The following is a 1,153,433-nucleotide window of genomic DNA, read 5'->3' as shown; positions in this document are numbered from 1 at the left end:
AACATTAAGCTATGTGAAATAAGACACTCACAAAATGACAACATATGATTTTGCTTATGTGAGATTCCTAGATTAGTCAAAATCACAGATAGAAAATAGAGTTACGGTTCCCAGAGACTAGGGGAAGGAGGAAAGGGGATTTGTTGTTTAATGGATATAGAGTTTCAGTTTTGCAATATGAAGTGTTCTGGAGATAGACTGTGGTGTTGATTGTCCAACATTGCAGATGTATTTGATATCACCGAACTGTAAACTTAAAAACAGTTCAGTGTGAATTCTACATCTGTTTTACCATGATAAAAACAATTTAAACAAGAATGTAACCTAACAATGACGCTAACTACATCTCTCTACAAAAAAGTCTAAATATCTGTGTGGAATGGTGATTTCTATAGTGAAATAAAAATGATTGAGGAATAAAGAAGGTATTCGGGTCAAAGTCAAGTCACAGAAGCAGAAAAATCATTCACTGTTGAAGATGGCAATGTAAGAGATTGAAGTACAGAGAAAGTTTTGTCTAGAAAAGCTTCACAATGCTCATAATTACTAACCCTACCCAGCTGGGATATATCCATAATGGGGGGGTTATTACTGGGTTATTTTTGGGATTACTACAGGGAAGAAAGGAGGCTATATTAATTGACCTCTAAATGCTGCCAAGAAAGTTCTGTCTCTGGGTCTTTGACCCATTCTCCTACTCTGGATCTTGATGCCAGCTTTGATTCCTGAGAATGACATAAATGACATTTCAAGAAAATTATCTTGGGACAAAGACTATCAGGTTTTTCTTTATTAGGTGACAGATCGATATTTCTAAGTCTGCATTTCCAATAATTTAATTGTTTGAGACCATGTTTAAAGTTTCCTAAAAGTTCATTCTTTAGTTTTATTGGCAGCACCTCTGGAAAACATGGAAAGCTGCTAGAGAAAGACTGTTTTTGAATGAACCATGAGCCTGAAAGAAAGAAGTGAGAAAAGATCTCTGTGTAATAGATATGGAAGACAGGGTTTTAGAGAGCAAATGTGGTACTCCTCTAGTTGGGAATGCGAGAAGATACACCAGGGATATAGAAAGTCTGGGTTTTACATTAGCCTCACACAAAAAAAGAAGAAAGAAGGCATAAGATAGTAAGAAGCACTTATCATGGCTCAAATCGCAGGATTTCCTATGCCATTGGTCGGGTTAATTTCTTCAGCCAACTAAAAAATCTTGTTTACTCAACAGTGACATTTAGCTGCAAAACAAAAGCACACATATTCACCATCACTGCTTACTAAGTCCTTGTCATGTACCGGGATCTCTAAATTCCTTTACAAGCCCTGTATTCAATTCCCACCACAGTCCTATGACATAGGAACTCTTGTAAATAATGTTCAGCTAAGGAGAAACTAAAGCTTAGAGAAAGTAAGTAATTTGCCTGAAACTTTACTACTACTGTCTATTACTGGTAGTGCTTGAATCCAGATCCATATTAACAGAAATGAAATGGGAGGGTTCCCTGATTCCCCTTGCAGGGTGGTGCAACAGGAGGTTGGCTCACCTGCTTGGTTTCCCCCCAACCAAACTCCTAGGGGAGCGTGCAGGCAGGCAGAACAGAGACAGGGCAAGTGCTTTTGGGCTCCGGCTCCATGGCAGTGTCTCTGGGTGGGTGTCTGTGACTCCTGAAGCCCCAGAGAGTGTGTGTTACACAGTTCTTTCAAATTTGCCATCTGCAAATGGCTTGTGTGTTAATCAGTTCAATGGACCCTCTGCCTCATCACAAGGGCAGAAGGCCAGTGTGACAGGCTTTTGTATCCCAAGCTCTTGCCCAGTGCCCTGAAGGAATCAGACCACGTACAGACTTCTCTGCTCCCTTTTTCTGCAGCATTGTTCCGCCATTGCTTGTCTGCTGGTCTGCTGGTCTCAACTTTCAGCCGTTTGTGTGTGTGCTCACTCAGGTCTTGGGTTTATACGGGCACAGGATGGGGGTGGTGGTGTGTGGCAGGCCAGAGTGGTCTTGGGAAATGCAACATTTGGGCATGAAAACAGGAGTACCTGTTCTCACTTAAATCTGTAGGCACAGACAGAAGAGTGGAGCCCTCACCAGGGACCCTGCCTTTCTGTACCCAGTACTTTTCTGCTCCCCCTGCCATATCAGAAACGCTGTAATTCCTGGGTTGTGTAACTAAAATACTGTGTTAGTATTAGATTACTTTTTAGACAATTAGAACCAAAGAAGTACTTTCTCATATTTAGGATATGTGTGATCTATGTGTAGAAAGGGAGCAGGTATTCTAGGGCTCTATTTTATCTTGTCAAGGAAGGCCTTCAGCTTGCCACCAAGTGTGAATGCCCATACAATTAACCAAGCATTATTGAAGTGAACTCTAGCTTTAAAACAGAAATATGCTTTTGAAAGCAATCATAAGAAAAGTGGGGCTTAAAAAAAAGTCAGCAGTTTTGAAGCTGAAAGAAAAAGGTTTATAAAGAAAACTCTATTAAAAGTCATCAGCTTTCTCTTGCTTAAGGTCAAAAACTTACAGCTTGCTAGAATACTATTGTATTACAAATGAGTTCCAAGAGTCATCTGTTTTCTTGCTCTTGTCAGGTTGATGCCTGGGGTCTTTCTATTTGATCATTGTTGTGCTAATGACTGTGAACCACTGAATAAACTATGATACCTACAGATCTAAAATAATGAGAGAGAGAAAAAGAGACAATGAATATGTGGACAGAGGAAGATTGGTTTTGCTCTTCTACATTATGGAAGTAAATTTGATATAGATGCTATTGATTTACAGGTGAAGGCAAGGAAATCTGTCAGAAAGTAAACACAAGCACATTAACCCTTCTTGAAAGTCAAGAGATTTGGGAAGGAATGGGTATGAGGAATGTTCTTCCCTAATGTGTATTTGGTTACCTCATGGAGATCAAAGTTCTATTCCCAGAAGATCATACTTCAAGGCAAATACTTAGCCATTTACATAATACATCAAGGTCAAAAAATATATTTTAATCACTTAATGAAACAAGTGCATGACTAGAATTTGAATCATATCAGAGATAGAGAAATCAGCCAAGATGTGGGTGCCTAATTCAAGGTATGTGTGTGTATAGATGTATATATATATGTATATATTTCTTGTCCTAAAGAAAATATACATATATATGTATATATATTTGATTTTCTTTAGGACAAGAAATATATAAAATATATTTGATATTCTTTAGGGCAAGCATTTAGTAACTATATGAATACATGAAAGAATGAAAGGAAAAATAGAAAAGCAGAGGAGGGGAATAATGGTCTTAAGTGTCAGGATTTACACACATGTTCTGAAACTCCGGAGCAATCATTGTCTATCAGGATTTTGACCTATGAAATGGTTATAGCTGGTAGGAGGGTCAGTGGTCATCCTGGAGTCTATGAGATTAATTCAGTAAAGGATTTCAGTAACCATGTACTCTGTCTCTTGTATTTATAGTGAGAAACTTGACAATCAAGGAAATTTAATAATTAAAATGATAACTGACATGGTTTGGCTGTGTCCCCACCAAAATTGCAACTTTAATCGTATCTTTCAGAATTCCTACGTGTTGTGGGAGGGACCCAGGGGGAAGCAATTACATCTTTCCTGTGCTGTTCTCGTGATAGCGAATAATAGGTCTCACGAGATCCAATGGGTTTATCAGGGGGTTCCTCTTTTGTGTCTTCCTCCATCTCTCTTGCCACCACCATATAAGAAGCACCTTTTACCTTCTGCCATGATTCTGAGGCTTCCCCAGCCATGTGGAACTATTAGTCCAAGTAAACCTCTTTTTCTTCCCAATCTCGCATATGTCTTTATCAGTAGTGTGAATACAGGTTAATACAATAACTCGAGTCAATGCCAAAGCTAGAATTAAAATCCAGATTTTCTGATGTTATCTTCAGTGAATATTTGGACTTTCCATTAATTTGAGACCGAAATGAAGGTCATTATAATTTTAATGTTTTTTTTCTTGCATTCATCCCATTTTATTTATACTATTTGTTATCTAACTTTATTCACTTCTTTGAATTACCCATTGAGCATTGATATGATTTAGATCTGTGTTCCCACCCAAATCTCAAGTGGAATCATAATCCCCAGTGTTAAAGATAGGGCCTGGTGGGAGGTGATCAGATCAAAGGGTGGCTTCTAAAAAATGGTTTAGCACCCTCTCCCTGGTGCTGTTATTGTAATAGTGAGTTCTCACTGGATCTAGTTGTTTAAAAGTGTCTGGTACCTTATCAGTCTCTGTCTCTCTTTCTCCTGCTCCAGCATTGTGAAGTGCCAACTGCCTCGTTGCCTTCTTCCATGATTGTAAGTCTCTTGAGGCCTCCCCAGAAGCTGAGGAAATGCCAGCATTATAGCTTGCAGAAACATGAGCCAATTCAACCTCTTTTCTTTATAAATTACCCAGTCTCAGATGTTTCTTTATAGCAATGAGAGAGTGGACTTATATGAGCACTTTTTAAATGCCAAGTTCTATACTGGGCACTGGGAACTCAGGAATCAGTAAGTAGGCATTGTCTCTGCTCTGATTGAGTTTACAATGTATTGGAAGCCAGATATTTAACAAGTATTTATGAAGGTGAACAGTGCTGAGAAAAGTGGAGTCTGATAGAATCCTTATCAAATCAGACTTTATTTTTATTTTTCAGATGGTGAAAAAATAAAAAAACCTTCCAGGAAATGGTTAGGCAAATATTACAGCTAGAACCTGGAACTCTGACTAATGGTTTAAGATTCGTGACACTTTACGTCTTATGTTTACTCGAAAAGAAACATAGGCTTAAACTTAATCATTTTAAAGTTAGATGACAAATAAAAACGGTACCAGACAGATTTAAACAGGTAAGAAGGCTTTATTCAAGATTTTATGGCAATAAGGAAACAGACTATTGCAATAGGAGAAAAAGATTGAACTCGGTTCTCTGAAGCAAGAGGCAGTACTTTTCCACAATGCACTGGGGTGAATTGTGGAAAAGTACTGGAAGACATTAATGGGAAGATTTTTAAAAGCGAGGCCATATATGTTTGCTATCTGGAACATATGGAAGTTAGGTTCTTACCCTACCACAGAGACTGGGAAGTAGGTGCAGTCTTTCCTGATGACTAAATGTCAAAAGGCAGGCTCTCCTGTCTTTGAGAAAGACATTCCTGGGTTGTAAAACTGACAAATGGCTGGGAGAAGATTTACATCTCAAAAGATCAGAACAAGTATTTACAGTTGCAAGTCTTTAAAAGTCAATGCACTAAGAAATGTACTAAAATGCTCTAAAGCCAACACACCAGAGACATCAGCAACATTTGATCTATACATGTTAACCCATCCTTCTCAGACAACTTTTAGTCTTGCTGCTTCCTAAAGATGTCACCGGAAGAACAGTAGTGTTTTACTTTGTTTATCAAAGTTTGATCCATGGACCATCTGCATAAGAATCACTTGAAGTATTAATTTAAATATCAATTCCCACTTTTCTTATACTGAAGTTTGGTCTGTGTTGCAGTCTCAGAATGATTTTGTTATTGCTAATGAGCATCACAAATGGTTTTCACTCCAGTGTTCTAGAGCCACATATTAAAAAACACTGGCAAATTGAGAAAAAGATGCCAAAGAATGCAGACTCTGTTCTGTGTGTGTGTGTGTGTGTGTGTGTGTGTGTGTGTGTGTGTGTGTGTGTGTGTTTGAGTATGTGTGTTTAGAGAGAGTGAGAAAGAGAAAGGGAGAGGTAGTGGCAGAGAGAGAGAAGAGAGAAAATATCAATGTGAACATGCATAAATTACAAAAAAGATGCATTTAAACATCTAAATCCTTTTTCTAAATCATACTGTATCGTCTTCAAAATGTAGTCATATACCTTAAGTATGCAGTCCATTCCAATCATTTTTGCAGGAAGAGAGGTCCCCAGATGATCTTGGCCAACCTATTCTTTCCCTACTTGCTTGGAATCCTTGGGCAGATTCTACCAAGAATGCAACAACCTGAGATAAGGAGGAAATTTCCAGAACAATACAGGGTATGATCTCCTTCCTCCTAGAACAGGTTGTTCTACAACATGTTTACTTAGTGACCCAAGTTCCACTCTACATAAAACTTAAAGCAGAATGATTTTAACATCCTCCAGATTCTGTGTAAAATGGGGCACATGGAGACAAGACTCTAATTTACCTGTGAAGCTTTCCTGAGCCTTCAAGGACTGGCTCACTATGGGTCCTAGGCTTCTGTTTATCCTTGCAGTCTGTCTTTGAGTAATAAATTTGCTTTATCTAATGGGTTGCAGGAGTGTTCTGTCTCCCTAAACTCATACCCTGGCAGCTGGATCTGTGCAAATACTCCTGCCACACTTAAGGACCTTTGCAATTTTACATCCAGTTTTAAATTTGTACTATCGAGACAAGCATATATGACAATGTTATTTGTCTTTTGTGTCTGAGTATGTGTCTTATTATTATTAAAAATCCTTAACTACAATTTAAATATTTTTTCACCATCTTTTGATGTTCACGGCTAGGAAACAGATCATCTTTCCTACTCTCTGCAAGATGGAAGATGCCAGTACAACATGAATATTATATAGAAAAAAATAGATGGTGGTGGAGGCAAATTTGTTCTCTCCTCTTTAGCCCTGAGGTCTGAATCATTCAAGCTGAGAACTCAATAGAAGAAGGTGCGATGCATGGTAAAATATACAACAATACCATTTCACACAGCAGATTTTCTGCCCCAGGAACAGTGCTGAATATTCGTTGAGGCAAATCAAGTTCCAGGGCTGCAAGTTTTCTGCAAATTCCTTGGATTATATTTGTCTGAAGAAGGATGTCTGTGAGGTTGACCGAAAGGATGGAGAGGCAGACCCAGGGTCAGGTTTAGCAAGTTTGTTTCAACCTACCCGGCTGGTTTCCTCACCCCAGGCAGTGAAGACTGTAGTCTGGCTTACAGACTATGGGAATTATATAGGGGGTTTGCAGGTAGCCAGGTACCATTCTAAGAAAAACCGCATCTTGGTTCTTAGGTGCTAACATTCTGCTTAATTGGGTTGCCATCCTGGGTTCGAGAACTAGGAGCAACCACATCCTGGAACCCAAGTGCCCTGTTTGCAAGGCTTGAGGCTCTTTGTTGTAAGGTCAGCTTAGCAGGGGAGAATAGGGAGGGAGGTCTATGGGCTTGCCTTGCTGTGACCCTAACAATGTTAAACAGTGAACATCTGGAGAAACCAAGCTTTTTTGCCTTTTTTGAGAAATGACTATTTCTGGAGTATAAATCTTACAGTTAGATCTTTTAGATCTGGAGCAGTGCAAAGCCTGGGAAGTGGAAGGGCACCTTGAACAACAAACTCCTGCAAAATCACTTACCCAACTGGAGAGCAATAGCTGTGAGGACCAGGACTTTCATTTCTCTCCAAGACTGGCATCATGCCATCCTACAATTACCCTACCGATTCTGGCCTATCCAGCCTAGGAAGTACCCCATCCAGCATTTTCCATTACATCCCCTAATTATGAAAATCTACCATCTTGTTTTGTCATTTTATTTTATAAACTATTATACATTGAGTTTTATGATATGTCAGACTCTTTGCTACACTTTTTAGGGATTTGCATTTAATATTAATACTATTTAATTTCATTTATATTTATAATATTATACATAGTATGAGATAGTTTCTGTGCATATTCCCATTTTAAAAGTATAGAATCTAGGTTCTGTTAATACAAATAATTCAGCTAATGTCACAGTGACATGACACATACAATTGTATCCATCCTTTTGCTCTGTTCCCGGTGCTTAATGTGGGCAAAAGTCCTAAATAAAAATAATGACTTAGTGGTAGACTTACTGTTGCCAGAGGGGAAAGGGACACTGACCCTATTCCCTTCTCGATGAGGTGTGCCCCAGGTTCTTATCCTTCACTTACCCGAGAATGGGAAAGGGGACCCCTTGCCAGCAACGGTGAGCACCTTGGAGTAAATACCAGACCCAAAAAGTTTTTGCAAAACGTGATTTATTTAGGCAGAGCGAAAGAGAGAGAGAAAAGGAAAAGGGGAGAGAGACAGCTAGCTCTCACACTGAGTGAGGAGAAAGAAAAGCCGCTCTCACCCGGAGTGAGAAGGGTTCCCAGAGGGGGAATATCAGGGAAGGAAAGCTCCTCTCACACTGAGTGAGAGAATTCAGAAAGATGGAATCCAGGAGAGAGAAAGCAGCTTCCACGAAGGTAGTGGAAGGGGACCCAAGTACAGAATCCACCTGGATATAGGGGACAGGGACTTTTAACCTGGGAGGAATTCCCTCCTTCTCCAAGCCCTTTGACCTATGAAAGCAGTTCCTTTAAAATTCTGCTGGAGTGATTGCTCTTTGATTCCTTCCCATGCATGGGAAAATTAAACAGAAACCTCTAATCCCCGTATGGAGAGTGGGGGCATGGCACTGGGAAGATCTTGCCCTTGAAACTACGCCCCCTGTGGACCTGAGAAGGGAATACATTCCCTTATTAGCACAATGTTTTCTCTGAAAGTTAAATGAGTAAGTTTTACTAATTACCCTTGGGTAGAAAGGATACACTGGAATTGTCTCATGTTGTCATTATACTTAGGTAATACTATTTTAACCATGCTCTGTACCAATAACAGACTTCACTAGCTACAAGACTTCTCCCATTTAGTCTTTCTTTTGAGGTTCACATCAACCCTCTGAGAGAAGACAGAAGAGTAGGAAGCATTCAAATTGTTGCTGGCCTGGACAAGGACAGGGAACAAGTCCAAGTTCTTGTTCCCTGTCCTTGTTCTTTGGATCCAAGTGCTCCTTTCACCTAGAGAAGACTTTCCATAGGTCAGTGGCCAAAAGTGGAAATTACAAACCTCATGGGAGTAATATAGAGGGAATACTTGAGGCAGGAAATCATATTTTGTATCCTTTCCATTTCAGCACCAAGGCTACCTTTCCTTTCCTTAGCTAAAGGCTAACTTCTTCAATCCGGTGATACCACTAATAGTGAACTGGGGTTATGTCGGTATAGGTCAGTATAAGGAGACATAGGACCCTAGAGAGTTTGAGGGCCTTCTGGAACTCTTCCTCCCATGGTAAAGCATCATTTACTTGAAGTTCAAAATTTGATTTCACTTGAGTTTATTTTTGTCTGATAAATGTGGAAATAGAGATTATCTGTCCATCTATCTATCTTCTATCTACCCATCTCTCTAATCTCTTTCTCTATTATCTCTCTGTAAGTGTTCCCAGTAGACCCAAGTTGCAGTGAAGTACTTATGACTTTCCCTAATGGGTCTGAGGATATGTGTGGTCACAGTGGTCAATAAAAGTAACTTCGGTTGCATTATCCTCTAATTAAGCCTTTTAAGTGCACAGAAAGGCCAAAGGTTTTCTCTAATATACTCCCAGCTGAAGACTTTGTCTGCTGCTGGAGTGTACAACCAAGGTTCCAACCCTGCATTACTTTCTCTTGGGAAATTCCTGTTTTTTAAACAGAGAATGAGACAGAGAGAAAGGAAGGAAAGGAAGATGAGAAGAAGAAGGGGGAGGAGGAAGATGGTAAGATGGTGGATGAGGAGGAGGAGGAGAGAGACACACACACACACAGAGAGAGAGAGAGAGAGAGAGAGAAACTACCACCAGCAACACCAAAGTACCAACATCATGCAAATTGTTGCTCTTATGTCCTTTGGGGAAGCTCAGGTTCCTAGGAGCGAGTTTCTGTCTCTTTCAAAGTCACATTTTTTCTTCATTAAGGAATTTTGATTTAACTTCAAGGAGACCTCAGACTCTGACTATGGAAAGGATTCTTCCATCTGTTCTATTTTAGATCTTTCCTTGAAAAGATGTAGCTTGACTTTTCTTTCTTTTCTTTTTTTTTTCTTTTCTTCTCATTCCGAATTTTCTCATTTATTACTAAAAATAAATATTTGTGATAAGGACCCTAAAAGTAGGTAGTATGTTGCACCCATTTTAAATATAAAGACACTAGACTCAAAGACATCAAGTAACCTGCAAGAAGGTTGTTCAACCTGCCGCAGAGCTGGTGTTCAAACCAGGTCTATCTGACTCCAGAGCTCACTCGCCAAATCATTAATTAGGCAATACTATTTTCCCTGGCACAAGAGGGCTAGAATTTTAAAATAGCCAACCTTGCAAAGTGGACACTCTAACTTCCTAACCTATTTCATCGGCACTTGGAGAAAAGCTGACTCAGCCTGTTGGGGCTGATGGAAACATAAAAGTGTTAGTGGAGGCTTTTAAAAGACCCAGGTTCATTCTGGGTCGTGGCAATATGTGGCTGTCCAACCCAAAATCATTGATGTAGTGATGATAATTAGGCTTTTTTTTTTTTTTCATGGTGGATTGTGCAGTGTTTAAAATAGGGTTCAGAGGAAAATGTGTTATTTAGCAAAGCATTATTACAGCTTTAGAGAAAAATGACCCATTAGTTGTCTTTAATTCCAGTTTTTTTTTTCTCTGATCCCTAATTTGGATCCATGGTTTCCTTATTAATTGTATAAATGGGATTAATGACTTCATACCAGCAGAGAACATAAAGTACTTAAAAACTTCAGCCATATGACACATTATTGTAGTAGCAAATGGTAGAGTATTTAATAGTGCTTTATTTGCAGTGTGCCTATTCTGATTGCAAATTCACACACACATTAAGATCCTAATGATCACTTTGTGCATTTCTATTTGTCATGCTTGTATTTGTAGCATTTAAAATTTGTAATATTAAGCAAAATTAATGCTCATGAAAGCTGGCAGCTGCCTGCCCTATGTGATTTGGGACCTCATTTATTCATAGAGTCTTTGCCTCCCATGCTGAGCATTCTAAACCCAAGTCTCCCTGACCACAAAGCCAGGGTAGGCCACTTGGGATCAGGGACCCGAGATCACTCATCTTCTGTTGGTAGAGATCTGAGTGGTGCCCTTGTGTTATTTGATTTATTAAGGGGTCTCTAATTAGGGCAACTTCTCAACTGAGAGTTCTCTGTTTCTGGCAGCAAAATTTCATACCCTTTCAATGCTTTTAAATAGAGTTAGATTTTTCTTGAAGTCCTCATGTTCCATTTGACCAACTCTCAGTTTATGGCAATTTAGGGAAATGCAGGGTATTGTGTGGTGCTTTTTCATACCTTAATCCTTTATATTGTGAGGCCATCTATGCCTCATACATAAGTTTCTGTATGTTAAATGGTAATGGTGTTAATGATGATGATATATTACCATCATATATTATATGTGATAAGTATGTATGATTATATTATGTGGTATTGTGTTAGGGTTCTCTAGAGGGACAGAACTAATAGGAGATATATATATATATATATATATATATATATATATGTATATATATTAGTTATATATGTATATATAATTATATATTAGTTATATATATATATATATATATAGAACTAATAGGATATATATATCCTTTATATATATATATATATAAAGGGGAGTTTATTAAGTATTAACTTACACAATCACAGTGTCCTACAATAGGCTGTCTGCAAGCTGAGGAGCAAGGACACAAGTCCAAGTCCCAAAACTGAAGAACTTGGAGTGTAATGTTTGAGGGCAGGAAGCACCTAGTACAAGAGAAAGATGTAGGGTGCAAACTAGGCCAGTCGAGTCTTTTCACGTTTTTTCTGCCTGCATTGTATTCTAGCCACATTGGCAGCTGTTTAGGTAGAGATATGGTTTGGCTGTATCCCCACCCAAATCTCATCTTGAATTGTAACTCCCCAAATTTCCACATGCCATCAGAGGAACTCAGTGAGTGGTGATTGAATTATGGGGATTAGTCTTTCCTGCAGTGTTCTCATGATAGTGAATGAGTCTCATTGAGATCTGATGGTCTTAAATATGGGAGTTTCTCTGCACAAGCTCCCTCTCTCTGCCTGCCGTCATCCACGTAAAACGTGACTTGCTCCTCCTTGCCTTCCACCATGATTGTGAGGCCTCACCAGCCATGTGGAACTGTAAATCTAGTTATAACTCTTTCTTTGTCAATTGCCCAGTCTTTGATATGTCTTTATCAGCAGCGTGAAAACAGATTTAATACAGATGGTGCCCATCCAGATTAAGAGTGGGTCTGCCTTTCCCAGCCCACTGACTCAAATGCTAATCTCCTTTGGCAATACCCTGGCAGATGCACCCAGGACCAAAACTTTGCATCCTTTAATTGAATCAAGTTGACACTCAAAATTAGGCATCACAAGTCCACACCTTGTCAACTTGAACTCATACACATCTCCTGAGATTATACATGATCTTCAAACAAAGACAATAATGAGGTCATAATTATGCCCTGCCTAACATAATACAACTATTCTTCATACAACCAGAAACACCAATCCCCAGCCCAAAAATTATTGCATAAACACTATTGCATAAAATATCCCCAGCCCAAAGACTATTGCATTTAACAGTACTAAAATGCTGATACTAATTTAATAAATTTTATGTCACATGATAAAGGAAAAAGAAAATAAATTGAAGCTATTATCTTAGTACAAGTGTATATAGGCACAAATGTGTTTTTAACAAAAGAAAGAGAAAATACTCACGACAATGACAGTCCTTGTTTCTGCAGTTGGTCACATGCTCATAGGTGGGATCGATGACTACCTTCTTCTACTACCCATTCTGTATTCCCTTAGCCTTCAGCAAGCACCTTAGCAGATCATATGGGAGAGTTGAACGGGGATGTGGTGGGAATCACCACCCTTTGTCTTTCAAGTTCTTGATGGTGACAGTAACCTCCACAATCCCTCCAGGGATGTGATACTGTTTTTGATTTACTATTTTCCTAGGTAGAGCCAGCTCTGATGGCTTCCATTTGGCCTTTCCCACCATAATAGTCCTCACCCCACCAGTCAGGGAGCCAGTGTGGAGCTGCTAAGTATGTCTATGCCAATTATGCATTCTGGCACTGGGGAAATGGCCACAAGATGAGTCCGGGGAATCACTGGACCCACGGTAAGTCAGACCTGAGCTAAAACTCCACCAATTGCCTGACTGCCAAAGTCACTTTAACTGAGGGACCACAGTGATGTTTTGGGTCCTGTGGAATCAATGTTCCCTCAGAGCCAGTGTCCAGTGGTCCCCAAAATGTCTGATCATTTCCCTTTCCCCAATTCAGAGTTACCCTGGGAAAATGCTGGAAGTCTTCTTGGGGAAAAAAATGAAAGAAAGATTAACAGCATAAATTGTTGGTAATGTAGTGAGATCCTTCCTCAAGGGGACGCGGCCTCCCCTTCATTCAAGGGGCTCTGGGTCTGTAAACTGGCTCAAGTCTGGAAATTGATTGAGGCACTCTGATTCTCTGTTTTTATAATTCACATTAGTCTTTTGTTCATTCAACCTTGAAGCTTTCTGCATATATAAATTAAGGAGGAATGTAGTAGGCTTCCTATCAATTTCACTTCTAAGAATACCATGATTAGCCAGTGCCAGAGCTCTGTATAAATCAGACTGTTCTGATTGCCTCTTTGCCTCTGCTGTCCATCACATAGCTATGCCCACCTTTTCTTTGATGGTTGAGTGTCCCCACTTGGCCCCTGCCACTTCAGGATTCAATTATTCCCATTATATTTAAATTTTGTAGTTGAGTGACTGGGGTTCCCATGGTTAGATCTGACATACAGAGAAGAGCAATTACAGGCCTCTTTCGAGTTTCAGGTGATGCTTTCACAAATCTATTTTGTAAGACTCTGGTCAAAGTTATATCATCTGGACCCCTCCAGCTGGTATGAGTATCTCTGAAGTGACTAATCCACTCCACTATCCCAATCTCCCTAAGCCTTTGGATCCCTTCCTCTACCTTAAACCAAGGGAGATCAGGCATTTCCAGCTCGCTCACAGTGGGCTATCTTTTGATCCATATTTCAGCTAACTAAGCAAATAAACTTCGAATTCTTTTTAACTCCCTGAGCTGCAACTTTAAATCCAGAGTCCCTGCTTAGTGAACCCAAATCAATACATTCAACACTATGTTTCTTCCACAATTATCCCATACCCTTAATGTTCATTCCTATGCCTATTCTCCAGATTTCTGTTCATGTAAGTTAGCAAACTCAAGCAATTCTTTTTAAGTGTAGTGTATCTCCTCATGGGTTGCACTCTCAACCTCACCTCGAGGGGCCTGCCGGGACATTAGTCTAGTTATAGATTTAAAGTCAACAGGGGGATTGGATGTGGCTCCTGAGGAGAATCAATATTATTTTGCATGGTAATTGCCTCAGGGGTGGTCATCACTGTTGCCCCAGGCAGCACAGGGTTTACTTCCTGAGACAAAGGTGGAAAGGCTGATGGCAGCATGGGTTGGGGAGGTGATGTTGCTACTACCAGAGATGGGAAAGCTGTTTCTTCTTGCAAAAAAGGCTCATTAGAATTTATAAACTCAGTGTTCCCGGCTGCATCTGGGTCCTCTCACAGGTACCCATTCCAAGTTGCAGGGTTCCGTTCTATTTCAATTAATGCCCTCACTTTAACAGTAGACACTTGGCGAGGTATCTTCATTGCAGGTCAGCCACTCGCATAATAAGAGCTTGTGTCTGTTTCTCACAATTTCAGCTCTTTCTCTAATGGAGATAAAAGTCTCACTCAGGACAATCTTAACAGATTTGAGGCTCAGTATCTGCTTCTGAAGCTGGGAGTTAAAATCCCTGAGTTCATCATTTTCTTTCATCACTTAGTCCATTGAACTTAGGAGCAACCAACCAGCTTCACTATGTTCCTTGGTTCTCCACATATGGTCCATGGTATTATGTACAGAGTCATTCAACTCCTTGCCTCCCATGAGTGGTGAATCAGGTGTGTCAAATGCATTTATTCTGCATAACTCTCTAAACAGTTCACACCAGTGACTCTCAGTGTGCTATATACAATTAGAAGTAGAGTCCTTAGCATTTTGGGGTCTAATCATATTAAGAAGGCAACTCTAGAAACCCCAAAACCAACAAAAGAACTCCATCCTTAATATTGTGATTGTGTTCCTCTGGAACCACTCCTGGTACCAAAATCTGTATTATGGTTATCTAGAGGCACAGAACTAATAGGATATATATGAGTTTATTAAGTATATATAAATATATATACATTTATTAAGAATATATGAGTTTATTAAGTATATATAATACATAATATATATATTATAATATATATTTATTACATATATAATAAATAGATATATTTATTATATATGTAATAAATACATATTTATTAAGTACATATACATGAGTTTATTAAGTATATATAAATATATATATATATATATATGAGTTTATTAAGTATTAACTCACATGGTCACCAGGTCCCACAATAGGCTGTTTATAATATATATAATATTTATTATATATAACATATATAATAATAAATATATATATTTATTAATATATATATAAGTGAGTTTATTAAGTATATATAAATATATATGAATTCATTAAGTATTAACTCACATGGTCACCAGGTCCCACAATAGGCTGTCTGCAAGCTGAGGAGCAGGGAGAGCCAGCCCAAGTCCTAAAACTGAAGAACTTGGAATCTGATGTTTGAGGGCAGGAAGCATCCAGCATGGGATAAAGATGCAGGCTGGGAGGCTATGTCAGTATAGTCTTTTCGCGTTTTTCTGCATGTGTTACATTCTAGCCATGTTGGCAATTGATTAGATGGTGCCCACCCAGATTAAGGGTGGGTCTGTCTGTCCCAGCCCACTGACTCAAATGTTAATTACCTTTGGCAACACCCTCACAGACACACTCAAGATCAATACTTTGCATTCTTCAATCAGATCAAGTTGATACTCAATGTTAATCATCACAAATATCATGTATTATAATACAATAATAATAGATATTTCTCAAGCACTTTCATAAGTGCTCTCCATATGCCATCCTGCTTACTCCTCATAAAACTTTTTCAGTTAATTACTCATATTATTTCCATTTTGGAGTGGAGGAAACTGAAACTTAGTTCAAGTGACTTGCCCATGATCCCTTATCTAGGAAGTCCTATTCCAGTATTCAGACCCAGGCAAGTGACACTAAATCAATGATGACCCTTATATTTCACTCAAATCACTTGAATCTCACAGTGAGGGAGTAGGAAAATTTCATGCTGCTTTTCAAAAACAGGCAGTAATAGTTTAGTATTATCTGTGGTCTGCTTTGTTCACTTAGATTGTTATGCTCAGCATTAGAAGCCAAAGAATTGCCCCTGGCATTAGATTCCTCTCTGCTTTCCCATTTATTTTTCTATCTCATTTTCTTTTCTTTATAAGAATGATTACCACTTTCTCAGCATTGTGATTTTCCTGTTCAGGACCGAAGTCTTAGTTTTCTTCATTTTATAATTTAAGACTTTCTACTCCCTATCCTAACAGGATTTAAGTGGTCTTTAAAGTTATTGTTGGTTAATGACATATTTTTGATAGCAAAGTGATATCTACCAAGTGGACTCCTGTTTTTTTCTAAATAATAAAAATTTCACTGGGATTTGGGACATTGGAACTTCTTACTTGTTTGCCTCTTCCTCTACCTTCTTATGACTGGCTGTTGTGGTTTCCCCAGAAAAACTACCTAGGAAGGTGATCTGTGGTAGAGACTTGCATTTGATGCTGGCAATTTAATGAGTACATTTATCAGGGAAATTGACATCAATATGTTTGTGCATGTAAGTGCAGTGTGTGGGGTGTGTTTAACTTAAAGAAATGCTTCTCTGTTGGTAGAGTTTCAAGTAAAAGCAGTATCTTCTTCTTTAAGTAGGATTACTAGGTTTTAGACATGATGCTAAGCTCTTTCCACAATATTTCCAACTCTGGTTTGTTTGGTTTTTTTCCTACATACTAGACTTAGTACTGAAATCTACCTGGGTGAAGGACACACGTGATGGTCAGCCCAAGGGAACACCCATGCTGCTTGCAGGTAAAGGTGACTCTGATAGAGAATTAGCTAGGATCCTCCTCATTCCCAGGATGACATTTCCCTCCAATTGATACGGGCATTAGTCTGGCTGCTATGGGTGACAGAGGATGCAGGGGATTCCTGAACACTAGCTGCTTCCGAGGTTGCAGGTTTCTGTCACAGACTCGGGGAATGTATACTTTCAGCTTCTCTTTCGGCAGAGTTAACTCTTCCCTTCTTCAGTGCTAGCAGGAGAGGATCGGGATGTCCTTTGTGAAGAAGGAGGGAAGACCTCTTTTCTGAGTATCTGTGTGCTGAGCACTTTCGAACTTGCCCCACGGAAAACCCTTCACTCTTTTTCTTGTTCAGAATTGAGTACTGACACACTGCTTTATGAGGCAGACAGATGGAAACATACCCTAGAGAACTCAGTTTGCAGAAGCGTTGCCATTCTTGGCTTTCTTACAGCCTTTATCATTCAAGGACAGGGGTTGGATTGAAGCCTTCCTCAACCTCTCCACTCTAGCATGTCAGCACCCAGAACTGGCATTCACCAACTCTGTGAACAAATATGTTGTCCCTGCCTTTCTTCTGAAGGATATTTCTAAATTCTCAGCATTTACTTGAGGGCTTCTCTTACTCTGTTACTGTCCCCACCTTTTTCTGGAGGTGAGAGAATCATGTGATTCTGAGTTCATGTTCCCATCAACCCCACCCACTGAAAAGTCAGAAGAGGACATTGTGTGGTTAAGCAATGTCCTCAGTGATCCAGAGTTGTATGTCAAATGCCTGTCAACCTATAACAGGGAAATCTCAAACAATGTCTTCATTCAATTTCTAATGTATGTTGTCATCAGAACTGCAAATGCCACTGGGATAGGGTTGTGTCGCTTTTAGAGCTGCTTCAACCAAGGGCCTCAGACTGCTACCATTTGGAGCATCAAGTCAGATTGAACATATTCCTCTCTGATAGATTTAAGGTCAATGGAGACCCAGGGAAATATCCAAAGGGCTTGAAGATTAACTGATCTTCCTGTTCTCAGTGGAAAGTGAGTAAAAAAAAAAAAGGTCAGTGAATGAAAAGTATCAGCATGTTGAATCTCATAAATCTATCAGAAACCTTAACTCTCCATGTACATGAAGTTAGGCAAGTCATTTGTTTCCTTCAATATTAATTTGAATTATGTACTGTGCATTATGGATTGATCAACTATGTCCCAGCTGGTAGTCAAACTTCAGGAACACAGGGTGTATTTTACTGTAATTTTAATCTGCTTCTATTTCAGTCCTAAGGATGACAAGTAGCTAAGCATCAGGTTAAAATAATAATATGTAATAGGTAAGTGCAAACTACTTTCAATTATGACCAAAGATGTAACTAGTGATATTGAAAACACTGTGAATTACATTGATTTTTACATCCAACTGAAAAACTTGATGACTCTTTTGCTTTCATCCCTACCATTTCTTCCTCATGAAACAATCTCTACAGTGGAAAATAATACTTGTTGCAAGTTTCACATATGTATCCTTGCTGTTTTGCCAAAGGAAATGAATGTGGATATACGTGATCTGCAACTTCATAATCGTGGTGGGTTGGTAAGTGTCAACGTTTCAGTGCCTCCATGTGTTCTGATGCTGGTTGTGCCTCAAACAAGATCACCCAGCAGAGAGGAAATAGAAAGGCTGGGATTTGGCCCATATTCCAGTTGCCAACTTAGCCACTCAGAGGAAGAGATCTTTTTTCTAATTTACACAAAACCACCCTATAAAGAAACAGCACGTCAGCTCCCGGCTGCCAAGAACAGACTAGAAGCTCTGTAGACTATATTATATTTAATATGTACAAAACCTATACAAGGTGTTGATTGATCTATGCACCCTATAGATATGAGAACTGCTGCTGAGAGAAGTGGAACCCAGAACCACCCGGCCAATGCTTGGGCATGTTGCATTTCCTAACCTACCAAACTCACTTCTACTGTGCTTGTTTCTACGGAGTCAGAAGTCCTCCACTATACCTCAGGAGAGGTTTCCCAAGAAGAGGTGCTGTGTCATCTTTTAGATGAAGTAGAAACAAGGTGGCTTCTTTATGGCTGCCCAGCCTGTTGTAGAATGTCATTGCATATGATTTCCCTAAATCATTCTCAGAGCATTAATCACTGTGCACTGACACTTCTTGAAAAAAAAAATGATATGTTTGCACCTCAAACTATGTGTTCAACGGGAAAACAAGACTTCTTTTTTGTCATTAGAACTTATTTTGTGGCCAGGAAGAAAAACTAGCTAAACTGAAGAGGGTGGTTGGCAAGAACACAAGGAAGGTTGAATGCCACAGCTTAGGAAGTGCAAGATGTGAACTCCTCTAAGCTTCATCTGGTTTGCGCATGGCTTCTCTGGACCTCTCTTCTCATCTGCTTCATTCCATTTCCTTCACATGCTTCCTCTGGGACTCGAATTCTTTGTAACTCTGTGTGCATATGGTCCGATACCGTGAGCCTCGATCTTGACATTAGAGGACCTCACACATCCACTTAAAATTTTCCCGCCAAACCTCCTTCTTCAAATTCCCAACTTCAGGGGTCCCATCGACTTAAGCAAGACATTCCACTCAGGTGTCTTCTTCAATAATATTTCGCTGGAGCCAATTTATTCATAGGTTTGGTGGAAGAAGAAGTAGGATTGGGGCATATGGACATGCATTCTAAGTTTATGAGAATGGGGAGCTGACATTAATGGGCATAGATTGGTAGTTTCCTAAAATAAAGTTAATGCACCTTCCAGACTCTCTGGCTCATAGTACACTAAGAAAGCATCTCTTAATAGATCCAATCTGTGACAAAGGCTACAATAGCCAAAGTCCTATTTCAAGGATGAAGCCTGAAGAGAAACAAATAAAAGGTCGTGCCTATAATCCAAGCACCTTGGGAGGCCAAGGCGAGAAGAATGCTTGAAGCCAGGAGTTTGAGACCAGTCTGGGTAGCAGAGCAAGATCCCATCTCTGCAAAAAAACAAAAACATTAGCTAAGCATGGTGGTGGGTGCCTGTAGTCCGAGCTACTCAAGAGGCTTAGGTGGGAGGATCGCTTGAGCTCAAGAGTTTGAGGCTTCAGTGAGTTTGATTGCACCACTGTACTCTAGACAAGGTGACAGAGCAAGACTCTGTCTCTAAAATAAACAAGAAAAAATATAAACAAAAGAAGAAATGAGTCATAGGATAATGATGGAGATTTCTATAACATTTTTGAAAAATAAATCTGGCTATCTTTATTTTTTGATGCCCCTTCCACTGCTACCCCTAAAAAAAACTCCAGCCTTACTAGGATCAATTGCCAGGGGACCTGAAGTGCCCTTAGCCAATTACATGTCATGTCTGAAATGATTCCAGGCTCTACATCCCACCATCTGCTTAAAACCTTCCTTGTCATCTGGTCCCCTCTGCTGCAGATGCCTCTAGCCTGTTTCCTCCTCTTGAGTAGCCCATATAGATTAGCAATCAAATTCCAGACAGCCTCTTTTGCTCTGGCCTGGCATAACCCTAAACTGTAGCTTCTCATAGGAATTCTTGTGCTCAACCTCATCATATCCAGCCTTGCTATTTCATCTTTGTTTTCCTAACATATATGAAACATTTACTTAAGTCAGGCACTGCGGTTAGTTCTTCTCCTGCATTAAACCTTTTTACTTTTCAAAAAGATGCCATATGGTAGCTCATATCATTGTCCTCATTTTACAGCGAGTAATATGAAGTTTTAGAGAGATAAAATATATCTAAGATAACTCAGAAATGAGGGGGCCAAGATGGAAATTAAAGCCAGAATATGAAACCTATTTTCTTATGACCCACACTATATTTGGCTGTGCTGTAGACCAAGACAGCAGCACCTAAAACTGATTGCATTTCCAGTATATAAGAAATCATGAGTCTGATTCCCCACTTCTCACATGTTTGGATGTGGTTTGTCCCCAACAAAACTCACGTTGAAATTTGACCCCCAATGTAGCAGAATTGAGAGGTGGGAGACCTAGTAAGAGGTATCTGGGTCATGAGGGTAGATTTTCTATGAATAGATGAAGCCCTTTCTCCCAAGGGCTAAGTTCTTCTTCTAGAGAAATGGATTCAGTTGCAAGAGAATAAATTGTTAAAAAAGAATCTGAGGCCAGGCATTGTGGTTCTTGTCTACAATCCCAGCACTTTGGGAGGCAGAGTCAGGAGGACTGAAGTCAGGAGTTCGAGACCAGCCTGGCCAACATGATGAAACCCTGACTCTAATAAAAATACAAAAATTAGCCAGGTGTGGGGATGGTGCCTGTAATCCCAGTTACTTGGGAGGCTGAGGCAGGACAATTGCTTGAATCCGGGAGGTGGAGGTTGAAGTGAGCCAAGATTGTGCCATTGTACTCCAACATGGGCGACAAGAGTGAAACACCATCTCAAAAAAACAAAAACAAAAACAAAAAGAATCTGGCATTCTTGGTTTGTCCTCTCTTGGTTCCTCTCCTGCCATGTGATCTCTTTGCACACAGCAACTCCGCTTTCACTTTCTGCCATGAACTGAAGCAGCCTGAGGCCCTCACTAGATAGGCTGTACAATCTTAAACCTTCCAGCCACTAGAATCAGAGGCCAAGCAAACCTCTGTTCTTTATAAATTACCCAGTCTCAGATATTCTGTGATAGGAGTATGAGCCAGACTAAGACATCTGTCTGAGAGTGGTCTCCCTACATAGGTTTAAGTTTCTTATGTGCAGAGGCAGTTTAAAGGCACAGATCGAGTTTTCAAATATTTGTCTCATGGGACCTATGCCATATGTCAGCTTTCATCACCATCAAAGAAAAGCTGCCACTATGGAGAGAGAGAGAGAGAGAGAGAGAGAGAGAGAGAGAGACAGAGAGAGAGAGAGAGAGAGAGAGAGAGAGAGTGAGAGAGAGAGTGTGTGTGTGTGTGTGTGTTTTCTACTCAGCTTCAAGCTGGTTTGCCTAGTATAAGGAGATTTAGAGTTGTTTCTCTGAAATTTATACTAGCTAGCAATGATTGGCCATCATCAAAGCCTAGATTTTATTCCGGAGCAATTATCACTGTTACAAGCAGGAAATGTGATTATATGGCTTATTGTTTTCTTCTGATGATTAATTTATTTAGGACATTTGATGCTGCTGCTGCTGCTGATGATAATGATAATTTGGCATTATCAATAATAATAATAGTAATTATTATTTGGCCCTGCCAAAATTCTCTAAATTCCTCTCCTTTTAAAATGGAACACTGTGTAGTGAAAAACATGGCATCTGTCATTTTCACTGAAAAAAAATAAAATAAAAATCTGTCCTGTTAAGCCATCTCAATTGAAGCCAGAATTTAATAACATGCTTTTTCTGACTGCTGGGTAATTGAAAAAGAAATAAAAATAAAAATTTTCAAAATTCTAATAGTAAGAAGGCATACTTCTTTATCTCTACCAAGACCCAAGCCTTCTCAATGAGATGATCTGAAAACCACTCAGGCCACTATGTCCTCAGGTAGCTAAGATGGATGAGAAAAAGAAACCAAGGATGGCTCTGAGCCACATTCTAAAATCAAGATGATGATCTGCCCTTATCACCTCGTTAGCTAATTTCTGTGTCTGGGGCAAGACCATTAGAATTGCCTGTATCCCTCTATCCCAGAACAGACACACAGGCATACACTGTTCCAGTTACCTATCACTGCTACTTGAAGTTTTAGTAGTGTAAAATGACAACCACTTTATTAGACCTCACATCTTAGTGGATCAAGAATTTAGACAGGCAGCTGGGCGCGGTGGCTTACACCTGTCATTCTAGCACTTTGGGAGGCCAAGGTGGGCAGATTGCCTGAGCTCAGGAGTTCGAGACCAGTCTTGGCAACACGGTGAAACCTCATCTTGTCTCTACAGAAATACAAAAAAATTAGCTAGGCATGGTGGTGTGTGCCTGTAGTCTTAGCTACTCAGGAGGCTGAGGCAGGAGAATTGCTTAAACCTGGGAGGTAGAGGTTGCAGTGAGCTGAGATCATGCCACTGCACCCCATCCTGTACAGCAGAGCAAGACTCCGTCTCCAAAAAAGAAAACAAGAACCAAAAAAGAATCTAGACGGACATTGGCTGAGAGATTCTTCTGTTCCATGTTGCATTGACAAAAGTCACTTCTGCTATACAGCTGGCAGACACAGTGGTCTACAGAGTCCGTAATGGTTTTATTCATAGGCCTGACACCTTGCTGAGCATGGCTGGAAGGTTGGGTTCAGCACAACTGTGGTCAGGAGACTCTACATATGACCTTTCCAGCGTGGAAGCATCAGAGTAGACAGACTTTATGTGGTGGCTCATGGCCCTAAGCGTGACACTGTCAGTGAACAAGGAAGTCATTGTATGTTTTATGTGGTCTACACATGAAAGTCACACAATGCCCCTCTGCCATACCCAACTGGTAGAAGCTAATATAAATACATCCGTAGTTCACAGTATAGATCTCATCTCTTAATGAAAGGGGTATTGAGGAATGGGTGTCCATGTTTCAAAATGGCCACAATTAAGTACACATAATTTTTATTTCAAATCCCTAGAGCTGGATGTAAGCAGGAAAATGTCCCAGCAAAATAAAAAGTCAAAGTTCATATCTTTTTCCCTCTTACCTTCATGATTGACTTCTTTCTATCTTTCTCCGTTTCCATAAAGAACATGCAACATAAAGAATATTTGTAACTGAAGAGCTAGTCTGGAACTGGCTCTGCTAATTTTGAATTGTATGACATTAGGTGAAACATTTGCTGTTTTAGCCTTAATGTCCTCATCTTGAGAATGGAGATGAAAATACCCTCTCACATATTTTTGTAAGAGCAAAAGAGGATAAGATATGTCAAAATGCTCAACAGACATTATTGTTTTCATTGCTTTTATTAGATAGAAATTTGTATGCTATGTAAATAGTATGTCCCAACTTTAAGAGTAACAGGAGAGGAGATTTCCTGTTAACCAACTGAGCAATGTCTTGGCTTTCTGAGAAATTAATGAAGCAACAAACTTACCCACATTTACATTTTATTTAATAGAGGATTTTTTTTTTCACTCTTCCTTTCTCCTTAATGTTTTGTCTTGTTTCAAATTTGTCAGGTACTATGTGATGTCAGGAAACAGTCCTAAGAAGCAGTTTAGCTCTGTTGATGGAGATGTGAGTTGTTTCTCTTCTTCTGTCACCGCCCTTGTATCCTCTTAAACATTACAAGGTGAAAATTGAACACAGTCTTTTTACGGTAACTCAGAGGGATCTCAGGCCTATAAAAAAAAAAAACAGGTAGAATAGAAAACAGATTGTTCGAATAGTGAAATTTTGATCTTCTATCAAATCTTACCAGTAACCAGCTGCTGACTTTTTCCTTTCTGTCATAGGATAGGGTACTCCTTTAGGAAAGAAATGAGTTTACCTGGCTCAGATTCCAGTATGCCTCTTTAATATGGAATGGTAAATGAAGGAACTAACAGGCTTTTGTATAATATTAGGATTATAAGCTTCGGCATAAAACAAACTTGGACATCAGTGCTGGTTCCACCAATGACTAGTCATATTGCCTTGCACAGTTACTAATTTCCTGAGCTTCAATTTTCTCATCCAAACAAATGATGGTAACAGCATCTTTTTCATGAGGTTGCTGCAGGATAAATAAAATACGTCACTTTGCACTCTATCTGGCATTCAGGGAATATGCATTAAATCATGTTTAATACAATGAAAACATTGAAATCACTGTTGTTAATATTTGTAATTAGTAATAATAATGTTTACATATAGCAGTTAAAAAACTTCATCTATCCAGAACTCGTAGGTTACTCTCATATTTTACTCAGCTGCATATAAGCCTTGTCTTCTTTAGTTCCATTTTTCCCAAGGGCTTCCTGCAGGTCACCTGAAGGCCTTCTTTGAAGGAAGCTGTCCTCCTCAGTGAGTCAGGCTGAGCAGAGAAGATTCTAATTTCATTAGATTGGCGCCTGGAACAGCAAGGCTAAATCTGATCATCAGATGACTCAGAAAGTCTGTCCCTATCGAGACATAGCCTGAGATCTGCCAAGAGAGGGCCCATATTGTTTTCTTTAAACAACAGCTTATTCATTATTGATATGATCCAAGGACATCTCCATCATCCGCTACCCTAATTTAATAAAATATCTTGTTCACTAAAATGGTGGTGCACAGAATGGCTATTGATTCCAACTTTCACCTGGAGACAAACTCATTTCCTCTGAATGGGGATTTTACTATGATAAAACTAGATGAATGCTCATGTATTTCTGTTCTTGGTCCATGGAGTCACAGTTGCCTGAAGTAATCAGACATAGACAATTTAAACACCAGAACACTAAGAAAATATTCCTTATGAAACTTCTGCAAAGGGGAAAAAGGGCAAATACCAAGGCCTGTGACTCCACATTAGAACCCACATCTTCCTACCATTCCCAAATTTAGTGTGTTGCTAAGCAAGAAAAGACAGGGGCACACTGTATCTAACTCTTTCTCGACTCTTGTTGGAAAGACTATTTGGCAGACCTGGTGAAAAACCAAATGTCCTCTCTAAGTGGACACTTAGCCAAGAAAACCAACGTTTGAGTCTATCCTCAATTCATTCAGAATCCAGTGGGATAGCAGGCCGTTGTTTGTGGGACATCTCAAATTCTCTAAAACATTTTATCTGCTCCTCCTCTATTCTCCTCCAAATTCACTCATTATGGAAAATTACTCCCACCCCCCAAAATGGCATGTTTTCTTTGATGCATCTAATTCTATTCATTCACTCTGGTTGAAGAAGCAGCTACTCTATTTGATACTGATACCGATTTTTCCCCAGGGGAGAGAATGTGAACTGCCATCTTTGTCTATAAATCATAACCACTTTTTCCTCTGCCAACTATCCCTCCTTGGGCCTAGTTTCCTTGCAATTCCTCTGTGTTTTCCTGTATCCTAGCATAGATAAGTACATTTGTTCTCCAAGCAGGAAGATAATTTTTTATTTTATTAAACCTTACTTTCAACCAGAACTCCCTTTGTTTATTATATCAAGGTTGGAGACCTTCAGAGCTCCCAGATGACCCTACCCCAGGACATTGCAGGCAGAAGAACCTCTTTAAAACCCAGGACAAATAAATGTCTCCTGCATGAAGCATCTGCTTTTCCCTTGAACAATCAGCTCCTTACACGCGTCTGCCAAATTGTGCTGCTTGCAACTTATTTGAAAATGTGTATCATTCTGCTCTTAGTAGTGGTTTATCTTTCTGTTTGCAATTACTAAATTATGAATTCCTTAACCTCAAGTAGTATGTCATGTTTTCCCTTTAATCCCTTGAAATATCTGGCACAGTGCCAAGAAGTGTGTGCTAAATGTGTACTTAAAGTGAAAGTCTTTGGAATCTCTTGTTATTATTTTTAACCATGCAACTAATATATACCGCTGTAGAAAATTAAGAAAATATGATATGAATGTAAGAAGAAAAAATAAAATACTGTATTTCTTATATGTTGACATATTTAAGAACAAGTTGGAGAAACAGAGTTTTATACTTAAATAAAACTGATAAACATTTCCAAATGTTACTTAGACAGGTAAAATACAATAATACTCCAATGGAGTTACAAATAAATACTTTATCACTTTCAGTTTTACTACAGACTTCACTGAATGCCTTTATGTACAAAGGCTTTCTGAAGTTCAGAATTAATTCCTTAGTATTTATTCCCATACTAGAATTACTGGATTAAAATGACTAGTAATTGCATAATTATTTTTTATAAATATTTTATACAATGTTTACAGCAACTTCCTTTAATTGCTCTTTGACAATGGTTGTTATCAAATTTCAGTATGTTTATCTGTAAAGAATCTTTGGAATTATATCAGATTATATCAATATTTTCAAATTTCAGGGATGCTTGTATAATGAACAGTTTTGAAAGAAATAGCAAACAGCAGTTTACCTACACACTTGGACTATGAGAATACTGTCTCTCTCTGACAAAGGAGGGTCAATTTTCCTACAGTGCTCTGTTTAAAAATTGCATTATCTAACCTTAGGGATCTTCTGCTGTAGTATAGCCCTAAGAATGTCAGGGATTGAGTAACCAGTGTAAATGCTAGTGTTCTGGCATCTGCAATTGCTATGAGAAATAAACTGTCCATCATCTTTGACCCAGAAGTTTCCTATCTTCTCCTGGTATCCTAAATTAAACTCTGACTAGTTACTTGATAGCTTGCCAATAGGGTAAAACTTCAGACCCTTTACAGTTCTTAACATTTTGGTGAACTTTCTCTGGTCACCACAGTTTGTAATATTCAATGACCTCTTCCTTCTTTGAACATATAATATTTATGATTTTGACAATTATATTATGCAGCAGTTGGTGCATGGGTTCTGAAACCAGATTGTCTTAGTTAAAAAATGGGCTCCTGCCTGTAATCTCAGCACTTTGGGAGGCCGAGGCGGGCAGATCACGGGGTCAAGAGATAGAGACCATCCTGGACAACATGGTGAAACCCCATCTCTACTAAAAATACAAAAAACATCCAGGCATGGTGGCATGTGCCTGTGGTCCCAGCTACTCAGGAGGCTAAGGTGGAAGAATCACTTGAACCCGGAAGGCAGAGGTTGCAGTGAGCGGAGATTGCGCCACTGCATTCCAGCCTGGCAACAGAGCAAGACGCTGTCTCAAAAAATTTAAAAAAAAAAATGGGCTCCATCTCTTATATTGTGAGAAACCTTAAAGAAATTTCTTTTCTTTTTTCTTTTTTTTTTTTTTTTTTTGAGATGGAGTTTCGCTCTTGTTACCCAGGCTGGAGTGCAATGGCGTGATCTCGGCTCACCGCAACCTCCGCCTCCTGGGTTCAGGCAATTCTCCTGCCTCAGCCTCCTGAGTAGCTGGGATTACAGGCACGCAGCACCATGCCCAGCTAACTTTTTGTATTTTTAGTAGAGACAGGGTTTCACCTTGTTGACCAGGATGGTCTCGATCTCTTGACCTCGTGATCCACCCGCCTCGGCCTCCCAAAGTGCTGGGATTACAGGCTTGAGCCACCGCGCCCGGCAAGAAGTTTAAGTTCTTTTTACCTGTATCGTTATCTCTAAAATGGTAATGACAACAGCATCTACTGCATAGGCTTACAGAGAGAAAAAAAAATTAATGATTGCCACTGCAGTGCCTGACAAGTAATTCTGTTATTGTACTGTTCTGTTGTTGTTATTGTCTGTTCATTTGCTTGTTTTGCATATATAACTTTTACCAAGCTCTAAGTTTTATGAGAATAGACAACTTTTCAATGTCGTCTGTTTCCCTGCTCCTTCCTACTATAATTGTGTATAGTTTTCTTTCTCTTTTTAAATTCTTATAGATATCTGCTCAAGGCAAATGCTAAGAATTTTTTTAACGAATAATAATACAAATAGATAAGCAGCAATTTTACTTAACTGTACATTAAATCCCATTAAATCTTTCCTTCCTTCCTTCTTTTCTTTCTTCTTCCTTTCCTTCAATGGATTAATATTTATTGATCACCTAATGTATTACAGCATCTGGAGATACAAGATGAATGTGATCTGGACCAGCAGCAGAATCACATGCAGGTGACTGGACTGTGGTAAGAACAGTGCTACACAGATGAAATCACAACTGCCCCCTTGATCTAGCTGTGATCTAGCTCACAGCGTCCTGTGCGTACACAGAAGGAAGGCAACTGACCTGGATGAAACCAAGAGAGGTTTACACATATCTAGATCAAAGGGACAATTGTTATTTCATTTCTGACCAGAGCTGCCCTAATTTAGTATTGTGGAATAGATGGCAGGTGAAATTGAATGATTTGGAAACAATTTTCTTCTTGGGGAGAGAACTAAGTCAGCAATGACAGTGTTTCTTGAAGGCAAAGAGCCGAGGCTTACCCAGCTTATTATTGTGATGCTTTTCCTATACAGATGCATATTCTAAAAGGGAAAAACAAAAAGAACAAAGTAATTCCTTTATATATTGTTAATATTCCTATCAATGTCCACTTACTGAAAATTAAAAGTTTGAAAAATATATTCGCAAGTATTTTAGCTGAGTCAAAGACTTTTATTTGGTGCCTGTTCAGGCAAAAACCAGGCAGCAAGCCACTTGTGGCTTAATTACTAAATCGTATTAAAATAAGGCAATTTAATTGTGATTAGTGCTATAATAATTTATTCATAAAATTCCAGTATATGTATTTATTTCCTATAATTCATTACTTCCAGCCCCGGACTATGTGTGCTCCATTAAATTAAAAAGTACAAGGTCATTAACCCACAATTCTGCTTGCAATCATGTTTTTGGATTGCGTTCCCTTTGCTCTTTAGTTAGTATTAAATTGTTAAGTCCTCTTAGGTCATTTATCCTTAACGGTTTGATTTCTGCATGATCACCTAGACTCCTATTTTTGCTAATAAAACAGGTGTGACCTGCTCAGAAAACAGTTGTCTTTCCCTGAACATCTGGTAGAGATCCAATATTGGGTCAGTCCTCTTTAGCATGCATTGATCCCTATGATTAACTCCAGTCATTGTTTCTGAAATTGTAACACATATCTGCATTTTTCCTGATTATTAATGTCATGAGGACTTTTACTGAGAGTATTTATCATGTGAAAAAGTGCACACACATCAATATTTTTTTTCTGCATCCAGACTGTCCCCTGCTTTTGGGTGGGCACAGATGATGAACTGAACATACAAGTAATGAATCTGAAATTGTGGCGTGAGACTTCCCAGGCTTCATATAGACAAAAACCTATGTTTTACAATCAGAAAATGTACATAACACATAGTCAAGGCCAGCCATCTACGTATCTCTCTTGAGTATTTTGTTTAGAGGGAGTAAATGGCTCTATCCAAATCCATCCCTACTGCTGATTGATTAGCTGCATGGTGGTAGAAGCAGGAAAGAAATCCAATTTATTAAGTTTCTCCTACCAGCATAGCAGGAAACTGAAACACAGGTTTTAAGATCCAGGCAGATTTCCCAATTCTTTAAGAGAGGTACCAATACAATTTTACATAGAGGACAAAAGTGAGACATAGATACAAAGTTACTTGCCTAAAGTAGCTAGCATGAGATTAAACCTAGGTTTCTAGAATTCAAAAACTCAGTGTACTGTACCACATTCTATCTTTCCCTTTAGCATTAAGATATATGGAAGAAGCAGTCACTATTCTGAAAACTAGTTAAGCTATTTTAATATTAACCACATTTTGCCTCTTTTTCTCTGTTACACCTTCTTGCTATTCTCAACTAAACATGAAATTTCCTGAGAAGCAGGGAGAGAAACTGTAAGGTCATTAGTACCGTACATTGGTGGTGTGTCCTGGAGATTGCGTCTTTAGGACTAAGGTATCCACTAACCCAACTGCAGGGAATATTGCTGGTGGTGGATATCAGCTGAATTTCTCCCAAGAAACTATCCTTGCCCAAAGAGAGCTGCTTTGCCCATCTTCTCTCCATGGCACCTCCCTCTCACCTCTAAGGACAAGTCAATGTAGTGATACAAAGGTATGGCTCTTGCCTTAATTAGGGATATATCTGAAGGGGCATCTCAAATTTATAGCACTTTATTTCATTGGCTGAGGCCTCTATTATGACTGGATTACAGTTCACCTTTCACCCGTTTCTGTTCCTACATCCCTTACTTCCAAATAAAACCCCAGCATGCCCATCTGTATCTCAGGGTCTATTTTCCAGGAAACCTGACTTGATACTTGATACTTGTTCACTTCAAAGTGAACATTCTAAAACGGTATTTTGGAGCACGATCACCCACTGGCTGGTGGTAAAAACTGCATCGTTGATAAAAGATGGAGTCCTGCTAGCCCCTTTGCAGTATGTGTTTAACTTTGACCAGTAGTGAAATGGGATGGGATAACTGTGAAAGGAAGAGCACAAATAGTTCAATATCCCTGGTATTTGAAAGGTACAAGAAAGTAGTCATTATAGGACAATAGAAATAGGATGGCTATGTGCAGAGTTCATCAATGTATTGAAGAAAGACAATGAATGGACTGCTAGGGGCTATTAATCACCTGTTTAAAGATAAGAGTGATTGGTTTTGCAATCAGAGGATGGAAAAATCTCCTAGGATCAAGTGCAATACACAGTTATATGGGAAACAGAAGTCCAGAGAAGGTTGGATTCTCAAGTCTTACATCTCCTTTGTCAGGCAGAGCTCTGACTACAAAGGAGTAGGAAGACCCTAAGAATAAAGATCAGATTTTTTGGGAAGATAAACTCACAAATGTAGGAGTGGTAAGACCCTGAGAATGGGGATAGGGTTATCTGGATAGATAAATTCTTAAATTTTGAATCCCTACAAATCCCTAATCAGGGCCTGCAGAAGTGGAACCTGTCAGAAACTAGCATTCCCATTGTTTGAAGAAAAATAAGAGGCCCCTGACTTGCAAGACAATGTAAATCTCCTTTAAGACTCTACCCTCGCCATCCCTACTGGCCGCAAGATAACAAGTAGGATTAAGTCACAACATAAACTAGTCAGGAAAGCCTTCATTAGCTCCACAGAGCTGCAGGAGCTACTAAGCCAAGCCAGATTATACTGGCAGTAGACAGAAGAGTATGTGAGACTGAATCCTGAAGAATCCTCACCTAGGGAGAAGAGCACAAAGGTAGACAAGAATAGGTTACTGATATATGAGCACTGTCCCAAAATACAGGATTTAACACCCAGCAAAGACTCTTGGTGCTAGTGTGCAGGCAGAATAGTTCTTGAAAGCTTTGACAGGGAGATGGCTAAAAATAACTGAGGTGAAAATGCCAGACCTGCTGAAGCAGGTGTTGGAAGAAAGGATTAAAAGGCTCAGAGAAGTGGAAATATGAGTGTATATACTATGACAGGCCAGTTGGATTTGTTCTGTGAAATGGTCACAGGATGTTGTTCCAAAGAAATAGAAATGTGCTAGAGAGAGAAGCACAGAATCACTGAGAAATTCATAATGACTGTCCGGGCTAATGAAAAGAGGTGTTGTTATGGAACCCAGCTGCCTAATAGCAATGAAATGGTAGGACACCAGAATTACAGGAGCCAGGTTGCAGTGCTAAAACATCACGAAGGTGGACACAAAGATTATGATGAACATCAGAATGACAGCCAGAGCAGGTTGCCTCATAGAGAACTGTGCAGAGAGTTAATAGAACATAGTGTTTTTCAGGAGCAAATATAGGCAGGAAATATGGGCGTTGTTCAACCTATACAATTGAAAGAAATGAAAAATAAACAAGAGACTAAGGAATATCACCTTAGTAATAAAATAACAGTCCTTTGCTCAGTTTAGGGAATGGAGCCAATTTTCAGGAGCATTATACATTAATCGGTGAAGAGATTGTGGCCCCAGCTTGAAAGACCATGTAATATTACAAAAGTAAATAAAGTAATGTAGTCCCCTGGTTCCAAAGAGACCTAAGATCACAAACATTGACTATTTTTCACTTGGGAAAGGAGAACATCAAGAAATTTTGAGAAGTGTTAAACAGAGAACACAATTTGACATTAAAATCCAGACATCAGAAACATCATTATGGTCCTTGTATTAAAGTATGGTATGTGGGCTGGGTCGTAAGTAAAGTACTGGGTCAGGTCTAGCTCACATCAGGTCTATGGACACACCCAGTGATCTTTCCCTTGGTCCTCAAACTTAGACTCAGCAGGTACACACGTGGTTGTTGGCAGGATCTTCCACTGATTAGCTGGCATAGGTGGCAAAGTCTGTCTCAGTGGGGGAAGCCAAAATTTTAAATTAAAAACAAGATTGCATTCTAAATAAAACCAGGACCATGATGAAGCCAGGGAAGTAGGCAGGACACAACATTTAAGAAAGCATTCACTTTCAAGCTCATGCATCCTAGTCTTGGCCTGATCCTGAGGCAAGAAGCAGAAATTAGTGGCATATTTAAAATCCTAAAGGATGAAGGGAGATTATCCCAGTTGTATCCATATTTAGTAACCCTACCACAAAGTCAGATGGACATAGGAAGATGGCAATAAATTATTGCACACTCCAATATGCAACAGATCCTATTGCAGATACTATGCAAATGAGGTATCTTTCCTAAAATAGATTGAAAAAGCCTCAGATGCATAGTATGAGGTTATTGATCTGGCAAATGTACTCTTCACCACCCCCACCAAGGATGAGTACCAGAAACACATTGCATTTATGCTGGATAAATAACAGTATACATTTATATTTATCCTCCAGGGCTATGTTTATTCTCTTGTCATCTGGTACAATAAAGTCTCACGTGATCTCTGCTACTGAGAGATTCTGCATAAAATCATGTTGTTCCACCATGTTAATAACATTGTGTTAATCACAGCAGATAATCAATAAGTAGAAATTAGATTGGAAGCCTTGGTTAGACACGTGCACTCCAGGTTGGGAGGTAAACCCTATAACACTGGAGTTTTTAGGAGTCCAGTGTTCTAAGTGTGACAGAATGTCTGCTCCAAAATAAACTATCATTTATTGTTCCTTGAATCTCCCACTGCTAAAAATGCAGCACAACCTGCTAGCCGTCTCTTTGGGTTCTAGAGGCAGTGTATTTCACACGGAACAAAATCACTTCAGCTTATTTACCAAGTGACACAACAGGGCTACCTGTTTTGAGTGGATCCTAGAGCATACAAAGGATGCGGTACAGGTTCTGTCACCCTGCCCTTGAGACTACATTGATCTGTGATAGGAAAAAATGCCATGTGAGTTTTATGTTCAACCTCAGTAAAAGAACTAGAATGTATTGCAGATGTGCTGTGTTTCTTGAGCTAAGCCATGACATTGTGTGACTACGTGGCCATAACCACTCATCACGAGCTGACTTCTCATTGACACCGAAATTCATGAGCCTGGACATTATTAGGTAAAAACAGTATCTCCAAGATCAGGCCGGAGTAGGGCACAAGTTTGCTGATCAGTGGGGCTGCCCGGACACCCATGTCATCTATCACTCTTGCTACCATGCCTTACTCTCTGCCAATATCTATGGTCACCAGCCAACAAATGCAATGAAATGTTGGATGTGATTCACGGGTGAATTAGCCCAATATGTTCATGCATGCTGAAAATAGATGACAAATGTACTATAGACCTGGAAGAGTGGCCCTGAAAGATGGCAGTGAGGGGGAAATTATTCTAACTGGCCGACCCTCAAGTGCAATACTTCATAATCTGCTTTTGACGGGAAAATGTGTCTCTAGATATGGAGGTATCAACTCTTGAACCAAAGGACTTAACTAGTTAGTCAAGGAACTAGTAAGAGAAAAGGTGGAGGATCAGAGACAAGGACCTCTAGGAAAGGGGCTTATATTAGACATTGTGGGATGGACAAGAAGTGTGAACATCATTGCTGTCACATGCTAATATCCACCGGATTGCATTCACTGTAGAAAAATTCCTAAACAATCAAGTGAACAAACAACTCAGCTGGTTGACCACACTAACGCAGGCATAAAGGCTGCAAGGATTGAGCAGCTACAAGAGCAGGAACGGAGGCTACACATGGCCCGACGACAGGGGCTAGCACTCACCAAAGCTTGTCTAGCTCTTGCCGCTGCCAAATGCCCGCCTCCAGCTGAAAGAAATAATGAGTTCCGATATGACACCATCTCTCAATGAGATAAGCTATTCGCATGGTGGCAAATTGATTCTATTGGATTCCTTCCATCCTGGAAATTGCATAATTCATCTTGACTGGATTTGATACATTTTCTAGGTATGGCTTATCCTTCCCTGCCCCCAGAGCATTAGCAAGCAAAATTATCCAAAAATCTTACAGAACGGTAACCATTCTGTGAAGCTGTGGCCCATAAAGGCTGAACACCATCCAGGAATCAAGGAGCGGACTTCGAAGTAGCCCTTCTTACCAGCAGTTGCAGTGATGCACTTGAGCAATTAGTGCTCCCCATTCCCACAACTCTATTTTTAACAGATTTAGGGGTCCCTAATAACCTCACTTATTTGCCATTGCTCCAGTGAGCACATGATTAAAGGAGATATTTCTGAAGAGAAATTTTTTACAGTGGTCTACATATAGCGAACACTTAATATCATTTATCACTTAGGTATTCTCTTAAGCAAGGATAAAAACTCTTCTCACCATTTCAGGTTTATTTTGACATGAGAATTATCTTTTAAAGCTAAAATAGCTCATTTGCTTAAATTTACATTTAAGTGGTTAAATTTAGTGGACTAAAAATTTACACAGTAAAATGAAAATGAGTAACAGCTGCATTTGTTGGCATCCTTTACTTTGTAAAAGGAGAAAGCTGGGGTGTGGGCTAAATTGTTCCCCTGAAAAAGTTTATTTGGAAATCCTAACCCCAAGTACCTGAGAATTTTACTTAATCTGAGAAGAAGGTGTTTATTTAGAGAGGTAATTAAACTTAAAAAAAAGGTCATTAGGGTGAGCCCTAGTCCAATATGACTGGCATTCTCATAAAAAGAGAAAATTTGGACAGAATACATTCAGAAGCAAGATGAGGTGAAGACTCAAGAAAAAGACAGCTGTCTACAAACCAGAGAGAACAGACTGAAATAAATCCTTCCCTCACAGCCTTCAGAAGGATTCAACCCTGCTGACACCTTCACCCTGGACTTCCAGCCTCTAGAAGTATGACAACACACATTTCTGTTTTTTAAGCCACTCCAACCATTGCACTTTGTTATGGTGTCCTTAGCAAATTTATACAATTAACAAGGCGTTTTTTTCTCTTGTTCGTGCTCTTTTCCATTTTTTATTTTTTCTTTCTTTCTTTCCTTTATTTTTCTTTTTTCTTTTTTTTTTTGATAAGGATAGTTTTATTTTCCTTTTTATGTTCTGAAGGCAAGCAGGGTCACCTGATTTTTATTCAATGCACTTTAAGGAGTTAAAGCTGGGACTCCTACAGATTACACTTCTTCAGGCACCACAAAGATTTCTCTTGGATGATCAGAGTTAAATATTGAACCAACCAAGAGACTAAGGAGGATAAAACTGTTTCCTCAGCAGAGAAAGACACTATGTTCAATCAAATGATTGATCCATGCATCTTGTTGATGTATTTATGCTCATGTTTATGTTTATACAACACTAAATTGATCTTTTTAGTGTAAAATTCTGGCTTTAAACATGTTTTCATGTGGTATGCACTTGCTATTATTTACTTAAGTATAGTCTTAGCTACTTTCATGGAATTTCCATTAAGCAATATCATCAGACATTTAAAAATCAAAAAAAAAAATCTATTGTTTACATTTTTGTTTTCTTAAAGATTGGCTTTGCTCTCTTCTGACTTAGGAAAAGAGCAAGGAAAATGGAAGATTTATTTGCCACATGTGTGGAAGGTAGTCACTTAATTTACAATTTAGACAAATGAAGGCATGTGTTGTGATAACCAGTTCAAAGCGGCATTTTTAGTTTTCCAATGGCCTGTAGCTAGCAGATGATAGAGTCCGCTGCATTTCAAGTCATGCTATCCTTCCTGTCTTCTCTCAGTGGAAATTAAATGCTATTGCTTCTGTTACGACAGCAAAACCTTAAGCTCCTCCACCAACTAAACTTATTTTCCCTTCTTTATTCAGGCAGACCAGCAAATAAACTGCTTTTTGCCTAGTGAAGAAGGCATTTGCTGAAAGTTTTTGCTTTCTTCCCAAGCAAAGGAAACAAAGTCATTTCTAACAAAATAATAGCATCAACATTTTCAATTTCTGGCTAGAAACTTTTCCTTTGCTTCATCAATAGGCAAACATATTTTCCTCATCGATGTCAGTGATCTAATTTTGTGTTTGCCTTTGTCGGTGACATTGCAAAATCAATATTTATTCCTTCTTTCACTTATTCATCCCTTTGGAGAACTTGCTATAGGTCTGCTCTTTGTTTGTTAAGATATAGAGGAGCATTAAACCTGTCTTTGCCTTTGCAAGTCTCATATTCCATGAAAAAAACAGACATAGAAACCAAAAATGCCAATATAAGGAGACACTTTAAAATCAATGCCTCCGTCAGCTGCAGTCAAGGATGATCGGGGCACGGTAAAAAAGGACTCATTGGCAGCAGTGAGAAGAAACGCGGGACTGCAATTCCGAACACCTGGGGTAGAGAGTCCAGGGGCTAAAACTGGAGGGAAGAGCGAGGATCACATTGCGAAAGCTGAACATCAAAGGTATGGACATTTACCAGCAGTCAGTGGGAAATCTTGGGAGGACATTAACCTCTGTTGCTTGCTTTAGAGTCTCTTAATTAGCAGATAAATAAAATACCCATTTTTAGACACTGCCCTGTTTTAATGTCTAAGGCAAAGTCATATTCCTACAACAGGGTGGAGCAAAGGATGATTTACTAGAGATATAGGGGTTTGATGATTATGTGTTCAGAGCAATTTTGCATTTAAGTCTGACACAAACCAGAATTTTGTTTTTTGTTGTTGTTTTGAGCCAGAGTTTCGCTCTATCCCACAGGCTGGAGTGTAGTGGCGTGATCTCGGCTCACTGCAACCTCTGCCTCCCAGGTTCAAGCGATTCTCATGCCTCAGCCTCCTGAGTAGCTGGCATTACAGGTGCCCAGGACTATGTCTGACTAATTTTTGTATTTTTGGTAGAGATGGGGTTTTGACATGTTGGTTAGGCTGGTCTCAAACGCCTGACCTTGGGTGATCCGCCTGCCTCGACCTCCCACAGTGTTGGGATTACAGGTGCGAGCCATTGTGCCTGACCTCAGAATATTTTAAATTGAAATGATTGAAAGAAATCGAGGACAATTTGCTACTCTTTGGTGCTTTTCAGAGATAGCGAATTGGATTGCTGTATCCTTGTCATTCTGTCCAGCATGTTTTGTCCTATTCAGTTTGAATCTGCATCTATCTGCCTTTAAAGTCTGAGTGCTTAATAATCCTGCAATTCGGACATGCGTGGTTTTTGATATTATGTGATTCTGTAGGGTTCTTCCTTCCTGGCCTCCACACTCACAGAATATATGTTTTTATCACCACATTGCTTGAGAAATGGTGTCCCTCGGGCTTTTCTGTAATGTTGACTGGACGTTAGAATCACTTGGTAATGGTTAAAAGCCCTGGTGACCAAGCCAGACATGTGGCCAATTAAATCAGAATATTTGGAGATGTGACCAAGATGTCATTATGTTTGATTTTTTTTAAAAAAAATATCCCAGGTAATCATAATGAGCAGTTAAAACTTAGGACAACTGCTGTGTGATCATCAGTCACAAATCATTTATTTTGTTTTAAATTCACACACTGTGTGTTCACTGAATACCTGCTATGCACCTACTAGCAAAGTGTCCTGCAATGATTGGAACAACAGAAGAAATAATGCAGAGTCTCTGCTCTGTGGGAGATGACATTTTAGATTAAGGCCTAAGTCAAATTTATTTGAAAAGATTAAAGAAAAAGCAAGATTGTAGTAATAAGTTGTCACATATATGTCCATAGGAAATATACTTTATGGAAAGACTGATCATATATTTAGGTTTGCCGAGTGACAGGAATGGCTTATGCCTATTTCTTGGAGTAATTTTTTTTTTTTTTTTTGAAATGAAGTCTTGCTCTGTCACCCAGGCTGGAGTGCAGTGGCACCATCTTGGCTCACTGCAACCTCTACCTCCTGGGTTCAAGCGATTACTCCTGAGTAGCTGCGATTACAGGAACCGCCATCATGCCCAGCTAATTTTTGTATTTTTGTAGAGATGGAGTTTCACCATGTTGGCCAGGCTGGTCTTGAATGCCTGACCTCAGGCGATCCGCCTGCTTCGGCCTCCTAAATTGCTGGGATTACAGGCATGAGCCACTGTACCCGACCTGAAGAAATTATTAATAGCATTCATTCACTTTCAAGTGTTCTAGTCTGAATGATGAATTACCTGCTCACTCTAAATATTAAATAATAAAACAATAGGAAATCATGACATGGAACCATAGAAGAGCAGGCATTAATGGCAAGTTGTGGAAGAATTGGACATGAGAGAAACAGAGAAGTATGTATGTAAGTGCTCAGAGCTGGCAGTGGTCATGCCTGGTACAAAGGCAGTGAGCAGAAGCTCTGGCCAGCATGGAGATCTAAAGAAATGCATCCATCACCAAATTAGAAGGTAGAACACTTTAGAAGCCAAAGATATTTCTGAACGAGTTGAGAGGTAAATTTAATGTCAAATTCTCAGTCCTTTGAAGGAGTTTTCTTCACAAACAGAAAGCTAAAGGTCAGCTTTCCCCACACGCACTATATCGGAACATAGTTTCCACAATTATCCTCTTACTGTTTGCTTTTACTCAATTCAGTTCAAACAGCGTTCTTCTGCCTCAGCCTCACAGCTTATGTTCCTAATCTTCTATTAATTTTCTTATCTCTTTTCCCACCTCCCTTTTCAAGGATATCTTCTGTTCTTTCTAAAAATAGTAAAAGGCATATTTTTAGGAGACAGTCCCTAGTTCCCAAACCAGGTTACCCTTGAGAGGCCAGGACTGAATATGTCCTGGGAGTTGGCTTGGAGCAGTGTCTATGCAATTTGGGACTCGCAGAGAGTGACTCTGCATCCTCATTTCGCCTCAGGCCTTCCGAAAGTGGTTTAAAGTTCTGTAACCCTAATTTATGACTAAGTCCCCTTTTCTCTGTAGAGCTTAAGTTACTACTTTGAAAAAAGGTGAGCATTAGAATCACCTTTTATTTTCACAGCAATAAAAATTCATTTTGCACAAACGAAATTGCAGCTCTGGCTTCTGCTTTGATTTTCTTTCCCCTTCCTGCAATAACTATCTTGTGATGAGGCTGTCACTTTCCTCAGTGCCCACAGCCTACCCTGGATTCCTGTCTTGGTTTGCTCAGCATCGATCAGTCCACCAAGGCTTTTAAAGGATTTTTGTATAACAAGATTGTCATCCCCAAAGTAAAGTGATTTATTGAGAGATTCGCAGGTCCATCAGTGACAAGGAAATGACCACACTTGCAATACAGGGTCATCAAGAAGTACCTTGGATAAAGTTGCTATCCAATAGGCTGAAGAAGAGGTAGGTGAGTGAAGTGTATCTACAGGTGAGACTTTTTCAGAGCTAATACCTCTCCCTTACGGAGTCAAGACAACCGTAGGAAGTTAATTAATTCAACTTATTAAATACCAATCATATGCCTCATTTGTTCTCAATCCTGAGCATACAACTATACCTTTGGTCCTTCCTGTTTTCTTGGACTTACTGGTCTTTCTGCCCTATGTTCTGCACAGAAGCCTATATAGAGTTGTCCAATAAATCACGAAACTAAGAAAATTATTTTCTACTCTGCCACAACACATTTCTCCCCATTGGTCGCATGATTTGAGGCAGCTGAGTGATGCTGTATCCAGAGCACCAGATCTATATTATACTTACATATAGAATCCATTTCTCAGCAGCTTCTTCAGCCCATGAACAGGTGGAGCTGTGTGTTCAGGGACAATTTCCATGTAGACATGTTCAAAGAAGCTGAATAAAATCATCAACTTCAACCTGAAATTTCTACTCTGAGATTTAAGGCAGCTTGAGATCTCTGTAACTGGGGAAAACAACAAATAGTTAATGTATCTCCTATCACAAAACCTTTTTCTCAAAAGAGAATTAATTGTTTCTGGAGTTGACTAGTCAGGAGTCACTAGAAGATAATTTAGCTTATTTCCTCAAAGCCAGTGAGTAAATAATTTATCTTCAATATGTACTTGTTGGCATGTTATATTTAGATGACAGGTTCAGCTCATTCTTTAAACCTGTCTGGAATTATTTTCCCTTTCTTCTCCCTTGCTCCTTCTTTCTCTCCCTCTCATCTTTTTTTCTTTCCTTTCTTCCTTCCTTCTTTTCTTTCAAGCCTCTCATCATTTCTCTTACTTTAGTTTTGTTATACTTTTAACCAAATCATTCACTGAACAAATAATAGGTGAGCTAGAAATTATTGTGGGATGCCAATACAGATTCACTTAAAACCTGAGGCATGAAATGCAAATAAAATATTAATCAAAGCATGTGAAACTAATTGGTTCACTCCCTGGAAATTCTCCCCAACAGTTGGCTGTCCTTGCATTCTGTTGACACAGAGCTGGGCTTAAAGGCTGGTCTTAGATTCTAAATAACAATTGCATCAAGAGCAATTTATTTTCTGTTAACACCTATTAAAATGAACAGTATCACAAAGGTAGAGAGTGTCAAGTGCCCCACTCAGTCAGAAATTACAGAAATAATAAAGTGGTAAAGGCATAATCTGTTTATTCAACACGTATTTATTGTGCCTCTATAATTTGGTCAGTTGCCTAATCTTGGGAGATAGAAAGATGTCAGACATTACTCCTGTCTCCTCAAGGAGCTCACAGGAAGAGAAGAGAAGACAGGAAGAGAAACACACAATTACAAAAGACATAAGTGATATGAGAGAAAAAGAGGGGTGGGGATGGGGGTGTAACCTCATCTAAGGAAACTGGAAAAGCTTTTTGGGAAGAAAAGACCTCAGAGCTCAGACTAGAAAGAAGAACAATGAGGACTGAGAGGCAACAAAATGGTGAAGAGGGGAAAGTGTCCTGGGCAGAGACAGAGCTAGAAGAGACCACAAAGGTAGAAGAGGTCATGACACAGTGGGAAGCATTAAGAAGCTCAGCATGTCAGGAGCACAGAGTTCAAGGAGCCGAATGGGAGACATGTGGCTAGAGAGGTCAGCAGAGCCAGTTGATATAGGCCACTAGAGGAATCTCTAATGGGAGCTTACTAACCACAGCACACCACCACCTTGATCATAAATTCTGACAATCCCAAGGACAGCATCATCAGCATTTATTATAATTAGCAGTGCCCATAGGGCACCTTCCTTAATTGATGGGGGTACAGGAATGGAAATGAGGGTTGCAGAGGTTAACAATACAAGAGGAATGCTTTTTACCCAAAACTGGGGTTTCATGGCTGTAGAATCAAGAGAAGCCAGAGTGGATCTGATCAGGGAATTATGCAATATGGGGTGCTGGATGCAATGAATATATTTGTGACACACCTGGACAATTCTTGACCCATGGGTTAGTGCCTGTGACTCACAATTATGTGTCCTCTACTTTAGAAGGACTTGCTAAATGTCAAAAATTGAAGAGTGAAGGAGACTTTTACACCCTTGATGTTACTTAGGCACATCCTAGGACAGATTTCTCAATATTGTTTCACTTGGACCTCTACCCTCTCCATGCATTTTGACTTTGATTTGATTGGCACAGAAACATACAGATCTGTTATTTCCTTATGTTCTATATCCTTCTGTGGGTAAACACTATGTTCTTACACAGAAAAACTGAATGATTACTTCCTTTCTAGAATGTTTCTACCCAGAATGGAAGAATCAAATCAATAGCTCTAGTCCTTCCAGCCTGAAAAAATGCTAAATTATAAGCAGGGATACCGCTAGCTTGAGTTTAAGGTACATTCTACATGTATGCCTGACGTGGATGGCTGGCAATGGGACAGCTCACCAATTACATACTTGTATATGGGGCCAGGTTGCATCATGAGAAGGAACTCATATTTATGCAGAGGGAGTTGGACTTACAAACTAAGTCTCATTCTCAGAGAAGAGGGTTGATTCTGAAGAAAATATGGTTTTTGCTTGGTAGTTCCCCCCAGTCCAGCCTTCATGGACTCAGATCTGGGTCTTAAAGAGAGAGGTGCTTTTTTTTGGTGGGAGGGGATGGAGTTTCACTCCTGCTGCCCAATGGCGTGATCTCGGCTCACTGCAACCTCTGCCTCCTGGGTTCAAGTCATTCTCCTGCCTCAGCCTTAGAAGTATCTGGTATTAAAGGCACGCGCTACCACACCTGGCTAATTGTTTGTATTTTTAATAAAGACAAGATTTCTCCAAGTTGATTAGACTGGTCTCGAACTCCCAACCTCACGAGATCCTCCCACTTTGGCCTCCCAAGAGAGATATGCTTTAAGCAAAATTAAAAGGATTTGCTTATGTTAAATGGCTTGTAAAACATTGGAGAATAAAGTAAGATCCTACTTGACAATCATGTGGCAAAGTTTGGCACAAATAAAATTCCTATGGCCAGGACCCAGACTGCTTTAAAACATCCAGGATTGCAGGGGCTCCAAGATTGCAGTATATCACTTATTGGCAGCAGAGCCCGTCAGGACAAGCCATGCTCTCTGTGACATGAGCTGCTAGGAGGAGAGCTATGAGCCTAGCATACAAAATTGTCCTTGGAGAGAGAGGGAGTTCTCAGGCACTTAGGCAACTTCAGGTGGAAGATTTGTTGTGGCATATTTGTTCAAGGGCATGTGAGGCCCCTGATGGGGACTACACTATCTAAATGAATAAAACTTTGAAGGATACTGAGAGATATAAATGAATAAAACTTTATCCAGATCTTTGCATGGAAACAAGAGCCAGAAAAACCCTATTGGTTATTATGCCTGTTGCCTTATTCTTAACTCTATCCTGGTACAAACTGAAGAAACACAGTTTGTGCATATCAAAACTGTTGAATCCTAAGAAAATCACCGAAAAAAATAATAATGTCATGCAAGATTTCAAGATAGAATTTAGGTTAGAAATATGTTTCTGTTTCTCTCTCTTTTTTTTTTTTAATTTTTTTTTTTGAGAAAAAAATAACCATGTTTCAGAAAGTCATGAATTTCTGTGGTCTGTATATAAACATTTATTCATAAAAATACAAAATCTGAGTTAGATACGAAAAGTACTCTTGGACAAGAGTATATGATCTTGGTTAGAGGAAATTAGTGGCACTCCAATAACCACTTAGAGAATGACCCTAATTTTTTAAAGATCAAATATCCTCTCAAAATATCTGGTACCAAAGATAGAGTAAACTGTTTATTGAAAAGCATAAGTAAAATGGATGCCATATTCAAAATATGGAAAGACTAATGTATTATTGGTGATTAGGAAGTAATTAGGCTTCAGAATGCTTCCTTTGTTTCCTTCTAGTTTTATTCCATTTTTATGATGCATTTAGAATAGGTTAATGGGTTTTTAAATTTTAAACTTAAATTTTTTTGAGGCAGGGTCTTACTCAACTGCCCTGGATGGAGTGGAGTGGCACAATAACAGCTCACTGCAGCCTCAAACTCCTGGACTCAAGTGATTCTCTTGCTTCAGCCTGCTGAGTAGCTGGGACTACAGGTACACATCACCATGCCCAGCTTTTTTTGTTGTTTATTTTGTAGAGATAGGATTTCGCTATGTTGCCCAGGCTTGTCTCAAACTCTTGCACTCAGGCGATCTGCCTGCGTTGGGATCTGAAAGTGATAGGATTACAGGAGTGAACTATTGGGCTTGGCTTGGCTAAGGAGTTTTAAATTCTGAAGTCTTCCTTTGTCTGGATACGTGAAGGCAGGCAACCATATGAAGTTACACGGTTTGTTTATTCATTCATTAAGAATGTACTTATTGAGAGCCTAGTAGGGCCCGTGTAGCAGACCAGGTACAGAGACGTAAAGAAGAGTAAACATGGCCTGAATTTCTCAGTGTCCTAACGTATAGAAGCAGGATAAAGAGAATTGTTAAAATTGTAATAGAACACTAACTTTTTTTTTTGAGAGAGAGAGTCTTGCTCTGTTGCCAGGCTGGAGTGCAGTGGCACAATCTTGGCTCACTGCCACCTCCAACTCCCTGGTTTTCAAGCTATTCTCCTGCCTCAGCCTCCCACATAGCTGAGATTACAGGCATGTGCCACCATGCCCTGCTATTTTTTGTATTAAAGATGGGGTTTTGACATGTTGGTCGGGATTGTCTCGATTTCCTGACCTTGTGATCCACTCACCTCGGCCTCCCAAAGTGCTGAGATTACAGGGGTGAACCACCATGCCTGACCTAAATTCCTTTATGATGAGCACTTGGGTTATTTGTAGGTTTGGTTATTGAGAATATAGCTGATATGAACATTCCTATACAAACACTACTGGGGTAAAAACAGAATTGTAATAGCTGTCATACAGTAGGTGCATTTTTAATTTTTGAAGAAGATAACTAAGACTTTTCCAAATCACTCAGATCATTTTATTTTGCTTTTAATAGTTTATAAGAGTTCAAGTTGCTCTACATTCTTGCCAAAATGTCATATTAATGACTAATTTTTGCCGTTCTAATATTTGTGTGTGGAGATATTTCATTTTGATTTTCTTCTCTTAATCTGATAACTTATGAGGTTGGGTATTTTCCTCAAGTGCTTATTGCTCATTCTACATTAGTTTTTGTAAAGTATCTGTTCAAATATGTGTCCCTTGTTAAATCAGCTTGTCTTTCTTATCATTGGGTTGAGGGAGGTTTGTTTTATATAAACATGAATATACATATTTGTTGAGATATATGTATTGCAAATAATTTATTGTATTCCGTGGCTTGCTTTTTAATTTTATTAAGGGCTTTTAAAAATTATTTTATTAAGATATAATTCACATACTATACAACTTGCTCACTCTATTAGTAAGGTTCCTCCAGAAAAAGAGAAGCTATAGCATCTTGTGTGTGTGTCTGTGTGTGTGTGTGTGTGTGTGTGTATAATTTTAAGGAATTGACTCACACAATTGTAGAATCTGGCAAGTCAAAAATCTGCAAGATAGTCTGGCAATGCAAGATCCATGGAAGAGCTATGGAAGATACTGTTGTTCTAGTCCAAAGACAGTCTGTTGGCAGAATTTCTTCTTCCTCTGGAGAGATCAACTTTTCTTTAAGACCTTCAACTGATTGGTTGAGTTCCATTCACATTAAGGATTAAGGGTAATGCATTTTATTCAAAGTATACTTACTTAACTACTAATTTTATCTAAATGTACCTTCACAACAACATCCAGATATGTTTAACCAAATATTTGGGTACAATGCCTAACCAAATTGACATACATAATTAATCATCCCATTTAAAATGTGTTATTCAAGGTTTTTAAAATATATTCATCAAGTTCTACAACCATCATTACGATCAATTTGACAAAATTTTATTTCATAATCCCCAAAAGAAACCTCATACCCATCACTCACCAGTCATTCACAATTTCTCCCGATCATCTATCTCCCCATCTCTAAGCAACCACTAATATCTCTGTCTCTGTAGATTTGCCTATTCTGAAATTTTTGTTTAAATATAATAATGTAATCTGGGGCCTTTTCTGCCTAGTTTCTTTCACCTAACATCGCCTTTTCAAGGACTAGCCATGTTTTAGCATGTATAAATATTTATTTTTATTCCTGAGCATTATTGCATTGTATGGACATATTACTTTTCATTTATCCAGTCATCAGTTGATAAACATTATTTCTCCTTTATGGCTGTTACAAATAGCACTGCTATGATAATGTGTGTACAAGTTTGTGTGGGCATATGTTTTTGTTCTCTTGGGTATTTACCGAAAGTGTGGAATTGCTGGGCCATATGGTAACTCTGTTGAACTTCCTAGGGGACTGCCACGCTATGTTCCAAAGCGTCTGCCCCATTTTACATTCCTACCAGCTATGTACAAAGGTCTCAATTTCTCTACATACTTGTGTGATTTTCTATCTTGCTTACTCTTGTTATTATGTGTCTTTCTGGCATAGTTGTGTTAGTGAGTATGATGTAACATCCCATTTTGGTTTTTATTTGTATTTTCCTGATTACTAATGATATTAAAAGGATTCTTTCATGTGCTTATGAGCCAATTGTATCTTCTCCAGAAAAATGTCTATTCAGTTTTCTACATTCATCTTATAATCAATTCACATGTCTTTTTATTATTGAGTCTTGTGTTATAGATGTCATTTATTCCTTGAATGTTAATATAATTTGCAAGTGTAAATACCATAACCATTAGTTTTTTTCAGTTTTTATTACATCTTGTGTTGATTTTAGTAAGTAACATTATTCAAAGAATTTGTCTGAATCGTCTTCAAAATATTTGGCATAAAAATTTTAATAATTTTTTATTCTTTAATGTCTCTAGGTATGTATTGTTAACCTTTCTTTGAGTCTTGATAATAGTATTGTTGTTATTGCTCTTTTTTGATAATTAGTCCACCTACAGGTTTATTACTTTTGTTTATCTTACCAAAGAATGACATTTTCTTTTTGATAATTTTCTATATTTCTGATTACATTAATTTCTGCTTAACTTTTTGGCACATTTTACATTTATAATGCTCATTATTTTATGACTTCTTAAGATTAAAACTCATGTCATTAATTTTAGATCTTTTTTCTTTTCTAACATGAACCTTTTTAGTTATAAATTTACCTGTTAGCCAACTCACAGAGATTTCATTGAATTTTTCATTAGTATCTAATTAAAATATTTTCTTGTGGTTTTTTTGTGATATCTTCTTCCTGCTCTTATCTTCAAACATATGTTATCTAACTTTCAAATTTGCTTCCTCAGATTTTATTAATATATTTATGTAAATCCACTATGATCAGATAACACATTCTGAATGATTTTAATCCTTAAAATTATTTAAAGCATATGTTTTATTTTTCTTTTTCCTTTTTTTAAGAAAGAAAGAAAATAAATAAAATATTTAAAAAAATAAAGAATGAAGGAGAGGAACAAAGAGGAAGAGGAAGAGGGAGAGAGAACAGAAGTGTTGCTTTATTGCCCAGGCTGGAATGCAGTCTAAAAATGGGTATTGGAAACCTCTTTTATACCAATAATTGTGCTTAAAAATGGAGACAGGAAAAAATGAGGGAAGAAAATAACAAACAAGCAGCCAACCAATATTTTATTTAAACCTGTAAGTAGGTGTGATGTGGTGCTGATAAGAGTGTGTATTTTGTGTCTTTAAAGTGGAAAGTTCTATAAATGTTTTTTAAGTTTACTTGTTCCGGATCTGAGTTCAAGTCCTGGATATCCTTGTTAATTTTCTGTCTCGTTGATCTGTCTAATGTTGATGTTGAAGTCTCCCATTATTATTGTGTGGGAGTCTAAGTCTCTTTATAAGTCTTATGTATCTGGGTGTTCCTGTATTGGGTGCGTATATATTTAGGATCATTAGCTCTTCTTGTTGCATTGATCCTTTTACCGTTATGTAATGTCCTTCTTTGCCTCTTTTGATCTTTGTTGTTTTAAAGTCTATTTTATCAGAGGTGAGAATTGCAACTCCTGCTTTTTATTTATTTATTTATTTTTGCTCTCCATTTGGTTGATAAATCTTTCTCCATCCTTTTGTTTTGAGTCTTTGTGTATCCTTGCATATGAGATGGGTCTGGATGCAGCATACCAATGAGTTTTGGCTGTGTCTTTTGATTGGGGGATTTAGTCGATTTAAATTTAGGATTGATAATAATATATGTGAGTTAAATACTGCCATTTAATGTTAGCTGGCTGTTTTGCCCATTAGTTGATGTAAATTCTTCATTAGGTTGATGCTCTTTACTTTTTGGTATACTTTTGGAAAGGCTGATACTGGTTGTTCCTTTCTATGTGTAGTGGTTCTTTCAGAAGCTCTTGTAAAGCAGACCTGGTGGTGATGAAATCTCTGAGTACTTGCTTGTTCACAAAAGATTTTATTTTTCTTTCGCTTATGAAGCTTAGTTTGGCTGAATATGAAATTCTGGGTTGAAAGTTCTTTTTTTTAAGCATGTTGAATATTGGCCTCCACTCTCTTCTGGCTTGTAGGGTTTCTGCTGAGAGATCTGCTGTGCGCCTGATAGGCTTCCCTTTGTGGGTAACCTGACCTTTCTCTCTGTCTGCCCTTAATATTTTCTCCTTCATTTCAACCCTGGTGAATCTGAGGATTATGTGCCTTGAGGTTGGTCTTCTTGAGGAATATCTTTGTTGTGTTCTCTGTATTATCTGGAGTTGAATATTGTCCTGCCTTGCAGGTTGGGAAAATTTTCCTGAATAATATCCTGAAGAGTATTTTCCAGCTTGGATTCATTCTCTTCATCACATTCAAGTACACCTATTAAACGTAGATTAGGTCTTTTCATATAGTCCCATATTTCTTGGAGATTTTGCTCATTCCTTTTTATCCTTTTTTCTCTAATCTTGTCTTCTCATTTTATTTCATTAAATTTGTCTTTGACCTCCAATATTCTTTCTTCTGCTTGATCAATTCGGCTGTTAAAACTTGTGCATACTTCGCGAAGTTCTCGTGTTGTGTTTTTCAGCTCCATTAATTCATTTATATTCCTCTCTAAATTGTCTATTCTCATTAGCATTTCGTCAAACCTTTTTTCAAAGTTCTTAGTTTCTTTGCATTGGGTTAGAACAAGTTCTTTTAACTCACAGAAGTTCCTTATCATCCACCTTCTGAAGCCTACTTCTGTTAATGGAACACACTCGTTCTCCATCAGGCCTTGTTCCGTTGCCGATGAGGAACTGTGATCCCCTGTAGAGGGAGAAGTGTTCTGATTCTGGATATTCTCAGCCTTTTTAGGCTGGTTTCTTCCCTTCATTATCAATTTATCCATCTGTCGTCTTTGTAATTACCAACTTTCTAATTAGGTTTCTGAGTAGACGTCCAACTTGTTGATTCCTAGTGCCGGAATCTGAGCAACCAACTACACCAGCAAAAACAGCAGTGTTAAAACTGATGGTGCTTTTCTGACTCTGCACCAAGAACCGCCAGCCAAGGCGCCGGCAAAACCACCACGCCGGCCACAAGAGTCACGCTGGCGACACGTGGGGCTCCTCCACTGGGAATCTTCTGGTCCGTGAGCAACAAAAATTCATCTGAAATTGTGGCGTCCTCTCATTCTCTGTACTTTCACTGGGAGCTACAATCCCGAGCTGCTAGTGATCAGCCATCTTGGATCTCTCTCCCAGGAGAAAATACTTTCAAAGTATGCGTCAAACAAGGATTAATAACCAAAATATATAACGAACTCAATATAAAAGAAAGTACAATTTTACAATGGGGAAATGACCTGAACAGACATTTCTCAAAAGAAGACTTACTAATAGCCAAAAGACATGTGAAAAAATGCTCAACATTACTAATCAACAGGGAAATGCAAATTAAAACCACAATAAGTATCATCTCACTCCAGCTAGAATGGCTATTACCAAAAAGGCAGAAGATAAATACTGGCAAGAATGCACAGAAAGGGAAACATTCCTATGTTGTTGGCAGGAATGTAAAGTAGTATAGCCATTATTAAAAATAGTATGGAGGTTTCTCAAGAATCTAAAAATGAAAGTACTATATGATCCAGCAATCCCACTGCTGGGTATATGTCCAAAAAAAAAAGAAAAAAAAGAAAAAGAAATCAGTATATTGAAGAGATATCTACACTCCATGTTTATTCCAGCACTATTCACTATAGTCAAGATACGGAATCCACTTAAGTGTCCCTCAACAAATTAATGGTTAAAGATAATATCATATATATATACACAATGGGATATTATTCAGGCATTAAAAATAATGAAATATTGTCATTTGCAGCAACACATATGGAAGTTGAGGTCATTGTGTTAAGTGAAATAAGCCAGGCACAAAAAGACAAATTTCACATGTGCTTACTTATATGTGAGAGTTAAAACATGGATGTCATGGAGGAAGGTAGTAGAATAGTAGTTACCAAAGTCTGGGGAGGAAAAAGGGGGATGAAGAGAATGTGGGTAAAAATACAGTTAAATAGAAAGAATAAGTTCTAGTATTCAGTAGACTAATGGAAAAATTTCAGTTAATAATTTATTGTATATTTTAAAATTATTAGAAGATGAGACTTATAATGTTCTCAACAAAAAGAAAAGATAAATATTTGAGGTGATAAATGTCCCAATTACCCTCATGTGATCAATAGGCTGGGTGTTTTTTTCTCAGGGACGTGATGTCTGGAGTAGGTGCTACAAACAGACAGGCCTATCTGTGAATAATGACTTTAAGTCATTCTTGGCTCATAGAAAGAACATGGGCTTTTGTCTCAGCCAGGTATAAACCTGAATCAAATGAGTGTTTTTCACTTGGGTAAATTGTTTAACCTCACTGTTTAACTATTTGCAGATTGGAGGTACAAATAAAACTCACCTAAACAGGTTGTCAGAAAAATTAGCTACTGCCATTTTGGGTGAAAGCTGTACAGATGCAACTGCAAATACCTGATAATAGATTTCTTGGATTCATCCTATATTAAGCATGGGCTTCTAATGTTTTGACAGTTTGGGCCTGGATGAGTCTGGAAAGACAGCCCCTCCCAATGCCAGTCAATTCTACGAAATAGCCTTTAAGGGAGTGAACTTTTCGTATGCAAAATAACCAATGCAGAGCCCACAGACTCCAACACTTTCTCTTTTAGGCTCTTACAGTCAGGGTCATTATCCACCCGAATCATCCCAGAGCCAGGTACCAGGCAACTAGAGATAACCCTTATGCCCCGTAATTTACTAAAGTGATTCAAACTAGCCAATCCCAAACCTATTTACTATAGCTCACCTGTTCCTCACTGCAGAAGCCAAACTAAAGGCTCTTGTCCATTTTTCTGTCTCTCTTTCTGTCTCCTGACCTAACATGGCAGATCCCCACGTGGCTGTCTCTGCTGTGGTACACCCACCCCTTTTGGGAACGGTGAGTAACAGATTATTTTTGCAGTGGTCATCATTTTCTGATCTTTTGGCTTAATCATAACTGAATAATAATGAAACCTATATTCTAAAAATAATGAAACCTAGAAAATATAAAATAATGAAATCTAAAAAATATGAAACCTATATTGAATAATAATGAAACCTGTATTCTAAAAATAATGAAACCTATATTCTAAAACATCCCTGAGGCTCAGAATCACTCATTGGCTTGGTTGCTGGCATTTAACTTTGGTTGCTTACAGAACCATTTGTTCTTCCGGTGATACACCTAAACATAGTGACTTTTCCAATCATGTATCATGGACTTTCCCACTGTCTTTAGAAAAACCCCATTCACATGCATAGCATATTTGCAACAGGAGAAGAAAAACAATGATTAGTTAACAGCATTTTTCTTAACATTCCCTAGGAACAGTTTTAATATAGTCATGTGTTGCTTAACAGCAAGGATAGGTTCTGAGAAAAGTGTCATTAGTCTATACAATGTACAATTGTGCAAGAATATTATTTTTCTTTTATTCTACTTCCATAATCTTTTTCCTATTTTGTAAGATTTTTAGTTTCAGTTTTTGAAATTCTTTGTTAAAAAATAAGACATGAACACTCATTAACCTCAGCCTACACTGGGTCAGGATCATCAATTTCACTGTCTTCCACCTCCACATCTTGTCCCACTGGAAAGTGTTCAGCAACAATAACATGCTGGGCCTGTCATCTCCAATGGGTTCAATGCTTTCTGCTGGAATACCTCCTGAAACACCTGTCTGCAGATCTTCTTGAGGAGGTGTCAGTCTTTTCTGAAATACGTTTATGTTGGTTTGCTTAGTTTGTTTCTCTTTTAATCATAGATTTGCCTGTAAGAAGATAATGCATCATGACCTGGTGTTGGTGGTCCAGGTTTTTAAACTTTTTAAGGAGCTTGATGAGGTCTGCAAACACTTCTGCTAAACTCTTCACTGTGGATTTTTAAGGGTTATTCTGCTTTTCTTCTCCTGCACTTTCCTTTCTCTTGCCTCTTCTCCACCAATGCATTCCTGTTCCATTTCTGACATCTCATTAGTCAGTTCCTTAGGAATCACCTCTAGGAGATTCTCCATATCATCCTTGTCCACACCCAGATTAACATTACTTGCTTTCTCAACCACAGCCTTTTCAATTTTTGCAACCCCATCACTCTTGGCAAGTTCTTTGATGAGCAAAACTCTTGAATATTTTCTTCCAGATGCCATTCACACATCCCTTGGTGACATCACCCCAAGCTTAAGCAAGGTTCATGATGCAATCATACATGTTGTAATCCTTCCAGAATTACATGAGTGTCTTCCTCAGTTGGAGCAATAGCCGGGGCAAAAGTCCTACTCAGGCAATAAGCCTTAGAAATCACTATAACTCTTTGACCCACTGTTTGGATCAAAGAATTGGAATTTGGAGAGAGACACATAACTTTGGTATGAGGATGAAGATCACCAATAAAGGAGGATATGCAGAACAATTCTCAACAATAAGCAAAATCTTGAAAGTATGTTATTTTCTAAACAGTACTTCTCCGTTTTGCTGACATGGCAATTCAGGAGGGAATTTTGGAAAAGGAGGTGACTTATCCATGACGTCTTCGGTTCTATGCTGGCAATGTGTTCTTACTGATATGCTTGCAGGCCCTGTAACTCTCCCTATGCCAGACTCAATGTGTAGTATACAACACTACCTTCCAAGTACAACTGTTATCCTGTCCTTACGGGGCTAGAAACTTGGCATTGACTTGAACTTAAGGATGAAAGTCCCTTCACACATCCACTTCCAGAATAGAGAGGTTTCAGCCATACTCAATATTTGCTTCAGCAAGTAAATTTTCTCCACAATCAGCTTACCTAGAATTTCCCAAAGTTTCACATCAGCATTCACAGACTCACCACTTAATTTCATATTAGGTAATGAGTAATTATTCTTGAATCATTTAAACCACCCAGACCTAGTAGTAAATTCAACATTACAGTCAAGTCCAAACTTTTCTTTTATCATTGCAAACAACTTTTTGCTTTGGCCATGATTATCGTAGTTCTGAGCGGAATACACCTCTCTGTCTAGCCTTCAATCCACATCATTAGAAGTTTCTCCATGTCTGATATAGCCCTTCCCAAATTTTTGCTAGTCTCGTTGCCTTCAGGGAAGCAGATTCTTTCACAGGTTCTATCACTTAGTTCTTGTAATTTAAGATCATAGCTATAGTGCAATGAGATCTGTCTGACTGGTGAGCAGTAATCATCACTGATGTTCCACTTTTGTAGTTCTTTATCACTTCTAATTTTGTTTTCAGGTCAATCACTTGATGTAGCTTCTTACTGGTAATATTAGCAGTAGGCTTTTTATGCTTAGAGGCCATGATGAATAAAACAAGATGAGATTAAATCAAGCAACAAAGAACAGGATGTAATTAAGAGACACAGTAAACAGGAGATATACGATGATGCTGCTGGGATAACAGCATACTGTTTTTAAGTAGTTTTTTTTTAAATTATTATACTGTAAGTTCTGGGGTACATGTGCAGATCATGCAGGATTGTTACCTAGGTACTATATACATACTATGGTGGTTTACTGCATCCATCCACAAGTCATCTACATTAGGTATTTCTCCTAATGTTATTCCTCCCCAATTACCCCACCCCCTGCTATCCTCCCCTAGCTACCCACCCAACAACATGCCCCAGTGTGTGATGTTCCCTTTCCTCTGTCCATGTGTTCTCATTGTTCAACAATCACTTATGAGTGAGAACATGCAGTGTTTGGATTTTTGCTCTTGTGTCACTTTGCTGAGAATGATGGTTTCCAGCTTTATCCATGTCCCAGCAAAGGGCATGAACTCATTCTTTTTTATGGCTACATAGTATTCCATGGTCTATATGTACCACAATTTCTTTATCCAATCTATCATTGATGGGCATGTGGGTTGGTTCCAAGTCTTTGCTATCATAAACATTGTGCACGTGTCCTTATAATAGGATGATTTATAATCCTGAGTAGCTAGGACTACAGGTACCTGTCAACATGCCTGGCTAATTTTTGTATTTTTAGTAGAGATGGGGTTTCACCCCATTGGTCAGGCTGGTCTCAAACTCCTGACCTCATGATCCACCCACCTTGGCTTCCCAAACTACTGGAATTCCAAAATTTTTTAATAAGTAGAAGAAGGAGCATATTCTAAAATGACAGAAAAGCAGTCACTAAATAAACCAGTAACATAGTTATTTATTATCATTATTGAGTATTATGTACACACATCATTGTATGTGTTACATTTTTTCCTATGATGAGAGGCATAGTAGATTTGTTTATGCTGGTATTAATCACAGATGTGTGACTAATGCATGCGCTACAATGTCATAATGGCTAAGACATCACTGATAGAATGTTTTTAGCTTCGTTATGATCTTAAGGGACCACCACTGTATATCATCAACCAAAACATTGTTATGTGGCATATGACTGTATATACAACAAAATCTCTTTGCAGTATAGGTTGAAATAATTTCAGAAGAAATTCGTATCATTCAACACTACTTCATAACCATTATCGTATTATTTTTACTTAGTAAAGCACATCACGTCCTTTTTTTTGCTTAATCATTGTGGGAACAAGCTTATTATTTCCACTTTCTAGATGGAGGGCATTAAGTTCAGAGAGATTATGACTCACCAGTAGCAAAGCCAACTTTAGAACTCTGGTCCACTTCATCTCCCTCTTGTGTTCCTTGTGTTCCTTTCTTTCTGTCACATGGTGTCCCATCAGCAGCATTGCTTTTCATGATGACGGAGAGGTAACAGTGATAATGATAATGATGGGAATAAGGTGTGTTCAAAGTGTTTTATGTCTAACGCTTTTATTTTTATTTCTGCAAAAAATGCCTTTACTTTATGCCCAAACATAAATAAGAGGTCATGTTTCATGATCTAGAAAAAAGAAATTGTTCTTCCAATTTTTGTCAAGGCTATTTTCTTCCACAAAGTGAAATATTTTTCTACGCTGTTTTCTTAACTGTGAATAAGGTTACAAGACAGAGTATTCAACCAAAACAATTATAATTGGCTACAAACATAATCCAATAACCTCATTTCACCCATATTGTTAAAAGAGTTAATTGGACCTACACAGCCACCAGCTAAATGTGTTGCTGTAGGCAAACATTGAATCCAATTTCCTCCATAAACATAGCTCTGCCGAGGTGGAATATATGAAGGGCAAAGGAGAGAGAATTCTAGGGTGTAAGCTACAAAGATCATTCATTTGCTTCTAGTTATCTGTTCTTCCCATTTCAGAAAGAAGGGATATAGTATTTACTTATATATCTAACATCTATATATCTTTTTAATAGCAACAGGTAAACAAAAAGAAATAATAACTTGAAGTACAGCCAAGCTTAACTCAAATCAGCAGAAAAGAGTTCCCCTTCTTCCTGCCCCAGACATCTACTAAACATTGCACCTAATATCTTTATGTGTTAATCTAGAGGAGAGGGGTGTTTTTGTCTATGTAATTGCTTTTTTCTGTCTTCTGGACACATCAACATTTTTTTTTCTCTTTAACATTTCAGAATATAATATGACTATTTTAAAAATATCTTGCTGGCTTAGTCACGTTGCCATTCAGGTCAGTAGTAACCTCATCAGGGATCTTAGAAAGACATGTGTGTGTGGATTTCTCTTCCCACTGCACTCCTCATTCACATTGCAACCTGGGCAAGTTAGAGAGCATTTTTAGGTCTTTCTGTGTTTGCCTCTGAAAGAGTCATAATTGTGTCTTTCTTTTACTCATGGGGCCAAGAAAAGATTAAATGCAAATGGATTCTTAAAGTTGAAAATACACACAGATGTGAGAAAGTATTCAACAAATAAATTCAACAAACAATAATGTAAATAAGTACAAAAGAGAAAATTTATCTTACAAATACAAGTGATTTTTCAATCTCTTAGAACCAAAGTTATGTCTCAACAGCAAATTTCCCGGAAAGTCTCTCTCTTGAGTGTTTTCTGATATTTTAATAATTCAGATTTTAAGTGTTATAGCTTTTAAATACCCTTTAAAATTGGGGCTTTCACCAAATTCAAATGGCCAGTCATTTTAGTTAGTCCAAATTAGTAAGTTTATATGCCAGGCACTTTTATCGTCTGAGCTGACAAGGCTCAGAATGGAAAATTTGCATTCATAAACTCCAATTTTCTTTTGGAAAATAATGCCTTTTCCTCTGTATATTTTATTAACAACCTTTGCTTTCCAAGATGTTCCTTAAATGAAGAAGAGGATAAAGAGAATACTGGTCCTTTAAAGTTCTGTGTTAGAGCCTTTACAAATGCTAAGTGTTTGAGCTTTCTTTTAACATATTATTCAGTGTTCCATAACCTGTTTGCATCTCAGAAAAGAAACCATCTCTTTGCTTGCTTTGGGAGTCTTAAATCTACAAAGTACTTTGCACAATTAGTGTTAATTCTTACATTTGCCAAATCTCTCCCCGTTTATGTGTTTCTTAACAGAATACTCAGCATTATGATATAAGCAGCAGGAGTCAAAATTAAGGTAATGTTAGTTGTTAGTGTAACAATAATTGTCATTATAAAAGATTTATGGAGCTTAAAGTTCTGTAGGAGAGATGAACCATGTGCCCAAAACAGTTAATGAACAATGCAAAACAACATATAATTAAGGAAAGCAATTTGTAAACCTATTTGTCAAAGTTATAGTAATGGGGAAAAGATAGAATATAAAACTCAGTACAAACTTTTCGAGGTAAGACATGAATTGAGCCTGGTATTGCAGGAAATGGGGTGGCTGGGATATAAATAAAATAAAATGTGAGAAAAGAACTTCCAGATTGGGTTTCAGTGTGGGACTACAGTGCATAGCTATCAATGCGTTTGGGTGGGTATAGCACACTACTCTTTTTTATCCTTTTCTTTAAATGAAGGTAAATTCATGCATGTGAATGATTTGGAATTTTCCTAGTTTATGTACCTTCAATGAGCACGTAAGTGTTTTGTCTGAATTCAATTCATTTTCTTGGCATAGCAATCTGCTTCTTGAAATACTCTTCACTAGTTCAAGTTATAGTGTCTAAGAAGATTGTTTTTTTTCCCCCAAACCCTGCTGAATATATAAAATTGCTGGCCATACTTGATTGGTTCAGGAGAGGACCCTGACTTCAGCTCAACAAATGAGTCACCTATCAAATATTTTTTTTCAAATCTTGGAACAAGAGAAATCATTAAATCAGTTTCTCCCTATGATCTGTAAGATGTGAAATGCAGATGCTCTCAACAATCATGTGTTTGGTCAAGTGGAAAGTGGCTATGACATGGTAGAGAATAATGATATTGACACAGAGAGAAATGGGATGAGGCTAAAAGGAGAGAGAAGGAGACCGAGAGATGACCTTAAGCATCTCGATGGTTGTGTTCTTTACATGACCCAATCACAATGTTCTTGGTTAATTTTTTTAGTGCTTACAGGTGAAAATGTACTAACTTACTAGCAAATAAACAATGATATAGAAACACCAAGTTTAGCCTGTGGTTGTCCAAAAATACTATTGTGCAAAGTGAGATAACTCAGACATAGAAAGACAAATACATGTTTTCATTTAAAAGTGGGAGCTAAATAATGTGTATAAATGGACATAGAGTGTGCACTGATAGACAGTGAGGACTTAGAAAGGATAGGGATTGGAGGGGGATAATGAAAATTACTTAATGGGTACAATGATCATTAATCAGGTGATGGATACACTGAAAGCCTTGACTTCACCACTATGCAATATGTCCATGAAACAAAATCACACTTGTACCTCATACATTCATACAAAGAAAAAAATTTAAAATAAATTAAATAAAGAGATCCCCTCTGGTTGGCCCATAGCCATAGGACTCATCAACTGGAACACATAATGCCTTACAGCCACTATTCACCAACCCCTTAACTTACTGTCTTTGTGCAGTAAACAGTCTACATAACCAGTCACAGCAAACTTAGAGTTCTGGGATCTTTAGCCTTTGTTGTAAGGCCCACTTTGGTTTAATGATTACTCTCTATTTTCTAGTAGCTAAAACTTCACTCACTTATTTGTTATAAAGAAGTCAGAACATCCTGGGGTGCTCACCAGAAACATAAACCACTGGTATGAAACTTTGCAATCCCCAGGAAATGGGTTTGTGATCACTTTCTTTCTCTGACACCCTCTGCAATAAGACAACAGGACAACATTTCTGTTTTTAATGAGGGAAGGAATTAGCAATGGGTATGAGTGAAAAATGTGTGCAAAGAAGAGCCAGTCCTATTTGCCTTTAGTCTTATTATTTGAATAGTCTATGCAGGAAAATGTAACTTGGTTCCTGAGTTATGAATAATTTTGATAGTTACACTAAGCCAGAACATGAAATAATGTTCCTAGACAAAATGAAAATGGTATGTACACATTATATTGTAGCACCAAATGAAGTCATAATGCAAACAGAATACTCATTGCAGAAATAGTTATTCCTTAGCAGGTTTGGTCATTCCCTAAGGCGTCAATAAACAGAAGAAGCCCTCCCCAAGGCTTAGAAAAAGGCCAGGACATTATATTTTGTGTGTAGAGGTGAAAGGTAAATTCTTCAGTATATATGTTTGCCTGATTTGAAAATATTTTTATAAAGAAAATATAATTTAGCTTGTCAGCTCTAAGATGTAAGAAGTCATTTAATCTATAAAGGTGATTCCTAGAAGCTTAGTATGGAACAAAGAACGGATTATCTTACTTATATCACAGACACCTTTCAGCAATAGATTGAAAGATAAAGAACATCTTTATTTCTGCCTTGATTTCATTATTTATCCCGTAGTTATTCAGGAGCAGTTTCGAGTGAATTTTTCATGTAGTTGTGGTTTTGAGTGAGTTTCTTAATCCTGAGTCCTAACTTGATTGCACTCTGGTCTGAGAGACTGGTTGTTATAATTTCCATTCTTTTGTACTTGCTGAGGAGTGATTTACTTCCAATTATGTGGTCAATTTTAGAGTTAGTGTGATGTGGTGCTGAGAAGAATGTATATTCAGTGGATTTGGGGTGGAGAGTTCTTTAGATGTCAATTAGATCTGCTTGGTCCAGATCTGAGTTCAAGTCTTGGATATCCTTGTTAATTTTCTATCTCATTGATCTGTCTAATATTGACAGTGGAGTGTTAAGTCTCCCACTATTATTGTGTGGGAGTCTAAGTCTCTTTGTAAGTTATGAACTTGCTTTATATATCTTGGTGCTCCACTATTGTGTGCATATATATTTAGGACAGTTAGCTTTTCCTGTTGCATTGATCCCTTTACTATTTTATAATGCCCTTCTTTGTCTCTTTTGATCTTTGTTGGTTTAAAGTCCATTTTATCAGAGACTAGGATTGCAACCCTACCTTTTTTTCCCTCTCTATTTGCTTTATAAATCTTTCTGCATCCCTTTATTTTGAGTTTATACGTGTCTTTGCATGTAAGATGAGTCTTCTGAATACAGCACACTGATGAGTCATGACTTTTAATCCAATGTGCCAGTCTGTGTCTTTTGATGGAGGCATTTAGCCCATTTACATTGAAGGTTAATATTGTTATGTGTGAATTTGATCCTGCCATTTTGATACTAGCTGGGTTTTTGCCCATTAGTTGAGGCAGTTTCTTCACTGTGTCGATGGTCTTTACCATTTGATACGTTTTTGGAGTGGCTGGTGCTGGTTGTTCCTTTCCAGGTATAGTGCTTCCTTCAAGAGCTCTTGTGAGACAGGCCTGGTGGTGATGAAATTTCTCAGCAAGTACTTGTCCGTAAAGGAAGGCAGAAATAAAGATGTTCTTCAAAACCAATGAGAACAAAGACATGGTGTACCAGAATCTCTGGTACACATTTAAAGCAGTGTCTGGAGGGGAATTTATAGCATTAAATGCCCAGATGAGAAGCAAGGAAAGATCTAAAATCCACCCCCTATCAACACGACTAAAAGGGCTAGAGGAGCAAGATCAAACAAATAAAAATCTAGCAGAAGACAAGAAATAACTAAGATCAGAACAGAACTGAAGGAGATAGAGACACACACACACAAAAAAAACCTTCAATAAATGAATAAATCCAGGAGCTGGTTTTTTTGAAAAGATCAGCAAAATAGAACACTAGCCAGACTAATAAAAAGGAAAAGAGAGAATAATCAAATATATGCAATAAAAAATGATAATGGGGATATCACCACCGCTTCCACAGAAATACAACCTACCATCAGAGATTACTACAAAGACCTCTATGCACATAAACCAGTAAATCTAGAAGAAATGGATAAATTCCTGGACACTTACACCCTCCCAAGAGTAAACCAGAAAGAAGTTGAATCCTTCAATAGACCAATAACAAGGTCTGAAGTTGAGACAGCAATTAATAGCCTACCAACCAAAATAAGTCCAGGTCTAGACTGGTTCATAGCTGAATTCTGCCAGACATACAAAAAGATACTGGTACAACTCCTTCTGAAATTATTCCAAACAATACAAAAAGAGGTAATCCTCCCTAACTCATTTTATAAGACCAAAATCTTCCTGAAACCAAAACCTGGCAGAGACACAACTAAAAAAGGAAATTTCAGGCCAATATCCATGATGATGCAAAAATTTTTAATAAAATACTGGCAAACCAAATGGTACAGCACATCAAAAAGCTTATCTGTCATAATCAAGTAGGCTTCACCCTGGGGATGAAGGCTAGTTCAACATACACAAATCTATAAACATAATCATCACATAAATAGAACCAAAGACAAAAACCACATGATTATCTCAGTAGATGCAGAGAAGGCCTTCGACAAAATTAAATAGCCCTTTATGCTAAAAACTCTCAATCGACTAGGTATCAATGGAATGTATCTCAAAATAATAAAAGCTATTTACAACAAACCCATAGCCAATATAATACTGAATGGGCAAAAACTGAAAGCATTCCCTTTGAAAACTGGCACTAGACAACGATGCCTTCTCACCGTTCCTATTCAACATAGTATTGGAAGTTCTAGTCAGAGCAATCAGGTAAGACAAATAAACAAAGAGTATTCAATTAGGAAAAGAGGAAATCACATTGTCTCTATTTTCAGATGGCATGATTGTATATTTAGAAGACCCCATCATCTCAGCTCAAAATCTCCTTAAGATTATAAGCAACTTAGGCAAAGTCTCTGGATACAAAATTAATATGCAAAAGTCACAAACATTCCTGTACACCAATAACAAGCAAACAGAGAGTCAAATCATGAGCAAACTCCCACTCACAATTGCTACAAAGAGAATAAAATACCTAGGAATACAACTAAGAAAGTATGTGAAGGACCTTTTCAAGGAGAACTACAAACCACTGATCAAGGAAATAAGAGAGGACACAAACAGATGGAAAAACATTTAATGCTCATAGTTAGGAAGAATCAATATTGTGAAAATGGCCATACTGCCCAAAGTAATTTATAGATTCAATGCTATCCCCATCAAGCTACCATTGATCTTCTTCACAGAGCTAGAATAAACAACCTTAAACTTCATATGGAACCACACAAGGGCCCACATAGCCAAGACAATCTTAAGCAAAAAGAACAAAGCTGGAGGTATCATGCAACCTGACTTCGAACTATACTACAAGGCTACAGTAATCAAAACAGCATGGTACTGGTACCAAAACAGAGATATAGACCAATAGAACAGAACTGAGGCCTCAGAAGCAATGCCACACATTTACAACCATCTCATCTTTGACAAACCTTACAAAAACAAGCAATGGGGAAAGGATTTCCTGTTTAAAAATGGTGTTTGGAAAATTGGCTAGCCATGTGCAGAAAGCTGAAACTAGACCCCTTCCTTACACCTTATATAAAAATTAACTGGTGGATTAAAGATTTAAACATAAGACCTAATACCATAAAAACTCTAGAAGAAAACATAGGCAAAACCATTCAGGACATAGGCATCGGCAAGGTCTTCATGACTAAAACACCAAAAATGGCAATAAAAGCCAAAATATACAAATGATATCTAATTAAACTTAAGGGCTTCTACACAGCAAAAGAAACAGTCATTAGAGTGAACTGGCAACAAACAGAATGGGAAAAATTTTTTGCAAGCTACCCATCTGACAAAAGGCTAATATACAGAATCTACAAAGAACGAAAACAAATTTACAGGAAAAAAACAAGTCCATCGAAAAGTGGATGAAGGATATGAACAGACACTTTTCAAAAGAAGACATTTATGTGGTCCACAAACATATGAAAATGGTCATCATCACTGGTCATTAGAGAAATGTAAGTCAAGACCACATAGAGATACCATCTCATGCCAGTTAGATTGGCTATCATTAAAAAATCTGGAGACAACAGATACTAGAGAGGATGTGGAGAAACAGAAATGCTTTTACACTGTTTATGGGAATGTAAATTAGTTCAACCATTGTGGAAGAAAGTATTGTGATCCCTCAAGGATCTAGAAATAGACATAGCATTTGACCCAGCAATCTTTTTGTGGAGAATGTAACCAAAGGATTATAAATCATCCTATTATAAAGACACATGCACATGTATGCTATTGCAGCACTGTTTACAATAGCATAGACTTGGAACCAACCCAAATGCCCATCAAGGATAGACTGGACAAAGAAAATGTAGTACATATACACCATGGAATACTATGCAGCCATTAAGAACGATGAGTTCACATCCTTTACAGGGACATGGATGAATCTGGAAACCATCATTCTCAGCAAACTGACACAAGAACAGAAAACTAAAACAATGAGAACACATAGACACGGGAAGAGGAACATCACATGCTGGGGTCTGTTGAGGGGTTGGGGCCTAGGGAAGGGATAGCAGGCGATGGGAGATTGAGGAGGGATAACCTTGGGAGAAAAACCTAATGTAGGTGATCGGAGGATGGAGAGAGCAAAGCACCAGGGCATGTGTATACCTAGGTAACAGTCCTGCAAGATCTGTACATGTACCCAAGAACTTAAAGTATAATAAAATAAATAAACATAAATAACAAAGACAATCTCATTAGGAGGCCTGTAGCTTATGATTTATGAAGCCAGTCAATCATCCAAAATTTATTTGATGAGTAGGAAATGTAATTGATATTATTTCTGCCTCTTATTTAGCATAATTTGTTGTAATCCTCAGAGAATTTGTTTAGATCTTCATTTTCTTTCATCAAAATTATAATAGCTTTTAGTATCTCTGCTCTTGATGATGCCTCCTTGAATTCTGTAGCCAGTTATTTGCTAAATTGCAAAAGCATTGTAAGTTCTGCAGTTAGACTGCATTAGGTCAAATCCTGTCTCTGTTACACTCTAAGTATACACTTGGTCAAGCTGCCTAACTTCTCAGGATCTTGCTTTCTTCATCTATGAAATGAAGGTTCAAATAGCATCTATCTTGCAAGGATGTTATGACATATGGACAATGGGTATATGTCTAAATTACTTAGAGTAATGTGTTGCTCCTGGCAAGGGCCCAAGGAATATTAGTTATCTCTCTAATGTCAAACCTCCATCTTAAAAACAAACCAGGAATGTCCTACTGCCTATCAAAGCTGGTCTAAATTATTCAGCATGGCATTGTATAGCATTCAAATCCTGGCTTCAACATTTTATATCAGCTTCTCCTCCCTCATATATTTCCTTTGTCATTTATTCTGAACTCATAGAACTCCATTCTGTACAGTCTTTTCATTGTCAATGCTCTTTCTGTCCACTATACCCCTCCTTTTCTGTTGCATTTGGTAAACAGCTGTTCCTTCTTCCAGATGAGTCCTTGAAAGGCAGTGCTCAAGAGCCTTAGGAATCAAATGGTGTGAATTTGAATCTCTTGGCTTCATCACTTACTACCAAATGCTACCAAATGATCTTGGGTAAATTATGTTAATTTTTGCACCTAATTTTTCTTAGTTGTTTTTTTTTTTAATATGTAAATTGTGTAGTAGTTACAAAAAGTCACTGAAATAGCACAGCTGCAGTGCTTAGAACACTGACCAGCATATGGTAGAAACTGTAATGTGGCCACCGCCCCCCCGCCCCTGCTAATTGTCACCTTCTTTGTGATACCTTTGCTAATGCCACAGGACAGAACAAGTCATTTTTTTATGATTTGTGTATTAGGGTTCTCCAGAGAAAACAGAACCAATAAGATGTGTCTCTTACTCCCTCTCTAAGATAGATAGATAATAGATAGATAGATAGATAGATGATAGATAGATAGATGATAGATAGATAATAGATAGATAAATAGATAGATAGATAGATACATAGATAGATAGATAGATAGATAGATAGATTTTAAGTAACTTGCTCATTTGATTGATGGTAGGGGAAGGCAAGTCCAAATTCTGCAAAAAATTCTGACAAGAGTTAATGTTTCAGTCTTGAAGTCAAGGCAGTCTGGAAAAGAATTTCTTCCTCTTTGTGGGGACCTCAGTCTTACCTCTTAAGACCTTCAACTGATAGGATGAGCACTCTCTTCATTATGAAGGATGATCTGCTTTACTCAAAATCTACTGGTTTAAATGTTAATCATATTTAAAAAGGCCCTTCACAGGACCTATATTAGTGTTTGACCAAACGACTGGGCACCTTCACCTTGCCATGTTGACACTTTAAAAGTTAACTTTTATGGAAATACACTATTCATGGCATTTATTAACTTGAATGGTAACTTTATGATTATAGGTCTATACTGTAATCTGCTTGAATTTACTGTAATCTGCTTGAATGTTAATAAGAGGTCTCCTTTTATTGTAGATCTTCATTTTCTTTCATCAGAATTATGATAATAGCTTTCAGTATCTCTGATCTTAATGTTGCCTCCTTGAACTCTGTAGCCAGAGTTATTTTGCTAAATCTGAAAAAGACTGTAAATTCCACAGACTATGTTAGTTCAAATTGTGGCTTTGTAACTCTCCAAGTACATGGTCAAGCTGCCTAACTTTTCAGCATTTTGATTTCTATAAAAAGAGAACCTGTATTAGTTACATCTGCCATCCTGCCATTGGTACAAAACACAGTTCCTTAAAACCAGTAGGTGAGGTGCATATTGTGGCTCCAAACAAATTAAGATGTAGAAAATTTTCATCATAATAAAAATATTCAGTATTACTCCTCAGTCATCCACCATCACCTCTACCCCAGGCAATCACAGATCTGATTTCTGTTACTACAGAGTTGTTTCACAAGTTCAGACCTTTATGAGTCATGTGGTTTCTCACAGTTAGCGAAATATTTGTGAAATTCATTTATTTTCAGTGTATCAGCAGTTTATTTCTTTTTGTATTTGAGTAGTACTCTATTTTATGAATATTTAGTATTAATTAACTCATTCATGGACAATTTATAGTTTGGGGCTACTGTAAATCTATTTGTTATGAATATTTGCATTACAAGACTTTTTGGATATGTATGTTTTTATGTCTATTTGTCATGTGATCAGTGGATGATTAACTTTAAAAATACATAATGAATTGTTTACCAGCACAATAGTATCATTTTATACTTAAACCAGCAATGAATTAGAAGTTGAGTTAATTCTGTGTCTCTGCAGAGTTTGGAAATTTTCCATTTTATTATCTTTAACATTTCAGTAATGTGCAGTGATACTTTATTATGTTTTAAATTTGTACTTCTTGAATATTAATGTTATATATTTTCATGTTATCATTTGACTTGTGTCTGTATATATGTGTTTGTAATTTTTAAAATGTTTATGTATTTAAAAATTTAAATTTTTATGTAATCACTGCTATAGCTAGATCTCACAATTTTTATGTATTTTATTACAATTCAGTTCAAAGTGTTTTCTAATTTCCCTTGTGATTTCCATTTTGACCAATAAGTTATTTAGAAGTGTATCATTTAATGTCCAGATACCTGGGCTTTATTTTCCAATAACTAAAAAAATTATTATTAATATAATTACATTTTTGACAGAGAGCATACTCTATATGACATCAATGTTTCTAAAATTCATTGAAACTTGTTATATAACCCAGTATGTTTTATTTTTGTGCTTTTTCTACATATCCTTAAAATGAATGTGTACTATGCAGTTGTTGGGTGTAATGTTTTGTAAATGTGACGTTAATCAATTTGGTTGATAGTGCTATTTATCTTCTCAATTTTTTGTCTCCTCTTTTCTCAATATGAACAGAAATATTTCTATTTCTTCTTTTACTTCTGCTATTTTTCATATATTTTGAGATTCCGCTATTAAATTCATATACATTTCGGTATTTGTATTTTATTTAACACTTAACTATCTTCATTATGAAATATCCTTATTTTAATCTCTGTTAATAATTAACATCCTAAAGTCTTCTCAGATATTACATAGCCACCTCAGCTTTCTTTTGATTAGCATTTGGTGCATCCTGTCCCATCTCTTTCACTTGTAACCTATCTGTGGTTTTATATTTAAAGATCATTTCTTATAGAATACATGTAGATGTAACTTGCTTTTTTATACAACCTGAAGATATCTGACTTTTAATTACTGTGTTTAATTCATTTGCACTTAATGTAAGTATTGCTACCGTTTGCTTTAGGTCCATCTTCTTGACATCATCATGAACCTTTTTGTATTTCCTTTATATCATTGTTCTGCCTTCATTTGGAATAATTAACTATTATTTAGACTTCTATACGATAAACTCTATTTTCAGATTACCTATAACCCTGCATCCATCATTTTTCAGTGATTATTCTAGGGTTTATAGTATGTTTCCTTAACTTCTCATAATTCATCTTCATATAATTATCATGCCACCTCATAAATAATGTAACTCACATTATTCCCTCAACCTTCTTTTATGTCCTTATGGTTAGAGTGTTATCATTGCACATGTTATAAACCCCACAATATGTGGTTATTATTTTTTCTTTAAAGTCAATTCTCTTAAGAAAAATTAATTTTATTATACATTTTCTCAAATTTAACATTTTTGGCTCTTTTCATTCTTTTGTTTAAATCCGAGTTGCATCTGGTATCATTTTTCTTTCAGGTGAATGGAGATATTTTAATATTTTCTATGCTGTCATTTGACTAGTGCTTCATTATTTTTCAGTATACACATTTACAGCTATAAATTTCTCTCTAAGCACAGCTTTTGCTACATCCCGTACATTTTCATATATTGTATCATCGTTTTCATTCATCTCAAAGTGTTTTCTGATTTTTCCGTTTGTTTTTTTATCGTATTGGTTACTCAGGAGTGTCTTATTTGATTTTACATATTTATAATTTTCTGAAATTCCTTTTGTCATTGATTTCTCATTTCAATGCACTGTGACTGGGAAACACACTTTATATAATTTTAATTATTGTATATTTATTGAGAATTGTTTTATAGCCTAACATATGGTTTATTCTGAACAATCCTGCTGTTGTTGTGTGGAGTGTCCTATAGATATCTGTTAATCTAATTGGTTTATAGTGTGATCTCAATCTTCTTTTTTCCTGAGTGAAAGTGGTATATTGAAGACTCCGATACTCCTGCTAGTTTCTACTGAGGGCCACTTTATATGTGTTAGTGCTTTCTCTCAAAGCTTGGGCAGAAAGTTTGCAACTCAATCTTAACCTTAATTTCTTGATTACACAAAGCCTCAAGGCCAGAGAGAAGTAAGACTGTAGCGTTGGTCAGGTGCGGTGGTTCACGCCTGTAATCCCAGCAATTGGGAGGCCAAGGTGGGCGGATCACTTGAGATCAGGAGTTCGAAACCAGCCTGGACAACACAGTGAAACCCCATCTCTACTAAAAACACTAAAATTAGCCAGGCATGGTGACCAGCGCCTGTAATCCCAGCTACTCGGGAGACTGAGGCAGGAGAATTGCTTGAACCCAGAGGCAGAGGTTACAGTGAGCTGAGATTGCACCATTGCACGCCAGCATGGGCAGCAGAGCAAGACTCCATCTCTAAAAAAAAAAAAAAAAAAAAAAAAAAGTGTGAAATCTTCTTCTTGAGTCTTCTCATGGGCATGTACATAGGTCTGGGCATGGGTACAGCCATGCATGTGTGCATGTGGTCTTCTGTATTCCCAAACATATATCAGAGTCTCAAAATAGCCCTGTATGAACCTCTATTTCATTAGCATTTTCCACTGTTACTTTCATATTTCCTTTTTTATTTAGTGAGCTGTTTTGGTGCCTACTTGTACTTCCAATTCAGTCAGGTGTGATGATAAACAACTGGTACACACACACACACACACACACACACACTAATGCAGACACCACTGGGTTAAATTGTGCTCACACTGTGTAAGCTTACAGTCAAATCAAATAAAAGACAGTTAAGGTGGTTAGTTCAAAGGATACAAAACTTAGGTTATAAAGGAGGCATGAGTTCAAGAGGTCTGTTGTACAATGCAGTGATTATAATTCTTAATAACATGTTTCAGTCTTAAAAGTCACTTAGTAGCATTTGAGTGTTCTCACCAAAAATACATATGTGAAGTAGTGCTTATGTTAATTCGCTTGATTTAGCCATTCCACATTATATTTATATTTAAAAACAACATGCTCTACACAACAATATATAAGTTGCATAGATTTTAAGAAAGACAAGTGACTAAAGTTTAATAGGAAATAATCAGACAGACTAAATGTGAACAATTTTGGGGAATGGGTTTTTGAAGGAACTCCCTCCAACCCTGTTCTGTCTCTCCTGGGGGCGGCTCAATTCTTAGTTTTCACCATGATTGTGGGGCTATTAGTTTGCAAGGCTACCACAGAGCTGGAGAAAGGGAAAGGGAAATAGGACAAGTTAAAACACCACAAAGTTCACCATTCTTACCAATGTTCGGTCATTTCTCTTAAATAAATGTTCCTCAAATTGATACATGCATTTGGCTGATTTTTACAGTTTTGAAAGTATTTGATTTTGACAATTTTTGCAAGTCTACTCTCTACTTTTTGGAGGAGAGAAATTTCCAAGGTCCTTGTAACGTCATTTGCACTGATGTCAGCCAGATGTAATTTTATTTTATTTTTATTCTTTGGAAAGTAATGCTTTTATTCCCCTTCTGGTGCTATAATTTTTTCATCTTTCTTTTTTTTAGCAATCTGATTATAATATGCCCTTTCTTGGTGATTTCTTGATTCAGGTTATTTTAGCTTCTCAGCATTATAGGCTGATTTATTTTTCCTAAAATTTGTACGCTGTTGGCTTTTTTTTCCCTAGCATCACCATCTCTTTTGCTTCTCTAACTCTAATTATGCATATGTAGAAAATCTGATATTGTCACTGATTCTTGAGTATTTTTAATCTTTTTATTTTCCCAATTGCTTTAAGTTATATAATTTTTATAACTATTTAGTCATATTCATTGTTTCTTTTTCTGCTGTATCTAATCTACTAACATGCTAATGATTTTTTAAAATTCTGAGATACAATATTTTCATCTCTACAAACTTTATTGGGTTACTTTTTAAATTACCCATTGCTGTGTGCATTATATTTGGTTTTTTGTTAATTCATTGAATTTGTTTATAATATAGTCACATTTTCTCTGCAAATCCCATAATATCTTTTATTTTTAGTATGTTTCTAATGATTAATTTCTCTCTTGGTCATGGGTAAATTTTTTAAATTTCTTATCATGACTAGTCATGTTTTATTGTTGCAAAATGTGAATCTTCTGGAGTTGTGTGCTTGATTTTTATGTTATGTCTGCCTTCACAGGTCACTGAACTTTGATCTAGCAGGCAATTAAATTACTCATGGAAAAGCTTAATTCTTTCAAGATTAATTTTGGCTTCATTGGAATAAGTTTAGAGTAGCCTTTATTTGTTAGCTAGATTGACTCTACAGATGCTTCTTGGGTTTCTACTGAATATGCTAGCTCTTCATAACGACTCTCCCCTCTAGTTAGTTAAAACTTGAAAACCCCCAATCCCTGTGTGAACTCTTGGAATTATTTAGCTTTCGGTTTCTTGATAATTCTTTGCCCAGTCTCAGGGAGTGTCACACATGTTTCTTAGTAGTTAACCCCAAGATCACAAGGACTTGAATGTACATTTCTGATATTTTTCCTGCACTGTAAACTCTGAGTTCAACTCAGCAAACCAACTAAGATATTACTTGACTCAGATTGTGATACAGAAATTATTGCTAGCCAGGATAATTATAGGACTGACATCATATTATCTTTCCATCAGGCATCAGAATCTTGCACTGCCTGTTGGCCAACAATTGAACAAAGTTGTCACACTTATTTTGTTCTTTTCTCTTTGTTAAAAGCAGAAGAGTTGGGTTCAGTTGAGATATAGAATCAACGTTGGATGAAGTTCTAGTCTTTCCAGTTTATTTTTAACTCCTTGGTATTTTGGTCTTTTCTTCCAAAAATTAATTTTTGTAAGTGGCAATATAAAATTGCACCAAAATATTTATTAACAGTAATAGTAGGAAAGGCATAAGTGTCTTGCTTAACCCCTCTCTCTCACCCGATAAACCTTCCAAAAGCAATAACTTTTCTTTCATTTACCTGTTTATTGAAACAGATTAGGCATTAATTCTCTGGATTTTCTTCCCAGCTGACACTCGTTTGTTACTTTTGGTTACTTCTTTCCTGCATTACTAAGCCAGTCCTACTGTCAGTACATTAATGCTACTGTAGTCTTATTTTATTCCTTTAAAATGTTTTCCTTTTTCTTTTTTGTCTCAGTTTTTCTTTTTTGGAGGGGATGAGATATCACTTCTGTCACCCAGGCTGGATTGCAGGGAGCTGCAATCTCAACTTGATGCAACCTGCACCTCTTGGGCTCAAAAGATCTCTCCCACCTCAGCCTCCTGAGCAGCTGGGACCACAGTCATGCACTACCATGCCTGGCTGATTTTTCCTATTATGTTCAAGGATGAAACAAGAAGCTAATCAATCAATCAGCTTATACCAAGACATCTTCATTGACACTTTCAGATAAGAGGTCTTATAGAACAGTGGTTAAAGCCCCTCCCATCTTTAGCTTTTAGACATTCCCATTTCTGGCACTTACAAACTTTGTAGCCTTCTGCAAATTGCAGAACTCACTGTATTTCTTGTGTATAATGGCTACAGTGAAAGTGACTGCTTCATAGACATTTTTCCTGAGAAGAAAATGAGAAAATGCCAGTAAACTGCCTACCCTTCTACATACTGTATCTGTTGCATGGTAAACACATTTTTTTCTGAATATGGTAGAGAAGTTAGAAGCATTAAAGGAAAGAGGAGCAGGAAGAAGGAGGAGGAGGAGGAGGGGGAAGGGAGGGGAGGGGTAGGGAAGGAGAGATGAGGGTGTGGGAGGTTAGGAGGAGGGGGAGGGGGAGAGGAGGTGGGGAAAGGGAGAGGAGGGAGAGGGGTGAAGGAGGAGGAGTGGGGTGAAGGAAGGGAGGGGGAGCGGGAGAGGGAAGAGAACAAGGAAAGAAGTCTTGAAGTGCTAAGAATTATCAAGTATTGTAGGAAGACTTGGGTGGGCTCTTGGAAACTTAAATTTTAGTGAGAGAGTTTACATCTGCCATTGTGAAGGACAAAATCAGCTCATTTTTTTAAAAATTAGCACATTACTATAGATAGGTAAGCTATCTAACTTCTCTACCAGGGGAAAACTTGATGTATCACTTGTTAATTATAATAGTTAAATATGAACAGTTGTAGGAGTAATTCACTAAGGGCAATACCTACCATACCATTCTAACACCTTGTGTTATAGCCAGGGACAGTTACACAGCTCCACTATTTCCAGGGCTTCCAGATAACTTCCAGTCAATGTTTCAAACCTCTCCCGACAGAAAGTCAGAGACAGAACCTGCCATATTCCCAAAGACAGGCTGCCCCTGAATACATACCCAGTAATAATGTTAAGGCTTCGTATCGGTGAACAACTATATTATGATATATTAGTCTGTTTTTATACTGCTAGAATAAAATTCACCTAGGAAAATAACTTGCTCTAAACAAAAATATAAAGCTACATAGAGACCATGTTAGAGTTTAACTATCTCTGCCTTTCATATTGAGTAAAACCTGGCTGCTGAGTTACATCTATCAAATGTGGATATAGTTTTTTATACAAAACCAGCATGCCAGCTTAAGAACCACTTTCATAACCCACCTAGTTATTTTGGTTTTCATAATATATACAGATATGCACACACATATACATGTGTGTTGTGTGTGTGTGTGTAATTTCATAGTTTCTGTGGACAAAGTAAAATGCAGGATAAGCAAAATATCAGATAGAAGGCCAATTTTATTTGGAATAGGTATGCTGTCGATCACAAGTATATGACTTCTATGTGACATGAAGATGATAATAAAATCTACTCCAAGCAGTCCATCTTAACACTGAACCTCTTCTAATTCCGAAGGCATTTACTCATCAGAGAGCTACATTTTTTTTTTCAAAAAGTAAGTCTCCTTTGTCAGCATAGTCCTCACTGATAACCACCACAATGGAAAGGTACTTAAGAGTTACATTTAGAACAGGTGCCTTAGGGCACGCAACATATTTGCTGATTAAAAATGGGGCCAGGAATTGTTTACCGGTTATTTTGTGCCAGAAATTTTACATTTATTCTCATAATCACCATGCAAGACAGTTTGTTTTATAAATTAAGAGAGGAAGGCTCGATGGTGGTGTCTAAGGATACAGCTGGTATGTTCCAAAGCAGAGGCCAGTTCTGTATTTATTCAACATTTTTTCATTCTCTGTTACATCAAGATGAAAATAGAAAGAAAAAGGTAGTTTCGAGTATGTTTCGTGTATGTGTCAAACCAAAAGTGAACTGGGCAATATTAGGCAATAAGGATATTATTGAAGGCTATTGCAATACAGAAAAATGACCAAAAATGAGTCTGAACTGAACTCATCTCACTGAAACAAACAAATAATAATAACCGAAAAAAGAAGTGGAGTTTTAAGAACTGGAATGAGGGAGAGATCATAGGCCATCTATGTTTGCTAACTGGCATTACCCAAAGAGAAAGTAAACTTTCTGATATCTTCATTATGGGAGGTAGTGAGACAACTTGGTTTAAAGCCCTCAGCTCCCAGAGACACTGAAAGATAAGGCTACTCTCTTCCTTGATGATTATACTTCAAAGAGATGCTGTTCAGGTCTTTGAGAAAGACATTCCTGGATAATAAAACATGCAAGATGCTTTTTAAAAGATCTACATCTCAAAAGGGCAGAAAAGGGGTTTCTAAGTATGAGTTTTCTAAAGTAAATGCTTAAAAAAAAAAAAAGGAAGTCAAGAGTCTAGGAACAGAAGCAATCCTCTCTAAAGTTTAATCAAACTGAGGAAACATTAAGGCAATCCTGATCAATACATATACAATAGTCTCCTTTATCTGTAGTTTTGCTTAATGGGATTACAGTTACCCAAGGTCAACCATAATCCAAAAATATTAAGTGGAAAATTCCATAAATACACAATACAGAGTTTTTAAATTGTTCTCAGTAGCTTGATGAAATCTCACATTGTCCTGCTGCAGCCCACCGAGGATGTGAATCATACCTCTGTCCACTGTATCCACACTGTATACCATACCTGCTCAATAGTCACTTCTGAGCCCTCTCGGTTAGCACATTATATAAACATAATACATGCAGAGTTCAGGACTACCTGCAATCTTAGGCATCTGCTGGAGACTTGGAACATATCCTGGTAGATAAGGGAGAACTTCTGTATGTCTATGCCTAGCTTCTTCCCTCTTTTTCTTTGGCTATTGTGTCTTTCTCATATTTCTGTCTCCCTAACTTCTCATTTATCATCTCATTATTGGCAAAGGATTTTAAAAATGTAAAATATGAGTCTTATGAAAATATAAACACTCCTAATAGCCGCTATTAAAATAAACTTTGCCTATGGATAATGGCTCTGTTATTCACGAAAGCCCTCCCTCTGGACATTTTTCCTGTCTTACATCTTTTAAAACCATTTCTTCCAGTGATTCCTCATGTCCTCCAAGGATCATAGTCTAACACAGGTTGTTTAAAAATATGTGTTGTTGTTGTTGTTACTGTTTCCTTCATTTATTTTAGAGTTTCTAAACGGATGCATTTCATTGTCTTTTTTTCCATTGTACACACACTTAGATATTAGGTAAATCATATGTGATATCGTTAGCAGCAGCAAATCCTTATGAGTCTGCAGCAATCTAAATTCTTAGCTTCTCAGAAGAAAGAATTTGACTAAGGGGCATAAGGCAGAGTGAGAGACTGAGGCAAGTTTCAGAACCGGAGAGAGCATTTATTAAAATGCTTTAGAACAGGAACGACAGGAAGTAAAGTACTCTTGGAAGAAGGCCAAGTGGGTGACTTGAAAGATTTAAGTCAGCAGTTCGACCTTGGACTTGGGGTCTTACACGTTCGCGGATTTCTGGGGTCATTTAACTTCTCCCTTAATTCTCCCACTGGGCTGGGTTGTCTGCAGGTGCAGCGGCCTGCCAGCACTTGGGAGGTGAGCATGCACGGTGTGTTTACTGAAGTTGAGCACATGCTCACTTGAGGTGTTTTCCTTTACCAGTTGAGTGTCCTCAAGAAAGGCCATATACCAGTTAAACTCCATCATTTTGCCTTTTAATGTACATGCTTGAGCTCACTTGCCCAGCTCCTGAGAACTTATCTGGAAGCTGCTGACCATCATTTTCAAGTGTTTTCTATCTACTGGGAGGCTGCCTTTCCCTGGTGCTGGCTGCAACCAATTATTACTTTAGGCAAACTTTTAGCAACCACCTGACCATTACCTGATGGTCACCTGAACATTCCTGGGGGGGCGGGGGCCCTCTTCTTCCCTGCTCATGCCTGCCTAACAGCCTACTGCACTAATATGTGCTTGGATTAATTTTTAGATATTCACCTTGCTTTCTTAACTGGAGAGTTGTGGAAAAAATGAAACAGAATCTTGGTGAAATTAGTCTTACGAGTGCCTAAAAGCATTCCGTTTCACTAGCTGAGCCTCTCTCATTTTCTTTTCTCTCTCACTCCCACTCTTTTTCCCCCTCTCTCTTTCTCTCCCTCTCTTTCTCAGTTTCTCTCTCTCTCTCTCTCTCTCTGTCTCCCATCTCTCTCTCTCTTTCTGTCTCCCATCTCTCTCTCTGTCTCCCATCTCTCTCTCTCTGTCTTCTCTCTCTCTCTCTCTGTCTCTCTCTGTCTCCCATCTCTCTTGCGCTCTCTCTCTCTCTCTCTCCCCCCACTCCTTATCTGAGTTCTTTCTCCACTCATGGTAAACTCACAGAGAGGTCCTACATGACAGAAAGCAAAGTTGAAGGGAACTAACTTGAGAAGGCTGCATTTGAAACACAGCTCTGTTCACTATTCAAGTAACTCCCCTGGGTAAATGCTGTTACCCTGAAAATATGATCTTAGAAGACGAGTATTTTAAAAATGAGCACATTATAAGCATATAAGCAGCAAAGGGAACATATATCAGAAAATTAGAAGGAATTTTAAAAATGCCAATAGTAGGAGAGCCTAGGTTGCTATCTATCAAGTGATAATGCTATCCATCCTACTACATTAAGCAGAAGTCTAAATTCTGAAACATTCACAAAGAGGATGAAAGCAGGGAAGCTGACTTACAACTTAGAACTCTAGTCTAATGAATGCCATGGTGCCCAGACAAAGAGGGAAGAAATGAACAAAGGTAAATGTCCATCTGCAAGGTTTTGTTGTTTTGTTTGTTTGGTTTGGTTTGGTTTGGTTTGTTATTTGAGACAGTCTCACTTTGTCACCCAGGCTGGAGTGGAGTGGCACAATCTCGGCTCACTGCAACCTCCACCTCCTGGGTTCAAGTAATTCTCCTGCTCCAGCCTCCTTCTGAGTAGCTGGGATTACATGTGCATGCTACCACAACCAGATAATTTTTGTATTTTTAGTAGTGATGGGGTTTCACCATTTTTTGGTCGTGAACTCCTGACCTCATGATCCACCTGCCTCAGCCTCTCAAATTGCTGGGATTACAGGAGTGAGCCACTGCACCTGGCCCCACAAGTTTTTTTTGTTTTTGTTTTTTAAATCTTTTGCTTTGCTGAACATTTTACTTATGAAATGAGAATGAATTTTTATAAATTTGTATTTATATAAATATAAATATGAACACATGCTTTGTAGAGTATATTGAAACTTTCTGCAGATAGGAAAGAGACAGACTAAATCTTTCCAGGATTTCTGTCTTGCAGATATATTTAAATATTATATTTTTGTGAAAAATCAGTGAGAGTCCTGTTGGTGGTAGACATACGGTCCTCAAGACTGGCTGTAGAAGTTAATCTCAAAATAGCCATGGTCTGATGGCATTGGCTTCTTTGTCATGCACAAGAGCCAGAATTCAGTCATCACTACTACACTGAGAGAAAAGTCTTCCAGTGGAATGAAGGCAAGTAAGACACCTGACCCATGGAAGACATGCCAACAGTGGCAGGAGAAAGCCTGGGGAATGGGCAGTTTACAGGTCTCTCAGTCCTAAGGGCCTTTTATTTATCAAGATTGTAATGATCCTCTGCATTTTTACTACATTAACATTCAACTAGAGATTTTATTTTCTGTTTTCCCTGAGATTGTATCTCTAAAAAGCAAGCTGAGGAAATAATGACTGTATATGAGGTAAGTGCACGGATTAAGCATCCAGGAAAACCGGCCAGTGGTACCACTGAATTGTTTATTATGAAGATGTATTTTAAACAGGCAACAAATTGTGCTTGAGAATATAAATTGCCTGTAGTACTAAAGAGGCTAGTTGTGCATTTACTTAATAAAGGTATGGAGGAGATGGAAGTGATTTTCCATTAGATATACTTTCCTTTTACACTCTTAAGTGGAGAATGAATAACCCTCAACAACTTTTACTCAGTGATAGATAATCTAGTTCTAGCATATTCTGAAGTCACAAAATATTGAAGCTTCTGATGAAACTCTGTCTCGTACCTCGAGTTTAGAAGAACATTCAGTAAATCAATGAATTATGGGAAAGAGGGACATTCAGCAAATTAATAAAGTAGGGGTCTACTTCTGTGAAAAGAAATTTATTTATCATATGCTTAAAGTTAATGGTTAATTGTAAAAAACAGAACTTGAGGAAAGTCTTGATTTGAAGTGATAAAATATATGAGGTTAAAACAAAAATGTGAAAACAAAAACACATTTTAAGGGACACTAATGGTTTAATTAGGCTGGACCATCACATCGCTAACAAATTATTGCCCTTGATGGAAAGACATATGAATAATGAATTTGGTCAGGATTTTTTTTTTTTTTTTTTTTTTTAACTGCTTCAGATCTGAGATAGTTAATGATCTCTGTTTATGATATATATTTATGATGCATTTGTCACCAATATTTGTGTTGTTAAGGATGCTGGTGGGTGCTTGCCTGTTCTTTCTATACTATACTTACATAACTATTCTTAATTTGTGATCAGAAGTGCTGTTTTGGAGCCTGTGGTTTTAACTGACTTTAACACATGATTCCTGGTTGGTTCAAAGCATTTGCTCAGAATCAGCCGCCCTTACCTTTTAATTTTATATGTAACAAGCCTGTCCATTGCTAGACTTCTCATTTGGCTCCTGTTCTTCTACTTTGTCATGCAGACATCAGTACCCCTGTAAAGTATTCCCATTCTTTTTGATCGCACTGCAGCTCTTTGCTTCTAGATGGAGCGAGGCTTGTAAGCATAGGATATTGTACTATTGGAAATCACAAAACTCCCAAACGTTTCTCATTAAACTCTTTACAAGGAAATTGAGAACAGAAATTGTGTTCTGCCACGTAAAAACATGAAGAACTTTATTTCACTCTTAGCTGGGATGGGATTTTTATTTAAATCAAAAGGAAGGAAAGAGGGAAAAAAGAATAAAAGAGAGAGAGATGGGGGAAGAAGGGGAAAAGAGAGGGAAAAACAAAGGCAGAAGAAGAAAGGAAGGAAGCAAAGCAAAGGGTGATGTTTTCTTTCTAAACTTTAAGCTTTTTACTACTGCGTGTTAATAAGCAATATCCATTTTAGGCCCCCCTCACCCCCTATTTCCAGTTTACCAACTAACCAACAAGGCCAAAGAGAGTGAATATAATAATTGGGACTTGTTTACTCTGGAGCAAGCCCCAATTTTAAGGTTGAAATTCGATCATGTATCATCTTGGTGGTTAAGTACAGGTGTCATTGCTGCTGGCCAAGCTTTTAGGGAAAGCTACAAGATGACTGATGTCCCTGGTGTGGCTCTGAGGCAAGAAATCTGCCTCCCTTCACTCTACTCAACATTTATAATGATTGTGCCTTTTTTCCATCATTCCCCTTGACTTCGTGAGCCGGGAGTTTTCCAGGAGAACATCCTTGGTTCTCCTCAAAAGCTCTGTGTTCTGTCATTGTTTACTGGCCTGGTTCCAAATAGCTTAGTCCCAAAAAAATTCAAGGTGGAAGGGAGAGATGGATAGTGATATATACTGTGACAGCTGATTTGAGTGGTGATGGGGCTTTAAAGCTAACTGCTGAGCTATAGGGGACTGGTGAGAATCTTTATGATAGAGCTTCTCATCCATATCCACCATGCTGCTCATCGGTGGCCACACCGAGCCATTATAAACAATAGCACAGCACTGTGGAGATGCCTGCCCTTTTTGGCATTAAAACAGCTACCCCAAACCCATTGCACTCTTCCATAAAAGCCATTAGTATGAATCCCAGATTTCATAAAAAGTGGAATTCCAATTAGCGGAGATATCCTGCTGAGAACAAGGAACTTGAACTGACTTCGTAGCCTTCAAAACCAAGAGCAAGTTTTGTGAAACATAAGTTTTAAAATTGTCATCTTTCCCCTCTCTTCCCTGCACCATGTCCCTGTTCTTTATCTTCTAATTTACTCTTCTGTAATCCTTCCCAATTTCATGTCTCCAAACCCACCTTCTCCCTCATCTCTGCTGTGAAACATATACCACTATTATTTGGGGAAAAAAAGACTAGCTTGGGTTTTAAAATAGTATTTCTACTTGGTATGTCTAACAATCTCCTGTACATCATCAGCTGAAAATCCATTAGCTCCATCAATCAACACATCCTGTCCAGAACTTCTGTTTTCCTTCCAACAATCTCATTCAGTATTCATTATCCCAGTATATGGCATCACTCTCTTTAGTATCCAAGCACAGAAATTCTTTTAATTTTTTTCCCAGATATCAAATCTAATCATCACCAATAGATGTTGAATTTGCATTCGATATTATTTCTCAAGCTATCAACCCTTTATTAACCACAGAAGTTACCAGTGTTTTCTTCCCCAACTGAATTATTACAAGAACCACAAATCTATTGACTTCAGTCTTCTTTCTTATTATCCACATCACTGCCGTTATCAGTATGATTTTACTAAAATGCAAATAAATTGTTTCTTCCCTGTTTAAAATCCCATGATGGCTTCCTAAATCTCAGAGTATGAAGCTCAAACTCCTTAGGATTCACACCAGGCTCTCCATGATCTGTCAGATTTCTGACATTATCTACCAGTTTCCCCCAAGTATATTCTTTGATTCCATGTCCGTTTAAAGTTTCATGCTTCCATGCTGAGTGCAGTGACATGTGCCTGTAGTCCCAGCTACTCAGAAGTCTAAGGCAGAAGTACTGAGGCCAGGAATTCAAGGTTGTAATGTACTATGATTGTGGTTGTGAATAGCCACTACACTCCAGCCTGGGCAACATAGAAGGACCCATTTCTACAGTTACAAAGAAGGAACTTAACTTATTTTTTAAAGTGTCATGCTGTCAAATGATCTGCACCTATGCACGTTAGCACACTGTTTCCTCTTAGAATCCTTAACTCCCATTTCTTTCCCTAGACCCCAAAACAGGTTCAAACATCATCTCCTATCATAGTCTACTTATAAATCAATGATTTTTGCTTCATTGTTTAATTTTTTATTCTTTATTACACTATTTCTAATTCAATGGTTTTTTTTTGTTTGTTTGTTTTAATCTTCCACAGAGCTGTAAGCTTACAATGCCAGGGCCTATCCCCTATATTTCAGTTTTTCTTTATTCTTGGGGACTAGCTTAGTGTTTGAAGTTTCTCCTTCTCCCTCTGTCTGTATATCTCTCATCTCTTTCATATATTTATGAGAGAGAATATATACATATCTTAGTCCATTTGGGCTACTATAATAAAAATACCATATAGTAGAAAGACTGTAAAACAACAAAATTACTTTTCTACAGTTCTGAATTCTGGGAAGAACAAGATAAAAGTGACAGCAGCTTTTGTGACTACTGAGGGCCCATTACTGGTTCATAGACAACCACCTCTTCACTGTGTCTTCACATGGCAGAAGGGGGAGAGAGGTCTCTGAAGCACCTTATATAAGGGTATGGATCTCATTCATAAGAGATCCACCCTCATGATCTGACCATCTTCAAAGATTCCCATCTTTGAAGGGAATCAAAATATCATCACACTGGGGTTTTGGTTTCAAGAAGAAACTATATAAATATAAAGCTAGATTTCAGAGCAAAGAATATTATCAGTATTATTTATATAAATTTATAAATTTTGAGGGGCCACAAACATGTGGTATATATATGTATATATGCGTGTATGTGTGTGGCATGAGTGTGTGTGTGTATGAGTCCAACTTTCAGAATAGATTGGTTGAGCAAGTGAATCAATGAAATAAATTTTAAAATAAATAGATTTCAGTTCCAGCAAAGCAGGAGAAACTAGAGCTACATTTGCCTTCCTGCACGAAACAACTTAAAAAGTAAAATACATGAAACAACAATTTTCAAGATATTGGATATCAGAAAGCAGAAGACAGTGACCCCTGAAAATAAGAATGAACACAGTGAACTCTATGACTAACAGTTTACTGCTGGGAGAACATATCTAAGTAATAGTACGGCAGGGGCCACCCAGTACCCCTGGCAGTCTCCTTGAGTGCAACAGACAGAGCTGAGAGTCAGGGGAAACAAAGGCAGCTCGAGTTCTCAGGGCAGAATACAGGAGAGGAGAGACCTGTACAGAGGAGCATAAATGTTCAGATTTCTTGTGTGTGTTTAATAAATTGCCATTATCAACATCATTAGAAAATGGCTGGCTAGGCCGGGCGTGGTGGCTCAAGCCTGTAATCCCAGCACTTTGGGAGGCTGAGACGGGTGGATCACGAGGTCAAGACCATCCTGGTCAACATGGTGAAACCCCGTCTCTACTAAAACTACAAAAAATTAGCTGGGCATGGTGGTGTGTGCTTGTAATCCCAGCTACTCAGGAGGCTGAGGCAGGAGAATTGCTTGAACCCAGGAGGCGGAGGTTGCAGTGAGCCGAGATCGCGCCATTGCACTCCAGCCTGGGTAACAAGAGTGAAACTCCGCCTCAAAAAAAAAAAAAAAAAAAAGAAAATGGCTGTCTTCATTTCTGATAATATTCTTTGCTCTGAAGTCTAGCTTTATGATATTTATATAGCCGCTCTAGCTTTTATTTAATTAGCGCTAGAGTGAAATTCTTTTCCATCCATTTAACCAATTTCTGCCTTTCTTTATATTTCCAGTGGATTTTATTAAGACCACAAACACCTGTGTCTTGCTTTTTGAGCCAAACCGATAATCTTAATTGGGCTACATAAACCATTTAATTTAAAGTGATTATCGATAAAGCTATGTTTTAAATCTACCATCTTAATTGTTTTCTATTTACTCACTTGTTCTTGTCTCTTTTTTTCTGCCTGTTTTTGTGCTTTGTGTATACGAATAGTCTCTCTATAGTCTAGGTTTATTAGTCTATCTATAGTCTAGGTTTATAGCTTGGAAAATGAAATTGTGATCTAAACTGATTATCTGTATTATGATTATTCCATTGTTAAAAACAATAATCAAACACTTGGATATTAAAGAATCATTCAGAAAGGAAATATTTGATCCCCCCAGGTAAAACAACAGTGTCTGAGTGCTCTCTATGTGCAGTCTGCAAAGGAAGACATGAAGACTGAAGAAGTAAAAATGTAGATGTTACAGATACATAAATAGACATAGATATAGACATGGATATAATTTTGACATTTGGATCCCAAGGCTGAAGTGTATGCGAGACTATGCCCCCAAAATCTTTCCAGTTTATTTCCTAACATAGCATTACTTTCTCAGAAATATTGTTTTGATTTTAGCATGTGATATGTCATACTGAATGCTTCGCTTTTCTATCCATATTTTTCTTTAAACAGATTGCACCCTGTCCTCTTCTCCCTGTATCTTCTGGGAGGCAATCTTACAAAGTTGTAATTTGGAAAAGCAATTACTGATGCTTTTCGTAGATTTTACCTTACTCTGAAATAAATAATCAGAACAACTAAATTGTAAATGGATTAGAAGAAAACCCACTGGAACCCATTGGAACCCAGTGGAACGAGGAAGTATTACACTATTATTCAAGCCAAAGCCATTTGGGTTGCCAGAAATCATAGTAAATCCAGTGTTAATGAACCACTTCACATTAGTTATCTACTTCTATTAGGGGATAAACGTTCACTGAGAATGGAATCTGTGTGCAGAAAAGTAGATGCTATTAAGCCGCTAGTACGTGCCACTCAGTAGCTGAGAGGGTCAGGGATTACAGAGCCTTTCTTGAATGGGCCAGGCTGTGCTCAGTCCACCATGATGATTTCTGCAGCCCACTTATTTGGAAAAGCTTCCTGATACTATATCTTTCTCCATCATGATGATAATATGATGCTAACTCTCAAAATGGAGTTTATGGGAGGGGAGAAAGATAAAGAGAAGGAACAATAATTAATTTAAAAATCATACATGATACCACATAAAAGGAAAGGATAGCCTATGAATTGAGTATACAGGTATCCCCAAGGATAGAAGTTAGGCCTATACACATCATGTTATCAAATACATTTTCCATGTTAAAATTAATAATAACTGTATTATTATTTATGTTTCCAGATTTAATGGGTAATTAACAGACTGTCAGGGAACTCCAGATTGCTCCTTCAATGAATTCCTATTATTTCTCCATCTGAAGGTCACACATAAGAAAATAATTATTACAAGACTGTTTCTCTCATTGCATTGTTTGCTGGAAATACTTGACAACACTGCATGTGTCACAACCACTTAAGAAAATGCCACCATGAGCTTCATGTTTGTTTGTTTCTTAATTTTGAAAAACATCAACTAAGAGCCCTGGCCATTATGATTCATGAAACATGCAATAAGTTGTTTTGAGAAAGATTGAAAAATAGAAAAAGCATGCTCCCAGCAGGCAAAACATTGCTGACATTTTAAATAATAATAAAATCGAAGACCTCGATCCATTTTGCATGTCAAAGAATAGGCATTTAATTTGTTTAGTTTATTTGGTTCAGTTTTGTGTTTCTTATGGAATAAGTTCAAGGATATTAAAAGTAAAATAAAAATGTAGATGATTGTAGAGAGCCAAGTAACTGATAGTTGAATTTCCAACCAGAATAAAATGTAAAAGAGATTTATGCAGCATGTGACTTCTCCTTTGTTTTGTCAATACAGCTTTATTTCACTTTCAGAAAGCAGAAAACGAAAACAAAAAAATAGCCAACTTATATGATCTATATCTCTGGTTGTATATAAAAGGACTCTATCCCTATTCCTTGCCCTAATAAGTAAGCTTTAAACTAATTGTACTATTTCTAATTTTTTCCTAAGAGAAATTCCATCAAAGTGAACTACATTTACATCTATGGAGGTTATTTAATATGTTATAAAATCTCTTTCCCATAGAATGAGGTAGAGATACAAATATGATTCAAAGTAAAATACAGTTCCACATTTTAGGTTTTAGAGTTCATACAGTTTTCTGTTCTTGAAGTTCAGTTACGTGAACTTCATGTCACTGAAGTATGTGAACTTTGGTTAGCATAAAAATTATTCAATTTAAGGGAATGTCAAACAATCCATACAATACACTTAAAAAGAATATCCTTGCATTAATATTTAGTTTGTAATTAGTCATTCAGTAAGCAAAATATTCCTTTACATGATTAGACATTTTGTATTGTTAGGTGGGCAAGTCGTCTATAGACTTTTATATTTTAATTAATGCCTTAATTCTTTCTTATTTAAGGAAAGACAAGTGGAGGAAGAGAGGGGTGAAAAGAGAGAGAAGCTTAAAATATTTTTGGGATAAACCCAAAGCATAAGTTTCTTTGAGAAGAAAAATCAATTGTTTTAAAATCTGAGATAATTGAGAGAGAACTGTTTTAAAAGAGCTTATACCTAACAGACAAATGCTCTCTAACAAATGGATTGTCTTGAAATACCCTATAATGATCAGATATTTAGATACCACTTAGGGATTTCTTAAGTAAAATAAACCTTTTCAACAACTGTGTTAGTTTAGAATAATTGTTTAATCAGTAAGTGTGAAATCAATACATAATGTGCCATCATAAGCTATATAGCTTAAGTGTTCTGGTTATTATAAAAACATAGATGTTTAAATGAATTAATAAAATAATGACTGCATGTTCGCACATGAGAAATGTAAGCCTGAGTTTTTGACAGGATCCGTACTGCATTGCCTGCATGTGATAGCAGTGACTCAGATTGGGTTGCAGGCACATTTCCTGAGCTTGTCAATGGAGGGCTCTGAAGATCCCACAGGTTGAGGGTTGAGTGTTACAAGGCTGCCCCCACATCAGATGCCAATCACAAGTCCCAGGTTGTGACCAGTACCTCTAACTGATCAGCTATAAGTCAAGGTTCCCATGACCCTCTCTTTGGGTTTGAGTAATTTTCTTGAATTCAGGAAAGCTCTTTACTTATTGTTATTCATTTCTTAAAAAGACTGGTACAAAAGATACAGATGGACAGCCAGATGGAAGAGATGTGTAGGGCAAGGTATGGGAGAAAGGGTGTGGGGCTTCTTTGCCCTTTCTGGGTACACCACCCAGCAGACACCTCCACATGTTCAGCTATCCAGACGCTCTCTGGACCTGTCCCTTTTGGGGTTTTATGAAGGATTCATTAAGTAGATATAAACCAAAAATAAAATTCTAAGCCTCGCAACTGACTGAGTAGACCCCTCCACTTTGGCCAAGGGAATGCCAGAGAAAGCTGAAAAACTATTTCAGGCCACAACAATAAGGGACATGGAACATGCCTCGTCACACCCTCCTCCCTTTGGAGTTTAGATCCAACTGACCAGCATTAACCTTAAAGTAGAGATCAGTGATCTTAAGACTGACAATGGACTCTTTGTAGCGATACGATATCTAATTCCAACCTGACCCTGGTTTAGCATCATGTGACAGATAGCAAGCCCTCATGGAAATCTAAGTATTTTATCCCAGAAAATACTTCTTTGATGTATTTTGAAATGACCCTGCAAAGTCATCTCTTATGGGGGAAATTGGCATTTTGTAGAGAATACCCATCCCTTTCCAGGTCTTTATCAGATCCACGAGAGATTTAACCAAGTCTGACACTTTTTAAGGTCCTGTAAGAGAAATTTGCTATCTATTCTCTCTAAAACCTGCTACCTGGGAGCTTCATTTACATAAGAAGAACCTTGGCACCAAGTACAGTGGCTCACACCTGTAATCCTGCAACTTTGGGAGGCGGGCAGATAACAAGGTCAGGAGATTGAGACCATCCTGGATAACATGGGGAAACCCCATCTCTGCCAAAAGTACAAAAAATTAGCTGAGCATCGTGGCAGGCACCTGTAATTCCAGCTACTCAGGAGGCTAAGGCAGGAGAATCGATTGAACCCAGGAAGCAGAGGTTGCAGTGAGTGGAGATTGTGCCACTGCACTCCAGCCTTGGAGACAAAGCAAGACTGTCTAAAAAAAAAAAAAAACCTTGGCTTGCACAACCCCCCTTATCCTAACACAGCATTTTTTTAAATACTGATTTCAGCTTCTCCAGTTAAGGCAAAGCTTAACTCTTTTAACCAATTGCCAATCAAAAGATCTTTAACTCTCCCTGCTTCAAGCGATCTCACCTTTCAAGGCTGAACCAGTGCATCCCTTTTATGTCTTAACTTGTGACTTCTGTCTACCTAAGATGTATAAAACCAAGCTATAACCCAGCCACCTTGGACACATATTCTCAGGAACTCTTCAGGCTGTGAGATGGGCCGGGATCACTCGTATTTGGCTCAGAATAAACCTCTTAAAATATTTTACAGAATTTGACTTTTTTTTTTGGTCAACATAAATTTAAAAGATTAAATTATTGGCCATTGGTGAGGAGCTCAACCTTGAGCCCCTCTCCTTTCCCTGGAGGTCAGGGTTATGACTTAAAGTTCCAGCTCTCTAATTATATGATCAGTTCCTCTGCCAGGCTCCAACCCAAGGCTATCCAGAAGACCCAGCCTTCAGTGATCTCATTAACATATAAAAAGACACTTATCACTTTGGAGATTACAAGGGTTTTAGAAGTTATGTGCCAGAAAATGGGAACAAAGTCCAAATATATGTAGCCAACCAAGGGATTCATCCTGCCCACTGCATAAAGAAAGACCATGGCACTGTCATAGGGAAAGAGTTTCATAAGCAATAGGCCAGCCACACTGCATGGGAGATGGAGTTTGGACTCAAATAATCTCATTGAAAGATCATAGGTTAGGGGTTTTTCAAAGGCAGTTTGGGGCAAGGGGTGGGGGTGCTCAGGTAACAGGTGCTTGCTGCTAATTGGTTGGGGTGGAGATGAAATCATGATTGGGTGTGGTCAGAGCTGTCCTCCTAAAGGCTGAATTGCTTCTGGTGAGGGCCACTGGAGCTGATTTGCCTGTCAAGGTGAAGCCATGAGTGTCAAACATGCAAAAAACCTGAAAAGATATCTCAAAAGGCCAATATACAATAGTGATGTTATTTTCAGGAGTAATTGGGGAAGTTGAATATGTATAACCTTACAAATAATGGTTGACCACCATTTGTGTCTGTGCTCTAGCTGTACACAGATTCCTCTCCTTACTCCAGCCTAATGGCCTCCCATCAGCTTTACAAAAGTCATTGCGTTTTGGACAAGACCTATTATCATTTAAACTATAGCCTAAATGTCTTCCAAAGTTAGCTTAGCCCAATAGCCCAGGGATAATTAAAGGAAGGACAAGATGGGGGTTGGATTAGCTTAGCTTACTGTTACCATTTTATCACCAATATAACTTTTGCAAAGTTGTTTCATGTGTATGTATATATAAAGAAAATATTAATTACAGAATCACAGGGCTCATAGCTTATTATGTAAATAAGATTTAGATATTAATACTGAATTTTGACTGTTCATTATTACATTGGTTTAAAATTAGAAATTAGCTGTCATTTGCCTTGTGAAATCTGGTAAAGCTTTGTTTTTCATTGTATATATTTAAGGTACACAACCTAATGATTTGTTATAATATGCACTGTGAAACATTCACCACAAGCAAGATAGTAAACATGTCCATTATTTCACACAGTTAACTTTTTTGTGTGTTTGTGATGAGAACACTTAGAATCAAGTCTCACATGTACAGTATAGTTGCTACCTGTAGTTAACGTGCTACACATTAGATCAGCAGAACATATTCATCTTGTGTTAACTTTGTACCCCTTGACCAAAATCTCCCCATATTCCTTTACCCCCATCCCCAATCATTCTACTCTGCTTCTATGAGTTTGACTGTTTTATGTACTACATCGAGAGAGAAATGTCTATTGAGGTTGTTAGGCCATTTTTAAATTGGGTTATTTGTGTTTTTGTTTCTTTGCTACTGAGTCATATGAATTCCTTGGATCATTTGAATATTAACTCTTTATCACATATGTGGTTTGCAAATATTTCCTCCCATTCTTTAAAGTTGATTTTCCATCATGCTGATTATTTGTTATGCAGAATCGTTTAAGTTTCACATAGTCTGATTTCTTTCTTTTTGTTCTTGGTACCTATCCTTTTGGTGTTGTATCCAAAAATTATCTTCTTCATTTATGCTTTTATTATTTGAGTCTTTGATCTTAGTCTATTAGGAGTTTTTTCACTTTGTTTATCTAATGACACTGAGCTGCACTGACTTTTGAGACGGTTGATGCAAGTAAACTGAAACTGTTTTTGTTAGAGAGGATGGATAGCTAGTTATGAGTGGGAAGGGAAGCCCCTAAAAAGAGGAGGTCTGGAAAATGTAAAAACCCAGAAACCACCAGAAACATTTCTGCTACCTATGAGCAGAGGGAAAAGAAAATATCTATGCAGAAAAGCTCACCCCAAAAATGCTCTTTAAGATACACAGTAATTGCTCACCCTGCTGTTAACCTATCAGAATGCAGCTATCTACATGCTGATAAGGAGAGAAAGAGGGCAAAGAATAAATTCCTAAGAGATAAACAGGTGCAATAAGCACCCGTGTATTAATGACTATATTACCTTCCTGGGGTGGCAGTAATGAGCAGTGCCACCCTGAGGTAGGATTTGTATCCAACACCAGGTCTGCACATGTGCATCAACTGGTAGTAAGGGAGAATGCCACCAACCTGGAGCAGTAACTGGATAGGTTAAAGGTGGGAACTAAAGGCAGAAGCAGGAAACTAAACAAAGACAAAACAAAGACTTAAGGCAGAGACAGGAACTTAAGGAAAGAGTCGGATGTAACAAAGACCACAATGCTGAACTCAGGGTTGCCGGTCCATTGTCTTTTACGAAAACTGCTCTGCCTCTTTAAATGAACTCTGCTGCCGCTGAAGCCTTGCTGCTACTGTTGCTGCTCCCAGTCAGGTCAGCCCACTCCTCTCTTGGAGTGTATGTCCTTCCATAAACTCTCTGCTCTTTATTTTCCTTCAATAAAACTTTGCTTACATTACTAATGGTGTCTTGGCCAAATTCTTTCTCCCAAGTAAGACAAGAACCAAGAACTCCTACACTTCTCAGTGACATTCTTATTTCTCCTCAAAGTGTCTATTGTGGCCACAAGTAGTGGCTCATGCCTGTAATCCAGGCACTTTGGGAGGCCAAGGTGGGCAGAATGTTTGAGCTCAGGAGTTCAAAACCAGCCTGGGAAGATGGTGAAAGCCCATCTCTACCTAAAAAATAAAAAAATAAAAATAAAAATAAAAATTAGCGAGGCAAGATGTTGCATTCCTGTAGTCCCAGCTACTTTGTGTGGGGGTGGGAATGAGGTGGGAGGATCACTTAAGCCCAGAAGATCAAGGTTGCAGTGAGCCGAGATCATGCCACTGCATTCCAGCCTGGATGACAAAGTGAGACACTATCTTAAAACAAAAAACGAAAAACAAAAACAAAAACAAAAATTGTCTCTTGTTGAAGTTTTTGTTAAAATAGGGTGCTGTCTTAATGGACTCCTGGGTTTCTACAGGGGTAATCCTGCCTGTCAGTGTTTGTCAGTACCTATGTTTCTTTGGGAATGTAATGATCTTATCCACCATTTGCTAATGTCAGCAGTCATTAGAAGCTTTCTTAATATAATTTCTTGAGTATTTCACAATATGATGTAAATTTCTGAAGGTCTCCTCTGTGGCATTTTTCCAGCTCTAATCTCCTTGCTTCTCTCTGAACTCCTGGTTCTGCATCTCACTTTATTGATGACTTTGGAAAAATTCCATTTTCCTGGCAAAAGTATAGTGATTTATGAAAGATTCAATAGACACCTTAAGTTACAGACATTAAATGAAATAATGAATGTCTAGTCTTAAAAATAAGACCAAGTATATAGGAATTTGACAATACAGCTATAATTATTATTACCAATATAGCATAATAATCTCTGAAAATTATACTTTTTTGTTTGTTTTTTGAGACAGTCTCACTGTGTTGCCCAGGCTAGAGTGCAGTGGTGTGATCTCAGCTCACTGCAACCATCTCCTCCCCAGTTCAAGCAATTCTCCTGCCTCAGCCTCCCAAGTAGCTGGGATTACAGGTGTGTGACACCATGCTCAGCTAATTTGTACTTTTAGTAGAGTTGGGGTTTCACCTTGTTGGCCAAGCTGGTCTCAAACTCCTGACTTCAAGTGATCTACCCACCCTGGCCTCCCAAAGTGTTGGGATTACAGGCGTGAACCACCACACTCAGCTGAAAACTATACCTTTTAAAGAGGACAAATGAGTTAACAGCATAAATGAATCTGTCCCACTGTGTTCATTAATCTGTTGCATACTCTCTTAAGATAATGAAATGCCTTGTCTAAGAATGACACCTTATAACCAGCTTTTGTAAAACATATTTTGGCATTTTAAGAATTGTTATTTATATTAAAAGTCATCTCTTACTGCTGGCTATTTTTCTGCTTTATATGTTAAGAAATAATAAGACATCATAATAAAGAGAAGCGGTGAATTTTGACATAAGCACATCAAAACAGCCCCGAAAAAATGCAAAATCTACAGTGTATATTTTTAAAGAATAAATACTAATGTACAAAACACAGCTGATGTGACCCAAAATTAGAAATTTTCATTTTTTTCTTTGAGAACATGATTCTGTAAGCAAAAGTCTACTTAAAGGAGTTCTAATTTTTAAAATAAAGGTGTAGATTTTATTAGCATAAACCTTCCGTAGATAATAAATGTACTAACTGACCAATATGTTTAAAAAATCTATTTGAAGACCTTAGCAGGCAAAAAAAGTCAGTAAAATCTGGAAAGAAGTTGAATCTTGAGAAAATTATAGTGGAGGTTATTCAGTATCCTCTTAACTTGGTATCCTCTGTGGCTCAGGGCGTGGAACGATCGGAATGTAAAACGAGTCCTGCTGGGTTGAGACATTAGACAACTGAGTCTGGGGCCAACACATACACTAAAAATTAAATAAAGTTCCAGGAAACAGAAAGACTTTGAGGAAGAAGCATGCAAATTTATTTATAAACTCAGCCTGGCGCCATGACTAACATTGAAATATTCTTACAAGGAAGAAATTCCAAGGAGTCAGGTGGGATACCAAAAGGCAACAGGATGAGGTAATTAAGCAGAAGTTTTAGCAGTTTCCTACTATAGGAACAATAGAGTTTGCAGTTCAAAAGGAGATGAGTCACCTGCCTGCCAGTAAGAAAATTTAACACACTTTAGAAGACAATTGAAAGATCAAGAATCACTAACGTATAGAATGCATGATATTTGATATGCAATAAAAGAATTACGAGGGCTGGGCACAGTGGCTCATGCCTGTAAACCCAGCACTTTGGGAGGCCGAGGCGGGTGGATCACTTGAGGTCAGGAGTTCAAGACCAGCCTGATCAACATGGTCAAACCCCGTCTCTACTAAAAATACAAAATTAGCCAGTCATGGTGGCGCATGCCTGTAATCCCAGCTACTTGGGAGACTGAAGCGGGAGAATTGATTGAACCTGGGAGGCGGAGATTGCACTCCGGCCTGGGCAACAAGAATGAAACTCCATCTCAAAAATAAAAAATGAAAAGAATTATTAAACATGCAGGGAACACAAAAATGTGACTCAAAACCTGAAGGGAAAAACTTCTATATAAACTGACCTTAAGCTATCCCAGTTGTTGCCATTTGCAGAAAAAGATTTTTGAGCACTATTATTAAAAAAAAATCCAAGGACATATACAAGATAGAATAAGAAAATATGTTTATTTTGCAAAAATAAATGTGTTATCTCAATGTATAAATAAGAACTGGAAAACTGGAAATAGTATAACTATAGAGTTTATCTGACAAATAAGGTCTTGAGCTCTACTATGCAACATGGTACCTATAGCTAGCACTACTGTATGGTATACTTGAAACTTGCTAACAGAGTAGATTTTATGTTAAGGGTTTTTATCAATAATGATAATTATGATGATTCTAGAAGCAGAAAGAATCTTTTAAAATTGGTGGAAATGTCAATGGCCTTGACGGTGGTGATGATTTCATGAATGCATATTTATCCCTAAATTCATCTAAATGTAAACATTAGATATGCACAGCTTTTTACAAGTCAGTTATACCTCAATAAAGGGATGTTACACACACATCCAAAAAAAAAAAAAAACCCAAAAAGCAAAACAGAACAAAACAAAACAGAGGCCTTTATATGTGTGGATTAGTATAAGTCAATGTATTTCCTATTTCTCTTCTTTAACAGGGCTTAGAAGTAATGACACCACACTAGCAATGAACATAACTAGAATCCAGATCTTGATTTCTAAATATCATTCTCCAATGAAAGGAATCTGGATTCTTGAAGAAATGGCTAATTCCAGAACTGGGGAAGGGAAAATACACAATGAGCTTGAAATATCTGGTTGGACCAAAAGTAAATGGAAGCTTTAGGAAAAAGAAAGCCATATTCTTGTGTATCAGCCACGGTTCTCTAGCGGGACAGAACTAATAGGAGATATGTGTGTGTGTGTGTGTGTGTGTGTGTGTGTGTGTGTGTGTGTGCATGCGCGCGCGCACGTATGGATGTGTGTGCCTGTACTTACTGTAACTTCTCCTTTAAGACTAAAGGAAATCTGACAAAACACATGAAGTCCAAGGCGCATAGCAAGAAATGTGTGGATTTAGGCGTCTCAGTAGGTTTAATAGATGAACAGGATACAGAAGAATCAGATGAAAAACAGAGATTCAGTTATGAGCGGTCTGGATATGATCTTGAAGAATCTGATGGCCCAGATGAGGACGATAATGAAAACGAAGATGATGACGAGGACAGCCAGGCTGAATCAGTTCTGTTGGCTGCACCCTCGGTCACAGCCAGCCTGCAGCACCTCCCATCTAGAAGTAGCCTTCAGGACTCTGTGAGTGCTGATGAGGACAGCAGAATCACCGATGGCTTTTCTGGGGTACAGACGGACCCAATGGACATTCTGCCCAGGGCGTTGCTCACCAAAATGACCGTTCTGAGCACAGCACAGTCTGACTACAGTAGAAAGACTCTCCGGGGAAGGCCAGGCAGCGCACTGCAAGAGATGAAAATGACACAATTCCGTCTGTAGACGCTTCCAGGTCCCCTGAGGCTGCACCCAGGTCCCCGTGTCATCAGATGTCTGTGGACTACCCTGAATCTGAAGAAATTCTGAAAAGTTCTGTAGCAGGAAAAGCTATTGCTGTAACACAGAGCCCGTCATCTGTAAGACTTCCTCCTGCTGCCACCGAGCACAGCACCCAGACAGCAGCGGGGATGCCTTCTGTGGCCTCGCCACATCCGGACCCTCAAGAACAGAAGCAGCAAATAACCCTACAGCCAACTCCAGTCGCACTGCCTCCCACCCTGTGTCTGCTTCCCAATAAAAGAAGAAAGCATTAAAAAAAAAAATATATATATATATATATATATATATATATATATATATACCCACACACACACTATACACACACACACACACTACATATATATATGTGTGTATATATATACGTATATATATACACATATATATATGTATATGTATATATGTCTAGCCTAGTCTTTTTGCATTCATATGCCTGCTTTTATCCTAACTGTGCTGTCAGCTGATTAGATTCTGCCCACCTAGATTAAGGGTGGGTCTGTCTTTCCCAGTTTACTGACTCAAATGTTAATCTCCTTTGGCAGTGCCCTCACAGACATACCCAGGATTAATACTTTGCATCCTACGATCCAATCAAGTTGACACTCAGTATTAACCATCACACCTGATAAATTAATAATAACAGATTACACACTTGGACTTTGGGTTCCATATCCACATTATACATTTATTCTCAAAGTAGAGTCTATTTCACATGCTTTTGAATGTGATTCGGGGTTTTTTAACCGTAACACTATTGACGTTTTGGAGCTGATCATCGTTTGTGGTGGGAGGCTGTGCTGTGCAGTGTAGGAGTGTAGGATGTTTAGCAGCATCCTTGGTGTCTCCCAAGTGGATGCCAGTAGCATCTCTCCTCCACACTTACGAAAACCCAAAATGCCTCCCGACATTGTTTTTCTTGCTAGCAGGCTGATCGTTAAATTGTGGACTTTAAAAAGTTACATAAATGCAAAGTAGATAATTTGAAAACTTTACAAACATAAAAGTAATGAGCTCTCCATGATTACAATATTTTTGCCCTCCTGAGTGATTACAGTGTGGATCTCATAACAGGGATGCAGGCATCGAGTGATGGTCTACATGCTGTAGAAAGCTACATAACTATTGGTAATTAAGATCTTTTAGGAGCTGCTATGTTTGAGCACTCAGTTTTTCTAGTTTTTACGCTCTCTTTTCAGATCGTTTCACCCAGACTGCACTCCTGTTACATTATGCATGTCTTAGTTACATTGCATTTTAAAATTTGCAGATTTCTCAGATCTGGGGTGGAACCCTTTCATTCCTAGAGGCTAATTGAAAAAAGTTTTGTTCCTGAACAGGGGCTGATTATGGGGTTTTGGTGGGGGAACATACCATGGAATCAATGCCATAATCAATAAAATTTAAATTATTAAATGCTCCTGAACGGTTGTGCCAAAGCGCCTTGCAAATGTTATAAATTGTGACATGTGAACATTCTCTTCTTTGCGGATGCATTGAAAGAGCAAACCAAGATCAATAACAGCAATATCTTTAGGGTTTTCTAGCTCCTAGAGTACTTTTGTTCTGGGGACGCAGTCGTACCAGTTTAAGTTCTTTTTCTGTTATTGAAAGACATCCCCAGAGCAGCAGCATCTGTCACTACAGAAGAGCATCTTGGTTTTAAAAATAGCACCTGCTGAAGTTTTCTTAATCTGCCATGAAGTAATCGTGTGCCATTTGGACTTTTGCCTGTTCACTTAATCTCTTATGCACATATTGCTCGACAGAAACATAATTTACTGTTTTCATTTTTTCTTAATTTAAAAATATTATCAGCTCTTGAGAGTGAACAGAAATAACAATTAGTAGAAAATAATGGTTGCAGAATACTAAAAGATCCGCAATAAAGACTGCAGTTGTGTGTAAAAAATTGTCACAGTACTTTGCCGTACCCCTTTTTAAAATGGGTGGTTTACACTGTTGTGGGAGTGTAAATTAGATATTAGTTCAACCATTGTGGAAGACAGTGTGGCAATTCCTCAAGGACCTAGAAATAGAAATTCCATTTGACCCAGCAATCTCATTACTAGGTATATATATCCAAAGGAATATAAATTGTTCTATTATAAAGACACATGCATATGTGTGTTCATTGCGGCACTTTTTACAATAGCAAAGACCTGGAATCAACCCAGATGCCCATCGATGATAGACTGGATAAGGAAACTGTGTCACATATATACCAGGGAATACTATGCAGCCATAAAAAATGATGAGTTTGTGTCCTTTGTAGGCACATGGATGAATCTGGAAACCATCATTCTCAGCAAACTGACACAAGAACAGAAAATCAAACACCACATGTTCTCACTCGGGCGAGTGTTGAACAATGAGAACACATGGACACAGGGAGGGGAGCATCACACACTGGGGTCTGTTGAAGGGGACTAGGGGAGGGACAGTGGGGAGTAAGGGGTTACGGAGGGATACCATGGGGAGGAATGCCAGACATAGATGACATGGATGGAGGCAGCAAACCACATTGCCATGTATGTACCTATGCAACAATCCTGCATGTTCTGCACATGTACCCCAGAACCTAAAGTGCAATTAAAAAAAATATATAAATATATAATATATATACATTTTATATATATATACATCATATATATATACACATTATATATATACACACACATATACACACATTATATATATACACACACATATATACACACATTATATATATATACACATATATACACACATTATATATATATATACACACAGATATACACACACACATTATATATATATACACACATATACACACAAATTATATATATATACACACATATATACACATATATATACACACACATATGTATATATATACACATATATATACACACATACACACACATATATATATACACACATATATACACATATGTATATATACACACACATATATATACACACACATATATACACACACACATATATATACACACACATATATATACACACACATATACACACATATATATATACACATATATACACACACATATATATACACACACATATATATACACATATATATACACACATATATATACACATATATACACACACATATATATATACACACACATTATATATATACACATATTTATATACACACTTTATATACATATATATATATATATATATATATATATATATATAATAAAACGTTAGGAGGGTGAGTTTTTTGCAAAAAACAAAAAAATGAAAAAAAAATGCTGTTTCAATCTTCCACCCTTTTCACTGTGCTGTGGCATTTTGACTTGCCTATGGCAAAAGTGACCTTGTCTGATTCTGAACCCAGGATTCATGATCTTTTGCAGCTTTGGCAATTGCTGCTTTTGTGTTCCTGTGTGTGTGTGAAGAAGCTGAAGCTTGCAGGTCCATATCTTTGCCACATCTGACAACCAGCCAAATGCCAGACTTGGGAGTGAGTTCATCCTAGGTTATCCAACTGTCAGCCAATCTGCCAGCTACTGCTAGCTAACTGCAGACTCATAATGAGCCCAGCTGAGTTTGACCAGAGGCATTGCCCAATGGACCCCCATAATTGTGAGCTAAAAAAGTTTGTTGTTTAAAGCTACCAACTTTGAGTATGATTTGCTACATAGCAAAAAGTAACTGGTAAGAATATTGTTTCATAGAAGTAAGGTGATACAGTAACAAATTTAAATCTTGCATCTATTTTCTAACTCATCTTCTAGAATGCAAATTTAAAAGCAGCAATCTCATTTTTCTTTCTTTTTTGTTTTTTATTGCACTTTAGATTCTGGGGTACATGTGCAGATCATGCAGGATTGTTGCATAGGTACACACATGGCAATGTCATTTACTGCCTCCATCCCCCTGTCACCTACATCTGGCATTTCTCCACATGTTATACCTCCCTGACCTCCCACTGTCCCTCCCCTAGTCCCCCCCAACAGCCCCCAGTGTGTGATGCTCCCCTCCCTCTGTCCCTGTGTTCTCATTGTTCAACACCCACCTATGAGTGAGAACATGCAGTGTTTGATTTTCTGTTCTTGTGTCAGTTTGCTGGAATTATGGTTTCCAGATTCATCCATGTCCCTACAAAGGACACAAACTCATCATGTTTTATGGCTGCATAGTATTCCATGGTGTATATGTGCCACATTTTGTTTGTCCAGTCTGTCGTCGAAGGCCATTTGGGTTGGTTCCAAGTCTTTGCTATTGTAAACAGTGCCACTATGAACATACATGTGCATGTGTGTTTTTAATAGAATGACTTATAATCCTTTGGGTGTATACACAGAAATGGGATTGCTGGGTCAAATGGAATTTCTATTTCCAGGTCTTTGAGGAATTGCCACACTGTCTTCCACAGTGGTTGAACTAGTTTATACTCCCACTAACAGTGTAAAAGTGTTCCTATTTCTCCACTTCCTCTCCAGTGTCTGTTGTCTCCAGATTTGTTAATGATCGCCATTCTAACTGGCATGAGGTGGTATCTCATTGTGGTTTTGGTTTGCATTGCTCTAATAATCAGTGATGATGAGCATTTTTTCATGTGTTTTTTGGCCTCAATTATGTCTTCTTTTAAAAAGTGTTCATATCCTTTGCCCACTTTTGGATGGGCTTGTTGGTTTGTTTCTTGTAAATATGTTTTAGTTCTTTGTAGATTGCCAAAATTTTGTCCCATTTTCTTGGTTGCTGGTTCACTCTAATAATTGTTTCTTTTGCTGTACAGATGCTCTGGAGTTTAATTAGGTTCGATTTGCCTATTTTGGCTTTTGTTGCCAATGCTTTTGGTGTTTTAGTCATGAAGTCCTTGCCTATGCCTATATCCTGAATTGTTTTGCCTAGGTTTTCTTCTAGGGTTTTTATGGTGTTAGGTCTTATGTTTAAGTCTTTAATCCATCTGGAGTTAATTTTAGTGTAAGGTGTCAGGAAAGGGTCCAGTTTCTGCTTTCTGCACACTGCTAGTCAGTTTTCCCAACACCATTTATTAAACAGGGAATTATTTCCCCATTGCTTGTTTTTGTCAGGTTTGTGAAAGATCATATGGTTGTAGATGTGTAGCATTGCCTCCAGGGCCTCTGTTCTGTTCCATTGGTCTATATCTCTGTGTTGGTACCAGTACCATGCTGTTTTGGTTACTGTAGCCTCGTAGTATAGTTTGAAATCAGGTAGCGTGATGCCTCCAGCTTTGTTCTTTTTGCTTAGGATTGTGTTAGCTATGTGGGGTCTCCTTTGGTTCCATATAAATTTTAAGGTGGTTTTTTCCAGTTCTGTGAAGAAGGTCATTGATAGCTTTATGGGGATAGCATTGAATCTATAAATTACTTTGAGTAGTATGGCCATTTTCATGATATTGATTCTTCCTAACCATGAGCATGGAATGTTTCTTCATCTGTTTGTGTCCTCTCTTATTTCCTTGAGCAGTGGTTTGTAGTTCTTCTTGAAGAGGTCCTTCACATCCTTTGTTAGTCATATTCCTAAGTATTTTATTCTCTTTGTAGCAATTGTAAATGGGGGTTTGCTCATGATTTGGCCCTTTGTTAGTCTGTTATTGGTGTGTAGAAATGATTCTGAATTCTGCACATTGATTTTGTATCCTGAGAGTTTGCTGAAGTTGCTTATCAGTTAAAGGAGATTTGGGGCTCATATGATATGGTCTTCTAAATATACGGTCATGTTATCTGCAAATAGGGACAATTCGACTTTCTCTTTTCCTAAGTGAATAACCTTTTTTCTTTCTTTCTTTTTTTTCCCTAATTACTCTGGCTAGAACTTCCAATACTATATTAATAGGAGTGATGAGAGAGGGCATCCTTGTCTAGTGCCAGATTTCAAAGTGAATGCTTCCAGTTTTTGCCCATTCAGTATGATACTGGCTGTAGGTTTGTTGTAAATAGCTTTTATTGTTTTGAGATATGTACCTTCGATACCTAGTTTATTGAGGGTTTTTAGCATAAAGGGCTTTTGAACTTTGTTGAAGGCCTTCTATGCACCTATTAAAATAATCATGTGGTTTTTGTCTTTGCTTCTGTTTATGTGGTGGATAACATTTATAGATTTGTGTATATTGAACCAGTCTTGCATCCTTGGAATGAAGCCTACTTGTTCATGATGGATAAGCTTTTTGATGTGCTGTTGTAATCAGTTTGCCAGTATTTTATTGAAAATTTTTGCATTGACGTTCCTTATGGATAGTGGTCTGAAGTTTTCTCTTTTTGTTGAGTCTCTGCCAAGTTTTGGTATCAGGATGATGGTTTCATGAAATGATTTGAGAAGGATTCTCTCTTTTTGTATTGTTTGGAATAGTTTCAGAAGCAATGGCACCAGCTCCTCTTTGTACGTCTGGTAGAATTCAGCTGTGAACCCGTCTGGACCTGTACTTTTTTTGTTTGGTAGGCTATTAATTGCTTCCTCAACTTCAGCCCTTGTTATTGTTCTATTCAAGGTTCCACCTTCTTCCTAGTTTAGGCTTGGAAGGGTGTAAGCATCCAGGAATTTATCCATTTCTTTCAGGTTTACTAGTTTATGTGCATAGACTTGTTTGTAGTAATCTCTGATGATAGTTTTATTTCTGTGGAATTGGTGGTGACATCCCCTTTATCATTATTTATTGCATCTATTTGATTCTTCTGTCTTTTCTTTTTTATTACTCTGGCTAGTGGTCTATTTTTTTTTTTTTTTTTTTTGATCCTTTCAAAAAACCAGCTCCTGAATTTATTGATTTTTTGAAGGGTTTTTTGTGTCTCTTCTCCTTCAGTTCTGCTCTGATCTTAGTTATTTCTTCTGCTAGCTTTTGGGTTTTTTTGATCTTGCTTCTCTAGCTCTTTCAATTTTGATGATAGGGTGTTGATTTTAGATCTTTCCTCGCTTCTCTGGTGGGCATTCATTGCTATAAATTTCCCTCTAGACACTGCTTTAAATGTGTCGAAGAGATTCTGGTACATTGTGTCTTCATTCTCATTGATTTCAAAGAACATCTTTATTTCTGCCGTTTATCTGGTCAACGTTCAGGAGCCAGCTGTTCACTTTCCATGAAGCTGTGTGGTTCTGAGTTAGTTTCTTAATTCTGAGATCTAATTTGATTGCCTTGTGGTCTGAGAGACTGTTTGTTATGATTTCCATGCTTTTGCATTGGCTGAGGTGTGATTTACTTCTAATTATGTGGTCAATTTTAGAGCAGTTGCAATGCAGTGTTGAGAAAAATGTATATTCTGTGGATTTGGGATGGAGATTTCTATAGATGTCTATTAGGTCTGCTTATTCCAGATCTGAGTTCAAGTCCTTTATATCCTTGTTAATTTTCTGTCTCATTGATCTGTCTAATATTGACAGTGGAGTGTTAAAGTCTCCTACTATTATTGTGTGGGAGTCTAAGTCTCTTTGTAGGTCATTAAGAACTTGCTTTATGTACCTGGGTACTCCTGTGTTTGGTGTGTATATATTTAAGATTGTTAACTCTTTTTGATGCATTGATCCTTTTACCATTACGTAATGCCCTTCTTTGTCTCTTTTGATCTTTGTTGGTTTAAAGTACATTTTGTCAGAGACTAGGATTGCAACTCCTGCTGTATTTGCTCTCCATTTGCTTGATAAATCTTCTTCCATCCCTTTATTTTTAGCCTATGTGTGTCCTTGGACATGAGATGGGTTTCCTGAATACAGCACACTGATGGGTCTTGACTTTTTATCCAATTTGCCAGTTATGTCTTTTGATTGGGGCATTTAGCTCATTTACATTTAAGGTTAATATAGTTATGTATGAATTTGATCCTACCATTTTAATGCTAGCTGGATGTTTTGCTCATTAGTTTATGCATTTTTCTTTATTGTGTCGATAGTCTTTACCATTTGGTGCATTTTTAAAGTGGCTGGTACTGGTTGTTCCTTTCTTTGTTTAGTGCTTCTTTCAGGAGCTCTTGTAAGGCAGGCCTTGTGATGAAATCTCTCAGCAATTGCTTGTCCATAAAGTATTTTCTTTCTCCTTCACTTATGAAGCTTAGTTTGGCTGGATATGAAACTCTAGGGTGAAAGTTCTTTTCTTTAAGGATGTTGAATATTGGCCCCCACTCTGCCCCGGCTTGTAGGGTTTCTGTGGAGAGATCCACAGTGAATCTGATGGGCTTCCCTTTGTATGTAACCAGACTTTTCTCTCTGACTGTCCTTAGCATTTTTTCTGTCATTTCAACCCTGGTGAATCTGACAGTTATGTGCCTTGGGGTTGCTGTTCTTGAGGAATATCTTTGTGTTGTTCTCTGTATTTCCTGGACTTGGATGTTTGCTGGCCTTCCTATTTTGGGGAAGTTCTCCTGGATAATATCCTGAAGAGTGTTTTGCAGCTTGTATTCATTCTCTCTGTCACATTCAGGTACACCTATCAAATGTAGATTGGTTCTTTTCACATAATCCCATATTTCTTGGAGGATTTGTTCATTTATTTTCATTCTTTCTTCTCTATTCTTGCCTTCTCATTTTATTTCATTGAGTTTATATCTTCAATCTCTGATATCCTTTCTTCTGCTTGGTCGATTTAGCTACTGAAACTTGTGTATGTTTTGCATAGTTCTCTTGGTGTGTCTTTCAGCTCCATCACGTTGTTTATATTCTTCTCTAAGCTGTTTCTTCTAGTTAGCATCTCATCTAACCTTTTTTCTAGGTTCTTAGTTTCTTTGCATTGGGTTAGCACATGTTCTTTCAGCTCAGAGAAGTATGTTATTATTACCCACCTTTTGAAGCCTGGTTCTGTCAATTCATCAGATTCATTCTCCATCCATCTTTGATCCCTAGCTGGTGAGGCCTTGTGATCCTTTGGAAGAGGAGAGATGTTCTGGGTTTTGGCATTTTCATCCTTTTTGCACTGGTTTCTTCCCATCTTAGTGGCTTTATCTACCTGTGGTCTTTGTAGTTGGTGACTTTTGGATGGGGTCTCTGAGTGGACATCCTTTTTGTTGATGATGAAGTTATATCTTTCTGTTTATTAGTTTTCCTCTAACAGTCAGGCCCCTCTGCTGCAGGACTGCTAGAGGTCCACTCCAGACCCTGCTTGCCTGGAGATCACTCACGGGGGCTGCAGAACAGTAAGGGTTGCTCCTGGTTTCTTCTGTTATCTTCATCCCAGAAGGGTACCTGCCAGATGTCAGCCTGAGCTCTCCTTTATGAGGTCTCTCTCTGGGTATATGGGGGTCAGGGAGCTGCTTGAGGAGACAGTCTGTCCCTTATAGGAGCCCAAGTGCTGTTCTGGGAGCTCCGTTGTTCTGTGCAGAGCTGCTGGGTAGGTACATTTAAATCTGCTGCAGCGGAACTCATAACCTCCTCTTTTCCCAGGTGCTCTGTCCTAGGAAGGTGGGATTTATTTATAAGTTCCTGTCATGCTGCTGCCTTTTTGCATAGATGCCCTGCCCTGCACAGAGTAGTCTAGTCACAGTCTGCCAGCAGAGGTGTTGCTGAGCTGCTACAGGCTCTGCTCAGCTGCTGTGTGAGCCACCTCGGTTGTGGCAGACTGTCTGGGTAGTGGTGGGCACTCTTCCCCCCACTGAGCTGGACCATCCTGGGTCCAGCTGTGCTTGCTGAGAAACTTAAGCCAGAGCATTTCAGATTGCTTGTTTTGTGGGGGTGGTACCTGACAAGCCAGATGGCCTGGCTCCCTGTCTCTGCCCCTCCCTTTCAGTTGAACGGGTGGCTCTGTCTCCCAGGTGTTTCAGACACCAGTTGAAAGGGCCAAACAGATTTGTGTGAGTTTCTATGCACCAACCCAGCACTGGCTGAAACCACCATGCTGAAAACTCGTGGCACTTTTCAGCCTGAGAACCTCCTGGTCTGTGGGCAGTGAAAATTTGTTTGGAGATGTAGTGGGCACTCACTCTCTGCATTGTTCTTGCTGGGAACTGCATTATCTTCCTATTCAGCCATCTTGGATCACAGTCAGCAATCTCATTTTTCTAACTCCAAGTTGTATCCCCCAATATCTAGAACAGTACATGGGAAAGAGTTAATGAACTCAATGTAATAGTAGCATGATGCTGTCTTGATTTTACAAGATTTTATTCTCCCTCTGTGCTCAAGTCAAATCAGAAGCTCTCAATGGTATGTGCAGTTTGAATCTTCCTCTCATCCTGAGATGTACAATGATGCACAAGGAATTGCATTAAGCAGGATTTTCTTAGGCTCTCTGGCTCCTCCCTTTTCCTTTTCTCCTACTCTCCCTCCTCTTCTCCCTGTCTCCTTGTCCTCCATCCCTTCTGTCTCCTTCTCCCTTTCCCTCTCTCTGTCTATGAAGTAGAATTTAACATCCAGTATGCCTTACCTCATTAACCAAAGGCAACTGGTTACAAGTGGTTTTACTCTAGAGTTGGGTTACTGTCATCTATTATATCTAAAAGTATTTGTCTTTGAATAGAGAAAAGTGTTTTCCCACAGATGGAAATATGATGGTAATATAAGACACACAGCTCTTAATCATGGTTTAAAATAACTGTGTTTTTGAAAAAGAATAATATTATGCCCACTTCAGGGCTAAACTGTTCTTGAGTGGGCTGTGGTTTGGAGAAAGAGAGAAGATAGACATAATAATTCATTGATTAGGCTTGGCAGATAGAGAACATTTGTCCTAACACATGCATGAAAGGAAACAACAATCTTATAAACTGTATAAACACAGACAACCCTGATAAGTCTCAAGCTGATATCAGATAGCTAATGTCATTGTATACTCAGGGGAATAAAAACAAAGCAAATCCAAACAAAAACAACCCACAGTCAATATCAATAGAGACAGAGTGTAACTTAGATCTTAACAAAATACTGAACTTCTTGAATGTTATTAATTGCATAGCACAGTTAATTAATTCATGTTATAAATATAATGTTTATATATAAAGAGAAGAGCACAATCATGTTTGATTTAGTTAATGATTTGACATGAGAGCATTACTTAAAGAGATTGATTAACTTCTACCATTTTCCTACAAAAAGATTTGAATTTCAAAATGGTTCTGATATTTGCTAATTCTGATAGTACTATCTTTATAACACACTTATCTAAATTTAAATTAGCATGCATTAGAAAGGAAGGAATTTAAAATAAAACTTGTTATTTTACTAGTATAGCAAATACATGGTTAAGCAGATTTAGAAAACCATCATCACTTGTTTTTTAGCCAGTTCATTTAGTACGAATTTTATGACTGACACTATTTAATCACGATAATGAGGGTAGGAGGAAGTGGAACAGTTAAGGAAGTAAAAAAAAAAAAAAAAAAAAATGAAGGCACTTAATTTCCGCACCTCCCCCGCCCGCCCCCCGCCCCGTGTTGCTCAACTGATTTTAGTGCTAGCACCCCTAGCTGGTATTTTAAATCTATATTTTAATTTGTATCAGTGCACATTAAGTATAAATAAAGTTCCTCAGTTGCAGCAACCACATTCAAAGGCTTAGTACCTACATGTGGCCAGTGTCTGCCAATTTAGACAATGCAGAAGCAGAACATTTCCATCATCTTAGAAAATTCTTTTGGACAGCACTATTGTAGAATATGGTTTCTCCAGTCTCAGATCCCATTAGAATAAAAAACTATGTACCATAATCAAGTATAGATGCACTTTTTTCACATAAAGATTTGAATCCACATTATTAATACAAAGGAGCATTTCCCAAGTATTATAGTTTGTTAATATTTTATAAATCTTCAATGACATGTTAACATTTTATTTTTGAATACATTTAACAAATTTATCCACCAATGAAAACTACAATGTTTTCTAAATTGAATGCGTTTTCAGTGATTGGTGCTACTGCATCTGTAAAACATTAGTCATCTAAGCACAAAATCTGTTTTTTCTCCAAAATTAGTTAACTTGTAATAAAATTACACTGAAGTTCCAGTTATTAAATTGTACTGTGTTAGGTCAATATTGTTCTAGGGGTTTTTTAACAACAGTTCTATTAAGATATAATTTAGATATCCTTACCCTCTTTAAATGTACAATTTAATGTTTTTGGTATAGTCACAGAGTTTTCAATTGTTATTCTAAAAATTTTTATAATATTTTATCATCCTCCAAATAAATCTACTAGCAGTCTCTCTCTATTTTTCCCTATTTCAGATCCTGAAAACCATTAATCTATACTCTGTATCTATTGCTTTGTCCATTCTGCACATTTAATATAATAAATGAAATCATATAATATCTTGTCTTTTGTCACTAGCTTTTTCCATTGAGCATAATGTTTTCAATGATCAGACATGTTGCAGCATCCATCATTATGTTATTTTGTTTTGTAGATAAATAACTCTGTAGTATAAAGATAGTACATTTTTTTCTTTTTGAATAATTAATGGACTTTATTTTTTGAGTAATTGTAGGCTTACAGAAAAACTGAGCATAAAGTGCAGAGTTCCCACATGCACCTTTTTCCTCCCTCTGCAGTTTCTCCTGTTATTAATATCTCATAGTAGTGTGGTATATTTGTTACATTTGATGAGCCAATATTGACCTTGTTGACAATACCAATATTGACATTATTGTTAACTAAAGTTCATAGCTTACTTTTTTTTTCTTTGTGTTGCATAATCTATGTGTTTTAACAAAGGTATCTATCCAGTGTTACAGTATCATACAAAACAGTTCATCTATTCTAAAAATCTCCAATGATCTAACTATATATTTCTTCCTCCTCCATCCACGTCCCTGGCAACCACTTAACTTTTTACTGTCTCTATAGTTTTGCCTTTTCTGGAAGTACGTATGGTTGGACTAATGCAGAATGTACCTTTTCAGATTGGCCTCTGTCTCTTACCAATATACATGTCTGATTGCTCTGTGATGTTTTTGTGGCTTGGTGGCTTATTGCTTTTTATTGTCGAATAGTATTCCATTGCACAGATGTACCAAATTGTTTATAAATTCACCTACTAAAGAATATCTTGGTTGCTTCCAGATTTTAATATTTATCAGTAAAACTGTTGTTCACATTCATATGCAAATTTTTATGTCCACGTAAATTTTCAACACATTTGGGTAAATACCAAGAGGAAGATTCTTAGATCATGTGGGTTGAGTATGTTTATTTTGTAAGAAACTTCCAAATTAATTTTCAAGGTGTCTATACTATTAAGCATTCTCCACCAGCAATGAATGAAACCCCCTGTTGTTCCATATCCTCACCAGCATTTGACAATGTCCATGCCTTGGCTTTTGGTGGTCTAACAGGTGTGTAGTTGTACTTCGTTGTTTTCATGTGCAATTAATTCTCTAATGATATATAATTGTTGAGCATCTTTTCATATGCTTATTTGACATTTATCTACTTTGGTAAGCTGAGTTCAGATCTTTTGCACATTTTCCAATTTAATTGTTTCCTTTCTTATTGTTAAGTTTTAAGAGTTCTTTGTTTATTTTGGATATTATTCCTTTATCAGATATGCGTTTTGCAAATATTTTCTCCTAGTGTGTGGTTTAACTTTTCACTCTCTTAAAAGTGCCGTTCAAGGAGCAGAAGTTATGCTTCCAACTTACTCCTTTTTTTCTATGGATCATGCTTTTGTTACTGTATCTAAAAAGTCGTCACCAAATTCAAGGTCATCTGTATTTTTTTCTTTGTTATCTTCTAGGAGTTGAATAGCTTCATATTTTATATTTGCGTTTATGCTTTTTGAGTTGACTTTTGCAAAAGGTAGAAAATGTTTACCTAGATTAATTTTTTTTTGAGTGTGGATTTCCAGTTGTTCCAGCACTACTCATTGAAAAGTTTAATACTTTTCCCTTGAAATGCTTTTACTCCTTTGTCACATAACTATTGACTGCATGGGTCTATTTCTGGGATCTCTACTCTGTGCCACTGATGTATTTGTTGACCCCTTTACCAATGCCACACTGTCTTGATTACTGCAGCTTTACTGTAAGTTTTGAAGTCAGGTAGTGTCAGTCTTCTAATCATATGCCATGTTTTTAATCCATTCCTCAACTCTTAGTTACTGAATTGTTTACACATTTTGGCTATTATGAATAATGCTGCTATGAACATTTGTGTGGATGTTTTTATTTGATACAGACAAGAAATATATAGGTACATATATACATATATATACTTTTGTTTTATATATGTGTTTATAGTCATCATATATGTGAGTATACATATATGTAGACTACACATACACATATAAAATTGTACATACACACACACATACACACACACACACACACACACACACACACACATATAAAGAAAATTCCGAAGTCACAGGGTAAGTCTGTTTAACATTTTGAGGAACTACTGAATTGTTTTCCAAAACAGCTGCACGATCTCACATTCCAGCAATTTATAGGGGTTCTAATTTCTCCCACTCCTCGCCAAAACTTTTATTGTCTTTTTAATTGTAGCCTTCATTGTGGGCTTGAAGTGGTATCTCATTGTGATTTTGATTTGCATTGAATTTGTCTTTTTATTTTCTTAGTGCTATCTTTTAAAGAACAGAAGATTTAAATTTTGAGGAAGTTTAATTTGTATTTTCTTTTGTTGCTTCTGATTTTGTGTTGGAGCTAAAAGTCATTGCCAAGGCAAGATCACAAAGATTTTCCTTATAATTTTCTTAATCGTATTTTTTTTTATTTCCATAGGTTATCAGGGAACACATGCTGTTTGATTACATGGGTCAGTTCTTTAGTGGTGATTTGTGAGATTTTGGTGCATCCATCACCCAAGCAGTATACAGTGCACCCTATTTGTAGTCTTTTATTCCCTCCCCCTTTCTACCTTTTTCCCCTGAGCCCTGGTTTAGGATAAATAAAACAAACTTTGTGAATGGTATTTTTCCAGTGAGCTCTCAGAAATGACAGTGACAATTCTCTGGGGATGACAATTTTTTGAGTAAAAGGATCTCTTCAAACTCATTTCTGACCCATCCTCTGAATGTCCAATTACGACATTGCAAAACTTACTGTTCTTGCTGAGATTTAGTCTTTTTTCTTGAATAAGGGCTTCTGAAAGTTTTGTGAGCCTTAAGTTAATATCCTATAGAGTTCTGAAAAAGTGCATTTTTATGAATTTTGGCAATGTTCTCATTGCTATTATGGTGGAGCAGGTTTTTGGCAGTCCTTACTCCATTCTTCTGGGTGTGTTTCTCATATTAATAGATATTAATTGAAAAAATCCAGAATCAAATATTTTTAGTGTATATTAAACCCAAATTAAGTGGTTGTGGCCCATAGTACATTCTTTTATATATTCATGTGCAATGCAACTCTCTATGTAAAAAATAGTAGAAGGAAATCTTCCCAAAATTATTTGATTGTAAGTACCCTTTATTAGATAAGTTCTATTTGTTGTTTTTTTTTTTCTTTGTTTCGTTTGTTTTAAATTGAACATATTTTTCAAAATGTACTTTGAGAAATTATGGAATAGGTACATTTGGGCTATTCTCACTAGATATTCATAGCCAGACTAGCAAAGAGTCACCATATAATCAAAGAGAAATTTCAGCCACCCTCTCAACAGGCCATGTGTCTTCTATATGCCAAGTGAAAGTTTCCTGCCCTTGCACAAGAGGATGGTTTAATGTAACACGAAGTCTGATTTTTTTTCTCAACTCATCTCCTAGGGGTATGTTAGGTTGTTAAACATTAAATCTCACAATAATTGGAAAGCTTTATGTAATCACCACAAGTAATTAGAATGATGATTAAATCACTAAACTCCTAATATTGTAATAAATTACAAAAGCCTTTAAAGAGGTCTTAAATCTCATAAAAAAGATGGAGATAATAAGCATTCAAAGAATTATTTATGTTGCCAAAGGATAATTAGAGCATGTTAATAATCTATCCTCTGATCTATGCTAATATTTGTGGAACATCTACTATGTGACAAACATTAGACTAGCAGGACCAGCTAAATAATTTAACAGGTAAACATTTTATATGTGGACTCTTTTGCTCAAAATTATCAAAAATCTAAAGACAGCAACATCAGAGCATTTCTAAGCATGGCCCTGATAGAAGGCAGTCATTGGACAAAATGCTTGATGATGTACCTGGCATAAGACAGGTATTTGGAAAGGTGCTTTCACAAGTTATTGTACCGTTTACTTCACTCAATGACCCTATTATCAAGGTACAATTATTACCAACCTCAATGTACAAATAAGTTGACTGAGGCTTATATGGAATAAATTACACATCTAAGATCACAGAGCTTGGGATTGAAATATGAGCAGCCTAATTCCAAAGCTTTTAGCAACAAATTGCTACATGATATTCTCCTTAGCCAGAGTCAGGCGATGAGACTCCTATCTCTGTCTCTGCTAAGGGCTCAAGCTGGGGACTTTGGACAAATCACTGATCCTTCCTGGTTTGTTGTTTTCTCATTTTGCATTAAATAGATGATGCTCAGATCCTGTCCCCCTCTAACAGGCACTGCTTCTATGAAAGCTAAAGTAGTAGGACAGGGAGTCAAACAATATCCCCACTTTTCTTAATGGGTGTCCTCCCCGCCCCCCGCCCCCCCCCCCCCCCCGTGGTTGTGATAGCCTAACTGACTCCATCTTAGCTGTAAACTCCATTTTTGCCTCTCCCTCCCTGCCATATCTTCCTCGGATGCATAACTGGGCCACAATGATGCAGTGCTTACATCACGCTGACTCTGTGCGTATCCTACCATATAACCAATGTAACTATATCCTGCTTGGCAAGCACACCTGCTATTGTGAATAACTCTCCTTGGACCCCACCTTGGTGATTGTTTGGAAATACCCTGGCCTGCAACCACATCCCTCTAACCTGCTCATTCTGCTTCTTTAAAATTTCGCTTCAGCTAGGCTCCCCCTCCCCTACCTAAACCAAGGTATAAAAAGAAATCAAGCCCCTTCCTCGGGGCCGAGAGAATTTTGAGCATTAGCTGCCTCTTGGTCACTGGCAATAAAGGACTCTCAATTGGAACTCAGAGTATGGTGCTTTCCTTCTAACTCACTTGGTTGCAACATGGTAAGCCCAGTTGAAATAAAACCATTTCTTACAATTGACCACAGATGCATTGTTTTTATATTTGAGTCTTTACTCTGTACAATAGCTGTAGATTTGATCTTGCAAGAATTTATCCTGTGTACTAATTCCTCAGAATATTATTATTTATTACTTATTAAAAGGCTTCCAGCATTAATGTTTTCCAGGTTCTATTTAAGTTAATTAAAGTATACATAGCAAGATTTCTCATTATATTTAAAGTGTGTGTGCTCATTATGGATCTTCAAGAAGGAGACTAGTATATGCACTGATTCATAAAGTTATTTAACACAAGAAAGCTATTTTTAAAGTGTTTCACTGGGACATTTTTATTCAGAGCTCTTCGTTCTGTTGGCAACAGTTAGCTTGCTTTACCAAAAAGTACCTGCTACCAATAGATACATTCCGGTAACTTTCTTCAGTAGATCACAAATATTATCTGCTAAGGAAAGGTGCCCGTCCAAGGAAAGCTGTGTTTATATTAATGGTAGGGCCTGCCTGTCCTTTCAATTTCTGTCCTCTATTATGGATTTAGTAGGTTGTTAATACTAAACTTCTCAGCAATAGACAAGCTTTCTCTAGTCATCCCAAGTAAACAAGAGGAGCCATTGAGTCACTATATACTGTCTTTCAGCTATAGAAAGCAAAGCAAATCTTGGCTGGCGGAATAAGTTTACTGACCCAAGTAATGGAAGAGACTAATGCTGGTTCACTTCATGTGTTTACACTGAGGGCTCATATGATGTTGCCAGGCCTCAGCGTCTCCGCCTTCTAACTCCATGATGACTCAGTCTCAGATCTGAGTGATGGCAAAATGTCTGTAGATTCTTTGGGCCCACATACTTCCCTGTTCAAATCAAGTGGCAAAGATGTCTATTTTCTCAGTAATTCAAATAGGAGTCTCGTTAGCTCTGATTGGACCTTAACCCACCATTATGGACAGGAAAATAGAATGATGAGCCTAAATTATGTGCCTATGATTATACACACTCCTGGGGCTAGGGTGTGTATGACGTCATTCAGATTAAAAAAGCATGGGGTAGGGGAGCAGATGCCTCTGCAGATAACAAGTGGGATATTCTTACTCAGAAAAAATGACCAGAAGGCAAGAGGCAGATACAAATACCCATCTCCCTCATGCCCTTCCTCCCGTTGAAGAGCTAGACTTCATCATCTTCATCTGTTGAATTCGACCAAACCTTCCAGGTCTGTCTAAAATGTCACTTCACCTGTGAAGCCTATCTTGACTCCTTCAGTCTTCTCTTACCTAAATTAGATGTTTTCCTCAACTTAGGCCAAATTAAATCTTTAACTTTCTTCTGTCGCTTTAAATAATGTGCTTGTTTTATAGCTATTCTTCCATTTATCTGAGATTCTCCAAAAGGGCATATAAAACTCTTTATGGCAGAAACCTTGTTTCCGTCGTCTTTGAAGCCTTTATAGATCTATCTCGGTGACTCACAATTAGCAGAGACATTGTAAATACCAGTTCACTTAGATTCCCTCAGTGACACTATGCTAAAAGATAGGAATTATGCTTCAAATATATATATATATATATATATATATATATATATAAAATTTACCTAAGAGCCATATATAGATTTATACAACTAATCCAAGGTGTAGTATAATAAACACTGTTATTTACCTACCTGAAAGCCAGTCCTGGGTGTTAATTCACTCACATGTGACTTAGGGAATACATATTGTTTAGGTTAACTTAAATAAGCGATTCGTTTGGTTTTGTTTTATTTTTTCTTTTCTTTCTCTTTTTCCTTTCCTCTTGTGATTGGTTTTAGAATTCCCATCCTAAAGTACTGGTGACTGGCCAAAGGAGTGTGAGGATAGATCTTCTGGTGGGTTCTCTGGTAAAATGCCTTTGCTCTTAAAAAGAAACACATGAGAGGAGAAAGTCCCACACTTTGGTGAGACGTTGTCATATGAGTACGACATTTGGAACTATAGTAGATAATTTCTGACCATGAGGGAGGCTAGCTTGACGCACAAGACAAGCACAATGAGGCTGAAAAAGTGGAGGAGGAAGGAGCGCAAGCTGAAAAGGCATAGAAGGAAGGTGCACAAGCTGGGCTGCTGCTGTTAAGCTTCTGTTAATGATCCTTGAACTGGCAAACTCTTCACATGATAAAGGTGTTCATTGTTTAAGCCAGTCGACATTGGGTTTTCTACTTTCAGTAGCCCAAAGCATCCTTATGAATAACTACAGAGTTAGTGAAAAAATGTGGATTTTTTTACTTTTAAATTTTTATTTGTAATTGAAAAATAGTAATTGTATTTATGGGGTAAAATGTGATGTTTTGATACATGTACACATAGTGACACAATTATATCAAGCTAACCTAACATATCCATCACCTCATATACTTATCATTTTCTTGTAGTGAGAATACTTAGAATCTATCTTTTTTAGCAATGTTGAAATATACATTTTTATTAACTATGGGTAATAACAGTCATCATCAAACTGTGCAATAGATTTTGAGAACTTACTCCTCATGTGTAACTGAAACTTTCGTCCATTTCCCATTCCACCTCCTCACTTCTCCTCAAACCCAAGCCTCCAGTAACCAACATTCTATTCTCTGCTTTTATATGTTCAGGTTCTACACTTAAGTGAGATCATGCAATATTTGTCTTTGTGTGCCTGATTCATTTTCACTTAATATAATGTCCTTCAGGTTCATCTATGTTGTTGCAAATGACAATATTTTCTACTTTCTAAAGGCAACTGGTATTCTATCATGTACATAAGAATTTTTTGTCTATCTTTCGATAGACACTTCAGTTTATTCAATTTTGTTGCCTATCGTTAATAATGTTACAATGAACACAGAAGTGCAGTTATTGCTCTGACAAGCTGATTTCAATTTTTTGGGATATAGACCCAGAAGTGAGATTGCCAGATCATATTACAATTCTAATTCTATTTTCAGTTTTTTAGAAACCTCCATACCATTTTCCATAATGGCTGTACTAATTTTCATTCCTATCAACTGGGTACAAGGATTATCTTTTCTCCACATCCTGGCCAACACTTGTTATCTTTTATCTTTTTGACAATGGCCATTCTAATGTGGGTTTCTTGACTCTCAGTCCAGAGATTTTCCCAATAAATGTTTACATTTCATGTGAAAGAAGAACTTTGCCTAAAACACGGAAACAGTGTGATTCGTGAATTTGGCCTGAGTCAATGGAGAGCGCTGGTCATCTGGACAGCATCTTATGGACATTAATGCTTAGGGAAAAAATGTTGAAGTCTTTAGATATTATCTGAGCAATAGAGCAGCATTCAAGACATAGTTTCCATCCTTAAGTGTTTTTGTTCTTACCGTAAGCTTGAGAACTGAACTGTCCAGGGTCTAATGCACATAATGGAAGATTTTTCTGTTTCTTGCGTGAGTGGTACTGGGTAAGAGGTAGCTAGTAGGCACTCAGTCAGTCACTGGATATATACAAATTGACTGACTATGTGACGCCAGGGAAAGCAAATACCAAGAAACACAGAAGGAGAAAAATAAATGCAAGAGCAAACAAAAAACAAATGGTGTACTCCATTTCTGTGATGGAAACATTGTCCTAATTTTTACTTTGCAATGCTATCAGGCCTCGTCTCAGAAATTGGCAGTGTCTGTACATAGAGTGCTGGGTTCTTGTGTAGACGAATGAGGATAAGCTCTTCAATGAGGTTGAGCTCTTCAATTACAAGGCAGAAGCTCTTCCATGTCCCTCTCTTAACATGGTGATTAATGTATGTGTGTTTGTGTGTGTGTATACCATGAACAGATTTTTAAATCTAGAAGCAGAGAAGGGAATTGGAAGAGGCATGTGACTAGGTGACAGTAATATTTCTTTATGCAGGTTTAGCTCCCTGAAAATGAGATGTGTTTCATAAACATAGCGTAGAATTCAATTGATATATTTGCCTAGGGATTTTTCGTGCCATTAAAACAAAGCAAAAAAAAATTATCACTGTCTTCCATTTTGTCATGATTTATCTTTTCCTGTTTTAGAATGATAGACCACAGTAGAATCCACCCTGACCTCTAATAAAGATGAGACTGAAGTGTTTTATTTCCTGGAAGAGTAATATAGCTATGAAATTAGTATTTTCTTTTTTTTCTTGAGAGTTGATTAAGATCTTTTCAAATGATATTGCTTAATGAACTCTATCTTTTCATTGCTTTTGATATGTTTGCAATTAATTTACTCATCAACTATTTATTTAACAAATACAGTGGTCAAAGAATTCTATCGTGTGGTTGTATTAGTCAGTTTTCACACTGCTATAAAGAAATGCCTGAGACTAACTAATTTGTAAAGGAAACAGGTTTAATTGACTCCCAGTTCCTTTTGGTTGAGGAGGCCTGAGGAAACTTACAGTCATGGCAGAAGGGGAAGCAAACACATCCTCCTTGATAAGGCAGCAGGAGAGAGAAGTGTGGAGCAAAGTGGGAGGAATCCCTTATAAAGCTATCAGACCTTATAAGAACTCACTTAGTATTATGAGAACAGCATGAGGGAACTGCCTCTATGATCCAGTCACCTCCCATGAGGTCTCTCCCCAGCATGTGGGGATTATAATTCAAGATGAGATTTGAGTGGGGACATAGAGTTAAACCATGTCAATGGTGTATTAGTTTCTTGTCATTGCTATAACAAATTACCATAAACTTAGTGGCTTAAAATAAGACAAATTATTTTTGTTTATACTTCTGAAAGTTAGAAGTGTGACATGAGTTTTACCAGTATAAAGTCAAGGTTTCAGCAAGGTCTGTTTCTTTTGTGGGATTAGGGGAGACAGTAGTTCTTACCTTTTTACTTCAAGAGGCTGCTGGCATTCCTTGGTTTATGGCTACATTTCTCCAATGTCATGTTTCTGTCATCAGTCTCCTACAACTTACTCTGATCTCCTGACACCTGTTTATAAAAATGCTTATAATTATACCAGATCAAACTGGATAACCCAGAATGGTCTTCCCATGTCAAGAACTTTAATTTAATAGTATCTGCAAAATCTATGTTTTTTCATATAAGGTAACTAACATGGATTCCAGGAATTCAAAAGTAAACATCTTTTACTTAAGTATAAAACCCAAAAACATAAAAATGTTTGAATAAAGCTTAGGCTTTATCATTCAGGACATAGGCATGGGCAGAGACTTCATGACAAAGACACCAAAAGCAATTGCGACCAAGCCAAAACTGACAAATGAGATCTAATTAAACTAAAGAGCTTCTGCACAGCAAAAGAAACTATCATCAGAATAAACAGGCAACCTACAGAATGGGAGAAAGTTTTTGCAATCTACTCATCTGACAAAGGTCCGATTTTCAGAATTTACAAGGAACTTAAACAAATTTACAATAAAAAATACAAACAATGCCATTGAAAAGCGAGGAAAGGATATGAACAGACACTTCTCAAAAGAAGACGTTTATGCGTCCAATAAACATATTTTTAAAAGCTCAATATCTTTGATCATTAGAGAAATGCAAATCAAAACTGCAATGAGATATCATTTCAGTCCAGTCAGAATGGCGATTATTAAAAAGTCAAGAAACAGCAGATGCTGATGAGTCTGTGGAAAAAAAAGACCACTTTTACATTGTTGGTGGGAATGCAAATTAGTCCAACCATTGTGGAAGACAGTGTGGCAATTCCTCAATGATCTAGAACCAGAAATACCATTTGACCCAGTAATCCCATTACTGAGTATATTCCCAAAGGAATAGAAATAATATAATAAAGATACATGCACATGTATGTTTATTACAGCACTATTCACAATAGCAAAGACATGAAACTAACCCAAATGTCCATCAATGATAGACTGGATAAAAAACGTGTAGTACATATACACCATGGAATACTGTGCAGCCACAAAAATGTATGAGATCATGCCCTTTGCAGGGACATGGATGAAGTTAAAATTATCTTCAGCAAACTAACACCGGAGCAGAAAAGCGAACACTCCATGTTCTCACTCATAAGTGAGAGTTGAACACTGCAAATATATGAACACAGGGAGGGGAACATAACACACACCAGGCCTGTCAGTGGTGGGTGGGGATGGCGAGGGGAGGAGAACATCATGACAAATAGCTACTGTACGTGGAGATTAGATCCTAGGTGACTGGTTGATAGGCACAGCAAATCACCATGGCACATGTATACCTACATAACAAATCTGCATGTTCTGCACATGTATCCCAAAACTTAAAGCAAAAATAAATAAATAAACAAAGTAGACATATTTTTATGGAGAGGGGTGTTATTTAACCAACCCTAATAAAAAGATAGAGATAGCTTCTTTAGCCTTGTATAGTCTAGTTAGGGAAAGAAATATGTTTAATGAAGCTGCTTTGTAAAAACAAATGCTAAGGAAGAAATACCAAGAAAATGTGAGGTCAGGAGAGAGAATGTTCGTATCCAGCTGAGGGCACAAGGAAGGTTTACTGAAGGAGATGGTGAAGTTGAAGTAGAATTGAAAGGATAGGATGGTTGGGGGCAGTGGTACTGAGAGCTGACATGTTCTGAGTACTTCCTAAGAGGCAGAACACCTTTGATAAATGCTCTATGAATTCTTTTAATTGTCAGAAATGTGTTATAAGATAATAACTACTATTTTCCTATTATAACAAATGGCTAAAAGGAGACCAAAATAAAGTTAAGTTACTTGGTCCAAATCACATGACTTATGAGAGGAAAGTTCTCTTACAAGACATACCAAGCTGCAGTAATAGAAAAAAAAAAAACTGTAAAAGCAAGGTTGGTAATATGGGGAGGGCATGGGACCAAGAGGGGCTCAATCTTACTTTTAAAGGAATGGGTGCACTGTCGGGGGAGGTGGGCACAAACATGAGAAATGATACGGGTCACAGCTCTTAGCTATAAGAGCTAAGAAGCATGGGTCTCACTCTGCAACAGTGGAGAATGATGAGCAGAGTTTGACTCAAGGAGTCTTCTTAGTTTGGATTCCTCAGAAACAGGTCCAAAGATAAGGACCTGAATACAATTAGTCTATTTGGGAATAAATAAACTAGAAAAATGAGAAAGTAAGTCAAGGAAAAGAAGGAAATTTTTTTTAAAAAAATAGAAGAAACATATTACCAAGCAAAAAGAATGGATATTATTGATCAGGCTTATTTGGCAAGCAGAGTGCATGTGCCTCCTTGACCCTCTGCACAGAAGGTTATTAACCACTGCGGAAAATAATCTAATCTACTGTCTTGGCTAGCATTTGTATCTTGGCAAGCTCTATGTTGAGATATAAAAAGACGCACAGAGGGGGTTGGGAGGAAAGAGAGGGAAGAAAGAGAAATAAATTAGAAAAAACATGTCTCAAAAATATAACCTCTGTTATAGCCTCAGAAATGAAGCTAAACTCTGTAAGACTTTTTTTTTTCCCCCTCCCAAGCCATTTAATTACAGGGACTATAAAAGGCTTGTGTTTAAACTTCACACTGTTTGAAGAGTCAGCTACAGCGAGGAAGATACTCAGTGGTATATGGTATATAGAAGGAGCTTAACTTCGTGCACCCCTATATACACCACAGTGAGCGCTATCATAGAAGTCTCAAGACCCTGTCCTGGCAGGGAAGTTGGCTTGTATGACAATGGGAAATGCAGAGGCAGGAAACATGAACAAAGCATTTGACCCCAAACCCTTAACAATATCTTTGCTTTTCATCTTTCCCATTATTTTAAAAAGTAACTTGCAAGAGTGGGAAGAATTCGTGTTACTAAGCCACAGAATCTCTGACATGTGGGTCAAAACATCTTCATTTTATAGGGAAGTATAATAGCAGTCCTCTTACTAAACTTTAGGAGAGTAATCAGAAAGAAACGGAACCAAATACTGGTAATACTCACGTAGCCTAAGTATACAGCAGTAGGAAGCGGGCAGCATAACTTGGATCTATGTGGTCATTAAAATGATGTTGTGAATCAGCATAGACAGGAAAAGATGGACTATCTTATTAATTGACAAAAATATTAGAAAACAGCCTCATGGTATCTCAACTCTGTTTTTAAAATTTCTGTACAAATAAATAGATAAATGCTATTAGAAAAGAAAAGACAGGAAAAAAGAGACAACAAATTGTGATCAGTGGTTATATTTGCTAGGCGAGTGTTTGTATGATTTCTATTTTTTTCTTTTTGATTTACTATATTTTCTATTTCTTTTTCTTTAATGGTTTACAAGGACTTCATTTGTCAAAAAATAAAAAAAATCAGTAAATACATTTTGAAAGAAAGCTTTATATTTGTATCTTCTCCACAGACCTCATGTCAAATGCTGCAAATATATTAATAGAGCTGTGGTAGGGATGTCTCTGGGGGTTTAAGAAAACAAACAAAAGTTCCAGAGCAGAGAAGCATGAACATGAAAGCATTTGAGAAGCAAAGAAGTTATTGTTGCTTCCCCCGGCTCTGATGTGTGGTTTCTCAGTGAGATAATTATAACAATGAAGTTTTTTAAAAATGGTACAATTATATTTAATTAGTTCCAGTTGCTGTTGGCTATTTTAACCCTCACCTCTGAATACTATTAGGAGGCAGATTGAATCTTGCATTATAACCTGCATGAAATAGACTTTTTTGTTCACTTGCTCATTTTATTTTTATTTCATTTGTTTACTTTCCTTTTCTTTAATGGCAAACACAACCAAGGTAATAGATTAGATTGCTGTTAAACCTATTATATGATATATTATTTTAACAATGCCTATAAGACACCAATAAAGCAAAAATGCAATAGTATTGGCATGATTAAGTGAAAACTATCAAGAAGAAGAAAGAGTTCATCATGGTCATTGGATTTGAATGTATTAGAAAGAAACACAGTATGTTAGGGGTGGCAAAATTGCATTACAAAGTCATTCAAATTCTATATGGAATTTTTTAGTGAGTAATTAGTATAAAAAAATCTGGGTGTTTAAAACTATGGATACTGACAGAAATAAAGGAGTAGATGATGGGAAGCAGATGGATCATTTAATTTATTTTGCAATTACAGTTGACACGTTGGGCACAGAAATCTGCAAGTCATCTATTTATTTATGGTCCATTTTGCAGCTGTGCTTATTGTCATAATAAATAAATACATTATCTCATTAATGGAGCACTGAATTTTTTTTTTATCTGTAAAACACACTCATACACAATGTCTATGCTCCAAAGAGAACACAAAAACGGGAGATTGTTCACCCAACTGATGCAGCCGAATAGGGTCCATGTGGGGTGGAACTTTTGGGAAATGAGAGTCTGTCACAGCAAAACATAACCTATTAGTTTTTAAATGCGGTCTCTTGGTGGCTGAGACAGTCTCCCAGAGAGCCACACTATCAAATACAGTCACACTTGGAAATCCATGTGCATTTCCTAGTTAATGTATATTACATTTGAGATGCAGATGGGTGATAAAGCTTATTACACTGCATTTTCGTTTCTCTCTTCAACTAGAAATGCTAGAAAGACTTGGGGAAATATCAGAGCTAACCTCTGATGTTGTATTCAAAGTAGTAAAAGCAACACACATTGGATTAGGAGCACAGTGGCCCTTTATTCTCAAGTGAACAGATGGACCTTGGTGAAATTGGGGGTAGGGTATTGCTAAAGATTGGGTCTAATCAACAAGCATATAAGTATTGATCACCTGTTATTTCTTCACTTTGGATTAGGAACTCATCTGTTCTGTGAGTACCTAATGTTCTCAAGGGTTTATAGAAATAGATGTGCTTCTTGGAAACATACTTCCTAGCTTTGTTTGACCCTATAATCCACATATTAACCCCATTTACTAATTCACTGGGCCATGGTTATGTAATAGCTGTGTTCATGAAAATTTGATGCAAACTGCATTTTAGAAATGTTAGAAGTAGACTCCAGATTCACTGAGATCTACGTTTTTAAATCTCAGTTGAGTATGTTTTAATTTGATGACTTTTGATTATTACCCTTATCTCTCTGGGCCTTAGATTCTTTCTCTGAAACATGGGGATGATGAGAATATCTATTTCACTGAATCATGAAATTAGATGAAGTAATTTCTGTGAGTGCTTAGGAAAATGCCTCGCACAGACTAGTGCTAAAATTATTTTATATGACTGGAAATATGGCTGTATTATTACATAGTCATATAACATATTGTTGTCACCTTTAATGTACAGTAAAAAGCATCAGATATTCTTGTAAAGAGAAAACATATATACATTGGGTATCAGCTCCCTCAGTAGTGTAAGCTTATGGAGTTGGGGTAGGGGTTTTCTTAAAGCAGAATATTTGTACACCAGTATATGATAAAAAAATGACTTAAGTTCCAATAATCCACGCTACTTCAATAAGTCATGACTTTAAATCCTTTGTATCTCCATTTTATGCTGCAGTGGGGTGCTGTACAAACATCCAATCTTCAGGAAGATGGCCAGTGGTTGGTTTAGTACAAAGCCTTTGGTCTGATGATAGATTCTGATGTCATTTAAGAGGTAAAAGTAAATCTAGAAAATGTGGTTTCTTTATAGCATATTAGAGTACCTTGTGTTCATAATTTCTAAAACTCAGTCTATTCAGAACAGAGAGCCTTACTGACACATCCAGCAACACACAGATGCACACACACACACAGCAATCAAGGATTTGGGGGTCTGTATGGTTTCAAGGATCTGGTGATGCACAGCTAAAATGTTCTCACTCGAGAATATTCCCTGATTGGCATCTGGTGGTGAGTCTAGAACAAAGAAGGATGCTGACTAGAGAAAAGGCATGGGAAATTAGCAAAGAAGGGAAGACTGGGCCTGAATACTGAGTTGCAGGATGCTAAAAAGTCCTCCAGGAGGAAAAGTGTTGTATACAGACTAACATGTTGATTACTGTATTATTTCCACGTGTGATATTTTGTTCATGACCCCTAAGTCTTCACTGATGTAACAATGAGTGAATTAAGTGTGAAGTTGGGGCATTGATGGGTAAAGCATGGCAGGACCTAGCTTTGTCCTGGATCAGAATCCAAGACAAAAGAAAAAATTACCAGCCCTCCAAAGCAGGGGAAATCAAGGAAGCTGAAGCCCACATGGAAATTCACAGAAATCTTGTGAGAGAGCTGTGGACTCATAAAGGCCATGAAATTGTGTGGCCTACATTTAAGGCAATCTTGCCTAGATGTTAAGGGTCAGTAGCTCTGACAACCATCTGGTCTACAGATATTATTTTTGAGACATTTATCATTGAGAGCTTATCGCCTACATATGCCTTGTGATCAAAAGCATAAGCTCTCCACACAGTGACGGGGAAGAGGCCTTGTTTCTAAAGGTCCCCAGGGAAAAGTGGCCATAGGTGCCACTGCCCCTGTGGAGACAACTTCACAAAGGGTGTTTCTTTCTTTCACTAAGTGATGAACAAAGAGAATGCAGTTTACTCCATGTCTCTTCAGAAGCACAGCCCGTCAGAGCTCTGGGCTCTCCATTCTTGTGAAGCTCCTGAGTTATCCTGAGTTTACAGCTCAACTTACTGGTGAGCAAACTCAATCTCTCTCTCCATCTCTGCTCAGTGGGGGCGTCGTATGAATAATGGTGACAGCTATAGACAGGCAGTCCTGGAGAACAATTGTGAGAAAGCAGGGGTGGCTGGCAGTGGTTTTGAGGAGTGTGAAGAGATGTGTGGGTTTCTTTAAGATGCTAATTCCATGAGTCTCAGTAGGCTGCACTTGGAAGGGTAAATGGGGAAACAGTCAAAAGAGTTTTAATTTCAGGCTTTGGTCACAATTGCAGTAGAAAATCGGTGACAGGTGGTTGCGGCTTCCCTGCCGTGATTTTAAACTCATTAAAAAATTATATAACTTGACCATCAGGTGGCAAAAGAGTGAGGCTGAAATAGAAAACTTCATTTTTAGTTCCATGTTGTCTTCTTCTACACATATCATCTATATCTGACATCAGAACTGGGATTGAGCATGAATTTGTGCATGTTTAAAGACACAGTCTTGGAAAGAATATTATAATAGAAGAATCTGGTATTTCTGCATTATAAAACTTAACACAAAGGATCACTGAATCCCAGCGAGGTGCAGGACAACATCATCATTTTTACCTAGAAATAGATCCTAAATCCTGTAGGCATTAAGTTTGGGGACCAAAGCAGAAAATTTCACCTTCATTATCATAGTTCTATACCTATTCATTTGTTCTATCCAAAGCAATTAGTTCAAGCAGTCTTTTAAGTGCTATCAGTTATGGATTTTATTAGACTTTATATAAAAGAATCCCTATTATAATAGCTTGTTCAAATGGAGGATGACCTTCAATCACGTAGGGCTAGGTAATTCTGGCTGCACAAAGAACCAGGCTCCTTCTGCCTTCCTGCACCTTAACACATGGATTTCTCCCTCATCTTGCAGAAAGACCTCTCCCTTCCTTGCCTCATGTCAGCATTACAGGCATAAAAAAAAAAAAAAGAGTGAAGCAACAAGAAGTGGTAATGCTTGCACTGAAAAAGCAAAACGTTTCCAAAAATTTCCGACACATATTTGCTTATATTCATGGGCAAGCACTGTGTCATATGAACTTTCTAGTCTTTAAAAAAAAGTAGAAAATGTAATATTTTATGTGGAAATATCACTGACTGAAATATAATCAAAAGGGAAGAAGAATAGAAGAGATATTGGGAAGTTAACCAGTCATACCTGTCACAACCATGATAGTCTCATGCAGACAAACTTCTGCTATGGAGGAATCCAGGCCATGAAGCAAATAATGGTAATTTATTCATATACTCATTTACTCATTGAGCAAATGCTTATTGAGGTATAATAGTCATGGTTCTGAAGGTACAAAAATAGATGCAATCCCTTCCTTCAAGCATCTTACCATCTAGTGAGAGGAGACAGACAGGTGTTTGCCCTGCAACGTGATGCTGGCTGACAGGAGAGTCGTGGTGCCGCTAGAAAGCACAGAGGAAGGGCAACAGGCTCCCCAGGAAGGAAGCCTGGGGAATACTTCCCAGATGAGGTGCTTTCTAAAGTTACTGATATTAACAGAATTTTCATTGTGCTGAATAAAGTAAGCTAGACCAAAAAAAGAGAAAAAATATTATATGATTTCACTTATATGTGAAATCCATTTTTAAAAAAGTCAAATGATATAGAGGTAGAAAATAAAATGGTGGTGATCAGGGTCAGGATAGGGTGGGGTGAAATGGGGTGTTGTAGCTTCGAGGATACAATGCCACAAATATGTAGGATAAACAAGTGGAAAAATAATAGTGTATTGTTTATAGTGTATTGTTTCAGGATCTTTGCTAAATGAGCAGATGATAGTTCCTTTTGGCACAGGGGAGAAAATAGGTAACCGTGTGAGATGTAGATAGATGTGCTAAATTGTGCCACTAAAGTGACTGTGTTATATGTACGTATCACACAGTGTTGTGTTACTTAGCTTAAATATACAGTAGTCTCCCGTTATCTGTGGTTTTACTTTCCAAGGTTTCAGTTACTCATAATCAACAGTGCTCTGAGACTATTACACAGAAAAGGACAGAAATAAACAATTCATAAATTTTAAATTGTGTGCTGTTCTGAATAACATGATGAAACTTCATGCCTCCTGGCTCTTTCCTGCCCAGGATATGAATCATACCTTTGTGTAGCCTATCCATCCTGTCTCTGTTCCCCACTCATTAGTCACTTAGCAGCTGTCTCAATTATCTGATCGACTGTCATGGGATTGAGAACTTGTATTAGAGTAAACCTTATTTTACTTAATTTTAGCTTATCTGCATGAGACCATCATAGGTGTGGCAGGCATGGCTGATTGACTTTTCCAATATTTCCTCTATTGTTCTTCCTTTTAAATGAAACTCTTATTTTATTTCAATCAGTGATATTCCTGAAAGCACAAAAGTAGTGTTATTGGCAATTTGGATATGGCAAAGAGAAGCACTAAAGCACTATGTCACAGGACCCTTAGAATGTCACTTTGCAAGCCATAAACCTCTGTGGCTGGCAGCCCCTTCTGCCTAAATATTGCTTGTGCATGCTGGCCCCTGCTGCCCACTCAACTCGTCAGGCTGCCCTCAGTCTGTGTAACTACCTGGATCACACACCTACCAAGGGTGAACCAGGTGCAGAGCAACAAGGAGTGTGTGAGTGAGCACACACAAATTTCAGCCATTGCACACAGCCAGGCACATTGGCTACTGTGGCAGGACAGGCAACCCTAGTCACTGGCTCAGGCGTTAGCCCCATGTGAGGCTGCTGCTGGACCAGATGTACTGTAAGAGGCTTCTGCTGCAGGCACAAGCATCTGGGACAGGGGGAATGCAGTGGCACCCAGAAACCAGGGAATCCCCACAAAGGGTGTTACAGCTGTGGCTTGGGGATCCCCTAGGTCTGGGTTCTGTGAAGAGCCACAACTCTTCTCTCCTGTTGCACACAATGTGAGAGGGGCAGGGGTAGCTTTTCAGCCCTGTTTGTGTTAGAGCTCTTTCAGTCCTGCCATTCAGCAGGTCCCAAGTTTTTGTCCCACGTACAGGAAGAATGAGGTATGCACACAACTGGAGGGTGAGCTAGGCACAGAGGGGCTTTATTGAGTGACAAAACAGCTCTCAGGAGACCTGAAGTGGGTAGCTCCTTTCTGCAGGCAGATCATCATGAAGAGTCTCCAGCTTTCAGAGGAGAGGAGACCTGTAGTGGGTAGCCCCTTTCCACAGACAGGTTGTCCCATGGAGGAGACTGAAGTGGGTAGTTCTGTCCCGTCACTGGTAGTCCAGACATCTGTCTGTGTCTGGCTGAGTCTGGGGGTTTTTATGGGCTCAGAAGGGAGGAAGTACATGCTGATTGGTCTATGGGTGGCCATGGGCAGGCACAGAAAAAGCACTGTAAGTTCTCACTCTCTGAGGCAGACTCCACCTGGAACTGGAAGCCTAGCCTCCAGGTGTTACGCTGTCCCTGGGTCGAAGGTGGGGCTTCACCAGGACCTGCCATTTCAGTCCAGGAACATTTCTGCCTCCCACCATCAACATGTTGTTCATGGCTATTCTTCTCAAGGAGGCCTGCAGGCCCATGCTATGTTGCCCTCAGCCCCTTGGTCTCCCTTCCATTGAGAGAGGAGGCCCCATTTCCTCACACTGGACCCTCCTCATGGAAGGGAGGGTAAGAGAGATAAAATACCAAGAAGTTGAAATCAGCAGTCAGGTGACTTGCTGACACCACTGATCAGGCCATAATGAGGCCCAGGGTCTGGAAAGATGACTCTTTTTTCAGTTCCCAGGGCCTATGCTATCTATAAACATTCTTTGAAAATGTTGCAAAGAATTTTCTCCCTACCGGCTAGAGCCCAATACTGGATAACGTCCTCCATGTTTACACAACCCAGACCCCTTCCTGGAAATGCCTCTGCCAACTAATGATTTACTGCCTTTGTCAGTCTTCGTAAGTCCCTGCTTCTGACCATTCCCCCACCTGCCACATATAAACTAGCAAATCAATGAAGCCAAAGACTGTGAGGTCAGATGCCTAACCAATGGGCAATGACACAGTTTCACCTCAGTTTCTCTAGTAAAGTTGTTAGCCCATAAAAAGGGAAAGGAACCGCTCTTTGAGGAGGTTGGTACTTGGGACGTAAGTCTGCCGAGGCTCCACAGCCGATTGAAGGTCTCTTCCTACCTCGCTCCATGTCTAAGTGACTTTGTTTATGGTTCATCCCACTACACTGTAACCCTTCCCCTTCTTCCCTTATCAAGCACACCAAATATAAATTAGCAAATCAATGAAAGCCAAAGACTATGAGGTCAGCTGTCTGGCCAATGGACAATGACAGTTTCACCTCTGTTTCCCCTTTAAAGTTGTAAGCCCTTAACAAAGGAAAGGAACTGCTCTTTGGGGAGCTCAGTTTTTGGAATGCAAGTCTGCCAATGCTCCATGGCTGAATAAAGTCTCTTCCTTCCTCATTCTGGTGACTGAGGGGTTTTGTCAGTGGCTCATCCAGCAATACCATGTTCATCGGTGCCCGAAGTCCTGAGGTGGCTGAGGCAGCAGGGGCCTGGCATGGCAGCGCCACCCTGAGTGTATACACACACACAGCTGGTTGTTGACAGCACCAGGGCTCAGCCACAACATTGCTCCAAAATCAGAGTAGGCACTGAGAGCCTGGAGAGTCCAGGGAGTAGAAGCAGGCACTTCGAATCCTGCTGTGGAGGGCAGTTTCCTGGGCCCCCAGGAGCATAGGGATGCCTGGGTTAGGAGCCACAACTAGATGGATGCAGCTGTGCCTGGGAGCACAGGACTCCGTTCCTGCCAACTCCGTGTTGGGGGATGGGGGAGCTCTCTCACCAGTTCCTGGATCCCACTGTGTGGAGTATGCAACACCAGCTGTACCTCTCTTGCTGTGGCTGTCATCTTCACAGGGGCCACTCCAAATGGCTGTCACTGCCATCACTTCCTTTAAGTGAAAAGGTGAAAGTTCTTGACTTAATAAGGAAAGGATGAAAACTGTATGCTTCAGGAGTTCGAGACCAACCTGACCAAAATGGCAAAACCCCATCTGCTAAAAATACAAAATTAGCTGAGTGTGGTGAAATGTGCCTGTAATCCTAGCTACTTGGGAAGTGGAGGCAGGAGAATCACTTGAACCTGGGAGGTAGAGGTTGTAGTGAGCTGAGATTGCACCATTGCACTCCAGCCTGAGCAGCAAGAATGAAACTCCATCTCAAAAAAAAAAAAAAAAAAAAAATTGTATGCTGAGGTATCCAGATAAGTCTTTTTGAGAGCACAATGTACTCTATTGCTCTGGACAAGCAGGGATTTGGAATTGTGTTATTTCCTTTATATCAACAGGGCTCTGGCATTAGTTGTGACTTTTCAAGCAGCTTTCTGCAGAGATAGCCCAGTCAATTCCCAGAGAAAGGGCTGGATCTTTTAACTTTGCCTTAATTAACACAGTATTATCTTCAATCACCTTTTTTCAGTGTCCCTGGATTTTTGAGAAACAATATTTGTTTTATGTCAATTTAATTGGAATGAAGCAAGAAGAAAAATACTGAAACACATGATAAATTATTAGGTCACAATTATTTTCAAATAGGGCTCAATTTTATTCTTTTTTGACTAGGCATTTCTATCATTTTAAGATTCATATTTATTAATTTTATTCTTATTTCTAGGTGGTTGACTGCCAAGTACAAAGTATCTTCAAGGGAGTTAAAAATCCCTCTCCATGCATTGATTAAGCCAACATTAATGATTACTATGACCCAAACACTGTGCTATATCCCTTGACTACATTAATTTATAAACTACACAAAGCCCCTGCCTTCCTTCAACCACACTCTAATGAAGGGACAATCATCAAATAGGCAATCAAGGTAATTACGCAATATAGAATTCTTATAAAGGAGTAATTCAGAGTACCCTAAAAGTAAATAGCATGAGGACTTAATTTATATTAGACTCCTAGGATATCTTGTCTGGAGATGGAAATTTTATTCTGAATAATGGGAATAAATAAAGTAGTTGAGGAGAAAAAAAATCCAGAAAAGAGGATGTAGCTTGGATCCAAGGGAGAAGTGAGTTTGGAACACTTCAGAAACAGAAAGAAGATGCATGTGACTAGCGTATGTGCTAGGAGAGAGAAAATGTCATGGAAGTTAAGAGAAGGGTTGTAGTCAGGGGTTTTATGTAGAAAATAGAACTTGTGACCTGACAAGTTTCTGGCAATTATTTTTCCTGTGATGAGGTAAACAAGCTTGCCCTTCTTTTACCCATGCTTTCTCCTGAGGCAACACAAAGCCTAGCAATGATCTGCAGTTCCAATGAAAGGCATCAGTTACCTGCATTCTTCCTGAAAAGTTTTCAAAGTCTCATGGAAAAGCAAAATATGTAAATTATATAATATATATAATTTGAAAGACCAAAGTATCTTGAAGAAGTCCAGCTATTTGCTTATGAATTTTACTTTGCATTCCACATGAAATAATATTTCCAACTATTTCTCTTTGAATGCTCTTGTTTGCTTTAGTATTTGTGCTTGATGAAAGAAAGGCCTGTAGGGTTTGTGGAAGTTGACATTCACCATATCCAATTTTTAAAACTCTGTGTAAAAATGCCACTAAATTGACTCAAACTTACTTTTACTGATCACTTGCACAAGTTAAGAAGCAAAAGGTTTTGCATATGCAAATTTTTAAAGTTCCCTCCAGAGAAGACCAAGCACACATCTTAGTGTATGCATCCTGAGAGTGCTCTTCCTGGAACTTTTGCAAGGACCTTATTACTTAGGATGCCAGAATCTCTTCAACGTTCTTGGAAATGAAAGGTTTCACATCCAAAACATCTATTAAAATGGTCTTATTTTTTTTCCTTATTTTACATTTTTTTTCTGCTTCCTGTTGATTCCTATAAAATGGTCTTAGAGATTTCATTTTCAAGTAGAATTTGCAGATTTGCCATTAGCATTTTGGCTTTGAGAATGTGCCATGCCCTTGAAATAGCCTGAGTTATTTCTAAGATGAATCAAGAATAAGCAAGGTCCGGCCAGGGCACGGTGGCTCACACCTGTAACACCAGCACTAATTTTTTTTTTTTTTTAATCCTGGAAGAGTGGACAAAATCTTTCTGAAAAGTACACATACGTTGTCTATTAGTAAGCTAAGAAACCATTGTTTAACTGGAATTTTAGCATTGTACTGATAATCAGACAAAAGGCACAATTTTTGCTCATGTGTGGTTCCTTTGTTGTAATACAACATGCTTCATGAGGGATTGGTCATTCATATATTGAAAGCAATTGTGAAATCTTGTCTTTGATGATACTTGCCTCCATTAACTACCAGTGTATTAGATGGTTAGAACTATATATTGAAAATAATCACATGAAATTTTGAGAAAGTTTACAGATGGCTTAAACTCTATTAGTAATGTTCTATTTCTGTAACTGGGAGGTAGGTATTTTTGAATCCATTAAATTATTTGTAATATCCTTTGTCTGTAGAAAATCTAATAAATCAATAATTTGCTGCAGACCAAATAAATCTTCAGAATTCCTATGATTTTCAGATAGAATACCCTTATAATTTTTATTTCCTGTGTTGTCCCAGAGAAACCTCCCAGAAGCAGATGCATCACCTCTTTTACTGATAATTCTTCTCTGAATTATTCTGCTAAGCATCTTATGTGACTCCTGATTAAACTGTTTCATGTGCAATTGTATATCTTCAGGTGGAATATATGCACCCTGAGAACAGGTGCTACAACTTCCAAACAAGTGTTTATTTCCTTATGGCATGAATTTCACTATAAAACTAATCTCTGAAGATGCCAGCTTTCTTTTCTTTTTAAACTTAAAAAAATATGTATTTTTAACTGACATATTGGAATTCTGCACATTTACAGGATATAATTTGGTGTTTTGATACATATATATATATATATATATATATAAATACAATGAACAAATCAGGAGTATCACCTTCATGAATTTATCCTTTCTTTGTGGTGAGAACATTAAAAAGCCTCTCTTCTAGCTGTTTTGCAATGTACAGTATCTGACAGTTAACCACAGTGATTCTACTGTATAACAGAGCACAATAACTTACTTCTATGTAATTGTTACAGCGTACCTGTTTGGCCAGTCTCTCCCAACCCTCCCTTTTTCCAAAGCCTCCCAGTCTTTGGTAACTACTATTCTACTCTCTGCTGCTGTTATATCAATACTTTTTGTTTTTTTTTTTTTGCAGATTCTTCACATGAGTGAGATCATGTGATATTTATCTTTCTGTACCTGGTGATATGACTTAAAATGATGTCCTCCAGGTCTGTGCATTTGGTTGCAAATGACAAGGTTTCATACTTTTTTTGGCTGACTAGTATTCTATTGTATATACATACCACATTTATAGACACTTAGGTCGATTCCATACCTTGGCTATTGTAAGAAATGGTGCAATAAACATGGGAATACAGCTATCCCTCACTGATTTTACTTCCTTTGGATATATGCCAAAGGAAGGAATCTCTGTATAATATTTCTATTTTTAATTTTTGGAGAAACTCTCATACTGTTTTTCATAATGGCTGTATTAATTTACAATCAACAGTTTGTAAGGATTCCCTTTTTCTCCACATTCTTGCCAACACTTGTTTTCTTTGTCTTTTTTGTAACTGCCATTTTAACTGTAATGAGGTTTTATCTCATGTGGTTTTGAGGTGCATTTCTCTGATAATTAGCGATGTGGAGCATTTCTTCCATATACTTATTGGCCATTTGCCTGTCTTCTTTTGAGAAATGTCTGTTCAGGTCTTCTGAACATTTTTTAATGTGGTTAGTTGTTTTTTAGTTTCGGGGGATTTTGGGCGGGGTTTCAGCTGATGAGTTGTTTAAGCTCCTATATATTCTGAATGCTAACCCTTTGTCAGATGTATAGTTTACAACTAAATTCTCCCATTCTGTAGGTTGTCTCTTCATTGTATTAATTAATTTCCTTTGCTGTGCAAGTGTTTTTTAGTTTGATATAATTCCTTTTGTCTATTTTTGCTTTTGATACCTGGATTTTTAAGGTCTTAGTGTCCAATGTCAGGAAGCAGTTCTGTTGTGTCCTTCTAGTACTCCTGTAATTTAGGCTTTTACATTGAAGTCTTCAATTAAAAATTTTAAGTTGATTTTTGCATATAGTGAGAGATAGAGATCTAGACTCATTCTTCTGCATAATGCATATCCAATTTTCCAAGCACAATTTATTGAAGAAACATCTTTTCTCAACATATACTTTTGGCTCCTTCATCCAAAATCAGTTCATTGTAAGGTATGAATTTTCTACTGGGTTCTCTGTACTGCTCCATTTGTCTATTTGTCTGTTTTTATGTTAGTACCATGCTGTTTCAGTAGTATATTTGAAAACTGGTAGTGTAATGCCTCCAGGTTTTTTTATTTTTGCTCAGCATTGTTTTGGCTACTAGGTGTCTGTTGTGGTTCCATATAATTTTAGAATTTTTTTTTAAATTTCTTTGAAGAATGTTATTGGTATTTTGATAAGAATTGCATTAAATTTGTAAATCACATTTGGTAGTATGTCCACTTTAACAAAATTAATTCTTCTAATCCATGAACACATTTTCTAATGTGCTCTTTTCATTTGTTTATGTTTTCTTTAATTTCTTTCATCAATGATTTTCATCTTAGAGATATTTCATCTCTTCACTTAAGTTTATTCCTAGGTGTCTTTTTTTTTTTTTTTTTTTTGGTAGCTGTTATAAAAGGAATTGTTTTCTTGATTTTTTTAGATTTTTATTATTAGTGTACAGAAATGGTATGATTTTTTGTAGGTTGATTTTGTATCTTGGAAATTGGCTGAATTTATTAGTTCTATCAGTTTTTAGTGGAATCTTTAGGGTTTTCTCTGTATGTGATAGGGACATCTATCTACCCTGTCATATGCAAACAGGCACAATTTATATTTTTCCTTTTCAATTTGGAGGACTTTTATTTCTTTCTCTTGCCTAATTGCTCTGCCCAGGGCTTCTAGTATTATGTGGACTACACATGGTGAAAGTGAGCATCCGTGTCTTATTCCTCATCATAAAGGAAAAACGCTCAGCTTTTCCACATTCAGTATAATGTGAGCTGTGAGTTTCTCTTTTAGACTTTAATGTGTTGAAGTACATGCATTCTATTCTTAATGTGTAGTGAATTTTTATCAGGAGGGGATATTGAATTTTGTCAAATGCTTTTTCTGCATCTATTGAAATAATCATGTGTTTTTCATCTTTCTGTTGATGTTGTATATCATATTTATTTATGTATGTATGTTGAACCATCTTTGCATTCCTGGGATAACTCCCACTTGATCATAGTGAATGATCTTCAGAAAACATAGCAAGTCACTGCATTTCTCTGGGCTTACATTGTCCTCTTCTGAGAAATGGAAGTGTTGGATTTAAATACCATTTTCTCTTCTAAATGATATTCTATGTTTCTGTGAATTCTTATGTAAAAATACCTATGAGTAATCTCCAGAAAAGAACAGTTCTCAAAGCCTAAGATGCCTCCCAAATCTTAATGTAAGCAGAAATGTCTTAAAGATAGATATGCAGTAATTGGGAAAAAACCATACATTTTTGAAAATAAAACTTCTGAATTTGAAGGAAATAAGTTGCAATCTTTCAAAAACCACATCTGTTTCTAAAGACTAACATTTTAATTCCCATATTCTGACCATTTAAATGCCAAAACTCAAAGTCTCTTTTTGGACGTCCTATGTGTGACACCCACAATACAAGCATGTGGGTTCTTGAAACGCTAGTCTGCCAAGTTGCCATGCTGCTTCTGGACTGCATTTTGAAGTATATTTCAACAGAGAGCTTCTTATGTGATTTCTCAAACAAATAAAATAGATTTGGTCATTGATTAATTTTCTCTGACTGACGCCCATTGATAAGTTTTAGATATGGGGAAAGCCAGTTCTAAGGGTCTCTCCATATCTTTCCAATTTTGAATTTTTCTCTTTTCTTCCTACTCCTTCCACTTCAGCATAAGGGCAGGATCCTCTGTATATACTGCTGGAATTTGAATGCTTAAGGCTCAGAGATTGCATCATTTATACTAATGTGGTTTGTTACCTTTTGCCAGTTTCTGTGCTCCCATTATTACTTACAAAGGCTAAAAAATTCAAATAGCGTACTTAATTTACAGCTACTTTGGGATTAGCTGGGACCTAACATAGACCAATGGGACCTCAAAGAGGCATGGAAATATACACCAAGAGAAATCAAGTTTGGAGAAAGGTAAGATGGAAGAGATAAGCAGGGGACTTATAGAAGAGAAGATGTAAGGAACATTTTTCCTTTCTGCCTTTGGGTGTGGTGATCTGGGAGCATGTTTTCTGTAGGAGTGGCAGCCAGCTCGTGATCTGGAGAGCACAGATCTGAGTATTGAGGCGAGAAAGCTGGACACAGCTAAGGAGAATGATGGAAGCACCTGGGTAGTTGATGGTGCCATTGTGATGTTTAATGAATAAACCCTGGGACCCTCTATATCTTCCTTAGTGATAAAAGAAATAAGCACATTCTGAGTCGTTTTAATTGAGGTATTCTACTAAATACAGGTAATATCTTTCTGACTCAAGTCCAATGTATACTTGGTGAGTATTTTCACCCTCTGGCTCTTGCACCATGTTTTGGTTCACAACCACGTTACAAAGGAGGTGATACATTCTCCCTAATTTCTAACGGTTGGGGGAAATTTTAGATATAATAATTAAATTTAACTGTGAAAAGTACATGGAATAACTATATTTTGAAGCACAGCCAATATTTATTTACTTTGCAACTATAAAAAAAATTACAATTTTGGTTAAGGTAAACATAAAATTAAGGAAAATTTGAGCACTTGGTGAGGTCAAACAGGAAACACTATGTCCCAGGGAGAAGGAACATAAACATACTTTATTACAAATGATGTTTAAAACCAAGGCTAGTAATACCCAAGGCTAATTTCACCCTGACAGCTGAGTTATAAAGCCTGTCCTTCGTCCATTGGATGGGCTGAGGGGAATGTAAATGCAGATCAATTGGGAAACACACGTATTTATTCCCGGCTTTCATCTGAACTGCTCAATGATGTAGAGAACATAACTAAGCAATAATAGTCACATATCATAACTATGGCTTTTGTACTGCTTTAGTTACCTACTGGGAATCAAATCAGCCCTTTCAAATAGTATTGTAATTAGCTAGAAGATGGTAATTACCTTTCTTAGTTTCCTGTGATAAACAAGTGTATTCCTTCAGATTTCATAAGCAGCTTCAGTACCACTTGAGAGAATTTGGGGAATTTAAAAATGGCACATTGGTTAATCACTAGTTAATATTTTGTTCAGTGGAGAAAAAATTAATCTGCTTAATTTTGGGAGGGTGGTATTTGTCCCACACTAGCTGACCTCTGTGATTCACTGGGATCTACTCATCAGCTCTGGCTCACTCTGTGAATATATTGTTCTAGATTATTACTCTCATACAAAAAATAACATTTAAAATTATATTTTATTTCTGAGAACATAGCCTAGTTAAATGGAAATTAGAGTAATGTTTATTACTGAATTGTTGTCCAAAAATGCATTGTGTCCCCTGGGCTAGGCTGCTTTTTTGGTAGCAGACCTCATTGCTAATTGCTTTCATTGACATGTCAGACTGAGGCTGAAAACAAAGGTATATTTCAAAATGTCTTCTCTCTTATGACAAGCTAACTTGATTCAATCTTACAGCTGAGTCAGAACTTGGCAATATTTTTTTTTTAAGATGTTAAAAGGAGCAAGTTTATAACGTCATGGAATGAAAGTATGTGTCCTTGCACAGTTTTTTTAAAAAAATAAAGCGTCCAAACAACTTTCCCAATTTTGCTGAACTAGCTGTTATAAAAATTAACTTTTTAAAATTGACATGATTCTTATGCTATCACTAGTGAACTATGGAAAATCACGTCCAGATGCAAAAATCATTTGGCAATCATTCAGATGGTTGGAGTGTCTTTCCCAGGAAGAATTATGCAAAGTGAAGTATCAATGTTGAATGGGAACATATTTTATACATTTCTCAGTAATTGGGTAAAAAGTGAGCTTCTTTCTGATACTGAGTGTGCTGAGAGTTTTTTACACAGAATATTGATTGAAGGCATTCAGTTCAACAAGTATTTATTATATCTTTACTGTATTTATGGGAACCACCCCTTCTGTCCCACCCACACTCAATCAACCAGCTACAAAAATGAGGTTACAGACAGTTTCACACTCAAGAATAAATACATCTGTCACTTATTAAAAGCTCTTGGGTGCAATGTATGAACTCTTGAAAAATCAGGGCCAATGAATTTATAAATTATGCCCAGGAAGGAACTGAATCAGGATTCAGACAGTGGCTTATTTTATTATTCCATAACAGTGCTCTTAATCTTACATATAACTCAACACACACACACACACACACACACACACGGCACAAGCAAGGTTGCTCTAGTGCTGACACTACATTGAAGGGAGAAAAGAAAAATACATTGTATAGGAGAAACTAATGAGGGTCAAAGCCAGTGGGTCTTAAAGCTTCTCCCACCAAATCACCAACGGTTTTGGTGCCTGTCACAAAGAAAAATTATGAGATGTAACTGTTGGCTCCAAAGTGAAAGTGTGAAGACAAAGTCATGATGAACTTCCTGTACCTCTGTGAAAATGTATTAGACACCAACTGAATAAATCCAGTACAGATAAGGCCAGGCATGATCCTGTTTTACTTTCTTTAAAATATTTATTTACTAGTAAATGTAAGAAATAATTTTAGATACACACTTTATAGTATAAAAGGGTCTCATTTCCCATTTTATTCTTAGAGTAAATACGGTTAAAGCAGAAAACATATCATGCCATGCTCAACTAGAGAATTTTTAAAACTCAGACATCCAGAAAAATATAATGTCTTTTTATTAAGCATTATTCAATGATTTCATAAGGCTGGTTGGAAGTGAGGTAAATAATACAAGATTTGAAAGGCACAATTGTAGCAGTAAACACTATAGTAAATATAAACAGTACCGAGAATGATGCCTAGCACAGAGTAGATGACAACTAAATATTTGATAGATTATTAAATACATGGCAGTGGCTGTGTATTAAATTGTTGCTTTTTGAGCAACATTGAACATTTACTGTAGCATTAAAATTTTATTGGTTATTGACCAAATGTCAATGTCTTGAAATTTTATTTAAGTTATAACCCCTGAAAGTATTTTTCATTCTGAAGAACATATAGGAGAAAAAAAAAAATCCAGCATTTGAATCGTATACTAACATATTAATTTTTATAAATAATATTTAAAATATTCTCAGTACCTTATTTCATTTTTGATTTTGAACAAATAATCACTAGGAAATTATTCAAAAATATTAATTATTGCCTTTTTTATAGAGAAGGTATTCATGAGGTTAAAATGCTTGGTAGGATTTTAACATTATAAAATTATTTTAGAAAAAAAAACTCTTCAATGTTTCAGAATATCCTTTCAGGGGAAAAACAATTTTAAGTAGAATTTCACAGGACTGATTTTGAAAAATGATTTTTAAAACAAAAAGGAGTTTCTTTTTTTTTTTTTTTTTTTTTGAGACGGAGTTTCGCTCTCGTTACCCAGGCTGGAGTGCAATGGCGCGATCTCGGCTCACCGCAACCTCCACCTCCTGGGTTCAGGCAATTCTCCTGCCTCAGCCTCCTGAGTAGCTGGGACTACAGGCACGCACCACCATGCCCAGCTAATTTTTTGAATTTTTTTTTTTTTTTTTTTTTTTTTTTTTTTTTTTTTTTTTTTAGTAGAGACGGGGTTTCACCATGTTGACCAGGATAGTCTCGATCTCTTGACCTCATGATCCACCCGCCTCGGCCTCCCAAAGTGCTGGGATTACAGGCTTGAGCCACTGCACCTGGCCTAAAAAGGAGTTTCTTAAGAGAGGTTCAGATTCAATTTTATTCCAGTGGTGGTTACTCAGTGACTTGCATAAAGTAAATTAGTCTTACTTAGAACAACAGAAAGTACATAATAGAAAACATAGTTAAGATTGATTTTAAAGTAAGACAGTATGGTTGCTTATCTGACAAAATAACAGAAGAAAACATTCAGCTCATCTTTGTTAAAGTATTAATCTAATTCCCTTTTACAAAATTGTTAATATCCGTGGCAGAAAAGGGGAGGGAATGTAAAAGCCAAACTTCTGTAATCAGCAGCCTGGTTGAAGAATAAAATTATGTTTACTGACATTATATTTTCATTAGCTTTATTGTACTTCAAATAAAAGATGTATTTTTTATTATTGATAATATATATATGAAGTATATAACAAATAGTGACTTTTTTCTTTTTAAACTATTCTATATATTTTTCTAGATGAGTCAAAATAATCTAATGAATCTATTCCATTTGCATGAATGTTAACAGCAGATGAAGTGCTGATTACATGCAAGGCACTATGTGTGCCAGGAATTGGAGCGACATGGAGACTCCATACTTCAGAGGCTGCTGACCTACCTAATAAGAATGGAGGGAAAAATGCAGTCATTTATGGGGTTTAACAAAAGAAAAGCTCTGTCACCTGTGCTCCACAAAACGGAGGCTCAGCCACTGACAGAGTCCACAGCCCTCTCAGAACTCCCTTAACATTCTCTCATGCTTTCTTATTGCATGAGGAAAGTTATTGTGACCCTTGTTCCTGAATATTTATTTTTCAAATTCTTCTCAGAAGGTTATTTTAGTCTCATGGAATCTCTTTCAGTAATCAAGAGTTTTGATTTTTGTCTCGGGAATACTTAAGACGGGTTTAACACAGAACCCATATTAGCATGTATTCATGTGAACAGACTTCTCATATTAGCACATGCCTGATATCAGTTCATGGCCCATGTCAGCTCACCCCAAGTTAGCCAACATTCCATTTTAGAGCACACCCCATGATCCTGCACATCCCAAGTAAGCACGTGTCCACGATCATAGAGACCCCACAGTAGCCATCTTCCACGTTAACACACACCCCATAATAATGCATATTACTTGCTTAAGAAATGTAAGAAGTAATTTTAGATACTTGGTAGTATACATGGGTCTTATTTCCCACTTTATTTTTAGAATAAACATGGTTAAAGCAGAAAACATATCATATCATGCTCAACTGAAGGATTTTTAAAAATGCAAACACCCAGAAAAATATAATGTTCTCTTTTAATTATTAAGTATTATTCAATGATATCATAAAGTAGATTGGAATTGAGGTATATGAGATTGCAAAGAGACAATTGTAGAAGTAAGCAGGACAATAGATTTAAACAGTACCAAGAATGGTGCCGAGCACGTAATAGGCACATCCCAAGTTAAGGCACAGCTTAAGTTAGTGTGTATGCCATATTGGAGCATGTCCCATATCAATGCATGTTCTCGTTAGTGCACATCCCATTTTACCTCATCTCCTGTGTCAACACACACTCCATATTTGCACATGTGCCGTGCAGTGTAGATCCCATTTTGGCAAACACTCAACATAAGCACATGTACTGTGTTAGCGTCCAACACATGTTAACACCCAGCCCCTGCTAGGGCACATCCCATGTCATGCATGTCCCATATTAGTGTATGTCCCATATTAGTGCATGCCCCAGGTTAGTACATGTCCCACACACAGCATAAACCATCCAGCACATGTTACGTGTCACTGCATAATCCATGTGAGTGCATGTCCACATGAGAACACATTTCATATTAGTGCATAACTCCTATTTCCTCACATTAATGGAATCCAGGTCTAGGGAATCCCCAGCTGTGCAGCTTCTAGGTGATGGCATCTGCAATGCAGGCTCCTAATCTCTTTCCTCCTGCCTTCCTTGGTGCACGTTTCTACATGACTGTCCCTTCAGGATTTGACAAAGGCTTCTGTGCTCTGATCCCCTAGTCTGCATTCTGGCAGGAAGGGAGAGATAATGGGACAGATGTGGAAAAAACAACCGTGTATATGCTTTTGGCCAGCACTGTGTCTTATGGCCTATTTCTAAGTACAAAAGAGCTTAGAAATGGTATTTTACCTTTTACGGACTCAACACTAAGAAGAGGTAAGGAGGAAATGAATGAAAAAACAGAGATAGTTTCAGCAACATATATAGTGTCAAAGTTGTGATGTAAATGTATGAATATCGCCAAACTTTACCTGAATGTTAATAAGAGTTATCACTAAAAGCTCATGGAAGTTCTATGGAAATTGGGAATTTTCTCTCCCTTAATATTAATATGTTTCTTCTTCACAAGTAGAGAGAATTTCTTTAATTAAGAAATCTAAATCTTTCGAGAAGTGTATCCAGTTGTCAAAGTATCTGCAAGCACTTACTGACTATGACATCTGCCAAGTAAAGAAATTCTAGGCCAGGCGCGGTGGCTCATGCCTGTAATCCCAGCACTTTGGGAGGCTGAGGCAGCAGGATCGACCTGAGGTCAGTAGTTCGAGACCAGTCTGACCAACATGGAGAAACCCTGTCTCTACTAAAAATACAAAATTAACCCAGCATGGTGGCACATGCCTGTAATTACAGCTATCTGGGAGGCTGAGGCAGGAGAATGGTTTGAACCAGGAGGCAGAGGTTGCAGTGAGCCGAGATCGGGCCATTGCCCTCCAGCCCGGACAATAAGAGCAAAACTCCGCCTTAAAACAAACAAACAAAAGACAAATTCTAAAGACCTTGGTTATGTCTGTTTCTCACTTGCTTTCAAATTTGTTTACTTCATTGCTCTGGGTCTAAAGGTTGATTCAATCAATTTTGGAAGTGTCTTTACCACTAACTCTTTGAACTGTCCCGGATTTTATATATTTCACTGATAGACTATCTGATGTCTGTTTTTCTCTCTTATTTTTTATTCTGTGTCTCTAAGTGTCCTGCTCTGGGAAGAAAAATAGCCCTATTGACTTGAGGCTGACTCTAAGATCGGTACCACTCAAGAAAAGCAACTGTCCTTTCTTTATTGAATCATTTTCTTGACATGGCTCTGTCTCAACATTTAAGAGATAAGACATCTGTAGCTGCCACCCAAGCTCTCCATTTGGTGCAATTTCAAGGATGAATCCAGTCCTTGACACATCCCAATATGGTGTCCTTCCCCACCTCCAGCTTTTTTGTTCTGCGTCTGTGCTTGTGCATGTGGGCTTTCATTTAAAGTGGCTTCCTCCTTTTCTCTCCTATCTGAATGTGAATATCAACAGGCATCTATCTGAGGATGCTAAGTAACAACAGCAGGGTTTCTTTTATTGGCTTTGTCCTCTAATGTTATAGGCTTTCCGCATGTCAAAAACATAAAGGGAAAGCACTGTTGACTCTTTTAAAACAGCATTAATAACATGGAAAAAATTATTTCCATTTTTTACATGTTAAGAGCCAAGGAGTAAACACGGAGTTCACTGAAAGCACTTAAAGGATGAGCAAATGCGACGGTAGTGAAACTGGCTTTTTTTCTTAAAGGACATCATCAGAAGTTAAGGGCTAGGACCAGAATCAGTCAGCTGTACAGGTTTGTGCAATTTATGCCTATGGATAGCAAAAGAGATGAATTAAAATGCTCAACATATGGGCAAAGTCAGTCAGCTGGTTCTGCAGATTCTTTAATCCTCAGTCGTCCTGCCTTTCATTCTCACCCACTATTATATTTTGCTCATTTTGCAAAGCTCCAGCTCAAAGAGGCTATGCGTGCAAGGAGGACATGTTTGAGGATTCCAAAGAAAGAACATAGAACCTAAGAAGCAGAAATATTGATGCTTTCCAGAGAATCAAGTGGCCTAACAAGAAGCAGCAGGAAGTGGTAGAAAAAGCAAAATGTTTGACCTCTGGGTAACCAAAGTTCAAATCCTGATTCTACCACTTTCTCCTGTGAGACTTCGGGCAATTATTTCATCTCTGTGAGCCTCAGTTACCTCATCTCCAAATGGTGGAAATAACGCCTACCCTATAGAGTTCTTGTGAAGATTGAATGGGATAATATGATGTGTGTAAAGAACACAGAGTAATGTTCAATAAATTAGGGAAATTATTAACAACAACTCAAAGTATGTCAGTAGGAAGCTCAGGATTCTAGAGTGTTACATAATACTGTGATAGGGACAGGTGTGATTTTAATTCTTTTTATCATTTTCTATAAATAATTATCTGTGCTGAGGGTAGAAGCACTTGCTTTATAGCTGCATGTTTGAAGCTTGTCCTTCTTCTTGTAATGAAAGGTAGCAGTGCAGAAATTTTCTTTGAAGTCCATCGTTTTTTATCTGTTTGATTAATTATTCTGTAAACAAGATTTTCACTAATGAATTTTGCATCTTATTTCCTTCATCTCCTTTTTGCCTATAAAGTTCATTGCAGAAATGTAATTGTAATCACTTTATAATTACTGTATTATAGCATTAATTGATGTCCCATCATGCCTTTGGCAATATTATTTAATACAAACCTCATCAAGTCTCAGTGGTAACTTCTGATGTCTCTAGTGACAAATCCCTTCTTGGGCTTTGCTTCCCCCAACTCGAATACATTTGAAAGTGCTTTTGAAGTATATTGATGGTCCTAAATCCTACCCTGATCATAATCCACATCACCCACAAATGTCTTGTGGAGCCTCCTTTCTCATTCACAGTTTTCTTTCCCTTCACAGATAATTATTTTGTTGCTCTCCTCTACGACGAACTTGAACTCTTCTTAATTTTTTTTTTTAGTGAAAGGACATCAAAAAGTAAATAACAGTTTCAGAAACAGTGCTATTTTGTCAGCTCCCCCAGGGCTGGCCTCTTACCGTGTAATGTCAATCCCATGCCTGTCATTTCGCTATCATGGCTGTACTGCCTGTGTCTGGACAGCTTTGGGTATTCTGAACCAGGTCGCCAAACCCATTAGAGGAAAACTATGTAAAGAAAGAGAGTAAGACTCTTTTCAAGAAGATTTGTGTTTTATTTCTACCTAAATTCTATGTGAGATTCTCAGTAAGTAACCTTGCCATTGTTGGGCCATGTGAAAACTGGATGAGATAGTGGTGAAAATTCATTACAGCTCTGTTTTAAATATGTATTTAGTTCAATTTGTATTCTAATTGTTTACAAGCTAATAGAGTCCCATCACTAGCTTTTATGTGAATAAGAAAATTCTCTTTATCATGTGTTGAAAATTAGTGTATATATAAATTTTATTAATATATTCATATTATTAATATATATAAATCAATATAGATAGACATGTTTATATTGATTTTTAATGTAAATGAGACTCCATTAGAGTTGTTCAGTAGACAACCTAAACAATTGTATTCCAGCACTTCGGGAGGCCAAGGTAATCACTTGAGGCCAGGAGTTCAAGACCAGCCTGGCCAACATGGTGAAACCCCGTCTCTTAAAAATGCAAAAATTAGCCAGGCATAGTGGCTCTAGGAAGCCCTCTGACATTTCCAATTCTTATTTCTCTACTATTTTCAGAATCGTGTTGTCAATACTTTAGAATTTAAAATCAAATTATACACATGGTAATTGATGTGAAGAGCTGTAAAGTTATTAGCTTTTCCTAAGCTATGTTAATTAATCCAAGGATTTCTGGTGTCTTAAATAGCACACTATGTTGATAATCATTATAATAGACTACAATTTTAGCTTTGTAGATAATTTAATATTTTTCAGTAGTTTTCACGTGAAATCTTCCTCCACCATTACAACCCCAAGATAAACTATACAAGTGACTTCAGCTTTCCAAAGGAAAAAAAAAAGTTATACCATTATAAATCACTAGGAAAGTTTCTTATAGAAGAAGACAACTTTGTGGTTATTATTTAAAAAATAAATTTAGAAGTGTAAGCCTTTACTTTCTCATAGTGATTGAAATAAAGATATGCTGTAATGAAAAAAAAAAAAAAAAAACTTAAATCGATTTTGGTGATCTCACTGAGTTGCAAACTTTGTTATTGTCCCTCGAGCACAATACAGATGCCATAAACTATGTTTAAGAAGACAAAAGAAATTACTTCCATTGGATGTTTTAAGTTGGATGAGACTTTTAAGTTCTCATGTTCTATCTTATGAGTGCATTTTAATTTAAATGTATTCTTAATCATAGCTTAAGAAAATTCATCTTCTCACAAACTAACCAAAGTACATTGATTTCTGAAGTAAAGGCATATTTAAAAAATTCATCTAAAATGTTCTAGTTGAGGTCTTTAAACATTCTATTTGTATTATTTTTTAAACATATTCAATTGCATTGCAATTATATAGAGGCTTTTTTTAGTACTAGAACACATGATGTGATTGCAAATTGCCCAGCTTCCATTGCCAGGCACATTACTAGAAGAATCCATGTAGCAGAGTTTACCCAAAACAGAAGCCTGCAGGAAGGCACCTGATGAGGATCATGGAGACGCAAATTTCTGAAGGTTAAATCAGACAAAGATAAATTTAATTAAGTATGAAAAACTGGGGGTGTGAGATGGAGAAGAAAATAAATTCTAATTTACACACAGTACTTTGTTGGATAAATGATCTACTTGGATAAAATGCCATCTTTATAATTTTCATATTCATGGCAAATCCTCACTTTTAAAGCCTTCATTTTGAAGGACTGGGGAATCTGCCAGGCAAGAGGGAGGGGGTTATTTTTGGTATATGAGTGACAAAAATGAAGTGTCAGATTTCTGAACATATATCATCTTAAGAACAAAACCTATTGATTTCTTCAAAAGAGTATGCTGAGCAGAGATGAGATCAGCATTCCACAGGGGACAAATCTCCCATTGGGATATGAAAGATCAGACCCTTCTCTCTCTCATGTCTCTTGCGAAAAATGTTCAAGATACCCTAGAAAAGTCACTGGAAAAATAATCCTAGAAAGGGGCTGGTTACTCATGGCCACTGACCAAGAATGAGTCTTGAGCCCAGATTAGCCCTAAAGAGAGCCAGGATAACGAGATGAGTAATTAAATTACCTGACACTCCCTATGTCCCGGGTACTGTTTTTGATGATCTATAGATGAAGATGAATAATTAGTAGATAGGTAGGTAGGTAGATAAATGATAGATAGATAGATAGATAGATAGATAGATAGATAGATGGATCCTTATTTCATTTTACAACACTCCTGAGAGGAGACAGGTAATCTTATTAAGATCCTCCTTCAGATCCCCATGGGCACCTACATCTGAAAATCTTTGATAACTAATTGACTGCACTATATTATATTAAAATATATATATATTAAGTTGCCTTTAACAGACATTAGACCACACTCAATTGTGGAAACCGGTAAAGCAATTTCTGTAAGAATATTGTCTTTGCATTGTGATGCTAGAATTTGAAGTCCATGAGTCAGGAAGTTGAGAAGAGATTATACATGTAGAGGGCTGGGGGAGATTAAGAATATGTTGGAACCCACAGGTACAATTTGGAGCCCCAGGAGAATAAAGTAAAAAAGCAAAACAAAACAAAACAAAACAAAAATATGTGTCAGTTCTTGTTGCTTTTGATCTTAGCAGTATCCTGCAGAAGCTGGGCCCCTTTGCTGTAGAGCAAAACATGCACATGTGGCCCAGAGGTCAGAAAAGTTACAGGAGGATACAGAAAAGGTGCAGCAATTGCAGGCCTAGCAGCTGCCTCCCACCAATGAGGTGAATCAGCAGGTTCCTAACAATGAGCGGAAGCTACTCAGTGACTGCCGCTCCCCTCCTATTCTCCAAATCGTACACAGTGATGTCTTGTAGCTCCCCCTAACTGGAAACACACTGGAAATGGATCTCTGGGAACTGTAGTTGACACGTTACATATAATCAAGGTGGCATAAAGCTACCACGGTTACATTTCTGACCAGGAAGGGTTACTTCCCAAAATCTCATTCTCAACCCCTCAAAACATTTAATTCCCTATAAGGAAATTGTCCATTTAATTATCTTTCTGTTTCTAGACTAAAATGCATTTGAAGGAAAATATGTGTGTCTATCAATGCTATATCTATAATACCTACTACAGAACTTTAGACATTATGTCTAAAATTTACTAGCTATTTGGATAATAACTGAATAGGTGAATAAGAGGAAAAAATGACAGAAAATGATTTCAGATAATACAAAACATTTTCAGATGGCTTAGGCTTAGAACTTTTAAATGCCTCACTCAGTTGAATATTCACAGACAAAAAGAATAAATACAGAAATAAAGGAAACCAAAATTCGCCATTGAAGTTCACAGAAACTTACTGCAGGCAAAAGTAGTCACAGGAATAGCAGCCATGGTAAATGACCCCTAAGTCTGGTTTTATCAGTGCGATGTTGATTGCTAGGAGGCAGATATTGTGTTCATTCTCCTTTTTAATTATCTATTGTGCCTTGCTTTCTAAAGAGGTGATTACTGATTGATGATCATGAAAGGAAACACATTCGCAGTATGATGCTTTTGGTGTGATTTAGTGTTTCTCTCTCTCTCTCTCTCTGAGATACATTTTCATTGTTTTGTAGTACGTTTGAATTCCTTATCTTGATAAGCTGCAGTAAGACTTTCTATTTGGGTTTTAGCATTTCAAGGAGAGGCTGACATACCTTTTAATTGATTCTGTTATTTTTCTCAAAGAAGAGTTGATGCCTATTAAAGGGTTTTTCTTTCCTTCGGTATTACCAAATCTCATTTGAGGCATGGGTTCTGCAGCTCTCAAGACTGTTCTTTTTCTTGAAGCAAAACTAAATTAATCTTTGCAATGTCTTGAACCAAAAATGTAGATGTTGTTATTTCCACACATGCAATGTGGACTGTACTCCTGGAGACTATCAGACATGCCACTGACCGTCAATGTTGCCATCTTTATTAGCTGAATATAATGACTTTAAACAAGAGGGTTCAAATTTTTTGGCGCATACTAAAATGTGATTCATCCAAAAATGTAGCAGACAATAAGTATGGGGTGCCTCTCTGGAGATAGGCATTAATTGTTAACGTTTTTGTTTTATTTTGTTTTGTTTTGCATCATTGAGAAATTTTACTAGGCATTACTCTAGGTGATGATTCTTCAGAGTGTCCATATAAGTATTTATTTGTATGTGTGTGTCTGTGTGTGTGTCTGTGTGTGTCTGTGTGTGTGTCTGTGTGTGTCTGTGTGTGTTGCTAAAGCCTGAATATTTGTGTTCCCCTTAAATTCAGTGGTTGAAATGTCATTTCCATGTTAAGGGTATGTGGAGTGGAGGCAGGCATTTGGAAAGTGATTACATCATGACAATAAAGCCCTGTGGGACTAGTGCCACTATTAAAGAGACCCCAGAGACCTCCCTCACCTCATTAGCCATATGAGGATGCACTGAGCAGAAGGCCAGCTATCTATGAACCCGGAAGCGGGCCCTTACCAGTCACTCCCATTGCCTTGAGTTATTTCCAACCTCCAGAACTGTGAGAAATAACGTCTTTTGTTTAGAAGCCACCCAGTTTATTTATTTATTCATTATGGCAGCCCAAACAGCCTCATATATGTACACACACACCCCCACAAACACACATTTGTTAACAGAACCTATGGTTTTCCCAGAAGAAAGTGGCTTTTCTTTACTAGTTTCTTCCCACAAAATCTATTGTTTTGTTTTGTTTTGTTTTGCTTCAATGTTTTATTCACATTTCTGAATCACAGCTTTGAACAAAGGCTGGAAATTTAGTACATTGAAAAAAAAATATATAGGTATAACCCATGCCAGGGAGGAGGCTGCCAGTGGCTAAAAGGAGTTGGACTTTCTTCAAAAGCCAGTCAGAACCATAGTGCGTGAAGTCCAGCTGCATCTGAAGTATAGTACTATGCTGTAATCTCGGGAGTACTGCCATTGTTAAATCATCAGTTGCAACTGAACACCTTGGTTATGCCAGTCAATGTGACAAGTGCTGAACGCAGGAAGCAGAGCTGGACATCTAACATATATGGAGCTTCCACTGGCACATTATACACATTAGTTCATCTTTGAAGTAGATATCATGATCTCAATTTAATACATGAAAAAAATTACTGGTCATAGAGGTTAAAGTGACCTTCCAGAAAGCAGGTGAATCAGGATTCCCACCCGAACTTACCTAAACTTAAAACGGCTCTCCTTCGCATATTATGCCACAGTTACCAAACGCTTGGCTAGAAAACCAACATATGTGTAAATGGTAATGAGGTGGAGATAATTGTATTTACTGAGGTTTCTCTTAGGTTTTACTCTACATTTTTAGAAGAAATACTTGGACAAACCCCTTGGGATAGTATATTACAAAGTAAAAAATTATATCCACCAAACCAATCTGTAGGGTAAAATAAGAAGGATTTATTTTGCTCTTAGAATATGGGGGTGGAGACCGAGAATACAGGAGTTGGAGGAGGCTAAAAAAGTAGTGGGGAAACGGATAAGATGGTGGAAAACTGCACTATGGATTGCACTCTCTCCTGATGATACACAAATGTTCAGTGGCGGAACTCATCCATGCTTGACATCAGTGAAATATGTATGAAAAAGTAGTTAAGGAATTTAAGTGTCCAAATCCGAAGTGGAAATAAACACAAAAATCATGTGCAGTGTCAAAGATGGAGGCCAGGGGGCCAAGAGAAAGTGGATCTCCTAACTCAGTAGAGGTCGTTGCAGGGGCTATAGACTTTCAAGGGCAGTGCAATTGGGACTTCTAACCAAGTTCACTTTTTTCTCCAAGGGATGAACTATGAAAGGACAACTTTGAGTACGATGTGATACAGCTTAAAGCACCTGAGTCCTAGATCTCTAGTGCGATGAGTAGTCGGATGAAAAGATCATTTCTATCTGCTGAGCTGAGAGAAGAGATTTCTCAGCGGACGTGGGCGGTGACCAAGGGTTGAGTGACAGGTGGTACTAACCTGTGGAGAGAGGAAGGAGGCTTCCTTCCATGTAGATGGGGTAGAATGAGCACACCTGTTGGTGGAGGGTTGAGTATGTATTTTCAGAGATATATTATTCAAAAACCTAAGTAAGAATTATTTAAACGAAAAAGGAGATTTATTATCTCATAACCGTGAAAAGTCCAGATAGCTTTTCTGACATTAGGCACTTCCAGAAACAAACTCATTAGTAATATCTCCCTCTTTCCATCTTTCGGCTTACTTTTCTTCATATTTATTTATCAAGCAGTCAAAATGTGTAACAGTAGTTTAGCTTCAAAATATATTTTAAAACATATTTTCGTGTCTCCTTTCTTCTCTTTCAAGAAGTAACATTGAAACGAATTGCAGAAACCTTTTTCCTTAGTCTTAAAATATAGCCTTGAAAGATACTTTGAAACTGCTCTCCCTTCCTTTCCCACTATATACTCCTTTACTTCATGCACTTTTGCAAAATTCCAGAGGTTACTTCATTTGCAAAATCCCAGAGATTACCTCAAGGTAGCCATTCTACAACTCAGCCATTGCTGAGATGACGCCAGCCTGCACTCCAGGGAGACCGTGGCTTGAGATAGTCCTTTGGAAAAGTACAGAGAACTTATACTCAGCATCCCTCCTGCATGCCTTCCATTCTAAGTTCTTTTTTTGTTGTTGTTTTGTTTTGTTTTGTTTTGTTTTGTTTTGTTTTGTTTTGTTTTTAAATCCTCTTCCCAACATAAAGTTTGAAGGGGTTTCTGGAACCATAAGCTGGCCCCTTGCCCACTGCTAACTCTGGAAGTAAAGTCACCTTCCTTTCACTGCACTTTGTACATTTTATTGGCGTTGCAAGTGTCAAATAGCCAAGTCTGTGCTCTGTCACAAAAATGGTGACAAAATGGTCTCCACTAATTCTAGGTCTAAAATTCTCTACATAGGTTAGTCTTCCAAAAGTAAAGACTCTGTTTTGCAAAGGTTTAAGAAATAGTCTTGGCCTGAACAAGGATCTTCTTTTCCCAGCTTAAATCACATGCAAGGGGGATTGGAAATTTTCATTATTCAATTAAAAAAAGTGACACTGGCACTGAGACCAGATGGCAGGTGAAAGATGGAAAAGACTCAAGAAGACTGTTGGTGAAGTCTGAAAGGATAAGAAGTAAACTGTTATTTGAAGTTGGAAGAAAGGAGAATCTTGATATGTAGTGGCTGAAAGTTCAGCAAAACTGTCACCTCCCATAAAATAGAAGATACATTGAATGAACTTGATAAGCTAGTTAAAGGGAGCGTTGAAGGTTCCACTTGAACAGAGTGAGCATTTAACATTTCTTCCAGTTTCCATCAGACAACTGATTGGTTCATTCTTTATATCTCTCCTCCTCTGCCTTTACTGCAGGTAACTTGAAGAAGGCAGGTGGAACCTTCAACGCTCCCTTTAGCTTATCAAGTTCATTCAATGTATTTTCTACATAGGTTAGTCTTCGTTGTTTTCCTTAAAGGAAGTACTTTACAGCTTTTCTTAGGCATATCCAAATTGCCAGTATAATTTCTCTTGTGCTTTGGGATTATTATTAAGTAAAATAAGGGTTACTTGCCAACAAGCATTGCGTTACCTACATACCTACATGGAGGATGTGATGGCCGAGATGTCTGCTAAGCAAATAACAGTCACGTAGTGTAGATAGCATACACAGGCTGGACAAAGGTTTGATTCCTACCCCAGGAGGGATAGGGAAGAATGAAGCAGGGTGGCATGAGATTTCATCATGCTACTGAGAAGGTCATGCAGTTTAAAATGTATGAATTGTTTCTTCCTGGAATTTTCCGTTTAATATTTTCAGACTACAGTTGACCAGGAGTAGCTGAAATCTCAGAAAGTGGAACTGTGGATGCTGGGTGATGACTGTACTCTGTTACATCTGCATGGTATTTCTTATGAAAAATGACTCAGAAGGTAGAACCAAAAGTCATAGAGAATAACACCTAAGGAGTGAGAGTGAGCCCTAATCAAGAAACTGCCCACATGTGTCCAGCTGAATTCCAGGATGACTCTTTTACCCAGTGACTGCTGGCTGCCTCCCATTTGCCCTGTTTTTGAATGACAGCTTTTGTAGCAGATGTTCTGCATCTGTTTTGTCATTGTACGTTGTTATCCATGGGGCAAATAACTTGTTTTTTATGGAGCGTGGTTCTTCAGATCTAGAGGAATCACAGTAGAGGAGCACACACGAGGATTCTCGTGCACATGGGAACGGACTTAAATGTTGATATACTGGACCTTGAACCTGGTAATAAAATGAAGGATATTTGGTTTGGCTGGAGGGAAGATAGGTGTCTCCAAAAGAGGTGAGAGTATTTTGGATATGGGAGAGATATAACGTTTGTTCTCAGAAGGTATTACAGTTGCAGTTTGTTTATTTATTTTTAATAATTGTGATTTTTTTTCTTGAGACAGGATCTCATTCTGTCTCCCAGGCTGGAGTTCAGGAAAAATTACAGCTCACTTCAGTCACAACCTCTTGAGCTCAAGCCTTCTACCTCATCCTCCTATTAGCTGGGACCACAGGTGCATGCCACCACGCCTGGCTAATTTTTTTTTTTTCCTATTTTTTTGTAGAGGTGAGGTCTCACTATGTTACCCAGGCTGGTCTCAAACTCCTGGCCTCAGGTAATCCTCCAGCCTCGGACGTTCAAAGTGCTGGGATTACAGGCATGAAACTCTGTGCTTGACCTATGGATTGTTGACACTATATTCACCGATACAGTCACTCTGCTTTGAATCTACATGGGCAGATGACTTGCATGTAATCAATACAAGGCAACAGAAGTGACACTGTGTGGTTCCTAGGCCAATTGCAACTTCTACTTGATTTGCTGGAACACTTGTCTTTGGAGCCTCAAGCTGCCACTTAAAAAGTCTGACTAGGCCGGGCGCGGTGGTTCAAGCCTGTAATCCCCGCACTTTGGGAGGCCGAGGCGGGTGGATCACGAGGTCGAGAGATTGAGACCAACCTGGTCAACATGGTGAAACCCCGTCTCTACTAAAAATACAAAAAATTAGCTGGGCATGGTGGCGCGTGCCTATAATCCCAGCTACTCAGGAGGCCGAGGCAGGAGAATTGCCTGAACCCAGGAGGCGGAGGTTGCGGTGAGCCGAGATCGCGCCATTGCACTCCAGCCTGGTTAACAAGAGCGAAACTCTGTCTCAAAAAAAAAAAAAAAAAAAGTCTAACTACTCTGAAACATGTGCATTTTGAAGAGGCTAAGTCACATGGACTTGTCACATGTACAGTTTAGGACTAGCTGTATTAATCTTTCAGTCATTCCATCCAGATGCCAAGTGCACGAATGAATTATCCCTTCAAAGAATTTAACGCCCAGCCATTGAGTCACCCACAACTCTGAGACCCAGACATTATGAAAAAGACCTAAGCACCCCCCTGAATAATAACCAAATTTCTGACTTGCAGAATCCACAAGCACAATCAAATGGTTATTTTAAGCAACTAAGTTTTGGGGTAATTTGTCACGCTGTAATTTGACCTTTAAAAGAAATTGATCTGTAATTTAGAACAAACTAAACAACATATATTCACCCTCAGTGGACAATGAATATAATTAGGTGAATCAAGTATGATTTTTAAATTCATTTCTTTTTCATAATTGAGGTAGAGAATGTAATAATAAGCCTAGATATTTTGGTTGTAACAATTACTTTTCGAGTGGAATTTCACTTTATATACCATTTCAAAAGAGGATAGGCAAACACCTTCCTTGCTGCCATTTCTCTTTGCATTCATCTTGGCAGACTTTGTTTTATTGAGCTTTAATGTAAAAGTCCATACCAGGATTTATTTCCCACTTTCCAGAGTGTCTCAAAAAATGCTCAGGCCCAGAACTATTGCTAGGCGCTTTGAACATCACACACTTGCTGACAATGAATGCCACCCTTTGGAGATGTCCTTGGAAGAACTGAGATTTCAAATTGTGGTGTTTATTAACTTCATAATTTCTTTAGTCAGAAGACAGGACCTATAATTAAACCTTGAACTTTTACAAGAATATGCTCTGCACCAGCCTGGACCTTGATCAGATGTTGATCAATCTTACTCCACGTTGCTCTATGTCGGTATCAGTATAGAAATTGCAGAGTGCTTCCCTACTTTTTCGAAAGCATGTTTCTTCAATTTTAGAGAAAAAAAAAAGTGTTTCAAGGTAAGTGTGACATTGACAGTCTTATTATTTTTTCTGAAGCATCACATCACAGAAATTGAGATGCTTCTCCAAGGTTAAATAGTTGGTTAGTGACTCATTCAGGACTACAACCCAAATTAGAGAACTTAAGAAGTAACTTAGCGAATATCTACAGACCACTTCTCCAGTGCTAGGTTCTGGGTTGGGCACCAGGGTTACAAAAACAAATAAGATGCTCCCCTTGTCCATGGGATCTCAAAGCCTATTACAGAAAAGAGGCTTTGTAGTCAGCCTGGCAAGTGGTAAAACTGATATCTGAACCAAATGCAATGAGATTCCAGAGGCAGAAGCAAATGGAGCCAAAGGGAAAGCTGCTGTGTTTTAAGCAGAGTCACTGAGTAGAAAAATAATGTCATTGGCCACAACCCAGTTGGGAGTGGTGGGGACTTTAAATGTGTTCTATTCTCATGGAGGAGGATGGTCAAGGACAGCGAAGTGTCCAGCATGTTGAAGGAATGTGGGGGAGCTGTGGGTGGGAGCTTCAGTGTAATTGGAGGAGGGCCCAATAAATACAGGTACGGACATGAATAGGTTAATAGCCAGATGTCCCTTTAGATGGTTATAAATAAATTGATATTAGTATAAATATACACACCTACAAACACACACACACATATACAGGCATATTCATTTATTTTAGGAGTCCTGGCTTATTGTTAATTGGGATAAAGATCAAAGAGGGAGATTGTTAAGGAACTGCTTGGTTTAAATAATAGTGAAAAGTACACTCTACCCTGACTTCACCTCTAGCCAGACTTCATTCCTTAGTTACACTCATCACAGATGGAATTATAGTCACCAGAGGATGAAATTCAGTCTTGCATTTTGGGTATTTTCAGCATAGACTCAAAGCAACCTAGCAAAAGATTGCTTGCAACCAATGTAAAATTATTTGGAAATGAGCTGCTGTTAGTAAAATAGTTTTCTTAATAACAACTTAAGCAGTATCTTAGTGCTGTTTATAGATTAGTGTCCTGGACAGCTAGTTTCCCATCAGGTCTTTTCAGGCTGGAACAGAGGGAGAAAAAATGGAGAAATGTCAGGTGACAAGGCTGATGGTGAGTGGCCTTGCCTGTCAAGTTACAACATTTGGATTAAATACTGCAGCTAATTGAGAAAAAAAAAAGTGGGTATTTGTGCACAGAGCCTGGCATCCCTCCATCTGGCATTCGTTCTTGAATATCTGGTGAGAAATCCAACTATTTTTAGTTAGTGTATAACTTTAGGGATAGGTAAATCCAAGGAATACCCTAACATCCTATTTTAAAATTCTATGCCATAAATTCAGTGGTTTTCATTTTCTTTCAGCTTCCTTCCTCACTGTAGGTCTGCCTCTCAGTTCTTTCCTACTTCCACCTGTTACTTCCAGCCTCCCTGATCTATGCCCAGGGCTTCTTTCATAATACTGTAGAGATTCCAAATTTATTCTGTGACCTGGAGACAAAGTAATCTTGCCTGCATTAAATCAATAAAACCAAAATCTAATTTCTCAAAATACTGCTCTTGTGAAAGGAGTCACTTGAGCCATTTAGAGTCACTGTATCACAAGTTATTCCAAAGATCTTGGGAGATAAAGAAAAACAGACAACCTAGCGCAATATACATTCAATGGGTGGTCTGTAAATAGGTAATAATGGTTACACCCCAAGACTAAGCTGGAAAATGTGTGTCTTAACATAACTCTGTTCTTACAGTGACAAGCAAGGGGTACCTTAAGTCCTTTGTCAGATGAAGATTCACTGAATGATATATCCCCATTAGATTTATTTTTTTCTGCTGAATTTATTTCACCCCCATAAAGAAAAGATGTAGTGTTATTTCATTCTACCAAGAAATTTAAGCGCACAATTTCAGAAGTCAATTGTGGATCAGAGGACAGAAAGTAACTCATAGATTTGTACCCTAGTTAATTCCTCAAAGTAGAAGCCAGCCGTGTACACACAAATGGATTAGAGTATTTCAGTAATACAAAGTGCATACCTGCAGGCAATGATTTTGTGTTTCATAGTTTTGACAAGGCCAGGTATTATTTTGTTGCCTGATAACACTTGGAACCATTCCATGTATGTCAGCTAAAAGAGTAGTCAGGCCTCAGTGAGTAAAACTATTGTCTTGAAAGAGTAGAAGCATTCTTTTCACCCATGGTGAATTATTATATAATGTTCAGACTGATGACAAAATTGTTAGATTACCTAAGGCTTTTTTCAAATCCAAAGAGGTCACACCTAAGACTTCAAGAAACCTGGGAAGCTCCTCTTTAGTTCCTCTCCGGAAGGCACTTTTAAAAGTGTTTATTTTTATGATTTCCAACTTTCTTTTAGCCACAGACATATTTTTTTCTGTTTAAATCAATCTTGGACAATTACTTCAATACAGAGGATATAGGGAAGCGAAGTGCTTTGATCTTCGCTCCTCTAGTATCTAAAAAATGTAAAATTGAAAGGTCACTTAACTTCTTTGAGCCTCATTTAAAATTTAAAAATCTTTGAATGGGAGCAATCATACCCGCCTTACTTTACAGGGTGGCTGTAAAAAAATAAGTGAGTAATTTCTGTATAAATACCTTGAAAATTCAAAATATCATATGTAGCTAAGATATTATTATGGCATGGTAATGCAGGCCCTTGAGGCAGCACATAGGTAAAATAAATACATGGTCTTTAAAATCAAGACTATTCTACAAATGAAAAGAAGGAAATTTTCTTGGTGGTTTATGTAATTCCTCTTCTCTAGATAGTCTGTATTTCTCCAGGATTAGAACTTAGTGTCTTTGGAGTTTGGGATGGGAAGACATGCTTTTTGCTGTGTGTGAGAAAGGGGAGGGCTGTGTGTTTGCCATCCTTGACCTATGTTTTCTTCTTTCCTTCGACTCTTCATTCTGTGCTTTTTTCTAAGTTCTCCAATTTTGTTCCTCGGTGCTAGGACCCATACCACTTATTAGGATGCCTAGGGTATATTATTCATCATTGTGCAGTAAGGCTCGGAGCTACACACTGAAAATTGCATTAGGACAATCTGTGTTTTAGTATTCAGAGCCTTGCTGCTATGAAGTCTGACCAGTCTGCCAGCTCTTCAGTGCCCTCTTCTTAGCACACTCTCTCCTCTCAATCACACCAGAATAAGTAATCACCTAAGGTAATAAAGCTCAATTGGAATCCATATCACTGAAGACTGAAAATTTTACTAATATATATTCTAGAAGCCTCTTTATCCTCTTTCTAGCCCATTTTGGATAGAAAACCAACTGCTCTCTGTGAGAAGAGGGGAGAGTATTCTGAATGTATTTTTACTAGACCATATTTTCAGTAAGCCAGTGAAATAAGAACATAGGTGGAGTTGATGTAGGAACAATGGCTGAAACTTCCTGTGCCATGACATGGCTGTCTAGTTTCAAACCTGGCCCACCTTCTTAGCCATGGAACAGGAGGATGAGATGCTCAGTTTCAAAGGTTTTCTATAGGTGATATCAGGAAACCAATCCTTCATGCCCCAGAGGCAGCCCTGGAGCCTCTCAATATCCCATATCTATATCTTGCCACAAGTTCAAAGATCCCTGATATATTTGCAAACATTTCTGCTGCTCGTAGCAATAATCCAAATTATGCCAAGGGAGAGGAGGTGACAACAGCATTTCTATGTCTTCATCTTGCTTTTCTAATTGTGATGGCTCATGAAGATATTAGCCTTAAGTCTGTCTTAGAATCAGCAGAAAACAACCGTTTTCCATTCTGAAGCAGGCACAATGACTGATTGGAGTAGGTATAAAACTCCCCTTATGCTTTATGATGTGTGGATTAATGAAAGTATTAAACCATTCTAATGATAGATAAGGAAATTATTTCCACTGTATTTGAAAGAAATAAAACCACTTCATCTTAAATTACAGAGTTCTAAAACTGCAAGCTCATCAAAAGAGTAGGGCAAACAAAGAGGTACAAGTTTATAACCCAGAGCACCTTAATTTCTTAAAATCTATCATTTTTCTGCTACATTACTGTTGGAGTGCTTTTCAAAACCTTCTGAGAGAACTAATTCTTGCAGAAAAAAATAATAAATATGGGTCAGGCTAGTATCTTTTTAAAAATAGAGAATAAAGGATTTACCTCATTTTATTAGCATGCTGCACTGTTAATTTTATTTCATTGACACTGCTGCCTTTTAGCAGCTGCGTCCTGAGCTTGAATGGCATGATTTACTATTAAAATATGAAATCCAGACTTGGACAAATCGCAAGCAATATTATGCTTGTGAATGTCACAGTTTGTGTGCATACCTCCGCTAAACTGGTAAGATTTGGTCAAGTTTTATACATAGAGTCAGCATAGGCTTGTTGCAAAAAATAAGAAGATAAAGAGTGATGCCAAAATATATGTATCAAGTACCTCCTGTGCACTACTTTTTCCTCCCAGCCCTTTATCTGATTTCAGTCACAGTTGCGGTCCCCAGTTCAACAAAGACTTTGTCCAAATTTGTTCAAGTTCTGCCCCAGACCCTGGGCCTCTTACCACTTGCTTAATGAAGTCCTGGCTTGGGATACTGACAATAACATATTTGATTTCATGAACACACAACACAAAAGTTCAGTGAATTAATGGTTGGGGGCTACTCTCGACCAATGAGCCAGGGGCTTAGAAATGTGTGTTTTCACCTTTCGTTCCCTGAGAAGGGAATGTGTAGACTTATTTAATAAGTTCCCAGAATGTACCTGAAGATCAGTCTAACAGTAACGTTTCGCTCTTGTATTGGCTTCACTTTTTTCCTCATTTTCCCATTCCACTACCCCTGCTCTGTGAAATTTCATTCAGAATTAAACTACCTTCTCATAAGCCTTTTTCTTATGATAAGCTTTAAAGGGAAACAATACCAAGATAACCTTTATGTTGCCCTTACCAGGGATGCTAATTACATGTTACTTGCGCTGATGTTCACTCCTCTGTCACTTACCGCGAATCAATCACGGAACTATTTTGATCAGTGGATTCACGGCTTGTTTCAATTGGCACATATTCACCATCCTTGCCTTTCTTCCCCTATCCTTATTCCAGAGAAGATCCAGGATCAGCATGGTTCTCTGTCTCTCTTCCTGAAATCAGGTGCTTTCTATAAACGCATGAATAACTAAGGCCTCTGATACCCACCATGCTGTCCTTTGATGTGTTTCTACTTGAATACTGGGCAGAGGCTAGGCTACAACTTAGCCTAGCTGATATTTCAAATTCAAATCTCTGTCTCACAAAGTATCAATCACTATTGGGTTTTAAAATCCATTGATAATAGTTGAAACTTCCCTTTCTTTAACTTTTAAGTTCAGGGGTACATATGAAGGTTTGCTGCATAAGTAAATTTGTGTCAGGGGAGTTTGTTGTACAGATTATTTCATCATCCAGCTATTAAGCCTAGTACTCGTTAGTTATTTCTTCTGATTCTCTCCCTCCTCCCACATGCCACCACATGTCAACTCTGAAAATGACATGTTTCTGCCATAAAATAAATCCCCAAAAACGTTTGTTCCCTGACCTAGAATCAGGGTCCACCCTCTATACTAATGCTCTCTCAAAGGAGCTGAATTTTTGAGTCTAGACTTTATCTTCAATGTCTGCTAACTTTTCTCCAACTGATTGAAATAATATCCCAAAGTTTTCAGTCTGTGTTTAACCAAATTAAACCAAATTTCATTCCTGAAGCCCTGGAATAGTATCCTTTAACTCAAGGACACTAAACTTGTTTCCAGAAATAAGAGTAAGAAAAATATGACATTGTGAAAGTTCTGATACTGTTTTCTCCCTAGTGATTTCAAAGCAATGTGAAGATGCAGTATATCTCTGATTAATCACTGCATCTCCTCAACATCATTGCACATGACAGATTTACCATAACAGTTTAGGGAAATTATTAATGGATAAATGTACACTGGCTAGAGAAAAAGCAACAACTATGAAAGACGTAGCTATAATGAAAAAGTGAAATGAAGAATTTCAGGCAGCAGGAAGAGAGTGGTTCCTTGACCTCAAATTATGTAAGCATTTGTAAACTCCCAAAACAGGCACTCGAGATTATGTCAGTAAAGAACCTGAAGGAAAAAACATTTTATTTATGTCGATAAAGAACCTGAAGGAAAAACATTTTATTTATGTCGATAAAGAACCTGAAGGAAAAAACCTTCCCCACTCTATGCATGAGTGGGGAATATATGCTCTATGAGCTATCACTTTTACTCAAACTTCCAGTTTCCTAGTGCATCCAGCTGTTTATCCTAGCCATTGCTGCAGTAACTAGTTGTATGTAGTTATAAGCTAATAGCACGTTCTCTGAGCTGCTTATTTCTATCCCAAAATATTTCAGCCAGCTGTGAACTGAATACCTGTTCGAAACCACCCAATCATTTTGATGCATGCACAAATCTGGACGTAGAACAGATTTAACACTCCTGTGAGAAACAATGATCAATGAGAAATAGAGCAAGGGGATAATAGCCCTTGTCTGTCCCTTGGGTGGAAAATTCCTATCTTTATTTTAAATGTCACCTCAGAGGATCTATAGTGGGGTTAAGTTACAGTTGTGATAAAGTTAGTAACTCATCCTTGAATTTTCTTGCTTTCTTTCCATTTGTCACTCTTGGAAATCCTCATCTTTAATTCCTTGGTGTCACTTCCCTAAAAAACTAACTGCATGCAAGTCCTTCCCTTAGGGTCTTCTTTTAAGAGAAGCCAGATTTCAGAGTGTTTAAGTGGGAAGCACCCTGAACCACAATGCTTTGGGCCTGGATTCTGAAACTGCACTACTCATAGCTTAACAACGATGTCTCCCAAAGCTAGTGGTAAGTAGAATGGTGACAGCACCTGACACAAAAGCATCATGATCACCAGGACTGTCACTGGTGGTAAATTGAGATGAGATGAAGGGGAAACATCAGCTTGTATTGAATGGTGATATAATATATCATCAATTATAACCAATATACACATCAGCTTATATTGAACTTAAACCATATAGGAGCAATTAAATTATAAATGTTACAAAGTTGATTGACAGCTTTAGAAGACATGAACAATGAATGCCACATACACAAAGTTAGCTAGGTATCCACTCAAGGCTTAACATGACAGGTAGAATGACTCCATGAAAGTATTTAAATAGATCCTTCACTCCTGAAGCAACAGGGTGACTGTGCTAAATATTATACTCCAGATCTAACTGTAAAACTAGTTTAACTACAAAGTTGAGTAAATGGAAAGCCTCAATAAATTTGTTATTATACAATCAGCATTATGGGAAGACACAAGTGGGATCTTGAGTATTGAGATGGGAATATTTGAATAGATAAGCATAAGTAAAATAAATCCTTATTATCTTAGGTCATTTTGTGTGGCTATAAAGGAATACAGAGGCTAGGTAACTTATGAAGAAAAGGAATTTATTTGGTTCATGATTCTGTTACTTAGGTGTTGTGTAGCCTAAGAACAATGTTTTAATACTTTGTATAAATCAGAACACTTGCTTAGCAGTGACAGAAATCTAACCCAGAAAGAACATTTAAACACACAATATGACGCATTAGCCAACTTAGCTAATAAGTCAAGGCAAGTATGGATCTAGGGCCTCAGACAATTAATTTAGTAATCAGTCATGTTGCATCTTTCTGCTCTGGTTGCTTTCTGTTGTGACTTCATTTTGAAGCTAGTTCCTGTGTATGCTGGCCCTGTGCAGCTACAGACTTATAGCAAATGAATTTCAAGTTCAGAAGATAAAGCAATTGTTTTGTTTTGTTTTGTGTTTCCGAGCAATTCTAACCAAAAAAAGAAAGTACTTAGATATTATTATTTTATTGTCTCATTGTCTTTGATAGGAGTCGATTGTGTCTACCTTAGAAAAAAAATCATACCTGGTATAATGTGATTCTCTGAACCATACATGGGTTACATGTCAATCCCCGGAGCTGAGGGAAGGACACCACATCCTCATCTCAAAAACATAATTTGAGTATAGGAAAACAGAGGCTCACCAACAAAAAACAGGAGGAAACACCATTAAAAGAGGAATGGATGTCAGGCAAATATAGGGTCCACAACACACTTCGATCCTCTCAGTCTTGTGCTGCAGAAAATTTGTGAGCATGTGTACTTCCTCTCCTTTGATCTGGACCCTACACAAAGCTCACCCTGCCAGGACTCCGCTTCTCTTCCACTGCTCTCCTTGGGAAACAGCCATCCCTTTGCAGACCTGACATTTGTTTCCATAATTTGCCTCTGTGCTTGGGTTCTGCCAAGCAGCTTCTTTAAGTTCTGCTGAAACGTCTCCGGTGCCCTGGGTGAGCTTCTCCATTTCTTCTCAGGGCCATCATGCAGGGAAAGTCCCTCACTTCATCAATATCTTTTAACACCATTTGCTTTTGTGCGTACATGGCCATTCGAGCAGGAAGGGAGGCCTGCCCAGGTCATCAGAACCTCACTGATGCATTTTTGTCAAATACCAGAGAGTCTCCATAATAGAGAGGCAGGCTGAAGTACTTCCTTCGGCTGCTCAATCCATCATGGAAGTCATAGGTCATATCCAGTGGGGTGACACGGAGGAGAGAGAGAAGAGACACATCGCTGAATGCATGTGGCAGAGACTTCATTTTGATTTTTTATATTTACTGCACAAGGTTGAGACTTGAAAATGGACAAGATTTTCAAGATCTCATACAATAATTCTACCTTAAATATTAAGGACAGAAGTAGTCCCTGTCCACTCTGCTGCTTTGCCAGCTGTGCATTGGGAAAAACTGAGGTTTTCCCAACTGGATCAGATATTTCTTTACCTACTCATGTCAAAAGGACTGAAAAATATTGCCTTAAAAATAATATTGTGTTGCCCGTGGTTGAGGCTGAATGCAGAGTCTACAGTGCAGGGTTCAATTCCTAGGTGGCCTAATTAGCTTTGCTCCCTGGCCTTGGGCTGCAACTTAAATCCGTACCAGTAATTTCATAAAGTAGCATGACTTTGTCACCATATGAATAAGTGAAAAGAGCACATTTAGGTTAGTGTAGAAGGACTTACCCTACCAGAAAAAAAGACTTGAGGTTTTTTATTTATTTATGGTGGGTTCAGGAATGTCATTTTCAATGTAAAACACATCTAGAAGTAGAGCGTGATTCATGCGTGGACAGGAAGCAAGGTGCTCTAGAGGCTGGCCAGAAGCCTCCATCCCTTTTGCAGCAACAGCAAGGCAGATTCCTAAAAAGCCTAAAATAGTTTATCCTGGCTTCCTCTCTAGCTCCGCTTAGGACCTTGGTTAAGTGGCCCTATCAGAAGCATTATGCCACCACTTTCCAGTGATCTAAATAATTTTGATATATCTGAAAACACTTATCTTTCTAAGTTAGATATGCTATACACTAACATGAGAATTAAATATGATCAAGCAATGTAGTCTCACCATGACTAAGTTTGTGTTTTACTGGATTTACATTGCCTAAAGATAAGATTCCAAATTCTTGACATGCCATATTTAAAATTATACATGTTCACTGGGCATGGTAGTTAATGTCTGTAATCCCAGCATTTTGAGAAGCCAAGGCAGGCACACTTGAGCTCAGGAGTTCAAGGCCAGCCTGGGCAACATAGCAATACCCCATCTCTACCAAAAAAAAAAAAAAAAAAATACAAAAATTAGCCAGCCATGATGGTTTGTGCCTGTTTTCTCAGCTACACAGGAGGCTGAGGTGGGAGGATCACTTGAGCCTGGGAGGTCAAGGCTGCTGTGAGACAAGATCATGCCACTGTACTCCAGCCTGGGCACCAGAGCGAGACCAGGTCTTAAAAAAAAAAAAAAAAAAAAATTAAACAGTTTACTTCCAATCTGACATTCCATCCATAGCTAAAGTTACATTCTGGTCACTTCCCAAATAAACTATATTCCTTGATAAAATGTTTTTACTTCAATAGGAAATGACTTTCTCTGCCTGTTGATATCCTATGTATATTTTCAATCCAATCAAAATGTTCCTTTTCCAAGTGGCCTTTCTAAAGCTGTGGACACATAACAATAGTCCCTGTCAAGAAAGGGAGACGATGTGCCTCTCAAGAAAGGGAACCTATATAATTTTTTTATTATTACTATTATTATTATCACTATTATCAGACCTAGCTTTCGTCACCACACCTTATACAAATAGCTTGTAGTAAATGTTGCTTTGTTTAGTTAATGCATAAACGTGTAAATAAATAAATAAATTGTAAGTCACAGTTACATGTTGTTAGTATTCCTTCTTCTATTACAATGACCTGTTTTTCCTTCATTTCTCTTTTTTATTCCTTCCTTTCTCCTTTCTTTTCAATTTACTTTTTGTTCTCCAATTTAAGGTATTTATTCTTAATGCATGTATAGTTAACCATACACATAGTGCAAAAAAGACAAAAAACAAAATCCATGTCCTCATGGCATGAGTGTGTTCAATGTGGACATGAACTGTGGAGGAAAGTAAATACAGAAGACTGACAGGGAACAATTTTAGATCATCTGGTTAAGAAAGGTTCAACGGAGATGTGAACACATTGTTTGAACAAATTGTTGAAAGAGGTAGAGGAGAAACCTGTGTCTAGCAGGGAGATAAGCAAGGGCCAGAGGCAACAACCTGTCTATTGTGCTGTGAAAAAGTAGCCACAGGGCAACCAGTGGGACTGGGAGAGGATAAGCCTAGAGTCTCATCTGATGGAGACAATCACAGATGCCTCACCCCAGATTTCCATGGTAGAAATACGATATATAATTTTGTCACTGAGCTATTGCTATGCAACGAGGCATCCCCAAACTAGTGGCTGAACACAGCTATTTAATATTTCACATAAATCTCATGATTTGAGCAGTTATGCTAGTTCAGGCCCAGTTTGGCAAATATCAGCTGGGCTCACTCACGTGTTGGCAGTCTGCTGACAAAACAGTTAAGGGCTCAGAAATCTCAGATGACCCCCCTAATAATGTATCTTGGCTCTGATCTGAGTAACCTTTCGTCCTCTAGTGGAGTAGTTTTTGGTTTTGCTTTTTGTTGTTGTTCTCATGGTGGAGGCAGATATCCATGAAAAACAGCAGAAACATGCACAGCTTCTAGACCTGGCACACCGTTGTTTCTGTCATATTCTAGGGGCTGGAAAAACTCATAAGATTAGCAAAGATTAAAGGTGGGGAAATCGAATCCACTGCTTCATGAGAGTTCCTCCAAAGTCACATTGCAGAGGGCATGGATATAGAGCCAAGTGGAGAGCTCACACTATGTTGGTAATAAATCTACCATAGTTTCCTCTCTGGCCACAATTATTCATGTACTCTCACATGAAAAATGCACCCAACCATGATCAAAAATCCCTAAAGTCTAATACAATCATGCATCCCACTCAAATACCAACATCTCTTGGTCTACTTCACTTCCCGTAAGGCATCTCTTAATTTAAAAAGCTATGAATCCAAGAGATATGCTGTATCCCACCTATCCTGGATATAAAATATGCAGCACTGAATAGGAGCAGAATAGCTGCAGACACTCCCATACAAGAAGGGGAAGAATATGAAGAATGTAGCAGTTCTTAGTTCACAGCAATTCCAAAAATTACACTGGGCAGATGTTGCTTGTCTCTTAGGATTAGCAGTGTTGCTTGGTCAGGCCCCAGAGACTTCTAAGATGTTCTTCTTTATCTATTCCTTTAGTTTCGTATGAAGGCAATATTGGAAAATATAGCCTTTGGGTCATTTTTTTCAACCCACTTCCAGCCCATAGTAAATTCAAGACCAGGATATAGACAAGGATAGCGTAATCTTTGGCTTTATAGTTCCTTTAAAATTAGTGAAATGTCTATGGATTTGATATAAATTCACTCAATTCAATACATAAATTCAATTCAAGTTTAATAAATGCCGCTTCCATACTTACTTTCGAGACAAGCCTTTATGTTTAGTCTTGATGCTACCTTGAATGTGACAGAATGTTGTGGAAAAATTCCTTTAAAATTCTTAGAAAACATTTTGTCCAGATAACGGAGTATATTAATCAGGATTCCCCAGAGAAACATTACTAATAGGATGATTTTATAAAATAAATAGATGATAAATAAAGAGATGCATTTTAAGAAATTGGTTCACATGATTACGGAGTCTGATGAGCCCCATATCTTCAGAGGGTCAGCAGGCTAGAAACTCCAGAGAGAGCTGATTTTGCATTCAAGCCCAAAAGCCATCTGCGGCAGAATTCTTTCTTGCTCAGGGGAGGTCAAATTTTTGCTCTAGTCACGCCTGAAAGGGGATTGAATGAGACCCATCCCTAGAGCAATCTGTTTTATCAAAAGGCCGCTGATTTAAATGTTAATCTCTTTCAAAACTTCCCATGCTGAAACAGTCAGAGCAATGTTGACCACACATATGGCCACTTGGCCCAGCCAAGCTGACATATAAAATTAACCATCACAAGGGGTTCATTAGATGCTATGCTAATTCTTTAAGAAGTCTTAATAAACAATCCCACAGCCACACCCTTAATTTAATCTGCCACCCCCTCCCCCCACTCTGGCTTCATTTCACTTTGAAATATTTTTTATCAAGTAGAAAAGTGGGAGATGACAAATAGTTTTATTTCTAAAGCCTTCTTGACTCCTGTATTATTTCCTCTATATTCTGCTTGAAAAACTGATTAATTTTTTCACTGGCTCATCTTTCCATAGTTTCTTAGCTTTTATTTCCTGAAAATCTCATTACTCATATTTATAAGATTGTTAGATAAATTTCCTGTCTGCCAAGTTACTGCAGATGATTTATTTACCAATAGTTTCACTAATGTATAACACAAGTTGAAAATTTTCTGGCCACTTATAATAATTTTTTCATGATATTTCCAGCTGTCATTTGTATCTCTGTCTCAAAACCAGTGGTATGTATTTTAAGTTTTAGTCATGATAGTCCCTCACAGGATAGCTACCAATTTCTGCAACTTTTGCTGCATAATTTCAGTTAATCATTGCTTTGTAACAAACCACCTCAAAATTTAGTGGCTTACAACAAAAAACACTTATTGTTACTTATGAAGCTACAAGTTGGCTGGGTAAATTTGCTGATATGTGTCGGGCTCAGCTGATCCAATCTGGACTTACGTATCTGTAGCCTGTAGTTCATTGGTATGTCAGTTGGGGAATGTCAAAGCAAAACATTTACTGGACCAAAAGTTCAATAGGCGAGAAAAACCTTACTCAAATCTGTTGCCATCAGGAGAGAAGGCAGAACTCAACCTGAACTCAATTTTGCTGCAACAGAGGGTGAGAGGGATTTGAAGCCCTGGGTAAACCGGTAGGAAAGTCCTGGAGGATGGTAGGGGGAAGCCGTAGGTCACCTGTGTTTGCTGATTGGCTTTATCCAAAGGAAAAATCAACTTCTCATATCTTTATGACAAGAGGTAGTTTTGCAACTTGGAGCAAGGTCCCATGGAAGTTAGGCTCCTACCACAGAGACTGGAAGTTAGGATTCTATCTTCCTCAATTACTAAATTCCAAAGGAATGGGTCTCAGGTTCTTGGGAAGGACATTCTCAGGCTGTAAAATTGTCCAGAAATGGTTTTTTTGTTTTGTTTTTTTGTTTGTTTGTTTGTTTGTTTTAAGCTTTACATCTTAAAGGGGCAGGGAAAGCATGTATACGTTTTCTAAAGAAAATGCTCTAAGAAAAGGGAAGTTGGCCAGGCACAGTAGCTCACACCTGTAATCCCAGCACCACAAGGTCAAGAGATTGAGACCATCCTGGCCAACATGGTGAAACCTTTCTCTCCTAAAAATATAAAAAAAAATAGCCAGGGGTGGTGGTGCGTGCCTATAGTCCCTGCTACTCCGGAGGCTGAGTCAGGAGAATCGCTTGAGGTGGAGGTTGCAGTGAGCCAAGATTGTGCCACTGCACTCTAGCCTCACGTCAGAGTGAGACTGTTTAAAAAAGAAAAAGAAAACAGAAGAAAAGAAAAACAGGGAAGTCAGGGGCCTAGAGTCAGGAATAAACTTGTCTAAAATGTTAGCAAACTGAGGGAAACATTAAGACTCTTCTGGTCAGGGCTGACTGGGCAAGGACAGTCTTGGATGGGATAATTTTGCTCTGCTTCTAATTGTCTCTCATTTTCCAGAAGACTAAACTCAGATTTGTTCTTATGTCAAAGTCAGCGATCAGAATAAAATCAGTAAAGGCCTCTTGAGGCCTGGGCTTCGGACTGGCCTAGTGACAGTGGCTTTGGACACCATCACTTCGACTGCACTCTGTTAACCAAGTTACAAATAGATTTATCATGGGGCTGAAAGGTGGAATGATAAATTTTACCTGTAATAGTGGGACTAGGGAAGAATGAGAAGCTGCAAGTTGTTCTACAAATGTTGTGGATATGTGTTGGGCTGAAAAACTGGGGCATTTTTACGCTCAATCAATCACAGTAATTATTCTTGCAAATCTGTAATTGCATGCATCATATACATACAGATTTTTTTTCTGAGACAGTCTCACTCTGTTGCCAAGGCTAGAGTGCAGTGGCACCATTTCAGCTCATTGCAAACTCTGCCTCCCAGGTTCAAGCAATTCCCCTGCCTCAGCCTCCTGAGTAGGTGAGACTCAGGCACACACCACCATCCTCGGCTAATTTTTTTGTATTTTTAGTAGAGAAGGTTTTTCACCATGTTGGCTAGAATGATCTCAAATCTCAAAATGCTAGAATTACAGGCACAAGCCACCACGCCCGGCCTTATGCGGAATATTTTTAAAACTCCCCTGAAAACCAAGACTTTAGAATCTGAAAAGAATAATCTTTTACAAACCATATTCTGAAATTTTCTCATAACTGCTAGTATAGAAAACACTTAGTATCCCATAAAATATATGTCATTGGTCACATATTAACTGAGCTTAACCTTCCAAAAACTAATGTTTTCCGTTTTCGCAGTCAGCTTGTGTAGCTGTGTTCAAAACTCTTTATGCTGTGCAAAGAGCATGCTGACTTGCTTCTTGCCTATGTATGTTGGCCTGCTCTTTTTGCTTTCTGTCTGTACGCTCTCCATTTGTATTGTCACAGGTTCAAACTGATTAAGAGCTCTCTTAGAGGGTCTGGGGAAAAGGTGGAGAATAAACTGGCCATGCAGGTGAAAGAAGACAGGTTAAGAAGTGATAGACTCTTTGGACCAGTCATATGTATAGGCTTCAGAATGCAGGCCAAATGTAAGTAACTGAAACTACATTTCTCCAGGACAAGAGAGATTCTTACTTAGAGTTAAAAGTCCCTTAATGTACTTGCAAAATTACTTCTTGTCACAGAGACAAGATATTAAGGCATGTGGTTGAATAGAACACACAGATGAGTAGATTACCGCCCCTTCTCCCTTCTCTAATGCATGGCATAGAGCAGGGGTCCCCAAACTTTTTACACAAGGGGCCAGTTCACTGTCCCTCAGACCGTTGGAGGGCCGCCACATACTGTGCTCCTCTCACTGACCACCAATGAAAGAGGTGCCCCTTCCTGAAGTGCGGCGGGAGGCCAGATAAATGGCCTCAGGGGGTCGCATGCGGCCACGGGCCATAGTTTGGGGACGCCTGGCATAGAGGATAGAAAAGGAAGACTAAAATGAGGGTGATGGTGAAGAAAATGAATGAAAAAAGGAACAAAGAAGAAGCATGACAAGAGGGAAGGAACGGAGAGGGCAGACAGAAGGCTTGCAGGATGTAATCAGTTATTCAGTGACCTGACCACAGAGGAAGGGTGTAATCAGGTTGAAATGAACATCAGCGGCATTGAAGGAATAAGAATAAAAGCCAAGCTCTAAGGTGGCAGCTTCCAGCATGGGAGCTAAAGTCAGTGTATGGCAGCTGGAAGACGGGGGCTACTTCAAAGTCAGCCATCCTGGCTTTTTTTTTTTTTTTTTTTTTTCCTTCAGGGTCTAGGGATGACTGAGACCTAGGGGGTTCTTCTTTATTGAATAAGTTGTTTGTTCCTTTTGTGATGTGCGAGTAGCAGCTCTTTTCTCTTTTTTTCTCCTCCTCCATTTCCCTTTCTGTTTCTCTAAGTTAGTACATCGAATCATCTGGTCTTGAGAGTACCATGGGACTAAGCCAAGTGTCCCAGTTTAACACATGCTAATTATGGCTGGAAAATAAAGGAGGGAGTAAAGATCTGGAGCAAGCGATGTGGAATGGGAGAACAGTCAGACAGAGCTGGGCATGGTGTCCAACATTACAATCTATAAATGCTGTGTCCTTGGCAAGTTCCAAGACTCAGTTTCCTCATCTTTAAAATGTTAATAAACACATTCCTCTTGGGACTGTGATGAGGAATGAAATTCAAAAGTGCTTAGCATGGTTCTTGGCTGTGAATACTATAAAAATCCCAAAGGAATGAGGTAAGCAATCAATCCAAGGTTAAATTTCTGAAACTGAGAAAGAACAAGAGGTAGTAGGGTCCTAGAAAGGGCTTTGGCTTAGGAGACTGGTGATCCTTAATTAAAATTCCAATGCTTCAATGTACCAACTCCAATATTAAACATGTTATTTTAATTTCCTGAGTTTCAATGTGTCAATCAGAAAATGAAAATAATAAAATCTACTTTGTGTCTCTTGTGAGGATTAATTATGATGCTCAGGAAAGGGCAGCTTAATCATGAAGAGGAAGTGTTTGGAAAGAAGATATGGAGGGAATATACCCATCTCATGACCCCTCACCCCCGACCTAGGCTAGAAAGATCGAGGTGATGGACGGCGCATGAAAAGAATATCAGTCCTGGATTGGAAGCTACAGAAATTGCTTTGACTTGTTAATTGAGGCTCAATGAGAACCTCTTACTGAAAGTGGGATTCATGTCTACAGGCTAGAGATGGTCGAAAAAAACAAAGTAAACAGCTCAGCATCCAGAGCCTACAACCACTCACATGACTATCCTACAAAAAAGACATGAAAGCTATAGAAAATGAACCAGTCAAATAATTGTCTTCATCAGCAACATTTGCCCCTGTCATATTCACTATGACTTGGTGGATCACACAGCAAGACCTCCAGAAATTTTCAGATCCTGAATAATTACAACTTTAAAGAACCTAGGACATTTTTACTTCTGTTTCTCTATTTTCTCTCTCTAACAGAACTCTTATTTAAATAAAACCCTTATTTCTGCAGAACATAGCTTCTTTGAACTCTGAAGTGCATATATTGCAAAATTCCACATTAAGCAAAGACTGTCTATGTCCAATTCTCCTAGTCTTAATTCAAAACACCTAGAAAAGACAGTATTGGCTCGACTTATGTCAAGGGCAATAGATGGCTCAGTCAAACAAGGCTGGAGGGTCAGTGCCATCCTGTTGTCACAACTATTATGAGCTGGTAGATACTATAAAATGTAAATGAGCAAGAGTTGCTTAGGGGAACATAAGACCCACTTGATACCCATTTAGTGAGCATTTGGCAATTTTTCTCATTTTGATCACTCTGCCTATATTTCAAATTCCAATTAGAAAACATTTATTTTCCACTTTGAGCTAAGGCATTTTTTGGAAAATCAGGATGAACGAAGTTTTTTTCATCATATCCTGTACAAATCAAGGACTATAGGTAGATGCTATACATCAAATCCCATCCACTTACATGTAAACCCAGCATGAATCCAGTAATTATCTGATTTGAAGTTAATCTCCTCATAAGTGAAAGAATAAATTCCATGTAATTCCTCATGCATTAAGAATAACTTTCAGCTGATAGTTTCTGTATTTTTCCCTGCCCCACACTCTAAGTTGTACAGATAAATTTTACTGTCATTTTTATGGAAGCATCTATATGAATCTGAAACTTTTATTATTTTAGCCTTTGCATTGATAAATTTCTAAAATGAACTAATTTTAAGGTCTTGTAAATCATCATCCTCGTTAATGAAGGATGAGTGTTCCTGAAAGGAAATGAGCTTAACAGAAGCTATCGGGAATATCAATCTTTGTTCTCGTTCTGATCACCTTAACCAACCTCCCCACTTTTCCTCCAGTTTAACTCCCTACCTGAGCTGCAATTCAGAATTATGTCAGCACAGCATAGGTACATTGGCTGTCTCAGGTTCTGAAATGGATTAATAACACCAGAATATGTGTTGGGAAGGAATATGAGGTTTTATATAGACTGAATTTGGAAATAATGCAGAGATTGATATTTTTCATGCTCATAAAGTATAAGAGAATACCAGTACTGATTACCTACCTCTGTCTATGCCTTTCAGGCACAAGGCTCAATGTCTTGCTCTCTTACTCTCACCCAATAAGCACCCTATGCATAGATTCTATTATCCACCTTTTACAAATCAGGAATCTAAGGAGCAGCATGCCCATGCTCACGGTCACGTGGCTTGGGAGTGGTGGAGCTAGGAATCTAGGCAAGACTGTTTGAATGCAGAACTCTTAATACCCATGTTGTGCTATGTTATACATGCTTTAGAGTGTAGGGAGCTAACACTAGCTGAGATGTGGATGCAGGAAAGTCAGGCAGAGACCCTCATTAGACAGGTCATGTGATCTTTCCTACCAAATTAAATGCCATATTTGATTGATTTATTATTCTCTTTTATTTCCCCCCCCCCCAAAGTCTATGGATAGCTGCAATTACTCTTCAATATGCACCTACAATTACTTGCAAATAGTCAATTTTGTGATGACTGTAATAATAAATAACAAGGGGAGATCCTAGTGTCTCACCCTATAGCTAAGATATTGGGTTCCGGAGAAAAGAGAGTAATAAAAACATGACCCCAACACATTTGTAGGTAGGTCCTTGCTAAGTTTTAACTGAAGGAGATTAATAACACCTGTCCAGAATATGTGTTGGGAAAGAATATGAGGTTTTATACAGACTGAATTTGGAAATAATGCAGAGATTGATATTATTCACTCTCTTAAATTGAAATAGTAGATTTCAATTAAAAAATCAAAAGGAACACATTAAAATAATTATGGTTGCAGTAGTTTTATATTTGCATATATTTACTGTCACATAGTATCAAATCCACTTCACTGCAGGCAAATATTTTATGAACTCATTTGTGTTTCTAATTCATTGTCTATCTCATCTCTCTTCCGTCAGTTACTTACGCTTTATCTTAAAGAACAAGAAAAGCATAAAAATTGCAGTATTAGCAATATCTATCAACAGTCACTTCTCCCTTCCCCCAAATAATTTGTATCTGGAGACTCTGTTTCATGTTGAATTTTTTAACCAAATCTTTACTTGGGAAAATTTATTTTCTGCTTACAACCGGTGCAGATAAATCTTGGTCTGCTCATTCCAAACTGATTGCCTAGGCAACTCATACACAGATGGTCAGTAGTTCAGACAAGTAGCCAATAGACCATGTAAACAAACACATTGTTGCCAGCACATCTTGGTAGTCAAGCCAAAATCTGGCATAGGAGCAAGATATATGTGTACACCTTCTCATCAGTCCTCTTGGGGAGAAGAAGAACTAGGCTTTCACATGCACCCTAGTTTTGTGATGTTAGCCTACTGTTGGATGATGCTTTACCAGTAAGCATCCAAGGAAGCTTCATGAGTAAGCACCCAAGGAAGAAGCCTCTTGGCAAAACGAGGGTTCATTTTATCTAAAAACTGTCTATAGTCAGAAAGGTTTATATATAAGAAATGATGCAAAATGGAACATTTCAATCTGCCAAATGAAAAACTGGAATTATGCCTGCTAATCAAAGGAAAGCAGCCCTCATGGCACTGTGGAATAGACAAGAGCTTTTGTAAGTACAGACCCAAGATCAAATCTCTCTACCTGTAAAACTCTGGGCAGGTTACTTAATATGGCAAAGACTATTTCTTCATCTGTGAAACAGAGATGATAATCCAGATTGTTGGGCTGATTAAATGAGATAATGTCCACAGAATTCTGGCTAAATATCTGCGTCAAGGTAATTATTACCAAAAGCCTGTTCTCTAACTGCTACTGTCCAGCACCTCCTAACAAAACTACAATTTAATTTGGGTCTCAGACACCTCATTTCAGCAAAGACCTTTTGTTAATTGCCAGATAAACAGCTCCACAAAGGAAAGAGGGCCCTTTTTTGCTGCTGAATACTATTACAATATCAGAGCTAGTGTTTCTTCATTTTTTCAGTATGTATGCCTGTGTGTGTTGGTTGAGTACGGTTCTCCAACACTTTCAAGGTCACTCTGTCTTCCTTCTGCCTAACTTCCTATAATTGTTTAATTTATCTTTTCCTCTGGGTAATCACATTTTGAAGCCCCTTCCAATTGACTGTTAAAAAAATCATTGATTTTCATTCTGGGTCCCTGTAATTTAGGCTGGGTAGACTGCTCATCCTGGTTCTAGGGGTAGGCCCATGACTCCCATCCTGGCCAATGAAAGTGTTAATTGCTATTTTTGTTAAAGCAAATCTCAAAGCTGGGCGCGGTGGCTCAAGCCTGTAATCCCAGCACTTTGGGAGGCCGAGGTGGGTGGATCACGAGGTAAAGAGATTGAGACCATCCTGATCAACATGGTGAAACCCCGTCTCTTCCAAAAATACAAAAAATTAGCTGGGCATGGTGGCGCGTGCCTGTAATCCCAGCTACTCAGGAGGCTGAGGCAGGAGAATTGCCTGAACCCAGGAGGCGGAGGTTGCAGTGAGCCGAGATCGCGCCATTGCACCCCAGCCTGGGTAACAAGAGTGAAACTCCATCTCAAAAAAAAAAAAAAAACAAATCTCAAATACGAATGTTTTCTTTCAGAGATGTTTTCGGGGCCCAATATATGAAGAAGTTTTGTCCAGAATGATTCAAACAAAGAAAGAATAAAACAAAACAGAAGTATTTTGGTGGCATGATTTTACACCCTAGATCTAGCTATGTCTGAAACATGAACCTCTTGTTTGTATTAGCATAGGTTGCTAAAAACTGAGCTGCACCTAACCCAAACTAGATGCAGAGAATCAGAGATGTTTTTCCAGAAAGAACAGATGCGTTTTTGTTCAGGGTTAGCCAAGAAAGGAATCCAAGTAGTGGGAACCTTATTAAGGAAGTGCACGTGCAACTCTATGATAGTGCAAAAGAGGACAGAGAATCCGGCCGTAGGAGAGGTTAAGAACGATTGGCGCTGGAGTTTATGATAGGGCATGTACAGGGCAGAGCATCTTTTGTTGGTGCTGGTCCTTTCACATTTTTTTTCTTTTTAATTTAATACCTGCTCACTACAAAAGTAAATGATGAAAAATATCCAAATAATTAGTGAAAAAAAAATAAGGATGATTTCTAAAGAAATAGAGCTGAATTATCTGGATGTTAAAGTGGTTCATTGAATGAGAATAGTACAAAATCTTAATGGGAGGACCAGAGGACAGCAGTGCTTACTACCGGCAAGGCAGCTCAAAATGCCTACTAGGTGCAGAGAAGCATATTTTCCTTCACATAAATCTATGCTTAAGCTGGCTTTTAATGCATTATGTAAAATATTCCCTGTTCCCATGCCTCATTTGTTTCTTCCTTTAAATTGTCCATTTCTAACTCTGTCACACAGCTCTGGTAAATCCTTTCCATGTAAGTCCAGCCTACAGCATAATCTTTGTCTTCCACCATTATAATTTTGCCATTACCTTTAGTGAACAGAATTCAGTACAAACATTTGAATGAATAAATAAATGAATAGTGAGTCGATGAACAGTGAATTGTGTGTTCAGTTTTTCAATAAGCAATTATTGAGGGCCAATGTGAGCACTGAGGACCTGGAAATTAAAAATTTAGTCTTTGTTCTCAAGAGGCTGACAAATAATTGCTTACTAGTGTAATGTTTTTGAGAGTATGGCCTGTTTCTTCTTTCCCTTCCTATGTGTGTGTGCATATGTGTGTGTGTGTCTCTATGTGTGTAGAGCCATGAGATGAAATATCTAGAGTATTAATAAGTAATATATTCAATTCCATTTCATATACAAAAAGAACAGGTGATTTTCATTGTAAGAGACGACTATGAGGTAGATTCAGGCTATGTGTTTACTGAATTCTTCAACATGCTTGCTATGAAAATGAATTGAGGGTGTTGTAGGGCCCTAATATTCTGTTTTTTTTCAATGCTGAGTATGAAGTGTCTTTCTACTACAGAACTAGAGAATATCTCATGTCTGGACTCCTGAGGTGGGACTTACTGCCATTGTACAAGGGGGAACCAACATTGGGTTATATGATCTATAATGCGTGTAAATATTAATGTCTTCAAAAGATGGTTAATTGTCTCTTCTGGCTACAATGTAGAATGACAGGAAATCTGGAAAGAGGGAAGGTGTTCTGCTTTCAGGGGAATGAAACTTTAATGCTAGAATGCTAAAGCTTTGCTGCATTTATTGTTTTGTCTGGGTCATAATTCACAAATCAAACTTGACCAACGTTGAATATTTTAAGCAGATGTGAGCTAGCATTGTGTGTTCATTGCTATAAGACATTGAACCTAAGAATTTTCCTGTTTATGGTAATGTTTTAATATTTTCTATTTTTTGAGAAAGAGTACATAGTAATAAAAGGAAATAATGGGGATTTTTGTCCATTTTTATCTGCTATTAGAATTTTGATTGGGAAAGATAGTTTCTCTGTGCCTCTATATCAACTCTAGAAAGTAAGGTTAATGCTCCTGGGCTATTGAGCTGGGAGTTTATTTTTGACCCTTTGAGCACATTGTGGTGGTCAGTCTCTGTTTTTAACCTTCCAATGAATCACACTTTTCCTTATATGTTGAGTCCTGAGTCATAGTCCTCCATATTGCCTTTTTGCCATTGGATTGTACAATCATTGAGGACAAAGATAGGGTCATATTTATTATAGGCATAGCATACAGTAGGTGCTAAATTAATTTGCTTAGAGGGGAGGAGAAGGAGGCAAAAATAATACACATTTATTTTCTCATTCAGTCAACAAATACACATAGGAGAAAGTCATATGAGTACAGATATTATCATCTACAGCCAGTAAGTATGTGTTGAAATGTGACTTCAACTTCAGCTTTCCTTATTTTGTTTCACCAATTGATCTGCTTTGGGCTCTTCTGCTGAGGCAGTAACCTGTTAATATCATGCCTCCTTTGTTATTCCTAAAATGTTCCTAGGGACCTAACGCACTGGGGCATACCTAATCATCTACTAAAAAGTTGAGGAAAAGGAGAACCAAACTGGAAGACAAAGGACTGATGGAAGGTGATGTGTAATTTTCCCAGCCCATTTCTCTGAGCATTAGGGTTCTCCAGCAAATGTGAACAGGATTCCTTGATGTCCGGGAGAGGACTGCCCTCACTGCTTCAATCTTCTCTCTGCTTTGTAGAATAAGTGTTGACTTTGCAGTGTGGACATAATTTCACTAAATTTGGTCACTTAAAATTAAACCCTCTAATGCAGCATGTTCTAACAAAAAAAAAAAAAAATCTAAGTCTGGGTTGGAAATACCAGACTTAGAAAATTTTTTGTTGTAACATGCTGCACTGGAGGGTTCTTACGACTTCTCTTTATTTTCTAAAATGCATTATGGTTGTTCTGACGTTGACAAATAAACATCATAGGAACACTGTTTTTCCCTTGATGTAAATTATGTTGACAAGATAACCCCCTGTAAGACTACCGTCACAGGCATGTGATAGTCCATCTTCTTGGAACAAACATGAAAATAAACATGAATACATGATGAACAGAATGAGAAATCTATTTTCAGTTTATGATAAGGCATTTGAATAAAGCCTTGCACCAGGTCAATTCAGGTGACATTGTCAGGTCCCTTAAGAAATGGTCAAGTTCAGCCTTACCTGTGGTCCCATATTTGGAGTGATTTCGGTTGGAGTAAAATCTGCCTTAACTAAAAAGCGTTTCTTTCTCTACCTACATTACAATTAGGTTAATGTCTGATACTCCACTGTCAATGATTCCAACACCCATTGAACCTTGTGTTCACTCTTTGAGTTACTAAGACTTAACTCCTCACTTTGCTCATGGGAGCCCATGTGCCAGTGAGGGACTTCTCTCCTCGGTCCGCCACGAGGGGCGTGGTTTCAAAGGCAGGAGTTTCAGGGCTCCACCCCTCCATCCAGAGGAGTTTCAAATGCGAAGTTCTTTCCTCGTGGCCTGGCTGGGTAGGGGAAGCCAGGTGGAGCTGCTTTGACCAAAATCCCAGAAAGTGCTGGGAGGAGACGGCTCTGTAACTCAGATTATGGACCAAGATGCCAATATGGTATCAGAGTCAAAGATCAATCGCTCTAGAGGAAGTTCGAAAGAACCCACTTCATTGGAGGAGAACATGAATGGGGCAGGAATAACTCAAGGGTTAAAACTTAAGCTACTCCTTACCTGAAAGGAAATCCCTCTCTGGGGAGTGCGCTCACTCTCTCTCTCTCTCTCTCTCTCTCTCTCTCTCTCCTTTCTCTCTTTCTCTCTCTCTGTATAATAAATCACTCTCCTGCAAAACAAAACTCTTTGGGTCCACGATATTTATTCCATGGTAAGCTCACCACCCCTCTGGGCTGGCTTTCCCCATTCATTCTTCAGGGTAATAGAGGCTAAGAACCTCTTTGGAGCTGGGGGCTGGGAACGCTCCCCCGGTTATACAAGGAAATCCTTTTCTGACACTCAATTCCTATTAAATGTATACCCAGACTCATCTCATTCTTTCAGAGTAAGCTCAGCTTTTCTTTTTACTTTTCAGCAGCTTCTTTGTATCCTTTCTCTTGCCACGTCTCACAAGAGTATTCATTCAATAACTGCCTCTTAAGTCTGTCCTGTAATGCTAGCCACCACGTTAGCCATTAGAGATACTTTAGATAACAATAAAATAAATCTGAATAAATTCTTTGATATTCCACTCTCTAATTGAATTATATTTTTTAATCTAGTGTGTGCGTATTTTAGAAAGAACATGCATTTTAGAAACAGCAATTTAAAAAGATCTCTACCACTGATAATCTGTGATCTAAAATATTGCCTAACTTCTCTGAACCTTAGTTTTCTCCTTTTAAATGTGGGATCACAATACTCTCTTGTTAGTCATTAAGTGAAATAAGGCATGTCGATATCCTTGTTTGTATGTAGGGTGAGGGCTAAGTAATAAAAATTTTAAAATCTTTAACATTCTAAGATGCTAAGTTCTGAAACTGTATTTGAGTAAAATTCACTGTTTAACTATTTCACTATATGTTTGATCTGTCATAATTAGTTTGATCTGTAATAACGATCCAAGTGGCTGCATCTGTCCTTCTTTAGTTCTTTGTGGATGGGATGAGATCGCACTCATTTCAGAATCAAGGCCAAGACCTGACAATCTCCCCATTCCCCAGACTCTAGCCTTGGTAGTGGTAGTTATTTCAGGAACACCTGCTGTTCTCAAGCGGATCACACAGTCGTGATGGAAGATTTCTGTATGTATGGGTTACAGAATGTCTTGGATTATTCCCCAAATCAGGAAGCTGTCACTGGAGTTAATATGTTCAGTCCTGAAATCCTTTAGTCACTCAATATCCTCTCTTTACAGATTAAATCTTTCTTCCAAGTGACCTAATGTTGCAGATAAATGTTTCATGTGGTCTGGGAATTTGTAATGGGCAGTAATTAATTACAGGTTAAGAAAATAAAACAGGAAATAAGGCAGTAGTTTTAAAATTCTGAACAGACAGAGTCAAGGGTTGGACCTAAACTAATTGGTTTCCTGATAAATCTTTCCCCCAGGGGCTCCAAGAGACCTTTGATTTTAATGAGTATTTGCCAGGATTAGAGGCTTCTCCACGCTACTGCCACCTAGTTACCAAGAAAAAAGGCTGAAGAGTCTGAACCATAACAGCCTCCAAGATTTGCTGAATTCAAAAGGGATATCATACCAAAAATTACATTGTAGTGTGAGGGTAATTAGTTTGCCCTTCTCAAAGTTCCTGCCCAAAGGGACCTTATTTGCATTTGAAGACTATAGAATTCAAATGAATACTGTAGAATTGAGACTCAGAGAGAATGGGATTTGCTCTGTCAAGAGTTTCTAAATTAGAGTTGAAGCTTCCTGGTCCTCAGACCTGAGCTTTACCTATAAACCTGCTCAGCCAGGTAATTAAGAAATTTCTATCATTTATCGATTATTAAATAATAGTGATGTAATAAATATCCCCTTAATATCCTGAATTAATCAATGAATTAACCTTTGAAAGATGTTCTTTTAAAATCTTACTGTATCTTTCTAGTTGGGGAGGTTGACATGTATATGAAAAATGATAGCTAGTATCGCACGTAGTATAGAGTATTGTGGAAAGTAGTACAGACATCATTAGTGATTACTAATTTAAGTCTTCCCAGAGGAAATGACAGTTAACAGTGATATTAAAATATATAGCACTTAGATGAGTGGAAAAATGGGATAGTCTAAGAAAATGGTATCTCTATCAATGCAAGAGTCTTGAAAGCACAGAAGATTTGGGGGGTAGGATAATGGTTTTAAAACATGTCCACAAATTGACTTTATACTTCTCCAATTGAAAGCTGAAGTTTAATTGCATTCCCCTTGAATATAGCCTCGCCTTAGTGACTTGCTTAGAACCAACAGAATGTGGCAAAATGATGCTACATACCTTCCAAGGTTAAATCATAAAAGATGTGACAGTTTCCGCTTAGCTCTCTCTTTTATGGGGTAGATGTCTTTGGAAACCCGATCCACCAGCTACACCAAAGCTGTTAGGCTGGGCAGACCACATATAGATAATACATAAAGAAGATTACTACAGAAATCTAGCAGATTAATCACCCAGATCTTTGAATCTTCTCAGCTCATGGACCATACTGTTAATCAAGAAGACTTCAAGATGGCTTCAGTTCCAGCTTCCACCTGTCTTCAATTGTGGGGAACATTCCCGTGTGAGACCCCCAAAAGGCGTGAGTCTCACTAAACGGTGAGTTTGATCCCAAACACAGTTTCCTACTGGAGGCAGTCGAGCTATCCGGAAAAAAGGAACTTAAAGATGAATGATCAGTTTCTGATATCAACCACAATATCGTTTGGGCCTAAAACTATGTGGTGCTGCTAGACCGAGTGACCCCCTGCCGGCAACCGGTTCCTGCTTTTAACTTTTTTATGACTCTCTCTTTAAGAATAAGTTTTAACCTTTTCTTTACTTACCTGACTGCCTTGTACCCTCGATAATGGTTTAACTGTCGGGATATTTGCAAAGCAAATGCCACCATAAGGGATGGCTTTGATCCCTGACTCAGACTCCTGAATGGGGGAGTTGAGATAAGTTGAGTCAGGAGCTGACAAAGGAGAATCTGGTTAAAAGATATTCTGATGAGCAAAACTAGAAAACCTTTTCACATCTCAGTTCTAAAACAAGATCAAACCAGAGATACCTGCCACCAGGAGGAATAATGTCTGGATGTAAACAAGCTTTGTGATCACAGGAAATTCTGTTACTTTTTACAACCACTGATTGTGTATCTGACTTTTCAATTGTATAGGCCATGTAAGGTATACATTTGCATTTCCTCTTGCAACCATTGTGTATCTGACTTCTCTATTGTACAGGCCATGTAAGGTATACATTTGCATTTCCTCTTGCTATGACGTAAACCAGAGCAGAAGAAAGTGTATTTATTCCTGGCCTTTGAAAAATAAAATTTGCTGTTTAGGCACGGCCTATCAGCCCTCCAGATCCCCATCCAAGAGCACGCTCTCTTCCAGGTATTGGGACCCTCTTGCCGGTCGAGAGACCCCCGGCAGACGTGCCTACCCGTCTGGGACGGTCCCAACATTCAATTGCATGAGAAATTCAAGTAAGGAATGCCTAGATTAATTCAGACAACTCTAAGAGTTGTCAGAGGTAAGCATAAAAATGACTGTTATTGGCCTGGTACAGTAGCGCATGCCTATAATCCCAGCACTTTGGGAGACCAAGGCAGACAAATCATGAGGTCAGGAGTTCGAGACCAACCTGACCAACATGGTGAAACTGTGTCTCTACTAAAAATACAAAAATTTGCTGGGCGTATTGGCGCATGCCTGTAATCCCAGCTACTCAGGATGCTGAGGCGGCAGAATCCCTTGAACCCAGGAGGCAGAGGTTGCAGTGAGCCGAAATGGCATCACTGCACTTCAGCCTGGTTCACAGAGTGAGACTCTGTCTCAAAAAAAAAAGACTCTTGTTTATTGCTCGTGCTACTAAATTTGGGGCATATTATTACATAGAAATAGATCACTAAATCAAGAGAATACTGACCAGATTGTTCTGGCTGGAGAAAAGACTCTATCCTGGGAGGAAGAGTGAAATAAAACTGGGAAGCATGGTTAGACCAGACTCAGGGGACTTTGAAGGTCTGGTTGAAAAGTTCAGCTTTTTTGTCTTTAACAAAAGTAAACCATTAAACACCTTCAGAAGATTCTGGCAGGGCCTACAAACCGTAACTTGGAAAGAAGTGACCAATAATACAATGAAAGCCCTAAAAGAGAGGAGTGGTGTAAATGGTGACGAAGAGATTCATTCTAAACTCATACAGTCCCACTCTTGACGGCTGGCTGATAGGTGCTTTCTGCTTGTTTTCTTAGCTCTATAGTGCTTTCTGCATGCTGGACCCCAATAGCTATTTGTGGGCAAGAAAGAGATCATCACTCAAAAAATAATAATTTTGATTAAGAGAAGAACTTGGTTCTATTTTTGGCATCACAGCTTAGTGATTAAATAAAAATTAAGTAAACTCCATGGGACTAATTTTCTTCTATTGAAATTGGAATAAGAGTATCTGATTCATAGAATTGCAACAAGCATCTCTTCTTAATGTTAAACCTCTCCCTAGCCAATTACATAAACACCCATGGCTTCTGGTAACTTGGATATACAGACCCTTCTAAACAGAATTCTCTAACCACAATCTGTCCTCTGAATACTGACAAATGTATCCACCTGACCCCTTCATCTGGATTCCCACAGAAAACTAAAAGTCAGCATGTCTAAAAATAAAGTTGGTCAACTTCTTGTTCTAAACTTCTCACACCTCCCCTCACTGAATACAGTACTTTAAAAAAAATAAATAAATAAGTTCTTTCAAAGTAGCCATGTTCCAATCCAAAGAGGAAAACTGTAATGGCAAAATCAGCCCCAGTAAGAGACTCTCAGTAGGAAAATGTTTGATTGGAAAGGTGCCTGGCACCACATTTCCCACCATCATAACCAGTTATCTCTTCTAACCAAACTTTGGCTTGCTTCCAGTTACCTCAGGTGCCCTGCTGTAAGGAATATTGCTGTGCTTTGGTCAAGGATAGACCGAGGTAGGATGTTTACATTCTGCATGACTCAGCGAGTTTAGAGTGCAGACATATAACTCCACTTGTTATCACAGCCATGTAGCCATAACATGGGAAAGCCATCCTTGGCCCTATGCTGTTATTCTCTGTAAAAGGTATGATTGCCCTGCTGACACTGTACAGGCATGCTTGCACCCAGAGAAAAAGAGACAGAGCCAGAGCTATTTGTCTTTGCAGACAGATCAGGGGAGCCAGGACACAGCCTGGCCCACTTGTGCCCTCAGAAAAAGTTAAGCTGCTGACCCCAAAGGAAGACCAGGCCAGGCAGCTGTGTGTGGACACAGTGGAGACAGTGTAGACAGTGTAAGAGAGTTGCTGATCAGAGAGTGGTGGAATAAAGCCATATTTCATCTACCTATTGCCCCCTGAGTGTTCTTTCAACTATCTGTTATTCATCCACCACTCCCTTCAGACCTCAGCATGGGCTGGAACCTGAACTTGAACCTAACACCTGCATTTACTGTTTATTAAATATGAATGAATTGATAAATGGAAAGTCTTATTGCAATGTATGGACATGTAATTAATGAATTTAAATGGCACATGCTCACGTCCACACACGAGTGCACCTACAGCTGAATCAGCTACATCCCAAAGCGAACAACAAAAAATGAAATGTATAACCAAGATCCTCAATAACACCATAGATTATGTAGGGTAAGTGTTTGTAATGCTAAATTTATTTCCTAGTCTCTCCAAAACATCTTATAATTCCTTGAACGTAGAAAACATGCAACATCTAAAGTGTTATCTGACTGTGGGTTCTCTGTAATGATAGCATGATAACTCAAATAATAGCTGACACATAGGATTGATAGTAAGGAGACTATCAATTAGGACTTCCATTTGAAAAGAACCAGATGACACAGTTTAGTCCATTTTTTGGTAACAGTATATATAGATCCTAAACAAAATAAAAAGACAAGTCACTATCACTTTCCTCTGCTAATGATGCCTTAAGCAACTTGGAAGGGGATTCTGGATCTCACCAAGTTCCCTGGGTAACTTTAAACTTCTCTGCCACTGTGATATCTTCTGTCAAGGAGAACTCTTAGCTAGATTTCAAATCAATCTGAATTAAGATCACAGCTGAGATAAGAACTTCCCTCCTAGTCAGAATAATTAAACTTTACATAGTGTTGGTTTGATGTTTTCTTTTAAATAACAAAGATGGAGGACAAGATTGTAGTTGCTTATTCTAGAAGCTGTTTCAAAAGTCACTAGGGTAAAGAGTTTTGAAGAGTCTCTTCTGCTCTTTTCCTTAGTGTTCCCAGGCTTTTTTTTTTTCCTCAGCAGCCTGAGATAATTTACACTTAGCAAATTTAGAAGCAGCTGGGATGGAGCCTAGGTTTACTGAGGGTAAGTGGGAAAGCTTAGGCCAATGGAAAAACACAAGCCAAACTTTCGTCTGCATGAAAGGAGGCCAGGCTTGACACTACCAAAGACGCTACCCTGTTTCTGGGTAGCCCAAACCTGCATCTATCTTGCTTTTCAGGTTATTGTCTTTGCACAGATTCAGGTGGCTCTGAGTCCTGAGAAATGACACATAAATGCATGAAAATATCAGTCACCTCACCCTAGAAATACCCCAAGTGAAATTACTTTTCCACTTAAAACCTGTAAGAAATCTATTCTCTAGGAACTAGTTAAAAGGACCCTAGATCATAAGAAAGAGATGGAAAAATTACTTTTAGCAGTAGGAAAAACTGATGTTTACTCATTACCAGAATATATTTAAATGCAATTAGTGGTGAAGAGAGCCATTTAATAACTACCTTTGGAAAGTTTCATTCAATATGAAGAACTCAGCATAAGCTATACCCTCACCTACTCTAAGGTACCAGAATGCTTTTAAAGCATATTATTTCTAAAATACAAGAATGAGGAACTTCAATAGGTGAGAAATACAGGAACATCCTAAAATGGTACAAATAGGCAGGGAATGGGTTGATTACAGTTCCAGTAATAGGAGAGTATTTTGTGTTACATACAGTTCTTCCTTTTAATATTTGAAACTCTGAAAAAATGGTAAAAATACAGTTTAAAGGCACTAGAGAATGACAAAAATCAGGCAAAAACTAGAGATCATTTGACCATTTGACCTTTGAGGAAAGGAAGTGGTACTGGATGTTTTACAGATTCTACTTTCAGGTTACTTCACATTGTCGTGTGGTATATGATTGCTGAAACTCAGGTAAAAAGCTGCAGGCTTGTTGGTTTGGTAGGTTGGAGCAGGGGTGCCAATCCCCCTGCCACCATGGACCAGTCCCAGTCTGTGGCTTGTGAGGACCTGGGCCGCACAGCAGGAGGTGAGCAGCGAAGGGGCATGACTGCCTGAGCTCTGTCTCCTGCAGATTAACAGGGCATTAAAGTCTTATAGGAGTGTGAACCGTGTGCATTCGAGGGACCTAAGTTACACACTCCTAATGAAAATCTAACTAATGCCTGATTATCTAAAGTGGAACAGTTTCATCCAGAAACCATACACACACACACACACACACACACCCCATCTCTGCCTCCGCCTCCACCTCCAGTCCATGGAAAATTTGTCTTCCATGAAATCAGTCCCTGGTGCCAAAAAGGTTGGAGACCACTGTGTTCGAGGACAACGACTGTAGCTGACACAGTATCTGGAAATTGAGAAACTAATCCTGAAAAGGGGAGTGCCACCTGGGTTAGCTCCAAAATTCACCTGTGAGCCCCTCTCACATCCCAGCTGACCCCGAATTTCACATACCTCCAAAGTACTCAGAAGAGAGCAATAATTACATACCTGAAAAAAGCCAAGTGGAAATTTCAGCTGTTCTCTACCACAGGCTAAAAAAAAAACCAAAAAATTTGGAGTTTGGATACTACCATTAGACAAGTAGTCACCTTGGGTTTTCCACTGAAACCCCAGAAGGGGTAAGCTTCAGGAGTACAGGCTAGGTCCCAGGACTACAGACTGACCATGCAATTAAGGGGAAATCTCAAGGGAGGAAAAAAAAAAACAACAACAAACTAAAAGTGTAAACCAAAGAATGCACAATTTCAATGTGATCAATCAATGATTTAATAACTTATTAGAATAAAAATAAATGCACTTCAGAGGAAGATAACTAAAGCCAGAGTCTACAGTATATCCTACCTTTAAAATGTCTAGTAGACAATAAAAATGTACCAAGAGTGTAAGGAAATGGGGCAATGTTAGCCAGGATTCAGAGGAAAAGCTGTCGATTTAAAAAAATGTCAGTACAGCAGCTGTGTTAAATTAACAGAAAAAGAGTGATTTCAAGGTGAAAATCAACAGATTATTTGTAAAGAAGCAAATGAAAATTCTAGGATCTCAAAATTAAACCTATAAACTGAAAAATGGGCCCATGGTCTGAGCCAGTTGGAGGAGGAAAAGAAAAATAGAGTCAGTGATAATGAAAACGCATCAATAGAAATTACCCAATCCAAAAAACGTAAGAAAGAGATGAACGAGACTTCAATACATTGTGAGACAATATCCAGTGTTTCATTACAGGTAGAATGGGACTCCTAGAAGGAGAGGAGAAAAAAAAAAGTAGCAGATTATTTATATTAATAGTTATGATCATTATTACTAATATTTATTGGCCACTCACTGTGTTCTTGGCATTATGCTAAGCCCTTTCATGTAGGCTATCACGTTTCATTCTCCTATCAACTTCATAACTTAGGTATTAGTAAGCAACCAATTTTATAGATGTTCAAAGGGAGACTCAGAAAATGTTACTGGCTTTCCTAGGTTTCAACATGAAAAACAAATCTAAATATTGCCACACAGATAGGAAGTCTTTCTGATATATATGCTTCTGTTCTGAACACCTCTTACCTTCCATAACTAAGAGTTTTATAATGTATCTGGAGTTTCTAAACCTACTCCTACCCTTGTGTTAATGAGAGATGATGTTATTCTTCATCCTTTGCTGACAAACTGGAAAGGAAGTGTTCCAGGTATCACCATGCCATAGCAACATTTTACAGATTTTTGAAAAAGGTGCATTTTGAAAAAATGATTTTGAAAAAATGATTGACAAATACTAGGAGAAAAATTTTTTTGACTGAGAGCTAGCCTATCATCTAACTAGTGATATTTGGAGCTAGCTCTCATCAGTTTGCAAGAATCTACAGTATACATCTCTTCCGAGGGCTGTGTTCAGTGACCTGAAGCTGGAAGCTCAAAGGTGGCAGAAGAGAATGTTTATGGACATTAGCAAACACTGCAAATCAGAGCTGTACCCTCATCACCCTCTTAACATACATACACACATACACACACACACACACACACACACACAGACACACACACATGCACACCAGACAGTTGGTAAATATGTGGCAGTCAGCATACCACTGACATTTACCATTGAATGCTACATCAGTATCTTAATGTAAGATTTTATTTTTTAATGAATACACAAAAAAATCAAAAGTAAAATTTACCTTCAGATGAAGCATGAATCTAGGGCACATGATATCATCAATGCATCATCTCTCTGTACGTGGGCTCCACTTTCTTCTCTGAATTGGCCTCATTCTCAGGCTGTCCCGTTGCAATGAAAAGATGGCTGTGGAAATTATAGAAGGCAAAGAAAAAAATACGTCCTTTTTTTGGTCATTTCAACCATATCCTAAGATTAGTTTTATTGGCTCCAATGTATTCCTCTATCTACCTGTACATCCAATTTTGTGGTCAAAAAAGAGATTCAGGCCTAAACCAGATGCCCCCTTTGGAGCTGTAGGTAGACTCAACTCCACCCAAAGCACACATGTGAGAAGAGAGAAGTTCTAACGCCTCACAGGGAATTGAGGGTATTTTTTTTTTTTATTAGTGAAGGGGGATTTCAAGTTGCATGGCTAAAATGGTAACAGACATTCATTAAACTGAGCATGTGTGCAAATATGCTAGGTTAAACTAGTGTGTAAAATAGGTATCACACTTATTTTTAGACACATGGAATAAGGCTGATAGTGCCTTTCCCAGATTATGGGGATTTTTGGCCTTGCTAAAATAGGTTGGTCTTTTATGTCTACAGAAGTCCTTTCATATAATAAACACCTTCCTTGCCATTGAACTATATTTAGCTAGGATCTCAACCAAATTCCTTAGCACTAAATCTTGTCCACATCGTGCCTTAGGTACTCTCTGTGCCACCTAGCACAGTTCTCAGAGCAGTGGGAATGAATGACACTGACCTGGTTAAAGGATTTTTTTTTTTTTTTGAAAGGAAGGGCCAAAACTTTATTTTGCCAGTATTGCAAGAATATAAAATAAAGAACAAGAGTTTAATTTTCTGTGGGTTTTTCAAGTGATCTGGGATTTAGCATAAGAAATATTAAATGCAATCTGAAACCTTGAAAAAGAATGTGATTTTATGTTTTAGTCTTATTTAAAATGAATGAGGCTGCCAGTTCCCATTTCAGCAACTATATTTTCTAAAGCTATGCTTTGTAGGTTGAGCCTGCTGCACACACGGATTACCAGAGAGGTACCGCCTGCTTTTCCAGAGTGGGGGAGCAGCCTCTTGAGACACAGCTAAAGCAACAAGCAGAGAAAGGTAAATCTCTGGCTTTCCACTTATTTTCCCTCTTTTTACTTCCTCCTGCTCTTTGAATGGGGTTGCCTTGCTTCACGAATACTTTATTCTGCCTTTAATATTTTTTCATTCTCTTTTGCCCAAAGTGAAGCTGGTTCACACATTTCCAGATCAAAGTCTTAGGTGGGGAGAAGGGACTCTCTTGCTTAGATGTCTGGTCCGATTTCACGGTTATGGAAAGACTTGCATGTTCTCTACACTGGATCAACAGATAGCCTTTTCACTAAGGTGTCACAATGCACTTTGAGGTTGAGGATCTCAACCCGTGTCCTGACCCCTTTCATCAGCACCTTCATGAGTTTGTATATATCTCTCTCTCCAGTACACCCTCTCAATCCTTCACTAACCTAAACCGCCATATTTACCATCACCTCACATCTCTTCATGTTGTTTCCTCCTCTCACCACAAAATCCCATTTCTCTTTTATCCATCCATGTAAAGATTGAACATATCACATCACTTCCTTTCCAAATTGCTCCCATTATGTGTCCTTGGCCCCTTCCCAAAACCCGATAGCAATTCTTATTAGCAAAATTCATTCCGATATGTAATCATGGAAGTTCTTATTTTCTTACATATTTCTCATTTCTTTTTTTCCCATTTTCAGAGCCAAGGAAACCTGCGTACTTCTAAAGAGTTTGACCTACAACTTTGTATTCCTCATATGTCTAAATTTATAGTAACACGTGTTGCTGGAGTGATGCCAATTCTCTCCTCATCTCTATGCCTAGTTCAGATGCTATCACATTTCTCTGACCATGAATTACTTAATTCTCAAACTTTAGTGTATTTCAATAATCCAGAGAGTTTGAAGAAAAAAAGGAGAGAAAGACACATTCCTGGGATCCACTACCGAGGATGTAATTTAAAAGATTTTGTGTGTGTGTGTGTGTGTGTGTGTGTGTGTGTGTGTATTATGGCTATGAGAAATTAAAACAACATGTCAGCAGGCTGTTAGCCTGAATGCTATGCATTATGCAAATGTAATATCTTAATATAAGGAGCCTTTTGTAGTGGGAGGCAGGAGGAAAACACTTAATCCATCAGAAGGTTGATGTCCTATCTCTAAAATGGATCTAAGAGTTAAAAAGTCACACCATACGATTTCTTAATGCTTTCAACCCTGTCCACTTCTAGGTTTTCAGATTCTCATATGAAAAATCACAGTCTTGATGTCAAAAAACCTGCATGATGATTGAGAATATAGAAATCATATAGATAAAAAAGACCTAAAATTCCCTTTGCAAAAGCTTATCAGGCAAGGACATATTTCCAACTTGTTTGTGGAAGAAGTGACTGAAATAAGACATTGAAAATACTTTAAAGAGAGACAGTTATCAGAGAAGTATAAAGACAAGGCAACTGAAACTCTAGCAATGAAATCACATTCGGTAAAATATAGTAAACAAGAAGCTGGGAGATTCCAGGACAAGGGCTTTGTCAGGATACATTGGACATACAGGAGAAAAGATATAGGAAAATAAGACTTTTCATATAACTGTGGGGTTTTCAAACAGAAACAAAAACTGGTTACATATGTTTATTCATAGCCCCCATGGTTAGAATTGGCTTTAATGAATGGACAATACTGATGACAGCTCTTATGTGTGTAGAGGGAAGAACTCTGCAAATCTGTCACATGGGGACACACCTGTTTTTGGAGACAGTTGACTATCACTGAAAAGAAGCTGGAGGAACAAAGGGCCGGGTTGCTGAGAGGATGATCATTGGAAAAAAGAGTAAATGATATACTGGCTTAAAACCCAGACTGCCCATCAGAATCATCTAAGTTTTAAAACGTGAAAGCAGCAGACAGTCTGATTCACTAGCTCTAGGGGAAGCCTGAGCACCAGTGTTTGGAGCAAGAAATCCCTGCTTATTCTGTTGCAGGCAACTGTCAGTGGAACCTATGGACTCAGTTGTCCTCAAGACCTCTTTCAGGTTTAAAATTCTCTAACATGGTTTTAAAAATGTTTACCTTGTATTGAGCAGACATGTTGTGGGATACACAGTGCTATTTACATTTCATTCATTACTTTTTTTTTTTTTTTTTTTTTTTTTTGAGACAGAGTCTCACTGTGTCGCAAGGCTGGAGTGCAGTGGCACGATCTCAGCTAACTGCAACCTCCGCCTCACGAGTCAAATGATTCTCCTGCCTCAGCTTCCCAAGAAGCTGGGACTACAGGTGCATGCCACCACACCCAGCTAATTTTTGTAATTTTAGTAGAAACGAGGTTTCACCATGTTAACCAGGATGATCTCGATCTTTTGACCTCGTGATCTGTCTGCCTCGGCCTCCCAGAGTGCTGGGATTACAGGCATGAGCCACAGCCCCTGGCTCTCATTCATTACATTTTCTAATGTTTGCCCGTTCCATTCCATGGGCTTGTCCTCATTTTTTTTTTTTTCTTTTTGAGACAGAATTTTGCTCTTGTTGCCCAGGCTGAGTACAATGGCAAGATTTCGGCTCACTGCAACCAGGTACAAGGGATTCTCCTGCCTCAGCTTCCAGAGTAGCTGGGATTACAGGCATGCGCCACCACGCTCAGCTAATTTTGTATTTTTAGTAGAGACAGGGTTTCTCCATGTTGATCAGGCCAGTCTCCAACTCCCCACGTCAGGTTATCCACCCACCTCGACCTCCCGAAGTGCTGGGATAACAGGTGTGAGCCACTGCGACTGGCCAGCTTGTCCCTTTTATAAATGAGTAAAGTGATACTTTGTGAGGTTATACAGTGATAAAGTAGAAAAATTACTACACATACGGCCCAAGCCACATTACATTGTGCCGGAAGGAGGGAGTAGTGCCTGGAATCAAGGGATTAGGGAAGGCAGAAAGGAAGTGCCTCCAGGAAGATTGTAACACCTGTGCCAGTTTTATGAGTGATGGCTGCTATAAAGTCTGCTATCACCAACATAGCAACTCATCCCTGAATCCTGAAGGGCCTTCTGTAGTACGTAAGTACAAATAAATCAAGGAAGCGGGATAATGAAAGTGGGGATACAAGAGAAAAACCTCGGAAAACTGTTTTTCCAGAAGGGATAATACTTATACAATTAATGCTTAGCTTCCTGCCAATATTTAGTGCATAACTGTACTTAGAGCCACACTGAATTTTCTCAAAAGGAGCTGGTTGGGCAGGAAACGATGGTCAATGTGTAAAGCAAGCCTAATAATACAAGCATCACCAGAGTTACCAGTTTCAGAAAGCGGGGAGTGCCTATATTATTATAAATTTCTATTTCCAGTGCCTTAATTACAGAAAGTCAGCACGGGCACTTTGTGATGATCACATAACCTTATTCGCCTCTTTAACTTCTTTTTCTCTCCAGGATAGGACAATGGAAATAAAGCCTTTTTTTTTTTTTTCTTTTTGGTCAATCTGAAGCCGACCAAATTTGCTAAATTAAAATGACCTCTGAATAAGTAAAGGTCTCAGGTCTTAGATCTCTTTCTTCATTAACTACAAGTCAACATCCAGCATTATTGCTTCCAGCTTTTTAGAAAGTCAAACAAAGACACTTGTAGACGTCATCAGCAGAGCTACTGAGGCATGCATTTCATTTCCAGAATCATAACAAAGGCAGGAGCCAGTAATTACTCGGTGTGTATGTGTGTGTGTATCTTCAGATAATAACATTATGATTGGATTCCACTGTTTTAAAACAACCCTATTTATACTAGAGGTGAGGACTTCCCCAGAAATAAGAACTCGTGCTGTACATCACTGCTTACTCAGCTGTTTTGCGTTCTTCTGCAATAAGACTGTTAATGACAAAGTTAAGTTAATTGACCTCTGAAATGCTGTTCTCTCTGTAACCATGACTTGGGCTATGTTGACCTGCTCTTGTGGTGTGATAGCAGTTTTTAAGAAATTATTTTAGGCAAATAAGAAAAGGGGTCCTTGGATGGTTTTTTTTTTTTTTTTTTTTTTTTTTGCCACTCCGAAAACGTTTCTTGTCTAACATGAAAGGCTTGGCTCTTAGACCCAGGCTGGCAACCTTTAATATGCAAATACCAGCCATTAGAAGCTGGGTTCACCCAACATGGCAGTTCACACCCTTGTTCTCTTGCCCTTGCCCGACGTTTTCCTGACAGCATGGCCTCCCCTACCTATCCCGCATGTGTAGAACATTATGGTGCCCTGTATTTGCACATTAAAGGACTGGAGTGGGAGGACCAGGTTTTTCACGGTCTATGTAAACGACACACATGGTCAAACCAATCCCCTGAGCCCTATGCAAATCGGACACCACCTCCTCCAGCTGTCACATAAAACTGACTGGTATCCTTCGAATTTGGAGTCTCCTCTTTGGACTTTGGAGAACCCCTTCTCTCTTTCTCTGTACGGGGAGCTTCTTCCTTCTGCCTGCCCACTTCTTCCCTATTAAACTCTCTGCTCTTTAAAACCACTCCACGTGTATCCGTGTAGTTTCATCTAATTCAACTTGAAAGGAAGAACCTGGTGTTCCTCTACTCTTCAAAGCCTTATCAGTGCATAAAATATCTGTGACCTCTAAAGAGAGAATACCTTCGAATCTGAAGGTTTAGAAGGAAATTAGGTGGAAGACCAAGTATGAAGCTCTTTATAAAAGAACAGTAAGGGTACATGGTAGGAGATACCTGCGCAGCTTGCTTCAGAGGTAAGAGTTATACCTTAATCATGTCCAGTAAAGAGCACTTACTCTGTGAATGTTTGATAAACTGATAGAAATATGAAATGTGATTGGATGTAGGAGTTAAAAGTGATTATTGGGTATAACACCTACCTCATGGGTAGGCAAACTACTTCCCAGAGGCTGGCTGCCTATTTTTAGTAAATAAAGTTTTATTGGATGATAACCATACCTTATATAACCTTTGTTTACATAATAGCTATAGTTATTTTTGTGCCACAGTGGCAGAGTTTGAGTCATCACGACCAAAACCATATGGCTCCTGTCCTACGTGATGGGAATGGTGTTGGCGGGAAACACAGAGGAAGTATGTGTTTGGGGTGGGTAGAAAGTAATGAGTTTGACTTGACCAGTTTTATCAATGGCTACTATTGCTGTGAGAAACAATGTATATAAAAGAGAAAGGAAAAGTATAAATCATATGTTGTCAGTATTATATAATATAAAATAATGTCTCTAAATTTGAGAAGTATTGAGGGTTTTTCTTAACATTAGTTAAGAAAATTTTAGTAATGTTTGATCTGAAAAGCCCACCATGTGGTCTGGAAGTAAGGAATAAATAACACCCAAAATTATGAAAGAAAAAGGATAATGATTATTATCAATTGTTAACAGATCTTCAAACTGTTTCATGAAGAATTTTTTAAAAAGATGGATTAGAGTAGCGTATAAGAGTGCAGTTAATAAATTAAAACTGCAGTAGTTATTTTCAACAGAGTGAATGTGCCACAGGATTTGTAAATAAAGGCAGGCTAGGGGCAACAAGAAGGACATGGTGAAGGTTGCTGCTAGGCATTAGAAGTAGAGGCATCTTTCCCATCTAACAGACTGAGTTTTCTGCAGCCATATCCTTAAAAGAGACATTTTACTATACATATTTTATTATGTATCTGTCCATGAGTCCAGAGTCTATCCATCTCATTTTTACATATTTAAATAAATTTCATACATCCTTATATTTCATTCTAGATATTTATTAACTAGACTTCAGTATTTGTGGAAAGTGTTTTCCCCCCTCGAGGTCAGAATAATTGTCAGAACATTATGTAGCTCAATATTTATTTGGGTCTTCTTGCTTTCTTTTCTCAAAGCTTTGTTTTTTTTCAGCATCTAGGTCTTTCAAATATTTTGCTGGATTATAATCAGTTCGTTTTCTGCTATATTGTCTTTGGTAATTTTCTAAATAATGATTTGTAAAAAATGCTTTTAGAGGTTACTCCAGAGTTGAATATATCTTACGTATTTAATTTATTCATTTTTAAGTATACCACTTCACATGTTGTTTAAGGATCATACAGCAACGTATTTTCTCCCATCCAAGTACTAAGTAGGCCCAGCCCTGCTTAGCTTCCGAGATTGGGCAAGATCAGGTACATTCAGGGTGCTACGGCTGTAGAAGTATACCTGTGTATATTCTAACTTATACTTGGCATCATTTGTGCTATTGTCAGATATTTTCGTTTTACATATGCTATCAACTATTTGTGTTTTAAGTGGTCAGTTATCTTTTAAAGCAATGGAAAAGGGAAAAGTAATTTTTAGTTACCTTCATTTATTCCCAGTTCAATGCTCTTCCTTTTTGTTGTGTAGATCTAAGTTTCTGTTTGGTATCATATTCCTTGCGCCTGAAAACCTCCTTTTTAACATTCAGTGTAGAATTGGTCTGGTGACAATGAATTCCCTCAGCAGTTGTTTGTATGAGAAAGTCTTTGTTTCTTCATTGTTGAAACATAGTTTATCTAGGAATAGAACTGTAGGATGAATGTGTTGTCTGTATTGTCCTTCAATTTGTCATTTTAAAGATGTCATTGCATTTTCGTCTACTTTGATTGGTTTTACACAAGAATGGCTAACTGCATCCTCAATAATTCTTATGCTTGTTTCTCTATATGGGGTATCTTTTTCCTCATTTACTGCCTACATTCAAGATTTTCTATTTGACTCTTATTTCCGATAGTATGAACATGATATAGCTAAATATAGTGGTCTTGGTATTTATTCTGTCTCTGTTCTCTGAGGTTCTCAGATCTTTTGTCTGATGACTGTCATTAGGTTTGGAAAGTTCTCAGCCATTATTTCTTCAAATATCCCTTTAACCTAATTTATATCTCTTCTTCTGTGATTCTAATTACCCTTATTTGCATTTTTCTATACCTGTCTTAGTGTTTTGTTCTGTTCTCTTTTCTATCTTCTGTTTTGTTCGTTTGAAAATTTCTGTTGAAACATCTTCAGGTTCTTTTGATTCTTTCCTCCTCTGATGTGCCTACTGAAGTGACTGTTCATTTCTAGTACTGTGGTTATCATTTCTAGCACCTCCATTTGATTGCCTCTTAAACAGTTGCCGTCTCCCTGTTGGAACTACGTCCTTTGATCGTGTAATTATTCAACTTTTACATTAAAAATTTTATGGTATGAAACATAGTTAATTTAAATCGTCTGATAATCCTAAATTCTGTGTCATATCTTGGTCTCATCCTGATGACTGGTTTTATCTCCTGGTGATACTGGCTTTTTCTTGCTTTTTCATATTTCTTAATGTGGTTTGATTTTGAAAGCCAGAGATCTCGTACAGGATAGTAAAGACTGAGATAAACAGCTTTTATGGCTGGAGATGGGCACATTTTCTTTCTGTTTGGCCTTTCGTGCTAGGATTTGACATAACCTAGTTATACATTTGACTAATGTTGAGATTTCTATTGCAATGGTTGCTGTTAGCACATCACACTCCTCAGATCCCTGTAGCCCTATGTTTTATTTAAAGGGGAGCCTCCTTCCCAGAGGTTTTTGGCTTTGTTTCTGTTTTCCCTCAATGTTCCTCCATTCACAGGTTCATGACTTCTCTTTGCCAACACAGTGTCTTGGGTCTTGCAGGTGTGTCCTACACTCTGATCCTGCTCTTACCCTGGCTGTAGTTCTGAACCCAGCACACATTCCTACCTACCCTCTAGAATAGGGACATTTTTTTCTGTTTGCTTTCCTCAGTTGCAATAGATCCTCACCTGTATATTAAGCGCAGCCATGGATTTTGTCCTTCTCAGCATAGATGAAGGATTTTGTTTCTGAGCAGAGATAGAGGAGAATTATTTTCTGTATAAACTCCTGTTCCCCTCTTCTCTCAGCCCTGTACCATAAAAAACATTCAGTTACTTTTTTACAATCTTGTCTATGAGCCCTCAGTGGGGTTCATGAAGAAGAATCCCTGAAAAGGGCATAGACTTCCCCAATTTGTGTGGCTTTTAGGGGCCTCATGTTCTCAACACTGCATGGTTAGCTTCTGCCAATTTAACCAAGGACCTCTGCTGGCTTCTGTGATTGGTTCAGTTGTGTCTGAAACAAGTAGCCCAGTGATCCTACATCATCTCTGCCTAAAGATGCCCACCTTTCTTCAATCTGGGGCTACGTGCTTGCCCTGAAAACTCAGATTGCTGATGAATTTTTAAAAACTCATAAAATTAATTTCAATTTGTCTGGTTTATTTTTTTGTTGTAATAATAAATATGGTACTCTTTCTATCCCCAAGCATCTCAATTAATTTGGGAATAGTCAAACCTACATTGAATTCCTGAGTTACAGGTGGATAATTAAATGAAGTATAAAAGAAACTACATGCTGTAAATTACTCAGATCCAGTTTTACACTCGTAAGTAATCCAACTCTGTGTTTAAGGACAAGGTTACAACCACACCAATTCCAGAATCTTGAATTTTGAATATCTGCTTTCTAGGGCCACTACTGGTACAATGTACATAAAGTCTAATAAGAAGACAGATATTCCATTTGGTAATTCAACAGTGAACATTTTACATAGAATATTGTTAACCAAGATAAAGAATGGTGAAAGAGCAGAAATGGAATATTATGGTAACATAGAAGTAATAATTGCAGGAAATAACTAATACCCATAAGGCTAGGAGAACAAATAGATAAAGATCGAATTACCAAAATGTTGAATTTCATAGAAGGGGTGATGGAACTAAGATCAATGAAGAGAGGTTGGCTCCTAGGTACTGCTGGTATGTCAAGAGCTTAGAGAAGGGACCTTGCAGAACTGGGGATGAGACTTCTCTGGAATAAGTGTTGCTGGTCTGTTGCTGATATTCAGGAGATCCTCAAAGGGATCCTGTGGATCTGGGTTTGGATTTCCAAGAAGAAAGTGCTGCTCAGCCTACTTACTGCTAGTGCTTGTGATGGTCTCCTAAGCTGGTTTTAAGAGTGCTGATAGAAGTTAAAGGCAGGAATCAAGTGCTGCTACTGCATTAAATTCCTTCATTGGGTGACACTGATACATGGAGCAGTTACAAGAGGAAACACATCCCTTTGTCACTCTTCCTCAGGAGCCTGCCTTTTATTGGCAGATTCTAACGGGAAGCCTTTGGACGGGGGAGAATATGCTTTGCCTAATTCAGTCCTGACATTATGACGCAGAGTCAATAAATGTAGATAATTAACAGATAATTGCATAATCTTTAAAATATACATGACTTTGGAGAAAAGCTTAATGTCACATTTGGTTATATTTTGTACAAGATTTGGGAGGAATATATACGTTCAATCTCAAGGAAAAGAAAGAGGGATTTAATGTGGTGTACTTTTTTTTGGAAGAGGGGAGAGACTATTCATAACAACTTACATGTTATGTTTCTATGTAGTATGGAGGCACGATGTATATGTCAGTACAGCTTTAGTCCTCTGTGGTCCTAGTTAAGGAAAACCTGGTGTATAATATATGTGGTGGAGGTCAGGTGTACATGAGCATATGTTTCTGCATTCTCATTCCTCCCATAGTACTTGAACTTAAACCAAGAGTATAATTTTTCTGTACGTTTACCCCAAATCAATTCAAGTCTCATTTATTTTATAATACAATTACTTTGTTAAGTATAAATCAGAGCTGTACAATAAATAATTACATTAAATGATATCAAATAAACATAAAACATAAACATATGAGGTAGGGAGAGTTTCAGGGAATTACCTTGTAAGAGGTCTTCTCTTTCTAAATGTCTTATCTTTCATAGTAAAATAGTATATGGAAACTCACTTGCAGTAAGCTGTTTGTCTGTCCAGTGATAAAAGAGTAGAGCTATTTGAAATTTTTCACTCTAGGTCTCACTCGTTCTTCCTGTTTGGGATACAAACATATCATGGAGATAGTGAAATATTACTCCCTGTATAGAAAATGAAAGAGTCGGAAGTGTTTTTTTGCAATAAATAGTTTATATAAACCATGTTCTCTGGAATAAAGACAAATAGAAAAAATGAGTTGGACTAGAAAGGTTTTAAGAAAGGTAAATAATGAAAGCAGAGCTAGGTTTTGAAAACCAAACTACAAATTGGCAGTCAGAAATTCCAGACTTCTCTCAAGCTCCTGTGTCTACAAATAATGGCCAGATAATACAGAGCAATCAGGAGAGTCACAAATATAATTTGGAATCAAGAGCAAGGATCTATAAAAATGAGGCTTATACTGAAAAATTCTGCTAAGAGGTATGTAGGTTAAATGTATTATTTAAATTCAGCCCCTCAGATGCATTTCTGATTGATGAGCAAGATCTAGAGACTAGAATAAGGAATAAAAGATAAGGGAAAATAATCTCTACAAATTGCAGATGCTACCTCAAGGTTAAATAGCATATTTCTTCTTTTTGAGACAGGGTCTTTCTCTGTCATCCAGGCTGGACTGCAGTGGCGTGATCATGACTTACTGCAGCCTCAACCTCCTGAGTTCCAGCAATCCTCCCACCTCAGCCTCCTGAGTAGCTGGGACCATAGGCATGTGTCACCACACCTGAGTGGTTTTTGTATTTTTTGTAGAGACGGAATTTTGCCAGCCTGTTTCTATTAGATGTTGATAATAGTAATTTCCCAAAATGTTGGTTTCTCAGTATTGATATTTTTCATAATAAATAAACCTACATAGGAGTCCCTGACTAACACTAGTTTTGGAATTCACTAAATGGTTTAGAATCAAAGGCAGTTGTCCTTGCCTTGAGCCAAGGTTTGGCTGGATCACAATTGTTTTGATCCAAGGTTCCTGAGGGATGCCTGAGTTACAAGCTCTTCTGGTGGTTAATACTCAGCTGTCAGGATATGACCTGGAAGCTGATTGAGTAAATAATGTCCACTGAGCCAAGAAATTTTAATTCCCTAGCCACCTCTCTGTCTATGACTGCTTATACTCACCTCTGCTAAAGCTGGGCCTGGATTTTCCATAACTTCACAAGGGAATCTTGCATTTACTGACACAAGGAATTCAAAACTGAATAAGGCACAATGCCTGCACTTATAGGACACTTACAGGCTTTGGATGGGATACAGGCATACAAAAAGGTAGGGGAAGTTCCATATTATCAAGTGCTGTAGTGAAGGTATGCCGAGGATTTGATGGGAACTCACTGGAAGAATAAGGAAGGGAGAGTAGAATTCCATTCAAAATGGGTGCTCAAAGATGTATGCTTTAAGTCTTGAAACATGAAGTAGGGTCTTCAGAAGGAAAATAATGAGGTGATAGCAATATTAATATTGATGTTTAACATTATGGAGTACTTATTTGTGGAAGTAACTGTGCTAAATTATTTCATGCACTATTACATTTAATACCCCAAACAACCCTATGAGGTAGATGTTACTACTACTTCCATTTTATTATACTAAGAAGAAAAGGGTAGCTCAGCATCAAGTGGGAACTCCACATTCAGAGTCAGAGTATCTAACTCTAACGTCCTTGCTCTGACATACCATGGGTCCTCTCTCCCCTGTGACACTGGAGGGAAGAGCACTGAGGCAAATGGAAGCACCCGGGCGTGATAGTGAGCTGAGCAAGAACACAGCAAAGTAAGAAAAGGAAAGTCCATTGGAGGGGCAAGAAGGATCAGATCAGAGAAGACCTTGAATGCTGTAGTAAGAAACCTGGATTTTTAAGTGGGAGACAGTTGAAGATTATAGAATGACATTTAACCAGAGAGATGCCATGATCAGATTTTCATTTTATTAAACTTATACCAGGACATCTGTGGATAACTGAATTAAAGACAGATGAGAACAGGAACAGAGGAACAAGTCAAAGAGTTGTACAATTCAGGTTAAAAAAATAAAGAGACCTAGAATAATGCAATGGCAGTTTAATGCAAAAATGAAGCAAGAATTAACAGCCAAATTTAAAAGCAGAAATGTAGGACTTTTGAACAATGTACGTAGGTCAGGGGGAGTAGAAATCGTAGATAATTCCCTGGTATCACAATTAAGTAAATGGATAATTGATTGTATTATTCACTGAAATATAAAATACAGGGAGAAAAAGATACGTTTCTGAAGGAGATAACAAGTTTAATTTTGTTGTCTATGTGACCTTGGATGAGAGCTGTCTCTGGAGAGAATGCCTTAGTGGGAAGGTAGAGAGAAAATTTTATCTGTAGATAGGTGTTTGGTTTAGATGCCACAGATGTTTCCTAGTCATTTTATAAAGACTTGGTTCCAGACTATTTAATAATATATTCTTATGCTTTTAACTAAGAATGATAGCTTTTAACTAAGAATGATAACACATGCAGAATTTTAATAAAATGTACTATCACAATGATAGATCTAACTTTTAATGGCGACTCTGGTTCCCCACTTCTCCATAACTCTTTCACCTGAGACTTTATGACTTCTCCAGTCATCATCAACTGGTAGAATATATCCCTCCACCACCTGAATCTGGGCTGATCTTTAACTCACTTTGGCCAATAGAATGCATTAGAAGTTCTGAACCGAGGCCTCAAGAGACCGTTCATGTTTCTGTTCTCTCTATTTCATGGAACCTCATGACTGTCATGATAAGAAGTCAGGGCTAACCTGTGGAGCATGAAATGTCCAGAATAGACAAATCCATCAACTCAGAAATATACGACTGAGGAGAGCTGGGGTAAATGGGGAAATTTGATTGAAGGCCAGGAAGTGCAGTGTTTTTTTTGGAAGGGGTGATGAAAATATTCCAAAGTTGATTGCAGTGATGGAATGCACCATTATGTAAATATACTAAAAGCCATGAAATTACATTAAAAGGGCAAATTGTACAGTGTGTGAATTGTGCATCAATAAAGCTGTTTAAAAAATAAAACAAAACATGTCTTAAAGTTTTCAGAATGTTCACTGCAGGTTTCCCTCAAATATTGAATTGCCCTAGTGAATTACCTCAACAGATATAATGAGATTAAGTTTATAAAACTTATTACTCTAGTATAAAGCAAGGCCTTGCAGTGTGAGAATTCAGCAGGTTATATTGCCACCTGTGGTTCAGCAAGGTCTCTTTTCTAAGAGAAATCCCATAAATCTGTCAGCTGTATATTTTCCTCATAGGACTTTTTGGTGTGAGGCTAACTGTAACCCCAGAAATGTTTCTTAAAATTACTTCCCTGGGAGTCTGCCTTTTATGGCTGCTGTTACCCCCTTAATGGCTTTTGGCAGAGATGAAATTAGAGAACACAGCAAATACTATCAAGGATGGTCCTAGGGTCTAGGAGGGCCATACCACCATCAACACTGTGTTGTTTCAGGCTTTTAGTACTTTTTTCTGAAAAAACAAAAAAAGTTTGGTTGCTATAATCCAAAAGACAGTGACACTTCCTCCTAAAAATTGTGCAGCCTTAAATTCAGGCGATTACCTGTTGGAAAAGGCAGTGTGTAGCCATGGCGAGGTAGCCAGAGTGTGGTGAGAGTTTGGGAATAAAGGAGGTTCTGCCCCAATCCTGCTTACCCTGCTTAGAAAGGGTTAAACCTGTCCATCTGCCAATCCATCATTTTTATCTCTATACTAGTGAATAGATCTGTGTGTGTGTGTGTGTGTTTCCAAGGAAAGTTTGGCTTCAGTTAATACTGAGCTTTAAATAGCAAATCTTGGCTTTGGTGCTTTATTGCAAATATTTCCAATTACTTCAATACCATTTTTATTTTGGGCTGCCATGTGCTGGTACTGGAAGGAATATAGAACATAAGGATCCTTGGTGTTCCAGGAAACTCTTGTCTTCATTACAGTTATAGTTAAATCTACGGACCTAGATCCACCCTACCAGCTGCAGATTGCCCATCTCTGCCCTAGAATCAGAATGAACTTAGCAATCTTTGATCACAGGAGACTCTATCTACTGATGTCTCCTCTGATATCAGGCATTTGTCTCCAGCATTACATCTGTCTTTCTCTCTCACCAGCCTTATACCACAGTCTGACCCCTGTATAAGGAGAGGGTGTATGTGTGTGCATGCGTGCATATATGTACATGTGTGTGTGTGTGTGTAAATATAAAAGGAATTAGTCGGAAAAATAAAATTGTTACAAGTGCAATAGGAAAACTCACTGGTTTTAGAGTCAGAAAAGCTGAATTTTAAACTGTCTTAGCAGAAAGATGAGATATAGAAAAATTCTCATTTTCTTAACCTAAAAACTGGCCACAAAGACTGTACCAATAGCAGCCTTGTCCTGAAGCTGAAGAAATATGGTAAGATATAGGAAATTATTATAAATATAGGATATCTTTGACAATAATAATTTTTGTGCCCCTTGGTTCAGTTTTGTGTTGGTACCAGCCGGAGAATGACTTCCTCCCTCAGGGGTGTGACTGACTTTCCTATGCAGAGCAAAAATCTCCCTTCCAATTGTTTCAAACCAGAGAGCAACCAGGGCAGTCTGAGCATCCAAAAGTGTGAATCAGCCTTGCACTTTCTGCTCTCTCTACATTTTCAGTAGGATTCAAGCAGCTGACCATCTTCGAACAGGCTCCAGCTATAAAGCTTAATTACGTGAAATATGCACCCTGGGGCACCGGCAGCTGCCAGTGGAGAAATTTTTGGAAATTAGATTGAGGAATTGGATCGAAGTAGTTAAATGCTGCCAATTTGCACTTTCCAAGCTAGGGACTAAGACTACCACTTAAAGGATTAATACGTAAATATGTTGGTTCCCCCGCAAGACATGCCATTATTAAACAAATTTCAGTAACTAAAGACCAGTCTCTTCTATGCAAATAGCATTCCCTTGGCCTAAATGCATGTAATCAATCCATAGCCTTGTGGCATTCAGATAGCCATGCCAAAACATGGTTCTTAAAAAGGCACAGAGAAACTCTTAAGCATCCCTTTAGTGTTTGGCTCGGGGAATGGATCTCTACCCATTGCTTGAGACTTTAATGCATTGCAAAAATGTACCAGAGTTTAGGATGGCTATAATCTGACCCAAACCTTAAGATGCAAATGCAGCTGTCTACTGCAGACACCTTGATATATTAGAAAATCAACAGAGGATGACTTTGAGACCTTGAGGCCACCCCTCTCAGATTTTGTTCCCTGCCATTGATCAGACAATGTCCTTCAGGTCTTTTATTTTCCCATTTTAATTCTGCCATTCTCATTGACCTCACCCCCAGCCACATCCCATGATCTGGTGTAAGTCATTTACTCCTTATAGTGACTTTAAATTAAGAAGGTGGGCCGGGCGCTGTCGTGGCTCAAGCCTGTGATCCCAGCACTTTGGGAGGCCGAGGCTGGCAGATCACGAGAGCAAGAGATTGAGACCATCCTGATCAACATGGTGAAACCCCATCTCTACTAAAAATACAAAAATTAGCTGGGCATTGGTGGCGCACGCCTGGAATCCCAGCTACTCGGGAGGCTGAGGCAGGAGAATTGCCTGAACCCAGGAGGCGGAGGTTGCGGTGAGCCAAGATAGCACCATTGCACTGCAGCCTGGGTAACAAGAGTGAAACTCTGTCTCAAAAAAAAAAAAAAAAAAAAAAAAAAGGAAGAAGAAGAAGGCGGCATCTCTGTAAAAGCATGTGAGTTTTATCACAGTGTCAACTCACATAGGTGATGATGATCTGGAGCATGACACTGAGATTCTGAGGCAGCATGCTAGGCTCACAGTGGGCTTTATGGTGGAGGAAGGTGCAATGATCAATTATCAATGACTAATATCTTAGAATTAATAAACCAAACTTGAAAGCATCTTTTAACAGTCTCCTCTTTCTGGGTACTATGTCAGCCTGGCTGCCATAAAAAGAACAAGGGGTTGTCTACATGCATTTCTAGGAAGAGATTAGTCCTAAGTTATTAAAATTTATTTAATTATAGCACATAGCTTTCAAAGTAGAAAATTTTATTTTGTACTTTATTTCTGTTACCATACAAAAAGCAACCTTCTCTAAAGATTCTGGAATGAGATAGTTCCACTTCAGTATAAATTTGAGGGAGCAAAGTATGATATTCAGAGTGAGAAATAGGTTTCAATCTTAAAGGTTGCCTGAAGCAAGGAATTGAGGAGGATATGGAGACCATGCCATGCCTGCATTCATTGATTATCATGAATAAGATAATCATTCTTCCAAGTCCTCCCTTCTTATGATTATCATAAGATAATCAATGAATAGATTTGGCATAAGAAGGGAAGGCTTGGAAAACTGATGACTTGTTGATTGTTTAGTGAAAAGAATACCTGGATGTTGTTCTACATCTAGCTCTGCTTCTGACAAATCGTCTGCTCTTAGTCATATCATGTTACCATTTGGGCTTTGACCGGGACGAGAAGATTATTTATTAATACATAGAATCATAAGGTTTTTTTTTTCTTTTAAATTTTATTTGGACATAATTTCATACATATAAAAAGTTATAGGAATTGAACAAGGATTTTTCACATGCCCTTCACCCAGATTCCCCGAATGTTAACATGTCCTCTTGTGCTTTCTCTCTCCCGTGTGCGCACACATGATAATGTTCTCTCACTCTTCCTTCCTCTCCATGCCCTCCTCCTTCCCCTCTCTTCCGTATGTCTATCTATGCCTCTGTCAATATCTACACACACACAGCTACAAACTTTTTGAAACATTTAAGAATAAGTTACAGATGTGATGCCCCTTTGTTCCTTTTGAGTATATTTCCTAGAAGTAAGAATATTCTCTTACATAACCACAGTAGAGTTACCAAAATCAAAACATCAATATTAATGTAATAGTATTAAATTCCACCATTGTTCCAGTCATTTCCAAAGGAAAATTAGATCACTTGTTGCAAAAAGTTATAATGTTTCTTAATTTCCTGTAATCTGGAAAACTTCTTAAATTTGTGCTTCATGATACTAACATAAAAAAAGAAAACAAAATGCAGGTATTTTGTAGAATACGCTTAAATAGGGTCTGTCTGGTGTTTCTTTTCTTGCTCTTCTTTCTGTTATTTTTTTGTTGTTTTTGTTTGTTTGTTTGTTTGTTTTTCTCAGACCGAGTCTCGCTCTGTCACCCAGGCTGGAGTGCAATGGTGTGATCTCTGCCTCCCAGGCTCGAGCAATTCTCCTGCCTTAGCCTCCCATGTACATAGGGATTACAGGAACTCACCACCATGTATGGCTAATTTTTATATTTTTAGTAGAGATGGGGTTTCACCATGTTGGCCAGGTTGGTTTTGAATTCCTGCTCTCAAATGATCTACCCACCTCAGCCTCCTAAAATGCTGGGATTATAGGCATGAGCCACTGAGCCTGGCTTGACACTTCTAAGTGATTAGATTCAGTTCATTATTGCCTGGAATTCTACATAAGGGATTTTTCTGTCCTTCTCAGTGAATAACCTTCGAGGAATGTGTTGACTTATCATCTATCTGCTGATATTAAGTATGATCACTTGGTTTCTCCTAGGTACAGTTACTTATGTTTCCCCTTTCTAATTAATAACTTATAAAGATAGATTTTGAAACTGTATTAATAGTTTCCTTTCAAACACATACTGGTTGATATTTTACTCCATAGTTTATCTCTTGATGAGTCTTGCCTAAAACAATGATTATAATGATGGCTGCCACTGGATTTTCTAATTCCATCTGTCCTACATTTATTACTTTAATTTCTGAATTTCTGCTGTAAAGAAGAGCTTTATTTATTTATTTATTTATTTATTTATTTATTTATTTATTTTTGTTTATATGGACTCATGAGTTATTACTTTATTGTATAGGTTAAAATTTTTTACTATCATTGATCTGGATGTACTCAGTTGATGCCAGATTTAGCATGTGGTGCCCCACAGAGCTGGCATTCACTAAGCACTTCATCACTTTATGACACAAAATAATATTTCAGGTACACCTTTTATTGCGCCCCCCCATCCCTGAAATCAGCCATTTATCCAAAATGTCTGGACCTTTTATGTGGACAATACAATGTGAAATCAAGATCTGGCTACTAGGTATGCTCATTGCTACAAGGGTATTATCACTTCTAGGCCCTCTCAGTGGATAGAGTTAGAAGCCATATAGATATACAAATATGTCTGCAGGGATACATATACACTCATAGTTTTATATCTATGTACTTCTTAACAGGTCTACATTTAATGATACATATATACACACAATCATATACAAACATTCACATATATATGAATATACATGAAGCCCAAACCGTTCTTAACTGCTTCTTTATTTATGTATATTAAAATCCAGTTCACACTGATCTTTTTCAGTCAAATACTATAGGGTTCATACTATCTTTCCACTTTTCCATATTTATAGCTTCCTTCTCTAACAATGAGAAATCTAGCTCCTAGTATCTACAACATATTTACTTATTTGCTTAGATCTAGAATACACAGAAAGTAGATTTAGAACTGCTAAACCATCTGTTTGTGACAAAGAAACCTACTAACCAGAGTCCAACATATTTCCAAAGTTAATTTTGTCTTTAGCCTGAAGTGTGTAATCTAAATACTGTTGAAAATTTCCTGATTTAGTTCTCACTTTCTCTTCCTCCAGCTATGGCTGCATGACTTCTCCAAATATGATTTAAAAAATGTATTTCTGTTTGTATTTTGTTTTAGACTTCCCCACATGTTGTTTTGTTTATTTTCCTTCATTTGATTATTTGGAACATTAGCAGAGCTCTAAAAGACTGTTCAACATGGTATGCTTGAAGAAGTTTCATTCTTCACCCTCTTCTCATTCCTTCTATGCTTTCCATTGTTCTCACTCAGGCAATGTAACTAGCCAATTTCATTAATCTCTAAAGTATCTTTCCTATATGTACAATAAAAAGATACATCCATATTTTCTCACTCCTCCATCTTTCTTACATGAAAAAATAGCATATGTATATATATATATATATATATATATATATATATGTTTTATATTTGAATGTGCTGAAATACAATACATATCTATTTTTTTTTCAATTTATTTTAACTCTTACAGAGTACCTATGACATTCCAGGTATTGTATATACAGTGATGAACAAATCAGAGAAAATCTCCATTCTCACAGAATTTATGGTCTAGCAGAAAAGGTAGATATTAATCAAGGAATTTAAGTACTTTTCCTTCTTTTTAAGCTGCATGATTGTTAGTATTTTTTCTGTTTTTTTATTATTATTTTAATTTTTTAATTCAATAGTTTTAGAGCTGCAAGTGATTTTTGGTTACATGGATAAATTGTATAGTGATGAAATCCAGGATTTTAGTGTACCTGTCATCTGAGTAATGTACATTGTACCTTATAGATAGTTTTCTATTCCTCATCCACTCCCCCGCTTCCCACTTCTGAGTTTCCAAAGTCCATTATGCCACTGTGTATGTCTTTGTATAACCATACCTCAGCTCCTACTTGTAAGTGAGAACATGTGGTATTTGATTTTCCATTCCTGAGTTACTTCACTTAGAATAATAGCCTACAGTTCCATGCAAGTTGCTGCAAAATACATTATTTCATTCTTTTTTTTATAGCTGAGTAGTATTCCATGATACATATATGCACCACATTTTCTTTATCCACTCATCAGTTGATAGGCATTTCAGTTGATTCCTTATCTTTGCAATTGTGAATTGTACTGCAGTAAACATACATGTGCAGTTATCTTTTTGATATAACAACTTCTTGTCCTTTGGGTAGATACCCAGCAGTGAGATTGCTGGATCGAAGATCTACATTTTGTTATATGAGAAATTAAAATCTCCATACTGTTTTCTGTAGAAGTTGTGCTAATTTACATTCCCACCAGCAGTGTGTTAAGTGTTTCCTTTTCACCACATTCACACCACTATCTACTGTTTTGTGACTTTTTAATAATGGCCATTCTGGCTGGGCTAATGTGGTATCTCATTGTGGTTTTCATTTGCAATGCTCTGATGATTAGTGATGGTGAACATTTTAAAAATATGTTTGTTGGCCTTTTGCATATCTTCTTTTGAGATATGTTTATTTATGTATTTTGCTCACTTTATTAATAGGATTTTTTGTTTGTTTGTTTGTTTGTTTCTTGCTGATCTGTTTAAGTACTTCTTTATAGATTCAGGGTACCAATTATTTGTTAGACGTGTAGAAAATCTTTCTCCAATTCTGTAGGTTGTGTGTTTAGTCTGTTGCTTATTTTCCTTTGCCCTGTGGAAGCATTTCTAAATGCCATTTGTGTAGTTTTTGTTTCGTTGCATTTGCTTTCAGGTTGTTAGTCATAATTTCTTTGCCTAGGCTAATGTCCAGAAGAATTTTTCCTAGATTTTCCTCTAGAATTTTTATGGTTCTAGGTCTTAGATTTATGTCTTTAATCCATTTTGAGTTGATTTTTGTATATGATGAGAGATAGGAATTCAGTTTTATTCTTCTACATGTGGCTATCCAATTTTCCCAGACCCGTTTATTGTATAAGATGTCTTTTCCCAAGTTTATATTTTTGTGTGCTTTGTCGAAAATCAATTGGCTGTAAGTATTTGACTTTATTTCTGGGTTTTCTATTCTATTCCATTGGTCTATGGATCTGCCTTTATATTCATCTCATGCTGTTTTGGTTACTATAGCATTTTAGTATAATTTGAAGTTGGGTAATGTGATGCCTCTAGATTTGTTTTTTTGGTTTAGGATTGTCTTGGCTAAGAATAGCATACTTTTCCTAATCTTTCTATCTGGCTTTTTCATTTAACTGAATTTCTTGAAAATCACTCTGTATCATTGGAATCTTTGTCATCCTCATCAGTCTATTCTGGATGTATTGAGCCCATTCTGTGGATATAAGTTAGTTTGCTGAATCCCTCTTCTATGTATGAGCACAGTTTGTTTCTGGTATTTTTTATTTATAACTAAGTCTGTAATGAATAACCTCATACATATGTATTTTTTATATTTGGAGATGTATCCACAGGAGTAATATTTAGAAATTGAATTTCTGGTTTGAAAGTTAACATACATGTAGTTTTATAGGTTATTAACAAGTTCTAGTTCATTTTCATAAGGTATTTACTAATATTATTTCATACAGAATTGTATGGCGACTATTACCTACATCTTCACTATGTTGTCATATGATTTTTTTTCATTTTTGCCTATGTGATACATGAGAAAGGGTAAGTCAGTACAGTTTTATTTTCTGTTTTTCTCATTATGAGGGAGGTTAAAAGTCTTTTTTGTGTTTATACTATTCTTGTGAATGATCCATTTATATATTTTGCCCATTTCCTATTACAGTTTTATAATATTTCAGTCATTCAAAAAGTTCTTTATATTTAGGGACATTAATTTTTTAATCTGTGATATATATTGCAAATATCTCACAGTTTTTTTGCTGTGTTTTGAGTTTGAGCTTAGCGGTTTTTTTGCCATGTAATTATTATTTTAATGTCAGTTTATGTAAAAATTGTTAATATTTTATTCTGTTACATCTACACAGGGAAATATTTTAGATATTACTATTTTGGCCCCATTAAATAAATAAGAAAATTGAGCCCCAGACACACAAAATTGTCTAAAACCACAATATAGATAGACACATATATATAATATATACACACAAAAAAGAATATATACAAATATTTATTTACGCACATATATTACATAGGCCAACTCATATAAAATGTATATACATATAAAATTAAACTTACTGAGCTATTTGCTTCTAGGGGATACAATGGTGAATTAAGAAGACATCCTTGCCCTAATGAACTTGTGCTCTGGGAAATATATTTTAAATGTAGTTACAAATATTAGTCAAATAAAGAAAAAAAATCTAACAAGTTAGGATTTAATTTTTGTGCTTTTAGAGCCATTATAGGAATGATTGATCTTGTCAGGGAGGTTGTTACGAATTTTTCTGAAGAAATGGGCTAAAATGAGCTTGGATGTAAAGGATGAGTGAGTATTAATCAGGAGGTGATTGTTGTGGAGTAGAGGACTGGACCCAAGAGAGGACACCATGTCTGTAGAGAGTACGGTGAGTGGAAAGGACCTGAAGCAGCCTGGTGGGAAAGTTGCAGTGAGGGAAATGACAGAGCATGAGATGTGATGGGCCTATAAAGAAGGAAATTGGATAATTGATATGGTGCTTGAAGATTAACATTTCATTTACACAGAGAAAAAGTGAATGACAATCTTATTTTGTTGTTTAAAGCTTCTGATTAAGTGGGAAAGTAGAGAATTTTTATAGTGGGCCAAATCTGGACTACAAAGATCAATTCAGAAGCTCTTGAGCAGGCTAGGCTTTTACTAGAGTGTTGATGATATTCTCTCATTCATTGTTTGAATATTGAGTTCCTGTCATATGCTAGGCCCTAAATTAGAAGATGAAAATGAAAAAATGATAGATATGAACAATATTTAAGAGGTAAAATAGATAATATGTATGATAAATTTGATATTAAATGTAACAGGGGCTATTTTCAGGATATCGCTTAAGTTTCTGGTTTGAGGGAGAAGAATGCATAGTAGCTTTGGAGGAGATCCACACTTGGGGAAGAAACTCAGGCACGTAGACTAGACATTTTGAGAATTATTGAAGATTTTGAGACATCTTTTGGGAGATGTCAAAGGTTTAGCTGGCTAAGTGAGTCCACTGTTCAGAGATGTCTGAGTCAGAGTCACAGGCCATTTTGTGAACTCCTTGCAAAAAGAGGGCACTCAAGGTGGTAGCTGTAGGTGAGATCTCCTAGAAAGTGTCAATAGAGGAAGGATCCGAACTTACAGTGAGTCTTGAGGGACACTAGTATTTAATGACTGTGGGTCAAGAGGAATAAACTCGGCAATAGAGATAAGAAGGAAACTCAAATAGTATAGAATCATGGAAACTAACTGGCTATAGATTTTAAAGAAGCAGGATGTATCAGTAATGTCCAGTACTTATGATAGGTCAAAAATGAAGACAGCTAAAACTACTTATTCATTAAGTGACATGGAGCCCATTCTTGACTATCGTGAAACCTCTTTGGGTAGAGTGATGGTGCTGTAGCTAAAATAGAGTGGATGGGAAGCAAAGGGGAGGTGAGGAAGGGAAGGGACATTTGGGGAAGTTTGGCTAGGAAGAGGAGAGAGGGAGATTGGAAGCTGGATAATTGTCCGATGAAAACATACAAGTCTGCTATGGGGCTGAAATTCTTAAAGTTTTTGTTCATTTGCATTTTTCTTTGGATTTCATGCTTCAGCCAGCCACAGAGGTGTCAATCTCACATTGTCACAGAAAGTGCCCAGAGGTCAGTTAAGAGAATCCACCCAAGTTCTGAAATACACGTGAAGATCTTACACTAAGCAAATCATCTCAGGGAGTAAGTGCCCAGGTTGCTGTTGGAAGGGTTCCCAGGATGGGAAGATATTGTTTGACAACCAACATAAGGGTTTTATCTTTATTAACCAATGTGCACCTCTGGGGGATCATCTCAATAGGAATAAATGATGTTTTTGTTAATGCAGCCAGCATTCAAAAGTAACAAATCCGCTGCTTTACCTGGCAAGCAAAGTGACAGCTCTGTTTTCCCTAAATAATACGTCTCATTAACTGAAGCTGTCTACTTCCTTAGCATTAACTCACTTAATGCTGCCACTTGGATAAACACAAACTGCCTGAAACATATATTTTCTTTATGGTCCCCCAAACTCTGCTTCTCTATGGCTCCTTTTGTTTTTATTGAGCCAGCTGATGGTGGTAAAAAGTTGCAAAGTGAAACTTGTCACTTTCCAGTGGCAGTAATTTAGCATCTAATGAGCTAAACTCCTAAGCCCTGGAGAAGTGCAGTAGCTCAGGAGCTGATGCGGGGGACATAAATGGGGTTGACTTTAAAAGGGACTGCGTGTGACTCAGACAGAGAAATCAGGCTGAGAAAGCATTCTCCAGTGCGTACACAAGGAGGAGCCAGCACGGAAGACTGAAGTCAGATTACTGGAAGATGTTACACAACTAAGGAGGGACAGCTGATGTTGTGGTACTAAAATTAACAAAATATTAATCATAATATTGATAACAGCCCTTTTTTTATCAAATGCCATAAACTACAGTGTTCCACACTGCACTAAGGGCTGGCAGGCTGAACTCATTTCATCATTTATCTGGTGAATTGTGCAACATGTTAACTTCTTGGAAATTCAGTTTAGAAATCTGGAATGCTAAAATAAATAATGATGGAAGTCACAAAGCAAACTTCAGGTTGTGGAGACAGATTTTTTAAACTGGAGTCCATTGATCAACCTCTTAATCATTATGTCCATCATCCAACTAGTAATGAGGATCCTTCCATAATGGCTACAAACCAACTATGCGACTTGGTAAAAGAGGATAAGTAACATCCTCTGAGTTTCCTGATATGTAAGATAAGGAAACTGAATGAAACAAATAATCTGATCCTATTCTGAGTTAACAATTTCTTCTATTTGTTGCTAGAAACTTCTTCAGAGGGGCTGCTGTTTAAATCCCTGCTCTTGCCACTAGGAAAACAAAAACCTAAATAGCCCTTCACTGCTGAAAACCAGGATATATACATGAAGGACTAGACAGGTAAATGAATGATCAGGGACCTATGTGTATGGCACTGTATTGGGTACTATGGGGTATAGTGACATGTGAGGCTGAATGACCACTGTCTCTCCCTGATACCCCAGCCTGAGGTATTTTCTTACATGAGAACTCATAAGCTAGGTGCAAGCTCAGATATCATCAAGAGAAGCTATCATTAACATTCTTGATGTAACTGACCTTTTGATTTATTTTTTCATTTTGATTTCCCAATAAGCAGTGTCTCTGGAATGCATAATCACCTTCCCATCAGAGAATAAATATGGGTGTTATCAATAAGATGCTGTTATGTGAATATTCATAAATACCAGTGTGTTTATATGTCTAGACTTATATTAATACAGGGATCTCTGAAACTAAAGAGTGCATTTGAAAATAAAACATAATGTGTATCTTGTAATTAGAAAACCTTATATTCAAATTGATTTTCTCTTTCATTAATCTTGATATACTGCATGTTTGCCTACTGATTACTTGGGGGTTTTTCTCCATTTTTATTAGGTATATCTCTTTTGATCTGTATACAAAAATTATTTTAAAATGTTAGATATTTTTAACATCCAAGTGTAATTAATTTCCATTTACTAATTTACTTGTCTACTTTATTATCTTGTTTTATCTTTCTTCTCTTTCCTTTCTCCCCGTTGTACTACATTCTCTAGTCTTTACTTTCTTCTCTTCTTTTTACATAATGCTATGTGAATTCTTTCTCTAATGTTTTGAAAATGTTATTTATGTTGCTATATGCCATATTTTCTTCTCTTCCCCATTTGACAATTTAAATAGTTATCACATAATCCCCTTTCAATTGTTTTCCTTTCCTTTTGACTATTAAGATAAACAGTTGATTATGAAATGGGAAAATTTCCCTTATCCCCTCACAGGGCATGCAGTGAGGTTGTGGCTCACTTCTTCAGTGCCCCACTGCACAAACCTCTAGGGAGGACACAGGCAGGCAGGTTGTGGGGCTCCCACCCCACAGCAGCATCTGGGGTGAATGTTTACAGCTGAAGCCCTGGTGGGCGTTTGTTAGAGGGTACTCTTTTAGTTTAGCTGTGCAGAGGTGGCTTGTGTTACTCAGCTCAGTGAGACATCCTGCCTTATCGCAAGAACAGAGGGCTTTCTGTATCCCAGCGTTCTTGCATTTGTGTACCAGAAGAATCAGATCACACGTGGGCTTACAGATGAGTGCAGTGTTTTATTGAGTGGAAGTAGCGCTCAGCAGATGAGGGAGCCAGAAGGGAGATGGAGTGGGAAGGGGCTTTTTCCCTGGAGTTGGGCTGTTCAGCCGCCCAGGCTCTCCTCTGTCCATCACGGCCGAACTCCAAGTTGTTCAGCAGGTCATTGGCCTGGCAGCATCCATTGGTGTGCTGTTCTGTCCACATGTTCCCCTGACATCCTCTCCACGTCCAGCCACTTGTGTCTCTGCCTGCTAGGGTCTCAGGGTTTTTACAGGCACAGGATGGGAGTGTGGCAGACCAGATGGTCTTGGGAAATGCAATATTTGGGCAGAAAAACAAATGCCTGTCCTCACCTAGGTCCGTGGGCACAGTCCCAGGGGTGGAACCCAAGCCCAGGATCATGCCCTTCCCTTCCCAGCACTTCCCCGCCCCCTCCCGTATCAGTTATATCCTATAAATTTTAGTTTATATTATTTTAAATCTCATCTTATGTAGAGTTATTTTTTCCTATGGCTGATCCATGCATTCATGTGTCTCTACTGAGAAGTTTAACAATTTGTTCTGCCAGGAATTCAAGAATTCATTGGTCCTGGGTGAGTTTTTGGCTTATATCTCAAATAGCAATTTTAAATTCATATGCAGTTCTTAAAACTGAGTCACAAGTCCTATGTAGCCCAAGCATAGATACAAATTTTTCAATGTTTTTTTTCAAAAGCTCTTTATATACAAACACGATCGCAAGTATTGGTTATTTCAGCAGTTATTTAAGATAGGAATCATTTCTTCAACCTAGCAAAGAAAGAAGAAGAATATTATAAGTTAATTCAGCAAGACTATTCACAACTGCATAAGAAAATTTAAGTAGAATGTTGTCTTGTGTTTGTTAATTTTTAGTTATTTCATGTTTTTATATATCTGTATACAAACTAATGATATATGTTGAAGCTACAGGCTTAGCATATGATGAAAGGTTGTAAATAATTAGCTGAAATTTTAAGTAAAATATATGTGTCACACCTCTTGATTGAGCAATCACACCCTTTATTTTGTTCTAAGTATGTAATTGGAGAGTTGTGCAATGCTACGAATATAAGAATGTCCCTTACTGCATTATTTATAGTATTGGAACATTTTCAACAACATAAATGTTCAACAATAAGTAATTGGCTAAATAAATTATGACACATCTATGCAGCGGAAAATGATAAAACTATTGAAGTATTATTAAAAGTATAATCTTATTTAGTTACTTTCAAAAGTTCCTGGTCACTATGATATAAACCCATTTTTGAGAAAAAAAATTGAAGAAAAATACGTAGTTTTGCATAGTAAAATTTACAAAGCTTATTTTTAGGTGGTAGATTTATGAATATTATTTATTTTCTTCTTCATGCTTGAGTTTTTTATTTTCCCTCAATATACATAATGATTATGCAGTCAAATAATTTAAAAGAATAAAATACTTATTAATAAAGATTTTGAACATTTAATATATTTTTCTGAGTTAGGTTTTGCTGAAATTATTGCTTACAATTGGCTAACAAACATGAAACCTAGTATCTCATAATTCTTTTTTTTCCAACCGAGAGCCAATTAGTCAAGTTAATATTCAGCTTTTAGAATTAAAATGTGATACATGAATAATTTATAAATCAATTTTGTGTGCTTCTCTGCTGGGGTTGTGTACCCACTCTCGGGCTGCCAAAAATCAGAGAGAAAACTATGTGCCCTCTTGGATGGACTGCCATCTATATCTCCTGAGTCATTCTGATCCCATTTGAGCCTGTCTCCTGACACAGCAACCACTTACGAGCTAGTTTTGAGGTTCTAATCGTAAAAAAGTATTCTACTTTGTCTGTTTTTCCATCAATATGAGCTGATCACATGGAGGAACTATGATTCTCTGAGCAACTAATAGCCCGGAGAAAACCTCCTTGCCAGAATGGAGAGAGTGTGGTCTCAAATTTCTGTGAATAATTGTTTCACTTCGTGTGGCTGTGAGTGAAGTTCTGAGTCATAACCCAGCTTGCAGATCAGCTGACTGATCTGAAGAATCCCAAACACTAAATGGCTAGATGAGTGGTATGAAACATGCATCACAACAGTGAGTTAATTCCTTAATGTATAAAATCTTGCATTCAATCAATTTGTATTGAATTTCAATGTGTTGTGTTAAATTGAACTGATCTGAGAATGCTAAATGCCAGGAGTGAACCTATAGATGAACCAAAAGTGAGTCCTAAGATGGTGAAAAGGCTGGGACCTTAAAAACTCTTTCTCCTTACCCCCATCTCCTCCCTTACTCTCCACCTTATAATTCTTTCACATTCAAATTAATATGTGTGTTGGAGTATTTTTTGTTCCTGTCCTTGAAATTTTACTTGTGCCAGTTATTCTACTTCAAATGCCTGGACTGTGTTGCTTATTTCTATCCTACCCTATTAAATGTTGCCTCCAGAAACATTGCTGGATTGCCTTACCTCCAAAATGCAGGCCTGTCTTTCTTTTAGATGAGTAGCGTATCTTAGTGCAACCACACATTCCCAATGTAAGATGGGCCTTAATGGATGCTGACTGTATTAATTAAGCAATGGATATATTCTAACAGGTAATGCATAAGACACACGTAAAGCATATTTTAAAATATCTTAGTGTTTATATATTAAACACATTTTCTTCTGTATTTGATGATTCTAAGCCACTGGAGACCAAGGATAGTGTCATTGATATCTCTGTACTTTGCCTCTTTTCTGTAACAGTGACTGGCACAGTTTTTTGAGTAGATTAGGAACTTAACACAAATTGATTAAATGCAATATTTTATACATTAAGTGAATTAACTTATTGCCATACTGCATATTTTACACCACTCACACGACAGTAGTCTCATGATGCCATGTATTATCATTTTCTTCTTGAATAATAAATCAATTGAAGAAAACCTGTATCTTGTGCCTATTTATACATGCTTTACCTTTTTCCACTACTTTCATGTCTGACACTGCAAAACTATCATTATTTATTCATTATGTATTTGTTGAATAAATCAATAAATCATGATGTAAATAGGCACTTTCAGATACTTCCATTGATTAATTCACTCTTTCTTCCTCATCATTTGGAGTACCTCCTCTGAGCCAGACATTAACTTATTCATCGTGTATCCTGAGCAATCAGCATAGGTCTGCTCAGTCAGCTGTGTGTGTGTGTGTGTGTGTGTGTGTGTGTATACGTGCGCACGCACGCGTGCATGTAGACTCATAGAGAAGCTCATTGTCTGTAGAGGGAGACAGATATTGATTTATGTTTAAGCGAGAATAAGAGTGGACAATCTGCCTTCCTAACGTGGTAATTGTAATAAATTTGTGCAGAGGACACGGGTAAAACTTAAGATTTCAGCAGAATGGTCTAGGATGCTCTGAACCTACAACCACATTTTGGTCCTGAGTACACACCCAGATGAAGGGGTTGAAGGTTCAGTTTCAAGGTCTAGAAAGGCTAGCATAGAAGGCCATGGTGCAAGCAAGACATCTGCTTAGAAAAGTCTAGCAGCAGACATCTGGGACTAAGATTACTTTGAAATGAAGGCATTCAGACATTTGGTATGGTAGAAATATGTTGTGGGATCATGGATTTGAGTAAAGCTTTCATTATAAGAAGCTAGAACTTTTTTAAAAAAACAGACAATGACACAACAAATAAATAAGACATTTATGAAGCTATCATGACATGAAAATTTTAAATGTGCTTGGCAAAATAAGCAGAGAAAATAAGTTGGTTATTTAATAAAATCACATCTTCCATCAAGACTTATCAACAAAAAAATACATTAAATAATGGAAGATAATTTCAGATTTATATTGATTTTAAATATGTGTATAATATGATCAAATATCATTATAAGTGATGAAATGTTAAATGATTTCCTGCTGAGTTATGGACAAAGAAATGTATGCCCTCTATAATCACCATAATTTAAACTGGAGGTTTTAACCATTTCAATAAGATAAAAAATAAATAAAAAGCATGAGTTTGTTAAAACTTTAAAAAACAAATATCTCATTTTTTTTCAAATAATGAATATGTCCTTAAAGTATCTAGGGAAACCTACAGAAAAATATTAATCAGTGAATTTAGCATGGCAGTAAAGTTTACATATAAAAGTCTTTTATATATATATCTTTAATATATAAACTTTGTTGTATATATCAGCAACAAAGAAATATAACCAGAAACTTTAAAAATCAATATCATTTTAAATGGCATAAAAGTCATCAAGTATTTGGGAATAAATCTTCATTAAAATATCCAAAAGTATGCAAAAAAATCACGTGTGATTGAAATAAAATGTTTAAAGTTATATAAATGTGGGCATTTATCTTTTATGTGGATTGGAAAAATCGCTATTATCAAAATAGTCCAATTTCTCTCAAATTTTTATAAAATTAATACAATCACATTATGAAAATGATGAGTTTATTCATATTTAAAATATACATGGCAATTCATAGTGGGAAAAAATAGCCAAGACAATCTTCAGGAAGACAAACCTGGAGATCTTACACTATGGGATAACAAGACTTTTTAATATAAGCTACTATTACAGCAACAGTGTAGTGCTGGCACAAAGATTGACAAATAGAACATTCAAACACAGTAGGAAAGTCAGCAGTGACCCACACTTACATGGTCTGCCTATAGTGCAAGAGAGAATTCTATAGTATAAATAGGAAAGAATGAATATATCAATATAGGATGCTATCAGTGGGATATCCATATAGGGACAAATACACATAGACAGACACGTATACTTCTTTCTACTAGAAAATAAACACTCAACTCCAGATAGATTGCAAATGTAAATTATAAATGAAAGATAGTGAATTTGCTTTTTAAAAAATGCATAGGGGTATATCTTTGTGACACAGAGGTTGGCATTTTTTTTCTGCAAAGAATTAAACAAAGAAAATACGGATAAACTGTACTATATTTAAATTAATAGTTTGTTAAAAGAGATATTCTGAGAGTAAAGGAAGGTCTTTTAATAAATGTTACTGGGTCAATTTTCCATATCTATATGTGTTAGGTATATACCTATCTATCTATTGCTATAACCTTGATCTCTCCTTTCACCGCACATTAAAAACTCAATTTGGAAATGATCATAAATTAAATATTTTAAAAGTATATCTTCTTTAGAAAATTGAGGAATATTATCTTGGGGAAGAAAAAGATTACTGAATATATATCCAAGACTACTAACCACCATATAACACCATATATCAATCATACATATCATTAAAATTAAGAACTTTCATTCATTCAGCAGCACTATTGAGACAATGAAGAAGGAAACCACAGAGAGAAAATGTTTGCAATACATATATTCAATTAAGAACATATAACATTCATATAACAAACTCCTTCAAATTAATGATTGAATAGCTAAAACCCAATAGAAAACTTATAAAATAATTGAACCACCACTTCACAGAAGATATGACAAGCAATTGCATAAAAAACAGTGGTCTTTCCTACGTCACCTGTGACGTGTAAATTAAAAGCGCTGTGAAATTATTCTACACACACCCAACAAAATCACTGAGATGATAAAGACAGACAATATTAAGTAGAGATAAAGATGAAGGATAACTGGAACACTCACTGCTGGGTGGGTATAAATAGGTAAAACTCAATTTAAAAGTCTTCGGTTGCACTTACTGTTTCTGGTCCCACATGTACAGAGCTTAGACATCATCAATTTATTCTAACAAGTAAAAAGCTAAACGAATTGAAAAACAAACTCCTGCTGGATGAGGAAGAGAGGGGAGGACAAAGGGCAAACTGCTGTTGTCCCCAGGATTGGAGAGACAGACAGGCAACTACAAAGAATAGAGGCTTACCGATGCGCGGATGGAAACTGGCAAAAGAACCAGTGCTGGGGTAGGAAAATCTGAACAGTAATTGACAAATTGCTGAATTGCTGGAGGCTCAGTGCAGACAAGAATGAGAGCTAAAAACTCTAGAGAGATCAGTCATACCGCCCACCCTCCGTATTTGTGAATTTTCCCTCCAGGCACTCAACCCAGTTCTCACAGTAAATATCAGAGAAAAATCTCCTTGTGTTTCCAGCAGAGGGAGGGGAAGAGGAACCATTTTGAAATACAACAGAATACTCTGTTCTTCTTAAAGAGGACGGCACTCAGGGGAATCCAGTTAACCAGAACCTAAGCTGCTCTGGTATTATCACAGCCTATCCAACCTGGGGGAAGAAAAATACTCAACTCTAGTAGGTTCTAGCCTTTCAATGAGACTAGAAACACACAACTCAAGCCCTCTCTAGCCACTCTGTTCTGTCTAGGAGGAGAGAAAAACAGTGAGAAACTCTTGTACAATTCTCAGTCCGAAGCATACGTAGGCTTACTAAAATACGAACCTATTTAGAGAACTATACCGTATGTCCTCAAAGTTCATAGATGGGTTCTTGAAAATTGTGACATTAAGTGAACAGACCAAAAAGACACCAATTTTATGACAGCCTAATTGACGTAAGCAAGAGGTTAGTTTCTCTGGTGTATTTCTGGTCATAAGAACATCATCAAACTTCTAAATAAAACCCAAAACATTTCTAATATTAAACATTAAAATAAATATGGGCTACATGTATATTTCCCAATGATTAATAAAAACAAGGTAATTATTTACTCCTTTATTCTAGTTCAGAATCTCAGGTGACTGGACAGGATGCCATACCATAGCAGGGCACACTCATGCACGCACACACACACACACATCACACACACACACACACACACACATTCAGACTGGGACCATGTAGACATGCCAGTTCACCTCATGAGAACAGCTGTGGGATGAGGGAGGAAAATGGAGTACCTGCAGAAGACCCATGCAGACATGGGCAGAACATGCCAACCCCACAGACAGTGACCCCAGCTGGGAATTAATGTTTTTTTCTCATATGTTTTACAACAAAATGATGTCGAAGGAAATGATGTTATTTCAGGATCTGCTGTAGAATGCTTCCCACACCCACAGCTTACTGCCACATTACTGAAGGCCTATTTGAAGCAGTCCCTTTGACATGGTACATCATGTCTGGCTATTAGAAAAAAAAAAGAATTTAAAGCATACTAAAAGGCAAAAAAAAAAAAAAAAACCAGCAAAATTTGAATAGACAGGATGCATCTGAAACAAACATAGTAAACATGTTGGAATTAGATTGAGAATGGCTTATGCCTGCCTCTCTTTTAACACTGGCATTTCAGCTGGTGATGTTCAGGGTTATCACATAGCTTCATTGCCAACTGGGCAGCAATTCAGGACATCTGACCAAGGGTCAGCTTGTGCCTTCTCAGCTGACAACTCTCCAAGTGGACTGTTATAGATTCTTAGCCTCAGGCCAGGGCCAGCTCTTCTTGATAGTGCCCTGTGAGGCCAACAACACCATTCTACAGCCAGAAAATCTGTGTCTGAAAGTTTGTCTTTTTAAAAATTCTTTTCCCTCCATTCTCTTCATTTCATTTTCTTATGCTGCCCTCTTTTTCCTTTACTTTCTCTCATCTGATTGTTTTCTCTCTTTCCCTCCCTCCATCAAATCCTTCTATCAATTGAAGTTCCTGTACTACAGATTTTCTGATCGAGTCCAGCTTTACATGTCCTTCTGCCTCTCTTTCTACTGAGTGCTCTCAGCTCTTATCTCTATGTTTTGATAATACTCAGACTTCTAAGATCAGCTGAACCCTCATTCCCCCAATGAATCCTTTCCAGGGTTCTCCAGCTGACATAGATCTTCCCCTCTTCTTAAAAGAATCTGTTCCACTTCTGCCCCCTTATCCACCATTGCTCAAATGCTTTATACACCTTAAAACATGCATCCGTGGGAACACACATAATATATGTGCCGAACAAATAGTACATGATCATTCAGTGCTTGCTGATGAATTCAATGATGGCTGGTTACAAGTCTAAAACAGAAAAACAGAGACATGTATTCAAACAGGCCCTTATCTGGCCTCTCTCCTGTGCCTCTCCATAATCTTTTCTCTACATACTTTTTCAGTTATTACCTGCCCCTTGTTCATTCTTTCTTGGCTCTCTATTTTATTGTTTTACCTGTTTTATTCTCTTACTTTCTTTTATCCTCTGACAGGTGGTGACATACTTTTTCTCTTATTTCTTCTTTGAAAGAACTCCAAAGCTTTGCAGAGAGTTTCTCCTTTCTCTCTCTCTCTCTCTCTCTCTCTCTCTCTCTCTCTCTCTCTCTCTCTCCCCCCCCCCCTCTGTTTCCATCTTCCTCTCCCTCTCCCCTTTCCCCTCCCCACTTCTTCTTCACATTTTAGTCCTTTTCTTCTCCTGATCACCCAGTCAGAATTACCTCCGGAGTAACACAAGTTTTATTTAGAATGAGTAAAAATGAAATTGCTTCAGGGCTTAGACCCTGTAGGCCAAGCTTTGCCTGGAGACACTGTTTACAACTTTACAGCTTAGTGATAAATTGGGATTCTTATCAAGGGGTTGACAGCCTGTTATCTCTGTTACCTAAAGCAGGGCTGGAAATAATGCCATAAAAATTGCTGAATATGGGAAAGTAAATTCTAATGGCTCCTGCAGTAAAAAAGAGTTGGTAAACAGCAATCAACACAGTAATAGTTACTGTGGTCTGCATGGGGATGGAGTTGTGATAAAGTTAGGGCTGTCAGAAAAGACCCTTACTGGTCTGGAGAATGATCTCCAGAACAAGATTGGCTGTGAGTTTGCAAACCAGAGGTCTAAAAGCTGATCCCTGGATAAGTACTGGCTAAGGGATCTTTCTAAAGGTATCAGAATGTTATGTCACAAAGTACCCTATAAATAAAGCTGGGATTCCGGCACAGCCAACAAGGCAAGAAGCTCATTTTCTGGCATGTGGGCATAGACTTTTTTTCCCCTCACACCAGGAAACCAAATGGAACCACTTACTAGATTCAGGGAATTAGGTTGAAGCTCCTCTGTGCTCAGAGACAAATTACATTTCTCAGCTCCCCTTGCAGCTGTGTTCAACCATAGCCTTACATTCTGACTAATGAAATGTAGGTGGAAGTCATATATGCACACCCACCCTGGCCTGTCCCGTCATACTTGCTCATGTATATTCCAATCCTTCGTACCTTTCCCCTACCCATGGTTGACTGGAGAAAGCTTTGAGATGAAGAGTCTCAAGATAGAGGAAGCCTGGTACCCTTAGTTATGCCTTTAAAGGGGAGTCATGCAGAAAAAAGAGAAAAATGAAAAAGAAAGGACATGCACGGGCACATGCACAGACACATGTTAAGTTACAAGAACCAAAAGAAACACCTTAGCCTGTAGTTTAAAAAATGAACCTGCATTTTATGAAGAAAACAAACGATGAACTATTAGTCTTCAGTTGGTTGACCATGATGAACGTGAGTGGACTGTGATTTCCCAGTTATGCTGTTCCCCATGTGTTTTCTGCTAAGAACTCCTCTCTATTCCTAAAAATACAATTCCCAAGATCAGTTCATGTGGTTTGGGTTGGTTCATTCCAACTTCCTCTATATCCAGAGGCGGCATAGGATTCAGGCCTAGATGACCCACCTATTCAATCTCTAAGCCTCCTGCTTACATGCAGATTCATAGCACAAAAACTGCCTCATCAAAATGAACTTTGAGACTTGTCAACCAAAGTAGTCTCACTGATGGATGTGTAGTTAGAAGAATGTCAGCCTGGATCTTACAGGATCTCTGTAAGGAGAAAGCCATTTTGAGAATGAAACCAACATAGCATAAACAAAACTGAGAGGTAGAGATAGCTCCTGATGACTTTTTTAGAAAACACAAATCCGACCATTCTTGAAATGAAGTAGCATTGAGCTTTTCTTTTTTCCCTTAAGAAAGTCCAAGTTAGATAACAGAATCAGAATCACAAGAATTGTTTTGAACTCTTTTACCTATGATTCTATGATCCTACATCTCCAACTTTGGTAAAATGGCCCCAGATGAAGGTGAAGATGGAAAGAGAAAGTCCATGGGTCAGGGAATCTCCCTGTCAGCTCATCATTCAAAGGAATATGTGATACTGAGCCAAGTGCATAGAGGACACTCAATAAATGCTTTTGATGGATCATCTGCATATCTTATACCATGTGAATAATAGTTGATTGCAACTTTTTTATTTCTTGTACAACCTCAGTCATAAAACTTTCTTATAACTAGGATGCCAATATGATTTACCATCAAAACTGAGATACTTTTGAGTCTGAAAGTCAGACATATTAATAATTAAACCAGAATTACAGGCATCAATTGGGACTTTCTTGGGCAAAGCAAGGCATATTTTTTTTTCTTACATGTAAATAAGGATTTTGATAGACTCATGTATAAATGTATTTGTTTAAATCCCAGATAAGATATCCAAATCTGATTTGTGCTCTCTATGAAACAAACAATACAGGAAAATATGAGTATGTTTTAGAAATACACGTAAGTAAGAATTATCCAGTAAGGATTTTTATTTCTCCTAAGATTAAAAAAATAACTTGTGAACATATATAAAACACTGAATTCTCATAATGACAGTGGCCCTTAGAAAATCTTGGAAATAATTATTGCTCAATGCACAGAATCTTGAAACTGCTATTTCTAATGCTTTCTTTCTTGTCCCTTCTCTCTTTTTTTCTTTCTTACATTTTTAATTAAACTTCAATGCTTTATGTGCTCAGACATAGAATAGCCACAGTCATTTAAGAACAATAAGAAATATAAATACAGAAAAGTGAAGGGGGAAAAAATCTGAGAAAACTAGGAAGAAGTTCAATGAAAAGGACATAAAAGGATGTGTTCTTTTTGAAGAAGAAAGACGTGTTCAACATAATTTACACTGCATTAGATAGAGATTATTTAGGGGAAAGTAGAATGACTTCAGATCTTAAAAAGCCAAAGACTGAGAATTTACCTTTGTATACCAGTAGTCAAATCAGACCTTTAAGCCTTTGAGAGAGACGGTTCTAAAGACTATGTGGTGTCTAAAATATCATAAAGCTAAAGTTTATGATGAGAATAATGATGATATTTAACATTTACTGGGTCCCTGAGATTTTCTGAGCACTGTCACAGGTGATTTACATGTTTTAACTCACATAATACTTACACAATCCCATAAGTTAGTTACTATTACTAACCTAATTTTATATGAGAGGAGAAGAAGACTCTAAGATATTAAGAACCCATTCAAATCATGATTTCAGGTGGTGCTTCTTAGATTCAAATCCAGGCTCTCTTACTTCAACCTTAAACAGGCAATCACTAAATTATTAGATGACCTCTCTGAGATGCAAAAGTCCGCAGATAAGAATAAACTTAGGAAATCTGTAGAAAAAAATAAAGCCAGAGGATGTATCTTTGGATTGACAAGGTTTTGATTCTCTTATGACAGCATGGTTGCAAGATGAGAGGTAATTTTTGAAGTGCAGAAATTGGAATATTGGTTGGAGGGTATCAGAAAAAAAAATTTCATAGAGCGAAAAGTAGTAATATCACAGAGAAGCAGACAATGAGACTCAGTGGATTAATATAAGACAGGGTGTTAATCATTACACAGCAAGCAGTAGGAGTCTTGGTATGGTAGCACCAATTCCTTTGTCCCCAAGGCCCATGGAGTGATGTGATGGGCCCAGATGGCAGCTACACACTTGGTGGGTTGCACTGCCACTGAAGAACACAGGGTTAAGCGTCCTGTATATTTTATAGCAAGCGGTAAATAGGACAGTCCCAGTCTTTGAGGAGTAGGTGGTCATACTGTGGTCATGTTGCGGTCATCTTGGCCTGCTTAAATGCCTATATGACTAGCAACAGAAATGGCTCTGGGTTAGAAAACAATTAGACCTTCAGGTACTCCTGTATACCGAGCAAAAATAGGCAAAGACACTCAGGACCAGGGCAGAAAGCTTCTCCTAACAGATAGTAACTCCCTTAGTTGAGGCAGGAGCTATACATAGTAATCATTTTTTATGAAAAGATAACGCTCGCAATATATGTAAGAATGTGTTGAATTTGAGATATTATTAGCATATCTGGAGAGAGCTACTTTCCCAGAGTCAGAGAGAGGAGTTGGGAGTGAGGACAAACATATGGGAATTATCAGCAAGTAGTTACATCTACAGCTAAGGAAAAATTGAACATTATTTTTAAAATTTGCATTGACACCGAATTAAATACATAGAGAAATTAATCCCACTTTCTCTAACCTCTCGATACCCCTCCTATTTACATTTTAAGGACCAACTCAAACATTCCTTTTAGTATGGCTCTTGGAACACGATTGGCATTCACTAATATTAATAATTGACTGACCGGCAGATGAATAGACTAAATAAAACAAGAAAAAATTATCTTTTAAATGTTTTCTCATGTAATTTCACTCTCATCTCCGTTCCCATAGCACTTTTCATCTTGACTGTTCATTTGGCCTCTATCCTGCCTTTTGCAAGTCATTTTTTCCTGCTGTATTGTACTGGTTTGGAAGCTATTGAAAGACAAGGGCTACTAAGTAATTTTTTGTATATTCACGAGAGCTTCAGCAAACTTATCTTGCCTAAGTTCAGCATTAAAGGCCTTCACTTTGACACAGTGGTCAAAGGCATACTGCATATTTTATATTTTGTCTATATTCCTGAAAGATGAAAAAACATTAAAGTAATAGCTTTCATATTTGAATATTTAGTTTGTGTTCATTACAATACTCACCTCTCTATATATTATCGTGTTTAATAATATTAATTACAATGAACTAGAAAGGCTGGGATTATTATTATTAAAGGAGGGAGGCATCATCTTTTCATTTTTTTGTCATTCACATCATATAGACTAGTGTCTATTACATTTAAAAAATTTGATAAATATTAGCTGAACACTGCATTTAAATTCAAAATGACAATAATATTTTTTGGCATTGTGATTGATTTAGTACAGAATTTGTGTCCCAGATAGTTAATAATAACAGTGTCCATTTATTGGGCCTTCATTATCTAATTATAAAATCTGAGAATCTGCAAAGATTCACTGGTTTTACAATTGCAATAATTCAACTTATGACCAATCAGAAGAAGAGAAAGGTTAACTAAGTTGTCCAATGATAGTGATCTGGTAAGATGATAGAATTGAGCCTTGCTTGATCTCAGTGGTCTGACTTCGGAGCACATATTTAGCCACTGCTCTGTACTGCTGTTTGCTACTGGGGTGACCCTCTGATTCTTTGACATGCACTAGTTATTCAGTAATTGAGCTTTGTTGTTGGTCATAGTGTTGGCTGGCAAGACCCCGTGAAGGAAAACCATTCTCACCTCAGATTTCTGCGGCATAACTGTATATGAATAGATGTCTAACCCAGTTTAAGTCTGTCATATCTACAGTGAAAGAAAAAGTGATCTCAAATGCATCACTTTTATACCTGCTCCTACTACTTTAGCCCCAAATCCTTCTTCCATAATTACGCAGATGTCTTCCTTGCAAAATATGCAAATATCCAAATAACCTGAGTGGAATTTCATTTTCTAAGGCAGCTCCCTTCTAGCCATAATAGACCAGCTAGCAAATTTTTCCAGGTTATGCATAAAACATATATTTTTATCAGTAATAGAAATGCTACTTGCCCTATTATTCCCTAAAGCATCTGGGGAGGGAGGGAGAGAGTGTGTGTGTGAGAGAAAGGAGAAAATATATATTTATTGTAATTCTGCTTTTAAAAATGCATAGCACTTTTACCCCCCTCCAAACAATTATTCAAACTCTGAAGGGTTTTTGGGTCCTGGGCTGGAAATGTTTTTTAATCCCTTGCAAGTTTCTCTGTAGTCTTGGCTTATTTGAAATTCAGAGTCTTCTTTTAAAAATCAAATTTAAAAAAAAAGAAGAAGAAGAAAGAAAGAAAAATATACTCTCTTGGCATGTTTTGCTGTGGCAGGTCAAAGGCTGTTCCTCCTACTAAGTAATGCAGCCCTGCAGGGCTCCAGAGAAGCCGGCCTGAGGTCCAGCTCCATCGATGGGAGCAGCCATGGCAGGGAGGGCTTCACAAGCGTACCAAGGGCCTCCAGCTGAAAAGAGCTGTTTTCCTATCATTTGTGTCAGTCCACTGTGTCCACCGTCAGCCTTGTCATGGAGAACTTAGGAAATCATTCTGACTGCAAGGAATGTCAAAATGAAAGCAAAAGAAGGACCAAAGAGGGTCAGACTTCTCTGCAGCCACTGCAGAACATGTCAGTGCCTCGCCTGCACCGTCCGTGTCTCTGAAGCAACCAACCTGATATCTTCTCTTCGTCATGTTTCTCACTAAAGTCCATCTCAGCATGCACTGCCTTCACCATCCCCTTTTCCTGGAAAATCCCTATTCACCCTGCACAGTCACTGCTTTATCCACTCATTCAGCATATTTCTCACCTCCTCAGAGTCAGTTGCTCTCCTAGGCACAGTGGATGAATCAGGGAACAGAACCAGGTGTTGGCTTAGGGAGTTTACCACAGATTCCAGGAGAAAGAAGTCAGTACTCACACAGACAAACATACATACTATTTCAGGACTTCCAGAATGCTTGGAAGAAAAATGAAGTCAGGTCAGGCGACAGATAAAGGGAGGTGAGGAGGGGTTTTACTTAGGCTGCTGAGGAAAGCTTTCTTTGACAGGGTGACATTAAAGCTGAGATCCGAGGAAAGTGAGGACAGGAGCCAGGCTGACATTTGAGAGAATAGTGTGGGTTGAGGGAACAGCAATAAGACACTGGAACAAGAGCACATTTGTTCCCCTTAAAAAGTGCAAGGGGCCGGGCACAGTGGCTCACACCTGTAATCCAAGCACTTTGGGAGGCTGAGGCGGGGAGATCACAAGGTGAGGAGTTCAAGACCACCCTGACAAATATGGTGAAACCCCATCTCTACTAAAAATATAAAAAATAGCTGGGCATGGTGGCACATGCCTGCAATCCCAGCTACTCAGGAGGCTGAGGCAAGAGAATCGCTTGAACCCAGGAGCCAGAGGCTGCAGTGAGCTGAGATCGCACTACTGCACTCCAGCCTGGGTGACAGCAAAACTCTGTCTCAAAAAAATCAAAAAGAACCACAAGAAGGACAGTGTGGCCAGAGGTGAGGGTCTGTTGCAGAGAGGGATGAGATTAAACAGAGCGGTTTTGGGGGCTAAACTATAAAGAAGCCTTTAGGGCATGATGCGGATTTTAGACTTTATTTTGACTGAGATGGAAGCCACTGGTATCTTATGAGGATAGATGTGAGATAAGGTGACCTATGGTTTATTGGGTTATCATGAACCGAGTAGTCTGACCATGGGGTAAGTGGAAGGAGATCAGTGTGCAGGATGCAACATTCCAGATCAGAGAAGATAATTTCCTCCAGAGTTGTAAAGGTGGAGTTACTATAAAATTATCAGAAGTGAGTCCCTGTGATAATCATGATTTACATATGACACGGAAACAAGTGGGGAATTGAGTGACTTTTTTGTTTGCTTGTTTGGTTTTGTTTCTGTTTCTTTAGAAACAGGATCTCATTATGTAACCAAGGCTGGCCTCAAACTCCTGGGACTTTCCTGCCTCAGTCTCCTGAGTAGCTGGGACTATGGGCACATGCCATTGCACCCAGCAGGAGTGACTTTAATGTTTTTACCCTGAGAAAATTAAGAATAGGAAACAGAAATTGCCGTTTACTGAAAGAGAAATGATATCAGCAGAGATGATTTGGGATATCAAATATCAAAATTTTTGTTTTGAAGCTATTAAGAAATCTATCAGATATAAACAAAGACTATCCCCTGATTCCTCAGAATACAACAGCCCCATTATTGTATATTTTTGTGCAATATGGTTTTGTCCAGAAGTTTCCAAAACTGGTTGCTCATAGGATACATCAGAAGACATTAGTACATGTCTACGTCAACACTGTTGTCACTACTTGTGCCACTGTAGCTGAAGTAATTTCTTTCAGCAGCCCAATGACCACCCACAAGTTCAGTGCTTCCCTAGGAGAACCCAGGACTCAGCATGTAATTTCACTCATGACTATGACTTATTGCAGTGACACAGTAAGAAGATACAGCCTGATCCATGGTGAAAAAATATGCATCAAGCAGTTTCTAGTTTCCAAATCCACGTGCAGTCTTTGTATTCTCTCTCCAAAGCCTCCAGTCCTGAAATGCAGTAACCCACCTGTACTTCTTATGCCCCAGGAAGTTTACGTGAAACTCCGAGTCCAGGATTTTTGTTGGGGATGGGTTACATAGACACAATGATCGGTAATAAATATCAAAACTCCAGACTCCTAGAAAAATATCAGGTGATCAATATCCCAAGCAGGGAAACATTCTTACCACTTAGAGAATTTTATAGAATCTAAGTAGTAAGATACCAGCAAAGAGCCAGCATGGAAGAAGAGCCTTCTAAAGATCAGACTTGTTATGTTAACTCTTCTCTGCTCAATTACAGATTCTGGGACAAGAACACTAGCACAAATTTAGACATCACACAGTGTGGAATGAGATCTGGCAGACTGTAGGTTTTTAAAAAAATTTACAGCTAAGTCTGATGATCACTCACATTTAGGAATCATTCACTAAAGCCACATGGAGTTGATCACAGCCTGGCCCACCTGAAGCAAACTTTTCAATGAATGAACAGCAAGGCACAGTAGAGGGACTTGGAGAAACTCTCTATCAATATCTAACTGAAGTTCTTGGCAAATCACCTCACCAATCAATTTCTTCATCTGTCAAAGGCTTTGGGGTGATAGGTACATTAGGTGGTTCCTCAACGTTCCTTTCAACCCTAATCATCTTTGGTCTAGGTCAGAGAAAGTAGTATGAAATGAAAACATATAGGGATCTTGAGCAGGGGTCTTCCCTGCTTTCTCCTCCCACTCTCCTTGAAATCCAGAAAGCAAAGCCCATACTCTCCCCTCTAGCTGTGTTTGCATGTGAGGATGCCTTGGCTGAGGCATGCTGCAAGATCAAGAGAAGCAAAGCCTGCCTTTAAAAGATTTCCTCTCTACGTTAGTGTCACAAGTGACAAGACAATTTCACAGTGGAAGGAGGAAATGTACTTGTTTTGTGGAAATGAAAGAGAGAGATTAAAACTTGAACAGTCACAAGGGCCTTTTGGGGAATTTTAAAGACAAGTCTACCTGAAGACAACTCTACTGATAAGTCTTAGATTTCTGGTGGGAGCTTTTTAGCCTATTTTCTGTCTCTAATCTTTTATGGTCTTTATAAGAAAACTGTGGCTGCATGTTACAGAACAGGAGTGATCAGGATGAAATAAGAAACTTAAGTTTGTAACTGTCATAGAATTAATAGTTCTTGATGTCAAAACTTTTCCTTTGCAGAGGTTACAGTGCTGTTCACTGAGTCTGGGTTCCCCAGTCACGAAAAGGTAGATCAGGACTAATAAAAATAGTAGCACCTCACAGATATTAAATTCCTACTAATGGAGCAAGTAGCCAATAATATAATGGTAACTTTTTCAGAAAATTCTCAATTTTTAAATGTGTCTTTTTCATTCATCCTTCCTCTCTTCTGCTATCTCAAATTTGTCTTGTCTCCTGAATCTTTCTTACCAATATCCAAGTCTATGTTAGCATCACTAATCTTAAAATACTCTCTCCCGGATCAACTATTATTACCAATCAGGTTGACTGTTGTTTTTTACACACACACTGTCATCATATCAAACTTTACACATCAGTGTATTAATAATACATTTTGAGTATTATGTATGAAGTCTAACATATCAATAAAGTTATTCATTCCTTCAACAAAATATTCATTAATGTCTGTCACAGTCAGTGGATGAAATACTAGAAACCAACTGATGAACAACACTGGCGTGGTTCCTGCCATCATAATGTAATGTGACTCACTGTTGGAGTGGAGGTAAATGGGGAGAAGGCATATAGACAAATTTCTCTCTCTCTCTCTCTCTCTCTCTCTCTCTCTGTCGTCTCGCTGTCTCTGTGTTTAGCAAAAGTGAGAACATGTCTTTGTAATGTGACTTTGCAGCTCCTCTCAACAAGAAGTAGAGTCTCCTTCGATTTTAATCCAGGCTTGTGTGTTACTTGATTTGGCCAATGGGGTATTTTCCTTCTGTAATCTTTTGTGATCTTTATAAGAAAACTGTGGCTGCATGTTATAGAACAGAAGTGATCAAGATGAAAAAAAAAAAAAAAAAGCTAGAGTTTGTAACTGTCAGAGAATTAACAGATCCTTATGTCAAAGCTCTTCCTTTACAGTTGGGGATTACAGAGGGATTACCTGAGTCTACGCCACTCATCCCTTAAAGCAGACGTCCCCCAAACTACCGCCCATGGGCTGCATGCGGCCCCCTGAGGCCATTTATCCCCCACCCCCACGCACTTCAGGAAGGGGCACCTCTTTCATTGGTGGTCAGTGAGAGGAGCACAGTATGTGGCGGCTCTCCAACGGTCTGAGGGACAGTGAACTGGCCCCCTGTGTAAAAAGTTTGGGGACGCCTGCATTAAAGGGTAGATCAGGACTAACAGAAATGATAACACCACACATATATTAAGTTCCTACTAATGGAGCAAGTTGCCAATAAAAATATAGTACAGCGGTAATTTTATTTTAAAATTCTGAAGTTTTTCAGTGCTTCTCCTTGGTAAGATACAGATGACTATAATAAAATAAAAATAAATGCTTCTCCTTCATTTATCCTTCCCCTCTTTTGCTATCTCAAATTTGTCTTGTCTTCTAGATCCTTCTTATCAATACACAGGCATATGTTAGTATCCCTAATCTTACAACACTCTCTCCCAAATTAACTTTTATCACCAATCCATTTGTTTGTTACTTTTAACAAAGTATTTAAGAGAGTTATTTAAATGTGATACCATCTCAAATTTCTCACCGCCTATTCACTGTTAAACCGACTCCAAAACGGGATCTCTCCCCAACTATTTCCATGAAAACTGTTCTCACCAAGTATATCAACAACCCCCACATTGCTTGATCCAGTGCAAACTTACTATTTCCATCTTACTCAATCTTTTGACCATATTCATCACAGCTGAACATGATTATCTCTAGCTCCTGTGATACTACTATACTCATGCAATTTTTCTTATACCTCATGGACCACTGCCCCTTCATTACCCGTGTGTGCACGTGCATGTGTGTTTATGAACAGGGGCAATATGCATAAGTGTAAGTCCTTGATTTTTCAGCTCAGTTTTTACGTATGCACACACCTGTTTAACGATCACCCAGATAAAGATATGGAATAGTTCCAGAAGGCTCCTTCATGCCACTTCCAAATCAATACACTCCTGCCCAAAGAAATAAATATTATTCTGACTCATATAAGCATATATTGCAGCGCTCCCAGCAATATCAAGAGATAGCAAAGTCTATTGACATGCAATTTGCATACCTCTTTCTGAAACAGAGAAGCATGGTTCAAATACCCCATTGGCCAAATCAAATAACACGGGTAAGCATGGATTAAAAGAATAAGAGATTTCTCTTCTTGCTGAGAGGAGCTGCAAAGTCGTATGACAAAGGAAGGTTTCCATTTTTGCTAAAGAGAAAGAGACACACACAGAGAAAGATATTTTTCTGTATAACATCTCTTCATTTACCACCACTCCAACAGTAAGTCCGACTCCAGTATTACATCAGGCCAGGGATTAAGCCAGTGCTGTTCACCAATTGGTCTCTAGTACCTCATCCACTGAGTGTGACAGATATTATTAAATATTTTGTTGAAGGAATGAATGACTAAATGATTAATATTTACTTAGTCCCAAGCTTTGTAACTCCTACTTGGTGCTTAAAGAATTGTCCTAGAACAGGGTTGTTGTAAACGTGCAGGAAGAGGAACCTGAGTTAGGGGTGCATATTAAAAATTTAGATCAATATTACAAACAGACTGAGTTGGGATGATAATCTGTCCCCAAATCCATATGGTTCCAAGGCAACAAAAGATCTTTATTCCTTTGTTCTTCCCAAATGCCCTTCTACTGTTTTCTTTGCTTGTTAGTTTTCAGCTGGAGAAATTATTTACTGTTCCTTCTGCTTTCAATTGCACTCCCTAATGATGATAATCACAGATCATATCCATTGAGTGATGGTAAGATGGCAAGCACTGTACTATATAGCTTTGTTACATTTAATGCTCAAAATGTTTCTGTTTATCAATATTATTTATTATTTATTTATTATTCCTGTTTCATATGAAAAGATACTGAGACTCCAACATAACAAATAGAAATTTCAAGGCAGAACTGGGAATGCAATACAAAAATATGATACCAAGCTCACAATCCTAAGTACTATGCCATCCTGTCTTTTGGGAATACATTTGTTTGGAATTTTAGAGTTAAAATTTAGTGGAATTTATCGATAAAAATAGAATCTTGGGATGTACAAAATTTTCAGTGTTATCTAGTTCAATATTCAAAGTTTGAAACTTCTCTCCAGTATACTTGGCAAGCAGTGGCCTGGTTATTTTTGTAATCCCTCCAGTCATAAGGGAGCTAACAACTTTACTAGAAAGCCCATGCCATTTCTAGGGTAGAAAATGTGTTTTATAGTCATGAGTGAGTGAAAGAGAGAGAAAGAAAGAAACAGAGCCACATAGATGGGCCCCACTCCCTGCATTTCAGCAACGTGTCAGCGCCTCCCTGTTTCAGATAATCTAGTTGATGTCAGATTCTCCCCAATATCTCTTATCAGATTAGCGATTCCTTTTTTTATAGGGCAGAGAATGAGAGAATTGGCAACATAAAGTGAAAGTATTCACTCAGAAATCCAAAATTTGGAATCTGCGTGTGTTTCCAGGCACATTTATATGGATCAGTAATCAAATAAAAATCTCCTTGGGGAGTCATGAAGCATAAGAAGTAACTGTCTCAGCCTGCCTCCAGCAGATACATATACACCATTATTTGAAAAAAAAAAAAAATGGTAGGCTTCTCTTCCTTAGCAAAGCCGAAGTAAAGGGTCGTGAACAAGGGAGGAGATCAGGGGTGTTTCTTTAGATGAGTGTTGTTTCAGGTCCATTTCACAGAATATTTTCCCTGTGGTTGGTCCTTGAAGAAAAGGTTTTATTTGTTTTTTCCCCGTGGTCAGAGAAAGCTGAGGAATGCAATTATCCTCCTGTCTGGACATCCATAAAACCCATCAGGCTATTAAAGGATATGACAAGCACAATAATGGAAATTAAGCAAACGCTAATTAAGCATCACTATAATCCACCGCCTTATATAAAACTTTTTAATAATCTGTGGAACTAGTAACAGAGAAAATACAGGCCACCACTTACAGCAGTTCAAGTTGTATACTGCACAAGTCCAGAGGGTGACTTTCATCTTGTTTTCATTGACAGATTTCTGTCACTGTTTTTGCAAATTCCTGGCAGGTGGCAATACTGTTTTTTTAAGGAAGGGAAGCTTTTTGTTTTCTTTTGTTTTTCCCCCAATTCATCCAGATTTTCCCTTTACAGATGATAGGAAAATATCACCATGCATCCCAGAAGCTATGCTCTTCACTGGCACTGAAAAAGCCTGAGAACCAAGACATGGTTCTTTTAAGGTAATAAGCTGAGTTGCATTCCTTCAGCGTTTTTATAAGACATAAAATTGGTGTTCCAGGAAACATTAAATTCAATTGCCCTCGGATAGCCCAATACCTTCCATTGGAGACTCATATTTTTTTTTCTTCAGAACTTAATAAAACCAGTCAGCAAACAAATGAGTTGCATCTCTGACCTGGGACAATGAGCCATGTCAAATGCCAGCGTTCTCTTCCCTAAGGCAGTGGGATTTGTGAACTTCACTAGTTTTGGGAGTCCAGTTACCTATGGATTTATAGAAATAGTCTGCTGCAGTGATTAGACAATGGGCTAATAGACAGAGTATCTTGGTTGCAATTCTGACTTTTGCATACGTGTGACAGGCATATCAGTGGCCTTCTGTCTACTTCTTTCTCCTCAAAATGAAAATTGAGGTGACCATATTGACTATTCCTGCCTTTCATAATTGTGGAGCTTAAATGCACAAACTTGACACAAATCAATTTGTAAAAGGACATTACAGATCATAATGTATTATGCAAATATAAGGGCCTGTTAAATATTTTAATTTTATCTTTAAGACCAAAATGACAAACTCTAGCCAGTAAACGACCAGGTAGATAGTTGTAGCAGCCATTAGGCAATTGACTTTCATTTGCAAAACCCTTTCTTTACATTATTTTGTAATGCTGGGGCCTGATCTCTGAAAACCACATTTTGATTTAGGCAACCTTTAGAGGCTCAGCTCGTGGGGGCACTAGAAGGTGGCTGGAAGGCTTGAAGAGGATGAAAGAACTTAACGTTTCTTCTATTTTCTTCCTGTCCCTGTTTTATTTCAGTTCTAGTTTTTCTTCTGTTCCCATCAGTGTCTACTCAGCAACTTTCTCCATCCTAGTGACAGCAGTGCATTCTAGAACAAGCAGTTCTGGAATTACAGTTTTCAGTTTCTCTAGCATTGGCAGAACAAGCCTTATCACATCTCAAAGGCACAAAAACCAGCTGGCACTACTTTCTGCAAAAGTTTGGGTTGCAGCCTCATGGGGCCCCTTCTCAGAGGTTGATTTGAACTTTGCAGAGGCCCTTTCCCATACCTTCAAATTTGAACAACTATAGCATTTTCCTTGATTTTCTTCCAGCCCCAAAGGTTGCAGCTGCTTCCTGCATTTGCTCTCTGTGTTTCTTCGACATCCAGTTTCCTTTTTTTTTCTCATATTAAATCTCCTCTGTTAAACTAATTGGTATAAGTTACAAATCCTCTCCGGCTCCTGACTAATACAGAAATAAAAATTTGTCAAGCAGGTTTGATATTTCTCGCACATCTACACGTGTTTTCTGTTTGCATTACATTACTTCTTTTTTGTTTTTTGTTTGTCTTAAATAGTGTGTCTTTTCATGCCTACCTACACTTGGTTTGCATAACAAACAAGAAATCCATTTCCACAGACCTATGTGCTTTTTTTTTTTCCTTTTCTTTTTTTATGAGGTGGAGTTTCGCTCTTATTACCCAGGCTGGAGTGCAATGGCGCGATGTCGGCTCACCGCAACCTCCGCCCCCTGGGTTCAGGCAATTCTCCTGCCTCAGCCTCCTGCGTAGCTGGGATTACAGGCACGCGCCACCATGCCCAGCTAATTTTTTGTATTTTTAGTAGAGACAGGGTTTCACCATGTTGACCAGGATGGTCTCGATCTGTTGACCTCGTGATCCACCCTCCTCGGCCTCCCAAAGTACTGGGATTACAGGCTTGAGCCACCGCGCCCGGCGCTCTTTTTCTCTCTCTTTCTCCCTTCTTTCTTTTCTCATTGAAGCGTGCCTCTATGTTGCACTAGCTTTTTCTGCTAAGTGTGTGTATCCAAGTAATATTTAGACTTTTCTCTAAACATTAGGGGAATATTTAACTATAATTGCAACACCAACAAAAGACAACTTTCACTGGAACTCAGGATCAAGGGGAAATAGGGAGATGCGGAGAAAGTGACAAACTAGAGACTACACACTAAAGGCCAAGGCGGACTCGGCTTCTGCTGATGGTGAAGAGGAAGGCAATGTGAGCTCACTGGGGCTAGATTCCCACATTTTTCACAAGAAAATAAAAATCCGTATGTTTGTGCTTTGAATTGAAAGGCTCGTAACCATTTTAAAAGGAATATTAAATATTGTACTGGCTGACATTGAGCAGAGCAAACAATAGCTATCAGTGTTAAGTAGTTGTCAGGGTTGCTTTGTAACTTCCCAATCTTGTTTCTATCAGCCAGATTTTCATGCATCCTCTTATGCTCTCATGTAATCACATTACCACAGAAGGTGCACAAAGACCCTGCCACCAAAGAGAAAAACCTAGTTATTAACAGAAGCCATTGATCAGATCATCATGATTTGAGAAAGCTCTGTACGTACTCTCTTCCTGAAACAATGTAGGAAAAAGTTGCTTTTAAAAGATTTTGAGGAATAGAGGCTGGATTGAAAAGATAACTTTAAATTACTTTTAAATCACTTGAATATGATTGGCATTTTCTTCCAGATATAAACTTTAGAATAACAACAGCAAGTTCTAGACCCATGAATACTATCACAGTTACAGAGGTAGTGCGGGCCAATAAAAAATCTCTGACAAGTTTGGGGAAATATTAATGGCGGGCTATCATTTCTCAGGGGCATATGATTTTGGAACTTGTTAATGGTAGTGAATTCAGCCAAATTTAGATTAAGGGATCTCCTTACATATGACGGTGGATTGTGAAGACTATATTTACACTGAAACCATTCCAATTTTAGTTTACAATTAATTAACTCATCAGTAAATCATTTAATAGGACTCTATTGCTCCCAGTTGGTTGAGAAACCGTGAAGACTGTTTTTCTTCTTCCCTTTCACTTTTCGTCAAGCTGTTTCAGTTGCCTAGATTCCTTCCTGCATGCTATAGTTTGGATGTTTGTCCCCTTTCAATCTCATGTTGAAATATGATTCCCAAGGTTGGAGTGGGGCCTGGTGAGAGGTATTTGGATCCTTGGGGATGCATCCTTCATAAATGCCTTGATGTTATTCTCATGGTAATGAGTGAGTTCTTGCTTTATTAACTCCCAGGAGCTTTAATTGTTAAAAAAGCCTGGCATCTTCCACCCCTCTCTCTTTCCTTTTTCTTTACAATGTGATGCCTGATCTGTTCACTTTCCTCTGTGAGTGGAAGCTTCCGAGATCCTCACCAGAAGCAGATGCTGACACGATGCTTCTTACATAGTCCGCAGAACCGTGAGCCAAATAAATCTCTTTTCTATATAAATTATCCAGCCTCAGGTATTTCTATGTAGCAACACAAACTAAGACACCATCTTACCCATTTCCAACTGAATTTTACTGGATTTTGACTACCCACATCCCTAGATAACCATTTTGATATCCTTCATTGATTTCTTTGAAAAAATTAATGTGTTTCTTTCTCCTTCCTAGATAAACTTTTGTATAGTGAGCTTCCTTAACTTCATATTTTCATTTTCTTATCAGAATTCTTTAAGTAAGTTTTTTCTTTATATATTTCAACTTTCAAAGTTCAGTGTTCAGATTCTCTCCTTCTTTCTCTGTTCTGTCACCCTGAACCATTTTATCCACACATTTATCTTTAATTATATTTTACGTGTTGATGGATCTTAAAGATATAGATTGTGTTTTAACTTATTTCCTTAATTTAAGGCAAGTTTCTCTACTTGACTGCTGGGGATTTTCTCTCAAATACACATTTTCATCACCTCAAAATTATCACAACAGACCCTATTGTCTTTTCTCAACCAATTCTGTTTGTCCATTGATTTCTGTTATCTCTGCAGTTAAAGCCGTTCAACTTCTGCAACCACTTTTCCTCCCCTTCTCAGGTATCGCACAGGAGTCAGTCAAAAGATGTACTCTGTTCTTACCCTTTTAGCATTTTTGAAATCTCTCTAACTTCCTCCCATTCCTACTAACAGAGACAGGAGGCAGCAAAGGGTCTTTCAGTGAAACCTCACCTTCAAACCTAAAATGGCCTGAAGGCTGAAAAACCAGACTGCCACCCTGGATAAAGCCCACCCTTTTCCCTGGCTGATTCTGTCTAAATAATGCCCATCTGTGGACTGGAAGGATGGGGTGGGACCTCAGGAAGTTCACATAGTTTGCATGGGGGAGGAGCCTGGCCTCTCTTGTTCCTGTGTGGTAACCTGGGATTCCATCTGTGAGATGGGGCCTGTTAACAGGAACCCCTCTTGCTCTGCTGAGCTTTTACCTTTTCACCCAATAAATTCCATTTCTGCTCACCCTTCAAAGTGTCTGTGAGCCTAATCTTTCCTGTTCATGTGACAAAAACCCACTTTATCTATGACACGACTATTGCTGCTACTCTTAGTTGAAGCCATAATTTCTCTTACTTTAATAACTTTTAATAAACCAAAAAAAAGGTCTTGCTAGCTCAAGCCCTGCCCTGAATCAATCCATTGTCTTCACTGTGGCCAGAAGAATTTTATTGAAGTACGATTATGTTCCACTCCGCTGACTGCCAACCATGAATTTGCTTGGCTTGTAAGATTTTTGTCGTCTAGCCTGTGCTTGACTATGTATCTTTTTTCTGTATCCTCCCATGTGTCCTCTCCTTCTCTGTTAGTGTAGAATCATCTCCGTTTCACCGATGGTGACTCCTTGAAAAGCCCTTCCAACTTCCTTTTCTTTCTTCTTTTATATATTAAGGATTCTCTTCTATTTCTGCTTCCTTTTATTTATAATGTTGAAATTATCTATTTGCTTGCTGTTTTCTCCTCTTGGGCAAGGAACAATATAAAGATCACAAGCTACACACCAACTTCATTTTACTGGGTAGATACTGTATGAAGCTTTATGTTGAGATTTCTGAAGTTTAACTAATCCCAGTGGGAGAAACATAACAAGAGTGAATATTAATGTCTACTCTGAACAACAGAGCAACTGACATTTTTTTTTTTACATCGTGTATATTATTTTAATTTTACAATCATTTTCTGTGGAACATAATCCCAGTTTTCCAAATGAGAAGAATGAGATTACTAAATCACCTTCTTATAAAAGGACCTATATTAAATGCAAATACAAGATTAAACTGGTGTCTGCTAACTTGAAAGGCCCTAATTCTTTCAGAAACGCCTTCTATCCCCAATGTTCACAGAATTAAATAAATTAATTGCAGTATCTGATGTACATCCAGACCAGTAAAAAATATTGTGAGATTAAAATGGATGTAAAAGAAGACAGTACTCCTGCACTCAAAGAGCTCATGTGAATCTGACAGAAAATATGAAATAGACAGGATTTGATTCTGCATTCTTGACTGAGAAAAGCCAGTGACAGAAAGGAAATGGAAACATATAAAACTTGCAAGCTTGTGATAATGGCGATGTAAAAGCAGATGGTATGAAATCTCTCATGAAGTTAATTACCCTTCATTAAGACAAATGTCATTCCTTTTTAGAAAAACAGACCACCTTCTGTCCATTAGGCCTTGTTGTTTCTGGCATGCTTTAGCTTCCTTAAGGAAAGGTAGAATGAATGATGACCTTGCTTTTGGAGCTACAATTAGGTGGTAGGAATTATGATGATTCCTTTCTACAGAAAGGCCATGTAAAGTACAGGAAAGAACTTTGACTCACAATCAGCCAGGTATAGATTCAAATTCTTGTATAACCAGTTATAAAACTTAGTCATTTTATAATATTTGTAAGTAATATATTCTCACTGAGGCTTGCTTGCTTTATTTATAAATTGAGGATGATAATGCCTACTTCCTAGGCTTTTCTTGGGTGAAGATTGACTGAAATAATACATGCAAAGTGACTTGCATGAATGAAGTAAGTGACCGTTAAATGATATGAACTGGTAGCAATGATGATGTTAATAATGACAATGACTAGGGTTAATGATGATGACATCAATGAGTTTGGTTGAGATGCAGACCGAGGCATCCCAAATATAGCCCTGAACTCTGGACAGTCTCTCCAGGCCTTCTTGGCCTTCATTTTCTTTAACCCTTTGCCAGCGTATAAATGCTGTACCACAAAATTTATTTCAGAAGCTTGTTCTGTGTTGAAGAGTTAACTTCTGCTTGATGTACCCTCATACTCAAGAATAGTAGTCATATTTTGATTTTTAAAATATTTTCTAGTTCACAGGTCTTTTTAGTAGTAAATTAATACAACACACTTGAAAGAATGCCTGGTACATATTAAGTGCTATATAAATGTTAGCTGTTTTCAGAATTCATGTGACCACAAATATTATTTGTTAGATCATTTATTTCCTGCAACAGCATACTATGAATAGGTAAAACCAATTTAGTAGTGTCAGTTGAACATATTAAGACAACATATCAAACAAAATCTGGTGATTGCTAGCACTTAGCTCTGTGTTCAAGGGCAGGCTATTTTATGCTTAAGGTTATTTTTCCCAGTGCCTAGTACAGGGCTGCTCACACAGCAGGTGTTTGGTTAATACAGGTAAATGTTTACAATGTTTACATAGCTGATATATAGGGGCCATAGGAAGATAGTGACTCAAGGGCCAAATTGAATCTATGTCAAGAACAGCATTCCATATTAACATCGAAATAAGCATTAACTTTCTTCAAACATTTGTGTATAGATTTTAAAAAAAAAAGACTAGTTAAGTATAGGTATTATAGGAACTGCTTGAAATCACAGGTCTTGGGTATCTATTGACTCTTCAGATATCCTCAAATGACTTTCACTTACTTGCTTTTGTTATTTTTAAGGAAAGTCTGGAAAGGGCTGGTGATCAATACTGAACTTAGAAAACTGGACAAAAGATAAAAATGCCCAGGCCCTTGACTGGGGCGAGGATGATGGAGATGCTCTCTGTGATGATCTCTTAAGATACGGTCTACCTACTGAGACCTTGTCCTTTTCCTTTATATACAGGGCGTGATGAAAGAGGCAAAAACCTGGAAACTAGCATTCATGCTTACTCACAAAACCTTGTCATAGAAACGTATGTAATTGAGGCTAAAGTGAAAAAAAAAAAGTTCCATATTAACCTATCCAAATGGTGGAAGACCATTGAACAGTCTCAAGAGGGGACCAAGCTGTGGCAGACTATGCACTGGGGGTGGGGTGGGGAGGTCTGTGCTACACACATAATTCAGAGAGCTATGTTTTTTTGTTTGTTGTTTTACAACAACATTTATCACTCGATATGGAACATTATTTTGATAGACATATCATGATAATTAAGAGGATAATTGATGAAGTCTATAGGATAGCTCTGTGTTATTTTTATAACTCTCCTGTAAATCTAAAATTATTCAAAAATAAAAAGTTTCTTTTAAAAGGTGTGGCAAACTTCCTATGCTACTGTGGCATGAAAACGCAGAGGGTGACTGAGGTAGTTAGGCAGTATATTCAAGAGATGGTGGTACTTGAGCCAAAAACTAAAAAATAAATAAGTAAATAAGGGCTGGGAGCAGTGGCTCATACCTGTAATCCCAGCACTTTGGGAGGCCGAGGCGGGTGGATCACAAGGTCAAGAGATGGAGACTATCCTGGCCAATAGGGTGAAACCCCATCTCTACAAAAAATATGAAAATTAGCTGGGCATGGTGGCATGTGTCTGCAGTCCCAGCTACTCAGGAGGCTGAGGCAGGAAAATCACTTGAACCCTGGAGGCGAAGGTTGCAGTGGGCCAAAATCATGCCACTGCACTCCAGCCTGGCGACAGAGCAAGCCCCTGTCAAAAATAAAAAAAGTTAAAAAGTCAGTAAGGTGGATAAAGGATAGAAAAGTATGTGTTTAGTAAGCTAGTCTTTTATCCAATAATATTTCATAGACATCTTTCTATGTCAGTTACTAAAAATCTGTATCATATTTGTTGGGTTCATCATAGTTCTTGAAATAAACGTGAGAGTTACTTATTATCATCTTTCTCCTTTTATAACCAAATCTACAGGAGACTTACAATACTACTTCCACTTATATTATAAGTACCTGTTTAAATTTTTTCCTACTAAACTATTATCTTTCCAAGGACAAAAATCGTGTTTATTTTGTTCATTTCTTAAGTCCCCAAGATATAGTACGAAGTTAAATAAGTGAGGATATAGAACATGTAAATACATGGAATGAAAAAATAGCAAGGAGTGAGAGAGACTTGCAAACAGTTTTCTACAACTAGAATAAAGGATTCTTATTGTGGAATTTGAAGAGGCAAGGAATTAATTGAAGAGGTTGACATTCATTGTCTAGTAATCATCAAAGTGTTTATTTGGAACCAGTCTGTATTAGTCTCTTTTCACACTGCTATAAAGATACTACCTGAGACTTGCTAATTTATAAAGGAAAGAGGTTTAATTGACTCACAGTTCTCCATGGCTGGGGAAGCCTCAGGGAACTTACAGTCATGGCAGAGGACAAAGTCGAAGCAAGTACCTTCTTAACAAGGTGGCAGGAGAGACAGAGAGCAAAGTAGAGGCTGCCAAACACTTTTAAAACCATGAGCTCTTGTGAGAACCCACTTACTATCACAAGAACAGCATCAGGGAACTGTCCCCATGACCCATTTATCTCCCACCAGACCCTTCCCTGAACAGCTGGGGATTACAACCCAAGATGAGATTTGGGTGGGAAAGAGAGTCAAACCAAATCACAGTCTGTATTATGCACTGTAACTACAAATAGAAGGAAAACATAGTTGCTCAACCAGGAAGTTTATGGGATTGCAGGCCCACATTATAAAGGAATTTTTTTCCTTTTCATCCTAAAGACTACTGGCAGCCTTTTACGTATTTTGAATAGAAACTTTAGAAAGATCTTTGAATCAGTGGTTGTCTTGCAGAACGAAACCAAGAGAGAAGGGAAATATTAGACAACAGAGACTCTGTTAGAAGTTTCTTGACACATAACAATAACGAGAGATTCCATGAAATTACTTGTGTGGAGAAGTGGCTTCAAGGGTCACTGAGATTAGGAGGATATAACTGAGATTAGAGGCAGATTGGAGAGGATTTTCAGGAGGAGAGGGAGGAACTGAGATCTATCTGGAGGTTATATCAATTCTGCTTTATAACTGACTTGATGTGGAAGGTGATGAGCAACGAAATTGAATATGATTCTCAAGTTACTGGTTTGCATCACTGGAAGGATGAAAATGGCAGACAGTGAAGAAAGTAAGATAGAATACAGTACAATCTGTTGTGTGTTTGGGATAGGTTAGTCAAACACGTTGTGGTGGAGACATCTCTAAGACCCTAGGCGAAGGTGCGCGGTTAATAGTTGAGGATACTGCTCTCTAGGGAGAGAGCTGTGGGCTACAGATGCAGACCTCTGACTGAGCAGCATATGAGTTAATATTACATGAAGTCTCACTGTAAATGAGAACACTCAAGGAGACTAGGTAGGAGAGAAGAGAATCCAGAGTGAGCTCCGGTGAGCACCAGCATTTAAGATGGAAAAGAAGAAGCACATGAGAAAAAAACACATTTAGAAGTCAAGATGAGGAGGATGAATGGGGGATAGGTGAAAAATTCGGGAGAGCCCGAATTTTTTTCAGGAGAGAGAGAGAGAGAGCCCGAATCACACGAAGTGTGATTGAGGAAAGCAAAATTCTTCATCACTGCAAGGTGCAAATGTGGGTTAAAGTGATGAAGCCTTCATAAGTGATACGATTTTTCAATCAGGGTGCCATCCACAGCCTTAATCAGAGCAATGCCAGACACTTTACACAGATAATTGCATTTAATTTATACAACGGCTGATGAAGCAGGTAATGTAATCCTAATTTTACAGATGAAGAAACAGTGGCTTAACTAACTGACTCACAGACATGCAACTAGTTATCAGCAAAGCTCAGATTCAGACTTAGGAAAGCCGATGTTGAAACTGCACTCTGAATAACTAAGCTCTACTGTGCCACCCACTGACGCATCTAATTAATTTCAATTCAGCATGTCACTTCACAGTTTAGGGTTTTGTTTTGTCCTCTACGTTATTATGAACAAAAATATTAGTTCCCCAATGCTCTTCTAAAACATCATCAGAACCGAGACGTACATGTTGCTGTGTGTTGGCCTCAAGTTTTTAGCCAAAAACAAGGTAGTCCCCATAGGTGTCCTATAAATTCCATTAAATAAATGATACTGAAAAGAAATGGGCATTTGAGGTATTAGAATAAGTGGAGACCAGCCAGATTGTCCTCCAGTGATACACGTAGCAGCTCAAAACAGCAATGCAACTATTAACTGTGCTCCTTGGTCCTAAGCTGCACTTCCGTGAAATTACCAAGGTTGTATGAATAGGCCACAAACAGCCCTTGATATACGCATAATGGGTTAAAAATGCATACTCCATGCTTAATGCATAAGAAAGCAAAACACAGCACAAAAAAAGGACAAACTCACATCTCTGCTGAGCAGTTCCTTTGAGTTTAGAATCCGGAAAAAAACTATTGTGGAAGGAAAATGTTTTTAATCTTCCTTCTGATAAATAAATCACAGTTTGTTTTATATTTTAAAACATTTGAACAGCACCAGCCCAGGGCTTCGTACAAGCTCTATTTTTTAGTTCCATCACCATGCAAGCTATTCTTTTAATTGCATACATAACCACATACATAAGCAATGCCATGGATTTTGCACGCTTCTGAAAAATGGGCACCGTAGATATCTTGTGCGTAAAACTGGCTGCCATGGTACAATTAGAGGAGAAATAAATCTTACCATTTTGATGATAGCCTGTGCATCCAAAACCAGGCAATATAGACGGCTTTGAGAAAGTGGAATCTTGTATTCTTTGACAATGTAATTACTATGCTCTGTCAGCTTATTCAACTTTTTCACAAAAATCACTTAATACTTCACAAGGATATTACTTTTGCCATCAAATATCGCTTTGGGAAAAGTTAATAATTTAGGAACTCCTATATTAAAAATGGCTAATTCACTAAGTACATGAAATGCCATAATCCGAGAGACTTTCTGACCTAAAGGATTTTCCCCCCAAGCTTTATTAAGGTATAATTAGCATACAAAAAACTGCACATAATTAATGCATACCATTTGGTGAGTTTAGACTATATGTGTCTACTATCGTATATACATTGTTACCCTCATATATATATATATGTCTACATATATATATATATATGTTTATATATATGTGTGTGTGCATATATATATGTGTGTGTGTGTGTGTGTGTGTGTGTGTGTGTGTGTGTTACCATCACCACATTCCAGGTAATAAATAGATCCACCACCTCTAAATATTGAATACCTTAGTCCCTCTGTAAGACATTGGGGAGAGCAAGGGGCTGCATTAAGGAGCTATTGTCTGGCATGAAAGGCTACATAGTCAACAACACATTTACAAATGATTTAGGAAAGTCCTGCAGCTGTATTAAGCAGAGAGTTTGCTTCTCCCGCAACAAACTTATATATTATTATATGCTGATTTTTAAAACTTCAATCTAAAGCCTTGTCTAGTAAAGACTTCTTTTTGAGTTGAATGAAGTTTATGGGGAATAGAAATTGCATATTTCACTTTTTAAAAATTTGCCTTTCTAAATTTTCTTACATAGATAAAATTCACTCTTTCAAGGGTAGATTACTGTGAGTTTTGACAAATGCTTTCAGTCTCGTAACCACCACAATCAAATCACAGAGCAATTTTGTCACCCCCAAAATTCATGCTACCCCTTTATAGTCAACCTTTCTCTTCATCCTCAGCCCCTGACAACCACAGATCTATTTTTTGTTCCTATAGTTTTGCTTTCCACACTGTTGTATACACATTTGTTAATTTTTATTGATAAGTAGTATTTCATTGTATGGAATATCATAGCTTATATATCCTAAAAACTTGTATTTGTGATGTGATGATGGCAATAACAATAATAATAATAACATCTGACATTGTGTGAATGCTGATTGTGTGTCAGGCATTGTTCCAGCTCTGTCAACATACTGCCTCATATAATTCCCTCATCATATAAAATAGGCAATATTATAATTCCACTTTAGAGAATAAAAAAAGGAGAAAAAGAATATTAAGTAACCTCCCTAGGATCATACAATTGGTAAATGTCACAGTCTATATTCGAATCTGGGCAGTCTGACTTCAAAACCTAATACAGTAACCACAATCATCAACTGCCTCCCAGTAATAGCTACCAACTATTGATCATCTGCCCTTGAGCTCCATGGCAAGCATTTCCTCAATCCAGTTTCACATGAATAAAATGGGTTTTGGAAAATGAGACTTATAGAGACTAAGCAATTTGCTCCAAATCACTCTGATAATGTTACCTAATTTTTAACCAAATCACAAAAAACAGGGTCTTAGTACCTTTCAGCGTATTTAATTTTGATTAGTTTCTGGATTTCCATTTTTTTATTATTATTTTCTCCTATGACATTGCATTTCCAATTCGTCTCAGCATGCACTGAGCCTTTTGGAGTTGGACTAACTCATTGGGCATTGGTACAAATCATCTTCCAGGCTTTAAGATTAGATAATAAAATATATTTGGTACAAAAGAGACCTTGTCTCTATCTTGATTTATCCCTGCCTGTGGGAAATTGAAGGGATGAAAAAAACCTCTGCTATCTGAATTAAACTCCATGGAGTGACATGTGGAAAAATTTATATACATTTTAACTTTGGGTTGTTCCTCAAGAGGTTAAATCTTTGTTCCAGAATGAAGATAAAAATAAATTTTGCCACTAGATTGCTTATGTTATCACCTTATCATGAGCACTGTAGAATTGGAAGCAAAAATCTCCATTAGACATGTCTACAGGGAGAATGTGATTGTATTTTTCAATTTGTATTTATAGTAATAATAATGCACTCAGCTCACATCTTTAAGGAAAAGGCCTTGAAGTACTTTACATATTTTAATTAACCCTTGTGGTACTCAGGACATAGACAGTATATCAATTTTATTAAGGCACAGCACATCGAAAGCAAATTTAAGGTCTTAGGGTCAAAGTCATGGCATGCTGGTAATGATAATAATGTTTCATGTGGAGACAGATCTGTGCAAAGAAAGAATAGGAAACAGCCCAGCAAATTCCATGGTCTGACATATCAGCAGCATTGCACCCTTGACACTCCAATGGTCCTTTGCATTACAAATTTTCAATGTAAGAAACATCCTGAATATCCTGAGTTCTCTTTCCTACTCTCCTCTCTGGAATTATTAACAGAGTATAAATGTCAAATACAAGACGAGGGAAGGTGTGAAAGAACAGAATCTCTTTTCTGAACAATGCCAAATATTCTTGTCAAATTTCAAATCATTCATAGTTAGACGTTTGGATGCCTTTTATTTTGAGTCCTACATACATGCTCGTTGTCATAAGAGATATGCCACAGGAAAAAAAAAAAAGATATGTTCTGAAGCAGAGTTACAAGACTAGATGGGGTGGAGTGGGATCTTGACAGTGTTCCTGAATCTTCAGACTAGCGGTAGATATTACCTATTTGTGAATTTAAGCTCAATTATAAGGGGAATTTTCTTTCTAGATAGTTGGGGTCATCCAGGATGAATTAGCTTATCTAGAAGGTAATGAAATAAGAAGAGGAGATTCCTGCATTGAATAGGTGATCAAACTACATGCAAAGCAAGGTTTCTTTCAGTTCTAAGGAACTAACTAGAAAACTGGTTTGAAATTTTATTTAAGAGCTTTATTAAGATTTAATTCATACAGTATAAGCTTTATATATTTATCTAAAATATACAATTTAAGTGTTTTCATCATCTTTTTTTTTTTTTTTTTTGAGATGGAGTTTCACTCTTGTTACCCAGGCTGGAGTGCAATGGCGCGATCTCGGCTCACCGCAACCTCCGCCTCCTGGGTTCAGGCAATTCTCCTGCCTCTGCCTCCTGAGTAGCTGGGATTACAGGCACGCGCCACCACGCCCAGCTATTTTTTTTGTATTTTTAGTAGAGACGGGGTTTCACCATGTTGACCAGGATGGTCTCGATCTCTTGACCTCGTGATCCACCCGCCTCGGCCTCCCAAAGTGCTGGGATTACAGGCTTGAGCCACCACGCCCGGCCTGTTTTCATCATCTTAATCATTTTAAGTACACAGTTTAGTAAAGTACATTCACATTGTTGTACAACAATTCTCCAGAGCATTTCCATCCTGTAAAACTGAAACTCTATACCCATTAAACAACCATTCTCCATTTCCTCTTTCTCTCAGTCCCTGCAACGACCACTCTACTTTCTGTTTTTATGAATTTGATTACTTTAGATACTCGTATGCGGAAGCATACAGTATTTGTGTTTTTGTTACTGACTGACGTCACTTAACATCATGTCCTCAAGGTTCGTCCATGTTACAGCATATGGTAAGGTTTTCCTTCTTGCTGAGGCCAAATAATATTCCGCTGTTTGTATATACATTTAGTTTATCCATTCATCTGCAGAGGAACATTTGTGTTGCTTCCTCCTCTTGGCTGTTGTAAATAATGTTGCTATAAATAGGGGTATGCAAATATTTATATATTTATTTGAGATTCTGTTTTTATTATTTGAAATATGCACCCAGAATTGGGAGTGCTGGATCTTATGGCAATTCTATTTTTAATTGTTTTAAGAAATTGTCATACTATTTTTCATAATGCCTGCACCATTTTCCTTCTCACCAGTAGTGCCCAAGGGTTCCCTTTCTCCACATTCTCATTAACATTTGTTAATTTCTGTTGGTAGTAGTTATCCTAATGGGTGTGAGGTATGGGTTAAACTTTTGGAACTAGAAAATTCGTGAACTGCAAACCATAGGTTTTCATATTATTATTATTCTGTTCCTAATGATAAGTTTGACCTTGTACAAGCAACCTCGCCTCTCCCTGCAAGTTTCCTAAAATGTTAAATAAGAATAATAATGCATATCCTATAATCAAACAGGCATTTGAACTTGTTCCACACATCATACATGTGTGAGATGTGATTATCCATGATACAATTTATATAAGTATATATAATATGGTTAATAAAGTTAACCATATAAATATATAACTATAACTTTATAACTATAGTTATATAGAGAGATATAGATAGAAATATAGGTAATTACATGTGATAGGTAATTACATGTGATTCAATTTACATATATAATAAGCTATACTAAGCAGGGATATGGTAACTTTCTTGGTAAGCATCCCTCTACAGAGAAAGATCCTTCCTTTCTCTGTTTTACTTACCCACTTCACTGGGATCACTTCTCAAATTAACTCCTTGCCTGGAATCCTTGTCACAGTCTGCTATGGGAAAACCAGACTAAGACAAGTATCTATTCACTCATACTCACTCAGATATAATACTTAAAATATAAATTAGGGAGTGAACATTTGATGGCCCTAGTATAGTTCTTGGCAGTTATCTTTATTATATTATACTCATCATGGAATGTGAGGAGTGATTCATAATTCATTATCAGTCTCCTTTCTTTTCTTCTAGAGGAATAATGATGGATATGTATACAGCACTACACAGAGGTTGAGAATAAGAGACCTGAGAAAAAACAGTAACAGTTCAAGCACCATTTTTTCCATATCTATTAGCAAATATAAGGGCTGTATTTGACAGTCTCTTTTTTTCTCAGCATTTTCTCATCTAATCATCAGCAGATGAGATGTGATGAAACTGCAATAGAAGAACAGCCACATAATTAATGTTGTGCAGGTTTGAGGGGCACTTGACCTACTAAAGCCAATTCCTGGGAAGAAGCATGTGGAGGGTGGATTTTTCTGCTAGTGAGGTCTGCTTGAAACACCGTGGTCTACTGACAGTGAAGGGGATAAAAATAATTTCGCCACCATTATAGGTATGAGGGTGCAGCCTCCAGTTTTCTTATGAAATCCTTCTTCTTATTGATTTCTGGCTGCTGTAGTCTATCTCAATAATCATCTAGATACTACACCTGATGGACTTAAAGTGAAAGAAATAAATGTGCTCAACCTCTGTCTAACAGCAACCTCTGCACAACTTAAGTTACAAATCAAAGCCTTCTCCATTAAGTCCTCCCCACAATTCACCCATTTCCAGGCCAGATTCGTTCTACTCTCCAATGTGTTTCCATTGTGTTCGATACTTACTTCTGCCACAGTAACTACATTTTGTCTTAAATTCCGCTTACTGTCACCCTGGTTTGAATGTAACCTCCTAAAGCTAGGAAACAGGCTCTTTTCTTCTTGCCTTCTCTGGGAAACATCATAATGGGAGGAATATATGCATAGATAAAAGTTTTAATATCTAATACTGAGTTTATAAACTGTCTTATTTTCAGTGATTCTGAGGAACAACTGACATTATAAACCAAATATGCCACGCTAGGCACTATGCTAAACGCTCTATAAATGTCAGTTCATTTAATCTCACAAATGCTCTATCATTTATTTTATGCTGTACACCAGACATCTAAAACTTAGTTCTTAAAACAAAAACTACTGAGTCTGGAGTAGTCTATCAGAAAGACAGTCTTCAGAATGAGCTAAGTCAACTTGAGTTGAGAGTGGTTTGAGCAGCTCTCTCTGTGACTCTTTCCCTGATCTCTTTGTTAAGTTCTATGTCCCTATTGGTATCACACTCACCTTTTGGTTTTCTCTATTTGACGCTTGATCATGACAGTGTTATCAGCTATACCCTGGGGCACGAATTACTACACAATCTGAGTCAGTTAAATTGGAGCTCTTCTGCTGAGGTAGTTTTTGAGACTAGTCTTTGAGATTCGTTCTGTCCCTGCAGAAGCTGTTCTTAGTGGTCTTTCCATTATTCTGTCTGGTAAACTAGCAACTCTGGTTTAGCTACATGCCTTTTTTCATCTGCTTGCCATCAAATCTTAATTGGGGGAAAGAGGGGATCTCTCTTCGGCTTGAACTATTCCATGCTCTTTTTCAAATAAAGTTTATTTATTTGGGGACAACTTCAGAGCTCTCTGCCCTTGTGGACTAGTTCTGCCCATAAGGAGATTTTCTGAATTACTCATCGGAAGCTGCAGGTTCCGGAACAGTGGTCCACTTTTCTTGTAGAGTACCTTCAGTTTATGAGAAGAGAGCCATGTTGGGGAAGTACCTTCTAGTCTTCTGGCTTGCCTTTCTCCATTTGGAAACTTCACTCTGTGAGTGAGCTGGACAAGGGTAATTGGAGCCCTGCTATCATTAGCCTGCCTTGCCTAGTGCAGAGCCTCTGCTCTCTTTGTAAAGGGAAGAAAGTCCTCACTCTTGGCCACACTCTCTTGGATGTGAGCCTCTGTAATCTACTTGGAGAATGGGAGTGAGCTTGTAAAAATGGGGATGAAAAATGCCCACCTTTCTTGGGGAGATATTGACCTTATTTATTTTGGAGTTCAGAACAGAAGTTTTTCTTTACTACATCCTCTCAAAGTGGGGGCATCAATGATGCTGAGCTGGGAACATCAGGGTGAGAGGAGCAAGTTGTAATTTATATCACACAGACTCTTGCTGTTCTCACTGAGATTGAATGGGTTTTATTTAAGAAATGCTTCCACCCAGCAAGCACAGGCAACTGAAGTAAAAATGAACAAATGGAATCACATCAAGTTACAAAGCTTCTGAAAAGCAAAGGAAACAAATGACGAAGTGAAGAGACAAGCTACAGAATGGGAGAAAATATTTGCAAGCCACCCATCTGACCAGGGATTAATAGGTAGAAAATATAAGGTGCTCAAACAACTCTGTTGGAGAAAAATCTCACAATCAGATCAAAAAACGGGCAAAAGATCTGAAGAGACGTTTCTCAAAAGAAGACAGGCAGGTGATGCAGGTGCCAAACAGGTATATGAAAAGATGATCAATATCACTGATCCTCAGAGAAATGCAAATCAAAACTACAATGAGATATCATCTCACCCCAGTTAAACTGGTTTTATCCAAGAGGAAATCAATTACAAATGCTGGTGAGGATGTGGGGAAAAAGGGAACTCTCATGCACTGTTTGTAGGAATGTAAATGTATACAACCACTATGGAGAAGAGTTTGGAGGTTTCTCAAAATACTAAAAATAGAGATAGGATCCACCCCATTTTTAGGTAAATATCCAAAAGAAAGTAAATCAGTATATTTAAAAGATATCTGCTCTCTCATGTTGTTCACGATAGCCAAGACTTGGAATTAACCTCAATGTTCATCAACAGATGAATGGTTAAAGAAAATGTGATACTTACACACAATGACGTATTATTCTGCCATAAAAGGAGTAAAATCCTATCATTTGCAACAATATGGATGGAACTGGAGATCATTATGTTAAGTGAAATAAGCCAGGCATAGAAAGACATACATCACATGTTCTCACTTATTTGTGGGAGATAAAAATTAAAACAATTGAACTCATGGAGAGAGAAAATAGAAGGAAGGTTACCAAAGGCTTGGAAGAGTAGTAGGGAGGGTGGAGAGGAAATGGGGATGGTTAGTGGATGTAAAAAATCATTAGAAAGAATGAATAATACATAGTATATGATAGCACAACAGGGTAACTATAGTCAATATTAATTTAATTGCATTTTTAAAAGTAATTAAAAGAGCACAACTGGATTATTTTTAACAAATGGATAAATGCTTGAGGTGATAGATGCCTCATTTTTATATGATTATTACGTATTTCATGCCTGAATCAAGGTACCAAATAAACCCCATAAATATATATACCTATTATGTACTCAGAAAAATAAAAATATAGATAAAAATGCTTTTTCATTTGTTGTATGCTCTTAAGACAATCCCAAAACCTTAACTCTTTTTACATTAGAAATTTTACCAATTATACTTGTTTTTCCGAGAAGCGGTTCATTGTAGCTGTTTATGCAACTATTTCAAAAGCAGGACTTCCCATCATCCTGTGATTTTGAAGTAGAAAACTGAACAAAATCTATGAAACAGCTATTTTTGGGTATCAAGCAATATTACTGTGTGGCTTTGTTCCTTGAGAAAGAAGAAATAAACAAGCTGAGCCCTATGATAACCCTAGGCTATCTACCTAGGAACACTTTCCAGACAAAATTGCATGGGTGGAAAGGCTAAGGAGGCTGCAGTAGTCTCACTGAGTTGAAACTATAGTTCTAGGTACTGAGGTGGCTGGAAATGAAGGTATTATAAGAGATTTCTTGAGTCATTGTCTAAAAATGTAGCAACAAGTATGCAGGATTAAAGAAAATGAGGATGAACAAGAACAACTTCTGGGGTAAAAATGATAACTACCAGAGAGCTGTCAGCTCAAAAAATTTCCTAAATCCTACACAAAGCTAAGAGATGCTCAAATTCAGCCAGATACATAAAGAAAACTTATTCAAAAGACAGGTTATTCATAGATGCCCCTAAAGTTCTATTACACCCTTCTTGTATCTTATGAAGTGGATTATATCCACTTCATAATTTCACATCAATAAGAATTTCACATCTTATGAAGTGGATTAAACTAGACCTAGAATGATTATTACACTTTAGACCCTAACATAGCGTAAAAACAATCCACAGAGTGTCAAGTAGATCAACAAGTAACTTTACTGGCACCAGTAAAAAAATCCCAGAGTACCCTCAAAGAAGATGAAAAAAGCAAGTCATTCAACACTGTGACATTAAAAATTTCTGACATCCAATAAAAATGACTAGACATGTAAAGAAGCAAAGAAATTGATGTACATTGTGCTTATATCAATAACTCATACCTTTTTTATTCCTCAGATGTATTTCATTATTTTTAATATACACAAATATTAATCGATTGGCATTTGGGTGTTTCAGTTTTTTTTTTTTTAATCACAAATAAACATGCTGATGCTGGGATAACTGACTGTCCTTATGCAGAAGATTGAAACTGGACCCCTTCCTTACAGAATATTCAGAAATCAACTCAAGATGAATTAAAGACTTAAATGTGAAACTCAAAGCTATAAAAATTCTGGAAGACAGCTTAGGAAATATCATTCTGTGTATAGGACCTAGCAAAGATTTCATGATGAAAATGCCAAAAGCAATTGTAACACAACAAAAACTTGGTAAATAGGACCTGATTAAGAAAGTCTGTTTTTCAGCAGACTAAACAGACAACCTACAGAATGGGAGAAAATATTTGCAAACTATGGATCCAACAAATGTCTAGTACCCAGAATCTATAAGGAACTTAAACAGAGTTACAAGCAAAACACAAATAACCTCATTAAAAAATGGACAAAAGACATGAACAGACACTTTTCAAAAGAAAACATACATGTTGCCAACAAGCATGAGACAAAATTCTCAATAGCAATAATCATTAGAGAAATGCAAATCAAAACCACAAAGATATACCATTTCACACCAGTTAAAATTATTTTTATTAAAAAGACCAAAAAATTACAGATTCTGGCAAGGTTGTGTAGCAAAGGTAATGTTTATACACGGCTGGTGGGAATGTATATTAGTTCAGCCATTGTGGAAAGCGGTTTGGTGGTTTCCCAAAAAACTGAAAACAGAATTACCATTTGATCTAGTGATCACATTATTGGGTATCTACATAAAGGAATATAAATCATTCTACCATAAAGTCTCATGTATGCATTCATTCACTGTAGCACTGTTTACAAGAGCAAAGACATGGAATCTACCTAAATGCCCACTAATAGTACACTGGATAAAGAAAATGGAATACTATGCAACTATAAAAAAGAATGAGATCATGTCCTTGGCAGAAACATGGGTGGAGAGGGAGGCCATTATCCTAAGCAAATTAACACAGGAAGAGAAAACCAAATATCACGTATTCTCACTTATAAGTGGGAACCAAACGTTGAGTACATATGATACAAAGAAAGGAACAACAGACACTGAGGCCTACTTGAGGGTGGAGGATGACAGGAGGGTGAGGACTGAAAAATTACCTATTAGTACTGTACTTATTTCCTGGGTAGTAAAACAATCTGTACACCAAACCCCTGTGATACAAAATGTGCCTATATAAAAAAACTGCATATCTACTCCTGAACCTAAAAAAAAAAGTGAAATAAAAGTAAACCAAATTTGAAGTTGTAAACATCTGTAGTTGTAGCCCTAGTGCCTGACTTAATAAATTGATATTTGCAAGCAAGAAGTAAAAGAATACAGTAGAGAAAAAAGTACATAAATAAAGATGCTGTAAATATTTTTGCATAAGACTTTTGGTAAATACATGTGTTTATGTATTTTGAAGCTCTATTTGGTGCATAGTATTTAGAAATATTGTATCTTCTTAATGAATTAACCCTTTCATAATTCTGAAATAATTTATCTTTAGTAACATTTCTTTTCCTAAAGTCTACTTTGTTTGATACTAATATAGCCAGCCCAGGTTTCTTATAATTAAAAATTGCGTGTTATATATCTTAATTCCACCCTTTTACTTTTTTTCTATGTCTTTATCTTTAAAGTCTATTTGTATAGACAATGCATGGCCGCGAAATACTACTTAAGAAGTTCTATAATCTCTTTCCTTTGATTGGAATGTTCAGATCATTTCAACTTAATGGAATTCTTGTCTGGGATTCAGAATGAGATGTATTTGGTATCAGATGTCAGAGTTTGTACTCATCACCAGTGGTATTTCAAGTTTCTAGAAGGAAACTAGAGCCTATAATTGTGTCTTTGTTGCAAATGACTTTCCATTTCTGTCCTCATTTTAAGAAATGCATTCATTTTTAAAAGATGTTTGGAACACAGAGCTTGACATATGGAAAAGTTTTTAAATATTTATGTAATAGAAGAAAATGCTGGACATACACCCAGTACAAACAGTACCTCCACTATCTTAGAAATTAAGAGAATATATCAGATATTATATAAACAATTCACAATTATGGAAAACATTTGAATGAAATATATGTTTTTCTACTTTCTGAATGTATACTGAATCTGTTAAATATTTTACTAAGTAATTTAATGTTTTAAGTTTTTCCTTAGTTAAGTAGGGATATTTGTTTCAGCATAGACAAAAAAAAAATAGATTTTCTTTTGAGCCTTGAAAACACACCGACCTCTGAGAGACAGGTAAGTAGAGGTTGTATAGAGGCTGACTGTCTAATTATATGACTTTGATGTATTCTTTAATTCTGAGATCTAAGGAGAAGAGCATCAAACTACTGTATTTTTTTACAAAATGGGACGTTTCGGCAACAAATCTCACCCATCACTTTCCTTTTATTGAGAAACATCAGAATAATCAAGGATTAACTGGGAAGATGTCAAATTGCATTACTCAATCAGATTCTGTATGACTGAAATCAGGAAGTCCATGCACATGCTCTTTCTTCCCTTCCTCTCACTGAGCAACCAAGTGCACAGACTCAGAACATGTTCAAGGTCATGCTACTTGCTTGATGAGAAATTCTTGGCAAGGTTTCTGTCACTGTTGGTTTCCTCTTCAGCGAAATGAGACTAATAAAGATTCCTACCACATAGAGCTTTGTAAAACTTAAGATAATATATGTTAAATACTTAGCTCTATGACTGGCATAAGGTCTTGATAAACAGTATTTATTGTTGTTACTTCCATCATGGTTTCTGTTTTTGACATACAAATCCAGAATCTCATTCTTCAAACACTTCACAGATCCTCCTTGGATTTTTCTATTTTAACTACAGAACCAAAACTAAACATCACCTCTTTTACGTCCCAATTCTTCTATATACAATACCTCATAAACGGCACAAAGTAAATGTAAATCCTGATACGGTGATGTATAAAGCAAATTAGATATTCACAATAAGGGAACTCAGATCTGTTCCAAATTTTCCCTGAGTTTTTGTGTAGCCATAGTCAATGTCTTAAATCTCTGAGTTTCAGAGGTTTTTCCTCCATAAAATGAGTGATTTGGGGAATAGTCCCCGAGGATGTTTACAACTGTATGTGTTTATGTGCCTTCATCTAACTTTGCTTTTATTTTGATATGTTCTGTGTTCCCATCACAGAGATAAAATTGCTATAAAATAATATAAAGCCTACAAAGAATTATTAACAGAAAGTCCAGGAAAGTTTTGTTTCTCAGGTGATCTTGGATCAATGAATCAAGTCTCAAAGGGCAATATACAAAGATTCTTGTAAAACAAGATGAAAATAAACATACATGATATTTTAAAAATTCTTTTTTAAAGGAATAGGTTAGTGAATTAACAAACAGTGACAAGAAAATGGATTTGAGAAGTTAATTGTAAAGTTAAAAGAGCTCTGTAAAGCATAAACTTTATCTGCATTGGTAAACAAACTCTGGAGTGGAAAATGGATGAGGAAAGAGAATTGGAATGAATCCAACAAGCAACTGGTTTATAGCTCTGAGGCTAAGAGAATCAAGCCCCCAGTGAATGTCAATCACACAATCAATTCTTTAGGAAAGAATGATAACCACTGGCATCTGAAAGGTGTACTTCCATGCATCTGGGAAGAGCATAATTCACAGAAGAATAGGCTACACGTGCAATTATTGAGCACAGGGCTCCTGGGTTTAGTAGTATTAGGAATCACAATTCAGAGACACAGAATTTATAATTAAATAGGAGAAAAACTAAATATATGACACAACATTAAGAATACATTTTAGAGAGTCTATATTCCCACTCACATTTGAATTCTTTAAGAGTAGGAACTGGTTCTAGTTTGTCTCTATCCATCCCATCCAAAAAACACAATTCTTGGCACAAGGTTAGGTGCTTAATAGAACCACACATTTTTAACAGCATTTTGCCACACCATACAGAGCTATGACTGTGAGTAGGAAGGGAATGCTAGGTAATTGGCTGTAGTTAAAGTTGTGGGATTAATGAAGAAAGTAAGTACTGGAAATTCTGGGCATACTCCTATGGAAATAAGTCAGGATATTGAAGAACTTGCCTGCAAATTCTGAACACAAATGGACTTGGGAAATCTCTACTTTGGCAGATTATTTACATTACCCAGAAGCAGAAGTAGCCATTTTGATCTGAGAGTTGAAGTAAAAACTTTAAATGGACTTTCATAAACAAGGCATGAGATAAATTCTCACTTAATCCTCTTGAGACAAGGGTAGAGCAGAAAGTTTCTCAGACACTAGAAGTTGCAGTCAGTTCAACAACTAGATATATATGGTATTTAAAAATATTAATCTCCAAACCTTGCCAGTGAATCGGCATGATCAGGGACATTATTAACTACATTCAGGAATGTAGGAAGGCCAGGAAGTTTTCTGCATCGCTTTTATTGGCAATTCCTCTACACATTCTATTCTGCTAAATTACTACATCTTCACAGGAACAACATTTCTTTCCTAGTTTCATGAAGGGATGCTTTCTTTCAGAGATGTATAAGTAGGAGATATGAACCAGTGTTCCCACCGGATGGTATTTGCTATATTTCTACCCAAGATTTTCAATACTCTCTTATACCATCTTTATTTCCTTTTTAATATAGATCACAAGTAATCATTTTATTAAGGTTTGTTAATATCTATATATACCATTAAATTGTAAGTCATGAATGAGGAAGACAGGAAAATCATTTGCTACTGTTTCCCAGGGTCTTATACAGAGTTTGAGTCAGAGTTAGCACTTAAAATATTTTGTGACTAAATTAAGGAATGAACAAATCAATATGAAAACAAGTAAACAGATGAAATCTCATAAGAATTATTTTCATTGGTATCTTCAAGGCATAACTCATTCAATTATGCCCAGAAACCTCAAAACTAATTTTCTTATTCCAGGAAAAAAATAATAAAACAACATAGGAAATATTAAAAGTGATATCTGTTTCTCCTTTCCTCTCCTCTTTCTTCACCACTACTGCCACCATCACTACCTTTTAAAGTGAAAAATTACTTCTTGTTATAATATGCTGGTTTGCAGGAGACAAATAAGCTACCTTACCTCTCAAAATTGGTAGGAGTAAAGTTTAATCAGTATGAAATATTTCAATAATTTTTCTATAGTTGTAAAAATCCTTTTAGCACTGTTACTTTTCTTTGGAAGTGACGGGGAACAGGGAGGTCAATTAAAAAAGACTTTGCCACTGAGTCTCTGTCTTTTTCAACGTCAGAAGCTCCAAAACTCATTTGAGTGATGGTGCAATGCCTGTTAAAGGTAACTGGAAAATTTAACACCATGGAAAACCTCTGGGACAGTATAGGGTACATTTATTTTTAGAGAACTTAAACTGCAGGCATTTTGAGTTCACAGCATGAAACTGAATCCATCTCAAACACATCAATACTAATACCGAGGCAACTTTTTAGTGACAGATAAGAATTTGGCTTAAATTACTCTACCAGAGTAACCCCATCTAAATTGCCTCCCAGATGGAGAGAAAGAGCTGGAGGCCATTAAAGAAAATTGCCTTTCTTAGTCAAAGCCTGTAGGAACTTAACCAATGAAGGCGTTGGTTCTGTAGAATAAGAGACAGGATGGGAGGGAAAGACGGTTTTGTTTTGCTTTCCTCCGGGGAGTCTTAGTCTCAGAAGAAGGTACCAGGAATGTTTACCGGCCTGACAGACAGCATCTTGGTGAGGTTCAGCAGCGATGGAAATTGAGGTAATTCCCACTCATGTTCACTGTCTGGAGCACAGCCCCTTTGGAGTCCCATGAAGGAGCCAAAGTAGAGACTAACTTACCAGGATTGAGGAATTTGTAGCGATTATAAACTCTAAAGGTGGAAAGTTAACTTAAAATTTACACTTCATTTCTTTCTGTAGCTATTTGAAAGAGCTTTGAAAGTTTCCATGGGGATATGAACGGAATGTCATGATAGCTATTTAAAGTATCACAGAATAGTATTTTTTTTTCAGTTGGCCGCTAGATGTATTCTTCCAAAGTGGTTTATTTTACTGAGTATAGGAACTAATCAAAACCCCATTTATCGTTATTTCTTATTTTATTATTCTTCCTTCAAAAATCACTACCAGCAATGATCTAGAAACAAGGCTTCTGGATATTTACCCAAAAGAACTGAAATTAAGAAACTGAAAAATCATGGGCGTTTTAGTGAGGTATAGTTGATAAAGAAAGCACTGCACGTATTTAATGTATACAATTTGATGAGTTTAGACATGTACAAATACCTGTGATACCAACATTAAAATCGAGAGAATAGACATATCCAGCATAACCTAGTTTATGCTGCTTAAATAAAACACACTTGGAGCTCTATCTATGATGGCTTCATCTGCGTCCTACCATGTCTCAGGTGATCCACATTAGATCAAGTGGTGGGGGAGGGGAATTGACTAGGAGGATACAGTGAAATTCCCAGAACTTAAAGAACTGTTGCTGGAATAGTCGGGAGGTAATAAGTTATAAGAGGGTGGAGCATTGTTTGGGCTGCAGAAGCCGTTATCTTACGGGTTTGTAATTTTGAAACTGACTACTTGTTGACATTTTACAGGAAAAGGGCAGTCTTTGTCTGCAATAATAATATTGGTGGCTTATTACTTATTGGGTGAACTATATGCAAGGAACTATTCCAGACAATCCATTTGTTTTTTAGTCTTCATATTATACCTATGGAATAAACACTGTTAGTATGCTCTTTTTCCTTATGAAGAAAGTTGAGACACATACAGCTGAAATAACTTGCCCAAATCAGATGGCTTTTAACAGAAAGATTTGGGATTTGAACCCAAACAGTCTTTCAGTACAGCCCATGATTTTAATTGTTATAGAAGGTTACGAAACATACATGCATAAATTATTAGAATACATTGTCAATGTGATAAAATGACTTAAAATTTTTGCCTAACAGAAAGGAGATGAGATGATCAAGGGTTTCTTCGAGGCAGAAGTACTTGAATTGAACCATGTTAGAAAACACAAAATAGAGTTTTCTCTTTTCTTATTTTGGTTTGGTTGGTTGGTTGCTTGGGTTGGTTGGTTTATTTTAGTAATGGTTAGGGTTTCAACAATCAAGAATAGGTGGCCATTTTCAGTTAAAACTGATCACTTGAGCAAAGTCATAGCAGAAGAAATGATAATAGAGTTGTACAGTGTTTTTAATTTAACTTCTATATCCTCTCACTTTATCCTTATGATAACCTTTTGAGAGAGACATTTTTATCACCATCCTGACCTTCCAGACAAGAAAACTAGGTTTCAGTAAATACCTTATGGAGAGTGTACAAGTTGTGTGCTGAGCAACCTAACTGGAACAGAAAATTCAAATTAAAAAGAGACAAGATTAAAATGGCAGTGTGGAAATGGACTTTTGCCAAGTGCTGAATACTGACTCTCCTTGCTTACCGTCTTCCCTGCCGCTGTATTTTCACAATAACCAGAGTACTTTTCTATTATTAGACTTAATAATGGCTAATATTTATTAAGTATTTTCTTAAAAATCACACTGTACTAAATATCTCATTTATCCTCACATGAAGTAAGTAACTTTACATTGAGCAAGCTGATGCTTAAAGAGATGTGAGTAAGTTAGGCGTTAGGCACATCACATGGTTAATAATAGGCTGTGTGTGGAACTAACTTTTTAAAGTTATACTTTAAGTTCTGAGATACATGTGCCAAACGTGCAGGCTTGTTACATAGGTATACATGTGCCATGGTGGTTTGCTGCACCCATCAACCCATCATCTACATTAGGTATTTCTCCTAATACTATCCCTCTTCTAACCCCCACCCCCTACAGGCTCCGGTGTGTGCTGTTCCCCTCCTGTGTCCATGTGTTCTCATTGTTCAACTCCCACTTATGAGTGAGAACATGCAGTATTTGGTTTTCTGTTCTTCTCTTAGTTTGCTGAGAATGATGTTTCCAGCTTTATCCAAGTCCTTGCAAAGGACATGAGTTCATCCTTTTTATGGCTGCATAGTATTCCATGGTGTATATATGCCACATTTTCTTTATCCAGTCTATCATTGATGGGCATATTGGGTTGGTTCCAAGTGCAAACAGTGCTGCAATAAATATAAGTGTGCATGTGTCTTTATAATTGTATGATTTATAATCGTTCAGGGATATACCCAATAATGCGATTGTTGGGTCAAATGGTATTTTTGGTTCTAGATCCTTGAGGAATCATCACACTGTCTTCCATGATGCTTGAACTAATTTACACTCCCACCAACAGTGTAAAAGCTTTCCTATTTCTCCACATCCTCTCCAGCATCTGTTGTTTCCTGACTTTTTAATGATCGCCATTCTAACTGGCGTGAGATGGTATCTCATTGCGGTTTTTATTTGCATTTCTCTAATGACCAGTGATGATGAGCTTTCTTTCATATGTTTGTTGGCCACATAAATGTCTTCTTTTGAGAAGTGTCTGATCATATCCCTTGCCCACTTTTTGATGGGGTTGTTTGATTTTTTATTTAAATTTAAGTTTTTTGTAGATTCTGGATATTAGCCCTTCATCAGAAGGCTAGATTGCAAACATTTTCTCCCATTCTGTAGGTTGCCTGTTTACTTTGATGACAGTTTCTTTTCCTGTGAAGAAACTCTGTAGTTTAATGAGGTCCCGTATGTCAATTTGGGCTTCAATGCCGTTGCTTTCGGTGTTTTAAGAACTAGGATTTTGTTTGATGCCAGAGTTCAGGTTCTTAACCTTCCACCACTCTGCCTAATGTGACTTGGGGATTTCTTTTAAGCAGATTATAAGTTCCTTGAACATATGAAATTTTGTTTTTGTTTTTGTGTTGTGTAATCCATGTCCAGCATAGTACTTGGCACATAGTTGACGGTCAATAACTTTTGCATTTGTAAGTAAATAATAATAGAATTAACTGAATTAAGTAATCTGGCAGCAATAGGAGTGTAGGAGTTCTACTGAGACATGGTAGGACACAGGGGAAACCATCCAAGCAAGAGATAAACAGGGCTCCATGTACATTTCATTTGAGCAGCATAAACTTGTTTATCTTGGATGTGTCTTTTAACTTGATTTTGGTGAGCGTATCACAGATGTTTGTAGATGTCTAAACTTATCAAATTGCATATATTAAATACGTGCAGATCTCTATATGTCAATTATACCTCACTAAAACTTCTATAAGTTTTCAGTTTCCTAATTTCAGTTCTTTTGGATAAAAACCCAGAAGTGCGAATGCTGGATCATATGGTGGTTCTATTTTTTAATTTTTTAGGAACCTCTATACTGTTTTTTGATATAGGCTGCACGATTTTGCATTCCCACCAACAGTGTACGAACATCAGGGAAATGCAAATCAAAGCCACCATGAGATGTCATTTTATTTCTCTTGGGATTACTGTTATCAAAAACACAAATAATAACAAGTATTGGTGAGCATATGGAGAAAGCAGCATCCTTGTATTTCTTTATGTGTTGTGAACTCTGTAATGCTTTGCAGTTTGATTTGGCTTCATGTAGTCATTCATTCTGTCAGTATAAATTTTAAAAATAATGTTTTACCACATATTTGCCACTCTGTTCTTTTTATTACTTTATAAAGATTTGGTTTTCATCTACCCAGATTTTATTCAACCTAAAGAATATGCTTTTGCATTTCTTGTCATATAGGTCTCTTGGCTTCTAACTCTTTAAGCTGTTATTTATATCATTATTTTTATTTCAGCTTTGTTTTTCTCCATAATATATAGAGTTCTAGATTGTCAAGTTTTTAAATCACCTTAAAGAAATAAACCTTTTGTCTTTTGTTCCCAATAGAACATCAAGTGGCATTTTTATTTTTGTTCCCTGAAATGTAATGTGTCTTTTTCTATGACCACTTTTACAATATATATTTTTTTAATTTACCTTGGTGTAACCTTCTTTGTATTTCTCTCTCTTGGGGCTTACTGAGTACTTAGATCTGTGGACTGATGTCAATCTTTACTTTGGGTTGCTTCTTTTTCATTATATCTTCAATGTATCTCCATATGTAACTCTAATTTATGGAGTTAAATCATTTAATTTCATCCTGCAGGTATCTAATGGTCTGTTTTTATTTTATTTTTATCTTTGATTTTTAGTGTAGATAATCTTGATTGACCTATCCTATAATTCAATCATCTTTCCTCTTGTGTGTCATTCTGCTGCTAATCTTTTCTAATAAGTTTTTAATTTTAGATGTTGGGGTTTTTTATAACTCAGATTCAGGAATGCCTATATGTTTCTTCCTGTTTTCATTTTTTAAATCAAAATTTCCCATATGCTCCCACACGTCTATTTTTCACTTCAAACTCTCTAACAGATATGTGATCTATGTAAGGTCCTTTTATATTTATTTTAATACATAGGCTGTTTTTGAGTATTTCTACTGATTTTTCTTTTCTTTATTGGGAAATTTGCCCCTTGAGTATGGGTTGTATTTCCATGCTTTGTTGTTTATTCTATATTATTTTTTATTGCATGGTAGACACTGTTATAAAACATTAGAGACTTAAGTAGACAATATCCGTGTTGTTTTTCCAGAGACATGCTCTTTCCTCTGTCAGGCAGCTATGGGGAAGGGCTAATCAGATGCTAATCTGAATAGGGCATCCTGAAGCTTTAATTAGTTTCAATTCAACTTCAGTTTTGAATGTTTTGACGATGAGTTCCATTCTTCTCTACAAGATGTAAAAGCTGTGAGGAGATCTAAGCACTACAAGATGTAAAAACTGTGAGGAGGGATAATTTTATGTTTAAGGGTCTACACTATTACAGTACTTAACCCATAATGTCATTAAAATTTCTTGATTTCTCTTTGTTTCAGAAAAGTCCCTTTACATATTGTAGGTTTGCTCTTCCACTTACCCATAAAAAGAATAGGCAACTAATTCCAAGCACAAAAGCAGCTAATGGTCCTTGCTCACCTAGGAATAGACTGATTCTCTTTGCAATTTAGTTTAAGTTTCTGTGTGTCTGAGATTCTTTAATGGCTTTAAAAGAAGATGTTATTTTATTTCAGTTTATTCAGGCTTTTGTATTGTTAAAGAAGAAGTGATGGTTTTTGATAACTTTCTACATCCTAACTGGGAGCGAAGCGAGCTATTATTTATTAAGCTCTGCATTGTACTATAATTTTAACATGGATTGAAAAGGAAATTGTAGGAAAATAAGATGACAAATGATACAAACTGCAAACTGAGGAAAAGTGAATAGATTTATTCTGTATGAACAAAGTGGATAGAAACATATTTTGAGTTAATTTGAGAACTAACTTTTCAAATCTAGGACTGTTCAATGATAAAAGAGTTTCCTTGATGTGATATTGCAAGTTCCTTGTCACTAGAGATATTCAAAGCCAAAATGTAATGGCAACTTTGGGCATTGCAGAAGAGGAAAGGAAATTCAAAAATTGGGTTTAGAATGGGTGATTCTGAGTCCTTTGTAGTACAGAGGTTTTATGACAAACAGTATGACTAAATATATGTTTTTCCACTGAATTTCCACCTCTAGGAAACAGCAGATGTCTTTGGAAACAAAGTGTTGCAAATGAAAGGAAATTTTATTTCACATTGAGAGTGCGTTTTCAAGAAACTACTGCTTCCCATAAATACCGTTGGCAACCAATTAATGAGTCTAGCATGACTGAGGACCTGATATAGGCATATGGACCATTTGTAAATAGGTTTTAATACACCCTTGAGTAACATTGCATTGCACTTGACTATTTACTTGTGTGTCTTTCTTTTCAGACTATATGTATGAGTGTGGTGAGTTAGGTTTTTCTGTTGCAATTACAAGATGCTGACTCTGCCTAATTTGAGCAGAAAATGAATTTACTAAGACATATTGAGTAGTTTAATGCATTTCTTAGAGAACTGAAAAATCATGCTTGCATACCACACAGACAGAAAGAAAATGGCCAAAGTCATGCCACATGTCCCATGATGATAACACTGTATTCAGGTACCTAAGAGTGAGTGAACTGTTACCACTACTGCTTTCGGATCCTGGTTATGCCTTTTTTTTTTTTTCCTGCTGCCATCTTCACCAAAATGAACTCCATCACCTCTTGTGTTTTACTTTTTTTTGCCTGACTAGCTTTGAAATCAAAGTAGATGTGGGTGCAATTGCTTTGCAGAGTCTAGATCACATCCCTGCATTCTAGTTATAGAAGTTGGAAAAGTGAGTGTCTAACATCTTCACTTCTTCCTGGAAAGTAAATTCTGCCTTCTTTCAATACTTATGAGGTGGGAAGTTTCCTAGACATAAAAGGAAAATACAGTTACTGGTTATACATGTTTATGGAAAGCATAAATTGAGTCAATGAATGACGGAACTAGGAATAGCTATTAAGAGAGGATAGGCTGTGCTTAACTGGAAATGGGAAATTTCCCCAGGTCTTTCTCAAGGATAAAGAGCAGGATCACAATGTGCTCATTCCTTTAAGAAGCCAGTGAGAAGACCAACCTGAGTTTCATTTTTCCATGACTTTATTGAAATCCTTCTGTGTCCTGTTATTGAGGCAAATGAGATTCAATGGTGAGGACAGACATGTGCTTGGGTTGATAGTGACTATAGTCTAACAGAGGATAAAGATGTCAATTTAAACATGTATTAAGCATTTTACATGTGTTCTGAGAGTGTGACATTGGGGATATGACCTGGGTAAGAGACTCAGAGAGAGCTTCCCTTGGGAAGGAGTGACTGAACAAAGATCTAAAGAATAAAGAGGAAATAATAGATAAAAGGGGGGATGGGGATGACATATTAAAAGCATTCACAGCAGAGGACAGGTGTTTGCAAAGGTCAACCATTTGTAGAGGAGGCTGGAACAAGGTCTCTTAGACACTGAAAAGACATCCGTTTTTGGATCCCCCAGGATTTTACGCAGTTTCAAAATACAAAGGGAGACAGGGATAAAACAATATTGAATATTGGAGAGCTTATTAAAGATATAGACTTTTGTCCTAAGGAATTATGGGAAGTCATTAAGGGTTTCGTTTTTTTTGGTTTTGTTTCTTTGTGTGTGTTTTTTTGTTTGTTTGTTTGTTTGTTTGTTTGTTTGTTTTTTTAAGCTTATTCTCCTAAAGTCATATTTGGGTTTGGAAACAGTTACTCTAAATCTAGTGAGGAGAATGAGCTACAGTGTGCAAGAGTAGCTACAGGACACCAGCTAGGAGGCTACGAGACTAACACAGATGGAAGAGGATGGCGCCTTGGCCTAGGGTGGTGGCAGTGAGGATAGATATAAAACCATACTCATCCCCAGCTAAAGCCGAGGGTAATAATGTAGAAGAAGGTACTGGAAAAGTACAGACACCAGGCTTGTATTCACTGATGCCCAAGTTAATGCGACACAAAGGATGTTAGCAATAATCCAGTCATAGGAGACTTTTCCCCAGATTCACTATTTGCTGTTATTCAAAATGAATTTTTAGCATATGAAATGAAGATAGTTGAAATTTCTGTATTTTCATCTCCTAAAACTTGAAACATTCATTTGATCCAATACAATTTTTAATAAATCCTTTTCGTGTTCCTGCTTAAAAAGTTACCTTTAACATCTTTTAACAGTTTCAAGTAAAATGGTTATTTACTGGACAGTATTTTCTTAATCCACAATTACTAAATTTACTTAATTAGTAAATTTCTTAATCTATAATTACTAAATTAGTAAATTTAATATTTATTAAATATTACTTTCTAGCTTTAAAATGCTTACAATCTAAGACCTAACAAATAAAATGTTTTTAATAAAATATTAATAAAAATAAAAACAATTAAAATAAAATAATTAAATTGTAAATAAAATATTTACGGTAATTTCCTCTTAAGTTATTTAAGGTATGCAAGGGAAATTGTATTGAACTGAGAAGCTCTAGTGTTTATATATATTTAGACCTGATCTCCCCTGGCACAGATCAGGCAGAAACAACCAAAAGAAGAGGCAGGATTCATTTTTGGCTTTGTTTCTTGCAGAGTACAAATGTACATGAATACGTACATGTTAATTTGTGCGAGTGTATGTGGTATGGGTCTAGGTGTATGCAAACATATGGATATGGCTTATCAAAAAGAAAAGTATATTTCACTAACAGGTGGGCCTCGTGCTGAGTAATGACACATGTGAGTTTCAGTGGACAAAAGTTGTAGTAAGTGGTGGTCTATATGGCCTGAATCCTTTCCCATCTGGGTCCCATTCTTTGAAATATCTCTCTCCATTCTCTATCTCAGTATCTTGGATGTCTTTGTGTTAAACACAAGTACTCCTTAGAGAGGTATCATGGAAATTTGGATTGAATCTTAAAGACTGGTTGAGAACATAATTACCAGATATTTTGTACTTGTCAATGATGAAAAGTAAATCACAGGGGCATGGAAGCTTTGGAAGATGACATGTTGAAATCGTAAATTTTGGTCCTATGTTACTTCTGGGACTGCCATGAACAAATATGGGGTACTGGACAATTATTAGTGCAATAATGATTATGGAAACCTTAGGGAACCAGAAACAAACTTAGCTAATTTCACAAATTTGCTGAAGCCAGCTCTGTCTCCTGTCTTGATGGTCTTCCCAAGTCTTATCATGGCTCATCCTTTTAGAAACAGGTTTGTGATCCTTCAGAAACTAGTGCTTCTGAAAATGTGGTCTTCAGACCAGCAGCATAAGCATCTTAGGTAGTAGCATTCACTACACGCATTTTAGAGTAAAATATGCTTTACTAGGTATTTTGAGAGAAATTAGAGGATAGAGTCTGCATGTGCAGAAAAGGACATCTACATCCCTGTACTATGTCTCCGCCTCATCCTCTCCCTTCACAGCTTCCCTGGAAACTCCAAATCCATTTCCTTTATAAGCTTAGGTTACTGAAAGTTAGCATCAGATACCCAGAGCATTGCCCTCTACACGTAACCTTTAACTAAAATGACCGAACAAATCAGTCTCTCATCAAGAGAGAAGCTGGTGCATGCTGTCAAGTAAGCACTTTTCTCTGTGTCCATTTGTCACTATTTTCTTCATTAGATTATATAGTACTTGAGAGCACAACTCTATCTGCCTTATTTATCCCTGAATCCCAAACAGTGTGTCTGGCACAGAGTTCTTGGAATTATTTATTGAATAAGTAGATGAATAAACGCAAAGTTAATGATTAAATTAGCAAAACATCCACCTATGGAAGTGACCAGATTCTGTGGCTGTGTCACATTTTTGTCAATAAACTCATGGGAAAGAGAGCCCTGTAGGGAGAAGCTCAGCCAAGGTAAAGAGGGGAAAGGGAGCTCAGTGTGCATGCAAGACAGAAAAATTGATCAGCCCATGGAAAGTAATATGTATATTATTTATATATACATGAGAAACATAAAAGGGGAAACAGGCGAGCCAGTCACATAATTACAATCTGGGATTGCAGATGCCTGTGTAAGCTCAGGAGTTCAAGACCAGCCTAGGTAAAATAGTGAGACCCCTATCTTTAAAAAAAAAATTTTTTTTTAAATTAGCCAGCTGTGGTGGTGCACACCTGTGGTCCCAGCTACTTAGGAGGCTGAGGTGGGAGGACTGCTTATGTCTGGGAAGTTGAGGCTGCAATGAACCATTGCACTCAAGCCTGGGTAACAAAGTGAGACCCTGTCTTTAAAATAAATACATATATTACTAGGACAAATGTATACTTTAAGAAATCTAAAAGTTGGTGTGTATTAAAATTGTCACCATCCTGTGCTGTAAATATAAATTGTTATGATATATATATAGCTATGTGCATATTGTTTTATGCTATATATCTAAACATCTGTCCTATAATATTATTAATGTCAGAAATCCAAGAAGAATTAAACATCAGACTTATGTAAAAAAAAAAAAAAAAAAAAAAAACAGGAGGCAAATGAATTTGCACCCATGCCTTTAAAGAACAGGGAGCCACTATTGGCTCTTGAGCGGAAGAATGACATGGTATTAACTTTGGCTAATCTTCATGATGCAATTTCAATATATCGGTCATCTTCATATGCATCATTCATTCCTCACAACTACCATTTGGGTAAGAGCTTATCTGTGTTTCAACGATCAGATGATGGAAGATCAGAGAGGCTGAGTAACTTTCCCAACATTGTGAAGCAAGTGAGCGACAGAGCCTAGATCCATCCCACACACCCCAATCCAAGGTCAGTGCTCTTTACAGAAACATTAATTAGGCAGTAGTGTATGAGGTGGCAACATTTTCAGAAAAGAAAACAATTGTGTCCTAAGGCAGCGCTCCTGTTTCTAAAGGGTGGGAGGAAATGTGGGAGTGGGAGAGAAACTCTCAGTAGGTGAGGACCTCACACAGAAAATGTGCAGAGATACCCCAGGCTCTCTGTCTACTGCAAACTGAGGGGCAGGAGGCAGCCAAGGAGTCTGTGGAAGAGAGCAGTCTGTGGGTTCTTGTAAGTTCTCGAAACAGCATCTCCCTTCTCAAGGCTGCAAATTGTGCCCCAGAAAAATCACAGCAGGGGCAGGCAAGGTGGGAAATGAATATATCATTCCTGAAGGTGAGCAAATGCTGCCTTGTCACTGCTGCAGTCAGTCCCTGACAATTTTCTTGGCTGAGTTTATGTTGACTTTGGGGTTTCCTGATTTCCTGCTATGTCTCTACACAGTATGTATACCCCAGGTGCAATTATGAAGGCAGGGAAAGGTGAGGCAAGGGGGATGGAGTGAAAAAAGCGGGAAATCAGGAAAAGGGACCTACACAAAAATCCTAAGTGTGGCCAGAGACAGGATTCAGGTACTTTTATAGACACCAAAGCAGGGAAGCATGTGTGCAAGATGTTTCTGTGGAGCCCTGTAGACATAAATATGATTGCAGGAGAGTGTTGGTGGCCCCAGCAGGTCAGGTTGCTGCTTTGAGTCAGGAAAGGTAGCTATCACCCAGAGAGGAAGTTGGATACTGCTTCTGAACTCTCCCTAATCAAACATTGGCTTCTGTTGACAATACCATGTGAGTGCTTCCCTGGGGACTGCACATTCATTATTTCTTGCTTACATGAAATATGACTTTCTTTCAGTCCTCCAATACCCTTTTCTCAAGGTGAGAAATGGTCCCTTGCCACTGTAGGTGTTAAGAATTGAGACTATTAGGCTGGGCGCAGAGCCTCACATCTGTAATCCCAACACTTTGGGAGACCTAGGCGGGTGGATCACCTGAGATCGGGAGTTCGAGACCAGCCTAACCAACATGGTGAAACCCCATCTCTATAAAAACACAAAAAAATTAGCTGAGCATGGTGGTGCATGCCTGTAATTTCAGATGTTTGGGCGGCCAAGGCGAGAGAATCGCTTAAATCCGGAAGCAGGGATTGCAGTCAGCCAAGATTGTGCCACTGCACTCCAGCTTGGGAGACAAGAGCATGACTCCATCTCAAAAAAAAAAAAAAAAAAGAATATTTTGCTTGTACCTGAGTTTCAAGAATTATAATATGCTTAGAAATAATGAAAATAATTATATTCATATAATTCATTATATATATATATTTTTTTTTCTCATTTATCGGTACATTTTTTATGAGACAAGCATTGGGCTAACTTATTTTTATATTTTGTCATTAATCCTAACCAGGCATTTTAAAGTAAATATTATGTTTTCCTGTTTTCCAGTAGAAGAACCCAGTAATTAGAGAGCTAAGATAACTTGTCTAAGATCACATAGCTCATCCATGGTAAAATTGGCATATAGACTCTAGATTATCTGTTTCTGAAATTTTAACTTCATCTACTACAACACTCTACACTGACAGCTCAATCAAAATATTTAGAGGTTGATGTCACAGTAAGAGCTTTCCTTGGAATCAGAAAAGCAAAGTGTATTCTGTATGTCCTGTTTCCTAATCATGAGTTGTTGAAAGTTTTTTTTTTTATTTTTGTTTTTCTTAGTCCATAATTAATATGTCTGATTATTTCTCCTTAGAAAAAGGGCATTTTTAACAGAATGCTGTATAAATATTTCCATCATATAAGTTAATGAAAACTGCAGAGATTTTTTTACATTTTGCTCTCTATCCATATAGTACTAAAAGCTATGTCTGTATGCAAGAGCTTCCATCTCATGTGAGACAGTCACAAGTATGGAGCAAAGAGATGCCATGCAAGGAATGAACCCAACGGGAACAAAAACTGGATAGTCTTGGCCTCCATATTATAGAAGTAAAATGATTTCATTCTAGGGATCACAGGATTTCTTGTTATATATCAGTGGAAGAGAGGGTCAGAAGAGTTACTATGGGACACAATAAACTGGAACTGAGTCCTGTTCCTACATCTACTACCTCCCTAGTGAAACAGGAAGAGAGGTTTCCACCCTCTGGGTCTCAGTGAAGTCATATATAAAGGAAATATCTCATGTAATTCACATTTATGTTGATTTAAATTTCACGCAAAATTACTAGCAAAGTTAAAGTCATATTAGAAAGCTAATATAAATACATAGATATGTAAATGTACATCAAAAATTTTTTCAAACTCTATAAATTCCTACTTTATTTGTAGGAATTACCCATTGGTATAGGAACTCTGGAGACAAAATTAACTGTTAGAAAAGAAAAAAATATCAGTAATAATGTGAGATCTGAGACAGAAGGCTCTGTTTTAGGCAGTAGATTCTTAAATGATCAAGTAATATATGTTTTTCTTTGAAGGATAGCCCAACTACTACAGAGTTCAAATGTTTTTAATACTGTATTGTAAACATTAGAGTATAAATAGACTTGAAGATAAGCGTACCTAATTTGAAGCCCAACTTGTTACATGAACCAGAGAATCGAAACAGCAATGTTATTGCTTTAGGTGTTATGATCCCACAAACAGGATATTAAGGATGTCAAAACACAGGAGGAAGAGGAGAATAGGCGTTAGATTCCCCAAAAGTTATGTTAACATAGATAGTATTTAGATAAACACAAGCTTTTTTTTTAATCTTCAAGGTGGAATTCAATTATGTTAGAACATGTGTACAAAATGAAAAAGCTCTGAACGTTCCAAGTTAAAAAAATAAACAATTCTTACATATTGTACACTGGGAAACCACAGTAGCTTCAGATCATGCAGCTGTAGAATAGAAATTTCACTGAACCAAGGATGAACAGGGCCCTTGTCCTTGAGTAGACACCAGAGATTTTCTAAGGGCATTGAAAAACAATACTAGGGCAAGTTGGCAGCAAAGAATATCCTCTGATAGAAATCAGTGCCCAAAGTTTCAAGAGCTCGTTTTGGAAACCTGCAGTTTTTAATATGAAGATTCGGAGTAATGCAAATTTTATGATTTTGGAGTTTCCCCGCAGTTCCTTACAAAGTTACAGTAAGAAAACTTATAACGCAACAAATACATTTCTAGGGGTACTCTTAGATATTTCTCCTCAAAAATATGCACACAGAAAGATCTATGAGTATTTTAAAAGCAGTCTTGATTCCCATAATAGTTGAATGGATAAATAAATTGTAGTGGTTATACAGTGGAACACTATTCAGCAGCAAAAACAACTTATGTAGAAAGTACTGTCTGAGGCTGAGTTCCCAGAAAACAGTCTCTGACTCAGACATTGTACCAAGAAAACGTATTAGTGATTACTCTTGGGAACAACACCTATGATGGAGTGAAGGAAGTAGGACCGGGCAGAAGGAGAAGTTCAATGTGATGCCATCAAACAAAGACCTTAGCTAATCCCACGTAGAGCTCAGAAATAGGGTAACTTTCCAAAGTCATCCAAAGACTAGGAAAGGGGGTTATATATTTGTAATTTCACCCACGAGTCATTAGACAGTTGCTCCTGGGGAGGTGTAACATGGAGCAAGGCAGATCCCTTTGGCTAAGGGAATCTAGGGAAGGGAATGCCTGGAGAGAATCTCAGCAGAGAGTGATCAGCAGCCAAAACAGCCAGCTGCTGAACGAATGAGTAGCTCAGTTCTGAGGATCCTGAAAAGGAAATCTGAACAGCATACCACAGCATCCAGAATAGACTTATATATCAACATGATTTTATTTCCTAACATAATGTTGACTGCAAAAGGCAAGTTGCATATGAATACAGAAAGATGCAATTTAATGAATGCATAACATTCATTATCATATCATTTAAAAATATGCCAAAACAATAATTTATTTTCTTAGACATTCATAAGGAAGCAATAGAAGGTAATGAAAATGCCAAGATCACTATAACGGTTACATCTGAGTACACAGAAAGGTATATATAGATGTTCTCTAAGTGTCAAGGTGGTGAGTTTAGTAATGCCTTCTATTCTTTACAAAGGTATTCTTTATAAGTTTGTTTGATGGTTAGTTTTATGTGTGAACTTGACTGGACTAAGATTTTCCCAGAAAGCTGGTAATACATTGATAATGTATTAAGATTTTCCCAGAAAGCTGGTAATACGATGGCAATTCTGGATGTGTCTATAAGGGTGTTTCTGGAAGAGATGAGCATTTGAATTGGTAGACTGGGTAAAAATGTCACCCTTAACAATGTGGAGGCCATCTACTGAGGGCCTGAATAGAACAAAATGGTAGAGGAAGCGTTAATTCATTCTTTCTCTGCTTGAAGCGAGATAGTCATCTTCTGTCCTCACACATCCTTGCTTCTATTTCCTGGGCCTTAGGAATCAGGGTGAGTAACATCATTAACCTTTCTGGTTCTCCAGATTATAAGCAGCAAATTGTGGCAATTTTAGGCTTTCATAATCATGTGAGCCAATTCCTATTGGAATTCAGGGGTGAGTGAGGCAGATATAGTTGTGCTCTCAAGCAGATATAATCGAAGGAAGAAATGAGGAAAACGGAACAGTCTTTTATTTTTTTCTTTTTTGCTAGAAGAAGTGGTAACCTACATGGGTCTTTCCACATTTATTTGAGGGGATTAACCCTTCATTGACTGAGGAAATGGTAATTAACTCCCCTAAAGCAGTTACCACTCAAGACTCTGCTGATTCTGCTCCCAGCCCACTCCCAGCACCCTTATTTGCATGTAGACCTATATCTAGACCCTAGCAGGCCCCTAAAGGTGAGGTATGATGTGTGACCTCTAATGAAGTATGCTATAATCTAAAGCACCAACTTGAATTTTCTAATTTATACAATGAGAAATCTAGGGAATGTGGATGGGGGTAATATTAAGGGTATATAATAATAGTAGAAGGAGCATTAAGTTGGATCAAACCAAATTTATTGACATAGGCCCTCTCAACAAATAATTTTTATTTAGCATTGCTTCTCAGAGAGTTAAAAAGGGCTCTAACAGTTTGGCTGGCTGGTTGGCTGAAACACATATCAAAATATGGCTCACAGTGAATGAATAAAGACGGTTCAACTTTCTTAGTTTAATGTAAAGGAAAGAATTCTAAGGCTTGGAGAGATTGGAATTATAGTAGCTTTGTCATATAAGACCTACTCTCCCACCCTAGGAGGTCCCTGAAGACATGCCTTTTAACAAAATTTTGAGATATAAATTTATGAATGGAGTCCCAGCCTCCTTGAAGCCTGTGAATATTCTTCTCTTCATGAGACCTCACAGTAAGAACTGCAGCCACTCAGTTGGGAAACCTAAATTCAATAGGAATAATTGGATCCCAGAGTGACAGGGGCCAAATAAAGTCACCCAACCAGCAAAAGAAAGTTGGGTATAGTTTCCTTAGTGGATAGCAGATTCAGAGCAGCAATCCAAATAATCTGACTCATGCAGACCTATGGTATTGGCTAGTTAATCCTGGTGTTGCTAGAAGTGAAATAGATGGGAAGCCTACTCAAATTTTACTTGACCTGTAAGCAGAAAAGTTCTTGTTCAAGTGAGCAAAAGTCTAACTCAAATCATATAAACAAAGTCAAAGCCTCTCAGTCCATTCTAAGTCCTAAGGCATTTACAGACCCAGAACCTCGTGAGTAAAGGCAAGGCTATTCCCCATCAAGGAAGGACCCTGGTACACTAACAAAAATTTATTTTAAGCTGCTAATATTCTTCCCAGTCTTCCTCAAAGGTACCTACAGCCTTTTTAACAGGATAACTAGGCATTGGGGTAAAGGAAATAAACGTAACTTTTAAGGACTACTGGACACTGACTGAACTAACATGACTCCAAAAGATCTCAAACATCACCATGACCCTTCATCCAGGGTTGGAGCTTATGGAGGTCATATGATCAATACAATTTTTGATCAGGATCAGGACCATCTCATCGTGGGCCCAGTGGGTTCCCACAGCCATCCTGTGGTTATTTCCCCAACTTTTAACACATAACTAGTAAACTAGTATACACATATTTAGCAGCTGGTAGAATCCCTGTATTGGTTCCCTGACCTGCAGAGTAAGGGCTATTATGGTGAGAAAGGCCAAGTGGGAGCCATTAGAACTTCCTCTACCTATGAAAATAGTAACTCGGAAGCAGTGATGCATTCCTGGAGGGACTGTACAGATTGGTGCAGAACTTGAAAGATGCAGAGGTGGTGATCCCACCACATTCCTACTCAATTTCCTATTTGGACTGTACAAAGAACAGATGGATCCTGGAGAATGACAGTGGATTGTTACAAGCTTAATTAAGTAGTGACTCCAATTGCAACTGCTGTACCAGATGTGGTTTCATTGCTTGCACAAATTAACACATCCTCTAGTACCTTGTATACAGCTATTGATCTGGAAAATTCAATTTTTTTTTTTCTACCCTGTCCGTAAAGTACAACAGAAGCAGTCTGAATTCAGCTGGCCAGACCCACAGTATACCTTTACTGTCCTACCTCAGGGGTATAAAATTCTGCAGGCCTATGTCAGAATTTCTTTGCAGGGTTCTTGATGATCTTTTTTTCCTACAAGATGTAGCATGAATGATATTATGCTGTTTGAATACAGTGACCAAGAAGTAAAAACTACGCTAAAGTTATTAGTAAGATAGTTGCATGTCAGAGAGCAGAAAATAAATTCAATTGAAATCCAGGGACCTTCTACTTCAGCAAAATTTCTAATGGTCCAGTGGTGTGGGGAATCTCTTCTAAGGTGAGAAATATGTTGTTCCATCAGGCTGTTCCCTCAACCAAGAAAGAGGCACAATACCCGCAGGGCCTTTTGGATTTTGGAGACAACATATTCTCATTTGGGTGTGTTACTCTGGATGTTTTACTGAATGACCTGAAAACCTGCTAGTTATAAGTGAGTCCAAGAACAAAATAAGGCTCTGTAGCAGCTTCAGGCTGCTATGCATGTGCTCTGCTACTTGAGCCATGTGATTCGGCAAAATCAATGGTGCCTGAAATGTCATAGGCAGAGCAGGATACCAATTAGAGCATTTGGCCTGCCCCGTAGATGAATTACAGCATGATCCTTTAGGATTATAGAGCAAGGCCCTGCCATCGTCTGCAGATACCTCCTCTCTTTCTGAGGGACAGCTCTCAGCCTACTTCTGGGCCTAGTGGGAACAAAATATTTGACCATAGTCCACCAAATTACTGTGCTACCGAAGCTGCCCATCATCAGCTGGGTGTTATTTGACTCACCAAGTCATAAAGCTGAGCTTGCACAGCAGCGCTTCATTATCAGACAGAAATATTGTATGCATAATCAGCCCACAGCAGACCCTGAAGACACAAGTAAGTTACGAGAAAAAGTGTCTCTGATGCCCGTGGTTCCTGCTTCTGCCATATTGTCTTCTCTCTCCCAACCTACACGTATGTCCTTATGGGGAATTCCCTATGATCAGTTAACAGAGGAAGATAAGACTAAGGCCTGGTTTACACACAGTAGTGTTCATGTTCCTCATGATATGCTGGCACCACCTAAATGTGGACAGCTGCAGCACTAGCATCCCTCTCTGGGATGTCTTTGAGGACATTGGGAAAGAAGAATCTTCCAAGTAGGCAAAACTTTCAAGAGTTTACTGGCTCCATACTTTTCTTAGAAGGAGAAATGACCAAATTTGTGATTATATTTTGATTTATGAGTTGTGGCTAATTGTTAAGCTGAATGGTCAGATATTTGGAAAAACATGGTTGAAATATTGGTGACAAATTTGGGGAAGGTTTATGTAGAGCAATATCACCAAGTGAACAAAAAATGTGAAAGGTATATCCCATGTGAATGCTTACCAAAGGGTAAGCTCTGCAGAAGAGGACTTCAGTAGTCAAATGGATAAATCGACCGATTCTGTGGATACCAGTTGGTCTGTTTCCCCAGCCACCCCTGTCATCATCCAATTGGCTCATTAATAAAATGGCCCTGGTGTAAGGGATATAGGTAATTCATGGGCTCAGCAAAATGGACTTCCACTCACCAAAGCCAACTTGGTTACAGCCACTACTGAGTGCCAAGGTTGCTAGCAGCAGCAGAAACCAACACTGAGCCCCAATACAGTAATAGTCCCTTGGGTTATCAGCCAGCTACCTGGTAGCAGACTGATTACATTGGACCACTTCCATCATGAAAGCAGGAGTGTTTGGTTCTTACTGAAATAGATGCTTACTCTGGTTGTAGGCTTGCCTTCCCTGCATGCGATGTTTCTACAAAAACTACCATCAGTGAACATATATCATGCCCTTCTAACCATTGTGGTGTTCCGCACATCTTGTTTCTGATGAAGAAACTCACTTCACCACAAAAGAGCCATGGTAATCTCATGCTAATGAAATTCACTGGTCTTACCATGTTCTTCACCATCCTGAAGTAGCTGGTTTGATAATACAATGAAATGACCTTTTGGAGCTTTGGTTACAGCACTAGCGAGGTAGCAATATATTTCGGGGCTAGGGCAAAGTTCTCCAGAAGGCTATATATGCTCTGAACCAGCATCCAATTTATGGTACTTTTATTCCCATGTCTAGAATTTATGAGTCTAGGAATCAAGGGGTGGCAACACACTATTACCCCTAGTGACTCACTAACAAAATTTACACTCTATGCTCCCAAGGGCTTCATTCTCTAAAGGCCCAGAGGTCTTAATTCCAGAGGGAAAAATGTTTTCACCAGGGAGAACAATATTGAGTTCACTGAATTGGAAGTTAAGACTGCCACCTGGCCATTTCGTGCTCCTCATGCCTCTGAGTCAACATGCCGAGAAGAGAGCTTTGGTGTTGGCTGAAGTGATTGATCTAACCTCCCATGGGAACATTGTACTACTGTTCCACAATGGAAGTAAGAAAGGGTGTTGAGAACACAGGAGATGCCTTAGGGTGTCTGTTAGTATGCATGCTCTGTGATTAAGGCCAGTGGAAAACAACCCAGCACCGTCATCTAGGCAAGACCACAAAGGACCCACTTTCTTCAAGAATAAAGATTTTGTTCACCCCAGGTAAAAAACAAACAAATAAAAAACAGCTACAGTATGTGCTGAAGGCAAAGGGAATACCGAATGGGTAGTAAATGAAGGGGCAGTTTTAAATACAAGTTACAACTATGTGACTAGTTACAGAAATGATGACTGTAATTGTCATGAATATTTCTTCCTTATTTTGAGATACACACACACACACACACACACAATTATTATTATTATTATTATTATTATTATTATTATTATTTTGAGACGGAGTTTCGCTCTTGTTACCCAGGCTGGAGTGCAATGGCGCAATCTCGGCTCACCGCAACCTCCGCCTCCTGGGTTCAGGAAATTCTCCTGCCTCAGCCTCCTGAGTAGCTGGGATTACAGGCATGAGCCACCATGCCCAGCTAATTTTTTGTATTTTTAGTAGAGACGGGGTTTCACCTTGTTGACCAAGATGGTCTCGATCTCTTGACCTTGTGATCCACCCGCCTCGGCCTCCCAAAGTGCTGGGATTACAGGCTTGAGCCAGCGCGCCCGGCCCCCCCCACACAATTATTAAGCAAATGTCCATGTATTCTTTCCTCTTATTCGCTCATCATATAAGATAAGATGTATTGACTATATATCGTTATTTAGGCATTATTAATCTTACAGCATAATATTTAATTTACACAATGTCAGGAAAATATTAAACATCACCCAAGGACTTTACCTCTTCTGAGGTAGGGATTTATGTGGTTTGGGTTGAATGTAGGATAGTTGTATTATGTCAGGCAAAATTACAACTGTTATTATCTTTATTTGGAGATTAAATACAGTCTAAGGAGATGCATATTGGTGCCAGTTTGACAAAGGGTCGACTTGGGATGATTAATTTATGTCAACTTGACTGGGCTAAGGGTTGCTCGGGTAGCTGGCGAAACATTGCTTGCTTCCAAGTATATCTGTGATGGTGTTTCTGGAAGAGATTAGAATTTAAATTGGTAGCCCTAGTAAAGAAGATTGCCTTTACCAGTGTGGGCAGGCATCAGTCATTCTATTGAGTGGACAAATAGAACAAAGAGGTGGATAAAAGTTAAACACACAACTTCTCTCTGTTTGAGCTGGGACAACCATCTTTTCTTGCCCTCGGCATTGAAGTTCCTGGTTCCTGGGGCTTTGATACAGCTTTTCTGTTCTCCAGCTTGCAGATGGCAGTTCCTGGAAGGTCTCAGCTTCCATCAACACATAAGTCAATTCCTCTATTAAATCATATGTATATATATACATACATATATATATATACATATATATGTATATAATTTTTGGCATCACATTTAAAAGATGTTAAATATTTAATCTAAAAAACTAAAATTATGATTTCTTCATAAATTTATATATCATTTGTTCATTCATTTGTTCTTTCAACGTGTGTATAGAAGTAGTTAGCTAATACACATTTTTTAAAACTCAGCTCAAACTTTGAGACCAGCCTCCTTCTAAGTGCTGAGAGAGAAACTATTGAAGTACAAGGTGTGTCCCTTGTTTTCAAGGGGCTTTAGTCTCATAAAAAATGAGACACACAGGGAAATTAAAATAGCAACATAAGATTTATAAAGAGGACAGGTGAGGAAAGCAAAGAAGCAGCTTTAGGGCCATGATGTATATATATAGGCTCTCTCTCCAAACCCAGCTAAAGATGAGAGAGATCATGGGTGTGAATCAAGAGCACAGGAAAAATAAAACCTTTATTGAGTGCTTCACTCTTCTTTCCGGGATACAGATGAATCCATTAATTTGACAAGTGCCCCCATTTGAGCCTCTGTTATATCAAACATTTCTTACAATGACCTGAAGTCCTACACCAGGAGTGATTTTCAGGTGGCGGCATGTGTTTCGTCTAAGTATCACAACTCTCCTCTCAGAGGTGTATCAGAGACAGGCATGGTTTTAATCAGTCATTATGATGTCTTCTGTTAGATAGTACTGGTAGCTTTCTACCCAAATAACTTTTTCTATGAAAACATATGGGGTCATACAAGAGCATGTCCTCCTCTTTACAGGAGAACAAAGTGATTTATTGTGGAAGGATTTCCTGTCCTTGACAACCACGTTTGAAGGATTGTATAGGTGGGATTTACTTTCCACAAAAGGGAGTGTTAGAACTGAGAGGGAGGCCCTCTCGGTTCTGATATACATTAGTTTCAGCTCTCAGAAGTCAGGGCTGTGTCTTGAACATCACTGGCTGCCTTGGAGAATTGTTGTGCCTTCCTATTCTATGACTGTCTCTAGTCCCTACGACCCGTTATAGTATGATAGTTGTTTTGTTGTTTATGTAGAAACAGCACTGCATAATCTTGAAAGTAACAATTTCAAAAAAAAAAAAAAAAGACTTCCATTTATGTGAAGGGGAGGGGAGGGCTTAATTTATTTTTATCCTAAAACTATCTCATTTGGCACTCAAAGCAGACTTCAACTTTCTAATATTTCAAAAATCACTGAAAACATCTAAGGTTACCTCAGATGCATATGGGGTTAAGACTTCCCATACTTATTAGAGCTTCAAACTCAGCTCTTCACTCTGCTTTCATTTTTACAGCATGAGAAGTTATCTGATTTTGAGTTATACTTTAAATGTTTGTATGATTTTTTTAAAATTTTATAATATCCTTATAGTGTTTTGATGAGGAAACTGAGGCCCAGAGAAATTATGATTTTACCTCAGGTCACATAATGGCCATTGCAAAACTGAATTTAGAACTAGAAACATTAATATCAAGCCCACTTTAATAGATGCTTAGTATACCTAGAGAAATAAACACCTTTCCATATTACATTGAAATATGAACCAAAAGAGATCTAGGAGATTGTGTTAGTCCATCTAATACTTCTATGAAGAAATGCCTAAGAGTGGGTAATTTATAAAGAAAAGAGGTTTCATTAACTTTCAGTTCCACATGGCTGAGGAGGCCTCAGGAAACGTACAATCATGGTGGAAGGCAACTCTTCACAGGGCAACGGGAGAGAGAATTAGTGCCCAGTGAAAGGGAAGGTCCCTTATAAAACCATCAGATCTGGTAAGAGCTAATTCACTATCAGGAGATCAGGATGGGGGCAACTGCTCTCATGATTCAACAACTTCCACCTGGTCCCTCCCATGAAACATGGAGATTATGGGAACTACAAATCAGAGATTTTCGAGAGGACACAACCAAACTATATCAGAGATTATCAAGTTTGAAGGATTCCAAAGTAGACTAGATCATTTCATCTGAGGGATCATTATTGATGATAATAATAAAGGATAAAGAATTCTGTCAATAAATTAACCTGAGTTAAACTCGGAAATAAAGTAAAGCAGGTTTCTGCATCACAAAACTCTTTAGAGCCTTTAGAATATTAATGGTTACTTTCCAAGTGCAAATATAGGGAATATTAAATATGTCATCTTCCCAGATTTGTTTGATCACAGAACTATTTTGGGGATTGATGTATTTTGCCAAATATCCTTTGGGAAACATTGATCTAAACAAAATCGATTAATATATGAAACAGGAAAACAACGCAGAGAAAAATTGAGTGATTTGTCCACGGTCACTGTACTAGTTAGTGATACCAGAAAACAAGGAAGGAGGACAAGGAGTGCTCATTAAATATGAGCACACATTTGCCTGAATGTGTCTAAAAACCATGAGTCCTTTTCTACAGCCGATGTAATGCTAATGAGAAAAATATACCCATCTGTGAAACAATACAGAGTAATGTGTGAAACATATGACTTTTTTCATATTTTCAAAGATGTCCATCATCATTAAATGCTAGACAGGAAACCCTGGAACAGATTATGGCAATGATAATACTACTCTTGTGTTAAATGCCTATTAGACATCTGGAACACAAAGGAGTAGCTTAATATTACTAGTTTAATTTTCCTCTCACATGGAAATCATTTAATAATATGCATGTTGCTATAAAAGTATGCCCCCCTTATTCAAGATTGTTAAAGGAAGATGAGACAGAGCTCTCTTAATCTAAGTTTTGGTTAGTTTCAGATATGGAAACTGAGGCCCCATTTGGGTAAACAGCAAGATCAAATGACACATTTGTGACAGCACTGGGCCGAGACCCCAGGTTTCCACATTTTCATGGCAAAGTGCTTTCAATCTCATTGTATGAATGTGTATAACAATGCCAAATTACTGGAGATAGTTCCTAGGGTGCCACATTTTACTCTGATTTAAACTTCCATTTGGTTTTACATGAAAGAGTATAATTTTTAAATGAGATGACTTGTCATCCCCTGGCAGCCAGAACCCCTGTTCAGTTGAGCCAGAAAGTGAGGACGGCAGCTTTCCCCTCTGGTCATGAGAGCTGCGGTGTCACTGCTTACTGCATGCAGAAGTCATCCGTCACAAACCACTATTCGAGAAATATTTCTAAATGGATTTTGCTTTTTTTCCCTTCTAGGGGAATAATAGCCCTCCTTTCTCATCTATAAGTTCATCTGTGTTGCAAAGCATAAATAAGAGCAATAACCAAAAGATAGATGAATATGATCTAGCTCAGAACAAAAGAAGAGCAGATGGCAGATTTAGCTCCTCCTTATAACATACAGTAGAGGAAAATACTGAGATGCATTTTGTTATTCTGATTTTTTGACTATGGGAGATAGAAAGATCTAAGAATGTTGCTCCTCAGCCACTTAAACGTTTGACTCTGGATAGATTTAGTGTCATCATAAAGGCTCATCCTGTAAGAGGAAGAACCACATTTACTTTATCAGCTTCACAATAACAGACGGTGCTATCTTGTGATGCTGTAGTTTCATGTTCAAGGAAAGCTGGGTAATATAATGCAGAATGCACTGGGTTTACCTCACCAGAGATTAATTCTACCTCTTAGAGATTAGCAAGTTAGCTTTTGTTTTTAGGTACACACACTCTATGGCATAAAAATTAGACCTGTAGTGCAGGTTCAGAAAACTACACGCATGCATAAGTGCAAAACTCATGGATTTTCACAAACGGAGTGTGCCACCGTGATGAACAGGCCACTACTGGCACCAAGATACTCTCCTTGTGTTTACTTCCAGCAACTGGGTCCACTTGGATAAATATTACTCTCACTTCTGGATTAGTTTTGACTTCTTTTGAACTTTATATGAGTGTAATCTTTTTGTACAAACTATAGGACATGGTTTCTTTTGTTCAACAGTTTGTGCATGCAATTTAACAATATTGTATATAATTATCAACTGTTCATTCTCCTTGCTTTAAAGTATTTCACCATCATGCATTCAACTATTGGTTAGCTTTTAGGTTGTTTCCAGTTCTTGGCCTTTACAAGTAATGATGATGTGAACATTCTAGTCCATATCTCATAATTTATACATATATGCATTATTTTGAATAGCATAGATAAGAATGGAATGTGTCTAAAATATATATGTGTGTGTGTGTGTATAACCATATGCATATACATCTAACTTTCCTAGATACTGACAAAAAGTTTTCTGATGTGAATGAACCAATTCATGCTCCCGTTTGTAGTACATGAGAGTTCTGGGGGCTTCACAGCTTGTAGAACACTTGATATTTTTAGCTTTATCATTTTTCTTATTTTGATGGAAGTAAAGTAGTGTTTCTTATATTTTTAAATTTATGTTTACTACTGATTACTAAAGCTGCATCTTTTCATAAACTTGTTATTAAAATGTGCCTTTTGTGGCATACCTGTTAGTGTGTTTTGCCCAATCTTCAACTTTTTTCTCATTTTTTGATTTGTAAATTTACATATGTATATGTTTCTCTACAAATATGTATGAGTGTGTGTATACATATATGTATATATGCATGTATGTATGTTTATGTTATATATATATAATGAATACAAATCCTTTACCACCAGGTATAGGTATTATAAATGTATCCTCTATCTTTCTGGATTGAACTTTCACTCTCTAAGTGGTACCTTTTGATAAAGAGGATTTCTTTTTTTTCTTTTTTTTTTTTTGAGTTGGAGTTTCGCTCTTGTTACCCAAGCTAGAGTGCAAATGGTGTGATCTTGGCTGACTGCAACCTCCACCTCCCAGGTTCCAGTGATTCTCCTGCCTCAGTCTCCCCGGTAGTTGGGATTACAGGCATGTGCCACCATGCTCAGCTAATCTTGTATTTTTAGTAGACACGTGGTTTCTCCATGTTGGTCAGTCTGGTCTCAAACTCCTGACCTCAAGTGATCCACCTGCCTTGGCCTCCCAAAGTGCTGGGATTACAGGTGTGAGACACTGTGCCCGGCCTAGAGGATTTCTTAAATTTGTCATTTTTTCTTATTTGGATAGCAAGCTCTGTTTTTCCTAGGTTGGCCCACATTGATATCATCAAGACATTCTCCTCTGTTTTCCTCTAAAAGGCTAATATTTGCGAATGGTGTGAAGAACAGATGAAACACAGTTTTTCCATGTTCCTTTGGTTTATCTATTGAAGCAGTACCATGCATTAGTTAAAGAAAAAAAGCATCCTTTCCTCTCTAAAGTCTCACTTCTGTCATAAATTGTTTCACTGCAATTCTGCAGAACTGTTACTGGATCATCTTCTGTTTCCTGCTTAGTTGTCTCTCTTTGTGTCAGTAGAACATTATCTCATGCACTCCCTAAGATGGGCGTTTCTATTTGGTAGTATAAGTCCTCTGGCTTTCTTTGTCAAGATTACCTTAAATGTTCTTGTATATTTGTACTTCCATATGAATTTTATACTTAGTTTGATGTAAGAAAATTTTTGTCAAATTTTTATAGTTATCTTTGTTTTTGATTTTTTAATATGTAAAGATTATATTATATTCTGGCATATGCAGAACTACGGAGTATACAAAACTATTATACATAGTGTTGATTCAGATTGAGTTTTGGAGAACTGGCGTTTTTACACTACTGAATCTTCCAATCCTCAAACAGGATATACCCCTATATTTATTGCAGTCTTCATTAATTAGTTTCAGTGAAGAGCTGTAGTTTTTCAGAGTAGAAATCATGCACATATTTTATTTTCTAGACTTATTCCATTATTATGTTTTTGTGGTATTATACATGTGTGTGTATCATGTTTTTGTAAGCTGGAAGCTACTATCATCCTCAGCAAACTAACACAGGAACGGAAAAACCAAACACCGCATGTTTTCACTCTTTAGTGGGAGCTGAACAATAAGAACACATGGACACAGGGAGGAAAACAACACACACCATGGCCTGTTTGTCAGGGGGAAAGTGTGAGAGGAGGGGGAGCATCGGGACAAATAGCTAATGTGTGTGGAGCAGCTTAATACCTAGGTGATGGGTTGATAGGTGGAGCAAATCACCATTGCACACATTTGCCTATGTAACAAACCTGCACATTCTGCACACATGTCCTGGCACTTAAATAAAAAATAGTTAGAAAAAAAAAAGAAAAAGTAAAATGGATTTTTATTAGCCTGTGCTCTGACATCTTATTAACATCATTTATTCATCTTTAATTTGTTTATGGATTCTTTTGGATTTGGCAATACACAATTATTGATTCTGTAAGTAATAACTGCTTTATTTCTAATTTTCTCATTCTCATTTTGTTTTCCCTGCGTTATTTCACTGGGTGGATATTTAGCAAAATATTAAATAGAATAATTGAAATCAGATTTCTATATTTTTCTTGTTCTTAATTATAGATACACAGTTTTCATCATTTTATTACTATTCATAATTTGTAAAATATTTAATCAGATAGGGAAGTTCTATTATTAGTTTGCTAAGAGTTTTATCGTTAAAAAGTGCCGCATTTTGTCAAAAGTGTGGGCTCCTTCTGTTGAGATGGTCGCATTATGTGAAGTTTGTCATTAAGGATACAGCTTTGCATTATACATTGTTACACACACACATGAACATACAAATATGTGCAAATTTGGTCAAGCTTGTTACTTTTCCATCTTCTGTATCTTTACTGATTGTATCAGTTGAGTTTCTATGGAAGAAACAGCCATCACAAGTATTATGGACATAAAGGACTAAGGTGGGAGGAGCCAAGGAACTGAACGTCTGGAAGGGAATTTCCCAGTGTCAGAGAAAGAATTACTCACTACTCATTCTGCCTGAACTACTGTTGTGGGTGGAGAAGTTGGAACCCAGAGGGAAATGTTTAAAAGCCAGGCATTTAAAAGCCACCAATTGTCAAGTGTATCTATTCTAATCATGCATTCAGGAATTAGGGAAATAGTCAGAGGATTAGTCTGTAGAACAATTGAGCTGACTGTAAATGGGATGTGAACTAAGGCCACCACAGACATGACCTTGGTCATCTATGGCGGCATTTTGGGATATGAAAACTTAATATTATTTCAGAACCAGTGTCTAGTAATGGCAAGCATGTCTGGGTATTCCCTCTCGTGCAGTACACAGTCACTGGAGTAGTGTCATGGTTCCCTTTGGGAAAGGTACAAAGGAAGATTTAAAGTATATACTGGTAGGAAGTTGTTTCTATTTGCTGACAACATAATCTTATATAGAGAAAAACACAAAGGCTGCACACACACACACACACACACACACACACTATTAGAATTGATAAATTCAGCAAAGTTACAGGACACAAAACCAACATACAAAAATCAATACCAATCTGTATAGTAAATGCAAACTATCCAGAATGGAAATTAAGAAAACAATTCAATTTGCAATAGCAACAAAATTAATACTTGGGTGTCAATTTAACCATCATGATAAAAGACCTATATGTTGAAAACCATTAAGCACTAATGAATGAAATTGAAGAAAACACAAGTTAATGGAAAGATATACTGTTTCAATTGACTAGAAAAAATAATATTGTGAAAAAATTATTACCACCAAAAGTGGCCTACAGATTCAATGGAATCCATACGAAAATTCAACTGTCATTTTGCACAGAAATTAAAAAAAAAAACTATACTTAAATTCATATGGAACCACATATGACTTCAATAGTCAAAACAGCCTTAGGCAAAAAGAGCAAAGCTGGAGACATCACATTTCTTAGTTTCAAACAAATATTAGAAAGCAATTATAATTACTACAGCATGGTACTGGCACAGAAACAGGTACACTGACCAATGAAACAGAATAGAAAACCCACAAATAAATCCATGCATTTATAATCAATTGATTTTTGAAAAAAGTGCCAAAAACACACAATGAGGAAAAGATACTCTCTTTAATAAATGGTGTTGTAAAAACTGGATATCCACATGCAGGAGAATAAAATTAGACCCTTACTTTACAGCATCTACAAAAAAAAAAGTCAAAATAGATTAAAGATTTAAATACAATACTTGAAACTGGTAAAACTGCTAGAAAAAAATTACATGAGAAAATCCTCATGACTTTGGTCTGTGCAATAACATTTAGGATATAACCCCAAAAGCACAGACAACAAAGGCAGAAACAGACAGATGGGATGGCATCCAACTGAAAAGCTTCTCTACAGCAAAGGGAAGAATTAAGAAAGCAAAGAGATGACACACAGAATAGCAGCAAATATTTGCAAACTATGGATCTGATAAGGGTTAATACCCAAAATATGTAAGGAACTCAAACAACTCAATAGTAAGAAAACAACCTGACTTTGAAAATGGATGAAAGACCTGAGTATGTATTTCTCAAAAGACGATACACAAATGGTAAACAGGTACATTTTAAAAAAATGTTTAGCATTATTCATCATTAGAAAAATGCAAATTAAAACCACAATAAGATATCACTTCACATGCTAGGATGACTTTTAGCAAAATGAAAGATAGTGTAGGAGAGAATGCAGAGAAAAAGGAATTCTTAAGCATCTTTGTTGGTGGGAAAGAAAGTCAATACAACCATTATGAAAACTGTATGGAGGTTCTTCAAAAAACTAAAAATAGAACTAATATATTATCCAAGAATCCCACTTCTGGGGATAGATCCAAAGGAACTGAAATCAGTATTTCAGAAGCATATCTGCACTCCCATGTTCATTGTAGCATTATTCACAATAGCCAAGATACGGAGTCAACCTAACTGTTCATCCATGGATGAACAGATTAAAAATGTGATAGATATATATACACACACACAATAAAATACTAATCAGCCTTAAGAAGGGGTAAATCCTGTCATTTGTGGCAACACAAATGAATCAGAGGACATTATGCTAAGTGAAATAAGCCAAGCACAGAAAGATAAATACTGTATGACTTCATGTATATATAAAATCTAATAAAGTTTAACTTATATAGAAACAGTATAATGATGGTTACTAGAGGTTGAAGGGATAGCAAGAGAGGGAATGAGAAATTGTCAGTCAATGAGTACAAAGATTCAGATAGAAAAGAAAATAGATTTTGAAATCTGTTGCACAGCAGGGTGATTAGAGTCAATAAAAACACACATTTCAAAATAACCCAGAGAGTTAATTTTAGATGTCTCATAAAAAATAAGTAAGGAAGATGATGTATATATCAATTAGCTTGAGCCTGAAAAATGGGAGAGAGATCATGACTTTCGATTGTGATAACTTACATTAGGATTTGGGCCACTAGACCTGGAATATTTCTGTTATATAGATTTAAGAAATGTATTCTCATTTGGTTTCCTAGCTATATAATTCCTAAGAAAGTTGTTTTCAAATAACCATAGCCACAGGTCTCTGAAGCTTAAAGCAATCCTGATTATCTATACTCCTTTGCTTCCTTTTTAAAATAATTTTATCTGTTAATTTTACCTGTGCCACTTTGCCTCTGCTGCTCTAGAATACCATCTGCTGAGGTAGAAGGTGGGACTTGACTCTGGAGGTGGGGCTCAGACACTGGACCACATTCAGGACTAGAGAAAACAGGGAAGTAGTGGAAGCATCTCCCCATAAGACACACCCAGCAGTGCACCATGTCAGTTTGCCATTGCCCAAGCAACACCTGGAAGTTACCACCATTTTCCATGGCAACGACTCAATGACCCAGAAGTTGCCAACTTGTTCTATAAAATTCTGCATAATCCATTACTTAATTTATTTATAATTAAAAGTTTGTAGAAATATGACTGCGGAACTAAGCTGCTGCTCTGAGCCCACACCTATGGGGTTGCCCTCCACCACAAGGAGCAGTAGTTCTGCTCCTGCTGTGCACAAGCTCCTTCCACAAAAGTTACTGTTTTAATACCACCAACTCGCCCTTGAATTCTTTCATGGGTGAAGCCAAGAAACCTCCTGGGTTAAGCCCAGTTTGGGGGTTCACCTGCCCAGTGTCATTATTAGTAAAATGAGAAAGTTTATCTAATTAGAGAAATTACCCTGTTCATACCTAGCCTACAGAGAAGAGAAAATACAGTGTTTCAAGTTTCAGTGTATTCCTCTCATTAATATATTTATCAACCTTCAAAATGAAGGAAATGTCTTCTAGACCTTTACAAAGAATGTAACTGGGATATAAGTATGCCAATTCCATATGATAAATCTGTCCACATTTCTGTGTAAGTCTGTCCATATTCCTCTTCTGAAATGTCTTATTTCTGGGGCAAATTAAAATGTGATACAAAGATCCTTATACTTTCTGTTTTCCCCATATATCATCCATACACTTCTTTTCCAGAGACTTTTTCCTATTGATTTTCTAATCGTAGTCCTTGAAGGCCTCTGAAAAAGCAATGTAGTCATTTGCTGCTCTCTAGGATTCCCTGGGGCTCTTTCCTTTTTCCTACATGCAAAGTGCAATACCTTAGGCTTTACCTACTGGAAGGATTTGTCCTCTTCACTGTCTTTCAAGGACACCCATAAGCAAGATGTAGTGTACCATTAATCTATTACGGTTGCCTTAGAATAATGTACACAGATAGCCCATTAGTGAACAAAGGCCTGGGTGTATTTTTCCTCTTCTTTCTGATTGTCATGCAGAATATTTCAGGAGCCATGAAAGTTTAGAGGAGCAGCACTGGTGCAACAATGGTGGGTCACATGGGAATCTGGTCCCCTTTTTCTTTTTAAATTTAAGTTCTGGAGTACATGTGCTGATCTTGCAGGATTATTGCATAGGTACACACATGCCAAGGTGGTTTGCTGACTCCAAAGGATTATAAATCGTTCTATTATAAAAACACATGCATGTGTATGCTCATTGTGGCACTGTTTATAATAGCAAAGACCTGGAACCAACCCAAATGCCCATCAATGATAGACTGGACAAAGAAAATGTGGTACACATGGAATACTATGCAGCCCTAAAAAAAGATGAATTCATGTCCTTTGTAGGGACAGGGATGAATCTGGAAACCATCATTCTCAGCAAACTGACACAAGAAGAGAAAACCGAACACCGCATGGTCTCACTCATAGGCAGGTGTTGAAAAGTGAAAACACATGGACACAGGGAGAGGAACATCATACACTGGGGTCTGTTGGGGGTGGGGGTCTAGAGGAGGGATAGCAGGGGTGGGGAGATTAGGGAGCGATAACATTGATCCTCTTTTTCATGCAGCTTACTAGTGCCATTTCATCTTGCTGAGGGTGATGCTTGTTGTACTGCTTTAACCATAAAATAAACTATTATTGGCCCTGCCTGATCTTATGATTGTGGGAATGAAAGCTCTCAGTTCATGATAGACAACACTGGTTATATTTACTTGACGTATTCGTCCATTCTCACACTGCTATGAAGAAATAACTGAGGCTGGATATTTTATAAAGAAAAGAGGTTTAATTGACTCACAGTTCCACATGACTAGGAAGGCCTCAGGACACTTAACAACTATGGTGATGGCACCTCTTCACAGGGCAGTGGGAAAGAGAATGAGTGCCAGTAGGACCAATGCCAGATGCTTATAAAACCATCAAATCTCGTGAGAACTCACTCACTATCAGAAGAATGGTATGGAGAAAACCACCCCCATGATTCAATTACCTCCTACTAGGTCCCTCCTATGACACATGGGGATTATGGGATTAAAAATAAAACATTTGATGGGGACACAAAGCCATATCATATCACTTGCTATATCATGGCCAGTTACTTGGTCTCTACCATAGCCCAGTTGGTCCTCAAGAGCCACTATTTAAAAGTTTAATAATTATCTACTACAGAAGATATGGCTTTTTTTCCTGAACGCTAGGGTTCTGCTCTTCTTATTGGGTCTTTCAGGAGATCTACACAGTACCTTTACCCAATGACGATCAATTACGTAATATCCACTGGGTGATATAGTCCAGGAAATAGGGCTGCTTCTATCACAGCCTGTACCTAAGGCAAATCCATTTCTTCCTCTGGCCCTCATGCACAGCTGGCAGCTGGCAGCATCACTGTGTAAGTGAGACATCGCAGTGTTTCCAAGTGCAGTATTTACACTTGAATTGGTCTAACAACTTCTGTATTCCTTTTCTTGTAATAAAGAGAGTCACTCGCTATCAGGAGAACAGTCACTTGTCACTTAATTTGAAGTGCTGTCTCATCAATGCCCCCAAACCACTTGAGCCCTAAACACTTTCCCGAGCTGGGCACATGGTTGTGTATGCCTGTAGTCCCAGCTACTAAGGACGTTGATGTAAAAATATCGTTTGATCACAGTAAGGAGTTCAAGGCCAATCTGAACAACATAGTGAGACCCCCATCTCTAAAAGACAATTAAAATTAAAGCTCCAAACTTTTCTAATGTGTCAGAACCCTAAAGAATTGTACAGGTCATCTCCTACCATCTGGTGTATACATGTCTTGTCAGTGCACCCAAAGCACTTCATATTCCTGTTCAGTAGGTCTAAGGTTATTAATACAGTTGATCATCGTGTGTGTGTGTGTGTGTGTGTGTGTGTGTGTGTGTGTGTGTATGGCATACAGCTGCATTTGAAGCTATTAATTAGTTCAGTTTACGGCAATCCAATAATGTCAATTATGACTCATCTGGATTTTTGAGGAGTCAGACAGGTGAATTAAAGAGAGAAATAATGAGGATTACCGTTCCTGTGTTATCCAGGTCCTTTAAGATTGCACTCATCTCTGCCTTTCTAATTCAGTTGCCTTTGATTTAATATGGTCAAGACATATTTTTGTAGGCTTTCACCTTTCCTAAAACAACAGCTCTTTCTTCAACGTGTCAAAGAACCAATGTGAGTTTTGTGCCAAGTGTTAATTATGTCCATTAAAATTATGTGTTTGGGAAGCAAAGAAGTGATTACGGCGCTACAGCGTAAGCCAGGTATCCATTAGTTACTTGACCCTCAGGTCCTCTTACTTTAGCAGGGTTTTCTAAAATTGCTTTTTTTTTTTTTTAATCCTAGTGTCTGAACTTACCTTACAAACTCAATGTTATAATAAAGCATCCCTTGAATGATTTCAGATTTTCCAGAATTGCAAGTAGACATCTAATAACAACCTATGACACTGACCCATGCCTGGATTCTACTCATTACTTGAACCCCATACACTTCATTTTATTGGAAGGAGCTTTTATTAGTCAGGATTCTCCCAAGAAAGAGGAGAAATAGGATAGGAATAGAATGTCCAAAATCTGCAACGTGAGCCAGCAGCTGGAGACCCAGGAAGAGCCAGTGTTGCAGTGCAAATGTGAAAGCCAGCTGCTAGCCGAATTTCTTCTTGGTCCTGGGAAGTCACTTTTTTCTTCTATTCAATCCTAAACTGATTGGATGAAACTTACCCACATCATGAAAAGCAAGGTGCTTTACTCAGTGTCTACCAGTTTAAATATTAATCTCATTTGAAATCATCCTGGCAGAAATGTCCAGAGAAGAATGTTTGATCACATATTTGGGCATCATTTTTCAGCAGAGTTGACACCACTACTGAGCCTCATAAAATTTTATTTCTCCTTGTTTCAGGCTAGCCTTTGTATCTAACTGACTCTGTAGATATCTAAGTATCCTGCTTCTTCTTATGTACAGTTAATTTGGCAATTCAAGGAACACCGACTTTTAGAAAGAATCACTGCCATTGTAATTGCTAAGTTACTACAGGATTTATCTGTTTGTTTGTTTGTTTCTCAAGATGTATTCACCTCTCTTTCAAATGCTTCGTTCTGTGACTGAGAGTTAGCTCAGATCTGGAAACCAGGCAAGGTATAATGTATTTTATTGGCACATCTGACACAAACCTTCTGTTAATCTATTATTTATCTTTTATTATTCATATGTAAAATTGATGTTATATATAAAAATATTTTATTGCATATATAATTTAAAAATATTTTATTTTATTCTTCATATATGGCAATTTCTTGTCAGATAGTCAACTGCCCATCTTTTTGAACTGAAGAATACGTGATTTGTCAGCCAGCTCCACAAATCAAAGCCCACTGAATGTGTGTGGTAATTATGCCCACCGTACCTCTGACATTTATGTTCTAACACCTGGCTTCTGCCATTGTAGAATCCTATCTACCCTAGTGAAACTAGGGAACGCAGTTCTTTAACCGCATCTCTTACTATCACCTCTGGCTTTACAATGGTATCTGTAAATGCACTGCTTACCAATGTCAATGCATTCTTCTCCAGCATGCTGCTTATTATTTTAGCAGGGGAGTATCTTTTGTGTCCTCTTAAATAACATGATTAGATGAGGTGAGAGGATTGCTTGAGCCTGGGAAATTAAGGTTGCAGTGAGCCATAATCGTACCACTGTATTCCATCCAGTCTGTGTGACAGTCAGCTGGTGCCTAAAAAAAAAAAAAAAAAAAAAAAAAAAAAGGTACCAACTTTCATAGGTCATATTGTCTAAAGGAGGAGTTAGAGTACATGTTCAAATGTTTTGTTAAGGAAATGCCCCACATGGAACTAGTAAGTGAATGGTAAAAAGTACATTTATGGAAAGTAAGAAACCCAACTAAGACTCAATTTCAACTGAAGCTTCATCCTCAGTCTGATCACATGAGAAGCTCTAGGGTTTAAATTTTTCAGTTCACCCACATTGATAAAAGAAAGCTGGGCTTTTGTATTCCCTGACCAAGTCTTTATTGGCTGTGAGCTTCTGTAGAACACAGGGCATGGTGTAACCCCCAGGACTTTCTGGATGTTCGTAAAAGTAAAGTGCCTCTAGTACCCAAGGGCATACACTGAAGAAAGTCCTGGGTGGAAACCCTTTAAGTACAAAACTCCGTGAAGCTGAAATATAGTTTAGAGGCCCAGAAGAAAAAAAAAAAGATCCAAGTGAAACTAAAAAGCACACCAACCATCTGCTATGTCTTCATAGTTTTTCCAAGACACCAGTGAGTGCTATGGCAATATAGGATTAGATTAATACTGATACCTAGGAGTTTGTATGGCATTAAACATTTTTCATATCGATTATATTTTTGTAAAAACAATATTCAAGTAGAATAGGCAGAAGAGATATCTGTTATGATTGATAAAGGAACATTGTTACAAGGTCTTCAAATTGGTTAAGTTGTCCCACAGACAGAAAAGCCCAGATTGCCTAACTCTTTGTACAAGGGTCTTATTCTCCCATTACTGGATGGGTCTTAATGTATGTGAGCATATGCCAAACTTGTTATTCATCTATCTAAAGATGTTTTCTCATCTATGAGTCTTTTTATGTTTAATATTCTACAAAATCAATATTCTATACCAAATATCAAATATGGATGTGATCAGCAGTATGCTGGAAGACCCAGATGATCCTGAAAGAGAACCAACAACACCTTCCTTGTCTATAAAGAATCTGTAATTTGTCATGGATTGAATTGTGTCCACAGAAAAAGATACATTGAAATCCTAATCACTAACTCTTGTGAATGTGACTTTAATTGGAAATAGAGTCTTTGCAGATTTGGTCAAGAAGAGATCGTCAGGGTGGACCTTAATCCAATACGGCTGGTGTTGTTTCAAGAAGACAGTTATGTAAAGATAGTAACATAGGGAGAATTCCATGTGATGACAAATGCAGAGATGCAACTGCATCTATGGATGCTAGGGTTGATGGCCTTTGCTAGTGCTAAAGAGAGGTAAAGAGGATTCTTCCCTACAGGCTTTCAAAGGAACCATGGCCCCGCCAACAATTTAATTTCAGACTTCCAACCTCCAAAAGTGTGAGATGAGAAATGTCTGTTGTTTTAAGCTTCCCAGTTTGAGGCATTTTGTTATGGCAGCACTGGAAAACTAACACATGTTTTATGTGATGAGTCAAGAATAACCCACATGACAAGATTCAGCATAAAGCTAATTATACATTTGAGCCCCATGTAAAAAAGGAACATTAAAAGAATTATTTTAGAATCTTATTCCACGAGGTCCAGTTTTTAACTTTCTATAAATCATTCATCCTTTCTGAATCTTAAATCCTTCATAGTAGCTATTTGTTCACTCCTTAGAAGGAATACCAAGCCAAGCAAAGAAAGCTGTTAGGAAGAGAAATGTGAGCAGTATTCACCTGCTTGATTTCTGTTTTAACTTGAGGGGAGAGATTTATATTATTACTTCTAAATGATGGTATAAAGGCATTTTTTTCTGTATGAATTATTTTAAAATATTTTTAAAACAAGTGGCTCTCTGGATTGGGGCAGCATTTAACTTTCCATTGCAAATTTCCAGGGACTGACATTTGGTTTGTTAAGGCTCCTTGTTTAACTGATACACGTTCATGTATTTGGGCTACCCTGAAGAAAAGATAGAGATAAAATGAGAGGGGAATATTGTTAAGACATCTACATTATGGTAACCCATCAGAAAAATGCTGAACCTTGTTAAAGAGACGTGAACATGAACAGACTTGTTGAAAGTCACTTGTGTCATTGGAATTTTTTACCAAGTTACTGTGCACAGAAGAGAGACATTTCTGTCACAAGTGCTTCCAGAAAGTGGAAAGTTCTAAATATATTCATAGCCGACCCCCTCAGGGTTTGGGTTTTGCTCAGGTCCAGTTTAAGAGTCCTATTTTAAATAAAAGCTTTCACTCAATCTGTAATGAATTGAGATTCCAGCAGGTAGAACTCATTGAGGGAAATTGCTTCCTGCAATGATATGTGACTCATTCATTCACATCTCTGAGCTATGTAGAGGAAATTATCCATGGGATTGTGTCATTTGTTTAAAAGCTATTGTCATTGTTTTCTTGTCAATATAATTTAAAAACATGTTTTAGCGCATTAGTTGGAAAAATGTGTTGGATAAAGCATCTAACTCTTTTCGTATTGCTGAAATTAAGATTCCAGAGATTTTTTTTTCATTTGTTACCAAATGGATGAATAAGCCTGAGAATGGTCAGCACTCTCCTACATATGTCACAAGATTTAACTCCCCCTATTACATCTTCTATTACACACACAAGGCCAGGTCAGAATATAGGAACACAAGAAAAGTTCCTTTCTTGAAAGTTGCTCTGTGATTGGTCACCTGGATATCACAACTGGGTTTCTCAGTTCCATATGGAATTTGAGCTACTATTCCAAAATCTATATGACGTTAAAGTTACTCCCCTGGAATTATTTTTGCTAATAGGACAGAAATGGAAAATCATATTCATAAAGTGATGTGGTTTGGCTGTGTCACCCAAATCTCATCTTGAATTGTAACTCTCACAATTCCTATCACAAGAACAGCACAGGAAAGACCTGCTTGCATGATCACATTTGGATCATGGGGGCAGGTCTTCCCCATGCTGTTCTTGTGATAATGAATAAGTCTCACCAGAAGCTTTCTTCTCTTGTCGGTCGCTATGTGAGATGTGTCTTTTACCTCCTGCCATGATTGTGAGGCCTCACCAGCCATGTGGAACTGTAAGTCCATTTAAACTCTTTTTTTTGTAAATTGTCCAGTCTCAGGTATGTCTTTATCAGCAGTGTGAAAATGGACTAATACATAAAGGAAACATTAAAACATTGGGGGAAATAAATGATGGGAAAATTATGCTTACCTAATATGCCATTTTGTTATTCCTCATGGGAGAACCCTAAATGTGTAAAAGAAGCAAGTAAACAAAATCTAAATAAATATCCCCCTCAAAGCAAATGAGTGAATATTGAAAGAAAATTCATTGAATATTATGTCAGTTTTTGATTCAAATAAACAAAAGTATCTTAGCTTTATTATTTGTTTTCCTTTGCAATTCCTGTAAAATATGTTTATGTTTCTATAGGAGGATAGTGTGTGTTTTTCTTCTTTAGACTATGGCACTACTATTTTACATTTAAAGTTTGTCTTTTGGGGGGCTTCAAGATGGCCGACTAGAGGCCTCTGTTACTTGCCTTCTGTATTAGCACATTTTCACACTGCTATAAAAATGCTATCTGAGACTATGTAATTTATAAGGAAAGAGGTTTAATTGACTCACAGCTCCACATGGCTGGAGAGATCTCAGGAAACTTATGATCATGGCAGAAGGCAAAGGTGAAGCAGGTGCCTTCATACATGGCAGCAAGAGAAAGAGAGAGAAAGGGGGAACTGCCAAACACTTTTAAAACCATCAGCTCTCATGAAAATTCACTCACTGTCATGAGAACAGATTGGAAAAAACTGTCTCCACGATCCCATCACCTCACACCAAATCCCTCCCTCAACACATAGGGATTACAGTTCAACATGGTATTTGAGTGAGGACATGAAACCAAACCATATCATCTTCTGCACAAAGAAGAGCCAAAATAGTGAGTAGATAATCACCTTTTGAATAGATAATATAAGATAGAACAATTGAATTACTTTTTTTTTAAATTTTACTTTAGGTTCTGGGGCACATGTGCAGATTGTGCAGGATTTTACATAAGTATACACATGCCATGGTGGTTTGCTGCCTCCATCCCCTCCCCCTCACCTACATTAGATATTTCTCCTAATGTTATCCCTCCCCAATCTCCCCATCCCCTGCTATCCTGACCCTAGTACCCACCCCGCAACAGACCCCAGTGTGTGATATTCCCCTTCAAGTATCCATGTGTTCTCATTGTTCAACATCCACTTATGAGTGAGAACATGCAGTGTTTGGTTTTCTGTTCTTGTGTCAGTTTGCTGAGAATGATGGTTTTCAACATTCATCCACGTCCCTGCGAAGGACTTTAGACTCATCCTTTTTTATGACAGCAAAATATTCCATGGTGTATATGTGCCACATTTTCTTTTTCCAGTATAGCTTTGATGCACATTTGAGGTGGTTCCAAATCTTTGCTACTGTAAAGGTAAACAGTGCTACAATGAACATACATATGCATGTGTCTTTATAAAAGATCGATTTATAATCCTTTGGGTACATACCCAGTAATGGGATTGCTGGGTCAAATGGAATTTCTATTTCTAGATCCTTGAGGAATTGCTCTTAGGTTTAATTAGATCCCATTTGTCTATTTTGGCTTTTGATGCCAATGCTTTTGGTAGTTTAGTCATGGAGGCCTTGCCTGTGCTTATGTCCTAAATGGTTTTGCCTAGGTTTTCTTCTAGGATTTTTATGGTGTTAGGTCTCATGATTAAATCAGTATTGGCAGACTGCCTTGGTAGTGCCAGGTGCCCTTCCCTGCACTGAGCTGGACTGTCCCAGGTCTAAAGCACTTGCTGTGAAACTTTCAATCCAGAACATTTCGGATTGCTTGTTTTGTGGGGGTAATACCTGTCAAGCCAGATCACCTGAATCCCTGTTTCAGCCCTCTCCTTTTCAGTTGAATGGGCAGCTCTGTCTCCCAGGTGTTTCAGGCACCAGTTGAAACGGCCACCCAGATTTGTGTGAGTTTCTGTGCACCAACCTGTGGCACCAGCTGAAACAGCCATGCTGGAAACTCATGGCACTTTTCGGCCTGGGAGTCTCCTGGTCCATGGGCAGTGAAAACTCATTTGGAAATGTGGTGATCAAACACTCTGCATTGTTCTTGCTGAGAACTGCACTCTAGAGCTGTTCCTATTTGGCCGTCTTGGATCTTCCTGTCTCCGGATATTTTAATGATCACTATTCTAACTGGTGTGAGATGGTCTCTCAATGTGGTTTTGATTTGCATTTCTCTAATGACCAGTGATGATGAGCATTTTTCTTATGTTTCTTGGCCACATAAATGTTTTCTTTTGAAAAGTGTCTGTTCATACCTTTCACCCACTTTTTGATTTTTTTTTCTTGTAAATCTGTTTTAGTTCTTTGTAGATTCCAGATATTAGCCCTTTGTCAGATGGGTAGCTTGCAGAATTTTTTTTTCCATTCTGTTGGTTGCCAGTTCACTCCCCTGATAGTTTCTTTTGCTGTGCAGAAGCTCTTAAGTTTAATTAGATCCCATTTGTCTATTTTGGCTTTTGATGCCAATGCTTTTGGTGTTTTAGTCATGGAGGCCTTGCCTATACTTATGTCCTGAATGGTTTTGCCTACGTTTTCTTCTAGGGTTTTTATGGTGTTAGGTCTTATGTTTAAATCTTTAATGGATCTGGCATTAACATTTGTATAAGGTGTAAGGAAGGGATCCAGTTTCAGCTTTCTGAACACGGCTAGCCAGTTTTCTCACCACCATTTATTAACCAGGGAATCCTTTCCCCATTGCTTGTTTTTGCCATGTTTATCAAAGACCAGATGGTTGTAGATGTGTGGTGTTACTTCTGAGGCCTCAGTTCTTTTCCATTGGTCTATATCTCTGTTTTGGTACCAGTACCATGCTGTTTTGATTACTGTAGACTTGTAGTATAGTTTGAAGTCAAATAGCATAATGCCTCTGGCTTTGTTCTTTTTGCTTAGGATTGTCTTGGCTATGTGGGCTCTTTTTTGGTTCCATATGAAGTTTAAGGTGTTTTTTTCCAGTTCTGCAAAGAAGGTCAATGGTCGTTTGACGGGGATAGCATTGACTCTATAAATTACTTTGGGCAGTATGACCATTCCCCTGATATTAATTCTTCCTAACCATGAGCATGGAATGTTTCTCCATCTGTTTGTGTCCTCTTATTTCCTTGAGCAGTGGTTTGTAGTTTGCCTTGAAGAAGTCCTTTATGTCCTTTGTTAGTTGTATTCCTATGTTTTTTATTCTCTTTGTAGCATTTGTGAATGGGATTTCACTCATGATTTGGTTCTCTGTTTGTGTGTTATTGGTCTATAGGAATGCTTGTGGTTTTTGCACATTGATTTTATATTCTGAGACTGCTGAAGTTGCTTATCATCTTAAGGAGATTTTGGGCTGAGATGATAGGGTCTTCTAAATATACAATAATGTCATCTGCAAATAGAGACAATTTGACTTTCTCTTTTCTTAGTGGAATACCCTTTATTTCTTTGTCTTGCCTGATTGCTCTGTCTAGAACTTCCAAAACTGTGTTGAATAGGAATGGTGAGGGAGTGCACCCTTGTCTAGTGCCAGTTTTCAAATGAAATGCTTCCAGTTTTTGCCATTCAGTATGATACTGGCTGTGGGTTTGTCTTAAATTGCTTTTATTATTTGAGATATGTTCCATTGATACCTAGTTTATTAAGAATTTTTGGCATAAAGTACTTTTGAATTTTTTCAAAGGCCTCTGCATCTAGTGAGATAATCATGTGGGTGTTGTCTTTGTTTCTGTTTATGTGATGAATTACGTTTATAGATTTGCATATATTGAACCAACCTTGCATCCCCAGATGAAGCCTACTTGATAGTGATAGATAAGCTTTTTGATGTACTGTTGCATTCAGTTTGCCAGTATTTTATTGAAGATTTTTGCATTGATGTTCATCATGGATATTGACCTGAAATTTTCTTTTTTAGTTGTATCTCTGCCTTGTTTTGGTATCAGGATGATGTTGATCTCATAAAATGAGTTAGGGAGAATTCCCTCTTTTTGTATGTTTGGAATAATTTCAGAAGGAATGGTACCAGTACCTCTTTGTATGTCTGGTAGAATTTGGCTGTGAACCCATCTGGACCTGGACTTTTTTGGTTGATAGGCTATTAATTGCTGCCTTAACTTCAGATCTTGTTATTGGTCTATTCAGGGATTCAACTTCTTCCTGGTTTAGTCTTAGGAGAATGTAAGTGTCCAGGAATTTATCCATTTTTTCTAGATTTACTGGTTTATGTACATAGAGTTGTTTATAGTAATCTCTGATAGTAGTGTATATTTCTGTGGAATCAGTGGTGGTATTTCCTTTATCATTTTTATTGCATCTGCTCAATTCATCTCTCTTTTCTTTTTTATTAGTCTAGCTAGTGGTCTATTTTTTTGATCTTTTCAAAAAATCAGCTGCTGGATTTATTGATTTTTTGAGGGGTTTTCGTGTCTTTATCTCCTTCAGTTCTGCTCTGATCCTAGTTATTTCTTGACTTTTGCCAGCTTTTGAATTTGTTTGATCTTGCTCCTCTAGCTATTTCAATTTCGATGATAAGAGTGTCGATTTTAGATCTTTCCTCACTTCTCGTATGGGCATTTAATTCTATAAATTACCCTCTAGACACTGCTTTAATTGTGTCCCAGAGATTCTGGTATGTTGTGTCTTCATTCTCACTGGTTTTGAAGAACATCCTTATTTCTGCCTTCATTTCATTATTTATCCAGTAGTCATTCAGGAGCAAGTTGTTCAGTTTCCATGTAGTTGTGCGGTTTTGAGTAAGTTTCTTAATCTAGAACGATGGAATTCAACAGAAGTGACAGGAAACACCTAAAGTAAGGAAGGAGAGGGAAGCAAGGCAACCTATTTTGCTGGGATTTTCTAGAAGCCTGCATATGCTCCCCGTTATGGGGAAAGGGTAAGCGAGAGGCCTCCAACCATCCACATTCCCATAGTAGGGCTCCTGCAATCTCTGCTGAGAGAGGGACTTTACATCCTTGTTGACTCTGAGATGAACATAGGTTGCTGACTAGAAATTGTGCGGTGGCATTGCTCCAGAGAGGTAGCTCACACTGCATCCCACAGACTCCACAGCAATGTCCCATTTTGAGAGCCCAGCAGCTGCTACCAGACTGCATCCTGCCCCGGGGCTCAGAAGCCCCAGCATTTCCATATTCATTGAGCCTCATGGACATCCCCCACCTGTAGCTATACCATTACTGACTGCTGCTGTCAGGGCCAAAACACAAGCCATTGGCAGCAACCTCATTGCCTGCAGCAGCAGAGCAAACACATGTTTATACAACCCAAGAGCAGATTCCTCTACTCACAGCCACCACTGCTGCAGGATGCTGTTGGGGCCAAAGTGTGAGCAAAGCCTGTGCTCACCAGGCACCTTCCTGCAGCTGCTGCCCCCGAAAGCAACCTTGCTCTCCCCAGTAGTGGGGTTGCAGCACAGCTGCTGCTGTCCCTGCTCCCACCCATGAAGTCTGCTGGAGGCCTGTGTGTCACCCCACCCATGCCTACCACAGCCAGCGCCTGCATGTACCACCAAGGTCCCTGGGAACAGGGCTGCCTGCACCAACTCTGCAACCCCAGCGCCCAAGCATGCGGCCCTGAGGTCTGAGGATTATCCAGCCCCCTCTACCACCATTTGCTTCTAAGCATTCCTTCTGGGGCTTGAAGATGGATACACCCAACCTGCCACTACCACCACCGCTTGTACCCATTTATACATATCACCTATGGACCTAGGGACTGCCTCACCAAGCCTGTCATAGCCACCAACCACAACTACATGAACTGCTTGGGGGTGAAAGGTTTGTTCCACCAATGCTATTGCCATTGAAAATGCCACACCCACTGCAGACAGGCCCAAGAATGCACTGACCTACCTGGCCCACTGCTGCCACCACTAGCATTCCAGCAATCTGCCTGGGGGACAAGAATAAACCTACTGGGACACACCAACACTGGCACCAGTGCACACAACCCTGAGGCTCAAAACGGGTACACTCAGCCCACCACGACCACCACTGGGGCCTGAGAACTGGCCCACCTGTCCTCCCTCTCCTCATTAGCAGTGCTAAAGGGAAGTATTAACAGTAAATATCTATGTCAAAATAGTAGAAACATTTAAATAAACAATCTAATTATATACTTCAAGGAATTACAGAAGCAAGAACAAACAAAACTCAAGATTAATAGAAGGAAACAAATAATAAAGATCAGACAAAAATTAAACAAATTAGAGATTAAAGAGAATACAAAGGATCAACAAAATGAAACTGATACATACCTGTGGTGATGGACATCCAAAATACCCTGACTTGACCATTACACAGTCTATACATGTGACAACATATCAAATGTATCCCATATATATGTAAAAATGTGATGTATCTATTTTATTTTTTTATTTTTTATATATATTTTATTGCGCTTTAAGTTCTGGGGTACATGTAAAGAACATACATTGTTGTTGCATAGGTACATACATAGCAATGTGGTTTGCTGCCTCCATCCCCATCACCTATATCTGGCATTTCTCCCCATGTTATCCCTCCCCAACTCCCTACCCCCTACTGTCCCTCCCCTATCCCTCCCAACAGACCTCAGTGTGTGATGCCCCCCTTCCTGTGTCCATGTGTTCTCATTGTTGTGGCACATATACACCATAGAATACTATGCAGCCATAAAAAACGATGAGTTCGTGTCCTTTGTAGGGACATGGATGAACCTGGAAACCATCATTCTCAGCAAACTGACACAAGAGCAGAAAATCAAACACTGCAGGTTCTCACTCATAGGTGGGTGTTGAACAATGATGTATCTATTTTAAAAATGAAAACTTGTTTATATTTTCTGGATACAAGCCATTTGTCAAATATATCATTTGCAAATACCTTATCCCAATGTGGCTTATATATTATTTTTCTTAACTGTGTCTTTTGAAATACTGTTTATCATTTTTTTCTTTTTATGGATCTTATTCTTGTTGCTATATCTGGGAAATCTCAGCCTGATATAAAGCTTTGTTTCTATGTTTTCACCTCACATTTTTATAGTTTTAGGTTTTTTACACTGAAGGCTATAATCTATTTAGAGTTCATTTTTATATGTATAAGGATCTTTTACTGTTTTTTAAATGTGGATATTCAGTTTTTCCAGAGGCACTTATTGACATGACTATTCTTTCTCCTCTAATTGTCTTTGTACATTTATCAAAAATCAATGACCATATGAGTAAAATCAATTTCTAGACTCTGTAATTTGTTACTACTTTGTTTTATTTATGTATCTGTCAAGGTTTTGGCTAATTGTACATTATCTTGATGATTTAGCTTTATTTACTAAGTCTTGATATAATGTAATGTAAAGACAGCAGATTTATTATTTTTTGAAGTTGTACAGGGAATTCTAGATACTTTGAATTTCTTATGAATTTTAGAACAATTTGTCAATTTCTACCAATGACTGCCCACTGGATTTGTAGAGAATTGACATCTTAATAATATTGAATATACCAATCCATGCACATGTTCTATCTCTTCATTTATTTATATCTACTATAATTTCAGTCCACTGTATTTTTCTAGTTTTCCCTATACAAAATTTGTATCTTTTAATCAGATTTACCCCTGAGTATTTTATATTTTGAGACATTATAAATGGTATATTTTATTATAAACTTTTATTTTTATTCTATTATATGAAACACAATTGGTTTCTTTTGGTATACTGATTTCATATTCAACCATCTTACTAAACTCACCTTGCCTTTTTTGGATTTAATAAAATTTTTGACATAGGTAATCATATGTCCTGTTAATAAAGTCAATTGTATTTATTTATTTATTTTTTTACTTTTTTTATTTAGATATAAAGTCTCACTATGCGACCCAGACTGGAATCCAGTGGTGCAGTCATGGATCTCTACAGCCTTGACTTTTAGGGCTCAGGGAATCTTTCTGCCCCAGCCTACTGAGTAACTGGGACTACACATGCCATAACGTCCAGCTAATTTTTTTGTCTTTTTGTAGAGAAGAACTCCTGCCATGTTGGTCTCAAACTGCTGGCCTCAAGTGATCCTCCCCTTCTAGGCTGTGATTACAAAGTGCTGGATTACAGGCATGAGCCACCATGTGCGGCCAATAAAGTCAGTTTTAATTCTTAATTTGCAATCTGGACTTCTATTGTCTTCTTTCATTTTATTATTTTACTGTACTAGCTGGAACTTCCAGTAATAAAAATAAAGAGAGCATTAAGTCTTTCACCATTAAGTTTCATAACAGCTTGGTCAAAGATGTTCATTATCAGGTTAGGAAACTTCCTTTCTATTCCTACTTAGCTCAGAGTTTTTACACAGATTAAAATTAGATATTTGATTTTGTTAATTTTCAGTCTTGACTGAATTTTTTTTCTTTAAATTAAAACAGTGTGTTACGTTGGTTTTGTTTGTTTTTATGTCAAGACAACCTTGGATTCCTGAGATAAACTACACTTGATTATGGTGTTATCATTTTTAAATATTGTTAGATTCTATTTGCTAATATTTTATTAAGAATTTTTTTATCTCTGTTCATGAGGAACATTAAAAACTTTATTTTCTTGTAATGTTGTCTTACTATTAAAATAATGCTGATTACTTGCCTCATTGAATGATTTCTGGAGTAGTATGTCTTCTCTTTTTATCTGAAATTTTAACATTGGATCTTACATTAGTCTTCCCTAAATGTTTGATAGTATTCACCAGTGAAGCCATATGGCCTGGAATCTTCTGAGAAATTTTTAAACTGTAAATTCAACTTCTTTAATAGATATAAGGCTGTTCAAATAATATTTTTTGAATAAATGTTTGCTATTTTGAGTATTTTATATTGATTCAAATTTCCATCTGGTAGAGTTTTTCTTCTGCCTCATGTATTTTCTGTAGTATTTCCTGTTCATGAATTCTTTCAGGTTGGATGTTATCAAAACTTTTTTCCCCTTCATTACTGAAATATATTTTTACTATGTATATAGAATGATACTTTAACAGATTTTTTTCAATACTTTAAATATGTTGCCTTACTATCTCCTGGCATGCGTTGTTTCCAAGGAGAAGTCTGTTCTGATCTTTATCTTAGTTCCTTTGCATATGTTTGTTTCTCCACCAGCTGATTTTAAGGTTTTCTCTTTATATTGTTTTTGAGAAGTTTGAAGGAGGGGACTTTGTGTAGGCTGCTTTGTATTCCTGTACTTTGGTTATATTAAGCTTTGTGGATTTGTGGGATGATAGTTTTTATCAGTCTGGAAATTTTTCATCTATTGTTTCTGCAAACGTTTTCTGCTTGTTCCCTTTTCTGTTCATGTATTCTTAGAGATTTCAATAACATGTATATCGAGCTCCTTGATGTTATCTTAAAGCTCACTAATGACCTCAACATTTTTTTCGGTCATTATATTCCTCAGTGTGTTTTATTTTAGATAGTTTCTATTGTTATATCATTCCATTTAAAAATCATAATTTACCTTAAATCCCCTCTATTATATTTTATATCTCAGAAATTATAGTTCCTTTCTCTAGAAATTCTAGATTTTAAAAAAATATTGTCTCTGGCTTTACTTAATAGGTACAACTTTTACTACAGCTTCTTGAAAATAAGTGTTCTTATAATAGCAGTAATAATAGTCATCTATAATAGCTGTTGCAATGCCATCATCTACGAAGTCTATAATTTTTCATTATTTCTTGATGTGTTCCTATTGATTGATTTTCTTATTATTATGGGTCTTTTTTTACTGCCTCTTTTCATGCCTGATAATTTTTAAATTAGATGTCATACTTTGTGAATTTTACTTTTTGTGTACTGGATATTGAGAAAGGGCTGAAAAACAAACTTCTTTAAAATTGGAGGAATCTATTTGACATAGATCTGATTAATAAAATATATGGATCAATCTGATGTGAGGGCTTCTAGAAAATACTCCATGATAAAATGACAGTCATAAGGAAAAACCACATTTTCTTTCTATCCTCATTTTCCTGTTTTGGACTTTTATTATGTGAAAAATTATTTCCTGGAGGAAGACATCATGTTGCAAATGTAAGAAGTAGAATCTCTAGCTTAGAGATAACAGAAGGGTAGAAAGAATTTAGGTTCTTTCTGACACTGTTGTAAAAACCATCTAATTATTATCATTGTTATCATGCCTACAAATGTTCACCTTTCAAATTTAACTATAAATGCCACTATAGTTGAGGTCGTTGTTATTTTTATTAGCGGTGGTATGTATTGTTACTTACAGTCTGAATACCCCTAGATTTTTAAGTGCTATGTTTATGTAGAACATGGTGTTTTATGGGGTAGTAATGTGTTCAAACCTTTAGCAATGATGTTTGGTATTGAGAGGAACTGTGGAGTGTTCCTTGGAAAAAACTTGAATTGATCATAGATATAAAAATATTTAATTTGTTAATTCTCTCACAGAAATGCTAATGAATTTTTATTATAGAACACATTATTGATAATTAGATGTTAAAATTCAAATTATCCTCAGAAAAACTGAGTCTCTCCTATCCTTGAAACCTCTCCACAGCAATCTACAATGATAATTCATACATTGAAAAAAAAATCCTGAAAGTTTGAAGATACTTGTAATAGTTCAGAATACAACTTAAAAGTAAAATCTTTAAAGTACCTATGATTATGAAATTACAGCTATGTTATCTCACTTAGTAAAACTCCCAGAACACATCCCAATGCTTTCTTATTTTGATTCTTGGGAGACTTTGTCTGCTTTCTAATAGCTTCTTTGGTCATGAATCAGAAAACAGTGCCACTATTTTCATCTCTACCCAACTTGAGGCTGCCTTTATACTTTATGTATCCATGTCACCTGCCCCCTCTCCCTATATTTGACAGTAGAGTTGAATAATGCATAAAAATTCAGTGTCTGTTTCTCCACAGATAACTCAAGTTTTGAGACCATGGGTTGATGAGAAAGTAGGATGGCAATGGATAGACATGAGTATTTATTTTGAGAATGCAATGTCAGAAGTGAATACTAATAGAAAGTCTGAAAGTGGGATAAAGTGAAAGAAGAACCAAAAAGTATTCAACACAGACCTTTGTTTAGCACTATGCTAAAGGGGTTGGGTAGATAGAATTAGGGGCTCAGAAAATCCTGTGAGAACTATGACATCCAATTTCAACCCCATAATTGCTGATTAAATTTAAAATTAACTCCAATGAAACAGGGACACTCAGAGATTTCAAATAAATGCATATTTTATTTTCTTTTTTAAAACTGTCTTCTTAAAGTTACATAAAAGAAAGAAAAGGCACATATATTCCATGGAATAATGAGCAGTCTCCTATGTATATAAATCTCAGAGGCAAAACCTCAGAGACTATCATCATTACAATCACCAAAAAAGGTCAACTAGCATAGGTTGGTAAGCCTGAGCCAATTTCTTCGTGTTTTTTTTTTTTTTTTTTTTTTTCCACCCTGTACTATTATGTGAGCTACCATCAAAGGGAACATTTGATGTTATGGCTTCCATACCCTAAAATGGACCGGGAGCTCTAATGATGAGTTTTAGGGATGGGAACTTGGCACATGTTCCACAGCATTCCTGCATCTCCTGTGAGAATGAAGCTTCCAGTCAGTTAGACAATCACATCTCAATTTTGTCCATAGACCAGTGATTGCACACAATTAAATGGACCTCTGAGATATATAATCAAAACCTATAAATTTGAGTTAGCAATACCTAATAATACAATTTTCTGAAACAAATAAAATGATACATGTAAAATTACTAAGGTAATATATATGAAACACATATTGTCTGGATCGTATTATTAAGTGTCTAGGGAAAAATATTTATATGTATGAGGAAAAGAAAGAGTATGGCCCATCCTAATTATTTGTCTCCAATTTTTAATAAATGTAGTAAAATACATGCAAAATATAATTTGCCATCTTAACCACTTTAAATGTACACTTCAGTTGTATTAAACACATTTATAACATCCTGCAAACATAACCATCCAGAACTCTTCATCTTGTAAAACTGAAACTCTATACCTATTAAACAATTATTCCTCCTCTCCTCCTACCTCCAGCGCTGGGAAACCATCATTTACTTTACTCTCTCAGATTTTAACTATCCAAGTACCTCATGTAAGTGGCACCAAAGAGTATTTGCATTATTGTGACTGGCTTATTTTACTTAACATAATGTTTTCAAGGTTCGTCTATTATGTAGTATGAGTCAGAATTTCCTTCCTTTTTCAGACTAAATGATACTTTATTGTGTGAGTACAGCATATCTTGTTTATCCATTCATACACTGATAAACACTTAGGTTTCTTTCACATTTTTGCTATTGTGAATAATTCTTCTATGAACATAGACATACAAATATTTATTCAAGACTCTACTTTGTATTATTTGTGTATATACCAAAAAGTGGATGAATAGGTCATATCCTAAGTTTATTTTTAATTTTTTGAGGAGCTGTCATACTGTTTTTCACAACAGCTGCCCCATTTTATGTTCTACCAACATAAACGTTCCTGTACTCCATGCCACATCCTTATCAATACTTGTCATTTTCTGTTTTTTATTATTTATTAATACAGAAGCCATCCTAATGGGTATGAAGTGATATCTCATTTCAGTTTTGATTTGCATTTATCTATGAATTAATGATGTTGAATATCTTTTCATGTGTTTATCAGTCATTTGTATATCTTTGGAGAAATAACAATTTAAGTCTTTTACCCATTTCTGCATCATTTTGTTGTTGTGGTTAGTAAGTTTTAGAAGTTCTCTAAGTAATCCAAATATTCATTATAAAATATATAATTTGCAATTATTTTCTCCCATTCTGTGGCTTGCCTTTTTACTCTTATATTAAAAATTAAAGAGAAGTAAAACATGATTATCTAATTGATACAGAAAAAGCATTTGATAAATTTGATACATGTTTATCACAAAAAGATTCAGCAAACCAGCAATAGAGAGAAACTACCTCAACATAATAAAAGTCATATATAAAAACCACAGCAGATATTATACTCAGTGGTGGAAGACTAAAAGCATTTTCTTTAAGATTGGATGCAAGGCAGTGATGCCTGTTTACACCACTTTTTTTCAACCTTCTAGCCAGAGAGAGCAATTCATCAAGAAAAAGAAGTAAAAGACATCCCAATTGGAAAGAAATAGGTAAAACTACCTCTATTTACTAATGATATGATTTTACATATAGAAAACCTTAAATATTTCACCAACAAAACTGTTAGAACTAATAAATGAATTCAACAAAGTAACAGGATACAAAGTCAACACATAAAAATAATTTGCAGTTCTATAGACTAAACAATCAGCAAAGCAATTTATAAAAGCAATTCCATTTATAATAGCAGCAAAAGGAATATAACAGGAATTAACTTAACCAAGGATGTTGAAGATTTATACAATAAAAACTATAAAACATTGCTGAAGAAGAGATAAATAAATGTAAACAGATCTCATGTCCATAGATTGGAAGGCCTAGTGACTTTTTTAAAAAAATTGTTAACATTTTAAAATTTAATAGAAAAAATATTTCCAATATTTTAAGTCATATAATTACAGAATTAAACAACATATTTCTGAACTAATTCTTAATAAGAAAATTGAATGGTTTGCTATTGAAAATATATAGAAATTTGATATAATTTTATGGAATCCACTGGAGTTTTTCAAGAGTAATTATTGGCAAAATTTTAAGGCTGAAGGATTCAATAATATGGTGTTTTAGTGACACAGAAGCAATAAGTATTTCTATCCTTTCCCTTGATAGTAGGTAAGAATATGACTGTGCCAGGGAGAATCAGAGAAAACAAACCTAATCAAAATGTCAGAAAAAAATACAGGAAAGTTATTTTTCCCTACTTACCAATATGGGTGTGCAGACACACACACAATGGTTGCCTGTGGCTTTTTATCCAGACTTGTGTTCTTTTCTTCCCCCTCAAAATTACCTTTTCTTTTCCAAGAAACATGGCTTGTGTTTGTAGCTGAGTGGCCTTGTTCTTCCCTGTAGAAGATTAGATATTAAGAGGCCCCTTTGTTTCAGAGCTGTCTCTGTGCCTTTTAGTCTAAATTAATACAGTTTCAATAAAATATTGTGAGTTTTGGATCACAAAAATTAACTAATGGGTACTAGGCTTAACACTTGGATGATGAAATAATATGTACAGCAAACCCCCATCACACAAGTTTACCTATAAAACATACATGCACATGCACGTGTACCCGGAACTTGAAATAAAAGTTAAAAATTTTTTTAAAAGAAAATCTAATAGATGAAATCAGGTGCATTCCAGATGGTATGACTGTAGACAATGTGCAAAAAATTCCATAGCATTTCTACACACCAATGATATTCAAGCTGAGAACCAAATCAAGAACTCAATCCCTTTTATTATAGCCATATTTAAAAAATAAAATAACTGCAAATACATCTAGCCAAGCAGGTGAAAGATCTCTACAGGGAGAACTACCAAACACTGATGAAAGACACAAACAAATGGAATAACATCCCACACTCATGGATTGGAAGAATTGCTATCCTTTAAATGATCTCCCAAAGCAATCTTCAGATTCAGTGCAATCTATATCAAATTAGCAACATCATTTTTCATAGAATTAGGGGGGAAAAAATCTTAAAGTTCATATGGAACAAAACAGGACTCTGAATAGCCAAAGCAATCCTAAACAAAAGAACAAATCCAGAGACATCACATTGCCTGACTTCAAATTATACTATTAGAACAAAGGTACAGTAACTAAAACAACATGGTACTGGTACAATAATAGGCACATAGATCAATGGGACAGAATAGAGAACCCAGATATAAAGCCACGTGTCTCAACCAACTGATCTTTGACAAAGTCAACAAAAATAAATACTGGGGAAAGGACAACCTATTCAATAAATTGTGTTGAGAAAATCAGCTAGCCATATGCAGAAGAATGAAACTGGATTCCCTATCTCTCACCATATAAATAATCTCAAGATCGTTTAAAGACTTAAACATAACACCCAAAACTATAAAAATCCTAGAAGAGAACCTAGGAAAATCTTTCAGACAGTGGCCTATGCAAAGAATTTATGATGAAGGGCCCAAAAGCAAATGCAACAAAAATAGGCAAATGAGATTTAATTAAACTAAAAGACTTCTTCACAGCAAAAGAAATAACCAACAGAATAAGCAAATAAACTACAGAATGGGAGAAAACATTTACAAATAATGCCTCTGACAAAAGACTAAAATCCAGAATCTATAAGAAACTCATTAAGATAAAAAAAAAAAAAAAAAAAAAAAAAAAAAGAACAAAAATTAACCTGCCCTATTAAAACTGGGCAAAGGACATGAACAGGCATTTCTCAAAAGAAGAAGTATAAGCAGCCAACAAACACATGAAAAAAAATGCTCAAAATCACTGATCATCAGAGAAATACAATCTGAGATCATCTTACACCAGTCAGAATGGCTATTAAAAAGTAAAAAAAAATAACAGATGTTGGTATGGATGTGGAGAAAAGGGAATACTTACTCATTGTTGGTAGGAATGTGAATTCATTCAGTCTCTATAGAAAACAGTATGGAGACTTCTTAAATAACTTAAAATAGAACTACAATTCAACCCAGTAACCCCACTAATGGATGTCCACTCAAAGGAAAACATATCATTATATTAAAAAGACACCTGTAGTTGTATGTTTTTCACTATGGGCATCACTATTCACAAGAGCAAAGTCATTGAACCAACCTATGTGTCTATCAATGTTTGACCGGGTAAAGCAAATGTGCTACATATACAATATGGAATACTATGCAGCCATAAAAATGAATGAAATCATGTTTTATGCAGCAACATTGATGGGGCTGTAGGCCATTATCCTCAGTAAAATAACATGGAAACAAAACCAAATACTGCATCTTCTCTTATAAGTGGGAGCTAACCTATGGGTACACATGGTCATGAAGATGAAAATAATAGACACTGGGGACTCCAAAAGGAAGGAGGTTGGTAAGACAGCAAGGATTCAAAACTTACCTATAGGTAGATACAGTGTTCACTATTTGGGTATCCAGTACACTAGAAGCCTAGTTTCCACTGGTATGCAATAAACACATGTAACAAACAAGCACATGTATCCTCCAATCTAAAACAGAAGAACAAGAAAAAAGAAAAAAAAATAATAAAATAATGTGAGCTTTATATGTATCAGATTATAATAGAACAGACAAAAGATACTTTCATAAATATCCTGGTTTGTATATACTTTTAATTTTAGCTCTTGCTCCTTTGTAGTTTTAATTCTTTTGTTTTTGATGTTTTTTTTAGAGCATCAAGTGTTTCCATAGCTTAAAATAGATAACTATGGTATCACTTTATATAAATATATCTGTTTTATATTACATAATGTCACTCCTTTCTCTATTTTTTCTCATTTCCTGAAGTCCTTGTAACTATTAGCTTCATTGTTTATCCCATTGTCCTCCCTCCATTTCACTTTGTAAAGAGATACGATATTCTTCTCTCCACAATTTCTCACACAGTATGTATTCTTTCCTGTGTTTAGATTTCTTCATCCTAGAAATCACATCATTTTAGTTGATAATTTTCTTTATTCTCTGTCTGGTTATTTAGGCATCCAATATTTGACAATTAAAATAATGCTAAAATGTTTCCATACAAATTTTATGTTGTTGAGAGTGTATCTTCAGAGTGAATTCCTAGAAGAGTAATTTCTGGGACAAAATGCAGATTCACACTTAGTATTGTTAGATATTGCCAAATTCCCTTCCCCAAGCTGCACTTACTTTCAAATTGTTGCCAATGTGGTGGGTGAGAAATGGTATCTCAATTTAGCTTTAATTTGCATTCGAATATCTCATAAACTTAAGGTCCATTTTAATATCTTCCTGGTAAATTGTCTGTTCACATCTATGGCTTACTTTTTGCATCTATTGCCTAGTTTTCTATAAAATTTTTAGTATTTTTCTCAATTTTTAAGTTATTTTTATGTTAAGGATATCAACCTTTATTACATATGTTACAAATATTTTTCAAATTTTTTCTCTTTAATTTTTACTTATAATGCTTTTACCATGAAAAAGTTATTTTTCTCTTAATTATTTATAGTCAAATGTATCAATCTGTACTTTTATGAACTCTAGATTTTTGAGTCATAGTTATAGAGCTTTTTTTTACATTTGGGTTATAAAGAAATTGAATTTTCTTTTACAATTGTATAATTTTTGTATTTGTGTATGATGTGATGATTAGACCTAATACTGTGAATTTTTAAATAGTAATGTAATGATTCACTTTAAAGTCTATCTTTGAGTTATTAGAAATACCAAATTTATTACATAGCAGATTTCCATAGGTAGTTGTGTCTACTTGAATTTCTGTTCTATTTCACTGTATTGCATTGCCCTGTCTATTCATTTGTGGGTAGCACAGTTTCATACAGAAGCTTTGTAATGTTTTCGAATCTGATAGAGCCAATTCCTCTCATAGCTCTTCCTTTTCAGTATTTCCCTATTTTTGTCTATTTATTTTTTCATACAGATTTTAAAACCAACTTTCTAGCTCCATAAAACTTTGTTGGCATTTCCTTTGGAATCACTCAAAATTTATAAATTGCTTAGGGAGAACTAAACTTTTGATGACTTTGAGAGTGCTAAGCAACACAAAGTCAGTGCCTTTTCATTTTTCAAGTTTACATTTTAATCTATAGGGATGTATTTTATAGTTTTCTTGATATAGCTTTTCAAAAAGAAAAATTGTATTATCATAACAGCTGATGCTTGAAATTCTCTCAGGGAAAAAGCTCTCTTTTATTTGTAAAGGAATATCTTGATCATTGTATTGGATAGAAGGGAACAGTGGGTGCCAAAATGTCAAGATATCAGAGAGAAGATAAATTGCATTATAGTCAGAGCAAAATTTGAATTCTTGGGAATAATCCATAGCAAAGTGGAAAGAAAGAAAATTGATAAGCAGAGGAAAGTACAACCAGAAAGGTAGTGAAAGCTTTGCACAGCATAATGTCAGCTCTGTCCCCTGGTCAGATCTCCTCAGGAGATATAAAATCCTCTGAAAGATCTACTAGAGTCACAAGAAAGTACTGAGATTCATTCAAGCTGAAAGTTGTTAGGAAGAGGGTACACACAGAAAAGCAGAAGTGTAGTGATTCAGACTGCAGAATCAGAAGTAATACTGAATCAGAAGTCTCATAGTGCTTTCTTGAAATCCTGAAAAATGCCTCATATATTATCCAATTGATGGTGGCGGTAGGACTAAATTAACTTTTAAATTAGGTTTGATTTGTTTTAAATTAGTTTAACCTGGATATTTGGTGACCATGAGGCCCTCTGGGCATCTGGATTACAAGAATAAACAAAAAAGAGACAGTCATAAGCAAGTAACTGTCACACACTAACTTAAAAATAGCCTTTAGGATGGTCCTGATGGTTAATTTCAGGTATTAACTTGTCTAGATGGAAAGATACCCAGATATCTGGTAAATCATTATTTTGGGGTATGTTTGTGATGTTCTTTCCGGAGGAAACTAGCATTTAAATCAGAAGACTGAGTAAGGAAGATCTGCCATCACTCAGTATAAGCAGGCACCATCCAGTTAGTGGAGGGTCTGGTAAGAACAAAAAAGGAGAGGAAAAGTAAATTCATGCATACTGTCTCTTCTGGAGCTGAGACACCCATCTTCTTCTGCTTCTGGACATCAGATCTCCAGACACTTCAGCCTTCCCACTCCAAGACTTGCACAACAGCCCCCAGAATGCTGCAGATTTTGATCTTAGACTGAGAGTTACATCATTGGCTCTCCTCATTTCCAAGCTTTCAGACTTGGACTGAGCTATGCTATAAAAGTCCCTGGTTCTCTAGCTTGCAAGTCGGTTTATTATATAACTTCTTAGACTCCATAATCACATGATTCAACTCCCTAATAAATCCCCTCCCATATGTCCCTCTATCTCTCTATCTCTTTTTTCTCTCTTTTTCTCTCTCTATCCACCTTTCTCCCTACCTACATAACTATCAATCTCCTATTGCTTCTGTTTCTCTGGAGAACCCCAACTAATACAATGGTTTTGTTCTGTTATCAGCAAGTATGATGTTCTTAGAGATATATAGGTAAATATGTTTGTAGATGAGGAATTCTTTCTGAATTAAGAAAAGCCAACTTTTTAGTACCATAATTGGTAATAATATAATAATAGTTCATAGTTAATATAGAGTTATATATAATAGTTGTTATAATAAAAGTTATATAATATATAAAACTATAATACTATATATGTTACATATAATTATATCTTATAATAGTCGTATATTATAGTTATATGTAACTATAACATATAATAGCTTAGTAACTATAACATAATAGCTTATATATATTTATGTATGTAATTTATTTTCTGTGTACACATACATATCACTTACACATATACACACACATATAATATCCACTGTAACCATTTGGAATAACTACAATACATCTACTGGTATCGCAGATTAAGAAATTAAAAGTTCAGGGAAAGAAAGTAAATTACCTGAGGTCACACAGCTAGTAAACAGCAAAACTGAGAGTTAAAATAATTGTTTGATTCCAGAATGCAAATAACTGCACCAGTATGCAAGTGCATCCCAATCTGTTACTGCATCAGACTAGATGGAGACTCACAAACTCCAGGAAAGACTGCATAATTAGAAATGACATTTGAAGAAGGACTATGCAGATTTAAAATAAAGGTCAAAGGTAAATTGGAAACATCACTGATTCTCTTCCTGCTCCCCAAAATAAAAGAATATCAGCCAAGAAATAAATCACATGTCTAAGTGGCACTTAGGGTCATAGACACTTGAACAGCTTCTCTGTTCTAGAATAACCTGATCCACTAGTAAAAAGTAATAATTCCTGATCCACCAGTAAAAGGAAATCCGTCTCTTCTCTTGCCTAGAACAAGAGTTGCTCTTTTTAGAAGAACTAAAAAATGAATAAAAAATAAAAAGAAGAGGAAAAAATTCTTTCCAACGTATTTATAGTTTCTGTTGTGTTTGGGAGAAATAAACACATGTAATTTTTTTCAAAATTTGTTTGAGTTTGCCATTGTTGCTTCTAAAAGCACTGCCCCAGGATCTCTTAAAACCATTTAATTAATTCATGCTGTATAATGTCTCATTTTTTCAATATATGCTTATGCATTGCCAAGATGCAATAAAAGAAAATTAAAATAACCAAGGAAGCATAAGTGATGGCATTTTGGAAGCATGCTTTTAAATAACATTCTGACAGATCAGGGTCATCCAAAGAAGTTGGGGGTTAAATACTGTTATTATTAATTAATGGTTTGGGTGAGATGAATTGTGTTATCACAGGCAACACAAGTTAAATGCATATTTCACAGTGTGAAAAAATTTCTTGCTAGGGGAGCGTATTGGACATTTTTCATCTGTTCCCAAATGATTCCTAGAGAGATTAAAGAAGAGACATTGAGAAAGACTCAGAAGATCTGTAGAGGTGGTGAGTTGGAACCAGAATGACTCTCAAATGCAAGTGAACTTTGACTCAATAGATAAGGAAAACCACCAGACTACATAAACCAGGACGCCAGATATAAAATCAGGTGTTGCCAGTATCTACTATCCTGCTCCTTCAAAGAAGTCATGTCCCAAAGATCTTGCAGTGGATAAATTAGTTCTCTGTCCATAGGAAAATTCTTATGGCTCTGGAATTTGCTATCAACATCATGGCTTCATTAGAGCTATGTCTGGATACCTGCTATGTGCAAATTCTTATATCTCCAGGTAGAGATGAACAACACAGAAAAGATGACAATGGGGGCCGGGCGTGGTGGCTCACGCCTGTAATCCCAGCACTTTGGGAGACCGAGGCAGGTGGATCACGAGGTCGAAAGATCGAGACCATCCTGGTCAACATGGTGAAATCCCGTCTCTACTAAAAATACAAAACATTAGCTGGGCATGGTGGCGTGTGCCTGTAATCCCAGCTACTCAGGAGGCTGAGGCAGGAGAATTGCCTGAGCCCAGGAGGCGGAGGTTGCGGTGAGCCGAGATTGCGCCATTGCACTCCAGCCTGGGTAACAAGAGCAAAACTCCATCTCAAAAAAAAAAAAAAAAAGAAAAAAAAAAGAAAAGATGACAATGGTGTAATAGGTGAGTAAAAAAACAAAATAATAGGGACTACAGAGAATGCACTTTCTTTCATTATTTGCAGAACTAAGAGATGAGGTACACGAGAGGCAGAGAGGAAAACTAGAAGCCTATAGTATGAGAAAGCAGGCATTAGCTCCTTAGAAGACAGCCAGAACTGGAAAGGGGGCATTTGATGTGCTCAATGTAGGAGGAATCCAGAGTACCTATACCAGAGAGGTACACAGCTGTGAGGTCAGCTCAACCCAAATGATAGTTTGTGTATGTGTGTTTTTTAATTTTGATATGTCATATGATTGAAGGGCAGAGCACCATTCATAAATATACAGTTTAGTGAATTTTTACAAATTAAACCCATCCAGATAAAGCATATAACATTAATAATACCCGGAAGTTCTGCTCATGCTGGTCACCATCCCCCAAGGGTTTTCACTACTCTGAGTTCTAACAGTATACACTAGTATTGCCTGCTTTGTACTTTATGGAATTCTATAACGTTTTGTGTCTGGTTTCTTTCACTCAACTTTATGTTTGTAAGATATGATTTGTCCCTATTATGAGATCATTCATGAATTTTTTATTCTCATTGCTGTAGTGTATTCCATTGTGTGAATAGAACAAATTTTTTTTCTCATTCTATTGTTGATTAGAATTTATACAGCTTCCGGTTTTGCTTATTAAAAAAACCTAGTTTATGTCCTTTATAAAATGTTTGTACACATTTCTCTTAGACATAGAACTAAGAGTCATCTTGTTAGTTCAGAGGGTGTAAATAGGTCCAGCTTGAATTGTAGTGCCAATTTTCAAAATAGTTGTACCAAATTACCCTTTCTCCCACTATCAAAGTAAGAGTTTTACTACTCTGATTAGAACTTGATATTTTCCATCTTTAATAGTTTATTATTTCTATTGGTTTTGTAGTGCTGTCTTACAATTTTAATATGCATTTCTCCATGATAAGTGAGGTTGAGCACTTTTCAGTATCCCATTTTGTCGTGTGTAAACATGTTATGTGTCCATTTTTCTGCTGAAATATTTCTGCATTTTTCTTACTGAATTTTAGGAGTTAAGAGTAAACATGATTACTCTGTCCAATGTACCACAAATATCTTCTTACTTTTTGCATTTCCATCTCCAATTTATGTATTTTAATTAGCCAAGGTTCTGAATTGTAATATAGCAAAATGTATCACTTCTTTCATTTCTTAAAGTAGTGCTTTCCTTGTCACTCTACAAGAAAATCTAGTCCACTCCAAGGTAATGAAGTTTTTTCTCCTTTACTTCCCTTTAGAGCTTTCATTTGTCTTTCTTAATTCAGAACCAATCATCTGGCAGTTATTCTTATAAATGGTATGAGGTAGAAATTCAGATTCATTTTTCTCCAATATGGATATCTAACTTGCATAGCTTAGTTATACAAAAGACCATCTTCAGAGTGAAGCCAGATGGTAGAATAGGAGACTACAGTGTTCGTACCCACGTAGGAACGCCAAATCAATTATCCACACAGAAAAGCACCATCACCAGAAGCAAAAATCAGATGAACAATCACAGTACCTGGTTTTAACTTCATCTCCTTGAAGGAAGCATTGAGGAGGGTCAGAGGCAGTCTTGGATAGCAGATGCCACTCTTTCCCAGCCTCACACAGTCTCTGTCCCCACTCTCCGGCAGCCGGAGAGAATCTGTACACTTGGAGAAGGGAGAGCACAGTGGGGGACATTACATTGAATTCAGGGCTGCCCTGTCATAGCAGACAGCCAAGCTCTGCTGGGCTCAGCCATTACTGTTACAGACAGGGAGCATTTGGATGAGACCTAGCCAGAGGAGAATCACCCATCCTATCTGTCAGCAACAGCTTCTCAGCAAGTCTCAGTACCACAGGTCAGAGTGCTTTGAAGTCCCAAGTGAATTTGAAAGGCAGTCAAAACACAAACCCTGCAAATTCTCAGAGCCAGAGGACTAGGGTGGCACATGAGCTAGGTAGACACAAGCCAGGGTAGCTAAAGAAGTGCTTGCATCGTGCCTCCCCTGGACCCAGACAGTACAGCTTGCAGTAAGGAAAATGTCTCTTACCTTCTGCATGAGGAGTAGAGAACAAAGAATAAAGAGAACTTTATCTTGCATCTTGGAAATGAGCCCAGCCACAGTAGAATGGGTGCCAGGCAAAGTCATGAGGCCCCCTTTCCAGGCCTGAGCTCCCAGACATTTCAAGAAACACTCTGGGCCAAAGGGGAACCCACTACCTTGAAGGAAGGACCCAGTCCTGACAGGATTCATCACCTGCTGACTACATAGCCATTGGGCCCTGAACAATCAGCAGTGATGTCCAGGTGGTATACCGGGGGCCTGGGGTTCTGAGATGTGCTGACTATAGGTGTGACCCAGCACACTCCTAGCTGTGGTGGCTACAGTAAAAGACTCCTTCTGTTTAAGAAAATCAGATGAGAAAGTAAAGGAGACTTTGTCTTGTACCTTAGGTTCCAGCTCATCCAGAGCAGGGCAGAGCAACAAGCAGGCTCTTGGGTCCCCAGATCCAGGCCTAGTCTCTGGGTCAGCATTTCTGGACCTGCCATGGGCCAGAGGGGAGCCCACTGCCCTGAAGGTTGAGTCCCAGGCCTAGCCAACCAAGCTGACTGAAGAGCCCTTGGGCTTTAAGTGAAAGTCTCCAGTGGACTGGGGAAACCCACCATGGGCCAGTGGTGATGGGGTCAAGAAGGAGAGGCTCCTCTGCCTGTGGACAGGGGAGGGAAAAGCAGAAAGGGCTTCATGTTAAGGTTTGAGTGCCAGCTTAGCCACAGTAGGCTAGAACATCAGGCACATTTCTAAGGGTGTTCCCTCCAATTCCTGGTTCTCAAACAGCATCTTTGGACCCACCTGGGGCCTGGAGGAACTTGCTGTCCTGAAGAAAAGGACACAAACCTGGCTGGCTTTGCCACCTGCTAGTCATAGAGCCCTAGGGCCTTGAGTGAACCTAGGGAGTACTCAGATATAGGTGACGGGGTGGAGGCAGCAAACCACCTTGCCGTGTAAGTACTTAGCAACAACCCTGCTTGATCTGCACATGTACCCCAGAATCTAAAGTACAATAAAAAATAAAAATAAACTAAACATTTTTATACCTGCAGGTAACTTGAGTGTTTATATAGATAATACTAATGAATATACAAAATCTATTAATGATTTAGCATTTGTAATATATGTTAGTTAATGTATAAAATCTATATATATAAGCACAAGGTGCTTGGCACTGCAAGTCAAAAAACTAAAATTCAATGTAAAATGGTGTACAAAACAAAAAGCTTAAGAATAAATTTACCTAAGTTTTAAAAAGTTTTTTACATGGAAAACTATAAAAGATTGCTGATTTAAAATTTAAAAGGTTAAATAAATGGAGAGATAGTGTTCATGAATTAAAAGATTCAATATATTAAGGTTTAATTGTCCCTAAACTGCTCTACAAACAACAAAATCCCAATCAAAATGTTAGTAGAAGTTTTTATCAAATTTGGCAAACTACTCAAAATTGTATAAGGAAATACACAGAACTCAGATTATATAAAATAAACTGAGAAAAATAACAAAGTTTGAGAACTTCAACATTTAATATACAACTAATCAAGATATGCTGATGCTGGAATATAAATTAATAATAGACAAATAGAATGCATAGTCCAGAAATTGACCTAAACCTAATGGAGCACTTTCCTCTTTTACAAATTTGGCAAATAGAAGTGGAATGACAAGCAATTTTAGAAATGGTGCAGTATATGTACATGAAAAAACATGAAACTTATCCCGGTTTTATACGATATTAAAAATCAGCAGACCTAAAGGTAACATCATAAAGCATTTAAAACAAAAAACAAAATAAATCTTTATTACTTAAGGTTTAACCTAGGCTTTTTAGACTGGTAACAAAAATAAATAACTATAAAATAAAATTATGCTACACACAGTTAAAACAAAATAAAACCTACAGATAATGGATAGCTAAGCTAATTATTTGAAGAAAATATTTGCAAAGCATATATGACAAAGGACTAGTATCAAAGATATAAAATTTACTTAAACATCCGTAAAATAATATCAAGCCAATATTACATTAAAATCAATCTGTTATCATAAGGGCAAAAGAATTAAACACTTCATAAAACAAGTTATGTAATAGCCACTAAGCACATTAAAATGTGGTCTTACAATGATATTGATCATTAGTCATTAGGACATTACAAATTAAAGCTACAACAAGGTGACACTACATGCCCCCTCCCACCTCAGAAGGACTAAAATGTAAAAATCTGACAATACAAAGTGTTGACAGAGATGTGGAACAACTAAATCTTCATACGTTGAAAAAGAAAATGTAAAATTGTACTACCACTTTCAAAATTTTCCAACCAGTTTTTAAAATAAAACTCAACATACATCTCCTGTGTGATTCCTAGTTGTTCACAAATAATCAATAAAAACATATGTTTATAGAAATAATTGTAAAGAATTGTGAAAGAATTTTCATTATACCTTTAATCTGAGCCACAAACTGGAAACAACTCAAGTGGTAATGTTCTATAATTTGGTAGGAATTTAGGTTACATATCTATATGCATTCATGATATGCATTCAAAGCTCAGTTAAATATAGACTGAAGGTTTGTGTACTTTCTTTTATGTAAATTTATATCAAAGAAAAAAAATCAAATACCAGTTAGTTTTATAAATAACATAACATTTATAAAGGTACAGATGTCTACAGTATAATTTTAAATGTATGAAAAATAACATTTATTTGTAATTGGGAAAAGATTATATATATGGAGGATGGATAGAAAGAAGAAGGGGACGAAAGAAAGAAGGGGGAAGGAAGGAATATTATCAGACAAATATACTGAATTATTTACAGTAAAAGATAGAGGGTAAGTGAGGTTATTTACCATTAAATTTTCTGATCATTGCTATATGTTTCTTAATAATCATAGTAAAATGTTGGAAAATTATAACAGCAATTACAAGCGAAATTTGCAGTCAAAATTCAAATACAAAATAAAGAGAATACTGAATATCTCAAGGTTCCAATTATGAACAGAAGTGAAAGAAATGAAAGCAAAAAAAGTAGAAAAAAAATGGAATAGAAATAAATAAAAGAGACAACAATAGATAAAATTAATTTTAAAGGGAGATTCAATGGATAAACAAAGCCAATAATTGCTTCTTTGAAGGGATTAAAGCAATTTGTTTTTTTAAAAAAAACTATAAATCCTGATGACGAAGAAATTGGGGGAAAGGAGAAGACAGAGAAATAGGTAACTACAACAACTGTATCATCTATAAAGTCTGTATTTTGCCTTTTCAATTTCTGAATAATGTTCTTAGATAAATGAATGTTCTGAAATTCATTAAAGCCTATTAAGAACATCTGTCTAGGCCAAGCACAGTGGCTCACACCTGTAATCCTAGCACTTTGGGAGGCCGAGGCAGGCGGATCATGAGGTTAAGAGCTCAAGACCATCCTGGCCAACATGGTGAAACCCTGTCTGTACTAAAAAATACAAAGATTAGCTGGGTGTGGTGGCACATACTTGTAGACCCAGCTACTCAGGAGTCTGAGGCAGGAGCATTACTTGAAACCAGGAGGCGGAGGTTGCAGTGAGCCGAGATCCCACCACTGCACTCCAGCCTAGCAACAGAGCAAAACTCTTGTCTCGAAAAAAAAAAAAAAAAAAGGACATCTGTCTATCAAAGTATATCATTCTCTAATCCAAATACCTAGGAAATATATTTGACAACAGAATTAGACTCATCTATATTCAGAATACAAAATAATTGTCAATATCAATAACTGAATAAAACCTAAAACATAGGGAATAACCAAATGACTAATAACCATATCAAAATTTGCTCAACATCATTACTCATCATGGAAATGCAAATATTAGCACAATGTGGTAACACCACAAACTGTCAGGTAAGTAAAATAAAGAATATAGTGCCAATGCTAGCAGAAATAATAGCAACTGGAACCTTGAAATATTCCTGGGAGTGTGAATTACTTCAATCACTTGGGAATGCTAATTTGTAATTTATAAGAGATAAATACATATCTATGTTTGAGTTCCACTCTTAGGAACTTACCCAAGAGAAACTATACATAAATCCTCCAAAATACGAGCATAGCATTATCTAAAATAGCCCCAAACTAGAAATATTACAAATGTTTATTAACAATGAGTAAATCATTGTATATTCATTTAAAAAAACATTATTGATACACATAACATGGATGTCATGCACAAACTTTATGTTTAATAAAAGATGCCAGAAACAAAAAAAAAAGTACAACACGATACCAGAAACGGGTTTAGATAATCTACATGTGAGAATATTTAATTCAAGGCTACCTCTGTGGAGGTATTGAGTTGAAATGAGTGTCAGGGAATGTTCCAGAGTTCTGGATATAGTGTCTATCTTGATGTTTTGGATTTACCCAGGTGATTACAAGAATTCAACAAGCTGTGCATATAAGATTCATTTACTATAAATTCACTTATACTTAATTAAGTGAATGAATAAAGCAATATCTGCTGTGCTATCTGGTCTTGTATATATTAAGCACCTAATGATAGCATATCATGTGAATACATTATTAGAACTTTTCATCATGTGCTAAATATTATGACCTCAATTTCACTGTGAAGGAGGTGCACGATAATGCAGATGACCATGAAATCTACTCGTACTCCAGTATACTGTATCTCTCATACATTACCAGTTAATAGAATCTTGAAATGACCTTGTAAGGCATATCTAAGGAACTAGATGGGAATAGCTCTCTGAGATGTTAAGGTGCTGCCCTTTGAAAATTTGTTTTACACCTTGAAACAACAGCCACTGTATGAGGTAATTTCCCTAGTAGGGAAAACGTGGGTGAGAAACCTGAAGGTGGAATGAGGAATGGATTCACCATCACACCCAGTGCTGCATTTAGGGACTTTGTTCAGCTGTGTTAAAAATCTGTTTTCCAAGGTGAGAATGTTTCTGCTAAGGGACAAAATAAAACTTCTATTAAACCTAGGAATATAGATGTTACTGGCCATTTGGTCTCTTATTGCCATTATATAAGCAGGGAAAGAAAGGAGTTGCTATTCTGGTAGCGGTAATCTTCCCAATTATCATGAGAAGATCTGGTTGTTGCTGTACAATGGGAAGGAAGATTTATGTCTGCAATTTAGGGTATTCACTTGAGTATACTTTTTACTTCTATCCTCAGTAATAACCACAAATGGGCAACTACGACAACCTGAACCTAACAAGGTCATAATAAATAGACCATATCTCATAGGGAGATAGGTCTGGTTTATGCTACAGGCTAATGAATTTAGAGTAGTCAAAGTTCTGTGAAAGTTTGAAGAGGATTTTAGAATGGTTGGTTAAAAAAAAGTGTATAGTGTAGATGTTTTAGTAACAATGGCAGCAGCAAATACTATAGTTCTCTCTCTGTCTCTCTCATTCTCTCTCATCAGTGACAGGACAAAGTAAAAGTAACAGAGAGCTGAGGTACATGGTACAGGAAGTGAACTGTACTAGAGTGTGTGATGCCTAGCATATATGCTCTCTATACCCACTGTCTTCAAACTACAATCATATGCTCCTCTTTGTCTGAAGTATTCTTTGATCACTTCTGCTTGGTCTGCTACATGTTCAGTATGCTGGCCACTCTAGAGAGTCAGTACCACTGGGAATAACCTTCAGTAAAGGACTAATTAGTAGTAATATACAAATGCATATGCTTTTTCATTCTTTGGGTGAAATAACACTGAAACATGTATGATGCTGGCTTCCAGAGTTCTCTAGAAGGATTAGACCTTGTACACCCAACAGTGCTTTGCTTGACAATATATCCTCTATAGACTGCCTCCTCTTACTAATTAATATCTCTCCACTTTTTCCTCTAGTATGTCTTAGAATCACATCCCAAATAAAATCCCTGTGTCAACGGCTTTTGAAAGAACACGAAACAGAGCACAATATGCAATATTGCTCGTTGTATTTTTGAGAGCAAGAAAAGACTATTTGCCACTAAATTAGCTTATCTTACCTTTTCAGAAAAAAAAATTTTTAACAAAAATAATGCATTAAGGAGACAGGAACTAAAGCCCCATCTATAATTACTGGGTGAACTTGGAAAAGTCGCATAACCTCTCTGCATCTCACTTCCTTTCACTATAAAATGAACTCTTAATGATTCAACATTGGCATTTCCTAATTCAAATATTTACATTATTCTATGAAGGACTGAAATTGTGTGTTTTTTGCTCCCTCCCTCTTTCTTCTGTTCCTCCCAGGCATGGCCTCTGTAACACATCATTTCAAATGTATTATTCAAATTATATTTTTGTCTAGTTACTATGGTGATAAGTGCAACTCAAATCCTTAGATAGGAGTGCTGAATTTTGTTCTCATCAAAAATAATACTTATTGTTCCTGCTGCATCTTTTGAAGAGCAGAGAAACCTAAGAGCTGGTTGCTGGTGGTACTCGAGAATCTGAACACATGCTGAAATCTTCTGTAGCAGGGGAAATAGAGGCATAGAAGAATAATTTCAAGGTAGTAGCATCCTTAATAATTGGAAAGTAACATTGTACAGAGGATTAGGGATTTTCGGTGACTATGGAGTAATTTACTTCTTGACTTAATTTCAGCAATGAACCAATTAACTAGGTAGTAAATTTTGGCTTCTTCAGAGCTGCAATGAATTTTCAGACTAGTTAGTTCTTCATAAGCACAGTTATTGTTTCTTTAATGTCAAATAATACATACATATGATATTGCCTCTATGAATTCTCCAACCCCAATCTGCAATACTTTCCCTTAAAACTTCACAGTGGAAATGGAACCCCTTATACGTCTTAGAAATGAGGACCACAGAAGGAGTGGTCCTATAATGAAGGTGACCAACTGTCCTAGTTCACCTGGACTTTTAATTTTAAAACTGGGATAGTCTCAGGCAAATCAGAGTGAGTTTGTTACTCTAAAATTTTTTTTTTTTGCATTTCACAATATTTAAATTTGTGTATTTTTGAATCAATAACCCACATATAAAAATCAAGAAGTTCTGCACAGTTATTCAAAATTTTAATTTCTCCTGCAAAAATCATACCGGACAACCCTGGATCCTCAAAGGCTCCTGGTAGTGAAGATGTGTGTAATCACTGTTTGCTTTGTAGGTGGGGCCTAAGCTGTTCAGTTGGTCACTGCTCTCACCCTTCCTATTGTGTACCAACAGTGAGGTCAGGACATTATCTTCTCTCTTACGCTCTTTTTCTTAACCTTGACCAATTTCACCTAGGTGTTACCTGACTGAGATGTAAATTTTTGTGACTGTAACCCTGGTTTTTAAATATTTTATTTTAACATATTTTTTCAGGAAGATTCACCCTCCTGCTCTACTCAGAGACCATAATCTTCTTACCTTTTAAGACAATTCAAACTTTCTTTGACACGTTATAAAGCTTGGGTTGGTTGTTCCCTAGTTTTCCTCTCTACTTTTTCATAGAATATGCATCACATATTGGCTCAATTATTTATTGATATTTATCCCACATGAAACCATGATACTCATAGAAAAAGAGAGTAACTCTAAATAAACATTTACTGGATCATCAATTCACTCTGAAGGTAAGAGTTGTAAAATGTGAGGTGAAGTAGGGAGTTGGTAAATGGACTAGAATTGGAGAAGAACTTTGTTTACAAACATATAATTCTGATGAGAGTGTAAATTTACAAAGACATTTTGGATAGCAAAAATAATCTTTGTTCCTAACAATCCATTATTTTCACTTTGCAGCATCTACCTTAGAAAAATTTAACTGTGACCCCAAAAATATTCACACCGATACTTATTTTAGCATCTATTTAAATTGCAAAGACTTGGAAACATGTTAAATAACCAAAAAAATAAGAGAATAGCTAGAGAAATTGTGATTGTCTATATTATAAAATATTTTAGAGTTAAATAAGATAGATCCTTTTATTAAAGGTATTCATCTTTAATAAAAGAATTCAAAAGAAATGACTTAGCAATTCAAAAGAAAAAACAGAGAAACAAAATATACAGTATGAAAATATGACATAAACAAATAAAATTGAGACTCCATATGTAACTATGTTAGGGCATACATAGAAAAAGTTTCTGAAAGGAGACACACCATAGCAGTATTATAAAAACAGGTATCTCCAGGATAGGAACAAGATTTTGAATGTCATCAAATGTACCACCTACGTATAGCTTCTTTGAGTGCAAAAAGAGAAATTAAAAATACAGAAACAAGAAGAAAACAATATGCATCCTTAGATCCACTGTTTACTACCATTAACTATTGCATTTTGCTTCTACTTTTTCATTTGTAAAAATGACGCATGTTTATTTTAAATATTTCAATGTTCCACACTACACATTTAATATAATGCTCCCACATCACATTACTCAGAGAGTAACTATATTCTATATTAGGTGGACATAATTTCAAAATTATGAAGAGATAGTTATACAGGTATTATTAAATATGGCTTTATACTGTAGAGAGTTGCTTTTTAAAAAAGAAAAATATTAATGTCAATTTTGTTTAACTTAACAGAAGAAAGTAAACTAAAGGAGTTCTTGAATTTAAAATATTTGATGCCACACCATAGAGATATTATTACCTAAATTATAGCTTAAAGGTTTAAAGAGACTAAGGGGAAAAATCATGAGAAAGTATTTTCTTAACCTTGTGTTTCAGTTTAATGTGATAGCACTTCACTCCTAGTGTTAAAGACAAGAGTAATAGATTGCTCAGACTTGCTCCCTTTACCTTACCTCTTCCCTCCTGATGCTTCACTTTACATAGAAACTTTCTTTTAATAGTCTGTTCTGTAAGCAAAATTTGACAGTTTTGTTACGCGTTTATTAACTGCCCACCATGTATCCTGAATGTACAGTTTGTCCATTTTTTGTGAGATTCCTTTTCTTAGTATCACAAGATTTGATCTTTAGATTTCTTTTAATTATAGGGATTCATGGATGCTTCATTCCCTGGGATATTTCATGTGTTTGAGGGTCCACCTGTTGCCTTTATATTTGAATATCTTGAGCGGTTATAATATTCTTAGACCATGATTTCTTACCTTCAGAACATTGTTGCTATAGAGAAATCTGAGGCTCGTCTGACTTATGTTTACCTTATAAGTTCTTTTGTATTTTTGATGCCTGAAATGTCTGCATTCTTGATGCTCAGTAGTTGAACTGGCAGTTTGAATTTATATCAAATTGTCATGGAATATTTCATAAGCTTTCAATACTTAGATACAGTTTTTTAAAATTCTGGACATGTTTTATTATTTATTTGAGTAAATTATATTTCCTATTTATTTAAATACTCCAATTATCCTTACACTGAAAAGTGTTTATCAATTTATTTTATATGTTCTTACTGTAATTAAACATTTCCTTTCTGTCAGTAACTAAATTCAGAATGTTGTCAATTCTGTTCCTTGTTTCCATTCATATGTTACTTTGGATGTTGCTTTGAATTTGCTACCAAAACCTGCAGTGTTCTCTGCCATCCCCTTCGGTCACCTTTTAATCTTGTTTTTCAGTTATTTTATTAACAGAAAAATATTTTTATGAAGTAACATAAGATGAGAAATTGTGAATAATTTTTTCTCTTCCTTGGAATATATTTTTCTCTTAGATCTATTTTTTTTTTTATAATTCTTTCTTTTCTTTCTTTTGTTTTCTTTCTCCCTACCTACCCCTCCCATTCCCCGACACCTAGGTCACCTGGGTAGAAGGAACCCAGGGAAATTATATCAGTTCCACATTTCTTTTTTTAAAAAAAAGAATATTGTTAGGTCATGGGTACATGTGCCAGTTCGTTACAGAGGTAAATGTGTGTTACAGGGTTTGCTATGCAGATTATTTCACTACCCAGGTATTAAGCCTGATACCTATTAGTTATCAGTTACCTATTAGATCTTCTCCCTCCTCCTACCCTCTGCCCTCTGATAGGCTCCACTATGTGTTATTCTCCTCTATATGTTCTCATCATTTAGCTCCCACTTGTAAGTGAGAATATACGGTATTTGGTTCTCTCTTCCTGCAGTAGTTTGCTAAGGATAGTGGCCTCCAGTTCCATCTATGTACTGGAAAAGAATATGACCTTACTCTTTTTAATGGCTTCATAGTATTCCATGGTGTATATGTAGTTCATTTCCTTTAACCAGTTCGTCGTTGATAGGCATTTAGGTTGAATTCGTGTCTCTGCTATTGTGAATAGTTCTGCAATGAACATATGTGTGCCTGTGTCTTTATAACAGAAGGATTTATATTTCTTTGGGTATACACACAGTAATGGGACTGCTGGGTCCACAGTTCAGTGTATCACCCTGAAGTCTCAGCCTTTGTTAGAGGCAGTCTGTTTATTACCTTTTTCACCAGGTTCCAATTCTCTTTAGTCGAAAAAAAAAAAATTTAAAACTTATGCATACTAATGATGCTTTTTTCCCAATTGAGTGCATTAGTAAGAATCCTCAAAATGTTGTAGCTACATAGGGCTGGTGGGGATCTAGGTGAGAAGCACAGTCTCCCTGTGGCTCCTACCTCCCTCTACACTCATCTGTTTCTTTCATGTGCTGCCTGTTTCTGAGGACCATCAAATTCAGTTCTCAATTCCACATGTATCTTAGATTCATTTGGAGGTTTATTGTTTTAATGCTAACACTGATTTAGACCTATGCCCAGTTCCATTAAATCAGATTCACTGATTTAGATACAGGGCATTAAATCAGTGAATCTGATTTAATGGATCTGGGGGATGAATTTCAAGCATTCTTATTTCTTGAAGTTACCTGGGGAATTCTAATAGCCAGACAAGTTTGAGGGCTCTTGCATTATTCTGTAACTGTCTTCTTCTTTGATGGCTATTACTAATGACTTTTATGGAGATTGGGTTAAATTTTTTTTAGTTAATTAAGGGACACAGTGTCAATTCACTCTCTTGAGAGTGAAAGATCTTACAACATGTAGAATAGGATATCTCTATAGCAATGAGTCCTCAAATTTCAAAGTCCTGTCACAAGAAAGGTTTATTTTTCCCACATCTTACAAAAAAGGTTCAATGTAGATATTCCATCTTACAAGAAAGGTTCAATGTTGATATTCCAGACTGTATAGCTTTCTTGAGTGGCTCTTCTTAAAGTGGTGGCTCAGAAACCATGGCTACCTAAGTTATGGTTCCACCATGTTCAACATGTAATTTGGAAATTATCCTGTCATCCTCCAGCTGACTGACCGGGAAAGAGAGAGGAAATGGTGGAAGTGCACCCTCTTCTCAATGCCACTGTCTGAAAGATGCTTTATGTGGAGTAAATTAGATGTTAGGTCATGGACAATGAAGAAAACATAGATTTGATGAAAAACCACCCAGTCTCTGCCACACAAACTCTCTAATATTTTACCATTTTTTTTCATAGCAAATAGCCATGTATTACTTGCTATAACTAAATTGAATTTTTAAAATAAAAAATAAATACTTTTGGCAAAGCTGTCAAGAGAGCTTGACAGCTTTGAAGAGACTAAGCTGCCTGGAAAAGAGTTTTCTGAAAAAAGATAAAAAAATAGTGGTGAACTGTGTACAATGAACAAACAAACAGAGAAACTTAGACATCCAGCTTGAGAGCTTACATTGGATACAATTGACAACAGCCACAAAGTTCCTTGAGCAGGTACAGAAACATTACACATTATGCCAATTTGAGTTAAAGCACAGAAATTAGATAAAATATTTTCCAAATTCCCCAACAATATCAGAAAATAGCGTACACGGGCAGAAATTGTAGTTCTTTCTGTCATCCCAATTTCCTGGCAGAATGGGTAAAATGGAATTGCAATTTCTCTGCTCCCAATCATTCCCTTGACCTACAAGTGCAAAACTGTGGAGAGGGGAATGTTTACAGGAAAAAGAAAACACATCTAGAGGGCAAACATCATAGCCCAACAAAAGCCTCCCAACTTTTGTAGAAAAGAAGAAATAAAAACCTGTAAGTGTCCACATAATCTGGGAGGGAAGAACGGCCTCGATCCCTGTGGGTGTTTATTTGCAACAAAACTGTCAAAATGAAGAGCAATTTCTCTCTTGAACAACTTCCAGAGCCTCACTCTAAGAGGAGGCTAGTAAAGTGGCAGTCTACAGCCGAATAACCTCACAATTCCTGCTTTTATCCTTTCTCTACCTTGTTCTGGTTTTCAGGAGCAATGAGTGGTTTCCCAAAATATGATGCTGCCGTTTGTAGGCTAGGCTCACTGGGTGACGCCAGCTCTGAGAACTGCTGTGGGATCAGGAGCTTCCCTGGGCCGAGAGATCATAAAGCTGAAACTTAGGTAGGAATCTCTCTTCTTGTCAAACCAGGAACCTCTGCCTCATTCATCCCCAAGGTGGTCACCATGGGATTCCTTCACACTGTAGAACCAGAGTTTTCTAATTATTTTTCTCCTGGAGAAAGTGACATTTTCCAATCTGCCCAAAGGCCCCATAAAGAGAACTGTAAATAAACCATTCCAAATAGGAGCCCTTTCTGGCTGATACTTGATCAGATGTGATCCCTGTCTTTGAGACAGCATGGCAAGTCCTTTATCATTTTATTTTTCTGGTCAAGGCCAGGCTGAAAGTGACTTTTCCTGTCCTCTATCACTTTACAAGGGCATTTTCTTGCCAAGGATGAGACCTGGGACTTTGCTTTTTTTTTTTTTTTTTTTTTCAGAGGCCTATCAGATCATTCACTGAACTCCAAGTGGAAGCCTTGTTTCTCTCATTGACATCCTGTGAAAATAGTAATAGTTAATATTTTTGAAGTCTTTCTATAGACTACATTCTGGGTTAGTCACTTTACATCTGTACATTTACCTAGGTCCTACAACTGGTCTGTGAGGTAGATAGTATTACTCCCATTCCAGGAGGAGACCCAGAGACAAATTAAGTAACTATTGCATAACAATACTTAAACGAGAAAGGCTTATTTTTCCTACATCTTACCAGAAAGGTTCAACGTAGATGTTCCGGGCCGTATAGCTTTCTTGAATGGCTCTTGTTAAAGTGGTGGCTCAGAAATCATGGCTAACCAAATTATGGTTCCACCATGTTCAACATGTAATTTGGAAATTATCCTGTCGTCCTCCAGCTGACTCACGGGGAAAGAGAGAGGAAATGGGGGAAGTTAAGTTTCACTTGTATTGGAACCCATCCTTCTGTGACTCAGAGGCCCATATGCCAATCCAACTTCCTGTACATGCTGACTGTAGCACTTCAGTGAAACTTATCCAGATCGTGTCTGCAGTATGTGCTGCTTAAAAGGAAAAGCAATGTATAGTCACTATTTGTTCCAGTCTCTCTCAGTCCTTATCAAGAGTGTCATATCAGGTCCATCACAAAGCCTCTTTGGATTTAGGTCATTTTGCTATATAATCAGGATTCTAATCCCTATTTTTGTCTTTACATTGTTTCTGAAAGGTCCAGATTCTCTCAGTCACTTATTTTTATATTTCTTCCAAAAAAAAATCTGACTCTTTCTCTATGTCAGGAATTGTTCTCTGTGCTGTGGATACAGTGATAAATAGACAAGGGCATTGTCCTCATGGAACTTGTAGTCTCAGTGAGGAAGTCCAATAAATAAGGATTAATGGGACAGGCAATTCCCAGAAGTGTTCTTTAAGAAATGTCTCTCTGAAAAGGTGACAGTTGAACAGAAAGACACCTGCAAGAATAAGGAAAGAAGCCCTAATAAGCTTTTTTTTATATTTTATTTTGTTTTATTTTATTTTGTTTTTTGAGATGGAATCTCCCTCTGTCACCCAGGTTGGAGTACAGTGGCACAATCTAAGCTCTCTGTAACCTCTGCTTCCCGGGTTCAAGCCATTCTCCTGCCTCAGCTTCCCAAGTAGCTGGGATTCCAGGCTCCCACCACCAAACCCAATTAATTTTTGTTTTGTTTTGTTTTGTTTTTTCTTTTAGTAGAGAAGGGGTTTTGTCATGTGGGCGAGGCTGGTCTTGAACTCCTGACCTCAAGTGATCCACCCAACTTGGCCTCCCAAAATGCTGAGATTACGAGTGTGAGCCACGGTCGTGGCTGGGCGCTATTAAGTTTTGAGGAGAGACTATTTCAGTTGAATGTCAATACAAATTTCAAAGACTTGTAGAAGGGAATTAGTATACTTAATAAACAATATGTTTAATTAAGGCTTTGTTTACAGAAATGCTTTATAACTTATTATTTCATCTGAATCATAATTGATCTATATTTTTTAATTTTTATTTAAAGAAGCAAGTGGCAAAATTATTGGAATTTCCTGCAGGGTAGTGAGTCAGAGGAATCTTTGCCATTAAGAATAATTTGATGTTCATCAGAACAATACTTCTTAGCAAGAAGCTTTAAGAGCACCTCAGCCAGAGGGTGAAAAATGTGAGAAGGGAGATGCTAATCAGAGAATAATATAGAAATATGGATGGGAGTCCTCCTGTCCCACATTTGATGTGTGTCTGGTGTATGTGTGCATGTGTGTGTATGTGCGTGTGATTGTGGAAATAGTTCTATCAAATGGCAGGGAAGGACACTTTTAGTACTCTATGATGAAATATAAAATAGAACAATAAAAACACCTGGGAAGGTACATTTAATGTAACCCTAGGGAAAAAAATAATCCAGAAGAATACAGGGACCAGTGGGTAATAGATTATAATATATACTTGTAATAGCCAATTATTTATGATTGTACCAATATCATCCATGGATATGGAACACCATTATTTATGTATTGATATTTTGTTTCTTTCTTCTGTTCACATTGGAACTTTTGTGGGACTAGCCCCCACTCCACCCACACCCCCACCATCAATCTCATGGTTGCCATAAAGAAGCACGATTTTGCAGCATGTTGTCCTGAATTCCTGCTTACAGTTGATTGATTCAGGTTAGACAGTAAGACCAAACTATGCAATTGTCTTCCCATCAGTTTTTGGACCAAAAGACAAATTGTTTCCTCATGGTTTCCTTGTCCATGGGAGAAATAATAAAGATCTGGAACCATCAGTGAACACATTTTCTGTCCAATGACCAGAGAAATGGAAGGGGAAATTTTGCATTAAAAGGTGGAGTGGAGGCCAGGCATGGTGGCTCACACCTGTCATCCCAGCACTTTGGGAAGCTACTCAGGAGGCTGAGGCAGGAGAATCACTTGAACCCCAGAGGGGGAGGTTACAGTAAGCCGAGATCACACCACTGTACTCCACCCTGGGCAACAGAGCAAGACTCCATCTCAAAACGAATAAACAAAAAAAAAGGCGGGGTAGAAATGAAGTAGTTATGGAGAGGTGATCAAAGGCAAGAAACAAGAAACGAATCCTTGCTGAAGGACAAGGCATTAAAGTCCCTGGTTCCGGTTAGGTTTGCAAAGCCTGACAGGTTTCCTATCCTTGAATTCCATGAGAGAGCCTCATCCTCTACTTGTATTTTCCCTTTATTACTTAAGATAGTTGGCGTGGGGATTTATTTTCTTGTAACTGAAGAATTCATACTAGAATTTTCTACATATTTTCTATTTTGATCTTCACAATATCTCTGTGAGGTATATATTTCCTCCATAATATGGATAAGAACTCTAAATAAAAAAGTCTAAGTGAAGAGTATACAATCACATAACTTTGGAGTGGAAGGCCCCCCTTCAACAGCATAGTCTTAATTATGAAACTGTGCAAGAGGAGGATGAAATTATGTGTATGGATTCAGCTTACAATTGCTAAAGATTTCTAAAAATTTATTACCCAACCAATCAGAAGAATTGCTTCATTACAGGTCTAGCACTTATTTCTGGCTGTGACATCTGTCTTCCAGGTTGCTTTCACGGAATTCATTTTGGTTGGTGTGTAAAATTGCACACAAGGAAAAGACTGAGGGATGATACAGGTGTAACCAAGCATCTTTGCACAGGAAATCTCTTGTACAAATTGTGGTCCTCCATCAGTACCTGCTAGCTCCAAATCCCCCTCTCCCCAAAAAATAGAAGTCTCTTTAAAAAGTCCCCACATACTGACCCAGCACCCATAAGATGGCCTCCATTAGCACACACCTTTTCCCCTTTCTCTCTTATTTCATTAAGAAATGTGTCCATTCTCCTTCTAAGACTAATCATTCCATTTATGTTTTTAAAATCTTCTCTACCTGCCCTTCTGAGACTTGGTTAACTTTCCACCTTTTATCTTTAGTATGTCTCTCTCTCTCTCTCTCTCTCCCTCTCTCTCCCCTCCCTCCCTCCATATGTGTGTGTGTGTGTGTGTGTGTGTGTGTGTGTGTGTGTGTGTGTGTAGTTTGTTTTGTTGTTTTGAGACCCAGGCTGGAGTGCAGTGGTGTGATCTCAGCTCACTGGAACTTCTGCCTCCTGGGTTCAAGCAATTCTCTTACCTCAGCCTCTGGAGGAGCTGGGATTACAGGCATGCACCACCACGCCCAGGTAATTTTTGTATTTTTAGTAGAGATGAAGTTTCACCATGTTGTCCCACTGATCTTGAACTCCTGGCCTCAAGTAATCCACCTGCCTTGGTCTCCCAGAGTGTTGGGATTACAGGCATGAGCCACCCCATCCAGCCACTTCTCTAAATATTTTTTAAAGTAATTAGAAAGCCTTTCTGGGATTACATAGAACCCTCTATAGCCCTATTTCTTCATTATCCATAAAGAAAGTTCCTGAAAAAATGATCTATGCCTATTGTAGTTATATATTATTCAACCCACTATAATCCAGCTTATTTCCCTTATAATATTATAAGAACTTCTCATTCCTTTGTCAAAAATAACTTATGTTTTCTAAAACATCATGAACTCTTTTCACCCCCTGTCTTTATTACTCTCTGACATTACTTAACACTGTCAACAGTTCCCTCTTTCATAAACTGACCCCTTTCATCTTTTTCCCTTAATGTGTGACCCATACCCAGTGCCCTCTACAGGATTTTTTTTCCTTTTCCCCCCTTTTTTCATCTTTCATTTATTATTCTCTAAGCCTCTTTCCTTTGCATTCTACAGTTGATCTACTGCTGAACTCCTCCACTAATACAGCTTAGTTAACTACCCATATTCTAGATACCACAGCTTATGGCAGAACTTTAATGTCCCACTGCTAACAGGACACCTCTCTCTGAGTATATCACCAGAACTGAAGACATTCTTTTACCCCAGCAGTGAAAATCAACAACATCAACAAAGTCACTCAATTCAGAAAATGAGAAGTTGCTTTTGACTCCTCTTTTTATTCCTCTCCTGTCTTTAAGTAAACATCAAATTAAGGTTTCACCCTCCTAAATGTATTTCCCAAGCATTTTTTCATCTTTAACATCATAATTCTTGTTTCTCTGTCATGCTCTTTGATTATGTCCTTGTTTTTCTATTCCATTCTGCAGAGTAGTAGATAGAGTCTAATACTAAATAAGTCTGATGCTGTCAGACTTTTACTTCAGATTTTTCAATAGATTTCTATTACTTTTATAGTAATGTTTGATGTCTTAACATCTCACTTCTTACCCCAGGGTCAAAGATTGTGTCTCTTCTCCTCACAGCTAGCTGTGTTCCAGTGCCATAACACAGTCCCTGGTACATAATAGGGGCTAGTCATATAAATAAACCTATGTTTACTGACTTTGCATTGTGGTAAACATACCAACAAGAATTATATAATGAAAATGTCTTGGAATCCAGAGAAACTGAGGTTTTGTTTGTTTGTTTGTTTGTTTTTGGAGTCAGAGTCTTGCTCCATCACCAGGTGCCAGGCTGGCACGCAGTGGCACTGTCTCGGCTCACTGCAACCTCTGCCTCCCAGGTCCAAGCAATTCTTCTGCCTCAGCCTCCTGAGTACCTGGGACTACAGGTGCACAACACCTCGCCCAGCTAATTTTTGTATTTTTAGTAGAGACGGGGTTTCACCATGTTGGCCAGGACGGTCTCGATCTCTCGACCTTGTGATCTGCCCACCTCAGCCTCCCAAAGTGCTGGAATTACAGGCTTGAGCCACTGCGCCTGGCCCTGAGTTTTAATTTCTACTCTGCCTCCAACTTATGTGTGACCTTGTAACAGTTAGAAAGTTTTGCAACCTGAGAACCAGCTCATGTCTAAGGAAGTTTCCCAAAACTCTGACATTCTATGGTCCTGTTTGTTTACCAACCCTCTAATTTGTCTGCATGAGAAGTCACACATAAACAAAAATAGAAAGAGAGATAAGTGATTCAAAGCTCACTAACGTACAGAACCTGTAACGACAAAATGCTTTCAACCATGCCTTTTTGTTATATGAACATTTAATAGTTACATGTCACAAAAACAAAAGTGTCCCCATTTCTCTTTATTTAATGAACATATAGAGCACACATTCCCATGAACTCTGATGCCATATATGGATTAATTTATGCTGTCCATATAAATCAATGAAAAGCAAATGAAAGCTAACAGTTCTCAATGTTTATTAGCTTGTAAACACCAGCATACCCTACTATAAATTTGTGGAGTGGCCACATTAGTCCATCTGTACATTGCCATCTGAAATTATTATTCCTGCCAAAAAAGTGCAACAAGATGTATACACACTGTTTCTGTGAAAATGTTAGTGTGTAAAAAGATACCAACTGCCCCAATTGCATGTATAATTTCAAAATATTTGATCAATGCATATAAATTCCTAAAAGAAAAATCTCTGAAAAAAGCTTCATACTTAAAAATCTTTAGTGAAATGATGCACCAGTTGAGATGGCAAAATTGACTCAGTCCACTCTGCTGCTGTAAGAAAACAGTATAGACTGTTTTCTTTTTAATTTATAATTAAATTATTTTAATTTCTATTTAATTTATAAATAATAGAGATTTATTTTCTACAGTTCTGGGGGCTGGGAAATCCAAGATCAATATTCACACAGATTTAATGTCTGATGACACTTTCTCTCTGCTTCCACGATGGCACCTTGTAGCTGCATCCTCCAAAGAGGACAAACACTGTGTCCTCCCATGATGGGGGTGAAAGTGCAAAAGGGACATTCTCTTCCTCAAACTTTTTATACAAGGCATCAATCCCATCTCTGAGGGTGCCCTTATGGCCTAATCACCTCCCAAATGTTCCACTTAATACAATGACTGGCAGATCTAGATCCAACAAGAATTTTGGAGGAACACATGCATTCATCCAAAAAATCTTACCTGCAAAAAGAAGTTCTATACATTTTCAACAAGGCAAATGGGACCTTCTATATTCACAGCAGTTTTCCTTTCCTATCTGAATAATGTTTAATGGGATCTACAATACCAACTTATCTTGTTTCCACTGACATTATTATAAATAACACCAGAATGCTTCATTTTATGTTTTTTATTGAATTGCAATTAATTATCACCAAGTGACAATAGAAAACTAGGGAATGACATGTTATTTCCTGGGTTCCCTGTCACTCAAAGTGGCCAATATATTAATAATATTGCATTGAGTACCATAAGAATTATTAATGATCAGAGCAACCACTCATTGCTTTCTTATGACAGATATATTTAGTATCCATATACAGAAGTAACTAAATATAAGTTGCTGCTTAGAAAAATATGTGAAATCAGGGCAGCTGCCATTGTTATTCTTAATAATATGATACGATGTTTTCAGTCTACATTTCACACTAGAGGCAGATGCCAACAGGGAAATTAAGAGAATGGGAACAGGTTATCGTTAGCATTTCTCCAGTTCCCCTTTCAACTTTCTACCTCTATGTGGTATCACAGACACACCGCAGTTAAATCCAGCCTCTATGCTGTGTTCTGGGCACTCGAGGATCCATTCACAGTTCAGGCCTCTTCAACTGATACCCATGTGCAGGACATCTCCAGTTCCTCCACACCAAGGCATTTCAACTTGTAGTTCTCTGTCTGTTCATTGCTATCTCCTCCTGGATGGTGTCAGTTGAAAAGGATTGCTGTACTTCATGAGGAGTGCTGTTTATCTGCTTTCTTTGATTCCAATAATGAAAAAACAGTATTGAAAGTGTGCTTCCATTCACTAGGGCTCCACTCTGCATTTTTATTTATTTTTTTTTAATAAGAGGAGTGACTTATCTGACTGGGTAAGCCCTATCTCCTAACCTTTAATTTCTTGCCTGTGCTGCATGCTCTATGAAGAGAAAAGCCCCAGGAATGGTCGGGGCTACATCTCCCATTTGGTGAGAGGACCAGGCTACTCCTGCAAGAGCAAATCTACCATCCTCCATGTTCTCATCCTGTCACTAGGTGAGAGTTGAGTTCATTTCAACAGGGAAAGAAAGAGAAAGCCATTCTCAATCCTCTGGTCTAAGACAGGTTCTCCATCCCAGGTTTACTATTAATCGTACCTCTCCCTGTTTCTCATTGATTTTTATAACCTAGAAGAGAGGAGAGCTACTCAGAGCTACTCAATATGCATAGCAAACTATACCATGTTTGCATTAAAACCGTATGTTATACAGTAGTTATTACAATGAAATACATCTTTTAAGATGTTTCATTTATCCTTGATAGCCTAAAGAGAAATATATTTGAGGGTAGGAGACTTGTTTAATGCGCCATACACACAGGAAAACAATGATTTCTCCATAACTCCACCCCAAGGGAACATATTTAAGGTTAGCCATGACATCAGATTTTATACCATTTTGCTTAAAAATGCATCCAGTGCATATGGCATCTGTTCCTTGCATGTATTAGTGACCCTGACCAAGTCACTTACATTTTCTGTGCCTCAGTTTCCACATCTGCAAAATGTGGATAATATTGCCAACTTCATAGAATTGTTTTGACGTGTGCATGAATTAACAATTGAAAACTCATAGAATATGAACTAGAATATAATCATTCAAGTTCAATAAATGTGTGTTACTATGATTATGCTTATAATAATGATTATATTTCATTCCTTCTTTGGCTCTCCTACCTTTTGCTGGTATCTTCTTCCCTATTCTTCTCCCTTCTTTTCACCTTCGTGAGTTTCTATCCTTCATACATATCCATCAGATCTCCTACAATATTATTGATTCCATTATTTCTTCCTCATTGGGGTGTGTTCTCTTCTGGAGTTTAGAGGAAATTGGTATTCACAGTTCATGGTCAATGTACTACAGATTAGGTGGACACTCAGAATACACTAAACAACGGAAAGTATTGCAGACATTTAAAGGTGTTAAAGCTAATTACTCCAACTGGCATTATCCAGAACCGTCAGGAAAAATGCATCATGAAGAGTTTACTGACTAAAAGTGGTAAAGACCTTGGTTTTATATATCCTCTCAATGAAAACAGCTTTTCTTCTCAGTTGCCTGCCAGAAGCAGATGGCAATTTTGGGCTCCTCGTGGAGTCAGGTCCAGCATTTGTGACCTAAAATGTCACAAAACTAATTCTTTTCAGGCATAGCAGTAACATTATAAAGTATGTGGGAAGCCGTCTGGTAGAGACAGAATCTGGGTTTCTCTGACCTACAATTCTCAACCTGTTATTCACTAGCTATGAGACTTGGACAAGTGACTTACTGCTTGTGAGTCCCAGCTTCTTCATGAATAAAAAGGGAATTAAAACATCGGTATAACCATTTTGCTGTGAGGATAAAAGGAGATAAACAATACCAATATGCCTTGCACAAGGCCCAGGTCAGACTAAGTCATCCATAAACATTACTCTTATTCACATGATTTGAGAACATTCCTTTGGTGTTTTCAGATTTCACTTTGGCTGAAATCTAGGTGAATAAGTCAAGTATTTTATGTGTCAGTATTCAAAACCATAGAAAGAGTAAATGATATCCTGAAATCTAAGCTAAAGTTCAAAAGGATCCCTTTTCAAGTCCTTATAGACGCTGCTGCTTCTGAGATACTCTTGTGAGCATTCAATAACGAGGATGCTGAGTTATTTATTATTCATTTATTTCATGCAGTAAATAAAGGATTTTTGACACTTTTTATAAGTTGGCCACTATTCTAAGTGCTGAATAAGACAACCAAGTTTCCTGTTCTCAAAAGGCTTAATTTTCAGTGACGAAGAGTTAGAACAAATAAGCAAACAAGCAAGATAATTACGGAATATCAAGAGCGCTATGAATAAACTAAAACAGGAAAATGCGAGAGACAACGTCTGGGTGGGGGTTAGGATTTTACTTGTAGGTCCCTTTGACAAACATTTGAACCATTTCTCAATATAATGAAAAGAATCTAACTTGTGACAATCTCCGAGAAGAGTCTTCCAACCAGAGGAGAGAAAACCTACAAAGTTCTGGAGCTAAGAATGAACTTAGAAGATTAAAAGAATACAAAGAAGACCCATGAAGCAGGAGCAAGGAGACTTCAGAAGAAACAGTAGAGAGACCAGAGAGGGAGACAAGCGCCAGGGCAGAAGACCCTTGAGACCATGAGCCAGGCTCTGGTCTCATTCCATATGCAATGGGAGTGACTGAACAGGTGTAAGCATGGAAGCAACTTGATTGGAATGCTTCTAATATTTTCAAGGCTCTCTTTGGCTTAGAAAAAGGAAGAAGATTTAGATTACAAGACCTGCAAGAAGCTAATAGGTTTTAGCCCCAAAGTCTTTATTTTAAAATGAAAAAAAAAAAAAAAAAAAAAAAAAAAACAACCTGTGGCCCATAAAAAAGGGAAACAATTCATTCAAAAGCTTACATTTCGTTAGTAGTCGAAGCAGGACCCAAACTCAGAACTCTAGTCTTCTGGCCTATGCTCTTTCTGCACAAGGGACCCCAAACTTTGCTTAATGTTACTGAAGTCCTCAATAATCCTTAATTCCAGGAGAATAAAGTAAACAAAAATTCATCAGAATTTTCCCAAAATCTGTAACAGTCTCCAGTGATGGCCCCGTCTATCAACCAGTGAGTCTATTCTAATCTGCTTCTCCTTCTCTGTCTCATTCCTTTCCCTTTACTGTTCTTGTGAGAACACAAAAGCTTGTATCTAGGGAGCCAGGCTCCATGCTCCAAAGTCCATCAGTCCCAAAGTTAACAGTGGGGTTTCCTGCAGCACTGGGAAATAGTTCTTTCCAACCTCTACACAGCATTGTGTCTTCTGAGCTGCAAATTTACACTCCTTTGGCCACAGACTCACAGAACTCCAATAAAAATAGCTTCTTCACAGTCTCCCCTAACCATTCTCCTCTCAGGAACCAAAGCTGAGCCAAGCAACTGGGCAGGGATATGCTCCCTTCATTCTCTCTGCTCCATCCTCTCTTTCCCCATCCCTCCCACATCAATAAACAATTAAATATCTTCCTGCACACATAAAAACATAAGAGAAAACTTATGCATTTCAATTTATGCAGTTGGATACTCTAAGGAATCATTTCTCCATAGTTTGGCTTTTCAAACAAGCTCAACTTTGGACCAAGGAAGATATGGCTGCTGATTGGGGTTGCAGCCACTGCATTAAATCCTTTCCGCTGTGACCTTAGCAAGTAAACTTTGGATTTTTAGAAAACTGTTACTATTGCAAAGGTTAGTGCCGTATTTCTCTCTGGCTTCAGCAATGCCGTTACTGCCCAGAGAATGCCGAAAGCATTTACTGGTTGAAAGACTTCTTAATAAGACACTGGTCTCAGCTAAGAAGGTTTTCCGTAATTTATAGAGGAAGTAATCAATCACTGCACTAGAAAATACATCCTACCCATTGAAGGGAGCTCTTGGACTCCTGTAAGTTCACCCCACTGAACTGGAGTGTCTGGGTCAGGGCACGTGGGCAGCCTCTCTCTCCTACTGGTTTTCAAGCCACCGTCATGAATTTTGCCATTGTGTTAGAGGCCTTAAACCTCAAAGGAGCAGGGGTTTGAAAAACAGGTGTGTGGGGTGATATGAGGTGAGAAGCGCTTTGTATTTTCTGTGACTAACTGGAAGAAGAAAGCTAGTAGCTATTCTTGAAGGTATAACTGACTCGGATGCCTGTGGACAGTGACCATCTGTAAAATTGGGAAACTGGTTGTTAACGATCGAACTAGGGACTATAAGATGTACAGTGAGCATTGGGTCGTCAAACACCTGTGACTTTCGTTTTCGAAATCAGGGGGAAAGGCAGAAGGAGGATAGGAGGAAACAGGAAAACAGGAAGAAGGACAGGAGAAATGAAAGAAAAAAGAAACTGTAACACTTCAAAGAATGCAAAGAGACAGAGGAAGGTGAAATCTAGAATCACAGTATGCCCGTAATTGCTTAGCAGCCTGGCTAACTTGGGCCAAATCTTGTGTCATTCTTATTTTCTTATTTTTTAGACAGAGTCTCACTCTGTCACCAGGCTGGCATGAAGTGGCCTGATCTCAGCTCACTGCAACCTCAGACTCTCGGGTTCAAGTGATTCTTGTGCCTCCGCCTCCCAAATAGCTGGGACTACAGGCATGCACCACCATGCCCAGCTAATTTTTGTAGTTTTAGTAGAGATGGGGTTTCACCAGTTGGCCAGGATGGTCTCCATCTCTGACCTTGTAATCTGCCTGCGCCAGCCTCCCAAAGTGCTGAGATTACAGGTGTGAGCCACCATGCCCAGCCATCATTCTTATTTTCAAATACTCAGGAACTCCAAGCAATAGCTCTTCCCTGTATCCTGTAATTTATGAAACTGTAAAAACACAGGCTCCACAGATGGTCTGCACACACACCACATCAAATTGGCCTGAGCTCTCGCTGGTTTTTCTGATCACATAGGTAGCTTTAGAGCTGCTGATTTATGACCCTCAGGTCCTAGATGTGACCCTTACCATCCAGAGAAAAGGAAGGCTTTGGCCATTAGGAATCACTAGGAGGTATGTTGCTCTCCTGCTCTCACTGAGGGATTGCTATAAGGGCCTCTGTAAACTGAAGCCTGAAGTAACCACACAGTATTTTTGCTTCCTTCACTCAAGACTTTAGTAAGAGAAAACATCCACTCCTCCCCCAATCAAATCTGTTTTCAGATAAATCATTTACACCAAGTTATCAGAATTCCCTCTCATCTGTGTTTAGACTCTAAGTTGAAAAAAATGAATTGCTAAGTGGGAAATTTTAGTTTCTAGCCAGCCTTACAAAGAGGAGTCTTTTGTCATCCGGATCTTAGCAAAATCATCCTTTATATGGTCTTTAAGATTTAAGTGATATGGCTTCTTTCCAGGTCCCTAACTTTTATCCGGCTACTTGTGACACCCCTCCTTCTTCTCCAACCACTATCCCATCAGTCACAGGACCTTGGTCAGTCCGTCTCTTTCTTCTTTCTTTCTTTCTTTCTCTCTTTCTTTTCTTTCTTTTTTTTTCTTTCTTCTTTCTTTCTTTCTTTCTCTTCCTTTCCTCCTTTCTTTCTTTGTCTTTCTTTCTTCTTTCCCTCTTTCTTTCTGTCTCTCTTTCTTCTTTCTTCCTTCTTCCTTCCTTCCGTCCTTCCTTCCTCTTTCTTTCTTCCTTTCATTCTTATCTTCTTTTTATCTTTTTCTTTCTCTCAGTCTGCCTTCCTTCCTGCCTGCCTGCCTGCCTTCCCTCCCTTCCTCTCTCTCGCTCTTTCTTTCCTTCTTCCTTTTTCTTTCTTTCTTTCTCTCTGCCTGCCTGTCTGCCTCCCTCCCTCCCTCCCTCCCTTTTTAGTTCACGGGTACATGTGCACGATGTGAAGGTTTGTTACACAGGTAAACTTGTTCCATGGTGGTTTGCTGCACCTGGGTACTAAACCCAGCATCCATTAGCTATTCTTCCTGATACTCTCCTTTCCATAGACAGACCTCAGTGTGTGTTGTCCACCCCTAACCCCAATGTGTTCTCATCATTCAGTTTCCACTTGTGAGAACATGTTCTTCTTTCTTTCTTTCTTTATATATATATATATATATATATATATATATATTTTTTTTTTTTTTTAAAGACGGGATTTCACCATATTGGTCAGGCAGGCCTTGAACTCCCGACCTCAGGTGATTCACCCGCCTTGGCCTCCAATGTGCTTAGATTACAGGCGTAGGCGACCAGGCCCGGCTGTCTGGAGCTCTCGGCTGCTTCTCTTCACATAGTTAAACTCAGCGTAGACGTCACATCTTGCTCAAGAGTCATTCCTTCACAGAGGCTTTCACTGCCTCCTCACACTGGATCTGGCCATCCTACTACTGATGATCACGGAACCATGTGCCACTTGCCTGTAGCGTTTATCAAGTGTTTCTTATTAGTATCATGTGATCAATAGTGATCTCTTCCCATGCACTGTAAATGACACGATGCTACATAGTTATGTGATTTTTTTTGTCTTTAGTGTTCTCCCAGAACTGCATGAAAATCCAGAAGGAGAATATTCCTGACAGGGAGAAAAGCTATTCGAAAGGTCCTAAGGTAAGAAGAAGCCTGGCATGCTCCAGCTAACAGAAGAGGGCTGATATGGCTGTTCCGTGGGCAAAGGAGAGAAATAGTGGGAGATGAAATTAAGGAGGGAGACAGGGACAGAGGCTGTCAGAACTTCAAGGTCTAGTTCTGGACTGTACTCTAGAAGATGAGAAAACATTAAAGAGGAATTTTTTTTATGTTTGTTTTATTTTGCTTTTTATTTTCAAATAATTTGGCCTACAAGAAGTCATCAGAGTAATGTAGACGGCATTCCTTCCTACCGACTTTCCATAACTATAGCACCTATGCACTGTGAAAACCAAGAAATGTTCATTGATACAACACTACTAAAACACTACTAACTAAACTGCAGACCGAATTTCGTGTGCACATGTGTGTTTGTGTGTGTGTGAGTGTGTTTTACTATGAAATCACATCACATATATGGATTTATATAACTCACACTGCAATTTGGATATAGAACTGTTCCATCCCCACAAAGAAACTCCTTCCAGCTACCCCTTTACCATCACAAGTACTGATCTGCTATTTATTACTACATGTTTTTCATTTCTAGAATGTCATATAAATGGATTCACACAACATATAACATTTTTCAGTTGGCTTTTTTTCATTCAACATAATACCCTTATGTTATGTTCATCTTACAGAGATGAAAGGAACAATTGACCTGAAATTTGGTTTAGATGCCACACAGTAACCAAAAGGTTATGAAAACATTTAATGCTCACATAATGAGGCTTTTGGGAGAAAGCAGAGCGTGCTTCCAAATAGGTCTTAAGCTATCTTGAGCAAGCAAAAAGGAGCTACTGGCTTTGCTTTTTATTGTAGATCGGATAGAAAGTTGTACCAGGATGTGGGTTCCCATGTTCCGTTCAGAGCTTGTGTGGTTTGAAATTTCCACCAGTATTAAAAGGAAGGTACTTCAAGCTTTCTTATCAGCTGGCCCACATATGGGGCAAGAGGAGAAGAAGGAGTAGTAGACTTTGAAAGTGTCTGAAGCCCAGCATCAAAAATGATGTACATACTTTATTATACCTTGGAATTCACCCTAGTTGTTGCATGTATTAACAGTTCGTTTTGTTGCTGGATGGTTTTCCATTTTATGGTTACTTTATGGTGTGTCTATCCGTTTACCCACTAAAAGATGTTTGCTTGTTTCTAGCTTTTGACTGTTACAAACATAGCTTCTACGAACATTTCTATAAATGTTTTTATGTGAATATAACTTTTCTCTTCTCTATTACTACCTAGGAGTACAATTGCTTGTTTTATGAGAAATGCATGTCTACCTTTATGAGAAATTACTAAATCATATTCCAAAGTGGCAATTCCATTTTATGTTTGCACCATCAATGCATGAAACATTCAGTTGAAGAGTTTTAAGTATGACAACCACATTGATTTATGCTACTGATGATCCTTCTAGTTACACAGTGAAAAATGGGTAAGGAAGAGTTGGCAATGCTAGGATAAGAGAGACTAGTTAGAAGACTATTGAAGTAATCCAGGTAAGAAGTGATTATGGCATGTAAAGAATGATAGTAGTAGAGGTACAGAAGAGTAGATAAATCCAACATATTTGTTGTAAAAAGAAAAGCTCAATGAATTTGGTAATATGTGTGATATTTTGTTGCAGTGGTTGAGGGGAAAAGAGAAATAAAGAAATTAAGATTTTTAGGTGGAACAATTGAATGCAAAAAGTGGCATTATTGACATGGGCAAGATAGAAGAAGTACAGTTTATGGAGGGAATCAATTGTTATGTGTTGGCCATTTTACGTTTTCAGAGGCTTTTTTTTTTCATGTGAAAATGTTAAGGAATCAGGTAAAATTGTTGGTAAAAGTCAGAACTGGAAATAGATATTTGGTAATAATTGACACAAAGAGAGGTCTACCAGATGTGAATTTTTCCATTCAAAAACAATGAAGAGAGAGAGGTTGGATACTTCCTGTTTTCATGACACAATATAATAGACCATACTGACAGGGTAAAAGTGATATGTGAGACATAAGACAAGGAAGGACAGTGAAAAAATAACATCAAAAAGTTGACAACCACACTAAGTTGCATAATTGGCAAAATGAAAGTGGCATTTTGCCAATTCCTCACAGTGATGTGGAAGGACAGAAAGCAGTGGTCATTGAATGTGATTCAGGAGTCAGAAACCACCATTTCAGGATTACATGTCCAGTATATTTCCAATCTCAATTATTGACTAAAGTGAGGTGTTCTTATAATCTAGGAAGCAATAATGGCTAATTTTCTGTTTCAATTTGGTTAGGCTATGATGCCCAGATACTTAGTCAAACATAGTGTAGTTGTTTTTATGAAGGTACTTCGTAGATGAGATTGACATTTAAATCAGTGCACTTTGAGTAAAGCAGACTGCCCTCTGTAATATGAATGGGCCTCATCCAATCACATAAAAGCCTTGATAGGAAAAGACTCAACTCTCCCAAGCAAGTGTGAATTCTGCCAGCCAACTGCTTTCAGCCTCTCTCCAGCCTGATGGTGTACTCTGCAGATTTTGGACTTGCCAGCCTCTACAATCATGTGTGCCAATTCCTTAAAATAGATCTCCCTCTATATATACACATTCTATTGATTCCATTTCTCTGAAGAACTGTAACTAATATAGGTGCCTCTCCCACTTTTTAGATACTCATCAACCCACGGTTTTGAAACTAATTCTGAAACTTTAAAACAACTTGATATTGCTATGGCCTATGTAAACACTCACAAGTAAAGGAGAGTTAAAAACTCTCCAATGCTGTTTGTGAAAACCTTTCAGAGCACTTTCTATTTGCTGTTGTCTTGCTTGATTCTGAAACTTTTTGTTCTTTGTTTCATAATCTCTTTGGTGTCCTGCCTCCAACTTGGGATTGTCCACTCCAGTCAGCCTCTTGGATTTCAATCTCTAACTAAGGGGCATTCCAGCTCGGGGGAAAACCTATCAGGTTCACACCCATCACAACTCACTTTCATCTTTTATTTGCTCACACTAAGGAAATCCTCTGAGTACTCCCAACTTCCCTATCAAGAAGTAAGCATATTCACACCACACATATACACACACAGAGTGCTTATTTATAAAAATTATCAAAATTATTTTTTTCTGTATTCGTGTCCTTATCTTTCTTTATATATTTGTTTTTGATGGTCTCTAGTTTGTTTTCTAGTAGAATTCTCTAGAACTCATTGAAAAAATATTTCCTGAGTCATAGATTGTACATAATAATTTATTTTTCATCTTCATATTTGGAAGTCAATTTGTCTGGATTAAAAAATTCTTGGATTCCACTTTCTTTTTTTTCCTTGGGAATATTAAAAGTATCACTATATTTTCTTCTGGAAACAACACTTCTTAAAATGTTGTTGTAGAAAAGACTAATGATAAGCTGATTTTCATTCACTTATAAATGTTGTGGTAACTTTGCTGGGATACCCAGAAGTGTTTTTGTTTGTTGTTTGTTTTTCTTTTTCTTCTTCTTTGAAGTCTAGAAATTTTACTAAACATATCTTATTATTGGTCATTCAAGGTCAATTTTCCTTAGGTATGCAACTTGGCTTTTTAAACCTGCTTATTTTTCAGAAAAAAAAAAAAAACTAGAATTATAGTTTTTACTCTTTATTTTGTTCTGTAATTTTTGTCGTTCTCCTGAGACACCTATTATATCATGCTGAATCTTCTTGCATATCTGTAAATTTATCACTTCCTCTCAAATCCTTTTATGCTTCTTCATCTTTGTTTCTGCATTATTATTCACTTTCTTATTCCTTCATAGTAATTTTAATTACAAAATGATTATATAAATTTCATGTATAATTCCTTGCTAAGATCTAAGACATGTCCAAGAGTTTCTAATTATGACTTATGTTATATATGTTGTGTCATTATCTTTATGTAATTTACCTTTTCTTTGATATATAATTATCTTTTTCTGGCATGCTTTCACTGATGTGGAAATATTATTCTACTGCTTATTCTCTTTTTCTTATAAGAACTTTCATATGATTTTCAAAATTCTTTTGTTATTCATTATATAATAAATTTGTTTTTATATTCTTTGTGGCTCTAGAGTATCCTCTTCTGTTGTTTTGGTGTGATCTTAAAACTATGCTTCCTTATATCCTGATGGCTCCTAATCGTGTTTTTCTCTTTCACGATTTTTCTGGACTTTCTTCTGTCTAGGTAGCACCACTCCTCAGTGTGGAGATTTTAATGAAAGGACACATTGAATGACTAACTTCGAGAGGTTGTGTGACTCACAGCATTCATCCCCTTTAGGGTTTATACCAACCCCCTGCACTCACTCATTTCTGGGGTTTGCAAAGCCTCTGGGTTTCTGCAGTTGCTTTCAAGTTGGCTCTGAGGCTCTAGTGAGCACATGTTTATTCACGTATCTTTTTCTGTGTGTATGGGGATTATCAATACTAGAAAACTTGTTTTTGCATTGTGTCACCCAGCAAGTATTATAATACCATCATTATTACAGCCATTGGCTGGCGATGATTTTATCACCATATTCCTGTATTTTGTGATCATGTTAAAAATATTTTAGCCAGTGTTAACACAGATGTTTTCCAAGGAGTTTATAATGTTTGTTTGTGCATTTGTTCTTATATACACATTACCTTATTTTATAAGCCATTGGAAAAATTTTTAAATCAAGTTATCATTTCCATTTTCAAGAAATTTATTATAGTATCTTATTTTTTTCATAGTCCTCTAGCTATTTAAATTATTGTTTTCATTTTATGGAAGAGGATACTAAGGCTTCAGAGGTTAAGCAATTTTTTCAAGGTTAAATCTCAAGTAAGAAATAGAATTCAGATATAAAACTGTCACGTTTTCAACAGAGAATAAACTATTAAACACCCTCATAGGCTGCTTCTAAGTCTAACTGAAGCTGATAAGCCAAGGCTAAGTAGAAAGTGGACAAGTGGAGAATACAAAGATGCTTGTGCTAGTTGTATGTTGTGAGAATGAAACTGTCAAAAGCCCTGATACTTAGCTTCTGAGAAACTGAAAGAAGGTCAGTGTGGCCAGAGCTTGGTGGGTTAGGAGAAAAACAGGAACTGACCAATGAGATGTAAATAGGATTCTATGATATAGAACATTGTAGAGCATAGTCAGGACTTTGGATTGTATGGGAGGCCATTACAGTGTTTTAAGGTGTATAAAAAATAGCGTGAGAGTGCAGAAGGATAAATTAGGTGTAACTTACCTTGGGCTTTGAATCATCAGTGACTATAAATCTGAGGGCATGGAGGAAAGGACATGTATAGGGCATTCGGTAATCAGTGAGATCTTAACCAAGACTGCAATTAAAATGGTACACAACATGTGAAGAAGCCAAAGAAAATTAGGCTGGAGCGTTAGACCAGGTGAAGCCAGTCCTTGCTCAAAGGATAATAATGGCTCTGCCATCACATCAATTGCTACTAGAAGAAGAGTCATTTGTGGGCCCTGGTACCACGTGGCATAGTCAGAAACTGAAGAGAAATGCAACTTTAGTTTGAAATAGGAAGGCACATATTTTAGAAAGCTACATTACCTTTTACAGTTTTTAGTGCCCGGCATTGTAAAGCTGTAACATACACATGTGAAGATATTGTGGCAATAATGACTCTGCTTCCTTGCTTTTACATCAGCTATTTTTTAATATGCTTTTGGGTGGGTTTTGTGGTATCTTTTAGAACTCTGTAACATTTGATACTTATCCCATTTTTCTTGAACAAAGCAAATATTTCAGGGAAAACAAGTGGAAAGGAAAATGTTGTGACTCACATGTTATTTTTACATGTATTCAAGTGAGTGAGGATATTGAAATGCATGTAGCTCTGTTTATAAAAGACTTAATATGTAACATCCTTAAAATAGAAATTTATAAATGTATACGTTAAAGCCACAGTTTTACATTCCACTAAATGTTTATTTTTAATAAGAGTCTCAAGTTCCTATGTAGTTTGGCTCGTTCTTTGATGTTTGGTATGATTGAGAAGTATTTGTGTGAGAAACACTGAGTAATATGCTGCAGATTAGGGAACATTGCTACCTTCAACTTGCTGTCAGTTAAGACTTACTTTTTAAACATTTTTTTTTTAGTTATGGAGTAACATGTACAGATGTGCACATTTATTACATAGGTAAAAGTATGCCATGATGGTTTGCTACACCTATCAACCCATCACTTAGGTATTAAGCTCAGCAAGCATTAGCTATTTTCCTTAGTGCTCTCCCTCCTACCACTTCACCTGCTGAGAGGCCCCATGGTATGTTATTCCCCTACCTGTGTCCATGTGTCCTCATTGTTCAGCTCCCACATATGAGTGAGAACATGTGGTGTTTGGTTTTCTGTTTCTCCATTGGTTTGCTGAGGATAATGGCCTCCAGCTTCATCCATGTCTCTGCAAAGGACATGATCTTATTTCTTTTTATTGCTCCATAGTATTCCAGTGTGTGTATGTGCCATATTTTCTTTATCTAGTTTATCATTGATGGACATTTGGGTTGATTCCACGTCTTTGCTATTGTGAATAGTTCTGCAGTGAACGTACATATGCATGTATCTTTAAAACAGAATGATTTATATTCCTTTGGTTACATACCCATTAATGGGATTGATGTATCAAATGGTATTACTGCCTTTAGATCTTTGAGGAATTGCCACACCGTCTCCTACAATGGTTGAACTAATTCCCACTCCCACCAACAGTAGAAAAGTGTTCCTATTTCTCCACAACGTCGCCAGTATCTGTTGTTTATTGACTTTTTAATAAGGGCCGTTCTGACTGGTGTGAAATGCTATCTCATTGTGGTTTTGATTTGCATTTCTCTAATGATAGGTGATGTTGAGCTATTTTCATATGTTTGTTGGCTGCATGAATGTCTTCTTTTGAGAAGTCTCCATTCATGTCCTTTGTAGTTCATGTCCTTTGTAAGTTCATGTCCTTTTTTTAAGTCTTACATTATTCTGAATTCTGAATCATCTCACCATCTCCAGTGACCTGAATGGTTGTGTCTTATCCTTCTTTTTAAATTTTATTTTATTTTATATATTAAAGATATCCGCATGATGTTTTGATAGTTTTATATAGTTTATATATAGTTGATAAATCATTATTATGTGTCAAACAAATTAACATATCCATCACCTTCCTTAGTAACCTTTGTGTTAAGAACACTTAATATCTATTCTCTTAGCAAATTGTCTGTATGCAATACAATATTATTAACTATTGTCCTCATGCGATACAATAGATCTTTGTACTTAGGTAGAATAAGTAAGGCAATAATGGTAATAATGGTAACTTGCTTCACATCATTTTTTCCCTTCCCTGCCCCTGGTAACCACACTTCTACTCTCTGTTTCTATTATCTAACACTATTTCTTTAGATTTCACATATGGGTGAGATCATATAGTATTTTTCTTTCTGTGCCCAGCTTACTTCTCCTAGCATTATATCCTCTGGGTTCATCCACATTGTTGCAAATGGGTTTTTAAAGGCTAAATAATATTCTGTTGCATATATATATATATACCATATGTTTTTAATCTAGTCATTTGTTGGTAGATGCAGATTATTTCTATACCTTGGCAATTGTGAATAATGATACAATAAATGTGAAAGTGCAGATATTTCTACAACGTGCTAATTTCATGTCCTTTGGACTTAAAGATTAACAGAGGAATTGCTGGGTCATCAGATCTACTTGTAATTTTTTGAGAAATCTCCATACTGCCTATACCAATTTACATTTCTACCAACAACATTTAAGGGTTTTCTTTTCTTTACTTCCTTGCCAATGTTTATTTTTTGTCTTTTAGACAGCAGACATCTTAAAACGGTACTAGGTAATTTCTCATTGTGGTTTTAATTTGTATTTCCCTGATAATTAATTATGCTGAGCCTTTTCATATACCTGTTGTTCTTATGAATTTCTTAAGAAATATCTATTCTGATTCTTTACATTTTAAAAATTAGTTTATTTGGTTTTTTACTCTTGAGTTGTGTGAGTTCCTTATATATTTTGGATATTAATCCCTTATAAGATATATGGTTTGCAAATATTTTCTCCTAATCCAAAACTGCCGTTTTAAAATTTTAGATTCAAGGGATATATGTACAGCGTTGTTATATGGATATATTGCATAATGCCGAGATTTTAGCTTCTATTGAACTCATCACCACATAGTGAACATAGTACCCAATAGATAGGTTTTCAACTCTTGCTCCCTCCCTCCCTTCCCAAGTTTGGAGCCCCAGTGTCTATTAGTTCCATTTTTATGTCCATGTGTTCCTTTTGTTTAGCTTTCACTTCTGTTGAGAATATGTAGTATTCGATTTTCTGTTTCTGCATTAACTTACTTAAGATAATGGCCTCCTGCTGCATCTGTGTTGCTGCAAAAGACGTGATCTTGTTTTTTTATGGCTATGTAGTATTACATGATGTATACGTACCACATTTTCTTTATCTAATCTGCTATTGATGGACACGTAGGTTGATTCTATGCCTTTGCTATTGTGATAAACATGAGTGCAGTTGTCTTTTTGGTGGAATGATTTATTTTCCTTTGGGCAAATACCCAGTAATGGGATTCCTGGGTCAAATAGTATTTCTAGTTTTAGTTACTTAAGAAATCTCCAAACTGCTTTCCACAGGGATTGAACTCATTTACTTTCCCATCAATAGTGTATAAATGTTCCTTTTTCTCTGCATGCTCACCAATATCTGTTATTTCTTACTTTTTAATATAGCCATTCTGACTGGTGTGAGATGGTATCTCATTGTGGCTTCCATTTTCATTTCTCTAATGATTGGTGTCATTGTGCATTATTTCATATGTTTATTGGCTGCTTGTATGTCTTCTATTGAGAAGTGTCTGTTTATGTTCTTTGCCCACTTTTTAATGAGGTTATTTGAGTTTTCTTCTTGCTTTGTTTAAGTTCCTTACAGATTTTGAATATTAGTCCTTTGTCAGAAATGTAGTTTGCAAATATTTTCTCCCATTCTGTAGGTCATGTTTACTCTGTTGACAGTTTATTTTTCTGTGTAGAAGGCTTTTAATTAAATTAGGTCCCAATTGTGAATTTTTGTCTCTGTTGCATTTGCTTTTGAAGTCTTAGTCTAAAATTATTTGCCTAGGCCAATGTCCAGAAGAGATTTTTCTAGTTTTCTTCTAAGATTTTTATGTTTCAGGTCTTACATTTAGGTATTTAATACATCTTGAGGTAATTTTCATCTATGGTGAAAGGTAAGGGTCTAGTTTCAATGTTCTGCATATGGCTAGCAAAAGCTTGCCTTTTTAATTTTGAGATTTGTTTCTTTTACTACAGAGAAGCTTTTAGTTTGATCGAGTCCCACATGTTTGTTTTTATTTTGTTATCTGAGCTTTTGCTGTAATATCCAAATAATCATTGCCAGGGCCAATAACAAGGATCATTTCCCTTTTGTTTTCTTTTAATAGTTTTACAGTTTTAGGTCTTATATTTAGGTTTTTAATCAATTGAATAAAAGTAGAAATCAATAACAGCAAGAACATGAGAAAATTAATAAACATATGAAAACCAAATAACACACTCTTGAACAACCACTGGGTCAAAGAGGAAATCAAAAGAGAATTTTAAAAATATCTAAGACAAATAAAAATTTAGACACAATCTGAAAAAAAAACTCATGGGAGTGTAACAAAAGTGGTAACAAAATGGATGTTTATAACAATAAGCAGCTATATTTTTTAAAAAGAAAGAGACTAATCTAGCACTGTGGGAAGCAGAGGCAAGAGGCTTGCTTGAAGCCAGAAGTTTGAGACTACCCCGTGCAACATATGAGACCCTGTCTCTATCAAAAATTAAAAACTTAGCCAAGAGTGGCAATGGGTGCCTGTAGCCCAGCTACTCATGGGGCTAGGGCAGGAGGATTGTTTGAGCCTGGGAGAGCAAGGCTACAGTGAGCTACAATCAGGCCCATGCACTCCATCCTAAATGACAGAGCAAGACCTGTCTCTAAAAAAGAAAAACCACACAAAAAAGAAAGAAAGAGCTTATATAAACAACCTACCTTGATACCTCAAAGACAAAAAAAGATCACATTAAACCCAAGTTAGCAGAAGGAAGAAAATAATGACTATCAGACCAGAGATAAATTGAGAATTTTTAAACTCAATTTTTAAAAAATCAATCAAAGTATGATTCATTATTTTTTTAAAAAATAAACAAAATAGACAACTCCTTAGCTAGACTAAGAAGAAAAAAAGAAAAGAGTCAAATAAATAAGATCAGAAGTGAAAGAGGCAGCTTAACAGAATAAATAGGATCATAAGTAAAAAGGATTATAAAGAACTATTATGAACAATTAAAATACCAATAAATTGGAGAACCTGGGAAAAATAAATCAATTCCTGGAAACATACCGCATCCAAGACTGAATCAAGAAAAAATAGAAACTTTAAACAGACCATTAGCAAATGAAAGAACTGCAGTAGTAAAAAAAATAAATAAATAAATAAAAAATAAATTAAAAAATAAAAAATAAAAAAATCTCCTAACAAAGTAAAGCCATGGACCAGATGGTACACAGTTGAATTCTTCCAAACATTCAAAGAAGAATTAGTAACAATACTTGTTAACTCTTCCAAGTAATAGAATTACAGAAAATATTTCCAAACTCATTTTATGCAGCCACCCTGATAGTAAAGTGTCTAATGGATTTTTAGCTGGCCGATTGCATTTTGTATGGCTGTAGAAATATATCTCTGGTAGTTCCAAAGATTATAGACATAACTGGACATCTACTATATGCCAAGTACTGTTCTTAATGTGAGAGACTAAAAAGATGCAGATGCTATATTGGCTGTTATTGGTCAGATAGATTTGTATGTTCAAATTTGGGCCTTTTAAGCAACTTTAGATAAAGTAAATTACTTTATGTATGTGATAAATATTTTTCTCTTATGTTATTTTTCTTCACCTAAAACTTCTGCAAAAGCATTAGCTACATTCTAATCAACTCTGCTTCTTTCAAAGTGCCTAAAACTTAATATATATTTTTTCAAATAGTCATCGTGTTGGTAAAACAGCAAAATATCTGAAAAGTTTAGCATTATGGAGATACAATAAATATACAACACAGCAATTCAGAAACAGTCCTAAATACTTGTTTCTCTGAATTTCATTTTTAAAGACCATGCAAGAGATAGAATTCTTATTTCTTCCTTAAATGCACCTGGCAATCTTATGGGAAAGAAGAAAAAAATAAAAGCACTAAAACCCCTAAAACATTAAGAAAAACCATGCAAACACACAGAAAGGCAAAGTGCTGATAGAGAGATTGGGGTGAAGACTGCTCCTTTTTCTGACATTTTGCAGTAGTTTAATTTATCTAGAAATGAGGCTTCAGCCTGATGGTTAATAAGAGGAAAAAATGTGATATTGGTTAGACAACAAGCAGTGAGATCCAAGAAGCAACAGGTGTGTGTTTTGAATTTATATTGTAACACAGCCACAATACATGACCCACTGGGGCATTTTGAAAAGATTCTACTATCATTAATAATCACAACATCTCATGGAGCATCAGAAAGTCTTTACTTCCTTTCTTCACCCCTTCACTTAAAATTGATAGTTTTGCTTGCAGATTTCTCTCTTGGAGTGTACCTGGTGATTTTAAACACTCTCTTAGCTGTTTCCTTTGAAATGCATTTTTCTTTGAAATCTTGAAAAAAAATCTTCGATTTTACTTTGTGACAACTTCTAAAAAAGACAAAGGCTAGCAATTTGAAATCGTATATTCTGCTGTACTGTCCACTTTAAAAGTCTCCAGTGACCCTACATGATGAGTTATTAGTTTTCTTTTCTATGGATTTTAGGATTTCTCCATCAAGTAATTTTATTAACTCCAACCACATGTTTAAGGTCAAATAGTCCTATTTTATTTCATACTCATGCCAATATAATGTCCTTTCCACAGAATTTTGGACTTGAGTTGGAGCAAGATGGTGGAATACAAGGCTCCACCTGTGGTACCCACTACAAAGACACCAATTTAACAACTATCTACACACCTTCCCAAGAACCAAGATTCAGAAAAGAACTCACAGTACCTCATTTTAACTTCATATAGCTGCAAGGGGCACTAAAGGGGTAGGGAAAACAATCTTAAATCACCAACAACACTCCTCTCCCATCCCCAAGCAGCAGCAACTTGGTTCGGAGTGTGATTCTATGCTTTGGGAAGCAGGAGAGCAGAGAAATTAGGAGATATTGAATTCACCACCGCCCTGTTATAGCAGTAAGCAAAACTGGACCAAAGTCAGCTGATGTCCAACCACAGAGGAAGCATTTAAGCCAGCCCTAGCCAGGTGGGAATTGCTGATCCCAGTGATCAGAACTTGAGTTCCTGCAAGCCTCGGAACTGCAGGCTAAAGTACTGTGGGACCCCAAATAACTTGAACAGCAGTCTAGGCCACAAGGACTATAACTCCTAGATGAGTTCTAATGCTGAACCGGTTCAGAGCCAGTGAACCGGGAGAGAGGCACGTGACCTACCGAGACAACAGCCAGCATGGCCAAGGAAACACTGGCATTACCCCTGCCCTAACCCTAGGCCGCACAGCTTGTGGCTCCAAAAGAGACTCCTTCCTTCTGCTTGAGGAGAAAAGGGAAGAGTGGGAAAGACTTTGCCTTGCATTCTAAATGCCAGTTCAGCCACAACAGGATAGGGCACCAGTCATAGTCGTGAGGCCTTAGCTCCAATATAACATTTCCAGATATACCCTTGGCCAGAAGAGAACCCACTGCATTGAAGGGAAGAACCTATTGAATTTTTATCAAATGCTTTTTCAGTATCAGTTGAAAAACTTATATGGTTTTTGTCCTTCATTGTGTTGATATAATGTATCACATTGATTGATTTGTGTATGTTGAGCCATCCTTGGCATCTTTCATTTTTTGGGAATATATATCTGTTTTGGAATGGAGTCTTGCTCTATTGCCAGGCTAGAGTGTGGTGACAAGATCTTGGCTCACTGCAACCTCCACCTCCTGGGTTTGAGCAATTCCCCTGTCTCAGCCCCCTGAGTACCTGGAATTACAGTGCGTGCCACCACGCCCAGCTAATTTTTTGTATTTTAGTAGAGACCATTTTGCACCATTTTGGCCAGGATGGTCTTAATCTCCTGACCTTGTGATCCACCCACCTCAGCCTCCCAAAGTGCTGGGATTACAGGTATGAGCCACCATGCCCAGCCTGATAATAAGCTTATATTTTTAAAAGCCTAAAGTCTGTCCAAAAAAGCTATTCTAGCTGATAAACAAATTCAGTAAAGCTGCAGAATACCAAATCAACATATAAAATTTAGTAGCATTTTGTATGTAAATAGTGAACAATCTGAAAAAAGAAATCAAAAGTAATTTCATTTGCAATAGACACGAATAAAATTAAGTACCTATGAATAAACCTAATCAAATAAGTCAAAGATAGTTATAATGAAAACTATAAAGCACCGATGAAAGAAATTGAAGAGGACACCAGAAAAATGATAGAGGTTCTATGTTCATAAATTGGAAGAATAAATATTGTTAAAATGTCCATGGTATGCAAAGCAATATACAGACTCAATGCAGTCTCCATCAAAATACCAATGACATTCTTCACAGCAATAGAAAAAACAATCGTAAAATTTTTGAAATTACAAAAGACCCAAAATAGCCAAAGCTATCTTAAGCAAAAAGAACAAAAGTCAATGAATCATATTCCCTGACTTCAAATTATACTACAAAGCTATCAAAACCAAAACAACATGGTACTGGAATAAAAATAGACATATAGACCAATGGAAGAGAATAGAGAATCCAAAAACAAATTCATACACCTATAGTGAAATCATTTTAGATAAAGTTACCCAAAACAACACATACTGGGTAAAAGACAGTCTCTTCAATAAATGGTGCTGGGAAAACTGGATATATGTGTGTGTGTGTGTGTGTGTGTGTGTGTGTGTGTGTATGTATATATATATATATATATATATATATATATATGCAGAAGAATGAAACTAGGCCCTTATCACTTGCCATAGACAAACATCAAATACAAATTCAATAAACACTTAAATGTAAGACCTCAAACTATGAAATTGCTGCAATATAACAATGGGGAAACTTTCCAGAATATTGGTCTGGGCAAAAGTTTCTTAAATTAAACCCCACAAGCTCAGGCAACCAAACCAAAAATGGACAAGTGGGATCATATCAAGTTGAAAAGCTTCACTAATATAGCACAGAAGAACCAAAGGAAGGGCCTTGTTTTACATCTAGAAAGTCAACATCAATAGACATTAGCCAAGCATAAGCTGCATCTTACACTGTTCAACCAGAATACTTATGAGAGAGTCATGGAAAAAATGAAACAATAAAAGGTAAGAAACTTTTTTCTGTTAGATTAATACAGAAGCATTTTGCTTTGCCTCCCATTATTCCCCATTTTACCAATGGAGAAACAAAACTAAAATTTAAGAGTATGTGTGTGTGTTACATAGGCTAGATTATATTTGTCCCAGAGCACAAGTCTTTTGACTCCAAGTCTAGCATACTGTATGTGACTAACCATTTTCGTTCTGATTACCTTAATGAATCCCATTTTTTCCTTTTGAGAGATAAAAGGAATATGTATACGTACACTAAGATCTAAGCATTGACATCTATCGAGTATCTATAGATGGAGCCAGCAGAATCCCCTTGGCATCTGACTTTTGTCTGAGTTATAAGCCAGTGGAGCCTTGGCATAAAGACATGAGCATTCTGTTGCTTATTCTCTTTACCCAGCTTGCTCTGGCCCCCAAGCATGACTTTATCATGTGTGGAATTGACTTGGAAAAATAAAACTTTGATGAGACTCTTCTCAATAATTCTATATGTTTCTTTATGTTTCAAAATTAACGATTAAAGAGAAAGGAAAGGAAAGATACTCACATTTCTTTTGTTTTTCATTTTGTTGACCAGAGCTCACTATTATTTAAATGTCTTTCTAGGTGTTCTGACAATTTTCATGAACGCAATAAAATGCTGAGGCATTCTGTTTCCTCTGTCTGGCAGCCATCGCTTTCTTAAAAGCTTGTAGGTGACTCATCTCGGCTGTTCTCGGTCTCACTGTATTATCATCTTACTCATACTGAAGAGAAAGACACATCAGGCAAGGTGTAGATTTTGACTAGGTGGCCTAGCACAAGAAATCCAGCTGTGTCTTTAGATTTTCTAGTCAGAGAAACACAGGTCAAACCCAATGGAAGCAAGGCTTGGAGAAAACTGGTAAATAAAGAACCTTTATACATCACTTGAAATCCTTAGGCCATTTGTAATTTTGAGATTCTCATTTTCTCTCTGTATAAAAAAGTTTTAAATCTGCAATTAAGAAAACATTGGGTTTATTATGCTTCCATGTTTTCATGCCTTTTATACTTCTGAATGATTTTCTTCAGCCAAAAGTATAGCATTGTATCTTCTTAATCCTTCTGGAAGTTCTCAACAAAGAGCATGACAACCACATCATGAACTTTCTTTGCTCTTAAGCTATGTCTTAAAGACAATGTCCACAATTTGGAATCCATCCTAAAACTTTGTTTTTTAATGGCCACATGTTTGAAATGGTAGATTTATTTTTTAACTTTGTAAATCTTAGACTATTTGGACTGTATATATTCCTTATCACTTACATTTACAAGTCTTTTTTCCTGATTTCAAGTTTTTTTCTTGATGTAACTTATCAAATTCACCTAGTAGCTATCAAGTAACATTTTCAATATTAAGCTTTCAAACCACCTGACAGAATGTTCAACTTTATTAAGAATATTTTCTGTCTTCCAATTCACCACAGGTGAGAGACAGATTTACCAAATACGTTGCCACTACATAAAATGGATTGCCCCTTTCCCAACTTCGTATCAGTGTTTTCTCACTGATTACCATCAGTCCTAAAGACAAGATTTTAGACACCTGTTAACACTTCACTTTCAGTACCAATGTCTATATCAGTTAACTATTGCATGATAACATTACGCACTGCAACATGCCAAAGTGTCAAAAGATTGCAACAAGTACTTATTGATATTTGATGGGTCTGCAAAATGACTTTAGTCTGGGTTATCTAAACTGGCTTAGTTCCAGGTTGCAGATTTGGTTTATGTCTACTCCATGTATGTTTATTCTGAGGTCCAGACTGAAGGACACTAGCAATATAGAGTGCATTCTTCTAATGGCAGATCACCAGAGTATCAAAGGACAACCTGCTGAGCACAGTTTACTTCTGCTGCTGTCATATCCATTTAAAGTCCATTAGCCAGAGCAAAGCGAATCATATGCCAATGCCCAAAGGATACTATACGCCCAACATAAAGGCATAACAAGAGTGTGAATGTTATTCTTCTTCCAAGTGGAAATGACAAATCAGAACCAATCATTTAGTCTAACATCCAATACAAGTTGGGCCAATCGAAAAACTTCCATTGACATTGAACAACTACTCTTAATCTACACAGACAAAGAATAGCCCTTTCTACCATGTAATTAAGTGTGAGTCTAGGGGAAAAGTTAGTCTCCAGAGAAAGGCAAAATCATCAGATAAAGAAGAAATATGAAAGACACAAGGAGCTCCCTACATGCCTAAAACCTTTCCCTTTCCTGCTTTCATTCCTTTCTGAGACTCAGAAGCTGTCTTCTGCCTCATTGAGACCTTCACTTAACCTTTAAGTACATTTTAATTTTACTCTTAAACTAGCTCCAGAGTTCTCTTATAACTTAAAACTAATTACCAACGAACACAGAAGGATATCTGTTACTGAGGTTAAAGTCTTGTATTAGATTCTCACTGGGCACAACATCTCAGCCCTAGCAAGTGTAAAAGTAGACTAGAGTGTTCCTTAGGTCACTTTTAGCTTAGAATTTCTAGAGGACATAACTTTGAGTGATTTGGCTGACATGGAGAACCTATGCCTTCATCACATTAGCAAGAGTTGACTAGTCCTTGAAGACCACTCCAAAATTAGGCGGATAGCTTAACATACTCCATTGTTTCCACAGACAACTCAAATCATGCATACCCTCTGGTAGAGAATTAAAGATTACCTAAGTATACATTGTATCTTCTTTCTGGGTTCACAGTAAGCACATTAACTCCAGTATATTGTCATTTTAATGCACAAAAAAGAACAGTAAGCCAAAGAACAAACAGCAAAGTGAGTTTACTTTATAGATAAATGTCTTTGCAGTTAGCAATGAGCTGAGTATACAACATGGTTTGGGGGTAAAATTGCTTTGTTGCTTTCTAAGCACAGAACCATTAAATCAATCAACTTCAACCACTCTCCACTTCCTCAGAAAACTGGATGATGAGTTGAAGGATCATGGCCTCGGAGACACTGCTGGTGAACATGGCAAAGATGATGTCTCCCCCAAGGGACAAACAGCAGTAGTATGATATGAGCAAGATTTATTTTTCTTGTTTAGTCAGAGAGCTACACTACTGAAAGATACATGTAAGTTCCAGGTTTCTTCCCAGAATAAAATCTCCTACAGTCTGTACGGAGACAGACTATAGAGTTCTCCAGAATCTATAGAGTTGGACTATAAAGTTATCCAGAATCAACTTATCCAAGTGTTAGATCCAGCCACTTAATAAAAAATATGGGGTGGCACCAGTCTCCTTCCCCCTTGGGGTGGCAATGTTATTTACATCATAGTGAGTTGGATTGGAAAACAAAATGCATAATTTACTAGTGACCTGACAATAAGCAAATTACTTAACCTCTCTAAGGCTTGTGTGTAAGGTGGAGATAATAATGCCTACCTCATGAAGCTATCGGATTATAAGATGATATGGGCAAAGCATTCAGCACAGTGTCTGACAAACAGTAAGATGTATTTTTATGTCCCCTGCTGTTTTCTCTTATCTTGTCTTGTTGCAGTAACATTATATATGGATACAGTACAGATGATACACCTTTTTAGGAGAAAATAAAGGCATAAGCTTTTGACAGTTAATATCTATTGATCTTTCCTTCAGTCTTAAACAAGTATTCATTGGACTAGAGCAGCTCTCTCCCTCTCCAGACTCTCTAAGGTATTCTGGCTTCTAGGCTATGTCTTCATACAATATTAGAGCAAAAAAGAACTTTCGAGTTATTTATTTCACAGATGAAGAAAGAGACACATGAAGGGATGAAATAACTTGCTCAAAGTCGTTCAGCAAGGTGGTAGCAACACCGAGATTAGACTCTATTCTAGACCACATTTCACTCTGTCAGCCAACCTAATGTCTAAAAGCAAAGCATAAGTTTTTCTGGTTAGCTCCCAGCTAATTGTTTAGCTAAAACCACCACAACAAAAATAAATATAATAATAATGAAATGAAAAATGGTCTATTTTTTCTACTTATTCTTCACTCCAGATTATGTGCTTATATATTAAAACTATGGTTTCACAAGCAGAAGACAGAAACACAAATAACTCTGGGTGGATTTCAGAAATCAGTGTGAACTAAATCAGTCCATAGAAATCAAATGGCTTAAAAATCAATAGTCTTTGAAGGGACCACCACAGAGTCTAATAAGAGAAGACAGAGGTCCTCCCGGAACCCCCACAAACCTTAGGACCCAGGAACACTAAGCAGGCAACCAACAGTATGACTCAAAAACAAGCTTAGTTTAAACACACAGCAGTGAGCAAAGCTGGACAAACTGCATGGCTGAGAACTACTGTTTGATTTAAAGAAAAAAAACAAAAACCTCATTGTGTTAGTTAGTCCCAGCAGAGATATACTGTGGTTGCTTTAAAATCCCATGAGTGGGTGTCTGCATACATTAGCCACGCCTGAAATTTTAAAGCGGTTCAGCATTAGGACCAAAATATTAAAAAAAAAAAAAAGTGTTGGTAGGATGTGCCTGGAGATTATTAGTACTGGAGGTGAGAATAATGAAATGTGACTTCGATGCAGAGAATGACAGTTTTCACACTTGACGTATCTTTCAGCCATGTTTTATGCTATGTACAAAGATAGCAAAGAGAATAGCTAAAGATGCTACATTCTGAAGATAAAGACTACCAGAAGCATCAAAATCTCATTGTCTTTTGGGTTAAACAGGCAATGAGAGTCTAGGTGAGAGGAAATCACAAGGGTTGAGGACATCACAGGAAGTGAGACTGGGATCAGTCCCCCTAGATCCCACAGATTTGGGCTGAACTCTGTACTGGTCATTTCTGGTCATCTTTTATTGGATCTTTGGCAGTTAAATTTAGGTTGTTATAGTGTCATGCTCGGCTAAACTTTCCATTTCAACTCAGAAATTTTCTAAAAATTGTGATTATGAAACCCTATTTCTGAAACAGATTCATTGTTTTCAACTGTCTCTACCACTTTGTGTGGAATGTGCTTCACCAATACAGACTTAGAGCAGTAACTATTTTAAGCAATTTTTATGTTTCTGCTTATATAATTTTCAAGTTCCTGAGTCTTTCTTCAAAAAAGCCCATCAAATATTTTTTACTCCCACGTATTTTTACAAATACCCATGCCCTTTTATCCCAGCAATAACTCTGGAATGGATTTCTCCTCCTAAAATTACTAGCATTGTTTCTTTTTAGAATGGACATCTATAAATCCTGGATTTTAAATTTACCAGTTCTCTGTATTCACATATTTGAACAATTCACTTTTTGAATGTGGAGAACTGTTGCCTATCTCTAACAAGGAATCCCTTCACTCATCTAATCGAGTCTGTACATCTACATGAATTTGAATCTCTTAATTGTTATGTCACAGTTAGCAATCCACTAAACTGTAGACTATACTGAGAACTATTAATTTTCTCAAGGTATAGGAAATTATTGCTATCCTTAACTAGTATTATAACCATTTTTTGCTGGCAAATGCTTAGCAACAGACTCTCAACAATAAAATGGCCCTGATTTCTAGTGTTGGCCAATTTCCATGGTGTAAATACTCCCACCATTTCTGATTTCACATTACATATTTGACATGATTGAACCAAGTTGTTCAGAGCACACAATCGGTTTTCACAAGCCAACATAACCTGGCTCCATCATACCACTGAATAGATTTTACTTAACAATGCACTTTCTGCTGTAAAATATAAATTTATGCTTTTTAGTCAGTTTGCAGATTGAATTAGAAATAAAAAGTACACACACACACATACACAATTACAAACATGCATGGACACACATATGAAAAGATACAGAAGCATAAGAGAAAATTTCCACAGTCCACAATAGAAAAGGAAACTATTAAGTAGAGATATTCTATGTGTTTGAAGTGTAGTGTGGGTGTTCTGTTGTATAAATGGGAATTATAACAATATACTTGCACACAGTTGGAATATTTCTTTGATGACTTAAAAAGGCAGCAAACATGTTTCCACATGGAAAATGCTTTGTTTTCTCAATTCAATTATTTTTAATGGTCCCATAAAGATCTTTGAATTTGGGCAGTTGCTCTCCAGTCATTCTCAGATATGGTTGTAACACACAGTTACTAATCCAACAAAGAGCTGTAAATGTTGTACTCTGTAGCAGCACTGCCCTAAGGACCAGTGGTACCATAGGGTGAAATAGACAGGGTTCTGTCTTTGCAAAGTTTTCTTTCCTGTAGGAAAAGATACATCTGCATGTTTAGCTATGCAATAGTGTGATGAACTATAATTGCTTTGGGGGAAAACGTACAGGATCTTATGAGAACTCATGACAGAAAATCTGATCTAGTATGGGAGTAAGGGTGGTCAGAGAACTATTCTCTAAGGATGTGATAATGAAGCAATAATACAAAGAGTAAGTGGGGTTTCCTTGGAGAAAGAGGATGGTATTGGAGAATACAGTAAAATCCAAGGAAGCTACAGTGTGTGGAGGCCTCTGAGGTGTGGAGGCATGTGCCACTCTTTCATATATATATAATTGTGTTTTAGGTTTGGGGGTACATGTGAAGAACATGCAAGATTGTTGCATAGGTACATACATGGTAATGTGGTTTGCTGCCTTCCTCCCCATCACCTATATCTGGCATTTCTCCCCATGTTATCTCTCTCCAACTCCCCACCCCCCACTGTCCCTCCCGGAGTTTCCCCCGACAGACCCCAGTGTGTGATGCTCCTCTCCCTGTGTCCACGTGTTCTCATTGTTCAACACCCGCCTATGAGTGTTTGATTTTCTGTTCTTGTGCCAGTTTGCTGAGAATGATGGTTTCCAGGTTTGTGCTACTCTTTAGGACGCTGGTCATGGCCAGTGTAGACAGGATGCAGGAAACATGGCCAGAGATGAGGCTGGATGGACAAGCAAGGGCCAGATGAGTCAGGGTCTGGTGTTAAAGATTTTGAATTTTATTCCAAAAACTACATTAGTTGTGCCAGGAGATGGAGGGAGGGTTAACAAGAGAGTAATATCTTGGGGGCCTCAAAACTGAGGCAGGAATATAGGGTCTGGAGGCAGGGAACTAAGGCCAGTTAATTCACACTTCAGCTATGACAGGAAATATCCTCTCCATAGGGTGTAGGCCAAGTAAATGACTTTGTAACTTTACTTCATCCTCTCCATTTATATAGGGCATACCCTAAGTAACCAGTGGAAACCTCTAGGAAGTATTTATACTCCCAAACGTTCTGGGAAAGGGGCTTTTATTAAGCTCCTATGCTTGGGCCCACTCCCACACTGCAGAGTGTACTTTCATTTTCAATAAATCCCTTCATTCCTTCCTTGCTTGGCTTATGCATTTTGTTCAATTCTTTGTTCAAGATGACAGGAATCTGGATGCCTTCCACTATTAACAAGACTATGGCATCAAATCGATATAAGATGAGACAAGTCTTGATTCCGCTTAAAACATTGCAGCTTTGGGGTGATACAAAGAAATATTTCTTTGAACATCACTCCTATGCCTGAGTATCTTTTTACAAACACACGCTAAGAATGCCACCAGATGCCTTTACCTTTGGGGCACCCACCTGGAAACTCTGCTTCCCCACCACCCTAACAGGTAGAGTGGGGAAGAATCTGCCGCTTTTTGTAATCTCTGGAAATGACAGAGCCTTCTTGAGTGTTACCTGCCAGCCTCCTATCCGTTGTAGAAATGTTAGTAACCTTGAGAACTCAGAGGTTCAAAACTGAGGACCGAGGGGTGTTTTCAGGGATGGAGGAGGGGAGTGAAGTGGTTGTCAGTGAATAAAGCCACAGATATGTAACAGTTTTCAATTTGGAAGAGAGAAATCTCTTTCAAAACTACCTTTCTTACTCCACTCCCCAAACTCTCCAGTGCTAATGTTCCAGTCTTTGTTATGCGGATTAACATGGGTACAAATGGATTTTTAAATGGTTAAATATCAATTTGAAGTTAACAACCTGAGACTCCACTACATCCACAGAAATTACCAAAATCAGCACCCTGAGGTTCATTTCACACGGAGAGTGAAGAAATTAGACAGAGAATTTGCTATTGATTCTTGGCGGCTAGTGCCTCCTCAAATCCATTCGGAGAGACATGTTTTATGCCTCTCTCTCCTCAACTCAGCCTTACCTTTAATGTGTCCTGGCACTACCTGTCTACATTCCTCCCTCCCCTCCAGCCAAAACAAAACCAAACAAACAAAATGCAGCTCCCTTAACCCTGTGCTTTTTAAACCACCGCTTTCTTTTCTTGCTTTTTAATTTTTATATTTATTGATCTCTCCTTATTGAGGTTAAATTGACTAAAAGAAAATTTCTCCAGAATTGAACATAAGAATATCATGTCAAGAACTCCTTAATAGCTTCATTACATGGTAGAGTAAGAGGGCAATCATCTGAATTATTTAAAACCCACTTGGACAAAGTCATGGAAGATGTGCTCCCAGAAATGTTCCAGCTTCAGCTAAATGGGAATGAAGAAACTGATCATAAGAGATTGTCTAGCCTCAGCTTCATTTTTCTCTCTCTCTCTTTTTTTTTTTTTTTTTTTTTTTGGAAGAAAGAGAAAGAGGAAGAGGGAGAGAGGATGGGGGTATTGCTTTATTGCCCGGGCTAGAATGCAGTCTAAATATGGGTATGCCTATAATTGTCCTTAATAATGGAGATATAAAAGAAAATGAGGGAAGAGAATAACAAACAAGTAGCCAACCAAGATTTCTTTTAAACTTCTAAGTTGATATGATGTGGTACTGATAAGAGTGTATATTTTCTATATTTAAAGTGGAGAGTTCTATAAATGTTAATTACATTTACTTGTTCCAGATCTGAGTTCAAGTCCTGAATATCGTTGTTAATTTTCTGTCTCATTGATCTGTCTAATATTAATGTTGAAGTCTCCCACTATTATTATGTGGGAGTCTAAGTCTCTTTATAAGTCTTGTATGTCTGCGTATTCCTGTATTGGGTACGTATATATTTAGGATCTTTAGCTCTTCTTGTTGTTGCATTGATCCTTTTATCATTATATAATGTCCTTCTTTGCTTCTTTTGATCTTTGTTGCTTAATTGTAACTTCTGCTTTTTATTTATTTATTTTAGCTCTCTGTTGGTTGGTAAATCTTTCTCCATCCCTTGTTTGGATCTTTGTGTATCCTTGAATGTGAGATGGATCTGGATGCAGCATACTGATGGGTTTTAGTTTTTTATTCAAATTGCCTGTCTTTGGATTGGGGGATTTAGTCAATTTAAATTTAGAATTAATAATAATATATGTGAGTTTAATACTGCCATTAGCTGGCTATTTTGTCCATTAGTTGATGTAAATTCTTCATTATATTGATGCTCTTTTTGATAATTTTTTAGAAGGGCTGATACTGTTTGTTCCTTTCTATGTGTAGTGGTTCTTTCAGAACCACTACATTCACATTTTTCTCTAGGCTAAAATCTATACATTCTACTGAAATCAGCTATATGTATAGACCAACAGATTCCTGGATTTTTCTTCTACCTCATGCATTAAACTAGGGAGAAAAAACAGAATTATCCTCACTTCAGTTACCAAGAAGCTGCCTAAATTCACAGGCAAAAATCTGAATTTGGGTTTTAGGACTCAAGTTCTAATTCCAGGCCTGATCCTATAGCAATTTTATGCAAATTGCACGTGGAAAGTTCAATACGTAACATTTCATGACAAACATGTTTACTTATACACATTACTTCCTGCAATTCTAAGTGTCATTTCTACCCACAAATGAGTAATGCTTTTTTCCGTAAGAGACTACTTATTTTACGACTGCAAAGTATTATAGCAATTACTCTGTGGTCAATTAATATTTTCTTTGGTTTTGGTTTTTGGTTGAGACTGAGTCTCACTCTGTCACCAGGCTGGAGTACAATGGTGTGATCTCAGCTCACTGCAACCTTTGCCTCCCAGGTTCAAGTGATTCTCCTGCCTCAGCCTCCCGAGTAGCTGGAACTAGTGGTGTGTGCCACCACACCCAGCTAATTTTTGTGTTTTTAGTAGAGACGGGGTTTCACCATGTTGGCCAGGATGGTCTCCATCTCTTAATATCGTGATCTGCCTGCCTGTGCCTCCCAAAGTGCCGGGATTACAGGTGTGAGCCACCACACCCTGCCTATTTCTTTGTTTTTTGTTTGTTTGTTTGTTTTTATTTTTTTATTTTTTTAATTTTTATTATTTTTTTTAAAGACGAGGTTTCACCATGTTGGTCAGGCTGGTCTTGAACTCCTTACCTCAGGTGATCCACCCGCCTTGGTCTCCAAAGTGCTTGGATTACAGATGTGAGCCACCGCGCCTGGCCATTTCTTTGTTTTTTAATGCATCCCAGGTACGGAGTCTGGCTCCAGGCCAAAATCCTATTGGTGAGATGATCTTTCAGGTCCTACCATAGGCAATCACAGGGCTTTGCCTGACAGGCCTTATGAGGGAAACCCCAAACAAGATCTAGTACATAGTCAGTCCACTGCAGTTCTCTGGAAACTACAGTCAAAGACTCAGGCTCAGTCAAGTCCATTTACAGGTTTCCGTATTGGAGGCTCTAAGGCACTTCACGGAAACCTCTCCCAAGGCCTCTCTATCAGGGACCATAACTTTTCTTTATTCTGACTCAAAATTTTTTCACTTCTTTTGGAGAAAAAGGAATCTTTATACACTGGGTCATACTATTAATTAGTATAACCTTTTCAGAAAATAGTATATAGGTCTTTTAAAAAACTTAGAGTTAAGATAGGATCCAGCAATTCCACTACTGGGTGTATATCCGAAGGAATTAAAATCAGTATATAGAAGAGATATCTGCCCTCCCTTGTTCATTACAGCATTACTCAAAATAGCCAAGATAAGGAAACAAATAAATCAACATTAAGCATGTGTTAAGTTATAAAATAAATTCATTTTGTGAGCAAAGGTATGCATGTTCAGAAAAAAAAATGATCTTCAGAAGAATATTGAAAACATTGTATATGTTGCGTTTGAGTATCCAAGAAATGAGTATCAACAGATGGATTTTTTAAAATTGGTATTAAACAGAGAAATACCATGCAGCCTCTTAAAAACAGGAAATTCTGTCATTTGCAGTGACATGGATAAATCTAGAGGACATGATGTAAGTCAAATAAGCCAGGCACAGAGGCAAATACTGCGTAATCTCACTTGCATGTGAAAGCTGAAACTGTTGAACTCATGGAAGTAGAGTAGAATGGTGGTTCCCAGGGGCTTTGGTGGGGTGTGTGACCTGGGAAAGGGAGAAGTTGGTCAAAGGGTACAAAGTTTCACTTAGCTGGCAGGAATAAGTTCTGGTGTTCTATTGTGCAGCATGATAACTATAGTGAATAATAGTGTAATAGTGTATATTGCTGGGCGTGGTGGCTCACGCCTATAATCACAGCAACTTTGGGAGACTGAGGCGGATGGATCACCTGAGGTTGGGAGTTCAAGACCAGCCTGACTAATGTGGAGAAACCCCATCTCTACTAAAAATACAAAAATTAGCTGGATGTTGTGGCACATGCCTGTAATCCCAGCTACTCAGGAGGCTGAGGCAGGAGAATCACTTGAACCCGGGAGCCAGAGGTTGCAGTGAGCCATGATCATGCCATTGTACTCCAGCCTGGGTAAAAAGAGCAAAACTCCATCTCAAAAAATAATAAATAATAATGTATTACATATTTCAAAACAGCTAAAATAACAGATTTCAAATGTTATCACCACCAAAAAAAGAGATAAGAATTTAAGGTATGAATATGTTCATTAAACTGACTGGAACATTCCATAATGTATACATGTTTTGCAACATCACATCATACCCCATAAATCTAATGAATATTATTTGACAATTGAAAATAAAATACGTTTCTACTCCTGCTTTTCTCCCAATCCCTTTGTCTGGCCCCTGGGTCCAGAAGAAAGTGAAAGTCTTTTCTTCATGGCATCTCAGCAGTGAGGTGACTCCTCCTTCATCTGCATTGCATGCCATCCAACCCTAGCCTGTGCCATTCCATGGGGAAAAGTGAAACACTGAAGATCTGGCACCTGTTTGTTCATCTGCCTCTTACATGTCTCAGGGAATAAAGGCTTGATTGATAACTTTCAATTTGGCTCATTGTCCCCACATCTGGCAGCTTGACACCAGCCTTGCAAAATATTATGGAAAATGTTTTAAACAAAAAATATTTTAAATAGACCTATCAAGGCATGGAGATAAATGAACTAACCTATCTCTTAACAGACTAGGCCCAGGGAAAAGGTGAAGTCACTTCTAAGACTGTGGTGAAAGTGAGATAAACATAGCTGTCATGCCTCTACAATTTTTCGGTAAAAACCCATCATGTTCCAATAAGTCAATAGCGCCATGTGCAGAGCTCCAACAGGTGTAGGGTTCTGCAGCAGACAAAACAATGTTAGCCCTAAAAAGGACTGAAATTGAATCCTTGAACCCCCTTACATGGCAAAAGGATCTCAGCAGATCAGATTAAGTGAGGCACCTTAAGATGTGGAGAGGATCCTAGTTTAGCCAGGTGGACCCAATGTAATCACTGTAATCACAAGAGGTTTGTTTTTGTTTGTTTGTTTGTTTGTTTGTTTGAGATGGAGTCTCCCTCTGTCTCCCAGGCTGGGGTACAATGGCATGATCTTGGCTCACTGCAACCTCTGCCTCCTGGGTTCAAGCAATTTTCCTATCTCACCTTCCTGAGTAGCTTGGACTATAGGTATGTGCCACCACACCCAGCTAACTTTTTGTATTTTTAGTAGAGACAGGGTTTCACCGTGTTAGCCAGGATGGTCTTGATCTCCTGACCTCATGTTCCGCCCCCCTCAGCCTCCCAAAGTGCTGAGATTACAGACATAAGCCACTGCATCCAGCCAAGAGTTCTTAAATGTGGAAGGAAGCAGAAGAGGCGTTCAGAGTGACATGATGAAAAAGAATTTCACCCACAATTCCTGGCCTTGAAGATGGAGGAAGAGGGCCTTGAACCAAAGTATGCAGATAGGATTTAGGAGCTAGACAGGGCAAGGAAGCAGATTCTCTCCTGGAAACTTCAGGAAGAAAATACAGCCTTTTCAACAGCTTGACCTCAGCCCATTGACACTGCATTGGCCTTCTATCTGGCAGCACAGTAAGATAATACATTGGTGTTGTTTTAAGCCACCAGATTTGTGATAACTTTTTATAGCAGCAATAATTAATACAGGCTCTTTCCCAAACACATTTTCACTTGATCCTCAAAACAGCTTCTTGAGGCAAATATTATTATTATCATTAACTCTATTTGAAAAATTATTTTCCATTTCTGAGCTTTAGTTTGTCCATGTCACCTGAAGCTCATCAAGGGGAACTCATTTGCTCAATGTTTCATAGCTATAAGAAGCAGAGTTGGAACTCAAGCATAAATATATGTGATTGTCCTCTTTCTCTTATATCCTCTGACTTTTCAAGTGTTTTTGAGACCTCAGTCTCGAAAACTCAGATGACTCGCATTATTAAATACTCAGTGCCTCTCACCCAAGTACTCTATAAATGTCTGGTGCTGCATATTGTTGATATGGTTCCCCCGTCACTTTATATGTTGAAGTCTAATATTTGGAAATATTTGGAGGGTGATTAGGTCATGGGGACAGAACCCTCTTGAATGGGATTAATATAATCATAAAAGAGACCCCAGAGAGCTTGTTCCTCCTTCTGCCATGTGAAAACACAGCAAGAAGATGACCATGTATGAACCAGGAAGTTCACCAGCACTGAGCCTCCCTGCACTTTGATTTTAGACTTTTCAGGCTCCAGAACTGTAAGAAATAAACCTATGTGGTTTATAAACCACTTCGTTTATAGAATTTTGTTAGAGCAGCCCAAGTGGACTGAGATATCTGGCCAAATACCACATGTAAATACAATGTTTTAATCAGTATCTCCAGAAGCAACAGCTGCTTATCTACTTGCAAGTGATTTTCATGCACAGGAAAATACTCATGGAAACTATCTTGGATTATATGTCACTGGATGAAGACAATTCACCCTGTAGCTAATCATCACCATGGTCACTTTGCAGGACTCTCTGTTCCCTGGCTTCCTGATCAACTCAACCTCCACCACCATGGACTGGGGCACTTAAAAACCTCTCCATGTGCTTTGTGCAAGCAGCATGTGGGGGTAGCAACTACTCACTGTTGATTAAAATTAGCAAAAGAGCCAAGCAATGTTTACCACCCCCGCTGTCATGGGCAAGAGCTTGCTCTCTGCTGCAGCTGATGGGTTCCTTTTGCCAATGATAAATAACCATCAAAAACTCAAAACTCTGGCTTAATGGATGACACGTGCAAAAGTGGCAACTGGAGGATTTGGAATTAATGCTCTGAATACAGTGAATTTTTCTCTGGAGAAAAATGTGCCTGAATAAAGAAATTAATCAGACCTCCGCTCAGTTGCCCTTTGAAGGTGAACTACTTGACATTCACTTCTCCTTTCTCCCTGACGGGAAGGGTGCCACCATCTCACCTGCCCAACCTACTATGTGTTTCCTTAATCTGCCGTGTATCTTTTTCCATTCTTAGCAAAGATTCATCTCAGAGAACAAATTTACAAAAAGAATTACTTCTTTCATTTTCTGTTTTGTGTTTCCCTGCTCTCATGGTTCCCTGAGAAAAGACCTGCCTTTGTAGGAAACAGCTGCCTCCACAGGCAGCCAATAGAGCTGGAGTCCCAGATGCCAGGCCAGAGTGAGTCAGCAGGCAACACTCTTTGAATCCTCTAGAAGTTGCCAAGAAGTGAAATATCTGGAGGTGGTCCAGTTACTTGGGCCCATTGTAAATAGTGGTACTGGTATAGTAATAAGTATAATAATGACATTAAAATAATAATAAGAATGCCATATTGTTACTATTTCCTTTGGTAGGAATAACAAGAACATTTGATTTCTGTTCTTGCTTAATCATCACACAAACCCCAGCAGGCATATATTAATATTCACACATTTTTCTCAGATGAGAAAATTGAGCTTTAAAGAAATTAAATGCATTTCTGAGGATCACTTGCAGACAGACCTGGGTTTGATGCATAAGTGAATATACTCATTCCACTACTGCTTGGCAGAGTTGGGACAAAAGGTAAGTAATGGAGCTTGGGTTAATTCCCCAAGCTGCCTCACACCAGGAATGTTATCTAATTACAGTACAATGTATTTCTTCAGCTCAAGAAGACAGAGTAGAATGAAGATAAGACTGCCTTAGTCCCCATATCGACAGTATAGCCATAGTGATATGTAGGAGAATTGAGGTGTCACAGAAAGAATTATTTAAAATAACTGTTTTTACAGATATCAGGAAGAAATAAAGCTTAAGTAGGGCATTCAGCTAATGATTTCATGTTTGGGATGAGGCTAAGTGTACATTGGTGAATAGTGTTGATAGAATTTAAATTCAATATATGAAAGAACACTAAGTAAATAAAATAGTGGTAAAGGTATGGAAAACTGGATAAGGTCAAAGTTACTAAGCTCTTATGATAATATTGCTTAAAGTAGGGGAAATATTTTATTAGGAAATATAATGGCAGCATTCCCAGCCAGCAAGGAAAGACATATGACTAAACATTTAATTGGACAGTATTTCTTGGGATTCTCTTGTAAGCTCACCAATGTACTGATTTATTGAGTGTTGAAAAAATAAGAGGAAGATAAAAAACCTACTATCTCTCCTCAAGCAGCATCTATTATGGGGACAAAATTAAATCCACAGAAAACACTGGCTGATAATAATATGAATCTCAGAAAGCCTAATGATATTCAGAGACACAAGCAAGCAGTGAGGCATAGAGTAGTTAGGGAAATTTCATGAACTGGAGGAAATATAGCCTGACCCTTGAAGGATGCATTGAATTTCCCCAAGTACAGGAAAAGGAGAAACATGTAAGGCTAAACAGCATCAGTCAAGGTGGAATGAATATGCTGCATTTTATGAGGATGTACAGGTGAGCTGGGGAGGACATGTGAATTAAGGAGGGAAGGTGGAATCGGGATTAAGTAATCTTACTGTACTTAATATGTCCAAATAATTCAACTAACATGAAATCCTGGGATTAGTGCCTGTTGCCTATTGGGAAATTCCCCAGACTGATAGTGACTAAGAGACTTCCCATCTCATCAAGCCCTTCTGTTCAACGAATAATAGGGCTCAAAGATCACCTCTTTCAAGCAATCTCCTTGAAGACAAAATCTGTAGTGACAGAAGCAAAAATATTTGTTAATAAACTCACTCCAAAATGACCTAGTACATGTCATGTGTCAGACACAATACTAGTAGGCTCTGAAGATACTGAAATTTACAAAAGAAACTCACAGTCTAGAGAAGAAGTCAGAAAAATAAGCATCTGATTATAATAGAAGATGAAAATCCTCTATGGAAGCAGTCAACAGAAATTGTACGTATCATATTAGAAAATCAACCAGTTCATCTTGGTGGGAGAAAAGAAACAGGTGGGCCAGGCACAGTGGCTCACACCTGTAAACCCAGCACTTTGGGAGGCCGAAAGGTAGGTGGATCACCTGAGGTCAGGAGCTTGAGACCAGCCCAGCCAACATGGTAATACCCCCTCTCTACTACAAATACAAAATTAGCCGGACATGGTAGTACATGCTTGTAATCCCAGCTACTAAGGAGACTGAAGCAGGAGAATTGCCTGAACCTGGGAGGCGGCAATTGCAGTGAGCTGAGATCATGCCATTGCACTCCAGCCTGGGCAACAAGAGTGAAACTCCATCTCGAAAAGAAAAGAAAGAGCAGTGTTCAGAGAATAACAAAAATTTCAGTTCACTGAAGTGGTAAGCCACATTGAGGTAAAAGATAAAAGAATAAAGTTAACAGCAAAGGCAGAGATCCGGCTTACAAACTGAATTAGATAAACAAGAGAATTATCAATATAGTCCTCCCTTGGTATCTGTGGAGGATTGGTTCCAGGACCTCCTAAGGATACCAGAATCTGCAGAGGCTCAAGTCCCTGATATAAAGTGGTGTATCGTTGCACGTAACCTCTGTAAATTTTCCTACACATTTTAAATCATCTCTAGACTACATATAAAACCAAGACAATGTAAATATAAATATTTGTTGTACTATGTTTTTGGGGGGAAAATGGCAGGGGAAAAAAGTCTGTACACGTTCAGTACAGATGCAATATTTTAAAAATATTTTTAATACACGGTAGGTTGAATCCATGGATGTGGAACTGTGGATGGATATGGAGGGCCAACTACACATATACACATACATATATGTGTGATATATATGGTTATATGTTTGCATTGAAAAACAACCAACTCAAACAGCACCTGAGGGGCCATTATATGAAAGATCAGGAAAATACACAGGTGAGCAGCACATTACTCCTGACATTTTTCTGAGGGCATTTTCCACTATGCATGGCAGAGAATATATCTCTAAGCACTAAATACCAATTTCAGTGGATTTAATAATCTTAAGTGTCAGAGATCAAATTCCAGGACCACCAGACAGCAGAACTACAAGAGACAAACTATTGGAAGAGAGAAAATCACGTAGAAAGAAGTCCCCAAATCTCCATACAAATATTCTCATTTGTATTCTCATTGAATACCCCCAAAATTCTTCATGGACTGGGAAAACTCCGCAGAACACACACAAAGTATAATCTAAGGAGGAAAGATACCAGCAGTCATTCCATGCTGGGGAGATAAAAATTGAAATTCAAATATTGCCAAGAAGGGCCTTAATAAAACCCTGGGATTTCTTTGATATCCCAAAAAGGCTTAGCTTTAGGAGTCAGGACCATTCTCTGGAATTAAACACAAAACTAAAATAGATCAAGAAAACCTAGAACCATTCTTGGGAGAATAAAGCTTACTTGCTGCAACATGGCCTGCCTGACAAAATTTAAGCATCTTTGCAGGAAGAAAGCATCATCAAGATTCCCAACTTTGTTTCATTTGTAAGTCCATCATCCAATCAATAAATTATAATATATGGCAAAAACAAAGACTAAGTGCAACCCACTAAATAAATGGGAAAAAAAAGAGGAAAATTCAAAACAACAATTAGACATTCCAGAAACTTTAAAATAATTATAATTAATATATTCAAAAAATAGAGGAAAGGAGGGAAATTCTTAATGAAGACTTATTACATGAAAATGTGTCAAAACAAAAATTTTAGAAATGAAAAATTCAATCACTAAAATTAAGTATTTGGTATATATAATGTCATATTCGAAATAGCAGAAAGTCTGTAGAAAATATCTAAATTTAAGGCAGAGACCAAAAATGATAGAAAATAGAATAAAAGAAAACTATAAAAAACTCATGAAATATGTTTAAGACATGAAGTAAGACATTTCCAAAGGAAAAAAAAAATGAAGAAATACTAACCATTTTTAACTGACAAGATTCAATCATATTTAAGAATCCCAAGGGAGAAAATTTACAAAGAAAGCTTCTCCTAAGCATATCGCATGTAAATAACTTTAAAAACAATGAAAATGATAAAAGCATTCAGAGGCAGGGGGAGTAGAGTGGGTGATGTATTACCTTCAAAAAAATAATAATAACCTTCGAGCTGATTTAATCATGTGAGTAATTAAGAACAAAAAGCAAAGTGAAAGATGTATTTAAAGTACCAAAAGAAGAGAAAAAAAAATGTCCCATTCTAGAATTTCATCCCGGGGAGACTGTCCCACAATGTACAGCAATGTACAAGCATTTTCACATTAACTAATTGGGAAGAATCTATTGCCCATATATTTGCCTAAAAAGCATAGTAAAAGCTGAAGAATAATTATCCCAGCTGTAAGTACAAAACGACAGCAAAGCATGAAAGGCATAGGAAAATGTAAAGGTCACAGGTTAGGTTCCTAAGATGCGTACAGGAAGTACACAGCGAGTTACTGTCAGAATCGACCCCTTTGGGAATTAAAGGAAGTCAGATGGGCATAGGAGTAAATCCGGCTACTGTACAGTGGCAACAAAGGCCTCCACTGATCCTCAAAGCCATTCTGCCCTCTTATGTCCCACTCACTGATAAGGCCTGCCCCATCTGGGACAAATGGCTCGCTTCAGCCAAGTGCAAATGCTAAGAAGGGCAACCAGGTTTTGAGTTATCGGCTATTAACCTACGGGCAGTTGAGACAATGTTTGTGCTAGTCCCAGAGGGATTAGGTGTGGCCATGCAACACTGTGTCTGCTACAATCCGCCTCTTGGGGACACTTTGATCTACTTATATTAGTTCTGGGAGGAGATTTTTCAGGATTCTAGCAGGCTACATTTTTTTTTTTTCCTGGATGAAATGTATAAGGAGAAGATGTGTGATATTAATTAGAATCCTCACTACCACAGCTGGTTTCTAGTCCTAAACAGATACTTATTTTCTTTTTCTACCATCGATTTTATATTCCCTCTATCCCCGGGCCTCTGCTGATACCAGTGAACTTCCGGGTGGAGTGACACAGACCTTCATTCCCAGTTAAGTTAGCAGGCCTTTCTCTGGATGAAGTTGCTGCTTTTGTCCATTTGCCACCAATGCTGGCCAAGAGACTTCCACGGAGATCGCTTAGGAACGAAACATATGCTTTCCTGAGTCCTTTTATAACAGTAGCCTCAGATCCTCCTGGTGATCAGAGCCCACGGCCCCTTTCATCATCTGATGATTTGAGGCACTAAAAATGTTTGGGTGACAGTTACAGTTCGTAATTTAGTCGCGCCTGGCTGTCTGGAAGTCAAGACCTGTGAACTTAACAGAACTCGGAATAAGTTTTCCTCAGCAGAAGCTTGGCCATGAACAGAGACTTCACCCATCTGTGCTTACACCCCTCATCTTCTACATGATAATAGAGGTAACGGCACCAGCCTCCTCCCAGGAAGGAAATTACCAAGCTTTCTTGTTCCTCTCATCTAAATGTGAACATTAGAAAGAACCATAAAACTCCAGGCAGGAAACTGTGGCACTTTGCAGTACTTGGCCAAATGCCATTATTAGTTACCTCCTCTGACCTAAAGAGCTGCACACGAGGGACTGATAGATGTGAGATGTTTTCGGCAAGAGTTCGCCTTCCCTTCAAGGTTTCGCTTCTTCTTGATGTTGCCAGGTTCCAGCTTGGCTCCCACGACATGATCTGCTATTTACCGACGTGCGTCGTGACTAAAGGAAAAAGAAAATCAATCAGCTGTCTGTCCCGAGTCTGATGCTGATGATATTTGCCTTCTGGTTCACCCACCTCCTCCACACCATCGGCTCCGGCAGACTCGCTGCCTGCTCCTGTTACATCCTCACCATCCTTCTTGGTGTGCCGTAAGGAAAGCCCCAGGATTGCCTGTCTTCCTCTGATTCACTGTGCATTCTCGTCCTCCCCAGATTTTGTATCTAGCATATTAATGGATACAGTTGGAATCACTGCAAAAGGAGAGAATTGGGAATTTGGCAAGCTAAGCCTCTAGTCTTCCAACGTGACTTTGAGCAAGGCATCTTATACTTCGTCAAACAGGAAGGAGTTGAATTGAAATATTTTCACTTTGCCTCTAGCTAACTAGTTTTGTGATTCTATGATCAAAGATATTTCAGAGATTTTCACATGCCAAAGATTTTTCAAGAAGAAATAGGTGTTTTACATAACCTTGAAACTTTGTGAGAATGAAATAGGCAGGCCTGGTTCATTGCCACTGCTTAGGTCACAGGGCATCTATTTGATCATATCTAGATTATGAATAAACTTGAGTGCATTTAGTCAGATAATTTGTATGGTATTGAATGAGGGTAATGTGGAATCGAATATAGGGTGACACATCACAAGTGAGTGGCCCTAGTTAACTGTCAGTTTCTTTATCTATAAATTTAGGACACCACGGGCCTCTCGAGGTTTCCATAAAGAAAACATGAGACAATAGGTACAAATCACTTAGCACAGTGCCTAAGTATATTAGCTGTTTAACATACCTTGCAGCATTCTGTGGGTTTTTAACATAACCATGATTTCAAGGGCAGTAATTATGTGAGTAACAAGTAATATTCATGTTTACAAGAGTATGAAGTCTGTTTCTTGCTTCCCTTTGACTAATAAGCTCTCATAAATAGGACTGTGAAAAATATTGAGTTGTAAACCCCCAGCCTTTCTAAACATACAATTCAAAAATGAGATAGGTAATGTTTGAAGCTATCAATACCATAAAAGCATTGTAAAGGATGGGGGAATTAAATCTAAAATATATGTATCTTTATTGAAATGTGCTATACAGCCCCAAGAAGCGTGCACAACCCTGTCGAGGCCTCTACCTTGTGCCCTTCACACTCACAGCACCCCTTCGAAGTAGCTATTAATGCTACCCTCATTTCCATGAAGATAGTCTGTGCTGATTTTTAAACTTTTTATGATATATAAAAAAGCTACATCTTTTTTTTTTTTTTTTTTTTTTTTTTTGAGACAGAGTCTTGCTCTGTCACACAGTCTGGAGTGCAGTGGTGTAATCTCAGCTCACTGCAACCTCCACCTTCCAGATTCAAGTGATTCTCTTGCCTCAGCTTCTCAAGTGGCCAGGGTGATAGGTGTGTACCACCATGCCTGGCTAATTTTTCAATTTTTTTTTTTTTTTTTTTTTTAGTAGAGATGGGGTTTCACCATGTTGGCCAGGCTGGTCTTGAACTCCAGACCTCAGGTAACCCGCCTACCTCAGCCTCCCAATAATCTCCTCTGCTGGGATTACAGGCAGGAATCACTGCGCCTGGCCTAAAGCTAAATCTTACAAAGTCTGCTTCATCAATTTGTTTTTCTTTGGTGGTTCTTGCTTTTTAGGGCCTATTGAGGAAAATCATGATTCCTTAATGATCATGAAGATATTCTCCTGTTATTGCCTAATATTGTATGGTGTCAGTTTAGTTATGTGATCCATTTGAGTAAATTTTTTTATATAGTGTGAGTAAGGATCAAGGTTATGTTTTTTCGAAATGGATAACCGGTTGTTCCACCTTCATTTCTTGAGAAGGTTATTCTTTCATATTTTGAATTATCCTGACACTTTTACTATAAATCACTTGAATAGACATACACACACACACACACACACACACACGCACAATTCCTCTGATCTTACTGTTCTATTCCTTTTATTTCTCTATATATTTTTAATGGAAGTATGATACTGTCATATCTACTCTACATTTATAGCAATACTGAAATCAGGTGTTGCGTTTTTCCAACTTACTCTTTTCAAAATTATTTTGACTATTTTTATATGCTTTATACTTTAAAAATATTAATATCAGTTTGTATCTATTTTTACAAGTACTACCTGGATTTTGACAGAGTTTGTATTGAATACGTAGATACGTTTGGACAGAACTGACATTTTAATCGGATTAAGTCTTCAGTCCATGACTATGGATATCTCCATTTAGTTAGATATTTTAACATTTCTTGTAGAAATGTTAGTTTTAGTTGTTAGTAATTTTTGGTCTTCTGTCCATGCAATATCTCACTCTATTTGCTCTGTTTATATCTAAGTGGTTCATGTTTTGGTATTATTATAAATGTTCTTGCTTTTGTAATTTTATTTTCAATTGCTTATTGCTAGCACATGGGAATATAATTAAATCAAGATTATTAAACTTGTATCATGTGACCTTGCTACATTCACTTCTTAGTCTAGTAAATTTTTTAAAAACTTATTGTGCTGGGCGTGGTGGCTCACGCCTGTAATCCCAGCACTTTGGGAGGCCGAGGCAGGTGGATCACGAGGTTAAGATATCGAGACCATCCTGGTCAACATGGTGAAACCCCATCTCTACTAAAAGTACAAAAAATTAGCTGGGCATGGTGGTGTGTCCCTGTAGTCCCAGCTACTCAGGAGGCTGAGGCAGGAGAATTGCCTGAACCCAGGAGGCGGAGGTTGCGGTGAGCCGAGATTGCGCCATTGCACTCCAGCCTGGGTAACAAGAGTGAAATTCCGTCTCAAAAAAAAAAAAAAAAAATCTTATTGACATATAATCTGTAAAACAGCCGTATTTCTTCCTCTCTGGTATTTATGCCTTTAATTTCATCTTTTTTCCATCATGAAACTGACTAGGACCTCCAGTACAATATTGAATAGAATTGCTGAGAGTATATAGCCTTGTATTATTCCCATCTTAACCAGATGGTGTTTAGTCTTTCATTTTTAAGTATGATTTTAGCTGTGGTTTTTCATAAATGTCCTTTTTCCGTTTGAAGAAGTTGTTTCCTATTCCTTGTTTGTTTTTTTTTTTAAATAATGAATGTATGTTGACTTTTGTCAAATGCTATTTCAGCATATATTGAAATAATCACATGGGTTTTCTCATCATTTTGTTAACATGATAAATAAAATCGATTGTCACTGAAGAGTTAAATTAATCTTGCATTCTTGATATAAATATCAATCAGCTGTAATATACTATCATTTTTACACAATTTGGATTTGATTTTCTAATACTATCATGAAGATATTTTTTGACTATATTCATGAGGGAAATGGTTGGTAATTTTTATTCCTTCTAATGTCTTTATCTGGTTTGCTGTCAGGTTAAATGTGGTCTCAGAAAATGTGTTCAGAAATGTTTATTTCTCCTCGATGTTCTGGAAGTATTCGTGTCCAATTCATATTATTTTTTCCTTAATATGATTGGGAGAATTGACTAATAAAGCCATCTTCACTACAGGGTTTTTTTTTTTTTTTTTTAGCAATCAAGTATTTAATTAAGATCTGTTCATTTCTTTGGACATAATGCACATTTAATAGACTACAGTATAGTATAAATATAATATTTTTTATTTCAATAGGTTCTGGGGGAACAGCTGGTGTTTGGTTACATGAGTAAGTTCTTAGCAGTGTTTGCTGAGATTCTGATGCACCTATCACCAGAGAAGTGTACACTGTACCTACCAATGTGTAGACTTTTATCTCTCACACCCCCCGACTCTTTCCCCTGAGGCCCCAGAATGCATTGTATCATTCTTATGCCTTTGCGTTCTCATGGCTTAGCTTGCACTTATGAGTGAGAACATAAGATGTTTGGTTTCCATTCTTGAGTTACCTCACTTAGAATAATGGTTTTCAATTTGATCCAGGTTATTGCAATTGCCATTATTTTTTTCCTTTTTATGGCTAAGTAGTGTTCTATGGTGAATATATATACATACATATATATATATATATATATATATATATATAGAGAGAGAGAGAGAGAGAGAGAGAGAGATCCATATCTATATGTACATAGATAGATGGTGTACTTACACACACACACACACACACACACACACCACATTTTCTTTATCCACTCATTTATTGAAGGGCATTTAAGCTGGTTTCATATTACTGCAATTGCAAACTGTGTTTCTATAAACATGTGTGTGCATGTATCTTTTTCGTACAGTGACTTCTTTTCCTCTGGGTAGATACCCAGGAGTGGGATGCCGAATCAAATGGCAGATCTACTTTTAGTTCTTTAAGGAAGCTCCACAGTTTTCCATAGTAGTTGTACTAGTTTATATGCCCATGAACAGTATAAAAGTCTTCTTTCTTCACCACGTTCACTCTAACATGTAATTTTTTTTAATATTAATGCCATTCTTGAAAGAGTGAGATGGTATTGCATTGCAGTTTTGATGTGCATTTCCCTGATAATTAGTGATGCTGAGTATTTTTTCATGTTTGTTAGCTATTTGTATATCTTCTTTTGAGAACTGTCTATTCATGTCCTTAGCACACTTTTTGATGGGGTTATTTGTTTATTTTCAAGTTCCTTGTAGATTCTGGGTATCAGTCCTTTGTCAGATGTATAGATTGCAAAGATTTTCTCCCACTCTGAGTTGTCTGATTATTTCTTTTGCTGTGCAGAAAGCTTTTTAGTTTAACTAAATCCCATCTGCTTATCTTTGTTTTTGTTGCGTTTGCTTTTGGGTTCTTGGTCGTGAAGTCTTTGGCTAAGCCAATGTCTAGAAGGGTTTTTCCGATGTCATCATCTAGAACTTTTATGGTTTCAGGTCTTGGATTTAAGTCTTTGATCCATCTTGAGTTGATTTTTGTTTTAGGTGAGATATGAGGATTCAGTTTCATTCTTCTGTATTTGGCTGGCCAGTTATCCCAGCACCATTTGTTGAATAGGGTGTCCTTTCCACACTTTATGTTTTTGTTTGCTTTGTTGAAGACCAGTTGGCTGTAAGTATTTGGCTTTATTTCTGGGTTCTCTGTTGTTCCACTGATCTATATGCCTGTTTTTATACCAGTGCCATGCTGTTTTGGTGATCATAATCACCATAGCCTTGTAGTATAGTTTGAAGTTGGGTCATATATCACTTCCAGATTTGTTCTTCTTGCTTAGTCTTCCTTTGGCTATATGGGCTCTTTCTTGGTTTCATGTGAATTTTAGGATTTTTTTTCTAGTTCTTTTAAGAATGATGGTGTTTTGATGGGAATTTCATTAAATTTGTAGATTGCTTTTGGCAGTATGGTCCTTTTCACAATATTGATTCTACCTATTCATGAGCATGGGATGCATTTTTACTTGTTTGTATCATCTATGATTTCTTTCAGCAGTATTTTGTAGTTTTCCTTGTAGAGATCTCTCACCTCTTTGATTAGGTATATATTTCTACGTATTTTATTTCTTTCTTTTTTATTTTTTTCAGTTATTTAAAAAGGGGTCAAGTTCTTCATTTGATTCTCAGCTTGGTCACTGTTGATATATAGCAAGGCTATTGATTTGTGCACATTAATTTGTATCCTGAAACTTTGCTGAATTCATTACCAGTAGGAGTTTTTGGATGAGACTTTAGGGTTTTCTAGGTATCCAATCATGTCATTAGCAAACAGTGACAGTTTGACTTCTTCTTTACTGATTTGGATACCCATTATTTCTTTCTATTGTCTGATTGCTCCGGCTAGGATTTCCAGTAGCAGGAATGTTGAGAGTTGGCATCCTTGTTTTATTCCAGTTCTCAGGGGGAATGCTTTCAATCTTTCACTGTTTAGTATAGTGTTGGCTATGGGCTTGTCATAGATGGCTTTCATTAAGGTATCTCCCTTCTATGCTGATTTTGCTGAGTGTTTAAATCATAAAGCGATACTGTATTTTGTCAAATGATTTTTCTGTGTCTATTGAGATGGTCGTATGATTTTTGTTTTTAATTCAGTTTATGTGGTGTATCACATTTATTGATTTGTATATGCTAAAACATCTCTGCATACCTGGTTTGAAACCCACTTGATCGTGGTGAATTATCTTTTTGGTATGCTCTTGGATTCAATTAGCTAGCATTTTGTTGAGGATTTTTGTATCTGTGTTCATTAACAATATTGGTCTGTAGTTTTGTTTTTTGTTTTGTTGTTGTTGTTGTTGTTGTTGTTATGTCCTTTCCTGGTTTTGGTATTAGGGTCCTACTGCCTTCAGAGAATAATTTAGAGAGGATTCTGCCTTTCTCTGTTTCTCGGAATACTGTCAATTGGTATCGGTTCTTTGAATATCTGATAGAAATCAGCTGTGAATCCATCTGGCCCTGAAATTTTTTTGTTGTAACTTTTTAATTACCATTTCAACCTTGCTGCTTGTTATTGTTCTGCTGTTTTTATTTCTTTCTGGTTTACTCTAGGAGGGTTGTACATTTTCAGGAATTTATTCATCTCCTCTGGTTTTCTAATTCATGCTTGTAAAGGTGGTCATAGTAGCCTTGAAAGATCTTTTTTATTTATGTGGTAATATCTCCTGTTTTGTTTCTAGTTGAGCTTATTTGGATCTCCTTTCTTCTTTTCTTGGTTAATCCCTCTCATGATCTATCAATTTTATTTATCTTTTCAAAGAACCAGTTTTGTTTCATTTATCTTTTATATTGTTTCTGTTTGCTTGTTTGAATTTTATTTAGCTTTTCTGCTTTGATCTTGGTTATTTCTTTTCTTCTGCTGGATTTGGGTTTGGTTTTTTCTTGTTTCTCTAGCTCCTTGAGGTGTGACCTTAGATTGTCTATTTGTGCTCTTTCAGACTTTTTGAGGTAGGCATTTAATGCTATGAAGTTTCCTCTTAGCACCACCTTGCTGTATCCCGGAGGTTTTGATAGTTTGTCACTATTATCATTCAGTTCAAATAATTCTTTAATTTCTGTATTGATTTCATTGTTGAACCAATGATAGCTCAGGAGTGAGTCATTTAATTTCCATATATTTGTATGATTTTGAGTGTTTCTTTTGGAGTTGATTCCTAATTTTATTCTACTGTGGTCTGAGAGAGTCCTTGCTATAATCTCGATTTTCTTAAATTTATAGGACTTGTTTTGTGACTTATCATATGGTCGATCTTGAGAATGATCCATGTGCTGATGAATAGAATGTATATTCTGCAGTTGTTGGGTAGAATGTTTTGTAAATATCTGTTAAGTCCACCTGTTATAGGGTATAGTTTAAGTCCATTGTTTGTTGACTTTTTGTCTCGATAACCTGTCTAGTGCTGTCAGGGGAATATCGAAGTCCTTCACTATTATTATGTTGCTGTCTATCTCATTTCTTAGGTCTAGTAGTAATTGTTTTATAAATCTGGGAGCTTCATTGTTAGGTGCATGTGTATTTTGGATTGTGATATTTTCTCATTGGGCTAGTCCTTTTATCATTATATAATGTCTTTGTTTGTTTTAATTGCTGTTGTTTTAAAGTTTGTTTTGTCTGATGTAAGAATAGCTATTCCTGCTTGGTTTTGGTGTCTATTTGTGTTTTTAGTGTCCGTTTGCATGGAATATCTTTTTTCATCATGCTGTATGCTGCCTAAATACCTTTTATTATTATTATTATGTTGTTGTTGTTTTATAGGCCCTGTGAGATTTAAGGAGATTCTATTTTGATGTGTTTCAAGGATTTCTTTCAAGATTTAGAGCCCCTTTTAGTAGTTCTTGTAGTGCTGGATGGTAGTAGTGAATTATCTCAGCATTTGTCTCAAAAAGACTTTATCTTTCCTTCATTTATGAAGCTTAGTTTCACTGGACGCAAAAGTCTTGGCTGATAATTGTTTTGTTTAAGGAGGCTAAAAAGAGGACAGCAATTGCTTTTAGTTTGTAGGGTTTCTGCTGAGAAATCTGCTGTTACTCTGAAAGGTTTTCCTTTATAGGTTATCTGATGCTTTTGCCTAACAACTCTTAAGATTCTTTCCATCATTTTGACTTTCGATAACCTGATGAATATGTGGCTAGATGATGATCTTTTTGCAATGAATTTCCCATGTGTTCTTTGAGCTTCTTGAATTTGAATCTCTAATTCTCTAGCAAGGCCAGGGAAGTTTACTTTGATTATTCCCTCAAATATGTTTTCCAAACTTTTATATTTCTCTTCTTCCTCAAGAACACCTATTACCTGTTATTCTTAGGTTTGGTTTACCTCTTGTAGGACTCTTGAATTTGCTTATCGATTTTTAAATTAGTATATTTATTTCTACTAAGAATATAGCTGGGATTCTGAAAGACATTTCATTGAATTTTTAAATCAATTTGAAAACTTATTTACATCCTAAAAATATCAGGTCTCCTGGTCAATAAACGTGAGATGTCTTTTCATATAGTTAGACTTTAATTTCTATCAGTGTTTGTAGTTTTAGAGTATAATTTTTTTGCCCTTTGTTTTACATATATGTTAGTATTTATTTCTTTTCATGTTATCATAAATGTAGTTGCTTTCTTAATTTCAATTTTGGATTGCTCATTGCAAGTGTATGGAAAAACAATTGATTTATTTATATTGACCTTTTATCCTCTAACCTTACTGAACTTGTTTACTAGCTCTAATAATTTTTAGTGTATTACTTAGGATTTTCTATATGCAAGATGATATTATCTGCAAATTGAGATCTTTTTTTTCTGATCTGATGCTACTTATTGACATACATTACCTAATTTATCTGTATAGAATGTACAGTATAAAGCTGAATAGAAGTTGAGAGAGAAGTCTTTCTTGCTTTTTCTCCTGATCTTAGGGGAAGAGCATTCAGATTTTTGCTATTAAGTCTGATCTTAGCTGGAAACTTTTCATAGGAGTCTTTTATTAGGTTATAGAAGAGCTCTTCTATGCCTGGTTGGTTGAGTTATTTATTATAAAGAAGTGTTAAATTTTATAAAATGATTTTTCTATGTGTATTGAAATGATCATTTGAGTTTTGTCATTTATTCTATCAAGGGATGTATTGTATTAATTTATTTTTGCGTGTTAAAGAAACCATGCATTCCTGGGATAAATACAACTAGATCATAGTCTATAATCCTTTTTACATGTTGCTACATATGGTTTATTAGTATCTTGTTATAGATTCTGGATTTATATTCATAAGAGATATTAGACTGCAGTTTTCTTTTTATTTCATGTTTCTTTTCCACTTTTGGCATCAGAATAATATGACCTCATATAATTATTCTGAAAATATTTCTTTCTTTTTTTTCTTTTTTCTTTTAATTTTTTAAAGATTTTTATCTTTGTCATTCAATATTTTTACTATGCTGTGTCTTGATATGACTCTGTTTATATTTATCCTACCTGGGCTTCATTGAGATTTTGAATTATTAATGTTCTCATCAAGATTGAAAACTTTTTAACTATTATTTTTTTGAATAACATTCTTGTTTCTTCTCTCTTCTCTCCTTCAGTCATTCTCATAATGCATATGTTAGTGTATTTAATGGCAGTCCAGGTTTCTCTGAGGCTTTGTTCATTTTCCTTCATTGTTTTTCCTTTCTCTTCTCAGATTGTATAATCTCCACCAGTGTATCTTCATGTTTGCTGATATTCTCTTCTATTAGCCTACCTTTCATCATTTATCACCAAAATCCACATTGTTTTCAAGAATGGCTTTAGTTTCAACTGCTCCACCCTCTTTCTCAAATGAAATCAATTCCTTCAGAGAGAGCTTTGGAGCTCTTTCTTATGCACAGCTCCTCTCCTTAGCAAAATTTCCAAGGCACAGCTCCAAACCTGTGGACAAGAATAGAAAATATGCTTCTCTCAAAATGACACTTCAACTTTGTATGTAGAGAATTGTGTGCAGGGTCAGTAGCTTCTGATGTTCTTGGCTTGCCTTCCCTAACATAGAATCTCCTGGAGTAAGACCAATAACGGCTCAGCATTCTAGGCCTGTTGTACCTAAGGTAGAACCTCCGCACAATGACTAAGTACAGGAAGGGATTGAGTACAGGAAGGGATTCCCTGACCTCTCAGCCACACTTTCCAGGAATCAAGTCTCAGCAATTTGCAACTGAGGGATGATGTGAGATATGGGGGACATGTCGATCCCAGTGAAAGGCCATGTTCTTTCACTAAAAACTGAGGCTAAAGGGACCGCCATCTTTTTGGCTATCCCCATCTAGAGTGGTTCACCTTGCTGTACTAGGGAAGGTGGAGGGAGGCACCAGGTCACAGATCAAGTGCTACAAATTTGCTGTTCTTTCTAAGATTTAGTCGATTTCTTCAGTAAATATTCTTCATGCTATGCCAATAGGACAATTTCCAGAAAATTTAAATTGTAGTTGCTTTTTAACACTCACAAGTTGTGGTTTTTTTCCCTAGGGAGCAGGTCTACAGATCTTCTCACATGACCTTTCCAGAAGTGAACCAATTTTATTTATTGTCTTACTAATGACTCTATGATTTGTAGCAATATCCTCCTTTTCATTCTGATATTGGTAGTTTGTCTTTATTTGTACTTCATCCGCCTAGTTGCAGAATTACTAATATTATTATTATTTTCAAAGATCCATATATCAATTTTATTAAAATTGCTGGTTTTGGAAACTTTATTAATTTCTACATTTATATGATTTCCTTCCTATTATGTAATTTTATTCCTCTTTTTATCTTCACAGGTAAAATTCTCAATCATTGATTTTTTTTAAATTTTTCTTACTGTCTTATATGTGTTTAAAACTATACATTTTCTTATATGCACTGATTCCGTGATAAGGCCAAAACAGAGACATCAGATGATATAGGAAAGGAAGAAGTAGTTACAGAGTTCAGAAAAGCATTTGCTGCTTCTTTGGCCTGAGAACAAGTAAAAAGAAATAATTGACCAGGCATGGTGGCTCACATCCCTAATCCCAGCACTTTGGGAGGCCAAGGTGGGCGGATCACAAGGTCAGGAGTTTGAGACCAGCATGACCAACATGGTGAAACCCCGTCTCCACTAAAAATGCAAAAATTAACTGGGCAGGGTGGTGTGTGCCTATAATCCCAGCTACTCAGGAGGCTGAGACAGGAAAATCACTTGAACCAAGGAGACAAGGTTGCAGTGAGGTGGGATCATGCCACTGTACTCCATCCTGGGCGACAGAGCGAGACTCTGTCTCAATTAAAAAAAAAAAAAGAAAGAAAGAAAAGAAAAGAAATAATCTGGTGCCTGTAACCTGTCAGGAGGAATATGGAAGCTTCTATTTCCTTGATGATAACAGACTTAGTTGGTCAAAGAGCTGTCAAATTTGAGTATGAGTTAAAAGAGTAGGAAGTTAAAACATCCTTTCACAGCCAAATGTGTCTTGACTACCCACCTGCCTATCTCTTTCATTTGACCATTTTTTAATGAGCACCCAGTCTGTGCCAAGCATTGGACGAGGTCCAGGGCACTCCGCAATGAACAAGGCGCTACTCTTAAAAAGTTCAAAATGTCAGACACTGACTCTGCTTGTGGAAACTAAATTAGATTCCTTAATAGGTTAACACTTAAGGTTTGGTATAATAAAATGTCCCTAGTTCCAAGCCTAACTTTTCAACTTAGTAGCTGTGTAAAAGGAAAACCAGTTAGTTAACTTCTCTGGTTTTCGGGTTTGTCACCTTTGGAAGTGAATTAGAATGCTACTTTACTCATATGGGTGTAGAGAAAGCATTTACTATATAGAACTGGGGCAGTGCCTGCTATAACATAAGTATGAATTTATGTTCTCTTTTTATGATCAATGGTTACGTCTCTGAAGACCTTTGTCGAGAACATGGTGAACAGGCTGGACCCCGGTGCAAGGAAAGTTAGAGAAGCCAGAGGTGGATATGCCTGGGAGGGAAATGTATTTAGGTATAATATCTTTAGCTTTTCAGACTATGAAAGAGTTCATTTTGCATAGAAGATGCCTGCTACAGTACTGACAGGATGTGAAGGAGTTCCCCAGAATTTAGAGCACTTCAGAATTTCTGAGATTCTGATGCATGGACTTCAGCTAAAGTCTCTATTTTCTCCAAGATGCAGTCAGGTGTCTGGGTATTATTTTAAGGCACAGCTTGTTTTTTCTAGATGTTTTATATTGCTCTGACATGCTTTATTGCTGGAGAATGAGTCCAGCCTGTTGAGCTTGTAGTTAAAAATCCTAATTTACATTTTCATGAATCTGGGGATACATTTTTCTTCAGGAGAACATGTCAGTTATTTATAAGAAGAATTAACTCTCAAGAAAGCGTAAGAATGATGTGAATGATGTGGATGAAAGTCACAGGTAAATTTGCAGAACAGGGCAATGTTTCATGGAGTCATCTCTAGGGAAGGCCTTAATGCATCCATTGATGACCAAAGCATAGATATAACTTCTTGAAAGAGAGACGTGGATACCTGAATGTTCTCAGATTTTAACCCCCAGTGCTCAGGCTACTTGATATGACAAGCCACATGACTGTGGGAGCCCAAGGGAATCTTATCTCTCACTTTATGACAGAAAGAAAAAAGAAATACATAACAGAAAAAAAAAGGAGTCCAAATTTGTTTTATTCAAAATAGTGGAGCCCAAGATTTTTAAAATCCAATATGCATCAAACATCTGCTAAAGAGTTGCCCAAAAGTTATTCGAAGAATTGCCCTTTACCAAGGCTTAGATCATGTATTTGAAATGAGCTTGCCTTAGTTACAACTTCAGGTTTGGGTCCTATATTATTTGTACTGGGGTTTGTCAAGCCAGGATTCACAACGGAATTACAAAGGGAGCTTAAAAAAAAAAAAAAATTAATGCCTGACTCTCACTCCTAGTTATTCTAACTTAATTTCTCTAGGGTGGGAAAAAGAATAAGTATTTCTCAAAGCTCCTCAGGAGATTCTAATGTGGATTCTTATGGTATAAGTTTATAAACAGATCTAATCTGCCTGGTGATAGTGATTGGTTCACAGATAGGAATCTAACCTCACTGGAGCCAATGAGAGCCTGGATCTGCACAGTTGTCAAGACCTAGGGATAAGGAAGCTTCCTCTCTTCAGCTTGACCTCAGGATAAAATGATATAAGTGAACCTTCTACAGCCACATGACAAGAAGAAAGCCATTTGAGAATTAAGCCAAAACACAATGAAAAGCAATGCTGAATTAAGAGATGGAGAGGAGGGAATCCTGGTGACATGATTCAAGCCACATCTAAAGCCAGCCCGAACTCAGAACTTTAAGTTTGGGAGTCAGTATATTCTATTGGTTAAGATTACTTGGATTGGGTTTGCTAATACAACAGGAAGTGTCTTAAGTGATACAATGTTATGAAAACTTCGAAGTTAATTTTCAAGCTTGATCTCCCAACAATGTGAACCAACCACATAGTTATTGAAATTGGGTGTTTCTAATCTTTCTTTTTTTTAATTTAGAAATGAAAATACTAAGGTCTACAGTGACTAGTTAGTGATAAGGTCACATCAAATCTAAGGTTACTGACAGGAAGACAAGTGTATTGTCTTGTCCACGACCCTATACTACTTTAATATTACTCACAAAGTATGCTTGACTTTATTAATTGAGAACCAACAAAATTCACTGCTTTATGTATTATTTCCTGTAATAGAGCAAGAAAAGCTAAACAGGCCCAAATCCAACATCAATTCATTAAATCAGCTTTTGCTAAAAAATCTTATATGTCTAATAAAATGTTAAAGTATGAGGAAAAATATATATGTAGCATGGTTTCTGTCCTCAACAAGTTTACATCCAACCTTTTAAACTAAAGAGGCAGTAATTGGGCATGTATTATATATACACTGATCTATAGAAGTGAAGAGTTAAGCAGCCTAGCATTAATGGTCAGGCATCAGACTTAATGTCAGGTGTACCCTCCATTCTACCTCTTTTACTTGCTAATATTTTAACCTGTACAGGCTACTTCATCTATGTAAAACCTCTATTTTGTGGTCTGAAAATTAGGGATAACTGTATTTCCTCCCAAAGTAAAGATTAAATGAAATATTATAGATTTAAGTGCTCAAAATAGTGCCTGGTACGTAATGTTCAATAAAAGAATTAACATTTTCTTTTCGCACATAAAATTTACATAATAAAATTCATGATTTAAATATCCTCTTAAGACCGTGGTATGCAAAGGATGTCACAAAGTGGCAGATGCATGCTATTCAGAGGTTGCGAATTGGCGTCTTGTGTATTGAATCTGTTTGACAGGTTCTTTTGCTTCAATTATACAGTGTTTTAAAAACCTCTAAATTATTTGCTAATATCCAAAAATAGGAAGATTTCACATGTATAACTGGATTATTCTCTTCTCTTGGAAAAACAAAAGACCTGGAAATACTATGGGGCAATTTCTGGGTGACAGCAATCAGTGGGAGAAGAGCAGTGGCTGCTCATTTTGTATAAACATGCTCTTCCCAATTTGTCCAAAGTTCCTACCTAGTGTCCTTTACTAATTTGCAATAGATGCTTTATCCTTGTAGGCACTTGAGTTTTGAGATGCTCATCAGTGTTGTTGATAGAGAGTCAAACTGTAAAATATTTGAAGAGATTTATTCCGCACTAAATATGAGTGACTATCGCCTGTCAGGCAGCCCACAGGAGGTCCTGAGAACAGGTGCTCCAGGTGGTCAGGGTGCAGCTTGGTTTTATACATTTTAGGGAGGCATGAGACATCAATCAAACACATTTAAGAAATGTGGCTCTCGGACTTTCAAGATGGCCGCCTAAGAACAGCTCAGGACTTCAGCTCCCAGTGAAAGTGCAGAGGGTGAGTGGACGCCGCATTTCCAGACGAACTCTTATTGCCCACAGACCAGGAGATACCCAGGCAGAGGGGTCGCCAGCGTCGCAGTCCCAGCCGGTGCGGCTGTTTTGGCCCCCGCGGGGCTGATTCCGCCCGCGCGGCTGCTGTGACCACTCCCTGTTGCTGCCGTTCTCCGTACAAAAGCCACTGGTCTGGGAGCCCTCTTAGCTGGCGAGCAGAGCCCTGAGACGGCAGAATAGCCCATTCATCTGAAATAGCGAGTCAGGCCAGGAGATTCCTAGGCAAAAAATCCGCCAGGAGCCGGCGCCGCGGTTCGAGCCGACTCCGTGAGTCACAGCACGGGAGATCCCGGCGCCTTTTCAACAAGCGACCGGAACGCGGGGTCGTTCGACTTAAAAGAAAAGACTCTGAGTCAGGGAGCCAGGTGATCAGGCTCGGTTGGTCCCACCCCTCCACCCCCAACAACAACGAAAACAAAAACAGTAATTGGAAACCCTCTGGGTTGAGCCCTTCAAACCAAGCACAGCTGAACCGGGACGGTCCAGCTCCGTGGGGGAGGGGCTTCCGCCATTACTGAGACTCTCCACCGCTACGGAGGCAGGCTGCCGTTGCCGAGGTAACCTGCCACAACAGAGAGAGTCCGCCATAACAGAGGCGGGGCCACCATTGCCCAGACAGTTCTAACTACGCCCATACAAAAAGGACTACAGGGAAGAGCTCAGGGCAGCTGGGCGGAGCCCACAGCAGCTCAGCAAAGCCCCTGCGGGCAGGCAGAGGCTAGGCGTGCTGCTAGCTGGGCGGGTCCGACCTGAAAAAAAAAAAAATCAAAAAAGGCAGTAGTGCAACGGAAACTCATAAAGCTCCAACTCCCTGGGACAGAGACAGACAACAGGTGGATAAACCCACAAAAATGGGTAGAAACCAGCGTAAAAAGGATGAAAACTCCCGAAACCAGAACACCTCTCCTCCTAAAAGTGATCACAACTCCTCACCAGCAAGGGAACCAGACCGGATGGAGAAGGAGGGTGATGAAATGACAGAATCAGACTTCAGAAGATGGGTAGTAAGAAACTACAATGAGCTAAAAGAACATGTTCTAACCCATCGCAAAGAAAATAGGAACCTTGAAAAAAGATTGGACGAACTGCTGACGAGAATGGACAGCATAGAGAGGAGAATAAGTGAATTGATGGAGCTGAAAAACGCAACACGAGAACTTCGTGAAGCATGCACAAGCTTCAACAGCCGAATTGACCAAGCAGAAGAAAGGATATCAGAGGTCGAAGACCAACTCAATGAAATAAAAAGAGAAGGCAAGAACAGAGAAAAAAGCGCAAAAAGGAATGAACAAATTCTTCAAGAAATGTGGGACTATGTGAAAAGACCTAATCTACGTCTGATAGGTGTACCTGAATGTGATGAAGAGAATGAATCCAAGCTGGAAAATACTCTTCAGGATATTATCCAGGAAAACTTCCCCAACCTAGCAAGGCAGACCAATATTCAAATCCAGGAAATACAGAGAACACCACAGAGATATTCCTCAAGAAGAGCAACCCCAAGGCACATAATCGTCAGATTCACCAGGGTTGAAATGAAAGAGAAAATGCTAAGGGCAGCCAGAGAGAAAGGTCGGGTTACCCACAAAGGGAAGCCCATTAGACTCACAGCAGATCTCTCAGCAGAAACCCTACAAGCCAGAAGAGACTGGGGGCCAATATTCAACATCCTTAAAGAAAAGAACTTTCAACCCAGAATCTCCTATCCAGCCAAACTCAGCTTCATAAGTGAAGGAAAAATAAAATCCTTTGTGAACAAGCAAGCACTCAGAGATTTCATCACCACCAAACCTGCTCTACAAGAACTCCTGAAAGAGGCTCTACACATATAAAGGAACAACCAGTACCAGCCACTCCAAAAACACACCAAATGGTAAAAAAGCAGCAACACAATCAAGAATCTGCATCAACTAACCAACAAAGCAGCCAGGTAGCATCAAAATGACAGCATCAAATTCACACATAACAATACTATCCCTAAATGTCAATGGACTAAATGCCCCAATCAAAAGACACAGACTGGCAAATTGGATAAAAAGCCAAAACCCATCAGTGTGCTGTATCCAGGAAACCCATCTTACATGCAAGGATACACAAAGGCTCAAAATAAAGGGATGGAGGAAGATCTACCAAGCAAATGGAGAGCAAAAAAAGGCAGGAGTTGCAATTCTCATCTCTGATAAAATAGACTTTAAAGCAACAAAGATCAAAAGAGACAAAGAAGGACATTACATAATGGTAAAAGGATCACTGCAACAAGAAGAGCTAACGATCCTAAATATATATGCACCCAATACAGGAGCACCCAGATACATAAGGCAAGTTCTTAATGACTTACAAAGAGACTTAGACTCCCACACAATAATAGTGGGAGACTTTAACACCCCATTGTCAATATTAGACAGATCAACCAGACAGAAAATCAACAAGGATATCCAGGACCTGAACACAGACCTGGAACGAGCAAACCTAATAGACATTTACAGAACTCTCCACCCCAAATCCACAGAATATACATTCTTCTCAGCACCACATCACACCTACTCTAAAATTGACCACATAATTGGCAATAAATCACTCCTCAGCAAATGCAAAAGAACAGAAATCATAACAAACAGTCTCTCAGACCACAGTGCAATCGAGTTAGAACTCAGAATGCAGAAACTAACTCAGAACCGCACAGCTTCATGGAAACTGAACAACTTGCTCTTGAATGTTGACTGGATAAACAATGAAATGAAGGCAGAAATAAAGATGTTCTTTGAAACCAATGAGAACGAAGACACAACATACCAGAATCTCTGGGACACATTTAAAGCAGTCTCTAGAGGAAAATATATAGCAATGAGTGCCCACATGAGAAGAAAGGAGAGATCGAAAATTGACACCCTATCATCAAAATTGAAAGAGCTAGAGGAGCAAGATCAAAAAAACTCAAAACCTAGCAGAAGACAGGAAATAACTAAGATCAGAGCAGAACTGAAGGAAATAGAGACACAAAAAACTCTTCAAAAAATCAATAAATCCAGGAGCTGGTTTTTTGAAAAGATCAACAAAATAGACAGACCACTAGCCAGATTAATAAAAAAGAAAAGAGAGAATAACCAAATTGATGCAATAAAAAATGATAAAGGGGATATCACCACAGATTCCACAGAAATCCAAACCATCATCAGAGATTATTACAAACAACTCTATGCACATAAACTAGTAAACCTGGAAGAAATGGATAAATTCCTGGACACCTGCAACCTCCCAAGCCTAAACCTGGAAGAAGCCGAAACCCTGAATAGACCAATAACATGGTCTGAAGTCGAGGCAGCAATAAAGAGCCTACCACCCAAAAAAAGCCCAGGTCCAGATGGGTTCACAGCTGAATTCTACCAGACATACAAGGAGGAGCTGATACCATTCCTTCTGAAACTATTCCAGACAATCCAAAAAGAGGGAATCCTTCCCAAATCATTTTACGAGACAAACATCATCCTGATACCAAAACCCGGCAGAGACTCAACAAGAAAAGAAAATTTCAGGCCAATATCCATGATGAACATAGATGCAAAAATCTTCAATAAAATACTGGCAAACCGATTGCAACAGCATATCAAAAAGCTCATCCACCATGATCAAGTAGGATTCATCCCGGGGATGCAAGGCTGGTTCAACATACGCAAGTCCATAAACGTAATTCACCACATAAACAGAACCAAAGACAAAAACCACATGATTATCTCGATTGATGCAGAGAAGGCTTTTGACAAAATTCAACAACCCTTTATGCTAAAAACCCTCAATAAACTAGGTATTGACGGAACGTATCTCAAAACAATAAAAGCTATTTACGACAAACCAACAGCCAATATCATACTGAATGGGCAAAAACTGGAAGCATTCCCTTTGAAATCTGGCACTAGACAAGGATGCCCTCTCTCACCACTCCTATTCAATATAGTACTGGAAGTTCTAGCCAGAGCAATCAGGCAAGAAAAAGAAATAAAGGGTATCCAAATTGGAAAGGAGGAAATCAAATTGTCTCTATTTGCAGATGACATGATTGTATATCTGGAAGACCCCATCATCTCAGCCCAAAATCTCCTGAAACTGATAAACAACTTCAGCAAAGTCTCAGGATACAAAATCAACGTGCAAAAATCACAAGCATTCCTATACACCAGTAATAGACTTCAAGAGAGCCAAATCAAGAACGAACTGCCATTCACAATTGCTACAAAGAGAATAAAGTACCTAGGAATACAACTAACAAGGAACGTAAAGGACCTCTTCAAGGAGAACTACAAGCCATTGCTCAATTAAATAAGAGAGGATACAAACAGATGGAGAAACATTCCATGTTCATGGTTAGGAAGAATCAACATCGTGAAAATGGCCATACTGCCCAAAGTAATTTACAGATTCAATGCTATTCCCATCAAGCTACCAATGACCTTCTTCACAGAACTGGAAAAAAACACCTTAAACTTCATATGGAACCAAAAGAGAGCCCGCATAGCCAAGTCAATTCTAAGCAAAAAGAACAAAGCGGGAGGCATCACACTACCGGACTTCAAACTATACTACAAGGCTACAGTAATCAAAACAGCATGGTACTGGTACCAAAACAGAGATATAGACCAATGGAACAGAACAGAGGCCTCACAGGAAATACAACATACCCACAACCATCTGATCTTCGACAAACCTGACAAAAACAAGCAATGGGGAAAGGACTCCCTGTTTAATAAATGGTGTTGGGAAAACTGGCTAGCCATGTGCAGAAAGCAGAAACAGGACCCCTTCCTGACACCTTACACCAAAATTAACTCCAGATGGATTAAAGACTTAAACATCAGACCTAATACCATAAAAACCTTAGAAGAAAATCTAGGCAAAACCATTCAGGACATAGGTGTAGGCAAGGACTTCATGACCAAAACGCCAAAAGCAATGGCAACAAAAGCCAAAATAGACAAATGGGACCTAATCAAACTCCACAGCTTCTGCACGGCAAAAGAAACAGTCAGTAGAGTGAATCGGCAACCAACAGAATGGGAAAAAATTTTTGCAGTCTACCCATCTGACAAGGGGCTGATATCCAGAATTTACAAAGAACTAAAGCAGATCTACAAGAAAAAAACAAACAAGCCCATCCAAAAATGGGCAAAGGATATGAACAGATACTTTACAAAAGAAGACATACAGGAGGCCAACAAACATATGAAAAAATGCTCATCATCACTGGTCATCAGAGAAATGCAAATCAAAACCACATTGAGATACCATCTCACACCAGTTAGAATGGCAATCATTAAAAAATCGGGAAACAACAGATGCTGGAGAGGATGTGGAGAAATAGGAACACTTTTACACTGTTGGTGGGAATGTAAATTAATTCAACCATTGTGGAAGACAGTGTGGCGATTCCTCAAGGACCTAAAAATAGAAATCCCATTTGACCCAGCAATCCCATTACAGGGTATATATCCAAAGGATTATAAATCATTCTACTACAAGGACACGTGCACACGAATGTTCATTGCAGCACTGTTTACAATAGCAAAGACCTGGAACCAACCCAAATGCCCAACGATGATAGACTGGATAGGGAAAATGTGGTACATATACACCATGGAATATTATGCAGCCATCAAAAACGATGAGTTCACGTCCTTTATAGGGACATGGATGAACCTGGAAACCATCATTCTCAGCAAACTGACACAAGAGCAGAAAATCAAACACCGTATATTCTCGCTCATAGGCGGGTGTTGAACAATGAGAACACATGGACACAGGGAGGGGAGCACTACACACTGGGGTCTGTTGGGGGGAAATGGGGGAGGGGCGGGGTGGTGGGGAGGTGGGAAGAGATAGCATGGGGAGAAATGACAGATACAGGTGAGGGGACGGAAGGCAGCAAAGCACACTGCCATGTGTGTACCTATGCAACAATCTTGCAGGTTCATCACATGTACCCCAAAACCTAAAATGCAATAAAAAAAAAAAAAAAAAAAAAAAAAAAAAAAAAAAAAAAAAAAAAAAAAAGAAATGTGTTGGTTTGGTCCAGAAAGGTGGGATAACTCAAAGTTGGGGGCAGGTGGGGGCAGGGGTGCTTCCAGGCCTCAGGTAAATTTAAATGTTTTTCTGGTTGACCATTGAGTGAGTTTGTCTAAAGACTTGGGATTAATAAAAAGGAAATGTTCAGGTTAAGACAAAAGATCGTGGAGACCGAGGTTCTTTTTATATGTTATAGTGGCTGCCCTTAGAGACAATAGATGATCTTCCAAAGCTACTAGACTCTAAATTAATCTCTTCAGGATTGAGAGAGCCTGGAAGAAAAGGATCTAGCTATGTCTATAGAGATTCTTTACAGATAGAAATTCCCCCACACAAAGGACAGCTTTGAAGGGCCCTTTCAAAATATGGCAAAGAAACATGTTTTGAGGTAAAGTAATTTGACCTTCTTCCTAGTCATGTAATGTTATGCCAGAGTCAGATTGGAAAGTAAGTCATGATATATAGGGTTAAATAAAACTCATCTGATGATAATTTATGATTTGTTAGGCATGACTCCATAGACCTCTTAGGAATCTGGGCAAGATGAAAAAAAAAAATCAGAGCTTAGTCCTCAGTGTGTATCAAAATATTGTATATTCCATGTATGATAAATGGTTTTTACATATGCACATGTATGCATATATACATACACACATAATTACATAAACACACAAAGAATTACTTAGTCAAAAATAATTAGAAATGTTTTGTAATAAACCTCCTTGAAGCATCACAATTGACTCAAGGCTCCAAGAAATGCTTGCATACAGAAACTTTTTTTTTTTTTTAAATTTAACCCATTTTTTTCAAACTTTCTCTCCCAAAGAAACAGTGCTCAGCAGTGGTGTTGCTGTCTGCTAGTACAAGGTAAACAAACCTATGAGGTCATAAGTGGGAAAGTTTCATAATAAGTTGGTTATGTTGTATTTCTGATGTTTAAATAAATTCTCTAAAATAGGACTTCTGAATGGAATCAATAATCTAAGAGTAAAGAAAAGTTGGGCACGGGATGGTTAGAAATAATGATGTGCAATGTAGAAATATGTGTTGAAGTCTCATGAAACATGAGAGTTATGGGGAATTAATCCAAATATAATTTTGACACTATTCCTTGAGATGAAACTCCTCCAGGGCTATAGAATAACATTTTAATACTATCCTAAGTTTGAGTTATTGTCATCTTTGTGTGTCTCTCTTCCCTCATGTTTTAAATTATTATGGTCAAATACTGGACATCAAAATGTGTCTCTCCTTGGACACGTTTATTTGAAAACTGTACATTCTTCTGCTTGTACAGGTCATCAAAAGGTTTGGAGGATTGGAGAGCTGGTTTGCTTTTCTTCTCTGACACGAACTCAGGGTGATCAGTTCATGTCAGAGAAGAAAAGCAAACTAGTGATCAGTGATCAAACTTTTATATAAATCCTTTGTCCACTGACTTCATTTATTCCTTCTTCCTTCTGGGTCATGTTACTCAGAGAAGCCTTGTTTTGCTCTGCACTGTAGATTGTACATGGTAACTTTTCAGTTATTAGTAGATGTCAATAATCTATAATGAGACTGATTAAAATATTTATTACAGAGGAAAAAAAATTGAAAATTGCAGAATGGAATAAATGCAATAAAAAATAAATCAACCAGCAATGGTGTTATCTGATAACATTTTAAGATGTTTTCTATGATCAATATTACCTTAGCCTTCCTCTTAGCTTGACTAAACTTTTAACAGGTTTCTTCCCCACCATAGGCCCTTCCCTTCCTTTTTTCCTGGAGAGTTTACTTTAGAAAATTTGCAATTATAAATTCTTTCTCTGCCCTTTTGAGATGTAAATCTTCTCCTAGCCTCTTGCCAGTTTTACAACCAAGGTCTTTGTTAAGGACCTGGGGGCCATATCTTTGAAATGTAACCATCAAGAAAGATAGTGCCCTTACATCCTGTCTTTATGGGAAAGCAGAAATGAACTCCAATAAGAGCTAATTAGCAAACACAGAGGGCCTAATCACATGGACCAAGCCAATCTCTACCCTAATGTGCTCCAGCACTTTCCCACTAGCTCATTCCAGTGATTAAAATTTCACCTGTGTTTTGTTCCAGTGGCGTCGACTTTAATCTCTCTCGCCTATTGTAATATTCTTGATTAAAGTCTTCCTTGCCAGTTCTGTCTGATACAATTTTTCTTTGTCACCTATTTGTTCTCCCAAGTTGTAGTTTAATGTATAATTTTGTATCTCATATAATATGTATTTCAATTATAGAACTGTAAAAAGTTCATTCAAACATCATTTAAAATGAATCTAAGAAAACTAATAGCAATCCACAATAGAAGAAAGCTTTGTAGTATATTTACAACATTGATAATATATATAATAAGAATAAATTTCAACTACATGCAGAAGTATGGGATGGATCTCGTACACATGATGTTGAGCAAAAGAAGACAGATATAAAAGAGTAGATAATCATCGAGAGTTTATTTTTATAAATTCCTAAAGAAGGAAAACTAATCTATGGTAATAGAAGTAAGAATAGAGGTTATCTGGGGGACAATAAAGACAGAGAGAGAGTATGTGGGTAGGATTCTGGAGTATGGGTAACGATCTGAGTTTGGGTCTGGGATGCTAAGCTGTACCCTTTGGATGTACGCAAGCTTCTCTGAAGACCTTTTTCTTTAACCACACACATGCATACATTATACACATTATATATGTGTGTGTGTATATATATACATACATATATATGTAACATATGTATGTGTGTATAAATAGTTATTTTAAATATGAATTCAACTGTAGTTGGAAGCAAATAACTTCCTTCTCGAAGATAATCCTCATTTTTTTATCATAAAATAATTCTCATTTTAATCTTTAAATGAAATTAAAATGTCTGTTTTTATAAAGGTGAGCCAAGACATTATCAGTCTCTCTGGATTCGTTTTTGGCCATTATTTTCTAAATTTTTCGAGGATCATCAAGTAATTGATGCCAATCTCATGTTCTTATTTATTCTCATTCAGCTCAAACAAACAATATATGATGCTGATTCCAAGAGGCTGTTTCACTCAGCAAGGGAGTTTCTATCACGTATGTGGTTGCAAAGACTGGGTTAGCCATGATCCATAAATATGAATTACTGTTACATGAGACACGAGTTGGTTTCACGGATTCATTGCAATACACATAATTATGGCATGCTTTGTCAAATGTAAATTAGAAGTCTGTTGTAAAGGTAGTATCATGTTTTTTTCCTCTTCAGATTAATTTCTATTTCTCATGTGGAATTGCTTCTCTCAAAAGACAACATATTGATAATTTGGCATTCTAAGGCTGAAAAATTATTTTCTATGTGTTACCTGTGATATTGAGAGATGTGCCTTTGAGATGGTCTTTCAAAATGACAATTGTATCCTTACTTTATATATATATATATATATATATATATATATAGAACAAATTCACCTGCTTGGGACTGGGGCTCCTCCTTTCCTATTTCAAGGAGTGGAGACAGCCTTCTGATTTAAGGGTTCTTTGATTTCTCTATTTTCATTGTGGAAATGTTCTTCCTAGGGCTGCAAACCAAGCAGAATTTCTCTTTGTCCCCTCATAGGCTTTCGCTGAGTATGAGATAGCAGGAGGAGGAAAGCTGGCAAAGTCTCCCTAGCAACTTTCATATTAGAATATATTAATTTGCTACAAAATCCTGGCACTTGTCATCATCTATTAATTCTCAGAAGCACAGGCATTCATCTTAAATGGTAAACACAGTTGTTTACTACTGTCAGAGCAAGTCTTGCAATTATAAAGCTAATTACTAAGAGAAAGAAAACACGAAAATAATGAATACAAATTCTAAATGAAGTTTTTCAACAGCGATTGTCAGAAAGTAAGTGGGCCGTCTGTCACAGGCACAAAGAAATGATCACGGCATGATTTTTTTAGAAACTGGAGAAAGTTTTCACTTAATGTTGTCTATCTTACTTGATCATAGATTTGGAAATGTAGGGTAAGTATAAAGGCATGAGTTAGGCCGGGTGCAGTGGCTCACTCCTGTAATCCCAGCACTTTGGGAGGCCAGAGCTGGTGGATCATGAGGTCAGGAGTTCGAGACCAGCCTGGCCAATGGTGGTGAAACTCTGTGTCTACTAAAAATACAAAAATTGGCCAGGCATAGTGACGCACACCTGTAATCCCAGCTACTTGGAAGGCTGAGGCAGGAGAATCACTTAAACCCAGGAGACAGAGGTTGCAGTGAGCCAAGATCACGCCACTGCACTCCAGCCTGGGTCAAAGCGAGACTCCATCTCAAAAATAATAAATAAAGAAATACAAATAAAACTAAAGGCATGAGTTTATCAGTCAACAAAGAATGATTTTTTGAATTCAAAGAAATAATGAAGAAACTTATGTAAGTTTGCTGGCTCATAAATTACTAACCAAAAAATAATTTTCAGGCTAGAATACTATGAAATAGAAGCTAACTTAATTGCCAGTTGATTTTTGACAGGGGTGGAGGGAGGATTCTCTTCTCGAACTTGAGGAAATTGCTTTGCAGATGATCTAGTACTGAATTCACCGAAGTCCAGAGTATGTGATAATAATGCCAAGAGACCTTAAAAATCAAGACTTAACCATGACTTGGGTTGCAGATTTCTATGCCTTTAGAAGCCTTTGTAAATAAACTTTCTTTTATAATAAAACACATACATAGGTGTATTATACATTCAAATGAGCAAATTTGTACAAATTTGAAAACCGAAAGTCAATACTGCAAAAATTTATTACTGGCTTAGAGGTTAAGCCACAACCCACAAGCAGTCGCCCTCACTCTCCTCTGCCATCGGGAATGTCAGAGAAGTGCAGCGATCTGCCTCTTCACCAATTTTGAGATAATCCAAAGGGGCACTCAGAAAATTAAAGTGACTTATCCAGATAATAGAGTGTCTATGAGCAGAGCCAGAGATAGGTACCTCTTTCTGCTCCTCCTGGACCACTCCAGTGACTCACACGAAGGGACAGGGGCCACCTCAGTGATCGCTGAGCACACCCACGTAGCAGGCTCTACCTGACCCCAGCCTGCATCTCAGGGCAGAGTTGCCACATATATATATATATATATATATATATATATATATATATATATATATATATATGTATTCATTCTGGGTTTAAGCCAGCCCCTGGGTAAATAGTATCAGGTCCTGCTTTAGGAGTCAAATCTCCTCCCTTCCCATCCCAACTCCAGCCTTTCACAACATTCTTCCCCTAAAAGGAGCCAAGTCCCTGTACTCTGCATGAATCATTTTTAAGATTATTTATTCATCAGTTTCCTCATGTATTCATTTTTATTTAACAAATGTTTATTAGTCACCTATTATGTGCCACATACAATTTCATAGCTAAGTATATACCCCAAAGAAATTGGTACAGATGACCATGAAAAAGCCATGTAAATTATGTTCAGAGCAGCTTTATTCATCATAGAACAAATTGAAGGCAGCCCAAAATATATCTACCAACAAAAGAATGAGCATGCTAACGGACATACAGAGCCAGGGAAACCAGCCATTATCTCTTCCCTCTAGGGACCACCAGTCTAATCTAAAAGGCAGAAGAGGGAATCTGTCTCGTCTCATCGTCATGGACCTCATCCCCCAACAGTGGGTTTACCTTCCTTTGTATTGTCATACTTTTTATTGAGAAATTACATACACAGAGTGACGTGCATAAATCTTATATGGGCACCTCAATAACTTTCATATACATAGAACATTTCCATTCCTTGGGGGCTCTCTCAGTCCCTTTCTCACTCAAAAACCAATCAAGAATAGTTTGACTGCCATCACCACATACTACTTTTGCCTATTCATTAACTTCACTTTTGTGGAATCATATACTGTGTTTTCTGTCAAAGCATTGGATTTTTGCTTAATAGCATGCTTATGTGTATCACGCAAGTTATAGCATTAGTAACAGTTTATTTTAACTGCCCTCTAGCAATTCACTGCACCTGTATACACAATTTATTTTTTAATTCATTGTGGGTAAACCTTTGGGCTGATGCATATTCTCCTCCTTCACAATGAAACAGAGAGAGCCATATAACCTTTATCTCTTTAACGGACTCCTTCAGAGGAGGGGAAAGACTTCGCATTTCAGAATCAAACCTGTTTGGCAAGTGTACAGTGCAGAAGAATATCTGTAAATAAATATGTAATGGGATTTTAAATTCAGAACACCTCATCGTCTCGCCATGCCCTACATTTCTCTAGTCTCTACATCTTCCTCAGAAAAACCACAATGAACACTCCTGCTTTTTAACATAGGACGAGTTAGATTTTTCTTTTCTTATTGAGCAGCTGAGGAGAAAGGAGCTTGGGTTCTCACCACACTTAGATCCCAACTGTATTAACGGGGATCTCTGTGATTGCTCATACTAGCTGGGAGATTAGCAGAACTTCAGAACTTCTGATACGTACAGAGTATGTTTTGGTCGACACAGAACTTTCATATACATTATTTCACTTGATTCTTACAACAAATCCACAAGATGGAAAGCACAGATACCACTATCCTCATTTCACAGAGGTAGAAATCTATTCAGCTAATATTTATTGTGTCTGTTCTGTGTCATCACTGTGCTGAATACTGCAAATACAAAGTTGAGCAAAGCACATTTCCCCCCTTGAGATATTCATAGTCCATTGCAGAAGAAGGGTATGTAAACAGAATATTAAAATCCATCTTTTAATTTGCATTAAAATGCCACATTATAAATAAACCTTATAATTTTACACACATGAAAATAATAAATGTTACAAGTTATCGTTATTATTCATGCATTTTTATAATCAATCCTACATGGAGAAATCAAAAGGAATGTCTATTAGAGGTGAAACTTGAATGAAGAAGAAGAATTTACCGGAAGATGAAGAAGAATTTACCGGAAGACTAAAGTAAGGGAGGTATTTACAACAGAGATAACACCTTGTCCAACGGCCTGGTACATTATGTAGTTGCAGTACCAGCACATGAACGTGCAATTATTAAAGATAATGCTTAGATTTAAATTCAGTGTTTTTTTTCCCACAAGATCTTTCTCTCCAAATACAAGTGTTCAATTTCTGACCAACACATTGCTTTGAGCTTCCGAAATGAAATACTGCCTGAGGATTTGCCTCTAAAATGGGTGCTCAATGCAAACCATTGTTGGCATTCTTGATTTGAAGCCATATTACATTTGGGCAGAAATCACTCTGTACTGAAATATCACAACAGTTATGAACATAGTAATAACATAACAAGAAAAATCAAATGCAATTGAAATGAACATGCATCAATTCAAGCTGAGTTTTAGCTCTTGTAATGTTCATTCAAGTTTAATGTCCCTTATGATTTTCTGAAAGCTCTGATAAACCGGCTTCTGCAATTCAGTTTTGTTTGGCAATTTGTATTGCCAACCTCAGCCTCAGATTTTAAAAGGAAAAAAAACAATCCTCATACTGTCATTTAGTCATATGCAAATTAAACTATTGATGTGCTCGTGAAGGTAGAGCAATTTATAATTATTTTGTTCTATTATCATGAGACTCAGATTGAACTAGTATAAGTTTATGTGTAAATAATCATTGAGAAGTGATTTTTTAAAACAATCTGTTCCTTTTGAGGTTGGTCAGAGACTAGAATATCGTTCAGTATTGATGATTCTATTCTGGTTGCTTGATCATTTTAATTATCTTAGTTGGTGACAGTTTCTGCCATTAAATTTCTCTTTTTTTAAAGTGTGGTGTCTCCTTGGAAGTGGGAACTGATAGACTTGTTTTGAAGTCTGCATTGTTTTTACTCAGACTGAAAAGCTAGAGGAAAAGATCGGGGAGCTTGGTGGTCTGGCCAGAGCTTTCCCATGTAACCTTTCAGTGGTGGAGTGAGGTTTCCCTCTCTTCCAGTCTTCCTCTCTTCCTCAGTGGGGTGAGTCTCTCCCAGTCACTGATTTTGTGTCATAATTAAGTCAGCTGTGGACACATCCTATAAATAGCCTAATGAAAGAAGGCACTGGGTATGAGGCAATGCACATCAAAAATCAAAGACTTAATATTTTCCTCCCTGGATTCTCGCTCATTTGTATGTATAGAGAAAAAGCAAATCCTTTCTACTCTTTCTTTTCCATTTAAGGTCCAATAGACTAAAACTGGAGGACCAGGACATTAACTGATTTTCTATTCAAGCATTTCCCCCGACAAAGAAACACAACTTGAAAACCCTAGATTGAAATACTGAAGTTAGTTGTTGAATCCATTTACCTTGGCTACATGTCCTGCTACATGTCCTAGGATTGTCTTGCAATTGATATCTTACTGGCCTCTGTGCCAAACATTTATTTCTTGATACAACTAGGTCACCTCTGTGTGGGAAGAGGATGGCCTTTTCTAGAGTTCACCTGTCAGCCTTTAATGGGAATTATAATGAATCAACCCTGAATTATATATTCTACTGTGACCCCAGCGGCTCTATGCAAACAATAACCTAGAGACCAAATCCACAGCTGTGTGTGCTGTGTGTGTGTGTGTGTGTGTGTGTGTAGTTTTTGTTGTTGTTAAGCATGTATGTACAGTTTATTATAAGGATAGAATGGTGTCCCCTGGATGTGGCATGGAAAACAAGCCCTTGAAGGTCACTCAAATGAGGCATCACTCAATGGTGAATTTCACTAACTCAGTATTTTCTTTTGGCTTCACTTCCTTCAGATGACTTCCTGTTGTTGTAAATAAAGTTTTATTGGAATACAGCCATGCCCATTTATTTATGGCTCAATGGCAGAGTTGAATATTCATGGCAGAGACTATTTGTTGCCTTCAAAACCTAAATTATTTACTGTCTAGGTCTTTACAGAAAAAGTTTGCCAACTTCTCTATTTTAATAAGATTCATACACAATGATCTCACTCCCTTGAATTATTTTTAGAAAGAAAATAATAATGGGATTTTACATATTAGAAATTCTAGGGATTTTTTTTTGCACTTCAGATGAATCAAAGAAATAGTTGAGGATTGACCCACTAAATTGACCCTATGTCCACAGTCACAAGAGATGGAAATAATTATTTGTATTATTATTCCTATTATTGTGACTATTATTAGCACACATTACCTATGTAAATGTTTTATGCATACCATATTATAAATATCTCATGCAATCCCCACATCAATCCTGTGAGATAGGTGATATTATTAATCCCATTTTATATTGTTATATTGTTATGTCCATTTTATAGATGAGGAAATTGAAAGAGGAGTGTGGCATTATTTCCCCAACTATATGGCAGCTAAAACCAGATTCTGAGTCTTTCTAATTTTAACTACAAAGATAAGCAGCTACATGGAGTATGTTCAGTAGAGTTCCATTCAGTAACATTAATTCCATTTGACTGCAGTGAATTCAATATTTATTTGAACTCTCCACTTATTCAAGGCACTACTGAAAACACAGAGGGACACAGAAACATTAATAAGACACAAGTATGTTTTTAGGGAATGTAGTCTTGGTTTAGCCTATATTCTCCTTTAAAAGGTAAATATTTCATAAATAATAAAACTTTATTCTTATCTCCAGCTGAATCTCTTTTATTAGTTTGCTTTTTTTCTAACTCTGAACTAAGCAAACTAGTTTCTAAGGACAGGTGACTGACTGATAGCCATAGAACTTTCAGAACTAATTAGGGAATGTAAATTTAGCTATTAGGAGGGTGAAGGGATATGGGTTTGAACTGAGTATAATAATATTAGAAAAAGAACAAAATGTGAATCTGGGCTGGGCCTAAGGAATGCAGTGTGAGTGCTTTAGGAGTCTATGTAAATGAGAAAATGAGAGGAAAGAAAAGACTAAGAAATTGAATGAGGAGACCCTCCACAGCAAACTAGCCTAACTGATGATTTCATCAAAGTCAAGCTGGATGGGTGATTTGCTGTGAGAAGGTGAGTGAGGGCAATGGCAGCTTCTAGAATTTCTACACCATGTTGCCATATTTGGAGAGTCCAGTTGATTTGAGGGCTGCGTTAGGTCCTGAACCCATGAAACACAGGCTGTGATGTAGCTTCAGCAACTGAAACAATAAGAAGGGTGACACAATGCTTCCTCCAGAGATGCCCCTGGTGGAGCAGTTTGGAGATGTGATCACCTGGGTGAGTGAGTAACTGTCTTGCTAGCAGCCCTACCTGTCTGGTGTGAAGATCACTCCTCATCTCCAGTCTGTTTGGTATTATCCTGGGACACAGTTCACAGGTCTATCCCTCAGCAAGAATGAAGCCATCTTTGGTCTTGAACCTCTCACAAGCTTTTTATACTTAGGGAATTTCAAGTCATTAAAGGGAGAAAATGTGTTCTTCATTTATGCTACCAGCCTTCACTTGTCCTGATGTCTTTACCTCAGTATCCTAGGTCTCATCTCAAGATGCCAATCTGAAAATAAGGGCTTTAAACCCACGAAGACCTTCTTTAATATTAATGAAAAGAAAGAAAAAAAAAAAACCTCTCTGCAAAATGTGTACAGTACTGAAGCCATCAGGAGAAATGAAGACTGGCAGTTTAATTTTACTAAATACCATACGAGAAAAGATGTCAGCCATGATGGTTGGTATTCCCACCCTGGCTGACAGTAAGAGACTCTGCTGGAGAAATTAATCATTTAAAAAAATATTTTCAAGATGAAAAGCTCTGGGAGTGACCCTTCTGCTTAAAGACTTCAGGCTATATTTTGCCTCTTTTCCCCGATTCCTCCCATATAGGTTGAACTGGGCTTATTTATTTTCTAATGCATAAAACAGAGTTCCACAATGCCTCTTCGTGTTCATCTTACTTAGGTGGTATGCCCTCTGTGCATCCTCAGCTCATGCTGTCTTTGACGATGATGTCTCAGCAGTGACAAGTACATTTACAAGGCTCAGGTCTTCTCAATTCAAATGCTTCTCAATTTAAAAAAGAAAATCCATCAAACACATCAGGTGCAAGAGGTTTGACATGATTGAAACAGGCAAATAATGCATACCGTGTTTTTACTTTCACTTAGACACAGGGACTGCAACCTTGGAATTAATTGCAAAGGGCAAATTTGCTGAACAGAGAAAGCAAAGGAGGTACCACAGATTAAAAACGAGTCTCCACTTAGTGGGAAGGTAGTGAATAAAATCAGGAATTTTAGCTAATTCAGCCTCTATGCAAGTGGGTTAGGAGACAGCAGAAGAGTGAGTTTTAAGGTAGGGATGGCGTAGTTTGGGGAGGGAAGCTGTCCAAAGTCAGGGCACCAGGAAGTAGACCCTGGAAAAGATTTTAAGGAAAGGTCTCGAGATCAACACCTACAGAAGCAATGAAGGAAGTAGAATTGTTAGGGAGAAATTTGGTTGTGATGCAGTCATAACAAAGGATTCAGCTGATTTTAAGGGGACCCCTGAGATTGGAAACACTCTCTGGAGTTTTTGTAATACAGCTGTGTTGGGCCTGTATATCTCCATATTTGCCCCCAGAGAAGATGTGGGGCAAGGTGTTTCTATTTCAGGCAAAGGCAAGATCTGGAGGGTACATTTGTAAAATATTAGTCTCCAAAACCATGTGCAATCAGAGAAATAAGATCTTCAGTTATGAAGCGGGTGGTTTGGAAGGCGTCATGCAGCATACACAGCAGCTTTTACTGTGAGTCACTTGGATTCACTTGCTTCATATACATCTGGAAGCCACTTCTTCAGGGTTCAGGTAACATCTTTCCTTAAAGTAAACTTACAAGAGGAAGGATAGGACAAATTACTCCTGCTACTGCCTCCTGCCTTGAGGCCACAACTACTCTCATCACCTCCTTTCTTTATGTTTTTTGTTTGTTTGTTTGTTTTGTTTTGTTTTTTAAGACAGGGTCTTGCTGTATTGCCTGGTCTGGTCTTGAACTCCTAGCTTCAAGCGATCCTCCTGCCTTGGTCTCCCAATGTATTGGGATTACGGGTGTGAACCACCATGGCTGGTCATCACCTCCTTTTTATACTATGGATTCTAGATTTCTCTTTGTCTAGATTGCTTACCAGTGAGGGAACCCATTTCCATATTTCTAAGAGCTTAAGACCCTTCTCGGACTCTGGCTGTTGCTCTTGTCTGTTAACTGCCCACACTGGTATCAAGAGACAAAAAATGTAGATCATATTTTTCTTTATTTTCATGGTAGAAAATTATCTCTACTTTCTCCCAGTGATCATATTCATTACCCTTGTAATGGTCATACCACCTTCCCTTTCCTGCTGGTCCCTCAGTTCAGGGGACCCAAAGTAATGGGGATGTAGTCATAGCTTACAATTCAGTGGTTCTCTTAGTTATTCCTTTTTTGATGCATTCTTTCTCTGAGAGCCAAGTCTTTTAAACCTGCAGAGCCCAAGAATGGAAAGACAGAAAACAAATTGTTCCAAGTGGATCACTGGGAGTGATTCCATGGTGTACTACAACTATTTCCACCTCTTACTTACCAGACCCATGTACTGTAGCTGTTAGAGACATTGTGCAAGATAAAAAGCAATGATTTAGAAAATATGTATCATCTTAGAAGATGGTGCCTACCCTCATGAGGTGTCCATTCCAAGCTGGGGGTTCAGCTATACCCTCAACAAGCTGTTTCATCACTTTGGCAGGCCAGCAACTTCTGGTGGTGCGTTTGTAATTGAAGCAATGGATAGTGTTGTCATATGTGCACTGCTGCACCTCCTTTGCTGAAAAGTAGGACCCTTCCTCTGATGCAGTCTCACGTGGAATCTCACAGTGGTGAATCATACATTTTGTCACATTTATAGTAGTAGTGCTGGCTAAGGAAGAGTCCATGGGCCCCAAAATTAAACCTATTCCTTACATGTGAAAAAAAAAAAAATACCTATTCACATTGTAGCAGGAGTGACGGCGGACAAAACCTTTTTGTTCAGCCATGAGCTGTGGCAGGCTAATGCGTTAATGACCAAGCTCCCCAAGGAGCAGCTTCTTTTCCTTTTTGTAGGTTTGCAACTATAAGGGGAAATGGAGGGGAAACTGTGTCACCATCCATTGGCTGGACAATTGACCTCACAATCTTTGGCTTCATTGATTTGCTAGTTTATATGCAGCGTGAGCAGGAATAGGCAGGAGAGGGGGCTTACAGAGGCAAGATGAAGGCCGTAAATTATTAGGTGGCAGAGGTATTTCCAAGAGGGGGTCTGGGTTGTGTAAATATGGAGGGCGTGACCCAATTCTGGGCTCTGGTCAGTAATGATAACATTCTTTGCAACACTTTCCAGGCTTATGGATAGCTTAGATGCTGGAAACCGAAAAGGGAGTTATCTTCCCAGTCCTTGGGCCTCATTATGGCCTAGTCAGTAACATCAGCAAGCCACTTGACCCCAGATTCCAGTTCTTTGTTATTTTATCTCTCTTTACCTTCCTTCTCATCCAGAGGGAGGAGGTGGAGGCCTATGAGGAGGGAGATGGGAGGGGGTCTCCACTCTCAACATCAAGTGGTCTTACTACCCTTTACAGAATGAAAGAGGATAAACTGACACACTTGGCACCAGATAGGTAGGTAGTTCTTCTCAAAGGATGGTGTCCTACTTAGTATTGTCTCTAACTGGACAGTGTGACATTCAGCATCTAGATTAGTTAGAGCAGGCATTGTAAATGGGAGCTCAAGCTGTTGGCCCCAAACATTGCTTCCATGCCTGCTACCATGGCTACTTGGTTCAGGAGTTTATGGTGATAGCCCTAAGGTGGCCAATTACAGAGGCTGACTGATGTCATTTGGCCAAGTCATTTAGTCTGCTTGATTGTACATAGTAACTAAGCTTGGATTTCATGCTTCTCTATCAGAGAATATGGGGACCTCTCATGCAGCCACAAGCAAGGACTGATAGAAAGGCACTGGGACAATAGTGGTGAGTAATACAGGAGTCTAGGCTGCCTGCAGTTTACCTGCGCCCCCTACCTCTGCTCATGCCCAGCTCTGGATGTACCGCTTCCATCTCAGTGTGCATTATGGCTGGGCCTTCATGTCATTGTGGCTTGGAGGGTGTACCTGAACCCAGCTCATGGTGAACACTTCTGCCTGAGTGGACTTTAATGTCTCATTATCATATATCCTGTATCTATTAGGGTTCAGTTGCTTGCCAAGGGCTGTTTTTAAAAGCTTAATACATTACTGCAGATTACCTGGTCATGCTCCAAAACACTACACTATCACATTGTGAGTCTCCTGCTTAGCCTTGCTAGAAATTCTTCCTGCATCTTTTCCTAACACAGTCATTTCTAATACACAGGGCCTTTCACGTCATAGAGAACAAGCAGCAGGGCTGCTTGCACCAGACCCTGGTTCTACTACAGAGCGTTTTCCTGATGCCTTTCATGTGCCCCAATATGCTTGTCAGTGCAGTGTTCCCAAAATGCAACTGCTGCCTCCAAAAGCCAAAAAGATCTACCAGGCATTGCACTTCCTTCTTCCTGTGCTGCTTCTTCCGACATTGTGAGATGCAATACTGTCCTTTACTTTGAAGGTGATTTCCGGGCATGGCTCATTGGATCCCTAAATAATTGACTGATGTAGCAAGTTTCCAAATAGTCTTGGTTTCTCTGTCCCACTCTCTAAAGTGCATGTCTTTTACCAAGTTCTTTAGTGAACTTGTCACTTCTTATCTGGTCTTATTTGCAAGATGTCATCAATAAATTCATTACTCTGACACTCTGTGGGAATGTCCAGGTGGCTTACATCTCTTCAGACTATATAGTAACTCGGGACAGAGAGGATAGTGACCTCTGAGCTTCTCAGTGACACTGGTTCCCTGTTCAGCAGCATACTCCTTATTGCTTTGATACATGGATGATCTTTCAAGTTTTCCCATGGAAAAACATTCACCTAGCGGATTTTCAAGACTTACATATTATGTAATTCTAAGTCCACTTTTCTATGTCTTTTGATTCCTTCATCTATCTTTTTCCATAAAAATTCTGGCATTTCTTCTTCACTCAGTGAGAGGCCTTGCTGGCTTCAAATCCCAAGACAGAAGCTTCATATCAGGAAACTCTCCCAAGTCAAATCCTATATTCTACCATGCTTTATTTCACACCCTCAGAGTCTAGTTTCAAATACACTCTCCCAAACTCTGTGTATGTTTGCTAGGCCTTGCAGTTCATTTTATAGTCTCTTTCTCCCTGAACAACCCCAGAAACTGCTGGGTACATCATGTTGTGCATTAACCCTGGCTGTTGATCTGGTGGCCAAGAATGGATGTGCTGTCCAGCACTGCATTAGTCTGTTTTCACACTACCGACAAAAATATACCCAAGACTGGGCAATATACGAAAGAAAGAGGTTTAATGGACTTACAGTTCCCCATGGCTGAGGAGGCCTCAATCGTTGTGGAAAGTGAAAGACACGTCTAACATGGTGGCAGACAAGAGAAGAGCTTGTGCAGGGAAACTTCCCTTTTTAAAACCATCAGATCTCACGAGACTCATTCACCACCATGAGAACAGTGCAGGAAAGACCTGCCCCCACAACTCTGTCACCTCCCATCAGGTTCTTCCCATGACATGTGGGAATTGTGGGAGTTACAATTCAAGTTCAGATTTGGGAGGGAATACAGTCAAATCATAGCAAGCAAGGCAGAGGCTTCTGCATAATCTTCAATGTGGAGGGCGGAGGTGTAGAGTAATAGGGAAAAGCAGTACACTTCTGTAGGCATAGAATATTTGAGGAAATCTAGTGAACATTTTTGTTTGCTCATCAACCTAATCCTATTCCTCAAAGTTCTGTTTCTTCCTAATTAGGATCCTGACCCCAGCTTGATCCTTCCATGCCTGAGAACCCCTCACCCTCTCTGAAGCTCCATTACTCTTCTGAATAAGTCCTTTGACTGTACTTCTCTTTTTTTTTTCCTCTAGCTGTAGGATATATGAATCTCTATACACGCTTACAAGGAGGTCCTCTAGCTTTCATTTCAATTTTTAATTACTGATGAACCACCCCCAGCCTTTTATTATCTTCTTCAGAGTAGCTATTGTATCCAGTAACATTGTACTTCTAATTTCTATTTTCCAATATTTATCAAGTACCAGGTATATTGCACCTCCTAGTGCACTTCTTTTCACAGGAATTCCATCTCAGTTTCCTGATGGTAAAACATATAATGTTGTATTGCTGTCTCCTGCCAGGGCCTATCTATGCTGCATATAACACCAGTGATGGGATTGGGTCCTCACTGCAGCCTGCATGCGGGTGCTTTAGCTCTGAAATCCCATCTTAAGACCTCTTTCTGACCACTCCTGGTCACAACTGTCACAAGTTTTGTTACTGGGAATCAGATTCTGGGATGGATATTTGGGTGCCAGGACACGTATTGGAGAATACTCTTGGAATCAACTCTTCTGGGGAAGTGGAAGAAGTAAAATTGAGCAAAGGGAGAAGTTGTGCTGGGAGGCAGCCACAAAAAAAAGCCTCAAATAATCCTCCAGCAACTTTTGATAACCCTTTAGAGTCTTCTGAACGTGGGACAAGGGGACTTTACCTTGTTGTCCCACACCTACCAGTCATTGTATGTGGTGCCCCTGAGAAGAGCAGCGTGATCTAGACAAGGCAGCTACCATTAGTTAAGGGCAATCTCTGGAGGGAACTCGGCACCAGTGCGACCTGCCGGTAGCTCTTGGCCTCCGTGGGACTGGTCGCTCTAACCCCTAGCCAAGGAAGTCTAGGCAGCACAGCACCACATCCAATATAAGAGGAGAAACATCAATAAGATAATGAGAATGTGCTTGACCCTAGAACTAAGGTGAGGTGAGTGAGGCACTTGTCTCTGGAGCACATTTAAGAAACTTCGAAAAAGCCAATAATCAAAGGAAATCATGCCTTAATCCAATATGTTTAAGTCAACATTAATGCAAAAACAATCAATGTTGAATAATACATAAAATTTTTAAATGGAAACGGAATCCCTATTACTGGCTTTTTCGTTTGCCTCAGGCTATAGTATGACTTGGCACAACACTGATGTACATAAATTGGTTTTATTTCTTGATAATTCTCTAAAAAATAACTTACTGTTCATTAACCCTGGGAATGGTGTACCTCATAATGGAATCACAGAAAATAATTACTGAGAATCTTTTATACAGGGATCATACTAGGGACTTTAAATAAAGCACAGCTCCAATATTTGCCAGAAAGGTATTATAAACCCCATTTTACAGAGAAGACAGGAATAATCCAAGAGATTAAGAATTTTTGTGCACAGGAAATATCTAGTTTTACACAAATCATGGCCTATGTTTTTAAATAAATCAATGTCGTTATTTTACAGTCACACCACAAACTCAGGAAATGACTCAACAATCTTGATAAATCTTCACACCAGCTATTATGAAATATCAGTTGCAAATAAGAACTCCATAAAAATTTTTACTTGACATGTGGTAAGTATAGAACCACAGCTTTTGAGGCCTTTTTAGCCTCACTCTTGGGGGAAAAAAATTGCTTTGGAATTCAGGGTCATATTAAATTCCGTATTTTCAAGGATCCTCCAGGAAGCACACATTGACTACTATTTGTTCATCATCCTGGGTACCAGGGAATTTTTATCTTCATTAGAATACTTTTCACAGAGTGCCCTGGATTACAGTTACCAAAGTCCGGGCTTAGAATTACCAAAGGTTACATATCTTTTCTCCATTAAACCATGAGCTCTCAGAGTGACTTATTCATCATTATCCCACATGTATGTTAGAGGGTGAATAAATGTATGTTGAAATGCATTGAAAGGAGAGATGCTATCTTTACATCCCTGTCTGACTGCTGATTGTTCTCTCTAGCTCATTCTCTCTCCTCTGCTTCTCCCTCTAAGTCTCTACACCTATATGTATGTACACACACACACACACACACACACACACACACACACACACACACACACAATTTTAAACTGTTTCTTCAGAGAAAAATAAATTAATCCTGACCTTTCTATCTGTGCCAGTTCTCTAGAGGTGACTTATTCAAAATGAGGACTAAAAGGATACCTCCAAAGGAGGACTTCTGTCAGTTATTTTAAACTAAATTAGGGTTTTTAAAAAGTGTAATATGCACATATCACAGACAATATTAATCAAAGAGGTGTGAAAAAATGTAAATAGTGGTTGTGTATATGTGCCCTACATTGAATTCTCCAGAAACAGACCCTGAGATGAGAATTAGCATGCAAGTGATTTATTAAGAACATGCTCCTAGGGAGAAAAAACAGGAAAAGATGTAATAATTGGCAAGACAAAAAACAAAACAACAATAAAACAAACAAAAACATCTGCTTGACCTCACTGGGTACTCTGAAATAGATTTACAACTCAGGATTTGCCCCATTTTCAGGCAAAGAAGTTGAGATTTCATTAACCTTTCAGTCAGTGACTAAGAGATGCCAGTCAGATAAAAGCTTCCAGGAACCTCTAATATGAGCCTGCAAGTCAGGAGGCTCTAGTAGCCCAAGGTCAGCCTTCTCGAGAAAGTCACAAAGATGAGCCATAGCGAAGCAAAGTACATAAAAGCTGAGCATGGGCTTACAGAAACAGTAAAGTGGCTCTGAGGGAATAGGAGCAAGACAGAACCAGCATCCCCTCCAGTCTACCACTGGTGCCACTGAAATCCACTTACTTCTCCCATTATATTTATTGCATGCTGTGAAACATTTCTTAAACAATCATTGGGCACTGTTACTGAGTGAAAATTTCAAGAGGAAATTTAGCAAGATGAGCCCTCATTCCTCTAGTCTCCAGGATGTAACTGGTCTTCATATACCTGTTTCCAAAAAACAACTGACCCATTCTACCACATTCCGCTTACCTTTGGCTGTACTTTTAAAAATCTTCTTGGTGTTTTGTTTTGGTCACTCTTCTTATATTTATTTCTTTAAATTAACATATAGAATTGTATGTATTGATAGTTTACAACATGGTATTTTGAAGTGCATATACCTTGTGGAATGGTTAAATCTAGCTAATTAACAAATCCATTACCTCCCATAGTTATCATTTTTGTAATAAGAACACTTTACATCACTCTCTCAGCACTTTTCAGGGATGCAGTATATTATTAACTACAGTCCCCATGTTGTACAATAGATCTCCTGAACATCTTCCTCCTATCTAACCGAAATTTTCTATCCTCTGACTTCTGTTGGTTCAAGTGAGTTGCCGGATGGCATCATACAGACTTTAATTACGGAGGCGTCTGAACCCTGGGTTACCATCCATCTTTCTGGCCATGTCTAGTGTAATTACTGATTTAAGAGGAAGCCTGTTGAAGGAAGTAACAAGAGATGCCTCATGCATCACCTGAGTAACATATTTCACCCTACCTGCCCCCTTGATGAAGCAGCAACTCTCTCCTCATAGTGAGAAGGGTCAGTTACTGTTAAGTAGTATGACATCTCCATTCATTCCCTCCTCATCCAATGTCATGAGGAGACCAAACTGACCAGGAAGCGGCAGTAGTTGTAAGTTTTGTGAGACTTATGTGACCCCTTGTGTGAATATTCCCTACTTGAGGAGTCAGGACCCCTCTTGCACTATCTAATGGGGAAACCTCTAGCCATATGTGGCTACTGAGCACTTGAAATGTGGTTAGTGTCACTGAGGAACGGAATTTTTAATTTTACTTAATTTAAATGAAAGTTGAATTTAAAAACGGAAGCAATGTCAATTTTCATTTTGTTAAACATAACCTGACTGTTTTGAGATGGCTACATTTTACTTTTAGAGTGAAACGGATTTTCTTGGGGTATGGTGTTGTTCATTTAAGGCATGTGTATAATTTCTAGCATTATACATAAACACATTACCAATTTAGGTGGTATCAACACATTGATTTAATTAGAAGGACTTTGTCTATGCACAGATGTAACATTTTAATGTGCTTATTTGAATATTTCATACAGATATGAATGACAGAAATATCTATGTGAATCACACTTGTTAATTACATTGAAATACTTATTTTTATTAGAACGTAATAAACTTATTTTTCAAGTTTAAAAAATAAGCACGAACTCATTTTTACGTTTAAAATGTAGGTCTACCACTAAGGCCAAACATAGTGTGGATGAAGAAAACAGTATAATATCACAATCAGCAAGTATTTTTTTTTCTAAATCTGTAATTATTATAGATCTATATTGGCAGTTCGTACTCATGGAGTGCATGTAGTAGTCAGAGACCATGCTTTGTATAATCTCAACCTTTTAAATGTATTATGAGATGTATCATATAGCTGAGAAAATGGTCTATCTGGGTGAAAGTTATTTGTGCACATTAAAATAATATATATTCTGCTGTTTAGCATTGAATGTTCTCTCAATATCACTTAGGTTAAGTTGGTTCTTTGTATTCTTGAATGTTATATATACACATACATAACATGTATAGATATACATACTGAATGTATATATATATATAGAGAGAGAGAGAGGGAGAGAGAGAGAATATATATTAATATATATCAATTATAATATCTCTTCTTATTCCTGAGAATATCCCTTGATCTGAAGAGACTTTATCTTATAATGATATAGCCATAGCCCACAAGAAAGGTACTGTTTGTATGTTTCACTGTTTTTAAGTCTTTTAATTAAAACCTATCAATGTCCTTATATTTAAAATGTATCTGTTAAAGAGAATACGTAGTTCTTGTTTTAGTTACCTAGTGTAACAAAATCTACCTTACAATTCAAATGTTTAGAACATTCATATTTAATACAGCTATCAATATGATTGATCATACTGCTATTTGTTTAACTACTTATTTTACCTATTATTCATTTATTTTTCCCTGCCTTAAATTCTTGTAAATTGTTGATTTTTACTCTGTATTTTATATATATATATATATATATATATATATATATATATATATATATATATAATTTTTTTTTTAACTGCATTTTGGGTTCTGGGGTACATGTGAAGAACATGCAGGATTGTTGCATAGGTACATACATGGCAATGTGGTTTGCTGCCTCCATCCCCATCACCTATATCTGGCATTTCTCACCATGTTATCACTCCCCAAATCCCTACCCCCCCCCCAGACCTCCCTACAGACCACATGTGTGATGCTTCCCTTCCTGTGTCCACATGTTCTTATTGTTCAACACCTGCCTATGAGTGAGAACATGCAGTGTTTGATCTTCTGTTCTTGTGTCAGTTTGCTGAGAATCATGGTTTCCAGGTTCATGCATGTCCCTACAAAGGACACGAACTCATCTTTTTTAATGGCTGCATAGTATTCCATAGTGTATATGTGCCACATTTTCCCTGTCCAGTCTATCATCAATGGGCATTTGGGTTGGTATTTTTTAACTGTACTAATGGCTTTTAAGCTATGCTTTGTTTTATTTATTTTTATAACTGCTGCTCTAGTGTTTCTTATATACATATTTTTAAACTTATGTTATTAATCTATTTCATGTATATTTTGAGAACTTTCAAGGTACAAGTTCATTAACCTCCAGTTTTTCAATTATTTGTAACATAGGTTTTACTTCTATAGATGTTGTAAATTACATAGAATTATTTTTAGTCCAAACCATCAATAATCTGTTCAAAAATTTTTTAAAGAAGATAAAATTTGTTTTTAATATTTAGTCCCATAGTAACCATTTCTATTGGTCTTTCCTTGGTGTAAATCTAAATTTCCATCTAATGTTATTTCCTTCTTATAGAAGGACTCTTTTAATTGTTTATTTTACTATGGGTAACAAATTTTCTCAGCTACTCGAAAATTTCCTCTATAACAGTTATTGCGTTGCCTTCATGATTGAGAGATATTTTTGCTGGGCCTTTCTCGGGGCCCTGATTTTGCTATTGCAGATTGCTAAGAGTAAAAATTCACCTCTCCTATAATTCTCTTAAAATTAAGCCCTGGTCCTGATCTTCAGCACAATTAGTCTTTCAGCTACAGAAGATGAGGGTTCGTTTAAATGTCACCAAAGATACTCAAGCCAGTCTGTATTCTATAGAATATCTTTCCTTTAAGTTTCTTGCTTGCCTAGTGTTTTACTAGTAATGTAAGTCCTATCTCATATCCACTTAATTTAGCTATTTTCTCTTGTCCCCAGGATGCTTCTGAAATCCTCTTTTTCACTGATTATCAAAAATCGAATTGTGATGTAGCTTGATATGACTTTCTTTGTATTTTTCCTACTTGAGGTGTTTTGTGGTTCTTAACTCTGTCCTGTCTGACCTCCTGAGAGCCTATTATAGGGGAATCAGCCTGAGTTAGTAGGCAGGTGGGACTTAACTCTGGAGCAAATTGAGGACTAACTGAAACTGGGTAGAGACATAGAAAATCCCTCTCCATATGAATGCCTACCAATGCCATTATGGTTTACCATTGCCATGGCAGCGACTGGAAGTTACTGCCCGTTTTCTATTCCTGAAAAACCCATCTCTTAATTGGCATGTCATTAAAATGGTCATAAGGATGACTGCAAAACTACTCCCTAGGCTGATACACCTTGAGCATGGGGTCTCTCCGCTCCACAGGAGCAGTCACAGAGCTGTAACATTGCCGCTGCCTCAATAAAGCTGTTTCCTTCTGCCACCAACTTGCTCTTGAATTCCTTACAGGCAAAGCCAAGAACCCGCCTTGCATCAAGGCAACTTCATAATTTCCCATAGCCACCGATGTTTTCCTTAATATTCAGTCTTTTTTCTCTATATATTCAGTTTGGGTAGTTTCTATTGCTATGGCTTCAAATTCATTGATCTTTTCTTCTGCCATGTCTTAAATATTTTTTACCACTTGTTGAGATTTTTTCATTTTATCTTGTTACATCGGGTTTCTTCTAGGACTGTCACAGAAACACAGTCAGCAGGTAGATTCTCTGATTTCATGTATGTTCATCTGTAATACTCTCTCAGGGTAGTCTGGCTCCCCCACCTTTTTAAATTTTGAGCAAATCTAGCAATGTTTCAGAATTAGCTCCAGAGGCCCTTGCCAGGAATTAAATTCTGAGCCACAGGGGAGTGCATCCATGTTGATAAACTCTCTTTTATCTAGCTTTATATTTGCGCATGTTTGTGTGCACACACAACACACACACATTCAGCACCCTCAAGAGCTACCTCAAAACCACATCTTTCTCTTATCTGCTAGTACATGTAAACCAGGTTCTAAAGCTCTATTGCTGAATAACTCTCATGCTCCCTTAGAAAGGATGGCATTTTCCCATTTGAATTATGTTGACAATTGAACCCGGCAATTGATCTGATGGCCTGGAGGGAAATTGGGAGTACATCTTTAGAAGGCAAGACTTTCAAAGCATATTAAACAAGCAACAAGAGAATTCTATCCTCTACTGAGAGAGATTTGGTGCATTCTGTAGGCAGACCATAGCATTCAATGAAATATAGGGGTTAAAAGTTGTCAAGTACATCTACCTATGTATTTCTATCTCAAGTTTCATTGTCAGGGCCCTTATTTATCAGGGCCCTGACTTTGCTATTGCAGATTGTTGAGAATGAAAATTCACTTCCCTAAAAATCTCTTGAAATTAAGCCCCAGTTCAGATCTTCAGCACAATTAGTCCTTCAGCTACCGAAGATGAGGGTCCATTTAAATGCCACCAAAGGTATTCAAGCCATTTAATTTGATAAATGATTGACTTGAGCTTGTAATTTTCTCTTTCAGTGACACCTAATAACAACCAAACAATTCCAGAGTCCTTACAACTACCATTTCCTTATATTCATTTCCAACTGTCAGATATACTACATAAGCTACTGCAGCCTCACTTCACTGCAGGTGGAAGTTGTAGCAATTACCCTGCTGCAGCCTGCAGAAGCTATTAAGACTCCATGTGGCACCAGTAATGAGGTCCTTATTGTTGTCATGCCTGTGAGTAGTCCAACTCCAATATCCCATCTTAGAAAATGCTTTCTGGGTACACTTCTGGTACCGATTGTCTTATGTTAAGCTCCCTAGGACTGGGGCCTGTACTGAGGATTTTTATATGAGTAATGTATGGTGATACTTCTCCCAGGAAGACTTATAAGACAGTTAGATGATACCAAAAATACAGGAATGAAGCAAAGCAAAGGTCCGATTTCACATTGAGTTCCACTGTCAGCCTGCTGTTGAGGGGGCAAGAACCATCACAGTAATGGGAGATGGATACACAAACATTATACAAGAGAATCTGAGGGAATATAGATTATGCTTTGAGAGTAGCCTCCGTGAGTATAGAAAAATGATTTGCAACTAAATGATCAATTCCTTCTTACACAGTACTCATTCTTCACTTACTTTTCTGCCTAAGCTTGGTGTAGCTGAAATCAAATGTCTCAAACTATCTATGATCATTAGTATAACTAAGTGACTAATTAGGTGCTATTAGAAGGAAAAATTCCAGAGCTCTTCAGAATTTGGATTTTTTTTCCTTTCTGCAGATGTTGATTCTCAGAACACAAGACTTTGCTTTTTGTTCAAATTTATACTGGGGTTGAGAGAACTAGAGTGCTGGGGCCAGAAGAAAAAGAGCAGCATAAGGAGAAGAAAAAGAGATCTTAAGAAGAAAATGCTTTTAATATTTGATAAATTTGCTCAAAGTGAGGGAAATTAAATTGATTTTGTTTTCTAAAATTTTGATTTTTGAATTGATTGTTTATTTTCTCCTTTCTGAAAAAAAGTAGCAGTTTACTATCTTCTCAGAAGTCCCAGCAATCTTGGGGAAAGATTGTACACCTATGTACATTTATTAATGAAGTGTCCCCTTTAATTTGACATGGGCTCTGCATTATATGTTATAACATTTTATATGCAGTAAGTGCATAAGAAATTGATATTAAATGACTAACTCAAGTATTGTTTACTTTTTCTTTTTTTGAGATGGAGTTTTGCTCCTGTTGCCCAGGCTAGAGTGCAATGGCAGGATCTCAGGTCCACTGCAACCTCTGTCTCCCAGGTTCAAGTGATTCTCCTGCCTCAGCCTCCCGAGTAGCTGGGATTACAGGCAAAGACCACCAGGCCTGGCTACTTTTTGTATTTCTAGTAGAGATGGGGTTTCACCATGTTGGCCAGGCTGGTCTCGAACTCCTGACCTCATAATCCACCCACCTCAGCCTCCCAAAGTGCTGGGATTACAGACATATACCATCAGGCCTGGCTACTTTTTGTATTTTTAGTAGAGATGGGGTTTTGTCATGTTGGCCAGGCTGTTCTTGAACTCCTGACCTCATAATCCGCCTGCCTCAGCCTTCCAAAGTGCTGGGATTACAGGCATGAGCCACCGTGCCCAGCCTACGTTATTTAGTATTAGTTTTATCCTTCTCCAGTAGGGCATATATGTGTTACCTCCCAACAGTTTTGTATAGTCTATTAAATGATGACCAAGGGTAAATTTTTATATTGTTCTGTCTTGTTTCTATATTTTTGAGAAGCCATCTCATCACTGATCCAAGTTAAAGTTAAAAGTTCTCACCTCCAAAGCATGGGGATACAGGCCAAACTTACCCAGACAGTAGCCAGTGACCACCACAACTACACAGCTAGGTCTAATTTACCTTTACTATTGAAACTTGAAATTATCTTAATAAAGAAAGAATTTTATTTCATATTTATTTGGACTTTGACAGCCCTTGTTCTCCTGACTCCAACTCAGCAATATCACCATGCGGTAGAAATTAGCACACCTGGCCACATATTCTCTTACTTACTAAGATACCAAGGTGTCTTCTACCATATTCTTGCTCCTGGACCCAATCTGTTGATAGAAAAATCAATCTAAGAAATGTGATTATCAAACGTAAGGGGAAGGAAAAAATAGAATGCCCATTCCATGGGACAATTTATGACTTTGTTGCAATGTCAATATTAGTTATTATACTTTACACAATTAGAAGACAGATTCAAGCAGGGTGACATGGTTTGGCTGTGGCCCCACCCAAATCTCATCTTGAATTGTAGCTCCTATAATTCTCTCTTATTGTGGGAGGAACCCACTGGGAGATAATTGAATCATTGGGGTTGTTTCCCCCCCATAATGTTCTCATGGTAGTGAATAAATCTCCTGAGTTATGATGGTTTTATAAAGGAAAACCCCTTTCACTTGGCTCTCATTTTCTTCTTTTACTTCTTTTGTCTGCTGCCATGAGAGACATGTCTTTCGCCTTCTGCCATGATTGTGAGACCTCCCTAGCCACACGGAACTCTGAGTCCATTAAACCTCTTTCTTTCATAAATTGCCCAATCCTCAGGGTAAGTCTTTTATCAGCAACATTAAAATGAACTAATACAGTAAATTGGTACCAGTAGAGTGGGACACTGCTGAAAAGATACCCAAAAATATGGAAGCAACTTTGGAACTGAGTAGCAGGCAGAGATTGAAACAGTTTGGAGGGCTCAGAAGAAGATAGGAAAATGTGGGAAAGTTTGAAACTCCTTAGAGACTTGAATGGATTTGAACAAAATGCTGACACTGATATGGACAATAAAATCCAGACTAAGGTGGTCTCAGATGGAAATGAGGAACTTGTTGAGAACTGGAGCAAAGGTGACTCTTGTTATGTTTTAGCAAGGAGGCTGGTGACATTTTGCCCCTGCCCTAGAGATTTGTGGAACTTTGAATCTAAGAGAGATAATTTACGGTATCAGGTGGAAGAAATCTCTAAGCGGCAAAGCATTCAAGAGTTGACTTGGGTACTGTTAAAGGCATTTAGTTTTGAAAGGGAAACAGATAATAAAAGTTCAGAAAATTTACAGCCTGACAATGTGTTAGAAAACAAAACCCCATTTTCTGAGGAGAAAATTAAACCTTGGGCAGAAATTTTCATAAGTAACAAGGAGCCAAATGCTAATCATCAAGTCAATGGGAAAGTGTCTCCAGGACATGTCAGAGACCTTTGAGGCAACCCCTCCCATCACAGGCCCCGAGGCTTAGGAGGAAAAAAATGGTTTAGTGGACCAGGCCCAGTGTCCTTTTGCTGTGGGGGCTTGTGGCCCTGTGTCTCAATTGTTCTAGCCATGACTAAAAGGGGCCAAGGCACAGCTTGGGTTTTTGCTTCAGAGGGTGGAAGCCCCCAGCCTTGACAGCTTCCATGTGGTGTTAAGCCTGCAGCTGCACAGAAGTCAAGAATTGAGGTTCAGGAAGCTCCACGTAGATTTCAGAGGATTTATGGAAATGCCTGGATGCACAGGGAGAAGTTTGCTGCCAAGGTGGGAGCCTCATGGAGAACCTCTGCTAGGGCAGTGCAAAAGGGAAATGTGGGGCAGGAGCCACCACACAGTGTCCCTACTGGGGCACCACCTAGAGGAGTTGTGAGAAGAGCGCCACTGTCTTCTAGACCTCAGAATGGGAGATCCACTGACAGCTTGCACTAGGCACCTGAAAAAGCCACAGACACTCGATGCCAGCCCATGAAAGCAGCCAGGTGGGTGGCTATCGCCTGCAAAGCCACAGGGGCAGAGCTGCCCAAGACCATGGGAACCCACCTCTTGCATCAATGTGACTATAAAGTATAGTTAGTATACTTTACACAATTAGAAGATGCAATTACTGTACTTTACACAATTACACATGTGAGATATAGAGTCATAGGAGATCATTTTGGAGCTTTAAGATTTGACTGCTCTGCTGGATTTCAGACTTGCATGGGGCCCGTAACTCCATTGTTTTGTCCAATTTCTCCCATTTGGAATGTCTATATTTACCCAATACTTGTACACTCATTTTATCTAGGAAGTAACTAAGTTCCTTCGATTTTACAGGCTCATAGGGTAAAGGGACTTGCCTTGTCTCAGTTGAGACTTTGGACTGTAGACTTTTGACTTAATGCATGGAGATAAATGAGTCAAGACTTTGGGGGAACTGTTGGGAAGTCACGATTTTTTTTTTTAATGTGAGGACATGAGATTTGGGAGGGGTGGGGATAGAATGATATGGTTTGGCTGTGTCCCCACCCAGATCTCATCTTGAGCTGTAGCTTCCATAATTTCCTCATATTGTAGTAGGGACCCAGCGGGACATAATTGAATCACAGTGGCAGTTTCTCCCATGTTGTTCTTGTGGTAGTGAGTAAGTCTCCTGAGATGGAATGGTTTCATAAAGGGAGACCCCTTTCACTTGGTTCTCATTATCTTCTTTTATCTGCCACCATGTGACACATGTCTTTTGCCTTCTACCATGATTTTGATGCCTCCCAACCACATGACACTGTAAGTCCATTAAACCTCTTTTTTGTAAGCAGCATGAAAACAGACTAATACACAGTATTTTATCAAATGCTAAAGTAGACTTCTTTGTTGATTGTCCACACAGCCCATGCTACCCTCCACTCCATTTCTAAGACCTAGAATCTTTCTAATACCACCCACAAAGGCACACTTATTGGGCCAAAACTGATGGGCTCAAGAGTACAGCTGAATCAAACTGAACCAATAGGATCTCTGTCTTCAAAACTGTAATTTCTGGGAGCTTTAACCATTGGAATTGAAAGGATATGCAAGAAATGCATGACTTAGGAGCTTGATCATGTAAACTGATAAAATTTGCAAGAAATGAATGAGTCTTATCTGAAATATGTACAATGGAGTAGCTCATAAAACCTCTCCATAAATATAGTATAAACAAAATGCTCATAGGAAAATAGAGAGGAGGATCAAGAGGGAAACAGATGGATAGAGTAGCAGCTTGGGTTCCCAAGACTTCCAGATCCTGGTTGAAGTTCATTAGGTTTATGAAAGACCAACCCTTGGGTTCAAGGAGATACCCTTGGGATCTTCCAGGATGTCTTCTTCATTTGCTAAGCTAGTCTGAGAAGTGTCTGCTAGTTTTACCCAAAAAGGTACAGACCAAATATGATGCCAACCAGTACAGTTCAAAGCAAGCAGTCATATAAAGAGGTCTCCATAGCCTTCCACATCAGTCAGAGGAAAGAGTTTGGTTAGGATGAATGGCATTAAAGAACAAGAAATACTCACATAGGATTCCTGCCTGTGTGGAGAAGGTGTCACAGATGGTGAGAACAGCATGATCAATGGCAGAGAGGCAGGATCAGATGTGATATATGGGATGCCAAGGGGCCAAATTGGTTCACACAGAGGGTTCATGTTATGAGGGTGTTAACTCATCTGCTATTTACCTCACAAATATTCATTTTTGTGTATGGACATGATTGTTGCCTTTTGTGGTGTCAACTTCAAAAGATCATGACACCTCTAAATGGGCAAAGAACTCAAACAGCTTAGTTGATGGAAGGGTAGATTAAAAGTGAGCCTGGAACATGTTTTGGGGAGAAAAATTAAGAAAATACTAAGAAAAAATATATGAGGGCATGTTACAATGATTAAGGAGTCAGTTTGAAGTGACAACTTGATCATCAAAAGAAGTATGCATTGGAAAAGTGCTAACTTGTGAGTTTGTGTAGTGATATGACAATATGGCTTGGCTCTGTGTCCCCACCCAAATCTCATCTCTAATTGCAATCCCCATGTGTCAAGGGAGGGATGTGGTGTGAGGTGATTGGATCATGGGGAGGAGGGCTAATTTCCCCCTTGATGTCCTCATGCTATTGAGTAAGTTCTCATGAGATATGGTTGCTCAGTAAGTGTCTGACGTTTCTCCCTTCTCTCTCTATCCTGCCACCATGTAAGAAATGCCTTGCTTTCCCTTGGTTTTCTGCCATGATTGTAAGTTTCCTGATGCCTCCCCAGCCATAGAACTCTGAGTTGATTAAACCTCTTTTGTTTATATATTACCCAGTCTCAGGGGTATCTTTACAGCAGTATGAGAACATATCTAGTTAGTATGACTAACTAGATAAATAAGTGAGTGAGAAGGGAAAGCTTTTGCTTACAATAGAATGCCAAGTGCCTGTGAATAAATGTGCAAAGAGTGTGCGAGTCAGAAAGTCATCATTTTGAAACCTTCATACTAAAGATTAGATTAGGCAAAAATTATCAAGGGATAGTAAACTTATGAGAAAATTCTGATGAGAACAGGAGTATTTGCATCATCTTAAGGGTCTCCCAACCAAGTGTTTATTACTTGTGGTGAAGAAAGGTAGTAATAATTATACAGCAAAAATACCAGACAATACTATGGTGGAGTAATCCAAATGTACATTATCAATGAAAGCACTATGGACATCATGTGCCTCTAGATGTGATACCTCAAGAAAAACCTAACTTCCCCTATGTAATATTCTGGCACAGAATGCATATCCTAATAAAATCATGGACAAACATCAGACAAACACATGGTGAGTAACAGTTTATCAACAAAGGAAGAGAGCAATTATATTATTTCAAAATGCTAACATAAACAACAGCAGCAACAAAAACTGGCTGTAGACATGCTTCAGGTTAGAAGGTGCTAAAAAGTCATGACAACTAAATGCAATACATGACTGTGGACAGGATTCTGTTTTGGATGAGAAATAATGCTGTAAAGCACACCCTTTTGGTCAACTGATGAAATTGACATACAAACAGTAATAGAGAAGAATATTGTGCTAATATTAAATTTACTGAAATGGGTAACTATTGTGGTTGTGTTTTTAAAGAATTATAATCATTATTAGTGTTACAATTATTCTCACATGATCATTACTATTTATTTAACACATGATGTTGTAAAAGTTTTATGTATGTGGTCCTCTTCAATGTATGTGGTACTCCCAGGCAGTAGCTTACAAAACCCCAAGAGAGAGACAATCCATTAGATGTTTGTCCTTTAAAGATTTTCCAAAGCAGATGTCTCAGGGATTGCAGCCAGCTGCTTATTGAATCTGGACCAGTGAAAAATTCTGTGTTGTGAAATGGAGTTTAATTCTGCTTAGAAACAAATTCTATCCCTCTTAAAATTAAAGTACATCGAGATGAACTTAATAAAACCAAGAGGAGAGGCTCAGGAAGATGTACTTTGCTGTCATCTGAAGTGAGGATTTGGGATGGGATCTGTAAAGCACTGAATAAGAATGTCCTTACTTGATAACATGAGGGAAATGACCATACAAGACAGTCATGGTTGACGTGCAATAGAAATCATGAGATGTGTGTGGTTCCCAAGCCAGCTTGGGCACTCATTGGATTTGTTGTATGTTCCCTTGGGTAACACCTTGACTCTCAAGGCTGACATTCACCTAAGACTTTCTATACTTGTGATAGATAATGGGAGAAAATTTCATCAGATTTGTGGCTGTTAACATTGGCTGCAGATTAGAATCACCAGAGGTGCTTTCCAAAGTAAAATAGAATCTAGGTAAAATTAAATCACTCTTTGGGCAGTACATTCTGGAGAAAGAGACAGAGAAAAGAGAGAGAATTTAATAGAATTTTTTTTTTTTGCTAGCGTATAACATACATGCAATAGTGTGAACATATATTAAGTATATGGTTCAATGAATTTTTACCATGAATAAACCTATGTAAATACCTCCTGGATCAAAATACATTAAAACAATTCCACCACTCCAGAACACTCCCTCAGTGTTTCCCTCCCAGTCAATACTTCCTCCGCCAAGCAAACCACCATGATGATTTCCTACAACTTGCTCATGTTTGAAGAACCTATGATCCCTGAAGTCAAACCGTCTGTCTTATATTTGTGTCTGGCTTCTTTCACGTAGTATTAAAGAGGTACAGTTTAACCATAATGTTTTGTGTAGCCCATTCATTTATTATTGCTGCCTATTATTCAATTACATGATTGTGTCACAATTTTAATATTTGTGTTATCATTGATGGATATTTGATTTACTATAAAAATTTTTATTATTATAAATAGTACTATGGTAAATACTCTTGTGCAAGTCATTTAGAAAATAAACACACTCTTCTCCTGGCTTTATACCCAAAAGTAGAACGATTGAGGCATAGAGTAGCTGTATATTTACATTCGGTAGGTATTAACAAAACATTTTTCAAAGTAGTTGAACAGATTTCACTTCCATCAGCAAGATACGAGTTATCCAGTTGTTCCATGGCCTTACCAATTCTTAGCCACTGTCAATTATTATAACCTTAGACTTTCTAATGAGTGTATAGGGGTATTACATAGGTTTAGGTATTTAAAAAAATGGTAATCTCACTGATGACTGCATAATTGCTTATAGATCATCTAGATATACTATTGAAAAGTACCTGATTAATTCCTTCCTTTATTTTTAATACAATGGTCATCTTCCTGTAGATTTGTAAAAGTTCTTTATTCTAGATGTAAAACAGCTTTCAGATATATGTGTTGCAAATATATACAAATATTTTAATTTGAGAGAGAAGGTCTCACTTTGCTGTCCACACTGGAGTACAGTGGCGTGATCATAGCCCACTGCAGTCTCAAACTTCTGAGCTCAAGGGATCCTCCTGCCTCAGCCTCCTGAGTAGCTAGAATTACAGGTGCATACTACCATGTCAGGATAATTTTTAAATTTATTTATTTATTTTTTAGAGATAGTATCTTGCCATGTTGCCCAGGCTTGTCTCCTGGCCTCAGGTTATTCTCCCAACTTGCCATCTGAAAGTGCTGAGTTTACAGGTGTGAGCCACAGTACCCAACCACATGAGTTGCAAATATCTTCTCCCAGGCAGTAGCTTGCCTTTTTACTCTCTTAATATATTGAAGAACATAAGTTCTTAATTTGAATGACTTTTAACACAGTTTGGCTCTCCAGACAAGAGGGTTTTTTTAGAGAGTCTGGTGTTGCGAATGATTGTAGAGACCACCCTTTGAATCAACACTCACAGAAAGAAATGAGAAAGGGAGACTTTGGGCAATAATGCAGACTCATCAGTCTCGGCTATGCAAAGAAAGCTCTGGAGCACATATAACCTCTTAGAATTGTCCCACATTGGGTGAAAATGGCAGAAATTTATACCTCTGTCTCAATCAGTTTCTTGTCATAGATGTCTCTGGAAAAGCACAGCCTTGAACAAACTGTCTCACTGCCCCCAAGGCCATCCCTAAAGTGAGATGATGGCTGGTTACTGTCTACTGACATCCTTCCCAGCAGCTGAACTTTTTCATTAAAGGGGTATCTGGGTTTCATATCTCTATGCCCAACTCAATGTCCAAATTATAAATTTTTTATTCTATGATTTGTGCTGGTGTTATGTTTAAGAAAGTTTGCCTGCTTCAACATTTTTGTTATTCTTCTATGTTTTCATCTAGAAGATTTAAATTTATTTTTCATATTTAGGACATATAATATGTTTAATGTTTGCACTGGTTACGAAGAAAAGATCAATTTTTCCATAGGGTATGAAGAAGGGATCAAAGATACTTTTTTTCTGTATGGATATCTAATTGAGCCAATACTATGTTTATAAAGATGATTATTTTTCCACTACATTTCAGTGGTCTCATTTTGTTTTGTTTTGTTTTGTTTTGTTTTGTTTTGTTTTGTTTTTTAGAGACAGTCTTGCTCAGTCACACAGGCTGGAGTGAAGTGGTACGATCTTGGCTCAAGGCTCACTTTAACCTCTGTTTCCCAGATTCAAGCAATTCTCATGCCTCAGCCTCTCCAGTAGCTGGGACTACAGATGCATTCCACCACACCTGGCTAAGGTTTTGTATTTTTAATAGAGAGGAGGTCTTACCATGTTGCCCAAGCTGGTCTCGAACTCCTGAGCTCAGGCAATCCTCCCACCTTGGCTTCCCAAAGTGGTAGGATTACAGGCATGAGCCTCCATGTCCAGCTCAGTGGTCTCATGTTTATTTTAATATTCTAACAAGATTGAAAATTATAGATGAATTTGGCGCTCTCTCTCAAATTTAAGACTATAGGTACAAAATAATAGGCATTCAAGTATAAGGAAAGAGAAGTTGTAACATTAGTTACTCCAAAAGTTGTCAGTTATAGAGGTGTGTAACAAATAGAACTTATGGCAGCCTAATAACTGTAGAAGAGTGTCTGCAAGGCTGAACTTACTAAAATGGTGTTTGTGTTTGCATGGGTAAAATTGAATTGGTGATTAAAATTTTTGGGGCTATGTGCACATTATAAAATACATTGGAAAGATGGTATAGATGCCACTGGAAAAGTCCTCCAGTCTATTTAGAGAGAATTAGATACACAATTAGAAACAAGTGAGTTTTTTCTTTGGAAATCAGTAAATGCTTCTTAGAGTAGGCAGCATTTTGATCAAGTATTTTAATAAAGAATGGTGCATGAAAAATATGCAAATGAGAACTCAAGATTGAAGGTTGAAGACATCTGGGAAAGGAGAAACCTGCAAAGTTTTGCATTTCACCAAGAGATACTGAAGTTTGATTGGTTCTTTAACCTCTTTGAGCTGTTTCAACTTTCAATATCATTAATCATTTTTTTAAAGCCCATTACTCTTTAAGAGTTGTTCCAGGGCTATGTCCTATAGGAAACTATCTCTCATTAGTCTGTCTTCCAACCCATCACGGCTTACAGCCATCATAATATTTAGCATGCCAAATCCTCAATTAGGCTGTAAACTCATTAGAGGTGGGGGCCATGAATTACCATCTTGCTCTTACTGCTTGTTATGTGGCCTGGATCACAACAGGCCATCAATATATTTTTGTTAATCTGGAGTAAAATTTAACAAAGATAAATCAAATGGTGTTATTTCTCAGCTAAAAGCCTGAAATCGGACTTCACACATAGTAGGTTCTCAATATTTCCTTAAGAAAAGTGAAAGCATGTGTGTCAGAAATAATGGCTTGTTAATTTGATTAATGTATCATGCTTGTGAACTAGAGAAGTGAAAGAAAAGGCGGCCAAGTGTGAGTGGTACCAAATCATGAGAGATGAGAATATCTTTAAATACCAAATCCCTACATTTGTTACAAGCTTTTTCTATTTATGAGCAAAAGTGAATAGAGGAAGTGTGATAGACTTCTGGAAAGTTGTATAATTGACTTATTTTCCAGAAGTTTGCATTTCACAAAAATTATGTCTTTCTAACAATGCCTAACTTTGAGGAGTTAGCTGCAGCCATGCATTTTAGCTGTCCAAATTTCCAATGCATAAACAAGCTAGGTGATTTTTAAACGTGTTGACCTTTAAGTACATACTCAGAATCTTTCAGTTTCTTTAAAAAAAGAGAAAATATACTTGTAACTAGAGAAAGTAGTAAGCATATCCTCCCTTGTCATTAAATCAATAAAGAAGTTCAAAACATTAGCAAAAATTATGGCTCTTGGAAGATATTTCCAATTGTTATTTTCATTTTTGATTTTATTTTTACGAATTACAACATTTTTCAGTAGCCACCAAGCATAAAGGTTTCTAGAATGAAAGGCATAGCAGATGTAGAAAAGATATTGCTTTTTGCCTGAGTTTTATGAAGCTGATATCCATCTTGTTTCATAAACTTCAGACCAGTTATTATTCTAAACACAGGCTTTCCTGGATTCAATTGACATTGACAGGAGTACAAATAAGAGACTTCTCAATGATGCTTACCAGCAGATCTGGGGAGGACTGCCTTCCTTCTTGTGCCTAAAAAAAAATGGAAAACAGGAAAGGTCACAAAGCAGCCAGACTCTGGAGACAAATTTGAACTCAACTGACTCAATGAATGACTCAGAGGTATAGTTTTTGCTTTTGTTTGTTTCCCAATAAGAGAAGAAAGAACAAAGGTTTGTATTGAGCCTCAAAATATGGGCTGAGGGTGGTGCAACTGAAAATGCCCAGGCCCGAAGTCAGAGATCAAAAGGCTTTTTATCTGACCCAGCTTCTAAGGATCATGGGAATTTGGACAAGTCATTCAACTCCCTGGACCTCAGAGATTTTTAGTTTAGTTTGGGTACATTCAGTTTTCTTTTTTCTTTTTTTTTTTTTTAATTCTTTTCTGAGATGGAGTCTCACTCTGTTGCCCAGGATGGAATGCAGTGGCACAGCCCACTGCAATCTCTGTCTCCCAGGTTCAAGCAATTCTCATGCTGCAGCCTCCCAAGTAGCTGGGATTACAGAACTGTGCCACCAGCCCAGGATAAAGTTATTTGTACTTTTGGTAAAGACAAGGTTTCACCACGTTGGCCAGGCTGGTCTCAAACTCTGGACCTTATGTGAGTCATCCACCTCAGCCTTGCAAAATGCTGGGACTATAGGCTTGAGCCCGCATGCCCAGGCCAGCTTTCATAGACAAAATACATTCCAATCAGGAGTTTTATATCCAGCCAAAGTAAGCTTCATAAGCAAAGATTAAGTAAAATACATTTCAGATAAGCAAGTATTAAAGGAATTCATTACCAGCCCTACCTTAAAGAGGCCCCTAAAGGAGTGCCAAACATGGAAATGAGAGACCATTACCAGCTACCACAATAACACACTTAAGCAAATAGAACGTTGACACTATGAGGCGACTGCACAATGAAGTCTACATAATAACCAGCTAAGAACATGGTAACAGGATCAAATCGGCACATATCAATATTAACCTTGAATGTAAATGGGCTAAATGCCCACTTAAAAGGCACAGAGTGGCAAGTTAGAAAAAAAGCTAGACCCAACAGTTTTCAAGGGACACATGTCACTTGCAATGACACTAATAGGCTCACAGTAAAGAGAGAAAAATCTACCAAGCAAATGGAAAACAAGAACAACAACAAAGAGGACTGATTACCATTCTAATTTCACACAAAGCAGACTTTAAATCAACAATGATCAAAAAGGACAAAGAAGGGAATTACATAATGTTAAAGGGTTGAATTCATCAAGAAAACTTAACTATCCTATATGTTTATGTACCTAACACTGGAGCACCCAGATTTATACAACAAGTTTTTAGGAACTTAAAAAGAAACTTAGATAACAATACAATAATAGTGGGGAGACTTCAACATGCCACTGACAGTATTGGACAAATCATCAAGGAAGAAAACTAAAAAAACATATTCAGGATGTAAACTCAGCACTTGACCAAATGCACTTTACAGACATCTACAGAACACTTTACAGACATCTACATCCACCCAACAGCAACAGAATAAACATTCTTCTCATTTGCACATGACACATACTCTAAAGTTGACCACATGTTCAGCTATAAATCAATTCTCAATAAACTAAAACAAGAAAAAAAACAAATGGAACCAAGTACAGTCACAGACTACTGCGCAATAACAATATAAATCAATACTAAGAAAATCTCCCAAAACCATACTATTGCATGAAAATTAAACAACCTATTCCTGAATGATTTTTGAGTAAACAGTGAAATCAAGATAGAAGTCAAGAAATTATTTGAAACTAATAAAATCAAAGACATAATATACCAGAATGTCTGGGACACAACAAAAGCAGTATTAAGGGGAAAATTTATAGCACTAAATGCCCATATCAAAAAGGTAGAAAGGTCTCAAATTAAAAACCTGTAATTACCCCTAGAGGAACTAGAAAAACAAGAGCAAAGCAACCCCAAAGCTAGAGGAAGACAAGAAATAACCAAAATCAGAACTAAACTGAATGAAATCAAGACACAAAAACCATTCAAAAGATCGATGCAACCAAAAGTTTTTTATCTGAGAGAATGTAAAATATTGATAGAGCATTAGCTAGACTAATAAAAAAAAAAGAGGGAGAAGATCCAAATAAAGACAATCAGAAATGACTAAGGGGCCATTACCACTGATCCTATAGGAATACAAAAAAAGAACAAACACGGCTCAAAGACTATTGCAAACACTTTTATGCACACAAACTGGGAAACATAAAAGAAATGGATAAATTCCTGGAAACATACAACTTCCAAAGGTTTAATCAGCAAGAAATTGAAACCTTGAACTGATCAATATTGAGTTCTGAAATTTAATCTAATAAAAATTTTACCAATCAGAAAAAGCCCTTGAGCAGACAGATTCACAGAAAAATTCTAAAAGATGTGTAAAAAAGAGGTGGTACCAATTTCACTAAAACTATTACAAAAAAGTTGAGAAGGAGGGACTCCTGTCTAACTTATTCAATAAGGCCAGCATCATTCTGATACCAAAACCTGACAGAGACACCATGAAAAGAAAATTACGGCTTAATATTCTTGATGAACATAGATTCAAAAATCTTCAACAAAATATTAGCAAACTGATTCCAGAGGCACATCACAAAGCTAATCCACAACAATCAAGTAGGCTTTATTCCTGGGATACAAGTTTGCTTCAATATATGCAATTCAATAAATGTGATTTGTCACATAAACAGAACTAAAGACAAAAATCACATGATCATGTCAATAGATGTAGAAAAGGCTTTTGATAAAATTCAACATCTCTTCATGTTAAAAATCTTCAACAAACTAGGCATCAAAATTTTAAGAGTCATCTGTGACAAACCCAATGTCACATTGAATGGGCAAAAGCTGGTAGCATTGCCCTGCCCTTGAAAACTAGAATAAGACAAGGATGCCCACTATCACCACTTCTATTTAACATAGTACTAGAAGACCTAACCAGAGCAATCAGACATGAGAAAGAAATAAAAATCATTCAAAAATGTAGAAAGGGAATCAGACTATCTCTCCTTGCATATGATGTGATTCTATACCTAGAAAACTCCATAGTCTCTGCTCAGTGGCTCCTAGAGCTGATAAACAACTTCAGCCAAGTTTCAGGACATAAAGTCAATATACAGAATTCAGTAGTCTTTCTATACACCAGTAATGTCCAAGCTGATAGCCAAATCATAAACATAATCCCATTCATAACAGCCACAGAAAACTAAAATACTCAGAAATACAGCTAACCAGGGAGGTTAAAGATCTCTGCAATAAGAACTACAAAATACTGCTGAAAGAAATCAAAGACAATACAAACAAGTAGAAAAACATCCCATACTCATGGATAGGGAGAATAATATTATTAAAATGGCCATATTGCCCAAAGCAATCTACAGATTCAATGCTATTCCTATCAAACTACCAATTACATTCTTCCCTCACAACTACAAAGTTTCTCTGTTTCTGCCTCATTATTTCCTAACATCACATTTTCACTCATTCACACTATTTCGTTTGCCTATAAAGGTATTCACTAAACTGCTATTGTTTTAACAAGAAAACCCTTATTCTCTCAATTGGTTATTCATTCTCTCTCTCCCTCTCTCCCTCTCTCTCTCTCTCTCTCTCTCTCTCTCTCTCTCTCTCTCTCTGTCTCTTCCCACCCCAACTCCCCCACCCCACTCTAAAAATTTGTGCCCATACAATTTCTCTGATGTACTATAACCATTCCTGAACTTGCCTTATCACTCCCATTAAGTACTATATTATTTCAGGGCTAGAAAGTTTTGGACTCCTATAGGACATGGAATTAGGGGTTCAAAGCAAAATTGTCTGTTGTTTCAAGTTTTCGGAAGATCCAAGGGATGGTCTGATTAGGTATGTTTGACTACTAAAGACATTGTAAGACAATGGGTTCAAAAATGTTTCAGTTTTATTTGTTTCATTGATTGGTTTGAGGCCCATTTAACATTTGATTTCCTTCACTCATTATTAATGTATTTAATTTACACTCTGAGTACCAAATATATGTCATTTTATAGTATATTAGTTTCCTATTATGATTGTCGCTAATTACCATAGACTTACTGGCTTAAAAGAAACCAAAGAATAACTAATAGTCCTGGAGATCAGAAGTTTGAAATGGATTTTACTGAACTAAAATTGAGGTGTTGGCAGGGCTGCATTCCTTCTCAAGATCCAAGAGAGCAATCCTTTTACTTTCCTTTTCCAGCTTCTAGAATTTGTCTGCATTCATTAGCATGTGGCCTCCTCTATTTTGAAGCCTGTAGCACATGATCTTCCAACCTCTTCCTCTAATTATGAAATCTAATTCTATGATCACATCCCATCTCAAGATCCTTAATTTAATCACATCTACAAAGTCTGTTTGCCATGTAAAATGATATATTTACATATCTAGAGGTTAGGATGTGGCTATCTTTGGGATATTATTATGTATACCACAGATATAAGAACAAGTTTGTCATCTAGCTGAAAATTTGTAATTAAAATTTTCAAAGCATTTTCTCCTTAAAAAATAAAAGAGAGAGAGAGAGAGAGAGAGAGAGAGAGAGAGAGAGAGAGAGAAAGAGAATTGTGGACCAAGACTGAAGACTCTTTTCCTTCTCTCTTTGGAATTATCAGAATTTTGGTTTTTGTCCTAATATGTCAGAAATAAAATGCACTTTGTGATATATTTTCAAAGCACCCAGATAAAGACAAAAAAGTGAAAGTTTTTCATTTTGATGCTGTAAAACGTTATTCAGTTGACTACTAAAACATACTTAATCATGGTACATTTATAAAGCCATGAAATATTTACAATCCAATGCCTCAGGCAGGTGTCATATAGTATATTTGTTCCACAGTTCAGTAAATTATGGATACAAACTCTCAAACTGATGCTTTCTAGTGTAAGTGAAAACAAACCTTTTCTTAAAAGTTAGTTTTTTTTATTTGAAAATTATTATTTTCATTCTAAAAAATGCTGTTCTAGACACTTCTAAAGTGACATAAACAAGCTTAGCCTGTAAAATTCTCTTTCAGCCAACATTCGGTGTCTTGGTTCAATTATTTTATTTTGTTTTTTTTTTTTTTTTTAGTTTTATTTTTGTACTTTTCTCACCCTGTCTTATGGTGCTATCTATCATTTCTATGCAGATAAGATGATCTAGCTATTCTTTACCAGCTAATGTTACTCCATGATACATAATTTAAATAGATACTATTTTTTTTTTTTTTGAAATGGAGTCTCACTCTGTCTACCAGGCTGGAGTGCAGTGGCACCATCTTGGCTCACTGTAAACTCTGCATCCTGGATTCAGGCAATTCTTCTGCCTCAGCCTACTGAGTAGCTGGGACTAAAGGCACATGCCACCACGCCTGGCTAATTTTTTTTTTTTTTTTTTTTTTTTTTTTTTTTTTTTTAGTAGATGGGGTTTCACCATCTTGGCCAGGCTGGTCTCAAACTCTTGACCTCATGACCCTCCCACCTTGGCCTCCCAAAGTGCTGGGATTACACGCGTTAGCCACCATGCCCAGCCAAATAGATACTTTTAAGTGAACTTTCAAAACTATATGTATGTATAATGATATTAAATATGTATAACATTTTTTTTCAGTGAGCTGATTTACGCAGAGCTCTACACAAGTCTTTACTACTGATTTGGTGTCTCAAAAGTAGTCCTGGATTTATGCATGAGTGTGTTGTCCCCAGGAAACCAGAAGGTTATGACAATAGGGACACACACACAAAATGAGTCATACAAGAAAACTTACCATTGTAGAAGACTGAACTTGTTTTAGTAATTTTTATCCTTTTACATTTCCTTTTTGTATTATATTGATCCAATTGTATAGTTTCATGACCATTATTTTCTTTTTTCATTTTAAGCAATTGTCATGAATCTAGTTCTGTGGTGCTCAATAAATATTTGTTTAATGAACAGAACATTATTTATGAAAACCACTGGGTGCAAAATATGGTACCAAGGTCTGGGATGCAATACTCAAAAAGACGACATTTGTCCAATCGTCATGGAGCATATAGTCTAGCGGGAAAAGTGGACATTAGTAAATCATCCCAGAAATAAATCGACACGCCTGTAATAAATGCTGAGAAAGAAAGGCATGTGGTGATATGAGAGTTTATGACAGCTTATCAGGAAGGTCAAGGAGAGCTTTTCTGAAAAATATACTTCAGCTGAAATCTGCAGGATGAGTAGGCGATCAGGTAAAGAAGAGAGGAACTAAGCATTCCAAGCATCGAGAGCTGCCTGTGGGAAGGCCTATGAGGGAAGTTACCAACACTTTAAAGAAACCTCTTTTTGTGGCAGTAGAGCAAAAAGACTTACAAGAAATAGGATGAGAGATAAGGCTATAGAAGAAGACATAAGATCATGCTCGTAACTCCAGCTATGGAGTCTTTAGTCGAAGAATTGTGGGAAAACCTTGCAGGTGGTTAAGCACAGGGTTGACATAATCAGTATAGATTTCAAAATCAATGTTTTGGATTTCAAAACCAATGTGGAAATTTGAGAAGAACATGGTACAGAATAAGAAAGGTAATAGAACTGCATAGTTAGAAGAGGGAAATAGCAAGCAAATGATTATAATAATTTTAATATAGGTTCCTTTTACTTAATGTGTACCAGCCATCATGCTAAATTGTAATTTCTAATCCTAAAGGAAGAGCCCATTTCTAATCAATTCCACGTTTATCCTTGCCAACCTGACCTCTTGTTCTGGCCTTTTGGCCTTCAGAGGTATTATCTTTTCAGAGAAAATAACAATGAAAAATGTAACGGAGAAGAAGGTCATCATTATCTTATCTTGCCAGAGATTTGAAAGTGTGATGTTCATGTCAGTGGCCATTAATTATTTCATTCAGCTTCAGCTGGAGACTGGAGCTCAGAGGCCATCTGGTGGGCAGCCCCATGACCTCATGGGCTGGCCAGTTTCACATTGTTGCTGTGCTCCAGACTTCCTACTACAGTGACCATTATGTGAATGTGGGTCATTGTCACAAGAGGACCAGCTGGCCGAGTCCTACCACCCCTGCAGAATCTCAGAGTATATGATTTATTGAGCATAGGCCAAAGGCATTATTTTGTGGGAAAAAAAGAATAGCCCATTCACCTACCATCTGGGGAATCAATACCAATGGTACTCAGTGGAGTTCTGAACTCCTAGTTCATGCTACAGAACTGTCTATTATGTTATATAGGTTGATAAATAAGGACTTTTGCCTACTTGTGATTTTAATCACTTTTTCATGGTTTATGAGATGAATATTTGTATTATAGTTTAGTTAGGAGTACTCTCTATGTACCAAAGGCATTCTAATTAAATATTTGAGTCTACTACTATTAATTCCTGTCTTTCTAATTAAACTGAACAGACTATCGCCTGAGGATGGTGTCTCATTGTTTGTCAGTTCTAACACATTCATGAATCCAAACACAGCTCGTTAGTATTTCCTCACCCTTTCCTTCAGAGTTGAAATCCCACCCAAACTTCAAGGTCATGCTTCCTACAACACCACATCTGTCGAGTTTTTGCTGAACACTGTCCCTCAGGTGTCTCTGATGATTGTTTCCTGTTAATCTACAAATTTTTTTGCCCCTCTTATGAATTATGTCGTATTACCCTGTGTAACTGTAATCCACACACATTAGATGTTAAGGGACTTAAAGACAGAGATTTGACCCCAGAAGAATTCAGTGCAGCATGTTATAAATGTTCCATGTATTGATTTAACTTTCACAAATTTCACAAGAGTCCCAGAGATCCCTAAACTCGAGGCAGTGTCCTCCCACATTGCCTTGACTCAGTAAAAAAAAAATAAGCCCCCTCATTTTAAAGCTGGGCCAGGTCCCCTTGCTGCCAAGCAAATAATAAACATTAATCCAAGCTTTTCAACTCAGAGGATCTCTTTAGCTGAAATGATTTCAATCCCAAGCGTTAAAATGTGTGAAAATAGTCAAAAATAGCAATGAGTATCAATTACTGTGTATAAAGCATTTCTTTATTCATTATTTTTAGCAGTTAGTTTTTTGTTCTTCTTACAGTAACACACCATGTGAAGAGCAGGGCTTGCTTTTATTGGTTGGTTGGTTGGTGGCTGGTTTGTTTCATTACCTTCATAAGAAAATCTTTATCTCTAGAATAACAGTTGCTATGAAAAACTAATATGAAAGGGTTGTGATATGGATTTTAAAATTTCACAATACGGAGAAAAATAAAGACTATCTAAGTCAGTCAACCTATTAACAAGGGTGTAGTAAAATATCTCTTCCCTGCGTTAGCCTTATGATAGCTCTTTCTAAAAAATGGATTGCACTTACAACATGAAGGGCACTGCTCTCAGTGCTTTTTGTACATCACCTCATAAATCAACCTTGTTCATCCTCCAGTAAGACTGTGAGTATGGTTCTATTGTTATTCCCATTATGCAGGCTGAACTGAGGTACAGAGAGGTTTGCCAACCTCCATGAGGTGATACATATAATGAATTGTGTAGCTGAGAGTGGAAATTTAAAAAACCAACGAAACTCTACTACATTATATAGTGAAGCGTTAGACCTTCTAAATGAAAGGAGATAAAGGCACTTCCAAAATATTTTAGAGCTACTATTTGAGGCCATGAAATAGAAAGTGTAATACATTTTTGGGGAAGAGAAATCATTGTGATCTAAACTAAAATGTTGGGGAGGCCCCTTTAATATAAAAATGTGAGCCTGAGTTTTATTTTGGAAATATGGATTTAGACCATCAGAGGGAAGGGAGAACGTTATTCCAGGTAGAAAAGAGAGAAAGGCATGGAGATTTTAAAAAACAGGAGTAGGGCCAAGTCTAGTGTCTAGGGAAGATACTGCTCCCTCTGGAGGCAGAATGCAGAAGACATCATCCAGCCAAGGCAGTGGAAGGTTAAGAGGTTTGGGACTTAATGACAGACTCTAGGCTCTCTTACTTGTATTTTTTAAATATTAGAAAGTTTGATGTAATTTCAAACTTAGTATGCTTAAAATAATATTGCAAGAAGTATTTATATGAATTTAATCTAAATTCTTCAATTTTTAACATATTGACAAATTTGTTCTACTTGTGTGCATGTGTGTATATACACACACATATTTCTCCAGAACTGCGTGAGAGCAAATTGGAAATTTTATGCCTTTTTATCCAAAATTATGCAATATATATTTCCCAAGAAGAAGTACATCCTGTTACATTATCATGGTATAATTTTCAAAATCAGGAAATTTTACATAATAAATATTCTTTAAAAACAATTTTTAAGTTCCACGATATATGCGAAGGATGTACAGCTTTGTTACATAGGTAAATATCTGTGATGGTGGTTTGCTGCACCTATCAACCATCACCTAGGTGTTAAGCCTGGCATACATTAGCTCTTTCTCCTAGTGCTCTTCCCTGCCGCCCCCTACACTCCTCTGGCAGGCCCCAGTGTGTGTTATTCCCCTCCCTATGTCCATGTGTTCTCATTATTCAGCTCCCACATATAAGTGAGAACATGTAGTGTTTGATTTTCTGTTCCTGTGTAAGTTTGCTGAGGATAATGGCTTTCAGTTTCATCCATGTCCCTACAAAGGGCATAATCTTGTTTCTTTTTATTGCTGCATAGTATTCCATGGTGTATATGTACCATATTTCCTTTATCTAGTCCATCATTGATGGGCATTTAGGTTGATTCCATGTCGTTGCTATTGTAAATAGAATGAACATACGTGTGCATGTATCTTTAAAATAGAAGACTTACATTCCTTTGGGTATATACCCTCTAATGGGATTGCTGGGTCAAATGATAAAAAATTAAAAATATGATTAATACATTGGGAAAGATTTTGTACCCATTAGTAATCCACTATTAATCTGGAAAATGAAGCATTAGTGTTCTATGTGGCTCATGTCAAAATAGGATCAGGAGCCAGGTGCAATGGCTCACGCCTGTAATCCCAACACTTTGGGTGGATTGCTTAAGCCCATTGAAACCAGCCTTGGCAATACAGCAAAACACATCTCTACATAAAACACAAAAATTAGCTGAGCGTGGTGGTGCACACCTGTAGTCGCAGCTACTTAAGAGGCTGAGGTGGGAGTATTGCCTGAGCCCAGAAGGTCGAGGCTGAAGTGAAACTTGACTGTGCCATTGCACTCCAGCTTGGGAGACAGGCTGTTGTTGTCTCAACAACAACAAAAAAGGTTTATTTACACGTCTTTCTCTTAAAATAACAATAGTAACAGCTAACGTTTATTGAAACTTTACCATAAATCAGACATGACATACACAGTGCATCATGAATTAAAAGAATGATCACTATCAATTCACGTATAAATTTTACAGTAAAGGCACTACTATAATTGCTACTTTCCAGATAAATAAACTAGAGTTATAACAAGGAAATTTTTTCTCTTTTGGATCCCAGAAGCAGAAAATTGAGTTAACCATTCTTTTTAGTGTGGAGCATGTTATTATAGTTCATCTGTGCAGTAAAAAGAGGCTGTTAGATAAGAGTGGTTGCCCAGTGTTAGATCAAGATGGGTCTTATGCTAACATCTTGTTACCAAAGTCTTGACAGTCATGTTAACAAACTATGAACTTGAAAAATATTGAATAGGAACCAGTTTTGTAGAATTTGTGCTAAAATTTTGAACTTCGTTTGTCTGACTTTAAGGTTTAAACTTTGAACCACCAAATCCTGTTTTCCTAAGTGCTGCAGAGAACATTTCTTGCCATTGGTCTCACTGTATGGTCTGTCTTGTGTAAGAGAAGGCACACGTTCCCGTAGTGTCAGTAACTCCAATCCAACTTCAAACTCAGCTCCTTTCGCCCTTCATTGTGATGAAGTAGTCAAAGCTTCTCAGACACTGATGCACTTCCAATAAATTTAATTAAAATAAAGGGTGTGTGAAAAGTACATGAAATGATTCTCCTAGACTACTTAGATTTTGTCCCCATTGAGTTTCCTCTGTAACACTTCCCTTTTTCTTTTTTGAAAGTAACATTTTCATTTTTCATGAGATCATTTTCTTTTACCTTTAAAAGCAAATCTGGAAAGAGTAGCATTTCTGAATATTTGAGGCTCTTTCGTGTGTGTGTGTGTGTGTGTGTGTGTGTGTGTGTGTGTGTACAAAGTGATTTATTTAGAAAGAGAGAAACAGGAGGAGAGAGAAAGAAGCAGCTAACCCTCACACTGAGTGAGATAATCCAGAAAGATAGAATCCACGGGAGGAAAGCAGCTTCCACATTGAGTGGAAAGGAATAGATACGGAGTTTAGGAGGGGAAGACAGGCTTCCACAAGAGAGTGTGGAAGGGGACTCCAGAGGGAAAAGCCAGGAGAGAGAAAGATGGTTTCCAAGAAGTGAGTGTTTGTGGAAGGGGACCCAAACATGGAGTCCCGGCTTATTTGTTTGTTTGTTTGTTTGTTTGTTTGTCTCTCATTACACACTTTTCTCTTTAAAATGGTAACTCGATGAAGCAGGTGTCCCCAGTGTGATAATTATATCCCCTGCATTCTCTGAGTGCCTTCCCAAAATTATTTTCAGAACTTTGTAGAGAAGTCTCCTCAGCACGGAGGCTCACATCTGCAAGGAAGATCTTGGGAAATGCTAGGTCTCTGCTGATTTCATGTCTTTCAGTGGACAGCAACATCTCCTTTCCACGAGAAGCAGGCAAGAGAACCATGGGAAAAACAGGAGAAGCTGAAAACTAGGAAACCAAGTTTATCCTCTTATTTTATAAATCACCATATCGAGAGCACTAAACAAACAATAATTCTAACATTAAACCATACAGACATGCCAAAATCCCCTCTGGATCTAATTAAAATTTTTTGACCAACTGCCAGTCACCATCATCAGCCCCCAAATTTGAAATATCCTAAGATTGAATAAAATGTAAGACATTCTGAGAGATAGTCTAAATCATAAAAACAAATGCATTCCCTATCACATTTTATTGTTCTAGCCTGGAAGAGGCAAGAGGGCAATGCAGATGATGAAAATATTATTGTTTATTGGCTAAAAGAATTTGGAGTCACAGATGCAAGGGAGAAAGGAGACCCAGCTGTGTCAAAATTCTGGAGAATAAATGTTTCTATTTCTAAATTTAGGAATGGTTTAGGGAACTTTAGAGCAAAACATAGAATCAAATAAAAATGTAAATTAGTTAAAGGCACTGTGCATTTATGAGAATTGTACTTACATAATCTAAGAGGTTCAATGAGAGACTTTTGTACATGTAATATCACTATTAGTTGTTTGTTTATTTGTTTTAATTCTCTGAATAGAAAAGCATCCCATTTTGTTCTTTGGAAACATTTTCCTTCTTCAGTTCCTCAGTAAGAAATGGTCAGGAACCATTAGCGAAGTCAAGTTCACAAACATATTTCCAATAAGTGTCAGTAAGGTACCAACCAGAAGGTGGAAACAAGACTCCTATTTTAACGGGAAGAATGTAATAGAATGTATTGTTAACCTGATAAGAAAGAACTGAAAAAAAAAAAAAAAAGAAAAAGAAAAATCAGAATTTGAGGTATCACAGAGGCAGAGGTAACAGTTAGTATCCCTGAAACTGGGTGGACAAAGGGAAGGAGTTGAGATTTTTAAGTTTACAGGCTAGAAGTATCTGTAGAAAGCTGGGCACTCAGGTCTTTGAGAAAAGATCTTCTGTTGCTTGTCTGGTACTGGTACCCCAAAAAACTCAGAGGAGCTCCTTCCTAGCTAAGACTGGAACCACTGATGAGGAGCTATTGCTGTAGCAGTAGCTAAGCAGCTTGGAGGTCAAGTTTTGTGGAGCTGAAACTCAAACCATGGAGGGGAGAGTACTGGACAGCTGATGTTTCTGTAGCCCAGTGGATTTCTCAGTAAAAGGGTCAAAATAGCACATTCAAATGTATCTAAACTGCCTGCAAGATTCAAACAGCCTCACCAAGCACTGTGCCTCCCATTTAATAGTAAGAGTGCATGATGAAGCAATTTGTCTTGTACCTTGAAGGGGATATCTCAACAAACTTCAGACCATCAGACATTAAGAAATTGCCCAAAGATGATAATGTCACTGAAATTTCATCAAGTTCATCTCCCACCATCTGGCTTGCAGGCATCTTACTAAAGCAACTGAAGTAATTGATATTTTCTACTCATCTGATCTGATCAGCACAGTATCATCAACATAGTGGCCATTCTTAAGGCATTCAAGATTTCTGCAGCCTATATTACGAGTGACAGAAAAAGATTTGGTGTTGGCAGGAAGCAGGTTTGTGAAGATGAATTGTGGGGTAAAACTGAACTGCCTCTGATGAATAGATCTTGCGAACTGAAATAGAGAATAAAAGCATGTCCTAGCTGAAGAGATGTGTTGTAGTTGCCAGTGGCTGTGTTGATTTGTTTCTCAAGCTACCTACCATATCTGCAGCAGCAGCTACCATTACAGTTGTGACCTAACTATGTTTATGATTCTCAACTTTGTTCTTAAAGATACATATCCCTTTCTCATAGGCTAAATAGGAATACTAAATAAGGTACAATAGGTGTCAGCACTTACAAATATTTCAAGGTTTTGGTGGTAGCACTAACCACTGCAATTCTATAAGGACATGGAATGGTTTTTCCTTTGGTATTATGGTAGGAGAAGAGAAATTCCAGGGGCTTCCACTTGGCTTTCCTTTCACAATAGAAGTCAGTCTATGAGTCAGAGAGATAATATGTGCCTTCTGACATTTATAATTCTGTCTATTAGAGTTACTCATTCGGGAACTCAGGAAATATACAAATATACACAGGGTATGGATAAAATTACTGGACCTACTGTAATTCAAACTTGAACCAAAACTCCATCTATTGCCTAACATCCATTGGCCTCTAATCAACTTGTAGACCACTGTCACATTATGGATTCCTAGGAATTATTGTCAGATTGAAATGGTTTGGGTATGTGCACCACCCAAATCACATGTCAAAATATAATCCCCATTGTCAAAGGAGGGGCCTCATGGGAGGTGATTGGGTCATGAGGGCGTATCTCCTCCTTGCTGTTCTCATGACAGTGAGTTCTCATGAGATCTGGTTGTTGTTTAAAAGTGTGTAACACCTCCTGCTGACCTCTTCCTCCTTTTCTGGCCATGTAAGACATATCTGCTTCCCCGTCACCTCCTGCCATGATTGTAAGTTTCCTGAGGCCTCCCCTACCATGCTTCACAGAGTCTGTGCATCTGTAAGCCAATCACACCTCTTTTCTTTATAAATTACCCAGTTTCTGGCATTTTCTTATAGTAGTGTGAGAACACACCAATACACAGATCAAATATAAAATCTATTGAGCCTGATGAATGCTAAGTATTTATATTTGCTTTGTTTGTTTTTTTTTCATTTTTTAAAATTGTAATTTAGGTGCTGGGGTACATGTGCAGATCATGCAGGACTGTTGCATAGGTACACACATGGCAATGTGGTTTGCTGCCTCCATTCCCTGTCACCTTCATCTGACATTCCTACTCGTTATCCCTCCCTGAACTCACCCCCTCCCCACTGTCCCTCCTTTGGCACCCCCTCAACAGACCCCAGTGTGTGATGCTTCCCTCCCTGTGTCCATGTGGTCTCATTGTTCAACACCCGCCTATGAGTGAGAACATGCAGTGTTTGATTTTCTGTTCTTGGGTCAGTTTGCTGAGAATGATGTTTCCAGATTCATCCATATCCCTACAAAGGACACAAACTCATCATTCTTTATTGCTGCATAGTATTTTATGTGTATATGTGCCACATTTTCCTTGTCTAGTCTATTGTTAGTGAGCATTTGGTTTGGTTTCAGGTCTTTGCTATTGCAAGCATTGCCGCTATGAATGTACGTGTGCATGTGTCTTTATAACAGAATAATTTATAATCCTTTGGGTGTATACCTAGAAATGGGATTGCTGGATCAATCTATTTCTAGGAATTTCTGTTCTGTGTCCTTGAGGGAGCACCACACTGTCTTCCATAATGGTTGAACTAGTTTATAATCCCATCAGCAGTGTAAAAGTGTTCCTATTACTCTACTTCCTCTCCAGCGTCTGTTGTCTCCAGATTTTTTAATGATCACCATTCTAACTGGCATAAGGTGGTAACTCAATGTGGTTTTGATTTGCATTTCTCTAATAATCACTGATGATGAGCATTTTTTCATATGTTTGTTGGCCTCATATATGTCTTCTTTTGAAAAATATCTGTTCATATTCTTTGCCCACTTTTGGATGGGTTTGTTTGTTTGTTTTTCTTGTAAATCTGTTTTAGTTCTTTGTACATTCTGGACATTAGCCCTTTGTCAGATGGGTAGATTGCAAAAAAATTTTCCCATTCTGTTGGTTGCTGGTTCACTCTAATGATTGTTTCTTTTGTTGTACAGAAGCTCCGGAGTTTAATTAGGTCCCATTTGTCTATTTTGGCTTTTGTTGCCAATGCTTTTGGTGTTTCAGTCATGAACTCCTTGCCTATGCCTATGTCATGGATGGTTCTGCCTAGGTTTTCATCTAGAGTTTTTATGGTGTTAGGTCTTATATTTAAGTCTTTAATCCATCCGGAGTTAATTTTAGTGTAAGGTGTCAGGAAGGGATACAGTTTCTGCTTTCTGCATACTACTAGCCAGTATACCCAGCACCATTTATTAAAAAGGAAATCCTTTCCCCATTGTTTGTTTTTATCAGGTTTCTCAAAGATCAGATGGTTGCAGATGTGTGGTGTTGCCTTCAAGGTCTCTGTTCTGTTCCATTGGTCTATATCTCTGTTTTGGTACAAGTACCATGCTGTTTTGATTACGTAGCCTTGTAGTATAGTTTGAAATCAGGTAGCGTGATGCCTCCAGCTTTGTTCTTTTTGCTTAGGATTATCTTGGCTATGCAGGCTCTCTTTTGGTTCCATATGAAGTTTAAAGTGGTTGTTTCCAGTTATGTGAAGAAAGTCATTGGTAGCTTGATGGGGTTAGCATTAAATCTATAAATTCCTTTGGGCGGTATGGCCATTTTCACAACATTAATTCTTCCTAACCATGAGCATGGAATGTTTCTCCATCTGTTTGTATCCTCCCTTATTTCCTTGAGTAGTGGTTTGTAATTCTCCTTGAAGAGGTCCTTTACATCCTTTGTTAGTTGTATTCCTAGGTATTTTATTCTCTTTGTAGCAATTGTGAATGGGAGTTCACTCATGATTTGCCTCTCTGTTAGTCTGTTATTGGTGTATAGGAATGCTTGTGATTTCTGCACATTGATTTTGTATCCTGAGACTTTGCTGAAGTTGCTTATCAGTTTAAGGAAATTTAAAAAAAGAAAGAAAGAAAGAGAGAAAGAAAGAAATAAAAAAAAAGAATGAAGGAGAGGAAGAAAGAGGAAGAGGAAGAGGAAAGAGAACGGAAGTGTTGCTTTATTGCCCAGGCTAGAATGCAGTCTAAAAATGGGTTTTGAAAACCTCTTTTATACCAATAATTGTGCTTAATAATGGAGACAGGAAAAAATGAGAAGAGAAAATGACGAACAAGCAGCCAACCAATATTTCATTTAAACCTATAAGTAAGTGTGATGTGGTGCTGATAAGAGTGTATATTTTGTGTAAAGTGGAGAGTTCTGTAAATGTTTATTAAGTTTACTTGTTCCAGATCTGAGTTCAAGTCCTGGATATTCTTGTTCATTTTCTGTCTCGTTGCTCTGTCTCATGTTGATGTTGAAGTCTCCCACTATTATTGCGTGGGAGTCTAAGTCTCTTTATAAGTCTTATGTATCTGGGTGTTCCTGTATTGAGTGCATATATATTAGGATCATTAGCTCTTCCTGTTTCATTGATCCTTTTACTGTTATGTAATGTCCTTCTTTGCCTCTTTTGATCTTTGTTGCCTTAAAGTCTATTTTATCAGAGGCGAGAATTGCAACTCCTGCTTTTTATTTATTTAGTTATTTTTGCTCTCCATTTGATTGGTAAATCTTTCTCCATCCCTTTGTTTTGAGTCTTTGTGTATCCTTGCATATGAGATGAGTCTGGATGCAGCATACCGATGGGTTTTGGCTATGTCTTTTGATTGGGGGATTTAGTCGATTTAAATTTAGGATTGATAATAATATATGTGAGTTTAATACTGCCATTTGATGTTAGCTGGCTGTTTTGCCCATTCGTTGATGTAAATTCTTCATTATGTTGATACTTTTTACTTTTTGGTATATTTTTGGAAAGGCTGATACTGGTTATTCCTTTCTATGTGTAGTAGTTCTTTCAGAAGCTCTTGTAAAGCAGGCCTGGTGGTGATGAAATCTCTGAGTACTTGCTTGTTCACAAAAGATTATTTTTCCTTTGTTTATGAAGCTTAGTTTCGCTGGATATGAAATTCTGGGTTTAAGGAGATTTTGAGCTGAGATGATAGGGCCTTCTAAATATACAATCATGTTATCTGCAAATAGAGACAATTTGGTATCCTCCTTTCCTAATTGAATACCTTTTATTTTTTTTCTTGCCTAACTGCTCCAGCTAGAACTTCCGAAACTACAGTGAATAGGAGTGGTGAGAGAGGGCATCCTTATCTAGTGTCGGATTTCAAAGTGAATGCTTCCAGTTTTTGCACATTCAGCATGATATTGGCTGTGGGTTTGTTGTAAATAGCTTTTATTGTTTTAAGATATGTTCCTTCAATACCTAGTTTATTGACAGTTTTTAGCATAAAGCACTGTTGGATTTTGTCAAAGGCCTTCTCTGCATCTATTGAGATTATCGTGTGGTTTCTATCTTTGATTCTGTTTATATGGTGGATTACATTCATAGACTTACATATGTTGAACCAGCCTTGCATCCCTGGAATGAAGCCTACTTGATTGTGATGGATAAGCTTTTTGATGTGCTGTTGCAATTGGTTTGCCAGTATTTTACTGAGGATTTTTGCATCAATGTTCATCATGGATATTAGCCTGAAGTTTTCTTTTTTTGTTGAGTCTCTGGCAGGTTTTGGTATCAGGATGATGTTGGTCTCATAAAATGATTTTGGAAGGATTCCCTCTTTGTGCATTGTTTAGAATAGTTTCAGGGTACCAGCTCGTCTTTTTACATCTGGTAGAATTCAGCTGTGAACCCATCTGGACCTAGACTTTTTTTGTTTGACAGGCTATTAACTGCTACCTCCACGTCAGCTCTTATTATTGGTCTGTTCAATGTTTCAACTTCTTCCTGGTTTAGGCTTGGGAGGGTGCAAGTATACAGGAATTTATCCATTTCTTTCAGGTTTACTGGTTTATGTGCATAGAGTTGTTTGTAGTAATCTCTGATGGTGGTTTGTTTTTCTGTGGAATCGGTGGTGATATCCCCTTTTTCATTTTTTATTGCATCTGTTTTATTCTTCTCCCTTTTCTTTTTTATTAATCTGGCTAGCAGTCTGTCTGTTTTTTTGATCTTTTCAAAAAAAACAACTCTTGGATTTATTGATTTTTTGAAGGAGTTTTTATGTCTCTATCTCCTTCAGTTCTGTTCTGATCTTACTTATTTCTTATCTTCTGCTAGCTTTTGAGGTTTTTTTTTTTTTTTTTGATCTTGCTTCTCTAGCTCTTTCAATTTTGACAATAAAGTGTCAATTTTAGATCTTTCCTCACTTCTCTAGTGGGCATTTAATGCTATACATTTCCCTCCAGACATTGCTTTAAATGTGTCCCAGAGATTCTGGTATGTTGTGTCTTCTTTCTCATTGGTTTCAAAGAACATCTTTATTTCTGCCTTCATTTCATTGTTTATACAATCGACATTCAGAAGCAGGTTGTTCAGTTTCCATGAAGTTGTGTGGTTCTGAGTTAGTTTCTTAATTCTGAGTTCTAATTTGCTTGCCCTCTGTTCTGATAAATTGTTATGATTTCCATTCTTTTGCATTTGCTGAGGAGTGATTTGCTTCCGATTATGTGGTCAATTTTAGAGTAGGTGCAATGTGGCGCTGAGAAGAAAGTATACTCTGTGGATTTGGGGTAGAGATTTCTGTAGATGTCTATTAGATCCACTTGGTACAGATCTGAGTTCAAGTCCTGGATATCCTTGTTAGTTTTCTGTCTTGTTGATCTGTCTAGATTGACAGTGGAGTGTCAAAGTCTCCCACTATTATTGTGTGGGAACCTCTTTGTAAGTCGTTAAGGACTTATTTTATGTACCTGGGTACTCCTGTATTGGGTGCATAGGTATTTAGGATCGTTAGTTCTTCTTAATGCATTGATTCTTTTACCATTATGTAATGTCCTTCTTTATCCCTTTTGCTCTGTGTTGGTTTAAAGCCCATTTTATCAGAGACTAGGATTGCAGCTCCTGCTTTTTTTTTCTTCTCTCCATTTACTTGATAAATCTTTTTCCATCACTTTGTTTTTAGACTGTGTATGTCCTTGCATGTGACATGAGTTTCCTGAATACAGCCCACCAATAAGACTTGACTTTTTATCCAATTTGCCAGTATGTGTCTTTTGATTGGGGCATTTAGCCCATTTACATTTAAGGTTAATGTTATGTTTGAATTTGATCCTGCCATTTTGATCCTAGCTGGATGTTTTGCCCATTCGTTGATGCATTTTCTTCATTGTGTCGATGGTCTTTAGCATTTGATATGTTTTTGGAGTGGCTGGTACTGGTTGTTCCTTTACTTGCTTAGTGCTTCTTTTAGGAGCTGTTGTAAGGCAGGCCTGGTGGTGATGAAATCTCTCAGCAATTGCTTGTCCATTAAGGGTTTTATTTCTCCTTCGCTTATGAAGCTTAGTTTGGCTGGATATGAAATTCTAGGTTGAAAGTTCTTTTCTTTAAGGATGTTGAATATTGGCCCCCAACTCTCTTCCGGCTTGTAGGATTTCTGCTGAGAGATCCACTGTGTCTTATGGGCTTCACTTTGTGGGTAACCTGACCTTTCTTTCTGGCTGCCCTTAGTATTTTTTCCTTCATTTCAGCCCTGGTGAATCTGACGATTATGTGTCTTGTAGTTGCTCTTCTTGAGGAATATCTTTGTGGTGTTCTATGTATTTCCTGGACTTGAATGTTGGCCTGCCTTGCTAGGTTGGGGGAGTTCTCCTGGATAATATCCTGAAGAGTGTTTTCCAGCTTGGATTCATTCTCTCCATCACATTCAGGTACAACTATCAAATGTAGATTAGGTCTCTTCATATAATCCCATATTTCTTGGAGGTTTTGTTCATTTCTTTTCACTCTTTTTTCCTTATTCTTGCCTTCTTCTTTTATTTCATTGAGTTTATCTTCAATCTCTGATGTCTTTTCTTCTGCTTGGTCGATTCAGCTATTGAAACTTGTGTATGCTTCATGAAGTTCTCATGCTGTGATTTTCAGCTCCATCATGTAGTTTATATTCTTCCTAAGCTGTTTATTCTAGTTAGCATCTCATCTAACCTTTTTGCTAGGTTCTTAGTTTCTTTGCATTGGGTTATAACATGTTCTTTTAGCTTAGAGAAGTTTGTTATTACCCACCCTCTGAAGCCTGTTTCTGTCAATTCATCAGATTCATTCTGACTACTTATATCAAGGAGTACAGAACTATGTTGAAGCCCAAAGACATAGACAAACCAATCTAGAATTCCTATCTTTGAGGGTTTGTTTTTTGGAACTATTCTTGTTATCCATTTCTAAATTATTCAGGTACCAGTCAAGAATAGAGAATAACTGACAAAAGTTTTAACAAAGCAAATTTCATTAACCATATATTAGATAAGTGAAAAGGCAAAAGGAGATTACAGAGCAAGTAACTATGACCCCTAGTGTTGGGAGAACAAATGGAAGAAGATGGAAGAGAGGGCAACCCCACAGAGCTGAGATTCGGCCCTGGAAGAACAGGGTCCAGCAGGCTGGAACTAGTGTCTCAGAATCTCAGAAATGCACCCCCATCAAGGTGGACCGCAAACCTCTAGGCAAGACATGCTGATATGTCTGAAGGAGCAGTAAGGGACCAGTTCTGTAGTGCAGAAGAATGGCAATGTGTAAGCAGCCACTGATACAGAAACCAGCCACAACAGCCAGGATGAGGAGCAGTTTCTGTGATGACACAAACAGTAAGGAGCAAGTTTGTCATTCCCAGTCTTACAATTCTATCTGGCTTTCCTTGTTGGTCAAGCCTAATGGCAAGCCAGCCCACAAAGGAGAAATGTAATTTTCACAGTCCCAAGCCCAGTATCATAGAGCATAGGATAAAGGGGTGCTTATTATTATTATTATTATTATTATACTTTAAGTTCTGGGGTACATGTGCAGAATGTGCAGGTTTGAACATAGGTATATATGTGCCATGGTGATTTGCTGCATCCAACCCCCCATCATCTACATTAGGTATTTCTCCTAATGTTATCCCTCCCCAATCCCCCCATCCCCTGCTATCCCTTCCCTAACCCTCCCACCCTCTGATGGGCCCTGGTATGTGATGTTCCCCAAAAAGGGTGGGTTTTTATTAAAAAAAGAGGCACTACCTTGACAATCACCAAACACTGGGAAATTCAAATACTCCCAATATCCAAATAAATTGCAGGTGTTATCAAAAAACAAGAATAGGGGGCTACACTTTGGCATTAGCTCAAAACTTATTGAACGTGGGAATAGATTCCCACATTAATGTGTAGAGAAGACTTTGTTACTCTTCATGCTAGCCCAACTAAAATAAATTAATTATGTTCTTTAAAAATATGTCCATATTGGCTTGCGCACAGTGTCTCACACCTGTAATCCCAGCACTGTGGGAGGCCGAGTCAGGCTAACATGGTGAAATTCCGTCCCTACTAGAAGTACAAAACTTTAGCTGGGCATGGTGGTGTGTGCCTGTAGTCCCAAATACTCGAGAGGCTGAGGCGGAAGAATCACTTGAACCTGGGAGATGGAGGTTAAAGTGAGCCGAGATCGTGCCACTGCACTCCAGCCTGGTGACAGAGTGAGACTCTGTCTAAAATTAAATTAAATTTAATTTAATTTAAAAATCTGTCCTTATTAAAATAAAATGAATTTTGCCATAATAAAAATTCTGATATTCTGGAATTGGTGACTAAAAGTATATGCTGAATTTCTGTGCATGAAATATTTAAGAAAGGGATATACCATCTAGATCAAAGAAGAATGAGCTGTGAAAGAAGCATGTTCTCTAGATAACTTCTAGAGTTTCTTGCACATTTTGGTAGTATTCCAGTATTAAAAAAAAATCAATGTTCATTTCACATCATTTTAGAATCTCTATCTTTACTAACAGCAGAGCCTGGGTTTGTATAGAGTTTTGAACTTTTAATAATGTTCACACTTGCATTAGTTTTTTGTGGCTGACATGATAAATTCCACATATCTATTTGCTTAAGCAATACAAATTTATTTTCTGGAGCTTAAAAGTTTGGATGGGTCTCAGTAGGTAAAAATCAGTGCATTGGCAAAACTGTGTTCCCTTCCGGAAGCTCTGGGGGAAAATTCCTTTTCTTGCCAATTTTAGCCCTTGAGGCCATCCACATTCCTTGGCTTGTGGCTCCTTTTCTCCATCTTTAAAGTCACCTACTCTGCATTTCTCTGGCCATTCTTCTATGATTATGTCTCCTGCTGACTGTACCTGGGGATGGCTATCATATTTTAAGGAGCCATGTGATTAAATCAGCTCTACCTGGATAATCCTGCAAAACCTATTCCTCTCTGGGTTTTAATTTAATTTCACATGCAAAGCCCCCTTTTCAATGTAATGCAATATATTCACATGTTCCAGGGATGAGGGCATGGCCGTTTTTAGAGGTCATCATTCTGATGATTAAAACACTCATACTCTTTTTGAGGTACACAGCCACCTGTGGAAATGCAAGCCAATTATTTTATGGGTAAGCCAGTTGTAACAGAGAGAAGTAAGGAAACTTGCTAAAAATCACACTTCAAGTAAGTTGCCAGAGCTTGAACAAAATGCACATTTTAGATGTTAATTTGTTTTTATACTGATGTCATGAAATCACAACTGCCAACATTTAAAAATTACCTAGCCCGGTCCTTCATTACACAAAGGAGGAAATCAGACCTAAGGGATGTTGGCTTTCCTCCAGATCAGTGCCAGTGAGTGACAGACCTAGTTTTTTAAGAAAGAACCAGAAACAAAAGTGGAATCTCCATGTTTATTCCACCACTTTGCCTTTACAAAATTGTCCCATATTTTCATAAATTGTTTTATACATGAAATTCACAGTCAACATTTCTTAGAGCATCTGGGCACGTGTCTGCATGTGGACTTGCCGTTAGGACAGGCTTCACATGCACAGAACTGGTTCAGCTCTGATGTTTTTAGAAATTCTGGACTCGACTCAAGTTGTTTAAGGCTCAATATGTGTGTAACCAGTGTGTTGAACAAGCACGACTCCTGACATAATCAAAACACAACTTTATTTTTGTCTCTCGCCATTCTTCAGTTCTGATAGTTTTTCTGCCCCTGGAAGAAAACTTCAAGTCCATGATATTTTTACTCATTTCTTTTGGTAATAAAATAGCTGGAGCTACTTTAAGAAACTAACTGGCCCCAATTCGGAAATTAGAATGTCCAGTTCAAAACATTAGTGCAGACTTTGAATTCTATTTAGCATTAAAATGCTCTCATCTCCCGGCCTGCAGAAGCCCGCATCTCCTGAAGGATGCTGTGGAAAAGAGAAGCGTTGATTTAATTTTTATTTAATTACCTACTGCTTCCACTCCCCCACCACCCTACCTTGCTAGATAGTTTCTGACTCCTACATAGCTGGAACAGGGTGAGGGTGGAGCAGAAAAGAAAAATGGAATCTTTTATTTCAAAAGACAGTTCCGTAAGCTAGTTTTCTGCTCTGTACACTTGGCAACTATTTAGAGCTAAATTATTTTCTTTGAATGCTCTCAGAGACTCCCTGAAGTTTCTTTGCTGACCTGTCTGTCTGTAGATCCTATACCCTCAGCATCATATTGTGGGCATTGGCTTACCCTAACTTCAGCCGCCCCTAGATATCCAGGGATGCACCTTAGTTTTTGCAGCTAGGAGTTGAAACTCTTATTCCTGAAGCCTCTTGTTGGCACTATTGGGCTGGAGCCACAATGACTGCAGGCTGAACATCACTCTTCCATATATCGACCTCTGGTCCAAGAGAAAATCTGGTATATCCTTTGTATTAACCAATTTTGGGTGTGCAGTCTTATTGCAAGATAACCACAAAATAGCTCTCCCAGAACCATTTCATTAGTGGGAGTTAGTCTGTGATGTTTAGTCACAGAAGTCATATATTAAGTTTCTTGTGTTGTTTCAGGAATGCCTACTTAGCAAGGATTGGTGTGAAGGAATTAGAGCACCCTTCTTCCAGAGTTGCTGGATTTTTCTTACAAAACCCTTTCTTTGATATGTATATATGTGTGTATGTATGTACATATACCCATGCAAAAACACACACTCATACAGACACGAACACACCAATACAAATACTATTGACATAAATATTCAGAGAAGGGTATGTGTATATATATCTATAATTTAGCTAAGAGTTTGAAAATTTGTGGAGCTAGTTTAAAGAATTTCCTTTGAACATTTCCGTGTATCAATCTGGAAAGTTACTTTAGAGGTTTTCATCTCTTGTACCTTGATGCCTAGTTAGAATATCAGCTTTAATTAGCTTTTCTGTGTGATTCACTATATATCCTAGAGCAGTGCCTCTTAAACTTTTATGTGCCTCATAATCCCCTGGAAACTTCTTAAACTTTCTGATTCCATGAGTTTAGCTGAGGACAAATAATTTACATTTCTAACAAGTGCACAGGTGATGTTGAATCTGCTGGTTTGGAAACCACACATTAAATCCCACTGCTATAGGGCAACAAAATGCAAGGGTAACTCCCCTTTAGTACCATTTTTGGAGTTGCCTAACACTGAGGAATATAGAACATTTATAAGTGTGAAGTTCTTATATAAGATTCAATAAATGTAACCCGTCCAACTAACATCTGTGATCCCAATGCTATTTTGAGTTAGAAGCTTTGCTTCCAACTTGCAAGTGAGTCTACATAGCAGTATGCATAAATTTTGCTTATCAATCTTGTCCATTTATTTAACTAATTGATAAACATCTATTAATACCTATTGCATGCCCGGCAATGTTTTTCTGGGGCAGTGTTTCTTGAAGTATAGTCTCTGGACTACCAACATGAGCAAAGTTGTTCTCAATCTTTGGCATGCATCAGAATCACTTGGAGGGCTTGTAAAGCACACAGGAGTGGGCTCCATCCCCGTTTATAATCTAGTAGGTCCAGAGTGGGCATGAGAATTTATGTCTCCAACCATTTACCAATTGTTGCTGAACAAATGTGGGTAGATACTTCTAAATTGTCTTATAGTATTACTCATTTCTGTTTACTCTTTACAGTTTACAAAGTAAGGGAAAACAATACATTTCTTTAAAGGTGGAAGTCTCCATCTGAATCATCTTGAAATTATTTGCTGATGGTTGAAAATGGGGGATATTTTAGCAGCACAGAACATATATCTTTAATGACAGAAAAAAGACAGCATTCACAAAACATTATAATTGCCGTCTTTTTTCCTCATTATTATTTTTTCTTCCAATTAGCTGTTTCAAAATCAAGTTAAGGGCTGTAGGTGACAAAGATGGACAAGTATTTCCATCATCCTGTCAATAAAGATAAATCTCTAGCATAAAAATGTCATACTCTTTTTGGCAATGACTGAAATCCAGTGATGTATTTAAAGGGGTCACATGAAAACAAACAAAAAAAAAAGTTTTGATATTTTGGACTTCTGGGTATAGCCAGTATTTAATAGCTTCAATCAGACCAATCCCTGGGTTGAAAACAACTGTAAAACTTAGGCAATAACATAAAATAACTGTTTAAAAGGCCTTGAAAATAAACTATGTCTAGAGGACTCAAGGGGCTACAATTCAAAAAATGAGTTAAGCTCCATATTCCCAAGGTTTTATTCCTGAATCTGTCAACTCCTGCATGGAAGAAAATATTCCTAATAAAAAAAAAGCAAGCACACTGGGCCAAGGAGACAGAAGCTTGAGTTTAGGGTGGACAAAGCAGCTGGGACTTCAAGGGCAAATATTTCAAATAAAGGAAACGTGTGACTGAGTATAAAATATGCATGTAATTTGCCCTTAAGTTGTTTGCAATTCAAGATTTGCATATTGTAGGATAAAACTTCAAGAAAATTAGCAGAAATTAGCAGCTGTTGGAATACTAAAGAGTTGAGCTTCACAGTGACTTCAGCCACTATACAGTGCTAGAGACACATAAAAACGTTGAAATTCAAAGCCCTTTGAAGTAGTATAGCCCCTTTCATAGTTTTGTTTGAGACCCCAGAACATACAGCAGCTCTAACAAACTCTAAAGCCAAATCTCACCTAGATAAAGGTTGTGTATTCCATCCATCTTCCAGAATAAATATTTATACAATTACGATAAAGATAACATCATTTACAGCCCCTAAATATTTGTATTTTGTCTAGGACCCCAATAAAAATACAAGCTTACAACAAGCATACAAAATAGGACAAAGAAACAGAGACAGAGAGAGAGCGTGTGAAGTAGATAAGAGAAACAGATACACAGATGATTCACATTGCACAGAGACAGCTACTTTAAGTTAATTACAATTAATATGTTCCAGAAAATAGAGGAAAATACTGAGTGTTGTGTCTCACATCTATAATCCCAGCACTTTTGGAGACCAAGGCTGGTGGATCACTTGAGCCCAGGAGATTGAGATCAGCCAGGCTAACATGGGGAGACCTCATCTCTACAAAAAATTTTAAAAATTGGCCAGGTGTGGTGATATGTACCTGTGGTTCTAGCTACTCTGGAGGCTGAGATGGGAGGTTTGCTTGAGCTCAGGAGGTCCAGGCTGCAGTGAGCCGTAATCACACCACTGCATTCCAGCCTGGGTGACAGAGCAAAATTCTGCGAAGAAAAAGAGTGAAAGCAAAGGAAGGAAGGAAGGAGGGAGGGAGGGAAAGAAAGGGAAGGAAGGAAATGGAGGGAGGGAGGGGGGAAGGAAGGAGGGAAGGAGGGAAAGGAGGGGAAGGAAGGAAGGAAAGAAGGAAGGAAGGAAGGAAGGAAGAAAGGAAAATGCTTACAAGTCCTAAAAAAGTCAATTATAAATTTTACCACTGAAAAAATTATAATTTAAACCTAAGAAATCAGTAGAATGTAACAGAAGAAAAAGCATTATTTCACTGGAAATTATGTAAGATTGCTATAATCAAAAGGATGAAAATACATAAAAGAACCTAACAGTCTTAAAGCACTTCTAATTGCACTCCAGAAAGTGTGGAGAGGCAAAAAGATTCTGAAGCAATATTTGAAGAAATACTGGCCAATTATTTTCAAAAGCTGGCAAAGCAGTGAAATAAAGCATCAAGAATGAATAAAGAAAGTATAAACATGAACTTCTAGCCAGGTATCATTACTTAATTAGAATTTGGAGATCTTAGTTTAGTTGCGTGACTTACTTTGATCTTGTGGAACATAGCATGAGTTTCATAGATCTTTGGGTTTGGACTCTGTCATGCAACGTGCTTAGGCTAATGAGATGATAGCAGACAAGACACAGAAGAGACTTGAAATATACTTTGATAGCCGTGCTTGTCCTCTGAGTCTTCTGCCATCACTATGAGAAGAAAGTACTTCAGATAGCCTGCTGGTCCAAGGGGGATGATGCACAGACCACTTGTGTGAACAATCTTCCACCTTTGGCCACTTCCTGCTGAATTCACCAAAAATACCCAGCCCCAGCCAAACTTCAGATGGATGAATACGAATAAAAGACTGTTTTTTTTTTTTTGATGTAAGCTTTACATTAATTGTTTGAAAGGTGATTTCTTAGCACTATGCAGCAATACCAAAGAATATAAAATATTAAACACTAAATTCCCCAATTAAAAGACAAAGACTGAGAGGAAAGATGGAGTAGACATACTTCTCCATGTCCATGGTGGTAGTACATTTAGGAACTTTAGGCATTATATATTAAGCAAATATAAAATAACTTTGAAAGGTAGAAACAAGATGGGAGGTCAGCTCGGGGCCTTGAAGTATAAGCCATGGCATAGCGGTGAATTCCCTGGTTTTCCTGTTACCTCATATATTACAGAAATGAATTTGAAGGGCCGGGCGCAGTGGCTCATGCCTGTAATCCTAGCACTTTGGGAGGCCGAGGCGGGTGGACACAAGGTCAAGAGATCGAGACCATCCTGGTCAACATGGTGAAACCCCGTCTCTACTAAAAATACAAAAAAAAAATTAGCTGGGCATGGTGGCACGTGCCTGCAATCCCAGCTACTCAGGAGGCTGAGGCAGGAGAATTGTCTGAACCCAGGAGGCGGAGGTTGTGGTGAGCCGAGATCATGCCATTGCACTTCAGCCTGGGTAACGAGAGCAAAACTCTGTCTCAAAAAAAAAGAAAGAAAGAAAGAAACAAAAAAAAGAAATGGATTTGAAAAAGTTGGCTACCTAGAAATGCCAACAGGTGCATACACAAAAGTCCTAATGAAAGCCAGGTCTCTCCAGCCAAAGGACTAGAAAAGATGCAGGCTAGCAAGACACAAAACTTTTACTTAATACCTGTGTTACTCAAGACAAATATCACAGAAAGAAAAATGTAGCCCCATCCCACTCATATTAGCTAATACCAAGTAGAGAGACCAAACTTGCATCTTTCTCATGCTCTAACACAGTGCGCCAAGAACCCCCAACCAGAGAAGACAATGTAGGGAGCCAGGATTTTCATTCCCACCAGGCAGTAAAGAGGCACTTCTCTCCCTGTATTAGATATCACGTGGGGATCCTGGACTAGAGAAGGTCAATGAGGAGGTGGAACATTCACCACTGCCCATTGGTAGCAAGGGCCACTCACGCTTGGGTGTCATTGAAGGCTATGCAAGGAGAAATACAAGAAATTTTAGTTTAGTCCATTCTTGTGTTGCTATAAATAAAAACCTGAGGCTGGGTAATTCATAAATAAAAAAGGTTTAATTGGCTCATGGCTTTGCAGACTTTACAGGATGCATGGTGCTGGAATCTGCTTCTGGTGAGGTCTCATGAAACTTGCAATCACGGCAGAAAGCGATGTGGAGACAGCATGTCACGTGGCATGAAGACAAGTAAGAAAGAGAGGTGGCAGGTGTCAGATTCTTAAACAACCAGCTCCCATGCGAGCTAACAGAGAGAGAATGCACTCATTAGCAAAAGGACAGCACCAAGCAGTTCATGGGGGATCCACCTTCATGACCCAAATACCTCATACTAGGCCCATCTCCAACATTGGAGGTCACATTTCAACATGCAATTTGGAAGGGATAAACATCTAAACCATACCAAACTCCTTCCAGCCAGGGAGGTATCAGTACTGGCCTAGTGAAGAGCCAGAACTCCCACCTCAACCAGAAGTACAGAAAAAAAACACTCCCGTCTATGTTAGAGACTGAGGGGGAACATGGAATTCTTTCCTCTTCCGTCAGTAATGAGGCAGCCCACACCCTACCCCTATTCTTTCCCCTGTTTGGGAAAAAGTAACTGAAACAGAAGGCTTAAATAAGAGGCTAGGTTTCAACCAAGAATCTCTCATCATACTAAGAACGTGAAAAATCTCAATCTCAATGAAAAATGGACAAGCAATTGATACATACACCAAGGTGACAGAAATGTTCGAATTATCTGAATACAATTTTAAGGTAGCCATTAAAAAATATTTTAATGAACAATTATGATTACTCTTGAACCCAACGTAAAAATACAAAGTCTGAACAAATCAACAGGAAGGCACAGCACAGAAAGGGAATATACAAATAACTAAACAGAAATTTTAGAGCTGAAAAAATGAAATAACTAAAACTCAAAACTCAATAGATAGACTTGAGAACAGAATGGAGAGGACAGAAGAAATAAAGCAGCAAAGCTGGAAGAGAAGCAATGGAAATTAAACAATCTGACTAACAAATGGGAAAAACGATGAAGAGCTGAGCATAGCTTCAGGGACCAGAGGGACGACAACTAAAGATCTAACTTTTGTGTCATCAGCATCTCAGAAAGAGAAGAGAAAGAGAGATGAGATAAACAATTCAAACAAATAATGGCTGATAACATTCCAAATTTGGCAAAAGACTTCCACACAGATTCAAAAACCAAGTGAATAGAAAGAAGAAAAATGAAAATAAATCCACACCGAGACACATTATCATCAACTTCTGAAACTAAAGACACTCTAAAACTTTTAAGTGTCTTTTCTGTTGCTTTATTTAAATTGGGATAAGAACATCCTGAGATCTACCCTTTAAATTTTTTCAGTGTATTATACAGTATAGTTAACTATAGGCACAATCTTGCACAGGTAGATCTCTCAAATTTATTCGTCTTGAATAACTGAAACTTTTCGTGTACTGAATAGCAACTCCCCAGTTAACCCTGCTCCCAGCCCCGAGGGAGCCAACATTCTGTTTTCTGCTTCTGAGTATGACTGCTTTAGATACCGCATATAAGTGAATTCATGCAGTAATTGTCCTTCTATGACTGGTTTATTTCACTTAGCATAGTGTCCTCAAGGCTCACCTATGTTGCTATATATAGAAAAATTTACTTTTATAGAAAACTGAATAATATTCTATTATATGTATATATCATATTTTCTTTTTTTTTTTAATTTTGTTTTAGTATCAGAGGTACAAACGCAGGTTTGTTATATAGGTAAATTCATGTCACTGGAGTTTGTTGTACAGATTATTTCATCAACCAGGTACTAAGCCTCATATCAAATACTTATTTTTTCTGCTCCTCTCCCACCTCTCAGCCTCCACCCTCAAAAAGTCCTCAGTGTTTGTTGTTCTCAGTGTTCATGAGTCCTCTTTATTTAGCTCCCACTTCTCAGTAACAACATGCAGTATTTGGTTTTCTCTTCCTCTATTAGTTTGCTAAGGATAACGGTCTACAACTTCATCCATGTTCCTGCATCTGTTATATTTTGACTTTTTGTTAATAGCCATTCTGACTGGTATGAGATAATATCTTATTGTGCATTTGATTTGAATTTCTCTAATGATCAATGACATTGAACTTTTTTTCATAAGTTTGTTGGCTGCATGTTGGTCTTCTTTTGAACAATGTCTGTTCATTTCCTTTGCCCAACTTTTAATCACATTGTTTGTTTTTCTCTTATAAATTTGTTTAAGTATCTTATAAATACTGGATATTGGACCTTAGGCAGATGAATAGTTTGCAAATATTTTCTTCCATTCTTTAGATTGTCTGTTTACTCTGTCGATAGTTTCTTTTGCTGTTCAGAAGCTCTTAGGTTTAATTAGAGCCCATTTGTCAATTTTTGCTTTTATTGCAATTGCATTTGGATCTTTGTCATGAAATCTATGCCTGTGCCTAAACGATATTGCCTAGGTTATCTTTCAGGGTTTTATAGTTTTAGAAATTGCGTTTAAGTCTTAAATCCATTTTAAGTTAAATTTTTTAGTATGGTGTAAGGAAGGGGACCAATTTCAATCTTTTACATATGGTTAGCCAGTTTTCCCAGACCTTTTAATGAATAGGGAGTCCTTTCCCCATTGCTTGCTTTTGTCACCTTTGTGGAAGATTAGATAGTCATAGATGTATGACCTTATTTCTGGGTTCTCTATTCTGTTTTCTTGGTCTGTATGTCTGTTTTGTAACAGTACCATGCTGTTTTGGTTATTGCAGCCCTATAGTATAGTTTACCTTTGAACACTGATACAAAAGTTTTCAACAAAATACTTGTAAACTGAATTCAGCAGCATATAAATTGGTTAATTCACCGTGGTCAAGCAGGCTTCAGGCGACATGATGTTTCCAACTTTGTTACTTTTGCTTAGGATTACTGTGGCTATTTGGGCTCTTTTTTGGTTCCATATGAATTTTTAAATAGATTTTTTCTAGTTATGTGAAGAATGTCAATGGTAGTGTGATAGGAATAGAATTGAATCTATAAATTGATTTGGGTGGTATGGCCATTTTAATAATATTGAGTCTTCCTATTCATGAGCTTGGGATGTTTTTCCATTTGTGTCACCTTTGATTTGTTTGAGTAGTGTTTTATAGTTCTCCTTGTAGAGAACTTTCATCTCCCTGGTTAGCTGTATTCCTGGGTATTTGATTTTTTGTGGCAATTGTGAATATAATTGCATTCTTGATTTGACTTTTGACTTTGCTGCTGTTAGCATATAAGAATAGTAGTGATTTTTGTACATTGATTTTGTATCCTGAAACTTTGCTGAAGTTGTTTATTGGCTGAAAGAGATTTGGGGACAAAACTATGGGGTTTTCTATATATAAAATCATATTTCTGCAAGCAGGGGTAATTTGACTTCCTCTCTTCCTATTTGGATGTCCTTTACTTCTTTCTATTGTATGATTGCTATGGCCAGGGTTTCCAAAACCATACGGAATAGGAGTCGTAAGAGAGAACATCCTCTTACAACTGTTTTGTGCTGCTTTTCAAGGGGAATTTTTCCAGCTTTTTCTCATTCAGTATGATGTTGGCTGTGAGTTTTTTTTGTCATAGATGGCTCTTATTATTTTGAAGTATGTTTCTCAAATATCTAGTTGATTGAGGGTGTTAAACTTGAAGGAATGTTGAATTTTATTGAAAGTCTTTTCTTTGTCTATTGAGATAGTCACATGTTTTTTGTCTTTAGTGCTGTTTATGTGATGAATCATATTTATAGATTTGTATATGTTGAACCAACCTTGCGTCTCATGGATGAAGCCTACTAATTAGCTTTTTGATGTACTGCTGAATTCAGTTTACAAGTATTTTGTTGAAAATTTTTGCATCAATTTTCATCAAGACTATTGTCCTAAAAATTTCTATTTTGGTTGTGTCTTTCCCAGTTTTTGGTATCAACATGATTCTGGCCATAGAGTGAGTTGGAGAAAAGTCCCTCCTCCTCAATATTTTGGAATAGTTTAAATAGGAATGGTACCATCCCCTCTTTGTACATCTGGTAGAATTCAGCTGTGAATCCATCTGATCCTAGGCTTGTTATGATTGATAGGATATTTATTATTGATTTAATTTCAGAACCCATTATTGGTCTGTTTAGGGAATCAATTTCTTTCTGGTTCTGCCTTGGGAGGTTTTATGTGTCCAGGAATTTATCCATCTCTTCTAGGTTTTCTAGATAGTGTGCATATAGGTGTTCATAGTCATTTCTATTTCTCTGGGGTCAGTGGTAACATTCTCTTTGTCATTTCTAATTGGGTTTTTAAAATCTTATCTCTTTTCTTCTTTATTAGACTAGCAGCATATCTTCTCATTTTTTGTTTTTCAAGAAAAAACAACTATGAATTCAATGATCTTTTTTTTCTATCTTAATTTAATTCTGTTCAGTTCTGATTTTGGTTATTTCTTGTTTTCTGCTAGCTTTGGGGTTGATTTATTTGCATCTCTAATTCTTTCTGTTTATGCCATATTTTATTCACCCATTTCTTCATCAAGTTGTTTTCACATCTTGGCTAATATGAAATATAATAAAGGGAACATGGGAGTGCAAATATCACTTCTGGATTCTTATTTCAATTCTTTTGGATACTTGTCCAGAAGCAGGATTGCCAAATCATATGGTAGTCTATTTTTAATGTTTTGAGAAACCTCTATGCTAATTTTTATACTTCTTGCACCATTTTATATTCCCCATGACAGTGTGTGAGGTTTCCAATAGTCCTTCATGCTTACCTTTATCTTAATATGACAATAATAACAACTTAAAGGTAGATTAATCATCCATATTGTGGTTTTGATTTGCATTTACCTAATGATTAATGATGCAGACCATTTTCTTAATTTATTTGTGGATCATTTGTATTTCTTCTTTGGAGATATGTGTATTCAAGTCTTTTGCCTATTTTTTGAAATTAATTTTATTATTTTATTTAGTATGGGTACATAATAGGTATATGTATTTATAGAGTACATGTGATATTTTGACAAAGGCATGCAATGCATGATATAGTCACATCAGGGTAATTGAGGTATTCACCACCTCAAACATGTATTATTTCTTTGTGTTAGAAACATTCCAATTCCACTATTTTCATTATTTAAAAATATACAATAAATAAATTATTATTGACTGTAGTTATCCTCTTATACTATCAAACAGTAAATCTTATTAATTCTATCTAACTATATTTTTGCACCCATTAACCATCCCCACTCTCTGCCGCCCCAGTCTCTGCTACCCTTCTCACCCACTGGTCACAATCATCCTACTCTCTATCTTTGTGTGTTCAGTTGCTTTCAATTTTAGCTCCCACATATGAATGAGAATATGCAAAATTTATCTTTCTGCGCTTGGCTTATTTTCTTAATATAAAGTCCTCTAGTTCTCATGGTGTTACAGATGACAGGATTTCATTCTTTTTATGGCTGAATAATATTCCATTGTGTATTTTATCATTATTTTAGAGTGTACTTCCTCTACTTATATACATAAAAGAGTAAGTTAACTGAAAAACTGCCTCTGGCAGTTCTGCCAGAAATAAGGCATTGCTGTTATAGGAGATGGGCAGCACCATGGGTGTTATTGCTTCTGAAGATCTTTCAGTGGGAGGCAGAACACAGTAATATTGATGATTCTGACCCTGTGTAGGCCTAGGCTAATATATGGATTTATATCTTAGTTTTTATTTAAAAACTTTTAAGTTGAAAATTTTAAAAAGCTTAAAGAATATCATATAAAAGAGAAAACACTTATCTACAGCTGTACAATGTATTTGTGTTTTAAGCTAAGTGCTATTACAACAGTCAAAAAGTTAAATAAGTTAAAACATTTATGAAGTTAAAAAAATACAGTCAGCTAAGGTTAATTTTTATTGAAGAAAGAAAAATATGTTTAATAAATGATTGCAGCCTAAGTGTACAGTATTTATAAAGTCTATAGTATTGTAGAGCATGTCCTAGGACTTCACATTCATTCATCACACACTCACTGATTCACATAAACAAGTCCCAGTCCTGCAAGCTTCATTCCTAGTAAGTGTCCTACTCAGTTATGCCATTTTATAATATTTTATACAATATTTTTACATTGCCTTTTCTATCTTTAAATATGTTTAGATGGACAAATACTTACCATTGTGTCACAAATGCCCACAATATTCAGTACAGCAACATGCTGTATAGGTTTGCAGCCTAGGAACAATAAGTTATACCACATAGCCTAGGTGTGTAGGAGATATCATCTAGGCTGGTGCAAGTATACTCTGTGATGTTTGCACAACTACAAAATATCCTAGGGAAGCATTTTTCAGCACCTGTCCCCACCATTAAGTGTTGCATGAGACTGTGTTAGAAAAGAGGAAAAATCACAAATCAAAAATCTAAACTCTTATCTCACACACTTAGAAACCGAAAAGAAAAATAAACCCCAAGTAAGAATAAATTGTGAATGATAAATATAAAAGCAGGAGTCCAATGAAGTTCAAAACAGAAAATTGTAGAAAACATTAATAAAACAAAGAGCTGGTTCTTTGAAAATATTTAAAAAATTTACAACCCATTGGATTACACTGCTGAATACACACAGTGATCTGAATGAATTTCCAGAGAATCATGCAGAGTAAAAAAAAGTCATTCTCAAGAGTTTTATATTGTACAATTCCTTTTATATAACATTCTTGAAATGATAAAATTATATAAATGGAGAACAAATTAATAATTTCTCAGAATTAAGAAGAGTATGTGGTGTCTGTACAAGGGCAACGTGATACATGTATGCATTGTAGTTATTAAATCAGGCTAATTAACATATCTGTCACCTCACATACTTTTCTTAGTAGTGAAAACAATAAATATAAATTATTTCAGGGCATTCAAAAGACCAACAGTATATGAAAAAATGCTCAACATCACTAGTCATTAGGGAAATGCATGTCAAAGTCACAATGAGATATCATCTTCCTGCAGTTAGAATGGCTATTATTAAAAAGACAAAGAATAAGAAATGCTATCAAGGATACAGAGGAAAGGGAGCTCTCATATGCTGTAGGTGGGATGTAAAGTAGTATAGCCATCATGGAAAACAGTATAGAGACTTTGCAGAAAACTAAAGCTAGAACTACCATATGACCCAGTGATCCTACTACTGGGTCTTATTCAAAGAGAAAAAAAATCAGTATTTCAAAGGAATACCTGCACCCTCATGTTTATTGCAGCACTATTCATGATAGCTGAGATATGGAATCAAATTAAGTGTCCATCAATGAGTAAATTGATCTTTTTTAATGTATATATACCCAATGAAATACTACTATTCAGCCATGAAAATGAAAAAAGAATGAAAGCTGGGCACGGTGGCTCACATCTGTAATCCCAGCACTTTGCGGGGCCAAGGTAGGCAGATCACTTGAGGTCAGGAGTTTGAAATGAGCCTGGACAACAAGGCAAAACCCTGTTTATAATAAAAATGCAAAAATTAGCTGGATGTGGTGGCATGTGCCTATAGTCTCAGCTACTCAGTCAGAGAATTGCTTGAACTCAGGAAGCAGAGGTTGCATGAGCCAAAATCGTGCCACTGCCTTGCAACCTGGGTGACAGAGTGAGAGACTCTGACTCAAAAATATATATATAAAATGAAAAAAAAAATGAAATCCTGTCATCTACAGCAACATAACTGGAGGCCATAACATTAAGTGAAATAAGCCAGGCACAGAAAGACAAATATTGCATGTTCACACTCATTTGTGGTAGTTTAAAAAGTTAATCCCATGATAGTAGAGAGTAGAATGATAGTTGTCAGAAACTAGGAACGGTGGTGAGGATGAAGTGAGTTGGTTAATGGGTACAAATATACAGTTAGACAGGAGTAAGTTCTAGTGTTTGCTAGCACAGAATGGTGACTACAGTTAACAATATACTTCAAATTTCTTTTTTTTTATTTCCAACTTTCATTTTAAGTTCTGGGGCACATGCACAGGATGTGCAGGTTTGTTACATAGGTAGAAGTGTGGCATGGTGATTTGCTGCAGAGATCATCCCATCACCTAGATATTAAGCCTAGCATCCATTAGCTATTCTTTCTGATGCTCTCCCTCCTCCCACCCCCAATGCTCCAACAGGCCCCACTGTGTGCTGTTCCCGCTCCATGTGTCCCCATCATCCAGCTCCCACTTATAAGTGAGAACATGTGGCATTTGGTTTTCAGTTCCTATGTTAGTTTGCTGAGTATAATGGCTTTCAGCTCCATCCATGTCCCTGCAAAGAAATGATCTTGTTTCTTTTTATGACTGCATAGTATTCCACAGTGTACAGGTACTGTCTACTGCAAATTTCAAAATAACTAGAAGAGAATATTCAACATGTTCCCAACACAAAGAAATGATAAACATTCAAGGTGATGGATATTTTAAATATCCTAATTTGATCACTACACATTACATGAAGGTATCGAAATCTCACATGTCTACCATCAATAGGCACAATTTATATATATTAATAAATTGAAATATACTGTATATTATTATTAACTAGAATGACCATGCTGTGCAACAGATCCTACAAATCTATACAACTATAATTTGTGGACTAAAAATACATTTTTTTTTTTGAGACAGAATTACACTCATGTTGCCCAGGCTAGAGTGCACTGGCACCATCTCAGCTCACTGCAACCTCCACCTCCTGGGTTCAAGTGATTCTCTTGTCTCATTCTCCTGAGTAACTGGAATTACAGGCATGTGATACCATGCTGGGCTAATTTTGTATTTTTAGTAGAGTCAGGGTTTCTCCATGTTGGTCAGGCTGGTCTGGAACTCCTGACCTCAGGTGATCCACCTGCCTCAGCCTCCCAAAATGCTAGGATTACAGGCATGAACCACCATGCCCAGCCAAAAATACATATTTGTTTTAAAGTACAACATAAAGATCTTTGTGAAGATGAGAATGTTCCATATTGTGACTTTATATCAAGATGTCATAATATCAATATGCTGGTTGTAATTCTACAAGATGTTACCATTGGGGGAAACTGGGCAAAAAATACATAGGAATGCCCTGTATTTCTTTATTAGCACCACTGTGAATCTACAATTATCTCAAAATAAAAAGCTGAATTTATAAAAAAGACAAAGAATGGCAAGTAGAAAAACAATATAGTGTTTTAAAAGACATACTTGAAGGTAGATTGAAAGCAAAAAGATGGAAAATAAATATAGTACAACTTAAAACAAGGCAAAACTGTATTAATGTACAAAGTCACTATTAAGGCAAGAAATAATATAGATAGAAGAGAATTCATAATAATGAAAGAATGAGTTTTAAGAGATGATATGGCAGTTCTAAATATATTTGACCCTAATAACCCATCTTCAGAATATCTATAACAAATTGGAAACAAATCAAGGAGAAACACACACATATGATTGACAATTTTAATACATCTCTCTTAGTAACTACAAATTAAGCAGAAAAAATAATTAAAATTATAGAATATTTGAACATGATAACAAACTTGACCTAATGAACATATATGAAACACTAAGTGTAAATATTGCAGAATACATATTAATTCAAGTATGCTCAGAACATTTACCATTATTGATCATAGCAAAGGCCATTAAGCAAGTTTCAATGAGTTTCAGGTAATTGAATTTGTACAATATTCTTTCTGATTGCAATGAAAGAAAACTACAAGTTTTTAAAAAACATAATTAGAAATACTGTCTGGGTGCAGTGGCTCACATCTGTAATCCCACCACTTTGGGATGCCAAGGTGGGAGGATTGCTTGAGACCAGGAGTTGAAGACCAGCCTAAGCAGCAACATAGTGAGGCCCCATCTCTACAAAAAATGAAAGAAATTACCCCGGCATAGTAGTGCCCATCTGTAGTCCCAGTTACTTAGGAGGTTGAGGTGGGATGATAAACTGAGCCAGAAGGTCAAGGCTGCAGTGAGAAGTGATCACACCGCTGTACTGTACTCCAGCCTGGGTGACATAAGGAGACCCTAAAGGAAGGAATGAAGGAAGGAAGGAAGGAAGGAAGGAAGGAAGGAAGGAAGGAAAGAAGACAGGGAGGAAGGGAGGGAGGGAGAGAGGGAAAAGAAAAGAAAGAGGGAAGGAAGAAAGGAACTACTTTTTAATAATTCATTAATCAAAAAAGAAATAACAATGAAGGTATTTTAAAAGTTAAACTAAGTGTTAATGAGTGGGTCATATCAAAACTTGTGAGATGCAGCTAAAGCAGTGATTAGAGGGGACTATAAAGTTTCAAATATATGTACATATATATGTGTATAAAAGGAGAAATAAAGCAAAATATGCAAAACAAGAATAACTCAAATTTGCTTTTAACAATTAATAAAACCAGTAAACATTTAGTAAGTTTGATGAACTTTTAGTAAGGAAACATTTAGTAAGGAAAATGAAAGAAAACAAAAATTACCCATATCAGAAATCAAGAAGAGGACATTAATATAGCTCTAGCAAATAGCAAAATGATAAGAGTAATAGAATAATAAAACAAATTTATGTCAATAGATTTGAAAATTCAGATTCAATGGATAAAGTATTTGAAAAACACAATGTACTGAAGTAAATACAAAAAGAAACAAATTGACCAAGCATGGTGGCTCACACCTATAATTCTGGCACTTTGGGAAGCCAAGACAGGCAGATCACTTGAGATAAGGAGTTCGAGACCAGCCTGTCAACATGGTGAAACCCCGCCTCTACCAAAAATACAAAAATTAGCCAAGTGTAGTGGCACACACCTTTAATCCTAGCTACCTGGGAGGCTGACAGGAGAATCGCTTGACCCTGGCAGGCAGAGGTTGCAGTGAGCTGAAATCACACCACTGCACTCCAGCCTGGGTGACAGAGCAAGATTCCATCAGAAAAAGAAGGCAAGGGAAGGGGAGGGGAGAGAATGAGATGGGAGGGAGGGAGAGGTGGGAAGCGAAGGGAAGAAAGGAAACAGGGAGGGAGGGAGAGTGGGAGGGGCAAAAAGAAGGGAGGGAGGGAAAAAAGAAGAAAGGAAGGAAGGAAAGAAGGAAGAGAGGGAGGGAGGGAGGGAGAAAGAGGGGAGAGAAAGAGAAAGAAAGAACCAAAGGAAGAAAGGAAGGAAGGAAGAAAGGAAGGAAGGAAGAAAGGAAGGAAGGAAGAAAGGAAGGAAGGAAGTAGGCCGGGCGCGGTGGCTCAAGCCTGTCATCCCAGCACTTTGGGAGGCCGAGGCGGGTGGATCACAAGGTCGAGATATCGAGACCATCCTGGTCAACATGGTGAAACCCCGTCTCTACTAAAAAGACAAAAAAATTAGCTGGGCATGGTGGCACGTGCCTGTAATCCCAGCTACTCAGGAGGCTGAGGCAGGAGAATTGCCTGAGCCCAGGAGGCGGAGGTTGCGGTGAGCCGAGATCGCGCCATTGCACTCCAGCCTGGGTAACAAGAGCGAAACTCCGTCTCAAAAAAAAAAAAAAAAAAAAAAAAAAAGGAGGGAAGGAAGAAAGGAAGGAAGGAAGGAAGGAGGCTAAATAGGTTGATAAATAGTAAATAAAACTTCCCATAAAGTTAACTCCAAACAAATAAGGAGAACATAACACCAATCTTACATGAACTCCCCCAGAATACAGAGAAAATGTGAACTCTTACCAGTTCACTTTATGGCGCCAACCTAACCTTGATTTCAAAATCCATTATACAAAAGAGAATTAAAAGACAGGATATCTCATGGATATACTTGTAAAAATCCTAAACAAAATATAAAGAAATCATATTCAACAATATGATAAAATAAAATGTTTCATTCAAGTGGAGTTTGTTTAGGAATCTAAGATTAGCTTCATATTTGATAATTAGTTAATATTGACAGAACAGAGGAAAAACACATGACCATATTACAAGATATGGAAAAGCACATAACAAAATTCAAAACCTATTCATGTCGTTAGCAAGTCAGCAAATTAAGAATTTTTAAAATTGATATGATACAGTCATTTGCAAAAAAAAAAAAAAAAAACCAACTCCAGTAAACAGTATACTTCACAGAGAAATAATAAAACCTTTCCCTCTGATTTTTTGAGCCCATTTTCCACATACAATCTTGTAAATTATCACCATTTCTACACAATATCATATTCATCTTCCTAGCCAAACAATAATCAACCAATCAACCAATGGTAGATATATTTGAAATAGAGAAGTTGAATTTTAATTTCCACATATCATTAAGTACATAAAAATTCTAAAGGGCCCTAAAAATTTTTAAAATTAATAAGTATAATTAACAATTTCACCAGATAAAAAGTCAATATAAAATTATTTTTTTATATTCTAGCAATAATGAATTGAAAATTAAGATAAAGAGATCATAGTCACAATACCACCAAATACCTTAAATAGTTGAAAATAAATTTATTGAAAGATGTGCAGGATTTCCATATTGGAAAATTAACAAATATTGGTAAGATTATTTAAAGATCTAAATAAATTCAGAAAAATAATATATTCATGAATGGGAAGACTTAATACTTTTAAAACACTAATTTATCACTAATTGATATATACATACTGTGCAATCCTATTAAAAAGTCCATCATTCTTAGAAGTTGACAATGTGATTCTAGAACACTCCGGAAAAACTAAGGGACTTCATACCAGATTTTATGATGTATTATGATATTGCAATAATTAAGAAGTGTTTTGCTAGCACAAAATTTGACAAACTTGATCTGTTAAAGAGAATTGAAAATTCAGAAACAATCACAGACACATGTAGCCACTTGACTTCAGTAAATGTGCCATGGCAATACAATAGGAAAAAATTTTTTTTCATTTTAAATTAATGGTTCTGGGCTCATTAATATCCATATAATACAATATGAATCTTCAACCTTACTTCATGCCATATACATAAAAAGAAATTGCAGATGGATAGTATATGTAAATGATAAGCACAGCTTCTAGAAAATAATTCACAAACACAAGTTTAAGTTATTAAACTTAAAATAAGAAGTATTAGCCATAAAGAAAAGGTTTGAAGTAATTAATAACCTGGATTACATCATATTCAGAACTTCCTTTCCCTTTTAGCTTTATTGAATGTATTTGTGATGTGTAACATGATTTTTTTTTTTTTTTTTTTTTTTTGAGACGGAGTTTCGCTCTTGTTACCCAGGCTGGAGTGCAATGGCGCGATCTCGGCTCACCACATCCTCCGCCTCCCGGGTTCAGGCAATTCTCCTGCCTCAGCCTCCTGAGTAGCTGGGATTACAGGCATGCGCCACCATGCCCAGCTAATTTTTTGTATTTTTAGTAGAGACGGGATTTCACCATGTTGACCAGGATGGTCTCGATCTCTTGACCTCGTGATCCACCCGCCTCAGCCTCCCAAAGTGCTGGGATTACAGGCGTGAGCCACTGCGCCCAGCCGTAACATGATGTTTTAATGTATATATACACAGTGAAATCATTACTAACATCAAGCAAATTAACATATCCATCTCCTCACATGGATACTCCTCTACCCCCTACCAGTTTTTTTGGTGTGATAAGAGTACTTACAATCTACTCTCTTAGCACATTTCCAGTATACAATACAATATTAATAACTATAATCCTCATATCATATATTAGTTTCTAGGCTTATTCATCCTACACAACTGTAACTTTGTACTTCGTGATCCACATCTCCTCATTTAACAACCCCTACACAGCTAGACACAAGAGTACAAACTGATTGATTTAATTGAATCAGCTCAAGAACAGCAAAATTATTTTATAGTTATTGAAGTCAGAATAGGCATTTTTGTCAGGATGGATGCACATGGGTGTTATTGACTGAGAAGGTACAGTATCCTTTTTGGATGCTGAGAAAGATTTCTATCTTCATCTTTGTGGTTGCATTTGTGTGAAAAATAAAATCACAGGAACAATATATAGCTAAGATGTTGATAGTCTTATGGATGCGGGTTAAATTTTAATATAATTTTCAAGTATTTTAAAAACGCTAACATATGCTGTCAATGTTACCGGACAGGGTTCTCTTTAAACTAACATCAGCTAATAGCAATAGGTTAGAAAAGAGGAACATTTTCAGTTGATGATATTTTGCCTTAAATTGCCATATTCATTGATTCAAGCTTTCTCTTAGGTGTAAATTTAGCTTTATGTGACATTTGTGGTGGGTGTTTATGATTCATCCTAGTGCTGATCATCTGACAATATTAAGAAAGTCTATTAAAGATGTGAGAACATTAGCTTTGTCATTCACTCATTCAAGAAACACTGTCTTCTCTGTGCCTGCATTAGGTTATGGACTGAAGTTAAGAGATACATGACACAGCCCCTAACCTCCAGGAGTTTACAGTCTAATGGAGGAGATGGCTAACTTAGAAAATCAGAATAAAAAAAGTACAATGTCAGAATAGGCACAGAGTGCAAAGAGAATATAGAAAAAGAGATACCGTTTGTCTACTTAGCACCACAACAACAGAACCACAAAGCACATTAAAAGATAATCTCCATAATGAGAACGTTTAAGAGTCTGTGGCTAAATTTCAAACATTTCCTAACATCATGCCAAGATCTACTGGATGATGGCACGGGATATGGCAAGCACAGACTAAGAATCATGCTGCAAAGACGCAGGCCATCAATTTGGGATAAAATCCATGGTAGCAGATATCAAAGAAATAAAAGTAGTTAATGTAACTCTAAGTTGATAATGCTACTAAAATCTAGAACTATCAGGGAGTTGGACTAGAGATGAAGAAACAGAGAAAAAGAATTTGGCTAAGGGCTCTACAGAAGTTGAGCCTTTGGATAGCAGGCATAAAACACCAGTTTAACAATGAACTGAGGCCGGGCGCAGTGGCTCAAGCCTGTAATCCCAGCACTTTGGGAGGCCGAGGCGGGTGGATCACGAGGTCGAGAGATGGAGACCATCCTGGTCAACATGGTGAAATCCCGTCTCTACTAAAAATACTAAAAATTAGCTGGGCATGGTGGCACGTGCCTGTAATCCCAGCTACTCAGGAGGCTGAGGCAGGAGAATTGCTTGAACCCAGGAGGCGGACGTTGCGGTGAGCCGAGATCGCGCCATTGCACTCCAGCCTGGGTAACAAGAGCAAAACTCTGTCTCAAAAAAAAAACCAAAAAACAAAAACAAAAACAAAAAACAATGAACTGATGGACTTCTTAGATAGGGGCTCATTAAACCACCCCTGCAGAACTACAGCTTCTTTTACAAAATGAACAGGACTCAGCTAATGATGTACCCCATAAAGATACACCTGGTGATATTAACTGAGTAGGTAAAAGCAGTTGAGTGCATCTTAAGAACAGTTTTTCAACAATCATGGATCAACATCTAGGCAGCTTGTTAAAGCTCACTCACAGCTTCGCACTCTGTAGTATCTCCACAGGATAAATTGCATGTGTTGAATAAGGTAAGTATTAAATAAGGGATTTCCTGTCTGGGTGCAGTGACTCATGTCTGTAATTCCACACTTTGGGAGGCTGAGGCAGGTGCATTATTTGAGGTCAGGAGTTCGAGACCATCCTGGCCAACATGGTGAAACCCTGTCTCTACTGAAACTACAAAAATTAGCTAGGGATGGTGGCACAGCCTGTAATCCCAGCTACTTGGGAGGCTGAGATCCCAGAAAGCGGAGGTTGCAGTGAGCTGAGATTGTGCCACTGAACTCCAGCCTGGGAGACAGAGTTAGACTCTGTCTGAAAAAAAAAAAAAAAAAAAAAAAAAAAAAAAAAAAAAAAAAAAAAAAATGGTGGGGAGTATTCTCTTGGACCTTTTCTAAAGTTAGATTTTCAAACTACAAAGAATAATTCAAGCATGTAGTTAAAAGCTCAGTCTATTGCCCAATCTACTATTGATGTCCTAGAAGCTTATGAAGATGCAGATTGATGGTACAGAGTTTCATAAAGAAAACCGAATTGGCAATAACTAAGAAGGGCGGCAGTTTATCCCATCCTTTCAATTTGCTTCCAAAGTGAAACTTCTGCGTTCCAACACCTGTTCTCTACTCTTCTTTTTATATCTTCTGGGGTATGGTGGTCTTCAAACTGTATTTTTACTCTAGCTGGAAATAAATTGACTTTTTTTTTAAATCTGAACGGATTTTAACTCCTTATCTTCCATCTAGAGAAGCACATTGAAGAACAGTGTCAAACTGAAGTTGAAGTTTGAAAGTATGTATTTGAAGTATGAAACAACTTTAACAGCTAACATGTATTGAGTCTTTACTTGGTCTCATGTAAATCAGTCTTATATTTTGCATATTCAGCAACAGGGATTCCACAGGTCAAATAATAATGTACAGTTAGTGGGTGATGTGCATGAGATTTAAAAGCAGGATTTTGACGCCCAAGTTTAGGATTTTAAGCCCCACACTGTACTGCCTCTCAGCACGAGACAGACAAACACGACAGACCTTGTGCCTTTGACTGCCTCTCTTCTTTTCCTCTTCAGTGTCCCTCTGTGCCACTACCGCAGTTTAGCACACTGTTGGGATCCTGCTCATGGTCCAGATCTAACAGAGGCATGAGAAGCAGTATAAAAGAGTTAATGTCTGTCCAACCGTGCTACTTATTCTTTGATTTGTTTCCTCCTTCTCCTGCAAGATACTCTTTGCTCGGAGTGAGAGGTCCCAAAGATCTTGTTTTTCAATGGCTACTGTACATTTTATAGAATTGTATTCTTCTGGAATATTATGCACCAGAAGTCTACTGAATTTGGCTTTATATTAACCTTATTTGTCTTTGGATAAGTTCTTTTTAAAGGGGACAAAAATAACCAAAGACTTCTTATCATGTAGAAGCTTTCGATTGTGCAATCATTTGGCCTTTAAAGAGTTTTTTTTTGGTAGGATTCCGCTTCTTTTGTCTCCCCCCCTCCAGTCAGTATTCCTGAAGCAACAAAAGTGAAATGTAGCTCCAACTTTAGTTTAAAATAAACTGAGTTTATTTTTCCTATTTGTATTTCTAGGGAAGTTGGACCAGAAAACGTGTTATGAAGTTGGTTTCGTGATTTAGTACATCAAAGCCTTTTTATATTAGACTTACAGGCTAGAGAAAGACAGGAAGCAGAGATTCCAGAAGTTATACAGTTTTCAGATCATTTTAAGACTATAATAAAGTTATGTTAATGCATTTTCAGACTTTTTGGTAAAGGTATATTTTTAAAAATCTAATACAATCTTTAAATAAACTTATTTAATCACAGTGTATTTTTATCTATTTCACTTTAAGTATGAATATTAAAATTGAAAAACTATATATGCATATGTGAGTTTACATAATGACAGTGATATTATTTCATGCTTCTCTTTTCCTATTTAATTATGCAAACTATCCTTTGAAACCTAAAATGATTGTATAAGCACTGCATCATAGCTAAACAAAAATAATGTGGAATTTTAATTCATGAATATACAAATTGGGAACAGAATTGTACAAGATGGTGGGGGGAAGGATAAAAAGAAAATCTGTTCTAAGTCTTGTCTCTAAGTCTGTGACCTTAGATAAATTTCTTTTCATTCTGTAAGATACAGGCAAAAACTGCCCCCTACCTATCTTTTGGAGCTGCTGCAAGATTTATTAAACTAGCGGGGGAAGAGCAAAACAAAAAACTGTTTAGAGGTGTGATGAGATAGAAGTTACACAAATCCAAGACAGTTTTGTTATTTCCAAGGGGTGTCCAAAGTTGAATTAACTTTCATAACATCCTATGAGTTAGGTAGATAATCCTAGCCCTATTTATAAAGATAAGAGGGCTTATGTTCTCCTACTGGCACCACTTAGATTGGGTGTATGAGAAGAGATACAATTACTGGATTCAGAGATAGGTCTGTATTGGTTGATACCTGAAAGCATTTAAAGGGGCGGTTTAAAAAAGTCCCATCATTCTATTGGCAGGCAATGAGAATAGCCTGCATATTATTCTCCCCAGTTTTCTTTCTGTGGTTCTTCATGAAATTGATCTGAAATGCAAAACAAGACACCTTGTCTCAATGGTATCCAAGAGGAGCCAAGTATTTTGAGAACTATTAAAAGACATCGTTCAAATGATAAGGCGCATAATGTGATTTAGTGCAAACTGAAGCCAAAGTAACCATCAGAAATCAAAGAGACTTAGGAAGAAGGGAAGACAAAAAAACCAATGAGACAGTTAACCTGTAGCTTATGCTGTAAGATTATGTGGGGAGTGGATATACTACTCTCTTTAACATTACACCCCACGCACAAAGTAAAAGCAAATAGAAATGGAGTGTACATATATTCCCCTCAGCCTAAAAAAAAAAAAGAAAGAAAAAAGAAAAAGTGAGCACTTTTCCCCAAATTGCTTGCTCAACATTAGTAAAAATGATTCAAACTAATTAGAGTGTCTGGCACATAGACAATTGTCAATAAGCGTTGTCTGTTATCAGTTGGATTTAGAGTAGAATCAGTATTTCACAAAATCAAGAACATACTAGGAATAAGACTGCCTCATAGACCCTTGTCTCTTTGCACTAATTGCTGTATGACCCTAGATAGTTACTTAGTATCATCTGTGAGGTAGGAAAGATGATAGTACTTATCTGAGGTAAACTTCGTGGTAAAAAAAGAAAAAAAAAAAGGCATGAGCTGTTACATTTCAACTCTGTAGCAGTTTCTGGCATAGAATATATATCTGATTGACAAATATTTAACTCTTAATTACTAATAATTATTAAGAGTTGTGCACCTAGGCTTGTTATATGGGTGCCACCCAGCTGGCCAGCCATTGTTTATTGATCACTTAATAAGGTAGGCACTGGGAGAAATGTGGAAAAGGAGGTTGAAAATAAGGAAGATACAGCTTTTATCCACATGCAGAGTTTTTTGGAAGTTATTACCAAAAAACAAGTTTAAGTAAAATAACTAAATGCTGTAATATACACTAAAAAAGATCTGGTAAGAGACTGACAAAGAAAATGTGGAATAAATTTCTTCTTTAGGTAGAGGTTCAGGAAAAGTCTTTCTAAGGTTGTATATCGAAAGTGAAGGTCTCAAAGAAGAGGAGTCAGCGATGTGATGTGGGGATGGGGGCGGACATTCTAGGGAGGCGGAACAGCCCGTGCAAAGGTTGTGAATTGGAAAAAACTAGGCACATCCGAGGACAGGAGAGCCCCGATGGTTGGCATATTAGGATGAGGGTAAAGAATCCTGCCAAGTGTGATTCAGAAGTGAGTACCTGGTCAGCCATGGTAAGCTTGGATATTACTCTGTTTGTGATGGGAGCTGGCAGGAAGTATATTTTTTATACTTTTAAAAGACTACATTTGCTGCTTTGTAGGGCAGAGTGTCCATACTTTTTTGGTTGTGCACACCAATCAGTATACAGTGACTAAATGTTCATATTCTTTCTTTGTCTTTCTGTCTCTGCTTCTTTCTCTGTCTGCCTCCGTCTCTCTCTTTACACATATCAATGTATATATGTATATGTATATACTGTATATATGTATATGCATAAACATACATGCTTATATTGTATATAAAACCATATGTAACATATGTACATTAATAAATATTTTAGCAAGCCTAAATTTTAATATTTCTGATTAAAACTAAGCATATCAAATTCTATTATATTCCTCTTGCACAAAATTGGATCACCTCAGTCTGCTTGTGCCCTTGTACCTGTGCCATCTTTAGAGATAACTGTTGGAGAGAAGGAATGGAATCATGCAATTGTGGCGTACAGGGAACAGTCAGAGGCTGTTGTGGTAGTCCAGATGAGAAATGATGATAACTGGGACTAAGTTGTGGCATATTTGTCACGTGCACAATGAGAGGACTCCTTATTGAAACTACAGATTTATGTTATCTACTAGCCTTTCGTATCAATTACTTTCTTAATAAATGACTCATTCTTATTATATTGTATTAATAAAAATCTATTGGATTGCTTTGTGGGTTGTTGGCTTGAGAACATCTTGAAATAGACGTCCCTCCATGATTAGCATATTTATTGTAGTCTTCTGGAAAAGGGGAATAATTTAGGAAATTACTGGTACTTTCTTCTTCTGCTTGTTGGCAAAAGTAAATAGGGGGCAGAGCCATAAAAAAACAAAATTAATCTATCTACCTATGTATGAACAACACTACTTGGAGCCAATTTCATCCGCATTTGTGTAACTTCTGTCTCAAACGAATAATTACAATCAGGCAGTAAAAACTTGCCCGCCCTCTATGAACTCCCAGCAAATGGACTGCAAGTGCTTTCACTTTAAAGGGATCATTCAGAAAGAGGTTGTAGATTCTGGGAAGGAAAAAATCAACTGTACTTGTACCAGTATTCTTCAGGAAGAGCTTCCATTTCGAAACCAAAATACCATACATTTTGGTAGTGCGATAATAGACTAAGGACAGGAAATCTGAATCCACTAATTTCTTCTTTTCCATTTTGCTTCTTCCGGCCTATATTTGGATGAGAATTTATTTGGGTTCTGATTCTTTAATCCGGTTTTCCTTTCTTGGAGGAATTCCCATGTACTTATCCAGACTGGAAAGGAGGTTAGCAGGGCATAGAAAGAAGTCATTAAGCAAATGATCCTGTAAAGCTCTAAAAACCTTTCTGAGGAAAGAAAAAACGACCGCTCTGGGTTTTGACAAAGAACATTTGCAATTTGGGGAGAAGAAAGGACCTCTGGCTCTCCTCTCCTCCATCTAGAGGCCATCGCCTGCCAGACAGCATTTCTGTTTTGGAGGATCCAGGCATAAAGGTGATTTTGCTTCTATTTCTTCTTTAATGACAACCGGGACGCTCTTTCGTCCTTTTAGGTACTCAAATTTAATGGCTGAGAAGCCTGCCCTCTTGCATTTGCACTTTTCCTGCGTTGGTCATAAGAACAATAACTTAGATCGATATTTTATAACACGTCTCCGCATTGGATTGATACCAAGAAAGTTTTCCTGGGCAGCATTAGAAAGAATTTCACTAATTAAAGAATAATTATCACTCTATATTACTTTGAACTTGGCCTCATCACAAACACAGTATTCACATTTTTCAGTGAGGTTATCATTCTAAGTGTGAAAATGAACAGAACTGTAATTAGAGACTGGAATCGGTACTATTTTGTTGTGTCATTCATTTATTCAATCAGTATATATTCATTAAACAATGTAAAAACTATATACATAAGAGAATATTACGTATATGAAGACTGCAAAGAAATCTGAAACCATTTCAACGCTTAGAAGCAAATTGTCTACTTGGAAAAAAGAATTGGATTTTGAGAAGTTCTTCGCAATTTTCAAAGCCCATTCACCTGCTATAAATCTTCATCTGATCTTACGAACGGTAGCAGGGGTGCTAGGCCAGGCAGATATTATAATCATACAATTATAGAATCTTAGGAGCGGAAGGGATTTTAAAGGTCATCTAATGTGACCATTTAATTTTAACGCTTAGGAAGCTGAGAGACTGCGATTTGTCTGAGGTCCCAAAGCAAACCAGCGGCAGAGCACCATCACAGACTTGCTGATAGGGATCTCAAAGCAGGATACAGCAGCACTGGGCCATGCCACGAATAACACAGAATAACTCTAAGTACTGTGCCTCTTTTCCTGTATTTATTTGTTATGCAAATATGTATTAGACTCACAATAAATATTTATTGAATTAATGAATGGCAGATTTCTTCCCACGTAGGGTACTTTGCCAAGTACTGAGGATAAAATGGTAAACAAAAAACAGGTCACTTCCTCCAAGTTGATCGAAATTTGATCTTCCTGTCCTCAATGAGTTTGTAGTCTCTTAGGGAAACCAAGATATGTCCGCTTACAGAACGCGTAGTGGAACCTTAGTTTTAGGAAAGTGTTTTCTTACCTATGACTGCATGCAGGAAAATTAGGTTCAAATTCAGTGAATGCTTTAGAAGGTTAGGAGAGAAATCTAAGCCTTTTAATTGATGGGGGGAAAAAATCCCCCACACACGCACACACACACAGGCGCGCGCGCGCACGCACACACACACACACACACACACACACACACACACACGAGAGACCATTTAATTACATCACTCTCTGCTGCTGCCTTTCCGGGATCTCCCCCAGGCTGGGACACACAGCTCTGCTCCGGGTAAGGTCAAGATGCCAACTCAGGAAGCGTAAGAGAAGGAAGGAGCAGAAGCCCACCCATCCCTATCTCCTCAACTGGAAAGGACCAGAAAGAGAAAAAAGGAAACAGCAACATAGACTGATAGAAACAGTAAAGCAGGAATTGGAAGCTCCGGACAGAGCGACCGCTCCGGGAGCCCGGGTTTCACCGCCCCCGCGAGCAGGGTGCGCGGACTCAGCGCCGGGACCGGCGGCCGCGGGGGCGCAGAGAGGGCGGAAGGGAGAGGCGGCGGCAGCGCCCGCGAGGCCCAGGGGAGGTCGCCGGTGGCGCCTCCAGCGCCCGGAGCCCCGGTGCGCAGCGAGGCTCTGCCGCGGGACCCGGCGCCCGGAGCCCCGGCAGCGCCCGCCCTCCCTCCCGCGCCGCCCGCCAGCGCCCGCTCCGCCAGTGACTTCAGCTCAGCTCCACCCCCGCGCGGCGGCTGCTCGCTCCGTCCGGACCCGCGCTCCGCACAAGCCCAGCCCGGGCGAGCGGCGGCCACCTGCCCGGCGCCGCCTCCGCCCGCCTCCACCGCGGCCCAACTTGGATGGAGTTGGGGTCCTGAGCGCCGGCCCCCCACAGCCGCCAGCGCAGAGCCCCGCGCCGCCAGCTTCGGTCTGGGACCCCTCTCTCCGCTGCTCTCCGCTCCCGCGATGGGAAAAGTTGGCTCCGGCGGCGGCTCCCCAACCCGGCTGAGCGCACTCCTCGCCGGCGCGGGGCTCTTGGTCCTCTGCGCCCCGGGCGTTTGCGGCGGCGGCTCCTGCTGCCCCCCGCCGCACCCCAGCTCGGCCCCACGCTCGGCTTCGACCCCTACGGGCTTTTTTCACCAGGGGCCGCCAGGCAGGGCTCCTGCCACGCCCCTGCCCCTCGTAGTGCGCCCCCTGTTCTCAGTGGCCCCCGGGGACCGAGCGCTGTCCCTGGAGCGGGCTCGGGGCACTGGGGCATCCGTGGCGGCTGCCGCACGCTCCGGCCGGAGGAGACGGAGCGGAGCGGATCAGGAGAAGGCAGAACGGGGAGGGGGCGCGAGTCGGAGCCCCCGGGGAGTGCTGAGAGATGGAGGGCAGCAGGAGCCTGGAACTCGGGAGCGGGACCCAGACAAAGCCACCCGATTCCGGATGGAGGAGCTGAGACTGACCAGCACCACGTTTGCGCTGACCGGAGACTCAGCACACAACCAAGCCATGGTCCACTGGTCTGGCCACAACAGCAGCGTGAGTAGATGCGACTGAGGGCAAAGGGGTGGAAAGATGGAAAGGGTTAAAGTCCGCTGTGTGATCTGATGGAGAACTGGAGGAAATAGGGTTTCTGGACTTGGAGATGCTGCAAACTGGTCCCTGCCTACTTCCCTCAAGAGTTAACATCACCTACTAGGAGACCAGCCTCCACCTCTCTTACCCACCAACATCATCAGGGTCCTCTCCAAATGCCACAGCTCCAAACCGTGGAGTCAAATTCCTGTTTCCTGTTGCCTTGGTCGCATTGGTGTGTGGAACCGAAGACCAGGCAAACAGAGGGGTTTAAAGTACTCCTAATACAGAAATGAAAGGGTTAAATTTCCAGGCAGGCTGACATTTCCTCAGATGACTTTCCCTTTACTTGCCAGACTTATGTATTGGCTCAAGGAAGATTAAGAAGACCCATATATATATATAGGCGTTTTATTTTATTTTATTTTTAATTTCATGCAGAGCTCCTAACCCCTTCTTCCCCACAAGGGAGGAGAACTGCAGTGGAGAGAATAAGGTGTTCTTTAGTGGCTCCTCTGCTTTAGGGCACCAAGTGGATGCAAGTTTCAGGGCAGGAACTCTCCAGCATCTTCTCACAGCACTAGTGAGTGTGTTTTGAGAACTGGGGCTTTCCAGCCCGTGAATGAGCGGTTGTTCTCCGGCGTGGTCAGTCTCAGGAAGATCAGATATATCCCAGTGACAACAACTCCCTGTTCTCCCCCATTGCCTGACCTCCTCTAATGAAGAGCACAAATAAAGACTTAACATTCCCTTTATGAAGGCAGGAAAGGGATTGCTGAATTCCAGGAGGCTGGATTCCAGGGACTTAGGATGCAAGTCCATGAGCTCTGGTCATATCAGGAAAGGTTTTAGATTTTCAGAAAAGCTTGCATGTCTGCAATCCGACGGAGCTACTCCTGTTGAAATTGAACCTAGAAACTTCAATGAGTTGAAATAGTAAAGAACTAGCTTTGATTGCAATAACTAAAAATGATTTTAAAGTGTGGAAACTTCTCCAGGCAGCAGCAAAGAACAAAAACCAAGCATGGGTAAAATGGGGGGAAAATTCCAACTTATACAGCTTCAACCTGGTAATTGAGATTATAGTGTTTGTAATATGCACAATCTGTGCAGCCTGGTACCTTTAGAAACATTTTCGGTTGTGATGTAATTGCCAGAAACCTTCCCAGAGAAGTGCCACTTTAGTGAGTTGTGCTCATTGTCAGCTTTTTAATGTGAGTTGTGAACATTTTAAAATACCAGTCTGTCATTATGAATTCCTTGGGTCCATAGATATAAATTGTATTAAGGCAAATCATGATAGATGATATTTTGTATTGATGTCTCTGTTCCGAGAGTAGTAGCAGGGTTTTCCCTACAATTCATGTTTCATGACAGAGGCTATGGTTTAGTATAGTTCTCAGGAGTGGTTTGATCAAATGAATGAAGCTGAAATTCTTTCCATTCAAGTTCTGGAGACCCTTGCCCTCATTCCTTACCTTAACTGTTATATCTCTGATATCGTAGCCACTAAAATTAATCCTCTAATTTGAACTTGAATCTTCTTAAACTGATTGAATAACTTTCACACTGCTTTAAGTGATTAACTCAAAGCTTCTGGCTTTCAGGGGAGATTTTAAACACATCAAACATGTTAGCTCTTGTTGTATTAAGAAGTAAAAGACTTTGGACTCAAAATATTTCTGGCTTTTAATGTAATTCAAGCTGTAAAATATCACTCACCCATTAAACCTCTTTTTTTAGCTCATCTCTTGAAAGATCTTGGAAAGAAAGTAAAGTAGAATACATCTTTGGCAAATTTTTTAACTTCCATTTAGGAAATGGTGCCAAGCACTGCCAGTATTAAAAATAATAATAATAAATGGTACTTAAAATTCTAGTAGGGCTTATTAGGGTCAGGGCATCGAACATGCCTGCAGGTCTAAGATAATGTAGGAAATAAGGAAATGACTGTTAAAAGTTTTGATCACTCAAATCTTGTTAACTAATGAGGTGAGATATCTGCCCTCTGAAATCTCTTAGTCCATAAAGACCTCTCCTGACTCAGTCTGTGCCCTGGTCATCACACACAAAGGTGTTTTTACTTTTTCTTTTTTAAGTATATACATACAGATAGTGGAGAAAGAGAAATAGTCTTTATCCATGTCATCTAAAACAAAGCCAGTCCTACGTATCTGGACCAGACTCAGAGACAGTTTAAAATATTTTTAAAGGAAAAGAAAACAGAAAGAAACTTTTTATGGCAGTTTTGTAGAATGCAAAGCAGAGTGGAGACCTGATTCCAGTTCTGCTTATTTGTGGTTTGATCCAAGCAAGTTTAGTGTCCTCTGAATGTGGATTTTCTCATCTGTAAAGTGGGGGCAATGCCTGTCAGATTAACTGCAGAGAATTAGGAGCCCAGCTATACATAAGAGGACAGTGTGACTTGAAAGCCTCACACACGTGTTTGGAACTCTCACAACAGTTCACTTTACCCCAGAGTGGAAAATCCGCTCATCTAAACCTGCAGGCCAGGTTGGGGTAGAGGGGGGCGGTTTGGGGGGACTCGTCTCTTTTCACGTTTAGATGTCCTCCCCTATAAATCTGCTCCAAAACCCCTTCAGGGCCACAGGCAATGCACATCCTGTGAGCCCCTCTCATGTTTAGCAAAAAGCCTTTGCTGAGAAGAATCTCTGATTATGACAACACCTGCATTCAAGGTGCAAATGCATGGTAATTATAGGCTGCCTGTCAATCTGGTGAGGAATTCTGGATGGTTCACTCACCTCCTTCCCTTCTCTTTCCTGCCCCCTCAGCTGTTGGACTTAAGCAGTTGTATAAAGACATGTCTGTTTTGCCTCGTCTGTGGGTGTGATGTGATTCCTCTGTACTGAAGTCTCGATTGATGGAAACTGTTGCTAGAGTTGGTGGAACACCTGGGGGGATCTTCTGGCATAAAAGGTGCTGGGTATGAATCATTTGTCATGAGCTTGGTGTCGTAAGCAAGAACATATTGTTCCCACCCTACTCATCCCAGGCATGCTGTGCCCTGATCTAAATTTATATAGTAATCCTTAGAGTGTTAAAATATATATTTGCCTTTATATGTATGCATAATGGTGTATGTGTTTATTCTTTATTTCCAAGGGATTTTAAAGTGCTACAGCATTAATCTTTATAAATTCCTTTGTAAGTAGTAAGTAGGTGACAAGTGTTAGTAACTCTTTTTTATATTTGTATGCCAAAGTTATGTTTAATGTTTCAGTTCACCACTCTGCCCCTTTCTCACTGGCAACTGTATTACCAGATTTGTTAACAGAGGGTTTTACTTGACTTCTGTTTTGCCATGATGAGATCTTTAGTATTACATTTATCATAGCACGTGATGGACTGCTTGATTTCTGTGTACCTCTTTGCTTCTAGTTGTTCTGGGATTTGACATTTACCATCCAACGGTAGTGAATAAATTGAGTCCCAAACTGGGCCAACTTTTGGGGTAGATGCCTTACATTCATCATCTCATTTTATTTTTCACAGAAATGTCAAGAGTAGGTGCTATTATTGTCATTATGTACAGGAGGAAACTGAGGTTCCAAAAGGCTAAACGACTTGCCAAATAGACACAGGAGGTCAGTGACAGAGCAGAGACTGTCACCCAGAGTGGTCCTACTCCCAAACTGTACAGAAGGGCTTGTCCAATGGGCTTTAAAGTAGAACAGAAAAACTCAGACCTTTTGGAAGCTGAATTTTAGATGATCCTATCTTGAGTTAATTTCTGATGATGGTGGAGGAGGACATACTCTTAGCTGGAAGCTCCGTCTGCTTGTAGAAAAGCGAGGACATTAACATGTGCCTGTCACATTGCACCCTTTACCTTAAGTAGTGATTTGGTTGTTCTCTCATCCACCCACCTCTTCATCTTCAGTGAGACATGGAATCTGCACCTGGTGATTCAGTGAGCAGGAGGTAACCTGCGATCATTCAGCTTTCAGCTCAGTTGTTCTTTAGGAATACATTTCTTTTCTAATTTAATGACAAATCTGATATTATAGACAGGTTGGCTATGAATGCTTGACTTGGCTATACATTTTGATATGGTTTATTTTTTGGGGGGGAGCTGACATTTTACAAAGCAAAATGATAAAAGATTTTAGCTTTCTCTAGGAAGCCCACATAGTTTCTTCTCTGATCAAGTACTTAATGCTGCTATATGAATGCTAATGTGGTGTGATTAGGAAGGCAGTGGATTTGAAAGCAAACAGATTTGAGTTTGAATCTTAGCTGTCCTGCTAACCAGCACATTGCCTTGTGTAAGTCACTTAAATTCTTTGAACCTCAGTCTCCTCATCTAAAATATGGGGATAGTATATCGTTTGGAGGTTTATTCCTAAAGATGTGACATCATGTACACAAAGCACTTTGTTCATAGTAAATGCTCGATAAATGCTACTTACTTTTCTTACATGAAGAAAGAGTTCTCCACTGGAATTAAGAATTGTAGGTTATAATCCTAGCTGTATACAAAAATCGGATATATAGTTGTAGCATGTTGAAATGTTGTGGCCTCGATTTCATTCTCTGTAAAATGGCACTAACAGACTAAACTCCTTTACAGGTCAAAACTAATTTAATCTCTTGTTTATATAGATACTGTGTACCTACTGCATTTAAGTAAAGTGCACTAGGGAGTGTTGGGGATGCAGAAATGACACAATGACCTGTAACCTTGACCTGTTAGGGAAGAAACCTTTATTTCACAAGATTCTTCTTTTTTCCTCAGTTCATATAAATATCTATTTAGGGGAAATCAAGTAATTTGAGATCCCAGAAGGACTTCATTTCAATCTGGGCACATGCCCAGCAGCAAAACATAGTTTATTAGGTTTATTATATTACATCTTCGTGTTAAGGAACTTGCTATCTTTGGACCCCCCAAAAAATGCCTAATGTGAAATTGGAAAGTAAAAATTTCTTAGATATTTAATGAGATTTTCTAGAGAACATTGACATGAATATTGACTCTGAGAATCATATCCACATTCTTTTAAAGAGAGACCTTAGAAATTCATCGGCTAGGGCAAAAAAAAAAAAAAAAAAAAGCAGATATACTAATCTCATTTATATATGAGAATAAAAATTGCTCCCATTTAGGAGTAATTGCTATGTGCCAGCATTATGCTAAGAACCTTACACAAATTATCATATTTATTTTTAATTCCACAAATATTTATTGAGCTCCTAATGTTTGTCATTCACTGGCATAGGGTTATTTGTGAAGTGCTACACAAGATGAAAAGAAATAATTCCCACCCTCAGTGAGCTCTTGGTCTTATACCCAAGAAACTTCTTAAGAGACAGCAGGAGGTGCACATTGTCTAAGACAGAACATGCTGTGGGAGGTCAGGGGAGAGAGCTGGGGTGGCCTTCAAGCTGGATTGTAGAGTAGGCACTTCAGACGAACCTTAAAATGTAAAGAAGATTGTAAGTAACAGCTGGAAATTATTACAAAGATATTTTTAGCTGAATGGATGTCATGACTAAAAGTCAAGAGAAGAGATGTAAACATTCCTCTTTATATCCAGGAATTTAAATTACTTTATTTAAAACTATGCTTAACGAAAGTTTTAATCTTAGGAATGACTGAAAAATATGAGTTAAGCAAAAAATATACACATCAATCTTATATAAATTTGGGTATATTCCAAGCCCAGTAGGAAAATAAAAACCTTTATGGTCACTGAGAGATATGACTGCCCTTATTTGCACATTAAATCTTAGCTGGAGTCATCATTGTTGCATTTTTACCTTGACATTTTCCATACAGAGTTTTCACAAAAGGACTTTCTTTTGTTTAAGTTCTTGATGAGAGAGATCACTGCTCAGGCTGCCTCAAGGATACATTAATTTGACACTGCCAGTTCATGTTCAGTCACTAAATGTATGTAAAATATTTGTCCTGTTTTTGTGTATGTCTCCATTACCCTTCCTTATTTTGTGGCTAAAAAGTGTAAAGAAGGCACCCGTATCTCCTGGAGGGGAAACTGGCCAAGCTCTGCAGTGGCCAAAGGGAAGAGAGAGAAGAGATATGTTCATTACGAGGTGAGGCCAGGCCCCATAAAAGTGTAGTGGTTCCTCTCAAGGAGCTCAAACTCTGCTCCAGTTGTTTGGATGGAGTAGGCAAACAGTTGGGAAGAAACAAAGGTGGAATCTTACTGTGCAGTGTTTATAATGAAAGAACAGAGCTTGTTGTAGAATGTAGATAGGAAAAAAAAGACGCGAATGCTCTGTCCAAAATCCTATGTGAGATTTTACACACACATAAAAGATATTGTGTCTATTTCTATAGCACACCTGAATGTTTTTATACTCTTTATATCAGTGATAGCCCTTTTTTTCTCTTTGCAGAATGCTCCAGTTTCCAAAGATTGACACGTTGCTTCCATTACTTAATGTATTTTTTCTCACCACAATTCTAGAAGTTAGGAAAGACAAATGTCATCTCCACTCTCAGATAAAGAAACCAAGAGGTTGCTATTAAGTAGGTCAGTTAGTGGAAGAACAAGGTCAAGTAACATTTGGTCACACTGTAGGACTGATTCTTGGTTTGGCCCTCTGCTGGCTTGCAACAGGCAAGAGTCAGAACATAGCTGCACCCTAGACTCATGGTTTGTCCGAAACCCATGCACCTGTGTCCATAAGGTTTTCCATTGTGGGAAGAAGACTGAATATTGGCTGTAGAGCTCTGGAGTTCTAGGATCAGCTTTTCAAGTTGTCTTGGGCTTCAAAAAAAGTACCCTTATGAAAAGTTATACTCTTGCTTAAACCTCTGAAATTACCTTAAAGAATGATGATGGGACCTTTTGGAAGTGAGGATCCCAGTAATAACCTGTCTGCCATATGTATTCCACTGCCAGTGGACTTCAGAGATGAGATTACTTACGACTGGGTTTATTGCAATAGCAGCTTGTAGTAGAAAGGAGGTATAGCCATTTCTTCCTCTCTTTAATTTTCTTATGTAGATAAAATCTAGTTAAAAGTAATATTAAAGGTGGCCTCACACCTATTTCCATGTAGGAAACCTAGAGTATCAATCAACATTTTGGAGCCAAACTAAAGGAGTGCCTGTTGGTGCTAAGGGGTTTTACTTGCTCAAGTATTATAATCGAGTTGCTGCCTATCGCTTTTTCTAATTCTAACTTTTTGGGGTGAGATGGTAGAAGAGAGCAAAGAAAAGTTTGCTGAATATCAGGGACAACTCTATATAGATAAGACGCATTGATTGTAACAGAAGTCTCCTATAACAATAATAATATGAATAACCACCAATAAAGTGAACAGCCTCCCTGGAAATATAATCCAGAACATCACCATATGATTTCACTTGATTCTCACAATACCTTTATGAACTACACATTGTTATCCTCATTCAAAAGTTGTACAAGTTAAGCTTAAACAACTTGCCCAAACTTACCCAGCTAGCAAGTGGCAGAGCTGGGATTTGATTTTTGCCCTTTCTGGCACCAAAGCTCTTTCTGCCAAATCATGCTTTGGGTTTATTTTTGTGTAAGTTTATTTTTGAATGAGTTTATTTTTGAGTTTCTTTAGAAAGAACTCCACAATTCAGTGCAGATGGGGTGGTAGGGAAACTTTTGGTATGCATGACACATCTTGGGGGTCTCGTTTTCACTTCACCCCATTGTCAGATCACTGACACTTTACTTGACAATAAACCACTCCAAGATGCAGCTTGGGTTGAAGTGCTAACCACTGTCCATTCCCACAAGTGGCTTCTGGGGGTTATTAATGTGTGGCATCCTGTTATCCTGGGAGGATGTGTGGGATGGGCTGTTTGGTTTCTCCCTGCTGACTAATGACCCTAGAGTGGCAGTGTGCACAACATGTACAGGTTTTAAAGAAAGTGCTAGTGAGAATCATGTTATCAGACAACCAACTAATCATGTGCCCTGGAACCAATGGATTGATGCCTCTAGTCATCTTTCCCTAACCAGTGTAACAAGGGCTGTTGAGACATAAAATTATGAGCCATCAATCCTTCTGCTCCAGGACCTTTGCTGGTTTGGGGCCAAGTGGTGGGTGGGCGGGGTGGGGTGGGGCAGAATAAAAGTGAAAGATCGTCCCCTTCTCTCAGCAATTCCCACTGTACATTCTTGATTATAGTTGTTAAAGGGAAAAAGGCTATTTTAGGCCCATTCAGCACCCTGGTTTAGAAATTCATAATCTGCAGACCTGCTTGCCCTGACTTGCATTTTGCTGAAATAATAGAAGAATTCTTAACTGGGCAGGCATGGGCTCACTCATAGGTGCCTGGGGTAGCATTTCACAAAGTGTTGTCCTCATGGGTTCTGAATGTCCTGATGGGGAGAAGGGACGGGGAATCTGTATGTTTTAGAAACTCCCTAGGAGAGGCTTGGGAACACTCAGGTTTGAAAATTTTTTTCCTTGAGATTTGTATTAAGAGTCCATGGATTTCTTCCATTATCTGCATAATTTTGTGTTAATATGCTTAAATTTTTCCCATGGAGAGATGCAGCCCACAGCATGTATCAGCTTCTCAATAGAAACCATGACTCCCTACAGCGAAGACCTGGTAGAATAGGAGGCCTTATAAATCACATGGGACAGTACAGAGTCATCCAGGTGAAATTTCTGTCATTCAGTGTATACTAAATAATTATCTTTCATGGCTGTCCACATAACCATGGGCAAAATATGTCTTAAGTGGCAAAAAATACTCATGATTTAAAATTCAACATAATTGATTGGGTTAATTGCCGACTCTACTATCCACTGGATATGTGAACTTGTGCAGCTCACTCTGTAACTCTGTGTAACTCTGTCCTTAGTTCCCTCATCTGTAAAATGAGAATAATCATGGTACATTTCTTATATGGTCACTTGATGGTTAACAGAGATAATAGAACTTTTTTTTTTTTTTTTTTTTTTTCCTTTTGAGACGGAGTCTTGCTCTGTTTCCCAGGCTGGAGTGCAATAGCACGACCTTGGCTCACTACCACTTCCGTCTCTTGGATTTAAGCAATTCTCCTGCCTCAGCCTCCTGAGTAGCTGGGATTATAGGCACCTGCCACCATGTCCAGCTAGTTTTTGTGTTTTTAGAAGAGATGGGGTTTCACCATGTTGGTCAGGCTGGTCTTAAGCTCCTGATCTTAGGTGATCCACCCACCTTGGCCCCCCAAAGTGCTGGGATTATAGGTGTGAGCCACCATGCCCGGCCGAGGTAATGAACTTCTTAACGGAACATCTGGCATATACTAAATCATCAGTAATGGTTAGCTGTTATTATTGTTTCATTGATATTAATAGTGCTCCAGTATGGCCTGCTAAAAGATGTTTGTAATATGACACTTATGATGTTGCTTCTGTTTCTGCATTTACGTTCTCTCACTCCACTTCTGTTTCCTTATATTGAAGATTGGGTCACTGTCCTAATCTTTTTAGCATCCCTCTCAGCATCTCTAGCTGTTTCCACTTCGTACTTGCTTATTAAATATTTGCTATTCTATTGCTATTTCCTTGGGAAAGTTGTTTTTTGTTCCTATGTTTTATGATCAAACGTTGTACCTGTGTGTTGTAGAATAATGAAGTCATTAAACGATTGATTATATAAATTTTTATAAATGTTAACATTTATAAAAATTTATATAATCAATCGTTTAATGACTTCATTATTCTATATAATTGTATAATCATTGATTATATAATCAATCTTTTATGATTATATAAATTATTATATATTTTTAATTGGGAAACTCTCCACAAAATACCAGAATAAGATTATGAAATGGCACAAACTTAAACCCATTAAGCCAGGGATTTTTTGTCTATGTTGTTCTCTCATATATCCCAAGTCTTTAGAAATACATCTGGAGGCTGGGCGCCATGGCTCACACCTGTAATCCCGGCACTTTGGGAGGCTGGGGTGGGAGGATCACTTGAGGTCAGGAGTTTGAGACCAGGTTGGCCAACAGGGTAAAACCCTGCCTCTACTAAAATAAATTAGCCAGGTGTGGTGTCAGGTACTGGAAATCCAGCTACTCAGGAGGCTGAGGCAGGAGAATCGCTTGAACCTAGGAGGTGGAGGTTGCAGTGAGCCAAGATGGTGCCACTGCACTCCAGCCTACGTGACAGAGTGAGACTCCATTTCAAAAGAAGAGAAACATACCTGGGAATAGTAAGGGTTTGAGACAGATTTTTTTCAATTATTATATACTGTAAAATTAAACTTTTGTGAAAAAAAAGTAGGAAACGTAAGACTCAAAATGTTTGCCAGTGATTATGATGAATGTTAGGAACTTATGCAAGGTTTCTTGTGTTTGTTCATTCTTTCTGTCATTTCTAAGTAAATGTGTATTGCTTGAGTTATTTTTAAAAGTTATTTTAAAATGAAAATAAATGAAAGAGAGAGCAAACGAGTTTGTGAACTTGGCCTCATTAAAATGGAATTCCAGGCAACAAATGTGCAGAGAGCTCACATTCAAGTTGCCTGTTTCCCTTCTAATCACTGTTGTTGGGAGACAGTCTGGTGTCTAGGCCTTTTGCAAAACAAAGATCACTCTGTGTCTGTCTCCTGGGTATGCAGCAGCATGTGCTACCAGGCCTTTTGTTTATCATTGCCTTTTGGATTCCAGAGAGAATGATCTATGGTAATTTCACCAACCCACCTATATATATCTCAGAAATTCCTGTGACCTCCATTCAGTCAATAAAACAACACATATTTTAGTTTAAATCCCAATCTCTGTCCTGATTTTGGTCTCCATCTCCACATAATATAAGTACATATAAATAGATACATAATAAAGATGTGCACTCTTGTATATCTGCATACATTCACAGCAACATAAGCACCGATACACAACATTTAAGTCTCCACTCTTAAAAATGAAATATTAGCATCATAAGGCCACAGTAATCATGTTTACTGATTGTGGGTGCTAAGTGGAAGAACTCCAGAACAAGGAGAGAAGGGAAAAAAAAAAACGAGAGGAGATAGGGAGACAGCAACAACAGATATATGGAAGACAGATAATGAATAAGAGAGAGAAGAAAAGGGAGAGGAAGAAGATGAAGGAGGGAGAGGGCAGGAAAAGAGAAGAGAAATAACATAAGTGCATGACAAAGGTAGAGAGAGACAGAAGGAAAGTCAGAGAACAGAGGCAGATTGAGAAGAGGAGGAAAAAGGAAAGATGAGAGACAGAGAGACCACAGACAAAGAAAGCTATATGGGGAGACAAAGACAGCTGTGATGGAGGCATATAAACAAAGCGGGAGAATCACAAAAGAGAATAAGGGATGAAAATAAAAGGCAAAAGTGTCAGTGAGTGTATTAGTCCATTCTCACACTGCTAATAAAGACATACCCAGGACTGGGCGATTTTTAAAGGAAAGAGGTTTAATTGACTCACAGTTTAGCATGGCCTGATGGCCTCCAGAAACTTATAATCATTGTGGAAGGGGAAGCAAAGAGATCCTTCTTCACATGGCAGCATAAGGAGAGGTACAGAGTGAAGGAGAGGGAAAGCACCTTATAAAACCATCAGATCTTGCGAGAGCTCACTCACTATTATGAGAACAACATAATAGGTAACCACCTCCATGATTCAGTTACCTCCCACTAGATCCTATGTGTGGGACCCCTTCCAGGTTGTTTTCATAGTCCATCATTGAGTGTCTGTGGCTTTTCCAAATGCATGGTGCAAGCTGTCAGTACATCTACCATTCTGGGAAATGGAGGATATGGGCCTCTTTTCACAGCTCCACTAGGCAATGTCCCATAGGGACTCTGTGTGGGGACTCCAACCACACACTTCCCTTCTGCACTGCCCTAGCAGAGGTTCTCCATGAGGGCTTCACCCCTGTAGCAAACTTCTGCCTGGATATCCAGTGATTTCAATACATCCTCTTAAATCTAGGCAAAGGTTCCCAAACCTCAGTTTTTGTATTCTGCACACCCACAAGACTAACACCATGTGGAAGCTGCCAAGGCCTAGGGCTTGCACCCTCTGAAGCAGTGGCCTGAGCTTTATTTTGGCCCCTTTTAGCCACAGCTGGAGCTGAAGCAGGTGAGATTCAGGGCACCATGTCCCAAGGCTGCACAGAGCAGGTCCACTAAAGTATTTTTCCCTCCTAGGTCTTCGGGTCTGTGATGGAAATGCCTGCTGTGAAGGTCTCTAACATGCCCTGGAGACATTTTCCCCATTGTCTTTGTGATTAACATTTGGATGCTCGTTACTTATGCCAATTTCTTCAGCAAGCTTGAATTTCTCTCCCTCCCCTCAATTTCTCTGCTTCCTCTTGAATGCTTTGCCTCTTAGAATTTCTTCCACCAGATACCCTAAATTGTCTCTCTCAAGTTCAAAATTTCACAGATCTCTAGGGCAGGAGCAAAATGCCACCAGTCTCCATCCAAATATCCACTTGAATTGTATCTCCCAGAATTCCCACTTGTTTTGGGGGGAACCCAGGGGAAGGTAATTGAATCATGGGGGTTAGTGTTTCCTGTGCTATTCTCACTGTAGTTAATAAGTATCACAAGATCTGATGTGTTTATCAGGGGTTTTTGCTTTGGCTTCTTCCTCATTTTCTCTTGCTGCCACCATGTAAGAAGTGCCTTTCACTTTCCACCATGATTCTGAGACCTCCCCAGCCATGTGTAACTGTAATAATTCCAATTATACCTATTTTACTTCCCTGTCTTGGATATGTCTTTATCAGCATGAGAAAAGACTAATACAAAGAGTGACCTTTACTACAGTTTGCAACAACTTTCTCATCTCTATCCGAGATCACCTTGGCCTGGACTTCATTGTCCATGTTACTGTCAGCATTTTAGTTAAAGCCATTCAACAAGTTTCTAGGCAGTTTCAAAATTTTCCACACCTTCCTGTCTTCTGAGCCCTCCAATTCTCTAGGAAGTTCCAAACTTTCCCAGATTTTCCTGTCTTCTTCTGCACGCTCCAATTCTCTAGGAAGTTCCAGACTAACATCTTTCTGTCTTCTTCTGAGCCCTCCAAACTGTTCCAATCTCTACCTGTTACCCAGTTTTAAAGTTGTTTCCACATTTTTTGGGTATCTTAACAGCAATGCTCCACTATTCAGTATGAATTTACTGTATTAGTTCATTCTCATTCTGCTACTAAAGATATACCCAGGACTGGGTAATTTATAAAGGAAAGAGGTTTTAGTTGACTCACAGTTCAGCATGGCTTGGGAGGCCTCAGGAAACTTACAGTTATGGCAAAAGGGGATGAAGACATGTTCTTCTTCACAAGGCAGCAGGAGAGAGAAGTGCAGAGTGAAGAGGGGGAAAAGCCCCTTTGTAAAACCATCAGCTTTCATGAGACCTTACTCACTATCACAAGCAAGAACAGCATGGAGGTAACTGCTCCCATGGTTCAGTTATCTCCCACCAGGTCCCTCCCATGTCACGTTGGGATTATGGGAACTGTAATTTAAGATGAGATTTGGGTGAGGACATAACCAAACCATATGAGTAAGTGAGAAGAACTTATCATCAAGTCAAAGGTATAGAAGAACTGGGTCCTAAGAAGACTGTGCCCTTCCAAAAGCACACTGCCTCTTTTGCCTTTTGCTTTGAGTGATTTTGTACCCAACCATGTCAGACAGTTAGCAGAGACAACCACTCTTGCATGTGCGATGGCTTTGAAGCCATATGTTGGTCAGAGGCATGTGGAGTGGAAAAGGTTCATGTAGTATTTATGCATTGTTAAGAATCTCTTAAGAATGATTTCATTTTAGAAGTATGGCTGATGTTCTAGATGGTGGAAAGAAAACTTTTAACCTTTCCTTTTATATCAGTTCTGAATTTTTAACATGGGCATGCATTTCTTTAATAATAAAAATACTAAAACGTGTTTTAAGTGGCTGTTGTGTCAGCACTGTGCTGAGTCCTGGGAATACAAAGATAAATAAGATCTGATCTTTACCCTTGAGGGTGTATATTCTGGTGGAAATAGACCCATAAACAGATAAATTGCAATTTACTGTGATAAATGCATAATAGCTGTAATAGAGTTTTGTGCAAAGTGCTATGGGAGCAAAGCTGAGTGGGGGACAGCTAATTTTGCCTGAGAGTGAGAGGCAAGGTTTTAAAGGGAAGTGACATTTAAGCTGGGTCTTCGTACAAGAGTAAGAATTTTGCAGACAGAATAGGGCAGGGCAGGAGAAAAGGCCATTTGTGCCTGTTTTTAATGCTCTATATCTTGGGTCCTGGGTTGGTCTTAGGTTGTTAGCACAATCACCAAGCTGTGACTGGGAAAACACTTTCTTCATCGTCTTAACGTCTAAGATATTTGGAACCAAGGCTAACAGTGTTTTAAAATATCAGATTAGATTCCACATCTTAGAGTGTCCTGTTAAGTTCTTGTCCTCAATCTGGACAAAGTAATCTGATTTTCTCAGAGATAAATTGCTCCCCTAAATCTTCACCCTGCCAACACTTACAAGCAAGAATGCACATGCACATGCACATACACAAATCCATTTTAAAGCATCACCATCTTCTCTCTTCACAGTTAAATCCAATTAGCACAATGGCGATGAGATTTTTTATTGGTTATTCTGTATGTTTCTGGTTTTAAAGACTTAAAAGTGGTTGTTTTTGGTATTTTCTTGGACATGCTTCTCAAATCAGTATTAGAGACAAGTATATTGGGGTGAACTGGATTGTTACCACTTATGATTAAAGCATGTTTTTTTTTACAGTAGTAAGAAAATGCAGTAGAATATTTCACCCCATGTATTTAGTGTACAGTGTATGTACAATGTATGTACACTAAATACATGGAAAAGTCCCAGAAAAAGGTTAGGTTCTCATTGGTTGGCCCTTTCTGTTCTTCTTGTCTATCTTCTAAATAAAAGAAAAAAAGAACAGAAAGGATGAAGCTGGGGAGGAAATGTATGTATAGTCAGAGACAGAGGGCATATGTACTCTCAGGACTGGCTTACCAGCCAGTGAGTAGTTGAAGAGATACCTTTATGGTCTTTCAGTTCCATTCCTTCCTTGCTTGTAAGTCTCAGCAGACTGTTGTTTGAGATTATGTTACAAGGTCTTGATCTGGCTTTAGGGTGTTGTTGTCACTTCAGAAATTTTTGCTTAGCATTTTGTGCTAGGTAGTAGAGAATCAATTTAGGAATTTCATCATTTTAAGACAAAAATTAGTTGAGAAAGAGCTTTTCAGCAGATCCCAAATATGTCCTGAGAGAAATAAATGTCTATCCCTAAAGAGTAGGAATTAGTACCCTTGCAGTCACCTAAGCCTTAGTTTAATACCCTCTATGAAAGTTTCCTTGATATTCATTTAATTTAGATTAAAATCTTAGGTCAGGGAGAAGGGAAAATTGTATTTGCCTTAAAAGCTCATCAACTTTAAAGTAGCCTAGTACCTCTTGCTCAACTTAGATGCGGGTATTGAAAATACCTTTAAAGAAATGTTTGCATTCCCTGTTAGAGGGAAAGACTTAATTTATCTTTTGTTGCAGGTAGGATTTGAGACAGTTTAACACAGAGGTTGCCAAATTATAGCCTATGGGCTATATCTGTCCTACCACCTGTTTTTTTATTCCCACAAGCTAAAGATGGTTACTACATTTTTAAATGATTGGAACATCTAAAGAAGAATGATATTTTGTGATATGTGAAAACTATTTGATATAAAATTTTATTGGAACATGGCCACACTCATTCACTGACAAATGTCTATGGCTGCTTACCTGCTACAACAACGAAGCTGAATAGTTGTGACAGAGACTGTGTAGCTCACGAACGTAAAATATTTACTCTCTGACCCTTTCCAGGAAATTATGCCAAGGCCTGATTTAGGAGATTAGAGAGAATGGTCAGCAGTGAGGCACAGTAAAGGTCCTGTGATTGTCACCTGCATGCCAACTTCAGAGTGTTTTGTGGACCTTTGGTTTTCCTGGCTCAAAAGCATACATATTGCTGAGCATTGCAGATTTCCAGTCACAAATGGATCATCTATTTTTTGTCCCTGCCCCTTTGCTCAAGCTGTTTAAAACTTTGCTGCCTCTGTTTAAAAACTCAGTCTCCCATGTGGGTAGCCACTTAAATCCTTTCCATTAAGTCCTCATTTGGATATCACCTACTTTCTGAGGAATTCTTCAACACTTTCAAGAAGAAGGGAAGCCTGAATGTTATGAAGAGAAGATCTGATCTTATGTGCCAGGTCATACTCTCTATATCTCCCTCCAAGCACTAAGCATCATATAATGTGTGTTCCGATTAATAGTGAGTTTCTCAAGGGCAAGGCTTCATTTCATTTATTTTTATATGCCAGTATTTGGCACATAGGTGGTTTGCCATAAGCCTATATTTTTTTCAGGACACGAAAGCAATATAGAATCTTTTTATTTACCTCTTTTAGTATAGAAGATAAATGATCAGCATTGATATACCATAAAGAAAGGCTGCCTGGATATTTTTCACTGTCTTGATTCCTGAAATATAAACTATCTAAGTTGTCTCATCCAAGTTATTCTACAAAAGTGGCCAAAAAGGAGACACAGGGAGAGAGAGAGGGGAGAGAGAAGGAGACAATGAGTGAGAGAGATGGAGAGAGAGAGAGAGAAAGAGAGAGAGAGAGAGAGAGAGAGAGAGAGAGAGAGAGAGAAAGAGAAAGCATAGATTCAGATCAAATCAGATACACTGAAGGTCACAGCTCCCTTGTGGCAGGAAGGGTAGGGGTATACTTTGATAAAGCATGCTGTTCCGGTGGATAGGATGGGCTGGTGGCTGCCTGGTCGGGGATAGCACTGCCAAAGGCCTGAGAGAAAATAGCTTCATGCTGTTCATTTAAGGAGCTGATGCAGGAACCAGCCCCTGTGATACAAAGTCTCAGCCGAGCAAGAACATTTGAAAAACGACGAGGACATATTGCATTATGAGAAATATAAAATTGCATTTGTGATAATGGACTGAATTGAGAGCACTGTGACAATAAGAGAAAGGATTGTAGGTTAAACCTACATTTTCTTTCAGGCACATTTACCTGAAGGGGTAAATTGAGAGTTGCTGGGTTTATCAAGTGAGTTTGGGTGTGGCAGAATTTCAATTAAAGGTAGGTAAGGACTGTTATATACTTAGGACTTGCATGATAGTTAATATAATAACAAATAACACATACTGGGTTTTTACTATATGCCAGGCACTATTTGAAGGGAAACACATATCTGGAACAATAGGAAGTAGGTTCTGTTATTAATCCCTACACATGAGTACAAGGAATTGTACTATTCCCAGTATAATAGGAAGTAGTCCCAGTCATTATTCTCTAAAAAGTCTAGGTTAGGCTACCTAACCTAGAATGAGAGGTTAAGTAACTCACCCAAGGTCACATAGAAAGCAGATGGTAGAATTGGGAGTTGGAAAGTTGGGATCTAAAAACTCCAGACGGTTTAGACTCCATGGAATTGGGGTCTGGAAAGCTCACCTTTTAACCACAGCATTCTACTGCATTTAGAACCCTATGATATATCATCTTCACATAGCCTCAGATTTTTACTGTATTTAGTGATTGTTAATTATACTGAGTACATGTTGGGCATACAACAGGTGGTGGGGATTCATTCATGGTCAAAACCACTCATGCTCTGTAGGCTTTGAGACATTATGATCCAGGATTCTTTCTGGGAAGTAGGCTTTTCAAAGCTAACTCATTCTTTTGGAGTTAATTGAAAACATTTAGAGGAAACTTATTCTTTTTTTTTTTAAATGAGATGGACATTTTTAGGCAACAGGTGGAGTGCTGGTTGTCATGGTTTAAATACCATATAAAAATGCATTTACAGAAATCTATATCTATAGAGACAAATACTTAGGGTTCTCCTTAGCATGGACATTGGTGAATTAGTATTTGTGTGTGTGGGTATATGTGAAGGACATTTATATAGACACACATGTCTCTGCTTCTGCTTCTATGTCTATATTATAAGCTATACTTATACCTGAAACCGGATAATTGCATTCAGCATCTCTGCTTTGTCTTCAAATTTGGAGGCAAATTCTGTTATATAAGGATGCCATAAAACTACAGAGCTATTTTCCTGTGAAAACCAGAATGCTTGCCCCACTGATTAAATGATTAAACAAACAATTTATGTGTACATGAAAAAATAGTGAAATTGTTTAAATTTCAGTAATAGTTAAATAAGGCACTGACTTTAAAATAGAACTAAAATGATAGTCATTTTGCAAAGAATTTGGGTTCCTTTCTCACCTGGAAAATGCTTCTCTCTATTTAAAAGTTGTTCTTTTTTTCTCACAAATCAGAAACTGTTTTAGTTAGATTGCATGTGTGCATTTGCTAACTTCTTAAATTTCACCTTAACATTTAAGTTGCCTGAATTCAATCAGAACAAATTTGGATTGCCTGACCTCGATTTATTATTAAAACTTGTAGCGAAGTTGTTTGTATTTTTAATGGACTTTATTATTTTTAGACCTGCTTAAATTTTATTTATGCTCAATTCTTTTCAAAATTATAAGTTTATACTTCCATTTCAGTTCTTTGTTAAAACAATTGGTACGTGTGGGAAACTTTTCTTGCACATTGATTTAGACTATAACAGGGTTTCTTACAATGCAGTATTTGAACCACCGTCAAGAAAGAAAACCAGGAGAATAAATGTTTTTTGCATCTTTTAGACAAAGCCATTTTTGTAATCTCCCAGTCTGGGATGACTGACGAAATGTTTCCTTCCCAGAAGTTGCTGGTCTCTGGCCTTTCTCTAGGATCCTCATTTTCTTCTTTTGGTGATTTAATTCAGTCACATTCACTTTTTCCTGAATTCCTGGTAGTTTAACTAACTTGTACCATCAGGAAATGCCCTAATATGTTTGCCCAAGACTTTCCAACCAAACACTCTGCTTTATTCATCGCTTGCCCCACCTCATCTCTCACTACCACCCACACTGGTGTTTATCACATTGTTTGCTGACGGATATGAGCAGAGAAATATAAATGCATTTACACTTCCCCCTGCATCCACTGGCATATAGAGATTATTGCCACCTTGTTGAAGAGGGAAATGGATTAAGTAGCACCATGCATCCTGCTGGCTTAATTCTTTACAGGAGACACTGCAGAAAGCCTTAGTATATTGACATAACTATTCTTTTTTTTCCCCTTTTAAACAGTGTGGTGTGGATATTTGTCACACATATATCCTTATAATCCTGTAAAAAATGCAGGCAAGTGACTGAATACAAAATGTTCCCTGTCCCCATCGTGATGCTGTCATTTCTCAAAATTGTGATCGCTCTTAGGTAGATAGGTTCTAGCAAAGCTGTGCTGAAGAGAGAGAAATGTCAAGGAGTTCAGCAGGTGGAGCTGTTCCCTACGAGACAGTGCTGAACCTGGCTCTTCAGTTGGGACTCCGCTGCTCACTAATAAGTGCCCAATATGTCAAGGCCGTGGGCTCTTGTTTGTTTAGCAGAGGCCATGTAGATGCAGGAGCATGCCTTTTCTTTAAATCCAGGTGATGTTTCACAAGGATATGCCTTATATATGTTGAGATGGGGCAGTTGTGTGCCCAGCTCTGTGGCTGACCATTTTGATACTCAGGCCCATCATCTGTGGTCAGCAAAGAGTTACAGGAGGAAGGAGAGGGTAATGGTTAAACATATGGATACATGCACCCAACAGTTTTGAGTTTTGTTTACTAACTCTGCCTCTTCGTTTTAGTATTATTAACCCTATCATTTGCTTAACTTTTGTCAGGGCTAAGAACACAGAAATCGTCCTCCTTTCAAGTGGTTCAAAGTCTAATGGGAGAAATAAATAGTTGAAATATAATTTGGTATGTGCAATACACAGGTATTTACAGATGAGGAGAATCTAGCCAAATGCGAGTGGAATAAGGGGAGGGTATTGGCAAAGATTTTGAAGAAGATATCACATATGATGTCTCTGGTAAATATAAAAGATTAATAGGATTTTCCAAATGAAGACATGAGAAAAGCAAGCTCTAAGGAGAAGAATCAGCATGTGCAGCACCTCAGAGCATAAAAGGGAACAGCCCATGGAAAGAAGGGAGAATGCAGAGTGGAAGATGGTGTGGGAGATGAGGCTGGTGAGAAAAATTGGCATCATATCATGAAGGGCCTTGCAAACTAGACTGAAAGTGTTTGGGGTGGGGCTTCATGGCTCACACCTGTAATTCCAGCACTTTGGGAGGCTGAGGTGGGTGGATCGCTTGAGAGCAGCAGTCTGGGTACTATGGTGAAACTCCATCTTTACAGCTACTTGGGAGGCTGAAGTGGGAAGTTGAGCCCTGGAGGTGGAATTTGCAGTGAGCCAAGACTGTGCCACTACGCTCCAGCCTGACAGAGCCAGACCCTGACTCAAAAACAAAAACAACAAAACAAAGCAAAAAGTTTGGACTTTATTGTGAGGGTATTAAGGAGTGACATAATCAGCATCTTAGTTTGGAAAAAAAAAAAAAAGGTTATGTAGCAAAAATACACTTGCTGGGTGAAACACTGGAAAAAAGGGAGACCAGTTACAAAGCTACTTTTGGAGCCATTCATCCATTGAACTCATTTTCAAGGCATTGTGTGAGCGCCTGACCATGGATGCTGATGGTGCTTGTGATTTTTACACATACTTTCTTAAGATAACACTGTAGAGGGCAGGACCAGGGCACGAAGTCTGTCACAAAACATGTATGATCAAGAGTGGTATCTTTTATCTGTTATATACTACGTTGTCTTTTGCTTTTGGAGGTATAACGTTATGTCCTTAGCAATTTTAGAAACGAGATACAGGGAGGCCTGTGCTAGGAGTCAGGATACCTTGGTCGTGGCCCCAGTTACACCACAAATTTCCTGTGTATCTAATGATAGTGATTTTAGTTCTTTGGGCTTTTTTTTTTTTTTCATTCCAAAATGACAATGCCAGAGTGGTTCAATAACGAAAGCCTTGTCTGTTCCATAACCCTGTCAATGTGATGCTACTTGTGATCTAGTGATGATGGCATTGAAGAAGAGCTAGGAGAGGAACCACAGGTGAAACTGGACAGGACACTCAAGCACTAATGATTGAGAGGGCTTTCTAGGAATAGAAAGTATGCATTTGGGCCGGGCACAGTGGCTCATGCCTGTAATCCACGCCGTTTGGGAGGCCAAGGTGGGTGGATCACCTGAGGTCAGGAGTTTGAGACCAGCCTGATCAATATGGAGAAACCCCATCTCTACTAAAAATACAAAATTAGCTGGGCGTGGTGGCACATGCCTGTAATCCCAGCTACTAGGGAGGCTGAGACAGGAGGATTGCTTGAACTGGGGAAGCAGAAGCTGTGTTGAGCAGAGATTGTGCCATTGGATTGCAGCCTGGGCAATAAGAGTGAAACTCCATCTCAAAGAAATAAATAATTAAAAAAATAAAAAGAAAGCATGCATTTGAGCCATACTAAGAAATTTTAGTATAGACCAGTGCACAAATAAAATATACAAATGTAGGCTGTGGGTACATCTTCTGAGCAAACATGTGATGTTTAATAAATATTCAAAGTGAATATTAAGTAGCTTTAAGGCATAGAGGACATCGACTTTTTTCATCACTCTGCCTAGCACAGTGCCTTTCCCCCAGTAGTATTTGAGAAATGGCAGTTGATGAAGATGATTTAAAACATTTTTGAGCGTAGTTGAACACTTAGGCCAGAAGAGCACTTATGGTTTCAGCTGTTTCTTGCAGCACGAGTTTGCTGTGCCACAAAATCCAAGCTCCCACCACAAGCTGATGTTCGCAAAAATCAATCACTAGTGGGAACTCTGTTAGAATCTTCATCTCCTGGGCACTCATTTTAATATCGTTTCCTCCTCCCAAACTTCTGCCAAAAGCTGCACTTGGAAACCCCAAGAAAATGGAGAATGGCCCCTGGGAAGTAGCAAATAAGAGGGCGAGGCGGGGATCCATTTTTCCAGAATTGAATAGGAAACCTATGAGAGATTAAAGTGATTAAATTGGTTGAGGAGGATAATTCAAGGTGCCCCAATCTCTTTTCCTCCTCCACTTTATCTTCCTACTCCTTAGAATGAAGGAGATTCAGATGTGTTTTAAGTTGCCAGAAACTGCTTTCCCATAGTATTGCAAGTCTAGGAGAAGGAATGAGACTATTTTATAAAAAGGTGAATGCTGGTGTTTTTGATTGTGCAATATTCAGTGAAATGGAGTGAAGGTGCCACAGACAGAAAATCACTCTGCTGCCTCAGCATAGTTCCCTGGGTGCAGGATATATGGCTGGGACTGTGCTGGGGGAAGCTCCTGAGTGCAGCACAAAGCCAGGCATCTAGGGAGTCATGATCAAAGGCAGAGCTCCTCTTTGTTACAGGCAGTCTTTAAAATAGACCCAATTAGGGCCTCAACTGAAAACCCAAGGGATTCCTCTGCCCCACGCCTGTTACCACTGCACTCTGCATGGGATTTCTGCATCCACACAGACTAGGAACAGTAATAATAACTTCCTTTTATTACATGATAATGAGCAAGGAACAGTTTTGAGCCAGTGATCTGAGCACTGCCCCAGAGCAACTCCGTGTAACGTAACTACCACCTTTTTAAAAAATAGTCCAATAATGCCCACTGGGCTCACTGCATACTTTCTCAGCTTGGAGAGTATGAACACTGTTAACAATAGGCTCTGGAAGGAAATGCTGAAGTTTTTGTTATTACATGGGAGAGACAATAATAATTTGGATTTGTTTCAGTATCATGTAACATGTATGTGCCCTTCCCCTCCCTGGAGTTTCTCTCTACAAAAGTGACCGAGATAAAACTTTGCCCAAGGGGTTGCTTAGTCCAGAATGTTGTGAATTCCACTTGAGCGCACATGGGATTTTGCCAGACACTTTCATTCCTTACTTTTCCACTAGTCTGATATTGGTAACAGAGTGTAGTTAGCTTGGGTTACTTAGGAAGAAGAAAGATCTCTGAGGCCATCTTCTCCAGTGTCCTCATTTTACAGATGAGAAATCTGGGGACTGTAGAGACTGAATTAAATAGGCTGTGAAGGACTTCAGAGAGTGGATGCCCTTGCTTTTCATAAAGCGTTCAAAATGCTGGCAGTGTAATACGGTGGTTGAAGACTGGGTTTGAATTCCTGGTTCTGCCATTTACTAATTGGGAAATATTGGACAGGGCATTTAATTTTTCCAAAATCATTTCATCATTCATAAAATGAAACTAATATTGTGGCCACTAACAGGATTAACTTGAATGTTACAAGAGATCATGCGTGTAAAGCATTTTGTCCAATGCTCAGCCAAAATTAATTACTGTGTATGTTAGATGTTGGGATATCAATGATGTTTCGAGATCCTATAGCTATAGATGTCTTGAAAGCAATTTCTTATAGGACTATGTATAGGTATATACAAGAATATATATATATATAATATTTTTAAAAGAATATATATACATAATATTGATTATTAGTATATACATAATATTGATTCCTTATCACAAGGGTTGATAAGACAACTGGCCTTCATAATGTAAGAACTTCTTTTTTTTTATTTTTTTTTTATTGCATTTTAGGTTTTGGGGTACATGTGATGAACATGCAAGATTGTTGCATAGGTACACACTTGGCAGTGTGGTTTGCTGCCTTCCGTCCCCTCACCTGTATCTGTCATTTCTCCCCATGCTATCTCTTCCCACCTCCCCACCCCCCGCCCCTCCCCCATTTCCCCCGAACGGACCCCAGTGTGTAGTGCTCCCCTCCCTGTGTCCATGTGTTCTTATTGTTCAACACCCACCTATGAGTGAGAATATATGGTGTTTGATTTTCTGCTCTTGTGTCAGTTTGCTGAGAATGATGGTTTCCAGGTTCATCCATGTTCCTACAAAGGACGCGAACTCATCGTTTGGAACCAACCCAAATGCCCAACGATGACAGACTGGATAGGGAAAATGTGGTACATATACACCATGGAATATTATGCAGCCATCAAAAACCATAATGTAAGAACTTTTTACTGAAGGCAGGTTGTAGAATGCATTTTACTCAAAAAACATTATAGGCATTCACAGTAAACATGTGGAGTTTTAGCTCAGTCTGTGACAACATGGGCCAATAAGAACAAATGTTTGTTCATTTGTTTGAAAACTCAACACTTACAAGTCAACCACAAAGAAGTGAACCACAAAAATGATATTGTGGAATTATTGCTGACAGTAAAACTGCATATGTCATGAAATTAGAAGTTTGAATTTTAACACCTTTTAACATAGCATACTTTTAGAAGTCTTTGAAGCCCTGTATTGCTGGAATCAATATGTAGGAATAATTGTGATGTTGTGGTAAACCCAGCTTCACAGATTTTGCAAGGAAAGTTTGGTAGCTGAAACTTGAGATATTTAATGTATGTTCACATCAACATAGATACACATGTATTTTCTTTTTGAATGGTAGATAACTGGAAAACATGACTAGCTGTGAGGTCAAGATGGAGCTTATTTTATTAATTTGAATGCTGTTGCAGTGTTAGCTTTGCTCTAATGGAAGAGTGGAATACCATGCTTTAGAGAATCACTAGGGGCCCTGAACCTGGGTTTGAGTCTTTCTCCACTTTTTATTAGCCAGGTGACTTCTAAGAAATTATATAAACACTCTAGATCTCAAACTCACCAAATGCAAAATGGGATTGGTAATAGCAACTTCATAGGAGTGTGGTGACAGCCAAATGACAGGACATACGTGAAGCACTTAGTGCTTGGCCAGGTGCGTGGAGGTGCTGAATATGAACCAGTTATTAGCTGTGTCTGGGTTATTATTATTACGTATTGATCACTCCAGGTTTCTGGAAAAGAACTGTGCAATCACTATAAATAGTTCACTGAAGAGTTTGCCAAATGACTAGATGATATGGCTTGGCTACATTGTGTCTTGTGAAATATGGGGAGCATCATAGCAGTCATTTGGTGATGAAACTGCCTCATGTATACAGGCTTCACCAATCTCTACTGATTGTGTATATGTGTCAGGGCCTGACTGTACCTTTAAGAATCTACTCTCTGTTTTTTCCCTGTCTTTCCTTTTCTCCTTCTCTCCCCCTCTCTCTTCCCAATCTCCCTGGCATTCCCTAGAATTTGCCAGAAGCTTGCTTCAGTCACCAATTGATTTCAGGACCAGATCGCAGGGTCTAGGTGCCAGTGTTTTTATTTCATTTAAGAAAGCTTTTAGAAGGATAAATAGTAATGGAAATTGCATTTTGTCTTGAATTTTTTTTTCTTCAGATTCTCCAAATAAGCCAGTCCTGTAACAGCATAGCTAAACTAAGTGCACATCTCTGCCTATTATTGCTAGCTTGGTTCCTATTTTTAAAAAGTATGTTTCTGGCCTTCCAAGACTAGTGACTTACCTTCTTTTATACCTGGAATTTCTTTTTAAAGAAAGAAAGAATATCCAGATGATTTAAGCAAATGGGAATTTAATTCATCAGATTTAATCTTGTTTTTGTGCTTAGATTCATAGCTTTAATCTGTAAACAAGTGCATCATTAGTGAGATAGGTAATTACACAAATTAGATTGAGAAACTTTGCCAGGGGAGATGGATTTTGTTTACCCTCATGTGGTTGACACCAGAGGAATTTCTCACACAAAACTCCATCTTATATGGCTAGAGAAGAGGAAAAGAGTGAAAAGTTTAGCAAAGGCATATGTTTGTCCCCAGGATGAAATCTTGAAGCAATTGACACTTGTTCCAGCCTGCTTATGTAGGTCAGTCTACAGTGAAGGACAGCAGAAAGCATGGGCCGCATAGAGGCACTCAGGCTCCCCTTACCCAGGGCCCTAGCATATATGTATATTTCCCTCTCAAAATATGCTGTATGGCTTCAGGGAGAAATCTAAAATTTTAAGATGTGCTCTGTACATGTTGAAGTGCACTCATGAACAATTAAATTGCCCTGAAAATCTTTACTCTTAAAAATAATTTCTAAGCCTGAAAGAAGATATTTTGTCCTCAAAGTGTGAATAATCTACATGAGAAATAAAATGTAAATGTGAATGTGAACCGATGTCTCTGTCTGCCTATTTTAAAAGAAGAATGGCTAAAAGATTTTGATGAGTGGTGTAGGCCATCAGTCTTGGGCGCAGATTACTGGAAGATAAGATTACTGGGGTTGGAGCAAGTGAGGAAAAATAGGAGCGGGGGGGAATTGAATATGGAAAGGAGGCAGTAGGAAAACACATTCTCTTTGGACAGATGGATCCTCATAAAGAATAATAAGCAATGAATCTGCAAAGATAGTTAAGATCCTAGTCACCAAGTATTGTCTCTCTTATGGACAGTAGGGAGCCAATAAATATTTTAAGTAAAGAATGAACTAAGGAAAATCATGAAAATAAGAATGGTTAGATATGAAATTCAGAAAGGGTTTGAGGGGCGGAGAGATCATTTAGGAGATAGGGGATTTATTCTTTTATTTAAAAATATTAATTGAGCACCTGCTATGTGCTAGACACCATACCATTTGCAGAAATGAAAATATAAGAGAATTTATTTTAGCTGTGATTATTGTGATAAAAATGGAAATTTATCCACTCAATAACTCATTTACCACATATAAAAGGCTTATTATATTTCAGGAACATACTAATAGGTGTCAGAGATCCAGAGATCCTGTAATGAACAGAATACACATGGCTTCTGCCTTCATGGAACTTGGAATGTAGTAGATAAAAAAGGACATAGAATAAATAGGAGTATTAAAATTTTTTTTGAGTTGGGAGTTTCGCTCTTGTTGCTCAGGCTGGAGTGCAATGGTGCAATCTTGGCTTGGTGCCATCTCTGCTTACCGCAACCTCCACGTCCCGGGTTCAAGCAATTCTCCTGCCTCAGCCACCTGAGTAGCTGGGATTACAGGCTCACGCTATTACACCCAGCTAATTTTGTATTTTTTTAAAAGACGGGGTTTCTCAATGTTGGTCAGGCTAGTCTCAAAGTCCTGACTTCAGGTGATCTGCTCGCCTCGGCCTCCCAAAGTGCTGGGATTACAGGTGGGAGCCACTCCGCCCAGCCTCATTCTCTCAATGGTGCATGCTTGAGTAGTTTTCAGTTTTGGGCCAGATATTTTTGCTATGAATATTCTTGCAACTGACACTATTGCAGCACTCTTGATACATTCTAGGAAAGTACGTATCGAGGGGATTTAACCTAAACTTGGCAGGGCAGTCAAAAAATTCAAGGAGTTGAAATTTGGGTCGTGGGGAGTAGAGGGAGCAGAGTCTGGCCAGAAGGAATGGTATACTGTATGCCGACATCCAGGACAGGATGAGATTGGATTAAACTGCTCCTCTAGGGCAAAAAAGCCTGGGACCTAGTGGGATCAGTACAGTTGGCCTCAGAATGCTTCCAGAACCTGTGTCACCTACTGCCTAGGTAATACCTAAGGTCTGCTTCATCCTCTGCCATTCCTACCACTCAGCCTTCTCTTGTGCCTGGTTTTCAGGCTAGAGGAGTGATGGCTGTGTCTCCAGGCTGGTAACTACATAAGGGATACCTTTAAGGGAACCAACAGTTAAAGGGCCCATGGGGAGCCTTATGACTACAGAGCCCCAGATTCTTCTGCTGCTGCAACGTTTCCTTTCCAAAATGGAATACTGGGCAAGATTTTAACTAGATTAGGGGCTGGACTGTGGTCTTTATCTGTCTAAGGTAGAGTGATTTGAAGGGAATTTGTTCCCAGGTAGTGAGTTAGCTGCAGCTGATTCGTTCTCTTAAATTTGTAAAAGGAAGCAGGGAAAGGAGTGGAGGCTTGCTGGAGTGCAGGGAGGCTGTCAGTGTAGACTGAATTAGCTAAGAATGTGAAACCGGAGGTCACATAGCCTATGCTTGAAACCTCGTACTCCTGCTTACTAGCTGGGTGATCTTGGCCATGATGCTTCACCTCCCTGTGCCTCCATTCTCCTATTTAACTTGGACTTAATAATCAATGTGGGTATAAAGATCAAATGATATATGTGAGGCAGTTAAAACAGCATCTGCTGGGCTGGGCGCTGTGGCTCACGCTTGTAATCCCAGTAGTTTGGGAGGGTGGGGCAGGTGGATCACCTGAGGTCAGGAGTTCAGGACTAGCTTGGCCAGCATGGTGAAACCCCGTCTCTACTAAAAATACAAAAAAATTATCCAGGTGTGGTGGTGGGTGCCTGTAATCCCAGCTACTCGGGAAGCTGAGGCAGGAGAATCACTTGAACCTGGGAAGAGGAGGTTGCAGTGAGCGGAGATTGTGCCGCTGCACTCCAGCCTGGGCAACAAGAGCGAAACTCTGTCTCAAAACAAAACAAAAGAAAAACAGCATCTGCTGTATCTAAGCACCTTGTAAGTGTTGGATGTTATTGTTAATTGGGTCCCCTCGCTTACCAGTGGTGACTTTGGACAAATCATTTTCCCTCTCTATGCCTCAATTTTTTTCTGCATGGAAACTCTGAGGTCTCCAAGACTCTTTACTACTGAACATTTATGATTCCAGAAAACTAAATGATTCAATCACACAGTGCAGTACACAAGTATGTTTTGTGTCCTCCCGACACCAACAGTTACAGGCCTAAACTGGTCTAGCAAAACCTGCTGCTTTCAAGCTTTGATGGCATGCAATCTGAATGTGATGCATTTTGTTTTTGTCACAGGCTATGTGGAATCCCTGACTTGGCTCAGAAAAATAAAGACCTGTTGTTTGAGCTCTGTTCTCTCATTCCTTTTCGTTTTTAAGATTTCAGCAGATCACTTGTGTGAAGAAAACCAGGACTTTTGCCCTGTCCCCTGCATATGGGTTCCAAAATCACTCCTATGAAAAAACTTTGATGAAAAATGTCCTCATAAGTTTTGCATAAATGGATTTCTGGATGTTGTCTCCTTGATTTTATCTTTTCTTTTCATTCTTTTGCTTCTTCCTAAAAATTTTCTCTGCAACTGCAGTCTTTACTACTAAACAGTGGCCAGCTTTTCCTTTCATCTTGATGAACAACTTAAAAGAAAAACTAGAGGTAATTTATTTGAAAACGGGATCATGGTGAGGGGTGGAAGAGAGTAAGAGAGAAAGATCAGGGGCTGCTTTCAGTTGCTATAACAACCATATGTAATATCTGTATTTTGTTCCCTCTTTGCTTTTAGTAGCTTCTCTAATCTGTCTTCTGGCTTTTGATTCTAGAAATCACCTGGGATTATTTTATGAAAGGACATGTGATTTTAATAAGAATTTTAAAAAGAAACAGAAATGCAACAATGGCTCTCTAGTATTGTGGGTACCCTACCTGCCTGGCACTTTACTGGGTATTTATGTCGTTTCATCTTAATATTCTCTTTCTTCTAGAAAACTAGAGAATAATGCTTGGACATAATTGCTTTCTGGACAATAAAGCGTTAATCAGATGCACTGATAGCTGGAGTCATTAGGAAACTTCCAATGTATGCTCTATATCAGAGCTTCTCTAAGGAGCACCCTTCTGGATTGACAGGTGCTGGTTAAGGAGGGTAACTTGGTCAGTGCGCTTTCATGATTTTTCCAACAACTTGTGTTTACTTGATGTAATTAAAGTTATGTTTGGTCACATAATTATCTGGGTATATTTTTTCTTTGTTGAAGGGAATCCTGATGTGTGTGTGTGATACTGTTGTCTCTTTAATGCTTAATGAGAAGAGGATATAGGCCATTTTTATACTTTAGTGCATTTAATTTTGCACGTGCTATGTGCAAAGTGCTGTGCTCGGTGCTATGTGGGAAAATAAAGATAGTCTTCAGCCTTTGGACTTCATATTTCAATGGGGGAGAGAGGCACATATGTGAATAATGTAAATAACTTTCCAATTGTTTTAGAAAGGACATCATTAAAAGACACTAATGATCTTACCTTAATTATTTGGTAAAATTATTTACCATAATAAAGGATTATGTGTCATATATTGGTTATTTCCCACAGTCCCCTTTTGACTATTTGAATTCAATTCATATATATTTAGGAAGCACCTACTATGTGTTAGGCCCTGGGTTCAGCACTGAGTTCACAGTGGTAAACAGGGCAGATGCTCACCCACATGGAGTTCATGGGCAAGATGTATTTGTACATGTTTATGCGCAGAAAAGCATGAGTGTCATTTGCACGGCACCTTTTTCTCCTTTCCGCATCTCTACCTTGTGTGTTTCTTATCACAGGCAAAGCTACAGGCATTCAGTGAAGGGCCCAAGACATCATCTGAGCACCTAGAGTTAAGTTTTTGAAAGATGCATTTGATTGTGTCACTCCCCTTAAAATCCCTCAGGGTTCCCTCTAGTGTATCTGGGAACAATCATGACTTTCTCTCTGCTAACTTGTCCCATTTCTCATCCCTCCCCAATCCTCACACTGTGGTCCAGTAAGCTGCTGTGGTATGATGGAATGTGAGTCTTAAATGATTCGCTTTAATCAGAGTTGGAAAGAGGGAAGGCTGGTCAGTAGGTGTTAAAAGTGTAAAGTTTAAAAACTTGTTAAATATTTGTAGTAAAATGATAGTTACTTCTTCATGGAATTAATCGTGGCCATATAATTCATTTTGTTCTTCCTGACATCTGTTTCTGACTCTCCCTGGCCCCCAATCCATTAGAGTGAAAATATGCCAGTTACTTTTCCCAGGGCCAGGAAGACCCTCTGACTCCTTTATCATCACTACTGCTACTAGTAGTAATAGCAACAGTAGCAGTGCATAGGGAGAAGAATTCTGACTCACACAGAAATGTCAGCAATTTGTGGCAAAGTTTGTTGGAAGCTGTAGTTCTGTATGTTTTCTTCCTTCAGCAGTCTTTTGACACAGTGTAAAGGATTGCTTGAATAAGCTATTTATGTTTGTTAGAGAGACAGAAAAAGACAGAAGAAAATCTCAAGTTGAAAGCTGGGGATCTATTGGACTTCCTTTCATTTCAAGGCTACAGCTAGATGCTTTTTTGGTTGGCAGATTTCGAAAGTTCTGATGGTTAGAAAACTGCAACAGTTGTCTCCAAGTGCCCACAGTCACATGCATGCGCCGAGCCTGGTGAAACAGACACAAGGGAAGAAAGTAAGAAATGTAGTGAGGCTGAGTGGCGGGGTTTTCCCCACCAAGGCCTTCCAGCAGCCTAGGTTTCTAACTCTTATAAAAATGTCTTCTATACCTGATGTTGGGACTCAGAAAATGATACCCCCAAATGTACTGCTTCAGCACCCTGAGTACCCTGAAATAAAGGATATTGAAAGGCTTTAGAAATAGCCTCGAATAAAGGTCTTTCTGACCTTCTGCATTCTACCCTTCCCTCCCGAAACACAGTGAGGGGCGTCCTCTGAAGTTCCCTTATCTGAGTAAGGAAAGTTTCTCCAGAAGGAGTGCAATTGTCTTGAGGCTCCTCACTATAATATCTTTTCCACCCACCCTGCCACCTCTCATATAATATCAAACAAAAGATTAGCTTACTGGAAAGGAGACCAAAGGTCCATGGAGCCTATTTGTCGGAGGACTGCTGCCTGAAAACCTTTATCCGCATGATAAGACAACCTCTGTTCACAGGGCACTTCCTCCCCTCACCTTCTTATAGCCTGTCTTCAGGAGCCTTCAAGCCTCTATTTATTTCTATAGTTCAAAATGCTATTTATGCTTTAACCAATCTGGCCTTTCTTTGAGTCTCATATTTTCTGGGACTCCGTGAATACGAATGTAATAAATTTATACGTCTTTTCTCCTGTCTAGTTTATTCCAGAGACTGAACCTTCGGCAGGTGAATGTCCCTTTTGTCCCCACACTGATAAGAGGGACCAGGCAAAATTGCTCCGACTCTTCTAAAAGTGTGATTGTTGTTTCAAGGGAAGGGAAAAGGTTGTGTGTCTATTGAGTTAGTTGTCCAAGATCTCATTTTTCTTGATTATATTCTTGAAATATGGGAGAAGAAGAATAGCAGAAATATGGTTGTCCACATAGAGTAACAAAGGGGCTGCCGAACGCGGTAATCTTAGTGAATCTGGTTAATGCTTGAACAAACAGACAATAATCACAATCAGCACATTGATTCTTTGAATAGAAGTAGGCACGGAAGTGCTGCTTAAAATAGTGTGTTGATTTTCACATTAAAATAGGCCAAATTCTCTGTGTTTACAGTATTAATTTGCTTAGCCAGCCCTTTATTTCATTGACAGTACGGAGATAAACTTCAGCCCAGCTGTGACTGAATTACCGAATCAAGCAACAAGTATTTGCTGTCTACTCTTAGTGTGCTAAAGATTGCTCGCCACCATGATGGGTACACGGTATAAATAACATTGTCACTCCAGTTTTCAAGGAGCTTCAGTCTAGAAGTAAAGAATACTAATCTAAAAGTTAAGCGGTATGTTGTGTAAATTAACAGGCACCGGAATTAAGAGCAGAGAGGATGGGATAGTACTAAACAAAAGGGGCAGTCACTGAATTTTTAACAATAGTTAGGTTTGGATGGAGAAAATGTGAAGTTGTCCATTTACAAGTAAAGATTGGGTGTAGAAATAAATAATCAGATTGCCAGAAGTTTGTAAAACCCGACTTGAGGAGATAAGGATGATGGGTGAGAAAAACGAGAGAGAGGAGAAAGGAGAGGAGAAGCAGGGAGAGAGATAGGGAGAGAGGGTGAGAAAGAGAAATTGACCTGTATTAGAAGCCATTAAATGCTAGGCAAAAGAGAATTATCACAGATTCTTACAGAGTCGAGTCTGAGAGGTTTAACTTTTTAGGTTTTACTTTGCTACTTTCTTCCCAAAGAAAGAAACACTGATGGAATACAGGTTTTCTATTTTTTTGCCAGCAGCAGTGGTTCACGTTGGAAGGAGGCTGAGGACAGTGGGCAGGAAAAAAGTGGACAAGGAAGATAAAAGATTCTTCTCAACCATCATTGTGTCTCAGCTGCTCAGTTTCCATCTCAGTGGACTGACAATAACTCAGTCACAAAGGATTTTCATGATGGCATCCTCTGTGTAGCATAGACTCTGCCAAGCATTATTCTAAAGTATAAAAAAGAGACTTATTTTTTGAGACAGTCTTGCTTTGTGGCCCAGGCTGGAGTGTGCAATGCTGCAATCTAGGCTCACTGCAACTTCCACCTCCCAGGTTCAAGAGACTCGTGCCTCAGCCTCCTGAGTAGCTGGTACTGCAGGCACCTGTTACCACACGCGGCTGAATTTTGTATTTTTAGTAGAGATGGGGTTTCACCATGGCTAGGCTAGTCTCGAATTCCTCACCTCAGGTGATCTGCCCTCCTTGGCCTCCCAGAGTGTTGGGATTACAGGTGTGAGCCACTGTGTCTGCCCAGAAGGGAGCGAGTTTTGTCCAAAATGCTGCAACATCCAAGAGAGGGTATGCAGCTAGACTGTGGGAGCAGCAGTTTTTGAGGGAGGTTCTATAGTTGATAGATTTGTTTTAGGAAAAAGAGGTAGGACTTGGAGGAACAGGAGTGGAGTCAGAGGTAAAGGTAGAAATGTGATGTGAAAGATCTCATTAAGAGACCTGGGAAGAGGACATGCCGATAATAATGTCTAGGTCAACACCAGAGACTGACGTGAAAAGAAACGCAAAAGAAGCCAAAGGGCAGGGATGCTCAGAACTAAGGACTGAGGACGGGTAGTATAAAGAGCAGGCAAGAGTATATGGGGCCTGGACACCTACACGTAGTGTTTGCAACAGGAGGCACTGAAAGGTGAGTTCAGGGCTAGGCACAGTGGTGCACTCCTGTAATCCCAGCACTTTGGGAGGCTGAGGCAGGAAGATCATGAGGGCAAGAGATGGAGACCATCCTGGCCAAGTGGTGAAACCCCATCTCTACTAAATATACAAAAATTATCTGGGTGTGGTGGCACGTGCCTGTACTCCCAGCAACTCCAAAGACTGAGGCAGGAGAATCGCTTGAACCCAGGAGGCAGAGGTTGTAGTGAGCTGAGATTGCACTACTGCACTCCAGCCTGGCGACAGAGCAAGACTCCATCTCAAAATAAAATTAAATTTAAATTTAAAAAAAAGAAAAATGAGTTCAAATTCTAGCTCTTTTCACTTATATGAGTTCCATAGAGTAGGCAAATTTGTCAAGACAAAGTAGACTAGAAGTTACCGGGAGATTAGGAGGCAGGAATGTGGAGTTACTGTTTAACAGGGTTTCTGTTTGGGAATAATGGAAACATTCTGGACTAGATGGTGGTGATGGCTACACAATATTGTGAAGGTACTTACCACCACCGGATTGTACACTGAAAAATGGTTAAGACAGTAAATTTTATTTATGTATTTTATTTATTTATTTATTTATTTATTTTGAGATGGAGTTTAGCTCTTGTTACCCAGGCTGGAGTGCAATGGTTCAATCTCAGCTCACTGCAACCTCTGCCTCCCAGGTTCAAGCAATTCTCCTGCCTCAGCCGCCGGAGTAGCTGGGATTACAGGCATGCACCACCACACCCAGCTAATTTTGTATTTTAATAGAGATGGGGTTTCTCCATGTTGGTCAGGCTGATCTAGAACTCCCAACCTCAGGTCATCTGCCAACTCAGCCTCCCAAAGTGCTGGGATTGCAGGCGTGAGCCACCATACCCAGCCATTTATGTATTTTTAAATTCCAATTAAAAGAAAAATCTAGTCTTTAAGATTTAAAAAACAAAAACAACAACAAAAAACTTACTGTTAGGAAGGAGCTCTGGGACCCAGCGTCCGTAGGGGTATCTGTTCACCTTCAGGTAGGGTAAGGGCTAAAGTGGGAGTCAAAGATGTTAGAGAGGTTCTAAGCCTAAAGACTCTACATTTTTACACTCCCATTCATTGCCTGTCTGCTGCGCAGAAGCTATCGTCAGCTGTGCAGAAGCTATCATCAGCTGCGTGAGGCTGTTTTTAAGATGCTGAACTCCTGTTACAACTCTTAACAAGTTACTCCTAGCCTTCGCTCTTCTGGATAGATTTTGGAAGGTTTTTATTAATCATTTAATACATAATTTACCTCTCAAAATTATTTAACATCTGTTACTCCTTCAATAAGAAAGTATGTTTTCTACTTTAAAGGTACTAGAAGGATGAAGCTTGATTTTGAGAAATGCTGATTATTAGTTGCTCTGCAGTTTGTAACTCGATAGCAGAGTCCACTTGTTCCTTCTGCAAAGAAAAGCAGCCATAAGATGAAAAACTTTTTTTTTTTTTTAAATTTCCTTTATCCGTAAGGACGCTTGAGTGTCTGGGTTTTCAGGGTTTCCAGATTTTCTCATTACTGGTGGTTTGAGAAAGTTTGGGTTCTCTTACCTCACAATGAAGTCTCAATATGAGGACTGTGAAGTGGTGATTCCCTCCAGTTTGATGGTCCTCTGTTTTGTCTGAAACATTTTTTTCTTCCTTGGTAGTTCATTCTTTTTCTCTAGAATGTACAGAAAACTTGGACATGCTGAAGATATTGTTAAGTCTGCTCAAGTTATAGGAGATGGATCCTCCTCTGTAACACAGAGCAACATGATTCCATTCCTAATGGATAAACATACATCAACAAGCACAGAAACTACTGCTTGAGCAAAGCAAAGCTTTTGCGAAGTTAAAGAAATGTTCAGTGGTCTCTCACATAGAATCCAACAAGAGCAAAAGAGTGAGTGATGGGGTAACTGAAATCAATAAGTAAAAGAGATTTCATCCAAGGCATCAAAGAGGTTATTAGGGGCAGTGAGAAAGGAGAATTAGAAGAGCAGTTGGAAAGGGTCTTAAAGATCTTCCTTTGAAGAAGTTTGTTTTGAAGACGCCTTTGGAATATAAGATGACAAGAACACACTCACATTTTCACATTAAATGACAAATTGGAAAGAGTGGGTTAAATTAAAAACTTTAATTATGCTCATGTGAAATATTTTCCTAATTAATACATTAAACTGTCTCCACCTGGCTTCTCCCTAATGAACAAAGGCAATTATGTTATTGTTCAGGCTCATGTGCAGCCTTTGATAACAACAGAGTTATTTGTACATTCTTTTTTCTCCCTTCTTTTTATGCCAGTGAGCAATTGAGCCCAATCATTGTATTTCTCTTAACGTTGAAGGAACTGGCAGCTCTCGCTTGAGCCTGATGGATTTATTCTATGTTCTTTCGTCCCACAGCAACTAAATTCTAGTTAAATTTATTTTTGAACAAAGGTAGTCAGCCTCCAAGAGATTCTCTTTTAAATGAATGACAGCAGACAGTTCCAAGACCATTCATTTGCTTATATCTATTTGCTGTATCTAGACAGCTATTATCATGCATGTGGTACTTCAGAACGGTTTCACCCAGTCTGCTGTCAGTAGCAACCAGCTGAAGAAGCCTGCTCCAGCAAGGCTTATACTTGGCGTCTTGAATCTGAAAGTAAACTTTTGTTATTGCCTTGATATTTGCACGAGTTCATGCTCAGAGACTGGTGTTGAGAAAGAACATCGGTTTTTTTTTGTTTTTTTGGTTTTTTTTTTGCACAAATAATTTGTTCGTTTAAAAGGACTTCAGATGTACATTACATGTTTTTAGGCAACTCTCCTATTAAAACGTTTTGCAAAATTTAACATATTTTGATCAGAGCCTCATCACCAGGAATAGTAGCACAACCTGGGAGTAAGACCCGGGACACCTTATTGGAGATTAGGATCATAGCTAAAGGGCAGTGGGGAGAAATGCCAAACAACTAATGTTAATCAATGTCTCACAACAGCATTACAATGCAAGGAGAGAATAGAAGAAATGCTCCATCTCCTTGATAAAGGGGTATTAGAATTAATGAAGTCCCAGCTAGCAATAAGTTCCTTAAGAAGCTAATGGTAGCAGTTAGTCAGCAGTTCCCTATGCTGTGGTTCAGGTGTTTGTTCGTGTGTTTTTGCTAAGCACATTCTATGGATTTGTTTCATTGTATTTAATCATCACAAAGCACTGTTGTTACTTCCATTTTAGAAATGAGAAAATAAGTCCAGACACTTATCCAAAGCCAACAGCAGGTAAATGACAGTGATGGAGTCAAACACTTACAGGACTGATGATTTCCAAATCTAGACTCCATTGCCCCTTCTGCCTTTCTTCCTTGCCCATTGACGGTGAAACGTCTCTCCTGATATTTGCAACTTCCCTAACTGTGAGAGCAAGATGGGACATCATGCAACCCGATGTTCTGTTGTCCCAAAGGACACTTTAGTTTCTTGTTTCTTTTGTGTAAATTCCTTGTCATGAAGAATATGATTTAGGCTTAGTTTATTTTTATCTGGAAGGGATTATATTTATCTGGAGGAAAGGACTACCTAAATTTCCTAAGCAAAAACTTAAGTGCTATGGAATGTGTTTCCTGCCTATGAAGATTTGTAAGACCCTATACTTATCTTGAAGAGCTTACAAGTAGTAAGTAGGAATATTGGAAGGAAAATAAATTAAATAATGCGTTGAGATCCTCCTGAGTTCCAGTCCCTTTCCTAGCTATTCTGTAGAAATGCTTGTGTTCCATCCATGAAATAGCTGAGGTGATATCACTATTCGTATGACCACTTTACAATGAAGAATCTGAGTTTCCAAGATGGTACATTACTGGCTAAAGTTCACACAGCCAGTGAAGGAAAGAGGCAAGATTGGAAGCCAGGTATGCCTGACTCCAAAACCAGGCTTTCTTGCCCCATTCACCCCACTGTCTATTATATAAGGCAGTGTGCCTCACATTCAGAGGTGGAGGTGGGCCCTACCTCCCAAGTGGGAGAAATCTGGTAAGGCTTTATGCGTCTGAACAGAGCCGAATGGAAAGGCAGCATTTGAGCATGAGGGCAGAAGGGGAAAGCTGTCTATGCAGGCTGGAAGCACAGGTGAGGTGATGCAAAATCAAAAAAGGTATGAAATGCATACAGAGGACTTTACTAGAGCCAGTTTATTTAAGTTCTTCTGCTATCTTCAGGAACATGATCACATTTCCCTGCTGTCCTAAGAATTAACCAAATCATAGACAAGGTTATGCCTGTGGGGAAGTTGCCCAAAAAAGTTGCAAGAATACTTAAGAAAATGAACGGAAAGACATGTCAACGACATAGAAACACCCATACATAGCATGTATTCTAAGGAAATCAAAGTAATAGAGGAGTCATGACCTATGGAGGCCCCAGCAGATATATCCTGGAAAATTGGAATTTCAATTATGGTGCTGAAAAGAAGGGAATTATATTCAAGCAGAAATGCATTCATTGGTTCAAGCCACATAAGAATAAGAAATGCCCAAATGGCATAGAATCCTGAATCAATTCGTTTCCATCTAGAATCTCTGTTACCTAATGGCAAGATCTGGCTCGTTATCAGCAAACTTTTTTGAAGAGCCAAGGTAACATGAGCTTTTTTTTTTTTTTTTTTTTTTTGCAATTGTGCATCTTTGAATAATTAGCCTGTCACAAACAAAATTGGGGTTGGCATCTCATTTACTTTCAAAGCCATCAAAGATCTGTAAATCATGTTAACCACTGCTGGGCTCACGGGAGCGGGCTGGGGAGGAAAGGCTACTTGCCCATGGCACTAAGTTGTATGTTGTTCCCTTGCTGTTGCTATTTATGGCAAGCAGAGTGCTTACAAGTATGTTCCCAATTTGCTCATTAGTTTCTAACATATCTTTTAGGCTTGTTTTTCTGTCATGGACAGACTGTGTCCCTTCTGCTTGGAGCTGATTCATTAATGCAATTATTTTGAGGTCACAGATCCTCCCTCTCAACTGGGATGCAGGGAAATGCCCACAATTAAAGGAGATAAAATCCACATCCATCAAAAGAAGTGCCTCTGCAATGAGCAGAACTGTTGTGTCTCCTCTCCTTCGCGTTTCATAATGAGCTGATGATATGGAGACAAGCTCTCCACAGATATGCAGAGAAAAGTTCCTAAGGAGGATTTCTGACTTCCTCCCAAAGGCTGAAAATGGTTTAGATTAAGTTAATGGAATAGAGAATATCACAAGGGTCTTCTCTTTTAAAGGTCAGTAGGAAGCCAGATTATTTTTGTTTCTCATTAAAATTTGATTACAATCTAAATCTAAGCATTTGACTAAGGCAGATACCTGTCTATCAAAGATTTTTTTTTTATTTATGAATCAGTTTTTTGAGTGGTATAGAGCAGTTTTTCAAAGATGCTGACTGTATGTCTTGGAACTCTTAGTAAGTCATATTTTTCTAGGCTAGTGATCTAAGTGTTTTATTTAATTGTAATTTTAAAACTTACGAGCAGACACTGGTGTGTGTTTTGTTGTTTATTTCTTTGTTTGTTTTAGATAGGATTAAGTGATCCTTGGTTTTCTTGGAAGAGGTCAAGCTTAAAGTGAGCCTAAAATAAAAAGGAATATTGTCACTCAAGGGATGCTTCCAAAGCAAAGTCTTATTCATGAAGGAAAGACAAGGGACAAGGTCAAAAAGGAGGTAATAAAGTCAAGCAGAGATAAATGTGACCTTAAATAAGTATTTAATTAGATTGAATCATGTTTAATCACGTGTTATAGACATTTGCCCAACATGTTAGCTTACTGGAAAATCACCTTAGGGACAAAGGAAGGAAGAACATTCCAATTTAGAAGCATTGGTAGCATCTCTTCTGGGACCTGAAGCATTTCCCATAATGACGGTTTAATACAATCGTGGTCAATTACCTCTTCTGAGAGAGCTAGGGATATGTGCCACTTTGCTGGAAATGTTAAAATCCTATTAAACTTCAGTTATTAGTAACAGAGGGGGGAAAAAGACTAGAATGATTCAATTAAGACACAGACCACCAGGTGTTGGTGGTACTGAATTAGTTTTCCTGTTACGACTAAGAAATACTGATTTTCAAGTTGGCTAAAGCCTGTTTTTCCCCTTATTTCACCTTCATTATTCACTTCCCAGCCTTCTGATGCAGTCCCAAAAGTGAGACTTTCAGAGACTTTTCCCATATGTAAATACAGTAAGCAATTTCTTCTGTATGCAAAAATTATATAGTCACACTAAGAAGATGAGTGAGCAGTGACTATGAGTGAACATCCATACCCCTGACTTCTAAGATAGACTTCCTAGTCAGAGCAAGCACAACCAGGCAGAATGCTTTAAGTTGTTCCCAAAGCAGTTTTCATGTTGAAGTAGTCAAATATTACAAATCCTTGCAAATTTCTAGCTGAGCAAATTGGTGAAGCTTCCAGTCCTTTCTGAAATGGAGAAAATGGGCATTTTTGCTTTAAGAAAGCTGAGCGGGGCCAGGTGTGGTGGCTCTCGCCTGTAATCCCAGAACTTTCGGAGGCTGAGGTGGGCGGATCATGAGGTCAGGAGATCAAGACCATCCTGGCCAACATGGTGAAATCTTGTCTCTACTAAAATACAGAAAATTAGCTGGGCATGCTGATGCGCACCTGTAGTCCCAGCTACTCAGGATACTGAGGCAGAAGAATCGCTTGAACCTGGGAGGCAAAATTGCAGTGAGTTGAAATGGTACCACTGCACTATAGCCTGGTGACAGAGCAAGACTCCGTCTCAAAAAAAAAAAAAAAAAAAAAAAAAAAAAAAAAAAAAAAGAAAGCTGAGTGGGGTGGGTAGTGAGATAGGATTCAGCTCTCCACAATTGCATTTTGTTGACCAAAAGGCTGACACTTCCTTGATTAGATTGGAGAAATGCTGTCTGCTCTGTGAGTTTTGTAAAGAGAAAATTACACGTTTCATACACAGTCACTATTTTCCAGGTTTGGCTGGTTTTGTTTTTCGTTTTGTTGGTTTTTCACTTTCGATTTTGTTCTTACATGATTCCTCGAGTTGATGGATCACTGACTCGTGGACGCAGATTACCTCTTTCTCTTTTACCTTTTTTTGTGCTGCCCCATGAGTGCTCAGATCCTATTGACCACCGTTCCCAGGAAAATGTTTGTAGGGAAGAATTGATTACATTAATGGTCATTTACTTTCCTTTTCAGTTTTCTGTGCTCAGTTAAGAAGATTTTGGAGCTAGTGTTCATAGTCACCTGTTTGGGGGAAAACAGGAAAAATTAAAACTTGACTGGTCCTGATTCCATTTTATGTTACCTATCTGACAGGTTTCTAATTACATATCTCATTCTAACATGGAATCAGGGTTGCAAAGGGAATACGACTTAAATCCATTTCAGAGAGTTGTGTCAATTGCAGGCAATGGTCAAAATTAGGACCTAATTTTGGTACGATTCATGAACTTGGAGGCCAGCTGAACGCATCTCTCTTCCTGGGGCTCCTGTGCTTAGCAACAAGAACTCATACCTGTAAACACACTAGCACTGAAGCATGGTACAAAAAGTTTTCGTGTGTTATTTAATTCTCACTCTAACCTTCACAGGTTGCATTGTCTCCATTTTCAAATGAGGAAACTGAAGCTACGAGTAGGTAATATGTTCAAGCCCCCTATAGTTAATGACAAAGAATAAGTTTATTATCTGTCTCTAGAGCCTGCAAAGTTAAACACTAAGCTATATCCTGTAAAAGAAAATCCTCACATTTTGAGTTAAATTAAGCATTCTAAATATTATCCAGTAATATCATCTTTCACTCTGGACACATCTCCATTTCTTGTTTATAATTGCAGGCATTCATTTATGACACATTATATTTATTGTGTTTCTCTCTTGTGTTAAGTGCTGGGCTAATTTTGAAATATTCCCTGCTTTCATGGGGTTCTGCCTGTGACTCTCCATCTATCCACTGCAAGGTTCTGTAATTAAACTTACTTTCAAGAATTAACATTCAAATAATTCCAGTCCGTTTTAGTTTCTTTTACTGTTTGTTGAACAGTATGATAATCTTCTCTATTGCTTCATTACATATGCATATTAGTTCATCTAGTCTAAGCATTCAACATTGGATGTGGGCAAAACTGTGAATACAAAAGTACCAATGATTTTATTATGTATTGGAGAGATACAAGGCACTGAGAATGTTTGACACATACCCACGTGAAAGGTGGGAGCTGCCTTGGCTCTTGAGACACTTTGGGCTTCATTCAGTTTTGTTGTGTTTGTTCATTTTCTTCCTTTTTGTTGCCAATTTGTTTTCGCCTCTTGCTTTTTAGATGTTTCAACGAAGTAAAAAAAAGAAAGGGGAAATTGTGGGTGGAGAGGAATATGATTTCTTGTCTTAAACGTGAAAGAAAGCGTTCCTGGGAAGGCAGTAGCAGTGAACAGAAGGGGCTTGTCAAAATGACTGATACTGTCTTTGCCTCTCTAACAATGTCTAGGATGACATCAACAATACTGAGCATTTGCTCATCATTATTTCAACTTGAGTTTTCCTTCCTTTTCCTCTTCATGCCCAATTCTTAGCTTATCTCCAGCTGCAAATTCAGAAGATAAGACAAATGCTAAATTGGTGTCTCACTTCGGAGGCTGAAAACAGGACTATTTTTTTCTTTTCTGCTTTTAGTCCATAAGGAGATGATAGACATTTTATAATAACACAGAGGTCCCATCAAGCTATTGTGCCATCAGTGTCCAAGTTAAAGAAAATTAACGTAAAAAGCTATTTTATCCATAAAAATCACTAAACGCTACAGTTATTCGTATAAGCATAATTTAAGATTAGGGTCCTATATTATTTCCTTCTTCAGATAAAAACACAGACACTCAAATGCCATGCTATTTTTGACTATAATTACTTTGAGTAGCTTCTTCCTTGCCTTTCCTGGTTAAGTGATCAGAGAGGCAAGAGCCACAGAAACCTGACGTTGGAGTGGATCTCTTGCTACTTACCACTCAGCAGTTCTCTTTTTGAATGGGAAAAAGAGGAAGGAAATGAAACCCAGACTTCTAATGGTTTTACTTGAAGGAAAAGTACATGGAATAAATAGTACGTGGAAGAAATATCAGGGTTGATCAAGGTCAGGAATGGCAGGCACTCACTTGTATTGTGCTTAGGAGTGAGAACAGAGAAACAGAAATAAGCATGTCATTTGAAAGGATAGTTTCCCTTATGAGGTGACCTCTTTGTGCCCTCTGGAACAGACAAAGCCAAAACCAGTCTCCATAGCACTTCTCAAGACCAGCACTAAGGACAGAGGGTCACGTCTGCATTCACAGCACTGTCAGGTGGCTGCTGCTTTTCCCTTGGGGCACTCCCAGTCTACCAAACGAATTTTGGGAGGTAGATGTGCTTACCTTCTTTTTTTTCTTTTCTTTCATTTTTATTATTATACAATAAATACTTTTTTATTAAAAGGTAAAAATAATAGATACAAATATTGGTTTCCTTTGATAGTTCCTCTCCCCATGCCCAAACCACAGACAGTCCTTGTGTCAAAATGAACCACTGTGTATTTCTTTCAGAGATTTTATATTTGTTATGCATACAGATGCACACACAAGAAAATAATGTGTTTTTGTCCCTTGTTTTAACAGTTTTCCAACTGTATGTAATGTTATATCAGTTTCATCTTTTCTCTAAATGATATTCCCTGGGGAATTGATATGATGTTACTTAAAGAATACCTGAGATTTTTTTTTTTAACTGTAGAATCGTGCTGTTTGGTAATGTTGTTAAATCACAGTTAGCCATTTTACAGTTAATGCATTTCCATCCAGTCTTAACAATGGTGTGGTAACAGGCACCATGTAGCCTGCTTTGCTGTGTTTTCCTTTAAACAACTTAAAAGCTTAGAAGGGATGGTCCCAAATATGTCATTATATAAATTTTGCCCTTGAGAGCCCAAGTCTTTTATTGAGAGCAGTGGGGATGCTTCTTCTGGCCATATAATCAGCTCCAGCTCTGAGCTCCTGCTTTGCCTAGGTCCATGCCTTTTAGAGATCTTCTCCACATTCTGAATATTTTTGTTTTGTCAAAAATGGCTCCCAAGATTGACAGAGAGGGATTACATTTTACTGAGCTACTATATGCCAGACATTCTCAGGAATAATTGCGTGCCATCCCATGGTAACACTGAGAAACAGGTGGTACTGTCCTCAGTTTATAAGGGAAACTGAAGCTCAGAAATTGGAAATAACCTGCTTGAGATTATAGACACCAAGTAGCATGTTACACGTTTAAGGACTGCAGCTCCGAAGACACCTGTGATTTTTCACTGTATGTTATCTTCCCAACAGGCACCTCATTTTTGAAGTGCTGGTTGCTTTTCTCTGTATCCTCTGCACTTTGGCACATAGACCCTAAGCAAAGCCATCCTATCCCCATCTCCCTCTTCTCCCTAGCATAGATAATTTGTTGTTTCTTTTTTTCACTTGAGACCTGAAACATAGAATCTAGGGATTTCCTGACTGTGGTCTCCCCTACGAGGAGCATGTTACAGGAAAGGATGTTGTATGGACATTAAATGGGTTTGCTTGAATATGGATAGCCTGCTTGCCCCATTTTCAGTTGTAGCAATTTGGTGCCAGTGATGCATGGCCAGTTTAAACAATTGTGCTTTGCTTCTCAAGTTAGTCATCTTTAGTTTCATGGAAAGATTTCTCCCTTAGAGGAATAACAGGTGGGAAAGATCTATTAGGTTATCCTTTTCATTATGAGATTGCCTACTTCTGTGAATTTCCTGGGCCTTTGCTTTTTTCTTATTTCAAGTGACCCATGTTATAAGTCTTTGTTCTCTTTCTATAAACAAGTATAAGTCTTTGTTCTCTTTCTATAAACTGATAAGTATCACTGCTCTGATTTGCTTAGTCTCAATATCATCTTACTTGTTTTGAATTTTCTAGTCTAAATCAGACTCTTTCCATCAGAGAATAGAATAATATAATACTGTACAATCATGTCTTCCAGGTAGTTGCCTACAGGCAGTGAATTTTTTTATTACTTTATTCACATATTTATTTATTTATTCAGCAAATACAAATTACCTGCCTGCTAGGTATATAGCACTGTAAGAGATGCTTTATGGTGTATCAATGTATAATATATGATACATTTATATATGATACATGAAGATGCCAAGTAGTTAACATTCATTCAATACTTACCCTCAAAAATCTTGACTTCTAATTATTTCTGACATTAAATATATTCACTTGCAAAGGTAAAACCAATTTGAAGTCTAATAAACAATAAGAATGATAATAACACAGGAGATATATTATAAGGCAGGCCATGATGGAAAGCCTGGTAGTTACCCTAGATGACATGTGCTTTGTGCTTTGAAAAGATGTTAATACATGCAGAAATGAACTGGAAGAAACCATGGAAGGCTTTTCTAAGGGAGGGCAGGTTTTTGGTTAGCTGTGATTAGTTTTGGCTGTAAATGGATAGCTCCATGGAGACTCTCAAGCCTCCTTCATTTTCTACCAGTGCATTTTTTGGATGATTAATACAATCACTCTTTTATCTATCTGAAATTAATTATGCCTTAATTTATGGCTATCTACCTGTTTATTCCTCAGGAAATATGGAAGATACCCCGGATTCTATAGATTTTTAGAAGACATTTTTCTTAGCTCCATGACATGGACAACTAGGTTAGTCCCTCTGTGGATTAGACTTCTTATTTGTAAAATAAAATGTTTGAAGACTTACAACAAATTGAACTTTTCCTTGGCCAAAGATGTTCTTGGACTTTTAATATGATTACCTCAGCAACACCATATATAGGTGTAATACTCCCCATATTCCTAATAAAACAAAAACCAGGGCCAAGCAAAGCAGAGAAATATTTTCAAAACCTCAGCCACAGTAAGATATTTCTGATGGCAAATCCCATGTTTTTGCTATTCCCTTGAAGGGTTAAATTGGATTACTGCTAGAGACTCTTGAAATGCAACCCTCATATATAAACCATAGCCTTTCTTTAAAACTAGTTTCAATACCTCAGCTGAGTGCATGAAATGTACAAAGTACCACCATTCTCTAGGTAAACAATAAAAGCACATTTAATATTTCTTTGCTGTATCTGTGTCTATCCTAGTCACTTTTGTGATTCATCTCTAAACCCTTACCAATTCTTTTCCACAGTTTTGGAAGTGTACCTCAAAATCTGCAGTGAAATTTTGATATCTTGCCTTTTCCCTTCACTTCCTATACTACCAGTTCAGCTACTTTGGAGGCTCAGAACACTTCATTTCACTGGCTCTGTACTCATTTCATTATGGTATATAGCCTTCAGGATAAATTAGCTGATGCTGCAGCAAAGAACAATATGACCAGTGTGAGTCATGCGGGAGCTTTGATCTACATAGTTATCTAAGACCCAAGTGTTAAAGGGTCCACCAATGGTGGCATTGCTGGTTCTTGAGACTGGGAAAGAGAGCCTTGGACGACCTCACATTATAATTATTCTGACCTGGAAATTATACATGTCATGTCTTGTCTGTATTCGTTGCTCAGATATAGTTATATGTTATTTTATGGTACCCAGAAATGGAGGAGACAGCCAAAATGCTGACAGACTGAGTATATGGTTATTTTGACAAGAAAAAATGTGGTTACTACTGCAGGTATCCTCAAAGTCTAAAAGGAAGTAGAAATGGATAAGGGTGCAAAGACCTTAATCAATTTTACCTAGATATCAATTAATCTATATAGTCACCCATTGATCTGTTTATCCTTTTATATATATATTTTTTGCAAAGTCCCTCGCAGACTTATGGAATGTCATAGTTAATTTTTAAATCAAACGACATTGGATGCTAGGTAAATCAGTGAAGGAAAACGAAAAGGTCAAGGATAAATGTGTCATTGGTATATGCATATGATATGGTCCCATTCAACTGAAGGATTGTTGCCCAAATTTACTGCAAACTTTCTGGTAGCTAAAGCAAAAAATAAACACATTGTCTTAGTCAGTTTTGTCTGCCTAATAATACCCCTGGGTGGCTTATAAACAACAGAAATCTATCTCTCATGGTTTTGAAAGGTGGGAAATCCAAGATCAAGGCACCAACAGATTTGGTGTTTGGTAAGAGCCCACTTTCTAGTTCCTAGATGGCTGTGTCCTCACATGGTAGAAGGTAGAAGAAATTGTCTTTATAGTCTCTTTTATAAGGACACTAATCCCATTCATGAGGGTTCTGTCCTCATGACCAACACACCTCCGGTGGGCCCCGCCTTTAAATATCATTGCACTGGGGATAAGGTTTCAACATATGAATTGGGGGGGACATAAACGTTCGGTCTATAGCATTCTGCCCATAACCCCTTGAAATTCATGTCCTTCCTTACATGCAAAATACATTCATTCCATTCCATTACCCACAAATATCTTAATTCATCCTAGCATCAACTGTAAAGTCTAAGTCCAAAGTCTCTTCTAAGTAGCTGCTAAATTAGGTATGTGTGAGACTTGAGGTATGAGTCATTGTGAGGCTAAATCCTCTAAAGCTGTGAACCTTTGAAACAAAACATATTATGTGCTTCCAAAATACAATCCTGTGATGGGCACGGGATAGACATTTTCATTTCAAAAGAGAGAAATAAGAAAGAAGAAAGGGAATAGCAGAGCCCAAGTAAGTTGAAGCTACAAGGCAAACTTCATGAGATCTTAAGGCTCAAGGATAATCCTCTGCCTCCATGCTGTGGTTCCATGCCATGCCTCCAAGCCCACTGTAGCTAACATTCCACATTATAGACCCACTAGAGAAGAATTCCTGTACTTGAAACTCTTCAGGTTCTCACCCCCTGGGCTCTCCTGGGTACTCATGACTTCATAGTTCTGGGGGGTCCTGATCTCACAGCTTTGAAAACAAGCTTCTGGCCTGTTGAAAGCAAAGCAATGATTCCCCATTTTGAAACTGAGAAAGCAGCCCTGTTGGTCTCTGAATTGCCCCCCAGGATCATTGTTCTTCTTGTCTTGAAGAATAATGTTTGTTCTCAAATATACAGCTCTTTGGTCCCATGCCGCAAAAACAACTAAGTCTGATAGCTTTCCTTCGTTACTTTTTGTTTCTTTCCTTTTCAGTTCTAACTGGCAGTTTTCTGCTTGGGTGGTGGATTAAGTTCATAATTCACATCCATATTAATCTTCTTTTCAAATAGTAGTTGGCCATCTCCTTAGTGTTCTCTAATAAACATGTTTTTTCACTTTTTGCAATAGGGGTAGGCTAAGAATTTTTCAAATCTCCTTAAGTTCTCCTTTAACTCATTTCTCTCCTTTTTTTAAACTGAAAATTGGATTTTAATTCTGAAAATTTTTGATATCAACAGTAATTGTGTGACTTTGTATTCTATCATTTTGTATATAGTGTCCATGATTATTCATTAACAGCAAGCTCTTGGGTTAAAATTAAACCAAGGCAGTTAATAAATCTACTGATAGCAAGATTGTTGATAATAGTTCCAAGTTGATATTTCATTTTATATTTTAAAGAGTTAATTGACAAATAAAAATCATATGTATTCAGTGTATACAGTGTGATGATTTGATATGTGCATACACTGTATAATGATTATAACAAATTAATTAATACATCAATTACCACCCATGCTGTAAATTTAATCCCTGGAATTTGTTCATCTTAAAATTGATATTTTATACTTTTAGATCAACATGTCCCAATTTCTTCCATTTCCCAATCTCTGGCAACTTCCTGTTTCTATGAGTGTGGCTTTTTTAGATTCTACATATAAGTGAAATTATATAGTATTTATCTTGATGTGTCTGGCTGATTTCTCTTAGTATAATGTCCTCCAGGTTCATTCATGTTTTTATATATGACCAGATATCCTTTTTAGAGCTGCATAATATTTCATTGCTTGTGTATATATGTATATGTGTATGTGTATTATGTATAATACATTGTGTGTGTGTGTGTGTGTGTGTGTGTGTGTGTGTGTAAAATTTTCTTTTTCCATTTATCCAGCAATGGACACTTTGATTGTTTCCATGTATTTGCTATCGTGAATAATGCTGCAATTAATATGGAGATTCTGCTATCTCTTTAAGATACTTATTTCATTTCCTTTGGAGATAGTCCCAGAATGAGATTGCTGGACCATATATGTTGTTCTATTTTTAATTTTTTAAGAAGCTTCATGCTGTTTTACATAATTGCTATACCAGTTTACATTCCAATCAACAGTGGACAAGCATTTCATTTTTTCCCACCTTCACCAATAATTACCTTTTGTCTTTTTCATAACGGCCATCCTTATATGTATGAAGTGGTACCTAATTGTGGTTTCATTTTTATTTCTCTGATTATTGGTGATGTTGAACACCTATTTGTATTTTTCATACAAATGGCTATTTCTATCTTTTCTTTGAATAAAAATATCTACTTAGGTCCTTTGTACATTTTTTAATCAGGGATTTATCTTTTTTGCTATTGAGCTGTATGAGTTTCTTAAACATTTCGGATGTTAACCCTTCATTAGACAGATAGCTTGCAAACATTCTCTCATTCTATGGACTGCCTTTTCACCCTGTAGGTTATTGTCTTTGTTGTGCAGAAGTGTCTAGTTTTATGTACTCTCATTTGTTTGTGTTTGCTTTTATTGCCTGTTCTTTTGTTGTCATATCCAAAAAAATCATTGCCAAAACCAATGTCATGGAGCTTTTAAGCTATGTTTTCTTCTATCAGTTTTACAGTTTCAGATCTTACATTGAAGTCTTTAATTAATTTTGAGTTAATTTTTACATATGGTGTAAGTAGAAGAATTTAATTTTTGCATATGAATATTGTTTTCCCAGCATCATTTATTGAGGTGATTTCTTTCCCTACTGTCTATTCTTGGCACCCTTATCAAAGATTACTTGATGATATATGTGTGTGCTTATTTCTGGGATCTCCATTTTGCTCCATTGGTCAGCGTCTCTGTTTTTATGCCAATACCATATCATTTTGACCACATGACTTTGTAATATACTCTAAAATCAGGCATTGTGATGCCTCTAGCTTTGTTCTTTTCCTTCAGAATTGCTTTGCTCATTTGGGGTCTTTTGTAGATCTATAGTAACTTTAAAATTGTCTTTTTCTATTTTCATGAAAAATGTCATTGAAATGTTAATAGAGATTGCACTGAATTTGTAGATCACCTTTGGCAATATGGACATTTAAACAATATTCTTCCAATCCATAAACATGGGATATGTTTCTATTAGTTTATGCCTTCTTTGATATCCTTCATCAGTGTTTTATGGTTTTTAGTGTAGATATCTTTCATCTGCTTGTCTAAATTTATCTTAAGTATTTTATTTTTGATGCTTTTGTAAATGGGATCTCAATTTCTATTTTGGATAGTTCTTTATTAGGTGATAGAATGCAACTGACATGTGCATGTCAATATTATTTCCTGTAACTTTATTGAATTTATTTATTAGTTCTGAGAGGGTTTGGGTAAAGTGTTTAAGTATTTCTATATACAATATTATGACATCTGCAAACAGTGACAATTAACTTTTTCCTTTCCAATTTGGATGATTTTCTTTCTTATTACTACACAATTTTTCTGATTAGGACTTCCAATACTATATTGAATAGAAGTGATGAAAGTGTGTATGCTTGTCTTACTCCTGATTTTGAGGAAAAGCTTTCATTTTTTTCACTATTGTGTATGATACTACCCATAGGCCTGTCATGTATGGCCTTTAACATGTTGAGGTAAATTCCTTCTGTATATAATTTGTTGAGAGTTTTTATAGTGATAGTTTAATTTTGTCAGATGCTTCTTCTGCATATATTGAGACTGTCATGATTTTTGTCCTGTTACTTTAAAGTAGTGCATTACATTTGTTTATTTACATATGTTGAATCATTCTTCCAATTTGACATGGTGTATGATCCTTTCGATGTGCTGCTGAGTTTGTTTCACTAGTATTTTGTGGAGGAATATTGCATCTATCTTTGTTCATCAATGTTTCTGACCTGTAATTTATTTTCTGGTATTATCTTTACCTGACTTTGGTTTGAAGGTTATGCTGGCCTCATAAAATTAGTTTGAAGATGTCTTCTCCTCTTTAATTTTTTGGAAGACTTTGAGAAAGATGAGGATTAATTATTTAAACACTTGGTATAGTTGACCTTGGAATTTTTATTAGGAGGTTTTTGATTACTGATTCAATCTTCTCACTTATTATTTGTCTATTCAGATTACCTATTTCTTCATGATTCATCTTAGTAGTTTGCATGTTCCTAGAAATTTATTTCCTTTAAGTTATCCAATTTATTGGTGAATAATGGTACTTAAGTAGTCTCTTATGATCCTTTGTATTTTTGTAATATCAGTTTTAAGTCTCCTTTATAATTTTAATTTTATTTTATTTATTTGAGCTCTCTTTATTTTCTTGTTAACCTAGTTAAAGCTTTGACTATTTATATCTTTTCAAAAAACCCAACTCTTAGTTTTGTTGATCTTTTCTTCTTAGTCTCTTTATTTACCTCAGCTCTGATCATTACCATATTTTTCTTTCTGCTCACTTTGGGCTTAGTTTATTATATTTCTAGTTCCTTGAGGCATAAAAGTAGGTCATTGGAGTTTTCTTCATTTTGATGTAGGTGTTTATCACTATACTGTTCTCACAGCACTAGTTTTGACACATCCCAGAAATTTTGGTATGTTATATTTTATTTTCATTTATCTCAAATGTTTTTAATTTGTTTGATTTTTTTTTCTTTGAACCATTGATTGTTCAACAGTATGTTGTTTAATTTCCACATATTGGTGAGTTTTTCATGATTATTTATCATATTGATTGACAGTTTTATACCATTGTGGTCAGAAAATATATGTGGGTTGATTTCAGTCTTCTCATTTCTATTAAGAATTGTTTTGTTATCCAAAGTGTAATCTATCCTGGAGAAAGTTCTATGTGCATTTGAGAAGAATGTATAGTTGTTACTGTTGGATGGAATGTTTGCTATATGTCTGGTAGGTCCATTTGTTTTATAGTGTTGTTCAAGTGTTGAGTTTTATATTCTAATATGTTTTCATGTTGTTACATGAAACAAAAATAACTCTTTTCTTTCAACTTGAAAGAATCCCTTTATAATGACAGTTGCTGAAATAGTATTGTTAGTTGACAGTTTTTCTTTTGACACTTTGAATATATTATCTTACTCCATTTTGGCCTGAAAGGCTTCTGTTGAGATGTCTGCTGTTAGCCTTACGTGGGTTTTCTTATACGTGACAAGTCTCTTTTCTCTTGCTGCTTTCAGGATTTTCTTTGTCTTTGAATTATAATAATTCATTTGTGATGTGTCCTGGAGTGTCTTCTTTAGGTTGATCTTAGTTAGGATACATTAAATTGCATGAATCTGAATACTCATATTTTTCCAAAGGTCTGGATAGTTTTTAGCCAGCATTTCTTCAAATAATTCTCTGTTCCTTACTCTGTCTTTTCTCCTTCCAGAAATCCCACAGTTTATATACTTGCACAGTTGATTTTTGTTCCATATGTCTCTACTGCTTTCTTCATGTTTTAAACTTTTAAAAATCTTTTTGGTCCTGTACTTGGCTAATTTCAAATGGCCTGTCTTTGAATTCACTAATTATTTCTTCTGCATAATGGAGTCTGCTATTAAAGCTGTCTATTGAACTTTTTAATATTGTTATTTTATTCTTTAGCTCTAGGATTTCCACTTGGTTCTTTATTATGGTTTATATTTCTTTATTAAACTTTTTATTTGGTTCATGCATTGTTCTAATTTCCTCAAATTGTCTATGTTTTCTTATATTTAATTGAGCTCTTTAAGATTATTATTTTTTATTTTTTTAGGAAATTTATAGTTCTCCATTTCTTTGGAGTCAATTACAAAATGTTCATAGTTTCCTTTGGTAGTGTCACATTTACCTGAATCGTTGTTATCTCTGTAGCCTTGCATTTGAAGGAGCAAATACCTCTTCTAGTCTTTGCAGACTAGTTTTGGTGGGAAAAGCCTTTTCATGTTTAGTCTCTGAGCTGATGGGATTGCCTATAGGATTGCAGTCTTGTGAGGACTGAGCTGGATCACATGAGTGCATGAGGGGATCCACAGTTAGTAGGCCTATTACCAGTGTCTTTAGTGGGCATGACTTTTGTCTGACCTCTTGGTGGACAAGACTGCATTAGTACCTTGGTCAGTAGGGCTGGCACTGAGATAAAGAACCACACGAAGGTATGCAGACGGCAGGCCTGTTACCAGTAGCACAAATGGGAGTGACTTCCTCCAGGTCCCTGGGAGGGCCCCTACTAGGTCACTGAATATAAACCGGGGCAGGTAGTCCTGACCCCAGCCATGGATTAAAGGGACTAAAACCAAGACACATTTATATAGTTTGGATATTTGTCCCCACTAAAATCTCATGTTGAATGATAATCCCCAATGCAGTGGCAGTGGTAGAAGTTGGGGGAGTTGGTGAGAGGTTTGGGTTATGGGAGTGGATCCCACATCACTTAGTGCTATCTTTGTGATAATGAGTGAGTTCTCATGCGATCTAGTCATTTAAAAATGAATGGCCCCTGCTCCCCGACTCTCTAGCTTGTTCTTGCTTTTACCGTGTTACATGCCTGTTACCCCTTTGCCTTATACCATGATTGAAAGCTCCCTGAGACTTCATTAGAAGCTCAGCAGATGCCAGCACCAAACTTGTTATTAAGTGTGAAGAACTATGAGCCAATTAAGTCTTTTTTATTCATAAATTACCCAGTCTCAGTTTTTTGTTTTTGTTTTTGTTTTTGATGGAGTCTTGCTCCATCGCCCAGGCTGGAGTGCAGTGGTGCAATATTGGCTCACTGCAGCCTCTGCCCCCTGGGTTCCAGCAGTTCACCTGCCTCAGTCTCCTGAGTAGCTGGGATTACAGGTGTACACCACCATGCCCAGCTGATTTTTGTATTTTTAGTAGAGACAGAGTTTTGCTACGTTGGCCAGGCTGGTCTCAAACTCCTGAACTCAGTTGATTTGCCCACATCAGCTTCCCAAAGTGCTGGGATCACAGGCTCAGATATTTCTTTATAGCAATATAAGAATGGCTTAATATAGAGAATTAGTACTAAATAGCTGGATATTGCTGTAAAGATACCTGAAAATCTAGAAGCAACTTTGGAATTGGATAACTAGCAGAAGTTGAAAGAATTTAGAGGGCACAGAATAAAAAAGAAAGATAGGGAAAGTTTGGAACTTCCTAGAGACTATTTAGATAGTTGTGACCAAAATGCTGATAGTCATGTGGACAGTGAAGTTCAGGCTGCTGAGGTCTCAGTTGGAAATTAGGAGCTTACTGGGAATGGGAGCAAAGAAACTGAACCCTTGTTATACCTTGTTAAAGAAGTTGGCTGTGTTGTGATCTATGTCCTAAAGATCTGTGGAAGTTTGGAATTGAGGGCAATGACCCAGGGTATCTGGCAGAAGAAATTTGTAAGCAGCAAAATGTTCAAGATATGTCCTGGCTGCTTCTAACAGCCTACTTGTCAGATGCAGGAGCAAATAAATGATTTAGAGTTGGAGGTTATATTTAAGCAGGAAACAGAGTGTAAAAGTTTAGAAAATCTGCATGCTGGCCATGTGACAGAGAAAGGAAAATCTATCTCAAAAGGGGAATTCAGGCAGGCTGCATAGCAACCACTTGCTAGAGAAATTTGCATAACTAAAAGGGAGACAAGTGTTAATATCCAAGAGAATGGGGAAAAGTATTTCAAAGACCTTTGTGGCAGCCCCTCTCATCATAGGTCCAGAGGTCTAAGCAGAAAGAAAGAATGATTTTAGGGGCAGGGCCCAGGAACCCACTGCCCTCCACAGCTTGGGACACTGCTTCCCACATCTCAGCCCCTCTGGCTCCAGCCTATGGCTCAAGGGGCCCCAGATACAGGTGAGACTACTCTTTTGTCGGGGGTTGAGGGCAGCAGCAATTCATAAGCCTTGGTAGCTTCCATGTGGTGTTAAGCCTGTGGATTCACAGAGTGCCTGAGTTCAGGAGGCTTGGCCTCCATCTAGATTTCAGGGGATGTATGAGAGCGCCTAGGTGCCCAGGCAAAAGCTTGCTGCAGGGGTAGAAACCTCACAGAGAGCCTCTGCTAGGGCAGCACAGAGGGGAAATTTGTGGCTAGTAGCCCCACACAGAGTCCTCACTGGGCACTGCCTAGTGGATCTCTGAGAAGGGGACCACCATCCACCAGACCCCAGAACGGTTGATCAACTGGCAGTTTACAAGATACACCTGGAAAAGCCTCAGGCACTCAACACCCAGTAAGAGCAGCCTCAGGGGCTGAACCCTGCAAAGCCACATGGTAGAGCTGCTCAGGGTTTTGGGAACTCACCCCTTGCACCATCACCTCTTTGGATGTGGGACATGGAGTCCAAGGAGATTATTTTGGAATTTTAAGATTTAATGATTGTCCTGCTAGTTTTAAACTTGCACAAAGCCTGTAACCCCTTTCTTTTGGCTGATTTCTCCCTTTTGAAATGAGAATGTTTATCCAATGACTGTATGCTCATTGAATCTTGGAAGTAACTAACTTGTTTTTTTTTTTTTTATTTTATAGGCTCATAGGTAGGAAGGATTTGCCTTGTCTCAGATAAGACTTTGGATTTTAGACTTTTGAACTGATGCTAGAATAAGTTAAGACAGTGGACTGTTGTGAAGGCATGATCATATTTTGCAAGATGAGAAGGGCATGAGATTTGAGAGGGACTGGAGTAGAATGATATAGTGTGGATATTTGTTCCTGCCCAAATCTCATGTTGAATTGTAATTCCCAATATTTGAGGTGGGGCCTGGTGGGAGGTGTTCGAGTCCTAAGCGTAGATTCCTTATGGTTTGGTGCTCTCTTCATGATAGCGAGTGAGTTCTTGTGAGATCTGGTCATTTAAAAGCGTGTGTCACTTTTCCACTACTCTCTTGTTTGCTCCTGCTTTTGCCATGTGATATGCCTGTTTCCCCTTTGCCTTCTACCCTGATTGAAAGCTCCTTAAGGCTTCACCAGAAGCCTAGCAGATGCCAGCACCATGCTTTCCATAAAGCCTGCAGAGCAGTGAGCCAATCAAACCTCTTTTCTTTGTAAATTATCCTGTCTCAGATACTTCTTTATAGGAATGCAAGAACAGCCTAATACACACAACGATGCTTCAGGATATGCAACTGAGACTAAGGTCTGCAGTCCTGTCTCTAGGATCACAGATAAGTGTATCTCCCTCCAGATGCCTGGGCATGTAGGATTGCTCACAGGCTATAGCTGAGAGGGGTTGTAGCTGAGTTTCAGTGCCATTCAGGATCTGCTGTGGGCTGAGTTTGGCAAGCCTATCTTGGAGACTCAGGCAGGCATTTCTCCCTCTGGGTTCCTGGTTGAGAAGGTCTACTCTCAAACCACAGCTAAGACAATCTAAAAATGAGTTTCAGAGCTGTTTCAGGGTCTACATCTGTACTCAACACTGGCCGGCCTGTCAGTCAAGATACTAGTGTACATGAATTTTTCTGAATCTCTTTGCTGATGGTTTTTATGATAAGACCAAGACCAAATGGGGCCATAGCTGAGTCCACAAGGGGATAAAGCCATTTCCAGGCCTGCAGCCAGGACCATGGTCAGCAAGTCTTCCATCTGGGCACGAATCTACCCTCTCAAAATGACCCTACTAAATATTGGGTTCCCCTCGAATTTCACAACCTTCTAAATTAATACAAGGCTCCCACAAAGGCTATTTTGTCTGTGGATGGCTGAAAAATTTTTCTTGCTGTGGGAGATATAATTAGGTGAGCTCTTATTCCTCATTTCTTTCATACTTTAAGCAGTCAGGAGGAGCCAAGCCACTTCATTTGGTGCTTTGTTTAAAGATTTCTTCAGCCTAATATCCAATTACCTTAGTCACAAATTCTACCTTCTGCAAAACACTGAAACACAAAAACAATTCATCCAAGTTATCTGCTATTTTATAACGAAGATTACCTTCGTCCACTGTCTAGTAACATGTTCCTTATTTCTGTCTGAGACCTCGTCAGAATGACCTTTACCCTTCATATTCCTAACTTTAGGATTACGTAGGTATTTTCTAAGATGAAGGCTTTCTCTGCATCTCTTCTTTTTTTTCTGAGACCTACCCGGCATCACTTTTAAAGATTCTTTATAACAATGTAGGCTTTTTCTAGCAGGCACTTCAAAACACTTCTAGCCTCTACCCATTGCCCAGTTTCAAAGTCACTTGGACATTGTTAGGTATTTGGGATAGCATCACCCCTACTTCTAGGTACCAGTTTCCTATTGTAATCTGTTTGGGCTGCTATAACAGAATGCCATAACTAAGTGGAGTTTAAGCAACAAAAGTTTATTTCTGAAAGTTCTGGAGGTTGGGGAGTTAAAAATAGCATCACTAGTAGATTAGGTATCTGGTGAAGGCCTGCTTCCTTGTACATAAATGGCCATTTTCTCTTTGTATCCTCATGTAGCAGAGGGGGTAAGAGAGATCTCTGAGGCTTCTTTTGTCAGGTTACCAGTCCCATTTATGAGGGTTCTGCCCTCAAGACCTGATTACTTCCTCAAGGCCCTGCCTCTCAATACCATCACAGCAGGTAAAAGGTTTAAACATATGAATTTGGGAGGGGAGGGCATAAACATTCATTCTGTATAGTATACATATATTTCTAAGATTGATAATTTTAGTTTTATTGAAAATATGGTTTAAAAGGTTATGGTTTATTTCTGATACTGAGAGGTGAGTGTGATTTTTCCTTGGTAATTCTACAAAAGCCATCCCCAAAGATATTTAACAGACAGAATAGTTTTTGTTATAATGCCATTGAATATTTAGGTATACAGTTTGTGGACGAAGAGCACTTCTTTGGGAGATAAATAAATGCAGAATAATTAGGTAGTTGTCAGATCTGGTTTGACCCAAAATAAAAGGCATTTAATACTCATCTGTTCATAACATCTATTTAACGAACATTTTTACTGGGCTTGTGATATGCTGGCACTGTTCTACATTTGGGAAATACCAAAACGAGGTACTCATCCTGTAGCTGGATTGATTAACTTATTGCATGATTACTATTGGGGAAAAGCATCTTGCTTTTGTCAAATGCGGAATGATGGTCAAGTCTGTTCAGTATAATACTATCGTAAGAGTGAGTCTCATGTATGTCATCTGAATATATCTAGTATTCAGATTTTTGAGACTATTTGACAAGGTGATCTCCATCCTAACTTCTCATTTTCTGTACCCAGCAGCAGAGACATTACCATCTCTTGCTTTGATCAGCTTTGGGAGGTCCACAGAAGTCCAAATCCAGTCTAGCTTGTGAATGTGTTTTCTGCCTTTCTAATTTCCTGGGCTTATTCTATGCTTCTCTCCCCTCTTTATACCCTTCTTATGTGATGCTTCAGCCACCAAGAACTACTCTTTCCTTCCTGATGAGTATGTTCTCAGACCTACCACAAGAACTTTGCTCTGTGTGATGGTTAATATTGAGTGTCAATTTGATTGGATTGAAAGATGGAAAGTACTGTGCCTGGGTGTGTCTGTGAGGGTGTTGCCAAAGGAGATGAATGTTTGAGTCAGTGGACTGAGAGAGGCAGAACCACTCTCAATCTGGGTGGGTGCCATCTAGTCAGCTGCAAGTGCAGCTAGGATAAAAGCAAGCAGAGGAACATGGAAGGAGTAGACTGGCTGAGTCTTCCAGCCTTCATCTTTCTCTCATGCTGGATGCATCCTGCCCTTGAACATCAGACTTCCAAGTTCTTCAGCTTTTGGACTCTTGGACTTACACCAGTGATTTGCCAGGGGCACTTGGACCTTCAGCCACAGACTGAAGGCTGCACTGTTGGGTTCTCAACTTCTGAGGTTTTGGGACTGAGACTGAATTCCTTGCTCTTCAGCCGGCAGATGACCTGTTGTGGGATTTCAACTCGTGATCCTGTGAGTCAATACTCCTTAATAAACTTTCCTTCATATATACATCTATTCTATTAGTCCTGTCCTTCTAATGAACCCTACTACACTCTGTTTGCCTTTTAGATCAGCCTTCCTTACACTCTGACTTCTGCTTGCCCTTCAGATTTTAACTGAGACACCATGTTCTGTCCTAAGGCTTTCCTGACCCTCCAGATCAGGCATCCCCAAACTTTTCACACAGGGGCTAGTTCACTGTCCCTCAAACCGTTGGAGGGCTGCCACATACTGTGCTCCTCTCACTGACCACCAATGAAAGAGGTGCCCCTTCCTGAAGTGTGGCGGGGGGCCGGATAAATGACCTCAGGGGGCTGCATGCGGCCCGTGGGCTGTGGTTTGGGGACGCCTGCCCCAGATAGTTCATTGGAGCCACGTCTATGTTCACCCCCGAACTCAATTCCTCACTTAGGCTAGATATGTTAAGTGCTAAACACAGTTATTAACTCACTACTCACTGAATACATGTTAACTGTTTGAGTTTTATAATCAGTATCAGTAATATCAATATTATAATTTTCATATACTTTTCAAATAATTATTGATTATTGAGAAATAAAATTATACTTTCTGGTCAGTGTTTCTGCTTTCTGTTGATTCTACGGAATATACCACAGGCATTCAGGCCACTCTTGGCTCCTCTAGTTCATTTCTTCCAAATTCCATCTCCCTCACAGGTAAGGTTATTTCACACTTGCCAGCTCTTTGTTTCTTAGCTCTGGCAGCAAACTCTTGACCTGTTCTTTCCAATAACTTAGAATCTCCTATGTCTCTTAAACAGATAGGCAGTACTTGTGGATCTACACATAAAACTTTCCTGCACTTTTTAGGGAATTTGTTAAAGGACAGCAGAGCAAAAAAAAAAAAAAAAAAAAAAAAAAAAAAAAAGGAGCTCTTTCATACTAGGGTCATGTGAAGCTAAGTACTTTTAAAATTGCCCAATCCTGGAGGGTATTTCCGCAATCCCTCTCTGGAATGGACATCTGTGTTTCTGGCCTGTTAAACATGCTTTTAGTCTTGGGGACATCACCCTTAACGTTCCTTTACCCTTCTCCACTCTCGGGCTGCACATGTATAATAGAGTGGTTCCCACACTCCAGATCCTGAGGTGAGAGGTGACTTTGGTCTGCCAGTGAGATCATAGTATTTCCCTTGGCTAGAAACATTGTTTCAGGAGAAGGAAGATGACCAAAGCTGGACCTTTCAGCCAAACATATTCGATTTCCAAACTTCTTTTGGAACTGGTGGATAATAGGAACTTCTTTCAAACTGGGGCTACAAAGCAGGAGAGGTAAAATGCAGTGGAAGAGGATTAAACTTGGTGAGGATTTGCTTGAATATAAACCAAAGCAAAGAAAGCTGAGCTAAGAGGTAGGGAGAGACTAATTCCTAAGAGTATCAGTTAGCACCTTGAGGCAGGCAGACCTGAGGATTCATTGCTTGAGTTTCTCAGTTATACTGGCAGTACATTCTCTTTGTTGTTGAAGCTTCATAGAGTTGGGTTTCCATCATTTCTGTCCAAAAAGGTTCTGACGAATCCACCATCTATCAAGGCAGAAGAAAAACCATGAGTTCGATCTTTTATCCAAATAGAAGAGTAGCCTTTGAGGTAACTTGCAGTGAAATGATGGTCTGTTGTAATTTGACATTTCCTGGCTTTAAAATGGAGCCTATGGCTATGGCTGCGGGTGATTAGAATGATTTGGTCTTTGAGTTTTACATGAAGGAGCACAAAGGAGTTTTATCATGGCTACTGGATTCTTCTTTGGGATTCCCCTCTCTGCTTCCTACTGAAATGTAAATGCCTGCACAATGCAGATGGCATATTTCATTAATACAAACAAAAGTCCAGGCAACAGATGCTTTGGGGACTGAGGGGAAAGGAGATCTCTGTATTTCTCCAACAGCAACAACTCCGATGACAAATTTCTCCCACTGAGCATATTGAACCAAGAGCAAAGAAATGTGTAGTTTCAAGCCTTAGGCACTCTACAGTATTTAAAAGTAGGAAGATCAAAATCAGTATTTTTGGACAAAGAGATCTTATACTGAGGAAGCTGTGGTAAAAAGCAATGAGCAAGAGAAGCTGAGGCATGCTTTGTGAATTTCACAGGGCCTGGGGATGGGCAGGACTTCCAGTGTTCTGTTTGTCTAGAGAGCATATATTAATATGCTCTTAGTCAAGGCCATTGCCATCCACAATGACAATAGCCAAGCCAGGCCAATTATTTGCCCATCAAAGGCTGGGTTAGCATGGCTTCTGTTCCTTTGTTTCTTATATTGTTTTGTGGAAAATGCAACACAGAGATGATTAATTGCAGAGCAGACCCAACTCTTTCTCTGCTTGTGATAAGTTTAAATAAAAATGCCCAAGTCTAAATGATGAAACTATGTCAAGATATAATAATTCAAACATTTATAAATATTACAGCAGCCTTTCTGGTCATATTCTCCTGAGTTTACTGTGACTATGGAAAACCAGCCGGGCCGGAGTGTTGGAAGGAGAAAGGCATGGGGTTAGAAAGAATAAGATAGGCAGAAAATGTTATCTGCATTATTTTGGTGTCATTTCACTGAAGAGTGAAGATTGGTAACAAGCATTTGGAGGCAATATTACAGCAATTTTTGTGACTCCTCAGTAGGGTAAGCATAATACTAATAAAATATTGTGGACAGGGATTGAAAGATTTTTACATTTTATTTTATAACATATTATTATATATGCTCTTTAAAATACGTGGCCCTCTAATTGTGTGTGCATTTTTAGCCTATTTAGTTATCAAAATAGAAAAGGCTGAGTTAAGCTGAAGAACCACAGTTTATAGCTTTGCATCTAAGACATAGATGCTCAGAGTCTTTTGGCTTTACAAGTCATCTTCCTCCTTTCTTCTTTTTAGTGCTTAGGTAAAACGCTAACGAAATGCCCATTGAGCATAGGAAGCAAAATAAAGCAACTTTAACAGATCATAGTTAGATTCCTTTTTTATATGTAACTCAATTAATTAATTTTAATTAATTTTAATTTTAATTAATACCATTAAAAGTGTCAGCCACTGACAATCGAATATCTTACTGCTGCTGGAAACCAGGCTTCACTTGGTAACATTTGTTTGTTCTTTATGTCCTGATCCAGATCCCAACACCTTGACATTTTTCCTGACTTCCCTATGTTCAGAGGTCGTCTCAAATCCAGCTTCAGGGCAGTGAGCCATGCAGCTTGGCTTGCATGAGAATGGCCATTTTTTTTTTCCTATAGTTTAAATCCTCTCATATCAGAACCAGCTCCACAGTTTCTAAATGATTAATACAATTAAATAATGAAGGCTAGATAATGACAAGTGCTTACAATGCAATGACTATTACTAAAATGCACTTATTTACCTATTGATATAACAAATACATATTATGTGTTGCATTATGCTAGTTATTAGGGAGAAATGGTGATCAGGATAAATATAGTTTTGTAAGGTCTAGTTTCAAAATATAGTTTCAAAAGCTCCCTTCTCTTTGATCCAGGCCATTCTGAAAACAAACACTAAATGTTCTATAGAAATAAACAAAGGTAATAGGCAGAGTCATTATAGATCAGAGACTGCAAACTCAAAAGACTAAATGGGCTACATAGGTTGCATATATGTACAAACTGGGCCAAATGAGAGTTGATGAAACATGACAGAACTTAGAGCTAACTGGAAAATGTCATATTTAAAGACATTTCAGTTATTTTTATTATAAAGACTATTGAGTCAACTCTCCCCAAACACACACACACACACACACACACACAGAGCCCATGGAAGAGTTGTTGAGTAGTTTCTGGAAATATTTTATTTAACATTCTTGAATTTGAGGTTACTAGTTTTTATTCAAGCATATTCAACCCTGGTGCAGTGGATCATTCATATAATCCCAGCAGTCTGAGAGACTGAGATGGGAGGATTGACTGAGGACAGAAGTTTGAGGCCAGGAGGGAGGGATGCATAGGTGAAGCACAGGGGAATTTTACTTTAGAGAAATTATTCTGAATAAGCCTATAACTGTAGTTACATGACATCATACATTTGTCAGAACCGATAAGATTTTAAACACAGTGAACCTTAATGTACACTACGGACTTTGGTTAATTATGTCAGTGTTGGCTCATTGGTTGTAACATAGTGAGACCCTGTTTCTACAGACTCTTTAAAAAGTAGGCTGGGTGCAATGGCTCATGCTAGTAATCCCAGCACTTTGGGAGGCCGAGGCAGGGGCATCGCCTGAAGGTCAGGACTTCAAGAGCAGCCTGGCTAACATGGTGAAACCCCACCTCTATTGAAAATATAAAAAATTAGTCAGGTGTGGTGGCGGGCACCTGTAATCCCAGCTCCTCAGGAGGCTGAGGCAGGAGTGTCACTTGAACCTGGGAGGTGGAGGTTGCAGTAAGCCAAGATAGTACCATTGCACTCCAGCCTGGGCAACAAGAGTGTAACTTCATCTCAAAAAAAAAAACAAAACAAAACAAAAAAAAAACCACGTAGCCAAGTGTGGTGGTGCATGCCTGTAGTCCTAGCTACTCAGGAGGCCGAAGTGGGAGGATCTCTTGAGCCTGGGAGTTCCAGCTTACAGTAAGCTATATGACTGCCTCACTGGTCTTTCTAGTCTGGGTGACAGAAAAAGACCCTGTCTCTAGAAAAATATTTTTAAAAATACATGTCCATTATTTCTCAGCAGAAAGAACTGTTATTTTCTTAAAGAGGGAGAAGTTTAAAGTAACGTGAAGAATCTTGACAGATAAATTTTTGCTCTTATGTGGGTCTTTCCTTGTTCTTTCTCCTGAACCGTCTGTAGGAGTTGGATCTTAAAATAGTGTCAGGAGAGAGTAATCAAGATCCAGCCCACTAACCACCAAAGTCCTTGGTTAGAACTGGTGCTCTCTCCTCTGAGGATTGTTCAGCTCAAACAGCTGAAGATAAGAACCTTTCCCCCACCAACTAGGATAACTTTTAAACCTACCCAACCAACGGATGATTTTCAAGCTCTTTGAGATTTTCAATACCTGCTGTTTTCTCTGATGTCTCTAGACACCAGATAGCTTTGACTGTATCATAAAGGCTGCCTAAGAGACTATTTACTTACTTATTATTACATTTTACAAATGTGTCCATGTTTGAAAAACTCATATTTGAATATATGTGAGGTAGAAACATTTAAATGCTGGCTGCTAAATTCACATCTCAAAAACCTATGGAAATTTCTGGAAGGAAACTTTCCTTGAGTTAACATCATGGTTTATGTGACCCCGAAAGACTGCAGCTTCTCAGGGACAGACATGTCTGCTCCTTTATGCATGTGCAAATGTAACAGGGTTTCCACTTACTGTGATTGCAGCAAAATTAGAGGTAAGAGCAAATAATCACATTCTATTGAAACTACCTGTTATATTATCTGTATTCCCTCCAGGTTTTGAGAACAATGAGGTCAGAAGTCATGTCTATTTTGCTAATTAATCTCCTTCAAGTACAATTCAGGTCACACAGTAGGCACTTAATGTGTATGCACTAAATCCATACAAAACATATGAAAGAATGAATCTAGATTACTTAGTTATAATATTTTATTTCATTTTTTATGGTTTTATTAGATGAACCTATAGTTCCTTCATTCAGTATTTTTTTTTTTTTTTTGAGATAAAGTTTCACACTGTCACCCAGGCTGGAGTAAAGTGGAACAATATCGGCTCACCACAACCTCTGCCTTCCAGGTCCAAGCAATTCTCCTGCCTTAGCCTCCCGAGTAGCTGGGACCACAGGCACTTGCCACCATGCCCGGCTTATTTTTTGTATTTTTAGTAGCTGTAGATTTCACGGTGTTAGCCTGGATGGTATCGATTTCCTGACCTCATGATCCGCCCACCTCAGCCTCCCAAAGTGCTGGGATTACAGGCATGAACCACCGCGCCTGGCCTGGTTCAGTCATTTTAAGAAAACAAATTTCAAATACATACCAGCAGTGTTTAATAAAAATTTCTGAGACTGACATGTGAGCCACATTGCAGGAGGCACATGGCAGAGATGCTGGAGCCCTGAGAACAGAGGGCTGGTTTCAGTTGTGGAGACGGCACTATACAAAGGATATGTCTTCACACCCCAGCATATCATGGCGATATTGCATTACTTTGAAGTTGTACAATGTCCAAGATGCGACCAGGATCAGAGGTTCCTTGGGGAAGGCCCACCCTACGAAGTTGGAATTAGACCATCAAATGTGATAAGAAACTCTTCTAGATGTCAGCATAACCAGCCTTATAAAGACTAAATTCATGAGTAGAACAGGAAAATCATCCCGACTTGTGCTGTGGTCTTTATTTTTGATTTTCCAAGAGGATCTTGTATAGTAGTTTTTCTCAACTTTAACATTGTAGCCATTTGTACTTTGATAGCAGTATTTTCTTTTTTTTTTTTTTTTTTTTTTTTTTTTTTTTTTTTTTTTGAGACGGAGTTTCGCTCTTGTTACCCAGGCTGGAGTGCAATGGCGTGATCTCGGCTCACCGCAACCTCCGCCTCCTGGGCTCAGGCAATTCTCCTGCCTCAGCCTCCTGAGTAGCTGTGATTACAGGCACGCACCACCATGCCCAGCTACTTTTTTGTATTTTTAGTAGAGATGGGGTTTCACGATGTTGACCAGGATGGTCTAGATCTCTTGACCTTGTGATCCACCCGCCTCGGCCTCCCAAAGTGCTGGGATTACAGGCTTGAGCCACCGCGCCCGGCCTTCGATAGCAGTATTTTCTTAACCTTTTGACCGTTTCAATATTACCCCCGTGAAAGCTTTTCCTAATGTAACTTTGAGTACATTGTAATTGCCTTCTATTTTTAAAACTCAGAATCATTAGTTGGGCTTTACTGTTCTTGCTATTGTATGGCATATGTATCTTCCTGGATATATTTATACTCTTCACCAAAGTTTTGTAAGAACAATATAAGATTTTGGGTAGGGGTATAGGGAGGGAAGATATTTTATTGAGAACTACTTAAAAAAGACTTACCTGTAAGCTTGAACTCAGGAGTACAGTTTTAGCTATCTAGATTCTAACAGCTTTTGCTTTAAAACAACTATTAAAGTGTTTCTTAATGAAAAAGAAAAGATCTTGCTAAAGTTGAAATTAGGAACATTTCACCTTTTAAATACTTAATTCTTATGTGGACTTACTTCCAGAAAACTTTGGTGATAGTTCTTGAGACAAAACGACATGGCAAAGTAGCATTATTATGTAATGCTTATATACCATAGAATTTTTAATAGAAGATAAATTCTTTTCCTTCGAGGGTCACTGTTAACAATGTACATCCTTAAATTTAGTTTAATGACTGTAATGGGTGCTGCATTTGCACACTACATTAAGTTATGATGAGATGAATTGTTGTTAAAAATTATAGCAAAAAGAAATGTAAACTTGGTTAAAATCTTTTTACTCTCTATTTTTTTGAAATATTTTTATTCCTTAAATTAAAATGACTACCTATTTTTATGTAAATTCATTAAATTCAAAGAAAAAAAAGAAATTTCTGCAGTGATGAACATGTTCTATACCTGCTTTGTTCAACATTGTAGCCACTAGCCACATGTGACTGTTAATACACTATTAAGTGTGGTTAGTGTGCCTGAGAATCTGAATTTTAAACTTAATTTAATTTTGATTTGACTGAGTTTAAATTTACATGGTTACATGTGGCTAGAGGCTAAAGGTCTATGCATAGCGCATAGATCATTCCTTTACGGAATCAGGTAATTGACCTAATATTGATTAGGTCAATATTTGGAAATGTTCATGGAAACGTTCACATATTAAGAGATGGACATGTAGACTTCTTGTGTTTTCCAGTGGTCTCACCCTCAAAAATCTTCTCAATCAAGAGTCCATGAGAATTGAATTTGAGTTAACATAGAGATATATCATACACTATGCAGTTAATAGAGAAAAAATATATACTGTATCAAACTGCCCTGAAAAACTTTTATCTGCTAATCAAGACTGAACTCAACTTTGTTACTCTCAGTATTTTTCCTACTCTGCATCCTCTGGCCTGCTGTAGAATTTTGTCAATATCTTTAACACTATATATGCCTCCACTATAGGTTGTTTATAAAGTAACTAAAACTTCCTTAATTAATGGACACTGTATCTTATTTATTTTTGTGCAGAAGCTTGTGATAGGACTCATTTGTTACTGTACACATCATTGATTATTTATGAAGAGTTTCTGAGTGAAGAATGAAATTTGAGGTCAAAAGATCTGAGTTCTAGCCCTATGCCTGCCATTTACTTAGTGAACTTGTACCTGAAATTGAACACCTCTTAGTTACAGTTTCCTTATTCTTAAAATAAGAATACTAATATGTGTTTTCCAAGAGTAATGCATGAGGGTCACATGGGAGAACTTACGCATGTGTAAAGATTACCAAAAATAAATCTAATTATTGTCAATATAGAGCTTTAGAGTGATATCTTCAAGGAACTAATTTCAATTCCAGAAAGAAGTAATTTCAAAACTGTTAGAAGTTATGCCACAGAAGCATTAATTAAATTTCCTCTTCCCTTATAAAATTGTGTCATTTCTAACAATGAGATGTTGGCTAAGCCCAGACAGAAAACAGTAAATTCTCAATTTGACATGCATTCCTGACATGTGATACACACACACACACCAGATCTTTTATGGAGCTAGCCTAAATAGTGAATGGTGGGAAAAAAACAAAACAAAACAAAACAAAACATATCATTATTGATTTAGACGATAGAGACAGCTCACCAGACTGCATTAGGGAAACTGACTACTTCTTCAGTATGGCAAGCAGCTCTCAGAAAATAATAGTTGTTTCTGGACCTCTTATTTTCACTAAGTGACATGCTAACTGTTCAGGGAAGTGATGTGAGATTAAGGAGCTAAGGTAGATTCACTTGGGAGGAAAGATAAAAGAACTAGATAGAGATAAGTTGGTAAAGAAAGACATACTGGGAAACATCATAATAACATACTAATATTTGGCAACCTGGATATTATGCCCAGAATAAACAGCAACAACCACAAAAACCTAGACATTACAAAAATTGGCCACTCTGCAGCTTACCTGATGATTGTCTGCATATAACTACGACATGACCTGCACAAGGAAAAGGCTTATCACAATAGTGCTCGGCAAAAAATAACTGTTTTATGTATGTATGTATTTATTTATTTATTTTTGAGCCAGAGTCTTGCTATGTTGTCCAGCCTGAAGTACAGTGGCACACTCTCAGCTCACTGCAACCTCTGCCTCCCGGGTTCAAGCGATCCTTGTGCCTCAACCTCCCAAGTAGCTGGGACTACAGATGCACGCCACCACACCCAGCTAATTTTTGTATTTTTAGTAGAGACGGGGTTTCACCATGTTGACCAGGATGATCTTGATCTCTTGACCTCATGATCTGTCCACTTCAGTCTCCCAAAGTGCTGGGATTACAGGCTTGAGCCACCGTGCCCGGCCAAAATAACTGTTCTATATGTAAGATTTAACAGATATTCATCGATCACTCAGGCAGAAAATGAACCATTTTTACCTGTATTACATTATCTCATATTTTTATAATCGCTCAAGGATGTAGATTTTCGTGTGAGTCAGGATTCTGGCAGAAAAGAGATGGTACACTCAAATGGAAATTAGAAATTTAAGTAAACTTCGTGAAGGGACTACCTAAAATTCAGAACTAAAGGGAACTTGTAAGCAGTAAGAAAGCCTCCAGGCACTAGTCAGTATGCAAGTATCACCTCTAGTCCAAAAGAGGACGAGAGTTTGGTAACCAGGATCAAGAGAGAACCACAATAGCAGGGAGGGCACAGATGAGGAGAGTTGCAGGCACAGGTAAGAAGAACGTGGCCCTTGCTGAGCAGTGGCTTGGCAGAGAGGCTGGGGCTAGGCGTGAAGTGCGATGGGCTATAAGGACGTTGGTCTTTCATTCTAGCCTTGGAACCCTAGACAGTTGCTCCCAGGAACTCAAACAGGCACCTTGGGGGTCCAGTTTTTATAGCACCAAAACTGGCATCCAGTGATACACAGTATGGAGAAGGAAATAGGGAAGGACATGGAAGGCAAATGGAAATGATCAAGACAGTTTTTTTTTTTTTCCTTTATTTTACAAATAAGGAAATTGAGGCCCAGAATACATAAATAATTTGCTTAAAGGCACGCAATAAATAAATCATATGAAAGATTTCCGATTCCAATAATGTGTCTTTTAAGTGTTCCGTTTTTTGTTTACTTATTAAAAATAAATCACAAATTGGGCTGTACTCCTAGATTTCATTCCCTGAGCACAGAGGTTTTTATTCAGTTCATTTATTGAAAACTGTATCCTAACACAGGCCAGTCATTTCCCAGAACTTTGCATTCATCACAATCGGACATGGCAAAAGTGAGTGTGTGTGTTTCTGTGACTTTGCAAAAAGCTCTCAATAGTAAGAGAGGTTATTCCCCTTGAAGCATATTAATTGTTGTTAAATATAATATGGAAGATTGGAGAAAATTAGTGTTGGGTAAGCATAGAGAAGTGAATGAGAAAAATGAGACAGGCAATCTAAATGGAAACTAGGAAAAAAGGGCTCATGGAGATCATCTTGGGTTAAGAGTTAGTTTATGATCCATTTGGTTAGGAATTTGGCCTTTAAAAATATTGATAGTTGGCCAGGTGCGGTGGCTCACACCTGTAATCCCAGCACTTTGGGAAGCCAAGGTGGGCAGATCCTGAGGTCATGAGATCAAGACCATCTTGGCCAACATGGTGAAACCTCATATCTACTAAAAATACAAAAAATAGCTGAGCATGGTGGTGCATGCCTGTAGTCCCAGCTATTTGGGAAGCTAAGGGAGGAGAATCACTTGAACCTGGGATGAGGGGCTTGCAGTGAGCCAAGATTGTGCCACTGCACTCCACCCTGGCAACAGAGTGAGACTCTGTCTCAAGAAAAAAAAAAAAAAAAAAAAAAAGAATATTGATAGTTTCAGCAAACCTTTACTGACTGCCTCTGTGTTCCCTATAGTTAATTACTTAAGCATTTTAAGGTGAAAAAAATGAAAGTGTAAAGAAGTTGAAAGTCATATCAGTAGTATGTAGTAAAACATGATTTCAGTAATCCGCTCACCTCATAGCCAGTCCCTTTTACCTTTTAAAACTTGTTATAGCAAAGCACAAAGGCTTCAACGTCTTATTCCTCATTTATTAAATGCCAGTGAAACATAACTTTGACTGTTTCATGCTTCTTGCAACAATAATTTAACCATGTATTATCTGCATTTAAGGTGACTGCAAACACTGGAGAAAATGCGATTCCTCTGTTAGCAAACCAGGAGTAACTATGTCAACTTAGTACTGTGTATTTTATAATGGATATGCTTGTTTCCAGTTAGATGGAAATGGGAATAGCAGTGAGGTTTTCATATATACAAGAGGAAAATTCCTGGATAAGCTGTAAAGTGTATCTTTATTCTTCTTTTTTATGCAAATTGAATTCCACTCACCAATTTGAAATAACTGTGTTGGGGTTCAATTATTGGTTTGTTGTAAGCAGGGCACAGAGTCTTTTTCATATTTGGCTTATAATATTTTAGCTGAATCACCTTTTACCGTGTTTCTCCTTGGATGGGCGGTAACTTTTTTAAATATTCCTCATGATTTCTGCCCTATACTTAGCCACTGGTAACTTTGTAAATTTTTATTTTACTGTAAAACTCAGCACTGATAAATCACTGGCCTTCACATGTAGAGTAGATTGAAAATTTATACACTGTGACTGAGGTGGGTAGAAATATAACTTTATTTCTCCATAACTGAATACTGCTTGCTCACCAGCACCCATTTCTGCTTAAGGAAGGAATACTTATATGCCACTTGAATTTATCTTACTGACTTCCAGTTAAAATCCATCGCCTTTTGGATAAATCCACCTCTTTAGGACAGACACGTATACTTTCAGCAATTTTTTTCCTTACCTCTGCTCTTTCTTCTTTGCTTGGGTTCAGGGAGACTATGAATTCCATGGTTACATGCAGTACGATTAAGTGGGAGAGTGGCATCAGGTCAATGTGTACCCTTCGGTTGTTGCAGGCTTCCATAAAGAATGTTGTCCCTTGGCCTTTCCTGTTGACTCTGTGTCTGATGCAACTGCAGATGAGACAGATTGCCTTGTTTCCTTGTCTGTATTATGCACTGGTGTCAGCCCTCTGGTAGACTAAGTCCCCGTCATAATACTTGCTGGTGCTGTATTTTCCCCAAGACTGGCTGTGACTGCCACTTAATTCCTAGCTTGGGCCATTTACCCTAACTCTTTCTCCTCCACAGTCACTTCGCCTCTTGCCTTAATGACCAGCCAGTGCCCTTAGGTAACTGTGTCCTACAGTAGGTCAGGGGGAATTTTTACATCTTGTTAGCAGCATAGAGCTGCCCCATGTTGGAGTGAGACACTCTGAAAAACTGCTTTCTCCCATGTTCAGAAGGTCAGCCAGTGAGTTTCTCTTGCCAACAGATTATCAATCCTGTCTATGAAGTTTGTGTTACTTTCCCAAATGAAGGTTTTCACTGCAAAGAGTGAAGGGGCTGGCTGTGTCAGGGACCATACTTAACTACTAACTGTGTTGCTTCTCTCATTCTTAGGGAGCTTCCCACCAAGTCAAATGCTGCTCTTTCTTTTGATCTGGCAATCTATATCCTTATCATTCCCTACTGAATGCATATGGTCCTCTCTGATATTACCAACTACTGACATATGGAGTCTTTTTAAAAACAAATTCAAAACAAAAGCCACTTCTATTTCCTGTATCTAATTATTGCCAGTCAAAATGTGTTGGGCTCTAAATCTGTTGTATGATCTGTGGCCTTGAATAAAAGCCATTTTTTGAAAGTCATGGGTGAATAATTTTTATTCTATAGTTTATATCTGTCATTCCCCCCTTTTTGAAATTATATGCCTCACCTTCATAGCCTATTCTTAGTGAGAACGAAGTGCTTAAGGAAAAATATTATGAAGCAGAAATATGATTTCAGTAATATTTAGAAATGTTTTTCAACTGAAGTAATAAATTGGAGTTTCTTAATGCCAGTTTGGAAGAATTCTTAACAGAAAGTATGTCCTAGTAATTTAAGATTCTCTATTTGATTGAAAGATGTTTCTTAGAATATTTAAGATTATATATTATACATTCATATGATAAATAATTACCATATGACTGTGTGCTGGGAATGAAAGAAACAAAAATGCCCTCACAGATCTTATATTCTTGATTTTTAAAAGGGAAAACAGAGGCCAGGCACGGTGGCTCACATCCGTAATCCCAGCACTTTGGGAGGCCGAGGTGGCAGATCGCTTGAGGTCAGAAGTTCAAGACCAGACTGGCCAACATGGCAAAACCTGTCTCTACTAAAAATACAAAAATTAGCCTGGCGTGGTGGCACGCGCCTGTAATCCCAGCTACTCGGGAGGCTAAGGCAGGAGAATTGCTTGAACCTGGGAGGTGGAAGTTGCAGTGAGCCGAGATCGCACTACTGCACACTACTGCACTTCAGCCTGGGTCACAGAGCGAGACTCTGTCTCAAAAAAAAAAAAAAAAAGAAAAGAAAAAAAAAACAGGCTGGGCACAGTGGCTCACACCTGTAATCTCAGCACTTTGGGAGGCTGAAGAAGGTGAGTCATGAGGTCAGAAGTATGAGACTCCATCTCAAAAAAAAAAAAAAAAAAAAAAAGAGAGAGAGAGAAAATGTATACATTGTAGAAATATGAAGGGCATTGTATGATCGTCACTGTCATGGAGAAAATAAAGCAAGGGAGAATGTTAGAGTGTCTGGGAGAAGCGGGATTTTTAAAGTTTCAAATAGAGTGATAAGAATTGGAAAATCTCAAGGTGGTGAGGGAGTGAGCTACCTGTGCTTCTGAGGGATAGTGGTCCAGGCATAAGAATGGTGAGTAAAAACTTCCTGAGGCTGGAATAACCTTGCTGTGTTCAAGAAAAAGCAAGAAGATAAAGTTACAAGAGCTGGAGCAGAGTGAGTGAGGGAGAGAACAGAAAGGGATGAGGCCAGAGAGGAAGAGGTATTGATAGATTACGTAAGGCTTTCCTGTCCATCATAGGGGATGCGGCCTTTATTCTGAGGAAGATTTTAAACAGGGAGTGATATGAAAGACTCACTTTTTAAGTGAGTTGCTGTAGTTGAGAATAGATTGAAGGGGAGAGGGTGTAATGAAGAGATGCCATTCAGGACGCTATTTCAGAAACTGAAGCAAGTGATGGAGATGTTTCAGAGCAGGGATGCAGCACAGAGGAAGTGTGTGTGCTGCTCATGTGTGTGGAAATCAGTCGTACATTTTGGGTACCAGTACTGCATCATGGTTAAAAAACATCATGGCTCTGCAGTCAGGCAGCTTGAGTTCAAATCGTAGTTGAAGCACTTACTAGCAAGGGAATCTTGAAGAATTCCACTAAAGCATACGCCACGTGAGGCTTCTGTAAGGATTCAATGAGAATTGACTGAAAAGTACCAAAGAAAGCTCCTAGCTCGTAAAACGTAAATCATTACCTGGCATTTTTATTGTCATGGTTTCTTTTCTTATCGAACTCGAGAGAAGTTGGAATCATGAAGCATTTAGGGTTTGTGTGTGTGTGTGTGTGTGTGTGTGTGTGTGTTTTTTTTTTTTTTTTTTTTTTTAATATATTTCATGGTCTTCTTTTAGCCCATAAACCTGGGAATGTTTTCCAAAAAACTGAAAGTGCTTTCAGGATTTGTCTGGCATAGGTACTTAGAAGTAAAATATAAAGCCTTCTGTTTCTCAAGTCCTGGACTTGGTTTTCCAGTGAAAAGCCACAAAAAAATATACTACCTGGCATCTTATGGTCATTGAGAAAAGGTTGTAAAAATAAAGTTGTGATAGCTCTCTCCCAGCTGGCTGCTTAGTTCTTACGCCTGCTCTTTGCTAATTTGTAGTACATGTTTGGTTCCTGAATGGGAGCTCAGTAAGAAGAATGAAGGAGCTCAGCATCTGACTGGCAGGCATATTGGACTGCTGCCTTGTCATGTGCAAGGCACGGAGAACGATACCATTGAGAGTAGAGCAGCACTGAAGTCGTGTGCCAAGCCCTCTGCTTACATTGCCTCTCACCATGCAATATGGATGATATTATCCCTCATACCACTCAGCTTCCATAACCTTAAACGACGATCTCCTGAAGAATTCTTGTCTCTCATCCTGGTTTTCATTGCAGAAAAAGCTCATGTCAGTCTTGGGCAACATCAGCTCTTGAAATGTTCTTGGCATCTTAGAATGGCACAGAGGGTGTATCATGCAGTTTGAGAGTCTCTCTCTTTCCTAAGCTCCAATTTTCTAGTTGCCTTTAGTATGGCTTCCAGTCTTCCTCCTTAGAAGCTGAACTTTCTGAACTTCAGATGTGTGGATGTAGCTGCTTTACCACATTTTCATAGTTGGCTTAAGCAAGAGATTTTTGTATCTTCCTTCATAAATCAACTTATAATATTCTTAAATAGCCTTTGCAGCTTTTCTCAGAAATCTCTTAGATTTACCGGCCTCTTTGGTTACTGTAGGTGCTTTGATGGGTACTGATGTACAGTGTTGTGTGCACTGATAGCATTATGTAGGAGCTCATTCACATAAAGACGGGAAAGACAGGATAATCAGAAAGTGAGTGATGGGTCATGAAACTGTGGCAGCTACTTGGCCATTGGAGAATACTAAGATTTTTCCATTTTACCATCTGGAAAAGTGAAATGAGTTGAAGAAAAATTAAAATGTAGCCAAATGGTTCATTTAGGCTTTGAAGGACTGAGCTGTTAGAGGCACATGGGGGTCTCCAATGGTTACTCTATCTTGAAGAGACTCTCAGGTAAGCATTAGTTCAGAAGATGATTGAATGTCAGTGACTTATTCTCCTCCACCTGGATCCCTAATGTAGCAGCAGATGAACTCGGTCTCTGGAATGTGAAGTCCATGCCCATGCATAAAATGTTAAAGATGACTTTAAAACAGACACTCCATTCATCTTCCCAAGTTTATGGGACTGTCAGGAGGCCAGAGGAATAGGTTTAGAAACATCAGAAGAGTTATCCTCCAGGAAATGGAAATTAATGTCTCATCTTAGTCTCCACCATCCTCCTCCTGTTTATATGACCACATTACATGATAAAACAATGGATTGTTAGCATCAGAAGGCTGGCTCACAGAAAAGTGAGACAGAACAGCAGCACTTGCTTTGAATCCTAAAGCGTCAGTCATCACCAATGCTGGGGAACTCATAAGCAGGTGGTGAGGATTATGGGATTTATCAGGGAAGGCTCAGATGGGGCTACTCACCAGCTCCGTTGCATAAGCAGGAAGGGATTAGTAGAAGAGTCATGTCAGCAGCAGCTGCCTGATGAGATTTGTGACAAAATGTGGTAAAGGATGCTGCATTAACTACTTTTGTTGGTATTTTCCCATGATGAACCATAACAGAGGGCTTGGGTCTCCCTTGCTTTTGCTTTTTCCTCCAGATGCCTCCTGGAAGTAGAGGTTTTTTCTCTATGTGTTTGTTCTCTCCTAGGTCACTGGCTATCTTTTCTTTCATTTCATTCACCAATTTGTGTGTGTGTGTGTGTGTGTGTGTGTGTGTGTGTGTGTCTGTGTCTGTGTCTGTGTGTGTCTGTGTGCATACTTTAGAATAGATACCTGGCCATAGTGCTTTGGACAATCAGTTCTAGATCCAGTGTTGCTTCTGAGTGTCTCTTTCTGTATCACTTCCACTGGAAATAACCAGGGTTCTACGTCCCAGCTCAGAATCTTACTGCCCAATCCTTTCAGAGCTCTGTTTATCAAAATAAGGGCTTTGGTTCAAATTATATGTGCAGTCAATGAGGCTGTTATTTCCAATTTTACCATCTCTACCATGCCCAGAATCTCCCAACCCCAGCTAAGTATCTAGGCTTAGTGTTAGAAGGTTCTGCACAGTTGAAAGATAATAACCGACATCTATCTGTAGCTTTATATTTTACAAGGTAATTATCTTCTGTCATTTAATATCTCTAAAAATATTGGAAGATAGAAATGATTATGATTGTTATCAGTCTACCAAAATAATAGTACTACCATTATTTTACTCAAGAGAAAGGTAATGCTGGTGAAGCAGTGACCCAACCCAGATTACGAATCCAAACTACCCTGTACTCTCTTCCTTCAGGGACATTGCTGAAAATGATTAGTTACATAAGGGAAACATTTGATTTTTCCACAACTTACATGGTAACTGGAGGCTGACATGTCCCATTCTATTTTCCTTTCTCCTTTACTTCTTTTCTCATGGTGTCCAAGTAGGCCCTTGCTTCACCAGGGTTCTCTTTAGGGATGCATCAACTGTAACAGGCCACTGTTGGGGAAGGTGCTCTCAATGGTCCGGCCCCCTGCACGAGGAATTGTGAGTGAGTGGGAAGAGATTAAGAAAGCTTATTCATCTCAGAGAGAGACCGGAGCCCCTCTGTGTGGAAGCCATCTGGCTGTCCACCTTTCAGTCTGTAATGCCTCTGTGTCATTGTTGGGTGAGTTACAAAGTGAAATAAACACAGACTTAAGAGATTTAGTGGGTCTATGGGTAATTCTTCTTCCTAGTGCCCTCTTCACAATTTTAAGTCTGAAAAGAGCTTCAGCCATCTGAGAGCCCTTGTAAAAATTGTAGCGATGGATGGAATAAGTATTGCTAGACATTGATGGGTTCATTTTAAGACTATAGGAACTTCCAGTATCTTGAATCTAGTTTGGTGCCATTTATCTTGAGTTCAGTGCTTTCTGTGGTTAGAGATGGGGTTTGGGAAAATATGCATGTGAAAATATCATTGTATTCATTTTACACCTGGAATAACTGTCTTGCCTTTGCCTGACAGCATCAGACTTAAATCCTTTTGTCTTTTTGTTGGGTTATTTTACCTCTTTGTCATTTGTTTATTCCTTCATTAATTTATTTATATAAGAACTAGTTTGAGTCCCCTGCCGAAGGTTTGGCTCTGTGCTAAGTGATGGAGATACAGCAGTGAGAAGGAAATATATTTTCTGACTCCCCAGAAATAGTATCTGTTAGATTATATTAAAGCACATGGAAAATAGGTTTTAATTTCTGCAAATTTTTTAAGACAAGATAGATTTCCATGTGTCTAGGATAGCATAAACTGGTCTTCTCTGAAGGTCAGAAAGATAGGCTATGTACACTACTCATATGTGTTGGGTGGGAATCACATAGTCACTAGAATATCTATGCTGCTTTTTGTTTACCCCATAAACATTTTTTATTCTTGTCAAATAGTATCAGTTTTACTATTATTTGCTAATTTTACGAAACCATTGGCTTTAACTTTTAGTTTGCCTTAACAAGGATATCAGCAAAACAAAATTAAAAAGTAAAATTCTCTTTTAAAAAACGGTCTGTGATATACTTATATGAAAAATAAAGGGATTTGGCTTTGGGTGATTATGACTATTGATGTTTTAGAGGTTAGCAGTTGGTCCAGCCTGCCTATTTTCCATGCATATCTTTGCATATCACAAAATTCTAAGTCAGATGGTAATTGCAATTTGAGTAAGATGAATGTATCTATTAATGTTAATAATAGAATTAATAATCAAATAATAGTCATAACAAATAATTACTTCCTCAAATTAGCTTCAATAGAGGAGGCACTCATTGGAAAATATACAGATCCTTAAAATTCTACGAAAAGCTGAACAGGAAGTTTCCAGGAAATGGAGGAACCCTGACAGCTTCAGGGGCTACAATCGAAGTTGTTCATGAAATTTTATCCTAAGGCCCTATCATTTATGTAACTCAACTCTGCATCTAAATCACAGATGAGTAGCAGATACATGCTAACTGTCCCAGCTTGGTTCCATTGTCCACATCTCTTCCAGTCATCTGTGCTCAGAGAGGTAAAGGCAAAAAGCTGCTGATCATCCAGCGGTAGCTATCAGAGCTGACTCTGAGAAAAGGTGGGTCGAGCAATTGAACAATATACCTGCTTTGTTACAGCACTGGCCTTCTATGTCCATTTACATTACTTCCGCTGTGAACTGGAGATACTCTAGTATACAAAAGCCAGTCACAGACATCAGACAGACAAACGAGAGTGCCTGCCATGCCCCACCCAGTCCCACCAGGGGCTGCATCCAGATGCGGTGCATTGAATAAAAGCTGCTTGTTCATTGAGTTTCCTAGGTGAGGTGCTTGGCTCCCTAATGTGTGTCTTAATTTTGTCTCACAATTCTGAGACACATGGATAAAATAGTGAATTTAATTACTACCCCTGTAACCTGTATAGAGTATTCAGGAGAAAGGGTGGGAACAACAGCAACAAAATGAAGCCTTTAAAAAATAAATAAATTCAGCTGGTTAGACAATCACCCAATCCATAGCAATTGAGAAACTCTAGCAACCAAAAGGGAAACAGGCTTGGGCTATGGGAAGCTTTCCGCAGACAGTTAGGAGGCCTAAACTGATGCTTATTTTCCCTCCTATACTGTTAATTCCATGTTTGTCACATCTTCATGATGCATGACACCTTTCATGTTTCAAACGTTTGATTCCTCATGGTCCTCCGTATATAAGGTCCTAGAAACTTTCCCGTTAATCTTGTGCTACTTACCACCTTCTTTATCTTCCCTATTGCTGTGTATTGAGCATTGACCAGGGGGTAGGGATATTATGTACCTTCTTATTCAGTCTCTACCATGACTCAAGATATTGGTATTATTTAGAGAGGAGTTAGTGACTATTCCAATAGATTAAAACTTCCTAATATTACTGCTGGGAAGGAATAGAACCAATAAACATAGATGTATCAGAAACTTTCCAGTACATAACATTGTCTTTAATTTGTTAAATGAAAACACATTTCTTCAGGAAAACTAGGCATATGGATCAAGGATAAAGCTACCTGGTAAGACTGGACTGGCTAGAGCCACTGTTTTCCAGGAGAAAGAAAAAAGGATTGTTTATCTTCATGATAAGGCTCCATGTTTGAAGGGACAACTAAGTCACACGGTGGCAGGTGAAATGTAGTGAGTTTCTTCTGTTTTATAGGGGAGGCAATATTTTCTTTCTTTCTTTCTTCTTTCTTTCTTTCTTTTTTCTTCTTTCTTTCTTTCTTTTCTTTCTTTTTTTTTTTTTTTTTAAGACAGGGTTTCACCTTGTTGGCCAGGCTGGTCTTGAACTCCTGACCTCAGGTGATCCGCCTGCCTCGGCCTCCCAAAGTGCTGAGATTACAGGCGTGAGCCACCACGCCCAGCCATCTGGCAGTATTTTCTAGGTGGCGTTAAATAGTGTGACTAACAGAGTGCTGCATTCCCAAGCCATGCTGATAAGTCACTTAATGCACCTAATGACTATGATGTATGTACTCTTTCAATGCTTAGAAAAAGAGAGAACCATAAAACCCAAGAGATAATTCATATGTGCCTAAAGTCCACAGCTAGAAATGGCAAAGTCAAAATATTGAAAATGTTGAATCTAAACCCACTTGACTCCTAATTCATAGTCTTCAATATGCCATATTATTTATAGTTTGATAAGTTTATTATTTGAAGTGTAAACAATAGAGGATAATTTTAGGATATCTCAACATTTTAAGCTGTCGTATAGTAACTTCGCTTAGTTATTAAAAACTGGTCTTTAAGTGAGGTTAGGTATCTGCCCTCAACCTCCCAAAATAATTCACCTTGTCATCAAAATTCATCATCTGCTCATGTCCAAGCTTTGAGAAGTGGATTAATTTTGCATCTGTATATTCACATTTTTTTTTTTGTAGTCTTGGCTGGGCTTTAAAATAATATACAACGGATTGGGACTTCTGTTTGAGTTGTGAAACTATTAAATGATTCCATGTCTCTGGAAAGCAATGAGCCCTCTAGGTATTGTGCTTAGAGGAGATTACACAGATGCTTCTCCAGTGCCCGAATTCTCTTCACTGTGAAAACAAGCTTTGAAAATCCTTATTTTGACAGCATCTGTGAAGTGCTTTAAACCTCAAGTCACTTCCAGGCTTTGGACTTCTTTATTCAACTACATTCTTCTTTTCAACAATGCAGCTTAGAAATTTGTTTGGTAATGGGGAAAAGGCCTTGGTTTGTTTTATTGTCAAATTCCAATTGCTTTGTGAGTGATTGTAAAATGTGGAGCTAGTGTCTTTAATGCAGTTGCCTTGGCATAATGGAAAATGCTCGTTGTCAACTCTTCTTGAGAAAAACATTGTATAGTTGTTAAAAAGGATTCTTCATGTAATTCTACAGTGTTCAGCCAAGTAGAATCTTTAAAGATCCATCTTCAATGTGTCACATATGTTTGGGTGTCAACAAACTTCTGCATTTTCTGAGCTGGAGTAAATGTTCTTGGAAACTTGTTTTACTTATCCAATTATCTTCAAAACTTCCCCTGGCATTTTTTAATCCCATATGTCTTCAGAGTGACATCTATCTCCCTTATTGGTGCCTTTAATGAGGATGTTCTTTGATAGTAAATAAATTATTTAAAGGTTTAATAAAATAAAGCACAGCATGAATTGTCCATAAAAGCAAGCTGCAAAATGAGCTTTAATCATGTTCTTGTATTTTGGAAGTAAATTTCACATTTATTCGCAGAAAACTAACCATTTTCAGTCTTAAATGATAAGTCACCTCAATTTGAAGAGAGCCATGTTAAGTCAATAGAGACATTATATGTTGATACTCTGGCCAGTTTTTGTTTCTTGTGTTTAAATGGCATTACCAAAGGACAAATCAGGCTTTCCTAAAAAGACAATGTTGTTTTCAGAGTCCTTGAGATAGAATGATTTAGAAAAATCTAGATACAGAAGAAATTCTTAATGACATCTCTGTCTATCTGCGTCTATCTCTGTCTTTCTGTCTCTCCTCTTTCTCTTTACTTGTGAATAGGCTAAGAGACTTGTGCTTCTAAGATTTTATGAATCTGGAACCCAAGACCTCTTCAATAAAACAAAAGCTTTGAGGGCTTCACACTGCTCTGAAGGCTCGTCAAAACCAGACGCCGATTTCAGAAGCTGTGCTTCTGAAATTTTGCATGCCCTAGAGTTTATATCTGGTAGATCATCAATGTTTTAATAAGCTTGTAATCAGAGTCTCATGACCTATTGATTCTAGTGTTTTTCAGGAGATGGGATAGATTAGAGCCCCAAATAATTTTGGAAGTTGTAGAATTTTTAAAAATAAACTCATAGTAACTTTTGAATAATTTGTATTTGTGGTTTTGTAGAAGTTACTTAAGAATCATTATGGGTCAGGAAGTTAGTTAAGAAATACATAAAAAAGAATGCATTACTGTACCTCTACGTTTCAGATGCTGAAATTAAAGTGTGGATTTGATCCGCTTGCATTTGTAACTATTGTAGACTATTATTAACCATTCATAAATAAAAATAAAATTACATTTTATTTTTTTCAAGTTCTATTTTTTTATGCCAGAAAATTATCTTTCCTGTCTCCCCTCTTTTCTCTTCCCATACATACACATACACAAACACTAACATCTGTGGTCTTTATGCGTACTGTGGCTTAAATAGAGATTTGTCTTCTGAGACTAAGAAATAGTATAGTTCTTGTCCATTTAGAACCTTTTCCCCTACTGTGGACATTCACATCAGCTTTAGGTAATATTCTGTATAATTTTAGATGAATACAGTTGAGAAAGTTGTGTTAGGTAGAAAATGGAAAGATATGTCATAGTCATCCAAACCTGAGTGAATATCCAAAATTCCTTACATTTCAGGTTAACAGCAGGATGAGAGTCCCCATTTTAAAGCCCTGGTGTCATGTTCAAACCCTTCCTGTAACCCCATTCCAGTCAGAATCATAATAGAGCAGCATAAGTCACCCCTCTCTTCTCAAGGGTCTCTTTTTACATTGTTGATATGCAACCCTCATCCTCCTGCCCTCTTTCCTTTAAAGTTATGGGTTCTTGGCCAGGTATGGTGGCTCACAGTTTTGGAGGCTGAGGCAGGCTGATCACAAAGTCAGGAGATCGAGCCTGGCCAACATAGTGACATCCTGTCTCTACTAAAAATACAAAAATTGGCTGGGCATGGCAGCACATGCCTATAGTCCCAGCTACTCGGGAGGCTGAGGCAGGAGAATCACTTGAACCCGGGAGGCGGAGGTTGCAGTGAGCCAAGATCACGTCACTGCACTCCAGCCTGGGCAACAAGAGTGAGATTCCATATCAAAAAAAAAAAAAAAAAAAAAAAAAAAAAAAAAAAAGCTGTGAGTTCCTTGTGAAGAAGAAAGGCTTTCACTTGAAATAACTCTGCTCACCTATAAGGCTAGATTGAGAATCTTCTGAAGATGTGTCTCATTTCTTAGAATAGTGGAAGTAATTGATCTGAAGAATTCCTTGGGTTAACAAACCGATAATGGTCACGTTTTAGCCTTCTCAAGAAAAGGAAAAAAGTATGACTCATGACATCTTGTCCTCTAAGTGGGTGTGTCTTAGTCATCAAGGGTTTTACCTTAAAAAATATGTTTAGTAGAATGGGATTGAAATAATATGAGAAACAATGCAAATTGAAAATCAAAATCATTTGAAAATCTAATGGAAAAATATGGAAATAAAACCACAACTAGAAGTCTAATTTGAAATATGAGCTGCAAGATTGATAGTCTACAATGATTTTACATCATGGGATGTTGCTTTAGATTTAAGTAGTCTTCCTTTCAGATCTACTTACCACAGTTCCTACTTCTTCTCAGAGACAGAAGCAATAAGCCAGAAGAGAAAACCTCCATCTTCATTTTGTTACCTTTCCTTTAATAATAATAATAAACCCTTTTGGCCAGGCACAGTGGCTCACACCTGTAATCCCAGCACTTTGAGAGGCTGAGGCGGGCAAATAACGAGATCAGGAGATCGAGACCATCCTGGCCAACATGGTGAAATCCTGTCTCCACTAAAAATTCAAAAAAATTAGCTGGCTGTGGTGGTGCATGCCTGTAGTCCCAGCTAATTGGGAGGCTAAGGCAAGAGAACTGCTTGAAGCCAGGAGGCAGAGATTGCAGTGAGCCGAGATTGCACCACTGCACTACAGCCTTGGCGACAGTGCGAGACTTTGTCTCAATAGTAATAAACCCTTTAAAATACTGTATTCAAGCAATTGGCTTTCACAGATTTCTTCTTACATCAAGAAATCCAGCTCTTGGATTTTGAACTTGAAGGACCTATTTGTAAAACAAAACAAAATGAAATACCAGGCCAGGGGCAGTGGTTCACACCTGTAATCCCAGCACTTTGGGAGCCCAAGGTGGGCAAATCACCTGAAGTCAGGAGTTTGAGACTGGCCAACATGGTGAAACGCCACATCTACCAACAATACAAAAATTAGCCGGGTGTGGTGGCACATGCCTGCAACCCCCGCTACTTTGGAGGCTGAATGAGGCAGGAGAATTGCTTGAACCCAGAAGGCAGAGGTTGCAGTGAGCTGAGATTGCATACTGCACTCAAGTTTGGGTGACAGAGCATAACTCTGTCTCAAAAGAAAAAAAGAAAAAAGAAACATTGCTTCTTCAGGGTAGTAAACAAAATAAAACAAAAGTCTTCACCTTTGAACAGCACTGTGTCTGAATTTAAATGATAATTAAGTAGTATAAACAACAACAAAAATGTTTAAAAGCAAAGCAAAACAAAACAAAACACACACCAAAAAAACCCAACCAAACAAAAATCTCCTCTTAAAGCATAGGGAAAGTAAAGTTCCAAACATTTGAGGCCATTTCATTTCCTCTTGAGAGCCTCTGAGGGCAGACAAGGTCCTGTTCTGACAGGTGGGAAACCATGCCTTGAGGACGGAAGAATCTTTGCTCTGAGAGTTTCTGGAAGTGCAGGTGTGTTTAAAAATCAAACAAACCCTGAAATTAAAATGAAGAAAAACTATGCTATTCCCAACAAATTGGACAATTAAGAAACTGCACTATGGCTTCACACATGCTAAATGGGAAAGTACCACTGTCTCTTTGGGGGAAGTCTCTTTCATCAGCTTTATTGTGATTTTCTTTCTTCCCAGACATAGAAACACAGTATTTGTATGTTATCTTTGCTGTGAGTCCAAAGACAAAGAGAATTTTTCTAGCACCTTCCGGCTAGTTCATGTAGCTCACAGCAGTGGTTTCCTTTGTGAATTCTTTTCTGTGGTTTTCTGGTTCATGCTAATCACCCATGAATGAGATAGCCACAGGAAGGGCCAATGATCTTTGAGTTGCTCTTGCATTTTCAGTTGATGCTATTCATGCAGTGACTTCCTTATTCTGTTTTTCTTGTGATCATACAATTTTTCACTCTTTTTCTTTATGTCATTGTACATTTACTGTCTCAAAATTCTTCTGCATTCATAAATAGACTAAGTGATAGCCATAAGCACCAATACATGAACTATTAGTAGTTTTTTTCTGGATAAGGAGAGAATTAATTGCTATCGAATGCAAACAAAGAAAGCAGCACTCAAGGGTCTAAGTTCTCAAGTCTTTCACACACCAGAGGCAGACATGGGGGATAGTTGAGAACAGTTTCCCTAAATGGAAAGTCTTGAAGGTCTGTGTAACAATGGTTTAGTATAGTAATAGGCACGTTCACATTATGTATAAAAAACAATCCAGTCAACTTTCCTGTTTCAATAAATTACAGAAAACTTCCTGTGAAGAAATTCATAATGGATTCCTATTATATATTTTTTCTTTTTTTTATTTTTGAGATGGAGTCTCACTCTGTCTCCCAGGCTGTAGTACAGTGGCATGATCTCAGCCTCCCGAGTAGCTGGGACTTACAGGTGTGTGTCACCATGCCCGGCTAATTTTTTGTATTTTTTTTTTTTAGTAGAGACAGGGTTTCACTGTGTTAGCTAGGATGGTCTTAAACTCCTGACTCTGTGATCCACCTGCCTCAGCTTCCCAAAGTACTAGGATTCTAGGCATGAGCCACTGTGCCCAGCCATTACTAGATAATTTTATTTGGAGTTAGCCTGTGACTTGGTGACCTGAGACATTTTTCAGGAAAAAATTTCAGACGCCTTCTTACTTTCACATGATCCATTGAGTTGTAAAGTTTGATGAGATTAAATTCTTCTAGTACAGATAGGGAAAGATTAAAAAGATAGTTTAGCAAGACTGTTCAGAGGTACAGGTTTTAGAATTAGATCTGAAACTGAACCGTAGTTATGGTACTTACTAGATTATGACCAAGTTGGTTGATTTATCTGAACTTCTATTAATTCATGTATAAAATGGGAATAGCAATGATATCTCTTTTTATGGTTGTGTGACTAAATGATATGATAAATGTAATATACTTAAAACAGTATGTCTTAAGAAACATATTAACTATAATTATGAAAGACAGAAAGTGCAGAATAGAAAGAAGGGTCCCAGTGAGGACTGACACTCTGGGAACAAAGGTATCTTTTGAGTTTCCTTTAAGATTTTACTGAGATCAGTTAACAACATGAGATTAAAATTCATTTAAGAGACTGTGTGTTATTGTTTTAATAACTAGGTTTTAAGGATATAAAAAAGAACTCATTAAAATTTGCTTTTTGAAATATCATAGCAATGGAGAAACTTTTAGCTCTTGTATGTAAAATGCCTCTGATGGAAGTGCAATACTTTCTTAATGTTTTGGTTACAGGACTGCTGAAGTCTTTCCATGCACAAAGCTTTTCATAAAATGATTCACTGTGTGATTACTCAGTGGAAAACCTTATCAATAAATATGTTGTTACTAGCCCACACAGGGACTCAGGGAAGAGTTTGTGGCTGGTTGTTCAAAGAGTAAAAGTACATGATTTTTTTAACCTAAGGAAGCAAATTGTCTTTAAATTGAAAGTATTATTAGTGTTCACAGTCCCTTCTGGCTAAAGCTGGAATGACTTGGGGTCAAGGGAGATAATCTCATTTTACTAGTTGCCTATAGGCTGCAGATAGTATTTCTGGGAGAGATTTAATGCAGGGGAACATAACAGAAAGCTCTTGCTTGGCAGTGAGAAGACAACACACTGGAAAATAACATTATGACTTAATGTCAGCCACTCAGACAAAGCACTGGGGGTTTTGCCATTCATTGGAAGACTTTGAGGAAGCTAATAAAATGCATTAGAAGCAGGTTGTTCAAAATGGTCCTAAAAATGGAAAAAAAAAAACCCCAAATGTTTATTGCAGCAATTTTAATGCCGGGAAACGTGGGCTTTATGACCAGAGTGTTTGTAATATATTTGGTTGGGTCTCTGAGGAATTTCAGACAGCTGAGAATTATTTAGATTGCATGAGCATAATTATGTTACAATTTGAAAGCTAACTCTCTCTTGTTTTTTATCATACATTTTATTTTGTTAATCTTTTAGGTGGGAGCCGCTCATGAGGAAAGTTGTAAGCTAGCCAAAGGCAGGAGCTGGGGTCCATCCAAGATACCTTAATTATTGGCCAGTAAATCCTGGCTTCTGTGTTAGCTTGGAGTTCTCCTTTGGGGAAGTCTGTGGCATGTATACTGACTTCCACAGAGCTGTCTGTTTTCTAGGGTTCTAGTCAGATCAATTGAGTTTTCTCACTCTGGGCCTTCCAGGTTTGCTTCTGAAGTATCTGTGGCCTCAAATATTTAACACCCATTTTCAGAACTGGGGTGCAAAGTTTATTCCAAGGGTTAGTTACTGACATCCCAGCCTCTAGCAGCCTTTCTGTGTTCTGGGTTTTTGTCTTATACTGGCAAGAGGTAGCAAAAAGTTGTTAGCAGTGGTGGTTACTAGAGCAGGTTGTGATCGTTCACTTCTTTCCTATCTTCTTTAGGAATAAGTACTAAGATCAGGGGAAGCACCAATACCAACCCTCCACTATTAAAAACAATATAGAATGTGGCTATTTTAAGAACATGCAGTTTGTAGTCACTTAACAATAATGGCATAATTCCAGAAAGGGTCTGGTATTGGCACATCCATGGGACTCTTCCAAAGAATGGTAAAAATCCTCTATTTAGTGAGAGGTATCGTGTCTTTCAGAGTCTTTCTTGATGATCTCAACACCATTTTTAAGCAGTTAACTCCTTGAGTACCTTTTTTGTAAATTTCTGAAAAATACAGTAAGATAAAATGTGACAGCTGACCTCGGAGGATTTCAGGCTAGTTGTAGAGAGTACTTGACACAAATACAACCACAGTGAAACAGTAAGCGGCCTTACTATTAAGTGCTAAATTAGGAAATATGGGATGTAGTTTACTTGGAAGCTTGGAGGAGAGGAATGTTGGTTAGTCAAGTTCAGTGATAGTCCTGAAAAAGTGATCAAGCACAAAGCTTTAGGTAATTCCAAATATGAAGAATTGCTGGACATAGATGGGGGAGAGAAATGAAGAGGTTTAGGCAGAGAAGATCTGATACTGAGGCAGTGAACGGGATGGAACACAACGGGACGGAAGAGGTGTGTCCACAACAAAGGCATTCATTATTTTTGCAGTTGTTTCCATCACCAGAGAATTCTTCAGCCTGAGATCTGGGCAAGAAACTATGCAGAAGGCCTTCACATGCAAAATCCCTCTCCCATAGTTCAGTGTCCACAAACAGTCTCCTGTCCCTTGAGTGATAAATTAGCTTCTCATTTCTAAACTTGTTTTGAATTATCGGGAAGCTGAGTTATAATTAGACTAAATTAAATGAGTAATCTTCCCACCCCGCCCCGAAACACTTCTACTACTCCTGCATGGAACCTCCTTTTACTGAGTATAAGTGATTTAGCACTGTGATCTTAGAACATTTTAAATTGCTATAGTAAAATACTTTTATTGGTGAATTGCTGGAAATAGACTTACTGTCCCAAAGTATTTTGCACAGTATTTAATATTGTATATCATATTGGAAAGACACTTGAAGCTAATATTGAGTGATCTTTAAAATTTTCTAATTCCTCTTTACTCACCTAACACTTTATATTCATTATAAGTGATTAGAAAACAACAATCCCATTTAACAGATGAGGACCATGTATTTCCCAGACATTAAATGATGGTCAGGAATTGCAAAATCAGTGAAAATGATTTTCCTGATTTTTCAAATTCTCACACTAATTCTCTTCCTCAACATTTGCCTAACTTTCTTCCTAAATGCCCCTTCTCTTCTAATTACCATATTCTCAACTAAATCTCTTCTTTTCTGCTGCTATATGTAGCATATTAGAGTAGTTTTTTTTTTTTTTTTTTTTTTTTTTTTTTTTTTTTTTTTTTTTTTTTTCTGGAGGCAGCAAAGGATAGTGGTTAGAAGGGAAAGCTCTCAAGTCAGAGAGCTCCAGTGTTGAGACCTGCTTCTGTGTTTCACAGCAGAATGGCCTTGGTCCATGTACTCAATTCTTCATTTTAGTTCTCTTAACTGAAAAATTGATGTAAAATATTCTTATGAGGAGTAAATGATATCCAATATGTGAAATGCTGAATACAGTGCTGGCTATATAACAAATATTAAACATCACCAGTTAGTAACTGTCTGTGTAAAATATGTATGTTTTCCTGGGTTTCATCCGGCACTTATTCTATGGAAACATCTAAAAAAATACAGAAAAATTGTTTCTTTTAATTGATGAATTTGACAGTAACTGGTGGCAGATAGGTAGTAGCAGTTTACAGACTGAGTTTAAAATTTATACAACAGGTAGCCTAAATATGTCACCTAATTGGACCAAACATAGGTACTAAGTCATATTCAATGTTGAAGATTTGATTACTTAAATAATTATTTCAAAAACTAGAAAAAATGGCTAAACTATATACAAGACCTCAGAGACACCACAGGAGAAAAGCTAATAGCACATTAGAGGGGAAAAATAAAACAGAAACATGTGAAACTTTAGGTCCATGGAGACAATCTAAAAATATGAAGGGAGATAAAAATGATTGGTTGTTAAAAAATAGAGCAAATCCCTCCGAGGTAGAGTCATTGAAAGCAACACACACAAATAATCAAGCTGCTTTCATCTTGCAAAAGCATAACAGGTAAAGTGCACATATCAAATGCGAGCCCTGCAATATAAGATTTTTCACAAGGGAGTTAAAGATATTGAATCAACATACTAATTATCCTCTTGATGAAAATGTTTTATTCATTCCAATGTCCCAGACTCCTCCTACAACACTGTGAAAAGTGGCTTTGGGGATACAGTGAAATAACAGCCACCATCAGAACCTCAGATAAGTAAACTCCTGGGGACACCTAGGGGAGTCCACCTCACCATGATGCTCACCTCAATGGGAGCTAAAATAAAATATGTGCCTTAATTTACCCACAAAGAGCTACGTGTTCTCTCAAAAGCCCATCACTGGGTTCATTAAATGTTGACTCACAACAGGAGAGTGAATTATGCTTCTGAACCATGTGAATAAACATTTTGCTTTTATATGTTAGTAATTACTGGTAAATGTTTGTTGGATGAATTAATTAAAATTTGTTTAAACATTGTGTGTTAGAGTTTTGTTCAAACACTGTTAGAGTTTTGTTCAAAGAGTAACACTGTATGTTACTCTTTTGTGCTTGCTGGTGTATTGTGCATATAGTTTACAAGAGATTACCATGAGAAGGACCAGTGCTGCAAAATATTAATAGGTGTTAACCAAAATGTTAAAAAATCTTCCAAAGTCAAATATGTTTGGGCTATGCTGGCTTATGCAATATTAAATAGATTTCTTGACTGTAGGACTTTGGAGATTTTAATATGCTAATATCCTCTGTCAATCACTAAGAAGGCTGTATTGCTAAGTTTATTTCACTATAGCATACGTATTTAGATACAATCTCACAGTATTGAGATAAAACACAATGCCAAAAACCAACTACAGACTTTAGTATTTCCAGTGTCACAAACTCGTGGGCAGTTGGCTTTCAGAAGCCCATGATCTAAGAAAATTGGCAATTTTGTCAAAGTTAGTAATTGAATTTCAAGCACTGTACAGAAAGTCGCTTAATTAGTAGCTATTCCCTATATCCTCAATTTTTCTTTTTGGTGGTATCACCCTTTTGTAGTAATAATTTTGTTTTTTTTCACAAAAGGGCATCAGAAGAAAGTCAGCTGAGATGGCTGGTGACAATAATAAAATGAATGTGAAGCTCCCTAAGAAAATCTTAGCCTGAAAATGGAAACTGTAGAGATATTAAAGAGCAGAAAATTGAATTCAGCTGTAGCTTTTCTTGATGGGAACACACCCACCATATAATTTGTATGGAAACAAGAAAGAGTGATTGAAGACTAGATTTCACTAAGTTCCCCAGCTACTGCAAAAGTTGCTACCCATATATATATTTTCTGAAAGGTACACAGATAGACACGTTCTCTGTAAATCTGAGCATAGGAACTTTAGAAGCATATAAATGGAGAAATTCAGGAGCCTGAAGAAATATTTCTGTTTGTGAATTTGGAAATTCCTGACAGTCTTCATTATTTTTTCTGTGAGAGTATCAACAATCCTTCTTCTATAGGATAATGTTTATCAAATATGCTCTGCCATCTTCTGTCCTCAGAACATTTATTCCAAATAAAGTGTTGACATCAACAAAGATGAGAAAACTGAGATTCAGAAGGCACTTAAACTGCATCATACAAGGCCTTTGCTTTCATTAGGCTTTGGTTTCAATCTCTTTCATCATACAAAAGATAGAAAGCAAAGCCACCCTAATTCCAAACTCTCTTCACTGCATCATGCTGTTTTCTAATAAGTAAATGAATTTTAAAATTGGAATTAATTATGGTGCCACCATTTCTGGCTCCATACCTCAAGTTCTCTATTTTAACATATAAAATTCAATATATTCTGATTAGATATAAAACCAAACTGCCCAGTTTACAAATTTCACAAGGATTATATTGAAGTTTTTTCCTTGCGAATGTGCTTATTGAAATGTCAAATCAGTGAGGCTGATTCACAGAGATGTAGATCATTCCACTTTTCAATAGATGTGCCTTGACTATCTTCTCTCTAACCACCAGTAAACACTTATCAATAAAGGTAAATTACTGTTATCGATGAAAACAGTCACAGAATGTACTTTATTAAAAAAATTTACAAAGGACTTTTAAGACTCAACAATAAGAACTTAACAGATATGTCACCAAAGAAGTTGTACAGATGACAATTGAACATATGAAAAAAGTGCTCTGCATCATATTTCATAAGGGAAATGCAAATTAAAACAACGCTAAGATACACTACACATCTATGAGAATGGCTAGGATTGAGAACACTGACAACAATAAAAGCTGGCAAGGATGTGGAACAACAAGAAGTCTTCTTCATCGCTAGTAGGCATGGAAAATAGTACAGCCACGTTGGAAAACAGTTCGGTGGTTTCTCACAAAATGAATCATACACTTACTACATGATCCAGCAATTGTAATCCTTGGAATTTATCTGCAGGAGTTAAAAACTTATGTCCATCTGAAAACTTGCACATTGCTGTTTATAGCAGCTTTGTTTATAATTGCTAAAACTTGGAAGCAACCAAAATTCCTTCTGGTAGGTGAATGGACAAATAAACTGTGGCACTATCCAGAGAACAGAGTTTTATTCAGCACCAATCAAAAATGAAGGATCAAGTCATGAAGAGACATGGAGTAAACTTAAATATATATTACTAAATGAAAGAAGCCAATATGAAAAGGCTGCATAAAGTGTGATTCCAAATATCTATGACATTCTGGAAAAGACCAAACTATAGAGACAGTAAAAAGATTAGTGGTTGCCAGGTATTGGGGGAGTACAGGGGATGAATAGGTGGAGCACAGATGATTCTTGGAGCAGTGAAACTACTTTGTATATTATAATGGTGGATACATGTCATTATTAATTTGTCCAAATGCATAGAATGGGCAACGCCAAGAATGAACCTTAATGTAAACTTTGTACTCTGGGTGACGATGATGTGTCAATGTGAGTTCATCAATTGTAATGAACGTACCATTCTGGTGTGAAATATTGATAATAGAGGAAGATATAAATGTGTGGGCGCAAGGAATGTATGGGAAATCTCTGTACCTTCCATTCTACCTAAAACTGCTCTAAAAAATAAAGTCTATACTAAAAACAAACAAAAAATCCAAGCCCAGCTGAAATGTTATCTTCTCAGAGCAGCCTTCTTTGGTTTCCCAACCATATAGCACTGGTGTCCATAGTACTTTATGACATTTAGCATTTCTTTGTTGTTATTATGGGAGGGAATATGTCCTAGGTAAACACAGAAGATTTGGAGTCAGAATACTTAGACTTAAATTCTGCCTACAGCATTTATTAGCTATGTGACTTGGGCAAAATAGCTTAAATTCTCTGAGCCTCAGTTTCTTTATAAAATAGGGATACTATCTGCCTTATAGATTGTTGTGAACATTTAGTGATTTAATATGTATCAGACATTTTGAACAGTGACTGATCAGTATTAGTATTCAACACGTGGTTGTTGTTATTGAATTCATGTCCCTAAGTCTAATTGAGGATAAACTCAATTACCGGGTAGAATCCCCTCAATTAGAGGGTAGAATCCTTGAGGGCCGTGGCCATATGTGAATCACTTCTACAAAGCAAATTATAGGTGCTGGGTAAATATGTTTATTGAATACATGCATTAAATGAATGTCTAGGAGATTTTTCTCATAGGATTTTGCTATATTTTTAAATGTGTTTTTAAAGAATTGTAAAAGTCAGCTAAATACTCCTTAGAAAATTAGTTGCATCTCTTTACGCTTTTATTCATGGTCTTTCCACCTTGGCTGATCCCATCTCTACAAATCTTTTTCTACGTTTAAAGTAGTATTATTAGGAAAGAATTCTATAAGAATATCTGCACTATATGCAATTGAAGCAGTAGCTCATTGTAATTAAAAGCAATTGAGACCAGACAGTGAATGGATTTTAGTAGGAACACAGCAGGCATCACCCAGCGTCCTGGTGCTTTCCTAGCCCAGTGAACTCTAGTAACCCTGCAGCATTAGGGCACAAGGGGCCTTTGTATCAGTACCATGGACTATCACTGAGTGCCCTACTAGGAAAGTGGCCTTTTAGAAGCAGATCTGGTGTCTTGATCTGGCTGTGGATAGTAATATAGGGTAGTTAAGAGTGCAGGGTTGAAGGTCAGATATGCATTTAGGTTCTGGGCAGTTATTCAAACTTTCCAATCTTGGTATCTTGGTGTTTCCTTCTTGGTTTATTTATTTTGTTCTGTATAGGAATAAATATTACACTAGATCTCTAGAATTAACCCAAATAATGAAAGCCTTCTCAATTCTCTCTCTCTCTCACTGTATGTGTCTATATGTGTGTGTATATATATGTGTATGTACGTATATATAAATACGTGCAAGAATATATAGATATATGTATATATATACATGTATGTGTGTGTATACAGAGAGCAGGGGATTTGATTAAGTGAAATTACAGATTAAGTTAACTAAATCGTGACACTCTAGAACATAGCAAGTACTCAATACCGTTAAATTGTTACACTCAGAACATAGCAAGCGCTCAGTAACAGGTGGTACCGTTATTAGCCATTTCAAGGCATCTATTATGTAGATGAAAAAATTTTCAATTGCTGATTTCAGAATTTAACAAAATCTGAAGACTTTTCATTGAGATAATTTGCGTGCCATTCATTATTAGCTCCAAACCTACCTCTCTGAACTCTGCTTTGGGAAGCTGGAGAGGCCTCTGCAGCCTTCCCGCTTTGCCTGCAGGCTCTGTGTTAAGCTCTGCAAATAGAGGGTGCTTCGGAAAGACTGCAGGGTTAGAGGAGGGGGTAAGGGCTGGCTCCCTGCTTGCTCCCTGTCTCCTTCTTGTGACCCTGAGCTTCACCGGGGCAATACATCTTCACCTAGGCAGCAGGAGTTCTTTCCTATAGCTGCAGCTACATCCAGTTTGCAGTTTGCCAACACTCCAGGAACAAATTCCATGGTGTTCCATCAGAGATGCCAGAGGAGCCACGCTGCATCCCATTTTCAGAGTTTAAACTCCTTGGGTCTGTCCTCTACATTTCTGAGTTTTCATATTGCCAACCTCTTCCTATTCTCCCCTCAGCCCTGGGGTAGCTGCTTTCCGCAGTTGCTTCCTCTTTGGAGGAAGCAATATAATATCCTCAGGTTCTCTTTTTACATCTTCAATTATCTGGTTAATAATGGTAACAATTCCTCCATTTACGATCTCTCTGTTTAAGTAAGTGACATGGTTTCCGTTTGCTGACTGGACTGACTCGTGTGAGTGTTAGGACCTGTCTTTGTTAATAGTGCTGGCTGGCAAAATGCTAGTGGAGGGGTGCTTTACTAAGTACAGTTCTTAGATCCAAGGAAGTGGATTAATCTAGAGGGATGATTTTCCAGGGTTATGATGCCCCCAGTGTCACTTCAACAAAGAAAAGATCCCATTTATCATCAGAACAACTGTAGGAGGACATTCTCATCACATTGCAAGTGTTACAGGGGTGAAATGACTCACCTTAAGGCAGGCAGGTGTCCTTGAAGAGGTTCGTAGGCTGGCTTCAGGGGAGTCACATAAGCTCTCGCAATTCCGTGTAAAAGTTGAGTACACAGACACTTTTCAAAAAAGAAGTTTTCTTTTTGTTAAAATTTCAGTGGAGCCCTGGCCCATAAAAACTTAAACACTGTCATGGTAGGAAAGGAAATATAGATGGATAAAAAACAGAAGCAGCAGCTTGAGACTTATTTGGGGAGTGAATGTAAATAAAAATAACCACTTTATAAAAAAGAAACAGCATTTTTTCTGCTGTAAACACTGGTGCTGGGGAGGAAAACCGGTTTTCTCTGCCAAGGTCCATGCTCCCTCTTTTGGCAACTTGACTCTGAGGCAGATGGGCTGTGACTCTGACTCCTGCTGGTCATTGTCGTGTGCCCAGCCCCAGATTGGATATAGCCAAAGCAAATGTTTACATTTTGCATTTTTGCATTACTTAGCGTCAAGCACCTAGTACATGCCACATGAAAGCTTCCTGGTTACTGACTGAGGTCAATAGCAACCCTCGTTTATGGGACAATTTTTTTTTTTTTTTTTTAGATATCTTACCTTCTATTAAAATAACTATTGGGAGTGATATTTATATAAAACTCTTTATATAGCATAGCTATTCATACATTTTATATACATATGTGTGTGTGTGTGTGTGTGTGTGTGTGTACATGAATTAGATTCTCCAAAAGAACATTCAGTAATATAGTCATTCAGTAAGTAATAATGACAATTTTTGTTTTTTGAAATTTTATCATGAAATTTTGCTACAGTTCAATCACAAACGAGGTTTTATTTTTCTGTGTTACTCGTGTGCTATGAGAACCAGCAGAGTGGATTTAAAGAATAAAAGAAATTGATCTTTTAAATGATGAAAATCAATTATTTTTCCTTCTTGGAACGCTGATTTTGTAGCCACCAAATCATGGTAGGACGCCTAGGGAAAGATGCTTTAAATGGAGGATAAGTGCGTGACACTTAGCTTTTAAATTCTGCAATTTTGTTCTGTTATTTTTCATTAACTCTTTTTCTCTCAGAGTGCAGAAAGAGGCCATTAACTGGAAGTGTAAAACTATGCAGTTACTGTGAAAAAAAGTTTGATAGTTCCTCACAAAGGTAAGCGTAGAGTTAATATATGATCCAATAATTTTACTCCTAGCTATATACACCAAAGAGTTGAAAACATATGTCCACACACACAAAATTGTTTATGAATACTCATAGCAGTATTATTCGTACTAGGGAAAATGTGGAAACAACCCAAGAATGAATAAACTGATAATGGGGTATTACTCAGCTATAAAAATAAAGTATTGATATATGCTATAGCATAAATGAACCTTGAATACATTATGCTAAGTTAAAGAAGACAGGCATGGCCGGGCGCGGTGGCTCACACCTGTAATCCCAGCACTTTGAGAGGCTGAGGTGGGTGGATCATGAAGTCAAGAGATCGAGACCATCCTGGTCAACATGGTGAAACCCCGTCTCTACTAAAAATACAAGAAATTAGCTGGGCATGGTGGCGCGTGCCTGTAATCCCAGCTACTCAGGAGGCTGAGGCAGGAGAATTGCTTGAACCCAGGAGGCGGAGGTTGCAGTGAGCTGAGATCGCGCCATTGCACTCCAGCCTGGGTAACAAGAGCGAAACTCCATCTCAAAAAAAAAAAAGAAGAAGAAGAAGAAGACAGGCATGAAAAGAAACATATGATTCCATGAAAAGTCACATATAATTATATGATTCCATTTATATGAAATGTCCTGGGTAGGCACTTTCACAAATAATACAGACAGAAAGTAAATTAATGGTTTTCAGGGGCTGGGGAATTAAGAGAGTGGGAAATTACTACTGGGGAATTAAGACAGTGGGGAGTTTCTTTTGGTTGTAATGAAAACGTTCTGCAGTTAGAGCATGATGATGGCCACGCAAATCTTTGAATATACTAAAAAGCACTAAATTGCATGCCTCTACATAGTAACATTTACGATATGTGAATTACATCTTATTTTATTTTTTAAAGAGGATGCTGATAAGTATGAGTTGTTTGCATTGAAGGTGATAATCATTGCACAAGACATACTTTCAAACAAAGACTAATTTATCTAATTCAAAGGTGGTTTTTAAAAATGGCACATGGGCAGGGCATAGTGGCTCATGTCTATAATCCCAGCACTTTGGGAAGCTGAGGTGGGTGGATCGTCTGAGGTCAGGAGTTCGAGACCAGCCTGGCCAACATGGTGAAACCCAGTCTCTACTAAAATTATAAAAAATTAGCTGAGTGTGGTGGTGCACACCTGTCATCACAGCTACTCGAGAGGGTGAGATAGGAGAATTACTTAAACCTGGGGGTGGAGGTTGCAGTGAGCTGAGATGGCACCCCTGGCACTCCAGCCCAGGCAACAAGAGTGAACCTCCATCTATATTTAAAAAAAAAAAAAAAAAAAAAAAAAGCACATGATTTTTAAAATTTAGTCTGCAATGGAATGTCAGAAATATGGAAACAATAGAGGTGAATTCAGCTCTACAGGCGCTGATAGGGTAAGGATAGATGTCACCATTCTGTGATCACATCCCCTCCTCTCCGGGTCATAGATCTCTCCCTGCAGATACTAGATGACCACCTTAGCTGGAGAATGCTGCCCTCCTCTGGAAGTGCTTATTCAATCAACAGTATACCCTTCATGTCAGACTAAATTCAAGACAGTTTTTGCATTGAGAACTTAGTTTATGGTCAGAAAAATGGATGAAATAACTGGCCGCAACTACAGAATTATCAAGTATGTGTTTAGGCACCATTGGGGATATATCAGTAACGTGCTGTTTCTCACCAACTAGGTTTCATATAAAATTGCTTATTGTACCTGGGTGATGCCACCCTCCACCCCAAGAAAAAAAAAGATCACAGTGAGCTTTCTTTTCTTTTTGAGACAGAGTCTCACCACTCTATTGCCCAGGCTGGAGTGCAGTGGCACAATCTCGGCTCATTGCGACCTCCACCTCCCAAGTTCAAGCAAATCTCCTGCCTCAGCCTCCTGAGTAGCTGAGACTACAGGCACATTCACCACCACACCCAGCTAATTTTTTTTTTTTTTTTTTTTTTTAGTAGAGATGTGGTTTCACTGTTACCCAGGATGGTCTCGATCTCCTGACCTCCTGCCAAGGCCTCTCAATGTGCTGGGATTACAGGCGTGAGCCACCGTGCCCAGTCCATGGTGAGCTTTCTAAAAGGGATTCTAACCTTTGGAAGTTTAGAGTCAGACAGACTTATGCCTGAAGTAATGTTCCTTCAAACACTTACTGGACACTTAACCTTCAGAATAAGACTAACCATGTTTAGTAACTGGTTCCTAGTGATTTATCATAAGGTTTAACTGGTATATGACATGTGTGGCTTCATAATATCCCGAGGAATTAATCTATTGTTCCCCCCATCATCTTCCACTGTTTCACCAAATACAAGCAAGTAGTGTGCTGGGAGTTCAGTTGCCTCCGTGAGGAAATTGGTAGGAAAAGCAATGTTGTCATTGACAGCTCTTTCACATCTTTCTTTCCAAAAGCCCAGATCCTGAGTGGATTCAGGATTTGTAGGAAAAGTGTTCCCCAAAGCAGATTAGAAAGAATTCCTCCAAATTAGGGAGGGGAAGGAGGGTGATGATTACTGAAGGCAAATCTCATGCCTCTCAGTAACATCATTTTGGTAGGAGCATGCAAAATCTCGGAGAATGAATGAGAGAGGGAGTCTTAAAAGGGCAAACAATACTATTCTGTACTATCCTTGCCGTGGAAGCAGCTCTTCTTTTTATTTTTCTTTCTTCTTCTTCTTGGCACTTTTGTGAGATAGGAGCTTTGAGTCATCATTATCATTAATGATAATGCTTGATATATCACTCTTAATGTGCCAGGCACTTTCCTAATACTAGCATATATTTATTTATTTAACAAATATGGAATCATCACAACAATTTATGTGAGATTGGTATTATTTACTATGTCCATTTCACTGATGAGGAAACTGAATGAGACTCAGAGAGGTAGAGTGAGTTATTCAAGATCACACACTTAATAACTGAAAGAACAGGTATCTGAACCCAGGCAGTTCGATTCCAGTTGCTTTTATGTGCTGTTACATGCCTCTCTTAATGATAAATTAAATCTTTTTATATAAAATAATGAATGTAGCAGTTTCTAAAAAGTTGTATTTATGGACTGAATTTCATGCCTACTCTTCCTAAAAAGCACACAGCATTCAATATATCTTACCAATATACTTATATGATACAAAAATTACACCAGGATGTTTTGGAGTGCTAGACTAATTTATTTTCCATTTCAAAGGGATGTTCCTGCCTGCAGTTTTGCAGAAGGAACAAGTCTATGAGGCCAATACGATATTTCTCCAGATACAGGCAAGGATCAGGAGATGGTTATCTAGCTATGTGTCCACAGACTGCACAGCAAACCTGTTGGGGAAAAAAAGTAAAGTTGAACTAATTAGCCACTCGTTTTCCTAAGGTCTGGATTTGATTCCAGGGAAACTAGTAGTATGTCAGTAAGTAGAGTAAGGAGAAATGATAGTACACATTTGGAGAGCCTGTGAGTCTGTGAATGGCAGAACCCAGGATAAATGACATCAAAATCCCAGAGCTGAAATCTCTGGAGCTGCTTCATCTCCAGTATGAGTTTGAGTTTCAGCCAGCTCCCATAAAACAATGCTACCCTACAAATAAACCCTCTGTGGTTTTACTATACCCGCCTCCCACATTCCCCATTTTTTAATTCTCTGAGTTGTTTTTCAACTAGCAAAGAGCTGTGGCTTACCCAATAGGGCTAGAAGTTCTCTGTGATAATCCCACCTCTATTATTAGGGTTAGCTAATTAGGTAAGCAAGATTATATTACAGAGGGCCCAACTATGGCCAGAAAGATGATTTTCCATATCCCAAGATGACAAGTCAACAGTTGTCAATTCTCCTTTCCTTCCACTTACATGGTCAGGATCGCACTATTTATTCTCCCTCCTTTTATAGTTCTCAATCTTTTTTTAGAGAACTCAGTCCCATTTTGAGTTTTTCCTAAAAGGATTTGGATAGTGTTTAAAAAAATGATAATAGAAATTATTAAATTACTACAACAAAGTAGGCATTTGAATCTTCCAGTGAGAGTCAAAGCTTAACAGTAATTAACTAAATGACTCTCGATCATTGCACTTCATTCCTCACTAGCCCTGGGTCTCCAGTGTCTAGGGCAATAGACTAGTTTATAGAGCCTTGTAGCAGATGGCTGGCTTTTCACTTTCAGATAGATATCATACTTGAAAAGGAAGACTAAAGATACAAAGTAATATTTCTAGATTTCCTTTCGGCTTGCATAACACATTCCCATTTCACTCAAAAACATTTTTATTTGATAAAGCAAGTGAGGGATAATGAACTTGGTAGCAACTCACAGAGTAGTTTTCCGCCTGAAGGGATTAGAGGCTCTTGGATCAAAGTACAGTGACAACTCCAGACTTAAACGTAGGAAACATTTCACGAATAAATGGCAATAGGAAGTGATCATGATGCTTGGAACTCCAAGCATGGTCTCAGAGCTACAACTACCCTCTCCGTTCCAGACCAAGTAAGAAAAGGAGTTGGGTAGATTAATTTGATGCACAGTTAACACTTGAAAAAAAGTCATATAAATATGAGTGACCATTAACAGTTGCACCTCTCTTCAAAGATTCAGTCTCTGTAGGGACTGAGCACTTTATGAAGGTTTAGAAATATGTATATATTGGAATGAGAAGGTATTAGTTAAGTAATTGGTCCTAGAATCAAACAGGCTGGGTTTGAATCCTGTCTCTTCTACTCACTGAGCTTGGGAGCTTAACTTCAACTTTTTAATCTATAAAATGAGAGAAATGATAGTGCTCATCCTTAGCATTTCTGGCAGGATTAAATGGGATATTGCATGAAATGTTCAGCATAGGGCTGGGAGCGGTGGCTCATGCCTATAATCCTAGCACTTTGGGAGGCGGAGACAAGTGAATCTCTTGAGCTCAGGAGTTTGAGACCAGCCTGAGCAGCACAGAGAAACCCCAACATAGAGAAAAAAGAAAAAAAAAAAAAGACAACAAAAAAACAGTAGGCCGAGCGCGGTGGCTCAAGCCTGTAATCCCAGCACTTTGGGAGGCCGAGGTGGGTGGATCACAAGGTCGAGAGATCGAGACCAACCTGGTCAACATGGTGAAACCCCGTCTCTACTAAAAATACAAAAAATTAGCTGGGCATGGTGGTGCGTGCCTGTAATCCCAGCTACTCAGGAGGCTGAGGCAGGAGAATTGCCTGAACCTAGGAGGCAGACGTTGCGGTGAGCTGAGATCGTGCCATTGCACTCCAGCCTGGGTAACAAGAGCAAAACTCCGTCTCAAAAAAAAACAAACAAACAAAAAAACAGTATAAAAAAACAAAAACAATTATCTGGGTGCAGTGGTGCATCTATATTCCCAGCTACTTGGGGAGCTGAGGTGGAAGGATCGCTTGAGCTCTGGAGTTGAGATCATACCACTGCACTCCAGCCTGGGTGACAGAGCCAGACCCTGTCTCAAAAAAAAAAAAAAAAAAAAAGAAAAGAAAAAAAAAGAAAGAAAGAAAAGAAAATGTTCAGCATAATATTACAAGTTTTGAAGTACTCAGTGTTAACCATGGCTCTTTTTATTAAGTGTGATTTGCTGCATTCTCATGGCTGAGCCAAAACATTACTTAGGGATACTGAGTGTGTGCAGAGCTCTCTTGGGCTCTGTGGTGTTGGCAGGGAGAGAGAATGCTCTTTCATGTTACAGACGTTTCTTGGATTTCTAAACTGGAAGGGATATTAGAAATGACTTACCCTTATCTGTTTCATCTCTGTCTCCCCCAACACCCTCAATCAATTAATGCATTTGACTTGATTAATTCCTAGTCTTCAACAACTGTCACTCAAGGAAGACTTTTCCTATCTGAGGGAAATGGTGAGGAGAAGCAAATCCACTGGAGCTCACAGTTCCAGCTCTTCCCAAGGAAACAGTGCTTGGGGATCAGAGATGCCTTCCTTCGAGGTCTCTACTCTGCTTTGCCACTATTTAGGTAGTGTCCTTAGGCACAAACCCTGAAATTCACTTTCTTCCTCTATTAAATAAGAATCACAGTGGCCAGGCGCACTGGCTCACGCCTGTAATCCCAGCACTTTGGGAGGCAGAAGTGGGTGAATCACGAGGTCAGGAGTTTGAGATCAGCCTGACCAACATGGTGAAACCCTGTCTCTACTGAAAATACAAAAATTAGCTGGGCGTGGTGGTGCATGCCCATAATCTCAGCTACTCAGGAGGCTGAGGCAGGATAATCACCTGAACCCAGGAGGCAGAGGTTGCAGTGAGAAAAGATCATGCCACTGCACTCCAGCCTGGGTGACAGAGAGAGACCCCATCTCAAAAAAAGAAATAAAAAAAAGAAAAATAAATGAATAAATAAAATTAAAAATAAAAATAAATAAGAATCATAATAACTGATCCTTCTTGTTTGTCTTGAAGATGGATGGAGTTCATAGAGATGGAAGCTATTTGCAAAAGTAGTTACTTCTTTTAATCTGTTCCAGAACCACTAGGCATGTCTAATAGAGTCTTGTAGAGCTTACAGAGATGGTATAATTACACAAAACTATAACATAGTATATCAACACCAAAACAGGTTGCTGTGTGCAAGAGAAGAGAAGGAAAGAATTTAGTAGATCTCACTTCTGGATAGATGTTCAAAATTCTGCCTTCAGAGGATTAGGTATGAATAAAATTTCAGCATATAAATGCAGGTCAGTATACAAGGTCGCTTCCATAAACTGGAGCATGATGGGAAGCAGACCGCAGGAAAGGCTTCATAGAGCAGTCACTTGACTGATTGTCACCACTGGCCCCCAAACAGTGTTTCCTTGGGAACAACTGAAACAGTGAGCTCAAGTGGATTTGCCTCTCCTCACCATTTCCCCCAGGGTAGGAAAAGTATATCTTTGAGTGTCAGGTTGTTGACGACTAGGAGTTAATCAAGCCAAATGCATTAATTAGTTGTGGGTGTGGGAGGAGACAGGGGTGGAACAAATAAGGGTAAATCATTTCTAGTGTCCCTTCCAGATCAGAGTTTAGGATTCTAAGAGGATGAAGGCCCAGATGCTGGTACCATATTCAATCTTTTCTATTCCTAGCCAAGAAAAATTGTTTAAATGTTAAAATAGAAATGACTTCAACTCCTTTCAAAAGGAGAATTGAAAACCACAGATTGCTGTCTAAAAGGACTTTAAACATTGGCAAACAAAATGTTTCACTAAACATTAGTGAAAAGAGTGGAGATAGAATAGGGGTATACATAATGAAGGTGGTAGGTTAATATCTTTCGACTCAGTGAGGTCTAGAAAGTGTTGAATTCTACTGAACATTTTAAATCTGATTTCTTTACTGGTCTTTCCATTCTACATTCATTTCACGTATTTTAAAATGCACTCTGATTTCAATGCAGCCAGAGAGTTACTGTCAGGCACTTTCCATTTCTCATTGGGAACATGGAGGAATGAGGAAGAAGTTGCAAATCCATTCAGCTATATAACTTTGGAATTAAAGAGCTAAGGATTGATATTGAAATCTTATCATCTGCACCCATATGTGCTTGTAATATATAAATTGGTAAATATAAAGCTAAGTCCCTTTCAGGAAGAACACAACAATGAAGACCCAAATAACCAGGCTTATTTTAGACTCATAATCAATGAGAATTTGTGTTTATTATGATGGCAATGAGAAACCATGAGATTTTGAATTGCCTTTTAAACTATCAAAAGGATATTAAATCATACTAAACATCTTCTAGTGTCAGACATCTGAGTGTTTGAGAATTGATTTTCTGGATATGGCACACATGGTTACTTTTTATTAACCAGAATGGAAGAAGCCATCAGCTTTTAAATGATTTTAAATAATTTGTTCTGTAGAACTTTGTCAGCTATCCATAAGCTTGGAGTGCTCTCCTCTCATAGAAATAATAATATACAAGTGTTCAAGTACACCAATTTCTTCTGCATCTTTTTCTAAAGAAGTTTTGCTTTAAAAGTACTACCTATTTTAGAAAACATGAAAATGGAAAATCAATTTCAGAAGAAAACAAAGACTCCCATGTTCTACTCATTGGAAGTAACTCCTTCTATGTTGATGCTTTTCCTTACCTACCTTAATCCATTTACATTTATATTTATTTATGCATGTTTTACATATGTACATAAACATGTGTAGAAATACAATGATACTAGCACATATTCCTCTTAGCTAACTTCATGGTATCCCACAGTCATTCATCACAGAACCTCTCACAGAACCTAGTGAGGTTCTTATGAGTCAAGGAAAGGTCATCTATTTCCCCTCGCTGATGGTCTGGCTTTATAGAAGCATATTTATCCCTGGGTAATTTGAAATAGACAATATGGATTTTTCCCCCTTGGCAAAAAGAATTATTTGAAGCAAAAAAAAATTAAACAAAACACCACATTGAACTACTGTGAAACACTTGTGTGTTCACACATCCTTACCACTGACTTCACATTTCAAGATGCAATATCCTTGATCTTGTTGAGTTATGGGAATTGGAGAGAAAAGAGATGCTGATGTAAGAAGAAAGGAGGTGATAAAGGCATTGACATGCAAACCCAGGTGCTTTGGGAATCTGATCACAATAGAGTAGTTGCATTCTCTTTCCTGGCAGACTCAGAGTCTCTCTGGAGTGTTTGAGCCGCTAACTTCTAGCTTCTTTGCTCTGATATTCTTACCTTGTGTCCCAGCCTCGTGTCCCAGGCTGTATTAATTATTGTTAGCTATGGCAGGTAGGTGATCAAGAGTTCTAGCTTCCTGTGGTGATTTTAACATTACATCTCCTTCTGTTTTCATGAGTATTTTAATTAAAAAGGTGCCTTAAGTAATTATAATTATGCTTATAATTATAATTAAAGTAACTGTAATTATAACCTAAATGTGCCACCACCCAAACTAATTTCATCCACCTCATTCCTCTGCCATGTCGTGTTGAAATACTGGAAAACAATACTGTTAAATATTAATAAATTAAAGCTGTTAGTGTTCACAAAATATGTTGACTATCAAAGGGTAGCTTGCATTTTTCCATGAAATTTAGATGAGATTAGATTCAAGGTCCATTCTCCTTATAAATAAATATTATTATTATAAATTTCAGCTCTTTTAAGTTATGAAAATAAACTGCATATTAAAATTATATGCAGGTAGCTTGCTAGTTGTATGAATTTGGACAGATCACTCAATTTATTTTGTGTGTCACTTCCTCATCTAAAGATGAGGGACTTGGGGGTGGGGTGCCAATACCTACCTTAGAGGGTGTCTGTGAGGATTCATTGATATAATAAAGTGTGACATACATTTAACAGTGTCTAATGCAGAGTAAAATCTCAATAAAGGTTAGCTACCAATATGTCTATTCAGATTAGCTTCTAATATTTATTTCACATATATTATTCGCTTAACCTTATTCTTTTAATGTATTTTTCCATTGCCAGTTAATCTAGCAGATTTGCAATTTTTAATGATTCATTCATGTATTTAGTATGCCCTACTTATTTCCAAAATAACTTTAAGCTATTTTAACATTATATGAGGGATAAAATGAAGCCATAAGTTATGTGAGAAATAAAGCCAGCAAATAATTGAAGGAGTGAAAGAATAATTATATCAGAACTGAAGATCTATGATATTGGAGACTTACATTTTGTTCTGACTTGTTCACAACACGCAAAAAAGGAAAACATAATGAGTTATGGAGCTTTTATTATCATCATAAAAAGGGAAGAATGTTGGCTTTTTAAATATAGGTTTTTTTCCTCTTGTACTGTAGTCTAAATGGGATGTATTGCATTGGTCTTTATATAAGAGATATTGAAAAACCTAGTGGAAGGTATCTTTGTTATCAATTTTACTAAAAAAAATATTGTGTTCTAAATTTTTTAAACTATTAATTAGAAAAATAGTAATTTTTTTCTTACATACATTGAAAGTAAGCATTTTAATTAGATATGTAGTTCCTTATTATGATGCCATACTAATATTTACTTGGAAATTTATTCATTTTAGTTTTCAGGTTATAAGTATTCATTACGGATGTTTTTGAACAAGCTATTTTTCTTTTATCTTTTGATTATTTATTTGTATATGTTCTTCCCTGATATAGATGATAAGAAGTGGAAAAAAATCTTGTTAAACACCATCAGATTACTTTGCAGAGAGGGAAATGTTCATTTTTATGTCTATTTTTCCTTAAAATTGTCTTTCTTTTTTCTTGATGGAATACATCACTAGCATAGCTCTTATACTTGTCAGGCAAAATTACTGTTATTTTTTACTCATAGATATATCTGGCTGGAGTGGAAACAGAAGATAAATTTTTTATTTAATTTGGAAAGAGAAAAGGAAGAGATATTTGAAAATGTAAGGACTTCATTCAGTACACATTTATTGAGAATTTTTAAGACATTAGACGCTTGTGATTCAATAAAATTAACTAAAATATGATTTTTTTAAAGCTCCTTAATAATCTCATTGAAAAGAAGGGCAGGATATGAGATAATAACAGAAGTGCCAAAATGAGTTACATTTAGTACTTTTTTCATGTAAAAAGATTTTGTCTAAGAGTAAACATGACTGCAAGTGTCACAGGAGGAGAGAACTGTGAGCAGGGGACTCATGGTCACAAATATCACAAAGTAAAGGAGAAGGGTTGTTGGCAAAGATAACGCTTGGGCAGCTCCTTTTCCTGACCACAGAAAAATGACTTTGATCCCAAGGAGGGTCCTTGAGGTGTGAAGGCATGTTGGGAAATATGAGGACTCAACCATCCCATCTGAGCAGAGGGCAGAGAAGGTTGGCAGCATCTGCTTTCATGTTTGCTACATCTGGGACTTCAGCAAGTACACGACAATACAAAATTATAGCAAAGAAATTTGCTTCACTGTACATGTTGCTATCCTGAAATGGCTTTCTCCACTATTAATTAATTTTGACCTCACAAGAATCCTCCTCAGTACTAGTACCCCAGTTTTACAGATAAGGGGAAAAGAGATGGTTGGATGTGTTAAAAATGATTGAAAATCAGATGGGTAGAACCTTCTGAAGACAGAATGTAAACTTTACATCCTTTTGCCATTTTGATCCTTCTATCTACATTTAATGTTCCAGTGTACATGTGTACATATCTGATATGGGATACTGTGTGTGTGTGAGAGATGAGGTCTGGCAGGGGATTTGTCAGCGAGAGTACAGCTATGTGCTAAGGATTCTGTGTATGAGGACAAATGTAGATTAAAGATCACTGTGTCATCTGTTAGAAGCATTCCTTGACCCTCATAGTAATCAAATCTCTGGCATTCTAATGTACTTTGTAATTCAATTTTATTTCATTTAGTAGAATGTCTATTTTCCAGTCTATGAGTAGATTATGGAGGTTTTTTTTTTTTTTTTTTAAATCTACTTTTTTGTTAACATCCAAAAGCATAAAATAGAGTAGAGTCTCTACTGTCTGGATTGTGGATCATAAGCCTGCTTGATGGTAGAAGGATGAGCCAGACGGACTTCTGAGGTCCCTTTCATTTTACAGAATTCATTACTGTCTTATCTCCTATTGCTGCAAAAGGTCCTTTCATTATAAAGCTCATAGTCAAAGCCCTAAACAGGCCCATCCTTTATACAGAATCCCCTGGATTCTTTACAAGAGCAGAGCTGCAGGTCCTTGAACCTGACATTCACAGCGTTTCAGTGACTTTTTCCTTTGTTGTCACTTATGACCTCACAGGAAATCTGGGCTTCTTGTTTTACTGGGATTTCTGTGCATCTCTTCTGGCATCTGAGTAGCTACCAGGCGGCACAGAGCCTTTGTATCTACCAGAGATAATGCCTCTAAACAGTGTAAAACAAAGCAAAGTAATTGCTTTTGTTTTAAGGTCCTTATCTGGGACTAGAGAACATTGAAAAATAAGATTGTGTAGGAAACTACAGCCATATCATGTCACAGTTTCAGCGGAGCTAGACTGCTTGCATTTGTCACTTTTGCTGAAAGAGTGTCTTTATAATGCGTGCGTGGGATTTGCTTTTGGCCTCATTCTAGTTCTGTGGAGTGAAGTCTCTTGTTTTGAGCTTATTGGCTGGCCTGCCTGTAACCCTAGGTTCCAATGAGAAAACAACAAAGACAGGTTTTTATGTCTTGTGTTAGAGATGATTTAGATTAGACTAAGGAATTTTTTACATGAGCACTAATCATAGAAACAAATTCAGGTCAATAAGAATATAAAGATTGCGTATTGGCTTCCCATCACAAGATGCATTACAGGAAAGAGTTGTAGCACATGATTAAAAACCTGGTGCAGCGCTATAGCAAGATGCTTTTAGAGTTGGTGATGTCCCTAGTTTTCTTTAAAAAGCTGCAAAATTGTGTTTACCTTATTGCCGTTTGGTATTCAAACAGAGTAGATTTGAAATGTTTTAAATTGTATTACCTGAAAATAAAATCTTAAGTAACTGGAACTAGAAACCAAAATTTTGTGTCAGCCAGTACTTTCATATAATGGTATCTAGTAATTGCAACATTTGTTATTGCTAATATTTATTTTCTGGATTCCATGTGACAGGCACAGTTCTGTATACTAACTCACCACCCTATGAGGTGAGTATTGTTGTCCCACTTTACTGATAAGGAAAGTGAAGCATAAAAGTAGTGAGTAACTTGCTGAGGACCATACAGATGGGCTACAGAGCTGAAACTCAAACTCAGGCATTCTGCACTGGGAGTTCTTACTTCCTGAGACAGTAAAACAGTCTGGAGTGCCTTCTGAATCATCAGAGAAAATTATAGTCAAGGTAATTTTATTGGTAATGATATAGTAACATTGGCCAGGCACAGTGGCTCATACCTGTAATCCCAGCACTTTGTGAGGCTGAGGTGGGCAGATTACCTGAGGTCAGGAGTTCGAGACCAGCCTAACCAACATGGAGAAATCCCATCTTTACTAAAAATACAAAATTAGCTGGACATGGTGGCGTATGCCTGTAATCCCAACTACTCGAGAAGGTGAAGCAGGAGAATCACTTGAACCCGGGAGGTGGAGGTTGCAGTGAGCTGAGATCGTGCCATTGCACTGCAGCCTGGGTAACAAGAGTGAAACTCCATCTCAAAATAACAATTATATACTAACACATTCTGGGTTTTTTTTGTTGTTGCTGTTGTTGTTTTTCTGAGACTGAGTCTCACTCTGTCACCAGGGTAGAGTGCAATGGCATGATCTTGGCTCACTACAACCTCCACCTCCCAGATCCAAGTAATTCTCCTGCTTCAGCCTCCCAAGTAGCTGGGATTACAGGCACCCACCACTACACCCAGCTAATTTTTGTGTTTTTAGTAGAGACAGGGTTTCACCATCTTGGTCAGGCTGGTCTTGAACTCCTGACTTCAGGTGATCCACCCGCCTCAGTCTCCCAGAGTACTGGAATTAGAGGCATGAGCCACTGCACCCAGGCTTCTGGCTTTTTTGACTGACAATCTATGTTGGCAATTTAAATAAAAATTATATATTATTCAGAATGTGTATTAACCAGAAATCTCCATTTCTCAGTTATGTTGAATAGAAGTTAACTTTCGGTCTCTTAGATGTCTTTAAAACAAGGCCTCTAAGGCCAGGCACAGTGGCTCATGCCTGTAGTCTCAGTTTCTTGGGAGGCTGCAGCAGGAAGATTGCTTGAAGCCAAGAATCTGAAGCTGTAGAGTGTGATGACCATGCCTGTGAATAGCCACTGCACTCCAGCCTGGGGAAAATAGTGAGACTCCTCTCTAAACAGGCAAACAAAACACAAGCCCACAGCTGTATTTCCACTCTAGGAAGGTTGTTATTTCTGTCCTTTGATAGTTGCATTGTGAAAAGGATATATGTGTTCTTTTTCCATCAACAGCAACAAAAATGCTTCGCAAATCAAATAGTCCAGTTCTATTAGATATTGTTAGAAGCCAGATTTAGAAAGGGCAGGAAAGAGGGAGAGAAAGAGAGAGGGGACCAAAGAGAGAGGAGACACAGTGACAGCTCATGTGTAGAAACTCCGTATCTGGCTCAGTTTAACATAGGAAAGAATAACTTTGGTTGGGTTTAGGATTTGAGTATTATGGGGCCCTTGTTTTCAAAGGTAGATAGGGAAAGGTGAGCCCCAGATCTGAGTATATGACTCCGGAGAGACAGAGACTGATAGCATTTTATCATGCCAGGGACAGAAAGAACAGGGCTTTATCTTAATCAATTCCTTTCTCTAAGCACTAAACCTAGGTATTGGGTTGTGTGTTTCTGTGTGTGTATAAGAAAAAATACTTTTGCTGAATTTATAATGATGGCCCCTTGTAAGATTTGTTTTCAAGAAACTCATTTTATGAATATTTTTTTTTCTGGGGATGGATATCTTTCATAAAATGGTTATTAACAGTGCTGATTTTTTTTTTTTTTGGAGACAGAGTCTTACTCTGTCGCCAGGCGCCAAGCTGGAGTGCAGTGGCACAATCTCGGCTCACTGCAACCTCTGCCTCCTGGGTTCAAGCAATTCTCCTGCCTCAGCCTCTTGAGTAGCTGGGACTACAGGCACACGCCACCACGCCTAGCTAATTTTTGTATTTTTTAGTAGAGACGGGGTTTCACCATGTTGGTCAGGATGGTCTCGATTTCTTGACCTCGTGATCTGCCCACCTCGGCCTCCCAAAGTGCTGGGATTACAGGCTTGAGCCGCCGTACCCAGCCAGTGCTGATTTTATTCTTGTCTAGTCTTTCATGCTCTAGGGGTGTGTTTTTTACTTCTTTGTGTGTCCTAGTTATGCCATTTGAGGTCTTAATGATAACGTTTAGGACGCTGAAAGGTCAGTGGTCAAGCAATTGAGGATTTGGAAAACGGGAACTGGATGCTGAAGCCAACCGGGAAGGTCTCCATGCGCATGGCAACAAGAAAGCCTCCCAGGGCACGGTGAATGAGAGAGAAGTCTCCCACATTTATTGGATTAGGGATACATACTATAAAACTATAGCAAAGTTAGACACAGAACTCTGACTTTCTCTGTGTCTCCTGGAAGAAGTTTGGGTGAGCAGAGAACAAGTTTTACCACTGTATCTGTGAACTGAATTAACATATCTCCTCCATTTCTTGTCCTCTTGCTTTGTATCACTTACAAATAGTTGAGTGAAAAAGAGAAACGTTATTTTGCTTTCCATAAGCCTTTGAATTAGCTATTGATGGTTATGTGCTAATAGTATGATAAGAGATAGTTTTCCCCTGTCCTCCTCAGCCAAGTTTCTGTGCCTCTCTAGAATACATTCTCTTTCTCAGAAATTGGCAGAGAACAATTAAAATTAAAAGGAAGGCTCAGAGGCAAGAGATGGATGTTATATCTCTGCTTTGCAGACCGATGGCTCCTTGCTCTCCTTTTGTGTCACCCTGCAAGGTGGGGTAGTGGTCATGCTTCCTGCTTTCCCAGTGAGGCTAGAGAGCAGAGTTTAGTAAGTGACTTGTTCTTTCAGGACATAGTGATAGTTTAGAATCTCTAGAGTCCTGGCCTATGGCTCAGCTTACTAAGTCATAAAAGTACACTGCTTCATCTAGGCTCCTTTATGGGCTCCTTTATCATTCCTAACCACATTTTTCATAGTGGTTGATGGGGTGTTTATTGCGATTAAAGCCCCGCCCCTCACACTTTCACCCTTTAACAACCAATGTCTACAAGCAGCTCATTCCACAACTTCTCACTTGTTTGTTTTTCTGCCAAATGGCATAAAGAAACTACTGGGTTCTGAAATGAAACAGCTTTGTTTCTTCATGGCTGGAGCTCAAATAGTCGAAGGGGGGTCTGTAAAGAAGGGCAATCTCTCAAAGCAGTCCCCTTAGCTGACTTCAATCTTCAGAAGAAAAAAGGTAGGTATGGACTGACTTGGATAGAAACTCTGTCGAACAGAATACGTTTCCTTGTTTCTGTCCTGATGTGGCTCATGCTGAGCTCGTCTGTGCTCTTAGCAGTCTGTGCCTGGTATATCCTGGTGTCATCTCTATTTCTGAAGGAACCACAAGGTATTCCAGGTGTTAATTAGAAATTTCCAGCTGTATTATTTTTCTAGTCTTCAGTCACTCTGATGGGTCTCCCCTCCCTTTGAAAGAAATGGCTATTGCTGCTGCCTGGTAGGGAAAAAAAGGGCAGAACTTTGTGTATCAACAGACGAGTTCCGTCACCTGTTCAGATCCTGCGGAGCACACTTAGATCAGGTCTCATACGCTCAGAGCAATATTTTCTGCTCACTGGTGAAGGCTAAAAATACAAGACTGGCTTTGCTTTTTAAAAGTGATTTTTACAATTATTTTTCTATAAGCAATAAAAACGTACCAAAGTCATCTTCATTGCAAGTAATCCAGGAAATCTTTGGACATATATTAAGCCCTGCTTATATAATTTAAACTCACTGTGTATTCCTTGATGTTAATGCCTCTTTCCCCTGTGTCAGATCTCTGCTTCGCTTCTAAATTCTGGCTTAACATGAGAGATAACTAATAGTTTGATGTTGTTTAGAACACAAAAAGTAACAGTAATAAAAGAGTTGGTGACATAAGAAATAAACCGGAAGAAACTGGGAAGGTGATGTGGTGTGCTCTTCAAGGCTTCTCTCAGACACCAGCTTCGCTCCCTATGGAGTCCTCTCTGGTCCCATGATTTAAAATTAATTTCTTCCACTCTGCGCTCTTCCAGCTTTATATTTCAGGTCCCCTTGGTACTCAGCACATTCTCTGTTGGATCAGAGGTAGCTGTGTTTATGTCGGTGTCTCTGACTACCTGATGTGCTCTTCTAAGTTCTGATAAGAGTGGCTAACACTTATTAGGCATGTTGAATTGACAAGGGCTCAACAAATGTGAATCCACTTTACCTTTACTTAGTAAGCCTGAGGAGGAAAGTTCACTATTAATTGCCTTATACAGTTGCAGCAAAGAGATGGTAGATAATTTGTTCACGTCAGATCGAAATAAACGTTGGGGCTGAATTTCACAACATAGAACACTCTGGTTGTTGGCTAGCATAGCTCTGCCCTGTGGTTTGCTGCTTGGCTATTGATTAATGAATGTCCCAGAGAGTAGAGGTCACAGCATTTAGATGACCCATTTCACTTCCTGCCCCCAGCTGTCAAGTTAGACTTTCAGCAAAGCTCTGAATGTGACATTTCCCTGGTTATCCTTGACTTCCTGTTAAAATTCTATCCCTTTTGCATTCAGTTCCAGCCAGAGTTTCCTTCTTTCTGTCCACCAAACATGTCTAGCTCTTTTCTGTCACATAGGTAATAGATACATGGGAATCTATCTACTTGGACTCTTACTGTCTTTACCTGGTCCGTTTTTTCCCCCATTCTTTAGATTTCAGTTCAAACTTCCTCAGGGAGCCCCTCAATAAAATTTCCCAATTATTACATGTACCTTTTAAAAAAAGATGTTATTACAGTTAGAATTCTGCATTGCTCCAGGGTCTGCCTCACCAAACTATCACAGTAAAAATAGTAAAGTTTAAAAGATGTACATTGTTATTCGCATTTTCACGTGTATCATGCCTGTTGTGAAGATTTCAACTTCTAGTTTCCCGTCTCTGAATCATATTGTATGCTCTTTCCCAACCAACAAATGATTGACTCAACAACAAATGATTGAGAAAGAATATGCAATATGATTCAGAGAGGGGAAATAAGTTTAAATTATTAAAATAAATTTAAAAATAAGTTTCATCTAAATCAGTAGCCTTCAACAACTTGATACATATTAGATTCACCTGGAGAGCCCTAAAAATTCTCATAGTTGGATCCTACTGATCAATTACAACTGAATCTGTTTGGGATGGAGTCCAGGTATCAGCAGTTTTTTTATTCCCATGGAGGATTCTAAAGTGTGCAACAAAGGCTGAAAACTACTGACTTCAATGGTGATTGCACCCCATAGGAACGTTGTGGAGAAATGAACGTTCTTTGCCAGACAGGTGTGTACATTTCAGAAATGCAGATAAGGTATGTGCAGTAGGAAGTGAACTGTGTGATTGAAGGAGCTCTTGGAAAACCCCTAGCAGTGAAGGTAAGAAAGCAAAATCTTTGTAAGACTCCAGGGCTTCTGCTTATTTGTCTTTATAATGAAACCCATTCTGCTTCTGAATCATTTGATTTGCCTCTTCTTTTGCCCCAGGCAGATTTCTGCAAACATTTTCAGTGAACTCAGTGGGAAGAATTTGTATTGCTGTCCATATGTGAGTTTCAAATATTGTAGCTCTTCAGAGATACAAGTCAACTCTCTTTCCAAGTTGGAGACTTTTTTTTCAATTGACTAAAAGTTCTAATTGAATAAAAAATATGCAGCTGGTAAAGAATAAATATTCATGTTTGTCTCACTCTGCAGTTTATATACAACTACCTACCTAACTTGTGCCTGTCTGACATCATTTACTTGTGGCAAATTGTGACCTGTCGATTGTTTTTCTTAAAACTAAAGATTTTAAAGGCTTCTAGTAATGGTAAAAAGCCTGCTAAAAGCTGTTCTTATTTCAGTATAATGAATCATAAATGTGTAAAGTGGATTTCCCTGGAGGTATGCGTTTTAAAGTTCAAGTGGGGGTACATATTTGGAAAGACTAATGCATCAGTACTTTGCTAGTGGAAATCATAATTAAAGAGTTTAAATAAGAGAATTTGGTTTGGGACAGGGTTTCTTAGGCAGTTGGGTGAAATAATTGAGTGGCTATAAGTGAGGGAAAAGCAGTGGGTTTTGCCTGTAGGCTTTTGATTTATGCATAGAAAACGGAGCCAAAGTTAGATATATCATTGACTCGTGGTTTTGCCATATTCAGAAAGTGGTTGATATTTGATTTGTAGGGATTACATCATTAAAATAATAACGAGACACGTGGCTTTCAGTAAAAATGGTGAGAGGAGAAAGAAGTTTGATTGCTGTGAATCTTCCGTAGAACTCAATGGGGAAGAAAGGATCATTTTCTACAAATACTGATTTTAGGTCTTTTCCTATCACTCATGTTCTAATAAGGGCCTATTTTACTATAATGTAATTTACAGATTTCAATGAAAAATATTCCCATTATAGAACAGAAGTTGACAGATAGCAGAGTAAGAATTCATAGAGATGTATGAGTAGAGGAGGGAAGTAAATCCTTGGATCCCGAAGATTTCTGTAACACAGTTGTTCTGAAAGCCCTTCTGTGACTATGGAGGCTGGAATTTAACTTATGTCTTTGCATTATCCTTTAAAGTGCTGATACTTATAAATGTGCTTACCAAGTAGTAGGTGCTCAGTAGATAATACTTTAATCTGAAGATGCAGAGAACTAAGGTGACATTCAGCCTGGTTTATCCTGTAGAGTTTCATTACATTTGTTGCTAGGTAATTATATCCCATTTAGCTGTAAAAATCATCCCAATAGGTTGATAATTCATATGGTCACGTTTGTTAGAAGCAGGGAGTGATACCTCTCAAAGTTCAATGACCTGAGATGCAACTTGATTAGACAGACTTCGAAATCTGAAAATGATCCTTGATTTGGACCGGAGTGCCATCCCCAAGTCTGAGGCTGTCCGTAGATTCCCAGGGCTGAGAAATGATAAATGAGTCTCTCATAAGTAACCAGCAGGCCTCCACCAGGAGGTCCAGAACCAGACATATTTAGCAGATTCATTAATGACCTGGAAGAGCTGTAATAAGCAGCTTGCTAATGAAACCTGCAGATGACACTAAATTCTAAATTCTTAGGTGCGGGTAGCAACAATTGAAGCATGAATAACAAAAGATCGAAGCCCAGGCTGAGGCTAGAATGTAAAAGTCCATGCAGGACTGTGCAACACCGGTAGTCCGTAAGACCAAGGCAGAGTAGGCCACAGAGATGATTTATGTTACTGAACAGTCTGTGCTAACAATTCCCTTAGTCCCTAAGTCAAGTAGAGGATAGTGGCAAGGCAGGATTAGCATTGAAGAAGTTGGGTTCAAATACCAGCCCTTTCATGAATTAACATGTCTTAAGCAACTCACTGCATCTCTGGAATTCTTGGTTTCGTTTTATAAATGTTAAATTATTAATGTATCTGAAAATGCTTGGCATAGACATGCAAACCCAGTACAAATTAGTTCAATCATATTTTAAAAGCAGCATCATAACAGCAAAAATTATCCTACCACTCTGACAAGAGTTCGTGAATCTGCAAAGCTTGTATAAGTTGGCTTTAAAAGATCCATGAACCCTCTGAGATAATATGCTAAATATTCAGTGTGTTCCTAGAAGCATGGATGGGTGTTTTTCTGGAGAAACTGTCTAAACTTTCTTCATGTACCCAGTGGCGTTGACAACTAGAAACACGTTCAAAACCTCCTCACTGGGTTGTAAACATCTTACAAGTTCCTATTCAATATTCTAGACACATACCGCACTTTCTGTACTATGGACTTGAGAAAACGGCTCTCAGCTCACAGCCTGGAAAATTGCTCATCTACTAGATATTTTTGTGGCAGGTAAGAATTCAGCTCCTTGGAAAGAGCTAAAGCATTACATCAACTTTAGGCACTCTCTATCCCTGTGCCTTGTTTTCTTCTCCTTATAACACATGACTATCCGAAATTTGAAATGTTCTCATTTATTTTTCTATTTACTTGTGTGCTGCCATCCACTAACCTATAAGCTCCTAGAGAACTGTATTCTAGACTTTCTTGCTTACTGTAGTATGCCTAATACTTAAAGAGTGATCCATTGTAGGTGCTCAATTGTTATTTGTGGAAGGGAGGGAGGGAGAGAAAAAGAAAGGAAAGAGAGAAGAAAGGAACTTTATGCCACACAGAACCTGGCTCATATTACATATTAAATGATTTAATGAATAAAAGACTGAAATGATAAATGAATGAATAAGGAAGTCTCATCTAGATTGTTGTAAAGATGTGGAGGGAGGGATGATGCCTGAGCAACTGGAAAATTCAGCCCACTCTTTTTTTTTTCTTTTTGAGGCAGAGCCTTGCTCTGTCAACCAGGCTGGAGTGCAGTGGCGAAATCTCGGCTCACTGCAGACCTCCACCTCCCAGGTTCAAGTGATTCTCCTGCCTCGGCCTCCTGAGTAGCTGGGATTACAGGTGCGCCTTGCCACGCCCAGCTAAAGTTTCCTATTTTCAGTAGAGATGGGGTCTCACCATGTTAGCCAGGATGGTCTCCATGTCCTGACTTGGTGATCTGCCCACCTCAGCATCCCAAAGTGCTGAGATTACAGGTATGAGCCACCACACCTGGCCCCAGCCCACTCTTCTTTGACACAGTAGAGAACTTCATTATCTAGCCTGCAAAACAAAAGAAAATATATGTGTGTGTGTATATATATATACACACACACTTAAGAATTTCTGGGTGGTGGCTAGGCGCGGTGGCTCACGCCTGTAATCCTACCACTTTGGGAGGCCGAGGAGGGCAGATCACCTGAGGTCAGGAGTTCAAGACCAGCCTGACCAACATGGAGAAACCCCATCTCTACTAAAAACACAAAATTAGCTTGGTGTGGTGGCATATGTCTGTAATCCCAGCTACTCGGGAGGCTGAGGAAGGAAAATCACTTGAACCGGGGAGGCAGAGGTTGCTAGTGAGCCAAGATTGCGCCATTGCACTCCACCTACGGCAATAAAAGTAAAACTATATCTTGGAAAAAACAAAAAACAAACAAACAAAAAACAGAAGTTCTGGGTGGTACTTTTGGTTCTGAAAAGAAAATACCCAGTCCCGTTTTTTCTGTATATAAGAATGGAGTAAAGTGTCCTGAAATGTCCATTGATCCACTTCTTGAATGTACACAGGAGCTTCGGTTCAACTGCTGACAAGATGAACTTGTGGCATATTAAATTCTATACAGAATCCAGTTTTGAGGAGAGGTGCCACTAAACCCATTTTGTGCCTACCTTTAGCAGGACTAGAAGGTTCTGGAAATAAAACCTAAATAGAGTGGCATTCTTCTCGCTGGGGATTCTATTGAGCTGTTCTACAATCAAAATACATCCTTCAGAATCAGAAGGTACTTCTCACAGGAATCAACTGCTTCTGATTGTGGAAAAGGAATTTTCGTTATGTCTGAAGCCCACACTCCTGTTCTTTGATTGATTCGTTTCTTACATGTAATTTTCTCTGTCAAGTGTTTAAGTGACCATTTTTTTCTGTAAAAACCTGTCAGCCCTAGATAGCAAGTTGCAGGAAAAAAAAAAAAAAAAAAAAAAAAAAAAAGGGAAAGAAATCTAACCATTATAGGTAAGCATTAGCTATTAAGCCAAATCCGCTAATACCTAGGATTCAGAAATATAACTAACAAATGTATCTATTTTGACTGAATCTCCCTTTTAGGCTAATTTTGAAAGTTAAGGTTTCTGATGGATTAGACCTATTCTCACATGGTCATGTTTTAGTGGGCCATACTCTTTGACGCACTTGAGATAAGTCTGTACACTTGTGGAAAAACTAGTTTTATACATTGGTATCCCTTCTTAAATGGGCTTGAAGCCAAAATTCTAAGCTGAGGTATATTACATTTTGTTTCTTGATTAGTCTCTCTTCACACAAAATATTAGCCAGAGCTGGAATTTTGGTAGCATCGTATATATATCCAAGATACCAGGAAAATTTTTATTCCTAAAAATTCAAATTCATCTTTAGCCTCTTGTAATTTTTACTGCATAATTAACAATACTGTTTGACACTGTCATCTACTTGACAGAATCTAATTTGGAGCATCTGGTGTTATTTAGCCAAGAGCCTAGTTCTATTCTCCCAGTACAAAAGGGTTCTGATTAATTAATCATTGCCCAAACCTGAATAATACATTAAAGATAAACTTCAATGCTAAGTGAAAAACAAAGAGGAAAGTTTTCCTATTTAAAGAAGCTGGAGTTTCCTAGTAATAGAAATGTAACAATGAGTAAGTTTTAGTACTTAAACTTGTGGCAGGTCCAAACCCAAGCATGTAGCAGAAAAAATATTTTCTTTCTTTCTTTTTTTTTTTTTTTTTTGGAGATAGAGTCTCGCTGTATCTCCCGGGCTGGAGTCAGTGGCATGATCTCGGCTCACTGCAACCTCTGCCTCTGGGGTTCAAGCGATTTTCCTGCCTCAGACTCCTGAGTAGCTGGGTAGCTGGGACTACAGGTGCATGTCACCATGCCCAGCCAATTTTTGTGTATTTATACTAGATACAGGGTTCCACCATACTGGCCAGGTCTTGAACTCATGACCTCCTCATCTGCCCTCTTTGGCCTCCCAAAGGGCTGGGATCATAGGCATGAGCCACTGCACCCGGCCAATACTTTCTTAGATGGCGGAAATTTGGGGTTCAGCCAGAGCTCGCCACCTGCACTGGGGTGTATACCATCTGCTCCTCTCTCAGACATACTCTTTTGCCCTCAATGTGTTGCTATTATCCTTCTAAAGAGACCTTAGTACAGGTTTCTGAAACACAAAGTTACCGATACTGTTATTAAACATGGCCTTAGTGTCATGTGACTGTGTCAAAATAACTCCTTCTGTTTCTGGTTCTGTCTCTTCTGTGATTTTTCCTTTCAGCTGAATACCAATTGCTTTTCTACTCCACCCAAAAAATGTTCTCACCTACAACGTGAATGTGTGTGAAAAGTTACTGTTAAGTAAGCTTCCATAGAGAAGATAGCTCAACTCTGAAGGTCACGAGACATTTCCATCTTCATATGCCCCATACAATATTTATTTGTAAGTACTTATTAGATATTATTAAATAATTCATTGAAAAATATTTACTTTGCCTGGGCACAATGGCTCATACCTGTAATCCCAGCACTTAGGGAGGCCGAGGCAAGTGGATCACAAGGTCAAGAGATCCAGACCATCCTGGCCAACATGTTGAAACACCATCTCTACTAAAAATACAAAAATTAGCTGGGTGTCGTGGCGTGCACCTGTAGTCCCAGCTAGTCAGGAGGCTGAGGCAGGAGAATCACTTAAAACCGGGAGGTGCAAGTTGCAGTGAGCCAAGATCGCACCACTGCACTCCAGCCTGGCGACACAGTGAGACTTCATCTCAAAAAAAAAAAAAAAAAAAAAAAAAAAATTACTTTGCAAATATCACAACTCTAAAAAAATTATAGGCATTGGGGCTATAGCAGTGAATGAAACAGCACCCTCCTACTTTCATGGAACTTATACCCTAATTGAAACCCAAATTAACAAATGTTAGGCTGTAGGATGAAAGCAGTGTTAAATACTATGAAAAAAAATGAGCCACAGTAAGCAGAAAGACAGTGAGATTATATGCTAAGGTGATCTATGCTGTTACAAAGACCTTGTCGGGTATTACTGAGCACCACTTACATATGTAGTGCTTTGTAGTAAAGCCCACTCTCTGCAATTCACTCTCAGTCTGATAATCAAGACAGAAAATACATAATAATAGCTAAAATACAATGTTAAAATAATTGAGCCAATAAGAAAAGTACAAAACAGTATCAGAAGACTTAGAAGGAAAGGCCCCATCTAGGTAGCGTAGTGAGACAGTAAAACCTTGCTTTTTTTTTTTTTTTTTTTTTTTTTTTTTTTTTTGAGACAGGGTTTTATTCTGTAGCTTAGGAATAGAGTGACATGATCACAGCTCAGCTCACTGAAGCCTTGACTTCCCGGGCTCAGGTGATTCTCCCACCTCTGCCCCCTCAGTATCTGGGACTATGGACATGCACCACCACACCTGGCTATTTTTTGTAATTTTTTTTAGAGACAGGGTTTCACCACACTGCTTAGACTGGGCTCGAACTCCTGAGCTCAGGCAATCTGCCCACCTCTGCCTCCCAAAGTGCTGGGATTACAAGCGTGAGCCAACGCACCCAGCAAGCTTCCTAAATAGGGATATGATAGATGGGCCCAGTAAAGATGGGGCTCCATTCTTGGGAAACAACTAGAGCAAGGACATAACATGGGGAAAATATTGGCAATGCACTGCAGTAACAAATGGTCCATTTTGGCTAGAGTGCAGTAAAAGAGCAGGAGACTATCGAGAGAACAGAGTGTGAAGTTAGCTTGTAGCCAAGTTTTGAACGGTTTTGAATGCCAGAGTGAGAAGTCTGAATATGAGAGCAACTTTAACAAAAATATGTGAAGTGCTTTTTCTGATATTCAGAATAACCCATTTTCATTACATAAAATAGATGCCATGCCTAATAATAGAATTTCAGGTAGAAAAGTGAGTTAAAGCTACAGTAACAAAATAATAACTTATCAGGGCTGTACAGACAACCTTAAAGTGGAAAGAGTTTTGCAATGTCATGTGAGCTTATCAACATTAACTACAGTTTTGTTTTTAATTACTTATTCTACTAACATCTGGATTTTATCTAAAATGAAATAGAATGCTGGCTGGGCACGGCAGCTCACACCTGTAATCCCAGCACTTTGGGAGGTGGGCAGATCACTTGAGGTCAGGGGTTCAAGACCAGCCTGGCCAGCATGGTGAAACCTTGTCTCTACTAAAAATACAAACATTATCTGGGCACCTACCTGTAGTCCCAGCTACTTGGGAGGCTGAGGCAAGAAAATGGCTTGAACCTGAGAGGTAGAGGTTGCAGTGATCTGAGATTGCGGCACTGCACTCTTGCCTGGGCAATAGAGCAAGAGTCCGTCTCAAAAATAATAAATAAAATAAAATAAAATACAACAAAACAAAACAGAATGCCAGATGGTCCTTTCCTGGAAACTTTATGAAATCCAAATATGTAGCCACCATCATGATAGAGGGACTGTTTATGAAGTATTGAGACTTCTTTACTTTACACTCCTTCATACCTTCTGTTCTCACTGGTAGACCTAGAGTGTTTTGGGTCCTCATGAGAGGCTGATCCTAATTCAAGATTGCATTTTTTCTGGGAAGATTTCAGGTTTCAGCAGCTAACACAGGAATTTGGAAAGTCAAATAATCTCTTCCTTGGAATCAAAGCCCTTTCTCTTTTCAGATTCTTTATTTCCTGTTTACATCATAAACATGCTTCTTTTTCTACCCTCTGACATACATAAGACTCATGTCAGTGCCCAATGTGTAAAGGGTTTGTAAACCTCTGCATTTTCTCACCCATCATTTCTGGGTTGTATGTTGGTTTGTGTAGATTTTAGGCACTATTGCCTTTTGGGGTCTCTTTATCCATGAAAATGTATTTTGATTGTATGTATATAGATATATTATTATGAACATAGAAATATATATTAAATATATTTATTGATAAACATAAATATGTTAAGTATATTTACCGATAAATATATTAATGTCGCCAGATACAGTCGTCGATGCCTGTAATCTCAGTACTTTTAGAGGCCAAGGCAGGAGGATTGCTTGAGGCCAGCAGTTCAAGATCAACCTGGGCAAAATAGTGAGACAAAAAATTTAAAAATTAGCCAGGGTTCCTGGTACACACCTGTAGTCCTACCTACTTGGGAGGCTGAGGTGTGAAGGATTGCTTGAGCTCAGGTGTTCAAACTTGTAGTAAGCTGTTATCATGCCACTGTATTCCAGCCTGGGTGACAGAGTAAGACCCCAACTGAATAAAAGATTATATATATATATATATATATATATATATATATATATATATATACACACACACACACACACAGAAAAGAAACACACACATACACACATATATATATACACATGTTATTTATTTGAACATTTTTCTCAACTTAAACGTTTTATTTCCTGACTTTAAAATAAATTAAAACATTGGCCCCTTAAAACGTGCACCTTAGGCATTCTGCAAACTCTGCCTAATGGGTAAGTTGACCCTTTTCCCTTTCGGTGGAGAATTGATGATGAGCTCAATTGTAAACCAGAATGCATGACTGGGCCCAACCTGTTCATGCCCTATAACACTCTACAAATATAAAGTTCAAGTCAGATAGTGCATACCCTCAGAATACCTCCCAGTTGTACAGTAGGAACATTGGGAAAGGTCAGATTCATTTTACTGACCTTTTCATTCTGGTCAATAGTGGCAGCTGCAATTTCCTATTTGCAGCAAATTTAGGAAAGTATGGACCTCAGAGTACTTACATGAAAACTGCTAGGGTTAATTAAAATTCAGCTTCGTAGGACCTTCCTAATGAAAGCAGGTGTTTTCTATCAGAATCTCAGTGTTTGAGGTATGTAAGTCTTACACACACTTAAGGTAATAGGCACTGTTCTCAAACAAAAATCTGATTGAATTGGTCCCCATTAGGAGTTCCCCATTGCAGAATAAAGTCCAACTCTTTAACCTGGCATTGATGGTCCTTCATGATATGCTCCTGTGTCTCTCAAGGTCTGATACCCCATGCTGAAGGATCTGAAGTTACTCAAATGCTCATCCTTCTCTTTTGGCCTAAAATCTCTTTCTTTCAGAGGACTATCAGTTTCATCTGCATTCTTAAAGCCTTGTATCAAATGCCACCCATCTCCAGCAGCATGTGTTAACCCTTTAATATAAAATTGGCCCCCCTTTCCATCTATCTGATACAGCACCTATAATACATAATTGCATTTGTTTAGTTGTCACTTTTTTTTTTTTTTTTTTTTTTTTTTTTTTTTTTTTACAAACTAGAATGATCGTTTGTATGTTTGTTTGTTTTTGAGACAGAGTTTCACTCTGTCATCAGGCATCATGCTGGAGTGCAGTGGCGCGATCTCCTCTCACGGCAACCTCCGCCTCCCGGGTTCAAGCAATTCTCCTGCCTCAGCCTCCCGAGTAGCTGGGACTATAGGCACACGCCACCATGTCCAGCTAATTTTTGTACTTTTAGTAGAGACGGAGTGGCCTCCCAAAGTGCTGGGATTACAGGCGTAAGCCACCATGCCTGGCCTAGAGTGATCATTTTTTAAATGCAGGACCTATTTCTTATTTATTTATTTCATAAATTACAATGCTTGTTTTTTTAAAAGCAGGCCACATTTCTTATTTATTTGTAAGTTTTCTTTGGTGGGGGGAAGCATGTGTGTGTATTTATGTATTTATTTATATTTTGAATCCTTAAGGCTAAACACAGTATTTAGCCAATGTTAGTCATACAGGGTATCTTGACTTCTTTCTTTTCTTTTTCCTTGTTGTCTTGTTGAATGAGGAGACGACTAGGCATTTATTTTATTAGATAAGATTGAGATTGAGAAGCAAGGTGCAAATCACCAGAAAATATGGCAAACAAATGGTTAAAAAGAAAGATCTCCTGATTTCATTACACATAGTGCTCCATCATAGGCTTTTTTGTTGTTGTTGTTTCCAGCAGGATAGAGAAGAGAAAAATTAGAAAAGAATTGACATTGATGGTTGTAGGCAACCTGTTGTTTGTGTGAACAAGAACGGGAACCCCAGCAAGGAAAGCTGTGAACCCCAGCAAGGAAAGCTGTGAACACCCCGCTGAGAGAATATCAATATGGACAAGCTGTGGAATTCCTGCTTTTATGGAACATTATCAAAGACTTAGAAGTGAAGTGAGCAGGGCTTCTGGAGAGATGATTTGTTTCAATTCCAGACTATTTACTGAACATAACCACAGATCTTGTTTTATGGAGCTTTTTATCTTAGTGGGGTAGATAGGTGTTAATCACCAAATCCCACAACTAAACTCTCCATTGCCAACTTTAGTAGGCATCACAGTTTCCTGTGGAAGGACTGAGCAGCCAGGAGCTGGTGGTGGTGAAACATGAGGCTAAAGGGATAAGACAAGGCCAGATTGTGGCAGGGAGGAGGGTGGCGTGGGGGCCGTGATAACCTCCAAGAGCTGAAGACAACAGAGAAGTAGACACTTAGCAAGCTTTTGGGTCTTGACAGGAAGGGAGGAAGCCCACCACGGTGAGTACCAAGACTCATTAATATGTTAAATAATGTGAAAGAAAATCAGAAACAAACTGTATTGCTGTGTTTGCTGGAGAGATGTTCTTCCTGAAACTCAGTGCAGTGAATTGCCTGTTTCCCTTATGTCTCTATGAAAAGAGCATCGTTTTATCTGGCAAGGGAGAACATGAATCATTCGAATGGCAGAATCAACATTGTAAGACTTACCTTCCAACGTAAAACATGCAGATTGAATGAAAACCTATGACAGAAAAGGCTTGTTAAAATTCCCATTGCATGTCGTCCTTCCTGAAGACATGGGGCAAAGGGGGTTGTCTTTTTCCTTATATGCTTTCCAGATTTTTACCCAGCCTAGATCTTAATGACTGAGGATCCAGAGAGAGATCTTAATATTTCCCTGGAAATATTTTCTTACAATTAAAAAGGCTTGTCTTACAGAATTCTCTTTTATTATTTTTTCCTTCTGACAAAAACTTTTTTAGCTAAATTTAATAGTGTGTTTGAGGGGTGACACAGCATGAAAAAGAATGATTTAGAAGCCTGGGATCTTTGGGATAAATTGAGAAATCTAGTTTAAATATCTTAAAAAATAAATTTATTCTTGGGATAGCCGTAGAAGCTCCAACATGGCCTTCTTGCCCACAAAGCTGGGACAGTATTTAATAGTTCACTTCTGGCCGGGCACAGGGCTCACACATGTAATCTCAGCACTTTGGGAGGCCGAGGCAGGTGGATCACTTGAGGTCAGGAGTTCTAGACCAGCCTCGCCAACATGGTGAAACCCCATCTCTACTAAAAATACAACAATTAGCTGGGTGTGGTGGCAGGTGCCTGTCATCCCAGCTACTAGGGAGGCTGAGGCAGGAGAATCAATAGAACCCAGGAGGCAGAGGCTGCAGTGAGTCAAGATTGCACATTGCACGCCAGCCTGGGCAACAAGAGTGAAACTCGGTCTCCAACAAACAAACAAACAAAAAATTCACTTCCCCTCTGGTAAAGTAGAAGCCTGAGCTAAATCAGGGTTCCCTATACACAGCATGAGAACCAGCCCTCTACCTTTCCATGTGAAATGAAGATATTGCCCATCTTTTGCAACACATTCCTGTGGAAGTAGGATGGCCTTAAAGAGTAGTCACTACCCAACAGATCCAAGTTAGCATAAGAGAGAAAACTTATTTACCAGCCTGGTTCTAAATGCTCTCCAAAGCTCTTTATAACTCTAGATTAAAAACTCTTTATCATTCTAGATTATGTGAGTGTCTTTGAGACTTCTCTCTTAGAATTTGGTAAATGCCAGGCCCTTTCCTGCCAAGGTAGAGCTATTTGTTGTTATTATTGTCGTCTCATAGTTCTTGTTTTTGTTGAACTGCTGGGTAATTCTAAGTACAATGCCAGAATGATTACACCGGTCTCAATGACAGAAATAAATTTATAGATACAAGTTCAGGACATCTGTGGCTGTCTGACTTGTCATCACCTTTTACCTACTGTAATTATTTCAACATAATTACAAGGGATGTGCTTAAGGGTTTGCTGTACATTAGGGTTGATAGCACTGAGGAGTTTGGAAGGCTACCATCTCTTTGCTTGAAATAGTGCATTTTAAGGTGAATGAAATCTTTACTCTGGACTCACATTTGAAACTGGAACAAGGATTTTTAATTTAAGAAAGATTTACATTTTTCCAAAATGCCTTAAGAGCTGTGCTTTTCATGTTATCAAAGCCTAAAAGACAGGGAACATATTATTCTCATTTGGGATAAAGAAATCAAGGCACTTTAACCCTGGTTGGTTTATCTAGGAAACAGAGACATGTGGTCTAAAGCCTTGTCTCTCAGGCTCATCTAAGGGTTCTGAGGTCTGTGCTCCCACTTCCTCACCTTTTGTTTTGCAGAAAGGGACATTGAGGCTTAGAGAGTTCCTGTCACTGGCCTAACTTCAGAATACATACAACTACATAGCTGGATTTACATACTGGGCTTCTATATACAATTCTGTTTGAATATAGGGACAAAAATGTTTAAAAACCATGGGTTTAGGGGAAAGAAGAAAAGCTGGGAGTGTGAGTGTATTTCAATTTCAAGTTAAAATCACACATGGGACTAAAACTCACTTCATAACTAGAGGAATTATTGCTCCTGTAACTAAAATTGTCAAGCTGACAGACCTAGCTTCAGACCCCCTTGAATCCTAATGCTGAAGTTATCAGAAATCTCCTTTCTCACTTTTCTTTCTTTCTTTCTTTTAATCCCCTTTAGAAGTTGTCCTTTCTTGCTTTTTCACTCAACATTTATCTAAATATATTTCACTCTTGGCCAGGACGTTTCAGACAGTGGCAGAGATAGACAACATCATGACATGCTTAACTCCAGCAGAAAGGGAGACCCTGTTTCTAATATGCTGTCCTGAGGAAATCACTCTGTGTGAATATATTGTATTTTACTGTTCTGTGTGTTTTTTTTTTTCCATAACTTCAAAGTATTTCCTATTCACATTTGTTCTGAACTTGAATTTATCTTCCTGCTTAGCAATGATCTTAGAGATTTTTATACGTGTTGGTACATGTAAAATCTACCTTATTCTTTACAACTATTGCATAGTATTACATTGTACTGATAAAATATTATTTAATGATTTTGCCAATATTAGGCAAAAAAAAAATTCCTGTTTTCCCTCCATCTAGTTATTTGAGGATTTTTTTGTTGTTGTTATAGCAACAATGCATTATATTAACAGCCTTTTTACATTGCTCCTTGGGCTCTGTATGTGATTATATTTTTTGGACAGATACCAGGAGATAGATCTGCTGGGTTAGAAGGTATTGACATTTCCAACTTTGGTAAATACCATCTAACTTGCAGAGAGTTTCACCAGTCTCATTAGTTTTTTAAGAACTAATGATGCCGCTGATACTACCAAATCCTTTTGGCTACTTTGCTATATACTATGCTAAGTGTTCTGTATACATCATCTTATGTAATCCTTACAACATCCCTAATCAGTTTCCTTTGTGAGATACATGCTGATGTTATCATTATCATTTTGAAGAAGGGGACATTGAGGCTTAGGACTTCTTGTCACTGGCCTAAATTCAGAAAGGTGTTTTTCTTGTCTTTATAAACTAAAGATTGGCTTTACATACTAAACTCAGAGGGTATTTTACTTGTGACATCCCAGCTGCTCAGTGAAGAAATTTGTCCTTGAGTCTCGGGCCAAGTACAATAAGGGGAGAATTCACAAATGTTCTGTCTCTGTGTTCTGGATATGTGATTTGGATTCCATACACTATTTCTGCAGTTATTATCTGGCATCATTAAATATGGACTGCAACCCAAAGTCAATAAAAGAAAATTGCTGCTAAAGTTCCTACTGATGTGAGCATAAGCCCCCAGAGAAAATTAACATGGCAAGAAGAAAACAAAACCCCAAAACCCAAGGCCATTAGTTAAAGCAACACACATGTCATAGAATAGGGCATTTCTCTGTGGCGTCATTGGCTGTTGTGTATCATGGTTAGGGTGGTGATAACAGTGACTTAGGAATCCTGGAAGGATATAAATGTTATCACTTTGCCACTGGCTTACTAAGTTTAGTGGTTACTTATTTTTTATTAGAGATAGCATCTCACCCTGTCACCCAGGCTGGACTGCAGTGTTGTGGTCCTGACTCATGGCAGCCTCAACTGCTGGACTTAAGGAGGAGCCTGGCTAATTTTTTTTCTTTTTAGGTAGAAATGGGGCCTCGCTATGTTGCCCAGACTGGTCTTGAACTCTTGGCCTCAAATGATCCTCCCACCTCAGCCTCCCAAAGTGTTGAGATGAGAGACGTGAGCCACTGTTCCGGGGCTTTAGTTGTTACCAAAAAGCCTTAGTTTACTATATCCTGTGAAGAAATGTGTTTATTTAACTTTGGGTTATTGTGGTCAGATGTCTAGTTCTATTTAACATAGATTGCAGTGGTGGAAGATGTCTATTCTCTTTAAAAAACAGATCAGCTGCTGAGCTCTTAGGAGGTGGTTAATTGGTGGCTGCTGAGACTGAGGCTCCCCATCCCTTCCAGCTGAACCCGCAGGAGAGCCAGAGAGGAAAGAAGGATACTTCTTCCTGCCGCTTTTCCAGAGAGGTTGGGCTGAGCTCAGTTATTCTGAGAAGTAGGAAAGAATCAGACCAGAACATTTAAGTGACTTTGGCTCATGCTAAAGAATATTAAAATATCCTTGGCACATTTATGTTTTAGAAGCTTCTGCAGGACGAACAAGAGGGCAGCATTATATAGGGCCAGAATTTTCAGTGAGTTTGGCATGCTTTCAGAAGTTTGTCACCTTTTTTAGCTTTTTGCTTTTTGTCTACTTGGAAGAAAGAAATTTATCCTTTTTATATTTTACACTTTTTAGATTGCTTTCATATTACTTAGCTTAATTGTGCTTAGTCGTTTTTATGTTTTGCTTTGTAAATGACTCCTCTCTATTTCGCATTAACTCTAAAGGTGTTTCCTTGGCATTTTTAGTAGCATTCAGGATTGAAAAACTATCGTGCCTTAATTTTGGTTGAAATTCGGTTTTGGTAACTTTTCTGTTATTCTCCAAAAAAGAACTAATTGTTGCTGACCTGTGAGTAGGAATTTATAATATTGAATATTAAACATGCACTATCTCATTTAGTCCTTACCACTCCCCTGGGTGGTGGTGGGGGGTCTGCCTTACTCTTTATCCCCGTTTGCCTGAGACCACATAGTTACTAGGCAGCCAATTCAGAGCTGGAAGTCACCTCTGTCTGATTCTAGGTCCCATGTACATTACATGGCTAAGGGCTTGCTTGTTTTTCCTTCTCAGCTTTTTCTCCCTACATCTTTTTCTGCACATTTTCTACAGCTGTAGGAGAAAATTGTTTTTCTTTTTCTTTTTTCCCCCTATCTAGGGAAACTTAGGAAGTTACAATTCAGTCTCTGATGAATCTCTGTTTCTCCCCTATAGCTTGGTTTGGTGACACCTGGCTGTAAATAACTAAATGGAGGAATTAAAAACAAAAGGTCAGGTGCAGTGGCTCATATCTGTAATCCCAACACATTGGGAGGCCAAGGCGGGCAGATCACCTGAAGCCAGGAATTTGAGATCAGCCTGGCCAACATGGCGATACCTCATTTCTACTAAAAATACAAAAATTAGCAGGGCCTGGTGGTGCATGTCTGTAATCCCAGCTAATCAGGAAGCACAACAATCGCTTGAACCTGGGAGGCAGAGGCTGCAGTGAGCCGAGATCACGCCACTGCACTCCAGCCTGAGCAACAGAGTGAGATCTCGTCTCTAAATAAATAAATAAATAAAAAGTGACCTCAAAACAAATCACAAAGAAAGTTTCTCTCTTTAAAATTTTGTTTGGCTCTTGATGAGCAAATTTCTCCTTATTAGCCTCTCTAGCAGAAGCAATTGGGACTAATGATCCTTTTCTGGTGTTTACCTCAAAGGGATATTATAAGAATTGGATGAGTCGTTTGCAGGAAAAACAATATAATGTTCAATATTCTGAAAATTGCACCAAGTTTCCTCATGATTTTGCCTGAAACTGATTTTATATGACAAGGATGCTGGGTTTCCCCACTCCCACAGCTTATTTATAATATGTGCCAATATTTATTCAAGTTTCTTTGAGTCCGGGAGCCAGATAGAAATGCAAACATATTATGGTTGTTTAATTCTCCTTGAGCTGTCAGGGCTGTGTGCAGTTTTGAAATGAGTACATCGCCCACTGCTCTTCCCCAGGAGCTTGCGGTAGATAGCATGCCCTCGATAACTCCACCGCTAGTTACGTAACTTGTCACCATGGAAGCATCTCACCATCACTGAGCCTTTTGGAAGACTGACGTCATATATTTGGTTCCTAATTTTTTGTTTTGTTTTGTTTCTTGAGACAGTCTTACTCTGTCACCCAGGCTGGAGTACAGTGGTACAGTCTCAGTTTACTGCAACCTCTGCCTCCTGGACAAGCAATTCTCCCGCCTCAGCCTCTGAAATAGCTGGGATTACAGGTGCATGCCACTGCACCCAGCTAAATTTTGTATTTTTGGTAGATACAGGGTTTCACCATGTTGGCCAGGCTGGTCTCAAACTCCTGACCTCAGATGATTCACCCGCCTTGGCCTCTCAAGGTGCTGGGATTACAGGCGTGAGCCACTGCACACAGCCTGGTTCCTAATTTAAAGCATAAATGATCACAAAGAAACCCAGCAAGAATGGAACCTTCTTTATAAATAGAATCCTGAACGATAAGGAGGATGATTATAGCACCCAATTAAATGTTTTAGAATTTGACATTTTCTTAACCACGAGATTTCCTTCACTCAAATGAGGATTTGGTGGTGGTGTGAGTATAGATATTTTAACAGAGGGTATTCATGAGATGTGGAATAAGAAGGAAGCACTGCTTTAAAAGGTCTCAATGCTTTGGATCTGAGGCAGTTGCCTATTCTCTCAGGTATAGCTCTCATGTGTTGAACTCTCCATTTATATCAGTCCCATGGAACCAGCTCAGGGAGATGCAATGAATCTTTGGACCAGTCAACCCAAAGAGCTTGATGAGGCCACCTCTAGACTTGGTGAGCAGAGAACCTAAGTTCATTTATATCAGTGTCATCAACTCTCTCCTCAATGTTGTATAGATCTGTATTATGTATGTGTGGGAACGTAGAGAATAGTGGCACTGGTTCAAGACTCCTCATTTCTACCTCACGAATACAGCTGTCACTCAGTATCTCTGACAGATTGGTTCCAGAACCCCCATGAATACCGAAATCTTCAGATTCTCAAGTTCTTATATAAAAGTCCTTATATAAATGGTGTACTATTTGCATAAAACCTATGCATATTATATTACGTTATCTGTAGATTACTCAGAATGCCTAATCAATGTCAAGTCTGTGAAGATAGTTGTCATACTGTCTTTATTCATATCATTTTTATTGCTGAATCAAAATGAAAGGATCTAATAACTCAACATTTCTTATGACAAAAGTATTAAACATTTTTCTCTTTGTGTAGGCTAGATTAAATGAAACTATACTTACAGATGGGCTTTTAATTTTATTCTACTCCTAGTAAATACGATGTTATGGGATAGTAAAAATGTGTAGGCTCAAGAATCACACTGGGTTCAAATCCTGATTCTACACTTATAAACTATATATATATATATATATATATATATATATTTACAAACTATATATAATATGTTATAAACATACATAATATATATATTTATATGTATTGTTTATAATATATAATATTGATACATCAAATGGGAACTATACGTATAAGGTTGATTTCATAGGATATTTGTGAGGAATGAATGAGGCCATCCAAGTAAAGCACTTAAGAGTGTCAGTTTCTAGAAGTGCCGTCCCTTTAGCTATTAGTCTGTTCTCACACACATTAGCGATTTAATCATCCTCAAATGTGAAATAGCTCTTAAGTGAGATATGAGCTTTACTGTTGACAGGCAAAACAAGTTAGAAGAGGAAAAGCCCAAATTGTAGGTGGTGCTTGCAGTCAGTGAGCCCTATGCCTCGTCTGTAGAAAATCAGATTGACCGTGGAGCTGCAGAAGATTTAACACTATACATAGTTCCCTGGTTAACTTTTAATCTGTTACTAACGATAAATATGAGGTTTCTTTCACTCCATTCTGCAAAAGCATGATTCTGCTGGTATGGTGTTGCTTGAATGGTAGGGTGCTAAGCTGCTGGGTCCAGGTGAAGGTACTCTCATTTAATCATGTAATGAGAAGAGACATGCTTGCTGAGAGGCATAACACCTGCTTCACTGTGCTTTCCACCAAAGAGAACCATGCATAATGTTACATGTGAAGTTTTTGTGTGTTTTTGAAACTTCACTGGAAGAAATGCTCTGAGTTGCCTTAGAAAAGCACTAGCACATGGGAGGCTGAAGCGGGTGGATCACGAGGTCAAGAGATTGAGACCACCCCGGTCAACATGGTGAAACCCTGTCTCTACTAAAAATACAAAAGTTAGCTGGGCATGGTGGTGCATGCCTGTAGTCCCAGCTACTCAGGAGGCTGAGGCAGGAGAATCGCTTGAACCCAGGAGGCAGAGGTTGCGGTGAGCCAAGACCACACCATTGCCTGGGTAACAAGAGTGAAACTCTGTCTCAAAAATGAATAAATAAATAAATAAATGAAAGAAAAGCACTAGCACAGAATGTGTCTCTCCACATCTAAAAAGATGTCGGGGGCCTGGAAATCATCTGGATCTGGGTCAGTGTACTCCATCCAATCTAGAAATTGCTTGGGCTTAAAAAAAATAAAGGTGGTAATATACTAAGCTTTTTTTTTATATTACAGATGCATTTGTGTTAAAACTGTACATGCATTTGTGTTCTTGATTATACATAACAGTGAAGTCATTCAGCTTTTAGATATTTCTTCAGCTGGATGATGATTACATGGATTACATCACTATGATCCAGAGAACAGGTTAGCATTCTGGTATATTTAGTTAAAAATGAGTGAATAGATTATTTTATATTTGATTAAATAAAACATGCTGTTTAAGGGGAAAAATTGTAAAAGGAGTTCTGGTGGAAAAGGCTGAGAGTCGACTGGATGCCGTAGCTCACGCTTGTAATCCCACCACTTTGGGAGGGGGAGGCAGGCAGATCACGAGGTCAGGAGATAGAGACCATCCTGGCTAACATGGTGAAACCCCATCTCTACTAAAAATGCAAAAAGTTAGCTAGGCATGGTGGTGGGCGCCTGTAGTCCCAGCTATTCAGGAGGCTGAGGCAGGAGAATTGCTTGAACCTGGGAGGCGGAGGTTACAGAGAGCCAAGATGGCACCACAGCACTCCAACCTAGGAAACACAGAGAGACTCCGTCTCAAAAAAAAAAAAAAAAAAATTCTGGGAGTCAATGTCCAGCTAACTCATTTTAGCTGGGAGAGTTGGTTCTTTCATTCTTTAGATTTTAGGTGGAGCTGCAGAGAGGCTTTGTTTCCTCTGTGAGCATTGTGGGGGTTTTTTGTTGTTTTTTGGTTTTTGTTTTTTGAGATGGAGTTTCACTCCCTTCCCAGGCTGGAGTGCAATGGCACCATCTTGGCTCACTGCAACCTCCATCTCCCAGGTTTCAGCAATTCTCCTTCCTCAGCCTCCCAGGTAGCTGGAATTACAGGCACGCAACACCACGTCTGGCTAATTTTTATATTTTTAATAGAGACGGGGTTTCATCATGTTGGCCATGCTGGTCACAAACTCCTGGCCTCAGGTGATCTGCCTGCCTTGGCCTCCCAAAGTGCTGCGATTACAGGCGTGAGCCACCACACCCGACCTATTGGTGTTGTTTTTAAATTGATGTTTGAAGAAAGGTGGAAAGCGCACAAATGCCTCTCATTCACACTTGCCTGATGAAGTAATCTCTGTTCCTGACTCTGGGCTCTTTTCTGATACTTGGAGCATGGCCAACTGTATTAACTCACCAGCCTTCAGCTCCCTCTCTACCCCTCCGCACCATTTCTGTTTATGAGATCTTCTTTCCTACACAATCTAATTAAGTCTTAACCAGGGTGCGTCTAGATGTGACAAATAAGAGATTTTCCTGTTGAATTGATCTGTCTATCTCTGTTCTCTCCAAGCTGTCTATTGGAAACCTCTTTCCAAATGTGTTTGTGATGCTGATTAACAGTTTTCCCACCCCACTACCAACGAACTAGGGGATTAACTGGCTTATAATTGTATCTCACTTCTCCCAGAGCATCAGGAATGATTAACGTGCCACTTGCAGCTGCCTTGCTTAACTCTGTATTTCATTATCCTGAAGCTCACCAGCTCCAGGCTCCCTCACCACACATGGCTGGAAAGTTCTCCTGGAAGCGGAAACCCACTTACTTGTACTACAGATTACAGAATTTTGAAAACAAGAGAATGGGGGTGAGGGTTTCTAAAAAGCAGCAAAAACTTCAATAAGCCTCAAGGAGGGAAAAACAACCAGGTAGCTAAACTCTGGCAGTTTTCTTTATAGTGTTAATGGGAGTATTTAATCTCTCTGATCTGTCTGTAAAATTAGGGAATTTCTATCTTATCCAACTCTTATGTGGCAATTTGCTAAGTTAATTGGAGTAAGAGCTTAGCATAGTTTTTGGCATGTAGAAACTGGTGTTTACTTTTAGATAAATGTGTTTTTGTTCAAGTTCTCTATCATCACCTGTTTTCTATAGAGATCAGACACTTAGCTCAGCCTATGCTGTGCACCTGCCAAGAATCATACTATTGTCTTTTAGTAGCTGTGAGACTGAGGCTGTATGAAAAATAAGATTGGGAACACACAGCGGACTATACTGGTTTTTAGAAACATGCTGACGTGGTTTGGCTCCACATCCCCACTCAAATCTCATGTCACGTTGTGATCCTCGGTGTTAAAGGAGGGGCCTGATGGGAGGTGATTGGATCATAGGGGTGGATTTCCCCCTTGCTGTTCTCGTGATGGTGAGTGAGTTCTCACGAGATCTGGTTACTTAAAAGCGTGCCGCACTTCCTTTTCTGCCCAGTCTCTCTTTCCTGCTGGCTGTGAGAAGATGTGCTTGCTTCTCCTTTGCCTTCCCCCATGATTGTAAGTTTTCTGAGTCCTCCCCAGCGAGCCCCCTGTACAGCCTGCAGAACTGTGAGTCAATGAAGCCTCTTTTTTTTTTTTTTTTTTTTTTTCATAAATTACCTAGTCACAGGTAGTTCCTTATAGGAGTATGAGAACAGACTAAATACACATGCCTGCCTTTAAAAAAGATGGTGAGCTTGTTCTACAGGCAGATATCAGGGTGGACAGGTTCACTGGGGATGGGGGCAAAAAACCTTCCAGTAGTCAATTCTCGTTTCTAGGTTGGTGACTGCAGCAGTGAGTGTAAGAGAATCGTGTAGTTTAAGGTACACTGAGTAGAGAGAGGATGGGAAGGAGCCGTAAGTGTGGTGTTTCAGCTCTGAATGATTGCATCTCTCAGTGAACAGTTTCAGTAATAACAGCTCGGTTGTCATTCCCCTGTGGCATTAGATGCTGTGGAGAACCGTCCAACTCACAAGACCCCTCTTTTCTGGAGATGTTTCCACATACCCATAGGGCAACAAGGAGAGATTCCCAGAAGGCTTATTTATAGTAAGTGACTCAGCTCTCCTAGCTCATTGCCGCCGGTTGATATCAGCCCGATTTCCCATTCCAGCAAACTGGAGGTAGAATTGAGGAGCAGCAGCCATTTCCATACTGAGAGAAAACAAACTCTAGGAGTTCTAGGCTGGCCGTGGTCTACCTAGAATGTGACCTGAAAGCAAAAGAAAGGAAAAAACAATGCAGATAAGCAGAGGGAAATCGAGGAAAAACATGGACAAAGAGCACTACCTGAATCTTGATGGTTTTTATGTCCTAATTTCAGACCTTAAGGCTTTTAATCCATGCCATGCCTCTTTAAAAGTGTGGTAACTTGCCCTTTATTTGCCCTTTATTGCTTAAATTAGTCCCCGCTGATGCCTGTTAATTGTTGCAATGAGAGTCCTTACTAATGGACATGTGTGTCTATTTGTCTTGTATTTATTCGTATATATGGAATGCAGCTTGGAGCAACAGATCCCATTCAAATTGCAATCCTCCTTCAGAGTCTTAGTCCCGTAAAGAAGCAGTAAGGCTCTCTGTTCTTGGCTCTATCAAAAGGTTGCAAATGCTACTGCTGATTACCGTGGGCACTCCTTTCATTCCACGGGTACACTGGACTGTGCCTGTGTCTGAGATTCTAAACATGATGGAATAACATATGAAGAAGAATAGGTCAAAGTTAGTCCAGATTCCTGGCTTTGGAAAGCAGAAACACGGTGTCTTAATGAAGAAAAGTTATGAAAAGAGCTAAAGAGTAGCATAGAAGGTGCTGAGTTTAGTGTAGAACACAAATATGGTGTGAGGTGTTAGGGTTAAGCTTTGAGAGGATGCCATCTTGGCCAGGTGTGTTGGCTTATGCCTATAATCTCAGCACTTTGGGAGGAGGTCAGGAGATTCAGCCTGCAGTGCACTATGATCATGTCACTACACTCCAGCCTGGGTGATAAAGTGAGACCCTGCCCTCCACACCCCTACCCTCCACCCCCCGCCCCCCCCCCAAAAAAAAAAGAGAGATACAGATTGGTTGCCATTCACACTTTAAGGCTATTAATGCAGTGTTTTTCTTTTCTACTAATGTCACGACACCTTGCAGGAAAGTCAGTCTTTTTCAATAAGAGTAGAAATAGTCATTCAAGGCACTTTGCCAAGTGATGTTATTCTGTGCCTCCAAGACATTGATTCTTGAAATGGCTGTGGACATGATCAATTGCTTTCAGATTGCTAATTTGATGAGTATTATGGGCCATGGCTAGAAAAAAATGCATTAGAAATGGGGAAAAAATCTGGCAAGGGTTGAAAAGAATCACTGGAAAGTTATTTTTGATGAAACCAAATGAAGTAGCTTAGCTATAAATGAAAGAAGAAACTATTGACACATGTAATAATTCTCACGGTCTGCAATTATTCCAGGGGTTAGGAAAAAATAGTTTGTTCTATCAATAATTTCAAACCAAGATGGGAAACGTCTGACGTTTTTGGTCTAATTTTGTGTTTAGACCTCTGCTTCAGCCTGTGTGAATACCCTCCCTGTAAGCTGAGTTTTTGCCTTCAGAGACAAACCAGTTTCTGAGAAAAGAGTTTTAGAACTGCGAGCGGTCGTTTTTAATCTAATTGTTTCTCTAAGAAGAGTAACGGGAAGCATGAAATTCTGAGATTTGGGTGAATTGCAGAAGATTTGGCATTTCCCGTGTCCTCTACAGGGTGGCCCTTTTCATTCATCCTCCTGCTGTTTCTCCTGTTCCTCTTTTGTGCTTGTGACTGTTGTTTTCCTTAGTTCTCCATAATCCAATCATTTTTCTGTACTTATATTAGCTTTCCCCTTTATTTCCATGTCTCGTTCTTTGGTTTTTGAAACATCTTTTCAGTTTTAAATTCGGCATGATATAAAAATGGAGGTGCCTTTAAAATGACTTGTATTAATTGAGAAAAGTTTTAATCCTGTTTAAAATCAAGGGAGTTTTGCTATGACTGGGATTTTACATTAACTTTTCAATATGCCTCCAAACAAAACACCAGGTTAAGTTGCTTTTTTACTTCTGTGAAATTCAGTTTTAAAACCTCTTATGAATATATGTCTACACCCGTTATGTTTGTGATTTTCCTTTGTCCAGATAGCAGAGCTATCAGTATGGAGAACTGAGACACAAAGTGTGAGATGCAAAAGCGTAGAGAACTTAGAATTCTACAAATTGGGATTTACAAATTGACCTTAGGCAAGATATTTAACTCCATTTGCTTATCTTTTAGGGACAAAAATAATGCCTACTTTCGTGTGTAGATAGAAGAGGAGGTATTATGTGATGGATGTAGAGTACTTACCCCAGAACTTTCAGCATTCTCAATAAATGACAGTCATTATTTTTAATAATACTATTATGCATGTGTGTGGTCAGCTGGTACTTAAATATTGAATGTGGAGACTGGCACATAATTCAACCATAGAGTGTTTTCCTGTTTGTTTATTTTTTGAGATGGAGTCTCACTTTGTTGCCCAGGCTGAAGTACTGTGGAGCGATCTCAGCTCATTGCAACTTCAACCTCTGCTTCCCAGGTTCAAGCAATTCTCCTGCTGCAGCCTCCTGAGTAGCTGGGATTACAGTCGTGCACCACCACACCTGGCTAGGTTTTGTATTTATTTTCTTTTTTCCTAGAGGAGATGGGTTTTCACCATGTTGGTCAGGCTCATCTCAAACTCCAGACCTCGTGATCCCCCCACCTCGGCTTCTCAAATTGCAGGGCTTACAGGCATGAGCCACCATGCCTGGCCGAGGTGTTCTTAAAAAAGCAACACAGAGTAGACCACTCTTGATGTTTTTAATTTTTTTCAAGTAGTAAAACGGTTAAAATAATTTGAGAGCCTCTAAGTTCTTACATGGCATAGCCCTGCCCACTGTATGTGTGTATCCCTCCAAGGCTCACTTTAGTCTCCTCCGCTCTCCACTCTCTGCCCTCCAAACACATCTGCCATCAACTCTTTGATTGTTGTGATGCTCGTTTTTCACTCAGAGATGTCACATGAGTTGTTCCCTCTACCTAGAATGTGGCTTATGTTTTCAACACTAGTAAGTCCCCAGTACAAGAAAGGATAAAGGGCCTGGCTGCCAACCTAAAACTTGGATAGGAGTGAGAAAGTAGAATGAATTTGTATGCATACATAGATGCAAGTATGTCTGGGTATATTTGGCTAATATTTGTTCCCCATTCTAAATTGTAATGTCTAAAGTATCAGTGCCTGATTTCTTTACCTCGTCCCATATCTAGAATACCTAATTCTCACCTGACACAAAATAATGTTTTGATGTATGTTTATTGGATTAATTGAATGATGCGTTAAGAATTTAGGCAGTAGGCTTAAAATGAAAAGGCCCTCCTTTCTCTCTTAGGGTTTTGTTGGGACAGAGGGAGCTAATGTTCACTGAATGTTTGCTACATTCTGTGGTTATGGAGACTTGCAGGAAAAGGAATACTAAGAGTGATATTTGCAGTTGAATGTGTGAATGAGAAGTGTATGAGGATGTGAGCTCCCACATGGGTAGATTTAGTAGGAATTCTTCTGATGAATGTGCTCCAAAATAGGTAAACCCATTCTTCTAACTGGGGAAAGAGAAATTGGCCATTGCGCAAACACCTGTATGGTATCCTCTCAGTATTACAGAATGGTGCTAGTTTGCCAGTGAATGACCAAAACATCCTCTCATAAAAACAAAAAGTCAGGTTTTTCTAGGAATTTGCTTAAATGGAAGTATTACTATTGATTGACATTCCATAAAAGAGCATCTAGCAAAGTACCTATATAATATCTATATCTATATATCAGCTTACTGTGTAGTAATCTTCCCACTAAAGCAAAGTTAAGAAAATTATTTGGCTTCATTTGGTTTAATATTTTTTAACCTGACTGACTTACTGATTTGGTATCTAGGAACTTATGAGTGCTAATTTCCTAGAATCACAAACCATTGAGCCAAAAGACCCGAGAGATTGTCTAGACCAGGCGTCCCCAAACTACGGCCCGTGGGCCACATGCAGCCCCCTGAAGCCATTTCTCCGGCCCCCCGCCACAATTCAGGAAGGGGCACCTCCTTCATTGGTGGTCAGTGAGAGGAGCACAGTATGTGGCGGCCCTCCAACGGTCTGAGGGACAGTGAACTGGCCCCCTGTGTAAAAAGTTTGGGGACGCCTGGTCTAGTCCAACTGATTCATCTTAATGATGAACAAAGAGAAGTCAAGTGAGGTTAAGTGGCTTGCAGAGATCACATACCTACTTCCTTCTTTTTTGATTTAGAATAAGCCTATGCAATCTGTGATGCCCTTCAGTGAACAGGACAGAGAGAGAGAAAAAAAGAATGAGAGAATGAATTGTGCAAAGCTTGGGGTACACCAGCAGACGTAGCACATAATTAAAATACTATTTCCACGGTTGGATTGTTGGTTAGTTTTTACAATCGTGCTTGATTGAATTCTGAAGGGGTTCCTGAGGATTTAACAAATATAGCCCCATTAATCACACAAACCAAATATTGTTAGTCTCTCTCTCAAGAGAACTGATTGATTAAAGTGATGCCTTCTTACTAATGAGCACCTATTAAGTCCCAGGCAATATGTTAGAAACTTAACACCGAGTATTTCACTTACACTCTTTTATAGTGACTAATGGAGCATATGGTCTAGATTACTACTCTCCTTTTACAGATAAGGAAACTGAAGCTCTTAGGAAACCAAGTGTGCCAAGGTTACAGAGCCAGGAAGTGGTGCAGATGGGAGTCTAACCCAGGTGTGTTTGAATATGAGCCTCTTTCTGTTGCCTGACTCCTATTTCACCTCAAGAAAAGGACAGGGAATTCAGCATTTAAGGGTAGTCATCTAAGAAACTATTTAACACTTTCTTCCAATATATGTTAGCATAAGCCCTGGAATTCCTTTTGAACCATGTGAGTAGCTCTACCAGGTTAAGATCCAGTGGCTACATATTTACTGGCAGAAGTCAATCTAGAAAGCACCTCCTTCCTATTAGGAACTGTTCAGATTGAGCGTGGTGGCTCATGTCTGTAATCCCAGCACTTTGGGAGACCAAGACAAGTGGATCACAAGGTCAAGAGATGAAGACCATCCTGGCTAACCTGGTGAAACCCTGTCTCTACTAAAAATATAAATATTAGGTGGGCATGGTGGCATGCACCTGTAGTCCCAGCTACTCAGGAGGCTGAAGCACAGGAATCCCTTCAACCCGGGTGTTGGAGGTTGCAGTGAGCCAAGATCATACCACTGCACTCCAGCCTGCTGGTGACAGAGCAAGACTCCATCTCAAAAAAAAAAAAAAAAAAAAACCAACCAAACAAACAAAAAAAAACCTCTTCATTAGTTCAATTCATGAAGAATAAAATAAGACAAGAAGAGAAGCAAATTTAACACCAACTTCCTGTTTTCTTTCTTTGATAAAATAACCATATTATCTCATTCACCAAAATTCATTTATTCTTTCACTCACCAAACATATTTTGTGGACTTCTCTTGTGCCAGACATCAGGTAGGGAACTGTGAATACAAAGGAATATGTCTCTATTCCTCCCATCAAACTGTTCACATTCTCACTAGGGGCTAACAGGCAGGCCAATAAGTAAGTGTGATGCAGTGATAGGGGTACCTTGACAGAAATCCACTTGCCACAGAGACAATGGTTTGTGTTTGGAGTCTCAAGTAATTCTGTATATATGGACCTGCCGCAGAAGTAGAGAAAGGGTACCTTTCCCTGCAGCAGCTGGTGACTGAATCTTTTGCAGTGCCCTTGCTGATCCTGCTAATAAATCAGGCTGAATCCAGAGTGTGGCTTTCCATGGCTGTCCTTGAGGAAAGGTGTCATACAGCTGCTCGGGGATGAGTGTAATGGTTTACGACTTCAGCACCTGAAGTCCTATCACACAGCACGTTCCCTGGAGATGGTGATCATACAGAACGAATATTGCTTAGCTGGTGATAATGTCACGCTGCCATGCTGAGTTACACGGATTGCCTGATTCCTGCAGCTAAAAAACTCCTGGCTGATTAATCCCCGTGTCATGTAAATAGAGTCAGTGTCAAGGAGATCATAAATGAGAAAATGGATGCTTGGATGGGGACATTAGTGAGGAATGGAGAGCCACCATCACCCCACTCATCCCACAGTCAGCCCCTAACAACATCATTATCCAGGTGAGAGGAGGCACATCACTCAGTCAGATCCTGGAAGGTTTCCAAATCTTCCTTCCCTATGCCATCTCCTGACTATTTTAAACAGTGAATATTGTACAAATCACAAAACCAGGCTTTCTCTTTCTTGTCATACCTTCAGAGAGGAGTTACAGGACCACTCTTTATTATATATGTAAAAAAAAAATTTTAAACCCTGATAGTCGGGCACCTTAATTACCAACTACATAAATTGGGGCATGATTTATTCATATTGTTAAAAGACTCATTAGAGAGTTCCTTTAAGAAATGCTCTCACATTTGACTTATAGAAGTCTAATTGCACATGTAAGCTAGGTTTCAGGTTTGTTGACAATCAGCTCCTTAATTTGTTCATACCCAGAGATGTTCAAGTTGACCCTTGTCAATTATCTTGTAATTCGGTGGCTTTACTGCCAACGTGAAGGGTCATAGGATGGCAAGGTGTCGCATCACACTCAGCATAGCTCCCCCATCCCCCATGACACTTGCTCTCCTCTTTTCTCTTTTTTTCTTCTTTCTCTGCCTTTCTCTGTTTAACAAAACCCCAAAACTTTTAAGAGAAACCTCTACTACAAGATTTAATCAAAGCCTGCCTTTCAAACAAACTTATTCCTCTTAATAAATGCTTTATTTGGTTCACCTAAAGAAATCTAGATGAACATTTTTTCTCCATCTTGTTAAACTTTCTGAAACATTCTAATGTATAAAGGAAATTTAATGCAAACTCGTTTGAAAGTCTGCAGATTTATGTCATTTGTTCCTACCACCATGCCTGTGTTTTTTTGTTTGTTTGTTTTAAATGTAGGGGAGGGGGGTCTTGATTCTGCAACATATGGTGGATTTTTAGGTTGGAATTCATGGGGTCCTGGATGGGAGAGACAAGAGCTTTTATGTTGTGTGAAGAGAGGCTGATGTAAATCTCAAGGTTGACATTCAGTGACCTCCTTCACCCATTCCAGGGCTTATCTCTTCATGTCAGGATTATTTCAGCAATTCCTTTGCTGGTTCTCCCACTTGAGGACTCTCAGGCTTGCTGATGCACCTTCCTGAAGGCTTGTTTTTATCACATCGAAGACTCCCGTGGTTCCTACTGCCAGTGGAATGAAGTTCTAGCTCCTCAGCCTGACATCAGGGGACCTACAGAAATTAACCTTTGCCTGACTATCTGAATTTATCTTCCTGAAACATGCCAAAGTTTTTGAATTCCCCTTGGAGTACCCTTGAAACAGAAATTGAGCATTTTGTTTTACCTGTAATCAGTTATTTTGTTTTGGGTCTTGTATCCAATGTATCTGATTTGCTTCATCTCTATATGCAAATACACTAAACATCATGAAACAATACCACTACACCTAGCCCCCTCTAACCGGCCAAATAGCTTTCAGGATAGTTTATTTCATGGCCAGCCTTCCATTGTAATTTGTCACCTGATTCAAAAGAGAAGCACTATCCTTGAAAGCCTAAAGAGGTTACAAGGTTTAGCTGGAGTCTGTGTGAGCCTTCAAGAACTGTTTATACCCAAGCTAGCATTTATTGGGGTTGATTCCTTCTTTTGACTTTGACAGGCTGATAGTTCTAAATCTGTTTTAGCTAGAACTTTTGACTGGAATGTTAGAATTTTTTTTTTTAATTAACCATTTGCAGGATTGAAAGTTGTAACATTTTCACTGCCTTTTACTCCCTAAGCAACCCATCTATAAGACTGTGCCTTTTACTTTTTATATTCTGATGTGGTATTACACCTAACAAATGTCATTGGACATAATTAATTTTACTGGTAACACACTATTTCACATCAAGTGATTTTGTGGTTGTATTCAGCTTCACAACACGCTAGTACCGGCAATAATAACCCTTAGTCCCAAGCTGGTTAGTTAAATCTCTGCTGATTCTTCCGAAATATAGTATCCTCTTCTCCCTTACCTATCTAAATCCTTCCATAATATATAATAGTCATGAAATACTATATTTTAGGTGTAGCAAATGTTTTGCACTTTTTTTTTTAAAGGACCATGTCTTTTAAAGATGTACTCTGTGAAACAATTACCAATGAAGTGATAGAGCATATTGGATTTTCTTTAAAATAATCCAAAAATAAAATGAGAAAATGGGCAGAGGTACAAATAAAACAAGATTGACCAGCTATTGGTGATTGTTGATACTGGGCAATAGGTACTTTTGTGCTCACTATGCTACTACCCCTCAAAGCCTACACACAAATCACGTGATCTTATTAAAATGCAGATTCCTGCTATAGAAATCTAGAATTGGCATGGAATTCTGTATTTCTACCAAATTTCCATGCTATAGTTTGGATAGTTGACCCCCAGTGTTGGAAGTGGGACCTAATGGGACTTATCTGGATCATGGGGGTGGATTGCTCATTAATGTCTTGATGTCATCTTGGTGATAATAAGTGAGTCCTCATTAGTTTCCATGAAAGCTGGCTGTTAAAAACAGCCTGGTAACTCCCTTCTCACTCTGCCGCTTACTCTCTCACCATGGGATCTGTACACATCAGCCCTTGGCCTTCTACTATGAATGTGAAAGCAGCCAGATTCCATTAGCAGAAGATGCTGGTGCCATGCTTCTTGTGCAGTCTTTAGAACCATGGGCCAAATAAACCTCTCTTGTGTATAAATCACCCAGCTTTAGGTTTTATTTTTTGTTGCTTTTCTTTCTTTCTTTCTTTCTTTTATGAACACAAATGAACTCAGACATTCCAGGTGACATTGATGTGCCTGATCCTCTGTCCACACATTTGAAAGCTTTGAGAAGAATTAAAATAGTTTCTCTTCATTTGTAAATATTTGAAATTTTTCAAAACAACAGCAAATTCCTTTATCCTTCCTTGCTTGACTGAGGTTCCATGACCTTTCTGAGGCCTTTTCCTCCCATTTTCGGACAAATTCATCTCTCCTTGTTTTAAACTTCATTAGTCCTTCTAGTCTCCACTATATATTAATATATAACCTTGTACTATCTTGACTTATTAGTATAGATTTGTATTATTATTTTTGTAAGACTATAAAAATTCTCATGGACACCTGTGCTGCCCAGCACATGTTTATGAGGTTAAATTTGGTACATGAAAAATAAGGGTATATATTGCCTAAAAATCTGAAATTCTAAAATGAATATAACCCATTAAAAATCCCAGGGAAATCATTTGGGAACAGAGCAGCAGAAAATGAAAGAAAAGTTATTAGCCTGAGAGAGAGGGCTCTTGATCGTTTCGGTTTGATGTAGGAAGGTCAATGTTTCCTGGAAATCCTTGTGTGGCACTGAAAGAGCAGCGTACTGAAAATCAAAAGACCTGGGATTTGGGTCCTTATTCTGTGCTAGCACACCATGTGGCCAACAGCTAATAGTGGCTAGAATTATATACATCCAGGCTCTGGACTCAGCAATTTACATGCATTATCTGATGTGACGCTTACAATAGCACTGCAAGTACTTATTATTGACTCTTTGTACTGAACACATACTGCACTGTGAACTTGGACTGGCCACTTATCCTCTCTGAACATGTGTCACATCAGGATTCAGATCCAGGCCTCCCACTCTGGAGCCAAAACCTTTCATTACTGGGGTTTTACTCTATTGAAAAGTGCCTCAAGTGTGTTGTGCTGTACCAGAGGGAGGACTGTCCAGTGTGTTTCAGCTCCTCCCATCCTACACTTTTAAACAGAATCTTGGAGGTAAGACCTAGAAATCCAGATTTTAACAAATGATTCAAGTGCTTTCTTCACCCTAAACCCTGAACCACTGCTGTGTTGTTTTTCTGACTGGTCAATTTACTGTGCAATTCTATAGACCACAGTTAACCCACAGGCAAAATGAAGGTGGAGTTGAACTATCTAATCACCAGTGTTTAACCTTGACTACTTCCGGGAGAGTTAAGTCACTTGTTTACTGCTCTATCACCTGTGTCTACTGCCTTATTGTGTCAGTGGAGGTGTTAGACATGCTAATTACTGTTAGAGATCTTTGAACTCACTAGTTTGTGAATTCCTTGAGTGCCAGGAGCTTGCCTTAAGGATCTCTTTATGTCCAGCATATGGGACCTAACACGTATGAGGCCTCAATGATTGTTAATCAAGGGTTCTTTCTAAAGCTAACATTCAGAAATTCTGCTACATAATCTTTCACTTGTCCTTTACAACTACCACTGGACCTCAGTCGTGGTTCCACTTAAAGTCTTGATTTAAGATTAGTCTGGACTCTGGACCAGTGTGTGTCATCATTTGTGTTGTTCTAATGATAATGCAAGTTAGTTAACCCTGCCTTCACCAAAGTTCTTTGGAAGAAGTGAACATCCTAAATAAAAGGGAGAAGAGAAGCCCAGAATTTGCATATGGCAGAGGGTATGCCAAGAACAACTGGTTCTTGGATTCTGAAACCTCCGTATTCCTTCCCTTCAGCTTCTTCATCCATCCTGGAAATGAGGGAGAGGGCCATTAAACTTGCATCAAAACTTCTCATGGAAAAGTAACTTAAATGTTAATTGCTCAAATGTTGGAGATCAGAGCGATCTCCACAATTCAGACATGGCAGAGTTATTCTGCTTCTATGTTTGTGAAAATATCATTTTTCTGGTTATTAAATCACTACATCTTCTGGAAAATCTTAATGTAAAGTATTTATAAAAAATAGTTTCCAGCTGGGCTCAGTGGCTCACTCATGTAATCCCAACACTTTGGGAGGCTGAGGCAGGCAGATCATGAGGTCAGGACTTCAAGACCAGTCTGACCAACATAGTGAAACCCTGTCTCTACTAAAAATACAAAAACAAGCCAGGCATAGTGGTGCATGTCTATAGTCCCAGTTACTTAGGGGATTAAGGCAAAATAATCTCTTAAACCTAGGAGGTGGAGGTTGCAGTGAGCCGAGATTTTGCCACTGAACTCTAGCTTGGGTAACAGAGACTTCATCTCAAGAAGAACAAAAAAAATTTCCCCAATCACATAAAGTAGAATAGAAGATGATATTTACTTAAACCAAAGTAAATGTTGGTTAACATGGAACTTTAGGAAGCCATGTAAATAATTGATCAGGCTAGTGAAGGAGTTGGTGAAATTTCACTGAAAGATGTTAACTCTTAGGGAGGACACTGTATCAATTCTCTATAACAATTTGAAATGATAGAATTAGGTGTCAAGGCACAGCTCTCCTGACTCTAACACATTTGCTCTTAACCAATTTTTAGATCAAGAAGGTCACAAAGAAACATTAATTTCTAAAACTGCCCTGCATTTAGGAGGAAGAGTTGAGGTAAATATGCTTATTCTTAAATTCACAGTTTTTCCACATAGTGGTCTTCCTTCCCAGGGGTAGCTAGTATAAGAACATACACACAGTTTACCTTTATCCTGTGGTCCCAAATGCAAAGCTGTTGCTTCATGTAGTATGTTCATGTGTGTACCCAAACCCTATGCCTCTTTGTATACAAAATATCTGGGACACAATAGACATTTAATAAATGGGAAGAGTTTCTCCTTTTTAAAAATTGTTTCCTTCTTTATAAAAAAAACATGGAGAGCCGGACGTGGTGGCTCAAGCCTGTACTCCCGCACTTTGGGAGGCTGAGGTGGGTGGATCACGAGGTCAAGAGATCGAGACCATCCTGGTCAACATGGTGAAAGCCCATCTCTACTAAAAATACAAAAAATTAGCTGGGCATGGTGGCACATGCCTGTAATCCCAGCTACTCAGGAGGCTGAGGCAGGAGAATTGCTTGAACCCAGGAGGCGGAGGTTGCGGTGAGCTGAGATTGTGCCATTGCACTCCAGCCTGGGTAACAAGAGCGAAACTCCATCTCAAAAAAAAAAAAAAAAAAAAAAAAAAGTGGAGAAACTTCCCAAATGGAAACTCTGTATCTTACAAGTGTGTACAATGTATGTAGAGATAGGAAAAGTGAAGTTGATTAAGTTGAGAATTTACTGCTATAGAAAACATGTATTTTGCTTAGAAAGTTTAGGGATTCTGCTCTGAGATATCCAAAATTCCTTAAGATAACGTCCTCTGAATAAACCACCCAATCAAGTCTGAAATTTTTCATAGCCTCCAAAATTCTTTGGAAAGGTTTGTTTCTTGATGAATAGGGAAAGTTACAACAGGAAGAAACATAGGACACACATATTCAGCACATTTATTTTCCCATACTGTTTGAGAGCTTAGGTTCAAAAAATAGATCTCCAAACAGAATTCCCTGAAAGCACCTTTTGAGGCATATTGATTTGATTACTGTTAATATATTATGTTAGGCCGGGCGCGGTGGCTCAAGCCTGTAATCCCAGCATTTTGGGAGGCCGAGGCGGGTGTATCACGAGGTCAAGAGATCGAGACCATCCTGGTCAACATGGTGAAACCCCGTCTCTACTAAAAATACAAAAAACTAGCTGGGCGTAGTGGCGCGTGCCTGTAATCCCAGCTACTTAGGAGGCTGAGGCAGGAGAATTGCCTGAACCCAGGAGGCGGAGTTTGCAGTGAGCCGAGATCGCGCCATTGCACTCCAGCCTGGGTAACAAGAGCGAAACTCCGTCTCAAAAAAAAAAAAAAAAAAAAAAAAAAAAAAAATATATATATATATATATATATATATATATATATATATATATAATGTTAAATCACAAAAACATTTAGAAATGCCAAATTAAGTAAATTTTCTCCTTAAAGCTTTATTGTATGTCTTTAGTATACTAACATTTGTAAGAAGAAATGTTAAATTCTTCAAACTTACGGATGCCAGGCATTTCCTTCTTCCTCCTTCCCAGAGCACTGAAGAGGACAGATATTCCAGATAACACTTTTGGGTATCTGTTTTGAACAGAATCCCACAGGCCTATTCATTTTGAGTTTGTTCTGATTCTATACTGCAGTCCATTTACTACATGCAATTCTAAAGGAAGGAACATTTTTTATTTTAGAGGCCATTAGTGAAGTCCTAAGATGAGAAGTTGTGCATTTGGTTAGCATAAAAGGTAAAGACATTTGTCCTATTCTTATCTTGTTTTTATCATTCTTGTCTGAGCAGAGTGGACTTGGATAATTTGAGGTAAAAGCACTTATCCCAAATTGACTTCATCTTAGTGGTCATTGCCTTTGTGGTCACTGCCCAGGAAGAAGGAGTGGGATGTTCTTGGCTCATTGAATTTTAGGTTCATTTGTTTAATGATTTCATTGCTTCTAAAACACAATGAAATATAAATCTGTATTTGACAATGATTGCTCTCCTTCCTTGAAACCCCAGAGCACCCACTCTGTTTGCAGCTCTTGTCCTGGCATTTATTTTCCTTGTCTATCCAACAGACTTCTGTGCAGTAGCTGCCTCCCTAAGTAGATTGTAAGTTTCAAAAGGGCAGAGATAGTCATGCCCCAGTGGGCTCAGTACAGCACACCTCACGAAGCACACGTCTGACAGATACCTGCTGTTTGAAATAAATGCACAGCCCATCTGAGCATGCCTTTGGCATTTCTGAATTTCTAGTTACACATTTTGATTGAATGGCATTTCCCTTGCTTGGACTGTTAGGGCATTAAATGGGTTTCCTGCTAGAGGGAGACTGCAGAACTGAACTATGCATGATAAGAGAGAAATGGCAGAGTGAGTGGGCTGTCTCTTTCAGCAGATCCTGAAACAAAGGTTTAATCTGGAACTTTGCAATCCAATTGAGTTTTCTAATTTAGACAAGTTTTTAAAAATCCTAGCAATAACAATTTCTGTGGATCCCAAACTCATATTTTTGTAATAATCATTCTGTTAATCAAAATGAATGATAGGGATTATGGTGAGCCAGAGTACATGGTCCATTGAAAAATAGACACTACTCCACCTTTACTCAGCTGTTGCCATCAGGAGTTTGAGCCAGGAACTGCATGATTGTTTAATACTTAAATAATAATAATTTGAAAACCACGATTTATAATGACAAATCTGATTTTTGAAAAAGGTTTATGTTTAAAAAAGTACAGGCCATATATAATTGGCTACAGGCTAGATCAACAATCTACAAATACAATTTACCCACTAGTCTGCCAGTATTTATGTGATGCTTAGGAGTTTACAACACCTTTCACAGTTATAATTTCATTTAATATTTACAGCTGAGATATGAGCTGGGATCCTCTTTACAGATGCAAAATAAATAAATAAATTAAAATAAAACAAGGCTCACATTGGTAAAATGAGCTACCTAAAATTATGTAGCTATTGAATAGCAGAGCTGAGCTGAGCCTAGAAATTGGAACTTCTAGTTGTTTGCTGTAGTATTCCTTCCACCAAACTGCACTGTGACAAGTCTAGATTATTTTTCTTTCAGTTTTAAAAATATTCATTCAACCATTGTGGAAGACAGTGTGGCGATTCCTTAAGGACCTAAAAATAGAAATTCCATTTGACCCAGCAATCTCATTACTGGGTATATATCCAAAGGATTATAAATCATTCTACTATAAGGACACATGCACACGAATGTTCATTGCAATACTGTTTACAATAGCAAAGACCTGGAACCAACCCAAATGCCCATTGGTGATAGACTGGACAGGGAAAATGTGGTACATATACACCGTGGAATATTATGCAGCCATCAAAAATGATGAGTTCGTGTCCTTTGTAGGGACATGGATGAACCTGGAAACCATCATTCTCAGCAAACTGACACAAGAGCAGAAAATCAAACACCACATGTTCTCATTCATAGGTGGGTTTTGAACAATGAGAACACATGGACACAGGGAGGGGAGCAGTACACACTGGGGTTTGTTGGGGGAAAATGGGGGAGGGACGGGGGGTGGGGAGTTGGGGAGAGATAGTATGGAGAGAAATGCCAGATATAGGTGAAGGGGAGGAAGGCAGCAAATCACACTGCCATGAGTGTACCTATGCAACAATCTTGCATGTTCTTCACATGTACCCTAAAACCTAAAATGCAATTTAAAAAAGTTCTTGCCTGTAATCCCAGCACTTTGGGAGGCTGAGGCAGGTGGATCACGAGGTCGAGAGATTGAGACCATCCTGGTCAACATGGTGAAACCCCGTCTCTACTAAAAATACAAAAAAACTAGCTGGGCGTGGTGGCGCGTGCCTGTAATCCCAGCTACTTAGGAGGCTGAGGCAGGAGAATTGCCTGAACCCAGGAGGCGGAGGTTGTGGTGAGCCGAGATTGCGCCATTGCACTCCAGCCTGGGTAAGAAGAGCGAAACTCCGTCTCAAAAAAAAAATCCTTATTAAAGTGTAACATACATACAGAAAAATGCAAAAATCCTGAATTCACTGTTCAATAAGTTATTTATTATAAAAAGAAACAGTCCTATAAAATCATCATGCCTGTCAAGAGGCAGAACATTCCTAGCATTCCAGAAAATCTCCTCCTGCTGCCTGCTGTTGGAGGGGAAAGCTTTTTTTTTTTTTTTTTTTTTTTTTCCTCTTTATTACCTATTGCTAGGTTCATGGCTGAGGCAACTATAACAAAAAATTGATTAACAAGAGAAAAGCATAGAAGTTTAATTAATATAGTTTTATATGACATAGGAGCCTTCCCAGAAATGAGAACTCGGGGAACAGGGAACCCTTTCTATTTTTATGCTTAGGTTTCATTAGAGTAGGGAGTTGTGGAGAAGTGTGCTTGGACAAAGGGCATGTGATCTAATGGAAATCAACTAGGGAGATCTTAGCAAGACCAGTGTGTTCAGATTGTTCTCTGTGCCCCTGTGTCTTTATAGATGACATTCCTTTCCTCTGGGTGTAGGGTGGGCACCTGTCTCTTAAGAGTCTTATAACCTGCTTCAGGGGAAGATCAGAAAATTCTTTTGTTCTGGGGTGTGGTGGCTCATGCCTGTAATCCCAGCACTTCGGGAGGCTAAGGCTGATGGATCACTTGAGGTCAGGAGTTCAAGACGAGCCTGACCAACATGGTAAAATATCATCTCTACGGGGCAGGGGGGTGGGGGCAGGGGGAGGAGCTGTGTGTGGTGGTACACTCCTGTAATCTCAGCTACTCAGGAGGCTGAGGCGGGAAAATTGCTTGAACCAGGGAAGTGGAGATTGCAGTGAGCTGAGATCATGCCAATGCACTCCAGCTTGGATGACGGAGTGAGAAGCTATCTCACAAAAAACCCCAAATTAAAAATTTTTAAACTGAAAAAATGCTTCTGTGGTCTGCTTCGGGGAAGAAGGTAAATAGAAGATCAGAGAGTGACTTCCTGCCTTTGTTACTTCCTTAAGTGTCAAGGTACTATATTTTGGAGAAGTGAATCTTGAACCCCATCGCTGCCTTTCCCATTAACACTAACTACACTCCTGACTTCAACTCCATAGATTGATGTTGCCTGTTTTTGTTCCATTTGTAAATAGAATTGCACACTATTATTTTGTGTGTGTTTTTGTTTTGTTTGCCAAGACTTGTGATTCTGAGATTTATTAATATGGTTATTTCATGTAACAGTAATTTGCTTATTTTATTGCTTTACAATTTCTGTTGCATGGATATTCCAGAGTTAATTTATCAGTTTCATGGTTTATGGGCATGTGAATTGTTTCTAGTTTTTAGTTGCTGCAAAAATAGTGCTGAAACAAACATTCTTGTACAACTTTTAGTGCTCAGATATATGCATTTTTGCTGGTTATATCTGGAAGTGGAATTTCTGGGTTATAGAATAAGGATGGCTTACTGTTAGTAGACTCTGCCAAACACTTTTGCAAAGTAGTTAATGCAATTTACACTTCCATCAGCTGTGTACAAGAGTTCCAGTGGCTCCACATTTAACCAAGTCAATATTTTCATGTCTTTGTAGTCTTTGCTTGTTCAATGGGTGTGTACAGAATACCACTGTGATTTTCATTTGAGTCTTCCTAAAAAATAGTGAAATTAAACTTTAAAAAATTATTATTAGCTGTTTAGCTTTTTCCTTTCGTGAATTTTTTATGTATTTATGGTACGAGACCTTTATGGCTTATATGGATTGCAGATATCTTTTCCTACTTGATGACTTCCCTTTTCACTCTGATTGCAGTTTCTTTTGATGGGTAGAGGTTTCCAATTTTAAAATAATTTACCATGTTTTTGCTTTTATGATTAGTGCTTAAGTGTCCTATTAAAGAAATTCTTGTTTACTCCAAGGTCACAAAGATTTTCTTTTATATGATCTTTTAGACATTTCATTGTGTTGTCTTACACATTTAAATACACAATCACCTGGAATTGATTTTTTTTTTTTTTTAGATGGATTCTCATTCTGTTACCCAGGCTAGAGTACGGTGGCAGGATCTCATCTCACTGCAGCCTCCGCCACCGGGCTTCAAGCAGGTTTCATGCCTCAGCACTCCCGAGTAGTTGGGATTACAGGTGTGCACCACTGTGCCTGGCTAACTGAATTGATTTTTGTGTATAGTGTAAAGGATTCATTTATTATTTTCACATAGTAGACGTATCCAGTTGAACCAGTGCCATTTATAGAAAAGGCCATCTTTTCTGACTATTCTACACTGCAACCTTTGTCATGAAGTACACATCTATATCTTGTGAGCCTATTTCTGAATTTTCTGTTCTTCCATATTTGTCAATTTGTCTATTCTTTCACACTACCTTAATTATAGACTTACCCAAAATATTCATTTCTGGTAGTGTAACTTCCTTAAGTTTTTATTATTTATAACATTCTTAAACCTGCTTGGCCAATTGTCTTTTCATGCTATTATTTATTCTTTTGAGATGGAGTCTCACTCTGTCACCCAGGCTGGAGTGCCGTGGTGCAATCTCAGCTCACTGCAGCCTCTGCCTCCTGAGTTCAAGTGATTCTCCTGCCTCAACCTCCTGAATAGCTGGGATTACAGGTGTGTGCCACCAAGCCCAGCTATTTTTTGTATTTCTAGTAGAGATGGGGTTTCACCTTATTGGTCAGGCTGGTCTCAAACTCCCTGACCTTTGTCCACCCACCTCAGCCTCCCAAAGTGCTGGGATTACAGGCATGAGCCGCCGTACCTGGCCTTCATATTAATTCATAATTGATTGCTAATCTACTTTTAAACATTTGTTTTATTTCCATAGGTTTGTGGTATAGGTGGTTTTTGATTACACAGATGAAATGTATGGAGATAAAGTCAGAGATTTTAGTGTCCCTGTCATCCAAGTCATATACATTATATCCAATATATAGTTTTTAAATTTAGTCTGTTTTGACTTACGTATTTTATATACGAAACTTGTTTCTGTGAGACCTTTAAAAATCTATTGCCTTTCATCAGAAATTATACAAATGGAACTCTTCTAATTCATCAAATGTTCTCAAGGAGACAACAGGGTAAGATTTCTTGCAAAACATCTGTCCCTGTTGTTGAAGACTATAGATCATTGAGAGAGCCAGGAGTCCATGTGTTGCATGATATTATATTATTATTTCCATTTTGAAATTATTTGTATGGATATTGTTTTCATATGCAGTACATCCATTCTCAGTAATTTAATTCCAATAGAACTGTCACTGTCCAAGACAGGGATGTTTCTGTTTTAAGTCTTTGTAATCGCTGTCCCTATGCCTTGAATGCTTTTCCCTTGGTTACTAGCATGCCTAACTCCCTCACCTTTGTGAACTCCTTGCTCAGATACCACCTTCTGAATGAAACCTAAGAACCTCACTTTAAACCTCTTTGCCCTGCTCAATTTGTGTGTGTGTGTGTGATGGCAATAACTCATGTCACTTTCTGACATACCATACAATGTACTTACTGAGTAAGGCCCATCTATTTTCTATCTCTCCACAAGAACGGAGGTCTTGGTTTTATTAACTAACATATCCCAAGAGAAGAATAGTACCTGTGCATAGTAGGTGCTCAGTAAATATTTGTAGAATGAGTTGAATGAATGACTTCCTTCATGGAATCATACGGTTAAGCGTAATTGGTCTCTACTTGTGATTTAGACATAGGGGACCCTGGTGAAAGGGTGTAGCTACCCTAGTGGAGTCAGTCAGTGTTTATAAGGGTCTGAGGAGCCTCCTGCAAAGAACTCATGAGATACTGATACAATAATATATTTTCTTAGTGGTTGCAAAGGAAGGATGATTCTGACCATGTTCCAATCACAGTTGGCTATTCCTTCCTTTAGGAATTCATCAGCATCCTTAGGGGGAGAAAATAATGTGGTTTAAAAACATGTACATAACAAAACTCATCAAATTGTATGCAATAACTGTATGAGGAAAAAAAAATTTAGATCCGGGAATGGTGGCTCACACCTATAATCCCAGTACTTTGGGAGGCTGAGGCTGTCAGATCAAGGTCAAGAGATGGAGAACATCCTGGCCAATGTGGTGAAACCCTGTCCCTACTAAAAACACAAAAATTAGCTGGGCATGGTGGTGTGCGCCTGTAGTCCCAGCTACTCAGGAGGCTGAGGTAGGAGAATCGCTTGAACCTGGGAGGTGTAGGTTGCAGTGAGCTGAGATCACGCCACTGCACTCCAGCAACAAAGCCAGACTCAGTTTCAAAAAAACAAATAAAAAGTAAACAAAGTAAAACTTGTTTTTTCTCTAGAAATTCTGTGTAGTATCTTCAAACTTGAATGTCTATCAGAATTATTTGGAAAGCTTGTTAAAACAGACTGCTGGGCTTCACCCCCAGTATATTTAAATTTTGGTATTGGACCAGAGAATTTGCATTTCTAACAAGTTCCCAGGTTATGCAAATGCTGTAGATCCAGGGGTCCCACTTTGAGAACTGTGGCTGTAAGACTGCAGAATGCAAGGGAATTCAGTACCATTTTGGCTGTGACCTCAAGAAGGAAATAAGTATTCTGGCATTTTCTAGTTTCTCATTTTGCCACAGAAAACTTTGCAAACTTTGACACCTTGAAACATTTTAACAGCTCTGAAGTATCCACAAAAATGGACAGTGGCTCCCACAAGAGGGCCGCTGACTGCAAACACTAAGCAAGGCCAGAAAAAAAGCTGGAAGCTGTTTCCTCCTTCCTCCCCTATTTTGTTTCTCTCTCTCTCTCTCTCTTTTTCTCTCTCTCTTTCTCAAGCCATCTCCAAGAGTAGCCAAAGATAACTGGGTGGGCTTTCTCTGCAGCAACCTAGAGATTCTAAATTAGCAGGAACTAGAGTCAAGAGTCACATGGGTGACTCATTTTTATAGACATTTTGACCACGATAAACTTGTTAGAATCTGCAGCAACCTAGATCTGTATCCTTGTAGCATGAGGAGGTCAGGCATGCTGGCAAGAGGAGTCCTGGAGGGAATTTATGGTGTCATTGCACAGTCGATGTTTTATTTAATTCTGTCTTCCAACCACTGTCCAAGGGTAGCCTACAAGCCAAGGTGGTTTTGCGTCCTAATAAATTTCCCTAAAGAGCTCTTTAGGTTTCATCTAGTCTTAATTATAATGTGTAAATACAAAGACAGCCCCATTATTTTGATGTTAATCCTACTGATACCACAGGAAAGGAGAGAATAGCAATGAAATAAAATACAATGGATAATGGCTTTTTATTAGCCTACTCAAAGAAAAAGTGAGTCTCCTGCTGGCTATCTGTATGTGACTCCAGGTTAACTCAGATCTGATTGCCTTCCACTTGGAGGCAGGTTCCGTCTCAGTGGAGTTTCTGGCTAGATCCGAAACTTTTCCACACCACTTGTTTTAACTTCTGCAAGATTTCTTGCTGAATTTCAGTGAAGCCTGGACTCGGTTAAATGTGACCCACGTTACCCGACTTTTCCTAGTCATTTGATCCCTTGCCCTACCTCCTCCAAACATACTTAAGGCAGGTGCATTTTAGTTTTGTGAAGGGAGCCTGCCAGAAGCCTATGGACAGTGCTCGGACTTCTATTTGTTCATTTATTCAACATTAATTAGCTACCAACTGTGTACTAGGTATGCCACAAGCCCCAGGGATATAGAATTGAATGTTATTTCCCTGATCTTAAGGAACTCAAGGGAGAAAATTGGACACACTGGCCGATAATAGCAGGTCAAGACATGAAGTGGCATTAAGGAGATACAGAAGAGAAATAAATAACTCAGCCTGAAAGAGACGGGTGCAAGCATCTTAGTGGAGTTGATAGCTTGGGATGCATCTTTAGTATTGAGTACGAGTTAGTTAAGGAAATGCAGAAAGAGAGGAACTTTGCCAAACTGGCAAAACATGTACACTGTTATAAACGTATAAAGATGGCGGGACGTGGTGGCTCATGTCTATAACCCCAGCACTTTGAGAGGCCGAGGTGGGCGGATCATGAGGTCAGGAGTTCAAGACCAGCGTGGCCAACATGGTAAAACCTTGTCTCTATTAAAAATACAAAAATCAGCTGAGTGTGGTGGTGAGCACCTATAATCCCAACTACTAAGGAGGCTGAGGCAGGAGAATCACTTGAAACAGGAAGATAGAGGTCACAGTGAGCCAAGATCGTGCCACTGCACTACAGCCTGGGTGAAAGAGCAAAACTCCATCTCAAACAAAACAAAAGGTATCCCATGCTATCTGCGGGGAACTATAGGATTCAGAAAGCGATGGAGGAAAAGGGTCACAGTGAGTTAGCAGTCATTCTGTACCAGGTTCTGTGTATAAAGTAGTGGTGGAGCATATGGACACAGGCAGATGACCTGAGTTCCAATTCTGATTCTTCCATGAACTATTTCTGACCCTGGACAAGTAACTTAGCCTCTCTGTGCAGGTTGCTTAACCTCTTCATGTCTCAATCTTCACCTCTAAAATGAGGATGATGATACCTTTCTCATAGCTACTGTGAACACAAAATAGGTTAATAGATAGAAAGTGCTAGCATAATAAAAGCTAAATGAGTATTAGCTATTATTTATTATTATCAAACACTTATGTGTCATCTCCATTGTTTTCCTCAAAAACCCTATGAGTTGTAAGCATCCCTGTTTGATTTTTTTTTTTTCTCAAGCCTGTTCAACTCCAGAACTTTGGCTTTTAATTATCATACTACACTGCAATTCTGCAAGCCTCTGCTGACATATCTCAAATGTCCAGCGAAAAAGTAGGGAAGAGATTGTGTGTGAGGGATAAGACGAGATTGATACCCAAGGCAATTCCTTGAGGCTAAACCACAACTTGGAAAATGGAAGGAAAGTGTGAAATTACAACTAAGCAAAAATGTCCCCACTTCACTCTTAGACAAGGTCTTGGAGAAACTCATGAAATCAAAATCTGCAGTAACAGTTGATTCTACCTGTTGTCTGGTGAACACGCTGTCTTCGGGGAACTGCTTCTGATGTTAAAAATTACTAAAGGATGAAACAGTAAACATATTTGTGGGCTTTTTTTTTGTTCTTGTAGAAATGAAGATCTCATTCCACCAGTCCTTATAAATATAAAATGGTGATATCTCAATGTTTAAACAGACAACCTTGTGATCCAGTGTTTTATAACCCAAAATATTCCAGGTATGGCAAATTAGCTGGTTCTTTACTTAGGACCTCCAGAACAGCCTGGGGATACAGAACTCCACATACAGTCAATGGCTTTCGGTGTTTGGGGAAGTTAAATAACTAAGTAGGAGATTTTTAAGGAGAAGGTAAAACATTCTGTCTGTTCTCTTATATTATCCGACAAATCTCTAAGCTTCTCATTGGTCCAGTTTTGCAAGAGGTAACTTGTCAAGCTCTTTGGGGCATTGGAATTCTGCAAGGAGTTGTGGATAGCTGTGAGCCACCTTGTGGCTATAATGGTTGAACAAGGGTCCATGTAGCATCTAATTGAATGATCATTGGGTAGCTTGCAGGGCAGAGGCAAAGACACAGCATTTACAAGAGAAGGAGAGAATTGTCTGAGGCTTGCATGAATTTGTGTTAAGGACACAAACGTGCTTTTCTCCCTTTTATGTGGAAGATCTTGTTGCTTATCTGCTCTTGGTGAGTTTAATCACTTTGTTCCATTGCAGACTTTCGATTAATTCCCCATAGGAGGCGACATTGGCATAAGAAGTGAAAAGTGCTTTGAGAAATAGGAACTGACAAGTTTTTCATGCTGTGGATAATGCTCTGTGAAAAGGGAGAGTGGGTCTAAATCAGGCCCAAGAAAGAGGACTTTGCTTTGTCCACAGCCAAAAAAGTGAAGAGGTCCGTAAAGGAAGCTGCTATGTATCAGTCACCTGTCAGCATTACTTGATGATTAGGGCAGAATTATTATTTTCTTTTCTCCTGAGGTTCCTTTCCTCCTGCTCATCCCAGTGTGTGGGAATTGCTTTCATCCGTCTAGGCAGATCCTACAGTGTGTTGAAGAATAACAAGTCTTGGCTCCATGTGGTTCAGTTGACTTTGGCATTTTCTGGTGGGGCATGTGAAAAAAAAATGACTGTGTTCCTATCTCAGTGGGGGGGGGGGATATCTGGTTTGAAAGCTCTGTGAGAGAAACTAAAATTATCTGCAAGACATGTTCATTACAGCGGAAAAGAAGCCATGCAGTAGAGCTCTGCCAGTAGACATGGCAGTTGCCCCCTATCTCTATTGGAAGCTGCTTATGAACTCTGTCTTAGAAAAGGAAGGGGAAAGCCAACTTATTCAGAGACCTGAGGCCTCAGAATGACTACAGCCCCCACGGTGAGCTCAGTTATTCCATCAGCTCCTACTCAACTTTCCTGAGTGGGGCTGATAGTCCAAGTTTTGTGCTTTGTGCATAAGGCGAAAGCCTGATACAGCTTGACATCACAAAGCTGTGCAGAAACACATCTGTTGGAGAGATGAACTGAGTGATGGATATTCACCGACGCAGGGTGTTTAACTGAACAGCGTTTTCTTTTCCATCAAATGGAAGAACTCATTCAGAGAAACTACTCAAAAAAAAAAAAAATGTTATGCCTTATGAACAAGTAACTAGGCCTCAACTCAGTGGAGCATGATTAAGCATGGCTGGGATTTCCTTTCATATTCTGTCCTGCAGAGCAACTGTTTGAAAAATTTTCTGGCCCAGTGGGTTTTCAAACTTATTTAGCAGGGAACCAATTTTATAAATGAAATCTTTTGTGAAATCTCCCCTACTCCATCCTTGAGAAAAGATTAAAACAGCATTTCATTTAACAAATGTATGAGTTCATGTGCTTACAAACTCCATAGCTTCAAATATTGAAGTTATTTTGATGAGCAAAAATTCAAAAACAAGTGTGTGGATGACTGTTACTAACTTTAGACATGTGTTTGATGCAGTGATTACCTTAGTTTCTTTGTCCAGAATTGAGACTATACTGGCTTCCATACATAATGTCACATCCTAAGTTTTTCAGCAGTTCACATTTCAATCTTAAAATATACTTCAGGTTTTCTACCGGTCTTCTTTCCCTATTTAATCACTACCAGCTACACTTCTGAGTTCCTGCTTGTTATCCTCCTGTTTCTTTTATTTCATGGCTTATATTACATAGTCTTTCCCTGTGCATCTGTTCATTTGTCGCTCTGATAATTATTTCCACCTCTCAGTAGGGAAAGCACAATTTAAAGGAAGTCAAAAAACAGGTTTCTTAGTAAGTCTAACATTTTTGTCAGAAAATACTTTTGCGCATATTATGAGATTGTGATATTTTCAATCATATGTTTTTTAAAATCTTGCATATTTTGCTGCCTGCCTCAGCAACTACATGAAACAGAAGAATCGATTTTGCTTTATATGTTGAGTACAAACTTAACTTTGAATTTCATTCCCGTCACTTTATCCATAGTCCTAAGCTCAGTAACATTGTGTCCTGTGTTATGCTTATTCTGTGTACTGAAAACTGTATTCTATTTTAGGGAGAAACAAACAGAATTATTTCTCTTTTCAATTTAAACATTCATACTTGCCCTTCGTGTTGATCAGAAGAGCCGAAGACTTCAGTTAAAACATCTGGAACTCTCCGCCCAAATTTCTAAAATGTCTATAATTTATGAACAGTACGCATCACATTATCTAAGCAACTGTAATTGAAGATGGCATCGGAAAAAGCTATTCCACAAAAGCAACCTGATAATATTTGGGGAATAGCTCTTAAAAGGGTTACAATATTTTACAGTTAATCCAATTGTGTTTTCAACATCTGTATGCAGATGTCACTGCATTTTTGCCTTACTTGATCATGTATTTAAAAAACTAATCCAGACCCTTCAGAATTTTTGTTTTGTAAATGTGGAATAATTTAACCACATAACAAATCTTTCTGGTATCTCTGACCACAGTTCACCAAAGCAAGCAAAATAGAGAATTATAATAACCATTATTAAGTGCTTGAATTCTGATGGTCTCATATAACCCAGACTTAAGCAAATTTATCCAATATGCAGAATGCACTGTGTTAGCTCCATCTCTGAAATACATTATCAAATATTGTTTCTAATTGTACCTCTTAACACAACCTATTGATGAACCTACTTATTACAATGACAACATTAGAGGCATTAACTTTTTGCCTGTTGTAGATACCTCTTCCTTTCATGTGATGAAACAATTTATCTTAAATGCTACAACTGCATTTTAATCAACATATTTAAATTATCTTTGCATGCACTTTTAAATAACATTTACATGTTCAGTTGTCCCAGAGAAAATTTAGAATGTATATTTGGGTTTTACGTAAAAATGACCTTGTGACTTGGCTAGAACACTATTTTGCAAAATTGTATTGCATAAATTACATTGAGGGCTTGAACTTACATCACCTTAAAAATTGAAACCAATGAAATGCTTATTGTACTGTCTTTTTGAGTGGCTTTATGAAAAATACTGGCAGCACTACTATTCTCTATACTATTAAAGTTGTCATTGGCACTAGATGAAGAATCATATGATGTTAGTATAGAAAAAACTGGATTGGGCGCAGTGGCTCAGGCCTATAATCCCAGCACCTTGAGAGGCGGAGGCGGGCAGATAACAAGATCAGGAGTTCAAGACCAGCCTGGCCAGCGTGGTGAAATCCCTCCTCTACTAAAAATAGCCAGGCATATGTGCACCTGTAATCCCAGCTACTTGGGAGGCTGAGGTAGGACAATCACTTGAACGCGGGAGGCAGAGGTTACAGTGAGCCAAGATCGTGCCACTGCACTCCAGCCTGGGTGACAGAGAGAGACTCTGTCTCAGGAAACAAAACAAAACAAAACAAAACACAAACAAACAAAAAAACTGCTCTCTCATTTTGAATCTAATCGATGTTATCACAGTCTTATTTTTTAAAAAAATTATAAAATGAATGCTCCATTTCTAATATGAATAATTACTTAACCTACAATAAACAAATAAATCTTAGTTTTAGACAGCATACAAAATACTTTATAATATTATCATAGGAGGAGCTAAAATTTAGTAAGTACTGTAATTCTAGCAGAATATGTTGTATATTTATTTCTTTGGCATTTTGGCTGAGATCAAGTAAATAATATATTGTATGCTCATTTGTTATTGCACAGCTATGACGTAAACATGATGCAGGCCTGAGCCTTGCAAGGTTTTCCGTTGGATGTGTGTGGCATAGATGTGCTGAAGGACTTAGTGTATTTTCTGCTAGAAGGCTCATGTGTAAAGAACAAACAGACACGTGTGAGTTTTTACAATGTTTTCTAAAGATTCGTCCAGAATGTTCCACTTACCTATTTCTGTGTTACCAACCACCTTAAAACTTTATGGCCGAAAACCCCAACATGTCTTTATTTTGGTCATGAATCTTCAACTTGGGCAAGACTTGGCAGTGGCAGTTTTATGAGGTGTGAACTAGGTAGGCTCAGCTGGGGCTGGAGAATCCGTTTTCAAGATGGCTTACCCACATGACTGGTAAGATGGTGCTGGCTGTTGCCAGGAACTCAGCCAGGGGACTTGTTTACGCTTCATTAGGGTCTGTCCAAAGGGTTCCTTGGCCTTCCTCACAGCATGGCAGCTCGGTTTTAAAGCAGAGTTCCAAAAGACAGAAGTGGAAGCTGACAATTGGTTCATGCTTCATCTGGAAAATGGCACAGTGTCACTTCTGCTGCCATCTATTGTCAAAACAAGAGCCTGTACCAGGTCAAAGGGACAAGACACAGACCCCCCTCTTACCTTGGGAGGAGGTCAAAGAATGTGTGACTGTCTTTAATCACCACACCCAGTTACCACCTTCATAGTCAATGAACCTTTTGAAGAAATCAAATGATTACACAGGGATTGCAGGGGAAGTTTTAGACCAAGGTTAACACAAAAACTAATTACTACAAAATTGAGAACAAACTAGATGCTAAACATAAGTCTAGTCGGGACATGGAGATACAAGGAAATGACTTAGAAAAATTAACACTTTGTGGAATGTTAAGATTTGCTATAAACACATTTGCGTATGTAAGTTTGTTTTTTAATTATAATCATTGAAAATAAAACTGTTAAAAGAAATGAAAATAATAAAAGAATCTGAGGGACGTACTTTGAAAGTTACTATTTTCATGTTCTCTTTCAAAGTCCAATTTCTTTTGCCTTCCAGAAAGAAATAGTTCTGAGTTTCTACTTGTTACCCTCCCGGGTTTCTTTCATTTCTTCATTACTTATATTAAATTGTGTCTCCCTGTGCCATCTATTTTTCCGTTGCTCTGATTTAATACACTTATTTTTCCTCCCTGTCTTCCTTCTTTCTTTCATTGGACAGCTGCTTTTCTAGTACCTGCTGGGTGCTAAGCACAGGGCTAGCTGGGATACAGACACACAAGGATACAAGAGCTTTTAGTCATCCACATACCTTCTCCCCTGCCGCACTGTTCTACCACCAGGACCTTGAATAGGGTTTATGGTATATGGAGGTATCAATAAGTATGTGTTGAGTACAGAAAGGGAGAATTAAAGCTGCTCTGCTGTGATATGTATTAAATTGGACAGTACCGGGAAATATGAAGGGGAGGTGGGTGGGTCAAAATACAGCCTAAAGATTACATACCTCAGCCCTGAACAAATTACCACAAAACCAAGGATGGGCAATTGATATAATTTTCCATCATCGTAGTATAGAAATTGAAATATTTGTGGATTCTAAATTCTAGATTCTCATCTCATTTGGATAGTTATAGTTAGGTGTCAAAAAACTTGAATGAAAAAATGGGACCGAAATCTTCATGTAATTTTAATGTCAGAAAATATGTGAGAGTCATATGCCTATTTTCATCATTTTAAAATATTGTCCCACTTCATTAAATAAAATTTCCCCATGATTACAACAGTAAAATATTCTTATTGTAGAAAATACGTAGGGTACAGAAAAGTACAAAAAAGGAAAATAAATTTTGCAGAATTTTACAAAGAGATAATTATGTTAGCATGTATTATAAAAGATATATAATATGTAGGTATTCATATGGAAAAAAGAAGGAATACAATTTTTAGAACATAATGCTTTTGCAGTTTAAAAAAAAATAAACCTGTCTGTTTAAATTTTTTCTTCAGCCTTTGTGAAAGTTTTCAAAAAACCATTATTTCTCATATCTATGTTATTCCACATGTGAAATTTCTGTATTTAGATCAATCTCTGGTTTTTGAAGTTTACATAGTGTTCAGCTCCCCACTACCATCCCCCCACCCCCGTCCTGCCTTAAGAGACAAAGTCTCTTTATGCTCACTCAGCCTGGACTACAGTAGCACAATCATAGCTCACTGCAGCTTCAAACTCCTGGGCTCAAGCGATTTCTCACCTCAGCCTCCCAAGGTGCTGGGATTATAGGTGTGAGCCATCATGCCTGTCTTGGCTTTTCATCTTTTATTATAAATATTGCTGTGGTGGGATTCCCATATGCAGAGATCTTTGACCATATCTCAGTTATTTCCTTAGAATTGATTGCTGTAGCTGGAATTTTTTTAGCTGTGAACATCCCAGGACTCTTACTGTGTATAGGCATATTGTTTTTCAGTGGTTTGCATTAAAACCTCTTTCCATATTGACAGGTAACTGTAGAAAGTTTCATCAGGGCTGGATGACTTGCTGTTTGTTTTGTTTTGTTAGTTAGGTCACTGCTTTGGCTATCTTTAGAAACTTACTTTCACTTAGACAGACCCACCTGCACACACATATAAATTCCCATAAATATGGGAATTTATAATTCTGTCCTTTAAAAATGCCTCAACTACAGTGCAGATGAAAATTTTTATATTTAATGATGCCAGCCCACAACCCAAAGTATGGACCTATAAAAGAGTAGTGTAAGGAGAACTTCCCAGAAGAGTAGACACTTCCAGTAAATTATGAAGTTTAATCAGGAAATGATACTGTTTTTTCTGTGTCCCCACCCAAATCTCACCTTGAATTGTAATAATCCCCACAAGTCAAAGGTGGGGTCAAGTGGAGATAATTGACTCATGGGGGTGGTTTCCCCTGTACTATTCTCATTGTAGTGAATATGTCTCATGAGATCTGATGGTTTTATAAATGGAAATTTCCCTGCACAAGCTCTCTTGCCTGCCACCATGTAAGATGTCCCTTTGCTCTTCCTTTATTCTCCTCCATGATTGTGAGGCCTCCCTTGCCATGTGGAACTGTGAGTCCATTAACCTCCTTTTCTTTATATATAAATTACCAAGTCTTGGGTATGTCTTTATAGCAGTGTGATAAAGACTAATACAGGAATTACCAAAGAAGGGAACTGAAAAGTGATTATAGACACCTGTTTAAAAATCCAAACTTGTATATCGGGAGTTATTAGATACAATTATTACCTATAATGCCAGTAGTAGTCTTTGCTTTAAAAAGGGATTTTCTATGGATTGCTTTTGAATCATGAGTTTCTATCTTAATATTTCCCGCCTCCTCCTCCTCCCTAACTATTCAGGGCCATGTTAATTATGTAATGGGAGGCACACTAATCCTGGGCCAGAGGTAGAATCTTCTCTGAGATGCCTTCGTCTCAGGCAGCCTCATTCACAAGGCCAGAGACTCTATCCAGAATTAAACTGACACCTCAGATAATGTCATTACCCTAGGGATTTCAGTACTGCATGATGGTGCATTTTGATGGCTAGATTTTTATATCTGAAATAGACACTAGAATGCATTTGATTCAGTATTCTCCCTTAGGCATCTATTTAAAAGATTAATATTCTTGTTGTATGAGATAGCCGAGAGGAAGTGAGTCTCTGGATTACTACACACATACTCTCTTATGGGAATTTATCATTCTGTCTATATACACAACACATGCATATGTCGGTTATACATAAATATACATCATATTCTTATATTGTTACCCCCATTGGAAGGATGCTGATGTAAGCTGCAAATATATTACTTATGCTGCTATGTACCTAGTGTAGATCAACTTTTTTTTTTTTTTGAGATGGAGTCTCACCCTGTGGCCCAGGCTGGAGTGCAGTGGCGCAATCTTGGCTCACTGTAACCTCTGCCTCCCAAGTTCAAATAATTTTCCTGCCTCCACCTTCCAAGTAGCTGGGATTACAGATGTCCACCACCACACCTGGCTAATTCTTGTATTTTTAGCAGAGACCGTTTCACCATGTTGGCCAGGCTGGTCTCAAACTCCTGACCTCAGGTGATCCTCCTGCCTTGACCTCCCATACTGCTGGGATTACAAAGTACGTGAGCCACCGTGCCCAGCCTAGAACAACTGTTTAGAGTAATGCGTGGGCCTGGTGTTAGGAACTAAAGCTGATTTTTATAGGACTGTCAGTCCTCTAATGGAATCTCAGTAACAGCCCCAACCTTGAATGATGCATGCCAGCAGTTAGTAGGACGAAAGGCATTTGGCACTTTTACACCCGCGTTTAAAAATAAACTTTGTTTTTTCCTCTAGGTTTTCAAATCAGACTTGTTTCATTATAAAGAGACAAGCGTGGAACCTACGGGTTGCCTCTTGGTAGACACAGATGACATTCTCTGTATGGAATGCGGCCTGAAATTTCTGGGCATAATTATCTTAGTTTGTGAGTATGCAATTCCAGCAGACTTGCAATTCATGTAATATAGCATTTTCAGGAAAGCTATGCTGCGTTTTCTTACATTCTCCCAGGTTTTTGCAGCTATAGGAATGAGAACTCATTAGCTATAGTTTCTGCTTCTCTATGTGTTATGTGGGCTGGAGACAGTTGCTCACAGTAAGAGAGACAAGGCATCTAATAGCCCAAAAGAGTGGCGGTTTCTCATAGCTTCCTGAATTAGGCTCAGGTAGGAGCTTTCCCAGGGTCCTATTCTGACACAGTAATTAAAGCAGACTGGGAAGAGTCACTCATTCCATAATTATTTTTAGTTCCAATATGGTCTGACCTTACTCAGAATTATTGAGAGGGATATTAGTTTGGCTTAATGAGAAGCATGAAAAATGTAACATTTTAAATTGAAACATGGCTTTATTACTTGGGGCTATATTCAAAACCACAAACTAATAGCTTGACACCTTTTGTGGTGATGCTCCTGGGCCCGCTTTAATGATGAGATAAGGATGTTTTTTAATTTGCTCAGGGCTGTTCTTCTCTTTGGCATACAAATTCAGTGGTCTTCGCTGTGTTCATTTGCTTTGTAACACATTTTTTAAAATTTATATATTCTTGGATATTTTTCCTTTGGAATCATAAATGTGACACATTACTACGCTAAGAAGTCAAAGGAAAAAAAAGTACGCGAACAAAGGAAAGTTAATAAATTCCTTCTCATGCAAATCAAATCTCACATATAACCCATAATAACAGATTGGTATGAATCCTTTTAGAGCCAGGTTTAACTGCCTTTGCCAGAGAATACAGTAGATGCTTAATAAATAGCTGTTAAGCTGACTTGAAGCAAACACCTGTTTATATACATTTTATTTCAGCAGCTCGGTGGCTCATGCCTGTATTCCCAGTACTTTGGGAGGCCCAGACGGGCAGATCACTTGAGGTCAGGAGTTCCAGACCAGCCTGACCAATATGGTAAAACTCTGTCTCTGCTAAGAATACAAGAATCATCTGGGTATGGTAGTACGTGCCTGTGATCTCAGCTACACAGGAGGCTGAGGCAGGAGAATCTCTTGAACCCGGGAGGTGGAGGTTGCAGTGAGCCAAACTGGCACCACTGCACTCAGTTTGGGTGACAGAGGGAGACTCCATCTAAAAAAAATAAAAATAAAATAAAGCCAGGCACGGTGGCTCAAGCCTGTAATTCCAGCACTTTGGGAGGCCGAGACGGGCCGATCACGAGGTCAAGAGATCGAGACCATCCTGGATAATATGGTGAAACCCCATCTCTACTAAAAATACAAAAAATAACCGGGCATGGTGGCATGTGCCTGTGGTCCCAGCTACTTGGGAGGCTGAGGCGAAAGAATTGCTTGAACCCAGAAGGTGGAGGTTGCAGTGAGCCAAGATTGCGCCACTGCACTCTAGCCTGGTGATAGAGCAAGATTCCGTCTCAAAATAAATTAATTAATTAAAAAATAAATAAAAACAAAAATAAAATAAAGCCAGGCACAGTGGCTCACGCCTATACTCCCAGCACTTTGGGAGGCCAAGGCAGGTGGATCACCTGAGGTCAGGTGTTCGAGACCAGGTTGGTCAACATGGCGAAACTGCATCTCTAAATATACAAAAATTAGCCAGGAGTGGTCGCAGGTGCCTGTTAATCCCAGCTACTCCAGAGGCCGAGGCAGGAGAATCACTTGATCCCAGCAGGCAGAGGTTGCAGTAAGCCAAGATCATGCCACTGCACTCCAGCCTGGGCAACAAGAGTGAAACTTTGTCTCAGAAAAATAAATTAATTAATTAAATAAGTATTTTATTTCTATCTCTTACTTCTTTCCTTCCTATTACTCCTACCCCAGATTGAACCTCCATGTCTTTGCTTACAAGTAGATTACTAAAAAGGCTTCTATATCAAGCTTCCCCACTAGCAAATGTGATCCCGCTCTGTTCTGAATATGATGTTGGAGTAATTGTTCTGAAATGTGCCTCGTCCTGCATTTCCCTGGGCAAGAATCCTCCCATTGCGCTCTCCATGCCTAAAGAGGTAATGAGGCTTCATTGCAGAGAACTTTACATCTGACACCCACTCAATATAACCATATTTCCTTCACAACATTCCCTGTCACACATTTTAAATTCCAGGCAAACTATACCTTTAAAAATGCCTTGTCTACACTCTGCCCCTTCCTGCCTCTCTGCTTATTTTTACGCTGAGATTTATTTTGGGAATCAATTAAACATTAATTTTAAGGAGCTCCTGTGTTCAAGACTTGGGCTAGTCACTCCAGAGACTAGACTGGTAGACGTTAAGAAAATATTTTTATTATCCTTCAATCCAATGTGGCAAGAGGTCAAGAAATGTCTACAAAAAATCTCTCATAACATGATCTCTGTTGCTCTCCCACTGTTTTTGCTTCTACGAATAATACCCATCTTCTAGTATTCCCTCAAAATAATCGCTGATATCTTCCTTTCCTACCCTTCCCTAAACTGGCATTGCCCCTCCCCCCATCTCTGTCTCACGCTTCATACTTGGCCTCATATTTAATTGAGCCCATATGTTGAAGAGTATCTTAAATATAGGAGTATCATTTATTATCTTATATTCATTTGCTCAGTCTTGCCTGTACAAACTAATTGAAACCTATATTTTGCGTAAGCCGGGTGTTAGCTGGAAGCATACAGAATTTCAGGTTTGAGGTAAAATTGACTCTTGTACTTAAGGATCTTCTCAACATTTCAGCCAGTTTTGGGAGCGTGTTTTCAGGACCATTTTGATGTCAGCTGCTGGGTGTGCATTGCACACAGGAAGGCATAAACTTTTCTCTGGTTTCTACAGTAACACCATTTTTAAAAATCATGTATTTCAAATCATTGTTAGTTTGCAGACTTAATTTCTCAGGGGAGAGGGTGAGGTGGTGTCACTGGGAGCAGAGTTTCCTGCCCTGTCATAGGGGGGTTCTCTCCTTCCTCCCCTTCTCTGCTTTCCTCAATTGCTTCTTTCTAGCTTGCCCCTAAAAACCCCAAACTTCCTCTCCTGTGATGCCTGGCCCAGCTGATATCTGCTGAGATCTTTTTTTCTTCAGACAAACAAATGAAAAACAAAAAAACAAACCATGATGCAGGATATATTTTCAACCAAAATCAAATTCTCTTAAGAAGAATTCTGGTATCAGTTGTTAGATAGTAAAATTTCCCCTATCCTGTTACACTTGAGAAATCCAATTTTCATCATGAGGAAGTAAATTTCAGCTCAGCCCTTGGCTGAATTTGTAAAGCCTGAATTAAGGAGGTATAATCTGGAGGCCAGTGCCTGATTTGGAAACGAGAATGGCTCAGAAGTCCCTGAAGCTAAATTATTGTTTGCCAGAGCCAAGCTTCTGCTGGTGCAAATGGAAACAGTTTGTCTTGTAAGTCAACGCAAAGTGATTTCTCCTCTGACAAAGTGAAGACACGAGAGGATAAATATGCACCGTGAACTCCTGAATCCTGTTTCTTCTGTGTAATTTAAGGCCAGGGACGAAGCACATTTTCTTAAATGAAACAAATGGTGCTATAAATGGTAATAGAAACCATGCATCTTCACTTTTTGATGTGGCTTTGATGAGCTCCAGTTAATGAAACAGGACACAGCAGATGCAAAATTGTCAGAGTAGAAGACAGCAAATGGATTCCATGTGAAATACAGACTTCAGTGCCTGGAGATCTGATCTTAGAGAAGACAAATGATATTTGCCTATTTGTGTGTGTGCATGTGTGTGCATATGTATGTTTGGTGGTGGCAGTGATATATGTGTGTGCATATTTTTCAGGGTGTGTGTGTGTGTGTGTGTATGAGTGTGTATGTGTGTCTGTATTTAGCAGTCTGCAAATGCTGGGCATTACCTGTTGTTTTTATTTTTTTTTAAGACCTGAATTATGTAAATCTATATTTTAATGCAGGCTCTTGGAAAGGCATTTTAGGACCTGTCTTCATTTGACAAAATGTACTTCAGAATTTTCTTACCACTTACTTCTGAAGAATTAGAGTCACCTCTGACCAACCTTAGATCCTAAGAATTATTCAGCACCAAACTTCTATAGTCAGCAACAAATGGGAGAACTCAAAAATAATACAAGGGCATACTTCTTAATTGCTCATTTATTGTCTTTGCAGTCTAATTCTACTCTAGAGATGGTTAGCTTTACTAACCACAGAAATTCATCTTTGCAAGGTCCTAAACTTTTGGAGCAGAGTGTATCAGCAAGGTTATTTTTAGAAGAGGTAAAACCACCAGTTATTTAAATGAGGTAATGGTGTCTGTATATGGTAGGGGGTTGATTTGGAAACATTTCCTGCTAAAGAATAATTCAGTTTGATTTACTGGAGAATGAAAGAGGACGGCATTCTGCCCTTCTCTTAATGTAAAAAAGATAATAGTGGTTTCGCATTAACTGTGTATCTGAAGTATCTAATACAGCTTATTTTTATTCCAGGTCAAGTTGTCAGGCTTTAAAATAGTTTAAGACTGGCTGTCATATTAAAGTGCACCTTTAAGAAAAGGAATGTGAGATGAAATTGTGCCATTTGCTCCATTACCCCTACCCAGGTCTCCTTGCAAAAACAAAATGTATTTCTTAATTGAGCATTAAAAATATGAAATGAGCCAGAGGTTGAGAATCCTGATGACAAGAAAGGCCATTGTGAATGACCCCAGTAGTTCAGGTAACCAAGCCAGCTTTCTGAGTGCTGTTATTTTGACACAGCAAAGGCATGGGCTTTCAGAAGCTGAGCTTATTCTTGTAGCTATTGCTTTGCATGAATAGTTCTATACTACCCTTAGCTCAGGCACTTTTAAATAAGCCAACGAATTAAGTAAAAGCATCGGATATTCACCTGTGGATGTATGTATTAGAATATGCTTATGAAATTATGGGCCTTAAATTATTCCCATAAGGAGAATTTGTACATTAAGCTTCTATTCTATTTGCAAGGTTGCTCATCTGTTGCATTTAACTGAGATCTTCTCAATTAGAAGCAGACAGTGAATGTATCTGCTGAATCTCAGAAGTAACCAGAATATGTGTTCATGGATGCAAAATCCTTCCTCTTTCCTTTCCCTGTTCGTGCGCTTGCCACTAGGGGAAGTGGGCATTTGAGAAGGCAGTTATTGGAAGGTAGCGGAGAAGGAGCTTGGGAGACAGTGGAGAAAGAATGCGGCTTAGTAGGGTGGAGAGATACGGTTCACCAAGGAGAAGCATGGTTTTGAATTTATTTCCTGTCTTTTCCTTTTGTTCTGCAAAATGGCCGGGTTATACTCTTACCCTTTAATCCACGTGTCTATAAAAACATTTCAGGAAAGCTGTTAGTAAAGTAGTATATAATTCTCTCATGTTTGATGGCACTTGGAAAGGTTTCCTCAATAAAGGAAACTCTGTCTTGTCTCATTTAAAGTCTTCCTTCAGATGACTTGGAACATGGCTACTAGCTGCATGCGCATAACATGCTTGGAGGTGAGGTGAACTGGGGCAGTATTTTACTGAGGGCTGAGCTGGGGAGGATTGTTCTGTGGGCAGCGTAAGTAATTTAGTCAGATGTAGTCTAAGAGAAAATCAGTTGGTCCAAATACGAGAATCTGTGGCAGCAGTGAAGTTTTAGGAGTATATCAAAGCTGCAAGCGTGGGAAAATGAGTTGTAAGTTCAGAAGCAGTGACAGTCACAGAGACACAGAGGTGAGGGCAGGCACACAGTGAGAGGCTCAGGATAAAAACTGAAAACAGGGTACAGGCAGAGTTCACCAAATATTTATAAGACACCTACTGTGGGCCAGACAAAGTGCTAAGTCTAAAAGGAAGTAATGGATAGTTCTTGCCTTCAGGAGAGTTAACACTACCAGGAGAAAGAATAGCAGAGAATAATTTTATGCTGTACCTGCCTTGTAATTACAGCGCTGTATGTAAGGGCTTAAAGGACCAAGCTAATCTGGTGCAGCTTTATAAAGAAAAAAGGATGCAAAAAAGAATGTTATGCATTCCTCCTACTTCTTTCCTTTTCCCTAAATGAAAAGAAAATCCAAGATAAAAAAAAAAAATAGCAATGGAAATTGAGTCCCATATGTTTCTCTTGTGATTTTAAACATATTTCCTTTCATTTTTAGAAAACATCATGGATATTACTTTATAACTGCAAGATAGGCACTAAGCAAGGTTTCCTGAGTATTGGAAACATTGAGTTTAAGTCCCTTACAAATTGAGCTTTATTACCTTCCCAGAGAATACCAGCACGAATCATACAGTGCAGGTGACACACACTGGTCATGTCGTCCAGAATGATCAGCACTCTTTTTGCCTGCTGTTGTATCATTGGGATGCCTCGTTTACAAATGGGAAAATTGTAGGGCTGAGAACAATATGCTTCTGATTTTTTGGTACAAAGAAAGCCAAGTGGTGGTCAGAATACTGACTGAGAGAACTCGTGCTTGTGATTTAATGTGCAGTTGTAACTGATTTCTAAGGATCCTGAGGTCCAAGCTTGAGCTCAAATAATTCTCTGCTATAGGGAGAAAATGTGCCTTCGTGGAAAAATACACATTGTCTTTAGCACACCCTTCTGGTAGTTACCTGATTTATGAAAGCTATTTGATAATTCTTTAAATTGTAGATGAATGATAGCAGTGCAAAGTATTCTTTAGCTGTAGACAAGCAAATTCTGTTCTGTCCTATGGAAGCTCAGTTGACTCCCCTGGCCCCAAGTAGTTTTGCCTGCATTTGTACATTCATTTCTACATTCTTTTAATCTGTATAAAGTGGTGCTTTTTGAACTTCTCTTTGACTAGTCACAACATTTGCCAGGTTCCCTTGTTATAAGTAAAATCTTTAACACATATCCTTTTTATGCCTGTATGAGAATCATGGTTTTGTCTTTTTCGAAAATTATCTTTCAGCTTTCCATTATTATTGTTGCTGCTTCTGTCACTGTGACGGCCGCTGCAATTGCTTACTGTTTCTACCATGACTAATATTTTTTGAGCGGTATCAGAGCTCAACTTCCCATGTAGCCCTAACAGGAAGAAAAGAGCAATTTGATGCATTAGAAAAGCAATACTTCACGCCAACCGTGGTGGCTCACGCCTGTAATCCCAGCACTTTGGGAGGCCGAGGCAGGTGGATCATGAGGTCAGGAGTTCAAGACCAGCCTGACCAACATGGTAAAACCCCTTCTCTACTGAAAATATAAAAATTAGCTTGGCGTGGTGGCGTGTACCTGTAATCCCACCTACTCAGGAGGCTGAGGCAGGAGAATCACTTCAACCCAGGAGGTGGGAGTTGCAGTAAGCCAAGATCACTCCACTGCACTCCAGACTGGGTGACAGAGTGAGACTGTCTCAAACAAACAAAACAAAACAAAAACACTTCAGATAACTTAATGAACATATATCTCACCCAGTGAAGTGAACGTGAAATTTCATGCCCACGCAATATTTTTTTTTCTAATACATTCCCAATTTGTAGGATAACCTGGTGGTAGCTTCACTTTGATAATCCATGTCAGAGCATAGCAGAAACAACCAAACAGAACAAAACAATACAACCTGCTGAACAAATCCCATTACTTTTCCTATCCACCCAGACAGATGCAGTACCTTCTTACTCAAACTCATTTCTAAGGCTGTTTTTTTTTTTTTTTTTTTTTTTTTTTGAGACAGAGTTTCGCTCTTGTTACCCAGGCTGGAGTGCAATGGCGCGATCTCGGCTCACCGCAACCTCCGCCTCCTGGGCTCAGGCAATTCTCCTGCCTCAGCCTCCCGAGTAGCTGGGATTACAGGCACGTGCCACCATGCCCAGCTAATTTTTTGTATTTTTAGTAGAGACGGGGTTTCACTATGTTGACCGGGATGGTCTCGATCTCTCGACCTCGTGATCCACCCGCCTCGGCCTCCCAAAGTGCTGGGATTACAGGCTTGAGCCACCGCGCCCGGCCATTCTAAGGCTGTTCTTCTATTCTGTTACTCTGTTCTTACTTTTTAACTGCTAATATCCACTCTCATATATGTGTTTTATTTTCCTCCTTTCAGTTATTGCTAATAGTCATTCTACTGACATGGTTTCCATTTAATTTTTATGAGAGAGATGGATAGGTTCACTTTGATTTTTGTGCAGAAAGAGTGGACAGCAAAGGCAAAATGCATTTTGGTGCCTGCCTCTAGGAACTGTCAACTCCTAAGCCAGTTTGCTCTCAATGAGTTATTGCCTCTTCATCTTCTCCTTCTCTTCAAAAATATTCAGCACCATTTCAGAATGTTATATCCTGAGTTGTTAAACCTTTACCAGTATTTTCACATTCAAGTAATGCTAAATAGCACATTTGCCAGCAGAATTTAAATTGAATCTGAACCATTACTTTTAATTAAGGGCAAAAACAGCTCAGTGGCATAGACCTCTGTCTGACATAGTTTTAATCAGCTGCTAAAATCAAAATTGCCATTTAAATTGATAACATTTTCAAGGAAAAAACAATGGTTTCAAAGAGTTTTTTCCAAACTCTCTGCTGGCTTAAGCATTAGTTGATTTCTATAATTGTATCTATGCCATCCTTATTTGATACTTCTATAGTATAATCCTATTTTCTTAATTCCCGGATTACTTAGCAATGAATTACATACTTAATGGTAACATATACTACTGGTAGAGAAACAAATACTTGATTATATTACTTTCTTTGACTCCTAATTTCTAAGACATTCAGCATATTCTAGACAGATTTTTAGCATGCTATAGTCATTTTACATAAAAAGCTGACCCCTCCCCCCCAAAAAAAATCAATTCTGTAGATAGGAGAATTTCAATATCACGCAGGTTTCCTGAAAGTCCTCCGGACTAGATTTAATTAGTTTTATTGGGCCTATATTAATAGCAAGGTGAGTTTATTGTTTTTACTAAGACTATGAATTACAAATTTGTTTGCTTCTCATTTTCTCTCTCTCTCACTCTTCGTTTATTTATTTTTTTTCTTCTGTCATCCACGCTGGAGTGCAGTGGCACAATCTTGACTCACTGCAGTCTCCCAACTCCAAGGCTTAAGCGATCCTCCCAAGTAACGGGGGCTACAGTCAAGTGTCATCTTGCCTGGCTAATTTTTTGTACTTTAGGTAGGGACAGGGTTTCACCATGTTGCCCAGGCTGGTCTCAAACTCTTGAACTCAAGCACTCCGCCCACCTTAGCCTCCCAAACTTCTGGAATTACAGGTGTGAACCATTACACCTGGCCTCATTTTCCCTTCTATATATGAAGTTTTCTCTTCTTTATGTTACATCCTTGGAAAAATAAAATTTACTTCATTGCTTTTCAACTTTTAAAAGAGTGTTTATTTCCTTTTATATATACATTCAAACAGTGTTGACAGTTTCAACTGTGAACTTTGGGATATGATAACTGTGCCAGATTTGACCTAATACTTGTTACAGAATGAATAAAGTACTATCCCATTTTTAGCTTTAGGTGAGTAATTTTTTAGAAGAAATTCCTGTGTACTCTTCTAGAAGTCAAAAATTCTAATTTAGAGTTCAGCCTCTGTCATTTCCTTTGTGTCCTTAATAGTTAAGTCATTTATCTCTTTGCCCCTCAATTTTATCACCTGTAAAATGGGTTTGATAAAAAGTAACAGGGCTGCTTTGAGAGTCATATTCAAGTGTGAATATACTTTGCCCTGAGATATAATAAAAACCACCAGGTTTGTGTAAAGCTGATTTCACAAACTGAAACAAGTGAGGAGTCTACCGTCAGAGCCCATGAACAAAGATTTCCTGGAAAGAGATGTATGAGCAGGGCTTCCGGCCCTACTTGGGCATCTAAAGAGGTGCTTAGAATGTTGGCTCAAGATACAGTATGTAAACCTGACATGAAAGTCCTGCAAGAAATTAGTCAGTGGTGCATGCCTGTAATGCCAGCTCTTTGAGAAGCTGAGATGGAGGATTGCTTGAGGTCAAGAGTTCCAGACCAACCTGGGCATCATAGCAAGCTCCCATCTCTCTCTCTATATATATATTTTTTAATTAGCCAGGTGTTGTGGTATATACCTATAGTCTCAGCTACTAGGGAAGCTAAGGTGGGAGGAACCCTTGAGCCCAGAAGTTCGAGGCTGCAGTGAGCTCTGATTGTGCCACTGCACTCCAGTACCTTGGGTAACAGAGCAAGGCTCCATCTCCTAAAATAAAAGGAATTAGCTGGATTTTAGAGGTGACTAGAAAAAGAGGGTGTGTGCAATTAGGAACTACCTATAGGTTTTCCATCTTGGAAATAACCTTAGTAAACATATGGTGTTTTTTTACTCTATCATAGTCTGTTGCTTGTATGTCCGAAATCAGACTCTATTTTCCTGGCTTGAGCTTATGCAGAATACCACTCCAATACCTCACTGTCATGACTAGGAAAGGAAGTCTGAGCATTGTGACTGTCGGGGCGCACATATAGAAGCCAGGGGCTCCTTTGTTCATGCCTGTGCTTTTAAGCTAATGTAGAACAGTGCTTGAGAGATGTGTGTAATGAGAAGTAAATACAAACAAGCGTCCAACAGCTTGTCCATTGTGATCCTATATTGATTGCTCAGTCTTCACCTTTTTATTTTCCGTATCTCTCTTCACTCTTACGTTTTTGAGGCAGTATTCACAGTGAGTCATATTATAACATGCAAAGTTTAATTGGATAAAGTATTTCATCTTTTTCAGATCTGTCACTGGTAGAAGTGGTGATAAAAAAGACCCAAAAGAGTAATTTACTTTTACTCTCAGAATCAGATTCTAAATGTAGAAATTAATGAGACGTTTACATAGTTCTAAAATGAAGCTACAAAAGAAAAATGTAAAAATGACTTTATGCAACCTCAACTTCATCCACCTCCTTTCTTGTCTCTCCTCTTTCCCTGTCTGTCTTTTTCTCTCTTTCTCCCTCTTCTTTTCCCTTTCCCCCTTCTAGTGATTTTTGTAATGTACCTGGGAGTTAAAATCCAGCTCTGCTCCAGGAGTAATAATTTTTTAATCGAAATAGATAATTATTGGTGATAGTCAAAGCCAAAAATCATGGATTTGCCCTTTCTTGTTTCTGTTGACTCTCTTTCAAAAGGCATAACTACTTTTGTCAGTGGAGCTGGCAAGTGTAAGTAGGGGACTCACACAGAGAAGATCTGTTCAGAGAAAATCAGTTTTCAAGTAAGAATTGCCCACTATAATTAAGATCTGTGCACTTTAAAATATCTCAGCCCAGCTCACCAGTTAAATCCAACTAGAAGCGTTCTCATTGTTTCACGTTTTAGTTTCATTTATTTGAGGAATAGAAAGGCCAGAATGTGGGTGTCATCTTCCTATCCAGCTTGTCCAACATGTCACCTTGGGGAGAATTATGGAGCCATTTGACTTCTGCAACCAGAAAACATGAAAGCTGAAATAACACTCTCGCTGCGAGAACATGTGCTGAATAGGCATGGGTGTGGATGGAAAGCTCTCCTGAATCCCAAGGGCCTTCCATGTCAAATATAAACCGTAAGTCAAAGGCAGTGGAACATAAAGTTCTACGCTGTACCTGGTATTTGACAAATGGGTGGACATAAGCATAAGTCAGATTAGTTAGTCTCATGGAATACTGAACAGGTGAAAAAGCGGCAGCTTTCTTTTCAACATGATGTAGAAGAACCGAGCTTCAGTAACCAATGGCTATGTATGAGGCTCCCTTTAAGCAGGATTATTTTAGCCACTATTATAACTGTGAAAAGCACAAATTTTAAAATCGTGATTCATTTTGCAAAAGGGTAGCATGCCTCAATTAAAAGAAGCGTTTATACGTTTTCTTAAGTTACAACCGCTTTTAATGAGATTGCAATCATTTTACTTTAATTGGTGGGTTTTTGTCTATTTTAACAGTGTACTCAATTTTTCAGAAGTGGACCTTATGCATTAACTATATACATGTATATAAAATAAATGGGATGCAGGTAGAAATGGAAAATGGCAGATGTAGGCCGACATTTTCTCCGATCTCCTTAAGTCCTGCTGTTCTTACTTAGAAACGTTTGATCCCCAATTGCCCTTGTGATTTGTACTATCATTCATCATGACAAAAGTAGCAGCATTCATTCTGAAGAAAGAAAAATTTGGCCAGGCCTAGTGGGTCACGCCTGTAATCCCAGCACTTTGGGAGGCTGAGGTGGGCAGATCACTTGGTCAGGAATTCGAGAACTGTCTGGCCAACATGGTGAAACCCTGTCTCTCCTAAAAACATAAAAATTAGTCAGGTGCAGTGGCACATACCTATAATCCCAGCTACTTGGGAGGCTGAGACAGGAGAATCACTTGAACCTGGGAGGCGAAGGTTGCAGTGAGCTGAGATTGCATCACTGCATTCCAGCCTGGGCAACAGAGCAACACTCCATCTCCAAAAGAGAAAAATTTGGTGAGGCAGGCAGATAAAGTGGTCAGGAGTTCGAGACCATCCTGGCCAACATGGTGAAACCCCGTCTCTACTAAAATACAAAAAATTAGCTGGGTGTGGTGGCAGGTGCCTGTAGTCCCAGCTATTTGGGAAGCTGAGACAGGAGAATCACTTGAACCCGGGAGGCGGAGGTTGCAGTGAGCTGAGATCGAACCACTGCACTCCAGCCTGGCCACAGCAAGACTCCATCTCAACACACACACATACACACACACACACACACACACACACACACACACACACACACACAAAATAATTTGAAATAGCAGTAGACTTCCAAATCTGTAAGAAGGACTTGTTTTTAGAATAGGGTAAATATTTGCTTTGGTCAGACCATGACTGGATCAGGTACGTGAGGAGAGTAACAGTCTCCTCTTGCTACTTGCTTCTGAGAGGTCATCTAAAAAGGAAACCTTCATACTCCCCCAGAGGTGTTTTCATTGCAAAAGAAATGTCTGTAAGGTGGCCCTTGTTTTCACATGTTCAAAACTGACCTTTAACTTTAACAGCAACGTGAATCAGGCCAAATTAAGAAAACATGGGTGTATAAAGAGAAATTCTACTTTGGAATGCCTTATATAATTGAAGGGGCACAGTGCCTCCCTCTTGCTGCAACCAGAAAGTCCTAGGCAAGAAGGAAGAGAGGATGGGCATTGGAAAGTGGAAAGACTAGTGGAAAAATTGCATAACGAGTGGGCCTGGAAGTGTCAAAAGTGCCTTGCTGAATGGAAACGAGGAACAGACCCTGCTTGAAGATGGGTAGTAGAGAAAAGGAGTCAGAGTTAAATCCCTATACATCAAGGTTACTTCTGTTAGCAGACTTGACAGAATCAGGATACTGCTGAAGGAGATAGACAGCCTCTAGTACAGTATTCTTTTCTTTGAGATGGAGTCTTGCACTGTCACCCAGGCTGGAGTGCAGTAGTGCAACCTCGGCTCACTGAGACCATCGCCTCCTGGGTTCAAGCAATTCTCCTGCCTCAGCCTCCTAAGTAGCTGACATTACAGGTGTACACCACCACACTCTGCTAATTTTTTTGTATTTTTAGTAGAGGCAGGATTTCACTATGTTGGTCAGGCTGGTCTCAAACTCCTGACCTTGTGATCTGCTCACCTCAGCCTCCCAAAGTGCTGGGATTAAAAGTGTAAGCCACCATGCCCAGCTGGCACTTGCAGTATTCTAACACCATTTATATTAAAGGAAAAAAGGCCCTCCTAGGGAAGTCAGATCCTTGTCTCATCAGGACCAGATTATGTATTGTACAATATTCTCCACCACTTTGCTTAACATACTATGGTTTTAAGTGATGGGACTTCTACCATTTTCCCCCCAGGAGGTTATTACAAATTCTGAAGATATTTCAATGTTACAATTGTGTTAAGAAGGCACATTTTGAGAACTGATTTTTTATTTATTGCAAAGCATTACAACCATTTATAGTGCTATATGAGTGTTAAATATTAATGCATTTTTTTCTGTTCTACCAATTCCCAGGCATCATGCAAATGTATAATTCTGGAAAGGCAGTCAAAAGCTTTCTAGGAGCTGTCCCACACTAGCCTTAAAAGGTGACCTTTTTGCAGAATTCTTAAAAAAAAAAAAAAAGAAAGATTTTTTTACCCACTTTTTGTCCCAGTAGCTCCCTAGATATGGGATTCTCTCCAGAAGGAGGCAGATTTTCTTAGACACTAAGAATCCAACTGAGAGACTGGTGTAATTCTCAACCCTCTAATTCCAGCTATTGTTAAGCATTCTACCTTAGCCAGAGATAATATATTTTTCATCCACCAGCCTTCTTATCAGCTGAGAGATGGATGCTGTCCTTTTTCTGGTTACACATCTAAAAAAATAATAATTTTAAATCCACCACCGTTTTACAACTTGGAAGTAAGTGGCTAGATTCCTTTGCTCCCCAAGTAAAAGTGGGTATGGTGTGATTCTTAATTTATAGAATAAAGGTGCTGTCCAAATTTGGCCAGTAAGATAGAGATCAGCATCTGCCTTTCCCACTACTTCTTTTGATGGCTTGATTGGACACAAAACAGAAAAGTCACAGGGCACAGAAAGAAATGGCAGATTGATAGCTTGCCATATTCTTCTATAATATAGTGAGAGAGAGGAAGATGAGTCTGGTGAAATGGACTTTACTGTAACAGGATCAGTATATTTCTGTTTTTATCACTTTTTGTTAAAGTTGGCCCTGAGGGAATTCACCTTGGATAAATTCAGAAAAGCAAAGAAAAATATTCCTATAACATAAGTGAGCAAGTGATTTTGTGATATAATAATTATTATCTTAATTAAAATAGGGTTAAGAAAGTAGATAGCACTTGAAAAAGACTGAGTGGTTATTTTAAGAAGGAGCTCCAGAATGATGTTGGAACAGCTTATTACTAGGTTTTCTGCAGATAATAATTATTCATTCTGAGGAAGAATAAAATGTTGGAAGGCATTGGAGACAGGTCAACAACAGACAGAAACTGAAAGGGATTTAACCCATGAGAGAGGAGAATTCATGTAGGGGGAACTATGTTTGTACAGTTTCTCCCCTGAGGGCACTCCCAGGTCTATAAGGCATGGGTGGCTGTACATCAAGAAGAGAGCTGCAGCATACAACATGTCCATGGGTAGAGCTTGGGGCTTCCAAAGTGGCTAGAGATTGTGGAGAAGTCACAAGAATGAAGAAGCCATGGAAGTTAGAACCTCAAAATCTGCATCAAATACTTGCTGATTCCCGAATTCTAAGGAGCAGCAGATAGAAACTGCTATTAAGACTGAAAGAGCTGAGAAAGGATTTCAGTTTCTGGTCACTGCAGGGAAACAGACTTTGGAGTTTGAATTCTGCCATCTTAAAGGAGCTTAGTAAGTACCCAAGTTTTCCATTAAAACACACCTTACAAATAAAGACTATCTACCAGAATAAAGGAATTTTCCAGAAGCCTAAGTGAAAATCCAAAGAAAGTGTAAAGCTAAGCCTCTACACGTTCCAGTTTATCAGCCAGTAATTTTCTTTTCTTTCTTTCTTTTTTTTTTTTTTTTTTTTTTTGAGACGGAGTCTCACTCTGTCACCAGACTGGAGTGCAGTGGCGCGATCTCCGCCCACTGCAACCTCCGCCTCCCGAGTTTGTGTGATTCTCCTGCCTCAGCCTCCCAAGTAGCTGGGACTACAGGTGCATGCCACCACTCCTGGCCTTGATTATGAACTTTCAATTGTTACATCATGATCACCAGTAGAACACTAGCATATGGAAGGAGCATAATAGATTTTTGAAGAGATAGACAAGGATTGGGTCCTGTGTCTTATGCTTAGTGACTGAACCCTTGGGGAAAGGGACTCTGTGTCACGTATTCATCATCTATAAGATTGCCAATAACCGTAGGGCTGTTGTGAAAGCTTAAGTGAAATAATATTACATGAACAGACTTCACGCGCTGGCTTGCACATAGGTGGCACTCTGCAGGCATTCACTTCCTTCCCTCTTTCCATACTTTTCTTCAAGGCATTTAGAGTGCTTTTGAGCATAAATAATTCTGGGTTTTCTGTGTAGCATAAGACATAAGGATATATTTTGTAAGAGAAAAAATACGCTTTGTAATTTTAAATCAAAGGCCTGTGATAACTTCAACTTAGCTTATAACATATTTCATGTAATGTTTCTACTCAGAAGTCATTGGAAGACATGCATAACAATCATAGAACTCTGACAATACATGATTTGCTTGCCCTATTCTTGTTTTTTAGGTGGAGTTTTAGTCTTGTTGCCCCAGTCAGTACAGTGATGCAAATTCAGCTCACTTCAAGCTCCACCTCCTGGGTTCAAGTGATTTCTCCTGCCTCAGCTCCCCCTGAGTAGCTGGGATTACAGGCGCATGCCACCATGCTGGCTAATTTTGTATTTTTAGTAGAGATGGGGTTTCACCACTTTGGTCAGGCTGGTCTCGAACTCTTGATCTCAAGGGATCTGCTCACCTCGGTCTCCCAAAGTGCTGGGATTACAGGAGTGAGTCACCACGCCCCGCCTGCTTGCCCTAAATTTTTCAACAACTTAATGAGAAGGCAGTTCATGTTTAATGTTTTCATCATATTCCTGGGTTCATGAAGTTTCAAGATTAAATCAGCTGTGAAATAGGTATATAAGTATATGTCTATAAAGATAAAATTTAATTTCTTACCCTTTACTACCACACGAATGATGGTGATAAATAGTCACTTTTACAATTAAGAATGGTAATCACTAATTTCTGAGAAATTAAGTTTCTTTAGCTTTGTCTAAAGTTTTGCAAAGGAATCAGAAATGCTTTAGACATCTGTTATGCAGTTTGCTTGTGAGTTAGTAAATAAGCTTGTGTCCCTGGGAGAAATACGTAAAACATATAAACAATCAATCTCACCTTTAAGATGCCTTGCTGTCCTCCTAAAATCTGACTTTCTGATTACTGAGATACTTCAGTAGGATGTCCTTGTCTTTATGGTTCCCTTTTATAATTGACTAAAATATGTCAGTCTTATAAAATATGTGGTCCAAGTTCTGGGATACATAATATGTATTGTTAATTTCCATTAACCTAGGAATTGATAAAAGCCATTAGTTCCCAAATTTACAATTTTTAAATAACCAGCCTTTCTTTAAAATATTTCACGGGCTTTCTTGTTAATTATCAACCTACTTAGGAATACCAAGTTAGGTGTGACCTTTACAAGTTGCCATTAAAGCTCTGGACAACTTAAAGATAACAAGAATTATGCTGCCCCACTAGAAAATATCCCACGATTGCTATGGTTTAGGTGATTTAGGTTTCAGTTTTGCTGTTGCTGCTGTTCTGTGTTAAGTTCTTCAATTCAGTGTTTTGTAGTAAAATCGGCACAGATGGCAACATATGTAGGAACTTAAATCTTTATCAGGGAACACTATTCCTTAGAATGGCTACAAATAGGGGCAGAATCTGGTTTTAGAGAACATGGGCAGTGTTGCTCATGGAACTTCTAGTAGTGAAGATGACAAATCCTTGGGAAATAGGAAGCACTTCTTACTTAGATAGCTGACTTTGTTCAGTTATTGCATCACAGAATAAAAGCAGTGCTGATCAGATTCTGAGTGTCCTATGGAAAGAGAAGAACCATTTCCTCCGATTTTAGAATTCTATACATTAGGTTGTCTACTTCCTATGAGGTATAGTATATAAGAAAATAATACTAGAGTATAACTGTAAATAATAGCAACTCTCTCTCTCTCTCTCTCTCTGTATATATATGTGTGTGTGTGTGTATATATGTGTATATATATATATATATAAAACCTCCTCTGAGATAATGAGAAAATAAGCTGTATATCGATACCAAAATAAGTATTTAAAAATCGACACTCATTTGCATGTCCTTTGTTCTTAGCGCCTTTGGTATTTCATTCATTTGATCAACAGTTATTAAATCTCTGTGCCAGGAAGCTAGGCACTTGTGGTACAGGGGGAATATAATAAGATCTCTGGCATCAGAAAGCTCTGAATAGACTGCCTTCAGGACTAATCAAATCTTCTTTAGTTGGTTATTTTTCTATTCTTAAGAGATTAACACTAGGAGAGCAACACGTTAATATGGGTGAATTTTGAACTGATAATATTCTGATAATTTTGGAATGCAGTTTTAGTAAACTACAATTTGCAAGCTAAAGTTTGTTGTTTCTAGAATATTTAATCATCATGGCTGTATCTTTTACCTGTGATGCTGATCCCTTTAAGGAACTGAGGGCAAAGTCAAATCCGTAAGAAACTCAAAGCAATAGAGAGTTTGTCTTTACAGTTGAACACCTTGAAAAGATATTATTCTTAAATATCGAGTTCAAATAGATTTCTGGAAATGGTAATAGTCTGATGAAAGACATGGACCCCCTATTCCCCCTTAAAATCTAAACCAGCTTGTCATCCTTGAAACTGGGCACGGTTCTCTGTTTACATTTCTGCATTTCACGGACTAACATACTGTGAAATCTCAAGCTAAGCTGTCTTGGCTAATGAATATACAGTATGTTGAAAAAGTATCCTTACCATGGAAGGCAGAAGTACAATTTTCTTAGCAATTTCTCTATGTCAATATTTATTTAGCTGTATGTATCCACACACATACAAATTAATATTATCCTTACACATCGGTACAGTGAAAATCATAGGCATTAAGTCTTGGTTGAGTCTAAAGATTATATTTTCTTTCACTAGATTTCAGTAATGGCCTTTCTTCTGGTTAAATAATCTAATTCAACTTTTTCTACACAATCTAATTGAAGCCTATTTTCCAATTTTTAAAATTATACCTGACAACTCCTAGGCACTTAAATCCGTAACAGAAAAAATTACTGTGCCTTAGCTGATGTTTTGATGCCTGGTTCTTGGTGACCTGGAACTTGGAACTCCACAAAAGCAGAAACCCGCAATGGATGTTCTGGGCTTACAGCATTTCTTGGGCTTCTCGTAGGTGATCCATGAGACCTTCAAACCCTAATAGACAACAGAAGCATCGAGTAGCTGGGAGAGCATTCACAGGAAAGGGATAGGAGGTACAAACAACCAGTCTGTTCTGTGCTCCTTGGCAATGTAATGGAGAGCCCTGTCCCACTGTCTTCTTTTGGATATTGCTTATTTTCCTGAGCACGACCGCTTCTTAGTATGCCTCAGGCTGTTGTTGGAGACGAGAAAAAAAAAAAACCCTCAAAGATGAAAAATTATTATTTTGAGTCCTCTGAGATTATAAGTACCCAAGGGAAAAGATTACATCATCTGCCTCTGTGCTCTATTTTGAAAGAATGTCGGTTGTATGAGAAAGATCATCTGCATCTCTATAATTGAAGTTCTTTACCTAGAGTTAAATAAATGAACTTCAGAAGGTTTTCCCAGAATTTTGTTTCTAGCTGGCGTTTATTAGAAGGGGTGTATGTTACATCCATAGCTCACATCAGACACTCAAAAAAGTTTTTAACCTCAGAGAGCCAGGTGCAACAAGCGCAGCACTCACAATTGCACTGGAATTCAGATTTAATTACTTTCCCGAAGAAAGCATTTGGATAGACTCCTGGTGGCACACAATTACCACAAATGCATTCTTGCAAACAGATTGAAACTCCTTTAGCTTTCAGCATTCAGTGTTTTCAGCAACATTTCCTTCCTGTTTTATTTATTTATTTATCTGGAGGGAGGGGTAAGTTAAGCCTCTTGCATACTGACAACATAAACACATTTTCTAGAACACTATACTCCTGGAAAATAGACTTTCTGAATCATTCCTATCTAAATTGTGATCTTTTTATTGGTTCAGATCCCTTGAAACTTGTTAAGGAATTGCTTGCATTGTGTCATCTATTTTTTTTTCCAACATAAACAAATGAAACCTTTGGTTCAAAGTTCAAGGAGTCAAGTTTAAATGAAATAAATTAAAGCCCCTCGGGGAATGAGTGTGGAAGGAGAAGAATGAAGAATTGATGACCTGTTAACAGTTGTAATTCTCCACTTTGAATTATTGACAGCATGTGACATTATAACCTTACAAATTGCAATCTATAAACAGCTTAGAAAATATGACCTTTGCATTAGAGTTGGTCTCACGAAGCTTTTAGCTTATTACAAACAGCTACCACCAGCATATTTTCTTGTAGGCTGCAGAAAAGAAGGAATATATATATATATATATATATATATATATATATATATATATATATATATATATATATAAAACAGGAACACTGGATGCGATTTCGACAGAGCTCAGCAAGGCCACTTACAGGCAGAGTGATAAGATGGTAAGTGGCAGAAAAACTTCTCAGCCTGGGTGAAGATATGAGAAGTTTGCTTGTCATTGATTTACAGTCACCATATAGAGAGAACTAATTAGTGAAAGTTGGTTGACTTAGCACTTTTTCTCTTCCACTTTTGAAACAGGCAGGGACTGAGAATTTATGAACAGGACGGAGTTGCTCCAGGGTATTTTTGCCAGTGTTTCTAGCTACTACTGTCCCTCTAGGATAGAATGCGACTAAAAGTCACCAAACTTTGGTTTAATATGTGGCCTCATTTTTACTCTGTTACCAATGGTAGAAGACGTGTTTGTAATTTCTGTATGTGGCTTTGGCAAAAAAGTAGATCACAGATATACAATTATCATGTTTGTTCTAGTGTACTACATTTGGGGATAATCCATGGATGTAGTAAGACACATTGGGCCAACATCATCTCTGATTTGCTTTTTTTGTTTGTTTTCCTTCTTGGTTCAGGGCATGCCTTGGTTAGGTTTTACAAATAAACCTGAATGTATTTCTGGTGGAATATGCTCAGGGTTTTCGAAATTGCCCTAGATTCATGAGAAATGAGTTCTGTTATTGGATCTGCCACCAACTGCCAGTGTGGATTTGGGCGATTTATTTAACTTTTTAAAAGCTTTCATTCACCATCATGATATAATCACAATATCTAACATTTGAAGGACTACCATGTGGCTGAGCTTTTCATACAGTATTTCACTTGATCATCCTCCTCATTCTATGAGGTAGGAGCTGACAATATTCTAAACTTTCATTATGAGGAAACTGGAGCATCTAGAGGTTAACTCACCTCCCACAGTGGCATTCAGGTTACCAGCCTGGCAGTCTGACTCCACAGCCTACGCATCAAAATCAGCCTGTGCATCAAAATCAGCCCATGCAAACTTAAATGCCTGAGAGGGCCACATGAGTGATGGTAGAGTGCTCCATGACTGAATGGAGAGCCCTCATCCTTCAAGCAGGGGGTAGCTGCCACACTCTTCCAGCTAATTTTGTTATGTGGGAACGTAAGACATAAGCCAGGACTTCCAGATCATCCAGGTTTTTTGTTTGTTTGTTTTTTGTTTTTTTGTTTTTTTGGATTGAGTCACTTTAAGAAACATACTGAGGGCTAATAACTGTGTGGGACAACCCAAACATGATTGAGGCCACTCTTGTTTGCTGGTCAGGTCATCTGCTAAAATATAAAATGAATTAAATCATCTCTAGCCAGGCGCGGTGGCTCAAGCCTGTAATCCCAGCACTTTGGGAGGCCGAGGCAGGTGGATCACGAGGTCAAGAGATCAAGACCATCCTGGTCAACATGGTGAAACCCCGTCTCTACTAAAAATACTAAAAATTAGCTGGGCATGGTGGCGTGTGTCTGTAATCCCAGCTACTCAGGAGGCTGAGGCAGGAGAATTGCCTGAACCCAGGAGGCGGAGGTTGCGGTGAGCCGAGTTTGCGCCATTGCACTCCAGCCTGGGCAACAAGAGCGAAACTCCGTCTCAAAAAAAAAAAAAAAAAAATCATCTCTAAATCCCCCTGTAGAATCAAAATTCTCTAGAATTCTATGATTATCTTGACTCTGGGTTCCACGTGCATGTCTTTTCAAATTGCCATCTTCCAAACATCCTAAGGAAGTTTCTCTAGTGTGGGTAACTAAGAAGACGTTGCCTGTCAAAAGTGCCTTTATTCCCCCAGTCCTCTGTTTAAAATCATAAAAGATATTGTACATTCTTTTACCTTTTCTCATAAAGTATGTAATTATTCACCCTCTTTTTTTCCTGTAACATTTTTTTCTTTTTTGGCTCCATTTAAAACTCCTACCACCCTGGGCCAAGCCTCCAAAATTTTATACTAGCACATTTGAATAGATTCTTAAATGCCTTCTCTACTTATTTGTCTAGTCCAGGAGTTGGCAGACTACAGCCTGGCAGACAAATCTGGCTCATTGCCTGTTTTGTAAATAAAGTTTTATTTGAACATACTCATGCCCGTTTGTTGACATACTGTCTATAGCTGCTTTTGTGATAGAATTGCAGCACTGAGTAGTTATGACAAACATTTTGTGGTCCACAAACCTAAAATACTTACTATTTAGTCTTTTAAGAAAAACTTTAATAACTTGCTAATCTATTCCTTATATATCTGTCAGATTAAACTTTGTATTTCTAGTACTGTATGTATCACCTCTGTGCTCAAAAATCTATAAATAGTTTTCCATACTTTATCATACACATAAATACTTCTAGGGATTTCTTAGCCTGGAATTAGAGACCACTCACAAATGCCATCCTCTATCTTTCTAGTTGTATTTTCTAACACCGTTGTGATCTCCAACCAGGCTGGTTAAAATGATGAACCACAAACATATCATGCTCACTAGAACTCTGACATTTTAAAGAGTGTGTTACCATTCTACAGAGCAGTTCTCAGTTCACCATTCTTTGATATTCAGTGGGCATTTATGATTTGGATTAAATAAATTATTATTGAAGCCCTACTATGTGTCAAGGTTGCTGGTATTCCAGCACAAATCTCATTTGTCCCATATTGGCTCATATTTAAAAGATGCATATTTGTATATTGTATAATTGTTCATTCAGGATATATCCTGGTGCTTTCTTTATGTCAGGTTCTGTCATAGCACAAGAAATTATAAAAACAAAACAAAATTTATCGGGAACAAATTCACAATCCATGAATGACACAGTTTAAACAAATAATGAAAGTAATTTGCTTCAGCCATAATAGAAACATGATACTAAAGAAGCACAGATGATTGTCTGTTCACTCTGATGAACAGACAACCTACAGAATGGGAGAAAATTTTTGCAGTCTACCTATTTGACAAAGAGCTTATATCCAGAATCTACAAAAAACTTGAACAAATTTACAAGAAAAAAAACCCCATCAAAAAGTGAGCAAAGGATATGAACAGACACTTCTCAAAAGAAGACATTTATTCGGCCAACAAACGCTCATCATCGCCGATCATTAGAGAAATGAAAATTAAAACCGCAATGAGATACTATCTCACGCCAGTCAGAAAGTGATCATTACAAATTTCAAGAAACAATGGATGGTGGCAAGCCCGTGGAGAAACAAAAATGCTTTTACACTGTTGATGGGAGGGTAAATTAGCTCAGCTATTGTGGAAGACAGTGTGGTGATTCCTCAAGGATCTAGAACCAGAAATACCATTTGGCCCAGCAATCCCATTACTGAGTATATACACAAAGGAATATAAATCATTCTACTATAAAGACACATGCACATATATGTTTTTTTTTAATTGCATTTTAGGTTTTGGGGTACATGTGATGAACATGCAAGATTGTTGCATAGGATTGCAACACTGTTTAAAATAGCGAAGACATGGAACCAACCCATCAATGATCGACTGGATAAAGAAAATGTGGTACATATATACCATGGAATACTATGCAGCCATAAAAAAGAATGAGATCATGTCCTTTACAGGGACACAGATGAAGCTGGAAGCCATCATCCTGAGCAAACTAAGGAACAGAAAACCAAATACTGCACAGTCTCATTCATAAGTGGAAGTTAAATAATGAGAACACATGGACACAGGGAGGGGAACAACACACATTGGAGCTAGTTGGGGGTTTTGGGGCAAGGTGAAAGAGAGGATTAGTACAAAGTCATGCAAGGCTTAAAACCTAGATGACCGGTTGATAGGTGCTGCAAACCACCACAGCACATGTATACCTATGTGACAAACTGTCATGTTCTGCACCTATATTCTGGAACTTACATTTAAAACAAAAATGAAACAGATAAAGCAACAGACTTTCTTGCCCAGAGAGAGATTGGGAAGGCTTCACGGAGCAGATGGCTTTTTTTTTTTTTTTTTTAAGACAGAGTCTCTTTCTGTTGCCCAGGCTGGAGTACGATGGCATGATCTCAGCCCACTGCAACCTCAGCCTCCCAGGTTTCAGTGATTCTACTGCCTCAGCCTCCTGAGTAGCTGAGATTATAGGTGCACACCACCACACCTAGCTAATTTTTGTATTTTAGTAGAGACGGGGGTTTCACTATGTTGCTCAGGCTGCTCTCGAACTCCTGACCTCAGGTGACTTGCCCATCTCGGCCTTCCAAACTGCTAGGAGTACAGGCATGAGCCACCACACCCAGCCAGGAGATAGATGGCTTTTAAACTGTGTGTTGGAAATTGGGAAAGCTCCAGGGGCCTGAGCATTCATTGTGGTTCAAAGAATACCAAGACGGTCAGTATTACAGGATTGCAGAATTGCAAGAAGTGGCAATAGACAAAACTAGAAAGGAGATAATGTGCCATATACAAAGGACGTTGGATGTCTTATTGAAGAATCAGGAGTTAATCCTATAGAGGCAAGGGAACCTTCAGTGTTTCTGAAGAGGAGAGTGACAATCAGATTCTACCTAGATTGTAAATTCCTGCATGGCAGAAATTACATTTTGTGCATCTCTTTTTCTCCCAGAGGGTCTACCAGCAATTCCTTGAACATAGTAAACCTTCAATAGATAAGCTGTTCACTGATTAATTTCTTCCTGAGGGTGAAGCATTTCTGGCTGGCTGGGAACCAACAACCTTTTGAGTTTTCTCTGAGCCCAATTAAATGCTGACACCAAGATCATTTTTTTTTTTTTAATAAAACAGCAAATATTGTTAAGGTGATGAGAAGCCTCAGATTCATGACATTTCTCAGTGCCTGTCACCTTCATTCTATTAGCCAGAAGTGTTGTTTTCAGCTTTCAGCAAAATGTTGGCAAAGTTGAAACTACCTATAAGAAACTGAAAGTCTGTTCTCATTTAAACCGTTTAAGGTAAGGTTGGGAAATTTTGGATATCTATAAACTGTGAGGGAGACATACTGTTACTATTATTATTAATGAAATCAGAGGGAAATGAGATAACTGAGAAACTCCCTGAAGCAGTTGAGAGAATGGGAGTGTTTTGTTTCCCTTGATGTGTGAAAACCAAGCCCTTGGCCTTCTGTGTTGTCAGGGATACAAATTATCAGCTTGGACTAATTGTTAGGAGTTGCCAGGAGTACTGGAGGAATACAGGCATTGCTGATGTGAGTGTTAGTCCTCAGGTTTTGTTTGTGGCATTGACAGTTAAAGAAGAGATGTTTTGAAATTTGTAATTTGAGGTAGGTTAGCTCCCAAAAAACTGTTTTGTTTCCAACCTCAACAAACCCTTGGATTGCATTTTCATTCTCAAAACTGCATAAAGCTGGGGTAATAGAGCTTTGACTTGATTTTAAGATGAGTACCAGGGTTCTTCTTTCTTTTGACGTGAACCAGTTTTCCCTCCTGTAGTTTCTCTGCAGATAGGTTTGGTAATTAGCAAGGCTGATAAATAACAGCTTCAAAACCTTGCTTTGGAGACTGAATCGGATTCTGATTTCTGGTGTCCAGGGCTGATTTTTCTAGGGGCCACAGTATCTAGAGCCTGTGAACATCATCCTGCATCTTGTGGATCTCTCTTGAAGCTTCCCGTCACCTTTATCTCATTTCCGTCTTCACCCTTGTGACTTGCACCACATCTCCATACTCACTCTCCACCCAAACATCTCTGAGCTTCACACTTGCATTCCTCTGGTGTCACAAAGACGTCTGTATTGAATGGGCTTTCACATGTTCTAGCCCTTTGTCTAAATAGGCCTGGATACAGTGAAACCATCTTTATCAATCCTTTCTAGATTCCCATCCCCCTACTACGCATTTTGCATACAGTTTTGTCGTAATATTATATTATATACAATTATCTGAAGACCCCAAAGATCAATTTAAGAGAAAGAACTCATGGCTTTTTTGCAGTAGAATATCGCCATCACTTAGGCCCGGTGTTTGGCCCACAGTAATTGCAATCATAAAATAAATAATAATAGTTATGATGTCATAGCAAGTTACTCTGTGCTAGTTACAACATGAAATATAGTAGCACAAGTAGGTGCTCATTTAACCTTTGTAAATGGAAGAAAGGGTCTCATGATGGACTCTCACTCCAACCTACTCTAGATCCAAGCAGATTCCTCTTATGCAACGACATCACCTTTATCTTTATTGTGCCTGCCTCCCTGCCAGGCACTGCCATTCAGTAATTCTGCCAAGTGGTATCTTTCCTCCTGACAGCATGCTAAACAGTGATTTATTGCCTGAATACACATTCCTTTCATGGAAATGATTTGTTTAAAACAACATAAAGCACTAAATAAATTATTCATTCCATGCTAATTCTTCACTTTTATGTGCTGTAGTAAGCGTCAAAATAAGCAGCCTGTGGGGCATTTTATTTTCGCCACATTAATCTTAGACGGTTTAAGGGGGAAAAAAAACTGAAGGAAACCTAAAGAAAAGGTTCTATTTTCAAGAAAATAGATTTTTTTTTTCTTAGAGCTGCAAGCAGCAGCAGCAGCAGCAGAAGACAGCTCTAGCAGACATGATGGTCTCTTCTGCCCCCAGGGGCTCTGTGAGTCACCTACAAGATCCTCTTGCACTCTTTCTCCATGTTGTAAGCAATGGCTCTTTTTCTTTGCAGAGAGTGATTCACATCGGCCCCAAGCCCTGTCACAAAGCCAGGAAACAAGTGGGCTCTTTCCTGGGGGGATTTGCACTTTCTGGGGCAAACAGGGTGTTGGGTTTCTAAATTTCACTGGTGTTTTGATTTAGGATTAAGGGATTATAAAGTGAGAGAAGCATCCAGGACCTACTTACCCATTCTTGCAACTGACTTCCCACATGTAATAGAGGAATTTGTTTCCACTTTCCTTAACCTTCTTTACTGAAAGTCTCCTTTCTTTGAACTGTGGCCATTGGAGTGATTTTCAGTTTAAGAAAGTCTTCCATTAGCAGAGGAGAAAACAGATGGCTCTTGTTGTAAATTTTTGGGAAGTTTCACTCTTCTTTTCTGAACATGACCCCTTCATGTTTTATACCTGCTGAGGGGCGAGCAAGGGTTTGTGCTCTCTGCCTGTGGAATCCATGGAAATCTCAGTGAATGTGATACAAAGATGACCCCTCAGCCCAGATGGTAGAAGAGCTAACACAAGCCATCCTTCAAGGACCACTTCCAGATGAGAAGCCAGAAGATCCAGGATTTCATATGTACTGCCCAAGCCCCAGCCAATTTTCATCTTCTGTTAGAGAGAGACAAAAACATCTCCCCAGTGCTGTAGAATGCCTTAAATGACATACTGTGTGTAAAGCACCTAGCTGGTTGTAAGAGCTTGAAAAGGTCCCCACCTGCATCTAGCTAGTGATTGTTCCCTTCTCTTTATTCCCATAGTAATTCATCTCTAAAACATTCAACTCAAACCTGTCAGCTCTATAAGTCTCTACACAGCTATGATGGGTAATGAGAGCAAGTATCTGTTTACTCTTGTCTATAGCATGGAGCTTTGGACTCAGACTGTTCAGGTTCAGATCTCAGCCCTCCCACCTAGCTGATCTTGGGCAAGCCACTCCCAAACTCTATGGCCAAGAGAAAAGAAGACAGATAAGAAATCTTGCTTTAAATGACATTTGAGAATGTATATAGATTGTTACTCAAAATGCTTAGGAGAATGACAAATAAAAACTCAAAGTCAGTTTATGATAATTCAGTTAGAAAGGGAATTCTTTTTTCTTTTTCAGAAAAATACCAGGGGAAAGCATGAATTCAGTCCCCCACTACTACAAATTATGCAGTTGAGTTTCCCACATTTGGGAAACTCGCAGAGGTCAGCACATCCGGAGTGCAATAGATAAGTCTCGCCCTGGGAAAACCACCTTTGTGATCATGGTATGCCTAGAAGGGGATTTCTAATATTTTTTTTCTTTGAGATGGAGTTTCACTCTGTCACCCAGGCTGGAGTGCAATGGCGCGATCTCGGCTCACTGTAGCCTCTGCCTCCTTGGTTCAAGCAATTTTCGTGCCTTGGCCTCCCAAGTAGCTGGGATTGCAGGCACATGCCACCATGCCCAGCTAATTTTTGTATTTTTAGTACAGATGGGGTTTCACCATATTGGTCAGGCTGGTCTCAAACTCCTGACCTCTGGTGATCCGCCCGCCTCAGCTTCCCAAAGTGCTGAGATTACAGGCATAAGCCACGGCACCCAGCCTGGGGAATTCTAATTTTATCAATCCCCTTTAATAATAAAGAGAGGTTAAGTGAATTAACTAAAGTCATATAAGGTGTTAAAATTGGGTCTGTAACCAGAATCCAGCCCTTTCAACCTCTAGAATTAGCCCTCACTCCGCACCATACACACTCTATTTGGCCTTGCTCCTATTACACAGAGGAAGAAATTGTGAGAGTCTCAAAGGAAATAGCTGATAGATCTGGAATTCAGGCTTTGATTCCAAATCTGTACCCTGTTACATTTGCACTGACCTAGGGCCATCTTTTCCTAAATAGAAGAAACTGACAGAACGGGAAGTGGATCTCTGCAGTGTCCTGGCCAACCTTCAAAAATCCCACAGAGCTGTGCATGAAAGCTAACACTCTTGAATGAAAGGACAAGAAAATCAATAAACCTTTGGATTAGATCATAGACATGTTTTACAACTACTCCGCCCTCACAAAAGGGTTACACAGCATTGAATTATGTGTAACATTTAATCCTTTAATCAGCCTAAGCTTTCAAGAGGAAATCCAAAGTATTTGGAATGTCATTCTTAAAATTGGAATTTGATAAAACAGCAATGCTGGTAGATTTCTCAGGCAATGGTGATGTGACTCAAGAGACTAGTTATAATAATTGCTCACATAACTGAAACATGTTGTTAATGCCTGGAAAAGCCCGTCATCAGTATAACTACAGTCATTGAGTCAGACGATCAACAAATACTGAAGTTCCTTATGTCAGTGAGACGATATTACGTGTTAGTTCACATGGAATTGTGAGAGGATATGGGGCACTGGCACAATCTAATTTGAACATGAGCACAGGAGTCAGGCCATTCTTACTTAGAAGTCATATTTTGAAATTTAAAGTTTATTTTAAGGTCAGTGAGAGGCCACAGACATGTTTTAAGGAGTGGGGAAAGCTGCTTAGACTGCTATTTTTAAAAATACCCTGATAGCAGCAACGTAAAGGGTGACCTGAGGAAAGCAAGATGAGAGGCTGTGAAAAGTTGTCGGAAGCAGGCCAGGCACGTTGGCTCATACCTGTAATCCCAGCACTTTGGGAGGCCAAGGCAAGTGGATCACCTGAGCTCAGGAGTTTGAGATAAGCCTGGCCAACATGGTAAAACCGCGTCTCTAGAGATAGCATGGGGAGAAATGACAGATACAGGTGAGGGGAAGGAAGGCAGCAAACCACACTGCCATGTGTGTACCTATGCAACAATCTTGCATGTTCTTCACATGTACCCCAAAACCTAAAATGCAATTAAAAAAAAAATACAAAAATAAGCCAGGCATGGTCGCGGGCACCTGTAATCTCAGCTATTTGGGAGGCTGAGGCAGGAGATTTGCTTGAACCCAGGAGGTGGAGTTTGCAGTGAGCCGAGATCCTGCTATTGTACTCGAGCCTGGGCAAAAAGAGTGAAACTCAGTCTCAAAAAAAAAAAAAAGTTGTTGGGAGCATTGTGGTCTTCTGGATAAGAGTTGATGTAGCCCAGATCAGGTTGAGGAGAGGTTAGATGAGAGAGGTATATAAAACTTAGAGATTGGCTGGGCAAAGTGGCTCATACCTGTAATCCCAGCACTTTGGGAGGCCGAAGTGAGTGGATCACCTGAGGTCAGGAGTTCAAGACCAGTCTGGCCAATATGGCGAAAACCCCATGTCTACTAAAAATAAAAAAAAATAAAAGAAATAGCCAGGTGTGGTGGTGGATGCCTGTAATCCCAGCTACTCAGGAGGCTGAGGCAGGAGAATTGCTTGAACCCAGGAGGTAGAGGTTGCAGTGAGCAGGGATCACGCCATTGCAGACCAGCCTGGGAGACAAGAGCAAAACTATGCGTCAAACAACAACAACAAACTTAGAGATTGGTCACATTAGGAAGGAAGAAGTGGATAAGAGTCAAGGAAGACTCAGAATTCTTAGTCTGAACAATGGCAATAGCATTTACTAAGACTGGCAACACCAAAGATACGGTAGGCCAAGGTATTCAGCATTGGATAGTATTATAATTAGGAGAGACCCTGGCAAACATGTCGTGCAGCCATGGAGGAAACTGAAGCCCAAAGAGGTATATTGACTTTCTTAGTGTCACAGAGTATTGGCTGCAGAGCCTGGGCTCAGGGTCATATCTCCTAATTCATAGCCTGGGACTGCTGAAATTTGTAGTTTCATTGAAAAGGCTTAATGAGCATCTAATGGGGAATCCTACCCAAAGGTGAATTTACAGTGAAGCTAATGAAGCTTAAGATTCACAGCCTTCATGGGCACCAGCTCCTATGAACGTTGGGAGTTTAGGGAGTTGTCCACTGTTCCAGGTGGAGGGAGGAAGCCAGGGTAGAATCAGAAAGTATTTCTGTATACTCATTTCTGCTAGACCAACTGAAGATATCTCAGAAGAAAAGTATATCTATTAACTTCTTGTGATCTAATTCCTTGGGTTAGTAAATATGAAATTTTAGGCCTCATTTTATTTATGACTTTGTATTATTTTTCTCAAAGAGGAGCCCAACATTGAGTAACTTTCATCCCCACAAAACTTGGGTCTGGTCCTGATACTAGATCTGCTCCCAACTCTTCCATCTTAGAACTGAACCAATCCAGTCCCTCCTTTGGTTCCTAGGCCTGCTTCAGGGACCAAATCAGCAAATGGTATATCAAGATTATTTCTTTGCTCTCAGATATTCCTTATTCAAGAACTGGTTCTTCTAAAAGTGTAACCTACACTATTTGTGAAATGAGGTGGTTGGAGTTAGATGGAGTTAGATAATCTTTTCAGTCCCTTCCAATTTTAAGTTTCTTTTAAAAGAATAACAAAATGCTAAATTTTTATACCCACCCACCAGCCATGCCATTGTAAAGAATTAGAACTAGAAGCACATGGAAACATTTTGGTTCTGTGACTAAAAGACAAGGAATATATAAAAATCACTTAACCTCCCTGGCATTTTTCCCTAAGAGAAAGCCTTGTTATTTATTAATAGATTTTACTTGGAAATTTAAGATGTTAATTTTAGTTTCAAGCCAGAGTTTTTTAAGCTTTGAATTTCTTTTTAGGCAAATTGTGTCTTACCACACCTTAGCACTCAGATAAAACAAACAAAAGATCTGCTAATAGAGAATTCAGTTGTTATGGTTGATTGATTATAATTTTTTTTTTTTTTTTTTTTTTTTAATGGAGACGTAGTCTCGCTCTGTCACCAGGCTGGAGTGCAGTGGCGCAATCTCGGCTCACTGCAAGCTCTGCTTCCTGGGTTCAATCGATTCTCCTGCCTTAGCCTCCTGATTAGCTGGGATTACAGGTGCGTGCCACCATGCCTGGCTTGTTTTTTATATTTTTAGTAGAGATGGTTTCACCCTGTTGTTCAGGCTGGTCTCAAACTCCTGACCTTGCGATCTGCCCACCTTGGCCTCCTAAAGTTTTGGGATTACAGACATGAGCCACTGTGCCCAGTCTACAATTTCTTAAGAGAGTAAAATGTTTTTATTCCTTTCTTGCCTAAGATTTTCCCATAGTAAAAGACAAGATTCGATATTTGCTATATTGACTATCTCTGGTGTTTTACTCTTGTTGCTTTTGTTAGTTGCACTTTATGGTAAATCAGAGGAGAAAATGAAAAAGTTAAAAGCCTGTATTCTTTTCCGTTTTTATTCCAGTTTCTTATTGAGGTTTATGTTCTGACACTTGGATCACCATAATATGCATAGCATTATTTATTAGCTTCCTGCAAGTGTCTTGTGTTAACCTTGAGAAATAATACTTTTTAGAATTGAGTTGACTTCTTCAGACCTGTGAATAAACCGCATAAAAAAAAAAAAAAAAAAAAAGGTGGCGAAATGGAAATGGGAAGACTTGCTTCATTTCTTCCTATTGAAGCTAAATACAAAAAGGCATAGGAACAGAAGGCCCCTTGTTGTTAACACACAGTTTGCTGCTTAATGGTGTGTTCACTTTGTATGTGCGTTCTCACATAGAAAGAGTCTTAATATTTAGATAGTGTCTGTAATTCAGACAGATAACTGATTTGAGAGCGTGGAAATACATCTTTCTCAGATAATCACATCAGGGAAGTTGGAAGAGAATTTCTTCAGCCCTTCCATCCCTTCTATCTCTTTCCTACCAAATCCATCTCGTATCTCTCTTACTTAAGTACTTGGCACACCTTTCCTCTTTTTTTTTTAAATAGACTTTCAGAGAGAAGATAATACAATACATATTTTCTTACTGTTTTAGAGCTCTAAATTGAGAATTCTGTGCATTTTCTGTTTTTGCAGCTGTGTATCAGGTGAGCTAATTTGAGTAGATTGTAGCTTGAGGGAGGTTGGATATCATCTCTCTTCCCTTCTAGGCACTGGAGGGAAATGAGAACAGGGTTTAGAGTTTGTTTCTTTAACTATAAAACAATGGGCTTGCACGGGATATGCTACATGGTTTCCTCCAACTGCAGCGATGGAGACGATCACAGTCAGTTGCCAGCTTCTGCCCCTGTTCCGTAGCCCCAGCTAATTTCATGTCTTGAAGCCTTGGCTTTTGGTCTCTAGGTCTGTTTCATTTTTCTCTTTTACTATCCATATGTAGAAAGATCTTGTCTTGAATATGCATTTTCCTCACATTTTGTATAATTATCTCATCTTGGTATTCTTTTGGGATTACATTGGTGCAGCTATTTTTTTTTTCTGGAAAAAAATATATCATTTAATTTAGCATCTCCCTTATTTTCCTGGTTTAATGCCCCCCCCGCAAAAAAAAATCAAAATCATTTGGGCCAGAATAATTTACCAAGAGGAAGAAGAATATGCAGTGGTCAACTATGTGCTATATATGGATATATGTTTTAAGAATTATCCTCTTTTTATTATTTAAAATAAAAAAGAGAAGGAGGCAGCAGAGGAGGAAACAGGACTGAAGTATCCTCAGTCTCTCTGGTTTGGCAATGAGAAATAAACAGATTTGGGAGGGAGCGCTTTTTTTGTTTTTCCTGAGTGGATAGCATCTCTGAATTTGGGAAACAGAAGAACCCTGTCAAAGGTCAAATGTTGCATTTTCAAGATTTGCATCAAAAGCATCTTAAGTCTAGTGGATTTGACAAGTTTAGATTTGTTTGCTAAATATTAGGATCTGGCTCTATGACTAGTCTCATAGTTTAGCCTTATTATAAGCATTATCCTTATTCTTCTTCTTATTATTATTATTACTTGGCTTTTTACTAACAGAAAGAAACTCGGCAAAGGGAGAAAAGACATGTGTTCCCTTGAGTGAGAGCTGCAGCATTTCTCACATGGCAGCTCTGATATAGGAAGAGTCCTTCCTGCAATTCATGTGCAGATTTTAAGTCTTAGCTACAAATGGCCTCTGGCTCTGTGGGGAAACAGAGTCAGGAGGATACAGCAAATTGACCCCTTTTGCTCTTCATGAGGGCTCTCTGTGTACTACAGTTTGCTGTGTCTAATGTTGATTTGGTTATTTGTATGTCCCTAGCTCTGTCTGCATGACTATTGCTTGGCTTGCCTTTTAATTTCCCCAGAGGGGATACAGTGGCTATTTCACTCACTCAATTTCAGTGTCATGCAGAGGATATTACATAAATAAACATGACATTAAATTATGTGTGGGCTGCTACAAAATATAAAGGGCGTTTAGGGATTAAATACTTCTCAGAAGCAAAAATCCACTAACTGCTTTCTGGGTGCTTTCTTGTACCCCAAATTAGCCCACTGTTTCTACTGGTTTTTCATTTTTTCAGGTGTGTTTGTCTATGCGAGATTAATTTGGTCTGATGAACTTCAGGTGTTCGTGTGTGTAGGTGTGTGTGGTGTGTCCGTGCGGATCTCTCTCTCTCAACCTTTCAGCTCCCCTCTGGAGCACCTTGATCCAGCTTAGCCATTATTGATATCTTTCCCCTTTGTCAACTCAAAAAGAGTGTAATTATGCATTCATTTGAATCTTAAAATGATGATACTGTAAAACCATCTGTGGAAATCTGCAGTTAGCTGCCTGTGCATTCACTGTCAGGAACCCCTGATCTGGCGGCAAGCAAGTTCTCCAGTAATTTAAATGGAAGGATCGATTCCTAAGGAGGATTTTACCAGGTTTCAAAACTTTAAAAAATTAATAATTCAGTTTTTAAATGACCACAAAATGCCATTGACTTCAAGTCAGTAAAGAGTGAAAACTCAAGCCTGTCTGTGATCAGGAAGATATAGTCCATCAATGTCTAGAAGAAAACAGAGTGAGAGAAAGGGATTTGTGACTAGTACCATGTCTGACAGATATCAGGGCTTCAATAAATGTTTTTGAAATGAACAGAAAGTGAGGGCATTTCAGTGGTTCTGGCTTGCCTCTAATAATCATCATATCCACATTAGACGAGATACCAGAGAAGAAAATTTAGCACAGTGATTAGGATTTCACATGTGATGTGAGTTAGACTTTAAATGACTAGCTCAGTAGTTTAACTTACTTATTTTCTCTGTGGCTCAATTTCATCATCAGAATTCAATGAGATATTTGACATTTCTTAATTGTGATATCTGGCACACAGAGTAGACACCAATTAAATGCTAGAAGTTAGTTCAGGATTCAGGTGACTTACTGAAAATCACACAATGGTATACCCTACTCTTTGCTACTCAGCAGCCACTCCCCACTATTTTTTTGCTGGCAAAACCCACCTCTGATCACAGTAAATGTCAAGTGGAAATACCAGTTCCTTGTTTTCTCCATCTTTATTGCAACCACGATGGGCATGTGGCAGAATCCTGGTTAGTGAGGGTGAAGGGAGTTTGCTGGCACAGCTTTCGGGAAAGAGTTTCTTCCCTAGGTAGAAAACACAGCACAACAAAAACCCATTTATACACCACATGCCCTTCTTTACTCTGCTGAATATAGCTACATCTTCAAGTGATGAAAAGAAGTGTTATGACCACTTTGCAAACATGGGGGTAAGTAGCACTGAGTGCTGACCCTGTCAGAGAGGACACATGGACTCTACTTGGGTCCTTGATGACATTGTTGGGATAAATCAGTCCTGGACCTGTATAAACCCTGGACTCCCTGCTATGTGACATAATGAACCACTTACTGCTTGAGTCACTTTCAGCATTTTGTTTCTTGCTGCAAATGGCATTCTAACAGATCTGCTGGCTAAACCAGGACTCAACATCTGGTCTTGGCCAGGCATGGTGGTTCACACTTGTAATCTCAGCACTTTGTGGGGCTGAGGCATGGGGATCACTTCAGGCCAGAACTGAGAGACCAGCCTGGGCAACATATCAGGACCTCATGTCTAAAAAAATTAAAATATTAGCCAGGCATAGTGGTGTGTGCCTGTAATCCCACCTACTCAGGAAGTTGAGGCAGGAGGATCGCTTGAGCTCAGGAGTTTGAGGCTACAGTGAGCTCTGACTGCATCACTGCCCTCTAGCCTGGGTGACAGAGTAAGACTCTGCCTCTAAAAAAATAATTAAAATTTAAAAATCAAAATCTGATAATTTTCTGGTTCCAAAGCCTTTTCTGTTTTGAGCAGAGCACACTACTAGTCTAATATTTTAGGTCCTCCACAATAGAGCCAAGCCTATCTCTGTATTCTGGTATTGTGTGGGTCCCTACTCATACTCTAACCTTTAGGTAAACCAGAGGAATCGCCCTTTGCTTAATGCTCTCTGAGCCTTCTCCCCTAGTCCCTTTCATTACAGTACCTTTTCTGTATCTTCTCATCTTTATCAGAATCACAAACATCTTCTGGGATTTGTCTTAAACGCATCCTTTTCTAAGAATTGTCTCCTGATTACACCCCTCTTTCTTGCTCGTTGAAAGAAACACAGGCCGGGTGCGGTGGTTCATGCCTGTAATCCCAGCACTTTGGGAGGCTGAGGCAGGTGGATCATGAGGTCAGGAGTTTGAGGCCAGCCAGGCCAACATAGTGAAACCCTGTCTGTACTAAAAATACAAAAAATTAGCTGGGCGTGCTGGTGGGTACCTGTAATCCCAGTTACTCAGGAGGCTGAGGCAGGAGAATCACTTGAACCCAGGAGACGGAGATTGCAGTGAGCCAAGACTGTGTCATTGCACTCCAGCCTGGGTGATAAAAGCTAAACTCCATCTTAAAATAAATAAATAAATAAATAAATAAACACTTTCCTCCGGCTTCACATCATTTTTCCTTACGTTTTGTAAGTACCTGTGTACCGGTCTGCCTCTCTACAGGACTAAGCTTTTAAGGACTCAAATCTCATTCCTTTTTTTGTACCTCACAGCATGTATTTTAAAATTCTCACCTTTTAACAAAGCATACTAAATGTTTATTAAATATGCAGAATTTTGGAGCTAAAAGTTCTTTTCTTCTGAAGAAAGCTTTTATTTTCTGAGAATTATAGAAGTTCTTATTTTTGAATGTATGACCCTCCCCCCAGGATTCCAGAGATGGGTAAAATTCTTAAAGTTGTTTATTGTTTATGCTCATAAACTTTATGAGATCATATTCTTAAAGGATACATGGCTCCTCAAAAGACATGAGAACCTCTGTTTAAGTTGCAAAGTCAAATACTTACTGAGCCAAAGACACAGAATCTGGAACATGCATATTTTAAGGAAAATTAGTGTTGTGAGTTTGCTTCTTTTCCCTAAAATTGGAATGCAAAGAAAACAAAAACAAATTTCTGGCCATTGAACACGACTCTCTTATTTTATCCAACTCTTTGATTCTCAGGAAAAATTATTCTAAATCTCCTCAGGCCCCTTATTATCCTCTTACCCCATATTTGCTTTCATCAAGATCTGTAAATACATCTAACCAAACTGCCTCTAGCAAGCTGCTAAAATAAGCAGAGAGGTGGCTATCTGAGCTTGGACGATGGAAAAAAACACCAAGGCCTGCTGGAAGATGGTAGGGGCAGGACAAAGGTAGCCGGCATCAGCCCCGCCCAGCCTGCTGGCATCTTCAGTATGGCTGCTCCCTTGTTCTCTGGAGCCAGACTGTGGCCCATCTCAGGCAAGAGCAATTATGACCATTAGCATGGCTAAGCTCTGTGGAGTCTAGAAGCACCTGCCCATGCCATCCCTGAATCACTAGTAGTTGAGAGGAAGACTAAGGAAATAGTGTTGTTTTATAGACTAGGACCTAGTCACCATCTACATTATTTAAGCTTTGGAAATACAGACCATAAGGAATGAAAATGATTATGGGATCATGTACCCTAATTCCAAACCCATCCTTTTGAGATTAGATACTGCTTCCACAGTTGGACACAGAAAGAGGAAAGCAAAAATGCAAATCATTATTAATTGGCGAGTGAAGAGATACGTCGCCATTTTCCAAGATGTCCTTGAGATGAAGAGCAGTAGCCAGGCTAAGTATCCTTACAAATCCAGTGACACCCCCCCCAACCTTCTGATGCAGAGCAGATGAACCCCACAATTGGGGCTTTGCCTGGGGAGGGTTCTTGGCTTCACTCAGGAAAGAATTCACCAGCTGGTGGTAGAAGAAAGTGGGTTTATTAAGTGAGTGGGGCTAACCCATAGGCAGTGTGCCCAGAGTAGCAGTGTATGGTCTGTTTACTAGCAATATTTATACCCATTTTTAATTACATGCAAATTGGGGGTTGGTTATTTGCAAATCTCTAGAAAAGGAGTGGTAACTTCCACTCCTTTGGAATTTCTGCACTGTCATAACACTGGTGAGGTCTCATGCTGAGGAGCAGTGAGGGCAAGTAGAGATTGCTGTTGGTACCATCTGCTAGTTCTGCAGGCTTCTTCATTTCATCCTTCCAGGACCAGGAAATAAGTTCCTCTAGTCTCCTGCCTTACTTCCATCCCACTTCCTGTGGGGTGAATTCTTTGGTAAAGAAAAGGAGAAAGACGCTGTGATTTTGTTTTTAAGCAAAGAAATGGAAATTCCTATGCCTCTATTTAGAAAACTTAGAGAAATTTTGGTTCTCTACAATCTAGTACTTAGTTAATACACAGATTTTCAAAAGTGTGCTGTGTGTAGAACCAGATTACCAGGAAGGTGTTCTCAGTTTCCTTAAATGTTTGGGGTTTCATTTCTAAATTATATTTTATAATAAAAACGATGCTGTCATAGTCAAAGGTGTTACATGACTGATAACTAGCCTAGTACAGACTGACTGTCTTATGCTGCTGGCAGGTTAATTCATTTCAATGCATACCTGTAAATAAGGCTTCTTGCCCTATCATTTTGATAAAACAGAATATTTTGCACTGACTTTTGGTAATTTACGGTGGAACACTCTTATTAGTCATCCTCTGTTTGTGAATGTTTTTGTTCTGTTACCCAGTGCAGAAAGAGATTGGGGCTAGAAGGGAGGAATGAATTGACATTTTCCTCTCAGAGAGTCCTTTGTGATATTTTCTCAACTCCCTGTCCAGCGCGAGTGAGGGCTAGCGTTGACGGAATTATTCAGTAGGAGCTTTGGAAGGGCCTAAGCAAAGGGGTGATAGTTTGGGAGCCTGGGTTATGAAAATTTGGTTCAGTGCTGTGGGAAAAGAAGCCCTTGCAAATTCTTTGGAGACCTTCTCCCATTCTGCACAGAACCTAACCTGGCACTATTTCTAGCACCCTTCAAGGAATGGGTGATTTGAGAACAGCAGCTTGGTGAGTGGGCACCAGCATCCTCTCTGTAAGTATGGACCAAGTGAAGTTCCTCCCAAAAATGTTGTAAGCAACAGATGTGGCAAGAAGGAGTCCCAGTGAAGGAAGAAGTGCAGAAGTCATGTGAAAGCAAGTCCTAGACAGGCGACAGGGATATTTGAAACATGTCACTGTGGAAAGTCCCAGAAAGAACTGGATGCTGAGGTCCTGGTACACCATAGGTGGAGGTATCAAGTCTTAGATAATTTGGGTCATAGCTATTTAAAGATATCCTAGGATTTAGAGAGGTACCTCAAAGAGCTAGTACCATATGGTGACCACTTGTTTTGAATCAGGGATGTTTGAACACTATATAACGAAAACAAGATACAGAAATAAATGGAATGCTGATGGATATGCCACTTGGTGTGGAGGTATATGTGTTCATCAAAACAGCCTTGCTTTTTGATTGAACTTATAATTAAATGCTGTACACTTGAACTCACAGTTTTCTATACATGAAAGTTGTATGCTGAATGAATAAAAATAAATTATTTGTATATTATTTAAACACACACAACATTTCACTTAATTAAAAAGTTCCACTAAATGCTGGATGTGGCGTCCTGAGCCTTACCTTACTCCCAGCTGCTAGGAAGTTTAAAGTGGGAGAATCCCTTGAGCCCAGGAGTTGAGACGAGACTGAGTGATAGAGGGAGACCCTCATCTCAAAACAAAGATGAAAGCAAACAAAACAGCTCCATTTTGTTCCTTTTTACGTTTGAAAAATACACAAAGAACAACAGAATAAGACCAGAATAGGGAGGCAATTGCATTTTTCACATTTTCTCATTTGAATGTAGTGATTTTCTCTCTGGCTCCCTTCACAGAAACTGATTTGTTAAACAGTATTCCCGGAACACAGAAGCAAACAAAGAACAAAACATAGCTAACATAAGGATGCATCATTGTTCAGGAATAAGATAGTAAAGAATGCACATAGGCAGTACAGGGAAAAAAGAAAAATCTCAAGCAATCGATTGAAAACATAACTAAAGGTTAGCAGTTCTCCCTCCTTTCTTGCTCTCGTTCTGAAAACAGAAAGATTAAATAGATTGATTCAAGCAGATGTGCTTTCAAATGCCAGAAAGGACGCCTCTTCTGGTGCAGTATTGATAAACTGCCTGAGTGTATCACTGGCATTTCAGTTTTACTAGCCCTGCAAGAAGAGGCAGGGAGCGACTTCTACCTCCCTGCCTGTCTGCCCCAAGATTGCTCTGTGTGTGCGTGTGTGTGCGCGTGTGTGTGTGTGTGTGTGTGCGCGCGCGCGTGTGTATGTGCGTGCACGGCTCCATACCACTACATGCTGGGTTAAAGGCTTCCTCCTCCGCGCTGCCTTTGAATTCCCTCATCAGCTGAATGGGAGACACCACCTGCGACCAGCTGAACTTCATTATTTAGTTTACTCTGTATTGTATCAGGAGAGCAACTACCTAGAAATGCTTTATGCCCACACCCCTGTTTTCTTGGTGGGGGATTTATAGGCCTATTCGGCAAAATTGTACTGAAGTGGAGCAGCATCACCATCCTGTATCTTCAAACCAACAGCTACCCTGCTGCCACTGATCAGCGTTCCTGGGAGGGCGGTGATTGAAATTTAGCACTGAGAGCCACTTAATTGGCACATGGATCTGTTGAGCATATGCCCCCACCACAGGCATGCCATCTGATGTGCCTGTAGGGTGCCCCACACCTCGCACATGCTCACCTTTTGCTAAAGAAGCAAGTTTTGAAGAGGACCTGGAAGGAAGGAAGGAAGCTGTGCTGTAGATCAGGAGAGGGGTGGCTTTAGAGGGCAGGTACTCGGGGATCTCTGCCTGTTTGTAAGTTACTGTAGTTTTTTTCTTCCTTGAACTCAGAACAAACCTAAGGTCAGGGAGTTCCAGTTTGCTGGCTGTGAAATTAAAACAAGTTAAGAATGTGTTCACTGATGCTTGTGCTTTCGGTAAATCAAATGCTGTGCTATCAGAGTGGAGCTTGGAAGGATTCAGCATTCCTCAGCAGCTTGCAACCCTGGAATTTGAGGTTGGAATGTGCTCTGCTCACTGTAGCTAGAACTGATCCCTTGGCCTTCAGAGAAGGATCCAGGAAATCAATGTCAACTATTTTTTCTGCTGCGTTGGAAATAGCTGGGTTGGGCCAAATGTTCTAGGTTATGAGTACCAGGAGGAAAATATGAACTTTGACAGAAAACTGAGCAAACTCATTATGATTTTCCCTTACATAAGAAGATCAAGGAAAAGGTGGAGAAATCAGTGGTTAGGGAACCCACTGCTCTGTGGAATCTTCCCCAAGTGTCCTTAGGCTCCTGTATTTCTTTTTTTCTTTTTCTTTTTTTTTGAAGGGAGTCTCACTGTTGCCCAGGCTGAAGTGCAGTGGCGTGATCCCAGCTCACTGCAGCCTCTGCCTCCTGAATTCAAGCAATTCTCCTGTCTCAGTCTCCCCAGTAGCTGGGACTGTAGGTGCACGCTGCCATGCCTGGCCAATTTTTTTTTTAATTTTTAATTTTTAGTAAATATTCGGTTTCACCATGTTCCCCAGGCTGGTCTCGAACTCATGAGCTCAGGCAATCTGCCCACATTGGCTTCCCAAAGTGCTGGGATTACAGGTGTGAGCCGCTGCGCCCGGTCAGGCCTCCTGTATTTCAAATAACCAAGTGGACTCTGGTTCATTGCTGCAGACGCCAAAAGAAGCTGTCTTCTGGAGCAGCTGTGATGGGAAGAGTTTTGATGTGACTGAAAAAGGGTGTAGAGCTCTTTATCAACTTCCCTTTTCTTTGATGAGTGCTTCTGTCCCAACCGGATCACGGACTCATAGATTGAATCTGTATTTCTTTGTGTTCTCTTCTGGCATCGGGCAAAATCCTGGGGTCCTAATGAGTGTTTAATAAATGTGTGTTGAATTCTGAAAGGATGAAATACATAGTTTAGGCTCTTCTGGGTAAAGTTGAAAATAGTGCTGCTTTCAATTTCAGAGGAGGATTTGCTGTGAAGCAAATATAGCTTAAATTTAGCATTCCACAATTCTACAGCTGCTTTCCTGAGACCTGTTCCTAATTTTTGATTTTATGGAGGGTTCTGTAAGAAACAGAATACACGGTAATTACCTGGACGCCATGAAACCTAGATTTGCTCCTGTTAAAATGCTGTTGATTAGGCCTGCCAATGTGGCTTCTGTTTAATGGGCATACTGACATTCTTTCAAAGATTTCTTTGCATTAATAGCATTAAATGTTGATGCTATTTCCCAAAAAGAAATATTATTTCCCATCTGGGTGCAGTGGCTCACGCCTGTTAATCCCAGCACTTTGGGAGACTGAGGCAGGTGGATCATGAGGTCAGGAGATTGAGACCATTCTGGCCAGCTTGGTAAAACCCCATCTCTACTAAAATACAAAAAATTAGCCAGGTATGGTGGTGCATGCCTGTAGTCCCAGCTACTCAGGAGGCTGAGGCAGGGCAATCTCTTGAACCCTGTAGGGGTGGGTGTGGGGGAGAAGAAAGAAATGCTGTATCCCAAAAAGAATTCAAAGAATTTTTTGAAAGAATGTTAGTATTTCTGGCTTTCAAAGAAACTATTAAGAGTATCGCTATCTCCCAAAAAGACAGTAGTTGGGCACATTGAGTAACCCGCTCAATGCGCCCAGCTGCTAGGACTGGAAACGAATCACTGATCTTCCCCTCTCCCAGGCCTGCTCAGTGAGTACCTGAGTGGTGTGCGTGTTTGGCAACTCTTCCAGCCTTCCCTAAAAACATTGAACTCACTAGGGAAATGCCTGGAGGAGCAGGTAACCCTTGCTGCAGGCTGACAGGGAGAAAGGTGGGGAGAGGACAGACCTAAGCAGTTCAGTGAAAGGCAGAAAGGCATGCCAACCCTTCTCTAGTCAGTGCAGCAAATGCTGTAACAATTCATTCAATTATGTTAAGCGCCCATTAAAGGAATCCTAAGCCCTCCCTTGGGCCATTTCAGTTCTAAGAGATTGTAATTATTTGAGACTAACCATGATTTCTTCTTTTGCCTTCAGGTGATTCTCATTTTGACAAAGCTCTATGACTATAACCTGGGGAGCATCACCGAGAGCTCACTTTGGAGGTATGTGGATAAATGGAGCTAATAATTACCCTGTTATTTAATCATGATGCCTCCTACTTCTCTCCCTCCCACTGTTTCCTGATAGGAAGGTTCCTGGTATTGTGCACTCCTTACTTTCTCTTTCTTCTGTTGTAGGGATGCATTGGGCTTTATCTCCAGGCAGGTCAGAGCCTTACCGTCTTTATAGACTCCTTTTAGCCAGATTCTTTTGCTAACCTGTACAATAGGTTGTGTATGCATTTTGGTTTCTACCGTCTCACTGACCGGTGAGTTTATTGGAATAAAAGAGAGTGGAAGTCTCTTTGCAGAAGGGATCAGCACACCCTCCGGGTCTGCAGAATGAGGCCCATTACCAGGGCAACATTCTTTTACTAACTTCCCTTCCATGGTGGTCCTGCAGCTCAACAGCAGCACAGGCATGCATACCCACACTCGTGTACACCCTTATCTTTGGGATTCATACTGTATGCCTTCACACATAGAGAGTGTGGCAATGATACAGGATTTTTGTCAGTGCCTCTTTGCCATCTAGAGACCTCCACAGCTGGCAGTGCCTCTGCTCGAGTTTTGCTTGTGCCCTCTGGGCTTGCTCTGCCCTCTTGGTCCATCAGGCTGCACTCAGCTCACACTACTGGTCCATATATCATGCCCCCCAAGGGTAAGCCAGGTGCACCAGCTGCTATGGTGGGGTGGTCAGCTCCAGACACTGGCTCTGTGCAAGGCTGTGGCTGAACCACTTGTACAGCCTGGGGCTTCCGCCTTGGGTGCTGGTGTCTGGGTGAGGGCAATGCGGTGGTGCTCTAAAAACTCGGAAACACCAGCAACCAGGGAACCCCAAAGGGGGTGTTACAGCATGGCACAGCCCTGGCTTGGGGAGCCATGAGGTCTGGACCCCCAGAAGGGTCACAGCCCTTCTCTCCTTCCCACCACCCACAGAGCAGCAAATGGAGTGGGGGTGGGTTTCAGCTCGTGTTTCTATCCCACTGCTCTGCTCCAGCCCGCGGCTCATAGGCAGGCCTGGCCCCACTGCCATTTCCTATGGTGTGGGGCAGCCGCCTGATGTCAGCAGAGGACAGGAAGGCTATAATGTTACGCTCCTTTCTCACTCGCTGTTCGGTGGGTCCCAGGTGTTTGTCCGGCGTCCAGGAAGAATGAGGTTATACGGACAACTGGAGAGTGATCAAGGCAGAGAAGTTGTATTGAGTGACAGAACAGCTCTCAGTGGAGAGGGGACCCAAAGTGGGTAGTCCCAGCCAGAAAGCGGGTAGACCCAATGTGTCACGGAGGCCGGGATTTTTATAGGCTCTAAATGGGGAAGGTGCAGGCCCTAGGTAGAAAGAACAAATACGTATCGGATTTATGAGGAGTTTCCCATCTATGATTTTAGACCAGGTGTCCCCAAACTTTTTACACAGGGAGCAAGTTCACTGTTCCTCAGACCGTTGGAGGGCCACCATATACTGTGCTCCTCTCACTGACCACCAACGAAAGAGGTGCCCCTTCCTAAATTGCGGGGGGTGGGGGTGGGGGCGGATAAATGGCCTCAGGGGGCCGCATGTGGCCCGAGGGCCGTAGTTTGGGGACGCCTGTTTTAGACCCTTGGTAGCCCAGCTGCCCAGTCATGCTGGTATTCAAGGAACTCCTCTATGCGATAGAGGTACAAATAGATTTGTACCTATTAATTTGAAAAATTAATTGTGATAGTGGTAGACAACAGACAAATTCCTAGGCAGATAGAGACAAGTCTCTGGTGAAACCCAACCCTCAAGCCACAAGACAGCCTGAAGTCTGAAAACCAAGCTGCCAGATCTGGGTGAAGTCCCTAGTTACAGGGATGTAACTGAAAGTGCGGGAAGCTTGGTAGGGGCCTTAATGAAAGTGTAATTTTTTTGGTGCATTAAAGAGCCAGCACCTACCATATTGCTTCAATTCTGTAACCCTTCATCAGAATCTCTGTGACTCTGAGCAACTTCATACTTCCCTGATAGATTTCTCTAATGCATCTCCATGTATCAAAGTAAAAGCCAGCTTTTTTACCTGCTGTGGATCTGTCTTATAAAGTGTGCTCTACATATTAGAAATTTAACAGATAATGCAGTTTTGTCTCAGTGGGACAGAGGCTTTCAGCAACCACAGCTCTCTACCCACACAGTGGTAAGAGCATGCTTGAGGGGCCTGAGGAGCAGGTTGCCTTAGACTGTGGAAGCTCAGGTTCAGTATGTTCTTCTCTCCATGATGGGGCATTGCTATTGATGGCCTAGTCTAGGAAAAATGTCCTTTTGAAACTTAATGGAAAGGGGTAATTTAAAAAACAGTGGCTGGGCAGGGTGGCTCACATCTGTAATCTCAGAACTTTGGGAGACTAAGGAGGGAAGATCATGAGCTCAGGAGTTCGAGACCAGCCTGGCCAACATAGTGAAATCCAGTCTCTATTAAAAATACAAAAAAAAAAAAAAATTACCTGGGCATAGTGGTGCATGCCTGTAATCCCAACCACTCAGGAGGCTGAGGCAGGAGAATTACTTGAACCTGGGAGGTGGAGGTTGCAATGATCTGAGTTTGTGCCACTGCACTCCAGCCCATGTGACAGTGAGAGACTCCATGTCAAAAAAAAAAAAAAAAAAAAAAAAAGCATCACATTCCATTAGTATCAGGTTTCCCTTCTGAAGGCATAGTCTATTTGGGTGAAATCTAGGAAAGTGTGGCCAGAATGACCTGTACACTTCTCAATGTTAAGATCAGTTTCACTGCAGGATGTACACTGTCCTGCACTGCATAATGACATTTTAGTCAATGACAGCTTACACAATAATGGTCCCATAACATTATACTGTGTTGTTCCTGTACCTCTTTTATGTGTAGATAAATTTAGATACACAAGTACCATGATGTTATAATTGCTCTACAGGATTTAGCACAGTAACATCCTGTACAGATTTGCAGCCTTGAAACAATAGGATATACCTCACAGCCTAGATATTTAGTATGCTATACCTTCTGGGTTTGTGAAACTACACTCTATGATCTTCACACAGTGAGAAACTCATCTAAGGTCATGTTTCTCAGAAAGTATCCACCTCATTAAGTGATACATGACTGTACCTATACATATAGTCAGCCTTCCCTGTCTATGGATTTTACATCTGAATTCAACCCATCTTAGATCAAATCTGTTGGGGGAAAAAAGTTAAAAATAACAACACTGTCACGAATACAAGTAAAAACTACAGTACAACAACTATTTACATGATATTTATATTGTATGTGGTGTTACATGTAATCTAGAAATGATTTTAAATATACTAGGAGGGCTGGGTGCAGTGGCTCACGCCTGTAATCTCAGCACTTTGGGAGGTCGAGGCAGGTGGATCATGCGGTCAAGATACCAAGACCATCCTGGCCACCATGGTGAAACCCCGTCTCTACTAAAAAATAAAAAACTTATCTGGGCATGGTGGTGTGCACCTCTAGTCCCAGCTACTCAGGAGGCTGAGGCAGGAGAATTGCTTGAACCCGGGAGGCATAGGTTGCTGTGAGCTGAGATTGCACCACTGCACTCCAGCCTGGTGCCTGGCAACAGAGCAAGACTCTGTCTGAAAAAAAAAATACATACGCGCGCGCGCGCGCGTGCACACACACACACACACACACACACACACACCACACTAGGGAGAAGGTCAGTAAGTCATACACAAATACTACACCATCTTCTATCAGGAATTTGAGCATCTGTAGATTTTAGTATTAATGGGTGGTTCTGGAAGCAATCCCCTCTAGATACTGAGAGATGGCCATGTACACACACACACACAGACACACACACACACACACAGATACATAGTATACTTTTAAAATATACCCAAAATATTATACTTAGTATATACATAGTATGCTTTTAAAATATACCCAAAATTTGCCATATGTCACATGCTGGGATGACTACTGGAAGTATGTGATATATTAAAAACTGGTCATTTTATTTATTTATTTTAAATTATTATTTGAGATGACATCTTACTCTGTCACCCAGGCTGGAGTGCAGTGGCATGATCAGAGATTACTGCAGCCTCAAACTCCCAGATGAAAATGATCCTCCCACCTCAGCCTCCCAAGTAACAGGGACTACAAATATTTGCCACTACCCTAGTGTAATTTTTTTTTAATTATTATTTTTTGTAGAAATTGAGTCTTACTTTGTTCTCAGACTGGTCTTGAGGTTCTAGGTTTAAGCAACCCTCCCACCTCAGCTTCACAGACTTTTGAGATTCTAGGCATGAGCCATTATGCCTGATCATTTTAGTAGTTTAACATGAATGGCATGTACCTTACTCAAAATGTAATTTAGAAAAGAGAGAATAAGGGGGAAATTATGTATAATACCTCATATTATAACATCATATATGATACTTCATATATAATACCTCGGTAGGACTTTTGAACAGCTCACAATGCCCATACTCAGTGTTTAGGAAACCTCCATAGATATGCTAATACAGAAGAGGAGTGGGAGAGACCTGGATGGATGGAGGACAGGGGTCAGGAAGAGAAAGCCTCATGGTTCTGAGTTGTCTGGCAAAGCCTTGCTTGAGGGAAACTAGATGGCATAGCACAAACTGACTTTCTCCTGCACTGGCTCATACTGTTACCAAAACACAACAGACCCAGTGTCTGACCCAGTGTCCAACCTGCTACTCACTGCACAGAAAGCCAATCACCAAGACAACAATTATTGCCAAGGAAGAAGGCTTTAACCAGGTGCTGGAGTGGAGGAGATGGGAGGTCAGTGTCAAATCCATCTCCCTGACTCACTAAAGTTAGGTATGGGTTTAATATAGCAGGGAATAAATATGACAATGTGTTGGAAAACAGGAACTAGAGAAGGGTAAGGAAACAAAATGAGGGGTCTGGCATTTCATTGTCTGCATGCCATGAGCTGGTGAGTTTTAGTTCTTTGATACTTTTTGAGAGATACTCAGGTCCTTTCCTGAGGAATGAACTCGAATGAAACAAATGTTATGTTTCAAGCTTTAAGACAGGAAGGGTCAGTTCCTATGTTTATCCAAAGAAGTGTCTATAGGACTGTTGAGGTGCTTTCAATACTTTATGCTCAGAAAACCTGCCTATGCCAAAAATTGGGGACTGTGACTTCAGGCAAGAATTGGACATCTGCAGCGTACCCATGGCCCTGAGTATGGGACTTAGCATATAGCTAGTGCTCAGTAACTCTGTTTTTAAACAGCAGTAAACACAATAAACTGCACAGTCATCCAAAGATAGTTTTATTATTATTTTTTTGTTTATTCAACAGTGAGTTATAGATTAACTCCTTTATGCCTTGGATTGATCTAGTCCAGGGAGGGGAAGGCAGGTGTGTACATAGATCAACAGCAGATCGGGTCTGTCCTCCAGGTGCTCCTTTTTAGAGGAGGACAAAGATCTGTGGACAGTTAAGGTGAAAGAGAAATACACTTGCATGTAACCCTCCTTATGTAATTGTATTGAATAAATTACTGAAGCAGCCGCCCAGAAATGCCAGATCCCAGAATAAGATAGATATAATGTAAATAGACAGACACTCACACAACCATAAGTGTTATAATAAAAATATGAGATAAGTGTTGCTTCTTTACTTTGCTCATGTGTATATTTTCTCAACTCAACTTTGAGTTCCTGAACCCCGCACCTTGCTGCTTTAGTGATGATGATAATGGTAATAATGACAATACTGAAAACCTTTACTGATTATTCACTATGTGTCAGACATAATGGTGAGTGTTAGACATGAGTTATTACATCCTCTGAATTCATTTTTGTGGTGTGCCCAAGTTCACACAATTAGCAAGTAGTAGCCTGCAGACTTACCAACATGTTAGCGAACTCCATACATTCATTTCCTAACTGTCTTCCAGGGCCTTGTCTTCTGGTGGATCTTTCCATACCCAAACCAATAACATAAGATTTTATAGAAATATATGTGTAAACTGTGATATAATTTCTATATATGTGTTGTGTATATATATATACATGCACATACAAGCACTATACAGAGTGAGTAGTGTGTTCTACGTGCTGTAACATTCTGAGCAGCATTTGCCTCACTCCTGAAAAACAATGGACAATAGAGAACTGGCTTCTTGTCCAACCAAATAGACCCATGCGCTTTTCAACTGAGCCCTTATTCTTAACAAGTTTTAGCAGCTGAAGAGTCAGAAAGGGGCAACTGGCAAATGCCCTTGAGGTGGTAGGGTAGGCAAGGGGCCAAGAGGGCGTTGACCTTATAGTGATGTCCTGGGGCTGTAAGCCTTGCTGAATGTCAACAAACCAGGAAAGACAGAGCGAGTTGTCACTGTACCAAATTAATGAGCTTTTGCTCCCAGTTGGTTTTGTCATTGATTACACCTTAATCTTGGAGCAAGTTGTTGATTTTTGTTTGGTTTTGTGTTGCTCTTCACCCAGGGAGTCAAACTGAGAGGAAAGGGGGATGATTTGATGCAGAACAATTAACTGCACCTTAAAATTGTCTTCACTTTCTAGAGGATTCAGCTTTGAGAATTGGAGAGCATGGTGGTTTTACCGTATTGACGCAAGATAAGCTTAAAGGTTGAGATAAAGAAAATGTCAAAATCTAGATACAGTACTTCTGAGAAGAAATATATTCACCTCTTCTTTTCCCTGTTGTACTAGGGCAATCACCACTCTGTTCAGAGAGGCGTAGCTGGTGAGAAAGCCCTAGGCAATTCTGGAAGGAACTGAAAGTCTACCCTCTTAAAGCAACACAATCTGCAGTGCCTGCCTGTCTTAGAGGTTGCCTGACATGGCTGACCTCTCAAATACAGTGTCCCTATTCTCACATCCATTTGAGACACAAGCTTCTGACTAGATCTCCAGAAGTATGCACTTCTCAAACAGCAAAACCTACTTTTGGAGGGGCACAAAGGCAAGTGTGGTTTAAGGAGAGAGAATGTGTTAGGCTTTTGATGTAATTCTGTATTGGTAGCCAGCTCCTTCCCATTTTCTCGGGAGACATACTTTCTTGGTCCTTACACATAGTGATTATCAAGAGGAGTGAATAGCCTTGAGTCAGAGGCTGTGTGGAGATGAAGGCAGCCTGTGCTCTCTGGAAAACTCCTTAGGTTCAAGCTGAAGGGAACTCACCTGCGTGCTGTGAGCACCCTGCCAGCCCTGTGGGTGAAACCCAACAGCTGAAGCCTCCTTTCTCTTGCCACGCCACATCCAGGGGAAGAGCAGCAGGTAGTATGGGTCAGACTGTTAGACTCTGCTTTGAAAGATGTTTTGCTACCAAGTCTAGTTTACACTGAGCCGTAAACACGAGGCTATATGCACACCCTGAAAAAACAAGAATAATAAAGTCAGAGTATGATAACTTCCAGGCGAGAGAATTCTTCATGTCACACAGATTGAATGATGCTATTCACACCTGTGCATGCAAATGTTTAGTACCTCTCCAAAGTCCAAGGGAGCTAGTCAGGCTCCCACTCAGGATCGGGAGGTGTTCTGGATTGTGGCTCTTTGGATTCTAGATTCTTTCGTGTTTTGTAACTCTCATTCCATATTTGTGTCACTTGGAGCTACTTGTGGTTCCTGAACTTATACAATTAATTTTTTTTAAGAGACAGGGTCTTGCTCTGTCACTCAGCAGTGGAACAATCGTAGCTCATTGTAGCCACAAGCAATCCTCCAGCCTCAGCCTCCCAAGTTGCTGGTACTACAGGTACATGCCGTTGTGCCAGATTAATCCTAAAATTTTTTGTAGAGACAGGGTCTCAGTTTGTTTCCCAGACTGGTCTTGGACCCTTGACTTCAAGCAATACCCTTAACTCTGCCTCCTGAAACACTGGAATTGCAGGTGTGAGCCAGTGTACCTTGCTGACATTTATTTTACTAAATCTTGTTATTTTTTTTTAAATCACAAAAGTAATATATGCTCATTATAATGAGCCAGAAAAAAAATACAGATAATTTTTTTAAAAAACTGCTAATAGTTTCTTACATAATACCCAGATGCAGCTTCTCTGTAATCTGTGACATTGAGTTACAGGTTTTTATCTCTTCATATCTTTATGACTCAGCTAAATGCCAACAGATATATACTTACCTTAGGACTGTTTTCTTTATTCGTTTAAGAAAACAGTATACTGTACACTGGACTATGATAATCTGATTGATTTCACTTAACATTGACTCTTGGGTGTCTGTCCAGATGAATGCCTTGAAAAAAAAAATGGAACAGACTTGTAAGGAACCCAGAGTGTGCATATCGTACAGCATATTGAGTTAAAGAACTGAACGCCTAATTTACTTATGTATTGCTTCCTACATACCAAGAAGTGTTTTCAGTGCTTTTAGACCTTTAACAACCCCATAAAATAGGCACTGTTTGTAGCTCCAGTTTCTTTTTTTTTCTTTTTCTTTTTGAGACGGAGTTTCAGTCTTGTCACCCAGGCTGGAGTGCAATGATGTGTTCTTGGTGCAACCTCTGCGTCTTGGATTCCAGCAATTCTCCTACCTCAGCCTCCTGAATAGCTGGGATTACAGGTGCCTGCCACCACGCCTGGCTGATTTTTTTTTTTTTTATTTTTTTTATTTTTAGTAGAGATGGGGTTTCACCATGTTGGGCAAGCTGGTCTTGAACTCCTGACCTCAGATGATCCGCCTGCCTTGGCCTCCCAAAGTGCTGGGATTACAGGCATTAGCCCCCGTGCCCAGCTTGTAGCTTCAGTTTCTAGATGAGAGAAGTAAGACTTAGAAAAATTTAGGAACATTCTCAATGGTCTGATAGCCAGCTAGTGGACTGAGCTGGCTCCTGACTGTTCGCTGAATGCCTGTGTTGCAATGCTTCTCCATTGCCTTTCTGATAGCGCTTTAGTTTATTTCCTTGAGAGTTGTTATTACACACGGTGCTCCAATAAACATATCTGTAAACATATCCTTTTCCTTTGGTAGTTTTACCTTTATAAAGTACAATAGAATCCTTAACATGATATCATTGTATCAAAATTGTATGCATTTATATTGTAAATAGATACCCGAGATTACATTCCAGGAAGGTTGCAACAAATCATACACCTGCAAGCAATAAGTTTGCAGATTTCCCCAGGATTTCATCAGGACTCGAATTTTCAATGCATAACCTTTAAATCAGTATTTTGGGTGAAAACGATGTCTTGATCTCAATGTCTGTTAGTGGGTATTTTCCTGACCACAAGTAATAGCATCTTTTCGTATGTGTACTGGTCTGTGGCACTGTGGATCTCTCTCCCTCCTCAGACAAAGATAATTGCTTCTTCCTCATTAATACTGTAGTGAATTGTGTATCCTTGACTTATAATGGTTATCAGATGTATATTTATTTTGTTTAGTTCAACAACCATCTCTTAGACCTGAATGTCATGCCATGCAGTGTACTAGGTAGTCAGTGGGAGTAAACATATAAGTAAATAATTGTTCCTGCCCTACAAAAACCCAAAATCTAGTTAAGGGCAGACTTTCAGTGGATAATGACAGAAGTGTAGTAAATGCAGGGTAAAACTTTAGGATAAACTATTGTAATTGTTCCATACTGTATTAGTTTGTTCTCATGCTGTTAATAAAGACATACCCAAGACTGAGTAATTTATAAAGGAAAGAGATTTAATTGACTCACAGTTCAACAGTGCTGGGGTGGGGGGCTCACAATCATGATGTAAAATGAAGGAAGAGCAAAGCCACATCTTACATGGCAACAGGCAAGAGAGTTTGCACAGGGGAACTCATTTATAAAACCGTAAGATCTTGTGGGACTTATATACTAACAAGAGAACACTATGGGGGAAGACCCACCACATAATTCAATTACCTCCCACCAAATCCCACCCTCCATATGTGGTAATTATGGGAGCTGCAATTCAAGATGAGATTTGGGTGGGGACACAGCCAAACCATATCACATACTAACCTGGAAATCCACAGACTATGTATGATCATGTCTTATTTTCATTTGGTTCACACCCAAAATAGAACTGGTCATATTAAGTGTCATTAAATGCTTTTTGCTATGAAGCAGTATTTAAGAAATGACTGAATGTCACTGAAAGCCTGGCCTATGTCTTATTTCTATCCTGAATTTTTAACCTAATGTCTTATGTGTAGGTGATACAGTTTTGAATAATCTGCTACATGAACTAGTGAAATTCCATCACATTGCAGTCAAAGAAGAAGAGCATTATCAGTTCCAAGTGTGAAAAATCCAGAGACTGAGGTCAGGGAATCTGTTATTTCCATAGAGCCCTAGACATTTCTATTCAGCCCCCTTGATTTTTAACAAAATGTTATAACTCACACGTGAAAGCTGGTTCTACAAAGACCTGCATGTATTCATCCCAAAGATGCTATAGACCTTCCTGAGATCTGTGAGACTCTATGTGAGAGTCTGGCCTCAGTTTGCACCCCAGCACTCCTGGCTTGCCTCAGCGATTGGCACCCTGCTGAGTCACCACTTTTCCTTTTAGCAAGTAATAGATGAAATATACAGTAAAGCAAACACTGTCCAGAGATCCTAATGACTTTGCCAACATTAGCTCAGAAAGCAAGGTCAAAAAATTTTACTAGAGAAAGCAAAGTGGCCGGGCGAGGTGGCTCATGCCTCAAATCCCAGCACTTTGGGAGGCTGAGGTGAACGGATCATGAGGTCAAGAGATGGAGATCATTCTGGCTAACATGGTGAAACTCCATCTCTACTAAAATACGAAAGTTAGCTGGGCATGGTGGCACGTGCCTGTAGTCCCAGCTACTTTGGGAGGCTGAGGCAGGAGAATTGCTTGAACCTGGGAGGCAGAGGTTGCAGTGAGCCAAGATCATGCCACTGCACTCCAGCCTGGCATCTGGCAACAGAGCCAGACTCTGTCTCAAAAAAAAAAAAAAAGCAAAGCAACTGACATTCTGATATAAAACCTAGTTGTAGATTCAGGAAGTATTTAGAATATTAATTCCCATTTTGGTACATTGATATGAACACCACATGGTAAAATTCTACATCTTTGAAGTCCTTTGAGTTACATATCACCACCATCTACATCCTTGTAGTTCCTCAGAAGGCTTTCCTATGTATTTAATGTTTTGGTTTGTCTTTTTATGTCAAAATTTAAGTTTATTAATAAGTAATCAAACAATGGAAATTAAGTCCTATTTGAGTATAGTGTCCTGTACTGGCCACAGAGGAAACCAGAAGATCCTCAGAACATACTTTCATACCTTCTAGGAACATAAAGTCTCTTTATTCTTTCAGCATGACTGGATCTTCCTCATTTTTCGGGTTATATTCCAAATACCAACTTCTTTTTAAGAAGGCATTTGTATTTATACTATTAAAAGTAGACTTGGCAAGACACAGTGGCTCACGCGTGTAATCCCAACACTTTGGCAGCCTGAGGTGGGTGGATCATTTGAGGCCAGAGGTTTGAGACCAGCCTGGCCAACATGGTGAAACCCTATCTCTATTAAAAACAAAAAAAATTAGCTGGGCATGGTGGCTTATGATTACTACTTGGGAGGCTGAGGTGGGAGAATCACTGGAACCCAGGAAGTAAAGTTGCAGTGAACCAAACTCACGTCACTGCACTTCAGCCTGGGCAACAGAGCAAGACTCCGTCTTAAAAAAAAAAAAAAAAAAAAAAAAATTAAGGTGGGGCGTGATGGCTCACAACTATAATCCCAGCACTTTGGGAGGCCGAGATGGGTGGATCACAAAGTTGGGAGATTGAGTGAAACCCCGTCTATACTAAAAATACAAAAAAATTAGCTGGGCGTGGTGGTACATGCCTGTAGTCCCAGCTACTAGGGAGGCTGAGGCAGGAGAATTGCTTGAACCCAGGAGGCAGAGATTGCAGTCAGCCGAGATCGTGCCACTGCACTACAGCCTGGGTGACAGTGCAAGACTCTGTCTCAAAAAAAAAAAAGAAAAGAAAAGAAAGAAATTAGGCTTTTGCTTCTTTCTACCATAGCTCTTTGTGTCTTTCATTCACTACATGTGTCATGATCGAGAATGATTTTATTTATTACTTGTCTAGTGTCTGATGCCACCATTAAAATATAAATTCCTTGAGGGCAGAAACCTTGTCGGTCTTATTTTCTGTGTCCAGGAAATTGCTTGTCACGAAGATATTCAAGTGAGATTTGGCAAATTAATTGCATAAATACATACATACATGGACCCATGCTAACTAGTATAAATCCAGATATAAATAAGATTGGATTGTTGTCCTTAAGTAATTTGCAGTCTGGTGGGGAGACAGAAAAGTAAATGAGAGATTGCATCAGTATGTCAAGTGCCAGAGTAGAAGTACCATAGGTTCTCCGGATGGGGAAGGAAGAACTTCCTGGCAGAGAAGCGACCTGAACTGAATTTCGAAGAAGGAGTAGGAATTATACTCATAAGGGAGGCTGATTATTTAGTGAACACCTTCTGTATTTCAGGCATCTCTAGGACCCGGAAGCATGGCATATTGAGGAAATTGCACTAAGTCACAATACAGTCTATGTGTGGAATGGGTCAGTTCTGTGCTGAGTATCCTGACATTTGTCCCAGAGAAAGTAATGCATCTTTGAAAGGTCTGGGGCAAGTAAAAGGGTTGATGAGATATGAATTTCACACACAAAACATTATCTTGGTGGTATGTCGTGGATTCGCCTGGCAAAGAACAAAACTGGTGACCATGAACACAGTCGTCAATGAAGTAAAAAGTGAAAGATGAAAAGGGGGCAACCTTTTTAGAGAGTGGGAAAATGAAGTGTGCCATGTGGAGGGTGGGGATGATTTCAATAGAATTTGTAAGGGAAAGATGAACAGGGCCAGTTGTTGGTTAAAGGTTAAACCAGAAGGTTAAAGGGAGAGACATATCTGCAGTGACTTTCCCACTTTTGTCTTGGACGTTCCAGAGGGTGGTAAGATTATTTTCTAGGAGAAGATGGAGGAAGACAGTTTTGGGATAGGAGATGGGGATGCGGAGAAGAGACTATTAATTTATTTTCTAACATATTGAGGTTGAGGTAGAATTAGGCAATTCAAATGGAAATGTTCAGATCATTAAAGTATACAAGACGTTGGAGTCTAGGCAGAAGGACTGATGTGAAGACAGGTATTTGGAAGGCAGGAACTCGAGCAGTAGAAGCTGTGTTCCTAGGAGCCGAGGGAGAGCGTGCAGAAGAAAATGAGAGAAGAGCTAAGGAGATCCCCAGTTCCTAGACAAACGGAAGTCTGAGGAGGAACTGGAGGTGTTGCTGCTTGAAAGTTGGAAGGAAAATTAGGCAGGCAGAGGAACAAGTGAGAAGAACATTAAACAGCACAGATAGTCAAGTAAGAAAAATATGTGTGAAGTAGCCACCAAATTTGTCAATGCAGAAGACATTGGCTCAGCAGAAGTGCTGGAGGGAGTGCTGGGTTACAGGAAGCTGAGAACATGCATCTGTCTGCCCTGGTGGTACCCCCTGACTGACTAGTGAATGAGCAGTCAGGGAATGGAGACAGGATATGGAGACAACTCTTTCAAGAAGGAGCTTGAAGAGAAATAAAAGGAAGAGATGCGATTTTCCAGAGAGGAGATAGAGGTGACAGACTAAAGGAACATTGCCTTTTCTTTTCTTTCCTTTTTTTTTTTTTTTAAGATGGAGTCTTCATTTGTCACCCAGGCTGGAGTACAGTGGTGCGATCTCAGCTCACTGCAATCTCCACATCCCGAGTTCAAGCAATTCTCCTGCCTTAGCCTTCTAAGAGGCTAGGACTACAGGTGCCCACTGCCATGCTCTGGCTAATTTTTTTGTGTTTTTAGTAGAGACGGTGTTTCACTATGTTAGCCAGGATAGTCTTGATCTTTGAAACTTGTGATCTGCCCACCTCGGCCTCCCAAAGTGCTGGGATTACAGGTGTGCGCCACCACACCTGGCCACACTTTCCTTTCTTTAAGTGAGCACAAACCTGACCATGTTTACATTTTCCAGGGAGAAATCAGTGAAAAGAGATTGAAAATATAGAAAAATTTGTAAAGAATAGAACTGATAGAGAATTGAGTGGCAGAGAAGGTATGGAATCCAAGCCCAGGTGGAGGAATTATCCAGCCATAGTAGATAAGGGAGGATGTGGGGTGAGCAGAGTGGAGCTTTCCTTTTACCAGGCAAGGAGGCCTGGGTAGGGACTGCCACACATCAGCTTTCCTGAGCGATGTGGGTTGAGGGGTGTCCTGCCATTTGGGTGTATGTTGAATGGGAGATGGACATGAGATGGGACTTGACATTTTGGAAGAGCTACTAAGGAGACAGGAGAGAGGCTGCTCAGGGACTGGTGTGCATTGCACTGGTAGGTAATGCTGAAATCCAGATAAGACTACACCCTGGGATAACCTTGTACAACATGCAAGAAGACATTTGGTTATGATTCCAGGAGGAAAGACAGGAGGTTGGGGAGCTGAGGGGCTTGAGTGGTAGATAAGAGGTCTGAACTAAATAGAGAAAGAAAAGGGAAGCTGGGGGTGGGAGGAGGACAAACAAACAGTAGGACCCCCGATCCATTCATATTTAAGAGCCTAAAGAACACTTAAAAATAATACCCAAAGGAGTGTGAATTTTTGTATGATAAAACGTGGAACATGTCTTGTCCCCAGGGAACTCCATGAATGGGAACTGGTCGGGGCCTGTGGAGTTAATCAGAAAAGTTTCATAAAAGCTGCTCTTAAGAAATCCACTCAGCTCTCTAGGAGCAGGAGCTGCTATTTTTCTGCATGTATGTGGAACAACTAGATCTACTTGTCAATTCCCCCCACATTCCTGAGTTATTTGTGAGTGACAGCCCACCTCCACACCTTTGAAGAACACTAAGCAGCCTTCTCTATCCTGGTTATGGGAGATTTTCTCCAGGCAGTTCTCTATTCCCAGAACTAAGATTTACAGATTAACCACAAACGGCAGTCCCTGTGATACTATTGTCAACACAGAATGAGTTGCTCAGATGTTAGGTTGAAGTAATACTGATTTTCTTGCTAGTCACCTTTTTTTTCCCCTACTACTTACTCTGAAGCCCATTCCAAAATTTCTTTTCCTATTTAAAAATATACTTTTTTAGAGTTAAGTTTTCTGGAGTCTCAGTTGACCTTACTTTGGCTTCTCCAATCCCTGTCCTACGAGGAGCCACATTTCTTGCCATTGTTCACTTCACTTACTAAAATTCTCAATAAAGGAAGGGTATTGTGTGTGCTAGCCACACACAGAACCTACTTATAGGTTCTGCCGAGACAACATGTGCTCTTGGAAGGCTGTCCAAGTCATGGGTCAGCACTTGGGCTCTGGCCTTGGACTGTCTGGGCAGGAATCCAGGCTTTGTCCATTTACTAGCTCTGAGATGGTGTCCCGATTTTTTGTTTGTTTGTTTGTTTGGTCTCTCTGCTTCATTTCCTCATCAGAAAAAGTACACTTATCTATGCTGATGTTGAGTGTCAATCACCTACTAAACATATATTAATCATAGGAAACTGACACAAATCTCAGATCTCATATTTCTGTGGTCATTGCTGGAAATGCCTTTCCCATTCTATTTAATTTCCCTAAAAAGTAATACTGGTAGCCATTTATACTGAAAATTTACTATATGCCAGGCATGCCATCAAGTGCTTTTATGTATTAACTAAACAAATACCCAAAATAATTTTATGACATTGGTACTATCATTATACCCTTTTTATAGATGTAGAAACTGAGGCATAGGGAAGTACTCAAACAGGGTTATAAGGATCCTAAACAGTAGAGAAGAGATCTGAAACCAGTATAGCTCCAGAGCAGGCTTTGAGTTCCACAAGGACCATCTTTTGTGGGATCCTTCCCTAGCTACCTCTATCCACACAGAGAATTATTTATTTATTTAGAGATGGAGTTTTGGTCTTGTCACCCAGGCTGGAGTGCAGTGGCATGATGTCAGCTCACTGCAACCTCTGCCTTCAGGGTTCAAGCAATTCTCCTGCCTTAGTCTCCTGAGCAGCTGGGATTACAGATGTGCGCCAACATGCCCAGCTAATTTGTGTATTTTTAGGAGAGATGGGGTTTCACCATGTTGGCCAGGCTGGTCTTGAACTACTAACCTCAGGTGATCCAACTGCCTCGGTCTCCCAAAGTGCTGGGATTACAGGCATGAGCCACCGGGCCTGATCCACAGAGAGGATAAATTACTGCTCATGTGCTAACTCTTTCTGTTGTACATATTTTTCCTTTTGAATGCATTGGTTTAAATTGTAAGAACTTTCTATACATCTCTTGCCTTTGTGAGGAACATTCTGAAGGATACATACTGTCTTACTCACTTTTGTATACCCAACAGCAAGTACAGACCTTAGTGCATAGTAGTATATTCAGTAACAAGGAGCACCAGGTTAAATGTAATGAGGAAAGGAGAATTGTAAAAAATATATTATCTGTGTCATCTGTGGATTTAATTCATATAAAGTGTGTCCCCTATTAGATAGCACAAGTAATCGATGGTTAACAGAAGGTAGTTTGTCCAAATGTCATGTTTTGCTCTAATCTATTGCCATTGCACTTGAGAAAAGTGACAAATATTAATTTAATTTCATCGTTTAGCTTGACACTATTATACTGAATGTCTGTAATGATTCCTCCATGGGTGCTGGAAGCAAATCTAATGATAAAGCTGAGGTACATTTGTTCACAGGTAATGTCTGGCCCATTGAATTCCCAGTCCCAAGGACTGTACGTTGTGCTGTCTCCTGAGAGTTCACTTTAGGAAGCAGGATGCAGGACCCCACTATGGACCTGGCTCAACTTTGAGCGTAGACCACCAGAGCTATGTGCAGCACTGACGCTGTATCCAGGGTTCAGGGGCATTGCCCTGAATATCGTAGGAAAAGGAAGGTGAAAGCAACATTACCGGAGAACTTTAGGAAAACCTTTTTCTTATTTCAGGCAAAGTTTCCGAAATACAGTACTGCTCATCCATAAATCAAGCTGGGGCACTTTCAGCTCTTCTCTCTCCAAAGGGAAATGGCATGCTGAAGAGTTATTCCTCAGCATAGCTTTATTTCTTTCTCCTGCTGGGAGGTATCAGCAAGGTCATCACCTTTGGCTTATTGGCTTCAAACAATTTGTGATTGCAGAGGATTATGACTTCTTAGCTTGCAGAAGCAGAAGATGCAATCAATTCCTGAAAGGCACAGGACTGTGTTTTCTTTCAAAAAATGTATATTTATTTCTGCCATCACTCCTGGGGACCAAAGCTTTAAAAAGACTTTTGCAAGGAATTTATCTTTGAATGTCCTGTATCATCGCCCCTTTCAAATGAGAACACTGAGTCAGGCCAGCATGAACTTTGCTTTAACTATTTGAGTTGGAAAGAAACAAGGTGACTTTATGAGTTTGTCTTCCCCAACTCCCAACCCTAAACGAAATTAATGAGGAAATTTATACTCAGTGCAGTATTCCAAACATACACCCTTTAAATAATTGAAGACTTGGATTAGCCATGCCTGCAGGTGGATGACTACATTCTCTTTGGTGGGACAAGGAAACTGTTGTCTGGAAATCTTCAGAACTTGATTGGTATTTATTGTGATGTCAGTTTCCATTCTTATTTTGCCATTATCTGTCCTTTTCCTAGATCATTTTGCTTAAATTTGGTATTGCCCTTCTTCCAGTTAGGAATCTATCACTTCTGACCTCAAAAAAGAGTCAGAATTTACACTATTCTCTTCCTTCTCCATTGCATGGGACTTTTTTTCTTTAGGGTTACAAGAAACAGTCCCAACAATCTGTCTCTTCGAAACTTAACAAATTAATGTTATCACATGGAAGCTATACTTTTGCTAGGCAGCAGAAGGTTCCAGCAGACAGTAACCTTGGCAGTCAGAGTTTTGCTGACACCAAGTGCTGCTTTGTTAATAGAGGTCTGGCCTCGGAGTTTCCATTTTGGCAGCTCCCCAGAGATCAGAGGTTGACGCTGTGATGCTGATATGACATAGGAATTTGTGGACTCCAATTACAGTAACCACTTTCTTTATTTTTATAGTAAAATGGTCACTGCCTGCTTATTCTTTGGCCCATCTAAACACATGATACAATCGTTTCTCCTGTAGCCAGGACATGCAGGAAGGAGGAAGGAATGTGAGATCAGCTACTGTCCGGACTGCAGGATGCTGGGAACATCTGCAATGGCTGCGTCCATGGTGGTCCTGATTAGCTTACTTTTACTAGCTAGCATGGTGGCCTGAGGTCCATCAATTTGCCACTTTTGCTATTGGGAATAATTCATCCACGTTCCCCATCTCTCCAAACATAAAACTCTACAGGATATAGTCAGACTGAAAATATCTTCAGGTCATTTCTCTTATTAGACTCATTGTAGTAGGGCAAAGATCAAGGTGCAGGTACCAAGCTAGTTTGTAATGACAAGCATCAATTTGATGTGCTAAGCTCCTGAAATAGGCTTTGTACACTAGATCAGATGGAGATTTTGAATTTTGGTTCTTCTCACTACTTCCTGGGACTGTCTTCTCTTCTCTTCTCTTCTTTTTTCCTCTTTCTTTTCTTTCCTTCCCTCCCTCCCTTCCTCCCTCTCTCTCTTTCTTTCTTCCTTTCTTTCTTTCTCTCGCTCTGCCACCCAGGAGCAGTGGCACAATCTCGGCTCACTGCAACCTCTGCTTCCTGGGTTCAAGTAATTATCTGCCTCAGCTTACTGAGTAGCTGGGATAACAGGTCTCCATACACAGCTAATTCTTTCGTATTTCTAGTAGAGATGGAGTTTCACCATGTTGGCCAGGCTGGTCTTGAACTCCTGACCACATGATCCACCTGCCTCGGCCTTCCAAAGTGCTAGTATTACAGATGTGAGACACTGTGCCCAGCTACCTGCCTTCTTCTTTGACTTGACATTCCTTGCTAGCCCCTAATTTCTCCATCTACTTCTTTTCTTATGAATTATTTATCTTTGTAGAGAAGACAACGTTGAGATGGATACTTAATCTATCCAAGCATTGGTTAATGTTGCTCTCTCTGGACCTCATTTTTCTCCGGTGTATTAAACCATTTTCTTTTTGTTTTTTTTAAGATGGAGTCTCGCTCTGTCACTCAGGCTGGAGTGCAGTGGCGTGATCTTGGCTCACTACAACCTCTGCCTCCCAGGATCAAGCAATTCTCCTTCCTCAGCCTCCCGAGTAGCTAGGATTACAGGAGCCTGCCACTATGCCTGGCTGAATTTTGTTTTTTTAGTAAAGACAAGGTTTCACCATGTCGGCCAGGCTGGTCATGAACTCCTGACCTCAGGTTATCTGCCCACCTTGGCCTCCCAAAGTGCTGGGATTACAGATGTGAGCCACAACACCCAGCCTAGACCGTTTTCATACTGCTATGATGAAATACCTAAGACTGGGTAATTTATAAAGAAAAAGAGTTTAATGGACTCACAGTTCCACATGACTGGGGAGGCTTCACAATCATGGCAGAAAAGAAAGGAGGAGCAAAGGCGTGTCTTACATGTCAGCAAACAAGAGAGCCTGTGCAAGGGAATTGCCCTTTATAAAACCATCAGATTGGCCAGGCACGATGGCTCATGCCTGTAATTCTAGTACTTTGAGAGGCCAACGCAAGCGGATCACTTGAGGTCAGGAGTTCAAAACCAGCCTACCAACATTGTGAAACCTTGTCTCTACTAAAAATATTAAAAAAAAAAAAAAAAAGCCAGGCATGGTGATGGGCACCTGTAATCCCAGCTACTTGGGAAGATGAGGCAGGATAATAACTTGAATCTAGGAGGCAGAGGTTGCAGTGAGCTGAGATCATGGCATTGCATTCCAGCCTGGATGACAGTGCAAGACTCTGTCTCAAAAAAAAAAAAAAAAAAAAAAAAAAAACCACACACACAAAACACACATCTCGTAAGACTTATTCACTATAACGAGAACAGCATGAGAAAAATCTACCCCCATGATTCAGTTACCTCCCAATGGGTACCTCCCACAACATGGGGATTATGGGAGCTACCATTCAAGGTGAAATTTGGGTGAGGACACAGCCAAACCATATCATCTGGTAGTGGGGCTGTTAGTATTTCAGTATTTTAGATTGGAGTTTTAGATTAGAGTGGATATATATTGGGTAATTTGAGATTAGATTGAGTTTAAGTATTTAACCAGAGGATAAATTCATCAGAAGTAGAGTAGTCATGAAGAGTTGCTAGTCATTTTGTCCTTGAAGAATAGTTTTCAACCATGTCTGAGAAGTCAATTATTTTGGTTTTTCATGATGGCTTTAGAGTTGAATCTTGCATTCTATTCAAGAACAGTCTTTGCAATTGATGCTTCATCTTAAGGGAATGAAGATAAAACTTTTCTCAAGGGTTTATGCCAAACTTTTCATCATCAAGGCCATGTCTGATCTATGGAGGAAATCAGAGTTCAGGAAATTCCTGAACAGTAGCTCTGCTTCCAACTTCCTGGCATTCACAAAAACCTATTTTCTCACATATATATCACATATAGACTTATGTCAAGGAAAAAGATATTTGAAGCTCCAGATGAATAGCAGAATCTCGTTAAATGTAAGTTCCCTCCCTTAGTGTCATGTTTTATACATTCTTCTCTTCTTGATGCCAGAGGTATTGGTGTTGATCCACTGAAAGATGCACTAGGGTTAAGAGAAAATTGTCTGGTCACAGTGGCTCCAGCACTTTGGAAGGCCGAGGCAGGTGAATCATGAGGTCAGGAGTTCAAGACCAGTCTGGCCAAGATGGTGAAACCCCATCTCTACTAAAACTACAAAAAATTAGCCAGACGTGGCAGTGGATTCCTATAATCCCAGCTACTTGGGAGGCTGAGGCAGAAAATTGCTTGAACCCAGGAAGTGGAGGTTGCAGTGAGCTGAAATGGCACCATTGCACTCCAGCCTGGGTGACAGAGTGAGACTCCATCTCAAAAAAAAAAAAAAAAAAAAAAAAAGCCTGCTCTGAGATTGTCTAACCAAATCTGTGTTCCTTTCTTGGGCTTGAGTGGCTCTTCACTGCATTTCTTCTTATTTTTGTGCTGTTTCTGGGAACAGAATTCCATGGAATAGTTAGCAACCATCTTGCTGTTTGCCTTAGAAGATTATGCAACTGATGCCCATGAGATACTGGTCAGGATGTAAATGGAAACAGGAAGGAAAAAGATTGGTGAAGGGCTGTGTCCCAAAGTCTAAGCACAACTGATGGCTTGAGGCCAAGTCAAAAATTAGAGAAAAGGGAAAGTGAGATTTTCAGCAATTAGTCAGTATTTAAGAATAGATATCTTCCTGCACCATACTGCAAAGATCACTTCTGCAGATTTTTAAGGCAGTAAAGAATACTTAACATTCAGATATGCTCCATCAGATGATAATAGGGGTAATTTGAGTTTACAGGCTACCAGTTCTTAAATTTAATTCTTAAGTTTCAAAGTGCTTTCTAGAAATGTTAGAAATTCTAAATGCAAATTGAAATCACTTCACCTACTTGAATTTTCCTCAAACTTTTGCGAAGACAATCAAAACAGTTAAAAGTGACATTATCACTTTGGTGAATCCTGTGAAAAGTAAATACTATGTTCTATGCATATTGAGAGTAGGTGTGAGCATGTCCTGTGTTCTAAACTTAGCACTGCCACCAATTGTGTGATCTTGAGCAAATTGTTTTATTTCATAGAATCGTGGTCTTCTCATGTTTAAGAAAAATGTTTACTAGATGTTAAAATGTGCACTCTGAATGAAGAAACCCCCAAACAGGTTTTCTGTGAGCAACGTGGATGTTTATTCACCCAGGTGCATGAGGGCTGAGTCTGAAAAGAGAGTCAGTGGAGGGCGGTGGGTTAGGAGTTAGTTTTGGAGGTTTGTGGTAGGCAGTGGGAAGTTATAGAAGTTAGTTTAGGGTGGTTTTTGTAAGCTGGGAGGGGGTTGTAGGGTCTGGAGTCATGAGGTTGAGCAAGGTCGGTTACAAAGTCCAGTTGCCTTATCAATTGAGGCGGGAATCAGGAACAATAGAGAATGTCTTAAGTTAATTAGGTACCACCGAGGTTGATCATTCTTCCTCCTTTTGTGGTCTTCCAGTTACTTCAGGTTTTCTGGTACCGGGAAGCCATCCAGAAATGTAGGCTCGGGTCACGGGGGTCACCATGGCTTGATTTAGGATATGGCCTATGATGTGGTCAGTTAGCCTAAAAGACCTTGTACTAGACAGACTGTTTTTCAACTGAGCTCTAACATTCTATATTACTAATAACTGTTGCCCCAGATATTTGCCTTGTTTACAGCAGGTGTCCTTACATATTTTGGAATGCTAATGATAAAACATTGCTACCCCATTTCTTCTAGGAATTTTTTTTAATGCATCCAGACACCATCATTCTCAGCAAACTGATACAAGAACAGAAAACCAAACACTGCGTGTTTTCAGTCATAGGTGGGTGATGAACAATGAGAACACAGGGAAGGGAAGGGAATAACACTCACAGGGCGAGGTGCGGGGTGGGGGGAGGGGAGGGGAGGGACAGTGAAGGGGGTTGAGGAGGATGGTGAGGGATAGCACCAGGAGAAATGTGTGATGTAGGCGATGAGGGGTTGGGGGTGGGGCGTGGGGATAGAGACAGCAAACCACCATGGCATGTGTGTACTTATGCAACAGTCCTGCAAGATGCAGGATGTGCACCTGTACCCCAGAGCCCAAATACAATAATTTTTTTTTAAAAAGTATCCATTATAACTCATTATTTGTTGACTAAAGGTGGACCCAGACAGGGAAACCCACTATTGTTTTGCAGGTAGGAAGCCAGCTATTTCTTGACTGCTAAATTAGAGGACTTAAAATGGTACATATTAGAATATTATCTCCACCAAGTTACCTTATCTCTTTGGCCCTATATTTCCATATTCTATAGTAGGGATAATAATAATTTCATCAATTACATTACACTGAAGAGTAAATCAAATATTTTAAGGACTCACCAGGCACATTCTAAGAGGTAGAAGCATAACTGAAAGTCAGGTCTCGTGATTGTAAAAGCTAACTGGGAAGAGAGCTAACTATCAAATACCTAAATGCATCTGAGCCTCAATTTCCTCAATTGTAAGTGGGTATTTCAAAAATTACTTTCTTTAATTTGTAAATGTTTTTTAATTTCAATAGCTTTGGGGTACAGGTGGTTTTGATTACATTGATAAATTGTATAGTGATGAAGGCTGAGATTTCAGTGTACCCGTCCCCTTAGTAGTGTACATTGTACCCAATATGTAGTTTTTTATCCCTCAATTCCCCTTCCATCCTTCCTTTTCTGAGTTTCCAACGTCCATATGTCACTCTGTTTGCCTTCGTGTATCCATAGCGTAGCTCCTACTTATTAAGTGAGAACATAGAGTAATTTGTTTTCCGTTGGCAAGTTACTTCACTTAGAATAATGGCTTCTAGCACCAACCAAGTTACTACAAAAGACATTATTGTGTTCTTTTTTTATGGCCGAGTAGTATTCTATAGTGTATATATACCACACTTTTTGTATCCACTCAATGGTTGATGGGTATTTAGGTTGGTTTCATAACTTTGCAATTGTTTATTGGGCTGTAGTGAACGTACAGTGCAGGTGTCTTTTTTGTATGAGGACTTCTTTTCCTCTGGGCGGATACCCAGTGGTGGGTTCCTGGATTGAATGGTATATCCACTTTTAGATACTTTTAAAAATTTCCATACTGTTTTCCAAAGAGATTGTACTAATTTACATTCCCATAAGCAGTATATAAACATTTCCTTTTCACCACATCTGTGCCAATGTGTAGTATTTTGACTTTCGAAACTTTTTTGAAAAGTTGCCCACTTTGTTGCCCAGGTTGGAGTGCAGTGGCCTGATCTCAGTGGACTACAGACTCCACCTCCTGGGTTCAAGTGAGTGTCCTGCCTTAGCCTCCTGAGTAGCTGGGATTACAGGTGTGCACCACCAGGCTCAGCTATTTTTTTATATTTTTAGTAGACAGCATTTTGCCGTGTTGGCCAGGCTGGTCTTGAACTTCTGACCTCAGGTGATCCATCGCCTTGGCCTCCCCAAGTGATAGGATTACAAGCATGCATCACCGCACCCAGCTGAGAATGTTTTTCATAGTTGAAGTTGCTATTAATATTTGGTAAAGTTGATGATGCTCCCTGTGTTCTATAAGTTGTAGAGTGCTCTGTGTATGTTAGCTATTCTTACTTGGGGGTTGGAGCAGGTAAAACTGCTTTTGTGCTGTCCTCTGCCATAGCTGGGGGTGGGGGGCATCCCAAATACAACTGTGTGTTCAGGTATCATTGTAGTTCACTATTGGACTCCTTAAGAGTAAGGGTTTAGTTCGCAACCTCTTGGTTTTGTAGCACGAGAGTTACCACATAGTGAGTACTCTTGACTACTTGTTTAATACATCAATGAATTGATAAATCATTGATTATATTTTAGCTACCATTCTATTGGTCATAAGCCTGGAAATATGCTAAATACATTTTATATTCAGTGGCTGTTTATCCTGTGAAAATTAAAATCTTCTGGTAAACATTTTTAAATAGCATATGTGTAGTCCCACCCAAGACTAATTGAATCTGAATCTCTAGGGCTTAGCTCAGGACACAGGTAGTTTAAAAGCTACTTAGGTGATTTTAATCTGAAAAAAAAACAAAAAACAAAAAACAAAAAAACAAACAAAAAAAAAAAAACACAGAATCAGTGAACTTTGGCGCCTTAGTTTTCTGGGGTTTGCTGGACTGAGCTGCTCATGAATGTTGCTGATACTTTCTCGGCTTCCTAGATTCAGTGTACATGTTCTCCCATCTTGCCATTTGTCATGGCTAAAATATTCTGCTTTTACAAGGATGCAAATTCATCATCCACATGTAATCTCTTTTGCATTTAGACTTGAACACAATCGTGCTGTCCATGTAAATCATAAACTTAGATCTCTTTGTGGTGTGAAAGAAACGTAAATTAGGATAGGGAAAACTGATGTTGACAAAGATCACTGATATGCTTTAAATTGCAGAGGCCCAGGTCTCAGATTGGTTTCAGAATAACCGCTATTGGTAATCATTCTATAACACTATAAAATGAGGAGGCAGTGCCTGGAAAGTGGTTGGAATTGGAGTCTAATCCCACTTAAGCATTTAGCTTGCAACTGTGTTGGCACAAACCAGCTAAAATTTACCATCGCTGCGAGGGGAGTGCTCACCTTGAAGGTACTTGTGATTCTGGAGAAGGCAGAGCAGACAAGCTCATGTTGTGTGTTTGTCAAGGGCATCCTTAGAGCAAAACTTTGTCTACATTTCTTGGAATTATCTTTCTTTTCTTGGATCGTTAACATTTTTCACGTCCCTGACTCTTGCTAAGGTGCCATTTTGTCCAAGAAGCAAGCATGAGTTGTGCTGGAGACAGGCATACACACATGTGGAACTAGGGAGAAAGATCACTGTCACTCTAAAGCAGCAACAGATACCTTTGCTTTATCACCAGTGAAAAAATTAAATAACAACTCAAAATTCTGATAATAACACAGAGTGACAGCAGTGCTGTAAGTTGCTTCAGGAAAGGGGGATTAGATGCCAAATGAATAGTATCAGGGGAGCTACCGGTAGCCAAATGTGAAGTTATTTTTTACTGAAGATAGTGCTTTCTACTCTGTTTTTAAAAATCTTTAGGATATCATCAAATATATCAAAGAACATCATACAATTCTCAAAAATAATATTTGTAGACTATATTAATACTATAGGATAGTTTTACCAGTGTATATGGAATGGAGTAAAAAGTCACATAACATCAATGCTCTGTAAATTGGGGTTGACTACTGATCTGCTTGACGCAAGCTTTCCCCACAAGAGCATCCCCGGAGCATAACTCTCAGTGTCCCCAAACCTTGTGCTTTCCTAAGCCTCCTGAAAGCATGCAAGCCTGTGAATATTACTGCTGTTATGGAAGAATCGGCTTTTGTTTTTCCCTATGAGACATTTTTCCTATCTTGCTGGCATATACAACCAGTATTTGCAGTGCATTTACCTCCTATCACCCTTTTGTTTCTCTTTTTGCTCTTACGTTTGATTCCAGAAACGTTTTTAAAATAATGGATGGGAGTTAATAAACAGCATGGCAGGCAGGAAAAATGAGCAGCAGCGTGCTCATTTTGATAGACTACGCGGTCTGCAGATAATTTACCGTGGCAGAGTGCTGACATACACAACCCCAAAAGAAGGACTTATTTCTGTTTTTAAACCAAAATCATTCTTGAAAGTTTCCATTATTCATAAGGCACCATCCCTGAAAACTGCAGGGGGCTTTCCCATGATGATGCCTCTGAGCTAGTGGCTCTCCGGTTCAGGAGTTACGAACGAGCAAACATCTGTATTTGTGCACTCGGGGAAATTGCCAGCTTTCAGAGGACTTTACGCTGGAGGCCAGCGTCGCGAAACAGTTTCCAGTCCTTATTACCATGTATTTTCCCTGTGCCCTTCCATGCTCTTCTCAGTGAGTTCCGACTTCTGAGGCTCTGCCCTTGCGGTTGTTTTTTTTTTTTTTTTTTTTTTTTTTAGCTCCATTGTGTTGACTATATTTCATCGCTTTTCTGCTCCACTGCTACTGTAAACCCCTGATGGCAGGGCCAGGTTGGTTTGTATGTCACTAGTTTACTGCAGTGTACGTTGAATAGGCTTATCGACATTAAATTAAGATCAAAAAAAGTATTTCAGGACCTTCTTAAATAAGATTCAAGTACAAATACCTCTGAAATATTTTTGGTCCCTGAGAGTCTTCTAGGAAGTGAAGGATAGGGCAAAGACTTTTATGAGTCTTCTTAAAACTAGGAAGGAAATTAGACAACCAGTGTATATTTTCCAGGATTCAACTCCACAGCATGTGGCTTTTCCAGAATCACACAGCTGTAATTTGTGGTATTTGGTGGGGACTATAAAACCACAATGTCTGCATTAATATATTTTGTCGCCAGTTCCACCACAGTTGTATCTGAGGAAATTCTGATTGCAAAATTCCCTTGAGATCTGCTGAAATTACCTTGTCTTTGAGGGGCAGGTTCCCCATGTCTTCATTGAGAAGGCTTTGAACAGATACAGTTTCAGAAGGAATAAGTGGGGAAGCATTAGAACACTAAGTTCCCTGGACTCTTGATAGAAATTTCACCTAGGAGCCTTACCTGACTATCCATATTATTTAAAAAAATTAAAAAAAGAAGAAGAAAAGAAAAAGCCCTCACTCCTGAGAACCATCATGTCTTTCCAAATTCTACTAAAGAAAAAAACAAAGCAAGGTGAAACAAAATACACCCAATCCAAGCATGTGATATATAAAGCCCTCCTATGTTGGCACTGTGCCTGTGAGCTGGCTGCTTTCTTTAATGTGAAGATAATTTATAATGAGACGCTCAAATTCATCAATACACACATGAACATATAATCCCAGCTTCCGTGTATCCCCGTTGGCAAAATGAAGCAAGGATAGCTGAGGGTTCTGCAAATAATTTGTAGTCAATATTCAGCAGTTATTTTTCAGTGTAAGCTGATGACTGCTTACTCTAAGCATAATGACTCTGTTAGGAGTGACCTTTCCTGGTGATTTCCTAACCAATCAGTCTTAACCTCTTAATTAATTAATTTTCTTTTTTTTCTTTTCTTTTTTTTTTTTTTTTTGAGACGGAGTTTTGCTCTTGTTACCCAGGCTGGAGTGCAATGGCGCGATCTCGGCTCACCACAACCTCCGCCTCCTGGGTTCAGGCGATTCTCCTGCCTCAGCCTCCCGAGTAGCTGGGATTACAGGCACGCACCACCATGCCCAGCTAATTTTTTGTATTTTTAGTAGAGACGGGGTTTCACCATGTTGACCAGGATGGTCTCGATCTCTTGACCTCGTGATCCACCGGCCTCGGCCTCCCAAAGTGCTGGGATTACAGGCTTGAGCCACCATGCCCGGCCATTAATTAATTTTCTTAAGCAAAAGAGGTCCTCCCATCCCTTCTGTGTTAGCCATCATTCATTTTATACCATACTCAAAATTATTAGTTTAGGAATTTTAATGACCATACTCCGTTTATTTTCATGTTTCTTGCTGGCATCTCAGCAACTAAGCACTCTGATTAATGTGTGTGTGTGTGTGTGTACGCAAGCGTGCCTGTGCCTTCCCAATTGTGTGTGGCCAACTGTTTGTTATAGGAACCTTGCTGACTACTCCAAAATTCAACCAGGACCAGCAACTTAAGTTGACAAAGTTTGATTCCCCATTAAAATCAGGCTACTAAAACAATGAGAAAAAATGAACCAGAAAGTCTGCAATATAGACTTTTTTCGTTGATCTGCTTTTCCAAAAGCTGAGTAGCACTCTAATCTGTCTTAGTGTGGCTTCATCTTTAGAGTGAGAAAGAGAAAAGAGACAGAGCTTTTCTTTTCATAAAAGGCCATGTAGGGGACTGGGAAAGTAAACATAAGCCACATCTCTGTAGATCTCTGCTTTCTGTAATGGGCCAATTCACACCTCTTTTTAATTCTGATACCCCAGGTCTTTTTCTTTCATTCATTCTTTCTTTTTTTCCTTTAGTGATTTGTGTTTTCTATTAACTGTCACAGGAATATCCACATAAAATGTAGAGTGGAAAGAAGATGGAAGAAGGATGTGTAATGCACAATTTCTAAGGGTTTTAGAAATCATTTGTTCTGGGGAAAAAATTCATTCTCTTCTGATCTAAAAGTATAATCCCCTTCTGAGTCTCTCCTCTAAGGCTAACCCACCCTTGAACATGAAGCAGTTCTTAACTACTGAAGCATGTTCATGGAGACAAAGTGACACAGAAGGAGCTGTTGCTTTCATACCTAGGAGAGCCTGTGAGTTTCTTATGGATGGTTTAATTTGTCTCAGAGTCAGTATGCTTTAATTGTGTGTAACTGAAATTTTGAAAAGACTTGTTCTTTTTCTCTTATAAAGTTATATATAATTTTAATTTTATAATTTAGTGAATCTATATGTAAAGGTATATCTATTTTCACTGAAAAAATTGAAAAATATGGAAAGTTTATTTGCTAAAAGGCAAAAATATAGACAAAAAATAGATACTGGGGGTAGGTGGTCAGAAGCTGCTAATTCCCATCCCCCTTTGAGACAGCCTTTAGCCCTTCCTTTTTCCGACTCCTCTTTCTCCCTTCCCAGCAGAGTGGAACACCTCTGCTCACAGGCTGTGTGAGATGTGAGGTCACATGCTCACATGTGGCTTTGATTTTGTGGGCTCTTATGGTTAGAGGTTCAGGGCCTGGCTGTGACAGGATCATGACTCAGCTTTTTTCTGTCCTGTCACTGTCATCCAATTACCTACCTCCAAAAAAACTCTAGCAACAACTTTGAGCCATGTAGTATTGTATTACGTATTATTGTATTTTTTTCTTTCATCTTCCACTCTAGTAACTGGATGGGTAAATTAATACTATAACCAACATAGGTATTTGTCTGTCTCTTTATCTCTCTCTCTCTCTCTCTCTCTCTCTCTCTCTCTCTCTCTGTGTGTGTGTGTGTGTGTGTGTGTGTGTGTATTCCTTAGAAATTTGGAGAAAGAATGGCTATATTTTGAGGCCCTTTGATCTAGTATCATCTCAATGCTACTCAAATAGATTAAAATAGATTAATGCTACTAAAATTCATTAGTTATTTTACTTCAGAGTTAACACCTGCTACAACTGTGTCTGTTCTCATAGATGAGACTTTATACTCTAGTTTGTATACTGTCTTCTTTCTTAATATATTAATTTTAACTATATGAGATTTTCAAATGTTGACTATATTTGAACTATAAAAATGGCAATTTTGCCTGGGTGCGATGGCTCAGGCCTGTAATCCCAGCACTTTGGGAGGCTGAGGTGGGTGGATCACGAGGTCGGGAGATCAAGACCATCCTGGCCAACATTGTGAAACCCCATCTCTACTAAAAATACAAAAAATTATCTGGGCATGGTGGCACATGCCTGTCATCTCAGCTACTCCGGAGGCTGAGGCAGGAGAATCACTTGAATCAGGGAGTTAAAGGTTGCAATGAGCCGAGATTGCACCACTATACTCCAGCCTGGTGACAGAGAGACTCCGTCTTAAAAAAAAACAAATGGCAGTTTTCCTTGCCTCAACCTAATAATTGTAAATGCTCAATAAAAGGTAACTTTATCATTGGCTAAGCACTTCAAGGATATCATCTCATTTAATTCTCACAACAGCCCATTCAGGTAGTTACTTTTTTTAAGTCCCCACTTTTTAGATGAAACAGTTGAGGCTCAGGAAGATAAAGTCATGAGTTCAGTATTAAATAGCTAGTTAGGAGGCAAGCTACTAACAAAACTCAGGTATTTTTGACTCTCGTCTTTTTATTCAAGGCCGACAATTATTTAAAAAGCACAGATTCTTAATGGCTGCATAATGGCTCATATGGATTTACTTCATTTTTATCTTAAAAATATTAATGCCCTGCTTATCATTTAGGTTGTTTCTCTTCTTTCAGTACCACAAAGAATGCTGCGATAAACATACCTCTAAGGATACAGATAACTCTGTGCTTTAGCCAAGATGGAATGCACCTGCCATATCTTGGTCTATTCCTGTGTTGTATATTGATGGATAATATCTAGTATGAGTCTTATGATTTACCAGATAGAAAATTATTATCTTTTTAAGTCTCTCTTTTGTTTCAAAGTGTCTTATTTTAGAATTGTTTAAATATCAAATTTCTGGTAAAGTAGATAAAACATTATTTATTTTTCATAGGTTGTTTATACACTGTTGTCGAAGAACACCACTATTTTAGAGAGCCCATGTGAGCGATGAGAAAGTTCTTCTTCAAAGTTTATATCTTAGACTACATTATAAGGAGTTACAATCTCTTGCTCTATGGCCATTATCCGCTGTTAGCAGAAACATATACCCATGCACATATATTCTCTAAATCAGCTACATCTTAAATCAGCTACCTTGACTCATGCCGGCATGTCTGAACAGAACTGGACAAGCTCCAAACCCTGGTGTGTGCCATTCCTTCTTCCTTGTCTTCTTTCTTGTTTTCTTTTCCCTTTATCTATTCAGGAAATTTTCAAGTTTTTAGCCAATCGGGTCATGCATAGAATGTGAGGTCCTGTTCCAGCCAGTGGAAACTGGACACAGCAGTAGGGCGTGGTGGTGTCAGGTTATGGAAGTTATAAATATCTGTCTCCTTTGCTCTGGTGTGCTCCCGTGGCAAGATTGCTGGAGAGTTGCACCCTTTCTGCAGAAAGTAAACTAGCCTTGATGAGTGATCCACTGTCTTGGTGTGGGTTCTTCCCGATGTTATAAACCCAATAAACCTGTAATTGCAGCTCCTTTCCAAATCTTACCAAAATCATTGGCCTGACCTCTCCATGGAATGGACCCTCCCTTAGGGGCTTCAGTGTTACCTTCAAATATACAGGGTGATTGTTTTCTATTGTGTTGTTTTGCTGGGAAGGTACAATTTCATCATAAAAACACAGAAATAGACTTGAAGCAATTATATGCAAATGCTACATGAAAATATTTTTGGTTATCTAGATATAAAAGTAAAAGCTTGTTGTTTGAGCTGAAACATTCTCACTTCTCAAAAGCAATTGTTAAGTGGAGGGAACGTTGAGGGAAGATACTGCTGCTGAGGTTGGAGAGACCCAGTCTGACTTTGTCTTGGGGTATGAAGAGGTTCCTTTTCAGTAAGCAAGCTTGAGGCCATCAGGAGGGGCTGCTCCATAGCCTCTGTGTTTCAAGCTAATTTCATGCTAAGCAGGGAGCCAGTGTAATTTGGGTAAGTTTCTGCTGCAGGGACAGCCAGTTAAGTGTGAGTCCCATCCAGGAATCCAAAAGCATGGAGCGATCACTATACCCTGTGCAGCACTAATCATGCAGAGAGGGCAGCTAGAGTGCTGGCCCACAGTGGGCCCTGGAGGAAAATCTGAGGCTGCTCTGGCCCCTGGCAGAGGCAGACAGGATAGGAGAAAGGGCCTGTACAAAAGTGCTGTATAAAAAAGAGAGAGAGGACAGTCACTTATGCAGAATTGTGTGTCTTCCTCTTCTCCAAATGAGCAATACTACCAGAGCTTTGATATGTTAATTTGCAAATATTCAATCTTTACAAAATCATTTTTAAGTACATAAGATATATATGATACAGGATATAAAAGTATAATTTTAAAAATAACTTTTGAAGTAGATATAGTTTAGGAAGTATATGTTTCTTTAACTATATCTTGTGAGTGAGGAAAAGAATTGTCATTTTGTGTAGATGAGAACACCTGAAGTTTGTTGAAAACAATGAAAATATATAGACCCGAGATACTTAAGAAAGTTACACAAGGAATACATCTTGCTTGTCCATTCTTGTCAAAATAAAAAGCATTAATTCACACTGAAATCAGGTTGCCTTAAAATAAAAACAAAACAAATCTGCGGAGTTAAATGTAAAGATTAAAAGAAAAAAAGACTTGGGATTTTGATTGTTTCTCAGGGCTCACTAGTAGCAGCACCAACATCTATAAAAACAGAGAGAGAGGATGGTGGACAATTATTTTTGACAAGGTCCTTCCATACCACCCATCCTCTTTTTCTTAAACTTCCTTTTCAATTTCCTCTCTTGCTTCCCTATGTTTTGGAGTAGCTCCTGCCCAGTGCAAATTAGATACATACATACATACGTACATACATACGTAGATAACTGTGAAATTTTTATATTAAAAATTGTCAAAATTTTAATTTAATTTTGCTATGCTCTTTTTAAAAAAAAAAACAAACAAATTGGGCATTTATCTAATAAAATGTTCCTTTCAATCATTGAGCATTTCCTCAGACACTATCATCATCATGCATTTCTCACTAAAGCAAATTGTTTGTAATTAAAAAGTGGATTATTATTTAAAAATCATTTGTCAAGAGAATGAGAAGGCAGTCCACAGACTGGGAGACAATATTTGTAAAAGACATGTCTGAGGGCCGGGCGCGGTGGCTCATGCCTGTAATCCCAGCACTTTGGGAGGCCGAGGCGGGTGGATCACAAGGTCAAGAGATTGAGGCCATCCTGGTCAACATGGTAAAACCCTGTCTCTACTAAAAATACAAAAAAAAAAAAAAAATTAGCTGAGCATGGTGGCGCATGCCTGTAATCCCAGCTACTCAGGAGGCTGAGGCAGGAGAATTGCCTGAACCCAGGAGGCAGAGGTTGCGGTGAGCCGAGATCACGCCATTGCACTCCAGCCTGGGTAACAAGAGCAAAACTCCATCTCAAAAAAAAAAAAAAAAAAGACATGTCTGAAAGAGAACTTTTATCCACAGTATACAAGGATTATTAAAACTCAATAATAAAAAAAGCTCTCTTTGAAAAATCAAACACAAGAAAACATGCAAACAACCATAAAAAGGGGAGAGGATCTGAACAGATAACTGGTCAAAGAAGATAAGCAGATGACAAATAATCATGGGGAAGGAGGTTCAACACACATCGAAGAGAATTGCAAATTAAAACAATGACGTGCCACCAAAACACTGACACCACCAAATGCTGGGTGAGGATGTGGCACAACAGCAACTCTCATTTTCATTACTAGTGAAAAGGTAGAGTGGTGACAGCCACTTTGGAAACACTATTGCCGTTTCTTATAAAAACTGAACATAATCTACCGTAAGATCTAGCAATCAAGCTGCCTTTACCCAACTGAATTGATGAAAACTTACATATTCATACAACATTCATTCAAAACTTGAAAGCAACGAAGATATCCTTTAGTGAGTGAATGGATAAACAAACTTTGGTACATCCATACAATGGAATAGTATTCAGCTGAAAAGACATGAGCTATTAAGCCACAAAATGGCATAGAGGAAAATTAAATGCATATCACTAAGCAAAAAAAAAAAAAACAATCTGAAAGGGCTGTACTATCCATGACTCCAAATATAGGACATTCTGGAAAAGACAAAACTTTGGAAACAATAAGAAAGTCCACGCTTGTCATGGGTTGCAGGAAGGGAGGGATGAATAGGTTGAACACAGAGGACTTCCAGGGTAGTGAAACTATTCTACGTGATACTAAAATGGTGGACACATTGTTGTTATGCATTAGTCCACACTTGTAGAATGTATAAATCAAGGATGAACCCTAATATAAACTGTGGATGTGCGGTAATAATATATCAGTGTTGGTTCATCAGTTGCAACGAAAGTACCACTCGGGGGTAGATGTGACAGTAGAGGAGGCTGTGTATGTACAAAGGAAGAGGGAGAGGAGTTATGTGGGAACTCTCTGTACTTTGACTTAAATTTGCTGTGAACCTAAAGCTACCCTTAAAAAAAGCCTACTTAAAAAAAAATTCTTTGAATAGTTTCATTTTTTGATGGTATCAAAGTTTTGACTTCATTATCAACAGGCATTTTTTTCTTTTGTCTGTTTGTGTTGTTTATTTATTGTTGGAAGCCTGTGAGGGGATGACAGAAGATCTAGCCAGATGACAGAGTCTGCTGTAATCTTCATGCTGAGAAATCAACTGCTCTTATCTCCCACATCCTAGCAAGGCAACCCTGTAATACAGGAGTCCTCAAACTACGGCCAGCGGGCTGCATGTGGCTCCCTGAGGCCATTTATCCGGCCCCCTACCGCACTTCGGGAAGGGGCACCTCTTTCATTGCTTAGCTGGTTGAGGTGTTCTCTTCTTCCGGTGTTGTTAAAGCCTTAGATTTTTGTGGAGCATTTTTCTTCCTGGCTCTCCCTTGAGTTGCTTTTCTTTTCTTCGCCACCTTGGGATTCTTCTTCACCACCTTGGGACTCTTCTTTGCTACCTTGGGACTCTTCTTCGTGGTATTGGACGTCGTTTTAGAGGAGGACTCTTCTTCCTTGTCCCCTTGGTGTTGGTTAGTGATCGCTCTTCGACTGCTGGACCGGAGGCTCTCAGTTTTCTATTCATCTTCAGCAAGTCAGTGTCTCTGAAGGGGCTCGCTTTGCAGCATCTTACCAGAGGCCACTGGGCCTAGAGTTCCAGTTCCAGTGTCTGGAGAGTCCATCTCAGCTCAGCAATCTCATGCCAGCTGGCACTTGTCAGCAGAAGCCGATGCCTGCCCATCAGTTCTCTGCTCAGGTGTTAGAGTGGAAGAAAAATAAATATAAATACTAAAAAAAAAAAAAAAAAAAAAAGGAGCACAGTATGTGGCGGCCCTCCAACGGTCTGAGGGACAGTGAACTGGCCCCCTGTGTAAAAAGTTTGGGGACGCTTGCTGTAATATCTTCCTTTGTTGAGATTCTATGTTAGTGCTCCATGGTAGTTGTATGTTTAGCCCATGTCACCTGGAACCCGCTTCTGAATTCATAACTTTGTCCTATGCTCAAAATTAAAGTGGAAAGAAACTTATCCCTTTCATTCCTTCCTAAGCTCTAATGTAAGCTCTGTTCACCACCTGAGGAGACCTGTCTACTCAATAAGACTGTCCATTTACAAGTGGCATTTTCAGATTTTTGACCTTTCTTATATTTCTTAATGTTTTTCTACTTCTGGGACTTCAAAAGTTCAGCAGATCAGAGGGGATTTCTCAACTCGGTGTAAGATGCAGCACACTGGAAAGCAATTTCTTAGATTTCCCCTATGGGAATAAGGTATGTGAATTATGTGAGGTCAGACCCTAGAGAGAGTTTTTCCGAAAACTCAGGCAACATGGAAAAGAAATAAGCATTGTTCAGAGTGAATTTCTAATGGGTGGAGGATAGATGTCGGCTTGCTTACCTGTTTTTGCCTTTTGGGGCTTCAGTCCCTTAGCATTAATACCCACAGAGGGTTTATAGTTTAAGTTACAGCTTCTACTGGGTCCTTATTGTTTCTACAGGGGTACTAATGCAATGCATGTCTTGGTGCCAAGGCGTGTGTGAGATAGACTTTCTCCCTCCTCCCCACTCCCTGTGGCCCTTGCACTGATTTATTAGGCAAATGATTCTTGGAACCTATTTGATATCCTTTGTGCTTTTCAATCAAATACAGGAATCAGAGAAAGAATGTTGAAATGATTAAGACAGGAGAAGGTGAGAGAATATTGTAAGTCTGGTATATCAGATAAAGTTATGCTCTGAACTCCATTTTCCCTATTTCATGAATTTGTTTCCTGTTGCATCAGTGGAGCCTAGTAAGGACCAGGGCAGCAGAGGCATTCTGTAGGTCTCGTATGTAAGGAGCTGAGTGAAGAGAACTTGAGAGTCATCAGAGTTCTGGGCTATTTTCTGTCCCCAGTACGCAGGGGTAGGAGGAGTCTTCCCCTCAGTTTGAGCCAAGTGAATGTATGGGCTTCAAGAGAGCATCACCTGTATCTCTCCAAGTTTGGGGATATAAAAACTGGAACATAACACTTGACGGAGATAATCAAAGTAGTTTGTAGATTGAGATCTGATGCCTGCCTGGGAAATCAAGAGGGAGAATCAAGAGCTGACCACCTGTAAGATGATGAGCCAGAGATGTTCTTGCTGTGATGCCTTGGAGCCATTTAAAATGGGAGTGTTGTCCCAGAAGCATGCACTGGAGAGTGTTGCTGGGGTCCTCTTAGGTCTCGTTCATCAGACTTGCCTGGAGGGACAAGCAGGCCTCACGATTTAAGGACTGGAGTTGTGCTGCCAGGTGACAAGTAGTTGGGGAGGGTGTTTCCACGCGCTACTTGAACTGGAGATGCTTCCATCCAGGTCAGAAGACCACAGGCAGAGACCCAGCAAGAGAGTCTAAAGAGCACACCAAGAGAAAGAGTCACTTTCACCGTCTGCCAGACCCAGAGTGCTGGAAACCACCCAGCCACATAAGAACAGCCCTCACTTTATACCTGCTTTTCTCTCCTGATTTCGTAGTGCAAAGCAGAAAGTTTAGTCAAGAAACTCCATTAGTGGCAGGGTACAGTGGCTCATGCCTGTAATCTCAGCACTTTGGGAGGCCGAGGCAAACGGACCACCTCAGGTCGGGAGTTCGAGACCAGCCTGACCAACATGGTGAAACCCTGTCTCCACTAAAATTATAAAATTAGCCAGGCACGGTGGCACATGCCTATAATCCCAGCTATTCAGGAGGCTGAGGCAGAATTGCTTGAACCAGGGAGGCAGAAGTTGCCATGAGCCAAGATCACACCATTGCACTCCAGCCTGGGTGACAGGAGTGAAACTCTGTCACACACACACAAAAGAAACTCCATTAGATCCCTTAAAAAGCATATGACCACACACCCTTTCCGAAGTCCAGGTGTCAGCCTGAAAAGGGTGGAGGAATTCAGGGACAGAGTGGGTGGGAGGATGAGGAGGTGGGAAGGAAAAGGGTGGATTTAATACAGTTGTATACAGGATTTTGATTACTATCTTCAGCCGGACATTTTATTTACAGAAGACAGTGTGTGTGATTTAATGTGACTCTGGGACTATCTATGACAAAAGAATAAATAGAAAGCCCAGGGGTCTGCCAGAGATTATAGGCAGGAGCAAGGGAGATTGCTCCCTACAAATAAAACCTAAAGAAAGACCATGCTTTAAGTCCCTAGTCATGTTTGCTCACCACTGTGGTTTCAGACGTAGGTTTGAATGTGGATGCTGGCCTTAGTCCCAGTGGGTGCACGGTGGCGCCCTGCGGCTCATGCTCACTCTCTGCTTTTCTCTTTGCTGGGGTCATTGTTCTGGCATAAAGTGGTGACAGGGGGTTAACAGTGGTGGCTGTCCAAAGCTGCTTTTTTGGGAAGTGATGATACAGCTTTCTAACATCATCACTGAGGAGGAAGCATACCCATTTTAAAAGTGACTAAACCTGAAACCTGATAATACGTTAAACCAATCAGGTACGTTGTAAAACTCAAGCCATGTTTAGCATGACTATCATTTATCCCCATCAATCTAGAACCCTTTTAAGTGCAGGCATTATTGAAACAATGGAAATAAATTAGGATTGTCCTGAGCAAACCAGGACAGACATGGTCACTCCAGTCATATTCTGCTGCTCCCAATCCATAGAAGAAAGTACGACTTTATTTATGTACTTTCTTTTTGCTAGAAGTGAGAACTAAAAACATATCCTGTTTTTGAGTAGCTTCATGATATTTACTATGTAGTATCAATAGGCATCCTCTGAACCAAGTAGCTCAGGGAATTTGCATTTTTTTTTTCACTTCATCCTCTGTGGTATTGTGGTTTACACATGCAGCTATCAGAATCCAGCCATGGCACTTAAACCAAGGTGTCCGATAATGAAGCAATGTGTATCTCTTTAGGAATCCTCGTTAGCTGGGCATGGTGGTGCGTGCCTGTAATCCCAGCTACTCGGGAGGCTGAGGCAGGAGAATTGCCTGAACCCAGGAGGCGGAGGTTGCGGTGAGCTGAGATCGCGCCACTGCACTCCAGCCTGGGTAACAAGAGCGAAACTCTGTCTCAAAAAAATAAATAAATAAATAAATAAATAAAAATAAATAAAAAAGGAATCCTCACATGTTCCTGGACAGGGGTCCCAGGAAATATCCTGTTCCCAGACAGACCACATTCCATATTACGAAACTGAAAAAGATGACAACTTGCAGGATAGGAGATGGGAACTCAATAGGAGTATTAGATGTTTTCCATTTAAGAGACACTGGAATCAAAAGGGGGAAAACCTCATATGATTTAAAATCAGAAGACCTGATTGAAGTACCTCACACTGAGACTGTGTGAGGTTCAGCAAATATTTTACCTTTCTTCAGTGAGAAGGTTATAGCTATCATACCATCACCTCTTTATATAGAAGTGTTTAAGTAGTCAGTACTGTAGAAGACAGACATTAAAATGTACAATATGCAGGCCAGGCATGATGGTTCATGCCAATAATTCCATCACTATGGGAGGCCATGGTGGGTGGATCACTTGAGACCAGGAGTTCCAGACCAGCCTGGGCAATGTGGCGAACTCCATCTATTAAAAAAAATAATAATACAAAAATTACTTGGGTTTGGTGGTGCACACCTGTGGTTCCAGCTACTCGGGAGGCTGAGGCAGGAGAATGGCTTAAACCCGGGAGGCGGAGGTTGCAGTGAGTCGAGATTGTATCACTGCACTCCAGCCTGGGTGACAGAGCTAGACTCTGTCTCCAGAAAAAAAACAGAAAGAAAGAAGAAAGCTCCCAGTAGTTATCCAGTCGTTATTTCACTTTTCAGTAAAATTATGAAACTTTTTCGGCTTTGTCTATTCTGTTCATCTGAGCACAGATATTGACACTTCTGGTGGAGTGATCATTGCTTTTTACTGCCTTGACCACTGAATACTCTCTCTTCCCCTCTCCCCTCTGCCCCATCTTTCCCTCTTCTCTGCTCTCCTTCTCCCCCTGTCCTGGTCTTCTCCTCGCCTCCTCTCCTTTCCTCCTCTCCCCTCTCTCTTCTGTACACACATATACTGTTTGTGTGAGACATTGTATGTGAGACTACATAGCAAATGACAAAGTTCAACCAGGATATTCGCTACTACGAAACATCTTTGCTTGGATTCTCAGCTGCTGTCTGGCAGAAGGCACTGCAGTAAAACAGGTGCATATTCTTACTCTCAGGAGGATTTATTGTCCTGGACAGGAGGTTTTTAATCTTTTTTTTTAAGACAGAGTTTTGCTCTGTTGCCAGGCTAGAGTACAGTGTCGTGATCTTGGCTCACTGCCACCTCTGCCTGTCAGGTCAAGTGATTCTCTTGCCTCAACCTCCTGAGTAGCTGGGACTACAGGCGTATGCCACCACATCCAGCTAGTTTTTGAACTTTTAGCACAGATGGGGTCTTGTCCTGTTGTCAGGGATGTTCTCAATCTCTCGACCTCATGATTCACCTGCCTCGGCCTCCTGAAGTGCTGGGATTACAGGCATTAACCACCTTGCCTGGCTGGGAGATTTTTTTTTTAAGTTACAATGATGGAAACTTAATTGGCGAGTTCAGGGAATAGTAAATAAGATAAAAATTTATGTACTGTTCCAAGGATGTTGAAAATGAGCTGCAGCTATTGAGAAAACAATTACTAAGGAAGAAGTTAGCATAGGCTCCTGGCCAAATTGGCATCAGTTTCAGGCACTTGAAGTGCACACTGCTCGTAGGAGCTGTCACATATTTTTAAATATTTGTTCTATACCTTGGCTGTAATGGGACAATTCCTTCAGAGTCTGAGGGACTCTTTAGAACCTAGAGATTGCCAGGACACCTTGCAATCTATTAATCAGCATTGATTGAATTAAGCACTTAATCCACTGCTTCTCAGCAGGGTGTCAGGGGGCGGATTTTGCCCACAGAGGATATTTGGTGATGTCTGGAAATATTTTTGGTTGTCACACAGGGTGTGGGAGATGCTACTGGCATCCAGAGGCCAGGGATGTTGCTAAACATGCTGTAGTACACGGGCAGCCATGCAGGAAAAAGAATCAGCTGGCGGGGTGCGGTGGCTCACACCTGTAATCCCAGCGCTTTGAGAGGCTGAGGCAGGTGGATCACAAGGTCAGGAGATCGAGACCATCCTGGCCAACCAACATGGCGAAACCCCATCTCTACTAAAAATGCAAAAATCAGCTGGGTGTGGTGGTGCGCACCTGTAATCCTAGCCACTCAGGAGGCTGAGGCAGGAGAATCACTTGAACCGGAAGGCGGAGGTTGCAGTGAGCCAAGATCATGCCACTGCACTCCAACCTGGTGACACTCCAACTCTGTCTCAAAGAAAAAAAAAAAAAAAGGAAAGAAAAAACATCATCTGTCCTCCAAGATTAAGAATCCCCAGCCTAACTGATTGTGGATTTAGTACCATAGGGAATACAAAACAAGCAAAAAATTATCATGTCTTTCCTCAAGAGATACAGAGGCTGAATACCGAGGATACCAAAACTGTAGGGCATTTAGCTGAAGTAATTTTTCAGTCAACAGTACTTACTGAGCACCAAGTGTGTACCAGGAACTCTGCAAGGTTTGAGTATTAATTAGAATTATAGCAAATAAATGTAGTGCCTACCTCAAGAAGCTTAGAGTTTATCAAGACACACAAATATTAAAAAGAGAAACACAAACAAAATTCACTGTAGGTTGGGGTAATCATGTTTGGAATGGATGATGAGAGCTGCCCTGAGAGAGATGAACAGAAGGAGTTTTGTTAGACTGGATGGTCTGGGACATCTCTCTGAGGACATCATACTTCAGCTGAGAGTCAGCTGGCCAGGTGAAAAATGACAGGAAAACAGAAATATTGGAAAGTAAACATTCTTCTTAAGCTGATATAAGCAACTTTATGTGAAAGAGCTTTCTCGTGGTGAAAAAAATACATATTTATATAATTTATTATGTATATAGTTTTTCTAAGTCCAGTTTCTCATTGATAATTGTGTATATGGGTGTACGTGTGTATATATATGCACACAGTTATATGTAGTTATGTGTATACATGCACACAATTATTGTATAATATATAATTACATCTTATATGTAGTTATATATAGTTACATAATTATATGTGATTATATATAGTTACATATATAATTATGTAATTATATGCATATATGTACATAACTACATATACATAATTATACATATATGTACATAATTACATATGCATGTATTATATGTACATAATATGTAATTGTTACATATACTCATGTGTATATACATATGTGTGTATATATATGTATATGCACACACATACATATACACAATTAGAAACAAAACATTGGAACTGGAATGGCCAATAGTATAATGGAAAAAAATGTATTGCCATCTATCAACTTTCCACTTCATTCATTCATTAAATAGTTTGAATGCCTATGATGTACTAGACCTTAGAAATGTATTACTGAGCAAAATCAGAAATGATTTCAGCTGTCAGAATGTTTATGTTCTAGTGAAAGGGAGTACTCTAAAATAAAATAATTGAATAAAGCATCCACAGGGTTAAGTACTGGGATGGGCAGATCTTTATCTTTACAAGAGCCTATGACTAAAAGACTCTACCTAGGCAGGAGTGACAGGAAAGATTTTTTCAGCAAAGTGATGAGCGAGAGGTGTGTAGAAATTGACCAGGTGAAATAGGGTTGGAGAGAAGTCCCATTAGAGGCATCAGGGTTGTTAGGATACCGTTCATTGCAAGCAATTTTTTCCTTCTATGTGCTTATCAATTGGCTTCCTCCTGGAAGTTTCCATTGCTCCTCCTGGAGGAGGATTTGGAGCCAGGTGCCTTCAAAATAGGTTATGGCTCGCCCTTCCTACTTTGTGACTTTCACTTGCTCCAAGTGTCCCAAAACACTCTTGGAAGTGCAACAAACTGCAAGACGGCAATAAATGATCAGAAGTCAGACATCTGTAATGAAGCCTCTCTTCCTCGCTTAAAACAGTCATTCACTCTTGGTTTTTGGCTTTTTTCCAGTGTGAGTCTCCTGTGTTCCCCAAATATGTTATGCATATCAAGTTCTCTGGGAAATCACCACGTAAATCCAGGAAGCGTGGCAAGAAAGAGGGATGGAAATGACTCCAGCGTGACTAGAGTAGAGTGGGCCTGGGAGAGCAGAGTGTGAAATGAGACTGTACAGGTAGGGAGGAGGAGGAGGTGGCAGATGGGCAGGACGGCAGTGGAGTAGGATGAGGAGAGGGAGAAGTGGGCAAATATGCATTTGAAAGACTAGAGAGGAAGGGCTGCCAAGTCATGTAGGAAAATATTATAAAAAGAGGGGAGGGATAATGCGTAAGCTAAGGCAGTATTGGTAGAAATGCATCGGTTTAAATTAGCTGGGCTTGGTAGTACACGCTTGTAATCCCAGCTACTTGGGAGGCTGAGGCAGGAGAATTGCTTGAACCAGGGAGGTGGAGGTTGCACTGAGCCAAACTCGCACCACTGCACTCCAGTCTGGGTGACAGAGAGAGATTTTGTCTTAAAAAAAAAAAAAAAAAAAAAAAAAAAAAGCATTGGTTTGTTTCTATTTAAGAAATTTTCAGGGAGTAAATTATAGGGCTTGGGGATGAACCAGTTAAAGGGATAGGGATATGAAAGATGAAAGCTGGGTGCATAGCATGCCTAGCAGGATAGATAGTGGTACCATTCACTGAGAGAAGAAACTCAGAATAGGATCCATTTTGGGGGAAAATATCACAAGTTCAGGTTTAGAAAAGTTGACTTTGAGATCAGTTTGAGACACCTATATATAGTTACCTAAATATAAATATAGTTACCAAATGCAGGTCTGGAACTGAGCTGAAGATAAGCAACCACTGTGCTCCTGCTTAATGAAAAGTTGACACTCATCCTTCTGTTAGCGGATGCTAGCTTGCCCCAGTCACAGTCTCCTAGCTGTTACTCCACATGCTTAAAAGGGGTACATCCTGCTGAAATCACCACTGATTGGAAACTGAACAAGGAGCCAACGGGAGTATAAATCCAAGATCAATGTTGAGCATGTGTTGAAGGGAGAAAGAGAGTGAGTGATTAGAAATCAGATTTGCTAGCATGAGGGGTCACCACTTCCACCTGCCATAATTTGCAGAGATGAGAATTAAGGTCTCACACTAGTCATTCATGTAAGACCTGAGGTGGCTGATCAGTGTTGTGCTGGCTAATGAGCTAATTGGATAATTTGATAATAAAACTGTCACTTGGAATAGGACTTTAAAAGTTATCTGGATCAATCCATGCCTTTTTCAATTGAAATTGAGGTCCAGAGAGGATAAATGACTTCTCCAAAGTCGTCATCCACATTAATGACAGAGCATGGCCGCCTTTGATCTTTATTTATTTCACAGTCTTACTTGGTTCTCTCCAGTATTTTGAATGTGAAGGGAGTGACATACAGTATTATTTTACTGTCTGGCACTTTGTGTATAGATGTTGGACAGATAGCCCCAGGCCCTTTTAGTTAAAAGACACAACGTTTTGTGGCTTTTTGCTATCACATAGTTATAAATCACCCTCATGAAATCCAGAATAGCTTGGATAATGATATGAACCTTAACTACAAATTTAGCAGTCTGTAACAGCATCCAGCAGTTTTAGTTTATCATTGTCCCAAGGGGAGAAAGGAGAAAAAAAAAAAAAACAGCATAAGAAACAAGCCAATAAATTTGTTTTTAAAACCCAGCATCCTCCTCCCTCCCTTCAGCAAATGTTGTAAATCCTGGGCATTTATGCTTTGCTTGAGGAAGCAAGCTCAATGTCAAAAGTGTTTTAATAGCCTTTGATTTACTTTTTAAGTGCTTATTAGGATGATTGATGACAGTGTTTTGAAGTCAGTCACAGACTTGGGAGAGGCGGGAACTTCATAGCCATCTCCCCACTGGCTGGATGTCTATATTGGTTGGTTCGGTTTGGGGAGTACTTACAAGCACAGAAGGGACTCAACTTGTATTTTCTTTTCTCTGTGAGTGGCAGGTAGGCTCTTATTTTTCCCTTTTGCCTCCTAAAAGAAAGTGGCAACTGAAGGACATTTCTCAGGCTTCTGTCCCTCAGATGTCCCATTCCAGTGGCCACCTGCTGAGTGGGATTTGAGTGGCCTGCTCTGGGGGTTTCACCCTGCCTTCAACATTGACAGAAAAAGTGATCCTTCTATGTTATTTTATGAGCTGAGACAAGAACTCGTACTCCACTTTGCGCGCATTAAAATCCTACTGAAAAGCACACCAGACATTTAAAGCAGTAATTGGCTTGAGTTTGCATTTGTTCATGCCATAATAACCTCACTAGACACAGCACCCAGCTATGAACCCTCTCTTTCCTTAATAGATAGAATTAAGTGGTATTTCATCCTGTGCTCATTCAGGAATCCCCAATAGCCAGCATAACTGAGAAAACTGTCGAGTAGGCTTTTGAGATGTAAATACTATCGCCTCCACATGAAAATCCATGAAGTCAGTTCCTGGGTCTTTATTTACAAGACATTTAAATGAGGAATCGGTGTATTGCAGTTCCAGCAGCATCTTTCTTCTCTCTAAATCCAGTCACAGTGTTCATCAATGTGTTTAATAATGCCTGGGGAGCCTTTGGTTCCGGCATTGAATAATGAACATTCGAAGTGCCCACTGCTTTAAATACTTTCTAACTTTGTGTTCCCTTCTGTGTGTAAAAGGCAAATGGAACAGGAAAGAGACTTTCTTTTTCTCACTCTGAAGAGAATTGATGTGGAGGAGTTTGTTTTGGAAATGACACCTGGTCAAAGAAAAGACGCTTTAGCACTGTAAACCTTGCTTTTTTTTTTTTTTTTTTTTTTTCTTTGCAGTCCAGGGACATTGTCATTATCACACAGGCTCACAATCTTTTAATCAGAACTTTATATGAATCTTTTAAAAAATTCAGCAATGCAGGTACCACACCAGGATGTGTGGGGTAGAACCAGCAATCTATATTTCATATTTCTTCTTCTTGTACAACCAGGGCAGAAAACCCCAGAAGGATTATACGGGGATCCTTGATGCAATCACTTAGAAAACAGTGGTCCGAAACTTTTGTGGGCTTAGATGCCCTGGGGTACCTGTTGAAATGCGAATTCCCTGGCCAACAGAGATTCTGCTACCTTTACATTGGGAGTGAGAATCAGAAATTCACACTTTAATAAGATCTTCCCATGTAAGAAATAAAAGAATTATGTCATAAGAGAAAACGGTACAGGTGGACTCTCAGGGGTTGGCACTATTGTGTTTTTCTTCCTTTTGTTTTGTTTCTTGTTTGGTTATTCTGACTTATGGGATTTGGCCAAACAGCCTAATAATTGGATTTCATTCTTAGTTTTCTCCATGCTTAGTAGGTGCAGCCTTACCGTCTGGCCAGTTAACCTAAAGCAGCCGTTCCCAAGGAGCCTTATTTCTGGGGAGCTTTTAATATAAACTGATGCCTGAGTCCCCCACTTCCACCAAGAGATCCTAATTAATAAATTGGTTTGGGAAGGGTCCCCGCTATTAGCATTAAGAAAAATCTCCCCATGTGAATCTAATGTACAACCAGGGTTGAGAACCACTGGTGTAAGCACTATGCAAAGCAACAGGAGTTCTTGGACCAGCTGAGAAGTGCCAAGTGCCAATGCTGTGACTGCAGGTGCTGACAGCATTTAGTTGGGTCAGTGGCATCGTCTGTGGGGACTACACTGCCCAAAACTGAGTTCACGATCCTGGTTCTTTGATACTGATGCATGCAGCTAATCTATAAGTAGGATCGGGCTGAGGGTAAGTGACTGAAAGAAACAAAATTCAAGAGGAGAAGAAACGGACATTTACAGGTTTTGTTCTCCTCAGTGTACACAAGGGTGGTGGTATCTGTACTAGCAGTGACCCCACTGCTTCTACAGAAGGGAATCCCAGTGTGTCACCAGATAGTGGTACATGCTGCTATAAATCCTGAGTGAGACATATCAACCAGGGGGCTTGTGAATGAAGGACATTCACTTCTCTTTGAGAAGTCAGCTTTTCTATTGTTGAAAGCTAATCTGGTGTCATCAGCTGCAAGAGAGTTCTTGGACATTTACTGAAAATTAACACCATGTACTTGCCCAGTGCCTTATAGTTTACAAAATACTTTGACATGTATTTTCTCCCTTAACCTTTTCAAGAGATCTGTGAACTAGACCACATGAAGCACCTGGAGCTTAGAGAGTCTAAATGATTTATCCAAGAACAGGTATCAAAAATATATAAGACCTAGATGGGATTAGTAATTCAAGTCTTATGAGTCTGCTTCCAAATCCAGGAAGTTAACAGAGTTGATATGTGCATAGACGGATGTAAAATGTGTTATTGCTACTTAGCTTATACACATTAAGCAATGATCCACAGCTCATTAGACCTATGATGTCATGGTTATTATCTAAGAACAAAGCTCAGAAAGATTGTTGATTTAAATAAAAAAATAAAAAGTGACCAATAGCACATGCCATGGTCCAGGATCAGGTAAAATCCTGCTGGTAGCACTCTAAATGACCGTGGCTGGGCAGTACTGCTCTGGTCACTTCATCATTATATGTGTATCATTCTCCAGTAGATAATAACTTGACATGTTCAGTGGAGGAAAACTGTGCTATTGGAAAACAACTGACAAATTACTAGAGCTGTTTTTACCTTCTGTGAGAGACGGTTATAGTAACTGATATCAATGGTAATAATCTATCTGTATACTATACATTTCTTCAGTGACTGATTGGATGAAACCTCCTGCCTGAGGCAAACATTTAAGAGGATTAACAGTGCCAGGTGCCGATGAGCACCTTTTCCTCTCATTTAAGCCTCATGCAACCCCATAATCCCATACTGTCATTAGCTATATAAAATTTGGATCTCTCTCTCTCTCTCTCTCTCTCTCTCTCTCTCTCTCTCTCTGTGTGTGTGTGTGTGTGTGTGTGTGTGCGCGTGCACGCATGTGTATAGTAAGGAGACGGAAGCAGAGAATTGTTAGGTAGATTACCCCAAATTTCACATCAGTAGGAAATCAGGCTTCTTGTATCCAGAGCCCAATTATCTTCCACCTCAACTATATTTAAAACTTGTTGCATATGCCGAGGAGAGCAAAATCAGATATTAATATAGAAATAGAGTCCGCAGAGAATGGACTTGCTTTGCATTATCTATTTAGATAAATTATTTTGCCTTTCTAAAACAGAGAGGTATGGCTATTTAAAAAGGTTCATTATGTAGGTAGGAGTGAGTGAAAATTGCCAGACAGCTTTTAAAGTCATTTTTCTTGACATGATTCCTTCCCACTCTAATAAGCTCTGGAGACTTAACCATTCCCCCTACATCAGCATCTGCTTGCATAGCAATACATGCAGTCATGTTGGGGGGATAGGTGTCATTTGGTCAGTGTGTGTATCTGTGTGTGTGTGTGTGTGTGTGTGTGTGTGTGTGTGTGTGTGCGTGTGCGTGCATATGTGCATGGATACTAAGGAAAGAGAATGAATTTCATGGACCAGTAGAGGTCCACTGAAGGTGATTTGTAAGAGAGATGGAGAAACCAGGTTGGAGCCAAAAATAATTTTGAAAATTAATCTTTCTCAGAATGCACAAAACTCTTGGAAGGGAAGTGGGATAAAGGGATTTTAAGCTGTCAAGTGGGTAGATAAGCACACACCATCACCCCCTACTTAGACAGTAATGCATAGTAACTAGTAAAGGCATGCCCATATGCTGCTTTGTAGAGGTGAAGTAGAAAAATGAGAATGTGACTTTCAGAGCTGGACTGATGCATGGTCTGGGGGCAAAGAATCCCTCTCTCTATAACCATCTGGGTGTGAGTTTGCATTTCTATCTCTCAATTTCTATTCCCGAGCATATTTTCTCTCTCCTTCTCTCTTGATGTCATTTGTATTCTCCTTCCACTCTATAGCTATAGCCACTTTGCAAGGAAAAGATGGTGACTTGTGACAAAAGGAAATGCATTCTTTTCACCCCAGTGAAATCAGCAAGGGTCCTCAGCATGAGAGCAATAGATTGAGGGCAAGCAAGGCAGCCACACAGCCAGCATAAAATTGAATGCAATCCTCAAAGACCATGTGTTCTGTGGATTTTCAAAAGCCTGTGTCAGAACCTCTCTCCCAAACATTAAGGAGCCTAGGATACTCACCCAGTGAAGGAGGAAGGTGGGGAGGGCAAGGCACTGCCTGCCTACTGGCTGTTTTGTGGTTAGCTGAGGTGTGCATCTCAAGAAAGAGCTGACCTTGGAAGACAAACATTTCTCCCAAAGCATCTGAAGAAGCAGAGAAGACAGGGAGGATACAAGAACCATGAAGATTAAAAGTGGAGTAAATGGACAGTTTAAAGATGGCTAAAGAAACAGAAATTGAGTGGTAGGGGCTGAAGGATGCCTAGGGCTGACTTTAATGGCTTCCATAGATATAGGTTGGAGTCGTTCTTGAAGTCACAAATGAGCTGCTCAAAGGCTGACTGGGGAAAGCAGAGCTGTGCAGACTGCTCACCTAGGGTAGTTTTCATTGCCTCAAAGAGTGCCATTCTGTGGCACGCTTCCTCCATTGCTCAGGGCATGCTGTGTGTAAGGGCCCTTGGGGAAGAATGGACAGAATGGATAACAAATCCCACTGAAGATGCATCCAGCTTGGGCCTTGCAGGGGTCACATTCACCCAAGCAGAGAAGGGACAGACATATTTCATTCCAGCCCAGAGAAGGGGCATAAATGATCATTAGAATAAAAGAAAATCCAGTGGGGGGCTCCTGGAAACTATCAGTGTTGATAGACAATTACATCAGCTTCAAGTTTGACATCTACATAATTGTGTGCTCATGAAACAACTTAGTACAGCTCAATGGTAAAAACTTCTAAACCATGTTTAAGACATATACCAGTTAGGAAGTTAGGACAGGGTTGCTGGCATATGCCTGCAGCTCATAAACTGTGGAACTGTTACCCAATGACATTAGGGGAAAAAAATGAAAATGCTTGATTGTGACACTACATCAGCTGCTGTTTAGAGGCCAGGGATTCAAATATATATAGTGACATGTAAATACATACATGTAAATAATAACATATAGTCCTGACCTGTGCAGAGAGACCTCTACCCAGAAAAATGGTCAGTAAGAACTTAAGGCGCCATATGCTGAGTGACGATGGATACTTTTAAGACATCAGAGAAATGATAATGGTCTTGTGGCTATTAATAAAATTCTCCCAAGAAATTTGGAAATAGGACTGTAATTTCATTATGAATAGAGTTTCTGTATATGTGACGTAATTTTTTTAACCTTATTCATGGACACTCATTTTTGTTATCAAAATAAGAACATATTTGTTAATTTGCTGATTATCAGAGTAATATTTATGTTTAAAAATTTCAATATTAAAAAATGGAAATCATATAAAATCCACTGTAATCTTAGCACCTTAAGATAAAAACTTTAGGCATGTATACTTCTATTTTTCTGTATGTATGGACACAAATAGCGAGTTTAATAGCAACATATTTGAACTGTATCCTTTATTCTCTTATTGTGTATCCTAATCATTTTCATATCAGTCAATGTAAGTCTATATTTTAATATGTGACAATATTTAATGGATATTCCATAAAATATTTAGCACTTTTCCTCTTATTAGGCATTAGATTCTTTCCAGTGTGCTATTATTATACAAAATACTGGGATAAAACCCACTGACCTAGCAAGGTCACTGATAGGAAATAATAAGAAAACCTTGCAAAGATTCAAGCAAAATCATATACACAATTACTGTCTACAATAGTTGTACTGAATATGTGTCTATTGGCAAGTTAACTGGTGCCTGTTTCCTCACACACTTGGCAGTGATGGGTATTAATCTTTGTCAAAATGTTAACTTGGAAGAAAAGGCAAGGTGGAATAGCATTGTTTTAGGCCTATAATAATACTTTTATTGTGTCTGGATGCTGATTCATTGACATTATGGCAAGTTAGTCCATAGAAGATTTTCTCAACTAAGTACTCAGCCCCTTCCTCTGGGTGTTACAGTTGAACATTCCATACACTATTGATTACAGGTGCCTTGGAATCCAAGCAGAACATTGAATTTATGTATTCTGGATTCTCAGGTTTGTATCTGAAACAAGACTCTCCTGCTACTATTCTAACTGAGTTATAGTTGTGATACAGTTTGGCTGTGTCCACACCCAAATCTCAACTTGAATTGTATCTCCCAGAATTCTCACATGTTCTGGGACGGACCCAGGAGGAGGTAATTGAATAATGGGGGCCAGTCTGTCTTGTGCTATTCTCTTGATAGTGAATAAGTCTCACAAGATGGATGGGTTTATCAGGTGTTTCTGCTTTTGCTTTTTCATTTTTTCTTGCCACTGCCATGTAAGAAGTGCTTTTCACCTCCCACCATGATTCTGAGACCTTCACAGTCATTGGAACTGTAAGTCCCTATTAAACCTCTTTTTCTGACTGGCCAGGGTAGCTCACTCCTGTAATCCCAGCACTTTGGGAGGCTGAGGTGGGCAGATCACCTGAGGTCAGGAGTTCAAGACCAGTCTGGCCAACATGGCAAAACCCTATCTTTTCTAAAAATACAAAATTTAGCCAGACATGGTGGTAGGCACCTGTAATCTTAGCTATTAGGGAGGCTGCAGCAGGAGAATTGCTTGAACTTGCACAGCTGAGGTTATAGTGAGCCAAGATCATGCCAGTGCACTCCAGCCTGGGCAACAAAGTGAGATTCTGTCTCCAAACAAACAAAAACCTCTTTTTCTCTTTTTCTTTCCAGTTTCCGGTATGTCTTTATCAAGCAGGAAACAGACTAATACAAGTTGTTAAACCTAAAAGTTTTCCTAAAGGATAGAAGGATGTTGATGTGAGGTAGATGAGACTGAGTTATAAGAGGTTAGAAATTAAGTAGTTATGACCTCAAAGATAGTACAAAAAGTTTGCAGTAGATTATGGGAGAGGCTGATAATACATTGTGGGATTGTTGTAAAGCATTTTAGAGCTTTTCATTTCTAAAATTCAGTTTTTGAATGTTTGATAGAGTTCGCAGACATGCGATAACACTTATCATTCCGATATACACACCAATGCATACAGGCACATGTGTGCATACATGCACCCCCTGCTTGTGTTATTGAGAAAGAAAGGTGAGGCTCACAAAAGTGGGGATTTGACCAAATTAAAAAAAAAAATGTAGTATTAGAAAAACAGCTTTAACCCCCTCAGCTTGTTTGCAAATATGTTTTCCTTTCCATTATAACTATTTTAATTAGAAAATTACCTGGAGTGAAAATTAGATTTATATATGTTTAAATCACTTGCAAAATAGCCATCCACAACAAACTTTTCTTGAATAGGGCAATGTAGGGAGGAGGAAAGAATAGTTTTCTAATTATAGGACAAGAATAGTTTTCTAATCTTGCTCCATAATTTGGTAACATTTTAAAATTTTTCTTTATTTATTTTGATAACATGTATTTTCTTAGAAATGTATTTATTTCACCTAGATTTTCAAATATATCAACATGGAATTAAAGAAAAAGAATCTATTTAAAATTTAAAGGTTGCACATGTATTTTTCCTTCTCCTACTTAATTTTCTAAATAAATTCACCAGATTCATACATTAATGCTTAATATACGAATTATGTTTTCCTAAGAAACAGCTCTTGGATTTGTTGAGCAATTTAGTGTTTATCTTTTGTTTTTCCTTCTCTAAATCAACCTTTTCTGCCTTTTCTTTTATTTCCTTCTTCCTACTGTTTTAGGATCGTGGTTATTTTTCTGTTTTTCAATTAAATAGCTAATTTTTAACTTTATGAAAGTATTTAAAGTTAAACATTTATTTATCTACATAGAGTTGTATTACATTCCGTGTTTGACAGCAGTGTTTGCATTTTCATTATTCTCGGATTAGTCTGTAATTACAGTTGTTATTTTCTCTTTCACTCGATACTTTTTGGAGGGCACTTTTGATTTCTGAGTAGAACGTTGTTTTTATTTAAAATACATCAATTATGTAATTTTACTTATTAAAGTTAGCAAATTAACATTATTCAGTACAGAATTTCTAGGTCCCATCTTTTCCTCTTATTCTAGATGGAATATCTCAATACAAACGGGCCAAAATGGGTTGGATCCATTTGTGGGATAATTAGGTAAGATTTTTCTAAACGTGGCATAGTTTAGCTAAAATCTTACTTAGCTGGTTTAGATGCATTTGGCCCCTATGGCTGTGCATCTTTTCATGACTTTATGGGTTTGTCCAAAGTATGGGACGGAGATCTGGATGCTCTGAAGTTATAACATAAACAGTTAATGATCTAGCCAAGTCTCAGTTCAGGTACCAGGCTAGCTCTCCTCAACAATCCTTACACACCCAAAGCTGTGATTTTTCAGTAAACACCCATGGTACATACATGCATTCCTCTTTGTGGCATTTTTTTGTTGTTGTTTTTCCTCTTCTTGGGGCTGAGCCATTTATAGGTATGTTTCCTTTTCTCCATTAGATGGTAAATTCCTAAAAGGCCCTTGTGTGTCTTAATTAGAGCTGAAGAAATACCATGACCATAATAGACACTAAATAAAGGTTTGCTAAGCAAATGTCTAGACCAAGTCTAATTTTTAAATTTGGTATAAATCTGATTAATTTGGCAAATTCCATGACCACTTATGAGACAGATGGTGATAACAGATCTGTATCTGTACTGCATGGAGGATTTCCCTGGTATCTACTACTAAAAGTATTCTGGAGAGAAATTTAAAGGAGCTGGATTATACCCATGATTTCAGTAGCAACTTCATAAAATTAGGCAATGTCAATTAATTTATCTCTGTTTCATCTATAAGCACAAAACAGCTGTGTTTTTCAAGAGTTGAGAGTTCTGATTTCTGGACTCTAAGTGAGGATTGAGGGAAGAAGGATGATTTTTCTAAGTCATTATAAGGAAAGTAGTGGTAAGGATGCAACCCATCATTGGTCTCAGAGAGACTACAATAAATAGGCAAATAAAACTATTTTGTCTCATGCATTCAAGCATGGATATAAATTAAGAGATTTGCAAATATCTACAGACCAGTCCCTAAAGCAAAACCAACCATAGCAGAAAGGAAACCTTTTCCCAAGCTAATGCAAAATCTCATAGGAAGTAGAATTTTATCTCTTTGTCCTACTGAGGATGTTGTTATTAATGTAATTTAAAGGTAATTAAAAATACATTTGGTTTATTGTTGCTTTCCCTTCAAAATCTTCACTCTTTCTTTTCTCTGAAAAAGTCCTGCTGAGTCAGTTTGATCTTACAAAACAAACAATGTTCATTAATTTACAAAATTTCAGGCAAATTTGTTGATTATGGAGAGATGATGGTATGGGACATTAACACAGAGCCAAGTAGCAACATGATTGTCTTGGATTGTAGTTTTATATTCTGTAACATTTATTCTGCTGCAACTCTTAGGACAAGAAGCAACTGGCACTCACAGTAAACCTCGTTTTTCTTAGCCAAGAAAGCAATTCATTACCAGATGTATGGCCTTGGTTTTACTGCTTTGTATACTTGTCAATTGCCACTTTAATGGAAACTGCAAAAATAAATGCTTTCATAAGAGTCCCTGAACCCTTAAAATTAGCACATACCCATCAACCGCAAGACTTTCCAATGGTAGATGTTATGGTTGGAAACATTAAAATGGAAGGAGAAAGGAAGCATGAACCCTCCAGATTCGGAGGATGAATTAGGTTCAAGCGATTCTCCTGCCTCAGCTTCCTGAGTAGCTGGCATTACGGGCTCATATCATTACACCTGGCTAATTTTTATACTTTTTTTTTAGTAGAGACGGGGTTTCACCATTTAGGTCAGTCTGGTCTTGAACTCCTGACCTCATAATCCGCTCGCTATAGCCTCCCAAAGTGCTGGGATTACAGGCATGAGCCACCGCACCTGGCCCATTCTACAGTTTTGGAGCTCTCTATCATGCCATTTTATAGTTTTCAAAATCTTAAACCTTAGTATTTAAGTCTTTTAATGCATGGTTAAATCATTTATTTTTTTTCTTGTTTTGGTGAGTATGTAGATGATTCCTTTTTAATTGGCTGCTATAAATAATGTTTTGATGATTTTCAAGACAATTTTTTTATGTGTATGTAGTGGGTGTGGGTTGTATTCTTAAGGCAAATCCATGGGGGGAAAATAATAGACTAAAGGTTAGGGACTGTTTTAAAAATTGCCAGATCAAGGTTTAGGGCCTGTCAAGACACCTGTTATAAAATGCCAAATACATTTTCAAATAGAGTTCACCAATTTAGACTCTCATTGATTTTATACCAGAGTGCCTATTTTACTAATTACCCGAGCATTGTACATTATCATATTTTAATCTTTGCTAATATTGTGATGGAATAGTAAACTCTAATTTTTACAACTTTGCAGCCAGATGCAGTGGCTCATGCCTGTAATTGTAGCATTTTGGGAGGCCAAGATGAGCAGTTAGCTTGAGCTCAGGAGTCAGAAACTAGCCTGAGCAACATAGTGAAACCCTATGTCTACAAAAAGTACAAAACAATTAGCCAGGCATGGTGGCATATGCCTGTACTCTGAGGTGCTTGGGAGGCTGAGGCAGGAGGATCACTTGAGTTGGGTAGGAGGCTGCAGTTAGCTGAGATCATGCCACTGCATTCCAGCCTGGATGACAAAGTGGGACCCTTTTTCTAAACAAAAACTAACAACTTTGCATATCTTTAATTTCTTATAAAGTTGAACACTTTGATGTGTTTTCCTCTCCATTATTTATGTTGTAGATAAATTTCTGTCTCTTACATAGCTTTCTACCATGTCTGGTTTACATAAAAATTACAAAACAAAGAAAACTGTAGAAATGGGCTGCTTTCAGGCCGGGTGTGGTGGCTCAAGCCTGTAATCCCAGCACTTTGGGAGGCCGAGGCGGGTGGATCACGAGGTCAAGGGATCGAGACCATCCTGGTCAACATGGTGAAACCACGTCTCTACTAAAAATACAAAAAAATTCGCTGGGCATGGCGGCGCGTGCCTGTAGTCCCAGCTACTCAGGAGGCTGAGGCAGCAGAATTGCCTGAACCCAGGAGGCGGAGGTTGTGGTGAGCCGAGATCGCGCCATTGCACTCCAGCCTGGGTAACAAGAGCGAAACTCCGTCTCAAAATAAAAAAAAAAAAAAAAGAAAAGAAATGGGCTGTTTTCTAATAACTGTGAATGAATCCCTCCTACCTTGGGTAATCGCAATGGTGACACTGTTCCTGAGACTCCCTTGAGTGATCTCTGTGTTATTTTAGGGAGAGATTTAGTTTACCATTCTACTGAGTTGCCAGACTCAGCCATTTTTTGTGCTGGGCTATAAACCTTCCCCAGAGGGTTGCCTTTTGAATCAGGGGCACCATCAGCCACTGATATGTAAGCATTTTCATTAATGATGTTAAAGAGATCAGAAGAAGAAAGTTAGCAGGGAAAAAAGCACACACACAAAAAAACCAAAACCAAAATGTGCAGACCTATTTATGATAGATTGTCCCTTCAATTACATGCTCTAAATTTACTGATGCTTAATCTCTCTGTGCCTCAGTTTCCTCATCGGTGTATTAAGTATAATATGAATTCCTACTTCTGAGTTATATAATTGTTTTCACACTTAAAACATAGTATTGGATACTGTCTTAGTTGAGTTCAACCAGAAACAGATTCTGAGGGTAGAATTCTGGTATAAGTCATTTATTTGCAAGATGATCCCTAAAAATAGTTCGGAGAGTGGAGAAGTTAGGGATGGTAAGTCAGCCAATATTATGGAGCCATTGGAGCCATTCACTATTGGGAATGATGAAGCTTAATCTCACTGGGAGAGTGTAGGACTCAGCGTAGAGCACACCTCTGAGTTATTCGATATGAGGCATGAAGATTTATATATTTATATAACCTCTTTTTGGCCACTGGTTGAGGGCTGCTGCAGTGAGTGTTAATTCTACCACATGTGCTGCCTTACTCTGTAATCACTGAACGGGAGGGAGACTTTTGCAGCTAGAGAAAAGCCACAGAAAGCAGTAGGGCTATTAATACAATGGAACTGGGTATTGTGTACTACCCAAGGATATATGGGTAGAAGACTGACAACTTTGCTACGGTTCTAATACCAGAGAGACTAAAGATCCCAGGATAGTCCATACCTACACACTGCTGTGATAGGTGGTGCCCTGTCTCAAAAGCAATATAGCTTTCGATTTCAGTTCTATTCAACAGGTATTATTATCAGACACAGGGAAAGGCACTGGGGATATAATGACTGAGACAGGGGCTCTGAATTCAAGTAGCTCATAGTTGTGTTTTTACAAGCAGAGAAGTGAGCCAACAGTGTGGTAAGTGCACACAGTTTCAAGTGCAAAAACAGGATGTGATGAAAATTCATAGGAGCAATCATGGGAATTCATGACTGAAAGTATGCCTGTTTAGTGTGCAGTTTGGGAGGGATGGTACCAGGGGAGATGTCCCTTGAGGTATGAGGAGTAGGTGATAGAAGAAATAAATGGCATAGGAGGAAGAGACAGATATTTCATGGAGGTAAAAAAAAAATGTGGGTGTGTATGTCTTTGTGTGTAGATATACATATACATACATATTATAAACAGAGTGCAAAAGGATGGAATAGTGAAATAACATGGCTTTTTCTGCTATTTACATGCAATCCTGTAAACTTGGAAGGAAGCATTCATTTGGGCAGGTGATAATTGTTGAATCTAAAGATCCATGCTGATGCCAGGAACTTATGAATGAAGTTAAGGGATTTTGAATGTATCTTGAAAGCCCTTAGGAGTCACTAAAAGACTCTACACGGAAAGATCTCTGAGTGCCATTTGGAAGACACTTTGTGGAAATGCAACCCTGGAAGCACAGAAACTAGTTCAGAGGCTACTATAAAAATTTTGGCAAAAAAATTAAAAAAAAAAAAGCCCTGGTGCCAGAATTGATTTAAGTAATAGTAAAGAGGAGAAACAGCCCTGGATGATTTTCAGAACTTCAGACTAGACAACTGACTTCATAATCTCACAGCTCACCCACATGGGGTGCTGGAGAAACAGTTGGCTGGTTTTGAGGGGAGAGAACTGGGACATGTAATAGGGCAGGATGTTGTTTATTTATCTTTCTTTAGGACCCACTATTTCTTCCGTCACTTTTCTATGAATGGCTAGTTTAGTTTTCAGTCTACCTAGAGAATGTTTTACTTTTCTTACCAAACCCACATTGTTAAATCCCCAGGGCTTAGTGAGGAATTCAGAGAGGGAACCTCATGACTGCCACTTGGATTCATGTGTAGACAGCCAGGAAGAGCAAATGGGTTAGAACAGGGTTGGCTTATACCTGTTACAGAAAAAAAGATGACTTGGTCTCTGTTCTAAGCACTACCACGTTCTACCAGTAGGACTTTGAAATGGGTCCTTCACTACCTGGAAAGATCATTGTGAGAAATGATTTATGGAGTAAGAATCTTCCTGGCAAACCACTCAGGACCATGTAAATCTAAAATCAATTAATCTATAAACCGAAGAAAGAAATTAGGCCAAAATGCAGCACTGTTCTGATGAAAGGAGTCAAGATCAGGCAGTGAGTTCCTTTACTTAGGAGGTGGGGACAGAGTATAAATAAATGGGACTTTGGGTTTGTGGGAAGAGGTGATAATATAGGCAACAATAAATGGCTTACAACGGAAAAAGAACCATCAGAATTGGTCATGAAAATTAGGAGCTGTTTCTTTGGGGATAAATAAGGAAGGAAAACCCAAGAGGCAATAAGAATGACGTAATCAGGCTGGCAGCCCTGTGTCTTCCACTCCCCCACAAGTCTGGCTCCGGCTGCTGTCAGCCACACCACCTACGTCTCACCAGTGTCTCCTAGATTTGCACCCTGACAACTACCCCCGACCCCCTACGCAAAAATTATCTTTTAATCAGTGACAGCGGCCATTTGTTTGACACTGGAAAGTTTCCTGTGCCATGCTCATTTTGAAATGGTTGAAATGGTTGTTCTGTTATGAGCAAACAGAGGAAGAAGATTATGATGCAGGTGGTTAACTGGTTCCTAATGTACCTGTAAGACTGCTGCATAGAAAGCCCAGCAGAAGGACAGCAATCCTGCTGCAGTTGGCTATCAGACATCTAATTAGGTGGGAGGGTGATTAGCAGGCTCTGCTGTAAGTGGGTTTAATAGATGTTTTTAGGACATCAATTGGGCAGAACAGTATCTGATCAGAATGGATTTAAATAAATCTGAAGAGCAAAATGACAAGAAGGGAATAAGAAACATGGAAACATTTTCAAAATCTTTCCATATGGAACCAGGAGAATAACAGGATTTCACATTGCCCTAGGAGCTTGAGATTACAACCACGGCATTGCTCTTTTGAAAGAGCTGTGCAAATAAACGTCATCAGGCAATGTTTTCTGGTTGAAAGCAACAACAACCAACTGTAGCTAATTTCACTGAAGGGGAATTTACGTGCAGGATAACTAGTGTTCACAGAATCAACATGGGTCCCAGTGTGGGAATGACCAGTGGCCAAGCCTGCACCAGAGAACGGAAAAAATAGGAAACTTAGCAAATCAGGATGCTGTTTAGCAAATACCCAAACTCCCAATGTTTGTTCCATTATGTTTCTAAGAGTTCAAAGTCCTGAACTCATGTGTGTCCCATTGACTCACTGTTGGCTACGGACTTACTCTGTGACTCACCATAGTGGAAGGATGAGGATTTTGGCCCCTTTAGTTCTAACCCGTTTTTAAACATCCTATTCAAGACATGTTTTTAATAGTAGAGAGATTAATTCCCTGAAAGGAAATTTGAATGTTGGGGAGGAATAATGGCTTTTGAGTCACATAACACAAACACACATACATGTACACGTGCACATACACAGAGGTGAACTTCCAGTGTGGAAACGGTATGGAAAAAACCCAACCACAAATGCTGATGTTCTTATGCTAGGATTGTAAAATAATTAAGATTTCAGGCCAAGGAGAAGTGAAAAGGTACATCTTTTTTTAAATGTAGGACATGCATTAAAGGTAAAGGAAAAGATAGACGGTAGTAAAAGGAAACAGCAAATTGATCATAGACCTTAAAAACCTTTGTCATTTCTGGACCAAAGTACATAAATGAAACAGTTTTGGGGGCCAGGTATGGTGACTTAGGCCTGTAATCCCAGCACTTTGGGAGGCTGAGGCAGGAGGATTGCTTGAGCCCACTGAGCTATGATGACACCACTGCACTTCAGCCTGGGCAGCAGAGCAAGACCCTGCTTTAAACAAATGGCCAGGCACAGTGGCTCACGCCTGTAATCCCTGCACTTTGAGAGGCTGTGGCAGGCAGATCATAAGGTCAGGAGTTTGAGACCAGCCTGGCCAATATGGTGAAACCCCGTCTCTAATAAAAATACAAAAATTAGCAGGATGTAGTGGTGTGTGCCTGTAATCCCAGCTACGTGGGAGTCTGAGGTAGAAGAATCACTTGAACCCGGGAGGTGGAGATTGCACTGAGCCAAGATCATCCCACCATACTCCATCCTGGGCAACAGAGCAAGACTCCATCTCAAAAAACAAACAGGAATAGTATTTGGGGCATAAGTTATGGAAATAGAGTGAGTAATGTATAAGAACATCTGAACCTGTGACCTTGAGTCATTTCTTCTCTCCCTATGAACTCCAATACTGAGTTTCAGTTATATAAAGTATTAATATTTGTAATATATTATGGGTTGGGGCTTTAGTTGGGGAAAGTTTCCAGAGAGAGCAGATCTAGTATGTCTTCAAAGTTCATTTTAATCTGTTTTTTAAAATATGTGGTAAAAAACATAGCCTAAAATTAACCATCTTAATTTCTTAACCATACAGTTCAGTAAGTAGTGTTAAATATATTCACGTTGTTTTGAAGCAGATCTTCACAAAGTTTTCATCTTGTAAATTTCAAACTCTGTATCCATTAAACAACTGCACTTTCTCCCCTACCCCCAACCTCTGATAGCCACTATTCTACTTTCTATTTCTATGAATTTTACTACTTTAGATACCTCATATAAATAGAATCATACAGTGTTTGTCTATTTGTAAGTGGCTTATTTCACTGACATCATGTTCTCAAGTTCTACCCATATTCTAACATGTTTCAGAATTTTCTTCCTTTTTAAGGCCAAATATTATATGTGTGTATGCATATATATGTAAATGTATGATAACATTTTGTTCATTTATCAGTGAGCAGTTGGGTTGCTATTATTGGCTATTGTGAATAGTGTTGTTACAAACATGGGTGTGCAAATATTCCTTCGAGACTCTGTTTGGACATAGACCCTTGGGATTACTGGATCAAATGACAATTCTATTTTTAATTTTTTAAGGAACCGCCATACAATTTTTCATAATGGTTTTACCTATTTTGTAATCCCACCAACATTATTCAAGTGTTCCAGTTTCTCCACATCCTCTCCCATTCATTTTGTTATTATTTCTGAGACAAAGACTCGCTCTGTCTCCCAGGCTGGAGTGCAATGTTGCAATCTTGACTCACTGCAACCTCTGCTTCCTGGGTTCAAGCAGCATCCTGCCTCAGCCTCTCAAGTATCTGACACTATGGGTGCATGCCACCAGGCCCGGCTAATTTTTGTATTTTTAGTAGAGATGGGGTTTTACCATGTTCGGCGGGCTGGTCTTGAACTCCTGACCTTAGACCTCAGGTGATCTGCCCCCCTTGGCCTCCCAAAGTGCTGGGATTGCAGGCATGAGCCACCAAACCTGGCCATCTTCAATTTATTTTTACCTTTTAAACAAAACCTAAAAATCACAGGTCATGTACAGAGTTAGTGATGGTCTAGGATAGGTGAGGTAGGTCTAGCACAGCTGTTTCATATCATTTCCTGGGAATTACAGATGTTTCAAAACCCCTGCTACAAAGGGAAGGGACAGAGAAAGCACAAAAGAGACTTGAGCAAGGTAAGCAGGAAATCATCTAACTTTGAGGTCTTAACACTGACCTGATAAATGAAGTAGGGTGAGTGTAGTATGAAAGCTGGATTAGGCCAAATTTACTTGGTTTTCCTCATCAAGAATTCTCCCAGTGAACGTCTGGTTTATATCTATCACAAAAAAAATTAATATGTTGGGGTACTTATAAAAAAAAGACTCAAGTAATCCTCTCAAATGCCATATGATGTATATACTCTCATTATCTCCATTCTGGGAGTTGAGAAATCCAAGGCTTGTGATAAAACTGTTGACTCAAGATTGATTTGAGTGTTTCTGAAGTAGCAAGAGCTCCTGGCTTTCTTCTAGAATTTAGGATCCTTAGCGATGTCAGTAATGTGATAAAATAACAAGTCTGGTTTTTTTGTGTGTGTTTGTTTTTTGTTTTAAGCTCGCTTAGAAAGCTTTGTTTTTCTGGTGTTACATGTACCTAAAACTAGGTATAAATTTGTTTGAAACTCATGAGCATCTGCTTTTCTTGATGGAAACAGTCAGATTGATGACTCCCTCAGTTCCTCTTCTTCCTTCATCGGCTACACAGGTTTATTCCGCACAGCACTTGTAAGTCTACCTTAAAGGTCTCCAACATTTCTGTTATCAGAATTGATGTTTATTTTTGTGTGTGTATTCCTTTTAGGACTTGGCCGGAGATCACCAGATCTCATTTAATAAAGATGGTCTCTCCAGCCCTTATAATTCCTTTAGACTGCTGTCAACATGGATTGGAACTAATGACTTCAAAAAAAAGTTGTCTACCCCGAACATGTAACAGCAACCTTCTCCTCTTATCTCTACCTTCCTATTTTCCCTACACACACATGCACACATAAACACATGCCCACACATGCAAACATGCCCCACTAATTTTCTACGTGCTGATTGATTTTCCCAATTTGCTCTTCATTAAGTTACATCAACTGTGGAAATAAAATATGTCACATGATCAAATGTTATTAGATAAAAATGAATTTGCCACCTGCTGCTTCCACCCACCCCTCTAGGAGATAAAAGGAATTGAATTTCCTGAAAAATCCTCCTAATTTGTGTTTGTTTTTTTTTTCCTTTTAAGAGCTCCATATGTCAGGGAGAGAGCCACAGCTGTAGTAAATAGTTGAAAGTCCATCTCTGTTATTAATGAAAAACTTCTGTGCAAATAAAAAGCTCCATTTTATAAGATAAACTTCCTGTTTACTTGCACACTCATGTTTTATATCAGAACTGATGATATATTCAACCTCATGCTGCTGGCCCAAAGAGCTGGAGAGATAATTATCCATTTTTGAAGACTATGAAGTGTTGAATAAAAATGTTTAGTTTGTCATTTGAGCTGAACTCTCCACTCTTTCTCCTATTTTTTTTCAACTCACATTTTTTTTTCCTGTGAATTTTCTACAAAAAAGGAAATTACCTTTCCTGGTGCTCTAAAATGATCTGCAATAATCTTCTAATAATTTTTTGCATGCAACATGTGGCAATATCATCTTTTAATTTGAAAGCTATTTAGAGATGTTTATAATTTTTGGTGTGTAAAATTATTCTGCATTGATTTATTTGGTCATTAACTTATTTATTCCATGATTATTGCATGTAATATATGCCAGGCATTCTTCTAGGTGCAGATACTATATGAATTATCAGAAGTACATATCCCCTGCCCTTAGGGAGTTTATAGGCTAATAGGGAAAAAAACAATTAAATATAGTTAAATGTATGTGTTGTTATAAAATCTGAGCAAAATTAAATATTTTAGACCAAAACAAATGTTTCTCATTCCTTTTGTTGGCTTCATCCATTACTATTTTTGAAAGTATTTGAAGGTGACCAAAAGCCCTGTGCTTGGAGGATGATAGGGAAATGGCAATTGATAAAAGTTTTCAAGGCCGGGCGTGGTGATTCCCACATGTAATCCCAGCACTTTGGGAGGCCGAGGTGGGTGGATCACCTGAGGTCAGAAGTTCAAGAACAGCCTGGCCAACATGATGAAACCCCGTCTTTACTAAAAAAAAAAAAAAAAAAAAAAAAAAAAAAAAAAAAAAAAATTAGCCAGGTGTGGTGTAGGGACCTAAAATCCCAGCTACTTGGGAGGCTGAGGCAGGAGAATTGCTTGAACCTGGGAAGTGGAGGTTGCAGTGAGCCAAGATCATGCCATTGTATTGTGCTCCAGCCAGGGCAACAACAGCGAAACTTCATCTCAAAAACAAACAAACAAAAAGTTTTCAAAATGCCTTTTTTTCCTATGATTTTATTGAGTGAATTTTAGACACTATAAAAAGGACAGTTAAAATTTTTCATTTGAAATGTGGAGTTCTTAGATAATGTATTTTGGTAAATGGAGTTTAATTTATCTGAAGACTTGACTTCTTTATTTGGCCAGTAATACTACACACTATGAACTCTGGAAGGGTTGAACTATCCTCATTCATATTTACATCTTGCCTAAAGGAGACTCCATGAAAAATTGTGAAATAAGTAGAATGAATGTACTATAAATGAATGAATAAATGGTTGGATAAATAATGGGTCTTGGCAAAGTCCTAACTTATGTATGTACAACTTTGTTATTCAAATTTAAAGCTTTGAACTGTGAAAATGTTTGGTAAGTGCTTGCACAGAGTGAAATGTGCTAGGTGTTCTGTGGAGCATAAAAATTACATAGTCGCTGAGCTTTCCAGTTAATATGCATTGTCCAGATACTATTTGAAGTGGGTAAATAGTGACATCTATTTATACTAAGTCAAACTCCAGGTGACTTAGGATAAAAGGTCGTTTACGAATAAGAGAAGTAGATTGCAGTTGCAATCCTGTTTGAACTGTTGTTTAACTCGGGGGTCACCCAGGAGTGTTGGTGACTTGTTGACACATGTTCCCAGTTGATTTAGTTTTAGGGGAAATCTTGGTCCGTTTCATTCAATTTCACATCTGCAGATCAGCCTAGTAGCAAACTCATGGAGGTTATAAAATGCCAGGAACCTTTCCTCTGAGATGGAGAACACTTTGTTTGAAGCATATTCAGGGTCACATGCAAACGTAGTCTGCGATAGAATGTTACATTTTGAGTGAATTGGTCAGAATTAAGGCCATTTTGATGGGTACTCAATTTAGAATGCTGTGTTAGTAGAAGGAATGGTTTATCTCCTGCTCCCCAGCTCTGGACCCTCATGCAAAATGAAAGCACAGTACATCTCTTAAGTGATTTAGGCATGGGAGTAGTAGATTGTCAAATAAGACTACAGATCTGTTAATGCTCCTATATGTCTTTAACATCCATTAAAAAATGGATTGGTTTAGTTGAAGCCCTATATGAAGACAAAAATCTTTGATGTTGATTCCGTTTGGTTTGTTTTAATATTTATTTTGTGTAATTGTCAAAGAGGATCATCATACTTAAAGAAGATCCCTGGTAGGGCGCCGTGGCTCATGCCTATAATCTCAGTGACTTGGAAGGCCAAAGTGGGAGGATCACTTGAGCCCAGGAATTCAGGGTTTTAGTGAGCTATGATGACACCACTGCACTTCAGCCAGGGCAACAGAGGAAGGTCTTGTCTCAAAAAAAAAAAAAAAAAATCCAATTGAAATTTCTAATTACTTTGTTATCTTGACACAGGTCAAGAGAACAGGAAACTCAAATCTGTCCACTCATTCATATATTTGATACCTACTTGATCTCTACTGTACAAGAGGCATTTTCATTTTCATTCATTCTGATCACTCTACAACTTTTTGTTAACTTCTTCATCTAAAAATATATTATTTTTCAGATTTCTAAGGGGCCACTGGTTAATAGCACAATTTACTAGGTGCACTATAAAAACAGCTTCCTATCCCCTCCAGACCAATCATCAGCTTGATTAATTTAATCAAGCACTCCATTGTGACAATTCATCCTAATTAATGATATTCTGTTTCCTAGCACTCTTAGGACCTAGGTATTTTTGTTATGTAAAGTAATACGGGAACCCTTGCTTTTCTGTTCTTGAAGGCCTGGAGGTTACCCAAGTATGGGATAAATTCAGAAGATATGTTCCACTAAGAGTGAGTCAGAGAAGAAAATGTATCTTAAATACTACTAGAGGAATTATCCTTGAATCAGGAACACATGTTGAGTGCTGCTCTTTTTGCTGGAGCAGTCATGGTTACTATAAAGCAAAACTGATGCTCCGAACTAACCCTGCTTCCTAGGATGATGTATTCAATTCCTATTGAGATGTGATCCCAAGCTTCTACTTCTAGTATGATTTTTCAGGAAAAAAAATATATATGTATGTATATATATATGTGTGTGTGAGGGTGTGTGTGTGTGTGTGTGTGTGTGTATGTAAAAACACAACTGGTACCAGTAACTGACATTCTACTTGGGTTCATAGAGGTACAAATTGGGCCACTGTTAGGGCTGTCTACACCTTAAGCCAAGAGTGGATTTGTTAATTTCAAAACTTCTGGTAACTTAAGAATTGAGAACAGTACCTTATGTTTCTGTTCAGCATTCTCCCCAGTAGCCCACTGATTTATTTGACCAGTTTGTGTTCCTTTGTCTTCCTAAGATGTCATTTAGAAAAGTTTTCTCATCACTAATACCTCTCAGGGCTGATTTTACATACTCATCGCCAGCGATCACATTTTAATTACATAGACCTTTGTTTTGTTTTCTCCTTTTTAATAAGGCTCCACTGAGGAAATTTCCCCCTTTCTAGTTCTAATCAGGATGTCAGATCAATTAAGGTAATTGATGGCAGGCTTATCACATTCCTTAATCAAGAGTGTAGCCATTTTATTAGAGGAAAACAATCCCCAGATGATTTAGAGAGAGAAAAAAAGGTTCCATGTTTGTAAATGGTGAGTGGGGAGAGGAAGAGAAAGACAACCTGAAATGTCAGAATTTCAAGTGAGAGAGGGAAATGGGAGGGGAATAGCCAAGGGTCTTCAGTCTCCAAGGAACAGCAGTGCACAGAATTAATTGTGCATCAGAATCACCTTGAGTGATTATTGAAAATGCAGATTTCTGCTTGCCATCCTAGTAATGTCAGTAGGTATGTGGTAGAGCCCAGAAGCCTGTATTTTTACAAACACCCCAGATAATTTACCCTAGAAAATTGTTCCATTTCCTGTTGCACTTTGAGAAACAGTAGTGTAAAGTCTTCAGAAGAGCAGCATGTTCTAATATCAAGCTAGGTCTAGGGCAGTGCTTTTTATGCCTTAATGGACACACAAATTACCTGGGACTCTCTTTCATTATCGATGGTATATGGTGTGAGATTCTATACTCCTAACGAGCTCCTAGGTGACCCCATTGTGGCGGGTTAGTGGAACACATTTGGGGTGGTAAGGCCCTACAGTTGCTGTCTGTTTTTCTTGGTTCCTCAGTGTTGTGCTGAAAAGACAGTTGGCAGGAGCAGTGGCTGGGTTGTCTGTCCATGAGGGCACTAAATGTTGTGAGGCAAGGAGATTGGGCTTCCTGCCAAGCTTTTGGCTGCCTGGGGAACCAGAGAAGAGGATACTCAACCTAGTATCTCAAAAAGTAACAACCTGCCTTTCACCATAATTCTCTGAACCTATAGAAAATTATTTACAATCTCCAAATACATAACACAAAGATAAGTATTCTTTCTTAAAAGTTTTTTTTACCTCCTATTAAAGGGTTTATTGGAATGACTTTGATGTTTTTCACAGTACTATTGTTGTGTCACATAAACCTTTCTAAAACTGCACTTTGTGATTTTAAATACTTTCAACTTTTACAGATGCTTTCACATCTGTGGTTAATTAACTTCTCCAGTGTAAGCTCTGTTCCATTCCTGCAGTGGCTGGCACAATGCTTGGGACAAGGTCTAGGACACAGATTCTCCCATTCTTACCAGCTTATAATCTATTTGAGGAGATAAGCTATCATTTCATGCTTTGCACTGTTGAGTATATTTGTCTTTTGCTATGCATATAGGATATTCAGTCCAGTTGGAGAGTAGGTTATTTCCATTTGAGATGGTCACTGAAGTGACAAATTGGTCATGGAATAGAAACTTGTGAAGCCAACAATGTGCATTATCATTACCCTCATTTTATGTAATGTCACCAAGGCTAATTGATTTTGCATTAGTAAAATGAGGATTAAAGACTTTTATTCAAGAAATACTTATTGGTAATCTATGGTTTTCAGGTACTTAGCAAAATACTGACCCTACTTTTATAGTCAACAGGGCTGTCATGGTTCTTTTTCTTATGTTGCTGATAATCTTGATATTTTCTTCATTTCCAGTGCTATTTCTACCATAAAAAAAATTTGAAAGGCACTCACCTCCTTAATGTACAGGCGCCAGCACCAACTACCTTCCAATTGTTCAGCAGCGTCAGTCAGTTTGATCTTACAAAGGAGACTATGAAGTTGGAAGGCCTGAGACTTAACTTCTTTATTCGGCCAATAATATGTTACTTTTTTTTTGCTTTTCCATCTATTCTATAAACTATTACCTCAAACCAGCTTCTGAAGAATGGAAAAATAGTTTCATATTTTCTATAAAAACCTGAATAACATTCTCAGATTCTATTTCACTTATCTGCATGACACCATGGATTGCAGAGAGGATCCAGCACTGTCCCCATTTATAGTTGGCAAGACTAAGGCCCAGGGAGTTGGGAATTTGCTTCATGTTACACAATAAGTCAGTGATAGAGGGAAGAGTGAAAACCTGTCCAGGCGAGCATGCAGTTTGCAGCTTGTCTACATAGCCTCCTATCTTCAGTTAGAGTGTATCTGTATGCAAGAGAAATAATACTGAATATGGTATATATCAATAAATTGCCCGTGTGTTAGAAAAACAATGCCTTTGTAATGAAAAATGTAGTCATGTAAACATTATAGAATATAGCTTAAGAAAGCAAATCTCTGAAGTGTTCAATACGTCCTTTTAAGGGTGATTCTGTAACTGTCAGTGTATGGGTATGCTTTCAGCTAATTATTTGTCTTCTGCTAATAATTACCACTTACTGAAAGTCTTCTGTTTTCTAAGCACTTTATATGTGCTTCTTTATTGGGAGGTTATATTTGTTTATTTATGAGACGGAGTCTTGCTCCTTCGTGTAGGTTGGAGTACAGTGGCTCAATCTCATCTCACTGCAACCTCCGCCTCCTGGGTTCTAGCAATTACCCTGCCTCAGCCTCCTGAGGTTATATTTAAACATATAGTCTCTGGGCCAAAGTAATAACATTTTTCATTTTCTAATAACTCTCTAATCCATCTAAGATTATTGAATGTCAGGCATGATTTTGCCATCTTGATCTCTATTTTTTAAACCAAAATTCTATAAAGATGATGTACATTATTACTAAGTTCAAATAGTGATATTACTTCAAAATAGTATAAGTTAACATTTTTAAATGTGATTTTCATTTAAATATATCAACAATTGCTTAGTTCTAACACTTTTTTGAATGTTATTAAATGTATTAAAATAGTGCAATCATGGCCAGTTAAACAATATTTGTGTTAATATTAATTAGTAATAATACACTAATACTGTCTCATGTGATTGATGTGTGCGTTCATTGGTACTCTCTTGGCATTTGTGAATGTGTTGATAGGACCTGTTGTAATTGATATTTCTACTTTGTTTCAGAAGCCATTGACTCTAATTTATCAGACCATTATATTTTCAAGGTCACAGGCTCTAGGTCCCTGGTCATCTTTTTCTAAACATTCTCTGCTTAGTGCCTGGCATAGTCCTGAGCACATGATAGTTTAATAAATAACCACTGATTGTTGAAGACAACTATGCCAGCCTTTGCTTTGCTCAGTTATTTGCTTAGTCTAATACATTTGAGCTTCCATATTATACTTTCACAGTAGAAGCTTCCACTTACATCTATCTGAACTTTATGGCATTATAGGTTCTAGATTCTAGAAAAGGAGTGGATCTGCTGCATAATCTTTCTGTATGCCTGAATGTGGGTACATTTAGTTTACTTTCAATGAGTGGTCACTGCAGAGTAGGATTCAGGATCTTTAATAACATTCATCCTTCTTTCATGACCAGCCTGGTAAAGTTGAGTGGCAATGAGTCGAACAGATCGATAGTAATCACAGGGTACTTGGAAAAGACAGCCTCCTCTATGATCTTGGGAGCTTTGTCACTCAACCCCAATGACAGAGTGTGTGTGTGTGTGTGTGTGTGTGTGTGTGTGTGAGAGAGAGAGAGAGAGAGAGAGAGAGATGTTTGATTCTAAGAATTACTAATAAAATATCTAGAAAAAAATATAGGAAATAATCCACCATGGTATGTTAGTCCATTTTCATGCTGCTGATGAAGACATACTCAAGACTGGTTAATCAATAATGAAAAAGAGTTTTTGGTTTGTTTTCCCAGATGAAGTCTCACTCTTGTTGCCCAGGCTAGAGTGCAGTGGCATGATCTCGGCCCACTGCAACTTCCGCCTCCTGGGTTCAAGCAGTTCTCCTGCTTTCAGCCTCCTGAGTCGCTGGGATTACAATCATGCCTGGCTAATTTTTGTACTTTTAGTAGAGACAGGGTTTTGCCATGTTGGCCGGGCTGGTCTCAAACTCCTGATCTCAGGGGATCCCCCTGCCTCGGCCTCCCAAAGTGCTGGGATTATAATCGTAAACTAGCATCCCCGGCCAAGAAAAAGGTTCAGTGGACTCCCAGTTCCACATGGCTGGAGAGGCCTCACTATCATGGGGGAGGGTGAAATGCATGTCTTACATGGTGACAGGCAAAAAGGGAATGAGAGCCAAACAAAGGAGGTTTCCCCTTATAAAACCATCAGATCTCGTGAGACCTATTCATACCACCAGAAAGGTATGCTGGAAATCATTGCTGTGGTTCAGTTATCTCCCACCCGGTCCCTTCCATAAGATGTACAAATTATGGGAGCTGCAATTCAAGATGTGATTTGGGTGGGGACACAACCACACTATGTCACATGGCTACCATTACCTTTCTGCCGCTATATTTGAAGATAAGCATGTAAATTATACAATGAGTATCCTTGCTTCCCCTACTCTGAGGCTGTCTGTTCCTTCACTGTCCTCCAGATAGCCTTGTTAGTTGCTCAGATTTGCTGCAACAGTGAAAGAAGGATTCATGTAAGACCTGCCAAATCTCTTTCCTTTGCTGCTGACCTCATGGACAAAAGTCATTTTTAGATGTTTGGCCATGAATTCTTTTCTTCAGAGGAAATTATGAAGCATTCAATAATTGAGATCCAAAAAAGGAGAGAAACCAGAACGTCCAGTTCTATTTGATCTGAGGCTGACTAGAGGAAATTGAAAACTAATTTTTTATTTCCTTTTTCTTCAAGTACCCCCACCTTTCTCCGTAAAAACTTTATTATATTTCTAATAAAACATTCATACATACTGTTGAAAATTAGAAAATATAGAGAAGCAAGAGGAAAAAAAATATACAATTGCTATAGCTCTATCTTAGCTTCTGTCTAATTTGGCTGTTTACAATATTCCTCTTGTTTTATAAAGCCTTGTGCAAAAATTCTAAACAAAATAGATTTTCTGCTACCCAAAATCATACAGTCTTTAGTGTAATAAGGGATCGATGATTTTATGAAGCTTTATCCTTAATGATTACATGTTAATTTCTAGTTGCTCAGGTGTTTTTGTACCCCAATGAAACTCATAAGCTGTAGTAAAGGATGAGGCCCTACCCTGACTTATTTCCTTAGTAATAGATGTTCACATACTTATACCATTGAACTTATTTTTTAGCATCCAGTAAGATGGTGTTTTGTTTTTTCATTGTCACCATGAGATAGACCACTTTTTAGTAAGAAAAATATTCTAACTCTTTGATAAATAAATATTCAGATCTTCTTTTAAAATACTCTCAATTGTGATTTTTTTGGACAGGGTGACAGTTTTCCTCATTGACAACCACTGGTGATATTCAGCATTGAAAGTGTTCATGCTGCAGACAAGTGGAGGAAAATTTAATTTGTCTGGTATGGGCTTTAACTGACAAATGTTAGAAACTGACCTTTTCAATGGAAATTTACTTGGAAGTCCTAAGTGAAGCTCTGCTTTAAGCTAAATTTGTCACGAAGACATGATTAAATTCTCTTAAGTGTAGATCAATTGCACAGATTATTAATGAGAATTGAAATCTTCCTAAATGGTGTCTATAAATTTAAAAGAAAAAAAAAATAGAATGTGAAGGTTAAGGTGCCTCATCTGCTGAGAGGGAAAGCTTTTCCTGAATATAATACAAAAGACAATCTTTGATGCTTCCAGAGAAAGGTGGTTATAGCTTAGATAATCTTACATTATCTCAGCACTGTATTTGAGAGGGAGTTGTTTTTTCTACAATAGGCTGTGGCTAGACTATTCAAAATCTTGTAAAAAGGAATTTAATGCTTAAATTTTCATATCACTGGAATCCAAGAGCTTCAAGTCTCACAGTGCCATAAATATGCTTAGAATAAGAGAAAGAAAAGGAGGAGAAAGGAAGAGAGGATATAGTGAGTTATGACAACTTTCCTAGATGCTAAGTAGTTTACAGAATTAGGGAGAGGGAGCAAGGGTGTAGATACATGTTATGGCTTGAGATATGACTTACATTCTCAGCAAAGAAAATAGCAGTCCATTGGCTCAGAACTCCAGCTATGGGTGCTTTATGAATTTTGAGCAAGACTCTGTGCTGGATTGCAGATGCCAGTATATAAAAATAGTGAACAAGCCAGGTTCTTCCTGCTGTGACACTGTATGAAAGGTGATCTCACCTGTGCAAGGTCAGAAACATCATCATTTTCTTTTCCCTGGTGAGTCAGAGAAGCTTAAGTCAAAGAAATGAGTAGAGCTGACAACAGATATACAACCAGAACCATTGGTTAATAGATTTGCTAATTAGATGTTTAAATGGTTTTGCATCATAGCTCCTATGTCCTCCATTCAATCTTTGAGCATGGCATAGAATCTGCAAAATCAAAGGGTAAAACAAACAAACAAAAACCTGAAGATGTTTTAAAAATTCCTGACAATATATTCTAAATTTATCAACCTCAGCTGTCATTCAGAGGCACTCTGAAGGCTTATAACATGCTTATATTGATCATACATGTATCTCAGTTTGGCTACAAGTAGCTCTTCTAAAATAAAATCAAACTGAACAACATGTAACTCTGAAATGTCAGTGGCTTTCCACAAATGGTGAGGAAAACATACTGGGTGGATATCTTCCAAAGATGCTAGGGGTCCTTCTGTAGAACCTCTTCAGGTCTTTCAACAATTATCTCTGCAATCATATGGCTTTTGTAGATGAAATGTTGTATAATATGTATATGGTGATGATCATTCAGTATAATCAGAATGGAACTTGATTCTATGAAAGTTTTGCTGAGTTTTTTTTGTGTTTTTTTTTTTGTGTGTTTTTTTTTTAAATGAAGTCATTCAGTGTTCCATCTCAACCATCATCAGGAGGTTGTTTAGTCCAGAGCTCCAATCCAGTCCTGGGTTGCATCTCCATGCAGTGTAATTTGTAGTTAATCCCCTTCTTACTAAAATTCTCTAGAGAACTCTTCTGTCAGGACAACTACTGTTTTGTTTTTGTTTGTGTTTTTGTTCCCCGTCCACACAAACAGACTGTATATCTGTGAGTGTGTGTGCCTCTAATCACAGGTTAAAAGGCTAAAAGTCAGCAACTAGGAATTTTAGCCTAAAGTATCTAGACCAGGGTCAACAACAGCCAAATTCTGCCTACTACCTGATTAGAAATAATTTTTTATTGGAACACAGCCATATCTGTCTGTTTATATATTGTTCATGGCTGCATTCATGCTATAATGGGAGAGTTGAAAAATTACAAATGAGACCCTATGACCTACAAAACCAAAGGTCCAAGACCCTGGACCATTACAGAAAAAAGCTTGCCAAATGTTGATCTAGAGCAGGCTTGTCTAACTCACAAGCCAGAACGGCTTTGAATGCATCCCAATGCAAACTCATAAACTTTCTTAAAACATGAGTTTGTGATTTTTTTTAGTTCATCAGCTATTGTTAGTGTTAGTGTATTTTATGTGTGACCCAAAACAGTGTGTCCTAGGGAAGCCAAAAGATTGGACACCCCCGGGTAGATCATATTCCCAATAGTATGTTCAGATTCACAATATAATGGTAGAACCAGGGGAATTGCAGTTCATTCTGCAGGTTTCTTGGTGAAGCTGAGAATGACAACTAATAACTCAGAAGCAACTGTACTAAATCCAGAGGCGGAGAACTCAGGTATTTATTGCCTCCATGGAGCATCTGAAAGAGGTAGGAACTTAGATTTCACTTTAGCTAAGCTTGCCCTCAGAGATCCTAGGAAGCAACAACAAATTTGTATTCATTTCTGTGCCCACAGTATTTTACAGGGCCTATGGGATACAATAGAATGTTTAGTACATCTTGTTGAATGAATGCAAGCATGTGAAAGGGGGATTGTTACCATAATTATTACCAGTTCATGGGCTAAATAGGATACCCGGTAAGAAATCTATTCTAAAAATAGTGGCTTAGTAAGGTGGCAACAAATTTGAACGCTCTCAGCTCTTGCTGTTAAGCCCATTGGTCTCTAGCGACATTAGCTGTCTCATGTTAATGTCTTCTCTTCTTCATGAGTACATGCTGTAGATAGATAATAGGTTCGAGTTTTATTAGGTGGAATTTGAAGAAGGCATTTCTGGTATAAATGATGTTACTGGAACAAATGACTAAGAGATGTTAATGAATTTCCTTTTCTGGCCTTTAAAAAAATAATGGGATGCAAGCTTTTTTCTCTGAAAAGGTTAAAGACCAAGAGTGGGATTAGTCAATTTGGAATATATTTTGGAGCCTTTGTTTCTAACAGAGAGCAAACAAAAGAATAGATGTTTATTAAATAGCTACAGTTTGCTAAAATTAGGATAGTTATTTTCATCTTCAGCACTTACCTAGGGATTAGGTGCTGCTTTAGGAAGACACTAAAACTGAAAAAAAGACACTAAAAAAAAATTCCTGTCATTGCCTTTTCAGTGAACCAGGAAGGATGTTAATGAAGGTCTAGCTGTCCCTAAAGCCCAAAGTCATTTTGCTAGACTGCATAGCCTTTCTGTTCAAAAGCAATTGCTCGTTGTCATGTCTTTTGAGGGGATTTATTCTGTTGTTGAAACTGGGCCTACTGCTTGTTTCTTAGGGTAGTTGCTGAGTTCGCACAAAAAGGTATACTGCTATTTTTGTTCCATTTTTCCTCTACTTCATTGTTTTTTGTTTTTTTGTTTTTTGTTTTTTTAGCTTATTTGTTTATCCTATGGAGTTTCAAACATTCTTCACATAATTCCCTTACCTAAACCTTTTCTCAAAGTAGATTGAACTAATTCTAGAAAGCTTATTAAACGATAGATTTCTGAGCACTTTCAGGACCTGTTGACTTAGTAGCGTTGGGGAAGAAACCCATGAATCTGAATTTTTTCTTTGAGGAAGAAACCCAGTGGAATCTGAACAGACTCCATTCTTCTTCTTGATCCATAAATGTGAGACTGTCCTTTAGAAAGTTGGCCCATTAATGCCTTTCAGTAACATATTTAGGAACTCTTCAACTGAAAAATCTTGTTTTCCTAAATATGTTCTTAGGTATTTTTTTCTTTTAACACAAAAAAATGATTTTTTAGGGTTTTTTTTTTAACCCCAAAGCTAGTCTTTATTTCGTAATATCTTTAAATATAGTAGACAAAGTCTAACAATTCTTTTTATACCTTTAACTATCAGGAATAACAGAGTATACTTATTCAAGTAAAATGGAACTCTCATAACTAAAGACTTCATTTTGAACTGTTACTGGAGTTGACCAATATCTGTCCCAGGTTCCAAATAATGGTACTGTGAACACTTTGCATTCCAGCCACCAACCACCTTGTGCTGTCATTATTAGCTTTAAAGGAACTAATATCTTACATGAAACTGTATTAGCTTTCTATTGCTTCCTAACAAATTACCATAAATTTCGCATCTTAAAAGTGCATCCATATGTGTGTGTGTGTGTGTGTATAAATTGTGTGTGTATATATATGTGTGTGTGTGTGTGTGTGTGTGTGTGTGTGTGTGTGTGTATAAATTGCATTTTAGGTTTTGGGGTACATGTGAAGAACATGCAAGATTGTTGCATAGGTACAAACGTGGCAGTGTGATTTGCTGCCTTCCTCCCCATTCACCTGTATCTGGCTTTTCTCCCCATGCTATCCCTCCCCAATTCTCTCCCCACCCTGCTGTCCCTCCCCTATATCCCCCCAACACAATTCTGTAGATCACAAGTCCAGATGAACTCAGCTTGCTCACTGCTTAGGGTGTCACAAAACTGATGTTAAGGTATCAGCTAGCTGGGCTCCCATCTGGGGGTTCTGGGGGAGCATTTTCTTTTGTGCTCATCCAGGTCCAAATGCTGCAGGTCTGAGTTCACTGTGCCTTTGCTAGCTGTAGGTTAAGGCCTGTACTCTGCTTCTGCACACTACCCATAGCCCTACTCACCTGGTCCTCTCCATTTTCAGCAATGGCGGAGGGTGTCCTTCTCAAACTTTAAATCTCTTTTTCTTCTGCCTTCAGGAGCACATGAGAGTCTATCAAGTCTGCCTGGATAATCCAGGATAATCTGATTATAAGGACAATTGATCAGTAACCACACTTGTATCTACAAAGTTCCTTTTGTCATGTAATCTAACCTATTCATTAGGGAAGAACATCTTTAGGGGAGGAGGAGGGAAAATTCTGCCTCCTTACACTCACCTACACGTGATTAAAAATAACAAAATAATCCCCTACATGTAATACAGTATAGAGATGAAAGGAGTGTAATATGTAATAACCGAATGGATTAAGAAGGTATTTTAGTATATGAGTATTTAGACATTATACCGCCAAAAGTAATAAAGTTGTCAGAAGACCTATGAAGACTGATAAAAGCTAGTGGGGTTGGCAAGTTCCATGAGCAGTGTAGTCATCAGTTATGTGACTTTCATAAATATGCTCACCATTGCTACTCTTGATAAAGTTATCGCTGAAATTAAAAAAAAAAAGAATTCAGTATTCCCTCACTTACATGAGTCATATTCTCTAAATTTTAGTATATGTAAAAACTGCAAAAAATCTAAAGAATTTTACATGTAAAATAGAATTTGTTTCTAGAGATGTTTTCCGAGTTACACAAAAACCTAGAGGGACGTCTAAAAATTAATGTATGATGACATCAACTTCCTATCTTAGTCCATTCTGGCTGCTATAAATATATATGTATAAACTAGGTAGTTTATAAAAAACAAATTTATTTCTTTGTTTTAGAGGCTGAGAAGTTCCAAGATCAAGGCACTGGCAGATGCAGTGTATGGCAAAGGCCTCTTTTGTGGTTCATGGATGGCACCTTTTAGTCCTCCCATGGCAGAAAGGGGCAAGGCAGCCCCTTAATAAGGGTGTTAATCCCATTGGTGAGGTCTCTGCCCTCATAACCTAATCACCTCCCCAAGGTCTCCAGGTTCTAACATCATTCATTATATTGGTAATTAGGTTCCAACATACAAATGTTAGGGGGAAACACAAGCATTCAGCACATAGCATATCCCCAGGCCCCCTGTTATGTATCCCTAATTATTGTGACAAGTTTATAATCTACCACAGGGAGTCCCCCAGAAGACAGTGGTGCCCCAGCTGAGAAACAGTGGCAAGGTGAGGGAATTTTTCACTTTGGAAATATTGATTGTAGTATCTGGATCTTAAAAAATAATAATAATAAACAAGACCAGGCGCAGTGGCTCACACCTGTAACCCCAGCACTTAGGGAGGCTGAGGCGGGTGGATTACCTGAGGTTGGGAGTTGGAGACCAAGCCTGACCAACATGGTGAAACCCATCTCTACTAAAAATACAAAATAATTAGCAGGGTGTGGTGGTGGGCGCCTGTAATGTCAGCTACTTGGGCGGCTGAGGCAGGAGAATCACCTGAACCCAGGAGGCGGAGGTTGCAGTGAGCCGAGATGGTGCCACTGCACTCCAGCCTGGGCAACAAGAGTGAAACAAGAGTGAAACTCCATCTCAAAAAAAAAAAAAAAAAAAAAAAAAACCAAGAAAAAAACAACCAAAAAAACAACCTTGTCTGCTCTTGATCTGCTCATAAAAATTTACTGCCCTGCTAGAATGACAGACCTGAAGTCATATATGACCTAGCCATTCATACCATGGAGACATTCCTGGACTAGGCGTTAAGTAGAAAAACCAGCAATATTCATTCATTCTTGGATTGTATGTTAGAGAGAGAGTATCCGGTAAAGACTATGAGTAGGACTTTGGAGTCAGACAGATTGACATTTGGAACCCTCCTTACTACTCTGAGGGTTGTTCACACCCTCTGGAAAGTAGGACAATATGTCTGTGAGAGTATGTCTGTGAGGGCCTGTCTGTGAGGGCCTGTCTGTGAGGGCCTGTCTGTGAGGGCCTGTCTGTGAGGGCATGTCTGTGAGAGCATTTCTGTGAGAATATGTCTGGAAGAGCACGTTCGTAAGAGAGTATGTCTGTGAGAGCATATCTGGAAGAGCATGTCTGTGAGAGTGTATCTGTGAGGGTGTGTCTGTGAGAGCATGTCTGGAAGAGCATGTTTGTAATAGTATGTCTATGAGAGCATGTCTGGAAGAGTATGTTTGTAAGAGAGTATGTGAGAGTATGTCTGTGAGGGCATGTCTATGAGAGTGTGTCTGTGAGGGCATGTCTGGAAGAGTATGTCTGGATGAGTATGTTTTGTAAGAGTATGTCTGTGAGGGTATGTCTGGATGAGTATGTTTGTAAGAGTATGTCTGTGAGGGTATGTCTTCGAGGGTTTGTCTTTGAGAGAATGCTGCCAGGCATTATGGGAGAATCTTCCTGCTTTTCTGTGGCGTGTCTCCTCCCATTGCCTCTCTTCTCTGCACCACAGAACCAGAACACGGTTCTGCATTTTGAAGGTGATTCGTCTTTAGGAGTAATTGCTCACTGAAGTTGTACTCTGAGCGTGGCTTCCCAGGGGAACTGGGTTCTGCCAGGACCTGCATGCTCCCAAGTTCTAATCTAGAATTCTAATCCCACAAATCTTAGATATATAGATCAAATATTTATTTTATTTCCCACCTGTCACTAAACAATACCCATGTGTTTTGTTGGGCTTATACTTAGTTTTGTTTTGTTTTGACACAGGGACTTGCTCTGTCACCTGACTTGAGTGCAGTGACACAACTATAACTCACTGAGAAACTGGGACTACAGGCATGTGCCACCACACCCAACTATTTTTTTTTTTAAATTTTATAGAAACTGCTAGCCTCAAACAATCCTCCCTCTTTGACCTCCCAAAGTGCTAGGAATACAGGCATGAGCCATTGTGCCATCCCCCACTTTATTCTTTAAATAGAGTTCTATTTTTTCAAAAGTAGACTGATACTTGAATTTTCTCTTACAGCCCATTAGCCAGACTGAGTTTGATCCCTGAATTTTTGAGAAGATTTTTTTATTATTCATAATTTGTGTAAAAATCAAGCTGTGGCAAAAGAAAAGTGCTCCCTAAAGATTTTCAAACAGTTTAAAACTCAAAAGAGTTGAAATGTTTTTCAAGGTCTAAAAATAGCCAGTGATTCTCATTAGCCTTATAATTATCAGAATCATTAGGTAAATGTCTAATTAGTAAAGACTTTATGCTAGGCACTTTGCAAAGGAAACAGTACAGGCACAGTCTTTGTCCTCCAGAAGCTTGCTCTTAATGACATGAAAATGCCACATCTTTAGTTATCAGAAGAGAAAGACTGATTAAAGTTGCTGTTCATGTTGGTAGTATTTACAAGAGACACAGGAAGTTATATTGAGATGTGGGAAAGAAGTTTAGAGCTAACCACATAAATGATAAAATAAAGAGCTGAAGACTGAACAAATTAAATAATGAGTCCTGGCGACTTCTTTCCCAAACAATCTCTGAACAGGATTTTAGGAGATCATAACTCATTTTGAGAAAATTAGGCTCATGCACTCTGATGCCAGATCGCTTGGGCATCCTGTCCATCATTCCACTGCCACTGCTCTGCGTAGATTTGACACACAGTCCACATTATTGATCATTTTTCTTCTGGGAAGTAACCAGAGAGGGCATTCCCTTGGGCACCCAGACTGGCATTAATCTTCAGCAATGTGCTTTCATTTCACTTCCTGTAAAAATCCATCTCTAGATCTTGTGCTGGACCTAAGGTTAGATGTCAGAGGAACAAAATACTGATTCTCATTTTACATTGCAATTGTTGCTATAAATAGCGAATTTTATAACCTGGTATATGCAAGGGATGCAGAGTGATGGATGAGCTTCTGCTGATTAAAAAAAAAAAAAAAAGTCCATAACTTCTAACTACAGTTCAAGTTGAAGTAAACGATAGTAAAGCACAAATAATGCACTGCTGAATTATTCATGTTGATTATAAAAACCGCACCCTCAGTATCAGAGACGCTGCATTCCTTACAGTGTGTCTTTAACCAGAATGCTTCAGGAGTTGCCTGGTTCTAAGTGAAAAGGGAGGTTCAGGCACTGAATCAGGATTATTCTGAAGAACAGCCTAAATTGAAGAAATATTGAAAGTTATAACTAGAAAATAATAAATGGAAATTATTTTGATTTATAAATAAAAATATTTTGAGGCAGATGATAACTGATCATAGCTTATATTCCTAACGGAAAAATAAAGCCCAGAAATGACTCCTAACATAAGTCCCTAGTCTAAGCCATCAATGTCACTTAACTGGCCTCCCAACTTTTCTATGCCTGTCACTCTATATTTTATTCAACAGCCACAATTATCCTTCAAAAATGTTGTCAGAAATAATTCCATCGAAGAATGGGGAAATGGCCTGCATAGACATTTCTCAAAAGAAGATAGCCACACAGCCAACAAACATATGAAAAAAATGCTCAATGTCACTAATCATCAGGGAAATGCAAATTACAGCCACAGTGAGATACCACCTTACTCCTGCTGTTATCTTTCGGTGTATGGTGTATATCCAGCAAATTATTGACTAACCATTGCAACCACAGTAGTAACTGCTTATATTAGTAAAGGCTTACTACATGCCGAGAACTTCCTAGGGAGTATCTCCTTTAACTTTTCCAACTCCCGCAAGAATGATCATTATTAAAAAGTCAAAAAACAAAAGATGTTGGTGTAGGAACGCTTATACACTGCTGGTGGGCCTGGAAATTAGTACAACCTCTATGGAAAACAGTACGGAGATTCCTTCACTAAAAGGAAATCTACCATTCAATCCAGCAATCCCACTACTGGGTATCTACCCAAAGGAAAAAAAGTCATTATATGAAAAAGACACATGTATGTTTATTGCAGCCCAATTCACAATTGCAAAGCTCTGGAACGAACATAGATGCCAATTGACTAATGAATGGATAAAGGAAATGTGGTATAGATACATACTGGGAAACTGTTCCGCTGCGAAGAGGAAGGAAATACCTTTTGTGGCAACTTGAATAGATCTGGAAGCCATTATTCTAAGTGAAATAACTCAGGAATGGAAAACCAAATACCATTTGTTCTCACTTAGAAGTGGGAGCTGAGCTATGAGTAAGCAAAGGCACACAGAGTGATATAGTGGACTTTGGAGACTCAGAAGGGGAATAATGGAAGGGGGGTGTGGGATAAAAATACTACATATTGGGTACATTGTACACTACTCAGGTGATGGGTACACTCACCACTATCATCATGTAACCAAATTCATCCATGTAACCAATTCATTCATGTAACCAAAAATCACTTTTACCCCAAAAGCTATTTAAACAAAATAATACATTAAAAATAAAAACAAAACAAGCAGAAAAAAAAAACACAAAAACGTTGGTTCATGACATTTCTTTGCTGAAATCCCTCATGTGATTTCTTACTTTACACATAAGAAAATCCAAATGTCTTATCCTATACTCCAGTAAAGGGCATACATGATCTAGCAATTGCCTGTCTCTTTCTATTCATCACTCTCTGAACTGTAAGCCTATGACTCTCTTGTGGTTCCTCTAATACATCTTAAAGGCATTTGCACTTGTGGTTGGTTCTACTTCCAGTGTACAGCCATGTGCCTCCCAGCTTATGTCATCTGCTAGGAGAGGTTTTCCAAGGTCATCCGATATAAAGTACTGTCACTTTTCACTGCAACACAGTTTTGTTTTCATCTAAGTACTAATGTAAACAAGAAAATGTCAGTAGTCATATTGGTTGGATCGATCATCTCTTAGGCTAAAATGCAGGCTCCTGAAAAGTAGAATCCTTGCTTGTTTTATTGAGTAGTTTATCCAAAGTACCCAAAACAGTGTCTGTCATATATTGTCCTCAGTTCACTTGGTTTGTTGAATGAGAAGCTCAGTTGTACACACACCTTATTATGAGTGTCATAATAATTTATTTTCCTCATATAATTATGCTATTAATGGACTAGAATCATTGTTTTCTTTGACTGGTAAGTGACTGCTAAATCTTCTCTGATCTAATTCATTCTCCTCACTTAAGAAACTGAAATCATCCCAGAATGCTGGTAATATTTAACATTTAAAATAACATTTCAGGCACAATGTTGGCTGTTATTGAGGGGTCCAGACAGAGTTTTCTGTGATTATGCAAATCTCTCAGCTCTTAGATGCAGTGAGCTCATTGTATATTAGTAAATATTTATGAAGCACCCTATATTGACTGTTTCACAATCAGGTTGATTAGTAATTCCTCCCAGCAACCTTGTGAGGTCAATCAGCATTTTTAAAGCACAGCCCAGAGAGGTTGGGCAGCTTGCCCAAGGTGACTCAGCAGGTCATTGGCAAAACCTGCATTGGCGACTGCAGAGTCCATTACTGTGACAAGCCCTGGCACTGACTCTTTTTGGAAGGGTGACTCCTAATCACTTTTCTCATAAGGTGTGCATATAAACACTAAATGATCTAAAGTGAGAGAAGTACAAAGGCCTTGAGGTGAAGGAGTTATTGGTGCAATTAGAAATCGGAGCCAGCTATTGAAAATTGAAAATGCTGCCTAATGGAGGTTAATTGGAGGATATATTACTTTTTGAGAGAATGAGAGAAACATAGTTTGAAAAATAGGAATCTAAAAGCCAGGAACCTATGTAGAAAATTAAAGTGACTTTAACAGGGGCAATACATAAGTCATAGGGCCAAAATGTTTTAGGAAGAGTTTATGTAGGCCATGGTGTCAGAAAGTCTGTTCTCTAACATTATATGCCACCAATTCACCTTCCTCACACAGTGTTTTCTTAAGTTTTGTGAAAATGATATCTGGCTTCAAGTATGGAGTATTTTGGTCCTTGAAGCCCAACATGTATATTACATAGGTCTCACTATGATTAACATGCCCTGCTAAATATCCTCTAAGAATATATATTAAGGAAATTATCTTAATTTTAAGAAATCATGATGCATTTTCACTTTCCATTTTTTTTTCTTTATGTTTGTTTCTTCCTTTGAGACTTAAGATAAACAGGTACAAAACAGTGATAAATTTCTGTCCAACCTTATTTTGTCTTTTGGAACCTCAGATTATATCTCCTGACTGTTCCCTGGGAGCAAATTATTATGACTAACTATTGCGACCACAGTAGTAACTGCTTATATTGGTAAAGGCTTACTACATGCTGAGAACTTCCTAAGAAGTATCTCATTTAACTTTTTGAACACCCTTATGAGAATAGCCATGCCTATCCCCATTTTGCTTTTGGGACCTAAGCTCCCAAGTGTAACTCCGGAGCCATTATCCTATTAAAACCTTAATAAAATCACGTCCTCCCCCTTCTCAGAACCTTTCAGTGACTTCATATGGTTTTCAAGGCTTATTGTGGTCTAGGCACAGTTATCTTGGTGAATGACCATCTTTGCTGTAACTTTCTTACTCACCTACAGACTTTGCTCCGGACATGCTCACCACCTACTCATAAGTCAGATACCCTGAACTTGGTCTGACTTGGTGTCCTTGCCCTTGACCTTCTTTCTCTCTGCCTGTTAAATACTTCCTCAACACATGCTCCTGGCTCACTTGTGTCATTTAGATTTATTCTCAAGTGCCTATCAGGGAGGCCTTCTTTGGCTGTGCCATAAAAAGTAGTATGCTCCATTTTTTACTGTCCATTTTCCATAACGTTGATTCCTTTTTCTTCCAGGTATATACCATTCCTTTAAAAATTATTTATACATTTGTTTTTCATTCATACTCTGTTTCCACTAGAATTTAAGCTCCATGAGGACATCAATTTTTTATTTTATTTTCTTTCTTTGTTTTATTATGAGTGGCCAGAACAAGTCATGGAACATAGGAGACTCTCCATAAATAATTTTTGAATGAATAAATGAATGAACTATAACTACATTGTTCACCAAGAACTACTATTACTACATTGCTACACCAATTTTTTTTTAACTTTTATTTTAGGTTGGGGGTACATGTAAAGCTTTGTTGCAGAGGTAAAGTTGTGTCATGGGAGTTTGTTGTACAGATTATTTCATCACTCAGGTTTTAAGCCAAATAGCCAATAGTTATTTTTTTCTGTTCCTCACTCATTCCACACTCCACCTTCAGGTAGACCCCAGAGTCCATTACTCTCTTATTGGTGTTCATGAGTGTTCATCATTTAGCTCCCACTTATGAGAACATGGGATATTTGGTTTTCTGTTCCTGTGTTAGTTTCCTAAGAATAATAGCCTCCATCTCTATTCATGTTCCCCTAAAGGATATGATCTCGTTCTTTACAATGGCTACATAGCATTTAATGGTGTATATGTACCACACATTTTTAAACCTAGTCTCTAGTTGGTGGGCATTTAGGTTGATTTCATGTCTTTGTAACTGAGAGTAGTGCAGTAATGAACATTCATGTGCATGTGTCTTTATGGTAGAATGATTTATATTCCTCTGGGTATATACCCAGTAATAGGATTGCTGGGTGGAATGGTAGTCCTGCTTTTAGCTCCTTGAGGGTGAGTGGAATGGTAGTTCTGTTTGAGGCTCTTTGAGGACTCGCCATACTGCTTTCCACAACAACACTTAGACACTATTGGTGAACTAGTTTATACTCCCACCAGTAGTGTATAAGTGTTCCCTTGTCTTTGCAATATTGCAAGCATCTGTTATTTGTTGACTTTTTCATAGTAGCCATTCTAAATTATGAGAGATGGTATCTCATTGTGGTTTTGATTTGTATTTCTCTAATGATCAGTGACATTGGTCTTTTTTCATATGCTTGTTGACTGAAAGTATGTCTTCTTTTGAGAAGGGTTCATTTGAGTCTTTTGCCCAATTTTTAATGGGGTTGTTTTTCTCTTATACATTTAAGTTTCTTATAGATAATGAATATTAGACCTTTGTCAGATGCATAGCTTGCACATATTTTCTCCCATTCTGTAGGTTGTCTGTTTACTCTGTTGATAGTTTTTTTTTTTTTTTTCTTTTTTGCTGTGAAGAAGCTCTTAAGTTTGATTAGATTCAGTTTGTCAATGTTTGCTTTGGTTGCAATTGCTTTTGGTGTCTTTATCATGTAGGTTTTGCCTGTTCCTATGTCTAGGATGATTATTGCCTAGGTTGTCTTCCAGGATTTTTATAGGTTTGGGTTTTACATTTTAGTCTTTAATCCATTTTGAGTTGATTTTCGTATACAGTGTAACGAAAGAGTCCAGCTTCAGTCTTCTGCATATGGCTAGCCACTTATTCCAGTACCATTTATTGAATACAAAGTCTTTTCCCCATTGTTTGTTTTAGTCATCATTGTTGAAAATCAGATGGTCATAGATGTGTGGCTTTATTTCTGAGTTTTCTATTCTCTTGCATTGGTCTATGTGCTGTTTTCATACCAGTACTATGCTGTTTTGATTACTGTAGCCCTGTCGTATAGTCTGAAATCAGGTTATGTGATACATCCAGCTTTGTTCTTTTTGCTTAATTTTGCCTTGGCTATTTGGGCCCCTTTTTTGGTTCCATATGAATTTTAAAATAGTTTTCTCTAGTTATGTGAAGAATGTTTTTGATAGTTTGATAGGAATAATATTGAATCTGTAGGTTGCTTTGGCCAGTATGGCCATTTCAAAGATGTTGATGTATGAGATGTTTTTCTGTTGTTTGTGTCTTTTCTGATTTCTTTGAATAGTATTTTGTAGTTCTCATTCTTGAGATCTTTCACTTTCCTGGTTAGCTGTATTTCTAGGTACTTTATTCTTTTTGTGGTAATTGTGAATCAAATTGTGTTCCTGATTTGGCTCTTGGCTTGTTAGTGTATAGGAATGCTTATGATTTTTGTAGATTGATTTTGTATCCTGAAATTTTGCTGAAGTTTTTTATCAGCTGAAGGAGCTTTTGGGCCAAAACTGTGGGGTTTTGTACATAGAGAATCATGTCATCTGCAAACAGGGATAGATTGACTGCCTCTCTATTTGAATGCTCTCTATTTCTCTCCCTTGCCTGATTTATCTGGCTAGGACATCCAATAACATGTGGAATAAGAACAGTGAGAGAGGGTATGCTTGTCTTGCGCTAGTATTTAAGGGGAGTGTTTTCAGCTGTTGCCTATCCAGTATGATGTTGGCTGTGGGTTTTACATGTATGGCTCTTATTATTTTGAGATATGTTCCTTCAATACCTAGTTTATTGGGAGTTTTTCACATAAAGATTGTTGAATTTTACCAAAAGCCTTTTCTGCATCTATTGAGGTAATCCTGTAGTTTTTGTCTTTAGTTCTGTTTATGTGACGAATCACATTTATTGATTTGCCTGTGTTGAACCAACCTTGTATCTGGGGATGAAGCCTGCTAAATCATGGTGGATTAGCATTTTGATGTGCTGCTGGATTCAGTTTGCAAGTATTCTGTTGATGATTTTTGCTTTGATATTCATCAAAGATATCGGCTTGAAGTTTTCTTTCTTTCTTGTGTCTCTGCTAGGTTTTGGTGTCAGAATGATGTTAGTCTCATAGAATGACTTCGGAAGGAGTCTTTCCTCCTCAAATTTTTGGGAATGTTTAGAAATGGTACTAGCTCTTACTTGTACATCTGGTAGAATTTGACTGTGAATCCATCTGGTCCTGGGCTTTTATTTGTTGGTAGGCTGTTTATTACTGATCCAAAGTTAGAGCTTGTTCAAGGAATTAATTCCTCTGTTCAAGGAATTAATTTCTTTCTGGTTCAGTCTTAGGAGGGTGTATGTGTCCACAAATTTATCCATCTCTTCTAAGATGTCTAGTTTATATGCATGAAGGTGTTTGTAGTAGTCTCTGATGGTAATTTTTATTTCTGTGATGTCAGTGGTAACACCTCCCTCATCATTTCTAATTTTTTTTTTTTTTTTTTTGAGGTGGAGTGTCACTCAGCCACCCAGGCTGGAGTACAGTGGGATGATCTCAGCTCACTGCAACCACTGTCTCCCAGGTTCAAGTGATTCTCCCGTTTCAGCCTCCCAAGTAGCTCGGATTACAGGCACCTGCCATCATGCCTGGCTTGTGTGTGTGTGTGTGTGTGTGTATGTGTGTGTGTGTGTGTGTGTATTTTGATAGAGATGGAGTTTCACTATGTTGGTCAGGCTGGTCTTGAACTACTGACCTTCCACCCGCCTCGGCCTCCCAAAGTGTGAGTCACTGCGTCTGGCCTAATTTTTATTTTGGATCCTGTCTCCTCTTCTTTTTTTTTTTTCTTTTTTTTTTTTTTTTCCTTGAGTCTCCCTCTATCATCAGGCTGGAGTACAGTGGTGCAGTTTCAGCTCACTGCAACCTCTGACTCCCTGGTTCATGCTATTCTCCTGCTTCAGCCTCCTGAGTAGCTGGGATTACAAACATGCACCATTACAGCATTTCACTGGATCTTGCGTTTTTTATCCAGGTTGACACTCTGTGCCTTTAAAGTAGGGCATTTAGCCAGTTTACATTCAGGCTTAGCATTGGTATGTGTGGATTTGATCCTGTCATTGTGTTGTTAGCTGATTGTTATTCTGTTTTTTTTTGTTTTTTTTTTTTTTTTTTTTTGGTTGCTTTATATTGTTACTGGTCTGTGTATTTAAGTGTGTTTTTGTATTAGCTGGTAATGGTCTTTCCTTTCTATACTTAGTGTTCCATTACTCACTCAACCTTTGCTTATTTGAAAAGGAACTTATTTCTCCTTCACTTAGGAAGTTAATTCAGCCATATATGAAATTCTTGTTGAAGATTTTTTTTTCTTTATGAATGTTGAATATAAGCTTCCAATCTGTCCTAGCTTATAAGGATTTAGCTGAGAGTTCTGCTGTTAGCCTCTTGGGATTCCTTTTGTAGGTGACCTGCCCTTTCTCGCTGGCTACATTTAACATCCTTTTTTAAAAAAATTTTGATCCTGGAAAATCTAATGTTTATGTATCTTGTGCATGACCTTCTTGTGTAGAATCTTACAGGTGTCCTCCATATTTTCTGAATTTGACTTTTGGCCTCTCTAGCAAGGTTGGGGAAGTTTTCATGGATAATATCCTGAAATACATTTTTCAAATTACTTGCTTTGCCCCTCCCCCTTCAGGGATGCCAGTGATTCATAGATTTGGCCTCTTTACTTAATTCCATATTCTTGGAGGGTTTTTTTTTTTCACTCTTCTTTTTTTTTTTCTTTTTGTCTGACTGTTATATTTCAGATAACCAGTCTTCAAGTTCTGATTTTCTTTGATTGGCTTGTTCTGTTCTGCTGTTAATATTGCTGATTGCATTGTAAAATTCTTGTATTGTGTTTTTCAGCTCTGTCAGATATATTAGGTTATTCTGTATCAGCTATTTCCTCCTTTAGCTCCTGGGTATTCTTTTATAGTGATTATTGTTTTCCTTGGATTGGATTTTGTCATTCTCCTGAATCTCAATGATCATTTCTATTCATATTGTGAATTCTATTTCTGCCATTTCAGCCAGCTCAGCTTGATTAAGAACTCTTGTTGGAAAACTAGCATTGTCATTTGTAGGAGAACTGGTGCAGTCATTTGTAGAACTGGTGTGGTCATTTGTAGGACATAAGACATTTTGGCCATTTGAGTTACCAGAGGTTTTGCGTTGGTTCTTTCTTATCTCTGCATGTGGGTGTCCTTTAACTGCAGTGTAGATTAAGTAGAGTCATTAGACGTCTTTTTTAAATGTTCTCACAGGGTCGAGGCTTTCTGCATGGTTTTTATTTGAAGCTGACTCCTTGTTTTTGGTTTTACAGTAGGGTATGTTAGCAAGTTATTTTTGGTGCTGAAGTTTTGAGGTATGATGCAGTAGATGGTGTGCAGGTGTATTTGTCAGTTGGTAGACCCTTTCTTGGTTGTGCGTCTCCCCCATGTTTCCTCACAGTTGCAGCATTGTTTGCTCTCAGTGCTCTGAAAGTGTGTTCTCCACCTTGAGTCTTGGCTGTAGATCTCAGCTTGGCACTCCTGGGCTGCCCACTCACTGCAGCTCTGGGGCCATCTCAGGGTTTATGTTCCTTCCCCAACTTAGAGATAGCAGAGGAAGAGACCTTAGTGGTGACGTGGCCAAAAGTCTTTTGCTTGTCTCATGAGGACTCCACCCCAGAGAGATGCAGGTCAGCAGTTGCTCAGTGTAATCAGCCCAGGATGGAGGGTCTGTGCTATGGGCCCAAGCTGGAGGTTCCCTGTCTGGTAATGAGTGGAAGTGGAGGGGACCCATAGGAGATGGAGTGACCTCCTCTCCTTTAGTTGACTGGAGCTTGTTGGAGGTGTGGATAAAGCACTTAAGGCAGGCGTCCCCAAACTATGGCCTGCGGGCCACATGCGGCCCCCTGAGGCCATTTATCCAGCCCCCCGCCGCACTTCAGGAAGGGGCACCTCTTTGGCTGGTGGTCAGTGAGAGGAGCACAGTATGTGGCGGCCCTCCAATGGTCTGAGGGACAGTGAATTGGACCCCTGTGTAAAAAGTTTGGGGACGTCTGACTTAAGGTCTTCACTGTTTTGTTTGTTTGAGGGTAGCAAGGTCAGTCCCACTGCAGAGTCAGTGGCATAGAGACTTTCAGGCACCCCTGGGGTCTCTGTCCAGGAAGTTGCAGAGCTGCTATTGGCTCAATAGCCCTATTGGGGGGTGGCTGGAGGACCCAGTGAGGAGATAAGGGAACAGGCATCAGGTATCCACATAGTCTGGTCACTTTTTTTTTTTTTTTTTTTAAGACAGAGTCTCATTCTTTCACCCAGGCTGGAGTGCAGTGGCGTGACCTGAGCTCAGTGCAACTTCCACCTCCCAGGTTCGAGTGATTCTCCTGCCCCAGCCTCACTAGTAGCTGGGATTACAGGCACCCACCACCCCGTGCCCGAACAATTTTTGTGTTTTCAGTAGAGATGGGGTTTCACCACGTTGGCCAGGCTGGTCTTGAACTCCTGACCTCAGTGATCCACCTACCTTGGACTCCCAAACAGTATGGCCACTTTTTAATAAGGCTGCTGTGATATGCTGAAGGTCTGCTTCAGTTTTTAGTCACCTTGGATTTTCTAGTACCTGGCAGTATCAACAGTGAAGGCTGCAAAACAGCAAAGGTGGCTGCCTGCCCCTCCCTCTGGGAGCTCTGTCCCAGGAAGGTATGGACCCATTGTCAGCTCAAATGTACCTGTAGGAGGTAGCTGGAGACTCTGGTTGGGAGGCCCCATGCACTGAGAAGGAACTGGATTAGGGACCTGCTTTAAAAGCAGTCTAGCCATGTTTTTGTATAGCAGCTGTCGCCACCTTTTTATATAGCAGCTGTGCTGTGTGCCAAGGATCTGCTTCAGCCCGTGGTCACCTGTGTCTCTCCAAAGCCCAAAGAGCAGGACAGCTAAGTCACCAAAACAGCAAAGTTGGTGACCCACCCCTCTCTCTAGGAGCTCTGTCTCAGGGAGGTTTGAAGCCTCTCTCGGCCAGTGAGCACCACTGAGTGTGGCTGGAGATCTTGGTTTGGGAGGCCCCACCAATTAGGAGGAACAGGATCAGGGACCTTCTTTAAAAAGCGGTCTAGTCACATTTTCATAGAGCAGTTGTGCTGTGCTGGAGGTCCACTTCAGCCCCTGGTTACCTTGGTCTTTCCGAAGCCCGAAGGCTTAAAAGGCTAAGTCTGCCAAACAGCAAAGATGGCACCCCCTACCCCACCTCTCTGCTAACCCTGGGAGCTCCAGCTCAGTGAGGTGCAATTATTGCTACCAGTGGCTGGCCGGAGTTCCAAGTCAGCAGGCCTTACTCCGAGGTGTTGTGGGAGTGGGGCCTGCAGACTGATGCTGCTCATTTCCCTGGAGTCAGCCTTTTCCTAAAGGTGTGTATGAGGGTCTAACCTCCCACTTTCTGAGAGTTCATCTGCTTTTGCCTAGAAGTACAGAAGGCCAGAGTATCTGAGGTTCCTGGGTCTCTGCATGTGCCTGAGTGGCTGCTGTGCCAGGACTCCACTTAGCTCTATATGTCGGACTAGCCATGGTGGAGCGGGTTCACATGATGATCTCCTGACTCGGGGGTTTCAAAGATCCATGGGAGAAGTGAGGCTTCCCGGAGATACAGATTCACTCAGTGCTTCACTGTGTGGGGGAGGTTACCCTGGCTTGGTGTCGCTCCCAGGTGGGCTGTCATTTTGCCTTGCTTTTCCCTGTTCTCCATGAGTCGAGTTGTTTTCTTGATTAGTCCCAATGCAAGCACCTGGTTGTTTTGGTTGAAGGTATATTTACTCACCACTTTCATTTTTCTCCATGAGAGCCAGGCACACTAGCTGCTTCTAGTCAGCCAACTTTTGATTTTTTTTCTACACTAAGTTTCTAATAATTGGATTGACCTCACACAGGCTACATATCATGCTGGTTGTGAAGAATCAAAGTCTTGGGCTTTGGGTGAACATTTTGCAGCATCTGTTACCAACGATTCAGGTCTGGCCTTTGCCACAGAAAGAACCAAAGCCAAGAAGAAGCTGAGCGTTTTTGTCTATACTGTGTTCATCTCAAAGCGTTTAAGAATTCAGGGAAGGGACTCTGGAAAAATAGTGAGATGGGACTGGCAGCGTTTTTTGTATTACTTTGATTTTTTTTTTTTTTTTCTAAAAAGAAAATCTGAAGGCAGTAGGAATCTGGCAATTCTCCTGGGACTTGTGGACAAATGCCAGTGTGTCTAATGTGATGGTGCATGTTAGAGCTCCACCCCCTGTCAGCTGTATAATCCAGATTTTGTGAAACATTTATTGCCTCTGAGTTGGTTAGGAATCCCGCATACAGAATGGAAGGATAGAGATCAGTTACTGAAGGGTATCTTGGCTAAAAAAAAAAAAAAAAAAATCTCTATTTCATGAGGGATGCTGAAATGCATTCTCTGTAAACTTTTTTTTTTTTTTTGAAACGGAGTCTTGCTCTGTCGCCCTGACTGGAGTGCAGTGGTGCGATCTCAGTTCAGTGCAACCTTCACCTCTTGGATTCAACCAATTCTCCTGATTTAGCCTCCTGAATAGCTGGGATTACAGGCCCGTGCCACCATGCCTGGCTAATTTTTTGAATTTTAGTAGATACAGGGTTTTACATGTTGGCCAAGCTGTTCTCAGTCTCCTGACCTCGTGACCCACCTACCTTGGCCTCCCAAAGTGCTGGGATTACAGGTGTGAGCCACTGCACCCAGCCAATATTTTTATTTTTAATATCCTCTTAGACCTTGCCACTTTCCCAAATGTAACTACAGTTTTCAGTTGATGTGATTCTTAACTGCAGCAGGACACAGTTTTTTACACTTCTAACCCTCTTTATTTGTTTCTGTTTTGTTTATTTCTTTGTTTTGGGGAAAATCAACTTCTACAGAAGTATTTTCACATGTCTTATAGTAATAGTTAATTCTAAAATGGATAGAAGTTACAGAATTTTTTAATCGATGAGCTGACGGTACCTTTGCATATTTAATAATCTATCATTCTAAGAAATATCTTACCATGAGAATCAGAAAACCTGGATTCTTTTCATGACTTTGGTCTCAGCTAAATGATTGACTTACTTTTCATCTATGTCTCAGCTACTTCATCTGCAGAATCAGAATGCTGAAACTTATTTTATTATATGAAAACTGTATTTTATTGATGCCGTAAAATTGTATGAAAGTGTTAAACAGTTAATACGGGAGATAAACTGTGTGTGTTGGGTAGGGGTTGAAACGGAGAACAGGTGTTTTAATGAGGACTAGACTTTGGCTTAAACTCTTCTGCCACTTAAAAAAAAATGACATAGAAGAAAGAGGAGATTATTTCTAAAATGTCACTGAAGCTTTCATTTTCTAGGATGTTTAGGTTTCCTCAAGTAACGGGTAGGGACAAAATAAATGGTAATATTAAAAGACATCGTAATATGCACAAATGAGCAAATTGTGTTTTCTGGATAGCATCAATTATTTCACCCTTCAAGAAATTAAGCAGAAAGCAGAATGTAATAAACAAAGAAGATGTACATCCACCTTGACACTCTGACCCTGAATGTCTCCAGCGATTTTGGGATGATATTTATCCATAAGCTTAACTTTTCAGGTGTGTAATAGGTTTCACTATAGATGTTCAGCTCCCTAAAACTCCTTGATACTGGAATTTTTAAATGTTAGCGTCAAGGCTAGAGATCAGCTGTTGGTCAAGTCGTCTCCAATTACAGATGAGGAAATTTTCTTACTCATTTTTCACCTGATTTAACCTCTAGAAAACTAAAGGTAGCAAAAGCTCAGTTAAACCTGCATCATAAGAGACTGAAAATCCTATCATCTATGTATCATCTATGGTAAAAAACGAAAAGAAAAGAAAAACCCTAACAAATTGGTCTTAGATTATGACACCTAAAGAACAGCTTACACAATTGAGGATATTTGAATCATTTTAAATTTAAGGGATTAAGCAGATTCCATTGTCACTGCTATGTGTTTAGTAGCTTGTCCTTCCGGAATATATTTTTTATAATTTGCATATGTATGTTTAGATTGAAAATCTAGGAGAGCCAAGTAACACTGACTTCATTTGGTTAAGTATTTTCTTTATTTTTGTATATTCTTAAGGCAAGATAATGACACTACTTCAGCCAACAGAGAGTACCGTGCGAGAGAGTGAAACACACTGGTAGAAACAGCACGTGACAATGGGCAATTGCAGCTCCAATTCATTTTCAAACCAGGGCTCTAAGACAAAGGATATGTATATGTATGTCATTTCATTTCAAGTACAGTGCATTTACAACTGTGGGGGAAGTCTGCAGTAATGCCTGTTACCTTCAAAACAGTTGGAGTCCTAGGTTACTAGAAGCTTGGACTAAGGGTCCTCATTCTAATAAAATATTGAATTTACTATGACAGCCGGCCAATATTACAAACAGCAGTGGTTTGTTGTTTAGAAGGCAGGTGATGTAAATTCTGGAGCTCCATTAGGAAAAATATGTTCTTTTCCAGACACACTGTTCCATTTTTCTGTGAACAGTACCACATCCGAATGGACAAGTCACTACACCTCTGTATTAAGTATGCTGATTTTGGAGTCTAACTGTCTGAGTTTGAACCTAGGCCATGTTCATCACTCCTGTGTGGCACTGGGCAAGCTGATCATCTTCCTTAAGTCTTGGTCTCCTCATCTGTATGTGGATCATACCAGTACTTAACTCATGCGATGTTAAAGAATTCAGTGAGGTAATCCTTGGGAAGTGCTTAGCCCAGTGTGTGGTATATTAAGCATTGAATAAATGTTCCCTGCTATTCATAAACCACATAATTTATGAGTGTAGGGTAATGCAGCCTATGAAGATTTGGCCTCAGTGTGATGAAGGATGCTCTACCTGTCAGACTAGAAGTACCTGGAGGTGGGGGTTGTATCAAAAAAAATAGAACATATCATAAAGCTGGAAAGATATGGCCCTCTCCTCCCAAATGTATCTTTACCCTTATAACTGACAAATGCATATTTTATTTTCCATAACCATATTTATAGACATATGAACAAACTAATATGTAATACATTTTGCATATGCATTTGTATGAGTTCTTCTTTGGTGAGTCACTAATCCCTCTTATATTTATGTCTCATAGTTATTCCCACTCAACACAAACTCAGCTGGAAGCCCTGAAGTTTTCTTGCTCCCAAACCTTCCAAAAAGAAATACAAAATCCAAATGTGAAATTTTTCAAATTAGATTTTCTGGCGATAAATGAGACGTCTTTATATGATAGTGTATTCACTTCAATCCAGCAACACTGAGTACCTTCTGGATTGTAGGAAGCAACTGGATGGTGGAGAGAGATGCAGAGGAGTGAGCATAAATGCATTTCACTCCTAGTAGATGGCCAGCTGGTAAGTGAGATCAGACCCATGTAAATGGAATACATGGCAGCATATAAAGACCAATAAGGGGAGCTTCAAATGAATCACACAGAGTATAACGGAGAGAGGCATTCTGTTGAGGAGAGGGATGGGAAAAGGTTCAGTGAAAGAAGGTATATTTGAGTCCAGCCTTGAGGTTTATGAATGAATTGTGATAGACTGAAAGAAAAGTGAAAGGAATTTTCTATCCCTGCCTTTAGAAAATGAGATCTGAAATTCAAATTCTCATATTAAAAGTGCTGATTTAAAAAAAAAAAAAAAAAAAAAAAAAAAAAAAAAAAAACAGTCTGGTTGGGCGTGGTGGCTCACACCTGTAATCCCAGCACTTTTGGAGGCTGAGCTGGGCAGATTGCCCAAGGTCAGGAGTTTGAATCTAGCCTGGCCAATGCAGTGAAACTCTGTCTCTACTAAAAATACAAAAATTAGCCAGGCATGGTGGTGGATGCCTTTAGTCCCAGCTACTCAGGAAGTTGAGATAGGAGAATCGCTTGAATCCAGGAGGCGGAGGGTGCAGTGAGCCGAGGTTGTGCCACTGCACTCCAGCCTGGGTGACAGAGCGAGACTCTGTCTCAGTCAATCAACCAATCAACCAACCATCCAGCAGACATATCAGTGGTAATGGTAACCTGCAGCAGGAAAATTACTGTCTGCACATCAATCAAATACACCCAGATTTCTTATCTCACTGGCTGTGTATGACTAGGAACATCAAGAACATAGAATAAAGAAATATGTAGAATAAAAAATGGAACAGAGTACTAGATAGAAGAGAACTTCTATCACTTATTAACACAAAAGTATCTTGTATTTAAAAATAAAAGCTTTTGATGTGATATTAAAAATTCTGTGATATACGGCAGGGTGGAAATATTTTTATGTCAATTTTACATGACTTCCCCTAAACCTACTGTTTAATTCCCTTAGCTGATTCTGCAAGTTAACCTGAAATGCTCAGGGAATCCAGGAAAGAGAGAGAAGCTCATTCAGCTCAGGATGCACCATAATGTCTCAGCAGCACATTTAAATTATATGTTTAGGCTGACAGGCAAACGTATTTCAGGGCAGAATCCTTAGAAAGCAGGAGACAATTTCCTTCAGCTCCACGTCATCGTTTGATGTAGATTGCCTATTATATTCTTGAGGTATTATGAAAAATGGATTTGAAGATATTTTCTTGACAGTGGGTAGACTAATGGAATCCAGTGACTGTATTTAAAATGTGCAGGGGTTTGTTATAACATGGTAATAGAAATATCAGTTGCACTGACAGGTTAAAAAAAAAATCTGTCAATGAATGATAATGAAGTTATTTAAATGTCGACTCACTCGCAAACATTTTCCAAACCCTAAATTATTCTCACTGCTTTAACCTCATGCATCCTAAGTTACTGAGGAGCAGAGCCTGTGATGCAGCCACTGCGCCCTTGGCTTTGGGAGCTATTTTTATGCCGCCAAATGCACTAGGAGCAATGAAAGTGGCTGCTCTTAATGATTTTAGGAAAGAAACAAAACACGCCGCAGCTGCTTGATTTAGAGGTGAACACTGTTCCGCTTTCAGGACATCTCGTTGGCAGTGATTTGAGTAATGCCCTGATGCTTCCTGCCCCCAAGCTTCCCTCTAGGGCCTGAGTCTTTGCTCTGTGACCTTGGCAGTATGGCTGTGTGTGTCTGGAATAAGGCATCTTCCCTCTGTGGGACTTTGGATAGGGAAGGAGGTGGGCAGGATATTTGTATGCTTTCTAAAGCCTTACTGAAGGAGCAGCTTGGCTCCTCCCTGGTTCAGGACATGCCCATCAGGCATCATGCATTCATTCACCCCTCATGTGGAGAAGGCACCTGATTGTGCCAGCACTGTCTTGAGGACTGGGGATCTGGGGGCGAACAAAGATATGTTCACTGCTTTTAAGGCACTTAGAGTAATCGGTAAATGGGTGCCAGGCAGAGATTTTCTTATTAAAAGGCAGAGGCATGAACTCCTTGTTTCTGGTCCAGCATTTAAGAAGTTCACAGTTTCTCAATTTTCCTAGCAAGTTAAAAGCTGAAGAAACTGAACAATTAGCTTTAGATGATCCTAGAAGTGAAGTCACAGGACAAATGCTGTCCCCCGAATTGGAGAGACCAACAGGCAGACCCAGCAAATCACAGTTTACCAGAGCAGAAACTCACAAGCAGAAACTTCCACAGGAACCAGTGCTGAGTTACAAAAACTTAAACAGTAGTTAATGGTTTGCTGGAGGCTCAGCATGGACATGTCTTGGAGTTAAGAACCTCTTGAGGACCCAGTCATAGAGGAGCCCTCATACTTTTGTGAGTTTTACCTCCAGAAGCTTTACCAGCTCCCCACAGTAACTATTGGTGGGGGAACTTCCCTTTGTACTTCAGCAGGGAGAGGGCAAAAGTAACCATTTTGAAATATACCAGAGCATTCTGTCTTAACAAAACCTGCCCTCAGGAGAAACTAGCTGACAGAGCCGCACCTGCTGGGGATCTCTCAGACCATAAGTGACAAGGGAGAAGGGAAACACGCAACTGAAACGTCCTCTAGGCATTACGTTCCCCCTAAGCAGGGGAGAAATCTGAGAAGCACTGGTAAAGTTCACGTTCCAGGGGCAAAGGCTCCCAAAAAATCTGAGAGTTAATTATAGGACTAAAGAATGTTTTGCTTCCCTCTTCGCCTCCCCATATTACCACCTCACGAGTAAAGGCTTATTGACTATGGTTCCTTTTACCCAGTACCTCATGTCAGTTGTAAAACTTTCTAAGAGGTAAACAATCCAGTTTCAAAAGATTAAACAAGCATCGGAACCAGAGTCATATGTAATATGAAAAACCACCATAATCCCATCTAGGTATATCATATTCAAAAGTCAGAAAATCAAAGATTAAAAAAAAAAGCTTTTTTTAAGGCAGAAGGGGGAATACCTATCTATAAATCAAAGATTGAAAGTACATCTGACTTCTCAGATCTATATCAGCAAGAAGAGAGTGGGATGAAATATTTAAAGTGTTGATAGGAAAAAATAATGAAAAACACCAAGAATTCTGTCCCCTGCAAAATTATCTTTCAAAAGTGAAGGCAAGATAAAGACTTCTCAGACAAACAAATGTTGAGGAAATTTGTTACCAGTAGACCTGCTTTGAAATAAATGTTAAAAGAAGTTCTTCAGGGAGAAGGAAAATGCTATAGGACAGAAACTCACATCTATGTGAGGAAAAGAACATCAGAATGAATATGTGAATGTACAACAAAAACCTTTATTCTTCTAAGTAACAGATCTCACAGATACCACTTTGTTCAAAATAATAGCAACAATGTATTCAATTATGTACATATATATGTGTGTGTATATATATGTATATACATACACGCTTAGGTATACTTATGTACAGGTACAATGAAAGACATCAATAATACAAGGATTGGGAAGGAGAATTAGGAATATGTTATTATGGTACAGTACTAGCACTACCCATGAAGTGGTGTGGTGGTATTAGAAGTGACTTCATTAGTAGTAAATATGTATTGCAAACTACAGCAAGCACTAAAAAGAGTCAAAAAGAAAAGAAAAGTAGACTAAGAAAGAAGATAAAATAAATTTGTATAAAATATTCTATTAAAATCACAAAAGGCAGAAAACATGAAATATAGTAGGAACAAAGAATAAAGGAAGCAAAGAGAAAGAGTAAAAATGTGATAGGTAGTAATCCAACTACGTTAATAATCACTTTAAATGTCAGTTGTCTAAATATACCAGTTAAGACAGAGATCGTTGGAGTGGATCAGAAAAACAAGCCCTAACTGTATGTTGTCTATAAACAACCCACTTCAAATATAAAGATACATTCAAATTAAAAGTAAATGGATAGAGAGCAATATACCTTTGGAGTCATTATATTAATTTTATACAAAGCAGATTTCAGAGAAAGGAAAATTAGGGATAAAGAGGAGCATACATAATGATAAAAGGGAGGGAGGTCAATATGCCAAGAAGTCATAAGAGTCCTTAATATACACATGCCTAACATGAGTGTGTTCAAATACATGAGGCAAAAACTGATTAGAATTGCAAGTGTAAAGATGAATTCATTATTGTAGTTGGAGACCTTAACATCATCTTTCAAAAATGGACAGATTCAGTAGGCAAAGATTATAAAGACATAGTTGAATTCAATAGCACCATCAACCAACAGGGTAAAATTGATATCTCTAGACAATATTACCTAACACCAACACATTATGCATTCTTCTTTAGCTCACATGGAACATTTGCTAAGACAGACCACTTTCTGAACTATAAAACACACCTTAACAAATTAAAACAAAGAAATTATACAATGTCTGTTCTCCAACCACAATGAAATTAAGCTAGAAAGCAATAAAAGAAATCGCTTAAAAATTTCAAAATGAGTGGAGATTAAACATGCTTCTAAATATCAAATAGATCAAAGAAAAAAAATCTCATTAGAAATTAAACTATAATTTGAAGTAAAGGAAGATGAAAATAAAACTTACTGAAGTTTGTGGGATGCAGTAAAAGCTATTCTTAGAAATTTACAATGTTGAAAGTATATATTTAAAAAGAAAAAATATAAAATCAGTAAACTCCCATCACAGAAAATTAGGAAAAAAAGAACAAATTAAATCTATAGTAAGCAGAAGAAAAGACATAATGATAAAAAATTAGAGCATAAATCAATAAAACTGCAAATAGAAAATTAACAAAGCCAAAACCTGTTTTGTTTGGGGAAAAACCAATAAAATGGGCAAGCTTCTAGACAAGCTAAGAAAAAAGAGACGAGGCACAAATTACTAATGTCAAAAATGAAAGGGGAGAGAGCACTACAGACCTTATGAGAACTAAAAAGATGGACTATTATGAACACTTTTCTACACACAATTTAATAAAATAGAAGAAGTGGACCGATTTCTTGAAAGACACAATCTTCCAAAACTCACATAAGAAAATGTAGGCATCTGACATTATAGGCTTGTAATAATTAAAGACATGGAATCAATAATTAATTTTCTTCCAAAATATAAAGCACCAGGCACAATCAGTTCAATGGTGAATTCGCCCATGCTTTTCAGAAATAAATTATGCCCATTTTCTACACACTCTTGCAGAATACAGAAGTAGAGGGAATACTTCCCGGGTCATTTTATGATGCTGGTATTATTCCAATATAAAAAACTAGATAATAACATTATGAGAAAATTACAAACTTACAGATCATTGTCTCTTATGAGCAAAGATGCAAAACCCCTCAATCTAACAATATTCAAAAAGAATTGTGCACCATGACCAAGTATAGTTCATCCACCGTATGTAAAGATGACTTAATATTCAAAAATCAAATAATGTAATTACCACATCAACAGGTTAAAAAAGAAAAATCACATACCAATACATGAGGGAAAATAATGAACAAATCTTAATACCAATTAATTGTAAAAACTCTCAGCAACCTAGGAATAGAGGGAATTTTCTTAAACTGACAAAGAAGCTCTACAAAATACCTTCAGCTAGCATCTTAGTGGTGAGAAACTCAAAATTTTCCCACTAAGATCAGAATAAGGCAAGAATATTCCCTCATCACTGTTTTTTAGCATCATACTGGAAGTCCTAGCTAATACAGTAAGACAAGAAAAAGTAATAAAAGTTACACAGATTGAAAAGTTAGAAATAATACTGTCTTTGTTGAAGAGACATAAGTGTCTATGTATAAAATCTTAGTCAACAGCAATGCAAGAAATACTAATAAGTAATTGTAGCAAGAAATACTAATAAGTAATTGTAGCAAGATTGTGGGTTATAAAGTTAATATACAAAAGTAAATCACTTTTATATAGTAGTAATGAACAAGCAGAATTTGAAATTAACAACACATTGCCATTTACATTAATACACTGAAAAAGAAAATAGACATAAATTTAACAACATATGCATGAAAGATCTATATGAGGAAAAGTACAAGGCTCTGATAAAAGATATTTTAAAAACTGAGTAACTGAAAGGATATTCCATATCCACGGACAGGAAGACTTAATATTGCCAAGATGTCAGTTCTTCTCAACTTGCTCTGTAGATTAAACACAACCTCAATTAAAAATTAGCAAGTTATTTTGTGGATATTGTTAAATAATTCTAAAGGTTACATGGAGAAGATAGGAGACCCAGAATAGTCAACTGAGTAGTGAGGGAAGGAAACAAAATTGGAGCACTCACTACCTGACTTAAAGACTTACTATAGAGTGTAGTAATCAAGACAATTTGTTACAGTGAAGGAATAGACCAATAGATCGATGGAATAGAATAGAGAACCCAGACACAGAACAACATAAATATATATCGTCAGCTGATCTTTGACAAAAGACCAAAGCCCATACAATGAGGAAAATAAAGTCTATTCAACAAATGGTGCTGAAACAACTGGACACCCACATGCAGTAATAAATACAGATAAAAGGAAGTTTGAACGTAGACTTTAAAGCCTTCACAAAAATTAACTCAAAATGTATCATAGACCTAAATGTAAAATGCAGAAGTGTAAAACTCCTTGAAGATAATTATAGGAAAATCTAAATGACCTTGGATATGGTGATGACTTTTTATATACAAGACCAAAGTGACAATCTATGAAAAAAATTGATAATCCAGACTTCATTAAATTTTAAAACTCTGAGAATGACACTACCAATAGAATGAGAAGACAAGCCACAAACTAGGAAAAATTTATGAAGACCTATCAGATAAAGGACTGTCATAAAAAATATACAAAGAAATTCAGTAAATGGTATTGGGGAAACTGGACATTCACCTACAAAGAATGAAATGGTATCCTCATCTTATATCATACATGAACTTACTTCAAAGTTGATTAAGAACTTAAACATAAGACCTGAAACTAGGAAACTCCTGGAAGAAAACATAGAAGAACTCCTCAGTATTGGTCTTAGAAATGATTTTTTTTTTAAATTTGACACCAAAAGCACAGATACCAAAAGTAAAATATGGGACTATAATAATCAAAGTTTCTGCATAGCAAAGGAAACAATCAACACAATATGTGAGAAATTTATACGAGTAACTAGCAAAATTAAACAAAAAACCTGATTAAAAATGGGCAAAGGACCAGAATAGCTTTTTCCAAAGATGGCATACAAAAATCCAATAGTATCTGAAAAGATGTTGATATCCTTAATCAGAGAAATGCAAGTTAAAACCACAATGAAATATCACAACTATTAGGATGGTTATTATCAAAATGTCAAAAGATAACAAGCGATATGGATTAAAGGGAACCCTCGTACACTTTTGGTAGGAATGTAAATATGTAGCATTATGGAAAACAGTATGGTGGTTCCTAAAAAATTAAATTTTGCTCCGTATAGATCCAGCTATTTTATTCCTGGGTGTAGACCCAAAGGAAATAAAGTCACTATCTTGAGATAGCTGTACTACTGTGTTCATTGCAATAGTATTCACAATAGCTAACGTATGGAAACAACCTCAGTGTTTGATAAATCAATGGATATCAAATAATAATGGATATTAACCTTAAAAAAGGAAATCCTGCCTTTTGCCACAACATGAATTAACTTGGGAAACATAATACTAAGTGAAATAAGCCAGACATAGGAAGACAAATGATGCATGATCTCACTTACATGTGGAATCTGTAAAAGAGCCAGACTCATAGTAACAGAGAGTAGACTGGTGGTTACTAGTGGCTGGGGGTTGAGAGAAAGTGGAAATATGAGTCAAAGCATAAAAGCTTTCCATTATTGGATGAATAAGTTTAAGATACTTAATATATAACATAGTAACTCTAGTTAATATTAATGTAATATATATTTGAAATGTACTACTAGAGAAGTCAGGTGTTCTCACTGCATACACACACAGTTAGTGGTTGAGGTAATTGACATATCGACTACAGTTAACTAGATTGTGGTAATTATTTCAAAATGTATACTACATGAAAACGTTATATTGTATACCATAAAAAAATACAATTGCATTTGTCAATCATATCTCAGTAAACTGGGGAAATACACACACACGCACACACACACATGCACGAGTGCGCACATAACTCTTAAAACTCAATAAGGACTGGGCACAGTGGCTCAAGCCTGTAATCACAGCATTTTGGGAGGCCGAGGTAGGTGGATCACCTGGAGTTCAAGACCAGCCTGGCCAACGTGGCGAAACCCCATCTCTACAAAAAATACAAAATTAGCCAGACATGGTGGTGCATGCCTATAATCCCAGCTACTCAGGCAGTGAGCTAAGAGCACACCATTGCACTCCAGCCTGGGCAGAAAAAAACAAAATAAAACAAACAAAAAAAAACCTTAACAGTAAGAAATTGATATTTAGGCCAGGTACAGTGGCTCACTGCTATAATCCCAGCACTTTGGGAGGTAGAGACAGGCAGATCATGAGGTCAGGAGTTTGAGACCAGCCTGACCAACATGGTGAAACCCTATCTCTACTAAAAATACAAAATTTAGCTGGGTGTGGTGGCATGCTTCTGTAATCCCAGCTACTCAGGAGGCTGAGGCAGGAGAATTGCTTGAATCTGGGAGATAGAGTTTTCTGTGAGCTGAGATCGCGCCACTGCCCCCCCACCTGGGTGACAAAGGGAGACTCTGTCTCAAAAAAAAAAAAAAAAAAAGAAGAAGAGATTGATATTTAAAGTCTTTTTTTTTTTTTTTTTTTCAATGAGAACCTGAACAGAAACCTCAGGAAAGAACACATACAGGCTCATGCCTGTAATCCTAACACTTTGTGGGTCTGAGGTGGGAGGACCACTTAAGGCCCAGAGTTTGAGACCAGCTGGGCAACACAGTGAGACATCTTCTCTATTCTAAATACAATTAATTAATAATAATTAAAAACATAGGCCACGCGCATTGGCTCATTCCTGCAGTTCCAGCACTCTGGGAGGCCAAGGTGGGCGGATCACCTGAGGTCAGGAGTTTGAGACCAGCCTGTCCAACAGGCAAAACCCTGTCTTTACTAAAAATACAAAAATTAGCCAGACATAGTGGCGCACATGGGTAGTCTCAGCTACTCGGGAGGCTGAGGCAGGAGAATCACTTGAACCTGAGAAGCAGCAGTTGCAGTGAGCGAAGATCACGCCATTGCACTCCAGCCCGGGTGACAAAGCAAGACTCTGCCTCAAAAAAAATAAAAAATAATAAAATAGCAACACATACAGATGTCCAGTAAGCATTTAAAAATATGTTCAACCTCATATGTCTTTAGGGAATTGCAAATTAAAAAACACAATGATACACTATTAGACACCTATTAAAACGCGCAAAATCTAAAACACAGAGAACACCAAATGCCAGCAAGGATGTGGAGCAAGCAATGAACCACTCATTCATTGCTGGTCAGAGTGCAAAGTGATAACAGTCACTTTGGGAGACAGTTTGGCAGTTCCTTACAAAACAAAATGTACTCAATATGCAATCTAGCAAAGGATTTGAAACCAAAAGGAGTTGAAAACATGTTTACACAAAATTCTGCACCGGGATGTTTATAGAAGTTTTACTTATAATTGTCAAAACTTGGAAGCAACTGAGATTTACTGAGATCAGTAGGTGACTGGAAACTATGGCGCATGCAGACAATGGGACATTATTCAGCACTTTCAAAAAAAGCTGTCAAGCCCTGAAAGGCATGGAGGACGCTGAGATGTATATCACTAAATGAAAGAAGCTAGTCTGAACAGGCTAGATGCTATGTGATTTCAACTACAGGCATACCTCAGATACCGTGGGTTTGATTCCACACAAATGCAATAAACTGAATATCACAATAAAGCAAATGAATGAATTTTTCATTTCCCAGTGCATATAGAAGTTATGTTTATACTATAGTCTATTAAGTATGTAATAACATTATGTCTAGAAAAACTGTGTATATGTATACATATATATACACATGCACATGTGTATACATATAGCATGTCTAGAAAATGCTTTGTGTGCATATATATATATATATATATATATAGTAGCAAAGTATAAACATAACTTTTATATGCACTGGGAATATAAAATGCCATTCTCACCTGCTTATGAGTGAGAACATGCAGCGTTTGATTTTCTCTTCTTGTATGTGTGTGTATATATATATACACACACATACATACACAGACACACATACATATATTTTAAAAATATATATACACATATTTTTATATATTTTATATATATTTAAAAATTGTGTGTGTATGTATATGCACACATATATATACACACACACATATATATATTCATTTTTTTTTAATTGAGATGGAGTCTCACTCTGTCTCTTGGGTTGTAATGCAGTGGTGTGTTCTCAGTTCACTGCAACCTCCACCTCTAGGGTTCAAGCAGTTCTCCCACCTCAGCCACCAAGTAGCTGGGATTACAGGCACGTGCCACCACACCCTGCTAATTTTTGTATTTTTGGTAGAGACGGGGTTTCACCATGTTGGCCAGACTGGTCTCAAACTCCTGACCTCAAGTCATCTGCCCTCCTCAGCCTCCCAAAGTGCTGACATTACAGGCCTGAGCCACTACACCTGGCCACCAATGTACATATCTTAATCAAAACTTTGTTATTACTGAAAAATGTGAATAATCATCTGAACCTTCAGTGATGTTGATGGCTGCTGACTAATAGCAGCAATGTTTCCTGAAGATTAGGGTGGTTGGGGCAATTTCTTAAAATAAGATAACAGTAAAGTTTGTTGGATAAATTGACTCTTCCTTTTATGAAAAATTTCTCTGTAGCATGCAATGCTGTCTTGGTATCAGTGTACCCTGGGTAGGACTTCTTTGAAAATTGGAGTTCATTCTCTCACATCCTGCCATTGCTTTATCAACTAAGTTTATTTAATAGTCTAAACTCTTTGTTGTCATTTCAACAATGTTTACAGCACATACAGTAAACACTTCAACAATGTTTACTCCTTCACCAGGAGTAGATTCCATCTTAGGAAACCACATTCTTTGCTCATCCATAAGCAGCAACTCCTCATCAGTTCACGTTTGATGATGAGACTGCAGCAATTCACTCACATCTTCGTGCTCCACTTCTAGGTCTCTGTTGTGGTCACCACATGTACAGTTACTCTCTCCACCAGAGTCTCAAACCCCTCAAAATCATTCGCGAATGTTGGAATTAACTTATTCCAGATTCCTGCGAATGTTGGTATTTTCATCTCCTCCCAATAATTATGAATGTTCTTAATGGCTTCTAGAACGGTGAATCCCTTCTGAAAGGTTTTCAGTTTATTTTGCCCTCAGATCTGTCAGAGGAATCACTATCTATGGAAGCTATAGCCTTATAAAATGTTATTTCTTTAATAATACTTAAAATTACTCTTTGATCTGTGGACTACAGAATATATTGTATTGGCAGACATGAAAACAACATCCATTTTTTTTTTGTAGATCTCCATTAGAGTTCATAGGTGACCAGATACATTATCAGTGAGCAGTAATATGTTGAAAGAAATCTTTTTATCTAAGCACTAGATCTCAATCATGGGCTTAAAATATCTAGTAAGCCATGCTGTAAACAGATGTGCTGCCATTCAGACTTTATCATTGCATATATAGAGCACAAGCAGAACAGATTTAGGATAAGTCTTAGGGACTCCAGGATTTTCAGAATAATAAAAGACAGTTGACTTGAACTGAAAGTCACCAATGCATTAGTCCCCAACAAGAGAGTCAGCTTCTCCCTCAAAGCTCTGAAGGCAGCATTGACTTCTTCTCTTTAGCTTTGAAATCCTATATGGAATCATCTTTTGATGAGTGTTGTTTCATCTACATTGAACATCTGTTGTTTACTGTAGCCACCTTCATCAATGATCTTAGCTAGATCTTCTGGATAACTTGATGCAGTGTCTGTAACAGCTTGCTGCTTTGCGTTGCACTTGTATGTGATAGAGAAGGCTTTTTTTCCTTAAACCTCAAGGACCAACTTCTGCTAGATTGAAACTTTTCTCCTGCAGCTTCCTCACCTCTTGGCCTTCATAGAGTTGAGGAGAGTTATGAGCTTGCTCTGGATTATGTTTTGGCTTAAAGAAATGTTGTAGCTGGTTTGATCTTCTAGCCAGACCACTAAATCTTTCCCCATATCAGCAATAAACCTGTTTCACTTTATTATTTTTGTGTTCAGTGGAGTAACACCTTTAATTTTCTTCAACAGCTTTTCCTTTGCAATCACAGTTTGACTAACTGTTTGGCACAAGAGTCCCAGCTGTTGCCCTGTCTTGCCTTTTCATGTGTCTTCCTCGCCAGGTTTAATCATTTCTAGCTTTTTATTTAATGTGAGAGATGTGCAGCTCTCCCTTTCCCTCGAACACTTAGAAGACATTTTAAAGTTATTCAATGATCTAATTTCAATATCATTTATCTCAGGCAATAGGAAAGCCTGAGGGGTTAGGGGAAAAAGAAGGAGGGGGAAGGGGATAGGTAAATGCTGGTTGGTGGAGCAGTCAAAACAATACATAACATTTATTACGTTTGCCATCTTACGTGGGCATGGTTCAGGGCAACCCAAAACAGTTACAATAGTGACATTGAAGATCACAGATTACCATAACAGATATAATGATAATGAAAAGATGGAAACATTACAAGAACTGCCAAAACGTGGCACAGAGACATGGAGTGAGCACATGCTGTTGGAAAATGGTGCCAACAGACTTGCTCCCTGCAGGTTGCCACAAAATTCCAATTTGTAAAACATGTAATATTTGCAAAGTGTAATACAATAATGTGCAATAAAACAAGATATGACTATGTACAACATTCTAGAAAGGGCACAACTATGGCAACTCTGGAGAGGGTAAATAGATCGGTGGTTAGTATCGGCTAGGGGATAGGAGGAATGAATAAAAAGAGGAGCAGGCATTTTTGACCTGGTGAAACTATTCTCCATGATATCAAGTGGTAGATACATACCATTATGCATTTGTCAGAACCCATGAAATGTATAACACCAAGAATGTACATTAATGTTAATTATGGATTTTGGGTGATGGTGATGCTTCATTGTAGGTTTTTTGCTTGTAACAAATGTAACACTCTGAAGGAGAATATTGATAATGGGGAATGCTGTGCACATGTGGGAGTTGGGTATATGAAAACTACTTATTTTCCACTTTGTTTTTCTGTGGACCTGAATCTCTTCTAAAAACCAAGTTTATTAATTTGAAAAAAGTAGAGGGCATAGAATCTTGTCAACACCCTAGTCTCCCTTCTTTCCATACAACTGATTGTGTCTTCTAACAGCAGGAGTTATCATAGCCGAAAGTCCTTGCCAAACTATATGAGCTTCTCAGTTTTTAGTTCATGGAAGTCCACTGGGTAACGCAAGAAAAGCAAGCGTCCACCAGGCCAGCAAGTAGTCAAAACCAAACAGTACCTACTCTGCATAGGGCGCTGTTCTGAGTGCTAGGAAGACATCTGTGAACAACTCAGACTTCAGCCCTGTTCCCAAAGAGAAAGACAATACAAATAAGTAAAAATCTATCAGATAGGGATAAAGAGTATGAGCAGAAAATAAAAGCACCTAGGAAGGGCAGAGTGTGCTGAGGGGTGGGTGAGGGAGGCTGTTACTTCATACAGCCTGAGCATTGTTCAGAAAGCAATAAGACAATTGTCTATTATGGATCTGGGGAAAGCTTTTCAAGTGAAAGGTAAAGGCTGGAATGGGAGTGGGGTGAGGAGGAGGCAGGCAGAAGAGAGAAATTCGGTATTAGGCATCTCACAATTACATTGAGATCCTATTAGGTGACAATTGGAATGAACATGAAATTCTGTGGAGTACTGAGAGATTGATTTGTTATAGAAATCAGGGCACTGACAGCTTACTAGGTAATGATGTTACTGGGGATCTCAGTTACCCCAAAGGGGGCTTTTTGCTGTTCGGTGTTGCAAAGCCAAGGCACAAAACTGAAAGTGATTGTCAAGCAGCACTGTCTTTACTCAATGATTATGGAATTGGAGAAGTAGACAATGGAGCTAACAAACTAATTTCTCAGCTCCTAAGAACCAGGCAGTTGCAAATACAGGGTAACTTTAACATAGCGGTTGGGCATTAAGAGCAAGGGGAGGAATATTTGTGCTTTTCTTTGAAGGGACCGAGACTTTCTTGGAATCAAGGAGCTGCACCTTTTCTGTTTTCTTCTTGGTCTCCTCCACTCATTGTCATGGTGATTGTCAACTGTCATGGTGATGCTGGGAGTGTCATTCAGCATGGAAACTGGATTATAATAAAACTAGAAGTTCTTCAGAGGTTGAGTAAGCTGCAGTTTTGGATTTTGCTAGCTTCAGCTGGTTGATCTCTAAGAAGGAAATTCTGACCACAGATGTCCTGTTTGCTAAAAATAAGCTGAGTTAAAGCTAAGTAGGAATCTAGTTTTGACACATTGGTATTGCACTGGACAACAGAAGTGGGCTAGGAGTCCAGCTAAGTCACGTGGCACTGCAGTGGGTAACACCACGTGACTGACTGACTCCAGTTGTGTTTTGCTTCAATAACTTGCTTTTTCTGTTAGGCTGAGACATCTTGCTAATCTTAATAAGGCATCATCAACCATTAACTGGTTGAACCCAATCACTTGGTCCATATTTTCAGCCTTCACAGGAGCCACGCTGAGTCAGATAAAGGATATAACTTCTTTTCCTCATAGATCCTTGTGAGAGTTTCTGCTTATACTTTTTTTTTTTTTCCTTCAATCAATTCTTTCTGGCAGACCTGTCCTTTAGTAAGTATAAAGAAAAGTCAGGCTTTGGTCTACAACATAAAGAATCTCAAAGAGTTTTAATTAACATTTCTTTTACTAAAAATTCCTCAACTAGGTTTTCTGAACACATCTCCTTAACTTCCTGTAAATTTCTCCTGGTGGCTTTTGATAGAGGCATGGCAATATGGAGTAAAGGATGCTGGCCAGTGTGCACTCAGCACCTTCCAAGTTCTTTAGTCTTAAGTAGGTTGGTTACACTTTTTAGTCTTCCTTATTTGTAACATGCGATATTAATATCAGTGTCTATCTCATAGGATTCTGCATGTGAAGAGCTCAGATCACATTGTATGTACCCAATGAGCATTCATTTTTATGATGTTATCTATTAGGAGTTTTAAGCACAATAGTCTATTCAGCAATAGAATTCTGACATACTTATTATAGAAGCAGAATGTGGAATCTTTAATTCTCATTTCAGTTCTTACCATTAACTCTCTGATCCAGGTACCACATAAAACTAGCACATATTCTTCAACATATAATAGACTAAGTTATGCTATGTTTTTAAAATGTTGTAATAGCTTTATGAATATCTTCTAAGCAACCTAAATCAAAATTATGTTCAGTGATTGGGGTTTTCCTTGAGGGTTCATATGATAGGTTTTAGTAAGTATCGAGCAAAGACCACCAAAAACAATCAAGAAAAAAATGTTAGAAGTGAATAACAAAAGCTATCATTTATAGTTTGCTTATGTGCCAATCATTGTGCTTATGGGTTAATTTAGATTACAGTGATTCTGTGTTTATTTAGTATCTCATTTGATGGCATAAGACTAGAGTGGAGGAAATCCAGTCACACATTACATTTCTGCAACTCCTATGGAAACTAGTTGTAGCCTATACTGATCCTTTCTTCAAGTGTGGTAGGAAATTTTGCTATCTCAAAAAGATCATAACCTCTTGGAAGGCAGGTGGGTTGCCTCAGATGTGGTTTCTTCACTCTGCAGAGCAACTTATTTCAGCTCTGTGCATGTAGTAAATACTTAAATGGAGACATATTTTCAAAAGTTCTAAAAGTCACTAAGATATATTTGTAAAAACAGTAGTATAAGGATTAAAGATCAAAAGCAAAAGAAAGTAAGCCTTAATTTAATCACTCCTGTATTTCTTTTCATAGAATGCTTATTTTGTTAAGCTTCTAGCTTCTTCTGGCACAGTATAGGTGTTGACAGAAGCTCTCTTTTTCATTTCTAGATAAGTCAACCTGTAAACAAAGCCTGAAAATAAAAATGCTTGCTTTGAAATGATTTTTTTTAATTGTACAAGAATTCAAGGCTGCATATGTCACATCTTAATTATGGCTATTTAAGATATGCATTTTAAGATCCTTTCCTTTTTTTTTTTTTATTACAACAGTAGTCACTTGATGGTTAATAGAGGCTGGCATTTCTGTTTGCAGTTTGCATTTAAGATATTTTTAATAGTTCCTCTTTCTTAGGAAATTAAGATCCGTGCCTTTCTTTTTCTTTCTTTGCCTTTGATCTTGTGCTTCCCAAAATGTGTTGCTCAGAACACTAATCTCATTAGATATCTCTCAAAAATAGATCCTGTCTTCAAATATATTTGGAAAATGTTGTATGAAATGTGCTTTTAAGAGGTTCATTGTATATTAGAATAATACCATTTGTGAAAAGTTAGGAAGTAAAGGAACATTAAATGTTGCCTAATCATAAATTTCGCCATATTTTTTGTTCTTGGAAAATGTCCCTCTCTCCCATTCCTAGGGATGGTAGTTAAAATATTTAACCAGCACGTGGGTTCACCAGCCTGTCTGCTGACCACGTCTTTGTTTCCTCTGCTCTTTAGGAGCTCATGTCCATGGGAGACTACAGCTCCCATAAATGACTGCGCGAGTAGAACTGAAAGCATCTCTTAGCTGTGAATCAGGGCTTACAGATGGGCTCTAGAAATTGCCTTCCATGATGCAGTGCCAACCTGAGGTCACTGTACCCCTTCTGGGGTGCAGCCTGATTGACAAAAGCATCGACAGATCAGCACAGGTGTTGGGCTTGGTGCTGGAGCAAGTGTCTGGGACCTCTGCTGTGCCAGACCTCATTCTTTTGGTTGTTGGGCTGTGAAGAAACTTAAGAGGCTCCTGAGTGAGAGGCTATGGTGATAAGACTTACTGGAACAACTACTCAGAGAACTTAGTGCAGTAACTATTTACCAACTGGTTTGAAAGTATTTACTATTCTTCTGTACCACTGTACCAATGTATGCCCCAGCCGATTGTTGGTTCTGCCAATGAAACTTGTCAACACTCCATGTAATTCTAGTTCTGTGGGACACCCTTGGATAGTTGCTAATCTATACCACCTGAATGTGTGAAAATGCATCATTTTCTCTATCAATTGCTTACTACAAAGCCATAGTGTTTAAATACACAGTTCTGCTTGAGTGGAGAATTATCAAATTTTGGGATAACTTTTGAGCTTTGTAAAATCAAGAAACAAGAGATGGCACCAAAAAATAAGGCATCTGGATTGGGGGGTGAATTATGTTACAATAAGATAAAAATGTCCAATAAAGTAGTGTAAGCTTTCTGAAAAAATGTTGCTAATGTAAATCTGACTAAGTCACTTTATTGTCAGCTTGTCACATTTTGAGATTAGAGTTTAATATACACCCACTCACCCACCCACACAAAAACACACACATGCAAATAAGGATGATTGTATGTAGAATCCTTATAGTACAATCTTCATTTGCCTTTCTATGGCATGTTTTTATAAAATGTAAAAAAAATTCATCTGTGCTCAGGGACCAAGTTAACAGGAATTATAAGAAACTCATCGCACTCTCTGTAGACTTATTCCTACTTCTTTAGTCTCTTTTTTTCATTATTCCACTAAGAAAACTGATCTATTCCCTTGGCTCTAATATAGTCTTACTGATTTCCACCCATCAGTAGATTTCGTATCTGTTTTTGTTCTGGAACTTGCATTATTCAGAATAATGAATATTAAAAAAAAAAAAACAGTACAATAAAAGGAGGTAAAACAAGGCTAGTAAGACCTACTAGAAAGAGAATGTTGACTCAGGAGGCTAAGGTAAGAATGGAAAAAAATATACTGAAAGTGGACTGGGGGCCGAGCACAGTGGCTCACACCTGTAATCGCAGCACTGTGGGAGGCTGAGGCATGAGAATCGCTTGAACCCGGGAGGTGGAGATTGCAGTGAGCCAAGATCATGCCACTGCACTCCAGCCTGTGCTACAGAACAAGACTCCATCTCAAAAAAAAAAAAAAAAGAAAAGAAAAGATAGATATAAAATTTCCTCTTAGCTTTATTTTCTTAGGAAATTGTCGATAAAATTCATTCATTCACATTTGTAGCACTTCTAAGATATACCAGAGAGTGTTGCTAAGTGCAAGAACACAGCACACAGCCCCTACTCTCAAGTATGTCACAATTTGAAATACATAAACAAATAGATGTGTGAAGTGCAGAGATAGAGATATGAGTTCACAATGCTTAGAAATTAATGTTGATTTAATTAGAAAAACACAAAAAGTGTTACCATCTTAATTCATTTCTGAAACTGATTAAAGTTACAAATTCCTATAGGACATAATGACCAAGTAGAAGGGTATGTTAACAAGCTCAGGATCATCCATTCAGTATGTACAGTGGACCAAACACTGGCGGAAAGCTGCATAAAAGTGATCCTGGAGCTAGGAATTAAGGATTTATTCTGGCTGGAGATTCAAGACATTTCTTCCCAAAATTTATACATAGATGGCAAACAGAAAGGGTCAACACTTGAGAGGATTTAGATGCCATTCCCCATCACTGAGGAATACATACTATGCAAAACTTATTGAAAGAACTATGAACCTTGAAAATGGGTACGTTTAGAAAACCAAATTAGGCTTGGACTACAGCCGTGTGCCATCACGCCAGGCTAATTTTTGTATTTTTGGTAGAGACGGAATTTCACCATGTTGACCAGGCTGGTCTCTAACTCCTCAAGTGATTGACCTGCCTTGCTTTCTCAAAGTGCTGGAATTACAGACATGAACCACTGTGCCCTGCCCTATCTTGTTTGAATTAAAAAAAAAAAAAAAAAAAAAAGACAAAAAGGGGAAAAAAAGCTGAAGTATAAGGAAATTTAAAAAATTTCTTTGAACAAGTCACTGAATTTCTCTCAATCATTTTCATCAAATACAAATAATAATCCCTACTATACATAGTTATCATGATGATATAAGATTAAAATTCTTAGCATAGACCTTCACAGAGAAGGTAATCAAAATCAGTTTATTTAATCTGAATGAATAATTTATTGACCAATGGCAAAAGTTGAGAGGCTCTATAGGAAAAACAGAGTCAGGGATGAGAAGTGATGTCCTCCTGTCTCTGGATTGCTTAACACTGGAATAAGAAATTTGTGAAATTTCTCTTATTATTGAGACATTTTCTTGCTTTTAAATAGTAAGAAAAGACTAACTGACCTTTGAAGGGACTGACTTACCATATATTCCCTGACTCATCAGAGTAAACACAATTTGTAGATAAATCAGGAGAACCTGCTTTTCTACTGTGCCAAACATAAAGTAAAAGTTTGGAAATGTCATATGTAACTAAAAACTCTTTTAATTCTTTGGTCAAATCAAGGGACACCCTCATCTCTTAATCTTTTAAAATTAACCACATTTTTTATGCAGTGTGCATACATTAAGGAGCAGTAGAGAGATGAGATGGAGTTTTAATTTTTACCAGTTCAATTTAAATGCAAATTTTAACCACTCACATGATGCTACTGTGTACATAATTAAGCATCATTATATACTGCATGAATCATTTAGAAACCACCCGAGAGCCATTCTGCAATGTAAGACATGCATTATACCAACAAGCAGCCAAATGACGTATACGTCTGTCCTCATTAATGATCTTTTTGAATTATAGGTCAACCGATTATGGAACAACCTATGAGAAGCTGAATGATAAAGTTGGTTTGAAAACCATTTTGAGCTATCTCTACGTGTGTCCTACCAACAAGCGTAAGGTAAGAAATGTATATTCGGCATGCTACTCATTCACGATGTGACTTCTGTCTTGGTTGGCTAACCTCTCTAGCTACCTAAAAATCCATTACAGTTAAGCTGGGATTAGAAATGTTAAGATGAGTTGATGGATGTTAAGGTTGTAAAATGTCTGACACATCATAATTTTCAGATCAGCAGCTGTGAATGTAAGAGGGTGAGGGATAGGTAGATCATTACCATTTCCGAAAGGCAGCTACAAAGAATGAGTCTTGTTGAATGGATGCTGCTGCCTCTCTTGTAAGAGTTCCGACCGTCAATCACAAGAATTAGAATGAGTCTTGACAAGACAGTAGAAAATATGGCTTTTCATCTGATGTCCCAGTTTTTCCTTAACATGGAACAAACGGATTAAGTAGAATTTAAGTGAATGTATTGTCCTACAGCAGACAGGAAGTTTCATTTTTAATGTTTAGTCTGCACACAAATGTCAGGATGAATGCAATGCATTTAGCTGAACAAGGTAGCTTGGAAGGAGTGGGAATATTAGTCCCTTCTGAGCATGGATCCTAGCTGCAAGGAGCCTTGGAGATGATCATATACAACACCCTTATTTGCAGATAAGAAAACTGAGATTCAGAAAAAAGAAATAGTCTGTGCCCATTGCAGAGTTATGGCCACAATTGGGACTAGAATTAAGGTGTCTTGGTTAGCAGTTAGTCATGCTTTTTCCTCTGTATCATACATCTCCTATTAAAAGAGCTTACCTACTCCTCACATACGTCATTTTTTAGGAAGAAAATAATACTTTGAAATGAGAAAGACATTATTTGTCTGAGAAGAGGAATGGTTCTACATCTATGCCTTTGTTTTCGTAAACTTGCATTATCAAATGCTGAGTTCTGACATAATTTCTAAGTATTACATAGGTTACACGAACTAATAGTATTAATCAGGAAAAAGAAATGTGTCATTCATGAACATACCCTAAACCACAATGTGTTTTAAGGTAGCAGTGATGTGTATGTTCTCATCTCAGATTTTTCATTAGCTACTGTTAGTGATCCTGGGTAGGGTCTACGTTTTGCCATCTGGACTGTGGAAGGTGTTGAAAATATCTCTCATGCAATCACTCTCAATTCTGGCTGCATGTCAAAAGGACTAAGTGGTCTCCAAATATGCAACCTCTAGTCCCACCACTGTTGCTCTGGATTAGGGCTCAGGTAACTGTATCTTGATAAAGCTCCCCAGATGCTTCTGATACGTATCTAGGATTAAAAACCACTAATTTAAAGTGTAACATGTTATCTCTGGCTGTAGGCATTTCAAGTTTTTCAGTAGAAGCAGCATAACTTTTCAGCTGAGCATAGACTTGAGTCAGAGGACCAGTGAAAACCCAACTAAGGCAATTACTATGTGTATAAGCATGGTGATGTACTTAGTCTCTCCAAGCAGCATTTCCTTTAAAAGGGGGACGATTATATAGTACCTACCTCATGCGGGAAGTCGTAAGGATTATATGAAATTAGGCATTTCAGGTGCTTAGCACCGAATAGTAAAAGCTTAATTGATGTTTTCTCTTCACTTCATTCTTTTTTCTTTCTGCAGTGTCCAGTAGAACTTTCTGTGATTTTGGAAATTTTCCTCTAAGCTCTCCTGTACTTTAGACATTAATAATTTATGGCTGTTGGGGATTTGAAATATGGCTGGTGTAATTTGAGTAATTGGATTTTAAATTTCATTTAACTTTAATTCATTGAAATTGACATAGCCATGTGTGGCTGATGGCCAGAGTACCACACAGCCAATAATGTCAACCTCACAAATTTAGGATTATACCTTGAACATTCCTATCTTCCCTTTACTGGCTGGGTACTTCATCAACAATTATAGCTAAACAATTTTGATCTGCTGTATGCAGTCCCAAATTGAGGAACTGAACGTATATCTTTTATTTCTATAATGAGATTTAGTTGTTTGTTGGCTTTGAATTGATTTTTGTAATCTCTATTGATTTTTCTTCCAGTTCACATTTTTAGCAAATTTAATTTAATAATCAACAAACTGTATGCTAGGCAATGCTACTCACCATAGGATATAAAGAGAAATAAGCCAGTGACTCATCTTCAAAGGTCCTGTATTCTAGTACTAAATGTGGCATGACTTTTTGTAATTGAAAGATCCCTGAACTAAGATTCAGGAATCCAAGTCCCTGCCTTGAATCAAATTCTACCTAACAGGTGACTCTGGGTGAATCATTTACATTTTCTCCATTTGTTAAGTCATAGAGGGAAATGGAAGAAATTTACGGCTGGAAGAGACCTCAGAAGAATCTAATGATAGTCTCTGTTTTATTGATGCTCTTAGAGAGAAACATGAAAAAATAAAAATATGCCAAATATCGAATGTAATTATAAGCTTTTCTGTAGCTGGAGATTATATAGTGATGACCCAGAAACTCGAGGATTGTTTTCGGGAGCGGGACTTAAGCAGTGGGACTCTCAAGTCCAGACGAAGGGAAACAGAGAGGCAGTACAGCCAAGAGTCTAACCATTGAATCTATTCAAGTCATTACACCATTAATCAGACTGCATGATTAGTCCATAGTTATCTGAAGGACTTTTAAAATGGCATTTAGCCATGGGTATTTTACTGATCTTAAGCCTTGACACACCCTTGTTTTAGTAAAAGAGAAGTCCCTGTGTGTGACTCTGAGGGAATGGCTTTCTCTGGGACTGCCACCCTTCACAGCAGAGGGGGTCCTGAGCTGTTTAAATCACAATGTTATGAGTGAAACTAAAGGAAGGGCTCTTTTCCTCTACAGATAAATGAGGCCTTCAGGGTCATTTTCTGAGATGCTGATAGATGTAAGAAATATTGGAGGACAATGAAGGTCTTAACAATGGTACAAAAATCAATAAAGTTGACATAGCAGTATATTTGTACACAGTTTTTCTACTTATGAGGTGAATTTATCACCATGAAATATGTACTCCGCCCCCCCAAAGGACATATTTGAATCAAAGAGATAGTGCTTGCACAACATTTTAAAATGTGAATGTATTTCCTCCAATCAATGAGAATTTATGTTAAAAAGAGAAAAGAAAGAAATTTCAGGCTCTGTTAATTATGCAGAACAAAGACAGCTCTCAAATTTGCTCCAGTTCTCCTGGGACTTGCACCATCCTCCAGTGAAAAGGGCAGGCTCCTTTAAAAAGTTGTATTAATTCTCTCAGGTCTCCAGGGTGCCATCTAGCAAGTTAAAATCTTTTGTACCAGATACTTCTCTCTGCTTTTCACACTAGTGGGAGCAGCTGGAATAGAACTGACAACATCAGGGTAACTCTCTGCATTCCCTGGAACCTGTTTTGCCTTCACATTCTTGTAGCTATTTTTAGCTGTTTGTGCGGACAAGAGCAGTTCTTCAATCATCATGTTTGAAACAGCAGGCTTCATGCCTTGGCTTTGCAGGCAGCTTGTTAGGGGAACTAGCGGGGATTAGAGTCCAGACTAAAACAGGATCTTATTTACAGTTTAAATTAATGATTGTCCATTGGCTGTTTCCCTGCAAGCCTGCTATAAATTAGAGCAGCTTTCTTTGACTACTGTCTGTTACAGTAAAAACTGTAATCTCAATGTACGTCTGTGTAAGCAATCTTGACTCAGAGATAGAAAGAGGGCTCCTAAGTATTAGCCTAGATCATTCACACTGTCTTTCAAAGGAACCCCACATCTGGCCTCTGATATATGAGGCTGGCCCAAAAGAACAAGGCTCAGTGGTCCTAGTGCCACAGGAAAGACAGGCTGGCTATCTGTCACCACATCTCAGAGGGAGAACAATTCCCCCCACTCCAGTTCATGACAAATCCCAAGGCTTGTTTGTGTCAGCAGAAGTTTATTGACCACATACAGTCTGCTATAAGAAAAGATGATTTAACCTGTACCTGAAAGGAACAGCTGGGATGCAGAAGGTGATGGGAAGAACAAATACAAATGCAACAAAGAAAAAAAAGTTGAAATCTCCATTTCACTCTTTTTTTTTTTTTTTTTTTTTGAGATGGAGTTTTGCTCTTTTTACCCAGGCTGGAGAGAGTACAATGGTGCAATCTCGGCTCACCGCAACCTGTGCCTCCTGGGTTCAGGCAATTCTCCTGACTCAGCCTCCTGAGTAGGTGGGATTACAGGTACGCGCCACCATGCCCAGCTAATTTTTTTTTTTTTTTTTTTTTTTTTTTTTTTTTTTTTTTTTTTTTTAGTAGAGACGGGGTTTCACCACGTTGACCAGGATGGTCTCAATCTCTTGACCTCGTGATCCACCCGCCTTGGCCTCCCAAAGTGCTGGGATTACAGGCTTGAGCCACCGCACCCGGCCTTCCATTTCACTCTTAAATTGTCTCTGAGTTTATGTGCATTCTGCCTAAAAGAAGACTTCTATATACTCTGTGTTTCTTTATCAGCAACACCTTTCCCATCACCCCCATCCAGCCTTAGCTTTTCTCCCTTCAGAAGGGATCGTGTAACATCTTCAAGGATTAAAGAATACAAAACCCCAGCCAGGTGTGGTGGCTCACGCCTGTAATCCCAGCACTTTAAGAGGCTGAGACCCGACGATCACGAGGTCAGGAAATGGAGACCATCCTGGCCAACATGGTGAAACCCTGTCTGTAATAAAATACAAAAAATTAGCCGGGCGTGGTGGCATGCACCTACAGTCCCAGCTACTCAGGAGTCTGAGGCAGGGGAATTACTTGAACTTGGGAGGTGGAGGTTATATTGTAAGCCGAGATTGTGCCACTGCACTCCAGCCTGGCAGCAGAGCAAGACTCCCTCTCAAAACAAAAACAAAACAAAAAAACAAAACCCCACATGGAATTCTTTTAGCTGTCTTACCCTTGTGGTCTCAGCACACTATATTCTAGCCAAGAAAAAATGTAGACAGTATTTGTTCTTTGCATTTTCTACACCCCCTTCACACTCCAGTTCCTTTTCATTTCTATGTTATCACCACTTAATTTACATCATTCCTGCTGAGAGACTCTTCCCAGACTTTCATTCTATAAAGCGGACCTCCTCAGAACACATTGATCATTCCTATAGGTCTCTTGGTACATACCAGCATTAAACAACTGTTTGCGTTTTCTCCAGATGTTTAGGTTTTAATTACCATATTGTATGTGACACTTTCTAAATGAGGGTTTGATTATTGACTTACTGTCTCTTTATATCTGAACATGCTTAATTCCTCTTGTCATTTGGTTGTGTGGTTTGTATGTCACGTATGTGACTCTTTTTTTTTTAGGTGGAGTCTCGCTCTGTAACCCAGACTGGAGTGCAGTGTTGTGATCTCAGCTCACTGCAACCTCCGCCTCCTGGGTTCAAGCAATTCTCCTGTCTCAGCCTCCTGAGTAGCTGGGACTACAGGTGCCTGCCACCACACCTGGCTAAATTTTGTATTTTTAGTAGACATGGGGTTTTGCCATATTGGTCAGGCTGGTCTCAAACTCCTTACTTCAGGTGATCCGCTTGACTTGGCCTTCCAAACTACTGAGATTACAGGTGTGAGCCACCGAGCTCAGCGTTTTTTTTTTTTTGGTTTTTTTTTTTTGTTTTTTTTTTTGTTGTTTTTTTTTGAGATGGAGTCTTATTTTATTATCCAGACTGGAGTTCAGTGGCACAACTGCAACCTCCACTTCCTGGGTTCAAGTGATTCTCCTGCCTTAGCCTCCTCACTAAATGGGAGTACAGGCATGTGCAAACACACCCAGCTAATTTTGGTATTTTTAGTAGAGACAGTAGAGATGGAGTTTCACCATGTTAACCAGGCTGATCTCAAACTTCTTTCTTCTGGTGATCCATCTGCCTCAGCTTCCCAAAGTGCTGGTGTGAGCCATCACGCCAGACCTGTGTATGTGACTTGAGGACAGCAAAGAAGGATGGTTGATAGGATCCACCATCTTCATTTAGGAAGAATCATATATTTATACTCATTGAATCTGAACCTAAAAGATGTTGGGATATTAAAATTCTACTCTTTTAACAGATATGGAAACTGAGTCCCAGGGAGTCTAATGACTTTTCTGAAGTTACATGGAACTGGGGAATGATAAACTAAGATCATTAGACCTTGGAAGTAAACTTTAAATGCCACCTCTTCGGTGAACTCTAATCAGTTTCCCTAATGAGGCTTGCTCACTTCCTCTCATCTCCAACACATCTGTTTTTCTTTTTTTCTAGTAGTTTACTCTCACTTCTGATTATAGTTGTTTTTGACCATGTCTAATCCTCCCTTTAGAATGTAAGTTCCTAGATAGGATACGGTGCCTTAATCAGCTATGTATTCTTCAATGTGCTGAGCATAGGATTTTGGTATACAGTAGGTGTCCAATACATGACTCAGTATTTGAATTGAACTTTGGCTGGCTTTTGGACTCCGAGGCTGAAACTTAAAAAATGCAGTGCTCTGTGAAATCAGCTTTGACTCATGTATTTTCTCTAATTATAAAATTAATTATTTCAAGTGAATAAACAAGAACACTAAAGAATCTCTGTAGGTTTTAGTCATTTCTAGGTCATAATGTATAATTTTGTCTGTTCTAACCAAGGAGAACATGATTAATATTTAAAATAGCAGGACTTTGCATAGCGCTCACTTGACATTATCTAGTGAGGCCAAGGGGAGCTAGCATATTGTATAATACATCAAAGCGGGTGCATGACATTCCCTTGGTGGACAAGCACTGCTTGCTCATTGCAGCCTCTTTGATCTGTCCCTTTGTACACAAGATCATCCATTTGCCTCTAATCTTTTCAAAAAGAATGTATGTTTCGTTCATGAAAAAAAAATGGGCCGTGGGTGGTGGCTCATGCCTTTAATCCCACCACTTTGAGAGGCCAAGGTGGGCAGATCACTTGAGGTCGGGAGTTCAAGACCAGCCTGGCCAATATGCTGAAATCATATCTCTACTAAAAATACAAAAAATTAGCCAGGTGTGGTGGCGGGCACCTGTAATCTTAGCTACTTGGGGACTGAGGTGGGAGAATCACCTGAACCCGGAAGGCAGAGGTTGCAGTGAGCCAAGATCGCATCACTTTACTCCAGCCTGGGTGAGACAGAGCGAGACCCCATCCCCCCCGCAAAAAAAAAAGGCCATTTTGAATTGAGAGACATTGTGGAAGTGGCATTTTCCAAACTTCAATAAAAGTGACTTAGTGAATAAATACTTAATTCCCTACACATAACCAAGGAACGATGGCCAAAGGGAAAGGTCCTCTCCTTTCATCCTTTTTTGGGTGTAGCTGAGTGTTTATACTGTTTCAGTCCATGAAGCATTGTTCTGTTTTCTTCTTGTGCATTAAAAACATAAAATCCAAGAAAGCATGCTGCATCTGTCTTTTTTTCTCTGAGTGATTTTCCAACAGTTATCCCCTGGGTTTCAAACAATCTACAGAATAGTAAGTGCAGAATGCTCTCTTTGAAACAGGGTTGGAGTGCCAGGAGCGGTGCCCACTAGACAACCCCTTGTCCATCTAAGAAGACCCTGGGGATCCCTCTGGAACTTCTGGGCTCTTTGGAACATAGAGAAAAACAACACCGATCTAGGATATTCTTCTCTCTGTACACTGACCTATACCTGAAATTGCCACGTATCCTATATTAGTTTATATAAATCAAAGCACCTTTATAACATTCATAAATGTTTAAATGCTAATAAAACTACACTCTTACATTTTAGTTATATACATTTTAGTTATATATGTAATATAACATAATATACAATATGTTATATTACACAGTAAGTACCTAGTTGATTTTTGTGAGATATTATCTGTGTCTCTCCAACAATGATGTAAAAAAAATTAATGATAAATCAGATTCAATCAGATTCAGGTAACAAATTCTGATCAATGCATCGATTCGAAAACTTACTTTTTCCTTCCTCCTGTCTTTCCTCATTCCAGATTAGTATCTGCTAATCTGCCTGGGTTCTTAGAACTTATCAGGTTACCTGATAGTTTGCTGTTTCACTTCATGCGGCATTAAGATGTACTAAGTACTTTTTTGATAGAAAGAAGCTTCCTGCATGATTAACATAACACATTTGTTATTTTTCATTTGTAAGGTGTTATGTCTATCACATAGGATAAGCATCCAGTGCATCACATATTAATCATGAATTGGTGACTTTAGAAATTAAGTTATATCTGTATGATGATCAAGTTTATGTTATTGATATTACAATTCAAAATTGCATTAGCTACATTTATGTATTTTTAAAAGATACAAGTAGTTAGCTAGATCAATCAATAGGTAGAAAGAAAGGTAATAGGTCCACCTATAAATCTTTTCTATGTTTAGATAATGCTTTTTTAATTAAAAAAAAATAGATCTCTTGGTTTTATACCTTTTTAATAAATGAAATTAATCAAGGTAATGATAGCCCTAAATTACTCTCTAAATATTATGAAGTAAGATTGATCTGGAAACTGCATGTTTTATATATCACTGAGCATGTGGAAAAATAGGTTGCCTCTGTGGCCGAGTGATCAGAAATTCTCAAATATGAAAGGAAGCCTTTCAAAGGCTGACCATTCTTCAAATAAGCATGATAGACTGTCTGCATAATCTTCTTTGAGAACAATTTTTTAAAGTTACCTATCTCTGTCTACTTACTTATTTATTTTTGTCTCATTATCTGTCCTTATTAGAGCTCATGCTTTCTGAAGTCTGGCTGGCCAAATATTAAGTGCCCATGTATTACCCTTTTCTGAAGGTCAAATGCATTATTTCTGGTTGGTTCCAAGTTATGCTCTGCTGTGGGAAATGGTCAGAGGTCTTTTCAACATTCTGGTCTGTTTGCTTCCAGCACACTCCCTGTGGTTTCTCAGGGGTTTCATCATCTAGTGTTTGACATACTGTATCTAGAACATTTGTTTCTAGTGAATAGGCTGTGCTGCTTTTATGATGGATGGAGATGAATGCTGGCCACTACCGGAAATTTGCCATATTTACTAGGGTGGAGATGTTTCACTCCAATTTGTCAGAACTGCCCCAAGCTTTCTCCTGGTACTCTCATGAAAACAAAGTCAATGTGGATGAATCTTTAATAAAACCACGATTTCTCCCCTGGAGAAATTAAGAGTGCACTACCAGCCTCAGGGGCTAAGTGGTTTCTAATCAAACGTTTCTTTTGCTGACCTGAACTTTCCCTTGACCAAATCTTTTGTTCGTTTTGTCCCTCTGCTCCTCAAAGTATCTTCTTCCCTATTTTAAGGGATCCTTGACCTCTAATATGCATCTTGTTTTATAACCTTTCAAGTCAACTACTTAAATTAAGTTTTGCTGAACAAAACCTACAGCTTGTAGGTAACAAGGAGGCTTGATGCTCACAGGTGAAAAGGTCTGCTGTATGGTGTATATATGATGTACCAGCTGGGAGAGGAAAATCTTTTCTTGGTTGTTTGGGGCAGTATGTGTGTTTGGGAAATAGAATACGAAGTGTTGCCTTGATTGACAGCATCTGCCACCAGGAAGTGAACATGCTTGTAGTGGGGAAAATGACAGTGTGGATGAATCCAAAAGATATGTGGCCTGGCACAGTGGCTCACACCTATAATGCCAACACTTTAGGAGGCCATGGTGGGCAGATCACGAGGTCAGTCAATCAAGACCATTGGTGAAAGTCCGTCTCTAATGAAAATACAAAAATTAGCTGGGCGTGGTGGCACATGCCTGTAATCCCAGCTACTTGGAGGCTGAGGCAGGAGAATAGCTTGAACCAGGGAGTGGGAGGTGAGCCGAGATCACACCACTGCACTCCAGCCTGGCAACAAAGTGAGACTCCATCTCAAAAAAAAAAAAAGATACATAAAAAGAAAATACCTGAAATACACAGCTTCTCACAGATAAGAGAAGAGGCACAGAAGGAAGGATACAGAGGTCAAGCCAAGAGAGAAGACGACAGAGATTATTATGAAGAATTTAAAGGAACTGGAGTAATGGGAGAATGCTAATACAAAGAGCACAATGATGACAGAGGGTAGAAGAAAAAGAAAGAATAAAATTCTAAATATTTTCAGCAGTAAAAGTTTCAGAATCTCTTGAGATCTCTCAGAGAGAAGAGAGCTAATTTACCAGGAACTTATTAAGACTTTCAGAGGGAGTACAATTTACCCTTATCTTTCTGTTCTTCCTGAGTGGTTTCAGAGGGGTAAAAGATGTTGATGGCTGTGGCTGAAATTGGTTTTGCCAGGAAGGAAAACACAATTATGACTCAAGCGTGGGGTTGTGGCAGGCCTAAGTCTGGGTACCCCAGCTCCCCTGCAGCAGATTCAAATATCATTGCTGCTGCCCACACTTAATGGATTTTTGTCTTTTTAATGCTCTCTCTCTTAGCTACTCCCTCATACTGCTATGCAGTGATCTCTCATATTTATAGGTATACCTTGTGTTTTCTGCACTTGTCACTTATAGCAACTCAGCATCTATTTCCTGTCACTGTGGAGCTGTGCTTTGTTATTTGAAGGTGGTCATTTGAATTTTTGCTGAGGGGCGTCATTAGTTCTGGTGCAATGTTTAATATATCGAAACCTGGAGCCAGGGGGCCTGGCCTTAAATTCCAGCTAAGCTACGTACTAATTGTGTGCCCTTAAAGAACATTGTATTTGTTGGTCTCTTTGTTGTAAACCCCTCCATGACACAGTTTCCTCCTCCCTCAACTGAAATACAATGATTGTGTCGACATCCTAAGGTAGTTATGGGAAATAAAGAGTCAAAACCAGCAAAGAACAGTGCCTGAGACCTAGAGAACATTCAACACATGTTAGTTTCACTGTTACTCTTCTTAATTGTTCCAAATTATATGGCCATGCCTTATGCTGTCTTTTGTCAACTCAACCAGAAGGTTATTAAATGCCTGTTTTGTTCCAGATCTTTTTTAAGAACTAGGAAATAGAAATACAAGACATTGTTCTTGCTCTTAATGATTGTAGAGTCTGGCAGAGGAGATGAATATGTAAACAATCTCTTATAGCACAGAACTTATGTATCATGATAGCTATGTACATAGAACTCTAGAGACTAGGAAGGTTTCACAGAGATGCAAATATCTGTCAAAGGAGAAGGAGAAAGAAAGATGAAAACATTCTTTCAGTGTATGTACTATGAGAAACTAGTGTTTCCAAGAGCACAATGCATATTTTGGAGTCTTCAGGTTTAAATGATTAAGAGTGTCCATTTTGAGTCTGAAAACATGTTAATTTCTACTGATATCTGACTATACTAATTAAACCCTAAGAAAGTCCTCATGACCCATTTGAATTACAGGTTTATATAACAATATAATTTCTTTTCTTTCTTTTTTTTTATGAGACAGAGTCCCACTCTGTTGCCCAGACTGGAGTGCAATGGCACAATCTCGGCTCACTGCAACCTCCGACTCCCCAGTTTAAGCAATTTTCTTGCCTCAGCCTCCCGAGTAGCTGGGATTATAGGTGACTGCCACAATGCCTGACTAATTGTTTTGTATTCTTAGTAGAGACGGGGTTTCTCCATTTTGGCCAGACTGTTCTTGAACTCCTGACCTCATGTGATCTGCCCGCTTTGGCCTCCCTAAGTGCTGGGATGACAGGTGTGAGCCACTGTGCCCAGCCAATTTATTTTCAATTGCAATAAACTTTCTTCCTGTCTTGCTTATAAAATCAATACATGGGCAACGGTGACATTATTAATATTGAATTAATAGAACTAAAATTCACCTTATTATAGATTTGATATGTTCAACATGTATCTTAGGTACTGTCGGCCAGTCAGAACTATTGATGAAATTTGGAAGTAGAATATTAAGAAGAAATTAATTGACTTGTTTCATTTTCACCACACCTGGCTTGTGCCTTGTTCTCTGTAAGCGCAAAGGTTAATATAAAAGAAGCATGAACCTTGCTTTGCTGTTAGGGAGTTTGCCATCCCAGTGCAGGGATGCAATTAAATAAATAAGATAGGAGAGTAGATTGTGTAGATGACAAAGGCTTTAAGAATTCAGAGAGGGCTGTAATCTCAAATAGTCAGGGAAGCAGCATGAAAGGGCTTAAGCTGACCAGTGGAACAGATCAGCATAACACAAAGTCATGACATTTACAGCAGAAAAATATAATTTAGTTAAACCAATATTTATCGTCTGCTAGCCAGTAGAGATACAGACATGTATAACACAGGGTCGTGTCTGCAGAGAGCTCACAGATGGAGAAGTGTGTGGTTAGAAACAATCATAGTTTAGAATGGATAAGTTGCTGTATCTTTCATTCTAAAATCTTAATAATCGGTTACACATTCTACTCTTTTGCCTCCTGAAGCTTATAAAATGTTCCTGTGACAGAAGTATGTGGTTAGAAATGAGCATAGAGTTTAGACTGGTAAAGTTACTCTATCTTTCATTCTCTAAAATCTTAATAATCGGCTACGCATTCTACTCGTTTGCCTCCTAAAGCTTATAAAATGTGCCTTTGACAGATCGTTTATGCAGATCGTTGATTTAGAGAACACAGTCTCTGTAAACTTATTGGACCCTGGGGACATGCTCTGGATCAGGGGAGTGGGTGCATATTGGGAAGGATGAGGAAATGGGAAAAATGGAGTAAAACATAGCAATAAAAGAAGCAGCCAAGCATTTGTGGGGAAGCAGGAGGTGTCTGGTGTTCCAATGACTAGTGCTTCATCTTTTTCTCTACTGCTTTCTAAAAAGGGCCCAAATTCCCTTGAACAAGAATAACTGCAACTTTAAATGCAGATGCTATCCCCATCAGCATCCAGATTTTACTGGGATGGATGTAGCTTTTCTTAGGAGACAAACCCATCCAACTTGACTCAGATAATTAAAGTGTTGGGATTTGAGGCTGTTCAGGAAAACAGCTGAACTTGTGCTGGGGAAAGAGGTCGGATCTTATAGGAAGGCATGTATTTGCTGTTGAAGTAGTCTGCTTTCTTTTGAATCTCTGTTATGTGGTGTGTTTGTGTGTGTCCACCACTTTTGCTTTATTAGTGAATTATTTAACCAACTGATTTACATATTTTCTCCACTGGCTAATAGTGTCTTTGTTCCTTGGGTCCAAGCCCTTTGTGCTTCCATTTGGAAGCACATTGCTGACATTTACAGACTCCCACAGAGGACTCAGTCAATTACTACCATAGATGCCCATTGTTTCAAGAGAGCTGACCTTTACCCCTAGGCACCAATTAAAATCCATTGCCTCTTACCCCTGCAGTGCCAGTGCTTGCTGTAATTCTGGCTCAATGCCCAGTGCAACTGGTGGAATACATTCATTTTAGTCTTCTTTTTAATTATTATTTTTTTTCTTCAAACAAGAGAGGGACCTGCAAATGAAAATGTATGATTTTTTTAAAAGAAGGGGCAGACCACCAGAATTACCAATCATTTTCAGTTAAATGACCTTTTGTGTCGATGTAAATAATGACCTTAAATAAATAAAATAATTAGGAAAAAATTGGGAAGTAGCCTGTAGGATTATCCCAGCTTCAAAACACAGCAGAGCTCTCTAATTACTTCCTGATGATGGTTTGTTACTAATTGCAGGGCTATTCTGCCCTAGGCATAGCTGGATATGCTCTATGGCAAGCTGACAGAGAGACCAAAGTCCCAGCATGTGGGACATTAGACACCAAGCCCTCTACCTGTCAAATTGTATGAGTAGCCAGCACACTGCCAAGGCAGTAACCTTTTAGTTAAACATAAATTTCTTCCTATAATCAAAATATGGGATTAGGGCATTTAGAACCAAAAGTAGTTTGTCTGAATCACAGATGTTCATTGTAGCAAGATTGGTACTTCTGACTGACAGGTAGCCTTAAAGACGTGTTAATTTAGGGAAATAAAAAAGGAAAGATACTGAAAGGTTTGTAACTTTGTAACTTTTTTCACTCTTCTATTTCCACTACCTTCTGTGGTGCTAAGGGTATGATGCTGCTGACATTTTAGTGGGATTCAAAGTCAAATTCTACCAACCAAGTTATTTTGGTGGAAATGGCCATAATATAAACACAGTGGCCCAGAAAGAAGTCTGGGTATACCCAGAATGAGACGAGAAGTCCTGATTTGCTAAAAAGTAAATGGAGCTTGAAATTTGCCTCTCCCTGTTTGATTTAAAATTCTAGATCTAAGCAAGTTAAAGCTTGAGAGAAAGAACTGGCCTCTTCCTCCCACTTCCTCCTCGTACTTTTTGACAACCACATGGAGAAAATGCAATTAATTGTTTGATCTGCAGAGAAGTGGTTTCTGCAGTTATATTTCTTCACTCCTCCTCTCTATTTACTATTTGAAATTTTATGACTTGTGAAGATTATACTTGTATGAGGGCTTAAAAATTCCCAAGAGCCACAGCATCTCACTTATCCCATCCCACAGGCCTTGATGATATAGACTGGGAGTATAACATGGTGAGTAGGAGGCCATTTGGCTCCCTGGAGACCCAAGTCAGCATTCTGTTACCCAGGCACCAATGGAAACTGGTCAAGCTCATTTAATAAAGCCCAGAAGATTATCAAACCCAAACCATTTGACTTCATTTATTATAAATACAAAGTTTTTTACCCATGTTTCATTATGTTCTTCCCATGTATACCTAACTTGAGGGAATTGCAAATAACTCCAAAATAAATATGTGGGAGAAGGCCTTGTTAAAAGTGGATATTACCTATTTACAACTGCTTAGTTTATTGCTTCTTTCATTTATTTTCTTCTCTCTCTCCCTCCTTTCATTCCTTCCTTTTTTCTTTCCAAATATCACTTATTAGAGGTACAGAGGCTGGGCACAGTGGCTCACACCTATAATTCCAGCACTTTGGGAGGCTGAGGTGGGAGGATCACGAGATTAGGAGTTCTAGACCAGCCTGACCAACATGGAAAAATCTCATCTCTACTAAAAATACAAAAATTAGCCAGGCAGGGTGGCATGCACATGTAATCTCAGCTACTTGGGAGACTGAGGCAGGAGAATCACTTGAGCTCAGGAGGCGGAGGTTGCAGTGAGCCGAGATAGCACCGCTGCACTCCAGCCTGGGTGACACAGCAAGATTCTGTCTCAAGAAAAAAAAAAAAAAAAAAAAGGACAGAATAATAAGATCACCTTATATATTTACCACATGCATATTTTCAGAATGATTACAGAACTACAGAACTGTGTGTATGAATGTGTAATCAACTCATCCTACAAAAATACCATGAGGTAGATAGCAGAGGTTAAGTAAGGCATTGCTGCTTTATATGTTACACCTAGTTGGTGACTGGGTCGCCTTTAACTAGAACCCCCATCTTTGCATTTCTGGTCTATGTTCTTCTGTCATAGTTTACTATTTTCCTAACACTGCTCCAGTTTTCTTGTCTGGAAGGTGACTTTTTACTAATATTCTTCGGGCTGATTCCTCTGTAGATCTTCGATTTAATTTCATGTTTTAAATACGAATTATATAATCTCAGGTAAATACAAAGCACAGAGAAAATGTAAAGGAAAACCCTATGTCATATTTTTAAGTTGCCTTCTGTAAAATAACTCAGCCTCCTGCTTATCGTTTCTGGGTAGCAGCCTTGACAGATATATAGGATAAGCTTGATGCTTTTAGAAGTCTAAAAAAGATTCTATACTGAGGATCCCAAGAAAACCCTGTTGTAACTCCAGGTCTCAGTACTGATTTCTAGGAGGGACTCAGTAAATACCTGCTAATAAATAAATGAATAAATAAATGCATAGATGAATGAATATAATAGATAAAAGGAAGTTGATAGATTTTCTCCTTAATATTTCTTTTGCTTTTGTTTTGAGACAAGGGCTCACTCTAGTCTGGGTTGGAATGCAGTGATGTGATCATAGCTCACTGCAGGCTTGAACTCCTGGGCTCAAGTAATCCTCCCACCTCGGCCTCTGGTGTAAGTAGGGACTACAGGCACATGGCACCACCCACTGTCCCTTCTGCCAGCTATTTTTTTAATTTATTTTTGTAGAGACATGGTCTCCCTCTGTTGCCCAGATTGGTCTCAAACTCCTGGGCTCGAGTGATCCTCCTGCCTCAGCCTCCCAACGCTTTGGGATTGCAGGCGTGAGCCCACTCCTCCTGGCGCTTGATAGATCTAAGATTAGAGTTGCCAGTGATAATCAGGATAGATTTTCAGTGGCAGGGAAATGTACAAAATGACCCTTATAGTACTTTTCAACTCTGTCGTGCCCTTTCTATAACAAGACATTATTTGTTATTCTGACTTTAAGATTTCTTGGTGGCCTACAAGCTACCTCTCTTTACTCAAAATATACATTCATTTTCTCTGGCTTTCTTTTCTCCATTGGAGGAAATGCATATCAGAGATGCACCTATCCTACTCACTGTATCTGTGGCCAGTGGCATGAGGAGCAATCCAATTCGCTGATGTTTGTTTGGTGTAAGGATCTGCTTAGATTCCATTGCTCTAAGTGATGCTTTGTGGAGAAAGCATGGCTGAGAAATGGTTATTGCATTATTGCATGTGCGTGTTGGGCAGAAATTGTTCTTTCCCTTGTACAACTTTATTCGTAGGCTCTGATCAGATATTGTGACTATCATTACCTTTAACCTTTGAGATATACTACCATTAAATCTGTAGGCGCTTGCTTTTTCTGTACGAACTACTAGCCTTTCTCAGTTCCCTAGAAAAGAGAGATCCTATTCTTCCATGAAATTTCCTCTGTAGTATAAATAGCTATTAAAATATACATAATGAATATACATACATGTATATGCATTTACTCTATAACATGGACCCTAGGCCGGGTGTGGTGGCTGATGCCTATAATCCTAGCACTTTGGGTGGCCAGGGCAGGAGGATCATGAGGAGATCTGGCTAACACGGTGAAACGTCGTCTCTACTAAAAATACAAAAAATTAACGGGATGCGGTGGCACACGCCTGTAATCCCAGCTACTCAGGAGGCTGAGGCAGGAGAATCACTTGAACCTGAGAGACGGAGGTTGCAGTGAACCTAGATTGTGCCACTGCACTCCAGCCTGGGCAATAAGAGTGAGACTTTGTCTCAAAAAAAGAAAAAAAGCTGGACGCGGTGGCTCATGCCTGTAATTCCAGCACTTTGGGAGGCCGAGGCGGGTGGATCACGAGGTCAAGAGATCAAGACCATCCTGGTCAACATGGTGAAACCCCGTCTCTACTAAAAATACAAAAAATTAGCTGGGCATGGTGGCGCGTGCCTGTAATCCCAGCTGCTCAGGAAGCTGAGGCAGGAGAATTGCCTGAACCCAGGAGGCGGAGGTTGCTGTGAGCTGAGATCGTGCCATTGCACTCCAGCCTGGGTAACAAGAGCGAAACTCCGTCGTCTCAAAAAAAAAAAAAAAAAAGGACCCTAGTGAATAACCCTCTCACACTTTTTCTGTATCAGATTTATAAAAGAAACTGTTAAAACTATTACAGGGAAAGATATAAAGAAAAATATTAGAAAGAAAACTCTTTACAACTACACCTGAACTAGAACTAGAAATCTATCTTTGCCTTTTGAGCTAAATGGTATTTCAAGTAACTCACACTCACGTTTTTTAAAGAAGAAATAGAACAGCAATGGCTCCTGCTTCTCAAATCGGTGGTTATAATAAACTGTAAGCTGTAAGACATGCATATGTGAAATGTACTGAGAACATTTACACGTATGGTGAGACTTGATTCCAAAACAAAACAAAACTCTGAAATCATCAAGGTAAGTACAATAAACTCCATTTTAAATTGGAGGAAATGAGGGTTCAGTGAGTGGATTGTCCAGGTCACGTAGCTGGTAACCATGCAAGGTTATGGCAACCTGGAGATTTTCTGGAGTTCAGTTAACATTCACATTCTCTACATTGTAACTAAAGAGTATAATCTCCCTAGAGCCACAATTATTTCCTCAAGGGTGCATGGGAGTTAATATCAATTGCTCAATGAAGCAAGCAGTATCAGTAATTTCTGTTTCGGCCGGGCGCGGTGGCTCAAGCCTGTAATCCCAGCACTTTGGGAGGCTGAGGCAGGTGGATCACGAGGTCAAGAGATCAAGACCATCCTGGTCAACAAGGTGAAACCCCGTCTCTACCAAAAATACAAAAAGTTAGCTGGGCATGGTGGCGCGTGCCTGTAATCCCAGCTACTCAGGAGGCTGAGGCAGGAGAATTGCCTGAACCCGGGAGGCAGAGGTTGCGGTGAGCCGAGATTGCGCCATTGCACCCCAGCCTGGGTAACAAGAGCGAAATTCCATCTCAAAAAAAAAAAAAAAAAAAAAAAAATTCTGTTTCTTAGCCATTTATAGCAGAGTGTTGCTGTTTGAATGTTTTGCTATCTTTTGCTTTCCCCAGTATACATGAAAATCCTAAAGATATGCCCAGATACCTTCCGAGGGATTAGTGGGATGAAGTGGCTACATTACTACTGAGGTTCTTAAACTTCAGCATATATGAAAATCATCTAGGGAGCTTGTTAAACTGCAGATTCTGGAGGCCTAGTTCTCAGAAATTCTAGTTTATTAGTTCTGAGAATCTGCATTTTAATAAGCATGTGCCACTTTTCCGTCTTTCTACAATTCTGCTGCACGTAGACCAAATACTTCACTTTACTAAACAGAGGTGAGCTGGGCCAACAGGAAGGTATTATTTTTCAGTGAAACTCTTGGTTACTTTTTTTTTTTTTTTTTTAATGAAAAGCCTCTTGGTGCTGGTGATGCAAGGATAAATTATTGAAGTTATGTATTTGAAACTAGGCATCCACTACCGGACAGTGGAAGTTTTGATTTGAAATTACACCCTTTCTCTCTCCATTTGTCCCTTTCACATAAAACTAGGGTTCATGATTTCTCTCCCAGAAAGTCAGCTGTATTTTACATTTGGCTGCTGGATGGGTGAAAGGGAGTACATAGACATGCTCAGAGCATTTGAAATTTAAGAGAATGTGTAAGCTTTTAGGAGTGCAGTAGGATAGAGCATAGCATGCAGGCAGCTCTTTCCCCTCTGTTTTTCCACGTAGGAATGAAGTAGGGACTGGAATTCATACTTCTTAGTTACTTCATGGCACAGAATGCTTACTAGCAATTGAACTTGCCAGAGCCCTGGGAGGCTACTATTATAGTGTATTCAAAGACATTTGTTAAGCTCAGAGAGGGGAGCCTCTTGGAATTTTGTTTTTCGAAAGTTCCACTCCATTATTCCAGAGTTCTAACTTTTTTCCCTAGCACAGCAGTGTCTCTGTCTTGGTGTGAAACACAGGCATTCAACACCGGCTTATTAGATACAAACTGCTGTTCAAACAGCCGTTAAAAGCAAAACTTTAAAAAAAATTGCAGGTATTTCTAAAAAATAAATTTGGGAATAAATTCTAACTTGCGTCATTGCCTGCAAGATGAGTGGAGAGGGGGTTATCATTGCTTTGAGTTTGGACTGATGTAGTTTTAAGGCAGTTTGGACTAGTGGGTTATTGCCTCTCCCTGCACTTAAACAATTTTTTTTTTGAAGGTGGAGCGTCATCCTGTCACCTAGACTGGAGTGCAGTAGCACAGTCTCAGCTCACTGCAGCTTTTGCTTCCTGGGCTCAAGTGATTCTCCTCCCTCAGCTTCCAGAGTAGCTGGGATTACAGGCATGTGCCACCACACCCGGCTAATTTTTGTATTTTTAGTAGAGATAGGCCTTTGCCATGTTGGTCAGGCTGGTCTTGAACTCCTGACCTCAGGTGACCCACCTGCTTCTGCCTTCCAAAGTGTTGGGATTTCAGGCATGAACCTCTGCTCCAGCTAACTAAAACATCTTCACTTCCCCATAGAAAGAAGATGCTGTTGGTCATGGACATGCTTTATGCCAAGATTGTAGTGCCTCCTGTCCGTCATTAACAAGCAATAGATGTGCCTCAAAGTGAAATAACAAAACACAAGGGAGGAAAAGGACTCTTGTTTGAAAAGAGACAGACACAAATACAGAGGAGGATTATTTCACTTTAATAGAGAACCTGGTGCTCATTGCCTACAAACAGATTCTGGAGGTTTTTTTTTTTGAATAGTGAAGGGGAGTCTATGAAGGTTGTTTCACTAATGGAAGAATAAACGGTCCAGATACCACCAGATGTCCCCTTTCCTAGCCCCTCCTTTTGTACTCAGGAGCTCAGCCTTCCTCTGCCCCAGTGATGCGAAAGCTGGGCTGTCACTCGTCTCCATTTCACATTTTGGCTGTCATGTCTTTCAAGATCCCACCGTGATGAGTGGAATTGAACAGGGCTAGCAGGGGGATCCTGGCATGATGAGAGAGCCTTCCTGGGAGCCCAGTACAGATTGGATCATGCTGTCTTCTCAAAAGGGCAGCCTGGCTGCAGAGCATCTCAGCCAAGAGAAGAGTGAGCTCCTCCATCCATGGCATCTTCTGTCCCTGTGCCAAGCCCAAGGTCAACTTCATTTCCAGTCTAGGAAGTTGGAGACGTTTAGTCTGGAAGGTTTTTGTTTTTTTTTTTTTTCACTCGTGTACCTAAAATGCTTCATTCTCATCCCTCCCCCCATAACCACAAAAATAAAACAAAAAGAAGAAAGAAAAGTCTTGTCTAGAAAAAAAATCATCATGCAAAGACTGCCTCTGAGTCTGATGGCTTGAATCCCATGTCTTGTTTACTTTACAGCTGGTGGTAAAAGAGGCAACTGCTTCCTGATTCCTGGAAGATTTTATCTTAAAGTTTTTGTTTTGACTTGGTTTATCCAAACACATGCAAAGAAATTGCCACCTCTAGAGTGGAGGGAGTTACAGAATGAGAACAAAGACCTCTGAATGGGATGAAGGCAGCAGAGTCCTCTGATTTTGCTTACCACTCCACAAACGAAAGGCATTCCATCACTTTGCCTTAAATATACTCTGTTCTGTTGTGCACACAAAACCACCCAGCTTTGGGCGCCACTCTTTCTTTGTCTCTAAATATCGATAATAACACATACGCTGTTAGCTCATTGCGTGAGAGTGAGGGCCAGGAGGTCACAAACAAAAAGGATGTGCATTTATTGGGCTGAATTTAATATTTAAAAAAAGCACCGGGCCAAGCACGATCACCGATACATGTAATCTTAGCACTTTGGGGGGCCATGATGGGCAGATCACCTGAGGTCAGGAGTTTGAGACCAGCCTGACCAACATGGAGAAACCCCGTCTCTACTAAAAATACAAAATTAGCCAGGCATGGTAGCACATGCCTGTAATCCCAACTACTTGGAAGGCTGAGACAGGAGAATTGCTTGAACCCGGGAGGTGGAGGATGCTGTGAGCCAAGATTGTGCCATTGCACTCCAGCCTGGGCAACAAGAGCGAAACTCCATCTCAAAAAACAAAACAAACAAAAAGCCGGCAGTAATACCATGTAGAAGAAACTCTGAAAAGGGTGTAATTGATCTCAACCTGAGAGGCTTTTGAAGGACTCTTTGAAAGAGACAAGATTTGAGCTGAATCTTGGCAAATGGGAAGAGGTAAAGAATGCATTGACATTGCAAACTAATATAGCAATCCTTGCAGATGTCAAAGGAGGCTGAGGCAGGTGGGGCTTACTTTATGTGTTCCTTAAATGACTTCACTCCAGAAACTGTTTTCACCCAAACATAGTTGAAGCTCAGCTGCTGCTGTATTCTTGGCAGAAATGCAGAAGACTGCAGGGGAAGAGGCTTTTGTTACAAACTACCTGGTGGAATGCAATTACTTGGAATGGAGTCTGGCCAGGGCAATTGCTGTTAATATTACTACCTTTTGCAGAAAGTTTTCAGGGAGTCTTCCTGAAATGACTGAGTAGTCAGGACCTTTGTTTTACATCTCAGTGAAAAACCTGTAAAACCACAGCCAGAAATCACCAACCAAGAGAAATTACTTTTCTTGCGTGGATTTACAAATATTTGAGCTCAAAAAGCAGGGACAGGCAATAGGGCCTTGGGGCTCTTAGAGGAGAGATGTGATTGGGTGTTCCAGAGTTTAGTCAATGAAGCAATTTATTATGTCTTAAATGCCACTTAAATCGAAGTTTAAAGTTTCAAAAAAGACACTTTACCATTCAGTGCTGCTATGTGGTCTTTGTCTACACACAAACATTAGGAGGAGAATGTTCTGACTGGGCGCAGTGGCTCACACCTGTAATCCCAGCACTTTGAGAAGCCGAGGCAGGCAGATCATGAGGTCAGGAGTTCGAGACCAGCCTAGCCCATATGGTGAAACCCTGTCTCTATTAAAAAGACAAAAATTAGCTAGGTATGGTGGCACGTGCCTGTAGTTCCAGCTACTTGGGAGGCAGACAGGAGAATCCCTTGAATGTGGGAGGCAGAGGTTGCATTAAGCTGAGATCATGCCACTGCAACTACAGCTTGGGTGACAAAGTGAGATTCAGTCTCAAAAAAAAAAAAAAAAAAAAAACTTTATCTGCAGTCCCTGCACTCTGCACTGTCCAGACTGACAGATTCTTTCCCTCTGCTTCTTTCCTTCCTTCCCTCCTTCCTTCTTCAAAGCAGATGGCTATGTTAGCTGTTAGCAGAAAACCTTTGGCCGGGCACGGTGGCTCAAGCCTGTAATCCCAGCACTTTGGGAGGCCGAGGCGGGTGGATCACGAGGTCGAGAGATCGAGACCAACCTGGTCAACATGGTGAAACCCCGTCTCTACTAAAAATACAAAAAATTAGCTGGGCATGGTGGTGCGTGCCTATAATCCCAGCTACTCAGGAGGCTGAGGCAGGAGAATTGCCTGAACCCAGGAGGCGGAGGTTGCAGTGAGCCGAGATCGCGCCATTGCACTCCAGCCTGGGTAACAAGAGCGAAACTCCGTCTCAAAAAAAAAAAAAAAAAAAAGAAAACCTTTCATAGTGTCATTGACCAACTCTGCAGTACAAGCTAAGTGCTTACAGAAGTAATCTAAAGAGAAGGATAAGAAAGAAAGGGAAAACTAGTTGGGTTTCCCTGAATTAATCTCATACTAAATTATGAAGAGAAGTAGGATGGTGAACATATGTGCTTTTTTCCCCCATGCCTTTATTGATATTGTGTTCAGGACTGTGGGAATTAAATACAGAATCTCATCTCCACTTACAGCATGATAGTAAGTGAGTAAGGCGGGATGTTGAAAAGAGCCAAGCAATTATGCATTTGTCATGAATAATAGGGAAGGTGGAGTTTTCTTTATTTGAAAGGCTTTCTCTCTCATCAAATGGGATATAGTCCCCCAGGACTTTGATTGCTAATTTGTAGTTTTAGTGTTATTCTGAATACTCATGGGCAGAGCTCCTCCATGATTTTTTTTTTAATTTTTTTCCCTTAGATCATTATGATATATATATGTATATATTCAGAAAAAGAATAATAAATGCCACATCTAGATACCATATGGGCAAATAAATCATTTCTCTCATGGCATGAGCTCAGTATTGGAAGTTACAAATGGCAAGTGAGTCAACAGACTGAGTGGCCTTGGGCAACTTGTCTAAACTTCTTGGCATTGGGAATAAATCATTTAGCATCATAAGATCTTTTTTAAATGAGTTAAATGGATAGTAACCTTAAGATCTCCTATAAATGTCATGGGGTCGTTTCCACTTAACATATTGCAGTTCCTTTGATGTCTGCTGCAGTCTGCTCTCATTACTTGATCTTTGCTTTATAAAACTAAGTAGTAATTTGCAGCTGCTGGTTTTCTACATGGGGGCCCCAAAGGTAATACATTCCTAGCCTCAAAACATTAGAGGTGCCTCTTTAAGGAGTGAGTTAATCCTTTCAAATCTCCCTAGTTAGTTTCCTACCATCCTTATCAGGCTCTCTGATACTTGTTTGATAATATCCTTTAATCTAACCCATTGATTTGTTATCTCTAAACACCATTTCAGTTGAATTTGCAGCTATGATGTCCATTAGCAAGTGATTACAGTGAATGAACTTAACTGCTGTATAGTGAGATAAAATACCTTTTCAAGTCCTTTGGAAGGCCTGGGGAATGATAAATCTGTAGTGCTCAGGAAGGCTTAAAAGGTTATGACAATGGTGTTCTGAGGTTGATACAAATGGTTTTGAAATTCACTTTCTCATATTTATAGTTTGCACATAATCTTAGGGCATCAATACAAAACCAGGAGCTAGTTTGCAAAAGTAAATATGAATGATACCATTTTCTTTGTGCATTTATATACTATGTAATAGCTTATCTATCTTTAGAAACAACGATATTCTTTCTGAGACTACCTGCTTTGATTCTGAGTACACTTCTGTACCAGGAGTTGCTGTAATATATATGCATTAAGAGGTCCATTTATTTCACTATCGCGTGCACGTACACGATGCTAGGAAATTTCTATGCTCTTTTTAGGTGAATTTCCTAGATAACTGAAGCTTATCTTTTTTTTTTAAAGCATACAGTACCCAGTAATCCCAAGTGGTCTCCCATCCAAGCACTAACCAGGACAGATCCTGCTTAGCTTCCGAGATCTGGTGCGCTCAGGGTAGTATGGCCGTAGACTGAAGCTTATCTCTTACTTAAAAATATTTCAAAATTAGGCCGGGCGCGGTGGCTCAAGCCTGTAATCCCAGCACTTTGAGAGGCCGAGGCGGGTGGATCACGAGGTCAACATGGTGAAACCCCGTCTCTACTAAAAATACAAAAATTAGCTGGGCATGGTGGCACGTGCCTGTAATCCCAGCTACTCAGGAGGCCAAGGCAGGATAATTACTTGAACCCAGGAGGCGGAGGTTGCAGTAAGCCGAGATCGCGCCATTGCACTCCAGCCTGGGTAACAAGAGTGAAACTCCGTCTCAAAAAAAAAAAAAAAAAAAAAAAAAAAAAAAAAATCACCTTCCTTATTAAAGTATTTTATATTTAGCATTTATTTTATGAATTTTAAATATGTTTTTGTTCTTTGTAATGGTTCTATTTTTACTTTATTGATTGAATTTGTGTCTGTTTTAATTTTTGTTGTGGTTAAGCAGTGTTTCTTCTGTTTACCTTGTAGAAAGAATATTCTTGTAACCACATTGTTAAGATTTTCATTTTGCTAGTTGCTTTTCTTTCTCAGGGTTTCACTGTGCAGTCAGACAAGAGAACAGTGTTGCAATCATGGATCACTGCAGCCTTGACTTTCCAGGCTCAAGCAATCTCCCACCTCATCCTCTCAAGTAGCTGGGACCACAAATGCGCACCACCATACCTGGCTAATTCTTTTTTTAAATTTTTTTTGTAGAAACAGAATGTGGCCCCAGCTGGTCTCAAACTCCTGAACTCAAGCGATCTTCCCACCTTGGCTTTTCAAAGTACTGGCCTTACAGGTGTGAGCCATCATGCCTAGCCTCATTTTTGGTACTGCTAATAAGGCATTTTAAAATCTGAAGTTAGAAACAAATGTCTTACAAATACTTAATTTGAAACAATTACATTTTTAATTGGCCTGTAATTAAAGTGAAAGATTTCTGTGGACCTCTAAAAACAAGTGCCTTCTGTTCTCACCTGCAGCTTCTCTGTATTAAAGAGGTTCATTCTTTTTTTTTTTTTTTTTTTTTTGGCCAGGCTGGAGGGCAGTGACCCAGTCTCGGCTCACTGCAACCTCTGCCTCCCAGGTTCAAGTGATCCTTCTGCCTCAACCTCCCGAGTAGCTGGGACTACAGGCAAGTGCCACTATGCCTGGCTAATTTTTGTATTTTTAGTAGAGATGGGGTTTCACCATGTTGGCCAGGATGGTCTCGATCTCTTGACATTGTGATCCACCCACTTTGGCCTCCCAAAGTGCTAGGATTATAGGCATGAGCTACCACACCCCGCCAATAGGGCCATTCTTATTAAATGCTGTACGTTTTCCCTGCCTTGCTTTTGACTCCCATCTTGTAACTTTCAGATGGTGGTATTGCTCCTCACCTGTTGCCTCATCTGTGAAACTGTAGCTTAATAAACCCAAATGCCTAGGATGCAGAAATTGCCAGAGTAGTATCTATATGGGAAGTTCCATATTGGATCTGCAGAGGACAGTCGCTCAATGTACCTGAAGCAGAGAAAATAAATGGGTTTCTTCTTTCTTCTTCTTCTCCTCCTCCTCCTCCTCCTCCTCCACCTTCCTCGTCCTCCTTCTTCTCTTCTTCTTCCTCTCCTCTCTCTTCTCTCTTCTTCCTTCTTCTTCCTTCTTCCTCCTCCTTCTTCCTCTCCTTTCTCTCCTTCTTCCTCTCCTTCTTCCCCTCCTTCTTCCCCCCTTCTTTCTTCTTCTTCTTTTTTGAGACAGGGTCTCTCTCTGTTACCCAGGCTGGAGTGCAGTGGCAGGATCTTGGCTCACTGTAGCCTCTGGCCACCGGACTCAAGCAATTCTACTGCCTCAGCCTTCTGAGTAGCTGGGACTACAGGCTTCCACCACCATGCTTGGCTAATTTTTCTGTTTTTAGTAGAGATGGGGTTTCACCATGTTGGTCAGGCTGGTCTTGAACTTTTGACCTCGTGATCCACCTGCCTCCCAAAAAGGGACAAGAAATCATCTTCCTGTGCCTACTTCCATCCTCACCATTACTTCCAAAGTGGATGGCAGAGCCTCACAGAGATAGACCTTGCTTCTATCGGTGCAGCATTCCTAAGCTGGTTAAGAGTTTTCTGTTGAAGAAGGAAGATGACCCAATCTCACACCCTGCACTAGTGACAATGAACCAGGTGACTCATAGTTTTCATTCTGGGATGGAGATGAATGGACTTGGAAGAGCGATACAAAATATATCTGAAGAGGGGGTCAAATTCTACCATGAGTTTTCAGATTACTTTTAGGCCACTCAATAATATTTACCGCCGGGCACGGTGGCTCAAGTCTGTAATCCCAGAACTTTGGGAGGCCGAGGCGGGTGGATCACGAGGTCAAGAGATCAAGACCGTCCTGGTCAACATGGTGAAACCCCGTCTCTACTAAAAATACAAAAAATTAGCTGGGCATGGTGGCGCGTGCCTGTAATCCCAGCTACTCAGGAGGCTGATGCAGGAGAATTGCCTGAACCCAGGAGGCGGAGGGTGCGATGAGCCGAGATCGCACCATTGCACTCCAGCCTGGGTAACAAGAGCGAAACTCCGTCTCAAAATAATAATAATAATAATATTTACCAAAATTTTGTGGTCCTGTCCTGAGCCCCCAGTTCTGTTTCCAACAAGGTCATGTTCTTTAATTGATTCAACCAGTACTTATGGAATGTTTATATGTGAGGCGATATTCTAGCTATGGGGTAAGGTGGACAGATACATTTTCTCTATAGTTTTCAATATAGAGGAAAATGCATATTACATGTTACATGTTTTACTTCCAGGGGTTGTGACAAGTAAGAGGCAGGGTTCCTTAAAAGCCCATGAGACGAGTACCTGGCCCAGATTTGAGATAGACAGACAGTTGGGAAAGACGTTCCAAGGGAAGTAATCTGTAAATAAGATTAAGGAAATAAAGAAGAATTTTATTTTCAGAGGGGAATAAAAATGTATGCCTGGCTGAGCAAACAGCAATGAGAAAGAGAATCTGTAGGCTCATACACTGTTCATGAGGGGAACCTGGAGTTGTGGATATGAGAAACAGAGTTATGAGTAGCTGAGGAGGGAGGCAGGATTAAGATCATAAAAGATTTTGTTACCAGCCTGCTGCGGGGTTTGAATATTATGCTGAAAAAGACTGGAATGCATTGAAAATTTTAAGCAGAAAAATGGACTAAATATCCATTTTGGAAAGTCAGAGAGGAGCAGGAGTAGAGGCAGTGCAAATACTTAGGAGGTCTGATGCAGCAACCTCTGAAAGAGAGAATACATTTCTATTTACCAGGCTGACTTTGAGTGAAAGAAATTAGCAAACGAAACCTACTACTTAGTAGAAACGTCAGATCTGCATTGTTCACCATGAATGAGACACGAAGACATATCTGTAATGGAACTTGTATGATTGAAACAAGAAAGTTTATCAGGAAGTATACAGTATACGTCAAGCCAGGCACAGTGGCTCACGCCCGTAATCCCAACACTTTGGGAGGCTGAGGCAGGCAGATCACCTGAGGTCAGAAGTTTGAGATCAGCCTGGCCAACATGGTAAAACCTGTCTCTACTGAAAATACAGAAATAAGCCAGGTGTGGTAGTGTGCACCTGGAATCCCAGCTCCTCAGGACGCTGAGGCAGGAGAATCCCCGGAGGTGGAGGCTGCAGTGAGCCAAGATCACTCCACTACACTCCAGCCTGGGTGACAGAGCGAGACCCCATCTCAAAAAAACAAAAACAAGTATAAGTCAAGCATATTAAAATATGAAAATTTGAGGTTCAGGAATATCAAAAATAAAATAACCAATTTTTCATATCAGTATCGTCCTGGTTGTAAGAGGCTAAGAGGCAGATGGAATCTGCACCTGAGAATTTAAAGAATTCCCACATTCCTAAGTTGCTGAAATAAGCACCCTTTTCTCATTGATAAAACTCTTTAAATAGCTAACGTTTACTCAGAGAGTTCTGTGAAAGGATTTGGCTTTGATGATTTAAACCCAAAGTCCTCTACGCTGAAAAATAGTATTACTTGACCGTAGGTTTCTGAGGGATTTCAGGGATCTCTGGTTGTTTTGCTTCTTTAGAATGGAGTTCTTTCATGGTTTTTGGACGTGTGTTGCTAGAATACCTTTGCCCATCTCTTGTCCAAGAAGACATCTAAGAAATATGTAAACGAGATTCACGATATTGCTGACCTAGAAGTTTCTCCCTCCCAACCAATGTTTACAGATGTCCAAAATCCACAACATTATCCTCAGTTGTCTGTTTGGAAAAACAACATTTCACTATAAATATTCCTCAAGAGCGCAAGATTAATTATTTCCATACACAGTTGTTAATTATGTTCCAAACTACAGCTGATATGGCAAGTGGCCAAATTTGTCCCCAAGCACACTGTCCTCATTTTTGAAAATGAAGAGATTTCCTTTGATACCATAATTGTGATGAGTACTTTTTCACTCTCTGCCTTCAATTTGTTTAGATTACCTGTGGCTTGCCCAACTGACTTCCTCTTTCTAATGAAACACTCAGGTTTTGATACTGTCCCCACATATTGGCCCCATATTCTCCTGGAATTTAATCTGTAAGATAGGCTGATTGTAAAATGGTCACATGTCAGATTTGTTCACATGAGTCATCTGTACAGTAGATGTTTGGAGATTTTTATATGAAAAATGTCCTTGCAGAAATCAACTGTAATAGGAAACTGTTCCCAGCAATTCTCTGCTGCAAGCTGAGGTTGGGAGCCAGGGAGAAGATACACGGTAATTAATCTATCTCATTGCATCCCTTGGCTGTAGCGTTCTGACAGACACTACATTTAGAAACTTTCATTAGTTGTTCACTTTGGGAGGCCGAGGCGGGTGGATCACGAGGTCAAGAGATCGAGACCAATGTGGTCAACATGGTGAAACCCCGTCTCTACTAAAAATACAAAAAATTAGCTGGGCATGGTGGCGCGTGCCTGTAATCCCAGCTACTCAGGAGGCTGAGGCAGGAGAATTGCCTGAACCCAGGAGGTGGAGGTTGCAGTGAGCCGAGATCATGCCACTGCACTCCAGCCTAGATAAAAAGAGCAAAACTCCATCTCAAAAAAAAAAAAAAAAAAAAAAAAAAGCTAGGTTTGGTGGTATGTGCCTGTGGTCTCTGCTTCTCAAATTTTGCTAAGCATCCATTCCATTGTATATGTGTTTCTCTCCCTTTCGTATTTGCAAGTCTTCCCTGAAGCCAAGGTCACCTTCTTGCCCTCATAATACTTACCGTGGTTATATTATCCTTAAACATTTCTTCTGACTCTGTACTCCTACGATATATATGCTCTTTTTGGGACTCTGTCTTACTCTTCATATGCTATTTTCTATCTTAGAAAATTGATATGTACTTGGTCAAGGATCTAATAATATAAAGCAGTGGCTTAGACTTGTATACCCCTCCTGTGCCTGACCACATGACTTGAACTTTGAGAATGAAAGTGCTCAATAAATGTTTGCATATTCAAGATGAAGCCATATAGCATAATGGGTCAAAGGGTTGATGCTGGAGCTAAACTAACTCCATTCAATCCTGGTTTGGTCACTTATTATCTATGTGATCTTGGGCTAGTCATGAAACCTTTCTGTACCTCAGTGTATTAATCTATAAAATGGTTATACTAATAGTACCTGCCCAATAGAATTATGGGTTTACATGAGTTAATATATGCAAATCCCTTAAAATGAGCCTAGCACATAGTAAGGGTGATTAAGTGTTTGTTATGACTATGATGTTTTATGAATTAGTAAGAAAAAAAAGACCAATTATGGTTAACATATAAAGCACTTTTAGAAAGTTTTAATTCCCCAAATTATACTGTTTAGAAACTTTCTCCTTCCTTCTGTTTCCTTTATTCCTTCCTTATTTTCTTCTCTGTTTTTTCCCTTGTCCCTCCTGCTTTCCTTAAAATTATGAATAGCACATATTTAATATGATAGTATGTGAACATTAGATGTTCATATACATAATGAGTTAATTTATGAATAAATATTATGCAACTAAAAAAATTTGTTATTGTCCATTCAGTCATCAGACATTGATTAATAACTTACTATGTACAGGCCCTAGAGAAGTGAATAAAAGATGGAAAGTTTCATTGTGTGGTATTGATACTCCAGTCTGAAAGAGGAGATACACAAATGAGGAAATAATGACAAAGTAGAATTGGTTTGGGGATAGCATTAACCCCAAGGTGCTTTTGAAGGACAGAGGAAGGTCACCTAATCCAGCCCACTGAAGGCCTAGGAGTCTCTCTGTTTCTAAGATTGACTTAGAACCTATGTAACATTTGGTCCCTCAGTCTCTACCGTTGGTGGTGTGTTGGTGAAATATAACACACAGACACAGCAACCCTTGTATATGGTATTGTATACAATCCTAGAAATGTTCTGTTAAATAGAGGTGTCAGCCTTTAGGAAGTCTTACAGTCACATGTATGTTTTACGTAAGTATCATTTAGCATATGCTTTTTTCTTTTTTTTTTTTGAGACAGAGTCTCGTTATGTCTCGCAGGCTGGAGTGCAGTGCAGCGCAGCGGTCTTGGCTCACTGTAGCCTCCACCTGCCAGGTTCAGGTGATTCTGTTACCTCAGACTCCTGAGTAGCTGGGATTACAGGGACCCACCACCACACCTGGCTAGGTTTTGTATTTTTAGTAGAGACAGGGTTTCACTATGTTAGTCAGGTTGGTCTTGAACTCCTGACCTCAGGAGATTCACCTGCCTCAGCCTCCCAAAGTGCTGGGATTACAGGCATAAACCACTGTACCTGGCCATTGTTTTATTTTTCAAAATGATTAATGGACATGAGCAATTACTTTATGTGGTGGATGAGTCCTAATGATGCATTAATTTATTTATTAATAGATTATTATTTTTTGCTTGAAATATTATAGCTCATGTTAGAAGGTATCACCCTCTATAGGTCAATTACAAATGAGACAACGTATCCAGTTGTAGCAGTGCATCAAAATCAAAAGCCTTGTCTGTCTAAGTTTTGGAAAAATAGGGCAGGCAGACTGACTCCCTGTAATAGTTCCTGCTCAATCCTTATAGCCAAATTTTACATTTGTGGCCATGCATATAATAGTTCTGTTTTTAATCACTTCTGAATCTAGGCATCTTAGGCTTCTTGCAGGAAATTGATGAATAAACTGACAGAAGGCAATTCCCCTTTTAGGACCTATGTTGGTCTGTTTTCATGCTGCTGGTAAAGAGACACCCAAGACTGAGCAATTTACAAAAGAAAGAGGTTTAATCGATTTAGAATTCCATGGGGCTGGGGAGGCCTCACACTCATGGCGGAAGGTGAAAGTCACGTCTCACATGGCGGCAGACAAGAGATAAGAGAGCTTATGCAGGAAACTCCACCTTATAAAACCATCAGATCTCGTGAGACTTATTCACTATCACAAGAACAGCCTGAAAAAGATCTGTCCCCCAGAACTCAATTACATTCCACCAGGTCCCTCCCACGATATGTGGGAATTGAAGATGAGTTTTGGGTGGGGACACAGCCAAACCATATCAGGACCCATAAGAAATGGTACCTCATATTTCAAGAAAAGGTCCAGTAAACTTTTTGTGTCAGATTGCTTTATACCTTAGCCCATCTGTGCCTACTGTTAATTTTAAAAACATATTTTAGAGGGTTCTGTGAGTTATTTTTACTTGTTACATCTGTGTGCCACTCTGGGGTTGCCCTGTTCCCTGGGTGCCTGGACTGCACAATCAGGGCCGCAATCTGAAAAAGCCACCATCTGGGAGCATCTGGCTGCATGGACTGAAGGTGGTGAAAGCAAATGGGCCATCTGCTGGGGCTGGTATAGACACAGAGATGATACTGGATAATATTCAGATTGGTGTTTTACCCCAAGGGTGCTTGGAGAGGGTTTGTTTTGCATATATTTCAGCAGACCTGGTTTAAAAATTCATGGATGCACCTGGTTGGTTGTTTCTACCCTCTGTGTTTCACATATTCTAGTGCAGCCAAAACACTCCTCAACAAGAGACTAAATTGGAAAAGGATTGTATTCACAGTTTAGAAGAAAACTTGCACAGTTTTTGTGAAAATCACCTAAGTATAGATGTTGAACTGAAAAGGAGTGTGTTTTACGGGTCAAGATTTCCAAGAGTTAACAGTATCATGTAGTTTACTTTTCAGTCTTAGATAAATTTAGCCAAATGATATCTTTGAAAAAAAAAATGGATATTTGGGTTAAATGCCATTGTCTAGGAATTCCAAAATGCTCAGAGATTTTTGAAACAATTTGATGCAGATAAAAAGAGCTGGAGCAAAATGGCACTGTTTTCCCCTGTAAATAATCTTACTGAATCTCTTAGAATAAAGATGAAAGATAAGTTAAAAACGGTGGTTGCTATCCTGTCTGAGAAAGGTCCATTGTTTTCTAGGTAAGATGATTCACTTTTGGTTTAAGTGGAAAGTCTAGTTCAATAATGGATGAGACAAATTAAATTTGATTAGGATTCAGGGAACCAGTTTCAGATCCATTAGTAAAAGTTTCTATTTCCTAAACTCTGCTCCCTTTCTTTCTCCCCACCTCCCCCTATCCCTGTCCCTGTCCCTATCTTTCTGTCTTTCCCAGGAAAAGGGAAGAAAGACATTTAGCCTAAAGGCTGAGCTTAAATAAAGAAAATGACCTTTACATTTTAGCTCAAAGAAGTAAATATAATCTTATAAGTATCATTGGCAATTGAGCCTTCCTGGGATGGGACTTATGAGTATAATGCAGAACTGAAAGTATTTACCTTCAGGGAAAAACAAATTTGATAAAGGAGCTGGTGAGAAACGTTGTGTGTCAAGAAGATGTACATCTTCTTGAAAATTTCTGATCTTAGATTTAGAAACGCTGAAGTTTCTGTAATTTAGAGTTTCCATTTAGCACAAACTTTCTGTCTGCTGTGTCCTTGTTACCCTAGGTTTACCTTGATTTTAGAAAATCTGAACTGTCACTGTGTAAATGTAGAAATTCTTCACTTTATACAAAGAAGCGGCACAGGCATTTTAAAAAATAACAGGCAGTCCTTGTACATTTTGCTAAACAAGGGCAAAACTTAAAACTCAAATGCTAAGATCCAATGCCACAAGAAGATCAATTAATGGCAAGAAATGGCATTTTTGGAAAATATAATGTTAATTTATAGGTGTATAAGATTTGATTCACTAAAATTTGATTTGCTCAGAACTTCACTAGAATGTATCTCTCACCCCAGAAAAACCACGTTTGAACTGAAAGATCACTAGAACCTTTCTCTTCCAGCTCAGCATTTGACGATGATGAAATTTGGACTCCCAGATGTCAACTGGTTTTCTCCTAATGTCTCAGAACTAGACAGTGGCAGAGATGGACCCCGTATCTCATTCCGCGGCACACTGCCTCCCCCTGCTGTCTCTTAGAGGTTGACCCATCTTTACAGAATGCTCCCATTGAATCTCCTTAATTCTAGAGTTGCAGCAAATTTGCTTGATTATATTGGATAACTTCAGAATATGTAGCCAATAGCTTGATCCCCATAAATACCAAAGATAACACAAACGTCCATTATTCTAGCAGCTCAGAATGATGTGGATTTGATCATCTCCCAAAACAGGAAGGATCATTATAGCCAAAGCTTCTTACCTCTCTTTTAGCCAGCAACCCCACATCATGTGGTCTAGTCCCCAGAATGCCTATTGTTATTATTTTGCATCTTGTTTTCACAGATAAACTTGAAAAAACTGAATTTGATCTAAACCTTACAGAAATTCTAGATCCAGTTCTAAGAATGAATTAATAACTCTCAAGTGAATCTGCTATATCTGGAAAAAGGATCCTATTCAATCATTAGTATCCCAAAGAACCTTAGTTCTCTAGAAGCTTCCTGGGCAAAAATAGATTCTATCTTTGAATACATTTGGAAAATGTATCTTCCTCTTCTTGCTTCAGGATGCACTTTTTGAAGACTTGAATAAACCAACGGAACCTGTTTCATTTTCTTCGTTCTGATACTCCTCTGATTTATATCATTACTGATTCTTATGATGTTATAACTTTTAATTTCACTTAGAAAATGCTACATTGATTCTGTTGGTTCTGTCAAATCGCAGTGAACACCTGGTCTGTGAATTGTGTATTGTTAACCCCATTTCCTAATTACAGAAATAAAGGATCTGACATAAGTGATTTCCTAAGGTCATATGAATGAGCAAAATTGCGACTCATAATTAAGTTTATGATCTTAGCTCCTACAGGAGTCTCAACTCAAATACCTATTGACTTGCACAGATAGCACAGATGAATGCAGTGGCTAGGGATCTGTGGATACAGAAACTTTAAGAAAGGGAAACAATGAGAGTTGGCATAGGAGTTGTGGAAAGTGAGGAATATCTCCAGCGTTTAATGTGCTCTCTGCCTGCTAAGTCTGCCGTTTGCTGTTCTATTTGAACAGCCAGAAGGATACAGTACTTTATTTTAGCTTAGAATGTTTGCTTTTTCCCTCCTATATCAATAAAAATTGCCAACAGAGACCTGCTTTAGTTTTAACAGAATAACAAAACATGACGTGGGCGGTGGTAACCTGGAGAGCTTATGACCTCTCTATAGGGGATAGCGGCTCTAGAGCTCTTGTAGAGTAAGGCCATATGGGATTAATGTCCAATACTGGGCATTATTGGAAAATCTGTTAAACAGCGGTCTTTGGGCTAATATTATCTGCATCAGACAGAACTTGGGAGCTGGTCAGAGTCAGTCCATGGACTATGGGTTTTAATGTTTGTGTTTCACTAATGCTACTTGCCAAAGCAAAAAAGTCTGTCAGTGAAATCGTTCTTTGTAGCCTGATGGTTTCCTTTGTGTCAGTTTCACATTCTGTGGCTTGAGGAGTCTGTTGAACATTGAAAAGGCACATGTGCTCATTTACATTGGCAAGTGTTAAATTGGGGAGACATATGTTTTGTTTATTCTCTCCTCCTGTTAGATCCTTAAAGAGGCTTGGTTGTCAGACTGAGCTGTAGCTTTATAAGTAGTATGCTTTGGAAAAGTATTTTCAGAATCACCAGGACTGATAAATTTGGCTGCAAATAACTATAAAGTATGCTTGGAATCCTAACGGACATGTTTTAGGTAATGCTTCACTGGTCATCTGCCGTGAATTAACAGCGTTTTTATTTTGTCTAAGGCTGTTGTTATTGTGTGTTTCTGAAACACTCATCTCAGCTGAACCATTGTAATAACCTCTTAGCTTGAGCTTCCTGCCCCACATTCTCTTGTCTTTAACACAATCTCTGTATTACCTTCAAAGTGGTCATAGTGAATGAGCTATACTCTTTCTATTCCTCTGCTTAAAAATTTGATTCTTTATGTATGCCCCAGAATAAATAGGTTCTGTTGCTATTTAAGTCAAATTCCTTTACTTGTGAAATAAGGCTCTTTAAACTTGGCAGTAGACTACTTTGCCTAACTTTAGTCAAACTGAGGAACTTGCCATTACCAAAATATGTAATGCATGCCCACATTCCTCTGTTTTTGCATACGTGATTCACCTGTCATTAATTGTTCCTACTCATTCTATTAAATAGCAATACATCCTTCAAAACTCATTTTAGTGTCAGATATTCTGTGGTTTCTTCTCTCATTCCAGCGACAGAAAAAAAAGCATTTCCCCATGTTCTACTGAAATTTTGTACATGTCAGTAGCTCTGCAACTGTATGTTCATTTATCTGTTATTTTTGTGTTGTTTTCTGTTGTAATAAGGCATTTAGTGACTTTTTCATTATTTAAACCCAAGTCTTAAGCATAGGGAATGTCACTTGGTTCCAGAAACTACTTAGATTTTTTTTTTTAAATGAATGGTTGAATGATGAACATCTAGTCATCCCACAAAGAATGAAATTTTCCTCTCAAAGTGTCATGTTTTTCCAAGTCATATTTTTCTATTTGTCCTTGAAAGGCCTAAAAAATGAATCTAATAGTTTTAACTTTTGAGTATTTATATATATTCATTAAAATATTTTATAGACAAGGCAGATGTTTTAGACAAATGTTGGTTAATTACTCTCTGAGCCCAAGCTTACCCTTCAGAAAACCTGCTTATTATGTGCTCTAATGGTTAAAATGCAGGTTGGGAAAACCAGGTACTTGGGTGTGAGCCATGGAAATGCCAGGGAAGCTCTGGAATAATCGTGGAGGAATTATTGTGCCTATCCATGCCTAATTTCACCCTCTTGAGGCTTGCTTCAATTTCCAGTTGGAATATCCTAATTAACATTTGTAAAGTGCTGTGTAATGCTTAAATGAAAAACGTCATGGGAGTATAAAATCTTCTTAAACAGCAGTTTAACAAATTCAAGTTTCTTGTGCAATGAGCTATTTTTTAACATCTTATAATTTGTGATACATGGATGACAAAGTCTTTGGGAATTGATGACGTTGTACAAAAAGGAGAAATAATGTTTTTCTACAGCTCCTTTATTTAGAAAACACAATTACTGAAATGTGCAGTTAGTTTCTGATTTCTTAATTGTGTCTTTGAGCCTGAAATATTCACTTGGGATCACCCATGTCAATGTGTGTATAATATGTGCAGAAAGCTACTGTATTGTCTTTTTCCAGAAACGCAGATGAAGATGGAAAGTGTGCATTAGCAGACCTATAAACAGACTATGAAGTAAGAATGACAATTTATGTAAATCAATAAGAAAAAGAGAAATACACATAATTTTAAATGGAGATAAATATGAACAGTCAGTGTATGAAATGAGGATTCCAAGTGAGTAAACATAAATGACAAAAGGATAAAAGGGAGGGGAAAAGGAATGAAAAAATTCACTGTCATTAGAAATGAAAGCAGTATGTATTAACACAAAATACATCTTTTTCTCTAGTCATCTCAGAAAACATTATAAAAAGGCAGACAAAACCTAGTGTTGTGATTGGAACTTCCAATGTCCTGACCAAGGAACTATAAATTGGTATTCTCTTCTGAAAACTACTTGGTAGTATGTATCAAAAGTGGTTGCAAAGTTCATATTATTTATCCATACATTTCACTTCTAGGAAATTACTTGTGAAAATAGTAATTGACAACAGAAATACTAATCTACGTGAAGCATAATATTAGTGAAAATTGGAAACCTTATAAATAAGAGACTAATTACATTGTGGCATATTTATACAATCAATTCTATTCACCAATAAAAATGATAATGCAAAAGAATATTGAATACAGTAGAAAATCTTTGCAGTGTGGCTTTAAAGTGGGAAAAGGAGGTTAAAAAGCAGAAAGTGTCTTGTGATACCCTCTTGCGATATAAATTTCTCTTTCTCTTTTTGTCTCTGACACCCGCAAACATTTACATGTATGTGTGTGTATCTATATATGCATAAAACGAAGATTGTGAAAACAAGTCCCAAAGTGTCAGTGACAATAATCTCTGCATAGTAACACTTAAGTGATTGTTCTTTTATTCCGAGTACATTTTTATGGGCATTTTCCAAAAATTTCTGTAATTAATACATATTTTTTCTTGTTTATATTTGAATACAACACCTAAACTTTAAAGCAACTAAGATTACTAAATAAAAAGAAACAAAATTATTATATCTTTGAGACAACGATTCATACCTAGCAAGAGCTAGCCATCGGACAAGTAGCTTAAAAACCTGTCCTTTCATCACTAGGAGCACTCTTTTTTTATTCTTCTATTTTGAATTTGAAGCCAACCCAGTAGTCCCATAGACTGTTCTTCTGGATAAACATATAAATTGACCTTTCTGGTCAATTCAAGCTTGATGCTTACATTTCTTTTATCTGAGTTCCTTCTTTAGAAAAGAACCTTTAAGCTCTCAAAAAAGTATCAAATAACTGAAACTGACTAGATTATCACATCCTTACCTTGAGAAGCCTGGACCCCTCATTCCCTATGATTACTTCTTTGCCCTTCCTTGGTTCCTGTTTTCTTAGACACTGTTACATTTCTTCCCTGCTCTATAAACCTCTAGTTTCAGTCAGTCAGGGAGATGAATTTGAGACTGAGCTCTCAGCTCATTGGCTGCAGCACCTGATTAAAACCTTTTTCCTTGCTAATACTCATCATCTCATTGCCCGGCTTTCTGTGTGGTAAGCATCAGGACCTAGACCAAACCTCTGGTGTTTCAGTAACAAATTAAAGGACTTAAGTCCAGTACCAATTGTTTATGGATTGAGGAGACACCATGATGTGGTTCTGTGTCCCAAACCCAAATCTCATCTTGAATTGTTCTCTCCAGGTGTTGCGGGAGAGACCTGGATCATGGGAAAGGTTCCCCCTACTCCCGTGCTGTTCTCACGACAGCGAGTGAGTTCTCAAGAGTCCTGATGGTTTTGTGTTTGGTAGTTCCTCTCTTGCTTGCCTCTTATCTCTCCTGCCATCCCATGAAGAAATGCCCATGATTGTCAGTTTCTTGTGGCCTCCCCAGCCAGGCAGAAGTGTGAGTCATTTAAACGTCTTTGCTTTACAAATTACCTAATCTTTGGCCTTTCTTTAGAGCAGTGTGAGAACAGACTAATACAGTGAATTGGTACTACAGAGAGTGGAGTACTGATACAAAGTTACTAAACAATGTGGAAGTGACTTTGAAACTGCCTAACAGGCAGAGGTTGCAACAGTTCGGAGGGATCAGAAGAAGACAGGAGATGTGAGAAAGTTTGGAACTTCCTTGAGATTGGTGAATGGTTTTGACCAAAGTGCTGATAGTGATATAGACAGTGAAGTCCAGGGTGAGGTGGTCTCAGATGAATATGAAGAACTTGTTGGGAACGGGAGCAAAGATCACTCTTGCTATGCTTTAGCAAAGACACTGGTGGCATTTTTTCCCCTGCCTTAGAGATCTGTGGAACTCTGGACTTGAGACAGATGACTTAAGGTATCTGGCAGAAGAAATTTCTAAGCAGCAAAGCATTCAAGAGGAAGCAGAACTTAAAATTTGAAAAATTTGCAGTCTGATGATGCAACAGAAAAGAAAAACCCATTTTTTGGAGAGGAATTCAGGCTGCTTACAGAAATTTGCCTAAGTAGCCAGGTGCCAAATGTTAATCGCCAAAACAATGGGGAAATGTCTCCAGGGCATGTCAGAGACGTTCACAGCTGTCCCTTCCATCAGGGACTCAGAGGCATAGAAAGGAAAAATGGTTTTGTGGGCTGGACCCAGGGCACCGCTGCTGCTCTGTGCAGCCTAGCGACTTGGTGCCCTCCATCCCAGCCATGGCTAAAGGGACCACTGTACTGCTCAGGCCATTGCTTCAGAGGGTGCCAGCCGCAAAGCTTGGTGGCTTTCACGTGGTGTTGGGCCTGCAGGTGCACAAAGTCAAAAACTGAGGTTTGAGAACCTCCACCTAGATGTATGGAAATGCCTGGATGTCTAGGCAGAAGTTTGCTGCAGGGGTAGAGCCCTCATAGAGAACCTCTGCTAGGGCAGTGCAGAAGGGAAATGTGGCATCAGAGCCCCCACACAGAGTGCCTACTGGGGCACTGCCTAGTGAAGCTGTAAGAGGGTCACTGTCCTCCAGACCCACTGATAGCTTGCACTGTGCCCCTGGAAAAACTGCAAACATTCAACACCAGCCCATGAAAGCAGCTGAGCGGGGGTATACCCTGCACAGCCACAGGGCAGAGCTGTCCAGTTCCATGGGAGCCCACCTCCTGCATCAGCATGACCTGGATGTGAGACATAGAGTCAAGGGAGATCATTTTAGAGCTTTAAGATTTAATGATGGCCCCACTGGATTTCAGACTTGCATGGGGCCTGTAGCCCCCATTTATTGATCAATTTCTCTCATTGGGAATCGGAGAATTTACCCATTACCTGTACCTCCATTGTATTTTGGAAGTAACTAACTTGCTTTTGATTTTACAGGCTCATAGGCAGAAGGGGCTTGCCTTGTCCCAGATAAGACTTTGGATTGTGGACTTTCGAGTTAATGTTGAAATGAGTTAAGGTTTTTTGGGGACTGTTGGGGAGGCACGATTGGTTTTGAAATATGAAAAGACATGAGAATTGGGAGGGGCCAGAGGCAGAATGATGGTTGGGCTCTATGTCCCCACCCAAATCTCATCTTGAATTGTAATCCCCCCAGGTGTTTAGGGAGAGACCTTGATCATGAGGGTAGTCCCCTCATGCTGTTTTCATATTAGTGAGTGAGGTCTCATGAGATCTGTTGGTTTTATAACTGTTTGGTGAGTTCCTCTCTTACCCGCTTCTCTTTCCTGCCACCCTGTGAAGAGGTGCCTTCCACAATGACCATAAGTTTCCTGTGGCCTCCGTAGCCATGTGAAACTGTATGTCAATTAAACCTCTTTTCTTTATAATTACCCAATCATGGGCAGTTCTTTATAGCAGTGTGAGAATGAACTGTTATAATACACACCCCATTTGAGCGATTCACCAGGAGCAGGACTGAGCTGCATCCTGACAGAGTGAAGTGTGGCCATCAAAGGGCATGATGCTGTGAGGAGGATCCTGCCATTCATATACGATGCGTCACAGAAGTCAAAGTATAGAATGTCTAAGAATTGGGAAGTGGCCACCTAATGTGTTATACAGGCAAGGATCCATTTAGTGATGAACATATTTACGTAAGATTTATAGGGAAAAAAATGCTAAATTGGTGTTAAGACAGATAAAGCTTTGAAAATGTGTCTTAGTTTGATAAAATACATCATCATCAGATTATTTAGATTCAAGTTGAAAGAACCTGTTGACATTGGAAAAATATGGTGGTGGGAGGTATAGAGGGAGAATTACTAGAAGTAAAAAATTATTTTATGTTCAGGGAAACACCTCAGTAATTCCATAAAGTATCAGTAAATAGTAGTAAAATGAATTAATTGAGATATATTTTCTTTATACTGAGTTTCAGAGAAAGAAAATTATAGCTAGTATATTCCATTACAGATTTATCTAGAAGTTTGAGGATTTTTTTTAATGAAGCATGGTTACTTATAAAAAAAAAATCAGTTATCTGGATAATACACATTTGGGAGAAATTCTCTGAGGGTCTATATAAAGAAATCTTCCTATCATTAGGATGACCAAATAATTTATCATCCAAATCATATCTGAGTGTCAGTTTCAGTATTTATGATGGTGCAATAGGAATAAGCCAAGACTTTCAAAGGCAGCATGTAATGTATGTTCACCCTATTCATGACAAATTCAAAGAAAGCCAAACCATCTATGAACTGTCTTTCATAAGATCAAGGCAACTCTACAATCAAGATCAGCCAACTTCTAATATGATAGTATATTCATGAGCTGATGCGGCCCATCATGAATATGAACCTGGGTCTGAAATTGGCTTTTGTATAGTCACAAAACAGAAGTGGAACGTTTATAATTGGACTGTGTGGTAGCCATGGTAGCTAATCAAATAATTGATTAGAAATTATTCTGCTTGATGAGGATCCTAACCTATGAGTCATTGTGGTGACTAACTGTATAAAATATACTAGCCCAGATACATAAAAGATTGTGTTGTTTACAAAGGTTTAAAGAAGGGAAAATTTTTGTTCTCTTTGAATACAAAATACTTTTGGGGTGCTGAGAAATACCACTGAAGTCAAGAGAGATGATTCTGTGGTTATTTTCTTAAAGTGTGGATTCCCTGTTGGTAATAACTTGCAGCAGATGAGTGTTTTATAGCATTGGCATAGCGGCAATAGGAATTGAGCTATGCAACAATGCAAATACAATTTTAAACAATAATAAATATTTTAGATGGGTTTACATGGACCTAGCCATGATAAAAATGAAACTTTCTGTGTGTTTCTAGAACACATTTACCATTTACTTTCAGACCTAAATGGCCGTTTGTTGTTGTTGTTATTAGCCGAAGGCTACCTAAAAATCAGTAGGTTTATTTTAAGATCAATTTTTCAAACTGAAGGGAACACCAAGTATCCGATTTTCAATTTCTAGTTTATGTTGTAAATGATATTGATGCTTTTCTTGTGAGCATAGGGAAACAAGGACTATTTTGCTCTTTTTTTTTTTTTTTTTTTTTTTTTTTTTTTTTTTTTTGATACTGAGTCTTACTCTGTCGGCCAGGCTGGAGTGCAGTGGCACAGTCTCAGCTCACTGCAACCTCTGCCTCTCGGGTTCAAGTGATTCTCCTGCCTCAGCCTCTGAGTAGCTGGAATTACAGGCGCATACCACCACGCCCAACTAATCTTTGTATTTTGTAGTAGAGATGGGGTTTCACCATGTTGGTCAGGCTGGTCTCGATCTTCTGACCTCTTGATCTGTCCACCTCAGCTTCCCAAAGTTCTGGGATTACAAGTGTAAGCCACCCCACCCAGCCTATTTTGCTCTTAAGAACCCCATATTTCAGCCAGGCACAGTGGATTAGGCCTGTAATCCCAGCACTTTGGGAGGCCGAGGTGGGTAGATCACGAGATCAGAAGATTGAGACCATCCTGGCCAACCTGGTGGAACCCCATCTCTACTAAAATTAAAATTAGCTGGGTATGGTGGCACACACCTGTAGTCCCAGCTACTCAGCAGGCTGAAGTGGGAGAATTGCTTGAACTGGCTCAGGAGGCAGAGATTGTAGTGAGCCCAGATCGTGCCACTGCACTCCACCCTGGCAACAGAACAAGACTCTCTCTCAAAAAAGAAAAGAAACCTGTATTTCATGGTATCAGATCCTTAATTAAATGAGGGAATTATAATGCCTAGATATAGGTTGTCTTATTAGAGAGTTACTTATGCACACTTTAATGAACATTACAATGGTCTATTCTTCTATAATTTATATAATTTAATCTGAATAATTTATGTACCCTGAAAATTAACACACTGAATTACTCAACCTTGTGTCCATTAATGTCCCTGAGAGAGACTAAACAATGCAATTCACTAGGTCTTCAATAAATATACTCACCTTAAATTGACATGAGATTAGAAAGGTTTAGCCTTCAAAAGTTTAAGGTAAGAGCTATTTCATAGCCAAACACCAATGAAAAATCAGGCAACTTCAAGATACCTATATTCTAGGAATATTATGTAGGAAAACATTTTTATTTATATTGAATTTAATAATTGCAACTTATAAAGTTTCTCATTTAAAAAAATTATAAGTGAGAAGTTTTACAGAAGACAGTTGTGATCACATATTTTCAGTATGGCTTGCCTTCTGTGTGTACACACGCACACACACACAAGAATGTGGCAAAATTGATGTCCTGGGACTTCTGTGCATGGATCATTGCAAAGCTTTGCATTTTCCACTTTAGTCCTTTGGATCACTTGGTTGTGGGGCATTCACACTGAAGGAAACCACTGCTATATAAGAAATTCGCCGGGCGCGGTGGCTCAAGCCTGTAATCCCAGCACTTTGGGAGGCCAAGGTGGGTGGATCACGAGGTCAAGAGATCGAGACCATCCCGGTCAACATGGTGAAACCCCGTCTCTACTAAAAAAAATTAAAAAAAAAATAAAAAAAATTGGCTGGGCATGGTGATGTGTGCCTGTAATCCCAGCTACACAAGAGGCTGAGGCAGGAGAATTGTCTGAACCCAGGAGGTGGAGGTTGCGGTGAGCCGAGATCGTGCCATTGCACTCCAGCCTGGGTAACAAGAGCGAAACTCTGTCTCAAAAAAAAAAAAAAAAAAAAAAGAAATTCACCTATTATGAAACTGCCATGTTACGTGATGTTCAGCCACATGGGGGTCCCTGGAGGATGAGATGCCATGCAGAGAGAAAGAGAGAGGCTAATGCCAGATACGGGAATGAAGAAGCCATCTTGGAAGTGAAAAGTCTAGCTCTGGCCACCACAGTCGACATCATGTGGATTCCTAACCCACGAAATCATAAACAAAACAAAATGGTCATTTGAAGCCACTGTTCTGAGAGAGTTTGTTATACAATACATAAATGGAACAGAATTCCTTTTCTCTTTAATATTCTATGTCGATTCTACTGCTTCTGAGGTATGTATACTGAGATGGAATTAAACCAAGAAACTGAACTGCCTAGCAAATGCAGTCATGAAAAATGTCATCTTCATAAAACACTGCACTACTGTTTTTCCTGCTGTGGCTGAAGGAAAAGAATAAAGAGAGAAAAACAGCAGATGATGTGATTATGCTCTGGCATGTCAATTAAGCACTTTTTTTTGTTTGTTTGTTTGTTTTTTTGTTTGTTTTTTTTTTTTTTTTTTTTGAGACGGAGTTTCGTTCTTGTTACCCAGGCTGGAGTGCAATGGCGCGATCTCAGCTCACCGCAACCTCAGCCTCCTGGGTTCAGGCAATTCTCCTGCCTCAGCCTCCTGAGTAGCTGGGATTACAGGCACATGCCACCATGCCCAGCTAATTTTGTAGTATTTTTAGTAGAGACGGGGTTTCACCATGTTGACCGGGATGGTCTCGATCTCTTGACCTCGTGATCCACCCGCCTTGGCCTCCCAAAGTGCTGGGATTACAGGCACCCTTTTCTACCTCTCGACAACTTGAGATGATCAATGTTTGTCATTAAATAACTGAAGAGAGAAGGAAAAATTTACATGAAATGCACCTCAATGTTAACATCAGAGACTTCTGCTTGGAAGACCCTTCTAGGCCCATCTTGCCAAGAGCCCTGCAATAGAGCTGCACAGGCAAGTCTCACTTCACTAATCTGCAAATCCTGTATAAGAGAAACCCCTGGTGGTCTTCATAGTCTTTTCTGGAAAGCTTTAATAATCAAATACATTAGCAAGGTCTCATGCGGCTGAGACTTCATTAATCTTCCCCAGTACACCCTAGTATATTTGTCAGTTTATCATGAAGCATTAATATAAGTAAAATTAAATGTACTTGTTAGTGTAGGAGAGGGGAAATTTTCCCTCTACCCGCTGAGTGTTTTATAATTGAGTCCAGGAAATAAACCATCACTGGACAGATTAATAAGAGAACAGGTATGCAAATGTATTGCATGTACAAAGGCATCACGTGTAAGAAAAGTGAATACCAAAACCCCAGTGAGATCTAAAAGTTTATATACCCAATTCATAGGAGGGAGGGGAGGAGGAATGCAGGCAATTTAGGGAAAAGTAAATGAATTTTGGGAAAGATGAATGGGCCCTCAGAAGAATAGGTGTTAGCCAGTCTGGGTATAATGTCAACTTCTAGTCTCATCTGTAATCTGAGTTAATCTTTGGGTGATGAGATTCCTGGGGAAGGATTTTATGACAATCGAGTTATTTTAGGAGGATCAATCTTTATACAGATAAGGCGAGCTCAGAGAAAGCTCCCCCGCTGCAGTGGCTGGTCCCTCAGTGCCCTCAGTTTGTAGCTGTAGGTATACCAAAGCAGCATTGAGTGGCGTTTCCTGAACTCCATCATTAGGATGATGATACAAATACAGCAAGGGATAAAGAATGTGGGTGCATTCTGTGCACTGATTTTTAGAGGGGATTAATGTCTATGGACTTTTCATTTTACTTTTCTGACTTTCAACTTGATACTTACTCAAACTCTAAAATCAAGTGCACAACTTATAGATTTTACCAAAAATGGGTTTCTATCACTTAGTGTTAAAATACACAGATAGCTTCTCTTTCCTGCTCTCTTCCTTCTTACCTGAATGTCTTTATCATTTCTTGTGGAATAAAGAGATTTCTTACCATTAAATGAACATCGTTTCTTGTAAAGCTTCCTATGAGCAAAGAAGATGAGTGTCTGTTTATCCTAGCATCATGGCTCCTTCTGATAGTAGCTTACATTTTTAAATGATGTAAACTTTTGGCATTTATGGATCTTTGGGGATTTAAGAGAGAAGTTACTTTGGGACTTGTAATGACGATGGAAGTCTGTTCTGATTGAGTTGAAGCTGAGGCTATGGGATAATGATGGGATTTTTAAGGGTGGCTCAGATATTCTCCAGGCATTTAATCAGTTCTCATACTGACTGCAATAATAAAAACATTCTTTGAATGTGTATATCATTCTTTCTCTCTAAAATACCATGTTTAGTTTTTTAGATCAGATGTCCCAATGCTAAACATTAGTGAATATTCATACTCTCACCTCAGTATGATATTAATAATGGCTATTTCTCCAGCAAAATGAGTCTCTTTTTTAAAATGACAATTAAGCATGGGATGCATTTATTAGGAAAACAGTTACTCTGTGATAGTTCTTATTTGCTTTAGTATAAAATTCTTTGTGAACTAGCATGTGGGAAGATGTTTGTTTCTCCACCAATAATAACATGACATCGGAGTTTCTTGCCCATTTCTATTTTCCTTTTCCCATCCACTTTTATGATAAAGCATAAAATCAAATCTGTGGAGGAATTGTGCTGGAAGGACCGGCTAAAGGAAGCCAGAGCCATTGCGAAAAATCTGGGGTATGAACCATGACTGGCTATTTTGATCTTACAACTGTATATTTAAAACAAAGAAATTATTTATTCAGGAATATAGTATCTAACACTTGTTACTGAAATTCTTCATTATCTTGCACTCCATTTCTTATTGCCTCTTTTTACATCTAGGCAATATTTTATGAGATATTTGCAGTGCCAGATTTATCTCTCTCTCCCTCTCTTTTTTTGAATTCACCTATCATATTTTAGCAGAACATAAAATACTAAATATGCCATCCTTTGTGAGGTAAACATAGTCATATTTGCACAAAACCTAACCGTGCTTTTGCACAGATAATCTTATTTGATCTTCACACAAATCTATGCAGGGCATGACATACATAACCTTTCCACTGACTAGCTGTGTGACCTTGAACAAATTGCCTCATCTCTCTAAGCCCGATGTCACATGAACATAATGATGCCTACCTGAAGTAGTTTTTACAAACAATTTAATGAAATAATAGAGTTTAAAGGTTTAGCAGAGAGCCTGATACACAACGGAAGCTCTATAAATGGCAACTTGTTTATGGTATCACTACCTTCAATAGGAGACTGAGACTCAAAAAAAGATTAAATGAGCTATAAGGCACTCAAAGTGGCACAACTGATAATGACAGAGAAGAATTTCAAATCCAAGTTTTTAAATCCAGGCCCCCTACTATTTCTTGGATAGTAGTGCACCCTTCTTTTCATGGTATGAATGACCTTCACTAAGCACACTCCCTTCTTTTCTCTTTTGTCAGGGAAAGTACACATTTTTGAAGACATCGACTAGAGTCAGGTTTAGGATTAGGTTTTGGCTCTTCCTGTGGAACATAAGTCTGTGGTGTACCAGCTCCATGCTCAGCCCTGCATATCAACCCGACATGGACATACATACGTGGACATATATTTCCTTTACAAAAGTTCAGTGCCATTCACAGTGGTGGAAGCAGATTCTTATGGTAAAATGGTGTTCGTAAGTTTGGGTTTCTCTGAACTGTCTCAAAGGAGAGGATTCTGTTCAGTAGTCCCAAGCAAAATAAGACAGATGTCCTATACATTTTCTTTTTTGAATCATCTTCCAAGGACTGTAACCCATATGCTGTTATTCCTGGTAAACCTTATTCATCTCCTGTGTACTCTATGGAATTGACTCCTCATTATTGTTAGAAATAATAATGAATGGGTTGGGTCTTCTGGCAAGGCAGTTAAGACACATGTGAAGGAGAAATTACATGCTCCTTAAAAAAAAATGGTTCTCCCTAGCCTTACATGGTGGCTCACGCCTATAATCCCAGTGTTTTGGGAGCCTGAGATGGGAGGATGCCTTGAACCTAGACTTTGGGACTGGGACTGTGCAACTGCACTCCAGCCTGGGCAGCAGAGTGAGATCTTGTCTTTAAAAAAAATCTGTTTTATGCTTGTTTTCTTAAGTCTGTGCATCCTCATTAGAAAACCTGTTTGAAAGCAAAAGGACAGGATAAATCCTTTAAAATACAATGCCAGAGTTTCCCAGTTATTTCAGTGAATTACCTTCCAGGTCGCAAGTAGATGGTCTGTTGTCCAAATGTGCTCTTCATCTCTTAATATTGAATGACATGATTTTGGGCTAATAAACAAAGACGGCACATAGGTGAGCTTCGCCGAGTTTGGAAGGATGGGATTTAGGGCAATGCAGATTCATTTCTATCGGTGTGTGCTTAATTTGAGCCTTTTTCTTTTTAATCACCTTCCTCTCCTTCCTTCACTGTTTATATTTCTGTGATTTCCTTTCCATGGATCATTCTGGGATCCTGTTCAACTTTTTCTAACATTGTCCTCCAAACAGTTGCCAACTGATAAATACTTATTGCTCCCCTCAGCTCATCTGGGAAGGATAAATCCTCAGCCCACATTGGGAATAGGTAGCTTTTCCCCTCTCATTGGTCAGCAGATGACTTATTTTCGTTGATTACATTTTGCTTAATTAGTTTTTAATGTTGAGACCAGAGGTTTGCAAATAGCCTTTTATACTGCTTATGGAGAGAAATATTTCTGTTCGAATAAAGTGGGTAGTAGTAGATAACTGGAGTGCCTAATTGCTGCTGTTGCTGTTTTTCTTTGCCATTGTCATTATCATTATGAAAAGCATTTATTATGCACCTGTGATATGGGCATCTGGAGCTGAGTTAAGCTCTGAGCAAAGAAAGAGAGATATCCACACAGCAGCACATTACCTCTGCTGGATTCCAGCCCATTTGTGACAAAGAGCAGACAAATGAGCAAACAAATAATGAACTTTTTCCATTAAAATAAATACTTTTTCCATTGAGACCAAAGAAATTATGCAAAAAAGCATATGCCCAGAGGTGGTGAGGAACTCTTTAACTCTACTTCACATAAACCAATAAGTGGTGGAATTCCAAGAGCAACATATCTAGGAAAAGAATTTGGAAAACCAAATAGTACAGCATTCCTCTGGGAAGAAGGTCCACAGTAGATAACTGGAAGGATCAGAAAGCTGCCTGCCAACCTTTTATAGAATTACTTCCTGTAGCCATATGTTGAATCTGGAGCAAGCCAAAGACAGTGAAAGTGCATTTAATTTTTGACAACACCAAGCTGTTAGAAGGACTAATACCCCCAAAATAATAATAATAATAATAGAAGTGATGTATTTGAAATCCATAAATTGCATTTCATGTTCATTTGTCTACTCTAGGAGAAGCAAATCAACAGGTTTCTTCTTCCTCCTGAGGTGGGTGATGAACGATTGCTTGGAGCGGGGTGGCAGGATCCTGTGTTGCCATTATTGACTTTCTATGGAAGCCATTCATCTGCAGATGCAGTCAGTGCAGGGTCAACACACCCTGCAAGCCTTAAGTAAACTGGTTTTAATCACTCATGGGTGGATCTGAACAGAATAATTACTTTCCTGTTAAAGGTAGTGTCTTCCTCTTATCTTCACCCTCCTGGCCTCAAGTAGAACAGCGAGGATTTACTCAAGGGGACTGGAACTCCCAATGTCAGAGGGGTCCCTGGCTGACAGGCAGCAGAAGGCAGGAATGAAAAGGACTCATTCATTCATTTGTTCATTCCTTTATGAATGTACAATGATATGTGGACCTACTATGGAACAAGCTTTGTTCCAGGAAAACAATGAGCTCTCTTTTTAGAGAGCTTACCTTAGGAATGTGCAAAGCTTGGATTCATACCTTTTACAAAGGCCTCCTAAAATTCTCTTGTCCAGAACATACTCCAGAATACAGAGAAGTAAACACAAGAAAACATTATTTGTTCAAAGATACATGAAGAGTCTGAAGGGGATACGAAGGGTCATTCAAAAATAGGCATTGTTAGGCATGTTTAAGAGATGTAATCTTATTGTTTTTGAAGAATATTTGCACTTTGAACTGACTATTTTGAAAATATTTCTGAGTAGAAAATCTTGTGAGAAGATATGACTTATTTATTTATAAACAGTATTATCTATGTCTAAAGACTGGATCACATTTATTATAAAAATGTACATAATTCTAAAGTATGTTAAGCCTTTTCTATGTAGACCGTCTATTTAGATCTCAGTAAGTTTAATTTACTTATTAGCTTATTTACATTTTATAACTGATAAAATGATAGAATAGAGATCAATTCATTTGAAGCAAAATTATTAAAGAATTTGAATTTAAGACTAAAATAATAAGGTTTTACTTACTCAGTTAATAATTAAGTACATACTGTGTTTCAGCCAATATGACAATTATAATTTAATTATTTTGAAGGTTGTGATTAATTGGAATGTATTTATTTATTTATTTATTTTAATTTTAAAAATTTATTCTTTTCTTTTGTTGCTGTTGATTTGTTCTTGAGATGGCTACAACACCAGACAGAACAGTGCCCTCATATCTGATGGCTGTGCAGGGCTGCACTCCTTTGAAACATTAAGATCTGTTTTGGGCTTCCCTCTTCGGCCTCACCCTCCCCTTGAAATCAAGTAATTTCCACACTTTTTAGTAAAATACTAAACAGCACATCATCCCTTCTTAGCCCTGTAAACATTTTTTTTCTTTACATACCCTCCCTCTTTTTTTCTCTCATGTCTGTGGGTGAATAATTTGCTAAGAAAAAAACCTTAAAAAACAAAAATTGATACATTTATATCCTGTCCCCCACCCTACCACAGTTTTGGCTCTTCAAAAGAGCCAAAATACTGGAATGTATTATACACAGTCATGTGTGTTAATGTGTGCATTTATATGTTTATGGCTCAGTTAAAAATGAATATTTCGGGGGCTGGGCACAGTGGCTCATGCTTGTGATTCCAGAACTTCGGGAAGCTGAGGTGGGTGGATCACCTGGGACCAGGAGTTCAAGACCAGCTTGGCCAACATAGCAAAACCCACCCCATCTCTACTAAAAATACAAAAATTAGCTGGGAAGTGGAGGGCGGAGGTTGCAGTGAGTCAAGATTGTGCCACTGCACTCCAGCCTGGGCAGCAGAGTGAGATACTGTCTCAAAAAAAAAAAATATGAATCATAATGTCAAACTTAACAGCAACACACACACACACACACACACACACACACACACACAGAATACAATCCTCAATCCACGATAGGATATAGCGATATGTATAAAGAAGCAGAAAGAAACACAAACATGGTTTAACGTGCAATCATAGGGTCATGACTTTTTTTTGTTGTTGTTTTTCTTTTGTTTGAATTCTACTGGATGTCTTATGGAGTTGTTTCTGCAATTAAAAAAAAAAAAAAACAAATGACCATAGAAAAATGGATCCAGATTGACCTGTTCATTTTTAGTAGAATGGAGCAGAAATTTGAGAGAGCTACCACTGGAATGTTTCTGTAGCACAGACATACCTATAAGGCTCACTGGGAAATTTCCAACTGTTTTCCATTATTTCCAGAATGTCAGATTCTCAGATGGAGAGTTTTAGGTCAGGGCTGCATAGAGAAGGTAGGATGGTGGGATATTGATCTACGTATTTTCAATATCCAGAAAAAAAAGCCAAGGATACGAGTAGCTTTATTTTTATAATATTACGTTTCCATCTGTTGGGAAATATTTACATTATTTGCCACTTGCACCCAATATTACCTGATGCAGGATGTCTTATACAGTCTGATCACCTGGAATATAAAGGAGCGTCAAAAATATTTTAAATCGATTGATAAAAATCAGCTTGTTTTGGGAATATTCTATAGGGCTAGTTTATAATTGTGTTTAATTTTATTTTGATTTAAGTGTTGTGCCAGGAGAAGCAGGTGGTGAAATCTACACCCATGAGAAAAGAGGAAAGCATATTCTGGCTAATAGGGAACTAGAAAATCAGAGCGAGGAACATCACCTTGCCTGACACATTAGTTGTTCTATAAAATTGAGCTCTTCATATTATCATGGAAATACTTTTTGGCAGTAGCACAAAAAGGTTGTTTTACATTATTGTTAATTGTGGTTGGAGACACAAAGTAATATGATCATTTGATGGCTTGTTATTCACAAAATGACAACTTTTATGTGCCCATAAATATGAACTCACCTGGAAATATTCCTGTGAATTTAGGAGCCATCTAGATGTATGTGCTTAATGTATATACTAGATTTTGATGAAGCCACATGAGTTTGTACTTAGCAGTTTACCTGGCTCCTTGTCAGCCATCTGATGAGGGAACACTGTCTGCTTGGTGAATGTGAGACACAGAAATCCATAACTTTATCAGAATTTATGGTTGGTGGGCAGTGGCTTTCCTGGAACATGATACAAGAGGCAATTAGTCTTCAATTTTGTGTGCGCTTTTCATCTTGTCTGGAGTGCGGCTGACAGCCACAGCATCGCCCTCACCCCATTACATCCCTTTTCTCCTCTTCAAGAAGGGGAGGTTGAAAGGACAACAAGGAACCTTAAATTCATCCTGGATAACATAAACAGAGTTTGGGCAGAGTGTCTGGTATGCAATCCTATTGTGCCATTTACAGTGACAGGACACCACTTTCAAAGATGACACTGACTGTTCAGAGGCTTTAATATGACTGCCTCCAAATGTCTGAAAAATCTCCACGTGTTTGCCTGGCACTCTGCTCTTTTAAGATAAAACTCTATTTCTCTCTTTCTCTCTTTCTTTCTTGGAAGTACAGCATCCTCAGCTGGTAATCTTGAAAGCCTGGGCTGCAGTGATTTCTCTTCATACAGGAACACATTAAGCACATTATTTCATGCTTCCCCGAAGCAAATTCAGAAAGTGCCAATTAGTAAGTTGATGGGGAAGAAGTCAATGGGTGGCATTAAAGCCACCTGTCTGGAGACACAGGTGTACACTTTGACTGAGTTAAAGGCGACTCACAGAGAGGCAGGAATGAAGTACTTTATCACACATTCCCGGTGGCACAAAACGAGAGGATTTAAAGTAGTTTCGAGGACAGTTCCTCCATCTTGATGCTATTATGATTAATCCCATTGCTCTGGACAAAATTGGGCATCCCAGTGAGATAGTGTAAAACATCTGAAGCTGTGAATTTTTACGTATTTATAGCTTCTTCTGTGGTACAGATTGTGAAGGGCAACTAACTTTTCTTTCAGAGTTTTAGAGAGTCATGTGGACTTAGAAGTTGCGAAACTTTCATCCACATCTCAGAGTGTTCTGGGCATCTTTCTAAGTCCACATGACTCTCTGAACCTCTTTTCATGCAGTCATTTATTCATTCTTTCCTTTGACAAATGTTTACCAGTGTGCAATGCATACTGGACCTTAGTCCAGCTGCTGGGAATACATCTGTGAACTGCACGGACAGCTGTCTCTATTGGCACAAGGTTTATATTTTAGTAGAAGGCATATGGACAAGAAACAAGATAAATAAGTAAATTATTTAGTAGGCTAGAAGCTGATGAGGGGGTTGGGGTAAAATAGCCTTTGTGAAATTCCTAGAGAAAGCTTTAGAGTCTAGACTTTGACTTAAGACTCAGAAAATCAAGCTAAGTTAGGATGTCATAGGATATCCTTGAAATGGAGTAAAAGGATTTGAGGTAGGGAAGAAAAACAATGGACTCCATTCTCTTTCTCTTCTACCTTTCCCACAACAGACTATCTAACAAGTCTCTCAGTCTCCCAAAATGGAAAGTCGATATGGCACAGTAGGAAGAAGGGAACAAGGGTAAGTGTTCTAGGTTCAGGAAATAACCTTGGAAACAAAACAAGGAGTCTGCTAAAAGAGAAGAGAATACGGTTATCTATTTCATCCCTGTTTCGTCCAGCTGCTTCTACTTCCTTCATTTCTTGGTGCATGTATTTTTGTAGCATTGGTCCGGTATGGAACAATCAACCTGACAGAGTCAAGGTCCCTGTTGGGCCAAGCGTTCTTTGCCTGGCCCTGTCCTTCCCTTGTCAAAATTGAGCTAACTTTCAAGTTTTGCAGTTTTGTAAACTTAATTTTTTTGTTGTTTCTTTCTCCAACAATTCTTTGCTGCAGATAATGTTACTCACAGACCCAGAGATTGAGAGCAGCTTATTGATCAGCTCAGATGAAGGGGCAACTTATCAAAAATACCGTCTGAACTTCTACATTCAAAGCTTGCTTTTTCACCCCAAGCAAGAAGACTGGATTCTGGCCTACAGTCAAGACCAAAAGGTGAGCATGCTTACCTTGTTTGAGATAATGAAGCATGGTTCTCGGGAAAATAGTATTAATTTAATCATTTCTCCATTTCACCTCAATGATCATTTTTGTTCGGAGCCATAGTCTGACCTCTGGGCTAATGGGACAAAGGAAAGCAAGGAGAGTCTCAGGTTGCTTGTTTAAATCATGTAAATGTCTGAAACCACATACCAAATAAAGGTTAGGTGTGCTAAGTAAGGCATGGTGGAGAAGCAGTTCCTGGCATAGATGCTTCAGGCAGTCAGGAGCCTCTGACCACCACTGAATTGGAGACAGTATCTTATGTTTGTGCCCAGTTGATCATTTCTCTTGGTAAAGGACCATGGCTTTTCTCAGACTCTTAAAGGGAAGCATAACCTTGAAAAGATTAAGAACATGAAGTAGGGATTTTCTAAAACACTGAGAGAAATGGCCAGAGGAACAATAATGGTGTATATAGGTAACCTTATGCAGAACCTAGTCATCTCAGAACTTTTCTTCACTTGGTGGTAAGGTTGAAGGAGAAGTCCACTTCAAAAGAAAGGATTAAATGAGCTCCTAGTATTACCTGTGTGTGTATATGTGTGCATACATCCCATGAAATGTCATCCTGTAAATTGTATTATATACTCTATACGACATACGTACTATAACATACGTATGGTCCCTGCCTTTAAAGAACTTGCATTCTCAGATAGAATAAAAGGCTAGAAATAGCAAGTAAAATTAAATTAAAATGAAAAGAAACAGCATAGACACAGGTAAATGTGAGAGAGACTCTAGCCATAAAAGCCAGAGGGATAGATAATTGGTGAAATGCTGGAGTACTCTTTGTGAAATGCATTATTCAGTGAAGTCATTCTGAAAATTCTCCTTAGAGGAATCATGAATTAGAAATTACATATATTTAAAGAAATACTGGACTTAACTAAGTGAGGGGGTTGTTTGGGGGGGTTTATTTGTCTGGGTTTACATAGATGTGTGGCGTTTTTGGAGGTAGGAGAATGGTGTAAGCTACTTCCCAAGGTCTCTACTGACAGGAGCATTTTAAAGGAAGCAAATTTAAGTTCTTAAGATTGGAATTTTATTCATGCTGCCCCTGCTGCCAAATCAAATGCACATTAAGCCTAAAAATAGAAAGAATTTACAATTAGTTTTTTTTTTTTTTTTTTTTTTTTTCTTTTTCCCTCTTGAGCAGCTTGGCTACCCTTTCAGCAGAATGTACAATTTTGTTTCTGGAGTCAAGCCACAGTACATCTGGTCCAGGATGGTGCAGTTAACAGAGGCAAAGCCTGACCAGCTCAGACAGAGTATTAGTCATTTAATCCACAGGGTTATTGTATTTTATTCGACAGTTGGTTAATTTCCCCCCCTGATGCCAGAGGCACAGCAAGGGCCAGATTTACCTGCCTAAGTAAAAACTCTGCATATTTGCAGTTACGCTGGAGGAGATGCCCAAGTATGTAAGCCTTTAGATCCCAGCACTTCAAACAGTGCCTCACCCCGGTCACTGTGGCAGAGTGGATGACATGACGCCAGTTAGGACACCTGGGCTGTGACCTCAACCCAGCTACTTATGGTGAACAGTATTTAGTGTTGGTTTCTTTTTCGTTAAAATGTGTTTGTATGGATAATTACGATTGTAGGTACCCTTTAAAGTGATATAAAAAGAAACAAATATTAGATGCTACATCTCTTTTAAGTGCCTTGCATGATACGGTGTTAATATGAAATAACTACATTCTGTCCATCCTAGAGATAGATGATTGACACATATGAGTTGACCAATAGTGTAAGAGAGGCCAAAAAGGCAGTTCTGTCACTGATGCATAATATATACAAGTGATTGGATGAGTTACATTAAATTGATAGTGCGAAGTTCAGGAGATGGAGATTTAGTGATCTGTCTACTCCAGAGGTCTTATGAAATGACTTCAGCTGGACTTTGATGGATATGTTGGATTTCTATCGTGAGAGTAGGGGATGCCAGTTTTTTACAAAAGCAATGTCATAAACATGAAATTGTAAAAAACATGTTTACAAAAGTGCAAATTTTTTTATTTGGCTGAAACTAAAATTTGTTACAGCTAGTTACAATTTACACATATGCACATGCACATGCACGCATGCACACACATACACACACACTTTGGAAACTAATCTTTATTATTTGTCTCTGTCTGTTAGGAAAATTAATTTTTGTTCCCTTAATTAGGAGCCTTCAGAAATTTTGGTCCAGAAAATGATATATTTAGAGCTATAGATTACAAGAGTAATATGAGTATAAACTGTGGTAATATGAGGACAAAAACAAGACTAGTTGGGATGATATTACGACAGTCCTGGCATCAGATGCTAAGAGTAAGAACCAAAAGGTGTCCTTTGTGACCACAGAACCAGTGAATCCTCTCATTTTAGAGTTGGAAGTGGTCTTCCTCTGTTTGTTATTGTTGTGTGTGGGTTTTTTTTTTTTTTTTTTTTTTTTTTTTTTTTTTTTTTTAGTGTATGAGTCTAAGGATCTAAATATCTAAGAGGTTAACAAATTTACTCAAAGGACAAAATCATTAATTAATATAACTTGTGGATACTCTACAAATGGGGTGAAGGGCTACCTGACATTCCATAGGATATTGGAATACCTATGGAATACCTCATTCTTTTTTTTTTTTTTTTTTTTAAATTTGAGACAGAGTCATGCTCTGTCAGCCAGGCCAGGGTGCAGTTAGTGTGATGTTGGCTCACTGCAGCCTCCGTTTCCCGGGCTCAAGCAGTTCTCCTGCCTCAGCCTCCGGAGTTGCTGGGATTACAGGTATGTGCCACCACATGCAGCTAGTTTTTATATTTTTAGCAGAGACGGGGTTTTACTATGTTGGCCAGGCTGGTCTTGAACTCCTGAACTCAGGTAATCCACCCGTATCTTGGCCTCCCGAAGTGCTGGGATTACAGGCATGAGTCACTCCACGCCCAGCCAGAGTTCTCATTCTTGAAGGTGATATTTTGAGATGAACAGATGGGTAAGAGCCAGGCTTTCTACTGATCTGTTTTCGTTGTTTTTGTTTTTAAAAAATTTTTTAAATTACACTTTTTTTTTTTTTTTTTTTTTTTTTTTTGAGACGGAGTTTCGCTCTTGTTACCCAGGCTGGAGTGCAATGGCGCGATCTCGGCTCACCGCAACCTCCGCCTCCTGGGTTCAAGCAATTCTCCTGCCTCAGCCTCCTGAGTAGCTGGGATTACAGGCACGTGCCACCATGCCCAGCTAATTTTTTGTATTTTTAGTAGAGACGGGGTTTCACCATGTTGACCAGGATGGTCTCAATCTCTCGACCTCGTGATCCACATCTCTCGACCTCGTGATCCACCCGCCTCGGCCTCCCAAAGTGCTGGGATTACAGGCTTGAGCCACCGCGCCCGGCAAATTACACTTTAAGTTCTGGGACACATGCAGAACTTGCAGGTTTGTTACATAAATATACACGTGCTATGGTGGTTTGCTGCACTCATCAACTCAGCATCTACATTAGGTATTTCTCCTAATGATATCTCTCCCCTAGCCTCCCATTCCCCGACAGACCCCAGTGTGTGATGTTCCCCTCCACGTGTCCATGTGTTCCCACTTATAAGTGAGAACATGTGGTATTTGGTTTTCTTTTCCTGTGTTAGTTTGCTGAGAATGATGTTTCCAGCTTCCTCCAGGTCCCTGCAAAGGACATGAACTCTTTTTTTTTTTTTTTTTTTTTTTTTTTTTTTTTTTTTTTGAGACAGAGTCTCGTACTGTTGTCCAGGTTATAGTGCAGTGGCATGATCTCAGCTCACTGCAGTCTCCACCTCATGGGTTCAAGGAATTCTTCTGCCTCGGCCTCCCGAGTAATTGGAACTACAGGCATGCGCTACCATGCCCAGCTAATGTTTTTGTATTTTTAGTAGAGACGGGATTTCACCATGTTGGCCAGGATGGTTTCTATCTCCTGACCTTGTGATCCATCCACCTTGGCCTCCCAAAACACTGGGATTACAGGCATGAGGCACCATGCCCAGCCAAACTCATCCTTTTTTATGGCTGCATAATATTTCATGGTGTATATGTGCCATGTTTTTTTAATCCAGTCTATCATTGATGGCCATTTGGGTTGGTTCCAAGTTTTTGCTGTTGTGAATGGTGCTGCAATAAATGTAAATATGCATATGTCTTTATAGTAGAATGATTTATAATCCTTTGAGTATATACTCAGTAATGGGATTGCTGGGTCAAATGGTATTTCTGGTTCTCTAGATCCTTGAGGAATTGCCACACTGTCTTCCACAATGGTTGAACTAATTTACACTCCCACCATCAATGAAAAAGCATTCATTTTTCTTCACATCCTTTCCAGCATCTGTTGTCTCCTGATTTTTTAATGAACGCCATTCTAACTGGCATGAGATAGTGTCTCATTGTGCTTTTGATTTGCATTTCTCTAATGACCAGTGGTGATGAGCTTTTTTCCATGTGTTTCTTGGCCACATAAATGTTGTCTTTTGAGAAGTGTCTGTTCCTATGTTTTGATGTTTTTTTTGGTATTTTTGTTTTTGTTTTTTTCCTTGTAAATTTGTTTAAGTTCTTTGCAGATTCTGGATATTAACCCTTTGTCAGATGGACAGATTGCAAACATTTTCTCCCACTCTGTAGGTTGCCTGTTCACTCTGATGACAGTTTCTTTTGCTGTCCAGAAGCGCTTTAGTTTAATTAGATCCCATGTGTCTATTTTGGCTTTTGTTGCCATTGCTTTTGGTGTTTTAGTCATGAAGTCTTTGTCTATACCTATGTCCTGAATGGTATTGCCTTGGTTTTCTTCTAGGGCTTTTATGGTTTTAGGTCTCATGTTTAAACCTTTAATCCATCTAGTGTTAATTTTTGTATAAGGTGTAAGGAAGGGATCTAGTTTCAGCTTTCTGCATATGGCTAGCCGGTTTTCCCAACACCATTTATTAAATAGGGAATCCTTTCCCCATTGCTTGTATTTGTCAGCTTGGTCAAAGAGCAAATGGTTGTAGATGTGTGGTGGTATTTCTGAGGTGTCTGCTCTGTTCTGACCTCTCTGTTTCTTTAAGAGAGAATGAAGGATAAATCATACTGAAAAGGACAAATTGTGGATAGCCAGCTATACAAGTAGGAATCCAAGAAGATCTCCATATCTCTAGGCTTAAATCACAGAATAGGGAGTGGGGCATTGGCTGGAAGGGCGTGAGCTGCAGCCATTAGCTGATGGCATTGGCTGGAAATCAAGTTGAGAGGGTCTGGCCACTCAGGTAGGTCAGTGATATGGAAATAAAAGCTGATAGTTACTGTGGGTCATGAAGCTTTTAGTACTCATGAGATGTGGTAACAAGGAGGAACATATGCTGGTGTTGGCTGGCCGGTGACCTCACTTGCTCCGGAAACAGGTACATTTATTCTTTCATGTAAGTATTGCTCATCATTTTTTCTGTGACAGCTGCTAATGTCACTGCTGCAGTTCTCCTAGCTAGGATCTTAGTCAGTATTATCTCTGCTGGATGGTGTTTTATATCAAACTGTGGTGAACATTCCCTTAGGAAATGCCTTAATGAGGTGGCAACTCCTATGAACAGGGTCTTCTTCTTTTCTCTTTTTCTTTGTTTGCCGGCTTGTTTTTTAAGGCATACTCTTCCTCTTTTGAACACATAGCCACATTTATTTTTCTCTTATCTCCCTGACGTTGCTTTTTCTCTTCTTCAGTCAATGAGACTTTTAAGATCCTAAGGACAGAGTTTGGAGCTCTGGCCTGCAAGATGGACCCCATATGAGCTATGATACTCTGCTGTAACTGTGTTTCATCTTGGGTGCTTAAATCCCATAAGTAGCTTTTTAATATGGGCGTTATAAGGGACTCAAAGAGTTTTGTTGAACAGATTTTCCTTTTTGGCTCAAGATAGAATTTTACTGGATATCAGTTCTATGGGAGGTAATATTAAGATTTTTAAAGGTAGTTTTTAATCAGGGGAAAATGTGTATGGCCATCCTTGGAATTCATAAAACCAGGATTTTTTGATATTTTGCCTTTTTACTTAGAAGGAGAAATCTATTTGTAATATTCAACATCTAGGTGGTTATATTAGGGTTCTCCAAAGAAAAAGAACCAATAAGGGATGGGAGAAAAAGAGGGAAAGAGAGAGGCAGAGGCAGAGGCAGAGGCAGAGGCAGAGGGAGAGAGAGAGAGAGAGAGAGAGAGAGAGAGAGAGATTGGAATTTGCTCATGCAATTATGGAGGCTTAGAAGTCCCAAGATCTGCCATCTGTAAGCTGGACAACTAGGAATAGCAGTGGTATAATTCAGTCCCAGTTAGACAACCTGGGAATTGGGTGGGGGTAGAACCAATGTTGTAAGTCCTGGTCCAGGTCCAAAGGCCTGAGAACCAAGAACTCTGATGTCTGAGGGTGAGGAGAGATGGATGGATATCCCAGCTTAAAAAGAAAGAGGGATTTCACTCTCCCGCTGCCTTTATGTTCCATTCAACACCTCCAAGGATTGGAGGAGTCTCGTCCACACTGGGGAGGGTGGATTTTCTCAGCCTACTGATTCAGACACCAATGTCTTCTAGAAAAACCCTTATACATACAACCAGATAAGTTTTATCAGCTCTCTGGGTGTCTCTTAAATGCTATCATGTCTGGTGATGTGGCTGTCCAGGCACCGCTGGAATGACTGAAAGGAAAAAGTGTGGACCCTTTCACTCATTGAAATTCTTAAGTAAATAGCCTGGCTACATAGGAAACCCTGCCCTCAGGCTTACCAAGTAAAGAAGTGGGAGCTGGACTTGGCATGTGAAGGGCCTCTGTGAGGATGTGCCTTTGGAAAGCCCTGAAATTTTCAGATTTTTCTGAAAATTATCGTACAGATGGAACAGTATAGATGTATAGATTTATAAATTTATAGAACAGTATAGATTTATAGATACTACAGAGATTCTGTTTCAAATGGACAGGGGGCTACTGGCTGTATAAAGTCGCACCCCTCACATTTCTTAAAACAGTGAATCCTTGTGGAGAGTATGAAGAATCCTGTGGCACTTATAGGAGCACTGAAATCTGGCTTTCTTTTGTTAATTGATTTGTTTTGGTTTTTTTTTTTTTTTAATTTCTGTAAGCAGTAGGCAAACCAAGCATTCTGTCCATTTTTAAAAATGTCTTTGCATTTGGAAACTGAGCAGATCAGAGAAAGGAGATACAGTCCTTTACTTCAGTGCTAGCTTTTCCTGACTTTCTTGCCTCAATACAGGAAGCCACCCAAGGAAGGCTTAGCAGAAGGCTGAGTCTGCCAGATTACATCTTTATTTTAATTTGGCAATAAACTAGTGTACAAACTGTGCTATAAAACATTGCCTCCAACGGCATCTCTCAGTCTGTCTTAAACACCTCACTAAACATGATGTGTTGGGAAACATTTGAAATGAGAGAAAACAAAGAGCAGATGTGACTATAAGGAAATTGAAAAAAAGAAAAAGGAGAGAAGTGTGAGAATCTGTATATACCTCAGCTTTGCTGTCTATGCTGGGGCAGGGCTCTTGGTGCCTCTGTTAGGATTCACAATGGAGAAGTGACTTGTAAAAGGGAGAGTGGGTTGTGAAACCAGGTGGAACACGGTCAGGACTCCGGCTGCTGAGTGGCTGGAGAGCAGAGGCCCCCTTGCTGTCTGTATCCGGGCTGCTGCTTCAGGTGGCTCTGGAGAAGGGCTTGCTGCCCCTGACCATAAGCAGGAAGGGCTACTCTTCTCCTGTCCTGTACAGTTACCACCCTCATGGGCAGCCAAGACCACCTAGGGCATGACTGCAGTTCCTACACAAACAGGCAAGAAATACAACTGAACAAAACAGGCTGGGTCCAGGCTGTGGGAAGGTAGAGAGCCAAGTGTTCACTTAGAAGGAGGGAGGGATGCTGTCAAGTTCTAGCCTGGTGTTCTTGCCGCGTAGGAACGTGGGTCCAATGTCACCAGACCCTCAGGATGTGTTCTTCCTTTAAGAGAAGTAATTCTGCTTTGTTTTTAATGTGATATTTTCATTTTCTTTCTTTCTTTCTTTTTATTTCTTTATGTTTGAAACAGAGTCTCACTCTGTTGCCCAGGCTGGAGTGCAGTGGTGCAATCTCAGCTCACTGTACCCTCCACCTCCCGGGTTCAAGCGATTCTCCTGCCTCATACTCCCAAGTAGCTGGGACTACAGGCACATGCACCACCATGCCCAGCTAATTCTTGTGTTTTCAGTAGAGACGGAGTTTCACCATGTTGGCCAGGCTGGTCTTGAACTCCTGACCTCAGGTGATCTACCCGTCTTGGCCTCCCAAAGTGCTGGGATTACAGGCGTGAGCTACCTCGCCCGGCCAGTGTTTTCTTATTTTTATGTGTTTAACAGTGACCTCAAAAATTTAAAAGGAAACACTGCATAGGACAAATAAACCCCTTCTGCTGCCCTGTGTTTGCCTTTTCATCTTTCCCATTCTCTTTGTTTTTCTTTTGTTCATGGATCTCCCTTTTGATTTGACTTGAGAAGATGTTAAATATATTTTTTTTGTGATTTTCTTTTTTTTTTCCAAAAAAGGACATTCAAACAAATGATCAGTTTTGTAGAGAAGAATAAAACCTTTAGGACAGTTTGGGCCACCCTTTATTTTGTGGTAGTTCTAGAATATTTATAAGTTTGTATTGTGTCACATATTTTGGAGCTCTATGAGTCAGCAGTCCAAGTAACAACAGGTAGAGAACTTGCCTCATTCTTTATCATCTTTAAATTCTGAAGGATCAGTTTATGAAATACATAGAAAATCCTAAGGCGTGTATGTTGGCCTTCCCTTCAACATTTTTTAGTTCAGGCAATTCTCCTGCCTTGGGAGATGCATGCAAAACCAAAACATGGTTTTAAAGTCAGGAAACAGGCTTTGATAGGGAGATTCTGTTTACAAATAATAGAAAATCTAAATTTTTTTTCTTTTTTTTTTTTTTTTTTTTTTTTTTAGACAGCGTCTTGCTGTCTTGCCCACGCTGGAGTGCAGTGGTGGGATCTTGGCTCACTGCAACCTCTGCCTCCCGGGTTCCAGCGATTCTCCTGCTTCAGCTTTCTGAGTAGCTGGAATTACAGGCACCTGCCACCATACCTGACTAATTTTCATATTTTTTTAGTAGAGATGGGGTTTCACCATGTTAGCCAGCCTGGTCTCAGACTCCTGGCCTTGAGTGATCTGCCTCAGCCTCCCAAAGTGCTGGGATTACAGGCGTGAGCCACTGTGCCCAACCAGAAACTCTAATTTAATTAATAGCATTCTCTACGTAAATAAAGGCTGACTTTATCAGTTAAAATCATATGTTGATAGAAAAGGAAAACTGGACTGCCAATTTGATAAACAGAAAATGATAGAATTTTAATAACATGCATGAATTTTATTTAAAAAGAATTTTATTCTTTTTAATGAATGAATGAATGAATAAAAATTAATTTTATTTAAAAAGAACTAATTTTAGTTCTCTGCCTTCTCTCTCTCACTACCAGTCCTGCAATTTTATTTTTTTGTGTGTGAGAAGGAGTCGCCCAGGCTGGAGCGCAGTGGTGTGATCTCGGCTCACTGCAACCTCTGCTTCTTGGGTTCAAGCAATTCTTCTGCCTTAGCCTTCTGAGTAGCTGCGATTACAGGTGTGTGCCACCATGCCTGGCTAATTTTTGATTTTTTTGGTAGTGAGAGGGTTTCACTATGTTGTTTAGGCTGGTCTTAAACTCCTGATCTCGTGATCCACCTGCCTCTGCCTCCCAAAGTGCTGGGATTACAGGTGTGAGCCACCCCGCCCAGCCTCTGCAATGGTTTTAAAGTTTTATATGTATATTTGTAAACATTTGTGTAAATAAAAAAAGCTTATCTTTATTCCTTTTAATTGTTCTCCTGCATGAGCCCTCACAGAAGGGCAATACTTACCATGGCTGCTTTGAATGCTGGACATTCCCTGGGAAATAATGACTACTTCATAAGGAAATAAAGGCCAGTGCTTTCAAAATCTCAGTCATATTTAGGCTTCTCAACACTGGTCAACAGTAAGGCAAGCTGGTTAAGAGGGTCAGCTCTCTGCTCTGTTGGGTCCTACCACTGCTCTGTGACCCTCAGCAGGTCGCTTAAATGTAATTTCTCCAACTGTAAAGTGGAAATAAGAATACCTGGCTCATGGCACTATTTAATGATACCGAGATAATGCATGTAAAATATTAACACAGAGCCTGGTGCATAGCAAACATGGCATAGACACCAGGCAATGTGTTATCCAAAGACCTGAGAGATAGCACCCCTGGTGTGGCGCAGCTGGAATTAGACAAAGCCTGCCTTCGTCAGAGGCTGTCTTATCTCAGTGTCTTTCCAGTACATAGAGCTACAGGCACTTCAATCAATTTAATTTAAATGCCTTTTTAGACAATCACTAAAAGGTCCTGTGGAAGCAGGACTTTTTACCAATGAATGGTACAAGACAGATGGATATGTAGAACTTAGAAATATTATTGATTATAATAGTAAACTATTAAAGTATTTATCTTCACATTAACTCTATTTGTTTTTGAATAGACCTGGCAGCCCCTTAATATCAAAAGGACAAGATTGAGATAAAGACAAATTGATCCTTGAAATTCAACCCCCTGGGGATATTCAAATGATTTCTGCACAAGCACAAACACTTAGGAAACTGATACCTACCTAATGCCATTACGTTTTCCCAACGCACTGCATTAAGTTAAAAGGCACTCAGTTTTTTATAAGAAATATGTTGAGCTTTATATACCGTGCTGGTTTGGCAGGATTTTCATGTGCTTGAAATTTCCCAATCTCAGAGCTGATTTCTAATCTCATGAATATGTAAGTAATTTAAGTTTCCAAGTACAAAACTGGCAATTAGAGTGGAAACCAGGGAGCTTGCTAAATGTCAACCCTAACACTTGTTTATAAAACAAATTCTGCAGCTGAAATGCCGTCATATGCAAACAAGGGAGGCCTGCATTCTCCTTGTATACCATGTTTAAACAGGTTGTATAATTATTTTTCAATTGCTACCTGGAACAGTTTGATCTGCATGTTTCTAATGATTTGGGGGGAAAAAAACCTACAAGAATAAGGAGAAATGAACATTTTAAAACAAGTGATTAGGTTTAAGGTTTGATCAGGCACGACTGTGCTATTTGGTAGTTTTGGGGCTTTGAAAGGGAGAGTAAAGTGTGTCTAAAGTTTTAGCTGGTTCTTTATGTGTTCTATGCCACCAACGCTTGTCTTTAAGAACCTTTAAGGGGCCGAGCACAGTGGCTCATGCCTGTAATTCTGGCACTTTGAGGGACCAAGGCATGGACAGATCGCTTGAGGTCAGGAGTACGAGACCAGCCTGGCCAACATGATAAAACCCTGCCTCTACTAAAAATACAAACATTAGCCGGGTGTGGTGGTGCACACCTGTGATCTCAGCTACTCAGGAGGCTGAGAGGGGAGAATCACTTGAACCCAGCGGGCAGAGGTTGCAGTCAGCTGAGATCATGCCACTGTACTCCAGCCTGGGCAAGAGAGTGAGACTTTGTCTCAAAGAAAGAAAGAACGAAAGAAAAACAGAAGCTTTAAGGCTAAGATTTTATCTTATTATTTTCCTGTATACCTCAAGACCTGGATGCACAGGAAGTGTTCACAAATCAAACTCACCCACAGTCATATCAACCCTCCCTTCCCAGCCAGCCCCAGTTCTGTAAGTCTAATCTTCCAAGCTTCAGAGCACCACCCTCAACTGCAGGGCGTGTGACAGACTTCAGGGACAGCTAGAGAATGGGCAGTGACAAATTTGATAAATTGATGACATTGATGGAACCAGCAATAGGCCATCATTCCTGCCCAGCCTTCATCAGCAAAATCTGAATGCTCAGCCTTGATACTCTCGTCTTTTGACCTTAATGATATTTGGATCCAGTCTATATTAGCTCCTCAAAAGTATTGGTAAGATTACCTCTACCCAGCCTGGTTCCAGGCTGCTTTATAACCCCAGCTTCCACTTCTCTCTGTAATGCATCCCAGCCAAACTGGGTCTCTTGCTATTGACCAAACACATGTGAGACCATCACCCTGAGTTTTGCTGCTCTGTTTATTTGCATAGACCCATTCCCCTAGAACACTCTTTCTGAACATCTTCATTCTAAAACATGTTGATTGTACTACAAAGCCCACTGTGAATTCTTTTGCAAATTCTAAACTTTTCCTCTCAACACAAGCCACTACAACACCGTGAACAAAATATTACACATTACTGTAGGTTGTCTGTGATATCTCCAATACGCTAACTTTTTCTTTGAGAAACTTAAATCTGTTGGGGCAGGGTTGGGTGTGGGGTCTGGATTGGGCACCATGGCTCTCTCACTGTCTGCTCCCTGTACTGAACAGCCAAGGTAAAGAGTCAAGTCAGCTCTTAGTGAAGTTTGTGGAATCCTTTTAACTGCTGCAGATTTTGGCTCCCCTTAGCATGGGTTGTGGCCCCTCCCACGCTGCGGAACCAGAGCATCAGAACACACTTCTGAGGACTGCATTTTTCTCTGGACTGATTCTCTTTCTTCCTATTGAGGTTGATGAAAAAAAGAACTTGATATTTGTGATGCCTCGGGACTGGCATTAGGAATTTATATGAAGTCCTTAAGGTACCATCTCTTTCTTGCTAAAAAGGATGCAGGAATAGCAGTGAGAACTGGAGAGTCATGAGGTGGATGAGTGCTTTGTACCCAGGCCATCCCCAGGGCAGTATTAGGATGAGGCAAATAAAATCGAGCTGCGGGATTTTCTGTCAGCCTTTTCAAGAAGCACGGTTTGCAGGCTCCCTGCTTCCATAATGTTAAGAGCAAAGAAGGAAAGAGGAGTGGGCAGGCAACCTTGAGAAGAGCTGACAGCAGGACGTGTTCTGCCAACGCCGATGCCTCCTAAGGAGTTTGTGTGGAGGAGCCCCAGGAAACTGCCCCCTGACCGGGGAAGCCGCCATGGGAAACTGTGGTGAACAACATCTGGTCCCATGAACCAAAGACTTAAAACGTTATCACAACTCTTAGATTCTATGGAATTCTCCTACCACAAATTTCTGTGAAATGGTTGCTCTTTTACTCATTTCCCAGCTGCAAAAGAAAATTCCATCACATGCACCTGTCTAACAATCTGAAAAGAGAGGACACACTGATCCAATTTAGGATTATTGAAAAGACTTTCTAGCGACACTGACAATTGCAAGCTTGTGGATAACCACAAGAAGCTGAATTTCTTATCTGGTAGCAAGTTGTCGCTCTTCTAGGGATTTAGCCAAAACGTGAATGGTAAGGTGGAAAATGAAAGTTGGAAATGGCTGTATCCTTCTCTCCTCCCTTCTTAATCTGTAGACTAGGAATCTTGAGCAAAACCAGTGCATCCCATTCTTTCCCTCTCCCAAGCTATTTTGTCCCGATGTGGCATCCCTTTTTGTCATTCCTGGTAGCCAGTGCCGATCACCCGACTATGAATGAGGAGGGTTCTTAGAGGAGGTAGCCTTCCATCTGGCTCTGAAAACAAGACTGGTGTTGAAGAAGGAAAGTCTTAAAGCCACTTGTGCCAAAGTGGGCAGCCTCAGTGAAGGCACAGCAGGGCCTGTGTGGGAAGGTGACAGAGCCAGCCCACCAGGACCAAGAGGTACCTTTGGAGAGAGGAAATTGAGAAGAATCTCTCAGCTCTAAAGACATCCAGAGGATGGTGCCAGAGATGCCTGACAGTTGGCTCAAAGCTCTCCACGAAACTAACCCTGGCAATTTCATCTTTTGGAATTAAGTGTATTTTTATCTGCATTCTTCTTAAAGCAAACAAAGACAGATGGCAAGGAAACAAGCCAATGTGAAAGATGTCTCCAAAAAAAAAAAAAAACTTCAGAAGAGGAACATGTAGGAAAGAGAGAGGAGTGCGAATAGCTCCCAGGCCAGCATAATGACAGTATGGAGGGTTAGGGCCTAAGACTGCTAATAGATCTTGAGCACAGGTGAGTGTTGGGTTGTGTGCACTAAGTTGTATCTACTGATGCATGTGGTCGCAGATATTTTAGAATGATTTTAGACAGAAAGGATTTTCTGTGTTGCATTCTCACTGCAGATATAAACAGAATCTTTCCCCATTCTCTAAAATTTCTGCTCCTTCAGTTCTTTTCAACATTTATACTAAGGTTAGCTAAACAAAATCAAATGCTCTAAGGATGGCATTTTGCAGTTCATGACACAGCACAGGGAGAGGAACAGTGCCCTCCTAAAACTAGTCTGAGTACTCTTTCATCCTCATCCTCGTCTTTCTCTCTTTCTCCAAGCTTGGCATAGCTAGAGAAAGCTGCTGCTGCTTTCTCTGATGTGACAGATAGTAATGATAGTTCTCAGTTCTGTGTTCTGACAGTCAGAAGAAACCTTGGAGCCAGAAACAGACAGGGAGGGAAAGAAATCTTACTTAGGTGCTGCCAACACTATGAATTTTATTAAAGGACATTGACTCATTCTACAGGGAAAGCCTTCCACGGGTGGCTGAGATAGTCATTGGGTAAAATGCTTTGATACCATTCCCTTCTTTGGGGAGGAGAACTTTGCTACCAGACTCTGTAGGTTTAATTAACACGTTCACTTGAATGGCAGGGAGTTGTTGTTTTCTTTTTTAGTTGGTATAATACCAGGCTGGACAGTTAACTTTTTAGGGAGAAAAATGTTTGAAGTAGTAGATGGAGAATGCAGAGCAGTTTTGTCTAAAAGTGAATATACAAGACTCTGGTTTCAAATCCTTGGGAGTTTCAAATATACTGACGTTTATAGGGTTTTGTGTATGTGTGTTTTGTTTGATTTTTAGGTGTACACCTTTGGTTAAAAATCCATGGAAGCAAAGCGTATTCCTCTGATAAATTTTCTTTGTCCACCAATTGTGAAACCTGGATTCTTTGTTAGGTAACAACATGACTTGGAAATTCACGTGGTACAAAATAATTATCTCTTTCCTTTATCATCTGTGTTTGAGGCACCTGTTCATGTAGAAGGATAAGATTTCCAACATCTAAAAGCTTTGCAGTCTCATTAAAGAGGCAGAAAGTGGTCTTAGAGTAATTTTAGATAGAAAGGAATTTCTGCCTTCTGTTGGTGGAAGATTCTCTTGAAAGGCCATTAAGAGAGTTAAATATAAATACCTGGCTGGTAGTTTGATAGCATCTGCTCTTGGAACAAGACCAGTGGGAATCTTAGTAGGTAGAGGAGGGTTCGTAGAGGAGGTGGCCTTTCATCTGGCTCTGAAAACAAGACTGGTGTTGAAGAAGGAAAGTCTTGAAGCCACGTCTGTCAGAGTGGGCAGCCTCAGTGAAGGCACAGCAGGGCATGCGTGGGAAGGTGACAGAGCCAGCCCACCAAGACAGAAAGGTACCCTTGGAGAAAGTAAATTGAAAAGAATCTGACTGAGCTGAATAAGAGAGGCTTGGTTGATGGGATTGCTTTGTATACCCACTGCTGGAGGGGCCTCTAGATGCTCACAAATAACAAAATTGATCTTTGAAGATATAAACAAATGTCATGGGACATACCTGAGTAGTCCACAGGCTCCAGATCCAAGCTTAGGGGATACATTTAAAAAGAGAAAAAAAGAACCACAAACAATTCCTCACAGAGATGAATTCTCTATGGCAACAGAAATAGCAATCCCTTGGCCTAGCCGAAGGAGCACATAGAGTTTATATTTTATCCTTGCAGCATGGATATGATTCAGCCTGTGTGCACAGACATATTATTTTGAACTGTACTGATACTTTCACAATTGCATTAATCTTTATATGTAAATATTGATAGATCTATATGACAGGCACAGCACAGTGGTGTGAACTCTGTTCTTTGTAAACTTATAGAAAGAAATAGGGCTCTGGGATTAAAAGAGACAAGTGGGGAAAGAAGTGGATACTTTTGGGTTGGGTGCTTGCTATTGTTGTACGAGCCCCTGTGTTGAGACACAAGGTGTTGAGGACATGCTGGGAACAGGAAGCAGGCCATACATACACTGGCTGTTTGGGTTCTGAGTTAGGAAAGTGTGACCTTTCCCATCCTGTTATCTCTATGAGGGGAGTTGTCACCCGTCTCTCCTTGGCACTCATAAAATACATCAAACACGAAATGTACCCAGGAAACCATTCTCCCCCGGGCATGATGGCCAAAGAATGAAAAATAAAAAAGACTTAGGAAAAGTTACAGATTCTCCTTGGCTAGATATCTGAATGAAGTGTAATTGGAACCAACTGAGCTGCTCGCTTTGGTATCCGGATAGTTCAGTGATTTTTTGGTATCAGGCTGTGCTCTGATCCAGTGGACACAATGTTGTAGCAGGTTGTTTCAAGAGTCAGTAAATACTCACTTGAGTTGAGTTGTTCCTTGGACATGCCTGGTACATGTGGCAGCTTTGGTGAGTTGCTTGGTGAGTCATTTGACTCTTCACTCAGGGTCGGGCTGGGGTGAGAGAGAGAAGCTGAGCCATTGTGGTACTGAGTGCAGTGTGACTCACCATCCATTCACCATGGGAGGTGGCAAATGCAATGGGAGAAGAATCAGGTGCAGGTGGGTTACAAATCAGACACATAACAGAAAGGGGTTGTCGTAAATGGTACCTATATTTTCAAATCAGTAGCTAGATGCCCATGGCAACTAGAATACCTACAGCAACAGGATTCTCGGGCTGTCATCAAGGGACACTTCTAGAGGCAGAGGGGGTCCCACGGTGATGTAAAGATTATCAACCAGGAGCAGGATAACAAGGAACAACAAAGAACAGTACACAAGAGAAGGCATTTTAAGTATGGAGCATGCGAAGGATCGGTCTCTATTTCATGAACTGTGACTCAATGCAGCTGCTCTCGGAGAGTACTGAAGCAAGGTAGAAAATGGATTTGAAATTGTAGCAGCTGTAAAATGGACATAATAACTTCATAGATCACAGAGATAGCGTATGGATTAAATAAAGTAATGTGTGTGAAGCACTTGGATCTTGGATCTTAGTAACAGCATAGTCAACGTGGATTGCTGTCTTCTAGTCTGAGGTCCCTCTGGTTACTGTTAGAAAAACCAACATTGGTTCCTTAGCTTCTGCAGAATCAGTTCTTAACCTCTGCAACTTGCCCTAAACCTGTCTCTCCAGACTTACTTAGATAAGCTCTGCTTATTCTGTCTTGGCCCTGTCTATGTTACCACTCTGACGCATGCTGCTCCTTTTGTGAATAATGCTATTTTTGTCCATTTGAATGTTGTATCCATTCAGGTCCCAGCTGTTTCACCACAGTGTCTGGGAAGCATCCTTGAATTGGTGCCCGTCTCCGCATTATTTTATCACTGGCTGCCTCGTGCATTTCTCATGATGTTAGCCAGGTTCGGATTACATTGCGTGCTCTTCCAGAACCAGGTCTAGATATTGCACTCTTTGCACATGCTAGGTCAAGTGGCACAGCTGACTTTATCACCAGGCAGAACAGGGTGTGCATTTCAGTTTGTTCAACTACTTATTCGATATGTAATTTCTAAAAAGTCAGTTAATCCTTAAAAGCTTCAGTTTCCTCAACCGTAAAATGAAGATATGAATCTACCGTGCAGAATTTGTGTAAGGAATAGAGACAGTACATGTGTGAAGCACTCACCTTGCATATGACAGGTGTTCAATAAATGTTAGGTATTATTGTTACTATTGATCCAATGAACTGACGTTTGTATATTTGATGTACTGTAGAACCATAGTGCTGAGTAATTTCTGTTCTTTACAGTTATACAGCTCTGCTGAATTTGGGAGAAGGTGGCAGCTTATCCAAGAAGGGGTTGTACCAAACAGGTTCTACTGGTAAGTCTCACTTTATCTTGTAGCACATTAAGACATGACCTAGTCATATAAGACCTAGCAAATGACCATTGGAATCTTGTTCTTACCAGTGTTCTCACATAAGGTCTGTTCTTAATGGGACATGCCCACATCCCCCTCAGGGCAGGATGTGATATTAGAGTAAGAAACATTTTAAGAGAATATTAAAAAAATGTGTCACAGTCTTTTTGAAAAACCCCCAATAGTTGATGGAAGTTAGTGAACTGCAGGGACTTTATGAGAATTGCTTTGTTACTTTCAGTGGAACCATTGAGACAGACATTTAAAAAAATCTGATAGTGACTTTTTTATTATTAAAACATACACACATATATTGCATATTCATATGAATATTTTTAGTGTGAATAAGTAGGTTTTATTTAGTCTAGAAGTAGATCTTCCTCCAGTTCCTGATTTTAGATCTCCTAAGGCTTCTCCTTGTCATTCATTCATTCATTCATTCATTCATTTATGACAGAGTCTCACTCTGTTGCCCAGGCTTGAGTGCAGTGACACGGTCTCAGCTCACTGCAACTTCTGCCTCCCGGGTTCAAACGGTTCTCCTGCCTCAGCCTTCCTAGTAGCTGGGTGTACAGGTGCGTGCCACCACACCTGGCTATGTTTTTGGCTTTTTACTAGAGACCAGGTTTCACCATGTTGCTCAGGCTGGTCTTGAATGCCTGACACCAAGTGATCCATCCACCTCGACCTCTCAAAGTGCTGGGATGACAGGCGTGAGCCACTGTGCCCAGCCAGCCTTCTCCTCTTCATGTGGGACACAACCAATATTGCTACTTTCTCAATTATCTTTCTGGAAATGTTCTATGACTTGCCAAACGTTTGTGTGCACGTGTGTGTGTGTGTGTGTGTGTGTGTGTGTGTGTGTGTAGTCTTAACTCTGCTTGGGCTGCTGGAACAGAATACCATAGACTGGGTGGCTTAACCAGAAGACATTTATACCTCATTGTTCTGGAGTCTAGGGAGTTCAAGATCAAGGTGCTGGCAGGTTTGTTTTCTACTGAAGACCCTCTTCCTGGCTTGCAGATGACTGCCTTCTGTCTGTGTCCATACATGGTAGAAAGAGAGAGCTTTGATCTCTCTTCCCCTTCTTATCAGGGCATTAACTCCATCGTGAGGACCCTATCCTCATGATCTAACCTAAACCTAATCACTTCCCAAAGACCCTATCTGCAAATACCATCATATCATAGTAGGTTAGGGTTTCAACATATGAATTTTGAGGAGACACAAATATTTAGTCCCTTATATATATAGGTGGAGATACCCACATTTATATAAATGGTAGCTATGCACACTGTTCTATGCCTTGCTTTTGTTGAGGGGATGCAGTTTATTATGCACTTATCATTATTTTTAGTTGACTACATAGCATTTTTCTCTAAGAATATAGATTAGAGGTAAATCTTATGCCTATTAAAGCAAAACATAAACCATATATGTTAGTGGGATGTGTGTATGGGAAAAGAGAAATATATGAAGAGAAAGAGAAGGGACAGCAAGAGAAAGAGACAAAGAAAATAGCACCACTTCAGTCCGTCCCCCTAATTAAACTAGAGGTGGCTCTGTATATGGGAATGGGTGGGTAAAATTGAAAACAAGGAAAATATTAGAAGTTAACTTTGGCTTTTATGTTTCCAAGATCTTAGATTCTGGCAATGAAAGAACAAAGCACAGAACATTCTGGTGGATTTTGATATTAATACTGATCAGTACCCTTGAACATACATCCTACCTCCTGCCAAAAGATTCTTTCTGCCTTACCTAATTTCTCTAATCTGCCTGTGGAAAAGACATTCAGGTTGTTTCCAGACTTTTACTACTATAAACAGTGCTACAAGGAACTAGCTCAGACAAGTTTAAATATCCTTTATTCATGTCATTCAGAATCACTGTGACAGTGACCTTTTTGGAGCCAATGAGCTCCCTGCAATGAGGGCAGTGGAAGTATCTCCTCTTGAATCCTCCTGAAATCACACTGCCTCTCATCAACCTTTAGAGTTACAGGCAGAATAGATTACCAAGGTACATAATAGCTTCCTACCTTCATTCCAATTCTTTCGCTTTTATATGAACTTCTAAGAGGAATGCATTTTTATCTTTCTCATTTTCAAACACTGCCCTAAAACCCCTGTGGGAGTTGAAAGCCAGAGAACTACATTAGAGAAATCTCTTTAAAAGCTAGCAAAACTGCCTGAGAAAGTTAGACAAGCCATTTGCAAACAAACTGGCTAGGGGATAACACATAGGGACTTCTATATGGCAGGATACCACTTTTTCCCCTATCATACAGAGACATTCATAACTAAAGGGTTTTGTTGCACAGAAGCTTATTTACCTCTCTCCCTCTGCTGCTCTTGTTCAGGATGATGTGAGCCTTGCTTCTGAAGTCCAAATTGGCAACTCCCGCCTCCAGAAACTCAACTCTGTCTCTTACTGAGTCTCCCTTTTCTGGTCAGAGTTTTTTTTTTTTTTTTTTTTTTTTTTTGTTGTTGTTGTTGTTTTCCTCACCCTTACTAATTTTGTATCATATTCATGAGAAACCTTCATCTCTGTGTAGTTTGTCTATAAAGTATAGTTTATGAAAGAGAGGGTTCATGTCTTTTTCTTTCATTCTCTCCTTTTTTGGGGGTGCTGTATGTCCATAGAAAGGCCTCACAAAATAAGCAAATGAAGGACTGAAATAAGTGAATGTGGTCCTGCTGGTTTATCCTGGAAATGGAGTCGGCGCTTTGCTAATGAAAAAGTCTGAGGGACAAATCTTTTCTCAGGTTCTACTTTCAAATCACTGCAAATATCTGTACATGATACCCAGAACTAGAGGGTAGGAAGTAGCCATTCAGAGAACTTGGCAGAAGTTGGTTCCTACCAAAAGAAACAATGAAAAATACTGACTGAAAGGATGGTCAAGAAAAAAGAACTGAGATCAGAATATTTCCCATGTAAGTGGTACATATATACAATGTTTTCTGTTTCACCAGAGGTCTTATTTGTGCATTATGATAACCTGAGCAGACTTTACTAGTGCTCCCACCAGTGTTAATTGCAGTATTTTCTTACCTAACCATTGAAGAAGGGATCTTCTATGTGAAAGCTTGATTAGCAAAGCTCTTGTAATCAAATGCCATAAAATTACCTTTATAAAAACATTACATATTATTGTATATGAATTCTTTTTTTTTTTTGAGACGGAGTTTCGCTCTTGTTACCTAGTCTGGAGTGCAATGGCGCGATCTCGGCTCACCGCAACCTCTGCCTCCTGGGTTCAGGCAATTCTCCTGCCTCAGCTTCCTGAGTAGCTGGGACTACAGGCATGCGCCACCATGCCCAGCTAATTTTTTGTATTTTTAGTAGAGACGGGGTTTCACCATGTTGACCAGGATGGTCTCGATCTCTTGACCTCGTGATCCACCTGCCTCGACCTCCCAAAGTACTGGGATTACAGGCCTGAGCCACCCTGCCGGGCTGCATATGAATTCTTATCTATTATGTAAAAGAAATAAAACCTCCTTTTGTTTTTGAGAACAGAGGCACATCTTGCCCATTCAGGTCTTAATAGTGCAACAAGCACTACTTAAAGATAAGCTATTTAATCCTCATAACAACCTTTTGAGGTATGCTTTTCATTATCGTCATTAACAGACAGGGAACCTATGGAGTAGAGAAGTTAAGTACTTTGGCTAAGGTCACACAGCAGTGAAGTGCCAGGGCCAGAATTCAAATGAAGGCTGTCACCAAAGGCTGTGTTCTGCTAAATTTTCAGATGCTGTTGTCTCTGCCTCTTAGCCTTATGTTCTTGATTGGGACTGAGAGCCCTGGAAATCTAGCCCACTCAGGCATATGAATGATGAGAAAGCAAAGTTCTTTTGACCACAGTGCCAACTGGGTTTGTCAGATGGCTTATATGGGTTCCTTGAGCTTGACTGATTTTTCTAGAGAAGGCATGGGAACTCGTAAATTGCATAGTACCGTGACTGTTGATGAAAATCTCTTGGTCTTTGCCCATGTGGTCTGTATTTTCTAGCTCTGAGAAACTATCTTAGGCTGACAGAAAAGTTGTCAGTCAAAGCAATATTTATTAGATTAACTTCTGGAAACCAGGTACTTTATGTAGGAACTATGGGGATAATTCAGCAAGTATAATTAAAAGAAATCTTCTTTAATCATTTCTGCTTGGAGCCTGGCTATTGGGGGTATGTATAGGACTGAAAGAGGTTTCTCTAGTGTTAAATTGTTAAGTTACCATGGGTAATAATATAGCATTTCCCTAGAGAAGAAATGGAGACAAATTCATATTTTTCCCTCATCACCTAACACACTGAAGACAGTCATGTTTTTCTATCATCACCTAACACACTGATAATTATTTTTATTTCTAGTAGCAATGGTCTTGCCACCCCTGGAAGTAATAATTTCTGATTGTGAAATAATTATGGCGTGTAACAGCTTATTCTTATGTTATCATAGTGGTTTCTGGTAATGTTACCAAAGCACTAGTGGTTTGGTCAAGGTCCTACTGCACAAAATATCAATCACTGAGACAAGTATTGCCAAGGAAGAAGGCTTTAATTAGGTGGTGCAGCCAAGCAGATGAGGACTCAGTCTCAAATCCGTCTCTTTATTGACTAAAAGTATGGTTTTATATAGCAGGAAATAAATGTAACAGTATGTAAAACAGGAACTAGGGAGGGGCAAGGAGGCATCTGGTGAGTTTCAGTTCTTTAATACTTTATTTTTTAATACTGTTTTTTTTTGGGGGGGGGAGGCTTCAAGATCCTTTCCTGAGGAAGGAACTCACATAAAACAAATACAAGTTTTAAGATTTAACAGCAGAGAAGTTTCAATTTCTGTGTTTATCCAAAAGAACAGTGTATGGGAGTTTTGAGCTGGTTTTATCAATACTACCAGAGCAACCATAAATATGAACTTTCCTCCAAGGAGTTCAGATTGTTTCTAAAACTGATATACATATATAGGACATCATTTAAGAGACAACATAATATTACCATTAATAGAATAGGTGTTCTTTTAATTTAACTGACAGTAACAGTGGTCTTCTTTCCTATGTTGAAAATCAATTATATTGGGAGGCAGTACAACTTGCAGGTTATGGGGTTCAGGGACAGTGAGATTTAATTTCTAGCTTTGCTGTTTACTAAGTAAAAAAAAAATCATGGGAAAGTTACATAACTTCCGTGTGACTCAGTTTTCTCCTCTGTAAGATAATTAATACCTATTTCATCAGATGGAATGCTTTTTGTGAGTTGGTTACATGCCTTGTGTCTAAGAGTCATATTGAATACCCACTGGCTAACAGTGTTAATATTATTAATAATGGCTGTTTTTTAATAATATTAATAATTATTAATAGTGGCTGCTTTTCTATCTCTACTAGTTTTGTTTTCTCTGTGTTGTCTTCATTATCATGTTTGCTTTCCCCATTTTGTGACAGCAGTGGACACTAGCAGCTTTAGGCTTACATTTTAACAGCTTAGAAGCCCCATCAAGCCAGTCTATCTATTTTTCCCTATTTCCAGGGATTGAATCTGAGAGATCTGGCTTAGATCAAGGACATACAAGATGGTTCATAACTCATGTAGGGTAGACACACATCTACCCCAAGAATTGAAGTAGGGTTTGGGATTGAGACCTAGTCAAACTGCATGGTTCAAGGTTGGAGGAAATGTAACTCCTGAAAAGGGAAAAAAAAGACCAGAAAAAGATTGTGTTACTATAAAAGAAGTTGGAATTTTTTATTAGGGAAAAAAATGCAGATGGGAGACCTGAGTGTCATCAGGATAAAATTCCATCAGGATATTTGTATTTGTTGAGTAGCTACATTGGTCTAGGCACATGAAAAATCATGCTATTTGATCCTCTTAACAAGATTATATGGTAGTGGTTATTATCCCCATTTTGATGAAACAGGAAAGAGAAGTGATGTAGCTTATCCAACATAACATGTAATATGTAACAGCCAGGTTTTGAAACTTGGTGTTTGGTTTATCTGAGGGCCATGAAGCTATTAATTCAAGACTTATTCTCTCCCTACCTTCCAAAAAAAGACGGGAGAAAAAACTTTAAATTCTAAAATTTTATTTTAGTGTAGCACTTCAGTAGGTAAAAGCTAAGGTGTTGCATTTGACAGTAAACAAGCAACATGGAGGTGGACGATCAGTGATATCCAAATGTTTTAAATAAGGTAAGCTCCTTCCAATAGCCAAATTCTCTACTTGAGGATCGTTCATGTGGTTTCTTAGGATCTGAGTCAAGTTTAGTATAAAGCAATGGAAGGCAGTTCTCATTAGAAACTCTTCAGCAATCTATTAATTATGCAAAAGACAAGGCAATCTTGGGGCTGTTTCACTTAATTAAAAATAGGTTCAGCCTTACCTTATTGATTACGTTGCTCTGACATACAGACGGCTGGCTGGAAATAGGGACAGTTGAATGGTGTTACATATTTTCTGCGACTAATTCACACACACGGAAAATCAAGAGTTGGTTTAGCAATGAACCTTTGTTATTTTGGAATGCCAGCTTTATTTCAGTGATGTCCCTCTGGGGGTCATATGACATCTGTATTATACAGCAGAAGGATAAATGTTTATCCTTATGCTACACTCAATGCGTTTCGGCATGCATACACATTCTTATTTTTCCCCGCAGTTCAGTGCCAGTCAATGTGAATGACTTCCCCTTTCACATCTTTTTCAACAAGTCCCATTTGTTGAGCATTTACTGCGTGCCAAGCCTTGTGTTAAGTATTTTGCATACATTATTTAAATCAGTCCTCAAACAATTGATGTGAAATAGTTTATTGATCAAGACTCTTTCAAGATATGTGATAGAAAAATGCATCCTGTTTTAAGAAGAGAAACGATTTTAAAGAGATACTGGCTCATGGGTCTGGAAAGTCAGAAGGAACTTTATTAGACTCCACTACATCCATAGGCTTCTTAAAGGCATCAGATCTTGATCTCTCCCCATCACTCCACTCTCCTTTCCTCTGTTTTAGCTTACTAGGGCAGCCTTTCTCTTTGCAGTGGCCTCTAGAAGCTTATATCTTCCCAGTTCACTCCAATGTAAAAGAAAAGGACTTCTTGATTGTTCCAGAAAAACTCCTAGGATGAAATCTTATGGGCTCTGATTAGGTAAAATACCCATAGATAGACCTGGGGCTAGAATCAACTTTACTAAACCACATGGACAGAAAGTAAGGAATGTGATACCCCAGGAGAGACTAAGGGGTTTTTACCAAAAGAAGGGAGGAGGATCATGGGAAGGCATCAACAAGAGTTACCCATTATCCATAGATATTTCAGTCCTCTTTTTCAGATGAGAAATAAACAAGGTAAATAAATAAAGAAAATCTTATAGAGGTTAAATAATTTTGCCTAATGTCCCACATTAGTAGACAATAGTAATGAAATTTAAACCCAGGTATGTCTGGCTAGAGAGCCTGTGCTAACTACACACCGTGCTATAATCTACCTCCGGTGTATCTTCATGTCCCCCACTGTGCTATGGACCAGTAAAGCCTGGCTGAGCTTGAGCTCTCTTCTTATGTAAAAGTGCTGCACTCCAGATGCTTTAGCCTCATCCACTGGACATCACCCCTAGTCCTTGAAGTGATTTTTTTTTTCTTTGTTTATCTGGCCTGTTATCACTACCCAAAATTTTCTCCTCTAACCTTGGGTGTCAAGGCTGATGCAAAAGAGGCAGCTTCATAAACTTTTGCTAACATACCTGTCTATGATCAGAAAACATTCCACAATATAAAATAGCCTCTCTCTCCGATTCTGACTCATAGCATTCCCATTCATTCTCAAGGCCTTGTTGAATATTGCTGCCAAGCCAATTTCAGGTTTTTTTTTCCCCTTATTGTTGTTTGATAGTTTGTTTTATATACACGAGGTCACCACGGCCGTTACTCTCCCTCCTTCAGATATACCAGCCATTCAGCACAGCACCATCAAGACTTCTCTAAGCCACCCAAACCAAAGAGACTTCGAGAATGCGGTGTGAGATGGCTATAGCTCTTTTCTCCCGCTCTCTCCGGCAAGTCCCCCCTCAGTTCACCCAGTGGATTTAGTGGAGTCAGTAAAAAGAGTCTGAGCCTCTTCGCTTTTTTCTTCTTCAGGTTCTGCAAACTAGAAATGGGTTGAAGTCTAAGAAGGTTACAAAAAAGGAGAAAAAATATAAAAACTATTATGTAAAAATGACTAGATATACTGATAATATATTAAGAAGGGGGTATGGCTTTTTTTTCCAAGATACTCTGCCTCATCTCCTACTCAAAGCTGTGAAGCAGGTCACCGTCTGCTGAAAACTTCAAAATGAATTCTATCACTCACTTTCAATTTTATGTTGAGGTGGCAGTGGAATATCTTACCATTTAGAATCAGCTTTTTAAAAAAAGGCTTCCACGTTTCCTTATTCCTCATATCCCAGCCTGACCACTCTAGGGTCATATTTATCTCTGCTCTCTTACCTCTTCTTAAATCTGTGGATTCCGAGTTGTATCGGTTCTGCCTTCTTTATTTTTTGAGACAGAGTCTTGCTCTGTTGCCAGCTGCCAGGCGCCAGGCTGGAGTGCATTGGTGCAATCTCTGCTCACTGCAATCACTGCCTCCCGTGTTCAAGCAATTCTCCTGCCTCAGCCTCCCGAATAGCTGGGATTACAGGCACATGCCACCACGCACAGCTAATTTTTTTTTTTTTTTTTTTTTGTATTTTTAGTAGAGACAGGGTTTCACCATGCTGGCCAGAATGGTCTCGATCTCTTGACCTCGTGATCTGCCTGCCTCGGCCTCCCAAAGTGCTGGGATTACAGGCTTGAGCCACTGCACCTGGCCATACTGTCTTAATATTATCCCCAACCACTTCCTCTTCCATTCTCCTTAGCATTACCCTGGTTTAGCTCCACCACCAATACCCCACCTAGAAATCATGAAAAATCCGCTCCCTTCCTCTCCCTGTATCATACTATTGCCTAAGGACTCTAGTGTCTCCCTAATCAAATATTTGTCTCATTCCTCATTGTTTGCAACATAAATTGAAGAGGAAGAATCTAACTACCTAGATTCTTGCCAGTGGGGCTCGTCTGTACTTTTTCTGACCTACTACCCACTCCAATTCCATATGCTAAATTGCAAGAGGCAGGGGACGTAATAGTAAGCACTAGTAAGTCTATGGATCTGTCAGTGCTTCTTACATCTGTCCTTATTTATTTTAGCAGTGATCAATTTTTAGCACCTAATATGAGCCGGGACAGTTTTAGTCTTTGAATACAAAGATGCTATGTGAGGATTTTTTTCATTATTAGGACCACAGTGGAGCTTTATGGCCTCATACCAATGCCTATCTCTACTGTGGAGCTTTCTTTGGTTTTTCCTGCTTTTGGAGACAAAAGAAATCTCTCTCTTCTCTGAATTTAAATGTGATGATGTCACAGAAAAAAAAATGTAATATATCATACCATGTACTGTATTGCAGGTCTACATATGTGATTGGTAGGAAGAGCTTGGGTTTAGGGTGACATTCAGGTTTAAATTTTCAGCTTTTCTATTAATTAACTGGGTGATTCTAGGAAACAATTTCACCAGCCCAAGCTTCAATTTCCTGCTATGAAGTCCTATTTTTAGACTTAAAAAATGACATATTATCATTATTACCGTTAAGTAACGTAGCACTTAGTATGTTCCACATATATATCTATTTATTGTCTTCGTTTCTTTCTAGAAGATAAATTTGTTAAGCTTTAAGACTCTGCCTTTTAACGTATTTCTACCTTGTATATGAGAGTAAATAGAGCAGCAGAAACTTGTGCATACACACACACACACACACACACACACACAGAGTACTAAATCTCTTCAGATTTATACATGTTTGTACATGCACACATATGCATCTGTCAACACAGAGATTGAAATATCTTGAGTAGACCTCATTAGTTAAATTAGAGAGCCATAATAGGTAACCTCTGTATTTCCTTCTAGCATGAAAATGCCAGAATTCTAAATCACTGAAGTATATATTGAAGGGAGGAAAATTTTAGATCCATAAAAGTCACACTTATCTATCTACTAGGCTATTTATTAACTCCTTAGGCTGTCCTAAGGGAGTAATGAGATCCCCGTAAGCAGAGAAATTCAAGCAAAAAGAGAATGACTCATCCTAGATTGCTCCACAGTGCGAGCCTGTCCTTTACGGCTGATATTGATAGGTCTTTATATATTTCAGAATATGGAGTTCAGGAGAAGAACTCAGAAAGCCCCTTTCTTTAGAGAATGGACTTTATTTGCTCTTCTTTTACCTTTCCCTTATTCTCCCAGGCAGTCTCTTCTGATTCTGAACCCCTGCCCTCTGAGTAGAATCCTGTATGGTTTGGGTACGGGGCCGGGAGAAGTGGCAGAGAATCTTCCCTGAGATCACACCCCAAGGTCTATACTGAGGCATTTCTAGTGCCTGCACTAGGATTGCTAGATAAGAGGATTTTCATAACCTTGAGAGGCCTGGTATTTCTTCCTCTTCTTTTTTTGTTGTTAATGATCTCCACATGAATGCCGCTTGCAAACCCTTTTGCACTTCCTCCACTTCTTAATCTTTTCCTGTGATTAGCAAGTTTTCCCTTCAAATTAAGTTAAATTTCCTTTTCCCCTGCTGCAGTGTGAGCCCATCACTTTTCATGCGACCTTCACTCACTAATGGCCATCATTGATTCCTGTCATCCTTATCTTGATGATGCCTGTCCCCATAGACTGCAGCTTCTCTATCTTTGAACAATAGATACTCAGTCACTTCTGGAGACTTCACTAAGAATTCTTAGGATGGTAGAATGCGAGTGATTGCCATGAATGAGGGTAAGACAGAACCTGCATTTGTGAGATTGCCTTCTAATTGTGCCTTTTAAATTTAGGATTGTATTAGAAGAAACTGACTTGGCCCTAGTTATCATGCCTCACTTAGCTTTCAAATTAAGGGTCTCTGGGTTCATGTCTTTGTATGATTATCCTTGCTCATTTAATCATCGACTTTGAATGTTGCCTATAGTCAATAGGAGATAGTGTTTAATGTGTAAAAGCGATCGTTCTGGAGTCAGAATACCTTTGCCAGAATCCTGTTTTCAAGGGGTGTGGCACTGAGCTCTTTAATTAACTTCTTCAAGCCTTATGGTATTCATCAGTAAAATGGTCCTCTTAAGAGTGTCTTCCTCGTATACTCATTGTAAGGATTATAATGAAGTCATTCAGGCTGGATACATATGTGATGAGTAATGTTAACTGCTTCTACAAAGAGGAATAGGGAAGAGTTGGATATTAACGTGTTTCCGAAATTTGGCAATCGCATTTGGATTCCATTGAATAATTTATATTTTCAATGGGACTTTTTAATGTGTGGATGTATTTTACTTCTTTGTTTCCCAGAATCAGAAATAGTGGATAGAAAATCAGCTTACAGTTTTATTTGTAGCTTCTCAATTTTGTATTATCCAGCCCATTTAATTAATATCAATCGAGTAATTTTACAAGCCAAATTCTGACCACAAAGACATAAGAAACACAGTCCTTTCTGTAAAGGGGCTTGCAGCTGCTCAGGTAGGATGACAAAGGAAATGTCTACAGAAGCATAAGGAAGGATATTGCCCCTGCCTAGCTACTGCTCCGTGGGTTTGCAGCCAAGTAGGTTTGGGGATGAGGTCACAAGGCAGGCAGTCTCAAGTAAACCTGGGCATGGAAATGGGAAGAGAAGAGCAAGGATAAACTAGCCAGGCGTCCCCAAACTACGGCCCACGGGCCGCATACGGCCCCCTGAGGCCATTTATCTGCCCCCCGCCCCCGCTGCACTTCAGGAAGGGGCACCTCTTTCATTGGTGGTCAGTGAGAGGAGCACAGTATGTGGTGGCCCTCCAATGGTCTGAGGGACAGTGAACTGGCCCCCTGTGTAAAAAGTTTGGGGATGCCTGACTAGACCCTGTCAGGACATCTGCATCTGCCTCCTGCTACCTCTAACTAAAAGGAATTTTGGAAGGAATTGACTGCTACTCCTTTTCTGCCTTCCAAATCTCATGTTTCCTTTTGGCTAATTCTAATAGGAAACCATACAGAGACTCTGAGAAATAGAGTTCAGGCAGAACTAAATCACAGTCTACCCCTCGAAAAAATGTCACCTGTGCCGGTATTTTTAAACCATATATAACTCCCAAATAAAAACTAAAGCAAAATTATGCTTCTACCTAGCATGGTGGCATTTCTGCCCCCCCATATGCCTTAAATGTGATAAATAACTTCCCCCAAAATGAGAATATTTGCATATGCCACATTATCTCCTCTGATTGAGTCATACTTTCTTTCCCTCTACAACCTGAAAGCAAAATACTGAGATGTGGAATTAATCAATATAATCAATATTGACATATTTTTGCAGAAAACCTAGGTAAATGTGAGAGAAGACAAAAGGAAAGGATTCTTACACATGTGTGCGCGCATACACACGTACACACACACATCTATATACACACATACACACAAGTGAGAAGAAACTGACCACAGAGCTGAGACAGAAAAGTGCCTAGAACAGTTTCTGGCACATACTGTATATTATAAAGCCTAAATTTTCATCAAATGAAGATGCATTATTATTTTTTGTATCAGCAAAAAAAAAAAAAAAAAAAAAAAACACCGATTAAACTACAGGTATATCCAAGATATATTGTGGGTTTCATTCCAGACCACCACAAAGAAGTGAATGGTGCAATATTCTTGCTACTGGGAAAACAGCGAGGCTTGAGGAGAGAGAGAGAGATGAGGGGAGTCGCTGGTCTGTGGAGCTGTTAGAACACACATGCCATTTATCAATTAAGTTTGGCAGTCTTGTATGGTTGCTGTTTGTGGCACTCACTCCAAAACAATCCCAGTAGTCGCATCAAAGATCGCTGATCACATGTCACCGTAATAGATGTTATAATCATGAAAAAGTGTGCGAGATTGCAAAAATGACCAAAATGTGACATGGAGACATGAAGTGAGCAAATGCTTTTGGAAAAATGGCACTGATAGAATTACAACATGAAGGATTGCCACAAACCTTCCTTTTTTTTTTTTTAAAGGAAACAAAAATAATAAAACCCAGTATCTGTAAAGAGCAATAAAATGAAGTGCAATCAAACAAAGTATGCCTGTATAACATTTTAACAATCGTAAGATACCTGCTGATGTAAAAGATGTAAAATGAGAAAAATACTGGTATTTTGGAATGGGTGGAACAGGTGCCCAACAAATATTTTCTGAGTGAGTGAAAAATGGAGCATAATGGGAATGAGTTGGCATTGTTTATTCATTTTATTTATTTTAACATTTCAGTTGACATAATAATTGTACATATTTATGGGATACATATAATGTATAGTTATCAGATCAGAGTAATTAGCATATCCATCTTCTCAAACATTTATTTCTTTGTGCTGGGATCATTTTCTGTTCTCTCCTCTAGCTATTTGAAAATATGTAATAGATTATTGTTAATGGAAGTCATCCTGTGGTGCTATTGAACACTAGCACTTATTCCTCCTATCTAGTTGTCATTTTGTGTCTTTCAGTGCATTTTCAAATTGAAGGTTGAATTGGGTTGTCATAGTAGTTAACTACTGAGCTGTGGAATGCTAAATTCAAGGCAGAAGGGTAGAGAAGACTAAGGAACTGAAGGTTGACTTATTTGAGCAAAAAAAAAAAAAGAGTAGAGAGAGAAAATTCTAAAACCAACTGTAAGGCCACTGAATCTATGTAGGTGACCAGCCCTGACATATTTATGCGTCAGAATCTCAGGATCAAAGAGAACTTAGAAGTCATCTCATCTGACCTCCTATGACTTGCAGGAATCTCTTCTAAAAAATGCTGGAGAAATGGATGAAAACATCATTTTGGGTTGAGAATGGAATGTGGTCTGTTAAGATCTATCTTCCTCTAAAGAGAATAACGAGAGGAAATGGGCCCGTCTCGCTATATTTTATTGTTGACTTTGGCACTTAAAACATTAACACCTCTAAACAGAACAATTCCATAATTTAGAGACCACTGTCAAGGTTTGCACAGGCATAGCAAGATGTGCCCTGGGGTGGGGCACAGAACCTGCATTTGTGAGATTTATGGTAAAGGGTTTTACATGAATGCTGAAGTTTAAGGCAGATAAATCCCAGAAGAAAAATACTACCAATAATTAAATTACAAAGCCATTATCATGTGCTGAACAGAGCAACTTTATGACTCTTGTGACAGGATGAAACTTGTTAGAATATTTATGCGCCTTGGATAGCTTCTGCTTCACCATCCCACAGAGCAAACCAGCTCTTCCATGTGCCTTCTGTGATCAGTTAGCCTTCCTAAGTAATTCAGTAGCCAAGGAAAGCAAGATCCTTAGAAAGAGGAATCCAACAGAGATGTAGCAGGCAACCACATCAGGCACAGCCTCACGTCGGATCTCACATTTCAGCAGCTCCCAGACCCAACATCTTTATGTTGTCATCTGATAATCAGGCTCTTTCTGTGGCAACCAGGGAAGCCCTAGAATAAATAAGAACTCTGGCTCTCTGCATTGTTTTCTGCTTATGAATAAATCAAAAATAAGAACATCCTGGAAATAAGAGCCACTATAACAATCTTAACATTTATTTTTTTGAAAAATGAAGGAACTGTATTTTTTTGTGATTGTTGAAATACCTGAGTCATAAATCTAGGAGAGCTGAAGTGATATAGTTGTTTACCTGCTTTAATGACACCATAACCAGTCCATTCCATGGGATGACACTGACTTATTAAAAATAGATTACTTTCCTGTTTATAGGAAATTCTAGCTTCGCTCTAATTCATCATGTCTATAACAAGATTTGGGCATAGGATTTTTTCCCTTTTATTTAATAAAAATTTTAGAATTACAAAACAGTTACAAAGATAATACAGAGAGTTCCCATATGCTATTCACCTAGCTTTACCTAATGTTAACATCTTATGTTACCATGGTACAATGTTCACTACTAGAAAATTAACATTGGTAGGAGACAATGAATGAAAAGAGAGAATATCTGGATTTCTCCAGGTTTTCTACTAATACTCACCCCCTCTTTTTTTTTCTTGAGCCAGGATACAATCCAGAATCCCAAATCGCATTTATTTTTCATGTCTTTTTTAATCTCTTCAAATCCATGACAGTTCCTCAGTTTTTCTTTGATGACCTGGACAATTTTAAAGAGTAATAGTCATATAGTTTGTAGAATGCCCCTCAAATTGGGTTAATGAGTCTGATATCTTCTCAAGATTACAGGGCTGTAGATTGCTGGGAAGAATATCACAGAAATGATGCACCCTTATCACTTCATATCAAGGAGTACAAGATATCAATATGTCTTTTTTTTGGTTTGAGACAGATTCTTGCTCTGTTGCCCAGGCTGGAGTGCAGTGGCGCAATCTCAGCTCACTGCATCCTCAGCCTCCTGGGTTCAAATGATTCTCCTGCCCCAGCCCCCCAAGTAGCTAGGACTATAGGCACCTGCCACCATGCCCAGCTAATTTTTGTATTTTTGGTAGAGATGGGGTTTTACCATATTAGCCAGGCTGGTCTCAAACTCCTTACCTTGTGATCCGCCCTCCTCAGCCTCCCAAAGTGCTGGGATTACAGGCTTGAGCCACTGTGCCCGGCCATCAATATGTCTTATTACTGACGATGTTAACTCTGATTACTTGGTGAAGGGGGTGTCTCCCAGGTTTCTCCCTTGCAAAGTTACTCTTTTTCTTGTCCCATACTCTCTTTGTTGGAAGCAAGTAACTAAGTTCAGCCACACTCAAGGGCAGAAGTATTAAGTTCTGACTCCTGGCAGGATAAGTATCAAAAATTTCGTGAACATGTATTAATATAACCAGATAATTGATCAAGATTTTGGAGAGACACTTTGAGACCATGCATTTTACCCACTAATTTTAGTATTTGTAGACAGTCTTGCCTACAGCGATTAGTACTGCTGTAGTACTTCTAATGAAGTTTGTCTTTATTTTTATCATTTCTTTTTATTAACCGGAATTCTTCTGGAAGGAGTAATTGTTCCTTCTTGACCTTTTATTTATTATACCATTGTTCAGTTGCTCAGTCAATGCAGAGACCAAAAAAGATGATGAATAAGCTCAATTCTGGATGGTGTTTTGTTGCTTCTTTACCAGTGTCCCTTTCTCACTTCAGATGTCCCTCCGCCCTGGCTCCGAGCTATGGTCCAGATGATCCTTGATGACCTACTAATTAAGGGCAAGACTTTTCGGCTCAATAACGTTTTCGTTTGTCTTTTTTTAAGGAGCATTTTAGAGTCTGACCTGGAATGGAGACCTCAGAAGAAAATGCACATTCTCTGTGACCGATTTTCTTGGTTGACCATGGAGGTTTGGGTTCTCACTCAGTAGTTCTGAGCTCTCCTCTTTGTTCAGTTGGGCAAATCACACATCTTTCCCAAAAGGAAGATGTTATACACATACACATGCACATACACATGCACATGCACACACATGCACGCACGCATGCGTCACAGATATGCACATACTCACTCAATTTTACCTTTTCCTGTCTCTCCTCTGTCTTAGCCAAGGAAAAACAGCAAGCTGCTCCCGAAAAACAAAACAGATATGTGAGAAGGTGCTGACCTCTGTGTTTAAGTCATTTTAATTCCCAAAACAAAGAATGCAGGTTCCAAATTGACCGATTAAAAAATATATGAACAATACATGGTGAATAAGCTCAATTCTGGATGGTGTTTTGTTGTTTCTTTAACAATGTCCCAAGTAAGAAGATAAATATTCTAAACATTTTAAGCACTCTTATACCTTATGGATTTATACCTCATGGAACTTATACCTTGCAGATAAGGGAAGACTACAATATTTCCCCTTATAACAGTTCTTCCTATTGAAAAACCAGAGGGATTAGAGATACATAAAATATTTATCTACAAAGGTCATCAGTGCAGCATCATGTCTGAAAGTAAAACGATAGAAATTGCCAATACTCTGTGATCAGAAAACTAGTTAGATCAACTATAGAATATTGTACAACAGGCAAAACAGTGCATTCTAATATTATGTTATGTGTTATGCTGTGTTCATGATGCAAAAGTCACAAAAAGAAAAAAGAATGCCTACATGAACACTGTAAAAGTACTGGCCAGGCACAGTGGCTCACACCTGTAATCCCAGTACTTTGGGAGGCCGAGGCGGAAGGATCACCTGAACTCAGGAGGTCAAGACCAGCCTGGGCGACATGGTGAAACCCCATCTCTACTAAAATATGAAAAATTAGTCAGGTGTACTGGCGTGTACTTGTAGGCCCAGCTACTAGGGAGGCTGAGTCAGGAGAATTGCTTGAACCCTGGAGGTAGAGGTTGCAGTGAGCCAAGATCATACCACTGCACTCCAGCTTGGCAACAAGAGAAAGACTTCATCTCAAAAAAATAAAAAAGTACTGAAGGATCAACAGCAAAATATTAAAGGTGGTTAATTCTAGATGGAGGGATTGTGAGAATGAATTTAGTTTCTTTTTTATACTTTGGTATACTCAGTATTATATTTTCAATGAATACATATTCCTTTTTCAGTCATATTTTTAAAAGCAGTATTATTTTGAAGCATGTTATTTAAATAAATTATACAGGCCAGGCACAGTGGCTCACACCTGTAATCCCAGCACTTTGGGAGGCCAAGGTGGACGGATCGTTTGAGGTCAGGAGTTTGAGAGCAGCCTGGCCAACATGGTGAAACCCTGTCTCCACTAAAAATACAAAAATTAGCTGGGCATAGTGGTGTGTGTCTATAGTCCCAGCTCCTTGAGAGGCTGAGGCAGGAGTATCCCTTGAACCTGGGAGGTAGACAGTATGGTGAGCAGAGATCGTGCCTTTGCACTCTGCACCGCAGCCTGGGTGACAGAATGAGACTCACCTCAAAAATAAATAAATAAGCAAATTAAATAATAATAAGGGAGTGAAACATATTTCCAAACAGGTGGCAGTGGAGTGGGGTTGGTGGTAGCCAAGCATCAGGAGGGCATGCTGACCCCTGTGGAATAGTCACAGTGAAATAAAGTCTCCTCTCCGTGGCTTCTCTTTCTTTTTATCCTCATTCTGTCTCCAGTGACTTCATCTGCACTTCTCATTCTCCTATCCTCTATTTCCCATGTTCTCTCTCCCTCTCCCCTCTCCCCTCTCCCCTCTCCCCTCTCCCCTCTCCCCTCTCCCCTCTCCCCTCTCCCCTCTCCCCTCTCCCCTCTCCCCTCTCCCCTCTCCCCTCTCCCCTCTCCCCTCTCCCCTCTCCCCTCTCCCCTCTCCCCTCTCCCCTCTCCCCTCTCCCCTCTCCCCTCTCCCCTCTCCCCTCTCCCCTCTCCCCTTTTTTTTTTTTTGTTTTTTTGAGATGGAGTCTCACTCTGTCACCCAGGTTGCAGTGCAGTGGTGTGATCTTGGCTCGCTGTAACCTCCACCTCCTGGGTTCAAGCGATTCTTCCTCCTTAGCCTCCCAAGTAGCTGGGACTACAGACGGCTGCTACCATGCCCAGCTAATTTTTTTGTATTTTTAATGGAGATGGGGTTCTCCTGTGTTAGCTAGGATGGTCTCCATCTCCCGACCTCGTGGTCCACTCGCCTCGGCCTCCTGAAGTGCTGGGATTACAGGCATGAGCCAGGGCGCCCGGCTTCCCCTGTTCTCTTTTACTCCCTCACTGTCCCTCTCCCTCTTCCCTTTCTGTCTTTTCTTTCTGTTACATTGAGATATTTTCAAATCCAACTTTAGGAATTCACATCCAGAGTGGACTACTGATTTGAAAAGAGACCAAAAAAAGAGATAAATTAAAAGATGTGTTTTCAGTGTTTGTAGTCACACTGGTTTCCTTGGCTAAGCAGTGAATATGAATTCAAAAGCAAACTGGCACAGCCTTCAAAGTATTTTCACAAAATAGCGTCCCTGTCTTTGCCCAGTTCCAAATCCCTTCACACCTTGTACTAAAAACTCCAGAAATTTTTCATCAACATAAAAAGTACAGGTAGTACATCCCTAATTTGAAAACCCCAAGCCCCAAATGCTCCAAAATTTGAAACTTTTTGAGTGATGACATGTTGTCACAAGTGGGAAATTTCATATCGTACTTCGTGCCATGGGTTCTGGGTTCTGGTTGAAATGCAGGCATGACTTGGTTTTATGCACAAAACTGCTAAACATATTTTATAAAACTGGCCACATGTGGTGGCTCACACCTGTAATGGCAGCACTTCGGGAGGCCGAGGTGGGCAAATTACTTGAGGTCAGGAGTTTGAGGCCAGCATTGGCAACATGGTGAAACCTCATTTCCACTAAAAGTACAAACATTCACTGGGTGTAGTGGCATTTGCCTGTAGTCCAAGCCACTTGGGAGACTGGGAAATGAGACTCACTTGAACCCAGAAGACAGAGGCTTCAGTGAGCCAAGATTGTGCCACTGCACTCTAGCCTGGGTGACAGAGCTAGACTCCATTTCAAAAAAAAAAAAAAAATTATATAAAATTATCTTTTGGTTATATGTGTAAGGTGTTATAAAACATAAATGGATTTTGTTTTTAGACTAGGGTCCCATCTCTAAGATATCTCAGTGTGTATATACAGACATTCTAAAATCTGAAAAAAGAATACAAAATCTGAAACCTTTGGGTCCCCCAAGTACTTCAGCTAAGGGATACTCAACCTCTCCTAAGAACAGCTGCCATTTCACATCCCAGAAATTGTCTTTGTGATGAAAATAAATCTGATTTCCTCCTGTATCTAACCCAGTTTCATTCTTCCTTCCTTCCAAGCTTTGCTGACCGGATCTCTTTTCCTTCTCAATTGAAGTACTTGAGGACAATAGCCTTTTAGTGTATTTTTCCGGAAGTAACAATACCCAGCAATAAAGCAAGAGAAGGCTTGCAGTGTGGAGAAGCAACTACAAGGATAGCTAAACCGCCTTACCTGCAGGCCAGGGGCTGAGCTGTCCATGTAAAAACGGACACTGTGTTATCTGAGAAGGGCTAGAATTTATGAGACATGTTGCAAATGACTGCAGAAAAGCCATCTTTGCACTTAGAAACCCTGCTATTTAAGGTGTAAGCTGAAGAAATTAATATCTAGTCTGTTTCCAATCTTTGGGACGTGGGACCTCTCAAATATGTCTAGGCTCATGACTTCCAATACACAAAATACTTGCAGGATGTTGAAATGTCAGGATTTCCCATTTCTCTATTTATTTTATAATATATTATTTATTTGAGACAAAGACCCTTAACTCTGTCACCCAGGCAGGATCACAGTGGCATGATCTTGCCTCACTGCAACCTCCGATTCCTGGATTCCTGGGGTCAGTGAGTCTCCTGCCTCAGTCTCCCAAGTAGCTGGGATTACATTTGCATGCCACCACCCCCAGTTAACTTTTGTATTTTTAATAGAAACGGGTTTTCACCATGTTGGCCGGGCTGGTCTCGAACTCCTGACCTCAAGCGATCCACCCACCTTACCCTCTCAAAATGCTATAATTACACGCATGAACCACCGTGCCTGGCTTCTCATCTTTTTAGTATGTAAGACACACACATTACCTTCCTAGTTAACACTGTCTTACCTCAGACACTGAGGTGTAACTTTTTTTTTCATGAAAAGAATCGTCGAGATTAATTAAGGACCAGGGTTAGTAATTCCAACCTTGACACACTGTGAGTGATATGACTTTGGACATGGTATTTACTCTCTGGAAGCCTGGGCTTGCTTAATTGGAACAGGAGGTGTTTGAATTACTTAATCTCTAACAGTCTTTCTGTCTCTAAAGGATTCCTTAATTCATACTGTTGAGAATAGTAATAGCTACACATATATCTTCTTTTTTTTTTTTTTTTTTTTTTTTTTGAGACAGAGTTCCCAGGCTGGAGTGTAATGGCACGATCTCAGCTCACTGCAACCTCCGCCCCCTGGGTTCAGGCAATTCTCCTGCCTCAGCCTCCTGAGTAGCTGGGATTACAGGCATGTGCCACAATGCCCAGCTAATTTTTTGTATTTTTAGTAGAGATGGGGTTTCACCATGTTGACCAGGAAGGTCTCGATCTCTTGACCTTGTGATCCACCCGCCTCGGCCTCCCAAAGTGCTGGGATTACAGGCTTGAGCCACTGCGCCCAGCTCATATATCTTCTTTTACCCTTCACGACAATGGTGTTACTAGGCACTATTATCACTATCCTTTTTCTAGGTGGTATATGGAGCCCTGGCGAAATTAGAATGCTTAGGTTCCAGTCTGATGGTATCTTTTATTAGCTGTTTGCCCTTTAGGCAAGTAAATTGCTTTCAGAGATAACACTGTCTTTCTCTTATCTTGTCATTGTTTTTCCTGAATTTGTGTCATGTATGAATTTTCTGGGCACAGAAAATATGTACTTTCATCCAAGTTGTTGACAATTGATGAGCAGGACAGCAACAAGAGCACAGCCTTGTGGCCTGTATGACATCAATCTCACACTTAATAGATGGACATCAGCCATTGATTGACACCACAGAACAATGAGTTTTTTAAAAATGTAGCTAATACCTTGTATTCTATATATTTTTCCTCACACAACTTTCAAGATATGAGCATCAGCTGACATGTTTATTTTTAATTTTCCTGTCTTCCCTGTTGAATTGTAAGCCTCATGAGGTGCAGAGATTTTTCTGTTTTATTCAATGCTAAACCCCTAATGCCTAGAACTACACCTAGCATTTGTAGGTACTCGGTAAACATATTTAAAATTTTACTCATTTATTCATTAAAAATTTAATTTGGAATCAACCATCTGCCATGCCTGGTGTTAAATATGAAGGATATTCCAGGAATCCTCCATTTAGAGCAATAGTCTCCATGGTAACTTACCTGTACTTTTCCCCCAGAGGGGTAGTTGGTGATTCTTTGAGGTGTGGGAAAAAGATATTCACTTTCTGATTATTTTTTGCTCCTATTTTCATTTCTATTGTGTGTATATTTTCTAAAGTCAATATTTAAGTACTGTACTGCATTTTCACAACTTGTATCTGATAAACCATCATTTATTGGTGTGTCTACTTATGTGTTCAAACAAAATGTGGAGGGAGCTGTTCTGGAATTCCCTTATGGAATATAACTTCCATGGGTCACATTATCTCTAGCAGCAAAATGCTCACGTTTCAATTTTCAATTTTTGTTGTTGCTGTTGTTGAGACAGATTTCCTCTCTGTCACCCAGACTGGAGTGCAGTGGTGTGATCTTGGCTCACTGCAGCCTCTCCCTCCTGGTTTCAAGTGATTCTCCTGCTTCAGCATCCCTGGATTGCAAGCATGTGCCAGCATGCCCGGATAATTTCTGTATTTTTAGTGAGATGAGGTTTCACCATGTTGGCCAGCCTGGTCTCAAACTCCTGACCTCAAGTGATCCACCTACCTTGGACTCCAAATGTGCTGGGATTACAGGCACGAGCCACCGTGTCCAGCTAAGACCCCTTTTTTGTAATTGACAGTTTTTCCCAGGGGAAAAATGGGCCAAACTCTGGACTTGCTTCTCTGAATTTCCATCTTCTCTCAGTTTTTGGACTCATAACTCTTTATATTCTAATAAGACCTACTCTTATTACTTTTAATATTTACCCAACCATAGTATGTATATAGTTCAAATACGAAGTCCACTAACCTGTTTTTTTTGTTGTTTTTTTTTTTTTTCTTTAAGAGAGTCTTGCTCTGTCACCCAGGCTGGAGTGCAGTGGCACAATCTTGGTTCACTGCAGACTTCACCTCCCGGGTTCAAGTAATTCTCATGCCTCAGCCTCCCAAGTAGCTGGGACTACAGGCACATGCCATCATGCCCAGCTAATTTTTTGTATTTTAGTAGCGACAGGGTTTCACCATGTTAGCCAGGATGGTCTTGATCTCCTGACTTCATGATCTGCCCAACTCAGCCACCCAAAGTGCTGAGATTACAGGCTTGAGCCACCACGCCCAGCTTTAACTTTGCCTTTTAAAACAGTCACTGGCTGGGCACAACGGTTCACACCCGTAATCTCAGCACTTTGGGAGGCCAAAGAGGAAGAATTGCTTGAGTCCAGGAGTTCAAGACCAGCCTGGGCAGTATAGTGACACCCTGGGAATACAGACGTGAGCCACCATGCCTGGCCTTTACGAAACTTTTTTTTTTTGAGATAGAGTCTCATTCTGTGGCCCAGGCTGGAGTGCAGTGGTGTGATCTTGGCTCATTGCAACCTCCGCTTCCCGGGTCCCGGTTCAAGCAATTCTTGCTTGAACCTACCTCAACCTCACAAGTAGCTGGGATTACAGGCACAAGCCACCATGCTCAGCTAATTTTTGTATTTTTAGTAGAGATGGGGTTTCACCATGTTGTCCAGTCTGGTCTTGAATTCCTGACCTTGTGATCTACCCACCTTGGCCTCCCAAAGTGCTGGGATTATAGGCGTGTGCCACCATGCCCAGCCAAAATTTTTTTTTAAAAGAGATGGAGCCTGGCTTTGTTGCTGAGGCTGGTCTCAAACTCCTGGACTCAAGCAGTCCTCCCACCTAAGCCTCCTAAAATGCTGGGATTACAGGTAGGAGCCACCATGCTGAGCAATTCCTTTAAACTTATATTTGCTCTGCTGTCTAGTCTGAAGATCTTTGTCCTTAACAGAAATGGATAAAGAGAGGAGAAGTAGAGAGGTTCTGTCTTCTCCTTGTCTTCAGTTACCGTGACCCCTTCCAGGCCCATGCAGGGATCTCCAGCCTCCTTCCTCTCACGCTGCACTTAACATCAACACAAGCTGCCTCCAGGACGTCCTTAGCACTGCTTCTCTGACCAAAACTTTCAGGCTTTCACCTTCCTGGGCCTTTACCAAGATGATGTCAGACTTGTAAGTGTTCAGGATTTAAGAAAATCCCACATCTCCTCCCTACACAAAATTCACTCATCCTTTTTTCTGACCCTTTGTGAGTTGCCCATATTTACTACCCACTTGGACTTTATTTTCCAAATAGAGAATATTTTGTTTGTATTAAATAGTACAGTTGTATTAATTGTTAGAGTATTGCATATATACATTTTCCTTATAAAAATTCTCAAATTACTGGTAAGTATAAGGATCCCTTTGGCTGTCACCCACAACCCCCAAACTCTACCAAAAGTGAACTGCAATTATGAATGTTTAATGTGTATCTCCAGTTTTTGGGTTTTTTTTTACCATTTACGTATATTTTTTCTTTGGCCTATCAATAGGCAACAACTGAATAAAGAGGATATTTTCATTTAATAGGTTGCAATAAAATAGTTAAGAGATTTATCTCATTAATTTTATGTTCTGGTGTGGAACCATCTCCAAGATATATTATTGAGTAAATTTAACAAGTTGCTAAAAATACATAGGGTATGATACCACTAAAGTTTAAAAAGATAAAAAGAGATCTTATTAAAAATGTTTTAAGCTTTTCCTTTACCTTAATATCATGCTCTTTGATCGGTTGAAAGGCGTTTCTATGTATCTCACTGATGCTGTGATTTTTGTTCGGAGATCAGGAGCTCTGATCTGGGCACGGTCCTTGGTGTGTCTCCGTAGACTCCCGGAACATCTCTTCTTTTGGGGGTGGGGAGAAGAGTCTCGCAGGCTGGAGTGCAGTGGCATGATCTCAGCTTACTGCAACCTCCGCCTCCTGGATTCAAGTGACCACCTGCCTCAGTCTCCTGAGTAGCTGAGGTTACAGACATACGCCCTCATGCCTGGCTGATTTTTGTATTTAGTAGAGATGGGGTTTCATTATGTTGGCAAGGCTGGTCTCGAACTTCCAACCTCAAGTGATCCACCTGTCTCGCTCTCCCAAAGTGCTGGGATTATAGGGGTGAGCCACTGTGTCTGCCTTCACCTTTTTAAATAACACTTTTTAAAGAAACAACAAAGACAGAGCGAGGGGGTATAAACGTGGGGAAATAAGAAGGAAACAACAAGAAAATGCAAACACTGATGGAAAAAGCAAAGTCATGAAATTGGAAAAGGAAGGGGAAACCTGCTGCAGAAAACTTCGTCTTGGCTGGTTTAGACCTGGTCGTTGTGGTGTCTCCAGCGACATGTTTCTTGTTTCTAAGCGTCGTTGTTTAAACTTTTAAGTCCAGTTTATCAAGCCCTTTGTGCAATAAACATCTTCACCTCCTCACTGCCCTCCCGAGCTTTATGTATTTCATCATTCTGGGTAAGACTGTCGTACCTCACTTTGCTTCCCTAAGCACACACACACACACACACACACACACACACACACACTCTCTCTCTCTCTCTCTCTCTCTCTCTCTCTCTCTCTCTCTCCCTCTCTCTCCCTCCCTCCCTCCCTCTCTCTCTCTCTCTTTTCTCTCACAAACACATACTCACACAGTGCACACACACAGGGACACTTTGCTGCAGATGTCATAGAAATAAACACTTGGGCTTCTGGCTTGGGGAGTAAAGATGACAAAATGCAGCATGTGGAAGATTTCAGGTTGCTGGCAGTGCTCATTCTCGGTAGGCCATTATGCATTCAGGGACTAAACATCATTTTTATCAGTCTGTTTATTGATTGATCTATTTGTTATTTTTAATAGGTAACTTTGGTTCTGGGGAACCAATGTGACAGTGTTGAGGGGCCAGAGGAATAAAAGCAGAAAGCAGACACATTTCTTAGGCTTAAGGGAGAGGTTAAATGGCACCTGAGGCTGCTTTGTAGATTATCTGGCCCATTTGCCCAGGCTGGACAGCAGATGAGACCTCAGGCTAAGATGCTCTCTTCTGCCAGGCGCAGTGGCTCACACCTGTAATCCCAGCACTTTGGCAGGCCGGGGCGGGCGGATCACGAGGTCAAGAGATCGAGACCATCCTGGTCAACATGGTGAAACCTCGTCTCTACCAAAAATACAAAAAACTAGCTAGGCATGGTGGCACCCACGTGTAATCTCAGCTACTCAGGAGGCCAAGGCAGGAGAATTGCCTGAACCCTGGAGGCGGAGGTTGCAGTGAGTCGAGATCGCGCCATTGCACTCCAGCCTGGGTAACAAGAGCGAAACTCCATCTCAAAAAAAAAAAAAAAAAAAAGATGCTCTCTTCAAAAATATAAGCTGTGGCCTTAACCAGGGTATTCTGATGATGTTTGTGTGAGGGCCTAATTATAGTGGCAAGTGAAGGGGAAACCCTCGACTGTACGAGAAGAAACCGAGGTATCTCACTGCCAATACCTGCCAGGTGCTTTGGTAGCAGACAGGCCCTCTTGCTCTCATGGGCTTTGTTTATGAAGAGGGGCTGCGGGAACATGAAGAACAAGGCAGGGGTCTCCATCCTTCCAGCCTCCGTTCCTCTGCAGGTCCTCCTCATCCCTTTCCATACGCTATTAACTGCAATTCTAAATCTGAATAAATAGGTGCTATCCCATCATGATATTTATTTTGTAATGCTTGCTCTGCGGTTATCCACGTCAGGACATTTTGTGGCTCTGCAGCATTTATTCAGCACTATATTCAGCTGCCATAAACTTGGACAAAATGCCAGGCGAATGATAAACTAGTGACATTTCTGAGTTTCTCCATAGAAAATGTCTACAAAGGCTGCGTTTGGCCGATTCCATTTCAGAAGGCTGATGTTGCGCTGCTCACATCACCGGTGTACTATATTGGAGTGAGATTTATTTTTATTCCTATGTGAACACCTACTTAAGATACTAGAAGCATACATGCAGGAGGTTGCAGTGATCTTTGTCTTGTTTTCATCAGTGAAGCTGATCTGGCATGACCTATGCAACTTCTCCTTATACTCCTTCAATAGCGAGGACCAGGACTGAAGTTCTTTTCAGCTGCTTATAAATGTATATGCTTACCTTTCTTTTTAAAATTTATTTATTATACTTTAAGTTTTGGGGTACATATGCAGAACACGCAGGTTTGTTACAAAGGTATACGTGTGCCATGGTGGTTTCTGGCATTCATCACCCTGTCATATACATTAGGTATTTCTCCTAATGCTACCCCTCCCCTAGCCCCCCAGCCCCCAACAGGCCCCAGTGTGTGATAATCCCCTCCCTGTGTCCATGTGTTTTCATTGTTCAGCACCCACTTATGAGTGAGAACATGAAGTGTTTGGTTTTCTGTTCTTGTGTCAGTTTGCTGAGAATGATGGTTTCCAGCTTCATCCATGTCCCTGCAAAGGACAGGAACTTATCCTTTTTTTTTTTTTTTTTGAGACGGAGTTTCGCTCTTGTTACCCAGGCTGGAGTGCAATGGCGCGATCTCGGCTCACCGCAACCTCCGCCTCCTGGGTTCAGGCAATTCTCCTGCCTCAGCCTCCTGAGTAGCTGGGATTACAGGCATGTGCCACCATGCCCAGCTAATTTTTGTATTTTTAGAGATGGGGTTTCACCATGTAGACCAGGATGGTCTCGATCTCTTGACCTCGTAATCCACCTGCCTCGGCCTCCCAAAGTGCTGGGATTACAGGCTTGAGCCACCGCGCCCAGCCAACTCATCCTTTTTTTTAATGGCTGTGTAGTATTCCATGGTGTACTGGTCCCAAAACAGAGATATAGACCAATGGAACAAAACAGAGGCCTCAGAAATAACGCCACGCATCTACAACAGTCTGATCTTTAACTAAAATCTGACATGCTTACCTTTTTTTAGTGCCATCTCCTGGCCTTCAGGATCAAACACAAAACATTAGCATTATGCAAAAACTGCTTTTTGATTGGGCCCCTGGTAACTTTTCAGTGTTCTTTTACTAATCTACTTTGAAAACACTGGATTTAGCCTATTGACTTACAATAGATGCCTATGTGGGTCATCTTCTCTTTGAGTTAGGGCCCCAGTACCTGCTATTTGTCTCTAAATAGAATGCCCTTCACTCCTTCTGTCCATGATCTTATTGTTGAATATACTTGAAGATTCTATTCATTTACTCCAAAGAGTTCCTGGACTTTCCTTCGCCTCCAGGTTTCCATCTGCAGGTGAAAGATCACTCTTCCGGTGTCTCCAAATAGCACCTTGAATGTTAGAACCCTTGCTTCATTGGGTTACTGCCTCTTCTGAAGTTCTAAAGTGCTGAGGTGCAGTAATTTTGTAGCCCTCGTTCTTGTTGCATAATAGGGGTTTGGAATGTTTCACTGCCTAAATAAATGAATAAGTCAGTGAATTTTATTTATTCATATAATTGATCTCTAAGCCATTGACTCATTTTTGGTCTATTGACTTATGACAATAAATAATTGTGATAAATCATTTCTGTTAGCAAGACATCCATGATATGTCAGGAATTTCTTAGTGCCAACATAAATTTTAATTTCTTAGGTAAGCATTAATATTCCCCGCCCATTTCTTGAAATAAGGGGGAAAGGCCGGGTGCGGTGGCTCACGCGTGTAATCTCAGCACTTTGGGGGAGGCCAAGGCAGGCGTATCATGGGATCAGGAGTTTGAGATTAGCCTGGCCAACGTGGTGAAACCCCATCTCTACTAAAAATAGAAAAATTAGCCAGGTGTGGTGGCGTGCACCTGAGGTTCCAGCCACTCAGGAGGCTGAGGCAGGATAATCGACTGAAACTAGAAGGTAGAGGTTGCAGTGAGCCAAGATCGTGCCATTGCACTCCAGCCTGGGTGAAACAGGGAAACTCTGTCTCAAAATAAAAAAGGAGGGAAAGAAGAGAAGAAGTTACCTGATTATCTTTATTTACTGATCCCCAGCTGTGTGCCAGTGATCTTGTTGGTACTTAAATATGTATATTATAGGAAAAACTATGTTAACTTCTTTTTAGAGACTAAAAAAAAATGATAGCATGGAGTTATTAACTATCTTAAGAAAAGTTACATCTACAGATAAATTAATACATGCTGATATGGCTGGTTTATACACTTCTCCTTCCTCGAAAAACATCCAGTTAATGCTTTTTGATAATCTATCTGTGGCATGCAGGTGCCTGGCACAGAGATATAGAAACGTTTGAGTCTGTCAATAAAGGAGATCGACAAATGAGTCACCAATTATAACATGGCCTACTTTTTTCTGTGCGAAAGTATGTGCATCATTCTGAAAGCCTCAGAAAGGATAACTAACTTGGCTTAAGTGGCATCCCCACTGAGAAGCCTATTTTCAACTTCAGTCATCTGCAGCTGAGCCACAGTGATAAGAGTTATGAAGGCAGAAGAAGGATGAGAGGAGATCCCAGGCAGACACGAGGATGTGCACAGGCAGACTCCCCTTCCCTTCCATAAAATTCAGTTCAATTAGGGAGTTCATTTTCCTGGTTCAACAGAACGGCAGTATAAAAGCATATAAGATACATCTACCGATTGCCTCTTTTTTAATAATTAAAATCTCCTAGACAAAATTTTTATTGTATATTTATGGAGAGATTCTTTCTGAGTCCCAGAAATGAGTAACATGCTATATTGGACATGAGTAAATATTGACTGATGAAAAACGTTGTGTATATATTCACTGAGAAAACTTGTTTCTCTGTACTTCGGTAAGTATAAAGAGTTCAGATAAAAGAACACTTACCTTTGGGAGCTCAGTGTAGTAAACGAGTCATCTATGCAGACGTGCAGCAAATCATTATGAACTACGACAGTGATAGGTGTGCTATGACCTAGAGGCATAAAGCAAAGGTGCCTAATCCCTCGTGCTTAATACCAGAAGTCAGATTTACCAACGTCTTTGAATACAGCTGTTTGAATATCAGTCTAGAGATCTCATTCTGCAAGTAAGACCATGAAGTGTTCATTTTGTATTAACTTCTATGTTGATGCTGTTTTTCTTTGATGATTATAATGATGATGGTGATGATGAAATACAGTTGGTCTTAAAACACACAGAAAACTGCCGAACTCTGTTGCTCCAACAAAAATTTAGGAGCATATATAGGCTACAGTAATGATACCATTTGGGTCAACTGCAGTGATATGCTTTCCCAAGGTATCTCGTCAATGACAGGACCATTAAAATCAGGACCTATACAGATGTTCAATGTTGACTGCCCTCAGCAATTAAGAACTCACTAGGGCCATAAAGTAAAAGGAGCAATCTTTCTTTATTATCTGTGACTGCTAGAGATGCTCTTGGATCACAGGTCTAAGGGTGAGCCCATCATCAAATACAAATTATTGGAAGCACTGTGGTTTGCCTTTCATATGTAAAGTTTTATTGTGTTGTTGTAATTGTTTACTATAGATGAACAAATGAGTAAGGAGGTTTGTTAGCCACATAGATTCGGGGAGAACAAAGAACTCTGTTTTGCTCTTGCCTCTTTTTTATCAGTTGATAAGGCAGCAGAGGGATGTCACTGGAAACAACAGCTTTGCCATTAAAGGTAATGCAAGATTTTAAGAAACTACTGCTATTGTTTATTTGAGGCCATAAGCTCATGGAAAACTACACTGAATCCAGGGTAATTATTTCACCTCCCATTGACACTAGCCATAAGCCAAGGAGATAGGCTTGCATGCTAGTTTTTAACCTTGTGTTTCCGGGATGCCAGGCTTCTCCTGAGAATAAATGGTGGTAGTCATTTCAAGGATGAGACTTATAGTAAGATGGACAGTTGAACAACATGTAACTGTCCGTTTTGAACTAAAACAGTTAACTGCTGAGCTTTCTGCATGGAGGCTTTTCAAGCAGTCCATTTACTTTTCTTTTCTTTTCTTTTTTTTCTTTTTCTTTTTTTTTTTTTTGAGACAGATTCTTGCACTATTGCCCAGGCTGGAGTGCAATGGAGAAATCTGAGCTCACTGCAACCTCCGCCTGCCGGGTTCACGCAATGTTCCTGCCTCAGCCTCCTGAGTACCTGGGATTACAGGCACACATCACCACACCTGGCTAATTTTTTATTTTTTTGAGACAGAGTTTTGCTCTTGTTACTCAGGCTGGAGTGCAATGGCGCGATTTCGGCTCACCGCAACCTCCGCCTCCTGGGCTCAGGCAATTCTCCTGCCTCAGCCTCCTAAGTAGCTGGGATTACAGGCACGTGCCACCACGCCCAGCTAGTTTTTTGTATTTTCAGTAGAGACGGGGATTCACCATGTTGACCAGGATGGTCTTGATCTCTCGACCTCGTGATCCACCCGCCTCGGCCTCCCAAAGTGCTGGGATTACAGACTTGAGCCACCGCACCCGGCCTAATTTTTTTTTTTTTTTTTTTTTAAGTAGAGATGGGGTTTCACTATGTTGGTCAGATGCGTCTCAAACTCTTGACCTTGTGATCTGCCCACCTCAGCCTCCCAAAGTGCTGGGATTACAGGCGTGAGCCACCATACCTGGCCTCATTTTCTGTTTTAATGCTCATGACTGTGGTCTTGTCAGAAGTCACCACGTGCGGATCCAGTTAATGCCTCAGTGTGGGAAGAGTCACTACCCATAGCCTACTAGTTGGTACAGTATTAGTTGCTGCTTGGATTCAAGAAGATTCCAGTGATGAAAACGTCCAAATGCCTGTCCCATGTCTATATGAGGGAAATTATGAAACCCTTATTAGGAAATACCTGCTTCCTGGGGGAAGAAGAAAGTAGGATTTAATGTTCCAAGCTTAGGCTCTGAATTTCAGGCCCTGTATCAATCAGGGAAAACTTACTGACAGCAGTAACAGGGCCTTAAGGAGACTTCTTTTCTCCAGATGAAGAGCAATTAAGTTAGCTAGCCCTCAGATTCTTTGAGTTGGGAAAATGAGTTTAAGTAGAGTTCTGGGAATGTCCCCAGGACAATGATTAATGATTAACTTCAGAAAATCCAGACCTTTCTAGCTCTTTCGCTTTCTTTCTCTTTACCTCTCTTCTCTAGTCCTCCCTGCCCTTCCTCCTAACTTTTTTCTTTTGTTTTAATCCTTTCTTCATTCCTTTATTCTTTCATTTCTCATTTGACTCTCTATTATATACCAGGAACTATACCTATGAATATAAAGTGTATAAAGAGAAGAACCTCCAGTACCTTTATTGGGTATCTGTGTGTGTGTATCTTTTGCATTTGTGTGTGTGTGTTAATGGAAGGGTATGCCTTCACATTGGAAAAAAACAAAAATAATTTTTTTTTTTTTAGACATAGTCTTGCTCTGTCTCCCAGGCTGGAGTGCAGTGGCATGCTGCTGTCTTACTGTAACCTCCGCCTCCTGGGTTCAAGCAATTATCCTGCCTCAGTCTCCTGAGTAGCTGGGACTACAAACCCCTGCCACCACACTCGACTAATTTTTGTATTTTTAGCAGAGATTAGGTTTCACCATATTGGCCAGGCTGGTCTTGAACTCCTGACCTTGTGATCCGGCCATCTTGGCCTCCCAAAGTGCCGGGATTACAGGCATGAGCCAGGCACTTGGCCAAAAAAAATTATTCATAACAAACTCTAATAAGGATCTTACAGGATTTATAACAAACACTTGCTGATAGGAGGAAAAGGCTTTCCCTGTCGTAAATGAGACATGTTTAACAGAGGAAGTGACTTTTCAGTTGTGTCTTAAACTACGATTCAGAGGGTTAGGTGAAGCCAGAGAAGAGTATCTCAAACTGAAAACAGAAGCTTACAGAGGCTCACAGAGGGGTGAGGAAATGAATGTGGCACTTTCCGAGAACGGCAACATTTTTCAGTGTGGCAGGCGATGGGCCAGCAAAAGTGACGTGGACCCAGTCTGTGTAGCGTGGTGGATACCACACTAGGCCCTGGAGGGATGAGTACTTTTAACATCTGCATTTTCTAACCTGGATTGAGTGGCTGGGCTAAGTGGTGACGGGCAGGCAGAGGTATCAATTTGGAGGCATTTCACTGTTTTCTATCTAGAAATGGAATTTCTGCAAAGCCTGTTTTCTGTGTAGAAATGGAAGTTCTGTAAAGCCTGATTTTTTTTCAAAAAGTCTGGATGTTCCCAAGTTTAATTAATCTTGTATAAAAATCCTACAGTGTGATTGCTGTATTATTTACGTTACAGAATAATAATAATTTTCTATTTAATAGAGCTCACTGCAAGATTACACAAAATAATGTATCTCTAAGGCATTTTAAATAGGCGTTGATTTTGCTTATACATATGGTTTCAGGCATATATCAGAAAGTGAGGTGCATCTATATATTTCTCTTTACACTGATTTGACAATGCAGAGAATGGTCACTCGGCTGTAACTGCTGCTACATTGATTGAGTCATGGGATTTGTTCATAGGGCAGTAGTAGGTGCAAGTTTCAAATGAAAAAATTAATTAGATTAGTGAGCTATGTAAATCACTGTTCAAGTCACCCAACTAAAGAAGCATGCCTGGCATCTGCCTAATAAGTTTTGAAGGTTTAATACACTGTCACTGGGGTTGATGCAAGAGTACACACAGAACATGTGTCCGGCCTGTTTGCAAGTCTCAGCTAATAGCACACAACATCCTTGCTAGAGTGCAGCCTGGCTTTCATCAAGTGACATTTTCATTACCGTTTTTAGTTGAGGTGGAAATTTTGCTGTCGGGCTGTATATATAAATAGAGTAGATATATTCGAAGCACTGTGAGTTTAGATGCCTCTGGATATTAAAAGTCTGGGGGCTCTGCCGGGTTCTTCTAAGGGACAGGTGAAGTCATTAATGTGGATGTTTCTTTTCACGTTTCTCTTTCTTAGGTCTGTGATGGGGTCAAACAAAGAACCAGACCTTGTGCATCTTGAGGCCAGAACTGTGGATGGTCGTAAGTAAATCAATTTTGCTGCAATGTTCTTAGTGCTATTAGTTCTATGAATCTGTCATGAACGGACTCTGTGTAATAATCTCATGATGTATGCATAGTAATGGTGGATATGTGCTTTCTGGGGATTTGGGATTGCAGGGGTGACCTGCTGCTTTTGACTCTAAGCTAGTAAGGTGCAGGTGTCTTCTGTTCAGAAGAGCTAAGGATAGGCCCACAGGCACAATGAATGGCACAGTGGCAATAATCATGTGATTTGGCATGAAGGCTTGTCTTCAGTGATGTGAAATAGTCTTAATAGTTTTTCATAAATATATATATATGTATATATATTTAAATTTATAAATATATAGATTATCTAGAAATGTGTCTATTTGGATAGTGGCAACACTCGCACAGCCCTCTCATTCAATCAAAGTGTCTTTCCAGGTAAAGAGAAAATCTCCAAACTCCTGCTTCCTAAAGTGTTTTGTTGTTGTTGATGCAGCTCCTGTTTTGTGTTGAGTTGTTTCTTCAGTCTCCTTATTTTGTCAGACATCATCCAGGCTGTGCCTCACTCTCTGGTTTGGAGACTCACAAAACACTTGGAAAGAATAAAACAAAGAGAGAAATTTTCTGGGTCCCCATCAGAAGCAGCAGGAGGGGAGACAGTTGAGTGCATTGCCCTCCTTCAGTAGTTCTCCTCAACTCTGGATGGGTATGCTACATTGAAGGACAGGACGACACTTCATGGCCTCATGACAACGTTGTAGATTGTTACTCTCATTTCCCATATGGAGAAACAAAGGTGTAGAAAGCTTAAGTAATAATATACCTAAGCTCATATGGTAAATAAATAGACGAGAGTGATGTCTATCTCACAAGGCCCGTCCAGGTGGGAATTCAAGAAACCAATGCATATAACATACTTCACACAGTGCATGACCTGTCAAACTGTTGAACGCTGTAATGGATGTTTCCTTCCCCTTCTCTGGTACAGAGGATCCTCAGAAGGGCTAATCATTTGCGGGGATACTGCTAGGCCTAGGATAGAGCGCTCCAGGTGAGAGGGGTAAAAGAAAATGAGCAAAAGGGGAAACTGTACATAGAAGAGAATGAGAAGAGAAAAGACAGGGAGAAAGAAAGGGGACTGAGACAGGGAGGAGAGGAAGAGAATGGACTATCCACAATGACCACTGAGCAATGAGGCTGTTGTAGGCTGCCTTGTGCTGGCCCAGAGAGCGATAATCTCATTTCCAAGACATTCCCAGTTTCTAAAATATCTCTCACAATTCACAAGCATCCTAGTTGCTGCCATTTGTGCCTGTCAACCAGTCTTTGGCTCTTCTGAACACAAAGGCAGAAGATCCTGTACTTTACCAGCTTACAGCCAAACAAAGTGGGTCACCCCTACAACCCAAACTCCCCCAAACCCACAAGTTTTTCATGGCTATGCATGTCTCCTAAGCTTTCTTACCTCTAAAGATTTTGTTTCCCTTCTGCGGGAGTGAATCTATTTTTTGACAGAGTCCATGTGGGTACAGGTCGGGGGCAAGGCTGGCCATCCTTCTCTGTAACCCAGGCAAAGCTTGTCACATGCAACATGCCCAGCACTGTGCCTGTCACAGAATGAGCTTAACAGGTCAGAGCTGCTTTCCCACCTCCTCTGGGGGCTCACTCTGGTGGTGACTTCTTCATTTCCTTGGACCAGACGATGTTATCTTGGATTCCAAGTTTCAGTTCTTGCTACGTAACAGAGATCAATATTTTTTTAAGGGAAAAGTAAGTCTTGCTTACTTCCCGTTGCTTTGATGATGAGGAGCTAAGTTCTCATCTTGCCCTAAAGCTCCAGCATAACCTGTGCCTGCCCATTTCCTCAGCCTAATCTCACTCTGCCCTCTCCTCACTCCTTGCTGGCAGACCTTTAGGCATGCTTTCAATTCTTGGAACATACAGGAGTCTGTCTTGCCATAAAGCCTTGACACATGTTGTTTCTCTACTGGAATATCATTCTCTCTTACCTGTACCCTGACGAATCGCACATAATTGATTACTGTGGATGGTCCTGACCTCAGGTTAATCACCTATTTCTTAGGAAAGCCTTTCTAAACTCATCTAAATGCTCTTATTTTGCTTGCTTTTATACAACTCTGTTTTTAAATCACATTCTTTTCTGTTTGAAATTATACTTTCTATTTCCATGATTGTTTGATCACAACTGTTTCTCCCCACCAGTCTGTAAGTTTTATGAGAGCAGGGACCATGTGTATCATGTTCAGTATTGTATCTCCAGAGCCAGGCATGGCAGCACACATGTGTAGTTCCAGCTACTCATGAGGCTGAGACAGGGAGATCACTGGAGCCCAGGAGTCCAAGGACATAGTGCACTATGAACATACCTGTGAATAGCAACTTCACTCCAGCCTGGGCAACCTAGTGAGATCCCATCTCAAAACAGAAACATTATATCTCCAGCACATGCCACAGCATCTGCATGTACAGAGAGCTCACCAAACATGTCGAATGGCTGCATACTTAGCTGACCAGTTGCCAAGGTTACCAGTTGGCTACCTCACCTCACTTACCAGGTTATCTGAAAATACTAGAGCCTTGAATCTTAAACCTTAGCATGTATACTGCCCACCTCAGGACCTGGTTAAGATCTGGATTGTGATTCAGTAGGGGCCTGAGGGTCTGCATTTCTTTTTTTTTTTTTTTGAGACGGAGTATCACTCTTGTTACCCAGGCTGGAGTGCAATGGCACGATCTCAGCTCACCACAACCTCCGCCTCCTAGGTTCAGGCAATTCTCCTACCTCAGCCTCCTGAGTAGCTGGGATTACAGGCACACACCACCATGCCCAGCTAATTTTTTTGTATTTTTAGTAGAGACGGGGTTTCACCATGTTGACCAGGATGGTCTCGATCTCTTGACCTCATGATCCACCCGCCTCGGCCTCCCAAGGTGCTGGGATTACAGGCTTGAGCCACCGCGCCTGGCCATGAGGGTCTGCATTTCTAACAGGCTCCCAGATGATGTCCTGGTCTGTGCTGCTGGTCTGTGAAACATGCTTTGACTAGCAAAGTTCCACAACAGAAAATTAGTGAAAGCGATTGAGGGTCTGTTTCCCATGATTGCACCCCTAGTTGAGGAAGCTCTGGATGGAATTGGTAGCATCTGGATTGCTTTCATTTTCAAGGTTTTGGGCATGCTGCTGTTTTCTGGCTTCTGGCATCCAGTGCACATAACCCTGTGTCCTAAAAACAATGAGGCCATTACTCTCCGTGATCTGCACATTTCCTTAACACCCAATATTATTCCTGTGCTCCCTGAAGGCACAGCGGTTGATAATGCCAAACTGTCATCTCAGGCTCAGCTTTCACAAGGCATGAAATATATCAGTTCTAATTTTATTTATTTTACTTTACTTTTTTTTGCAAAGGCAGCATCTTCAGAAACTATCCAAGGGTGAAAATTCAATAAAGGGATTTAATTTGAAAAGTTAGCCCTGTCAAAATAAAACTGGGAAAAAAAAAAAAACACCAAAAAAACCAACCTACCAGTTGATCAGTTGATAGAGAGGGTCTAAGCATAACACCTGTCCTGTCACAGCATTAAAAGAAAAGAGAGAGAGATTGTCTCAGGAGCCAAGTTTCCAGTTTAAAAAACAAAAACAAAAACAAAAAAACAGGGAGGAGGAAGATGGAAGGAAATAGCATAGAGAAGTCAGGGTAGCAGGGTGTTAGCAAATGTAGCTGGCAAAATTTGGTAGTATACTAATTAAAATCAGGCTACAGTCTCATCAGCTGCACTGAGAATTTCATAGCTCTGTGTTACCTCTTATTTCCTTTTTTTTGTTTTTTTTGGGACAGAGACTCACTCTGTCACCCAGTCTGGAGTGTAGTGGCACTGTCTCCACTCACTGCAACCTCTGCTCCCAGGTTCAAGTGATCCTCCTGACTCAGCCTCCTGAGGAGCTGGGACTCCAGGCATGCTCTACCACACCAGGCTAATTTTTGTATTTTTGGTAGAGGTGGGGTTTTTCCATGTTGGTCAGGATGGTCTCAAACTCCTGACCTCAAGTGATCCGCTTGCCTCTGCCTCCCAAAGTGCTGGGATTACAGGCGTGAGGCACTCCTCCTGGCATTTTTCTTCTCATTTCCTAATTGAGATCCTCTTTTTATTCTCCATTCATTATTGCTTTTTTTTTTTTTTTTTTTTTTTTTTTTTTAAAGATGGAGTCGTGCTCTTGTTGCCTAGGCTGGAATGCAATGGCTTGATCTCAGCTCACTGCAACCTCCGCCTCCCAAGTTCAAATGATTCTCCTTCCTCAGCCTCCCTAATAGCTGGGATTACAGGTGCCCGCCACCATGCCCAGCTGATTTTTTTTGTATTTTTAGTAGAGACAGTATTTCTTTATGTTGGCCAGACTGCTCTGGAACTCCTGACCTCAGGCAATCTACCCTCCTTGGCCTCCCAAAGCACTGGCATTACAGGGGTGTGCCACTGCACCTGGCCCCATTCATTATTGTTTACATATATGAGCCCATTGTTTTTATTCTAGGTTGTACACCTTGTAGAGTATATGCCAGATATACTCTAGAATAATATAATGTTTTTTTGTTTTGTTTTGTTTTTTGAAATGAAGTCTCGCTCTGTTGCCCAGCATGGAGTGCAGTGGTGCGATCTCAGCTCACTGCAACCTCTGCTTTCCGGGTTCAAGCAATTCTCCTGCCTCAGCCTCCCCAGTAGCTAGGATTACAGGTGTCTCCCACCACGTCCGGCTAATTTTTCTATTTTTGGTAGAGCTGGTGTTTCACCATGTTGGTCAGACTGATCTCAAACTCCTGACCTCAAGTGACCCACCCACCTCAGCCTCCTAAAGTGCTGGGATTACAGGTGTGTGCCACCGCACCCGGCCATCATGTTTTTGACTTTGAAAAAGAAATTATTTTCTGATTTTAGTGTGTTGACATATTTTGTAGTCAAGGCACTGAGACATTTGACACACTTGCCAGCTGGGCTCTTCCCTATGGAGTTTGTTGTGAATCCTTCCATGGGTTTCTTACTCAAAATTTAGTCTTGGTCTCATTTCAGATGTCCGTAGATTACATGTTACACTTAATTTCTGTTTCCAATGAAGTCCCCATATGTGAGGGGAGGTAAGCTCTGGAAAGCTTTAGTTTTTTACATGAGACAAAATATTATATCTTTATTTTTACAAACCTTGTAACTTACAAGATTACTTTCAATTATAGGTGTTAGAAATAAACTGGAGTAGTAGTAACAATATGAGCGACTTTGTCGCAATAGAAATTACACATTTTATATCATAATATAGTCATTATATCAGAAAATATTATTTATGCTGATTCTTTCCTCAAAATTATAGTAGTAATCAGACCTGCCAATAGATCTTGTTATGTAATATATTAATTTTAAAAGTCCCTATAAGGGTATTATATATTTATTTTTTAATCTTTTAATAACTAAATATAATTGAATTAGGGTTTTTTTTTGTTCTGGTTAATTTATTTTATGCATTAAAAACATTCTGAAAAAATGGGTCCACAGGCTTTCTCAGATTGCTGATGGGATCCTTGGCACAGATTCTGAAACTTTGCTCCCCAAATGGCAAGTGTCTGTGTGGGAATGTGGGCTTATTTATATAAACTAGTACTTTACCTTAGATCCTCAAGAAAGCTTTTTTCTGTGAGAGTCTATGATTGGCACTGACGTTTCTTACCAACTATCCTCTAATATGTGGATATCTTATAGTTTACATCTGTGACAAGGATGTTATTCCTTCTTGTATTGCTTTTTGCCTTGGGAGGTGCGATGAAAAGAGCATGCTCAATTACAATCAATCACAGGATGTAATATTGGACATTTTTGAACATATTTATTTGGATGTGACATTTATTATTAGCCTCTGAGTTCAAAGATGACAAATTGACAGGTCCTCAATCAGGAAGCAAATATTTTATTAAGTATTCATTTGTGTGTGTGTGGGTATGTGTGTGCATGGTTGGAGCCCAGTACATTAAAATACCAAAAAGGAAACCTGTATTCTATCGATTTGCCTAAGGTGCCTTTGTGTATGTGTGTGTGTAATCCATATAGTTAAAGAGAAATTGTTGACCAAACTGTTGGGTTGAAAGCTGTGTGAAAAATTGTATCTTTTTTTTTTTTTTTTTGAGATGAAGTTTCACTCTTGTTGCCCAGGCTGGAGGGCAATGGTGTGATCTCAGCTTATGGCAACCACCACCTCCCGGGTTCAAGTGATTCTCCTGCCTCAGCCGCCTGAGTAGCTGGGGTTACAGACATGTGCCACCGTGTCTGGCTAGTTTTATCTTATTTAATCTCGGTTCTATGTCCAAAAGAGAGCTCAGAGCCCAAAACATTTATTTTTATTTTATTTTACTTTTTGAGTAGTGATGAGATCTCACCATGTTGCCCAGGCTGGTCTTGAACTCCTGGGCTCAAGTGATCCTCCTGCTTTGACCTCCCAAATTGCTGGGATTATAGACATGAACTACCACCCCCAGATGAAACATTTAATAGTTATTGAATTAATAAATATATTAGTGTTTCACTGTTTAGGTATACCTACTGAAAGAAGGATCTTTAACCACTGGGTCAGTGGAGTCCTGTAGCACTAAGAGATGAGTGCAAGAGACTTAATAACTCTCTGAAATTGGGTGCCACGTTTTATGCATATTTGATTTTGGAGGAAAATAACAGCTATCAAAATTTTTCACATGACAATTACACATGGGTGTATAGTTGTATGTTACGGTCATCTGTAAGAGAACCTGCAATACCATCTTTGGCCATTATGGCGTCTTCCTTTTACTTCCAAAATAGAAGGCCCAACCTGTAACCTGAATGTTTCTGTACTGGTGGTACAGAATGTTTCTGTACTTGTGCGAGCAGGGACAGGGACAGGGGAGACAATTACTGGTCTCAGTGTTTATTTGCATGAGTGAATAACCTCATAACAACTTTCCCAAGGACTAATCTCATTCACTGGGGAACAACAAGCCTTGGCCCTTTAACCATCTGTGAAAATGACTGCCCAAAAACTCTGTGAAATGAACCTCAAAGTAGCATTTTAACAGGCTGAAATAAAATAAAAGAAACTCACAACTTTATGTAACTATGCATCCCACTAATTCTGGTCTTGGGTGAGAACTGGAAATCTTGTTTTCTACTTCTATCTTCCAGCTTTCCAACTTAGTTTCCATATTGAACAGTAAGTATGTCAAAATCTGGATAAGGTAAGCACTGCTGAAATGCTTTAGGGAGGTAATAGAGACCTCGGTTCTCAAAGTCTTCAGTATCTCAGCTACAGAGTATTTTGGAGTTTTCACTGTGAAAACAGATTTACTTTCATATCAACAAAAATAGCAGTGATAACAATCAAAATGTAAGAAGTTATACATATACACACACATATGTATATGTATATATAGATATAATATATACACATATAATTTGTATATATTATATCTATATTACAAATTATATGTATATTATATGTATATTATATGTATAAAATATACAAATTATATGTGTATATATTATATCTATATAACACATATAATTTGTATATATCATATCTGTGTTTCTCCAGAAATTGTTTAGGCTTATACAGATGAATATGTATATGTATACACACACATATACTCACACAAGTAAACCTGTTGAAAAATTGTTGTGCCAAATTTAGTGTTTGTGAATATAAAAGCAAGTTAAAAATCTTTCCATATTAGGACATATAAATTTAGCTACTTCATGGTTAATTGATATATAGAACCTCATTATAAATTCAACTATAATTTAGTAATTACTAAATTTAGTAATTTAATTGAGTAGTTACTAAATTATAGAGACCTTTGGAGATCTAGATGCCTCTGGCTATTTCAAACAATGCAAATATATACACACACACACACACATATTATTTATTTGGTTAGTAAGCATTCAGAGAATTTCATGAGGGAAAATTCCTGGGTCAGAGAGTTTATACATTTGTAATTTTTGCGAATATTGTCAAATTGCCTCCTGAAATATTTGCAACAGTGAATAGTCTCTCAGTATGAGAGTGTCTGTTTGCAAGCCCTCAGCAATCCTGGACATTATCGAAGACTTTAAATATAATCCATCTGAGAGCAAATTTTAAAAAGGCATATCCTTATTGTTTTAATCTGCATGTATTTAATTAAGAATGAGGTTGAGAATTTTTCTTTTCTACCTCTATCTCTTCTTCAGTGAACTTCAAAAAGTCAAATCTTTTGAATAGAGAAGACAAAACCTTTGGCATTGATATACACTTTAAAAAATATCAAATTGGCACCCCCACTTCAGCCAAAGTCCCAGCGTTAGCACAACAGTTGCCATTCTTAGACCCTGCATTTCATAGTCTTCATTTATCTTCCTTTTTTGGCAAGTTATTAATAGTTTCCGAGGTAGAGCTTGGAAGAGGTTAGAAGTTTCCATTTCTGGTCAGCTTCAGATTCTGATAGATCCTCACCACTTCCTCACATGCTGAGAAAATGCATACACATGTTCTTACCTCTCTTCTATTCCCAAATAAAACATCAAGGTTTAGCTAGTATAGCCAGAATGTAGTACTTTGCTTTTTTTTCCCCTAGCAGTGTTATTCTGACCCCATGTTTCATATTACATATTGATTTCAGTGACTGGTGATATCCACGTGGCCTCTCTGATTTAGTAGCCTGAAGACAACCCTAACAACCAACCAGAAAAGCATGAAATAAGATAACACGGGCCTCCTAGCACATCATTGAAAAGCCTGATAGTGACAGTACAACCACAGGCTCAGCTGGGCAGCTTTCAGATTGGGTTCTTTGTAGCCATTATAGGCCACTTCCTCTGCTTCCCAGTTGCCCACCCACCTGCAAGAAGGTCTGTGCCCTTATCTTCCATGCTGAGGATGAGAGAACAGAGGTGCACAAAAAGCTGCTCACTCACAGCCCTTAACTTTAGGACAAAGATCTAGGCATCTATTTGGTCCTTGGGAACCCTCAGAATATCGTAGCAGCAAGCCATATGACATGCAGATGTGGCAATCCCCAAGTGTTGAAAAATTTCTAATGTTTCTGATTCTTGTTTTTTTTTTTTTTTTTTTTGAAGTAGCATCATAAAGACCTTGGCATTTATTCATCTATTTTCTTCCTTTTTTCTCTAAATTCTCAAGCACCAGTGATGCTAGGATCATGCATTATTATTCCTATTATTTATCTCCTGTGAGCACACTAGGTACTTTTCAGCTGCCCTACTTATAACAACCCTTGGAGGTAGACACTACTCTTATTTTCCTCATATTAATGATGAGAAAATGGGGCTTACAAAGATTAAGTGGTTTTTTTTCCCATTGTTTCAGAGTTAGGATTTAAATCCAGGTCTGTTTCACTCTGGACCTTTTATTCATTCATTCAAAAAATATTGTTGGGCATCTACGCCACATCAGACGCTCTTCTAGGCATGAATGAGGGATGATTAGAAACTGAACTACAGGATCTGCTCTTGTAAAGTTTACCTTCTAGTTAGGGAAAATGTTATAAAAGATGCACGACGCACTTGCATGAAAAGTAGATCTACAAATGTATGAGAAAAACCGAGTAGGGAGAAGAGAGAGTGATGAGAGAAAGAGGGCCGTCAGGAAGAAGTCTCGGATGAGGCGGCTTTTGGTACTTAAGCCAAGTCTATATGGAAGTATGGGAGAGAGCTATGTGTCTGTCTGGTGGAAGAGCATTCCAGACAGTGGAAGAGTATATGCAGAGGCTATGGGATATGAGCATGCTTGGCATGGCTGAGGCAGAAGAGAAGGCCAGGTGGCTGGATTCGAGGGAGGGGCAGGCAGATGTGTCATTTGTCTTTATTCCGCTATCTGAGATGAGGACTTTTCCATACTGTTCTTTGTTGAGCACCTCCTATGTTTCAAGTGTGATACCTGGTATGGAGGGTGATAAAAATAATTAAGGAATTGTTCATTGAATGTAGCACATGTCTTAGAGACAGTGTCTCTCTGTTCTGAAATTAATCTTATAGTATGTAGACACATCTAAGTAAATTTGCACACCCTCTTCCCTCACTCCCCCTTCAAAAAATAAAAATAAAACACTTGGAGAAGAAACTGGAAACTATGTTTTCTCCTCCATGAGCTAAATGGTTTCATTTCTTTCTCTGCCCTTTCCACTTTCTTTCCTGTTTGATTTTTTCTTTTTATTCTTTTCTGTCTCTCTTTAACTCTCCCACTGCTCCCTACTGTCTTTGTAAACTTAACTTGCAAAGCTATGTGATATGCTTCTCAGTTCTCCATGATTGAGTGTGACATTGTGGATAATTTTCTGTCTTTACCCAACGAAACTAGGTGTTAGTGTGGGTTTCTAGGAGGACTTTCTCGCAAAATACACAGCCCATGTTCCCCAAACATATCTCACATTCTCTCTTGCCTCTGTGCTCCTACCCAGTGCTCCTTCTTTCTGGAATGATGAGTTATCCTCGTCACCATTCCAGGCAGCCTTGTAGGCTTTCCTTAGCTTTTCCATAATGTCCCCATCCCTGACAAAAGTAATTCCCTCTGTAACATAGATTGAATAGTAAACTAGTCTCTGTCCTCAAAAAAACGATATAGGCCGTGGAGGAATAACAAGTCCACAACTCTGTGTGATGCAAAGTAAAATAAATTCAGTGCTACAGGAAAAGTTTCCAGCACAGAGTAAAACATCTGTGCAGAGGTATGAGGGTTGGCTGTGTCTCATCAGCTAGCCCATAGCACTTCCACTTCTCCTAGAATACACTCACCCTGCTTCGTTGTAACTGGACGGTGACCTTTCTGGATTTATATTATTAGGTTGGTGCAAAAGTAATTACAGTTTTTGGCAATTACCGCAGTTACTTTTTGGACTCACCTGGTAATATGCTTCTGTTTTCTCTGCCATGTTCCCAGTTTTTAGTTTCATGCTTGGCAAAATTTTATGATCCCAGAATTTTCCCTGTAGCAGTCGTGGCCTCCTGAATGCCCAAAGGCCAACAATAAAATACAAAATGTAGTCAGTGACACCGGTCCCAAATCAAGAAATGTCATAGAAGAAAGCAGTGCTAAGTCACAAACTCATCATGCCAAGCTAGAATGTTTGATGTAAGTTTATAATTTTCACAGAAGTGTCTTGTCCTCTGTCCAGAATTTTTGGAGCCAAGACTAGAATCTCACTTTTGACATTCTCAGTTTCTAGCCGGTACATGTGACAGAGGGCACTAGAATCTTGATAGGAATTTAGTGTATATGAACAGCAGTACGTTGACACGTGTACGTGTATGTGTGTGTGTGTGTGTGTGTGTGTGTGTGTTGAGAACATTTCATATAAAAGTTTCAAAACAGAGCAATAGAAAAAACAAAAGGATAAGTTATGTGTGCTTATATGGGCTTTAAAATCTGTTCTGCTTTTAAACAGATTGCTTAAATAGTTGATTTAAATTGTTTTCAAAGGGAAACAATGGGAATAGGTGAGTTTTAAAGTGCTTATGCTTGCCTGCCTAGTTTCTAGCTTTGCTTAAACTTCTACAATATTAGGGCAAATTAAAGTATTTGGTGCTAAATACTTCTTGAATGATAGAATGGAGGATTGAATTCCAGAGATCTGTAATATATTTTTTTTGCTCTGTTGGTCAGGCTGGTCTCGAACTCCTGACCTCAAGTGATCCATCCACCTTGGCCTCCCAAAATGTAGGGATTAGAAGGGTAAACCAATGCACCTGGCCTGAATTTTTAACAAAGTTTAAGAGAGAAAAAACATGTGATCCACTTAGTACAGTTTCTGACCCTGAGGAGAGGTTGCTCTGGTTATTTTGGAGGTTAATGCTGCTGCTGCTGTTATCAGTGAAGGCATACTGGCGAAGGAAAGGTTTGTCTGAGCCCCAGGAAAAACTCCACAGAAGAAGGGCCAGGAAGTATTTGGACCGAGTAACAGGAAAGGAAAAGGCAACTCAAATCAGCAGAACTCTCTGAATGAACATAGGGTGTCAGCCAGGAATAAGCATGCTATTTAGAAACAGCAGAAGCCCTAAAGACAGGGACTTGCCAGCAGCATCACAGAGCTTTGTTCTGTTTTGACAGCAGTGGGAAGGAAACAGGTTTCAGTGGATAATTTATGGTAAAGATCTGTTGGATCTTAAAGTCACAGTCTGATTTTTAACATCCTTTTTGTTTCTAAAACTCTAATAACTCTCATTATGTAAGGAAATAATCTAAAACCGAGCATGGTAAATGACCTTCTCAGAGTTGCCCACCATGTTGGAGATGGAGCTAGGATCTAGACCATCACTCCAACAGGAAGATGCCCGCTGATTGGCCCTGTGTGTTGGGTGCAAAGATGACTTCTACATTCTCCTTGTAGACCTACTTATTTTGCAGTGCTGTCTGCTGACCACTACCACACCCTGTGCTGCCTGTGCAGAATATTTGTGTTTGTATTATTGTGCAAGGAGAATATTTTTTCATGGTATTTTAAAAAACTTAAAAAAAATCTTTAACCCAAACAAAAATTGAATATAAAAAGAAAGAAGTGGCCAGGGGTGGTGGCTCATGCCTGTAACCCCAGCACTTTGGGAGGCTGGGGTAGGTGGATTACCTGAGGTCAGGAGTTCGAGACCAACCTGGCCAACATGATGAGACCCCATCTCTACTAAAAATACAAAAATTAGCCAAGTGTGGTGGCATGCTCCTGTAATCCCAGCTACTCAGGAGGCTGAGACAGGAGAATCGCTTGAACCTGGGAGGCGGAGATTGCAGTGAGCTGAGAGCATGCCACCGTACTCCAGCCTGGGTAGCCCAATGAGACTTTGCCTAAAATAAAAAGAGGGAGGGATAGAAGGGAGGAAGCCGCTGCTGCTTCGGGTATAAATGTCCTTACTACTTTATAGGTGGTTAGCTTGACACACAGTGAGCAGTATTGGTGATTAAAGAGAGATAACTTAAATACCAGCTATAGCTACCTAAGTTATGTGAGCACAGCCTAACCAGGCACTTGCCTCAATACATTTCAGGACTAATGTCATTAAATGTGATAACTTCTGGCAAGATGGATATTGTTTATTCCCATTTTCTAGATCAGAGTTTGGAGACATGGAGTGATTTACTTTGGTTTACCAAGCTAGCAGGTCTTGAGCCTGTATTTAAACCTCTGATTGTCTGATGAAGCTTAGCTTTTTAAAAGAGCTTCCACTCCCTAGATCAGCACAGGTTTTGGGTGGTTGGGGATTGCATTAGTCTAAGCAGCAGCTGTTACAGAGAGTGAAGATGCTTGAAAAGAACAGCACAGTGTCCTAATTACCTATGGCAAGGAAAACATCTGTGTAGGAAAAGTAATGAAATTAATTCTAATGTCTAGCAGTTGCATGCATTAATTGACATTAATTAATGCCAAATTACAAGATACTTCCTATGGAATCACATCATACACTCACCAGAATTGAATATGGAAAGAGTTCATCATACTTAATGTTATTACAGCAAGCCTCAAGAGGAACAAGAGTGATTGGTCCCTCATTATGAAGTACAGCCAATTTCTTTCTGTTTCCATTGGGAGGAGAAAGGGAACAAACCAGGAACGCTTTACCAGGGGCAGGCTCTTCAGAATCGATCATTTCCCCTTTAGCTTGCAAATTTCACTTTGAGCCACTCTGAGCAAAAAGTGGTTTGAAAACCTCTTCCCGGGCTTTTCTCGTGTCACTTACTTTTATATTTGGAAATTCTCATACCAACGATAGGCTTATTGCACAGCTCAACAGCAGTAAGCAGCATGGGAAGTAGTGAAAGAACAAGCAGAGAAATTAGAGAATGTTGATCTCACAAGCCCACCGTGACTACCCCTTGCCCAGCTGTGAGGGGCTGGACTAGGGATTTGTCATTACAGATTGTCCATCTCTTTCACATTAGTGCCTCTCCACTGTTGCTGACATCTCATATGTATCTTCTATTCATTTTTCCTGTGCAAACATATATTTACAGATATCTATATATATATATCTTGCAAAAAAACTCAGGTCCATAATGCACATATTTTGGTAACCTACTTTTTAAAAACTTTTATTTTGGAATAATTTTACATACACAGAAAAGTTACTCAAGATAGTACAGAATACATGTACTCTATACCCAGCTTCCTCTAATGTTAACTTTTTATGTAATCGTGGTATATGTTTCAAAGTTAGGAAATTAATGTTGGTGTAATATTACTAATTGGTAACCTACTTCTATAATATAAACTATATTAAGCATTTCCTCATAAAAGCAGGATCTTAGTAGCAAACTGAATGTTCCATAGTTTATTAAATTATTTTTCTATTGGCCATTTCATTTTTTCCAAAATTTTTTTATTATAAATAACACTGATAAATATGCAAGTTTTTTTATTTTAAAATTAAAAATCTATATATTTGCATTGATCTTAGATTTTTTCCCTTAGAATTCTCAGAAATAAATCCTAGGTCAACGAATATCTTTTTTTTGTGTTGTTGAGATGGGGTTTTGCTCTTGTTGCCAGGCTGGAGTGCAGTGCTGCAATCCCAGCTCACTGAAACTTCTTGAGTTCAAGTGATTCTTCTGCCTCAGCCTCCCAAGTAGCTGGGATTAGTGGCACATGCCACCACGCCCAGCTAATTTTGTGTTTTTATTAGAGATGGGGTTTCACTATGTTGGTCAGGCTGGTCCTGCATTTTTAAGTATCTTGATTCATTTTGGCAAATTACCACACAAAAATATTAAGGTGGTCTTGTTTTGTATCTAGGGGTATCTGTTTGATTCTTAGATAGAAGCCAAAATATACTTAACAAAAGTTGACCCTAAACTCACTCGGATTTTTCATGCAATATAGTATAGTAGAAATAAACCAAAGTTGGGGTCCGGCTAACCTCATTGCAACCACATACTGCCATTTCTACAAATCACTATTTCTTTTAGCTTCGTTCTCTTTATCTGCAAAATCAGTTGGTATACTCTGTAGTGTTGTGAAGATTAAATGTACTAGATCTATATGAACATGCTTCAGACTGCCTGGCTCATAGATGCTCAACAAATATTAGATTCTATCTTTATTTTCTCCCTAAATCCCTTAGATTAATAATTTCCATATAGATGAGTTAGAAACATGAAAAGGGTGTGTTAATATTTTCCATCTTATGTTTGTACAGGGACCTTTGAAGAGGAGCTTTAGGTCTTAAGGAAAAGAAAAAAGCCATCAGACACTAATACAAATAAAATGAGAAATGTATATGCCTCAAGTCCTCATTAGGTATTGGTCTTAGAAATTCTAGTTGGAAATTGTATTTGTAATTTGAAGCTCAAGACCTCCTAATCAAATTCCAGTGTGTTTAACCCTTGTTTTTGTTCATTATCTCACATAACAAGAAGCACAGAGGTTGGGCAGCTTTAGGTTCAGTACCATCAACAACTCAATGATGTCATTAGGGAATGGGTACTTTCCGTCTGGTTGTCATACTCATTATATAAGCTTGACTGTAAGATTGGCTTCTTTGGGTAACCAGAAGCCTAGAGCCATTCACATTAAGACACAGTATTTACAAAGGCAGGAGACCTTCTGCTGTATCTTCTGATATCTCTCAGACACCTCTTAAAAGCTCTCCCCTCACTTCTCATGTACCAGTATTAGGTTTAAATGCCCTCTTCTAGAACAACCAATGTTAAGTAGAGAAGGAAGGCTTGAGTGGGTTTAGACTGACAACATCTATCTTTGCATATGGGAACTTCTGAGTCACATGGAGAAAAGATGATCTGACAGATCCAGAATTGCCTTTTCAGCAATAAGGCAGAGAAGAATGGGTGTTCAGCAGCATGCCAAGAGTACCTGAGTCAGAAATGTAACTGGAATATTTAAATTTGGCTTAACTAATCTTTTTAAGGACTAGTGTGTTCCCAGAACTTATCATTATAAAAGGTAGCAACACAGAAAACAGAAATATTATTCTTAATCATAACAACATTTGTATGAGTTTCAGTTTCAAAACATTTAGCATATATGTTATTTTAATTCTTACAGCTAAAGTACAAGATAGTTGATATTGACATTCTCCTTTAATAGATGAAGGAGGCAGCGAAACTGGCCCAATTGTCCCATAGAACATGATGTTTATGCTTTCTTTTGAATAAACACAGAAATTGATCCTCCCAGTCTTAAAACTTGAGAAAGTTACATTTGTTTTATCCAAGTTCTTATCGGAGTTCTTTTCTCAGGCAACCAACCATCAGGCCTCCCAGATAGCATCAAGGAACTGGGATGCTAGCTTGCCAGATCATTGCATCTAGACAGTGAGACAATAGACCTCTCACTGGTCCTGTTTGCCTAACTGACAGCTTGCTTCCTGCTGACCAGCTCTTCTTCCTTACACCTCTCTAATTCCTATTTTCCCACATGTGGTTACATTTCTTCCCTGCTACATAAATTTCTAATTTTATTTGGTCAGGGATATGGATTTGAGACTGATCTCCCCTTTCCTCAATTGTGGCACCTGATTATAGTCTTCTTTCTTAGTAATACCCGTTGTCTCAGTGATTGGCTTTTTGTATGATGAGCGGAAGAACCAAAACAGAACCCCTGGTATTGCAATAATAGCAAGACTCAGGAATATGAAAGGATTTCCTATGAACTACACAGCTAATAAGTAATCACATCAGAATTCAAGACTAGTTCTTACTGTCACAAATCTCCATTGTTTCTATGACCCCCAAGCTACATTTTGGAAAAGAGAAGCCACTTAAAATCTGTAAAACTTTCTGGTGCAGTGTAAAATTGTGAGGTAAAGATTTTGTGTGCTAGTGGGAGGATTGTTCTGGAAAGGGATAAGTCCTAGAAACTCTCTTTAAGGAAAAAGATTCTGTGTTCTGCTCTAAAATGAAATTATAGGGATGCCTGAAAAAGGAGATGAGGAAGGAAGAACAGAGGACTTTTCTTTAATTTTGGAGGTGGTTTCACTAGGACTAGACAGGTTAAAGCACTTGAGAGCTATTCCTGTCTTTGGAAATGGCAGCTGGGTGAAGGAAGATGGTGTGCAAGGGTCTCTACCATTACCGCATGAGAGTTTATCAGCAACCATTGGTCATTGGTTAGAGGGAGCAAGAGTGCATGCCGCCCCCTAGTGGCACTCTTTGCAGAATACAGGTGCATACAGGTTCCTTAAGTAAAGGTGGTCCTGGACAATTCTGCCTTCTTGATATTCTTAAGAGAAGTCTTTAGTGAATCCTTGTATCTAGCTTAGCTATCTCGACATACCATTGCCCATATCCATTTCCTGTAAATAATCATATTCTTATATTTTCATTTCTAAAAGTAGATTACTGCATAAGTCTCTGATATCTGAAAATCAAACACACTTGTTAAACATCAAAAACAAGTAAAATAATTTTTTATACTCAAAAGGATATATTTCAGTAAGTGGCATGTTCCAACAAATATTCATTTATTGCCTGCTGTGTGCCAGGAATGGTATTAGGATCTGGAGTGCACAGCAGTGAGTAGCAGCAGCAACAGCAAAGAAGGCATTTATCTTAATGGAGATCACACTGTAATGGGAGCCGCGTTTCGCAAGAAAGAAATAATGAACGAGGTCATTTTATATTGCGGTAAATTCCGTAGAGAGAACTAATAGGATGGTGCGTGATAAGGAATAATCATGGAAGATTGTAACAGTGAGCTAGCTGAAATCTAGAACCTGCTTTGGGAACAGCCTGTGGAGAATTGTTTTAGGCAGAGGGAATACAAATGAGAGTCTTTAAAGTGGTAGAAAGTTTGGCCAACTTCCTGAATGTACAGTAGGGTGGATTAGAAGAATCAGAGAGAGAGTAGAAAAGATTAGCGTGGTGGGAAGTTTGGGAGGTTGGAGGATTGGTGCGGTGGGTGGTGGAGAGTTTGAATTTATTCTAAATACAATGAGGCAAAAAGAGTGTTTTCTTTTGTTTTGTTTTGTTTTTTTTTTTTTGAGATGGAGTTTCGCTCTTGTTACCCAGGCTGGAGTGCAATGGCGCGATCTCGGCTCACCGCAACCTCCGCCTCCTGGGTTCAGGCAATTCTCCTGCCTCAGCCTCCTGAGTAGCTGGGATTACAGGCATGTGCCACCATGCCCAGCTAATTTTTGTATTTTTAGTAGAGACGGGGTTTCACTATGTTGACCAGGACGGTCTCGATCTCTTGACCTCGTGATCCACCCGCCTCAGCCTCCCAAAGTGCTGGGATTACAGGCTTGAGCCACCGCGCCCGGCCTCTGTTTTGTTTTGTTTTTTGAGATGGAGTCTTGCTCTGTCGCTCTGGCTGGAGTACAGTGGCATGATCTTGGCTCACTGCAGCCTCCGCCTCCCAGGTTGAGGCGATTCTCCTGCCTGAGCCTCCATCTCCCAGGTTGAGGCGATTCTCCTGCCTCAGCCTCCTGAGTAGCTGGGACTATAGGCGTGTGCCACCATGCCCAGCTACTTTGTAGTTTTAGCAGAGATGGGGTTTCACCATCTTAGCCAGGATGGTTTCAATTTCCTGACCTCGTGACCCGCCCGCCTTGGCCTCTCAAAGTTCTGGGATTACACGTGCGAGCCACTGTGCCCAGTCAAAAGGAGCTTTAAGTAAGGGAATAAGATAATCTGATTAGATAGAGGCCAGGATAGTATGGTCGAAACACAGGAATAGCCTTCCTGATAGAGTCCAAAGATGAAAGAGTTGTCATTACTGATATTGTGGTTATCATCAGGTGAGATCCAGGGTTTCAGTTGACTCCATTGTAAAATAAAAGCAAAGTCTTGGCTCAAGGAACTCCTCCTAATTCTGTTTTACTTCTAATGAATTGGGGAAGAGAAACCCTTATCTTAACCTAGACTCTTATTACTTATAACAACATCATTTTATCATTAGATGATGAGTGATCAGATGTATGTGTGTTTTCCTGTTTGTCAAATCAAAGATCAAAGTGTGAAGGTGAAACCTACTAATGTGAAACAATTGACTGTGAAATCACAAGTATTTATTACCAGTTTTTGAAAATATTTTAACTTGGGTTTGGGAGGGAAAAAATAGTTAGCAAGAATGTAGTATTCCAGGATATCAAGACTTGATGGAAGCACCAGAAGGTGATGTAGGTGGTATTGAGAGCAAGTAAGTAATAAATATAATGGTAATTCAAATAACAATAACAGTGACAATAGCGTATTTAACAAAGACTGTGGGGCTTGTTTAAATAATTGGAAATGGTAAGGGGAATAGCAGATGTCCATTCTGACTCTAAGCTCTGACTGTCTATCCCCCCAACCCCATATTTTTTTTTTTTTTCAGATTCACATTATCTAACTTGCCGAATGCAGAACTGTACAGAGGCCAACAGAAATAAACCTTTTCCAGGCTACATTGACCCAGACTCTTTGATTGTTCAGGATGATTATGTGTTTGTTCAGGTATGAAAGATCCACTTCTGTTGAATGTCTCAAAAACATTTCTTTTCCTTGTCTCTGTCCCTACTGCAGTCCCTTTTGCCTGCTTTACACTCCGTTAAGAGAGGAAGGGAGGGAAGGAAGGAGGGAGGGAGGGAAGGAGGGAGGGAGAGAGGGGGAAGTCACTGTCTTTTCAACAAAACGATAATTACTGAGTGTGGAATCTTCTATACTAGTAGAATAGTAATTAGTTCCTTTGGGCTGTGTCCGGAGGATCTTATCAACATGGGGTCAAAAAGGCACCACACACAGTAGTGAGATTGTCTGTAGGATGATGTGCAGTTCCATCTGTCCCCGACACCTGCATTCCAAAGAAGCTCCCAGTTATCAGAGGGACTGAACAACTATGTCAGTCTCTTTCTGTCTGGGGAGGGGTCAGCCAATCAGCCCCCTCCCCCAATACCCACCTTAAAAGTGGAGAAGCAGGATCGGGAAGGGAAGCTGTGGGGTGGCTGGAGATAGTGGGAGGCAGAGGCCAGGGGGAGAGTAATCAGCTTTTACAGTCATGCACCAACTGTGATTGGAATAAAGACACTTCAGAGCACATGTATTCAGCCAGGTTTTCACCCCGAGAGAGAGAGAGAGTGGGGAACAGTGTGAGAAGCTGAAGTTTTCTGAGTTGTTAGTAGAGAAAAGAAGCAAATATGCTGCACTGCTTTTCAGCATTCAAGGAAAATTTAAGCCTGTTAGGGCCCTGTGTTAGAAAATTTGGTTACTGCCTTCCACGTTAAAAATGACAAAGGGACAATTGCTAAATAGCTTATACATATATATAAATATATAAAATTTCACTACAATTGAGACCCATTCCAGACAGTATTATATTCATTTGGACAAGAAATTATGATTTAGACTATTTAATTACATGCTTTGAGGAAGCAATTTGTTTCGATGCCCACCAGCCTGTGTACTTTTAAAATGTTTTACAAATGATCACACACACACACACACACACACACACACACACACACACACTCCCCATGTCTTTATTCTTCAGGGAAATTAGTAATTAATACTCTGAAATTTTCAGCATCAAGTTGTCAAGTGACGTTTGAATAGTTACACGTATTGGTTCTGTCTGTAATTCATTTCTGTATCAGTGCTGCTCCCAGGAACCTTTTGTGGTTTCTAATAACAGTTCGTGATCCACATCTATGACTTACAAATCAATTCGGCATTTAGAATTTCATACAGTCTTTACCCGTGCCACCATGAACATCCTGTAACCCCTCATTAGACCTAAGAGGTGATCTGGCCACATGATGGTGAAGATGATAACTTTCCAAGTCACATTCCTAATGTGATAAACCTTCACATTTGTTGACATTCTGAGAATGCGAACTCCAGCTGCCATTCAAACTCCAAGCATTTATGGGGCTTAAGAGTGGCTGCAAAGGAGGGAGAGAGACTGGTGGTGGTGCCCTTGACGCTGTACCCTGCATGTTTTTCTTATGCTGGGGTGGAGACCACACCCCTTCCTGTCCTCTCTCACACCCACCAGGATTCATTGGGCTGCATGTTTTGGACAAGACTGGAGGACAGCTGGCTGTGGCGGCACCTGCTTGCAGTCTCAGCTACCGAGGAGGATCACTTGAGCCCAGGAGTTGAAGGGTGTAGTGAGCCATGATTATGTCACTGCACTCTAGCTCTGGGCAATAGACTGAGACTTGTCTCTAAAAGGATTTTTAATAGGCCTGCCGTGGTGGCTCACGCCTGTAATCCCAGCACTTTGGGAGGCCAAGGCAGGTGGATCATCAGAGGTCAGGAGTTCAAGACCAACCTGGGAAACATGGTGAAACTCCCGTCTCTACTAAAAAAAAAAAAAAAAAAAAATAGCAAGGCATGGTGGCAGGGGCCTGTAATCTCCCCATATACTTTGGAGGCTGAATCGGTAAAATGGCTTGAACCTGGGAGGTGGAGGATGCAGTAAGCTGAGATGGCACCATTGCACTCCAGTCTGGGTAACAGAGGGAAATTTTGTCTAAAAATAAATAATAAAATAGAAGAGCCCTAGAGTGAATTAGGACAACAGTCCTAGCCTGGTTTTCTGTCTGATGTGGCAACATTCCTGTCTGGGCCATATGCCCGTAATCATCAATGTAACACCATTGTACTGGAATTCAGTGCCCAGAGATGTGAGGCTCTGGGCCATTTCCTTCTGATACAGCACAGGGACCTGCTCGTAGGGTCATAGACTTGGATCCAGAGACCTGCGCCGATGATGGCAATGAGCCAGTGTACCCCAAGGTTAGTATCATTTGGAAAAAATAACTCAAAATGTGTTCTGGCATCTGAGCCACAGTGCAAATTTAAGAATTGTGTTTTTGTCCAGTCGGTTCAGTTTGGGCCTCTGAGTAGCTCACATACTCTTTATAAGTTGTGTTTGAACTGAATGCCAATCTTAACGCTCGTCCGCAATAGACATTCATGCCATTTGTTGTGTTGGAAGCTACTTTTTTCCATTCAGGTGGCTGCTCGGTGACATGTATCTGTTATAGTAGCTCCTCTCACAGTCTTGTTTTTATGATCCAGCTGACATCAGGAGGGCGGCCCCATTACTACGTGTCCTACCGAAGGAATGCGTTTGCCCAGATGAAGCTGCCGAAATATGCTTTGCCCAAGGTATGGCCTGAATCCCTTTCTTCATTTCACTCTTGCCTCTTATTCACAGAAGCCATTCTCTATCCCCTTTCCCAAGGACTCTTTTAACCTCTAGAGTCATTTCTTTACACCTCTCATCTCTGTTTCACAAGTTCACTCTGCCCTGCTGTCTTTGGTCAGTCTTATTACCCTCCTCTTGTTCCCTCACCCTTTCCCACCTCATTCCCTCCCCCACCCCTTGTAGTCTCAGCTACAACCTTCCCTCCCCTCCCCCCTTCCCCTCCCCTCCCCTTCCTCTCATTGTTGCTATAGAAGCATTCTTATGAATTAATAATTGATTTGCTTTTGCTTTTCAATAGTAAAGGTTTTCAAGCCGTATCTATTGGTTTTCTAACAAGACAGAAGATATTTTTTGGATGTGTTGTGTTTCAGTGCCACAGCTGCCATCCATTTCTGTCCCGTTTTATTATCAGTTATTTCCTGAGTGCGATGCCCTGACGTGGCACCAGCCTTTGCCTTCCCTCTCAGCCAGTCAGCTCCCTGTAAACTTCCGAGCCTGGTTGTCTGTAGAGTTCTGAGGCACAGTTCATTGTTTAGACTCCCCCAAAGGCATACCCTTTGGAAAACAGTGGCAAACAAAAGTTAAACGCCCTCCACCGCGGACACCCCGGGGCTGTCTTTGCAGAAGTGCTGAGCTGCGTTAATACGCAGTGCCACCTAGTGGCGGCCAGGCTGATGCCGCAGCTCCGAGCTGCGCGTTTGGGATCTTGCTGCCATCGTGATGTATTTAAAGTGCCCAGAAACTGTAAATGTCTTGTGCCTTAATCCTAGAGCAAGGATGTGGCTGTAAGAAAGGGACTCTGCAGGCTTAAATAGAGTTATAGCTCAACTTGGAAGCCTTTGGGTTGCACAAATAACACACATCACTTCTTTTTTTTTTTTAATTGAGTTTCCATGCCTCTTTCTCTTATATTTTCATCCATGACTTTGTAGTATGCTGTCTTGAACCAACACCAGATACCTGCCCGGGAAGTCACGTATTAGACATAACACAAGGGCATAGCAGGCCTCCTCTCCTGGGAGAGGCCGTGGTAACAGATTGTTCTGGCTTCTCCAGGCTAAATTCTCTTTCTTACCACCCTTCCCTGATCCTAACATAGTGAAAGGTGGGCTGTAAGCCTCAGCCCATTAGAGGTGATAACACACATTGAGTTGCACTGTTAACTCCAAAGAACGATAGCTGTGTTTATAGTTATTATTTTCAGCTGCTGAGAGATTAATGGCCGTGGTAATTATCTGGAACTGTATGTATGTCTGTGTCTGTATATATTTAAGTTCTTGTTGTTCTTGACTTGGCTGAAGTTTTTTTTTTTTTTTTTTTTTTTTCCAATACAAGAATTTACAACACTGAAGTTGTGCCTCAGATAAGAATTGGATAGCATCACTCTGTAAAAGGAAAACTGAGTGCTGTTCAAATTACCCTTGATAATCTCTTAGGAAGGTCTGCCAGAGAAATGAACATGTTAACTCAATAAATACAACAGAGCTGGGTTTTTTTTTCCTCTTGAGCACTGAAATAAATTGTTGTTTCTTTGATTGACTAATAAATGAAGTAGTTGGCTTGCAAGATTTGTTCCTTAGAAAAAAATAATTATGGCATGTTGCCGTCGTTCACGAGGTATGTGGGAATGCAGACCATGTCAGGAAACAGCCGATTGGAGGCACTCATCCCATGCGTACTCTTGGGAATAGACTGTTTGCTTTTGAGATGGAGTCTCACTCTGTTGCCCAGGCTGGTGTGTGGTGGTGTAATCTTGGCTCACTGGGCGACCTCTGCTTCCCAGGTTCAAGCGATTCTCCTGCCTCAGCTTCCCAAGTAGCTGGGACTACAGGCGTGTGCCACCACACCTGGATAATTTTTGCATTTTTAGTAGTAACATGGTTTTATCACATTGGTGAGGCTGGTCTTGAACTCCTGACCTCGTAATCCACCCTCCTCGGCCTCCCAAAGTGCTGGGATTACAGGCAGGAGCCACTGCGCCTGGCCAAGAATAAACTGTTTAAGTGGACTAAATCTTGATCAAATCAAATGCTATTTGTTACATAATTGAGGCTAGAACTCAAGTCTCCTGACTCTCAAGGTGGTACTTTTATCTTATATTTTCTTACCTTGAAGGTAAATTAATAGTGTTCATTACTAAAACATAGTATCATCACCTGCCCCCCTCCCCTCAAAATTCCATATACTGTCAGGAGGATTAAGAGGAAAATTCCTGGCTGGGCATGGTGGCTCGTGACTGTAATCCAAGCACTTTGGAGGCCAAGGAGGGTGGATCACCTGAAGTTGGGAGTTCAAGACCAGCCTGACCAACATGGTGAAACCCCATCTTTAAAAAAATAAATCAATCAAAAATAAAAAAAAGAAGAAGAAAATTCCATAGACTTAAGGTACCCTACAAATCATAGTTTAAAATCACAAAAACGTTGGTAGACTCATTGCTGGAAGTTTGGGAAACAAATACTTTGCATTGCTTGTTCATAGCCATCACACAAGTCACTGCTGACGGTTGCCCCCAGTGGCATCTAGCCAATATGGAAAGAAAGCGTTTTACTTTGAAGCTGAATTTGCATCTGTGCTCTTCCTCCTGTTCTCCCAGAAGACCATGGTCCATTACTCAGTCTCATCTGGGTCTGAAGGTAGAATGCAGTGATTAATTTAGCCTGTTCCCAGAAAAATTAAGGGCTAGTACAGCAAATGTATTATTTGGTCCAGATGGGTGTTTATTATTTAAGGCAACGACATTATTTATTACAGTCCCGTTATACCTTCAAAAAGAAGCCCCAGCTTGGGGTGGAGTGATCTGTGACAAAGTTTATTTCAAGGCCTTCTGTCTGTCAGGGCTGGTGCAACTGGAAATGAACAAAGCTTCAAGCCAACCAAAGGAATCAAGACAAACTGGCACTTTTATGCTCAGTTTTCTTTAATCACCCACTACCATTGTATCAGCTCTTGAAAGACCATAGTCACCCTGAACTGTGCTTAAAAAATATTTAATGATATAGTAGTAAAGAATGACAGCGGGTGGGGAGATTTTAATATTGCCGTTGCCATTAAGAGCATGTGGCCCTCCAGACAGGGAAACTTAGTGACAGTCTTTCTTCCTTTAACTTGCGTGGAACCCATTTTGAGCTACTCAAGTGAGATAAATGAGGGAATACATATGAAAGTGCTTTGAGCATTTTGGAGGACAGATACTCTATAAAGGCAAGGTAATATTGTTATTACTATGGATCTACTTGTCTCCATGGTGTAAGATCGATGTGGACCAGGATGCAGGTGATGTGAAAGCTGCTTGATTTGCAGCAGGAAACCCGGGTTAGGGACCCAGGTCTGTCACTAACTTGCTTTGAAACCTTGGGCTGGTTTGTCAGTTTCTCTTTTCCTCATTTTTTTTTTTTAAATAATGAGCTCATATTCACAGCAATATTTTCTCATATGTGTTACTTAGAATAAAATGTTCTTAGTACTCCTTTCTGAGAATTTGGTTCTGTGGTCAAATATGTCTGAAAAAAAGAAATAAACTGCACTGTGTTTCTTGCCTAGAGAGCAGCAGTAGCTTGCTGGTGTGTTGAAGGTTCAGAATGTCCAGTGAGCAAGAAAACTCTTTAATTCACCATTCATTAAAATGTTTAACCAAAAGATTCCATCTTCCTTTTCAAATCTATTAAAATCCTAACAACATTGTTGTCCTACAGATCGGACTTTAGAAAATGCTTCAATACAAAATCTGTAAGATCACATCCTGCTCTCAAATCCTGTGATTCGGTTAAAGCATTCGACATAAAGTGCCACATTGGGAGAAAAAGCAAATTTTTACCCATAGAAACAGGATATAGGAAAGGAGAAAACAGAAAGATGATATATAAATATTTCCAACTGTTCAATTAAAATATTTAAGATCTAGTTCTTGGAACAAAAATTTGCGATGTGGAGAAAAGAAAAAATAATAAAAAATTATTTAAGACCAATATCATTTGAAAATGGCTGTTCAACCTAATTATATGTAGCAAAGGAAGGATTGAAACTCAGCCCATATCTAGAGATGGACATTTTAATCTGTTATCATTGTGTGACTAGTTCTCTAAGTGACTCAGACCACAATATTTGATGTATCTGTGTTTTCCTTTCCAAGTCTACAAAATAAAAGCTTGGGAGAAGTGGCTTGTATCGGTGACACACTTTCCTCTTCCAGCCTAAGATCATGTAACCAAATGTTTATTGCGAGACACTCAGAGGTTCACCAATGCAGAAATTCACTGTAAATCACAGAAGTGGGAATCAGCTATGCAGGGGTCAGGTTATTATTGAAATATTTTAACTTGGCTTCAGGGATTATGATGCATCTTACTGACAAGGAAGGGAGGATGAATTGGGAATGGTATGATGTTTCTCAAAGCCGAGGTAAAGAGTTAGGTCTTTTCCCTGTAGGATGGGGAGCCATGGGAGGATTGCTCTTCAACGCAGGAACAGCCCTGGGGCCAATTTCCACAGACAAGTCACCCCATTCGAAAGAAACCAAACACTTGGGTATAGCTTCTCCTGGTTCAGAGAGTTTTAAATTTTATTTTAAACAACAACAACAAAAACACTTGGGTGAACCAGTTCTTGTCATGTATATAGTTAGGACTTGAATATTTGCAGTAAACAGAAAGGCCAAATCAACCTAGCTTAATCACCAAAGGGGATGCAGGGGCTCCCTTAACTGAGGATAGCTAACATATCTAGAGCATATGCTAAGTACCAGGCACTATTACAAGAGCTTAACACTTATTAACTGATTCCATCCTCAGCACTGCATGGGGGATTCTGCTATCTGTTTTGCAGGTTGAAATTATGAGACACAGACTTTCATTAACAAGGCTAAGTTACAGAGCCAAGATTTGAACTCAAGTAGTTTTACTCCAGTCCATTCTTCAGCCACTTGGCTAGACTGTCTTCTTTAACTGAAAAGTCTGGAGGTGGAATCAGCTTCTAAAATGTCCAAATTTAGGGACCAAAAGATGTTACAGGATTGGGCCATCTCTCTCCATCTACTTTTTTTTTCTTTTTTTTTTTTTTTTTGAGATGGAGTTTTGCTCGTCACCCAGGCTGGAGTGCAGTGGTGCGATCTCGGCTCACTGCAACCTCCGCCTTCTGGGTTCAAGCAATTCTCCTGTCTCAGCCTCCCAAATAGCCGGGATTACAGGTGCCTGCCACTGCACCTGGCTAATTTTTGTATTTTTAGTAGAGGCAGAGTTTCACCACGTTAGCCAGGCTGGTCTTGAACTCCTGACCTCAGGTGATCCACCTGCCTTGGCCTCTCAAAGTGCTAGGATTACAGACGTGAGCCTCTGACCCTATTTTCATCAGGGTTGGCATCATCCTTTACTTCCAAGATATGTTTCCAGCAGATCTGGAGTTTTCCTTTTTATTCTTACTGCTTATAAACCAATAGTGAGATACTAATTTTGCCTCTCCTTAATAACTCCGCAGTCATTCTAGAAACGTGTCATATTGACTTTATGTGGGTCACGTGCCCATTACCTATTCAGTTGCTGTTGCCAGAGAAATGCAATATTCTGAATGCCAGTTCTAAAAGCTCATTTCTGGTGCTGCTGGTAGAAAAAGTGGAAAAATGTTTAGATTTAATACAGAAATATATCTGAGAAGGATGAGGCTGTTTAAAAAAAAAAAAAAAATACATCCATGCAGTTGGACCTGTGTCTCTCAGGTTCTGTATTATATGGAAAATATTCAAAAAATTAATAACAATATAATAAAAAGTAATACAAATTAAATAATTGATACAACTATTTACGTAGGCTTCGTATTGTATTAGGTATTACAAGTAAACCAGAGATGATTTAAAGTGTACAGGAGGATGTGTGTAGTTTACATGCAGATATCACACCCTCTGCTTATAATAGCAGATATTATCACCCTCTGCTTACCACAGCCAGGGGGCTTGTCCATGACAGCCAGAATAGCCTACAGCTGAGGGGCTTGGTGGTGCTCCTTATCTCTAAAGCAGCTGGGCCCAGCAGCAGCAATGCTTCCTGTCAGAACTATGACATGGTCAGTGGGATCTACTCACATCAAAGATGTTTGGCAGAGATCACAGAGCTTATTCATACTGCTCCCCTTGTACATCGTGGGATAGTAAATTTAAGTGAATTGCAGTCATCTGATGGTCCACTGAAAGACACGCAGTTTGGAAATAAAATTGCTGTCCTGAGTAGAGACTTTCTTCTAGCAAATGCCTGCAATGGACTAGCTCTGCTACAGAACACCAAGTCATTTTCATTTAATGGACCTATTGCTATATATCCATTGGGAGACTGTGAGTCAGCCTGGGTCTTGTCTAAACACCCAAGAGCATTGTCATGATGTCACTCCTGGAGGTTTTTCTATTAAGCATTAGTGATTTATATTTCTGGATAACCAGTGGCACAGATGTACTCTTTACATAGCTGATGTGTTTCCTTATGTTAACTCTTTTTCCTAAAGGCATAAATATGTTGTTTACAAGGAAGTATTTTGTTTGTATAAATATGCTCAATTTACACATATATTACTCCTCCTTTTACACTGTCTGTATAGTTTAATAAAGAAGCTATTGTCTAAAAAAAAAAAAAAAGGAACTTGAGCCTCTCTGGATTTTGGTATCTGAGGGCAACCGTGGAAACAGTTCCCCTGCAGATACCTAGAGAGAGTTGTAATCATCAGAAGAAATGTAAACAGACATTCAGTGGATAGAAGCACACATTAAATTAACGGGCAGGATTCATTTTTTCCTTGCCACTTGTGGTTCTTTCTACAAAAATTGTTAGGAAATTCGAATATGTCGTATGGAACCTGAGTAGAGGTGAGAAATATGAAGCCCTTTGAATATGGACGTCTCCCTCTGGGATCTTGAGTTTACTGTGATAAAGGGTAAAGAGGAGAAGGAGTCTTGTTCCTACACGTCTAGAGCAGGGTCCGACCTGAAATGCTGCTTGATTGAGAGCATGGGCATATGTGACCGTGAGAAATTTAGGTTAGAAACTAGGTAGAATTTCCCCACGCTGAAATTGTTTGGAGGATTGTCAGATCTCCTGAAGCTTTTCAAAAATAGAATATGGTGCGTGTGGGAAGTTTCGAGTACTAAGCTGTGCCAAAAGCAAGAATCGTTCTACGTTGCTCTTCTGCCTTTGTGGTTATATGCAAGCTTTGCTTTTGTTTGTTTTGGTTACTTAGTTTTAATTTTTGGTTTTTAGAAGTTGTTTTAGGCCTATTTTCTTCAGCAGAGGGTAAAATGCAGCCAAGAACATATGAACAGACATCTAAAGAGGACAGCAGGCTTTGGTCTGAGTCAGCAAGCTTTGGTCTGTGGTAGCTTCCAATGTACTTCTCTAGAGTTATGGATGGAGTGGGAAAGAGTTTGAAATTCCCATCCCAGGACCATGTGCTCACTGCCTCCTTGCTACTTCTGCTTTAATTCTATCTTCCAGGGCCTGAAAACATTGTCACTTATGCAGACTATCTTTTACCCTTTTTCACGGGAGGATTCCTGCAGAACCTCTCAGTTTAGGTTTTGACGAGCAGCTAAGTCTTTGAACACACAATATGAAGATTAGTACTTTGGGTTGCTCCAGGGAATGTTTTCTTAGGGCTGAGGGCAGAGGAGACTGGCTGGGAGTGGCTGAGCCTTAGGGCAGTGCTTTTGAAACTTTAATATGCATGATCATTACTTAGCAATCTTATTAAAATGCAGATTTCCATTCACCAGGTGAGGCCCAAGGTTCCACATGTTTAACAAGCTTACAGGTAATGTCCTTGCTGCTGGTCATGAGCCCCGCTGAGAGATGCAGGGTTTGTGTATTTTCTCTCTGTCCCCCCAGCTTTTCCTCGTATCTGCCCCATATATGCCTCTGAGCAAGTATCATATTTATGCCTGGCAAAAATATCAGGACAATTGATTCTCCAAATCATACATATTAAAGAATTTTTCAAATTATGTAATGATTTCAAATTACATGGTTTTTCAAATTATTTAATTAAAACAGCTCCCAAACATCCCTCCATCCTCTTTTCTCATGACCGTATTGCCTGACCCCACAAGTGACAAAGGAAATATATGATTAACACTTCACTGATTATTATTTAACATATGCAAAAGGAAGCTATCTTCCATTAACGTGCTTATGCTTATTCTGGTATTTCTCGTGTGATTCCACACTCTTTGGATGTCTGCCAGGTTAACGTATAAAACTCTTCCTCCCTCTTCGTGACCCTGTGTCTCCTCACAGGACATGCATGTTATCAGCACCGATGAGAATCAAGTATTTGCAGCGGTCCAAGAATGGAACCAGAATGACACGTACAACCTCTACATCTCAGATACACGTGGTGTCTACTTCACCCTGGCCTTGGAGAATGTCCAGAGCAGCAGAGGCCCTGAGGGCAATGTCATGATCGACCTCTATGAGGTATGTCACGAGGCATACGTGGTCCTAAGCCACAGCAGTGCCCAGCTGGCTGGTGGAAGCCTGGCATGAACTGTTTTCCTGCTCATTTTCATACGTTCTTATGTGGTCTCATTTCTCTTGGGGTATGGGGAGATTTGCAGAACATTTTTATTAGTTATTTTGCAATCCACAGAACATCTCTGGGAGGGATACTTTTTTGATAAACTCCACAGGACATGAAGGCCCAGCGGACTTGCAGAATGTCTCGGGAGGCAGTCAATTGCAGGGTTTGATGAGAATGGTCTGCATGTGAAGTTTGGACGTAGTTCTGAAGGGCAGATAGGGCGGTGAGTATAGGGATGGTGATGGCACTCCCTTGTCTCTCAGAAGAAAGAATGAAGGTGTTAGGGTCTCCTGCATCCAGTCAGAAGACACTCCTTTTGGACTTGAAGACCTTTCTGGTTAAATAAGCTCCTTTGGGTAATGGCCTTTATCTCACAGGGTCAGAGAATGAGATCAGATTACCAAGTGTTTTTCTCCTTAGTCTAGGAAAATAAAACAAACAACTACAACAACAAGAACAGAGCTTAGCAGACTCTTTGTTTCTCAGAATGGCCAAGATTCAAAAGAAAATCATGTATGTTGGATTCGTTAGCTTTCATAATAAAAACCAATGCTTTAATTGCCGTTGAAGGCACAGTTAACTAGAAAGAAAACTGCTGCTTTGGGATGGATTTTAGCCATTCATCAGTCTTATCATGCATTATGAAGGATTTATAATAGGTTATAATAAGCCATTTGAAAACATTCAGAATTTGGGAAGCGCAACTGTATACCTATATTTTATCTGAAAAAATCTAAAGTGGATTTAAATATGTGCAGCCGTAATGACTCTATCATTTAGTTGAGAGTAAGCGCAGTAAGTCAAGAGTTTGTTTGTATAAGAAGTAAGAGTATATCCAGCGTGAAAGAAACTAATTTCGCTTAAGAAATTTAAACCTATCATTGTAATTCTTTTTCATGTGTTCTGTCTTCCTTCTCCTTCAGAGGTTCTTAGTGATTTTCTTCTAGTATCTAAACTTCTCTGTATGTATAAAGGCATGTTAATAAACTATATGCCAAATTTAGAGCCGAAGTATTTGCAATAGAAATTATGGCAGACTAGGATAGGGTATGGTTTATGTGTATGTATTTAGAAAAAGGCACTGTAAGCTTTTTCAGACTTTCTTTTTATTTATTTATATTATATTTTAAGTTCTTGGGTACATGTGCAGATTGTGCAGGATTGTTACGTAGGTATACACATGCCATGGTGGTTTGCTGCATCCATCCCCCCATCATCTACATTAGGTACTTCTCCTAATGTCATCCCTCTCCAATCCCTCCACCCTCTGCTATCCTGCCCCTATATCCCCCACCCCGCAACAGGTATGTGATGTTCCCTTCCCTGTATCCATGTGTTCTCATTGTTCAGCACCCACTTATGAGGGAGAACCTGCGGTGTTTGGTTCTGTTCTTGTGTCGATTTGCTGAGAATGGTGGTTTCCAGCCTCATCCATGTCCCTGTAAAGGACATGAACTCATCCTTTTTTATGGCTGCGTAGTATTCCATGGTATATATGTGCCACATTTTCTTTATCCAGTCTATTATTGATGGGCATTTGGGTTGGTTCCAAGTCTTTTCTATTGTAAACAGTGCCACAGTGAACATACATATGCATGTGTCTTTATAGTAGAATGATTTATAATCCTTTGGGTATATACCCAATAATGGGATTGCTTGGGTCAATTGGTATTTCTGTTTCTGGATACTTTAGGAATCACCACACTGTCTTCCAGAATGGTTGAACTAATTTACACTCTCACCAACAGTGTGAAAGTGTTCCTATTTCTCCACATCCTCTTCAGCATCTGTTGTCTCCAGATTTTTTAATGAGCACCATTCTAACTGGTGTGAGATCGTATACTTTCATAAGATTTTCCAATTCTCCTGCCCATGTTTCAGATCAATACAATATCATATATTACAGCCTCAAGTTGTATTCTAGAAGAAATTTACATATTGTGATGATTTAGTTTCAACTTCATGTTGAATAAAATTTAATTTAAATTACTGACTTTGGATTTAGGTTGCCTTAATTCCTAGCAACGCCACTTGTATTTATTTTTGAGAAAAATCTAATAACCTGTATTTATTTTTATTTATTTTTTTTTGAGATGGAGTCTTGCTCTGTCACTCAGGCTGGAGTGCAATGGTGCAATCTGGGCTCACTGCAACCTCTGCCTCCTGGGTTCAAGCCATTCTCCTGCCTCAGCCTCCCAGGTAACTGGGACTATAGGCGTGCACCACCACGCCTGGCTAATTTTTAAATCTCGTAATTTCTGAGCCACACTTTCCTTGTTTAAAATATGGAGATAAACATGATACCCACTAGATATGATTTTTCTGAGGATTAAATGTGTTAATCCTTTTAAAACACTGAGCACAGTGCCTAAAATACAATAATGCTCAACAAATTATAGATAGCATCATTAATATTATGTTCCATTATGTTCAAGCACCACTGCAGTGTTCTACTATCATAGCCTTAAAAGCTCCCCACATTGTTTAAATACCCAAAACATTTATATTATTTTGGATTTCTACATCTTGCCATATTGCAGTTAGTGCAGCCATATGACATTCTTTACACCAAATAGTTGTCTTCTTATAAACGAGTGTAAATTACCGCATTTCTTTTTTCATTTGTAAATAGATTATAAATATTTTAACTTGAAGTGTGTTTTGTTGAAATGCCATGTATTTTCTTGCCTTGATTAAGCACTTACAGTGGAAGTATTCTTTTTTCCCTTTTTTTTTTCTTTTTTTTTGGAGATGGAGTCTTGCTCTGTTACCAGGCTGGAGTACAATGGCATGCTTTCCACTCACTGCACCCTCTGCTTCCTGGGTTCAAGTGATTCTCCTGCCTCAGTCTCCCAAGTAGCTGGGACTACAGACACGTGCCATCACATCCAGCTAATTTGTTTCGTACTTTTAGTAGAGACAGGGTTTTGGCCAGGTGCAGTGGCTCACACCTGTAATCCCAGCACTTTGGGAGGCCAAGCGGGGCAGATCATGAGGTCAGGAGATTGAGACCATTCTGGCCAACATGGTGAAACCCCATCTCTACTAAAAATACAAAAATTAGCTGGGCTTGGTGGTGCATGCCTGTAGTCCCAGCTACTCGGGAGGCTGAGGCAGTAGAATTGCTTAACCCTGGGAGGTGGAGGTTGCGGTGAGCCGAGATCGCATCACTGCACTCCATCCAGCCTGGTGACAGAGTGAGACTCTGTCTCAAAATAAATAAATAAATAAAAATAGAAATAAAGAGATGGGGTTTCACCATGTCGTCCAGAATGGTCTCGATCTTCTGACCTCATAATCCAGCTTGCCTTGACCCCCCAAAGTGCTGGGATTACAGGCACGAGCCACGAGCCACCGTGACCACCCTAAATGGAAGGATTCTTGCTCAGAGCATCCACTGGCAAGATGTGAAAGCAACTTAATCACCCAGTTTTCTTCCCTGAGCCTTGTTCTATCCTTGGTCTCCTAAAGACATATTCTGATTTTCAGGTTCCATTTTCCCCTTCCTGATTATCCTCTTCCCTATGTTTTTTGAGTCAACATAGAATTGATTCTCTGGATAAATTTTGTTTTCTGCCAGGAATAGAAACCATTTTAATTGGTCCCTTGATGATGAAAAAAAATGAAATATTTAGACGGGAATGACTTTGCAGTGTCTTGTTATTTGCAACTATTGTCATGACTTTTTCTGAATTCAGACAAATGTAACAGGTATGGTATGAAAAGAGGAAATGGGGCGACCTCTGGACATGCCATACATTGCTTTGTTAATTCTGTGTTTCCCCTCTGTGCCTCTCTTGCAGTTCACTATCTGTAGGGAAACGGCTGGCTCTTGTTATCATCATTTTGAGCAGTGGTGTGACTATATTATGTAAAGGTGCTCTGCATCCCGGGGCTGGGAGACAGGAGTCTTTGTTTTATTAGCCTGACAGTTCACAGCAACTTGAATTAAAATTGATGTGATCAGAACGGCAGTGCCGTATCTACTGATTACCTAGATAGAAAGAATATTGGCTGACACGGAGCCTGGCACAAATGTTCCCTTAAATCTGATTGTTCTGCCTAGCAGAAAGCTGAAAGCCATCCAGCATGAATTTCCCAGTAGAATGGTAATGAATGATGAGAGCTTAGAAATAAATGAAAAGTAAGAAAATCCATCGATGAATTACTAAGGAGCAAAGATGAGCATCACGCGAGCTGGGGGTTACAGAGATAGCGTACACGGAGTGCATGTCTGCTCGCATTTGGGGTGACTGAGGAGGATGGCCTTTGTTCTTTGTTTGTATGCTTCTGCATGGCAATTATGTGCTATTTCTGCATTTGTGAGTTCTTCAGGCTATTTTAGCAGAGGTGAATTGTATAATGTATAAACATGTGGACAGGTCTGTGTATCAAGGATGTGCATTGCTGATGGGTCTTTGTAAAAATGCAGAAGGAAGCACTATGTTCATTAAAATTGAGCATTTTGTTTGCACATACATTGGAATCTGGCTACAGACTCTGTATTCTCCACCCTAGAACTATGTGTATATGTGGAATGAGAGAGAGAAATGCTGGGGACAAAGTGTTCGGGGTAAAGTCTTATGTGATTTAGTTATTGAAATACCAGAGTTTTCCATCAGTGTGAATTGGACTCCGTTCAAGAGAATCGAGAAATGAGAAGCCAGGAAAGTTGGCCTCAGAGCAAAAATACTAGAAATGGATTTTTGTTGATATCATTAATAATGGCTGATTTTTGGGCCGCTTTGTACCAGCATGGTGTAAAGAACCTTTCATAACTGTCTCATTCAATGCATACATTAGCTTTACGTTGTAGGGACCATTGTCACTTCCACTTCAGATATAAGTAAATGGAGGCAGAGAAAATACAGCAACTTTTACAGGACCCCAAAAATAGTAGGTGGCAGAGTTGGGACCTAAACGCTAGAGTATGCAAACTCTCAACTGCAAACAGTTGTATTTACCCTGAAGGATCAGCATCTGGGCTTATATCTGGTTTGGAGGCGTAATAGCATGAAGATGGAAGAACGTAGAAGGGCAGAGTAAACAGGGTTAGACTTTGCATTCCAGTGGAAAACAGAAGACTGGAAGAAGACAATGATCTGGGGAAAAGTCAATGTAAAACTGAGAATCAGAAGTTTGATTGCCTGAGATCTATCTATGCAGCACCTTTAGTACCAAGTCCTGAGTTACAGCTAAGTTCAGGCCATATTTACACATGGCTCACAGTCTTGTCTGATGGATGTATTTGCGTAAGAAAAGCTTGGAAACAAGTGTCCTGAAACTCCATCATAACTGAATAGAATGAATGTTCCAGTGGCATCTCGTGAGTTGGGGAACAGAAGACCGTATGTCTGACAGCAGCCAGAGCAAAGGAACTGTGCTGAGTGTATCTGAAGAGTGATGCCTGATATTTTTGTGTGTTGTGGCTGATGAGGGGGAGTCTGACAGGTTTGGATGATGATACCTTCTCTCCTTTGGGAAGGGAATATTAATTAATGATGATGACGAGCACTTTGGCTTAATAGACAATGGCAGTTCCCACCGCAGCTGAGTGGGAAGGGTTGTGTTGGGAGTGAAGCCACTTGGCCGATAAATTCAGAATGCAAAAGACTGTGTACATACATGAGCAAGCCCTGGTGGGTGTCATGAAGGACAGCCAGTGACCAGGGCATGTTCTGTTACACACAGTGTCTTATGTACATTATGAGTACCCTCTATCTAAAGAGAAAACTCAGTGGTCACGGTAATATAACATACACCTTGATTTCTTGGAGAAAGACTGCTTCTTACAATCTAGAATAGGAGGTAGGGAAGAAAAATGCTCTCCCATTCAAGATACATTTACTACGGAATATTGAATGCACTATTGGCTGGGTGCAGTGGCTCACACTTGTAATCCCAGCACTTTAAGAGGCCGAGGTGGGTGTGTCATCTGAGGTCAAGAGTTTGAGACCAGCCTGGCCAACATGGCGAAACCCTGTCTCTACTAAAAATACAAAAATTAGCTGGCGTGGTGGCACACGCCTGTAGTCCCAACTACTTGGGAGGCTGAGGCAAGAGAATCACTGGAACCTAAGAGGCGGAGGTTGCAGTGAGCTGACACGGTGCTACTTCACTCCAGCCTGGACGATGGAGTGAGACTCTTTCTCAAAAAATAAATAAATAAATAAATAAATAAATAAAGAACGTATTGTGATTTCAGGCTACTGTCTCTTAAGGAGGAGAGTACTGTTTGAGGAGGAGAGTGCTGTTTGGTTAGGGCAATGGAGAAGGAAAGAACATTGCGGTTTTTCTTGGCCAATGAGTTCCCTGATTGTGAAGGCACCCCTGGCCTCATGTTTCTCCTGCCTGGTATCCACTCTTGAGAAGAGAAAAATATCCCATCAGAAAGCCCAAAGAAATTGTGGTCATGAATATGTTCTCTTTCTTGTTACAGTTGTTGTTTCGTATTTTTAATGTTTTTCTCAAACTTTGGCAATTAGGATTTGTAGTTTAAGTCTGAGACTCAGAGGGTGGGAGCACTCATCTTTTCGTCAGCATTAAAGGCAGAAATAAGCAAAAACTCTTGCACTGGGGTCTTCTCAACTTAGCTTCTGCAGGGATTTTATGAATTGTTTTCTTACACAAATATATAAGCTCCTTTGAATTAATTTATGATAAAGAGTATAAGGAGTACTAAAGATGTTTATGGGAAGACTGATCCTATAAGAACAGGACAGAATCATCCAGAAAGTAAACTTAAAAATCAAGGGAGATATCTGTGTTTTTTTGTTTGTTTGTTTGAGATGTTGTCTCGCTCTGTCACTCAGGCTGGAGTGCAGTGGCATGATCTCAGCTCACTGCAACCTCTGCCGCCCTGGTTCAAGTGATTCTTCTGCCTCAGCCTCCTGAGTAGCTGGGATAACAGGCACGTGCCACCACACCAGCTAATTTTTGTATTCTTAGCAGGGACGGTTTCACCGTGTTGGTCAGGCTGGTCTTGAACTCCTGACCTCATGATCCACCCACCTCAGCCTCCCAAAGTGCTAGGATTACAGGCATGAACCAGTGGGCCTGGCTGTGTTTTTTACTTGAAATCACCAAAGAAATTTGAATTCCCAGCACTTAGTACATTCCAACTCTCAAAATAAATAAATAAATAAATAAAACAAAAAAACCCACAAAACATAGTTCCTTAGATATTCTATGTGTTATATCCTCAAGTGCCTAGAAGATCATATGATATATAGTAGATACTCAGAAAATGTTTATTGAATGGCTAGAGTAAATATACTGATAAATGAATAAAATACAATTTCTTTGAGTAGAACATTCTGATATGATATTTCTCTCAGGACACTCTAGGATGAGAGAGAAGTTCAAAGAGACAGTACAGCCACAGGATTAAGGGTATAGACCCTGTAGTTAGACAGACTGACTTGGAGTCCACATCTAAGATTCTCTAGGGAGACGACCTTAGGCAAGAGATCAGCCAAATCTGAACTTAAGTTTTCTCATCTGTAAATTGAGGATAATCTGAACTCTAATGCATGGAGAGATTGACAAGTTCATGTTTGCAAAGTCTTTCATGTACAGGTTGAGCATACTTTATCCAAAATGCCTGGAACCAGTAGAGTTTCAGATTTTAGATATTTTTGGATATTAGAATATTTACATATCTATAATGAGATATATTGGAGCTGGGACCCAAGTATACCATAGGATTAATTTATGTTTCATATACACCTTATCATGTAGCCTGAAGGTAATTTTAAACAATATCTTTAACAATTTTGTGCATAAAACAGTTTTTTGTATTCTAGAAATTTATTTCTTATCGATTCATAAAAGGCACACATTTTTAGGGTACGTATATATAATAATTTAATATATTTATATGATTAGTAAATAGCAAATTTGTATACTTGAGATTATTCATCACCTTAAATATTTTTCTTTAGAGTTTTGATTGTGTTTTGACTCTGACCCATCACATATCATTAGGTGTAGAATGGTTCACTGATGGCATCATGTCAGTGCCTAAAACATTCTAAGTTTTGAAGCATTTTGGATTTTTGGATTAGGGATATTCAACCTGTGGTACCTGACACTTCATAGTCAGTAGATTTGGGTTACAGTTATTGTTATATCTTTCCTCTAAAACATCTTTATTGAGATATATCCACACATACAATTTACTCACTTAAAATGTAAAATCCAGTGGTTTCTAGTATGTTCACAGAGCTGGGCAGCCACCACCACAATTTTAGGACGTTTTCATTGTCTAATACAGAAACTCCACAACCATTAGTAGTCATTCCCATTTCTCCTCCAGGCATCTTCTCCCCAGTCATGGTTACCAGAGGCTTGGGGTTATATCTTCTAATGCAGAACTCTTACAACCTGTTTCAGTAGAAACAAAAACAGGGGTTGGCATGGTGGCTCACATCTGTAATCTCAGCACTTTTGGAGACTGAGGCAGGTGGCTTGCTTGAGCCCAGGAGTTTGAGAACAGCCTGGGCAATGTGACAAAACCCTGTCTCTGCAAAAAAAAAAAAAAAAAAAAAAAAAAAAAAAAAAAAAAATTAGCTGTGCACAGTGGTGTGAAACTGTAGTCTCAGCTACTTGGAAGGCTAAAGTGGGAGGATAGTTTGAGTCCAGGAGGTCTTGACTGCACTGAGCTGTGGTCACACCACTGCTCTTCAGCCTAGGTGCCAGAGGGAGACCCTGTTTCAAACAAACAGACAAACAGGGTTCTTTGTATAAGGTTACTTTACTGTTATTAATTTTAAAGAGCAGTTTGGTGGCGTGAATGACAGTCCAATGTTTATATTAGTGTGGGAGACCATAACGTGAGAGGACACAGCATAAGACAAAATTGGAATTAATATAAAGAGTATAAGGAGTACTAGAGATGCTTATGGGAAGATTGAGTCCCGTAAGAAGATCCCACCGTTGTTGACAGCCAAGATACAGGAACTATCTGTATAAGAGATGAAGGAGAGAGAAGTGTTGGGATAATCAGGATGAAAAGAGATTCTGGTTTCTGGAAAAGGCTTATGAGCTGAATCTTGTGGGATGAAAAGGCAGAGGCATGTCAGGAGGCTGTCCAAGGGTATTGAGGGTGGCCTTTGTGAACAAAGAGCATCAGATAAGAGAAGGGAAGGAAGTGTTCTGAGACCATGATGTTGGCAACAGGAAATGCACTGATGTACTTTGTGTTAGGCTTAAGGTTTGTGCTGTAACACTTCATATTTGAAGTCTAATTAAAATAATGTCTTGATGTATATGATATTAAATAATAAGAAATAATTTCTTTTGAGACGTCTAGTAGCAAATTTCTCTGTATGGGAAGCAAAGAGACAAAAGTAGCTTTCTAGCACACTCAGCATTCTCAAAGATCTTTATGCAGAATTCAGAAGGGCAATAAAGGCAACAATTCTTTTCCCAAAGGAAGACAGACTTCCAACAGTGGGATGTACCATTCCCATGGGAGTTTCGTCATCAGAAATTCTGTGTCTATGGGAAGACACGGCTTCTGTTGGGAACATTACTTTACCCCATCCTATCCCATCCCTCAGCTCCACTCCATTCCATAAATATGTAGGCAGTGTGGATACAGAGAGGTAATCTAGAAACATAAACATGCCCCCTCATCCTCAGTGGAACCCCAGACCTTACACTCACACAAAGAGAGACGTATACTGCATGGATACACAGGTACACACATGTATACCCACACACATTCCACATTTGGGGCACTAATACTTGATATTAGCCCTCTTGATATCCAAAGTCCTACAGGGAGAGGGTAGAGGTTTTGAGAAACACAGGACCAGACCTTAGAAAAGACCATTGGAGGGAAGTGGTTCAAGCCTAGGGGTTTCTGTGAGACACACAGAACAAGCTCAGAGCAAAAGGAACAGTGAATAGCACGGAAACCTAAGAGTAGGGCTGACTACCTTTGCAGACCAGATCAAAGCAGCAAAAGAAAACAACAAAACCAAAAACCCAACATTAAATGGATGAAATGTCTTGGCTGCAAGAGGAAAATAAGCAATAAGCAGACCCTCTCCAGCTCTATCGCCCATTGATACACATTCTTTTTACTTTGCCAAGTTTTTATTCCTCAAGATAAACCTGAAGGCCAAGCTGCCAGAGATGAATTACAAAGCGCAGCTCTTTGCTCAAGTGGCATTTGATAATGCCAAGCAGTCGGGGGCCAATAAAGTCACCACTTCTGCAAATCAAATGAACCAGCTCCCAAACCTGCATAACCTGGCATTGGCACCCTTGCCAGAAGAGGGAAAGGGCAGGCAGGAAAATGGGCAATGAAACGACTGGATTGGTAACATTTTTATTCCTTCTGCACTTACTGTAACCCTCTAGAGTGTTGAATGGCTAAGACAGGGTCATTTCTCATTTCTGGGAATGGTATAGAGGAAAAACCGGTATGACTGTGAAATTCTGATTTGCGTAATTTAATTTTTTTAAAGAACTGGTAGTTTATTCCTATTTAAGTATGTAACAGCTTCTTGAACATATGCAAAACCAATATGGAGTTCCCTGGTGAGCAGTCCTTGTGGTGCTGGTGTAGTGAATTACTAAATATTATTTGTAATTAACACACTGTTGTCGGGAGGCAGAGTGCTCCTGGAGTTTATGCCTTCCATATTTGTTGACGTTAGACAATGCACAAGAAATTTGTTCTGGCTGCTATTGATTGCCCAGAATGCACCTTGTTTCCTGAGTATAATAGTTCAAATTATTCCTCTCAGCAACTCATTTATACCATTTATTTGTTTAACATACTTTTTTCAAAAGAGTACGGATTTGGTCCAACTCTAAATTATCGCAGATGCCAGATCAGCAGGTACACACTAATGAGATCTGGCTGTCAGAAGAAAGGCGAAATATGTGTCTTTTATCGATTGAAACCCAGCTTCTTAGAATTGACAGATTCACAGCTGTATTTGTTGAAACGATGTGGAAGTCAGGCAGATTTGGGTGTGTTTCTCAACTTGCTGTGATCTCAGTTTCTTCATCTGTAGCATTGGGGTAAAAGCTGCAGATTCAGGTGTGTAGTGAGTACTGGAGGTTTTATAAATAAAGTACAGGGCATAGCCCTTGGTGTTTGGTGAAGTCTGAGGAGGTGACCGCTATGGCTTCACTATTCTGCTTAGAAGTTTTTCATGTTTTGATATAAAGGGCTCAAGTTAAGTAGGTTCAAATATGCTTGTTAGCTTACTTATTCTCTAGGTATGTTCCAGAAACCACCCAGTCAAAGTGTTCATTTCCTCGTTCTTGAAATGTGGCTAATGATAATTATTCCATGGTTATTCTGAGTATTAAATGAGGTCATGTATGTGCAGTGTTGCAACATGTTACGCAACACATTTCAGTCCTTTTCTCAACTGCCCTCCAGCTTTCCTGAGTTTTTATCATTGCAGGCAGAGTAAAATATGCCTGAATGTGTTTGACAAACTCCAAAACACAAGAAAAGTTTATAAAGCACAATCACTTGCTTTTGCAAAGTTTCAACAACTTACTAATTATCACTTCTTTCCTAACATACAGAAGAGAGGCAGCAATCATATTTTCAGAGCCAAGTAATTAATAGAATCTGTTTAGAGTGAGAACAATGGTGTTATAAAAACAAAGTAAGGGAGTATTTGATGATTTAGGGAAACCACCATTTATTTACATTTAAAAGCTGTCCTCTTATTTTCAGTGTATTCTGGTGGCTTAACAGAGAAATCTTACACAGAAATAAAGCAACAGTAATTGGATCAGGAGCTTTAACTGACCTCTTTCAATTGCCAAAGACTGCCGATAGCTTGGTAATTGAGGTAGGCATTAGGAGCTTGAGCTGTGAAGCCACAGAGTTGTGGGTTAATAAACCTGAGTCTGATACTTACTGTGTGCCCTTGGGCAGTGTGACCTTCGGCAAGTCACTTTATTTGGATGAGCCTGAGCATTCTTCAACTGTGAAATAGAAGAAACGATACCAAAGAAGACTGTTTTTAAGGATTATGTGAGATCAATTGTTTAAGACTCTGAGTGCTACGCTAGCATACAATAAGGAAGTAGTTCCTATTTATTTATTATTACTTACCAAGCAACAGAGCTGAAACTATGAGAATTTATCTCTTGTTAACTGCAGGCTCTTGTCAGCCTATGTTCGGGGTAATAAGAAGCCCCTATCAAACTCTTATTCTGACCCTTGTATGATAAGGATCACCAATCTATTGTTTGTCCAGTAGCCCGGGAAGTCATTATACGTGAGTGTACCCTGCTTCCCCCATTGGCAACCTTTTTTCCAAGACAAGTGCTCTCGGCTGACTTTGACAGCTTTTTTTTTTTTTAGTAAACAAATATATCCCTTCTCAAATTGATGTATTTTTCAGCCGTGTCAATTTTTCCCAGGTAGCAGGGATAAAGGGAATGTTCTTGGCTAACAAGAAGATTGACAACCAAGTGAAGACTTTCATCACATATAACAAAGGCAGAGACTGGCGTTTGCTGCAGGCGCCAGACACGGATCTAAGGGGGGACCCCGTGCACTGCTTGCTGGTGAGTCTTCATGTTGAGGCAGAATGCCTCTCACAGTGGAGGGATGGAAATGGATGTTTAACGGAGGATGAGGAGAGTTCTGGGACTTCCGTTCAGTTGATGAACAACAGCTGGCAGGGAAGGGCATGAGGTAAAGTGTGTAGAAAATGCACAGCACTGCCTAGTGTGATGTGCCACAGAGATGGGAGAACATGGGCGCATTTCTTGTACCCTTCCAGGGTCCCACTCCAGTTCTGATGAGATCCTCGCATGGTAGTTTGAGGGAGAATATGACAGTTTCTATCCCTGGTGAGGATACACCCTGAACAACCTACTTTCTCATGAGTAACCTGTTACAAAACTTAATAATACATAAATTCAGCTATAGAATTGATGAACTGAATGCAGAACTGTGTAGGTGTATTTTCCTGTGGAGATATTTAATCACAGTTTTGGAGGAGTTTATGACTCAAAAAAAGGTAAGAACCACTGATTTATACTCTTATTGGTATTCTTTACAATATGCTCTGTTCATTTATGTCTTATTCTTAAAGATGAAGTTGGCAAAGTATAGCCTGTGGGAAAAATATGGCCCATCACTTGTTTTTCTAAATACAGTTTTGTTGGAACACAGTCACGCTTATTCATTCACATATTGTCTATGGCTGATTTTGCCCTACAAAGGCAGAATCGAGCATGACAGAGACTGTTTGGTGAACAAAGCCAAAGGTATTTATTGCCTGTATGGTGAAAAAAGCCTGATATTTACTATAATCTGTCCCTTTATAAAGACTTGCTGGCCCCTGCTTTAAAGCATGGCTTTCTTTTAGTTGCCTTGCATTTGGGCAGTACATAGATTAGTATTAATTTATTTATATATTTGATATATGATGTCATCCAAAAGGAGGATAAAGATGAATCTTGCTTTCAAGGAGTTTGCAGTCTACTTGAATGTGACTAAATTAATAAATGGAATATTGCAGGGCCACATCTTATTCCTCCTACTAGCTCTGATGCCTGCCCCTACTTTGACACAAAGATAAGTACTGAGTGAATGCAGAAGGAGGTGAGGAAGAGGCAAATTGCAAAGCATTAATAATACTATCAGTGTCTGTAAAACAATTCAGAAGCTCTGTCTAAATTTAGAAAAAGGAGAACTGATCATGTAAACCTAGAGGGAAGACCACTTCATCTGAGTAAGAAGAGCTTGTAGGGAAGGGGGGTGTGTGTGTGTGTGTGTGTGTGTGTGTGTGTGTGTGTGTGTGAACTACGTGTATATAGTTGTTCACACTCCTCATGCAATTCTGATTTTGATGTTATCCACACTCAACTTGCTTCCTTCCATCTCATAAAGTCTGGACAGTCACTTCGCAGGTTCGTCTCTCACAGCTGTAGGTGGGTCACCCTCCTAGTTGAGAAGGTGCCAGGAGCCATAGCTTGGCCTTATTAGTTGCAGAGGATATCACAGTTGTCACTGTGCATCAGGGAAGCAGTCTAAAATTCAGCCTCCCACTCAGCTTCTATCCTTATTACTGGCAACTAACAGGGGGGAAAAGCCAGTTGTTACAGTAAGCGCACCATGCCAGTGACAGAGTAAGTAAATGTAGCAGCTATTTATTGAATATGCAAGGCACAGTTCAGTGGCATTTTAAAAAACAGGGCCACCTTCCTAGTCCAGCTATAGCAAGCTGGAGTGTAGTGCTGCTTAACCGAAGATGCTTGGGATATGCCAATTCCTTAAGGTGACCTCTATCCCACACTTTGGAGATTAAACGCCTTTGAGAGAGAATTAACCATGTCGCTTAATGGGCTTGCCTAGGCACTCTGGCATCATAAATGAATCATTAAAAATGGCTCTTAAAGTGCTTAGCAAGGTATTCCCCGCTTCACCCCCAACCCAGCATAAGAACTCTTACTGTTGTACCTCCAAAATATAAACGTGGTGTCAACTTACTTCTCTATCACCACTGGGACTGCCCTAATCCAGACCAGCATTGTTGCTCATCTGACCCACAGTGACAGGCTTCTAACTGGTTCTCCCACTTTTGCTTGGGAATCTCTTTAGACAGAAGCCAGTGGGACCATTCTTTTAAAAATCAACTTTATTTTTGGGGGAAAATATACATACATACCAGTTTTAAGAGTATAGTTCAGTGAATTTTGACACATGTATATACCCGTATAACCATGAACACATCAAGACAGAACATTTCCATGGCCCTAAAAAATACCTTTGTGCCTCTTTGCAGTTAGAACTCACACTCTCAGCCCAGCACAACCAGTGATCCACTTTTACTATATATTAGATTGCTATTTTTAAAAATTGTGTATAAATCGTATCAACTTCAACTTTTGAAAACCCAGATGATATCCCTTCATTATTTAAACCTTCTAATGGCTTCTAATACATGTAGAATACATAAAAATACTTTATCATGACCAGTGAGGCGCCATGTGATCTGGTCCCTTCTAGTTCTCCTCCCTGGTCTCCAGCCTCTCCCTCCGTCCTTTCTTCCTTATATGTTATAAGCTGAGGTGGAGAAGGCAGCATTTCTTTCTGTACCATGAACTCGCCATGTTCATGTATGTCTTAGGGTCTTTGCATATGTCGTTATTTCTCTCAAAATGCCCTTCTCTTTGTCTGGCTTTTTCTTGGGATTCAGATCCTTGCTTCATTATCTTAATTTAAGAGAACTTTCTTAAGCATCCCTTACAGTTTATTTGTCCTAACTCTTTTTTTTCTTCATGGTCCTTATTGTTATCTGAAATCAGCACGTGTAGTGCTTAATTTTCTTGTCCATCTTCCCTGCCGAAGTGTGGGCTTCATGAGCCTAGGGACGGTGCCTATCTTTTTCACCATTCCAAAGAATCAGCTCCAGGAATCAAACCTGCCACGTGGTAGGGGCTCAACATACATGCAGTTGGGGGTGCCATGTTTGGAGTATGCATTCCATCGAAAGGTGTTTCAGTCTCACATTGGGACTTGGATGGAAGCTGTTCATTCCCTCTGAGAGTCCACTGGAGGATTTGTCCCAGTGTCTGCCTTCTGAAGCTCATGGGCTCAAGTTGGACCCAAAGTTAACCAAAGCAGGAGGCTCATTAAGATGGAGGAAAGATGGATTATTGGGATACAGATGGATGGAACTTGGGAGTCTTCCAGTCTTCCTTCTTTGTTAACCCTGTTGTTCAATGTAGTTTCAGCCCAAGCTTCAGAAAGCAGGCTGCAGGTGAGAAGGGGAAAAGGACAAAGGCAGCAGGGATGAGAGACCGAAATCACTTTACAAAAATCTGCCAAAGGTACAAAATAGGAAAGAAAGTCTCTGAGCTACAGGAGACCCAGACTGTTAAACACCATCTTTAGGCTTGGGAGCTGGTGGCAGAGACGAGATAAAAAGTGATTTTAGATTGTGAGTACTTGGAAAATGACAGTGTCACCGAAAGCACAGCCTAGTGATTAGAAAAGAGATTTTTCCAGCAGGGCTGTTACAGATGTGGAATAAGTTCAGAATTACAGCCCAAATGGAAGGTTCCTGGTAAAAATGTATTCTATAGAAATAAGACATCTAGGGTAATTTGGGCTGTATTTTTAGGACTTTTAGACTGATTGCCTGGAGGGCCCAGCTGGGATTTCTTTCTCTGAAGACTGCATTGTACAATTAGATCAAGTATTATAGGTCATGGTCCACCTGCCTCCCAGGCTTCAGGATTGGGCTCCCAGGAGGCAAGATGTGAGCTGAACTGAGCCTGAGACAAATGCTTGGGCCCTTAGAGAAAGCACAGTATTTCCTGGAAAGAGGTGCTGACTTCTTTGTGGATTCCTCTGGTAGTTTTCTCCTGGAGCTGAGGAGGCAGCGGCCCCAGGAGAATCTGCTTTTCTCCTTTCTTGCATTGTCTGTGACTGTATATATTTTGCTGATTTGGACTGGAGCTGAATTCCCCATATCCAGCCAGTTGATCCAGGAGCCTCCTTCCTTTTGCCATTGACTGTTTATGGAAGAGCTAATAAATTCAAGTTCTAATTCAGAGTCAGAAATTATACAGATGAGTGTGGATTTTGGGAGGGAGAGTGTTGGGGATACTCTTTGGAAGCTCATTTGTTATGAAAGCTCTGATCTGTCTTTTCAATACAACATTCAGATTAGACACCGTGGAGATAAAGGTCTCATGACGATAGGATCTAAAGGCAGTTGATACAAAGACTGGGGAGAAAGAATTGGGATTTGAAGCTGGTTGACCCTTAAATAATATAACAGCTTTTAAAATTGATTTATTACATGGTGGGGAAATGTCTTATGTCATTTGGTAATTCCCCAGTGGGCATCCACAATGCTAGAAACACAGTAGATAATTAACAGATCACCTGGAGAACATTTTGCTAAGAAAAAATAAGCCAGGCACAAAAACACCAAGTCTGCATCTCTCACTTCTATGTGGAACCTAAAAGAATCAAACTCAGAGAAGCGCAGACAAAATGGTAGTGACTGGAGGCTAGAAATCAGGGGAAATGGGGAGATATTGGTCAAAGGGTACAATGTTTCAGTTAGACAAGAGGAATAAATGATAAATATTTGAAGTAAAAAATAATGGATCAGTTAAATTCAACGGACGTTAACTGAACACTTGCAATAGCCAAAATATTTTGTTGGTTAAAATAAAAGAATGTGGCAAAGAAAGGTAACTAGTAACTAGAGGTCCACTTGTGGGTTTCAGAGGTTTGCAGACTCCCTGAAAATAAGTGAAAAACTCTGTGTACTTGTCTATGTGCATTTTATTTTGGTCTTTAATTTGCATCAGATGTTCAAACTTTGTACCTGACCCAGAAAAGATTACACACTAACAATCTAGCTGCTCCTGGAATTTACCAATTGATGATGTGCCAGTGACTACGTGTAAGGATGCAAAGGGCAGCTTCCAAGCATGTGCGCTGGCCATTCTATCCTCTGCAGGTCAGCTGCTGTCATTGGTGGTTTGGGTGTACCTTTGTATATTTTCTTAATATGGGAAGGGCAGGAAAATAGAAAACTGCCCTTGGAACAAGCTGTGCTTTGACTCTATTGACTTGGAGGTAACCCTGGAAAGAAAAAAGCAACTATTGTGACTATTAGCATGTATACGTACTCAGCACATATTTGCTAATGAGAGAAAAGAAGTCAGGTAGACTAGAGAAAGAAAGGGGCCTGTAATGTGTCCCCTGCCTGGGCAAAATGTGCATAGGAACTGAGAGCTAGGCTAGGTGCGGTGGCTCACGCCTGTAATCCCAGCACTTTGGGAGGCCAAGGCAATTGGATCACAAGGTCAAGAGATTGAGACCATTCTTGCCCAACATGGTGAAACCCCATCTCTACTAAAAATACAAAAAAAAAAAAAAATAGCTGGGCATGGTGGTGTGCACCTGTAGTCCCAGCTACTTGGGAGGCTGAGGCAGAAGAACTGCTTGAACCCGGGAGGCAGAGGTTGCAGTGAGTGGAGATCACGCCACTGCACTCCAGCCTGGTGACAGAGTGAGACTCCATCACCAAAAAAAAAAAAAAAAGAAAGAAAAAGAATGGGAGTGCTTTGTCTTGTGTCCTCCAGGGGCTTAGAGGGATTCGATAAGTGTTGTAATAAAATATACTAATATAAACTATATTAATTTTTTTTATGACTTAACTTGGACAATTGTCCAAACCTGGTTACTACAGCAGCTTAAGTTAAAAAAAGTGAAGATGAATCACCTCACATTGTTTTTTCCTTAAACATTTGTGTAGACTTTGTAACTTCCTTGAAGAAAATTAAAGAAGAAAAAGCCACAGAATATTCTCCTTATACCAGCTGGGGGCAATCCAGTACTACAAATGTGAGAGTGGAGAAAAAAGTGCATCAAAAGATTATTTCTAATGTTGCTGTTACTGTGTGAACTGGTGTCTTTTCTTCTCAAATTAATATATCTCAGCCCTCTGAAAGCCATAGCAACAGAGGCATGCTGAGATAGCCAATGGAAAAAAAGATATCTTTCCATTGTTTTCGTTTTTTGCTTTTTTTTCGTTTTGTATTAGAGATGGGGAGTCTCACTCTGTCGCCAAGACTGGAGTGCAGTGGTGCGATCTAGGCTCACTGCAACCTCCACTTAAAGTTCGAGTGATTCTCCTGCCTTAGCCTCCCAAGTAGCTGGGATTATAGGCATCCACCACCACGACCAGCTAATTTTTGTATCTTTAGTAGAGACAGGGTTTCACCATTTGGTCGGGCTGGTCTTGAACTCCTGACTTCAAATGATCCACCCATTGTAGCCTTCTGAAATGCTAAGGTTACAGGTATGAGCCGCCACACTCAGCTCAGCCTGACATCTTTCCTTTGTAATGACAAGTGCCCCTTACCAAGTAATCCTAAGGTCTGGTGCAAACAAGTTTCAAAATCTTTCACCTGTGGCAAGCAACTGGCTTAAGATTGTAAGTTGGTTGCTCTTTTGGCTAGGGATGTCCTCCATTTGGTGGTACAGACTCCTCTGTTAAGCTAATATGTCTAGAGATAATCACCAAGCAGTCGTCTACTTCTTGGAATGTCATACAGATGCTCACAACATTATTCAGATTGTGTGGTTTGTAATCAAGCCCACATACTCCTGGCATTGCTCTGAGTAAAATAGTAAAGTGATGTCTTTCATATCCTAACAGAAAAACATTGCTTGATTTTGCAAGCTTCTATTTATTATCTTGTTTAGATTCTATGTTAGGTTTCACAAAAGGTGCAAAGCAGTATTTAATCAGTTATCTTTATTTATAGAGTGTATTCTTAGAGTGATATAGCTGTATGTACCTGAAATAGATAATACAAGATTGTGCACAGTGAAATAAATTGTAGATTAGAAGAGGGGAGACCCTGACAGGCTGCAGTTATAAGGAAGACTTTAATGGAAAACTGGTTTTGCAATCCTGGTTTATCCTGTCTTAGCATCATCTGAATGTTGTACTGTGCTGTTCTGGAACATCCACAGCATTTAATTATAACAGTTCTAGTCTTCCTCTTGGACAAGTAAAAGCCAAGCAGCTAGGCCTGATATTTTTTCTTATACGGGCTGTCTTTTTTGCTCTTATAGAACGTTATAAAGTGAAAACTCCTTTTATTGAAAGATATACATGAAATTTTTATACAAAACCAATCATTTATTACTATTATTACACCTTGAGAATTTTACTTTGTTGGCAATAAAGAAAATATGCAATTGTGATCTGCTGTTTTATTTCACCAGCATTCTGGCTGCTTTTATTCCTGAGTTTCATTTTCACTTTGTCATTTACTCCATCCTGTATAAATTTAATCATTGTATCTGTAGATCTCTGAATGTCTGCTGGCTGAAACTTACAGAGCAGAATAAAAGTAATAACAGAGATACATTGGTGATTCCAAAAAGTCAAGTTGATAAGATTAGAAAGTAATCTTCCTGAGAGATGAGAAGAAATGTAGGTTCAAACACAAACTTATATTTTTTGACAACTCAGTGCAAGAACTATTTTTAACAAAATTCATATAAGATTTATTATCCATTTTTTTGTTGAAAACTATTGATATTTCAATCAGATAATTTGATCAAGGTTTCTACACAGATAAACAAGTCCCTTATATTTTCATTTAAATTTTTAGAACCAGTGCATTTTGTCTACGAATATGACTTTCATGTTGAATAATTCTGATTCTGATCATATCCTGGTAGAGATACTGGATCAGTTGTTTGGTGGGTGTTGGGATAGTTTCACATGCTTTTTCTGTGCAACTGAGACCAAGGTCTCAAATGGAGAGTGACTAAGAGATGCCAACTGACTTTTTCGAAATCCTCCCAGGCCTCACTTGATCTTCTCTCCTGGATTCATATCCCATTTCTCCTCTTCGGTCTTTTCTGATGATATACTGTGCTACTCAGCTTTTCTGCTTCTTTTTCTTTGTTACTGCTATTACTCAGGCCTGAAACATTCTTTAATCTCTTGAACAGCTACCTGCAGTTCGTAGCCTATCTATCTTTGCTTCAGGCACTGCTTTCTCTTTGGAGTCATTCATGATTCAAAGTTCAGCATAGTCTCTCCATCTTCTAGAGTCTCATACTATTTTTTCTATACTTTTTTATGGCTGTTAAAGTATTCTATTTATGGTAATTAATAGAAGGATCTCATGTCCTCTGTATAAACTGTAAACTCTGTAATGACAAAGATCAAATTAGATTATACCTAAAATGAAGGTGGTCTCTCCTTTACTAACTTGAAGGCTGTTTTACACTTAGTGGACACTAGACATTTGGGGAAATGAAAGATGGTGGGTAGTGTAAGTATAAGTGCAAGGGTTGTTGGAGTGGTGCATGGATGTATGGTAAATGGGATGGTTGGTTAGTTGGATGGATGGATGGATGACGTGATTCTGAGCTTCAAATGACCATTTTGATTATGTGATTTTATGACACTATTTCTCTTTTCAGCCCTATTGCTCACTGCACCTTCACCTGAAGGTCTCTGAGAATCCTTACACATCAGGGATCATTGCCAGCAAAGACACAGCTCCAAGCATCATAGTGGCATCAGGTAAGAAGCTTCCCTGGTTTGCTGGCTGTGGTAAATAGTGTTTATTTTAAGAATCTGTATATCTGTACTTGGAACTTAATAAGCAAGCTAAAATTATTTTTGAAAGGCATGTAAACCACCGGCCCTGAAGCAAGTCTGAAGAAAACTCCTGCACAGACAGAATGCTTGCAGCCAAAATCTTTCTCAGGCCATGCGCCTGCCAGTATAGTCCATTATTGCTGTTGCAGGAAGTTATTTTCACTAACGGTGGCCTTCTCTTTCTAGGTAATATCGGTTCTGAATTATCAGACACTGACATCAGCATGTTTGTCTCTTCAGATGCAGGGAACACTTGGAGGCAGGTAAGAAAACACCCTGGGCCAACTTGCTAAAGTTTAAGTGGCATAAAAATTGTCCAACTTGGTTCAAGCAGTTTTCAGCAGTGCTGCACATAAATCCTAAAGACGGTGAATATGTTTATTTTCCCTTTTTTAAAATAAAAATCTTAAATCTTTGAGTTTAGCAAATATTTATGCAGTTTGATTTTTTTTATCACTTTAAATAAAGATGTTCTTTATTCAGCGTTTGTATGTAAGGACGTTTATAAGAACGTCCTAAAGGACGTTTAGAATTCCTAAAGGTTTATCATATAGGAAATATGCAACATTAAGGGTAGATTACATGCCTAATGCTGAGTTGGCTCCGTAAATTCCTTTTGCCTTGAAGTCAGAATAGGAAGGGATGCAGATATCAAAATGGCCATTACCCAGGTGGTGTTCTGAGATGTTTAAATCTCATGTGGAAAAGGCATAGTAATAAGCATCGGGATGCATATGTTAAAGTAGAAATGGAATACTTTAAACCAGCGTTTTTAGCTTAAGTGCTTCCTGCCTGCCTTTCTTCTGAATGAAAATTAGATACCCATAGCTTATAAAACAGATATTTAATGAGGTTTAGCAATCTTAACAAGATATGTACCTAATGCATGGTTGTTATACTTCAATAAATATGTTTTAATAACCTACTGACATTTAATTATCATACAGTAACTAGCACTGTAAATTGAAATTTAATGCACAGGTAATCACACTTAGCAATGAGAACACTCTGCTTTAAATTTTAGCCAGAGATGTCCACATTATGTTCCAATTACCATTTCTTAGCTTCAGATCCTTTATAGATCCTCAGTGGGATTCTGATATTTTGAGAGGAGGAGGTAGGGAAGACATTTGCATAAGAAACCCCAGAGCAATTGATCTTGGAGGTATGTAGAAACCTGGACTATTCTAAGTAAACTTCCTCTGGAGAATAGCTGGAGATGCAGGATCCCATTTTCTTCTTTCCAACACCCCACACAAGGCAAAGAAGTCTCTGCTTCTATAGTCTTGGGATGCATCTTGAGTATAAGAAACAAATTGGAAGAAGATTGTCTATAATATAACTCTAGGCAAGGCTGTGCTAATAATCTGACTGAGATAACAGCATGCATCTTATATAGAAAGGATCTAGATACTGTTTCCAGTGTTTCTCCATTTGACTTCAAATTTATTTCTCTACCTTTGGAGAAATACACAATGACACATGTACCCAAAGATGTCAACAGAACTCACCATGATTTTGGTGGAGGCTTTGTTAATTAAACAAGAACACTTTTCATTGATAACAGTTGGAAACTTCAAAATAATAGGTCTGGAGAGGCCACTGTAATGCAGCAAGTCCAAGCTCCATCCATTACCATATGCATGATCTCAGGCAAGTTACCATATCTCTCTAAACCTTAGGTTTCTTATCTGTGAAAATGAGACTATTGGAGTAAATGATCTCTAAGGTTCCCTCTCTCTGGAGCTGTGTAATATATGACAGTTAACCAATATTCTGACATCATTATAACTGGGAATCAATAGAAATTATGAAAATGAAGGAATATAAGCATGAACCCATGAATATTCATCCTTTAAATTTATTTTATGCACACCTAAAGTTATTTTACATAACACCAGTGGTACAGTAGCCCATGTTAGGAAGAACTGTTCTGTAACTTTATTTTTCTCCAGATTTAGGGAAACTTATGTCATGGGAAGGATTTTTTGTTCTCATATGTATACTGATTCTCTGAAGCCTGAGTATGTGTGGATGTGGATATGTGTCTATATATGTGTTTTCCTCATCTAGATCTTTGAAGAAGAGCACAGTGTTTTGTACCTGGATCAAGGTGGAGTCCTGGTTGCTATGAAACACACATCTCTCCCGATTCGACATCTTTGGTAAGGGCACATGCTGCCTGTGAGATCTGCACCTGATGGCCCTGCACTGCTAAGATCAGTTTAGTAGTCAGGCTATCGAACTGTGACGATTTTGTAGTAAATCTGTTACCAAAATGCCAGGGTGTAGGGAGGCAAAGTAGCACACTCCCTCCATGGGGGATCAGCAGCAAGGCTGCTGTGAACTTTGGTTGAACTTCAGGAAAGTAAACCCACAGTAGAAGGATGCATATGTCTTGGAGAGAACAAATGGGCCTAAAAATATAACCAGTTTTCGCTAACCTTGCTGCAAAATGGTTTATAGCTGAAGTATGTTAACTAAAATATAAAAATAATAACCACAGGCTGTTCTCAGTAACTGCACCCTCCCTCTGCTATGTGCTTTATAAACATATAAAGTAAAATACACTAAAACAGTTCGGGGCTGGAGAGAGTAGCATCCTCACCTCCTTAATCGCCTGGCCCAGCTTTCTGTTTGTCTGTGTCTGTGTCTTTTCTTATCCCCCACTGTTCCCTCTTAAGTCCTTAAACCCTGGTGCAGCCCAGAACGTAGCACATGCCAGACCAAGGGTTTGGTCCGGGTCCTATGACTCCCCACACAAAAAGCCAATCCCCTGAGACAACAAGCATTACGAGGGAAGAAGGCTTTAATTGGGCACTGTAGCCAAGGAGATGGACGATCAGTCTGTCTCTAATGATTACAATTAGGGGTTTATATAGAGGGAAGAAATGTAACTAGGTGTGGGAAAACAGGAATTAGCGAGGGGTAAGGAAGAGGAGGTGAGGAAGAGGAGGTGGTCCACAGGAAGCAAGTTGTCAATTAGGCAGTCATGATGGGTAAGCAGTCTGGCTTCTCATTGGCCAGATGCCTTTGTCTGGTAAGTTTCAGCTCCTTGATACTACCTGAGAGGCCTGATGGTTGGTTTCCTGAGAAAGGAACCAGATAAGACAAATGTAACTTTCTCAAGTTTTAAGACAGGGAGGATGAATTTCTGTGTCTATTCAAAGAAACTATAATCATCAGTTCTATGGGAAACTTGGACCAGTTTCAGAATGTCAGGAGGGGAGGTAGGAGAGAGAGGGACAGGGGGAGAGGGAGAGAGGGAGGGGGAAGAGGGAAAGAAAGAGAGAGAGAGAAGTGTTACTATCTGACAGAAATTGCATTATACTTTGCAAATGTGACAATACTTTCACCCTCACACCTTTACCAACATGTTATTCTCTCAGCATGATCACAGGTAGAACAATGTTCATAATCAGGTATAGTCTCTGAATAGCTTGACCTCTTGCAGTAACTGTTTGCAAATAACATCTCCTGGAGTTTAATGTCTGTATCAATTTTTGCATTCCACACAGAGCCACTTCATGGCTTTTCTTCAAACCTAACAGGACCTGGACAAAATCCTTGGCATTTTGGTAGCAGATTTACTACAAAAACAGTCAGTTCGATGACTCCTGACAGTTCTGCTCCTGTCTCATTTCTCCTGATCTTGCTTACTCATTTTTCTTTTTTTTTGAGGTGATATTCCACAATTCTGCCTGTCCCTGTCCCATTCATGGATGTATAAGGCCTAACTTCTAGGGGAGTTATCAGTAGACTGTTTCATCTGTGTTTTTGAAAGTGGTTCTCTGCATATATGAGTTTGTCCAAAATCAAAAGCCTGGTTTTCCTTCTGCTGTTAAGTTACTTTGATGACTGAAGGGAAAGCTGTAAAAGAGAAAAATAAGACTTGGCTTGGGCAAGGGCATTTGTAAAGAAATGCAGAGCAAAAGTAAAGGCCCTGAGTGACCATTTTAGTTCATTTGGGCTGCCATAACAAAATACCATAAACTGGGTGGCTTATAAACAACAGAAATTAATTTCTTATAGTTCCGGAGGCTGAAATATCCAGGATCAAGGTGCTGGCAGATTCAGTGTCTAATGAGGACTCCACTTTCTGGTTTATAATGGTACCATTTTGCTGTGTCCTCACATACTGGAAGGGGCAAGGCAGTTCTCTGAGACCTCTTTTGTAAGATCACTAATTCCTTTCATGGATGGTCCACACTTATGATCCAGTCACCTCCCAAGGTCTCCGTTTCCTAATATCATCACATTGGTGATTAGATGTTCAACATTTGTATTTTAGAGAGGACACAAGCGTTTAGACCACTTCAGTGACCATCAGGACTGAAGAATTGAATAATTCTTCAGTTATCTTCTCTTTCTTTCAAAAGTCTATCCTGTACTCATTCATTCAGTGAGGTCAACCAGGATTTATAGGTGTAAGGATGACACAATTAGAACTTGGTCACTTAGAGATGTGTTGGTTGAAATCTAAGTAAATCTTACAAGGTCATCGCTCATCAGGGTCACCTATAAGACTTGTTAGACAGTAGTGAGGTTTTGGAAAGGATCGAGAGCTTGAAGTCTAAGAAATAATAAAATATCCAAAACTTTCAAAAAGTTTAGGAAAAACTTACAGTTATTCCCATTTAATGTAGCTCTCCCTTCATTGATGTTTTAATACATCTGTGTCCTGATGGCTTGGCTAACTGTATTTCTATCTTCTAATATAATTAAGAATACTTATTCATATGAAAGGCTCATTTTGACAATGCCCCCAGCTACTTTTAAAATGTATTATCTCCTGGTTAAGAGTATCTTTGCTTTGAAATGACTTTTCTCCCCCTTTGGAGATCTGATTACTGATATATTTTATATCATTAGGTTGAGTTTTGATGAAGGGAGATCTTGGAGCAAATACAGTTTCACATCTATTCCACTTTTTGTGGATGGGGTTCTGGGTGAGCCTGGAGAAGAGACTCTCATCATGACGTAAGTTGAAAACTATTATGTGTTTCAGCCTTTATAGAAAACAGTAATCCACAAAAATGTTTTATAGCTATGCCTGTTTGATTTGCAGCTATTAGGTTTGAGGTTGTTGCATCTTACTGCAAGACTGTACAACAAATAGGAAAGAAAGACGTCGGCAGCTATTTCTTGGTTCTTTGATAGTTTTTTGGAGACCCAGTTTGAGGTGCTTAGAAAAATTAGAAGTGATGATTTCCATAAGAAATAAAGCTGTACATTTAAAACTTTAATAATAATAAACCTGAATATGTAGAAAATCTCAGGCATATAGGAATGATTTCACTTTAAGTCAGAACATAGTGTTTCATCAAAATGCCACAAAGTACTGTATTTTTCCTGGGCTTTTTACCTAACCCAATTGTGAGGCACATTAGGAAAACCATGAGAACATTCTGTTCTTATGAAATTGCATTTATACTCATTTTTGTCTGGAATGTGATGATCATTAATTTGTGAAAGATTAATGACTTGGCTGCCTATGGGTTTCAATACATGGACTTTAAAGTATCAAACTGATATTTCCTTCCTTTGGAAAACTGGACGTGGAAAATAGAAAGGGACAGTTGTAAAGTAGTGGATCTGATCATCAATGAAGACTTTCAAGCCAAAGTGAATACTTGGTACACTTTCTAATTCCCTCCCCTACCACTACGACTTTTTTTTTAATGATAGGAAACAACAACAACAGAATTCTAATATGCCTGTTGGCTACACTTTTGACAATGGGAAACATAGCTAAATTAGCAATACATTCCATAATTTGTCTTTCTTCAATTTTTATATTTTCAAAACAGAGATTTTATAAAGATGACCCAACAGGCCACTTCATGGCTTTTCTTCAAGCCTGTGATTGGTGATTCAAACGTCTCAGTAAATACCTGAGTCTCTCTGAGTAAAGAGAGTAGTCTGCACAGTGTAGGAAATCTTGGCTCTCCTGATCAATTTCACTAGGGGCTGGTGGGAAGGTAAAATGGCATGGAGACCATGGGAACTATGTACCTTAGCAAGATTACCTAGAAGTCTAATCTTGGACCATATAGAATACAGCATTTATGATTGTTTCTCAACCATATCTTCACAGCCACTCCTGTGGCACAATATGTACAAGTGGGCTCGTGAATCAAACACTGTGGGTTCTGGTTCTACCTGTTATTATGACTTGATTTTGTGTTTTGCAATGTTAACAAAACTCATGGAACCTCATATTATCTGTGAAGTGGATCCAGTAATAGTACCCTCCTTGGCTGGGTGAGGTGGCTCACACCTGTAATCCCAGCACTTTGGGAGGCTGAGGCAGGTGGATCATGAGGTCAGGAGATCGAGACCATCCTGGCCAACATGGTGAAACCCCATCTCTACTAAAAATACCAAAATTAGCTGGATGTGGTGGTGCGTGCCTATAATCCCAGCCACTCAGGAGGCTGAGGCAGGAGAATTGTTTGAACCAGGGAATTGGAGGTTGTAGTGAGCTGAGATCCTGCCACTGCACTCCAGCCTGGCGACGGAATGAAACCTTGTCTCAAAAATAAAAATAAAATAAAAATAAAAAAATAAAAAGTACCCTCCTCATGAATGCATTTTGAGGATTAAATGATATGACTCATGTAACGTGCTTAGCTCAGTGTGAGCACTCCACAAATGCTCTCTGTTGTTACTGCTGGTGGCACTGTTATCATTGTGATTATTTTTATCACCATGAACTCTGTAGAGTGTTTGGACACTTCAGCCACCGCTCTGAATGGCAGCTGGTCAAAGTAGACTACAAGTCCATTTTTGATAGACGGTGTGCCGAAGAGGACTACAGACCCTGGCAGCTGCACAGCCAGGTAGGAGGAAAAGAACTGAGACTGAGCCCTGGGCAGGAAGCATAGGTCATGCTGGGGGAAAGCTAGTTGCCAAGGTATAGGAACTAGGATGATCTAGGCCACAATGTCCATATACTGTTTTCTTACACATTTTGTGTTCCACAGCAGTGAACAAACTCACCATTTATAGCTTGTTGTGAAGTCATTTGTTTTTTATTGTGCTAGTATATAATGGGATAAAATTCAAATGTGCTTGGCTTAGACTTATAACTTAAAATGAAATAGCAATTCAGCACTGAGATCCAAACATAATTCATCTGAGAATGTCATAGGGTTGCATGGTGGGGGCACGGATGCAAACAGGGACATAGAAGAACAAAGTTATGCTGGGTGAGTGTTTTGGAGAAATCCTTCTTCCCCTTCACCTTGATTCTTTGGAACTATATAGTACTTTTTGCCTCCTTGCAAGGTACTCCTGGTATGAGAATGCAGCATTATTAATAGGAAACTTTCCTTTGTCTTGGCCTCTCACCTATTCAGCTTATATCAAAATGCTTAGATGAAAGTGTCTCTCCCTTGATTTCCCAAGATACAAGTCGTTCTGCAGATCTCTCAAAGGATATGGTGGAATTACTTGCTGCAACACCATCACCATCTTCAGGCAGAAAAACATCATATCACCCCAAACCTAGACTAAGTAACATATTTAAATGTAGATGTGTAATGAAGCCAGTTAAAGGGAATTTGCTCAGGAAAGACACTGTACAGTAAATTAAGCAAAATTCTACTCAGGTCTTTCAGAAACACAAAAGGAAGAGTGTGTCTGATAGTGGGCTCTGCATTAGCTGGGTACACCCACACTGCCCAGAGGCTCAACAAGAAAATCACTCATTTACATTCCTGATATTTTCTCCTTTGGGATGCACAAGCATTGTGATGTTCAAAGCTTTTATTTATTTTGTGGGAAAACACCAAATTTAGCTCTCTTGTCTGGTAGAGGAACATAAAATCCATGCTGTAAAGTTGTGTGGGCAGAGGCATAATAAATCGAGGCAAAATGAATCTTTATATTAGAAATGCTCCTCTTTCATGCTCTCATAAATGACCAACTATATAAATCTTTTATTATAGGAGAACTGAACTTAATTACTACAGATTTGTTGGCAACATCCTAGGTACAGGCTGAGTCTTACTTATCTGTATGTCCTTCATAGCACTGTACCTAACACTTTGCCAAACAGAGGTTTGATAAATACACACAAAATTAAGGATGTTATTTAATAATCCTCAATGATCATTAGGATTGCCTTTAGAGTCAAGTTGTATAATAGGGTTCTAGACATCAAAAGGAAAGTGTCGTTTGCACAAAGAGGGCTACCAAGGTTTACATTACACTAAGATTCACAAATGTCTCCCTAAACGTCCCTCATGTGGGGCAGGGAAAGTCCAAGCTATGTGCTCAAGTGTCTGTGATCCTTCTTTCCCTGCAGGGGGAAGCATGTATCATGGGAGCGAAAAGGATATATAAGAAGCGAAAATCAGAGAGGAAATGTATGCAAGGAAAATATGCAGGAGCTATGGAATCTAAACCCTGTGTCTGCACTGAGGCTGATTTTGATTGGTGAGCTCCTGTAATTATCTCGTGGAGTCATTCAGTATATCTAATCCACATGGGCCTTAATAAAAGCTTAGAACTGAAATAATGGTAGCATTCATAGGGCTAAGTGGCTGCTTCATTTTCTTATAAAATTACCTTATAGTTTACTCACTATGTGCATGTATATATGGGAAAATCAAGAGTTTCTTTAGACTGAAAGAGGACTCAGAGGATGGCTGATAATTGTCTTTATATAATTGATAGATTCCTAGGACAGAAGGAGAGCATATTTGGCCAGTAGTGGTGGCTCATGCCTCCCATCACTTCTGGAGGCTGAGGCTGGCATATCACTTGAGGTCGGGAGTTTGAGACCAGCCTGGCTAATATGGTGAAACCCTGTCTCTGCTGAAAATACATAAATTATCTGGGCGTGGTGGTGGGCATCTGTATTGCCAACTACTTGGGAAAATGAGGCAGGAGAATCACTTTAACTTGGGAGACAGAGGTTGCAGTGAGCCGAGATTGCACCAGTATACACCAACATGGGTGTCAGTCTGAGACTATGTCTCAACAAAAGAAAAAAAGAGCAGATTTTTTTCTGTGCTGCTTCAAACAGCAACACTGAAAACAGTAAGTGGACTTTTTAGGAAGCAAACAAACCCATTTGTGCTCTAGATGAAAGCTTTCTAGAATCTAGGATTTCCTGTAGTGGAATAATGGCCTTTTAAGGCAGTAAATTTTCTGTCCCTGAAAGTTTTCAATTCATAGTTAGCTGACCACAGCTATGAGATACATGGAAGACCTTTCTGAACTTAGAGCAAGAATAGATGCAATGGCATTGCAAATCTGTAACTCGGTGAACCTAGTGTTAAAGGAGACTTCTTGCTTTACCAGGATTAAGCTAGTTTAAACTGGAGAAGTACTGAGACACTGAGAGGTTAGACTAAACTCAGAGTGCCATCGAGTTCTTTCTGAGACATTTGCTAAGCAGAACGCTAGCTTGTGGGCACAGTAAAGCCCTTCCCTTATTGTCAATGTTCATTGTTCAAGTAAGGCTTATAAATTATTGAGGACAGGTAGGTGGTAACTACTTTGGTATTTTCCATTGTTTTCTTTTTTCCTCTTCTTTTTGCTTTTCCTTTATTTTTTATTTGTTTTTAATTTAGAGAATGCGATCACTAAATATGTACAAATGTGTTAAAGAATGTATACTTGACCCGCATAAGAACTAATCATTCTTTAACAATTTATTTTTAGCTGTATAGCAATCTTAGGTTACATATTGAATCATTAAAATATCAGTGATTGGACTGAGATACTGTGTACATACATATCACGTATCTTAGAAAAGTTAAGTCTTCTCTTATGGTAGACATCTGGAGATATTCTCTGAATAAATAGTACTAAGAAGGTCTGGCAAGAGTGGCCACCAGCAGTCAGACCAATAACCCACAGCTGTACCCCCTTGGTGAGGATGCCAAGCCAAGAGCCAATATGTCTTTGGGCTCAGCCAGAGGGCAACGGGGCTTCAGTTACATTGGAGCTCAAAAGGAAATCTTCAGGGGCTGCCCCAATAGTGACTTCTGTTTCAGTCAGTGCAACATTATGACAGTGACAAAAATATTTTATCTTGTACTACTCTTTGGGACTAACACCCTGAAATGCATTCACAGAGAAAACTACCATGAGATTTTGAGTCATTCATCACATCCCTCTTCTGAAGCAACTAATGCTTCTTCATCTACCCTATTCAAGGAAGATTTGCAAAGAAAGTTACATCTTACATTAGTGATTTAGCTTTTGCCTTAAGAAACAGCCATTCTTTAGAAGGAGGCAAATTTATTCTCTGGTAGAAAACCAAAGAGAAAAAAAATGAGATGAGATGCCCCTATTTCCTGATTTCTCCTCGAAAGATTTGCTTCTCTGGATTCTTTGCTACAGGATCCAAAATAAGCCAGTCTTTTTGTTGTTGTCTGGTTGTCATTTTTCTTTTTCAATTGTAAGCTGGTCAAAGTGAAAGGAATACCAGATGAGGAAAGCAGTTAGACTTCTCCTCTCCCCCATCCCTGGTACCCCTGTCTTGGCCCAATCCTTGCATTCATTTGTGATTGGAATCAGCTATTCATCCCACTAGCTGAAATGCGTTCTAAGAAGTGGGAAATGAATCATGAAGGAGGCCATTGTAAGGTTTCCTGGTCCAGTGGGATTTCTGTAACTGCATGATTTCTGAAAATATTTGGGAAGTCTCATCACGACCTTGTTGGGCTTCTCCCGGTAGCTGGAGTTGTGGTGATGACACCAGGCTGTAGTGTAATGAAAGCTGATTGTCAATGAGTTTTTCTCCTTGGTTTGGCTGTCTGCTGGACAGTTCCCCACATGCCCTTGCCTGTCCCTCTCCAGCATTTGTAAAGTAACTCCCTGAAGTGAACACTGGTTGTCCTATAGGTTCTGAAGTCTTCCTCCCCATGCTGCGTTGAACCAGCACCAAATCCAGCTGATATGTGCAAAAGTCTAAGTACCAGCTGCCTGGTCACAGGCCCCTGAGCGGAGCCTGCTTTTCCCTTCCTGACCCTTGCGTGCCAGCCTCTCACCTCCATTACACAGATGGGCCAAGTCATACTAATGCTTGCTGATTGCTGCCTGTGATTTGTCTGTGCATGTGGAGGTGCAATTTGTTGTCATTCTCTGTGCCCAAGTTCATCTGCCAGAAGCCAAGAATATCAGGCAACTCAGAGGCCCCTAGAAGTATGAAGGAGAGGAGGCTGAGAGGGAAGTCTTTGACTATTTCCAAAGTAGAGAGAGGATTTAAAGCAGTTAGTCCCAACTGGCAGTGCTAACTGCCTAAGATGAAACCTTTCCTTAGAGGAATGCTCGAGACACTCCTGAAGGACATTGCCTTTTTGGCTGTAACTTTGAAGCATATGGAGTTTGCACAGAGGGACCTGGCTCAGCTCTGCTTGTTAGATCCAGATGTCTTGGAAGAGCATCCCAAAGGCATCACTAGTAATGAGGACTGTGCCACATGTGGCTGTGTTACACTCTGTGATGAATTTCTCACCAAGGTTTGAGTGCCACCACTACCCATTTTCTCAGTATAGCTTTCTCTGGGCCCAGCCATCTGTATTGTGTATGCTTCTAATGAGAACACATCTACTCTCTCAGCTTAAGAGTGTTTAAATGGAATGACTGGTTGTGTAGGGTATTTTCCTGAATAATTGATAGATATCCTATGAAAAAGAGGTCTATCTTTGAGAAGTCATTGATTGAGTCAGGGAATGCTTTCTTTCTTTCTTTCTTTCTTTATTTATTTTGACTAATTGATGAGTGCAGAACTTGGCTGTGGACAGACATGGAATTGTTTTCAGTAGTTTTGCCACCTACCAAAAGGTTTTTCTCGGCTCTTTCCTAACAGCGACTATGGTTACGAGCGACACAGCAATGGCCAGTGCCTGCCGGCATTCTGGTTCAACCCATCCTCTCTGTCAAAGGATTGCAGCTTGGGACAGAGTTACCTCAACAGTACTGGGTAAGTGTCTGGAGTAGTGACCTTGAGAGGCCACCCTTTGCTGCTTTGGAGCACGTGTTATACTGACAGAATGACTTCCGACCAAAGGCCAAGCTTATTTCCTTACAGCACAGTGTAATTGCTTTTGTTCACTTTAACAATGAAGCACAACTGCCCTAACGGTGCAAGTTTCACATGAGAATAAGATCCCCATTGCAAATTGAAAAGAGAAATGTTTCTTGGATGAAAATGATGCTGATGATGATATTACAATAGAAATGTCTCAATTTTTTTGACACTTTGTTTTCAAACTATTTAATTATGTGAAGTTACCTTTTACCCTCATGGTATCTATGACGAGGCAGGCCAAATAGATATTTCATATGTGCATTTCCTGGTTTATAGATGTGGAACCTGGAATCACAAAAGGAGCTCATTGACTTTTAAAAGTATACTACGGTTAATAGGAATGTATTTTGCTTCCTCTCTATGTTCAGTCTTGACCCATTTAAACCATGCATTCTGACCTTTGTAAATCTGGAACCACATTCTAAAATTTGGTGTTTAATAATCTGTGTCACATGGCTTATGCAATATTATTTAAGAAATACTATAAAAAGGAAAAAATCATAAATTTGTCTCAAATGTAATTGATGTCTATAAACTTTAAAATAGTGTGTGGGACCTATTTAAATTCTGATTCAAACAAATCATCTGTAAAAAAGACACATTTGAGCCATTGAGTAAAATTGAACATATATTGGTTGAGGTAATGTATTAGTTAGGACCTTCCAGAAAAATAAAACCAACAGGGTGAATATTTATTTAGAAAGAGATTTATTGGCCTAGCATAGTGGCTTATGCCTGTAATCCCAGTACTGCACTTTGGGAGGCCAAGGCAGGCAGATCACTTGAGGTCAGGAGTTTGCGACCAGCCTGGTCAACTTGGTGAAACCCCATCATTACTAAAAATACAAAAAAAATTAACTGGGCATGATGGCGTGGCATGCACCTGTAGTCCCAGCCAGTCAGGGGGCTGAGGCAGGAGAATCACTTGAACCCGGGAGGTGGAGGTTGCAGTGAGCCAAGATTGAGCAACTACACTCCAGCCTGGTCGACAGAGTGAGACTCTGTCTATAAAAAAAAAAAAAAAGAAAGAAAGAAAAGAAAGAAAGATTTATTTTAAGGAATTACCTCATTCAATTACAGAGATAGGTGGGTACCAAGATCTGCAGGGTGAGTCAGCAAGCTGGAGACTCAGGAGAGCTAACAGTGTAGTTCTACTTCAGGTCTGAGAGCCTGAAACCATAGAACTAAAGTTGTAGTTCTAGTCCAAAGGCCCAGAGACCCAAGACCCAGGAAGAGTCTCTCAGTTCAGGTATGAAGGCAGAAAAAGAAGCCAGTGTTCCAGTTTGAATGCCATCAGGCAGAAGGAATTCTCTCTTACTTTGGGAACTGCCGGCCTGTTGAATTCAGGCCTTCAGCTGATTGGATGAGGTACACCCTCATTAGAGAAGTCAATTTGCTCTACTCATTCTACTGAAGGCAAGGCATGGTGGCTCATACCTGTAATCCCGGCACTTTGGGAGGCTGAGGCATGCAGATCGTGAGGTCAGGAGTTCAAGACCAGCCTGGCTAATGTGATGAAACCCTATCTCTACTAAAAATACAAAAAATTAGCTGGACATGGTGGCACACGCCTGTAATCCCAGCCACTTGGAAGGCTGAGGCAGGAGAATTGCTTGAACCCAGGAGGTGGAGGTTGTAGTGAGCTGAGATGGTGCCACTGCACTTCAGCCTGAGTAACAGAGTGTGAGACTGTATCTCAAAAGAAAAAAAAAAGAAAACACACACACACACACACACACACACACACACACACACACACACAGAGAGAGAGAGATAGATAGATAGAGAGAGAGAGAGAGAGAGAGAGAGAAATGTAACATTTGACTAAATATCTGGGCACACTGTGACTCAGTCAAGTTGACATATTAAGTTAACCATCATAAGTGATATTAAAGAATTATATATTTAGGCATGATAAAGGCATTTTGGTTAGGATAAGAAGAAAAAAGCCTTATTTTATTACTATTTTTAATTGTGCTTTAGGTTCTGGGGTACATGTGCAGATCATGCAGGATTGTTGCATAGGTACATACATGGCAAGGTAGTTTGCTGCCTTCCTGCCTTCCTACCCCCGTTACCTATATCTGGTATTTTTCCCCACATTATCACTCCCCACCCCGTACTGTCCCTCCTCTAGTCCCCCCACCAACTGACCGCAGTGTATGATGCTCCCCTCCCTGTGTCCACATGCTCTAATTGTTCAACAACCGCCTATGAGTGACAGCATGTAGTGTTTGGTTTTCTGTTCTTGTGTCAGTTTGCTGAGAATGATGGTTTCCAGATTAATCCATGTCTCTATGAAAGACATGAACTCATCATTTTTTATAGCTGTGTAGTATTCCATGGTGTATAAATGCCACGTTTTTTTTTTTTTTTTTTTTTTTTTTTTTTTTATCCAGTCTGTTGTTGATGGATATTTGGGTTGGTTGCAGGTCTTTGCTATTGTAAACAGTGCCGCTATGAACATACATGTGCATGTGTCTTTATAATAGAACAATTTATAATCCTTTGAGTATATACCCAGTAATGGGATAGCTGGGTCAAATGGTGTTTCTATTTCTAGGTCCTTGGGGAATAGCCACACTGTGTTCCACAGTGGTTGCACTGATTTGCACTCCCACCAACAGTGTAAAAGTGTTCCTATTTCTCCACATCCTCTCTAGCATCTGTCTCCAAATTTTTTAATGATCGCCATTCTAACTGGTGTGAGATGGTATCTCAATGTGGTTTTGATTTGCATTTCTCTAATGACCAGTGATGATGAGCATTTTTTCATATGTTCGTTGGCTTCATAGATGTCTTCTTTTGTAAAGTGTCTATTCATATCCTTCACCCACTTTTGAATATGCTTGTTTGTTTTTTCCTTGTAAATCTGTTTTAGTTCTTTGTAGATTCTGGATATTAGCCCTTTGTCAGATGGGTAGATTGCAAAAATTTTTCCCATTCTGTTGGTTGCTGATTTGCTCTAATGATTGTTTTGTTTGCTGTACAGAAGCTCTGGACTTTAATTAAATCCCATTTTTCTATTCATGAAGTCTTTGTCCTATGTCCTGAATGATTTTGCCTAGATTTTCTTCTAGATTTTTTATGGTGTTAGGTCTTATATTTAGATCTTTAATCCATCTGGAGTTAATTTTAGTGTAATGTGTCAGGAAGGGGTCCAGTTTCTACTTTCTGCACATTGCTAGCCAGTTTTCCCAACACCATTTATTAAACAGGGATTCCTTTCCCCAGTGATTTTCTTAGGTTTGTCAAAGTTCAGATGATTGTAAATGTGTGGTGTTGCTTCTGAGGCCTCTGTTCTGTTCCATTGGTCTATATCTCTGTTTTGGTACCAGTACCATGCTCTTTTGATTACTGTGGCCTTGTAGTATAGTTTGAAGTCAGGCAGCACGATGCCTCCAGCTTTGTTCTTTTTGCTTAGGATTGTTTTGGTGATATGGGCTCTCTTTTGGTTCCATATGAAGTTGAAGTGGTTTTTACCAAGTCTGTGAAGAAGGTCATTGGAAGATTGATGGGGATAGCATTGAATCTATAAATTACCCTGGGCAATATGGCTATTTTCACGATGTTGATTCTTCCCAACCATAAGCATGGAATGTTTTTCCATGTTTGTGTCTTCCCTTATTTCACTGAGCAGTGGTTTGTAGTTCTCCTTGAAGAGGTCCTTTACACCCTTTGTTAATTCTATTTCTAGGTATTTTATTCTCTTTGTAGCAATGTGAATGGCAGTTCGTTCTTGATTTGGCTCTTTATAAGTCTGTTATTGGTGTATAGGAATGCTTGTGATTTTTACACATTGATTTTGTATCCTGAGACTTTGCTGAAGTTGCTTATCAGTTTAAGGAGATTTTGGGCTGAGAAGATGGGGTCTTCTAAATATACAATCATGTCGTCTGCAAATAGAGACAATTTGACTTCCTTCTTTCCTAATTGAATACCCTTTATTTCTTTTTCTTGCCTGATTTCTCTGGCTAAAACTTCCAATACTATATTGAATAGGAGTGGTGACAGAGCACATCCTTGTCTAGTGCCAGATTTCAAAGGGAATGGTTCCAGATTTTGCCCATTCAGTTTGATATTGGCTGTGGGTTTGTCATAAATAGCTTTTATTATTTTGAGATACATTCCATGGATACACAGTTTATTGAGAGTTTTTAGCATAAAGTGCTGTTGAATTTTGTCAAAGGCCTTCTCTGCATCTATTGAGATAATCATGTGGTTTTTGTCTTTGGTTCTATTTATGTGATGCATTATGTTTATAGACTTGAGTATGTTGAACCAGCCTTGCATTCCTGGGATAAAGCCTACTTGATCATGATGAATAAGCTTTTTAATTTGCTATTGCATTCTGTTTGCCAGTATTTTATTGAAGATTTTTTGTGTCGATGTTCATCATGGATATTGGCCTGAAGTTTTCTTTTTTTAGTTGTCTCTCTGCCCGGTATTGGTCTCATAAAATGAGTTGGGGAGGATTCCCTCTTTTTGGATTGTTTGGAATAGTTTCAGAAGGAATGGTACCAGCTCTTCTTTGTATGTCTGGTAGAATTTGGCTGTAAACCTCTCTGGACCTGAGCTTTTTTCAGTTGGTAGGCTATTAATTGCTGCCTCAACTTCAGCCCTTGTTATTGGTCTATTCAGGGTTTCAACTTCTTCCTGGGTTAGTTTTGGGAGAGTGCAAGTATCCAGGAATTTATCCATTTCTTCCAGATTTACTGGTTTATGTGCATAGAGTTGTTTGTAGTAATCTCTGATGTTAGTTTGTATTTCAGTGGAATTGGTGGCGATATCCCCTTTATCGTTTTTTATTGCTTCTATTTGATTCGTCTCTCTTTTCTTTTTTATTAGTCTGGCTAGTGGTCTATTTGTTGATCTTTTCAAAAAGCAGCTCCTGAATTTGTTGATTTTTTTAAAGGGTTTTTTTTTGTGTGTGTGTCTCTATCTCCTTCAGTTCTGCTCTGATCTTAGTTTTTTCTTGTCTTCTGCTAGGTTTTGAGTTTGTATGATCTTGCTCCTCTATCTCTTTTAATTTTGATGATAAGGTATTGATTTTAGACCTTTCATTGCTCCTCATGTGGGCATTTATTGCTATGAATTTCCCTCTAGACACTGCTTTAAATGTGTCCCAGAGATTCTGGTATGTTGTGTCTTCATTCTCGTTGGTTTCAAAGAACATCTTTATTTCTGCCTTCATTTCATTGTTTATCCAGTAGACATTCAGGAGCCAGTTGTTCATTTTCCATGAAGTTGTGCAGTTTTGAGTTTGTTTCTTAATCCTGAGTTCTAATTTGATTGCATTGTGGTCTGAGAGACTGTTGTGATTTCCATTCTTTTGCATTTGCTGAGGAGTGATTTACTCCCAATTATGTGGTCGATTTTAGAGACATGCAATGTGGTGCTGAGAAGAATGTATATTCTTTGGATTTGGGGTTGAGAGTTCTATAAATGTGTATTAAGTTCGCTTGGTCCATATCTGCGTTCAAGTCCTGGATTTCCTTGTTGATTTCTGTCTCATTGATCTGTCCAGTGTTGACAGTGGAGTGTTAAAGTCTCCCATTATTATTGTGCAGGAGTCTAAGTCTCTTTGTAGGTCATTAAGGACTTGCTTTGTGTATCTGGGTGCTCCTGTATTGGGTGCATATATATTTAGGATAGTTCATTCTTCTTGTTGTATTGATCCTTTTACCATTATGTAATGCCCTTCTTTGCCTCTTTTGATAAAATGGCTTAAAGTCCATTTTATCAGAGACTAGGATTGCCACCCCTGCTTTTTTTTTTTTCTCTCCATTAGCTTGGTAAATCTTCTTCCATCCCTTTGAGTCTATATGTGTCTTTGCACATGAAATGGGTCTCTTGGATACAGCACACTGATGGTTCTTGGCTTTTTAACCAGTTTGCCAGTCTGTGTCTTTTGATTGGGGCGTTCAGTCTGTTTACATTTAAGGTTAATATTGTTATGTGTGTATTTGATCCTGCCATTTTATTACTGGTTGGTTGTTTTGCTCTTTGGTTGGCACAATATGTTCATTGCCTTGTTGGTCTTTACCATTTGGTTCTTTTTTGTAGTGGCTGGTACTGTTTTTCCTTTCTGTGTTTAGTGCTTCCCTTAGGAGCTCTTGTAGGGCAGGTCTGGTAGTGACAAAATCTCTTAGCAATTGCTTGTCAATAAAGGATTTTATTTCTCCATCACTTATAAAGCTTAGTTTGGCTGGATGTGAAATTCTGGGTTGAAAGTTCTTTTCTTTAAGGGTGTTGAATATGGCCCCCACTCTCTTCTGGCTTGTAGGGTTTCTGCTGAGAGGTCCACTATTAGTCTGATGTGCTTCCCTTTGTGAGTGACCTGACCTTTCTCTCTGGCTACCCTTAGTATTTTTTCCTTCGTTTCAGCCCTGGTGAATCTGACAATTATGTGCCTTGGGGTTGCTCTTGTAGAGAAGTATAGTTGTGGTGTTCCCTATATTTCCTGTATTTGAATGTTGGCCTGCCTTCAGCGTTGGGGGAGTGCTTCTGGATAATATCCTGAAGAGTGTTTTCCAGCTTGGATTCACTCTCCCCATCATCTTCTGGTGCACCGATGAAGCGTAGATTAGGTCTTTTCACATAATCCCATATTTCTTGAAGACTTTGTTTATTCTTTCACTCTTTGTTCTCTTTTCTTGCCTTCTCCTTTTGTTTCATTGAGTTGATCTTCAATCTCTGATATCCTTTCTTCTGCTTGATCTATTCAGCTATTGAAACTTGTGTATGCTTCACAAAGTTCTTGTGAAGAACTTACTGTGTTTTTCAGCTCCATCAAGTCATTTATGTTCTTCTCTAAGCTGGTTATTCTAGTTAGCATTTCGTCTAACCTTTTTTCAAGGTTTTAGTTTCTTTGCATTGGGTTAGAAAATGTTCCTTGCCTGCTTCTGCCAATTCGTCAAATTCATTCTCCATCCATCTTTGTTCCCTTGCTGGTGAGGAGTTGTGATCTCGTGGTGGCGTTCTGGTTTCTGATGGACTCATTCTTCTTGCGTTGGTTTCTTCCCATCTGCTTGGATTTGTATAGTTTTTATCTCAGGGAGCTGCTTGAGGAGGTGGACTTTCCTTTGTCTGTCTGCAGAGGCGCTGCTGGGCTGCCACCGACTCAGTGGAGCTGCTGTCTCTTATTTACTCAGGAAAATTAGGCCGGTTTACGGCAGGGCGTGGTGGTGCAAGCCTGTAATCCCAGCACTTTGTTTGGGAAGCCGAGGCGGGTGGATCATGAGGTCAAGAGATCGAGACCATCCTGGTCAACGTGGTGAAGCTCCATCTCTACTAAAAATACAAAAAATTAGCTGGGCATGGTGGCACATGCCTGTAATCCCAGCTACTCAGGAGGCTGAGGCAGGAGAATTGCCTGAACCCAGGAGGCGGAGGTTGCGGTGAGCCGAGATCGCGCCATTGCACTCCAGCCTGGGCAACAAGAGCGAAACTCCATCTAAAAAAAAAAAAAAAAAAAAAAAAAAAAAAAAAGGAAAGAAAATTAGGCCGGCTTCTGCAGTGGCGGCTTCTCTTCCCCCGTGCCAAGCTCAATCGTTATTGTTGCCTTCTAACTGATGTTCTGGGTGTGAAACTCTAGAGTAGAGTTTTTTAGCCTGCTGGGCTTTGTGCATGGGGTGGGGGGTGGGGGGGGACATCCTGCCGTATGGGCTGTTTCCCCGTGTTCAGTTCACCTTCTTTCTGGGGGCCGGGTGGCTCCGTCTGGCTGGCTTTGGTGTCAGCCAGTGCTTCTGCCTATATCTGTACTGACAGCCCCAGCACTGGCAGACGTTGCTGTTCTGCCCTGGTCAGGCAGCTCACTGAGGCTTTTCAGCCCAGCGAAGATCTCCTGTTCTGTGGGTTGTAGAGGGATTGGGTGGAGCACTGTGTCTGAACTGAAGTCCTCAAGAACCGCTGTATCCCCTGGTCTTCAGGTCAGTTGCACGCGCCTCCTGGGTGGGGCAGTGCCGCGCCTTGCCTTACCTTGCCCTGTTTGGTTTATACCCACTGTCCAACCAGACCCACAAAATGATCCTGGTACCTCGTTTGGAATCATGGAGGCCACTCGGCTTCTGTCTCTCTCTCGCTGGGGGCTGCTTTCCAGAGCTGCCTCTCATTTGGCCATCTTGGGATCCCTCGGCCTTATATTTTAGAGATACATATTGTGTGAGTTTTGTTTTAACATGTTAAAAAGCAGATAAGTATTGATAATTTTTGGAGATGTGTTAATGAGCACATGGGAATTAATCACATTATTTTTCTTTATTCACTCATATTTGACAATTCTGATAATAATAAGTTATAAAGAAACTGGTGTGGTGGCAAAGGTCTATAGTCCCTGCTACTCATGATGCTGAAATGGAAGGTTTATTTGAGTCCAGGAGTTTGAAACCAGCCTGGGCAACATAGAGAGACCCCCATATCTTAAAAAAAGAGAGCAAGAAAGAGAAAGGGAAGGAAGAAGGGGAGGTAAGGCGGTCGGATCCTTACCAGTCAGCCAGTTCTGCTTGACAAAGCCCCGTCTCCTTTCTCGTGCCAGCTACAGTACAGAGAATCCACTTGAGGGGGTGAGACTTCCATTTATGTACTCTGTATTTGAAATTTTAAATATGTTTAATTTTTTAAAAAAGATTATCAAATTAATAAATACTACTCTTTTCAAGGAGGGAAAAGATACAGAAAAGGATTGTAACAATTTCTGTTTCTGATGTTAGGGATTCCTAGAACCTTTGAATAAAGGAATAAGCTATCATTTGTTTGAATGATAACACAACATCCAAGAAAACACAAAGAACAGCTTTACAGCAATGGGTCAGTGAGGTCTTAGCATAGCACCGTGGGGAAGAAACTGAAAAGGGCTGATAAAATAACTAAACTTAGTGGGGAAGGAATGTCAAAGACAGGAGTTTTATTACTTGCAGGTACCAACATGTTTAGACATTGTAAAGGGCATCGGAAACTCCACAAGTTAATTTAAGAACTGATTTCTTTTTCACCAACTCAATCAATCAAGAAATTTATGTTAGTCTGTCTTTGGTATTGATGATAGGAGGCTGAAACAGAGGGATCAAATTGTTCCAGATGCTACTTAATCATAGACTAAGGCCGAATGATGCCCATGACCCCTCACTCTTCAGTTCACTGAGATCTTATAAATCCGGACTAATATCAAATAAAACATCAGAGATGATTAAGTGATCTTATATTCAAAGGGGAAATACCATCTATGCCATCTAAAGTTAGAATTGTAATGTTACTTAAAATGTGACTTAGCAATAACTGTCCAGATACATACATGTTCGTCAGTGCATTTGTTGTTACGTTTAGTAGTCACAAAATTACAACACTACCTTCTAGGACTCCACATTCACTCTCAGGGGCTTGTTCGCTTCTGTGGGTGTTACACGATATACACGATAGCATCTGACCCCAAATGATTTTTCTTAAGTTGCCACATCCCCTGGTTTTGCCTGTTCCATTTAAACATTTTGCAGAAAACATCAGTATTGGTGAGCAAGCTGGCGTAAACAGAACATATGATAAATACCAGTCATCAGCAGGTATGGTAAATGTCCTGCTCTCATAAGTAAGGTGGTGGAGTGGATTCCCAAATAGGGCCTTACATGCTGAAGTCAAGGGAATGGTTGTCAATAATAACCCCACCGATCAGCATGTTGTCTAAACTACAGGTTTTGTGTTAGGAACACAAAGACCCTTAGCTGGAACAAGGGCCTGAAATCGTCTACAAAGAAGGCCTCACACCACTGAATTCCCATTTGCAATGTTTGTAGCCAACTCAAGAGCTGGCAAGAGGTAAAATGCAGGTGAACTTGGAAAAGAAACTCTGCTTTCCTTAATGTCACTCCAGCCCCTCACCCCAGGTGTCATTTGGCTATGTGTTCATTCAGTGGTACTTTATAAGCAGATTTGGTATATAATATCATAGCCACTAATAATATTGCCACTATACATTTAGATTTTTACTTTAAAATATTTAGTTACAGAACAAATATGTATGTTTTATATGTTTCAAAGCCAATTTACAACATCACCCAAGTCCCTACCCCCTTTCCCTACACAACTGTGATCTGTATGATATGCAGGCTTCTAATCACTTTTCTTTGCATTTGCTAGCAAATACTTGTGCCAAGAGAAAACAAACAAATTTGGGAGGTTGTTTTTAGATGTGATTTCCTACTAGATATATTGTTTTTCTTCTTGCCTTTTTCATGCAAATATATGTCTTTAACATCTTTCTAAGTCAGAATATATAAGGGTACCTTCTCATTTTTTTCATTCCATAGTATTACGTATCATTATAGTACTATCTGTCTTCCTTCCTCTATGGGTGTTTGGGTTATTTTGTTTTTTTCTCCCACTGTAAATAATGCTGCAGTTGCTGCAGTTAATATTCTCATCCCATGATACTTGTTATACAAATAGTACAAAGATAATTAAGTCTCTTTTGGCAGTTGGAGGTGTTTCTGCTAGCTCGTAATGCAAATTCCACTCAGCCGACTCTAACTTCTCAGACCTGAGTATTAGGCATTGCCACGTCTCTCCCTTGTAAGGGTTAAAACAGGCTGCCAGTGAATCCCACAAATTAGAGATTCATTTGTATTAACTGCCATCTTCCTTTAAAGTTCAAATGCCAGTAGATTCTGTAAAGGAAAGCTGAGGGGAAGGGAAAGTAGGATTTAGCCAAATTAATAAGGTGAGGAAAGTCATTTCATGCAAAAAGAACAAGAGATGACCCTGGGGAAGGGTCACAATGGTAGCTTTCTCAAGGACAAGCCCGGATGCCAATGCTTGCCTGCTGATAGAGTTAAGCAGCCACTGTGAACCCTGTCTCCAATGCCAAATATAAGCCATCCATGGTCACCTCATGCTCAGTTAGTGCAGAATCTGTATTAGCCTCAGGGCTGGCATGAAGCACAAAGGAATTGCAAGTGTAGTGTTGGCCATTTATAAGCACTTTCATAAATGTTGCTCCCTGGCCACCTGACTTGTCTCACCCTTTTCTTACAGCATAGCACATGGTACAGACAGCAGTGGGAAAGTGAATTGAGTAGGGTGAACGACCAAACCTCCCAGCATCACCTTTCTGAGACTTCACTTGGAAGCGTGCAGGAACACTTTGCTTTTTTTAAAAAAAAAAGTTCTTAAATACCTCACTTTATCAATGTCCATGGTTACTTTCACTGTCAGCTTATCACCCTGTGTGTATAGTAGTGTTCTCAGGTTTACCTGCTTCTCCATGATGGAAAAATCCTGGCATCCGTTATTATTGTACCCAACAGAAATGCTATTTTGATGAGATGCCTAAACATTTATCAGCTTCACTATGTAGAAGTGAATGGTTGCACAATTTTTGCTTGAGTTGTTGGCTGGGACGTAGAAAGGATGGATGGAATAAGAAGTGAACAAGGTGCAGTATATCCCTCCAGGTGGCTGTAACCACCACTCTGGCTCCTTGTTCCAGTGGCATCAGGGTTTCTCATATTCACACAGTATGGGGATGTTTTGTTTGGTAAAAAAGAGAGTAATTGGAATGAAACAATTAAGGATGTGCAATCTAACCTCTGCAATTTACTGTTATGTTTAGCAAGGGACTTGGTTTCTTTCAACATTAGTTCCTTAACCTATAACAATTTGCTGTTTGCCTTCAGAATATGATTAAATGTGACACTGTATGTAAAGCATGCAGCACAATGCCTAGCACATAGTCATCACCTTATAAAATGTGCGCCATCTCCAATAGTTATTGTCCGAAGGCTCTTCTAGAGTAAAGAGAAAGGAGGGAAAAAACTTAAGAATCCGCAGTCCAGACATATATTTGATGTTTAATTGTCACTGCACTACTAATATCTGGGGCATACTTAATGTAAGTCTCTGTTTTCTTATTTATAAAACAAAAGTAATAACCTACATAGACTTATAAAGTGACATAATTAGAAAGTGATGAAATCATTGTACACCAAAACATGTCTGTCCCTTTATGCCACTCAGGCCAGCTAATGTGTTTAGCTGATTACTGAATGAGTTCCTTTTGCTCAAATAAAATGAAATCAGTATTCATTGTATTTTGTTTCATGTTAGTGCTGAAATAACCCCAAATTTGTTCCTCTTTGTTTTTCTTTTGGTGTCTATAAATATCTCAGTATGCACATCCACAAGCACAAGCTTGTTTAGTTATACTTGTATGTGGTTAAATCTCATTTATACTGCTTTGGAACCAGGGAACATACTGCAAAATTTAGGCTGCTGAATTAACTAGGGCATTGCTTGTTTCATGCCAATGATTAAAGATTCTGTAAATATAAAATAAAGTGGATATTGGTTTATTCTAAGAAACCAAGATAGTCTTCTCAAGAGAAATATTTCTTCTTGCTATTAAGCTAGAGATATTTCTAGATGTGATTTAAAAATTATATATAGAAATTTCTGTCTGTAGAGTTTCTTGATAGGGTCATTAATTCCTCATGGAAGAAGGTAGAAAGACAGTTCTTACTGCTCTTCAGGGTTAGTTTCTCAATACGCAATAGGGATTTTTTTTTTTTTTTTTTTTTTTTTTTTTTTTTTTTTTTGAGGCAGAGTCTCATTCTGTTGCCCAGGCTGGAGTGCAGTGGCAGGATCTTGGCTCACTGTAACCTCTGCCTCCCAGGTTCAAGCAATTTCAATGAGTATATTTATACAATAAATATATTTCTAAAAAGATTAAGTTCAGTATATATAGTGGGTCCAAGAAAAAATACGCACATAAATTCTAGCAAAATAGTTATCTTTATACTATCAACATACATTTGGAATGTTTTAAAAGATGCTTTCTATAAATAAGTTTTGATATTTTATTTCATAGTAGAGTGACTATAGTTAGTAATATTATTTGATATATTTCAAAATAGCTAGAAGAGAGAAATTTGAATATTCTCACCAGAAAGGATAAATGTGTCAGGTGATGGATGTGATGGATTTAATCATTACACAATTTATATATGTATCAAAACATCACACTGTACCTTATAAATATGTATAATGAATATCAATTAAAAATGAAATTTGAAAACTTCCTCTCTACATAAGCCGTAAAACGTTCTGCTTACTTGCCATTTCCTGGATTTGCGATTCCCAGTGTCTTTGGGGGCTTTGGTCTTTTCCAGGTGATTCTGCTTTGGGTGCCTTGTGGGGGTTTTGATGTTTGGTCTGATCTCCTCTCAAGGATATATTTCAGTGTGCATCAAGGAGAATAGTTGGCCCTAAAAGTGGTGCATGTGTTTAAAGTCCACAGAAAGGAAATCACTTGCATTATTTACAGACTCATCGCTGCAGGGGCCTGTGTAGCTGTTTTCATAGCCAAGAACCATACAGCCTCACAGCAGACACTCAATAATTTTTTGTTGCTGCAGAGTTGACTCTTCAGAGAACCTTTCTTAAATGAGGTTTTCCATCGTTTCATGGATGTCATTGGGGTTGGGAAATGAAAAGAAAGGTGATTATCAGTGTACGTACTTGGAGACCTGCGTTCTCACATAGTGATTCTTGCCCCCTTCAATGGCACTGGCATTCACAATTCTTACCCAGGTGTTGTGGCACAGTGGCAAGAGAACACCAAACTTAGTCTAGTGTCCTAGACCTGCCAGTCATCCCCTGTGTGATGTGCGACTCTCTAAACTGTGTTTCCTTTTCCTTATGTGAAAAACAAAGGGATAATATTGGATGATCTTGGGGACCCCTTCAAGCTTTGACATTTCCATGACCAGTTGAAAGGATTCAGTATTAGAATTCCTTGGACTGCAAGTGCTCAAAAGATAGAAAGCAAATTCATATAACTTAGTCGTACAACTGGTGCACCCAGATAGTGGATTCTGTGAGCCATTCTCAATCAATATGATTCTTGATATTAAGTGATTTAGTGAAGTGTGTGTGGCCATATGTCCCATTTCATTAAGCTCATGTCCAAAATGAAGTTATAATCCTAATACTATTAAAATTAAATGACGTGTGCTTCCATCCTGTTTAATGCAAGAGAAGCTTTCTTCTACCCAGTCTTCTGTCTTATCCCTGTCCCCCAATCCCTAGTTCTCTTTACTCAGTGGAGGGAAATAATCCAAAGAGCTGTTGCCTTGAAGAGAAAAACTTGGAAAACCTGTTTAGCCAGCCATGGAGCTCTCTTCTTCCTGATTGCTGATGCCATGGTTACTACGTAGAGATTATTGTTGGTATGTGGAAACACTGCCACCCCTGAGCATACCTTGTCACATGGGATCCCAGTTAAAGAATAATGGCCATTTCTGGGCTGCCTGTGTCTACTGATGAAGAGTCACAATGGTTAATGTACAGCCACCAATGAGGTCTGGCAGCCTCAAGTCTGGTGTAATCTCTATTCACTGGAGATCAGGAAATCTAGGCTACCACCACGACTACTTTTTCAGAAGCAGTTTCTCTAGATGCAAGGGTAGAAGAATCTCTCTCTACCCTAATTGTTAAGCCATGCCATTGTAGCCCTGTATCTTCATGTTGGAGATCTATAGTTACGTAGCCCTTTTAGTTTATACACATGGGCCAGGTGCGGTGGCTCACACCTGCAGTCCCAGCACTTTGGAAGGCCAAGGCGGGCGGATCATGAAGTCAGGAGTTTGAGACCAGCCTGACCAATATGGTGAAATCCCATCTCTACTAAAAAGATACAAAAATAGCTGGGTGTGGTGGCACATGCCTGTATTCCCAGTCACTCAGGAGGCTGAGGCAGGAGAATTGCTTGAACCCGGGAGATGGAGGTTGCAGTGAGCCAAGATTGTGCCATTGCACTCCAGCCTAGGCGACAGGATGAGACTCCGTTTCAAAACAACAACAACAACAAAAACCACATGTGAACATACACATATAGCTGTGTTGTCATTGATTGCACACCTACATTGCTAAGGTGGTAGATTTGGAAGATTTTTCAGTCTTTGCCACACACTCTACCCAGAACTAGCCCCCTTCTCCATCCCCAAGTCTTCCTTCATTTCCTGCTTCATTAAGTCCAGTATCATTGTAACATGGTAGTATTTTCCCTTGAAAGCAAATGCACATAGCATAAGCCAAGAAATTAAACTATTTATGTTTTGCTTATTGTGAGTGCAAATAAGGAACACTGTGGCTTAATGACAATAACACCCCTGGGGCACAAGAAGACCTAGAGTTCCAGTTTCAGCTTGGTTACACGTGATAAGTGCTGTGGCAAAAGGGAAGAGGCAGTTTCACAAAAAGCATGATTTTGAAGCTGATTTTTTAAAAGAATGAATAGAAGAAGTTTGACAGTAGGAAACAGCATCCCAGGCAGAATGAACAGCACAAGTAAAAGAAGGCATTTAGTAGACAGAATGGCCTGTCTCAGGGAGCATGTCAGGCCATGGAATGAGCTGATGCTAGAAAAATGCATCGAGGTCAGGTTGTGGATCTGTACTTTAAACCTGAACTTTACGCTTCAGAATAAACTCATGGGAAATTTTGAATGATTTTAAGAAAGAAATTGACATAATTGGATTCGATCTTAAGATGATCTTGGCAATAAGGTCACTTTTATTTTGGGAGGAACTTGAAATATAATAGCAAGTTAATATTTGATACATAAATACTTTTTTGTAACTTTCGATATTTTAATATTTACTAAGTTCTAAATATGCCAACCTCTGTGGTAAGCCTCTTTCAATGCGTTGCCTCATTTGATCTTCCCAAGAACTTTAGGAAAAAATTCCACAATTATCCCAAATTTATAGGCAAAGATTTGAGAGTGGATGGGTAAAATTGCTCGAATTCATAGAGTAAGAGCATGAATTTAAACTCAAACAATTTGGTTCCACAACACTGGTTTTAACCTTCAATTCAGTGGTGTTCATTTATTTTCTTGAAAAAAATACACACACACCCATACACACATACACAATGTTATACATATTTGGGATATATAACATATATATATATATATATATATGTTTTTTTTTTTTGTGTGTGTGTGTGTGTGTGTGTATGTGTAATTTCAAAAGCTTTTGAAGTACCAGTGGTTTGGGTTACATGGATAGATTGTGTAGTAATGAAGGTGAAATGTTAGTGCATCTGTCACCCAAGTAGCATGCATTGGACCCAACATGTAGTTTTTTAAAATCTCTCACCTTTCGTCCCTCATCCTTTGTGAGTCTCCAAAGTTCATTATTCTACTGTCTATGTCTTTGTGTACCCATAGCTTAGCTCCCACTTACAGGTAAGAAAATGTGGCATTTGATTTTCTATCCCTGAGTTACTTCACATAGAATGATGGCCTCCAGCTCCAACCAAGTTGCTGCAAAATACGTTATTTCATTCTTTCTTTTATGACTGAATAGTATTCCACATGGTATCTATACCACATTTTCTTTACCTGCTCATCAACTGATGGGCACTTAAATTGGTTCCATATCTTTGCAATTGTGAATTGTGCAGGTGTCTTTTTGATATAATGACTTCTTTTCCTTTTGGTAGATACCCAGTAGTGGGATTGTTGGATTAAATAGTAGAGCTAATTTTAGTTCTTTAATAAATCTCCATTCTGTTTTCCATAGACACTATGCTACTTTGTACTAATTTACATTCCTGCTAACCATATATAAGCATTCCATTTTCACCACATCCACATCAACATCTATTGTTTTTTGACTTTTTAAATGTCAGTAGTCTTTGACCTTGGCTGCAAACTAGCGTCACCAGGAACTTAAAAACAAACTGATCCTCATGATTCTCAATTAAATTAACATTTCTGGTTACAGAGCCTGGATATTCATCTATTTTAAAAGGATCCCCCGCTGATACTAAAGGGTAGACAAGGTTGAGATCTTCTAAACTAGAATATACTGCCACCTCAGCATATACTGAATACTCATAAACATCTGTATTTGGCCGTCACCACCTCAAAATGTCAAAAAAAAAAAACCTACTAAATTGAAAAGTCACAGATTACAAAGACTTTTAATGCTTTCGTCCAGTTTTACTTTCACAAAGAAAAATATAGCCTTCATCTTTTTTAAGACTTCCAGGTAGCACAGAAGCAAAATCAAAGAGGCTAGGGGCAAAAAGGAAAACATGACAGAGGTATATCAAGATAGGAGGGAAGAGAATAGCTGAAATTGGGGTGGAGTAATAAGCTCCTATCTACTGATGAGCCATCAGTAATATCAAAGGCACATTTGCTGAATGTTTCCTTTTCAGTAATTGTACAAAGACTCCCTTGTCATTACAAAGCACTTTTCTTCTTGGCAGATTGAAAAATGCTTTACCAACTAAATGCATCCCAGTCATATTCAGAGCGCAGGTCCAACATAATCATAAGTTGCCTTGTTATTACGGAGGTAGCAGCCCCATTTAATGACATATTAAATGCATTATTCATTTATGTAACTCAGACCCGGGGACAGCTGCCGGGATGAAAATAGAACCATTCTGTAATGCAAAAAGCAGGTGTGTGCTTACTTGAGTAAATGAACTCTGTATTACGGCACAATTTTCTTCTAAATTTCAGGGACAGGTCTGGTAGGCTAATGTGATGCCATTTTCATACAGGAAATAAAATGGTTTCAGAATGGTTTTTAATGAGCATTTAAAAAAATTACCAACAGTCTTCTCTGTGGCAGAGTCCCAGGGGGATAGATTCGTGCTTTGGATTTAAGCAGAACTCTTGTTATTGCAGGATTCAGGAAAGTGTAAGGTAATGATTGATCAGAACAGTGACAAACAGAAGAATGTTCTCTCGCTGATGATGCTAGTGGTGATGGTGAGCCAGTGCTTCTCTAGCTGCTCACCAAGAGAGAGTCACAGATGTGCTTGGATGCTGAATGATTAAAAGTCATAACATGACTCCAGTTTGCATAGAGCCTCCCTTCTGAAACGTGTAGGCAGTCTGTGATGCATGGTAAAACAAACTGAGATGCCACAATTAACCTGGAAGACATCACTGGTCATTTTTCTTGTTACATTGCTGATACCAGGATGCTATCATTCTCCAGTGCCTGCATTTTGTTTTTTTATTTTCTTCTTTCTCTCACCTGCCTTTATTTTCTCTTTTAATATACATACACTCATAAGCAAAGGATTTCTTAAAAATTATCAGATGAGGTTGGGTGTGGTAGCTCATGTCTTTAATCCCAGCACTTTGGGAAGCTGAGGTGGGCGGATTACTTGAAGCCAGGAGTTTGAGACCAGCCTGGCCACCATGGGGAAATGTCATATCTACTAAAAATACAAAAATTAGCCATTCGTGGTAGCACATGCCTGTAATCCCAGCTACTTAGGTGGCTGAGGCAAGAGAATTGCTTGAACCCACGAGGTGGAAGCTATAGTAAGCCAAGATAAAGCTGCAGTGAGCCAGGTAAAGCCTGGGTAACAGAGCGAGACTGTCTCAATAAAACAAAAAATCAGATGGAATGATGTTCAAATTCCTTAGGCGTAACAGTGATCAACTATAATGGGCAGTGATCTTATTTCTGGAGCAGAGTTTTGGAGACCCCTCATGGGCTTAAGTGTTAACCCATAGGTTGCTAAATTGTGAGAAGCAAGCATTCTAAGGACAGGAATCAGCATAGCTGGGTTCGTGAGTGAGATACTTGGAGGGTTTGGGGATGTAATAAACAGTTGCTATGCAGATAGTTTCACATTTAAACTGGTCTAGTTACCAGTATGGACCTTCTGATTATCAGCCTTATATATCTGAAGCACAAGGACGCCCTCAAGGAGCTTGAAGTTCACACAGTCACACCAGGAAGAAAATCATACAAGGTATGAAGAATTTCTATCAAGTAAATCGTAAGGAGTCCTTTAAGGATTTAGAGGAGGGATAATCTTATTTCATTTAAAGCCGCAATACAGTGCAGTATTAAAGAGAAGGTGTGTTCTAGAGACAAATTGTCTCGGGTCCTGGCTGTTTGATCTTGAGAAAACTAGTTGGCACCTAGGAATCGCAATTCCTCCATCTGTTTATTGGGAATCATTACAGCATCTTCCTTATTATGGATATTTTTGAAGATAAATGAGTTAATGTATGTAAAGAACTTAGCACAATAATTAGGACATAGTAAGCACTCTCTATGAAATTCCTGCCATTTTACTATTATATTCAGGGAAACTATGTTAGAGAAGACAGGAAGTAAGCAGTACCTTAAAGGGTGGGTAAATTTTAGGCAGCTGATAGGGCATACAGGGGGACATTGAAGCAGAAAGAGAGAGAATAAACAGAAGTACTCTCAAGAGGATTAAAAAGAGAATGGACATGGGCTTATGAGGAAGAATAAATCCAGGAGAATAGAATAAAACTAGCTAGTGGAGGCTGGGTGTGGTGGCTCACACCTGTAATCCCAGCACTTTGGGAAGCCGAGGCAGGTGGATCACCTGAGGTTGGGAGTTTGGGGTCAGCCTGACCAACATGGAGAAACCCTGTCTCTACTAAAAATACAAAATTAGCTGGGCGTGGTGGCTCGTGCCTATAATCCCAGCTACTCAGGAGCCTGAGGCAGGAGAATCACTTCAACCCAGGAGGCAGAGGTTGTGGTGAGCTGAGATCGTACCATTGTACTCCAGCCTGGGCAATGAGTGAAACTCCATCTAAAAAAAAAAAAAAAAAAGAGGGCTTTATGCCCAGGATTACAGAATTTACAACTTATCCTAAGGTCATATGAAGTCCATGAAGGTTTTGAACAGAGAAGAGAAATAGCAATAATATTAAACAGAAATAATCAGTAATATTTTGTGAGCACTTGCTAAGTATTAGAATACTTTTGAGTACTCTGTGTACATTAACCCATTTAATTCTTACATTTAACATATGAAATGAATTAAGCATTAATAATTGACATTGTAGTGACCCATAGTCTTCAAAGCACTTTTCTAGACAGGGTCTCCTTTGACTTTTTTGCAGAGGAAAGGGCATTCGCTAGACTTAAATGCATTGGAAAACTATGTCAGTTTTGTAAATAAAGGTTTTCTGGAATTCAGGTGCATACATTCTTTTATGTGTTGTCTGTGTTCACCTTCATAAAATAAGTGCACAGTTAAGTAGTTGTGACAAAGTCTACATAGCGTGCAAAACTGAAACATTTACTGTCTGGCTCTTGATACAAACATTTTTCTGACCTCTAGTCTAGAAGAGTGGAAAGTAAGCTTTGATTGCTTCCCATTTGGATTCTACCACTAACTCTAGGCAAGTAAACTTGGGAAATCAAATATATACATATATAAGGTGGTTGATCCAGACCCAACAGTATAAAATGATAATGGCTAGATAACACTGAACCTCAAAAATCTTAAAGGTTGGCTGGGCACGGTGGTACATGCTTGTAATCCCAGCATGTTGGGAGACTGAGGCGGGTGGATCACAAGGTAGACATTCGAGACCAGCCTGGCCAACATGGTGAAATCATGTCTTTACTAAAAATAATTTTTAAAAATTAGCTGGGTGTGACAGCATGCGCCAGTAATCCTGGCTACTCAGGAGGCTGAGATGGGAGAATCGCTTGAACCTGGGAGGCGGAAGTTGCAGTGAGCCAAGATCGCACCACTGTACTCCAGCCTGGGCGACAGAGCAAGACTCTGTTTCAAAAAAAAAAATCTTAAAACTTTGTCATCCTAAAACTGCAAATTTTAATTTACTATGAATCTGAATAATTATATAGGTTTGATTTTGTAGAATAATTTTTTTCCTGTTAAAACTAAAAGAAAAAATTAACAAAAGAGATCAATCTACAACAGCTGAAATCTCTTTAATGTGAGGTTTGATCATTTAACCCATATAATCTCTCATGAAATATTGAGTAGAAATATCAATATTTAGCCAGTGTTTTCTGTGCTATACCATTACTGTAGCAGTCTGTATGAGATCTATGAATGTTGAGTCATATATACATCATAACCTATTCTTTCTCTGAATTATAAGTTCCTTTGCAATATTTATTACTCATTCTAGTCCTTAATTATATGGCCTTTGAATTATCTCCTAGATTAGCCATTTATGTCTCTCCAACTATCTTATAAACCTAGTGAGAGTAAGGGCTGTATCTTTTATTTCTGTGTATTTCCCACAACTCCAAAATGAAATGATTCATTAATTTAATAGATACATGAAAGTCAACTGAAATGCTACTAATAGATACAATGAGTGACCGTGATTATCTCTCTGTTGAGCACTTTATATGAATTAACGCTACTCCTCATAGTAGCATGAAAGATGGTTAGGTGCTTACTCGTGGTCCTCAGGGCTAGGCACTTTGTCTAATTTAAAAATGTGCGAATGATTCACATCATAATGAGCTGGTTTATGACTTGAGTTTTTTTCCATTTAGGTACAGGAAGGTGGTGTCCAATAATTGCACTGATGGAGTAAGGGAACAGTACACTGCCAAACCCCAGAAGTGCCCAGGGAAAGCCCCGCGGGGGCTGCGGATAGTCACAGCTGATGGAAAGCTGACAGCGGAGCAAGGACACAACGTTACTCTCATGGTGCAGTTAGAAGAGGTAGGACTGCTTCCTATCTCCCCCCTACTTTCTGGGGCCAGTGATTTTTCTTAATAGACCACAGTTTAGCTTACATATCTTTTTCAACTTTCTCAATTTTAGATGCTATTTTATAATGTTTTTATTTTACTTCTGGTTTCTTCGTTTTTGTTGTCACTTCACCTTCCCTGATTTATTTCTTTAATTACTGACATTTTGCCACAAGTTGTTCTTTACTCATACTTAATCTCTTACTTTTGGAGAATCTGTTGCATTTAACCTTGCCTTACTGGCACTTTTAGCAAAATCCATTTTCTCAGAGTACATAAATAATATTCCTGAAATAATTTAATACATATGCATACTCAGCTAATCTAAGAGATGCTAATACTTTCATCCTCTCTCAGCCTGCAGGGTTTTCTTTTCCAAGGGCAACATGATGGTCATTCATATAGCACTGAGGCCAATCTAAATATAATTGAGTGTAATTTCTTTGGCAGTGAGGAGTTTGTATTTTGTAGTGCCTCAGGAATATCATTAAAAACAAATTATTATTTGCCAGATTATGATTGTCTGAAATGTCTATTTAGATGGTGGATAAGATGAAATTTATCTTACATATTTTAGAATATATACAGGAATCTGTCATCTTGTAAATGAGGAAGATGGTCTCTAAAGGATAAATACTTAAATTAAATCATCTCAATTATTAAACCAAGCAGTCTTATCCTCAATCACATTTTCTGGGTACTTAATATATGGTTACCATTGCGTAAAACCCTGTGAGTATGAAGGGATTCTAAGGGCTAATGACACCAGGATTAAAATGTATAGCATTGACTTCAGCTTACTCTGCTGATAGTTCAGTGACCCTCAGTTTTTACCATGTATAAGAAAATCACCTGGAGAGCATGTGGAAACAGAGTTTTCTTGGCCACCTTCCTAAAGATTCTGGTTCAGTAGATTGGAGTAGGCCCCAAGAATATACATTTATAACAAGTTCACAGCTTGTGCATTGTGCATCAAGAAAAACAAAAACCGTTAAGGCTAGGGGCATAGAGAAGTTGGAGGCTCTGGAGTGCGACACGAAGGTGGAAAGATGAAGCAGTTACAATTGCTTTGTCAGGTTTGATGAAAATTTTTAGTCTTTTAGCTCTCCTAAGAAAAATAACTGAGACAATGAATTTGAAATTCCAGCTCAAATGATGTGCATGTCCCTGGTCCAAGGGCCATTTACAGAACCACTGCTATAACCCAATATGCCTTTCCTGATTATCTCCTTAATGAGTGCCTTCAATTACATCCAATAGTATTCGAAATACTAAGGTGCCCAAAAAGTCTTCAGTTGAACTAGAAAGATACAGGCCAATTTAAGCAAATTGGAGTTGCTCACATTTCACGTAAATAAACTCTTTGGGGATTTCTGTTTGAGGCTATGAGAGATTAGCGTGCAGTAAACCAAATATTCACGTATGTATTTAGAGCAAGTGAGACAGACGGAGGGAAGAAGAAAAATGAGGAGGAGGAAAAGGAGAACTAGGAGCTGAGGGAACTATGAAGAGGATTGAGATACTAAAATTCTTTTCTTTTTTTTTTTTTGAGACGGAGTTTCGTTCTTGTTACCCAGGCTGGAGTGCTGTGGCGCGATCTCGGCTCACCGCAACCTCCGCCTCCTGGGTTCAGGCAATTCTCCTGCCTCAGCCTCCTGAGTAGCTGGGATTACAGGCACGCACCACCATGCCCAGCTAATTTTTTGTATTTTTAGTAGAGACGGGGTTTCACCATGTTGACCAGGATGGTCTCGATCTCTTGACCTCGTGATCCACCCGCCTCGGCCTCCCAGAGTGCTGGGATTACAGGCTTGAGCCACCGCGCCCGGCCAATTCTTTTCTTAAGAGATGGGAAAATCACTGCAGTGAGTCCAACATTTTATGCTGTATTTTCCTTTCGAGAACTTTACCAATTCATGTGACACGCTATAGAAGAGGTTCGGATTTCAGATTTCCAGTACAAGGCCAAGTAGAAAGTGTTGGCTAAACAGGTGTTAATAGATTCACAAGGCTTGGCAGATAAAAAATGGACTTTGGGAATATTCCAAAACTGAGACTGATGAGGTTATATTCCCAGAGAGAAGGAAAGCACAGGGAAGCAGCACACATCCAGGACCTTTTACCTCCCTGAGGTATTTCATGATACTTAAGTAATACAGGAAATGAGTTTTTAAGAAGTATTACCCTTTGGGGAGATAAAAATTTGAATTCAAGACCTATCAAGGAAGAGGGCCCTGGTGAACGATCTTTAAGACTTGGTTTGTGGTACTTCTGGAAATCTCTATTGCAGGAGTAAAGGCAAACCTGAATTAGAACGGGCCCTGTGCACCCAGAAATATAATCTGAAGTCACTTTAGTCTCTGAATTGCTTAAAGTGATTCTCTTCAATTTTGAAATGATTGTTGGAAACCAAAGTAAACCTTTAGTGGAAAATAACATAAACCAGAGCTTTACCTGTTATTTTTTATATAAAATGCTGGACATTTAAAAAAAATTGAGATACGTCAAGAAACAAGACCAAGGGGGAAAACAAACCAGAAAAGAACAACAATTGCATGAAACAGTGTTTATTTAAGATATCCTTTAAAATAACAATTACTAATATGTTCATGAATGTAAGAAAATGTGGAAAATTGAACCCCAGAGCAATAATCAATAAGAAATAGAAAATAGAAGTTGTAAAAATAAAGATATGATAACTGATATTAGAAACTTAGGTTTACAGCAGATTGAACACATGCTACTAGAGGTTAAATGAAAGAAAGGACAGCAGGAAATGTATTATCTAGAGCATAAAAGAAAGAAATAGAATATGGAGAAAAATAATAAGAGACAAATGGAAAATGGTAAAAAGGTCTATCACAGCTGCAATTGTAGCCCCAGAAGGAGCAGAGAGAGATAAGGAACCATAATCATTTTTGAAAGGATAAAGGCTGAGAATTTTCTAGGCCTGATGAAAGATCTCATCATATTAACTCATAGATTTAACAGAATCAGCAATCTCAGGAAGAATATATGCAAAGAAAAATCACTTAGCTATTAACATTCGAACTGCTGAAGTCTAAAATCAAAAAGTGTTTAAAAAGCCCAGAAGAAAATGGAATGACATCTTTGAAGTGCTGCAGAAAACGCAAATGGTTTGTTAGATAAACATTAATGGAGATATCAGCACAGGAAATGTTCCCTGTCCCCCTCGCAGGCATGTGATCGGGTGTGGCTCCCTTCTTCGGCACCTCACTGCTCAAACCTCTAGGGGAGCATGCAGGGGCAGGCTGTGGGGCTCCAACCCCATGCAGTGTCTGCACTCCAACCTGGGCGACAGAGTGAGACTCCATCTCAAAAAAAAAAGTTCTAACTTATATTAGACTCTGACATATCCAGAATGTGTGCTTCAGCATCCAGAATAACAACTGAAAGGGTAGTAAGAGAATGTTATCATCAAGCTGCTGACAGGTAATTGCAGTAACTTTAAAAGTGTTTCATTAATCCAAAGTAAGGCAGGTAAAAGAGAAAAAAAAGAACATACTACAGTTGAGAGAAATAGAAAAAACATACTGAAATGGTAGATGTAAGTGTGATGTGGAGAATCCCAACGTTTTGGGAAGCCAAAGTGGGAGGATCATTTGAGGCCAGAAGTTTGAGAACAGCTTGGGCAAGTACCAAAAAAATAAAAATAGTTTTAAAAAAGTTGCCAGGCGTCGTGTCGTGTGTCTGTGGTCCCAGCTACTTGGGAGGCTAAGGTGAGAGAATCGTTTGAACCTAGGAGTTCAAAGCTACAATGAATCATAATCACGCCACTGCACTCCAGCCTGGCTGACAGAGGGAGACCCTGTCTCAAACACATTAAAATTAAAATTTTTAAATGGTAGCTATATTCTCAAATATTATCAGTAATTACATTTTGAAAATTAGTGACTTTTGTCACTTCAGTGCTTTTTTTCAGGCTTAAGAAGTCTTTACCTAAACCAACATTGTGAAAAAAAAGTCATACCACAAGATTTCTCTTTAGGTTTCACATTGATGTGCATGATTCGTCTTGAATAGAACTGTGCAGGTTTCTATAGTTCATCCACATTCATAGCCAATTGTCCCAATACTGTTGAAAGCCTATTCATTTCACACTGAATTGCTATGAGCCTTTGTCATAAATCAATTGGCTGTTTACGTGTGGCTCCATTTCTAGGCACTCTATTCTGTTCCCTTGGTGTGAATTTCAAACCTATGTTAATGACAAAGTTCAAACACATTGTATTTTCACTAGAATTAGGGTAAGTCTTGATATCTGGACATATAAATCCTCAAAACAAGTAGAAAATTGTGTGTGTGTGTAAAATTTATAATAGCATCAAAATACAACAAATATTTACACTCAAATCTAAAAGCTTACTTTCAATAGTGCTACCCAGAAAACAACACATTTGAAATTAAATTTTGAGAAAAACCTAAAAGAATGGAGGGATACACCCTGATCATGGATTGGAAGACTCAGTATTATAAAAATACATCAATTTTCTTCATATTTACTTGAATTCAAAGCAATCTGTATAAAAATATACAGCATTTTTTATGTATTAAAATTGACAATGTGATGATAATTACACAAAATGTCAAGACCCGAAGAATAGCAAAGATAATTTTGAAGGTGACCCACAAACTTGGATGACTGACATTACCACATATATATATATATATATATATATATATATATATATATATATATATATATATTACATATACAAGCTGAACAAAGAAGCAAATAGAGAGTCAAGAAACATATATATCTATATATATGCATATATTTTATATATACACACAGACACTTTATGACAAATGAGATGCTGCAGTACAGTGGAGAAATTATAATCCTTTCAATAAATGGATGCTACAGTGTTGAATATCCATATGGAAATACATGAATTTTTACCTCACATAATAAACAAATGTAATTATAACTGGATTTTCAGTCAAAATTTGAAAGCTAATACTAGCATTTCTAAAAGAAAACACGGAAGAGTATCTTCATGACCTTGTGTTATGCAAAGACTTTTTTAAAGCAGCAAACAAAACCCATTAAGTAAAAAGAAATTATACTAATAAATTTCTTTATAATTATACTAACTTTATTTTATTATTTTTTGAGATGGAGTCTACCTTTGTCACCAGGCTGGAGTGCAAGTGACATGATCTTGGCTTACTGCAACATCTGCCTCTCAGATTCAAGGGATTCTCTTGCCTCAGCCTCCCAAGTAACTGGGATTGCAGGTGCCCACCACCACGCCAGCTAATTTTTGTATTTTTAGTAGAGATGGGGTTTCACCATGTTGGTCAGGCTGGTCTTCAACTCCTGACCTCAAGTGATCCACCCACTTTGGCCTCCCAAAGTGCTGGGATTTACAGGCATGAGAAGTTGTATGTTTAGTGATTTGTACGTTTTTAATGTATATTTTACTCAACAAAAAGCCTACTTAAAAATCATTTTGGATATCCATATAAAATATAGTACTTTATATTTAGGTCTTCGGGCTAAAAAGGAAAATTAAGAAAAACGTTTCTGGTACTCTTAGGGCCAATGTCCACCCTGTGTTTACCTGCCTGGTGACTGTGAAGGTTCTCTTCCCAGAGACGTGAGGGACCTGATCATGATACCCAGAGGGTGTCATCTTTTGAAGCGGAAGATGTTTATCCTAAGGCAGAGTTCCGAAAGTTTTTCCATTTCTAAGAACACAGTATAGGAAGATCTGAAACAAAAACTTTCACTTCTGGTCAGCTCCAACCTTTGTGCAAATGATAGAGAACACACAGAGAGGCCTGGTTCTCATCTGTTTAACTGCTTTCCATGTAAGGAAGATCATCACCAGGCATCTCAAACTGGGTTGAGTGTTGTGGGAACAGATTGGGGAATCTGGTTCCAAGATGTGTGAATTCATGCCTTCTGGGCACAAGAAGGGAGAAAAGATAACAAGTCAGTTCATTCCACTTGAGTGGGCAGAGCTTCAATGGCAGGGGTGAAATCTGTTGCCTCCAGCTGTCAGATCTGGCTCCTTGACGCTCTTTTCTCCTGCTGCAGAGCACTGAGCCAAGATCATCTTCTTCGTATCAGGAGGCCCTGGAGACCTCACATGTGATTGTGGGATGCTGTGCTAATGTTTCAGACTCCTCCTTGCAGAAAAAAACCCTCGGTTTCTCTGTGACCTCCTTCTGGATTACATATGTAGGCACAGAAGGTGCAAGTGATTAGCAATGCAGAATGAAGAGACATAGATTATCTCTGAAAAGTTGGGTAGAATTGACACTCGACACAATGATAATAATGTGGTTATCCAGCGTTTATTGAGTACTGTTCCAGTTTGTGAGCATTTTCATGAATTATCTTACGTAAATCTTACAGCAGCTCTATGCAAGTAGGTGTTAGCATTATTGTCATTTTATAAGATGGCACAGCTGAGTCACAAAAAGGCAAATAGCTTACCTGAGATCACACAACTGCTAACTATAAGAGCCTAGAGTCTAATCCAGGAACTGTGGTATCTTGTCTTTCTGTTGCTTCTGTATGGTGAGGGAACCATTTTCTTTTCTTTTTTTTTTTTTTTTTTTTTTTTTTGAGACGGAGTTTCGCTTTTGTTACCCAGGCTGGAGTGCAATGGCGCGATCTCGGCTCACCGCAACCTCCGCCCCCTGGGTTCAGGCAATTCTCCTGCCTCAGCTTCCTGAGTAGCTGGGATTACAGGCACGCACCACCATGCCCAGCTAATTTTTTGTATTTTTAGTAGAGACTGGGTTTCACTATATTGACCAGGATGGTCTCGATCTCTTGACCTCGTGATCCACCCGCCTCAGCCTCCCAAAGTGCTGGGATTACAGGCTTGAGCCACCGCGCCCGGCTCACCATTTTCTAAGGAAGAACTTCATATAACTCTTAGGCCTTTGTAGAAACCCATGGCTGGGATTGTAAGTAGTCACAAAGATCAAGGAGTAGAAAGAAAAGGCCAAATCATCAAAGGCCAAGCCAGTTTGGCCTGTGGCTCTTAAATTCTTAGACACTAATCAATCAATGTACCAAAATCTTCCTTCTGGCTTCTCTAAGAATATTAATGGTTTGGGATCTCTTTGTGGCAGAACGTTTCATTCAGGAAAGACAGATGCTAAATCCTCTCTGGGTTTCCCGTCTTCGGAAAATGATGCCTTTGTTGAATGTCTGGTATGCCTGACACTGTTTTATCCATTCTAAAGAATATTGCAGAAACACAGGATATGAATGCAGCACCCAAGGAATTTGGAATACATCTATTTCTCTAGAGGCTTGGGTATAAATTAGGCCATAATATTTTAAAACTAAATATAAAACAAAAACAAAAAATCCCTGGCATGTGCCCCTAGTGGAATACATGGTGTCTTTATTCTCCTCAAAATTTATATGAGTATATTTCTTATTTGAATTTGATGCTTCTAAATTTACTTTGAAAATAGTGTCTGACTCTTGCCCCATTTCTGGTACCATTTCTTTATAAAAACAGGGATATTAAAGTCCCATTTCTGATGCCTGTAAAACAACAAGTCCTCCAGGTACCAAAAAAAAACAAAAACAAAAACAAAAACCTAGAGGTCCCTGCTAGGTTCTGATATGACATTACAGTATGATTAATGCAGAGAGGGCAAAAGATTTTACCTCCCCAAGTTTTTAACAATATTTTTGTCATTTGAGTACCAAAGCTTGTGCCTCTATCCATGTTCACTCACGGTTCAACTTTCTCCTACAGTCTTGTCTCTCTTTTATGGGTTGAGGTTGGGTTAGGGACTGACCTAAGCCTCTTTTCTTTGTCCCATTTACTTGCATACAAACCCTTCCATGTAATCTCCATCTCCAGAGACCAGAGGAATCTACTGTCTCAGCAAATAGTTAGATATTTGTGTTTGTTTATTTGTTCTTTGACAAATATTTTACTAAGTGCCAATTTTGTGTCATGTACTTTTCATTCATTAATGGACTTTAGTTTGTCGGAATATATGTTTTGGGTTAATTAGGACCTCTGTTATATTGAGTTTTAAATAAAAACCTAATGACATGAAGTAGATAGTGCCTAGTATCTTATAGCAATTGAAACAAGAAGATTAATAATAAATTGTTTGATACAAAAAATTAGCTGGGCATGGTGGCGTGTGCCTGTAATCCCAGCTACTCAGGAGGCTGAGGCAGGAGAATTGCTTGAACCCAGGAGGCGGAGGTTGTGGTAAGCCGAGATCGTGCCATTGCACTCCAGCCTGGGTAAAAAGAGCAAAACTCCATCTCAAAAAATAAAAAATAAAAATAAAAATAAATAAATATTTGAATATAAGAAATTATAATGAATAATTTATTGCATTATTATTATAATACTATTTCTGGCATTCCCCAGTAAACTATACATATCTTTAAGGTAAAATTCATGTCACTCCTGATTGCAGTTCTGACACCTCTGCACAATGTGCCTAACACATTGATAGAAACTCAATAAATGTATGTGGATTTGCATAGTCTTCTCCAAGAAGCATAGAGATAAAACTCAAACTTAAAAGGAAAAGACTCTTAACATTTGAAAAACAATCAAAACATGGTAAAGTCTTCATCTGAAATCTAAATCTCTTCCTTAAGCCTTTCCTAGTACATGTCCTAATTCTAGAATGAGAATATCAATGAAAACATTGCTAAAACCAGAGCAAAGAGGAGAACTTTTTATTGACAGAAAATAATCACAGGCTAGGTACACTGATACTACTTTGCAACTTCTTATACAGTAGTGTGTACTCAAGCCATAATATTGTAGATTCGATATGTGAAAGAAATGGAATTCTTTCCTGCAAATAGCATATGAGGTCACCCTCAAAACCTCGGTGACAGAAATGCCTCCATAACACAACTCCTCCAAAATCCCACAGATTGATTCACCTGATGTATTACTCAGAGAGCTACGTAACTATGTTGAGGTCAATGAAAAATTTCAATGTCACCAGCACCACCCCCACCTCATTTCCTGCTGCATTTAGGGGTCTCTCCAAATGTATCCTCATGACAGAACCTTCATTAGCAGCACAACCAAAAGAGCAGTTACTTCCATCCCAGACTCGTGGCAGATGCACGAAGAATACAGGTGTGTGCACACATACACAAGCACACACATACAGTGCATTAGGAATCATTATTACCTTGAAAATAAAGAAAAATCCAAGAACCAACTGGAAGAGGAGTAGAGGAGTCCATAAACTTGAGTCTAAGATGCCGAACATTTTCAAACTATGCCTGACTTTTAGGAAGCTGATCAAAGGTGTTTTGCACTGACATCCAAGCATGCAGTGAGAGGTGGCATCTCTGTGCTTGGAGACTCACTCAAGATGGATGTCCTCTGGACCACTAATGAGCACCTAATGAGCCTATAGACTTTCAACACGATAACTCAGCTTCCCAGAGAAATCCAATGCAAGAACCTGAAGGCACAGGATAGATGGCAAAGGGCCTAATCAGTCTGAAGAACTCAGCAAAACTGATTTGGGAGGCATTTGTTTGAGAAAACTGGTAGGCAGAAGTAGTGTCTGCATGTTAAGGAAAATAATTAAATCTGTTTTAAACAGCTGTAAGAATAAAGAGATGCAATTCTCTGCATAATTTAAGACTTTTAAATTAAATCTGAGGCAAGGGATGAAAATTAAAACTTTGATCTGTATCTCATTGTCTTAATACTTCAATTTACATACAAAGACTGAAACTTAATAAGGAAAATTTATGATTATTTCTTTTGTGAGATTTAACTCCAAAACGTGAGGACTGTGTCCTCATTAGACAGATTTCAATGATCTGTAATTTCACATACACTGAAAGACTTTTGGGAGCATTAAAGTACCCAGAGTGTAATAACACTTCATAAATATTGTAGGATGATGTCAGCCATCAGATGGTAGAGAAGATGGCTGTTGATAAAAATTTTTGCAAGATACTCACTTGTCTAAACTCATGACAGAATTTGACCTACTTTTTCATCTGGAGAAAAGGCTCTTTAGAGCCTTTAGTAGTAGCACAAAGAGTTAATAGGCAGTGTTATGTTGAGGCAGGTATCAGTTTCTAAGCCTGCTTAGTTCTGACATAGACACCTTAACTGTTTTCTCCTTCCACACAAAGTAGCAGAAGCTGATTTCAATGAGCCATGGAGATATGAGGGTTTCTCATGCGTTTTTTCTTATTCCATTCAGCTTTATTCTCTTCGACTCTAGCAAGATAATTGAGTCACTTCATTTCTTCTTGCATGTTTGTTGAAGGAAATGAGGCAGGCAATATAGGTTGTCTTTAGCTAGACACCTAATGTCTGAAGTTGAAGTTTCATTGGTTAGCAACACTTTCTAAGGCTCCACTTTTCTCTCCCCTCAAAACTAATCCAAGAGTATTGCTGTTTTTTAGGGTCTCAAAGAAAAGATGTTTGCTAATAACTTTAGTCTGACTTGTTAAGTAGAGAGAAATACCTGGCTCATTACTGAGCATTCAGCAAACATCCCAGAGGCTGGATCCATGAAGTAGTCTTCAGTTTGGATTTTCAGTCTCCTAGTCTGCTTGCTTTAGGTCCTGACAGCACTAATGTCCCAATTCATCCACATGGGTGGTCACCACCCCTGAATCAGGGCTTTACCATACCATGCGATCCTTGCCCGAGTGAGTAACTTCCTCAGGCTTCTGGCTTTGTACATTGCCATTCATTTATTCCATGACTGTTTGCATGGCCGCTCAGTCCTCAAGCTGGTCTACAATGGAAAGTCTCCACCTTATGACAGCAGCACTTGAATGAGTTCTGCCTCATTACCTGAGATCTGAGCTTATCTCATCAGCTCCAATTGACGTTAGAATATATATGTGTGGATGCACAATAATGCCAATGACAAGAATAATAGATTGTAAACATTAGATTATCTGACTCGGAAGTGACAATTAGGATCATCACGTCTTCCCATCCTTAATTTACGGGGAGAGAAATTGAGGTCCAAATAAACAGTGTTTTTCGAAGGACATAAAACTAGGTCTTCTAATTCCCAGTTGCCACCTGACTTTTGTAGGCCATCTCTTTCACAGGCAGCACCTCTGTTAAATACATTTCACAACAACCTAATAATTTAGAATGGAGATGAAGTGACTTTCAGGGCAAGAGATCATATATCCATTTCATAGAAGAGGTCTTATTACTTGGCTAAGACCACCAAGTGATCTAGGTGTAAAAATGTCAGCTATTTAAACATGCTGACTGCATGATGCTAAAAACAGTATAGTGATTCCAGTGTTATAGGGGTGGTATCTGTGTCCATGTGCACATTGATTGAAATGGTATTCACCAATATGTTAACAGTGTAATCTGTGGGTGATATAATTATGGGTGATTTTAATTTTCTTTGTCATCATTTTATGTATTTCTGCATTTCCCAATGAACATACCATGCCTTTTTTCTCTTTTTTTTTTTCCTTCTAATAACGTTAACATGTTTCTGTTACATAATTTGCTACTGGGAAAACCTGGTTGTCTAGAGATTTATTCCTATAGGAAACTTCCTACTATTTAAAATATATATATATATATCTAATTTCTTTCTGATTAGGTAGCTGAATGTTTTTACTTCATGAGTACATTTCAAAAGTCATTCAAAAACATTTATCAGATTTATGTCATTTGGCAGCCCCTAGTTTTCCAGCCAGAGCCTGCTGATGTAACCTCTAGCTGCTGTGCAATGGTAACAGTATAGCAATGTCCCTTATTATCTTAAAAAGTGCTTCCAAAGTGCAATGGGTCAAGATTCTGAACCCCTCTCTGCACTACAATATCTAGACAGAGTACAGAGGCCCCAGCTCATAGTCATTATTTGCTTATACAAGCTAAGTATTGCTCCTGCCTTATGCATTCTGTTCCATTTTAAGCCAGACGCTAAGTACAGAAGACATAAAAGGGAAATTTGGGGTTGAGTCAGATATGTGGTACTATTGCCCATTTTCAAAGGAAGGATTAAACTGCTTTGTGATGTTCCTATTGGAATGTCTTGATCTGGACATTAGATCCAGAATTATTGGGGGTACTTAGTTAGGCAGGTCCCAAGGATCTGAGTCCTCATAGAAGGGCCTGAAAAATCAGCCATCTTCATTTCATCTTAGAAAATGTGAAATGTTGTAAATCTAGGCAAATGATTTGATGTCTTCAAAGTATGGTCTCTGGCATTCCCAGCCTTGACCGATCTGAGTTCTCCAGAAAAATTTTAAAACCCTCTGCACCATCGTCTTCACTCTGGGGATTCTTCATCCTCCAGGTCAGAGCATCTAAGTTCACTGTGAGTTTTGCTTCCAGAGAAGCTCAGGAGGTCTGCACATTTGGAGAAAGACATGTGCTTTAGAAAACCATTTCTGAACAGGCACAGGAAAAAGGCTGACAGTATTCTATAATTATGCAGGGATTTTGACATCTTGGAGTTGTTGTCCAGAGCTCAGTTTTGAAACTGAAGAAAAGCCTATAGGGCATAATTCAAACCGGACATCCTGGGAACACTGTCCCAGCTGCTCTGGTGAAGAAACTTTCTGGAAGAGAAGTCAGAGAGGACACATAACTTAGTTGGGAAGAGAAGATAGGGTATGTGCAGCTGCCTTTTATTCTAGACTCTTCTGTCCTGTTCTAGAAAAGCTCAGTTTACTATTATAAAATGTCACATGAGAAGGTCCAACACAGTTACAACAGTTGTTTCTTAATGAGTCATCTCATACTTTGTCACACATTTACACCACCAGGAATCCTCACAAACACATTTTGCAGCTTCTGGGGTATTTTACAGAGCCTGGCATATTACAGTGGGATCATCTTACATCACTATTTTCAAGTAGATCCACACTGGCTTGGCATTCCTCTAAAGGGTTGTAGTTAGTGAAACTTACAACAGAGCTTTGGTTTCACACATAAGTAAATTCGTTGTTTAGCACCCATCTGGGAATGAGCACCACAGTGTAGTTTGAGTGTTTTCTGTGAACACGTTGTGAGAGTGCTGGACTTGGAGTTAAGAACAGCCTGGTTCAAATGAGTGTTGTGTCTCTAGACAAATTTGAACAGGTCTGAGTTCTTTTAGGGTCGAAGATGGATATGGTTAGGCTCTGTGTCCCCACCCAAATTTCATCTTGAAATATAACCCAAATTCCCATGTGTCAAGGGAAGGACCTGGTGGGAGGTGATTGGATCATAGCGGTGGTTTACCTCATGCTGTGTTCATGGTAGAGAGTGAGTTCTCACAGATCTGATGGTTTTATGTGTTTGGCAGTTCTTCCTACTCTCTTTGGCATGCTGCCTGGTAAGGTGTGTCTGCTTTCCCTTCCACTATGATTGTAAGTTTCCTGAGGCCTTCCCTAGCCATGTGCAGCTGTGAGTCAATTAAATCTCTTTTCTTTATAAATTACCCAGTCTCAGACAGTTCTTTATAGCAGTGTGAAAATGGACTAATACAAAGATTAAATAAGAAAATATGTGGAAAGTAGTTGCTATTATTTCTGACACAGTAAGCTTTCAAGAAATGTTCTTTCTCCCTTAGGGGATCTTGTAGAGCAATCATTTTTCCTTTTCTATTTTTTTTTTTCTTTAAGGAGAGAGTGTTTCACTCTGTTTTTCAGGCTGGAGTGCAGTGTAGCAATCATGGCTCACTACAGCCTTGACTTCCTAGGCTCAGGTGATCCTCCCATCTCAGCCTAACAAAGTGCTGAGATTACAGTCATGAGCTACTGCACCCAATAGATCAGTCTTATTTGCATTCTCACTTTGTGTACTAAGTCGCATGCCATAGTTTACTGTTATTGAATAAGCACAGAAGGACAGCTTTTCTCTCCATGTATTTGCTACACTGGCTGATAAAGTCTCTTCTCTGAATGCCAGAGTACATCGAACTGTTATTTCCTTTCCCACTCCTTGTCAAGACCTTGCTAACCTGAGTCTACCTCCCTAGAGTAGGGTTTGCAGGGCAAATGATGGGTTACTTTTATTTTAAACTCTACTCTGCCTAAGTATCCTTCGTCATATGAAGAAATAGCTGAAATATCTGATTTCTTTTCTGTCACTCAATGCCACTTAATTATGTTTGAAAAATCTTATTTTGTGGTCAAAAGAACACAAAAATAACAAAAATCCTTTGGTTGTATTCCATCATCAATCAAAACAAAGTCTGTGTTACACTGCTTTTTTACAGTAATAGTAGAGGTATAACGTTGTATTTTACAGCATTCCTTGTTATATGGTACCCTACTCCCTTTTAACTTTGGAGGAATATTTATTTCCTCTCATTCACTCCTCCTTTCTTTTAATCATGCTGATTCCTTCCTGCCCCTCACTTCACGCCTCTCCCAGGGTAATCATAATTAACAGTCTAGGTTACCTTTGCCGTCACTTTTTTCTGTACTCACACAAACACACAGAGATTTATGGTATATTTACTGTGTTATTTGTTGCTTATTTTTTAAATAAAAATGGGTTATGTTAGTGATTTTTCTGCAGTGTAGTTTTTGCTCTTTTCCAAGAAAAATGTTGATGAAGCTTGAGTCAGGGGCCCCTGTCATGCTTGCATGGACCAAGCTCTGATATAAGAGCCTGCTTCAGTCTGCAATGAGTCTCTGATGCCTTAAGGGTCATCTTGGAGCCTCATTTCTGGACTGAGGCTGTCTGTGTTGAGTTTCTATAGCATTTATTTTCCCACTCGTCTCTGAATCTGTGTTACAGGAACTGATAGGTTCACACACCTTTCATTGCTCAGGTTAATTTTGGCTTCCTGGTGGCCATTTGATATATTTGTTTTTCTATTCTAGAAGTCAGCGATGCCCTTGGAGAATAGAATCATCAGGTAGATTTCATGTGTTTTTTGTGCCTTTCTCAGGCACTTCTTTTGAACTAGTCTTCTCAGTTCTGTGTCTGTATTAAGACATGTGACTAAAGAGCATTAGATCTAAAGAATTTTATAATAGTCTCGATGTTTGCCAGCCTGGATTTAGTTTCAGAAATGATTTCTTTTGATTTATTAGATTGAAGTATTTTTCAATTAATTATACACAAGACTTTCCTGACTACTGATTGTGAATAGCAATTGTTTCTCATATTCTCTATCTTTATGGCTTAAACATGATACTGTTTTACTAGCGGGTAGACAGAAGCAGAGTATTGAGTAAATGCCAACTTATCATTGTAGGAGAAGAAAAGAGAGTCAAAGTCAGGAATACAGTCAAGCAAGAAAAGAAAATAATGCTTTATCTTTGTTACCACCTTCCTCTTGGTCTGAAAGAAATATTGCAAGTAATTTCAATTAAATTTGAAGAGAACTGAACTGAATAGGTCAAGTCAAGCCACAGATCATCTTAAACCCTTTTGTAAGTCTCTAACTAGCTACATGACTTTGTGCATCTTACTTAACCCCTCTGTACTCATTTTTCTGGTATATCAAATATAAATATCTGTCCTATCTATCTCCTACATGTTCTGACATCCCTGTGAGATAATATATAAGAAAGAATTTTGACACACACAATGGAAATGTGCAATTTTCAAATTTTATGGAACGAAAAAGGATCATTTGCAGGCATTGCATTAAGGCACTGGGGATACAGCCATTAACAAGACTCATCCCAGCCCTGAGGAGCTGACAGAGCTTACCCTAGTACCACCCAGCGACTCATTTTCCTAGAGAAGTTTGCCCATCTTGGCTGCATGTATCAGGAAACTTTTGTTAGTGTTTATGCACCTGTCTGCAAACAATGAGTTTAGTCTTTCCATTCCCACTCTTAGCACTTACAATCCTAAGGCATCCTGGTAAAGCTTTTTCATCATATGAAAATCAAATAAGAATAACATTAGCTTGTGCTGTACTGTTCATTTTAAGATGAATCCGGCCACAAGAAAACCTAACATTCGAGAATCAGAATTAGAGATTCTTGGCCTTTGCTATAGCCCAGCGTCAGCTGCAGACTTCAGACTGCAACAGGACTAGAAATCGTCCCAGGGGACTCAAAACAGTGGCTGGGTCTTGGGTAGCACTTGGGCGTCCAGATTAAGAAATAAAACTCCTAAAAGAGATGTTGTTATCAAAGGCTCAGAATCACTGATTTCAAAACCAATAAACTATAAGAGTTAATTTTGACAGAAAGGTGCATATAATTTTGTGCTGGAGGTTTTTAAAATTTTTTTTAAATTTATTGTCTACCCTAGGATACCTCCAAATTGGCTTTCCAGCACACTTGGACCCCCTTCTAGTTCATCTCCATATCTTGGCCAGAGTGATTGTTTTGAGTTAAAAATAACATGCCATCTTTCCTTAAATCCTTAGAACGCTGTAATTGTTAAGTTGATCTCACAGAAATAGTGAGTAGAATGGTAGCTACCAGAGTCTGGGTAGGGAGAGACTGGTTAATGGGAACAAAATCACAGACAGGAGGAATAAGTTCTAGTGTTCTATAGCAGAGTGGCTATTGTTAACAATTTGTTATATGTTTCAAAATAGCTAGAGGGAAGGAATTTGAATGTTTCCAACAAAGAAATAAAAAAGGTTCAAGGTTATAGATATCACAGTTATCCTGATTTGATCACTACACGTTATATACATGTATTGAAATATCACATATGCCCCATAAATATGTGTAATTCTTATCAATTAGATTTTTTTAAACATTTAAAAATTAAAACACTTAATGGCTTTTCATTGCTCTTAGAAGAAAGATAAAAATCAAGAATTTGACCCACAAGTCCTAAAAGGTATTTTTATCTTTAACCTCATTTGGTAACATGTTTTTCTGTTTGTTTGTTTTTTGGGTTTTTTGTTTGTTTGTTTGTTTGTTTTGAGATGGAGTCTTGCTCCATCACCCAGACTGGAGTGCAGTGGCTCACTTGACTCACTGCAACCTCCACCTCCCAGATTCAAGCGATTCTTCCTTCTGCCTCAGCCTTCTGACTAGCTGGGACTACAGGGGTGTGTGACCATGCCCAGCTAATTTTTTTACTTTTAGTAGAGACGGGGTTCCATCATATTGGTCAGGCTAGTCTTGAACTCCTGACCTCGTGATCTGCCCACCTCAGCCTCCCAAAGTGCTGGGATTACAGGCGTGAGCCACCACACCTGGCCAGGTAACATGTGCTTGTTCTCTCTCTCTTTTTCCTCTGCCTCTTTCAATTTCTTCATCTGTACTATTTCCCTCTACCACAGGCTCTTTGCACATCTGTTTCCTCGGTTCCCCTGGCCTGCTGTCTCTCATTTGTGCCTCAGTTACTCATCTCCTTCGTTTGGTTAATTTACCTTCTTTCAGGTCGTCTCAGCTCAGACATAACTTCCCCTTGGAAGCCTTCTTTGAAGTTCCCAATCACCTCAGCTCTCCATCCCTGTGTGTTGCAAAAGCTTAGAACTCCATGTATCTTCCCTTCATGTCACCCCTGCAATAGTTTTTATTTGTGTGATTATGTAAAAAAGTACATGTGTTTCAGTAGTGGTCTGTAAGATCATGAAAGCCCAGGCCATATTTGTTTTGTTTGGTTGGTTATTGCTTACTTAATAATAGTTTTCCATTTGGTGACTGACATGAGATAGACACTCAATAAATATCTGACAGTTGGGTGACTGAATGAATGATCAGAGAGCCAGTGGGGTGAGTATGCCCCCATCACATAGTTATTAGGACTTAGGTTGTCATCCCTTTGCTGGGTTTCTTATTCTCTGAAAGAGGCTGGCATCCTTGCTTCCAGTGGTCATTTGAGCCCAGGAACACCAGAATCTGATGACAGATGAGCCGCAATGTGAGGCTGCTACAATGGTATTAGTCTTACCACTCACCTGAGAGCTCCTAAAGGGAAAGGCATGGAATCCAATTTGTTCCTCTTTAGTGGAAAGTGACAGCAGGAATACACTCTGCTGCCTTCTGCTGTCATACATGGCCCCTTGACATTCTTATCTCCTGGTGCAGAGTCCAAGCCCAGAGGCCTGTCCCAACATCAGGAGGTCCTGGGGACTTCACATTCGATCGGAGTATCCCATGCCTTTGTCTTGAGGGGCTGTCAGGTGCATGTTAAATCTAATACCTGATTGTAGCATGTAAATTATGATCTATCATATAATTATATGTAAAATACCTTACCTAACACCCCGATAGCCTGACTCTGTAATGGAAGCCTTACTGAGGCACTAGTCCAAGCATTGAGTAGCTCCATCCTTTCACCCGTTATAATACACAGAGAACATTCCATGAATGGAGAATGAAGAATCCTATCATGGGGAAAAAATGCAGCAAGACAGACAGCCAGACATCAAGAGAGTTAGAAATTGGAAGGGTTTTATGTAACTGGTCTCGATCTAGGACAACAGATCCAGGAAGTGAAGAAGAGCAGACAGAATGGGCAAGGTAAGATAGACTCAGTCATGGCAGCCAAAGTTGTGTTCTTCCCGGCAGTGTGAGTGTCTGCTCTCTCTCAGTGGAGACTGAAGTAGAGTTGGCTGAAGGTGTGAATTTCCCTCTGTCCTCTTGCAAAAGATGGCCTCTGCCTGATGCTCACTCTGTCGCCACAAAGTACATTAAACTTGTCTCTTTCCCTCTTCCCTCATGTCCACCCTTGCCTCTAATGGAAACTGCCTTCCATGTTGTATTCTATGGTTAACCTCAGTACCCTTGCTGTTTCCCAAAGATACTTGTTTCAAAAGCTGGCTGTTTCCCCGGCCCACACCTAGGGCTGGCTTCCCTGCAACTCTTTTGAAAGCCTGGGAGTGGACACTAACTGGAAACAGAAGAGAAATTCATCAGTCCACTTTGGTTGTTTAAATGAAGGACACTCAGCAAGAATAGTTGACATTTATATTTATTAGTGAAGGGAATTCAAGTAAGTACACGATGTCTGGGCTTGTGGATATTTATTTTGTAGTTTTGAATGGAATTTCTCTTTTCACCCTAGGGGAGAATTTGTGCCTATGTACTTATCGAGAGTCCACTGCCGTGGGCCCCACACACAGTGCTTGGCTGGGCATAGAGCAAAGGATTAGGTCACACAGATTCATAGGATTTGAACTGCTTTTCTTTTCCCTGTGAATTAATCTTTTAAATGTCAACATTTTAAACTTGGCCTTTTCAAAAAATATGATACCATATGAACCCAACTTAATCGAAAATACATCTCTAGTTCAAAGGTTTTTGTCGTTTTTGTTTTCTGAAGGTGGGAAAGGCTAACAACAGCAACAAATTGTTAAAGGATGGACTGTGTGTGAGGGAAGCTGGTTTTTGTCAACGGGGTCTAAGCAACTTTGTTCCTTAAGAATCCAAACTCTTGTTCCGAAGGCCATTTCTTGTTTTACAGGTCTGGGGTTTTACGGTGCAGAATGTATCTTTTTCTGCCTACCCATGGAAAATTTGAAATCATACAATTTCAATTACTCTTTAAACGGATATTGTAGGTCTTTTACTATGTTGATATATAGTCATTTATTTTTTCGTAGCATGTTACAGATTACTAATACATCTGCAATTAATTACCTGTTTTCTTCTTTTTTTTCTGAGACAAAGTTTTACTCTTGTCACGTAGGCCGGAGTGCAATGGCACATTCTCGGCTCACTGCAACCTCTGGCTCTTGGGTTCAAGTGATTCTCCTGCCTCACCCTCCCAAGTAGCTGGGATTACAGGCACCCACCACCACGCCCAGCTAATTTTTTTTTTTTTTTTTTTTTTTTTTTTGTATTTTTAGTAGAGTTGGGGTTTCATCATGTTGGCTAGGCTGGTCTTGAACTCCTGACCTCGGGTGATCCACCCACTCCCAAAGTACTTGGATTACAGGCGTGTGACACCATTCCTGGCCATATGTTTTTTTACAACAATCCTTTTAAGACAGTAAGATATTATTAAGCCCAACTCATAGATATGTCACTGAGACTGAAGGAGGCTGAATGACTTGCATGAAGTCATCTAGCTTGTTAATGGCACATGAGAATTCATGCCCAGGGGAGTCTTGATTGCCCACAGTGCTATATTCTCTCTGTAACGAATGATCTGGAAGTCCAGAAAGGTGGGTTCGAATCCCAGGACTGCCACTTACTAGCTGTGTTAACCTTGAACAAGTGATGACATCGTTTTTGACTTCAGCATCTTCATCTGTAAAGTAGGGGAAGATTGCCTACCCCTCTCTCCAGACTAGACTAAGAATCTGTGAAGAATAACATGAGTTCTTTGGATAGTTTGAAATCCTAAAGCATAAAAGAATTAACCATTATTATCTTAACTAATAATAGGGCTGAGTCCAGTGTCGTATCAGATATCAGGCAAGGTGTCTTTCATCCTTCCTATCATACAATTAGGGAACAAGAAATAATGAGGGGGATTTGGGTTGAGGGGTGGTCTTGAAGACACAGGAAGTGGAGTGGTCCATGACCTTGTCAGGTAGGCTAAATTTTTTAAGTTGTGTGTGTACACCTTTTATCTTTGTGGGTGCTAAGACTGTTACCAAAGCCTTTGGAGGAATTGAATATCATGCTGCAACTGATAATGAAGCATTATTAATTTTCAAACCTCTGAAACTTACAGTAGTTGGTGTCCTTCAGATTTGGAGTATATCCATCATAGCAAATGCTTACCTGCCAGGGAATGTCACAGGGATTCTGTCAAAGGCAGGCAGATGCTCCTAGCTATAGGAGTGAGCCAGGGCTGCCGTCATGCCTGAGCTGGGGACTAGCCCAAGCCCCAGTCCCCAGTCACCAAGGCAGGTACAGCCAGAAATTGACTCCTTCCCTCTGACGTTGGGCTGTTTTTCAGGGTGACGTTCAGCGGACACTTATCCAAGTGGACTTCGGCGATGGTATCGCGGTGTCTTACGTGAATCTCAGCTCCATGGAAGATGGGATCAAACACGTCTATCAGAACGTGGGCATTTTCCGTGTGACCGTGCAGGTGGACAACAGTCTGGGTTCTGACAGCGCCGTCCTGTACTTACATGTAACTTGTATGTTATTACTGTTGTTGGTTTATGACATCTCTTAAATAGTGTCCTTTTCAAATTGAATTCAAAATTTTGTATCTAGAAGAGGTACACTAGTTATCTTTTAGCAGAAGGGGAGTGGGGAAGAAACAAGTAAGAGAAGAAAACCAAAGAGTAGAATTTGAATAATCTTGGACTCTGGATTGCTTCAAATTCTCATTGCACTGACTCTGCCTCCCCCGGGTGCTTTGAAGATACACACTTGAGTTTGGAGGCTGGGCCTGAGCAACCTGCAGAGCTGTTTGGTTGAAACAAAGAAATTTGGTTGGGGGTGGGTGTCAGAAATTGTTGAAAGCAATTCCACATGGACCACTCAATCTAATGCATTGAGAATTAGCACAAGTAAAGACATTTCTCTTTATCTGATTATTTCTGTCTTCTCATAATATGTTGCTATTATCCTTTTAGAGTTTTGCTAATAATCCTTTTAGAGTTTTGCTCCTTTTTAAAAAAAAAATAATATGTTTCTGGGCTTCTGTCAGTGGATGACTTCATGTTAGAGAGAAAGTGGTATAAAGAGAGAGTATAAAAAGAGTGTTAAGCCTGGGCATGGTGGCTCACGCCTGTAATCCCAGCACTTTGGGAGGCCGAGGCAGGCGGATCATGAGGTCAAGAGATTGAGACCATCCTGGCCAACATGGTGAAACCCTGTCTCTACTAAAAATACAAAAATTAGCTGGGCGTGGTGGCATGCACCTGTAGTCCCAGCTACTTGGGAGGCTGAGGCAGGAGAATTGCTTGAACATGGGAGGCGGAGGTTGCAGTGAGCCAAGATCCTACCACTGCACTCCAGCCTGGCGCCTGGCAACGGAGCTAGACTCTGTCTTAAAAAAAAAAAAAAAAAAAAGTGTTAAGGCAACTATGGTAGGAAACAGTCCAAAGAAATGCTAAAGCTTTTCCTTCACTGAGGATTCTAAAGATATAAGTATGGTGAGACAATAATAACTTCTAAATTTTGTGTGCTTAAAACGTGTGTCATTAATATGTTAGGTGTAAGGGGTTTGTTTCCCTGTCATTGGACTTGTGTTGGTTACTAAAGAAATTGTTTCTTTTAAATGAAAGTAGCTCCTTTGTATGAATGGCCTTGTTCAAATATCAAATCCATGAGTCTTAAGGCCAGGCAATATGACTCTATGCTTCTCTTCTGGAACAAAACTGCCCATGGAACAAAATTGAGTACAGAAAATACCAATTAGAACGTTTTCCGTTTTAGCTGCTGTGGTCCAGTGAGAGGGCAAGACTATTAAGGGATGACCAAGAGATGTTTTGGTTGTTCAGTCTTTCTAACGTGTCTGTAATTCTGGTCTCTGTCTCCTGAACTCTCATGACAGAAGTGTTTCAAAAAAACATGCACTCCCTTATTTGGGTCTAAACAAAGTTACACGTGATTCTCAGTATGCCAACTCAGTCTGCCTGTTTTTGGCTACAGTTTACAGTGTATTCCAGGCGTTGTGTGCTAAACAGGCTCTTAATGTATATTATCTCACTTCTCAAAACGGTCCTGTGAAGTAGGCACGATTAGTCACCCTATTTACAAAAAGTGTTGAGGTTCGGAGAGCTTAATTACTTGTTTGAAGTGGTGGACCGACTGCCTAGCAGAGCCAGGCTTCAGACTCAGGCCTGTCGCAAGGACCCTAGCTCTTAATAACTAAGGTCAGTGCATTGCCAAGAGCGGCTTGGGATTGGAGGAACTGTCTCCATCAGCTTTTACCGTCTGTTCCCCACTGTTTACGGATCATCTTGAAGAAACATAAATGTTTTGGTTAGAAGCGGTGTGCTTGTTATACAACTACATAGCTTCAGGACTCATCACGTGGGCTCCCTTCCATCTAACTGCCATCCCTAACTCGTCCTATATAGACTTCCACTTACTAAGACGTGACACTTACTAAGACATACCACCTCCCTATATGTTAGTATGCAGGGAAATGATAGTGATGGTATCACAGAAATGATCATCTTTAAATCTTTAACAATACCTCACTAACATTAACGATTAGTAGCGAAAATAACTTGCAGTGAAAATGATGGCACATTTGCCTAGAATGGCTCCTACCTAGATCATATCATACCTCATAGCTTATTCTGTAAGGGGGAATTTAGCTGGAAAGCTAGCTTCATTACAAATTATACTTGTGTTCTGTATACCACAAATTGGTCATACAGCTACCATGTAAATACTGATTTAAAAGCTAGTATCAGCTTCTGATCTAAATTTTTCAGGGTATCCCATTAATACCATAGCTGTACCTCCTCATCACTCTGCAGGCTTTTTCTCATTCCTGTGTGTGTGCTCATACTCCTGGAGGTGTCCGTTGTCCCCCTGCAAGACTCTTCCCTCATTAACCAAGTCCTCAAGAGGAGAACAACACATAGATTGTCTCTGCCCAAGATGATGGGCTGCAGGAACCGTGACTTCTAAAAGAAAACCGTTTCTTCGTTCATTTGCAATTCTTTGATTTCATTAGCCTAGTGGATTGGACAAAATATTTGATCTTAACCTTAGAGGAAGATAATTTAATGAAATGTTTCGTGTTCTGACTTTAATTTGGTAGACTCATCTTGGGTTAAGTGGTTGGCTAGGCATGCCTCATATAATGGATCTTTTTTCTAAGCCTGGCTCTTTGGTACTAATTGTGTTGACAGCAATCGTGTTTGAAGCTGTTTGCTCACTCACATACATCTAAAAGTCATGTCATACCTGTTTCAGCAGATTCTGACATGCTTGGTTAGCACCTCCCTCCTAAAGGAGCCAGGGTGCTTTGCTATGCACACCAACTCATTTTGCTCATCTTCACACCTATCCCATAATAGACTTCTGGCCTTTTCTTTCAGATGTAGAAATCAAAGATTGAAGAAGTACTATGACTCTGGTATCACTTTATGCCCAAAGGAAGTCAGAACAAGAACATAATTGAGTCATACTCTCAGGCATCTTAAAGCAGGAGGGTGTCATAAGTGTCTATTGGTGCCAAAGTGCCATGATATGGCAGTGAGAGGTGGCTTTGTAGGGGGAAGAAAAGCACTGGACCGAGTCAGGCATTCGGACTAGGTTCAGATTTTGGTTCAAACTCCTGGGAAAGTCACGCTGTCTCTCTGAGCCTAGATTTTCTCCTCTGTCAAGTAGATGCAATCTCATTCCCAAAAGTCCCAACAAACAAAATATGTGGTACCCTGGCATCTAGTAAAACTTGATTTTTCTATCATCACAAAGTAGCATGTACATTTGGACCTACCAGATTTTGAGGGAGAGGAGAATTAGCAGCAACTCTTAGCTCCCCAAGCCTGTCTTCCGCCCCGCGTCCATTCCTACCCTCTGGAGCAATCCTGAAAGCCCTTTGCCTGTCTCACACACACATATTCCTACCATTCTCCAGTGCAGAAAGGTGATTTGATTCCAAACCAGAGGTTTGAAAAAAAGGTGGGTTTGCAGAGGTCATCTGAAACAAATGGAGCCGATGTTCCTGCATAGCATTTCCAGGAGTGAACCAGTCTTGCCGGGTGCCTGGTAATCTGTTGTAGCCCGACAGTTGGAAATTCCTTGGGGGTAGTATTCACTGGCTCTGCTAGTTTGCAAACTAATGAGACACGTGCTACAGCCAGTGTTGGTTTCAGTCGGATGGGGCAGAGGATTTACAGAGCATGCAGATTTCTGCTCAGAAAGCTGCCCGGTCGCAGCCAGTCTTGCAGAAAAAAAAGTCATTGAAGGCTGCAGACTTGCAGAATGGGAAGTGGAAAAAAAAAAAAAAAAAAAACCAAAAAGATAAGACAGATCTTCTAGTCCTTCCTAAACCACTTTTCTTCGCTGTTCCCTTACATAGGAACCATGTACAGGTGTCTTTCTGGCCCCATCTTGCTTGAAAACCCAAGAAGTTTTTCAGCTATTTATACCATCATTTTATTGTCCAGCAAACTTCAGACTAGGATTTTGTAAAGTGTCATTTAATGAGCCACCTGCCCCAAAATTAAATGATAAAAATATGTGATTTAGGTCTTATTCCAGACCACCAAATTAGGATTCCTGGAAGTATGACCTCATAATCTGCTTTGAACAGATTAGTATGATTTTTAGATACACTGAAGTTTGAGAAACTGTTTTAGGATCTCAGCTTTATAGTGTGAATCACTCTTATTTCTTCTAGCAGCTTTTTTAAACATTGTAGACAAATAGCAATATGATATGTACACAGTATTTAATTAGGTGGTCAAAGGTCTCCAGAACATAAATGCTGCAGACAGGCCAGCAGCCAGTACACACGGACACACACACACACACAGACACACACACACACACGCAGACACACACACACACACACACACACACAATGTGCAGTCTCACAGGCGTAGTTGTTTCCTGCAGCACAGGAGGGCTATAAACAAGAAAAGAGAAAGGAAACCCAATTCACACAATTCCCCAATTCTCTCAACCACCGGTCCAGGAAGATTCATGTAGAATGATGCAGCGCCACCTACTGTCCCTTTTGTGCATTGCAGGCACCTGTCTGATGGAGCTGCATCTGCCAGTTCCGCTCTCTGATTAATGCAGCCAGCTGGGGGCCTCCATGGGTTGGAGTTTCACCTCTGCAGCTCCATTAGGGCATACTGCACCCTCTATGATGAACAGAGATGGTCAAAGAATAGGCTTTTGGATAGCAGAAACCAGGTATTTTAAACCTGTGAAAAGTAAATGAATAAAAGAGGCTGTGGGAATCTGAAAGATACATTTCATATGTGTATGCATATATAATGTATGTGCATGTAAGCGTGAACATATACAAACATATTTATTTTACAAACATACATATTTTAGGGCCTTCAAGGCCAACATACTATGTGTCTTGAATTTCTCTTAGAAAATTCATTATTGGCCGGATGCGATGGCTCACGCCTGTAATCCCAGCACTTTAAGAGGCTTAGGCCAGATCACCTGAGGTCGGGGATTCTAGATCAGCATGGCCAACACGATAAAACCCTGTATCTACTAAAAATACAAAAATTGGCCAGGTGTGGTAGCGGGTGCCTGTAATCCCAGGTACTTGGGAGGCTGAGGCAGGGGAACCTGGGAGGCAGAGGTTGCAGTGAGCTGAAACTGCACTCCAGTCTGGGTGAAAGAGCGAAACTCCATCTCAAAAAAAAGAACAATCAGGCTGGGTGCGGTGGCTCACGCCTGTCATCCCAGCACTTTGGGAGGCCGAGGCGGGTGGATCACAAGGTCAAGAGATCGAGACCATCCTGGTGAACATGGTGAAACCCATCTCTACTAAAAATACAAAAAGTTAGCTAGGCATGGTGGCGTGTGCCTGTAATCCCAGCTACTCAGGAGGCTGAGGCAGGAGAATTGCCTGAACCCAGGAGGCAGAGGTTGTGGTGAGCCGAGATCGCGCCATTGCATTCCAGCCTGGGTAACAAGAGCGAAACTCCATCTCAAAAAAAAAAAAAAAAAAAAAAAAATCATTGACCAAAATGGCGTTATGTGAAAATAAAAAATTTCTCAAACATGGCAAGCACCCCTCCTCCTCACGGTCTTTGCACTTACTCTACCCTCACCCTGGAACTTTCCAAATAGATACTTGGTGCTGTCTTTCACTTTATTCAGGTTACTGCTCAAATGCAATTTCTTCTGAGAGGCGTTCCGTGACCACGCTTTCAAAACTAGCACTTCATCACCTGCCTCTGCTTTATATATTCAGTGCCTTCCTCACTCAGAAACACCTAAGCTCCACCAAATGCCAGATATCCCCAGCACCTAGAATAATACCCAACAGATCAGAGGACTCAAAATCTATTGAGTGGGGGCCGGGTGCGATGGCTCAAACCTATAATCCCAGTACTTTGGGAGGCCAACGTGGTTGGGTCACAAGGTCAGGGGTTCAAGACCAGCCTGGCCAACATGGTGAAACCCCATCTCTACTAAAAATATAAAAATTAGCCAGGTGTCAAAAATTAGTTAGGTGTGGTGGTGCACACCTGTAGTCCCAGCTACTAGGGAGACTGAGGAGAATTGCTTGAACCCAAGAGGTGGAGGTTGTAGTGAGCTGAGATCGCATCACTGCATTCCAACCTGGGTAAGAGAGGTAGACTTCGTCTCAAAAAAAAAAAAAAAAAAAAATGAAAACAAACAAAAAGCTCTGAGTAAATGAATTATCATGTTTTACTAACAATATTCAAATTTTTTTCATTGAGACAATGACATATAGACATTGTTCTTACTCTGGTTTATGACTTTTAAAAAATCCTCATGTGTAAGAGACAAAATGAACCTCTTTAGAATGGAACTAGCATTTCTAGCATAGCTTATCTAGACGTTGTATTCTAATGGATTCATTGGATTCATTTAATCAGATGGAGGACTCAGGGAGAATTTCACAGAGGAGGGGATGCTGGAACTGAGACCTGAAGACTGACAGGTGCCATCAGAAAGGCGTGTGGAAGCAAAGGCCCTGGGCTGGACCAGGACAAGGCTCACTGGAACAAACCATTGGATGGGAAAATGGCAGGGCTTGTGCAATAAATGAAAGCAAGTGGAAAGTGTATTTTACACCAATGCCTGGTGGAAAATACCTGATTAGAAAGCAGCAAAGCAACAACTGTTTGGTTGTGTGTGTGTGTGTGTGTGTGTGTGTGTGTGTGTGTTTTTTGAGACAGAGTCTTGCTCTGTCTCCAGGTGCTAAGCTGGGGTGCAGTGGCGTGATCTGGGCTCACTGCCACCTCCACCTCCTGGGTTCAAGCAATTCTTCTGCCTCAGCCTCCTGAGTAGCTGGGACTACAGGTGCATGCCACCACACCCAGGTAATTTTTTAATTTTCAGTAGAGAACGGTTTCATCATGTTGGCCAGGATGGTCTCAATCTCTTGACCTTGTAATCCACCCGCCTCGGCCTCCCAAAGTGCTGGGATTACAGAAAGCAGCAACTCTTAACAGCTTTTTTTGTTAAAAGAGGACTGGAAAGGTTCTTTTAATCACTTGTCCTCTGGCCAGAGAATGGCTCTGAAACCAAACCGCTTTGCTTCACACCTTAGAATTGATGTTTCCTAGCTGTGTGACCTGAGAAAGTCACCTTACTTTGTTCATCTCTAAATGGGGAGGATATTAGTGCCTACTTCATTAGATTGTTTTGTGAGGATAAAGTAAGAAAAACAGAGTATTTAGCAGAACATTTAGTTATAGTCATCACTCAGTAAATGTTACCTATTTATTAATTCATTGAACTGTTCTGACTTATAATCAACTGCTTCTCAAACTTTATAAGCCAGAAGATCAGTTTTATTCTGTGTACTGATCACCAGACTTTTCATTCTAAAGAGAGGGAATAGTGTGAACAAAGGCAGACATAGGAAGTTATGTCATTTGCTTTACCCAGCGAATAGTTGAGCATCTACCATGTCTTAGAAACTCTTCTAGTCTTTGTGTGTGAAGATAAACATGAAGAATTCTTGTACTCAAGAAATTTGCAGCCTCTCTCTTCTGTATCACAAATTTTAAATCAGTATGTGTTACCTACCATCATTATTATAATTGGATAATGGGAATCGTTTGTTTTTTTTTTTTTTCTTTTTTTGAGATGCAGTCTTGCTCTGTTGTCAGCCTGGAGTGCAGTGGCTTGATCTCGGCTCACTACAACCTGTGCCTACCAGGTTCAAGTGATTCTCCTGCCTCAGCCTCACCAGTAGCTGGGACTATAGGCACGTGCCACCACACCCAGCTAATTTTTGTATTTTTAGTTAAGTTGGGGTTTCACCATATTGGCCAGGATGGTCTCGATCTTTTGACCTCGTGATCCACCTGCCTCAGCCTCCCAAAGTGCTGGGATTACAGACGTGAGCCACTGCGCTTGGCCAGATCATGGGAATTTTAATTTTGAACAAGTATGAGTAACATGATCAGCTTGGTTATCTTGAAAAATCACTGTTGTAGCCATTTGGAGGAGAGATTCAAGTGAGGAAGTTTAGAGGCAGGAAAATCTGGAAGGGAAGTGAGAAAGGTGCTTAGAATATGAACCAGGTCTCCGGACTGCAGAGGGAGAGATAAATATCTTAGAGATATTATGGAACTAAATCCTTGGTTTCCTAAATGGATGTGAATGACAAAAAAGAAATTGAAATTGACTTTCTGTTTCTGCAGTGGGCCCTGGATGAATATGAGCATTAGTCACCAAACTGTAGAGAATATGGAAGAGGAAAATAACAGGGTCCTTGAGAACGTTTGACTCCTGGAGCCAAAGAAGTCTAGAGCCCGTCAGAAGGTGTAGAGCCCAGAAAGGGGTGTGAGAGCCCTGCACATGTGTTTGATATTTGTAGGTTAAGGTGTGGGTGGTGGTGCCTAGTGGAAAAGTATGTAGAGTCTCAGCACAGGATTCTGGGAAACACATTTACAGGGCAAGCAGAACAAGAGGTAATTAAACCAGGTGAATAGGCCCAAGATATTGCTCTCTTTCCTCCACCTTATAGGACCAAGATGGGAATGGCAAATGCGTAGGAATCTGCATTTTGCTTGGAAACAGTGACCCAAAGAGAAGATTGGGGTCAAAGGAAAGGTCCTAGTGGTTCTTTATGAAGGGGGTGTTCGTATCTTTCTGGGGTTGGCACGTCTAATTAAGGTTTCCAGTTTTTACAGGCGTCCGTAGATAGAAATCATTCTATATTTTAGTTGAGCATCTCCTGAGAACCAAAGAGCTCTATGCCTTCACACACACCTCTGCCCTGAATGAGCTCAACTCAGCCCCAAACACAGTGTGCGTGCCATGCTTACCAAATCCGATGGCTTTGCAGACACATGCACAAACACATTTACACATACACCTTTAAAATCCAATAGATAATGAAGGGTAAGGGGCCGGGCATGGTGGCTCATGCCTGTAATCCCAGCACTTTGGGAGGCCGAGGCAGGTGGATCACGAGGTCAAGAGATCGAGGCCATCCTGGTCAACAAGGTGAAACCCCGTCTCTACTAAAAATACAAAAAATTAGCTGGGCATGGTGGTGCATGCCTGTAATCCCAGCTACTCAGGAGGCTGAGGCAGGAGAATTGCCTGAACCCAGGAGGCGGAGGTTGCAGTGACCTGAGATCGCGCCATTGCACTCCAGTCTGGGTAACGAGTGAAACTCCGTCTAAAAAAAAAAAAAAAAAAAAAAAAAAAGATAATGAACGGTAATTGCATGGAGAGTGGTTTGAAGATTTGTCCACCCACTCTTCACCAACATGGATTCTATGAGGTCTTCATGACTCTGGTTCACCACCAAGGATACAGCCTGTTGGAAAGACTACATCTTCTTGTGAAATCTCAGATGATGCTTGTTACTTAAGGACTTCATAATGACCTGTAATTATTTTTTTAAATTTTTACACACAGCTCAGTCAGGTTTTAGAACTGGTAGAAAGATTGGTAAGTGGAAAATGTCAAGATGCAACTGTGCTCAGTGTATTCTTTCTCCAAAGTAGGGAGAGCATCTGTGCCCTTCTTTTGGGGGATATGGCAGCCAGGTTTTGGAGGCTTTAAGAGTAAATGTGTGTTCCCTTCAGAGCAGGGAGGACAGAGCAGAGGAAGCTCTTCCCCTCCATGGCCTCTCTTTCTCTTGTGCCTCAGGTCCCTTGGAGCACGTGCACCTGTCTCTTCCCTTTGTCACTACAAAGAACAAAGAGGTCAACGCGACGGCGGTGCTGTGGCCCAGCCAAGTGGGCACGCTCACTTATGTGTGGTGGTACGGGAACAACACGGAGGTGAGTCACCTTCCACACGCGGTCTAGGGATGGAAGCTCACATCACACTGCCTAAGGGGAGAAGGGAATGAAATGGCTTACAAACCCAAGAGTGTCGGGGCAGTCGTGGCTTCAAACACAAGCTCCTGTGGTGCTCAAGTATCTTATCATTGTATTCTCTCTCTCTCTGGCCCTTCTCCCCCTCCTGCGTTTCATCTCTGCCTTCCTCTGTGTGGACGTTTTTCCCCAGCTGCACTTGTCTTTGCAGTGACTCTTGACAGCCCTAGCTTAGCAGAGAAATTAAACTCTATTTTCTGAAAGTTCTAACAGCAGTCCTGAAATTGAGTCTTATTGGCCAGCCCTTGATCACAGTGCTGGGGGTGGAGAGGGAGGTGAGGAACTCAGTCTCCCCAGAACCACATGAACTGCAGAAGGGGAGAGGGATGACCGAAAGAAAATGCAGCATCAGGGCTGGGCGCGGTGGCTCATGCCTGTAATCCCAGAACTTTGGGAGGCCAACATGAGTGGGTCACAAGAGTCAGGAGGTTGAGACCATCCTGGCTAACCTGATGAAACCCTGTCTCTACTAAAAATACAAAAAGTTAGCTGGGTGTGGTGGCACACGCCTGTAGTCTCGGCTACTCAGGAGGCTAAGGCAGGAGAATCGCTTGAACCTGGGAGTCAGAGGTTGTAGTGAGCCGAGATCACGCCACCGCACTCCAGCCTGGGCAACAGAGCGAGACTCCATCTGGAAAGAAAAAAAAAAAAAAAGAAAGAAAAAAATCAGCAACAAAAAAATGTAGCAACTGGATGCTGGGTGCTGGACAGGCACAAGCAACAGATTTCCATCCATTATGAGCCACCCTTGATGGCCTCCTCACCCCAAATCTTAACTTATTTAGGTCAGCTTTAACTTTTCTGCTTTTTTCCCCAAATATTCCCTATGCTCAAAAGTCAGTGGCAATTTTAAATCTAGAAGAGACCTAATACCTCATTTACTCTAAGTCCTTCATTTTGCACATGAGGAAAGTGAGGGTTATGCAGTTGGAGCGGTTTACTTTGATCTCTTCCAGCTGCATCATAAGAGGCCAAATGTAAGGCTTTCTGATGCCTCCATTAATTTTTCTTTCCTCTGCACCAGGCTGCATGGTGTATTTCAGTTTTGAACTCATTCCATTCTCAGAAATTAAAGTGCTTCCAAATGTAAGTAAGACAATAGAGCTGAAGCCCCAGAAGACACTGGGATGAACTGCTCTGGACTGAAACGCTCCATCTTCTTCCAGCAGGGCTGCTTTCATGTGGTGATTTTGCTCTTTAAATATGATGTCTCTTATTTTAATAAAAACATTTTTCTACCCTCGAGCTGAAACTTGGCTTTAGCTGGAGACATAATTTTGCACAGGCCCAGGAGGAAGCCTCCCCTGAACCTTAACAGAGGAAAACCTCTCACCTCTTCTGCAACCATAACTAGGCTGAAAAGAGGCTCTTTTTTTTTCCCTCTGAAACTATGCATGTTAATTCAGTCCATACTGGGCCCTCTATCCGCAGTGGAAGAGGAGGAATATATGCCATTTCCCTGAAAACTAGTACTAGAAGGTAAAAGTACTGAACAACTTCCTTTTCTATCTCCTATTGTTTATCAGTTTTTATCTTTCCTTTTAAAAGAAAACCAGATTCTCAAGAGACCCCACTGAAAAGGTTTCCCATGCTGGGTTTTAGTCTTCTTTCTGCCTTACAGAGAATCAAATCAATTTTGATTTTTAAATTAATTAAGAAGAGACGGGAAATAAATGTTTGAGGAGTGTGTCAAGGGAGGTCAGTAGGCTAATATTTTTTCCTCTAGGACCCCAGCATTCAACTGTATTGCAGGCATCACTCCATTTTTTTTTTTTTTTTTTCTGTTTTGAATCCTCAGACCACTATCCAATTAGTACTTGTTTCCACAGCAGCAGCTACTTCCAGGAAACTGCTGATGGGGCTTCTCAGAGAGGGTCAGCACACAAGGCCACTGCTGTTTAACTACTGTATGGTTTTGGTGTATGGGATTCATGTTCCGTTGTAATTCTACAGAAATCCCACACCCTGGAGATGAACACCTGGCAGTTTATAGATTTTCAGTGACTGCTGCTTCAATCTGGATTAATAAAAGCCCCCTGTTCTCATTTGATTTGACTGTTTCCTTGTATTAGGGATTTGCTTGATATGAATAGGTTATGCATAAAGAGAGATATATCTCCCACCAGCAAGCAAGACCTACCCATCTCCCCAGCCCTGAATCAGGTTGATACCAGGAATTCACAATGAATAGGCAGGCTTGCTGGGAGTCATTGCTCCAATAACCTCTTTTCTGTTTTGGACTTGAGAGGATGGGGAGGCATAGGTGGACTCAATTCCACCGTGGTACATCAGGAAGAGTCTCTATTGAGTTAGAGGACAGCCCATTGTTGGCTCAGAGTTGGTGACTGTCTCAACTCTAAATAGCTTTCCTTTCACTCTGGGCCCTTGTTTGTTTTAGCCTTTGATCACCTTGGAGGGAAGCATATCCTTCAGATTTACTTCGGAAGGAATGAATACCATCACAGTGCAGGTGTCAGCTGGGAATGCCATCCTACAAGACACGAAGACCATCGCTGTATATGGTGAGTGCCCATCTCGTGGACCCACAGCTGCCCTTGCGCTCAGAGGAGGTTCTTCTGTGCCGTGATGCCTGAGACCATCCCCCAGCATTTTTTTTTTTTTAACCTGGAGAATGGAGGCCAGTAGTTGAGAAAGAGCTGAGGCAAGTCTCATGTCCTCCTCTAGGGAAATTGGAATCACTAGTAAAACAGTGTCACAGGATCCAAAAAGGGCTTGTTTTGTTTTCTTAGAGGGAGAAAGACGATTCACTCACTCATAAAGTGAATTTTATGACGTGTGAGGCTAACTCATTTCACTTAGAATGTTAATGATGTTTGATTACCAGTTACAAATTAAAATAGCTAACGCTGAATCTCTTTTTAAAGTTCAAGTTTAAAATTATTGATTAATAAGAGAAATCTGCCATTATCTAAATACTTGAAAAATCTCTTCCACAAATCTGTACCATTAAAAAAAATGTCTGCTAGATTCAGAGTTATGGAAGAGTCATAACAATCAGATGTGGTGCATAACCATAGGCTGGATCTATAAAGAACAACTTTGTGATCACTTGGGGAAATTGAATATGGTCAGAGTATTAGATGGAATGAAAATGTCCTGAAATGAAAAGGTGGAGTCATTGAAAACTGGAAAGAAAAAAGCATTTGATGGATTGATTTTGTTTTGGTAAATCTTTTTTTTTTTTTTTTTTTTTTGTATAGAAAGATAGTCATTTGGATATGCACTAAGTGTTATTAGTACATTATTAGTATGGAAATGGTACATATGATTCCTGAAAAATTAGCATTTGAAATATGAGAAGTGAAAATTAGACAGATGGGAAAAGAAAATGCTATGCAGGGAGAGGAGGAGGCAGGAGGGAGGAAGGAAGGATGAGAAAGAGAGCAAGAGAGGCCAGACACACTGGCTCACGTCTGCAATCCCAGCACTGGGAGTCTAAGACAGGTGGATCACCTGAGGTCAGTAGTTTGAGACCAGCCTGACCAACATGGGGAAACCCCGTCTCCATTAAAAATACAAAATTTAGCTGGGCATGGTGGTACATGCCTGTAATCCCAGCTACTCAGGAGGCTGAGGTAGGAGAATGGCTTGAAACCCGGAGGCAGAGGCTGCACTGAACCAAGATCACACCATTGCACTACAGCTTGGGCAATGAGAGCAAAACTCCATATCAAAAAAAAAAAAAAAAAAAAAAAAGAGAGAGAGAGAGAGAGAGAAAGAAAGGCAAGAAAGGCAGCCTAGCTTGTATTCCAAATAATATCAATTGTCCAGTTCTCATAATTTTTATGAGAATATTTGGGACTAGATTTTCCTGTGAGGAGTCAGGTTCTGTTAATGCTCATGTTGCCAAGTTGACCTTCTAAGTCAGAAAATAATTTGTAAGCAACTTGGAATACATCTAAGGATCAAAAGGCCTTAGGGACACTATTTCCTTTTATGGCTGGGTGTTAGATTTTATAATTTCTTCTCTCTCCTTTCCTCCTGAAAGGCTTGATCAGCCCAGATAATAGGAAGTAAGCCAGGGCCATGATTTTCCTAACAGTGTCCCATCGGGGAGGTACGAGGTGGCCAAACTGGCTGTGTAGAGTGGGGCAGAGTCTGCTTCTCTTCTGCGCTCCATCTCCTTTCTGTGTGCTGGGAATGCATTTATTCTTCATAACAAGCCTAGTGTATGGTAGGCAGTGTTATGATCCCCGTTTTTTCAGAGTGGTGAATAACTTGCACCACCTAGCAAGTTGTGCAGCTGGGCTTGAATCCCAGCCCATCTGGACTCAGCACCTAGCACTGAAACCATCCTACTTAACTGACTCTCATTTATTTCTACTGGATGCTTTTTTCTCCTTTCTCTCTGTCTTGGATGTCACCAGTTGCATGAATGGACACTGACCTATTAGCCCAACGGTTATGCTTGTTGGTGATGTCATTAGGATCATGGAGATAACCTTCAATCTTGGCCTTATCTGGTCCAGCCCATCATTTTTTATAGATGTGAAATTATGGCCCAGACATAGGGAATTACTGCTTAAAGTCATTCTGCTCTTTGGTGACAGATACGGTAATAACAATGTTGTTGGTGGTAGGAATTAACATTGATGAAGACTTTACCAGTCACTGGCATCTGTTCTAAGCACTTGGTATATGTGATCTGCTTTATTAAATCCATTCAGATTTATGAGAAATATTCTATAATTATGCATTTTACAGATGAGAAAACATAAACAAACAGAGCCTAAGAATTCTGAATCCAGAGGGCATGTTTGTAAGCACCTCCCATGCCTTGCTATGCTTACTTGCTCTTTCATACAGTTTCTTTCAAGGCATCACCCAAGGGTGAATCACCCTTTATAAAAAATACGTTATTACATATCTCTTCATTAAGAGATTGGACAAGGTTTGCCTCCTTTTCTAACCAGATTCCTGCACCATCAGCTACCGTAAATTCGTCTTCATTCAGATGAGTTATCCAGAGATTCATCTACATAATCGGAAAGTTGTGGGGGGGGGGGCTCTCCCTATGTTGCCCAGGCTGGTCTCAAACACCTGGCCTCAAGGGATCCTCCCTCCTCAGCCTCCCAAATTGCTGAGAAACAGGCATGAGTCACTACACCTAGCACCATGATCAGACAGTTTTAATGACAGGTGTGACTCCTTGAGCAAAAGTTGCACCAGGCAATGTTAAACAGGAAAGATTAAATCCAACTGAAAGAAATGGCAGGAATATTTGTAATTGCTGGGTTAGCTAGTGGGAAGATACGGGAGGACTTCAGGAAGCAGTTGGGTTTTCAGTGTGATTAGACCATCTGTGTGAGTTAATGGCTGCTTAGGGAAGTCAGTCTCCTATCCTCCTGTGGAGACAGGGAGGGGTGCTATGTTTCTTGTTGATTATATTTCAAAGGAATGGTTCCCAGGTCCTGGAGAAAGACATTCATGAGTTGTAGAAGATTTACATCTCAAGAGACAGAGAAGGATTTTACAGTTGTTAAGTTTTCTAGACTAAATAAGAAAAGCAAGTACAGGGGCTTACAGTCAGGAAGAAACAGAAACTTGTTTAAAGTTTAGTCAAATTGAGGGGAACATGGAGGTTTGTCATGGTGGGACTGGAAAAAGCATCACATTTGGGAAATTGATAGGGGAAGGTTTGCCTACCCAAAGCCACACAATACATTAAAAGAAAGAAAATCTAGTTTTTCATTTGCTCCAGGGCACAGGTTTGCTTAAAAATAAAAATATGCAAATGTGTAGAATTTATCTTTCTCAACAGCTGCAAAAAAAATATATTATTGGTGTTTACCCTTTTCACACCTCCCACACACATCCCCTATTTCTTGAGTTGACTTAAGTACAATGTTTCCCTGCCTTTCTCCCTCCCTGCCATGCTGTTTAGTATGCTAAGTAATTACAGAGGGAGCTGCATCATTTTCTCATTTGTGTCCTTTTACTAAGGTAAACATTCTCCCTTGTAGATGAAGTCCTTGCAGTTTGGTAAGAGGTATAGAGAAAGCGAGAATGACAGAAACTTCTATCTTCATAGCAAAAAACTGAGGACTCAGTGGGTGATTCTTTGGCACTGCTGTTTACCACACGATTTAACCCACATTTCATTGTTCTCTATCAGGTAATATTCACATAAGTGACCAGTGACTCATAAAATGGTCAAGCTTTGAACAGTACCTCTTTGGAATACAGTAACTACCATGGTTATACACCGTATACTGTCAGAGTCTTCTAAACATGTGTTTGGTAACTCCTTAGCATTATTAGGAAATCTACTAGTGAGCTTTTATGCTTCCTGAATATAAATTGGCATCCCCAATGTCGCTTAGACCCTAATGAAACAAAAGGGCATGCTTAACATCAGAAATGTTTATTAAATAAATAAATGCATACATTTCAAGGAGCCTCCACTGTAAGTTAAGCATACATTCATTCAACAAATGTTTATTAATTAAATGACTCACAGATAGTAACTGAAAACCTACCATGTGCCAGACACTGTCCAAGGACCAGGAACACAGAGCCATCTTCCTGATGGAGCTACTGTTGCAGTTTGAAGGACATAACAATGAAAACAAAATAATTTAAATAGCACTGAGTGTGAAAAGGACACAAAGGGTCCAGTGATGAAGGGTGCATAAGACGGTGGAAGGGAGGCTACCTGAGGTTGGGTGGTTGGAAAGGCCTCTCAGGGTGAGACTGAGTGGTGAGAGGTAGCTGAGTTTGCTGCAGTCCCATCAAGTGGAGAAGGCTGGTATGGATGGAGCCAGCCAGATTGAGGAGCACAGGGAAGCACAGGTCCTGGAGCACAGAGAGTGCAGGGAAGCCACGTGGGACAGGAGGAAGGAAAGGAAGTCCCCACCAGGTTATGTGAGGCCAGGAAGGCTGTGGTAAGAATCTAGATTTTATTCTAAATGCAATGTGGAGCCACTGGAAGGTTTCAGGGGAGCCATATGATCTGAGTCTACCAAGTGCCACACACTGTGCTGGATTAGGGATGTCAAGGCCACAAGAATATGCCTTACAGACATCCAACTTTGGAGAGTACAATTGACCAAGGCCACCAGTGCTGTGCTCTGATGCTTATCACCAAGCTAGGGGTAAGGCTCCACCTTCCAGGGACTTACCTAACCCGCCAGTGACAGAGTATGGCAGGGATACTAAGGCTGAACTATTCCTGGGACACAGGGGACTCCTTTGCCAGCCGATGTTGGCTCTGAGACTCCTGATGGTTCTGGCTTGCCGAACCGTCCTCACACTGCAGAGTAGTCACTCACTCTTTCTTCCTCTCTTTGACTGTTCTATATGCATGCGCGGTGGTCTGATGGTTCTCCATGACTCCCGTGGCTTCCTCCCCACTTTCTTGCACAGAGAATTCCCCTCACATAATCCCTGCTTGTGTAATCACCATCTTGCTTCCTGGAGAACCTGAACTAACTCAGGTGCTACAGAGACAATGAAGAAAATCCCCAAATAACATAAAATTTCATTAAATGAAACTTCCATGCAAACAATAGCAATAGAATGATTGCAGTGGTAATTATAAATAATTCATCATAATATTCCATAATCCTGTAATAGCAGTAAACGTATGTACCAAACAGAGTAGTGCAATAAAAGAAATTAAAATGCGATGTGGGAGGATAGTGAGTCAGGGAGTGCTTGAACTAGAGCTTGAGTATTTTGTACATGGACCGTGGGGAGGATGGGGCATCCTAGGCAGAAGAACAGTACCTGCAAAGGCCCAGGGTCATAAACCTGCCATGCATTCAGGTTGCTCCAGACCATCTGCTATCCAGGAGTCCAGAATCTAGATCTAGGAATAATGGGCAAAGCCTGCAAATATAGGCATAGAACAAAGTGAGGGATTTGGTTTAGCAAATAAGGGGCTACCAGCTCTTCGAGTTGGACAGACAACCTTTGATATGCAAATGCTGGCCATTCATAACTGGGTTCACCCAAACATGGTGATTCCCTGCCCTCTTCTTGCCCTTGCCCTCACATGTGTGTGGCAACATGGCTGCCCCCACCCAAACTGTGTAGAACAACATGCCGCTGTACATTTGCATATTAAACGGCTAGGGTGGGAGGGCCATTTTTTTCCTGGTCTACATGAATGACGTGCTTGGTCAAACCAATCCCCTGAGCCCCATGCAAATGAGACACCACCTCCTCCTGCCTTCTCATAGAACTGACTGATACCTGCCACACGTGGGGTCTCCTCTCTGACTTGGAAGCCCCCTTCTGTCTCTGTGTGGGGGAGCTTCTTCCCTCTTTCTTCTCCCTTCTTTCTTGCCTATTAAACTCTCTGCTTTTTAAAATAAAAAAAGAAGAAGAAAAGAAGGGACTGGTGAGATATTCACAAGGTAGTGACTTCCCTTCCATAAAGGTCTCTATGGTAAGTATGGAGGGAAAGGACCCTCCGTTTTGCATAAAATATAAAGTCTAACAAACCTCTTGATGAGACTATTTGACTTACAGTATTCCATCTACTGTTGTATCCCCAGAGGAATTCCGGTCCCTTCGCTTGTCCTTTTCTCCAAACCTGGATGACTACAACCCGGACATCCCTGAGTGGAGGAGGGACATCGGCCGAGTCATCAAAAAATCCCTGGTGGAAGTGAGTGCACACAGTGTCTTCTCTTGCCCGGTCTACATGCCTTTTCTCTCTGTCCTTGAGGAATTTCGCAGAAAGGGGAGCTTTGTACAAAAAGAATGGCAGGAAGAAGCAGCTAGAGGCCGTGGGAAGTTCAGTTTATTGGTCTGATGTCTCCACAGCTAAGGCCACACATGCAGACACATCAAAGGTCCTAAGGGAGATACAGCCGTGGAACTGTGGACAAACTTGAGATCCTTGCCCCCTGTGACTCTTACTCTGCTTGGAGAAGGAGGACAGGACAACCTAAACTCCTTTTCTACATTTCGGTAGCAGAGTTCACAATTAGGCCATTGAGAAGTGTAAAACCAGCTACTGTGCATGCCAGTGAAGGGACTCAGCATGGAAGTGTCCTCAGGTGACTACAATTAGTAAGAGTGGTCTCAGGTTCCAACTTCCACAGCTGTGAGCATAACAGTGCACTGACTATTCAGTATATGATGGTTAGACATACGTCTATGTCACCATTTTTTTTTTTTTTTGAGACAGAGTCTCGCTCTGTCGCCAGGCACCAGGCTGGGGTGCAGTGGCGCGATCTTGGCTCACTGCAACCTCTGCCTCCCAGATTCAAGCAATTCTCCTGCCTCAGCCTCTCAAGTAGCTGGGACTACAGGCACACGCCGCCATGCCCAGCTAATTTTTGTAATTTTTTAAGTAGAGATGGGGTTTCACCATGATGGCCAGAATGGTCTCGATCTCTTGACCTCGTGATCTGCCTGCCTTGGCCTCCTGAAGTGCTGGGATTACAGTGTCTTCATTTTTAAAAGACATTTCTGTACTGTAACAGCCCCCAAAAGGAATTATTACCCACATTATGTAGATGAGGCAGCTTATCTTGCCTAAATTCTGACAGCTAATAGAGGATGAAGCTAAAAAATTGAAATTAAGGGCCTGAGTCCAATGTCTGGGCTTTTGTGTATTTGGCAAAGCCTCCTTAGGTTTCTGAGAGAATACCAAGGTGGCTGTGGTTTAGCCCTCTTTCAGCAATGTCACTGATGATTGGAGAAGACATCTTCTTTTAGGCACATCTCCCTCTCCTTATTCTACTTTTTTTTTTTTTTTTTTTTTTTTTTTTTGAGATGGAGCCTCATTCTGTCACCCAGGCTGGAGTGCGGTGGTGCAGTCTCAGCTCACTGCCACCTCTACGTCCCAGATTCAAGTGATTCTCCCGCCTCAGCCTCTGGAGTAGCTGGGATTACAGGTGTGTGCCACCACAGCCAGCCATGTTCTTTAGCATTTTTAGTGGAGATGAGGTTTCACCATGTTGGCCAGGCTGGTCTTGAACTCCTGACCTCAAGTGATCCACCTGCCTTGGCCTCCCAAAGTGCGGGGATTACAGGCATGAGCCACAACACCCAGCCCCTTATTCTACTTTCATGAGCAGAGGAATGGGATAGCCGCTCATGGGGCAGCTTGAGCTTATTGTATAAATGTGGAAAATCAGAGGTGAGTTATCTACTCTGAGGGCATATTCTTAGCTCAGAACAAAAATCAATTTAGGTTCGGTGAACATTCTTTCCTATCCCAGGACATGGTGCCACAGGATACAAAAAGATAATGAGATAAAGGCATTCAGATCAACCCTGCTCAGAAAACAGATCTCACATCCAGCCCCTTGCAAGGAGCTGGTCTTCTCTGTCTTCATTACCTTTGTTAATAGTTAGCACTTCAAATATTCTAGGTACTCTTTTCAGTGCTTTCTGTTATTTTAAAACATTTAATCCCCGAAATAAGCTTATGATGTTGAAACTGTGATTATTCCCATTCTGTAGGTGAAGAGATGTAACTTAGAGATATTAGATTACTCACCCAAGGTCATGCAGATTCTGGGCCAGGCGCCGTGGCTCATGCCTGTAATTCCAGCACTTTGGGAGGCCGAGGAGGGCAGATCAGGAGGTCAGGAGTTCAAGACCAGACTGGCCAACATGTTGAAATCCCATCTCTACTAAAAAAAAAAAAAAAAAAAAAAAATTAGCTGGGCACGGTAGCTCGTGCCTGTAATTCCAACTACTTGGAAGGCTGAGGTAAAAGAATTGCTTGAACCGGAACCTGGGAGGCAGAGGTTGCAGTGAGCCGAGAGATCATGCTACTGTACTCCAGCCTGGGCTGCAGACCGAGACTCCATCTCAAAAAGTAAAATAAATAAATAAATCAGATTCTGGAGTCAGACCATCAAGGTTTGAATCTTGATTTTGTGGTTTCCTAACCACTTCGCTCTAGGGCCTTCCTTTGCCTTATTCCCAGGAGAAACAGGGATAGATAAAATAATGGGGTAAAGAAAGGATATCTTCATGTGCCTCTGGGCAATACCACCCACCTCCCTTTCCATGGCTCTCAGCATCTGTGACATAATTGGTGGTTACACATTATCACCACCAGGAGGCACAACTGCTAGACTACAACCCTAAAAGGAATAGGCCTTTCTGCCCTGAGCCGTCTGTCTCTAAGGTAACAGCTGGTTTTTGTCCTCTGCTGTCCAAGAAGGATGACTTATGCTCTTTAACGAACCCACCACCCACCTCTTCTTATCTGCAGCATTCTGTAGACCTGTGTCCTCATAGGTCCTCCATCTGGTCAGCTGCCCCAGGTGATTTATCAACTCAAGCATTAGCTCAGCAATGTCCAGCCTTCCAGGCTGATTTCTCTTCACACTTATTACCAAGAGATCAGACACCCTGTACCTCCACCTTTCTACCAGCTGTCTATTAGGCTAGAAATGAATGCTCATCACTATTTCTAGCCTGCTGCATAACATAATCAAATACATGCAGAATAAACAGATTGACTTAATGTCCCTTAGGGCAGGGATGAGGGCAGGGTTATAGCAGTGGTGGTGGTAGTGGTAATAACTTCCAGTTTCCAAGGCTCCCTAGTTAACCAATCCCAAGAGGCAGCTGATGCAGAGCTTGGCTCCTAGCATTTTACACTGACTTTTTTTTTTTTGAGACGGAGTTTCACTTTTGTTACCCCGGCTGGAGTGCAATGGCGCGATCTCGGCTCACCACAACCTCCACCTCCTGGGTTCAGGCAATTCTCCTGCCTCAGCCTCCTGAGTAGCTGGGATTACAGGCACGCACCACCATGCCCAGCTAATTTTTTGTGTTTTTAGTAGAGACGGGGTTTCACCATGTTGACCAGGATGGCCTCGATCTCTTGACCTCATGATCCACCTGCCTCGGTCTCCCAAAGTGCTGGGATTACAGGCTTGAGCCACCGCGCCCGGCCTTACACTGACTTTGAGATGAGTAATTGCACTTGGCCACTTTCTTAAGTCCCAAGGGTCCGCATTACAAAGTGTCCACTAATAAACCTCATAAGAGGTATAACTGAGATTCAGCTTATTTGCAATTTTCTTCCTCTTGATTATGAAACAAAATTTGGCATAAAATTGTTTGCCTTTTCATCATCAAAATGGCTTTTGCTATTGACATTTCACAATGAAATCTTTCATCGAGTGTCATTATAAACATTTTTATGTACAGCGAAGATGATACAGGCCTAATCTCTGAGTTTACAATCTAGTAAAGGCATAAAACAGTATGGGGTTTGCTGTAATAGGAGCTGGTCTGTGTCTGGAGAAGGGAGGTGCAGAGCTCTGGGCCCCAACACAGGTCTCACAGTCACACCAGGCTTCAGAAGCATCAACAGTCACTTCAGTGGCATTGAGCCACTGTCCCAATCTTCCTACAGCCACCATCTTTCCCGGAGTGGAAATTGAGATGCACTGCCCAGGTCTCTGTTCAGGCAGACACTTGCTGTCTTTTCTGGGAGGGCTCTGGGCAGAGTCTTCACCAGCCTGGTTCCGAGTCATGTCACTTTTTAGAGTCACTCCTGTCTGATGACACACTGGTGCAGGTATGTAAAGTCCTGACCATCTCAGCGCAACGTAAGACAACTCTGCAGGGCTGTTCTTTTTCCCTCCGGGGTCACTTGAGGCTGTCATGTGCCTGCATGGTAGCTCAGCTTTTTCCCTTGCCCATGTTTGTTTCCTTCTGTTTGCTCTCATAGGTGTTGTTCCCAAGAGCGCTTTGCTCCCAAGAGCGCTTCTTAATAAACATCCTGCCTTCTAAACTCAGGGTCAACTTTCTGAGGACCCCAGCCTGTGATATGTCCTCACTGCCAAGTGAGGTATAATCATATTGACTTCAAAGGGTTGTTGTTAGAAGTTGCATAAAATAATACTGTAAGTTACTTATAATAGTCACGTTGGTGGAGGTCACAGAAAACAATATAAATTGCTTAGCATAACCCATCTGGGAAGTACCTGGCATTGTGCTAAGTAACTTAGAACATTCGATGAGGACCTAATACCTGGAATTTCTTATATCTTCAAAAAAAATGCAACACAGTGGAGTTCAAAAACAAATAATCACCTAATTGGGAAATAATAAAATAAGTAAGCTTTAAGTATCAAAAGCAGGGAAAAGACATTCTGGTGGGCACAGGAACATTTGTGGGAACAGGCTGAAATATTAAGAAATTGTACGTTATCCCTTTTGGCAAAAGCATAAGCGTCGTGGGTAATTATTTTGGAAAGGAAGCATGGGACCATATTGGAGAAGAGCTTAAATATGTCCTTAATCCTGTTAGCAATGGGAATTCTTGCAAGCGTTTTGGACAAGGGAACATGATTTGAATTGGACTGTTGGAGAGAGAAGCTGGGATTATAGCTATTGATTCTAGAAGCATCTAGAGAGAGGATTCAGGGGAAACCCTGGGGTATAAACTCAAGAGAGAGAAGAGTGAGCTAGGATAAACAAGAAGTCCTTGAGTGACATCTGTAATTTTAACAGAAGAGTCAGTGTGGCCAAGTGGAATGCTCAGAGTGCTTCAGCAAACAGGGCTGGTCATGAGGTCTGATGCTGTAGAGATGTCAACAGGGGCCTCCTGAGGGTTATGATATGGGGATGTCCTATTAGGTTAGGTGGTTAGGATGTGATGGGTCTGTTTAAAGAGTAACTCCAGAGGGATAATGAAGGAAGAGGTAGGTTAGAACAGTCTAAGGCATAAGGGGTAGATGATAAAGTGAAGGGCTTCCTCACTGGCATGGTTCCCCACTTGGAGATGCCCTCTGGGAAAAAAAGCTAACATTGGAATCCCCAGGTTCTACTGTGAATGCTTCAGGTGTAACTCATTGAATCCTCAAAATCTCCCATGAACAAGGCAGGGGCTGTGACTGTCCTGTCTTCTATTTAAACGAATGTAGGCATAGAGAATACAAACAATGAGCTTAAGGTCTCATGGTGTTGAATCTGGGATTAAATGGCAGACAACCTGACTCTGGAGCCTGCACCTATAGCCCAGCACTACCTCTCACATACCTGCTGCCAGACCTCTGCTTTCAAGCCTCTTCTGTGTCTTCTGCCTACCCCTGATCCCCCCACCAAATACTTGGTCCCTTTTCCGCGTTCTTCTCTGCAGCACTTATGTGAGCCCCGGTGTCTGTCCCTCAGGCCACAGGGGTTCCAGGCCAGCACATCCTGGTGGCGGTGCTCCCCGGCTTGCCCACGACTGCTGAACTCTTTGTCCTGCCCTACAAGGATCCAGTGGGAGAAAACAAAAGGTCAGCTGACGACTTGGAGCAGGTGAGTCCTCAGGAGACATTTCCAGCTTCTCTCTGCAGTCAAAGCTACACCACTGCTAGTCTGAGTGAGGGCACCAACCGTTTGTGGAGTCTTCAACTTCCTGAGCCTCCATTTCTCACCCATAAACTGGTGATCCTAACTACAACTTCACCAAAAACACATGCAAGAGCATTCATGGTAGGTGTCTCAGTCTGTTCTCACAGTGCTAATAAAGACATACCCAAGACTGGGTAATTTGTAAAGGAAAGAGGTTTAATTGGCTTACAGTTCAGCATGGCTGGGGAGGCCTCGGGCAACTTACAATCATGGTGGAAGGGGAAGCAAACACGTCCTTCATTGCATGGTGGCAATAAGGAGAAGTGAAGAGTGAAGCAGAGAAAGCCCCTTGTAAAGCCATCAGATCTCGTGAGAACTCATGCACTATCACAAGAACAACATGGGGGTAACTGCCCCCATGATTCCATTACCTCCCACTGTGTTCTTCCCTTGACAAGTGGGGATTATGGGAGTTACAGTTCAAGATGAGATTTGGGTAGGAACATAACCAAACCGTATCACAGGGAATGGCTAAATTATTTACAGTGTGGCATACTCTATGGAGTTTACAATGAATTAGATTAATCTCTGTATGCTGACATAAAAAAAATTGTCCATGATATCAAATGGGAAAAAAAAGCAACTTGCTTAACAGTATCTTTCTTGTTACAAGAGTGCCATGAGAATCAAATGACATGATATGCATATCTTTTTTTTAAAGGTACACCTTTTATACAAATAACTCATCCTGTTATTATCTAATTTGTGTTTGTAATGAGTAACATTGGCTCCAGAGCACCTCTACTGCCCATGTGGGGTTCACTTCTTTCTCATCTCCACTAGCTTCTGGAACATTCACACGTGTGCGTGCATGAGAGAGAGAGAGAGAGAGAGAGAGAGAGAGTGAGTATGTGTGTGTGTGTGTGTGTATCTCTATGTGTGTTTCTCTTTTTTCCTGCCCTGTTTAGTCTTCTTTTTTATTCCCTTTCCTGCTTTTAACTTTAAAAAATTATCCCATCTCTGTAGTGGGGATTATTATGTTGTAGTTATTCTTCTTCATCCATTCAGTTAAAATGATCAGTCTTGGTCTAGTTGCCCTTTTAGAAAACAAATGATTTTGATTGCTCAGTTATTCCAGGTAAATAGATTAAAAGTAAGGTTTCTCTCAGCCACTAAGTAAATATTGGCTGTTTCCCTTCCAGTACTTGGAGAGTTTCTGTTTACTTTGAATAAACCCATCATCTAGCCCCATGATCTCTAGTCTACCAGGATGACTTGATAATCTTCTATAATGGTCTTAATAACAACCCCGAATTATGGCATGGCCCACCTTCTAGCACACATCCTCTTTTCGGCTGCCCATTTCTCACTTGCAGATGGCTCACCTGTATAATTTTCTCTCTTTGCAAGTAATGAAGAGCAGAACTCTCATGGAAAGCCCTGCTGAACCCTATTTGCCAGTGAAGTGGAGTTGAAGGGTGGGTAGCAGGTAACCCCTCAGATTCGCATCTAACCTTACTCCACACCTCAGCTCCCCATCATGCTCTACAAATTATTATCTGCATTGCACTTTGGTGGGAGAAAGAATAGATTATTTCTTATCACAGCACTGCCGAGAACCTAGAGGGAACCAGATCCCTATCCAAGGCCTTTAGATATGAACATTTGCAGTTGTACCTCCTCTAAATCTTACTGGTTTTTCATGAAATCCAGATTGTAATCTTTTCAAGGATGGAAGAGGGTACAGAATTAGAGTCACCTTTATTCCCAGTTACCACATCGTCTGTGCACTTTTATTTCTCATACTTTCCATTTTTTTCTTCTAAAAGTGTCGTATTATCTGCATCATTCTATGAGGGGAAAACTGGAAAGAAGAAGGATCCGTTCTGTGAAACTTCTTATCCTTATGTATGGCTGTGTCTTGCTTTGACTATCTGCTTTCTCTAGACTTCTTGCTTCACTTCATTCTCTGTCTCTTCTGGGTGTTTCCTGCAAAGGCATTCTCAGAGAGCTGAGTATGTCCCTTGAGGCAGCCCGTATCAGTCATTGGTGAACCATGTCATCAGAGATCTGAAACCAACTAGCTTGTTTGAAGGTGTGTGACTTAGAATTGGCACACATGTAGAGGCGTCTGCCTGTCTGGTTAGAAAGAACACAGGCTTACATAAATATCAACCAGTTTCTAGTTTCCCCTCTAATATTTATTATGCCCATTTTACAGGTTAGGAAAGTGAGGACAAGGAAAGTTGAATAATTGAGCCAAAGTCCACACCTATCTCATGGGGTTTTGGAGAGGATTAAAGAAATGATATAGCAAAGTACTTGGCCTTGAGTGAATGCTCACTGATGGTATACAGATAACGGTTACATTCATGCTTATTGTATGGAAAGAAGAGATATGGAAAATGAAAAAAAAAAAGTTTAGGCCTATTAAATAGACTGGGATGGTCAAGGGCATGTATTTGAAGAGAGGATGGTGGGAGTAAGGGAAAAATGATTAATGAATGCAATTACACAAAATGGAAGAAAAACTGGGACAATAAGGAAATAATGTGCATGAATGGCAAGAGCTCATGCAAGTTATGCAGATTTATAGCATGAAAAGAAAGTAAAATACCAAGCCAGAGACTGTAAATTTGTTTAAGGAAATTGCTAGTGTATCAGCCTATTCCAGGACTCAAACCAAAGTAGACATAGTGACTTTACAAATGCCAAACAGAGCACATCAGAAATTAGTGTCTTAGTTGTGGAGAACATTATTACCCTGATGAAAAAATGCTCATGAAATCAACTTATTAAACCAAGGCACATGTCTAGACCCTGTGAGACAGGGGCGTCTCCTGGAGACCCATAGTTGTCAGTCCAGGAGGGGTCCTTTAATTCTTTGCTCTGACTCAGTCACTTAACTTTAAGGGGAAAAAAGTGAGTTTCTGAATTCATTAAATTGAGAAGTCCAGAGATACAGTCGAGGCATAAATTCAGAACCACTCAAAAGTGTCACCAAATTACTTTCCTGTCTTCCTGACTCTCCATTGATTTTCCTGGCTACCATATGGGAAGTTGGCCTGAGAATGCAGCCAACACATAGGAAAGCAAAGATGGCCACATGCATCCCCACCTACCGTTCAGCCAGTGCATCAGCCCCATCCAGAGACAGTACCTTCATTTGATTGCAACAGCGAGAGCTGCAGGTTCACAGTTTTCACTGGTCTGACCTGTGTGTAAAGTGGGCATCTCTTAGCCAGTCCCTGCAATCATGGGGGGATAGTGTGCTGTCAGTGACAACTCAGATGTTTTATGCCCTCCCTGAACCAAATGGACCAAGACTAGACAGGGACATGGATTCCTCAAAGAACAATGTGGGGAAGGGAGAAGGAATGCTGGGAGGCAGAAGCAACTGATGTCTGTTGTCATAAATTATACAGACATTTAAGACAAAGGCAAAGCAAAATCAAACAACATAATTGAACCCCCTCCTTTGAGGGCTGCTCTCTAAATCTCAGCTGAGACTTTAGAAGGGCTATCCTTATCCCCTCATTTCATGCCTTGGCCCCTTTCTTGTAAAGATGCAGTACAGATACTCCTGCAGTGAAAGAACTGGGATTCTAGACAGATGCGCCCTGAAGAATGGGAAAGCAGGGCCCCAGCAAAGGACTCTCAGCTCTCCTTCCTTAGCTTCCTCTGAAAGCCTTCCTGGGGACCAGGGATGCTATCTTGGATCAAGTTATCTTGTCTGTAAAATAAATTGAAAATTCTTCACAATGAGAAGTACTTGACCCTGTTATCAGGATGAGGTGGGCTGGGTTAATCAAGTGACCTTTGTCTTGGAGGGTTCTACCAGTCTTTACTGAGGATCTCTGGTGAAAGAGAAAAGGCTCTCTTGCCCTGAGCTGGCCTCATCAAGGGTAGCGCATGCTGCTGTCCTGAGGCCAGCTGCTCAGATGTGAAGCCAGCCTTGCCCCTCAAGCATCCCACTCCCTTGCTTTCCTCGGAGTCCTCAGGGGTGAGAAAATTTGTTTCTGGCTCTCCTGGAGGGAGGGAAGACCACCATGCTCTATTGCAATTATTTGTGATTCTGTGCTGAGTTGATAAGGAGCCTATGTGTGTTGTCTTTCAGAATCTTTAAAGGACATTAGAACACCAAAACAGAACAAAAAAGTGTGGAAAAGATGTCAACCACAAATATGTGTGTGTGTGTGTGTGTGTGTGTGTGTGTGTGTGTGTGTGTGTATATATATATTTCCTCCTTGGCTGTTTTTATTACTCTACATGGTTGGCAGATGCAGAGCCTGAACCAAGGAAGGAAGGAAAGGCAGATCTGAACATGGAGCCTTTTAAGAAATTAGACATTTATTATGAAATGGAATTAATACTCTGTCTCCTGTATATCCACATGTTTTGCTTATCAGTCCAGATCTTCTTAACATGGGAAATTGAATTATACTCTGGAGTTTACAAGGAAGGTCACTGAGGTAGGAGAAGTATAACTGAAAGAGGAACAGGTAAGAGGTGGACCAAAACCACTGTGGCAGGACCGAGGAGATAGAGAAAAACTTAAAGTGGGTGATGGGAAATGCAAAGGAAACACATGTTTATTTATGGCTGATTTGTTTCTTCATGCATCATCATTCACAAGACCCCTTAGGCACTTAATCAGGCTAAATTTGTGTGTGGCTCTGTGTGTGCTGTGTGCTGTGAAGGAACGAGATTGAGTGAGTTAGTGTTAATTAAGACTTAGTATTTGGCTCCATTGCTTCCCTGCCATTCAGTGCAAAAATTGTATTGCATGCATTGGGAAAGATCTTCCTCTGTTTAACCCTAAAGGAATATTCCTCAACTGCTACTTGAAGATACTTTAATAGTGTGACAGTATCAGGATGGACCAACTGAATCTACTCGCAGGTCATCCCAGGCAACTCTCTAAACATGGCACCAGAATGCTTTTATGTTCAGTAAGATTTGCATTCACCCTACCACCTTCAGAATAAGTATTAGTATTTTGGCCCAGTGTAGCTTTGCAATTAATACATTTGCCTAAGCCCATTTGAATCTGTATGCTTACCTTGTACCACTTCTTTGGGTTATGTATTCTATGAATTTATAAACTACTGTCTTAAAACTTCTTTTTTCATGTTTCAGTAATTGCCACTTTCATTCTGATCATCTGACAGTGTTTCCCCCTCTTGGTTCCATTAGAAATTGTTTGGGTGTTAAATGTGTTCTTTGTGTGGTAACCATCACTGTGTGACTAAATATTTCCAGCCCACTGCTTTCAGGGTACATGATGGGGCGGTAGCCATGAGTCTCTTCTGTTGGGCAGAGCCTCAGGACTTTGGGAGAAGAAGTGATATGTGCCACTTCCAAGCTAAAGTATTCAAATGCACATTGTAGAATTTTGCTAGCTCCTTTTCTGTATTCTGCTATATGTAGTAAATGGAAATGTTTGAGATGGCCACTCCACCAGCCAGTGTCCCCGTGTGACCACAGTGAGCCCAACAGCACTGCATAGCTGCAATGGATATGACGTGTGAGCAAAAAAAACAGCCTTTCTTAATGCAAGGCCCTGACCACAGCCACATGTAGTTGATTCTGAGTGCTGCGTTCAGTCTTCATCTTTTGTGAACAAGACAATGAGGAACATTGGTGTTTTCCCTGTGGCGGGTCCCTCCCAAGGCATCCTTTTGATGGTAGCTTTCCTAAACTTCTAATTGAGTCTCCACTGTCCTTTTAAGTGGTAGTTTAAATGAAATGTAGGTTGCTGCATTTGAATAATAGGCATATGCCACAACATAGACAGATACCAAGAATAATGTGTTGTTTCTTTGTCGTGATTGTTTAGCTGATGTGGAATAGAAAATGGACTGTGCTGGAAAGCAGCAGAAGAGGGATGACTGTATACAGAATAAATGAAATTTTTTGTTAAGCCAACACGCTTTTCACCAGACAGAAAAAGAAAAGGAAATGAATTCAATTTGCCTTAGTAGGTTCAGTCTCTCTCCTAGAAATCACACAGCATTTCACTTGAGTATCAGGCAAGTGTTTGCTCTTCTCATTTAGGCTGTCACTGTACTTTTCAGTAGAAAGCAGTTTATTCTGCTCCTTTCCATAGCTGAAGACTCTCCCGGGTATTACCAATCACGTAACTGGTGAACAGAACGTGGCCCTCTAAGGATGGTGTTAGGAAATGGCTACTCCTGTAGCCCGTATTGATCACTGGGGCTGATGTTTTAACTTGGGTGTTTCACAGATGAATGAGAAATGGCAACATAATTAATAAAAATGCTGTATTTTCTCATCTTGTAAACCTACTCTGCTAGACTTCTCTCCAGCTATCTCCTGCTGTCTCTGTCTTTGTCAGCTTGTTCAAGGAAAATATTTTTAATGGAGATACCCTAGGATTAGGAGTCAAACAAAGCTAGTCTAGTCTCAACTCTTCAAATATTAACTGAATAAGTATTTGGTATTTCCTTTAAGTTCCATGATCCTTTCCAGGAAGATGCCAACATTAACACCTAAGATGTATTCTACTAGAAAAGATAGTAAGAAATAATCACCTTTACCAAAATAGTCTTCACAGCATGCATAATACACATTAGAATATAAGTAACAACTTGTAATCTTTTCAAAAAATACAGGATAAACACTTCTACAAGTATTGTGGAAAACATTTAAAATATTGTCAAAATCTGTCAACAGTTTCATACTCATTTATTTCAGTAGAACAGTACATGATTCTAATTGAGATTATTCTTGTATGCAGTGTAAATTTCATTTAGTTTTGTTTCTTATGCATATTTTTTCCCGCAAAGTGTGTGTTCATTGTTGTATGTCCTTTGATGCAAGTTAAATATATGAAACATACTTTCTGTTACCAGATAATTTTTAAATTTAAATTTCCTTCTTAAAATTTTGTAAGTGATACAGATAGAGCCAGTGAAACAATGTTACAAACTGAAACAAACCCAAGTAGTTAATTATTCTTGCAAGGGTCTCTCCTGGAGTTTATAAATTAAATACATTGTTTTGATGAACTCCATTTCCTGGTTTAGCTCCATATATCTCACACTTGAAGAGAAAACATTCTCAGTGATAAGAAATAAATAATGCTTCACCTGGTTGAAGGTGGAGAGTCTTTCTCCCACAAATACACATAGTTCCCTTTAGTCCATGTGATAGATTTGGCAAAACAGGCAAATTCCTTATTACTTTTGACAAGTTTTTCATATTTAAATAAAAAATATTTTTCCTGCAATTCTGTATCTGTCTGTGTGCATGTATGTGTGTCTATTTCATAGCTAAAACTTTTGTGATAGACCTCTCTAAAAAAATCCACTGTCTAGTTCCTATAAAGATTCTGCCAATTAAAAGATAAGAACACACAAAAATGAAAAAAAAAATAAAATTAAAAACAAGCAGAGGATAAGAACACAGAGGAAAACTATGCAGTCTGGGTTAGAAATACACTTTTCCACTTCTTTTTTTTGTGTGTGTGTTTTTTTGTTTTGTTTTGTTTTTCTTTTTTGAGGCAGAGTTTTTTACTCTGTTGCCCAGTCTTGAGTGCAGTGGCGTGATCTTGGCTCACTGCAGCATCTGCCTCCTGGGTTCAAGCAATTCTCCTGCCTCTGCCTCCCGAGCAACTGGGAGTATAGGTGTGTACCACCATGCCCGGCTAATTTTTTGTATTTGTAGTAGAGACAGGGTTTCACCATGTTGTCCACACTGGTCTCAAACTCCTGAACTCAAGTGATCCACCTGCCTTAGCCTTCCAAAGTGAGCCACCACGCCTGACCAGAAATCCAGGTCTGTAAACCTAGATCATTCTGGATGATTCCCAGCCCCCAACAAAGGAAGTAGCCTAATATACAGAATAAAGTCGGTTTTGTTTTCAACATAGTTTTATCACCATCTTGTTTTTCTGCGTTGTTTGCTTAATGACAGCATTTGAAAAGCTGGGCTTGCACTGGATCCCAGGTGCTCAGTGACTGGGCAGTGACGGTCATCATCTGTTCCTGTTGTTTAGGAGAGAAGTTTATCTGTGGGGCAGTTCAGTTCTGCTGCCAATCAGGGGCTTCTGCAGGTAACTTTCTGCTTCCAAACTAAGCCATCAGGACCTACTGAGCAAGTAAAGGGATTAAAGGTGTCATTTTGGCAACTCACTGGAATAAGTAAAACAACAAATAGAAAAGGAAAAAAAGTTAAGAACTTAATTAGCAGCATGATGGTCAGAAAGCATCTAATTAGACTAACATGTTAAGTAAAATATTAAATTGATGATTTGAATATTAAAAATAGGGCTAGCAGATGAGATTAAAATAATAGCAGTAAGAATATCCCTGTAGCTTTCCAGAAATTCCTTGAAATTATAAAAGAAACAGCAAATGGAGCTAGGTTTTCTAATCTGAACAAAAATAACAGTGTTACCTCAACAATAAAACCTTACCTTACACTATTTCTATCCAAACGAAGTTATTTATCCCATACCTGGGGTTAAATATTTCATAGTCAAGAATTCCATTGGTCTGCCAGTACACATGTGTCAACCTGAGAAGCAGTTTAGATAATATTTATAAGCATGAAATAAAGGTTAGCCAATTTGCTACTTATGTTATGGCTGTACTTTGCTGCAATTCTGAATTAGCAGAACTATATTTACCATAGAATAAATATTCATAAAGTGTTTTGTGAAAATCACATGGTTTGGGAAAGAGAATGGAACTAAAATAAATTTATGTAAATCTTAGAATGTGTAAATTGTATATATCTACTTCTTTTAAGTCCTTATGCATAACAAATGTTCTCTCAAAAGACTAGGGGTAAGTTTTCTAAGATCATACACAATAATTTTTTAAGAATATAATTGTTTTCATTCACTAATAGTTTCTCCTATTTTGTAGCAATTAGCACATAAAGGCAGGTCATGCTAAAAATAATTGTATCTGCATATTCTGGAATTAAAAAAATCAAAGTCATATAAACCTTATTTATATAATTTGCAGATATAATAATTGTGATCCTTGGTGAATATAGTAAATATTTCTAAGCATATTTGTTTGTAATCAGTATGACACTTTCGGTGGCACTAACTATGCTTCTGTTTTCAGATATCAGAACTGCTGATCCACAAGCTCAACCAAAACTCAGTACACTTTGAGCTGAAGCCAGGGGTCCAAGTCCTGGTCCATGCTGCTCACTTAACGGCAGGTCAGTGTCCATGTGCCTGGGTTCTGGCTGGTGGCTCTGGTAAAGGGAATCCCAGTCTGTGCTTTCTTCCTCATAAAAAGGCTAGATGGTAACAATGCTGATCAGAAATTGGTCATCAGATCTTGAAGGTTCCCTTCCTTGGTGTTTCTACCTTAATGGAGGATCGATTAGACCACAGAAAAAGGTGATACTTTTGGCCGGGCATGGTGGCTCACACTTGTAATCCCAGCACTTCGGGAGACCGAGGCGGGTGGATGACTTGAGGTCAGGAGTTCGAGACCAGCCTGACCAACATGGCGAAACCCTGTCTCTTCTAAAAGTACAAAAATTAGCTGGGCATGGTGGTACATGCCTGTAGTCTCAGCTACTTGGGTGGCTGAGTCAAGAGAATCATTTGAACCCAGGAGGCGAAGGTTGCAGTGAGTTGAGATCGCGCCACTACATTGCAACTTGGGTGACCCAGTGAAACTCTGTCTCAAAAAAAAAAAAAAAAAAAAAAAAGTGACACTTTCTACTTAGCCTCTAGCAAAAACTGTCAGTGAGCCATATAGATACATCTCACATGAAAGCACGCTTCATTTATCTCAACAGCAATCTCGAAAATAACATTAACCATACAAATACATTTTGTTGTGGGGGCTTTCTGCAAAGTTTTATTTTCAGTATATTCATGCTACAAAAAATTTGCTTCTTTAAGTTTCTGGATAATCTAGTGCAGTAGAAATAGCAGGAACTTAGGAGTGGTACAGGGTCATACCCAGGAACTGAACCTGGAATTGGTCATAATCTTACAATTTACTTAATGTCATTGAGCTTCCATCTCTTCACCTGTAAAAGGTGGTGATAACGATGGGGGATGATCCGTTTAAGCTTATGGAGAGTTTTCAATGAAAACACAACTTACTTAGAATAGATACTAACACAAGTAACTTAGAATAGTTTTTAATTATAACACAAGCATTTAGAAATATATATATTGTTGGGATGTATTAATAATAACATAAAGTAAGAGTATTTATTGAGTACTTATTTTTGCAGAGTACCATGCTGGTGCTCTACGGAGTGAAAACATCAGCGGGAGAAGGTCTTTGTCTTCACAAAACTTATAACCTGGTTGTGGTGTGGGGAAGTTTGATGACACAATGGCAGTGGTACTGTGGGGTGGGAGGAGTAGGCAGTGGGGGGGCAGTCAATGAGTAACCTGCTTAAATTCTTATAGAGAGAGAGGCTATGTAGCATCTTTAAGCACTTGGATTTTGTTTTTCCAGTCAGAGCATTGGTTTCGATCTTGGCTTTGTTACTCACTCTGTAATCCTTTCCACAGAAGGAAAGAGATTTCACTTCTGTGTGTCTCAGAGATGGTAATAGCATCTATGCCAGTGGGATTGTGTGAAGGTTAAGTTAATTCAGGTAATGCACTTAGGATAGTGTCTGGAACATAGCTGTAATATTTATTTTTACTCTTGTTATTACCTAAAGTTGTATAGAAAATTTAAAGCAGAGATGAGATATATCCTGTCAAAATGATATAGGATTGTTTTATGGAGTAGGAGTTTTTGAGGAAGAACCTTAAAGGATGGACAGGATTAAATGCAAGAGGTCATTCTAAGCACCAAAGCATCAAAAAAAAAAAAAAAGAAAGCCTAAAGGGCTTTGAGGATGCTGAACAAGTGAGGACAAAAAGTAGCTATTACCAGCACCATTCTCTGGTTTCCTCGAGATTTGACGAGGCGCTGCTAGGTTGAGCAGAAGGCCAAGTAGGCTGGCCATTGACCTCTCCCCCTCTTGGATTTTATCTTTTTTCTTTATTGGATCACATATAAGATTTTATTGTTCTTGTTTTTTTCAATTCCACTATTTTAAAGAAATAAATATTTAACAGTCACTGTTCCTCAGCATGAGGTATGGAGGTGTAGAGGGTAGAAACATGCCAGAATGAGCCATCAAAGGTCTAAGAAGCCATTGAGACCTTAGAACAGAAGTGTGACTGATTTAGAGTGTCCCTTGAAAAAGATGACTGCAAGGGGCAAGTAGGATTGAGTAGGGCTTATTTCCTGTTCTGCATCTTGTCATCCTAACACATCCATTAAACAGATACTTATCAAGTGGCTGCCTACTCTGGGCCAAGCAATGTTGTCAGCACTAGGGACAGAGTCTCTGCCCTCATAAACTACTCTTGCTGGTAAAAGCTGCTTTCTGAATCGTGTGGTGAAAATTCTCTGAAGAACAGGCTGCCAACTTATCTCAAGGCATTTGAAGATCTTGACTGGCCTTTTCCTACCCAGAGTGTTGAGCATTGGTGTTTGATGAACGGGGGTAGCATGTGGCAGAGTCACATATGACTCATTGTATGGGAGAATGATCAAATTTCAGAAATAAGAGTTGTAGTCATCCTAATAGCCAAGCCACTGACAAATGTTGTCAACTGAGTAGAAAGTAACTGTTGAACACTGGTTTAAAAAGATTCACTAACTTATTTAATCTTATCAGACCGTCTAGCCTGAACCTCATTATCCACTACTTGGTCCCTTTGAGTTTAGAAATTAAAAACAACTAAGCTTGATATTCCACACTGAAGTCTGTGTTTGAAGGGATGTGGCCAACCTGTCCATCCTCTGTGATGAAAAATTTGCTTTTACAACATAACCAGTTTTTGAATGAACACTATCTTTAGGCTTGGTATATCAGAAAACGGTTCCTTTTTGGTTTACCAGAGACCTCCCTCTGTTGAACAGGAGAGCACTGGAGGTCAAGCTAGGCGGAGAACTAACCCCACTTCTCCCATTCTTCATTTCTGGAGGCCACTCTCATTTCTCTCTTTTTCTTCCTCCATACTTCTTCTCCATCTGTGCCTGGTTTTTATATGACTGATTATTGCATTACACTCTAAAGATGGTTCAGATTATTTTGGAAGATATTGAATGTTCCCACCACAAAGAAGTGAAATGATTGGGATGATGGATATGTTAATTACCCAGATCTGATCACGATGCTTATGTATCACAGCATCACTATGTATCCCATAAATATGTATAATTGTTATTTGTAAATTTAAAACAATTTAAAAGATTGATATGTTACCATAACTTTAGGGAGAAGTGGTATTTTAAAAAAATGAAATCTTACTTTAAATGTTACTTAAGAACACTTTCTTCAATGACAAATGGTTTAGACCTGGGACGAAGCTGAAATATTGAGATCAAAAAGTGGGTAATTAGCTAAGACTGGCTTGGCCAGTTGGCTTGGTCAGAGAAACTGAATATAGCAAAGGCATCCAAAGGCCCTTGGATTTATGCTCCTTGTGGGAAGGGAAGTCAATTCCTGATAACCATGAGAGGTTAATCCCACTGGTAGAAACTCCAGATGGCAAAAATAATGCAAAGCTGGGAAGAACTAAAACATGTTTCCAATTCATATTTGTAGTTTATTCTATAACTAGGAGTTTGGAAAGCAGGACTCAGATTCCTGAGAAGAAGGGCTGGCAAAAATGAGGTATATTTTGGGAACCTAGATATGCATGCTGAGATTTGAAGAAGAACCCCTTGCAATATAGATGTGTGTAACACTAGGTCACCAAAGGGGGAAAAAAATTCATTTCCAAGTAAAAGCCCATTCTTAGCCTGGACCAATTTGGAGATAGTGAGAAAATTATTTGACTTCCAACCATTGTAGACACCTTTCCTGTTAGTTTCAATAGTAGGGTCTTTTGGCTGTACAAGTCCAAGCCTGATCAACTGGCATTACTATGTATTTTGTCCTGGCTAGCTCAGCAACAGAAGTAGATATAGATTTATATGTGGACAATTAGCTCCAATTTGATAAGTACATGAAGGTAATCTCATGGAGTAACTGAGTCTTGGAAACTTTTGCTATATTGAGTTTGGCTATGATGATCATAACGTGTTAAAACTGGCAGTATCCACAGGTGAATATCACTCTGGGATAGATTTTTATATGCAAAAGACAAATTGTGTCAACTGGAACAACAATTGTGATAAGGAAGTAAAATTTGTGAGGCATCCTTTCCTTGTTGGAGATTGCTCGTAAGTTACCTCTAGCTACCTGATTGAACTATTTGCATAGGGTGGTAGACCCTACATACACAAAAAACAGTGAAGAGAGTTCCCCTTTCACTCATGGAAAAATTAGCACTTTGGTAGGGTATCAGTGGGCTGAGACACTTGCCACAGTTTCTTTTCTTTTCTTTTCTTTTTTTTTTTTTTGAGATAGTGTTTTACCTGGTCACCCAGGCTGCAGTGCAGTGACGTGATCTTGGCTCACTGCAACCTCTGCCCCCTGAGTTCAAGCCATCCTCCCTCCTCAGCCTCCCAGGTAGCTAGGACCACAGATGCATGCCACCATGTCTAGCTAAGTTTTGTTGTATTTTTGGTAGAGACGGGGTTTCACCATGTTGCCCAGGCTGGTCTTGAACTCCTGAGCTCAAGTGATCTGCCCACCTCAGCCTCTCAAAGTGCTGGGATTACAGGCGTGAGCCACCACAGTTTCTTTTATTAGGTTGAAATTAACACAATATTTGGGTGGCTAGGGAGAGAAGGAGGAGGAAGCCTGAAAAAAGAAAGAGAAACAGTGAGGAGGAATATTAGATGCAGAACTTCCACCTCAACTCTATTTCCCTTTTCACATCCCCCCTTCAGGCAGGAGAAAATAAAAATTAAAAATGGGAAAAAAGAAAGAACCATTGTTAGCAACATTTCATGTCTCATAAGCAGGATTGCTAATACTTTCCCAGGGACCATTACAGCATGCTGCTGCATCCCATTAATTGCTCAGCAGATGTTCAGCAGCTTTCTTTTAAAAATGTTTGAGCCAGAGTATGTTGTTGGTGAGAGAAGCAAATGCATAATTTGGTTTGTCTCCAAGGAGAAAGAACTGTCTCTTTTTAAGAATTTACTATCCTTATTTTGGTTTTCAAATTCAGTTCCTTGTTTGCTTTTATAGGAGGAAGGAAAGTATTTGCAGATATCCGAATGCCGTTAGAGACTGGATCTTGTTTGTCCCCCATCCACCAATATGTTCCATTTGGGAATTCATTAACTGTGGTATCTAAGCTGAGCTAAATTTTGCATGTAGGCCTTGTTTTGTTCCTAGCCATTTCTGTGCTACTTGGTTTTCATACAGTTTTTCTTAAGAGTCTAACCACTCCTGACAGGTATGTTACGAAATTCTCTCGCAGAAAGGAGAGATTCGAACCTGTATGAGAATAAGGGAAGACGAAAAGCATGTTATCCAGAAGGTTGAGGGAGGGTCATGGGCTGAGTGGTTCCCTTTGACTTTCAGTACTTGATGGCAGCTGGCATCCATGTTTAGCAGACAAAGGCTATGATGTTGCAAAAACAACATGACAAGTTGGAAAAGGGAATAGAAAGCAATCAAGCTAGTGTTAGACTGGAAGCATCGCTGTCTTGACAAAAGTATATCTCTACTCGTGATATTCCAGACTGCAATATTTCTTCCCCACTTCTTCACCTATTTCCCCTTATCAATCTGTATTTTAAGGCTCACCTCAATGACAGCATTTGCATGACATCTTCCCAGAGACATTTGCCTGAACATCTTCCCCTCATCTGAAATCACATGAATTTTTAGATCTCTATCTGCCTGATGATAATGATCATGACCACTATCTTATTCATCACTTTAATTTCTTGTGGATATGGTTCAACATATCTTTATATCACCTTCTTCGTATCTTTGTATCATCTTAATCATATACCTTGCAGAGAACTTGCACACATCAAGTGCTTAACAAGTATTGTTTTTATGCATAATTATATGCATAATTTATAGCCTGCAGACATATATTCAAAATCCCATTCCTGCAGTTAACCTTCAGATACAATTTATTGAGTTTATTCATTTGTGAAACTGACAATTTGTTCTCCATGACATGCTACTTCTAATCAAGTAACTGGTGAGTGGAGACTGGCATTTATTCCCTAGATGCTTACAATAGGCATCTAGGGAATCTCTCTATATATTTTTTCCTTATGGCAGGTGTTCTTTAAATACACAGTATGATTCGTTATCTACACATTGTGGGGAATAGGCAGTTGAAGGAAAATTGGGCCCATCCTTCCTGGAGTTTTACATCTGAGCATGAGAGATCTGAGAGAGAATGGGAGAAAGAATGGAAGGAGATTGTTAGAAAAAGAGACTGAATCACAGGTCCACTTTTATTGCTCCAGTGCCAGGCTTCCCCAGACTTTTTACACAGGGGGCCAGTTCAGTGTCCCTCAGACCGTTGGAGGGCCACCACATACTGTGGTCCTCTCACTGACCACCAATGAAAGAGGTGCCCCTTCCTGAAGTGTGGTGGGGGGCCAGATAAATGGCCTCAGGGGGCTGTATGCAGCCCGCGGGCCGTAGTTTGGGGACACCTGTTCCAGTCAGTGGAAGACACGTTTTTAGTATAAGAGCAGCTTCACTTCATGGCAGAGCTCAGGGTCACAGACCTTGTACTGCACCCTCCTCACCTTAACAAACCAGCCAAATCTTTTGTGACATCTCCCTCATCCTCCCCATTTCTTGTGTATGCATTTGCCCTGGCCTTCTGTATCATATGTATTTTATTATACTTTAGGTTCTGGGGTACATGTGCAGATCATGCAGGATTGTTGCATATGTACATACATGACAATGTGGTTTGCTGCCTCCATTCCCCGTCACCTATATCTGGCATCTCTCTCCATGTTATCCCTCCCCAACCTCCCTACCCCACACTGTCCTTCCCCTATGCCCCCCAACAGACCCCAGTGTGTGATGCTCCCCTCTCTGTGTCCATGTATTCTCATTGTTCAAGACCTCCTATGAATGAGAACATACAGTGTTTGATTTTCTGTTCTTGTGTCACTTTGCTGAGAATGATGGTTTCCAGATTCATCCATGTCCCTACAAAGGATAGGAACTCATTGTTTCTTCACCTACATAGTATTCCATGGTGTATATGTGTCACATTTTCCTTGTCCAGTCTGTCATCAGTGGGCATTTGGGTTGATTCCAGGTCTTTGCTATTATAAACAGTATCACAGTGAACATACGTGTGCATCTATCTTTATAATAGAATGATTTATAATTCTTTGAATATATATCCAGTAATGGGATTGCTGGATCAAATGGAATTTCTATGTCTATGTCCTTGAGGAATCGCCACACTGTCTTCCACAATGGTTGAACTAATTTACACTCCCACCAACAGTGTAAAACCATTCCTGTTTCTCCACATCGTCTCCAGCATCTGTTGTCGCCTTTGTTTTTAACGATTGCCATTCTAACTGGCAGTGAGATGGTATCTCAATGTGGTTTTGATTTGCATTTCTTTAATGACCAGTGATGATGAGCTTTTTTAACATATGTTTGTTGGCTGCATAACTTTCTTCTTTTGAGAAGTGTCTGTTCATATCCTTTGCCCACTTTTTGATGGAGTTGTTTTTTTCTTGTAAATTTAAGTTCTTTGTAGATTCTGGATATTAGCCCTTTGTCAGATGGGTAGATTGCAAAAATCTTTTCCACTCTGTTGGTTGCTGGTTCACTCTAATGATAGTTCCTTTTGCTGTGTAGAGAAGCTCTTCAGTCTAATTAGATCCCATTTGTCCATTTTGGCTTTTGTTGCCATTGCTTTCAGTGTTTTAGTCATGAAGTCCTTGCCCATGCCTATGTCCTGAATGGTATTGCCTTGGTTTTCTTCTAGGGTTTTATGGTGTTAGGTCTTATGTTTAAATCTTTTATCCATCTGGAGTTAAGTTTTGTATAAGTTGTAAGGAAGAAGGGATCCAGTTTCAGCTTCCTGCCTATGGCTAGCCAGTTTTCCCAACACCATTTATTAAATTGGCAATCCTTTCCCCATTGCTTATTTTTGTCAAATTTGTGAAAGATCAGATGGTTGTAGATGTGTTGCATTATTTCTGAGGCCTCTGTTCTGTTCCATGGTTCTATATCTCTGCTTTGGTACCGGTACCAGTTCTATATCTCTGTTTTGGCCAGTACCATGCTGTTTTGATTACTGTAGCCTTGTAGTATAGTTTGAAGTCAGGTAGCATGATGCCTCTAGCTTTTTTTTTTCCCCCCTTAGGATTATCTTGGTTATGTTGGCTCTTTTTTGGTTCCATATGAGAGTTAAGGAGGTTTTTTCCATTTCTTTGAAGAAAGTGAATGGTAGCTTGATTGAGATAGCATTGAATCTCAAAATTATTTTGGGCAGTATGGCCATTTTCACGATATTGATTCTTCCTAACCATGAGCATGGAATGTTTTCCCATCTCTTTGTGTCCTCTCTTATTTCCTTGAGCAGCGGTTTATAGTTCTCCTTGAAGAGGTCCTTCACATCTCTTGTTAGTTGTATTCCTAGATATTTATTCTCTTTGTAGCAATTGTGAATGGGAGTTCACTCATGATTTGACTCTCTATTACTGGTGTACAGGAATGCTTGTGATTTTTGCACAATGATTTTTATATCATGAGACTTTGCTGAAGTTCCTTATCAGCTTAAGGAGATTTGGGGCTGACATGAAGTTTTTGGGTCTTCTAAACAACAATCATGTCATCTGCAAATAGAGACAATTTGACTTTGTCTTTTCCTAATTGAATACCCATTATTTCTTTTTCTTGCCTGATTGCCCTGGCCCGAACTTCCAGTGCTATTTTGAATAGGCATGGTAAGTAGGGTATCCTTGTCTTGTGATAGTTTTCAAAGAGAGTGCTTCTAGTTTTTGCCCATTTTGTATGATATTGGCTGTGGGTTTGTCATAAATAGCTCTTATTATTTTGAGATACATTCCATTGATACCTAGTTTATTGAGAGTTTTTAGCATAAACAGCTGTTGAATTTTGTTGAAGGGCTTCTCTACATCTATTAAGATAATCATGGTTTTTATCTTTGGTTCTATTTATGTGCTGGATTACGTTTATAGATTTGTCTATGTTGAACCAGCCTTGCATCCCAGGGATGAAACCAAGTTGATCGTGATGGATAAGGTTTTTGATGTGCTATTGGATTTGGTTTGCCAGTATTTTATTGAGGATTTTCACATCAATGTTCATCATTGATATTGACCTGAAATTTTCTTTTCTAGTTGTGTATCTGCCAGGTTTTGGTATCAGGTGGGCTGACAAAAATGAGTTAGGGAGGATTCCTTCTTCTTCTTCTTCTTCTTCTTTTTTTTTTTTTTTTTTTTTTTTTTTTTTTTTTTTTTTTTTGAGACAGAGTTTCGCTCTTATTACCCAGGCTGGAGTGCAATGGCACGATCTTGGCTCACCGCAACCTCTGCCTCCTGGGTTCAGGCAATTCTCTTGCCTCAGCCTCCTGAGTAGCTGGGATTGCAGGCATGCACCACTATGCCCAGCTAATTTGGATTCCCTCTTTCTGTATTGTTTGGAATAGTTTCAGAAGGAATGGTACCAGCTCCTCTTTGTACGTCTGGTAGAATTCGGCTGTGAACCCAACTGGTCTTGGACTTTTTGGTTGATAGGCTATAATTGCTGCCTCAGTTCAGACCTTGTTATTATTTTATTCAGGGATTCAACTTGTTCCTGGCTTAGTCTTGGGAGGGTGTAAGTGTTCAGGAATTTATCCATTTCTTCTAGATTTACTGGTTTGTTTGTATAGAGGTGTTGGTAGTATTCTCTGATGGTAGTTTAAATTTCTGTGGGATTGGTGGTGATATCACCTTTATCATTTTTATTGCATCTATTTGATTCTTCCCTCTTCTATTCATTATTCTGGCTAGTGATCTATTTTGTTGATCTTTTCCAAAAAACAGCTCCTGGATTCATTGATTTTTTTGAAGGATTTTTTGTGTCTCTATATCCTTCAGTTTTGCTCTGATCTTAGTTATTTCTTGTCTTCTAGCTTTTGATTTTGTTTGATCTTACCCTTCTAGTTCTTTTAATCATGACATTAATGTATCAATTTTAGATCTTTCCTCCTTTCTCTTGTGAACATTTAGTGCTATAAATTTCCCTCTTGACACAGCTCTAAATGTGTCTCAGAGATTCTGGTATGTGTCTTCCTTCTTATTGGTTTCAAAGAAGATCTTTATTTCTGCCTTCCTTTCATTATTTACCCATTCGTCATTCAGGAGCAGGTCATTCAGTTTCCATGTAGTTGCTGGGAAGTTTTGAGTGAGTTTCTTAATGCTGAGTTCTAATTTGGTTGCACTGTGGTCTAAGTGACTGTTTGTTGTGATTTCCATTGTTTTGAATTTGCTGAGAAGTTTTTTACTTCCAATTATGTGGTCAATTTTAGAAGTGTGATGTAGTGCTGAGAAGAATGTATATTCTGTGGATTTTTGACGGAGAGTTCTGTAGATGTGTATTAGGTTCACTTTGTCCAGATCTGAGTTCAAGTCCTGGGTGTCTTTGTTAATTTTCTGTTTCATTGTCTAATATTGACAGTGGAGTGTTAAAGTCTCCCACTATTATTGTGTGGGAGTTGAAGTCTCTTTGTAGGTCATTAAGAACTTGCTTTATATATCTGGGTACTCCTGTATTGGGTGCATATATATTTAGGATCATTAGCTCTTCTTGTTGCATTGATCTCTTTACCATGATGTAATACCTTTCTTTGTCTCTTTTGATCTTTGTTGGTTTAAAGTCTGTTTCATCAGAGACCATGATTGCAACCCCTGCCTATTTTTTGCTCTACATTTGCTTGGTAAATCTTAGGATGAGGAGCTTTTTTGTTGTTGTTAAGATAAATTTGGTGGTTCATGTTGGGTTGGATGTCATTAAGCATTTAAGTGAATAACCCCATTAGGAAGCTGGAAATAGGGAGTGGAAACTCAGGTGAGAAGACCAAGACCAGAATATACATTCACTGTGAGTTTTAATTTACCATCCCATAGAAGATAATCAAGTGAGGGCAATCTCCTGACAGGTGATAAATTAAAGCCTTAATTGCTGGTTCAAATCTTTCAAGCTCTGTCAAACTCTATCTTTATTCTCATGAGAACCCCTGGTCATGGGTAAATTTAGTCCTTATATTTGGTCGGAAGAAGGAGGGAGTAGGAAATTACCTGAAAACCTGTTGACTCTTCTAAGACAGAATAGGTAAGGTTTTTTATGACAATAGAAAGTAAAAAGACAGCAAGCAAGGGGCAACACTGACCTTTTATTTGAGAAGGCAAAAGTCTAACTAGACTGATACCTCCTAAATTGCTAACAACAACATTTTAGGGATTATTTGCACTTCACAAGATTTATTTACTGGGCAAATGAACTGCAGTTTGGGTGGTGGGAATTCTGCCCAAAGTAGTAGAAGAGCTAGAGCTGACTGGTTCCCTCAAAGCATTTGAGATATGTGAAACCCTGCCCCAGAGTTAGAAAACTCTTTCCAACTCAGGGTGGGAGATAATATGCTATAAATAGCATTTGTTCTCAAATGTGACTTTACACAGCAATTAACTTAGGAAGCTTTATAAAAATAGAGATTTTCCAAGCCTCACCATACACAGTGAAGAATCCCGACGAGCCAGGAAGCTTCATTTTTAGCAAGTTCCCTCTAATGATGCTTATGATGCTGGCCTCTTCACCAGTCTCAACAACCATTGTTAGACAGCCTTTCACAGGCAGAAATCCATCTGTATAACAAGGAAAGGTGAACAGCTATCTCCAGTAATAAATCTGATTTACAGCTCAGGGCATCTACTAAAACAGAAGCATGAATTAAATAAGAAGAGCCTGTTATATTAAGCATAGGAGGAAATGAGTAATAAACATTAAAATCTAATTTCTTGGCTTATTTGGAGCTAACCTAATTGGCAGAATGGGCAAATGACAGTGGGAGTAAGGGGGAGAAAATGAAACATGCCTCTGGATCTGGAGCATATTATATCCATAATCTAGATGAATGGCAAAGGGCAGCCAAGAGCTGTGGCCATGAAGCAGCTGAAACATGATTAAAGGGTGAACTGGAATCTTAGTGGCAGATGTAATTGAACAGCCATGAGTTTTATGAGAGTTAAATAATATTATCTAGATGCTGTTCATGTGCTAATGTGAGCATAAAATGATACGGCTACACCTCACTATATTTCTGTACATATTTCAGAATTCAGAGGTGGCCCTACCCTTGGCTTTTCAGTTTGGTTACTATTCATCTGGAGTTCTGGACACATATGCTAAAAATGGTAAAGGGTTAATATTTATCAAAGGAAGAGCCTCAAATCTCAGGTTAAATAAAAAACATGAGCAAAAAAAAAAAAATTACACAAGAATATTGATTCCATTTGCTCCTGTCTGTCTATCGTTTGCCTTATTTAAGCTGCTTGGTTTAGGTAAACTGTCCTTTGTCAAGGGTATGTGTGTGTTTTTTTAATAAAACTGTTATCTTTTGTTATCGTGACCTCTATGGCTGCTGCTGACTGGTTTAACTTCTTTTGTAGGTGTAATAAAAAGATGTTTTCATAAAGCTATTAGAGAATATTTCTAGGCTTCAGTTGCTACAACCGGATATGTTATGAGTCAATTTGGGAGGGAATAAGAAACTCTAAATTTTTACCTAGGTCGTGATACATCATTAATTCTGCAGTACAGTTTCACATTGAGAAAAACTTTCCACTTGAAGGGAGAATTAGCATTCGTCAAGAAGCTTTAGAAATTACCATATAATCTAAGCCAACATTATAGATGCAGATGCCAAATAGGAGTTGTGGAACTCTGAACTGTAAAGTGAAGTAAATTGTTGCAATAACGTTTTCCATTTAGGGATGAAATTAGTACTGGTAAAATTCTTCCTCAGCCAATACATTTGTCTGTCTCTTTAGTTTCTGGTCACTGTGTTATGCACATCGTACTCCTTTACAAGTCTTTTGAAAGTAAAACCATGGTACCAATATGTTTTCTTCCTTTGATTTTTCTTCTATTTTTCCCCAAAATATATGTTTTTTTCTTTTCAAGTAATTAGGTAGTTGTACAGATACATAAAACCAGTGGATTTTCCTAGTTATTTAATCATTATGGTTTTATGATAAACAGTAATGGGTTTATCATGTAGATATATATATAAATATATCCCTCCCCATAATGTGAGTAAATGAGATATTTTCATATGCCTACTAGGGAGCAGCAATGAGGTTACTCTTTGGCTTTTTGTTAGACACAGGATTTAGTTCCGTGACCCAGTCTGGAGGGCAGTGGCAAGACTCACTATAGCCTTGAACTCCTGGGCTTAAGTGATCTGCCTGCCTCAGCCTCTCAAGTAGCTAGGATGACAGGCACATATTACCACACCCAATTAATATTTTTAATTTCTGTAGAGACAGGGCGTTGCTGTGTTGCCCAGGCTGATCGCAAACTCTTGGCCTCAGTAGACTCACCCATTTCAGCCTTCCAAAGCATTGGGATTAAGGCATGAGCCATCATGCCTGGCCTACCTTCTAATAATTTTTTTCTTCACTATTTTTTTTATGGAGATTATGGGGGACCATAAAAGGGGCTGAAATGACCACAAGGGTAAGTAGACTGCGTTAGCCAGGCTAGAGGATGTATCTGGAAACTCTTGTTCAGAGAATGGCCAGCGAGGAACAGTCAGATGAATAAAAACAGGGACACCAACATGCATCAGAAATACAGTTCCCCAGGAGAAGGCAAGGCGGATAGTCAAGAGAAATTGTCAAAAAAATGAAGAAGAAAACAGGAAAGGATAACACATACAAAATACAGAGAAGATGTCAGAACCTAGGACAAGCTACCTTTTAGACACCAAGTATCTTATACCTAGAGTGATCAGGACTGTCCTGGGTTATCTATATCAGTGTAAGCTTTAATAGCACCCCGTTTCATTCTTAAAGTGTCTTATTTTAGAAAATAATATGTATGGTCTTCTTACTTTTACTCTGCCACCCTGATAGTGGGGATAGAAGTCTACACCAAAAATTGGCTAATGTGGAGCCCTAAGGTAATAGATGCAATAGTTCCTTCACAATGTCCATGGTCTTTACAAATTGGTATATTTTTGCAGTGGCTGGTACTGATTGTTTTTTCCATGTTTACTGCTTTCTTCAGGAGCTCTTGTAAGGCAGGCCTGGTGATGACAAAATCTTTCACCAGTTGCTTGTCCCTAAAGGATTTTATTTCTATTTCTCTTATGAAGCTTTGTTTAGCTGGATATGAAATTCTCTGTTGAAAATTATTTTATTTAAAGACGTTGGATATTGGCCCCCACTTTCTCCTGACTTGTAGGATTTCTGCTGGCAAGTCTGATGGGCTTCCCTTTGTGGGTAACCCGACCTTTCTGGCCACCCTTAGCATTTTTTCCTTCATTTCAATCCTGGTGAATCTGACGATTATGTGTCTTGGGGTTGCTCTTCTTGAGGAATAGCTTTGTGGTGCTTTCTGTATTTCCTGAATTTGAATGTTGGTCTCCCTTGCTAGGTTGGGGAAGTTATCCTGGATAATATCCTGAAGAGTGTTTTCCAGCTTGGTTTCATTCCCCCTGTCACTTTCAGGTACACTGATCAAATATAGATTTGGTCTTTTCACATAATCCCATATTTCTTGGAGGCATTGTTCATTTCTTTTCACTCTTTTTTCTCTAATCTGCCTTCTCACTTTATTTCATTGAATGGATCTTTAGTCTCTGATATCCTTTCTTCTGTTTGATCGATTTGACTATTGAAACTTGTGAATGCTTCATGAAGTTCTTGTGCTGCCTATATCACTGTAATTTCTGAAAAAAATATTTTAGTCCACATGGATTTCATGATACTCAAGGCATGTAACTCAGTCCTGAATTGAGTCTACTTTGGGGACAGGAGAGGAAAAAAGAAAATCAAGGTATGGTAAATTACTTCTGCAATATCCTGACAACACTAACTTTTGGATTAGAATTATAGTTCAAAGTTTCAGGATTATAGTGCAAGTAGTAGTTCTCCAGGAAAGTCCTTTTGATAGAATGAAAGTGAACACAGGACAGCAATAAGGGTCTTCTGCATGGCTTCCCTGGGTGATGCTACCATGTTATTGACTTTAAAACTTGGAAATAAACCAGGCAAAGGGCAAAACGGCAGCTAGGGGGTCTGGGTGTGATGGCTCATGCCTGTAATCCCAGCACTTTGGGAGGCCAAGGTGGATGGATCACTCAAGGTCAGAGTTCGAGACCAGCCTGGCAAACATGGTGAAATCCCATCTCTACTAAAGTGCAAAAACAGTCATGTGGTGGTGGGTGCTTGTAATCTCAGCTACTGGAGAGGCTGAAGTGGGAGAATTGATTGAACCCAGAAGAAAGTTGCAGTGAATCAAGATCGTGCCACTGCACTCCAGCCCAGGTGACAAAGCAAGACTTCATCTAAAAACAAAACAAACAAAAAAGCCAAACTTCAGCAAGGGGGAAATGTAGTGCCTGGGGAGAGGCATTTCCTAGAGTGTTATGTGGAACCTAGGTCTGCAAAGGATCTGTGGTCAAATGAGTTTATAATAGGCTATGGCAGAGTTAAATGTGTTCTTTACTGCAATGGCTGATGTGACCCTTTAATATACTGATGTGCAGTGTGAATCTCCATATGAGAAATTTCATATGTATCACTGCCCAAAACTATCTCACCATGAAACTGTCATCTTTCAGGACTTTTTTCTTTAGAAGAATACGGTTTCAGAAATATGATAGGAATAATATGACAATGTTAGAAATATTGGGCATGTACTCTGTGCCCAATACTATTTTTGCAGATGAGGAAACTGAGATTTAATTTAATTTAAGCCACTTAGTTTATAAGTGACAGAGCCAGGTCTGATTCTAAAAAGGGATCATAACATTGCTTAACCCCACATGTGGAATTTTGAGTTTGTTCTCATACATGCAACTATGGCCATTTATTTAGTGCTTTCTATGTGGCCATCACTTTTCACAAGAAAACTGTTGTTGTTATTGTAAATGTTCCCATTACCATCATCCCAGGTCCTCATGAATAATATATAAAAATTCAGTGCATTTCCAAGTTTCTCAAAGGATTTTAGAAATGACATGTGCATGTAGGCAGCTTAGAAATGTTGAGTCATTTGGAATACTGCTTGTATCCATGTTTTACTTTGTGCATGAATAATGGCAAAAAATTGCTCAGCACTTTTCCCTACACTTCTACCTTGTTTAAGCTGCAACTGGAGAGGGTTAATATAAATTAACATAAGCTAATTCTGCACAAGAAGCTAAAGCTCATTTATCACAAGTTTCCATTTCTCAGCAAAACACACACAAATACACCTAAGTATTGGGCAAACTAAGAAATATGCTGCTGCTGTGTGGAGCAGTGATAGCTCTGTTTATATTCAGGCACAGATTCAGCAAGCAGAAGCCACCAATGGAACACAGAGGGCAGTGGCAGTCAGTCTGTCACCACTGCTGCTTCCTGCTTCCTGCCTCTGAGAAGTGGCAGAGATGGGGAAGGCGAATGTATAACATACATTTTAGAACTGGGATACAGAAATTCATTTTCCCAGAATAATATATTAATTACTTAAGTGTAAATGATTTAGAATGGAAAGGTTTAACCTGGGGATAGGGAGAGATAAGAGGAAGGAAAGAGAAGGGAAAAGAATCTGTGCGTGTGCGCGTGCACACTTATGAAAGTTTGCTTTCTGTGTTGCTGAGAGCTTGCACAAAGTAATTTTCTCTCTTAGTTTTCCATGTATTTCAAATGCCAACCTTTTCAAGCAAGCTCAGTGTTCTTAGTTGCTTCATATCACTGGTATTCTGGTTATGCCGAAAGAGTATTTAGCTAGGAGTGCAAAGTTTAGCTTCGTTTCAACCTCTCACCATCCAAATCATCTGTGGCCCCTCTCTGAGCCTCCACTGTTCCCTGACAAATTAAGGGTTTGCATTAGAAGACTGCTTTTAAAACATCTTCCTAATATAACTTCTTTGATGTGATGATGGTATTAAGATAATAATGAGAGAAAGAGATCTTATCTTTTTGAGTTACAGGTTGTTAAATTATAGGTTTTCCAAGATTTAGTTCAGAATAATCCAGTGGTTTGACATTGTGGGGAGTGGATAAAATCAGACTGGCTGTCAGCTGATAGTTGTTGAAGCTGGGTGGTAGGTTCATTTCTGTATTCCATGTGTGTGTTTGCATACATACATATAAATATCCAGACACATATACATACATATGCATATATGTGTACATATACTTGTCTACATGATTAGTCCAACTGCTTCTTTTAAAACTTAGTGTTTTAACTTGTGCCACAAGTTAATTTATTTCTTGTGTTATAGTCTTAGTCCTAATCCCCATCCTCAGAAATATGTCTTTTACTGAAATTAGCCCAGGGTTGAGTATATAGAAAGTGTGTGTGTGTGTGTGTGTGTGTGTGTGTGTGTGTGTGTGTGATGATTCAAGTCTTAGTTCTTCTCTTTACTAGTTCTAAGTCCTTGTAAAACAACATTAATGAGAACTTCCAATGAGAACTTCGTTATCTGTTTAATGGGGATCATAGTCCCTGCCTTCCATTTGTGAAAATCAACCGTGATCATGTCTACAACATACGGAAGGTGTTCTCTTCCCCCGATGACATCCTACTAATTGCAGGGTGAGTTTTGAAGAATTTCTGGACCTCTTTGCCAATGGCATCGAGAGCTTTCTAATTTTGAACTGAAAGAAACTTTGTCTTGGATGTTTCATGGCAGTGAGACCCCAACCATCTTTTACACACAAACTCACCTAGTCCCATTTCAAAAGTGAGTTGATGCTTGACTTACAGGGAAGAGAAAATAGTGGGGGGTTCTTTACATTCAGTGCTTCCTGAAAGCCAACTCTCCTGAAATGCCTATTTTATGAGAAGAAAGGGTGGCTTTCATTTTTCACCAAAACTGTATGGTTAGATGGAAGATGCTTTCCAGTATCAATACGGAGTGGCTTAGATGTAATCCTGAAAAACTCAGCCAGAGTAGAAGCCACTGAGAGTCTTGTCTTTTTAACTTCTTGAACTTTTTAACCTGGGTGACTAAAGCGTTGCCCTCTCAGCTCACATCAGAGAAAACCACAGAAAATGGTGATTAAAGGTCACCTGTATTTCTGGGTATCAGGCTTTGCTTAAGTTGATGACAGGTAAAGGTCAGCACCAAGGCTTCCATGGAGTACATGTGACTTGTCTTTTGCTACATTTGCAAAACGTCAGTTTTTAAGAGGGTGGAAATTAATTGCAAAGTCTTACAAGTATGACAGGTTTGACTGTGAGATGGGGGAAGGTGGAGAGGTGGAGAGAGGTGTTTTCCAGACTGCACTTTAAGAGGAAATTCAGGGAGGGAGATTCTTGTATGGACGCAGAGCCTTCTGGTTTGTCTGAGAAAAACTCACCGTATTTGAGAGGCTGGAGCGTCTCGGTGTGGGCTGTCGGAGCTTTTGGGAAGTTGTGGAAACATCCAGGTTGCATTTCCCTCCTTTAGCATCTGAGTGGCTGCCCTTGTAAAATATTCACTTGGACATCAGTTTCCTGTGTACAAAAATATAAGCATGTTCCATTACTTCACTGTTCTTTCTCTCATGACAACTTTCCAATTATTTTTCTCACGTGACAACTGCCGGAGTAGGGGTGAGGGGGTGGTTGAATTCACAAAAATATTTTTTTTAGGTGGTTTTATTGGACATCTGTTTGCTTAGTGGAAAAAGCTTACACTCAGAGCATAGTAAAATATAATACTAGCAGCAGTAGAAATGAAATCCAGGCTGGGCGCAGTGGCTCATGCCTGTAATCACAGCACTTTTGAAGGCCGAGGCAGGTGGATCATGAGGTCAACAGATCAAGACCATTCTGGCCAACATGGTGAAACCCCGTCTCTACTAAAAATATAAAAATTAGCTGGGCATGGTGGTGCATGCCTGTAGTCCCAGCTACTTGAGAGGCTAAGGCAGGAGAATCACTTGAACTCGGGAGGCAGAGGTAGCACTGAGTTGAGATCGCGCCATTGCACTCCAGCCTGGCAACAGAACAAGACTCTGTCTCAAAAAAAAAAAAAAATCTAATAATTATATGACTTAATATGTGCCTGGCACTTTTCTCAATGCTTAACATACATTAACTCACTTAATCCTCATCAGAACTCAGTGAGGTATGTACCTTTTTTTTTTTTTTCCACCACATAATGTACATTAAGGTGAAGTAACTTGCTCAAGACCACATGGCCAGGTAGAGTGGGACTTGAATCCAGGCAGCCTGGCCCTGGGGTCTGTGCTTTTCATTGCTTTGCTGCAGTGCAGGAACATTTGGGGTGGGAGTAGGATGGGCTCAGATGCATCCCAGGTCAGCCTTGTGATATGCATCTTGTGTGTATAGCCCACCTGTTTTTCCAGGACTTACCGTGTTTGTGCATGAACCATTTGAGCATCTCACAGAGTCTCACCTGCCCAGTTCTCTGCTCATGACCATGTCTTGTCTTCCCTCCAGCCCCACTGGTGGACCTCACTCCAACCCACAGTGGATCTGCCATGCTGATGCTGCTCTCAGTGGTGTTTGTGGGGCTAGCAGTGTTCGTCATCTACAAGTTTAAAAGGTGCGTGTCCCTCCATCCACATCTCCCCACCCCCAACCTCTTCCTTCTCCCTGACAGGTCCAGAAGCATGTGTTACAGTGATGTGCATAGCAGTGATGGTTTCTATTAATATTTTAGGAAGATCCCGGGCATTAATGCTTATGCCCAGATGCAGAATGAGAAAGAACAAGAGATGATCAGTCCAGTCAGTCACTCTGAAAGCAGGCCCAGTGTCCCTCAGACTGAACTAAGGAGGCCTGGCCAGCTTATAGATGAGAAGGTGGAATCCCAGCTCATAGGTAAATGATTCCCAGTAGCCATCAGCTGTTCAGCTGAGTAGGCAATGGCTGACTCTCTCTCTAACCCCTTTCTGGCTTGACATAACCATTTTCTTCTGCTCTAACACCCCTGAGAGAAACAGCTAAGATGGCTCTTTCCCTGCTTCCTCTCATTGGGATGGGGGAAAAAAACCAACAACAAACCTCTTGCTTCTATCTAGTTTATTTTTTTCTCTCATTAGTTTATTCCTCCTTTTGCAAAACCCTCCCTAAAATATTGGGCTTAAAATGTCAAAATGTTACATGTTTATGGGCAAAGAGCAAAGCATTTGCTATAATAATATCTAAGAAGGAGAGGCCTCAGAGGCTAGGCTGGTGGCTCAGAGGACTGGGCAGGGTTTGCAGGACATGGTATGTATTGATTAGAATGAAACATGGTGGCCTCAACTGGATACAGCTCTAAAGAGGGCAGACTTCTTCAGAATGCTAGTAGAGGAGTGACGTAACAAGAATGGCCAGCCTCATCATCCAAGGCAATTTTTTTTACATCTAGTGGTAGCCAGGAACTTTCTCTTAGGAGATATGGCACCTAAGAACTTGAGGACAAGAGGCATAAAGTTTGCAGATATCCAGGGAGTGGAGCAACCTCAGAGAGACCACATTGGTGGGTGAGACTATTATATAGCAGATTAGCAAATTTCTTCCTCTTTTTTGACTGTCCCATAGCAGAAATTGTAAAATAGACTTTCTCATATTTCAACAGAGCTCTCTCTGCCTGTAAGGTAGGCACAGGAATCCAACAAGTAGGTATGGAGAGTCTGACTTTCGCTTGCTAGTAGATCCTGCTATTTATTGCAGAAAGAATTTTCCAGGAAGTTAGACAAACCCATGAAGCCACTATTGCTGATCTGTTTCTCTCTTTGGTCCCTCCTGCCTATTGGCACTAGGAGTTAAAGACTTGTATGTATGATCACAGCCAGATCCTGCATTACTGACAACAGTGGATAAATTACCGTATAACCATTTCTGCTCCACTGTAATGTGATCATGCCAGACCACTTGGCCTTTACATAACATTTTTAATCTTACTTGGGAAAAAAATGAGTATATAAATGGAAACATGACCCTCTTTAAACAAATATGAGAAAGGTCTGTGGCTGTGTTAAGGAGAAATTTAAATGCAGTAACTGGCTCCTATCATAGGTAATGATAACAACGGCAGCCACATCTGGTGTCCAATTTTCACAGTGCACTTTCTTTTATTTGGGGAGACAAGGTAATAAAAGTATAATTGCTTGGGGTTAAAAAGAAAAAAGACTTTTCTGTCTTCCAGTCCAGAGAGGCATTCACCCTGTCTACTCATTCCTGAAGCTTCTACGTGCATTTTTTGATATCATTTGGTTCTCAGTTGCATTTCTGTAGGGTATGAAGCATAGCCTGTGTTTGCTTTATTAAAGTAGCAATTCCTCCTTTACCAGGAAGCTATCGCAGCACATTGCAAAGTCTCTGACACCTTTCCCTTTCCAGTGTCATTAAATGAGTAAGTGTTACACGTTTTCTCTTAGGAGAGTAGCTTTACCCTCCCCTCCCTCCCCTTCTACTCAACCTGGTGACTCATCTCTCCGATTGCAAAGAGCAAGACACGCCACTCCGCCTTCAACGCCAAAGCGGGGATCTGCTGGGGCACAATTTGCAATTTAAGGAAAACCCCCAAAGGCTACAGGCGACCTGCTGATCAGGAAAGAATTTCGCTCTTGTCAAGTACATCATCCTTCATGACCACTAACTTTGTGTTTTTTTCTTTCCTTTGTTGTTCTGTTTCCTATTTTGCCAGGAAGTATTTCCATAGTTGCTGAGAATCAAAGCACAAAAGAAATCCCTACCTATGTAAATGTTTGAATGGAGGACGCCAGTAAAAAACAAAACAAAACAAAACAAAAACAAAATAATATAAAATATAAACAATCAAAATCCAAACAAACAAACACTCACTGCATCGGGACTTTTTAATTCTTCAGACACAGACAACAAGGGTTTTTAAGCTTTAAGCCTGTGCATGTGGACGATACCCTGAGAACATGTGTGGAGGGGCAGTGTACAGGTGCTCTATTTTAATGGAAAACACTCCCCTCTCCCTCTTTCTTCTCCTCTCTCTTTTTTCTGATCGGTCGTGTTTGTAGAAAATTCACAACATATATAGGCCAAGGAAATCTGCATGTATTTTTGGAAATATTCTTGGCTCTAGATTTATCAGCTATTTTAGCATTAAGGGCTGATGGGTGGATTAGCTACCCCAGCTCCTTTCATAAGACACAAAGACATGCACAGGAGTCTGAAACCCTGAGCTGTTTCTCTGTTCCACTTTCCATATTGTCATCTCCCTTCTAAGTTAGCTTTTGTAGCTCTGTTGGTCAACAGTGGCCACAAGGCTGCTTTCTGTACTCTCTGTGGCCACAGAAACAAAGATGGGAGTTAAAGATCCCTGTATGCAGGTAGAATAGGGAAGGAAGGGAGGCAAAGCACGTCAGAAACGGACCTTGGTTTTCACCTCTTTCCACCATGATTGCTTCCCCTTGCAGCTTTCCCTACTCCTGCCCCAACTGCAGTACGAAATGGAATCCCATTAGTTACCCATTTTCCTGCCTTCACATGTGTCTGTCATCCTTGTGTGGCCATGATCTGTTGATGTCTTTGAATCTCTTCCCTCCAAGCCCCAAATAAGTTGTCCTTCAACTGTTCTCAATTTTTCTTCCCAAACATGTTGCTAGATTCTGGACATTAACCCTAATGTTTTCTAAATACCGGCCTGGCCTCTGCCACCCCTGCCTCCATGACTTGCAAGTTTCCGATCCCTCTGTCAGTTTTGTACATTCCCAAGCATGCCAGTGTCTGTGCCCATGGACCCCGCTGTATCCTGCACAGCAGGGTTCAGTTTCACGTATCCTTGCCTTTTCATCTAGAACCTGCCTTTTCCCCTAGAACCTGCCTTTTCCCACCTGGAAACATTCACTGTATGTGAAAGAGTTGATATATGCAAAGCAATTCAAACCTGGCCATGCACTTTGGAAAAGAAAGCATAGAGATGAATTGTGGTGTTCTCACAACTTAACCAAAATCTCGTGCAATCTGTTTCTAGAAGACTCTTGAGAGAAATGTTTTGAATATGTGACAATTTTGCAGGGCTGTTTCCTCCTGTGATGGTTGCTGTTACCCAACATTTCCACTCTCACAATAGAATAGAAATGTGTGTGAAATTGATTTTAACTGGAAGGAGAAGCAGGTTAATGGACTTCATGTTTAAGAGTGTCAAAAAGTCAGAGAATAAATTGGGTGGGGGGGTCTTGTCTTACATTACGGTGAGAGTTTGATATTTAGGATGATCCCAGTGATTTCATGTGTGCTCTCTGACCTCTGAGTATCATAGTGTCATTAAAGGAAAAATTTAAGTCTGTGTGACGAGAAACGTTAGCTGATTGGTTAAAAAAAAAAAAAAAAAAAAGATTGGCGCAAAGCATGAAGAAATCCCAGTTTTTCCCAGGGTTATCATGAAAGAAGCTCCAGAGAAAGAGGGAAACAAAAGCCTGTCCAGCAGAGGTCCCTTTAGTATTATAGTCTGGGCAAAACCCACTATAAATTATAGGAGCAAGAAGTTCTGATAAACCTCTTAGTGAGTTCAGCCTCCTCCTTTGCTGTGTCCCTAAGCCAACAGTATAACACAGGCCCTGGTGATAATGAGGGTGTCCTGAAGATCCTGATGTTCATGACTTCACAGGAAGAATAGCAAAGCTGCTGTCAGAAACTGATCAGGCAGAGATGTTTATGGTTGAGGATACCCCATATGAATCTGGGAAATTGGTTACGCCTGAGGCAGCCACCTATTTGTAGAACTCGATTGATTCCTAACCTGCCAGGCTTCCTATCTCATAGGAAACATCCTCATTGATCCTCTTCAGTTGGAGTCTCCCAAATTTAATCTGGAGGACAAAGTGTTGGAAAACCAAAAGAGGCTCACTCACACCAGCACAGGGAATCCTCAGAGTTGCAGTTCGATTCATCATAATTAGAAAAGTCAGAAAAAAGAGTAACAGTCTTATTCTAGCACAGTGCCTTGCCTAGAGTAGTAGTACGAAAATTATTTGTTGAATAAATGAATGGAAAGACATAGGGAAGAATAACATAGGAAAGAATAAGCTGTAAATCCTAATTAAAAATAGAGGTAGACATGAGATGCCTGGCATTTTGGAAAGTGACCAAAGATGGCCGGCTAGAGATTCAGCATCTCCAGGGTCCTCATGTGCCTCTCTTCAAAGCTCCCTCCCATCTGTAGGAGATTAGTGAGGCAAGGTACTGCTCAGAGAGGACCTCGTTGTTCTTATGACCTTGGCCAGTTGTTCTCAAAGTGTGGCACCTGGACCAGTAGTATCAGAATCACTTGGGCTTGTCAGAGATGCAAATTCTCCATCCATACCCCATACCTACTGAGTTAGAAACTCTAGGGGATGAATAGTGGTGTTCTCTGTTGCTAAGCGATAGTGAGCCTGGCCGTCTATTTTAACAAGCCCCGCCAGTGACTGTGATACATACTGGAATCTGAGAACCATTGTCCTAGGCCATTCCAGCTGCATCTCAAAGAGAAGGCAGTAACAAGAGCCTACAAATGGGAGAGACCTAAGTGCCTACCTACTCGCTAACAGCAGGTGCAAACACACAAGTGGTTTGGTGGGCTTAAGGTCAGAGGAGTGTGTATGGAAGTATGTATGTGGAAGGTAAGATTCAGGGCAAGCTAAAAATCCAATACTGCAACGTTTTCCAAAATCCCAGAAGGCAAACTGTGCATGTTCTACCCTGAACTATCCAACCAACATTTTCTCCCTTGCCTTATTTTTAATTGGATTCACTGTCCAAAATGCAGAGGTTTGCTTTGCTTTTTTTTCAGAAGTTCCAAACAGCAACTTTGAGAGCAGTGGGGTGCTTGGCAGCTGTTCTATGTTTTCCAGGAATCCAACTGAGCATTGAAATCTCTCATTTGCCAACTTATTTTTATAGGAAGCCAATTAAAAAAAAAGTTTTCTTATAGTATTGGAACTACTTCTAATTTTAAAATGACTTTTTTGATGTATTTTTTGTTAAATACTCTGTAGTGTAATGTATAATTGCTCTTGTTTATTGCTTTTACAATCATATTTATTAAACAGATAATGTCTCTAAGTCTTTGCCTCAGGTATTGTTTTTTTTTAATCCTAAACCCTTGGTGTTCATTCTAAATATAGAAGTGTTACATTATAGGATTTCATGAACGCTAATTGCATAAGAAGTAGTAAACACCACAGGTTTGAGGGTTTTTGCTTTTTTTTTTTTTTTTTTTTTTTTTTTTTACTAACAAGGCAGAATGTATCTACTACCTGAATTCTACTTGCATTTCAATGACCTCTTCAGTCTGTTACTTTATTAAATTACTTTGATTTAAAAACTAGTCCAAACTAGTTTTTTTAGAATGAGTATGTATTCATTATTATTAGTTCAGAATTAGAAATTATTGATGGGGAACAATTCCATTCAAATTTGTTCATAACCTTGTGGTTACTGAAAGACCAAACCTGCATGAAATGAACTGAAACATGGGGAGTGGTAAAACAGCAGATGAGTGAAAACAGCTGTGGACCTGGAAGCAGGCAGGAGGAGTTCGCCTCTGGCTATGCCAGCTGTGTGACCTTGAGCAAATCATTTTAACATGTAAGAGCTTTAGGGCTCTGATGCATATAATTTGGACACAGAAGATCCCTTCCAGCTCTGCCTTTCCAAATACTATGAGTGGGTGAGTCATTCCCAAGAGTCCCAAATAGTTGGCTGAAACATTTGTACAGACATAAAACCCTCCTTAGTCTTCCCAAAGGCCTGCCAGACACAGAGTGGTGTTGCTTCATTGGCTCAATCATTGGCATGTGTGAAAGTCCCTGTTGCTCTAGGTGACCCTTAACCTTTCCATTCCCACAGACTAAATTTCTGAATCTTCATTCCTTTCCAGGCCAGATCCCATGCACCTCCTTCCTATCAGGGGCAATTTATCCCCTGTGTCAGGCAAACAGAAAGCATCCCTATACATGTCCAACACAGGGGAGTTAATACAGAAAATTTGTTGCTGGGTTAATGGAAGAACAAAAATCCCAAATCAGAGCAGGTGAGGCAACCCTAAGATTTGCTTCAATAGGACGCCTCTCACTTCCCAGTGATGGAGGATGCAAGTATCACCAGAGCCCTGCAGCCAGCACCACCAGGTTGAAGCTGAAGTCACGGAGGACTTGTCTGGCAGGAGCTGTAGCCATGGAGGAGACATGACCACTACCTGTCCTGTGATGCTGCCTAAACAGAGGAGTAGGAAGAAGTAGCTTGCTTTCTCCCTTGCTCTGTTCCTCTCAGCTCTTGCCAACCCTTTTAACTGCACAACCCAGTCACAAGCCAGTCGGCAGTGGAGCCTGGGAAATATTTTCTGGAATACTCCCAGTGGGGAGTGGGAAATGGATTTGATAGTACACAGGCAGGTGACTGGCACAGCACCCCTTTCACGGCCAGCCCATATCATAACCGGTGTATCTCCCCCAACCTTAATGCACCAGGTACGGTAGCTTGCACCTGTAATCCCAGAGCTTTGGGAGGCCAAGGCGAGTGGTTGGGTGAGATTGCTTGAGCCCAGGAGTTCCAGCCTGCAGTGAGCTGTGGTCATGCCACTGCACTCCAGCCTGGACAACAGAGCAAGATCGTGTGTCTAAAAAATAATATGTAATCCCAGCACTTTGGGAGGCCGAGACTGGCAGATCACATGAGGCTAGGAGTTTGAGACCAGACTGGCCACATGGTGAAACTCCATCTCTACTAAAAATACAAAAATAGCCGGGTGTGGTAGTGCACGCCTGCAATCCCATCTACTCTGGAGGCTGAGGCACAAGAATCACTTGAACCCAAGAGACAGAGGTTGCAGTGAGCTGAGATTATGCCACCACATTCCAGCCTGGGCGACAGAGTGAGATTGTCTCAAAAAACAAAACAAAACTAAACTAAACTAAAAAACAATAAATAGTAGGTGCTTCTTTCTCTGCCACTTTGTTCACTTACTTCCCTTTAAACATCACATATTTAGAACTTGGCTGTATGCAAATGTGTGGCACTTACGCCTTTCTCACCAAATTCTACACTCCTTTAAAGGAGGATCTTTATTATTATTATTTTCCATTTTATTCTTAGCATTTAGGACTGGGCATTGCCATTAGGGGGCACTAGATAAATGTCTGCTGGAACTCAGCCCTTGATTTTCGGCTTCCTGTTGTGAGCAAGTCCATTTTATTCAGCGATGATCGCTGAGGTGGCTTCACAGCTAGCACCTCTAATTACATGTTCAGCTGGTGCTTGTCAAGAATCAACATATTCTGTTACCACTCAAGCTGCTGTATTCCCGGAGCTATTCTTAGATATTAATTTAAGTGAAATAATTGTAGTTTAGGAAGAAGAAGAAGAAAAAACTGACTAGAAACTAGCATAAAAACAAAGGTCTAAGTTTGATTCCCGGATTACTATTTACCTATTCCCCAAGGAGTTAACAGTGCTGTGAAAATGCATGTGCGTCTGAGGCTTGCATAGTAAGGAAGTGTCAATTCCAGATGGACAAATACAAGGAAATGGCTGTTATAAAGTTTTCATGTTAAACACGTGAAAAGGGACCCCTGTTTTACAGCATACAGATAGTTATTGATCAGTATGCTGTGGCCGCTGCTTTAGGTGTTAAGAATCTTTTGTGAACAAGGCCGATAACACGTCTGCCTTTATGAAGTAATATCTGAATAGGAGCAATGAACAAATAGAATGATTTAATGTAACATATGCAATGCTGTCCTACATGTAATTTCAACATATCAAAATGTAAAGCGTGGTAGGTGACAGGTTGGCCAGAGTGACTGGGGGTGTGGGGCAGGAGACGGGAAGCATTGGTCCTCGGAAAGAAAAACGTCTAGATGCTGAATGAAAACCTTTTCAGGATCTGAAGGCTAAAAAGGAAACAGCTACTTAGACACTGGCTAGAAACTAGCATAATAGCCTGGTGATACCTGTGTCTCTCCACTTAGACACCTGCATTGTCCCAATATGTTCAAAAGCAACCTTAGAACAACCGCACCCAGGAAACAATTTTGAACCTAAACAACAATTAGAAATGTTTCTGAGTTTAAAGGAAAATAGCTCTTCCAAGGCACATGCGCGGGGTCTTCCCCAGAGATCATATATACAGTCAGCTGTACTATTATGTAATATACGTGTTTCCAAATTCACCTCACTATGCCAAATGGCATAAAGAAGCCCATGAAGCTTAGAGGAAAAGGTGGGGTTGGGGCACAACACACAAAAACTTTGTCATATCTCAGTGTAATATGTCTCCGGACACATTTTTAAAAAGGAACAAACCAAATAGAAATGGTAGCATAGTTTTACACACACCGAATGGTGAAGAAATACACAAAACACTTACCTTGAAAATACTTGAAGTTTGCTTAGAGTGGGTGCTGGAATCCTTACCGCATGTGAGTTGTTATGAAGTGGTAGAAGGGAAGTTACCTAAAATCAGACAGAAATTTGTAACATCAAATATAGATAATACGGCCGTAATACACAAGGCAAGTGGAAGCATCTGGTAGACGTTTGAGGTGTATGTGTGCGTGTGTGCACGCGTGCTACGTGTTTTTACACAGCTGGTTTTGGCTGAGTGTCGTTTTCTGCATTCAGTTTTTCTCATTGAAAAAATCATGCATAAGCAAACACAGCATTTGAATTATCCTCAATTATTCCCTAATATATCAATTACATTAGAACAAATTTACATTTTCAAAAAATGCTTGATAACAGAACTGACTGTAATTGAGGTGGTAGTTTGAAAGTACTGTAGAGGGAAGAAGCCCTACCTGACAGCAGAGGAAAAATATAAGGAATTACTGCCAATCCTTATTAAAATTGTAATCTCAGACTGAGGCCTTTTGGTATAGGGACCAGCAGCCCTGTTCACTTACACAGACCTTAGATCATCCAATTTCCACCTACCCCAGCAACAAATATGTAGAAACAGGCTTTGGCCCAAAGAATGTTAAGTTGTGGTCAGAACCCCTTGTTAAAGAAAAACACGGCTGGCTGGGCACAATGACTGACACCTGTAATCCTAGAAATTTGAGAGGCTGAGGTGGGTGGATTGCTTAAGGCCAGGAGTTTGAGATAAACCTGGGCAACTTGGGGAAACCCCTTCTCTAATAAAAATACAAAAATTAGCTGGGTGTAGTGGCACACCCCCGTAATTCCAGCTACTCAGGAGGCTGAAGTATGAGGATTGCCTGAGCCTGTGGGACAGAGGTTGCAGTGAACCAAGATTGCACCACTGCCCTCCAGCCTGGGCAACAGGGCAAGAGACTGTCTCCAAAAACAAGCAAACAAAAAAACATGATATGACAAAGACATTTATAAAGTATTTGAAGGAAAGTAAAACAGTTACAGATTTGAAATGTTTAAAAAAATCTCAAGGCCTCTAGATAATCATAATACACTTTATAAACAATACTAAGTAAATATTTCAATGTATGCATTTATATTTATCTTCATACTTCCTGTTTATGTGAATAATAACAGCTTATAGATGCAGAAAAAGGAGTCATTAAGTATTATGTATAAACTAGTTAACAATAATATATGCATATAATAAAATACAGTGTTTCCATTAAAATTCTCTTTCTAAACAATATTTAAGGACATGAGCAATTTTTCATGTAATGTTAAGAGAAAGCAGAATGTAAGACTTTACATATTATAATTTGTACAGAGAATAAATAGGGACAGAAGAAGATGAAAAATAGTAACACAAGTTATTTCTAACTTGTAAAACTATGAGTGTTTCAATCCCTTCATCTTTGTTTATATATTTTTCAAGTTATTCTAGTATTTGCTAATTAATTTTGTAATTATTGCAAACAATATATTTAATGATATGTAATGTTTATAGGAAAATTCATAATTGTTGATAGCATATACTTAAATTCCTTTAATAAGTTAAAAACAACTTCTCTAGGTAAGACAGTTTTTTTTAACCTTGTTTATCGATTTAAATTCGTATTGAGAGACAAATATTATTTTGCAATTATGACACCTGCAGGTTAACTCATGAGATTTCAACTGTTTAAAAATTTTAAACTGTTTAACTTTGTGATCCGTGAGTATATATGTAATATATATGTACACACACATAAACATATATGCATGTATGTGATTAATAAAATTTGATAGCATAAATGTAAGGTAAATATGCATAGATATTTACACGTTATTTAGATATATGCACATGCACGTAGAAGTGAACACGCTTGCATAGATATAAAACAACAATATGATAATAGTAGTTAGATATGGGTCATAAACATACAGAAACATGTGATATTAATGGGCCTGGACCCATTGCTTGGCTGTGTGTTGAGTATCGCAAAGCAGTGCTGTCTGAAGATTTTGTTGTTCTTTGGTAATCATGACTGCGGTAAGCAACAGAAGTGAAGGCAGAAGAGTTATTTCTAGGGGAGAAGATGCAAAGCTGCTGGAAGACACCCTTGCTTTAACTTGTGTAGCAGCCTTCTTAACTGCCCAGCCAGCAGCCACTCACTTCCCTTAACACCTTTCAGCCACAAGAAGGATGCCAACCTTACTTCCTTAGTAATAGCACCAAGATATAATACCTCACATGCACACACGTACATATACACACACTTGATAAATGAGAGGGACTAGCCTCACCAAGTATTTGGTGAATAACTGGAGGCAGGAGATTCTCATTGGCCAAGGCTAGGGCACAGAAGCAATGCTGATAGGATGTAAGTGAACCAAAGACGCAGTCAAAAGTCCGGGGCCAAACACCAGTGTGAGCACCTGTGACTACTAAGTCCAAGGGGCCAGAGGCTACCAAGATATTAATTCCCAAACAAACAGTTAAACGTTACCTAACAATAAAAGATGTGAATGAAGCAAAAGTGTAGAATGAGGAAGTTGTGAGTGAAAAATATATTCATGATGAAAAAACAGTAAAAAAGCAGCCACTGTTTTGAACATTATGTGTCATCTGTGTACCCATTATCTCATTTAATCCACATAAACTCCCGAAGTAGGAATGGTGTTCTTCTTTCACATTTGGTGAAAGTGGAGCTCAGAGAACTGAAATGACTCACTTGTTCAAGAAGATCATGGAGTAGCAGGTCTGTATGACACCAAGATGCTCACTTCTCTTCTGTGCTGTATTTCTTCCTAAAAGATGAATAAGATGTCAGTCTCATCTTTAGGGCATATAATAATTGAAGGGTTGGGTTAACTCACAGAATGGGTCAAGAAGCCTTCAAAACTAGGGGGGCCTGAAGGTTGGGAAACTTAGAAACCCCACTGGATCTGTTCCATATCAAAGCTCACTCATGTGCTCCATTAAATCTGAGAAAACTGCTCAGTATAACGTAGACTGTTTTCCAAATTCTTCAGTGTGCTGCATTTCAGATGGTGCAAAAGCAAGGCAGACACAGTTGTTCTTAGTGACATGCATGGCCAAGTTTCTGTCTGGAAGAATGCCCAGAAAAGATGCAATTCTTCCTTCTTGCTCTGCAGAGCTTTTCTCCTGGTTGGGATTTAATAGATGCCCCTAGGGATTTATGGAATCAAATCTGGGCATCTGGAGAGGGAGGATAGATATAAGTTAGTAAAATCTCTCTCTCTGGTCAAGGTACTACACTGGCAAACACATGGGAAATAATTAACCCGAGATGGGATTTTTCTATAGAAATTATCTGACATGGCTTATAGGAAATCGAGGAGGGCAGACTCTGTTTGTTTTAATACGGCAGGCAAATCAGAAAGATGTTTCATTTGTTTAGTGCATCATTCTAGGCGTTATTTCCAAATGTACTGTAAATATTGTATCTTTTTAGTGCTCTTGAATTTACACAAACGTGGTCTCAACAGTGTTGAGACAGAAGAATGAAGAGTTTGATATAAGTAGAGGTCAATTGGCTATAGGAAAGAAGAGTTAAAGGTAGGTGATTCGTGGTACACTCACTATGTTATAAGGAATAAAGGAATACGTGATTTAAAACCTGCAAACACTTTAAGGTAGTTGTGTTCATTTTATGACGTGGAAATATCAGTCTGGAAAGTTCAGTTCACTTGTCTAAGATCACATAGCCAGGAAAGTAGGAAGGTCAGAATTCCAGCCCATGATTCCTAATTCTCTTTCATTCTACTCATACAGGTAAGCCACAAATAAGAGATGGTTCAAAACAACAAAATTCCAAGTTCATGCAGTTCTCTGCTCCAGATGTGGTTGTTGGAAAGAGTTTGCATGAAGAAAGGAGTTATTCTTCTAAATGCAGATGCCAAATTCTTCCTCAGCCCTACGTTGAGTTCTACAAATAGAGACTGACTCCTTTTGACTTTAGTTGACATGGTACACAGGGGAGATGGATCATCTAAGCTCTCTTGAACTAAAGAAATGATATTTGCTACTCACTTGGGTAAACAAGCGGATATAGAATAAGTATTTTCCAAATACCAGCACTAAGTCATCTGAAACCCAGCAGCTCATACAGCACCCAGAGTGCTGCATATAAGTCATATGTATAGATATGGCTTAACCTATTGGAGATGGGATCCCCTACGTAATTTTCATCCTTATGCATGTAGTTTCTCTTCAGTGGTCTCATTGCAAGACAAGACCTTCCTTATTCACTTTTGCCCATGAGTAGGACATTTCTTTAATACAGAATGAAGCCTTGTGGCTCTATTATATCTGAAAACATTTTGCCAAGCATTTTTTGGTTGTGTTGGTTTTTTATTTATTTATTTATTTTCAATTGATGAGAGCCTACAGTATTATTGCAAATAGCAAAGAACTAGTTTGGGATGTCCTGATAAGTAATGAGGCATTTTGGAACTCAAGTGGGAAGGAATAAGAAAACAAGACAGGAGAGGACTGGTGAGGCAGGACTGACCCAATCTGAGAGGCTCTTTCTTGAATTTAATGTAGCGTCTGAAGAGGCATACAAAACTTAGGCTGCGCTAGGCCCAAGCCCATATAAACACTTTCGCTGCAGATTCCAATCAGTGATTGGGTCAGGAATTTTAGCTGGTGGTCATATTCCAGATGGCCCCTGGGTATCCACAATAATCATTATCAGTCTGTTATGAATAAGGGACTCGAATGGGAGGTAGGCAAAGGCTAACTCTGTAGGACAGAAGGTAGCAGAGACAAATCAGGGCATCTGGGTTCAAGGGGCCATTGTCAGGTATCTGGAGTCTCAGCAAAACTCTGAGGTGAAGGCTTAGTCCCTACATCTGAGACATGCAGTGAAGACAAATTAATAGCTGAGATTCACCAAAAACATGTGTTCAGAGCTAATCTCAGACACACCAGACCCACATCTAAAAGCATCTTAATCTCCCAGGCTGAAGTGACTGGTGACTCCTAACCTGCTCTTAATCCTTGGTGCATTGGTTCTGGGACACAGGGGCTTCCAGTTCCTCCAAATTCTCTGGGGATGGATTATGTAGTAATTTCAGAGCCTCCTTGATAGTCCCTCGAAACTGGCATGAAGAAGGGCCACATAAATCAAAGTAACTCCATTTGTTATCAGGCTCAAATAAATTTTTATCTGCACTTTCTTTCCCTCCACATCAACATTACTGTTTTTCCTCGATCAACAATGACTTGGTCCCAGTTCTGGATAGTGTTAGGGGACAAAAAATAAAGCAAGTGAACACGTAACCAACTTGCCTCGAACTCTTTTGCTGATGAAATTTTTGATGAACCAGCAGGTTGGTGTACTTTGTGTACATGCAGATGTGCTCTTTTTGCTAGACTGTGTGGTAGGCAGTTTCTAGGAACAAAACAAAAGCAATGCCAGAATGGCTTATTAAATATATTACAGTGGCCCACTCTGCGTAATTTCAGAGACATTACAAATGGGACTGCCATCCACTCCTGGGAAGCAGAAGCAGAAAGTAACTCAGCTTGAGTTTAAATTTTCAGAGTTCAGGGGATAGCTGTATTAAGAATCAAGTCAGCACTGCTTCACTAGAATTGTAGACGCACAGAGTTCTAGAGATCAGAGGGAAATTAGAAGTCATTCTCTAAGTATTTTTGAGTGCTAGCAGATTATGTGCTATGAATCATGCTAGACCATTGACTTAACCAGTCACCTCATGTGATCAAGTTTCAACAATTTCCCCATGGACACATAAGTTAACAGCAAAACAAAGACTCTTGCGTCTTCTTTCCTAAGCTACATTGCTAGTCTTGACTCTTTTCTCCATGGCACCTTCCTCTATCCCCGTCTGTGCAGAATACAGCCAAGATCCTTAGAATGAGTAGAAAAAAATTCAAGAACTGTGAGAAAAATAAATTCCACAGAATCCATGTTTTGAAGCAATGGGATGTCTCTCAAACCATGAAAAATAAAGCACTAGAGGCCAGGCATAGTGGCTCATGCCTGTAATCCTAGCCTTTTGGGAGGCTGATAAAGGCAGATTGCTTGAGTCCAGGAGTTCAAGACCAGTCTGGATAACACGGCAAAACCCTGCCTCGGCAAAAAATTAGCCAGGGGTGATGGTGCACACATGTAGTCCCAACTATTCATGAGGCTGAGGTGGGAGGATCACCTGAGCCAGGGGTGGTCAAGGCTATAGTGACCTGTGATTGTTCCACTGCACTCCAGCCTGGGTGACAAAGTGGCACCCTGTCTCAAAATAAATAAATAAATGAAATAAAAGAATGAGAAAAAAATAAAGCATTTCTTTATGAATCTATTCATTCACTCATCTAACAGAGTCTGAATACGGAATCACAGGACAGTCTCTGAAGTGTCTGATTTTAAAGTAGAAATCTAGTCAACTAGTAATAAAAAGAATTCTAACCCTCACTTGCTTCTTTCAAGGAATATTGCTGGGAACGTGATTCATAACTCTAGCAACAATTCTCAAAAGCAACTCTTTTACAACGTCCAATTTTCTCCTCACAACTGCTTGGGAGTCTCTCAGTCAAATCTGCTTTCCTCTTGCTTTTTCTTTATCTTCCACTTGGGGGTGCACTCACCTCCCTGGGTTCTTTATTGTGTAAATTGGTTTAGATTACTGCATAAATCTAATCTCTGGTCTAGTCTCTACTCATTCAACTGATTCTTCATTCCAAAAGATTCCTTTTAAACAACTAGATGAAGGGAAGAGAGGAGAATGCTTACATTTTAATAAATCTTGGCTGAAAACTATATGTGTGAATACATCACATAAGAATTAAATTGTGTACAATCACATTTCAATTAAAAACAAAACTTTGAAAAAAGAATAATTAGAGGACATGGCATCAGGACAATTTGGTAATATGTTAAACATGAGAAACCAGAAATAAAGAAGACACAAATGTGGTATGTGGAGCCTGAAGAGTAACAATTGTCTTTGAAAAAGAGGACATTGATAAACATAATGGTTTGGGAATTAAATTGCATAGAAGAAACAATAAGGACTGATGATAACATTGGTGAGAGGTGCCAGCAGATAGCATAAGGAAATAAAAAACTTATAAGAGGCCTGGGAGCAGTGGCTCACGCCTGTAATCCCAGCACTTTGGGAGGCCAAGGCGGATGGATCACTTGTGGTCAGGAGTTGCAGACCAGCCTGGCCAAAATGGTGAAACTCTGTCTCTACTAAAAATAGAAAAATGAGCCAGCCATGGTGGCATATGCCTGTATTTCCAGGTACTCAGGAGGCTGAGGCAGGATTCTTGAAGCAAGAATCTCTTGAACCTGGAAGACGGAGCTTGCAGTGAGCCAAGATTGTACCACTGCACTCTAGCCTGGATAACAGAGTAAAACTATGTCTCAAAAAAAAAAAAAAGTCATAAGAAGCAGAGAAATATAAAAAAATCCCAGACATCAAGGGTACTTTAATGAAGGAATAAAAAAGTCTTAAATGGCCAGGCACGGTGGCTCACAGCTATAATCCCAACACTTTGGGAGGCTGAGGCAGGCGGATCATGAGGTCAAGAGATCAAGACCATCCTGGACAACATGGTGAAACCCTGTCTCTACTAAAATACAAAAATTAGTTGTCATGGTGGCTCATGCCTGTAGCCCTAGTTACTCGGGATGCTGAGGCAGGAGAATTGATTGAACCCAGGAGGCGGAGGTTGCAGTGAGCCAAGATCGTGCCACTGCACTCCAGCCTGGCACCCGGCGACAAAGCAAAACTCTGTCTCAATAAAAAAAAAAAAAAAAAGTCTTAAATTCGTAAGCAGTCCTGAAGGGTGTCGCTATAAACAAAAGGTATATGATCATAATGGTGATTCTACTCCAGAAAGATCATTTGAATTATGCTGAGTCTTTTTGGGGGGTAAGGGGCCAAGAGTATAGTTTCTAAAGATCCATTGACAATTATTAATATGCTTTTTGGCATTTAAAGTGAAATTCTTCAGTTATTTTTAAATGAAAAAAAAAAAAAAAACAAAAAAACCCTTAACGGCCCAGTGATGCCACATAAATAAACCAAATGGAGTGTGACTCTTCTATATTTCAATTATTCTAAAGAAACAAGCCATTCTGTAGATGTGACTCCTAGACTGCGTTTTGGTAGTAACTATTTGTATTTCCTTATTTGTATTTCTCATCATGGCAAGCTACTTAGAAATTGCTCTAGTAAGGCTAGTGAATGGGATTACAAAAGGAGATTTTTATCAATGTGCATGGAGTCCCTAGTAGCAGAGCCTCGATTCACAAGATACTAATGGATTTTCCTGAACCAAAGGTTAGGATACTGGTACCAGTATGCCTTTCGGAGTCAGATCTGAATTAATGTCCTGGGTCTCCTTCTTACTGACTGTTGTGGACCAGCAAGGTTTTCTTTTCTTTTCTTTTCTGGTCCTTCCTCTTCTATTTTTATTTTTATTTTCTTTTCCTTCAGCCCAATTGTACAACATGTAATATACAGAAACTTCAAATGGTTAATATGTGGTTTAAAAATATAATCTAAAGAAAATATTTAGTGCAGGGTCTGGTATGTAGTAAGCACTCAATAAATGCTGATTAGGAACCATGGCAGTAGTAAGCAATGCTAGTAAGAGTACAATAGTATAAATGTTTATACCTGATAACAGATAATAAACATGGCACAAATGTAGTATTGTCATATATTAGTTTGGATTCTTCAGAGAAACAGAACCAATAGGATGTGTTTGTTTGTTTATTTATATATTATGAGATGGAGTCCCACACTGTCACCATTGCACTGGAATGCAATGGCATGATCTCAGCTCACTGCAACCTCCACCTCCCAGATTCAAGCAATTCTCCTGCCTCAGCCTCCTAAGTAGCTAGAATTACAGGCCCCCACCCACAATCTCAGCTACTTGGGATTACAGGTAGGGGTCAGCTACCCCAACCAATCCTGGCTGATTTTTTGTATTTTTAGTAGAGACGGTGTTTCACTGTGTTGGACAGGCTGGTCTCAAACTCCTGACCTCATGCTCCACTCACCTCGGCCTCCCAAAGTGCTGGGATTACAGGTGTGAGCCACTGCACCTGGCCTAGAGAGATTTATTTTAAATAATTGGCTCACATGATAATGGTGCCTGAGGCTGAAATCCACAGAACAGGCTGGCAGGCTACAAATCCCAACAAGAGTTGATGTTGCAGTCTTGATTCCTAAGGCACAATTCATTCCTCCTCCTGGGAGCACAGTCTTTTCTCGTAAGGTGATTGACTGGGTGAGGCTTACCCACAGTATGGAGGGTAATATGCTTTACTCAAAGTCTACTGATTTAAACGATAATCAGATCTAAAATAAAACACTGCCATGGCAACATCTAGACTGTGTTTGACCAAACAACTGGGCACCATTGCCTAGCCAAGTAGGCACATGGAATTATCCAGCACATGTCATCAGTACCCCAGACTATACACTAGCCTGGCAGGTAAGTAACTGGCATTTGTCCCTTTCCTTCCCCCTTTTCTCCTAGAGTCCTAGGTCAAACCACTTATCTCTCTAAGCTTCAGTTCCTCTGCTGAAATACATTGCTCTAATTCCTAATGTAGGTAGCCAGTAGAACATTTTTTATATATACAGGAAAGTTGGTAGATTGTCATTGTCTAAGAACTATCACACAAATATGTGACAATCTTGAAGAATAAAATACAACATTATTTTCCAGATTAAAAACAGAAACAAAAACCAATGAGTGTTGTTTGGCACTTCCGGAGGAGGTCTGCCTACTTTAAAGTCATGTCAGGTGGCTGACTCATGCCTAACTATTCTGTTCCCATGGAAAAGTCTAGCCAGAACTGGCCTTCATTTATTCACATGACTAAATTAAGACTGTTTAGATGGACAGAGTGTAACAGGACTTGAGATGCCCCCATCATAAACCCAAAAGCACAAGGCAGGAGAAGTCAAAATTCTGCCTTTGCTAAAGCAGCTACTAGTGCCTAAGGACTGCAATGGAGTTTTGCCTTTTTTTAGTAAAATAAAAAATATTAACTGTTTTTGCATCAGCATACTTTCATCAGAGTAAAAGAATGAAAAACAGCACCTATACATATAACAGATAAAAGAGATAAACAGATAAAAGAGAAGAAAAGGATTAGAGATAAATTTCTCTAGCCAGGTGATGAATGAAATAGAGCATTTTTTTTTTTTTTTTTTTAATATCAGGGAGGTTCCATATACATTGTGGTCAAGCACAGCCAGAGTGGTGGACACCTGACAGGGCAGTTTAGAGAGCAACAGCTCCAGATAAAATGGGCCAAAGTCGATAGAGAGAAGGAGCAGGAAAGAGGACAGAGTCACACTCCTGAACAGTGTGATCAGTTATTCCAGCGTCCTCATCTGCAAAAATACCAGATGATCCAAAACATATTTTCTCTCCTTTTTTCTTTTTCCCCCGAGACAGAGTCTCACTTTGTTGCCAAGATTAGAGAGCAATGACATGCAATCTCGGTTTACTGCAACCTCTGACTCCTGGGTTCAAGCGCTTCTCCTGCCTCAGCCTTCTGAGTAGCTGGGATTACAGGTATGCACCACCACGCCCGCTAAATTTTTGTATTTTTCATAGAGATGGGGTTTTGCCATGTTGGCCAGGCTGGTCCCAAACTCCTGACCTCAAGTGATCTGCCCACCTCAGACTCCCAAAGTGCTGGGATTACAGGTGTGAGCCACCATGCCTGGCCAGCCCAAAATATATTCTTATCTTCATCTTTCATTGTAAGTCCTTATCTTTCTGCTGTACTTAAGAGAAGCATTCGTGTATTTACTTAAGAAAAAAGGTTTTCAATAATGATGAAACTAAAAGCCTCTGCGATCATCATGAAAAAGTTTACTACATTTCTTCTGGGAACGGGATTAAGATAGAAAATACAAAGCATATTAAACAGAGAATAGATCATCTTCCAGACTGGCTGAAACAGCAATGGCAATAGAGAGTATTCTGGGATGTAAAGCTGAACGTTGCTGATAGATCATGGAAGACCTTAACTACCAGACTAAAAAGATAGGTCTTTATTGAGAGGAAAATCAATTCCAAAGCCTTTAGAATTGTTTAGCAGTGAAGTGGTATGCTCAGAACTTGGCTTTTATAGTTTACTTTGGAGCAGAGTATAAGATGGATGGTATATTTGTTATCATATCATAAGGTATGGCGCCAAATTTATGCAGCTTAAAACAACATTGTTATTTCTACAGTTTCAAGAGGTAGAAATCCAGGAGTGAGTAAGCAAGGTGATTCTGACTCAGGGTTTATGAGGTTGTGGTCAAACTGTTGGCTCGTACTACAATTATATGAGGACTTGAATGGGCTGGAGTATCCACCAAGATAGCTCAATCTCATGGCTTTCACAGGAACGTTTAGTTCCTTGGAACATGGGCTTCTCTACAGGTTGCCTAAATGTCTTCATGACTTAGAGGCAAGCTTCCCCGAGAGTGTTCCAAGAGAAAGTGAATGGGGAGGAAGCCTCGTGCTTTTAAAGACCTAGTCCCTGAAGTTGCATCCCGGCACTTCTGCTGTGTTCTTAGAAGTGGGTCACTAAGTCCCGCCAGCTCTCAAGCAGGGACATGGGCAGGAGTCAGAGGAAGGAATTGGGTTCCACCTCTTAAAGGGGGAGATAGCAAAGAATGTAGGGACATGAATTATTAATAAGACCAGCACAGATGGTATCAAATTGGAATGTCTTATGGATTTTTACCTTACATCTGGTGCCTCCCCTTCCAACAGATATTTGGAGCAGGAAAACAAATCAGAAGTCTGGTGTAAGGGTCAAGAGACCAGATAAGGAGATCTCAGCTAAGGCAGTGTGTTAAACAAGAGAAACATCAGGAGGAGCACATATGAGGATAAATTATGAGGGTTATTAGCAAGACTTTCAGTAAATTACATGTTAAGAACTATTCGAAATGTTCTTATTTATAAATTATCTGTGGTCATCAGGTATGGTAGATGGGACTGGTCAGAGGATGACGTCATTGGCAAGAATAAGAAGTTAGAGGACACGTTGAGGCGACAGAGAGATGACGTGTTTGCTTCTGGACAGGTTGACTTTGCGGTATCAGTGGGCACACAAACACCTAGCAGGCTGTTCAAATACTAACCTGGAAGTGAACCATGAAAAATAGGGGATGAACAATAATAGAAACAAGCAATAATATAAACTAGGCAAGGAATGACTTGGCCAAAGGGGAAGGAGTGAAGATGGTTCAGTTTAGCCTCTTGAAAAATGGATACATTTACAAGGAGGAGGAAAAAACCAGGACTTTTGAAAGGAATCCTGAAAAGAGTTCAGAATTGCATGGGACATCACAGTGGGATGAAAGGGAAGATGAGGTCTGTTTGCAGTGCCACATGCTGTGAAAGGTCAGGAAGGAGGTCGACTGTGTGGGGATAACTGTGTTCAGAGATTGTGCTGTCTGTGACATCTAGAAGAAGGTTATCAGCAGGATAGGGAGTAAAGAAAAAAACACATGGCGTGGAGTTGAGCACTGAGAGGAAAACCTCAGTAGTGTGCTGAAAGAGGTTTAACAGCTGACTATATGAGTGAGTGGAAACCCTGATGTGTACCATTTGCTGGATTCCCATGTGTAAATATTTCTACCTGGCCAATTTCAAGCTACCTGTGGTTAATTACTGCCTCACAAGTTCCTGAAAAACTTAGCCATCGGTTCTCACAAGACTTTATGAGCCAGCTACAGTACATCACTGGAAGAACTGAAAGATAAATGAATATACTCATTTTCTAAGCCTTATATTACATGTAAGGTATTCTTTCGAACTTTAAAAAATATGGGCCTGGCATGGTGGCTCACACCTCTTATCTCAGCACTTTGGGAGGCCGAGGCAGGTGGATTACCCAAGGTCAGGAGTTTGAGACCAGCCTGGCCAACATGGTGAAACCTCGTCTCTACTAAAAATACAAAAATTAGCCAGGCATGGTGGTGGGGTCCTGTAATCCCAGCTACTCAAGAGGCTGAAGCAAGAGAATTACTTGAACCCGGGAGGCAGAGTTTGCGGTGAGCTGAGATCATGCCATTGTACCCCAGCCTGGGGGACAGAATGAGACTCCATCTCAAAAACAACAACAAAAAATAAACATATTAATGTATACTTACGCCCTATAAATGTGGAAAGGCATGATACCATCTCAGAAAGCTTTGTGTAAGCCCCATAATATTCAGAAGCCAAAGAAAAGCATTTTTTATCTTAACCTCTGCGCCTCCACATCAATGTTACATGGGCACCTGGGGTTCACATAGCCATCCAGAGTTCACATGTCCCTTCTTCATCTCCCGAATCCTTTCCATCCCTTTTTTCTTGGGGATAACTTCACCTCACAGCAGCTAAAATATTCCATTATGAATCTTTTGTGTTAAATGCTCACATTCTTCATGGATGAAGTATGGCAAAAACAAGCAAGCTTCTTACTTTCTAATACCCACACTCTCTCAGAGTAGCATTTTGAAATGTCCTGCGTAACGCCTTCTTCCACACCAGGGATAAAAGAACAGTGGGGAACAAACGGACAAATGGGGAAGTGACCTAGGTCTTCCCATACTTAGAACATATGAAATATTCCCAGTGCAAAACTAGCTACCCACTATCTCCCACTGCTAGAACTTGTACATACTTTTTCATCATCATGGAGATTTTGGTCAATGGCATCCGTGTTTTTGAGACACCAGGCCCCATGAAGAAATCCTTACCAAGATAATCCGAAGAAAAGGGCTCACTTGAACCTGCAAGCCTTTCTTCCATGCCGGGGCATGATATGCTTACTGGCGAGTTCTAATGAAACTAAGTGCCAGCATTTAGTCATGATGTATGTTTTTCCAAGCCTAAAATTACCAGACTTGAAAGCTGTGTGATTTTAAAGTGAATTGATCAAGACCGTAACTGTTAATAAAATGCATGAGTACAGTCTGTATATTAACTATGATCTCTGAGAAAATGCACTTGGGAATTACAGACCTGTAGTTCACACTTGAGCTTAGAATTTTCATTTTTTAAAATCCCACTACTAATTAAATCCAGCTGAATATTTCCTTTACCCGAAGATAGAGAAGTGCTTCTTGTTTGTCAAATCCCTTTCAGCCAAATAACCACTTAACTAATCTCAAATTGAATATCTTATTTAAGATTTTGAATTATCCTTTCTCTCCAGAGAGCTGCTGTTGAATATTGTAACAGTATCATCCAGGGAAATATTTCTTATCCTCTTGACTGGAGGAAAGGGGGAAAAAACATGTTTTGTTATATCACTGAGTAGATTGAAATCTGGGAAAATGAACAAGCTGACATTTTTAAGTCAAAGAGCATTAGTAGTAGACACAAGTGGCTTTCATCACTGCACACAAATCCTAGTCCTGAGCTCACAAAAAAGAAAAGAGGAGTTGGGTCTTTCCTATTTAGACTAATTTGATTATTCCTGCTGAGAGTGACCGGGATGTCAGCATATCACGAGGAAAAGAGAAACGGATCTGTCTCCTTTACTTGCTGCCTTTGTGATCTTCAATAATTCACTTAAATACTTTGAAATGCAGTTCAAATGGCATCTTGGACATGCCTGAAAAGGTACCTTTCCACCATTAAGGACTGTTTTAATTGAAACAATATCCACAAAAACATGTTGCAAAATTAACTCATCATTTCTCTGTTCATACCATGAAATGGCTCACCATTTCACTCTAATTACAAGGCCACATCCTTCATCTTTGCTGTGGCCTATGATCTGTTGCTCCATTACAGCTACAACCTCCACCCCTGCCCCTGTCCTGTGCTCACTGTGCCAGCCACACTGGCCTCCTGCCTGTTTATTTTAGAGAAGTGTACTCTTACATCAGGCCCCTCCACTCAATGGTACCTCTTCCTGGAATGTTCTGATTTTCCACAGGGCTTGTCCTCTCACATCACAGTGAAGCCATCTGAAATGACAACACTTCAACATGGCTGCTAACACATCTTATCCTTCTTTATCTTTAATAAATTAAAAGATAATTTATTAAAAATGCTGAGTCTCATATAAATATCTGTCACAGCTAATTTTATGCGTCAACTTGGAGAGTGTTTTGGAATGAGATTAACACTTAAACTTGTGAATCTCAGTAATAGGTTCTTCTTTAAAATGTGGGCAGCCCTCATTCAATCTGTTGGAGATTTGGGTGGAATAAAAAGACTGGCCTGTGTGAGCAAGAGGAAATTATCCAGCAGACTACCTTCGGCTAGGAACTGCACCTTCGGCTCTCTTGGGTCTCTGGCTGCTGGCTCACACTACAGATTTTCAACTCTCCAGCCTTCATAATTGTAGGAGCCAATCTCTTATAATAAACCTCCCTCCATATTTATACATGTCTTATCAGTTCTGTTCCTTTGGAGAATCCTAACTAATACAACATCAAATTTAAAAGTGTCAAATATTTTACTTAACTCATTAATTAATGAGTAAGCCAGTAACATGTTAAGACAGATGACAATGAAAATTGCACCTATAGTTTCCTTGGGCCAGGAATATGGGCATAATTAGTTCTTCCGTGTAGTTGTCTTAACAGGCTGCAGTCAAAGTGTTGACCAGGGCCAGGTTATCACATAGACTATCAACCAGAGAGGAATCTGCTCCCAAGCTCAGACTGTCAGCAGAATTATCTTCCTATAGTTTTAGGACTGAGGATCTTGCTTCTTGTTGGCTGTCAGCTAGAGGGTGTTCTCAGCTCCAAAAGGTCACCTGTAGTTCCTATAAGCTGATCCCCATTCCTTCCCAAGTGAGCTTTAATTATATGGTAACTTACTTCATAAATCCTGCAAAAAGATCCTCTAGAGCAAGTCTGCTAGCAAGATGCAGATGTATGTAACATAAAGTAAGTGTGGAAGTGACATGCCATCACTTTGTTATATTCTATTGGTGAGGGTAGAATCAAGTCACAGATCCACGATTACTCAAGGGGAAGGAATGACACAAGGACATAAACACCAGAGGTGTATATTAATGTGATATACCTTAGAGTCTGTCTGTGACACAGCCAAAGTCAATCAAAGACTCAGTCTCCTATGAAATCATATGCTCCTTGGAGGGTGCACTAGATAAGACAGCCATTTGGAAGAATGTCAGTTTCTTACAAAGCTCTATACAGTCTTGTCATATGTCTGAAAATCATACTGTTAGGTATTTCAATCATGATTTTAAAGCTGATGCCTTCACAAAAACCTGCACACAAATGTTTATGGTAGTTTATTTCATTGTCATCAAAAGCTGATTGCAAGGAGTTCTGAAGAAACAGAGGAAGAGCTGAATAGGACAGTGGAACTAGGCTGTGACACTATAAATGTGAATAAATAACAGTATGCAATTTTCAAAACCCACTGAAATTTACTGCACAAAAAATGAACCTTAATGGATAAATATTTTTAAAAACTCATTTAGAAGTTCTGGAGAATCTGAGGATAGAATGCAGAGTTTGAAATTAATCAACGCCGGGCACGGTGGCTCAAGCCTGTAATCCCAGCACTTTGGGAGGCCGAGGCGGGTGGATCACGAGGTCGAGAGATTGAGACCATCCTGGTCAACATAGTGAAACCCCGTCTCTACTAAAAATACAAAAAATTAGCTGGGCATAGTGGCGCATGCCTGTAATCCCAGCTACTCAGGAGGCTGAGGCAGGAGAATTGCCTGAGCCCAGGAGGCGGAAGTTGCGGTGAGCCAAGATCCTGCCATTGCACTCCAGCCTGGGTAACAAGAGTGAAACTCCATCTCAGAAAAAAAAAAAAAAAAAGAAAAAGAAATTAATCAAATTTATTCTTAGGTAAATTACTATTTTTTACTAAGGAGAAAATGTGTAAGAAAAGAGGAGAGGGAAAAAATGCTGCTTGTCTAGCAACTTATACCTTCTTACATGCTAACACATTTGATCACCACAACATTCTCTCAGACAGTCCTTACTATATCCTCATTTTGCAAACCAGGAGTGAGGCTCAAGGAAGCTAAGTCACTCTCCCAAGGCTGTACCCCAAGTAATCACCAAAGCCATCATTTTAACTAGACTACTCTTATATCCCTAAATTTTCCTACCAATCAATGATTCTTATATTTGGATATAGGATATTTTCTCTGAGATTTGGCAGGCTTTTTCTCCCCTTTGAAAAAAAAAAAAGTAGTCAATTTTTAAGTTTGAGCACTACTGCCTATTCTATGGTCACTCTTGGAAAAGTCTTACATTCCTTCTCCAATTTTTAAATGGTTTTTCCCTGTTAAAAAAGGAAGCCATCGGGCTAAATTTCCTAAATGGAAATTTAGGCACTGGCTTTGAAAATAAGTAGGGAAACAGCAAGAAAGGAAAGTGCAAGTTTGGGGGCAAATGAAAAGAGGCAGTGATGATGAAATCAATTCAGGAAAAGGCAAAGACTGGTTCCTTCTTAGTGAGTTGGTAAGAAGATGAGTTCCAGCAGCAAAGGTCTACTGTGATAAATGATCAATGCCCAAGATTGATCCAAGTTAGGTTCAGAGTGACACAGACTCTTTCCTAGTCTGTTGGCAGCCATGGAGCTGGTGCTCATGGAATAACTATCTTGACTAAGTGGGCAATTCATTTTCTTACCTGTCCTGAGAGTCACTCATGTTAAAATTAGAAGGGCATTCTCTAAACCCTAGTAAGTAGCATTCTGCTACCAGATAAATGAGAAAAAGGTATTCAGTTTCTACCAAAATGGCTTCTACAATTCCTTTAAGTGATCAGCAGAGAAAAACAAATATGGCACCTGTAAGAGAAAATGAGAATGTTGTTTGTTGTTTTGTTTTGCTTGTGTGTTCTATTCATCTATTTGGTGTGATTTTCTTTGCCTATGAAGAAAAGTCTTTATTCATCCCTACATTTATTTACAATATAAATCTAGCATTTGTTGAGAACCTACTCTGTGTATAGTTTTAAATATTTCATATGTATTTAATGACTTGACTTTTGCAATAACCTGATGAAGTAAAGTCTGCTATGAATTCACTTTACATATAAGAACACTAAGTCACAGGGAGGTGACATACTTTACTCAAGTCATACAGCTAATGAGTGGTAATTCAAACCTCAGCAGCTTGTAATTTAACACTCTTAATGAACGTACTGAGATATAGAGATGTCTGAAGAGGCAGCTTTTGTTCTTGTGTTTGTGTGTGTTTGGGAGTGGCGGGTTGGTTTTATTATAAAACAAAAACTTTGTACATCTCTCTAAAAACACACACTCAGTTTCATGAAAAAGCAAGCAAGCAAACAAATAAACTACTGGATACACCCACAGTATACACTCCACTTAGAACCTCAGTGACCCAAATGCAAAAATGGTAGAGGATGGTTGAGGGACAGAGGATTAATTATCAGTTATGTATGGAGCACTTATTACATTCCAGGGATAGTGCTATGTGTTATGATAAGTAACAAAGGAGACTGAGTCCTTCAAAAGGGCTTCAGGAAACTTGCATATCAGGTGAGAATATCAGATATAGCAAATAAGAAGCGGAAATGTCTATAGAATTATTTAACCGGATACAGTGTGATCTCCAGACCTCTTTATGTTATAAATGACAGAATACCAACTCAAACTGACTTAGGCCCAAAGGGTTTTTATGAACAGATCTGCATCTAGGATTTTGCAAAGTATCCTCTGGAAAGTAACTTTGTCCCTTGCTTCTGTTTCACTCTGTGTCTCTAGAATGGCTTGTAGAACCTTAGTTCTTTCAGCTTAGTAACTGTGGAGAAGAAGGGTATCTTTCTCAGTAATTCCCTTCCTAAATCGCCTGTCCATTTTCCTGCCTCTCCTACTAGTCACCGGTGCTAAAATAAAAAGGAATTTCTTTAAGCCCTAGTGATAATAACAATAGTAAGCCTGGCTTGGATTATGTGCAATTGCGAAAACATCTCAGTGGCCAGCAGGAAGAAATTCTCTGACAAGACCCAGATTGTCTCTCTAGCTCAGTCTTAGGGTGGGTCAGCACCATCCCAATCACTTTGACTAGGACTGTTGAGTCCTCAAAATGAAAATCAGATGCTCTTACAGGATGAGGGAGAAATGTATGCCGTATGGGCAGAAACCACAGAATCTTCTCCTGTGACTATAGAACCATGTTTGTATGCATGTGTTATGTATGTGTGCATGTCATGGCCACACACAGTGACTTTTAGAATTGTCATAGCAACATTAATCTCCTCACAAGGTACAGCTCACTTTGTGGATAACATGGAAGCATTCCTTTGCCTGGATTTAATGTGCAGCTTCTTCTGAAGCCAGTTGGCTGACTTCCAGCTCAGGACATTAGCTTTTTAATTTACACTGGCTCTTGGTCAGCTTCCAAGTTCAAGTCAGGGTGTTGATTTTAATCCAATGTTAAAACTTGTAAATCATTGGCTACTGTAGTTGCAATAGTACAACTTGTACTGTTGGTTCTGCAGACCTAGCAGCCTTAGTTTGATGGCTTAAATTATACCCTCATTTCTAGATCCCCTACGATGGTTACTATAACCCCCTCTTTTTATTCCCTCTGCCTCCCACTCTGAGAAAAAAATGTAAGACATATTCATTGATGGGAAATCTAGCACTGGCATCAATAGAATTAAAACATCCACATGAACTCTAGGAAAGACCTTCAATTTTGCTTACTGTTTCAACTGCCTATATTTCCTTCCTTCTTCCCTTCCTCCCTTTCTTCTCTTCCTTCCTTCCCTTCCTTTTCTTCTTTTCCTTCCTTTTCCAGTGAAAAGCTATATATATTTAGAATCAGCCAGCCAGACTCAGTTTAGATGATTCCAATTTTGGTGACAATACCCAAAGCACTGCAATCAGGAGCCAGTGGAACATATATGCCTTCTTTTCTTCATCAGAACTGTGATTGTTAATACTTAGTGTCAACTTGATTGGATTGAAGGATGTCAAGTGTTGTTCCTGGATGTGTCTTTGAGGGTGTTGCCAAAGCAGATTAAAATTTGAGTCAGTGGACTGGGAGAGACAGCCCTACCCTTCGTCTGGGTGGGCACTACCTAATCAGCTGCCAGCGTGGCTAGAATAAAGCAGACAGACGAATGTGGGAGGACTTGACTTGCTGAGTCTTCCAGCCTTCGTCTTTCTCCCGTGCTGGATGCTTCCTGCCCTTGACCATCAGACTCCCAGTTCTTCAGCATTTGGACTCTTGGTTACACCAGTGATTTGGCAGGGGCTTTTGAGCCTTTGGCTACCTACTGCAGGCTGCACTGTGGGCCTCCCTACTTTTGAGGTTTCTGGGACTCAGACCCGCTTCCTTGCTCCTCAGCTTGCAGACGGCCTTGTTGTTGTTTGTTGAGACAGGGTCTTGCTCTGTCACCCAGGCTGGAGTGCAGTGGTGTGATCACTGCTCACTGCAATCTTCACCTCCTGGGCTCAGGTGATCCTCTTGCCTTAGCCTCCTGAGTAGACAGGATCACAGGTGTGAATCACCATGCCTGGCTAATTTTTTTGTAGAGATGGGATTTTGCCATGTTGCCCAGGCTGGTCTCAAACTCCTGAGCTCAGATGATCCTTCTGCCTCAGCCTCCCAAAGTGCTGGGATTACAGATGTCAGTTTTTGTTTGTTTGCCTGTTTTTTTGTTTTTATAGTGGTCATTCTGACAAGTGCGAGGTGATAATTCACTGTAGTTTTCATCTGCATTTCTCTCTCTCTTTTTTTTTTAGAGACGGGGTTTCACCATGTTGGCAAGGATGGTCTCAATCTTTTGACCTCATGATCCACCTGCCTCAGCCTCCCAAAGTGCTGGGATTACAGGCATGAGCCACCACTTCCGGCCTGCCTTTTCTTTTTTTCCCCCCTTATACTTTCCCCAATATGTGCATATATAAGTAATATATAGTATTATGTTTTTCATATTTATATTGATGAATAATAGAGAGTATTTTTTGTTTTAAAAATATGCATAAGTGGTATCATATCATCTTGTATCTTGCTGCTTTAGTTGAGTTTTATGTTTGAGCTATTGTATGAATATGCCATGGTTTCTTTCTTTGTTTAAAAAAAAAAAAGAAAAAAATGAAAGAAAGAGAGAAAGAAAGAAAAATAAAAACAAAAAAAAAAGCACTGTAGTTTTCATCTGCATTTCTCTAATGATTAGTCATGTTGAACATCTATTCACAGGCTTATTGTGAGCTGACTGTATTTTTTTTATTATTCAAAGCATTACATATTTTTTTCTGCCTTTTACCTTTTCCCCTAGTCAGACATCAAATCATTCTTCACTATTAAAAGACGACATAGCAGAAATAAAACCACAAAAAGTACTCAAAGAAATAAGAATAACTTAGCATAGATAAGAGATTTTTGAAAGACTATAAAATAGAAGGAAAACTTTAGAACTTGGAACCTAAATATTTCAGGTGGGGTAGGGTTGAAGAGAAAGAGAGACAAACTGGCTTCAAAAGAAGGGCAATGGGACTCAAGGATATTAGAGATTGGATTTGGAGGGGCCACACAGACCACAGACGAGGCAGCATCCAGCACTGTTTTATTCTACTCAAGCACATGTCAACAGAGCCTGGGTGCTGATTTAGTGACTACAGACCATGTTGTCCCTAGATGCATGATCAAATTCTACTATCTACTCTAAGGAGTGTAAAAGGATCCAGGAAAAGATGCTCATGCACGTTAACTGCTATGTCATTAATTTACAACTCAGTGAGAATAATTTCCATCTGTGACCTGAGCTAAGTTAGGTTTTCACTGAGTTTATGCAATGCGAATAATTTGCCTTATTCCCTTCCCATTTTAATGTTCAGAGATTCAAGAGTCTTAGAAACCTGGAGGTTCCCAATATTTTGGCCCATGCCAATCATTTTGTGGAGCTAATCAAATGAGCTCTACATACATCCTGATTTGCGAGAGTGACAAAATGTACACCCAGTTTGGATATACGGAAAGACATGCTTTTGGTTTGCTAAGGACTGCTTGTACAAATGCTTGTTGACTGTGAGTAATGGACTTAAGCAAAGGGAGACATTGATAATTTTCACAAGGTGTGTCTAGAAGAGAGCAGCCAAAGTGTTCCGGAACAAACTAAGTCATATCACAGAAGAAGTAATTGAAGGACCAGGAAATGCTTAATTTGGACTAGAGAATGCCTCAGGAACTTGAGGGCTGTCCTCATGCATCATTCTGTATAGTCTACTTCATTTAGAATTTGAATAAAAATCAGATGTGAATGATGTAAAAAATTAAATTCTGGATGATTCTAGTGGCTAACATAAGGGCCAGACATTAGAAAGTATAAGAAGAAAGAATTTAGGCTAATTTAAGAAGGCACTTTGTAATAGTGTCCTATCATGGGATGAGATTTCTTCTGGGAGGCATTCAAATATAAGCTGCCAAAGAAGCAGAAACATTTTGTAGGTTGCTCAGACATCATGTGAGCATTAACTTTAAAATCTCCTTTATTCTTTTCTAACAATGGAATTGCTCTACAGCTTTGGAAAAGAGAACATCTGTGATTTATTCACTATTTGGCATGATAGAAATACAAAATTTAGTATTTTATATGAGATTCAGAAAGTTGAAAATTCCCAGTGTCTTGTGAAAATGCTTAATCATAGTATACTTTATAAAATTTTAAAATACATATGGAAAGTATGAGGTTTCCTTCCATTTTTGCACATAAAAGAGTATAAAAAACCATCATAAACAACTATAAAGCCTGGAAAAATAGATTGACTAACTGCATTCAGACTTCAGACACTAGGAAGGGCTAGAATATGATACCTGAGAGATGAAAAATAAATGAAGTGAATACTACAATTTTCCTGGTTCTCTACCTAGGAACAGTTTCCAGACCTTTGGTGCAGTAAAGGGAAAAATATAAAGGGCCCGGTGATCTTGCTGAATGGAAAAGCTAGAGATCAAAGTTCAAGGAGACTGAAGTATCCACAAGTGTAGACAGAACACTGGAAAAGAGAAAGCAGTGTAGAAAAAGATCTCTAAATTTCTGTGAAAGGTTCCTCAAAGGGTGAAACTTTACAAGGATGAAAAATAAAAACCACAGAATAATAAACTTAACAAGACCCAAAGCTCAGGGAAAGTCAAGAGACATCAAAACTTCAACCAGCCAGAGTCGAGTCCTCAGTGATCTGTCACAATAATTAGTAAATTTCCCAGAAATCGGATACTTCAAAAGTGAGGCTGAACTATCCTGAAATGAAGAGGAACCTAAGAGAAGCTTAACAACATATGGCAAAAGGATCATACTAATCCATACATAATTTAACTGCCTGACACAACAAAGCTCAGTGTTCTTTAAAGGAAGATAACACAATCTAAGCACTCAGCAATGTAACATTCACAATACTGAGCTATTATCAGACATGTCAAGAAGCAGGTAAATCTATTTTATAATCAGCAGAAAGATGTCATTAAAAACACAACCAGTGGCTGGGTATGGTAGCTTATGCCTGTAATCCCAGAACTTTGGGAGATCAAGGCAGGCAGATCACCTGAGGGCAGGAGTTTGAGACCAGCCTGGCCAACACAGTGAAACCCATCTCTACTAAAAATGCAAAAATCAGCCAGGCGTGGTGGCACATGTGTGTAGTCCCAGCTACTAGGGAGGCTGAGGCATGAGAATTGCTTGAACCTGGGAGGCAGAGGTTGCAGTGAGCCGAGATGGTGCCACTGTGCTCCAGCCTGGGTGACAGAGTGAGACTCTGTCTCAAGAGAAAAAGACAAAAAACAAACAAAACCCATAAGCAGAAATGACAGAGATAATAGAACTAGTCCAGAAGGATGTTAAAACAGCTTTTATAAGTATGAAACAGTTTTGAAAGGTTAGCATGAGAGAAAAAAAATACATAAAAGAACCAATGGAACAAGCACCTAGAAATTAAAAAAATGATTAAAAACTTAAGCATACAATGAATAGAATATGAGAAATTTCAGGAGAAAGTATAATTAAACTTGAACACGAAGCAATATAATTTAACCAAACTGAGCGAAAAGACGCAAAGCAAAACTAACTAGAGGAATATTGCCTAAGTGACCTATAAAACAGTATCAATGATCAAATATACATACATATAATTTGAGTCTCAGAAAAAAAAGGTGACGGAAAAATATTTGAATAAATAATAAGTACATTTTCTCAAATTTGATGAAAACAATATACACACACATTATAGAAATCCACAAAAAACACATTATAATCAAAAAGATAAAAATCTGTGACCAAAAAAATTGTAAAAGCTTTGGGAGATAAAAGACACATCAAATACTGAGAAGCAAAGCTAAGAATTATGACAGAGAAAAAACACACCAAATGAAGAGGAACAAGAATAAAAATTTAAAAAAAAGAAATCTCATAAACTATGCAAACCAGAAGATAATGCAGCAAAATTTTAAAGTGCTCATGGGGAAAAATCTGACAATCTAGAATTCCATAGCCGGTAGAAAAATCCTTTGAAAATTAAAGTAAAATGAGACTTTTCAGGCCAGTGCTAAGAGAATTTTCTGCCAGCCAACATGTACTATGAAAATATTTTACAAGTTCTTCAGGTAGAAGGAAATGACAACAGAAGGCAACTTTGATTTATGTAAATAAATGAAGATAATTACCAACAGTAAATATAAAAGACATTTTTCCTCATTTTTAAGTATTTTAAAAAACAAACTGTAAGTAAGGATTGTGGGTTTTAAAAATCTATGTTACAAAATCTGTGATGATAAGAATAGCCCAAAGGACTGGAGGAAAAAAATGAAAGAATATTGTTGTAAGGCTTATACATTTTTTCATTTTGAATACTTCTGCAAACTTTATAGCAACCAGTAACTAAGAGATGAGATAAAGTGGAAGAAACATCTGCAAGTATAAAACCCACTGATAAAAACATAAGTACATAGTCAAATGCAGAATACTGTAATAGTGGTATATATATCTTCATCACGAAGGTTAAAATATAAAAATATTAAAATACAATAATTTGTTAAGGGAGATGCTATATAAAAAGGTATAAATTTTGACAATAAAATTCAAAATTTGGGAGGAAATGGAGTAAAATTGTAGAGACTTTTTTTCAGTCAACTTTGTTATTAGCTTTGTTATAACTATGAGATTTTTTTTTTTTTTTTTGCAAGCCTCATGGTAATAACAAAGCAAAAACCAAGAGCAGGAAAATAAAAAGCAAGGAATCAAAACCTATCAATAGAGAAAATCACTTATCCATAAGCAAAGACAGCCAAGAGGAAAAAAAAACAAAGGATTTACATAATAGCTAGAAAACAATTAACAAAATGGCTGTAATAACAGAAACAGTAAGATATTGGCATAAAACATTTAGACCAATGGAAAAGAATAGAGATCCCAGAAATAAACACATGCATTTACAGCCAACTGATTTTAGACAGAGATGCTAAGAAAACACAATAAGGGAGAAATAGTTTCTTCAATAAATGGTATTAGAAAGCTGGATAGCCACATGTAGAAAATAAAATTAGACCCTTATCTCACGTTACATAAAATCAACTCAAAATGGATTAGAGATGTAAACAGAAGACACAAAACTCTGAAACTAGAAGAAAACACAAGGGAAAACATCCATGGCATTGGTCTGGAAAAATATTTTTTAGATATGGCCCCAGAAGCATAAGCAACAAAAGCATAAACATACACACACACACACACACACACACACACACACACACACACACACACACATGGAGCCAAAGCCCATTCAAGTCTTTGAAGTCAATTTTTTAATATATCTTAGTGGCCTCTATGCTTTTCATGAGTAAAATTTCTTCATTTCACTCTCTGATCCTAGAGTAAGCATGCTAACTTTTCCCAGGATTAAAGCTAGATTGGGCTGGGCTATCTACAATCTACTCTCTGTTCTGCTTTTGATACAGTTGCCATTTATCTTAATATATAAGGTTGGTTATGATATGGGCCCACAGAGCATGATCAAGGTGCCTGATTGCCTGCCCAGGACCTTGGTCTCCCTCAATGCCCCCTACAATTAGGAAGGCAAATCACTGGGGCTCAGGAGCTCCTACTTACCCAGACATCCGCAGTACTTAATATATACATCTGATGTCCAAGTATAGCATCAGAGCCTGATCCTTGAACTCTGAAAAAAGTCTGTGCTGGTAAACCAAACTTTACCTTTATCACGTTAAGTGACAGATTTTATAATTAACTAAATGTACTAAATAGAGTGTGGTTTACTAGAAAGCTCTTCACAACTGATTTTGGTCCAAGGTTTGCTTGCGGGATTATTGATAAATTTAGGTGTATCTCTCTTTCTCAAAGGGAAAAAGACTTTGGTTGATCTTTGTTCTCTCAATAGTCCTAACCATTAACTGGCAGCATTGCTGTGTGTTTGTATATTGCCTTTCCAATCATAAGGGATTTTCTTTTGGATGAACTAATGTACCCTGGTTATCTCATAGATATGAAAGTGGTTTCCCAGGTGGACTTTAAGTTTTTAGTGGTCCCTTACAAGCTGAATTCTACAACACACCCCAGCCACGCTTGGTTTCATCTGAAAAGTACAACAGGCAAAAACATTCTCATCAAGAACTCGGGCTTTTTGGCGTGAGTGCACTGACCTTTAATATCACTGATGGTGAATCTTATAGGGCAGTCTTTTTAGGTGTGTTGTACAATTTACTGATGATGAAGACACTTTTTCAGATGCTACACAGATAACTTTTTAAAACTTATAATAGTTCTATGTTTATTTTACTATGCATTATAAACTACATGAGCAGAAGATAAATCCTACAATTTAATGGATATTTTTAAGACAAGCTTTAAGATGGATATTGGCTTGAAAATAAAGCAATATGAATACAAATTTTCATTAATATATGAGAACAGAGATGTGACGCAAAGCACAAGAGTGATATGGAAATGCCTGAATTTTGTGGGTGGAGAAAACAACTTTAAGACACATGCTAGTAAGATATATTACCTAAACTTAAGCACTCTGATTTTCAGTGGCATGTTATATAGCCACCATGCACCTCCCTTCCTCTCTCCTAATTGCAGACACAAACAACCCTCACCTCCTTCCTGGTTATGGTAATAGACATGCACACACGTACACCTCCAATGGCAAACGTTCCAACCGGCCAGTGTTTTAATAACTGTAGTGACTTATGCAGGATCCTAATGGAGTAGGTAAGTATAAAGCCCAGATTTCTGAGCTGATGCCCTGACCTCTAGCAGGTATCTGATTCTGGTTTATTGAGAGGAGGCTTGAGCAAATGGTTTTCACAGAGTTTGCTGCGATTTATGAGCTTACAAAACACGTCATGAGTGCGGAAATAAGTTCCATTTGTCAGCTCTCCAGAGTCAATAGCACAGAGTTGGAGTACAAGCTGGCTACCAGGCCCAGCACCAAACAGAGGCAAAGAACACCAGTCACCTATAGCCAGAAGCAGAGACACCATCATATTTCTCATCAAATACTACTTTGCCAAGTAATTTTTCACTTCCAGTTGGAAATCTTAAAAAAAAAAAGTCAAAATTAATGTTGAGAATTGATGTTATGAATAAAAAATTGTGCCAAATTAGCACTTCAGATTTAATTTCATGTGCGGCACGCTTGCCAAGCAACTTGGAACATTTGTAGGTTGCTGAAAACTAGTTACGAATGGCACACAACTTCTTTCACCAACTTCTCTTTTCCTGCCCTTTCCCCGACAGCGTCTCCTCTGGGAAAGACACTGACACTGAATCTCTCTCTGTATGTGTAGGGGCGATAGGTGTCAGAGGGACCTGGGGTGATTGAGGGAAATTTTTAGATTTTTTCTAATCTGCATCTTTTTTTTTCCACTCTGAGACAAAGTATCACTATTTTGCCCAAGTGGTCTCAAACTCCTGCGCTCAAGCAATCTGCCTGCCTCCGCTTCCCCAAAGCGCTGGGATTCCAGGCATACTGCACTTGGTCTCTAATCTGCATTTCTTAAGAATTGCAGGACAAGAAATTCCTTAAATTCAGACCCGTCCTTGAATTCACATTCCCTTGGAAGACAAAAGATGAAACAAACAAACAAACAAACAAAAAACAACAAAAAAAACCCCTCATCTGTTTTCATAACCCATTCTCTCCAAGAACTCTTGAGGACACATTGTATGGTGTCTTTCTCACTTGGGTCAAACTTCTTAAACGATGCAATTAAATAAAATGTGCACTTTCCTTCATAACAACATGCACTTTAAGGCAAACTCATTTTAAAAAATCAAGAACTGAGATAACTTGCTTTTGGTTTACATTGAGCACTGCTCTAGGAGAGGTTCTGAGCTGCATCACATGGCAGCTAACTCTTTCCCCTCTATTGTTTCTAGTCTGACTCCAAATCAAGTGATATGGAAATGATTATCCAAGATAAATCATATTGGATAATGCCAAATTTTGGCTGAATTATTTGTGCCTGATCCACTAAAATGGGGCTTCTATTTTCTTAAATTGGACATCAAAATGCTTCTCCAATTTTTAACCAAACTCTTTCATGCTTGTTGGTTTACCATGCTGTCTCATTCCATGTATTACACATTTAATATTTGTATACCTGTACATTTTGAAAGAATATGAGAAGGTATCTGGTTCCTTCTCTTTTGCACAAGGGAAACTGAGGTTCATAGTGAAGTTGCTTACCTAAACTGATGTAGAGAGTGCCTGATAAGAATCTGATCCTTCCTGTTTTCACTCTGAGGCCCAGACATTTTCTGTGACACTCCTCTGTCTCAGATAGTAGGCATGGGGTCTGTTCTCAAGTGAGGACTCACCTTTGTTCTCTCTGCAAAGAGGGTCTTGAATGGTCAATGCAGTTTTTTTGGTGTTGTTTTTGTTTTTTGTGAGGCAGAGTCTCACTCTGTTGCCCAGGATGGAGTGCAATGGTGTGATCTTGGCTCACTGCAACCTCCGCCTCCTGGGTTCAAGAGAGCCTCCTGCCTTAGCCTCCCGAGGAGCTGGGACTGTAGGCATATGCCACCAGCTAATTTTTGTATTTTTAGTACAGACAGGGTTTTGTAACTGGGGAGCGTCCCCAGCAGTCAGTTCCAAAGAGGTTCTTGGCCTCTCTTACCCTGAAGAACGGGGAAAGAGGCCCCGGAGGTGTGGTAAGCTTACTGTTCAAATACATATTGTGGACCCAAAGAGTTTTGTGGGTGAGCGATTTATTACACAGAGAGAGAGAAAAAGAGAGGGACAGCTCCCACGCTGCTGTGGGAGGGGATCCCAGAGCCAACAATCAGTTCAGGTAAGGAGCAGACGAATTTTAACCCATGAGTTACTCCGTCCCCATTCATGTTCTCGTCCAATGAGAGGAGTTCTTTCAAACCTCCTCTGGAGTGATTGATCTTTGACTCTGATAACCAGACTGGCTACTTGGTCCACAGCCCTGAGTTACAGAGACCCCTCTTCCCAGAGCTTTCGCGGGATTTTTGGAACAAAGAAGCCCCACTGGCTTTCCCTACCTAGCCCATGGGCTGCCTGGAAACCCAGACAAACAACTTTATGTTTGAAACCCCTCTGGTTCCTAGACAAAGGCGTGGAGACAAGAAACTCCTGCCTTTGAAACCATGCCCCTAGTGGATCCTGGAATAGCAGTCCCTCAGTTTTACCACGTGGGCCAATCTGGTCTCCAACTCCTGACCTCAAGTGATCCGCCAGCCTCGGCCACCAAAAATGCTGGTATTATAGACACGAGCCACCGCGCCTAGCTCGTGAGTGCATTTTTGCACACTTGGCTTCAAAACTGCTCTTGAATTTTTAATGTGTTTTCTTGTCCATCAACAAAATATTCAGACTCCTATTCTGCTTCTGCGCCCTGGAGTCTAACTGCCTTCAGCAGTGCCAGTGTGAGTTTTATTCTTTCTTAATAAGCCACAGTGGAGTGAGCTGAAAGCTGGCTGCCTAGCACATGCAGCAGAATATGAAAAGGGTAGAAGCTGTCCACAGACTGGGAGTTAATGCAAATATCAGACTCTGCTGGGGGCAGAGGAACAAACAAGTGAAATATCCAGAGGCCACACTCCAGGAACCAGTTGAATCACCCATTTATTCATTTATTCACACAACAAATATGACTAAGTGACCATCAATGCATTCTGCTAGATGCTATGGGAAATACACAAATAGTTCATGCATTCTTATTCCCAAAATTGAATTAGAAAGTCACACATAAAATAATTTTAAAAGAGGGGGTCCCCAAAACAGAAAACGTTTGTGTTGATAACCAAATGAGAGGCACAGAAAAAGAAAACTGCAGAATTTCCACACCGAAGAGAAAGAGTGTATTAAGGCTTTGGGGATTTTGAATTGCAATGTAAGTTAACGTTTCTCATTCACTTATTATGTGCCAAGCACTGTGCTGAATGTTTTATGTCCATTAACTTACTTGAAATTCTTTCAGTAGGCTAAATCTTCCTAAGCTTTTGGGTTTTTTTTTTTTTTTTTTTTTTTTTTTTTTTTTTTTAAACAGGGTCTTGCTTTTTTCCCAGGCTGGAGTGCAATGGCACTATCATGGCTCACGGCAGCCTCAATCTCCCAGGCTCAAGCTATCCTCCTACTTCAGCTTCTGGAATAACTGGGACAGGTGCATACAACTGCTAATCTTTTTATTTTTTGTAGAGTTGGGGTTTTGCAATGTTGTCCAGGCTGATCTTGAAATCCTGGGCTCAAGTGATTTTTCTACACTGGCCTCTCAAAATGCTGGGATTACAGACGTGGGCCACTGCGCCCAACCCCTGGATAAGTTTTCAGTAACTAGTTCAAACTCATACAGCCATGAGGTACGGAAGCCAGAAGTCAGTTTCAGGGATTTTCATTAAACGGCCAAACTTTCACCAAGGAAGTCCATATTGAAGGTATGGAAGTAAAACAAAGATTATTTGCAGATTGAGTAGATGAGTATGAAAAAAAAGGGCAAATCACTGGAGGGAGTAAAAAGAAGAGGCAGAGTACTCCATGGTTTAGAAACTTGTCATGGATTTGGCAGCCATATCTACTGAGATTATTAATTGGCAGGCCAGTAGTAGGACATAGGAGGACCTATCAGTGGTTGTTTGGAATACCTTGTCCTGGAAGTGGAGACATAAATTAGATCCCTTACTGGAACAGATGACTTATGGTGCTACTCTCCATCTGCACCTTCAACTAAAAGGAAAGAAAGAGAAACCTATTGAACCATCCTCTCATTTATTTTTTAATCTCAAAATATCTTCTGCCCAAGGCTCTGGGTAATATCACTAATCAAACTTTCCCACCTAAGGGAAAATCAGCCTGGAGAGAAGAAAAAGATAAACAAGACTGGGCGCTGTGACTCATACCTGTAATCCCAGCACTTTGGGAGACCGAGGCAGGTAGATCACCTGAAGTCAGGAGTTTGAGACCAGCCTGGCCAACATGGTGAAACTCCATCTCTACTAAAAATACAAAAATTAGCTGGGTGTGGCTCATGCCTATAATCCCAGCTACTCAGGAGGCTGAGGTGTGAGAATTGCTTGAACCCAGGAGGCAGAGGTTGCAGTGAGCGAAGATCACACCACTGCACTTCAGCCTGGGCGACAGAGTGAGACTCTGTCCCAAAAAAGGAAAGAAAAGAAAAGAAAAAAGGTCAAAGAAAAAAATTAGGCCTTCCCCCAATAAAGATGCTTACCCAGAATTTACAAAGAACTAAAGCAGATCTACAAGAAAAAAACAAACAAGCCCATTCAAAAATGGGCAAAGGATATGAACAGATACTTTACAAAAGAAGACATACGGGAGGCCAACAAACATATGAAAAAATGCTCATCATCAGTGGTCATCAGAGAAATGCAAATCAAAACCACATTGAGATACCATCTCACACCAGTTAGGATGGTGATCATTAAAAAATCGGGAAACAACAGATGCTGGAGAGGATGTGGAGAAATAGGAACACTTTTACACTGTTGGTGGGAATGTAAATTAATTCAACCATTGTGGAAGACAGTGTGGCGATTCCTCAAGGACCTAAAAATAGAAATCCCATTTGACCCAGCAATCCCGTTACTGGGTATATATCCAAAGGATTATAAATCATTCTACTACAAGGATACGTGCACACGAATGTTCATTGCAGCACTGTTTACAATAGCAAAGACCTGGAACCAACCCAAATGCCCAACGATGATAGACTGGATAGGGAAAATGTGGTACATATACACCATGGAATATTATGCAGCCATCAAAAACGATGAGTTCACGTCCTTTGTAGGGACATGGATGAACCTGGAAACCATTATTCTCAGCAAACTGACACAAGAGCAGAAAATCAAACACCGTATATTCTCACTCATAGGTGGGTGTTGAACAATGAGAACACATGGACACAGGGAGGGGAGCACTACACACTGGGATCCGTTGGGGGGAAATGGGGGAGGGGCGGGGGGTGGGGAGGTGGGAAGAGATAGCATGGGGAGAAATGACAGATACAGGTGAGGGGACGGAAGGAAGCAAAGCACACTGCCATGTGTGTACCTATGCAACAATCTTGCATGTTCATCACATGTACCCCAAAACCTAAAATGCAATTAAAAAAAAAAAGATGCTTACCATTAAAAAACAAAGCAAAATCTACTAATTGGTTTTGCTGCATTTTAAAAGTAAAGCTCTGCATAATAGAAGACAGAGATGAAATGAGTGACACAGCTGAAACTAGAAAAAAATAATATATTTAAATAGTGCTGTATTATTTTCAATTGAATTTTGGTATATTTTATTTTTATATTTGATCTGGTAATGTATCCCCCTCTTCACAGATGGGAGATCTGGGACAAGACAGTCAAAGGCTTTGCCAAGGCAATGCTGATCATGGGGGTGGATCTAATCTGCACTACAAGTCTTCCAGATTCTACATGATTGACCTAGAAAGTATTTACCTTTGTTATTTCGTTTCCATTTATTTAATACATTCTTGATTATCTCTTATTGAAGGAAAATTAAATTTTCTTCATAATTGCTGCTTTTTAATCAAAATGTTTGTTAAGTATGTCTGTCCTCTTACTTCAGAAGTTTCTTGAGTATTGGGATCGTGCCATAACCGTCTTAGTATTTTTCACAGCCTGGAACACAAACCAAGTCCCTATGCAACAATGTTCTGATTTATGTGTTGAAGGAATAAATATACATATGCCTCTGGTGCTGAAAGGCAGCATCATAGTGGTTAAGAACCTTAGGTTAAGAGGGAAACAGACCAGGATGGGTGTGGTGGCTCATGCCTGTAATCCTAGCACTTTGGGAGGCCAAGGCAGGCAGATCACTTGAGGTCAGTAGTTTGAGACCAGCCTGACCAACATGGTGAAACCCAGTATCTACTAAAAATACAAAAGCTAGCTGTGTGTGGTGGTCTGTGCCTATAGTCCCAGCTATTTGGGAGGCTGAGGCAGGAGAATCACTTGAACTTGGGAGGTGGAGGCTACAATGAGCCAAGATCACAGTACTGCGATACAGCCTGGGAGGCAAAGCAAGACTCCATCTAAAAAAAAATAAAATAAAATAAGAGATAAAAAGATAAAAAGGCCTGCCTCTGTTATTTACCATCTATGGGATTTGGGGCAAATTGCCTCATCTTTCTAATTTTTGTGGTTTCTTAATTTGTGAAATTAATTAAGATAGAACTTATAAGCCTCTCTGAAACTTGAACTGGACTAATATATGTGACATGCTTAGCACCATTTGTATCATTGGTAGGTTTTTTACTAATTGTCGCTATTATTCTCTAACCCTGTTCAGGTTTGGGAACCTAAGAATCAAAAGATCTTGCATTGCCACAGTGGGTACTAGCAAGTTCAAATATGTAATGTTTCTATTTCATCAAAAACCCATTCCTTTCTAAAACCACCATGTAAACTCAGTAAAATGAATGAAAAGGCAAGCTGTGTTCATCGAAGACTGCCTTGTGCCTTGAGTTTTCTGCAGTGTGTGGGAGGCAATTTAGTGATCGGTTCTCTTGTCGTTAATAGAGGAGAGATGGTTCTTGTGACTTTCTGTCCTTTTTCACTGTGGTAGCTCAGCTGCGAGGGAACGGTAGCCTGTGGTGGTGATATTGCATTGATGACACCCACCAGCTTCTCACCCTATAGCTCTGAGTGTCTGTTTTGTATTTAGATCAGTGGGTAGGTCTTACTGCTCTTCAGAATGACATACACATTGCCAGTAATTACTTTACTAAAATGGAAAGGGAATTAAAATAAAAGCCTGAATATAGAAGGGGGTGGCAGGTTTTTGGAAAAGTGTATTGGCAATTTGAAGCATGAATAATTAATTTTGTCTTGAGATTAAGTTCAGGCTGTGTTTATAATCTGTTGGAAAAAAAACTCTAATGAGTTCTAAATAAATTCAGTATCAATTTAAACTATTAGAGGAAGTTAAATCAAAATAATTAGGATATTAAAATACTTTGTGCATTTCCAGTCACTGACTTATTGAGGCTCTGGATCTTTTCCAAGGAACAATAATAGCATGAATATATTAGGATGTTTGCTTGCTTTAGAATGTAACTGTTTGCTCATGTAAAGATGATTGAGAACTTGCTGGAGACAGAAAGCCAGACTGATGTGTTGACATATTCAAGGGATTGGGTGCTATATAAATGATGAATTATGTTGTACATATAAATTAAAAACAACATAGTGACAGTTTACTGTTAAAATAGTTGTATTTGATTATTCCTTATTTACAGTAATTGCTAATTTCATACTACAGTAAGAAAGGCATTATTTTTATGACATCTTCAATTACTACAGAATGGGTTGGTAAATCTAAATAAGATTAAGGTAAATTCCAGTAGAGCCAGTGATTGGTCATTTGTTCACTTTGCTTATGGCTGCCAATATTCATTGTAATTTAAATTGATATAAAGAGATTCTTCCCCGATATGTTATTTATTAGGATTCTTCTCCCCACTCCCTGCCCTTAATGCTTGCTTGGAGCCTAGCAAGCGTGAACATTTTAACAAATATAAAGGATTTTGAGACAAGTTTTTCCCCTTTTCTGAGGTAACAGCTCAATTTTTTGTAATTAATTTTGGTGAATTTACATAGTGGCTGCCATGGTGCCATGATCGTGAATATTTAAGAGCTTATACATTCTCCAGATTTAATTCTAAGGCTTAAATGAATTGGTTTCTAAGAGATTTCTCGTAATATTTTAATTTTTTGTTTCTTTTTTTTCTAAGCAATATCCAATTTATATATATTTAATATCTCTTGAAAAACTTTTTAATTAACATAGCACTAACAATTTAATAACTGGCTATCAAAACTGACAATTATTACAGCAATTTAAGCCTTGCTTCCCTATTTTTTTCTGGAGAAAGACAGAAGACAGAATTTCAGGGCATCCAAATTAATTTATTCTGAAACAGAAGTATTGCATTGAATTTTTTGCTTCCTGGAGAATCAGAGAAGATAATTAAGATTTGCAAAAATGGATCCTCCTTCCACAAAACATCATAAAGTATAATTTCTAGTAGAAGTATAAATGATTCAGCAAAACAATAGTATTTGGAGTTCCAAAGAGCTCAATAAAAATATAAACAAAAATTAACAAGCAACTGGAAAATAATTTAGTAGAATTATGAAAATGTTTATGTGTCTTAATGAGAATAAATAATGGGTACTTAATTCACTATTTATACACATAAAGTGAGTTTTCCCTTGCTTGAAATATACTTACCAGTTTGTATGTTAATGGAAATGCACTGTTTCTCTGCCTCATTAGAAAGGGGTTGTTAAGCTTTCAAACAGTAAGTTTTTATATATTCTGAAGGAGAGCTGAGCATCAACAGCTGGAAAATTATATCTTTAAAGGCTTTTGTCTCACTTCAGAAGATGCGATTACAGTGGCCTGTAGTATAGATGGGGCAAGATCTTTTTTCTGAATTATGTTTTTATAATTATCTCTAATAGATAAGCAAGGTCTGCATTTGTTTCAGGACTATGCTTGTTCCGCTCTGCCATTTTCTTTCTTTGGGTTCTGTCTATACTTAATTCCTCATATGTAAAATGGAGCTAAAATCGTCTCCTTTCAGTCTTTCCCTACATATGGATACATATTGTGTAAGTGAAGCCAGAAAGGCTGACGAGGAGGTGGTCAGCCAACGCGATGAGAAAAACACTGGGTGTGGAGCCAGAGAGTTCTGGTTTTCTTGCTGACACCAGCACTGACTTTGGACAAGTAGCTATACTTCACTGAACCTCTGTTTCCTCACATGTAAAATACGTAAATGGACAATACCTACTTGAAAATTTCTCATTAACTACTAGAGATAATTTCAATAAAGTGCTTATTATAGGACCCGGTAAATACTCAATAAACACTGGCTAGTAGTAAGTGGTCAAGATTATAGTTGTTGCAATAGTGACTTTACCATACAGGTTAGATAATTCTTTTGTTATAGGCGACCTTTATCATATACTCTGCATTATTATCGTTTTAATTTTAGAGTCTTCTAAATTCCGTGCTTAGATACCCCACCTAAACAGCTTGGATGACTATCTTAGATAAGCAGTGGTGTGAGGAACAGCATGTAGCATTTGGGCTCTGGATTAGGGAGGTAACAAGCAGCTGTGGATCCCAGAACACCAGACAACACATGCCCTGTCTAAATGAGGCAGGCATCATTTGCTTGCTTCCAGCTAATATTTTTTTCTTTTGGGAAACAGAGACCTCTGTTTTAACCACTTTTTTTCTAAGAGAATCTAGAAAATCTGGATTTTATGCAAAATATCCCTCCGTAAATTTTGACAACAAATTCAAAAGTATTGTATACACCAACAGTGTTAGGCTGAACACAACATACTTGTAGGATAGGTTCAACCTTTTGGTGCCAGTTTGAAATCTCTCATCTAACAGAGAGCAATAGAGTTATTATTTACTCAGCACACACCATTGCTGGTGGGTACTTTTTAAGCACTTTACATTTATTTATATTACATGTACTTATATTTAAGCCACCCAATGACCCTAGAAGATTGGTAATAATAATCAGTAATATTATAATCAAGTCCATTTTATAGATGAAGAAACTGAGGGAAGGGGAAGTTAAGTAACTTGCCCAAGCTCTCTGTTATTTGGCAGCAGAACTGAGATTTGAACCTAGGTCATCTGATTGCAATGTGTTTACATTTAATCCTAGGATTTATATTCTTTGAAGTGAGTTGGTTGGAAAAAAAAAAAGATAATCCAAGGATATATAAACTCGAGTAACAAATTCTTATCGGCAAGAACTATTTTTAAATGAGATCTTGAAGGAGAAAATTCTATAGGACTTAAATTTCATTTCAGGCACACACCATTCAATAGCATTTATTGAATTTGTTCAAAATGCAGAGTTCTCAACAAGGAGCAGTAATCAGGATAAAGATAGAAGTCCTGGACCTTGCCTTCAAGCATTTTTCAAGTAGTAAGAGAGAAAATGAGTGACTAAGATAGCATCACAATATATAAAGGGTTTCCATAGGATATTTCTAAGGCTTTTGATATAAGAGGGGGACTGTGATTAGCTTGATAATGGATGACTTCACAAACACGGTGGTATTTCAGCTAACTCCTCAAAAATAGGTTCAATTTCAGTAGTCAGAGATGGAGGTAGTGAAGGGTCAGTATTAGCAAATATTTTGTGGCAGGAGAGAGAATACTTTAGCAAGTACAAGCAATTGTTTTGTTACTGTGTAATTAGGATTTGCAGAGGAATAGAGAAAAAATAAGTAGAAAGGTATCTGAGGTCTTAAATGTGCCTGTGTGTTCTCTGTATCTCCCTGTTATAGTTATGAGTCCATTCCTTAATCATCATTATTTCTCTCTCTCACACATGCACATATACATATGCATACATACATATGCACAATTTACATTCTCATAAAAACAATAGTACCAAACTAGTATGAAGTTTTCAGAAGGACTAAAATGTCTCTAACAATTCAGCAGAGTTTGTTTTTGAAATGATTTACTAATGTTGCCCCACAATAGAATTATAAGTAAAGAAAGAGCTGTAAAATTATCTATCCTTGTTTCACTTAAAAAATAAAAATCATAGGAGATAGAGATATTTCAGAATGAGACCATAGAAAGGAGGATACATTTCATCCAAAAGGAAGGGGTTATGGATGACCAAAAGTGTCAACTGAGAATTACTGGACCACTACCTAGACTGAATTATGATTCTTTCTCCCGTACAAGACTAACACTGGCTTTCTGTGATCTACTACAAGCACAATACTCTTAGGTAGTCATAGTGATTTCAGAACTTCTTATAAGTGTTAGCTGCTACAATAATATGCTAATACTTAATGATTACTACTAAGTAGAGGGAGGTGATTCTATTTCTTTTTCTTACTTTTTAAATTATTATTTTAAAAATATAAATGAAACTTCAGGTTGAACTGATATAAAGCTGTTATGACACAATACACAATATTTACTAAAAATAAACTATGAGGTAAGGTTCTTCTTATCTTTTGGTGCTTAAATCTCCCTTATATCATTTCTTCAAGTAAACACATTTTATGTATATAGAACATTTAGCACACTGCATGGCATGGAAAACTGCTCTATGCATTTGGTTATAAAAGCAATATTACTTGTTCATATTTCTATAATCATCAATAGCAGATCTCTTCCCAGGCTGCATTGGAAAACTCATACCTTCAATTTATCTTCGTCATTAACCATGCCGAAGATGGTACTGGATTCATGAAGTATGACAAGGCAGAGTTTGGACAATAACCTGTGGAAGGCCATTGAATTTCAGCACCAACCACTGTGAATCTATTTACTTGTTACTAAGGCCTCTAATTTACTGTGTTAAATCACAGTTGTTAAAATTGTCAACTCAAATATTTCCCATCAACTATAAAGCATTAAAATACAAATTATATTTTTAAAACTCACATTTATTATTCTTTCTTATTTCTTTCCTTTCTACTTTATTTTCCCCTAGGGTTGGGAAGAGTGGTTCAAGAGGGGGCTGCCTTTGAAGTTATTTTAATCTTTATTCTATCTAGTCCTTTCCTGAACTCATTTAATATACTTGATTTTTAAGTCATAATTATATTCTCCAGATACCAATTCAAGACATCCTTCCCTAAGAATTGTTCATTAAAATCTAATTTTTGCCTTCTAATGTTGGCTTTTTAGCTAATGAAAGCTGCAGTAATTATAAATATCCATCTTGCAAAACCTTTGAATTATTGACATTTGTATGTAAATTCAGGCAGTGAGAGAATGATGTTATCATTGAAGTTAGTTCTTTCCTTTTCATTTCAATGAAGTTAAGGTAGTACATATATGGTTATGTATATTTAAATAAAATAATCTTGTTTAGCTTCTTTCAGTATTTTTACACTGTCATTAGAACTCTTTTTAATGGAACCCAAGGGATATCACATCTAATTTAAACTTCAAGGCAAAAAGACATCAGGAAACTTCAGATTCATTATTCAGCTTGATGATCTGAAAAGACTTGTAAAAAAGTTAGTGTAGTATTGGGCTCTGATCTACTGAAGGTATCCTGTAGTTTTTTGAATTATCAGGTGAAATTTTATCAAAAGACAAATCATTTGTGAAAAGTTAGAATACTTCCCTGGCTCACTAGTTTAAGCCACGCATAAGGAAAACAATAAGCTCTAAGTTCCCTTGGCACTAACAGTGTAAGAGCTAGGCTACGCATCTGATATGAGAGGAGTGAACCAGAAGAAAGCTCAGTACTAACCAGCGTTCAGCCTGTAGAGTCCAAGAGTAAAGATTGAATCATGAATGAGAAAGTTCCATAAAATATGAGTTCCACCAAAGTTGGCTGTTGGAAAGGAGAATGCACTGATGGTGTAGTAAAAAGAAGACACACTTTACCCAAAGATACAGAGTTAGAAATTGGCAAAGCCATGATGCAAATCTAGGTCTGTATGACACCAGACTTACAAGATGTGTATTAGTCTCTATTCCGTTATCTACAAAATAACAATAACACCTACTTCAATAGGCCTGATTCAAAGGTTAGATAAGACATTATCTACGATTTACTGAATACTTTCTATATGCCAGTTTACCATTTTCATTTAATAGTGAGTGTGCCCTGTGGACTAGAAGGAAAAATCAACTGCCATTCTAAAGCCTATTGCCCACTAGAACCAAATATGAAATAAAGCCCATTGTTCACAAGCAGATGGGCCCTCAGTTTCTTTCCCTGGATCTGGTGTCTTAGACTCATGTAAATATATGTTCATATCTTCCTTAGAGATATAGACTCATGCAAATATATCTAGACTCATGCAAATATGTCTTTATCTATCTTTCTTAGAGGTAATTGCATGGGAAATACAAATCTCTAAGCCCCCATATTGACTTTCTGCTTTGGGAGGGCAGCTGAGTTGACACTGACATCAAAGAACCAGTACATTAATTTTGCTAAAAATAATTTGTATTCTTCTAGCATAAAATGGAAAAAGACGTAACTAGGTTAGTGTACGTCCTCTTATTTCCACACCAAACTTAATTTCAAACACCTTTTCTAAATCTGATAGTTTTATATGCAATATTTAATAAAGGGCTATATCAGCTGAAGTCTTTTATTCCAACATCAAGAAGCACCCAGTCTTTGTAAAATGAGTAAATTCTTCATATTATTAGGCCTATTTCTTTCCATTTTAGTTTTAATAAAATAAAATTTTTAAGGGATTGCAATAAAATTTATTACTTTCATAGTAAGTCAGAATCCATGATTATAGAACCATGAACTCATAAGATTCATGAGATTCAGTGTTATCTGTTCATTATTTCTGCATTTGAGGCCCAGAGCAAGCACTATATTTATTCATATATTTATTCATTAACTTAGCATATATTTAGTATTTATTAATATGCACCCATTTGTAGGATAAAAATATTTTTACATGTTTTTCTTTTTCTTGTCCTTTAAGATCTTTGAGATGATCCAGAAAGACATGATTAATGAGTAAAACTAAGTTCCTAGATAATAGAAATACATAAGTGTAAAAAGTCCAATCTATTAGGCCGGGCGCGGTGGCTCACGCCTGTAATCCCAGCACTTTGGGAGGCCGAGGCAGGTGGATCACGAGGTCAAGAGATCAAGACCATCCTGGTCAACATGGTGAAACCCCGTCTCTATTTAAAAACACAAAAAATTAGCTGGGCATGATGGCGCGTGCCTGTAATCCCAGCTACTCAGGAGGCTGAGGCAGGAGAATTGCCTGAACCCAGGAGGCGGAGGTTGCGGTGAGCCGAGATCGCGCCATTGCACTCCAGCCTGGGTAACAAGAGGGAAACTCCGTCTCAAAACAAAACAAAACAAAACAAAAAAAACAAAAGTACAATTTATTAATTAAAAAACGATACTTATCACTTAAATAATAGGTATGTGCCTGGCACTGCACATTATCACATGTAAAAGTCACACATGATCTTTACCAGAATCAACAAGATATATACAATTCATCTCCTTCTAAAGGGAAGAAATAGAAATAATGAATGATTATGTGGCTTCTTGATTCCACTTTTGCCAAGTTAGTGAAAGAAGTAAAACTGGGACCAAAGTCCCAATTCTGTCCACTCTTTGAGACAGTCTTCTTCACATAAAGTCAAACTCAAGCCCCACGGGAAGAAAGCATGGAGTGAGATTAGACAGGAAAAGATCCCTAGAGATGTATGTTATCTCTTCATATCAATATATGTCTGTTTTGATTGTAAGCTCTATACTGTTGTAACCCTTTAAAACAACAAGTTATTTACGAATTGGTTTATACTGATACTGAAATGATGAATTTTTCATAAATATTGAAGTCTTTGGAGGCCTATGGATTAGAAATATGGATTCATTTGCCAGGTGAAGTGAGAATACATCTGCAATTGGGAGACACACAAGGATGAAAGTCCACTGAAATCATAAGGATTCACCTTCGTTTTTGTAGTCAAAGAATGAACATTTGGCAACGTGTTCAGTTCTGTGTACACATTTAAGAGAAGAGTTGAAAAACTGAAATGTATTGAATACTTACACAACATCTGAAAACGACAAGCACAATAAATGTACAGTGCATTCTCAAGTATGTGATAAAGACTATAAGAATTATAAATGTATTTCCATAGTGGTCTGTACACACTCAGATTTGTGCTTATCTCTTCACATTGTAATTATTTACATGTTGACCTTTTCTTCTGAAATATAAGAATTTAAAAACCCAGACCTGTGTCATACTAATATTTGCATCTCTGACAGCTAGTGACTTTGTATCTTGTACATAGTAAGTTAACAGTGAATAAATAAGAGATCAATAAAAGATCAGTAGTTTGAAAAGAGTTTCCATGGGTCCTGTCCTAGTCTATTTTGTGTTGCTATAATAGAATAACAGACTGTGTAATTTGTAAGGGAAAAGGATTAATTTTACACTACTGAAGGTTGTGAAGTCCAGTAGCAGTGTACAGGTATCTGGTGAGAGCCTTCTTGCTGTGTCATCCCATGGTGGAAGACAGAAAGGCAAAAGAGCATGAGAAAGCAAGAGACCAAACTTATAGCCTAAGTCCCCTTATCATTGGTAGTAATCCATTTATGAGAGTGGAGTCCTCAAGACCTAAATCCTTCCATTAGGGTTACACCAAGGACTAAGTTTCTGACATGCTTTTCCGAGTAATTCTAGCCATAGCATTCTTTCCCTGACCCCCAAAATGTATGTCTTTCTCACACACAAAATACATCCATTCCATCCCAATAGCCCCAAAGCCTTAACTCATTTAGTGCTCACTCAAAAGTCCAAAGTCTCATATAAATCAGATATGGGAAAGCCTCAAGGCAGGATTCATCCTGAGGCAAATTTTCTCCATCCATGAGCCTGTGAAATCAAAACAAGTTGTGTCCTTCCAAAATGCAATGGCAGGAGAGTCATAGCATAGACATTCCCATTCTAAAAGTGACAAATAGGCAAGAATAAAGAGATAACTGGTCCCAAGTAAGCCCACAACCCAACAACAACAAAAAAACAATATTAAGTCTTACAGCTGGAAAATAATCTCCTTTGATTTTATGTCTTGCAAACTGGGCACACAGGGGTAGGGATTGGCTTCCAAGGCCTCAGGCAGCCCCACCCCTATGACTTTTTTTCATCCTAGTCCACTCAGTACCTCTCAAGGGATGAAGTCTCCCACTTGCAACTTTCTCGGGTTGGAGATGCATGCTAGTGGACCTATAGTTCTGGGGTCTGTGGGATGGCTTTGCAGCCATGCCTGTATCAGACATTGCACTAGTGGGGGATTTCTGTGGCAGCTCTGCCCCCACATGTTGCTCAGCATTACCCGAGTAGGAGATCTTTGCACTGGCTCTGCCCCTGTGACAAGTCTTTGCCTGGGCCCCCAGGCTGTCAGTGACATCTTTTGAAATAGAGATAGAAGCAGCTATGACCCCACAGGTTGTACATTCAGCACATCTGCAGTGAGCACCATATGGATGCTGCCATGGTTTAAAGATTTGCTTCCAGAGTAGTGGCACAAGCCACAGCTAAGCCCATTTGAGCCAAGGCTGTGGTGGCTCAAGGTGTTCCAGTGGCGCCTCTCTGGAAGTCTTGCCTTCAAGATTCTGGCTTGCCTCAAAAATCTCTAAAGTGTTATCTGGGTTATCCTCTTGTTTACTTGATGAATAGAATCTAGCTTTTTTCTATCCATACTAATCTCCTTAGCAAACTTGTTTGGCCATGCTCATAGTTTGTTCTCCTAAACACATCATTTTACTCTTTACATAACCAGGCCACAAATTTTCCAAATATTTCCGCTCTGCTCCCCTTTTGATTATAAATCCATCTTTAAGGCATTTCTATTTTTCTTTCATTTTTCTGTAAGGAGCCAAAGAAGCCATGCAGTATCTTGGATATTTTGTCATTTAGATACTTCCTCTAGTTCATAACTGTTGAGTTCTGCATTTCACAAAGTCCTTGGATATGGACACAATGCCACCAAATTCTTTGCAACTGTATAACAAGGATGGCCTTTACCTCAGTTTCTAGTACCTTATTCTTCATTTCTATCTGAGACCTCAGCAGAATGACCTTTACTATCTGCATTTCTACCAATATTCTGATCCCAATCACTTAAGTAATGTTTAAGAACTTTCAGAGTTTCTACAACTCATCTCTTCTGAGCCCTCACCAGAATGGCCCTTACTGTTCCATCCATGACAGTATAGGCTTCTTATAACCTGCCTCTCCAAATTACCCATTATCCAGTCCCAAAACTGCTTGTATGTTTTCTGCTTCCATATGTCCATATTTATGATAGCAACAGCCCCACTTCTGGTACCAGGTTTCTGTCTTTGTTTTGTGTTGATATAACAGAATTTCAAAGACATGGTAATTTATAAAGAAAAAAAATGTATTTCTCACAGTCCAGAGGCTGGAACGTCTAATATCAAGGTACCAGCAACTGGCAAGTGCCTTTTTCCTGCTTCATCTCATGGCAGGAAGGCAAGAGAGTGAGAGAACGAGAGAGCAAACTCATAGCAGCAAGCCCTTTTATAATTCTCAGAAATCTATTCATGAGGGTGGTGCCTTCATGACCTGATCCCTCCCCTTAGGCCCTACCTTCCAACACTGTTACACTGATGACTAAGTTTTCAATACATGCTTTTGGGGGGACATATTCAAGTAATATCAGGACCTGAGTCCAGATATCAAAGACCGAGTGGGATTAGAAAGGGCAGAAGGGAGCAAAGAATATTTGTAGCATGGAGAACTTGATGGCATAAGTCATAGTGGGGGGAGTGATTGTTGAATGTTCATGGATCTGGAAACCATGAGTATTCAAGCAAAAACAAGATGAAGACAAGGGAAAGAGAACAATAGGGAATGAGCTTCAGTAGGCCACAATCATGAAAACTCTTGAAGGTCAGGAAAAGAAATTGAAATCCACAGGTGTTAGAGTAAGAATGAAGAGCTTTGGGAAGAGGAGTGACAAGTAAGATGGTGGGAGTGATGACTAAATATGTGCATTCAACAGAGAGGCACAGAATGAGCAGGAAGACTGCTTGGACAGATCCCATGTGACCGACGTCAGCAACAGAGCAATTACCTAATAACTTTCAGTAATCTGATTCTATTATTCATGGCTCCTCTTACAGGGGTTGGGAAAAGTAGGTATTTGCAGCTCTATTGCATTCTCAAAACTGAAGGATTCATTCAGTCATTTGTTCAACATGCAATTCTTGAATATCTATCATGTGTCAGGGAATATGCAATTTGTTGAGAATCAAATGTTCAGAGACTGATTAAGGATCTGGAGGTGACTCCGCCACAGAATGTTCAGCTCAAATCTCTAATCAATTTGTACTCTAACATTTTTTAATAAAGGATACTTTCTTTTGCAATGTCTTATAATCAGTTTTGCCCTTAATACCATGGCATCAAGCTTTCCTCAGTTGTATTATACTGTCATGGTACAATATTTAGGGTATCATCTGATGGCATTGTAGACATAAACATTAGGTAAAGCAACAATAAATGGGGGCAGTATCACTCTAGAACTTTCAATTTTCTGAGAAAATGGCAAAACTTTAGTTGTAATAGTATACTAAATACTGTCGAAATGTGACTGAATCATGCTTAAAATATGCATCATTTTGCTCTGACATTGATTTCACTCTGTTAATGATATGAAACTGTGTCCCATAGGTCAATATTAATCACTGTGTTGATTGCTTCTGAAGGAGGTAGACTGCTGTAGTATTGATTCAAGAAATTCTGGAAAACAGAAAGTAAGCCAGTAATTATTAGCACTCAACTAAGAGAAGAGCAAATACATCCAGTGCTGTCTCGATATTTTGTTGGCCTGATGATTCCATGTTTCTAGGTATGTCACTGCCTAGATTTGCAAATATACAGGTGACAGGAAAGTTGACCTGTAGGAATTAGGAGAAAATAGCTAATTTAATGAAGGAGTCAGTCATAAGACATCGCTATGTATACAAGTAGCTAGGATTACAGATGCCTGCCACCACACCCAGCTGATTTTTGTATTTTTAGTAGTGAAAGGGTTTCACCATGTTGGCCAAGCTAGTCTCAAACTTCTGACCTCAGGTGATCCACCCACCTTGGCTTCACAAAGTGTGGGAATTACACATGTGAGCTACCGTACCCAGCTGAGTTTTTTCATATATTATTATGCATTTAATGGTTAATTACGGGGATCATAATGGGGATAAAATTTGGATTATTGTTACTTTCCATTTTATTGTTTTAATAATGTAAACATCTAATGGCTAATGTACGACTTGGGTCTAGTTATCTTGGTATATGTCTCCATATAGGCCAGTTAATATCTTCTTATCTAAACAGGAAATGGGAATAATACAGAGTGATATAAGCAAAGACATATGAGTGCTGTTACTGGAAGTTAGGCTGCAAGAAAAGTTTTTATATATAATAACCTAACGCAGTATGTAGTCATCTCAAAAGCAGGTATGTCAGCCATTGTATAGTGGATCAAACCCCAAACTGTATAATTGATAGAATTATTTGCTATGATATCACATAGCTGCAATGTTTTTACTATACGAGCCTACATATTCTTAAAGATCCATCTGCAATTTCACAATGTAAAGACTTTATACTCCTTTACAATTATTTCTATTTGAAAATTGAGAGTTAGGTATAAGGTAAAACTTGTTAGATGCTGTAACTAGTACTCAGTGGTCCACAGTGTAGATCTGATTTATTATGCAAATAAGGCAGAATATATTCTATTTAATCATGTATAATTTTTTTTTTGCTTGATAGAGTGTCCAGGCACACAATGAATATTCTATCAACCCAAAATCTTCTTCAGAAAGGAAGATATTTATATGAGGTTGTGATAGCAATGTGCCAGAAACTTGATTTACAGAATTTGCTTGGTCGATTTTAGAAAACAGTTTGTCTTCAAACAACCAAATCTCATAATGAGAAAATTATCAAAAGCTTTTAGCTACTCAGGTTACTTAAGTGAAAGATGAATTCATCCATTATGAGCTATAAAACCCATTGATTACTTGACTTAATTACTTAAACCTTACAGCCTGAGAATCTTGTCTGACTGAAATATCTCCCCTTCAACCAGAATGTATTTTTGAAGAATGATTTTATGATACTGCAGCATTTCAGGTAAGCACTATTCTCTCAACAAACATGAGGAGATAATTCACATGGGCAAATGGTAATATATTTAGAGTGCAGCAGCAGTTTCTTGGCAGGTATTAACTATTGTCACACTGGTGCCAAGACTCACATTTCACGTCCCAAACCTGAACTCAGTGTGAGAGCTGTGGATAATTTTGTTTCTAGCATTTTTTTTTCGGGGTCCAGATACCTTTTAGCAAAATTATCTTTCTTTGTATAAAGATTAACATACATGTCAGAAAAGAGTAATTGAGAAAATGGAGAATATGAGAATCATTGCTGTGACTGGGTTGATGTGGGTTGTTTGGAGAACTGAAAACAAATGTTGTACACTTTTAGGTAGGTAGTTTTGTACTTATTTTATAGATGGGAAATCTTCAGAGAAGTTAAGTAACTTTTTCAAGGACATTCAGCTGAGAAATGCAGGGCTTTCTTTTTTTCCATGCTCTTTGAAATGAACATTATTGGTTTCAGATTGTCGGTTTTAAAAACTATAAGACGACGACCATAAGAATTAGATACAAGAAACAATCAGCCAAAATATAAAAACTGCACTAATATATTGTTAACATACCAGCATACTATGAACTATATAATTTGATACCTGCGTTTTAGTTTATTTTGAAAAGCAAATCATTGTAATGACTAAGTTAGCAAAGATTGCAAAATTCGTTGCAATGATTTAATGCCTAAACTGATTAGAAGTCTCCCAAATTTCCTTCTCTATCTCCACACTATGAGAGACTGATGAATCATTTCAAGACGGAAATCTTGGAGCATATGTTATTTTAAAAAAGAAAAGAACGTAAAGACACAATTTGCACTCAAACTCTGATTTTAAGGATATCTGACTTGTGATGTATGAGGCGAGTCAAAGTCAACATTAACTCTTGATGTTCTTAAAATTATTATGACCATCTGCTTTCTGATATATTAATGCAGAACAAATCTCTGAAAAATGCTCCTCATTACAGAGATAATAATAATTCGGAGTGTTGTACAAATTGTGTTTGATTGTTGGATCTTAAACAGCCTTTGATGCTTTAGGGCTATCTCTTTAAAGTGTTCCATAATGTTTTGAAACAATCCTGTCTATTTTCTCTATCCCATTTTATCTTTTTTTCCTAATAAATCTTTCATAAGTCAGTTAAATGGAAACATAATTTTTGCTTTTCAAAGTTTATTCCTACTACTGTACTTTTATCTTCAGTTATAAATTTTGTTTTTATCATGAGGTGCCATAGGGATGAATGAGCTGCTTTTTTATATGTGATGGGTGGTTTTCTGGTTTTGTGACTTGGTAAAGAAGAGGATCCAATTTCACAAAATCCCTTTCACATCCTTGTTTAAAACAAAACCAAGAAGAGTAGGAATGAGAAACAGGTCCTTGAATGATGGTTGCCCAAATGGCTTTTCATAGCTTTGTCATTTCTTCCCTGTCGCTGTAGTATTATAAGTATATATGTCCTTTTCATGGCACAGGCTTGGGGCAGCACCAGAACAAGGAAGCAAAAGCATGAAAGTGGGGCTTGTAGAGTATCCAATGGCTAACAAAGACGACATACCACTAAACTGTGGTCCTTGGACTGCAAACCCTCTGAGAGTAGAGACTACTGATGTTTTGCTAACGTTATCTCCAGTGCTTAGCACGTGGTACAACATCAATAATTTTTATTTAGAGAATGAAGTTGGCAGTCCCACTTTCTTTTACTCTCTTTATCTAGGTGTGCTCATACCATCAGGTTTGTGACTTTTATGCTCAGTTAAGGGATTGAAGACTTCTTGAGAGTAATAATTTGACTATTGGAGCTTGTTAAGGAAGGAACATCTAAATTTTGGGCACTCCTGCCTGCTGTCAAAAGAGACAAATCTGGTAGAAGGATGGACAGACAGATAAATTGCAGTAGATTCTTTTACAGCTCTATCAGTACAATAGGAGGAGACAGCCAGAGACTTTCAAAAAAGATTTGAAACAAGTACCAATTTCAGTGACCTCACAGGGTTACTGTGAAGGACCCATGCTTTGAATCATATGAAGTATGGTGACTATGCCAGAAACTAGTGTTGAGGGCTTAAAACTGTCAATTACATGCATCTCCTGTCCAAATTCTGAATCAGTAAAGGAGGCTTCATTTCTACCGGTTTTGATTAAAGAACATAGCAGGAATGAAAACTTAGAATAGGCTTCCTTCTATCACATGTATTTTTTCTTCTGCAAGTCTAAACTTCAGGTGAGAAGACAAGATTTGCAGAGCACACACTTATCCAGCTGACTGCATGGAAGGTAGTGGCTGACCTTGTAGCTTATCAAGTGCAGAAAGGCCATGTGGCACATTGAGCCTTTAACATATTAGTCCTGCCCAGGAAGAAATAAAGACCAATGACAGTTGCACTTTGGCAGCCTCAACAATCAGAGAAATCATTCCTGGGATGGTTAATATTAGAACTCTAATACACCCTCCAAAGGGAGAAAGCAACTAGGAGAGGAAACAATGGGGATATTTTTCCTTTCCATTACCTCTGAGAGACAGAGGTTCCTCCTGTACAGGTTGTCAGACATGGGAGGAAAAGTAATTATTTCCATTAACATTATTTTCCATGTTATAACCGTGGCCTCTCTTCTGTTTACAGTGTCGCAGGATCAACTCTCTGTGAGGATCTTATAGGCACAGGCTTAGTATCTAATTCACAGAGTTCAGTTAGAAAAGCAATGGTGATAACTTTAGCATTATTTCTCCATGGCTTCCATAAGTCATTCTAATGACACCAGATAGTAAATTCTGAACCCTGGTTATTCCATACTCCGGATATTTTTCCTATTAGTCTACATCAATAGGAACTCCAGAAACCCTGTGGAAAGGATTGGGTGGAAGTACCTTTAATGAGTTGGGTGAGTGTAAAAACAATAGGGACATTCTTTTTACAGATTTGGTCCTCTTTTGACTTTTCATAATTTACGGAGACCATCACATTGCCATAAAATCAGAAGAACACAAGCTACAAAATTTGATCTTCGTAGTATTTTGATATTTATTCTCTGTTGTTCACACACCCCCCCCAAAAAAATTGTGATTGCATGATTTATAAACCTTCCTACATAAATGTGGAATGGAGATTGTGTATGTACGCTTATTCAAGGATCATTATTATAGAGTCATGACAACAGTGGTGACAATGATAAGCTGATTAAGTATATAATTGACAACACAAGAGCACTGAAGTTATGTTCCACTTGTTTCAATTGTGTTTAATATAAGCGGCATTCTGTAATTTTCAGCAAGTGAGCCTTCTAATCAAGGCACAAATAATCTTCTAATTAACTGCCTTTGTTTGATCCTCTGAAATAAATGTAGTTTTGTTTAGGGAAATGATGTAGGTGTTAGAATCATCCCAGCCTTTATCAGGAGGCCAATCTCCTCTCTTTTCAATGGCTTTGTTATCAGAGCCAGAAAATTAGTGCTTACACATTGGGAGCCTCATGCACTCACTGAGTAAATCACGCCAGTATCTTTAACAACCAGGATATTGCAAAATTCTGAATTGTGAGCCATATTTTCTAAATTTGTATCCAGTGACATCCATTATCATCATGATCAGTTTGTAAAGGCATTTCCCTGCCAGTGATTTTTAAGCCTGACTACACATTAGAATCAACTGAGAGGTTTTTAAAAACCACAAATGCACAAGTTCCCATTCCATATGAATTTGATGAGCATCTCAAAATGTGGGACTCCACAGTAGGTGATTCTAAATGTCCATCAGAGTTGAGAATCATGGACATAGACAAAATATCAGATTTTTTTCTATAAATGACCAAATGGAAAATATTTTAGTCTTCGTGAGTCTTTGTCACAGGTACCCTACCATGAATGCAACCATACACAATATGTAGACAAGTGGATATGGCTGTATCTCAGTAATGCTTTATTTATAACCAGAAGCACTAAGCCAAACTTGATCTGACATTAATGATTTAAATTAACAATGTATTAATACTTATTTTGGTTGCAGAATCTAGTAATAAATTTAATAAATGACCACCGCTGTGTTGTCAGATGGCAAAATATACTAAAGAAAGCATTAGTCTTACCATCAAACAGCTCTTGTTCAAAGCCTTGCTTGTACTACCACTATTTGCCATATAAAAATACGGAAATGTCATTTAATGTGTCTGAGATGCAGCTTCCTCACTTCTAAAATGGGAACAGTGATGCTTAAGTCAAAGAATCATGGTGCTGCTGGATTTCTCATGAAAATTCAACAGTTTCTCTAGCTAATAGTGCCTTATATTCATTGAGCATTTATCATGTGTGAGACACTGTTCTAATCATTTTTTATTCATCAACTTAGTTCACTCTATTCTGAGAAAGAGAAAAGCGACAAATACTCTTCAGTGAATTTTTACCACAGTATAGAAAAATATAGTTATAAATTGCTACATTTCAAGAGAAAATACAGTAAATGCTAAGACATTTGTAATAATATATTAGGTATCATAGATGGGTAGATCATATGCAGGTGGGTTAATTAAAATCTTCAGAAAAAAATTGCTAACAAAATCTAATCGCTGGAGTCTATGTAAAATTTAATTTTGCAGATTTAGGGGAAGTGGAAGGAAAAGTATGAGAAAAAATGTGGAAGTGAGAAGACACTGGATATGTTTATAGATAGAAGCCAGAAGCCAGCAGTCTGGAGTTATAGTAGCAGGGTTGAAGGTGACAGGCAGAGACTTAGAGTCAGAATATGTAGGGCTCTGAATTTCAGGTTGGGCAGTTGAACTTATTTATAAATCCATAGAAACATATTTGAAGTTATAAGAGATAAGTGCAATGCTGTCAGCTATGATTTGGAAAAATTAATCTGACAGTGGTGGATATCTTAGAAGGGCTGGAAACTGTGGTATTTTTCCTTTATTATACTTATTACATAGAGTTGTTGGAATGATTAAATGAGTTAATATAGGTAAACCTCTTAGAGCAATGACTGGCAAAGTGCAAGTACCATGTAATTGTTAGGAATTATTATGGTTCCATGTAAGGTCAAACCTTTTTCTTTTTAAAAATTATTATATTTTTGCTTTGCCTAGTTTAACATAGCCCTAGAAGATGATTATAAATGTATGTGCATCTTATATTTGTTACTGATTTTAAGAAACATGCCAAAACTTGGAAATAAGTCAAAGGTGGTGATGAGTCTCTTAATGTCATACTGGTATGTTGTTTAATAAACCTGCCCACACATTATTTAACTTAGATCTAATACATTTGCAAATGGAGCTACAGAAAGCTTTGAGCAAAGGAAAGGCTTTGACCCATGCAAAAAACTTGGGAAGTCTCAAGGAAGAGATGATGTATGGTGAAGATGCGGTAGACTGAATTTGACTATGTTCAGTTGGAGGTATTCAGAGCAGAGCCATCTTGCAGGCAGGTGGAAATGTGGGAGTTAATCAAAACTAAATGGGATTCTAAGTGCTTGGGAGTTGGAAAAAAAATGAGGGAACCTTTTTTCTCACTATTGCTTCCTTTCAGTTAATCATTTGCCGAGCATTATCAGTTCTACTATTGCAATTTTTTGTATTTTCTTATTTACAACCTCATGTACTACTTTAGGTGCTTTCCCCCCCCATTTTCATAATTTGGGTAACTGTGAAAATCACGAACAAATTTCTATGCAGAAACTACCTTTTCCTTTCCTGTTGGCTCAAGGCTTGGTCACAGCAAAGCAAATGATAAAGAATATACTTAACCAAACACCGCATGTTCTCACTCATAAGTGGGAGTTGAACAATGAGAACACATGGACATAGGGAGGGGAACATCACAGACTGGGGCCTGTCAGGGGTGGGGGCCTAAGGGAGGGATAGCATTAGGAGAAATACCTAATGTAGATGACAGGTTGATGGATGCAGCAAACAACCATGGCACGTGTATACCTATGTAACAAACCTGCATGTTTTGCACATGTATCCCAGAACTTAAAGTATTTATATATATATATATATATATATATATATATATATATATATATATATAATATACTAGTTTATGAAGCCTAATTTACTTCAGCAAATCCCTAATCTATTCTAACTACTATGTTTAAGATTTTTTTCAACCTGTCACCACTTAAGCGAGTTTTACTCAACACCTCTTCCATCAGATCTGCATTTTATAATAATGCAGATCGGTTTTTTTTCTGTTTTTTCATCTCATGGTTAATACATTTTATATGCTTTTAAAAATTTACTCAAGGAGAATGAACACCAAACATTTTAACAAGTCAAAACAATCAATCATAAAAAATAAAAATGAGAAAACGTGCAAAAAACCCACAGAGCTCTCTGCACTTTTTCCTAGGGAATAGTGAGCTCATCAGCAATATAGTCCAAAACTTAATGTCAATTAAAAGTTCCATAAGAAATGGTAGAAATGAGAGAAGTTTAAATGAATGTGGAGCAATCGTCAAGGGTAATAGTGAACCAGGAAAAGTTTCTGAGGTGAGTGTTTGTACATCCATATATTTTTTTAAGTGTGTGACCTATACCATATTACAGTAGAAGAGACTAAAAAGACATAGGTGGGAGTAAGAAAGCTCCTGAAGTAGTACATGAGGTTGTAAATAGAAAATATATATATATATATATATATATATATATATACACACTGCAATATAACTAATAATGCTTGGCCGAATGATTAGATAAAAGGAAACAATAATGAGAAACATGAATCAAAAGCCACTACATTTTTTTTTATAAGCCTGAGTAGCCTAAGGAATGCTGGTACTAGTAAACATGTCAGAATTGCTGGCAGAAGATATGGTTTTGTTCTTTCTTCTGAAGTGGGGAGGGCTTTGAACATGAACGTTGCTTGTTAAGGACATTTGGTGAAAGGAGAGATAATCATAAAGTTATGACTGGGGAAAAGACAAGGGCTTGGGTTGATCTTTGAGTTGGATTTAACAGGCAAAGAGCATGTCTTTATTTTGCTAACACACTCATTATATGATCTACTCCAAGTTCCAGTTTCCTGAATCCAACTTCTAGGAAGCATCATTACAAGAGATGGAACTTTCATAGTCAGTACTTGTCCTAATAGGAATCCCATATACTTGATGGGCCACTGTCTTAGGATCCCAAGGGAGGGTGGGGTGGGGGTGGTGGTGTTTGTGCAAGGAGTGGGAAGCAAGAAACTCACAGACCCATTTCAGCTGCTAGAAAACTGTAGCCTTTTTATCTAATGTGTGCATATACCATCTTCTGATGTCGTTTATTTTTCATTTTTGATTGTTCTTCTTAGATAACTCAAGACTCCCTACAACATGCTTACCAATTTCTCGAAACAAATGCCTGCTAATATCACTGTAGCAGTTCAGAAAAGTACAGGCTTTGAAATGCACTTCTCTCAAAATATCTGGGTGGCCCCAACCTTCTGCATTTCGCCTTCCTATCTCGTTGAAAAATTAGTGGGGCTTTTTTGTTGCTGTCTTGGGAAAGCTTTAATTTTTGCTAGGCTTGTCCTACATATTCAGCTAACCTAAGAAATTTAATGGCAGCTAACAACAGATTGTGGTTAAGTAGGTTGTAGGATGGTGCTGCTTATGACTGACCACTGTTTAGGGTGATTGAACTAAATCCACCATTGTTCTGTGACTACTGCCCCATATCCTCCAAACAAAAGAAACCTTCACCAAAACAAAGACACACAGATACACAAAGCCAGGGAATGTCTTTCTTCGTACACAGTTAGTTTCACACAACTATTTAGTAATCAATTGTTGGAACACTCAGCTGTCATTGTTACTTATTATTTTTAGCATGTAATTTTCTTTCTAGTCCTGTAGAGTGAGCATGTTTCTCAATTGTGATAATTAAGCTGATGCTTTCTTCAGTTATACTCAGTTCTGCTTCCTTCTCTGGTCTTTCTGAAAAATTATCCTTTAAGTGAATAACATCAACATTGTTGCCCCATAACCTACTACAATCATGTCTTGTACCAGTTTTATTTGGCTGTTGATCTAGTTAATTCAAATGAAAGCAATTGCTTAATTGAGGTAACCAGATTTGTGTTGGTAAAGATACTCATACTTCCCAAGGAGGATTTATTATCAAGTTAAAACCATTCTGTGTGATTGCAACAAACACCTTCTATTATTTTCTCCATTCATTTTTTTCTTTTTTTAAAATCAGTATTGTTCATTTCTGATAGCTTTCCAGTTCAGGAGCAATTTCCAGTTCTATGATCACTTAAAACATGCAAATCTTTACTTAGCTGTGTCTTTATCCTGTTCCCTTAAAAAAAAAAAGTAGCTTCCCTATTCCATAATGAGACAAAAAGCCTGCTGAAGAGGGAGATTAAATAAACCTGTCTCTATTTTGCTGCAACTATTGACACCACAACCAGGCACCCTCTCACCGGTAATTATTATGTGGCAGCTCTCATTTCAGAAGGTACCAGTGAATGGAATCACACCAATCTGTCTCTAACACTGCTGGGATGTCAATGAAAATAAGAGAAATCGCAGGGGGGAAAAAATCTGTGTCTGAAACAAAACAAAGCATACAGGGTCCCTAGGAGGGTTTTTATCAGCACAAACACTAAAAGTTTGGTGATGATGACTCATAGAAGTAGGAATAAATAGGTCTTATTCTTGGTAGGAGTGTTATAAAAGCAGAATATCCTGTCACATGCCGGGTGTTGGTAGGGACAGCATTTTATAAATATAGGTTCTTTCTTAGGGAAAATATGTTATTCTTTGTTCACTTGGTGCTACCATTATTTTATTACGCTTTGCACTGCATTGAGATTAAGATGCTCATCATTAACTCCTTAGCACACTTAGCATTTCCTACTCTTCAACTGAATGCAAACTAATTCGAAGAGTGTGAAGCTATAGGACATTACAAAGCCTGGTATTTGAGTTTGCTCTACTCATAGCTATGCTCAGGACCTCAAGTAATGTCTTTAGAGCTTAGTCTGTTTTTCTCTATGTAACTTCTGTCCTATCATTGGGTTGTATTCTAAGCAGGTTTCTACCTTGTGATGGTATACAAACCTCTTGGTTTTTACCTAATCAATGGAACAAAACAAATAATTCTCACATATGTATTTCATTGGCTGGGGTCCTAGGCCCATCTTTGAATCAGTTACTCTCACTGGATTGCCTAAAGTGTATCTAACTGGCCAGGCATGGGTCACAATTTGGGATCGAAGTAGAAGAGTGATGGGTTCCCTTTGAAAAATCAGGGTGTATTTATTGTAGGTATTGGTATACGGGTAAATGGTTGCCAAACACACACTAACAAAATCAGGGTGTAGTTATTGTAGGTATCGGTATACGGGTAAATGGTTGCCAAACACACACTAACAACTAATTTCCAAAATCTACCAGCCTTAGAAACGTATTAACCCATGGGTTTTCTTGGCTTCCTTTGTAAAACAAAGCCCTTTTTAGTCCTTGGACAGAGCAAATCCATCACCACCTGGTATTTTCATAGTACTCAAATGTATTTTGACCACAGCCTTCACTACACTGTCGCATAGTTATAATTGACGTTACTATTTTTTAGACATTTTTCTCTCCCACTGAAAAGTGAGATCCATGAAGACGGAGAAATATTAAGGCTTTTTCTTTCAGTTTTTTTCACTATTCCAGTACTGTCCACATAATACAGCCTCAATACATGTTTATGGTGCAATGTTAGTTGGTTCACATAGATTTAAACCACTGGACTTTGGTTGACTTCTTTTCTTATGGTGAGTCTAGGCTATTTTTTTTTTCCCTGAGAAGAATTCATGAATAGATTTTGCTTTATTCTGTATAATCGACAATAAAATAGGAAATAAAATAGATAAAATAGGAAATAAATAAAATAGAACCTATGCCATCTCCTCCAAGAAGTCTTCTTAGGCACTCATTTTTCAATAGCATTAACTTTACTGTAATAATATCCTTTCCTGCTAAAACCATTTTATGTGTTTTTAAAAATCATGTCCAGTCAACTATATTGAAATGCCACTTCCGTAGCTCTTCAGAGCCATGATTGCTTGCTTAATAAATGAAAAGTGTAAAGTACAAGAAATAAAAGGAAAGAAAACCTATTAGGAAATCTGAAATGACTTAAAATACTCAAGTTCAATATATACACCAGTGACATAAACTAAAATATCAATAGTCAGATCTGTCTGAAGGTAAATATGGGTGAGATCTCTTACATTGCTTAATTTTCTTCCACAGATATGTTTTATTTGTATTGTTAGAAAAAAATCAGGTTTTAAACAATTCTAAAGGAGATTATTTGGCCTAGCATAATTTAATTCTATAATTTTGACACAAATTATCCTTTTGCATGTGTGTTTGTGTATATGTACCTATGTGTGACTATATATCGTTTTTAACAGACTTCTTATCATAGATGTTCCAAATTCTGCCCTACTGGTGTTTCAGATTAATAGTCTTATACTTTTGGATTTACTATTGTATTAATTCCCATGTAAAGTTCAATAGGTAACCATTTCTTAGCTTATATCTCCCCCAAGACACATGAATAGTATTTAAATAATAGAGTGATTATCTTAAAGAATTGTATCATAAGTCAGTGGAGAAATAGAAGACCTAATAATGGATGGTATTTCCCTAAACTCTGGGTTAAATGTTAGGCAAGGAAAGTATTAGAGGCAATTTGTGATACACATATCTGATGAGTGTCTCAAGTGCCCTATATCCTTCAATTTTGATTAAAGAGGGATATTCATGCTTAGAGTATTACATGTATAGTTTGAATAAGTTTAATTTTTATTCATATATTCTCTTCTATTCTTGATTGATTAAATAAAGGAATAAGAGAGTCAAAGGGATAAGTTTACACTTTCCTGGATAAATTATTTAGTTGAGCTCCAGATTTTTGTGCTGCTTAATATAGGAAAGATAGTTTTTTTTTTTTTTTTTTTTTTTTTTTTTTTTTTTTTTTTTTTTTTTTTGAGACGGAGTTTCGCTCTTGTTACCCAGGCTGGAGTGCAATGGCGCGATCTCGGCTCACCGCAACCTCTGCCTCCTGGGTTCAAGCAATTCTCCTGCCTCAGCCTCCTGAGTAGCTGGGATTACAGGCATGTGCCACCATGCCCAGCTAATTTTTTGTATTTTTAGTAGAGACGGGGTTTCACCATGTTGACCAGGATGGTCTCGATCTCTCGACCTCATGATCCACCCGCCTCGGCCTCCCAAAGTGCTGGGATTACAGGCTTGAGCCACCGCGCCCGGCGGAAAGATAGTTTTTATATGACAATATTAATGGTAGGTGTTTCAAACTCATGGCCTGAACTATACAGATATCTCATGTCATATGGTCATTGAAAAAATTTACAGATTGTCTATTACTCATCTAGCTCTGAACGTGCCTGGGACACGTGAGGCATAACACACAGCATCTGTCACCAGAAATCTGAAAATATGGTAGAGGAATATAATAGAGTTTGTTATATGCAATAATGACTGTAGGTTCAATAGACTTAGGTGGCTGGCTTGGGGTTCAGGGGGAAATTGATAAATTAGTTAGCGCAAAATAGCCTGTAAGAGTTTACCAGTTGGCAGAGGCAAGTTGTGTAACACACAAGGAGAGCTGTTTGATCTGCAATAGAAACGTTGAGACTTCTGAACTGTGTGGTGCCTATAAGCATAATTAGATTCCCAATAGTAAACAGATATGAAATTAATTTTTTTAGCATTGGTCATTGATTTTTTTTGGAGAATGACTACTAAATACAATATTTTTTGGTTATAATATAGTATTAAGATCATCTGTTTCACTATAATTTTCCTGAGTCCAGTATCTCAAAACATCTTGAAATTTCCTAACGTTATCATTGTAAAGTTATAAATCATTATTAAAGCATTCTTAATTTTTATTTGCTAAGGTTGTAAGCATGCTTTTAAATGATATAATTTCAAGTTTTAAAAATATTAATAATGATAATCTATATCTAATATGATACAGAGAAATCTTTCACATTATAATATAACCTGTAAATGTGATGTTTTGCTCATTTCTGATTTTGACAATTTCTTTTAATAGGAAGAGTTTGAGACTCATTACTAATTTAGGATTTGTACTAAGATTATAAAACTTGCTCTAGCTATTAACTGTAGAATCTAAGGCTGACAAGAGGCTAGGTAACAGTACAAACAATCTTCCTTTGTTCTTAATAATTTTCTCAGTGATGTCAAAGAAATGCAGGAATGTTTAATGATGAAAAAGTTGTACTTAAAACTAGTTGCTCCTTATGAATGACATTACATTAAAAATTATAATCTGGGCCAGGCGTGATTACTATCACATCTTGCTATTATACATATCTTGATCCCAAAAAGTGAGACTGAAACATAACAGGCAAATATATTAATATATTAACAGGCTGAAAATTATACATTTGCATAAAAAGTTTTGGCTTTGACTGAAAAAGAGGGAAGGAAGTTTACAGATACTAGGGAGGGCTATGGCAAACCAAATAAGACAGCATGTTGTGGCTGGGCATGGTGGCTCACACCTGTAATCCCAGCATTTTGGGAGGGCAAGGAGGGCAGATAACCTGAGGTCAGGAGTTCGAGACCAGCCTGACTAACATGGAGAAACCTCATCTCTACTAAAAATACAAAATTAGCCAGGCATGGTCATATATGCCTGTAATCCCAGCTACTTGGGAGACTAAGGCAGGAGAATTGCTTGAACCCAGGAGGCAGAGGTTGCAGTGAGCTGAGATTGAGCCATTGTACCCAGCCTGAGTAAGAGCAAAACTCTGTCTCAAAAAAAAAAAAAAAAAAAAAGACAGCTTATTGTTGACCTTATTTCCAGCCCAACAATGAGCCTTATGAAAGGAAGAACTACAGCTAACAGAAGTTCTGTTTACATGTAGGTCTTATATTGAGATATGGAAAAGAGATGGTTCTCCCTTTGCAGCATGGAAATCTGCAGCCTCTGGCACCTTGAGAGCCAACTGCTTGGGCACATCAGAAGACAGATCTCCAGAGAGATATGTTGGCTTCTCTTAGGAGACTGTAGAAAGAGGAGCACTGCTGTGCTATGTTCCAGTGGGTTCTTGGTGATCAGGGATCATTTGGGGAAGAGAATACTGACATGGGAAAGGGAGGCAGGAGGATGCCCTGTGAGACATGTTCACAAGCCCTCATTAACACACGACTATAGTGATTTTCAAACCTGACCGTGTCGGATTTTCCAGGAGCCTGAGTTCCTATGGAAACAGGGAGAGGCAAGAACCAACAAAATCAGCCAATATGTCCCCATCTGAGACCACAGGCTGGTGAGCCCCTAGGAAAATGGCCTACATGAACATGATTGCTCCATGGAGCCCTTTCAAACACCACTGATATGGGGAAGATAGGAGTTTCTCCTGTGTTGGCCTATACTTTCTAATACTGACCTAAAAAAAGGTGAGGGGGGTGGTATTGAACTACTAAGATCTATAACTCCTGCATCTAAAACTAGAGGAAGGACTATAAAAGATCCAGGTATAGGAATCTGAGGTCCTGATACAAATGCTTACACAGAAAAATGAGTGTTACACCAACTCATAGAAGGTTGGTGGGGGGACAAATCACTCCAGATATTAAGGCTTATCTCTATCTACACTCCGTTACATCCTTCCTACATTTTATTCAGATAGGACTAATTTCTTTATGCACCACCTGTGGCAGGCAGAATTCTAAAGAAGTCCTCCCCACCCCCACCCAGATTCCTGCCCCTAGTTATTCAAACACTTCATCTGTAGTTTTCTTCACAGGTACTTCTGTGAAAAAAACTACAGATGAAATGAAAACAAGAGAGCTTGTGTGGGGAACACCTCTTTTTAAAACCATCAGATCTCGTGAGATTCATTTATCATCAAGAGAACAGCATGGGAAAGACTCATCCCCATGATTCAATTAACTCCCACCAGGTCCCTCCCACATAACATGTGGGAGTTCAAGATGAGATTTGGGTGGGGACACAGCCAAACCATTTCAGTCAGCAAGGAAAGAGTGGCCTCAGTCTTACAACTGCGAGAAACTGAATCTAGGCAACAACCTGAATGAGTCCTGAAGTGGATACAAGCCCAGATCCTCCAGAAAAGAACACAGCCCTGCTGACACCTTGCCACTGACTTTGTAAGACTGTACACGGAGTACCTAGACTCTAAGCTAAGTGATGGTGCACCCAGATTTCTGACCTAACAATTGTGAGGTGTTAGGCCACTAAATTTGTGGTAACTTGTTACGGCAACAATTTATACACCACTTTATTTATTTATTTATTTATTTACTTTTTGGTGTATTTTGCTTCGTAAAGCTGGGATACCTCTGCATCGTTCCCTTGCCCCTCCGCAGTCTGAGATGCAGTAAGAGTGGGACACAATTCCTCCTTTTACTTTTTTCTTCTTCCCACATCCCACTGATCACAAAACCCACACCACTGCCTTGCTGATGCTGTAGTCACTCACTCCAAGGCTTTAGTCAAACATACAAAGAAAATAGGCATTATTCAGTGCTCTCACAGTGTTTTACTTAAAGATTTCCAGAAACCTGCCTCAGGAAATTCAAAGATGGAACCAAGGTTGTGGAGTATCCCACTTCCAAAAGATGTGCTGAATAATTCACTGACACCCTTCTTGTCTCTAGCCAGCCCACCAAGTTGCCCATTACCCAATATGACCATGGCAGGTTTCTGCATCCCCTATCCCTGATGTCAATTCCTCACTTTGCCTCATAAAAAAAGTGCTACATGCTCTTTCTGGGGAACGAGCCAGAGAATCCTTCCATCTCTGCCATCTCCCTTGCTCTCAAGCACAAGCCCCCAAATAAAGACTTGTCTGGGAAATCTTCTTGGCCTCTTGTTAATTTCATTTATATAGGACGCCTAAGAGCCAGTGGTCTATGACAAATCTACTCAAATATCACCTTCCCTTCAAGGCGACACCATGCCTACCACTTCCATGAAGTCTCTATAAACCTGATGCTTCTCACCTCCTCCATGTCCCCCACTCTCCAGAATACTTTATACTTCTCTCAAAATACTTATTCTATTTAACGAGTAATATAGTTATTAAAGCACAAACTGTAATGTCCCCTCTAGATTAAAATTTATAGAAAGCAGCCTTAATTTCTGTATTAGCCAGTTTTTTCTGTCACACACGAAAGAGACAATTTCAATATCTTAGTGGCTTATAACTTTCAAAGCATTTATTTTTCTGCTCTTGCTCTGCAGGGTAAGCAAAAATTAACTGATCTAGTTTGAACTCTGCTGGACAGATGTGCTGCAGCATGTCCATCCAGCTGTGCTTGGATGCAATCTAAGGGTTGGGCTTAGATTAGCTTTACGTATCTTCCTCCTTGGGCAGAAAGGGAAGTACCTAGGAACCTGCTTTACATGGCAGATCAAGAAATGCAGGAGGCTGCTAACCACCGAAGCACGTTTTAAGCTTTTGCTCCTATCGTATTCATTAACAACTATTCACCAAAGGAATTCTCATGGCCAAAATCGAAGCAAAGGAAGGATACATCCACCCACCATAGATGATGGCAATAGTGTAGGTATATAACTGTGTTATAAGAAAGCGAAAAATCGGAACCCATAATTCAATTCACCTAGGTATTCTTCATGATGATATTCTTACCCTCCCCTTAGCCAATATAAACAAAATGTTTAGCATATTGTCTTCTGTGTGTTCGGTGGTTGGCATACAACTGGTTTACTGTCCTTCCTTGGCCATACCTTCTTCTTACTGTAGAGTTGTTCCCCCTGGAACAACATTCAAACGTATATTCCTTTTTATCATTCTCAGAAATGCCCTTGCCTATGTTCATTTAGCAGTTGGTTCATTCATCATTTTAAAAATTATTTTCAGCATGTATTTTTAGCTCCCTGGTAAGTCAAGAATTCCTAAAGGAGAAACTCTTCATTTACTAACTCTAAGGCTCCCACACAGTGTTTAGCTAAAGGCTGAATAAAGTAAATGTTCAATAAACACCAGATGACTGTCATTTCCCATTAAAAACAATAAGACTTCTTTGGGGATTTTCAGAATGTGTTGCCTGGCTTTCTATATGAAAAACACCAGTGGTGCTCAGCTCATTACAAACCTCAGTGCCAGCCTTAGCTACATTTTATTGAAAGATGAATAATGGTACACAGAGCATTGAGAAGCTTAGGTATGACATTTCCTGTCAATCTGGGCTTGTTCTATCAGGGTAACTGACACTGTTCTTGAAATTCCTGTGGATGAAGTGCACATCTGTGCTGTTGGGGAAATTAAAGGAATTCCTCTTTGCTTGTAATGTGTTACTGCTGATAATCTAAAGCTACTATTTGTGAGGTGGCTGGACACTGGTGTTGAGGTTTTAGAGGATTACAAGGCATCAAGAAGGCTTGGAGACAGTGCTACTGCTGAACTGGATCACATTCTAAAGGATAAAAATGCAGGCAGAGAAAGCTCTTCAATATACTCTTTTAGCTGTAAAGTAATATCACCTCCTTGACTTCATTATTATTCATAGATATGCCTCTGACAAGGTTAATAAACCATTCCAAAAGGCTTTGGCATTGTAAGTCATGCTATTAAGAAGAACCATGATATTAGAAATTAGACTGAACAAGTTTCTTAAGAATCTCCAGCTGGTTTTATCCCACAGCAGTTACAGGAGACTCTGAAGCATGCTCAGGTTTCATCATAAGATCAGTTGACACCAGAGCTGTTGGTAAAAATAATCACTTTGGCATGTATACAAAAACAAACGACTCTCTGTGA

The 1,153,433-nt window shown here is 38.8% G+C and overlaps 1 protein-coding gene, 1 non-coding gene and 1 pseudogene across 8 annotated transcripts; 2 read left to right on the top strand and 1 right to left on the bottom strand.

Moving 5' to 3' along the window:
- Nucleotides 1-92,877: 92,877 nt before the first annotated feature.
- Nucleotides 92,878-93,725, top strand: LOC101041479 (zinc finger protein 40-like; annotated as a pseudogene).
- A 396,201-nt stretch (nucleotides 93,726-489,926) lies between these two features.
- Nucleotides 489,927-1,087,978, top strand: SORCS1 (sortilin related VPS10 domain containing receptor 1). Of its 7 annotated transcripts, none has more exons than XM_074382853.1 (27): nucleotides 489,927-491,036; nucleotides 700,593-700,660; nucleotides 815,176-815,275; nucleotides 869,627-869,785; nucleotides 887,592-887,665; nucleotides 921,343-921,407; nucleotides 940,739-940,857; nucleotides 943,426-943,515; nucleotides 951,823-952,002; nucleotides 964,514-964,660; nucleotides 973,083-973,185; nucleotides 973,450-973,526; nucleotides 975,337-975,428; nucleotides 978,136-978,243; nucleotides 979,988-980,105; nucleotides 981,575-981,705; nucleotides 985,094-985,207; nucleotides 1,006,654-1,006,825; nucleotides 1,027,635-1,027,821; nucleotides 1,037,441-1,037,574; nucleotides 1,040,069-1,040,192; nucleotides 1,046,193-1,046,305; nucleotides 1,051,795-1,051,926; nucleotides 1,061,064-1,061,163; nucleotides 1,080,559-1,080,664; nucleotides 1,080,782-1,080,942; nucleotides 1,082,487-1,087,978. In XM_074382853.1, exons 1-27 carry the CDS (start codon nucleotides 490,479-490,481, stop codon nucleotides 1,082,492-1,082,494), a joined length of 3,540 nt encoding a protein of 1,179 aa, XP_074238954.1. In that variant the 5' UTR covers nucleotides 489,927-490,478; the 3' UTR covers nucleotides 1,082,495-1,087,978. The 7 variants fall into 7 exon arrangements, with proteins under 7 accessions (XP_074238954.1, XP_003922268.3, XP_039321256.2 ...); XM_039465322.2 differs by having other exon boundaries at nucleotides 490,298-491,036; nucleotides 1,085,858-1,087,978; XM_039465323.2 differs by having other exon boundaries at nucleotides 490,298-491,036; nucleotides 1,082,756-1,085,778.
- On the bottom strand, nucleotides 685,456-685,616 carry LOC120362597 (U1 spliceosomal RNA). The gene has a single exon (XR_005578451.1). It is a non-coding gene; the product is annotated as a U1 spliceosomal RNA (small nuclear RNA).
- Nucleotides 1,087,979-1,153,433: the final 65,455 nt, after the last annotated feature.

Source organism: Saimiri boliviensis, chromosome 12 (genome assembly GCF_048565385.1).
Source record: "Saimiri boliviensis isolate mSaiBol1 chromosome 12, mSaiBol1.pri, whole genome shotgun sequence".
Lineage (NCBI taxonomy): Eukaryota > Metazoa > Chordata > Mammalia > Primates > Cebidae > Saimiri > Saimiri boliviensis.
The sequence above is the reverse complement of the archived record's forward strand: the minus strand, read 5'-3'. Positions and strand labels throughout refer to the sequence as shown.

What these genes read in the sequence shown, in the direction of transcription:
- SORCS1 (XM_039465322.2), top strand. Translation starts at nt 490,479, where the DNA reads ATGGGAAAAGTTGGCTCCGGCGGCGGCTCCCCAACCCGGCTGAGCGCA. An exon ending in GTACCAAACAGGTTCTACTG is followed by an intron (nt 887,666 to 921,342) that starts GTAAGTCTCACT and finishes TCTCTTTCTTAG; the next exon opens with GTCTGTGATGGGGTCAAACA. An exon ending in GGTGGAATCCCAGCTCATAG is followed by an intron (nt 1,080,943 to 1,085,857) that starts GTAAATGATTCC and finishes CTTTTTTTTCAG; the next exon opens with AAGTTCCAAACAGCAACTTT.